Source organism: Rhinolophus sinicus, chromosome 15 (genome assembly GCF_057876585.1).
Source record: "Rhinolophus sinicus isolate RSI-liver-muscle chromosome 15, RSI-T2T, whole genome shotgun sequence".
Taxonomy (NCBI): Eukaryota; Metazoa; Chordata; class Mammalia; order Chiroptera; family Rhinolophidae; genus Rhinolophus; species Rhinolophus sinicus.
This window is the reverse complement of record NC_142515.1, coordinates 126240952-127337893: the sequence shown is the minus strand read 5'-3', so window position 1 is coordinate 127337893 and position 1096942 is coordinate 126240952. Positions and strand designations below refer to the sequence as shown.

At 36.1% G+C, this 1096942-nt stretch overlaps 1 long non-coding RNA gene across 2 annotated transcripts; it reads right to left on the bottom strand.

The window, feature by feature from the left end:
- Positions 1 to 502297: 502297 nt before the first annotated feature.
- Positions 502298 to 1070754, bottom strand: LOC148755297 (uncharacterized). 2 transcript variants are annotated; one of them, XR_016019091.1, is made up of 9 exons: positions 1070633 to 1070754; positions 1037359 to 1037450; positions 906938 to 907009; positions 690575 to 690663; positions 586914 to 587006; positions 512681 to 512820; positions 508394 to 508508; positions 504183 to 504307; positions 502298 to 503474 (listed from the first exon to the last, which is right to left on the bottom strand). It is a non-coding gene; the product is annotated as an uncharacterized LOC148755297 (long non-coding RNA). The 2 variants fall into 2 exon arrangements; XR_016019092.1 differs by lacking the exon at positions 586914 to 587006.
- Between the last annotated feature and the right edge of the window lie 26188 nt (positions 1070755 to 1096942).

The following is a 1096942-nucleotide window of genomic DNA, read 5'->3' as shown; positions in this document are numbered from 1 at the left end:
CTATTACCAGCCTTGTCCTACCATACAATACTCATTTTGAAGCTGGCTCATCTGGTTTCAGGATTACATTTGCACAGAATTTGGTGTCATGTACAGAAAAAGTACGTGAGCTTATCCAGATTCGTCACGTGTTGCTGAGTTTGTGGCAAATAGAGCTGAAATATAATTTGGGTAAAATTACTGAATAATTATCTCTGGCAAACTGTCTGGCTATCTCCAAGTTTCATTGGCTTTCTAATTCTAATGCTTTTCATTTTCCACTTTTATTTCTCTAGGCCCCATTCAAATTGGAATAGGATATATTGGAGGCTATATCCTGTGGAAAGAAAGCATTAAAAACTGAAGAAAATAAAGAGTAACCCAATGATTCCTTCATTTTTTTTCCTGACATTTTTGTTTTTCCAACCATATATTTTCCTAATTGTTCTGGTGAAACTGAATAAAATACCTCTATGTACCCTGCCTTTTCTGTAAATTTCCTCCAAATTAGTCAATATAATTTTGCATTCCGTACTAAGACTTTTATTTAAGCAAATTACATATCTCGTAAAAGATGCTACATTAAATAACTGACAAGGTATTTTTTATATCCTCAATAATCATCACGAGTCAATTGATAAACAGAAGCTAATGTTCTCAGAGTACAGATGCTGATTAAATAACTGACAAGGTATTTTTTATATCCTCAATAATCATCACGAGTCAATTGATAAACAGAAGCTAATGTTCTCAGAGTACAGATGCTGTTGTTATCATTAATAGCACAAAACAAAATACATCTTTGTATACTGAATTCTACTATGAATGCATTTTAGCGTAAGAAGTCACTGTGACATTTTTCATAATGTTAGAGCTTAATGGCCTTGGTTATAGAGCTTAACAACCTTGGTTATAGTTTACTTAAAAGTTGCAAAGGCCAATAACAAAGTAAAATACTGTCACAGTTTTACAAATAACACTGTAACAAAGACGAGGCAGAGAATAACAAATGGTGTGCCCCAGGGTAACCTGAACGAAAACATTTCCCATATAATATCAAACATTGAAAAAAATTGTTGAAGTACTTGAAATATTGGTTCTCACAATATTTCCTAGTAAAGTCTTTTAATTTTTGAGATAAGTGAGAATTTTGGAGCAACTTCAAAGAAAAGAACAAAAGTATTAATTTCAGGGTTCATTCAGCTAAGGTGACCCTTTGAATATTTCCCCTAATATGATTTTTTTAATATTAATATACACACAAGATTAGTTACTAAAGATAGTAAAATGCAGCGGTAAATATAACAGTTTAGACATGATGTCCTGTGACTACAACTCTGAAGCAGACGCATCGTCACACAGGGGATCATGACCTTTTTTAAAAATTGAAGCTTCTTGAGAATTTTTGACAATTTGGTACTATTGAGAGAAGGAAATATTCTAATCTTCCCAAAACAAGGATTTAAAGAGCTAGTTTACTGAGTGTTCCCTTATTTCTAAAAGGATGGGATATGCTTAGGAAGTAACTAGTAGGCATGGTTAGAGAAGGCCCCTCCGCAGGACCACTACGGAAGCGAGATTTAGAAGAGAAGGAGCCTGTCGGGTGCGGAGCTAGGAGAGCTCCTGGCGCAGAGGGGACCATAAGCAGAGCCCTCAGGACAGGGAGAGGGTGTCTGTACCAAGGCGAGGGAAAGCGTCCCACAGGGCCTGCAGTGATGGATTTGGATCCAACTCTAAACTACCTTAAAGATTCCTGACAAAACAGACCTTTTAATCTCAACTATATGTTTAGTCGCTCAAAATAACATATTTTTTTTTTAAATCTTAGAAGATACATAAAAGGTTTTGATGACAATGACTTATTGCCTTGGACTTGCAAAAGGAGTGACAAGCAGGCAATGCATGAATCAGAGATATTTTTGTCTGTCTTAAAGAGTGAGCCTGAGGAACCATCATTGCAAGCATTGCAACACCCCCGACCCTCACCCAACAGTCACTAAGCACATACTGTGTGTAAGCTACAGCAGTGTATTAATGCTGCTCTTACATAGACTTATTAACCTCATTTGGAATGTCTCCCCCAGTATATTGAGATATAAAAACATATTATTATAATAAATTGTGATATAATAATATAAATGTGGAAAGAGTGACATGCCAGTATGACATCTGTGACGTAAAACTGCAGGCATTTGAGGAACACTGGGCCAGGAACTGACATGCTGAAAATAAGGAAGTTGGAATATTAATCTGGAAAGAGTGAATGTTTTTGAACATTAGAAACCCATATTAAAGAAGCTATAAAGAAAATCGGACATCAAATAGCTAAAAATAAAGAGCAACGCATAGATGCACGGAGAAGATCGTCAAGGCACGCAAAGCACTGTGTGTTTGATCGTTCTGCTTTAATGAGTTGATTTGAAGAAGCACAACTACCGCAAGGTAGTAATTTTATTCTCTGATTTGCATAGGACGAAATTGAGGGTTAGGGCCTTGTTCAAAGCCATATATCTGATGAAGAGTAGAACAGGAATTTAAACCCAGGCTTCTCTGAGTTCAAAGTCGGCTTTACGACTAAATAACTAAGTACACCAGTAACTTTTTGGTTAGTCAAGGTTTTCTCCTGGTCACTCTGCCCTAACTTGTGCCTACAGTTCTTCACATCGTGTGTCCTTACTATGTTTTCCCCCAACGTGGCTTATGAATATGGCTTTTTCCCCCGTTTCTTTTTACTTAAGAGGTTGACCCTGAACCAGGTGCTTCTGCCATTCTTTCCTCTTCGCTGTTCCTCTGTGAGCATAATGAGGGCGATGACAATCCCACTCGTGAGGTGTGTGCAGCGTAAGTGGACTAATTTCTGTGAAGAGCTTAGGATACAAGGGCCTCACACCCAGAACTCCATTTGGACCCGGAGGGAGAAGCTGACCGTCTCCGTGCAAACTCTCAGGGAGCACTTACAATGATGTCAGTTCTGAGGCTGGAGTTTCTGTCATCAGACTAGTAGAGCCTGATCTGACCTCTAGTGGAATGACGAGAAAGACACTGAACGAATCCTCTAATATTCCTGGTTTAAAAGTATAAGACTTTCACTCCACAGTAAGAGGTAAACAGATCTGAGAGATCTTTCTGACGTCACGATAGGCCTCTCAGGCAGTTGACAGATAAGGTTCTAAGCGGGAAAGCTGAGTTGTTTGTATCCAGACTGCACTATACGTGACTGCGATGTGTCGCTAAGTCAGTACTCTTCATTAGATTTGGGCAATGAGTTCAAATTTCCAAATATTTCCTGTCCTGTGTCTTCTTTTCAGAAAGCCACTGGATGCACGTCTGACCTTTCTCAAGCTAAGGTTTCCCTTCCATTGAGAGGAACCCATTCCTCCTGCAGTTTGCAGCAGAGAAATTGCTCACCAGTCACAAATGGAGCCAATTCAGCGAAATAGCATTTCGAGAGCAGCCACTTGAGTCTCTTTCTCAAGCACCAGAGTTATAAATCACCCTATGGTCTCGGGGAGAGGAGCAGCGTTGTTTAATATGATTGCTCATCAATTTTTATTGTGAAATAACAATCCACTTAAAAAAACGCTTCAAGTGAAATAAGTCAGATAGACAAAGACAAATACTGTACGATCTCACTTATATGTGGGATATTAAAAAAAAAAAATCATAGAAACCGAGAACAGATTGGCGGTTGTCAGATGCAGGGGTGGGGGGAGGTGGTGGGGATAAATAAAGGTAGTCAAAAGGTAAAAACTTTCAGTTATAAAATAAGTAAATCCTGGAGATGTAAGGCGCAGTATGGTGACTACAGGGAAAACACTGTCCTGTATATTTGAGAGTGAATCTTAAAAGTTCTCATCATAAGAAAAAAGTATGTGTCACTGAGATGATGGATGTTAACTAAACATTGTGGTAGTCACTTCGCAATATATACATACATCAAATCATTATGTTGTACACCTTAAACAAATGCAATGTTCTATGTTAATTATATCTCAATAAAAGTGGAAAAAGAAGGAGTAATATAGTGCCTAGGTAAAACAAATGAAAACCTGTGAATGAACCCCGTGTCTCCCCGAAAATAAGACCTAGCTGTGGACAATCAGCTCTAATGTGTCTTTTGGAGTAAAAATTAATATAAGACCCGGTATTTTATATTATATTACATTATATTATATTTTATATTATATTATATTATATTATATTATATTATATTATATTATATTATATTATATTATATTATATTATATTATATTATATGACACAGTCTTGTATTATAGTAAAATAAGATGGGGTCTTATATCAATTTTTGCTCCAAAAGACGCATTAGAGCTGATTGTCTGGCTAGGTCTTATTTTCAGGGAAACGTGGTGTTTGTTGAAATATCAAGCCTCAATGGTTTATAAGCCCTGTTGTGGGGACAGAGCCCCAGAGAGTAGTTTCCAGGCTCTCGGCCTCACATAGACAGGTGCTGGCTCAGGTAGTAAATGGCCATCAACTGTGATTGCATGGCCATCAGCTGTGGCTAGTTGGCCATCAGCTGTAACCAGTGAGCCATTGGCCACGAATATAACTGCTGTGGCTATGCTAGGAGAGGAGAGAAAAACTTGGGGCTAGCAAGAAGATGGTGGCTGGGCTGGCAAGCGTGGATGGCGGTTTGCGGACAGTGTGGATCCAGCCTCCATTGAGAGTATAGAGCCGCCAGAGAGAATATAGTGGTATGACTCCCCTACCTATGGCTCCGTGGGTGTTCCTTTTTGGCCTCACCATATCCTGCGTTATGTGGGGAGCGGGAGCAGAGACCCCACAGGCCTCCCTGAACGACAAATGGTGCAGCGAGCGGGGTCTCCCACAGAACACCTGTCTTAGATAAAAATATATATATATATTAAAAATCAACTACTCATAAGTGTGTAACTATTTCAGCTTTTCCTTAATGTATTTTATGTGGACACAGTCATCACTCAAAAATGTGTTAATTTACCCATTACAACATGAAAGTGCAGATTTTTAAAACATGCTGCTGTAAGAGGACATTATAGCAACAAGGTAGTGACACCCTCAAGATAGAACAGTCTCCCTGAAGTTCTTCTCAAAAATTAGGGAAATAGCAACGCCTTGGAAAAGGTAATTTCAATTTTCCAAAATGGTTTTCTTCTTATAACCTTTCATATCTTACAAATAAGTTCTAAAGAATAGAACTGTGCTGAATAAAGAGAATGTACATTTACAGGCAAGTCACAAAAAGAAAACTTAAGAAGGATTAAACACTTTTCACACTTTGTGCAAAAGTGTGTGTTTTGGTTTAGTTCTCACACAGATAATGCTAAACTGTAGCAATGGCGGCGCCACCTGAGTGGTTCCTCTTCACTAGCCCCATTCTCCAGGATAAGTGGCCCTAAATACTAAATTAGCACGAGCTCACAGCTGCTGTTTATGTATTCATTTGTGTCTGGCTTCGGTGAGTTCTATGAGTTACTTTGTGTAATCTGCTTTCTCTTAAGAGTCTGAGGGTGTTACAGTGAAAATGACTGTGCCCTAGAATCAAACAGAAAGAAGCTTTATTTATTATAGAACACACTTATTTAGGAAACTGGATTGTTATAAAATCCCGACTTTTTTTCTTCCCAGTATCTGTGAATTAAAAGTGTCATCATAAGCTAACATCAGTGGGCGCTGAGGCTTTTGAATACAAGACAGCATTGATCTGTGAATTCTTATGATGCTACGGTATGAAAATGTTGGACCAGGATTCGCTCTCCCTGTCCCTTATTCGATCACTCATTGCGTACTCACTGTGTTGATTTGTTTTGTTCTTATTTCCTCCTGAGTATAGTTTAGTGAAATGGTCTTTTACGATGATTATAACTACACCTGGAAAGCCCACCATTGGGGAAGAAAGAGGAAAACACTTGATTCAAATGATACTAGAAGCACAATATACAAAACACATTAACAAAACATGCCAGATCATCTCCTGCTAAAGCTCCAGTGTGTGTGTGTGTGTGTGTGTGTGTGTAAGGGGTTGTTGGGGGGCTGAAGTGTGCGTACAGCTCACTGCCTGCTGAACCCCTCTGCACCCAGCACAGGCTCCCAGGGGCTGGGCTATGAGCAAACCCACACCTTCCTTTAAAACTTGCACGGCCACTGTGTCTCGTCACTCAAGTGTCCTCAGGGACAGTGTATTCAGTCCTCTCAGTGAATGAGAGACACACATGAAAACAGAAATGCACACATGTTTAAAATGGCCTCCCAGCCCGCGATTCCTGCACGTGTGGATTCCCTCTCCTAACTCTTTCTAAGATTGGATGGTAAGTTATAGTTTTCTATTGTGGATTTTCTGTGTGTGTGAAGAATGAAGGTGAACATAGAAAATGTAGAATATAATTCTTACTGAAGTTCACTTTTCCAATTACATACTATGAGGTTCCCAAATATAAGAGAAAGAAGGTATTATATTTTGAGGTAGAGTGACTGTATTTTTTTCTTTCTTTTCTTAGCCTGAGGAATATAGATGATTAGGGTCCTCAGACAAGAAACACAGCAGAGGGAGATACAGTATGGAGGCCAAGATTTACTGGGGTGTTAAAATAAATGTTTTGTTCATGATGTGATATCAATTAAAATGCTAATGCATTTTACTCTTCTTATGCGTTTACAGACAGAGAACATGTCTCCCAGGCACTGGGAGTGAACCCCTGGGGCCGGGTTCTGGCTTCAGCAACAAGCAGTGGCCAAGCCCATTTCTTTGGCCTGGACCTCGTCTCACTGCTTTGGGTGATGAATCTGTGGGTTCTGCGGATGACTTCATAGTTGGAGCAATCCTTCTGCTCTGACATTGCTCTGGTATTTAGTAAACTGTGAGCTGTTCTTAAAATATTGCCAATAATTATAAAGGCGACTACTCCTAGGATTAAAATATGGGTCCAATATAGAAATTTCTTATCGCTATCTCTACATTTACAATAACAGGGCAGCCCTATCTCTGGCATTATTTCCAAAACTTTTCACCCCATTAACACATGATATGCTCATGTAGTTAGGTATTTATCCACCCATTTATCCATGTTACTGATTAAAACTTCAGAGTAGGAAGTGGACTGATTCTCAGTACACTCTTTTGATTTGGCCGTACAAGGCTTAGACCAGACCTACAAGCAGAGGGATAGTTTGATAAAAGTATCTATTTTTTTGGGAAGATATTTGAGGGATAATATCAGGTTCTTCTGACTTCTAGCCAGTCTAGGAAACATGTAAATACACAGCAGCATATTGTACAATCAGTTGTAATATTTCCTCACTTTTCTGTCATGTCTATTCTAAGCCTTTCTGAAAATCTTAAAAACTTAGTTTCAGGGCTCGGGAGAAGTTTTATAAAGTGATTTTAGGGAAATAATTATGGGATTGATTGCATTATCATCACATTCTTTGCTGCATCTTCTCGCAGGGACTACCCCTGTAGGAAAAAGGTATTTATCGTCTTATTGATATCAGGCTTGGACATGCAAATTTCTCTTGCCAATTAAACATGGATGGAAGTAATGCCATGACACTTCTGAGCCAATGCTGTGGAAGCAGCCCGTGTATCCACAATCAGTCCTTTCCCTTAGCCATGAGAACAGCTGGGGCAAGACCCAGGCTGCCCCTCTCACCTGGGCCCTGGACCCATTAACCACCATGATCATCCCTGAGAGTGAGAGCAAAACCGTCCCTGTTGTCATCCACTGCCCTGTGCGGTGATTCGTTACTGTAGCACAGCCTATTGAAAGCTGGCTGATTAGATAAGCTCACGAAACAAAGACCTGAATGGTTCTGAACTTCAAGTTTAATAATGTATGATGTTCTTAGAACTAAATTGCAATGAAGATAATATGTGGTGTAGAAATCACAGAATAACCCTTTAGACTCTTTTATTACTTAAATCAGATTATTCCACTGAAATATCTTGGCACATAAGTAATGTAAGTATATTAAGATAGAAAGTCATAATTCTACTTTTATCTCCCAGTAGATTAGAGCAAATGAGAATTAATTGGGCTGCGTTTTTCAGAGGTACACTTAGCCATGTGTTGATTGAATTATTAATACCCTCACTGAATCCATGTGTTCTTGTTCTTTTCCTGTGGTAACAATTAAGAAGCACCGGTTTGTAGATTCTCCTTCTTCCTGTAATATAAGTTTAATTTATCCTCTATCATTAAAAATTGTATTATAGAGGAACACATTAAAATATTCACCAGAGGGCAATTAGCTGTCTATGTTGTATATATAGTAATAATGCTTGAAACTACTTTTAAGTTTAGTAAGAAAACTCAGGCTGGAGCAAAACACACTGGTTGTCTGGAGTTAACCGTTAATTTATACAAAGCAAGTGATTTAAGTGTCCCTGCAGACATTTCTGTTTTCTCCTAACTCGCATATTGCTCAGGCTTCTAATCAATAAGACAACCGACATTACAGAATTTTCTTTTGCTGAGATATAAATTTCCCCAGTGGCTTTCACTAAAGGGCAGAACCATCAGCAATGCTCTAGAAATCTAACAGATATTGTAGGTCCAATAAAATAGAATTTGAAATTGCTAATTAATTTTCCTGTTTAAAAAGTCAGGGACGTCAAGGCATCAAAACTAAAAGGCTCAAAAGAAAACTTCCCAAAAGAGTGACTTCAAAATATTTTGATTAACTGATCTCTGCCTACCTGTGAAAAAACGGAGTACTTGGAGCAAAAGACAATTTTAATCCTGGGGCCAGCTGATCGTTCTCTCATCATGTCATGGCAAATTAATCTCCTGACTATTTTATTTCCAAGGCACAGATATAATTTGAGTCAGCTGAGGTTGTGTAGCGTGGTAGCAAACTAGATAATTTTTAAATTCATAGTTATACGTTTGATATAATCTTTGCAGTTTTGGAATGCTAATATCTTGAACTTCACTGGACTTCTCGTAGAGAGATGTGATCTTTTCTTCCTCTAAACAATTTACAAAAGCCAGGAGTTTCTAAGAAAAAGAAAAGAAAGCTGAAGAAAACCTGACATTTTGCACAACACTGAAGGGGCATAGGAAAAATGTTTAGAACAGAACTGAAAATCATGGAATGTTCTGTGTCCCAGGGGACAACCATTGCTTGTCTTAAATGCTCAGCAGAAGTTTTTCCATTACAATTTTTGGGGGATGAGTATTTTGTCTTTAATAGTAAAATAGTTTTCTGTGTTCCTGTGACTCTCGTTAAGCTACTCAAAGAAAACACTTGTGCACTGTCCTTTATCATTAGGTAGAAAAGTCTGGATTTGAGTTTTTTGTTGTTGTTTTATTGGTGTTTATTATTTTTTATTGTTTTATAGTCATTTTCCCTTATCAAGAAGTCAATATAAATCCCCAAGAGCTCTTAATAGAATATATCTAAAAGATTATACTACCTTATTTTATGGGTAGGGAGTTTCTGTAAAACTATTATTTTTATAAACCTAGATTAAGCAAAAAGAAGTTCTGGGGTTTTATAATGATTTCACAAGTTTCCATAAATAATCCTGAAGAAAGTGATCCTTAATTTTTAGTTCATTAATAAGAAATACTAGTATGACCCTAATAAATACAAAGATTTTAAAGCCACACAAAGACAGTATTTTTTTTAAGTTAATATAAGCATTACTTTCAAAATAGGACACATTTTTCATATATCATTGTGAGAGAAAAAAATCCTACACTTTTAAACCTGGCATAAGTATTACTCATCAAATAAAATAATGTGGCTTTACTATATTCACGTATTGCTCAAATATATATATATATATATATATATATATATATATATATATAAATTGTTTGAATATACAAAGTATGGTTCATGTTTTTAAAATAACTATGATTTTTTAAAATCATAGTTTAAAAACAACAGCAAATATAAATTATATGCCAATATAATTAATAAGAAACACTTAAGATCCAAAAACTTGGCTCTTCGTAATCTATTGCATAGAAAAGAGCAGCATATGCATTTTTGTATAGGTAATCATACTTGGATATATTAAAATATGGTTTGTAAAAGAAGAAAAGCTCAAATTCATCACTTTCTGATAGTGATAGTATATGTTAGAATGTTTCTACAAAAAACATTTTGTATAAAAATTAATAAAGAAGGCCGATATTGTGTCTGCTGGAACTAATTGAACAATGGAACATGATTTTATCAGATGTAATAAGAACGTAGGAGAAGGTACAAGAGAAGACCCTGGTACAAGTTGGACAGTAGGTCATAAAACCAACTGTGATCAATTTGCAGTGTATCGGCAAACATGAAGTAACTGCTCTCTGTCATAATTTCCTTCATCAGAGGCGTGTCTCATAGAAAAATGACCACTGCCATGATCTGAGAGCTCAGCAGTTGATGGTACAAAGGTTTGCTGTATGGGTGTGTTGCTTGTTTGTATAACAGCAACTGGGGACTTAATTAGCTCTTTGGAAGGAAGATGAGTGACTCATAGCCCATTGCTTTCATCAGTTCCTTTCTATGTGCCTTCGGTAAAAGGCATTCTGTACGGAAACAGCAGGGAGAATAAGAGATGAGAAAGTTTCCAGGGAATCCTATACCCAGGGACTTGTAGTTTCCTGTCTTTCTAATGGGACAGGAAAAATCTCAGCCCTGAACCAGTTCTCAAGTAAATATATTTACCCTCCAGCATTCTAATCCAGTCACTCATTTATTGAACACATTTCTATCCAGTACTTCCTCCCCGAAGGAGACCAGGATGAAGCAGAGTAGACACGGTCCTTCATGCATCATGGAGCCCAGAGACACTGCACATCTGTGCTGGGGATAAGATTTGTGCATGTTAGAAAGTGACAGAAGGTAGTGTGGCCGCATCCAATCCCTACGGCTGCTGTAACCCATTTCCACACATTGAGGGGCTTAAAACACTGTTTATTTTCATACATTTCTGGAAATGTATGAAATCCAAAATCAGTTAAACTGGGCGAAAATCAAGGTGAGCAGGCCTGCTTTCCTTCCAGAGGACCTAAGGGAGAATTATTTCCTTTCCTTTCCAGCTTCTGGAGGCCTCTTGCATTCCTTGGCTTGTGGCTCCTTCCTCCACATCCAAAGCCAGCAACACCGTTCTTCTTTGGTTTCTGCTTCCGTCCTTACACTTGTCTCTCTGACTCTGACCATTCCTCCTTCCTCTCCTAAGCATATACATGATTGTACTGGGCAAACTGGACCATCCAGGACAATCTTCTATCTCAGGATCCTCAACTTGGTCACTCTTGCAAAGTCCCTTCTGCATGCACGATGCTAAACTCACAGGTTTCTGGGAATTAGGCTGTGGACATTTGGGGACCATTCCTCAGCCTACTGACCAGTGATCTGAGACTGAGGAGGGAACAGTGCTCCAAGCGGAGGCTAATGCGTGAGGCAGCGATCAGTTCTTCTAACTTGTTTGGACTCCTGTATAGAGCTTGAGTTTATTATTAACACCACGAAGAACTCTTGAAGTTTTTCTTTCTTTTTTTTCCTCCCAAGGAAAAAATTTATATGACCTAATCTTATCTCACCTGTTCTGTGAACAATGGTTGCAGTGGACCAATCTTAAAAATAAAGACGTATTTGTTTCCTATGTTTTCATATATTCGTTTGGAAAATGAAACAAGTCACAATTAGGCTGGTGTTTGCGAATCAAAATACTTTACTAACTTAGTTCACTGTAAAAGGGAGCATTGATTTTTAGCGTCTATACTAGTGAAGTCATTAACTGTGAAATCTGGGAAATTAAAGTCACAGTGCCTATTAGATTTTACATGAGTGTAGAGTTCAACGATAAACACTCAGAAAATGCATGGGTTGCTGCACACAGTTAATTGACAAAAATTGTCCCAGCATTCTGTAACTAAAACCAATTAATCTAAGGGACAATAGTCGCAGCAGTAGTACTCCACCATAATTTCATTTGAATATGATTGTGCCAGCTCCCTTACTCATAAAATACTTAAATGCCCTCCTAACAATTCTCCACCTGGCTTTGTGATGAAATATAGTCATACTACAGGTTGACCACCCCAAATATCAACGTCATGTAGTTCATTGGCAGGGTACAGTTGGCAAGCATTTGCCTAACATTCAGGGTTCCTGTGAATCCTCGACATTGTTCTTAACTATGTTCAAGTCCAGATCCTTCAAGCAGCACTGCGAGGCCCTGGCAGTAGTTACTGGAAGATTCTGTGTTGCCCCTGCGTGTGCCTCCTGTCGTTTCAAAGAGGAATGCTTCCCGCAGCTGTCACAATTCTCTCACCTCGTAGCCCTGCCACCAGGTGATTTATCCCAGGAAAAGTGACATGCACTTCTGGGGCATGGGTTACCTCCAATCAATGGCGACTGATTTGAACCACGTGAAGCTGTATGTTGACCTCTTCTTACAAGAAAATAAAAAACTCAGTGGTGTCAAACCAGTTTCACACAATCAAAACTGAGAAAACTGAAGAAAAGGTAAGGCAAGTTCTACCATAAAACTCAAGTGTGTCCCTAAGCTTCATGAGTGCTGTGCATCTGTCCTCTGTAAATTCTTTCCCGACTGGCTGGGTGTCTGATTAAACACTCTGTGGAACGCGCCCACGAAGTTCCTTTGCCCATCTTGGTATATTCCAGGCCGTATAAAGTTAGTCACTGAATGTGTCAGTCCTGAATGAATGGCCATCTACGTATTTGTATATCCATGTCACTATACACATGCATAGGAAGCAACACTTAGAAATAATTATAATTATAAAAAAAAAAAAAAAAAAAGGCTGGCCATGACAGAAGCAATTAGTTAGGTCAGGACAATTTTACTTTAATTAGCTTTTAAAAAATCAGAGCAATTAGTAAAAAGGTGAACTGAGACAAGCTTTTTGATACTTTTAAAATTCAACACGTATTAAGCCCATGAGTGTGATTTCTTTTTATCTCTCAACAAACTTTAAGGGGCTCTTGCAGAAAGAGGGAGTTTAAAAATAATGCAGCTTCTCTTGGTAACCAGTCTTTACCTAGTGATTAAATAGTCTGGCTCCAAACCACCCAGCTCATTGTTTTTTTTACCCACAGTGTGAAAAAAAAATCATCTTGGTGCCAACCCCACATCATATAAAACCCTAACAATGTGTTGAGTGTGAGTTAAGAGTCCATAATGCATTTTTCATGAAGGTAAGGAAAAGCCATTAAGGAGATTAATTCGTGTTTGGAGAGCTACCCCTCTACAGCCAAAAATATTTGTTCTGTTAACTGTGGTTTGCTGATACACTATGATAGTACCGAGGCCTAGCGATGGCACTCGTTTATATCTTCTGCAAACGGATCACGTATGAATCATTTAAACAGTTACTTCTTAAAGGGAACTATTGATTTGGTGATAAACTTTCTTTTTTCCTGTTGGTAATTATTACAGTTAAAAGTTCAGAAAAAGTGTATTCTAGGATGCATAATTTCTTCAGGAATATTCATGTCATGGACAGCTGCTATTTCACACCCGGGTAATGTTCATTTGCTGCCACTGTGCTAGAACTTTCTAGAAAGAAAATTGTAATGCCTATATCGTTTAATTGATTGGAAACACCGTGGATTTAGCCACTTTGATAATCTTGTTGAAGAAAAATAATTAATTGGCTTGAGTTGAATTCCATAGTTAAGAATTTTGAAATCATAAAATGGACCCTTTATGTTACAAGTAATTTATGTCATTCAAACTCATTACAATGAGGTATGGTCTGACGGTAGGAGCAGACTGCAGAGTTATCCTTGTACTACATCATAGCTCAATTCCTTATTGCTATGTTCAGTGTTCTCCACTTTGCCCATTGGAATTACCAGAAACACTTCAAAACGTGTATGCCTTGCTCCTACCCTTCGCATTTCTGATCTAACTGGTTTGGACCTGAGCCTGAGGATGAGTTGTTGTCTGAGTTCTCCAGGTGATTCTAATATCCAGCCAAAGTTGAGAACCATTAAGGTAGAGGAAGAATAAAAAAAAATCTAAAAGTAGAATGCCCTTACTAGGCATGGGCAGGAAAAATAGAAGGGAGCAAATTCTATTTTTTTCCCCCTAAATATTCCCATCAATCAGCCTGGTTTCACATTTTCCAGTCAAGGCTCTTCTAACTGTGAAGTATAACTGACACACACCTGGTGATAAAATGTACCCTGTGCTCCTCTCTGCAGGTTTCTCCTCCTAGAGAAAGGATGACCCTTTCCTGTCCTACACACCGCACCCACTCAGCAGCCATCCGTGACCAAACTCCAGAGGCCAGAGCAGGATGGCAAGAGCTGTGCAGCGATGGCAAGAAAAGGCCCGAGCTCAAAAAAATCTGCCCATCTTCTGTGACAGCACATTCCAGGACTTGCTCTTCCTAGGTGGTGATACTCTAATAAGTATCCTGTTCACGGTAAGTCATAAATTTCATGTCTGACATGGCTAGTGTAGCTTTGGGTAAACTCATGAAGAAGAAAAGTGATCCTATAAGATCCTTACAGGAAGGATTAGGTTAGATACATAGGTCAGTGTTTAGGAAAAAACACAAACACATACCATGCACACACAAACTCACAAAATAAGCACACGTTTATTTTATCAGAATTCCTGCATGCGCTAACCAAGCTGTGTTTGGAACTTGGACAAGGAAGAGAGATGGGGCAGCAACATGATTAACATGGGATCTAGTCAGGTTAAATACAATTTTAATTCTGGGTGGCTTTGAGGAATTTACCTGACATCTTAACCCTCTCATTTCCTCCATTAAGTAAAGAGGATGCTAATGATAAGGGGACCTATTGGGGATGGTTGTTGTGACAGTGAAATGAAATAATCCATGTAAAAAGCTGAGCTCAGCGCTTGACGCATTGTCAGTACTTAATAAGAAGTTGTTATTCCCCATTTTATCAATCAGTGCTCAAGCTAAACTTCACAAAAGAATAAACACCTTGTCATTAATTCTTTGCCAATATGTTACAAAATGCTTCAGAAGTGTCCTCATGACAAAGTAGGCTTCCACTGAGGAAGCCCTTTTTAAAAAAAAATTCAGTTAAATAATATCATAAGCTTGGAGAGGACAGGTTTCTAAAATGTTGGCAGGGGGCCTGGAATTTAAAAAAAAATAATAATTCTTATCACCCTTTTAATCATCTGCACCACTTCAGTCACCGCCAAAACACTTCTTTGTTACTATAGAGACCTGTGGAGATATTCATGTATTAAATAACAAACATTACTCAACAATAATAGAACTGAGGATGAGACACTCCTGTTTCAATTGCTTTTGCCAGAAAATGGGCATGAAGGACATTTGAACGTATGGAGAATGCTGCAAGTTTAATTTGAAGGCAAATTTTGGTTCTTGAAATACCATATAATGCAGTATCATCAATGCATTGAATAAGTGGGACTCATCGGTTGTGATTAGACATTGTGTTTTCTTCTCTAAGGATTGCACCTATGTAGCCATTTTCTATGGGATAATTCTTGCCTACCTTTCTAAAGAGATTTTTTTCTCAATGCTCTTAGATAATAAAATACCCTCTGGGGGTTCTAATCCTCCAACCAATCTTAATTTATAATATACTTTTATTATGTCAGTGTGTTTAGTACTATAAAATTGTCAAAATCCACACTCCTTTCAAAGGACACTCTCCTGACCTCTGCTAGTTTCGGGGGGGTGTGGTCAGTGGATGCCTAACATGAATGGTAATCTTACTCAAAAGAAATTCTCTAAATTCCCGCCACTCCTGCCCGCTCTGTTCTGTCCTCTGTTAAACCCTAAGAAGGAGCAGACATTGGGTCCCAGGCCGCAAAGGACTTGCTCCCTTCTTCATTTTTGAACTGGGGGGAAGTTGGAATTTTGGGACCTTAGTTGACATCCTTTCCTTTCTTATACTCTATTTTGAAAGTGTTGTGAGGTACAGTTTCTTAGATAGGAAAAGGCCAGCTATTTTAAGGCAGTTTTTTTTCCCCCCCAGTTTCTGAAATCCTCGATTGTTCAGGCAACCCATCCTAACATTTGTTTGTGTCTTCTAATTAGTAAAGTGTCACGTAACACAATGCAGCCGTTTGTGATGATGTTACTCGAAAATGTGAGATGTCACCAGAAAAATTACAGTGACAGGGTCCCCAACTCACTGAGCGCTGTTGCTATGTTAAATCTTCTACTTCCTCTCGCACCTCCTCTTTCTCCTTTTTTAACAAAAGTAACAAGAACGACTAGTAAAGTAAAACTTTCTGTGTTTCAGACAAAGTGTCAAGCCAGGTACAAGCAGGACCCTGAAATTAGGCTAAACATGACACCTAACGACACTAAATATTCCATTATAATGTATACCCAGACACTAAAACCCCACAATCAAAGATGATACATTTTAGCCAATGCTTCAGAAAATAGATTCCTCTGAAATCATCCTATAAGCTCTAGTGTTCATCAGCTCTCATTTTCCGAAAGAACTCTGGGCCAGTATTGCAAAGTTGCCATGGGTAATTCTTATTTTGAGAAGAGCTGGAAAGGCATTTTGTTCTTTTCAGAATCCAGCAAATGTTTTTGTTCAACTGAAATAGTCCATCCTTTCTTTATAAACTGCAGCAGCAACACCTCCCACCTGTCAGAGTTATATATACACCAACGAGAGCTTTAATCAGTTTCCCAAGCTTGTGCGATGGGCGCAGGCCCCCCTCGCCCCCACGCACAATGTGATGGGAAGTACATATGCATGAGGAAGAGACTCATTAACTCCATGGCAAGTCTGTGGTTCAAAGTATCTATGTTGTGGAGGGTCAAAAGAGGTTATGTAACTCTCATTTTAATCAGCTTTTCCAAAATGTTAAAGTACATTTGTTTTCTTTTGAAAAGTACAGGGGGGAAAAAACAGTAGAGATAATTCGTCTAATAGTATCAAATACACTTACAGGCAGACATTTGGGAATAAAAAATGTTATGTGCAGATTTTCAAGGGCCTAAAGCTTTTCAAATAAATGTATGCACCATTAACATTCACTCAGCTCTAAAGGCTTTGATCTTCCTTTAAAAGAAGCTAGGGAAAAAAAGAAGGGAGTAAAAGAAAGGAGAAAGCAAAGCTGTCAGCAATTTGAATGCTACCAATTATTACACCACTTATAAAGAGCTAATTAAACACAATTGCCTCTAAGAAGAATCATTTTTACTCCTTTTGTGTTTGCCTTTCATTTGTGTAAAGAAACTTGATTATTGATAAGACCCATGTTGCCAGCTGAATTGGAATATCTTTCTACCATAATGGTACCATTCCTTCAGTTTGTTCCCGTCTGGTCTGTATGGTATTTCCAACTCAGGAGTTATATTCTCATGACTTCAGCCTTAAGGTCAGTTTCAAAAGTTTGCAAAGACAATGTAGGATTTCTGAATTTCTGTCTGTGTCTCTAGTTCTCTCTCTGTATTCAAACCAAGAGCTATGAATCATTCTAAATACAGTAGTACCTCGGTTTTCTAATGTCTCCATTGATGAACATGTTGGTTTACGAATGCCGTAAATTTTAGGGATCTATGGGATCATTAGATAGTAAAATTCATGCTAAATTTGCAGTTTTAGGGGTTGATTTTAAAGGTCTGGAATGCATTAATCCATTTTGCATTACTTTTTATGGGGAAAACGTGCCTCGGTTTTGGAACGTTTCAGAACTCAGTCTTCTGGAACGGATTACATTCGAAAACCGAGGTACCACTGTACCTCCTTCCCTTTTCCTCTCCTCATGTTCAATGAGTTGTCAAGCCTGTGTATAACTATCTCCTAAATATCTCTACAATGGTTTCCTTCCTTTCTGTTTCTATTTCCACTGTCTTTGTTCAGGCTCTCAATCATTGTCTTGGGCAAAATTTGAAATTTGCTCTCAGTTGCTGGTACCCTCCTTATTTTTTGAAGTCCTTCCTCAGCAATTCTTTTCTAACTGGAACCTAAATAATAAGTCATAAAATCGATCAGAATAAGTCCTTCCAATTTTAGAAAAAATATATATACGTATATGTATATGTATACATATGTATATATATACATATGTGTACATATACGTATATGTACATATATATATTCTCTTGGTTGTTTTTAATGCTTCGGTATATATATCTTTAGATCAGCTTATCAAGTTTTGATTAGGATTATATGGATTGTATAACCATGGGGAGAGTGGCACCTTTACACTTTTGAGTCTTTTAAATGATAAATGTACTGTGTCTCTCCATTTGTTTAGGTCTTTCACCATTTCTATTAATAACATCTTATTCCTTTACATAGAGCTGTTAGAGGTCTTCCACATCTTCTATTACATTAATTCCTCTTATTTGAGATATTTCAAAACTATTGTAAAGGTATATATAAACAGACTGATATTTCATTTTCTAAATATTCATGAATTGTATTTAGAAATGTAATGTGCCCTTTATAATAGGGTCGATTGCATTTTGCAAACATCATGTTAACTTTCATAATTTATTTGTAGACTTTCAAATTTCAAAGGAACGCAATTATAAAATCTTAAAATAATAGTTATTTTCCTGTCAATTATATACATTTTATTTCTTTTCCTTGCTATACTGCACTGGTATGCACACTCGTTACATCTGTAAATGAGGAAACGGGTAATAGTGGACATGCTTGTCTTTTTTTCCTGTTCTCGAAGGAAAAATTTTTACCATTAAATATGATGCTTATATAAAATGCTGCGGACAACTTTATCATAATAAGGAAGTTCCTGTGTATTATTTGTTACGTAATTTTTTTTTTCATGAACAGTCATTGAATTTATCAGATGCTTTTTTTGTTGATTGCATGACTTTCTCTTCTGTCATGTTACTCTAATTAATTTCATCATTTTTTTAAATATTAAAGTAAACTTGTTTTTAAGCAATAACTCCCCAAAAGTAAAACAATAGCATCCTTTAAAAATATTTATTGGCTTTGATTTTATACATCTAAATTGCTTACATCCAATGAATGAATGAAATGCTGTGTAAATATTTTTTATACTACTTTTCAGGTTTTGGTATCAAAGGCTGGCTTCATAAACACAACTTGGGGATTGTTCTCTCCTTTTCTACTGTCTGGGAATTTGTGGGAAAAATGGCATTATTTATTTTTTTAAGACGTTAGTAGCAAATTTTGGCAAAGTTATCTAAGCACAGGGTTTCATTTTGAATAGTTATTAATAATCCATTCAAATACTTTCTTTTTAATGGTAATGTTCATATTTTCATTTATTTTATCAATATCAGTTAGTTTTTAGAATTGTTCAGTTTCACCTAAATTTGTACATTGATTTGCATAAGATTATCCATAATGTTATTATAATATTATATAATGTATATAGCAATGATATGATAATATAATAATTATTATGAGACTACATTATGATTTTATTGTCTGGATGATTTGTAGTACTCTCCCATTTGTTACCAACATTTGTTATTTGTGCCTTTCTCTTCTATTCTTTTAACAAATTATTAGGGGTTTAACATTTTTAAAGTCTTTTCACAGAACAACTTGGCCTTTATAAATTATTTTAGTATATGGCTGTCTTCTATTTTACTAACTCCTATTCTTATTTTAATTATATTGTTTCTTTTACTTTTTTAAAAAATTTAAATTACCATTAGTTTATTTCAATTATTTCAAATTGATTTCTTTGGTTTCTTTTTTCCTAGTACATGTATTTAAGGCAACAATTTTCTGTAAACATGATAAACGTATTGATACGTAACTTTTATGTACTATTATTTTTTTTTTTTTACAAATAATTTACAATACTAACTATCATTTCTTATCTGACTTCTGAGTTATTTAGTGATGCGTTGTCTTACTCAAAAAGATACGGTATTTTATAGTTACCTTTTTTCTATTGATTCTCTTTATTATGTAGTTGTCAGATTAAATTTTCTGTATGATTGCAATTTGGAAATTTACTGAAACAGGCTTTAAACCTGGCTTATGGTCATTGTTTTGCTTATGTTTTATAGAGACTTGAAAATAATGCTCATATTGCAATTTGGTGAATTTGGGTTCTTTATACATCAATTAGTTCAAGTTTGCAAGAAAGGAATTTTTGCAATAATCCATGAAAGGTGATGCTGGCCTATTAGCATATTAGTAGCATATTAGTAGCATATTAGTAGAGGAGGGTGGGGGAATTGATTGGATTTAGTAGACTTTTCAGTTTATACTTAAAGGCCCAAAAGCAAACTTTTCACATGTCTTCCACTCCCCTCCCTAACAACTCCTTTAGTGATCTTTTCTATCTCAGGAAATGAGGACTCATTTCTCCTAATTGTTTAGTTCAAATATCTGGAAATAATTCTTGATACCTCTCTTTCTGCAATACCTTGTATCACACTCATGGGTGAATCACATCAGTTTACCCTTAAATCATTCCCTAATACCCACTCACCTACCACCTTCTGAGTCTAAGCTGTCATTATGCTTTTGCCACATTATCAAAATAACATCTGAATGGGCCTCCCTTCTTCCATGCTTCCCGTTGAAATATTTTTTCAATAGAAAAATATTGAGAGAGAGAGAGAGAGAGAGAGAGAGACAGAGACAGAGACAGAGAGAGAGAGAGACTGTTTAGATACATCAAATTGTATCAGTCTTTTCCTCAAAACCCCACATCAGTTTCCCACCTCACTAGGAATGGACCACAAGACTCCACATGATCTGCCATCACCTCCTGTGCCTGGTCCCCCCTTCCTCTTACTTTCACTGCTCTGGCCTCTTACTATTTCTTGAGTAGTCTAGGGACATACCATTTTAGTCTTTGGTAGTTCTCCTCTGCTTGAAATATTCTGTCCAAAGAAATCCACATGACCGAATCTCTCACATCCTTCAGGTCCTTACTCAGCATTATCTCCATGAAGTCTCCCCTGGCTGGCAACCAAATCTAAAATTCCACACCCCTACACCTCCACACATGCACTCTGCCTTCTCCCCTCTCTGTATTTCTCCTTAACATTATCACTATCATTACTTAATACCGTATGCATTTTGCTTAGTTAGGTTGTTTATTGTCTGTGTACTATGTTAGAATCTAGAATCCATCAAGCCAAGGATTTGTTTTTATTAACTGCTGTCTCCCCAGCATCTAGAACAGTATCTGCCATGTAATAGATGTTCAATAAATATCATTAAATAATGAACAAGTTAAGGATAATGGATCCAACTTCTTAGAATAAATCCAGATGATTGTTGACATAACATCTCTAATTATTAAAATAAATGTTCTGTTTTTCAGTTTGGGGGAGAGAACTGAGAAATTATAAAAGAAAAAATAGAAGTATGTATCTGTATATAAAACAGGAAAATAATTCACTTAAGCCAATATTTATTGAACACTTCATGCCCCAAGTCTTTTGCTTTTAGGTGACCGATAAGAAAATTAATAAACTATGCTTCTTCACACAGTGGTTCAGAATTTGTATTTTTTTTATGTTACTATTTTGTGAACATTTCATTCATTGCAAGAAAGAAGCTATTTCAGTGGCTTCTATAATAATCTCACTTCATATTCTCAACAGCATCATGTGCCATGAAAAGCACAGGCTTCAGTTGCATGTACATCGTCCTGCAGTTGTGTGAATTTGGGTCTTTTACTTACATTCTTAGTTCCACTTTATTTCACGTGAATAATAAAACAGAGTTATTTAGCATAGTCCGTGTGTTAATACATGGAACTTGCTTAGCACAGTGGTTGTGAAATAGCAAACTATCTTTTAATTATATCAATACTCATTTTACACCTATTGTCTATTGTTTAATTTTATTATTTACAATCTTGCAAACTAAGCAGTTTCTGAGGACACCTGTAATATGAAAACATCATTAGAAGGTGATATGATTGAAAACACAAAAATTTACTCATTTTTGGCAATGGTGTATGGCAGCACCTCTGCTGCTGGCAGGACCATTATTTGCTGTTATACATCAGGAAAAATTTGACCACAGGTATCAAGAGGCTTAACATTGTGGAACATATATAAAAGGGTCAAATAAAGTCTAAGATTGAAGAGTATGATAAGAAAAATTTCAAAATAAATTTAGTAACATAAACTGAGACTAATTTGAGAAATAGTTTTGAGATGAGACTGAAAGCCATGGACTTGATTTGCTAGATAATACAATGTTATTAATTTTTTTAAAGGTTTATTCTCATAAGATTATGTAATTTATATTGAAATAGAGGGGCAGTGAAAGAACGTAGTCTATTAAGAATGTATAGCAACTGCCCAAGTGTTTAGTGAAATGCGATTGAACTACTGATAATGAAAATGTTTAAAAGTGAAAAAACTGAAAAATGTTATAAAAGAACTGGTAAAAGTTCAAGATTAATTTCTTTTTTTTTTTACTTTTAAATTTTAGTAACTCTGAGCTTAAAACATTAAGTATCTGCTACTTTTCCTCTACTGAAATTTTGAATCATTTTTAACTAAAAGGGATTAAAAAGATTGATGTATTTTTATTTAAGATCCTATAATAAAAAGTCTAACAGCAGCAACAACAAAAACCTCATAGGTCATTCTGAAAATTTCATTAAACTTCAACGTAAATTTAAAAAGTAAAAAATAAAATAATGTTATATGGAATAGTCAGTTGAATCAAATCCATTAATTTGATTTTGAGAGGCTAAATTGAATTATTGAGCTCACTAATTTAATCCAGAAACAACTTCCCCTGTCATAAAGAAATTATTCACCTTTTTCAATAGCATAAACATTTCCTATAAATTTGTGCCCTCTTAATATTATGTGTGCAAAAATTTTATAATGTTCAAAATATTTCAAAATTTTACTTTTAATTAATGTTTATTGCCAGTAGCAAGTAATTAAACGTAAAATGAACTTTTGTTTGGGAGACTAGTGATTCTTTATTATGAATGGAAAATTTTAACAGAAGCTTATTTTTTCTTATAAATTTCTTCACTCCAATTTTTCAGTTTAATCAAACACAGATGGTTTGTGCAAGACTAAAATGTTTATCTTTTTTCTTTGGTGTTCATTAGAATCACAACCAATTGCTTATCAGTTGAGATTCTTTCTTTAAAGTATGCATTTGAATAATAAACTACTATAACACAATAGGGACAGATGGATGTTTACACTTAAACTGAATGATATATCATTTTCATGGTCATCATTTTTCCTTTTCAAAAGTCTCTTGGGTTTTTTCCAGTTTCTATCCACTTCATTAGTCCTCCATGAATTGTCCAACATGACAGTTATTTGATTTTACCAATCAAAGGCATCCTACTGAGTAAGTAATCACGGCCTGCTGATTCAACCTTATACTGTGGGGAATAACTGTTTCAAACTACATTATCTCCCAGTATATAATAAAAAACACTTGGATTTTAAGTTGGATGGAACCTGAAATTTTTCAGCTGAAGCTTCCGACTAGCTAAAGATGTTCCACTTATGTGTAAAAATACTAAACCCTAACAATTTACTTGGGAGGCAAATAAACATCTTTATTCATTTTACATTTAAAAATTTTATGAAACTTAATTTTTTTTTTTTCCGGGAAAAAGCATGCTAGGTAATTTATCCAACTACTCGTAAACCCTGAATATCAGTATCAATATTTAACAACTATCCTCATAATTAAATTAGTGTTCTGTTGTTGCTTATGTTATTTTGTTTTATTTTATTTTTACTTGAGATTCTGGGCCCTGTTCCACAGTTCTACATAGTTCTAGTAGGATGAAAAAGTTGACATGTTTCCAAAGCAACAACTGTATGCATATTATCCTTTTTCTTTGAAACCAGAGAAGATGTAGAAATTATCTACACATGAATGTATCATCTTTCTACTCAAACCACATTTCTAAAAATCAATTATCAAATGTCACGGAAATATTATTTTCTTTGGTATCAACTGGTATCCACCACATTGTATATATATAATTACAGCTTTGTATTCACTGCATATATAACTCTCCTGACTCTTAAGCTTCCATTCAAGTCATTCGTCCTAGGCTCCCTCATCTTTATCAGTAGAAAGAGAATTTAAGAGCGTTACTGGAGGAGCAATTCTTCCTTTTTGGAGTCTGGCTCAGTCTGGAAAGTGAGCTTCCACTTGTAAAATTAATTAATTCTAAATTGCATATAGAAATTGAAAGGGTCAAAATTAGAGAAGACTTTTTAAGAACTGCAAAGTGGGAGAACATATCTACTGCGTATCACACCTTTTCATAAAGCAACACAAAGTATGACATTGCAGCACTGTCATGAAGATAGGGAAATAGATCAGAATAGAGTCCAGAAACTGACTCATTCATTTTTGGATACTTGATTTTTGACAACACTGGTATTGAAAAGTAGTGGGAAGGCTTACATTTTCATTAATACTTCCAGAATGAAGGGTGTAGATATGAAAAATAAATAAGATTTGGTCACATCTGTCACACTACACTGGAAATAATTTCTGTTGGATTATAGAGATAAACACAGATGGTATAACAACTCCTAAAAAATAGCAAGGGAGAATATCTTCATGAACTCTGAGTAGAGCTGGATTTCTTAAACCGAATTCAAATGCACTCATTGACAATAAAGATTGATAAAAATGGACTACATTAAAGATAAGGGATTCAGTACGTCAAACATAACATAAACAAAATAAAAACTGTAGCACATATAACAACAACAACAACAACAAAAACCTCATATTATCTACAAATCAATGAGAAAAGAAGAGAGAAAAATCCAGTAAATAATGACCATGGGACTTAACTAGACATTCACTAAAGTTGTCTACTTAAACAGTTAACATAGGAAAAAGGTGTTTGACTTCATTAATAATTAGGGAAATGCCACTTAGAACTAAAATAAAACACTCTTACATGCCTAGAAGAATAGCTAAAACTGAAAGCATCGTCACTGCCAGCAGGAATATACAGACAGAGGCACAACCACCTAGGGTGTTATTTACTTGCATCTCTTGCATTTGGACTTACACAGACCTTATAACCTGCAGGAGATACATGCTTCATTTACTCTCAAAGAAATGACTGTATATGTATAAAAACACTGAGAGTAGAATTAAAAATATATTATGAACTCATTAAGAATATATTAAAACTTGATGAGAAAAAAAGAAAAGAAAGGAAAACATACTCCAATGGATAAAGTATAGGGAAGTGAGTTTAGATTCTTTAGCTCTGTACACAAATAAAGTACCAAATTAGACTTTCATAAGACAAATACAATTTCAAAGTGGAATCAGCTATATCTAATTAGAAATATAAAAGAATGAACTCTACCTCTAAGCACGTTTTCATTCAGTCATTTCACTTGCCTATGCATCTTACACATCCTAGTGGAAAAATAATTAGGTATATGTTCACATATACTTCATCTTTGAGAAGGCACACGCTCCCTTTAATATTATGTTTTTAAAAGCACTGCTTTGTTGTAGTCAAAAGAGTAATATTTTATCCTTTACAGGTCAGAGTGCAACATTATTTTGCTCAAAAATAAAAATGTTGAAATGTAAAGAAACTTTGGAAAGAAGAACTATGAAAAAAGTTTTTTGAGACTGTTTTCTCTCATCTAACTGCAAGTTCGTATGCTGACAAGATCTTCCTTCCTTGCCTTGGTCCCAAGTGTTGACTTGAAATGATGCAGGGTTACCATTGAAATGGGAAGGTCTGAGACTACAGCAGCCTACTTTCCTGCAAAATAATGATAAAATGTGCCCACATTCCATGGTGTAGTGAAATAGTAAAGCATCATAAGGTAGGTACTAAAGAGACTAAACACATTTTGTCTCTCATTTGGAGTTACTAACTAAACGACACTGAGTTTTCTTCATACATATGTTATTCATATATGGCTTTAAGGAAGAAACATTTCAAAATAGTGTATGTTTTCTTTTATGAAAACTTAAGGATACTGACTGAGCTGATGAATGTTTCTCTAGGATAAATACAAAATAAATGATTTACTTCGAGCGTGGGATTTTCTTTCTCTGTTTTCTATCTAAAATGGTACTGACATTATCAAAGTATATAAAGAAGATCTAACTGGCTCTGAAGAAGTAAAGTTTATTCAGCCAGAAGTTGGATAAAAAGGTGGAGATACTCTTTGCTAACAGTTAGTGTTAAAAATCTTAATAGCTTTTAAATCCTAAAACTGATAGCAGTCTGGCTGATATAACAACATGAGTTCAAATATAATTTATCAACTTGTTGGTACAATTTTAAATGTTTTGCAATTTTGGTAATTTTTTTTTTTTTTTTTTTTTGAGGGAGATAATTGAAGTGAATTTATTTTCAAGTAAATTTCTCAATGTGTTTCCTCATCTCTTTCACTTGCATTTACCCAAAGCAATAATGTGTGAATTTGTTCCAGACCTCATTTTGGAGAAGAAAACACCAAGGTAGTCCTTGAAAAGTTTTACTTATTTGGCCTAAAAAATATATAAAATGTAGTATCTCAAATACAGCTTTGTAAATTTAACTTAATAGGTTCCAAGGAATTTAAATGAAGACTATAGCTAATTAACATATCCATCTTCTAGTGGACATGTTTCATGTACTTACTATGTGTCTGACCTTGGAGTAAATACTAGAAATTTAGTTCCTTGATGTCAACATGTTAACATGTTTGTCATAGGCTCAATGTTTGTGTTCTCCTAAAATTCATGTTGAAATCCAAGCCCTGAAAGGCAGCAAGATTAGTAAGTGGGGCCTCTGAGAGGCTCCCCCTTCATGAATGGATGAGAGCTCTCATAAAGGACGCCCCACAGAGCACCCCAGCCTGTTAGGAGATGTGAGGATACATGTCAGAGCCTTCACCCAACCACACTGGCACCCTGATCTCGGACTTGCAGCCTCCAGAACAGTGAGAAATGAATTTCTGTTATTTATAAGCCATCCAGTCTGTGGTATTTTGTTACAGCAGCACCAACAGACTAAAATAATAATGGGGAAATTAATTCAACTACTTATAATGAGGTAAATTAAAAAATGATATTAAATTTCATCCCAATACAACATAGAAAGAGGTATTGATTCCAATGTGACAGAAAGGTGATAGGAGCCTGCTTGTGTGGGAGAATGGGTCTTCTAGAAGAAGGTTAGATTTCAGTTGATTCTAAAAAAAAAAGTTTTTCTGGGCAAAAAAATGATAATGAGCTATTCCAAATAGAAATTAAATTCAGAGCAGAGACATGGTAGATTAGGTAAGGTAATTCATTTCTGCTGACATTCAGTGAGTTAAAATCATGTCATGGATACAGCTGAATACAAGAAGGTCTGCAAAACACAGCCTGTGGTTGCGCAAAAATGACACACAATTCTCGAGAAATCATTTGACACCAATAAAGTCAGACAGTTCATGTTTCCCTTTGCCTACTGCTATGTAATATACCTCCACAAAACATAGTGGCTTAAAACTAGAATTTATCATTATTTCTCATGGCACTGAGGTTGATCTAGGAGCAGATGGGTCTTTCATAGTTACAGTTAATCAGTGACTGAAGATGAAATCATCAGAAGACTCAACTGGGCTGAATATCAAAGATGGCCTCACTCACGGGGTAGGCAGTTGATTGTGGCTGGGGTTAGGGGACTCAGGGCAGTCCAGTGGGGTGCCTGCACATGGAAGACAGGCAAAGCATAGGAAGCATACACCGTTAGGGTCTTCAGGACCAAGAGAAACATCTAGAACAGGCTCACTTCTGTCTGATTCTGTGTCTTCCCGCAGTTAAGGTAGGAGAAAGCAGGTCCCACTTCTTGGTAGGAGAAGTTTCAAAGAATGCTTGGTCATCTTTAATACACCAGAGCTCTCCCTCTGGTCACATATTATTAATATTCTATCCTCTTTCCCCTCAAAAGTACACTCACTCCATTCCAAGACCTTTAAAGTCATCCCAATACACCATCAGCTCAGAAATCTGGATCTTATCACATAAGTTAGAGACAGGTGTTATGATAATGTGTGTTCTAAAAATCTGTGAAATAATTTGGCAAGTTGTTTGCTGTCCCCCTTCTCACTGAAAACCACTACGTAATAATAAAGACTGAGACAAGAGAGCCACAATCGACATTCCTAATCAAAAACAGGGAAATTCTTAGGCACATGGCAGTCACTGTTTCATAGAAATGCTGAACTTCAGCCTGAGAGATGTCACCCGTTCCCTGATTCAGGCTGAGTCCTGCTTCCTGGGAATATTCTCGGGCTCTCAGCTCTGTCCCATGGGCCCTTTCTGTCCTCTGTTTTATCCTTTCGGGCCCGTGTTTGCAACCAAGTGGCCTCCTATGCCCGATTAGAAGACAACAGGGCTGTAAGGTATCTTCATTTGTACTATCTTTGTCCCTTTTAGTTCAAGCTATCGCTGCTTCTGATGATGTAATTCTCTTAAAAGTGTTACAGGTTTTCAATGAATATTACTACATCATTCAATTAGATAGACCCATCTGTCTTGTGAAGGACATTGTGTGAGGCTTCCTGAGACAATATCCGTAAGGTTCTTAGAAGCAGTCTGTGTGGGAGAGGAGAGGAGTAAAGCAATCCCCTGGCTTTCGGCTAGCTCAAACAGGAGGTATGGTAGCACCGCCAATCCCCCTAAAGTCTTAACCAAGGCGCTTGCAGTTCTGTGCTGGATTTGATATTTATCCTAAAGCCATTTCCTACTCTGAGAATCTTTAGCTGGTAGAGAACATGAATGAGAAACAGATACAGATTGATTTTTGCCAACCCAGGATGTCCTTGCTCATTCATATTTCCTGTATATGAGGCTCAAAAGCTGAGCAGTTCCTGCTTTAGTTCATATCTGTCATTCATATTTTCTTAGAGGCATTGAAGAGAAATGAGCTGGCACCTCCTACCTTCTGCGTAGAAATCTTCAGAGCCAGATGCATAGGTTAACTAGGCATCCTTTCTATTTCCCACATCATTGCCAAATTTTTTGTCACACATTACGAGAACATCATTTTTCTCTAACCACCAACGATAAACTCCTCTCTGTCCTCCCAGCCTTCACCAGTAATTGTGTAGAGACCTTTCCAGATTTTTATTAGGAATCTCCTCTAGTCTCATCCAACTTTGCTTCTCACATGGTCCAAAAGTCAGTGATATTTCCAGATTCTAACTTCCATTTTCTGTTGCACCACAAATTACCTCCGAATTCAGAGGTTTAAAGTCATAAGAATTTTATTTTATCTCATGATTTTGTGAGTCACAAATCCAAGCAGGGATCATCTGGCCACATCTCTTCTCCCTGTGGTACTGACTGAGGCCACGCACAGTACGCAGCTGGGGACTGTGGTGGGCTAGTCTGGGGGAACCTAAGGAGCTTCACCCCTGGGTCCAATGCAGACTCAGCTTAGACTGTTACCCATAGCAACAAGGCATGGCCTTCAAGCATGGATGTCGGAACAGTCAGACTGCTTGTAGTGGATGAGGGCTGCTGAAGAGGAAAGTCCCCAGGGGCAGATATGGAAGTTGCCAGTCTATTAAGCCTCAGCCTGGACACTGGCACTGTGTCACCTTATCATTTTGCATTGAAAAAAGTAGTCACGAAGCCTATCTAGATGGGGGGATATTTGTAAAGGAATTAGCATCTCTATTTAATCTATCACATGCTGTGGGGGCAGAGCCCCAGAACGTAGTTTCCAGGCTCTCAGCCTCACATAGACAGGTGCCTGGCTCAGGTAGTAAATGGCCATCAACTGTAATTGCATGGCCATCAGCTGTGGCTAGTTGGCCGTCAGCTGTAACCAGTGAGCCATTAGCCACTAATATAACCGCTGTGGGTACGCTAGCAGAGAGAGGGAGAGAAGAGAAAAGAATGGGGGCCAGCAAGAAGATGGTGGCTGGGCTGGCAAGCGTGGATGGCGGTTTGCGGACAGTGTGGATCCAGCCTCCAGTGAGAGTATAGAGCCGCCAGAGAGAATATAGTGGTATGACTCCCCCATCTATGGCTCCGTGGGTGTTCCTTTTTGGCCTCACCATATCCTGCGTTCTTGTGTGGGGAGCGGGAGCAGAGACCCCATAGGCCGCCCTGCACGACAAATGGCGCAGCGAGCAGGGTCTCCCGCATGACACATGCGTATTTGGAAAATGTGGTCCTCGGAGTGTATAAGGAAGGAGCAGGAGACTAGGGCAACAGGTGAAAATTGGAATTACAGCAATCTTGAAGGTCATGAAAAAGAGCTTGCACTTTAACCCTGAAACCAATGGGGAAATATCAGATATCTTTTTGTCAGAGAATTATAAATATTGACATTAAGTAAGAAATTTGATGGTGACAGGAAAGAGAAATGGGGCATAGTCTTGATGAAAAGGTAAATCTGAATAAAGGTTGATACATTTTTGTTTTTTCTTTACTTTTAATGGTGGGGCAGATTTACACTTGATTTTACGCTTTTGGGAAGGAGCCTATATGGGAGGGGGATTAATAGATAAGAGTAAGGGGATAACTGACAGGAGAAGGTCCTGGGGTGAAACCAGAGGAAATGGGATCGCTAGTACAGGTGGCAGGATTAGTCTTGCAAAGAAATAAGTTTGCTCTTTTCCTGGAGTCCAAAAGAATGTGGTAATCATGACAAAACTATTAACAAATTTGAATTGATGTATGGGATAGGCTGAAAATTTTATCAATTTTTCTAATCCCTGGATTCTGTGAATGTTACATGACATGACACAGAAAAAACAAAACAATGTCTTGGCAGCTGTGATTAAGGATTCTGAAGTGATGAGATTACCCTGGATTATACAGGTGGGTCCTATAGACACTCACCTGTATCCTTATACGCAGGAGGCGAAGGGAGATTACACAGAGGAGCAGGCAAGGTGGAGACAGAGCAGAGAGGTGTGAGGAGGGTCCTGGAAGATGACTGATAAAGCCATCAACCAAGGCATGCTGACACTCGGGAGCTGGAGCTGTAAGGAAGGTGCCCTCTTCCTGCTGCTCCGCGGGCACTGCAGCTGTGCCAGCACCTGGACTTGGGCCTCCTGGTCTCCAGAACTCTGAGAGGATCAATTTCTGTTGTTTTAAGACTCAACTTTTATGGCATTTTTTTTACATCAGCCACAGAAAAAGGGTATAGAATGGATTAGAATTATACAACTATACTTTGTCATTCAAGTTTTTGAAATCTCATAAATGCAGTCCAGACTTGACAGCCTCCGAGTCTGGTCAAGATGGAGGCCTTGGTGTCCAGGAGAAAGTGCTGGGCTCAGATCCTGACTTGGCCCTTCATTTACATAGTGAGTCTAGACAAATTAATTAACCCCTCTACATCTCAGTTTTCTCAATTGTAAAATAGAAATGAAAATACTACCTATTTACAATGTTATTAGGAAGATAAAATATACAATGTATATATAGCAGCAAGTACAGTGCAAACATATTATTAAAAATAACTGAGTGTGACTCATACAGAGCACAAATTCATGGTCACCAGATGGGAGGGGGAGGTGGGGCCGGGTGAGAAAGATGAAGGGATTAAGAAGTACAAATTGGCAGTATAACAAAATAGTCATGGGGGTGTCAAGTACAACATAGAGAATATAGTCAATAATGTTGCAACAACTATGTATGGTGCCGGGTGGGTACCAGACTAATGGTGGGGGTGGGGAGGGAGATCGCTGTATAATGATACCAGGGTCTGATAATAAAGTTCACAAAGATGTTGCTAATCTTTTTTTTTTTTTTTTTTTTTTTTTTTTGATATCGCAGGGATTATTCATAATGAATTTGTACCAATTAGACAAACAGTTAACCAACTTTACTATTTGGAAGTGCTGAAAAGGCTGCATGAAAAAGTTAGAAGACCCAAACTTTTCACCAAGAATTCATGGCTCTTGCATCACGACAATGCACCAGCTCACACAGCACTGTCTGTGAGGGAGTAAACAAATAACTGTATTGGAACACCCTCCCTACTCACCTGATCTGGCCTCCAATGACTTCTTTCTTTACCCAAAGATAAAGGAAATAGTGAAAGGAAGACAGTTTGATGACATTCAGGACATCAAGGTAAGATGATAACAGCTTTAATGGCCATTCCAGAAAAAGAGTTTCAAAATGGCTTTGAAGGGTGGACTAGGCACTGGCATCAGTGCATCGCTTCCCAAGGGGAGCACTTCAAAGGTGACCGTAGTGATATTCAGCAATGACATATGTAGCACTTTTTCTAGGATAAGTTTGTGAACTTAATTGTCATACCTCATACGTCTAACCACTATGCTATACACCTGAAACTAAACTAATATAAAATAATATTGAATGTCAACTGTAACTGAAAAAGATACATAATTTTAAAAAATAACTGAATGTGTGTGTTTGTATATGTGTGTGAGCGAGTGTATGTGAGTGTACGTGTATGTGTGTGTGTGTGTGTGTGAGTGTGAGTGTGTGGTGGAGGGAAGCGCACACATAGCCTAGAGATAGTACACAGATCATCATGGTTGATTTGGGGCTTTGGAGTCAAGTTCTCTATGTTCAATTTCTGGGATTACTGCTTTCTGGGTTTGTAACCTTAGACAAGTTATTTAACTTCACTATGCTTCAGTTTTATTCTTTAAAAAATGGTAATTATAAAATCTATTAAATGGTACTGTTTTGTTGATAAATAAATTGTATAATTATAATCCACTGGTAAAGTGCCTGGAGGTTTGTAAAGACCTAACATGTACACTGATACTTTACTGCAGCCTAAGGAAGATATAAATGGTGCTTAATTTTTACAAGGACTCTCTTTCTCCACTTGGAGTTTTCCATTTTAATTTGAATGATCCATCATCATCTATGTTAATTCTATTTGTTCTGATTCATAGACCAGTATATAGATATAGCCCAAACCTGGGAATATAAGGTGTCTTACTATTTATATGAGCCGAGTAAGCAACTGGTAGAGGTAATGTGAAGTACTAATTCATTATTTTATCATTCTGTACTCTGAAAAATGGTCTTCATCAAAATTTAAATTACCTTATGGTTCCCATGAACTGAGAGGTAAGAAACCTATGTGAAAGTTAGGTATTTGTGGTTAATTCTTCTGAAACCTGTAGTATTAAATATAAAATTACTCTCATCATTGAGGTTAATTGCTCTCATTTTATCTCCAGTCACACTGATTATAATTGAGTGATCAGGAAATCTTTAAATAGCATGTGGCTTTTCTTATAATTTCCCTTTAAATACCCAACCCATAAGGATACTTCATTTGAAATCAACCAAATGGATATATTGTGCTAATTTTATCACAACTATTACCACATAATTAAAACTGTGCATGTTACATTTGATATGTGTATGTTTCTTTTTAATGAAAACAACAAAACCTCAGATGTTGAAAGAGAGCTATGAATTAGTCTAAAGCACCACATCTGCAAAATTTCAACCTACAGTTTCCTATTTCCCTGCTCATGCTGCTCACTCTTCCTCTTAGGGAGCACCTGGTGACCCGTTCTGCTGGAGGAAGGGAATGGTAGCTAGTAAGAAACTCAGAGAAAACGATCTACATCGATCAGTAAATGTAAACCTCTCATTTCAGGCAAAGGACAGAAGATGGGTGGGGGGAAGGGATACTAAAAATAAGGGAGAAAGAAGAGTTAGACTTGAAATTTTAGTAGTAACATAGATAAAAATAAATAAGACAAAGAAGGCAAAATACCTGTCCGGTAAATAGCGAGTCATTATAAACAGGGCATTCCATTAGCAGTGCCTGGGGCAACGCACAGTCCCATCTTCTGACCTTGGAGCCTCCCACTGCCAGAGATGGAGAAGGTGACTGGGAAGGAGCCTCAGGCTGCCTGAGCAACCCCAGGAGCTGGCCCCCTACAGGCGGGCTGAGGGCTGCAGTGCAACAGAGGACTCTAACAGTGGTGCCTTTTCAAATGTCCTCCTAAAAGGAAGGACCAACTGAAATCCTCTGAGCTTCAGGGAGCTGATGATGAAGAGCCAGGAGTAAAAGGGCCAGAGTGCATGCCTCTTATTCCTCAGCCTTCAAGTTATACTGAAGATTTAAGTAAATGTGAAATCACACAAATAAAAGTAAAATTTAGTGTCCATGGTGGAGGGTAGCAAATCACTCAGGCTTAATTCTCCGAAACAAAAGGTAAAAAACAGTGCATAGTACACAACCAAAAGTCAAACACTTACTGCATCCACTTCTCTGGTTCAAACATCAAAAATGCTTGCTTCTAACACCCTGCTATGCAAAATGCGAAACGCTAAATGCATTTTTAAAGAAGATTATGGGAGGGTGAAAATCCCAGCTTCGAACTGAAAATGGAAATAAGTTCAGGTCATCAGCTTTGAAAAATATGACTTCCTTGCCTAATGCCCGACTGTATAACCAGAGCTGTGTTAATGTGCCTTCTTTTCCAAGCAAAGTGTTAGCAGTATGTCTTTGTGTGACGAAAAGAGATGAATATGTGAGATGGCTTATCAAGAGGGCATAGATCGCGTAGAACTTTTCTCTTTGTTTACCTTATTGTTTTTCTTTATGAAATGGCAGGTTTACTTTTATACTTAAAAAATAATGCTGAGTTTGATATTTTTGAGGTAAAAGAAGTTGAAATTCAATTTTGAGGATTTAACAATTTCATTCGTGTAGGGGTTTTACATTGTGAGTGGCGATGGATTACTTTTCAGAGCATACGTTTCATTTACATCCAGAGGCTGGTGTTCGTTACTCATTCAGTAACAGATAACTTGTAAGCACCTGCTAGTGCCATGCACTCAGTTAGTCTTGGGGGTTATAAGAAGGCATGGAAGTTTCCCAGTCTCCATAGATCCTGTATTTAAGTGGTGGTGGGGTGGGGGGAGAGAAAATAAGCAAGTAAATTAATACGTCAATTGAATAAAGAGAGATTGGGATGCATGTTATGAAGGAAACAAAGACTGCTGTGTGAGAATGAAGTATGAGGTGGGGGAGGCACTTAGACAATAATCAGGGAACTCCACTCCGAGGAAGTGATATTTATACTGGGAAGGGAAGGAACAGAAGAGCTCGGGTGAGAGCTCAAGGAGCTTCGACAGGCAGCAAGGAGCCCGAGGAGATAGGCCTGCTTGAGAAGCTGTGGAGGCAGAATTCCCAGAGGGCCTTTTGCCAGCATTCCTGTGCCTTTTATCCAGTGGGACACTAATCTAGGTGCTGTCGGGAAGGGATTTTTAGTTGCAATGGAAGTTCCAAGTCACTGAATCTTACAATGCAGACATCACCTGAGTGGGCCTAACGCAACCAGGTGACCTGCTTAAAGGCAGTTTTCTCTGGCTAGTGGCAGAAGCAGACGGATGAGCTCTTGCTGGCCTCCAGGAGGAAAGCACAAAGGTGAAAGCTGTACTGAGAGGTACCTGTCGTCTATAGCAAACAAGAAAATAGGGAGCCTGGTCCTACAATACTAGAGAATACATTTTGCCACCACCAGTGAGCTTGGGAAAGGACCGCTAGCCACAGAGGAGGATCACAGACCTGTCAGCCACCTTGGTTTTAATCTCTGAGACCTGACCAGAGGCTCCAGCCGTACCATACTGGTCTCCTGATCGATGGAAACATTGAAATAATAAATGCATATTGTTTTAAGTCATGAAATTTAAGGTAATTTGTTACAGCAGCACAGAGAAACACACACACACACACACACAAACCTCAAAACCTTTTATAAAGTTCTAGAGACTGAGAAGACTACTGAGACTGGAGTTTTCTGCGCAAGGAGGTGTAACCTGAAATAATACTGGAAGGATAGGCGGTGAATAGTAAACAAATCACATAAGCATGTGTAATGTAACTGGTGTGCGATTGTTGAGCATTGGTTGGACAGCACAGTTATGTTGAGCATCATATGGATATAACCCAATGTTTTCATCCCAAACGAATCTGGCCCTGGGGTGTGTAATACTCAATGTCAGACATGGGCAGTCGCTAAGGTGGAAAAGATTTACAGTCAAGGTTATTAGAATATTCACACATAAAAAAGGTTTTAATTTCTGGTAGAAAGAACTGATAAGGGCCATGCAGGCTCCGAGGAGTGTGGGAGGACTCAGGAATGTGCCCTGGAAGAGTAATGTAAGGACTGGGCCTCAAAAAGTGAGCTGAAGTGACTCAACAGACATGGTATTCCTCCTTAAATGGAAATACGATAAGTACACCGCACTGCCTTTGGAGCAGCCTTGCCAAAAAAATTTTTTAAAAAAAAGAAGAAAAAGAAAGGAAGAAAAGACAAATGAAAAAATAAACTTAAATATGGTCAAGACTTTAGAGCAAAACTACCAATGTGCAGGAAATGCAGGTGATGGAAAAATATATTAATGACACCAGGGAGACACATTCAGCCAAATAAAAATGCAGAATGGTCAAAATTTCCAGAACAAATGATACAGATGACAAAAGAAACCCACAGAAACCTTAAAATAGATTTTGGAGATATATCAATTAATTGCAAAATAGAACTTGTTAAGATCGTGATTAAAAAAATATCACTGTACAATGGTATTTTTGAGATAATTGTGGAAAAATAAAAACAGGCTAGCTGTACAATGATATTGAGGGACTATTTTTAATTTCAGTGCGTGAGGTAACCTTTAAAATATCATGTCCATTAAACATGCATTGATGATTACAATTATATGATAACATAGCTATTCATGAATTAGAAATTAAGGTAAAAGGGAAGAAATATGAAATGGAGACGATTTTTTTTTTTTTTTAATGAGCTTTATAAAGACAGATGATGACAGATGTTGAGGAAAGGTATTTCACTGGAAGGTAATTGAAACAGGGTTCTAGGATTTGAAGTAGTCATGCATGTGTAATTCTTGAGACTGGTTGGAGATAAGCATAGATGTGTGTTTTAAGTCCAGATAATGAAATCCTAAAATATTCCAGAAGGTTGGGCTTCACAGTGTACAGGCATTCCTGAATGTTTGGGGGAAAATATATTCCTCTTATAATGACTTTTCCCTGTGGCAAATGAACTTGCTCTTTCAAAAGTCAAAACCATTCTTGGCTCAATTCTAAACACTCATCTGCTCTCCATAGCACTTGAATTTGTGTCTCTCTTTTTGAGCAAAGGTTGGGCATTGCTCAAACTTTTATTCTCCCTCATTCCCCCATCTAAATCATCCCCCCCATAGAACCCTCCACTGATACGGCATTAGGCATTACTGAGATTTTAGCTTCCAAAAGTGCATCTAAAGACTTATGTTCCCTCCAGAATCTTCTCTACCTGGACTCCATGCTTCCCACTACTTAGGCGAGAAAACTCAGAGTAAGCAAGGAATCCTGCCTTTGCTTTCTGAGTACCACATCTAATCTACTGTCAGGGTTTACAGATGCTAACTTGTGTTTCTCACATACATTATACCTGCTTTATTGTAACTGTCAACAATCTCTTTGAGATATATATGATTATTTATTGCAAGAAAAGTCTAACTAGTCCCTCTCCTGCTTTACCCTGATTTTAATTTATGTTACTCAAATCTTTAGCTCAATCTTTTCTTAAGTCAACGTCAGTTCTCTGTTCAAAATACCGTAACAACTGGCCAATTTAATTGATTGAAGCATAAACCCATTAACCCTGACATTCAAAAAGTTCCTAATTATTTCCCTGTTATAAAATCGTAAGGACTATTTAAGCATTTGGTTCCACTCTCATTTTTAGTAGTAGTAGTAGTAGTAGTAGTAGTAGTAGTAGTAGTAGCAGTAGTAGTAGTAGCAGCAGCACTACTACTAGTAGTAGTATTGTACCATGGTACAGTCATCCCTTGGTATCCATGGGAGATTGGTTCCAGGAACCCCCGTGGATACCAAAATCCGTAGATGCTGAAGTCCCTTATGCATAGAAAATTCATAGATCAATGCACACAGTTGGCCCTCCGCATCTGTGGATTCCCAACAGTGGATCAAAAACATGGTTAAGTAGGTGCAAAAACCGGGAATACTGAAGGCCAACTATAGTACTACTACTACTACTATTACATATTCTAATATGAATGACAGCAAAAAAGGGTCTTCAAACATGTAGAGACGTTCTGAATATCTGCCCTCCCTGCTGAACAGAAGATACTGAGAGAGAGGTGCTCATGTCTGCTTGGGTCACCCAGGCCCTCTGGCCAAGCACAATGCCCAGCACGGAGAACTCCTAATGGCCACTCACTGAGTCAGCGAAGGGCGCAAAGACCAAGCTGGGGAGATATGAGAAGACTCCAGGATGACTAAGCAGCTGCCCCTTACCTGCTATGATTCCATAGCCAGTATTATGTTGTTGACATGTGACTGGTATTATATTTAACTAAATTAAATTAAATTGCGGGTTAGTGATTTAAGAGTAGTTTTCTACACTTTGATATAGTCTTGTTAAGACTGTATATAACCCAAAATGCAAATAACTGCATTTCAGTGCCGTTTGTTCTTACGCAATTTGATGACCAACTAGAAAACATTAAAGTTATATTCAATGACAATTTCATATTTTTAGTAAATATTTATATTTTCATTATAAAATATATATGAAACAATAAAATATAATTTATTTCATTTCTTTCAAATATACATTATGATATATAAGAATGAGAATTTTAATAAGTTTATAGGTAAGGCTTCCCATTCATTTTCATTCCTCATATTTAAAATCTTTTCCTTAGGCTTACTGCATTCCCAAGTATCTAACTTTTTGTAAGATTATCAACTAAAATCAAACTTTTTTATGAGCAAAGAGATATTGTTTATCTTATGTTTACCAAATGTACGCTTCATTTACCATTTTTATTAATTAATCTTTCAACATTTGTTCTTTTGGTTGACGTTAGAAATACAGTGTTAAACAAAATACTGTCTTTTAAAAAGCAATCTTTTATATTGTTATGCTTTCAAAATTAATGCATGTCTCATAAGCAAAATATTTACACATAATGTATAAAAGCAAGAACTGACTTTTTCAGTATCTTCCACATTATAGAAGCTTTTTATACAACATGACACAGTAAATGTATGTTTGCAAAGTGAAGATCTGCCAAATATTTATGTCACATTACAGGGTTATCTGATTGTGTAATGGAAAAACCCTGTCATAGTACATCACACCAATACTAGTTTCAAGTTGCTGTGAGAACCCAGCTTCTAGATTTACGTAGGCTTAACACTGATAAAACTTTGTTATATTTAGATTTACATGCATGTGATCTGTTAATGGCAGCATGTGTGCATGGATACATAGGTGTGTACTCACATAGACAGGTGGCCTAAAATACACACGCTGCCCTACACTGCCCTGGAAATCCCTGTGTGGATTATCACCAGCTAATGCAGGGAAGACAGTCTTATAAGTGCTTGGATCTAAGGTAGGTATTAAAGCTAACATAACATGAGTCAAAGAGAAGAAGAATAGCCTCATGTGCTGTTTTTACATATGGGATAGATTAATTTTAGTAAGTTGGCAACAAATATATCCTTGCAATCAAATGTCAATCTACTAAATTTTTATTAGCTTCATTAAAATTTGGCTTCAATTAGGATCCTCTGGGGGGAAAAGAGCCATAGGCCCCCAAAACTCAATTTTCTATCAAATATTTCAATATGTTCTGAAACTTACACTAAAAACTCTATTTCATTGGTTGAATATGCCCTTGAATTAGAAACATAATTTGTGAATCAGAGCCACATGCTGCCTTCTCCATCCATTCACCAGCAAAGTAGCAATAAAGCATTACAAAATGGTATTACATCAATTTTTCCTTAGGCAAATTTGTTATCATTTAAGTTGCTGTTTCTGAGTGCTAATATGAACACAGCCTGGTAGGGAAAAGAATTACATTGGCATTTGTAATTTTATTTTCAGTGATTTGCTTATAGAACTGAAAAGCAAAATCGGTGTTGTTATTCTGAAAAAAATAATAATAACCTTAGGCTAATTTCTCAAGGAAATTAAATTTGAGTTAGAGCAAAGCAGACTAAAGACCAGATTTTTCATAAAGGCCCTGTTTATACAGTTCCTTTCAACAAACATTTCCTGAGAGTCTACTGGGGATAAGACTATCCAGGTTGTGTCAGATCAGCACTGCCGTCTGTTATTTAAGTGAAGAGGGGAGAGACAGTTCTGAGAGAGTGGTAATGGGCAAAAAAGTCACATACTTCTGGAAACTAAGAAGTTGTGATCTTAAAAATCACTCAAGCAATGGTTCAGATATTTTGGAATTGTCTTAGAGACATCTGGGGGACTCACATCCCCCATCCTGTTGACGGATCCTGGGCCCCTATGTTCTTGATTTGCCCTCCACGTGATTTTATTACATAATGTTGAAGGACCAGTGCATCAGAGTGACTGAGCCCAGTAAAGAAATGGAGCAGAAACACCAGCACAAGTCTAAGAAGCGAGTGTATGGTCGAGGTGTCAGCAGAGATCTTTGAGGTCTTCTCCTGTGGAGGTCAGTGAAAATTCAGAAAAAGAGGGAATAAAGTCATGAGAATATAGTCCAGTCAAGTGGAGAATGATGAGAATGATGTCATGGCAAAATAGTTCAAAGATGGGTGTACAATGTCAGGAAAGAGACAGTAAAGACAGAGAAGGAGAAAGAGGAGAGAGAAAAATACCATCCTATTAGGTTGGTGCAAAAGTAATTGCAGTTTAAAAGGTTAAAAATAATTGCAAAAACTGCAATTACTTTTGCACCAACCTAATAGAAAAGAGGAGGGATGGCTGCAGCGATCCACTGAAAAGATTAACGTGAGAAAGAAGGTCATTTCTTCCCTTGACTGAAAAAGAAGATGATGCGTAAAGACAGCAAGTTTGAGAAGGTAGGGCAGAGTGGAGGGTGGAGAAGATTAAAGGAATTGTGTACATGCTTCTTCATCTGATGAAGATGAAGAGTGTATGAGTGTGTCAGTGGTCAAGAGACAGTAGAAACAAAGGCGGTTGGATTTATAAAAAGTTGCTTAGTGATAAAGCAACAATATCAAAGTTTGAAGGATCCCATTCTATCATGGTAGTAAGAATACTTCATTAGGCATTTTACATCATGTCTGAAATTTACTGAAATAAATGATGTAGTAAATAAATATTATTTCCCAGTTTGCAAAAGACTGAAATTTGGACTTCTCATCCTGATGGTATTTTTGCAGCCATCATAGGAAATTATTCTACCGATTATTAATTTTTATGGATATCAGTTGCAGAAACTTCAGAAAATAAGAAAGAATAGGGAGTATTGGTTAGATATTTTTACACTACAGTTAAATAGACATCATGGCGATAATAGTTTAGGAATAAAAATATATTTCCTTTTCTTCCTTGAATCATACCCTTTTATGACTTTGATCATCAAGGCTGATCTTAGCATTTTATTTGCTCAGAAAAATAGAGAAAGGACTCACCTGGGGAAATAAAGGGGTCAATGATCAGCTTGGAGTCCTAAAAATGACTTCCTGAAGTACATAAAATGAAAATAGTTTCCAGGTTTCATTGGGAAGATAATGGTGTTTCAGTATTACTTGCATTCTATGTAAAATATGAAAAGCTGAGATAGAATTCTACTACAGGAGGGAGAAACTCAGACTTTAACATGAAGGACTATAAAAACCCAAATATCCAGTCAAAGGGAATTATGAGAAGGAAAATGGGACAGAAAATGAAAGCAGGGTCAGAGAGAGGATGAATATGTGAACGATGGCATCGGACTCCCAGGAGCCTCCTGGTTCCCAGTCTGGAATCCTAAATTTGGGACTGCAGAAGGTGCAGGGAAGAGCCCAAAGCAGAGTTTCCCATTTGGGACTCTGTGAGGAGTTATTTTGCAGGATTCTCTGTTTATTAACTGGTATAGAAACGTTTGAGTAAAATTAGTAGTTGACGTGGTTGAGCAGATGGAGAGCATATGCTTATTTCCTAACCTCCCCCCATCTATACACACACTCCTGTGGGGGGCATGGAAAAGTCAGAGGTCCACACATGTCCCGGAGGAATGGCTGACAGGGCTGGGCTGGTGAGTTTACTGGGGAAGGCAGAGCATCTGCAGTGAAATGATCCTGTAGCAAAGGTCCAAGCAGCAAAGCAGAAGCTGAGTGGGAAGAATCACATAACAACCTCAGGAATAGATTGAAACTCCACCCAGAATTAAGATGGGACTAAAGCAATAGGGGTAACTACTGAATTCTTACCAATCTGAGAGAGGAGATAAATTCATTCAGTAAATATTTATTGGCTACCTATATATAGCACTCATTGTTCTAAAAACTAGGGATATAGCAGTAAAGAAATCGGTCTTCCCCTAACCATGGAGCTTCCATTCTGATGGTAGGAAACAGATAATTTATACGTGTGTGTGTGTGTGTGTGTGTGAAATTTTTTTGAATTTTTTTTAAAAATCACTTAATTTTGTACGTGATTATGGGAATGGAGCTTTCAATTTTGTTAAGGAAAGGCCTCTGCAATAATGGTCCGTTTGAATGTAAACTTGCAGAAGGTAAGAAAAGCCACAAGGATAACTTGAGGAAAATTGTTCCAAGTAGAGGAAAAAGCGGTCTCTTAAGAAAAAAGAGTCCCTGTTCTGTTTGAGGAATAAGAGGCAGCTCATGTGTCCAGAGAGGAGAGAAGGGGAAAGTGAAAGGGCACAGTAAGATTGAAGTCAAAGACATAGCAGGGGCCAGACAGTGTAGGCTGCTGGAAGAGTGTTTGGTTACACTGTGAAGGAGGTGGAAAGCCATTGTATGAACCGATCAGCACAGTGCCATAATCTGATAGACAGTAAAAGAATTGCTGAGGCTGTTCTATGAGCATAAACTGTCATTATAAACAAACAGAGAGAGACTGGTCATGTGGCAAACAGGAGGACAAAGACGGTGGCTTGGACCACACTGGCAGGGGAAGAGGTGGTGAGCAGCTGTCAGAGTCCTGATAAATTGTAAGAGCAAATCCAACTGAATTTGCTGACAGATTGGATGTGACATGTGAGAAAGAGACAGAAGTCAATGTGATTCCAAGGTTTTTGGCACAAGCCACTGGGGAAGACTGTTAATGGGAATGTGTTTGTGACAGTGTATGGGTGAGGGTAGGGAAGTAAGTCCTAGTGTGTGTTGACCCTTTGCTATCAGTTACTACATATCCGTTGATGCCATGAAGGAGCAAGGCTAATAGGTATATAAGAGATAGTTCCATGAAGTCCAAAAGATCCTGGAGCGATATAGATATAGATATAGATATAGGTATAGAGATAGAGATAGAGATAGAGATAGAGATAGAGATAGAGATAGAGATAGAGATAGAGATAGAGATATCTGGGGGACGAATTCTTCCCAGACAAGGTGAAGCAGACACATGTCCCCAGTCCAGAGGAAGACAAAGTAGGAGAGGAAATTTTAAAGACTAAATATTTATCAAAAGAAAGAAACTATGTCAAGGTCTAAATAAATTATTGGAGTAGTCTGAGGTAACCTTCAGTGTCTCTGTAGGAACTTGAATTAAAGCATTATATTCTGTTGTACAAAGAATATTTACCTTCTGTATTTCCTGTAACAGATCTCATCTTTCTTTTGTATTTCCATCAAATGGGTAGTGGGTGAAAATTAAATTCCTCCCTACTCATCAAATGTTCTTATGTTATTTTAATTGCTTTCTTTTAAGTATTGAGCTACCTGGTCAAAGCCAGTATTTTTATTTTGATTAGCTAAAAAATACAAAATGTCAATAAAACTTGCTATGTAATACGTAATACTTTCCTGCTGCTAGTGCATAAACTTACACTGATAATAATGACCAGGTGAGGGTATAGTAGAGGGAAAAAGGAGTAGGAAAAATAAAATAAGATGGTCGTTTCCATGGAATAAATTTTTGTCATCTTTCATTTATATAAAAATATGTATTGGTTAATAATGCTTGAGAATGGATCATTTATCAGTATAGCTCAGATGCTAGAATATGGTGGTGAATACGATAGAGCAAATTCCTACTTTCATAGCACTGAATATTTTGTCAGTGAGACAGATAATAAGTAATTAATTAAATAGATAAATAAAGAATCGTCATGTCAGTGATAATTGCTATGAGAATAGAATTTAGTAAGGAGATAGAGAGAAACTGTAAGCCAGGGAATTGCTCTAGATAAGGTGGTTAGGAAAGGCTTTTCTGATATGATGGCATTTGTGAAGTGATACCAAATAGCAAAAGAGAAAAGCCGTATTTCCGTGACTTTATTTCTATTACAGAGAGATAGATGATAGAGATAGATGCAAAAACAGTGAATAAATTTGTTAGCCATAACTATTATTGTCTTTCAAAGTAATAAGTCATAAAATGTATGGAAGCTCAACATCATGACTTCTGGTTTGGTTCTGCATGTAAAGAGCTTGGAGGTCACCACGTAGTCCTAAAACAAATATTGGGTAGCTATGATGGAGTGATTTGTTCATATTTTTATAAAATAAACAACAATGATGCAAGCGCTGGCAGGGAAGAATAAAGATTATTTTGTCACTTAACACTATTAGTGAAGTGTTATTTGAAAGTTAACTTGGATTAGCTGCAAATAAATATTGCAAACTCTAGGGTATCTACTGAAAAAACCTGAAAAAAAGAAATACACTCGTCCCACCGTATCCATGGGGGATATGTCATAAGAGCCCCAGTGGATGCCTGTAGTCACTTCATTTCTATGCTTAATCAATCACTGACTTACACAAAACACACTTCTAGTTCTCAACCTCTAAAATTATGTTTATATTATGTAGAGATCTTTTTTCTGAAAGAGACATCTCAAGGAGATTCAGCCTCCTTCTGAATAGCAAGATGGAGACTCAATAGATATGCTAGAACATGGCATTAATCGGTATAAAGTCATGTTTCCGGCTTATTAGAAAAGTAAGGCTATTACAGATGGAGTAACACTATTTTTTAATCAAGCCAGATTGGGGAAAATGAAATTTGGCTGATGATCAGAACTAGTGGAAGAAGAGCTTTTATTAATTAGACCAGATGGTCACCAATAATAGCAATCTTGTAGAAAAGAGTTAAATTAAATTGATAGCTGTTAATTAGCATTAGCTAAATGCTTCTGAGATTAGACAAATTTTTCCTAAAAAGTTCACTTCCTTGATTTTACTCCTAGACTTTTTCTTTAGTGTAAGTGGTACCAAGCCAACCAAGTGTCCTCAGAGTATGTGGCAGCCATATGGAGTTACTCATTCTCTGTGAAAATATATTCAAAAATATTCATTAATTACGTACTGGGAACCTGGTAACTACTGGGGATGAAGTTAACTTAAATATTTTGTAGGAGATTGGGATCTTGGGTCACAGCAAATTTCAGGAGGCACAGAATTAAGAATATTTAAATAAAATAAATCATTCATATGCATAAGTTATTTTTAACATATCACAAAACAAAATAAATATGCATATTATATATTAATTTACCCAAGATATGCCTTAGTGTGCAAAAGTAACTATACAAGTGTAATTTGTTGTTCAGTAAGTTTTGCTTCTTTTTCTTTTCTCTCCTCTCTCTCTCTCTTTCTCTCTCTCTCTATATTTACTTTTCAGAAGGACACTTAGTGACTGCAAAATGAACTGAAAATTTCTTGAGGTCAGTACATTGGGAAACATAGAATAATAGCAAGACTGGCAAGCAGGGCCTTGCATGCGTGCCAGCTCCGATCACCTGGGAAGAATTCTGACGGTAAAGTTGGAATTAGTGGTCTAGTCATCTGATCCCACAACCAGGTGTTTAAACCAAGGAGGAGGGCTGATGACTGTCACTCTGTCCTGAGAAGGTTTACCTGGAGGTGAGAGAGGGTTGAAAGAGATGCACTGCTCTCAGAGGCCAGCTCTGAGTAGGAAAGAACAGGTAGGCATATGTCGCTGCCACCCTAACAGAGGGCACTGTAGAGTAAAAGAACTTTGGAGGGCCACCAAGGTATAATCACTCTCTCAGAGGCCAGGCATTCAAGGTTAGCTGGAAATCCTGGCTTAAAAATAAATGTTGTCACTGGCTTTAACAACTTCAATAGCTAAGCAAAGCAATGCTTTGTAGGGTGTGTCATGATAAAGACTTTGGCCAGATTTATAACAGAAATATCAGGGTTTTTGACAAAAACACATAGTTAAATAAACTATAAGCTAATAGACAAGTAAATTATTTTTGACTCTTAGAATCAATAAGCAAAAAGGACTATCAATTAGGCAGCATGTGAAATTAAGTGAGACTACTACAAACAATTATAATGAACTCAAAGATGAAAGACAGATGGAAAGAAGTACAATACAAAATGAGTGATTTCCTTCGTTAAAAGGTTTTAACAAATCATTAGAGAAAGGTTCATAATCCATTTGAAAAACAGACAAAGGGTATTAACAGGTGTGCAGAAAGTTGTCTATTTCATCCACTGATTAAAACTTGTCAGCTTCAAATGACGTAGGATATCGACTTCCAGGAAGACAACCTGGGGACCTCCACTGACCTGACCACAGTGAAACTGGTGAAACTCATTTTTAAAAACCCAACCATGTAGAGCTTGTGATAATGGTCCTAAGAGCAAGCAGCAAATAAAGAACCTATTCAAGAAAAATCTATGAAAATTTGGTAAGAAAGGCAAGAAACGGGGCTATTTGGACCAAGACCACTCTGCCTCCCCACTCCCAGCTCAGCCAGGCAGATTCGTCGTCAGGTGGCTACAGCCAGAACCCCGGCTGCTGCCCTCAAGGCTCCCAGCTGGACAGCTTTCCTCCTGGGAGGGCCTCAGCATTGCTCCTCTTTCTCCAGCTGCTTGCTGCTGCAGCTACTCCCTGGGCAAGTGGGTGAGGAGGGATGGCACCTTCTTTGGTCCAGATCCCACTAACAAAATGGATGGAGCCCAGTGCACTGAGAATACTGGGGTTTCCATTGCTGTTACCTTGGCCCACATTTCAATTCTTTTCGCCAAAACCCGTCAGTGTCACACACATAGTGTGTTCAATGTGGGTTTAATAGAAAGATAGGGGTTAGGGAAGACGGAAGAAAAGGAGACATAAAGAGAAGAGGCATGCAGTGAACATTTGAGTAGCAACCAGAAAGTTTATATGCCAAATGTCAACCTCAGTAGGATATTATATATAAATGATGTTTGAATCCAATTTAAAATTTGTTCTGGAAGAAAGGGCCAATTGCATGGTAAACTCCAGTTTATTTTTTTTCAACTTTGTGACAGAATTGATGGTCCAGTGAGCCTTTAAAACACCATTTTCACAATAAAACTAGTTCTTGGCTTTGCTTTTATTGTATACAATTTTGATTTACTGAGTTGAATTTTGCAGTTCTAAGTAGAAAAGTTTATGAACAGACCTATTCCCTTTGGCATTTATATTCTCTTCTGGTAACAGGTGCTTTTATTTCATTACAGAAGAACAGACTTTTCCCTATAAATCAATATAGCATTTCTTTGTTACAAGCTCAATTTCTGGTTTTACTGCATTCTCTTGGATTACACTCAGTGGGGGTGCCAAACATATCTCTAGTATTGGTGGATCGGTTCATGGCATTTGTTTATTTTTTTTCCCTTAATGAGACAAGTACAGTGCATACTCTTTTTTTAAACTGACAGTAAAAGTAATTTCATGTGATTTATCAAAGGGCTCGCATCTTTAACAAATTTTCAATTTTATCTAACAGAACAAGATTCTTTTAATATGTAACTTCTGCATCTACTTAACTTACTACATATCTTTGTGAAACTAATTTGCCATCTTTATGGAAAATGAGACATGTATATATATATTGGGTATGACATAGCTGGTTTAATTGCTTTGGAGACTGTCTAATTTAGATTAATTAAATCCTGCTTACCATGTAACTGTGAAGGTCTTGAAAAATGTCCTTACTCTTAGAAACATTTGCACTGTGATCTTTAATCAGACGAAATCTTAATAGCGAGCGATGGAACAGGGAAACAAACATTTCCAGCCTCACAAGTTAGATAGTTGTGCTCTTTCATTTCATAATAATGAAAATCTGAGATTTATTGATAGCAATATAATACATGCCGCTGGGCTTTGGAGGGCACAAAGATACTTCATATAACTTATTACAAAGTCTTGTTTTAATTTATCATTTCTAAATAATATTTTATTTGGAAAATTCAGTGACTAAGAAGGAGAATCCATATTTGATAAAACCATGTTGTTGTAATATTTATAAGGACGTAAACTAGAGACGTTTGCAATGCAACATATGTGCTCTCCATCTTTTTCTCTTTGTGGCCTACCTAAAAAATGATAATAGTATTTCCAGGGCACGTATGGTGAGCTGACAAAGCTGCCGCTGAAAGGGGAGGGAGCTGCTGGCTGCTGAGAGAAACCCTACTCTGCATGGGTGGGCCGCTCTGTTCTCTAAAATATATGCTCAAGTAGCGTATGACTGTGCTTTTTAGGCAGTTCACCTGAGTATTTGTTACATATATGCAAGCAACATACGAGTATAATAAGTATTTATCATTTTCATAAGTCCTTGGACTTCATTTAGACTTTCTTCCATTATGACTTCTTTTTCTTGTTCCCTTAGAATTCACTATCACTGTCAAGTTCTCATGCTCATTAATTCCCTTGCTTTTTATTATCTCCAGTAGCCCCATATTCTTTGAACTCCGGCGCAACAGTTTTGTTTCTATCTATGTAAACCTTGGCAAAATGTCTTGTATTAGTCTTATCAGGCATCTTTCTGAATTTGGCTTAACACAGAATTTGGGACAGTGGCAGAGCCGGAAGAGGTTATCGGTTTCCACTTGGTGTTGTCACGGTCATAACCCATGGCTTCGAGGGCAGGAACTCCCTCACTAAATCGAAATAGCATCAGCCTGAGCCTCCAAAAGCAAAACCTAATGGGTGATTTGTGTCCCAAAGTCAAGCAGCACCAGCCCCCAAAAGGACCCAATGCTGAAGTGGAGGGCTGATGAACGACATACATGCCGTTCTACCCCACATGTTAGGTCGTGATGGGCCCATAGTTTGGTGACAGCACTGAGTGAATTAGTGGGTGAGTCAAAGCTTATTTGAAAAGGTCAGACAGATAGAGACCAGACATGTGAGCGGGAACTACACAATCGCCTGGATGGTGATTTACAGCAGTGCAAGGAGGGGTGTTGATCTGGTTGGCCTTTGAAAGGCCACTAAGGAAACCAAAGATTGGTAACATTGCTCCTCCATTTGTTTTCTTCCTGTAATCACTACCTGTTTTTTTTTGTTTTTTTTTTTAACCTTCCTATTATCGACTCAGAATATGTTGCATAGTTATGCATGAGGAATCAATATTCTCCCAAATTTTAACTTAAATTACTTAGAGAAAGAAAACCAGAAGCTTTTCTTCCTCCTTCCATTTATAGTGTATGTACATGCATTAAATATCAGCAGATAAAAATGTGCAAAGAAAGAACGAGGAGTCGTTTCAAGCTCATGAGCCATGCCATGGAAATGCATCTGTTTCTATTTGTTCATCCGCCACCTGTGGAGCAGCACTTGCATTTGCTAAGCCATTTGCAATCACTAAAATTTATGTTATTTAGACAGATTAAATGAAAGGAATAAAAGACATGAGAAAGAAACCAAGATTTTGGAGTATTTTACAAGCTCTTTTGAAAAAAAAAAAAAGACTAATGATGAGTCTTAGATGGATTTTTATGCATATAAAACACAGAAAAAAAAACCCTCAATCTTATGCACAGGGTGTTTTTTGACTTAATGAATAGCTCAAAATTAGTAAAGCATATAAAACTTAGCATGGAAGAAATACACTCTCAAGAGAAATCACCCAACAATTTTTCAGCGATAAAAAATTGCTTTTCATATTGTGCCCTAATGATTATATTCTGCCTTAATACGTCTTAATATTCTTCTCTCTCCCTCTCCTATCCCTCTCTCTGTGTTTGTTTCTGTCTCTGTCTGTCTCTGTGTTTCTGTCTGTCCCTCTCTGTTATAGTTATGGATATATGTGTACATGTTTGTGTGTGCGTGTACTTACAGACATACAGGTATATGTGTTTGTGTGTGTATATATACCTATATAATTTTTCTACCCCCATTTTCAATTGTTTACTTTCTGCATCTGTACAACAAATAAAAATACAATTAATTGTTGCTCCAGTCAATGCATATACAATATTACTGATTTCCAAGGGAAGATGTGCAATTTAAAAAATATATTCTTAGAGTTAAAATAATAGAAATTGAGCAGATATAAAATTCCTTTTCCATTGTTTCAAATGTTATCATGAACTTAAAACAGACCTACACTGTTTTATCATTTTTATTCAAATAATAGATTAATAGTGAGATAAATAACTGCCATAGTGTGAACATTTTTGTGAAAAAACATTTTGAGCAAATAATCAGTTTACTCACATACATGTGTGCTTTTTGTTTGTGCAATTTGAAAAGCCTAGAGATGGAAGATAATTGACACTGCAGTTTTATTTTTTTCTTTAAAGCATCCTTTCCTTATATTTAGTTTTAATAATTTTAAAATTATTAAATGTAGGAATTTAATATGTAGGAAAAGACGTAGCATGGTAACAAGGTGTATAAGGGATTTTAGTTGCTTCTGACTGGAGCGGATAGTGTGGTGACCTGAGAAGAGATCCAGGAACAGCAAAAGACTGGCCAAGGAGATATAGGTTGGGGCCATAGCCCAGGGTCACTGAGGACGGGAGGATGTTAGGCTCATTCATTCACTTGGTGTAACAGATGATCCTTCTGCTTTCTCCATGCGTGTGTATATATATACTATATATAGTCGGACAACTATGTTTGCAAACTTTCCACCCTGTAACGCCATATACAAATATATATATATATATATGTATACACACACGCGCGCGCACACACACACACATTTCCTAGAAGAGGTGTATTGGCTACAACTTTTGAATAAACAATCCTGTCTCTATATCCATTCAGTTTGAAACAAGTAGAACTCGGTGGATTCTGGAAATGCAGGACAAACAGAAAAAGCCAAAAAGGATGGGAGTGGGAGCAGAGAGGAGGCAAGATGTTCTGTACATCTTGGCACTTGGAAGGGAGGAGGCAGTGCTGCAAAGACCACATACACGGAGGTCAAGATGGGCAGGTGAGGACGGAATCCTGCAATCAGGCAAGTACTATAAGGACCCAGAAACAGCCAAGGAGAAAGAGATGAAAGAACCGGGTGCATAAGAGGTTGGACATTTCTATGGAACATACAAGTCCCAGACGGGCTAGGCAGAATAGCAAGCCCAGGCTACCATTAACAAATAGTAAGGGGATTTTTTATAGTGTGTCCCAGTTACTTTTTCTACTTCTCACACATTTTTAACCTACTCTTCCTAGCCAGCTCTAGGAATACGCTAGAATCCCAAATAGACTGGGAAGTCAGACAGACCTGGCAGTTTCCATTTTTCCTGACTGTCCTAAATACTGGTACCTATCCTCCAAGAAATGTTAGGGGCCGGAAAACATGAAACCTGACACTCTCTGCTTTAGCTAAATTCTGATTTTCAATATGTAGGGTAATAGCAAAACATTATAGGTGATGATGTTGATAAATGCAGAAAAAACAAACAAGACAAAATCTTAGCATTGGAAGACTATTTGAAGCTAAAGTTGCCTGTACAACTTCTCATTCCATGTATCACATCCTAGTCACAGGATTTGGTAGAACAAGCTTTAGGGGATGTGTTAGCTAAGTAACATACTATGGAATAAGTTTCCTTTCTGAAGATTTCCATCAGGATGTGGCTTCTACTTCAGTTAGAATTTATTGTGTTAGACTTCACTCCATAGTGAACACACAAACACATTTAAAAAACAACCTGAAAGCTGAACTGGGTCCCTGACTTTTGAACCTAGAATATCGTGCTCCCAAATTGTGCCAGAAGGTTCATATTGGTAAGAACAGTATCCAAATAGCTGAGAATTTCTTTTGAGTACAATATTCCCAGAATGTACTGACATATTTAATGCTGTGCTGGACCTCTAGCTAGAACATGGCATCACTTGGAAGTAGTCTTATGAGGAAATAAAAACAAACACCTAATTCTGATCACTTGGTAGACCTAAATGCCAACATAAATGTAATGTAGGGAGAAGAAATGCTATAGTATTACCACAATAGCCAGATAGTAAGAAACTCCAAAGGACAAACATACTGCAAGAGTAGGTGATCTATACACTAAAAGTTGCAAACATTTACTTCATTTATTTTGAAATTAGAAATTTGAACACTATTAAATGTTTGTTGACATCAAGAAATTATTGTATTTTTGTGGGGTTATCACTTTGTGAGGGATGTAAATGTCTAACTATTATGTTGCTTTATACCTGAAGCTAATACAAAAATATTGTTTTCTTTTGTGATAATGGCATGGCGGTTACGTTTTTTTTTTTTAAAGTCTTAACTTTTAGAGATCATGATAAAATATTTACAGCTGAAAAGCTATAACTTCTGGGATTGGCTTCAAAATAATCCATGAATGGAGAATTATGTGGGTAGAAATGAAACAAGACTGGAAGTGAACTGACAATTGTTCAAGCTGATTGATGGTTATGTGGGACGTGATAGTATTCTTCTGTATATTTTTGTATATGTATATGTTTTACATAATGTTTTTAAAGTTTTATATACACATATACACGAATGTATATGATTTTTTTACATAGGTTATTGATTAAATCGCTGATGTAAGCACACACACACAAATATGCATAAGCGATCCTATAAGAAACTTTTTTGATTTTGGGATCAAAAGGACTCTATTTCTACTTCTAAAGGGTTCAGGCAATATGTAGAAAAAAGTAACAGAAATTAAAATGCTAAACTGAAGTGCTGGAATCAACTGGTAGACCTAAATGCCAAAATAGAAAATGTAAATTATACTGTGAGATCAGTCTCTGACAAATGCAAATGCAATGAAGGAGGTAGAAAACAAGTACCAAGACGGTGTGATTAATGTTTTAATACATGCAGATCAATTGTGCTATGTGGAAACAAAAGGAAACTCAGGACTAATTCTGCCAACTTGGTTACAGTACAGTATGAGATACGTGGAGGAAAGACAGTCAAAGAGGACAAAAACGTGGGTTGGGATTGACACTCAATTTTGAAAATTTCCAAATGTGACGAAAAATTTGAAGTCAATCATGCAGGGAAGTCTTAGAGTTCTGTATTATAGCAAATTACCTTGAAAAATAATGCTAAAGTTAAAATATTCCTCTAATTTTGTGGGGGTGAATAGGAAAGGGAAAGATTTGAAGACAGGAGGCTTGGTTGGAAGGCTATTCTGAATGCACACGCACACACGCATGCACACACGCACACACACAATGTATATGCATTACAAGATCTTTTTCTTTTTTGTCCTTGGTATGGTGCTCTACATAATAACAGCTGCATAATGCATGTTTAACGGAAATTGTAAGGATAAGATAAATGCCACCCTGTTGAAACTTCCCTGTGAAGTAATGAATTTGAAATTGAAAATCTTTCTACTTATGTGTTAGTGTAATCACAATTACTCTGATTTAAATAACGTGTGTCTTTGGTACATGTTATTGTCTGGTAAAAGAAAGAATATCTGTATCTGTATCTATATATCTATATCTATATCTATATCTATATCTATATCATCTATATCATCTATATCTATATCTATATCTTCATATTTTGCAAAATTGTACTTAATTTTGCCAAATAAATTTCTATGTTCTGTTTTAAAACTAATAGTTTCATTTTTTCTCTGTAAGGACAATCTCTTAAAGAAGAATTATTAGTAATCCATATTAGTTGATTATAGGATAAGCCCCAGCAACAAAGATATTCCAAATTTCAGTGGGTTATACAAGGCGGAAGTTTATTTCTTTCTCGTACAACAATTCAATGGTAGGTAGACATCTGGGGACTGGAAAGTGGCTCTGCCCATCTCTTTCCATGGCTAACAGGGGGACCCATGATGGTTGCTGCAGTTCTGGTGTCTCCAAGTTAGTGAAAAGAGGGTAAGAAACTTGGAGAGTGATGCCTATTTGTTTGAGGGCAAGACCTGGAAGTAGTGTTTTTGTTGCTGTTGTTTAAATGCATGTTCTCCTTTTTCCTAAAATGTAAATAGTGCCTATCATATACCAGGCACAGGCATTATTTTAGGCCTTTACAAGATTTGACAGAAGAGAACATGAGAACAGCATCTGAGTGGTCATAACTAGTCTCATAGAAACCCGGGAAATATAGCCTTTGTCTTGGCAACCATGTACCATGCTAAAACTTTATTACTGTGGAAAAGGGGAGAATAAATATTGAGGAAACACTAAGTTTTTGCTACATGGACTAAAAAAATTACATTAAAATAAAAGAATACTGAGGCTGAAGAAACGAAAGAAAGAAAGTAGAGCACCTGACGTATGTGGTGCTAATTTATAAAGGTTCTTCCTTTTTTTCCCTGTTCTTTTTAAATTTAATCGCGGAGTGTTTTTATTTCACAAATAGAGTATTGTTCAGCTGATCCAAAAAAGGAAGAAAAATAAATGGAGACAAATTTTTTTTTTTCTATAATGCTCATTTTTATCCTTTTAAAATCAAAATAATTCAATTCTATTCCATGACAAATATTCATGCATGTTAATTATTCAATTTATTTAAAAAATATTTTGATAGGATGGAAGGATAACAAACCACATATTTTTCTTATTCTAGAAATAGTCAAATTCAGTGTCATGAGTTACTGTGAAAAAAGACCCTAAAGAAAATTGCTCAAATGGTCTTGTCAAATTTTATAGTACAAAAGAAAATGACCTTGACCAAAATAAACATAAATGTACGTAAACTTTAAAATTTGTTAACAGTCTTACAGTATTTGCCTGTAGTATACAAAATTTGAGACTACACTGTAAAACTCATTTGATTGACTCTGCTTCTGGCTCCAAGCAGATAGACCAAAAGGAAGAAAAGATGTCTATTGAATTGCAAATAACTGCCAACTTTATGGCACTGTCTAGTAAGAGGCTCTTTCTTAATTACCACCCCCTGTTCTGACATGGAGTGTACAAATTACTTGAAATATTCAACTACTTCTGCCTTTCAGTTCAATACATATGAAAACATGGAAATGGAAACAAAGGCAGACTTTGAACTTTTGATACTTCATGTGAACCTCCATTTTAAATATACATTTCTCAGCTGTTGCTTCTCAATTCAGTTTCAGAACAATATTTTTGACCTAACCTCCCTACCAAATTCTGTTATATGAAGCTGGTAAGTGTATTCCCCCCCTGGGATCCTTGAAAAATGACTTAATTTGACAAAGACATAATCTCTCTCCCTCTTTTTTTTAATTTTTTGACCATGAGCCAATGTTAAACCTGAAAAATGATACTCTACCCTTATATCAGCAGCCTTCCCAAAGCTAAATAACGAGAAAAGGCCTTGCTAAATAAACTACTTAGAGACACTCTAAGATTCCTTTAAGGTACTTTTAGCTGTCTCATTAGGCAGGTACAGTAAATCCTGGTGTATAATAACAGGCAGCTATAATAATACACATGTCTATTTTGTGTCTCATAAAATTAAAAAAAGAATATAAGCTCACATTGTTTTTAACGCAGCAAAAGTTGAATTTAGAACTTTATATAAAACTCAAATCAGTCTGATATGTCATGGCTCAGAATAAAATGCCAGTTTTCCGCTATAAAAATTTGCTTGCCTATAAAAGAAAACAAAAGCAGGAATAACAGATGTGTTTGGTGTCTGATTATCGTTTCCCTTTACTTTTATCTGTTATCAATAATTTAATGGCAGATGAGTCTTTATTCTAAAATTAAAAGTTTAAAGAATGAATGCTTGCAAAGTCTTCATTGCCATGAGTGTACAAATTGAGAGACCTCTAGAAGGTTTTGTCAGCTAACATCTCCACTCTGTGAATAAAATAAAACTGCTTGTTTTAGCCTATCTTTCTTATTTTCAGATTCTAGCCTATGGGACAATAATTGTCCAGCTGCAGAAAATAAATCGTCATACAATAAATATTAAAAGAATTTCCAAATATTTTGATTAAGGCTTACTTACCTTTTATATTTAGTATTTTTTCTTTGTCTCTCTTGGTAAGAAACATGTCGAACAAATTTTTATTCTTTATTGACTTTTTTTTTTCTGGGAGGTTTAATTGGGTGTGGAAAGTAATGGTAGAGGAAAGAGATGTTTTTCTGTTTATGTATTATGACATATGATTTAATCTCTTTTTATATAATTTTTAGATCTTCTCACCTTTGATAATTTTTAATAGGGATTAAGAAGAATCAGTATGGTGGGGGCAGGCAAGTTCTAAGAACCTCAAGCTCTATGTAATGATTTTGTGATTTTTTTTTTTTTAATTGAATGCCACAAATCTTTACAGGTAATAAATTCAATTTAATCACTTGTGAATGATATTTTATGAAATAGAATCAAATAGTGAAAAAAAAAGTACATCATGTTGTAAAAGTAAAGTTTTGAGAAATTTTTGTTTCAGTTTATGTATGTGTGTGTGTACTGGGTACAGTGTATTTCTTTCTTTAGGGCATGGTCAAAAGGTTTGATGAAACTGCACTTTGTGAAGTTCAGAGGCCCGTTTGTACACTCAAGTTGTCCTCTGACCCAGCTAGTCCCTTTCCAGTCCTCCAGGGAGACCTAAAATCACCGCTTCTGGTCACCTGGCAAAACTAAAAGCTACAGTTTCCTCACAGGAGAATAACAGAGCCAACATCCAGGCAGCCCAGGATAACTGTTGCAGTACTACATACTTGAATAAAGAAATCATAATAAATAATTCATAGGCTTGGTTTGTTTCATTATTTGAAACAACAGTTTCTACCAGCTTTCCCTCAAAATACCAAAGAATTAAATGGAAAATTCAAAAACAACATGAATCTCAGAAATTGAGTCTGTTCAAGTAATGCCAGAATCTGGGAGAGTTCTCCATTAACTATAAAGTGGATGGAGTTAGACTGAGAAAAAGTGTCTTAGGTTTCAGCCTAAAGGAAGGTAGACATTCTCTTTATAATTTGCCCCATTTTTAAAGGAAGTCAGTCTTAACCAGAAAATTTTGCATCCGTTTTGATACTTTTTTTTACTGAGTCCTGACATTTTCAGAATGACAGAGTAATTAACTATATTAATGGCTAACATTTAATTAGCAATTAATCTGTATAGTGCCATGTGCTTTATATGCATCAGTACCATCTCCATTTTGTCAATGAAGAAACTGACCAAAGTCACAGTGCTATGAAGTAATGGAAGCAAAATTTGACTCCAGCACTTTCACCCCTATCCTGCATCTCAAACCACTTCAGTATACTTCCACTGAATATCACCTGTTATTGTCGCGTCCCACATGATGAGGGTTGTGGGGAGCCAGGAGGGCAGCGCAGGGTTAAGAAAGACAGTAGCCATGAATAGAGTGCAAGTAGGGCCAAGGGACTCTAGCCTTAAGGACTGAGCCCCAACACATAGCTTTTATTAGTTAGGTGGGGAAGTAAAGGAGATAAAGCTTGTCAATCTCAAGATCTGGGAATTCCATACACTCTAATAGGAAACTGATTCAAGCCAATCACCCTTGCCTGCAGGCAGCAGAACCATAAGTCTCAGGATGAGTACTTCCCCAAGGGATAAAACCTTTATTTATGCATATGAATAGATGGAGAGCACATCACTGAGTCACTTCCCCTGCAGGTTGTGGGAAGGGATGCAGCCACAGAGGCAGAGACTCTCCTTAGCCGGGGAAGGTGGGGGGCTGTGCCAACCTCTATCAGTCCCGCGAGTTCTCCAGTGGGTCCCCACTCAACTGCGCCTGTTGTACGTTGCTTTCCATGTGGAAAGTCGTACCCGTCTTTGACTGTCCAGTCATCTTTGGAGACAAACAGGGAGACATAAGGTGCAAGCACAAAGGTGAAGCCAAGTCCCTGAAAGGATCTGTCTCACAGACTCTCCTTTCTTTAGCGGCAGGTAGGAGGAGACAGATGGGTAGGCTGCTGTGTGGCAACAATTATAGAACCAAAGCAAATTTCAGGGAAAGGGCTAATATTTTCAATGGACTTCAAGAACTCTATGAAATATAATCCATTGACTAAAATTGGTCTTTGAGTCTTCAAAAAATAAGAGTTTTATATAAAATATCTTCAAAAAGCTAACAATTATGACGTTACAAAAAGTTGCCAGGGGAGAATGTCTGAGACAGAAAGTCAAAAGGATGAGATCAAAAATGAAAATGAATAAGTAAAAGAGGTATTTCTAAAATGCAAAATCTAAAACAAAGAAAATAGAATAAAAATATATACTGATGCGTATAAACACAAGACTAACTGAGAAACCTGAAACAGAACAAATGTCAAGTAGATCAAATATAAGATAGGATTTGATAGATCTGGAGGAAAAAGAATGGAGATACCGTATGTTCTTGATGAACAGAAAACAACCTGGAAGCCAGAAAGCTTGAAACAATAGAAGCAAATCTTTCCTATTCTTATATAAAACAATGTTTGAACCACAAAGGTATGCCATATTTCAAGGAAAGCTCAGACATAAAGATCCTTAACAAGATAAATGCTAGCAAAATAGGTTTACTGACAAGGAATAGGAAGAATATTATTCAGGCACATAAACTGAAAAGAGTTGTACTGTTAGGAACAGGCTTTGTATCATCTGTTTCCTGTGCAACTTTAAATAACAGAATGCAATATACCAACATATAGATACGGTGGGAAAAAAGACGTGAGATGAAAATTTCATACCAAGCATTTTATGTATGCATGAATGCAATACACATACCCTAAGTTATGCAAAGTTAAAAAAACTATCATTTGTGTTTTTTTAAAAATTAGTTTCAAAAGAATTTGCTGTTTTAAGAAGAAATAGGGCCATTTAAGATCTTGTATTACCTCTTTAATTAGGAAAAATTATACGAAGATAAATATATAGATATACAGATATAGATATAAATTACAACTACAAAAGTTAAATATGAAATGATCTGAAATCTATTTATTTTTGTAAAATTAACACTTGGTAATATGACTATGTCAGTAAATTACATTTATATGAAGTTTTAAATTAGTATTAATTTTGATTACGTTATATACATACAACCACACTTTAAAAAAACACAGGAAGAAATGCCTCAGATACCAAGAGTACTTGTCTGTGCAGAAATCTTTGGGCATTTTTTTTTTCTTTTTCATTCCTTTCCTCTTTTGGATATTCTAAACACTCTGTCGGGAATCATTTATTTTTTCGAATGGGGAATTGAAATATATTGATAAATAGAACTTATTTATCCCAGTCTCCAACAACTGGACTTCTAAACTCTACTATTTGACCCAGGTGAGCTACTGAGTCCAGAGTCCAGAGAGTATTAGAAAATAGACAACCTTGAAATCATATAACCTCAAGTTCCGAAAGTTGAATAATTTCACTTTCTTTGTCCTTTAAATATATTGTAAAACAAATTCATGGTGCCTAAGAAATCCTCCTTTGGCAAGTGGCAGAAAGATATTTAAAAGGCTTTTTTTAGCTAAAATTTCCCTGGGGTTTTGCTTATAAGAATCATAGTTTTACAGAAAACAAATTGCCTCATATCCAAGATTTCTGCCCCCACCTTTTTAATCCATATATGGTATATATGAATAACTTTAGTAGCAAAATGTGAGTAAGCCACAAGTGCTATCCAAAGAAATCAGAACATTTCTGAGATCCAAATCTCATTTGTATGTGTTAACATATCGAATTTTGATCTGAATAAACTGCAATTCCTGGTAGGACAGCCATCCTCGTAAAGTGCATTAAGAACCTCAGGTTGGAGGGTCTACCTTGTTAGTTTTTACTCATTAACAAATAATTGATGGGAGCTTGAATAATTGAATAGTTTTATTGACAAAAGATATACCTAAATAAAATGAAAAATAATTGGCTACACCAGTTTATATTCTAAACTTTATATTGTTGAGTTTCACTTTTAGGGAAATACTGAGATGTAGTTTCAATCATTAACAACTGAGGATCATCCATTATTGAGCATTTAATAAAAACTTAAAATGTTTCTTATTTAAATCTTCAGATTATGTGTCTTAAACTTCATTGAAAGTAATTAGCTTCCCTTTTCATTTACCTGTCCTACCAATACTTCTATCCACGAGTCTTGTGACAAAAATATAATAAACCAAGAGAAGATGTTGAAAGTCCTAGTGCCTTTTGATAAAAGGGGTGCTAGTAGGGGTGGGGTGGGGTTAGAACAACTTCTAAGAACAAGAAATTTGCCTCTTTTTTTCATTTTGTTTTGTTGCCGTTTGGATGAAGGTGTACATCAGTTCAATGGAAAAACTGAGGCGAGTGTGAGAACATGTTGTTAGAAAGAAACAATACAGTAAGAAGGGAACTCAGAAAATATTTTTTTTTGTTCAAATCTTCCCCAATACTGGGCATCCTTAAATGACAGCGACTGACTTGGGAGACTTGTGTAACATGTGTACATAATGGAAGACCTGCTGGGATTTGACCCTGGAAATCTGGAGTAGGAATAATTTCAAAGCTCTCCAGGAAAGTGAATGTGAACAAGGTTAATAGACATTTTAAATGCATACTTACCACAAGTGGTCCCTAATCTCCATGTATAAACGTAGAGCATATTTATATGTCACACACACACACACACACACACACACAGAGACTATGTCTTAAAATATTCATGTTTGTGTTTTTCTTTTCACAACTCATCAGTCTTCCCCGTTGAATCAAAGAGAATTAAGATTTATATAACAGAAAAGGTAAGACAGAAAAAGGTAGTGCATGGTAGACAAGACAGATCATAATCATTTCAGTTTCTATGTGTGAGGTACTTGACTGAGGCAATTTAGAAGTTGCCTAAGGTTACTGAGCTGTCTGTTCAGACTGGGGATGCTCTAACTCCAGAGTACGTTCTGTATTTTTCTCTTAGATAAAATAAAATGTGAAAGTATATTAATTTTCAGTATGAATTCACTTGTGATATTATCAATAATAAACAGGACCAACTACAGTGCCACCCAGGGCATTGGGTGAGAAAATCCATCTTTACATCCCAGCTGTCATTTGCTAGCTAAATACTCATTGATTTCTTGCACAAATATTTATGTGGCACCTACTTTGTGCCTGCCATTTTTCCGAACACCAGAGATATATCCATGAACACAACAGCAAATTCCAATACAGCTGCATTTCAAGAAGGTCAAGGGGAAATACGTATTTCCCTGGCCAAGGGAAGAGTAAGTGCAGAGATCCTGACAGTGGGTCGAGCCTGGACCTGGGAGGACACCATATTGTCTAGTAAACAGTTTGCTACCCGTGCTGGTCGCTGGTGGGAAACAAGGGCAGAGAGATACACAGGAGGAAGATGCAATTGGGCCTTTACTTCACATCTCAGTAGGTGGCCAGGGGAATGTCAAAATGACATTGTGATTAAGACCTTGGCTTCTAGCATTCTGTGGTCCAGATCTGATTTTTATTGATCTATTTATCAACTCTGTGTAATTGATCAAGCTATTTAACTATTTCCTAAGCCCTCAAATAATTAATTCATATGTACAAGAATGATAACAGTAACTGTCTCATAGGGTGACAAGAAAATGAACTCTATAAAAGCCTTTTTCTTACCACAGATTCTTACATATGGTCAACATTCACTGAAAGATAAATTTAATAAAATATGTGCAAGACCCACACACTAAAAATTGTGAAACATTTCTGAGAGAAATTAAAGAAGATCTAAGTGAATGGAGACAGATACATGTCCATGGATTAGAAGATACAATATTGTTAAAATGTCAATTTTACAAAAATGGATTAAAAGGATTTAAGGCAATCTGAATCAAAAGTGCAGTGTTTTTTTGTTTAGTTCTTACTGTTGTTGTTGGTAGAAATCAACAAGCTGATTTTAATATTCAAATGAAAATGCAAAGAAAGGGGAATAGCCGAAACTGCTTTGAAAAGTGTCCCGACCGGCAGGACGATACAACGTGGGACGAGGGGAAGAAATCTGTTGAGGATGAAAAGAGAGACAGGAGACGCGAAGAATGGAGGCAAGACAGGGATCTGATCAAGCCTCAAAAATTTTATTGTGGTGGTTGGTTATATACAGCTATGTCGGATGGGGGCGGGATAGGCTGTGTCATAGGGTGGCGAGGTACTTGTCGCGGGCTGATTGGCTAAGCATAGGGTGGTGCTATATGAGGTATAAGGAAATGGGCAGGCTCTGGGCTTGGCGCGCGCGGGCTTTGGCTTGGCGCGCGCGGGCTTTGTCTTGGCGACCGGGAAGTTCCGCCCAGGCAGGGCCTGGCGATTTTCCATGGCTCCTGACAGAAAAGGAAGCTTAAAATTGAAGGATATACACTACCTAATGACAATACTTACTCTAGTAACTGAAATGGACATAACTTACTAAAGCTGTGTTAACTGAGTAATGTGGCATTAAGTTAAAGATAGACTTATACATCAAAGGAAAAAAATAGCATATCTAGCAATATACCCACATATATATAGTAAATTGATTTTCCACAAAGATCAAGGTATTTGACTATGAAAGTAATTCTTTTCAGCAAATGATGCTGGAACAATTGAATAGTCCCATAAAAAATTAAACCTTGACCCTTACTTCATATCTTATGTAAAAATTAACTCAAAACTGATCATAGCCATAAAGGTTAAACCTAAAATTAGAAAACTTCTAGAAGAACACATTGGAAACTAGAATATTGTGATTTGGGGTTTGTCTGAATAGATTTCTTGGATAGCTTGCAATAAGCATAAATCCTAAAAAAATAATAATAAAAAGTGGACTTCATAAATAGTAAAACCTTTTGATCCTCCAAAGTTACTGTTAAAAAAAAAAAATGAGAAGACAAGCCAGAGTCTGGGAAAACAATATCTGCAAAATATATCTGACTGAGGAGTTGAATCCAGAATGTATAAAGGATTTTTACAACTTAATAAAAAGACATGAAACAACTTGATAAAAAGATGGTATAATATTGCCATCAAATGAGCTAGAGGAATGTTTCAGGGTGACGGAAACCTCTTATATTGTGATTGTGATAACAATTACAAAATTATATGCATGAAACAAAATTAGTCAACTTTAAAATTTAAAATTGCTCAATATTATATGTTATAGTCATAACTAATTAAATTTTTAATTAAAAGAAATAATCCATGGGTTGTTATTGCTGAAGCCGCAGGCATTTGGTACCTGGGAATTCACCATACCATTCTCTCTATAAGTTTCTATATTAAAAAGTTAAAAATTATATTTTGTTAAATGCTAGACAGGAAGGTTACATGAATCTCTTCAAATATATGGCAAAACGAATCAAATTTAAACTGAAGGGGACAGTGATGCTTAAGGAAAGCTGATGTGAAGGATGAATTGGAGTGAACTAGGTGAAAAAAGCATGCTGGGCTTTAGGAGACATTCTCATACAGGAACAGCAGGACTGAGACTCGCATAATTGAGGGACAAAAAAGGAGAGTAGGATGGCTAAAGCTCTGAAAATAGATTTTATTATAAAGTTCCAAATGCAACAGATTTGATCATTAAAATAGCCAAGGCATAAATTTCAGTTAGCATTTCATGATGCCAAGAGCAGAGCTGAAGCCAGCCTCCCCAGTCTGAGGGGAACATAAAATCCATGCCTTCGGCCTCGTCTCATTTAAATTGTATAAAATAAAAATTTAAAAGAAAAACTTAAAATAAAACATTAGATAAATTCTAAGGCAGTCAGAGGATTGACAGTATTCTAGGTCTACATTACAAATGATGGATGCATATAACTTGTACCCAGGTAACATGTGAAATTGAAGCTAATTTTCAAGGAAGATGATACAAGTAGAATCCTTCAAATAGAACTTAGTTAAAAAGAGAGGAAACCATTTCCCAACTTCCTCATGTTCGAGTTTTGATGGAGTTCTTTTCAGGCAGCTATCAAGCTATGAGCTAATATCACAGGTTTAGGGAGAGAGCAGAGGCACCCACCCCAAGGCCATACTGGGCTTTTCAAAGGTTTTGCCCCAGCACACTGAAGGAGAAAACAAAAACAGATCCTTTTTAACTGGCTGTAGCCACGTTTTGCACCAGGAAACCAGCAAGTTCAGAGAAGAGGGCTAAACCAGTTTCTTTGTTTCCCCACATGGTAACGCTCTTGTGACAAATGCAGTCAGGGACCTCCACTTTCTTTCAGGCTTTAGCTTCTCCCTAGCAGGTCAGATGCTGAGGAAATGATTAAATACTATCGTTTCTTTCTTTTTTTTTTCTTTCTGTTTTTCCCTCCTGTATTTCCAGTGCTTAAAATAATACCTGACACATATTAGCTTCCAAGGAAGATTTGCTGAATGAGTGAATAAAATCCTTGATCTGAAATAATTATTGCATTGAAATGAGTGTAAGGGAAAGACTTGACCACCTGGGACTTTTCCCCGCCTCTCATTATATTGTTGCTTTAAAATCCCTCATCCTATTCATTCTTAATTTGAATTGCTATTGATGTGAAACTCTACTTAATAAAGTTTCATCTATTTTATACATTGTTGTAGGGAAATGGCTCAAATCTCATCTTCCCATGCAGTGCCGCAATTTCCTCACCTGCGTGTTTCTACAATATTACATTCTGTATTTTTCTTTTAAAAACGTTAAGTGTATTTCCAACTAAAAGATTTCCATCCAATACATATCAATTAGTATATATGTGTGTCAGTCTAGCAAAGACAGTTTCTGGAATCATGTAGATTATTTAGTTAATGAGTTTTAAAATATGTGTTTTATTTTATTTTGAACATTCACAGGTTTTATTATGATTTTGTATGTCTGGACTGATAACATATTGGAGAATAGCTTTGAGTCTATTAATATAACATATCAGTCTGAGTGGAAAGTATTATAAGATGGACACTTTGCAAATGAAAATGGATTGTGATTTAGGGAAATATCCCGGGTTTATAACTTTTTGGCCTCAGGGGCTAATATAATAACTGTTATAAACTATAGAGTGTCCAGACAATTGGCTTGGTGTCTGAGCCAGCAGTCATTTTTCTATATCATGTTGTGTAAATCTTTGGGACTATGAAATCCTGAGGCTTTTTCCCTATTGTTGAAGAAAGTGTGTGTGGGGTCTGGAAATTGCCCACTTGTCTGAAAGTCTTACTGGCCTCCCTTTTCCTCCCCTCTAGGCAACCCTCAGGCTATTTTTTTCTTAACTTTATGTTTTCCTGTCTTTGGCCTCACTCCCCACACCACGGATCTCCCCTTGTCCTATAGGGTCTTCTGCAGAAAGCATTCACAAAGTCTTATTTTCTGTAAAAGATAAAACACAGGAGATCTGGATAATAAAGTTTTTTCTGAGTGAACTTTTAATTCACTAATACTCACTTCACTTGAAAAAGCAACTCCCACCCTTTGCTTCTGGAACAAGTCTTTCATCCTTTATCTCTGAATTCTCTGAAGCTCCATAAACTACATACTGTGTCAGTACATTTAATTTCCTTCCTTTAATTTTCTCGTCACTAATTTCTTTAAAAGCCTGACGTTGCTCAGTACACAAAAAAGAATAAAAACAACTTCAAAATTATATCTACCCATGAACATCTACATGACAAGATTTCTTACTACTCTGTTTCCCATGAAAGGGCTAATACACCCTTTACCCTCTGGGTCATTGATCGGCTGAAGCAGCTGCTGCTTCTGAGGCTGCCACTGTATGTACATGCGATCTTATAAGGTTCCAGGCCGGCCCGGTGGGGTGCGGGGACCATGCAACTAGATCCCGTTCCACCGAAGTCATTCCATAAATCTAGTAATTCAAGTTTATTTTCCTTTTTTTTTTTTTTTAGTAGAAAATACAACTTTTACCAAATTAGAAACCTGGAAGTCCTAGGATTCATAAAAAAACGTCCTATGTGACTGGATATTCTCTGCTCAAAAACTAAAAATAAATTCAGTTGTAGCAGAAACATATGAAGGTTAAAAATGGCTCCCCAGGATTGAAGATATGGCGTCAGTGATGTGTTGGTAAACATTTAACAGCGGCTGTCAGAGAAGGGCAAGCCCTGATGTGTAGCGTTTGCTGCTGTCTACTGTGCAAACCCTCCCGCGGTGGCCAACTCTGAGCTACCTGGAGAAAAGATCTCACTGGACATGGAGCTGGGAAGAAACGTGTGCTATCGGTTCTTAGGAGCGAGTCCGAGCAGCCTTCAGCATCCCACTGTGAGATGAATGAAGTAATGCAGAGTCTGGCGTTAGATGTGACTTTGCAATCAGTGCTTTAGAAGCGCATGCATACCGAGTCTTACATGTTTTTGCTACTAAAAGAAAAACATTGGGTGTTTTAGGGTGAAATGTTTCAAATGAAATAAATAAACTTGAAAGGGGAGCTTGGATTGAGAAAAGCATTGTTTCTGGTGCAGGTTTGAATTCAGTCCATGTATGTAATCCAACCTGTTTTCAGTTTCTATAACTCAACTTAATTTCTTTTCCTGTCTCCTAACATTTTGTGGGGCTGGAAATGAACCTCAATCAATTTAGGATCAACTCTCTTTCTCAGGAGACATATAATATTAGGGAGGCTATGAACTAATAAGCATCAGTAGTGAGACTGTGGCGCCAGGGCCATTTGTGCTCTTTGGCTGCGGCACAGATAACCAGAGAGCATTCTGGATGCCAGTCCTTGAGGCACGCTGCAGAAACGTCTCCGTTTCTACATGTATGGCTTCTAGGCCTGCTGGTTCTACCAGGTCTTCCCTTGGCCTTGGGGAAACACAGAAGCAGCTCTGTTTCTCCATCATCTCCAGTTGTGCTGACAAGTGCAGCCGCTTCAGGGTAGACAGACTAACCACCTCTCTCTGAGAGAGATTCCGTTGCCCCAATCAGTGCCCAGGGCCCTATGTGTGCAGTTCACTGTTAGCCATGGGCTTCATCCAAGCACTCAGGTGCAGGGTTCTGAGTCCCACCTTTATCCACATGACCGAACTCTCCAGCTACCATCCATCCTCTGCCAACCCATCTTGGGGCGCCTGTCCCTGCCCTGGGCTGACTGGTGGGGCGGGGACGCCTTGCTCTAATCTTGACACTTTCAAATCTTCCTCCCCATCCCGAGCGCTCTGTCTTCTCTTAAGGGCTGTACCTTTTGGACTCCAGAATTGGGGAGAAGGCCCCCTTTTCTCCTTGATAGTGTTCCTTTCCTCTTTAGATAAAAGAATGCTAAATGGTCTAGCATTTAAATTTGTAAGAAGAGAGAAGAGCAGGGAAAGGAAATATCAGAGGGAAAAAACAACAACCCTTCCTTAATATAACAGCAGTATCCTACCACACTGCATTATTACTGCAGTAATTCTTATGTTTCTACTCAATGTTTCTGCTCCAAGTATAGAAGAGCTAATGTCCTATCCACCAAGCAGTTCTTTCTTCAATATTGGATTCTGAGAAACACTGAAATCATAAACAAAAACTACAATGTGAAGGAACCCAAGGGAAGAAGATTTTAAGTGACTGAGGAAATTCAGAGGACTTTAATACCACAGCAGCCGACAGCGTAATGGATTAAGCTCATATCAACTGCTGGGCTCCAGTACAAGCACCTACAAAGTCTGTACTTTTAACAAACACAAAGTCCCTGAAGTCCCCAGAAGCCAAAGACAAAGAGGAAACTTAAAATTAGAGCAATAAACTTGCAACAAGCTTGCAGTATGCTCTTAAGCCAATACAGGGATGGCTATAAGGGAATCAGAACAGGAGATGGGACCTAAGGGCTATCGCCTGAGATGGTGATACCCCTTGTGGAACAGGAAATGGTCTGAGTGAAAGGAACAAAGCCAGAACTGAGATCACTGCATGAGGTTGGGGCCTGCCACCCCCCAGGAGAATGAAAAAAAAAAAAAGAAGTGTGTCAATTCCTGGGAGGAAAAAAAAAAAAGTACATAAATGTACCTCTATATATGTATAATCTCTATATATGCATTATATGTATATGTATATTATATACATATATGAATATATATACATATGTACATTTTTATATACTTATGTTTCATGAAAATTCTAGAACCCCGGTGCTGCAGTGCTCCATGTACCATGAAATCTGAATTAACATTATCTGTATGCGTTGGCAATCTCTAAATCAAGGAGTTAACATAAATTTGAGATGGGTTAGAAAATTACGTAATATTCCTTTTAGGTGACACTTTCCTCCCTGTCCTGCACAATTTAACTTTCATAGCCAGTTTTGCCCACTGACACCCTGATTTTATGCTTGTTTATATATTTTCTGTCTCCTCTATTACCTGCAATCTCCTGGATTTGTTTTATCTTCACCTCCTAGGAAAGAAGGTCTGGTGCATGGCAAACTATCATCAGAAAGCTTTAGACAGCATGGCACGGTAGCTGTTGGTGACACCGTCCACTGAAAGGACAGTCAGAAAACTGCAGAGGAATACTATTCTAAAAACAAGTGTAATAATAAAGAGGTTTTAAGTTAGATTTTTAAAAAGATCAACAATAAATAAAAGCTGATAATAAAGAATTAAAGTTCTAAAAATTACACATACAAACATGCGCACATGTTTGTTTAAATTAAAAGCACTATATAACGTGATAGCAAAAAGAGAAAAAGTTAAAAAAAAGCTATGCTCTATCTCTTTGAAGCCACAGAGGGAAAGAGACGGATGTCACAAGGCATTTTTTAGTAGGGGCTAAGAATGTGGACTCCAGAATTCTATTGCAGAGGTTCAGTTGAACAAATGTTTCCTTTAATGTGTTTTAACAATGGTACCAGACGGAGGAGAGGGAGGGAGAGAGAGAGAGAGAGAGAGAGAGAGAGAGAGAGAGAGAGAGAGAGAGAGAGAGAGAGAGAGAGAGAGAGAAAGAGGCAAGAAAGATAGAGGGAGGGAGAAAACGAAGGAGGGAGGAAGGGAAATAGGCAATGACAAAAAACAAAAAATTTACAAGAAGGAATAAGAGCGACTGTCAGCATCAAGGAGGCCGGTGGTTTTCAAACAGCAGAGAAGAGGGTTCTATCACCATGCTTGGTTTTCAGACTTTTCAGACATTCCCAATTCTAACTTGTCCCATATTTTGTAATGACATCTGCCTGTGTGTTCTCTAATATACTATCCTTTAGAATAATCTCACAGCCTTTCCAGTGAAACCCTCCTTCATTTTAAAGGTGTTTGTGAGCGTGTGTGTGAATCTACTGGTTTTCCAAATACAAGGAGACAGAAGAATATTGAATGGTAGATCTCTTCTTGTTTTTCATAACTTTTAAACTATTGGGTGCACAACTTAGCATAATAGTCTCCCAGCCATTTACTTTCGAAAAAGATAGGCCATAAATACACATTTATAGTGTGCGTATACTTATTAGATTATTGCCTGATTTATCTACCAAAGGGACTATGATTGTGCCTTTATCAAAATGGGGATGAAGAGTGTGGTTTGGGTCTGCAATAGGAAACATTGATAACATTCATTAATCCAACTGTTTTCTACATAGTTAGTCTCAAGATAATCTCTTTGATTAGCTATCCCATCTTATCTCCATGGATTTGAATTTTGAGGATGAAAAAGGTTTTGTGAGCTTTAACTCTGGCCCAAGATGCAAGATGTATAAACTCTGAGTATATTACAAATATAATCAATTTCCATCAAATGGAGTCTTTCAGTGAAGAGCAAACTAAATCACATTTAGAATGTGAGAGAAATGTAAATAACAGGACAAATGTAAATAACAGGACAAAGGGTTTGGTTAGAAACTGCTGTGTGTGTGTGTGTGTGTGTGTGTGTGTGTGTGTGTGTGTGTGTGTGTGTTACTATCGCTTGTTAGACATATACAGTAGGATACAGTCATCCCCCCTTATCTGCTGGGGATATATTCCATTTCCCCCAGTGGATGCCTCAAACTGCAGATAGTACCGAACTCTATAAACATTATGTTTTTTTCTTAAACATATATACCTACGATAAAGTTCAATTTGTAAATAGTGCAAAGTAAGAGATCAACAACAACTAATAAGAAAACAGAACAATTAAAACAATATACCAGAATCAAAGATATGTGAATGTGGCATCATTAAGCAAAATCAGGGTCACTTGAACACACGCACTGTGAGACCGTGACAGTCAATGTAATAACCCAAACGGCTCCCGAGTAACTAATGGGTGAGGAGCATTTACAATGTGGAGAAGCTGGACAAAGGGACGAGTCACGTCCTCTGCTGGATGAAGCGGGTCAGCATGAGATTTTATCACGCTACGCAAAACAGTGCACAATTTAAAATTTATGAATTGTGTATTTCTGGAATTTTCATGTAATGTTTTCTGACCGTGGTTGACCATGGCTAACTGGAACCGCAGAAAGCAAAACCACAGATGGGGGGCAAGGGGTTGGGGGTCGCTACTGGATTTATATAAACAGTTAGAAATCAGAAAGAACAAATGACTCTAAATGATGAATAAGAATAAATAATGCTTTAACATTATGCTAATTTTATGGGGAAATGCAGAAGTTGGTTGGGTTTTTCAGCTGGCTGGTTGCCTAGCAGTCTCCTTCCCTAGTGGATCGGCATAGTTACCTCAGGAAGTCCAGAGATGGCATGAACAGACTTGTGTTTGGGAGTTGGCTGGTAGCCTCTGCTGGTTTCTGAGAAGAGATATAAACTCCTGTGAGATTGGTAAGTTTCCTTTATGAGCCTGCGTTGACCTCCATTTTGTTCCTGACATAAGTGATCTCATTGTAGCATGGATCTCCAGTAGCACAAGAAACAGTCAAGGAATGCTTCTAAGCTGTTTTTAAAAATAGGATTGGTACTATGTGTCCAGACGGTTTATGGATATTGAAAAGCTTTCCATAAATGACCCACAAACTATTAATATATCATGGGATAAAACCTAAAAGGAATAAGATGCAAAACCTCTGGCTTAAGTATCTGTTAATTGAAAGGGCCACAAATGGGCCAAAGTATTAAGTGTACCACTAGTCCACAAGGTATGTGCTCTAAAAATTAAATATTTGATATAGACTTTGAAGAGAGAGGGATGGGTAGTTTCCTAGACACGAAGAAAATTTAAAGCTGTTGGAAAATACTTATATCTGTTTAATATTTGTAGGGAGTTTTCCCCAATGTTTAGAAAGGCTATTTTCTTCTCCTTTTTGTTTTCCAAAATGTAGTCCCTTAGTTAATTAGTATGAGTACGCACATTAAACTAGTTTTCTGGCTACTAAATTATGTGAAACAAAGGCTAAATAATTTGTTTTTCAGTTAAACTTCTCAAACAAAGGAGAAGTTTCATAAAAATTTGGAACCTGCCTCAGTACACTCATTCCCTCATTCACTCAATTTAATGAGAGGTATCACACACAATGTTATCTGCTAGGTCAAGGGCTAGTACTTAAGAATACAATGATGGCCAGGAGAGTGTACCTATCTTTAAGAAAGTCACAATCTAGTGACAGACAAGCATGTTATCAGCTAATTTTGTTCTGTGTGTTTTAATGTGGATGCATGAAAACTTACTCAAATATATAACTTTACCTTCTTCTAACTATAAATCACAAGCAAGGCTTATAATCACTAATATCAGCATGTTTTGGAACAGATTTCACACAAAAACAAGTAGAATAAATTCAGAACATATTAGAATATTATCCAAAGTATACATGAAGGAAAAAGACAGCTACAGAAATGTTTGATTAATGACAGCTATTTCCAAAATAAAACGTAAGTAACACAAGGAATTGGAGGCAGAACACAAAGGAATGAAGTCACCAAAAAGAATGTCTTAATTATCAATGCAAATAAAACCCCAAATTGTCCTTAGACCTCTAAGCTAGGAAAGAAAACTTGGACTATGTACTAGGCTGAAACTTCTCCCTTATTTTTTCAGATGGGAAAAACAGATCAGAGACCTGAACATTTCAGCAGTTCTTAAAGAATGGCAGTCCTCGCTACTGGATAATTTAGTAAATCTTCTGAGTTTGGACCACTAGATTCAAATACTTTGATCAAGTTAAATCTGACCTACCTAGATTGGTAAGGAAGAGACCCCTCCTGAGAGGAGGCCCCTTCCATTTCCTTAGCAGATGAGTCTCCTGGGGGTTTTCAGGGGGGTTGGGGTTGTGAGAGGCGGTTGGTTTTGAACCTCCCTGTGAGGGTCCCATCGCTCCATGGTTAATTTGCCTCCTAATTTGCCACCAATAAAGGCTGGTCTTCCACAGTGTGTTGGGGGCTGCAGCTGGGGTCTTCTCCACTGAAACTGTAGCTTGTGTCAAATAGGCCTACAGCTGACCTACAGTCACCCAACCCACTCCTTCCCATTCAGGGCACCACCTTACAAATACCTGTCTCGGGCTTTCTCTGGGAAGCTGCCCTCAGAAATGGCTTAGCAAGAAGCTCCAGCACTGTTTTCTCCCAACAATCCAGTTATTTTTAATCAAGAGCCTAAATCTTGGAACTAAGCTTGAGCTCTCGCCACGATACAAATATCCTCAGGCCTCCTGGAGCTAAACCCTGTCCACCCTCTTTCAAGAGGAAAAGGGAAAATGTATCTCATTCTTTCTCGTTTGGAAAACACAACTAAGTTCTCCTCCCAGAGGGTGATGTGACAGACTTAGTTAACCTAATTTCTCCCTCTCAGGTAATACAATTTCTTTGTACCATAGAATCAAAAATTAAATATCAGATTCTCAATACTGGAAGGGATGTTGAAAGTTGTGTTATGACTTTTGGAAATAAAGTTAAACAAAACAGCAAACAAAAACAAGGAGATAGTACCAAAAAAACAAGCAGAGAAAATGACTTTGGAATGTTTTCTTTCAGATAAATATAATTATGGGATTCGGTTTCCAAGGATGGACAGTTTTCTGGACAAAAGTTTTACAGAGATTATAATCCTTCAGGGCTCTTTTGTTTGGTTTCAGTAGATTTCAGAATCAAAGTGTTGGTCTCTCTTTCCAATGCCACATAATTGTACTGAGAAAAATATGTATTGAGTCATTCGGTGAGTGACCAGGGGTTCTGTGTTGACCATTTCTCACTAGATTTAGAATTTTTACTCTTCATTTTAAAGGATAAAAACCTGCTGAAATCCGAAGACATCACCATCAAAAGACCAGATTATTCATTATTTTTGTTCCCTTAGGAAACTGTAAGGAATAATCCTGTGGATCAAATTGTTTTGCTCAATTGAAGTGTTTTGTTTTTTTGAACAGAAAAGTGTCAAGTTGAAAATGTTCTTTTTCTTTTTATTATAGCTTTTAAAGAACCACTGAACCAAATCAAGTAATTGAAAAAAATGGCACACTTTTTATGTGAACCAAAACTTCTTCACATACCCAGAAACAAATGCTGAATTCCATTCTAATCAGGCCAGATCAGTTTACACAGAAGGGGTTGCTATCAAAATGCTCTCTGAGAGCACTAATCATTTGATTCTGTTTTAAAATTCATAAGGCTGTTGCCCTGTGTTCTATTGCAAAGTAATAATAATAAAATGAAATCTGCCAAAAACATTTATGAAATGGTGGGGGTAATTTGAATATACAGGATATTTAATGCTATTAATGAACAACAAATGATCATCTAGATGTAATAAGTGTGATTTTATATAAAGTATTCATATCTTTTAGAGATGCATACTGAAGTACTTACTGATGAAAAAATATAAGGCCTGAGATCCATTTAAAATAAACCAGTGGGTGTTGGTGTAACCCAAACAAAATCGGTCATATTCCATAACTGTTGAATCGGGATGATGAGCACTGTGGATTAATCATATTATTGTCCCTACTTACATCTATACACATTCTCAATAACAAAAGTTATTTTTAAGGGACTATTTAGTTCAGATTTCCAGACACAGTATATTAACTTTTGAACTTTTCCCCAAAATGGTTCAGTCTCTCCACTCTTCACGCTGTGCCTCTTTCGTTAATAGGAGTAACTATTGTTATTTATTGACTCTTAGCACTCACCAGGGTCTGAAATAAATGTTTCATATATATAAAAAAATAGATAAATGACTTAATAAATAAATGAATTAAAATCTCTCTGTAATCAACTAAAGAGAAACCAGCTGGTTTTTCGTTTTTTGTTGTTTTTTTTTAATTTTTGAATCTTGTGAGGGTTGAAACAATGAAGCTGAGAGGAGTACTGGAAGCTTCCACAAGCTATTTGATTGATTTAATTGTAAAAGTCAGAGCTTACCCCCAGAAATGCTTGAAAAAGGTGGAATAAAGCTAGGAAAAGCCAGCAGCAGCCACTGGATTCAAGGCAGAGAACTGTGGAGTCTGAGGGAAGAGGGGCGTTGGAGCCAACCAGCCAGCTGGGCTATGTGACAGGCACTAGGAAAAACGCTGGTAAAACAGTTTTGTCCTGTGTCATGAATAAAACCTCTCTGTAGCTTTGTTTTGCCCTGCAATAGACTTTTACATTTGCTTAAGGGAAACAAAAAGGGTGGTGATCACCAACGTAATATGTTTTTATCTTTCCATTTCCAAGCAAGTATATTAAAATCTCTGAGAAGTCCGGATACAAAACACACTGGAATTCTTTTAACCTAGAAATTCCAGAATCCTTTGGGCACCTCTCTCTGCACACTCACACTCACGATCATCTTTCAAGCAGTGCTTGGATGACAGTATGGAAGTGCTTCCCTCAGATGTCCAAGCCAGCCCATGTGCGCTTTGGTTCAAAACCTGTCTTTTGTTTGCTGCCAGGATTCTGCCTGACCTTCGCCTCCTGTGATGGGCTGCTCTGCCTGCGACCATCCATGTTCTGCTTTACAAAACAGTCTTCCCTGATATTTGTAACAGTCATGTTTCCTCATACGCTATTTCATTTCCTTATTCTTTAGTTTGTTATCAGTACATATTCCAATTTGATTGTCTTTCTAGAGAATTCCAATTCTGAAATCTTACCTGTTTGTTTTGTTTTGTTTTTTGATTTTGTGAAAAAAGTGTTTCTCTATAGGAACAAAAACACTACTAGGGGGGAATGTTCGCTGGGAATAATATTTCTAAGGGAGAATTTGAAGACTTCTTCTCTTAACAGAATAAAATACATGCTACTACAACTAGATTTATAGCTCAAGTAATTGTGGGTGTGCCTTGCCCTAGATCACCTGGGGAAATTATTCTTTTAAATATCAGTAAGAAAGCTGGTACTATGTCATTCAAGAAGCTGGAATAACACTGTGGGGACTTTATGGCCTCAGCTCACACACACAGATGCTTTGATCATGACATTTGGTGGCGAAGGTCCACAGTGACGGAACCATGCAGAACCTTTCCCAGTTTCAGGGTGATTGCTACTGGACATTTCAGTTAGGCCCTGTTTTTACAAGACCCCAGGAAAAGATTTAATAATAGGAAAAATGTATGGAGTGAACATTTTTTCCTAAATTGGATAAGGCCAGCAAATTGCCTCTACAGAATTCCTTAATATAACAACAAAGACTAAATGGAGAAATTATGTTAGTACCACAAAACTGGCCTATTCACTTGGGCTTTATTTGCTACCTTGTATTAGTATTTATATTTTTATACATGGTTTTGCACTTTCCTAACTAAACCATAGTGCCCTAAGAATAGGAACCATCTTTGAAATGGGTTTACACTGACTAAATTGCCCAAAGTAGGGGGCGGTAAACCTTGGAACGCATAATTAATGAAGGGAAGAATGAGGAATAGTTTCAAAGGTGAAGACAAATCAATGAGTTAATATGTGCTTTGCACAATGTGATATATAGCTGATGTATTACAGAATCGTATACTTGAAACCAATGTAACTTTACTAAGGGGGTAATTACTAATTGGGATAAAGTTTATGTCACCCCAATAAATTTTAACTAAAAAAAAAATCTGCTCAATGTCCAGAGAATCCTAAGACAAATGTCAGGCAATAAGCGCATTAAGAAGAGCACGATGAAGAACCTACAAGACAGGAAAGTGACTGAAAGGCATTGGAAGAGAAGCCTTGGGGTGTGAACAAAAGGGGGGCAGTGCTGACTTCAGTGAAGGTGGTTTAAGTGGAATTGAGAAATATAACATGTCCATGTTCCGGATTGGGATGACATGACAGGCAGTAAAGAGATAAAACAAAAATTTTGATCATAAAAGGAAAAAAAACCCACATAATGGATAATGAAATGGGATTATTGGAAAGGATACTGAGAAATAAAGTATATCAGCACTTGAACACTTGTTGCTCATTAGAAAAAAAGGGAAAGAAGAGATGAGAAGAATTTCAAGTTATAAGGACACACTGACCACTAGAGATTACAAATAAAAGTCAGAGTTTACTGAAGTTTAAATGCAGTGGCAGCTAGTCTTTCTCTGAGACTTGAAAAGGAGAAAGGCGTAGTTATCATTTAAAGTAGAAATTTTGAGGTTCTGGGTCATTATTATAAAATTTAATCTAAAAACGGCATTGACAATCAAATTGTATTTTGAGGTAATTAAGACCAGCCATTCCCACAAAATTCCTTCTCCATTATCCCATTATATAATTGACTTCCCTTAACTTAGCTTGAAATTCCTAACATTAGATTCATTTCTTCAAATTAGGCAAGAAAACTACAGAGATATTTTTGAGGCATAATAGGAACATAATTTACAAGGGTACAATGCTACATTTCTGAATTTCCTCCACATGTATGCATGTAAGATATTACTTATTTGCTAATGTTTTGATATTAATTACACTGTCATTTTTCCAAAGATAATTTATTTTGACTAAAGCTGATGTTGAAATCCAGAATGAAAGTAGAATGAGAAAAGATGGGTTGACATATTTGGGTTATTGATACATTAAGCTTGGTTGACAATAGATATCATTAGAATTGAATGTAAGGTTATGGCATAGGAAGGAATCCATATTGGATTTTGAAAAAAGCCTATTTACAACTTTATATTTATCAAGTTTAATTTTACATTCTATATCCTGGGAATGATGTTGGGAAAGAATTTTCCTTGCTATCAAACAACAGAGGTTGGTGACACGACAGCATTCCCATACTCCATCTGTATTAAGTATGTGATTGTTTTTCTCTCTTCTAAAGTGACATGTTTGTGCCTGCACACAGGTAGAAATTCTATAAAAAGTTTTAGAAATGGATGCAAAAGGAAAGAAAAAGGAAAATATAAAACAGTAAATGATTTTAGAAAACAATGCAGAATTCCAAACTTCTAGTATGAGAAATTTCTTACTTCTTAACACAATATTTTATCATTTAATAGGATTATCTTGAGATTCTCATTTACTAACAGTTGCCTGACCTATAAAAATGCAAATTTGATTGGGTTCTCTATTGTAAACTAATAAAATCATTAATATTTCTAATAAAAATGCAAAAATATGGAAGGACATTGAACTTGAGGGTCCTTAAGACTTTGATTAAATTTAGTTTTAAATGCTAGTTCTACAAACCATATCCCTCTCTCCGTATGTAACCCCAGAGATCTAACCCCCTTCTCCTTCCCCCCTCCCCTGCCCCAGAAAATCAGTAACCCCCAAGGCAGCAAAAGACAGTGGCCCCAGATCCGAATAATGGTTACACAGTCAGGGCCCCTGGCAGCTAAAAAGAACATCCTGACCTCCGTTATGTTTCGGTTCCTCAGACCTAAATTGCTACATTCCCGTGAGACTGGACAGAGGAACTCTGGAAAAGACCTTAGAAGTGTCCTCAAGATCTGAAGAAATGATTCACTACCCTTACCTCACCTCCAGCCAATGAGCTCCCAGCATGACTCTGAGACCCTAACACACGGTGTCTTGTGATTTTGCTCTATAGAAACTATAATCCACATGCCATCGGGAGCCAGGTCTGAAGAGCTCACCTGTGTCTCTGGGCTTGGTGCCATTTCCTTAAATAAACCTCTTGTTTCTTTGCTGCAAACTCCTGTTGGCGTCTCCGTTGGCTTTGATGTGTGCAGGCCAAAAGAACCCCGAGTTCAGTAACAACATTTGCTGTGTACATTGACAGATTTATCTTGTGGACAATTTTACAGAATTCTTTTTTGGATATTTTACAGCCATCAGAAGAAAACAACTTAATTACTAAAGAAATTGTGTTTCTTAGCATTAAATATAGGGCATCCACAAAAGTTAAATAAATAGTAACAATTTTGAATTTTTATTTTTTTCACTGCCAAGATTTTAAACCTCTATTTTTAAAACAAATCATTAGAAATTAATATTAATTAACTATAACCCTAAGAACATTAGGAAAAATTTTATCAGTAATTAGCTCATTCTAAATAATTATCGCAAATAAATACGGTTTTCAATCTTTAAGGTTAATATTAATACTTGCATTTGAAATATATCACTTGATCCAAAAGATTAACAATTTCATCAAACTTAAGTAAAACAGGGACTTGAAAAATAGAGACATGAGTGTACACGTAGGTTTCTTATTTTCCTCATCTTGGCTCTCCAGTCTTCTCACGGGGAGGGGGAGAGGGTCTTAATCTCAGGCCCCGCCCTTCGACCACGGATCTCAGTAATGACACCTATTCCCACTACCCTGATACAGCAGTTTAACATCTCTCACTTTAATCCCGTTGTTGGTATGCAGTCCTATGTGTTCAATTAATCAGCGGGCATTTTCATTTTGAAAATGACCACAAATAAAATGTCTAAAATTCAACCGATTATCTCCCTCCTGGCAACACAAAGAAGTCTTGCCTTGCCACTGTTTAAGTTTCTAAAAAGAAAAAAAAAAAATTCTAATATATATTTATTAGGTCTTGATCCTTTAGTGCAGGTAACTTTGGAATTAGCAACCTGTCTATTGCCCAGTTATAGCACTTCATGTGCAAAGAAGGGCACACGATTACTATGGTGGGGCAGGGGATGGGAAGGACGTGAAAGTACTCCCAAGGAGGCTGACATTGCATTGGATGGTCAGCCTGGAGACAGGAAGGAACACCGCAGTTTTAGGTAAATATTTCAACTACAGCCTTATTTTTATTTTAAAAGATGGCAACATAATCTATAAAATGTTGCTGAGGGCACCGGTTCTATGGTAAGATAAAATATATATAAATAATTTCTCCATGGAAGGAGATGCTAAATAAGCAGCCCAGAATTGACAAAATACTATGTTTCTATTTTCATAGTATTTCATGTCAGGAAAGTCCCAGACTGTCACTATTGAAGATTATCTACTTTTTAAATAGCAAAGAAATGCCTTTTGTGGGTTCTTGGTTTTTGGGAGATATCTTATAACCAATCCTCCTTCAGAAACACCCTCAGATCCAGAGCCATCTAAATGTTCTAACAGAGTATCCATTCGGAATAGAGATGCAAATATTTATAGCTCATTCCAACACAGACATCAGATGACAAATGTAACTGCATACTTTTATCTCATTGGAGGAGGCATTTTTCTTCCAATGCAGAAGATATAAAAACATGAATTAATTTGTTTTTAGGAAAACTCAAGATAATTTATTTCTTTGAATTTAAAAAGTCCATATTTGATCGTACAAATAAACACAAATTCTGCTATGTAGTTATCTAATATTTTCCTTGTCAACCCCATATGAAGTCATTCAAAGATTTGGAGATCTGGGAACTTATTATAAATGCAGAATGTCACGTGCCAAGTCAGAGAGAGTGAATTAGAATGTGCATTTTAACAAGATCCTCTACTGATCTGAGTGAACATTGAGTGTGAGAAGCCATGGTGCAGATCATAGCAGTAGCAGCAAGGAGCAATCTGGTTGGGAGAATTAAACATTTTGATGAGATAAGTGGATTGTAAACAAAATGGCTGGAAATACTGGTAAGTAATTTCTTGGAGATAAGTCATTTAATTCTGGCTTAAGTCTTATTACTTAACTACTTTCTCAATTTTACATACTATCCAGCCTGGAAAATGTTTTCCTATATTATTTGGCTCTCAGTTTTTCATATTTGGGGTTGGAAAAACACAAGTGATCTTTCAAGCATTTCTATAGTATATTGTGCTGAAGTATTATGAGATTAAAATAGTGACGAATATTCAGAATCTTAGATACAAGTGATCACAAACTCATTGTTTGGTAGCCTTCAGCAGTTATATAAGACACCAATACAAGTAGATTATTGTGGAAAGGCATTAACTGGCAAAAATATGGGATATCATGTCCTTTATATTTTTATTATGCTCATTCTGACCCCAGCCCTGCAGCCTCCACTCTGAGGCATACACACAATTCCCCGAAAAGATGAAATATTATTATTGTCCTTTTTTAACATATATTTCTAGTCACAGAAGTGGAGTTGCATATGGGTGGGAGACCAAATAAATGTTCACCTTAAACCCTTTTGTAGCCTCAATGCACAGCGCTGCAATGTAGTATAATTTCCCACTCTTTGATCAGTTCTGTGTAATCCCAAGAAAAAATTGCTTTCTCAGCTTTGGATATCCTGACTTTAAAATATCTTCAGTCTCCTGCCAGATCTAAACTGGAATAGGTTTGAGTGTGAGTGACATGAGTGAGAGGTGACTAATCTCTACCACCCATCATTGTGAAGTTTGCAAAATTAACTCACTTTCTCTCTTTGTCAAGGTAGGTGGAAAGAATGAGAGAAAGTCGCAGAAATATACATTATTCCACTATAAAGTTTGTTAATGATGCTCACCTCTATTTTCTAGTTGTAAAGATATTTGATAGCCATTTCGGTTCAGAGGAGTCCCAGTTTTCATTAGTGAGTTTTGCAGCTGCTTGCAGTTCCTGGCAGGCAACCATTTAAGGCTGTGTAAGTCTAAAATGTTTTCCCTAACGTTTCAGTTCATATTGAAAACAGACACACACTCTTGAATGTTTAAAGCAGAATTGTTTCTGGCCAAATTTTCAGTGTCAACACAAAATGCTGCAGAAGAAATTACATTTCAGTTTTTTTTTTGTTTTTTTTAATAGTTCAAAAATCAAGAGGAAAAATAGAGGAAGAAAGAACTAGAGTAAAAAGAGAAGAGAAGAAAGAAAACTCACTACATATTTCAATCCAAGTTTACATACATTAATTTTAAGGAAATAGTAATAATCTATTAAGTTTTCCCAAGGAGCTTAATAGAAATCTAACATTAAACAGTCTTGCTGTTAAGAATATCAAACAAAAACTGGTATAGAAGCAAGCTAATCTATACATATCATAATTCATTCTCTAAGAGATTAATCGAAGAATATAATTTCATTGATCTTTCACAGAAAAATTGGAGAGGATTAACTATAAAGAACAGAATAAATTGGTCATAAAAGTATGTCACTATCGTTTATATCACTGTACACAACTAAATTATGACGGGGACACACACTTTAGATTTTAAGACTAATTTTAAGATGATAAGAGAGTAAATTATTTTTCAGATGAAATTACATTAATGTACATCATATCTCTTAATAAAATTACCCTGGCTGGAAGGACTCATTCACTAAATGTTTAAAAGTACTGAAGTGAATATTCATGAAAGAACAAAACGGAAGAATATTTTACAAAGAGGAAAAAAAATTCTCATTGAAGATAAATGACATTTCTAAAATTTTTATATTTGAAATTTGCTTGTGCTATTTTCAAAAACTTGTGTTGGTAAAGTTTGCTTGTAAGATATTTCATAATAAAATTATTCCTTTTAAATAATATTAGTATTTTTTTCAACCAGGTAGTAAGAGTGTCTCTCGTTAGTATCAGAAAACACAGAATCTTCTTTGTATTGGGAATTCATCTTTGAGTATCTCAGTTAATCTTTCCTACTGTTCTGAAAATGTTCTCTTTCTAATTCTGTTTTAATAGAGTAATGTAGTAGGCAATTTAGAATATACATTTTTTTCTTTCTTTTTAACTATAAAGCAATAATTTGTTATGAAAATGTAATGAGTATGAAATGAAAAGGCAAATGAAGAACTAAGATGCTACAGGTGATACCCAGTTAAGCCCATGAAAGTGGTCAAACTTACATGTGGTGAGTGTGAGAAAGATGAAAGATATTTGACTATGACCAGAAAGTAATGGTCGCATGTATATTGAAATTCCAGAGCTTAAATATGTGGAAGCTATTAAGGGGGGAGAAAGAGAAGCAGATCAGCAACTAAGTGTATAAAGCTAGGATCATTGAAAATGTTACATTCTCAGTAAAAGGGGAGCTAGGAAATATCTACCTGTTGCCAAAATGAGACCAAAAAAAAAAAAAAAAAAAGCCAAATAAAAACAAAACAAACAAAAAAGAACTACACTGTCTCTGTCTTTCTCTTTACTCTCTGAGTGGAAAACTATTACCATCATCATCATCATCATCATCATCATCATCTTCTATCACCATGCACCATGTCACCAGGGGCTGCTCCCAGATGGACTAGGAAATCTAATTATATTACCCAGCCACTACCACCCCTTGGGGAAATAATAGTGAAGTGTTTCTAGGTTTGCAGTGTCCCTTGATGCTAGGAAGAGACAAACTAAAACATTCCTGAGGAATAGTATGCTTAACTGTGGCCCCTTGGAACTGTCACAAGTTAAATTCTCAATGGTTAAGATTTAATTCAATTACATGTGAACAAGAACACCAACAAATATATAAGACATAAAAATAATGGGCCACCATGAGAGAAAATCAATAGACGAAAGAAAAAACCTATTTAAACATCCTTGGATACAGAATATAAGGTGGATCTATATGAAGCTTTTAAAGAGATAAAAGATGAAATCAATAAACATGGTAAAGAAGAAACCAAAGTGACCAGTAACAATAAAAAATTTGTCAAAGAGAACTTCTGGGGGGGGGGAGGGGAATGGAACCTGCAAAGAATGGGAGAAAGGACAAATGACATGTAGCTGAAGAGAGAATCAATAATCTGGAAATTAAAGCTGAAGGAATTTCCCGGAATTCAGCATAGAAAGGTAAAGAAACAAGAAACGTGAAAGAGATGTTGTCACAGGGAATATAGAATGACAAGTTCTACTGTGATATTGTGATGTAATGAGAACTATGTATTTGGTCTTCCTCCCTGGTTCCTGGCATAGAGTTTCTAAAAGCTTTGTAATTTCCTGAGTGACAGGGTGATAGGAACAACTTTTGTTAAAATATGTACTTTTTGTCCCTGGTTCCTGACATGAGACCCTTGGAATCTTTGAGTGATAAGTGTCTTTTTGTATGCTAATGAGGTGGCTGATGGCTGGTGCCCTCTAGTAGGTAGCTTTAAGATGGCAGCTCTTCACCAAGAAGACCAACCATGCCATTAGAGTTTGGAACTTTCTGCCACACCCCTGACCTCCAGGGAGGAGATAGAGTTAATCACCAATAGGCAAGGATTTAATCAATCCTGGCTAAGTGACGAAATCTCCATAAAAACCCTAAACAATGGACTTGGAGAGCTTTCAGGTTGGTGAACATCCACATACTTGGAGGGCAGGCACCCCGACTCCAGAGAGAGAAGCCCCTGAACTAGGGACCCTTTCAGATCTCACCCTAATGTACTGCTTCACCTCTCTCTTCATACATGTCCTCTCTAACACCTAGTAAATGTAAATAAGTGTTTCCATGAATTTTGTGAGCTATCACAACAAATTATCGAACTGGGGTGGGGTGGTTATGGGAACCCTCAATTTTGTAGCCAAGTTCGATAGAAGTGTGGGTACCCTAGGGACCCATTATTTGCAATAGGCATCCGAAGTGGGGTGCAGTCTCGTGGGACTAAGCCCCTAACTAGTAGGGTCTGTGCTAAGTCCAGGTAGTTAAATTGCAGGATATCACTCAAGTCGGTATCTGCAGAGACTTGGAGAATTGGCTGGTGTGGAAAAAAACCCACACATTAGAGTCAGAAGTATTATGAGTAGAAGAAAAGGGTTACTTTTATTAGATATCACTAGCTGGAGTTACAGGAGAAGAGAGAGAGAATGACAGATAATATCTACCAAAATAAAGGCTGAAAATTTTCCAAAAAATATTGATTCCAAAGATAAGAAAACACAACAGTTAGTCATCCCCTTATCCTTGGGGAATATATTCCAAGACCCCCAGTGGATGTCGGAAACCCCAGATAGTACCGATCCCTGTATCTACTATGATGTTTCCTATATGTACATACCTACGATACAGTTTAATTTATAAATTAGGTACAGGAAGATATTAATAATAATAACATAATAAAATAGAACAAAACATGTACTGCAATGAAAGTTCTGTGACTGAGGTTTCTCTCAAAATGTCTTGTACTGTACTCACACTTCTTCTTGTGCTGATGAGAGATGCTATTCCTGAATCTGGGTGACTGTCCCTTACTTGCAGTAAATGGCTTGGTGTCCCTTATTTTGGGGGAATCTCTTGCTGAAGTTTTCATATAGGCTTTTGTATTGACTGTACTGTTCTCAGGAAGTTTTAACAGAATCGTGTCCCTATAACTCACGTGGCGACTTGAAAAATTTACACTTACTCTCACATTCCTGCTATCCCAGTATAGTCCCCCTGATTCTACATTCCTGCTGTTTGGGCTGAATTCCAAAATAAACTACCTGAATAAACATTTTGCCTCAGATTTTACTTAGTGAAAAACTAAGCTAAGAAAACTAATAGGATAAAAATGTCTATAGTTTAATATTAAAGAGTTTAAAAAGATAATAAGAAAGCACATGAATAAATTTATAATATTCAATTTGAAAAATTATAAGACATACATTTTTAGGAAATGGAAACAAAAAGAAATTGATCTGGCTATTTATATACCTGAAAAAGAACTGATTGAACCTTTCATGTAAAATTCTTTCATGAGAGGAAAAACAAAAACAAAACAGAAACAGCCTGTCTGAGTCTGTCAAAATATTACGAATATATTGAAAAGTCTGTCAAAATATTAAGAGGTAAGAAAAAAACAGAAAGAAATGGTATACTTTTCAAATTTGTTAAACAAGTTGTTAAAACCCTAACACCAAAACCATATCAAGTTCTTTTAACTGAGTACTTTGATTTCTAATATAACTTCCATATAAGCATATGAAAGAGAAAAAAAACATGTGCTTGTTTCAATGGATTCAGCAAAAGCATGGATAAATTTCAACACATTTATCATAGAAAGTTGATATAAAACTACAGATAAAATGGAAACTTTTTGAACTCATAAAGGATAATTACTGAAAACCTGAAACAAACATAATACTTAGTGATGAAATATTTAAAGTATTTTCCTTAAGGTCAGAAATATGTGTGCCCACTACCCCCAATTTTACTCAGTATAGTAGTTTAGGTGTCAGCCAGCCTAATAGATACAGAAAAGATACAAAATAAATAAGAATAGATGAAGAAACAAACTGATACCATAAATTGATGTGATTAAGCCAAAGCAGTCACAGAAAAGTTATCAGATTTAATATTATATTTTAGCCAATATGTTTGCAATGTTAATTACTATGTTATTATCAATGATTCTGCATTGTTAAAATTAATTTTATTAAAATGTATGTTATTATTCAGTGTTATCCAAAATATATTGCTTCTCAGAGGAATGTATATTTTTTGTTGTAAATAAAAATATTGTGTAATGCCTTTCATCACTTTAGTATGTATATCTGTTATTAGTCTGAAAAAATTGAGTCTTCAGCCACTACCTCAACGATTCTCTTCATAAACTAAGGATAGAGAATTTTGAACAAGAAAAGGAGTCATTTTTTTTATTAAGTAATAATTAACAACATCAAACAAGAAAGGAGAGTCACCAGTGAGCCTTTTAAGAATCATAGCAAGATGGAATAATTTTTCAAATGTATTCATAAGTAAAAAAAAAAAAGTAATATATTTAAAATTTGTCACTGCTATAACTGATGTAATAGTTCTACTAAAACAGTGTTTCCCTGTATTAAACGCAATCAGACATTTTGTGTCATGAGTAAAAAATCACCTCTCTGAGAATAAGATGCTTACAGTTTGACAGTAGTGGGATATTATAAAACAATATTAGTGCATCTTAGAAAACATTTGTGACTGCTCTAAAGTTCTTTTCAATAACTATCATTTCCCTCCTTTATGAGGAAAGATTTAGCATTCTTGTACTGAACAAAGTATAAGATGGGTCCTGCCAGGCGAGATATCTCCTCTTACCTACCAAATGAGGTGCTATTTTACAAAGTCAGGGTTATTCTTACAGATTTTTGTAGATAATTGATAGGAAACAACAGTGGGTAAAAAACAATAACAATGTGTGAGAAGCGGTACTTTCTCACCTCCACTCTGGGCCTCTTCTAACAAGCACATCTCCCAAATACCCTGAGGAATAAAGTTCTGGATACAAACTACATTCCCTCGCACAAGATGAGAGGGAGACAAAGGCCATCTTGTGGCATTTTGGGGCTCTGTGGCAGCCTGGGCTCTGAAGCTAGGGCTGTCACCAGCATCATGCTATGAGGGGCAGTGGTGGTCCTGGGTAGCGATAGCAGCAGCAGCGAGCTAAACACTGACCTGCAATAATAGTGTGGACTGCAACTCAATCACCCAGGGGTTATTGATCCTGCAGAACCTTTTATGTGCACTTGTTTCTGACTGCACAATCACTTACTTCTTTGGACATATCGAGGCTGAGTACCCATCTCCTGTGCTAATTCCTGGCTGCTTCAGAGATAGGGTGATATTCGGCTGGTTGTTGTTGAATTTCTCTTTCTGTTAAGTAGTCCTGGCTCATCAAATCTCTCAGTGAAACAGGGGTACCCCTTTCTCAATTGAAGATAGCCTTTCTCAATAATGCAGTGCATCTTTTATTGAGAAGGCTTCAGCTAGTGCTGAATTTCATACTTCTGCAGGTTCCTAAAATTATATGGCTGCTGTTCTTATTTAAGTGAAGTAAAACACAAAGTCCAATTTAGGTAAAAAAGGAAAGCAGCATATCTCAGGCATCGAATCATCCCTTGGTTTGGTGCTATGCCAAACGTCAGGACGTGTCTGCCAAGGAGTCACCTCTCTGTGCCACAGCTAATACATTTGCCAAACATTCCAGGTGTCAATTGCTTTACTTAGGCTTTGTTGGAAAGGATAAAAAGAAATGCACTAGGAAATGCTGCCAATTAAGAAAAACAGCTTTTTTAATGTAATGTATTATTTTCTCTTTAAATTCCACTGGTTACTTAACTTTCAGATTTTCATATGTTTTACAGATTCAAAGATGATTTTCCAGTTTGGCTTGTGCGTAGCTTGGCCACATTTGAGCGGGCATAAAAAAAACACATTTACAGGACAGATAAATCTTGGTTTCTGCCATATCGTCATCTGTCTATGGCAAAGCGCCCCATCCCTACCACTGAGGAAAGGCACAGAGTGGACCTGTTTCATGCTTCTGTCCACCCCAAGAGCCACACTATGGGCCCGCTATGGGCCCTGAACCCAATGACAAGCAACACAGAGCATGACCAGGGATCTATGAGCTGTCAGGTTTTTAAAGATCTACCCAACAAGGATTTTAATGATTAGCTTGGCCAAGCAGAAAGTCCTTCTCAGGAATTTGAACTAGTCTCAGGCCACTAAGAGTTGGAAAAGTGAGAAGACCTACAAATTGAAGCAAAGAAAGTTGAAAAATTATGCCTGTTCAATTTTTTCTTAACTTTGAGGGTATGATTTGAAAATGGCTCTTAAAATCACTTAAACAACACAGATTACCAATGAGTCAGGTACTGAATATAGTAGACATTTAAAAAATAGAATTTCATTTGAAACAGGCCTAGGATATTGCTCTTTTATTCAGGATTCCAAAAATCCCTTACAATTTGTTTCACAATAGGCATAGTTTAATTTAAATTGCTTTCCACACAATGTGATATATAGATGATGTAAGATAGAATTGTACACTTGAAATCTGTATAATTTTGCTAGCCATTATCACCCCAATAAATTTAATTTAGAAATTAAACAGCTTCAATTGATTGTAGCAAGATCTTAATTCCATATTCTGAATGCATCATACTCTCTCAATTACTCACTTAGATAGTGCATAAAAATATAACATTTTGTATCATATGCATAAAATTCATTCATTAGAAATTATGTTTGTATGTATACAGATCTTATACATAACTTGCATACATTTAAGTATCTGACATAAAGTGTATGTATACACATGTATGCAAGAAGTAATTCCTGTTTCTGTGTTACTTTGGGTTCTGTCATGACTTCGGATCTTGGTACATTGCAGATTATATATCCCATCTATCTCACATCCAAACTAATTACAGGTTGTGAAATCATTGTCATTCAAATGAAATAAGTTTTAGTAAAAGTGTGTACTCGCTCTTTGAAAAGTCTGCCAATTCATCTGAGCACATACGACAAAGAACTACATGGAAGCCAAAGGATTCCAACCTAGGCTGCCAGATTAGCTTAATCAGCTCTGGAAGGAAAGGGAGTGACAGTTGTCCAAGCTACATCACACTTACGTCTCATCAAGTCTGTTAATCCTGCTCAACCAACTGTTATTGTGAAAAGTAAAAAGGCTCCTACCTTCTGGCAGCCTGCTTTATGGTTCAGAAAACAAAAACGTATATAAAGATATGTAATCCAATACAGGCTACAGTACAAATGAAAATAGAGTTACAGACAAATTGCAAAGGCAGAACAAGGGAAGAAAAGATAATTTTGACTGGCAATATGTGTCAAGGTTTGGAAGACATGACTTGAGTTTGACTTGAAAGGATACGGAGGACTTCACTGTTTTCTAAACTTTGCAAGCGGATTATGTATTTTAACTCTGCTGACATGCACTATTCCAGTTTTCACTTAAGTCTGGTTGGCCTCTCTCCCAACTCCTTCACATACTTACAGATAATCCAAAACTTTACAGCATATCCATTTTGCCTCATATTTCTCCAATTATGCAGAATCCCTTTTCATTCGATAATTAATTTGTAAATTCCAAAAAGAGTTTTAAAATATTTATTCCCTGCTTCCTTCATATTTTTCATGGTTCACTTCCAGTTTTTGGTAGAAAACGTTATTCTAATTTCCCCTAATTTACCATTAATAAAATGACCCGCATACTAAGCAATTGATGCATAGCTTTCATTCCCCACTTTGGTAAGTTATATGTGATTCACATTTACTCCATCCCCTTTACAGTATGTTCTATACTTTCTTTTTTTTTTTTTTTTGTAGTTTTTAGTTCAGTATGTTGTTATGAGTCATGAATCCTATACTAACCACAAGAGAGTGCCGTTCTTGTGCTGTGTGGCCTGGGCTTATCTGTGGCAAAAAAAGAAACAGTAGATGCAAAGAAAAATTGAAATCATTCAGGCTAGTATACTGCTCTTAATTACTTGATAGTTCAGTCAGGTTACTCAGATGATTTCCCAAATGGTGGCATTGTAACGTGAAGCAAAATGTCATACTCAAATATGTACAGAAATAGTCTGTCATCCCTTATCTATTTTATTAGATGCTGAACAGAATAATCACTAAGTCATCCAAGATATAATGATGCCATTTAGTGCATTCTTATTGCAGCACATCAGGGACAACCACAGAATTATCTATAACTATACTGAATTGAATTTTAAATTTAATTATGTCACAAGTTTTATCATCACAGACAAAATACTAATTTTCTCTAACTGTGTTTTGCAATCTTGTTATGGAAGTCCTAAAGCATTGCTTTGATCCCTTGGGCATCTTACTTTATTATATTTGTATGGTCTTACCCACCAATCCCATTTTTTTATTATTATTAATACTGTTTAATATTTTCTAAATGGTAACCTAGTGGCTTAATATATTTTAGAAACCTCCCTGCACTCCTCATTACTACTAGAGAGAAATTGTTTATAGAAGAATAACACTTATTGATCTGTGTTATTCTAGAAGATACCCAATAATGTACAAAACTAAGAACTAAGAACAAAAAATGCTGCAAACACAAAATAAATACTTGAGCTTTAAGAAACATTCCTTTCATATTTTGTGTCAATAATTTTGGTTTTATTCATCCACATTCTTGAAGTGCATTTCAGTAAACAGCTCATTGAATAAATGGGACTGGTGTGGAAAATTAAATACCTACTCCTTTGGGGGTTATTGGAAAAGGCTCTATGCTGACCTTGATTCGTCAGGACTTGAAATGCTCCTAAGACACCGAGAAGGTCAGAAGACAAATAGGGTTTTGACCATAATCTGACTCACAGATAGGCCCAGTGAGATTCCAAACTATTCTGGCATTATTCCCACTAGTTCCTGAGTTCAGTTGAAGTGAATTTTCTCAGCCACAGCAGGATCCTCATATAAACTCCCTAAGTGGAGACACTTATAAATTGACCACCATAAGAAAATTGTAAATCAAAAATGAATGAGCCCTAAGCTTTTTACCCCCAATTATGGGGCACACAGATGGTCAGAGAAACAAAGACTGGAGCCCTCTGCCGATTCGCCATCGCCTCTTCTGAGGTCAGATGGTATTTTTTTAATTCAGGACTCGGTTCGTTTAAAGAAAATTCAGATTCCCTGAAGAGAGCCTCCTGTTAAGATTTCAATCTCTCTTTCCTCCAGAATGGATGTCAAAGGGAAAAAACCTCAAGGTCCTTGTGACAGTCCACTTTGGGCTTCTAATTTTAACAAGGAAACCACAGTCTGGTGGTCTAACCCCTAAGGAAGAATACAAAGAGAATGAGGATCAAATTGAGCAATCGATAAAAAAATAAATAAACAAAAAGGGTCTGGGCAAAAGGACATTCATGGAAATAAAATCTCCTGAGGCTCAAAGCTAACAGGAGCAGCTGGTGAAGACGACCGAAGATGAGGGAGTGGGAAGAGGCTTCCAGTGAGAGAAAGCGGAGTGGCTTCTGAGGGACCTGGAGCAGAAATCAGTGTCCCAGTGAACGATCACCAAGGGACCCCAGCCAAGCCAGGGACGGAGGCCTCTGGGCTCCTGCCCCTTAGAAGGTCCATTTCACCTCTCTGCAGCCTCCCCACAAAATAGTGGGGCTCCCTACACATTATCCTCTTGCATGGTTTATAATAGAAGTGTGTTTTTTGGCTTCATTTGGCTAAAAATAAATTGCTCCTCTGCTTGGTTTCTGACACAATAAGTACTATACTAAAAAAAGAAACAAAGGATACACAATTATGGCATAAAATAAAATACATCTTTATGGTTATATATTTTGGCTACATATGAGGTCGGACAATGATATTCATGAACTCATCCTAGAAAAAGTGCTACATACTTCATTGCTGAATATCACTATGGTCACCTTCGAAGTACTCCCTTTGGGAAGCTATGCACTGATGCTAGCACCTAGTCCACCCTTCAAAGCAATTTTGGAACTCTTTTTCTGGAATGGCCATCAGAGCTGTGATCGTATTACCCTTGATATCCTGAATGTCATCAAAATGTCTTCCTTTCACTATTTCCTTTATCTTCAGGTAAAGAAAGAAGTCATTGGGGGCCAGATCAGGTGAGTAGGGAGGGTGTTCCGATACAGTTATTTGTTTTCTGGTTAAAAACTCCCTCACAGACAGTGTCGTGTGAGCTGTTGTGTTGTTGCGATGCAAGAGTCATGAAATGCTGGCTAAAAATTCAGGTCATTTTTGTCTAATTTTTTCACGCAGCCTTTTCAGTACTTCCAAATAGTAAACTTGGTTAACTGTTTGTCCAGTTGGTACAAATTCATAACGAATAATCCCTCGAATATAAAAGAAAAGTTCAGCAACAGCATTGCAACAAGTTCGCGAAGTTAATTGTCAGACCTAGTAATAACAATGGAATGGAAGGAAGGAAGTCCAGGCGATTAATGGTTATCAATAGATAATACAAAGTTGACACCCTGGATATCTTCCCCCAAGAGTTATTAAAGACATTGTGTGTGTGTGTGTGTGTGAGTGTGTGTGTGTGTGTGTGTGTGTTTAGGGGATTTTATATTGTTTTGTTTTCATCACTTGGTCCATCAGTTCACAATTGTCCACATATAAAAACACTCAGTTGCCACATAATGACTGATTTCTTATTGAATAGAAGTGACTACACATGTGTGATCATTTGCACTCAAATACTGATATATTTCTAAAATTAATCATGATGTTTTTATTCTCCTTATTTATACTTGACTTCCTAGCAAACTACCGATCACAGTAATTTTGTAGGACAAAGAACATGGACTTGACCACAGAAGGTGATTCTTTAGGCAGTGGTTTCTTTCACCTGTCAGAATGTATTCTATCAGAATGCATTCATGTGCACCAATATTGTAAACTTCTAAGAAAGGAAACAACTTTTGACAGTTCTGCTGGCATGTCTCATCTTATTTAACCAGATATATCAGAATAACCAAGTTTCTGCCTAATTTTTTATATATTTCATAGGTGTGAAAACTTATATAATCTATAGAAATAGATAAACTTAGGCTATTCTGAAAAAAAAAAAGGACTAATAATATAAGGTTACATGGTTTTGCTCAATAAGTGATGGTGTTTAAAAATGATACCTTCCTAAAAATATATATATATTCCTTGCTGAATTGCCTAAAAATCTAACATGACACAATTTTGTTGTTCCTAAGATGTGACTTCTTTCCAGAGCACAGAATCCAAATAATATTATATGTCTTCCCCAATTTTATTTTCTATATTTATCCTTTTCTTTAGAACAATCCTTGTTTTTTAAAATAAGAAGTAAAATAATTGAGAAACACTTGTAATTATTTTTTCTCCTCATGTATTAAAAATTTTCAATAAAAAGTTTCCAATTTTCATATTTATTTCTACCTTGGTAATTCTTCAGTGATAAAATAGGCCCTTTTCTATATGTAACGTAGTTTTTATAAATGTAAATTAAAAAAGTAAATCATACATTAGTTAGTTAATCCATTTCAATGAATGAGCAGTGATGTTTAGAACAATGTTATCTTCCTTGTCGACTCCCTGTGTGTAACCGTGCAAAATAACTTTCATGTTCCTATGTTTCCTTCCAGATCATAAAATCAATCAAATTGTATTGTGTGTTAGAGCTAATGTCATTTTCCATATTTATGTGTAGGAGCAATTATGAATTATATATGAAGAGTCCTTCAGAACCAATGAATCAGATCTTTCCATAATGCCCTAATCAAAATGTAAATGCAGGGACTATTGCCCACATTCAGAGGCTTCTCTGAGGGAATTCCCATATTGCTTTTTATTTGATTTTACTGCAAGTTTTTATGATGATTCAAAACTAAAACAAACAAAAAAAAAACCTATGAATTTGATGGCATTTTCGAAAGTTTTAAAGCGAATAATATGCAATAGCTATTTTAAATTACTTTTTCATTCTTCAAAATTCTAAGGCCTTAGGAAAGCAGTATTTTAGAAATCCATAAAAAGAAGCGTTCTCTTTCATGTTCATTATTTTTCCAAGATAAGATTGATGGATATAGGGTAAGAAGATATTTGAAATAATGCATAAGCTTTTAAGAGTAAGTAATGTTGCAGGCAAAATAAGAGTAGACAAACACAGACAAGCTGGGAAAATGTCTTTAAATGTTAGCACAAAAGTTTGGTTCAAAATGAGATTCAATACACATTTTTACCTTTCTTATTCCAAAATTCTATTGGCATAAGAATATAGTCCTTGTGTGTATTTCATAGTTTTCTAAAAGTGAAAAGCACTGGAATTGAAGTACCTACAAATCAGAAACAAGGGATCTGCCCCATAGAGGAAAGCTGAGGTAGAGACGGGTCTCACGCTGTCAAAGCTTGGACTCTGTACACTGAAGGCCATACTTGGGAAAGGAGCAGAAACCAGGAATTCCCTCAAGAATACTAAGAGACCAATGGCTAGGCCAGTCACGACACCCCTTCCCCACCTGTGATGGCAAACCCTTGGCAACAAGACAGTGCTCCTAAGCTAATGGCAAGTTCAACCCTGTGCTTAAAGCAACAACGAAAAGCCCACCAGTTTTCCTGAGAGCCGAGGCACATGTGCTGTAGCCTTTGAGAAATCTTTCTTATTTTGACTGAGAAGCTGTGCTGTGAAGTGAGGGAGGGAAATCTATCTGCTGGCTTCTTGCAGTTTTTTCTAATAGGAAGCTGATCCCATGCATACGGTAGAATTTTCTGTCAGAGATCCCACTCAATGGAGGGAATAGGCCGTGGATTTACAAAAATGAAGCAGAGGAAAAATAACCTAAATAATTAACTTTCTAGGGAGTATGACTTGTGGGAAGGAGGGAAGGGTGGGAGATCACGTGACTTTTTATTAGCCATAAAGGTATCTTTTTTATAATTATAATAACTCACATTAGAAGAACTACAGAGCATAATTACATTACAAAAACAAGACAAAAAACCTCTCTCTGTATATATTTTATAATATGAAACATTGACTTTGTGAAATCATCTTCTGCTCAAAGTAGCATTTTTCACCTTATAGAGCTTGTACACGCATTACATTTTATAAGTATGATTTCTCTGCCCAGTTATGGCTATAATATATATTATAATATATATATGTATATATATATATATATATATATATATATATATATACACACACACACACACATATATTCATCTAGAGTAAATATTTACAGTATTTTTGAAGTAAACGCATAATTTTCAAATGCAGAATGTGCATAATTACGTGGTAATAAGCTACAGAACATTCCCTGGCAATTAGGGTCTGATAAAAATAACAGTACTAAAGTCATGTTATTTTTGCCAACAGGCTATTTTTGGTGTCCCAGGAAATGTCTCCTCATCAGCAGTGCCTGGCATTAGAAATGTTGGCATGGCTTAAACAAGCACACTTATGTGTGTAGTAAGTTTGGACCGAGCTAGACATTTCCTGAGATGAAGGATGTTAAGACAGGCGGGCGGCACATGCCGTCTTCCACAGCAGGGTTCTCCAGCCCAGCAGGGCTGACACTTTGGATCCCAAAGTTCTTCGTTGTGGCGAGAGCTTTCCTGAGCATTCTTTAATGGCATCACTGGTCTCTATCTGCCTAGAAGCCAGTAGTGCCCACCATGTTGTGACAATCAGAAACATCTCCTGACAGTGCTGATACCCCCTGGGGATAAGTCACCCCAGTTGGGAACCACTGCTCCAGACCCTTGAAGATAACTTTCGGTGTCTTTGTCACAATGTGTTCCATTCTGCCCCTGCCTGAGGTCCTTCTTGACTATCATTTAGACCCTTAGGACATAGACAGTTTCGGAACAAGAGTAATCTCTTCTTAATCTAGGCTCTCTTGTAACCAGCTTCTAATTTCCACATGTTTATATAAAAAAAAAAAAAGACAGAGAAAGATTTCACTATCATGTTTTAGTTGCTATTGTTTTTTTACCTTAAAAGATTCTAAAAAGAAAAAGCAGGTATAGAAAAAAATTTAAAAAATCTGTGCGTCTCGCCCCCCTTCCCATGTTATATATTCAGACCTGTGTGGACCTCAGTAATATTAATAACACTATCTACACTGCTTTAGGGAACCTCAGGATTCAGTGCTCTGTATATAGGAAAATACTCAATAGTAATATTCTTCTGGCTTAAATTAGAAAAAAAAAATTGATGCATTACTCATTCACAAAAATAGGCATTTTTTTTTAAAGGAGTTCATATTTTAGAGACCATATTAGTAGTGGTGATCATATACATGTATATAACTATATATGCATTCAAATAATGTTTATTGCTTTACATATTTTTCACATATTAACTCATTTATCCCTCATAATAAATCTATAAAGTATTATTATTTTCTCATTTTACAAAAGAGAAAATTGAAGAATAAGAGACGAACCAACGGCACCAAGATTCAAACGTGGAGCTTCTGGCTCTAGAATCGATGCTGCAGTGAAGCTCCGTTCAGCCTTGCACTGTGTTATGCTTCTTCTCAATAGAAAGTAACGACGCCAGGCATTGTGGAGAAATGCTTTACATGTGTCACTTAATCCTCACAACAACTGCACAAGGTAGGTGCTGTTATTTTCTAAGTATTTGCAGATCGGGAAATAAATCCTTTGCTAGTTGCATATTCAGCACATGTTTTGGAGTTTGTGAACTCACATCTAGGTGTTTACTTTAAAACCAGTTAACATCCATGGATCTTGATTTGTCTTTAAATTTAAGCAATTGGATTAGATTATATTTAAGACTTTGTCCAGCTCCAGAGGTCTGTGTTTTTGTATCCTAGAATGTTCTATGCTAAAATTCCAACCTCAATATTAGGAATTTACAAAACAGTATTTCATTTAGAAATGATGTTGCAGATAAAGCCAGGATATTAGCCCATAATACATCAGACATTAATTTTTAATACTGTCTTATAGCTGCAGTGATGTCAATAGGAAACCCACAGTTAGACGGACACAAAATTAGGCCAAAAAGGAGAAGAGGTATAAAATACCAATTAGCTCAGCTTGTATGAGAAATGGAGCATAATGGACATGAGAATGGATTTGCTGAATGTTAATTGCACAAGTATATGGGTTCCATTCACTCCCCTGTAATGTTTAGTTTATTAGGAACATGGTGAGATGGTTTCCATTTACAAAATAATGGTAGTTGGCACTGCTTATATTAGTGAAAACATAGATAATATTGAGAACCACATGGAATTTTGTAGATGTCACAGTCCATGCTTGAAGAACACATTTACTGTGTTGTAACTTTTGGTTTATAACAGAAAAAGAAATTCACCATCAGCTTAAATTATTACTAAGCTGATTATCAAGTGACATTGAAAAGGGAGAGGGTATGTAGGACTAGAATGATGAAGATTTGGGATACCATTAGGTTGGTACAAAAGTAATTGTGGTTTTTACAATTATTTTTAACCTTTTAAACTGCAATTATCTTTGCACCAACCTAATATTATGTGATAAATGATTAAAGGAAGAGGGGATGCCTAAACCAAAGGGAATCTTTAGCCTGCCCAAAAGCAACTTGACAGCAGAGGCGTTCAGAGAAAGAGCTGGGAGCAGTCAGCATTCAATAAGAGCAGTAATAAACGGTAATACACTCACTAAAAGGTGGCCCTAACTTTTGCCATCACCATTCACTGGCAATTCCAAACAATGTCGATAATAAACTATTCTTCCCAAATAAATTTCCTTAGTCTAAGTGCTAAACAATGTTCTTACTGCTGAGTTTTGCTGTTTCAAAACAGCATATTTTTATTACTTATGCTTATCCTTTAAGACACATTGTATGCTGCATTAAGGTTAAGTTTTGAAAATTCCCAGTTTTACCACCTTTTGAAAAGTACAGATTCAGTTGTATGTGCCTTTTTTTCAAAATAAGCTCGTAAGGTTCAGAATTGTTGGATATTGCACCCAGGGCAGCCTGTCTGCAACCACCGTGACACCACACATTCTTGCTTTTAAATAGTAATTTTATGTAAGTAATGAGAGCAAAATAACTTAAAACCAAAAAACACAAGTTGAGTTACTTCAAAGCTGTCATTCAATATGAAAACTTGGAGTTTTCATTTGCCTTTAAAAGTTTTGGACATTTGAAAGCTGCTAGAATAAAACCTAAAGAACAAAAGCATGGATAGCATTTTAATTTCTGGAATTTATCATGAAATTGGATTTTCAAAAATATCTGCCAAAGTTGTCTTTATGTCTAAGGCTTTTCCTAAGTATTTGTACATCTCAGGCTTCATGCACTTGAAATTAACAAATTTTTTTCAAACTTGAAATTAACAAATTTTTTTCTTTTATCCCTGTGAGTGACAATAGGTTGGCAAATTTGTCTGTATTATCTGCTGAACCTGAATATATGAAGATCCATTTTGACAGATACAGTGGTAAATTTGAAAATGTTAAGACTACAAACAGAAACTGTGTTGTTTTCTTTCATTGATGCAACTGACCAATATGTAGGTATAAGTTTTCCCCTTTTATCAAAACATACATTCATTAAAATATATTAGTCAAATCTCTTTTTAATGATGTAAAATTTTAATTTTTATATAAGTCCATATATGAAGTTCAACTAAAGAAACTTTTCAATGACTGCATTTCTTTTCTGGCTATTACTATTTTTTATTACTTTCTGACTACTACTAAGTATAATTTCTCATATAAATGCAGGGCATTAAAATGGTCCATCCTGGGTATCAAATACATTAGCTATATCACTGCTGGGAGAAAAAAAATTAAGCTGACTTCTAATACTTTTTTCGAGACATAGTTTGACTCAATTGGAAAAAAACTTGCAAGTATGTAAAAGATATGAAAAGAGCATTTTCTTTCTCTGGATGAGTTCAGGGAGAATCTGTGATCACTTCAGTGAGTTAGTGCAGAGAGGATTCATACACAAAGTATTTTGACTAAATGTTCTTCCAACTCTGCTTCAATTCCCGAGGCAAAAAATCTCCTTTCTGAGACTTTCTCAAGTAAGAGAAAACATAATTGTGGGTTTCATATGAACGGGGCACACCTCTTGTCAGGTAAATCTTGCTCTTTTTACTTAAGTTTCAATTGATATAAAATATCAGGTGTATTTGTCAGGACTATACTGAGCCCTATATTCACACAAGGGTATCTACAAAAGTAATATTAATATTACTATTGCACTATAATCCAAAGTACTGGGGGAGAGGGGGAGCAACATTTGGTTGATTATTTGGACCAAATGTCAGTATTTCCTACTATAGAGCAAATTTTCTTTAGCTGTGGTTTCCCTATTCTGTGATTGCTGTGTCACAGACATTTCAATCTGTTTGTAATTGGCTATTTACTTTTTAAAAGAATTGAACCTTATAAATTCCTTTAAAATATGCCAGTTACCTTGTTAGGTTTTGCAAAATCGCTCTCTTGTTGTGGAAGTACATATTTTATCCTCAAAAACAGAAAAAAGAAAATATGCAGTCTTCGTGGTAAATACAAAGTATCTTCGTGTGTGTAGTTTTTCACTTTTTTTCATTTCCCTCTATTAACTAAACATTATAGATTCATGTTTTCTTACATATATTACTCCTTTATCATATTTGATCTCACTAACACATTATTCTCATTTTTCTATTTGGGATAGCCTCATACACAATTCCAAATATTTGCCCTAAGTATTGAGATTTTCTTAAACTCTATTTTTTCAATAGTAAACAGAGTATTAATAGTAAGCCTGGATATATATATGTGTGTGTAAGTGTAAGTGTGTGTGAGTGTGTGTGTGTGTGTGTACACATGTGCGTGGATATATATTTAAACTGGTTCTAATTTTTTTTTTTAATTGTAGGATTTGGGGAAGGGCAAATAATTCTCAGTTTTTAGTTTTCTACATTAGCAATAAATTGCACATAAAAAGACAACCCTCTGCAAACTTTGTAGGTCAATCTGTGTTCTCGACTGAGTGTTACCTGTTTTATTATGTGTGATATGATCAGAGGCAAAATAATTTGTGGCACCTCAGTCATGTGCAATAACCATTTCACATCAAAAAGCACATAACCAATCTGACTTTTACTATTACATAGTAATAGGAAATGTGGTTACTAGACCTGAAACAGCCGGCAAGCATGAGATGCAATATTGTTTAATACTGGGTGTAAAATTATTTGTGGGAAAAGAAAAAAGAAAAAAGAAAAAAACTCTTAAAAGGAAAGGGGAGGGAAAATTGGTAGAAAGAGAGACCCTGGAGAAATAAAGTCTCAGAAATTACACTGCCGCGGGCCTGGGTCCTGCTGGTGATTACCTGAGATCCTGGTGCAGTGAACTGAGCACGTAATTAATAAACTAAAGATGGCGACACTGCTGGTCACCCAGCTTTCTTCAGAAGAGAGATGGGAGGCTTTGATGTGAGAGACTCTCTTCCAGGGAGTCTGGAGAATCTACAAACACTGTATCGTGATCTAGTTTCTAAAAGGGCCCAAAACACCTTCTGATTTGAAAGTTAAAGCGGGTTTCAAATTGTGTGACATCTCTGAGAAGAGTGAGATTTAATATTACCTAAACCACTTAAGGAATACATGAGACAGAGTAAGAATCAAGGAATTGTTTAATGAACAGAGCCTTGGAAACGAAAAGAAACGAGAAATAAGTATGCAAACACTTTTCTCTCTAATGGTTGTAAAGTGCATGAACAGAAATAAAACATTTTGTTCTAGGAAGGTTGGGAGAAAAAGTAGAGGGACATTTATAAAGTAAAAAGAAATGTATTCAGATAATTTGCTGCATGAGTTGTTTTTAACTGTAATTTTTTCAATAAATAAGGCATCGGCATTTGCTTATATAAGAGCTAAGTTTAAATTTCATTGTTTTCTGCTAAACTGCATAATACACTTAATTCAACAAAAAATTATTTTACAACATCTAATCTCAAGATGCAGTTATATGTTTGACTGTTAGAGCTCGGAGTTTAACGTTTGTAATAAAAATCATAAAAATAATTACCATCAAATATTCAAATGTTAACTGTCATTAGGAAATACAAATTCATTTACATGGGATTACAATGGAGGTGTATAACAATTTTTTTAAACTTTAGGAAGGGTGATGCATTTGGGCAGCAATTTGAAGGTTAGCTACAACAGTTGTGGTGTCATTGTGTGACTGGGGTGGGTGAGTGGATGACCCTGATTGGGGGGAAGGGAGATCAGGGTTGTGAGCACTGGGTCCTGTTTGACTGAGGACAGATTTCTTATTAAGATATGGGAAGAAGTAAGTGTCGAAGAAGCAAGTATAATAGGAGATGAGGAGTGCCAGGCTGGGTGCTGGATTCATCCAGGCAATAGAAATTCACGAAAAGCTTCAGCAGAAGCATGATGTGAAATGCTGATACTCTGAGATAATTTGTTGACCTAACTGTTTTCCTGAGGGAGTGGGCTCCATCTCACCTAGAGTTGTATATATTTGTGTGTAGTTATGTGTTTATGTACAGTGGTTTGAAGTTAATGCCTAAGAGTTTTCTAAACTAGATTCTCCCACTAGGGACTTCTGATGGAAATCTCAGATTAAGAGCCTGACCTTTTGAAATTTCTTCTTGCAAAGACAATATTCATTTTTTTGTCACTTAAGATGCCCAGCTCATTCATCAAGCTACTTCTAGCCATTTAGAATAAATAATGCTTTGCTTAATTTATTATTTTTATTGTTATTACTAATATTATCATCATTTGCTTATTACTTACTTTTTCATCTACTTTACTAACATTAAAATATATTGAATTTAGTTGTCTGTTGTGTCTATATATGCACATATTATCTTTTCACATTTTACTTCATGTCAGATTAAAATGACATTAGAAATTATTTTTGCCCCCAAACCACGGAAGATGGGTGAAATTCTTTTCGTCTAATTTGTTCTATTAAGACTCTTTATTCTGTCTGGAGTGATCAGTTGCAATCACCAGATAATCTCTCTGTCCCTAAACACAGCCTTTTAGGAATGATTTTCAGTTTCCCACATGAAAGAATTGCTTTGGCGCTTTAGAATTTGAAAGCAAAATGTTCCTTTTTTTCCTAGTTTTTTCAGTCACTGGAATGGAATAGGAAGTTACTACTTGAAGAAGACTCCGCAGTAACTGGGGAATGTTTATCTGGTTAGATGAGCAATGTCCAGTAGAAATGGAATGTGAACTTCAGATGAAATTTTAAATTTCTAGTAGCCACATTAAAAAAAAAGTACATGTAATTAATTGAATAACATATTTTGTTTAATCCAAGATATCTAAAATATTTTCATTCAATATAAATTGATAATAAAAATAATTAATGAAGTAGCCTGTATTCAGTAGTTTGTAATTCAGTCTTTGTAAACAGGCTTATATTTTAATTTTGCTGCCTATCCTATTTCAGATGAGTGCTGGACAGCCACACATGGTGCAGGACCACTGCGTTGGACAGTGGGACGCTAGGTCACTGTTCCCCTTTCTGGCAGAAGAGAACCTCATGTGATGGCTGAGGTATCAGTGAGTTTTCAATCTTATAACCAAGAAAAATGACTGAATTAGTAATCCTGACTTAAAGTCCGCATGATAGGAAAGTTAACCTGAAGAAAAACTCTACGCTATAATCATACAGATTCAAGTCCAATAAAAATCCAGCCAATCATGACCCTTTTGTAAAAAACTCTAGATGGAGACATCATTAAACAATTAAATTCCCCATTTTTTTCTGTTCTCTTTGTAGAAAAAGAATGGCCCAAATTATTCACCTACCATCAAGGGAAATGGCCTAGCATTTTTGCTTTAGAACTTTAGACAAAGAGAAGCTGGCTGTGTGAAGGAAGAGTTCACAGAAGAGGGCTGAGAAAGTTGTACCTTAAACCCATTTCCACTTTTTCTCACACAGAATTGGGTTCTTTCTAATCCATTTTTCGTCACTCACTCCTATCATTGGCCCATGCAGAGACCATTTTCATTTAGTTAGCTTAGTCATTTTAGATAATATAATAACACCTGTAAACCAATCTCCACATATACAATCTGGTCTTGATAATCATCTATCATGTTTCCCCAAAAATAAGACGTAGCCAGACCATCAGCTCTAATGTGTCTTTTGGAGCAAAAATTAATATAAGACCCTGTCTTACTTTACTATAGATAGGGTCTTACATAATATAATGTAATATAATATAATATAATATAATATAATATAATATAATATAATATAATATAATATAATATAATATAATACCAGGTCTTATATTAATTTTTGCTCCAAAAGATGCATTAGAGATGATTGTCTGGCTAAGTCTTATTTTCAGGGAAACACAGGACATGAAGCCATATGGTTCCACCTGCCATCTTCTCAAAGTAACCATCATACCCTCACTCAGGTTAAGCATAATTTCAAATCCCATGTTCAAATTTCCACATTTTTCATTTTTGCATAATTTAATTGAATCCATAAAAATTTCTGAAAACATATTTTTAAAAGTACAGTATGCCCTGTGTACGAGTTTGCGGATTTTTTTTATGATTTTATTGCTAAGATTTGTCTCCACTACATAGCATTATAGTTTGTTAGTTTCAAGTACTGTTTATTAATATTTCATCATGTGATTCTTCACAGTTGTATTTGTTCTCTCTCCCACTGATGTGTGCTGACATCGTTTGCAGGATTGTCTATTGTGAATAGCACTGCTGCAAACAACCTGTCTATCTCTTGCTATATATGCCTTAATCTTTTTCATTCAAAATAAAAGTTACATAAAAATAAGAAATCAGTATATTTGGTAAAATGTATATGAAGGAAACATTGTCAACTCCTTATGGTAATACTTATAAAGGAAAAACTGACCTAGTGCAACCAATTTGGAATAATCTTACACGAAGACTTTATGAAGATTGAATATTTTTTCACTCTCTTACATAAAAATGTGATCATGTATAGATAGACTAATATAGTTCTCTCTGAAAAGTTATTTTTAATGGAAATTCACCAGTGCTGGTATAATTTTGAAGAAAATGATTACATATGTAAATACATAATGAAAATATCTATTCAGTGATACACAGAAGGGAAAATATTTTCTACTCATTTAGTGGTGGTTTAATGGAGGAAATATGACCTAAGGTGGCTTTCAAGCTGACCTAGAGGAGAGCTCAGTATTTTAAACAGAAAGAAATGGCATTGGAAAATCACAAGCTAGAAAATACAAAATTCACTTTTGTAGTATAGAAAGTATGTCATGGATTATTGTATGATAAGAGTGAAAAAGTGGTTAATACTTGAAATAATATTTTGTGGCTTCTTGAAAATTGGGCCACAGTGTGTTTTCATATCATTTCACTGCATCATTACAAAAACCCTGGCATATATTCAGCATAGGGAATACTGTCATCTCATTTTAAAGCCTGCTTTAAGAGGAGCAACACTGCAGGTTTCCTTTGTTACTCTAGTCCAGGAGATTCAGGCGAATTACACAATAAAAATGTTACTCCATAGGTGTGGTGAAGGAAGTTCTGGTTTTATCTTTAGCAAGAGATAACTCATGTCATTCAGACTAACTTGTTTTAATAAATGTACGAAGAAAACATAATTGACTTTGGATAAAATTACATTCATTAATGAGAAACATCTCAAGAAAAGGAAGAGATACATCTCAAAGATTATAAAATCGTACGAGGGATCATCAGCTTATTTTAAGAAATCTTGGAAATTATGTTCAAGTTGACAATATAAAAATAAGAATTGTTGAAATAAAGTTTGTCAGAATGATTCAATCTTATTAAAAACAAATATACATTTTTAATAATATTAATTTTTTAAGTGAATTAACACTAGCTTATTCAATCAGTAAACCTGCGTAAGTTTAGGAAGAGCATACTCATGTTCAATAAAAATGTGCACTTGTATTATATTTAATATTTAATATTATTATGTCAGAGCAAACATAGCTATTTTTATTAAACCAGAAATATTAAGCTAGTTTTGCTTGCCAGAGATGTACCTAAATTATGTGAATGTAAATTATTAAAATCTTTCTAAGTTAGGTTCCAACATAATATATTTTTTAGCATATTGAAAATATTAACTCAGTTTTGTCTTCTAAATTTCTTTAAGAATATTTAATTTATGTAAGCACTTCTTTATCTCTAACCAATCACAACAGATCTACTTTAAGAGATTTTATAACCTACTTTGGCAGTACCATTCGGAGGCAGAACCATATTACACACTCATACAATGAAAAATGTGAAGGCCTTTCTGAATTATATATATATAAACATTCAGACAGACACAGACAGAAAGATAGTTCCTAGCTTTGATCCTAAAATTTCAGCTCAGGAAAATACAAAAACAGAAATACACAACTTACCAGTCCAGATATTCCCTTCTCAGTAGACATGAAATTCTTAATTGATTTGAGCCAAAATAGACAAGTGGACAAACAGAAAACTAACAAACCAGATCCTCTGTCATCCTTCACTTAACAGACACAAGAGCTGCATAAACCATTAACCCATTTACAGAGATCAAACGATGATCAGAATATGGAAACAAATGAAATTGGCATATGAAATCAAGTGAGTGCTGAGAAATAATTGAAATCAAATCCTTACTGTGCTACCAACAGACAAGTCTGGAACATAGGATCAGGAGCTGGACTCACCATCGGTCCCTGGATCACTAGTCAGGAATGGATGGAGCACCTGGGTGGAGTAAACAGAGATTGGAAGGTAAACTGTACGATTCTAATCATGGCACCAAAACTGTGAAATACTATGCACTGGATATTTAAAGATAATATTTTTATTTGGGCTATTGCAATAGGAAAAGTGTCCATTAATGAAGAACATGGCAAAGAAAAGGAGGGAACCTCGGGTTTTTAGAGGCCAGTAAACAAAGACGTCACTAGCTAATCTCATGGGAGTAATGAGGAAGGATGAAGATGGTCATACCTGCGTCATTTGGGCTGGGTAGAGATCAGTCTGATCTCAGAACCTGAAAGCCTGGTTGTCCTGTGCAGTCAGCATTTCTAGGAACACAAAAAAAGATGGGGGATTATCCATCATTGTTGCTTTCCAGGAACATAGGGTTCAGATAAAATTCAACATTGTTGATACCTTCTGATATTTGTAAAATGAATTCCTCAAAAATTTAATTTTTTTTCACCAAAAAATACACAGATGATTTAGAAAGCATAGACTCATTTAATAAAAGATGAATTCAAGAGAAATGGAAAGATTTTGGATAGCTTTAACAATTTTTTAGATGTGTTTATTCCTTTTTTGGATACTTCCATTTTTAACTGGCAAGTTTTATTTTTCAAAAACAAAGTTTATATTATTATTTTCTTACTATATTAATACTTATACTGTAGAATATCAATAACTATAAGAGAGTAAAATAAGAAAAGTCACCCATGTTTCTATTACTCAATAGTAATGAATAGTAACATTTTCTAGCCATTTTCCATAAAACATATAGAACTGTTTCTCTATTTTTAACCTTCATGTTACCATTATATTTTTCTATCAGAAAGTAGTGAACACCACTGTGAAAAAATAATGTTTAAAACCTCTCATGTCATTTCCCAAAATTAAAGTTTGGAACTGGGAGTACTCTACCAAAGGGAATGAGCCTTAAACTAATAATATACATTTTCTACTGTCCATTGTACACATTTGAAATGATATAATAACATTTTATAGGAATAATAAAATTTACCTATAACCCTATAATTCTGTCACTAGCTGATAACCTCACTAAGAATTTCCCCTGAACACTTCATCTAAAATAGGTCTCTTCCCCTGTATTCTTTACCACAGCTCCCTGTTTATTTCCTCCTTGGCACTTACCAAAATCATTGCCAGTATCTGGGTGTATTTCCTTTCATGGTTATTGTTCTACACAAGATACAATTTCTTGTCAAGGAAACTTTTATAATTTATATTTATTCTGAAAACCACTTTTAAAATTTGGATTGTCAAGTTAGCCAGCACATACGATTATATCTAATTTTAACATGTCATCTAAGTAACTATTTTCATCAAATTCATGTGACATTTGATTGTTTTTATTTTTCCCAAATTATTATTATGCTTTTTAGTATAAGACAGTTTTCTTAAATTCTTGATTATTGCTTTGGATATAATTATTTTTTTCCTTCTGAAAAACATTTACAATTCAGTTTTTCTAATTTGCATACTCTTTAAAAATGTTTTATTAGTTTCAGGTGTACAAAACAACATAATGATTAGACATTTATACCCCTAACAAGGTGATAACCCCCCCCCAACTACTACCCCTCTTGTGGGGACAGAGCCCCAGAAAGTAGTTTACAGGCTCTCGGCCTCACGTGGAAGGGTGCTGGCTCCGGTGGTGAATGGCCGTCGGCTGTGGCTGATTGGCCGTCGGCTGTGGCCGGTTAGCCGATTGGCCGCTGGTATAACTGCTGCGGCTACGAGGAGAGCCGAGGATTGCCGAGGAGCCGAGCAGAGCCAAAGAGAGCGGAGGAGGAGAGTCGAGAAAGTGGAGAAGAGTCGTCAGTCGGTCGGTTGGCAGAAAGGCGGACGGCAGGTCACGCGTCCGGTGGGCCCAGCCTCCAGTGAGACCATAGTGGTATGACTCCCCTACCTATGGCTCCGTGGGTGTTCCTTTACGGCCTCACCATATCCTGCGTTCTTGTGTGGGGAGCGGGAGCAGAGACCCCGCAGGCCACCCTGCCTGAAAGATGGCGCGGCGAGAAGGCCTCCGCGCATGACAAATGGCGCAGCGAGCAGGGTCTCCCGCACGACACCTCTGACATCGTATATAGCTGTTACGATACCAGTGACTATATTCCCTATGCTGTACTTTATATCCTGTGACTATATATATGATTATAGTTGATATTCAGTATTATTCAGCTTCAGCTTGCGGTGTATAGCACAGTGGTCAGGCATCTACACAGTCTGTGAAGTGATTCCCTTGATGAATTTAGTGTCCATCTGGCACCTCACATAATTTTTACAACATTGTTGATTATATTCCCTATACTGTATTTCATACCTTTGTGACTATATTTTGACTACCAATTTGTACTTTCTAATCCCTTCACCTTCTCCCCATTCCTACCCTTCACCCATCTAGCGACCATCAGTTTTTTCTCTCTATCTCATAGTCTATTTCTGTTTCATTTGTTCATTTATGCAATGGAGTATTACTCATCCATAAAAAAGAATGGAATCTTACTATTTGCAACAACATGGATGGACCTAGAGAATATTATGCTAAGTGAAATAAATCAGACTGAGAAAGACAAATACCACATAATCTCACTTGCATCTTTCTTTTAATCATATTATATCTTATACTGTAAATGTTAACTCTGGTTTTCACAACCTTTAGTTACTTTTTAAAACTAATTACCATTACTATTATTATTATTATTATTATTTTACATAGTTCACTAAAAAACCTTCCTTATTTCACCTTTCTTTAAGTCATTCTATTCAATAAATATTTTGGAATGTCTCCCACCCAAACCCAGCCTCCCTTTTTAAAAGAAGTTTGTATGACTCAAAATGCTTTAGAGGTTTCAATATTTTCTTTGTTTTCCTGAAGCAGAATTTTCAGAGACTAGTTGTCATGTGGGGTGTCATGTGGGGTCTCTGGTCCCGCTCCCCACATAAGAACACAGGATACGGTGAGGCCAAAAAGGAACACCCACGGAGCCACAGATAGTGGAGTCATACCACTATATTCTCACTGGCAGCCAGGCGAGACACACGAAGTAGGATCTACACTATCCGCAGTCAGCCGTCCACTTCTCTGCCTGCCAACCAACCAACAAACCAGCCAACCAACCACCACAGCCCTGGCAGTTATATCAGTGGCTAATTGGCTAACTGGTTACAGCTGATGGCCAACCAGTCACAGCTGATGGCCATCTACTACCAGAGCCACCACCTTTCCACGTGAGGCCAAGAGCCTGGAAACTGTTCTCTGGGACTCTGTCCCCACACTAGTTCTTTCTTTGATTATTCAAAATGATGTTCCCTGTTTATCAGTCTTCAATATTTCTTCATACATTTACTTCTTGTTTTTCTGTTACTCATCCATGAGCAAAGATATTGTTTAGATTTACCGTCTATTTGTCAAGAAATATGCTGTTGGATTTTTTTTCCCCTCCCTCACGTACTCCCTTGGTTTAAGTCAAATCCTCTTCCTGGATATACAATTGGGCAGAAATTCCATCTAATCCAGATTTCCAATGCTATTACTGCTGGAAAAACTAGGTTGTGGGGACAGAGCCCCAGAAGGTAGTTTACAGGCTCTCAGCCTCACGTGGAGGGGTGCTGGCTCGGGTGGTGGATGGCCGTCGGCTGTGGCTGATTGGCTGTGGGCTGTGGCCGGTTAGCCGATTGGCCGCTGGTATAACTGCTGCGGCTACAAAGGATTGCCGAGGATTGCCGAGGAGCCGAGCAGAGCCGAGGAGAGCGGAAGAGGAGGGCCGAGAAGCCGAGCAGAGCCGAGAGAGAGGAACAGAGTCGAGAGAGTGGGGAAGAGTCGTCGGTCGGTCGGTTGGCGGAAAGGCGGACGGCAGGTCACGCGTCCGGTGGGCCCAGCCTCCAGTGAGACCATAGTGGTATGACTCCCCTACCTATGGCTCTGTGGGTGTTCCTTTTCGGCCTCACCATATCCTGCGTTCTTGTGTGGGGAGCGGGAGCAGAGACCCCGCAGGCTGCCCCGCCTGAAAGATGGCGCGGTGAGAAGGCCTCCGCGCACGACAAATGGCGCAGCGAGCAGGGTCTCCCGCACAACAATATATATATATATATATATATATATATATATATATATATATATATAAAGAGATGCTTTTAGAATTTGGACAATGTTATTAATAACACCCATAAAATCATTGGGCAGTTGATAATTTCCAGTTTACTGTAGATATTGTGTTTCTAAGTAAGAGAGGAGACAGTTGAAGAAAGATCCATGTTCTCTACACACATTTTTCTATAGACTTGTATTCCTTTTGTTAAAGCATAACTAATCAATTGGAAATAAATGAAATTATTTTTATTCAACTTTTTACCAGCCTTGCTTTGCTGTTCATCTACATTTTTTCTACATGATGAAAATTGATTGCTGACCCCAATTATCAGTGTGTGTGTGTGTGTGTGTGTGTGTGTGTGTGTGTGTGTGTGTCAGCGTCTTCCTTTTTTAATTCTGTCTTGGCTGTTATTTTGGTAGGAATTTAGAAAAAAGAGCCAGTGAATGCTGGCCAGATGCCATTTTAAACTTGAATTTCCAGGCACTAGGTTTTAAAGCTCAAAGTATCTATTGCCAAATTGTTTTCCCAAATTTTCCCCCTACCATATAACCCAACGAGTAATGTGTTAAAGGGACTGATATTGCCAACGTTCATTTTTGCTAATTGTATCTGTGAAAATTGTAGTTTAGTTTTAAATGTTTCATATGTGTGTAAGTAGACTAATGGGATTAGACATTGTAACAATTAAAATAATTAATATTTATGCTTATTGTATGTGAGGGATAGCAACTGATGATGTAAAAGGACACAGTTTTTGAGAATTTCTTAGAAATGTGCTCAGACATCTACAACTCAACGTTGTCTAGAATGTATTATATGAATCCCATAGATCAAGTACAAGGAGAGGTTCGAGGAGGTAGAAAAATGCTTCTGTTTGGGCCGTTATGGAAGACTTTATAAAAGACAGAGTATCAGAACAAAGCATTGAGAGAATGATAGGGTAACAGAATGGGTTGTGAGAGGCATCCCAAGGGGAAAAATCGGTGTGAGCCACTTTCCAGAGTGGGACTAGGATAAGGCAATCTCACGTCTGTGGGATACTGGGTTTTCATAAAGGAAATGTGGAAGATGTTTAGAAAATGTAAACAGACAATGTTTTGGGACCAGATCATTTGCATGGCAGGAATGGGGAAAAGAAATCTGGAAGTATACTGGGTTGATTTTGGAAGATATTTAATGAAATTTGTACATTCTTGTAGATAACGTGCCATGTGAAGTGCTTCATTAAGGTATAAAACCAAAATTTTAAAAATACAATTATAGAATGAGTGTAAGGGGTTGGTTACTCAGGAGCAAATGAAAGAAAAGAGGCCATTTTATAAAAGGAAGGCTATGTGAAAAGTTCATTTGCATTTTATGAATAATCAATTCCTCTGTTATACTGTTTCCTTTACTTATATAGAAAAAGAAACATATAGTGATGATAGTGTAACATTTAACGTTATAATTTGTTAATCATCATGATATATGCTTTAAAGAGCTTACAATTTTGTCAATTTTACAGCAATAAAGCTAAAAAAAGTTTAAAAAGTAAAGTTATCATTTGTTAAATGACTGAATTGTGGTCATAACCATTTGTTCATTACTCTGTGTAACATGTATATTTTAAAATTCTATTTTACTGACATTCAAAATTGTGTAAAGTAAAATGGAATTTTATTCAAGATAGAATAATTCCTTATTCTCAATTCCCAGAAAATGCTATGAGCTATGCTGTGTGCTAATTATTTCAGTGAGAAAAGTAAAAATAAACAGGCTACTCTTTAACACTGTGTTTTATTATAGCAAATAGAATTATCTGCAACATTTCCCAGCTTCTTTTTTCTTCCTTGAGTTTCCCATCTGTTATTTTTTATGCTTCACACACACCTGCTGAGTCTGTGGAAAGTGGAGAAATCAACTTTTTGTGTGTGTGCAAAGATGTATATTTATACATTGCTTTGTTCTGAAACTAATACAAATTAAAAATGCCACTTGAGATTTTACGTGGTCTCTAATTGGTGAAAAATTAAAACTAATTCAATAAATTACTCATGTTGACTGGAATAAAATACCATATTTGTATTACCATGAATATGTGTATATTAGTTGATTCACTATAATTTTTTGTTATGTGCCTAATATAGATTTCACCTTTATAAATTGCATCTATGTTTCTTTTTTATATAAGGATACTGTGTTAAACTTTATCTACTGTTCACTGTGGAAAATTTAAAAATACATGTATATAAAAATTAGCTTCAGGACAATGGTAAAAAGGATTGCTATTACCTGAAGAGTTCCTGTAATATAATATTAAGGGAGTGAATATATCCAAGAAGCATGTTGGGACTATCACCCTTTACTACAAACTAGGAAGTAGGAAAATTAGTAAGAGCCTTACCTGGTTTTAAAGTGCTTGTGGAAAAGAGCAGAGAAGTGTTGCATGAGGATATTATGAACGTGTGTTATAGTACCTCAGAGGGACAAGCTGAGAGAGATGGCATTAGGAACACGTACCATTTCTGAAGTCAGAGAAGCTTCAGCATGGCATTTATATTAGATTAGTCTTGAGCCTGAGTAAATGCGGGCAAGGCATGCCATGTGGTCCGCAAACCATCTTCATTGCCTGCCCCCTCTCCCAGGCACAATGGAAGAGTACATTTCCCAGATTCTTCGCACCTCGATGAGTCTATGCGATTAGATCTAGTGTGACATGTGAGCTGGAGTCTGAATGGGACTAGTGCCCTATTGAGAACAGGTCAGAGAGCTTGCATGATCCTTCCACCATGTGAGGACACAGTGAAGACACAGCTATGAGCCAGGAAGAGGGTCCTCACCAGAGAAGGCGGGCATGCTGGCACCTGGATCTTAGACTTCCAGCCTCTAGAACTGTGAGAAATAAATTGCTGTTGTTTATAAGCCACCCAGTCTGTGGTATATTGTTACAGTAGCACAAACAAAGACATCATGAAAGCAAATTGGAGCCAGATGATTTTTAGATAGGTGGTGGTGGTGGTGGTGGTGGTGGTGGTGGTGGTGGTGGTGGTGGTGGTGGCGGTGGTGGTAGGGATACTGTCAAATCAATTTCTCTCTTTTTCTTTTTTCTCCCCTTTTCCCGTCCTGTACATTTTAAAGAGGAATTTAACAATGATTCTGAGTGCAGAATGGACAGAAATAAAAACCACTGGCGATGATAGAAAAAGAAAAAATTGTATTTTAAAGATATCTCTGAGGAAACATTATCATGACTTTGTGATTGGTTAGAAATACAGGAACAAAGACGGCAAGAGTCAAACATTAGTGCAAATTTTCTAGTTAAAGATAACCAGCACCATTAACTGAAATAATACGTTGAAAAGCTAGTTGTTTTTTTGTCCAGGTCAGGAGCTAGTAGAGAGGAGTATATTTGATTTGTGATAACCATGTACATTTGGGAAGAGATGCCTTATGGACATAAATCTCAGAAGACAATTTGACACCAAAATATGGGATTATCCATAAAGCATGCATACAGAAGACCTCAAACTTTTGGAGTTTCATAAGCCTTCTGATATAGCCATCAAGTTTATGGACCTTCTCCCATGAAAAATGAGCATCCTAATTGGAGGGTGCATAGACTCCATAAAATTGTTTAGCAAGGGGCTCTTGGTTAAAAACAAAACAAAACAACCTGAAAAACCTGGAAATAAATAATAGAAAAACACACATAAATAGTTTCTAAGAAACCAAGGAAACTGAAGAATTATATAAGATTGCCAACAGTGTCGAATGCTATAGGAAGACCACGTAGGAAGATGGTTAAAAATAATAGCTAATGTCTTAGGAAGGAAACTTTGTTGTGTTTTCTTTCTTTCTCCTTCTCTCCCCACCCCCGCCCCCAATTTACCATGCTACATCCCAAGTAGTATTCTACAATCCACTTGATTGTTGGCACGGGGGCTACAGTGTGATGAGCGGTGATTAGGAATTGAGAACCTGTATGAGCACACCATCTTTTCAGGAGTCTCTTTGGAAACAGAACAAAGACAAATGGGTTAAGGAATATAATTCAGTGGAAGTGTAGTGACTAATAGATTGGGAGGGAAGATATCAATGGAGGAAGCAAGGTCCTGGCCGACCTTGGAGAGGATGTGTTTAAGGTCACAAATAGAGGGGACGCTGGTATGTAGATGCTGGTATGGGGACAGAAAAACTTACAGTCCTGGTACTCACATCTGATGGCCTCAGTGTCCTCTGTAAACCAGAAGCTCATTATTCTGGTTCTGCATACAGAAGATCACAACCAATAACAATTTCTAGTCAGCATTTCACTCTCAATATAAATATATTTGCTTTTAACATCATGATGTCAATTGTAAAAAGAGATGTAAACACCATCTGTGCTTCCCAATCTTAAATCCCTTCAATGTTACCAAAGATATATTTCAGATGTATTTGGCAGTATATATCATAAAGGACCTTAGTAGGTGATGGGACTGATAAACTTTGCAGTTGCCCTTGTTTTAGTAGGTTCAGGCTGCTAGAATGAAGTACCATCAACTGAGTAGCTTATAAACAATAGAAATGTATTTCTCACATTTCTGCAGGCTGGAAGTCTGAGATGAGGCTGCCAGCATGGTCTGGATCTGTTGAGATCCCTCTTCCAGTTCAAACAGCACACGCCTTGCTGTGTCCTCAGATGGCAGATAAAGAATAAGCTAGCTCTCTGGTCTCTTCCTGTGAAGACACAACCCTCTTCATGAGGGCTCCACACTCATGACCCAATCACCTCCAAAAGACCCCACCTCCAAATGCTATCACATCAGGGGGTAGATCTCATCATATGCATTTGTGGGGAGAGGGTCATAAACACTTTTGTCACAGATAGTTGTTCTGGGAGAATACCAAAGATACTAATTAGTCATATTAGGTCTACATAGGGTGTCAAAAACAAACAAAATCATACACCCGTTAAAGCAATAAAAACAAATTTTAATCAGGAACATACTATTGCCATAGGGAAAGAGCATGATCTGAACTCCACTTGAATTTGCACAGAAGTGACCAAGGGACGATGAGGGGGTAAGGAGTGGGGAGAGCAGGAACTCAGTAGAGTGAGGGAAGGGAAAAATTACAGTGAAGTGGGAAGGGGGGGTGGTCCCTATGAAAACCATCTGGGTTTATTTTCTGCTCATCAAAGTTAGGCGGCTACCGGCCCACAGACTGAGAGACAGGGGGCCCTTATCTTCAGGTGTCGGCTGAAACAGACAGTAAGTTCTTTGACAGCCTGGAGTTTTCTCAGGCAGGCACTTTAAGGGGGCTAGGGTCATCCTAGGAATGTGGCCTTGAATTGTTAGAAACCACGTTGGTGGTTAGTGTTTTGCTCAAGGCTTCATAAGCCAAGCTTGAGACCTCGTGGAGAAATGGCTCCGAGGATCCTGGCTGGAGTTTGACAGGAAGCAAATCTTTGTCAATGGCCATTCCCAATTCTGTCAGTGAAAACCAACACTATCAATATCTATGTTTTTCTTTCAGTACCAGTAATAGGACATCCGCACTGCCCAGCCAAACTACTCAGTGTTTCTTTTGCTTTAAACATTCTGCAGTATTATTCTTCTCATCTTTATAGCCTTAGAATTCAATCTGAATATCTGATAAGAGCCCCTCTTGTTAATGTTTACATTTTTGTCTTAAATATTTTTGATAATATAATTCATCCTCTCTTGAAGCTCATTTGAATGGGTTAACAAGGTATTATGGCCAGTTTGCATGCGTAGCGTAACAATTGGAGATATATTACCGATGGATGGGAAATATAAAGAAAAAATCCTCCTACGGGGTCCAACATGGAGGAGGGAAGTGCCTCGCGTCCTCTGAGTATCAGCAGTGTGCCAGATGCTGTGCAAGCGGTTTTACACATCGTGTCCTTTGTTTCTCATAACAGCTTAGTATGACAAAGAAACGAACGCTCAGAAAGATAATTAATCTGCCAAAAACTAGGCAATTTGTAAACAGCAAATGTTTCGTTTTCAATCTGCATTTCTTTCGCAGGGTCCAGTGGACTGGACTGCCTCCCAAATAATGCTGTGCAGCCTGCCTTAGTTTCCAGGTGCCCTTTGTTTGCAGTGGATTGAAATGTATTGTCTTTGCCCGAGGTACGGAGAGAAGCAGTGTTTGATAGTATGTGAAGGGCTTGAGTTTCTTTATAATGAAGTTCAGATCCCTCATCTGGAAAGGGGAAATATGTGGTCATAGAACAAACACTCCCCCCTAGTCTTTTCTCAATAGCAAATGTACAGAAACACTTACCAGCATGTTCTATTATCTAACATATTTCAAACATTTAACTTTGACTTAAGCATACAATTATGCTGTGTTCCTCCCCCCAACATCATAGCATTAAGATTATAAGGACAATAATAAACATAACAGAACTGATATCTAGGACTTGCTCCACATTCTATACTTAGAATAGGTTACCACTTCCAAACTATCAGGTTCTCAGCTTGTTAAAAGTTAAATTACTCATATGATTCTCATTTGTATAGGAAAAATGTTAAAGTACTCCCTTTTATTATCCTTGGGAATAAGCCTAAGTAGTTCTTAGCCTGAATAATAACTGCAGAACTGTTTGTTTTGGAATCCAGCTTAATTCAACAAATATTTATTGAATACCTATATTTGGAAGGCAGGGTGATTAACATTTCCAAGGTGGTGATCCATTCTGAAATTCCATTTGCAGTTCTCTGACTTCCAGTTTTATCCTTTATTTCAAAGCTTTGATATACAAACTGAGCCGCTTGATATATACACTGAGACTCAGCTTTTATCCCTGTCAAGGTTTTAATAGGAAATATATTGCTCAGATCGCATTTGGGCATTACAAGAACCGTCATGTGTGCGGGTCCACGGAGTCCGTGGTGAGTGTGCTAGACCTCGTGCTGTCACTAAGCGCCCACCTCACGGTGGCTGCCACACCTGGGAAGGACCCCCTGGCATCCACTCCTACTAATGTTTAGGTTTCTTCTTCGACTACTTATGTATTTTCCGTGTAGCACAGCTGCCAAGTCTCACACCTAAAGGGTCAATCCTTCACTATATGGAGTTTAAGTAAAATTCCACATCTACTTCCAAACTGATGCCTATACCAAGGGGTTTCTAGCCATTTAGGGAAAAAAAAAAGAAAAAAGCCAGGGGGTAGACGTATCATTTGGTGCTGTCTCACTTACAAATTACTCATGCAGACTTGGGGAGACTTCCTTTGCTTGCTAATGACCAGTACAGGTCTTCTCAACTGCTTGTCACACGCTTTTCATTCATTATATGACCCATGTTAATGACCTCATATTTGTGAAAAGGAAACACAAGACTCCAAAACTAGTATTTTGCTTTTTCCAGCATTCCTAGATTTTTCTATAGGGACAATTTCCTGCTGTCACTGCAGCGAATTGTTAGGAAAACAACCCCACGTTAAACAAGCTTGGAGAGTCCGTGCATGTCCACAGAGCCACCTGCACCGACTGTCTCAGTCCCTTGAAAGAAATATCACACGAGGGATGCAAATCCAGTACCAACGTGAAGCTAAGCAAAGCAAGCTAAAAACGAAAAGGCACACTTTCCCCTTCATTATCATCATGCTTTTACAGTGCTTTTGTGAAAAGACGTAGGTCAAGAGGCTCATTCCTGGGTTTCAGCCCATACTTCTGCAAATTCAACGATTTGTGTGTGGCAGGGACCCATTTTATAGTTCTAAAAGGTTTTGTTTATCCCCCCAAAATTACGTATCATGTCCCATCATGTAATAGAAACTCTTATGGGAGGCCTACTTACAAAAATAATAAATAATAAGTAGGAACTTCATTTACATTATTTTTAGAGCTTCTTTAGGGATTGATACATTTCTAAACCAAATCCCAGAGATGTAGTCAAGTTATTGGATTGAATACAAAAAGAATAACAACACAAAAGTGAGAAATAAAAGATTAGTGGTGGCTGAGCACCTATAACATGACGGGGATTGTGTTGTATATTTGACAGACATTCTTTCTCATAATCGTAGATATTACAACTTATTAATTGCTTCTAGCTACTGTATGTACAGCATGGGAGTGGCTGGGAAAACAGACAATTAAACTCGTTTTACTTCGGCTTAGCTGTGAGTGATAGGCTCCGGGAAGTTCAAAGGGACAAAAGACTACAAAGGCTAATGACTGATTTCCTTATTCATTTTTTTGCCATAGAAATAAAGGGAGGAGAAAAGAAAACCAGAGCAGAAGAAGGAGAAAAGGAATCATTTTGCCTTAAAATACTTTGTTGATCAACCTATATACTATGTAAGGTAAGAGCTAAGTAAGGTTCTACTCTCCTGTAATTCTTGGCTTTGTTGACTGGTTATGGTGGATGAAAAAGCTCCACATTTCACCCCATTCGATTTGTTCTTGAACCAGATAGAGGCACCTGGTCAGCCTAAACTCTGTTGTTTGGGTTTTGGTTGTTGTTTTGTCTTATTTATTTCCAATAGACCTTAAGATTGTCTTAAGATTTAGAGGGTTGAATTATTTCAATAAAGTCTAAAAATATTATGTGTTAACATTGGAAGTTTGCTAGGAAGAATCTGCAGTAGTACCCATGTTATGTTAATCCACCAAATTGTGTCTCTTCCACTATCAATATTTCAAGTAACATATGATGACTATCATGCTTTTTAAAGTAAATTCTCTATGGAATTATTTGGTAATTAAGGATTTTTTCCTTCTTCAGATGATTTCAGGGAAGAAACACCTTCAGCCTTAATAGGAATAAACATGAAAATATTCTGTGATAATGACAATAAAATAATTCTTCAGAATCTGTGGTGATTTCTGCTTATTGCAGAGTTAATTTGTGTTTAATAACAGTGTCAGAGAAGAAAGAGGAAAAGGAGATGAAGCAAAAGAAAAAGACATACACCACAATACCCAAGGTGATGCCTAAGGCTAATGTAATTCTTCCCTGTAGTTACCATGGTAGAAAATGAGGCAGAGGAATATATGAATGGTGGTCACTGTGGAAAGACCTGAAATAAATCCTGCATAGATTGGAACCTCTGAGAGCAGAATTTCATTACACAGTTCCTAAGAGTGACTTATATCTGTAGAATAACCCTCTATCCAAAATTTCATGATTTAGTGTTAAAAAATAAACCAATTCATAGACAATTAGACCAAACCTTAGCACTTTAGATGGCAAATGCATCTTAAATATTTTGTTGTTTTTGGTAATACATACCTTACCTAAAATGGGAATGCATGTACAATTTCAATAATAATAATAATAATAATACTTTAAAAATACTGACCTAATTTTAGTTTAAAAACTAAAATCTTTTAGAACTTTGAAGTCACACTATATCACTCTTTGATCAAATCCCCTCACTCCTTCCCCTTAAAGTTAGTATTATCTTAGATACTTAAGTAACCATTCTCTTATTTTGATTATGTAAACATATATCCTTGAAAACTTTATGGTTCACTTTCCCCTTTTTGTGTTACATATAAAGACTAACACTGTGTCTTTGTTCCATGATTTTGTTGTTTCACATAGAATTATTTTCTATGTGATAATAATTGTAGATAGACATAGTTGGGCTAGTAGAACTTTGCTGCAAATACACAGTAACTTTCTTGTGTTGGCAGACATTTGGACTGTTAACAGCGTTTGCTAATAAAAAGATGACGTTAAAGACACTAACAAAAACGTCTTCTGGACACGATGTGCAAGAATTTCCTGAGTATGTATGTAAAAGTAAGATTTCTGGCACGTAATGCAAGCACATGGTAAACTAAGTTGTGCCAAACTGTTTTCCAATGTGGTTGTACCAATTTATACTCTTACCAGTAACTTGGTGATTCCTCTAAGATGTCTGCTTTTGTCTTTAATTCATTTTTCATTTGATTCATTCTCTGATACATAATTATGGATTAGATATTCTGAATATCAGTTCTTAATTGGTTAAATATGATGCAGATAGTTTCTCTAAAATTATGTGCCTCATCTTTACATTTTCTCTATGTTATTGTATGATGCGTATTCTTAATTATAATTTATTCTGAATTCTAATGTAGTCAAATCATTTTTTTTATGTTTTGTGCTATCAAATCTCTATTTAAAAAAATCATTTCCTACCCCAATGATCTTAACTATAGATTTCTACATTGCTAATTAATTATGAAGATTTTACCTTAGACACACAAGTCTATAATTTACCTTAATTTTTGTGTATGTGTACACAGTAAGAAGTGGGTATCTGTTTTTATTTTTTCTCATATATATATTATTTTAACACACTGTATATTAAATAGCCCAACCTTTCCCCACTAACACATAATGTTCCTTCTATCATAAATTATATAGAAATAGGAAGGCCTTTACTAACAATTATCACCCCAATAAACTTTAATAAAGAAAAAAGAAAAAGAAATAGGAAGGCCTATTTCTATGCTGTCATATGTCCCAGTGTCAAACGCCCCATTGTTGTGTTTACTATGGCTGTGGTATAAGCCTTCATCTCTGACAGGACAAGTTATCCCAGTTTCTTCTTCAAAGAATCTTTTGACTATATTTGGGCCTTTTTCCTTTTATGTACATTATATGTACATTATCATCCCCCTGTCCCCGAAAAAAAAAAAAAAGATTTCAGATTTTCATCTGAAGCACATTGATTCTATTGATCAATCTGGGCAAAACTGACATTTTTTACAATATGCACAATATGCATGATATAGTTTTTGATTCAGTTAGGTGTTTCTGATGACTGAATAAAGTTTTATGATTTTTGTTGTAAAAAAAATTAAGTTTGGTTAGACACAGTCCCATGTACTTTACGTGTGATTTATATGGCATCTCAATTCACAAATGTATTTGAACTGATAGTAGATTGTGTACAGAAATGACATTGATTTGTAAACATTAATGCTAGTGATGAACTGTATATGTAGATTTTTTTAATGAAGACATATGATTTGTAAATAATGACAATTTGTTTCTTCCGTTCAGCCCTTACATCTTTTGATTCTCTTGTATTGTTGAATTATAAGATTTTGTGATGCTTTATAGAAATGATAATAACTGGCACCTTTAAATTGTTACTGACTTTAAAGGGAACATTTTCAACAGGTTTACCTCAAAGTACAATGTTTGTTAATTTGTCACATTCTCTAATCTTTCAGTATTATTATTTTATTCTATTTGAGCACAGTTGAGCTTCGGTCCTAGGAAAATGCAAAGTTAACTAGGTAACAACTCCCTGAGAGTTTGAAAAATAGCCCTAAGGCATGTCATCCCAGTTCAGGTTCACCTTTAAGTGAGTTCTTCAAACCTAGCATTTAGCCTTTCTGTGTCTCAGAGGGAGCTTAGAGAATCTTTTGCTTCACTGGGGAGGGACTTGTTTAGTAGGGAAGAAAGACTGAAATCCAATCACCATGTGGTTTTAGATGTATGGTTAACTGAAAAGCAAATTAAGTTCATCAGTTAAACCCTGTAGTTTAAAGTAATTGACTCTTTATAATTTAACTATAATTTACCTGATGCTTCAAATCTATGAGTTATAATTCCCCTTGGGTTGTATAATTTTATCTCTATTTTGCAGATTAGGAAACAAATGTTTAGTTATATTATACAAATTTACCAATGACACACAGTCTAGAGACAGAACCAAAGGAGGAAGTCAGTCCTATCTTTAATTCCCTTGCACTTTCCACCTTGTTGTACTATCCATCTTTCCACATGTTTGATTTTAACTTACAGAAAGAAAAGACCGATTGAATTCTCACATAAAATCTAGCATCTAAATTGATTACTTGATTAATGTGATTAAAATGGGTTTCTGTAATATTTTATGGACTGCTTTTAATACTATAAATTCTCACATCCTTAGCCATTCATCACCCAAGGCAGTTATTTAAAATCTAAAATCTTACAAGCTACTCCTGATGTCAGTTCTGCCAAACCTGTCACTTCATTGAACTAAATTGTTCTCTTTCACTCCACAACTCAGATCTGAGCAGCAGCTTGTCTCGGTCAACTGCAGAAGCAGAACTTTTGGTGTGATCCCTGCACAGCCCTGAGAAGTGCTCAGTCAGCTTGGCAGTCCCTTCAGTCCTGCCACATCAAAGGCTGAGATATCCAATCAGATCACCCTCTGTGTGCTATCAGCTGGTGACCCTCATTTGTAGGCCATGTAAAGTTTTTCAGCTTACTGAGAGATCTGATAAAGTGTAAAAAGTATTGCTCATCTGTAATTATTTTTTTCATGGACTCTATTTATCTATTCACTCAATTCTAGAGACACTGAAAGCAAAATGAAATATTTCAAAGGTCTTTGTGAGCTTTAAAATCTATCAAAATCATAGTGTCTTCATTAAAATTATATATCATATATTAACTTACATGAAAGCATATTATGTAATACTGTAACCCTCTTGTATGTTATGTTAAAAATCATAATATTGGAGAGAGATCAAGATAGAGGAGTAGATTTAAACACTGTGTGCTCCTACCCATGAACACATTAAAATTACAACTAAATCATAGAACAAGAAACCTGGGCAACCATCTGAAGTCTGGCTGAACAGAGGTTGTATAATTAATAGTACAAAGAAGAAGTCACTTCGAGACTGGTAGGAGGTGCAGAGACATAAACCATGCTAATCCCAAACCTCCGTGTGGCAGCTGAAAACAGGGAGTGATACCTCAGCTGTAGTGGTTACATCTAGAGGAACAAAGGATCCTAGCCCCACTCCAGGCTCCCCAACCCAGAGTACTGGTGCTGAGAACAGGAGCCCCCACAACACATGGCTGTGAAAAACAGTGGGGATTTTGACCTTCTGGGCAGGACAGAAGGCTGCGAGAAACCCAGACGTCCTCTTAAATGGCCCATGCACAGACTCACTTGGTTGCATGCACTCACCTTGGGCTCCTGCAGAGGGACGGTGACTCGGGCACGTCAGAGGCATAAAGGGAGCAGAGTGAGGTGTGTGGCCTTAGGCGTGCAGTTGGAGGACAGCTGCTGTTTCCCCTGTGAGGGGTCCTCCTCCCCTTCAGCCGGCAGGTGGCCGCCATCTTTAATGTGTTGAGCCCACCCCCTATGCTTATGGCTAAATCTGAATCTGATTGGTCTGGTGAATTCTGGGGCTCCAACCATGCTGACTCACTGAGACTCCACCCCACCCAACTCTCACAATGCTAGAGGCACTTTCTAAGTGAGCAGCCAGCCCCGCCTGTATCGCACTCTTTTGTGGAAAACTGCCTGAGTCCATGGGCCCCAGGTGGGAGAAAACTGGCTTTGGTGCGCTCTGAGACTTTTGCTGTGTAGCTCCAGGCTCAGCATTGGCACCAAAACAGAGGCTACATTAACCTGGTGACCACAATTCTTCCCACTCTAGTGACTTCCTGAGACCCTGCCTCACTCAACTTGCATACTGCATGAGGCTTTAACAGCAGCTGAACTTAAAGGGAGCTGGCAGGTGGCAGCAGGACTCAGGGTGTCCTGGCATTTTGTGGAGCTGCCCAAGGCCCAGTACTGGTAGCAGCATCCTCGGTTTGCAGTGTGTCCTCTCCCACGTGCCTTTAGGTTTAGCACAGGCAGCGAAAAACCATGGATCGCTTTGTAGCTCCTACCAGGTAATCCCCAGCTGGACATAGGCGGTAAGTGACCTAGAGCCCCTCCCAATTGGCTCTAGAACCGACATACCTGGAGCTTGGTTTCAGACCACAGCAGAACACTGCCCAATTAGCCCCACATGTGGCATACACAAAGTTGGTCTCAACAGGCACCAGAGCCCACTGGGGCAAATCCCTCTAAGTGGGGTAAGCCTCCTGTACAGCAGCCTATAAGCTGTGATTGTGGCAAAGACTTACAGCTAACCAGCCTGAGAGTCAATCCCACCCACTGATATACCAATAGCAACCAAGTTTCAACTATTACAGGAGGGCACATACAACTGACACAAGGGACACTCCTGGAACACCTGATTCAGGTGACCAGGGAGACTGTACCAGGGCCCCACAGGGCACGTACTACATAAAGCCACCCAGCCAAGACTGGGAGACATAGCCGATCTAGCTAACGCATAGAAACAAACACAGAGAGGCAGCCAAAATGAGGAAACAAATATGTTCCAAGTAAAAGAACAGGAGAAAACTCCATAATAAGAATTAACCAAATGTAGGCAAGCAACCTACCAGAGAAAGAATTCAAAACACTGGTTATAAGGATACTCAAGGAACTTAGTGAGAACTTCAACAGAGAGATAGCAAGCATAAAAAAAGGACATAGAAATCATAAAAAAGAACCACTCAGAAGTGAAGAATATAATAAGTGAAATTAAAAATGCACTGGAAGGAATCACCAGCACATTAGATGAAGCAGAGGATTGAATCAACGATATGGAAGACAAGGTAGCATAAAACCCCAATGGAAATGACAGGGGCAAAAAAAAAAAAAAGAATGAAAAAAAAAAAGAGGATAGTTTTAGAGACTTCTGGGACAATATCAAGCATAAAAACATTTGCATCATAGGGGTACCAGCAGGAGAAGAGAGAAAACAAAGGATTGAGAACCTACTTGAAGAAATAATGACTGATTGACTGAAAAGATAAAGGAGAATAAGAGGTCCAAATTTCCATATTTAAAAAAAATAAGTCATGGGAATGTAATATACAGCCTGGGGAACACTAGTCAATAGTACTGTGATAGCATGGAATGGTGTCAGATGGTTGCTGGACTTATCATGGTGATCACTTCATTAGCTCTATAAACGTTGAATAACTATAGTGTACCCTGAAACTAATATAATATTGTATGTTAGCTATATTTTTAATAAAAATCTTAAAATAATAACAATAATATCATTGTGGTCCTAGCTCTTCAAATATAATTACATCTTCCACAGCCAGGGATTGACCATAGGTTGGTTATCTATCAACTCTCAATTACTGTACATTTTAAACTAATATTTAACATTAGTATTTTAATAGTAATTAATGTCAATTATTAATATTAATTACTATTAAACTAAAATTAATATCTTAGTTGAATTGCTCTCAGTTCATCATTGTTTTGATTTTGACACCATAATATTTTTTAACATAGTACTGAAGTTCAATTTTAAACACTTTTTCGTAAATTTTTCCTACAGACTGGTACAAGTGAATCAGACTAGTATGGGTGTGTCGGTTGCCACTCCCCGGGCCAAGACTATCTTGATGCTTAGGTAGGTTTAGACAAGCACTCTTCCCATAGTGATTCAGAAGCATCACCCTGGTATGTGAAAATCTGCATTCAGATGACCTGTATGTTTGTTCAAATACACTTGAGAGGACTTTTTCTTCTTTTGCCATGTTCAAATTTTAGTTTTATCTTTGTGTGTTTTTTTTTGGGTGGGGACCTGAGAGCAGTTCACTAGCAGGGATGTTGTCTGGAATTTGGGTTTATTTTCTGTACAAAGAAATTTCGGAGATGCTTTTCAGTACTAGGTTTTCATTTCAGTTAAAATATCTACACTTTTAAGGATTCATTTTGTATTAACTGAAGACTTAGGATTTTTCCAGTTTCATTTCTATTTCTTTATTATGAAGCAGGTGTAAATGGACATGAATTCACAATCACCATAGCAACAAATAGAGATTGCTTGAACTGCATATTGAAAAAAAACAAAAAACACCAGGTTTATTATAACTTGAACATGATTGCTTACAGAAGAGTATGTTCTTAACATGACCTTTTAAATGGTTGACTTGGAGATCTGAGATATGTATTTTTAGAGCTGCATATTTTAGCCAACAGCATACACACACAAAAATATGTTCTCTCTTGGCTATGCACCCTCCAGAACCCAGCAGGCTGATATCAGGAGGGAACTACTGGTGACATTGCTCAAATGACGGAACTGCCCCTAAGGGGCAGGTGATAAAATCCAGCTAAGGAGTATGGGGCTGTATCTCAGAGAATTTATTTTAAAAAGCAAAGAGGATAAAAGTTCCCTAAAGATCACACACTAGCTCTGCCTTGAAATTGTAATTTTAACTCTATGGTGCTGAAACTGTGTCAGATAGCCTATAGCAACATATGTACTATGTGCGGCAAAATGATGCAAAATAAATACTTACTGTGTTTTGAGAATTAACTCATTAGTAGGGGAAAGACTATACTATACACACCCTAAGGATATTTGAGTGTTAGTCACATAAATGTTGATGTGTAGTGTCATTCATAGATGATGGCAGCTGTACATTTTTTCATTGACATAACTATTGAATTTCTCTTTAGTTGACTAGCGCTTTATGAGATCTGTTGGTTTATGGAAAACATCTGGATAAAACTAATTATAAAAATGTCCATAATTCAATTTTGAATAACACTTTCTCTATTAAGATATTTTCAATTTCTCATTTGAAACACAAATCCTGTAAAATAGTTAATATAATAGTATTATGAGCCTAATTTCACAGGTAGGAAAATTAAGCTTATCACAGATTCAATTTCCCAGCATTCTGAGGTGGAGATTTGTAGGCATTGCACTTATTGGAAAGTGTGCTTACGGTCAATATCTGTAGAAGGGAGGAGAAAGAAGCCAGGCAGGCAAAGGAAGACAGAAGCAGCAAAATAGGTAAAGCTGAGTTTCAATGCAGTCCCAGGGGAGGCCCCAGTAGACATCCTGGGTACGTGGGTGTTGCAGATTGGGTGTGTCAGATCAGGCAAGGGAATTTGACATGATTCACCCTGCATTATGATACCCACACCAGAGGACAACTGCGTGGTAACATTCCCAGCAATTAGGGAATAAGTCCTGTATTGTTGAAAGGTTAGCTGGGTGGTACAATGCAGTTTCCACTACAGAAGTCATGATGTTAACAGGCAGAAATCGCGTATACCAAGACTTAAACTGGGTTTTAGAGTTAGAAACTATTCTTGTGTTACTTCAGAGTTGTAAGTCTAGGCTAGCGTTGTGTAAATTGTGCTATCATTCTGTACAAATTTACATGCCCTCACTCTCCATAAATTCAACTAGAACTGAGTTTTAAAATAGCATTCGATGATTAGCAAAGGAGTTTGTTTGCATTACGAAATTGAAGTAATATTAGCAAGACATTTGTGGAACACTCATTGTCTGAGCTAGTGAACACGTTAAATATGTAAAAAAAAAAGTACAGAATATGCATCTGTCTATTTAGCTACAGCTACATATAAAAGGAACGAGCATATGAAAATTGAAGACAATGATATTTTTGGTTTGAAGCACCTGAAAATATTAATAGGAGGTCTGAGGTTTACGGAAAGGGGAGTTTCAACCTAATCAAGGCTTTTTCAGTCTGTTGATAGGGTGAATTACATTGACGGCTTCCAAATGTGCAAACAGCCTTGTATACCTGAAATAAATTCCACTTGGACATCATTTATAATTATCAATACATTTTTAAAATTTGATCTGTTAATATTTTGTTGAGGGTTTTTTGAATCAAGGTTCCTAGGCGATATTGGGCTGTAGTTTTCATCTTTTGCACAGTCTTTGTCTACTGTTGTTGTCATGGTAATATTGCCCTGATAAAATGAGCTGGATGAACGTATTTCATCCTCTTCTATCTTCTGTGAAAGCTGTGTTAAGATAGACTAATTTTTACTTAACAGATAGTGAACAAGGGGGACAGAATTTCAAAGGTAGGATGCAGCCTGGGCACTTTCTCTTTATAGCTCTATTAGAAAATATATCATCTCCCCAAATCTAGGGCTATCTATGGTTATCTAAAAGAGTTTCATTATTGTATCATTGAATTATACTATGAATATATGAATCAGGTTGCTGATTACTTTCTAATAGAAACTTTCAAAACTGCTTATCACATACACACAGGTAATCCAGAAGGTTATGCAAACCATTCCTTGATTTATCCCATTGAGTTACTTCTAAGTTCTGTTTTGGTAGAATTGCTTTTGGTGGGAATTCGTAAGTACTTTGTATCTTCTCTCCTTGCTCCTTCCTCCTTAACTATTTCTATGAAACTCTTTTTGTCTTTATTATTGTTATCAGTTTAATACCCTCTTTTCCCTGCACACTGGTCTTGTTTCTACTCTGCACAACCAAGGTTCATCCAGTTCAGTATGTTCCAAATGCCATCTTGGTTATATCTAAAAGGAGACTAAAAGTCTTTCAGATGTTTTAGAGAACAGGAGGTAAGTGCAAACATCCCGCCTCTTGCTGATATTGACCATCAGCCATCATGTACATTTGGTTTTGAAACACAGTCTTGATCTCACTCATTACATCATAAGTGTGTAAAGGAGTGGAGGGGGAGGCGTGTGTGGAGGAGTTATGAAACTGTTTGAAATGAGCAAATAAAGAAATAATCATACGGGCAAAGCAGTGAAAGGTAGAGGTAGACAGTAGAAATTAGATCAGCAAGACTGAAATCTGGGATAACAGGGACATTGTCAGATATGGTTTCAGTGGTTGAGAAATCATAGATGATCAATAAACACTGCAAAAGTGACATGGATTAGGAGAATACAGTAAGGAAAGGACCACCGCATGAGGCACCAAGAAGTAAGTACAGCAAGTTTGGGGAACTAATAGGATATGCAAAGTAAAAGATGGACCTTTCCAAAGATCACAGTAAGGTGTGGAGTCTTGTGGTGAAAGGGGCACTAGACTCAAAACCTGTAAGAAGATGAAAATATAATTGAAAATTTGCTATGCAAAGTATAATCCACAGATAATCAGTAACAGTGGACCTGGGAACTCATTAGAAATGTAGAAACTCAGTCCAATCCCCTTCATCCCCAAGCCCCACTGAATCAGAATCTACATCTAAATAACATCTTCATATGAGTCATACACATTCAAATTTAAGAATCACTAATAGATGATTTATATAAGAAAAGTTAATGTGATGGTATCAAATTTAAAAATTCTTTGGCAAGGACAAAACATTTATTATAAATGATTCCTTGACCTGTTCGATAGTCCTGCTGTCCAGGAATTAACATATATATTTTTTAAAAAATTAAAGAACACTAACATTTGCAGAGTAAATGAATAAGCAAACCAAAAAGCAGGTCGGTAATGGAGAAACAGCAGAGAAAATAAAGTGGGGAGCAGTGACTTCCCTGTTGCCCAGCATGTCTACCCACACCTGACCCAAATCTCCATGGTCAGACTATGTGCTCTATTCCTCTTGTAGATAAAGTGCAAGGTCCCTCCCTTTCTCTAGTCAAGACCTCTCTGTGCACCTGAGTCTTGATGCGTTGGCAGCAGAGCCTCATGTGAGCCTTCCCTATAATAGGATTTAGCAGATGAGGCTGTGGGAGGCAGGCACTACTTTCTTGTAGTTCCCTTGATCATTCCTAATTGAAACTGAAACTTTGCATATATTGAGAGTGACTTCAGATGGAAATGGGAGAATTATCTAGACAGCAGGGATTTGGAAGCCAAGCTGCTCTGGGTAATTTTTTCCCCATGATTATGCAGAGCTAGTCCATGTGACAGTTTTCTGTCACCTTGAAAGTTATTATCTGTTCAACAGGGCTGGGGGTGGTGGACATCCCTTGATGAGCCATACTCATTGTGTCACAGGTTATTTCAAATTTCCCAGCTCATGTATGGTGGTTATATAACATTTGACACCAGGAGAAATGGAGCAATACCCTCTGGAGCAGATGTCATAGTAAATGCCATAAGATGCCAAGTGCCCTTGAGGGTTGTGGAATTTGTAATGGAAAAGAGATGTTTCTATGTTAAATAATGTACCACTCTGGGACAAGTGAAGTTTTCTGAACTATGTAATTGTTTGACTTTTTGGCAGTACACCAGTGCTAACAGTCCATGAGAATGGTCAAAGGATCTGTACTACTGTTGGTAGGTTAGTCAGGTGGTCCATTACATCAGCCCCACAGGTCCTCTGTCATGAGCTCTGTATCACCAGAAAGTAAAGATTGTGGAGCCATATTGACATCACACAATTGACCTCAATAACTTACAAGTCCTTGAATATGTGTGCAAATTAATTTTTAAAAGCAATTGACACTAAATTGTATTGTTTATGTAATGATAGACTCTGGACAGAGTGAAGAGTGTGAGAACAATGACAACCGATTTCCACTCCTATCATGAATTACTATATCGCCGAACTTCTAGTAATTGAATATATTAAAATGCAAACTACATTTTTAAAAAGTGAGACATATATTTAGATTTTTGCAGACCAATACAATGTCCTTTTTAAAAATTGTGATGTAATTGTGCACGTAATTCTGACCGTAATTCACAAAACACAAAATCACACTTCTCATGCCTTTTTCTACAGTCTGGATTTGGGGACTGCAGTAATAGAGAAGCATGAAAAAATAAAAACAGGTACAGTGCTCAGAACCAAATAGCTTTTCTAATTTTAATGCATTTAATTTGAAAACATTTAATCAGAAAAGCCAGATAAAGAGAACAGCGTTTTAGAACACTTAGAATCAAAATCAGTTAACATTTACTCTAAAATATATCATTATGTCCAGTATCTATTTTAGCAAAATAATGCTTGGGTGAAAATGATTCTGAAAGCATTCACGTGATATATATTATCAAACCTTTATAAAATATCAAACCCTTTTTTAATGACATTCCATGTTCAGATTACATCTGGAAACTGCACCTGAAAGTACATAGGTCCATATTTTTGCTTCTCTCTTAAATCAGGGGCAAGACAGTTTGCTGTCAAAAAGCCCTTATTTTTACCCAATTTCCTTCTCTAATTAAATGCTGTTACAGGCACATTCCAGAAATGCAGCCTGACCTGCCTGCACCTTAATATCTGGCTCTCTCTCTCTGGTCAATGGGAAGACTGGGAAGAGTTTATAGTTGATAGGAAGAACGTTTTTTAAACGAAGTGCTTCTATATTCTATATTAAACAATTATTATAGGTCACTCCATTTGGGGTCAGTATTAACAGCCATGTAAAATATAACTCTGCATTGGAAGAGCTCATAAAGTTTCCACTAAAGTTATAGGACGTTCTTTATCTACACACAATCAATCTGACTGGAGTTCAAATATGCCCCTGAAGGTTCATCTTAGATGAGGAAAAGAAAAACCCACTTTCCATTAATATCCGAGCGGTGATCAGCATAGGATAATAAATGTTTGTTTGACAAGATTCACAGCTTTCCTTCTTTGAAACGGCTTGCAAAGGTCACAGCAGACATGAAAATGGAAAAGACTAGAATAGAGACGATAAAACTGAGTTGGCCAAACATTTAGGCCACTAACTATTTCAGCAAGTGTTTAAGTAAGCAATTTAAATGACTTGGAGTCTCTACCTCATCATTCTGCATGCACTGAAGATGTGAAGTTTAAACTGTGAAACATAGAATACCCTTGAAAAAGGTAAACAGTTTGAGACAAGAGTTTCTTCCGATAAATTCATATTTTATACACGTGCACAAATGTGAGTATACTTCAGTATAAAAGATGCCCTTCAGTGCAGTTCAAGAGGCCTTTATCAAAGAACAAACATTCTACTATAAACACTAAAGTTCATTTCATCTGTGTGAGAAACGAATATGCATATGTTTATGTAGTGTCAATCTTGTCACAAAAACACAGCTATTAACACGGGTCTAAATAATAGCCTTTACTGGTCAGAGATGTAATGAGAATGTAGTTTACGAAATAAAGAAAAATACACAGCTGAGTTTTATATTCACAAAAGGAGTTGTTGAGCATGGCAAATAGGAACACAGTTCAAATTCCAGAGTAGGGAAAACAGCAAAATGTTACAAATCTCCTGAGGTGCAATTTAATTTCTGCATCAATTTCAGAAAAACAGACTCACAAAACGAACAATGCTGCCATGCTTTCTCCTAATACATCAACTCATATATTTATCATGTTTCCTGTTTTCTTTCCAGTTGGAGGTTTCTTCCACTGAAGGAGCAGCCCTCCTGTTCCAACACCTGCAGAGACAGGCTGGAGGGGGGGCACCCTGTCTGTCCAACTTCAGGTCCTGCCATGCTGGAACCTCTGAGGCTAAATGCCCATCTACTGGGGCTGCCAAGGCTTGCACTGAGATCACCGAAGGTCTGTTTATTTTTCCAAATCCAAATGTGTCCTCGGTGGTGCTGCTGCTAAAACAAGAACTGGTTCCAAAACTTCCCGTTTGAAGAGCTTAAGCCAATACCTGTGTTGAATCTGTACTGAACTACACCCCAGAAACGTGGCGACGGCTGCTTCATTGCATGTTGCTGAGAAGGGTGGGCCTGCCTGTCGCTTCAGCATCTCGGCTCCTGCTGGCCTGACTTCCAACACTTCTACAGTATCTCCCAACGTTTTTCTGTCGTGAAGTTCTTGTTCTCTGAGCACCTTCACATTTTTAGTAACAGACTGAAGCTGCACAGCCAAAGCTACCCATGTTGATGCTTATGGCAGGGAACTCGACTCATCTTGAAGGGCCATTTGTGAATTTGCTTGAGTGGCCAGGCCGCATTCTAGTTCCTCCCTCTGTTGTATGTGCTGCTGCAGCTACATGTAAAATGGCTGAGACACGATTGTGAAGTCATCTGCAGAAGCTGCATTTCCATTTTTGAAGTCTGGGTAGTAGTTTCTAGGTTCTGCCTTATTTAACTTTTTAGTCATTTCTGTTGCGAAGTTGTTGATATTAAGAATATTTTTCACTCATCCACTGGCCAATGATAGAAGTTGCTTTAAAGCCTTAATATGTCATACTTCAATCACTGCGTTAACATTTTCTTTTTGTAAACATTTTTTGTTCCTTCACAGATTTCTCAAGATTTTCCATATCCTGGCAAATGACATGAAGAAGATTTTGATCCTTCAGTGCTTTATTATCTTCTGATCCGGTTCCTCATTTATCACTCTTTTTTACAGTATTAGCTGCTAATACCTACATCACTAAGGTTCGTTGGCCACAGTTGAAAAAGCTGCAGTACCCAAGGTCAAGCCAGAGCCTTCTGTCCGGGTTTGGATGATGTGCTTGTACTTTGGAAAAGCAAACCTGCCAAACCAGCTAACTCTGAGGCTAAGACCCCAGAGAAAGGGCGCGGATGTGGTTGTGGTTTTTGCCATTGTTCTACCCAAATTATTTGGAGTACATCCTATGGAAGCTTCTGGTGTTGAGATCACAGCAGAAGAAACAGTGCCACCAGCTGCTGGGAGAACATGTGGTGCAGCACTCGCTGCAGGCCTAGCGAATCCTGAAGTGGAAGCAGCCAGAGCTGCCATTCCCAGAGGCAGTCCGGCAGCTACTGCCATTTCTGTCCGTCCACAGTGAGCCCCGTGGCAGGCTTCTATCCAAAAAGCTCAGTTCCAAACTTTCTGAAGGAGCCAGTGTGGCCTGCTGAAGTTGTCGACGTCGGGTCCCAAACTAAGCCTCCCGGAAGCGGCTTAAACAGAACCTGGCACTCAGGTGTCTGCTCAACATACATTTACTCCTTTAAGGATTATAGCTGGGGAAGGGTGGTGGCATTAAACCCCTCTGTCCCGGTGTGGCTGTGTTGGTCAGAGCCTAACATCTGGGATGCCCATGAACCTGGCTGGATTCTCCTTGCAAGGGATTTAAGATGTCCACATGCCTCAAAGCTCAAAGCATCACATATGGTCAGACCCAACTTGGCCTAAGGTGTCTCTGCAGAGCTGGGCTTTCTTCCAGGAGACTCTACCCTGTCTCGGCTAAGTGGGACAGGAGTGCCCACGTTGCAGTTTGGCACTTGGTCTCGGTGGCACAGGCCAGGAGCAGATCATCCACATATTGTAATAGAGTGCAGCGGTATTCTTCTCGATGGAACGTGGCTAAATCTGAGGCTAGCACTTCCCCAAAGAGGGTTGGGGAGTTTTTGAAGCCCTGTGGGAGCTCAGTCCATGTCAGCTGGAGCTGCCAGCCGGTATCAGGTTCAGTCCATTCGAAGGCTTGCAGTGATTGGCTCTGGGGCACCAACCGAACGCAGAAAAATGCATCGTTCAGGTCCTGGCAGGTGAACCATCAGGACTCTGGGGGCAGCTAACTGAGGAGAGAGTATACGGATTTGGGACTATGGGGTGTAGGGAGACTGTGGCTTGGTTTACCGCTCTTAAACCTTGTACTGGCCGGTATTCTCCATTAGGCTTCCTTACCGGCAGGAGGGGCGTATTTCATGGTGACTGGCATTCTACGAGTATCCCTGCTGCTCTGAGATGGGCGAGGTGTTTTTGAATCTCTGCCTGAGCTTCCCTGGAGATGGCGTAGCCGTTGGGGTTGAGCTCCGGGTCTCAGTTCCACTAAAACTGTGGCCTTATGTTTTGCTAGCCCAGGCGGGTTATCTTCAGCTGGGTGATGAAAGCATCATCTGTACCAGTGAGGACAGGATATGGGTATAAATGGAAGACAGATCCTCTCTGATAAGGAAAATGAATGAAGTGAGGGAAAAAGACAGAATGATATTCTATGAAATTATGTTTCAGGAAGAGAAAGCAGCAAGTACACAGACCCTAAGGTGAGAATGTGGTTTATGTGTTCGAGAATCAGAAAAAAAAAGGTCATCTGGCAGGGGGAACAGGGGCCGAGTAGTAAGAGACAGTGTTGTGAAAGCAGGGGGCCCCCATTATCATGTAGGACCTGGCAGGCCATCAGCTGGCCTTTAGATTTTATTCCATATAGTGTGAGGATCTTTTAGAGAATGCTGAGCAGAGAAGAAGTTAGATTTTATTTTTATGTTTAAAAGGTCACTGCTATCTGTGTAGTGAATTGACTGAGAAGGAAGTAGGGTAAAAAATGGGAGACTCCAGGACCCTTTGGACTTGCCACAATCTAGCACTAAAGGGGTGAAGCCTGGCAAAGCAGGGGCCTTGCTGCTGTGCTGCTGCCTGCATCTGTGGGTATGTGTGCTGTAGCAATTGTTAATTGTGTTAATTGTTAAGTATGGCCTCTAGATACAGCAATGAAAAATAAACAGATGAAAATCCCCTTTGCATCCTGATAGAGAAGAAATACAACAAACAAAGCACATAAGTGAGATGTAGATACGTATCTTCTAGGCTAATGGGAAATAAGTGCTATGGAGAGAAATCAAACAGGGGAGGAGGAGAGAGAATGTCAGGTTTCAATAAGGTGGTCAGAGAAGGCTCACTGAGGAGACACTGGAGAAAAGACCTGAAGAAGGGGAGGGACCGCGCCATGAGGGCCTGTGGGGAGGAGCAACAGGGCACAGACCTTCGCAGGGCTGGCCTGGCCTGGGAACCACAAGGAGCATCCGTGAGCCTGGAGTGGAGGAAAGAAAAAAGAAAAAAAAGAAAGAAAAAAGAAAAAAAAGAAAGAAAATAGGGAGACTAGTTAGGGGCCTGTTACATTAATTCAGGTGACAACTGAGGCTGATCTCGATTATGGATGCAGGGTAGAGATGTGGAAAGTTGGAGGCTCTAAGTATATTTTGAAGGTAGAACACAAATAATTTCTTAATGTGAGACAATATCTGGGATGTGCAAGAAAGAGGAAAGACTTTTTTGTGTACCTGGAAGAAGGCACATCATAGGAATTTATTGGCTTAATTAACAGAATAATCTAGAAGTAGGCTGGGCTCCAAGTACCCTTTGTTCAGTTTTTGGCTCTGTTGGTGATCCTCTCAGTGCTATTATCCTCTAGTTGCAGACCTTATCCTTCACAGAACTGAAATGGCTGCAGACATTCAAGTGGCCCATCTTTATATCATACTATTCAGAAGGGAGAACTGTTCTTCTAAATATTATCAAATGAAAATCATAAATCTTCCTCTGTTAGATCTAGTTAGATTATATTTCTACGTAGGAGCCAATCATGAGGGACAGGAGAATGCCATATGCTGAGAAGGTCTCAGAGCGCCCTGACTATGCCATTACAGAGGCCTCAATACCCAAATGTGTCTTAAAAATGCTTTTTGTTGCATCAAACATCTATTAAAAAACTTAAGGCTCCTAGAAAACCACATGTAATCAGCTAATCTACTTGACCGCTTGATTTTAAAAGCCATTTGGTTAATCAGAGTTGTGTGAGACTTGCCCCATGAATATGGCAAATTCATTGTCACACCAACGCTTTTGTTCATGTTCTTCTTCATTTGGAGCATCCCTTCCTCTTGATATAGACTATCTATATTCTAACATTTTCTGTGGCAAGCACGAGGCCGGTCTCCTTCACAAACCTTCCAGGATTTCTTCCGCACTCACTGCTCTCTATGTTCATCAATCAACCATTCATCGTGGAGAGCATCAACATGGTGTTCTCACACTTGATTGTATGCTATGTAATACAGTTTTTAAAATTCACTGATTGCCTTGTATGTGCCTTCCTCAATTAGATTTTGAGAGCCAAAACTGAGAGGAGAAAATAAGACAAATATTAACTTTGCATTCATTTATAGGGAATTTTTGCTGAGAACATATATGTCTTTGAATAAGCATTTAAAACTGATAGGATAACACCATGCATTTATTCTATTGATAATTAATTTACAGTATTTTACATACATAAATTTTGATTAATTGGTGCATTACTAGAGCTTCCTCTGATTACTGCTACAGGCATTTTAATACCAACTACCTAGTGCATAGATGGTTTCTAGGTTACAAACGAATATTTCTAACATTTAAGTAAACAATGCATAGAAGAAAATGGGTAAATTAAAGCCATCATCGACTTACTACCTTATCTGAATTACACTTTTTTTATTCTAGCCTTTTTATTGAGAGAAATAAAAAAGGAAACAAAGAAAAAGCAAAAAAGGGTGAGAAAAGAGTGCAAAGAAATAGAGAAGAAAGTGAGATACTTTTGAAAGCAACTATTTCAAAGCATCCAGTATTCAAAAACTGATATATAGCTATTAAAAATATTTTCCTGGTGGTGAGTTTTTAAATAAAACACCAAAAATGCATGATCCAAAAGTATAATCCATGAAAAACATAGGTACATTACACTTTATGAAAATTAGATTTTCCGCCTTGCAAAGGACAGTGTTAAGAGAATGAAAAGAGCAGCCACAGACTGGGAGAAAACAGTAGAAAGCACTTATCTATTAAAGAACTTTTATCCAAAATATACAAAGAACTCTAAAAATTCAACAAGAAGAAAATAACCATTTTTAAAAATTGGGCAAAATATCTGAATAGATACCTCATCAAAGAAAATATATAGGTGACAAATAAGCATATGATAAGATGTTCAACATTATTGTCATCAGAGAATTGCAAATTAAAATAACAAGATATCACTACACATGTATTAGAATGACTAAAATGCAAAATACTGGCAATATCAATTACTGGCAAGAATGCAGAGCAACAAAACTCTCATTCATGTCTGGTGGGAATTCAAAATGATACAGCCACTTTGGGAGAAAGTTTGGCAGTTTCTTACAAATCTAAACATAATCTCACCATATGATACAGCAGCCCTGCTCCTAGATTATTTATCTTACTGATTTAAAAACATTTGTCCACCCAAAAACTTGTATGCTTTATTCATAATTGTCAAAAACTACAAGCAACCAAGATATCCTTCATAGGTGAATGGATAAACTGTGCTAATTCATACAATGGAATATTATTCAGCAATAAAAACAAATGCTATTAAGCCATGGAAAGTGATGGATAAATCTTAAATGCATAGTGTTAAGTCACAGAAGTCAGTCTGAAAAGGCTACATAATCTTTAATTCCAATGATATGACTTTATGGAAAAGGGAAAATTATGACAATGGTGAAAAGATCAACAGTTGCCAGAAGTTTGGCTGGAAGAGAAGAGAGTTGAGTAGGTGGAGCCATGGGAATTCCTTAGGGTAGTGAAAATATTCTGCATGATACTGTAATGATTGATACATAAAATTCTGCATTTGTCAAAAGCCATAGAACTTTAAACCACAAAAAATGAAACTTAATGTATGTAAATTTCCAAAAAAAAAAAAAAAAAGCATGTAGGAGATTGGGGGTTTCCGGGATGGATCGCAGAATGTGATAAAAGAATCTCATGTATTACAAATATATGAAGCATCTTCAAAAATGTTGCTGACATAAACAATTTTGAAAATGAGTGGGGTTTGTGAGACTAAAGTAAAAAAGAACTATACATTATCACTGTGCTCTAGTTGATAAACTTGTTTTCTATGGGTGTACATGTTAACAATTCTATAACCACTATATATGTATACTGAAATTGAATAATTAAGTAAATGGATGAAGGTTGGTTAAATCCAGGTTTCTTACTGTTGGAGGGGTAGTTTGCAGATAACAAAGGCTAAAATGATCCATTCAGCAATGCATTAGAGTCATCAGAATGAACTCAGATTTAGGAAATATAGACACAGATATTTACATATACAAATACCTATAGATGTGTATAAATTCAGGAGTGAACATACACAGATAAATATATTTCTTTGCACTGTTGGCTGAGAGAACCTAGAATCAATGAAATACCAGTAGTTGTGTGCACACCTAGCACCCAGATCTTGGTTTCGAAATTGTTTTCCAATGAAGGTAACCAAACTCTTAGGAATATAGCTAATTCTATGACTAGAAATACACATGATGAACCTGGAGCATTTTTAATGCCAGGAACTAAGAAAATGCTCAACACACACACACACACACACACACACACACACACGCACGCACGCACACACACACACACACCTGCAAAGATGAGGTATATCAAAAGGGTATGCGAGCAAACTGAAGAGCTCCCAATCACCAAAGATAGAACAATTGAGCAACAAAATAAAGTAGCATTGAATTAAAAGCCAGTGTATAAAATGAATATTGATGAGTTCCTATTAATATAAATAAATGATTAAATACACCCATACTTACCTACACACATACATAAATTGGGGGGAGACAAATAACCTGTGCAGAAGAATTACAAATATTCTGTACAGATATTGTGCTGTCCAGAAGGTTTAGCATGACTCCCTACTCCTCATGTGCAGTCTGCACATGGTGATTTCCTTCCAAAAAGGACAGTATGTGAAGGGGGCGGGGGGGAAGAGTAACGTTTCAGTGAAGAAACCTGAAAACCATTGCCTTAGCTTTGTGCTTAGATCCACATGAGCAGTGGTTAAGTCACGTATCCCTGATACTATGAAATTGTACTTTATTTTTGTGGTCTGCTTCCTCAAACTCCATAAACCCAGTATAATCATGAGGAAAAACATCAGACAGATTCCTATGGAGGAACATTCTTCCAAATATGTGACAAGTACTCCTCAGAACTGTCAAAGTCATCGAAGACAAGGAAAGTCTGAGAAACTGTCACAGCCGTGAGAAACTGCAGGGGACATGATGAATAGATGTAATGTGGTGTCCTAGATGGGGTCCAGGAACATAAAAAAAAAAAAAAAAAAAAAGTAAAATTTAAGGAAATCTGAACAAGCTGTGGATTTTAGTTAATAAGAATAAACTATCAATATTGGCTCATTAATTGTAATGTATCGAATGTACCGTACTAATAAAAGATGACACTGATAAGGGAAAATGTGCGCAGAAAAACAAGAACTCTCTTTACTATGGTCACAATTATCCATAAATCTAAAATTTCCCTGTAATTAAAAAAAATAGTTTATTTAAAAATAATTTAAATCCCCACTCCTCAATAACACAAAACCAAACAAAATACCATTGTCCCTTTAAATATGTGTCATGAGCTCTAAGTCAATTTATTGTAATAACAACTTATGCAATGCATATTGATGCTAAAAGAGAACATTGTACCAGTAGTTAACCCCTCTAACCCAAACTAATTTCTTAAGAATCCAGAACAGACTCTGTCTGGATGGCAATGCAGTGACAACCTTGGAATGTGGAAACATCTGGATGGTCATTTTCTGTCTTTTAAATTCTACCTCTAAAAATGTCTGACTGAAGATTTGAAAGCAAAATAGCATTAAAACATTCTGAATAAAAAGCATATTAACAATATATCAAAATGGAAGTGTTCTAATTCTGATGGAAAAAGGCATTTGTCATCAACATAGCAGTAGCAATAGTTATTATTGAAACCTAGTCTTTAATAATAAAAAATACCTTTTTAATTTGGGACTGTAGATATTTCTCCCATTAGTGAAATCCTTTGAATGCCCTAAATCATTGAGTGTTCAGAAGCCAGAGACTCAAATTAAAGTTAGAAACTGTTGTTTGTACAGGTGGTTTGCCTACTGGGAGAGAAACTCTTACTTCTGTTGTCCATATCAATTATTCTGAGACTTTGTCTGTTTAGTGTCTGCCAGTTTTTATAACAACAGAAGACTCTTTTTAAAATTGCTGACACAACATTTATCAAAATATCTTAAGAGTGACATTCTGTTTCTAAACAAAAGGATTCAAGAGTGGGGGGAAATGCTCAGATGATTAAATATTTAAGTCAGTTATATGATTCTCTCAGATTTAAACATTTAAAACGTGTCACCTAAAATTAGTAATACACTATCTGCCAATACTCCTTTCTGAAACACTTTAGTTTCTTTATAAGAAATAGAATTTTAAAACACGCATCTCCAGATTTAGAATGATTGGTTTTGCTTTCAGCTTGTGAAATTTTGATTCTTTTGAATCTTGAATTCAAACCAACAAAGAAATTAAGGATCTTTAAAATATATGTTTATTGCTTAATTTTTAAGTATTATTAGAAAATTGGATTATATACACACAGAAACACATACATGAAACTAATAATTATGAGAGCTTATTGAATTCATATTAAGTAGGGATTCTCTAAGTGCTGGCTTTGAGGATAACATTTTTAAAGTACAACAGGAAATTAGCAATGTAGGAACAAGCAAAGCCAGCAACTTGACCATGCCATGTACACCGGCCCTTGGAATGTCAACTAGCTGAGTGCCCACTGCTGTGGCCTTTCTGACAGCTCTGAACTTGTTCAAAATTGATGATGATTGTGATCTTTTTCAGATTGAATTAGTATTAATTATATTAGTAATTTATAATGTTATTTGGGTTTATGAATAAATATGTATTTTCAAATATTAAAAGTATTCTGCTGTAACTTGAAGTGAAACTCTTATGTATATTATGTTAAAATTTAAAGTCGTTTTAAGTACACTTGTATTATTTTTAGAAAAGGTAATATATGGTCATACTTGATGATGATTGCAATGCTGTGAATTTTGTTTTAAAAATTTAAGAACTGTAATATACATAAGTAGAGAAGTATTTTAATAATTGGTGTACCGACAATGTATTAGCTTGAAAATTAGGGAACATATTTCAATCTTTTTGAACCATTAAATGTTTTTTTTTTTAATATAAATCATACATTAACATAGTGCAAAATATATTTTATAATAATTCCAATCTCTTAGGATTATTTGCTACATTAGCTTTATAGGTGGGAAAATTAATAATTTTTATTTAATGCTTTTTAAGTCATAAATCATTCAAGAACAATCCTACTTTGGAATTCTTCAAATATTGTGAAGATGAATTTAAAGCAAAATATCAATTTTAATGCCTCAAATTTTCATGAAGAGGAAAAAATCCAAAATCACAAATAATAAATATTGATTTTTTTCAACATTAACCATTTTTCATTTGGTCAAATACGTGGTTTTGCAATATATCCATAAGTAGTACCAAGTACTGTCCTAAGTGCTCTGCATGTATCATTTCAATAAATCCTCAAACATCCCTATTTTACAAATGATCTAAACAAAGTTCATAGAAGTTTGAGGTTGACCCAGAACAGATTTGAAGTATTGTCAGTATTGCCAATTAGGAACTCAAGAACTTAGAATCAACACATATGGATCAATCCAGACATGTAAAAAAAAATATGTTTTATCACACGGCAAGAATATCTCTAGAAGTACACAGAGTTTCTTGATTGAAAATAGTAACATTACTAACGAAAAGATTGCTCAGTTGGTTGAGGCTGGGAATAGGGTGAGGATGGCTCAACAAGGAAATCCCTGAAGTGGGAAAGGTTAGAGACAAAAGAAGGGGGTGGCCATTACGCACGTAGGTGCTGGGAAGATGTGACTATAACACGCTACCAGCAAATCTTGTATCATGTATGTAACAGTGGGCATGATGGCCAACATTTACCTTCAGGACTGCACACCTCCACCTCAGTTACTCACATGTCCACAGTGGGAGAACTTCTGCTTCCCGCTACTAACTAGACAAAAGAACTACCACACAGAGGGATAGACAGCCAGGAAACTGGGGCAGCCTTCCGACCCTCCAGCCCGGCATATGCGCCCTCTGCGGAGGGGAGGGTGGGCAGCAGGTCGGACAGGTTGCACTGTAGGTGAGCCCACATAGGAATCAGTTTTCAAACTGAGAGCCCACGATGATGGCAGGGTGTGGGGACAGAGCCCCGGAGAGTAGTTTATAGGCTCTCGGCCTCACGTGGAGGGGTGCTGGCTCGGGTGGTGAATGGCCCTCGGCTGTGGCTGATTGGCCCTCGGCTGTGGCCGGTTAGCCAATTGGCCGCTGGTATAACTGCTGCGGCTACGGAGGGCCGATGAGAGCGGAAGAGGAGGGCGGAGGAGAGCGGAAGAGGAGAGCCGAGAGAGAGGAACAGAGGAGAGAGTGGAGGAGAGTCGTCGGTCGGTCGGTCGGTTGGCGGAAAGGCGGACGGCAGGTCACACGTCTGGTGAACCCAGCCTCCAGTGAGACCATAGTGGTATGACTCCCCTACCTATGGCTCTGTGGGTATTCCTTTTTAACCTCACCGTATCCTGCGTTCTTGTGTGGGGAGCGGGAGCAGAGACCCCGCAGGCCGCCCCGCCTGAAAGATGGCGCGGCGAGAAGGCCTCCGAGCACCACAAATGGTGCAGCGAGCAGGGTCTCCCGCACGACACAGGGTCTCATTCTCACTGCGCTCTGTGCTGCTAATACTGCACGCACAGGATTTTTCTAGCGTGGAAAGGTTCCCAAAGTTCATTTCTTGGGAGCTGGGGGGCTTCAGAGTGCTTTCTCATTGGATTAGCAGTTGGGTTAGTATGGTGACAGCAGTCAAAGCGTGGAGTTGCTTCAGTGTCAGTACAGGAGGAGCTCCTGGTCCTTAATTCTTATTCTGAAACCCTGCTCACCGAACAAGCTGATGAATACAGCGTGACTTCCCCAAAGGGGGATCAGCAGGGAGAGAATGTTCTGGCCTGAGGACTCCAGTGCCTGGTCCTCTCATTGTAAATTAATAAATCAGGGCTTTGATTTTTAAAATCAGTCCCTCGAGCTTATTTAATATCACTAGGCCCTTTAGAAATAGACAACTAGGTTTCAGAGTCTGGAAAGGCTGAGGGCCAGACTCGGAGCCAGGCAAATCTACCAAGGTAATGAGACTCTAAGAGGTCTGTTGGAAAGCAGCCTGCTGGCATTCTCCAGCAACACTCCCTTTTCTTCGTGGCTGAAGCCAAGTCTGATCATTTTTCCAAGGTGAACTCTGCAATGGGTACTTTGTAGTAACAGAAAATTAAAATAATACCGTTCATTTGTGCAGCTTGCTGTGGTTTAAAACATGTTTTCATAGAGTTGATCACATTTAATAGAACAGTTTTTCAGCATATTTATTGGGCCACTCACTTTACAGATGAAGGAAACAAAACTCAGACTGGTGTCAGGTGCCCCTGCATTTGCTCCCATGTTAGATTGTTCTTTTTTCCTTCAAAAATACTAAGCTCTGGATGGAGGCAGGGGAAGGAGTGGCTGGTGCTGGTGGGCTTCTGTTTATTGATCTGGGTGTTGGTTACACAGGTGTGTTCAGTTTGTGAAAATTCATCATCTGTACACTTATGAAATGCACATGTGGATGTAGACAGTTATTCATCAAAAAGTTCATGTTTAAAATAGCCAGAAATGGAAAAAAAATGCTTCTGTTGTTGTTTTGGTTGTTTATCTTTAAATTTATTCTCAATTTTTACGCTTAGTACAGACAATGACTCGCAAGCCAATTTTCAGCTAAAAATTGATCTAACTCAGGAATCCCTTCCTTCTAAGTTCTAAAACTACCCATATAATGGTGCCACCCAATGAATGTAGCACTGTACCGACTAGTACATATTTGAAGAACCTGATAAACCTTATGAATAAGCAAAGTTATAAATCACATTAAAATTCTTAGGATTCCATTGGACTGGATGAAATATACCTCGAAGTGATAAATGAATTATTCACAGAAATAGTTTCAAGAGTTAGATGACCTTGCAGATTAAGGTTTGTATGTGGGGATGGGCAGGGAGAGGGGGGAGTGTGATGGAACAGTTAATTGAATGCATATGTGAATGAATTACACAAGAAGAAAAGGGTTTAATGAGAAGATCGATTTGCATGCCCACTTCCCATGTTTGAGGTATCTCACAAACGGGAATTATAAATCCTCTCACTGTTTCCATTTCGTTCCTAAAGACTAGTCTGGAAATACCCTACATGGAGAGGTGATTTGGCATTAGATATTGGAAACTGTAAACGTGTCTGCTGGGTCTTTTTAAAGCAGCCAATGAATAGCCGGCTGTAGATGTAGGAGAAAGTAGGGCTCCATCAGGAAGTTGGGGACTCTTCCATACAGACACACAAAGTGTCGCTAAATCTGCTCTTAAAAAATTAAGTATTAAAAAATAAATATGTGAATACTTTTTAAAAAAGAAATCAGGAAATAGGAAGGATTTTCTGAGGAAGTGACATTTTTGATACCGCTGGAAATGAGTAGAACTTAGCAAGTGAGTGAAGGACAAGGCCACATTTCACCCCTACAAGTAAGAGGGGGATCTGTCCCAAAGCAGTTCCTGTTTTAAAGAAGTAAACTCCTGATTACAAAGAAGCAAATTATGAATAAACTCTCTATGAAAACAACCCCTTTAAAACTACAACTTTTTTGGATACTTTCCTTTGGTGGACACCATACAAAACACAGTTCAAAAACTTTTGCCTCCCCCCCTTCTTATGTTCAGAGGGAGAGGTCCTCGGTCATAGAGTCCTTTGTAGCCGCCCTACAAAGCCCAGACAGAGGTCCTCATGAGACTCCAGGAGAGGAAGGGAGTCTTTCCACCTTGGTGACAAATCTGTGTTTCAAGGAAACAATACCATCAGAAGCTGACAGAATAAATTCTATGGCTCTTTATGAAACACAGTTAAGAAAGCCCATTGAACCAACCTACTATTTGGCCTTACGTCCCTGATTCTCTGGTTTATTTTTCTAACCAAGAGGTGTCCTAACAATCTCAGTAGGAAGTTTGGTCTGAGCTTAATCTCAGTAGAAAGTTTGGCTGACATAAAATATATATTTTTTTGGCCTCATCTTCATCTATCTGATAACCCCCAGTGACTAAAACCAAGTTACATCCCTCATTCTTTTAAATTTTAATAGTATGAAAACAGTAAAAATGCATAAAGAAAGACACTTGCAAGACACTAGTTTCTGGGCCAGAAAGACTGCACTCAATATGCTCGCCCATTTGTTCAAACTCTCAGGCCCTATTTGGAATAATTACTTATGTCAATCAGTAAAGGATGATCCCCTTACATTAGTACTTATATGTGAAATTGTGGAGAATAGACAGGATAGTAAAACTGTGTAACCTAGTAGGCATTATTCCAGAGACACCCACCAAAAGAAAATAGAATCCTGAAGAAGGGGTGCATAGCAAAGACATTCATGGGGTAACTATCAACAGAATAAGGAGTGTCCCACAGTAGAATGAAGAACAGACAGGAGAGTGCAAACTATAGAGGAATAGCTTCTAGGTGGACCACTTAAGAGGGATGAAAAAAAAAACAACAATTAAAAACAAAAACAAAACTCCTTCCTCCCAAATGTACACTAGAGAAAGATGACCTTTGAGTTACCTGAGTTTATATTTCTTTGGTTACTTTACAGCTCGTTGTAAGTGTTTCATTATTCATTTGTTATCATTACAATGCGAGGAGGAAATGATAGAACAACTCTTTCATGCATAATATATTCAGAGTTGAAGACTATTAGCAAATACAAATTTGCTATATGCTCTATATGCCTGCATACTCTATATCAAAACTTCTTAAAATGATATCCTAAGTTTTGTGCTTATCTCATCAGGAGGCAGAATTTAATTTCCCCACTTATTAAGTCTGGGCTGGAGTGCTTTTGTTCACATGCTGTGGAGGAAGTGATGGAGTGCTGGTTCCTGGCATGTACCTCCAGAAACCTTGCCTGCTTCCACTCAGTCTTTTGGATCACCCCACCACCATCACGTGGACAGGCCTAGGGTCATCTGCTTGAGGGCAAGGGGCCAGTCATTCCTGCTGCCCCAGCCCATAACCAGCCAAAAAAGGCATCTGTGAAAGAGACTACTCTAGACCAGCCAGCCTACAAGTTAATTTCAAATACGTGAGGAGCCCAGACAAGATCAACACTATTGTCCCGTTGACTCATAGACTCAGGAGAAATAATAAGTCTTGTTGTTTTAAGCCATAGAGTTTTGTGTGTATTTCTTGTAATAGTACAAGAGGTAACTAATATACAAATTAGTGTAGAAGTGGGATGCTCTTAACTTAAAATATGAGACTCTGGTTTGAGAGCAAAGCCATGAGCAAGTAATGGAAACATGGTGAGCACATATTGAGTAGAGGCTGAAAATGGTGAGAGATTGCTGTTGGAGGCTGGAAAAATACAGCCTCGTTACAAAATAACAAAACTACTGGCAAGACTATGCCAACAGATATGTTCCTAATAAACTGTTGGACTTTGGCAAAACAACTTCCAGAGAAAATGTTGAAAGTGTCAGCTGGCTTCTTGTAGCTGCAGATATTAAGTCAGCACAGGAATGATGTGAGTGAAAGCAGGGGTCAGCAAGCTTCTTCTGCAAAGGGCCAGATAGTAACTATTTTTGGCTTTGTGACTAGGCAGTCTCTCCCTCAACTCTTCAACTCTATTGCGGTGGCAGAAAAGCAGCCCCAGCCAGCATGCAAATGAGCGGGTGTGGCTGTGCTTCAACAGCCTTATTTATGAGCACTGAAATGTAACATCATTGATTGCCTCAAAAAATATTATCCTTCTTTTGATTTTTTTGAATCATAAGAAAATGTGAAAAAGTCTTAGTTCCCAGTCCATACCAAAAATAGAAGATGGGCTGGATTTGGCCTATAGGTCTTAGTTTTTGAATCCCTGAACTAGAGAAAGAAATGGCCAGTTTCAAGGAGAACTTAGATGAATATAAAATCAATAAATAATAACAAAATTGTTTCTCATCCTCTGTCTTCCCAACCAGTAAGAGCCCCAACATAAAACGAGTTGTGAGGACAATATGAAACCAAGTGTGTTAATATAAGACACGTTAAGACTCAAGTCAGGGCCTGGGGTTCCCTTTCAGCTAGACAAAAGTGTTGGTAAGAAACATTTACGAGTCATCCCATGAACTTCCGACATGGCCACTCACTCACTTCTGCAGCTGTAAGTCCAGAAAGAGATGAGAGTCTCCCAAATCACTGTGCATTGGGCTAGTAGAGTGGACTCGAATCCAATTCAGAGTGAGCCGACAAAGCTTTTCAGTCCCACTTTCTCGAGAGCTTCCTTCTCTTGAGTACTGTTCAGATAGCAGATGAATACACCTAAACTAGCAGGGGGAGAAACAAGGCACCCCCACTGACCTCCAGCAAACTCCAGGAAGAGTGCTGCTGAGGTGCTTGACGGGAAACCCCAGATGAGGAGGAAGCCGGGCACCCTGGAACATCCCCCTGCTGACCCGGAGTCCTGAGCAATAACACTTCTTAGGTCACTCAATTGTGGGGCGATCTGTGGCACAGTGACAGGGAGCTGACACAGAATGTTCCATTATTTTGTTTATGTTGGCATTTTGGGTGTGGGGGCCTTAACCAAACTATATTGTCTTATGGCATCATGTATTTACAGTTGAAGAACAATGTGAATACCAATCAGATTTCTCTAGGCTGTGTATAATAAAAACGTGTACAGCTTCTTAAAATGAAGGAACAGTTTAATTTATACTAATTATATGTAAGTGGTAGACTTGATGGCATTTTCTGAAGTCTAGTCTAGTGGAGTGTCTCATCAGTGAAACTAGACCACGCGTAGTACATAGTTTTCCAGGCCATGAAACTTGCATTCTCATTTGAAAGAAACAATCTATAGATTGACTTTCATTATTGAGTTACAGGTTTCCAAGAGCCTTTGGATGTTAAGGTTCAGATGCTTTGCTTAATTATATTTATTTTCACCATAAAATATAAAGGCAAAAAAAAAAAAAAAAAGAAAGAAAAGAAAGGAAAAAAGAAAGGATAGATACCAAATGTAACTATTTTGATAGTTAAGGAGCAGGTAGACCAGGCGTTGAAAGAGAAGTCCTTTCTCTGAGGAGGATAAACTTAAGGCTCAGTCTGCATGATTTCAGCAGCTCTGGAGGGATATGGCTACCAGAGTTTTCACACACATTGTAAAAAGCAACATTTTCAGACACTATAAATTTTGTAGCTAAAATCTGTGAGAAGAATATCAGGATTGACTCAACGGCAGGTCAATTAAACAATCCTTAATTGAACTTGAGTCCCATTTTCAGGCTCATTTTCATTGCTGACAGGAGAGAAAGAGAGAAGCTTAGATTCCACTTGCTCATAAAATAACCAATGCAAGAATATCACTGTCTATACGTGTGGGTCCTTTAAAATCACTGTCAACACAAGAAGAGAGAGTGGAACTTTTTCAGATATTTGGTTAGCCTCTGGGTTTCTGTAAAATAAACTGTTTCCCTAAAGTAAGCAGAACCAATGAAAAGAAAAAGGAATTCGTTTTAAATGATCAAACTGGAAAAAGTGACCAGAAAACCCCTCTGGTCAATTTTTTTGTTTTGTTTTGTTTTATTCTATGGTCTCTTAACCTTCATTTATGGGCCACTTGAGAGAAGAAAGAAAGGATGTTAAAGGCCCTGGAGATATTGTAGCTGCATTAGCAAAGTACCAGAACTCATGTAAAAGGCTTGTAAAGCATTTGGCACTACAAATCTGACATATAAAGTGTGCTACAATTGTCTTCATTTCCTCTTGTCACTGTCTCTTTCTTGGTATCTTATTCTAATGACAGGAATGAGGACCTGAAGGAAAATTAAAAAACAAAAAACAAAAAAACATTCTAACATGGAAATATCTTACACTTCAAAAAAGACTATATTGGGTGAAATTTAAAAGTAGGAAGATAAGCATAGTATATCTCCAGTGTGATTTTACATACCATATTACTATGTAATCCTTTCTACAATATGTATAAATGACATGCCATAAAGATTAGCAGATATTATATCAAGGCATATTCAACTTCACAATTTAAAGAAATGTGAAAGTTTTGCCTGGAATTGTTCAATGTTAATGGCTAGTCAAAAATGTATTGCTTAACCGATGTTCTATATGACTGAGATTCAATTTGATTAATATTAATGTCAGACATATTCTAACATAGCCAGTGCCCATCACCATTAAATAACTTTATTGAAAAAAATAAGTCATGTGAAACTGTGAAGAACCACTAAAAAGGAACAGAGAAACTATAATTGATTCCATCCAACATTCTAATTAATTACAAATGGAGTGTAAAAGACTAAGAGAATAATTAAAAAAAAATAGAGATGAAGTTTGCTTCTGCCAAAGAGCCATAATAAGAAATCATACCCATGCAGAGCAGCATATCATGGATGATTAACGTTGTTATACTAAAAAATATCCTGTGGTCTGCTTTCTCCCACTGTTCTTTGAACAACTGGATATCAGTCAAGTCAGTTCTGGAATACTGAGTAGATCAGTTTCTCTAAATTTATAGTTCATTGCTATTATTCTTCAGCTGTGTGTGTGAAAACTAAGAAATAATTATTTGTTAGAAATAGTTTTATATCTAGCAGAGTATTATACTGTAAATAAACTGATCACCAAATGTAATATATCTTCTATGTGATAAAATAAACCAAGTTGTAGTTTTCCATAATTATTCTTGGGAAATTACTTTTTTAGGTTCTTACAAATCTCTCAAATTCCTGGGTGTTCTCATAATTGTATTTTTTGTAAATAAAAAAGTACTATTCAGGGAAGACACAGTAGTCTAAAATGATTCTTACTGTTGCTAGTTTCTAGATATTTATAGATATCTATATTTACATAAATATTCATGTTTACGTAAATTTATATTATAAATATGTGGATAGACATTCAAGTATTAAATATATATATATATATATATATATATATATATATATATATATATATATATATATTTAGAGTAACCTGAGGGAATTTTTAAAAAGTAATAAAATACATTTAACACAGATGTAATAATTAATTCAAGTGTTGAATATTGCAAACTAGTCCTTCAACATGCATTTTAAAACCCATGCAGTAGAAGGGTGGTGGATTGCACTAATATAAATGTTTACTTGTAGTGTGGGATAAAATTTACAATTACAACATGCATGGATTAGAAAATTGTCATATCCCAAACATTTTAGGAGGAAACGAAGTTAAGGTACACTAAAAATTTGCCTTGTATTCCAAAAAGAGGCTCTAGAGATGACAGTGGCCTGCCTGCCTATGCCAAAGACAGAGGTCAAAATTTGAATAGGGTGGGGTGGCCAGTTAGCTCAGTTGGTTCAAGCACAGTGCTGATAACACCAAGTTTGCTGGTTTGATCCCTGCATAGGCCACTGTGCCCTCAAGAAAGAAAGAGAGAGAGAGAGAGAGAGAGACAGAGACAGAGACAGAGACAGAGAGACAGAGAAAGAAAGAAAGAAAGAAAGAAAGAAAGAAAGAAAGAAAGAAAGAAAGAAAGAAAGAAAGAAAGAAAGAAATTGAATAGGTTAATTCATACAATGTAAGAATAGGGAAAAAATGCCATCTTGCAACTCAATGAATTTTATTACAATTTGTGATCATTGAAATAAATAAATTGAACATTTGTAAAATAAATGAATATATCTAAAATTTTATTTTTAGCTTTTCTTTTGGGGGAAATTAAAAAGGATTATAGCTTTATCTTGGGGTAAACAGGTTTGTTAAAATGCTTTAGTGATTATAGCCAGAATATTACAGTGTAGAATGTGGTGGAAATTAAATTTGGAGAATAGTGTCGAAATGAAAAATAACTTTAATATTCTGGGAAGTAGGCAGACATTGTGGAAAATACAATTTTTTTAGTTAAGAAAAGTGAATTCCAGAAATAAAGATGAGGGAAAGTTGGACTTACTTGAAGATGGTGTAAAAATGATCTCAGGGACAAAAGGTTAACAAAATTAATATGAGACATTGTGATGTTTTTATCACTAAAATAGAATTTAAAGGCTTGGTATTTCGTTTTGCCTTTACCCCCAAGTCAATGTTAGTTTTTATTTTTTTGGTCATTATTTTAAATTCTGGTAAGAGTTATGATTCTCTATTCTAAAATGTTTAGATAAACACATCATTTAGCTAATAAATTCTTACAGGCTATAGATCCTGCTTTTTGCCTTCAAGTAACTAATGTCTGGGAAAGAGCAAGATGCGTTGTCTCCTAGTCTTGGCACTGAAAACTGGGAAGCTAAGATGCCAGGACAGACTTTTCTAAACAGACAAACAAAAAATTCCCTTTAATTAAACAATTAGTATAAATACTAATTATATTCTTAAATACATTTTGGAAAATACAATATTTAAGGCAGATTTTTAAAAACTTAAACACTGGAATAAGCTCAACTTTAAAATGACCAATTCTATTTTTTAAAAAATAGTTTTTTAACATTAACTTTGGGTACCCTTCCATCAGTTTTACAATATTACTGTCTTCTTTCTGACCAAACTAAAGACTTGGAAAGCAGGAACTATGTGTTAATTGCTATAATCCCAGCAACAAAAGCAACTAAATTCAAGTGTCCAGTCAATGTTTGTTACCACAAACGTTTGCATGGGTACAAACACCTCCTATAGCTGCTGCAACTCTGACACCATCATGGAGGCTTATGGCCTGGCTTTTAGAGACCTCCCCTTGCATCTACTGAGTCTATGACTGTAGAGGACAGCTGTCTTTCCTCATACTGATGCATATTCTGGAGATTGGTTCCCATGAGCTAATAACAGAAAGACAGCGGGATTCATGCTTCCTAGTCCAATTGGGAACCACTTTCCAGAGTCCACTTTATAATCTCCATGTGGCTTCCAGAGCCTTCAGCATCCACAGAGCAAGCTTAAATCAATACATCAATATCAAATGTACATTCAGTTGTAGTCTTTGATAAACTGAGTTGTCCCTCTGCTAACAGAACTGTTAGAGGGAAAATCATTCTGTTACTTTCTGTATTATTAAAATGCCTTTTTAAAATAATGTGTGTAGAATAAACTCTGTGCAGTAAGAAAAAAAGTAATTGGGATCTAAAATGAGTGTAACCAGGTACGAGGCAATGTGCTAAGCACTTTAGATCACTATCCCATTCAATCTACTTAATAATCCCTTAGATAACATAGGCCAATTACTTTGCTTAAAAATCACATAAGTAACTAAAAAGGAAGAAGGGCTATTTTACTGGAAAGCCCCTCATTTCAACTGCTGGGATATATGCCCTCAAGGATAAAAAAGACAGTATCAAGGAGATTCAGGAAACCTCCACTCTATTTAGTAAGAATTCCATTCAAAGAAGGCTCTGCTTCAGATTACAAAATTTGCACAACATGAAAATACTTTTGAGAAAGCCAGAATGAGAGCATCAAAAAGTACTGAAGTATTTGGAAATATGCCTGTGAAGGCAGGTTTATGAAGGGCGATTTAGAATTTAGACGGCAACTTGATGGTGTTGGGTTTGTTTAACATACTTATTTGAATAAATATAAGAGTAATACCCGAATAGCACTCCACTTTTTTATCACAAAATACTTTTAATGATACAAAATTAATAACTGAGCCTAATCATGAATGGTTCAACTGATTAGAATTAATTTGTGAGGATTCATTGAAGCAGTACCACCTGGAGGCAAGTTATGTGAAACTTAACATAAAAATGGATTTGGTAAAATGTTTGGCACACCCTATGTCAATGTGATTAAAGAGCTGGTCTGATATAATACAGTTAAGTGGGTGTTTTGTTCAATGTCTCACATGTTCTCCCTTTTTCTCACTTCCACCCCTGCCATCCTCCCTCTTGTCCACCAGCAAATATTCCCCAACAATCTCGTACATAGCTCGACCCTCAGCAACCACCACCTTCACCACCAAATACAATACATTCACTTAGGCATTTGGCGTTAATGTCTCATTCTTCCTTATAAAACTTATATCTATCTATCTATCTATCTATCTATCTATCTATCTATCTATCTATCTATGTATCATCTATCTATCTATCTATCTATCTATCTATCTATCTATCTATCTATCTATCTAATCTATCTATCTATCTAATCTATCTATCTATCTATCTATCTATCTATCTATCTATCTATCTATCTATCTATCTGTCTATCTGTCTAATCTATCTATCTATGATGCCAAAACATGTATACACATTTTCAAAAACTGTATTAAAATTATGCTGATGGTAACCATTTTGAGCACCTCTTGTAATTGCAGAAGTCAAACATGAGTTGTATTCATCTTTTGTTATCGGTATATATTGAGTATTACAAATTTAATAGTTTTCCTTTCTTAAAATGTGTGTACATTTTTTGGCACCCTCTGTGTGTGTATATATATATATATATATATATATATATAGAGAGAGAGAGAGAGAGAGAGAGAGATATCCCCTCTGTGTGTGTGTGTGTGTGTGTGTGTGTGTGTGTATCTCACATGATGGAAAATAGCCTAAATTCTTACCCTCAGGAGTTTTTCCAATTTAATATAGGTCAAGACAGTAATTAAAAAAATTAAACTCTATACTCTTACTGCCCCCAAACCTCTCCCTCTGGACAGTAGAGACATTTGGGAGACAAAAGCATATCCTACTACACACTGCTACTTTTATTCTCCTCAAGAATGCTCCTGATTCTTGGTAGTAGACTTCAACTTTTAGAGAATAAATGTTTTCTTTTATTTGCATCTTACATAGAACAGGATAATCATGATATAAAACAGCTCAAATAATCCTGGCTGCTTACAGATTACATGAAGAGTGAATACCTCCCTGAATATGAGGCAAGAAGAAATTACTATACTTAAATAATATTACACATCATTTTAAAAGTCCTCTATATATGCAAACAAGTGCTGCCAGTTTGGAAGTTTTTGGAAATTCCTTTTTTAAATTTAGATATTATGAGAAATTCATTTTTGTCTGGAGTGAATCCTTTACAGTTTGGGAAGATTTTCCAAAAAATATCAGTCTAGTTAAAATAATCAGCTACATATCTTGAAACCTGATTAAATGTAATATTTTAGAAAGTTTTATTTCATCTTTCATATTTGAAATGTGTATTTAGTTTCCCATCTTAGCTGCTGTTTTACTTTCCAGTAATTTTTGAATGTTTAAGTGATACTTTTATTCTGAGCTGAATTGTGTCCCCTGAGAATTCATATATTGAAGCCTCAACTCTCAGTACCTCAGAACGTGACTGTATTCGAAGATGGGCCTTTAAAAAGGCAATCAAGTTAAAAAGCGGTCGTCAGGGTGGGTCCTAACAATCGGATACAGCAGGACGAGTGTCCTTTTTAGAGAAGCAGATTAGGACACATGTAACAAGGACAGAGGGACAACCATGGGATGACACAGTGAGAAGGGGAGCGTCTGCAAGAAAAGGAGAGAGGTCTCCTGTTTCAGAAGAAATTGAACCTGCTAACACCTCAATCTTGAATTTCTAGCCTCCACAATTGTGAAAAAATAAATTTCTCTCATTTAAGCCTCCCAGTGAGTGTTACTTTGCTTACGGCAGTCCTAGAAAACTAATACAACCCTTCAGTCTAAAAATAATTTAAAATTTACACTCTAACTTACGATGTTCTTCACTTAAAAATCCAAAGCCCTAAGTCTTTAATACCTAGAGATCTAAATAATTTCAGATTTGTTAATTATACCAGCTTCGGATCAAAAGACCCCGTAAGGACCAACTTACAAACTATCTAAATTATAAGGAGTAAAAGATGAATTTACTTAGAACTTTGATCAAAGATTCAAATTCTAGATATTTGAGACCATTGCAATTTCCCATTCATGGTTTTCCTATAAAGCCACTGAACATGTGTGCTTGGTAGCATTTAATGTGGTTTGACTTCACAGTCATCGGTACATCTCCCACCATGTGGGAGGATGTGTCTCTGCCTTTGTATCCCAGATCTGTGAATTCCAGCGGAAGAAGAGCTTGGAGAGCAGAGATAGCCGGGAGATCGCCTGGGTCAAGGCGGAACCACCCAGAGAAGCAGAAACATCTGTTCACATGTACACACATTGTCCTGTCTGCTTCTGTAAAGCCTCTTGAATGAACACCAGTTCCCGCTCTTGTCTCATTTTACTCATTTCCCCTCATACCAGCATGCATCAGGACTTCAGAAGTGGCTTAGGATGAACAAACGGATACTGGAATTGATGGCTGCCATTTCTCCATTCTTTCTGAGACAGTGGATTAGTAAAGAGAAAGAGGCAGGGAGAATTACATGAGGAAATACGGTGTTTGTCAAAACCAAATGGACACGTTAGCTGCTATACTACTTATTATGTCTTTCAAAATATGACCCGAGATATTTATTTTAAAAAACCGGAAAATAGTGAGGATGTTTGTCCCTAGATTTACATGATTCTGTATTGATATATTTTAGACATTTTTTTGCAATATTAATTTCTGAAGAATTTAATCTGCCTGATTTACTTTCAAATGGTTTACCATTATTACGAAATGTGAATTGATACCTGAGAAAAATGAGAATGACATTCTACTTTTTATTTAAAAAGAAAACATGGCTTTGTCATCAGATGGAATTAGAGCTTTTCTGCAGATGAAACAAATCAACTCAAAATCAAATATTTATTTTAGAGTGACCTGATAGAGCGCACGCACAAACAAATGTACACCTTAAGTGTGCAAATTGTTTTTCTCATCATTCCAAGAATTAATTTTGATGCATTGGTATTTGACCTTAAAGGCTGAATTCAAAGAAATATAGCTAATATTGGGAATATAAAATATATCAGTGTCTCTCTCTTTTTGTTTCTTATTCTAGCTGTTTTCGTACTGTGCATTTTGCTTGATGTAATGACCAACTGAGAATGGTAATGTGTGTGTGTGTGTGTGTATGTGTGTGTGTATTTAAGATAGACTAATTGACATAAAAAATACACCCCCAAAACATATACTGACTCAAACATAACAGAAGTGTGTAGCTAGCAACTTCTGCTACATAACATAAAAATAATTTATTTCTCCATATTCTTCCACATGGATGAAATGCTTTTCTTTTGTCGTGGCCCAAAAAGAGAACATGAACTCATTCTCAGATCTGGAATGCATGCCGTCATCTCCTCTGATAGTCCAATTTCAATCCCAATATTTAATTTACCATATTACAATTCAGCAAAAATGATAAGCTTTGCCAGGACGGTTCATCGCCTTTCCTCTGGAATGAGCAGCAGAAAACACATTCTTGATACACGGATAAGAGAATAAATCTTTAAAATAATTTAACCAGAATAAACCAAGGAATAAAATGAATTTCCAGATCTCAAAATGGCGTTATCCTCCAGAAATATGTGCCGGATTCCTGTTAGTTTACTTCTCCGGGTTCTTCCTCAGACTGACAGAGACTGATACTTGCCATCTGTGACATGTGATGTGGGAACCAGTAACAAGATCCTGGCACTGACTTGTGTGGACAATTTCAAATTCATAAACTTCACTTTCACTTCCAAATTTTACACTCTGATTCTAAAGTTCCCCGAGGCTTATAATGAGTAGACCATATTTAGACAAAGATATTTTAAACCATACAATTTTAGATTAGCATGATTTCTGACATATACTAATTATTAGAGATTTCAGACTGAATTAATAAACTTCAACCTGAGGTATAATAATAATAGTAATACTAACAACAATATCCTCTTGCACTTCTGGAGGCTAGAAGCCCCAAATCAAAGTGTTGGCAGAGCCATGCTCCCTCTGAAGGGCAGAATACTTTATTGCCTCTTCCGAGCTCTGGCTTGCAATCCTTGGCATTTCTTGGTTTGTGGCAACATGACTCCAAACCTCTGCCTCTGTCATCATGTGTCCTTCTCTGTGCCTCTGTTTCTCCAAAGCTCTCTCTCCTTATGGGGACAACAGAATTGGATTTAGGGCTCACCTTAATCCAGTTTGACTTTATCCTCCATCCGATTGCATCTTTTTCCAAATAAAGTCACATTCACTGGGGATGAGGACTTCGACACATCTTTTTGGGACACATTTAACTCCCAATAGTCGTAATCAGAACCATCAGTTCCACGTCTGTCGTGCCTCCCATGGGCCAGACAGTGTCCTTAGCACTGGATGGATATCAGTTCCCTTAACCACGACGATGACTCCATGGGGTAGGCACTGTCATTACAGAATAGGAGAGTGGGGCACAGAGATTTCATGCAGGACCACTGTTCCCGGGGCAAATCCTAGCTGGGTGTGGCACCTTTACACAGCGCGGTCTCCAGCATCTCAAAGGACATGTGACACTCACTGGAACACATTATTTTGTAGTAGAACCTGTGCTTCATGCTAATGCTAGAGGGATTTTGATAAAAATCTGAGACCTCAAAGTACATATGTATTTATTTTAATATGAGCTTGGAGAGGTGGTTAGGATCAGGAGACGGATAGTTTATCCTTTCTGTGTGACTTTGGACAAATTGTTTCATCTTTCTTTGCATCAGACTTATTGTCAAGAGTTGAAGATTTAAAAAGTTAATTATGTGTAAATTGCTTGCTTAGAAATTGTCTGACATAGTACCATTATTATGCTATTAATTATTGTCATTACCATTACTATGGACAATAAATTATGAATTATTTATTTTATACAGGTGAGCTATTTTATGAGGCAGTAAGCCTATTAGTGAAAACAAACATTATTTGACTTCTTCCACTTAAACTTGATAAGGATTATGTCCTTACTTTAAAACAGCTATAAGCACCTAGACTGAGAAGGAAGTTCTTCCCTCTCCTGCCGCCTCATGAGGGTTCTCCGACTTCAAAAGTGGGATTCAAAAGTGGGGCAGAGGAAACCAGAGACCAGGGCTGTGCTCAGTGCTAATGAGTGTCTACAGCCAGTGCTGTGACTGTCACCTTTGCCACCTTCCTGAGATTCCCCCACTAGGCGTAGGAAGTGACAAAGCTGCAGCAATCCCTGGATGATGTAAACACAAGATTTTGAACTGTGTGAGTTTTCTTGTTATAATGATTCACCGCGATGCGAGAAAACAATCTCATCAAGCTCTGCACTTGCTTCATTTCCAGAGTTAGATACGCTCTTGGCTACACTTATGTATCTCTCAGTATGCCATATGCCCTTCCCCCACATTTTTATTCTTTCCCCACATATTTGTATTTAAAATTAATAAGCAATGATTGAAGTTCATCATTTTTTCTGACATCTCACTTGTTTTCCTGAATACAAAATATAAATAACAGCTTATGTCTTTGATTTCTATATTTCCAAAAGGGGTCATTTTCCCTCAAAATTAATATGATGATGGATTTTAGTTAGTGAAGTACAAAACTTGGAAACAAGATAGATATGGGGACAAGAAGTTAAGTTTGATTAAAAAGAAACTTGATTTAGCTTTTACTAACTGTCTGGCACACGAATGTAAGTGGGTGCAAATATGCAGGGTTAAACTAAAAGAAGTGAAAAGTTAAGCTACTGTATGCTATCAGATGTTTACAAAAATATGTTTATAAAACAATATTTAAATATTGAAGTATGTTTGCATTTATTTTTTTCTAGTAATGACATAAGGTATGTTGAAAGAAGAAAATTGAAATAAATCAACTATTTTTAAATAATTCATATATAAATGTATTCCTTGTAGCAGAGAATAAAAATTTGCAAAGAAAAAAAAGATTATTTATTTCTGTACGCCTAATATGATGAATATGTATGAATGATGAAATTGCCCCAGCTTGAAAAACACCGGCTTTCTTTGTTCTGCTACTTCAAGTCTGAGCTTAGGTTTAAGTACAGTAGTTTGGAAGAAAGAGAGAAAACTTCTGTTTCTGCCTTTAAGTAAGAAAACAGACATCATGCAGTAATTTCTAGTAGTGTTACAATGTTTCCTCAAATGTATTGCCCCTTGCCTTTTCCTTTAGTTCAAAAACAGTAGCTTGGGGACAAGAGCAAAAGCTTAGAGTAAAAAAGGAAAAGTTCCCTGTCTTAATAAATATAGCAGGGGACAGGAAAGAATGAGACCAGTGGGGGCAGAATGCCATGTGTGCATGGTAAAGGGATTCATGAGGATACCACAAAGAATTCCAGAAGTATATGCTTCCTAAGGAAGATGACTCTGCTACATATTGAAGCATTTAATGCAATTTAATGAAAATAAGCAGATACTATACACTGAAATGCACATATGTGTTACAGATTGAAGCTTTTCATCAGTAACATAATAACTCCCCTTAGGTTTCAGAGCCTTTTCCCAAACAGACACACAGACGCATGTGATATGGGTGGAAAAGATGGCTTGGCTTTCGTGAGATAAGTAGTTGTATTAAGCTGATCAAAACAGAGGTTGTCCATTTTGTTTCTACTAGGTCATTTTTGGTCTCCTGACAGATTTAATTCACTTTTTTTTTTTTTTTAATAGAAGAGTATCTTAACTATATGAACTATATAATGTGTGAGTCCATTAGGAAAATTGATATTTTCTCCACGTAGGTGGAAATTGTTTAGTTACATAATAAATCTATTGTACATTGTCTGGGTATTCACCCCACATAAATAGACATGTGAATTATGTTTGTACACATTCTCTAAAATAAATAACTGTTTCTGATGAGTAGGTTATGTTTGACCCCAGAGGACTGTGCTGTAGTTCATGTTGATGGAGAAAACAGAGTCGGGGATTTCTTTAGCAGATACACTGTAACACATTTCCAGTTAGGGCCTCCTGAACACGCCATAGGTGGCACTGCACAGGTGTAACCCTCACTGCTGAAAAGAACTCAGCAGGTTTAATACAACCTTCAAGACCAGGCCTCAGCACACTTTTTCCTATAACACACCAGGTAGTAAATATTTTAGGATTTGTAGGCCATATGCTCTTTGGCACAACTCCTTAATTCTGCTATTACAGGCTGAAAATAGCCACAGGCAATCTGGAAATGAATAGATGTAGCTGAGTTCCAATAAAACTTTATTTAGATACCCCTGATCTAGATATCATAAAATTTTCCAAAAAAATTAAGGAGTTTGGTGTGAATTTGCTAATAAATTTAAGTGTCCTTTTGGATCTATATTTTTCTAGTTACTTTTATTTTACACATTTTAAACTGTTGATGTAATCACATTTAAATATTATTGCTCATTCAGGAACCATCTCTCAGAAGTTCCTTTGTTGAATTTCTTTAATTAAATGAAATGTGTATACTCTATTATATTCTAGAAAGTTTTAATGAAGGCTGATAAAGATATCTGCAGGACAAAACAAAGTTAAAATAGGTGAGAAAAATGAAGCATGGGATTATGATAGGGAAAAAAATAAAACAAAATGCAGCAGGACGAGACGCTCAAGGGACAAGTCATGAAATTCTGTACACATATTTATCTCAAAGCCTCATAAACAGCTATTATGAAGAAAGACATAAACAGTCAGGTACACGGGTCAAAGGGCTCAGGAGATGACATTTCATTCATGCCACTGGTAAGGCACAAGGAAAGATTCCTAATTTTGATACATGAGAGAAATTATCTTGTGGTCTCCGCCAGGAAAAGTATAGTCATGTGCTTATAACTTATTTTACCTTTCAAACGATACTTCCAATACTTCCAGTAAACACACTGAATGAATGGGTTTCAGAGCACTTTAATTGAAACTATATATATATATATTATAGTACTACTTAAATATGACTTTATTTTGAGGAAAGTCGTGGTGTTAATATAAGGAATCTTTAGTAGGGCAGCAATAAAATGTGCTAAATAAAGTTAAAGGGAACACTAGGGGTTAGAGCAGTCATTTGAATGGAAGCCCATCTTCAGTGTACTAAGCAATGTCGCTCAGAAACATTTAGAGGCCAAAGAATCTTTGAAAAAGAAATCAGGGAAAGGTCACAGAAAAATGACAAACACGTTGTTTCCTACAGTGTGTACCTTCTTTCTCCCAAAACATCAGACAGAAGAAATGCTCCCTGTCAGCCCACTTAGGGAGGCAGCGAACAGAACGGAGACCCAGTCTGGGAAAGGTCGGAGGTTAATCTTATACTGGGGGCTTGGAACCCCAAGAAAACATGTACAAATGGATGGAGGTGGCCAGAAACCGGAAATTAGTGCGACACTAAGGAACCGGCAGTGGAAAGAAAGGAGCCGTGATGTTTCAGAATAAGTAGAAAGGAAAGTCTACAATGCAGTTTTATTAGGTTGGTGCAAAAGTAATTTCATTTTAAAGGGTTAAAAATAATTCCAAACACCACAATTACTTTTGCACCAACCTAATACAATATAGTCAGTGAGTATGTAAAGCAAAGAGACAGAGACAAAAAAGCAGTAAAATAGAAATACTAGCAGCAAAACTCCTTGAAGATTAGAAAAAGTACTCAAATCTAAAGTCTTAAAAAAAATCACAAATTACCTTTCTAACGATATATCAGAAAAGATGATCAGCTTTGTAGTAACAGATACGAAATCCATAAAGACACATAAAATGTACATACATGCATATATACATACCGCATTTCTCCGAAAATAAGACCGGGTCTTATATGAATTTTTGCTTATTTTCAGGGGATGTCTTACTTTTTCATGTACAACAATCTACATTTATTCATGTACAACAATGTACATTTATTCAGGCACAAAAATCTACATTTATTCAAATACAGTCATGTCATCTTCTTCTGGAACATCGTCATAACTCTCCAAATCCCGAATTTAAGCTTGAATTTCTTGCGACTCCATTTCCTGTAGAACCATTGGCCCTAATATCTCAGGTCCAGCAATAGAGCTCTCCTTAAGTGAGCACGTCTTGTCCATGTAGCCTGATCATGGTGCACTGGCAACACAGCTTTCAGTGATTTTATCCCATGAATTATTCACCCAAGTCACTACCTCTTGCAGGCTAGGCTTCACAAGGTTTCCACGCTGATTTCTCTCCATTTTATTTTCAGTGTAGTCATTGATTTCCATGTGCAAATTGTCTTTGAATGGCTTGTTTATTGCAATATCAAGAGTCTGGAGATAGGCAGTCATTCCTGCGGGAATCATTATTTCATCTATTCTTCTCTCTGCAAGGAAGTTCTTCAGGTCTTTAGCGCGGTGAGTGCTGGCTGAATCACAGACTAACTTTGTCTTTGGGCACCTTACAAAAGAAGTGGCAGCATTAAATTGACCCACTTCCTTATAACTGCTGTGTGCACCAGGCTTTTTCGATTTCAAGAAAATAAATGCCTGAACACGTTCCACTTTATCTTTCTTGCTCTTAGTGATGATTAGATTAGAAGTGAAGCTTTCTTTACATCCAGATGAACTGCCAAAATACAGGTAACACGTGCACTTTTGTAACCAGTGGAGGGAATGTAGATTGACGAGACACCCCTCTGATCAATTGTCATTTGAGATCCTTGGCCCATAAACACTGCAGTTTCATCCATAGCAATCATGTTGGAGAGTTGGTATTTAGAAAAGTCGATGCCATCAACAAAGGACTTGAATGCAAGTGTATGTTTAATAATTTCAGTATCTTACAGCTTGAACAGTGTTGTCGATCTTAGAGACAGTTCATATTGCTGAAGGAAGCCATCCAGCCAGTGTTGTGATGCTTTGAATTCTTCTGGGGATATTTCTAACTGTGGTGCCATTGCAAAGGCAAATGCTTGAGTATCAGCCCTGCACACAACCAAAGCCTTTGCTCTGCTGTCAGCAGTCCATTCACAGATGATGTTTTCCAGCTCAGGAAATAATGGTTGCTGACCTGATCCACACTTGCACTTCTTAGCATTTCCCTCGTCCCTCGCCCACCTGTTGATTGAGGTTATCGTACTCTGCTTGACATTTTCAGACCATTTGGAGATCCAACTTCTTCTCTTTGCATAAAGCTGAAAGATTCCACGATTCCTTTCTTGTCTTGACGGAATAGCTCTTTCTTTTTGCACTCATCTTGTCTGGGTGTCAAAATATTATTCCCTTTAAATCTACCATTAAATCAAGTGTTACCTGAAGACTTACAAGACAGGAAGGGCAACTAAAATGATGACAGTTAAGAATGATGGTCCACACAAAAACGACGAAACATTGCAGGCACCAAAATTCAGAAAATGTTTCTTTATTTCACACGAGTGCATTAAGTATGTCCATTACAACACACAACATATTGTATTATAAAGATTCATATTAGACACAACCACGTCCGTTCGTTATCAAGTGCGCATGTTATTCGTGAGTTGTGTCTGTACTCCAATTGGTCATTCAGCAATAAGTCTTGAGTTCATCTGTTTACATAGGCGTTTACCTCTCGTCCAAAGGTGCTTCCTTGGGTATTTACAAATACTTAATTATAATTTATATTATCATTTATTTTAAGTATTAATGTCAATAATATTATTTATTGATATTTAATTATATATTAATATTATTTTATAATTCAATACGTCCGTTGTGTGTTGAAACGGATGTACTAAATGCGTCCGTCTGGCTGATGGTCTTAACTGGGGCTTATTTTTGGTGTAGGGCTTATATTACAAGCATCCTGAAAAATCATGGGAGAGCTTATTTTGCAGTTAGGTCTTATTTTGGGGGAAATACGGTATATATGAAATAAAAGAAAAATAAAGCAATCTCTCCATTGCAAAATGTTAAAATGTAACTGAATCTGAAAAATTTTTTCTATTTGTAGGTAACTTGGGTGAAATTGTAACAGTTTCTGTGTTGAGGGGAGAGCTAGCACTTCCTGGTGGTGGAAATCATTCTATTTACATTTACAATTTCACTTAAAGTTTGGAGGAACACGGACTCTGCCTCTGCTTTCTGATGGCCTCACATGCACTCAGCCTCCCTGGCATCAGCTCGGCCTCCAACCACGGTCCCATTCCTGGCACGGCGGCACTGTTGGGACTAGAGGGGGTGAACGGCTGGGGTGAATCCTGACCTAGCAGCTTCATCTCTCAGGGATCTTGGACATGGCACTGCTCTTCTCTGAACTTCAGGTTCCAGCCCATAAAATGCAGATGACATAACCTGCCTCACAGGAATGGAGTGAGGATGAGATAACGTCTGCGGAGCCCTTCATTGGAGCCTGTGGGACCACCATATCTCAAAGCTCCCCATGAGGTCCCTAGACTTGTGCAGAGTCACAGGAGCCAATGACAAGCACATCATAAGGACTCAACATGAAGTATTACGATCCAAACAGAGCAAGATGAATGTGTTTCAAACAAGCTTTGTTAGCTACGTGGTGCACTGTCATAGTTCTTCGTATGAAAAAATAACTGTAAGAAATCTCTCCATCCCACCCCCCAAAAAAATATAGTTAAAAATAACGCATTTCTTACTGTTAGAATTTTTTATTTCAACTTTAATTATATTCTAGATAAGGAGGGAATGAGTTTGTTTTCTTAAGCTATGTCTAGCTTCACATACAAATGCATATTTAATTAACAGCTAATATTTCTTTCACTAAATGATATAATGCTTCTCTATAATTTACAAAATCCAGGTCGAATCCATATTTGCTTGGCCTCCCCTGAGTACCTATCCTCTCGCTCCACACTGCGTTTTGTACATTTTTTAGAAATTCAAGAACCTGACCACAGGATGGTATGGCCAATAATACAGATTCTATTAAAGATTTTAGGGAGAGATGCCCATCTTCAAGTACAATTTTATAAAACATATTCTGGATATTTCCAGTTTTACCCCGTCAAGCTCTCCTGTTTATTGACAGCCGCATTCAGCTTAGTTTAAATAATCTACACAGGAAAACAAATCCCTGAAGTTACGTAATTTCTTAAGGGAGGTAGTGAGGTTCCTTAGAAAACAGCTCAGCCAAAAGACAGAGCTGAGCCCCTTGCTTCTCAAACATTCCCTGCCTGAACCTACTCCAATGCAATTGCCTTGGATGCTCAGGCGGATACAGGAAGCTTCAGCCTTCCCACCCTCTTTGCATGCGTGGACCACACTGTGCTACTTCCCTTTACCTGAGTGCCCTTTGAGGAAGGCAGCATCAGGTGGAGCTCGGAGGCTTGCACAGCATCTGTGCAACCTCTGCCCTGGCCCAGCAGCCACCAGCACAAGCAGAGGCAACAGGGTCAAACAAGAGGAAGAGACGCTCACAGCTGATTACCACTTTGTCTTTCTTAATGAAGCTGCTTTTCTATTTATATGATTGCAAAATAAACAGCACTGTAGTTTATTTTTTTTCCTCTTAGAAAGTGCACAGCTGATTTAATGTATATTCACATTTCAAGATTTAGTCTATGATGTGTCATCAATTTTGACACATATATGTATATATATATATATATATATATATATATATATATATATATATATATATTCCCTCCCTTACTCCCTTCTGGCATATCTGCCTGTTCCTCTGACAGGAGAGGGGATATTATTATCTCATTTTGTTAATGCTTTGTTACTGTCTTGTCAATTTTTTCTACGTAGAATATGTCTACTCTTCTGCAGACACTTATTCAAATACACAATACTTTCAAACCTTTCCTTTTTCTGCCTACGATGAGTTAATCACTATCTCTCCTGAATTGCTTGCTTCTTAAATATATCCCATTATTCCAATATAAACTTTCTTTTCCTCAACCCTTACAAAAGATTTCTATAACTGAACCCATTGAAGCTGCTGCTGCTGATTACTGGTTTGATTTTACAGATGTTAATTTTGATAAGCAGTTGTTTTGCAATTGTTTTCTCACCAGGTGAACAAAAATGTATTTAATGAAGATGGGCACACATGAACAAAACTCATGGTTCAACTTGCAAAAAATCTCTAGAAGCAAATATTTGGAATAAGGCAAATCAAAGGAGATCTTTAAAACTGCTATTATGCTGCTCAGAAATGACTTATCACTCATTTCCTACTGGTATGAAGCTTAGTTGTTTATATTGTACAGTGGAGATAAGTTATCGTAAAAAAAAATTTGTATGACTTTTCTCAAAACTAGCTTTGTGAACCCGTGTGTGTGTGTGTGTGTGTGTGTGTGTGTGTGTGTGAGAGAGAGAGAGAGAGAGAGAGAGAGAGAGAGAGAGAGAGAGAGAGAGAGAGAGACTGTGTGAGTATGTGTGTGAGTACTCAGGGCGAAAGTAATTCTTGCTTAAGTGACCGTCATCAAGTACATTAAATAACTGGCAGTGACATTATATATGTGTATGCAAACCGGTGAGCACACCAACCATGGACCTCCTTCTAGCGCAACAGAACAGTGTCAGGACTTTACTAGGATCAATGGGATTCAAGTCAAAAATATATAATAATTCAATCGTTAACCACTATTTCTCTTTCATAAATATACTGACAAAGTATACTGTTTATCGTGGGAATTTCTAAGCTGCTGAAAAAATAATTCAGGAATATATTGATTAATATTTATTCAAAGTAGATTCTGTCTTTTCAGTAGTTTAATTCATTTTGCTTATAACCATTTCAAGAGCAGCTTTTTGTCTTTATTAAAAAAAAAAAAAGCAAATCCTCCAAAAGAGCTCAAATTTGTAAACAACAACAACAACAACAACAACACAAATTATCTTTCACAATTATCCACATTTCTGTAACTTTCAAGAGATTCTTGGGTATATTTGCTTCTTATTCAAAAGGGTTAGATGGAAGTGAAAATGATTTCCACGTAATAATGTTGACAGAAATTCAGTTATTTTTCTACTCTCAAATAATCCCCAGGAATTAAAATTCAAAATAATCTATTTAACATTCCTTGAGTCTCTTTTTCTGTACTGTTCATCAGTGATAGCATCTGGCCCTCACTACTCCACAGGGTTTTCTTTAAAATACTGGCACTGAGCTATAGTGTTGTGACACCTAATAAAGACAGAGGAGCATGGCAAAAAAATAAATACAAATAAAAAATAAAATAAAATACCCAAACAGCTAATTACAATTGGACAAGTAGTAATAAAATATTCCAGAAATGTGACAAAATACATGCATTGCTGATAGAAAACCTGGAGGTGTTTGCTGAAGACATGAAATTGTATTTAGGAGATAGATGCCTTTCCTCCTTGAGGACTAACTACATTGCTGATTTGTTATCGTGGTTTGGTTCCTGTTTTTAAAATCTTTCTTTAGCTCCAATGTCTGCACTAAATATTCCTCACTCTTAAGATCCAACGCCACTGTCCTAACCATGATTGTAAACTATAGAACTGAAAAAGGAGAGAAGGGGCCCTTCTGTTTACACGACTTACTTTATGAAGCATATCTCTAATGCTGGATTTTGCGTACTGAAAGCTAGTGGTTTAAGGATGAAATAAAGAAGCTCTTTGTACCTAAGATAAAAGTATATGAAAATGTTGAGTCTCTACTAAATTCAGGTTTATAATCAAGATAGAAAAAACAACAACAAAAAAAACACACAAAAAACAAAAGCTCCTTCTAGAGATCAAATTTTTGGCAACACTTAAAGATGGAACTGGTGGCTGTGATATTGGAAAGCTACTGAACAAGAAATAACATCACTTAGGGTTTGTAGCCTAAGGCCAGTGTGTGCCAAACTCCTTGTCTTCATAAATATTTATGAGGGAGTCTCTGCCATCTCATTAGAATTTAATTCGAAGACAACAGGTGCAAGCAATGATTGCTCAAGTTAGGCCAACTAACTTTGTTATTATATTCCAAGTGTTGCATTTAGAAGACTCTGTAGAGAATTGTCTTTGTGACTTCTCGGTTTATGCATTTTATTTTTTTCAGTGTTGGTGCCACTTCTACATGCGAGTGACTTGCTTCCAGCAAGCCAGAGTGCAACTTGAACAACAGCACTAAATGAAAGATTTCACAAATAATCATTTATTTACATTCCTGAAAACTGTAATGAAAGAAATACGGAATTGCCTGTAAGTGGATGTGACAGGGAGAGCCACCTTGTGCGGGGTGTTAAATGAGGGATTCCAGGACTTGCAGGATGGGGAAAGCTCACCAGGCCAAGTGCAGTGGGAGAGGGATGCAACAGGACCACCTCAGAAGGTCTGGGAGGCCTAGACCAGGACCTTGAGACAGGATGGCACTTGGCTCCTTCTAAAAACAGACAGAAGACAAGAGTGGCTGGGGTACAAGAAGTCAAGAAGGGAACAGTGCAAGATGAGACTAGCAAAACAATCAGAGGTGAGATCTTAAAGAGCTCCACAGACCATGGGAAAAGGTCATTTATTCATCCAATACATTCAATGGATAGCTACGGACAGCTCACTCTGTGCCAGGCACTGTTCAAAATGCTGGGGATATGGCAGTGACTGAAAAAAACAGAAAAGAGAAAAAGAAAAGAAAGAAAGTAAAAGGAAAACCCGATTTCATATGACTTACATACCAATGGGGAGATAGAAAATAAATAAACCAGTGAATGTAAAGCAGCTCAGCAAGTGCTATGGAGAAAAACAAAATAGGGGAAGGAAGATGTGAAACAACTAACACGGGGGGTGCTATTTCACTCACAGTGCTCAGGGAAAACCTTAGCATACCGGACACTTAAGTAGAGAATTGAAGGGCGTGAGATATGAGTGAAGCAGATAGATGCTTGGGAAAACAACGTTTCATTAAGCAGGAGCTTTAAATCTAGACGTCCCCCCTAGAACTCAGTTGCCCGTGAACCTGATTTAGAAAAAGAATTAAAATATTACTCTCATTAACCGCTAACTGAAATTTCACATCCCCTTAAATTTTGAATTTTATCAAGAATCCACGGGAATCCTAGCAACAACTGTGATTCCGTCAGCCAAACAATTTAGAGGTATTTGGATTTTAGACAACAGTGTGCAGACATTGTGAAAAACAGTTGCACTCACCATTACGGGTATTGTTAGACTTGTTGCTACATCTTATTTTGATGAATTAATAAAGAAGCATACTTTAAAATATTTTTGATAGTTTTATTCCCATATAATCAGCTACATTTATACTCCTGCACATTGTATGCATTATAAAACATCGTTCTGAGAAGTATCCATTGGCTTTCCTCCACTGCTAGACTTCCAGGGAGGGCCCATGGGGCAGGAGGTGGTAAGAGACCCTGTATTAGGGGACTGAGGACAAAAGCCCTGTTGTAGGAGTGACTTGATGTCTCAGAGGTCAGTGAGGAGGAAGCAGAGGGAGCAACTGGGGTGGGTGGGGTGATGGGGGAGGGGGGAACTTAGAAAAAGAGATGAGCAAGGTAGAGAGGCCCAGGTCACCGGGTCATGGCAGGGCTTTATACACACACAATGAGAAATGGGTTTTACATTAAGGAGTGAAGTTAAGAAAATTCAGGAAGCCTAAGGATAAAAAAAATAAATTACTTAAAAGCGAATTAATACTCAGAAAATTCTCTCTAAAGGGGATAATAGCCTTGCTCCCTATGAAAACCATGAACATGCACTGCTTTCTTCCAAAGCACTTTGCTTGTTAAATCTAATGTCTCAGGGTCAGCACTGTGCTACGCTTTATCACTTGAAAATTAAACCATGTGAGTTAGAATCCTATCTAGAAACAATCCCCTCCCTCCCCTCCTTTCAATTGTCTACAAGCTGAGCTTTCTAAATTTGCATTTACTTTTTTCCCCCCAATAAATTTGCCTCCTTTTGTCTTGTCTGAATTTACAGTATATCCGCGATATCAGAGTTCCCAGGGGTGAGACCTTGAAGTTAACTGGAAGCACTTATTGTCTTGTGTACAAAGAAAGAAAGCAGATGTGCGTTTATCACTCGGCCATTGTGTGATTGTTACAGAGCATTTGCCAGGCCTGCCCACCCTGCTCTGCGAAGCCTCATCCTCCGGGCCCAGCATTCCTACTGATCTTTTCATTGTCCACGGTGTGGACACTACTGGGAGTTTCTTCCTTGTGCCATGTGAAAACTAGATAGCCGACCATAATCATTTTCATTCCTATTTACACGAACTTCCCTGGGTTAGTTCTTTAGCATACTCTCCATTTGTTTATTTACCACTTTATTTTCTTCCTGCAGCTTAGAAGATACTGCTTTTTACTATCATTATTAACTAAATCTAATGTTCTTTCTGCTACTCTTCCAATAGAACATTTATCCACTTCGATCTTCTGTAAAATTAAAATTTTCATAGTCTCCTTATATCATCTTAGATTTTCTTTCTCTCCATAAAATCTTTGGTTAGTTTCTTTCAATTTGCTTGTTTGACACAGTCATTCTTTTATTACGGGTATTGGAGCTTTATACTGGAAGGATTTTTTTTTTTTTTTTTTTTCTTTTTTAAGGAGAGAAATCACGTTTAAACAGAGAGAAATGAAAGAATGTATGATTCGCCAGGAGACGGTACTCAATCAAGCTTTCTCTTGGCAGCTAAGAATACTGAATGGACTTCAAAAACTTGAAACACCAGCTTGGGAAACATAGACTTGGCCATAATAATTGCTCAGTGATTGTTTTGTTTTCATTCATCTATCAAATATTTGAGTCTTTACTAGATACCAGGCATTGTAACAGACATTCTGGGACATAGAGGTGACCATGCCTAGCAAGATCTGGGCCTTCATGGAACTTTCAATAGAATGGGGCAGTTGGAAACAGGCAAACTTGTAAATAATGAACTCAGTTGTTTTACATTTTAAAAACTATTAAGATCAAGAATGTGGTGAAGTATTTAACAGGCAATCAGCCTGACGTCTCAAAGGAGACACCGTGCATGCCAATGCCTGAAGAACGCATGCTGATTACCTAGGTGCACCGGCCTGTGATAGACTTTCAGGCAGAGCATGTGGCCTTTTATGCATGACAGCGAAGGTGAGAGAACACAAGGGACATCCTAAGAGATGACATTGAAGAAGTAGACAGAGCCAGATCATGGTGGGCATTGTAGCCCGTTTTAAATATTTTTGGATGTGTTTCTATGGGAAATGGGAAACAAAGGATCTATAGCATGGCATTGATACACATGATTTGCATTTTATGAAAGAAATGTCCTGGAAATATTATGCTAAATGCATTTACAAAATAAACACTGGTACTTTTTGTAAGAAATTATTTTGGTGATAGCTTTTAGCAATGCTTGAACATGTTGCTACTGGTTCCAGCAACATGAGGGAAGCATTAAGAACAGAACTTGGTATTTGGTTGTGCACGGGGTGAGGAAGAGAGAGGAAGTAAGGCTGAGTAGGAATTTTGGATCAAACACCTAGATGCATAGTAGGGCTTTGGACTGAGAAACAGTACTGTAGAGGGAAGTAATTTTGAGGGGAAATGATGATTATGATCTTAGCCTGAGACATGTTAAGTTTGAGATGCTGGTGAGAAATTCAAGTGGAGATGACAAAAGGTTAGATAGATACATGTACCCCAGGCTGACTGGTCTAGGTTTAAGACAACAAGGAAACACAGAGCACAGAGACAGTGAACAAAGGCACAGCTCTGTGAGCCCAGGGAGGAACCTGGAGAAGATGGGGACATTCAACTCAGAGGTGAGGAAACGGTGGATGTGTGAATAGATGTTCGTCTTTTGTCAGGTTTCAGTTGAATCTGGCTTCCTGAACAGGGACCAGATCTAGGCATGAACGTGTGACTTCAATCTGGGTTAAGACTTAATGCTGTCCTGTAAGGGGGCCCCAGTCACCTGACCTGTGCAATAACCACATGTCTGGAGTGCAAATCTGAGAAGACTGGAGACCCATGTGATCCACGTGACATTACTGGGTCCTAGAAGTTCTGTTCTGTCAACGTAAGGCCCAGATGTGGAGGTTCTTGAAAAAAGTAGAAACATTTAACTCATTACTGCAAGTCTTTTTCCTACCAAGAAACTTGATAAGTCACTTGGGGTGGGAAGGGGAGGATGGAGACAGTGTAGAGAGGTAAACCGACAGCACTGGTTGATTTGGGGAGACGCTAAGTCATCTAAGTCTCTGATGGAGTGTACGTTTTCTCCTGGGAGGGTAGAAAACAACAAACGCACCGTTCTGCTCTCTGCACAGCATTGTATATTAAACTGCCTCATTTTATACGAAGAAGATCAGAGGGACCAGTGCCAACCAATGTACTCCAAGTCTTGTGGGTTGAAATAAGCAAAAGGCTACGAGCAATATTGCCTGATCTCTTTCCTGTAACTGGAAACCCCTATTGATGACCTAAAATTAAAATAGGAATACAATTTTAAGAAAATAGTATCTCTTCCATACTTATCATTTCTACATGGTTTTCTTTTACTTTCTAAAATAAGGCATTAGAAAGTATTAAGCTGCTGGTTGACAGTCGAGATATCAGAGATGGTCTCAATACTCATCAACGTGGAATCTGTTAGTACTTATACCTGACTACTTAAATGAGTGAAAGACACTGCCATGAATCGGTCTGTAAACCTGGGATAGACACGGAGGCCTCTGGTTGCAATGCAGGGAATGGAAGTATTAATAAAGTTTGTGACATTGAAAGAGCATTGACTCTTTGGTATGCAGATGTACACAAAGATGGTTGCATAATCTATAAACCTGGATTTATAATACCCAGGTGATAGCTGTTATATAAACTAGACTACAGTGTTCTGTACCATTTCAATTTATCTGAACTACATATTTGCCTATGTAAGAGGAATCATAACTGGAACCAAGGGTATACCCTGAACATTTTAAAAAGATGGACCTAGAAAATTAACGCCTTCAACCATGCCACGTTTGCTGATTGAGTGTCTTCCACCTGCCATGGCCTGCACTCTCACAGATGCTCAGGATGGCAGAGTGAGCAATAAAGTCTCTGCTCTCATGCGTTTTCCTTTTTTTTTTTTTTTTAAATGAGGAACAATTGTTAATTAAAAAACACAAAATAATCAAGTATATATAGAGAGTTTCTCAGTGATGCTGAGGGCTATGAAAAAGCATAAAGTGAGGCAGGTGATGGAGAGTGCTTATTAGGGTGGGGTTTGGTATTTTATAAGGTCATCAGAAGGTCACAGATGAGCAGAGGCCTGGTTGAGGGAGAGAGGGAAACTTGTCAAAGGCCGCGGTGGGAGAAGAGCCGGTTAGGGAGAAGGTACAGCAGGAGCAAAGGCACAATGGCGTCTGTTCAAGAACAAGGTGTGGGGACAGAGCCCCAGGAAGTAGTTTACAGGCTCCCGGCCTCACGTGGAGGGGTGCTGGCTCGGGTGGTGAATGGCCATCGGCTGTGGCTGATTGGCTGTGGGCTGTGGCCGGTTAGCCGATTGGCCTCTGGTATAACTGCTGCGGCTACGGAGGATTGCCGAGGATTGCCGAGGAGCCGAGCAGAGCCGAGCAGAGCCGAGCAGAGCCGAGCAGAGCCGAAGAGGGCGGAAGAGGAGGGCCGAGGAGAGCGGAAGAGGAGAGCAGAGAGGAGCGGAACAGAAGAGAAAGTGGAGAAGAAAGTCAGTCGGTCGGTTGGCGGAAAGGCGGACGGCAGGTCAGCGTCCAGTGGGCCCAGCCTCCAGTGAGACCATAGTGGTGTGACTCCCCTACCTATGGCTCCGTGGGTGTTCCTTTTTGGCCTCACCATGTCCTGCGTTCTTGTGTGGGGAGCGGGAGCAGAGACCCCGCAGGCCGCCCCGCCTGAAAGATGGCGCGGCGAGAAGGCCTCCGCGCACGACAAATGGCGCAGCGAGCAGGGTCTCCCACACGACACAAGGAAATGTGCCTTTTAGACTCAACATGCCATTGGGCATTTTTTGTTTTCTTAAAACTCATCTTCTTTTTAAAGCAAACTCTCTTGGGGACAAAAGATGAAGTATTCCAGTAAGACGACAGATTACTTTTTATGTAAATTGATGTGATAGACTGAATGTACTATAATACTATTTCTCACATAGGTAAGTATGAAAGAGTGGTTCTTTTTCAAATTTTATAATTCTGTTTTTGGTGGTCAGTAAAACATTCCAGTGAATATTGGTTCAACATTCATTAATCACCATGAAATAAAATGTATCTCTATTTCTGTGGTTCCCTTTAAAGTGATTTATTTTCAGGGCAGCTCCTGGCAAAATGAAACATATTCTTTCATCCATGTAAGTACAGAACAATGAAGTTCTATGCACCTTCAGTACAGTTTGTTTCTTTATTTTTCAGTTCCCAGAAACCTGGAAAATGTATTGGGCTACAGAGTGGGGAACTTACTATCGGTTTGAGACTACGTGTGAAACCGGAGATTTCCCTCACAGCAGTGACTTGGTACCTGGTAAGTGGTTTTAAGATTTGATCAGCCCTGATTCTTACACACTTACCTTCCCCTGCTTGCCTGTATCACATGAAAAGAAGTAACAACTTTCTCTTCCTGTTAGTCTAGCTGCTTAAAAATAACACATTCCAGCAAGGAGGGAGGGAGATTACAAGCAACAGGACATATGAGACTTGCCAAGGGGGGCCAGCATTTCCTGGCTCACAATTGCAGGAAAGGCTTTGCTCCATTATCAATGGGACCTGGATGCTTTGATAGACAATTGTTTTAAAAGCCAAACAACATTTGCAGTTGAAATATTGTGTGTGTTATACAAGACTTGTGTGGAGGAAATATAGCACCAGATGGATCAAACAATAGGTCTGTCTGATGTTTTGTTCTTTTACTAGTAGTAAAATAAAAACTCTAAAAAATTGCCATATACAACTTTGCTTTTAATAAAGTCTCCCTTGTTTTAAGAAAGAATAGTGCAACTGTCCTGAACAATACAGATTTCCTTGGCAATCATTGCTGATTTTAAAATGTACGGAGTTAAAATAGACATTGACCAGAAACAATGGAATGGCCGTGACATACAGTCGCTTTGGGTAAGGACATTCCTTATTAGGTACCCTGAACCCATCAGCTCCAGTGTCATTAGCAAAACTGATCAGCTGGTTATAACTATACACCCCCTATCGTAAGACAGAAGCATGACTTCTACACAATTGTTATTTAAGGAATATCTTGACTAATATCGCCTTGCTTTCCACACTGAGTTCCAATGAGAAAAAACATATATACATATTACATATATATATATATATATATATATATATATATATATATATATGTATATGTATGTTCATATATACATATATAAATCTATAATATGTATATAGGAATTATGTAATATTTAATATAGATTTAAAATATACATATATGGAGTATATTCTCCATTTCTAAGTAAATTTACCAGCTATGATGATCTTCCTGAAGTGTGATCAGAAAAAGTTTTCTTTCAGGTAGGAATGGATAAAAAGTAGAGCTTTATTAAGTAAGTACTTGTAAAAACATTTATTTGTGATAAAAGCCTGCAATCCCCTATGTCATCTTTAAGTGATAGAGACGTTGACTACTTCTCTCCCAAATGCTATGTGGCATTTGGTCATTTTCAGGCAACGGCCAGTCCCCGGACTGGATCACTTCAGTTCGAGTGTTTGCATGGGTGGGACATGGGCATCCATCTCTCTCCCCACACAAAAGTGTACATTGATTTCATTAGATAGTCAGGTAAATTCTGATGCAGTGCTGGGATATTTATCATTTTGATATGCTCTGATGTGACCCTTGTTGGGTCTCCCTCAGTATCTTCCTACACAGAAAGAGGTAGAGAAAAATACATCCTGACTAGAGAAAGTAAAGTTTAGACTAGATAAACATTTCACAAAAATGCAAGGTCTGATTGTAGTATGTATTTAAAGGACATTGAAATTCCCATCATATACGCAGCACCTAGCCCGCTCCTATCACGTTGAGAATATTCTAGACTTCTTTGGATGCACGGCTGACATGTGCCCTGCGAGCTGTGATCCTAACAATTCTGACTGTAGCCTAGAAGAGCTTTCTGTTTTTAGAGGAATACAGTGACATAAACATATTTTGATTAGAAAAAAGAACCCTGTGGTGTAGAAGGAAGATAGAAAAGAGACTCCTGGCAGAGAGATACATTAAAAGCTATTGTGAAAACACTTAAGAAATATTTAGAGGGAACAATTCAGTTACGTATTGTGTATGTTTAATAAAGGGCTGAAAAAGAAATGAGGATCTCATAACTCCAATATTTCCATTTGGATTATACTTGAGTGGTAATTAAGATGGATCTTTGTCTTCTGTAGTAGCCAATGTTATCTTGTTTAAAAATTTCCAAACATTAAACTATGACGTTAGACTTGTATGTCACAGCAGGGAACAGTGTAATTTGATTTTAGCTGCACATGAAAATACTACTGCTTAGAAAGAAATCAGTTAGTGTGTGTGACTGACTGTTTTTAGAAGACTTTAGTGAAATATTTTTGGTTTTTGCTTAAATTTAATGGATATAGAGCATTTTCGTAATCCAGAGGTTTTAAAATATTACAATTAAGGCACTATAAAATAAAATCATGGGAATTGCAATGCATTTTGATTCCCTTTAATTTGGGCTTGAAAATAGCTCTGTACTGTAGACAATGGTAACAAAAATGATCAAAAATAAATGTGAAAATGGTGATCATACTATTTCTTCACTGAGGTACCCATTATAACGGGCCATTCATTTTATTAAATAATATGATTACATAATCACATATAAAATATATACCTGTGAAATTGTGATTCAGTAGATGGTTTTAATCACAAAAAGCAAAGCAGATTTTTATAATCAGGATTAGCCCAGGAAAACAAAAATTAGCCTACATAATTTAAGCAGGGAGATATTTAACACAAAGAATTAAGGGCTTCAAAATTTTTTTGAAAGGGTTGGCAAAACAAAGTTTATGGAAAACACTTAAAACTTTTCATAAAATTAAGATATTTCAGACCTGTAAAGAAATTACTGCCGATGATCTCAGGTTGTCTTAGAAATATTTTTTTTAATTGATCGTTTGTTAATTTTAAGCAAGATATTCTGAAGAATGCAGATCGGGCTAGGTGTACATTTTGGGTCTCTTGGATTTAAAAATGATTCACCACTATTGCTGTCTAGCTTTGTTTCCTCCTGTTATTTTGACCACATATTTAGTTTCTACTGAGAAGTGATAAAATTCTCCTCTGGCTCAAGCTGCAAATAAATTAAATTTCAATTTCAAATTTACCTAATAACAACCACTTTTTTTGGACTAGAATAATTTCCCAAGGTTTTTATCAAATGAACAAAATTAATTTCAAACCTTCGAAAATTAATGAAAATGTCTTTTAAATATTTTCCCTGTGTTGTCTTTATCTGAGCCAAGAACTTAAAGGCTGCTAAAATAATAGGGCTGATTAAGGGGTTAAACTGCATGGGTCAGGTCAAAAGATGGCCTATGAGAGAGAGATGGAAAGGGGGTTTGCAGTCTTCAGAGGCCAGAGCTAGGAGAGGAAGAAGTCAGAGATCCTTGGAATAAAGGATAATCATTTGCATTTGCCTTTGAGAGCTATATTTGAACACTTAGCAGAGCCCCCAATACTGCTAGCGGACAGGTAGCTACCAAAGCTAATGGGCTAAGAGAATCTCTGGACTCAAAAATCACAATGAGGTATCACCTCACACCTGTTAGAATGTCTATTATCAAAAAGACAAGGAACAAGAAGTGCTGGTGAGGATGTGAAGGAAAGGGAACTGTCATCACTGTTGGGAGGATTGTAAACTGGTCCAGCCTCTGTGGAAAACAGTATGGGCGTTCTTTTAAAAATAATTAAGGATAGAGCTACCATATGATCCAGCAATTCCTCAATCTGGGCATTTATCAAAGAATAAGAAAACACTGATTTGAAAATATATATGCACCCCTCTATTCATTGCAACATTACTTATAATTGTCAAGATACGGAAATAACCTGTGTCCATCTACACAGATAAAGTGATAAACAAGAGGTGGTACATATATGCAATGGAATACTACTTAGCCATAAAAAAGATAAAATTTGCCATTTGTGACAACATGGATGACTCTTGACGGCATTATACAAAGTGAAGTAAGTTGGAAAGAATAGGCCAAAACCCTATGATTTCACTCATATGTGGAATATAAAACAAAAAAAAAATACAACCACTTACACAAAACAAAACAAAGTCATAGATAGAGACAACAGAATGGTGGTTACCAGAGGGGAAGGGAGTAAGGGCCGGACAATTAGGTAAAAGGGGTCAAATATCTGGTAACAGAAGGAAACTAGACTTGCTCGCAACAGAGGATACAAACATTGAATAACAATTCTGTACACCTGAAATTTATGTAATGTTATTAACCAGTGTTACCTCAATAAATTTACTAAATAAGTAAATAAATAAATAAAGGAAAGGAAATTTTTCATGTCAGTATATAAAGACTTATCAGAATCTTTTGGACGGGTGATCCTACCTACATAACAAAAAAAGAAAGAAAACTAAAGAGACTCTTTGGAGACTATAAAGACTCCTGAGGAATGAAACCATAGAGAAAACAGCACGTGCCAGGAATAAGGAGGTGGAAAATCATTTGACTATTAGCTCTGCTGAATATTGGCAGGGAGATTCTGAGGGCATTACTGAACTTTCCCAAGCATAGGATTTTAAAATGTAAATTGTGTTAACAGTGATTCCATATGCGCTAATATGCATGAACTGTACGACGGACGAACAGGCTCTAAATAAGGTATATGCCTCCCACATGTTCTTCATTGTTGCTGCACATAAACTGACTTTTAAGAAAGTCTGTCCGTCCTTTGTGTTTTTGAAATCTGATCTGGTAGGAGTATAAGTCTCCATTTGTCCAAATATTTATGGATCATCCCAAATTCTGAGGATCCTACTGAACTACTAAAACTTCCCACAGAACTATGATAAAATGCATGAGTAAATTTACACAAAGTCACTCTGTAGTCCTACAATTGTACTTCTTCAGATATTCTTGGAGGGTCGAAGTAAGTGGTGGGTAGAATCATGTGTGTGTGTGGAGGGAGGGGGTGGGGGTTGGGGGTGTTCAGAGAATCTTATTTCCAGGGAGCAACATAATATTTGACACACAAAATGAGAAGGAAAAATATTTTACAATCAAGTTGAAGGAGTTAAAATTGAAAAGATAAATCAAGCAAAGTATTTTTAAAAATCAACGACAATATTTGTAAAATGGAATTAGGTTCAGACTTAATATTTACTTTTATTTTAATACTGGCTCCTAATGGAACTTAAAAACAGCTGGCTTTGTTGATCTAATGGTTCCATGTAAGACTGAATAGGCAGAGTCAGAATCATTAAAGTTCCATTCTCATCAGATTTGTGCTTGAGAAAACCAAGTATACTCTTATAGTAATTTATTATAGACATTTCTTTGTTTGTCTTAGATATATTATTTAAATGACAGAAGGGGACGAAATGAAATAGTACAGCCATTACAAAATTTTAAACTTTTCAATAATAGAGAAGCCTTCAACTGCATCTTTCATTACCACCATCTGTGTTGTATATATCATTTTAAGATTAATAGCAGACAGGGTTTTGCTTGTTTCTTTGCTTATAGGGAATTTAGACCAAGACAGGTTTTTCCCATCTTTGGAGAATATTGTAAAAAGAAAGACAGTTATCTTCCCTGGATGGCAGGGACATTCTCAAGGTTTTTCCCAGATTATCCCCCACCCCACCCTCAAATAAACCTGCAGTAGTGATTAAAAAAAAATAAAAAATTAGTCATGGGGATATAAAGTACAGCATAGGGAACAAAGTCAATAATATTGCAATAATTATGTACAGTGTCAAATGGGTAACAGACTTATTGGGTGATCACTTTGTGAGGTACATAAATGTCTAATTACTATGTCATTTTGAACACCTGAAACAAAATAAAACAAAACAAAACAAAACAAAAAACAAACAATGAAAAAAAGAGCACATTATCAGTTTACCCAATCTAGTAAAGAAAAAGTATTGATAATGATATACTTTCATCTTCTTCTGAAATGCTAAGTACAATATTAGTTTAAATTTTAACACTAAAATAAGACTCAGGGTTGGAGAAAAGTTGTCATTTGTGGTTTTCTAGAATTAATTTAATGTTCTTAATTGTATCTCCTCCTAGTGGCCTCATTGAGTTACCACAATTTCCAGTATGGGTAGCTCACTTTTTAATTCAATTCAGTACAATTCAATTCACTTTTGTTCAATTCAATTTCACAAGAATTTGTTGAATACTTATGGAACAGCGGACACTCTGTTAGATGCTGCATATTGAAAAGTATGAGGGACTCCTGTCTGTACCTCAAATGAACTAATTTTATGAGCCAACAATTTAGTCAATAGTTGTAGTACTTTTATTTTATTTATTTATTTATTTATTTTATTCGGTTCTTTTAAATTAAATAGTAACAAAATAGTACTGCATTCCAACTGTTATCCAGATATCTGGATAAGCCTCCTGTCCAAAGATGGCAGCAGTACCAGTGCTGAGCTAGTGTTTGGCAGACAGATCACTGTGCTAACGTATCATAGTCTCAATACAAAGTATTTGGGGTGCGCGAATGCAGTGGGAAGCATGGAGCAATGAATCACTTCTAGGAAGGCGTAATGCTGGGCTGGAAACGATTGGCTTTGGACTGGAGGCAGAGCACCACTTTGCAGTACTAACTCTGGTACCAGTTGTATGACCTCAAATGAGTTGCCCAAACATCCTCAGTCCTACTCTTCAGTCCTAAAGGGAAGAGACAGAACCAAATAGTCCCTAGGGGCCCTTCTTGTACTGGATTTCTACAACTCTAATTTTTAAACTGCCACAGGATAAAAATCCAACTAGCATTTTTGACACATGTCGACAGGCTTCAAATTGTTTCTGAATCACCAAATTATTTGTGAAGTCCACAGTCCTACTCAGAATCTTTAGTGTATTTTTCATTATAAAAATCTATCTTAATCTTTAACATTATTTAAAAAAGAAATACAAAAATATGTTGATATTTATATATGGAATAAATGTGTAATAGGCGCAAAATAATATGCTGCTTGCCTCTTAATTATTTTGTAAATCAGCAATAATTACTTAAAACACAATTTAGGTACTTAATACAAACACTAGAAAGCAAGCCAGAAAGAAAAAAAAGAAAGGAGGAAGAAAAGAAGAAAGGAAGGAGTGAGGGAGAGAAGAAGGAAGGAAGGAAGGAAGGAAGGAAGGAAGGAAGGAAGGAAGGAAGGAAGGAAGGCAGGAAAGAGCTAAGGAAGGAAGGAAGAGAGGGAAGGAGGGAGGGAAGGAGGAAGGAAGGAAAGAAGAAGACATACACAGTTGGAAATGTAAAAGAATTGTAATATCCATTTCAGATAATTACAGATATTTTCCTTAGCTATCACACAAAACTCAACAAATAATTTCTTAGAAGTAATTTGTAATGTGGAACCTGAAAATATATTGCTTATCTTTTAGTGCTGTTACATTTAAATCCCATAGGTCTATCTTGCACTTTAAGTGAATCTTTTACTCGTGCATAACAAATACCATGCACGTGTCACTTAGAAAATATTAGTTCACCAAGTTGAGGCAATCTCTTATATCTTGACCTATTTCCAGCTGGATTATTCTATTTTTTTCCAGAAATTTTGGAAGCCCTAGATTCATAGAAGTTAAATTTTGAAAGAGACTTAGGTGATAATCTAATTAAGCACTGTTTTCTGCTGACCTTAGAACAGAAAGGTTAAGTTGTTTACTCAAAGCCCCCCGATGGCTGAACCAGAACTTGAACTCAGTCTGCAATTCTCAATCCAAAAAATTTTACACTTGACTTTCTACTTAGAGTTCACATTCGAGTAGGAACAATATTTTCTTACATATTGTCTTTCACTTGGAATAAGTTCTCTTTACTTTCACAAAGGAATTAAAAGATAAATATACCTGACATTGCAAAATAATATTTTTGAAATAACTACAAGTTATTATTCTAGCATAGCTGAAGTTTTTTTCTAATATTATTTTGTTTATTTCAGTTATTTTACTAAACACTTATCTTCTAAAAAACAACAGCTTTCACAACATTTTGATTTTGTTTTCAGCTAACTTCAAAAAGCCCTAACTTCAAGAAATCTCAACATTTGTATAACTCTTTATAAGACAAATTTTGCATACACCATAATAATTCAAGGGTAATTTGCGTTTGTTCATAAACCTGTGCACACACATACACACTTTAGTTTGTGAGTTAATCAATAATAGAGCAAATGAATTATACTGCAATAATAGAGCAAATGAATTATACTGAAAAATAGGAGCCTCCAACATAATAACTTTGGGATGTGCTGGCTTGACCACTTAAGTGATGAGATAGGATGCAATGAATGAATTGTGTTTTAAGAGCAGTTTTGTGAGGTCTTAAATCTTCTATCAGGATAGGTAACAGTCAATAGGCATTGCTTTCTTTTGCATCATAAACTCTGTATATTAAAATTATGCTATTGCAAATACGGTGTGCTTATGTATTACTTTCCTAATATTATAGGGATTAAAGAGATTCCCAATAAATTCAGTCCATGCTGCTAACTTCCAGTATAGTCATCTTACAACTCTTTGGGAAAGACACCTGTATTTTTTGCTTTTATATAATTTTATGAAAGTTAGTTTTATAGTTCTTTTGGTTTAAAATAATTACAGCCCTCTTTTCCTAATGATTAAAATCTCAGTTTCCATAGACAATAGTTTAGGAGTTACCAGAGGGTAAGGGGGGGCGATCTCTAGAAGAGAGTAAATGGTGTCTAATATATGGTGATGGAAAGAGAACTGACTCTGGGTGGTGAACACACAATGTGAGATATAGATAATGTATTACAGAATTTTACACCTGAAATATATGTAACTTTACTAACAATTGTCGCCCCAATAAACTTTAATTTAAAGAAAAAAATCTGTTTCTCGTATCTGTGCTCATATACTTATTTTGAATTAAATAACAGCTAGATATACTTGATTTCAACCATAACATCATTAAGGAAAAAATATTTCATAAGTCCTACATCTTGAATTATACTAGTACAGCTACCTAAATAAAATATAATACAGCAATTAAAATATGAATATGCATAAATTATTGATACTACACCTAATTTCATAAAATAGCAGTTGATGAGAAGAATACTAGGGTCAATATTTTAAAGTTTGAGACCAAGTATATCACTTAAACTTTCTTACCCTCAGTTGTAAACTAACTGGGTTATTGAATAATGCATGCATGTAAAATGCTTAAAACAGTGTTTAGTTTAGCCAAGGAAATTGATCATTGTTACTCTCTAGTTCCCCTGCAAGTTCCCCTACAGTATTTCCCTAACTTTTAACTTTTGCAAAATCCCCTACAGTAATTCCCTAACCTTTAACTTTTGCAAAATCAATACTTTTTTTTTTTTATGTTCAGTTGGTATTTGTGTCACAGAGACGCCATGGTTTCTCACATTATAATCAGAAAAGGAAGAAAAAAAATGGTTTCTTTGTTTCACTTTTTCTGTAACAATTCTGGCTTCCTTTATGATTAGTTGGAAATAAAAAGCTACATTTAGTCCAATGTGGTTTAAAACTTAATCCAACATGATAATTTTAACAGTCCTTAAAGAAAATATTCAGTCTTTGGAAAACAACTACTCGACTCTTTTTTCCACTTTCCCTACACACTTGATATTCTCACAATGGTATTAGGTTGAATGTGGGGTCAGAGCCAGTTGGGGACTTTTATAACTATACAAGGGACAAAAGGAAGCGTGTTGGAGCCATCAGACACTTACTGGTTTTCAGACCACTGCAGAGTGGGTGTCCTGCATTTGCTGCAGTATTTGATTGTCTCGTCCTTTCTCGGGATCTTCTGCTGGCATCTGCAGCAGACATCTGGGGCCAATGAACATAAAATGTAATTTTTCTCTGCTCAGTCAACAGCTCTGTGCTTACTCAGCCTTTGCTGGGTTGCAGACTCTTAGCCACTTCTTCCATCTGATTTCTTGGTTCCATCACTCCACTCCACCGTAGCAGGCTCTTGCCACATGGGAACCAAGAGAAGCTTGGGGAATCGTCTCTATTTATCTGGGCCCCTTTTTCTCCATTCCACAACCATAACATTCCACCTCTTAGAGACACAAGCTCCTCTGCACAGCAGTTTTTCCCAAGAGTTCCAAATGGAGAATGGGACAAGAGCTCTTTTTCCTCACCTTCCTTACTGAACTAATTGACACATCCACACAAGGCCAAACCCAGAGAGGAGACACTAGGACATCGATCTGACACCTTCCTTGCGTGGTGCTTTCCCTATAATGTCCAGGATTCAGGTGTCTTCTTATTTCTTCTGGGCAGCTCGGGGTTGTCTCTGTTACAGTCTAGCTCACAGAGTTCAGAATCTTGATTGGTTAAAATGGAAGGTAAAATAAATAAACAAAACGAATGTCCTCCTCAGCAATGCTTGACTTTCATATCTTGTATCTGCGTGAAAAATCCCTATTGGTATATCCTACTATGAATATTGACGTTTTATTTTCCTTTTGGACTCCTACTCTAACTCTTTTAATTACTTTGAAGCAGCTGGGTGCCTGGGCTGATTAGGGAGAAGGTCATGTCATGAAAATGTAAATAGCAACAGCCCTTTAATTATTTTTTTCCAAATACAATTTCTATTATAGATGCTGAACTACAGATATTTTTTTCTGTTTAATAATTTTATATTTATGATAGGAGATGAACTCAAAATGTCTAAGAATATAATGCTCAAACCGGTTACATATCTTGTTCAAGGTATTTTCTGTTTCTATTTATTTCTCTTAGCTAATATATTGTTCTTCATCAAAGGAACAACAGCACATACTCAGATACTCTATGAAAAAATGTCTCTCCTTAGTGTTTTTATGATGGTGAAGAGCACAATGATGGTCCTAATTGCTTATGAAAATGAGCAGAATTTTAAATAAGATTTTATGATATTTTAAATTAAAATAATAAGGTAACTTATTTACATGATGATCAAATTAGTTACCAACGTACATTTATTAATATAAACAATGTGTGCACTTCCTCCTTCCATCCCTCCTTCCCTTCCTTTTCCTTCCTTCCTTCCTTCTCTCTCTTTTTTCCTTGTTTAATCTATTTTAGGCTGTCTCTATGCATCCCAGCATCTGTCCCAGTATGACCTTACACAGGAAGATGTGATCAGGGAAGCATTCAGAACTTGGTAAGCAGATGTAGACTGAGCGTAGTCTTGCTGAGAGGACTGTACAATCGTGTGCATGACTGAGATTCATATTTATTCCTAAACTACTTTCTGCCATTATTTCTTGCTATCAACTTTTCCCCAAAGTGCATATATCTAAAATTCATTTCATTTGCTTCCCTTAGATACTCAAACCCTGCTGCATTAAGTTCCTGAACTAATGCACTGCCTTTATAAACATAAACAATACTCATTTATTACAAAGAAATATGCATTAGAAACTAAAATATTTCATTGAATTTCTGTTACCATTCAAACAAAGGAGGTAAGTTCCTAAATATATGGGAAATCCTTATCCAAAGGACACTGGCGAGGTCCTCACTATTTCATGCATTGTGATGCATATTAGCTACTTCGTTGAAGATGTTCCTATCATTAAAAAAACAATTTCCATATATGTAAAATTTTGCTTTCACTAATGCATTAAATATAATTAATCGAATCTAAACTAATACAGCTTTTTATTATATCTATATGTCTTTAATCGTTTAGGTCTTGTCTTTCTGAGTTGAATTCTCTTTCTTTCCACTATTAATTATGAAATTTGAGGGAGTGAAACTGGGGTAAAAATTATTATACTAATCTATAAGTTCCTCCCATTCTGCACATCTAGAGATGAAAAATGTCATCTTTATAAATGAAAAGTTAAACCAAAAAATGGCAAAAGTTGTTGCAGAAAACTTTGAGTCTAATTTGTATTTTACTAATGTTTAACTATATAACTTGAAATATCTGTTTTCTAATAATATACAGTATCTCCAAACTATTTATAATGAGTGAATGTATTTTACATATTTTATAATTTAACTATTAAAAAATGGTGGTTATAACTTAGCCTATTTTTGCAACTTAATGTCATCACTACTTTTTTCTGAATGAAGAAAGGATGTAAGGAAAGTAAAACAACAAAGAAAACTGATGAATCAGAAATAGTAAAACAAATAATGCCCAAATAAATACGAAGTTTTAAAACTGCTGGATGAAATTTAAGAAAATAAAACTATTTGGGCTTTTTTTTCCTCCTGTCTGAACACATGGAAATACACAATTGATAGATCACTTTTGTTATTATTTTCAAATTTCTAAAAACATACATTAAATATTTTCCATAGAAAAGAACCATATGTGCTCCTTAAATATTGGCTAAAAATTCTCCCTTGGATAAAATAAATATTAACATTTGGCACAAAATGCAAGTTATAACCATATTTTTCTCAAACTAAGTCAGCATTTTAAAGTTAAAAGAGGAAACTTATAAGTCCTAAATTTAAATTTTTGAAAGTTAAGAGCACGTCAACAAATGAATAGCGAATGATCTCTTGTTCCCATGTCTCATGAGCTTAGTGCCTATTTAATATCATAAGTTTTGAAGGAGTTATCCTTGATTCAATTTGTGGCAATTAGATTTGTTCTACAATAAAGCAAAGACCACCTTGGTCTTATTTTCCACTAGCGAAATCCTATGCCTCACCTCTACTCCAGAGGTCACTGTATTTCCAGCCTAAGTAGGAATTCACTCATTTCTAGAATGAATCTTCATTGTAAATTATATAAGTAAATAATATTTTGTACCAATGAAAACACTCAATTACATGTAAATGTCATATACTTATGTCAGACTCCTGTTCCATACACATTCGTAGAATCATTGAATTAAGGAGTAAATTTGTAGATAGATACTTGATGAATGTCACATTCCCTTTCTTAATATTTTCCAGCAATCTCCAAAACTCCTAACTTTCTTTGCAAAATTTGAAGGAATAAAATGTTATTCTGATTGTCAACTTCAAGAAAAAAGATATAATTGAGCTATAAATATTACACAACCAGCTTAAAGAATCAAGTGAATGAGAGAGAGAGAGAGAGAGTGAAAGAAGGAGATACATTTTAAAACTTCATTTTGAAAAAGAATTCAGAAAAGAAATACAGTTTAACATTAATTCATGAAATTATAAATAATATGAGTGGCAAAAATTAGCGAGATAAACTATCTGAACCAGGTGGATTGAACCAACTTCAAAATGTGGCCACAAATCTCAAACCCAAAATAACTCTTTCCCTCTCCTCACTTTCAGCTGATGACTGCTGAATATTTTAGTGAGAAAATAAAAGCAGCCAGAAAAGAACCTCCACAAGCTCCTACCTACACATCTATCTCCTATTGGCATATTCTCTGCCTTTTTGCCCCGTAATTTAGGTGAATTCTCCATGCTCCTATCTAAAGGTAGCCCCTGCACCGTGGAACAGACCCCATCTGCTTTAATCTACTCTACTGTAATACTCCATCACATGTCCACTTTCTCTCCCCCTAACTTATTCCTTAACTAATCATTAGTATATGCGTACATGCATACTATTGTTTTCACAATCTTAAAAGAAATAAACTGAAAACTGCTCTTTACAACAGTTTGCCCACAAACTTATGCATCGTTTTTCGGTCCCCCTTCAGTGAGATCCCTGCAAAGAGTCGTCTGCATCCTTCTCCATTTCCTTCAAGTGAGCGTAACTTGAAGGAAATGGAGCAGTATCTTTTGGTGGTCTTGCCTGTACCTGGTCTTGTTTTCCCTTCCCAACTGCTTAACACTGGTGTGACCGCAGAGTATAGCCTTTAGAAGTTTCCTATCTATTCCCACTTCTTTGGTGATCACAGAATTTTAAAAGTCATTTACATCTGAATGGCTCTCCCACTTATATTTCCAGTCCGTACTTTCTTGAATTTTAGATTCACATATGCAAATGCTAACTTTAATTCTTCTCTTGGATATCTAATTGATAATTTCTTTTTGAACTGAACTCTGACCTTGTCACCCCACCCTCATTCTGACCCATCCCTCCCTGGAAAATTCTACTTTTCACACAGTCTTTATCTTAGTGGATGGCCTCTTCTTCTTTCCATTGGTTCAAATCTTGGCGTCATTCTTGACTTCTCTCTTTATCTCACTCCCTATGTCTAATCCATCAACAAAAGTCATCAATATTTATCCCATAAATGACCATGTCTCAACCCTTTACTTCTGTGAACTTAGTCCAAGCTACCATGATTTATCACGTAAATTACTGCAATTAGCAACCTAACAGGTCTGCCTGCTTCCATTCTTATGTTTTTCCTCAAAAAAAAAAAAAATAAATAAAAAAAATTCCAGAGTGATTCTTATAATAAGTAATTAGAACATGTCAAGTCTCAGTTCAAAACCTTGCAGAAGCTTCCCATTTACTCAGAGTCATAAAACAATGTCTTTACAATTTTCTGTAAAACCCTGCATGATCTAAAACCCCTTCTAGTCACCAGCATTCAGAGACCATGAAATCAGATAATGACGATGGCATTATTTATATTTATGCATTTGAATATTCTCTTAATATGAGAACAGTATTTTTCATATATACAATATTAAATATAGTTTATGTATCTATCTAGTGTACATTATGCTAATATATGCATATATCACATACAAGGTTGTTTTTGTTTATATAGTACCATTATATCCAATGTGTCCTTATACTACATGTATCAATACTTAAACATATCAATCACTTAGCAAATTTCTTCCTGCATCCTTTAGTATTATTATTTGTGTGTGTGCATGTCTATGTGTGTGTGGGGGTGGTGGTGGTGGTTAAGAACACTTAACATAAGATCTACCCGCTTAGTAAATTTTAAGTATACATGTAGTCTATTGGCTATAGGCACTATGCTGTAAAATAGATCTGCAGAAATTATTTATCTTGTATAACTGAGAAGTTGTATACTTTGACCATCCATTCCCCATTTTCCCCTCCCCAAAGCGTTGGCAACTACCATTCTTCTCTCTGCTTCTATGAGTTTGACTATTTTAGGTTCCACATGTAAGTGAGATAATACAGCAATTTGTCTTTCTGTGTCTGGCTTATTTCATTTAGCATAATGTCCTCCAGGTCTAGCCATGTTGTTGCAAATGGCAGGGTTTCCTTCTTTTGAAAAGATTAATACCAGTGAATTATATGTGCATACCATATTTTCTTTGTCCATTCAGCTTTTGATGGACATTTAAATTGTGTCCATAATGTGGCCATATTGAATTATGCTGCAGTGAAGATGGGAGTACAGATATCTCTTTGAGATCCTGACTTCAATTACTTTTTATAAATACCCAGAAGTGAGTGCTGAATCATAGAGTCATTCTATTTAAAAATTTTTGAGGAACATTCATCCTGTTTTCCATAATGGCTGCACCAATTTAAATTCCTACCCACATTGTATGAACGTTCCCTTTTCTCTACATCCTTGCAAATACTTGATATCTTCTGTGTGTTTTTTTTAATAAACATCACCATAACAGGAATGAGTTGATATCGCATTGTGACTTTGATTTCCATTTCCCTGATCACTAGTGATGGTGAGTATATTTTCATACACCTCTTGGTCATTTGTAAGTTTTCTTTGGAAAATGTTTTAGTTTCTTAGACCATTTTTAAAATTGATTTATTGTTTGCATTTGAGTTATATTAGTTCGTTACAAATTTTCTATATTAACCTCTTATCAGATATATGGCTTGCAAATACTTTCTCCTAATCTGTAAGCCATCTTTTTATTTTATTGATTATTTTCTTTGCTGTGCAGGTTTTTAGCTTGATAAAATCCCCCACTTGTTTGTTTTTTATTTGGTTGCCTTTGCTTTTAGTGTCATCTTCAAAAATTCATTGCCAAGACCACTGTTGAGGTGTTTTTCCCCTATGTTTGCTTCTAGGAGTTTGATGGTGTCAGATCTTACGTATAAGTCTTTCACTCATTTTGAGTTGATTTTGTATATGATGTAAGATAAAGATCTAATTTCATTTTTTGCTTGTGAATATCCAATTTTCCCGTGCCATTTATTGAAGGGGCTATCCTTTCCCCATTTCATATTCTCGGTGATACTGTTGAAGGGTTGCTGGCCCCATGTATATGGGTTTATTACAAGGCTCTCTATTCTGTTCTATTGGCTATGTGTCTGTTTTTATGCCAGTACTAGTTCAAGTTCAATGTTTCTTCATTGATTTTCTGCCTGGATGATCTATCCATTGTTGAAAGTGGAGTATAAAGTCCCCTACTTGTATTGTATTGCTATATATTTCCCCTGTCAGTTCTGTGAATATTTGCTTTGTCTATTTTGGTGCTCCTATGTTAGGTGAATATATATTTACAATTCTTATATCTTCTTGATTTATTAACCCTTTTATTATGCAATGACCTTTTTTGTATCTTGTTACAGTTTTTGACTTAAGGTCTCTTGTCTGATATACATATAGATACTTCTGCTTTCTTTTGCATGGATATATTTTTCCATCCCTTCACTTTCAGCCTGTCCTTCAAACTCAAGTGGGTCTGTTGAAGGTGATTTACACACCACCATTACAGTATTAGAGTACACTTAACTTTACCTGTGAGTTTTATATTTTCACATGTTTCCACATTACTAATAGCTTTCGTTCATTTCAGCTTGAAGAACTCTCTTCAGAATTTCTTGTAAGGCAGGTCTAGTAGTGATGAACTTCAAGCTTTTGTTTATTTGGGAAAGACTTGACCTCTCCTGCATTTCTGGAGGACAGGTTTGTTGGGTAAAGTGTTCTTTGTTGGTAGATTTTCCCTCCAGCACTTTAACTATATCATCTCACTGTCTCCAGGCCTGCAAGGTTTCTGCTGAGAAATCCGCTCTATGTGAGCATGTTACAATTCACTTATTATGTCATCTTGTATATGACGATACACTTTGCTCTTGCTACTTTCAAAATTCTCTTTGTTTTGATTTTTGAGAGTTTTGCTATAACGCATCTTGGTGAAGTCCTTTATAAACTGAGACCTATTCTTCCATCTTGGTCTTTGGTCATTGTTTTCTGTTTTGTAGTTCCTTGGTTCCCTTTTCCTCTTTTACTATCTTCCTCTGTGACTTGACATTTTTTTTTTTTTTTTTTTTGGAGTGGTATGATTTGATAACTTTCTCTTTAGCTTCTGTATATATAATTATCATGATGCTTACATAAAATATCTTACAGTTATAATAGTTTATTTTAAAGTGATCATGGAGTCTGAAATATCAAACAAAAATATTATGTAAATATTAGGAAGCAAAAGTATATTTATTAATAGGAGAATAACCACAACATAGTACATTCACATGATTATAGTATCACTAAAAGTGCCTTCTATGCTCATTCATACTAACATGGAAAATGTCCATGGAAAGTTTTAGGATAAAGGATAAGACCAGTTATATATAACTACCGGTAAATAAAAACAAACAAACAAGAAACAAAACAATAATAGAACAACAAAGCCAAAATAAGAACAATAATTAACTGCATAAAAAAGTAACTGGGAAAATAAGTCTATTACATTGTTATGGGTTATTTTCTTTGGATAGTGATTTTTAAAGTTTTTAAATGTTTTTCATGCACTCTAGTTTTCCATATGGACATGAGTTACATTAATAATGAAAATGTTATAGAATTATTCATTTAATTAAGCACAGCTTGTACAGATGACATAATTTAATTTAAAATTGTACTTATAATAGGCAACCTCTACCCCCAAATTATTATGTGTATTTTTTCTCCCTTTAGATAAAATACATCATTTTTAAAGTGATGTCTTGAGTTCATTTGTCTCCATATTAACTCATGTATCTAACATGGAGGATTAACATGTATACATTGAACTATGTTGTCAAGATATAATAATCTATATATTTAATAAAGAATATGTATAGAAGAAGCCCCGAAGCACAACTGCACCACACCCTCTTGTTAAACTAGTTGTTGAGCCTGCTTTATAATGGAATCAAACTAATAATTTCGAAAGGTTTTAAATAATCCATTCCCTTACATACTTGATGGTTTTGCTTTCATGAAGTGAAATATTGAATGCTATCAAAATTAATTTCAAACATTTGCATTATCATTCAATAAGTTTTCTACATTTGGTGTTCAATATTATATATATTTATCTAAACACTCTTTGTTTCTTTCTTAACTTAATGGCCCAACTTGGCTTGCTTCACTCTCTCTATTCTGCTTCCAGTTGACTTCATTTTTCTTGGTTTAACATCCATTTTTCTGCCTAGTTTTGTCTCTGAGGGAATGCTTGTCAAATTCCTCTACAAAGGGAATAAAATCCTGTGACACCCCAAATTGGAGATTTGGACTGTTTTTGTTTTAAAACACTCCCCTCCATCACCAATTTTCATGTAGGGTTTTGTGAAACATTTTCCTTCCAGGATTCTTCAAAAAGTCACATTTTCTCTGTGATAGAAATCAAAAATTGTTTATTATTTGTAAATGTACTGAAAGAAGGACAAGTACTACAAACTATTTAATTTTTGTGGGTAGAATCTGACTGTTTTCTTTTGCACAATATAACTTGGAAAAAAATCAGATAAAAGATGTTTTGAGAAAAATGATCTGTAAAATTGTAACACATCTAAGATCACAAACAGGAACGTCTTTTGGCCTAGAAATATTTTTATTTTATGAATTTTTTTCTTTGACATCTCTTCTTTCCATGTGGATGCACTCACCAACACTTTTGGTTGTTTTCTGCTTGTGGAGGAAACCCTTTAGAGTATTCACAGAGCTTTGCAACATAATCAGAATCATTGCTGATTTTCTATCTTTAAAGGGGAAATGCATTTTGTAAACATTAATTTAAAAACTTGCTTAGCAAGATTATCTAACTACAATAAAAAAAGTGTATTTTAAAATACCTTCCATAAAGAACAGATACGTGGGTTCTAAGCAAAATGCTCTATCAAATATGGTAATAGTACAGCAAGCTTGGAAAAAAGTTGATAGAATAATGAAATGTAACCTTTCCAGGTATTAAATCAATACAGTGCACTAATGAATGTATGTTTACTTAACTTTCAATTACATGTTCTTTAAGTAAAATAGTTCCATTTTGTGTTTAAACTTCAGCGTTTAGAGGTACAAAGCAAGGCTAAAGGTAAGTGACTTCCCATTAGAGAACGGGAATAAAGATAAATTTTAAGGGAAGGCAATAAATCCAGGAAATAAAGGGTATATTTCAAGAACCAACCATTTTCAGCTCAAAGATTCCGTTAGATTTTTAGAAAACACCACTAAAGATGAGAAGGGTAACAAGGTTGAAAGCATAGAATTATGCTTAACTACTCTCATTTAAAGTGCTAAGTTGCTGAGAAATCTCAAATCATAACTACCGTAGATATCAAATCTGTTGTAGCATTTTATTAGGAGTGAATCAATTTTACTTAGTTTTAAAGAAAAATTAAATTGCATTTGGTAAAGCAGTATAATTGGTGTTGGTGTTTCTTTCTATAGTTTCCTACCAATGATTTAGATCTAAATTTGAAGCATTACATTAGCTAGATATGTAATTGACATCTTGCAAAAGAACACAGATGAGGGTGCTGGATATTTTCTTTCCTTCTTTATAGGAATTAGTTCCTCTCTTTTTCATTTCCCTGTAACTTTAAGTGATAAAAATCAAGTGGGGGATGATGGTGGTGGTAAGGAAACCGTAAGAATTCTGTGTCCGTGTGTGGTGAGATTGAGAGTAGGTGGTCTACAGGGTCATTTGACCTTCCAAAGAGGCCAGTGAAAGGAAAACAGTGTGGGAATCATTAATCTTGAGCTTGTTTACACAACTGTAATTTTGTATTGCATGTTTACTGCCACTCTGATGACAGAAACAGTTATCCGTTGATTTAACAGTAGGATTCTGGTCATCTGCCTTAAAAATTAATTTGTGACAACACACTTTGATAATGTTTAATAAAACAGTTTTAAATAATCTGATACTTTTAAGTAAGAATGATCTTTGATTATTTTATAGTATTGACAGGTTAACTCTACCAGGTAAGTATTATTACTTTACTGTTTGCTTTTAGTAAAAACAACTTAAATTTAAGGAAAATAATGTTTCTGTAATGTAGTAAATACTTCTGGAGAATAGGCTTTTTAATTATACCAGATTATTGGCTTAATATACAGAGGGTTCCAAAAAAAAATGTATACACATTTTAAGAAAGGAAAAAAACTGTATTAAAATTGTAACAACATATACTCATAACAAAAGATGAATACAAGTCATATATATACTTTTTTTTTGGCACCCCAGTATATTTTAAATGTTTTTTAATATGCATTTTATTTCTTATCATTGTTACAAGTGCTCTTGATATTATCTTCACACTATTTCCCTTATCTAGTTCTCTCTGGTAGGTTCTGTTTTTAAAACACAAAACTAGGTTAAGTAGACCTCCTGAGAAAGTTCCCAGAATTTCTGCATAATAAGTGATTATTTTGTAATGTAAATAAACTGCAAAATAAATTGTGAAGATCTCTGTGTTACCCAATAAACCTCTTTCATTTGAATTTTTCACTGAGTGTCCATCATACACCAAGCATTGTGCTGAAGATAAAACATAAACCATACACAATCCCAAGACTCATGAAATTAATAGTCTCTGGTGAAGACCGGTTTTGAGCAAACAAATCATTGTATAATATGAGTATGACATACTCTATTGAGAAGCTAATTTATAATGCTTAAAATTTAAAGAAAGATGATTCATTCTTAGACATTTTCGGATAATATTCATGTACATGAGTTAAGATGAATACCAAGTTTGATAAAGACTACTGTGTATGCTGGAAGCAAATGTGTAGTGAATACAGAAAAAATAAAGTATTATCTGAATGTTTTACTTACTAATTGTTCAACAGCTAGGTTGATTTAACACCTTTTCCTGATTTCATTGGTGTTCTCAATTTTTGGCTATCTCAACCACTTGAGGAATGAAATATATATTTCCAGCATTAAAATGGCTCATTGAGATAGAGACTCTCAAGGTATGGGAACTTTATACCATGTCACTTGGTTTGCAGGAGACATTTGTAGTTTGAAAAAAAAAATCCTCATTTTTCAATTGATTTTGACACATCCGAGCGATAAGGCAGAAAACCTTTTTCCATTCTCTCTCCCTGCTGTCCCTTCCACTATATAATGACAGTCTCACAATTTTAGAAAACCTAATATATACACAGTAGAGATTTCAGAGAATTCTCAGCTAATTAGAAAAAACCCCTCAGTGAAGCTGACATGAAGGCTATAGCAAAAACTATAATCTATTAACACAATGTGTGTAAAAAATGCAAAATATTTAAACACATAGTATTTGTTTGCTAGGAATAATTACCACTGTTTAAAATAGTTTAAAAATGTTTTTTTTTCTCTGAAATTAGACTTGTTTTGTGAGTTACCATGCTTATCTGCCTCTTTAATAGGCTGTATTTTGATACATATGAAAGGATCTTGAAACCCCAATCTTAAATGCATTCTCCTACTATTGATGAAAACTGTAAGATTCATTTAAAAATCTTCAGAATTTCCAAAATCTCTGCCAATATCTTGACAATGCAGAATTATATTTTAAGAATACATTCTTAAAAAATAAATAAGCTTTAGGAAATTGGATCAGTACTACTTGAAAGGCATAGTGTACTTTTTAGAAGTCAGATTTTCCAGCTCACATGGAATAAAAAATTAGGTCACATTAGAAGCAGTTTCAATGTCACACATAGTATCTTACTGTCGGGTACTCAAGTTAACGTGGAATGAAAGAGTTCTAGGTAGAAGGGTGGGAGAAGTGAGGCGAGAGGGAAGAAATGGGATCCAAAGTTACAGAATCTCAGCATCAGTAAACACATCACTGTTCTCATCCACATAAAGCCTAGAAGCCTCACTGACCCCAAAGGGATTTCATTGAAAATGGAGAGGCACTTGAAATAATCATTATTCTTTGAGTTTAAAAGATCAATGTTTATCAGCAATATTTGAACCAATCAACATGCACAGAGCAGCTGGTGGAAAGTGAATGACGATGTCCACAACACTGACACCAGAGGCACGGAAGGATGGGCAGAAAGCTTCAAAGGGAAATAGACTAACGCATGGGTGCACGTGCTTACAACGAGCACGTCAGTATCATGAAGTTGTCTCTCATTGATCGGCACCATTAACACTCACACAATTAACATTTTTCTACATGTGCCCATGAACATGTTTGATATCGGTAGAATACATTTTTTAAATTAAAATTGTTTTTTGAAGGAATGAACATTTCAGTATCTCCCCTTCATCCTAATAATAATTTTTCTCTCTTTCCTTCCAAACCCAGGGACTGTGCAATATACTGGAGATGCCAAACAATGTAGTATATTGTTCCTGGCATTCTGGTAGAGGAAGTGTTGACACACGAGTAAACTAAAGGGTTACAGTTTCATACGGTGCACAGATGGGCACGTGCCGTGTACAGAGGATGACCAATCATTGCTTTAGAAAAGACATGATAGAAATAATACTTGATTTGAGTCTTAAAACATTTTTTGCTTTTTGTGGCATTCTAAGCAGAACGAAGAGCCAGGAAAAAAAAAAAAAAAGAAAAAGAAAAAAGAGTGTGAAAGAGCAATAAATCAATTTTACCTGAAACAAATGTTTTTAAAAAGGAGTGCAGCAAGAGAGAGCCTAGACAGGCAGGTGGGTCCAGATTGTGGAGTCCAAAAGAGAACCTGAAACCATTTTTCTCTATGTAATATGAAGCCAATGAAAGATTTAATGAAAAGGAATGGTATGGTCAGAATTGACTTTTTTTAGTCATTGTGAATGCAGAAGATGGATTTGAGGGAGTATGGGGAGTGACTGGAGGTCATACTATCAGCTCATCAGTTTGAAGATAAATTTCTATTTCAGTCGGCATGTTTCAAGGAAACTCAAACTCAATATGTTCAAAATTAAGGTTTTCTTTCTACCCAGTCCTCATACTGCACTCTCTATCGCAGTTAAGAGTATTCCAAAATCTTTCGAGCAAATAAGTATAATTTGAAAGATTCTTTCCACTACTCCAATGTCTTATGTCAGTTTGTCATCAAACACTAGGGAATCCGCCTCAGTATTGTCTTAAAACCCTGCTCTTTTCTCTGTCTTTATTCCCACCGTGGTTAGGTCAGGTCTGTGGCACCTCTTACGAGACTCCTTTCAAACGTCTCTCATCTGGTCACTCCTGTGTGTCTACTTCCCATCGCATGTATTTCATTTTCCACGTTACTGGAAGTGTTGCCTGCCTACAAAATCAATCTGATTAGGTCATTTCCCAGCTTTGACCATCCCTTGATGCCCTGTTGTCCACAGTCTGACTCCAGTCTGCTCCACCAACACCTGCAGCACCTGTGGGGGCCATTTCTCAAGTCCCGCTACAGAATCTGCCAGTCCCTGAGCACACCATGTCTTCAGGTTTTGCCATGGCTTCATGTCATTTTGCAATGTTTCTTTGCCTGAAAAACCTCTTTCTTTTTCTCAAATCTGCAATTATTATTCTAAAGAGACAGAAATTGTCACTTCCTCTTGGAGGGTCACCTCCCAGCCTATGGCACAGCAATTGGTTCCATGCTGTGGTCACATGTTGTTCTTACTTATATCATGGCACTTTCTTTGCTGTGCTATAATTTTTGTGTTTCTGTGTCTATCTCCACTGGCTCTCAGTCTACTGTGAGCAGAGCCTAGCCTATTATCCAATGCATTTTAAGCATTATGGTTTATGATTCTTGAATAAATAATTAGCCAACATTATACCTCTATTATGAGAATGCATCTGTTATGAGTGAGATAAACGTACTCTTCATCTAGCTGAGGTTCACAAATGCCAGATTTTCTGGGACTAACTGAGGAAGTCGTAAGTGATTTATTTTAAAATCAGGTTTGATTACATATGTTGTTTGAAGAATTGTCAACTTCTATTGAATTTGCTTTTAATTTACATTTCTTCTTCCTGTCAGCAGAGGCCTAATACTGTGTATGTAGCATGTATAAGTTATTTTAGAAGAGATTTACAATGCACATGGTGTTTGAATGAAATCCTGTTCTGATGCATTTGTGAAGATTTTTGTAAAATTAAACTGCATGAAAATGTAAAAAGCTTAGTATCAGGTTGGTCTATGTTTAACTTCATTTTTAGAACTCAGTTGAAATTAGCAGAAAAATGTATGTACTAGAGCAAACTGAGACTTCAGATACCAGAGAAAAATCTAGATACCTAGTGAAGACATAAAACACATCCTCCTTAACTTTGAAGTAACAGCAAAATTTGTGTGTCATCTTCTGACTTCCCGCAACCTGATTAAGAAGGATCATTATGTTTTCAAAACACAATGTGGCACTGAAGTATAAAGTACAACTTTTTTCTTGTTTAAATGATGTTTGTTTTTTCAAATGTTTCCTGTCTTTATACCCATTAGGCTGTATCCCTAAAGACCTCTAGTAAATTTAGACAGCACTATCCAAAAACGATAACCTAACAAAAACATAAATATAGTCAAAGCACACTCAAAATTTCAATGTATGTTCCAGTGACTTACTGCCTGTATGTACTGAAGTCTCCTACTTTTCTGCACACCTGTTATGTGTTGGGTACAGAGAAACTCTGTATAATAAATTTAGCTTCCTACTTACTCTTCATGTTTCTGTTTCCACCTCTCTCTCCTACTATAATATAAACCCTCTGAGAGCCAATTCTGTGAACTTCTTTTTTTCACAAATTTCAGCCTATTGCTTCCTACAGGGCCAAAATGACATTTGAATGAGTGAGTGAATTCATGAACAACTGTATTACCTGCTTAGAAATAAATTTAATTAGGAGACCTTTTTGACTCATATATTCTTTGTGTGGCTTGAAACATACAAATTGAGGGGCTGTCTCAGTCAAAACATGTCATTCACAATGAATATGAAATTGCCTGAGACTCTCTTAGTGCTGAGGAAGTGGCTCTTGGGAGTGCGGGTCTTGGAAGCCTCAGCTTCATTACCTGTGTGGGCCTTTTGCCTGTGTGTTTAGAGCTATAATAATGCACCACAATGACGGAACAGCATTGAGGTCTCATCTGTGGCTGGATTGGTAACCTGTTTTAGGTCACTGCTACCTGAACAACTCTCCGTGGGCTTGACCGACTCCAGAGAGCTGAGATCACAGGGCTCCACTGAGGAGATAACGCCCAAAGGCGTTCTGCTTCCTTGGAATGCAGTAGGACTCAATTTGAAGAGTCATTCTAAAGCTTTACAAGAACCGCTGTCATTTTTAGGTAGACTTCTTCAGTTTTCTTACATAAAATTACAATTCACTTAATTACTTAAGAAAGATATATTGATTATTAAAATTACTGTGAGAGTCATATCTGTATAACTTGATGGATGTACAGATATCCGAAAAAATGAGAAAGATATACTCATATGCATACATGTATATACAGTTAGAATGAGCCTAGGAGACTTCAAATGTACATATATGTGTCATATTTGCTCAGCGGTGAAAATTTTTGTTTTTTTCCCTGACTTCACACAAAGTGGGCTTGCCTTCATTTATTTCAGGGCAGAAATGCTGATCTGAACTCTAAGGCCTATGATCACATCCGGGAAATCTGGGTTTTCTCCAGATGGTTTCCTAGGAGGTCCGGCCCACCCATTCACCATTCTTAATTCCTGCATTGTTTATATCCAGTTTAATGACTGTCTGGCCTCTGTTACTGGCAAAGGGTGTTACAAACTATAGTGGTCATTGGCACAGGTTTTAGCCCCAGCTACAGACAGAAGGAGAGGAATAGAAAGGCTGGATTTGGCTGCTACTCAGGCTGTTTATGTCTACACTGTCTCCTAAAGTCTGACAAGTGCATAATAGTTACTTCTCTTCACGCAGGTGTGGTTACTGAGCCTGTGTCATATTGGTCTCAGGCTCCATATTTGCAGGTCCCTTAGACTTCAGTTCCCATGGATTTACTCATCACTCAGTCCTCTCAGAGATGACCATATTGGATTCATCTTAGATTATTAGGTTTGCCAATTCTTAAGAAGTGTGTTCTGACACAGCAAGTGTAAGTTAAATAAAAAAGCTTAGTGGCCACTTGGGTCAAATAATTGTAGTGTACATTAAGATACTTGCAATTTTTCATCTCATGATATTGTCTTCAAATTTGTCCTTTCTTGCTCTTTGGTGACAATAGTTGTATGTGAATCAGTTACTCTGAATTATCTGTGCCTTGCAATGTGGAAATAATCCCTTATATGCACAACGTTCACATACATATATGCTGGTACCAGAGTATACAAAAATTCAAAATTAAACATACATTCATGTTTTTCACCTTCTATCCACTGTTCTGAAAATGAATTTTCCTAAGACATCTGACATTTAGAACTAGACCCAATCCTTTCTTTTTGTTGTTTGTTTTTGTGTGCCTTATTCTGTTTTCATTTAAGTGCCTAACACATCTTATGCACTATGAATGAAAATGAATTATATCAAAGGTGTAAATCCACTCTGGAGACTTGGCATGTTAAAGGAAAAACTTTTTTTCTTCAGTTTTATAAATCATTTGCAAAGAGAATGGTATAGTGAGGAGCATCCCAGATTTTAAATCAGAATTTAACAAAGTACAAGATGAGCCTGAAATGTCTGTAGTGTCAAAAGGGACTTAAAAAAATGATGGAAAAAAAACAGAAGACTGCTTAGAAGGGGTCCTGATGCCCAAATAAGGAATCATTTGATCATCAAAATAAACAGTAATAATGAGTTGAACCCATTGAATAAAATAGCAAATTTTAAGTCAATACTGATATAAAAGAATCAACAGGTACATTGAAGGTTTGACGAGGAATGTGGCTTTTATCATTTCAAACTATCTTGCCATAAAGTAGTATCAATTAAAAAGGGGTGTAGCATAACTCAACAGTAAAAAGTCTTGGCTGAATTGTCTTAATCAAATAATCAAAGCAAACATCATCAATATTGGAACAGATTGAAATTGTGTATCTCTTTATAAGGTACAGTGAGAAAAACACAACATGCCCCAAGTCCACAACCTAAATCTAATCACATCTATTCCCAATTGGAACACATAGTGCAAAATAATTAGCTTATGATCTTAAAAATGTCAAGGTCATGAAAGTCAAGTAAAGACTAAGGAAATATTCCAGATGGAGGAATATAAAGAAACATGACAATTAAATGCAACATGTGACTATAAACTGGATTTATTGTACAAGTCATTATTGGTACAATTGAAAAACTTAAGTGGGAATTGAGGATTAAATTATATCATATAAATATTAATCTCATGGTTTTGGTGGAATCTTGCTGTTCAATAGGATAATGGCTTTGTAGGAAGTATAGACTAAAATATTTGAGGGTGATGGGGTATAAGTTTGGCAACTCATTCTCAAAAATATTCATAGAACTTTTCTTTCAAGTTTAGTAGAGTTTTGTAATATTTATGAAAATTTTAAAAATTAAAAATAAGTTTAAAGTTATAAGTTTGTGAGAAATCACACTGCATTCTGTTTATATGCTTAATCTGCAAAACAAAACAAAAAAAAGCCTAAGGTCAATCTTCAAAATACTGATATGAAATCAATAGTTGTTTTTTTTTAATACCAAAGAAAACATTTGTAGAAAGTGAACATAAATCTCAGAAGGGAGCTACTGATTTAATTAGGATGCCTCAGAAATAATTGAATATCAAACGATGTAATAACCATGCATAGTATTATTTTTTCAGTGCAATCATTGCTCCTCATCTCATAAATTTTTATTTTTGTTACTATTTTTATATACTGGAATGTATGTTGTGTCACTTAAAGTACATATATTTCTCTGGAAAAAAATACAAGGAAAGGCCCATAGTATTTATGTTTATTGTCCTCAGTAAATATCTGGACTATAATTAGAAAATAGGAAATCCATCTGTTTTGCTAGCGTGTAATAGATTTTGACTTCCAGACAGAATAACTGAGTTATGTTTGGTATTGACGTACATTAGTACCCACTTGCTCTTCTCCATTTTTATTAGGTAATCTTTCAAAACAGTTTCCCTAGTGTGAGTTGTAGGCATTCTGTAAAAACATGATCTACTCACTTAGTTGTAGACTCCCATATTTCTTTTTTGGTAAGACAATGGAAAATCTGTTACTCATTAAACATTGACATATTTCTTTATTAAATCATGTAAGTTGAACTCTAAAATTTTGTATTGGGTCCAACTATTTTGTTTAAGAGCTTGCATTGATTAAAATAGCAAAGTATTGAATTATTACTTCATCATTATTTTTTTAAATAACTTTTTACCTAATTTTCAGCCTCCCGTGAAAGAAGATATTTCATGTTTTAAGATACAGTAATTGCTTTACACAATTATTACTAGTGATTATTAATTTGATCTAAGTTTTAGCATGTGGTTTTCAGAGATTATAGTTTTAATCATTCATGAAGAGAGAGAAGATCCTAATACCATGGCAGCTGATGATTAAAATGACCAAATCAGGAAAAAGATATGATGACTATCCACCAAAGGACAGTCAGATTATCTAACTATTTCCAAAGTTCATCCAGCCCATGCAGAGGCAAGAGAGAGTAACCTCTCCATGGGATGCAAAGGTCAGCAATGTAACAACAGGAAGTCTTGCCAATAACTACAGACATTGGGACAAGGCCCACATCAAACTGAGTCCTCCCAGCATGCTATACAGGTCGGGTGCCAGTAGACTGTTGAGCATAAATGGACTCAATTATTCTAGACCAAAGTAGTGGAAATGTTTTCTGCTAACGGTGCACATGGACACTGATTTAAACAAACCCATATTAAATGTACGTGTTGGCAACTAAAACACTTGAAATAATCGGATATGTTTTCCTGCACATTAATGATGATGTGAGCACATAATAGGGCCCTTCATTCAATGACTCCAAAATGAAGGCAAATATTGTTTCCTTCGCATTTTACAAAATTCTAGCAATGTTAAGTGATTATTTTTACAAATATGACATATCAAATAAAGTAGTGTCAATATAAAATAAGAAGCTATAGTACAGCTGATATTATTTCCACCATTTCCAGAGTTTCTCCTTTGGATCATTCACAATGCCTTCAATATTTTCTTTGCCTATAATCATCTCCTTATTCTACATTTTCCCCTTTTCTACATTAAAGAGAAGTGCAACTGTTATTGACCCTCTATGTTTTTTTTTTTTTTTTTCCTCAAGCTTGGCCTTTCACTCTTTCCTTGTAGTGTTTAAATAATGGTAGAAAAAGTAACTTACGATGACCTGGAAAGTAAATAATCTTCACTTATGTGATAGTCATATAACATGGAACTTGATCCCTTCTCCCCATCTAGAAACATGACAACATACCATCTCACCACTCCATCTCTAAAACCATCAGTCTGAAAACTCTTGTAGAATCAGAAAGAAGAAAAAAGAAGCCAAGAAAGTCTTAACAGGTCAGATTCCAGGATCAGACCCACTAGAGAGTAAGGCTTAAATTGAAAAGGTTATGATTTAGAAATGAGACTAGCCCTTTGAAAAGATGCAGGAACTTTATGTGTTCCCATCGCAGGCAAAGATAATCACTGGAAAGCATGGTGTTAATAATTCAAACGAAAGTAAAACTCCGGGAGATCTAGCAAGAAGTTACAATGAGTGCCTGGACACGAGGAACTCAGGTACTCAAGAAAGAGACTCAGCCATTTGAACTGGTGGGTAAAGTATGAATGTGGTTACAATTTTGAAATGCACTTTAACTCAATGTAGGACAAAATAGCACCATGGTTGTTTAGACTATGTCACTTAAGCTCTTTAACTGGATATTTTAACATTGTCGCTGGGATAGCCTTCTCCCTGGGGTAGGATAAATTCTGATACCAGGAGTGAAACACAGTCTGAAGATTAAGATGATGGACACTCAGGAATAGAAGAGAGCTATAAAGACAGGCAATATGCTGGTCGTGAGAGTTACTGTATTATGCAAGGTGTTTCTGATCCTCTGAAAAGTTATGGAATAGATTTAGCTCTTATGACAATCAATCAAACAAATCCATAAAATACATTTCTAGCTTAAAATTTATTCTTTCTATGTCTAATCTAGATTGGGCAACGTTCCAGTTTCTGTTTTCAAAACTAATACCACCTCTACTTTTTTCAAAATTCTCCTGGTATTTCTGGTAGGTGCCCAAGTGACTCTTTTTCATATACAGTCTTCTTAAATGTATAGTCTAGTCTGATTTTACCTAAACAACTTTTTGCAATCTAATCATACCACATAATTCCAGTAAAATCATTCATATTTTTTTAAACCACAACCAAAGCAATAGACGCTTTCTTACTTTTCATCTTATTTAATCTCTCTGTGACATAGTATTCATAGTTCCTGCTTCTTAAAATGCCTCTTATGGCATCAGGTTTCCAATTCTCTTTCTGGCCTGTTCCTATCTCCATTCTGCTCATTCTTTCTCAGCCTCCTTTCCTAAATCTGCTCTTTGGAAGTTCTTACCCCCTACGGTTCCATCTTGGATCCTCCTTTTATATACACAGCACGTTTTTCTCTTGGTGATGTCACTTAGCTTAATAACCCATTTGTGCACCAATAGCATTTTCAACCTTTCTTACCACCTGATTTTCTACTATTGGCCTCTCTATTGAGCTTATTAGTGATCAAGTTCCTAAAGGCCAATTTATATCTTTAGTATGATATTAAGCAGGAAATAGAAATAAATAGGTCCCACATGGAATTTCTTTTCTTCTCTGGAAAATTTGCTCCCTCTCATCTTAACATTTCCCATATTACTCAGTGTATCACCATATATTCAGTTCTGCGGCAATCCCTTCCGATTACGTCCTCTTCCTGATGTCCCAATTGCAATAAATGAACATCTCACAACTGTCTCTGAATTATATCAACCCGTTTGTTTTTGTTACTACCATCCTAGGTTTTCATCATTTCATAGATCCTTTCTCTTGTTCCTGAAAGGCAAAGCGATGCTTTGTTCCTAGGCTAGTTTAACTTCCTCCAATCACATAACCTGTATATCACGACAACCACAGCCTAATCAGAGTCACTTTTATCTTAAGGCTTAAATTGAAATGATTATAATCTTCCACCTAATATTCAAGACATCAGTTAACCATTGTTCCAGGTCCACCTTCCCTCATTGTACCCATTTATATTGGAGTATTCAGAATGAGATGACTCACATGGACCAGGAAAATGTCTGGCTTGGTCTTCCCTCCACTCCGGCATGTAAGGTATCCATCATAAGGCCACTCTTCTCGGCAGAGCCACAGCTGGTGCTGCCTCTCTGTGCACATACCTTTGCCACCGGTGGGGTGATACATGCTGTTTTCAATTGGAAGTGAATGTCCGTCTTCTCCCAGGTATGAGATGCTCTCAGATGTTGGTGCTGCAGTGCCACTGCTTATGTCCTGAGTCTCACAAAATTCTGAACTTGAGCTCCTTTTTCCTCATCAATAAATGTTCGAACAACACAAAGATACACTTTTACGGTACTGCACCAAAACGATGTAGCTACATTTTATTTTTAAATTACTTTATGATTTTCCCTGTTTTTGTTGTTGTTGCTACTGCTGTTTTCTTTTTTGCTTTTGTTTTGTTTTACCTTCCTCCCATTTACCAAGATAGCAGGCCCTGAGTTTTCTTTCTGCATGCTATGGTCATGGGATAATGGGTTGTTAGTATTTCAAATCTTAAACCCACTGATGAGATTAAGTGAAGTACTCCTTAAAGAAATATCAAGAGAAATTTGTGAGTCTGGAAAATGATGTTTGGAGAAGCTCAGTAGTTGTGGAGGTAGGGAGTAGGGCTTTCTTCTAGATAGGAGAGAACACATCTCCTCAGTCAATAGAGAAACAATGAGAACGATGCTGTGGCTTTGGAGAAGAGGGGACCCTGGTCCAGCCTGGTAGCTGTTGGCAGGGAGGAAGAGATATGCTGGATGGGGCAGTTGTAGAGCATTACTGGGCCCTGCAAAACGCTGCCTGGCTCCGGTTGTGGGACAGAGTCAATTCAAAGCAGTTGGTGGCATGAAGGATTAGGCACCCAGAGATGATGGGAACCTAGGGGAAGCCTCTGACCACTGAGTCTGACAACCATAGTAAGCCCTTGGTATCCTGCAGCCGGGACACAAGCCCAGCTGGATGCCCAGGGAAGATGGAGATTACACTTTCTGTCATGACAGGATGTGGTCTCAGAGGCAGACAGTAAACTAAATCATAGAAGACAAATACGTATCCTGTATCTGCGTTTTGGACTATGAATTGTACTTAATAACATGGAGAAGCTCATTAATGATTGTTAATTCTTTTGAGGAAAGCCATTTCTGAACTGGGAATGGATAGAAAAAAAAAACACAAAACAGAAACAGAACTTATTGACTTTGAGAAAGTGTAATTAAGCCTCTGAAGAACAGGGACATATTAAGAAATGATATGTACTCTCAGTAGGTACTGCTAATTGCAAGGATGCCAGAAGCTTATGAAGAGACTGAGCTCGAGAGAACACTACAGAATGTTTTCTAACCTCAGGCACAGAAATCGCAGAAGGAAGCAAGGGCATGTGTCAGGCTGCTGGAGATCACTCACAACATTCAATTTTCTGATTCTTTGTAGAATGCTTGGAAAAAATACATCAAAGCTGACTTGTAGAAACCCTTTTTCTACCCTGAATTTCGAATAGCATTGGCCTCTTCCTAGAGCAGGAAATAACATTTCAGTAGAACAAGCTTAGTTCCTTCCAACTACTATGACTGAAAGTGTTAGCCCATACCATGAAGATGTTTTATAAATTAGGTGGTCACTCTTGCAGTGCTTCAAGCACTGGGGTAATGGGGTCACAGTGCTCTGACAAGTGGCGGGGGACCCCTCAACATTCCATTCCTAGGGTAGCTTGCTGAGAGGACAAGACTACACAATGAAGCTAGAGAAGGTTCTGACTGCCTCCAGGAGGGACATATTTCCAAAATATTGCAAATAACTTAGGAGAAGGAAGCAGTCCTTTTTGTTTCACTCACAGACTCTCCAGTTTTGTACATATCTACACCCAGTAGGAACCCATTTTCTGTCTCCAGCTGAGAGACAGCTGAGATTAATTTGAGTATGAAACAAGGGGTGGTGACCCCCCACACACACACCGTGGGGTAATAACACCGTAGAGTGGCACCCCCAGCTTACTTCCTAATGGTGAGCAACGTGTCCAGGAGACCAGCTCTTAATCCAGTGTCAGCTCTCCTACCTGCACTCCTCTCATGTGCAGATGGCCCACCTCCCTCCCACCCGGATGTGACCCCGGATATCAGTGTGGAGAGGAGCCCAGGCATAAAGCACAATGTTGTGGGAAGAGCTTACCATGAAGACCAAAGTTTAGCATTCTGACAACCCAAAGCTAAACATTGGAAATGAATAGGAGTCGTAAAAATTGAGAGACAATTTTTGACTAAGAGTCACACTGTTTTAAAAAGCAACAGGTGAACCTTATCACATACTTAGAAAAAGTGTTTCAGAGAATAACCTCTGCCTTTGATGTAGACAGACCATTTTCCAGTAAAATGCTCCTTTGATCTACATGGTATCAAACAACTGCATTTTAGATTGTGGTCTTTGCTTTTCATTTGCAGAACTAATGACCTGATTAATTGATTTTTACCAAAAAGGAACTATGCTCTAAGGGTGGGGACGCACCTCCTCTTCCAAGAAATGAAACCAAACTACAACTTCTTCATAGCTTCACAAAGAAGTAGTTTGACTTCTACTTTTCACACTAAATTTTCAGACATTTTAAAATCAGGTCCCATGAACGTTCAAGCTCCAAAAGTAGATTTTCTTAAGTACAAGGATTGGAAATGAAAGCCAGAATGTAAAATGATGGCAAGAGAACAAATGCTTTCTTGCCTCTTTCACACCCCTTTTCTGATCTGTGACGTTAGGTGACTCTACTAAGTCATTCACAATAATGTTCCATTTAACTTTCTGTCGTGTGGGAGACCCTGCTTGCTGCGCCATTTGTGGTGCGGGGAGTCGTGCGGGGTCTCAGCTCCCGCTCCCCACATAAGAACGCAGGATATGGTGAGGCCAAAAAGGAACACCCACGGAGCCATAGATAGGGCAGTCATACCACTATGGTCTCACTGGAGGCTGGGTTGGAGACACAGGAAGAAGGAGCCGCACAATCTGCAACCTGCTGTCCAATTCTCTGCAATCTGCAACCCGCATTCCGCTGTGCTAACTATAGTCCGCGCTTGCCAGCCACCATCTTCTTGCTAGCCCCCATTTTCTGCTAGCGTAGCCACAGCAGTTATATTAGTGGCCAATGGCTCACTGGTTACAGCTGATGGCCAACTATGCACAGCCGATGGTCACCCAATCACAGTTGATGGCCATTTATTACCTGAGTCAGCACCTTTCTATGTGAGGCCGAGAGCCTGGAAACTGCTTTCTGGGGCTCTGTCCCCACACTTTCCCTTCCCGATGTCACCTCTGTAAGCTTCCTCTTCACTTCCCAGCCATGCTAAGCACCTTCAAACATATCTTCAGAAGTCCCACCTCCTTTGTGTACACCTTTCTACTTCTGTGTCTCCTGCGACCTCCTCCCTTTCCCACACTCACCACCAATGTTCTCTATTAGTGGGGCTACTGTTCATTCTCTAAGAATCTACCCAAGACTTGCTTTACCTCCTCTGGTGAAATGTGTGACTTTGTCTTTTGTGGACTTCTGTAAAACTTTCCAGTGTCTGCAATATGGTACTTGCTGCAGGGACTATAATTATTCATGGGTCTGTCTCCTCTTAATAAACCTAAACCATGTACTTCTTAAGGACCAGGGAATAGTTTCTTTTTCTTTAAATCTTCAAAGCTTGCATAGGCTTGGCACAAGACAGGTGTTCCATGTTGAATGAATGTCTGCATGAACTAGTACAGACTGTATAATCCACTGCCCGATTGTTATTCGGAAGCAATTGTATTAGCTCAGGTATCTGTGTATTTTAAAGCTCCATGAGAAAATAGTCACAGATATTTTCATCATGCTGCATTAAAGGGCACTGAATATTTTATCCCATAGAGTTATGTAAATATTGTGCTGCTCACCTTTTGTCTAAACTGCAATATAAAAATGTGGCACTGATAACTGTGTAGGTGTTTACAAGGTATGACTACCCCAGGGATACTGGGACTTTTGTCTGGTGGTCTGTTTTGTAACTTGACATTTTTAACGTGGAAAAAAAAAAGTGTTAGAAGAGATCTGCCACCCGGGGAAATTGCCCACAGAACTGGCTTCATTCATACTGAAAATCCAGTGGTTCCGAGCAGACAAATTACAACGCTTGGGCAGTTTCCCCTCTCAATTCTTCTTGACAATGTAGTTTACAATTGCTCCTCCTTCTCTGCAAAGAAAATGTCTGCTGTAATAATAATAACAAAGAGATGTAACGTAATGAATTAAATTGGTAACTGGAAAGACCAGCAGAGGTCATGGCTTACATAATTTAGATTACACCAACTTTAATGGGTCAAAAATAAGTGTATGTGTGAAAGAGAACAAAAAACGTGAGGTTTAATTCTATCCCTAAGAGCTAGAAGGAGAAACATGAAAAGGTTAAGAGCCTGCTGACTAAGACAATGGAAGAAGAGGGAGGAATATTCCTTGCATAAGAGTGAACACGTGCTCTAAACAGTCATATTTGGCTTCTAAAGAAACACATAATGATACAGTCTGGGCTTCCCAGCTTTAATGAGCGATGATTTAGGAGGTGAGGCCAAACCCAGTCATCTCCCAACTTCACACTCCGAGAGCTGCCAATGTCCATGGTTAATGAGGTGGACCTGGAGCCATGCCCTTAATTAGTTTGACCCTGTGAGACCCTGTTTCTCAAATGTTTTAAACCCATGACCTTCCAAAGCTTTCTTGTTCTGTGTACTTAGATTAGCCAAGAAGACTCTCTTGTTTTCTTTATGTACTTTAAATTATAAAAAAAACAAAAAAACAAAAAAAAGCACTAAGTATGTTGTAGACACTATTTCAACATATTTGGCCTATTGGTGATTTTGACATGTCTTCAGTGTGAAATTTGTCCTCTGTGTCACCTTCCCCTTATTGAAAAGTGGGGTTAAAACATGAGAGTTAGACAATGTGTAGGTTAGGGTAGTCTATATGGTCTGGTGTATGTTATTCTGTGTTCTCCATGATTAGATTTGCATCGTGAGTGTTTTTAGAGGAATTCTGTAACCTAAAATATACAGAACACAGACAGGCAGGTTTTAACTTTATCTTCATATTTAATTTTGTCTGCCCTTATACATGTATCTTTCATTGTGATTTTAATAAGCAAACTTATTATTATTGTAGGCTTATCTGTAGTGGGAGAGAATGCCTCTATCTACTGTGGAATAGAATCATAATTTTAATTTTATAGTTCAGTAAATTTGGAGGTATGCTTCCCCCACCTCCCCAGAATGTAGTGTTATCAAAAATAGGACATAGCATGGTACAAATTACTCTATTATTATTAAGAAAGTATATAAACTTGAAGACAAAAAAATGTAAATTTTATACCTGGGAAATTGCAGAGAATAAACATTTTTTCCCTACCATACTCTAGGTTTGGCTTATATGCTATTAGAAGATTCATTGGGATAAATAACACTTTTGTTTTAAAATATAACCAATTTAAATGAGACACACCCAGTGAAGGCTCTGGTTACAAATTTTAACATTGAATTAGATTTACTGAATGCTTCACAAACATTCTGAACACGACTGGGCCAATTTTGAAAAGACCTGTGCTGATGCATTATTTGAGTTGGAAGCCACATAACTTCATGGGTTTCAAATGGCTTCAACTGGAAAAAAGACACAGCCTAGCAATTCTACAAATGTTTAGTTTTGCAACTGAGTAAGAGCCATGAATTGAGGTAATTTTTAAGTGAAACAAAAAAAGAAAAGAAGAAAAATTATTTAAAATTAATTTATTTCAAATTTTGGACATTTGTGAAATAGAAAACTTGATTTCAACTTGTTTCTACGCTGGCAATAAATAGGATGTGTATTCGAGGACACACATTCTGAAAGTGTACATTTTGCTATCATTCAACATACACTAGATTCAAGCAGTTCCTAGATATATAGTCACACTTTGGATAATACCAAAACATTTGTTGTATCATTTCATCTTATACTGAGTAATTGGCCTGAAACATGTCAGGAACCACGAAATAACTTTTGACCTTTCTTGGGACAAGATTTCAAAGAGTGTAAGAATTTTCTGGAGAATTGTTAAAACACAGATTTCTTCACTCCACCTTCAAAGATTCTGATTCAGTACGTCTGGGGTAGGACAGAAGAATCTGCATTTTTAACTACTAACCCAAGACATTCTCATGGTAGATGATCTTTTCAATACATTCAATTTTTATTATTATTATTTTTCAATTACAGTTCACATTCACTATTATATTAGTTTCAGGTATACAACATAGTGGTTAGACATTATGTAACTTACAAAGAGATCTCCTCCCCCCCTAAGTCTGGTACCTCCTTGAGAAGTTCAGCCAGTTTGTCTTCCTGTGAAACAAGTATCTGGAGGATTGATCACAAGATTGAAAAATCAGACTTACTATACCATAAATAAATGTTAAGAATATTATATAGGAGGATAATGTGTCTTGATGTTTCTAAATACTATTTTTTGTCGCAAACCACTCACTCTGTTCTTTTATGTACCTAGTCCTAAGTGTCTAATCCCCTTTTCTATCAGTTCATTTCTTCAGGAGTAATATCACAAGCATTTAACAACTCATAAGTCCAGGACAACTGCCGGTCCGTAGACTATAGGACCAGAAAGAACAGTGAAATCTAGTAATATTTATCAGGGAAAAAAGGTCTGCTCTGGTGTCTCCTAAAGATGAGCTCTGTGGTATCTCAGCTATGCTAGTCCCTCTATGTCTGAGAGGTGTTTTTGGGTTCCTCTTCCCTACTTTCCCATAAATCAATATTTTTGTTTCTTCGTCAAAATGAATCTCACTCATGAATTATACTCTTCCAATAATACATCTGTATTTTAATTGAAGTGTTCATAGAGAAAACAAGCAAAATAAAGCTTGACTTAAAGAAGATGCTCTACTTTTTCAAATTTTGAGTATTGTGGTAACTAGTGGGAAGATATCTTAGGGTAGATACTATTATTAGTTTTTTCTCTAGGCATTATTCATTTACTGAGAAAAAGTGTATTATGCCTACTTTATGCCTGAAATTGTATTAATAATGTAAAAGTAATTATTGGCAATTTTGAATAAACTATTTTGTGTAAATACAATTTTGTATAAACAAAACTTCTCATTACCTAGTTGAGCATGTTTGAGGAGGAAAGGAGTGAAAGAAAAATTTTGTGTCCGGATTGCAACAGCTGTTGCAGAGACAAAGGAAGTCAAGGCAGTATTTTATTTCAGGTATGATTAACCTTGGAGTGAAAGGTGTTCCTGGGTGTTTACCTATCCCCCATCTATAGCCTATGTATTAATTACCCAAGAGTACAGCATGGCAAACTCAAAAGACATGTCCCTCCTTTTGTAGCGCAATGTGCCAAACCTCTTTCCCCTTGATAAACGCAGTATAAAACCCTGATGACCCAGAGGGCAGAAAATGTAGCCATGCAAAATATAACTTGATGGTATGTGAAACTAGACATTTATATGTGAAATACAGTCTCATTTCATTTTGCTCTTTTACATGATAAATATCCTCTATATTTTCTCAGGATGAAAACAAAAACAACGTATGATAACTTCTTTTCGTCTTCCAGGGAAAGGTCTGTTGTCTCAGAACGTCCTTCTAGCCTGCAGACATCATATACACAAAGTGGTGGGTGAATTTAAGAGCCATGATGGAGATGACCATGGGACTACCTTGCTTCCCATGGAATAAGGAGGGAGAAGAAAGCAGGGAGAGAGTGTGTTCATCAGGAAAGTGCGGTGGGAATTAATCCATATCTGGAAATTATTTCTATGTTTCATTTCTATCATCATTCAATATTTCATCTATATCAGATTTTCTGGCAGTTAAAAAAAAGGATTTTCCTTTATAGTGGTATATAATAGGACATTTTCATTATTAATCATTAATGGGATGAGAAAAATGGGGGCAATGAAAATATGTATATAAATTACAGTAGAATGTATATATGCTCACAATTGTGTATCTGTATATCTCTGGATATAATTATATACATGTATATATACATAGAGAGAGATAGATTCATTAAGGTAGAAGTATTTAAACATTTTATAAAATAGAAATGTAGAAGTAGAAAAGAGACATGGCTTTCTTGAGTGTCAGAACACATTGGCATAGTGTTTGCACCTGAAAAATGTACATTACTGGTATAATTTTTTTCAAAAATGTTCCTTTTATAATTCTAAACCAGCATATCTCATATCTTATATCTGCTGCTAAATGAACCTGTGACCTAATGAGATTTTAAGTTGTCCATGGGTTAAAAGGTCAGTATTAATTTTCTTTTTAGTCAGGAGATTTATCTAACCAGATGGATTAATGGCCTTGCTGCATTAATGATAGATACTCTGACTTGTTCACTAGCAACTAACATGTAGTTATTACTCTTAGGAGTAGAACGATTTCTGGAAAGTGGATTTAATTTTAAATGATATCCAATAAGGGAAATTGCTGGTTTATGTGAGCTTAATAACATTAAATTAAATTATTAGCTTGGGGTTTGAAGTATACAGGTATATAAAGATGGTAAAAATTTTACCACTTACCTGTTTAAGTTAGTATATGATCATTTCAAGACGAGTTAATATCTCTGCTATTACACCTATATTTATACCTATAAATTTTCGAATGTTTTCCCATAGTGTGGTAGGTATCTCTATTGTGCATGAGCAAATGCTAATATTTTTTTGGCACTTCAAATATTTTATGTTAGATACTAGTACTACTTCTTCCAGTAAAGTATCACTTGCGGTTAATATTACAGTAAACCCACGTCACTAATGTGAGACAGAAGCTCAGTTTTAATACAAAAATATACATTTTAAAATAACCACTACAGAGATCTGACTGATTTGATCTTATATTTTTTTCTTCAGGTTTTAAAAATCTTTCTCCATCCTATTCTCCCCAAGTCCCGCCCCACTGCCCTCCACATGCACATAAGCTGAGCCATTTTCTTCCTGATCTTGGGATGCCTGACTCACTAATAAGGTTCTTTAGCAGCCTTAGAGATGTCAGTGCTAGATAAATAAGACTGATGACCTCTAATGAAACGCCTCTGGGGTTTGATAGACCCAGAGATCTTTTATGATATGAAGTTAATCAATTTTGAGGAGGATGTTGTTTCAGTTTTCTGGTATTTTTTTTTTTTTTTTTGAAAAACATCTAACTGTGTAACACTGATATTTATACTAAAAGGAGTTTATCTCTCATTTATATTAAAATGACAATCCCCTCCTCTTTTCAGGATCATGCCCTGCATATATTCGTAGCATTACTAGCCGGGACTCACACAGACCACAGTTGGAACCTAGATGTTGAGCAGGACTGACTGCATTTCAATGCCTGAACCGTCAGCCTTTATCTGTGTAAGTATGGGACAACTACTTAGACTTAGGCCTTAATGTCCTCCTATGTGAAAATGGGGATAACAACAATTGGCCACATTAGGTAAAACACACTGAAAAATTAGTTAAAACATATGATGCTTAGTGAAGAGTGCCTGGCACATAATTTTGATTTTTATAGTGTAGTAATATTGCTCACCTCATATCTGTTTAAAAGTAAAACAACCATTATGCTATCTTTGAATTCCCAGTACATAGAAAAATAAAAGAAATGGTTGATATTTACTCTGGGTAAATATCATAAAGTCACTTTTATCATTTTAGTGACATATTTAATACAAAATTAGTAAGAGTTCACTTTGAATGGCCTTATAAAACCTTAAATACTAATTCACACATTTCAGAAATATGCATATTTTCTTATGGCAGTAAAATATTGATACATGTGTATGAAAAGGCATGTGTGAAGTGAATTATCAGTGTGAACGAAGAGGCCAAGTTTGATTTCAAACAAGAGAGAAAACAAACTGAAAGTTCATGGTTCAATTTAGTGTCCATTGGTTTAAATACTGCTATGTGATTGTGTCTCCAAGACAACAGTTCATCCCCTAGCTGTTGAGTAGTTTTAAAACGTGGAATCTAAGACTTTGCCTATGGGTTTATAGGCCCCGTGAGCTGCTCATCAAATGCAGAAAGCTCAGCAGGATTGTAGTGTAGTTCGACGGAAATTTCTCTTGAACATGAATCAGAAACCCATAGGAAGAAACCACTAGAGGTCATTCGATCTAACGTTTTGACTGTCCACGTACATACACTTAGATTATGCCCAATATGAGCCCTTGGTGCATAATGTGGTTTATAAAAGATGTTAAACTGCTCTTCCAAGTTTCAGTGTAATTTAATTCATTTCAGTTGTCTCTACACAGCATGTGTGCAATACCAATATCAATGCATATAGAAAAAAAGGGTCATTTTGGCTCAATGGACATCATTCTGGTATGTATGTGTTTCTTTGTACAAGTGAAAACTTCAAACTCACTCCCAAATTAATAACATTATATAATATATTATAGGTCAGACCACTTGATAGCAGTTTTGTAATCCTTATAACAACCTACCCAAGAGAATGTTGAGTGTTATTACTTTTAACAGATGATAATATTGAAGATCAAAAAGGTAGGTGATTTGATGACATCTACATAAATTAAGGAAGGGGATAGTGACTTGAACAAAAATCTTGTCTGGCTCTAGATTTCAAGTTCTTATTTTAGCACTAGGCTATTTTTTTGCAAATTACATTCCAGGTATGCTTTCAAGATGCCTTGCTAAAATTACAGTAGATGCAGGCTGTAAGAGATTTTCATCTCCAGTTAAATGTTCAAATTTCCGAAATTTCACCTTTAAAAAAATAAATAAAAAACATACTCCCTTTTTTCCTCTGTCTTACAGATTAATACAGTAATAATACTTATTTGTAGAGTGTGGGCTATAAGCCAAGGACTGCAATCGACTGTTTCAGACATGATTATACTACGTCTTTGCCACAGCACTGTCAAGTATTATCTAAATTCAACAGATGAAGAAAATGTGGTTTAGGTGGGTAAGTAAAATTGCAATTGGTGAATTGGAAGAGATCTGATTTGTGCTAGTCAACTCCAAATTCCACGTTCTCAAACATTCTGTTGAACATCTGGAAAAATAAAAATGGAAGGATGTATAAGGAAAAACACGGTGAGGCAGTTTCTAGATAAGTGAATGAAAGTAGGGGGCTAAAACACATATTTTAAAATAGGTTTTCAAATAGCTCCTAAAGACCACAAATAGAATTGCAAAAAGAAAAAAATAATAATATGACAAAAAAAATAAAAAATATATATATATATATAAAGTTGTATAAGCAACTATTCTACAAGGGGAAAACAACAGAGTTAAAATTGAAATGTTCAAATCTCTTAATGGAAGTAATAACAGTTTGGAGATTATGGCATAGGATGGCATAATACGGAAAAACAAAAACACAGCAAAGAGTTTCATAGGAACAGACGAATTTTCCACATGAAGGTAACAAAGATGCTGGAAGACCCCAAGGCTGCCATGAGGACAGCCTGGCGTAATACAAGACACAGAGGGAGAAAAGAAAGAGACAGAACATGTCAGTGGTTTCATGTTTCTTTTGGCAACAAGAAGCTTCAGAATTACATCTGTTTTTCCATTTCCCTTTACTTCTAGTGCTGCTGGATTTGAAACTCCAAACCTCCCGTAAATTCTATCCTATGCCTTGGTATTCCTTCATGAAACATAGAAAAGGGAGGATATGATTGTTGGAAAATAAAGTCATTCTATCCTTTTCTCCCAAATGGAGAAACTGTGTTGTTAGCATTTGCCATTTGGAATAGTCCAATTTGTCACCTCTTTCTCAAAGTGGGTGAATGAGAAATGGAGATGCAGGAGCCAAAGGCAACAACATCGACTTGAATGCAAGAAACATTGAAGCTGGAATTGGTTATTTTCTATGCATATATCGATATATATATATATTTGCACCTGGGAGTCTTAGGTGATAAATTTGGCGAGTAGAACTGTGACTTCCAGAGAAAATCCTGGGGCCCTACCTCACGGCACAAAACGGGCACTGGGACAATCACACCTGCATTTTGGTCTTTATATGAATATCTTTGGGTGAAGAGAACAGTATTTTTGGCCACAGCATTTTCAACATTCTCTTGGATGGATGTGAAACTCCTGCGCAGGGAATGTATTCTTCTCCAGAAGTCAGAAAAAATTAGAAAGGCCTTCCCGTATGGACTTCATTCATTTAATTCAGCTGGTGCTCACTACCTTCATGACCCTGTGCAAGTCTCTTTCCATGGCCCTCCCAATTTAAAGCTATGGATTCGATGCTGTATCTAAGGCAAGATAATCGATACATGTGCTTCAAGTTCTGGTTCTTTCATTTACTTACAATAATATGGCTGAAATTAATGGTGAGGGAATAGACATAAAGTATATTTTTAATAACTGGACTCTTCAAACAACAGATGTACTGCCACCATTCGTAACAAGGCTCGTGGCAGTTAGGTGTTAAATTGATTATGTTAAATTCTTAACCTGACAACCACAATAGCTGGTTATGAAGGATGTGCTTGTATTTCTCTGTTGAATCCAGGATGCCTCCAGCACTAGTTTCACATTTTGGTAAAGGACTTGGGAGCCTTGTGCTGTTCCCCTTTCTCTTCTCTTTCTCAGTAACTGCTGCCCTAGAGGATAAAGGGGCATGATGCTTACCCCACTTACATGTTTAATGACACTCCAGAGTTTGCTTGCAATTTACACCTTAGAAAGCACAGCACTCTTGTAAATCTTAGAACTTGCAAGCGTCTCTTCCCCCACAGGAACCACTAATCTGACAGGAAGGGAAGGGGGTGGAATCACACACAGTTTAGAGATTTACAAGTCTGTGGTGAAGTTTGGGGTGTAAATTGCTGGGAAGCCCAAGAGTATATTTAAATATTTAAAGGTAAGGGACACCTAGGCATTCCTCCTGTTTGAAACCTAATTAGACTGGGAGTTAGAAAGAGAAAAAGGAAGATGCCCTGGTCTAATCCCAAAATTTAAGCCCTCTGCCCAAAGGAAGGGGAGAGTTGGCTGAGCTGCCCAAGTCCCATCTGTACCAAGCATTTAAGTTAAAAAAAAACAGAAGATTCTCCTAACTGGTAGAAATTCTAAACTAAATGGGTGATTAGTAAGCACAAATGTCTTGCTTCTAAAATGAAAAAACAAAAACAAACTTTAATATTTAAGGGTCATGCTGGTGGTGGCTTCCATAAATTATAAGCTATGGAGGGGCTATGTAATTTACCACCTATATGGGGACACTGTTGAGAACAAACAAGAGTACCATCAATAATTATGCAGGGACATCAAAATCATGATACGTAGCAATAATCACGACAGCATAGAGGTATCACCTGGAATGGCTCAGTGAAAAGTGGGACATAACGGGGTCACCCTATTAGGTTCCACTTGGGAATAAGCAGTCTTTACTAGTTATGTGTTTTTTTCTTTTCTAAGATGAAGTATGGTGATTAGGTGTTTTAGAATGTTACATTCAAGACATAAGATATACTTACATTTTATAGCATAACCATCTAGGGCTTTAAAATCCCCCATGCACGTATATTGCCTGTTAACTGGGACTATCCCACTGGGCATTTCAAAGTCGACTCCCTCCCCTTAACCAGGCTGTGACTGTTTTGTCATATAACCCATCAGAGGCACTGTGTTTGGTGGTCTCCCAGGTTACAGCTCCACAGTGTTGTACAGTCTAGCAGTTAAGAGGAAGCAGAAAGCCTTCCGTGTGAGTCTCATCTCTGTCACTTAAGAGCTGTGTGATCTGTGCGAATTATTCTGTTTCCTCATCTATGAAGTGGAAATGATAATAATATCACCTGTCTGAGGACTGTTGTGAGTGGCAAATGAATTAGAAGAAACGAACAGCACTGCTTCTATCTTCAAATTAAAGTTCAATAAATGAAGTTATTCATTGTTATTTTGTATATTTTTAATGATATTAAAAAATCTCTATCAATATTCATCATTGTAGTTTTAAAAATTAATTTTTTGTGAACTATAACTGAAAATAAACTTAAACCGTAATATAAAATATTAAACCATACTAATAAGCGTAGAATGAAAAACTGCTTGTATCTTCTTTATCCTTGATCACCCTCCTTTCTATTTTTGTTGTTTCTTCAAATATGCAACTTCTGACTTCTAAATAATGTGCTTATATTTCTATTTCTTCATTTGTTCCTTTTACACATGACCTGTTTTCAGTCCATAACTCACCCATGGTCTGTAATTTTGAGTTCCACTGTTAGTATTGGCATTGTTACTTGCAATTAGTATTCTTTGCTGCATATATTATATTGATACTCGGTCATTATGTATTCTTTCCTGTCATTGTATTGGGGCTGTGAGGAACAGGGAAAAAAAATGCATGTGTTAAATTCCACCATGTTTAACTAAGAATACCTCTACTGATATTATTCATCATTCTTCCCTAATATTGACATTCTTATTTCCACTGATTTACGGCTATATATGTTTCAGGACATCATAAAAAAAGGCACTTCATATATTGGTGTCACCAAGACTTATGTTGTATTTATGACTATTCTGTGTCCCATACGTCTACAATTTTTTCCCCCTTCCTTTACACAAATTTACGAAAATTGTTTATTTTTTACAGTGGGTTAAATAGTGCCTCACACCCCTCCTTCCATTCAAGTCCATTGGAATTTCAGAATATGACTTTCTTTAGAAATAGGATCTTTGCTGATATAATTAAAGTAAGGATAAAGATGAGAGCATACTGGAATAGGGTGGGTCCTAAATCCATAGAGAGTATCTTTATAAGAGAGAGAAAATGACACGCAGACGATACGAGGAAGAAGTCCAAGTGAAGACTGAGGCAGAGATTAGAATTATGCTGCTACAAACTCGAGGAAGCCTGGGTGGAGCCCCCCGGAGCTGAGAAAGGAGAGAGGGCTCTCTCCTAGGACAAGGAGAGGAACCTGGCCCTACTGACCCCTCGATTTTGGACTTCTGGCCCCCAGAACTGTGAGATCATAACCCACCAAGTTTGTAGTAACTTGTTGTGGCAGCTCTAGAAAAGTCATACACTCTCCAACCTACAAAAATAGCATAGTTTACAGATGACATCTTGCTCCTTTGTTCTCTATCTTTTGTATGTTTCACGCTGACCAGGCTAACCGCATTTGGTGGTCTTCTCTTTTGCTAGCGGCCATTTAATTCTACCTTCAATGAAGACATTTATTAACAATTATCCACCTCTGGGTTCCCTCTCCTTTGAATTAACTGTATTCTTTCCACTAATTATACTTCTCTTGGAATTCTTTGATGCCTCAAGATGTTGACTCAAATTGCTAATGAGAGGAGATGGTATATATCCAGTCTAAACATGAAATTGCTTATCATATCATGAAAGTTATATTTGACTTATTTTACACATAAGACACATACTCATACTTGTATATTTTCCATGTTACTATCTCGAGTTATTTTACTTTGTGTTTATACTATTAGTATTGTAACATTCATATTGTAACAAGCTAGAGTAAAATTGTCAACTCCATGTTTAAAATTCTTTATAATATGCTAATAATAAACCATATGACTCGTTTTACAGGTGCTAATAAAGAAATAATTGGAAAAGTGCATATAGTTTTTCCGATATGTCTGTTTTGTTTTTGTTTGTGACACTACAGACTAATGGCACTAGAACAATTACAGTAAGCAATTATAAATCACTTTAACTATAAAAGTGCCATGCAAATGTTAAGAAATTATACCTTTCTGGTTAAAAAAAAAATATTTATGTGTACTTCAAAACTTAATTTCAGTGAAGCAAAGAGATATTTTATGTTATTGATGAGGTTTATACTCGGTTATTTTTGTGTGGGTAGAGTTAGAAATAACTGGAATCACATTCTTTAATTTTCCAATTCTTTTCAGTGGAATAGCAACATTTCCCAAATGTTTCTGAAGTTATTGAAACCAAAAGATATAGTGAGTTTTTGTATAAGTGAATGTTTTATAAAGCAAAATCCATTACATTAGAAAAAAAAATCAATGATTCTCATAATTCTCATATTATATGGGTTTTCAATTTCCTCTTTTGAAAAACAGTTTATGTTTTTAAAAATGAAATTGGTAATTAGTTGATAGGTGTCTTTTACCTCCATTGTCCAGATTAAACAATATAGATAAAATCAGAAATCTCATGACATTCATATTTCACTGATAAATCCAATCCAAAATTCTAGAAACAATCTAGTTGAGGAAATTCTGGAATGTCTGAGTACCATTTAACAATTGAGCATCTTGCACATAGAAGAAGATAGGCTGAAAAGTTTAAAACCCCGATTAATGTGTTTTAAAAGTACGTACTTTTGACTTGTTCCTGAATTACAACAAATTCATTACATATGTAAGTATGCTGATGTCTAGACCTTCCAAGTTTGAGAGTTTAATAGTTCATCCTAGGGAACAATACTTTGGGTGAAAGAAGACCATTTGGTGCTTAAATTTATCTAGAGGGAAAATTCTGATCAGTTTCATGAACTATGTTTTATGAAATGAACCAAATATGTCCAACAGAACCTCCATGATGTAGATTAATTCTGTCCTAATTTTTTACCTAATATTTTCAGTATTTCTCTCACTGCAAATAGCCACTCACTTTCTAATATCTAAAGCAATGTTAGCCATACACACAAAGCTGCTCTTGACCACCCTACCCCATCCCACTCCGTTTGTCAATAGTATAAGAATGGCCATGTAATTAAATACAAAGCAAAATAAAACACAGAGGTTTCGAAGAACATTTGTACTGAAATATGGAACCAAGAAAGGAACTAGGAACAAAGAAAGGGACAGGAAAGGGACAATGTAAAATTTTCCACATTCCTTGAAATTCTACCATTTGGACTTTAACTTGGGATCAATAAGTTTTTCTTTGGAAAATACAAATAGTTTTAACATTGTTTGCGGGCAACGAGTAAACTCGTCATATCGCCTCTAGTTGGAACCGGCAAAAATTTTGCAAAGTAAATAAATAGAGACCTCTTTTTAAACTAAAACACTGAAAGTTTCATAGAAAAATATCAAATAGATCGAAAGATATGAATATTTTACGGAAAGTCTAATTTTGGCGAGAAAATGTCAAAAAAGCCCCGCGTTTCGACGTGATTTGGCGGGAAAATGCCCGCTTACAAAGTGTTAAATGGAGAAAGGTGTTGAAAACCTTTCCCAGATTAATCTGATCTAATTTAACCAGTGGCCTCTTTAGTCATTCAATGTATGTTGATGAGTCTCCTGCTTTGCTCCGTGCATTTTAGAGGAATCAAGAGGACTGAGAATGTCCAGGACTTAGAGTCAGGATTTGCACTGCAATGAGGGCCTGCAACGCACCCCTGCCCTTGGCACACTCACATGCCTTGGCTTCTCTATTGCAATTGTGAAATATATTTAGGTTTGTGTCTATAATCACATGGTAATTAAGAATATATATATATATATATATATATATATATATGTATATGTGTATATATCTTAATATATATGTATATATTCTTAATATATATATGTATATATGTATATGTATGTATATATTCTTAATTACCATATGGTTTATATATATGTTTTATAAAACACTTTCAAATGTGTTTTCCCACTGTTCTTTCTTTGTTTACAGAATAGATAATGTTTTAATGTCCATGGTATTTCATGAATGGGTAATCCATGGCTCACTGCGATTGTAGGGCTGATAAGCTGGAAGCCAATTTTCCCATGTCAGTTGTGATTTTCCTCTGAGTTCTTCCAGTTCTAAACTGTGCCCTCAGGTTCTGAGACAGGTCTTGTCCCCAGACATAGGAAATAACGAACATGTAGAGATCGTTAGCTCAACAATGGCATTGAGTCAGTCTTGGCATGTTGGCTTCTAGTTCCTCCAAAGTCAAGTTCACTTCTGTTTTCTGGTTTTTTAATGACTTGTTCCTGTGATTTATCTCAAGTTTTCTGGTGCTCGGAGTCCTGCCCCTCAAGTATGGATTCTAACATCTGTTGCTTAACATCAATAATCCATTTTCTCTTGTTCATCTCCCAATATCTAAATTGATTTCCTGTTCTTTTGATTGCTGACAATTGCCCACTTCAACACCTGGATAGTCATGTCCATTTAAACACACATCCTTTTGGGTCAAAGCATTCACAAATGTCTTTACTCTTTTTCCATGGATGTTTCTCCTGGTATCCCTAGTTCATACCCTATAAAATAGCCAATCTCCATTCTCTCTAGCTTGAAACTCTGATGCAGGAAATGTTCTTGTTATCTTGTGTGCTCATCCTCTAGGACAGTGTTTGGCACAACACTGATGCTCCAATACATGCTTTAAAAAAAAAAAAAAAAGTAATAACAATAACAGCTAATTTCCCATACTGCTTATATTTTTTCAGTCATTTTTCTAAAAGCTTGAAATATACCAATTTATCTTCACAAAAACTTTATGAGCTAGTTATTAGTACTATCTTCGTTTTGCATGTAAGGAAATGGAACACAGTGTGATTAAGCAAAATTGCATAAGGTCACAAAACTCCTTAGTGGCACAACCAGGATTTGGGCCCTAGAAGTTTGGCTCCAGAAGGAGTGATCATTTGCAATGAAGTAACAGATGTTTGCAAGTTAATACTTGGTTCCACCCTAAGACTCCCTGCATTCAATGGAGCACTCCCGTGCATGCGGATAGATGTATACCAGAAAGCTGAAAAGAAGTACAGAAAAAGCAGACAACCTAAAGGAAAATTTCACCAGTCTTGATATTTTGACTAGTACTGTATTTGAATCTTACTTTTCCCTTCTTTCATCCTCTTGGTTCTTGAATCCTAAAATCCCTTACCTAGGTTATGTGTTTCTACAAAACATGATATTTGAGCCACCTGGGGAAATTTGTGATATTTGAGCCACCTGGGGAAATACTGAGGTCTGTATTAGGCTAACCTAGAAATCTAATATCGTTTTAAGGAAAATCTGATACTGAACTCAAAAACACTGATAAATTTTTCAATATCACGTGTTCTCAAGTTAAGACCCTGCCTACGTATATACTTGCACACACTTAAACACACACACACGCACACACACACACACACACACACAATCTTATTTTCTTTCTTTTGAATTAGGAAGTCGCTTGTTGCAATTTACAAACATAGTTTCCCTTTCCTAAACATAAGTTGCTACTGTATAGTTTCACTCTCAAAGTCTGTAGCTAACAAGTGGATTGATTGCTGAGCTATTTAAACAGAGTGATCAAACTAAAGTTCAGCAGGAACAAAGGAAGCAAAGACTCTGAAAGTGAAATGAGATCAGGCACATCCTGATAGCCATTAAGGAGGATAGTGAATGGAATGTGATATTTGAGCCACCTGGGGAAATACTGAGGACTTGTGTGGGGACAGAGCCCCAGAAAGCAGTTTCCAGGCTCCCGGCCTCACATAGACAGGTGCTGGCTCAGGTAGTAAACGGCCATCAATGTGATTGGATGGCCATCAGCTGTGGCTAGTTGGCCGTCAGCTGTAACCAGTGAGCCATTGGCCACTAATATAACTGCTGTGGCTAGGCTAGCAGAGAGAAGAGCAAGAAGATGGCAGCTGGGCTGGCAAGCGCGGATGGCGGTTTGCGGACAGTGTGGATCCAGCCTCCAGTGAGAGTATAGAGCCGCCAGCAAGAATATAGTGGTATGACTCCCCTACCTATGGCTCCATGGGTGTTCCTTTTTGGCCTCACCATATCCTGCGTTCTTGTGTGGGGAGCGGGAGCAGAGACCCCCGCAGGCCGCCCTGCACGACAACTTGTTAGTAATTTTTTTTTTTTTTTTTGCTTTGCTATATTAGAGGAATAAAACTACTTATTTTGGGCCAAATCTGCTGGGCTCTGGAGGTACATTGGTTTTGTTGATTCTTATTTTCTTGAATTTTGGCAGTGATAATGTTGGTGATAATTTCATTTTGTTTTTTAAATCTTCAAGGTCAAACATAATAGACATGTCATTTTTGTCACCATTTAGGATCTGTTTATTTATAGTACTCTACACTCAAAAGAATTACACTAGAAACACATTGGTGGTTTTTCATGTATAGACATTGTTCTGAAAAATATATCAGGAATTAAAATAGATTATGCATTGTGTATATTAGCATAGTCATCTGTAACCAGTATGTTTAAGGATATATATCATTAACTATCCCACATCAGATACAAAAGCAGAAATCTTCAAAGGTCTATAAATCAATTGCATAGCTAGGCATTTGATAATGAAGAAAGGCCATTTGGAGAGGAAAAAAATGCAAAAGGAAAACAGCTCATTCATAACCATACAAAGACATGAAATCAGCCATTACCATATGGTATCTAGTGATGTCTGCTTTGAAAGTAAAACGAGCAAAGCTACAGAATCTTTTTCTGGAGCCAGACTGCCTAGGATCAAATTGTGATTCTCCTATATTATGCGTTTTGGTATCAGCAAGTAATTCTGTATGCCTTAACTTTTCTGAAAATCCAGAAATAGTAACTATCTCACGGGAAGTGTCAGGATTAATCCAGATAATATTTGTGAAATGCACAAAACAATGCTCGGGACAAAATAAGTCCTCCCTAAGTGTAATTATGGGATACTTTTTCTTAGAATTAGACATGATATAACAATTATAAGATATTTCTAATCCATTATTTCAAGACATAGTCCTACGAATGAAGTTAATGTTGCATTCTGGTATAATAAATTTATTTGAAATAAAGACTAAATCAGGGATGATTCTGAAAGTCCTAACATGAACAATAATAATATAAGTTCAGAAGGTTCCTTAATACTGTAAAATCCACTTACAGCAGCAAATAATTAGTGAAATTTCACACCAGGGAAGTGAAAGGAAAAACTCATCTTGAGGAAAGCATTTTTTCACCTTGTAAAATTGCCAGGTGGCCTACTCAATTCTCAGCTTACATAAATGTCTAACAATTAATTGTGACTTTGAAGAGGCATTGTCTTTAAACTTTATGTTTGTACCAGTTGCTGAGCTTGTAGAATGTGCAACGGTTAAGTGGACTTTCGGTTAAGTTGACTTGAATTTGTCATCACTGATGTCACATGTAAGGCTACAGATTCTAATCTGACCAGTCTTCGTAGCAGTAGTCCATCCGACGGGGTGAAACTTCTAGAGCTCCTCAGATTGCCAGTTCTCTTGGGGAATTTCATTAAACCCTAGGATATTGTGGGGTGGCAAATTCTAAAATCATTGTTGTAGATGAGAGCTTTGAGAACCTTTTATCTTCCTGTCATTGTCTAATCCTTTTTCAGATGCACCTACACATCACTTTTTCATGTTATTCCTTCTTTTCAGTAGTGCTAAGGTTTAGAGAGTTGGACCTTCTTAGCAATTAAATTGTTCCTTATAAGAATGAGTGCCCCATGTGACTGAAATATTAATATTGCTAGTGTATTAATATTGTTCTTCCTTGTACAACAGTTATGCTCCTGAAATACAGTTGAGATAACGTCATTTTCTGTCTTCAAAATTCTGTCTTCCCAGACATAATTCTAAAATTTTCAGGAAAGCACAAAAATAGCCTGTGAGGATCTGGCAGCAATCTATCTTTTTCCTTTCATTTCCTGCCACATCTTTCCTCCTCCACCACCACCACTCACTCCTGACCAAACGTATTTTATATAATAGAAAAAAATATTACTCAATTTCATTCTACCTGTGTAACCTCTCTCAAAAAGTAGTCCAGGTGCCCTCTAATGCCATCCTGTATGACTTTCCAGTATCTTGGATTCTCTTATTTTCAAGATGTTATGATAAATACTTTGATTTCTAATTTGAGGTGAGAGTTTTTTCTCTTTCCATTCATTCTGGGAAATTAATTATCTATGGTAGAAACAAATAATTCAATTTATGTGATAATCCCTTAAATAGACCTCAATCCCTGAATAAACTGAGGAATAAAAGATGCCACTTCCAATTTCGAGGTTCTTAAGAAAATATGAAGTCACTATGACGTATTTAACAGGAACTGCCCATCAGAGCTGTCTCCATGCGGCTGAGTTCTGGTCGCTGTGATCCACTTGCCTCTCTTCACAGTCAGTGGCAATTGGCATCTTTTAAGATTGTTGTGTTCTGGGTTCCTCATTTTCACTTATATCCCTTGCCTCAGAGACAGAATTTGGATTATTCGAACAGAAACTTGTACACCTTCTTCGGTTTGGACCAGCAAAGGAAGGTGGTTTTAACGGAGTGCATTTTCAAAAGAACACACGTTCTGTGGCTGAACTTCACAGAGATCCTGGTTTAATGAAACAGTAGTAGCCACCTCTTCTGCAGCCCCTCGGTAGCTACAAAATGGTGGCACGAAAGGGGGGAAAAAAAATCTAACCTTTCACACCTCTTTTCATTTTTAATATAAATATATTACTTTTTAGAAAAAAAAGGAGTGAGGAAATTATAATTCCCCAAAACCACTGTAAAAGGGGAAACAAGTGAAGTAATAAAATTATAGCTTCTATTTAATTCTCTAACACAATGTGTCTCCATGTGAAATATATGATTTTTCAGGAAATAACATATAAGTTCAGGCGCAGGCTCCTCCTGCCTGTTTCTAATGCTACTTCAGCAGACCCTATATAACACATGTCTTATTTCCTTGGGGACTAATTGGGTTGTGTCGACTTGTCTGGCTGCTGGGAGAGTAGGTTACATGTTTTGCTCCAAGCCTTTCTTTTGAATTTGGCTTTTGCTTCAGGTTTACTTCTAGGACGGTTGTAGACAAATTAATGAAGTCCCATTACTCATTGTGAGGATACCTGATGGGTTTCATGAGGCTGAATTAAGTTTACTTCCTTTTCTAAACGTACTTGAGTATGTCTTTGTCAATTAAAAGAAGAAGACAACCACCAGCTAAATCAACGATATCACTCCCCTGACTGTGTTCTTGCTCAGGTGGAGAATGCATCGGGGTCAGTGTGTGGACTTTCTGTCAGACTCAGAGCACAGCGTGTCTGGAGAAGCCTGTCCCCATACAGCCGCCGGTTGCTCCGCATAGACATGTGACCTCATGGACTCCACACGACTTACAAATTGCAATCCACCAGGTACATTTCCCCAAATTGATAGTTTCATGCATTTGTTTTTGTGGTAAGATTTGTTGCTTAGCTATTAATGAGATACATTTTTGTGTATATTAAGTAAATTTGAATGTTAAAATGAAAACTTTCAAGCTGACACAGGATATAAAAAACCATCGTGCAAATTTAGCAAATGAAAATAGTGTGCTTTTCTCAAGTAATGTGACATTACGATTTCAGTGATTACCGTAACACATAAATGTATAACACAAAAAAAGAAAAACAAGACATCAATAGTAACAAAGCTTTTCATATTAGTTACATCTATTTATTTCCTGCAGCACTATATAATTAAGGAAAATTATCCAAAAGACAGAAAAAAGATAAGGGGAGGAAGAGAGTGTCAGGATGTTTTTCAATGTCATAGAAGAACCTTTTCTTGAATTATTTTATTCTCTAGGAAAATTTACTTGTGTTTGACCTTTTATTTACCATGTAGTTGTTATATGTTCACCTGAAGATTTTTGTTGAGAAAAGACAATCCCAAAGGTTATACTTTCATTGTCATTAACTAGTTTCTTCTTCTAACATTCTCTCTCTCTTTTTAATGCCTATAAACTCTGAGTTTCTAAAATGCCCTTGGAACCAATTTTACTACATAGTTTATTATTCCCTCTTTCATGACTTAAGCACAATTTTGACACAGGCTAATTTTATATCTGTATGAGATTATTATTTTCAACTTTAGAAAATTATATGTTGACACTATTGACAAATCTAGGATTCAGAAAAAATTTAGATTCTAGCCTAAAGAACTAAACTGTCAGACATCTAGTGTATCACAAAAATACTTGGTCAAAAGTGAAATATATGAAGAATGGTATTATGTCCCATACACTTTACAAAAAGAGAAACCAGATGGATCATATCAACTAGAAGTTAAACCCCATCTTAAAACCATGATTTGTATCTTTGTAACAGATTTATCAGGGAAAATAGGCTGTATCCCATGAAAGTAACACATGGAGAGTTTACCAGTGTACTATTGCTTTATCTTCAAGATACCCTGCTATTCAGCAGTATGCATATTAGCCAAAAAGTAAGAATAATCTGAATAAATAAACAAAATGTGTGGAATATTGTTTAGTAATAATAAGGAATGTAGTGTGGATACATTCTATGGTATGGATTAAACCTTAACAAACTTTATGCTAACTCAAAGAACCAAGTGACAGAAGACTACCCATTATACGACCCCATTTATGAGAAATGTCCAGAAGAGACAAATCTATACAGACAGAAAGCAGATTAGTAGTAGCCAGGAGTTTAAGTGGGGTAGGAATGAAAGTGACAGGTAATGGGCATGAGATTTCTTTCTATGGTAAAGAAAATGTTCTAATATTAGATTATGGTTATGGGTGTATAGCTCTATAAACATACTAAAAGCTATTGTTTGGCTAAATGGGTGAATATTATGGTACATAAATTATGTCTCAATAAAATGTTTTAAAGATAAGGTACACTGTTACTACTCGACAGTTTCCAATATTCCCTTGTGTTCCCCACTGTAAATCTACTGAGTTTGGGTTGTTTTCATTATTCTAATTGGGATATTTATTTATTTGGGGGTTGAAAACAACCTAACTCATATATACCAGGGGTGCCAAAACAATGTGTGACTCAGATGCTGGTAATAACCAGTATCTAAAATAAAGCAGAGCCTTAATCAACAATAAACACATAGTCTCTATTTCCAGAACTCAAATAGTTTTATAGATACCTTTTCAAAAGCACAGTTTTGGAGTGAGAAAGTTTCCCATCCTGTATTCAGAGGATGGTGTTATTTTCACGTTGAGGTGCCTATTTTGGCGGTTGAAGAGTGTGCAGTAATGAAAAATTTGCAATTTCTTTGCAGACAATTATGCCATTTCAGACAATCCACTCCCTTTCCTGTCTGGACTTTTTAATTTGTTTTTGTTTTTATTTTTAATCCTTATAAAATCTTAGGCAATATTTGTCTTGCAAACATGATTGCTGTATGTACTGGCATTTCTTCCTCTAATTCAACGGATCAAAAATAACATGTGATTTTATTTATTTGGGGGCTATTTTCACACTTTGGAGTACTTCAGATTGATTGATTGTTTGATTGATTGATTGATTGATTGATTGATTGATTGATTGATTTCACAAGAGATTCTGGAGTGTTTTCATCTTTGTGAGACCAGATTATCTATTACCTTCTCATTCAGAAATTGTAGACTAATGAAATGTTAACATGTCTTTCATGTAAGGTTGTTTGACATCTATTTCTTATACAGCAAAAAGGTGTATTGCATACAACATCTAAAAATAACCCTACTGCCATATATTTATCTATATTGGTCACGTATTCACAAGCTTTGCGTTTCAGTTTGTTAGTAATGTTTTCAACTTTTTAAAAAATCAGAGATGACCAAAGCTCAAAATATATGTTAGGTATTTACATAGGCTTCTTTAAAAATTCTATCCTAGCAAAACCATCAATTTGAATGTTTTACCCTAAAGAAACCATCTACTTTAATATTTTCACCCCAGAGAAACTGTATTGGCTGACAGACCAGACAGCCCTTGCCGGAAGCCCAAGTCTCAGATCTTGAGTTGCTACAAATGTGCTACATCCTTTAAGATAATGACACAAAGCCTCATTGCTGGGCCTGAGAGGAGGGCTTCCGTGACAGCTGTTCATCCAATAAGGGCCAGAAATTTCAGCATATGTTACAGCTACCGATACATCACCTAATTGTACTGTTGGCAGATGGAATTCTGTTCATTGTTTCCTTCATATTTTCCTAGCATTTTACTCACTATGTTTTCACCTGCTAGCATTATTATGTACTTACCAACTACGTGACTATTCCTTTTCTAAGATTCTGTAGCCTTTCAATGTTTATTCTTCTTCTTTCTTCCCTCCCTCCCTCCCTCTCTCTTTCCCTCCCCTCCCTCCCTCCCTCCCTCCCTCCCTCCCTCCCTCCCTCCCTCCCTCCCTTCCTTCTGTCCTTCTTTCCCCTTAATTAAGTTTTGAAATGAGATTCCATAGTTTAAAATAACCAATACCTTTACTTGTCGAATGACTCAGATGCGTTTTTAAAATATTTTCAACATTTCTGGAGTCTGCTTTATTTGTTCTGCTTGCCACAGGCACTGAATAATTAGGATAATTTGTACTACCAGCCCATGTAAAAATCATTGAGAATTATTATTTTTTCTTTACTATAAACCTTAGAGTAGTTCATAGTCCTAGACTTAAGACACTTTCTCTTCTGTCTCACGTCTTCTTCAAAAATCTCCACCATTAGACATGATGGTAAAACACAAGTACTAGTAAATATCACACAGAAAGGTTTACATCTATGCAACTGGAAACAAAACTGCTTCAACTTTATCATCCAGAATTTACTTGGGAGAATTCCTCTCTACTGTATACATTCCTTCAATATGTTTATCCATTGAGAATCCTCTTGCCAAGACCTTAATCAAGACCATGATTTTATCACCTTTGGATCATTTGATTTTCTAATTGATCTACCCTTCATGTCACTACTAACAAATAATCATTGAAAAGTATAACAAATAACTATATTTTGAAACACAGTGGATAATTATGTCCCTATTCACTCTACACTGCAGCTACTTATTTACATGCCTGCTTTAAAAAACAAAAACAAAAAACAATGTTTACATTATATTTGAAGGGACCACTCTAGTAACAAGCAAGTTGTATTATAGAGATCTATCAAGCTTCCTGGTTAACTCACATTCATGTTACTTAAGAAAATGATAGTGGACACTACAGCCACCAAACAATTCCAGCACTTTACCCTTACAAAATATAGCAAATATCTTCACAAGAGAGGCTTCCTACAAGAATTGATCACAACCACTAAAGCATGTTCGAGACTTGCCATGGGAAGGAGAGTGAAAAGATGAGGAGAGAAGAGCTATCTTATTTCTGCCTCTAGGGATCGTGATCGGGGTCTGAACAGAGGCTGGGATTTTAAAGAGGCCAGGATTTTAAAGAGGCCAGTTTGTACATTGTGGTCCAGATTTATCCCCATCCCTTCCAGAAGAGAACTCATTTACTTGTGGTTGAGAAAGTTGCTGATTGACAGTTTGTATTCAGAGTCACTGCGGAGCATGCCCTAGTGTAAAGAGGACAGTCTTGCCGAAAGTCCCATCCTCTTCTTGAGGGACTGGCTGATTCCTGGGGACACGCACCCAGACTCCTTTCCTGGACCTGGAGCTACGCCAACTCCAGAGCGCACTGAGAGTCAGCTGAGGATTTCCGGAGATGGTACCACAGCGCAGCTTTGGCCTTCACTCTTCCTTTGCCCCTACAATGGCTAGTACCTGGAGGGCTCCTCATAAAGTCCTCCTCCCAAACCCTGTCAGCATCTCTTAGTTTACTTTCATGTGTGTTGTATTCAAGGCAAATCTAGAACTTAGCACAGTGTCCTGAATGAGAGAAAGAATGTGAGTCACAGGGCATTCATTACAAATAATGTCTAGCAGTTTCTAGTATACAGTGGCATAATGACTACATATTTTCAATAAATTCTGTGAAAGAGACAGTGTTTAGGGAAGATTTTAAGGATGACTTAAAATAAGCAATTTACCTTGTTTAAACAAAAGGTTTGAATTATTTGGAAACATTAATCAAATCAAATGTTTAGATTTATTTCCTCTCGGCACAATGGGAGGCATGTAAGAAATACGCGTTTTTATGAGCTACAGCATCCCAAATGACATGCTTCATAGCAGAAAATCCTTTCCCGTGCTTGTGTGTGCTTTGATGTTGCCATTCTATTTCATCTTACTAAATTCTTTATAAAATTTTATCAAATAGAAGCCTTGGGAAGTATTATAAAATCCATTTCCATTTTTATCGTATTACTGGGTTCTTTTGCATTGAAAAAAATCCTTTAAGTTAATCCTCATTTTATATTCAGTTTGAAGATACAATTTAATGCCTGCAAAGACACATTTATTTATTTTAACTTTGATCATAGCTGAAAACTTAATAACATTTTTAAAATGTATTTTCCCTTAGGTGAGCATATATATATATATAATTTTTACCAATGAATAACCTAATTTTGATCCTATCTGTGTAAATGTCTATTTTCCCAATAAGAGTGAGTTTGAAATCCTTGTATCACATAAAAATATAGCCTATAGCAATTTATTTCTGTTTTAGAATACAAGTTAAAGAATGCAAATTGTTAGCTGCATCATTAAGAATTTGAGAATACATAAACAGGGATTTGTCGAGAAACAATAGCTCTCTGAGCTTTTTCTAGCATTCTCATTTTCTGCATTTTATTATACAAACTGATAAATTGATATACGTTATCTAACATTATACTTTGAAAACAACAAAAAGTATGAATTAAAGTTCAGAGTTGGGCAACTCAGATTTTCTTAGTCTAATATCATAATATCCCTTTTGAGGAAGAAAAATATATTTAGTGAAAAAAAAATCAAACAATGCAGACTAACAGGGATACATTTAGCAGCCTTTTCCCTGTGAACTGACAAAAACAATTTTGGTAGGTGAAATATATTAGACTTTTAAACATATACTTTATTTGTTAACAAATATATGCCATGTGTCAAAGCCCTCACTCTAAGCTAGGGCCAGCCCCCGCTGTCGCAAAGCCAACATTTATTGGAAACATGTAACGTATCGAGGTGGGTCAGAATAGTGGCACTTAGTACAATCTATGACTATGGAGAGGAAATGGTATCTATTTTTGCAATGTAACCAGGGGTCCGTTATCAAAATTATCTAGGGAACATGTTAAAACATTCATAAGCCCTGGCCCTACCTCGTATTAAGACCAAATGTCTCTCCTGTAAACCAAAGAGTGATATGATCAAATAGATTTAAAAAAAAAGAAGGTCAATAGGGTATCAGAATGTAAAGTGGATGTGTGACATAGGGAAGAAATACACCTGTGGAAAAGCTACTGAAGAAATTTGGGTGTGGATGAACTAAGGCTGCGGGTGTGGAGATCAAAAGAAAGAATCAAGAGCCATTTCAGATGATCGCATGGATATCAAGTATAAACAGAAGAGACAGATTCCACTGTGTAGAAGAAAAATATTGTTTAAGAATCTGAAACACTAAATATCTGTTGCCCAATATGAGAGACACTAGTCACATGTATCTACTGAGCACGTGAGACGTGACTAGTCTGAATTGAGATGTGTTTTATGTATAAAGTACACATCAGATTTTGAAGATTTCGTAAGAAAAAAGAATGCAAAATATCTTATTAGTAGTTTTATAATGGTTACTTTTTTTGTTATTAGTTTCAGGTGTACAAAACAACATAATCAACATAATGATTAGATATTTACATACCTCACATAGTGATACCCCCCCCAAGTCTACTATCCCTCTGACACCATACATAGCTAACACAATACCATTGACTATGCTGTATTTTACATTGTGTATATATATATATATATTTTTTTTTTTTTGGATATATATATATATATATATATATATATATATATGGCCAAAAAAATGTATACACATGACTTGTATTCATCTTTTGTTATCTGTATATATTGAGTTATACAACTTGAATACAATGTTTTCCTTTCTTAAAATGTGTATACATTTTTTACACCCTCTGTGTGTGTGTGTGTGTGTGTATAATTATAGTTGATATTTAATATTATTTTATATTAGTTTCAGGTGTACAACGCAGACTTTAGGCATTTATATAATCCATGAAGTGATCTCCCAATAATTTCAGTACCCATCTGACACTGTACATAATCTTTACAACATTATTGATTATATTTCCCATATTGTATATGTCACTAATCATGATGGAAATGCCAATGAAAACCACAATGAGATACCACCTCACTCCTGTTGGAATGGCCATCATCCATAGATCAACAAACAAGTGTTGGCAAGATGTGGAGAAAAGGGAACCCTTGTGCACTGTTGGTGGCATTGCAGATTGGTGCAGCCACTATGGAAATCAGTATGGAGGTATGTCAAGAAACTGGAAATGGAACTACCTTATGACTCAGCAATTCCACTCCTGGGTATTTATCCAAAGGAAAAAAAAAACACTAATTCAAAAAAAAAATTATGCACCCGTATGTTTACTGCAGCGCTATTCACAATAGCAAATATATGGAAACAACTGAAATGTCCATTAATAGATAACTGGATGAAGAAACTGTGGTACATTTATACAATGGAGTATTACTCTGCCATAAAAAAGAATGAAGTCTTACCATTTGCAACAACATAGATAGACTTAGAGGATATTACGCTAAGTGAAATGTCAGACTGAGAAAGACAAATACCATATGATCTCACTTATATGTGGAATCTAAAGAACAGAATAAATGAGCAAACACAGCAGAAAGAGACTTATAGATACAGAGAACAAATTGATGGTTGCAAGATGGGAGGGGTGTTGGGGGAGAGCTCTACAAATACCCTGGACAGCCATAAAGATGAACAAGTGGGTCATAGATAAAATTAAGCCTGAAAAATTGATAGAGGCAACATGACAAACTGAAGCCTTCCTACTTTGGGCACATCATGAGGAGGCAGGTTCTCTGGGAAAGACCATATTGCAGGGAAAGATAGCAGGCAGCAGGAAAAGAGGAAGACCAGATATGAGATGGACAGACTCTATAAAAGAGTTCTAGGCTGAGTCTGCAGGGGCTGAGCCGGGCTGTTGGGGACAGGGCACTGTGGACGTCACTCACTCAGAGGGTCGGCTGGAGTCGGAGCCAACTCAACAGTATGTAACACACACTACAAAATTTAAAATTGCACATGTGACTCACCCTTTGGCTTGCATTATATATCTGTTTAACAGCACTACCTCAGACAATCATCTGACTTTTTCATTTTAAATGTCATTTAATCATTCTAACACTCTGTTTTCACCTTAGCAGAATGTGAATAATCATATTACCAAAAAGCCCAGAAGCCTATTTGGAAGTTCAGTTGAAATCATATATAAAAGAACAGTATAAATAACAAAACATTGATAAATTGATTCAAAAGGCATTAACTGAATAAATGACAATTTAACCTGCGTTACTTTAAAAAATTTTTCGTATAACTTCCATGATTAGACCGCTAATTAATTGATCTCTACAAATAAGCATAGACTATGACCCAAGGACTCTATTTGGAGGGGGGCAAATGTTTCACTGATATTACCTGAAAAGATTGCCAGAGGAAATTCAGAAGTATCACACAATAACATATGTCTACTATCTCATAATCTTGAAAAACCCAAATACTCTCCGCAACATATGGCGATTTATTCTACTTAACTTAAAACTAAGCCCCTCCATGTGTCATTAGGCCCAATATTCTGTAATTGAGGAGCCACAGAATAAAGAAACAGTTGCACAAGCTATAAATTAGAATCATTAATCAATTTTGGTTATGTTATTTTTAGCTTTCTTCTTTTGTTTGGAGTCTCAGTTCTAAATTAATAATTCATATACAGATAAGTGTATCCTTTGCAAAATCATTCTTTTGAATGCTGTGAAAGAGCCTAGGTGGAGCCAGCAGTGATTTTTAAAGCCACCTTCAGTTGACAGTAACTGTTTGCACCTGTAATGTGCAGCAGGGTTTTGTTATGACATACAACACTCATAACTTGCTGGAGACAATTGCCACAGTGACTTTTCACAAATAAGGGAACATTTTCTTTCGGCTTTGTTTTCAAAATTATTCCCAGTGGGAGTTGATTTAAATTGCCCTAAAACATCAAAGACTTCATCTTTTGCATCCAGAGTACATGACATAAAGAGAATATTAAACACTCAGTCTAATGCAAAGTAGTTATAAATCAGGTGGAAAATGTAACTGTACATACTGCTTCTCTTTTATGTATGTTAATTGGGGTAAGAGGAGGAAAAAATCATTTCATAATATTTTCATAATATGTGAAATGTGATAGATTAATGTTCATGACAAATAGGATTGTATTATATGCCCTGTCGACTGTAGGGGTTTTTGAAAGCCAGAAAATATAATATTAACATGCAATAAAACAAAACAAAACAAAAAAAAACCTAGGACTAACAGTTTCTACTAAACTCATGATCTTCATAAAAAATGTGTTCCTCTCAACAACGTATTACATCTTTCCTTAAAATGCATGACAATTTATTTGTAAATATCTCTTACCTGCATCATAGAGGATACCAGACATGCTTTTCTCCAGAGCATCTCCTCTCTCCAATCCCCTCTCCCAGGCTCACCAGAAAGAGACTATCTTCAGTTCTGCAGTTTAAAGAAGAAAAGTCAACTCAGCCACACCATTCCCTGGATATTATGAGACACTTAGGTTACGTTGCCTTAACAAAGAATGGAACGATGACATGGAAGAAAGAATAGCACAGGTCACAGTCACGGTTACATTTGAAATTGATACCTGGCTGTTTCCATATTTTCTCTTACTTTCCTTTTGGAAATGTCCCTTTTGGGGGTGTGTACCCTCTGTTTTCCATCAACACCAAAATATAATCCCACCTGTTTTGTGGAAGATTTGGCATGCAAAAGCAGATTGGGGGTATATTTATAGTATGCTGGGCCCTGGGATGGTGAGGGTGAATTCTATTACAACGTTAACTAATGAAACACAATATTTAAGATCACATACGAATAGACAACACAGTTTTATTTAAGATGCCATGGATATTACCAAGGAACCATGCCATGGCAGGTAAAATATAATTAACACCTATTTTTTCACAACGTATTCAGGTTAACTCTTTATTTCATTTAACTTTTCATCAGTTATACACTGAGCTGTATGAGCGAGCCTTTGTGCCAGGCAATGAGGAATGTAATAGTGAACAAAATAGTTCTTACATTTGTGGACTTTAAAGTCCTTCTGTGAGAGACAGATACATTTTTAAAAGAAGTCATATTAAGGGTATGCTTGTAATTGTGATAAGTGTATGGAAGGAAACGCTCAAGGAACCAAGAGACCATACACCTGGACAGATGATACAGAATTTGACATTACTATGTAATCATATACATTAGTGAAAAAGCAGATGGAATAAACAGGTTTATGAGTAATGACTTGTTTGTAAATTGTCCCAAATTCTATGCAATCACTTTCACAAGAGAAAAAAAAAACAGATCTGTAGAAAATCTTTATTTGTAGGTCTTGCTTGCTTATTTTGTATATGTTGATTAATGATTCAGCAAATAAATAAATTAATGAACAAACTGTTCCCTGGTGCCTGTAAGAACAGAGTTGCAATTAGATGTTACAATTCAATTTAGTTTAAATTACATGCAAGAATTATAACTGAATCGCTTCTATTAATGACAATGCAGTGAAGTGGCCATAGAAACCCTATCAGTGATAATTGTGAAATCTGCATCAAGAGAAAAACCATTTCAAGGTATTAGAAAGTGTCCCAAGTCAGACTGATAGCAGAGGGAAATTTGTCCCTGGATAAAAACTAGAACTGGAAGGGGTGAAATCAATGTAAAATCAACCTAAAATAATCATACAAAGATCTGTGTTTGACTACTCATCATAGCACTGTGCCCTAAACTGGAAATAATCAAATGTCTATCAACAATCGTGTTCCAGTCAGCAATAAAAAGGAATAAATTATTAATATGTGTATATACACCGAGGAAAAATGTTAATACCATCATGCTGAATGAAAGGAGCGAAACACAAAGAAGTATGTACTAGGTGATTACATTTATATGAACTTCCAGGCTATACAGACAGCAGCTGAGTGGTTGCCTGGTTAACTATGATGGGAAAGAAGAACTTCTGTGAGTCAAGGAAATGGTTTGTATGTTGATTTGGGTGGTGCGTATATGTGATAAATTTGTCAAGACTCATTGAACTGTAAATGTAAAATAGGTCTGCAGTTTGGTCACATATTTTTCTTAATAACGCTGCTTTTAAAAGACAAGGAGAAAAAAGAATTATAGAATAGACTTCCACTTCCAATCAAGATGTTGTAAAAAGGACTATATTTAGTCTTCTGCAAAAACAACTGAGAAAATGGGCAATATAGGTATATAAAACTCTACTTATTGAGCATCAGACGGCAAGACAATGATACCTGAGAAATGAAAAACACACAGAGTGAGCCCTAAACGTGCCGCAGTCACTGTCTAGAGAAAGTGAGCCACAGCACAGTGACCGGGGGCTGACACTCTCCCTGAGGGGAGGAGACAGAGTTGTGTGTCCAAGGACGCCAAGGAGGCCCTAAGAGGAGCATCAGAGAGAAGCAAACTGAGCAGAGAAAACTCTGGAGATCTACAGAGGGTCCCTTTTAATATTCAGGTGAATCTGATCAGCATATATACACATATATATGAGGAAACTCCCTGAGTGACTACCCCTGAGTCAGAGTGAAAACTTTGTAATTACAGGACGTCAGGTAATGTAATATTAAGAAGGGTCTTATTTTAGTGGTAGGAAAAAATTTATCTGAGACAAAACACTATTCTGGAACTGATGCACAAAGCATAAAAGCAAGACCCACAAGGATCAAAATGTTTCCAAGTAACTAAATAGCATCCAAATCGATGCTCAATAATACTTACGGAAAAATAAATATAGGCAGCAAATGACAAAGTAAAATTCGCAATATCAGATATCCAATAAAACATTATGAGGCATACAAAGTAGTAGGAAAATATGACACTACATAAGAATAAAAATCGATCAACTGAGAAACAACACAGTTGACAGAATTAGTAGACAAGCACATGAAAATAATTATAACTGTGTTTAGTATGTTTAAGATGTTAGAGGGAAAATAGAAAATGTTAAGTAGAGATTTTTAAAGAAGAAACTACAGTATGTGAGATGGAAAAAAAAATATTATTTGAGGATTAAACTGTATGGATATTTAATAGTTATCTCAAAATAAGTATAACCCAAACAGAATTTAACTAATTTTTCTTTGACCATATTTCTCATTGAGTTAGTGGAAATTCCATTCTTTTAGTTGCTCAGGCGTAAAACTTGAAAGTCATCCTTGACTCCTTTGTATCTACTGCATCAGTCAATTTCTTCCTTGTATTTTCATGCTATATCCAGAATCCCATCATCTCCCTCCAGGTTATTGCAGTGCACTCCTAACTGGTCTCCTTGCTTCCATTCCTATCCCCCTACAGTCTACTTTCCACATAGCAGCCAGGTCCTGTACAACCGAAATATAATCATGGAACATTTCTGCTAAATATCACGTGACTTCCAAGCTCACTGGCGATATTATCATGGCCTACAAGTCCCTGCGATTTGGCCCATAGCTGATTCTCTGATATCACAACTTATTGCCCTTCTATTACTCATTATGGGTCAGTTACATTGGCTTCCTTATTATGTTAAAAACATCACATGTGCCTCACCTCAGGAGCTGTAGCTCTTGTCCTCTGCATGAAACCCTCTTCCTCCATATTTGCAAATGGCTCACCCCCTCACTTCCTTCAGGTCTCAGATTATCAGTGAGACTTCCTCTGACCATACTACATAGTATAAAATAAGAGCTTCTCCATTATTCATTATTTTCCTAACTCATCTTGAATTTTCATTATAGAACATCACATCTTGATACGGTGTATGCTTATTTATCAGTGTTTATTAACTCTCTGACTGGAATGCAAACACATTAACAGAAATAGAAAAGGTCTCTTGTTTATTTTTATTTCCCTAGCTCCTATGACAGAGATTGGCACATAGTAGGTATTCAAGTATTGAATAAATGAACCAATAAATTCATGAAACCGAAAAGGGGAAGACTTAATTCCTACTTACATGGCACATGAATACTACAATAGAAGACCAAGCAGAGCAATATTCTTTTGCGGGATTAAAATCAAATCAATTGGAAGAATTAGAGAAAATGTTTCCAGGGCCATTATACGGTTTATGAACTGCTTTGTTTTCCTGGCTGTCCTTCTCTTGTAAGCCAATCATAGTGCTGTAGCTATCATGAAAACTCTAAAACACGTCTGATCATTTAGCCTCAAATCCTTCAATGGCTCCTGGAATGTGCCTGCTATTGGCCTCTCCCAGTCACCTGAGCCACCCTCATCTGTCACCAGGCTGGAACATCAGGCCTGACACAAAGTGTACACACTTTCCCCGCCTCACTTCACTGACTCAAACAGGCTGCTCTTGCAAGAACTCTTCTGGCTCTGAGAGTTTTAATTCTATGCTCCCTTTCTGAGAGCTATGTCTGGCCCCTTTGCCTTGTATACTGCATTTAGACTGCATCCTGGCTTTTCTGTGTCCTTGTGCCATGTATCGCAATTTCATCGAGATATGTCTCTGTAGCTTTGGGTTTGCTACTTCCAGCCCGAGCTCAAAGGGGGAAAAATCAACATTAGCAACTGTCTGCTTCTGGGCTTCTTATTAAAAAGGGGTTGGGGAACTCTTTCTTTATTTAAATTATTGTAATTAACTATTACGTATGTTATCTTCAGCCATATATCGTGCTGAGTGACACACATGTATTCAGTTTTTTGTTTTTCTGGTCCTTGAGCTTTTTTTCCGCCTTGTACACCTTCTACCTTTCTGTTTGGAAACCTTCCCTATGACCTTCAAAATTCAGTTTAGTTGTCACTTGTCCTGTGAGATTTTCTTTGTCCCCTCTCCTCTATATCACTCCCCATACTGCTGTATGCACATAACTCTACTGCTTCATTGAACAAACTCTGGAGTCTTGTTTATATGTGTTGCACTCAGAAAATTGTAATCTCCTTGCACACAGTACAGTCTTAGCATACTTTGGGCACGCAGTACATGTTTGTTGGATTGAATGTTTTGAAATTACTTAAATTGTGTAGAATCCAATTCATTGGAGTGGTATTTGAATAGAGGAGTACACAAAAAACAAGAGTCCAGAAATGAAGATGAAGAATAAATGGATATCAGAGGTGCAGCATTTGAAAAAAAATGGTGGCGTTTGATAATTAAGAGGATATTGACCCTAAGAATTTGAACTTGAGTGAGGGACTAAACATGTAGAATGTTAACAGAACTACGAAAATCAGAAAGAAGAGATGTGGAAGCAAATGATAAATTCTAAATTTGATTGCTGCTCTTTGAAACACAAGCTCAACAATTAACTTTTGGAATAAAGTCACATTTTAGATTTCATGCTAGTTATAAAACAGCATTTGCTTAATTCCTTTATCTTAAAGCAATGGTTAAGGCAACGATTAAGAAATAAATGAAAGACTTGAAAAACAGGCAAATAAAAGTAGAAAATATATAAACTTATACAAAAATGGCATTTGTTTCCATCTGGTCTCTGTTGGGAAACTGTGAAGAACAGCTAAATCAGTGCTCTGAGTATGAGTACATGCGTGTGTGTGCTTATTAAGGCAGCAATGGAGCAGGACAATGCTTTGCATTATGCATTTGCTTTTCATAATTTCCCTCTATGCTTATTTAATGCATATGTTTTTATTCTTTCAATGATCAAAACACTTTTGCAGTCATTAAGATCATGCCAGATTTCAGGCAGCACAAAATGAGGAACGCTCTTAAAGAATGCTGTGATATTTTCTAAACGGCAATTTTTCCTTTTCTGTATTGTCTCCATACCCAGTAATGCATTGAAAGAAACAAGCATTACGTAGGTGTAATTGTGTTTTTGTGCAAACAGTTAAGACTGGGGAGAGAAGGATTTACAATTAAAATATTGAAGATCAAAATATACAAGGAATTCATACAACTCAACAACAAAAAAACAAACAACCCAATTGAAAAATGGGCAGAGGACCTGAAGAGACATTTTTCCAAAGAGGACATACAAATGGCAAATAGACATATGAAAAAATGCTCAACATCACTAATCATCAGAGAAATGCAAATCAAAACCACAATGAGATATCACCTCACCCCAGTCAGAATGGCTATCATCAACAAGACAAATAGTAACCAGTGTTGGAGAGGCTGTGGAGAAAAAGGAACCCTCATACACTGTTGGTGGGAATGCAGACTGGTGCAGCCGTTATGGAAGGCAGTGTGGAGGTTCCTCAAAAAATTACGAATAGAATTACCATATGACCCAGCAATCCCTCTCCTGGGTATCTACCCCAAAAATCTGAAAACATTTATCCATAAAGACAAGTGTGCTCCAATGTTCACTGCAGCTTTATTTACGGTGGACAAGATATGGAAACAACCAAAACGTCCTTCGATAGATGAATGGATAAAGAAGTTGTGGTATACATACACAATGGAATACTATTCGGTGGTAAGAAAAGATGAAATAGTACCATTTGTGACAACATGGATGGATCTTGGGATTATAATGCTAAGTGAAACAAGTCTGACAGAAAAAGCAGAGAACTATATGATTTCACTGATATGTGGGATATAAACCAAAAACAACAAAAGAACAAGACAAACAACTGAAAGAACAAAAACTCATAGACATAGACAATACTTTAGGGGTTACCAGAGCATAAAGGGGGAGCAGGGCTCTAGAAGAGGGTAAATGGAGTCTAACATATGGTGATAGAAAGAGAACTGACTCTGGGTGGTGAACACACAATGTGACATATAGATAATGTATTACAGAATTGTACACCTGAAATCTATGGAACTTTACTAATAATTGTCACCCCAATAAACTTTAATTTAAAGAAAAAATATTAAAGGTAATTTCTATCCAGTCTTGATCACACACACACACACACACACACACACACACACACACACACACAATGAAAAGTGTGAAAAGCATTTCTGCCCAGAAACTGAACTGAATTAGAAAGAATGAATGGAAAAAAGGAAGGAAGGAAGGAAGGAAGGAAGGAAGGAAGGAAGGAAGGAAGGAAGGAAGGAAGGAAAGAAGGAAAGAAGGAAAGAAGGCAAAGGGCAGGGCAGGGCAAGGCAAGGCGGGAGGAAGGAGGAAGGAAGGGAAAGAAAGAGAAAAGGAAAAGAAAAGAAAGGAAAAGAGAAGAAAAAAGGAGAGGGGAAGGGAAGAAGGGATGACAGAAAGCTCCTTTAGAACATGGGGAAAATCACATTTCTGGTGACACATTGCTATTTACTTTGTAAACTAGCATCTACTTCTCTTTGTGAGCATCTGAAGTTTAACCCCTTGAGGATATTCAGGTAACAAGTATGGAACGAGCAAATCACAGTTATCCCATCAGAGTCAAGAGTTGGCTATTTATATCCTAAGCCCCACCAGTCACTGGTTTAGGAATGCCGACCTCTTCCTATCCTTGTGGAGATCGACCGGCATTCCCTGGCTCTCCCAGCCTGCTGTGGCCATGGCAGAACCAGCACTGGTGGCCATGGGAAACAGATGCTGAGGACGGAAGTGGGAAATTCTGTGGGCATGAACCCATGTAGTGAGGCCCAATGGTGAGTGGGCAGTGACCTGACCACATCCGCTACAGAAGTTTTATAAATACTTCAATTTATGTATAATAGATGAATAATACATGTATTAGCCATTCCTTCTAAGAAACACTTCCTGATATTGGAAATATAAATATTTAACTTACACCAGGAGAATTCCCCAATTTTCTACCTGATAGATTATTTCTACCTGAAAGTGAGAAAGTGATATAGTTACTATATAAGGAATATAAAATAATAAAAAGGACAGTTACCAATGTGAATGGTAAGATTCAATATGGTAGAAGACAAAAAAAGTATTAATTTACTTGTAACATACATATCTTCTGGTGCATAAAACAGGTTCTGAAAAGGTGCCTTTATCCTTTCAGAAAACTTGTTTCAGAAGAGTCCTGAAATTCCTCCTTTTGCTGGCCATTTCATCATTTGTAAAGACTGGAGTAGGCTAGAGAAGAAGATTCAGGAGTAGAAAGGGAGGTGAAAGAAGGCTCCTTTGCTGGAAGGAGTAGAGTGAGATAGGAAAGAGGAAGAGAGGAAAACGGGAGAAAGAAGATGGAAGAACAAAGGAGAGGAAGAGGAGAAACGGGAAAGGCACTGTGCTGAGAAGAGGGGAGGAAGAACGGAAACGGAGCAATGGGAAGAAGGGAACGAGACAGGGACAGGAGGAAGGGTAACAGCAAGCTAGGAAAGAACAAGGTAGAGGCTCTAAGGAAGAACGATCTTGACCTGTTAGGAAAACGGAAACCAGTTGGGTCAGAGCCCACACGATAAGAAGTGACGAAGTAAACAGAGTAGGTAGGTTACCAGTCATCAATCCCTAAGTAGTGGGAAGCAGATAACATTAGGGCATAAGTCAGTACATGGCAGCTTTTAAATCCGTTTCTTTTTCAAAACACTGGCATTTCATTTAAGCTGCCATGGTAATTCTAACGTAAATGGAAATGTGAGCCACAGCCCTAAAATGTTTAAAGAATTAAATGTTTTAACCTGAAACTAGCAAGCAACTTTGGCTCAGCATGACTTCAGGATTTAACTAGCCACCCTTCCATCACAGACAGACAGACAGACAGACAGACAGACACACACACTTTTTTTTTCATAGTTCCTTATTAAGTTTGTTATTTTACATGTTTTTCACTCAACAATTAGAAATAATAGGCAAAAGCACAAGCAGATGAGAGTTTAACTCCAAGTTCTAACATCACTGTCTGTCCAATGAGAGTACCTAAGCTGACCTAATCTGAAAAGTGCAAGTATTAATGTCATAGGGTAGGTATGAAGCTCACTGAAATTACGCAATTTTGAAGACGAAGCAATGGCATTTTCTTATCAGTGGTAGGGACATATTAGCCACTCTGGTGGCTCTGTTAAAATAAATGCAAATGTCTGGTTATAGTGATTTTAGTGTCAATGTATTTTAATAAAAGTATCTTTAGTAAATATTTATTAGTTCTGCCCCAACTTTGAAAGGTCATCAGTGAAGAAAAGGGGCGAATGAGAGAAACGAGATGAGCAAAAATGATAATATTTGTTTTACAAGCTCAGTTCTATTATTTTAAGATAGCTTTTCAGAAAGTTGTGTGGGAAAACTACCTTTATTTGAAGCTTTACAATTTACTTTAAGAAATGAGTAGAAAAAGGAGGAACCCTTTCAAGGTTAAAAAATATCCACGGAAAAAGGCAGCTATTCAGACAGAATTCAACATAATTCTTTTTGGGTCCTGGTTCTTTGTTTTGTTTTGTTTTTAATCTTATTAGGGACAAAGAGAAGGTATGCACTGAGCTATTTAGTTTTACTTTCCTTGATTTATGAAATCTTTTGTGGTTTTCATTTAACATGTATGATTTCTTGTAATATATTCTGATAAAAATCATTAAGATAATGCTGTATATTTGGAGTGAAATGGGAAAGATTGTTAATTGGTCAATGTTGATCATTTATTTACATAAATCATGACCCCATTAACTAAATATTCTCTTCCTAAATACCAGCAATTTTAGACCTCAATTATCTAAATAATTGACTTAATTTTTCATTTTAGCTTGCCATTGTACACTCAACCTTTGACTTAAAGATGAATATGAGCTTTTGTAAATTTAGCTGACATTACCAAATTACTTATTTTCTTAATGATTTTTATCTAATTAGAGTCTTAATCTGAAATAACTTTCTTTCCTTAACCCCAGGCAAGTCACTGCTGACTTTATGCTTTAAATTCCAAAATATACACTAGATATCAATGAGATGTTGGCTGGCTTACTTAGAACTTAATTGGAAAATGTAACAAGACTTTTTTCAAAAAAAAAATAAAAATAATAATAAGGTGGCAGAGAATTATGCTCTCTTCAAATGGACTAGAATTAAAGCAAATTTAAAGAGTTTGTTTTTAACAGCATTTGTGACTATGAGTTGGTTTATTACTTTCACATCATGGGTTCTTGACTAAATAGTATAAGAACAAAGAAAATTATGTTTTTATGGATTTATTTCCCAGAAAACAAGCAGCTTGATCCCGTGTAAAAGAACATAAGGCAGTAATCCTGCATGGATCCAAAGGCTCCTTCATGATCTCTTTTTCCATTGGCTTCATGTGCAACTTAATGGTTGCGAGGCTCAGTAGTGCATATTGAAACTTGATTAAAGTTGTAGATGAAATAACAAGACCTCTTTTAGTCCTCACCAACTTGATCCATATAAGACTTCACAACCTCTTCCACACATGATTAATATTGCTCGCTCTGCCTGGATAGCAGTGTGTTTCCACAGTTTCTCTTTCTACGGTCACTGACAGCCTGCGATTTAAATATATACCCTAGCTATGTGACCTTGGGCAACTTACCTCACTTTACTGAGCGACTGCTCTGGCCTTCAAAAGGATGGTACTATTTATCCTCGTGGTGTGTTTGTGAAGATAAAAGTGATAATGGACATAAAGCATGACCATAAGCCTGACACATAGTAGGAACTCAACAAATGTCAGCGACTGACCTACCACCATCATCATTATTGCCAAAGCAAACATTGAGTCTCGTCATTAATTTTATTAGAAGTGAAGTGATTGATATTTTGATTGTCATGGAACACAAATATTATTTCATTAGCTTAATGGCAAAATAAAGTCCCGACTCAGAGACATAGAGTCCTACCTGTATTTCATTTTGGGCAATCCACATTTATCTGGGAACAGAAATAACATATATGAAGAATTATCCTAGGAAAAGTAATTGATATTGAGGTGCTGAAGTGCTCATTATTGATTCATTTATTATTATTATTATTATTTTTTATTTCCTTACAGAACAATTTTGGTCAGTACATAGTTGTCTTTACAATATGTTTCTAGGAGAGAGGATATAGCATTCAATATCTGAAAATATTGAGTTCCTTAAACTTAAATTCTTTTTAGAATACATTCTTTTGCTTTAAATTCCCTCCATTTCATTTCCATTGCACTGTTACCAGCCAACCCTATCACCTTTTATCAGGGTTATTGAATTTTCACTCTTAATTGATCTATCCAATTCCCATTTCTCCTCTAAACTATTTTCAATGGTACTTGAGAAATATCTTCATAAGTCTTGGTTCATGGCATTTCTTTCTTCAAAGGATCTCAGGAGTGCGCTATTGGGCATCTCTCCACTTCATTCAGTGTTGTTACTATTTGCTGTAGTTTAATAAAAGAGCATTTCCTTGTGAACAAAATCATACCCGCAACATTTAGTTAATAATGTTAAATTCCATTCCCAGCCAGATAGTTAACCTTTTCTAGACTTACCCGTTTCCATATACCCCTACTTTACATTCCGACAGCAATTAGTAATCTATCTGTAAAAGGTTTATAGAAAAGCATTAAATAAATAAGTCAGAGCATGAACACTTGCATAACAATGACTAGACTGACTCTGACTGATGAACATCATATTGTGTACCATTCTGTTGCTCATTTTACTTACCTTGGAAATTCTGTTCCTTTCCCTGTAATAGCTCATTGATCTTACAATTTGTAGCTCGAATACTACTGAGCCACTTAGTTTCCCAGATCCCCTTACTTGTAAGCAGTTATTATCATGGCATGTTCTTATGTCACGGAACTAATAAATGTTTCATTCTGCTTTTGCATGTATCACTAGATGTCCTCCTGCCTGTTTATCATTAGATTTCCTTTTTCATCATCGGGGCAATGCTTTAGATGTCACTTTATTTTCATAGTGGTTTTTCCCTGTGTTGTAAATATATTCAAACAATACAAACAGAAAATATATGTGTCTGATGAAAAGAAGCTAGTACTGATTTACTCTAATTCAAGTATCTACATTTAAGTAAATCATTTTGTCTAGGGCTATTTACGTTTGTAAATCAAGAAATAAATGAAATAACAGAAAGTGCACACAGTTCAGGATGGTGATCAGTTAGTCCCTTAAGTCATTATGACCCTCAACAACCATCTCTGTGACCATTTTTCTTCTAATGAAGATTTTTTTTTTGTATCTTAACTATAGAAAAGTGTCTATAATGCAAAATGCATACCAATGAGATCTCCTTTTAAAACACATTTTCTTTAATTTACTGACGATTAGGCGGGACTATGAATAACAGTCTCCTCTAAGTGGTTGCTGAAGCATGACAGAAGTTTGCCTCTCATTCTGGGAAATCTGGATGTGAACAGCCCATGGCTAGTGTATAACACTTGGCAGTCCCGTGGAACCCAGCCTTCTCCCAGCTTTATTTTCTGCCACTGCTAGTGTTTAGATTTCAATCTCATGGACTGAGAAAGATTTTGAGCTGTCATCTTCATGTAGGGCCAGGTATATAATTTCCAGGGCACAGTGCAAAATGAAAATATGGGACTCCTTTTTCAAAAACACAGGAAAAAGATGTAAAGGTGCTAAAATATAGAACCACTTTTTCACCATGCATTTTTCAGCTTGTTAGAGATTTTTTTATTTGCTATTAGTGTTTTTCTAAGTAAAGTTAAAAATTTAAATAACAAACATTAATTTTGTCACTCACCTTACTATTGTGCAATGCTATTTTTAAGTGTAAATATAAAAGTAGTTCACTCATATATGTAGTCACCAAAAGACACAATTTGTATTTCATTCCTCCTCCATTTAGAATGGTGGAAACAGTGCACAAAACTAACCCAAATGTTTTTGTTCATTTTTTAATGTGTGCACAATCTACTAGTACTCTCTACCTGCACCTTACTGATGAGTAAGGAAATTCTGAAAGGAAAAAGAACTATGGTTTGCCTTATCTTTCTCTTTCCTTTCAGCGTAAGTGCTTGGCTAATACAAGCAAGTGGCAACGAAAAAAGGGTAGCATAGGGTGCCCTGGTCCTTTGTGTTTCTTAGAATGCCATGTGTTCTCCCTAAATTTAAAGCAAGTGCTTGAAATACAAAGTGTGGTCTTTTGGAACTGACCACATTCCCTATTTTTTTCAGACAAACATGTTTACCTTGTACTCACTTTGCATCTCATTGAATTCTTACACGTCATCCACTGGAATTCTCACCTCACAGGACCTGAAGAGTGCTATGTATGAGGAAGCAATGGACAACTGAAACACATATAGCATGCATCTCCTCAGCTCAACACCTCATTGTCCCACAGGACTTCACTTACAGAACACAAACTCAAAGATAAAATTAAGAATTTCTGTAGAGCTACAGCACGGCAATTAATCAAGTGTGGGGTGCTTCTGAGTATCGGATCACATGTCATCACATTGTTTGAATGACCATGAAGCTGGTCATGTCTCCATGTTTTACTTTCAAGGAGGGAGGAAGGAGAGGAGAAGGGCGAAGAACCCACATCAGCTCTCTTTTAAGGAGATTTCCCAGAAGCTGTCACCTTATGCTTCTGTTCAATTCCAGTGGCCAGAACACAGCTAGCTGCAAGGAAGGCTGGGAAACATAATCTTTCTGGCAGACAGACATGAACTCAACTGGAGATTATAGGTGTGAACCAGTAACAGTCTGTGCCATAAGATTTCTTACGTGAAGCATCACAATATAGAGGAATTGATCTAAAGTGATTTTATCTTTTTAATAGTGATTGTGTTCTTAATTTCTTCTAAAAATTAGAAAACACTTGTGAATATTCACTTTCCAATTGAAAGCAGCTTGTTAAAAACAAAACAACCATACAATAAATTTTAATATTTTGATCCCAAATACCTTTTCTTTATGAGCAAACTTTGTCAGTTCAGATAATCCAGTAAAGTGAGTTGCAATTTTTAAATTCTGTTCAAATCCAAAATTATTCCAGCTTGTTATTTATTTATCAGAGTCATATACAAGAGATTAATTACCATTTAGATATTTGGATTAAATTGTAAAATCATCCCTTTATTTGACCCTCATGATATTATAATAACTTTTCACGGCAAATGTTATTATACCAATTTTGTATGAGAACAAACAGAACTTTCAGAAGATAAGAAATCAAAAGTCCCTCCACAATAGATATCTGCCCCTCAAATACTGGTCCTCATAATTTAATGTTCTTTTTTTTGTTTGTCTGTTTCAGTTTTTATTTTGGATGCCACTTTCTTGCAAAGACAGAGATTCAGAGAGACAGAAAGAGTATATATAATTTTGGGAAATTTTTAGCACGCTGAAAGAACGAGCATATCTGAGTTCTAGATATTAATGTGAATATATGTGTTCCTTCAGAAAACTGTCTTTGTGGGTTTAAATTTCTTCATTTTAAAATTAAGGATTTTATTTAAGACCATCATTTTTCAATCTGTGGTCTATGGATTTCTTGTGTAAAGATTCATACATTTTAATTTACATTTTATTGTTAATATATTTCACTTCTCATTACTCATGTTTGTTCTAGAAAGTTGCCAAAAACATTGAATTAGCAAATATTTAACCATTGCTCCTACGGGACACACACACACATTCACACACGCACACACACGCACACACACACATCTTAAAAAGATTATAATTTTAAATCACAAGTTTAAGAATACATCATAACATCTCATTCTGGTAGATTCTATATTCTTTCATTTACAAACGAGAAAATCAGGGTCAGAAGTGCCGTTACTTGCCTGAGTCTACCCCATTAACAAGTGCCTGAGTTGGGATTCAAACCCCCTCCAACCGGCCTCAGAGCACGAGCTTCCAAGGCCTTCCACCTTCACCCGTGGTCATCGCTGAGTGAGAGCTCAACAAGCAGGCACTCTCCTAGTCCCATTTCAGCTGAAAACGGGCACATTTGGGCAACGCCAATGTTTTGCAGCTCAGAGCAGTCAGGAAATGGTATGAAAGTCCAGCGGGTATTGATTTGGGGGTCACAAGTAAGTTTTAGGAAGTAGGTGAATTTGAACATAAGGAATCTACGAATAGTGAGGATCGTCTGTCTCAACTTTTAAAATGAACATAAAACAAGATGTATAATCATTGTATTCTAGCCCATGTTAATACAACGATAAATGTCATCTGCCTTTCAGTAAAAACATGAATCAATATTGTAACTTTTTGAAAATGTGTCATTGATTAGGAAGGTGTCGGCTTCACATTGTCTTTCTCTCAATCTTTTATTCTTTCCCTCGTTATGTATGCCTACCCATGTGAAAATGTGCCAGGGTTATATTTCTTCAGCACAGACGTGCCTCCCTTAATTAAATGTCAGGAAAGACTCGGATGCATCTGTTCTTGTCATGGCGTGATAGTCACTAGTGATGAGTTCTTTGGAGGAAAAGGTGTGTGAGCTGATGGTGTCTCACAGGAGATCTGACCTGAGGCTGAGGAAGTAGAGCACGAAACATTCCCTTGAAGGCTGAGTAAGAGTTATCTAAGGACAAGGAAGGGGGATAAGTGGGTTCTGAACAATGGGGACAGCCAGCATGCAAAAGACCCTCTGTTGGTAGGATCCTGATTGTAGGAAGAGAGGAAAGAAGTCCATTGACTGAGCACAGAGCCGGAGATTCGGGCAGGGGCTGGGATGTGCAGGGTCCTGTAGGGCTGTATGACAGAGTGATGGAGATGTAATGTGTGTTCTCAGTGGGGGTGTCGAGGTCAGATTCGTGTTTTTAAGGTCAACGAGTATTCTATATGTATAAGTTATCAAAAAGTGGCAAGAGTATATTTGGAAAGATTAGTTAGAAGGTTATTTCAGTAGATCAGAGAAAGGATGATGGTTGCTTGGATTAAGGATAGGTAGGACAGATGAATATTATACTGACGTCCATAAAGTTGATTTGTATATAATTTTATTATATTATCACTTGAATGAAATGTAAGGCTTTTTCAGAGGAAAACTATTTTTGGATGAGTACTTGCATGTATTATATAAGAAATAATTTCTATATTTTACAGCTACCAGGAAGTAACCAGAGAATCAAAGGATCTCGGATGGTTATTACCATCAAAGATAATGGTTATTACCATCAACAGAAGATCTTTAATGTCAGGCATATTTGGCCATTTATGTTACTGATACAGGAGGGATGGGAAAAGGTGGAGTCTGTAGAAGTAACCTAATGGTAGATACCAGAAGCTGGTCCCAATCAAGATAAATTTTTAAAATTATAAAATAAGTATTCTGTGTATGTCATATTTATGTGTTTAAATGTGTCCATCCTTGTATACTATCTGGTAGAAGTGAATATTAGTCAATTATTCGTTATATGCTATAACCAAAAAGATTGGGAATTATTATCTTAGCTGCTGACCAGTGCACTATATATATATATATATTTTTTTTTAATGTTAAAAAAAAAAAAAAAAAAAAAGAAAAACACCTGAAAACAAAAACTATAAAGTTAGGTTTTTCTCCAGGATATTTAGAATTATTTTCTTTCAAGTATCACTAAGCCTGCTTGGCCTAAAACCACCATGTGAACCTTGACAGTTCTTGTCAGATTATTAATATTTCCTGTGTTTTCCTAGCAGAACATTTAACAGCCTAAAGAAGACTATTGTAGATCTGGTCTCAGCTTTCTTTTCTCCTCATTCTTTGTTCAGTGACCATGAGCTCCATCCCAGACCCAAAAAGAGAACATAACTCTGCCATACTGTCAGCAAATTGTTCTTTACAGTTTGGATTTTTTTATTTTTTTTTAATGCACCATAGCAAAATTTTCTCTTTAGAATGGGAATACAGAAAAATGTCTGATCCATTCTAAAACCAAAGGCACACTCTACCCCAGCACATCTAGCAGATGTTCTCTTCATAGGCACAGAGAAAACATGGCAAGTTACTCTATGCAGCTGGTTCCTATGTCATTCTGATTTCTCCCTGTTTACTCCCAAAAGATATAAATTTGCCCATAAGGAGAACAGCAGTTAACATGACTATAAATGACTATAAATAAAGGCCACAAAAGAACTCACACTGCATGAAGAAGCTAATGAAATCTAGGAAAAATGACCATTTGTTTCCAGTAAAGTAGGAAAATTAAGACCTCTCTATGAGTGCACTATGTACAGAGCTGCCCTATTTCAGGCACATCATGAGAGGGTAAGGTTCTTTGGAAAAGACAATAATGCTGAGGAAATAGAAGGCAGTGGGAAAAGAGGAAGACCAAATGTGACATGGACTCCATAAACGAGCTCTAGGCTGAGTGCAGGAGTTGAGCAGGGCTCAATGACGCATGCGTTAACACATATACTTTTAAATCTGAGAACAAGATAGGAAAACCACCAGGAGATCATACATGAAAACAAGACCGGTTGAGTAGCTTTTGGAATTTCTAAATGAGAAGGTTTTATCCTGAGTTCTAACACCCTCCAAAAACTGTCTTTGTTATCACAAGATTTATTCAATGTCTTTATAGAAGGACGTGGCAATATGTTGCCTGGATAAATAGCTAGAAGTTAGAAATTATGCTGAGAAAGATGGTAAAGCTTCACTTCCCCTCTGACAGGATGGTTCTCAGCCTCACTTCTATGTCAACCTGAAAATTATATCCACTACCTGTGAATTATCCAACTCCTGGCAGATAATTTGCCTTTTGAATGCTTTCTCCTGTGTCCATATTCAAGACTACTTTTCTATGACTGCTTTTTACCCATTAACCACCCCGCCATCTGATTTATGCTTTCCAGAAATTTGTCAAATTTCACATTTCTTGATGCACTTTCTCCTATTTTCTTTATAATTATGGATCATGGCTTTTGCATTTCTTTGCCATGGTTATCAGAAGGGAGAATACACGTGGAGCACTTGATCTATCATGTCTACCATATTAAAATGGAGTTATTCTATTTTACGCAAAAAGAAAAACATGTATAACTAAATAGTGTAACTAAAAGTTGGCAGTGTTATTCTCTTTGTTTATATAAGTGAATGAACAAATGGATGAATGAATGAATGAATGAATTACATAAAAGGAAGGACTCAAGCCCATGGCTTCTGATTCTAAATCCTATGCCATTTCTTCTATTTGGTGATATTTATGTTCTACTCAAAGCAAATAAACAACCAAAATTACTTTCCATTCTACCATCTCACTAAGTTCGGTGAGAGAACAAAGAATGGCTGAATTAAGTTAAATTAGGTGCAAAGATTCAATATTGATTCTCTGAGGCAAAGTAATCAGTGAATAACTCATAGTGATCTCCATGCTAAAAGCTGTTTAAGTGTAAAGGCTTGCAAAGAAGTGCCTGCTCAGGAATAAAAGACTAGAGTAATAGAAATCGATAAAATAATTGAAAATACACACACACACACACACACACACACACACACACACTTACTGCAAGTATTGTTTTGCCAGATCTTCTAAATCCAGCTCATCTCTATTTCCACAGTGTGGTATACATTTAATCCATTCTCTGAGATGGGAAATTATTGCGTAAGACAATCCACACACTCAGCTACCCCAAAGTTGCTCTTCAAGAGAGTAACAAAAACATGTAAGATAATAAGGCTTGGGTAGATGTGAAGATTATGAGTTAATTGATGGCCTGAAATTTATTATTCACATTTGATACAAAGGGGAAAGAAATAGGGAATATATAGAATTTTGAGAATTTACAGAATAAATTGTCACAATGTACTGTGGATAGATAAAAGTAAAAGAGAATGAAATGTAGATAATAGTCAATGTGCTATTTTAAAGGCATTTCAGAGAAATATGAAGAAAGTCGATTGCCTGGGAGCCGGTTTTGGTGAAATAGAACAACAGAAAACAAAACTGGACTTGCCATCTAAAGACATGTGTTTGAGTCCCAGTATTCCTGTTTGCTAATTATTTGATTTTGAGTAAGACAGATACCTAACCTTTCTGAATTCAATATCCACTCCTGTATCATAACAGAAAGCATAGTGCCTTTGTCCTTTCACTGTGAAATTTAAATGTAGTAATGTATGGAAGAATCTTATAAAATATTATGCGTGCTCTAAGTTACATTCTCATTTGCAAAATATGGGTGACAGCTGGCCTGGACTGTTGGCATGCTTGAGTCTTGGCCAAACCATAAAACCATCGAACAAACAATTGCTAGTCTGTCAACATTGTTTAGTAGTAATAGTAAAATTTATGATTAGTATCTGGTTTGCATGGAGCCTTGGGGGGGTGGAGTTCATAAGTTAGAGCTGGTGACAGAGAATGTGCCTATATAACCAGCTCACCATAGACATCCTCAACACGAGCAGAATTGGCGCTTCCTGGTACAGGGTTGTTTGCTAGTGGTTGAAGCCCAGAGGGCAATCAATATGTATTGTTTTTGACCTGGCCCAATTATGGGAGAGCCACAGACACCTGAGATCTCTCTCTGGTGCCTTCCCAACACACATTTCCTTGTGTTATTCTGTTCTGTACCCTCTGCCTGGAGCAAAAGAGATCTGCAGATAAAAGGGAGCCTTTTGTGGCCTCTCAGCAATCCAACACTTAAAGTGATTGGTGTGTAATTAGTGCAAATCTGATAAATGCCATGCTTTAAAAAATATTTTTCTCGGTCACACTTATAATTTGCAATGTCTTCCTGAGTGTGCATGGGGAGTAAACATTAAGCAAGAAAACAAAACTAAATTATTTCAATCAATAAGCAATATACATTAAAATAGAAATAATCAAACAAAGTTAATATACTTTACAACAATTTCCACACAGTATTTTATGACTTACAGTCTTACAGTATTTTATGGAGCCATTAAGGAAACTGATAATTCCTGGACTTATAAAAAGTTGATAACATTCGGTCATTTATCCACAAATGATTATTGGTGTCCTACAATTTTCAAGGCACTGTGTAAAGTTCTGAGATACAAGCAGATATCCCTGTCATTATTGAGTCTATCGTTTGGCAGAAGAGACTGAATTTAAACAAAAAAAATATTCACATAACATATTAAATGATTTATATGAAGTAAAATAGTGTTCTGAAAGGAAAGTGGCATTAATTTTCCATGACCACTACTTAGAAAACAGTGAGAAAATGGTGTTTTATGGCAACTTGTAGAATCTGGAAACGTTAACAAAGAAAAGATTTGGGGGCAGAACATTCTAGACAGGAAAAATAGCAATGGTAAAAACCATATCCAAAGCTGTGAACTAAAAAGAGTTTAGAGTGTCCTAAGAACTTATGCAAGCCCCGTATGATGGGCTCTTAATGAGCCAGCAGGAAAACGGTTCTGAGTGTATGATTTAATAGAATTGTAAATGTAAAGAGATGTAAACAGAAGGGAGACTATTATTTGTTATTTTAATATTCCATTTTTGTAGCTAGGAGGAAAATGGGTGGGTGGATAAGTTTGCATGAAAGAAGAATCTTGGAGACCAGTTGGAAGTTCTCAAGTAGTCTAGATGAGCAATGGTGGTGGTTTGGATTGAGTGGTGACAATGCAGATGGAAAGATACAGAGGAATTCCAGGTGTATTTGGAGGTTCAGTATTGAAAAATTTGGAAAGGGTTTAGATGAGGGAGATAAAAAAAGTGTGGCTGTGACTGGATGTGGGGGGAGACATAAAAGAGTTATACAAAATTTATGATTGACATTCCTGTGCAATTTTCAAGTGGAGGGATCAAGTATTTAGTTTGCATACAAATTTAAATCTTAAAGAAAAGTATAAGGTGTAAATGGGTAAGATTCCGCAGACAAATATTGTAGGATGAGAAAAAGGTCCAGGATACTACAAAGAGGAATTTCACAAATTTGGAAGACAAGAGAAGAATCTTCTTAAGAAAAATAAAGGGCTTAATAATTTTGAGTGCTGTGATCTTCAGTGCCTTAAGTATGGAAACCTCTGCATCATCAGGCTGGAAATTATCTGCAAAAGTTTAAATTGAAACCAGATCATGCAATACAAACACATCAACCCACTTCTCACTAAAACAGAGGACAGGAAAGTTGTTCCCAGATGAGAATCACCAAGCAAGTAAGAAGTGGTGGGATTCTCTATATACATTTTTCATAGTACATTTAACTCCCCAAAATATCCCCACCATCTCTCCTGTCTGCCAAAGGAGTGGTTGAAGATAAACTAAAGACAATCGGTCATTCTCCAGCTCCAACACCATTTCAGGCTTGTTTCGAGTTTAGCTCTTCTGCCTTCAACTTCCTCATAGATTCAACCTGATACCTTGCAGGCATAGCGGGGTTTATGAACCAATTCTATCAACCTGGGCAATGTGTGCGTACACTACAGGTCATACTAAGAGCTGCACCATCCCTATTTCCTCTGCTCTGGTCCAGGTAACTGCCTGGTCACCATATTGCCCGCCTTCCCTTCTTCCATCACTCCCACCTACAGAGCAATCGTGGACACCCACAGTGCAGTGATACAGGTCAAGCAGATGGAGGAGGATCCGGGGTTACCACACAGTGAAACACATAACGCTCCGCCTTCTGTTCCCCACATGTGAAATCTGTCCTTTAAAGATCTGACTTAATGCACATGCTTGTATTGTTTAAGTCATAACATTCTCCACTCCTTTTTATTTTCTCAGTTTTTGAAACTATCATAAGGATGTCATAATGCACCATATGTAGCTTATTACCCTCACTGTAGGTGTCTATTGATAGTATGCATTCTTCTATGATTCTAGAATGCAGCAGAAATATTGTGGTTAGTATATAATCTCCTTGTAACTGAGAAAAATATTGTAAAAAAGATTTTATACTATTTATCTACAGATTAATGTTTCCTGTGTTTTAAAAGACATGTTACCCAGCAGCAGATGAATGGTATAAAAGGTTTAATTAAAGTCAGTCATAGCCTGCTGACAAGAGTGACCTTACCTTCACCTCAACAGTGGGACCCAAAGCATCTATTGTTTTCATTTTAAAGGAATTTAATGAACAGTGTTATTTTTTTGGCTCAATTCAAGAAACATTTATTGAGGGCTTATTATAAATATGCAAGTATATTTTTTTGGCGAGGCATTGTAGGGTTGCAAGCATGAATACTAAAGTATTACGTCTATAAGAAGCTCACAGTCTGGTTGTCCAGACATGCATATGCCACAAGCTGTGTTGTGTGTCGTACCAGAGCAAGTGACATGCTTGAGGCATGAGAGTCATGTTGAGAAGGTCGCAAGAAGATTTCAGGGATGCTTTCTCTAACGAGTTCCATTTCAGATGGGAGATAAAGAAAGCATTCATTTCAAACAGTAGAAAATAGAGAAGAGACACGCAGTCAAGCAAGTCAGTCTGTCTGGTATATTTCAGAGCTGAGGTTTGGTTGATCTTTGATTACTTACCAATGCTCTTTCTTCTGGACCTGATCTCATGAATGACAGCACCCCTGAGGAATTTGCAAGGTCACAAAATTGACACACTTCCTTGATTTCTCATTTTAAATTATTTCCCCACAAAATTTTCTGTCATTAAATCCTGTCAATTTTATCTTTCGATGTTTCTCAAGCCTATCCCTTCATTTTAAACCTCATTGTCTGCCACTACCTAGCTTCAGACAGTTCTAATTTCTTGTCAGTGTCATTTGAAACATTGTATTAGTCAATTTCCCTGTTTTTAACCCATTCCAAGCCACAATTTATCATCTACATTTAAGCCAGAATGAACCTTAAATTAGAAATATAACTGTCAGTATCCTACTCAAAATCCTTTAATGACTTCCCGATGCTGCCAGGTTTTATTTCAAAGTCTTTGATATGCTGGAAAAGGTCATTCCTGATGTGACCCCAACTTCATGGCCTTCACCCACTACTTTTTGCTATCTAGAATCCAGTACTCTTCAATCTTCAAATCAGTGTGTTTTTCTCTCCCCCCCTTCTCTTTCTATCAACACACACACACACACACACACACACACACACACACACACACACGCACAGACTTTTTATTTCAGTAGTTCATTTACTCAGAACACCATCGTTTCACTTAACTAACTCTTTATGTTTTCAGACTTACTTGCTCCTCATAGGCAGCCCTTTTCTGGCCGGCGGAAGCTCTATTGAACCTCTGAAACCAATGCCTAACTTGTATGCTCTTCCTATATGAGTATGTCTCTATAGCACACTTTGCATACCTGCCATAGCACTTGTCACTATGTATTATAATTATCCGTTTATTCATTTTTTTATTTGGTTGCCAAAATTACATTGATACCATTGTCAGAATCAGTTTTTTTTTCAGTTTTTATTCCTAGCACTTCATCCATTACCTGCACATAGTAAATATGAACCTTTTTAAGTATTAATGAAAGAATCAATGCAAAAATCAAGGGATGAAAGTGGATATTTTGTTGTTTGTCCTGAACTCTTCTTTTGGTGACCTAACCTTGCCGCATTGAACACAGTCTTGTTGGAGTTGTAAATGAGCACCCTTCCTGTTCTAGATGCAGAGATGTGCATGCAGCCCAGGCTATTTCACACAGACATCCAATAGATCCTTGATGACCACATCTTAGAATATTTGAAATAATAGTCAAGCATTAGAGGAGGTGTTAAATTAAAATTCAGATTTTATGATTCAATGAGGGGGAGATTGGAAGAAATTTAGCTGGCTTCTGGTAGGAGCAACTAGCTATTGTCTGCACAGGAGCCATTCACCACTTCACCCATGTTGGCTCACCTCAGTTTTATTTCGGTGTCCAACCTCTCCCACATAATTTACACTTAAATTCCTATCACCTAAGCCAATCACACAGTTCCACTTTCTACCTTGTTTCCCCAAAAATAAGACCAGGTCTTATATTAAGTTGTGCTCCAAATGACGCATTGGGGATTATGTTCAGGGGATGTCATCCTGAAAAATCATGCTAGGGCTTATTTTCTGGTTAGGTCTTATTTTGGGGGAAACATGGTATGTCAGTGATTTATCTAGAGGTCCAGGTAATATGACCTAATGTTGCCTGAGAAGTTTCTGAGAAAGATTTCATGCTCTTAATTAAGAAGAAAAGATCCTTTTGCATGAGGTAGAGGGTTTTGCTACAGCCTCGTCACTCCTGGAGTGATGACTGTCACCCTGAGATGAAATACACTAGCCTGAGGCCAAGGGCATGTTCTCAGAGTGACAGTGTCAAAGAAACTGCATCTTTGATGACAAAAATAAATTCCTGAATTAACCATCCTAGGTCACCCAATGCTGAGGAGTCTTGTTATGTGAGATGGTAAATTGCCCTTATTGTTCATTCTAGGCAAGATATAATTTTATGTTACTTGCAGCAATAATTATCTTAATTGATAATTATTCTATTAAATTTCTCAAGTAATGAAATTAATGATCACATTTAATTGGGCGTTTTACATTTTTTTCCCCTTTGACTGTTAGAGTCACAAATTGAACTGTCCAAATATTATGGTAACCTTAACTTTTCTCAAAATTCAGTCAAATTACTTGAAAGTTAAATAAAACAAACAAAAGTTATACTATATATGAAATGCTAGAGTATGAAGTATATAGAATAAAACTTAGTTAACTGAAAATGTGTGATACATTAAGACTTGATAGACGTTTCAAATAAATATTTGGGGAAACATGATCTTAATGCAAGCTTCTCATTGACTATTCACTTTGAGCTGACTACGATCTCTCACCTCATGAAAATATGAGTTTATTTTGAGATGAGGTATCACAAAGCAATCCAAAGTAGAATGACTGAAGAAATATAACTTTCCAAAGACTAGGCAATTATTGATTATGTCATTTCATTTTTATTTTAATTACCTATGTAATGAATATCACATAAAATCTACATTATTAATCAGGGCAAAAGGAAACACTGTTTAATATATAATAATAATTGTTTAAAGTAAATTTGCTTTATAACTGAATCAGTGACATATAATGTTGAGTATAAACATTAACTGAATTTTATGGAACACACTAATCTAGATGATTGTTAATTGGAATTACATTATTTGACAGAAAGTAAGAAGACTAATAATCATTCAAACAAAAATACTCATCTTTGAAACACTAATGATTTTACATTTATAAACTGAGTGAGTTCAGAAAACTAACAATAATGTTGTAGGCTATACGGAGTACTACTAGGCAAAAGAAGCATTCAACTCAGTTTTGTCTGCCTCTAGAGATATGCATGCACTTTCTGTCTGTTCCCCAACATGCACCGTGTTTCCCCGAAAATAAGACCTACCCTGAAAATAGGCCCCAGTTAAGATCGCAGCCAGATGGATGCATTTAGTACATTATGACGATGTTCCAGAAGAAGATGACATGACTGTATTGAATAAATGTAGATTGTTGTACATGAAAAAAATAAGACATCCTGTGGGGACAGAGCCCCAGAGAGTAGTTTACAGGCTCTCGGCCTCACTTGGAAAGGTGCTTGCTCGGCTGTGGGTGATTGGTTGTCGGCTGTGGCCGGTTAGCCGATTGGCCGCAGGTATAACTGCTGTGGCTACGGAGGATTGTCGAGGAGCTGAGCAGAGCCGAGCAGTGCCGAAAAGAGCGGAAGAGGAGAGCCGAGAGAGAGGAACAGAGTCGAGAGAGTGGAGGAGAGTCGTCGGTCGGTTGGTCGGTTGGCGGAAAGGTGGACGGCAGGTCACGCGTCCAGTGAACCCAGCCTCCAGTGAGACCGTGGTGGTATGACTCCCCTACCTATGGCTCCGTGGGTGTTCCTTTTTGGCCTCACCGTGTCCTGCGTTCTTATGTGGGGAGCAGGACCAGAGACCCTGCAGGCCGCCGCACACCACAAATGGCGCAGCGAGCAGGGTCTCCCACACGACACATCCCCTGAAAATAAGCCCTAATGGAGCAAAAATTAATATAAAACCCGGTCTTATTTTCGGGGAAACACGGTAGGATCAGGTGGGGCATCCGTTGTTTGGTAAGATCAGTAAGACCTGTTTTTATCCCCTCTTGATAGACATGTTCTTTGCTTATACTTTAGTAAGAGTTATGGCTTATTGCTAAGTTTCATTCACGTATATGAAAGCACAGAAATCTTTTTGGAAGAAATACTCATTTGGCCTAAAGAAAGGCAAAAGATTTAGTGTTGATTAAAAAGATGGTTAAGGCATGGGAAAATGTCTTGAAATACTACAAAGCATTTTAATAATTTTAATAGTCATCGTTTCAAATGTGAAAGAGTAAAGATAGCCAGTATATTTATCCAATTCCAAATATTTCACTTTCTGTTTCCTAAGGTATTCCTCCATGCGAAGATATTAACCTCATACCAAATTCCATTAAAACAAATGATTTGCTGCAAAGCAAGCTTTTCTGCAACATAGATTTTCTATAAAACAAGGAACACTGCGCATGTTGAATTTGTAACTTTAATTATATTAGTTTGTACTTTTGGTTGTACTTGAAAGGCTGGAAAACACAACATTGTTATATAGACAGGATGGCAGACTGAGCCCATATATTTACCTTGATTTATATATAGTAAAGAAAGGTTTTTCTTTTAACATATCTAAAATTTTGGTGAATTTCTGGAAAATAAAAAGTGAATGGTGGTGGAAGTAGAAGGCTGTAAAGCTGCAGAATTCTAGCTTAGACTTTATGTTCTAGAGTGACCGTTAGAGTAATTAGTGAGATTCCTGTGGAACCTCTCTCTTCACATGTGAAAATCACTCATCTAATAATCAGTGATTCACCATTGATTATTTGCTGATTTGCCATGATAGTAGGTATAGAAGGAAGAGTAACTTTCAACCTAAATAAAAAATAGATATTTCACTTATGAATATATTGAGATCAATATGGCTGTAAAATATCAATGCCTATACATGTAGGCAGGTCCTATAGGGAATGTTTTTTGGGGTCTCATTGCCAGTTTTAGATCCTACAGGTTTGTAGCTCCATTTTTCTTCAGTCCTATGATAAAATACATTATATTGAACCTGTCCTGACTAAAGGTTGTATCATACTTTCAAGATTATTGCTTTTAAAGTCTGTCCATGAATCATAATCAAATGGAATTTAATTGTAGAATTTAATCCTGGACCACTCCTCAGAAATTCTGACTTGGTAAATCTGATACATAGTAAGCACTCAATGAATATTAGTGAATAGATGGAATGAAATGGAGGATAAATGAAAGAATGAAGTGACATAATATCTACATATGTATTTATATTCTTCTGGGTAGTAGTTTCTTAATATAGGTATGTACACTAAGAGCTATTTTTTACACACTTTTTAGCTTTTTATTCAATGAGAGTGAGGGTTATTTTTTTGCTTTCTTTGATGTATGTGTTATGAGTTGAACATGAGAATCTTCCAACATGACCAGGTATTGAAATTAGCAACACTGCTTACATCCAGAAATAGCATCATTACAGGGTGTAACCTGAAGATATCAGCTTGCCAATTGGTAAAAAATTTTTGAGGCAAGACCTAACTCAATTAATCTCTCTTTATTCACCATAATTGATGAGGTCGCACATAAATTCTTTTTCTTTCAAAATTTTCTTATAAACCACAAAGGCAAGGAAAATATGAAAGAACAAAGCACATTTGTAAGTTCCAAAGGTTCTCGGATGATTTTTATCCCCTCTTCGTAGACACTTTTTTTGCTTAGTACTTTTTTTTAGTAGCACATCTGACACTGGATGTCTGACCTCTACTACTCTAATAGTTGTTAATGGAAACCTCACCTCATGCAAAGATAAAATGAATTTTTAGCAGCTGTGAGAGATTATGAAGAGTAAGACCAATCTTAGTTGGAATCAGAAGAAAAGAAGGCATCTGTACCTTAAACTACTCAGCTGGTTTTCATTATACATCAAGCCAACATTTATTACAAAGAGGGTAGCCAAGAGACGGACATTGACAGGTCTGTGCACTTAGAATAAGAAGGCCAGTGCTTGGTAAATTCCACTTTTCATCTTGACAAGTTCAGATGACTCTGAAATCTGCTTGCATTAGATGGCATGTATCTGAGAGACAAACTCAAGAAGACCTCTACTGTTGTCATTATCTGATTGCTTTGCCCCTTATTTTTATCTTGAGTATAGTGAAATCTTAGTTCTCCCAACTCAAAAGAAACAAGTGATTTTAAAAATCCCTAAAGTTTTAAAAATTAAACCTATTAAAATTGGTTTTATGGTATGCTTTATATATTTTTATTTGGTATGGTTTTGTTTGATGTTTTGAGAATATACAATATGCCCAAAGAAAGATGCTGTGCATGTAGTCCTGACATAGGAACATCTATGATATTAGTCTAATTTTCATCTATGATAGAAGAGCTCATGTGCTTGTTAATTCATGAATTCACTCATTAGCCATTTGTCATGTATTTATTCATTTACCACATAATCAATTTTATGTCACCCATTACATGTAGAGAGCAATTACATTAGAATTCTTATGGTCATTTGTTGTTTTGTTTGTAATGTTGAAGCTATACATTTAAATAGGATAGTAGAAAAGGGTAAAGGGAGTCAAATATATGGCGATAGAAAGAGAACGGACTCTGAGTGGTGAACACGCAATGTATATATAGATGATGTAATACAGAACTGTATACGTGAAACCTATATAGTTTTACTAACCAATGTCACCCCAACAAATTTAATAAATTTTTTTTAAAAATGGTGAGAGAAATGAAATGCTGGCTCTTGTGATATACCTGTTTTCTAAAAGCACTAACATAACTGTAGTTCTAGAATAGGTAATGGTTTAGAAGATTATGATTTTTTTAAAAGTCTGAGTTCTGCTAGGTTGTTTTTTCATTACTTTTTCACATCTAATTATGACTTCCCTAGCTTTTCTATTTTTGTCTTAGGACTTTTCTTCTCACAGGCTTCGAATTGATTATTTTAATGCATTTATGCATCATTCTAATTAGTGTTCTTAATTTGATAATAAATGTTTCTTCTCTTTTTCTTATTGCGTGTAGTTCTAGGTGCTGTTTTCTTATCTGTTTTTTTTTTATTTTTATTTCCACTTAAAGCATATTTTAGTATTTTGAGACCAGCTATTTTAATAAATTTCTATTGTGAGGAGTGTTCAGGGTAGTATTACAAAATAATTGTTTTCCTTAACTTAATTTTCTTTTGGTATAACTTTCACAAAGCTTCTTCCTGTAAATATTGTGTTGTGAATGTTTTTTTATTTTATTTTGTTTCTTTCTTTTTTTATTTATTTATTTTTTTTGGTACCTCTGACACATTTGTTTCACCAGAACTAAGTCAAAGGGTTATTTGATATCACACATTTTTTTATTATTATTATACATGTGTTATTATACAGTTTTATTATTTGATATCACCTCAATTTTCATCTCTTTTGCTTCTTAGGGTGTGGAACCACCATTTCAGAAATATGTTTGAATTATGATAATATTTCTGATTAGTCCTGCTTTCCTCCACTTATATTTCTTACTGGATGATGTTTGCATGAACTCACTTGCTTTCACTAGCCCTTACTAATAATCTAGACATATTTTCTAGTTTTGCTGGAAATGGAGATTGAATTTTTGTTTTCTTCTTTTGTGTAGATTATTTCTATGGAAAAAGATAAACAATGCCTAAGGTTACATATCTATATTCATACTGGGAGTGTCAGATTAGTATTTACTGATTAACTAATGCTTATATGGAAAAGAAGTAGGGTTGACATTCCAATTTTTATATTTTTATTTCCCTGACTAAAAAGAAGTCAGGGAATCATTTTTTCATTTTATTTTTATTTATTAGTTACAGGTGTACAAATCAATATAATAGGGAGACATTTACACCCCTCTGATATCGTATATAGCTGTTACTATACCATTGACTATCTTCCCTATGCTGTACTTTACATCCTGTGACCATATAGATAGATAGATAGATAGATAGATAGATAGATAGATAGATAGATAGATAGATAGATAGATTTGATATAGATATAGATATAGATATAGATATAGATATATAATTATAGTTGACATTCAATATTATTCTACTTCAGCTTCTAGTGTAGAGTGCAGTGGTCAGGCATCTATACAGTCTAGGATGAAATTATTTTTATGAACAAAAATACAAAACTTATAAAATGCTTAGCATTTAAGAACCAGTGAATCATAATTTTTTTCAATACATAAGTTTTTTTTAGATTATTTCACAACCACCTACAAATAAGTCTCAAAACATGGTCTTACCCATTATGGAAGGCAGTGTGGAGGTCCCTCAACAAATTACTAATAGAATTATCATATGACCCAGCAATCCCTCTCCTGGGTATCTACCCAAAAAATCTGAAAACATTTATACATAAAGACACGTGTGCTCCAATGTTCATTGTAGCTTTGTTTACGGTGGCCAAGACATGGAAACAACTAAAATGTCCTTCGATAGATGAATGGATAAAGAAGTTGTGGTATATATACACAATGGAATACTATTCGGCGGTAAGAAAAGATGATATAGGACCGTTTGTGACCACATGGATGAATCTTGAGAGTATAATGCTGAACAAAATAAGTCAGACAGTAAAAGGAGAGAACCATATGATTTCACTGATATGTGGTATATAAACCAAAAACAACAAAAGAACAAGATAAACAAATCAGAAACAAAAACTCATAGTCACAGACAATAGTTTAGTGGTTACCAGAGGGTAATGGGGTGGGGGTGGGAGATGAGGGTAAGGGGGATCAAATATATGGTGATGGAAGGAGAACTGACTCTGGGTGGTGAACACACAATGGGATTTATAGGTGATGTAATACAGAATTGTACACCTGAAATCTATGTAATTTTACTAACAATTGTCACCCCAATAAATTTTAAAAATAAATTAAAAAAACAAACAAAAACAAAACAAAACAAAAAACCTGGTCTTACATTAGCAAGCACAGCTGCTTCAGCATACGTTTGCAGTGAATTTTAGGTTGTAATGTGATTAAAAAGCCGATGAGTTTCATTTAGAAAATTCATTCTAGACATGTAGAATCAGATTAAATGAGACCTGACCAAACAATTTCATTTGCTCTATGGTCACCTCATCTTCCGCTCTGAGACACCACATCCAGCAATGGGCTATAAAATTCATCAAATCAATACAAACTACCAAATAAGCTAAAAAGAGATCATGTGCTTGTTAATTCATTAATTCATTCATTATCCATTCATCACGTATTTATTCATTCACAACATAATTTTATTTCACCCATTGAATGTTACTGATTAGGATACTCATAACCCAGCCCTTGAAGAGCTTACAATGCATAGGGAAGACAAACACTGAGGAAGTAATTGAAAATATGACTTGTATTAAAAAATAAATACATATTCCTTTGAGAGTCTATAAAACCACTTTTTACTTTTAAACTTTGTTTTTACATTTTATGAAAGAACAGATGATATTAATAATTTCTGTTTCAAGTCCTTTTCCTGTGTTGGACTGAAAAACTAACAGTAAAATAAAAACTGTAGAAAACTGTGGTATTCAAAAATAATCCAAACAAGCTAGGAATTTTGTCAACAGAATTTGAAAACAAGATTTGATAAGGGATAGTTTCCTGTTACTTTTATGTTTTGGTCAACCTTTCAATAGTTCCCATTCTAAACACAACTTCAAAAACATGACTTATTTTTCTAAACACTAATTTTGGAAAATATTATATATGAACAAGTAAGATTTATAGGTAAACTATTTAAACGAGTGCCAATTTAATATTAAGTACTTTATTTTTAGTCTCAGTTCATTCTGTAAAATCTATCTTTCTTACAGACAAGTACTCATAAATATACAACAGAAACATATCACTTTAAAATTAGGTTCATTCTGCTGTTGTAAAATGGTTTATAGATTAACTAATTATGTCAGTGGTATGGTTATCGATAATAGTAATTTAAATTTATTGACTATATACTTTGTGCCAAGGATTGTACTAAGCACTTAACATTTATTTTTCTCATTTAAACTCCATGTGAGGTAGGAAATGTGGCTTTTCCCATGTACAGTAGAGAAACTGATGATTATTGCGGATGCTTAGGTTGTCCCAGATGAGGTAGTTCAGAGGAGGAGCCATTATTTCAACCCAGGTTGTTTGACTGTAGACCAATCACAACTAATTACTGTGCCATACCACTTATTATCCATGTCCTTAGCTGCCCGTATGAATCAAAGCAATTGTGCACTCTCTTAAAGGAAATTGAACATATTTACTGTTATTTTGTGAGCAGAAGAGGGATTATCACCAATTACCCACCCTCAGGAAGCCCACCCAGTTTCCCAGAGCAGAGTACATTTATGCCTAAGCATCCGCCTCCCTGGTGTGGCACATGGCAGTAGTAACAGCTTCTGTATTATTTAGGGCAGAGTTATTTATGTGGTCCTCAACGTTTCTTTCCATATTAAATTGAGAGTCTCAGAGTGTTACTTGAACAGTGTATTTTGCATACCGACACTGATAGCTCAAGTTTGAATAAGAGTCTGATTTTTTTTAGTACACAGTTATTTTAAGTTAAATACAGTCAGAATAAGGTCAGATTATCTTCCAAGATACCCATCCTTCAATATCATTAACTGGGAAACAAGAACTGTTTCTTCATTAGTACATTTATTCTCAATATTTAGTGGGGGCATTAGAAGCCAAATAATATAGGTTTTCACCTTACTTAGTAGAAAAAGACTTAAATAATAGTGACTTTTTTAACAGAAGCAACAAACATCTTATTCATTTTTTTTATTTTAACCAAAATACATTTAATATATAAAGACGAAACATATTTAGAATCAAGTTTATTTCCTATTTTCTAAGAGGAGACAATCTTAACAATATTCTTTAGAATTTCACCCATAACCTGAATACATTTTTTTTTCCTTTTTACTTACTACAAACCACTCCACGCTCCAGCCACAGAAGAAGAAAAAGAAATTACAAATATTACTAAAATAATCACCCAAATAGCTTTGGTACTGTACATAGTTGAATGCCAGAAGCTATATTTTATAGTATAGCTATAAACAGTAAGCAAACATTTACTGAGCCCCATTCTCTTGGGACTGGAGTCTGTCTAATGTGTCAACCAACACATTAAACATAATTTTTAAATTGATGCTGATATAGTCTATGAAGGAGTGGTTATAACGGGCTTATCCGTGGGGAAAATAGTCAGGGAAAGCTTTCTATGTAAGTGTTTATTGAACTGAGATCTGAAGAAGGAATAGGAAGGATGTTGGTGAAACAGGAAGTGGCCTTCCAAGCAGAGAGAAGAGCAGGTGAAGGAGGCCTCTGCGGGGCTGGGTGGGGGGTGCTGTGGGGTGTAGGATGCTAGGGCATTTCGCAGGCTCAGGGACCATGAACAAGGGGAGAATGGATGACAGCAGTGTTGCTGAATGCAGAGAGCAAGGTGGGGTGTGGTGCAAAATCAGCTGGAGTTTAGAGAAAGGCCAAATCCGCTGAGGTCTTATAGGCTAAAGTTGAACTTTATTTTCTGAGAAATGAGAAACCATTCAAAGGATTCAAGCAAGGAGTTGTGGGAAGGTAGGGATGTGGTCATAATCAGAATTGTGCTTTAAAATCGTCTCCCTCTCTGAAGAAGGAATTCAGGCAGCACAAGAGTAGAGACGCGTAGATGCCCTGCAGTAGTCCTGGTGACAGACGAGATGTTTTAATCTAGGATAGTTCCCTGAGAGATGGAAATAAGTAGACAGATTCAAGAGACATGCTGTTATATTAGGGATGAGGGGCAGCAAAGGAGAGGGAAGACTAAAGAACAGAACTCGACTACTGTAGTCAGAGGATGGTGTTTAATTGTGCAACAGGAGAATCAACCAGAATAATGGTTGCCTTTTGTTCCAATCTGTGTAGCATTTGAAGAGAGCATGTTACCTTAAATTCTGCCTAGCTTTGCAAGTCTGGGCTTTGTTTTTCTAGGGGAGGATGAATACGCCTCTGTTATATCAAAAATTGGCATCACAATAGCAGATAGTTTGTCCAAAAAAGGAGAGCTAAGTGTTTGAAGGAAAAGGGGAGAGCTAGATGACTATATTCCCTGAGGCCCGAGGGATAGAGGGCTGGTGGCTTTCAATAAGGGTGGACACCTGTGTTCTGGCCTCAGAAGGGCCTTAGGACATGAATGCCCCAAATATTTGGAGGAGTGTTTTCTCAAAATGGGAAAGTAAACTATGTAATGAAATTTTAAGAACTGTGGGGAGATCCTGGCAGAGAGTAAATGGATACTGAAAACAGCAAAATGTGCTTTCAGATAAACGATGTATTTTAGAAAGTAAGGTATTCAGGACGTCCTGATGACTTGCGCTGAGATTTGTAAGATTCATATTTCTCTGTAAGAGAGAGAAAGGAGCTCTCTATGCCACAATCACTTAGAATTGATTTCCAGCCAACTCTAGTAAGTATAGGCTCAGCCAGACTTGATTTAATGCAGAAAAAGTTATTCCTGCAACTCAAATGTCACGCAACAAATATTTATTGGTCACCATAGAGTGACATTTAATGAGTCTGTTTCTACTTAGTAATGGATTCTTTTGTAATTGGCTTTCTAAGAACTCTATTCTCCTTATAACAAGTGGGGTATAAAACCCACCCCCCTGTTATAATATGAGCAGGGATCTGAGGCAAGTGACATTTGGCAAAACACAGTGCTTTGACTGGCATTTTGCTGATAAACCAAAATAACAGAATAACAAGTTTCAATGAGCAGAATATAAGTCTGAATTTTTGCAGAAACAAAGCACTGAGCAAATGGGAAAAAAAGGTGCTATTCACATATAATACATAATTAGGGCAAAATATACTGCAAAGCATATTGGAGGAAAAATTCTTAGGAATATTGTTTAGGAAAACATTATAATTACAATTAAAGTTTGAGCAAATGTGGATGAAGTGACAGTTAAATCTCTTTCAGTAAAGTGAAGCTAATTAATGTCATCTGGAATTTTAGTGCCCTCAGTAATTTAGGGAAACTTCCCTTCAGCTCTTCATGTCTGTCTCTGTTTAGGTCCCCATAAGGTATTTAGAGATCAACTGAGTCCCCACCTGAAAGCAAATTTTCAGTCAATCTTAACTTTCTTAAGAAGTCTAATTTCACCACCTATGTCCTGTATTTATCTACAGGATATCTTTACATACAATATCTTGTCATTCCTCTGTTAATTGTTTTAATTTTCTTTTTGTCGTTTCATATTTGCATTCTGGTTTTGATACATAAAGTATTATTACATATCCCTGAAATGCACTTTGAAACATGTTAAATCCTTTGAAACAAGGCAGAAAATTTTTTTAAACGTAATGTAAAGCATCGTAAAATGGGTAATTACCTTGCACCACACTCGTGTGTCTTTTCTGCAGTTCCCAGCACATTTTTACTTGTTAGTTTCAGCAGAGCCTTGGAATAAATCAAGAACAGAGTGGCCAGAACAAATCGTTTCTAAGACAGTCTGCTGTATAAATGTCTTAGATTCCCTGCCTGTATCTCAACCCAAACTTTTATATGGTGAAGATAATCACCATATGCTTCCGGCTGGTCTTCCCTGGGTTATCCTTAATGAATAGATCTCGTCGCCTAACCTTTGGAGAGGCTCGTGTGTAAAATAGATGGAGCTTCTCAAGAGGCCAGATGTACCATCTGTGTTAGTTCAGGTTGTGAAAATCCATTTATTTACTTTTCGACATGGTCACTGGTTTGGAGAACTTTTATGTGGGTTTTAATTCGATGCCAGTTTTGTCTGAGTCTCTGTCTGCCAGTCTGTGAAAGAACATAGTGGTCCTACTTTCTTTGTTTATATAATTTGTCACATCAAACTTCACTGAAAGGACTGCTTTTAAGGAATCAGAACATGTGGAAAACTTTTAGTTCTGTACTACAGTTTATCTATAGAATTATTTTATATTCCCATACTTTTAGTAATTGACCAAATTGATCCATATTTAATTTTTAAAATATGTTTTAATAGTTCAATAATAATTAAGTGAAAATTGACAGGTGAAACACATCTAGGCCCCTTTGCCACAGAAGTATATGCCCAGACAAAGTGCCAGCTCTGTCTCTGTCTCTCACATTTTCCTTCCAAAAGGGAAGTTAGATTTTCCTCTTTAGGCATGAAGAAAATTTAGTTACATTACTTAAAAATTGTTCTGGATTTTTATGTTTGAAAAGAAGGAAAGGAAAGAGGGAAGGGAAGGGAAGGGAAGGGAAGGGAAGGGAAGGGAAGGGAAGGGAAGGGAAGGGAAGGGAAGGGAAGGGAAGGGAAGGGAAGGGAAGGGAAGGGAAGGGAAGGGAAGGGAAGGGAAGGGAAGGGAAGGGAAGGGAAGGGAAGGGAAGGGAAGGGAAGGGAAGGGAAGGGAAGGGAGAGATGAACAAAAGTATTTCTATCTCATTTTCTTTCCTGAAACCAATAAAAAAGAAAAGAAATAGCACTTTTACAATTGAAACCACAGAGTAGAAAGAATAACTACCAAATATATGAAAAGTAGACCCAATAAAGGAGCAATTAAAGAGAACACATGTATCTCAATCTATCTCTGGCAGAAGAAAGTTTTCCAAAAGTACGTCTCATGATCCCAGTGTTCTCAAATAAATATGTTACTTGGAACCATAAACTTAGCATAAGTATCAGCTACATAAGTGTCCCCAGGTACCATGCCACAGTATAACTATGGCAGGAGAAGAGAGACTAAATGACTAGAGGAACTATAAAGTCAATGGGTACAGGAGCGAGGTGGGGGAATAACAGATAGTAAGTCACTTTTGAGCTACTGAGGTGATAATTGCTAAGTCGTTTCACACACACTGTGCATACACAAAGCTATGACTTGCTGACTCAAAGCACAGGAGTTGTGGAGAATTAGTTCATTAGAATGACTGCATAGAACAGACGATGAAAGCCCCAGAAGACATTATTAGGACTCTGTGCATTCTCTGAAGCTTCCTGTAGTCCTAGGTAATTTCTGGGGACAGCTGGCATACTATTTGCCAAAAAAGAAAGGCAGCCTCTGAAAGGAATTCTACTTAAAAAACTCGTAATCGGAAAGAGATCAATAGGAAGCTGTCGCTGGCAAAATAGAAATTTTCATCTATTCTTCTGATGAAAACAATAAAATGAAACTGGATTAAACATTTTAAACATACCATTGTACTGGTCAAAAGAGAAAGATATAAACCCTTTATTATCAACATGTTCATTAAATATAAGCAGAACCATTTCAAAGACAAAGACTGTCAATTTAAAAACCAAGTGATAAAGAATTACAACCACCACAACTGAGTGCTGCTTTTAAGAATCCTTCATTAATAATAGGCCACTGAAAGGTAGAAAGGTAAAGGTGGGTTGAAGATTTTTCTGTGCAAATATTGAATTTTAAAAATAAAAGGTAACACATCTGATGTAGTTGACATATTAGAATACGACACCCAGTCATAACTAAACTCACAGTCTTCTTATGTACAAGTGAAACTTTTAATAAATTGATTATATCCTTTGACCTAAGAAAACTGTCCACAAATTTCAAAGGATTGATATTATCCAAGAATTTTTTTTCTGACTACAGTAGAATGAACTAGAAATTAAAAATAAATAAGTAAATAAAAAGTTTAACGACAAAAGGCCTAAATATTTGGATATTGATAAGCTACTAGATAAATGTTAGAAAAAATAATAGATGAAGAAAGTTAGAAAACATTTTAAGGTGAGTGATAACAAAAGTAAAACATAAAAATTATGTTGTATAAAGCTGAGGCTGTGCTTAAAGAGAAACATATAGCCTCATCCACATATAAACTGATAATTCATTGTATAGTATCAAATAGCATATTAAATCCAATGAAGTTACATGAAAAATAAAGATAAGTGGATATATAACAAATATTGATAAAGTAAAAAGACAAAGAAGAAAATGAGCAAAATAAAAAAAAGATTGTTTATATAGACAAATAAAATTATAGACTGTGACAAGATTGACAGATCAAGAGTGAAAAATAATAATAAAAGACAATATTACCAAAGATTCTATTAAAGAATTGCTCTTGTTATTAACAATATTAAGCCAAGAAATATGAAAACAGATTAAAATGACACATTCTTATAAATTCATATCTTCAAATGGCAAACATAAAAAGAAATAGAAAATCTGAATATTACTATATCGCTTTCAAAATTGATTCATGGGTATGTTGTGTTCTCTGAGAAACAAATTCTGAAATAAAGTTAGGTTTTTAAAAAGTTTATTAGGGAAAATATAAGAAATGAAGCATAAATAGTCTCATATGTTTTTACTCATGAGTTCTATCAAATTCTTAAGGAGAAAATGATAGACATCTTACAAAAACACTTCCAGAAAATAGAGGAGATAATATTTTAACTCATTTTACGAGGCCAGCAAAACCATGACATCAAAATGTGACAAAAGAATTGTAAGAAAAAAAATTACAGAACAGTATTTTTCATGAACATATATGTAAAATTACTTAATAAAATAATAGTAAAGAGAATCTAGCAATAGAAGAAGAGGTAATACATCATGGCCAAGTGGGTTTTGTTTTAGGAATGACAGGTTAGATTACAATTCAAAAATCAACTTGTTGCATTTTTTTATATTAATGAATTAAAAGTTATATAATTATTTTGATAGGTGCAGAGAAAGCATTTTACAGCACTCCCATTCAACACCCATGTATGTTAAAAATTCTCAGCAAACTTTCAATAAAGTGAAGTTTCTCAATATTTTTACAAAAAGTCCCTGGATAGTATATAAAAACGAAAAAGTACATCAATCACTATTTCACATTATAAACAAAAATTAATTTGATTTGGATCATAGAACTAAACATACTAGATCAAACTATACATTTTCTCAAAGAAAATATAAGTGAATACTGATTGACTTGGCAGTAGATAAAGGTTTCTAAGACAGGAACTATTAAGCAATTACCATAAAAATAATAAAGTGGACATAATACTAAACATACATAGATATCCTCCAAAAAAAATAAATCCTTCTGGTCATCAAAAAACACACTTTAAAACTAAATGAATAGGCAAGACACCAGAGAAATATTCACAAACATGTATCTGACAAAAGATCACTATCCAGGATATATAAAGAACTCTGATCACAGTAAAAGTACAGCCCCAAAATAAAATGAGCAAATATTTAAATGGATACTTCACAAAAGATATTGCTTTACATAGGAAACTAAGAACATAGAAATATGTTTAATTTCATTAGTCATCAGAGAAATGCAACTTAAAATCATAATAAAATACCAGTATGCATTCCGCAGAATAATTAAAACTAAAAAAACTGACAATATTATAAATTGTCAAGGACATGGAGCAATTGGAACTCTAAAACATGTTTTATGAGAGTGTAAAATCATACACTTATTCTAGAAAGAGTTCTATGTACATAAACATACACCTATTAACACCACACACAAAATATTAAATACCAAATTGATTGTATCTCTAAATGAAAATGGCACTGCAATAAAGTTTCTAGAATAAAGAAAAAATATTGTTTTGATTTGGGGATTGCACAACTTTATCAGACAGAACCCTAAACACTAGAAGCAATAACACATACAAAAAAAGGTTGATACATTTGTCTATATTGATAGGAAAAATTTCTCTTTATCTAAAGAGACCATTAAGAAGTGAAATTATATAGAATAAATAAATCTAGAGATCTAATGACTGCATGATAACTAGAGTCAATCATAGTTTACTGAATACTGGAAATTTGCTAAGAGAATAGATTTCAAGTCCTCTCATCACACACACACGCACACAAATGGGATGTCAGAAGAAAATAAGTTATTTAATTTGACTGTAATAATCATTTCACTGTGTATATGTCTATCAAATCATCATGCTGTATATCTTAAGTACATGTAATTTTTATTTAAGAAGGAGAAAAGCAAGAAGTGAAGATGCAAAGTGAAAGACATAATTGGTGGTAGACATAACCAGCAAAATTCTCTTAACTAAAATTATGTAATTCACTCCTACAATTTAAGAGAGAGAGAGGAAGAGAAACAAAGATGTAAAACCACAACCACAGAAACAAAGAAAACTAATGTATGCTCATTTCTCACTAATACATTTGAATGCCTGGTAGAAATGAATTTTCTCTAGAAAAAACATAAAAGACAATATGGTACTATAAAAATAAAAATTTAGATTGTTATCTCAGAAAATTTTGAAATAGAGAATTATCATGTCATAAATTGAGAACACTGATAGCACAAACCATGGCTTGTTGTTTTTTGTACTGTCTCGAGGATCGAATTGAGTGCTTCATATAGTTAATTTATTCAATAATATATCTTCAGCACTTATTAAAAACACATACTCAAAAAACTAGGAACAGAGTGAGGGATAGATTTTCCATGACCCTTCCTTTTGTGTAGCTTATGGAATAGTGGAGAAAGGGATGATAATTAAATCATTGTGTAAATGGGTGAGGAGTTAGGAGGGAAGTAGGAGAGTAGTGCTGGCTGTCAGTGCTTTTCGTGTGACATAATGGGAAAGACCCTGTATTGAGTCTAAAAGATATGAAAGCATTAACTAGGTGAGAAAGGAGGAAAGAGATTTCCAGTGAAACAATGTATATACAATTTCCTTCAGGTTAAGAGGGAGGTGGGCAACATGGTAAATGAAAGGGAGTCAGTGTCTTGAGGGAGCATGAGAGCGAGAATTCTATGAGATGAGGCAGCCCAGGGAGTCATGGGAGAAAGTGATGAGACAAGTAAAGAGTTAACAGGAGTGAGTTTGTGGGTTAACAGGAGTGAGCTTGAACATTAATCTGCGTGGCTCTAACTCCCTGGGTTAGCACTGCACCTATAAGCGGACAAGCACCGTATACCCATCATAGTTGAGAAGAGCACAGTTCCCAGTTGCAACAGTAACCCCCTGCAAGCTGCCATCCATCATAGATGGGAACCGGACAATTCCCAGAAGAAGACAATTGTAATGGCAGACCCCCTGCAAGCTGACAAGCACCCTACATCCTGCTTGGAAAAATATAAAACCCCAGCACTCCTTCTCATCGGTGCAGCTGTCCTCCATCAGACTCTGCCCTGGCACAATTCCACTTGCCAGTATCTCTCTCTTACCCCTCTGTCTCTGCAGCTGTCTCCATCAGACTGCTCAGGCAATCTTCTGCCAGTGCCAAACAGAACTCTCTCTCTTGACTTTCAAGAAACCTTTTCTCTGGATACTCTTGTAGAGTGTCATAAATCCTTTCATATTCTGCAAATGACCAGGGGTTAGTTCTGCGCCAAGACACAAAGCGTTTTGTGGGCCAAGTCCAAGGGGTGAACCTTTAGTCTAGAGGCAAAAGAAACATACTTTAGGTAATTACACAGAGAAATGATATAAGTAAGTAGTTTTGTATTCTGAAAATATGATGCTGGTTGCCATGGGAATACCATAGGAGAAAAACATGAAAAAGAGAATGTTAATAACCCAAGCAGAAGGCCATAATAATAGTCACTCTGAGAAATGATGATGGCTTTTTCTTTTTTTTAGATACACATGTTAAGGACCATAATTATTGTAGGAATAGAGATGTTTCCTGCTCAGATTGGCTGTGGACGTGAGGTAGAGAGTACGTGAAAGATGTTGCCTAGGCTTCTAGTTTTTCCTCTGGACACTGAGTAGGTGGTGGAGAGGTTCCTCACAGTACAGAACTCTGGGAAGGACCAGGTTTGGGAGAGGAAGGTGTAGAGTGTTAGATGGTGATCATAATTTGCCTTTGAAATGTCCAAGTTGGAGATTTTGAATAAGTAGCAAGACGATACTCATTATAAATCGCCAGATTTATAAATCTGCAAAACAGCAATTGTTTCAATCATTATGAATTATAATTTGAAATCTGTAAGAATTTGTGGTGGGGGTATTATTAACTACTTAATTCTAAATCAAGCTAATACTTTCATATGAACAAAATTAAATAACTCAGATAGGACTAAAATGGGCCCCCATCTATCCTCATCCCCAGTCACACACCCACTGGGAATTATTTTTGGCTCTTAATATTGTTTTTATTCAGTGGGTACGGTGGTCATAAATTCAATAGTATTCCAATTTCTCTAACGTTATCAATAATCAATATCTATAAAAGTATTTTTTCTGTTTTCTGAATTATTTCTGTTCCCTCTAAAGTCACATTTTGGTACATCGCTCAGCAGAGTCTTTAAGCTTTTCTCAAAAGTTTGTTTGTCATCCACTGGGCATTATATTCAGGTATAATGCAACATAAAAGCTGACTGTGAACTAGTTCTGGGGGTTAGGTTCCTTAATTGTTACTCTTCGTTTTCGAGTCAATGAAACGGAAGCTGACACTTGCATATTTGGCTCAAAAGTGGCAAAATTGTAGATGTTTTGGTCTAGCACATCTAGTTCACATTAAAAACCCTAGTTCTCCCCCCAAAATGGGTAATTTTATTTCAGGGGGTGTAGTGCTTGGGAGTTCCTATTTGTTGCTCGTTAAGAATGATGGTTAAGTTTGGGATGGGTAGTGAGCAATGTCAACTTTCCATTTGCAAAACCTGAATTAATCGCTATGCTTTCAGGCCCATTAGTTCACTTCAACCATCCATCATATTGAACCTGTCTGTTTTAAGGTCCATTCAGCTGGGTGGGGCGGCGGGGAGATCATTTGGAGCTTTTTCTGGGCAGACCAATTGCTTCGAAGTCATGGTCTCTCCTCTCCTTAACTGTGTTTTCCTCAAAACTTTCAGTTACCACATCTCCATTCTCTCTCGGTATGCCTTCATTTGTTTCTATATTAATGAAAAGAAATTCTCCCTCCACAGATGATGCAAATTCAGTTCTCTTTCCAGTTGTGTTTAATTTATATAGTTACAATTTTCATTCATTTCTATAATTTTAAATGAGTGCCATGTGAGAGAAAAGATAGTGTGTATGTTGTTTAGAATCAGACACCTTCATGTTATATTTATTTCCATCGATTATTATTTTTTTCATTATTTTGTAAAGAATAAGTCAATTATGGTAAAATTACTACGGCTCAGAAAACAAAGTTATTCTTATATGTAACATTTCTCAAAGCATAGAGCACAAAGTAGTTATGCATGAACGATCTAGAAATCCTCTGTCATGGATCTACACAATTCCAATTCCTAATAGATACTAAGCACCCAATTATTTATTGGATAAATGAAAATGTATGAAAGTATTATTTTGAAGTATTATGTTTTTAAAAATCATTTATGTCACAATGCACTCTCTTCCCTTAATTAAATCTTATACAGTCTGAGACGTCTGGAGCTGTTTAATAGAGGTAATTCCAGTAATTTATCTAAATGAGGAGGACGCCTTAAGGTCAAATATGCATTTTAATCTTTTAAAATTCTTCCATCAACCCTATATACAGAGAAACGCACTCACAGCGTTTTACAAAATATATTTCCAATAAAGAAAAACTGTGGGATTATGCAAAAGGGATTTTCCACTAAATGGAATCAGGAGAAGCTTAAAATTAAACTTTCCATTTAACAAAAGCAATGTAACTGAAGACATGGTTTTAAAAATCCATTAAGTCACTTTGGAAAAAAGCAGTAAACACAGCTTCTGGAGACTAGAGAACTCCATTTGGCAATCTATACCGCTAGTGATAATATTTCCATTAAATTACATACATTTGTATTTTGTTCTACATCTTTTTTTATAAAACACAGTCTACACAAAGTTGTTTTGCTTTACTTCTAATCTTGTACTTGAAAATATTTGCTATAAAAATGAACACACTTACTTATAGCAATTTACATAGGAAGGATAAGTCATTTATGTCAGCATCTCTTAAAATGCAATTTGTTTTCCTATTATTTCATTGACGTGTGATTCATTGTGGTAAAGTTACTATATTAGGATCTTCAACAAAACGTAAAGAAAATGATGGGGGAGTAGTTTTTTAACAAACATCACACTGCCTTTAATTGTTGAAAGGGCAAGATATTCGATTAATATATTCCTATTTCTTTTTTAAACAAAGAATTGATGATTCATATGTTATTGGAAGTTAGCGTGCCATTTGTGACATTTTTATCAGGTCACTTAGATTACGGGCATATTTTTTTCCATAAAGCAGAATCTGATTGTCCTAGCAATGAATTTTCTCCAGAGCTTTTGTATAAATGTTTTGTCACCTCACAGTTAGGTGACTCTCAATAACACTAATGATATTTAAAGTTGTCTTAATTTGATCATAAACTATTGTAAGATGCCCAATGTCTTAGATTCTTGTTGCCACCAACAGTTGCTTGTGGTCTGAATGAAGCATCTCCAATATATTATTTTATGTATGTTGCTTACTGTAAAATTTATTTTCACATTGTAAAAATGCTAAAGCTGTACTTAATAGTCATTTTCTGCAGATGAAAATGTATTTCCCATAAGTTCCATTTCTGGCACTCAAATGTCATTTCTGTATGATCTAAGAAATAGTCCACTATATTGACTTGGCAAAAGATTAAGATATTAATGGTTGGAGCTTCATAACAGGGCTTTGAAATTTTATGAAGGCCAATGTATGGTGACATATTTTTTTCATTCATGACCTGAGCAGTGTATGGCTGTTAACTATAAAAATAGTTATTATATTTAGATCGAGATCTCTTTTAGCCCTGCAGTAAGACCACAGGCAGGGAAAATAAACCACAAATGGTAAGCATTAGATCTTACATACAATAAGAACTCAACATGATATAAACTATGGTTGATTATGGTTTAAACATTTATATGGATTTAAAAAAAATGTCAGGGAATGAAACAATTATTCTGCAGTTTAACGAAAGTTTCTTTCTATTTTCAATTTAAGTGCACATTTATTCTATAGCATTATTAAATTATGTATATCTAATTTAAGAACAAAGTCAGTGTCTGTGATTCTGATGCCTTTGAAATAATGTAGTCATTTTATTTACATAACAGTACTTTTTTGAAGTAATGATCTAATGAGAGAAAACCGCTATCTTACCGAGTATTGGACATCAGATTTGTATAATAAATGCATATATTAGAAGGTTATTTCTCTTAGATGACATGATAAGTTATCTATGCTCTTGCATGATTTTTATTAGTGTTTATGGACAATGCACTCTTCATTTTTTGTACAAATAATTCATTTTTATATTCTACATTCAGTCTAAATATAAATACTAAATTCAAAGAATGGGCTCATTGATTAATCATGCACCATTGATACTTGATTTCTCACACTATGTGATTCATGCTTACCACTCAATATTTATTAATTGAATTAAAAAATAGAAGAGTGAAAAGGATTGGCTTTTCCATAAATGTCACTACACTAAACAGGCAAAATATAGGTGGTGTTACTCAGCATCATTTTCCGCTACAGTATAACTTTCTGACCAGGACAGTGATGCTTTCGGTGTAAATTTAGCCTTCATAAAATTTTAGTTATTTCATTTTATCCAAGGAAAGCAACTAAATGCCAACATCTTTTGTATATTAAGCCAAAGATAAGAAATACACATGTTTTTGGTATATAGTCTATACCTTATTAGGTTTCTACCTTCATTGGCGATGCAGTATCAATCGAGTGGAGAGTTGAATTAAAGTACCGAATGATATATATTTAATATAAGTGCATATTATTGCCAATAAAAGGGAAATCAGTGTGAACTCAGGTGATCTAGGACGGCTTCTTGAAAGAAGTAGATTGACCATAAAAAAAAAGAATGACTAACACTTATGATTATTAACATATAATTTATTCTCCACAACAACTGCATACATTGATTCTGTTATTATCCCTATTTAAAGATGGGGAAATGAGGCACAGAGAGGTTAAGTAATTTGCCTGAAATCACACAGATAGTGTTTGTCTTAGTTAGTTTGCAGTGCTATAATAAACAGACTGAGAGGTTGATAAATACCAGAAAATTATTTCTGACAGTTCTGGAGACTGAAAAGTCCAAGATCAAGTCACCATCATATTTGGTGTCTGGTCAGGACACATATCCTGGTTCATAGATAGCTGTCTGCTCAGTGTGTCCTCATATGGTGGAAAGGGGCAAGAGAGCTCTTTGGGATTTCTTTATAAGGGCACAGATCCCATTAATGAGGGCTCTATCTTCATGACACAATCACCTCATGAGCCCCACCTTCTAATACCATTCCGTGGAGCTTAGAGTTTGGACATATAAATTTAGGGGGATACAAATATTTAGTCCATAACAGTATCGGACTTGGCATAGTAGACCCAGGCACTATAGTTTTAACCTCAAACAGGTAGAGTGGATTAAATACAGCTTATTGCTCACAATTATCTCAATCCTCTATGGTATGCTGAGTAAATAAGAGAGATTCATGGCTGTACTGGCTCATTTTTCCTTATGTGTGTCTGGGACGTGTGTATGTTTGGTTAGAAATTATTCCCAACACTTCTGGATAGTGGTATATATATATATATATAAATATATATATATATTATATTATTATGTATAATAGATTATATATGTTGTATATAATAGATTATATATATATTAATACAACCTTTTATATGTCTTTTATTCGTTATTGTAAAACAGTAACAGATTGTCTTTTGTATTCCTAGAAATAAATTTTATTTGTATAAACAAGCTTTGGAAAGTTATAAGCTTTCTTATTATATTTTATTCAAGATGAATGAAATTCCTTTAAAATAATATATGCATAATAATGCAATTTGCAACAAAATTGTTTTGATAAAGAAAAGTAGTTTCAATATAAACTGGATCCCTCATAATCTCTAATACAAAATAATCATCTTTTTAAAATGTTTCTAAAAGGAAAAATATCATTGTTAGTGTAGGACTTAAAAATATTTTTTAATCAATGACTATACTTTTAAAATATAGTATCAAAATGTACAAAACAGAGTTATGAATTAGTGATGTGAAAACATTTATTTACTAGTCAGGTAATATAAGTGAAATGAAATACACTTATCATCTACCCATCATTTTTATTAATCCATCTGTCAAAGTATCTTACGAAGAATTCCAAAGAATGTAGAATAAATGAAAATACCTATATATAATTTAAATGTTAAGATGATGCATGTTAAGGGATTGCATTTACCATTACAGTATTGGCATCCTACAGAAGCATTCAGGATTTCTAATACCTAATAACTAAATGCTAATTTTTAGACTGCAGTTGGGGTATAAATGTTACTCCATCAATTCGCTGCAGGAAACAGAAACATTTGAGATATATTAAGAAGAAGAGATTTAATACAGTGATTTTGATGCCATCAAATCATTTAGAGGGCTGGTGGAGGGTAAGTTAGATGACTGTCCTATGACTATCAAATTCAAGCTATATTGCAAGGGAGACACAAAATAATATCAAAACTGACATAAATTACAAGTCAGTTTTATCCAATGTGATGACCAATAGTACTAAATAATCCAGCCAGTCGATACTTATTTAACATCTGTATAACATGACACTGTCCAAAGTGATCTAGGAATATGGTGATGATGAGGAGGATGGATGATTGATGATGAACACAGAAAAGTGATTGTTATGGGCCAGGTACAGCTCTTTACATGAAGCATCTTATTTAGACCCGATAGAGTAAGGAAACTAGTATTCTAATTTCAGAGAAAGAAAACTGAAATACAGAGAATTTAACTGAGTTGCCCAAGACCACAGGTTACTAAGTGGTATAAGTTTGGATTTGAACTTAGGCAGTTTATTCTTTTAACCACTGTTTTCTACAAGATTCTAGCTGGAGAGACAAGACAAAAATATATAAATTAAACAAAAATATAGAAGTTATTTAAATTCTGAGAGCGAGCGAGCGAGAGCGAGAGCGAGAGCGAGAGAGAGAGAGAGAAAATGCTACTAATGATTGTGTCAGAACTGTAAGGATATCTGTGGGTGTATGTCACTCTATCTCCTGGGGTCCATCTGTGTTATATAAAACTCCAGAGACAAGAGAACGGCATGGCAGGATCCTGTCTTTGAAATATATGACTGAAATTTGAAAAGATGCCTTCTGACTTCTGTTCACATTTCATTGCCCAGAAATTATTCCATGCCAACGACTACCTTCAAGAGAGGTGGCAAATGAAGTCTTTATTCTGAGAGATCATGTGCCAAGTTTAAAATCACATTTTCCTTGAAATATAGGAAATGCATATGACATATTAGCCATGTCCACTATACTATCTGAATATATACATGGACAATCATCAAATTATGTTTATAAAAAGAAAAAAAGTATTTTTAAAAATATAATTATGTTATTAAATTAGGATAAATTATTTTATACATAATATGTAGCATAGTTGGCTTACTTCATTTATTAATTTGAGCTTTGCGAATTTACTGGTCCCTGTATCGATTAGACTATCCAAGAACAATGTATTAATAGCAATTATTAGTACTTCCATTTTTCACCTGAAGAAACTGAACACAGGCATGGTAAACATCTTTTTAATGTCACATAGCTAGTAATGAAGGAACTGTAAAATCAAACTTTGATCTCAATGACTCCACAGCTTTGCCATTAAATATTACACCTCTCAACAATATGGCAACAATAAAGACACAGATGAAAAACTGCTTTGAGGGATCCATGGGTAAATTGTGAAGCTAAAATAAATATTTCATGGATATTTCCTGTTTTCAAAAATATTAGAAAACTACAGAATGGCACTGGCATAAAGAGAGTCATTTAAAGCAATGGAATATAGAGTCCAGAAATAAACCCACACATAAATCATCAACTGATTTCAACAAAGGTGCCAGAATACACAATGGGGAAAATATAGTTTCTTCAGCAAATGGTGCTGAGAAAACTGAACAGTCATTTGGAAAAGGATGAAACTTGACTCCTATCTTACACCATATACAAAAATCAATTAAAAATGATTTAAAGACTAAACGTAATACATGAAACTGTAAAATTCCTAGAATAAAATGCAGGGGACAAGCTTCTTGACATAGCCTGAACAATGCTTTCTTAAATATGACACCAAAAGCATAGGAAACAAAAGCAAAAATAGATAAAAGTGATGACAAAAGACTGAAAACATCGGCAAAGCAAAGGAAAAAAATCAACAGAATGAAAAATAAACTGGAATTGGAGAAATTATTTGCAAACCATATATCTTTTATGGGGTTAGTATTCAAATTATATAAGAAATTCCTACAATTCAATAGCTAAAAATAAGTAATCCAATTGAAAAATTGGTTAAGGGCTTGAATAGATATTTTCCCAAAGACATATAAATGGCCAACAGGCATATAAAAACTGCTCAACACCACTAATCATCAAATTGAAAATCTAAACCATATGAGATATGACCTCAAATCAAGCCATAATGAAATATCACCTCAAATCTGTTAGGTGGTAGGATGCTTATATGGTTGTGCATATGTATGTATATTTATGTATGTATGTATGTATGTGTGTGTATATACATATATATAGTATCATACTAATATATGTGTGTATACACACTCACACATACATACAGATGTTGGTAAGGATGTGGAGAAACTGGAAACCTTGTATACTGTTGGGAATGTACAGTGGTGCAGCTGCTATGGAAAACAGAATGGAGATGCCTCAAAAAAATAAACATAGAACTACTATATGACCCAGCATTCCCACTTCTGGGTAAATATCCAAAAGAATTGAAATCAAGATCTTGAAGAGATATCTGCACTCCATGTTCATTGCAGCTCACAATTGCCAAGATGTGGGGGAAAAACAAACAAAAAACTAAACTTAATGTCCATTGACTGATGTATGGATAAAGAAGATGTGTCATATAAATAAAATACAATGTTATTTATTCAAAAAAAAGAAGGAAATCCTGCCATTTTCAATAACATGGATGGACCTGGAAGACATTATACTAACTGAAAAAAAATCCAACCACAGGACAAATAATGCATAATTCTACTTATATGCGGCATCAGAAATAAGCAAACTTATAGAAATACGGAATAAAATGATGGCTTCCCATGTGGGAGGGAGAATTTGGAAGTTGTCTAGTGGGTTAAGGTTCAATGGGCATAAAATTTCAGTTATGCATGATAAACAAGTTCTAGGAATCTATTGTAAAAAATAAATAGTGCCTATAGCTAACATTTCAGTGTTGTACACTTAAAGTTTTATTATGTGGTAGAGCTCATGTTAAGTGTTTTTACTGCCAAAACAAAAAAAGTAAACAGAAAACAAAGAGGAGAGAGAAAACTTTTGGAGACTATAGATATGTTTATTGCCTTGTTTGTGGTTATGTTAAATGATTATATACCAGGGTGCCAAAAAAGTGTATACAAGTGGACACTTTGGTCACCATTGCTAAGCAGTAGTTCACTGTTATCAGAAGTGTCTGGATGCTTATCGTAACCACTTTGAGTACCTCTTGTAATTGCAGAAGTAAAACATGATTTTTATTCATCTTTTGTTATCAGTATATATTGAGTATTACAATTAATACAGTTTTTTCCTTTCTTAAAATGTGTATACATGTTTTTGTATGCTCTGTGTGTATATATATATATATATATAAAACGTATGTGTATATATATACATACATATAACAATAGAATTAAATCCAGACTATGTATATATATATATATATATATATATATATATATATATATATATATGTGTGTGTGTGTGTGTGTGTATGTATATATATATATATATATATGTATATATGTATATATACATATATATGTGTGTATATATATATATATATATACATATATATATATATATATATGTCTCCAAACTCATCTAATTGAGTACATTAAATATTTTCAGTTTTTTGTATATCAATTATACCTAAATAAACAAATGAATGCAAGGAGACTAGTTAAAGAAAAGAAGACTAATAAATCAAATCTTTTATAATATAACTTAATTTATGGTGCTTCCTTATTTTAGAATTTATTGTGGTCACTGATAACAATAGAATTAAATCCAGACTTCTCAACAAAAGGGTCATTATCTTCATTTGATCAAACTTAACCTTACTACTACTAAACCAAACTTATATTACGCAGTTATATGCTAGTACTCCACTTCATTGAGAGTGTTTTCTTATTTTTTCTTCAATGTACTAAGCTCACATTTTCAATACAAGGTTAATGTATTCCATTCCCCCGTGAATTTCAACATCATAGCTATCTACTATGTATTTTGAATTTTCCTCAAATTTCTGTTTGTTGTCTACATCACATACAAGGCTTCAGAGTGAACCATAATGTTAGGGATTGTAGCATCTAGGCTTCAGAGGAGCCAGTGAAATTATTGACAGGTACTGGTATCTGGAAGAAGTTGGCATCCTAATCAAAAACTTTTTGACAATGTGTCTAAAATAGTTCATTAACTGTAGAAAATTACTAATGCTACTGTGAAGTCTGATATGATAAAGAATCCAAAAAGGAATTTCTAGAAGAACATAAAAAAAAATAAAATGGTCCTTAGTTTTTAGTCTTAGGCATGAATAAAATTTCTAAGAACTAGAAACATTATATTCTCAAAACTAGCGGATTAAGGGGCGTGTGTTGTTTTATTTATAATTCTTGGATTATTTAGTGCTATCATATCTCGTAGTAAACTACAACTATTTCAATGGCAGAGTCTATGTTTTTTCTTTCTCCATATTTTTCAGTCTTTCTGTAGGAGTAATTAATTTATTTTGATAGCATATCCTAAAGATATAAGATATCAATGTTTTTCTGAAAAAATTTAGCTAGAAAGGAAGTCCCTAGTTACACAAAGCACAAATACATATTACCAGTTAAATGAGAAACCATCAACTAAATGAAAAGAGCTAAAATTATGTGAAAACTGATTCTGTAATTCAACAAGACTGCATACAAAAGAAGGGTGATTTCAGATGCTGTCTGTTGTCTCAAACCTGTAGTTAATTTTACTTCAAAATGAGGAAAGACATAGTGATACAGAGCTGAGGGCGTGAGCTGTGTAAGTAGGACGTTTCCAATGGCGGTTCATCTGTGTAACTTAGTCAGCGTTCCAAAATCACCTCTTATTAATCTTGCTCCATTTTATTTGGTAGGTGGCTCTAGAAACCTTCCTTTGCCATTTTCTATAGTCAGAAAATAGATTTGACTAAGTTATATTCTCTAAGTTGGTTCCTAATCGATTTGTGAAAAGTCTTTGGTTTAATGTTGTATTCATTTTCTTTACACCAACGTAACTTGGTCTTGACCATCACATCTCATCTTCTTTTTTTTTTTTTTTGTAAAGAGCCTTTCAGTTAATGGCACTATTTTGAAACATGTTCTTATGTCAATCAGGTCACCTAAAATGTCCTTGATAATAACATACATATTATTAAGTCTACTAAATCTATATGAAATACCGTTGCATGTTATTGAGGAATATTTTAAAATAAAATCAAAATAACTAAGGGACACCATGCATTCTAAAGGATATGGAGAGTCACCGTCTCAATTCTTCCACAATTGATTTATAGAGTCAATGGAATCAAAATATCAACAAGTCTCTTTTATGGTAATTGACAGAACATAACTAATTTTGGGTGGACATGCAAAGGTCCAATAATAATAAACACTACTACAGCAGAATTGTGAAGTGAAAAAACTTGCTGTGGTAAACAACATAAAATATTGTGAATCTATATTAAATTAAGACAATATTATATTGCCACAAGAATATTAAAATTTTCGACAAACCACCCATATGTAAAATTAATTTATGACAAAAATGGCACTGAAGAACACCAGAGAGAAAAATAAAACGGTATTATCAATAAATGATGATTAGTCCATTGGCTATGCATAAAGAGAACAAACAAACAAACTCACACCACAGAGCACACACAGACACACGAATTCCAAGTGGCTTGTGCATTCAAATATAAGCAGCAAAATTATAAAGTTTCCAGATATCAATGTAAGAGAATGTATTCATTATCTTGGAATCAGGAAAGATTTCATAAAGAAACAGAAAAACTGAACTTAAAGGAAAAGTTTGATCGAATTTACTACATCAAAAGACATTGTTAAGAAATAGAAAAGAGAGCTTCATGTGGGAGAAGATATATGAATACGTTACTGTACCGTGTTTACCAAAAGCATATAAAATGGGCCACTAAATGTATGAAAATTTGGTAAATATCATTATTCATCATGGAAAGCCATATTAAAAGCACAATAATATATCTATACCACCATAGGAATAGAAAATTATAAGAACTGAAAAGACCAGTGATAGCATGAATATGGAGCAACAGGAATTTTTATACACTGCTTGTGGGAGAATAAATTGGTATATTTCCTGCAGAGAAATGTTTATCATTTTCTAGTAAGCTGAACATAGTCACAGTGTAAAACATAAAACAATTCCCACCGGTAAATGTATACTAACAGAAATGCATACACATGTGAAACGAAAATATGTGGACTATTCATAGTAGTATTACTGTAATAGCTGAAAATGGAAACTGTCCAGATATTCATACTAGAAGAATGTGAAAATAAGTAGAGGGATAGATGTAAAATGTTAGTACTATAGAGCCATGTAGATAAATTCACTATGGTTATATGCAACAGCATAGATGTATGTAATATAATCGTAATACAGGAAGAAAGAAGCCAGGCACAAAAGTATATATTTTGAATTATTCCAATCATATTATTTTCAAAAACAAACAAATTATCATCTGGAAGTCAAGATAGCAGTTTACTTGGGTGAGGGATGAGATTATTGATTGGGAAATGGCACAAGTGAAGCTTACAGAATACGGTCAATATTCTGTTTCTTGACCTGGTTTGGGGTATACAGTTGCTTGCTCTGATTCATTGAACTGTACATTTATAGTTTGTGTACTTCTTTCTATGTGATTAACACTATGAAAATGTGGTAAAACAAACAAATAAAAAAAACATGTAAAGGCATCATTTTGACTAATTTTACTCTAAAGTCATGATTCTGAACATTAAGTAGAACATGAATTCTGCCAGGCAGTTATATTTTATGTGTTCCTTTTTGATTAGGAGGATAAATAAGTTATTTTCTTCCTGGGTTTTTCATGTTGAATTGTCTTAATCTTAGTAAAGTAGAAAATAGTGTCTTCTGATGAAAATATGCAGTTTGTTATAAAACATAAATTTGGGAGAAAAGGCTTAGGATCCATGAAGTGGGGTTTTGGAAAAGATTTCATTAGAGACAAATTGAATGAATACCATTACTGTAGTTTACCATACTTCCTAGCCTCATCTCAAAGTGTGGGTGCTATTTTTAAAGTGGAGACAAACTACGTAAACTCAATAGAATAAGTAAGTTTACTTCTTCATCCTTCTTCTCTAATCATTCTATTCATCCCAGGATATATACACATTGTTCTGTCATCTCCAGCTTAATATGCAGTATTCAAATTGTGTGTTAACATTTCTGGAGCTCTATAAGCCTTCCCTTGAGAATCACCAACTTTCTGTCTCCTCCTAGGTTTGACAGAAACAATTCCTTCCCGAATGTGAAACTTAGTTCTTCCATTTAACCTAGGTCAGTGTTTTCACTATGTTTTATTTTTCTTTTTTTTTTTTAACATTTCTATGACAACAGTTGTCTTCCTAGGAGCTTTTCTTGGTCCTACCATCAGCACACTTTCCTCTGAGCAGACTTCGATGTCTTTGTTTTAAAAGACCATATACAAAAGCAAATACAATATAATGTTAGGTTTTTCAAAAAGAAAAATTTTGGTTAAATTCAATGTTTCGTCCTGTGTTAGATCCTAGGACAATAAGAAGCTATTAGTAGAAAAATGAGTGAAATCTGAGTAAAGGCTGTAGTTCAGTAATAGTACAACACCAATGGTAATTTCTTACTGTTAACAAATGTACATTGGTGAGATAAGCAGCTAGCATCAGAGGAAGCGTGGTGAAAGGTCTAGGGGACAGATACTCTACTATCTTTGGTATTGTTATATAAATCTAAATAAATTCCAAAGTAAAGAATTAAAAACAAAACAAAAAACCCACTGGAAATCAAATGGCCTGTACCTTTCAATAACTTTTGAAAGAAAGATTTAAACAAATAAATAGAAATAAGATTAGAAAGAATATGTTACTAGATAAAGTAGAATGATTTTTGTATTTGTTTATTCTATATTTTCCTTATGTTCTACAATGAGCACATAACATTCAATAAATAAAAATGCAAACAGTAACATGTGCCAATGAATTAACACACATATCCAAAAATCCACATAAATTACTAGATTAATCTCAGAATTCATATTTCTGAGCCGAGCATTTGTTTTAAAGTGGATAATTGGTATAATGTCTTCTTGTCTGGGTTCATACTACCAGATCAGTTCATTTCCTCCGGACTCTTGCTGAATCTTTCCCAAGCAAGTGTTCTATGAATGCTAAGCATTCAAGTTTGTCCATTGACAAGTACCTGAAATTTTAATAACAATGGCAAACATACAGAATGTGCAGAATGATTCTGTAATAAGACCAGCCCTAATTCTTCAATGAATGATGCAACCATAAACTTAATGTAGCAGAATCTGATATTAATGTGTTAACACTTGCCATTCTCTAAAGAACAATCTTTCTTGAAATTGAAATATAGTAACACCTTGATTTCCTTATCAGGAATATAAGTGCCATAAATCACAACATTAGGATTAAAAACCTTATCTTTCTCATCAGTCTAGTCAAGGAATCAACTACTGTATTAATATTTAAATTTAAATCATTAAATGTTTCATTGTTGAAGATGATGTTGATTATGACTAGAGTTTGTAGAAAAATATTCAGTTAGGAAGATTACTTATTACCAAGAACATGCAAAAATTTGTCCACAAATACAAATGTTTATGTCTTTGAGAAGTAGATTTTTTAAACTAACTTTTCAATGATAAGTCAGAATCTTCTGAGGAAAATGTGCATTTATCAGTCTCTTCCAAGAAAAGATTACTAGAAAAGAGCTGTGGAAACTATTTTCTTATCTGAGACTCTGGAGTCTACCAAGGAGAAATATAGCAAACTTTTCTTTTTATTTTCTGATTTGTTTAATGGAAAATAATCTAAGAAAAGCGAAGTATTTTCTATGTTAAAAGAAACAATTTCTTCTCGAACAGAGTGTTCTCTGGCTCAGGCCATTGAACTTGGACAAGGCAGCTTCAATGTTAACTTCACTTTGTACTTTCTAAATAATTTGTTTTTCTTTTTAAAGGATGACATTGAGGATTCAATTGTATTTACTTTTTGTTTCCAGACACATTAGCAATATGTTCATCACCTGAGGACGTTGCACAGATAACAGTTCTCAGTGTACTACTCTTTTATTATTATTATTATTATTATTATTATTATTATTATTATTATTTTATATCCACACAGGCTTTTGTTTTAGACATTTCTAGAAATAGCTCTCCAGAGATAAGTTCCTTGTAAGCCATAGAAATGAAGAAATTCAAACTTTGTTTTGGAAATTAGATTAGGAAAGAAGAAACAAGTGGAGCCCAATTTATTGTTTGTTTTAATAACTAGCATAAAACATGAGAATATATTCCTTTGAAGTAGATTGTGTAGAGTAACATTAAATATTTTGTCATGAAGGCAATGTTAACCACATATTGACCTCATTCTTTGGCTATGTCGATGGCTATGTCTACATATCTCCAAAACACTTTGTTTGATTTGTTTCACTGATTTATGGTTTTAAACAAGCCCATTGTTTCAGAATAGTACATGTAACTTATGCCACAGTTACTGTAAACATCCTTTTGGCAAAAACTAAATTGTTGCATATGGTTATAGGTGGTAATGTCTAATAAAAGGATTGCTCTTACTAGCAGAAACTTTTGATCAAATCTTTACTTGGAATGATCCACTGCACTCTACTAAAGGAAATGCCTTACTCAAATACTCCTTTGCTACCATTTATAGAGCTAAGAAGGCCAACTGAGTACTTGAAACTTAACCTGGAATTTTCTGTAGAGACTTCTCCACATTCTTCATATTACTGTGTATAATGCTCCTAATTTAGAGGCAAACCATTCATGAATTAAATAAAATAAGTTTAAATATACATTGTTGAACAGAAAGTTCATTTTTATAATTAAACACCAGTATTCTAAAATAAAGCTTATTGGATAAAGTAGGAACAAGTTAAAGCAAAACCTAAAATCATGGTCAAGTTGGCCTTAGACACGGTTGGTGTAAATCTCATCAGTTACGGCATCTGTGATATCCATATGGGTGATGAGAGCAGAGTTTATAGGATATTGTGATGGTAAATAGCATGGTAAAGAAAGATGCTATTTTCAAATCTGTGTATGCACAATGGCATTACTTCCCTGCTCAGTTTATTCTACCAAAGACACTGTTAGCTATATAAGCAGATGATACATAGACGTAACATATTTGAAGTATTAGCCATTAAGTAGTTGACAAACACAGTTTTGGCTGTGAGCCACTACTAATCAGCACTGGATGCCTCGATAGGGGCAGTTCAAACCCCTCAAGTCCACTTCTTTCCAGAGCCCTCTATTTCCCCATTGTTTCTTCCTTCAGTGTTCATAGGCTGCAATGACTTTTCTTCCAGTTTACTAACCCTGTCCTCTGCTAAGGCAGTGTACGTGGAGATTGTTGAAGTGCATGTTTGAGCAAGGAACACTACATAATAATGAAAATCTGGAAGCAATAACTGGACACACAATGCAGATTTTAACCCAAATACCAAATGATGAAAATAGTTGAAGCTAAAATTATTATGCTATTCCCATGAATCAGGATTTAGATACCTAAAATAATTGTGTATTTTTACACTATTTTTACCTTTTTACACTATTATAAATTTTTACACTATTTTTACCTTTAATAGAGATTTAGAAGTCTATAGGAATCTAATTATCAACATCAAATACATAGATCATGTCAAAACAAATTACATTTTAAATGTTGAAGATTGGTAAGGTGTCGGTTCGTATTAAAGATTATTGTAGTTAAGTTTCCCTAATTTCATAGAAATGTTTCCTTTTCTTTTCCTCTTCTTTTTAAATTGCAAACTATAAAAGGCTCAATAAGCTAGACTAATTTCTCAAAATGAGAAGTAATTGTACTGATGAAATTCTTCCTATTCTAAACTAAACAGAATAATAACCCACCAGTGCAAGTGCAAACCAGGAACCTGGGAATACTTTTCTGAAAATGTCACTGATATTTCTGTAATATTCCTGAGATGTTGTAAAGATTATTAACATATTACTATCGAGAAATATGCTTCTTTACAATAAAAAAGTGGAAAAATCTTTGAACTGTTCTTGAATGAAGATGACGAAAACAATGTCAAATGAAATTACTAACCATGCTCCTCATCAAGAGACTGATGCTACAAATAATTTGTTATTGCACAAAACTGGTGTCCATATAAGAATAAGGAGCAGCATGCCAGCAGATTGTTTTGACATACTTAGAAAGGTCTTGATAGGATTGCTTGTTATGGGTTAGTACTGTCCTGGGAAGACTTAATTCCTATAGCATTACTAAAGACCAAATGGTACTTTTGGTACCATATAAGACTTTTGAAACCGACCATTGAAAAAAGATTGAATGTTGGTATTTACTCCCACAACGAATAAAGCATAAAGCTGTATACAGATAACAGGAAAGAGTGTGCATCCTCATTTGTAGTCCTCATCAGATGTAATAGTTGGTTCAGTGTTAATCACATAAAGAATATAAAATATAGAGTCAATTAATGTAATAAAATAGAGAATGTTTTTGTAGAGAGACTAGCAGCCAATATAGTCCTTAAGCATATTTATGTTTAGTTACTCAGCTACACCAAAGATATTACAGAGGAGCTAATGAAACTCACAGGCTCTTAGTGAGCTGTTATTTGAGCAAGCAGGTACCTAATATTCTAAGAATATAATCCATTAAAGTCTATATTTTTGGCATGCCTCCAAATATATTTAAGTTTTATGTTTTTGTTAGCTTATATTATTAACATAATGTTCTGGAAGTATTTTGTTATAATATTTTCTTTAAGATTTTTATGTTATTTCACCTATAAAATTGCTGAATTTGTTACAAATGGCATTTTTTTTATTTTTAATGTCTGGTTCTAAATCTGTCCATGGTAACCTGGAGTGCTAACAGGGCGATCTAAAAATAATAAAAACATAACTACATATACAAAAGCACTGACTTATGAAACCATTTCATCTTTTAGAGAGGGGTTAAAATAAAACACTTAACTGCAAATAAAGTCCTGGATGTCAAATATAAAATGTAGTTAAAATCAGGAGAGTAACAAGTAAAGACCTTAATAATCTATTAACTGACTAAGGATTTTGTGATATTTTAATTTCTGTTACAAAGACTTCCAAATATTATTCACTTACAGTCAAAGAGGAGAACTATGATGGTATTTGCTAACATTCCAAAATATGTAGTACATTATATAAAGAAAAATAAAAGATCTTAAACAGTGAACTAATATATTTTAAGAAGGTATATAATATGCAGCTTTTAAAAATATAATTTTGATATTTTCCAAGTTCTTTGAAGAAAAATTAGCTCATAATAACATTATTAATTAAAGTAGGATGCAGACAATTTTTACCTTTACCAACATGCAGTTCATTTATCTTTTAATTCTTAATTTGAAATTGGAGAAGAAACGCAATTTTAGTTTTCACCAGATGCATCAGTGATTTTAGCACTTCTGTTTTTGTCACCCAACATGCATGAATGTCTCCAAACAATGTGAGTGCATTTTAAATTAACTTGATGAACACCTGCAGTGGAGTACATCTTGCAGTTCAGCTGAGTATAATCCTACCAGAGCCAACCTCCAGCACACAATAGAAACAACCCTGTACAAATTACAAAAGCAAAACGGAACAAAATAATTATACCAGTTCGAAGGCATAAGATGATTCTTGAGAGGTATCAACTTCGTTATTTGTTTGCTTTTTTTGTTTGTTTGTTTTTGTTTTTGTTTTATTGTGGCTTTTAGCCTAAGGTCAGGTTGTTGTTGGTACAACAATGGCGTGCTTCAATGCCAAGTCAACTCTCTTTCAGGTATGAAGTACCATAGGACACAATTCAGTACAGCCGCAGCTGTCAATCTGATAAACTATACTATATCTTACAGAAGATGAAAGTGAAACGGCTGAAAGTATATTAGGTCACCCATGACTCTAAAAGTTAATTGGATTCTGGAAAATTTGGTCTGAAAGATACTTGTAATAATTATTGCATTTCTAGAAAGAACAAGTTAATATATCTTGGATCACTAAGCTAGAAAGACAGCTGGAATTCCTACTCACTTAGATTGTGCCCAGGTTCACAAGGGGTTGGGCCACATGTTTTACACACGTAATATGTCATGCTCGCAAGAACAATGAAAGGGAGAATTATTTTCAGATGGGAAAGCCCTAAGGAGGTTAATTAGTCATCTATTAATTACCGAAGCTAATATTTGAATCTGAAATATTTTCTTACCTGGGGATTTAAAGTATTTGCTCCAGAAGTAGTTTGTCTTTTCTGGATCAATCTGGACAGAGCAAACCTAATAGGATATTTAAGGGTATGTAATTATAAGCCTCCAACTATAGGATTTAGATTCAGAAATATATCAGATTGTGCATTCTGGGTTATTTCTACGACTTAATATGTGCTTACTCTGAATTTATGGAGATGCACTATTAAAATATTTCTTTTCAATTTTGTGTTATAGCTAACATCTGATCAGAAGACCTGTGATAATCTTTCACAATGTACAAACATGTACCAAACATATATATTATAATATATCTTATAAATGAAAGATAATGCTTGATACATTTATTTGTATAGCATTAAATGTATTATGATTAAGATTAAAAAAATAATTTGTTACCATGAACTAAATTTTACTGTATTTAATACATTTATCACCAATGTTTTTAGAGCTAAATATGTCCCTTGTTTGGGGTTAAGGTGATAGCATTATAATAGCAAATGATAGAGCCAAAAATTGTATCAATTTACTTCTGTGTCATTATTGAGTAAGATTTCTGTGATCAGACCATGTTAAATTAATCTTCAGGAGCCAAGTACCTTCATCTTCTCTCTTGAGTTTGAATTTTTAGAACTTATACCTGAGATATAAAATTTAATTTAGGCTTCTTCCACTATCTCTTCACCACAAATATGTCTACTGTCCAGATAGGTTAAACAGCTGCTTACATAAGTCCAAAAAAATTTCCGCCCCCAAGAAAACTATTAATTAGTTAATAGAAGATCTTGGCGTTATGTGTAAAAAGTTACATGTACTCAATATGTCATTGTCAACAATGCTTCCTTTTGGATTTTTCTATATAATTTTTATTATGTATCTATGTTTAGACTTTTGTACAAAAAATAATTGAATATCATATAATAAGCAACTTTGAATAGCAGGAATACGTTTCATGGAGTAGTATGTAATTTAGCCTGGCAAAAGTATATAGTACCTTCCCTACTGAAAGTAGTTGTCTTCTGTTTTGAATTATAGTAAGGACCAATTTGAGGGTTAAGAGAACCCTCAAGTTGCATTATGTACATTATCATTCATTATTTTAATATAGTAAAAAACAAAAAGTCCTTAAGGTACTTATTCTTGAATTGCAACCCAGACCTACTGCACCAGAATCTAAGAAATGGGGCCTCAGAACCTGCATTTTAGAAATGCATCTTTGGGGGCTTTACTACACACTCATGTCTCTGAGTTTTGATGAAATTTATTTCACTTCAATTCAATAAATTATAATAAATGCCCCTCTGTTTTAGGCTGTCATGCACAGATAAATAAGTCGAAGGAGATGGTAGAAAACACTGATATTCTATCTGATGGAGTCAGCACAGCTGCGTATTTGTAGAGTGTGGTATAGGACATACAAGGGATAATGAAACAATACAGTATGTTTAAATAAAAAATAATTACTACAGTAAAAGACACATTGCCATTAATCCTGCCAAAATACTGCCCTTCATTTGGAACATATTTATTCCATCTTTCTTGCCACTTTCTAAATTAGATATGGAAGTTGTCTTTTGTGAGTGTCTTTAGTTGCGCTGTCATGCCTGCCTCAATGTCCTGAATCATTTTGACTTTGGGGAAGAGCCTGAAGTCACATGGTGCCAGATCTGGTCAATAATGTGGATCAGGACACACTGTGATGTTTTTATTTGACAGAAATTGCCATATACCAGAAGTGATGTGTGACACAGAGCATTGTCATGATGGAGGATGATTTATGGCACACTTTAAAGCACACCTTCTGTCAACTGTAGCTCACACACAACTGACTGCACCAAACAAGTTGAAACGTGTCACACACTGTTACTAAGGTTCCATGTGCCACTTCCATATTGAAGATCCCTGCCTTTCCATTGGATGGCACTTGGCAGGAGCATTCACCATAGGTTTCGATCACAAGAGAAAGACTCAGTGTCACACATCTCTTCTGGTACAGCAATTTCTGTCAAATAAAAACACTATGGTGTGTCCTCATCCACTTTACTCACCAGATCTGGCACCATGCAACTTCTGGCTCTTTTCCAAAGTCAAAATGACCATGAAAGGTAAACGTTTTAAATTGATTGAGGACATTGAGGCAGCCATGATAGCACAACTAAAGACACTCACAAAAGAGGACGTCCAGAACTGCTTCAGAAAGTGGCAAGCACGATGGAGTAAGTGTGTTTGAATGAGGGAGAGTATGTTGAGGAGAATTCATGGCAATGTGTCTTTTATTGTAATACATTTTTTTAAAACCTTCACCATATCTTTTGATCATACCTTATTGTATTCATACTAACAAGTACTATGTGACCCAGTTTGCAATACGGGAGGAGAATGAATGGATCATGGGGATCTTCCTAGAGATGTTGACACTAAACTAAGTTTTGAAGGATGAGTAGCAATTCATAAGGCAAGTTTTTTAAAAAAGGAATTTCAATCAGGTAGAAAAATAAAATGAAATGAAAAAATTGTGGTGTGAAACAGCATAGTGTACTTAGGAAACTACAACCTGTAAAATGTTAAGGCAAGAGTGAGTAAAGATGAGACTGAAAAACTAGGTGAGCTGAAATATTAGAGGGCCTGTAAGCCATGGGACTTTAATTTTATATTGTCAACTTTAATGTAATATTGAATATTTCAAGGGGGAAATTGGACAGATAACCTTAGCAGCAATGTGTAAGGTGGATTTAGAGGGATTTAGGGATGACTTTAAGAGACTATTAATCAAGATTACTTTAGTTGCATGTTATGCAAATCATATTTGAAATAGTTTTTTGGTTTTTTGTTTGTTGGTTTGTTTGTTTGTTTTAATAATACTATTTTAGTCCCTATAATCAAACTTTGGAAAACCAGAAACAGAACAGATCTCAGGGGAGTAAATTTAAATAATCTATTACTAATGATATTCTATGCATCTAGCTTTATTTTTTCTCACTGAAGACCTTCTTCTTCCAAAAGGCTGCAATCCAGGCTGACAACAGCCTGTACTCCAATGGCTCCTCCTCTATTCTGGGTCCCAGAATAGAACCCAAATCAGGGCAAAAAGTTAAAAAAAAGAATCTGACTTGAGCTCATGCCCACCTTCCAGGTTACTCACTGTGGTGGTCAAGTATTTAGCACCATGTGATAGGTTCAGATTGGGTCAAATTCTCGTTTTTCATTTCTCATCTAATCACTGTGACCAGGTATACAAGGCACACAGGAAGATGGCAGCTCCCAATTCAACCTCAAACTGTGCAGGTAAGAGGAAAGAGTAGAAGCTCATTCTTGAAAGAGCTGTACCCATTTTATGGATAGGTACTAGACTGAAACAAACAATAAATGCTATTGAAGTTTCTAAGGCTTGCTGAGCAGCTGAACCATGGCAGAGGTTAAAGCAGAACAAAAAAGTTGGAGGTAAAATCAGCAAGATTGGAACAAGAGTAAGTTGTGAGAAGTGGTCAGAAAATGAAGAAATAGCCAATATGAGAGGCTTGGGTAACAGGTTAATGAAAATGTCACACAGAGTCCTAAATTAAAGATACAACACCTGGTCTTGGAAAGAAATTGAGCATCCCACATCTCGATGTATACTTAACAGTAGTTCTTGCATGTATAAAATATATAACAGTGTTCTTAGAGGCTGATACAGAGAGAAAGAAATTAATTTTCTGGGTGGGCAGGCATTAGTTTTCACTACTTCTGGGAAATAGTTATTTTTTTCCTGCTGTTTTATTCTGGCTTGAATATTAGAAATTATATATGTAAAATACCTGTCATCGGCTCTGCTGTATGACTAATGTTTAATAAAAGACAGATACAATGAAATCATTGGTCACCTGACTAGTAGAAAATGACAGAAAAAAATGTACAGTGTGCTCTTCTATTTTGGGGATACTGCCTTTTTTTTACATATTTATTATTAATGATGAGAACATTGTAAATAGAATGAAAAACTTTAGCAAAGCTCAGAAATGATAAAAGGTAGTAAGAAAGGTAGAGAGTATTCCATGTGACAGGTAATGGAAACCTTTTTCTGTAAAGGAGCAATGATATGTATTTCAGGTTTTGTGGGTGGTAAAGTTTCTATCCCGACTCTTAACTCCACATTGCAGCAGGAAAGCACTCATAAACAATACATAAATGAATGAGAGTGACTCCGTTCCCAAAAAACTATGTGTAGAAGACAATGGGCAGTATTGGCCAGTGGGCACTAGTTCGCCCACACTTGATATAGGGTAACGATAAAGAGAGGCTGGCACGCTCATCTTTCATGTAGATTTACACAGTAAGTTGGAATCAAGCAAAGTATAAAGGCTTTACTACATGGCTTTATTTAAATATTATTGTAGATAGCATATAAAATACTGGTTTGATTACCTAAGAGTGTAGTGAATATTGTTTTAATCCCTATAGTATCACAGTAAAAAAGTACAGGTATGTGTTATCGTATCTAATTGAAATAATAGAATAACATGGGGTTTGAATGTTCATAATGAAAAGTAAAATACAAGATCTCTCATAAACGTTCTGTCTACTCTCCTTATAGCTACTCTGGAGGAAATGAAAACAATGGAAATTTAGCATTCATACTATTCATATAAAAAGTTATTTTAAATCTAGTTTTTTTATTATTTAGGTAGTGCCCATGTGATATTTGTTTTAGGAAGAGTCTCTGTCACACGAGCCTTTTAACAATTCCTTGGTGACTGATGTTCCATCAGAATTTCCATTATGCATCCCAGAATTATTTAGAATGTTGGGTGGAAATCATCCTCAGTGATTTGCTTTGGGGAAATACTAAGTCACATCTATGACATTTCCATCACATGCTATGCTAAGTGCTTTGTTCCACTGAATATTTGCAAAGCATGTGTAGACAATTGAATTCTTAGATGTTCCTATATAAATGAGCCTATGTCAAATATCTAGTTGCAAAGCTTCATTCAATAATATGATTTTCGGGCTGGCCCTGTGGCTCAGGCAGTTGGAACTCAGTACTCCTAACTCCGAAGGCTGCCGGTTTGATTCCCACATGGGCCAGTGGGCTCTCAACCACAAGGTTACTGGTTTGATTCCTCGAGTCCCGCAAGGGATGGTGGGCTCTGCCCCCTGCAACTAAGATTGAACATGGCACCTTGAGCTGAGCTGCCTCCCAGACGGCTCAGTTGGTTGGAGTGTGGGCTCTCAACCACAAGGTTGCGGTTTGATTCCTCAACTCCCGCAAGAGATGGTGGGCTGCACCCCTTGCAACTAAGATTGAACACGGCACCTTGAGCTGAGCTGCCGCTGAGCTCCCGGATGGCTCAGTTGGTTGGAGAGCATCCTCTCAACCACAACGTTGCCCGTTCGACTCCCGCAAGGGATGGTGGGCTGCGCCCCCTGCAACTAGCAACGGCAACTGGACCCGGAGCTGAGCTGCGCCCTCCACAACTAAGACTGAAAGAACAACAACTTGACTTGGAAAAAAGTCCTGGAAGTACACACTGTTCCCCAATAAAAGATAAAGAGATAAATAAAAATAACACGATTTTATCTCTCTTTCTCTCCTGTCCCTTCCTTTCTTTTCCGTTTCCTTCCCCTCAATTTCTTTCTTTCTTTATTTTTCTCTTTCATTTTCTTCATGCAGACTCTGCAGAGTGCAGCAGACAATTACAGAAGTACTCAGGGACTTTTATTCAAATCCTTAATTTGGATTACTATCTTTAAAATCTTAAGTAAATTTCTTAGTAACCTGTGATTTCATTTTCCTTGTCTCCATATGGGACTAATAATTTATGCCCAGTTCTTAATACAGAGTGCTTAAGAGAATCAATAGAATTATATAAGAAAATGATTGTATATTGTTTTTAAAAGTCTCAAAGACTATCACCATCACATTTCTTGTTTTCCCAGGACTTTTTCTCCTTATGGAATTCCACTGTCTAATTCTGTTCCCCGTCTTTCCATAGTGCCCATTTTTGGCATATAAAATCATTGCTCTGAATGGATACAAGCATAGGTTGTGAGACAGGGTCCTCAACGTGATCAGAGGATTTCATTAGTGATGGAACACCAGTGATGCTGGTTTCATAGGCGGTTTGTCCCTCCGACTGAGAGTTTGGCTCTGTCTCCTGCTGTGTGTGGCTGTCTGTGTGTAATAAACTAGGTTCTTTGCTTCAAAAATGAACAAACAAACAAAAAACAACAACAACAAGAAGAAAAACAACAACTCATATTGGCTGGCTGTGTCTCCTGGTATTCCTATTTGTCTCATTACGATTGTTAATCCTAATAAGGCTATAAATACCCCTCAACTAATTCCCACATTACTCCATTATCAAGCATTAGTGCTTTCAGACTGACTTTTGTATCACATGGATAGCATTCATCTTGGAAATACTAGAACACTGCTCTGTGGTCATGGGGAATTAGGCAGGCGATCTGTAATGGAAAAAGAGGGATGCGTTACGTTTCAATTGTAGGACAATTTCTATAGAAAGCAAAACATGTCCAAAAGCTTCCAGTGATCTTTCCAACATGTAAAGAGTTTGAAAGTTGCCTCTCCCATTCTCACAGCAGGACAAAAAGGAGAACAAACAGGAAAAAAAAATAATTCTTCTTAAAATGATCACAGAACTGAGGTCACTGTGTAAAGTGCTTCCAAGAAAACAGGAAAGAATCAGAGCTTGTGGGGAACAGAGCCCAGGAACAGAGGCTCACCTCTGGAGCCAGTGCCGTAGGAACATCAACACTGTAACTGATGAACCCATGGAGTTTCAATGAGAATGAGCATGAGAGTTAAAAAATCTCCAGGAATGGGATGAACCTTAGGTGGAACCCCCGTACTTTCAAGAATTTAACCTCCAAGTGCCCTGCCAGTTCTCACTGTGAAGATCTAATGTAAAGTGACTCGTGTTTCTGGCAGAGTGAGATGAAAAGTAACCATTATGAAATACACCTGGGGCATCCTCTGATACCTTCTGTTCTCGGTAAAAATAAGGTCAAAAGGAGTCAGCCAACTCCAGCCCCGCTAACCTTCCTGTTTCACATAAGGAGATGAAAATAATAATAATAATAATAATAATAACAACAACAATAATAATATTTCTAGGGGAAACTGAATTCTCTGATACCTAAAGATACAGAAAATACTTAATACACCCTAATTCCTAGCCAGATGTTATAAACTGAATTGTGTTCCTCTACAATTTATGTTTCAGCCCTAACTCCCACTGTGACTGTATTTGGAGACAGAGCCCTTAGAGAGAGAATTGAGGGAAGGAGGTCACAAGGGTAAGCCCCCTAATCCAATATGACCAGTGTCCCTGTTGGAAGAAAAGGAGACACCAGGGGTACACACAAGAGGAGAAGCCATGTGAGAAATAAGTTGAGGGCAGAATTCTGCAAGACAAAGGCCTCAGGAGAAAACAGGCCTGCAAACACCTTGACCTCGGATATCAGGCCTCTAAAACTGTGAAGGCTTGGAACGTCTTAATCTGTGGTATTTTGTTATCGCCATTGTAGCAGACTAATGCACCAGAGAAACACAAAAATCTCACACTAAAGTCCTATTTACATCAGTTTCTATTACCTAATACATTAAGTCAACTTCCAACAAAAAAAAAATTGCAAAGCATGCTAAAAGGCCAGAAACAACATAATTTGAAAAGACAAAATGAGCACCATAAACTCGCTCAGACAGGGCAGACAGTTTGGAATTATCAGACTGGATATTTAAAATAACTATGAATAATATGCTCAAGGTTCTAATGGGAACAAAATGACAATTAAGAACCTAGTTGTCAAATACAAGCAACCATGACGTCCTTCAGTAGGTGATTAGGTCATGGGTAAATAGGCTCTGCTACATCCAGACCATGGGATGTTATTCCACAAAGAGAGAAATGAGCCACCAAGCCACAAAAAGACAGGGGGAAAACCTCAGTACATACTGCTTAGGAAAACAAGCCCATCTTTAAAGGGTACACACAATATTATTACAACTGTAGGATATTCTGGAAAAGGTAAAACTATTGAGACAGTGAAAGGACCAGTGGTTGCCAGGAGAGGTTGGTGGGGGAGGGACGATCAATCAGTGAAACTACTCTGTATGATACTGGAATGATGGATACCTGTCATTATGCATTTGTCAAAACCCCGATGCAAACTATGAACTTTAGTTTAGTTGATAATAATATGTCACTATTGGTTCATCACGGGTAACAAATACACAACAATAATGCAAGATGTTCATACTTGGGGAACTGCTATAAAGAAAGGAAAAGGGAGGATGTGTGAATTCTGAATTGTCTGTTCAATTTTAGGTAAACCTGAAACTATGCCCCAAAAAGCCAATTAAATTAAAAACAAAAAGAAGGTATTCCAGGCAGGAGGACTGGAAGAACCTATGGCAGTTACAGTGAGAGTCAAGAACCAAGTACCTGAAGGAACACGACTAAACATAGACCAGAGGGAAGTGAGAATCCGGAGATCATTAGAGACAAACTTACCTTCCTGGAAATGAAGAGTGATTACAAATAATTTATAATATCTATATTCCATATGTATTACCTCATATAATTCTCTCGATCCTCTGACATAGTATATTTCTGATTTCTAAGTTGATTTAACTAAGGCTAATATCAGTTAACTTGTCCAGTGTCACCCAAATAAAAAACAGTGAGGACAAAACTTAAGATGTGTCCTCCTGTGACCTTGTAACAGTCATACAAATGCAGGTGATATTCAAAGAAGATGATGGGGGGTTATTTTCTACTAAGAAGTGTGTGTGTGTGTATGTGTGTGTGTGTGTGCACGCATGTGTGCACGTGTGCACGCATGCACACACACACACACACAAGAGGAGCTGGAATTGTGTGTGTATTGTGTATCTTCTCTGTAGGGGCAGGGGTCTCGTGATGGGCATTTGTTGTTTGTTTATATTGGAAAAAGGTACAGCCCCTGGGAGGACCTAAATGGGAGGAATTTGGTAAAGTTGAAATTGTTTGTGTAAAAAAAAAAAAGTATCAGTAATTTTGCCTTTTCGGTCAGTAATGTTGGACAGAATGATAAGGGATCCAGAACAGAAGAAAGAGTTGAGTGGGCCAGTTATGGGTGAATGGAAGAATCTGGGTTTTTGTCTAGAATAGGTCAAATTGACAGTAGGTAGAGGCCATAGAAAAGGCAATAATATCAGGATCACAAATTCAGCAGTTTTTGAGACACAAGTCAGGTGTAACTCCCCACATGACAAGTCAAGTGTAAATGTCCACAGACTTCACAGAGAGGTCGGGGACACAGTGCACACCACAGAACATGGTATGGAGACCCAAACTACTTAATTCTAACATTAAAGTAATGAGAATGCACAGAAGATAGGAGAACTTAGCCTCATCCTGGTGACTTACTTTGGACTTCTAAACTTACTGAACATATATTAATTATATCTGCTCTAAGAGATCAATCAAAATAGTTTCTTCAGCAATGTTTGAATACACCCCAAAATTTTCATTCATCTTTCACAAACAGTATTTTGTAAACATTTTTGAGAATACACATACAAAGTGTGATCAAACAATATGGTGAATGTTTAAACTGAAAAAAATGTATCACAGTAAAAAATACATTGCCATTAATCCCCTCCAAAATACCCTTCCCCCACTTTGAACACACTTATCCCATCATTCTTGCCACTTTCTGAAGCAGTTCTGAAAGTCCTCTTTCATGAGTGTCTTTAGTTGCGCTGTCGTGGCTGCCTTGATGTCCTGAATAATTCTGACTTTGGGGAAGAGCCAGAAGTCACACAGTGCCAGATCCAGTGAATAAGGTGGATGAGAACACACCTTTAATGCTACTGTTTGACAGAAATTGCCATATGCCAGAAGCGATATGTGACAGGGAGCATTATCGTGATGGAGAAAGATTTATGGCACGCTTTAAAACACACATTTTCTCAACCCTAGCTCACACCTGACTGACTGCACTGAACAAGTTGAAACTTGTCACACACTGATGTGCCACTTCCTGTATAGAAGATCCCTGCCTTGCTGTTGGATGGCCCTTGGCAGCAGCATACACAGTAGTTTTCTATCATAATGGAAAGGCTCCATGTCACACATTGCTTCTGGTATGGCAATATCTGTCAAATAAAAATATTACGGTGTGTCCTCATCCACCTTATTCACCAGATCTGACACCATGTGACTTCTGGCTCTTCCCCAAAATCAAAATGATTCAGGACTTGGAGGCAGCCATGGCAATGCAACCAAAGACACTCATGGAAGAGGACTTCCGGAACTGCTTCAGAAAGTGACAAGAACAATGGGGTAAGAGTGTTCGAAACTAGGGTGGGTATTTTGATGGGTAAAATGGCAGTGTATCTTTTACTGTAATATTTTTTTTTAATTTAAATATTCACTGTGTTTTGTGATCACACTTCATACATAGGGGATGAATTTAAATTTAAAATATTCGGCTATGTTCATAATTCACCACAAAAACATGTTTTTCTGTCTTTTCTGTTACCTTGTATATTTCATTGGGAATGTAAATTAGACAGGGACACAGATTTTTATTGTTTTATTCACTGCTGTATTTATGATACCCAGAAGATTATGTGGTACAGAGTTGTTGAAGGAATATTCATTAAATGAAATGATGCTGTGTACTTAGGTTGCTTCTCTCTGTAAACTCTATATTCTTGACTATCTGTTCCAAAGAAACACAACCTATTAGCAGGGTCATTTTTTAATTTTTTTCTTTGTTGAAGCTTTAATTTCTTATGCAGGGACTAAAATTCAAAGCCGTTTCTTTTTAGCTCTCATCAATTCAAAAGATCCAAATCTAAATGGAGCCGACATATTTGTTAACAAATCACAAGATAGACTGGAATTAATCACAAGCCCTCTAAAGCTATATTGTTTTACACTTTAACACATGTTCAAAACTACTTTTGTTGAAAAGAGTCAAAAGAGAAATTACTTTAAAAATCAGAGATCAGGATTTTACAACTCAACATGCAATGAAACACATGTGTTGGCTAAAAGGTCCCATTTTGTCTCATCATTTTAACTCCTGTGATCACACTGAACATGAAATGAATGAATCAGATACTTCAGTATCTTGTTTGATGGTTACCTAATAGTGTCTCTAACTTTGTGAAAATTACTTAGAAAAATATTTGCAAACATAAATGACAAAGACTGAAAAACATTATATTTTGTCTTCTTTTGAAATTGGTGTTAAGGCGCAATTCCGTTGAAGATTGGTAAGGTAATACCAGATGGTGAGATGCTAGAGGAGTTCTGTCCTTCACCAACAATTATTTCCTAGTACTAATACTTTACACATGTGCAGTACATTCCAGTTTTCAATGTCCTTTTGCATTTGATCCACACAGCCCAGTAACCACGGCAGAGCGGATTATATTAACCCAACATTACAAAGGTGGAAATGGAGACTCAAAGAAGTGAATCAATGAAGCCAACATCACATTGAAAAGTGTCAAAGCCAGAGTTAGAATCCAGCTCTTTGACTTACAAGGATAAGAATGTTCACAATTGAATCTCATGTACCTGAAATTTTATAATATTATTTAATATAAAATACTCATTTAAAGTAAATGCTCTTATCGCAGTTTTAAGCAAGATGTACTGAGATGATCATGACTATTTGGGTAATGATAATAATAAAAGCAATAGTAATGGTAAAATTAGCATTTCTCAAGAGCAGGTACAATACTAAGTGCTTCAGGTGCTAATCCTACGTAATTTTCTCAACAGCCTCATAAGGTAGCTACAGTTAATCCTATTTTATAGATAATGGTATTTAGATATTTAGGCAACATTATGAATCTGGTGTTGGAGGGTAGCTCTACAGAGACCCTGGACCACCAGAAAGAGGGAGAAGTGGGTCATAGAGCCTGAAACATCACTGGAGACAAAAATCAGAACACTGAAGCCATCCTATTTTGGGTATATCATGAGAAAGCAGAGTTCTTTGGGAAAGACAATATTGCTGGGAAAGATATAAGGCAGCAGGAAAAGAGGAAGCCCAGATATGAGATGGACAGACTCCATAAAAGAGCCCTAGGCTGAGTCTGCAGGAGCTGAGCAGGGTTGTTGGGGACAGGGCGCTGTGGACGTCACTCACTGCCAGGGGTCATAGCTGACTCAATGGCACATAACATGTCTTTAGGCTGAGACCCTAATTAACTTTACATAAGTTCATAAAACTTCTTCTGCAGTACACCTAGGAATTGAATTCAGACCAGAGCACAGGTGTTAGTCACCCGGTAGTTCTGTGTCCTGAATCTGACTGTTAAGTACATAACTCCCCTGTGTCACAATGCATACCTACAACGTGGTATATGATTCCTGGGACTAGCGTTAAGTTTTGAATAAGAAGAGGAAAGTAAAAATCATTGCAAACTGCAAATGTGAAACAAATGTCAATTTTTTTGAGTTAAATTTCAACATTTGGAATGTTTGTCATTAATACTTGTTTTCTGTTTCTTTTTTTTCCATTTTTCTATTTGGTCTCCAGTCAGTTGCTTTACTACGCTAATGAGTGTAAGTGAAGTTAGGTTTAAAGACTTCCAGTCAGTCTCCCTCTGTCCCATGACAGTTTCCAATCAAGCATCTTGTGTGTGCTTGATCCTAGAGGGATCAGGGAAGTTGTGAGTTTTTTTAAAGCAAATTCATCATAACCAATTCAAAGAAATTCAGTGGTATATTCTGTATTGATGGTGGGCCACTAACACTATATTTACGTGTGAAAGGTACCATATTATTCATTTTATATTTTCATCAATGTCATTGTTTAATAATTCTGGAACTTTAGTATTTGGGCATTGTTGTTTGTAAAATATGAAAAACTCCATCAGTGTTTTTCCCCCACAAATTTGTTAAAAATAACCTACACATTTAAGTAAAATATGGTGAGCTGTCATCAGTTTCTAAGTGTAGAACAAGTCCTCAGAATATTAGACAGTGCCACAAATCACTTACACCACTTTACTCGTATTTGTCCTTTTTGGCTCTAAATCTATGTTGACAGGGTGACTTAACTTTAGTTTTATGCCCTTTGAAAAATGTGGCCCTATGTGTATTTGTTGCCATTTTGTTTATTCTTGCCTAAATGTGGAAGCTTACCTTGAAATAAGACCACTAAAATGAAAATTGGTGTCATAAAAGGCCTTTTTTCATATAAAAGTTGAATAATAACTGGCATTGAAAACGAAAACAAATGACATGTGGCAAAACCTAATCAACACATAACTAAACATCTTATCTCTTTGTCATCATCTATTAACCTATTTCATTTTCTTCTTCCCCACCCCCAACTTTAATATTTGTTACCTTGTGGCTACACATATGTTGGTGATCAGCTAATTTATGCCTTATGTTGTATATAGAATTTAACGGCTGCCAATAATTACAGTGGTAGGCAAACTAGAGATTTTTCACTTCTCTGCTAAAAACTAACCATGTGTTCTTCTTTAAAGCAATGTGGTTTTATTTTATGAATTTTCTGCAAGAAAAATAAAAAGAAAATCAGAGTTGTAAAATTTGCCATTTTTCATGAAAAATTATCTGGCGGAATGTTGAGCCTCAAAGAAAGGGAGTAAGATTTTTTTTTTTAATTGTAATTTGGCTTTAGCATTTTATGTGTACAGAGAAGACAATGATAAAGTCTAAAGATCCCATCTTTATGTTATAGGTTAATAGGTGACAGTTCAATGCTGACTGATAGGAATCCTGTTGCCAAAATGCCTGTGAGTTTCTTGTTTGAAATTTTTACTTATAGATGAAATTTGTATTTTTAGGTTCATTTAAATTTTGACAAGCTACAAAGAGCGCATAAAACCTTATCCTTTTAGTTAAACATATCAGTATTTAAACATGCCTTCAAAAATAAACAAAATACTATTTTATATTAAATTTGAACGTATTTTCAAAAAAAACAAAGAAATACACATTTATTCTTGAATGTCAATTGACCTATGCCACCTTCATATACACCCAGCATACATATCTTCAACTATTTTTTAAAGATTTTTATTAAAATATAGCTAATATACAATATTAATGTTAGGTGTACAACATACTTATTCAACATTTATACCTAACTAAGTGATTACCATGGCGAGACCAGGAACCATCGAGCATTGTACCTGCTATCACAGTATTATTGACTATATTCCCTATGCTGTTGCTACAGCCCCATAACTTACTAGTTTTATACCTGGAAATTCGGACTTCCTATTCTCCTTTCTCTTTTTAAAATTTTTCAATTACAGTTGACATTCAGTATTTTTTACACTAATTTCAGGTGTATGGCAGAGTATTTAGACATTTTATAATTTAAGAAGTGATCCCCCTGACTAGTCTAGTACACACCTAACACTATACAGAGTTATTGCCATATAATTGACTATATTCCCTGTGCTTTACTTTACATCCTTGTGACTATTTTGTAACTGCCAGTTTGTGCTTTTTAATCCCTTCACCTTTTTCACTCTGCCCCCAACCCCCACCCATATATCACCCCAACAAATCTAGTACCCATCTGACACCATATATAGTTATTACAATATTACTGTATTCCTTATACTATACCCTACATCCCCGTCATTACTGTGTAACAATGAATTTGTACTTCTTAATCCCTCCCCCTTTTAACTCACCCCAAATCCCCGTTCCCATCTAGCAACCATCAAAATGTTCTCTGTATGTATGAGTTTGTTTCTCTTTTGTTTGTTTATTTTGTTCTTTAGATTCCACATATAAGCAAAATCACATTGCATCTGTCTTTCTCTGTCTTATGCTCCACTCAGCACAGTACCCTCCAGGTCCATCCATGCTGCCACTGATGGCAATGTGACCTATTCCCTTCCATGGCCGAGCAATATTCCATTGTATATATGTACCACCTCCTCTTTATCCATTCTGCCATCGACAGACACTCAGGATGTCGCCACATCTTTGCCATTGTAAACAGTGCTGCAATGAACATATGGATGCACATGTCCCCTCGAAGTAGCGTTTTGGGTTTCTTCAGATAAATACCCTGAAGTGGTATTACTAAGTCTTTCTTTGTCTCAGGTTATAGCCTTTGTTTTAAAGTCTATTTTGTCTGGTATAAGTATTGCAACCCCAGCATTTTTTTATTTTATTTTTTGTGTCCGTTTTCATGAAATATCTTTTCCTATCTCTTTACATTCCATCTGTTGTGAGTCTTTCAATCTGAGGTGATTCTCTTGTAGGCAGCATATGTAAGGGTTTTATTTTCTCATCCATTCAGCCTTCCTGTGTCTTTTGAGGGGAGCATTTAATCCATTTACATTGAAAGAAATTGTTGATAGACATGTAGCTGTTGCCATTTTATTATTCATAATTTTGATTTTTTTTTTCATCTTAAAGAAGTCCCTCTAAGATTCCTTGTAATATTTTTTTGGAGGTGATGAACTCCTTTAGCTTTTTCTTGTTTGGGAAGCTCTTTATCTGTCCTTTGATTGTAAATGACAGCTTTGCTCGGTAGAATAACGTTGGTTGTAGGTCCTTGCTTTTCGTCACATTGAATATTTTGTGCCAATCCCTTGTTGTGTGCAAAGTTTCTGTTGAGAAATCAGCTGACAATCTCATAGGAGCTCCCTTATAAGTTACTAGTTTCCTCTCTCTTATTGTTTTTCAGATTTTCTCTTTGTCTTTAACCTTTGCCATTGTAATTATAATATGTCTTAAAGTGAGCCTGTTTGAGTTCATATTTTTAGGGATTCTGTGCTTCCTGGACTTTTATGTCTATTTCCCTCACCAGGTTAGAAAAGTTTTCAGTCATTATTTCTTCAAATATGTTCTCAATCTTTTGCTTTCTCTCTTCTCCTTCTGGTATCCCTACGGTGTGAATATTTCTTTGCTTGATGTTCTCCCAGAAGTCTCTTAAACTATCCTCATTTCAGGGGATTCTTTTTTCTTTTGCGGTTCCAATTGGGTGTTTTCTGATACCTTGTCTTCCAAATCACTGATTCAATCCTGTGCTTCATTTAGTCTGTCGGTGATCCCTTTCAGTCCATGTTTCATATCAATTATGGTATTCTTCACTTCTGACTGTTTTTCTTTTCTTTTTTATTGCTTTATATGTCCTTTTTTTATGCTTGGTATCTCTTTGTGGACGTTCTCACTAAGTTCCTTGAGCATTCTTATGACCAGTGTTCTGAACTCTGTCTCTGATAGGTTGCTTGCCTCCATTTTGTTTAGTTCTGTTTCTGGATTTTTTCCTATTCTTTCATTTGGGGCTTATTTCTTTATTTTCTAATTTTGCCTGCCTCTCTGTGTTTGTTTCTATGTATGAGATAGATCTGTTATGTCACCCAGTCTTGACCCAGTGGCCTTATATAGCAGGTGCCCTGTGGACCCTGGCATGGTCCCCCTGGTCACCTACTCTGGGTACTCCAGGAGTGTCCCTTGTGTAGCTTTTGTTTGCACTTCTGTTATAGTTGAGCCTTGATTGTTCTTGGCATGTCAGTGGGTGGGATTGACCCTCAGGCTGATTAGCTGTGTGGTTCGGCCACATCTATAGTTTTATAGTCTGCTGTGCAGGGGGCTTGCCCCCCTGAGCGTGATTCACCCTCGCAGGCTCTGGTGCCTGTTGAGACAGCCCTTTGTGTGTGCTGTGTGTGGGGCTAGCTAGGTGGTGCTCTGCTGTGGTCTAAGCCAACCTCCAAGTATGTTGTTTCTGGGGCCTCTTGTGAGGCTCTCCAGTGCAGGCCCAGATCACCCACTGCCTTTGACTTGTCAGAGACTACCTGGTTGGAGCTACAAAGTGATCCACCTTTGTTCAATGCCTGTGCTAACCTTAGAGGCATGTGGAAGAAGCCATGCTGCAAACCAAGGATGTCTGCTACCAGTACCGTGCCTGAGGTAGCTCCACAAAATGCCAGGATACCCAGAGGCCTGCTGTCACCTGCTGGCTTCCTTAAGGTTCAGCCACTGATAAAACCTAGTGCAGTACACAAGTTGGGGTCAGGTGGGGTCTCAGGGAGTCATTAGAGTGGGAGGAGTTGTGGTCAACAAGCTAATGTAGACTCTGGTTTGGTGCCAATGCTGAGCCTGGAGCTACTCCACAAGAGTCTCAGAGCATGTGGAGGCCAGTAACCACCCACTTGGGGCCCGTGGACTCTGGTAGTTTTCCATGAAAGAGGGCAATTTCCATGAAAGAGGTGCAGCTGGCTGCTCACCAAGAAAGTGCCTCCGGTATTGGGCTAGTTGGGTGGAGTGGGGTCCGAATGAATCAGCAAGGTGTAGCAAGAGAACCTCACCAGGACAAACAGATTCAGGTTTGGCCTGTAGGGGAGGGCTCAATACAGGAAAGATGGAACCCACCAACCGCCTGCACAGGAGAAGGACCCCTCACGGGGAATTTTGAGTATGTCTTCCAGCTCTTGCTATGAAGCTGCACACCTCAATCTGCCCCTTGTATGTCTCTGACTTCCCCCAATTTACTGTCCCTCCCTATGCTGGAGCCCGAGGTGAAAGCCTGTGAGTGAGTCTGTGTGCAGGCCATTTAAGAGGATGTTTTGTGCAGTCTTCCCTCCCACCTGGGTGGTAGGAATCCCCACTGTTTTTCACAACAAAATGTTTTGGGAATTCCTTTTCAAATTACCAATACTCCGGGCTGAGGATACTGTTTTGCGCTGGGGTCCCTCCATCCTCTAGGGGAACCTCTGCAACTGAGATATCCCTCCTGGTTCTCAACCACTACATAGAGGTTTGGGTCTAGCCCGTTTTCTGTCTCACCCATCCTACCAGTCTGTACATGGCTTCTTCTTTATATCTTTATTTATAAAACTTCTGTTCAGCTAAACTTCAGATGATTCTCCAAGTTGATTATTCTATAATTTAGTTGTAATTTTATTGTGTTCATGGAAGGAAACAGGCACACTGTTTATCTGTTCTGCCATCTTGCATCTCCTCTCATCAGCAACTATTAATTTAATTATTTAATGAAATATAGTTCTCTCCTCCCTGTGTTCTATAGAGGCACTTTTCTGATTATATAAAGAAAAATATTATGGAAGAGCATAGGAGTACATAAAAGGCTTTTTTATTAAAATAATTTTTATTAGAACCATTGTATAATTACATACCAATGTTTTAGATGGTCCTCCCTTATTTAGTGAAATTTTGAAATATATCCCCAGCCTTCTTTTCTTCCTAATTTGATGTTTTAACCTACTCTTTTATTTCCATCCCTTCTTTCCTTTTCATTCCTTGCCTTTTCCCAAATATATTATAAGACAACTGATATTTATGATGTAGACAAAGCTTTAGCATTATACAAATATGCATAGTCTAGTAACTTTCAATATATTTGTATTGCATTATGCCATCATTTACATTAAACATTTGTAAAGTTGTTTTCCCCCTTAATAGTGGCATTTTAATATTCTAATAGGTTGGGTACAAGTTAGGCTACAGTAACAAAGAGACTCCAAAATAATGAGTTTATATATGGAGGAAAGATATTTCCCTCCCATATAACAGTTTAAATTGACCAGTCACCTCGTGGCAAAGCAGTTCTGTCATCTTTACTACCAGATATTCAATGTGGCTTTGAGGGTTGCCTTTCCCCAAGCAGTAGATAAGGAGAAAGGTACCCAGGGAAAGCACCTTTGTCTTTAAAGTGATTATCAATGTTGTTCACAGCAGTGTTTCCTGACATATTATTGGCCTAATATTATCACAAGGTCACACCTGCCTAGGAGTCAGGCAAGGAAATGTAGTCACTCATTGGATTAATGTGCATGGAGCGAAAATTCAGAGACTTTCATTACAAAAAGGAAAATGAAGAGAATGGATACAGTCCTCACTTACTAAAGAATAACTATTATTCTTCAGAGTTGAGTGAAATGACTGCTTATTTGCTTATAATACTGCATTACTCATGGTACTGTTTAACATGTATGAAGAATATTAATAAATAAAATATATTTTTCTCTAAAACTGTTTCTCTAAATGGTGAGAAAGAAGAAAGGCTCATTTTCCTTTCTTTTCTCTCTCTTTCTCTCTTTTTCTTTTTCTCTGTTATGCTTTACATTCTTAAAACATAAGCAATCTGGTATTTGCAAAAGTGCTAATGGTATTGCAGCATAAATTTTAATCTTTCATAATAAACTAGCATGGACTCTCAGGCAGCGTGGAAATAATTAAGATTCACTCATTTTGAGCTTAATTTTTAAACATAGATCTAGAGAAGTTGCAATCCCTATCATCAGAATTTCATTTGGAGGAATATAATATTAAATATGGTTTTATTAATATTATGAAAATTATTAGTAATCATGTTTGATTAAAATTAATCTATATAGAAAACAAAAATGATCAAAAATAGCCGATAACTCTACTGGCAAATTTCTCAACAAAAAGGGTAAAATGTGACTTATAAAACCTAAAAACCAAAGCTTTTAAAAGAGTATTATCATCTCCTCAATTTTTATTCATAATTATTTCCCAACTATCTGATATGTTCCCCCAAATAATAATAACTCAAATGTCAATGTTTTGAATTTTTTATGGTATAGATTTACTACTACAATCACTCACTTTCCATTTTTGTTCACCTAGGTTTCTAAAATCTGTAACTAATATTAGATTCACAAAAGAAAATATATAGCTACATAAAATTGCTAATAAAATTTTTACTCATTCACCCATAACAGTGTTTGGCAGTTGTAAAATATAGGTATAATTTTCCCTAATTGTGATGAATAGAGAAGCAAAACACTTTGTTTAAATTTTTTTCTCAGTAAAACTGTCGTTTTGAAATTCTGAAACATCAGACATATCTCATATTTACAATAATTACCCCCAAAAGAACTCCTGAGATTTTTTTAAACTACTTTTTAAAATGAGAGTTGTCTTTCATGTGTGTATTACCCAAAATCATCCACCCCTGCCATTACTATAATTAATAACAATTGTACCTAAATATTACTTTTATGAGGAAAAAATTGAAACTATGTAATGTTATTAAAATTTATGATGTATCTTATTGAACTCAACTCAATAATAATGTTTAAAAGTAAGGCTTTTTTACTTCAATTATTTTATTTTTGGAAACAGAAAAATGAAAAAAAATGTCAATGGTCTTATTATTGGAAGTCTTGGAAGTTTTTAAAACAATTACTTTATTTTTATTTTTTAATACAAACATGGCATCTCTTTTGGACATTGAAACAGAGAGATTCCCTTTAATTTCTTAAAATTTCTTGTAAATGTGTATTTTCAGATTCTCTCAGGCATTATATTATTTAGCTTCTTTAGAAAAATGGACGAAACCCAATCTACTAAGTTCAGTAGTGCCATTTTTACTCAAAAGAAATAACATATTTAATTCATAATCTTAAAATCCCACTGAAAAGAGAAATGCAATTCTTAAGTTACTATCTATCTTGACTGCTAACTGATCAATTCAGAAATAATGTAATTTTAGTTTGAAACTAGGGTAAATTATACATTCACTGTACTACATATTTCATTCAGACTCCACTTAAGATCATGGCTGATTTTATTTATGGCTGCCCTGAGCTATGTTTATGTATGGGAATCCCATGATTTCATCTCAGAAATCACACATTTATGAATACAAAACATTAAACCTCAAATGACATTTGTCATCTTTTTCTACTCCCCTCCCTTATTTAACAATTCTGTTACCTAACTCAGAGCTACACAGTAATTCAAGGACGGAAATAATTACTTTGATAACATTTACTTTTAAACCACTGGTACATTTGCTAATAGGAGATAATATAAACAAGGGGGAGGGAATACTAAATATAAATATTCTTAGAAGAAAAATGAAAAACCAAAGTTATTATAAGACAAGCTTTAAAATTTTGTTTTATCTATTCGTTCCACAATCAAGTGCTGAATTGATATTTATATCTCACAAAATGAAGCACAGCACTGACTTACTAAGTTAAGCAACATACTTTGTAAAGAAAGTCCCTGTCAACTGAGGGGGACACTGACTATCACAGGGCAGCAGTGGTTTAACCTAAGTTGAGGGGCGTATCTGGGTGGCAAAACGGTGACTTCCTCAATGTGGGCAGAAGTAGCAGAATGAAAGGAAAGGTAAAGAAAAACACTAAAAACCTGGAATATACAGTGCTTCATGACCATTTGGGTATTGGGTTGGAGGAAAGACAAGTGTGAGTAGGATTCTAAATGTTCGTTTTCACAACTGAAGTGATGTTGATAAATGTCATAATTGGATAGTATGCCATTAAAATATTAATCCAAAAATGAGCGGCGTGATTAGATATCTCTTGAACTGGCCTTTACCAGCCTGTTTTCTATTGCTCATCGTATTTACTCTGTTCTAGTGTCAGTCTTCTTCAGATCCATTCTGTCTTCGACACTGCGGCTGGATTAAGCATCTTCATCAATGTTCGTCATGCTATAGTTTAACTAGCATACCCATTTAACTATCCATAAAGTCTAAACTATGCTGACTTTCAAGACCCTCAATTACCTGGTGTCATGTTCTCTTTCTCCTTTTATTTCTAGATTTTCACTTAATTCCTCTTATTAAATTAAAAACAAAATTCCCCATAGCAAAGTCCCTGGCAGGAGGTGAGCAAGGAAACAAAGGATAATACACAAAGCTATGGGTCACTCATCATACATCTGGCTACCAGAAGCAGACAGTTGTTTGAAGTAATTGAGTGCCAATTAAGAGAAGATAAGCTTATTCATGTAACACAGGCCAACTGCAGTCAAGAAAGGGAAAATATGCATATCCTTGACATGCACGTAAAACCTTCTATGTGCTAAAGTCTACTCACACAGCCGTGTTTGTTATCAACATCCCTCCCAATTGAGTCTGATGTCAGTTGCTCAGGCTCTAAAACTTGGAGTTTATTCTGTACTAAGCCATAAATGTCCAATAAATGTAATGTCTAACTACTATTTTTTAAGTTTCTTATTATAGAAAAATTAAAACATACATTTGTATATGTTTAAAAAATATGTAGTACATGCTTTTTCTCTCTCTCTACCAATTCCAAATGGGCCTCTGAGAGAGAGAAAAACATGTACTATCTGTCCTTACCAACTCATGGCCAATCTTATTTGGCCTACAGTTCTTGCCAGTTCTGCCACTTCTGGTTTAATTTGCAAAAAGAACACCTCAAAATAATAAATCATATTATTTCACCTTTAATATTTCAGTATGTACCTATAAATAATAAACACTTGTCCTGAAACATAATATCTCTGTTATGCTCAAATTATTAGCAGTAATGTTTAATATTGTGAAATATCCCATTAGTGTTCAAATTCCCGGATGGTCTCCAAATTTCTTTCATAGAATGTTTGTTAGAATCAAATCCAAATAACATCCATGCATTACAGTTGGTTTAAATAAAATGTATTTTATATGTTCCAGGTCCGCCTTTCCTAAACTTTTTTTTTTTTTTTCCTTGAAGTTTATTTGCTGAAGAGACCAGGCCATTTGTCCTATATAACTTCTTGAAGTGTGAAATTTGCTAATTGCATCCCTTTGGTATTGTTTAACTTGTATTCTGTGTCTTCTATTTCCTATAAATTGGTAGTTAGACTTGGAGCTTGATGAAATTCTGATTTAGAATTTGGTCATAATACTTTGCAGCTGGCATCGTGTACTGGGTTCTAAAACATAAATGACAGTAAATTCTAGAAAGTAGACCAAAGCTATCATCTGTGTTTGTTTGCCTCCTAGATTATCCCAAGATTTCGTTGTATCCATTTATTGGTACCTTTTTCAAAATGTGAAACTTAGAGTTTGTGTTATTGAAAACATTGAAATAGAGTAAATTATGATAATTTTCTAGAAACTTGTCAAACCTACGTGATCTGAAGACTTTCAATTCTTTAGTCCACCTATTTGCTTTTTAAATTAATTTTTCTTAATGAATTAGCTATCAATAAGTCTTTACAATATTGGAAATCTATTAAAAAATCATTTTGGTCCTTAATGTACTTGTAAGTTCTGTGAAAGGACTGTTGAAACATCTGTAATCTAGGCGATAAAATGACTGAAGTGGTTAGTCATTTAGTTTTCTTTATGGCTCCTGTTCAAAGCAAATATAAATACTAACATTCAGTTGTGTTAGTTTTCAAAATGTCCAGGACGTGGTTCGTGTGTTTTCCTGAGCTTGGAGTTCTTCTTCTTCCCAATTATTCACTGTGAAAAACTTAATTGGATATGAAAACACTCAATGGAAAACCATTTCTGTAGTCTTACGGGTAATTCTAAGATCAATTCAATGTCCTGTGTGTAGTCACCAAACTCTAGTAAATAATTCTGTATGTACTCACTTTGGATTTTTTCATGAGTACTGGTTACTCCCAGTTCCACACGGACCTTTGTGATTTGCATGGTTTGTTTAGGGTGTCAGTTGGAATTAAAATAAAGACTCTTTTAGAGACTACAAATATGAAACTGCATTCAGAAAACATTCTATCTATGGTAAAAAGTGTTACATCAAGTACTGGGCAAAGATAAAAAGAAATGCAATCAGAAAGTCTAAAAATCAAACAGAGGAACTGACAAAATATAATGGGGTAGGTAGCTAGTTACAGAGGATGCAGAGATGGGGAAATCTGAATGTCCAGTTGAAATTTGAATGGAGCTTATGAAATTTAGCCTAGAGACTGAATTATATTTAAAAGAGGTTTGAAGTGCAAAGATATATTAACATTAAAAGAAGTAAATGGGATGAAATGTGAAGAAAATGAAATGAAAATATGAAAACGTGCTGAACAGACTGGCTGGCACACTCAGGCCCTGGCTGGAGTATCTGTGGCGCTGTGGTTTCCCAAAGCGAAAACAACTTGTTCCCAAGAACAGGTTTTGTCTCCCCAGGTTCTGGGATCCATCTTGACTTTATGTGTTAAGTGAATAAAGTTACTTTATCTAATTCTCTAGAACAAAACCTGTCTAACTCATTTTATGGTTCTGTTCAGCTCAGGGACTTCTGCCATGTTCCTAAGACCTAGTCCTGTGATCTCCCCAGTATGTAACAGGCATTCTGTACTTCTCTCTCTAATCTGAGGTGATGTAGCATAAGGACCAGGGGTCTAGACCCCTGCCGCTGACTCCTGCTAGTAAGCTAACCCTGATATAAGAACCCACCTGTGTCACGTCTCCCTGTCTGTGTAACTCTAGTGCCCTCTAGCCCTGGCCTTCCAGTCAGGGCTGTGGAAATCCCTGGTTAGTACGTCTCTGATGCCACATGCTGTTGTGTTGTCTGCCAGCAGATTGGATTCCAAACTGCAGCTGTATCTTTCCCCAAAGACCCGTTCCATTTGAGTTTTCATTTGGATCCAGATTAAAAATGTCATCCTCTTTTAAGATGGCAGTTTTAGGACACTGAAAGTGCATGCATAACTATGGTCAATAAAATGACCATTTTTTCCCATTGACCCACAAAAGCATCACTGTACCATTGGCATCACGACAACTGAATTCGCAATACAGCTGCTGGAGGACCTGACCTCCACAAACACTCCAGTGTGAACTGTGTAGACAGTTACTGTGTAGCGTCCCCCCCCCCCCCCCGGGCCCCTTGCAGAGCTCCAACAACCCCCTTCTCTCTGCCAAGACCTCACCATCGCAGGTCACTCTCCATTGGGTTGATCCTCCCATGTTAGTACCTGTAGGCCCCTGTAGGAACAGGGGATCTAGAGATTCCCATACCTTATCATCCCTTGTACTGATGTTTGGAAGTGGGTAGAATATTGATCAGGCTGTTGGCACAGAGGTTGGAGAGAAAAGGACACTAGTGTCTGATGGTAGCTATGACCTAAATCAGAACTTTAAGCAAGTTTTCATAGAATCAGTGTCGGGCATGCATTGGTTATATGCTTTAGTCATTCATTGTATAATTCTAGTACACTAAGCATGAGCCAGGCATCATAATGAAATAAATAATGATTACTTTCTGAAGTATTATTTTTCCACTTAGGTTATATTATAGATTTAATAGGCCTTTGTGACTAAGAAATATGATTGCTATTATAGTACAGTTTCTCAGAGACTATTCATACTACGTTCAAACAATTAAGACACCGCTTTAGGTCAGGTATTTGGATAACTATGTACGGTTGTAGTGTGATGTCCATTTATTGATACCACCCAATGTCATAGGCAGTTTTACATTAGTGAAATCATGTTAAAGGAACATGTAATGCAGTTTTGAGGAGAAAAATGTAATACTGTCTAGTAGGGCCACACATCAGTTCATGTAGCTTGTGCACCCCCATGGTTCTGAGGGGCACTATTCAGAGACTCTGCAGTGACATTTGTGCCACTTAGAGCTGTGCCCGCTATAATCTGCACAACCACCGCGGGGAGCCCTGCTGCCTACCTGACCATTATCTGTACCTCGGTTATGAAAGTAGTGGGTCTGGACTACAGGTAGTTATAAAAGTCTCAGAGTTTGTTGTTTGTTTGTTCTTGGTTTGTTTTCCTTTTTGGCTACTTTATCAGAGCATCAACTGATAGTCTCTTCTTTTCTCCATGGGCTGCATTTCTCAGTAGAAGTTCCGGAATAGGACAGCAAAAATGCAGACACTACGCAGTTAACTGTAACAATGTATTTTTGTGAGTGTAGATTCCATTGTGAGCCATCGTGAGGCGATACTTCCAGCATCTAGGAAACAGTGCTTCAGTCCTACAGGGCGAACCAGGAGGAGAACCATAATATCCACTATAGAATCAAACATGCTCACAAGGGAGACAATTCAGGAGGACAGTCAGACACAGTCACATCCCAAGTGTGTAGTCATGGGTTTCAGATTCTTACTTACACTAGTGATGGAGCGAGCTTGCCAGCGCCCAGTGGAGCCGGAATGCCTCAGTCTCAGGAAAGGAGATGAGCAGCACACAGTCACGTTGCTGGGTAACTGTATACAGTTATCCAAATAGCTAAACTAAAGCTGTCACTGGGGAGAAAGTGGGACAGCTAAAATTGAGAAAGTACACCTGTGGGGACAGAGTCCCAGAAAGCAGTTTCCAGGCTCTCGGTTTCACGTGAAAAGGTGCTGGCTGGGTTGTTGGATGGCCATCAGCTGTAATTAGATGGCCATCAGCTGTGGCTGGGTGGTGATTGGCTGTTGCCGGATGGACATTAGCCATTAATATAACTGCCGTGGCTATGCTAGCAAGGGTTTGTTGGTTGGTTGGCAGAGAAGCAGAGGGCGAACTGCAGATTGTGTGGCTCCTGCTCCCTGTGTCTCCAACCCAGCCGCCAGCGAGAATATAGTGGTATGACTCCCCTATCTACGGTTCCGTTGGTGTTCCTTTTTGGCCTCACAATGTCCTGCGTTCTTATGCGGGGAGCGGGACCAGAATCCCTGCATGACAACACCCAAATGAGACTGTTCCTGAATGATTTATTTGGGGAACTCTGGTGGCTAGGAATGTGATGTCATTAAAGGAAAGAATTAGAGTTTTGGAAATAGAGGTACAAGAAAATTCTCAGGTCTCAGAGGCAGTCTGGGCAATGGCAAACTCAGTTTGATGATGACGGCAGCAAATGCCGGTCTCAGGGAGGCGAGCCAGCGTGAACAGTGCCATTGCCACTCCTCCGCCTAAAGCAACAGCACCAGTGGGATCCATGGCAGGGCTAAATGCAGTGGGAGCATGACCCATTTGCAAAGAGAGCATGTGATTTTTGCATCTTCCCTCCAGCCCACTGTGACCTGAGGTAATTCTCCTTAATTGAACCCCAGCATCTGACTTCAGTGTGGTCAACCATGCCAGGCAGAGCCAAAGGAAAGACCAAAAAGAGATTCTTCCTTTCTTAGTTCCCACAGGTGAAAGCAAGAAGGTTTGATCTCATGGGCTCAGCAACCTCCAACAATCTCGGGTGTTTGCAAGAGGCCAAATTGCCAGGTGAGGAAGAAAAACATTCATATTATGTGAACCATGTGAGAAAAGGAACTTCATTGAGAATGAAAAGGAACATGACTTCATTGTTGACCTCGTGCTAGTGAAGTGATTGTATGTGAAGATTTTAGCTCTGTATCTGCTTGGACACAATTTCTCAATTGCAGTGCAGGGACCTGAAATGTCACAGAGAACAAAGGTGTGTGGAGTGGGGGATGGAAGGTTGACTGAAGGTCCCATGCAAGTTCCAGGCTAAGGGCTCGGTGGTACGTGTATTGGGAGAGATTGTACAAGGCTCACTAGAGAGCATTGACTGTGGATATAAGAACAAATCCAATGGACTAGCGGTAGAGCCACATGGGTGTTCTTTGGAGTTCTGGCCCAGACATAGGAGAGAAACCTCTTAATACCATAAGCACCCAGCAGGACACCAGCTCTGTGTGATGGGCTTAAGGGGGACAGAAAAAGGGAATTAATGAGCCTGAATACAAATATAAATTAGCCAAAATAAATAAAAGAAAAATAAATGAGGAAAAATCATCAGAGCCTCAGAACTGAGGGGCAATATCAAACAATCTAACATGTATAATTGGAATCTGAGAAGGAAAGGACAGTGAGAATATGGCTGGAAAACACTTGAAGATAAAATGGCCAGATTTTCCCCAAATTTGTTGATTTATATCTACCATCCATTGATAGGCCAAGAAAACCCACAGCTAGGTTGAAAATCCAACTAAAGAGAAAACCAAGAAGTTAGTTCAAGAAAAAAGACATTCCATACAGAAATCAATGATACAGATGATGACTGATGTCTCATCTAAAAGCTTGCAGGCTAGAACATTAGAAAGACTTCTTTAAATGCTGAAAAAGCAATCTACCCATTATTGTATTTTCAGTGAAAGTATCCTTCAGAAACAGGATGAAATAAAGACGTTTAGATAAACAGAGTTGTGCTGTAAGAAATGCTAACAAAAATGTTCTTTGGGTTGATGGGAAATGATATCAGAGGGGAACTTTCTTCCATAATTGAGAATGAAAATACTAAAAATGATAACCAAAAAAGGGAAGGAAGGAGATAAGTATAAAATATTTTTTCTGTCTTAATTTCCTTAAAATAGAATTGTTTAAAAAATTTTAACATTGTTACTTGGGGTTATGTTAAAAATTGAATATGACAACAGTAGCACAAAATAAGGAAAGATGGAAACAAGTATAAATGAAATTTTACTGTTTTAATGTTGTTACAATCATAAAGTGGGAAGTGGGAAATCTATGTGAAGTGGTAGGATATTGATTGAAGGATCGAGGAAGGGACATGTTTTTTCGTATTTTGCTAACACAAATATAATACTCGATCACAATATCAAGGACTTTTCAAAATTTCTTCCTGATGCAGATAATGGAAATATTATGAACAACCAACATGAAAAGAGGAATTCACTGTGCACCAATGAATACATTGGTATTGTAATTACTTTTCCTCATTCTAATATTAATGTGTTCCTGCATGTAACAGTAGTTACTTTATATGTTCTGTAAGATTCCTCTTTTATTACATAAATACACAATTTAAAACTAAAATAGAATGTTATTATTTTGTAGCTAAAGTCAGTCTCTGATGAAATTTGAACTAGGCCAGTACAGCACTTTAGTAATTATTGAAATCTATATAGGCCCACCCTTACAAAAAACCTTCAGTTAACCCTTAGCATTCTTTAAAAAGCCCATTGGTTGGTAGACAGAAGGAAGGCTAAGACACATATATGGCAGGGTTGTAAATATTTCTATTCAGAAAATGAAATCAAGACTCAACTCTAGTTGAGGAGAACATGCCGATTTTAAGAGAAGTTGAAATTTTGCATGGCCTACTTATCGCTGATTTCCTAAATGACCCAGGGTAAATAGAAACAGCCTTTTCATGTGGCTGCTCTGATTAAAGCAAGGTCTGTAAGTTGGCAGTATATCATCTGAAATTTCAAAGCTTAAGTGGAAGCTGGGGTTTCTTTTCCTTTCAAAAAATCCCCCTACTCTTTATACGTGGTTCTATCTGAGTAGCTGGCATACAGATATAAAAATCACTGGGCAGTAATCACAAGTGCACTGGTCCTTATGGCAAGCATCAGGTCCGTTACTGCCAGGTCTTTGAACTACAAAAATAAATAGAGAATAGAAGTGCATTGTATTGGCCAGGCCTGAGGCCCAGTCATCTGTCTTGGAGCATGCTCTGCTGAGAGTGTTTAACTTGGATTCCTTCCATCACATGTGGTAGCTGCAGAGTGAAAAAGGAGAGGAAAAGAACAATGTTAGGTGGTATATTTAATAGTGTGTTGGCTTAACAATTCTCAGGAAACTGTTACTTCTCTTTCTCTCTTAGCAGCCAGAGTTACTCACATTGTTGGGATTCTGAATGAGAGAATGTATACTTTAGATGGCGTGATTCTATTCCCTCCACCCTTTTCCATTGTCTTACAAAGGCTTAAAGAGCTAGCATAGATATTCCCCAAAATGCTATCTACTAAAGGAATCTAGCTATTGCAACTCAGAGGGCAGTATTTTTTTGTATTCAATTTCACCAGCAGCCTTGACATGGCTGAATTAATGGGTCTCTTTCACTCTCAACCTGAGAGTTGGAAATTCATGGTAACTGGATGTTTGTTTTTTTTGGCTAAATTATCCTCTTCTCTTTCTTTTCAAGGACATGTAACACAAACTAAAACAATTCAGGCTCCCTCTGCCTTTTTATTCTTCTAAGTTTTCTACAATAAGAAAGGAGAACCCTTAATCAACCACATTGTGCCCATAATGGAAACTTGATTGAAAAAAAAAAAAAATACCTGTGGCTGCAGAATGAGTGGATTCTTTGTAAAGACAACTGTTCTATATTAGAAGAAATTTTGCTTGTTGTCACAGCTGAATTATCATGCTTTGTATGTTATCTGGAAGGGTACTAAGAAACTTAAATAGGAGATTTTTGAATGATTTCAAAGAAAAATATCATAGCTTTTTTACAGTTTTTAGTTGCTGGAACATTTTTTTTCTAGATCACACAGCACATATTTTGTAACCCTCGTGAAAGAGCATAAACTAAATATGTCAAGGCTTCCTGTAGAAATGCATTCATTCAGGGTTGCCAAAATATGGGAAGCTGTTAGATTTGCACGGACAGATGGTACGACAAATTTATGAGCAAAGTTATATAAAAATACCAAGTTTAATTGGCCATGTATTGAAATGAATGATTTTTAACATTATATTGAGTTGTTGTTTTATTTTTGTTCTTTTTTTTTACTCTAGATCAGCAATTGTACAGAAATTGATGCGATGGTCCGTTACTGCCAGGTAGGCATTTTCTTGCTGTGATAGTTGGCCTTAATTTTATCTCCTAAAATTTGTACAAAACACGAGTAACTTGACAGCAAAAAATTATAAGCCCATTTTAAAAATAGTCTTTGGGGAAAAAAAAAGAAAAAAAAACAAAACAAAAAAAACTTTGCAAGATACCAAAAAAAAAAGCAGTCTATGTTATAAAATAATTCTAGAGTGATGTAGATTGGATATAATTCAGTTTAAAATATTCATTAATTCATTCAGTCAACAAAAAGTACCTACTGTGGACCAGGTTCTTTTTCTATGACCTGGCCATACAGCAGTGCTTGAAACACAATCCAGGCCTTCTGGAATTTATATCTAGTTTAGATAAAAAAATAAGAGTAATCCTTATTATAGTAAGCAATTTGAAATAATTTCATTGATACACACTGTAATTAAATTTGCTGAAGTGGATATATGGTAAGGATGAAAACTTACTATGTGGCTAAATGATGTTTTTGGTGAATGAGAAATACTGGTCATAAGCTAAAAAAAAATCTCGATTTGTGAAAATGCAATTAAAGAAAATCGTTTCAAAATGTTTTAAAATCAGTTTAGTTTATATATTTTTCCATAATTTCTGCAATTTATAAATTCAAAACTTTATTTAGAAACTCAATATCTCAACATAATAGGCATTAAAAAATTCTCATGGTACATACCTGGTAATAGGAGCTTTTTTCAAAACAGCGTTATTCAAAGCCTAATTTCCCAGAGGAACAATGTACTATACGGAGGTTACATTTCTGGAAAAAATGAAGTGGCTTATTCTACTGTTAAATAATGAGAAAAGTTAAAGCAAAACTTGAAGGTAAATAAATATTGCTCATGAATGTTATCCCATAGCTTATGAGTTTGCTATAATTTAAAGCCTAACCTCAACAACTAGGCATTTTTGTTCTTTGCTAAAAACCACCGTTATTACAACGGCAAATTTAGTTAACTTTTAAAAAATAGAGTAGGTCAAAGGCTGCACAGAAGAAATACTGCAGTTCAATTTGCCAGGAAGAGGTCATCCTCACTGTACAGCGGATCAGTCAACACTTCTCATTAGGGCAGCACTTCATTGTTAGTGTGGATAAAATATAAAACAATCAAAGAGAAACTTGCACATAGCTAAGGTTCTTACTGGGTAGCTCGTGCTTTAAGTTTATATATATATAAATATATATACATATATATACACACATATATACATAATATATATGTATATATACTTATATGTATGTGTATGTATATATATATATATATATATATAATTTTAAAATCTTATAAAGCAGATTTTATTGTTTGTTATGTAGATATAGTAATATTTTAAGGATGAATTTTAGTTTTTATGATGCAGCATGAAGTCCTTTTGCTTCACAAGTTCACATTTTACTTCTCATTGGTATTCTGCATTAGAAGTGCTTTATTCCCATTTCTCCCTCTCACTGGGTTAGAGGACCTTCTTTTCTCTCATTGTCACTTAAGTAGCAAAGGATAAGAGAGAATGGAAATTGGTGTAATAAGATTAACTATAGGACTCTATCCCTGTCTTACACAAACAAGGATATTATTAGATCTTCTAAGAAAAAGCCCTAAAAGAAAGAAACTTCCAAAAGCATTGCTTCTGAAGGGCTTAACAGACAGAATTGTTCTGGAACACTCTAGATCAACTGACTCAGAAATCCCCTATCTTCCTCCTTTCCAATGTATTTAAATTTCAACTTCTAAATGTATACTTTCCGTATACCCACTGAAGTGTGACAGTACCTTAAATTTTCTGGACTGCAAACAGACATTTAAACAAATTTTAAACTGAGCCTATTCTAAACAGTAGAAAGTTTTGTTCTCAAAATAACTAAAGCAGTCTCCCACTCAGAACTTTTCTTTTTTATTGTCTCTGTTACAGAAGTTGGGCAACTAGCTAATGAACTTACTTTAAAAAATACAGTTGGACTAGCTGAGGTCAAATAGATTCCAGAAGTGACATAGGAGGTAGAAAATAAAGATTATCTGGGGGGCTCTTGAACAGAAGTATAGTGTCTTAATATATAAAGCATGTTGGTGTGAGAAAACATTTCCAAACCTTCAACTTGGCAAATGAGTACTGGATGTTTTTCAGGGCAGTGCTGGGCTTGCATTTCTTATTGATTTCCTGCTGGTTAGGGCCTATTTTACAGCTCTGTAGGGGTGGAGGTCAATTTGCGTATTCTTTTTCAGATAGGTATGCAAATGCTTTCTGTCCAGTGGAAAAGATAACCCTGTTGGATTTAGCCAGTTTTATGTTTAATCCAATAATCTTGCCATGACAGTCCTTTATTAAATTGCTTATACTTTGTTTCTCAAATTTTCTTTGGACTGGTTTTAACATTTTGCTAGTTTATTCATTCATTAATGAGTTAAGTGAAAAATCTTTGACAGGTATTCATTTTATACTTGCCAGAGTCATGGTTGAACCTCTTTGAAAGTTATACTTTAACACCGGTGACAGGATCCAAAATGATGTAGCTGTTACAACCTTGAAAGACCTCAGTAGCAACTTCTAAGACTTCTAATCTGTTGCACTAGTAATAAAGTTGCCCATATTTTATGACAATAAAAGTTTATTTCATTGTACAAAATATGCGAAGTAATATATTGAAAACTTCTTTAGCTAATGAAAAAAAATGTTAATTCTCAAATATTTATTAACTCTCGCTCCTGGGGTTGTTTCTCCCTAACTCCCTATGCACTGTAGAGATAATATCCCACCACAGGAGACTGCATTATTCTCTAGACCAGAGCTCTCTTGCTGGCCCACTCCCCATGTTTCCCATACTACTAGCCACGGAAGATGAAAAATAAGTTATATGCCGTATGTTATTTTCCTTTTTTTTTTAATTTTACTTTTTGGCCACTCTGATGAAGCTTATTTTATAACTACAGGAGTGCCTTTAATTTTTTTCTACATGTAATTTTTAATATTATTTAGCAAATGTTGAATTTAGGTTCGTACTATGTGTGCCGCATGTCTTCTTCCAGTGTTAGTTAATTAAAATCAAATCACTCAAATGGACTCCATTTATGAGAATGCCCTGGGACTCAAATCTGCAAAAAAGTATTTTCCAAGTTCACTGAATTGAAAAATGCAAAAAAAAAATTTTAAATTTAACTTATTTGTATGCATCTTAATCCTAACAAATATCTTTCTTTTGTCAAAACTGAAAAGAAAGAAAGCAAAGTGACATTCGGCTGCACTAGGTAGGGACTAGCATCCTTACTAGCATGCTGTGTGAATATAGATATTTGACGTCTCTTTGCCTCAGTTTATTAAACTCTAAAATGAGACATGAGAGAGGAAGCTTTCTGAAGTTTCTTCATTGCCTAAGAATCTGTTATGATGTTGACATCTGTAGCAATTTAATCCTATCTAGTGACAGTAGCACTCTCTTGTTGTCAACTCTACAACATTATAAAGTTTAAGAAGAGTTTACATTCATTATTAAGCATGACAAGTTAAGAATTTTCCGTTTGTGTGTGTGATTAAGAGAACGACCTAAACAAAACAAAACGGAACGTTGCACCCGTTTCCTTCCGTGTACTTCACACGATTGTCTGAAAAATTGGTCAGTGGGGCGTTATACAGTCCTCAGGCCTGCAGATACCAAAGACCACCTCCCATATTCTTGGAGAAAGTGAAAGGAAACAGCACAACAGATTCCTAGTTTTTGTTTCCTTTTGTTTTATGGCTCTGTGTGTTTATGTGTTTTCCTTCCTATGATGTTGTGAGGCTATTGTGTTCAAGATGAAAAATTTTTGTTAGATGAAGGAAAAATCACCAGATTTAACATGAAACCTGAGCTGTGGGCAACCTAAATTCTAACCAGTTCTAAATCATAAATAGGCCATCAAAAATATTTCACAGATTGAAGTCATGTAAATATCCACCTTCTGTCTCTGCCATATATAAACCAAGTAGCTATGAAGTCCTAGTAAACAAATATTCCATAGAGACTTTAGGATTTAAAAGACTGTAGTCATAGTCTAAGGACTGTTTACTCTTAGTATGTGAGCTGTGGTGTCAGTTTTTTTTTCCCCCCTAGTGTTGTAATGCTGAATAATAAGTTATATACTGTATGCTATTTTTCTTTTTTTTATTTTAATTTTCTTCCTCCTCGCTGTTGAAGCTTGTTTTACAACTACAGGAATTTTTCTAGGTTTAATTTTTAATATTATTTAACATCACATTTATTTTTTAAAGTCTAATTCGATGTATTTAACAAAGAAAGGGAGAAATCATTTAATTCATTTCTCCATTACTTCCAAATTCAGTTCTAGTGTTGCCATCAAAAATGCCATAATCACTCTTCCCATTGAGGGCTTTAAACTTAGGACCGCATTTTTCTTATTCTTAATTCAATACTTTAGAAAAATGCATTTCTACCTAACAGTTTGCTAAATCCAGAATAAGACAAGACAAAGCAGTATTTCTTGATTCTAATACCTAGTTAAAAAAAAACAAAAAAAACAAAAAAACAACTGAAACATTACTGTGGATACTTTATTAATAGTGTTGCTTTGTTATTTCCTTACATGGGTCTTGATATCATATTAAATCTCTATGCAGTTTCAATTAGTTACATGTGTATTAATGGAATGAGCTTTACACCAATTACTTTGCCCTGCATTGCAAACACAGTGAAAGGAGAAGCAGAATTTACATCTTTTTTTGTTATTTGAGTGATCAGATCCTCATTTTAGTCTTGTCGTTTGTTTTTCCTTCTGTTGTGGATTAACCAACTTCAATTTTCTACTGCGTTTACTAGATATTTTGCAGTATTATAAGGCAGTTGTCACATAGCAGCAATGAAGTAATCAAGGGGGAGGGATGACTTGAAGGGGAAGCAGTGGTTACACTGCTGTCCGCTGTCTTTCCTGCTGCAAGTCTATTCACCCAAACCACACAACCCACAAGATTACGCTTTTGTTGGTTTGTCCCACCCACAGTCAGGGCTGGCCTTTAGAATGGCTCCTGGGCTCATGCAGTCGCGTGCCAGCGCTAGGAGCCTGGCCCTGTCTGGTCCCCTGGGCCAGGCTGCTCTCTGGGACCTTGGAGCAGTCATGACAGGAAAAACCCACGTCCCTCCCAAAACAAACTGTGGCCACATGACATTTAGCATTCATGGTTTCCCCATTAAAAGCAGGTTCAGAATTAGCCCTGTTTGCCAAGTCCTAGATGTTTGGGTTGTTAATGTTGAGATAAACACTGGTCCTGAGGTTCAGTCTGGCTTGTCCATCTTCTAGAGCGTGAGACTCACCTGGGATACAGGTTAATAGTGCAGACCCTATACTCGCCACCTGGACTGGGGGGGGGGGGGCACCCACCCCACTACGTATGTGCTTTATCTAAGTCTCTAACGACTGTCATGCAGGTGGGCTTGTGCAAGGCCAAACTCTGAAAAACACTTCCATCGGTGGGAGTATTATCAATTCCATCTCACAGATGAGAGAGCTGCAGAGTCCATTGCGTTCCCACGCTGGTAATGAACACAAATCTAGCTGGCTCCAACATTTATACTTTCAAAAATATGTTCAAACATTAAAACAATACTAGATTTATGGAATTTTCCCCTCAGGCTTTGCTCTTCTAGTAAAAATACATTTCTATTTAAAAATATACCTATACATAAGGAGTCAGCAATCTGATTATTCACACAGTATTACCTACTTTGATCAAATAATTTTGCTTAGCCTTTTGACTGAATCAGCTATTAGATTGACTGCATTGATGGATCTTTGAATCTAGTAACAGTTTGCTGAAGTAGATGTGAAGCTAACAACAGGAAAGGGGTGAGAGTGTTTTGTGACTGAACTCAATATTATAATTTTAATTAATCTTAACAACACACACAGGCACACAGATGGAAACAAAGCATACGTTTGCACAGATAAAGCAATCTCAAAGAACAGTAACAATGCATCAAGGATGGAACCTAACAACCACATGTCTTCACATTCTCCAAATCTGATTCACCAGTGGACATACTTGATTCTGACACTATGCAACGTAGAGCTTATGCTCTTTGAGTATCACTTCAGACAGTTCATATCCTTCCCTATCTTTGATAGAAGAGAATCAAGATAATTTTAACCACAGACAAAAAACGGGATATTTTTGGTAAAAACTTGTACTAGTATATAAAAACATTCCTGATCTCATAAATGAGAAATGCATTTTCTCAAGTTCAGGCTTGCATTTCTGTTCTAGGTTTTTTTAGATAGACACATTGACTGAATCAGATCTCCACAACTGGTAATGAATTTGAGAGTCTGAGCGTCTAGAAGCTTCTAAATATTTCATAATGTCTCCTAAACTAATGTTCATTATTTGGTTATAGTCAGTTGCATATAACATTGCATTGTTTTTAGATCTTCACTTAAAGTTTACTCTGTTTCATAGTAGAATTGTATGTAAATGAGGAAAAGTTGTGGAAAACTTTCAAGCACAAAATTCCCCCACCTTAACATACACGGACACACACAAACACACACACACAACTTTGAAAGTATAAACATGAATCATTGTTCTACTTTATAAAATGAGTTATTTAGCAGTTTGGATTTAATTATTTTTGCATTAACTAAATATTTTTAGTAAACTGTTTTCATTTCATTAATAAAAATCTTGAGAAACACAATGAATAGTGCATTTTGCATAGTAATTATCTTTATAATCAATCATGTTAACTATTAGCACATACGATTTTTGCTTCTACCAATTTAACACAAATTTACTCTGAGTCCAACTTGAACCTTGTTTGTTTTAACCCTGGGCCGTACATAATCTGAAATCATGAGCTGGGTTTAACAAGAGTGTTTTGGAGAAGTTTAAAAAGCATACTCCTTTTTCTTTACTTGTTTATGCTGCCAAATATGTTGTTGTTTGGCCAGCAGTCTGCAAAGTGAATATACTTATTTGTGATGTCATTCTCTGGGCCACTGTAATGTAATTCTTATCTGATCTTTTCTGCAGGAAAACTTCAAAATGAATACATTAATGTATTGATCATTTAGTACTATGATTTCAAAATAATTTGGTGATACTTGATTTCAAATTACAGGTCTTAGAACACACTAAATTTGACTTGATGGTTTTAGGTTTATTCTGTTTATTCTTTGTCCATGTTCTTGCTTATTTGTGTTTTATATATATATTTTTTCCTTCTGGCAGAGTTCCATTTTAATTTAAAACATTGGCGCAATGGCTCTAGAGCTCAGAATGTGTATATTGCCTTCCAGATGATAATCTGGTTAAAAGTTAAAGTGGTTTTATGCATGGAATGATTTGTAACCGTGTTTATAATCACGCATTTTATTGTACTGTAAATGTTGTTTTAGCTTTTTTTTTAACATTAAGCATTTTCTTCATAAAATTGGTTTAGCTTTAAATGTAAACTTTATTATTTAAGATCAAAGAAAATAATGGAATATATGATAAACATTCCATCTGGTGAGCATTGAGAGAGAATTGCAAGTAATTTGCAAGCAGTCTCAGTAGAATTGAGGAACAAACAAGACTGAGACATGCACTTGTATAGACAGGTCATTTAGAATTAAATACAATTCAGTGTTTCCCAATTACTTTCCCTGTTAATATTGTTCTTCTCCACATACCTTAACCCATTCAAGAATAGTATTTCCTCTCTTCGTTGGAAATGTATTTTGTTGTTCCATTTTATATAATCTCTTTATTAAATAATCATTTTTTAGTCAAAATTATATTTAATTTTCTCTAACATGCTGTTTAAAGGGTCAAAGCTTTCTTTATGACAAACGTAGTCTTCTAACCCCACCTCAAAAAATTCATCATTTATTGCTTCCCTGAGGCAATTCCTTTTAATTATGTTGCTTGTGGCATTTGCTATTTATCTCTATGTCTTGAGGTTTTAGGTTTCTTTGCCAACACAGCCAACAAACTCACTTTCCTTCTGTCCATTCCTAACAATCACAGTTCCGTTAGGTCAATATTCTGCATTTATATTAGTATGACTGTGTAGACACGATTTACATTTAAGTCATGTAGAATATGACTGTTATTTTTTTTTCTTAAACAACTTATTGTTTATTGCTGATTATCTCTATTTGCTTAGTTTTCTATGTATTATCATTAATTCTATTAACCATCAAATTTACCTCTAGAAATAAAATAGTTTTCCAAATATATTCAAATGAATCTGATGTCCTACAAAAGTGATCTTTTTGGAGGGATATCTCCCAGCGATTTCTGACTTGCTCTGAGCTGGATTGTTTTCTCTCTAGACCTTCCTTCTTTATCACCTTAGCATTCTCTTTTCCTCTTTTTTATGCATTTAACCCGTGTAGCTTTAATTAGTTAATTATTAATTACCAGTTTTCTTTTAAGTTTATCCGCTAGTAGCTTTTTTGAGAACCAGTGTATGGAGGTAAATAGTTTTTAAACACTGCATATCAATGAACACATTTAATTGATAGTTCTTTTAGGAACAGAATGCTTGATGGGAAAAAGTCTCCCAAATAAAGGCATTATCTCCATTGTCTTCTAGCTTCAAATATGATTTGTGATTCCTTGTATAAAAACTTTTATTTTTCCTCTCTGATGAATATGAGTATGCTATTCTCGTTGATAACAGTGTTTCAAAATTGTAGGATCATGGGAGGAGGTAGATCCATTTTCCTCCTTTGTTCTACCCTGTTTCCCCCAAAATAAGACCCAGCCAGACAATCAGCTCTAATGCGTCTTTTGGAGCAAAAATTAATGTAAGACCTGGTCTTATTGTACTATAATATAAGACCAGGTCTTTGTAATAATATAATATAATATAATTAATATAATATAATATAATATAATATAATATAATATAATATAATGTAATGTAATGTAATATAATACAATACTGGGTCTTATATTAGTTTTTGCTCCAAAAGACGTATTAGAGCTGATGGTCCTGCTAGGTCTTATTTTCGGGGAAACAGGGTAGGCAGTTGGTGGGTCTATTTGCTCAAAAAAAAAACAAATTCTTTTATTCTTAAAATACTTTCTTAAATTCATTTATTCCCTCATCCTTTGTTTCTCTGTTCTTTCTTGCATGGACTCTTTTTATTCAAATGTTGAGATTACAGACCTGATCCTCTGATTTTCTAATCTTTTCATCCCTGTTACTCATAAATGTATCTTTTTAGTCTACTTTATGGGAGACTTCTTTAATTTTCCAGTCCATATATTGAGTTTCCATTTCTACTATATATTTACACTTCCAGAAATTCTTTTTATTCTCTGAGTATCTCTTTTTTATGACATCCTGGTCTTCCTTCATGAAACATTTCTTTCTTTTATCTCACTGAGAGTATTAATGACAGTATTTTTTTTCTTCCTGTCTAGTGTGTTTCCTACAAGTTTCTTTTTTGCCTCTCTGTTTTGATCTATTTATTTTGTATTGGAGGCCTCCGGACATATTCCTCGATTATAGTTGTCTGCTTATCTTTTAAAAATAGAGCATTTAAATGTGATTTGAAACTTTCTCTATGTAAGTGGGTCTTACGAACTGGGGGTCTCCCTTGTTGATGAGTACTTATTAAAGTCTTTTAGTAATCTGGCTTGATTACTAAGCCCCACCCCCACAACCATGTCAGTAATCTCCTGATTATAGGATATAATGCTGACTGCCTCCATTGTAGGAACTGAATATGAGAAAAGGTTGGAGTTGGGATTGTATCTCAATAGTAAAAAGGTAAATTTCCACTTAATTTTACGTTATCTTTATAGTACTTCCATTTTCTCCTGTCCATTATCCTCAAGTCCAGAGAAACTGTTCTATCCTCTCTATGGAATAAACCTCTCATCTTCTGCTGGGATGTGGGAGGGTCAGTCTCCCAACTTTAGAAAATAGGAGACAACCATGGGGACATCTATATATTTCTAAAGTAAAATTTCAAATTACCTTTCTCTTTAGTCACATATTCACTATGTTACAGCTCTGTGAGTCAACTCCAAAGGAAAGTAATTGTCTTTCCACATGTTTCTTCTTTATATGATGTATATACCATAAAACCAATATATGCAAATGTTTTGATGTTTTTAAAAATGTTAATATGTGTGTTATGTTTTCAAGAATTACTCATATGAAACATGTACCTCTGGTTCATTTCATTTTCTTTTTTAAATTATCTAAATTTTCACTTTTATGATTTCAGACATACAAAATAGTGAAAAAATTAGTATAGCTATTGAATTTACTTTGATGAAAATTAAAAGCAATTTTACAAAAGCATAGGATAGTGAATGGCTATAACAAGAAAGGAAGTGGTATACTTTATCACAGACTGTCCTCATAGAGAGGGAATGATGAACTCATAATGTCTGTCTTCCTATTTGCCAGTTGCCTGTGGTGACAATTCCCCTTTTTTCCCCTGTATATTTTTTTAGACCTCTCTGAGACTCTTCATGAACATAGCCACACAAAAAATGTAATTAAGGTCAGGTAACTGTGTTATGAATTTAGGGAATGTTTTTCTCCCACAAATCATAATTATAATATTATTGGGTCACTGAAGTGCACAGGTGTCCACTTCAACTCCATTAACATATCACATAATTTCCTAAATATAACAACTTGCATGACTAAAGTATTTCATTTATGGATTTAATCTACAAGAGGACATATTTTCTCAAAAAATAGTAAAGGTAATTTTCCAATATTTTAAGTTAGAAAGGAATCAATAAAGTAAACTTTCCCCCCTTGTGTTAATCTCTAGTAAATATTTTGAGGTAAAAGTGGAAATCTAAACTCAGGAAATTAAATGCAAATATCTCTAGGACTTTATCTGTAAAACTACAAATGTAAAGATAAAAGTTAAGGCAAAAGGTAAAGACTCAGTAATATATTACTCATATGTAGTATTTTATTAGCAATTAAAAATCTATATATTTAGATTTGTGTACTTTGCTATTAAAATTTAAGCTTAGCTTCTCTTATTTTTCTACCTTTAATATATTTCATCCTAGAGAGTTTTTAGAAACTGTTTCAACAGCAATAATGTAAGCAATATAATTTCTTCCTCCATAAATACAAACATCATAAAATGAAATTATATCTATATGAACACACAAATTTACATAGCATAGCATGTTTAATCTAGCATGTTTTGTTTTGTTTTTGGTCTCTAGGAATCTACAATGTATAGATACTGTCAATTGGATTACCATACTAAGTTTGAATGACCTAAACATAACCTCTAAAACTTAAAATACTTTATTAAGGCCTCTACACGTGCATTACATTTGTGAAAAGGTTATGAAACTTTCAGTCAGTTAAACTTTTCAGATATATGTAATGCATTAAGGTAAAACATTATGCAGTCCTTATGAAAATAAATTATTTTAATTAAACTAGTATTATAGGATAGTTTGTAGCACTATGGATAACATTTAAAGCATAGGTTAAAAAACGCTAAACTTTAATCCCAGACTAGCTGTTATTGCATATCTGATATCAACCATTTATATTAATCTGTAAAACTAACCTTTCAGCATTGTAGCAATCTTCTCCTTTTCCTAGAAAGATAACTGTCCAATCTTTAGGTTGAGATCCCAGGGTTAACATTATTTTGATAATCCAAGTTCTCAGAAAAAGTATCTTCTTTGTAGGAATGGGAGAATGGCCAAGTAGTAATAAGAAATAATTAGGCACAAAAGGATTCAAGCGTTCACAGAAGGGTATCCAACTGCTTTGTATATGAGCAGAGTCTTAGAATATAACTATTAAATGTTTGAAAAAGCAGTTTTCCTATAAATATTTCATTGCTAAAGAGTATAAAGTATTAGCAGTTTTAAGACCCAACTGAATAAATATCTGTAGAGTTATACATAATTGGGAAAGCTTTTAAACAAACAAATATTATATTTCCATCTATTCATCAAAGCTCTTTGGGGGAAAAGAGGTTAGAAAAATGTTTATTTTACTATTGTATTAGGCAAATATACTTTCTGTAATGCAAATAAAAGTAAAAATGTTATCACTTACCTGAATGATAGAATGAAACATATACCCAGAAACTTCATTAATCTTTACACTTCATTTTGATATTTTCACTTGCGGAGCTGTTTGCTTTGATCAAAATATGGAATATGCATACATAATATTGCTTTGGTTTAAATATTTATCTCCACCCCAAAATTCATATGTCAACATCTTAACCAGCGGATGTGGTGGTGTTAGGAGGTGTGGCCTTTGGGAGGTGCCTAGGTCACGAGGGTGGAGCCCCATGAATGGCATTAGTGTTGGTATGTAAGAGACCCCACAGAGATCCCTTTCTTCCTCCACCATCTGAGGACTTGGGGAGTGAGAAGTCACCATCTATAACCAAGGAAAAGGGCCCTCCCCGGACACACCTACACTGGTGCTTTGATTTTGGACTTCCAGCCTGCACAACTGTGAGAATGAAGGTTTCTTGTTTATAAGCCACCCAGTCTGTTCAGGTAGATAGCAGCCTGAAGGGAAAAGATAAACATATACGTATTTTTAACAATTTATTGAGTCCTTTGCTCTATTCTACAAACACAATCTCCATTCCTAGCCTTTGCTATACACTCCATAAATATTTGTTATCGATCAAAGTGAGACTAGACCAAAAATATATGCTATGTCACCACTATCATTTCCCATCCTGAGTAGCTTACATTCTCCTTGTTTTGTTTATTTCGCATATCATTTGGACACCTTTCAATGTTAACTACTAAAAAATGATTTTGACTGCATTAATGAGCCATTCTATCCAAAAGTGATATTTAAGCTAGTTTGACCTGGAAACAGATCACTCAGAACAAAACCCATCCAATCAGGAAAGATCCCATTTCTGCACCCACCGTGGCCTTTCTACGGCAGTAAGGTAGTCAAAATGGCTATGTCAATTGATTGCAGTTTCATGGTAATAAAAATTTCTTAGTCTTTAATGGTTTTATTAAGGAACTTTGATTTTTAGACGTACACACTGAGAAGCAAGCATGATTCTAACCTTGTGAGGTAATATAAGTTATAAAGAGATGTAAACAGGAACATTATATATGGAAAAAGGCCAAAAAAAAAAAGATAGACAGCTTTGTTTCATTTAATTTTTAGATGCAGGTTTTTGAAATAAAATATTAAGCAACCAGCTCATTTTATGTAGTTAAGAGATATCCTATTGTCTGTTTGAATTCCTATTTTTGATATATATTAATTTATATACCTTTTCCAAAATGGATCATTATCATAAAAATATCATCGGTTAGAGTGCAATTAAAAAATTCACATAAAGCTTGATTAAAAGCCTTCTGTCGTTAATTAAGCAGTTAACAATAGGCAGTCCGCAGAATCAAGAGCTGTTAATGCTGTCAAGAAAGCACCCTTCCAACTGCTCTCCACCAGAGAGCCCCAGCCGGACCGCGGATTGTTTATTGTCAAAGACTTGACTGGCTAATAAGCCCTGGCAATGGCCTGAGTGCGCTGGAACGCCGTGCAGCTGCTGCATTAGTCAGAGTTTCCCTTTCCTGAACGCTATAATCCCTTCAATATTGCATTAAATATGTTTTCAATATTTATCTGGATAAAAATGTGCTGAATGTTGCAACAGTTTAATTCTGACGGTTGTCACACAGGAAATCTGGAAAAGGCAGAAGTTAACTGCGTCTTTATTGTGAAAATCTAACGCAGTTTCTTTCTCTCCTTCTACCTGAGAACGCTCATTGGGCCTGGTGGCCACGGCGAGGCAGGTCGATGCCAGCAGTAGCGCAGCCAGACAAGAGGACTTGTGCTTGGCTGAAATGACTGACCTGACCCTTTGCCATCCAGGAGATCTGAGTGTGGGCAGGCCCCCGCGACTGGATGTCATGTAGCAGAATATAATAAATGGCTTTAGGGCTTGTTATAGTCTATACAGTCCAAATCCTTGACAAGCCAGAAATAGAAGTCATTTATTACCATGTCACAGATTTTTTATTAGGTTTCCTTTATGGTTATCCAAGCTATTGTTAGCTAATCTATTGAGCGGTATAGAAGGAAAGTGACTGAGCTTGAAATTAAGATATTTTGAAATATATCCCAGATTTGGCTCTAAATTGTAGTAAGCTCATTTGTCCCCCACAGTCTCTCTTGGACTCAATTTCACCCATAAAATGACAAGGGTGGGTGTGATAGATCGTATATCTAAAATAACTTTCGTTGTATGGCTATTTTTATTCAAAACACCCACATAGCCATAAAAATATTTTAAAAATCATTAAATCATCTAATTACAACAAATGATAGTAACAACACCACTATTTCGAAGCTGAACATTAAAATTATACGACTGACTTTGGAGAGTGTGTGACATTGAATCAAGTAAATTCATATTACACATTTTTTCAGGTTTGAAATTCTTGCTGATATGGCGGGATACTATTACATTAGGGTGACATTTTCTCAGGTTCAAAAAATAAAGAAAACCCAAGCTTCTTCATTTGAATGTACAGAATGTTTAGTTTCCCAAAGCATGAAACTGATATTAAGCAAAAATCTGGGACGCGATGAAAATCTCTGAACTTTTTATAAAATCACGTAATTAATTTAATTTAATCTTGATAATTAACATTCCCCAAGACCAATGGAGAATACAAAGGCCTATGTTAGCAGTATATTATCTATTAGTCTTTTTGTCTGTCCTTTAGACTACCCCGTAAAATCTCTTCTCATTGACCAGGGAAGACGAACAACTTTGTCATGTTTCAATGTGTAATTTCTTGACAGTAAACACATATAAAACTTTCAACCAAGTCAACCTTGAAAAAGTGTGTACACCTAAAAATTGAAGTTCCTTAATAAATTCATTAAAAACAAAGACATTTTTATTACCATGAAACTGCAATCAACTGACATGCCATTTTAACTACCTTACTTTAACCTTTGAAAATCTTGCTCAAGCTAGAGTATTGCACAAACTTTTCAACATGACATCGGAGTCCTGCCCTGAATGTATTTTCTTCTCATGTCAGAAGTTACATTTTTCAAAGCCAATCTACTTCTGTGCATTTACTACATTTGAGAAGATGCTGTAGTTTTCCTTTTTTTTGTTGTTGTTGTTATTTTCTCACAGTGTACATTCCATACCAGTGGATATCACACTGAAGCCCAAATTCCACCTTTTATATTGATTCACACCTTTTGTCCCAAGTAAACTGCTCAATAACTAAGTTAGCAAAACAATTAGCTTGTTCCGAAATGTTTTGTGGTTCTTATCAAATTTTGATTGGTCCTATAAATATATTATTTTCACAGTAGAGTGTAAACTTCTGAGCTCTATGATTATCCTTTGTAAAAATATAACATCTTTAGGATGATTACGGCATATAGTTACATGCCATACAATTCACACACTTCAAGTATACATTCAATAGTCTTTAGTCTATCCTCAGAGTTATGCAACCATCACCAGCAATTTTAGAAAGTTGTCATCACCGCAAAGCAAGCCTTGTAGACGTTGACAATCACTTTTATTCCTTCTTCCACCTTCTCAGTCCAAAGCAATCACTAATGCAGTCTCTGTCTCTAGATTTGCCTATTCTTGGCATTTTTTAAGAAATGGAATCATGCACCACGTGGCCTTTCATGACTAGATTCTTTTCACCTAACTTCATCTCTTTAAGGTTCACTCATGTTGTAACATGTATCAATACTTTATAATTTTCTGTTGTGAAAAAATGTTCCATTGTATGGATGGATATACAGCCTTTTATTTTTCTGTTCATCAGTTGGCGGGCTTTTGGGTGATTTTCACTTTGGGGCTGTTATAAATAATGTTGCTATGAACGTCTGTTTACAAATTTTTGTGTTGATATATGGTTTCAATTCTCTTAATTGTATACCTAAGAATAAAATATGTGGGTCATATGATAACTCCAAAATTAAACTTTTGAGGACTGACAGACTTTCCAAAGTGAGCACACCAGTTCGCATTCCAACAGCAATGTGTGAGCGTTCCAAATTCTCCACATCCTCGCCAATACTTATCTTTTTTATTATAACCACCATACTGAGTGTGAAATAGTATCATGTTGTTTTAATTTACATTTCTCAATGCTTAATAACACTGAACATTTTGCATGTGCTTAATGGGCATTTGTACATCTTCATTATATTTGGCAAGTTTTCAACCATGATTTCTCCATGTATTTTTTTGTTTGTTTGTTTCTCTTTCTTTTCTTCTGCTACTATTATGTGTATGTTGGTGTCCTCTATTTCTCTGACGCTTCATTCATTATTTCTATCTCTTTGTTAATATGGTTTATTTGATGAGACATTGTCATCATACCTTTATTTATTTGTGACTTCCTTTACTTCTTTGGACATGTTTATAGAGGTTGTTTTACGAGTTTGTCTGTTAAGTCTAACATCTGAGCCCTCTCACAAGAAGTCTCTGTTCCTTGCTTTTTCTGTGCATGGGTCACACCTTCACTTTCTTTTCCAGTTTTATAAATTTAGCTCAAAACTGGATTTTTGATACTATACTAAAGCAACTCTGGATACTGCTCTTCCATCTCCTGGGCTTGTTATTACTGTTTGATTTCTTGCTTGCCTGCTTATTTGTTTGGAGACTTGTCTCAACTCTTTTAATAAAGTTGATTTTCCCTATTGTGTGAGGCCTCTGATGTCTGTTGCATGAGGCCTTGGACGTGTGCACAGAAACCTTTGTCGGTCATTGGTTTCATTCAGAAGGGCTCTCTGGCTTTCTCACTTCTCTCTCTGTTAGGCTATCTGCCTCTCTTGGTATCACACCCAGCAGTTAGGCTCCACTAATTCTCAGCTGGTTGCTCTATTGGTTTTGACTACTCCATGGAGTATAAATTGCTTCCCACTCTAATCCAACTAAGGCTGAGGCCCGGCAGAAGCGAGGTTAATCTTCAAGGTTGTTCTGACCCCAGTATGGCTTTTTTATCTGTCTCTTTCCCTGGTTCTTTATGATAGAATAGCCGACCTATGGTTCAGCTTGTGTTTCTCTTGGTGTGATTGGCCTCTGTAAATTGCTTACCACCAAAATCTCCATTGTTTTCCAAAATACCTTAGGCTATTCTCGTTTCTAAATAGTTATTTCCTTTGAGGAGAGCCCTGGGGCCCTCTGTTCTTATGGCCTATCTTTACTCTTTGGGGCAAAATGTCCGAGCCACTGATCCTGAGCTGGTGACCCCCTTCTCTCAGACAGTACACTCCCTTTAGGAGCAAGGTACCACATGGACCAGTTGCTTCTGGTATTCTCAGCTTGCCTCTCCCTGCACAGAACCTCTGCCCTATAGTCAGGCTGGGGCAAGGAGGAATAGGTCCCTGTGTTCTCAGTCTTCCTCTCCTGGGGTAGAAACACCACCCTATGAGTGTGGGCTGGGCATAAGAAGGAAATTGAGGCAGAGGAAGGAAGCCCCAACCTGTCAGCTGCACTAGTTTGGAATTGGAACTTGGAGCTAGGGAGAATGATAAATGCTGGCTGCTTGCTTCTCTCAAGGAGATACTGTAGAACTCACCTCGCTGCTGCAGGCAGAGGAAGCCCGTAATTCTTCAAGTAACTACCAAGACTGGAGATGCTGTCATGCTGATTTGTGGAGTGAGGGGAGAGGGAGCAGATCAGGGCTCAAGTGCCACTGACTGTTGCTGTTTTTACCAAAATGGAGATTTTCTTGAATAAACTTTTTTTTTCATTTTCTGAATGCCTTTAGGACAATATACATGGACTTAAACTGTTTCCTTTTTAAAAATTATTCGTCCGTATGGTTGTTTTGCTGGGGAGCTAGTCCTCATGTCTCCTTTGAATAAGTGGGTCTTCATGCTTATCTTTTAACTCTAAAGTACTCATAGTTGGTGCTCAGAAGAACAGTATCTTTAAAAAATATAAAACATGTATTTAGAAGAATACCAAAGGAAATCCATTTAAGTCCAATGTCATACAATGTTGGATTATAAAGTGCTTAGAGTTGGCATTTTCATAACTCATACTTAGTCCTTCCCCATGAAAATCTGGTGCTCTATCTACCAAACAGGCAAGGTTCTCTGTTATACTCACCCATGTGGTTCAGTACATATAGTATCCAACAAAATATGTTTATATGTGCCCATACATTTGCATAAAATTTGTATTAAAAATTAATCACATCCTTATGACATATTTAATTGTTTTAAAAGGCAAAAAAAGAAGCCCAAAGCAATCTATCAGTAGAAAATTCATAATTGTATCTGTGTTAATTGACATGATTTCGTGTTGTTTATTTCTAAAATTTTCTCAACAACTCAAATGTTAGTTTATGTAGTAGAATTTGACTTTCCAGTGGAAACCCAGCATAGTCATAAAACCATTCACATATAATTTGCTAATTATGTGTGTAAATCTAACTGTTCTGATTGCTATTGCTACGTAACAAATTATCCTCATAACTTAGCATCTTAAAACAACCATGATGACTCTGTAAATATAGTACATCTGTGGCAGAATAACCTCATAAATGATTAATATTTTTTTCTAAGTGTCTCTGGGAAGGAGACACTTTGTTTTTTTTGTTTGTTTGTTTTTTGTTTTGTTTTTTTCTTTTGATCCCCTAAAAAAGGACAAGGAAGTCATTGTGTTTATTTGGTTTTGAAGGTTTGAAATTCTCCTCATTATGGACAATAGAGAGGGTTACATGTTTTCAAAGAAAAGCTCTGGCTTTCTAAATGCCAGGGCCTTTTAAGGAGTTGGGAGTAGCTATACTGTAAAAATAGCATAGGACTCTGAATAACTCAAGTTGGACAGGTACACTGAGTACCTGTACAGTAGAGGACCCGCTGGGAGTGCCGGGGTTGTCCACACCTGCACATGCCAAAGAAAGCTTTGGCCCCTGAAGGGCTTTAGGAGGTAAGCTTTTGGACAATCCTGACTGATAAGAGAGTTTTCTTGAAGCCGTGGGCCACACCATGACAGCAGCTTGTTCTCTGTAGGGGCTGGAGACTGAATGCCTAAGGTGGGCCATGCAGGTGGTCAGTCATGACCAACTGACCAGCCACCAGTAAGAACCCTGCACTCTGAAACTCAGGAGAGCCTCCCTGGCTGACAGGACTCTGCACGTGTTGTCACATATCATTGATCGGAGGTTAGGCACTGTCTTTAACATCCTACCAAGACAGGACACGTGGAAGTGAGTGCCTTTATCTTTAGGGACTCTGCCCGATGTGCCTTTACCTTTGCTGATTTTAATCTGTGTCTTTTTGCTACATTTCATTGTAACTGTAAGTGTAATGGTTTTCTGAGTCCTTCCAATAAATAATTATATTTGAAGGAGGTCTTGGAGATGTTTGATGCAGTAATGTAAAAAATTCATCCTTGCGGAAGACTGCTGGACTCTGCTGGGGGAGGTACACATATATTAGAGGGACATAACCTTAAATGTGGTGGCCTCAGAAGCTTAGGTAAAAGTACACGTAGCTGAGGTTAGCAAATCTGAATGTATCAAATTAGCTTAGATAATAGCCATTATAGTGGAGGTGATTGTGAACTAAAGACCAGTGATGTTTACTCCAAATTAGAGCATTGTATAAAACTACAGAAAGCTCAGAAGGGAGAATGTCCTCAAAATAAAAGTAAGCTGGATTTTTCATTAGCCAGGTACATAGAACCTCAAAGTAATTATATATATAAAAAAAATACATATTCCTTACTTAAAGATATAAAGCAAATTAAAATCAATTGATACTGTTTATTCAATGTTGCCAATTGTTTTCTTATTTACACAAATAGTCTATATTAACATGGAATTTAATAAAACCTAGTTGGCAATATTATTAATATTTTGGTAAATATACAATGCTAAATTTAAAGACAATTTATCCATGAATCTGAAGTCATATTATTCAATATACTAATTTTATTGTTAGGAATAGCTCCAAAGACAATAAATTAAAATAGGAGAAATTAAGGCACATAAATGTATTCATCACAACATCATAGAAAAAAATCAAAAATGAAAATATACCAAATGTTGAAATGTTGGTTCTGATGAAATATATAATAACAGATTTTCTTATATAGTATTATTCAGCCATATTCATATAGAAATATATAAAATGATGAAGACATTAAATGATAAAACAGAATATGGAATTGCATGTCTACTTCATAATTTCTTATTTTAAATTGTTAGAATACTTAAACATGAAGCCATACAAGATATGGAGCTTATTTATTTATTTGAAGCAATGAAATTATTTTAATTAATTTGAGGTAGGGCAATATTAGAGATGGCAAAAAGCACCTATTTTTCAGATACCTATTTAATCCTTATAGTTCCTTATGAATTAACACATGCACACACATTCACACGCACACAACATTAAGAAAATAGTCAACAATAGAGTATAACATATTTTCCTGCAAGAGAAAAAGAAAGTCACTTGTCAGTGAGAAAGTTGTTTTGCTCCCACCGTGTCCAGTAGGAGATTGGGAGGCAAGGAGAGCCCAGGAGCAGATAGCATTGCCATTTTTCCCCGCCTTTCTCTACCATAATGTGTTTTGTATTTAGTGATTGAATAACAGTAGTAGCTTTTCTCAAACTTCCCTGTCTTAATCATTAGAGAGCATACAGACTTAATGAAAACATTTCCCCAGAAGACAAAGAGTAACATAAACAATTTATCATCATTCCCACTGGTCAAGTGTAAACATTTTCTGAATTGAAGATGGAGTTTTGCCATGGCTTAGTGGAATTTACTTATGGCAAAAGCTTGTGCAATTTTAAAGCTGAATAATTTGTTTTGGGGCACAGTAGAAGTATTTATTTTGGACGGAGAGTAGTTTTCAGGAAAGAAGAAAAATGCTGACCAAGGGGAATGGTGCTGGTGTCAGGATTGGAAGTTAGCAGAAAAGAACAGAAAAATCTGTGAAGTAAACGAGTTTTACTCCTAAGATTATTAGGCACAGGAGCAAAAGGCAAGGACTCAAACCCTCCCAGTGTCCACTTTCCACCCTCCACCTTAGTTTGGTGCTTTTCTTCCAGGCATCTTTCTTACTGATATGCAGAAATATATTTAGCTACCATTATTTCTAGGGAAATAGAATAATCTGCTTCATATTACTCTTTGTTTTATTTTTTTCTTAATAATTGAACAATAAAAGAATATATGTGCATCTTTTCAGAGCATTCAATATATATCTCCTCTTTCTTCTTCATGGCGGCTCAATATTCACTTTTATGGATCTACCCGATTTTAACTATTCCCCTATTGATAGAAAAGTAAGTGGTGTCTATTGCTAGTGAAATGCTTCCGTGAACATCTGTACTATGATGTAATTTCTGTAAAACAGCTTCCTGTGCACAATTAAAATTTAATGTACACTGGCAAATTATTCCCCACTAGACTGTTACCAAACTTTATAGTCACCATGAATATACGAGAGCCTAGTCTCTCTTGTCTCCTCAAATAATGTTAGAGATCTTTACATTGCTCGCCAGTATGATGGGTGAAAATAATATCGATGTGATATATTAATATGAAATTCTGTATTGCAGGAACAGAAGTGTGTTAAAAATGCAACAATATCTAGATGTTATTTAATGTTATTCATCCAAATACAGAACAGATAGATAGATTAGTAGATAGATAGATGATAGATAGATAGATAGATAGATAGACAGATAGATAGATAGATAGATAAAAAGACAAAAAAATGAATAATAGGCGGATGGATGGATGGATAGATAGAAAAAAAGACAGATAAATAGAAAAAAGACAGTTAAGTAGAAAAAAAGAAAGAAGAAAGTAAGATAAAACGATATTGGTTACACATATATATGTAATTTAACTACGTATATACTTGTATTTTGCCAACAAACGTAAAATTAGTTGTATTTTCAAATGTGGTAACACAAAAAGTTGGTTTGTAAATTGTTATCTTTCTGGTGATATGAAGTTATGATATGATGAAAAGATAAAATGGAAAGTGTTTTTTTAAATTTGAACTATTTTACTTATGTTAATATGAACTATTTGACCATCATATTTGGTCATATGGATTACCTATGACTAAAAATTGTTCAATGGACAGACGTAGGGCTAAAGTAATGCAGTTCAGCTTAGCATTATTACACATGCTAAGCTGGAACACACACATATACAAAATGGAGTCAATATCAATTAAATGGAGTCAACAAATAACTTGTTTTTCAACTAAATTCAGTTATTATTTTTCCTAAATAATAATTTTTTGCCTTCAAGTTAACCAACACCCCATTTCTCCAGCCAATGTTATATTCTGGCAAATATCAAAATCTGTGGATGATGTGGTAAACAAAGTTTAATTATCTATTTACCAAGCATTTTCTTCTTCTTTTTAAAAATTTTTGCCTTAATCTGTGTTTTATTCCAAACCAGGATAATAACATGAGCCTTATTTCAAAATTCACATCTGGAGAAATCTCTAACTAAAATAAAATATTTTGTTCAAATTTATTTGTACTTGGAAAACAGGCTTACATTTAAGAGAAATGCAGCTAAAATGTTTATTGAAATTGTTGAAAATGATTTTGCATAACTCATGGAGTCTAAGAAAGCAAGGTTTTAATGATTTAAGTGCAACAAACCAGAAACAGATAATTTCTATTTTCCTTTAAAAGTTTTTCTTGTTGTTGTGTTATTGTTGTTTTGTTTTAAATCAAGGTTTCAACATATGTACTTTAGCTTCTATTAAAATGTAGAAGAATATAGGACCTTTCTCCTATTTATCTTAAAGCAACTTTCAAGAACAAGTCAATTCTTGATCTTTTTTCTGGAATAAAAGAAAAAACACATAGATATTCCCCTCCCTCCCAGATACAAGGAGGCAATTTTTCCCCCTTCTTGCATTTAACATGTGAGGCCTTAAATCACAAGTCATTCTGTAATCTTGACAGTACATATTCTTTATGAAGAACAGGCTCACAATTATTTGCAATCTCGTGCAAAGATCTGTATAGTAAAATTAAATACATAGATCTCTCTCTCTCTCTCTCTCTCTCTCTCTCTCTCTCTCTCTCTCTTTGTGTGTGTGGGTGGGTGTGTGAGTGTGTGTGTTTGTCTCTCTCTCTCTTTTCTCTTTAGTTCTTTCTAAATATTATTACCTACTTTATTCTTTGGTAGATTGGAGTTTCCTCCACGGGGGAAAAAAAAAAGACTGTTCATGGACACTTCCCTAGAATCTAGCCCTCTAAGCAGTTTCATCTTAAGCAGTGTATCATTAATCATTAAGCTAAAACAATCTGAGTCATCAAAAATAAGTACCATGAAAATATTACTCTATGTTTTTATAAAGGTCTCAAAGCTATAGTTCCTGGCTGGCTATCTTGCTTAAGTATCTTGCTATCTTACATTTCCTATCTTGCTAAAATTTTAATTGGAAGTCACGCTGCTCTTGTTTTTCGTGTCCTAAGATTTTCTTTTTTCTGAACTCTTTGTTTGTTTGTTGTTTGTTTTGTTGTTTGTTTTTGGATTTTTTTTTTTAATCGGTGGGAACTTCCTACTAAACCACTTGTTCTTAAATGTTTTTTTTTTTTTTTCTTTTTCCATAGCATTTAGGGTTTACTGAAAGGCTATAATAAGGAACAGTATATAAATTGTCTCTATTTGTTCATATACTCACACAGACTGTCTTATGGAGAATAATAAGTCGAGGGTATTTGTCTATTTAAAATATTAGAGATTGCTGACAGGGAATGGAGCAGCCTACAAAACTATTTTTTTTAAAATAGCTTTATTGCATTAAACATTCCCTTTAAAATGTATTAAATATTATACAAGTATGATTAACATGAATCATATGCTTAAATAAATGATAAATATTTCTCACCATTTATTTAAATTTAACACAAAGTAAAAATTTAGGGTTTTCATTGGTATAGCACAGGGAAAAAATACTTGTTCATGTAATACCTCTAGATTTAAAAATATGAGCATCATTTTAAAAATTATAATTTTCTGTGAAGCAAATCTTTTTTCTGAGCTCAAAGAAGTTTTATTTATATGTAGTCAAAAAAAAATCATCATCTTTTTTCCACTTATTTTCTTCCATTTTGTTTTCTACAAATAAATGGGAAAGCGAAAGAGGAAAAAAAGGAAACAGTATTTTCCCTTTAAATCAACTGAAGAAGATGCAACTAAGACCCAGATCCCGGGAAAATATAATTGCTTGTTTCAACTTAGGTACAGGCTTTATTTTTTAATTGACAGTCCCTTCAATTATTCCATTTTGCAGATTCCCATCTGCTCTTAAGACAGCTAGTGCTGGTCCATCATCCATTGTACAGTTGGAAATCTCAGCCATGCCTTTTAATCTAAGCACAACAATTGCCTCTGCGCTGTGGGTCTTCCAAAATAAGCACAGCTGCAGTCTTCGTATCTTTAGCAGCCTCCCACACAATACTGCACAGCAGTCAGGGATGTTCAGTTATTTCAAATTTAAAGTCAGAAAGATCAGTTTCCTGAGAAGCCACAGGAATTGCTTCTCCAGTCTAGGAGTTATGACAAACCCTGCATTTCTATATAGAGACGCTTCCTAGATGAACAAGTTATCAAAAGCATTTTCCTAAAGCGTACGCACCAAGCTGGGCTGATTCCAGGGGTTTCACCTTAGGTTAGTCAACTCAAGTAGGTAACATACATCTTCCTCTGAAGTGTTTAGCACGAAAGCTTACAGTCGTAGGATGCAGGGCTCCTCTGTCAGTACGTAGAATGCACCATGCCGAGACCTTATATACAGTTGTCACGGCTGTGAAGGAATCCATGAGCCCTTAGGAATTTGTTAGAACGTTAGGTTCTAACACACAACTATATTTTATCAAGATGATTTAAACCATTGCTGTAAACTATACATTGTTCTAACAGAAATTATTACTGGCTAATCAGAGCAGACAGAATATTCTAAAATTATATACAACTTATGCTTCTGTTTCTCTGCCTCAAGCTTGGTCCGGGAGCCCTTCAGTGCTGGATGGTCTATTGTGGGATTATGAGTGAATCATGATGTTATATAAAGACGGTAGTGTTAAGGGCACTGCTCTAATCTTTCAGTGCCTTCATTAAAGGATATAATTCGTTTAAAAAGCAATGCTTTTCTACCTGTATTATTTCTCAAATCTGCCTTAAGCATTCTAAGAGCAAACACCATAGGTAACAGGGGAGCCAAAAAAATGTATACACATGACTTGTATCCATCTTTTGTTATGGGTGTATATCAAGAATTACAATTTTAATACAGTAGTACAATTTTTTTCTTTTCTTAAAATATGTATAATTTTTTGGCACCCTCTGTGTATATAGGAAGTCGGACAATGAATTTCGTGAACTTCATATTTTGACCGTTGTGTGTGTTTGTGTGTGTGTGTAGAAAAAATAATCTCTCTATATTTATAAGGTATTGATATATTTACATATGACATACACGATATATACCGTATATATCTCTGTGTATCTGTGTGTATATGTATGTATGTATCCATCATCTATCTATATTTATAAAGTGTTACAGTTCTATATCCCTTCTGTGTCTACCTCCTGCCTGAAAGTGATATCAGGAAGATCATCAGAAGACTGTAGTGTCTGGAGGACTTTGATTTCATAAATCAGTGAATGAAAACTCAATCCAAATCCTCTTCCCTTCTTCATCCTACTAGCTCTCTGTACCCTGTCAGCCAGCCCAGGATGCACTAGGTGGAACATTGGGAAGAAAGTAGTTGCCCCTCTTTCAGCTCCTACCCCTTAAATGTCAATCTAATGGCAAAGTCGACTCTATGGAAAACATTAGTACCTATTTTGTTCATGGTGATTTTTATTACATCCATTAATAGTATTGTATGGTTGCAATGGCTTTTAATTTTTCAAATTCATTGTGAGGTTGGAGATATATTTTATTTTTTAATGGCAGATGCTGTCTGTCTCAAGCTGGGAAAAACGGAAAAAAAAAAAAGTCTTGGCCTGTAGCTGAAGCATTTGGGCAAAGTTCTTTACGGCATATAAAAAAACTACAATTACTTGAGAAAACAGCATCATGTGACAGGACCATAGCAATCATAACACCTCAAGTGCCAGAAAACACTCACTCTGGGTGGCTTTGATGACTCCAGATTCTTAAGAGTATTTTTTCTTGTGGTAGAAAGTCCCTGTAGTGCATTAATTTCTATGGCGAGCTAATCACACCCCTGTCTCTAAAGCCACTGGTTTGCAGTTTATTAGCCTCGAGGCAGAAGAATAACAGACACATATCACTGACATTTAACAAAACTATCTTTCACGATATTCTTTTTCTGTCCTTTACCATAAGTCTCATTCAGTAGAAAAACACTCCACAAATGATGGCTTAAATTATTTCCTAAGAAGCATTTTCTTCTTCAAATTAACTGAAGTATTGAAAATGCCAGGATGTTATATAAGCAATTCTACCCCCCCTCCATTTTATATGTATATACAAAATGCAAACTGAGTCTAAAATAGTTTTCTCTTCTTGCATATGAATGTGAGGCCTTGAATGACAAGTACTTCTGGAATCTTGGCAGGATTCTTTATGGAGAGTAGGCACATTTGATTATCTGCCATCTATTGCAAGGATCTGCACAGTAGCATCAGTATCTAGTGGATATTGTGAATCTGCCTCTGGAAAATAAGGTGTTTTGTTGTTTTCCTACTTTATTTTCACTCTGAGTTGCTGTGTGAAGAGAAGAGCTATCAAGTTGATCATAATTGTCCCAGTTCCCGAGTTTTCCCAGAGTTAAATACCACAGCTTTACCAAGTCTCTTTCCCTCTCAGCAGATGGATTTTTAAGGCTGGTACCACAGATGGTCTCTAAGGTACTCTCCTCCCTCCAATGCCTTGGCTTCATGTAGACAAACATTCCAAAGTAAGGGTATTAAGAAGGGGAAAATGAAGACACATAAACTATGGAATTTAGACACAGATGAGTTTACATACGGATTCTCTTCTCTGAAGGTAGCTTGAGTCTTCACCACAGATTCACTTGTCTGGCCAGATTTGAAGGACGTAAAGGCTTTGGTTCCTTTCCTGTAGTCCTGTCTGGTATTGTTTCAGACCAGGCAAGTGAGGCTGCATCCGGGCTGATACCCTGAGGGTTAGGTAAAGCTCCAAGCAGTTGCATAGCCCTTGTCTATCCTTTTTCCTCTGGTTCTCCGTTGTGTCGAACCTCCATTCAGACCAGGTGTTGCTCTCTAATCTACAAAGGAAAGACACCATCCTCTCTCTGGTCCAAAGCAACTCCTGTCCCCTCAGACTGACCTGCAATAACTTCCCAGGTATGTATTATCCTTGTTGCACTGGAGGTCTCTCTCCTACAATGATTACTCTCAACCACAACTCGTTTTTCTCTGTACCGTTTCCTTTACCTAAGCAAGTAGAAAACATTTCCAGAGCAATCAGGAATCAAAGTGGCAACACAAATCTGTGACTTGGTACTGGGGACAGAGGCATAGTAAGTATTCTATCCTAGTGGCTTTCAACATGGCCCCAGGCCAGCAGCATCCCCATCCTCACCCTGACCTGGACATTTGCATGACATGCAAATCCTCATCCATACTCCAGGACTGATCAGCAACTCCCGGAGCCTCGCCCCACAGTTTGTGTTTTAACAAGGCCTCCAGTGCCTCTGATCCAGTGCCAAAATTTAAGAGGCTCTGCTCTACCCTAACAGGTTCATTTTCCATTTTTTACATAGAGGTAGTTTTGTTTGGTTTGTTTGTTTGTTTGTTAACTGTCTAAAGCATGTTCTGCAACAGAATGTTTCAGTTGGTCTCATGTCTCACAAGAAAATCTAGGTTTGGCCTTAGAACTCGTCACGTGTCATCTGATGGAGGGCATCATGATGATCCCATCCCCTAAGCTGTTCGCTTTACCCAAACCCAACCAGGACAGCGGTTTTTCCTGTTTCAAAGCTTGTGTCCCTTGGTGGAATTTCCAGGGGATTAACTTTTCAAATCTACAAGATGCTTCCAATTTCTCAGCTCATTAGCAGAACCCAGGTAATTAGTATAACCACCAAATGATCAAAGTCAAAATATGTCCTGTGATAGATTTACCAATCTCTGTCCTTCATGTGCAATGTAAGTAAGGAGAGAGCGCCTCGAACTTCCCATACGGTGTCCCGCCCAGAAATGATGTAGCCTTATGTTCTATTTACTGTCTTTAGCTGTAATTGCCTTCCTTACTCGTTTACTTAATATTTTACACGAATGCTCAGAAAAGTGGGAATTTTTTGTAGCCACCATATTTCTGTTTTATTCTCTCAATGTACAGGTTCACATTTAAAAGGACTTTCATAGAAGAAAAAAATTACACATGTAATTAAGTGGTAAGATTTTGAAAAGACTCTTGATATATTTTCATAAGATAGGGATGCTGTTTGTATAATGTCAAATGTTCTGGTTCAATTACTATTAATAATGCCAATGATACCACGGTAAGGTGGACATATGGGTTGAGTGTATATTTAAGTTATAATTATAACCTTTTTAAAATGAATATATTTCCAGTGGAAATCCAAACTCCCTACTAACATATGGTTTATTCATGCTTTATGTAAGGCTACATGCATTCTTTAGTGCAAATGCATTATTTACTTAATTATCACATATCATTTAATGTAACTGAAAAATGTGTCTTGGACTGATACTGCTAACCAGTGTTCCTAGATAAATGAGTCAACTTTACATTATTTAATTAACAAACTAAGTTGACTAAGTTTAAAATGAAACAACTATAGAAAACAAGCAAAATTGACCAAGATTTTAACCATAAGGGCATTACTCAAATAAAGCAAAAGCAGAATTTAAGTAAGGGGAAAAAAATGTCAGATACCTTGGAATGTTTATTACACTGTAAAAACTGATGAGCAGAGGGAGGAAGATGGGTACCTCAAAAACCTTATCTATATGCGCGTATATCTTGACTTCCTGCTAAAAGAAAGTCCATAGCTTGGTTGCATAAATGAAGAACATTTGGAAGAAAGGTGTGTCTAAGCAAATGGCTCCATCCTTCAATCACAGATCTTAGCTGATAGGTGGATGTTTTATAATTATTCATGTATTAACTAATTCCAATACAAAAGCCTTAACTATTTAGTCATTCATTCAACAAATATTTATTGAAACCATACAGAATGCATGGTGTTCTTCTAGATAATATATTGCGAAGGATCCAAAATTAAACCAGCCTTCATGAAAAAATATTACACTTCAATTGTCGTGTGTGTGTGTGCGCGTGCACGCGTGTGTGCATCTTTGCTTATGTTTACTTCTACATTTCCAAATATATAAGTTGGTGTCTAGTCTAGTCTAAAAACGCAGAATTTAAGTAGCCGTGAGAATCTATAGGAAGGCCAAGAATCAGGCCTGGGAGCTCTCCTGCCAATAATAACATCTCCCCTTCACTCCAGGGGTTCTACTGGGAGAACCACCAATTTTGCTACCACTATGACACAGACAGCACAACATATTAGTGTTATGGATTGAATTATGTCTCAAAATTCATATGTTGAAATGCTAATCCCCAGCACCTGAGAATGTGACATGCAGATGTAATTAATTAAATTAAGATGAAGTCATACTGGATTAGGGTCGGCCCTGAAACCAGTATGATGGTGTTCTTATAAAAGATGAAATCTGGACACAGACAGGCACACAGGGAAGATTCATTGTGAACATGAAGGCAGAGATTGGGCTGATGCAGCTACCAATTTAAGAATGCCAAGGTGGCCAGCAAACGCCAGAAGCTAGGAGACAGGCAAAGAGCAGTCTCCCTCGCTGCCCTCAAGGGAAATGCTCTCCCAACTGCCTCATCTCCAACTGCTGACCTCTAGAATTGTGAGACAATCATTTCTATTGTTTAAGCCACTAGTTTGCAGTGCTTCGTTAGAGTAGCCGTAGCACACCAATAGAACTAGGATTGAATGTAAGAATTACTTCCAGTGTTGCCATTTAAAAGTTGTGTGCTCGCCAGGGCGAAGACTCCACCCACCCAACACATCTCCCTCCCATTTCTGCTGCGTCCTAACGGTGCTCACTTCCAAATGAAAGCCTCTTGCAGGGGCGTCTGATTGGCAAGACCTGGGTCACATGCCTGTGCATGCACAAGGGAGAATGCAAAATTGAATCTTCACTTCTTCTTGTGGTGAATTATGCAAATTATCTAAATATAGAAGAAGGAGTGTTCAAAAAGTGTTAAGCATGAATAAACATGAAAAGTCAACACAAGAAATATATAGGTATGCATACAACTGTTTTTCCATGACTTTGTTTCTCCCATACTGTATTTTCCTAAAGGCCAGAGTTATCTTCGTTGTTTAGAGTTTTCTGTGTGATTTGGTTGGGTTTGGAATTGCTATCAATTCCAGGGGTTATGTTTTACATTCGCATCTTTGGGAGAACTGGACATTATGTAACTTTCATCTACTTCCCACTGCTGCCCCCCACTTCGCTTTTTCCCAAAATGATCAAAAGTTCCACTTTAGCTTCTCCTTGTAGCTCAGAAAAAGAGAATACCATTTTACATCCTATACTAGGTCTGTTTCATTGGTGCCACAGCGGTACTTTCCCTCTATTTAACTGGGGGACACAGGGCTACCCTAAGCCCTCATTCAAGGAGCAAGGAACTGTCTCATCTGCCCTCGTGTGCCTAACACCTTCGGTTTCTTTTCCTGACTATCCTTCCTTCCTCACCAGGGATCCTGCTCTGTAAGTCAGGAAGCAAAAACTCTTCTTACAGTCACATGCCAACATCTAATCATTATCTTGTTTCCATCAGTCTCTTTCTCCTTTCCTTTCTATGGCCCGAGACTATGAAAACAATATCCAACTGGTCATCTATTCTTTTACTTTTTTTATAGAATAATTTAATATTGTTTCATTTTAGATTAGTCTTTGGAAACACAACAGCTAAGAATATACTCATTCTTTGCTTTTCTGTTAAAACATACCTTATCGGAAGCACCAAATGCCCTTGTGCCAAATGTGAATGGACTGGTGCTTAGAAAGTAGTACAAGATTTTTGGGCGTTATAGAGGGATACTTCTGACTCACTCCTGATGTTATTTTTTTTTCTTTTCATATGGACAGATATCCAGTGTGGTGAAACCTCTGACTTTTTGCTGTCCCTCCCTGTAAGCCGCTCCAAAAGTAGAGGTTTAGCACAGTAAATGTAGGGAGACTAACTGGCAATGCTTAGCTCAGTTCTTTCTTCCTTGGGAGAAAATCCGCCTGCTGAGAGTATATATACTCATCTCTGCTTTCCAGCATGAAGCAAAAAGAGTTTGTTTCCATGGGAGAGGCCTGGGATCATTCTGCAGTCTGGTATGGGATGGGTGCATTTGTTGAAGTCTGTGGTTCGTTACAAATAGTGTAAACATACGTCTCGGTTTGTCAGGATGGTCTCAATTTATGCTTAATATAATTATTAGCATTGCTCCTTTTTTCTTTCAAAAGTGTCCTGGTTTGGATGTTAAATAGTATGTTACCCTAATTATGAGGAAACCCACTCTCCTACAGGTAAAGACACATTTTGTAAAGTCACATTTACTTTTTATTAGGAATGCAGATGATGTTTTGATCTTTCATCTGTCTCCTGCTTTTGGATCAATCCTCGACTGACACAGAACTCAAGGAAAGGGAGTGGTTTGGTTTTTGTCTTTTTTTGTTTTTGTTTTTCTTTGTTTGATTTGAGGTGGTTTTTTTGTGTGTGTTTTTTTTGTGTGGCTCGTTTATCCTAAAGTTGAATAAGCAAAGAATCACCATTATGAGAAAGTTAGAGTTATTGCTATATGAGCATTCAGGAGAATGCTATATGGGCATTTTAGGATCAAGAAGCAAAGAAGTTGATTGTGTGGATTGTGGTAGTTTCTTTACTTGAAGTATAATTACTCTTCTACTGATTTTTTGTGAAGCTTATAACTGGCTATAATTTTTCAGGAACAGGATCTCCATTTGTAGAAGTTTATTAAGCTTATTTAATTTAATTAAAGTTGCATTCTTTAGAAGACAAAGGTTAAAAGTTTTATTTTGTAAAGATCACATTAGCGTTTCTCATAGTAACTCTAGCACTTCGGAAATGAAAAAGGAACCAATATATACTTTCATAGCCATATTCCAGCAGACTTCTCACTTCTCAAACTGGTAACCATTCCACTTGGTCACCATTTACTTCATCTTGGATAGGAATTAATTATCGTGGGAAAAGAATTAGAATTTTCACTAATGCTTTGGAAACTCCCAGCTACAGGAACTTGTATACTTGATACTTACCATACCCCAGATGACTTGAATAGTCAATTTAATAAATAGAGAAAGCCTAACCCTCGTGTATCTTGTGTTCAAGTTTGAAGAGATTACAGAGACAAAATCCAAATGGTCACACTTTTTAACAGTCACATGTTTTTAATCTTTACTTCTCTCAGAAACACAGCATATCAATTATATTAAAACTCCACTTCTAAAAGCAATAACTTAAGGTGTCATTACCATTTGGTTAAGTGTAGGTGGGGTAAGTTATGAATTTGGTATAATTATATGAACTTGGCATAATAACTAGGAATTTTGCAAGATTTCCTGAAATGTGATGTCCGTGCCAGTAACATAAGACTTCTAGACTCGCCAATTTGTTAAAAAAAAAAAAAAGAAAAAAGAAAAGAAAAAAAATCATCAAATAAATAAATGAGAAAATAGGTGAAAAGAAAGAGATAATTTTGACACTTTGCTTGGCATATTGTATATAAACAGACAATAAACAAAATAGTGGAGTAAAGCCTTCAGAAAACTATACATGGAACTCTGCTACTCTCTTATACAAAAGGGAAATAGAGTTTTCGTAAACTATTACTGCCTTTTTTTCTCAAAGGAATTTCATTATGTTGCTGAAGCTCCCAGGGTGGTTGCTAAAACTCAATAACAAGGCACCAAATAACAGCAAAACACTTTTCAATTAGCAGTGCTAGAATCACTATGTGTGTGAAAATAATTTTCCATGTAACCAACTCCTGGGAGAGGAAAGAGGCCAAAAAATAAAATTATTTCCAAACATTTAAAGAAAAAGTCAAAAGATATTTTCTTCTCATAAAACCCTGTTGGGTGAAACTTTTCCATCAACCGCTTTGTGTGACATTGAATCTTGGAGTAGATGGTTGTGTGGAGCGATCCGTGTTCTCCACGATAAAACAGTATTCATGTCTGTGAAACATTCATTGCCTTATCCAGGACTGTGTTTACTGATAAAGAAGCTTCACCAAATGTCGAAGGAATATTTACCTTCCCACTCTTAAGGACAGGGGTGATTTTTCAGTTGGTAATGTACATGTGGGAAATAACCCAAAAGAGCTGACTGAATTTTTTATCTGTTTTCTGGGGCAGTGAAAATGAGCCCACAGTTGTCATTTGTTCTGGTGGAATGTAATGCATTAGCTGGCATGGCAGTAGATCTAATAAATCTATTTCCTCATGGAAAAAAAAATACGATTTTAGGAAAAACTTCATTATTAACAATAATTTAAATCATAGATTTTCAAATCTTACCACCCGTTCTTGAAATTCAGTATCTTACTTTCACTAATTCACTTATAATATTGCATAGACTTAATTAAAAAAAACAAAACAAAAAACAAACAAAAAAAAAACAAATGTAGTGAATCATCAAACTACTAAGTTGAAAATTCCTAGAAATAAATAACACGTTGAAGGGAAGAAAAACAGCAGTGACAAGGACTATCTGAACGATAACACAAATTTTAACCCATTACTACTTGTTGCTGATTTGAATACTGAACAGTTTACTTTTATTCTTAAGTAATAGCAAACTTAAAGATTTAGCGTTTATTCAGGCAAAAATTTCACTTGGGAAAATATTTAAGCTAGCACTTCAATTACCATTGTCTTTACAAAGCATATCTTGGAAACTACTCTTCTGAATACTCTAAGAGTTCACACACTCAATGAAACTTTATAAATAGATTTTATTAACCGAAACACCAAGACATGTGCACACGCACATGCACACATTCCACAGTCCAAATACTACATATGAAAACGATTAAATCTGCAAAATACAGACTTTTAAAATGCTTATCTACAGGCATCAAGAACTGTGAAGAATCTGAGATTTTATACCACTTGCACGTGAACAAGTTAGCCTGCTAAGTTCCATGCGTGCTGGTAGAAGACACAAGACTCCTAGGTCAGAGACCAAAAAATGACCTGGAGTCCTTCAGCTCACAGCCAGATATAATACGAATATGCTGCCTGTCTGCTACGTTGATGGGTTCAGACAATGATGGTGACCATTTGAATGGTGCAGCCTTGAACAGCAGCTTACTTCCAGTTTGACTTATCACAGAATGGGCCCTTTCTCTGAGCCCCTGCATAAGTGACAGAGCTGGTTTGATAAGCAGCCAGCATTTGTTTCCAGGGTTCATGGTTCCCAAAAGGGTGTCTTTAATCTGCCACTCTGCAAGTTTTCAAAGTGGCAGATGAAACACTCAGGCCTTGGAATCAAGTCAGTAAAGTATAACAAGGTACATCACGAGATTGGCCAGAGAGACGAGATTGAGTTCTACCCACTAAGCACAGTGACCCTGTCGGCCTTTGGCTAATTCTGAGGCAGACAGCCTCACAACCCAGTGACCGTGGTCAGTATTAGCTTAGCGGAATCATTGCTGAATGTAGCCCGGGCATCTAAGGGAGCTGTGGTGAATCTAGGGTCCTAAAGTCTGCAGCGTTGCTCCAGGTGGCTACTTGCTCATGTAATGCCAAGATGCCATTGGGCTAGGCAGGTGGCATTTTTAAATATACCATTTACCATGGACAGGTAACCCTTCTAAATGTTTTCTACCTTGTTAGTTATTGAGTACAAGGTGGTCTATTCCATCATGGGACTATCAGGCAAAAGAGTCACAAAGTCCCACTAGTCAGACATTGAGCTTTGACAAGATCCTACTAAGAATTGGATAGCTGCTTTCAAGAAGAGTGTAAAGGAGCCATGTCAGGGCATTGATGAATCAAAACGCTATTGAGTGTCTTTGGGAATAGGCTGCCTCCCTTTCTTTGTTCAAGACTTCTATCAGTGAGACCATTAGTCAGAGATTTGTAGTCCAAAAAAGTCATTTATGTTGGGACACCACAGAGACAGAGGGAGACCACGCCACAACCAGATGGACAGGTCCCAAATGGCATATTAGTTTGGGCCTCACTAAAAGGATGCTTCTTTGTGGATCAGTCATTATTTAAAAAATCCAGAAGAACGCATGAATGATGCATGTGTTGTTTCTAATATTCCCAAGCTCCAGTAAGGTGCTTGGCCTTCTTTTTGCTGGTCAGGCAGTTGTCTAAAGAAATAACTGATTTTCCTTGACTGCCAACTGAGTTAAACATTGTGAATCTGTCCATGTGGTACCTAGAAACTTTACTTGTTGAATGACAACCTGAATTATGTAGGTGTTTAGCTGTCGGCCCTCCTGGCAGAGATGTGATCACATCATGATAATGACCATTGAGACTCTGACTTGCCAAGACAATTCAGAAGATGACTGAGAGAACATTAACTAAAGAGTAAAGTTTTAGGTGTCAGAGGGTAGAAGCAGTCACACCAAATTCTGACTCACCAACTAGTAGCAAATGGCCGGAGATTTTGTCTCATCAGGACTTTCTCAATCCAGAGAATACTGTCCAGTACTTGTGTGATGGAGAAATACAAGCATATAACACATCATTTCCTACAATACGTTCAGATGTCAAAGCAATAACAGTGCAGTGAGTTATCCCAATAGGATCTTATGAGGCACCATCTCTAAGGTCACGTTTGCCTCATTTCCCCACTAGTATTCCTACCCATCAGCTAAAAGCATTCATCTCCTCCCCTCTTAGGACCATGTGGGACAGAGCCATGAAATTGGGAATTCTTCACTTCCCTAGTGTTCCTAGTACACTCTATGGGTATATGTAGACTTCAGTCTACCTTGTAGAGAGGGAGACCTCACTGCCACACCTAATCCTTTTTATGTTTTGAAGTAATTGAGGTCATGGTGGAGGAGCAGTGATTTACTGGGAGAACAGAGGCAGTGAGTGGCTCTCACTACAAGCCAAATGAATCATAAAGTGGATGAATTTATTTTTGGTTTTTGGAGCAGGAGGGTCACTGCTGACAGCTCACTCAAACTAACTTCCAGTATTTTTGGTCCATGCAATCCCCTATATTGTATGATAAGGTCATGCTTACTACACCATCTGTTTCAGCTTTGTATTAATGTATTTCATTATGCTGCTCACTTATCTAACTTCTCTAGTTTAGAAACATTTATCTCCTCCATACTCTGTTTTTATACCCACAATACTACCCTGTATCCCCGAAAATAAGACCTAGCTGGGCAATCAGCTCTAATGTGTCTTTTGCAGCAAAACTTAATATAAGACCTGGTATTGTATTGTATTGTATTGTATTGTATTGTATTGTATTGTATTGTATTGTATTGTATTGTATTATATTTATTGTATTATAAGACCAGGTCTTATATTATAGTTAAATAAGACTGGATCTTATATTAATTTTTGCTCCAAAAGACATATTAGAGATGATTATCCAGCTAGGTCTTATTTTCAGGGAAACATGGTAAGTTCAGTGCTAGGTCTTGGTAGAGGCTTAATATATGTTATTTAATTTCAGTTCACTTAAGTTTAGCCTATGGACGTCTGCTAAAAGTGGGAAGTAAATGTCTTGTTAAAAAAATATATGATTATATTACTTTCTCTCAGATATCATGATTGTGTGTGTGTGTGTGTGTGTGTGTGTGTGTGTACTTGTATATGTTCAGTGATAATTTCCCCATGACATAAAACTAAACTGATATGAGAAAAAAATATGAAAAAATACATGCTTTTTAAACATCAGTCTCATATTTCAATTTTCTTAGCATCTCTGACTATAATGAATAAAGCATTTTCTTACTTTTCATAGATGCTAAACTTAAATTTCCATATTTACATTTGGTTGCACAATATCTTCTGAGAAAATACTGAAATGAAGTGAGGGAAAATTTCTTGTTTTGAAGTTTTGTTTTGTTTCTTATATAAGGAAGTACTTTGAATAATCCTAATTACCATGAATCACTTTGGTTAACATCTTCCATACCAGTAAGTCCCAATTCAGCAATTTCAGATTAAATAAGGGGTCATTCTCTTTAAACTTTGAAATTATAAGATGCTGAGTCCCCACCCTACTTATCTTCACTCTAGAATCTTCTCTCCAGTGATTAGTTCAGGGTTTCTGGTGATAATTACATGGCCCAGGGATTTAGTTCTCTGTAATATTTTTCTAGGAGATAAAATCAGTAGTATTGTTTAGGTAGAGAGATGTGTTCCATGCACTCATTCATCCACAGGTGTGAGAAACCAGTATGTGACTGATAGTATGATAGGTACTGAGTCTGAGTGTGAGCCAAAGTAACATGCAAACCTAGCTCTGAAAGCCTATTAGGCTAGTAGAAGAGTTATCTTTTAATCAAATAAGTAAGCAAACAAAATAAAGTTGTAACTGTAAATGCTACAAATGAGAAATTAATGAACATGAAAGCACAAAATAGACTGAGTTAGCCAAGTCAGAGGTGTCAGGAAAGACTTCTCCAACTAAATAGTTACTGAGCTATGAAGAAGAAATGGCAGTTTAAGATGTGAAAAGGGGAAAGGAAGCGCATTCTGTGCAGGAGGAAACACATATGCAAAAACACTGTTGAAGGAGGGACCAAGGTATATACAGTCCTTGTGCAAAGGATTATGGCTAGAGGAGAAAGGAAACTTAGTATAAACACAAGGTGAAGAACGAGCACTGAGACCTTACCCTCCCCACAGTTTAACTATCAAGGGCTGAGAATTTAGGCCACCTGAGTCAACAAGACTTCCCCATTGGCTTCAAGAAATTCTTGTCCTATAAAATAGTCTGTAAACCAATAAATACTTCCCTGGTTCCTGTGGGAAATTTTTACAAACCAATCTATCTGAACAAACAGTTGCTAATCTGGGAAAAATAGTTCATTGATCAGAATACATTGCTGTCCTAGACAACCAGCTCATTTATCAACCAACAGTTTACTTAAAATTCACTTATAAGCTGAGTTACCAAATCCTAAACTATTATGACACAGAATGTGCCCAACCCTCATAAGCTCTCTGCCATGCAAGACTCTCTTTATACCCCTTAAGTCCAGATTTTAGAACTTCAGAAATATTCTCCCCTGGCGTTCTTTTCCTGAGAAACGACTAAGATTCTGTGGAGGGCCCCAGATGGCAGGATACCTAGTACATTTAATTTTGTGGGATCAACAGACAATCCAACTGGTATTTTTTAGCAGGGGTCAGAATATGCAGGGACTTAGCCATGTGGAGTTACTTTTTCTTCCTTCTCGATTTTAAACTACGCATAATAGGTAACTCTTGAAACATTTTAAGTGATGGATGGAGGGTGGCATTTGGATGACAATGTGGTTAGAATCGTATTTTTAAATGATCACTTTGGCTTCAGTGTAGTAAACTGATTGGAAAGGGCCAGTATGAATACTGAAAGTCCAGAGACAATTAGAACAGTAGGGTTTAGAGCTGATAGCTTAGCCTAGGATAATGGCAGTTGATATGGCAGGAAGTGGATAGGTTCAAAGCATTACATGGTCCATAAAATATATAGAGCACGGTGATAGATCAAATAGGAAGATGAGAGACAGTGGGGTACCAAAGATGAATTCTAGATTTCTAACTTGCATAACCCTTATTTTTCAGAAGACTTTTTTCCCCTATAAATTGCTAACGAGCATCACTTTTGAAACACTGATGATAAATCTGTTAGTGTAGCCTTCCTGGCCTCGTCTGTTTTACACTGTAAGTGCACCCTTTTAGAAGCTTGGTAGTCAGGCAACTTGATGTTCTCCTTATTCTCTTTTGGATGAAATTATCACAATAAAGTCTCTTCCAACAAAGAAGAATAAGGCAGATGCTCAAAGCATCTTGATCCATATGACCTTGCATTTCAGATTTATGGATTTTATATAACTGAATGTGTAGCTCAGTCCTGCTTTTTATTTATACAACATGTTGAGATCAGAAATGCATGGAGCTATTTCTGCATGCAATCTGGTGGATTGAGAGCAACTGAACCCAAACACATGTCTGGTCCTGGACTCCAATCTAGCTCTGTCTCTGGAATGTTATCCTCCAAGTAAAAAAAAAAAAAAAAAAAAAAAGTAGATTGTTTGGATTGTTTGGTGTATATTTCTCACCTCTCCCAAGCTCTACAAGTGATTCTCTTGGGCTTTTGATTATTTACTTGGCTTAGCAGTGGAAATGTCTCTTCACCTGGGGGAAATCAGAGAAGACTTACCATAGCCCTTCTATGCAGAGGACTCTCCCCCCTGGTCGTTTTGGATATTTTAGAAGCTGTGAATTGAAGGATAAGCGTTTGCTGGGGTGATGGTTGGAGGTAGTCCAGCTGGTTCATCAATCTTTCAGCATGTAATAAACCCAGAGGTAAGAAGAGTCTGGCCTCAGTTATTGGTGGGTCTCCTTAGAATACCAGATATGAAGACCTCTTTGTTTTTTATTGTAGACGTGGTCACCATTTTGGAGCAGGATGGAAAGATCTATGCAGTGGCCTACTCTATTATCAATAAGATATTCAATTTTTAATCATATCATTTTTTATTGATTATTTATTACTTTTAATCCCATTCCTGATCTGCTCCCTATATAACAAATCATTTAATGGGTTATATATGTATCTTTGTAATTACATGTGTCTTTGTAAATTGGCAGTACTGATTGTGTGTGTGTTCGTGTAATATTTATTAAGTAAATGGCAACATAGTATTTCTATAATATTAATATTAGTCTTCCTTACTGTGTCAACATCAAGTTTGATGCTTCTGATGGATGCTTTAGTATTTTTTACTGTGTATTCAGTACATGTTGTTTATTTCTTCTCCATTAATAGACAGCTGAGTGGTCTAAACTTCTCCCTACAACACCACACATTGAAATGAACATCTTGGTCTATTTCCCTTAATGGAATGGGGTGTGAATGTCCTGAGCTAAAGCCTCCCTTCTAAGCTCCACATACTTTGGCCAGACAAACAGCACCCCTGGGGGGTTGGTGTTGAGTTTGGAAGAAACCATCTCCCAAACATCAAAGGTTCAATAATCCCAACCTCTCTTCCTTTGTTCTCCTAGTTCTGGGGTGACATCGTTTCCTTCACTTGTTTCCAATGCAATACCTTCATTTCTATTTTATTGTTTTTCAACAGCTAGTTAACCATTCTTTACGTTAAGTTCAATTTATGCTTCACATTAAATTGTTAAAAGTACGGACATGGTTTATGTCTCTACTGAACTCTGATTCAGGGTTCTTTGGTATACTCTTCTCTATCTGTTTTTGTATTTTACTGAATGTCTCTAAGATATTATAATAAATATCAATCGTTTTTTTAAAAGAATAGACAAACTAAAGAACAGAAGGACTTGCTTTTCTGATTTCCTGTTTAATGGGATTTTATGTGATTTTTGTTATATTCTAGTTTATGCAGGTTATATCTATTTAAAGATTATGACTATTGTAAACATCGCCTTTGTAATTTATTGCATCTGTTCTAAATTGATAATAATTATAAATAATGAAACAGCATGTCTTCTCACAGTAGATATCTAAATTAAGTGGTATTTTATAATTTTGCTGTATTTCACAGTATAAATATTTCAGATGCCAATCGCATTATACAACTGCATACTGAAATGTAGCTGGTACCTCATTTCTGAATGTCCACTCTCAAGAACAAAAATTTAAGTTAGTATTAATAGAAGGAAAATTGAGGATAGTATTAACAGAAGGAAAATGGCACATATATATATAGCACTATATATCTACATATATTTACATATATTTACATATATATGTAAATATATAGAGCTATTTGTATCTCAGCTGAATTGTCTTTGTAACAAACTGGATTTCATTAAAAAACACATTGAAATTAGATTATGCTTTTTCTTGTATTAAAGTACATGAGAATAAAATTTCCAGTGTTGACACAAAAGACTTAATTGAAGGCAGAAGCACACAAACAAACAAAATTTGACACAGTATCTGTAATCAAATAATGAAGATCTTTAAAGGAATCCCAAAGCTTATTTTGGACCAGCCAAAATAATCGGACTATGGCACAAAATAGTGAAGTTCAAAATGTCCCCAACTTCTATCTAATAGAGAACTCAATCGTCAGTTTTTTGTTTTTGTTTTTGTTTTTTCCCAAAAGCAACTGATTTTCAATACCATTGCTCTGAGTTAATGCAGCAGTGATTTTCAGTAAGTAAGTATCTATATTCAGAGATCTGGGTCCTCCACAGAGTGATGATAGTTTACCTACTTAAAAAGAATTCCTCCAATAGAGTATAAAATTAAATAGTTCGTAAAATTTATTTATTTAAGATTTATTCTTTACCAGTTCTGCTTAAGAGATACTCATGTTTAGGAAAACTTGCAGTATTATCAATTTGTAAACTGAATAAATACATGAATTAACTTCATTTCTCCTTGTGATAGTTCATTAAGCATCCATTAGGAAAATGAATTATGTATAACATTTTACAACTTTCCTTGAGAATATAATTGCCAGAGGATACACAAATAGTTTATATCAGTCAGATACCTCAAATATACAATAAAGACCATGAAAAAAATTCTTCCCTAAAGATAACGACTACCAAATAAATTGTTTTGACATTGTATTATTGATTTATGATTGGAGTAAATAATGTTTGGCTGAATTTGAGTCAAGTATGCACAAAGTACATTTCCTTTGGAAAATGATTTTTCTCCTTCCATGCTACACTAATTTTATCTCCTGAGAATATGTTTCAATTAATATAAAGTAGAAATAAAAGAAGAGACTGTGCAGATGAAATTGGAAAATGAAGGAAGTCTTTTTCAATCTCATGTTATAAGGTATAATTTTTAAACATCTCGTTAAGGTATACAGCATTTGGAGATTTAGATGAGAAGGCTGAGTTGAAATCAGAGATTTGATAGCTTGACATGTTTGCAATATATTGAAAATATAGAACTGGGCAGATGGCTACGGAAGAACGCAGAGTCAAGTAGAAGCCAAAGCACAGAACTTCAGGGAAAACTAATGTTTGCAAGGTGAGATAAGGAGGGGACGCAAGGAAATACAACACAAAAAGGCAGTCAAGAAAGTAGGAGAAGCTGCTGGAGAGGTGGAAAGTGATAAGACAGCGGTAAAAAGGAATTGTGGATTGTAAAGAGGCAAATCCTTCCCCCCCCTCCCCCCCCCCACACAAATAAATAAACAAGAGCTATTCTTAATAATAATTTAAAAGCTTTATCTAAAATCATATTGGTTGTTGTTGTGTGGCATATGCTACAATTTAATACTTCAGGTAGAACAAATTAGGATAGAATAAGAATAAATAGTTTTAGAAAAAATGTAGATCTGAAACGGGAACCAATAGAGATAATTCAAGAGTGTTGTGTTCAAAATGACTTAAAAAAAGATGTGCATGTTGAAAACTTTCCTCAAGATTTTTTCCTTGAACAAATACATCCCACCTTGAGCTCTGAGACAGGGACATCCTGAATAGAGTAGAATTAGCTATAGTCTCAGTACTTTGGGGGCTCTTTTATTCATCCCTATTTGCTGTTTTAACTGCTAGAGGCTGGTAGAATTCTAAAAACAAAACATGGAACTGCTCTGAGGGTGATGCTTTATAGTTCATACTGGTACCATCCCAGAGCACTGCAATGGATTTACTGTACAGTCTCATTGGCATTTTCATCTTGAAATTGGTTATGGAGACAATGGATAAAGGCATTAAAAGAACTCTGATAATCTCTCATTTCTATCTCCCCAGAGGAAAGTTTGGGGATTTGGTAGAAAAACACACCGGAACTAATATTTGCTAACATGGCTATAAACCTATGCCTGGGATCCAAACCCATGATGAAATTAAACTATATTATTTGCTGGATAAGCTGATTTTAAATATAGTTTTTCTTCCCCAAGGGAGGCATATATGAAATGTAATCATCTTTTCATTATGAGATTGCAGATTGTTTGTCTTATCAATCCCTAGTGTAAGTATTCTAGAGCCCTATAGATCAGATAGAAGTAACTGAAATATTTTTGCTCATGAGATCTCCTTAATTTCCTTTCAGTAAAGGTAGTAAGATTCCCTTTGTACCAGTCTTCAAAAAGAATTGCTGCTCTATTATGAGTGGTAACTTTAAAGAACATCAAATTCTTAATCGATTTTATTAATTCCCATGTTTTCATTTTGATACCTCTTCCAAACGTTCTATATAGATATGTTCTGCCTTCGAACTTACTTGCTCTTGGTGGCATTACTGAGTCCTGCGAGTATTCCTTTACAGCCTTTATCACGCTTCTTATAATTTTTCTTTCTTTGTTTTTCACTGTCATCTATGAGCAGCTTAGACACAAAGGCTGTGAATTATTCATGTTTTTATCTTAATGAGCTCCCATAAGTCCCTTGTAGGCTGAAGAAAAAGTAAATGTAGAAATAAATTGTGGGTTGAGATAGAGCTCTATTTTTTAAAGAACACTTTGCAAACATTTGCCTTTTAAGCTAACAATGGTTAAAAAGCAAACGTAACACAATGCGTTTAGAGTTTTCCTTAGAGAAGTACAACTATTCTATTTACATTCTTGTTAAAAAGGCTATTCTTTAGTTGGAAAGGCCATTCTTGTCAATTAAGCCCATACTCTGGGAAGCCACAAGAAAGGGGATATTATAAAGAACTAGATAGTCAGATAACTACAGAAACCTTGGCAATAAGCAAGATGATGAATGTACCAACGGATGCAGGCTGTTGAGTAGTTGATAATTTCAAATTACAGTAAAACACCCACAGTATCAAAATGGAGATTATGTGGTATTTCTGAATACCGCTAATGCAATGACCAGCCCAAGTTCTCAAGAAGTGACAGTGTGGAATGAAAGCTGATTTGTTCTTGGTGACAGGGGAGGCAGATGGCGGGTTTAATGCCTGTCTCGTATCATTTCAGTCTTTCTCAGATTCGTATAGGGTGTATACTTTCCTTGTTGCCAACAGGCCTTTTCATACTCAGCCTAATAAATTTTAAAAAGACAACATTTTTTCCTTTTTCTTTTATCAGAGTAACTGGAAGATCAATTTAAAACAATGTATTTTTTTGTTAACTTTGTGTTGTCACGACCTCACATTTTTTATAGTTAAATTTTTGAACCTTATTGAGTTATGGCAGTGTTTCACTATTTACATAATTTAAAATAAATTCCAATCATGCCAAGATTATTTCATGGGTAAACTACATTTTCACTTGCAATATATTTTTGCAAATTACAAAAAAATTCATATTATCCTCATTGTCTTAAAAGTAAACAATACAATGATTGAAATAGTCTTTAACAAATTGAAAGTTAAGCAAGTATTTCCACCAGAAACAAACATTAGTCTGATTGGGAATACCCAAATATAATTTTGGTTTACTTAAATAAATATTTTAATTTGAAAATGTTTTCCAGGGCACATGTGGTCATGTAGTAATTAATATATAACATGGTTCTTCATAACTAAGACTTCTTTTCAACATGGAGTATTACGTTACTGAAAGAGTAAAAAATTAGAAATCTAATTTTATATGGAGATTTGAAAAAATATATTTCAAGAGTATTAAATCCACATATGAATACTGAAAGAATAAGATATATTAACTTTAGTTATACACTTATTGTATGATCACTTCTTTAGGTATATAAATTTTGAGTAACTATTGTGTATACCTGAAAATAATACAATGTTGTATGTTAGCTATATTTTAATACAAATCTTTAAAAACATTATACCATTGATAATACTCACTAAAGGAAAACAAGGTAATGGCCAAGAAGCACTGTACAGGTGATTTTTTTTTCTTAAGTAAACAAAGTAGCTTTTGATTAATTTTTATCACACATTAATTTACATTTAAAATTATTTGGTCCAAATGTAACCTGCTACTTTATTTTCAGTATATTTAAGACAATACTAACTGACAATACTAATTGTTTGCTGTGGTAAAACTGCATTATAACTTTTGCCCAAATGCTGAATGGGCAATACATTTAAAATGCACAAGGCTTAACTTTTTGTAATGTGTCTCTAATGGGTTTCATGTTCATTTTCATTTTTTATGTTAAGAAACTTTAAAATAATTTATTATTTAAAAATAATTTAAACATATCTACAAGTGTATTTTGATACTCAGTTTTACATATACAGTTAACACAGAAAAAGAAAACCATGAGAGAAAAACCTAAGCTAATAGTATTTCTAGTTATGCCAATCCAAAAAAAATCCCTTGATAAGCAAGACACCCATGTGAAATTAGCTACTGACCAAGCAGAAACTTATGCAAAAAACACAGCTTTGGGTACCTAAGAGAATACATTTAGACTGAATTTGGAATGTTTTTTTGGGCAATCATTACAGTTAAGCATATTAAACTCTTTCTCGTCTTTCTCAAAGGTAATTTATAATTCACTTCCAAAAGCATCTTTATAGTTAAGTACAACTTTGTGAAAGCCAGTGGATATTGCTTAGTCATTTGTTTTTATAGAGACAATGCCATGCTTCAACAACAGTGCACTATTCCAACGTCAGCTGTATTCCTTTTGAATCGAGGGAGAGTTTTTCTATCATAACATGAAAACATTCAGATTCAACGATTTAGAAACATCTTGACCTCTCTTTTTCAAACCTGAAACATCTTCAGTTGCTTATTCTCTTTTTCTCTGTCATCTCACTGAATTTTTTTTTTTTTTTTTAAGTCTCCTTTCTGGATCCTCCTCATCATTTCAACGTCTAAATAAATGTTGGATTAACTCTAAGTATTGGCTCCATGCTTGGCTTCCTCATTTTATCTTAACCTCATTCCCGTCCAATCCTATGACTGTAAAGATGTCCAAATTTATTTTTCTACCCCTGATTCTCCACTAACCTCATACATCTAAGTCTACACTTGGCATCTACATGAGATGTTTAATGCAGAGCTCACACTTAATTTGCCCTAACAAAACTTTTCATTTCTCCACTCTCCAAATCTACCCCTCTTATTTCAGAAAAGAAAAGAAAAAAAAAAAAAAAGTAGTTCGCCTTTCATACATTTTACTCTCTTTAGAAAACACTAATCTAGGGATCTTCCTGACAACTACTTTTCTCACTGCACACATCAAATCTATCAGGGAATTCTCTCAGCCCTACCTTCAAAATAATCAAGAATCTGACCACTTCCTACACTCAATGTTACCACCCTTGTGAGAGAAATATAAATCCATTGCCTGGATCCCAACTCAAGGAAGCATTCTTTGCTTAACGGCAAAGAGGACAGTCAGTGACTGGTGTCTACCTGTCATCAATTTCAGGAGCTGTCTCAGCTGCAGTAAGCCGCCCCCTACCCCCATGAGAACGCACCCTTCCCAGGCAGCTCCACTCTTCGTCAAGTGGTTGACAGAGTGGGAAATATAAAGCCCGGTGGTTTGGCCTTGTCATATCAATGCAGGATGCTCCGATGTGTAACACTCCAGAGCATTATTAGAGTCTATGCAGAATAATGAGATGTAAAGTGCTCACTGATACGTTCTTCGAATTATCCACATTGTAATGATAGTTATGACTGTGTATATTATAGACTCCTGAGAGTTTTGTCCACCAGTACATGTGGATGTAGCAAGACACTAACCTCATTTCAGTGATGTTTTCAGTTCTATTGAAAAATCATGTTAGTTATTACGACTAATAGAAATATCAGTGCCACTACCTTCCCTAGAAGACTCATTTTGTGGCAATTTTGAAAGATGCTTTAGTATAAGGCAATAGAAAGATGTGATGAGATTATTTTGTAAAATGATTATTAGTTTGAAAAATTTTTATTCCAAGTACCTTCACACACGTTATTTCTTTGACATTGTTCCTAAAATTATAAAATATTTGGATTGTCTCTTATTTGTTCAGTAAATTTCCCTTTCTTGCAAAATACTGTAAGTAAAAACTGATAGGATTAGACTTCTGGAAATAAACTGTCAAATTAAATAGCTAACCATTTTTTCTTATTTGAAAATCTAAATCTTTGATTCCCTGCAGCTATTTCTTTTAATAGCTGACATGCCAGAGAGGAAGACTGATTTTATCTGAAACAGGAAAATATGAATAAAACGTTGTTTGAGGTATAAGCATTTTCTAAATTTGGATTTAAAGAGCTAAAATAATCAGATAAAACAAGAAAAGAATTACAATCACTTGTGTGAGCTTTTAAAAAATATGTCTTAGACATCTCCTTAATTTTGTTTTTATTATTAACACTTTCACTTATAATTGTGGTTAAATACACATTATTTAGAGAAAGCACATTATCAAGTAAATGTAATTTTTATCTTATTGTTTTAGTCGTTGACCAAATAAACTATATACAGTTGTAATTATAGTTTCTTAGCTAATCCAAATATTTTTAAAATCAGTGGTCTCATAATTATCTGATCTGTGATGCACTGCTTTATTGACTGTACATAACAGCTTAATTTTTTTCTGCAAATAAGTCTTAAGTCTACTTAATAACATTTTAACCTCCTGAGTTACACATGATTGTTGAAGGCTGGCAGGAAGTAAATGGAGGAGGAGATGACTTCCCTAAGTTTATTTTTATAGATTTTTTTTGTACTCCTAAGATTTTGATTAGCTCATTTACAATTATTAATATATAAAACCACCTATGTGAAGCCATCCCGTATGCTTTCAGGCTATTATTTCCTGGAAAAAAATATCCTGCCAGTGTACTCTGAAAAGAAGGCCCTGCTAAAGGAATTCAGAGAACAAAGATTGAAAAATATCAGGATTTTTAGTTAGAAACAAGATCTTTTGTAATGGCTGTGGGATCCACTCCTAACTCCCACCACTAAATGAACGAGAACATTCTTTCTTCCCTCCTTCCCCGTCTACGCCCCAGACTGATGGCTTCCCTCTGCAGGCGGTTCCCCCTCCCAGAGGAAAAATTAAGTTCAGCATATGTACCTTCAGTGGTGTCATAGTAACATATTTGTCTTATCATAAAATTTTAAATTGCTTATTTCAAATCAGAGCTTAGCTGTTCAGATGTTTGGGTTTCCAGAAAAGCAGTTTTCCTTATTAATGACCTCAGTTTCTTTTGTTAACTCGATACTTTGTCATTTATTAAATGATATCTTGGAAACTACTACAGTGAGAGAATAGTTTACTCTCTTTATATACAAGACATAAATCAGAACTAATGATTGTTTTAAACCACTTAAGGATATGTATCACAAGAAGAAGAAAAAATGCACAGTTCCCAATGTTATACAGTTAAAAAATGTGCTCTTTGCTTCCATAGGGGTGGTAGAAAAGGAGAGTTTAAAAAAAAACACAACTGACTAAATCCAGTCAATATATGACATTCTTGATGGAGTCATTTACAGGTGAAAAGTATATACAAAATTTGCCATTTACCTCAGCAGTTCTGTGAGTATATTCATATCGGGGATCCTCTCCACCTCATTTTATGGACATTGAATTTAGAAATGGTATGCACTTTAGTCTGATTATTTTATGTAGTATTTCTAGATGCTGATACCTCAACCCAGTGATATAAAGTAATTTTTCCAAAATTATTTTTTAGATATTTAAAAAGTCTGGATTGAAATTCAGATTTCAATTCTATTTCCAATGCTCTCGTTCTGCCTGACTGGTGCTGAGGGCCGTACGCGGTACCCAGCCTTTCCCAGGGCTTTGCTCTGAGGTGTGTGGGCTTCGGCGCACCCCTGGCTGACTGCCAGGGATATAGCAAGTCCACTTTGCACCTCAGCTTATCGTAGTCTTGTTTCTTTTCCCCTCCCCATACTTAGTATCTCCGTCCTTGCTTTTTGCCTTTGAGTATCAGCCAAATTTTGTATATTTAAGAATTAACTCCTTAAACCCTTAAAGAGCACCCCACAAAATATTAATTTCCCTGTGAATTTTTTCTCAGGAAAATTTGCTGGATGCCACCTTCTTGTCCTCAGATTTAGGATGTCATGGCAGACAGTGCCCTTTCCCACAAACATTGGCCATTTTAATCTTGAAGTCACAGCACCTAAAATTCCATTTCGTGTTCTCCCTCATCTCTCTCTACAGCTAAAGGCAGATTACAAGGTTGTACCCTAACTGAGAATCCAGAATCTAGGCCAAAATGGGACATGTTATAAGTGTTTAGAAGGGTATTTGAGAAAACAAAGTCATGTGAACATGCTAATTATAATCAAAATGTGCTAATGGAAGACAAATTTGCTCCATTCTCTCTTTTTTTTTTTTTTTTTTTTTTACCCTCCTTCAATCCACACAACCTGTATTTTTGCATGGTTATTGTTGTGTTTAAAAAAAAAATAAAAAAATCTAAAAAGAATTATCTGAGACCCTGAAGGAAGGAAGGTTCAACTGAAGAGGGCTGTAGGGAAAACAACGACAACAAAAAAAATATATTATGATCATCAAGTGAATCATTGGAAACTTTTAAATTTCACTGGGCCATATGGCTTTCTTTAAAATCTCAAAACAAAGGGATGGGAGAGTCAATAATAATTTACTCTTGTAGCAGAATCTGGCCCATTTAAAAATAATATTTTCTCTGGTTATCTTTTTACTTGGTGACCAGATACCTTCAATAGGAATCACAGTCTAGTTTATTTGAAAAAACTTGCAGATAGTTTACAAAGTGAGCCAGCAGAAACATCATGCAGAGATATGTACGAGATACCCCATGGATGAAAACAGACAGAGGCTGCAGCAAAAGAACAGTAGATTAAATGGAACTTCAAGTTGTAGAGCACCAGAATTCTTTTTGTAAAAACAAACAAAACAAAACAAAACAGAAATTATGATATCTTACCTATGAAACTATCTAGAAACTTTATTCATGCAAAGTGTACAGTCTCTATATGTAAATGTTTGACCCATTCCTGATCTAAACCAAAGCAAGTTTTTTTTCAACCCACATTTATGATTTTGGTTAAAATATTTTTTAAATTTAATTATTTTATTATTCAAATAATAAAAACAGTTCCTAATGCATGCATTGATTTAGGAAACACAGTAAAGTTATTTTGCAATTGGCATTAAAATTTTGTTTTAAACAAGTAAAACCATCAACTAGAGAGGTGCTAACTGTTTAAATCATCCTAGCTACCCCACAGTTTTCATTTATCAGAATGTCAGGGTTTTGTGTTAGGTTCTGAAATTGGAGCATGACATAGGTGTTCCATGTCAAGCCATTTAATACATAGCGTTTTACTTCACAGGGTGCTTGCTTTTCAAAATGCCAGAAAAGGTACTGAATATATCCTACAGTGTATTATATCTTAATATTATGGCTAAAACTGGTAGTTAAATCTAGTTCTGATCCTTAGTTTCTCGGCTGAAACTTGAAAGTAGCAGACTGTATTGTCTCATATGGCATTTTAAGAGATTTTTTTTTTCTTGCCTGTTCATTGCATTTGGAAAGGGTTTATCCCTCCAGTATACTTAAGATTCATATGCAATGTCTTTCTCTTTTCTTTATTATCAATACTTTTATCCCATGAGTTAATTGTATATATTTGGTAATTTTATAAAACTACTGTTGTGTTCCTTATTTACTGATTGAGAACACACTGTGTGGGTGGGCAAAACAATATTGCAAAACCGCCACCGTGCCAGCTGGCCACCTCAGTGCCTCACGGTGGGTGTTCAGCTTCGTTCAATCGCCATATGACATGAAACAGGTCTTTGACCTCTGCAGCACTTCTGCTTGTAAAAGTGAGCTCGGCTATAAAAATCACGATGATTTCATCAACAGTAGGTCTTCCAATGATACATTCCATGCTTTGGGTTATTTACTGTGCACGTTCGTCAGAGTAATGCCTCGTCAAATTTAGCACTTTGAGAATACGGGAAAAAAACTAGGAGTCAATCATGGTTGCTACAGTTTTTCTTTAGACATGGCAACCAGAAAGTTTTTAGTAATCATCACATCTTGTAAAACATGCTACACCGATTTGAAGTCAGCCTCCTTGAGGGTTAATGTGTTGCCCTTCCTCATTCTGCGGTATTTTATATCAAAGCTCATTTCAGAGTCTGTAGTTATTGGAATATACACTGCCAAGATAAAATTTCATTTTGGTTGTAGTCTCCTGTGACTGAACCATATTTCCAAGCAATGTGAATTCAAATCATGCCTCATGAGGGTGGAGCCCCTTTAAAGACAAATGCACCTGTGAAATTATGTTAACAATCAGAGGAGTATTGACATGCTAGGGATTGATTCTGCTCTTTGATTTTTATGGATTTAAGTGTACAGACCCATAAAGAGCACACAAAAAGCAGTGCAAGAATGCAATGATCCTAGCTTATTCAACAAAGGCTATGAAACCTTAGGATTGCCCCGCCAGGACAAGGGAGATTTCTTAATAACCTTCTGGTGATTTGAAAATGGGTACAAAATGTTTCTTTATGTTTGTGCAGAGAAAAATCATATCACAAAAATCTGTTTAAAAACTTGAAGGCATGATTCTGAATTAGATATGGGAAGAGTGTGCAAAGAAAAGGCCAAACAAATGCCCTGAGAAAATAGCATACAGATGCTTCTCAACTTACAATGGTGTCATGTCCACATGAACCCATCCTAACTGCAAATAGCACACGTCGAAAATGCATTAAGTACACTTAACCTACCAAACATCATAGCTTAGCCTCGCTCGCGATAAATGTCTCAGAGCATAATACAGTGCTCGAAAAGCTCGGGCACTACCGGGCATAGCAGAGTTGTGGTTGTTTGCCCTCGGGACTACGTGTCTGACTGGGAGCTGAGGCTCGCTGCTGCTGCTGCCTAGCAACACGACACACGACGGAGTGTGAGACCACTAGCGAGAAAAGATCAAGATTCAAATTTCAAATTATGTTCCAGAATGCATTATCATTTTGCGCCATCATAAAGTCAGAAAATTGTAGTTGAGCCACTGTCATTCAGGGACCATCTGTATAGGGTTGTGTAGCACTGAACCAAATCTCCACCAGAGGGTTAGGATAAGATGGCCTTCAAAGTCCCCTTGAGTGTTGAGCATCTGTGATTCTGACTGCAGATGAAATTTTCCATTTTGATATCAGGGCCGAGAATCTTCTAGTCTTCGTATTTTTATTATTTAATTTTCTAAAGCAATGAGGGTCTATTTGTCAGCAAGGAAAAAATAAAACCAGAGAAATACAGGTCGGCCATGATAGGACAGGTACTGGTGGATTTCCTTCTCTTTTCCAAGAGACGTTTTCTCAATACGCTGATGAACTCTGCTGCTGAGAGTGAAAACCTCAGGTAAGTGTCAAAGAATAACTCAGGGACTTGTTTATAGCATTTGCTCATATATAGTTAGAGCTGAGGGCAAAGAGCTCATAGGAAGGCAGTCTCAGACCAAAAGCAAGAATGGAGCTCCTAAAGGCAAAGCCACAGTGCTTTGCAGGGAAAGGTGATTCATCATATTAGACAAGTCCCTACTATATTTGGAATCGGTGATTGTAGCATCACTTGGTGCGACATTGCTGAATAAATGGATAACATCTAACACCTGAATTGCCACTTGGAATAAAAGAATTATAGGGGAATAATAAACAACAACAAAAAAAGCCCAAAGCTAAACTAAAGCAAATAAACAACAACAACAAAATGAAGTAATTTTTTTTAAAATGCCAAATGTATTGATCTTTCAAATTACTGAATAAGCTAAGAAGAGATGCAAATACACTGTAGATACAAATTGCATTACCTCTGTTCATTTTATTCCCTCCCTTGAAAACTTGCCCTCACTTACTAAAGCAGTATACTTCACTGAGAAAGTAGAATGGCAAATTGCTTAGAAACAAAATTCTGAAATAATTATTTTAAATTTGGAAATATTCATCCTGCTGTGGTTTTAGGACTATTTCAGAACATTTATGGGCTTAAAGCTGAACTAATAAAATGCTGAATAATAAAATCACCATCGTCACTATTGGTCACCATCAGAGTAATAACTCATTCACATTCATGGATGCTGGACACTAGGAGATGAAAGCTTAGGAAACCAGATATATTCTCAAAGTATCTTCCCACAGTATGTACACTTATTTATTACAAAGGAAATACACTAAGTTTATCATAGCGAAATCTCACAGATGCCACCATTACCAAGTGAGCAATTTAATATCAGCGATCAGACAAATCCACATCATATGTTTCCTGATATGATATACTGAGAAGAATGCTAAATCGCTCTCATGATATTCCCTCAAAATGCAAAATCTGAGGAAATATCAGACAAACCTAAACTGAGAGAGATTCTGTATTCCTTGTAAGTAGCAATGTCTTGAAAGACAAAGACTAAAGACCTGTTCCAAATTAAAGATTAAAGAGCGTCACAGCTAAATGCAACATGTGATAGGATTGGGTCCTTGACCAGGTAAAGGAAATTTGTGACAAATTGTCAAAATTTGAATAAGGTCGACAGATTAGGTTATTTTATTATGTCAGTGGTGACTTCCCGATTTTCATATTTGTACTGTTTATAGGTAAGAGAGTCCTTGTTTTCAAGATATTTTTTTTAAGGGCGGAAGGAGTCATGTCTGCCATTTATTTTCAAATGGTTCAGAAAATTTCATAGACAATATATATTTTACTGGTAAACTATTCACATTTGGGAAATCTGGATGTGAATTTTATGCAGGAGTTCTTTGTACTATTTTGCAGTGTTTCTATAAGTCTATTATTATTTCTAGAGGAAATGTGATGAGAATAAAAGAAAGTCACTCTCAAAATCCATGATAATCAGGAGTTGCTAGTCAGTTCTGAATGATCCATATTTTTAAATCTGCTATAATCATAATAATTTTGCCCAGACTATGCTGATTTGCTCCCAAGAAAACTTGACTAATGTTTTTGTCAGTCACACCTCACATACTTTTGTCAGTCATGGTTCACATGTTTTTGCTTCTATAAAATTTCATTCTGGCTATTGATTTTATTAGAAATTCCTTAGGTGCAAAAGAGTTTGACTTTATCCAGAAGAACACATTTACTAAACGTTTTCTGAGCCCTTTTATCTGGATACCTTGAAATAGTGCCTGTGTGTACTAAAGCAAAAGTAAAGACAAGAGTTCTAGTAGGTATGTGTATAATGTACCCTCTTAGGGAAAATAAAGATCTGAAGTAAATTTAACTCAACTCCAACAAAATTTCAAAATCCTTCGTATAACTGTCTCTGAGCAAATTCTTTGTAATAGATATGCTGGGACACCCATGTTTGTATTATTGAATCCATTCTTCTGGCTGTATCAGGTTAGACCAGAGTATATACGTATTTAATCTAAACAGACTCAACAAATTGGCTAAGGAGCAGACTGATCTTTAAAAAATACTAATAAATTAAATTAAACTCAGAGACACATACTGTTGTCTCTGGAGCTACAGTTTCATTTGATTCAAGGCCTGAAACAGCACCATGAAAGATCTAAGTAAAGTTAAGGGCAAACACAGACTACGAATCAATAGAGAAATCAAATCCCCAGATCGGGGACTCAAATAGGGAAGGGACAGTGTTTCTTCTGAGAGTAAGTAAAAAGGATCAGAAACAGCGAGTTACCGTCTCATATCCTGATAAACGTTGAATTCTGGTTCCATATCACCAAAGTCACGCAAGACTTTCCCATGAAATTCCCATTGCCTGTGCAGTAAATTCTGTATTTGGGCTGGTCTTAGTTTCTGTTCCTTGAAATAACAGACATTTGACATCTTTTCTACTCCTATTGCTCAGAGTTAATTCCTGAAGGAGTAACCAGTTAGTAGGTATCAGATTTAAAATAATAATAATAATAATAATAATAATAATAATAATAAAACAAAAAGTGATTGCCAATTCACAAGCCTCTTAAATATAGTACATTTGCATACCTTTAGGTAGAAAGGATATAAAACTAAGGGTTTGAATATTTAAATAATAGCTCTGTCAATTGTCAGCTTTATTGCTTTTTAAACATCTGAACACTACTCACTTGGTTTTCCATAAATTGAAGAAAACTTGTGTCCATATTTCTGAACTAGGAGAGTATAATTATGTAACAATTTGATAATACTTTTAATTACCTGTCACATTCTAAAGCTTTGTACAATTGTTAATGTTAGTCAAATCGACGCAGGATTGGAAGTTAACTTTGGGAACAAATTCTCTGTCACATTTGTCTAAAGATTAAAAAAACAAAAGCCATTGGAGGGAACAGGAAAGAGTAACGAGTATAAGAAGAACACAATAACAAGTAGAAAAGAATCTCCCTTTCCTTTCTCTCTGCAATATTTATGGAGTAGTCCAAATGCCAACTTCTACTTTGTATGAACTGTCACAACATTTTATCTTTATTGTTATTACTTTCTCATCTTAGACTTTTCCATAAATATTTGTAGAATTTGTAGAATTAAAAAAATAATAATAATAAACAAATTTTCTTCCAAAACCTGGACACCTAGAAAAATCATCAGTATTATAACTTTGATAGTTTAGCTTTGGTTTTTTAGTTTTAAACGTGTTTCTGCAACTTAATTGTCTGTATGGTTTGGGGAGGTCATGGAGTGGAGTAAGCCAAGTGTGAGTTTAGCAAGGGTTCAATGAGATGATGGTTTATGTGATAATGAGTGCTCTCCAATTGAGATTTGTAATTAAATCAGGTTTCTTTGGAGTAATTTTGAGACATCCTAACAGTGTTTACTTTGTAGAGCCTACCAGAATGACTGGTACATAATTGATTGTGTCATTTAAAATTATGTTTTGCAATTTGCATGAACCCGACTTCAGCCAGGGCACACCCAAAGAGGAAGACGTGTGCATATGTGTAGCTGGTAGCACTTGTGCTCTCTATGTATCACCATTTTGCTGATAGAAGGACACTGAGACTCTTTCCTCAGATCTATGGTTAAAAACCCTGGGAAGGCCTATGGCTGGCCAGGGCCTTGGTTGAATCTTAACCCTGCGTCGGTTGGTTTGGAGTTCTGAAAGATGGATTTAGGATTCACAGAGAAAGGTTGCTGGTTTCAGAAATAAAGGGGGCAAGGTTGCTGGAAAAACAATATATGTCTACTAAGGAATTAGATCCAAATTTTAACCGCTGTTAATCCACAGCTGTCAGTTAATTAGAACAGAGGTGTGCTAAAAATGCTGGAGCGAAGTTGGAGACTTGCTATTAAACAGACACATTAGATGCAGGCGGGCTCCCTGCCCTCCTTAACGTTTTATTAAAATTTCAATTTCCTACTGATTCCTCCTTTGGCCACCCTTATTCCCATTGTAACATACGTATAATCTATTAAACTTTAAAAAAATTATTATTACATATCCCAATTAGAGTGTAACCTCCTGGGGGCAAAGATTTAGTTCCCCAATGCTGTATTACTAGAGTGTAGAAGCGTACCAGTTATAAATGCTTATTAAATGAATGAACTATGCTCTTTGTTTATTATATTGTTGACAGGATTTCCCTTAATAGTACTGGGGTCCCATAAGAAAGTGGCATTATAGAGATGGATTCATTCATGAAGCTCCTTCAGAGAAAATGCCTAAATTCCATGGAAAGTTGGAAATAAAGATATACACTACATAATTTACAAGTGTGGGGAAATTTCTTGTATTTGCAAATTTAAAAATCATGTTTTTAAGTGGGTTCATATTTTGGAATTTAAATGTATAGATATATTTGTTTTTCAAATTGCTCTTTGGTGTGGATGCCAAAATTCTAACATATTAAATAGGCATCTCTGTTGTAATGTAAGCAAAATTGCAAGCTTGTCTTCTGGATCTGTAAGGAGTCATCACAGTGGAGACTCTGGAGTAGAGTTGATTATGTTTTCAAAGCAGGTATCTGTAGTCCCCAGGAGAGAATCACCCATGGGGAATCCTCAAGGAATAAAGACTGGGTACTGGTCTAGTTTTAATCATTCTACGTAGTAGATAGGATGTGTCGGGATATACTCCTATAATTAAATATGCATTTCTATGATGACCAATAATATTGGACAATTTTCCAGATACTAATGGCCATTTTAAAACATTCCTAGTTGAAAGTGATTGTTTCAGTCTTTCACTAATTTATTTATTGAGATATCTGTCTTTTAATTATTAATTGTGCATGTATATATATGTGTTTAATCAGCACATTAATGTTCTCCTAGCTATGGTTTGCTTCATAAATTATTTTTAACATTGCCTTTTGATAAGTCTAATTAATTGTGCATCTTTAAGTAGTTATTAATTTGTATGTCCTCTGTAAAACACTTTTTTCCTACTCTTAGGATGTGAAAATAAACTCCTGTTTTCTTTTAGAATCTTCATCATTTTATCTTTTATGTATAGTTCCATTATCCATTCCAAATTATTGGTTAATTTTTGATGTGAGGTATGGGATAATCATTCTTTTTATTTCACAATTAGATATACAATTGTTTCAGTGTAATTTCTTGAAAAGCCTTTAAATTAAAAAAAATAAATAAATAAATAAAACACACACACACACACACACACACATTGAATTAATTTGGAGCCTAAGCCAACAGTAAATTTACCTTGTAAGTGTGTGTGTGTGTATGTGTGTGTGTGTGTGTGTCCTTTCCATTGATTCTATTTAACTTATCCTTGTGCCAAAACCAAGCTGTCTACCTTAGGTGTGTAGCCTTATATTAAACGTTGAAATTAGATATTTTAATTTCTCCAAATTTGTTTTTATATCCAAGATTGGCTATATATGCTTTTTGCATTTCCATATAAATTTTTAAAATTTTAAAAATTAAAAAAATATAAATAAAATGACAAAAAAAAATTGTGATTTTCAATTAAAAAAAATCTTCCTGGGGAAAATATAAATTTTTACAATATTGAGTTTTCTAATCCAGTAGTACATTTATTTCTCCATTTATTGTAGTCTTTAAGTTTTCTCAGTAATTCTTATAATTATCAATGTACAGGTGTTTGTTTTACTTGTTTACTAACATAATTTCTAGTTATTTATTTTAAAACAGTATTGATAATCAAACTTAATTTTTTTCAGTATATTTACTTTTGTATTTTGTGAGTTTTATATAAGATTGTGAATCTTGCAACCTTGCTAATTTTGATAATTAATTCTTTAGCTGTTTTATAGATTCCTTAGGATTTTCTATATAATCACGTTGTCTGTGAATAGTCATTTTATTTCTTCCTTTCTAATCTTTATGCTTTTAATTTTTGTTTTATTTCATTAGTTTTCATGTATTTTTATATTTCTTTCTTCATTCATTTTGTTTCTTTTGGGGGCTAGGACTTCTAGAACATGTTAAATAAAAGTGAGGAGGGCAATCAGTCATTATTTTCCCCAACTTATAGGGAAAGCAATGAATATTTCACCATTATGTTTGGTATTGCATGTATTTCATAGCTGTCCCTCATAATTGCGAGGCATGTACCTTCCAGTCAGAGTTTACTGAGAGTTTTACTATGAATTGGTATTGAATTACATCTATTAAAATGGTCCTATATGGATATTTCCCTTTATGAATATTGTGGAATATATTGACAAACTTCCAAATGTCAAGGCAATCTTCTATTACTGGAATAAACCCCATTTTAGCATGGTAGTTTTGTGCCTTTTTATATATTCCTGGCTTTGACTTACTAATATTGTGTCAAAGGTTTTTTTGTATATATTCATTAGAGCTATTGCTCTGCAATTTTCTTTATTTAATATCTCTATCAGATTGTGATGTTAGAGTTTTGTTCACCTCCTAAGTACACGATACAAAGTGTATCCCTCTCCTATTTTCCAAAAGATTTTGTGTAAGTTTAAAACTATTTATTATTTATTAGTTTGATAAAATTCACAGGTACATCATATAGGCTTAAAGTTTGTGGAAAAAATTTTGTTAGCATCTATAACTTCTTATATAGATGTTGGGCTATTCATATTTTTCTATTTCACCTCTGTCTGTTTTAGTAAGTTGTGTTTATTAAGGAATTCCCATATTTCATCTAGGATTTCAACTTTAGTGGCATAAAATTGAATATGAAATCTCTTGTATCCTTTTTGATGTCTATGATATCTGTGGAGGTAATCCTTAGTTTGTTTCTTATAATGGTCATTTGTGTTTCTCTCTTATTCATTCTCATTCCTGTCAGTGATTTTTCGTTTAAAAAATATATTTTAAAGAACCTATTTTTGACTCTCTTAACACTTATTTTTCTATTCCATTGGTATCTGTTCGCATCTTTTATTACTTTGTTTCTACTTACTATTTAGGCTGCATCATTTCATGGTATTTTTTTTTTTCTAGTTTTTTAAACTGAAATTTTAGAACATTGATATGAAACTTTCTTCTCTTTAAATTAACCATTTGTATTAGTTTCCTAGAACAGCCATAACAAGGTACCACTGATTGAGTGACTTTCAAACAACAGAAAGTTATTCTCTCCCAGTTCTGGGGCCAGAAAACTGCTAGCCAGGTATTGTCAGGGCCTGGCTGCTTCTGAAGACTCTTGTTGGGGATTGTTCTTTGCTTCTTAAATTTCTGGTCTCCCCAATCAGTCCTTGGCTTATGGCAGAATAACTGGAATTTCTGCATCTGTCTTTACATGGCCATTTTCTCTGGTGTCTCTCTTTTCTCTTTTTTACAAAGATGCCAGTCAAATGGATTAAAGGCCCAATCTGCACCTCAGAAGTTAGGCAAAAATTTATGGAAAGCAAATTATCATCTTGTTCTTGGAGGAGGAGTGAAATTTGGTTGTTCTTGGAAGAGGAGTAAAATTTGGTTGAGAAGAAAGTATTATGATGAGTTTCCTCTCTGAGTATAGAAAGTTCTGTGGTGTCAGAAACAAATTACTGATTTTAGGTTGTAATTTACAAAGATAATTTAGGGCAAAAAAAATACTCTGTATTGTATGCTTTTTCTTGTTAGCATCTGTTTCAGTCACTATATATCAGATAACACATTTTTAACAAATAAGCATTCTCAGCATAAATGTTATCCTTTAGCAAGTGAGGAAATTAAACATCAGTAAGGTAAACATTCTTGCTAAAATCTAGTCCAGTGTGCTATAATTAAAACAAATCTGTTCTTGTTGCAGTGAAATTAGTGATAATATTATGTATTAATTACATGAATTAATTGTGCTAATTATAAATTTGATAATTTTGATAACTAACATATTAAAATAAGACCTACATCAATTTTTAAACAACTTGTTTCTTTTAAGAGGAAGAAATTATGGGTACCAACAAGTAAAGTGTGGTTATCTGGGAGGCATAAAATTATGGGTGATTTCAAATGTGTAATTTTTTTCTCAAAATTTTCAGTTATCTCTCTTAGTACTTCTTATGGTGAAAATGTCTTCTCTACTTTCTTAAAGGACATGTGAATTGAGGAATAACATCTCTCTTACCAATTAGAAACGACCATAGATTCTTAATTAGCTTTTTCTCGATGTTGATTCCATTGATTACAATGTACTTTTCAGCAAAAATCATGTCATGGCATTTGGTTTTTATTTTCTCTATGGTCAGGACCAGGTAATTGAATTACATTGATGTAGTTCAAAGCTGATAAATTAATATCTTAATAACATTAGTTATTTATGTCATTAATTTATTTTGAAATCATGGTTTAAATTAAATGCACAGTCTTAAGTAACTAATAGACCATATCCCATCTTTAAGTTATGCTGATTGGCATTTTAAAAATTATTTATGATGAAAACTGAATAGCGAATAGTTAAACTTCAACACACATATTTAACAAAAAACAGGCTTTTATGATACCCTAACCTCATATATGAAACAACTACAGAGTCTACTCTGGAAATCCCTGATAATGTATAAAACAACTTGATATTGATGAAAGTCAAAACACTAGTTGTTTGTTTCATTACTCTAGATGTACATTTTTGTTACTGGAAAATGGTGTTAGATGAAAGATTAAGTAGGTATATGTTCCCTTGGGACCCTGTCACAGAGCTGGTATTTCTTTCTAGACCCCCCACGTTATGTAAAGATATAGATTTAATAAACAAACCATTTCTGATCTCAGCAAGGAACTTAGCAGGGATTTTGAAAGTCAAACACACAGGAGCCATGCATGACTGTGGTGGTAAAAGTAACATCTGCCTGAGAGGTTTAAACAACAGACTTTTCAAATCATGTTTAAAGCCACAGTAGGAGATGTGACAGCCATAAGCAGTACCTCAAGCCAACCAAGAACATGAAAGCTGGAAGAAGTCAGTTGCACTCAAATACTGAAATAATCTCTATCCAGGGGAAACAAGAGGAATAACGTAAAGTTCCTGTTTGTCTCTACCTAAGCTTTTTTATACCATTTCTAGTCTTCATTAATGGATATATACTGACTAAAGAAAGGAAATAATTACCACTGGAAAAAGGTTAACTTCATATAGCTGAAGTTGTAATAGCACTGTATTTCAAAGTCAAACTTAATTCCTAATTCTGTACTTTACATAGGACATATAGGCTATCAAGCAATGTGTACCAGTTAGTACTGACCTGGATGATAAGGATGTAAAAAAAGAATCTAGCAATGGGATAACAGCACAATTCTGGAAATCCAAAGTGAAAATATAACCCAAGTTACATAAGGTCTTTGAAATTCATTTCAATGTGCTGCATCTTCTCTGTGGTACCTGCACAGGGAAGATTTGTGTGGATATACATGTATTTTCACTTTATCTGCAGTGTTGTCGTAAAACTGTTAGTGGATAATTCACTTAATCAAAACACAGCAAATAAAGCTTAGAACATGGAGTAGATTCCAAAGAAGAAAATATTACTATTCAGCTTCTCCTATACATGTCAATAAAAATAAAGAAAATTATCTTTCATGTTGAAGTAAATAAGTTATGTGTTCAGATCATCAGAAAAATATACCACATCACATTTTTGTTCAGTAAAAATTGTGGGGCAGTCAAAGAAGGATGAAGAAAATTTAGGAGACTGAAAAGGGAGGAAGCCGGGGAGGAAACTGTATTTCCCTTTAAATAAAAACAACATAAGTAATGTATACATTCATTTTATCCTGTTCCTCTGTAGGATATTTAATACTAACTCAGGGATTCATAATAGTAGCTCATTAAATCTTACCAAAAATGACACATGTGATGGCATATTTAGTAAATGTCAAAATATTTTATAGGACAGCCAATAATAAAACATCAGAAGAAGAAATTTAAAAAAAATCCCATTTACAATTGCTTCAATGACTATAAAATACCTGGGAATAAATTTAACCAAAGAAGTAAAAGATCTGTACTCAGAAAATTATAAGACCCTGAAGAAAGAAATGAAAGAAGATACAAATAGATGGAAACACATACCATGTTCATGGATAGAAAGAATTAATGTAGTTAAAATGTCCATACTGCCTAAGGCAATATACATATTCAACGCAATTCCTATCAAACTACCAATGACGTTTTTCACAGAAATAGAACATATAATCCTAAAGTTTATATAGGACCATAAAAGACCCCAGATAGCCTCAGCAATCTTGAGAAATGAGAACAAAGTGCGAGGTATAACAATACCTGACATCAAATTATACTACAAGGGTACAGTAATCAAAAAAGCATGGTAATGGCATAAAAATAGACACAAAGATCAATGGAACAGAATAGAGAGTCCAGAAATAAATCCATGCCTTTATGGCCATTTAATCTACGACAATGGAAGCAAGAACTTATGGTGGGGTAAAGGAAGTCTATTCAATAAATTGTGCTGGGAAACCTGGACAGACACATGCAAAAAAATGAAGCTGGACCACCTCCTTACACCATATACAAAAATAAATTCAAAATGGCTTTTAAAGACTTAAATGTAAGATCCGAAACCATAAAATTCCTAGAAGAAAATATAGGAAGAAACTTCACAGACATTACCCGGAGTAAGATTTTTACTGATATATTCCCTCACGCAAGTGAAGTAAGAGAAAAAGTAAACATGTGGGATTATATCCAACTAAAAAGATTTTTTCACAGCAAAGGAAACCATCAATAAAACAAAAAGGGACCCTACTGAATGGGAAAAGATATTTGCCAATGATATATCTGATAAGGGGTTAATTTCTAAAAAACTCACTCAACTCAACTCCAAAAAAAACCAAACAACCCAATTAAAACAAATGGGCAGAGGACATGAACAGACATTTTTCTAAAAAGGACATACAGATGGCAAACAGACATATGAAAAAATACTCAAACTCACTAATCATTAGAGAAATGCAAATAAAAACCACAATGAGATACCACCTCACCCCAGTCAAAATAGCTATCATCAATAAATCAACAAACAACAAGTGCTGGCACGGATGTGGAGAAAAGGGAACCCTTGTGCACTGTTGGTGGGACTGCAGATTGGTGCAGCAATTATGAAAAACAGTATGGAAGTATCTCAAAAATCTGAAAATGGAACTACCTTATGATCCAGCAATTCCACTCCTAGGTATCTATCCGAAGAAATCCAAAACTCTAATTCAAAAAACTTTATTCACTCCTATGTTTATTGCACCACTATGCACAATAGCCAAGACATGGAAACAACCGAAATGCCCATCGGTAGATGACTGGATTAAGAAACTGTGGTACATCTATACAATGGAGTATTACGCAGCCATAAAGAAGAAAGAGATCTTACCATTTGCAACAACATGGATGGACCTAGAGAACATTATGTTAAGTGAAATAAGTCAGACAGAGAAAGTCAAATACCATATGATCTCACTTATATGTGGAATCTACAGAAAAGAATAAGTGAATAAACTAATCAGAAACAGTTTTGGAGACATAGAGGAAAAACTGAGGGTTGCTAGATGGGAGGGGGTTGGGGATAAAGGGGAAGGTGAGGGGATTAGAAAACAGTCAGTAACCACAAGATGGCCACGGGGTTTTGAAAATTAATTTGGGGAATGTAATCAATAATGTTGTAAACATTTTGTAGGGTATCCGATGGACACTTGTCTCATTAGGGAGACCACCTCAGGGATGATGTAGATGCCTGATCACTGCACTGTACACCTGAAGCTGAAGCTGAACAATAATGAATGTCAACTACACGTTTGTATGTATATGTGTGTGTGTGTGTGTGTGTGTGTGTGTGTGTGTATGTATGTACTTACAAGAAGCGGAGTACAACATTAGGAATATAGACAGTGGAAATATAATGGCTCTGTGCGATTTCAGAGGGATAGTGAATGGGGGGAGGGGGAATCACACAGTGTGAGGGATATAAATGATAAATGTCTAAGTATTACTTTGTCTTGTGCACCTGAAACTAATAAAAAAAATATTTTATAGGACAGAAATCAATGCAAACTCAACTATGATCATATAGTTAAAATTCAATTAACTGTTTTCTGTAATGGATGAGAATTTCTCTTAAAGCTCTGCTTAATGTCACCAACCAATCTGAGAAAATTCAAACAAAAGGAAAAAATTTCACCAAAATAGTCAAGAATTTTTATAAGAAGTATATTTTTTTAATTAAACTTTATTGTGGTGGCAATTATTAGTAGTTACATAGATTTCAGGTGTACAATTCTGTATTACATCATCTATAAATCCCATTGTGTGTTCACCACCCAGAGTCAGTTCTCCTTCCATCACCATTTACTTGATCCCCTTTACCCTCATCTACCACCTCCCTTCCCCCTTCCCCTCTGGTAACCACTAAACTATTGTCTGTGTCTATGAGTTTTTGTTTCTCATTTGTTTGTCTTGCTCTTTTGTTGTTTTGGTTTACATACCACGTATCGGTGAAATCATATGGTTCTCTGTTTTTTCCGTCTGACTTATTTTGCTTAACATTATAATCTCAAGATCCATCCATGTTGTCACAAATGGTCCTATTTCATCTTTTCTTACCGCTGAATAGTATTCCATTGTGCATACATACCACAACTTCTTTATCCATTCATCTATCGAAGGACATTTTGGTTGTTTCCAACTCTTGGCCACCCTAAATATAGCTGCAATGAACATTGGAGCACACATGTCTTTATGGATGAATGTTTTCAAATTTTTTGGGTAGATATTCAGGAGAGGGATTGCTGGGTCGTTCGGTAATTCTATTTGTAATTTTTTGAGGGACCTCCGCACTGCCTTCCATAGCAGCTGCACCAGTCTGCATTCCCACCAACAGTGTATGAAGGTTCCTTTTTCTCCACAGCCTCTCCAATACTTGTTACTATTTATCTTGTTGATGATAGCCATTCTAACTGGGGTGAGGTGATCTCTCATTGTGGTTTTTATTTTCATTTCTCTGATGATTAGTGATGTTGAACATTTTTTCATATGTCTCTTTGCCATTTGTATGTCCTCTTTGGAGAAATGTCTCTTCAGGTCCTCTGCCCATTTTTCAATTGGGTTGTTTTTGTTGTTGAGTTGCATGAGTACCTTGTATGTTTCGGATATTAGCCCCTTATCAGAGGCACTGTTTGCAAAAATCTCCCATTCAGTTGGTTGCCTCTTTATTTTGTCGATGGTTTCTTTTGCTGTGCAGAAGCTTTTAAGTTTGATATAGTCCCATTCATTTATTTAAGCTTTTACTTCCCTTGCCTTTGGAGTCAAATTCATAAAACGCTCTTTGAACCCAAGGTCCATAAGTTTAGTACCTATGTTTTCTTCTATGCAGATTATTGTTTCAGGTCTATGCTTAAGTTTTTGATCCATTTTGAATTAATTATGTACATGCTGACAGATAGCAGTTCAGTTTCATTTTTTTGCACGTGGCTTTCCAATTCTCCAGACACCATTTATTGAAGAGGCTGTCTTTTCTCCATTGTATGTTTTCTGCTTCTTTGTCAAAAATTATCTGTTCATATTTATGTGGCTTTATTTCTGAGTTCTCAATTCTATTCCATTGGTCTACTTGTCTGTTTTTCTGCCAATACCATGCTGTTTTGATTATTGTTGCCCTGTAGTACTAGCTAAAGTCAGGGAGTGTGATATCTTCAGCATTGTTATTTTTTCTTAAGATTGCATTGGCTATCCGGGGTCTTTTGTGGTTCCAAACAAATCTGATGACTTTTTGTTCTATTTCTTTAAAAAATGCCATTGGGATTTTGATGGGGATTGCATTGAATCTGTATACTGCTTTGGGTAATATAGCCATTTTAACTATGTTGATTCTTCCAATCCATGAGCATGGAGTGTCTTTCCATTTCTTTGTGTCTTCTTCAATTTCTTTTAAAAATGTCTTGTAGTTTTCACCATATAGGTCTTTCACATCCTTGGTTAAGTTTGTTCCTAGGTATTTTATTCTTTTTGCTGCAACTGCAAAAGGAATTGTTTTTTCTTTATTTATTTTTCTGAGATTTCATTGTTAGTATATAGGAATGCAATGGACTTTTGTACGTTGATTTTGTAGCCAGCAACTTTACTGTATTCATTGATTGTTTCTAATAGCTTTTTGGTGGAGGCTTTAGGGTTTTCTATATATAATATCATGTCATCTGCAAAGAGTGACAATTTAACTTCTTCATTCCCAATTTGGATGCCTTTTATTTCTTTCTCTTGCCTGATTGCTCTGGTGAGGACTACCAACACTATGTTGAAAAGCAGAGGTGATAGGGGCCAGCCCTGTCGTGTTCCTGAATGTAGAGCAAAGTGCTTTAGTTTCTCACTGTTAATTATGAGATTAGCTGAGGGTTTGTCGTATATGGCCTTTAATATACAGCCTAATATACGGTCTAATATACGTATATGGCCTAACGTATACTTTAATTCGTTAAGATATTTTCCTTCTATACCTATTTTATTAAGTGTTTTAATCATAAATGGATGTTGTATCTTGTCAAAGGCTTTTTCTGTGTCAATTGATATAATCATATGATTTTTGTACTTTATTTTATTTAAGTGATATATCACATTGATGGATTTGCGTATGTTGAACCATCCTTGTGCCCCTGGGATGAACCCCACTTGGTCGTGATGAATAATCTTTTTAATGCATTGTTGAATTCGATTTGCTAGAATTTTGTTTAGGATTTTTGCATCTCTATTCATCAGAGATATTTGTCTGTAGTTTTCTTTTTTTGTGCCGTCCTTACCAGGTTTTGGTATCAGGGTAATGTTGGCCTCATTAACTGCATTAGGGAGTACTGTCTCTTCTTCAATTTTTTGGAAGAGTTTGAGCAGGATTGGTATTAGATCCTCTTTGAAGGTTTGGTAGAATTCACTAGTGAAGCCATCTAGTCCCGGACTTTTGCTTTTGGGAAGGTTTTGGATGACTGATTCAATTCCGTTACTGGTGATCGGTCTGTTTAGATTTTCCAGTTCTTCATGGTTAAGTCTAGGAAGGCTATATGTTTCTAAGAACTTGTCCATTTCTTCTAGGTTATTGAATTTCGTGGTATATAGTCCTTCATAGTATTCTCGGATGATCCTTGTATTTCTGTGGCATCCGTGATAACTTCCCATTTTCATTTCTGATTTTGTTTATTAGTATCTTCTCTCTTTTTATCTTAGTGAGCATAGCAAAGGGTTTGTCAATTTTTTAATCTTTTAAAAGAACCAGCTCTATTAATTTTTCTATTGTCTTTTTGTTCTCTATTTCATTTAGTTCTGCTCTAATTTTTGTTATTTCCTTTCTTCTGCTGACCTTGGGTTTCATTTGTTCTCCTTTTTCTAGTTCTTTAAGGTATAATGTGAGGTTATTTATTTGGGATTTTTCTTGTTTCTTGAGATAGGCCTGTAATGATATTAATTTCCCTCATAAAACAGCTTTGCTGCATCCCAAAAATTTTGATAGGATGTATTTTCATTCTCATTTGTTTCTGTGTATCTTTTGATCTCTCCTCTAATTTCTTCTTTGACCAGGTCGTTCTTTAAAAGTATGTTGTTTAATCTCCATGTATTTGTGGATTTTCCTGCTTTCTTTTTGCAGTTGATATCCAATTTCAAAGCCTTGTGATCAGAGAATATACTTGATATGATTTCAATCTTCTTAAATTTGCTGAGGCTGGTTTCCTGTCCCAGTATATGGTCTATCCTTTAGAATGTTCCATGTACACTAGAAAAAAACATATAGTTTGATGTTTTAGGATGAAGTGCTCTATAAATGGCAATTATGTCCATTTCATCTAATGCGTCATTTAGGGCTGCTATTTCGTTATTTATTTTCTGTTTGGATGATCTATCCATAGCTGTCAATGATGTATTTAAGCCCCCTAGTATAATTGTGTTTTGGTCAATTTCTCCATTTAGTTCTGTTAGTAGTTGTTTGGTATATTCCAGTGCTTCCTGATTGGAGGCATAAATATTGATGACTGTTATCTTCTTGTTTTATAGTCCCCTTTACCATTATGAAATGTCCATTTTGTCTCTTGTTACCTTTTTCACCCTGAAGTCTGTTTCATCTGATATCAGTATGGCTACACCTGATTTTCTTTGGATACCATTTGCTTGGAGTGCCAATTTCCACCCTTTGACTTTGAGTCTATGCTTGTCCTTGTAGCCAAGATGCATCTCTTGGAGACAACATACGGTTGGGTTTGGTTTTCTGATCCAATCTTCTACTCTGTGCCTTTTTGTTGGTGAGTTCAGTCCATTTACATTTAGGGTGATTATTGATATGTGAGGATTTCCTATCATTCTATCTTTAGTTTTCTGGTAAGACTGTGTCTTCATTGTTTCTTTGCCTTTTTGTTGTTGTCTATTATTTCTGAGTGGTGATATTCAATGATGTTTCCCTTTGTTTCTTCTTTTATTACACTATATATTTCAGTTCTGAATTTTTTGTTTTTTGAGTGGTTACCCTTAAGTTTATGTAAAAGAAAGTTTGATATTTAGAGTATTCCATTTTCTTCAGCATGCCTACATTCTCCATTCCCATATCTGGTTCAGGCCTTTACTCTCCCCCTTTTTATGTTTTGGTTGCCACAAATTGCCCTTGTTGATGATGGTCAAATAGCTTCCTATAGTATTTCTTGTAGTGAAGGTCGTGTCTTAGAAAATTCCCTCAGCTTGTGTATGTCTGGAAAGGTCTATATTCCTCCTTCATAGCTAAAGGGTATCTTTGCTGAGTATATTATTCTTGACTCATAATTTCTCTCTTTCAATAGTTTGAATATTTGGTTCCACTTCCTCCTGGCTTGTAGAGTTTCTGCTGAGAAATCTGATGATAATCTAATGGGCTTTCCTTTGTAGGTTACTGTCTTCTTTTCCCTAGCTGCCTTGAGGATTCTTTCTTTGTCGTTGATTTTTGACAGCTTCAATACAATGTGCCTTGGAGAAGGCCTGTTGGCATTGAGGTAATTAGGTGTTCTATTTGTTTCTTGGATTCAAAGATCCAGTTCTTTCCACAAGTTTGGGAAGTTCTCATCGACTATTTGTTTGAATATACTCTCCGTTCCCTTCTCTCTTTCTTCTCCTTCTGGTATGCCCATTCTTCTTATATTGCTCTTTCTGATGGAGTCAGAAAGTTCTTGTAGAGTTCTTTTAAGTCTCAAGTCTCTTTCTTCTTCCATCCGTGTTATTTCCAGGTTTCTATCTTCGATGTCACTGATTCTTTCCTCCATCTGGTCAACTCTACTACCTAAACTGGCTATTTCATTCTTAATTTCTTCTATTGAGTTCTTAATCTCCAGAAATTCTATTTGGTTCTTTGTTTAAAATTTCAATCTCTTTGGTAAAATGTTCGTGTTGTTCTTTGATTGTGTTTCTGAGTTCATTAAACTTCCTTTCTGTGTCTTCTTACATCTCGTTGAGTTTTTTCAGAATGGCAATCTTGAATTCTCTGTCATTTAAGTCACATATTTCCATATCTTTAAGTTCATTTTCTGGAGACTTTTCACTTTCTTTCTGAGCTGTCTTGTTGCCTTGGTTATTCATGGCAATTACTGATTTACTATTTCTCTTCCTAGACATCTACAGGAGTGGGTTCTGCAACAGGTTGATAGGAAGAGGTCTTTCTTTTGTTTTCTAGTACGTGTTTGTAGAATGTTTTATTTTCTCTCTGACTGCAGCCTTTTTTTTTCTCTCTCACAGTGTAATGTTATGTTTTCTCTGCACTATTCCAGCTTCTCACACAATGAGGGGATTCCCTGGAAGGCAGGCTTCTCCTCAGTTAACAGTTCACCTGGGTTATAAAGCACCGCATCCCTGTGGGGATGTTGAGAGCTTTTCAAGTTGCAAATCTCTTCCTGCACCAGATTCTGAGCCCATGTGTTTCAGCAGTTCTGTTTACTCCTGCAGGGATCTACCCAGATAGGTGGGGAGAGGGACGGGGTGGGTTGTGCGAGGTGGCCCAGAGCAATGGCAGCGACCATCACCACAATCAGTCCTGCTTCCACAGCTCCCTCCCCTTTGCCAGAACCAGTTGGGCTGTGAATCTGTGTCTGCGGACCACAGTTCTAAGAACTGCAAATATTCTGTTCTTTTGATCTGACACTGCTACTGTTACGCTTCTAGCACTGGGCAGGTGGGGGTGGGGTGAGCTCTGGGAGGGTAGGGAGGGGGAAGCTAGTCTCAGTGCCTGTGGCTTCCATTCTCTGTGGCAGTAAGGGCTTAAACCACCGTTTTCAGCTTTCTTCCCTCAGTCTTTGCTCCGAGGTCTCTGCTGTGAGCGTTGGGTTCAGCCGTGTTATATGCTGTCCCCTCAGCCCTGTGGGCCATAAGCAGAGCCCTAGCAGTCCGAGTTCTTCCCTCTCCCACAGCTGCAGTAGTTCCAGGATGCAGCGAGCTCGGAGCACCGAGCTAGGTCTGCGTTCTGCGCCCGCGCGGTTCCATCTCCTCACTTCTCCCTTCCCTCTAGCGCAATTTGCCCACCTTTAGGTGAATTCAGTAGTGAGACTCTTCCTCTTGCCTGTCTGCTGTGCAGGGAGTCCTTTGTTGAGTTACAGTTTTTCAATTTGTTGTAAATTCCAGGGGAGATTTCCAGAAGCTCACCTCATGCCACCATTTTGATGATGTCTCCAATTAATACAAGAAATATTTTTTAGTGTTTTTTCTGTTTTTTTCTACAGTCATAGCAGATATACAATCCTTCAACTATCTAAACACAGTGGCTTTTAATTTGTTTGCATTTTATTGAGAATTGACGCTGTGCAAAACATCATGATGAATATGATGATAGTTTACTAAAGATAATCGCTTTAGCCTGTAGGACCACCTAATGTTAAGGAACACAGCCTGTAAGGGTTTGTAGGATAGAACTAGAACCTATGTCTATGACACCAAATTCAGTAATACTTCTTCTGTGTCAAAAATAATTTATCTGCTACAGTTAAAATATCTAAAATTAATTTAATATAATACATATCTATATAAAAATCCAAAAGAATGACCAGATTATAAGATAGATAGAAATATATTTTATATTTTATTTTCTTCTGTTCCATGGTGTGTGTGTGTGTGTGTATAATATATACATACACATATGCATATACACATACACATGTACACATACACATACACATATACACACATACATGTACAAATACACTTACACATATACACACACATATATATGTATATATATATGCATACACGCAATCCTCTAAAGATTGCAATTTTTTATAAAGCATGACTAACTTTAAAGCTGTCAAGTAAAAAAGGTGAGAATCATAAACTATAACTTGTGAATCATTTCATGATTGTAAATAGTCGTATACCCTGCTATCTTTGAAAATTACAAAAAAGTCCTAGAATATTTATTTAAAAATATTTTCCTCTAGAATATTAAACATGAAACAATAGTTGTCCTTGCTTCTACTAGTCTGAAAAACTTCAAAGTTGTTTAAAGCATATCTAACTGTCTGAGAATGCAGGAATCATAACATGATTCTGGGTACCTTATAACCACATCTAGTGATGTAAGATTTGGCAACAAATAACATGCATTTTTACATAATACAAATATATTCGTACATTTCTCTTGCTCTGTTTCTTTTTTCTTTTTTCTCTATATCTGGAAGGTGTGTAGATATGAAGGGCTTGACAATGTCTAATGAAAACAGACATATTCAAATCATTGTTTCCTTTACAAGCTGATGATTCTCTCAAAAATGAAAACTGTCAAAACTGTGTCAAATAGCTGTGCTATCGAAATTCTAGGAAGATCATCAGTAATTCAGATGAAAATGAAACGATTTAAAAGCATTATTGGTTAACTTTTCCTAACTAACCATCTGCATAATTTCCTATTTAACAAATAATTGTAAAAACTCATCAAGAACAAACTGTTGGTTACCAGTTCAGATTTATGAATAACCTCATTAGGACTGTGGATGTGAAAGATGGTGCAACTAACCATTTATTTCAGAAATAAATTATTGATCCTTTTGTTACCATCTTCATGTAAAATTATTGGTGTATTTCATTTTAACATGTTTTTTTCTTTTTTAAAAAATTTTATTTTTTTATATTAGTTTCAGGTGTACAAAATGGTTAGACATTTACACCCCTCACACAGTGATAGCCCACCCCAAAGTCTACTGCCTCTCTGGCATCATATATAGCTGTTACAACACCATTGACTATCTTCTCTATGTTGTACTTTATATCCTGTGAAAATATATATATATATATATTTTATATATATATATATATATATATTCGTGTTTTCCCGAAAATAAGACCTAGCCGGACCATCAACTCTAATGCATCTTTTGGAGCAAAAATTAATATAAGATATAAGACCCAGCATTGTGTTCTATTTTATTCTATTCTATTCTATTCTATTCTATTCCATTACATTCATTATATTATATTATATTATATTATATTATATTATATTATATTATATTATAGACTGGGTCTTATAGTAAAATAATACCATGTCTTATATTATTGTTTGCTCCAAAAGACACATTAGAGCTGATGGTCCAGCTAGGTCTTATTTTTGGGAAAACACAGCATATGTGTGTGTATATATATATACATATATATATATACACACACATATATGTGTGTGTGTGTGTGTGTGTTTAATTATAGTTGACATTCATTATTTAGACACTTTTATATGATAACCAACTTTTTGACAATCAAAAACCATAGTTGGGTCAAAATTCACGTTTTTCCTATATTATCAATTTTTCCTTTGCTCAAAAGAATCTCCATACAAAAGTTTAATATGTAAGAAAATAGTTTCTAACTTTTCTTAGAAAGTGGATCATGCCGATTGTATTCACACTCTATATTTAGCATCTTGTCCAGTCCTTTACTGTGGTAGAAACTTCTAGTTTCTTGAAATTTACATTATAGTAGAAGTGTGAACTTTGAATATACAGAGCCATATCCACTGTGTGAGAAGTGAGAAGGGGGTGCAATCCTTACATAAAGGGGGATCATTTGTTTTAATCTTACTGACACTCCAAAGAGGAACAGAATCTTCCTTAATTTTGAAACAGACCAAATTCTGATGGTTGAATAAATGTTACGTAGAGGATATGGCACATACCCAACAGCTGATGAACATTTGATAACAATATTTTTATGAATGACTTTGAAAGTGAAATCGATATCGTAACAATTTCTTCCCTGTGAGGATCAAAGCAATATACTCTAGGCCGTCAGGAGATTGCAGTAGAGTTTAAATTATTATAACTTTATAGTATACTTGTAGGCTTCAGGTGTACAGTGTTATGTGGAAGAGAGAGATTGCTCTTAGAAAAAAGATCACTTTAAGTATAGGAAAAAGGAATTTGAAAGAAAATAATTGACGGACCACAATGATGGATATAATTAAATACTCTAGATCATTTTTATTCACCATTGCCTAAAGATAAATAGAATTGTTGAAAGTGATAAAAGAAAACAAAGGATTTAGGGTGCTAGAAGCCATAAGTGCTTTTTGGGGATGAGCCAGATTTAGTGGTACAAGTAAACGTCAGCTTCACATACAGCCCTTTTGACTCGATGGGTTAATACACAAATCTAGAAGTGCTGTAGTAAACACTTCATTACATACAACTTTTTCATATCTTTAATTTGAACATTTACTCTAAAAACACATGAAAAAGGTAGTTTTTTTAAAAATTTTGTTACAAGTTTTACGTTTCAATTTTGCCTCCCATTTTCGTTTCAATTCCAAACTTCCTTGGAAAACATTATTTTTTACAGCTGCTGCTTGGGTGGTGTAGTTCTTCATGTGATCATTTCCATGTGCAAATATTACAAAACATTAAAGACTTCGAATTTATGAACTTTTATTTTCTGCTAAGGTTGGTGAAAATTCTAATTAGAGACTAAGTAGACACCCCCCCCCATGCTTTTAATATGGTCCACATGCGAAAACTTTGGTTTATTTTTTACCCACCACATCAAGTGTCAGAGAAAGATACCATACAATCCACTGAGAAAACTGGTGAGGTCTCTGTGTTTAATATTTCCAAAGAATTAAATGATACTTCTTAGCTTCTAGTTACATAACTATACAAATATCCACATCTTTTAACATTTTAAGAAATCTAACTTGTTTTCAGGATTTATTTTGAATGGTTTAAATCTAACAAAACATACTCTTGAATGTATTATTTTCAAAACACTCATACAACTAATGCTAGACCTCACCGTGAAATATATTTAGAAATATCACAAAAAGATAGAAAGCAACATTTATTCCCAACTGAATAACATGTGTAATCTTAGTTGCTTTACATAAAGAGATTGAGAGGGGGGAAACAAAAAACAAAAAAACTCCTGAAAATTCTTAAAAGGCTCAAAAAAAACTGACCAAGGAAACAACATGACTAAGAGAACATCAATTAAATAAATTTTGTGCCTATAACTCCAATTCCTTTTATGTAGATTCTTTGGAAAAACTGAGCAGTAGCAAAGGAAGACGTTTTTCTTTTCTCTGGAGAGAGAGGTGAAGGATAACAGCGAGCAGACCAGGCCATAAGGAGCTGCAGATAGTCCCTCAGGGAGGGGTACACATGCCCCTCGGGAGATCAGCTCTGTTTAGTGCCCCTTCCCCAACACAGAGCTTGAGTAAACCACTTTTCTCACTTTTAAAAGAAGAAGGAGTGAGGAAGGAAGGGTGGGAGGGAGGAAGGGAAGAAAGAAGGAAGGAAGGGAGGCAGGGAGGGAGCAAGAAAGATGGAGTGAACAACAGCCAATCAGATCTGTAAACAGCAGACCTAATTATATGAGAGTCCTATGCTGCTCAGTTGGAATTCCTAGAGACAAGGAAGCAGGAGTAACAGTTGATATGTAGAAGCTATTATCAGGCCAAAGGTCATGGGTTTGATAGTGATTCAGGCTTTATTCTTATGATAGAAAAAAAAAATGTCAACATGATATCAATATCATATTATAATATTGTCTATGTTTTTGTCTAACAAATGATTGAATTTCCTCTACGAGAATATTATTCCTGATATTTGATGTGATTCAATTATATGTTGTATTACATGGAATGGATGGGGCCACTTTGAGGAACTTTTCTTGTTAGGTGGCATAGATTATATCAGAGTGCTTTCTCCTTGTTTGCATAAACAACTGATCTTGTTTAAATCATGAAAAAGCTGTCTTTTCACCTTAGTGTACAGCAAATGGACAACAGATTGGATTTACTCCATATAAATACATTCCTTAGAATTTAGTAAATAATCCTACTTACACAATCTATTGTTATAGTCTCTGTCTCCTCTGGAATCCCTGGCTTTCTAGAGTACTTTAGTATTAGTTTCTTTTCAGTTGTATCATAATATTTGCTTTGTGTTTATCTCCCCACTAATTTTTACAATTGCAGTTAGTCTGGGTTCAGGTTTGTTATAATGTTATATCTCATTAGATTTGGGCCAGCTTTTCGCGTAGTTATGTATTTGTTGACTTGAATTATCATTAAAAATTGACTTAGTCCCAAAATGGGATCTCTAAAACCCTTTGAGTCCCCAGATGGTCCCTGTTGCATGGCCATCCTTGCTATGCAGTAAAGGCATTGCCTAGAAACCTAGTAGGTCCCTGATGTGGACAACAGGCTGCCTGTTTGAGGAAAGCCTGTGAAAAACGTCCATAGGCTTCCTTCCAAGATCTCTGCAAGGTTTCTTGCAGTGACTGACCAGGAAATAAATGCAGTTTGCACTATTCCATAATAGCACCTTATTCGGATTGCCTTTTACCAAACCATTAGTCTTAATTGCTTTTAGTGAACTCCACAGTTTACTTATTGTGGGAAGCAATGGAGTGTGAAGCAAGAATTGCTAGAGGGCTCCCTTTCTTAATAGAAATTTTTTTTATTGTTTTTGTTTCAACAGCATCTTGAAAACTAGTTCATTTATACAAGCAGTAAATAATGCAAGATGAATGACATTTCAGCATGTAAAATGTAGGCTATTACCAGAAGAATGTAGATAATGCCATGTACTTTAATTTAAACAGGCTGGATTTTGTTGAGGGTCAGTGACATAAAGCAAAGTACTTCAAGACAGGGAGCAGAGACTCGTGGGGAAGAGGCACCTTTTTCCCTTTCAAGGTCATGTTAAATTAGGAAAGCAGTGAAGCAGTTCTGGGGGAAACGCTGTTGACCAGCGGCAGGAGAGAGTTAAACATGGGTCTTGAACTTTTAGAACAAACTGTAATGGTTAAAGAAACAGCTGGAACAAGTCTGTAACCTTTTCTTAAGGATATATCATGGCAAACAAAGAATGTTTAAAGATCTCAGAGTAGGTTTCATAGGATTTGGAGAAAATACTCAGCAGTTGTCTTACTCTAGCTAATTAATAATTCAAATACAATAATGGTCAAATATAATTTCTGAGAATATCTAAAGAGAAAATTTACTATGCTAATCCCCATGGTTTATATGATGAGATATGGTAAATGCTGATAAGAGAGAAGTAGCTCATTAGGTGGTACTAGTTACTGCTTATTAGCTGGTCGTTCAGGTGAATCTATAGAGGGAGGCGTTAGGTAATAAGATATGGCCATTATCTCTACAGACCAAGAATTTCCATATTATCTGTGATCCATGTTACATTACATTCAGAGAGAGTAACACCTAAATGTGCAAGACTTTGACAGGTACACAGTTTAAATTTTATAATTGGAAACAGGTTCTAAGTAGACTAAACATACCATATCCAACATGGGAGCCGCTGGCCATGCGTGCCTATTGAGCATTTGAAATGTATCTGCTCCGAATGGAGATGAGCTGTAAACAAAACACACATTGAATTTCATAGAATTTTAGTGAAAAATAATGTAAATATCTCATTAATTATTTTCTACTGATTACATAAAATTGTTTTTATATATTGGGATAAAATGTGTAATTGCAATTAATTTTACTGGTTTCCTTTTTCTTTCAATATGACATCTAGAAAATTTCAAGTTATGTTTGTAGCTCTCATTATATTCCTATAGATCAGTGCTGGAGTAGACAATTTTATCAATTTGACTAGTGCAGACCCTCCATACAGAAACTCAATTGCTTGGTTATTTCATAAATGGCAAAGAGATTTACGTAATTTAAATATTTACTGGTGTTAAGCTAAGTTTATTGAATGTTCCTATATCTAGAGCTATATCTAGGGATATGCTTGCCACATAAGTGACTTTGCTGGTTAGATGACTCTTCACTGTAATGTGCTGAATAAACACTGCCAGATTCATTCTCTACCTTTCTATATTGACTACTTTCTTCAATATCAGTATCAAAATATCAAATATCTGTGGGTGCCTATGATCACCTGTAGGCTGGTAACTAAAATAAATGAAGAGATTCATGTGGAAATTGGAAAACTGCTGTGGATTAGAGAATTCATCTGCCGTTCACAGAAAGCTAGATGCAGCCACAGAGCTGCTGTAGTTGTTGGATGGATACATGGTGGAAGGCTGTGAGAACGCCACCATGGTGTTGACAGCTTCTTTGCTTTAATAGAAGGCACGTGTGAGATAACTCTCCATTATCTCTCCTCCCTTCTCCAACTCTTTTTTGGAAGGCTGACCTATACAGACTTTAATGGAAGGCAGTAGCAAGAGAGGCAGGACTAAATGAGAGAGAGGCGTGAGTATCGGAGTGGGTTTTCCCTACATTCCTAATCTTCTTCCCATCCAGGAAGGAGACATGTAATTAGGACCACAGCTCCCAGTAGACTGGCCTTCTCCCACAGCTACAATTTTTTTCTAGTTTCAAGCAGAATGAACATGCATTGCAATTTGCCTGGAAAAATCCTGGCTTCTGCTCCTAGTAGAGCAACTACAGGCCGTTAATCATTTTTAATATCACCTTTCACTCTCAAATGTGTTACTACCTGATGACAAATTACATGGCCACCTTAATTATTTCTTTATAGTTGGACTTTCTATATCTTCATGTTTATCTAATCTTCCCCTTGCCCTCAATTTCAAGGCTGTAGACACACTGGCATATTTTCATTTGTTCTTGAAATAGTGAAGGTAGTTCTTCCCAAAGTTAAGGAAATTCTTCAATGTTGGGGCAAGGGATGTATCTTTGAAATTCTAGCCCTGCAGGAGTCTAGCATTCTTATGAACCAGAGACTACTTGATATTTCTAATTATTTCCATTTCTGAAAGGAAGATTTTATTATGATTATCCTTTCCTGCTGCTGACCATGCACTGAAGAGATGTGCACATATATGTTGGAGGTGTGAGGAATTAAAGAACATACATTTCAGTTTGAAAATCACTAAGGAGCCTCATCTGGAATTGATGAGTAATATAGTACTTTCACCCCCAAACCTCAAATCTTAGAGGCAGTATCTGGGTGTATTATTGAGTTGTGTCTCCTGGAGAGGGAGTGCTCGTATCTGCACATGGAAGAAGAGTGAACATGGAGGTTTGAGTGACCAAGGAGATGGCCATGGCAGACTAGTAGTCACACACACCAAATCATTCTCCCCATGTCCCATAGCTGCGACCATGTACCCTTCCCCTGCAGCTCGGTGTAGCTACATGACTAAGTCCTTACCCCAAGGGCATAAACAGGTGTGTCATCTACTGTGTTGGGGTATAGATTTCAACTTTAGATACTTGTACAGTCATGCTTTTTCCCATCCCTGCCTTTTGGCAGGGAGGGCCTGGCAGGGATTCAGTGATACAAATTGGACAATTTTTAAAAATGATGCTTCCAATATATCAAAATGTTGGAACAAAATAGAAGCTGGTGTCTGTGTATGATCTATTGGAGTTATGACACCACTGTGTATTAAAAAGGTTGAATATGAAAAAGAAATCAACTTCTATTGATTGTTCCTTAAATTACTAAATTATAGAGGCTTCTTGTTATAGAACAAATACGTGACTCAGATATTAAGTTTTTCTACTCTGGTCAATATGAACTGTAGATGGGGGACAGGCGGACTGTATAGTAAGTGGCATTTTAATTATGTATAGCCAGACCTTTGAAATGTTTGTGGTTATGAGTCATAATATTTTTTCAAGTAAATATCAATATGAATGTTTTTCTATACATGTATAAATATTAATGAACCTTTTCTATATAGACATTTCTTTAGTAACATTGTCTATCACTGTAAAATTTTTAAAGTATACACACAATTAAATTGTATACACATAATTAAATTGAATTACTACTGTATGAAAAATTTTATAAGTCAAGTATTTACTTTTTCAGACAAAATAAAAATGTTTGTTTACTTTTTTTTACCCCTACTGAACTGTTGAAATTACTGACAGAATTGGATAGGCAATTTGACATTAAGTAATCCAAATGTCTTATCAAAAATGTGTAATTCCTTTTTGTATATGTGCTGCCGAAGCGAGCACATGTAATTCCTTTTTGTGGGTAAACTTTATTTCAAAATAAAAATGGTGAGAGTAACATACACGTGAATTTATTGTTAAGCTTTGCACGTTATACTGCATCTGAAAAGGTACAACAGACTGCGATGAGAAGGGATAGAATCACAGGTTCAGTTTGCTTCCTAAACCTGCTGTTTGGTCCTTGCGTGCTGTTGGTCAAATTATTGACCTCCCTGGAATATATTTAAAACGAGAATACTAATGAACTATTCATGGAATTGTGCTAAGAATTCAAAGATAAATTGGATAAGAAAGAAAAGGTAAATTCTAAGCAATGTAAAATAGCTAATACACAAATATGTTTATCAAATCAAAGAAAATATTTGTATAATCATATATTTATATACATATAGGTAAAAATCACCATTAATATTTAATCAACTCATGAATTCCAATATTGGATTAATGTATTCTAGTCATTTTTATTTCATGTCACTTTACATACTCTTTTGAAAGAAATGTTCAGATTAATCTAAAGAGCTATGAATATTTATTATTGACACAGACAAAAGTATGGTGGTTACCAGAGGTGAAGAGAGGAGGGAGCAGGTTGAAGAGGTTAAAGGGGGCCAAATGCATGGTGAAGGAAGGAGACTAAACTTTAGTGATGGAAGGAGACTAAACTTTGGGTGATGAGCACACAGTGCAATATACAGATGTAGTATATTGCTATTCTACATTTGAAACTTATATAATCTTATTAACCAACGTCACCCCCAATAAAATTAATTTAAAAAAAAAACTATGAATGTTTTGTTTTTAACCACTTCTAAGACTCATTCTTCAATTAGCAGGTAATAGATGAACACTAAAATGTTTATTATTTACTTATTATTAATATTCAGTGAAAATTAGTAGTTTCAAGAAGTTTTCTAAGATTACTCTTTAAGGATTCAGGATATAGATTGTAGATTGTTTAAGAGCACAAGATTTAAAGCCAGAGAGACCTGAGTTTGTAAAGTAATTTTTGCCATTTTTTATAAATTTTGTATATTAGAACAAGTTTCTTTATCTCTGTAAAGTTCAGTTTTCCAAAGTGTTGATTTAAATATTAAAGTGAGGCAATTATAACCATGAAACAAGATTAGCACCAGACTTACCAGAATGCATGGATCTTTGTAAATTCTTCATTAATAAGAGCTGCTTCTACTTTCAGACGCATTAGTTTTAAAATATATGCAATCAATCTAATTTCAATAAATATTAGCTACTATTTTATTTATTTTTATTTTTTAAATTACGTTTGTTTGGGTAACATTTGTTAATAACATTATATGAGTTTCAGTTGTACAATGCTATAATACATCATTTGTATCTTGCACTGTCTTTTAGAAAATAACTTTTATAAAGTTGTAACATGTTTTATTTCTTTCTTGCATTTTGATTTTATTTTTTCCAATGTAGTTGCTCTAAGATGTGCTCTGGAAATAAATGAGTCCCATCTTTGTTATAAACAAAGTTGTTTTATTATTAGAAGGAATATGTTAAATTGCAAAGATTAAATTTTCCCATTCTATTTTAATTACATTAACTGATTTCAGTTTACGATAATAATTTAGTTATTTTTAAAGCTTTCAGTTTAAACCATGTCATATTATTAAATATCTGTACATACAGTGCTTTTATTTTAAAGATGGAAAATACCAGTACAGTTTTGTTCCCCATAGTTTTGTTTTTGTTTTTTTGTTTTGTTTTGTTTTGTTTTTTGAGTTTGTTTTTTTTTAAGCTCTTCATGAAAAATGCACATAACTATTTTTTGGGGAAGAAACACATCAACAAAATATTTTGTATTTGTTTACAGTTATTACTCCTTGAATACCTTTAGTAAATTTTTTTGAACATGGCAGAATGAATTAATTTGTAAAACAATAATTTTAAAAAGGAAGACAGATTTCACATTTTTGCCTTGAGCTTGGAAATTGTAAATAATTACCAGATTGGACACATTGTGTTGAATATCCTATCCACTTAGTCTGGATATAAAAATATATGAATAAAGGAATAAATAAATATACCTGAATTCTGCATTGATATTGCAGTTCTTATTGCAGCTCACCACTGTGAGCCTGGCATATCTCATACCTGACCATCTTCATGTTGCTTTGCAGTCCTTGAGCTGACTGAGTATTAGTGGTTTGCATTCTCTGCTCCACCCATGGTCCTGCTCAGCTTCTCAGGACTTTAGCTCGCATGGGAGAACCTTGCATGTGCTTCAACCACAGGAACTATCTTTTATATATTTGACACGACTAGTTTCCGAGGAAGGATATACTTGAAGAAAGGGTTGGGAGCAAAAGTTAAATAAATGAATACACTCAAAATAACCACTATCACACAGTTGACTTTTTTTGTTGAATGATTATTCAATAGGTTTATTTTTGGCTCCTAACTGAAATACACATTCTGTTAATAAAGGGATTGTACGTTCTTCTTCTACATCATAAATACAAGCGTGTGTACAAATACCATATATATGGGGGTGTGTGCATGTGTGTGTGTGTGTGTGTGTTAGGTGTTTCCAACGTTGTCCTTACGCAGAGATTCTGCTTACCACAAAGTAGACTTGTAGAAATCTCAATTGAATTGAATTTTCTAAAGTGCTTAGGAGGCTAGATATGAACTTGGAATTCTGACATAGATACAAACCTCTCAGGATGCTTTCTTAGAACCTTTTTTGAGAAGTTATTGTGTTATCAAGGTTGAGAAAACAATATCAGGGTCAGGTATTGAAGAATGTATTTTAGTTTTCTCAAGCTCAGAAAAAACATTTCCATATTCAGTTATGGTTATTTGAAATGATTGAACCCACCATCTCTCTCCTTTCTCTACTCTACCTATCCCATTGAGATGTTAAAATAACTCAAGCAGCCACTTTTATTTTCTACTTCTAGTGTAACCAGACTTTTCATAAAACGCTAGAGTAAATCCTAGAGTGAGTCACTGCATTGACTCCAAGAATTTGGTGGTGATCAAAGTAGCTAATGTCACAAATCCCTGGACTGTCTTCGTGTGTCTCTAAAAATTGAATAGACTTCTATTTCTGTCTTGCTCAACACCAAATGAAGAGCAGTACAGTGGCTCTGCAACTTACTAGCTCACTAAACTTTGTCCAGTTACCTAACTAACTACTCTTGCCTCAGATTCTTCATCATAAAGTGGAAATACAATGACACCGACCTCACAGTTGTCACAAAAACCAGGGGAGTTAATATTTGTAAAGTATATAGAAGAGTATTTGGTACATAATTAGTGGCATATAAGTCTCAATTAAATAGTTATCTTTGGGAAGTATCCCCCCAAATATATTTTTGTTCTAACTTTTATTTAATAAACTACCTTAGTTAGCATCCTGGGCAGCTGATTTTTCAAAACTCCCTTTCACTACCAGCTTATCTCCCCTAGACCCCAAATACAAAATATCTGATTCAAAATAGACTGTTCCATTCTTTTCAAGTCTGTTGATGAACATTTCGGTTTATGAATGCAGTAAACCCGGAAGTAAATGCTTTGGTTTTGAAACACACCTCGGAAGTCGAACTTGTCACGCCGCTTCTGCTGAGTGCAAGATCCTGAGGCCTAGCTGTCGGCTGTTTTCAAATTTTTCAGAACTCGAAGTGTCTTCCGGAACAGATTATGTTGTACTATGCCAACACAAGCAAAAAATGTACATACTTAAAAGATTCCCCCCACCAGGAGTGGAGCCTCTAACTTTTGTTCATTTACCCAAATATAAATAGATATTTTATATAAGAGAGAAGAAAATATTATCTCATAGCAAAGCAATAAAATGAGATAACTCACTGCCACACACCATAGTTAGAGGGCCCTGTGGGGGTCCTCAGGTAAAAATATTAAAAGGCAAAATAGCTTTGAGTAGACTAACTTCATCTAATACCAACAAAATATAGCTTTAGATTTCCTTTCTTCTGAAAGGTGAAAGCTAAGGTTGAACTTATGTGCCTTGGGGTAAAATCTTTCCACCAGTTTTACGTTCTGAAACAATTTTTCAAAACCTAGCTTACCTAAACACATACACATATATAAACAAATCTGACATAATTCCTTATGGTGGGTAATCTAATGTAAAGTAATTATAAATTGATTTTACTATTCCTATGTGGTTATTATTGTACTAACAATTTTATTTTATGTAAACTAACATTTGGGATGTTGAGTTTATAAAATTAAGACTTAAAAAACAAAAATTCTAAGGTATTTGAAAGCAAGGCAAAGTTTAATTTTTCTCCCATGTGATAGTGGATTAGCAGGCTATTGTTCTGGAGACTGATTCTCAAATATGTGAGCCAGAATGGTTTGAATTGGTGCCATTTATTTCAGCCTGTCAAGAATCTTGGAAAAAAATCAACTGTGACTTTGATTTCAGATCAGCAAGTCAAGCAGTTGCTCATCAGACAGTATATAATCCAGGTACTTAAATTAATTTTTCAAAGAACCTCAAAAAATAACTATTTCCATCTTTCTTTAGCCTGAATTTATCCATTTTATGCATTCCATTTATTAAAATTAACAAGAAGTGCTTTTTTACATATCTGCACATCTAGACCCCACCATTCTGGAATGTCCTCTGGACATCATTAAAACCAGATGTTTCTAAATGTCATCATGCGTATGCTGAAATGATTATAAAATGAGAAACTTCTTTTCCAGGCTGTTTCTGTTCAGACAAGAATGCCAGTTTCCATTGGTTTGGAGGACACTTTTATTTCTAATAGCATGAAGCTGTTTCATTTTATATATATGTGTATATATATATATATATATATATATATATATGATATTATATATATATTATATATATATATATATAATATATATATTAGGCTGATACAAAAGTAATTGTGGTTTAAAAGGTTTGAAACAATTGCAAAACCGCAATTACTTTTGCACTAACCATATATATATATATATATATATATATATATATAGTGTGTGTGTATGTGTGTCAAGCACACTATAGCCTTGCCTTAGAAAATGTTTTTTTAACTAGCACAGATTATATTAGAATTCATGTGTTTTGTGCACACAATAATATTATTCTGTTTGACTTTCATTTATAAAATTTATAATTTTATTTTGATTTATATATCAAGGGATTTAACCAAGAGAAATAGTGAATTAATATTCCTGGGACTAAGACATGTTCTTTTCCCTGTTTGTTATGTTATGGAGATTAATATAGTTTGACCATGGCAATATGGCTAAAAGGAATTTGGTACAACTTCTCTCTACCTATGTGATCCATCTTAACATACTCAGTGGAATCTACTGTGCTATTTAAATGTTTATAATTTCTCACTGTTGGCCAAGCTACTGAAGCAACTGCATAGTTTGATTTCTTTTCTGTCTGTCATGCATGCTGTTAGCTGATGATTGGTTTTCGTGCATCCCATGTATAGCTATTGACTCTTAAAAATGGAATTGTGCATAAAATAGAGAAATACAATTTTGTAAAATATTTTAAAATAATTCATGGACATAACTAGTCAACCTTTATAGCAGGGCCAAAGTAAGTTATTCTAAAAATTAGACTAAATTTCTACCTAGTTTTTTTTTGGGGGGGTGGTATTGGTTGAGATTAAACATAGATTTTTCTTCTTGGAGCTAAGAATATAAGATACAGTTTATAGGAACTAGCAACAAAAAGAATGATAGTCATTATTACTTTGGAATACTTGATCTGAATTTATTATTTTAATGTTGTGTTGAATGATCAACCTACTAATTATCTAACTTTTCCATTTTATCTTAATCTATGGTCAAGCCATTGTGAATAAGCTATTAGGTTACCACTAATGATTTTCTAAAATTCTGTATCAATTATGTTAATAAAGAGGGATAAAGGGCAGCTGGAAAATTTAGATCAAAATATTTATTGAAATATCCTGGGAAATGGCTTATCAACATTCTTTCTCTATAAACAATCCGATTTTATTATAGAAAAAAAGATAAAATATGTACGATATAAAGAAAATTTTTAAATAACAATATATTTCACTACAAATTATAATTATCCTTTGTAATTAGTTGTAGATCTATCTACAATTTGTATGAAAATAATATATGAAAATGCATGTGAAAAATGTGTTTTCAAAGTTCATTTTTTATTTATTTTTGGTTGCTATATCTTGAAGAAAAATACAAATAAAAGTCCAATTGCTGATTTACTTGAGATTATGCATAGTTCTGGTAAGATTAGGGAACTATAGGCAAAAGTAATTCTAAGTACTACAAGCTGGTCCTTTTGTTAAACTGCCCAGGTTACTTATTTAGATTCCCTTCTGTAATAGTTTCAGAATGTTGGGGAAAATAAATCTCACGTGATGGTTGGTATGTATTTAGGTAATGATATGGGTAAAACTGTCCTTGTTTTATTGCTACTAAATATTTCATAAATTTTATACACTTCTATTAAAGTATTTAATAAATTTTATATACTTAGTAGAGATCTCATTTCCCCTTGCTACTTTTTTTGCCAGTTTCTGTTTAAATGACCTTCCAGGAAAATAGTCAGTATATGCAAATATTATAAGCAGCTATTTTTGAGAAAAGCCTACATTCAAAAATAATAATCAGTCTCTGTTCTTTAACTGGAAGGTAGAGAAAAAAATCATACTTATGAAATATGTGGTGATAAAATAAAAACCTGAGATTACCAATAATAACTAAAATAATACATTAAAAGATTATAAGGCATGCTGAAAATTAAGATGATATTAATAGGATGATTGTATATTTTTATCAGTAGGTTCAAATAGAGTGCAATGGAACTAGATTAACATAAATTTGTTTCTAAGATATAGGTTTTCATTGACTACAAATAAAAGAAAAAAGTAACATAATGTACTTTCAAGAAAATAGTTATAGCCATACTTTCGTGGAGGTTTCCCAAGTTTTTCATTGCTTTCCAATAAATCCATAGTGTTTACATAAATAGAAACATGCTTCAAATTGTCCCTTTGTTTAACTCTGTCAACAGAAAATATTTCAATTTTTGATCATCAAACTAACAAACTAGATTAAGTATAGGAGAGTAGACAGAGTTGCAAAGGAGCTGGAAACCTTTATACATGAAAAACAGCTGAAGACAAAGACCTCTTAACACTCAACAATACAAAAACAAACAACCAGATTTAAAAATGGACCAAGCACCAAACAGATGCCTAACCAGAGAAGATATACATATGGTAAATAAGCACAGGAAAAGATGTTACACATCATGTGTCATTAGAGAAATGCAAATTAAAACAAGAATGAGACACTACTGCGTACCTATTAGAATGGCCAAAATTCAGTATACTGACAACACCAAACGCTGGAGAGGATGTGGAGACACAGGAAGTCTCATTCACTGGTGGTGGGAATGCAGAATGGTACAGTCAGCAGTGTCTTACATTGCTAAACATACTCTTACCATATGATCCAGCAATTCTGCTTCTTGCTGTTTACCCAAAGGAGTTGAAAACAGGTCCACGCAAAAGTCTACATGGGGATATTTATAGTGGCTTTATTCGTAATTGCCAAAAACTTGGAAGCAAGTTCATGCCCTTCATTAGGTGAATGGATAAACTGTGGTCCATCCAGGCAATGGAATATTATTCTGCACCAAAAAGAAATGGGCTATCAAGCCATGAAAAGACATGGAGGAAACAGATACATATTACTAAATAAAAGAAGCTAATATGAAAAGGCTCTGTACTATGTGATTTCAAGTATGTGACATTTTGGAAAAGGCAAAAGTGTGGACACAATAAAAGGATCAGTGGTTACAGAGGTGGAGAGTGGGGAGAAATACGTAGCGAACAGAACAATTTTTGAACAATGAAACTGATTTGTAGGGCACTAGAATGATGGCTACCTATCATTACACATGTGTCCCAACCCATAGAATGTAGAACACCAAGGTGCACTTTCATGTAAACTCTAGACTTTGGGTGACAAAGATGTGTCAGTGTCAGTGTAGTTTCATCAGTTGAAACACATGTACCACTCTGGTAAAAGGTGTTGATAATAGGGAAGAATGTGGGGATGTGGGGCAGAGGGGCTAGAGAGTATATGGGAAATCTCTGTACTTTCTGCTCAATATTTCTGTGACCCTAAAACTGCTCTAAAAAGTAAAGTCTAATAAAATAAACCTGCTGAAGAAACTGGCTATTTTTCATTTGTAATGGAAAAACCTAGGAAGGGAAGGATGAGAGTTTTCAAATACTTTTAAAGACTGTCACACTGAAGATTACTGCTCAGATTTTCTGATACTAATACAGCTGTTACATTAGAACAGAAGGTAGGCTATTTCAGAAAAGCAGATTTACTAACCATAACAACTGTTCAAGAACAGAATGAATGGCTTTGAGAAGATAGAGCTACATCCTTGAAGAGTGTAGATTCTTACATTGTAGATGATGAGGGGCATGAAATACTCAATGGCCAATCCTCAGAAACGTTTCAGAGGGGATTACTAACTTATGTGACAGCAAGGAATCCAAAAATTTATTATCCTATAAGCTAACATTTTAGAGCATATTACTTAATACAGAAATTATTTAAGGAAAATGCACTATTTTCATACCATTTCTTCTACTTTCAACATTTCAGTGTGAAATCACTAGAGTTATTAACAAGGCATCTGCAATGCCGGCCAAAAGGAAAAATATAAAGTATTTGGAGACAAAAATGAACAAAAATGTTGATCAGATTCTCTGATAAAGTCAAGTATTTTCTCAAGAGGAAAATTATCTTTTTCCTTTCTATTTCCCAGCATTGCCTGATTGTTTGCAGCAGAAGCTGCTTTGGCAAATTGCTCTTTTTGGGGTAGTTTTGAGTGGACTTATTTCGATATTTACTACAATATGGGTTTATTTTACATGCTTGAATAATATAATTCCTGGCAGTGAAAATTACACATTAGAGTTTTGCATTCATTTTACTTTAGACTCAATATCAGAAGTGAGGTAGTATCTTCTGGATAACTAAAACAAAATGTTTTTGTATGTTCAGCTAAAATATGTCTACCAAGGGTCAAATAAACAAGAGATTTTCTATTGTTTGGCAACATTAATTGGTTTATGATTTAAAATTTAGAGAGTCTATATTTGTGAAGCTTTCTATGTTTATGCAGATGCTTCTCTTTAAAGATATTTCAGAAAATTTGGAAGAAATAAGTTTTTATTGAATATTCAAGTTACAGACTTTGCACTCGATTTAATTAGCTCCTTTTTTTTTTTTTTTTTGCTATTGTTTTTAATTAAGCATATAATGTTTCTCATTTCATCCCATTATGTATTTTTTGTTAGGCTGCATAATATGAAAAGTACAGTTGAGTTATTTGCCTGCATTATGGTTTGTAAGAATACTTCACAAACTTGGGGATATTTTAATAGTACATTTAAAGAAAAACCAAGTCTAAATATTGCAAACATAAAGTGATGTCTACATTCTGTAAGTTTAAAAAAAGACAACAGTAATGGATTTTGATTGAGGAAATTGTTAACCAGCAGCTAGCTATAAATGACTCTTTATTAATATACCACAATAATTTTTAATGAATTTTAACCGAAAGTGTCAAACAAATCATATATTTTAGGTACACAGAACTTAAGATTTAAACCTAACTCAATGAAGATTTTATTTGAACCTTAAGGTGTCAGATTGAAGAAAGATGTTTAAATCAACATATTTTTGAGTGTTTGTGGTAAAAGCTGCCGTAGCCTCATTCAAGTAAGCATTGACATTGCTTGGGTCTTATCTTGAGCATCTTTTGACGTTGTGGAACAGTGAAAATGTCACCTCATTATAATGACATACGTTACCTTTTGTTACAGAAGTCTGAGTAGACCCCATTTTGTTTGTCTTGTTTTGTTTGATTTCTCATGCCCTCTTTTCAGCGATGCTTACATGTTGCTGTAGGTTACACATACGTTTTACAACTGCATAGAACATATTTGATACGTAACAGGGTACTTAGTCCAGAGCTTTACAAACTGTTGTCTCACCACAGGTCTTACTAACCAAATGTCATGATGCTGAGGAATGTACTTAATCCAATGTCTGGATGCAATTGCTAAATAGACAGGAAGAACTCTTTAGCGATGATTAGAATTTTAGGACATTTTGTATAAATCTGCCATAGAAGGAAAAAACTACCAATATTCAAAATAAATGAAATTGTTCAAATTCTTTAGGGACACTATAGTGAGTTAAAATCATATTAGGTGATAAAGTCTTTGACTTAGTGGTATTTGTTCTTCGACACAGTGGCTTTCATCGCTGATACTACTCATAGCTACAAGGATTTTGGTTTAAGTAATGAACTTTGAGAAAGATGTCAAAATGATGTCCAATTGATTCAGTAATAACTATGGTAGAAAATAAATTAAATATAGAAGATATCGAGGCTTGTATCTGCCCAACAGTACCAATAATTTAATTTCTAGAGAACTTTTGAGCTTTATTCCGTGGAACCGTCCTATACCTCCTGAGATTGAAATGTGGTTTCAGTCTCCAGCCTAAAGAAGCAGACTTCTTTCCACTCAAGAAGCATTAACAAACAAGAGACTGCAACTGTAATTTTTGCATCGAAAAAATGGAGCCAACCTTAAACAAAATTTTGAATTGGGCGAGATTCTATCTTGAGGGCTTTGTCTACCTTCTATCCCAATTCACGTACAATACTGGTTTGTGTAGAAACCCAAAACTTTGGCATCCTTTTCATAAACAAAATGTACATTTCTGTTTCCAGTTATGTGTTTAAGGGATGTAAAGGAGCAGCTAGATGAATGAGCCATTCAAATTGATAGGAAGAAAGAAGCTTACTGTCCTCCATAAAGCAATATTCTGCACATCTGAAACACATGAAGCTTTTCATAATGTTTTTGGGCAGTGAGACAATGCGAGATGGGGTATTGAGGATGTGAGCATGAGAAAGGCACAGGGAAACCATTATCTATTCTGACAGTACTTAGGACCAATTCTAACCACATGAGTTAACTTTTTAAATGTTGATACATTTGATTTTAGAACAGTGTTTTGAAAATGAGTAAATCTGACCTCTATAAATGATTGTCTTAAGAATCACTTTAAAATTAAGTCCATCCATTGATAATATTGTTCAACATGCCAAAGCCATTTGTCTTGGCAGAGTGAATAATAATCTGTGTTAGGATGGAGTTCTGATCAGTTGACTTTATATATCTGCATATGAGTTCACAACAAGGTAGCTTGTAAACACATGTTGGTTATGATTAATGTGATTCTCTGGGAACCTTTTAACTTCACAAGCTGGAATAAATATGAAGACAGTTACGCAGGTGCTGACTAATTTGTTTTGAAAGCATGCAGACCAGAATCCATACAAAGAGATAATAGACCATTTACAAACTGAATTCAAATGAAGATAAACTTGAGAAAAGCAAGAATGAACAGGTCCAGAACTTAAATTGATGGAGTGATAGAAAACAAAGTCACAAATATATGGCTATGCTTTGGGAACACTGATAGAAAGAAACATATGGCATCATTCTTTAAATTATTTCATTGCCTGAGCATCCCCGGGAATCTACGTCAGCATCGCTTTGCTCTCGTTACTATTCGCGTGAACACAAACCACATCAACTAACATGTTTCCTGTTGTGCTTGCGTCGCTCTTATCTTCTTCATCCCTCTGTCTTTAACTCTTTTCTCTCTGCCTTCACTAGACTTCTTTGAGTCAGGGCAGGGGGGTCACAAGAAAATATTTCGTAGCTGTGCATTATATTTTTTTCTTTCACTTAGATTTGTAAATGTAACTATTAATAGTCAAACCTTTTTTACTGTTATTTTTTGGTTTCTCACTGGCATATTTCCCCATAAGGATATGGGACAGCAGATGCTATAGAGACATGAAGGAAGAAATTCAGTGAGTGCAAATGAGGGAAAACATAGCAAATGATACTTTGAAGGAAGGGACCTGGGATAGGTTTGCCATTCTAACAATTGCACCTACTTGAGTCTGCTGCAGAAGATTCCTTTAGGCTTAAATTAAGCCTTACGAAAATGGGTGGAGGATAAACTTGATCTAAACAAAGGCTGGAAACTGTCCATACATGGGAAGGCTGCTGACCTCTGGATTCCTCACTTCTAAGCTGTAGAGGCCACAGAATGACAAGGATTCTTAATTCAACACATAGGTGTTGAGAGCCGATAATGTGCCATACATTACTTCAGGCACTAGCATGTAGATGTGAATTAAACGAACTTCTTGCACTTATGTAGTTTACAATCTACTTTCCAGTGATATCAAATATCTTTTTAAAAAGATGTAATATAATGTCCAGAAGTATTATCTATCGTGAAGAAAATTTTTAAAAGCTAACATAAAGGATGCATTCTATTTCATATAGAACAACCAAGGAAAAACCCTCTAAAGAGATAATACTTGAGCATAGGTCTCAATTAAATAAGACTAATTAGAAAATATTAGAAATATGTTGGCAAAAGGCATAGCCAATCTATAACCATTCTCTAGGGGTCTCAATTCCAGGGCAATTGACATGCTAAAGACTTCTGTCAAGGCCATTGGCCTGAAAGACACATTCTTAATGAAACCCAAGGGAGCTCTGAAACCATTAACACACTCTTAGGAAGACAGCCGTTTCATCTGACTACAGCTTCTGTGCAATAAAAGCCTTAGAAGTGGTCAACATTTAGTTCACTGCCACAAAGAAGAAATCTTCTAGCAGCAACTGAATATAAACTTGCTAGACTCAAAGTTGGTCGGCTCGGGCCCGATGGTAACATGCCCCAAGTTCACTCACTTAAAGAAAAGCACTCTCCTGTGAGCCCACGGAATCCATGCCCAGCAACTACCTGCTTCACTGATCATTGGCGTGTTGCTCATTAGTCATTTGGCATGTTGACAAACTAGGTCAGCGCTTCTCCAACAGCAGTGTGCAAACTTCAGCTGGGACCTTGTGAAAATGTGGGTTCTGAGTCAGTTGGCGTAGTATGGAGGCTGAGATTCTGCATTTCTAACAAGCTATCAGATGATGCCACGCTGTGGGCCCATGGATTGTACTTTGCGTAACAAGGATCTAGGCAATGAGGAATAGGACTGATTCAGAGTCTCAGAAATGGAGTGAGAAACAGAACAATGGTTCAGACATGCAGATTGATGTCTTCATCTTCGTGGGCTGCTATAACCAGGTGCCATACACTGGGGGGATTATAAACAACATTAATGTATTTCCCACACTCACATTTCTGGAGGCTGGAAGTGTGAGATCAGGGTGCCAGCATGGTTGGTTCTGATGAGAGCTCCTTTCCAAGCTAGACTGCTCACATTTTGTTTTCTCTTCACGTGGCTTAGTCACACATCATGGAAACAGTCTGAGAGGTCTACTTCCAGATAAGTATGTCCATCTTAATTATACACTCAGCAACTGTGGAAGTTAACCACATTGTGGACTGGAGATCTGGTGGACACACTGGATTTGTCGCAATACAGACATGGCTCAGGAATCCATTGATCACCTGAGCACTGGATACCCTGTTCTAACAAGGAGAACATGATGGTATTTGGGTTCTCCTGGCATCAGTGTCAGTTCAGATTGTGTCTAAGAGCCCTTGAAATATGCATATGCCTTTTACCCCCAGTGTCCAGTTACCCAGGTATATTGTCAAGGGTCCCATGGGGAGAAGATTGGGGAAAAAATGTTCTATATTCCTTCTGCAGCATTGCAGAGTTCTTTCTCAAGGGAGACTGATCTCCCCCTCAGCCAGTAGTGGGTGAATCTGAGAACTGGTTCAGGTCTGGAAAGTAAGTGAGGAATAGTAATTTTTCATTACTGTGGTTGATATCTTCCGGTTTTCACATCTCAATCATTTTTTTGTTACATAAATAAAGCAATGACAGCCCTGACTATTATAGCTAGCTTAATGAATATCATGATCTGTTAGCCATGGCCAGAGATCAAGGTTCTCTAACGGTCATATTGTCTAGTATTGTTAATTATGGAACCTTGCCTCTGATGGTTAAGTGCTGCCACATGGCTTCTGATTTTTCAAAATCATTGTGTCTCTATTGACACTAGGTAGCCAAAATCAATAACAGCATCTCCTGCCATTAATTTTGGCCCACAGTGGGCAGCTACCACTGAGTTTCTCAATGATGTCAGGTCCACCTTCACAACACGTTACAGAAAGGAGGGTCTTTTGTGTTCTCTTGGGAAACAAAACAGAGGCTGGTTATCTAGTCTTACATATAGTCCAATCTAGCATGCCCATCTTTCTGAATGTCTGTATTCTTCCTCACTATTTGCCAAAGCATTTCCATATTGCTAACTCAATAACACTATGTCACCTACAAAGTTCCAGAAGTCATTCCTGGAGTACGTTAGGACTAAATCGAGGCTTCCTTGTAGGATGTTAAACCCTGATTCGTGGGAGAATGCTACCATGTCAATAAACATTCCCCTGTCTGACCTTAACTTCTGCCCCTGTCCTGGTCCAACTAATGTTTTGCTTCCATGTGTGAGAGCCCCGTTTGGGTTTTAGATATATTAGCTGGATTCTGCAGCTCTTTTGGTAAATAATCACTTTTCCCTCGAGCAGGAATAGCATTTCATTTCCCAGTTTACGCTGAGATCCGACTCTAGTTACAAATGGAGAAGTAATGAGGGGAGGTGGAGGCAGTTCTAAAAGCAGAGAAATGTCACTTTGTGGAGCATCACCTCACTATTTTGCATAATCTCCAGGAAGTGACAAGCTTGGGACAAAGCAGGCAGGCAGGGGACAAAGGAAACCCGGGGGAATCCAGTTTTTCAAGCACATCCATTCACATGACACCCTCCCAGCTTTCAGGGTCTCCATCCCTGCAAGGCTCATGACCTCGACCTAAGCTTGCTCAGGTTGTGTATGACTTTTCCTTTGAAAATCTATGTTTAGGATCAGTCTTCCTCCTGTGTGTCAGCACTCTGTGTGCCTTCTGAATATGAGATGGTGGTCTCTTTGTTTCCATGGAGACTTTCTAGCTTTCACAGGGTATCTGAGTCGATGTTAGTTCACCTGAGTGTCTCTTTTTCTTTCTTACGGTTTCTACAACACTTAACAAAGGCCAACTAACTCCACAGTCCCTGTAATTACCTTCTCTCAATAGCTTTCAAGAGCTTGTGCTTCTCTTTCTAGTCACGTATCATTCCAACCCAGCATAGCCGACAATCTATTGCTGTGATATGCATGATGCCAGAAGGATCCGTCTCCCATTCAGCATCTGCAGGATGACCCTTATGGCCACCTGTCCGACAAGTAGACAATTCCACAATTCTAATCTGAGGATATAATCTCTAGGTATATTCTAGATGCCAAATGACTGACGTTGGGTTACTCCAAAAGCAAAGCCTGAAGTCAGAATCCAAGGTAGTTCATTTGGAAGAGAAATTCAGGGAGCATTGTAAGGGAGTGGAAAAATGGATCAGAGGAGGAGAGAAAATCATTAAGGGTGTGTTAATGAGTGAGTCATAGTTATAGGAAACTGGAGCTTAATCTCCCTAGAGATCTGCTGGGTGATTGTGTGGAGCATGCCTCGGAACTGTGCCAGCACATGACTGAGCCTTGCTCCAGAGTGAGTCACTCACGTCTTATAGCCAAAAGGCACCTTTATGCAGAACAATGCAAGGAGATTTCCCGACTATGGGAACTGTCTGTAGGCTGCATGCAAATAGGACAAGATGCTATAGGTGGGCACGGGCAGAGTCTGCTTCCTTGATTTAGCACTTTTTTTAAAACTCATCTAATCCCAACTTTCTTAATTACAAATTATTGATAGTAATAGTGACTACCTTGTTAGGATGTTTCACAAGAGGTGGCGATATTTCGCGTTGAGTCCTTTACAAGATGTCTTGGACAAAGAATGCACTTAGCAAATGCTAGCGACTATTATCTTCTGTCTTCACATGCCTTTCATACACAATCACCAAATTTCACGCACGTGCACCCCAAAATTCCACTATATGCCCTTCTTCAGTTCAGCCTTGAATTCTGGTCCAAGTCATATATATATATATATATTTTTTTTTAAGTTCCAATAAAATATTCTTCTCTACATAAAAGTGTCTATTTTCTGAACAGATTTTTTCCCCCCTCAACTTTGAAGTATCACTACTACTTCAGACCCAAGCTGTTTTACTTATCCTGGTCATATGAAGAAAAAACGATATACTTTTTTTTAGATTTTAAGGTTTTTGAGGACTATTTTTTAAAAATTATTGTTTATGTATCGTCTATAGAACAAACCTCATTATCCTGATTTTAGTGGAAATTCTACAGTTATTATCTCTCCTAATTAACTCTAGCTCAACTCAAACGTAAACCTGGGTTTCTGATTCAATACAATGCATTTCATATAACAAATCCTTACCTCTTTGAAAATACTGAAATTTTAGATATAGAAACTGAATGTTCTTAATGAAATTCTATGGATACCATGTTGTGGTATGCGGATGAAATCTTTTAGGCATAATTAAACTGAACATTGAAACCATAAATGTAATACTTATGCAAAACATCTAGAAATAGTTCAAAAGTGGATTTTAAATAAAGAGAAGCAAAATCTTGCATAAGATTATTACTGTAATTGTTCTTGTAAGATACTGAAGGGCTCATCAAGAAAACACTGTGGACATAAAAGTAATTATTTGTGAGATGGTAAAGATCTCATGGATCTCATGATTGTCTGTGGAGCCAAATGAGTACACTTCAATGGTAACTCCAATGACTGAGGATGGTTAGCATGTTTCCCTGAAAATAAGACCTAGACAATCTAATGCATCTTTTGGAGCAAAAATTAATGTAAGACCCAGTCGTATTTTACTAAAATATAAGACCGAGTGTTATTTAACTATAATTTAAGACTGGGTCATATATAATATAATTAATATAATATAATATAATATAATATAATATAATATACATAATATTGGGTCTGATATTAATGTTTGTTCCAGAAGACACATTAGAGCTGATTGTCTGACTAGGTCTTATTTTCGGAGAAACGGTAGAAGAAAAATCACTAGAGGGTGGGGAGGGGAGAAGGGCAACATGTGATTATATTTTTAATTGAAGTGAAGGTGGTTGTCTATGGTATGTCATAAATAGATGTTTATATAAAAATTGTTGACATTATTTCAAATAGTTCTTGCTACCTTCTCATCTTTACTTTCACTGCCACTATGCAATTCAGCTCTAAATAATATCCCACGTATATTGCTGAAATAGTCTCCTAAATATTTCCTAATTGTGATTCCTTTCTTTTTTGGTACACATTTAGTACCTTGCAGATGACTCAAGTCTTTAGTATCTGTTTCATTGAATGATTTATTTCTACAAAATCTCCAAATGCTTCATAAAATATAAACACCTCTATTTGCTATGGGGTTTTTTGTCCCATTATTCTATTTTAAAAATATTTTATATTTTTTATGAATTTCAAACTCTTCCTCCCTTGTTCTCTCTTCCGTCATACTTTTTTCTCCCCTTTCTTCCTCTTTATAAATTTTATCCTTTTCTATCTTCTTACTGCTTGTATCTGGTCATAAGGCAGCTATAGCAATAGTGAAAGAGTTGCATGTGCTAACTCTGGAGTCCATCTGCCTGACTTCCAGTCCCAAGTGCACCATTTAATATCTGCATTATCAACGGCAAACTCCTTAGACTTTCTGTGTCTCCATTATTTTAATGATAAAATGAGGATGCTAATAATACTCTCTTACTGCTTTTGAGAGTATTAGGTGGGAGAAGACATAATAACTCTATGGCATAGAGTAAAGAATTAATAAAGGTTAGTTCTTTATTATTATTACGATCTTTATTGTTATTCTTTGAACCCTTTCATTAAGAAAACATGCATACATTGACTTGATTTATGCGTGTTTAATTTCCATTGTTCCTTCATTCATATGTTCAAGTATATTGCAGAGTTTTAAGTACAGAGTCCATGGTTCCATTATATCTAAATTCATAAGAAGTACTCACTAAAAACCAACATAGGCTACTTAAAGATTGGATGTGAAAACTATTGACTGCGAATCATTAACAGATGTATAAAGATTTATTCATAGATAATAACTAAAGGAAGGAAGTAGAATATGCAGAAGCAGTTACAATAAAATTTTGTTTTGTTTTGTTTAAAACATATTATATCTGACTTTATACAGGGCAGATATATTCCTGGTTTAAAAAATGAAAACAAACAAACAAAATTTTCATAACTCTGAGTAATGTTTCTTTGATTTCCTTTTTCAAAGAAATGATACCTATTCCAAGGTTAACAGTGTATCAATTTTGTTAATCTCAAATAACCAGCTCTTGGTTTCATTGATCTTTTGTACTGTGTTTACACTCTGTTTTGTTCATTTCTGCTATGATCTGTAATATTTACTTCTTTCTACTCATTTTAGGCTTTGTTTGTTCTTTTCCTAGTTTCTTTAGGTGTACCATTAGATTGTTTGAGATTTTTCTTGTTTCTTAATATAGGCCCATATTGCTATGAATTTCCCTCTTTGAACTGCTTTCTCTGTGCCCCATAGATTTTGGGGGTCATTGTGTTTTCATTTTCATTTCTCTCAAGGTGTCTTTTGATTTCTTTCTTGATCTTATTGTTACGCTGTTCATTCTTTAGTAGCATGTTATTTAGCCTCCATGTGTTTGTGTGTTTTCTGTTTTCTTCTTGTAATTGATTTCTCGTTTCACACCATTGTGATCAGAGAAGATGTGTGGTATAATTTCAGTCTTCTTAAATTTATGGAGACTTGTTTTGTGGTCCAACATGTGGTCAATATTGGAAAATGTTCCATGTACACTTGAAAAGAATATATATTCTGCTGCTTTAGGGTGAAATGTTCTGAAAATATCAATTAACTCTATTATGTCTAATGTGCCATTTACGGCTACTGTTTCCTTGTTAATTTTTTTTTCTGGTGATCTAGCTATTGATGTCAATGAAGTGATAAAGTCCCCTTCTATAACTATATTACTCTCGGTCTCTCCCTTTATGTCAATCAGTATTTGCTTTATAAACTTAGGTACTCCTACATTGGGTCTGTAAATGTTTACAAGAGTTATATCCCTTTTTGGGGATTGATCTCTTTATCATTATGAAATGTCCTTTGTCTCTTGATATAGATTTTGTTCTGAAGTCTATTTTGTCTAATATAAGTATTGGTACCCCAGCTTTTTCTTTTCATTTATATTTGCATGGAACAGCTTTTTCCATCCATTTACTTCCAATCTCTGTGTATCTTTTGATCTGAAGTGGTCTCTTGTAGGCAGCATATGTATGGGTCTTGTTTTCTTATCTATTCAGCCACCGTATGTCTTTTAATTAAGCATTTAATCTATTTACATTTAAAGTAATTATTAATAAGTATATCAATAACCCATGTAGTTATTGCTATTTTATTGTTCATATTTTTTATCTTTTTTTTCCTTCTTTTTAAAGAAGTCCCTTTAATATTTCTTTGACTACTGGTTTCATGGTGATGAACTTCTTTAGCTTTTTCTTGTCTGGGAAGCTCTTTATTTCTCCTTTGATTCTATATGCTAGCCTTACTGGGTAGAGTAATCTTGGTTGTAGGTCCTTGCTTTTCATCACATTGAATATTTTGTGCCAATCCCTTCTGTTCTGCAAAATTTTTGTGGTGAAATCAGCTGAGTCTTGTGAGAGCTCTCTTGTAGGTACCTAACTGCTTTTCTCTTGTTGCTTTTAAGATTCGCTCTTTGTCTTTAAGCTTTGTCATTTTAATTATGATGTGTGTTGGTGTGAGCCTCCTTGGGTTCATCATTTTGGGATCTCTTTGCACTTCCTAGACTTGTATCTATTTTCTTCACTAGGTTAGGGATGCTTTCAGTCATTATTTCTTCAAATTGGTTTTTAATCCCTTGCTGTCTTCTTCTTCTGGTACCTCTATGATGATGCAAAGTTTGGCACATTTGATGTTGTCTCAGAGGTCCCTTAAACTTATTTTTATTATTTTTTTTGGATTCGTTTTTCTTTTTGCTGTTCTGGTCAGGTGTTTTCTGCTACCTCATCTTCTAAAATCCTCTGCTTCATCTAATCTGCTATTGAGTCTGTCTAATGTATTGTTCATTTCGTTTATTGTATTATTCAATTCTGCATGGTTCTTTTTTATGGTTTCTATCTCTTTATGTAATATCTCACTGAGTTCATCTATTCTTCTTCTATGTTCACTGAGCAAGCACCCTTATAACCAGTGTTTTGACTGTATCTGATAGTTTGCTTGAGTTTATTTCATTTTGTTTTTTTGTTTGTTCTTTTTTTTCAGGGGTTTTGTCCTGTTCTTTCATTTGACACATGTTTCTTTGTCTACTCATTTTTATTGCCTGTGTTTGTTTCTATGTATTTGGAGATCTGTTATGTCTCCTACTCTTGGCAGGGTGACCTTATAAAGTATGTGTCCTATGGGGCCTGGTGGAGCAATCTCCTTGGTCACCTGAGCCAGGTGCTGCAGGGGTGTCTCTTTTGTGGGATATTTGTGCCCTCCATTGTAATTGAACCTTGATTGATATTGGCATGTCAATGGGTGGGATTGACCCGCAGGCTGACTGGCTGTGAGGACTAGCCATGACCACAGCTGGCAAACTATTGTGTAGGGTCTAAACCCATGTAGTAGGATTCACTTTAGTGGGTCTCTTGTTCCGGCTGAGTTCACCCTTTGGGTGTGTCATTTGTGAAGCTAATTGAGTAGTAATCTAGTATAGTCTGAATCCATCTACTGGATGTGATGGTTCTGGGCCCTCTTGGCAGGGGATCTGGTGCAGGTCAGGGTCAGCTGCTGCCTGTTCCTGGCAGGAAGCCATCTGATAGGAGCTACAAAATGATCTTTATAGCTGTCTGTGTTGGGTGTGGAGACTGCGGGAGAGGCTGTGAGGCAAACCAAGGCTGGTTGCCACTAACAGCAGGTTTAAGGCTGCTTAGCAAGAGGTACAGTGCATGCTGAGTTTATCCACTGCTTGTTTGGGGCTTGTGGACTTTTGAGAAAAAAAAAAAAAAAAAAAAAAAAAAAAACGAAAAAAACCTCCACAGTGCAAGCCGAGGCAGTCTGCTTATGTGTAACAGCAGCTGAAAGAGATTCAGCCTCATTTGAGAGTTGGGTAGGGCAGGATCTCAGGGAATCACTGGGGCTGGTGAGTGGTGTTCGCCACTTTATTGGAGACTCAGATTTGGTGCACACTTCTGCCTGTAGGCTGGGTAGAGAGAGGGCTCAACCAAGAAATAGTGGTGCTACCAGCACTTCTCTCCTGGAGAGAGCTGCCCCTCCAACCCTTGCCTTAAGGCATGACAATTCAGTTCCTTCCCACAGGTCCTCACTGCTTTTGAAGCTGCAGTTCCTTTGCTGGAGATTAGCGATAGGCTTTATGAACTACTGGGCCTGTGTTCATGCCCTTTAAGTGGTTGCCCAGGTCTATAGCAGCCCTCTGTATTAGCTAGATGAAGACCCCACCAATTTTCCCACCATATATTGTGAGGACTCTTCTTGTAGGCATTGGTACACCAGGCTGGGGAGCCCAGTATGAGGCTGGGACCCCTCCATTCTCAGGAGGGATCTCTGCAGCCAAGACATCCCTCCTGGTCCTTAACTGCCACTCAAAGGTGTGGGATCAGCCTGTTTTGTGTCTCTGTCCCTCCTACCAGTTTTAACAACATGGCTTCTTTATATCCTTATTTATATGCATTCTGTTCAGCTAGTCTTCAGGTGGTTCTCAAGGATGGTTGTTCTATAATTAAGCTGTAGTTTTGATGTGGCCTTCAAAGGTGAGCATACCATTTACTCCTCCATCTTGACTGTAACCCCATACTGTACTTTTGTATGACTAACAGCTGAGTAGGTCTGTGTATACCAGCATCATCACAAACATGTAAGTAACGTGTTGTGCTGCAATGTCACAGTGACTGAGATGTCACATTGGCAGCAGCGTGGTCGCCAGACAATAGAAATTTTTCAGTTTCATTATAATCTTATGGGACCACTGTCTATATGTGGTTCGTCATTGACTGAATTGCCATTATGCACAACTGTAACTGGTTTTGTGAGTTTAAACAACTTATTCAGTGCCATTGTTTTGTGCTTGTTTTGTTGGTTGTTTGGTTTTTGCCCCTAATCCCATAAAGACAACATAACATAATGACTCAGGCTCAAATTCTGGAGACACATTGCTTGGATCTGAATCTTAGATCTTGGGGTTATTATCTGAATGACTATGAATCAAATATTTAAACTCTCTATTCCTCATTTATAAAATGAGGATATTATTAATGTACTACTTCATGAAATTGTGTGAGGATTAAATATTTAATTTTTTTAAATCTTCAAAAGAGTTTTTGGAACATAGTAAGAACTCTAGAAGTATGTTATTAGCATCTATAAAAAGGAAACAATAATGCCTATTTTCATTTAACTCACAATTGTAGAGCGAATGAGTGAATCAATGTTTACAAATGTGCCTCATGTAATACAAAGTGTTTTATTAATTTAAGATATGATGATATGTGTTGCTTACATTTATATGCCAATGGTGACTGCTTTAAATTTGATTAGATATGCATTTAAGTACAGATAACATGTAAGTACTAAACTGAGAATGCTCAATATAACTCTTTTAAAAAATATTTAATAAACTTTAAAATTGACTCCTTTGAAGTAGTCAAGCTGGGTAATAAAGAAATTATTTACTAGCTTTGAAAAATAAATTTTAAAATAACTTATGCTATTAAAGTTATCTGAAGCAAAACTAGGAATGAAGATACTAAAATGTAAAGACATCCACATGTTTCACCTAATACTTTTTTTAAAATTTCCTTTTTAAAGTTTTTGAGATTGTTTTTATTGCTTACACACGTTTAAGATTTTATTTGTACATGTGTGTTGTTGTATATACAAACTCTTCTCCTCACACATCATTTCAACTATCTGATGAATTGTGGGGATGAGTCACCTGACACAGAGTTGAAAATAATTTTCTTTAACAAGAACCATGGGGTAGTTAATGGCTTGCAGGGCAGGCACTGACCCTGGCTGTATGCTGTGCTTCACATCGCCTAGGATACAAGCAGATAAAATATGTTTAGATTTCCCCAAAGCAAATTATTTAAATTCATAACCATCTGTCTTAAAGGTAAGAGCACTTCCAGCTTAGACACACACACTTAATCTGTATTTGTTTTTAAACTTATGAGTGTATAGGTATAGTCTAATCAACTTGAAATCTGTTAGACATGGACTGAAAGGGAGAGAGGAGAGAGGAGAGAGGAGAGAGTAATTGTGTGTGTGTGTGTGTGTGTGTGTGTGTGTGTGTGTGTGTTGGGGGTAGGGTGCTTGCAGGGTGGCGGTGGAGGGGGAATTAAATTGGAGACTGCCTAATTTAGAATTTCCTACCTGGGTCTTTGGTGTCTGTGACCACCAACAGAGTTTCCTCCACTGAAACAGTCTGGTTTAAATGTGTCTGCTGTGCATTTCAGCTGACCTGAGAGTTCTGGTAAAGAGATTTATCTGCTAAACACCACAGAGACTGCCAGATTCAACATACATCAGTTTAAGTATATAGCATCATATGCGGCCAGCAGTTGGTTATTTGATTTATTTTCCTTTTAGTCTTTTCTTTTGAAACGTTCCAAGAATATTGATTACCTGCATTGAATTTTTTTTCTTTCCACAAAAATTTTATTGCTTTCTTCCTACTAGTGATCACATATGTTTAATGGAGATTTTTAAAGAAGTGTGTACAGTAGAGCTTTAGGTTTGAATAAAATTAATTTTCTCAAAGAATCAATCACCTATTGTTTTTTCATGAATTATGGGCATTTTTATTTAAAATAGCAAAAATAATAATAAACCAAACACTGTTTGTTGCAGACATCTGAGCAGAGTGAGGTAATTAACATGACCCAGCCCACATCATGTGTCAGGCAATTTGTTAGTGACTCTCTATATCCATTTTTAAATTTGTCCTCTCTACAATCTTTGGAGGAGAAAATGAGAAAGATGATATTATGAGAATTCAAGCTTTCTCTTTTAAAGTTCTGTCTGATGTAAAAATCCATGCATGTTTTTGTTATGCTCATTTTTTGTAATAAACATTTTAAGGGTTTTAGATTTACAGAAACTTTGTAAAGACAGTACAGAGAGTCCCCCTATAACCCACACCCAGGTTCTCTTTCTTATTAATCTTACATTAGTATGGTGCATTTGCCACAATAAATAATCGATATTGTAAACCTGTCACTAAAAAAGCCCATATTTTATTCAGACTTCTTAGATTTTACCTAATGTCCATTTTCTGTCCCAGAATTCCATCCAGGATACCACAGTTCATTTAGTCATCATGACTTTTTCGGTTTCTCTAGACTGTGACCGTTTGTAAGCTAGCCCCTGTTTCTTTATGACCGTGGCAGTTTTGAGAAGTATTGTTCAAGTGTTTCTGTAGCATGCTCATCAGTTGGAGATTATCTCTGTTTCTCTTGTGATTAGACTGGGGTTTTGGGTTTTGGAAAAGAAGAACACAGAGGAAAAATGTCATATTTATCACATAATGTTATGTGTACATACATGGGTATGGTTTATCAGTACTGATGTTGACCTTCATCACTTGACAGGTAGAGTAGTATTTTTCAAGTATCTTTGCTGTAAAGTTATTTTTCCTCTCTCTCCAAACTCATTGGAAGGAAGTCACTATAAATGGTCCACACTTAAGAAATGGAGACTTATCCTCCCCTGTCTTTTAGGAGTGTGATGGTTAATTTTATGTGTCAAATTGGCTTGTCCATAGTACCCAGATATTTGGTACAACATTATTATGGATGTTTCTGTGAAGATGCTTTTCAGTTGTGATTAGTACTTAAATTGGTGGACTTTAAGTAAAGTAGATCACCTTCCATAATGTGGGTGTGCCTCATTTAATCAGTTGAGGGCCTCAATTTAAAAACACTGACCTCCCTCGAGCAAGAAGGAATTCTGCCAGCAAACTGTCTTTAGACTTAAACTGAAACTCCTCTCTGAGTCTTCAGACTGCTAGCCTGCCCTCCCTGCAGATTTTGGGATTATCAAGTCTCCACTTTATGTTGCTGCTCAGCATGAGACAATTCCTTAAAATAAATCTCAACCTCTCTCTCTCTCTTTCTCTCTCTCTCTCTGTCTCTCTCTCTCTCACACACACACACAAACACACACAATTCTGTTGGCTCTGTTTTCTGTTTCTGGAGAGGAGACTCCTGACTAATACTACCAGGGATACTAGCTATATAAATCACTTGGAATTCTTCTCTGTAGGAAATGTATCTATTCTCTCCTATTTTCATTTATGTATATCAGTGTGGACTCCTGGATATTTATTTTATACTTTAGGGTAGTACTTTATGTTGCTGCTCAGATTGTTCCAGCTTTGGCCATGGGGAACTGTTTCACTTGGCTCTTTAACATGCACTGATCATGGTGTGTGTGGTGTGTGTGTGTATGTTCTATTTGTCTCACCATTTCCTTACTGTCCGAAACTGCAAGATATTTCAGGCTCATCTCTGTATTCCCTGTCCCAGCCTTAGTGTCGGCCATGAATTCATGCACTTTTAAGCACAATGCACTGACTAGGTTGACACTGGGGCAAAGGCTAACCTGACATACCATGTAATTCGAACTATTGTGAATAATACTTGTATGGTGGATTTGAGGAAAACACTGTATGAGGCACTATGACATAATGCAATTTAATTAGTATATATTAGCCCATAATTTATATAAGCATACATGAAAAACTAAAAAAAAATATTAGGCAGTGTTTATGCCAAGTTATGTTATATGAAATTGATACGTATGTCAGGAGGCTGGAGCTGGAGTTGGAGCCATTGTCAAATGTAACAAAAACATTAGATGGACATGTCCTGAAACATGTGAGGTACAGTTGGTAAGGAGTTTAGAAATGTCACCTATCCCTGTGCAGTTGAATCAATGGTCATATACTGACACGGTTTAGGGGAACATATTTTCTACACTGATTGATGGCATTATGCAAAGGGGCACTATAATTGAAAAAAGAAAATAAACATTGTGGGGTAGTAAGCAAATTAATTTGGCTTAGGAAGTGGTGCCATAGAGAAGTTAAAAAAACAAACAGCTGCAAATTGCAGTGGGAGAATGAGACTGCGTGGGCTGCTGCACTGGTGAGGACTGGATGAAAAGCTCAGTGTTATAGAGGAGTGGCTGTGTGGTGTTTGGAAGTGGGGGTCAGTGTTGCAGTTTGAGTGCAATTTATACAAACCTAGAAAATTGCTAAGAGGCTGGATCTGTCAGAAGTCTTTTTCCCTATAACATGGAAAAGTCTTCTGAGAAAGAACAAATTTAGGTGAAATAATATATGACAAACTCAGGAAGAAATGTGTAGTTGTCTTGCAAGAGTGGACTAGTGCTATCATGGCTGAAACTGGAATTTGTTTCCCAGCCTCTTTATCTTTGGTCTCAAATCTTTGGATTTCTTCTTAAGGACTACAGGGAGTAATTATTTTAGGAGTTGGGGTCAAGGCAGGAAAATAGCAGGAAGTAATGAGACAGAAAGATGATTAACTGGGTGACCACATAATTTCTCACCACTACCTCCACCACCGCCACTGCTACTTTTGAAAGTAAAATAAACAGCTATTGATAATTACAAGACAATAACAAGAGTGCACAGGATCCTGGGTAACTTTTGGTGAATCATCGCAATACTTCTTTGGGAGTCTTCTAACAAAGAGCAAAGGGAAGAGAATCTCCACTCTGTGTACGAGGCCTGCACTGCTTGGGCAGCAAGGAGAGACATGGTGAAGCAGAGAACTCGGTGCCTTGCGAGCAAGAGGAAGACATCAGTCGTGCCCACCAGAGACTGTCAGGACAGGCTAATAGTCAGACACACAGTGACTCTAAGAAATGAATGCCTAGAAATTATGGAATTGGGGGTTGAAGGTTAGACATTCTTTATTAATGGCTGAGAGAAATAGCCAGTGAAATTTAAATTATCACTCAATCATCTTTACCTACCATCTCAAGGGCAGTAGATATTCCGATAATAAATTTCCCTAAAGTCGATCTCACTTCAACCACCATTCTCTTCCAACCACACTGCCCAGAGAATAAATGTGCATTTATCAGCTAATCTGAGATTCCCATAATTTGACAACTGTTATTGAGTAGAAAGTTGGGGATAATTCTGATATGAGGATACATGACAAGTATAAAATGCTTGAGAAAGCTAACTTTACCACCCAGATGAGGAAATCTTTGTATACATTTACACAGGACCTGGTTTTGTTGTGATAGACAGTAAGAATGTTATAACATAAAATCAAAGTAGAATCTGAGAGAAAGTAAATTAGAATTTGGTGATAATTGTATATGTAAAGTAGAAATACAGCAACAATTATAACTCCTTCATTTTTTAAAGCCTGAAAGATTCAAAATTCAGTAAAAGTAATGTGGATATTCAACAGTATGTCTGATGGTTTTGTTCATTCTTTGTGGATTTTAGCTTCTCAGCCTGGAGTATCATTATTATCATTACCAATAGCCCTTCTGAAAATAGGGTGACTAAATTAGAGTCTGTTTCAGTATAATGCTCATGACCAAGCCTTTTTCATATTGCAAAACTTTCTATATCTAGATGATAAAACTATCTTCCCCAAATACATCCTTCATTTCAATACTCTGCACTGAGAAGTCAGAACCTAACCTCTCTTCAATGGCAGTATATATGTGCCTTGTATAAGTTGATAATTTGATAGAATATATGGAACAACTAAAAAGTGAAAGAGAACCATCGGTGTAGTTGATATTTATGTTTCATGTTGTACCTTCTAATCTCAGAAAAACAGAAATACATAAATGTATTATTTCTGCTGAGCATATATATATATATATATTTCTACAAACACACACACACAAATTAAGTTCTGACAATGAAGTTTGTGAACTCGTAGCAACGATATTGCTAAACTGTTTTGATGTCAGAGGGATTATTCATTATGAATTTGTACCAACTGGACAAACAGTTAAGCAAGTTTACTATTTGGAAGTGCTAAAAAGGCTGCTTGACAAAGTTAGACAAAAACGACCTGAACTTTTCGCCAACAATTCATGGCTCTTGCATCATGACAATATACCTTCTCACACAGCTCTGTCTGTGAGGGAGTTTTTAGCAGTAAACAAATAACTCTATTGGAACACCCTCCCTGCTCATGTGATCTGGCCCCCAATTACTTCTTTCTTTACCTGAAGGTAAAGGAAATATTGAAAGGAAGACATTCTGATGACATTCAGACATCAAGGGTAATATGATGACAGCTCTGATGGTCATTCCAAAAAAAGAGTTCCAAAATTGCTTTAATGGGTAGGCTAGGTACTGATATTTGTGCAGTTTCCTAAGGGGAGTACTTTGAAGGTGACCATAGTGATATTCAGCAAAGAGATATGTATCACTTTTTCTAGGATGAGTTCACGAACATAGTTGTCAGACCTCGTATATATGGTTGTAGAAATTATCTGAATGTAGCAATCACTGGATATTGGCTTAAAATGGCACATATTTTCTGCAATTTGTTTCAGTCACAAAGCATTTAAAATGAAATTCCATTTTGGGTTATCTTAGAAAAGTTAAGAATTTTTTGAAAAATTACCATTATGATTGAAGGAACCAAAACAGTTTTACTAGTACCATTTTCCCTAATAGTAGAATTATCTTATTGGGTCATACCCAAGCATCATTTCCTAGAGGCTGACGTAAGATCTAGTTGTAAGTCTCTACATAAATCCAGCTTGACAAAAGACTGAGCAGAAAAATGATACAGCTAAGTAATTTCGATGACAAATTAATTTCTTACAACTAGCACAGAAAGGCTTCAGAATCTGAAGAATACTTGATTGTATGTTACCAACTCAAAATAAAGTAAAAAAAGTGCAAAAATGAGATGAAAATATATTTTGTTCTATTTTGATTTGATAGACAGTGGTTTTAAAAGGTTGGTGCAAGTTATACTTATCTGGAGAAATCTGAAAGAGTTTCCAATATCTGGGCCCACCTTGGCTGGAAGTATCCATCCAAATCTCTTGGCGTTGTGGGCTCATGCACTACTTGCTTCTGTTTTTAGTTTAGTTTAGTTTAGTTTAGTTTAGTTCTGTTTTGTTTTGTTTTATTTTGTTTCTTGAAGCTCCCTAAGAGATTCTTAAGGAAGTCAGAACTGAAAACCAAGAAAGTAGTGTTACAACTTTGACATTAAGGATCTAATTTATTTCCCTGGATAACTGCTTCTCATTCTTAAACCCTCAGTTCAGCTGGAACCCCTGGACGTTTCCCCCAAACCCACTACTGCGTCAGGGTTCAGCTTTATTCAGTATGCTTGACCTGTTAAATTGCATCTCTCTAGCCTAAGGGACAGTGTGTATCTTGAGGGTAAGGAGAATTTAGTTTTCTGTCTCTGAATTGACAACCGCATGGTACAAACTATGACACAAACAAAAGCTTGATTTGTAAGCATGCACGTCTGAAAGAATACTGAAGTGCACAATTCTAGAAAGCTTTTCCTTCAGTGCTGCTGGGCATCACTTGTGATAATCATGCAATATTTTCACTACTGCTTCCTTACAAATTGAATGCAGCTAGAAAATTAAATCAATGAGAAGTAAATAAAGAATAACAGATATGAGATTCACTTCAGAGAAGCCCACTTAATAAATGTAATGAATAGGGATATTTAGATTATTTGTTCTTGCAGTTCTAGAACCTGCTTTTCTTAGTTTTAAAAATAGAATTACTCACCAGTTATAAGAATAAACTACACAGAACAGGTCCCGTTTTATAGCATGAACACCATCTTTATTTGTATGTACAAAAAAGTAAGGTGGGCAAGTTCTCCCTGCCTAAAATATGCACCTGCGTATAGGTGACGAGAGTGGAGCCCTGTAAACTTAAGCAGTGCCATCAGACTAGGGAAAATAGATGGACATGCATTTTTCCTGAAAACTATAGAGTAACACAATGGTAACTTTTAATACCTAAAAACACAGTAGGAAAACATTGTGTATAGTTTCTACCATGCTTTCCCTCCTGCTTTCTCAGAGGAACCCATGCCCAAGGAGTGCCAGGGTTCTATACTAAATGAGAAGTGGCCAAAGGAGAGCTTGTCTGATATTTGTGTATCAAATGTCTTGTATTGGAGCCTGCAGGAAGGGCAGACACTGTAAATGGCCACCTGCCATAAAATTGCCATAGGATATTTCAGCCTAAGCTCTGAATAATATTGCTGGAATTAGTCAAAAAAATACATTTCATTCATACTGTGGAGCAATTTTGTGATTGATGTACTTCTATCTGGCCTGTTGGACGCATTCAAATGTTCTGTGTATTGTTTCCTTCATTACTTCTTTTCTTAGATGATCATAAACTATTAAGTGGGGAAAACTAACCACATGCATTTTATTTCAGTACAAAGGGATCACTTAGACAAAAAAGAAGTACAGTTCATTTAAAACCTGCATTATTTGCATTGGCTTTGTTAGAATGAATGCATTCTTATTGAACATGCTATATATCTTTAAATTTGAGAAAGAATTTAGTGTTTGGTTATCAACTATATCAGCAAGTGTGGGGATATTATTCAGTAAGCATCTGGCCCAGTCGTAAAATAAGCATCTGCCCTATGTTTACAACTTGGAATATTTGATTCATTTAACCAAGTTCACAAGTTGAGATGTTTATCTGCAGTCTGATGGGACCTACCTGACTTCCAGGATTGGAATATAAATCAGGTGGGCTTGGACGGCACTGTCTTCTATACATTCTTCCTGTGCTGCACTTTACAATGTGCACACATGGAATATACAACTATAATGAAAATAGAGATGAAAGATGAAAATAGCATCATGAAAATTCTTTTTGACCAATAAAGTCTTATTCTCTTCTCAACTTTGCTCATCTACCTTGAATGAAATTTCCCTTTAAAAACATGAGATTAATATAGAGTTTTCCATATCTTCTTCTTCTTAAAGTAAAGCACATCATCATACTAAAATATTTCCTCTGTATTTTACTTACTGTTTTATGGGTCACAATTCCATTTGTTCCCTAGAACAGCAGTGTTTATAGGCAGAGCAAGTGCTACTCCATATACACTGATAGATGAAACTGTTTCTCAGGTTTTCTTAAAGTCATGTTTTTACAAACAACTTAATGCAAGAATTGAGTTGATACTTAATAGATTAGGTAGCATAAAAATGAGATCCTGAAGCATGGTTGCTTAGGTTGCCACTGACTATAGCATGCAACTCCCTCAAATAATGTTTAATTTTGTCCTAAAGTAAGTTTCCAGTCCATCCCACACTTTTGCCCATCCACCTTCCACTGCACCCAGTGCATTTGCAAATCCTCCACTTCCTTCCTTTTAAGAATTACTCTCTAAAAAAAGAAAAAAAAGAATTACTCTCCTTTGCTCATAGTTTGAAAACTTGTGTATTGTGTATATGTCTTTTGTAGCACATGGAATCCTTTTTTTTTTTTTGCATTAGAACCATTTGTATGTCAGTCTTATCAGTGGAAAATCAGTTCTCAGTGGGAATGGATTCATTTTATTTCTAAGTATTTATTAAATCTGCTGAGAACTCTTCTGCCAAACCTTGTGATAAGAACCTTACTTCATAATAGTCAAGAATTACACAACATAAGAGCTTGCCAGCTATGAATTAGCATTGTTTTACTGATGACACTTCTGGAAGGTCAGGCTCAGACAAACAAATAAATGGGAGCATTAGGATTTGAATTCAGAACTCCCTCCTAAAGCACATACTGTTAACTGCAATATTTACTGGTTCCCAAATTAAAGGGCGTGAGCATTAATAAAACAAACCCATGAAAACAAATAAAACATACGAGTAAATAATATGCATCTGTTTATGTGGCCCAGATGTCCCCAAGCCTGGCACCGCAAAACTAGTCATTTTAGAAGGGAGGAGGACCCCACTCTCGTCTTCTACCACCCTGCTTACTCAGCCCTAGGAAGAGGGAGTCTACTTTTATTAGATGATGGATTACTATGTGCTAAAATGTTTAGTGTGGTTCCTGAATCCACAAGAGCCATGCCAGACATCTGGTCCTCGCTTTGCCTCCACTCACTCCCAGATGCAGCCTGATCCTTGCTTCTCTATTCGTGGTTAACTGATGGTAAAATTTTAAGTCGGACTTTTATAGGGCAGAGGTCCCACTAAGACCTTCAGCTTAGGGCACACACTTCACGGGAGATACCTGATCATCAGAATTTTGTTCTCTGTTTACTGTAGCTGCCTTAGGTACCTCATGGGGAGTACAGAGGTAGGGCAGACAGGGTATGGTTCTTGGACTTCATACCAAATGTCATTTAAAATTAGCCCAAATTCTCCAGTATTTATTCATTTAATATTAGCCCAAATTTTCAATTATTTATTATACTTTTTTTAAATGCATGTATTTACCTTATATTGTTTTATTTATTTATTTTTCTTAATTTTTTCCAAGTTTTATTGAGGTACGAATGACAATTCAATAATTATATATATATTAGGGTATGGAATGTGGTGTTTGATAAAGCTCGCTTTGTAATGATTACCACCATCAAGCTAATTAACATATCTATCCTCACATAGTTACCATTTGTGTCTTTGTATGTGTGTGTGTATGCGTGTGTCTGGTGAAGACACTGGGATTTAGTCTCAGAAAATTTCAAGTATACAATACAGTATTATTAATGTAGTTACCATGCTGTACATTAGATCTCTGGAACTTACTCATCTTCTAACTGAAAGTTTGTTCCTTTTGACCATCTCCCCGTTTCCAGCACTCTCCCACCCCTGGTAACCACCATTCTACTCTTTCATTTTATGAGTTTGACTTTTTAAAACTTCCACATAGAGATGATCGCATGCAATATTTGTCGTTCTGTGTCTGGCTTATTTTACTGAACATATTGTCTTCCAGCTTCATCCACATTTTCCAAATGGCAGGATTTCCTTCTTATTTAAAGCTGAATAATATCCCATTATATGGAGAGAATTTTGTATAACATATGTAATATATGGGTAATATATGTGTTTATATGTGTGCACATCTATATCTACATATCTCTACCTGCATTTATATCTAATTTCACAACTGTTTTATTCATTCATCCGTCAACAGACACTTAGGTTATTTCCATATCCTGTCTTCAGTGAATAATGCTTCAATGAACATGGAAGTGCAGGCGTTTCTTCAAGACACTGATTTCATATCCTTTGGATATATGTCTGCAGAAGTGGAATTGTTAGCTCTTATAGTAGTTCTATTTTTAATTTTGTGAGGAACCTCCATACTGTTTTCTGTACTGGTTGTACTAATTTACATTCCCACCAACAGCATACAAGGATTCACTTTTATACACATTCTTACTAGCACTTATCTCTTCTGTTTTTGACAATAACCATCCTCTTTGATAATATGAGAGAGGTGATATCTCATTGTGGTTTTCATTTGCATTTTCTTGATGTATACTTAGGTTGAGCACCTTTTCACATAATGTGGCCGCATGTATGACTTCTTTGGAGAAATTATTCAGTTCCTTTGCCCAGTTTTTTAATTGGTTAATTGTGGGGGGGGGTCCATATTTTAAATAGTAACCCTTTATCAGATGTATGATTTGCAAATATTTTTCCCACTCTCTAGGTTGCCTTTTCATTTTGTTTTTTTCCTTAGCTCTTCAGAAGCTTTTTAGCTTGATATAGTCCCATTTGTTTATTTTTGTTTTTGTTGCCTGGGCTTTGGATGTCATATATAAAACTAATATCGAATAGCTTATTGCCTATATTTTCTTCTAGGAATTTTACGATTTCAGGACTTATGTTTATGTCTGTAATTCATTTTGAGTTGATTTGTGTGTGTAGTCTATTAAAAAGATCCAATGTATTCTTTGCATGTGGAGATCCAATTTTTCTAACACCATTTATTGAAGAGGTTATCTTTTTCCATTGTGAATTATTGGCACACTTTTGAAGATTAGTTGACTTATAGGCATGTGTTTATTTCTAGGCTCTCTATTCCATTCCATCGTTCTATGATTCTATTTTTTTTTTTGCCAGTACTATACTGTTTTTATTACTATAGCTTTGTAATATATTTGACATGAGGTAATATGATGCCTCCAGCTTTGTTCTTTCTCAAGATTAATTTCGCTATTCAGAGTCCTTTGTGGTATGTTATGATTTTAGGATTTTTCTTTTTTCTATTTGTAGAATATGTTTATATCTTGGGTAGTATGGAAATTTTAACAATTTTAATTCTTCTAATCCATGAACATAGACTATGTTTTAATTCATTTGTGTCTTTTTAAATTTCTTCAACAATGTCTTATATTTTTCACTGCACAGGTCTTTAACATACTTTGGTAAATTTATTTCTAAGTATTTATTCTTTTTGATGGTTACTATGTTCTTTTTCCAGTTCCTTGAGGTGTAAAGTAAGGTTGTTTATTTGAAATCTTTCTTTCTTAATGTGCGCATATATTGCTATACACTTTCCTCTTACAACTGCTTTTGATACATCCCCAAATCAGTATACATCAGTTTGGTATACTGATTTTTTATTTTACTTTGTCTCAAGATACTTTTGGTTTCTTCCTTGATCCATTACTTGTTCAAGAATTTGTTGTTTAATTTCCACATATTTGTGAATATTCCAGTTTCCCTTCTGTTGTTGATTTCTAGCTTTATACTATTGTGGCCAGAAAAGATACTTGATATGATTTCAATCTTCTTAAATTTGTTAAGACTTGTTTTGTGGCCCAATGTATGATCTATGCACATGTGCCTGAGAAGAATGTGTATTATGAAACTATACAGTTTCTTTCTGGACTCTTAATTTTATATCATTGATCTATATGACTAAGATATGCCAGCACCATACTGTTTTGATTACTGTACAAGTTTTGAAATTAGGAAGTATGAGTCCTCGAACTTTGCTTTTCCTTTTCAAGATTGTTTTGACTATTCTGGGTTCCTTGAATTTCCATAGAAATTTTAAAATCAGGTTGTCAATTTCTTCAAAGAAGTCAGCTGAGTGAATCATTTGGTATTAAACCTCAAAGACTGTAGCCTCAGGCATGTGCATATTCACTTTGGAATGACAATGGCTTTAGCAGGGCTGGTATTTTACTGTCTCTTTTCCTCATCTCTCTGTAAAGCTGTCTGTCCCATTTGGTTTTACATCCAGCCCCACTATTTACCAGTTGATTATTTTACTGCTTTTGACAATGTCTTGGAGGGGAAATTGCTCCCTAGTCTGATGCAATTAAATCTTGGCTTTTTTGAGGACAGCCTTTAAGGTTTGTTCTGACACCAGAAGGGTTCTACTGAGCTGTCTCTTTCCCTGGTTCTCTTTGGTAAAATCACCTGCCTATATGTTGGCTTGTTTCTCTCATGATGCTGCCATCTTCCTCTTAATTGTTTACAACCCCAAACTCTATTATTTTCAAGAGCACAGTTTGGCTTGAACTTCTTCACACTGTTCTAAATAACATTATTTTTTTGTGGAAATATAGAGAGTTCAGTGTTTTTTTGTTTTTTAATTGGGGAACACTGTGTTTTCCCACGATGTCAAGTTGTTGTTTTTCAATCTAGTTGTAGAGGGTGCAGCTCACTGGTCCATGTGGGACTTGAACCAGCAACCTTGGTGTTATGAGCACCTCGCTCCAACCACTGAGCCAACCAGCTGCCCACCTGCAGCTCAGCTCCAAGCTCAAACCACTGTTTTCAACCTGGTTGTGGAAGGCATAGTTCACTGGCTCATGTGGGAATTGAACAGGCAACTTTGTTGTTAAGAGCTCACGCTCTAACCAACTGAGTCATCCAGGCTGCCCCCAGAGTTCAGTGTTCTTGTGACCTGTTTATCCCCCAGGGAAAAATATCTCTGAGCTACTGCTCCTCAGCTAGAGATGGAAACAATGGCCCACCTTGATTACCCTGATTGTTTCTAGTTAAGAGGAGCTATTATTTTTTAGAGTACCCTTAGGCTTGAAATTGTCATTCAGTCAGTAGTTTGGTGAGAGCTTTGATCTCTCTTCTGGACTACCTCTCCTGACTAGCCAAAATCTCTTAGCCACTATTTTGGGTATTGGGTAGAGTGGTAACTAGCCTCTGGACTCTTCTGCTTGCTTCTCTCAGCATAGAGCCTCCACCCCATAAGCCAGCTGGGGCAAAGGCAGTCAAGCCACAGTATTCTGGGCTGCCATGATTCTAGGCAGGGCCTAAAGTAGAGTTTCTATAGATAGGTAGAGCCTTATACTCTATAGATACACAGGGTAGAGTCTCTATACTATGCATAGGGGCTGGGTTGAGTAAGGGAACCCCCGGAGTGTTGACCATTGTCACTAGGAAATTAGCCTCTTCAAAGGAGAACTAGAAGGGACTAGAAATACTTGCAGCCTGCCGTGCCCAGTGAGGTGTCGTAGCCCTTAGTGGAGAGCTGAGGGGAGGGAGAACCTGTCTTTTTGACGCACATTTGACAGAACATTAAAAATTAGTATAGCGTCCATCAAGTTGGGTTGAGGGGGAACTGGATTAGGAGTAGTTTGTGGCTCCAATGCCACAGACTCTTGCTGTTCTTACTGTATTTCAGTAGGCTTTCCTGAATAAATGTTTCTTCATTTCATGGATGACCTTAGTACAACTCCTGAGACTTTAAATGCTTGTTCTTTTATAGTTTTAGCCTGCTTTGCTTGTTCCACTGGATTGGGTGTGTATACCCTCTCACTCTGTCATTCTGCATGAAAGTCATCATTCTCACCAATTTGAAGATTACAAAACTGATTTTAAACCTAGATTTCTAACTATAAAATTCATTTTCTTTTTATTAGTCATTAAGAGTCTCACTGCATCTGTTCTATTAGGCGTATATATGCACAACCAAATGCACTGATCGTTAATCAAGTATTATAAGTGGCCGTACAAGGGATACCATGCTGAGCTCTGTAAAATAGGAACAGACATCAGAGAACTTACAATAGAGTTTTATTTAATTGGGAATATAAAGAAAGGTCTTGGAGTCCCCCAATTACTTGTACTGATGTTTCCTTCATAGAGATATAATTTTTCACTAGTTGCACATGTGGGTAAATTATCCAGGAGATTTCAGATTCTTAAAATGAGACACAAAGAAGAGAAAATCCTACTTCTATCTTTCGATATCGTATGAAGACTGTGAGTCCCAGAGCAGCTCCATCCATCATTACATCCTGAAAGATGGTTATCCAAGAGGAGGCACGTTAGGTGAGAATGATAGAGGAGAAAGGCTGAAAGGGCCTTGGGCTTTGATGATGTTACCCTTTCTGAGGTCCCCTGACTAATTACAGGATATAATAAATTGTTATTGAATAAGCCAGTGGATGTGGATTTGTCCATTACTTGCAGCCAATGCACTGTGATAAAGGAGAGGAGACAGCATTTTCAGTATATTTGCAGAGGATAGAAACATCATGGCTATGAGGAATAAAACAAGATCATCAATTATGAAGAAAAAAGAATTAGAGAAAATGTAAAATGGAAGAGCCAAAATAATAGATAGGGAGCAGAACAGGTGAGGCCACTTTTAGAACATGTTTACAAAGTCTATCTATACTTATCAAAGGACAGAACTAACTGATAGGAGACGTTTAGGCAGGGGAGATATTTGGATTTATATTTTGTCAATATTGTTCTGGAAGAAATACAGATATAATGTATTTGCAATGTAGAAACAGTGTGTGCACAGATAGATCAACTGAAGATAAAGGAATGCAGGAGAGAGATAGTTGTATCTGGGACTTTCAAATATGCAATAGAAGTAGAGCAAAGGCATCTAAGCAGTAACTGCAGTAGGACTGTTGATGGATATGGTTAATGGATTGGACTTTGAAGCATGTCAAAAATAATTTCTATGTTCTGCTCTTGCAGTGGAGTTAATAGTGATGCTATTTGTTAAGATAGTAGACGTTGGAAGAAGGCCATGCAGTAGAGTAGAATAGGGGACAGGCTGTGAGTTAGGTGTAAAGGCCCAGGGGAAGGTCTACTAGAGAAGGAGCATATATATCTAAGTGACAATTAAAGCGTTGCATGAGAATGAGATGGAGGAGGCCCTAGGGTTGAGCCTTCAAGAACGTCAACAGAAGGCTTTATCAAAGAGGAGGAGACATGAGCAGAAACAATAAGAAAAGTAGAAGGAAAACGAAATGATTACTGTGTTAGTTCACTCATGGAAAAATAGAAAAGAACTTGCTTTAAAAGGGGTTAGAGAAAGCTTGTGATCACACTAGTTCATGTTATTAAGAGGTTAAATTATAAAAATGAGAATGCATTGCAGAGTGAATGGAGATTTATAGAAAAACACAAACTATTCAGTTTTGCTGAATGATAGAATTTCTAAATTTCAATTTCATTTTTCAAATAATAGATGCTTTTATATTATAGCCTGAAAAATATGAAAACTAAATGTGGGGCAGAACCAACTAAGTATACATTGCATTCATCAAAAGTGTATTTAATAGCTGATGTTTGTCCTAAATATTTTAATAAGTAATACCACAAGAAAATCATATACTCATTCCCCCAAAATGATCAAAGCACACACGTCGCCAAATTAAGAGTAGCTGGAGGATTATGTAAATGATTCTGGCCATTTGTGAAGGATTTTATGTCCTCATTTACTATGTGATCAAATGAAAATATGAGTTTGTCACAGAAACGCCTGTCTGGGACTGAATTTGCACCACTTAAAAGTTATAGCAATAGCATCTCCCGCAGTAACCCCACCCAACAGTGCTGCATGCAGTCTGAACCCTTGCAAGAACTTAATTGGAAAACATGGTTTTAATAAACAGCAGAATTTCTAGTTTTAGAATAGAGCTAAAACCCACTTTAAATGCAGTGGGATTTTTTTTTTTTTTTTTTTTTTTTACTGATTTTTAATGTTGTATCAAATGTAAATTACTGTTTCTGTAGACAAGGAATTAAGATTGGGGTTTACCAGTGAAAAGTCATGAGACCTAGGAACAGTTTAGAGGCAGTTGTTAGATTGATCAAACTTCTGGGTGGTCAGTTGTGACTTTGCTATATCACAGTTTAGGGAGAAAAATACTTTCTGTGCTGGCTCGCAAAACTGTATGCGCAACTTCAACTATTCTTGAATCAATCATTGTGTGTGCAAAGTTTTTAACTGTCTTTCTCATGAAGTCATTTTTTACATATTTGACCATATACCCAAAACTTAGGGAAATTTTACATTGCTGAAGTTTTTGAATGAGTGAAATCGTTCCTGGATTTATTATAGACTGCTTTAAAAATGCCAACCATAGTCACCATTTAACCAATCTAAACATCAATAGCAACAATTTTTTTAAATAAATTGCAAGTTGTAAGATGATTGATGTCTAGCTTACAGTGTTTTGTAAGCACTGAAATGCTTTTTTATGCCCTTAGCCTCAATGTTAAGCCCCAATGCCAAACCTGAAGTGCCAGTAACACCTAATGGCATTCAATTATGCACATGTGAAATATTCTTTCCTTTTCTGAGTCTTTGCTCACTCTGTCCCCATTGTCTGGATCAAGGTCCAGTTTCTTCATTCCCAGAGAACTCTTGTGCATATTTCAATAATTGTATTGGCTGTTTATAATTCCTTGGCATGAGTGAGTTTTCGTCAATTTTGTGTTTATTTTTCTGCACCTTCATCATCTAGTATAGTTGACTGAATAATGTAGCTCCTGAAAAAGATATTTGTTGACTTCATTTTTATTTATGGAAAAAATATTGTCTGCCAGATATGAGTGTATATCAATTTCCTGTGGGACAACCTTGATGAAAAGCTAAATTGTGACGGGAAGTTAACTTCATGAGCAAAGAGAAGGAAAAAAAAACAGAAATTGTTTTGATAATCTGGTAACTGTTATTGATCTATAATCTCCAGAAGGATCTGATTTCATTGGAGAAATGTACATTCCAGTTTAATCAGACTTATCAAATCAGCTGGTTAGGGTATAAACTCCTTGAAATAGTGCTAGAAAATCAAAAATCTAACCCATGGATTTATTTTCACTCATTGAATATGAAAGTTATTAGATATTTTAGAAATCAGTCTATAATTCTCACAATATGAAGAAATTGGTATCCAGTGCTTATTCATGTAATCACTTAGGTTGCCCATTGCCTTTTTTTACAACTTCTATACTTTCCAATAGGAAAAAACAAAAACAAAAAAAAACAAAAAAAAAACCGAGGAAATGAAGGAGTCAGTGCATATGTGACATGTTTATTTTTCTTCTATCAAGTGCACATCTAATAAACCTTGGTGAAAATTTGTACACATTTACCTTCTACTGCATTAAAGAGTCAATTAAGAGATCATTCCAAACATGAGGAGAAATAATCACATGCAAAGAAAATATAAAAATAATTTAAATCAAGTTAGGAAGATAGAGAAAGTAAGAGTGAAATTTATCATCCTTTAGCGTCAGGAAACAATTGATATATCAAAAATGATCCGACAATAATTGACCATGTATGTACATCACAGCAGTTTTAAAAGTAACCTTAAGAAATACAGGAAACTCACAGGGGTGTTTTCTAAGATGAGAGACTAGGGTAGAGAAAGCGATTTTCCGTTTTCATCCTTTCTTAACTGTTTCAACTATATTTTTGTCATGTATATGTATTATTTCTATATTTTAAAACTGGAAACTGTAAAAAAAAGTTGAGATCTTTCATACAATTATGAATTTGTATTTTAAATTCTCAACCAGTGAGAATGTTACTGAAATGAATATAAGAGAGTGGGTTTTATGTTTCTAATTCTTTGTAGAGTGGACTAATTTGTTTTCTACTGCTATTCATTCTGTTTGGTATATCTGGTGTGATTATTTCAAATAGCATGTGTGATAGAACAAAATGCAGTCTAACCGATGATGACATTTGGTTATATAAGTATTTCTATTTCATTAAAATCAGATGTCCCTGTCCTAAATTCTCCTATGTCCAATTTAAATGTAGATGAGTATAAAAAAGCAAATTAAGAGGATAGTAATTTACATAAATAATTACGTAGAAATCAAAGAAAGGTGCAATAGCAAAATTAACTATCACCAATCACTTTTAATAAATCCTTCTTATGTCATTTGGAAATTTAGATATCAGGTACCTTATAGAGATCTTACTATTGTAGGTTAACTTGGGAAATATACCAAATTTCAGAAATAAAACTATTAATATTTTAAGTATTCTTTTGTAAATCAAGGACTAGTCTAACCTGACTCATGTAGTAACTCGAGCCAGATTAATGTAACTGGCATGTTTTTTTCAACATATATATAAATGTGTATATACATATAAAGTATATTACTATTTTATTTGTACAAAAAACCTTATAAAAGGCTTCACATAACTTTCTAATGTGCAGTGTATGTCAAGAAGGGGACCAAAGGTGAAAAAATTAGAAACTATCAGAGGCAATAGATTATAGCTGTTCACTGCTAAATGCCTTTATACAAATTTACAAATGCCACAAACTATTAAACTGTAACAATAAAAACAACACTGATAATTATTTGCGCTGACAGAAAAATATATCCTGAAAAACCAGAGCGGTAAGAATATGCTTTTCAAATCCTAAAGGTCATCTGGAGAATTGTTTTGTTTTACTGTTAATAATTCCTTGAAGAAGGAAAAATACTTTTTGAATACTTGAACATGACTTGTTGAAGACTAAATATGAAAATTGAAAAATAAAATAATTGTGTAAGTACATAATGCAATCATTATCATGGTCACTCACAAAAGATAATAGATTAAAATCACATAACGCACAGCTATAAACCAAATTATCTTTCAGAATAGGCTAACCTTCTTAGGAATACTCTGCTGTAAAATTGATAGCTTCTTTTGAAGGGTCAGTCCATGTCAATACTACCTACTGCATTAAAAATGAACAAACAAAAACAGCTGTACAGGGCAAAACACAAATAAATAGAGGGTATTTTATATTTACATTATTTAATTGTATCATTTGTAAGCAGTTTTATACTTCCATTGGTTTTTGGTTTTTTGCTAATGTGTAGCAAAATCTCTAGTCTAAGTATACATAGCTACCTGCTAGTTTAATCACGGTAACTTTTTTTGTGAGTACAGTTTATATTTAAAATATTTGTTCTACATTCCACTCAACAAATAATTCTTAAGTTCCTACTAGGTTCCCTGCAAGTTTGGGGATTCTGGGAAATACATTACTGAAAAAAATATTTCTGGCACTCACAGCGGTACCCTCCGTTCTTTAGCTGCCTCACCAAATTGCCACCCATGGATCCCTCTGAGGACAGCAGAATCTTGAGAGCCAGAAATGATTTAAAATGTTGGCTCTCTTCCCAAAGGATTATGCTACTTCACATTGACTTTCTCCATGTATAATAACAGCCATTTATCTACTTGAAGGCAATGTAACATTCAAATTATTTTTCCTTCCAATAGCATAGAAATAACCAAATAAAGGAAAACTATTTCTAGGAATCTGATGCAGAAGTTTTGTTTCTTTTCAGCTTTTTGGCTGTCATTAATCATCATCAGCTTACAGAATAATGATAGGTGCATAGCTTTAATAATTATGCATTTGCCTTAAAAAACAGTGTAATTTCCCATATTTCAAATACGCTTCACTTACCTGATAATTAATGATCTAGTTACCCTTTGTCCTGATCATGTGTTTAACGATGTGTTTACCATTGTATAATTTTCAAACAAAAAAAGTGTAACGCATGGTGAATGATCAAATACTTGACTTCATTTTCAGTATTTCTACTTTTCTAAATCATACAGAGGCTAGCTGAGCTGACACAAATAACTATTGGATGTAATTTACATTTGTGTAAATAATAGTTATAATCTGTGAGCTATGTAGACCAGATGACAGATGGTTGATGTATGTTATCTCTTACTAGCTCCTAAGTTAGGGGGACAGGAGCCCTGAAAAACAGATATTGCCATCTTCGTTTTATACATTAGGAAATTGAAGCCTAGTGAACTTAAATAATTGGTGTTTTATCACCAGCTGGTTAGTTATAGAGCCAAAATTCAATCTTACATGCCTCACTCCAAAATACATGATTTTTATCAAAACCACATAGAATCCTACAGAAAATGGGATCCTTTAAAGCGTAATTATTAAGTATCTGATTCAGAATCCATGCAATTCAAATCAGTTCAACAAATACCTTTTGAATGTGTGGTTCAATTTATATATGCTGCTCAGGTAAATCCAAAGTGTCAAGCTTTAGGTAACCTGCAGATCAGCAGTGAGTCTGTGACAAGCACAAAACAGCTATAATTCAAGGCAGAAGGTAATAAGTCAATGAAGTATTATGATGACTTTAACAAGGTAGAGAGAACCATGAGAAGTATCCTAGAGTATGAAAGGTTTAAGATGGCCTGAGTATGGGCAGCGCAGAGAGAGAGAGGTAAGGGGAACAGCAGGTAAACGAACCGGCATGCTCAAGTACATATAGGCAGGAAAGCATGGTATACCTTTAAGATAAAGCAAGAAATTATTCATGTAGATTTGGGAATGCAATCTGGCCAGAAGTCAATAGAAAAGCCAAAACTTACCTTTGAATATCTACTTAAACACCAACTCCTAAAGCCTGTATGTATTTGTACTAAACGCATCTAGTATCCTCTACTAATAAGATAAGAGAGTGGACACAATAGTAATTCTCTGATTATAATTTGAGGGATATTTAATATAGAAAGAAGAGGTGTTCAACATGAAAGACAAATCAATATTAAGTAAGATAATTGAATTCAAGTGGATTCTTATTGATTTACAAAACTGTGAGTAATAACATTGGCTTTTACTCATTCTATAGAAAAAATAAACTCTCAGGTTTGAAAGAAAAATAAGGGGAATTAAAATCGGGTGCCACAGCTCTCCCACTAGTCAATCTAAAGAAAGAGGAAATTACAAACCAATAAAATAGCTATGTCCTCCTTGAAGATTCCTATGGAATGTAAATCAGAATTTTACATGGCCTCAGTTTAGTCTAGACTTAGGTTAGGAACTGCTGACTATTCTCAAACTTCCTTAAATCTGGTCTTCTGGGATTGTGCCCCTGGCAAAACTCCATCAGAATTCTCTGTGGTTTCTAAAAGCATGGTGTTTCTGAGTGTACTCCCAAAGGAATCTGTGGTGGGCTCTAAATAGTTCTGCCTTTTAACAAACTGGGAATTTGTTTATTAATCAACTGATGGCAGTCAACTTAATGGTCAAGTAATTAAAGTTTCTGTATGTCTAAGGGCAAGGATTAAGTGAACTCAACCCAATTCCCTCCGACAGTTTTTCTTGGATCAACTTCATAGCTTCAGGAGACATGAGAGGCAGCATAGTAGGGACCACCAGCTCTGCCATATTAAGCTGAACCCACTTACTTTTATGGAGATGGTGCAGCCCAATCCAGGTCTAGTAATATGACTGAAATTTCTGTTGTTTCTAACAATTTTGAGTTTGGTTTCAGAGAATTCTATAATTTGAAGGGTGACAGAAATTGTCATAGGAATGTTGAAAAGAAGAATGACCACTGTATTTAAGAATTGCAATTTTGGTCAAACAGTATCAGGAACCTCTTTATAGTTGAGGAATTCCAAACCTTTGAATTTGGGTGGGAAGTACAGATTGCCTCTTATTATTTAGAAATTGAGAGTGCCAGGCATTTATTTCCCCAGCCTCCTTTGCAGCCAGAAATTAGACATGTCACCTTTGTCCTACCAATCAGATCCATTCATTTCATACTTGACTCAGGAGCTAGTGACACAAAACGCAGGAAAAAATAGAACACATTTCCTTTTGGGTAGTATTGAGTGGGGCAGGGGTTTCTGGGTAAGTAAAATTGTGTCCTTAGTACAGAAATGGCAGTTACCTCAGCAGCATCAGTAGCTACAGTTCAATTAACTTTCTAGGTAGTTAGCTTTAGTGTCCTAGTCCCTCTTGGAAATCGAACACCAAAAACAATCATGAGGGCTAATCATATTTGGGGTATCAAACTGTCGATGGTATTTCTACAAAACCTGAGTTGTATACTTCACATTTAGAAACAGTAGGATATATATGTAAAAATAAGATCTTATAGTGTAGTAATCTCTCAGCAAATTCCACAGTCAGCATTTCAGACAAAATTTGTGTATAGTAAAACTTCCACTTTGAAGTCTTATGTGTTAGCCATAGATACAGAATTCAGAGATTAAAACATTTAAGAGTTTTCCAGTTTGCAATATAATAAGCAGACTTCTGGATATCGTTATCTTGTAACGATCATTTTTGCCAGTTTCTTCAGTTTCTTATGGCCCTCAATTAACCATTCGGTAGTCCTAAAGGATGCAGATGGAATCATTCCTTATACTTGACCCCGTGGCTGATACGTTTTTGCTTCCTTGTCAGTGATCACAAAATTATCCCCTGGTTCTTTCCATAGGCTGAGCCATAACATATGGAGCATCACTGATCGAGTCGTTTCACACTAAGAGAGCATAAAGTGATGAGACAGAGGAAAGGACAGATTCCAGGTCCTTTCTCTCAAGCTTCCTATACAACCTGCAAGCATCTCCCATATTATTTTAGCTGTTGTTTTCCTGTGACACATTCTTCTCACCAAGCAAGTATATTTGAATTTCAATTAGTTGAATAGGTTTACAGTGTGACTTAAAATGTGAATCATGAAGCCCAACAAGATTTTATTTAATTCCTGAAACATATTAAAACATAAAACCCTTCTTTAGGTATAATTTAATGCAAAGTCATGAAAATATGTTCCGGAACCTTGGAAGGACACCTTGCAAGGGAAGGTTCCTGATGCTCAGGTTTCAGTAGCTTCAGGGTGCTTTTGCCTCTGGGTCCCAAAATTTAATCCTTTTGACTTTGGGGGGACGCAACGAGTTTTTGAGCAGGAAAATGCCGGCGTTCTAACAGTAATTTGGAAGTGTTATGCCATACCGATAGGAGCCAAGAGGAGCTGAATATAGAGTAACCTATGGGAGTTCTGTTGTAACAATCTAGGCTGAAACGTGTTTCAGTCCTAACTAGACTGATGACGTTGGCATTGGAACTGAAAAGGCCTTTGCAGGGCTTGCAATTAGATGATCAGAAGTAAGTGAATGAAAAGTAAGAATTAAGGATGGTTTTGAGGATCAGGTGTCTGCGAGGATAGTTAATGGGAGAATACTAGTGCCGAGTGGGAGACACAGAAAAGTCAAGAAGAGAGTCCAGTTTGTCATTCTTATTTTCAACATTTGAAGATTTAGTTGTCCGCCAAAAGTAAATCTGGGTGAAAATATTGACCAGGAAGTAAGTTCAAAACAAAAGTCTAGTATTTGGTAGACTCTTTAGGGCTAGAGATATCCTACATGCACATATAAACAAACAAACACATATATTTTTTTTACCCCTATAGAGTTTGAAATGAAGCAGATACATAATAAATGAATATAGACACTTACATTCTTTTTCTTTCTACACACTTATTTTTCTTTTGTTAGTACATTATTTTTCTTTTGGTAGATTGCGATTTGAGAAGTAATTATTAAATTTAAACAATAAATATTGAAATTATAGGTATATACTCATAGAGCATATATATACTCCTACTTTCAAAAATAGCCGTTATTTATCTCAATATATTTTATTCTTAATGACTAATATAAATTAATTTTTTAAAATGTGGTTTTAAATAAATAAATGTTCTATTTTACTATTGATATTAAATTAAGTAATTCAAAATTTAATGATATAAATTTACATTGATTATGCATAAAAAATAAAATGTTTGCAATAAAAGATTTCCTTTCCATATTTTTACATCTATTCCCTTAGATTATAAAATGGTTGTCCCCTTGGAAATCTAACACTTTCTTTTTTAATAGAAACTTTAAAGCTAGTGGAAGATATTCCAATAGAAATTCAAATTAAAATATAGTAGTATTTATTTTTAACTTATTTATTTATAACTCAAAGTATTGTTAACATTCTTGTAAATGTTAAATGTGTTACATTCTATAAGTTCAAGTGTTTTTAACTTTCCACTCTATACTTAAGACTTTTTAAAAATTATGAAACATAAAGTTCTGGGAACTAATTTATTTTTAAATCTGTGCCATCAATAGATTATGTAAATATCGAGACCTCTGATAATAAACACAATTGATGAAATAACCAAATGTTTATGTAATTTGATGGGAAGGGATATGCAGCTGAGAATCTTACATGTAGATTATGTAAAATGTGAATGAAAACATGAGAATTTCTGGCAGTCATGTAAACCTACTTATAATAAAACAGAACAGGTAACAAAGAATGTTTTTATTTTAGTAACTAAGATTTTTTTAAAAAAGATAAACACATATCTGAGTATTTCAAAACTAATTTTGAGGCTAAAAAACACCCAGTTCAGAGAAAGACACGAGGAAACACACACATTTCCAATAAGGTAAAACATAATTGAGACTGAGAAACATCGCTGTCTATAAAATGAACATGGAATAAATGAAGCAGAGATGGAAACTGGGATATTGTTACTTACTCACATCATATTCTAACAAGAAACTTGTCATTTTATTCCAACCAGTGTCAGTGGTTGGGAGGCATGAGGTGAGGCTATGGCATGAGAGCAGTGTAGAGAAAACGTGTGTGGGCTCTGGAGCCAGCATTGCTAGTATAGAATTATCTGGATAGTTTAGGGTAAGTTACTTAGACCTTTTTATCACTCCGTTTCTGCGTCTATGAAGTGGACATATAAATAACACTTACCTCATAAATTATGGTGCATATTAATTCAGTTAATATATTAACGTTGGAAACAACACCACATATATAATAAGACCTTGATAAATGCTAGCTTTTATTATACGAATGTATCCTTGGGCAGAGTCATTTTATCTTTAACTGTAATTTTTACCTGCACCATTCCTTATTTTTCAGTTGTTTCCAGGCAATGCAATGAGTAAACTTTTAGAGAATATATGCACTGGTACTTCTCGTGCCACATATTATCTATGCTTTCTTAGGACAATTTATCATCTTTGAACACTTTTATTTTGATTTCCAAAATATTACTTAAGTCAGGATTTAAAATGTATAGAATACTCTTTGACTGTAGTGTATGGTAATCTTCTCTGTTATGAATCTTAGAGAAATTGTTACCTTGTACTTTTTCATATACTCTCTGAAATTGTTAGTGATTTTTTAAGTAACAAGATTACAAACCTTTTGAAGACAACAACAAATTTCCTACTTCTCTTTTTCTCTTATAAAGTCTTGACCCATTCATTTTGAAGAACAGGTAAAAAACTGAAACCCATTAACTTATTAACAAAATCTGTCTTCATGTAATGCATTATTGCTACTTAGTAGTTCTTGTTAATTCTTCTCCCTATGTTAAATTTTAACTTTCTCAATAATTCAGATTTCCTGTTTTAAAAAATATATTTAGCTGGTGTGATACTAACCAGATTTGAATGTCAAATATCTCTATCAAACATAGTATTGTTTTTATTGTACTGTAGATAGATTATTGAGGTAAACATCATGGCTTTTCTAAAGAAATGTGTCACCATGTGGAAATAAACATCAGAATTAATAACTTTGATTTAAGGTAAAACTTCTATGAAACCTTTTTAATTACTGGTGCCATTCTGCCTAGGATAAAAAAAAAAAAAAAAATGGATGGGGAACAGTTGGCGTCAAGCTTCCAAAAAGAATAAGCGAGCCAAAAAGTAAAGAATGTCAGTCATTAAAATGGAACAAAATTCAGAAAAATAAATACTACTAAGATTAAGATGAAATCGGAAAATATCTTAGCGAGTATAAGTCTCCATAGAAACAGCAGGTCTCAGAAAAATTGTAGGTTTTGATTTGGAAAGAATACAGTAGAGACCACAGGTGGCTGTCATTTTTAAAAAGCATGTATTAAAATAAGACACTACTGATTTTGATAAATGAGTACTGTTTCCATCTAATATCATCTAAATAGCAATATAAACATGGGAAGTATAGTACCTTCAGTCTTCTGTAAGAAGTCATAATACATATTTCTCTTATAAACATATGAATGGAAACATCTATGAATATAGTTAACTTATGAGTAACATTATTATAAGGTAAGCTTTGTTTAGTCTTATGACTAAGTAATAAATTATTGGTCATTTGCTCTCATTTTGATCAATTGCATACATGAGTAAAATAGGTCCTTCATTCTGTATTTAAAGCCATCTGACTGTTACTTGATGGAGTTTTGAAAGAACAACATGTTGCCCATTACTTCCTAATTCATGGCATCATTCAAGGAGGGAGGTTTGGAAACAGGCTACTATGGGGACTCAGAATTGCCATCATTCTCCACCTTGTCTACCATTTTAAGTAAAAGTGACAAAGAAAAACCTTAGCTTGCTATATTATTAGCAAAAATGCCAATTCATGGATTATTAGTGTAAATGGCTACAGGCAGTTAATACTGTAACATCTGGATCTAATGAAGAAATGCGGAGCCAAAACCATTTGGTGAGAGTTTAAATGAGGTCATTCATGTGTTTTTGAACAAAGATTTTCCAGCCCCAATCCCACATGCAAAAGTGAGCCGTGTTTGATTAAGACATCACTTTAAAACTGTATCAGTCAAACTACCATAATTTTCTGTGACCCAATAAAAAGGTGAGTAAAAAACAAGATTGAACATTCAACAATTTGTATAATAATGCCTGAATCTAGGCTGGTTTTAATTTATAATTTAAATTGTTTCCACATATTAAAGATAACATTCTTTACATTGTTACTAGATAATAACAATCAAAATTTTAAGGTATTTTAATTATATGCAATTTTGGAAAATGTTCTCTGGTTAATAAGTATTTATAATGCAGAGAGTGCCACAAAAATGTATACACATTTTAAGAAAGGAAAAACTATTAAAATTGTAATGCTCAATATATACTGATAACAAAAGATGAATACAAGTCATGTGTATACATTTTTTTGGCACCCCCGGTAGTTATTATAAATAAATTATAGTTAAATGTAATTAATTTGTTTTTATAGTAAAAATGAGTAATTTGGGGTTCTCTGATTAATTGGGGATTTTAATTAATATGATTAAATTAAATTACAGTAAAATGTGATTAATTTGACTTTTTAAAATTAGCTAGCAATTATAAAGAAGCACACTTAAAAATAGGAATCTATATTCTGCAACGAGCTGCTCAGACATTGATTTGTATGTGCTTCATATTTTGTTAGAGACACATTTCTTTATGAAACTTGAATACTTAGGGCAGTAAATTAGGCTACTGTTTGATTTTCCATACAATGGAAGACTAGCCAGAAGCCGCAATTAAAACACTTATCTTGGGAAGTTTTAACTGAAAGTGCTGAATTTAGGTACTGTGCATATTTTATCTGGCACCGGTTTTGTGAAGAAAACACTATGGCCAAGTTCAAATGTATTGTCTCTCAGAGTGGGGAATTAAGGACATCTAAAGCTCTAATCTCTTTCTATTAATACTGACTCACTAGATACTATAATGTTTTCAACAAGTTGTAAATCAAGATAACAGAACATTGCCGTCATTTAGATGTCAGGAACAGGAACGTCAAAAGAAAAAGGAAAAAAGGAAAAAAAAAAAGAACCAAAGGGAATAAAAAGGGTGAATGAAGAAACTATTGGTTCTTTGTTGCCATTTGTGTTCCAAGTTATATTACTAATGGATTATGATTTTAAAGCCATATGACGATAAAAGGATGGATAAATCTGAATTAAATCACCTCCAGAATTGTTGGTTTCTAGTGCTCAAATTGTTACCAAGGTATTGTCACTTTCAAATTCACTCAAGAAAGTTGAAAAAAAAGAAGAAAAAAAAACAAACCAGCAATGCTGAGTTTGCCACTGTTTTTCATTAAAATTGTTTTTAACTCTTAACGTTCTCTAATGGCCAAATTTAATTTATTTATTTTGGAAACCAGCCATGGATCATTTAAAGCTGCCTTTAAAAGGGCTCTAGTGTAACTGCTAAATGGTTTACAGTGTAAAACTAGACACTTGTGTAAAAATTTTTTTGTATTAATTTAGGGCTCTATGCTAATTATAGCCTATACTATGCGCCATAATTAAAGCTATGAACAGTTCAGCATCCCTAAGATTTTCAAACCTGTTCGCCTTTAACAGTAAAATGACTTATAATGGCAGGATGAGTGTAATTCCCGAACATGGACTGACTCTTTGTGGTGATGGCAGTCTGTCTGCATGACAGAAAACGATCACTTAGATGGCATGTCTGCTCAGTTCATGTCCAGCATACACTGAAGGCTCTGAGACTGCCGCTGAGACTTTTGAGAGCTTTCCAGGCCTGTTCAGTTGTTTAAAACTTAGTATCATCTATAATCTATCTCATTTAAATTGTTTGTATCTTTAGTTCTATAACCTGAATTAATTGCATTAGTAAATATTTTAAAAACTACAATTTCCATACATTAATTGGAGGGTAGCAAATTTGAATAAAAATTCATAAGGAAAGGTTAAATATATTCATTTTTCAATAGGAAAGGTTAAATATATTCACTTTTTATAGGAATTGAGCAATGAGAAGCGTTATGAAGTATACTAGGATGGGGATTTGTGGATATATGAAAACAATCGGTTTCTGTAAGCATCATGAGGCAAAGCACAACAACTATTCATGAGTATTTTATAAGTACTTTATGATCTCCAATACTCTCATCTTTGAGTGTCTCAAGTGGTTCATTTTTCTTTTGAGGAAATTGTCATTTTACACCATTATTTTCACACATTTCTTTCACCCTCACCCCCTACATTTACAGCAGTAAAATTCAGATTAACACACTTAGGTCTTTAAAGTTACTTAGAAGTAGATCTAAAATTACTGAATAAAAGTACATTTTTCTTCTGTTTTCTTTCTAACACAGTATTTATGTTTCATGGAAATATTTTGCATCCATTATAATGAAGCCCCAGCATTATTCTGACACATGTTCATGTTTAACACGGGTTTAAAACTCTTGAACAAATGAATGGGCTTGTGATATGAGAAGCTATATGGAGCATATAAAAAAGCTCCAGAAAGAGCAAAAATTCTATCTTCTTTCATATTTCTCATTTCTTCAGCTGTTTCTTGTCAACAGAGAAATTCAATGACAGCATTTCATGTTTTATTTATCATTTCGTGGCAAGGCTCAGATATTTGCAAATACTTTACTTATACGTATAATCAATACAAGTGTTCCTTTAATGCCTGCATTCAGACAAACTGTGTAAGGACCTTGGAGGCTGTACAGAAAATATGAAATACAGGGTCTATACTTACAAAGCTCAAAGGACTTCCTGAGCAGACCAAGTGTGCAGGTGTGGAGCACAAATCTCACTGCACGTAGCCTTTCGGTAACTTTTAAAGCGTGATATCTCTTAAAGGTTAAAAGCTTCAGACAGTTCACCTACTTTCCGTGTGCATGATGGTGTGGGGGCAGATCAATGCCAGTACATGAAAACTGCAGATATTATGATACATATACTTTAAATGAGTGGCACATAGTAACCTTTCTTTAAAAATTGATAATACAGCAGATCCTCCAGTAACTCATTTCGTTCAATGTCTTTATAATGTTGATGAAATGTCATAGGAACTTAATTCTTGTTTATGTCAGTTGGCCTAAGGCAAAACTGGTTTCCTTATATGTCCTTTCACTTTACATCAAAGAAGCTATTGATGACATTATGTGAGAACTCACTATAAATATGTACCAGAACAGAACAACAGATATTGTTAAATGCAGCAACCAATGAAGCATTGAAGACCAGTCATCTAGAAGTCAATAGAAAGGCTCCATAGGCTGCCACCAATGAAAGTGGAGGGTGGGGAAGGGCTCCACTAAGAACTAACCTCAAGGGGGTTCACACGGGAGCTCGCTTCTCTTCTAATTTTTCAACTTCCTTCTATTTGGCCAAAGACTGGCTATTTCAAGGTTATTTACCCACTGTTCTTGAGCAGCCACACATACTGAACTTTGCGGTCAGGCCAAACATGGAGTCTAGAGTCAGCTTTACTAATGGGACCTAGAGCTACTTCGTTCACTTACGTGGGTCTTGGTTTCCTCAGCTGTAAAATGGAGTTATTAAAACAACAACAAGAACAACACAAAAATAGTTTAGTTTAATGAGCTAACATGAAATACAGAGTGAAGTTCTTAAAACACAATTGAGACTTTAATGCAAATCTATATTTAAGAATAAGATTACTAAGTGTACTGTGAGAACCTGGAATTATTTTGAGAAAAGGCTAAGATACTGAAAACACTTAGAAATATATAGGACATCAAATCATTGCACAAGAAATAGATTGAAGCACTTTACAAGTTCACTTAGCGTTGCCTCATCTATGCTGGAGAGTAACGGCAGTTCACCAGTGTGGTGATGAGATTCCACCTGCTGAAATTAAAACGTAATAATCTACCAGCTCTCTGTTCCTGATAGCACTGTGGAAGCATGAGATTTCGGGTACTCAGACCACTCTTGCTCTGGAGAAGTACATGCTACTCAGCCTAATGCCCCTCAATGTTTCCCCCCCATATTGGGAGGTGAAAGTTGTACTTAGTAATGCGCTTTAACCCAGGGCAAAAATGGTGCATGCCCCAATGAAGTGGGCCAAACCATATATGTAGGAGAAGCCAGAGAAGACATTTATTATGAAAGATAAATCTTAAATTTCCCATTGACTTTCACTCTACTATATTCCATCCATCACCTTTTGATGACCTACTGTTGCATGATATTTTCTCAGTCTGTCTGTCCCTACCTATGGACCAAAGAAAGGATGAATAGGGGTAAGGGTATCATACTAGGAATAGGTTTAGCCTTTTCATTCTCTGAGGTGTGATAATGCAGTCAACTGACTCGTAGAAATCTATCTAGTGTTTTTTTTTCATGCACGGGATTATGACTAACTTTTCTACATTTCCAATGGTTTTCATTTCAAATGACTCATTTAGTAACAATCTTCTTGGCAATTGTTGGTAGTTGAGGATTGCCTGGATCAGCAGCTCAGAAGTTCTCTCAAATTTAGGTCTTGGAGGCTAAGCCCAAACATCTCACAGCAGGCAGAAGGTTTTCTCGGCCTTGCAGTACTACTAGACAGATTTGCTGAGTGCTTTCACTGCATCACACACTCTTTTTCTGCCTTTGTGAGAATTGTGACCACCATGTAGTCCTCACAACTACTGCATCGGGCTGTGATTATCACTGGGTTAGAGACGATGAAATGTGGGTTTGGAGAGGTGAATAAAATTGTCCGAAGTCACAGAGTCGGCACGTGAGAGGTCCCATGTTCTGCAAAGTGTTGGAAGGCAATGCCTCACACTTCTGCACCTCCTCTGAGCAGAGGTGGTGTTTGCCTTTGTTTTGAGCAACCTTTTCAAAGATGTTGGTGCAGACATGGGGAACAGAAACAGTGCTGCCCTCTGAGCAAAGGGGCAAGCATGCTTGTGGAAACTGGCACAAGAAATTACTCATACACTAGCTACTTGTATTGCCATAAGTCATAAAGACCTTTGTCTCTTTTCCAGGAGTCTCATGCCTTCTGTCAACATCCATGAGTGTGTGTCACGCTAACTTGCCTGGTAGCTTGCAGGTAAGATAGAATCTCAAACCCTTTGCGGTTCCTCACACTTGCTGTGTTATAATTCCTTGTTTTATATGAGCAGTGATTTCTGAGCAATTCAATTCAGTTGTGGTTTACAAATGTTGACTGATTCTTCAATCTTGTATCAGACCATGTGCAGATCAATAAAGAAATTACATTACTAGAAAAGTTAAATAGCATTTCATGCATTTATTGGCCTTTTTAAAAAATTAATAAGCTGTATCTATCATTATCCCCATTTTCGTTTTGGGTATTTGCCTTTTAATATTAATTTGTAGAAATATATTTTAAAGTATGGGTATTCGTTTTTTTCCATACATAAATCAAATATTTTCTTCCAGTCTAGAAATTTATTATGATGCTTTTGCTTAATTGTTTAAGTTGAGGCATTATCTAGCCATCTTGTTCATGTATTACTTGGATGATAATAAATTAACACTATAAAACACCTGGTACCCCCATACATTTTTCATATATTTACATTTCATGCTCTGGTAAAATTTGCAGAAATGAAAAGTTTTGCAACATAACAATACAAACAACTAAAGTATCTATATTAGATATCTTTGTATCTAAAGTCTCTTGGCCAGACTCTGCTTTAGCTTTGTAGCAAATACCTTTTGTTACTTTGGCTTCTCAAAGCCCATGTCCCAGACTCACTCAAAAAAACTCACAGAGTTTTCAAGATTTTTTTCTCAAAGACAAATTGATTCTGAAAGAAATTCAGGTTCTCGTTGTTAGGACTGTGCAACCTCAAGTCTAATGGCCTTCTGACCCTTGGGAATCTACACTGCTCACCACCCCTAAGTTTGGTTTTTTTTACTAACGACAACTTCATTCCTATAAAATCTTGCTCAAGAAGTTATAGTGGTAAAATTTACTATCAAACCAAATCCATTATTCTTCAACATAGACACTTTTATTCCATTGGTCTTTAAACTATTTTCTACTAGTTTGCAGTCCCTATTAATTGTGAATTCTTATTCTACCATTTTGTTATCCTTCTAGTCTTTTTTCTCTTCAGCCTCAACCGCTATAGGAATCCTCCCTCAATATCTCCAGCTCCCAATTGACCTACCTTGTTCTGGGCCATCTTCTGTTGTATCACATAGTTCAATGCTTCTTTATTTTGTATTGCTTTCTAATTTAACAATCAATGAATATAAAATTTTGCTTTCCAAACATAATAATTTCTGGTCTTTTCATAACCTCCACCTTTTTCTGTTGAATTTTTGTCTACTAAGAAATATAAGGCTTAAATACATTTTAATTTCACATATTGAGTTTGCAAACAATAGTAAGTGTATGTATAGGACAAAGTCCGAAATTTTTGATAGTGATGTATTCATTTAAATAGTTTTTCTACTTGAAGTAAATTAAATGATCAAAAACATAAACAAAAATAGCTTCTTTTAAAACACCCCCCCCCGCCCCGACACACACACACACACTTCACTTGGTTATGTGACATCCTATTTGACTGGATCACAGTGTAACTTTATTCTCAGTCATTCTCCAGAAATAGTGGGAATTTCATAACGGAGTATAAATTTTTAGCCCTTGAAATTTTATCTTTTAAAATGAATATAAATAGCATATTTTTACAGTTGATTCAAAAATAAAATGTAATCCAACAGAGTCGTATAAGCTATCTAATACGTCAGAAGTTTGAATGAATGACATTGCACAGGATTTTAATGCCATATAAACAAGGGGCAGGCTTTCAACCATTCAAAAACACCCTGTTTCTTACATGAGAAAATAACCCTTGGTGACAGCAATTGCCTGAATTGACCAATCTCTGACTTCTTCCTCTAGCAAAAGGTGATTAAGAGGGTGGTAGCAAACTAACTCTGTGAACATCTGGAATTCAACAATGGACTGAGCCAGATCTGATCGTGTTTCAGTTCTGAAGGTGGAAGAGAAATATTATAGGTCATACTCACACATAGATTACCTCTGACTTCTACTCATATCAACTGTACTTCACATTTTTAACCACATATTCTCACTGAGGTTATCATAACATGGGGTCAGTTTAATGTGCAGTTACAAGAATTTTTTTTTTTTTCCTTTGGACCAAGAGACTTAACTTTTGATTTCTATTTAGTCTCCATTCTGATAATTGTAGCAAAATACAAGTAAAGATACTGAATTATATGTTTTGCTGCCATAGATATAGAGATGTAAATGCCATAGTAATAGAAATACACATGCACCCTATTATATCTGTATAATCATCTGTACCTGGGCATATGTTCCATTTCTGAATTTCCTAAAACTCCTTCCCAATTAGAGTTCACATAAATGATTATTCACCAAATAATGTAAAAATGTGAAAAGATTTATCTCACTATAGGTATGGTTTACCTCAATTCAAGAAAAGATATTTGCCTTGCTTTGTAATAGCTCCGTAAAAGAAATGAAGTTCTAAGTCTATGTTTCTTCATCATATTTTGAAATGTGAAACACTTCTATCATTCTGTCATTCATTTAAAATCATCTCCTTCCTTCTGAAAATATTAATAATGCTCAAAAGAAAGCTACACTATAATAAAACACATGGAGCATATCTGCTAAAAACGTGAATTAGATAAAATCAATGAAAATAGACTGAAGAAGCCGGTGGTTGTTTTCTCATGTGGTCTGTGATGCTTTCCTGTCACTGTGTGTTCAGTAGCACAGATCATTCAGGCGGAGTCCCGTGGGACAGAATTTACTACTATAGCCTCTGGGTTGGACTTTTTCTTATTAATTCAAATGTTTTAATACTATTCAGAGTTGCCATTTCATTTTATGACAGTTTTTTGAAGTTGAATTTTCTGAAAAACAAAACAAAAAAAACGACTTTTCTGAAATTTAAACTCGATTAGAATAAGTTATTGTTAATATGTTTTTATAAAGAGTTTAATGCCTTCCTGATCTTTTGTGATATCTTTTCTCATTCAAGGATACTGTATTGTTTGGTGTTTTTGTGCTATCTATCCACATATATATGTATACGTGTATATAATATTTTACATATGTATTTCACATATTGATATATATTTGGTGTATATTATATATGTATTTGATATATATAGGTATGTATATGTATATGTACATATATATATATATATATATATATATATATATATATATATATGCTTTTTAAAGGACCAGCTTTTAACTTTTCCTATCCTATGGCATGTTTTTTCTACTTTTATTAATTTACATTCTTACCATTAATATTTATTGGAAAGATTATATTGATATTAACTGAAATGGAGAAGTCTGGTGAGAAGCTAGTTCAGCAAGGTAAGTTCAGAAGCCTATTTAACGACATTTGAATTTTGACATATCTATTACACCGTGTTTCTCCGAAAATAAGACCTTGCTGGGCAATCAGCTCTATTGCATCTTTTGGAGCAAAATTAATATAAAACCCAGTATTATATTATATTATATTATATTATATTATATTATATTATATCATATTATATGAAACACCCAGTCTTATAGTAAAATAAGATTGGGTCTCATATTAATTTTTTCTCCAAAAGACATATTAGAGCTGATTGCCCAGCTAGGTCTTATTTTTGGGGAAACATGGTATATCCAAGTGGAGGTGAATATAAGGATCAGAATTTAGGGGGTGATGTAAGCTAGGGATATGCATTTTGCTCTTGTCAGTCTGTAGCAGACATTTAAAGCCATGATGTTAAATGAGATCAAGAACAAAAATTCAAATAAAGAAGAGAAGAGGTGAAAGAACTGGGTACTGGGACATTCAATGTCAAAGTCTAAGTGAGACGATGAGAAGGATCTAGTAAAGACTGAGAAGCAGCAGCAAATGAAATGGGACTAAAAAAACAATATAGTGTGTACTGTGTGTAAAAAATATATTTCATAGAGGAAAAAGTAACCGCATGAACACCTACTGCCGGTATATTAAATAGAATGAGGATTGGTGCTTTCGGGGGGTCGGTGTAGGTGGAAGCCTGGCTAGAATCGGGCCTCATAATGTCATCGGTTAGGGAGAAAATGAATAGACTGTCCAAGAAGTTTTCTGGGAAAGAAATGGGCAGTTGCTAGAGGATAAATCAGAACTAAAAGAGGGTTTTCTTAAAATGGAGACAAAGACACATTTTTAGTTTAACCAAGAAGATCCAGTAGAGGAAAAGCACTCAATGTACAGGCGAGAGCAGGGAAATTGCTGTGACAATGACCTGCAGAGGTGAGAGGGATGATTAACAGGAGTGGGGTGCAGATGCTCACAGGTGTGTGGGTGGACGAGAGGGACTTGGGGGCATTATCTTGGCTTGCTCTGTTAGTCAGTCAAGTACAAAGAAGGTGATCAACTGAGACTGAGGAGAAAGGAGGAAGTTTTAAAGGTTTGATGAAAGGAAAGGTACAAAATAGTCTAAGACTGAGCATGTGGATTAACCAGGGAAATCAGAATGAAAGCCAGGCACCAGTGATGCCCTCCCCGACTGCCTCCTGAATTTAGAGATTATGACCCTGAAGTGAGACAAGTCAGAATTATTTTTATTTCTCTTTCAACATGCTAAACTGCATGGGCAAAAACACAAAGTAGATGGCATTTTGAATTTAACGAGGCCCTTTATTTTTCCATAAGAATATTTTGAACTGAGAAAGTGGGAGTTACTGGTATGAAAAAGATATAATCAAATGAACCATTGGATTTAACATCAGTAGAGAGAGAAGTACACATATGAAATGGGTGAGAAGTTCATTGGGCCCTGCAGAATGGAAGGGTAGGTACTGAAGTGACCAAGCTTGAAAGACAGAAGATGGTGACTTGAAAATGGAATGATGGAAATGGTGGTCAATAAGTGGATGCACTTACTGGTAATGATAAGGTGAGGGGTGACTTCCTGCGTGAGTGGCTGAGGAGTTTGGAAGTCGATATAATTGGAAGAATTGAGGCTGATGACTAAAAGACAAGGGCACTGGAAAGAGCTTTGCTCAGGATTTTGAAAATAGTAATCAGAAAGACACAGTTTGGAGAATCATCGTGAGTCTGGAGGAAGAAATTAAAGGAGAGATGAGAAGATTAGTTGATGATTGCACTAAGGAGTGTTGAGTAAGCGTATTGTCTGATGAGAAGAGATCCAATGTTCAAGGGTTTTAGAAAGAAGCAAAAGAGAATCGTTGAAAACCAACCATGAAAAGGAAGCTGTGTGGGGTACAAACAGAAACTGCACTAGAAAACTGCAGAGGAGCTGTGAGTGTCTTTAGGGGAGTTCCAGGTTTGAGTTAGAGCTGGTAGAAGAAAAAAGCATGCAGGGGGGAAAAAGATCAAGGATCTTCGAGATAACTGCTGGTGAGGAGCCTGGGGGAAGAATTCAGAAACAGAAGAAGCCGGAGAGTTGGAGTCCAAGAAAGGGCAATAGAGAGGGTATTGTGAGACGGGGGCTTCATGTGGTAAATGCACGGAAATAGCCCTGGGGAGATTCAATCAATCTTCAGTTTATGAAACTCCTTTCTTCTCAATTAGTCTTTTGAGAATTGATTTTCAAGTAAAAGCCTAAGTTATAAGAATCCCATGGGACTTATTAAGGGTAAACGTTAGCTTTTTACTTTACAGTTGGTCCGAGTTGACTCAGAAATATAGCGTGTATATAACATACACATAACACCTAAATATTTGGAATGCAATTCCTCCTGTGCCTTTGTATGGACCAATAATGCAGTGAAATTTATTAACACCAACTATCATGCATTCCCTTTTCTTTCTTTAATTAGTTTTTCATTCTTTAATTAGATATATGGTGGGGAGAGGGATTGACGGTTTGTACATCAGCATGGGTATATTTCTTGTAGGATTATTTTAGTCTTTCAAAAAATATTTTTCATGTAGACGTAGCCTGATATTGTCTATTAATAGAAAAGTGGAAGAAAAACACTCTCATGGTTTAAGCTGCTGTGTGGATTTTGTGGCCCATGACAGCTGAAATGTACTTTCTGCCCCTAGTTTGCAGAACTGAACTTCTTTTAAATTGTGGCATATTAAACTTGGGAGGCTATTAATTGGTGAATAGTTCACCGCAGGTAGTTTTCTCATTAACATTATTTCTTGTGATTGCCTGATATGAACATAATATTCTATATTTATGAATTTTAACAGAGGATTTTTCAATCTCCCAGCAAATATGCCTCAAGGACATGAGAAAGGCAGTATTTTGCTTAGTTTTTTCTAAAAAAGTGTTTAGTAAGCTTTTGCTTTTGGAAAAACATTGTTATAGGCAGTGCCAGGCATTTTCAAGATATCGATATTTACTCTCCCTTACTTTTAGGACATTGAAATTCACCGGAATGTTGGGTGTAGACCATGAGACAGTTAATAAAGAGGAGCAAGGACTCATGTTGGTGATATAAATAGCAAACCTGATACAATGCCAAAGATGAGAGAAGTTCAACATAGGCTGGTTTTACCAAAATGTAGTTGTCAAAGTGGGACTAGGCTTTGTGTAGGAAAAGAAAAGTCATTCTAGGTGATGCGCTCCAACAAAATTGATTACTTCTTGAGAAGCCTTCGTTGAATCCTTGATGCAAAGCTAGGCAGCCGTGTATCACCACAGTCTCTTGTGTAGCATTTTGTACAGTATTCCAGTAGTACTGACTATAGCAGTTATTATATTGCAATTGTTATACAGATATAAAATGATAAAAGTCAGTACCTCTGATCTACATATAAAAAAAAAGAGTACCAGAGAAGGAATAAATGAAGGCAAAATGAAGCCTTTATTTTTCTTGTTCCTATCTGATCTAATCGATAACTACTTATTCAAAATGATAGCACCAAGAATGTACTAGGTGGTTATAGTACAGAGGTAAGTAAAGGCCAGCAGTACAATGAAGAATGGGAGGGAGGACATGGGAATACCCTGTTATAAGTTACCTGCACAACTATGAGGTAATATCATATTATTTGAAGGTGGACTTAGATTGATTATAAAAATATATTGCAAACTCTAGAGTAACCACTTAAAAAATTAAAGAAAGTAGTGTAACTGATATACTAACAGTGGAGAGAAAATGAACTCACATGAAATGCTCAATTAAAATCAGAAAAAAAACAGAAAAAGAGGGTAAAAAAGAATAACCAAGATCAAAGAACTAATGCAATGAATAAAAAATGATTACAAACATCGTGGATATTAATTTATATCAATAATCAGTTTAAGTGTTAGTGGTCAAAATACACTAATTAAAAGACAGAGTATCAGAGCGGATAAAGAAAAATATAAGACCAAATGACATTTGACTTACAAGAAACCTACTTTAAATATAAAACTAAGATAGATTAAAAGGAAAGGGATGGAAAGATAAACTACACTATCTTTAATCAAAAGAAAGCTGGAGTAGCTATGTTAATTCTAGTCAAAACAGACTTCAGAACAAGAAAGATTATGAGGGGAAAAAAGGGGGAAATTACATAATGATAAAAGAGTCAATTCTCCAAGAAAAATAATGATGTTAATTGAGTATGCACCTAATCAGAATGTGTCAAAATACATGAGTAAAACTGAAAGAATGACAAAAAGTAGACAAATCCACTCTTACAGTTGAAGACATCAACACCTTTCTGTCAGTTAAAATATAGATGACATGAACAGCACAATCAATCAATTTGATCTAATCGACTTAATAAACTACTTTATCCAACACCAGCAGAATACACATTCTTCTTAAACTCACGTGCAATGTTCACCAAGCTAAAACACATTATGGGCCATAATACACAACTTAACAAATTTTAAAGAATAGAAATGATACACATTATGTTTTTTAGACCAGAATAGAATTGAATTAGAAATTAATAACAGAAATATAGCTGGAACATTCTTAAATATTTAAAATTCAGATGGAATACTTTTAAATAACCCAAGTCTGAGAAGAAGGCACGACCGAAATTAAGAAATATTTATTATGCACGCGTGCGCACACATGTGTCTGTGTGTGTGTGTGCGCGTGTGTATGAGTGTGTATACTTGAATAGATCAGGGATGGGGGAGGAGTCACAGTACTCTCTAACTTGAACCTAAGTTCCATTCAGCAACAGCATTTGCAAATAGAGGGGAACCTGAAGTTTCTGAGCAGACAGCCTGTGCAGCAGGGTTTGTGGATCGCAGCACTATTAGCAGGGTGAGGGATAATTCTCTGTGTCGGGCGGCTGTCCTGTGTGCACCGTTAGGGGTTCAGCAGCATCTCTGAACTTGACCCACGAGAAAGTCAAAGCGCCCCTCTCTCCCAGCTGTGGCAACCAACAGTGTTTCCAGACCGTTTCAAGTGTCTCCTGGTAGACAAAATCACAGCTCCATGGGTTTCAAAGAAGAAGGAGATTCTTGTCCAGCACGCTGCTTGCACCCAAATTTACCCTTGAGTTCACTCTCCCTTTGGACTTTTCTGATAATAAAACCAGAAAAAAGAAGACTAGCAAAAATATCCGGTAGGCCGCCAGAACACAGAGAGTACTGCTGGGAAATCCAGGTGGGCATATGGAAATTCTGCCTTATTGCAAGGAGAACTTTGGAAATAAAACAGCTTCTTTCCAGTAGCCCCCATGAGAAAAAGTGAAAGGCAGCAGAAGCATGTGGTATCCCCTGAAGACAGGTAAAGATGCCTAGATAAAGGTGACTGGTGCCTTGGCACTGGGGCAAGCCATGGGACGTCACTGGAAGACATGCATTGCAGGGTTTGTAACCCACACTCCCTACAGAGTAGTAGTAGTGACGAGGAAGGGAGAAAAGTAACAGGCATCTTCAGGATGCCCAAGTCTGTTTTCTTAGCCACCACTCTCAATAGAGCGTTTATTATGAAACAGCCTAAAGGAGATGGAACTCAGGAGGAAACAGAAGCGAAACAGCGTCTCAGCACACACCCTGATCGCTGTCCTCTGAAGTGAGCACAGCCTGAGGGGCTCAGCAAGCACCTTCATCCTTTGTTCACCATCCTTCCTCCTCCCCCACCAGCTACACTCAGACGCCTACACATCTCAGGCAAATGCAGAGTGGCATCTCTCCCAAGAAGAACATTCTGCTATTAAATCCCAGCCACTGATTTAGTGGATCAGACTCATACAGAAAAAAAAGAAAAAAAGTTTCATCAAAAGTTTATAGTAAACACTGAAAATTCCTTAGTACAATAACCTGAAAACAGAGTTAAAATTGATCTGTTTGTGTATATATCTTGGACATACTATGCTTGTTCTTATTCTGTACCTGAACAAAATAGGAACATTAGTTTTTCCATTCTGATTGTTGATTATCAGGCTTTTTTTTACAGAGAAAAATCTCAAATGAAACATGATACTGTATTAAAACACTTTATAGTAAAAAGGAACATTCCAAATGGCCCTTCTACAAATTTTAGTTTTCTGTATTACCTCAGACTTTAAAACAGGCTAGTGAAACCCAAGAAACTGTTAAGTAACAGCTTGAAAATTCACAGGAGAAAGATAAAATAAAATGATGAAAATACATTTAAATTGATCTCAAATTCTGGTTTGAATTGGCACCTACACTGCCTCTAAAATGGCTTCAGTTTGTCTAGTGAGTGAGCCAGAGGCTTCTCTCAATCTGTAGTTAAAGCAAGAATAGAAAGAAGAAGAAGGAAAAAGAAAACAAAAACACAGAAGAACATTTTGACAAATCTTTTTCTAATCTTTGTTATGCTTATCCAAAACCAATAGTATTCACTCCACTTTTAATTGTGCATATTACTTCTTCTTTATTAAAGACAGATAAGCAACATAATTGAATCATATGTTTTCCCAAAGAAAAAGAATGTTAAATTTCATCTTTATGTGAAACATTTGATACATAGAATTTTAGTTTTGCGAGGGAACAGTCTTTTCATTGTATTTCTTAGCCAATGCTGGAATCTATTCTACTATGCATTGGTCAGATAATTACTGAATCTGCAATTGAATAGATCTAGTGACAGAAAATTCTGATGGACTGTCAGTAAAATAAACTCTAATTGTTAGTCTGAGGTTGAAAAGACAGATATTCAATAGGAACTTGTAGGGAAGGTCTTCCCCTTCTATAAAACTTCACCTGTGACCTGACCCTTAGGTGTTCATGTGGCCGCAGCTTTATGACCAGGTTGTCCATATCACACATGTGGACCAGGGGAGGCAGTACTGTCAGGTGTGAGGAGGCGGACTGGGGGTGGGATAGGCCAGACCAGGGCCCCTGCCTGGTCCCCTCTTAATGGTGTGTGTTCCTCTCCAGGTGTAGTGTTTCACTAGGTTCAGTTTGTATCGGAACAATGGGATCCCAGGGAGATTGAGCAGTTCCCCTCTCACCCAGGGGTGTGCAATAACTCACCCATCCCAATGGGGTGTCCCGTGGCAGATTCCAGTAGATGACTCCTTTCCCAGGCATGATGGGGCTTGGTGTTCTCAGCAGCATAGCACGTGGATCCACAAGGAAAGCCAGAGCCGTGGCTGTCTGCTGTATGTCTTCCGTATGGTGCTGGGTGTCTCAGCAGGGTTCCCAGGATGGCACGTAGGACAATAGGCCCTACTGGTTGATCACACAAATGTATTACTGTCTGGGACGGTACTTTAGTCTACCTGGCCAAGGTGATTTAACCTGTTAGTAAATTAATCTGCTTCTTTAATATTTCATTCTTTCTACCAATGCTGCTATCTATGAGTTATTAGGGAATGGAACCTCCATTCACTGTCATGTTCTTTTGCTCAGTTTTTCACGTTATACCCCTTAAAATGTGACCTCATGATCACTGTTTATTCAATGAGGGCATCCATGCGTGATAGTCAGTGTCTCTAACCCACTAAAGGTGGCAGCTTGGTTTGCATGGCGACAGAGGGAAGCTTGGGTTAATCCAGACGCAGTGTCCACACAAACCAAGGCATGTTTAGAACCCTCACTCACAGGGAGGAGCCAATATCATCAATGTACCAATAATCCCTCAGCAGTTGGGACTCTGGAGGATGGCCCCCAGCTCCTTTGGCAGTTGCCTCGGGCATTGTTTAGAGCACGCAAGACATGCGGTTACTGCAGTAACCAAGTCGGTTACTGCAGTAACCAAATCACCGTATTTCACGGGCAATCGGGCATCTTTAGCAATATGCCATCCCACTTGGGCATTGCAGTGGCCACTCTTTCTGTGTTCCTGATATGCGGTACCCACTGAAGGGTCAGTTGCTATGGCTCGTACCTGGGCTAGGGCATCAGATTCCTGACTGCCAGCGGGAGTCAGCACCTCATGAGCCTGAGCGTGGAGAACAGTGAGGACTGGCTCGAGCTCCTGCAGGTGGACCTGAATGGCTCTCGACATATCCCAACCCCACAAGGGCTTATTCATGGTCATCCATCCCTTCGCTTCCCATTGTCCAAGCTCAGGGGTCAGTCCCTTAGCACAGCCCAACTCTCAGTGCAAAAAGGGTTAACATCCGGGGCTCATGAGTAACCAAGAGCCAAACCAGCCAAACTGCTGAGTCCAGCCCACCAGCTGCTGTGGCTCCTTCCTGTTTCCACCCGGATGGTGTCAGAGTTGGGCTGAATAGTGACAACAGTCCGCGTGGACGGATTGCCCGGACTAGACCCATCTATACACCAGGCCTCAGCAGGAATCGCCCTGCTCCCTCTCCACAGGCCTCAGGGGCCACCACAGGAAGAGGGTGGGCATTTGGAGGATCCACATACTCTGCAGGACGTAGCAGTGCCCCCATTTGTAGCAATGGTGGGCTGGTGTTCCCGGGGTTCCCCTGCTGCAGATAGGCACACCACTTAGTCACAGCAGGACACAGGGGGCCATGGCACAGGTGAGTCGGTGAGCACATTCTCAGGGCACCTGCTGATGCCGTGATGTGCTGTTCCTTTGTGAGAGGCTGTACCTGGAGAGCACCGTGTTCACTGCCAGGAGCTGCGGCTCTATGGAGAATATCGAGGTTCTGCCCCCTTCCAGAGCTGGGACCAAAATCCTTGGGGAACGCTGTCCTTCTGTTCTCTCTGCGAGGTGCCAACCCATATCTTGCAGCATCACAGACATGTCTAACCCAAATGGTAGCCCTGCATGGGAGATGCCCAGAGCTTTAGTCTGCTGCACTAGTAATTCTGCCTTTTCAAAGGCAGCTGTTGCTTTTATTCCCAGTCCCACATGTGTCCTTTCTTTACCAGGTGGTTTCAGGGACAGAGCACAGTGGCAGGTGGGGAATAAAAGGCCTCCAAAACCCCAAAGTCCCTACACAGGCGTGTACATCTTCCAGGTTCTCATGGTTGGATAGGCTTGCACCGTATCAATTCTAGCTTCTGGAACAACACGTATCTTCCCTCACCAAACAACTCCCAAACACTTGACGGCAGTGCCTGAACTTTTTTTGCTCTGCTTTGTATTAGGGGTCGGACAGCCCGGGACCTTTCGTCAGTTTCACTGTCAATCATCACAGCATCCTTCTCTTGGTTCTCCTCACTTTCCCAGGTTTCCACATATTTATTGTCCCAATCAGGCTTTGTCATAAGCATTCAGATCTTAATCCATGGCAGTTTGCGCATTCCTAGCTTTGCAAAATGGCAGGCTAGAGTCTCTGCCGTACTACCCCGCTCTTGCACCTTGTCTGCCAGCTCCGGCTAGCAGGGTAGTGGACACCGCAAGTCCTTCTTTGACCTCAGCTCTTACCCAACTGTTTAACTCAGGCTTCAGAATGTACTTGAGCATCAGTGGCCAGCCGAACTGCCCACGGTAAGACCAGCCCACTGCACAACAATACCGTCCCCTTCTTGCTGCGGTGTGTTGTATGCAGTTCCTCAAAGAGGTGCATCAAAGTTGCTGGTGTTTTCAGAGCATCCACATATGCTCAAAGTTATCCATGAGCATCTAACACATAGGCCACCCCTCCCCATACAGGGGTTGATGGCCAACAGGGGCTTTCCTTATGGAAGCCTCTTTCCAAAAGCCCATTTCTTCGGTCTCCCAATTCATTCACAACCTGGCCCCGGTACAAAGAGGGCAAGGAGAGACTGAAGATAGGGGCAAACCACTCCAGATTTGTAGGTAACAGTTTTAATAAGTGAGGGAACTTAGGAAGCTTTTCTAGTGTGACTACAAGATGAGTGGATCTTTGCTCCAACCTACCAGATTCTTACAAGTTTATGTAGAGGCCTTCACGGGGCTCAGTTGTGTATCAACCCATATTGTCTCAACACCACGTTACTATCTCAAGGCTGTGTCCTGGGCCTCAGAGCACACATCACAGAGCGGGTCAGGGATGAGTCTCCCGCTGTCCAGGTCCAGCTTGTGGGTCAATCAACAGTCATGTGCTCTTGATGTTTTCCTCAACAGTGCCAGATATTTGTGTCTTTCTCAGCAAAGCCTAACCTCAAGAAAAAGTATTTTTCCAGAGTCAAACCTGCTAGGGTTTTATCAGAGCCTGACTTACCCGGGGGAAGGGACTACTTAACTCCAGCTCCTTCTAGTCATCCTATCCCAGTTTAAATAGAGAAAAAACGTACCTGAGAAGCACTGGTGACCCATGGCCCATGCTCACCAAAAGGCTGCAACCTCATCATAGAACATAGATCACTTCCTTTCCCCACACCTCACCACATCACCAATGGTCTATTTATGGCAGTTTCTTTCACTGGGTATAGCATGTCTGGATTTCAACAAAAAAATTTACAAGGTATACTAAAAGACATAAACAAATACAGTTTGAAGAAAGTGAACAAACATTAGAACCAGAGTCAGATATGGAAGGGAGGTTGGAATGATCAGGGAGGTTGGGTATTTAAAACAACTGTGACTTAAATACTAACGGTTCTAGTGGGAAATGTAGACAACATGCATGAACAGATGGATAATATAAGAGAGAGATGGAAATTGTTAAGAACAACAAGAAATGCTAGAGATGAAAAACATTGTCATGGAAGTGAAGAACGCCTTTGATGGGTTCATTAATAAAATAAATAAATTTCGTTTGGGGCTTCTGCAATTTAAGGTACCTATGAGATGTAGAGGGGAATAATTAGTCGCCAAAGGTGGAGCTCAGAACAGCAGTCCAAATTGGAAAATAAATATAGAAATCATCTACACACAGGTAGTGATCAGAACGGTGGGCCAAGATTAAAATGCACGGGCAAAGTGTTTTAGAATAATGACTCATAATCTTTATTAAGTCACATTCTGATTTTAAAGTTCTGGATCTCCTCTTCAGAAATAGGTACATAGATCCAATATTAAATGTATAGCTTCTTTAAGGCATTTTATTGCCTCCTTAAAGTCCATTTCAGGACAATAGTTTTAACACCTTGATTTAGAGCAGAAAGACTTGGGGTTTAAATACCAAGTCATGAGTAAGACATGAAGTTTAAATACGGTCTTCATCATTTAAGAAAAGGTCTTCATCACTTACAAAAGAAACCAAGAAGTGACTGAAATGAGACTATAAAGAAATTTGGAAATAAAGACATGAGAGTCTTTTAACACAGTGGCTGAGTTCCGCTGTGTCAAAAGTTGAACACACACATATAAGTGCCCACACATACCGACTTACATATGTATTTATTCACATATGTATATGCATATGTATTCAACTTTTGATATAGGTATGTCTGTGTGGGTGTAAGTGTGCTTGTGTGAAGGAATTTAAAAACACAGTGCAGAATGGATGTAATTGATAAAGTCAGATGGACTCCATTGGGGCTGAGGATTTAAAGAAAATGAAGAAGGGCTGGAATAATTGCTGAGGGGAATGGGAAATAGGCCAGATAAGAAAAATGTGATAGGATCAACCAAGCAGTTGCCGTTACCTCAGAGTTTGGACACCGTAAATTTGCTGGGGTGCTAATCTCCAGGATTATCTGGTTTCCTCTGGTGGTATGCAACAACATGGCCGCAGGTTCAGAAGCAGAAGAGGCAGGTGGGTGAATTAATCCAGCACTTCTCAAAAGGTAAAGAAGTGGAAAATGTCAGAATCAGCTGGGGAACTTTTTAAACTACACGACTGTAACTCAGGACTGGGAAAATATTTTTGCAATAATGTACCAGGGAGTGTTGAGTGGATAGAGAGAGGAGAAAAGACTTGCACCAAGGGCCACATGTCACAAAGTACTAAAATAAAGGTAAAATGAATAAAATTAGGGAACAATTTATTACAGAAGTTGTAGTAACAAAATGATTAAGTTAGATTAAAATTCATGTTTAGCATTATAAAATGTAGTGGAAAACCAGGTCTTTTAATTGATTAAAAAAGAAATGAATGTGGAAAATAAATCGGTTATCTAGAAAAATCAGATTAATCAAATAGTTACCTAGAGGCAACCTCATTCAATATCTGACCATCCACTGGGGCCATTCTGGCTGTTTAATTCTCAACACTAGGTTTTTCTGTCTGATTGAATCATGTTACTTTGCCTTATTCTGTCTGGTTTCCTCATCTTAAAATGAATGAATGTGTTTGTCATAAGAATTAAATGTGTTAATATATTTAAAACACTTAGAACCATATCTAGTACCTAGTGCACACTTGATAAATGTTTAAATTATTAAATTTCAATTTTCCCTTTATTGCACCGATGCTATTTCTATTAACAAAGAGTTCTCAATATAAAATATGTTTTAATCTGTAGAGATTAGTGTTTCATAAAATTTGTATGTTCCAATCAACTTGCCAAATAGACGATTAATAGGTTTATCCCCTGGCCCCTACTTCCTTAGAAGCTGTTATCTACACTAATCATTTAGTACGAAATAAGTCAGGTCCTTCAAACTTTATTCTGCATAATATTCTCAGCTTCATGTATTATGATGTATATCAACCATTGTTCTCTAATGCTCTAATACTTTTTGTAATGACATTTCTGAACAATGACATTTGAGGTCAGTAACTGAAGTGGTGTAGCTTTAGTAAAGCATAAGCACACATGCAAAAACCAAAAAAATCGTTTTGTTTTTTTTTCATCTTTTTAATTTTATTTTCTTCGTATTTACCTTGTACCGTGAGTTACATACATTCCTGCAAAGTAGACAAGAATAGGATGCCTATGTACCCTCTTGGATAAATATATACATGGAAATATATATATCTATATATCTATATATCTATATATCTATATCTATATCTATATATATATATATATATGTATATATGTGTGTGTGTGTGTGTGTATATATATATATATGTATATATATATATGTATATATATATACACACACATATGTTTGCATTTCTAGGACTCCATGTGGCCCATGATGTAAAAAGCCAGTGCAGTGAAAGTAAAAGTCTTTGTGGTTGAGACAAGCAGGAAAATGGTGACTGATTTGATTCACTCTGAAATTATTATAGCACCCATTTGTCTTGTTCTTGTCTTTACACTGATCTTTTCTCTTCTGCTCCAGAGAAGTATAACCCTATAATATTTTAAAAGTAAATTTTATTTATTATTTTTTTTTCTGAGAGTTTTGACAGTATTTTTTTTCTTAATTGTTTGCTTGCTTGTTTTCTCATTTCTGCCGCCCCTCCTTGGATGAGGCCATGAGGTCCTTTTAGCACAGACTGTGAGGTCCCCATGTCGACCTGAGACAAAATTCTCCTCATTCACTACAGTCAGTAACTGAAAATTCCAGTAGAATTCCCTGAATTGTCCAATTTACCTCATTGATACTAAATTTCTTCAAATGAATAAAGAGTAACAAAAAACTGTTCCTGCTAAAAATGGTTTTATCTAATGAATCTTTTGTAAATAAATCTCTTAGAATAAATTTAGTGTTGGTAATATAAAGAAGTCAAAACATGTAATTTAACCAGAAGAAATTCTACAGGACCCTTTAAATCAGGCAATTTCTAAACAACACTAATATTTTTTCTAACATAATTTTAGACAAAGGATTTCCTGCTTTTTCTTTTATGTTCCGAGATCCCAGAGACAGCAATTAATTTTATCATGAGATACTATTCAATATTAATTAAATTCTTTCAAGTGGATATGTGCTATTAACAAATGGTCTTTTCTAGATTAATGTGGTTCTTAAATTTAATTTGAAAGTCACTTAGTCGATATGTTTTAAAACCTTATGAAGATTAGCCTCCCCTTATTTCTTTATAGTTTTTTAATGCACAATTAATCTGCAGACATGCTAATTAATAGATGATATTATAATTTGACTCCATTTATTATGTGACCTATTTACTTAAGTTCGGAAGAGGTGAAGAGATGGATGTAGGAGTTTTCCAGTTTTGAAATTTAAAGAGGCAAGCAGTTGTGTTTTGTGTTTAGATTTCATTACCATTCTAGTTTACTTACTTAGTCATTTATACTATTTAGTATCAGTTTTCCTTCTGATGAAGCAATAAAAAAATCATGTAATTGAATAATAGTTATTTAATGCACTAACTACAAGCTTTTAAAATCCCAAGAAATTTGTCTGACAGGTTTATAGTTGATCCATTACTTGTGACTAAATTTCTTCCTGTATGCAGTTTTGTAATAACACAATTAGGTTCCCTTAAGAATCATCATTCCTCAGTAAAGAAAATTAGTAACATATTTTGCCTTCAGAATATATTTTGTTACGATATTTTCTAATCATACAAACATAAATTTAAACACATTTTCCCCTTAAACCACATTTTATTCCCCCACAACACCCCCAGATTATGCTATTTACCTCTTCTCTGGATTTCATGTGTAAATGCTTTTCTCTAAAAGACTGATTGGAGGGGATACTTTCTCACAGAAATGCCCCTTCAGGGCGGAAAACAAGGGGAGCCCCGGCAGCATCAGAGACATCAAGTAGACAAAAAAAAAATCATCCTGTAAAAATTCAAAAAAATTTAACTGTCGTTAGGACAACCCACAAAAGAAGGCCAGGATGTGTGTGTTAAATCTAAAAAGGATGACTGCCTAACAAAGTAAAATATTTAAGAAAGACTCTCAGTGTTCGATCAGAATTGACGAAATGCCCAGGAAAGGAAAAATCTTACAAAGTTTTCACAAAACTAAACATACTCTTACCATAGGATCCAGCAACTGCAAACCTTGCTATTTTACCGGAAGGAGCTGAAAACTTATGTCCACACAAAAACCTTCACGTGGATGCTTAAAATTCAAAATTGCGAAAACTTTATTCAAAATTGCTAAAACTTGTTGGCAACTAAGTTACCCTTCAGTAGGTGAATGAGTAAATGAACTGTGGTACCAGACAATGGGATACTTTTCAGCACTAAAAAGAAACAAGCTATCCAGCCATACACAGACATGGAGGAACCTTAAATCCTTAATACTAAGCGAAAGAAATCAATATGTAAACACTGCATGCTACATGATTTCAACTACATGGCATTCTGGGAAAGACAAAATGATGAGGATAGTAAAAAGATGCGTGGTTACTAGGAGTTGAAGAAGGGGACGGATGAACAGGCAGAGCACAGAGGGCAGGGAAACTACGCTGCATGACACCATAATGATGGATGTGCACCGTTATACATGTGTCAAACCCATAGAATGTACAACACTGAATGAACCTGAATGGACACTGTGGGCTTTGGTGATAATGATGTGTTCAATGGAGGTTCGTCAATTGTAACAAATGTGCCACTCAGGTGGGGGACCTTGGTAATGGGGGAGGCTGTGCATGCGTGGGGGACTGGGGTGTATGGGAGATCTCTGACCTTCTCTCAATTTGTTCTGAATCTTAAAATGTTCTAAAGCAACAAAGTCATTTAACAAAAGATGAATTGCATTTGTGTATTATGATTATGATGAGCAGATAGGGTGTACAACTAGCACAGGTTGAGCTCTGAATAAATAGGGTTGTTATTATCAGTGTTCTTAGGTTGGTGCAAAAGTAATTGCGGCTTAGAAGGTTAAAAATAATGGCAAAAACCGCAATTACTTTTGCACCAACCTAATCGCAGTGATTAAATACATCATCAGTTTGATATATTAGGGCACCATAGACAATTGTGCCCCCAACTCTTGACTCTCACCAGGAAACATTTGGCTTTGTCTAGAGACATCTCTGACGGTTACAGCTTGGGGGGATGCTGTTGACATCAAGTAGGTAGAACCCAGGGATGCTTCTAAATATCCTATAATATACAGTGTAACCAACCCCTGCCCCCCAAATTATCTGGCCCCAAGTGTCACAAGCACTTCTTTGTGAGACCTTGCTTTAGAGTATATGTAACTGAAATAGCATTTCCTCTCTCTCTCTCTCTCTCTCTCTCTCTGTCTGTTAGCCTTAGAAGTCATTTGAGTATTTGAAGAAACATGTTAATTTGTAATTTTTAGTGCACTAAGATGCATTATATACATATTCAGAGAGGTTGCCTAGTGCAAATGAAGTAATATAGAGAAATTTTTAAAAAATACAGCCAACTTTCTGTATATCTTTCTGAGTACAATGGCTTCAGATGAAAACAAAATGGATATAAATATTTCTTTTTGAGCATTAGCAAATAAACATAGCAGCTGTATTTTTGGCTTTTGTTTAAATATTTATAATTACTTGTGAATTCTGTGATCAGCAATTTCAGAGTCTTTGGCATGTTTGTAGCATCTGTATTTATAAACAATAATTCAATTTATGTTTCCAAATGCCATAATCGATAAAGAAAAATGGTCTGTGAATATATGAAGAATATTCAAATGTAAAGGACTCCTATGGTTTGTAAGCAAATGACATTTCTCTAGAAATGAACTTCTTAGTAAAAAACCCACCTGTACATTATCAATTAACTATTCCTGTTACATCATATTAAACTGATAGTTAAAATGGTTGAATACATGAAATATTCAGAAAAATGTATAAATCTTTATATATATATATATATATATATATATATATATATATATATATATATATATGAATGATCTTCATGATATAAAAATACAACCAACTCTTGTGTTTTTGTGAAAACATTTTTTAAGTAACAGTATGAATTTAAACCATAGCATTTGAATTGGCCACATATTTTATTCATCCTGCATTTGTTAATTTATTAAACAATTTTAACTTTCATTTTCATTTATTTGTAAAATTGTTTTGAGGATGAATACCAGATTTAGCAAATAAAAACACAGGATACCTAGTTAAATTTGCATTTCAGAAAAAAACAAAAATAATGTTTTTTCAGTATATGTGTGTCACAAATATTGCATGGGACATTAATATAATTAAAAAAATTTTTCATTTATCTGAATTCAAATATAACTGGGCATCTATTATTTTATCTGGTGACTCTATTTTGAATTCTTCTGGAATATGCTGCTCTCTTGTGTCCCTTCCTATAAGACATATATGTTAATCCATAGAGATGAACTAATTGTTTAAATTTTAAATGTGTTATTTCAAGGATTTTACACTCATGACAAAGGAAAATTTCTATACATGTAGTTTTCAGACTATCCTCTTGAATTAAATTTAAGATAAATATGGAGTTTGAGAGAGAAGGATGTAAATCTGTACATGTCTCATTTTTATATTCTTTGTGCCAACTCAGTAAATTCCCAACACAGTTATAATGCTTCTGAGCATTCACTAACATGCCCACACGACATCAAGGAAAATTACACGAGACCTGAAAGTGCATCTAGGAAACAACACTGTGAATAACAGACAAGACATTATTTTAAACAGATCAGGAATTAAGAGTTTAAGGACAAACCACTGACCTCTACATTAGAAGATATTTCTTAAAGTACTTTCCAAATTGACTGTTTTAGTCACTTTCTGCAGGAGGGTCAATTCATCCCGACACACACCACCCACCACCCAGTAAGAAATCACGGGCTAAATGGGGGTTCCAGACAAGCACCAGCAGGTTCAAATCAAACTCAGCACCTTTTACCTCCTCCCCGCCTTATCTCCACCTTTATGCTACGTTTACATGGCACCAAGAACATTGTGAACAAATATATCAGGGGTGCCAAAAAAAAAAAAATGTCTGCACATTTTAAGAGACATTAACACTTTGGTCACCGATGCTCAAACAGTAGTTCACCATAATCAGAAGTGTCTGGATGCTGACGGGAACCACTTTGAGCACCGCTTGTAATTGCAAAAGTCAAACGTGACTTGTATTCATGTTTTGTTATTGGTACATATTAATACATTTTTTTTCCTTTCTTAAAATGTGTATACATTTTTTGGCACCCTCTGCATGTTTGTGTGTGTGTATCATGTTTCCCCTAAAATAAGACCTAGCCAAACAACAGTCCTAAGGCATCTTTTGGAACAAAAATTAATATAAGACCAGGTCTTATTTTACTATAAGACTGCATACAATATAATATAATATAATATAATATAATATAATATAATATAATATAATATAATATAATATAATACCGGGTCTTGTATTAATTTTTGCTCCAAGAGATGCATTAGAGCTGATTGTCCAGTTAGGTCTTATTTTCGTGGAAATACAGTATTTATATATGGTTGGACGCTGTAGATAAAATAACTTTTCCTTGGCACAAACTTCTTGAAAAATATTGACTCCAAGTTTGCTTTATTTACCACTGAATCTGTCTTTACAGTTGAACATAATGTCTGGCCCTCAGAAAGAATTAAATAAATATTTTTCAGTGAACTTTGAATAAATTTTTCGATTTCCTTTTACTTAAAAATGTGTAAAAGAGAACAAATTTTTCTGTACAATGGGAAGTTCAAGTTAACTGTAATTGCCATATAATTTAGAATATGATGCTTTCCCATAATATTCTGAGCAAAACAATCAAAGGATGCACATTTTGAAAAGTCACTGTTTGCTTCTTTTATTGTGTGTTGACGATTAGAATAGGAAAAAAATGAATGGATTAGATCCTATTCAAAGGTCAAATTACGTCCTCGCAGCTTTAGGATGAAGTCAACTTTTAATTGTCCATGCTAATGTAAGATATAAGAGAAATGTAGACTACTGAAAACAGATGACAAACGTGATTTATATGACTCTTCAGAAAGCAGAAATATACACAAAGGCATATAAACAAGCAAATGTTTAGACAAAAAATTACTGTAGTTCATGATTTACTAGCTTTATTCTACACACTTTCTCTAAATGTCTGAAAAGGAAAATATTTAAAGCACTGGAGCTAATCCACTGGCAAGGACTCAGAATTAGATCATATTTTGATAAATAAATTGAACAAGCAGGGATGTCCCAGCAGCTAAGACCACTAGTTCATCCCCCTCTCTGCCCCACTGACCCCTAGGTTTCCCTCCTTCTCTGCAGGTAGTAGGTGACATGGAGGGGAGTAGTTGAACACAGTTCCTGGAGAAAGACCTTTAAATTTTGGCAGAGCTGGCATGCCCCTTATGATTCTTCCTTTTTCTCCTTCCTCCTGCCTGGAATGTGGATGTGAAGGTCGGGGCCCTAGTATCACCTTAAAAGCATGAGGATGGGAATCAAAGTCAAAGAATGACAGAGCAAATACTAGCAGGTGAGACAGGGTGACTTAATATTTGCTCACTCCCAGGAAACCCAGTGCTGCCCTCTTCTGCCCCGCTCCTACCTCTGGTTTCCAGGTCTACGTAACTACTTCCTGAATTCAATATCTAGTTGATAACACCCAGCTTATCGGAAGTCCAAGAAATCAAATTATAACGATGGCCTCCCTTGTGGCTCATCCAAATCAACTTCTCCTTACCACAGTACATTATCAACTGAACTGTTTTTGGTTTCTTTTTCCCCTTGAATTTGGGGTACCATGGCTCACTTTGCCCCTTTTATTTCCTAGAGTAATGTAAATATGTATATTTTGTGAACAGATTTGCCAATTCTTCTTTTAAACGTTTTCTCAAACCAATTTGTGCCATTCTTATTTCTAATTTCATCATTACTATTGCTTTATATTTTATGACTGTGTTTGGGAAACTCCTTGCCTCTTGTAGCTTCTGGTGTTTGCAGGAATCCTTTGTTTCCCTGGTTATCTCTGCACCATCCCAGTGTGCTTCCGTGTCACACGGATGATTTCTCCCTGTGCCTGTGTCTTCACGTGGCATTCTCTTCCCTGTATACAGCTGTGTCCAAATGTCCATCTTCTTATAAAGGTACCAGTCATTCTGGGTTACAGACCACTCTAATGACCTCATATTAGCTTGGAAAGACTCTATTTTCAAGTAGGGTTCCATTACAGGGACTGGAGGTCAGGATTTGCAAACTATCTTTCAGGAAGACACAGTTCAACCCGTAACAGGCTATATTATGCATTTCTCTTTTTGAAAAAGAGGTACAAATGTATACTATGTTTAGGGACTATATACTGTGAGTGAATTTGTATCAAAATGTATAAAGAATTAAGAATTACTTTGCATTTTGTGACAAGTTTCAACTTATTCGGTGCAGTCAGTCAGGTGTGAGCTATGGTTGAGAGAGGGTGTGTGTTAAAGTGTGCCGTAAATCATCCTCCATCATGACAACACTGCATGTCACACATCGCTTCTGGTACAGCAATTTCTGTCAAATAAAAATATTGCAGTGTGTCCTCACCCCCCTTATTCACCATATCTGGAATTGCATGACTTCTGGCTCTTCCCCAAAGCCAAAATGATTCAGGATATTGAGGCAGCCATGACAGCACAACTAAAGACACAAAAGAGGACTTCCAGAACTGCTTCAGAAAGTGGCAAGAACAATGTGATAAGTGTGTTTGGAGTGAAGGGTGGGGGTTATTTTGAGGGCGGTTAATGGCAATTTATCTTTTACTATAATATATATATTTTTAATTTGAACAGTCAACATGTTATTTGATCATACCTCATATTTAAGTCTTAACCCCTGGTACCTGAGATGTCACTTTATTTCGAATAATGTGTTTGCAGATGTAAACACATTAAGATGAAGTCAAACTGGATTAGTGTGAACCCTAATACAGTGACCATGGGATATATTAGAAGAGGGAAATTTGGACACTGAAATACACAAAGTAGCAAGCTGTGAAGACAGAGGCAGAAATAGGTGTGATGCGTCTATAAGCCAGGAATACCAAGGATTTCATGCAACCACCAAAAACTAGATGAGGTAAGGCAAGATCCTGCCACAGAGCTTTCAGCGAGAGCATGGCTTTGCCCTTCCTGGTGCCTGGGCCAGTCTGGCTACCGTAACAAAATCCATAAACTATATAGCTTATTATTGTGATTTTTGTTAAATTAACATTTGTTGTGTCGAGTTCTGGGGTGTTGGATGGTGAATCACAGTTCAAGAAAGACCACAAGGGAAAGTGAACTGGAGAAGATTATCATAGGATCCTGGAGGAGCTACAGACAAGCCCTGAGGGACCACAGTGGAGGTCAAGGCAGGGTGCAGGCAGGGGACCTGGGGCTCACACCCTTAGTAGGGCCCAAGGGTAGAGTGTTTTGGGGTTCCCACGCTAAACCTGGGTTGGTCAATTCAAATCCAAAACAGCAGAGTTTTGGTAAGTTCCCCTTATCTAAAGGGAATACAAAACAAGAAGTTATAAGTCAGGCCAGATTATTTATCACCAGGGTCATGGGTACTTCACAGAAGGAAGTTACACTTACTTGGGACTCTACAGGTTACTGTCTATGGCATGCACTCAAGGGAGGGTCTGGTGTTAATTCAAGGTCCCTGCAGGACACTTAACCACATAAGATGGATGCTGAGGTGGGGAAATTGTGGAGTAGCTTAGCTAAACTCTCAACACTTAAAGACAACAAAAATTTATTTATCACAGTTCTGGAGGCTGAAAGTCCAAAATCAGTGTTCCAGCATTGTCGGGTTCTGGTGAGAACCCTCTTCTGGGTTGAAGACAGCTGACTTCACATTGTGTCCCCACATGGGGAGCAGAGCAACAGGAAACACTCTCTCATGCCACTTACAAGGGCACTAATCCTATTCATGAGGGCTCTACCCTCATGACCTCATTTAACGCTAATTACTTTCCATAGGAAATAATATGATCACATTGGGTGGATTTCAACATATTAATTTGTGCAGCGGAGGGGAGAGGCACAAACATTGGACCATAACACCTCAGTTCTGTCCTCCAAAACTGTGAGACAATAAATTTCTGTTGTTTAAGCCACCAAGTGTGTGGTACTTAGTTACATCAGCCCTGAAACTAATCCAGACTCCAACTACCTTTCATGAATGGTTTTGAACTTCAGTGATTAGTGCCTATGAGAAATATGCTCAGGTCTCTTGATTACCATAAAGCTAACTAAAAGTGACAAGCATTACTGAAAATCTTTGGAATATATACTAATTCAAATGCAAAGTATTATAGTACTTACACTACAAATCATATCTATGTATGTTACTTTTCTTAATCTTTAGAGGATGAAAGGGTTACTTATTAGCTATATAACTGAAAATATCTCAACCAGACCCCACAATCTAATTCACAGCATGGGGCTGGCAGGATAGGTTCTGCAGATTTCCAACCCCCCTGCATCCCCCAAGGAGTCATGCCACTGGTAGGCAATCCACAAACTACCAGACAAAAAAAACACCTTAAAAGCCCCCACTAAGGTCAGTTACTTAAAAAATATAAATAAAATGTATGTATATACCAAAATGCAAATATGATACAATTAATCAAATAAGAAATGATTTTCTAGGGATATATCCAGAAGGGAAAAATTGGTGAGAGGAAAAATCAGAAACTCAAGCTCAAGCTCCAGATAACTGAAAATTCCAAATCCTTTTTCTTTTTTGGCTGGGAGAAGTCCACATCATAGTATAAGTATTGTTGCTCTAATTACTGCTCTCTGTGTCAGTGGGGATACTTGCTAGCCATAAAACAGCAGGAAAGGGAACTCCCCTCTCATTGCACTGGAGTTAAAAAAAAAAATCATTTCAGGCGGGAAAAAAAAAAAAAATCACTAAAGAAATCAACTGAAAACAGCAAACAAATTTGAAGATCGAGCCCTGTAAAAATAGGTCAGCTTAGCTGTCTTACTCAGATGAGAATGTAATCAATGTTTACACAATTCATCACTTAAAGAATCTAAATTTAATTTCCTACTTGGACTCCATAAAAATATTGAAGAAACAGCCTGTGCTATTTACCTCTTGAGAATGACGAATTATAAAGTGGGATCTTTGCGATAGCAAGCCTAAATGTTTCCACAGGTTTTTGTTGAAATCCCTGCAGCCATCGTAGTCATCAGTATAGACTGATGTGAACACACCATCCATCTTGCCTATTTATCAACAAGCTTCATATTGAAAAGGTCATCAAAATCACCCACTGTCATTAAAGTGGCTACGTATAGAAACATTCTTATCACAGTTCATTAAAGAACATTTAATTGACCTTTAAAAAGACAGTGAGTTTTGAAAATTGCTGACAGTAATTAAAACAATTTTAAAATGGGAAAAAAAAGTTAGAATCAGAGGTTTCACAGTAAAATCTTACATAATTTAAAGCATCATTCGTTGACAACATCTGTTGATGAATTTTGAGGGCTTCATACCTTTCAGAGGTCCTTACCTACCTCCTACTAAAATTTCAGTGTTTAAGGTACATTGTTTGTCTTCACTGTGATTAACTTGTATCTATAAAACAGTGCTTGAATGTTAAGGTATTTATCTTCAAATGTAACATACTCTGTTAAAGGCTCCTCCTTGGAGGAGCTGAGTTCAGAGGGCGCAGGCAATAAGTGGTTTGATCAGTAAAGGGCATTTAGAACTTACACAGGATAAAGTAAAGGTAGAGAGGTAACAGATAAAGGATTTTTGAAATAATGTTAATGGAAAAAGTTGTGTATTTTACAGTTTTTACTATAGATCCATTGCCTTCTTTTATTAAAAGAATACAAATCCTTGTAGGATTCATAGATTTATTTTACTTTGTTTTATCAAAGTTAATATCCTGAAAGTATATGAGAACTAGCAATTATGTGCACAAGATGTCATCGGAAGTGAGTGTTCCTGAAGGAAATATGTCTTTTTTATGCTTTGACACTATTTTTTTTTTTTGCTGTTGTAAACTATACTTATTAGCATGTACATGCATGTTTTAAGCATTAGCAGAGATTCTTAAAAAAAAAAAAAAGCAAAGTAAATGTTAGTTACACCATGAACATGAAAGAGGAAAAAGAAGAATTATTCTTGGAATTAGATATTAAGTCACTGCAGTTGAAGAGGGAGGAAACAAAAATGCCCATTTCCCAGTCTTTCCCTTAAAGGGTTTGACTGCATAAGTTATAAGCTACTGAGCGAAACTTTGTGTGTAACTTGATCTATTTTGGGACTTTCTTTCTTTAGAGGGAATGGCTTCTTGAAATGTTTTGTGACACATTTTTGTCCACAAATACCAGTTCATCTTTTTGTAATGGTTATGACCAGCCCCTCTGATAGTTACTGAGAAAGAGATTTTTTTTTCGATCTTTTTTTTTTTTTTTCTTTGCCGTGGAGAGTTCAGTGTCCCATTCACATAGGTCTAGGGACTACCTAGGACACTGCTTTGCTTCTAACAGCATCCAGAACTTGAACTTGAACTTTGAGCTTTAGCCCATGAGCCTGTTTAGCCAGTTTTCTCCAAATAGAGGCAGGGGTATGTCAGAGAGCACTAGTTGGTCCAAGTGCCACCCCAAACAGCTGAAGTATGCCTGGGCTCTTTTCTTGTGTCTTCTCATGATGAAAGTCAGTCTCCCAAGTCTCCCAAGAATCATCCTATGTATTTCTAACTGTTCCAAAGTTTTCACCACTATTTGTGATTGGCTGTGGTTTTATTGACCTTCAGATCTGATTCTCTCTCTGTTTCTACTTCTCTGTTTCTTTTTCTTTCTCAGGAATTATGCTTGCTACCTATGGAGTTATTCATCCTTAAGCGGTCTTTTCTATCATTTACTATGCTTTTAAGTAGAAAGGATTGATGTCAATGCACTCATGCTCAGATTATTATCTCTAGGGTCATTTTAAAATGAACAAAAAACAAGATTATGAAGGGTATTCAAGGTTCTTTATAGTACCTTGGGTCTCATAGTTCTGTTCTTATTCACATTTGGTTTTGTTTAATGTTAACCCTCATTTCCAAATCTCTCTCAATATATTTTAAAGATAGCAAATAGGGGGATAAGCAAGTTTAAAACATCTTTAACTGTTCTTTCTCATGTCTTCATATGATTTTTTTCATAACAACATATTACCTGCTGAGGGGAAAATGTATTTTAAATATAGTTAATTCTAGTATAACCTGGAATATAGATGTCATGTCTACCAAATTATAAATAAAATCAATTTAAACAGATTACAATTAGGAAATCATATGTTAATAGAATAATCTTTACTTCTAACAAATGATTGAGTTGGCTCAGGAGGGGCTCAGATGCACGGCCTAAACACCAGGAGCTGTTTCCAATCCTGACACCCTGTGTTTAAGACACTGCTCTTAACCACGTGGCCACATTTCCATTTTATTCTCAGGATTAGCGCAGTATTTTGCAGACAACAGGCTCTCCATAAATGTCAGAAAAAGAAAAGATGGTACACCAACAGTAGAAAGGAAAAGGTAAAGGGATGAAAAAAAATTAAAGGAAAACCTCTCACAGAAATATAACTAACCAAACTGATGTTCCTATATTTTTAAATGCCTTACGAAACAAGGAAACCTATAATTTTGCCATGAGTGATGTTGCATGACTGCAACAAATTATCTGATTACTTTATTATTAGCTGACCTGATTTCAGATGCAGGAAAGCTTGCTCCAAGTGTTTATTGGAGAGAGAAATAAACAGAAACAAAAACTATGATAGCACTTATTATCTCAACCATTTATTTAGCACTTGTCTCTCTGTAAGGCACTGCGGAAGTGGTTGTTGTGATTCTTGTGTTCAAGGAAACTACAATCTCGTGAATTAGGAGTTAATAAAAACTTGTGCGTTATTATGCAGCTTTGGTATGAAAAATACCTAATTACACAGTTTAATAATATATTTCCCTATTTACTCAGGAACACTCACATTCCTTTTAAAACAATAGCATCCTTATCCAGACAATGATCATTAGTCATGATGGTGACCTTGGGTATTCGGCCAACTAGCGACATTCTTACCTGGGACAATTAACTAAATGAATTAAAGGAAGGGCAAGGGAGGTCAAATCAGGCATTATTTTAGTTAACTCCTTCTATCTTAGTCCCCAGTATATGTGGAAGCTTTCTACGGTACTCAACTATGCAGATAATGCAATCCACAGTACGGAACCAGCACATGTCGTTCAAATGCAAACCTAAATTTCTTACCAATGGCCTTTACTTATAGCTCTAATATTTACCAAGACTGAGTAGAAATTAAGGGAACCTAGTTATACTCTTTTGTGTATTTTCCTAGTTTCATTACAATCTCCCTCTAAAACCTGAACTTCCTTCCATATAATGGAAGTCTCGGTAAGACTGATTGCCAGTTTGTAAGAGTGATAGAGAGAAAATTGTATATAAGTTATATAATTTTAAGAAAAATGTCACAAATATATGGTTTTGCTTGGCTGCTAGACCTACATATATTATACACTTACCCTAAAATTAGAAAGGAAATAAAAGCTGTTCTATTCACAGAGCAACTCAATTTTAGCCAGCCAGGGTAGAACTGAATCTAAGTCATAAGGTCTCATCTATCATGTAGAATTTTGTTTGCTTTTAAAATTTAACTATATAAATGCTAAATTTTATTTCATAAGGAGGAACAAATCAGAGTTTCGGAGTGGAGAACAGAAGAAAATTTGGCAAAAGAGGGAATTTTTCCTCTTCTTGCATCCCACTTGCTTCAGCATGTTTTATCTTACTCTCTAGGCATTAATTGTACACTGTCTGCTTTTGGGTTCTTTGAATTCTTGGTTTTTCTCCCTTTTTGCTGCCTAGTGCACCTTTACCCGAATATGAGCAAAGTAAAATTGAAATCACATAAATGCATGTATTCAATATTTAGTAGACCATACACGAAGGTTTGGGTAAAATAACGTTAGCCAAGTGTAACAGTGTAACGTAGAGATTCGTGCTGAGACTAGGAGCAAAGGACTTTAGAATCACTTAGACTTGAATCTGAATACTGACTATGCAGCCTCCTGAATTCTGTGAACTTAGGAAGTTTGCTGATCTTCCCCACCCCTCTTTCTTCTTTTGGACAGAGAGAACAACATTGCCTAAGCGGTGTCATCAAAGTCCTTAGTGGGTGACTAAATAAGAGCCAATGGCTCTTAGCGATTTTCACAACTTCAATTATCTCTTTTTTATACCATGTCATAGGATGAGTTGAAGGTGTTCACATAAATGCACAAATATATGTATAAGCACATTTTTAAAATTATTTAAGGACTTCTCCCTGAATACAAACTTTCAATTTAGGCTATAATCATGGGTTATAAAACCAAAAGCCCTGTTTTACTCTGGGAAGTAGGGTCCGAATGTCCATATAAAGTTTTCAACACAAAGAAAAGCTACATACTTTAGAACGTGACCCTCAGCAATGAATCCAGTGGTACTAATTCCCTCTCTCATCAATCATTATTTGCTGTTTGCTTCTTCTGATCCTGTTTCCTGTCTGAGAATTCAAACCAACTTTCTTTTTTGTGATCATTTCAGTTCTACTTTATGTCTATACAGTTCTTTTCCTGCCTGATTTGATCTGAAACCCTGGACTCTGGCTTAGATTTCTTCCTGAGTTTGACCACAGTCCCTTGGTTTACACAAGATGCTACTGGGATTTGCTGCCTTACTCTTAGCCCCATCTGTCACCCTGCCTGGCAAATCTGGTTTCCAGATTCAGGACCTGCTCGTCCACCCTACTGCAGCCCCTGACTTACATGAATTTACATCAGTATATGCACACATTCCACTTGTGTATTATGTATAAGTCACCACAGATTAAAATGGAACTTTGTCAAATGGCACACTGCAACTTCTTGGTCCTAATGTTGATTGTAAAAGTCTGGCTATTTCCATCAGAGTTAAAAATGAATAAAATAATTTTAATATTTTAAGAACTGCACGATAACCAGTCAAGCACATTGGTAAACTATTGCTATTTAGGAAATGGGATAATCTACTTTTTTTTTATGTCTCCACCAGGGAAATTAACCATAATTCAGACTACAAATAATACGTAGACTGACATAGTCAGCCATAGTTCAGTTTGAACAAAATACTCTAAAATGGGAATTGATGTTATATTATAAAATCTAGGTAGGAAACAGGTTAGAGATAATGATTTTCAGAAAAGAACCAGAGGCATCAGTGATTAGATAAATTTGTCATGATCAATCACATAAAAAGTGTGTTAAATAATTGTCTCAAACTCATTTCTTCACAGTCCTAGTCTGGAAGTGTTTATCTCTCATGTGCTGACTAAACTGGAACTGATGAATAAATGCATCTTGTTTTCTGTGATTTTGTTAATGGAAGGTAAGTAGCATATTTTTATAGGGAACAGAAAGACTAAATTTAAGAACTTGTTTGTTTGTTTGTCAGAGTTGGTCTGTGACAAGACTGGTCCTGTTCTGTCTTATGTGTTTCGATACTATCCATTATGTATAAGTAAATGCCTATGAGGTGATTTGAGCATTAATTTTAAAGAAACTGCAATTGTAACTGGATGATCTTTTATTAAAACTATTTTTTATTTTTTATTTTTTTTTTGGTTTCTGAAAAGTATTGCTTACCAGATAAATATACTATCAAACAGAAATTTAGTAAGTGTTTCAACAAAATAAAATTAACTAATTTCAAAATGTTCAAGGAGACTGTGCCTGAAATTGAATGGATTACCTAGGGTTGTCTAGGTCCATAAGTGAACCTTCAAAAAGCCTGTGCAATGAGCGGTTTCACCCAAAGCGTCCAGCTGCCTCAAGCTAACTAGAGAAGTAAACCACCTGGGCACAGGGCCTCCCATCTGTCACTCTGCAGTATTCCAGCTGGAATTCATCACTGGCAGCTTCCCCGTTTTCCTGTCCCTTACTTCCGGCTGGAAGCTTACCCCACTTGTTGGCATTTACTCTGGAGCTGAAATTTCTCTCCCAAGTTTACTTCCCTTAACTCTGGGTTTTGTTTAGGTCTGATTCCCCAGTCTGTACACAATGACAGCCTTCCTTTCTTCATGTAGTCATGTAACCAGACGGAATCCATTTTTCAGACATTCTCATTGAGCTGGAATTCAAAGAACAGACATCCTCCCCAACCGAAAAAAAAAAAATGCCCCAGAGCCCTCACCACCTTCCCTATGTTCTTAGACTCAGCCACTTTGGCTGGTGTTTCTGGGACCAGCCCCAGTAAACAAAACCTATCCAGGGGCTCAGAATCTGGTAAGCAGATGGGGGCCTGCTTCCGTCTCAGAAGAGAACCACTTAGAACGTTTTCTCTTCTGTTCTTTCTAGGGCTTCTCTCTATTTTCAGTTCAACTCTACCTTCTCTTTTGTACCTTCGTTAGGGTAGAATCCATGATTTCATAGACACAGGGTAAAACATTGGAACATTCATTTAAACAGAGAGCTCTACTGTTTGTCCGAAATCTCACTCTAAGCATTTTGAAAACCAAAGCAAAACAAAACACTCACACACTCAAAGAAATACATGCATAATGGAAGACGTACAATGTGCTAGGTAATGTGTCTACTGTTGCATGTATATTTTACTAACATAATCTTCACACCAGCTAAATGTAAGACACATTCTATTCACTCTTCTGTAGAGTTAACTGAGCTTGAGACAGTTTAAAAAATGTTTACTTAACAAATGGCATTTAATACAAATATGACCATTGAATACAATTTTGACTTCCACTGCTGTTCATGTGTATCTGTCATATCTCCATTACAGAAAAACTTACCATGATAAGTGAAATAAGTCAGACAGAAAACTCAACACCCACAGAACTTCACTCATGTGTGGGATATGGAAGTGAAAGCAACAAACGAACAACACAAACAAACAAAAACTCATAGACACAGACAACAGTTTAGTGGTTACAGAGGATAAAGGGAAAGTAAAGATGGTAGAAGAGGGTAAACTGGGTCATATATATGGTGATGGAAGGAGAACTGACTCTGGGTGGTGAACACAGAATGCAATATACAGATGATGTGTTATAGAAATGAAACCTATATAATTTTACTAACCAATGCCATTCCAATAAATTTAATAAAAATTAAAAAAAGAAAACTTTATTATCCACTATCACACAATGTTCTTCTTCTATAAAAGCAACCATAGTTAAGTTCGCCCAGACACATACTTAATAAAAGAGTTACTCATTACTTGTATGTTTTAAGCTTTTCCTAAGTATCCCACTGCTAAAGCACTTGCTTCTTCCAATTTAGTCTGGGCTATAATTTCTGGGGATAGTGAAATAATATGTCATTTTCAACTAAGTGTTTATTATTCAGAGTGCAATATTTTTGGATGGTCTCTGTCTAAAAATGCTAAGAAATAATGTGTAAGATTGCACAACAATTCAAACACTTGGAAGTGTTCCAAATCCAGGTAAACTTCAGTCATTTTCTCCATAATCTAAAACAGATGATGACATTGGAGTATATGAAATATGATGTATAGTTTAGTGCAAAGGAGGCAAAAGGGCTAAATAAATCATTATGATTTAATGCATGAAATTTTAACAGTATTTTAAATACCATTTATAATTAAATATGAAAAAACAGTGCAATACATTATTAAAAATGAAGGTCACCAGAACATAAACAAACAAGTAAATAATAAATCAATTTATCTTGAGTCTGTTAATCTGGCAATCAAGGAAACACTGCCCAGTGAAGCAATGTAAGTACAGTGATGGGAGGGGAACCCCCATGCCCCAACACACACACACACACACACACACACACACACACACACACACACACACATTTGACTATATTTTCCAGGTAATTTAATTCCTCCTTCAAAAGATTCTTAGTGTTATTTTGAAGTATTCATTATATTTAGCCCAAAACTAAATCTTATAGTTTTGAACTATGGTTTCCTGTGTTACAATTCTGTCCAAACTGCTCTCTTTATCATCTGGCTTTATCTCTGTGTCCCTCACTCTGGATTATTTACCAGTAGGGTTTTCTCCCTCTTAATGTGCAGTGTCCGGAACACAGTGCAATGTTTAAATGTGTTTTAACAAAGAGTAAGACGAGAATATCATTTTCTTATTCTATAAACTAGAATGCTACTACTATGGCATATGGCTTTTATTCATATTAAGTTAATGATAAACTAAAATCCCTATGTCTTTATTCAATCAACATCTGCTAATAATATCATATCCTCCTATCTTAAGAAGGTTTGAGGTTTTTAAAACCAAAATTTAGTTTTATCTTGTAATATTCCCCCCATAACTCAATGCTATCAAACATTTTGAGATGCATACTACCCCTCCATTCAGTCCACGTACAATGCTATCATTAAAACCTTAATAAATACCTTAAAGAAGTCCAGATATACCATAAGTTCTGCTTTTGATACACTATAAATTTACTTACGTCTACCCATCTAGAGGGCTGGTTCTTACTACTCATCACTTCTTCTAGTGGGGTTTAGGAAAATGATTCTCAAGCATTTCCTTTCTGATACAGTAAACATCAAGTTGTGTGGAATGCACAACCTTCATAATTTTTAAGGTCTACTTGGGCATTCCTCTGCTCTGATTTTAAAGTCTCTTCAAGGTTTTCTAGATACCCTAATAATTGAGAAATTGTTCTTGAAAAAAAACAGTCTTGTCCCCTTGAGTAAACTTTGCCCCTTAAGTAAAACACAATTATGAAAGGTAAACATAGTGATAAACATAATAGTTTTGAAAGCACAATGAAATTGCACTTAAATAAAACATACATGTAATTTAGTATGCTTTCTCTATTTTGAATCATTATATAAACACCTTCATTCCTTCTTATTTAACTTGAAAACTATTATAGTTGTCCCAGAAAAACTACAATATTTTTTTTGCATAAAACTATGAATCTGTTGTTAGAAAAAAAGTTATTTGTGATTTTCTAACCCAGTATTGTTCTCTGTTCTCTTATCTTTTTTTCCACTAGAAACCATTACCAGGGGAACTAAAATGACTGTACCTTCTTTATGTTTCCCTGCCCTAAAATATTTTTTCTCAATATTTCTTGTCACTCAGGATTAATAGGAATAGATAAAAAATATGTCAACTTCCATGATTGTGTTTTCAAATAATACTGAGTTGTTATTTTTTATTTTTCCTTTAAAGATCATAAACTTTTCTGCTCTCAGCTATTTCCTTCTAACTAGGAATTTTCTAGTACTTTAAATTAAACCACAATCCTTTTTACATATGTACCTAAAAACCTGCAAATTTTACATGTATTTGCCTCTCATACAACTGCTTTCTCAAGGAAGTGGATCTTAGCCATACAGGCTTCCATTGGCTGCGTCATATTATATGATCCTTTACCAGGGAATAAATGTGAATCTGGCTTAATTCTCCTCTATCCTATACCATTTACACACAGAAAAAGGAATAGTTAGGGATTCATTTGATTTGTATGTCAAATATTCATTTACTAATGATAAACATATTACTCACTTCACACCCAACCCCTGGGCTAGGCAATTATGGGATATAAAGTGAAACAGATCTTTATCTACAGGGGTTCGGCCACAGTCTCCCTCCCCAATACACAGCCTTATAGCTATTTTTTTCCCTGGGTACCTCTGTGTACATCAAACCTAGTATAACACCCCAAACCAGCTCTCTTGACAGGTCCCACACATATCTTGGTACACATATTCCTCCCAAAATAGAAGGCAGGATCTATGTAGAATCTAAGTTGTTAACCTTTTAAACAATTTCTGAGTCCCTTTGCAGTAACTGCACTCATGGTGTTTTGTTATCCACTTCACTCGCCCTCAGTAGTCAAGTATTTTTTCCAATACTAATACTAACTGTTGACTCTCCGCAAAACACCAAAAACAACAACAACAAAAAAAGCTATTGCTAAGGAAAAACTAAGTTTATAACACTTGATAAAGTAGGGACAGTTATTACCTTGACAGATCTTTATAATGTTTCAAAATGGGAAACTGGGGCAGAGTGTTTACAGAGATTAGGGTTTCAGGGCCTTTTCTGGGAGATTTTTAAGGACAACTTGACTTGGGTGGAGCTGATGAGTCCTGGGAAAAACACACCACTGTTCCCCAATAGAAAGTCCTGGAAATACTGTTCCCCAATAAAGTCCGGTTCCCCTTAAATGGTGGTTTAAAAAAATACATATAGTGGTTTAAATTTTTGATGACATATAAAGAATGGTTCCTTTAAAAATGAAACAGAATAAAAAGTATCTTGAGAGGACAGGAGGGAGGCTATCTGCAAGCCGTGATTCTCCCCCCATAAGAAGGTAACTTAGACGGTTCTTGGGGATGGCCAGATTCTATTTGAATCCCTAATTTTGGGTTCATAGCCAAGTCTCTCGATGAAGGCCTGAAAGGGAAGAATGATGAATCATTTGAATGGAGCTCAATGTGAAAGGGCTTTTCAGGGACTCAAGTGTCAGCTGACTCAATTCCCAGCCTTGGGTCCCCTGGATTTAACAAAGACTTGATTTCTATTATATGTACATGAGAGACAGGGAATAGCACTTGGGGTCTTAACTCCGAAGCTTAGACCTCTGACCTGGGTAATTGCTTATTTTTCTAAACAATTAGATCAGACAGCCAAAGGATGGCCTCCTTGCCTTAGAGTGGTTGCTACTACAGTCACTCTCTTAGAAGAGAGAGAAAATTTGACTTTTGGACAGCCTGTAGCCATCTGGACCTCACACCAGGTTCAATCTCTGATAAACTCCAAGGGGACAGAATGGTTGTCGCCTGGGAGATCAATCCAGGCCATGCTCCTAAACAACCCAGTTGTCACCATAAAAACATGCCACATTTTAAACCCAGCCACTCTATTCCCAATTGAGCTGGGGGATCTGGAACATAACTGCATAGAAAATACAAATGCAACATACTTCATCTGGGCAGACCTAGAAAGTGAACCCCTCCCAAATATGGAAGAAGAATGGTTTGCCAAACTAAACAGATGAAAGACTAGCAACTGTCACCCTAAATGAAATGATAGAAGTAGAGGCCCTGCCCCCTGGGACCGCCACTCAAAAGGCTGAGTTAATAGCCCTCACTAGGCCCTAGAATTGGGAAAAGGAAAGACCCTGAACATCCCGGAATGCTTTTCTCCATTCCACATGCCCATGGGACCATCTGGAAGGAGAAAGGCATGTTAACTGCAGGGGGGAAAAAAACAGGTTAGACGTGGTCTTATCATACTCAAACTCTTACAAGCTGTTCAGCTTCCCCAACAGGTCACTGTTAGCCACTGTAAGGGACACCAAAAGAGAAATGCTAAAGTAATAAAAGGAAATAATAAGGTGGTCAAAAGAGCTGCTCAAAACCAAGTTATTCAGTAATTGCCCCTTTTAGCTAGAAAGCCTAACCCATCAAATTATTCCCCAATGCATACAGGGATGGAATTCAATAAGGTAGAAAGATGGGGCTTCAAATGGGACCCTATCAGTTGTGGGTGGCTAACCAGCCAATGTGGGCAATACTTCTTTGCTAAAACTACAGCTCTATATGCAATCAGGGAGGCCCATCAAGACCCCATTAGGGGAAGGAAGCTTTATACAATTGGCTAATACACACCATGGCCATTGCAGGTTTATGAGCTCTAATTGACCAGGTTATAAAAGCTTGCCCAATGTGTAATGCCAATAGCTCAACACTTGGCCCCCACACTTTCAGGGATGAGGCACAATCAAATGAGGGGCACATAACCTGGGGAGGACTGGCAAGTGAACTTCACTGTCATGCCTAGAGCACCAGGTAACTTCAGATACCTCCTAGCACTAGTTGACACCTCTCTGGTTGTGTAGAAGCCTTCCTCACCAGGAATGAGACACCAATAGAAGTGACAAAGGCCCTATTGAAGGAAATGATTCCTAGGTTTGGGCTCCCAAAATCTTTACAGAGTGACAGTGGCCCAGCATTTCTCTCTCACATTACAAAAGGTGTTACCAAAGCCTCAAGAGTCAAATGGGTATTGCACTCAGCTTGGAGATTTCAACCATCAGGGAAGGTGGAAAGGGCTAACCAGACCCTTCAGAGAACTTTATCCAATTAATGCCAGGAAACACAAAAGTGTTGGGTAAGGCTCCTTCCAGTAGCCTTACTGTGTATATGCCTAGGTCCAAAAGAAAAGTTAAAATTGAGTGCATTCAAGTTAATGTATAGATTGCCAATTTTCTCGAACCTGGAACAGGGACCACTCAACCTCCATGAGCTAGAGCAAGTTAAATATGTCCTCCAAATAAAGGCCATGCAGGCCTTTATGGCCTATGGAAATCAGGGACTACCAGCTCCCACAGATTTAACCCTTCATCCCTTCCAACCTGGAGAAATGAAAGAGACCCTCTGTGGGGACAGAGCCAGGAGTGCAGTTTCCAGGCTCTCGCCCTCACGTGGAAAGGTGCTGGCTCAGATAGTAAATGGCTATCAACTGTGATTGGATGGCCATCAGCTGTGGCTAGTTGACCGTCAACTGTAACCAGTGAGCCATTGGCCACTAATATAACTGCTGTGTGCCTATGCTAACAGAAAATGGGGGCTAGCAAGAAGATGGTGGCTGGCAAGCTCCAGCTGCAGTTAGCAGGGCGGAGTGCGGGTTGCGGATTACAGAGAGGTGGACATCAGGTTGCGGATAGTGTGGCTCCTGCTTCCTGTGCCTCCAACCCAGCCGCCAGCGAGAAGATAGTGGTATGACTCCCCTAGCTATGGCTCCGTGGGTGTTCCTTTTTGGCCTCACCATGTCCTGCGCTCTTGTGCGGGGGGCGGGACTAGAGAACCGCATGACACCCCGGCGTGACACATGGTATAGCGAGCAGAGTATGGTGCCGGCCAAAGCTCTCCGAAGGGCGGTGGAGCAGTTTGTGCGTATGAACACTCAGTCTCAGGAAGAGCAGGAGGAGCAGCTGCCGGAGAGCTGGACCCCCGTGGAGGGGTGGAAAGACGTGGTTGGTACCCCAATCAGCATACGCCGGAGAAAGCGAAGGTCATTGCGGCCCTGTGGGCTGGGAAGTTCCTGCTCAGGCAGCCCGGATGCGGGACTTGTCCCAGGAGGAAACGCTTGCTGAGTCCTCCATGGGAGATGGGGTGAGGTCAAGGTCGTCCCTCACCCCCAGGACAGCCCTGGCGAATGACTATGGACTGTGGACTATCCATCCCTAATTTGATGGATCGCTTGACTCTTTGCTTGGAAACGTACCAAGTGATCATTTCTCAGTGATCCTATTTTATCATTAGATTCATAACAGTAAAGGATATAAAGACAACAGAGAGCGCACATTTAAATATGCGCCCTATGTTCTCATTTTCTGCTTGTTCTTTCATGATAAAAGTTAAAAAAAAAAAGAGCCCAACTATCCGGGAGGGCCTGTGGCTCAGTGGTTGGAGCTCCGGCTCCTAATACCGAGGTTGTGGGTTCAATTCCCACACCGTTTGCACCAGCTTATTGTTGTTGCTCTCAGTGAACATATTTCCATAATAATTTACGTTTACAGGAGGCTTTCAAAATCAGTTCTCAGTGATCCTGTTTTATCATTAGATTCATAACAGTAAAGGATATAAAGACAACAGAGGTTGCACATTTAAATATGCGCCCTATGTACTCATTTTCCACTTGTTCTTTCATGATAAAAGTTAAAAAAAAAAGGACCCAAGTATCTGGGCGGGCCTGTGGCTCAGTGGTTGGAGCTCTGGCTCCTAATGCCGAGGCCGCCGGTTCGATTCCCACAGGGCCAGTGAGCTGCGTGAGCTGCCGGGGAGCTGTGAGCTACCATGTGCTGCCACGAGTGGCCCAGCAGCCAGTGTGTGTCGCTGCGTATGCAGCTGGGCGGCTGCTGAGCGCTACCGTGCGCCAGCCATGAGTGGCCGGCAACCCGTGCGGCCGCAGCCTTCATTGTGCTACTGTGTGTTTCCGGGGCTGCCGGGAGCTGCCCTGAGTGGCCGGTGGCCGGCAGCCTGCCCGGCAGCCATCTTGTGCGGTGCTGGCGCTGGGCGGCGGCTGTGCTACCCTGGGCGGCCACTGGGCGGCAGCGTGGGCAGCTCTGTGAGAGCAAATGGCCGACTGGGCCCATAATGGGCCAGGGAGCTTGTGCTACAACAACTAGACTGGAAGGAGGCAGGAAAAGGGGAGAAGATAACTTTTGGAATTGGCTTTCTCATTTTGGGAGCAAGTTCAAAATGAAAGGGGAACTTTTTTAAGGAATTACTTTCTTAAAGACTACCTTATGAAACTTAGAAACTTTTTTCTGTTTTTGAGAACAATTACAAAAGTGGATTAGAACATGATGGCATTGTTTAAATAGGGACATATGCTTACTTTGGGGGAAGTAAATGCAACTTGTTCCATTAAGTGAGGGGTTAATACCTTCTTGGGCAGTGAAAATAAAAAAATAACTTCAGCAGACCTGGATTTGCTAGACCGCATACATATAGTGGTTTAAATTTTTGATGATATAAAGAATGGTTCCTTTAAAAATGAAACAATAAAAAGTGTCTTGAGAGGGAATTTTAATACTTTTAAGTACATTTATTTTTCAGAGGCCTTTTGCATAATGATGTATTTGATCATGTAATCTTTTACATAAAGCCAACTGTTCTGGTCAAATGTTATGACGAAGCATTTAAAGTCAGTAAGAATTGTCATAAATGATTGAATTCAATCCCTTTCATGCAAACATATTGGTTTATAAGAGGATTTTTATTCAGATTGTTTAGAAACTATGTAAACAATCCATACAATACAAAAATTAGAAAATATAACCTGTTTAGATAGTTTAAAAAATGATAAAAGTCAGGTCCACATTACAGCTACATCAGAAAACATTGATTAGGATGAAAAACCATTAACTTTTACTTAAAACAAGACCAGATGTGCCAGACATTAATCTTCCGAAACAAATGTTACTAAATGCAAAACTCCTTGCTTTTCCAGTTTTTAATGTCTTGGGGAAAAAGTACTCGATATAAAGAAATTAAGGAAAAAACATAGTAGGAGAAAATTTCAGACTTCTTAAAACACTTGGAAGTCAAGTTCAATTTATATTAAGAAAACTCAACATTTATTGAATGTTTCCTAAGGGCCAGAAAATGTGTACAGGACAAGAGAAAGGATGCATTTCTCATCATCAATATAATCCTGTGTCTTCCAGCAGCTTACTATTGGGAAAGAGGTTCAGTGAGAGTATACTAACAACAACAAAAATAGATTAGTGAATGAACAGAGAAAATCCCAGAGGGTTTAAAGATCACACCTGGAAGGATCTGGAAAGCATCCTGAAGGTAGGTATTAAATAAAAACACTGAAGGGTCTGAGATTTTGGCTTATTTGCAAGTTAACACGTGAGCCTGTCTGAATGATATATATGTATACAATTGACTCTCGACCAATGTGGGGAGTGGGGGTGCCGATCCCCTGTGCAGCCAAAAATCCATGTATAACTGTTGACTCCCCTAGAAGTTTACCACTTATAGCCTACTGTTAACTAGTAGCTTTACTGATAGCATAAACAGTCAATTAACACACATTTTATTTGTTACATGTATTATACACTGTATTACAATAAAGTAAGCTGGAGAAAATAAAATGCTGGGCGGCTGGTTTGCTCAGTGGTTAGAGTGCGGTGCTCCTAACACCAAGTTCTCCAGTTTGATTCCCACATGGGCCAGTGAGCTGTGCCCTCCACAACTAGATTGGAAAAAAAAAAAAAAAACACACAAAACAATGACTTGACATCCTGGAAAAACACTCTGTTCCCCAATATGACCCCTCCAAAAAAGAAAATGTTAAGAAAATCATCAGGAAGAGAAAATACATTCATGTACAGTATATATGTATTGATACTACAGGTTTACATCACCTGTTTAAAGGAGGAATTGTCTGCCAATACCTACATCAATATTGTCTTATATGATACAAAACACTATATATGTTATAACTATTACAAACACTAGACATGAAAAATAAAAATAATTGTGAAAAAGAAATTCATATTTATTTACAAGTATAGCAATTCATGAACCAATAACAAAAAAGCAGCAATATGATTGCTTAATGATTGCCTAGTGTAATTGATGTGATTGCTTCATGGTAGTAAGGAAATCTCTAAAAAAGTTTCCAATATATTTACTGGAAAAAAAATCTGCATATAGGTGGACATCCACAGTTCAGACCTGTGTTGTTTAAGGGTCAACTGTACTGAAAAAATATGGGAACCCTGTGTCAGAGACAAAGACCAGTTATAAATCTGATAAAAGCAGTAGCCAGAGCAATATCTAACATTGTTTTTTAAAGCCTGGATCTCCACACAGAGACACGGTGAGAGACTGATGGTACCTGCACATGAAGTGGGGTGCATCACAGAAGAACTCAGGAATTAGGCAATGCTGGTCTTACCTAGACCTGCTGGTGACTTATCTGTTCTCCCCGCAAATGAGAAAAAGAGGCCTTATATTTATGCTGGAAGGAAAATAAATCTTCCTTAGGGAGGAGAAGGGGACATTACTTTCCTGGAATGGTTCCTGGAAAAAAATAAATAAATAAAATAAACAAAGCTCTCTACTATTTAATATAGTGGTCAGAAAAGAAATTTCCCCCCACTTTTCATAAAGGTTTGCCATGATGGGTGAGAACAGTATTTAAGAGGAAGTTAGAGAAGACAATCATACTCTCTGTGACAAATTTAGTCCATTGGGTGACATTTATGGGTATGATGCTCAAAATATGCCCGGTAAAATTTTATGATTTTTCCTGAGAGCCTCTGCTTCCATGTTACTACTATGTTCTAAAGAGTTAGTTTGTTAGAGATATGGAGTCATAAAGCAACATGAAATTGTCAGAAAACTACATGGTGACCTCGAACAATTACGTTTAGTGGAAAAAATATTCAAGGTGAGAAGAGTAAGAATACAAGACAGAAGTGTCAAGGGTGTGGAGATTTCCTTAGTAAAAAATAGAATTTTAAACCTGGTGATTTCTCTGGTTTCTTACAATTCTAACCATCCATGGTTACCTTTCCCAGGTAAATTCATTGTATTTGCCTACATTGAAAATTGTGACAACTTAGTTCACTTAGGTGTGGCTTGTCAGATCTTAATAAACAATCTCACACTTATCAATGTTTTGACATTATCAAAAATATATAAAGTCATTAGTGACTTTGCACTTAGGAAGTTTGTCACAGTATTTTTGGCAATGGAAGACCAAGTGAAGGTTGAACATAATCATTTTCTCTCATTAAAATACTGTCCCAAAGAATCCTGCATGTTAGAAGTTTATCAACAAGTTGCAGCTCAAAAGTTATCTTCTCCTCTGTAAAATAGTTTCAGCGATTTCAGTCATATTTGAACTCAGTTTTCTGTGTTATCAGTACAATTATAGTGGATGCTGTAGACTAGCATCATACCCAACAAAAATATATTTTATTCTGTGTGCTGTGTTTCCATATCTATTTTTGCTACTGTGGAAGCTCCTTGAGCACATGTCTAATTTGGTTGGGGATTCCCTCTCTCTCATACAGCTTCTCACACAGGTAAATTTATATAGAAGTAAAATAATTACATAACTTATACAGTATAGAATAATATTGTGTTTCCCCGAAAATAAGACCTAACCGGAAAACAAGCCCTAGCATGATTTTTCAGGATGACATCCCTTGAACATAAGAACTAATGCGTCTTTTGGAGCAAATATTAGCATAAGACTCGGTCTTATTTTCGGGGAAACATGGTATATATTCTCATCTAAAATAATATTGACATGCATCATCTCATGAAAGATAAAACTGAGAAAATAAATAACAATCATAATTATAAAAATAATGAATGTGTCCATAAATTAACAGATTAAAAACAAATGTATGGAGAGTTCCAGCTGAAAAAAAAAATAGAGACTTTAGAATTGGAAGAAATCTTCATGCTGATATTCTATTTCACTAAGTCCAGTAATTGTCACTGTTACTGACAAATGAGGCTCAGCAAATCAGAACGTTCACAACCAAATCAGCCAACATGGCGAGCACTTGGCCCTGTCTTTTGATTCTGTATTGATTTCTTAAATTTTTATTATACTGATTCAAGTTTGAGAGAAGACCTATAGAAACTATCAGTTTATAGCTTAAATAGCAAATAATGATGGATACACAAAAGAATATGCATGTTTGTAACATTGGTAAGAGAAACATTATTAGGAAAATGTCCAATAGTAATTTATGAATTCATTATAGGGCTATTTGAACATTATTCTAACTTCTGAGTTTAGCATCATCACAGGATATCAAGCTATCTCAAAAATGCAAAATGTATAGTTACGACACAAAAACTGATGCACTATTGTTCTACATTTAATATGGTCATTTAAAAACTTTATGGTATACTTCAGGTTGGATCACATAAAGATGGAAAAAACTGGAAACAAATATAGTAGTTTAAAATAATAATGAAACAATATTGATGATTGTAGCTTTGAAAAATAATACATTTCAGTTAATGTACCTAAAAGTGAAATCAGATATAAACAAAGTACAGAGTCTGACATACAGCTTTCTAACTTTTATTTTCAATTTAAAACTCTTTTAATATTTATAATTTTCATATTTCATACTTGTTTCTAAAAGTATACATTATTTCAGGAATTTTCTAGAATCCTGCAATTGCACAAATACAGTGTGAACTCACATTCTATTATTTTGAAAAATTGGGCTTAGTAAAAATCGCAACTTCTCAGCAACTGTGTGTGTGTTAAATGCCATTGAGTCAGCTCTGACTGCTGGCATCCCTGTGAATGCGTGTTCTCTCCTCAACAGCCCTGGTGGGCTCCTGGAGACGCACTCCTATGGCTTTTTTCATGGAGTCAATCCATGTCATATTTGGCCCTCCTCTTTTCCTGCTGCCTTCTATTTTTCCCAGCATGGCTGTCTTTTCCAAAGAACCCTGCCTTCTCATGATGTGCTCCATGTAGGATGCCTGCAGTTTAGTCATTTTTGCCTCAGTGATGTTTCAGGTCTAGTTTTCTGTAGGACCCACTTGTTCATCTTCCTGGTGCTTCAGGATATCCATTGAGCTCTTCTCCTAAACCATATTTCAAGTGAATTATTTTCTTTCCTGTCTTCACTGTCCCGCTTTTGCGTCCATACATACTAGTTGGGAATACAAGGGTGTGGATGACCTTAGCTTTGGTTTCTAATGGCACCTCCTTGCTCTTGGTGGTCTCGCTCAATTCTTCCATTGCTCTCCTCCAAGCCTAACTTACTTAGACTAACCTTACTCTGACATTCTTTGGAGGCAACTCTACGAATGATACCAATAAACATGTCTCTATCTTTCCTATAGACATCTCTTGCCATTCATTAAGGACAGAAATTCCTATGAATAATATACCTGAGAAACGTCATTAGCTAAGTGCATAGAGCATTCCCAAACATAAAAATGCAGTGCTCGCAAAAGCATATGCTGATAATAATAAACATATAATAATGAGAACCACAGCAGTAAATATGTAGTGAAATATTTTAGAGCCACATAAAATAAATCTTAACGGTGAAATCTTTCCCCTGGTTTGGGAAGAGAAACCAGACAATGGGGGAGTCAGCATAGATCTATCTGAACTCTCTGACGGTTTGAACGCAGTCACAAATGTTATATTAGCTAGGATTTGTCTTTAGACTATTACATGGCTTCAAAATTACATTAAATAGATTTGTGTATTATATCTGAAATTGATTAATGCATTAGGCTTTTTGTATAAGTAATACCTGCACTGTGCATGGACAGTTACTTTAATGATATCTAATTCAAAAATATGTTGAACTATATCTACATATTTTTATTACTGGATTTCAAATCAAAGTAGACTTGTTAGCATTTGAACAATGAAAACTTCACAATTTTCTCCTTTCCCTTATTGTCATTTAACATGAACCTTTTGTAAACAGACATACTGTGCCACTGCCACAGTTACTGCATGTAGTCAGTGACCTTGTTAATTTTAGTAATTCTTTCACAAGATAGGAACACTGCACTTCCATGGATTTTCCTTTGAGGTTATTATACATAAAAACTGCATCACAGTTTTAACAGATCATCTAGAACTTGAGTTCAAGAGAACACGAAGTACCAAGTTGAGAGAAAACAGTGTGGAGTTGAAACACAGAAATTTCAGGAGTGAGAGCAGTAAATTTGCTTACTGAGAATATGTAATGCCTCAAGTGGTCCACAACTGTAAACCGTTAGGAATGCATATCGTTCCTTTTTTAAAAAATGTATTTTTTCAACTTTGACACTTTCATGGAATTAAGGTCAGAGGAATGAGAATTAAAGTATTAAATTTAACAGTATATCATCTTAGTTGCACTGTTTGTAACATTGATTTTGAGGATGTCACAGATATTACATTACAGGACAATATACTGTGAAAGTTTTTGTTGTTTTCTATACCCTTGGTGTACTCAATTCTGGTTCATAGTTATTTTCAATCAAGATCAACTTCTAAGTTCCAGAGTGTCATGCAGGGAGGCCTGCGGGGTCCCTGTTCCCGCTCCCCACACAAGAACGCAGGATATGGTGAGGCCAAAAAGGAACACCCACAGACCATAGGTAGGGGAGTCATACCTCTGTGGTCTCACTGGAGGCTGGGTTCACTGGACGTGCGACCTGCTGTCCGTTTTTCTGCCAACCGACCGACGACTCTCCTCCACTCTCCTCGGCTCTCCTCAGCTCTCCTCCTCTGTAGCCACAGCAGTTATATTAGTTGCCAATGGCTCAATGGCTACAGCTGACAGCCAACCAGCCACAGCTGACGGCCATCTACCACCCGAGCCAGCACCCCTCCATATGAGGCCGAGAGCCTGGAAATTGCTCTTTGGGGCTCTGTTCCCACACAGAGCAACTGTAAAATAATTCCAGAAGCTCTTCCAGAGTGCTAATACATACTTCCATAGTATACCCCAAACTTAACTTGTCTTTATCCCAAAACCATTTCCACTTCTTGTTTTCTCTAACTCAATGAGTAACATCATGCCAGAAAGACTAGCTTAATTACTTTCCACCCTGAGCATACCCATCAGTTATACACACAACAACCTTGTCCCATTGACAGTTCTTCCTTACAACTCTTGAATATCGCTGCTTTCCTTTTACCCTCTACTCTTATGTTAGTTTAGATGCAGATTCTCCCACATGGAATTTTAACATTCTCTTGTATACGGAATTCAGACTTAACATTTTAATCCAAAAAGTTTAAGTGATTTTTTTTCCCCTGAAGTACTAATTCAATATTGTTACTTTTCTGATTTTAACCTGTAAATGGTGTCTTTGTCTTTAGAAATTATCACAACTCTTTAATAAGGCATAAAATATGTCATGATCTAATTTTCTGTTATATTTACAGGTGTTTACACCTACTGTCTCCCTCCTACTCTCCATTAACCTTGCTTGGATAACTCCTACTCATTTTTTTTTCTTCTAAACTCTTTTTTTGTTTGTTGTTTTTAATTGGGGGAACATTGGGGGGTGCAGCTCAGCTCCAAGTCCAGTCGCTGTTTTCAATCTTTAGTTGAAGGGGGCGCAGCCCACCACCCCATGCGGCGATTGAACTGGCAACCTTGTACTGTGTGCTGCGGCGGCTGCTGTGCTACCCTGGGCGGCCCCTGGGCGGCAGCAGCGTGGGCAGCCTGCGAGAGGCAAACGCCCGAATGGGGGCTCATAATGGGCCAGGGAGCTTGTCCTACAACACAACTAGACTGAAACAACGGCTTGACTGAACTGGAGGGAGGCAGGAAAAGGGAGAAGAAGATAACTTTTGGAATTGAATTCTCATTTTTGGGAGCAGTTCGAAATGGGCGGGCGGAGGGAGGCAGAAAGGGGATAAAAAGAAAACTTTTGGAATTGCCTTTAAAGAATTACTTTCTCATTTCGAAATTGAGAATCTTATGAGACTTAGAAATTGTTTTTGAGATCAATGACAAAAGTGGATTAGAGCATGACGGCATTGTTTAAATAGGGACATATACTGATGATATGCCTACTTTGGGGAAGTTAATGCAACTTGTTATATTAAGTGAGGGGTTATTTAAATACCTTCAAGCAAATTACTTGGGCATAGGACAATAAAAGAAATAACAAACAAAAAAAATAAGTAAGTGTCCCACATTGCAGGTGAAAATAAAAAAAAAATAACTTCATTGCAAAAAACAGAGAAGCTTCTCTTATTGAAGGAGGGGATAGGGATGGGGGATGTTTCTCTTTTCTTTCTTCTTTTTTGTGTCTTGAGGTGTCCTTTAAGTTATATCTGCTAAAGCCTAGGGCTTCCCTGACACATTTAATAATAGAAAAGTGACTAGGTTTGACTTCACGCAGACCTGGATTTAATAGACCACATACAAACAAGTTACCTAATCTCTCCAAGTCTCAGTTTTCTCACCTAGAAAGTTATTGAATTAAGAGGATTAAATGTGACAACGCAAGGAATGCACTTAAGCCTGTGGGCTGCATGCGCCCCCTGCAACTAAGGTTGAACATGGCACCTTTAGCTGAGCTCCCGGATGGCTCAGTTGTTTGGAGCACGTTCTATTCTCTGTGACTGGACCTGCAGCTGTGCCCTCCACAGCTAAGATTGAAAGGACAACTTGACTTGGTGTTGCTGAGGAGACCTAGGAAAAACCCACTACTGTTCCCCAACAGAAAGTCCTGGAAATACACACTGTTCCCCAATAAAGTCCTGTTCCCCTGCCCCAATAAAATCTTTAAAAAAAAAATGACTTCACTTTGGGTGGCTGGTGCATTACTAATCATAACTACCAATTATAGACTAACTATTCTGCACCAGGAATTGAATTATATAATAATAATTATTATTAATTTCTCTCTGTGACCCTCACACTAGTTGTATGAGGGACGCCCTCATTTTTCCATGCTGCCTCTGAGGGGCTATCAGGACTGACTTAGTCAAATGCCTTGCTGATATCAAGATTTGTCTATAGATTCTTCTGTTACAACAATTTGAAATCCTATCAATACCAGATTTTGTTTCTTCTGAAATACACTAATTCCCTCATTAGAAACTTTCCTGGTGCAGTGTCTGTACCCAAGATAAAATAAAGGCTTCTCTAGCTTCAGAGTCACTCACAATACATTATTATTCTGTATTGATCTTGTTTCCAGTAGACAAGTAATTTAGATATTTCATAGGCCATCTGTATTTCCCATAAATATTGCTTGACTGCTGTAAAAGCCTCTGGACATGGCTGATTTCCAAACTGATCAGAAAGATGGCTCTGTTCGCCTTGGCAGAGGATGTGAAAGCCAGGAGAGCTCCTTCTAATCCCACAATGACGAGTGAGGCAAATTCTCTTGTTCGAAATTTATTTACATCAGCCGTGAATCTGTGAAACATTTGATATGACTTGAACATTTTCTTCTCATGAAAGGTGATTTTCCTGGGTAAAATGTAACTAGAACATTACAGAACTACTAGGATTTTTTTTTAATAGTAGCAAAGATGTTATCTAAATTACACTCTACCCCCGGATGTAGAAAAATATACATTAGAGCTACATTAACGATTTGGAAAGTATCCACAGTGACAACAGCAAAACACATTTCCTTTAAGACGCATGAAGCTAGTTTGTTCAGGGTCGTAGGCATAAACCATAAGCGAATGTAGCATCACATCATTGTAGGACCCCCCCCACACCTCTCCTACCCATTGGGACAGGAAATGACTAGCCCGTCACCCAGCTCCAGGATGTTCCCATCAGGCCCTGTGCACAGCCCAGTCTGGTTCCGCTCTGTCTTAAGGGAGTTACTGCTTCCCTGTCCGTGGTACATATCAACTTGGTTTCCCATAGTTGTTTTCAGATAAATCTCCTTCTGATGCTCATTCGTTAATTCAATAAATATGTATTGAGCACTTACTATATTTTAGATGCTTGCTATGCAATAGTAAACAAAACAGGAAAAATTCATGGAGATTATATTCTAGTAAGGAGACAGACAGTAAATAAGATAAATCAGTGAATATATGTGGTGTGGTATATGGTGATACGTGCTGAGATGAAAAATAAAGGGAAGGGAAAGGAAGGGGTGTGTGCTGCGTGTGTGTGTGTGTGTGTCTGTGTGTGTGTGTGTGTGTGTCTGTGTGTGTGTGTGTGTGTGTGTGTGTGTTGGGCTTACAATTTTAGAAAGTGAGTTTCTCAGAACACAGTGTTTAAAACTAACACCTATGTGCTTTTACTTCATTGGTGAGAAAATTCTAGGGAAGCAAGAGTGACGGACAGGAGTGGTGAGGCAGGAAAGGCATGAGAATCAATGCAAGGATGTGTTTCGTGGAAGTCAAGTGCAACCAATCGCTGCATCTCACAGTGACTTTTGAGAGGCCGTAAGAACCATTATGTCTTAGGGCATCCGTCTGAAGGGAGGAAAGGAAAAGGATTGGACTGTGGGTTCCTGCCTCCCTTTGGGGCATTAACCTCACCACAACATGTGGGCAGCAAGCAGGTCGTGTGGCATCTGCTACCTCGTACAGGTAGGGAAGCTCAGGTAGGAGAAGTCATACTGCATACGAAGTATCTCATGCAGAAAGAGTGGCCAGGGGTGGGAGGCCCCTCAAAAAGGTGACATTTGAGTCAAGTCCTGATGCTATGTGATTACTGGGGAGAAGAGCGTTTCAGGCAGAGCGCATCCGTGCAAAGGTATTCAAGTGGGGAGTAGATAGTATGTTCGCAGGACCAGGAGGCCAGGGCAGCTGCAGTGGTAGGAGGGGAAAGCAGATGGTAGGAGAGAGGGTGGAGAGGTAGCTGGTGGTCAGCTCTCACAGGGGTAGAGGTCTTAGAAGGACTGGGGTTTTACTCCGTGTAAGACGGTGAGGTGCCTGCAGAGGTCTGGCAAGATCTGACTTACCTTCAAAAGGATCAGACTCTGATGCTCCTCTGTGGAGAGTAGACTCAGGCCAGGGTAGAAGCAGGGCGAGCACTCAGGAGGCTACTGCAGCTCCGTCAAGGCAGCACGCAGGTGGTGACGGGGGCTGGATTCGGGATACACTTGGAAGGATGTTTGGTGGATTAGATACATGCTCATATGTATTTAGGACAGGAGAGAAAAAGAACAGTCAGAGATGCTTTCAAGGTTTCTATTCTGAGCAACTAGGAGAATGAACTTGCCACTTACTGAAATGAGGAAGACAGTGAAAAGAAGTAGGTTCAGGGCAGACTAGCAGGAGCTCAGCTTTGGCCATGTAACGTTTCAGAGAGCCAGCAGGCAGCGGGACAGTGGAGAGTGTAGACTAGAGATGTGACTTTGGGAGCAGAGACAGCCCATTGCAAGCCCCTATTGTGGATAAGATCGTCCAGAGGATGAGTGGAGGGAGGAGAGCAGAGAGGTCTGCGCCCTGAGCTTAGAGGTGTTCAGAGGTTGGGAGGAAGTCACTAGAGAAAGTCAATGAAACCAAAATCTCATTCTTTGAGAAGATTAATAAAATAGATAAGACTCTACCCAAGGTAACTAAGAAAAAGGGAGAAAACACAAATTATAACATCAGAAGTGAAGAAGGATAACAATATATCCCATGGGCATGAAAAAAAAAGAACAACAATAAAGCATATGGAGCACAGCTCTATGCTCAAATATTTAATAACTTAAATGAGATGGACCAAGTCCTTGAAAGATACAAACTATCAAAATGTACACAAGAATAATAGACTATCTAAATAAACCTAATAAGAAATTAAAATAATACTTAATCAAATAATTTGCTAAAACAGAAAACACCAGGCCCAGAAATTTTCACTGGTGAATTCTACCAAACATTTAGAAAATAAATTATAGCAATTCTCTATCTCCTCCTCCAGAAGATAGAATCAGAGCAAATACTTTCTAACTCATTCTGAGACCAGCATGACCCCAATAACTTAATTTCTCACACTGGTGAGTAGAGAAATATTCCCTGAGAAGAATGACAATTTTGAAATTCACTGGAGTGTTTTATTCTTACGAAAGCTGCTACTCAAGATTAATTATTTTACAATACAAAAACTTGCTCGTGGAGACTTATAGCAGTTTTATCCACAGTGGTCCAAACCTGGAAGCAACCTAAATGTTCTTCCAGATGTGAATGGATTAATAAACTGTGGTATATCCAGACATGGAATATTATTCAGTGCTTAAAGAAAATGAGCTTTCACGCCATGAAAAGACATGGAAGAAACTTAAATGCCTATTTCTGCCTGAAAGACGCCAATCTGAAAAAAGTTACATACTCTGTGATTCCAACTATACGATGTTCTGGAAAAGTCAAAAGTATGAAGACAGTAAAAAAAAAAAAAAAAGAAAATCAGTGATTGCCAGAAGTAGGGTGCAGGAAAAGTATGAATAGATGAAACACAAAAAAATTGGGGGCGGTGAAACTAATCTATATAGTACTATCATGGTAGAGACATGTCATCAGACATTTGTTCAAACCTATAGAATGTTCAACACCAAGAGTGAAGCCCAATGTAGGCTACAGACCCCGGATGATTATAATGTGTCAGTGTAGGTTAATTGGCTGTAACAAATGTAGCGCTGTAGTGTGATTCATGCACAGGACAGTTTACGTGAAGAAGTAAGGATATAAGGGAACTTTGTTCTTTCCACTTAATTTTGCTATGAACCTAAAACTGCTATAAACATGACGTATATTTTTAATTAAATTATTATTAAAATATACATGTTTATCTGATAGTCCCTACCGTTGAAATTCAACAATGTACTTCTTTAACTCAATATTTCCTGAATGTATTTCACTGCTAGACTCATTTTTATATAACATTTCTTTATGTCCCTTGCAACTTGGATCCCATTTAATATTGTCTGTAAATTACCGGATTTGAATATCACAGTGGTAAAGAAATGCACAGAAATCGGCTATACTTTTTACTCTATGTAGCTTAAATTTTATGTCTTTTGTGATTAAAAAGCGATGTGAAATACTTTTAAAACAGGCATAAAATAAGAAATTGACACGTGAAAAGGAACAGCAATAAACCAAAAGTATAATAGAATGTACTCCTATTTCCTCATTCACAGTATCAAGTCAATCTCACGGTCAAGGAAGCATCTATAGTTCTCCCATGGAGCTGACAGTTTTTGTGCTTTTCTGGAATCCACCCCAACACACATACGCACACACATGCACACAATAACTACCATATTGAATACTTAGGGCGGGGCAGAGGATCTCTATCTCAGATCTCTGCTACACTATTGTGCTTCCCGGGTGGACCTGCCTGATTTTATAAAAACTTGCTTCCTGCTGCAGCTGTGTGCTGACACATGCCTACTTCTTTTGACTCGACCTCATGTCACTCCCTCAACTCTGTTTGAATCTCTGGCACTTAAATTGCTCTATTTGGTCTTTGTTTCTTCTCACTCTATTTGGAAATCTTGCTGATGACCTCAGACTGTGCACTTGGATTATACGCCCTGTTTGCTCCTTTCCTGTTGCCACGGAATCGTTAGACTTCAAGCACGTCATGTCTCTCTGGAGTCACAATATCTGTGCTTTGTAACCTCCTGGGTTCAGGTCTGTGCCTGCCAGACATTCACTGTCTTCAAGGTCCTTCCAGTTAGACTCCTGATCTGGACAGCCGCATGTCTGCCCCAGCTGCTCTGGGACAGTTTCCAGTACTTAGCAGACAGGAGAGAAGGCCTGCTCTTCCTGTCCCAGCTTTTGGTAAGTCTAATGTAACGCTTCCTGCAAACTCACAGGTCTGTCTTCAAGGCAGCTCAGTAGTATTTTCAAATAGCTCTTTCCAGGTGAAGTATTCCTTAAACACCTATTTCAGACGCAGACTGTGTCTCCTCCTCACACTCCCTCTTCCCTTTTCCCTTCCTTAATTTTTCTCCACCGTATGCACAGAAGGTGCCAAAAAATGGATATACATTTCAAGGAAGGAAGAAACTATTAAAATTTTAATTCTCAATATATACCAATAACAAAAAATGCATACAAGTCACATTTGACTTCTGCAATGATAAGAGGTGCTCAAAGTGGTTACCATCAGCGTCCAGACACTTCTCATCATGGCGAACTTCTGCTTGAGCAATGTTGACCAAAGTGTCCACTTGTATACCTTTTTTTGGCCTCCCAGGTGTAACCTCCTACCATACTATGTAACATACTTACTTATTTTACATGTCATCTACCTCGTACCACTGGGACATAGCTCAATGAGTACAGAACTTGATCAGTTTTTCTCAGTGACATATCCCCTCAATCTAGAAGGTCCATAGTAGGCACTCACTAAATGGATAAATGAGCGAGTCTGAGGTAAACGGGGATTAAGAATGTTGTACTCACCAGTTTCTATTATAGAGTCACAGACTTTTCATGCACCAAGCCTGGCCTGTCTACTGTGGTACTCCCGAAATACTGAGGAGGGAATTTGCACTCTGGGCATCCACGGCCACTACAAGCTCATTGAGATATTTCTAACAGGGAAATCAAAGTTTACCTTATCTTTCTCAAAAGAAAGTGAATACTTTCGCCATCCGCAGATCTCCATGAAGTTATTGACAATTAAAAGCTGCATGGCTTACTCTCTTTTCATTTCATGAGAAGAAAATCACATTGCTCAGTGATTGCAAACCTCAAATATCTTAAAAAGGTAAGTTCATTTTTTTATCATTTCTTTATTTTTATGCCTTTTATAACTAAAAGTATGTTTTTATGCCTTTTATAACTAAAGTGAAAATTTTAAGTTTGCATTCTCCTCCTTAAGAGGAGTGGTCATTCTTCCTCTCATTGTGTGACATCTGGATTGCTTCCATTTTGGGGCTATTAGAAATAAAGCTACTATAAATATTTACATCCAGGTTTTTGTGTGAACATAAGTTTTCAATTCTTGGGGATAAATGTGAAAGGTGAAATTGCTGAATCGTATGGTAATTGTATTTAGTTTTTTAAAATACTGTTTTCTGCGATGGCTGTACCATTTTACATTCCACCAGTAACATGAGTGATTCTGTTCCTCTGCAATGTCACCAACATTTGGTGTTGTCACTACTTTTTTCTTTTAGTCTTTGCCATAGGTATGTAGACATATCTCATTGTGGCTTTACTTTGCATTTCACACATGGATAATGAAGTTAAACATCATTTCCTGTGTTTATTTGCTATCTGTATATCCTCTTTAGTGAAATAAAGTTTATATTTTACCCATTTTCTAAGGGTATTTTGTTTTTTATTTTTCTTTATTTTACTGTTGAGTTTTAAGACTTTTTCATATACTCTAGAAACTAGTCTTTGGTCTAATATGAGGTTTGAAAATATTTTCTCAAAGTTAGCGACTTGTCTTAGCGTGGTCTCCACAGAGTTTTGTGTAAAACAAAAGTTTTTCATTCTGACAAAGCCCAATTTATCAATATTCCTTTTTATGAATTGTGCTTTTTGTACCATGTCTAAGAACTCTCTGCCTACCTTTATATTTTGAAAATTTGCTCTTACAATTTTCTAAAATATTTATAGTTTGGGGTTTTATTTTTTTAAGTATATGATGTAGTTTGAGTAAATTTTTGTGTATTATGTAAGATTTCCTTCATTTTTTTGTTTGTTTCTGGTCTACGCATATCTAATTGCAAAGCGCCATTGTTGAAAATCTCCTGTCTTTCACTGAACTGCTTTTGCACCTTAGTCAAATATCAGTTGGAAATATTAATGTGGGCCTATTTCTGGGTTATATACTGTATGCCATTAATCGTTATGTCTGTTCTTGTCCCGATAACAATCTAACTTGATTAATGTAACTATATAGTTAAAACTTAATAGCAGATAGAATTATTCTTCCTACCTTCGTCTTCTTTTAAAGATTGTTTTCAGCTATTTTTAGGACTTGTGCCTCTCCATGTACATATTAGAAGAAGTTTTCTATGTCTACAAGAATCCTTGCTGAGATGTTGATAGGAATTACATTCACTGTTTATACCAGTTTGAGCAGAATTGATCTCTGTGCTATGCTTAGTCTTCCAATCATGAACACAGGATGTCCGTCTACTTATTTAAATCTTCTTTGACTTACTTCATCAGCATTTTGTATTTTTCAGCGTACACAGCCTGTACATGTTTTGTTAACTTTATATCTAACTGTATTTTTCTTTGTAGCAATTTTAAATGACGCTGTGTTTTTAATTTTGGTTCCTACATGTTAGTGTTTAAAAATGTGATTTTTTATTGGCATTGATCTTGTATTTGTGACACTGCTGAATTCATTTATTAGTTTTCGTTCTGTTGTAGATCCTTAGAATTTTATAGACAGTCATGTCATCTGCAAATACGGAATTTATTTTCTTTCTTTTTAATCCGTGGGTCTGTATTTCTTTTTCTTGTCTTATTGTAGTGATTAGAACTTCTAGAACCATGTTGAATAAAATGGTAAGAGCAGACTTCTTTGCCTTGTTCTTGATCTTAGGGAAATCATTAAGACTTTCACATTTAAGTCTGATGTTAGTAGGGCTTTTGTAGATGGTTTATGTAAAATTGGGGTAGTTCCTCTTTGTTCTTAAACTTGCTGACAGTTTTTTTTTTTTTTTCATGACCAGATATTAAATTCGGTTAAGTGTACTTTTAGTATCAATTGATATGATTATATGATTTTTTTCTTCTTTATCCTGTTGATGTGGTGGATTGCATTATTTAATTTTCTAGTACTGAACCAGCCTTATGTAACAGAAGTAAACCCTATTTGGTCATTGTGTATAATTATTTTTATGCATTGTTGGGTCTCACTTTCTAATTTTTTTAAGGTCTAAGTTCATGAGAGATATTGGTCAATAGTTTTCTTTATTTTGTACTGTCTTTCTCAGGTTTTGCTATCAATATAATACTAGCCCAATAAAAATTAACTAAGAAGTGTCCACTTCTCTTCTATTTTCTAGAAGAGATTTTGACTTTCTTGTTGTTGTTGATGTTGTTGTTGTTTGTTTAATGTACAGTAAATTCTACAGCAAAGCCAACTGGTTCTGATATTATTATTTTAAACATTTTAAGCTACAAATTCATTTTTTTTTAATGACTACTGGACAACTTAGGCTATTTGTGTCATGCTGGTTAAGTTTTGGTAGGTTTGTGTTATTTTAGGAAGTTGTCAAATTTATGAGCATGTAATTATCCAGAGTATCCCCTTAAAATTATTTTAATGATTGTAAAATCTGTAGTGAGAGTCCTAGTGGTGGTGTATATCATTTCTCTTTTTATCTTAACAGTCTTGTTACATGTATGTCATTATCATCATTTTTGCTAAGAACCTATTTGCAGTTCCATTGGTCTTCTTTAATGTTTTTCTGTCTTCAATTTCATTGACTCCTGCTCTTGTTTGTGTTATTATTATCCTTCCATCTGCTTTCTTTAGGTTAATTCTGTTCTCATGGTTCTAATTTCATGTCATAGAAATTTAGATTATTGACTAGAAACTTTTCTTCTTTTCTAATATAAGCATTTGGTGCTATAAATTTCCCTCTCAGTACTGCTTGGTTGCATCCACAAATTTTGATATATAATATTTTTATTTTCATATATATCTCCACCCAGCCCAAGGATACCAAAAAATGTATACGCATTTTATGAAATGTTATGTATGTATTACTTTTCGAAGCTGAATTGAATTACGGTAGCAATGTGTAGTATAACGTTTGTTCAAAACATGGCATTAATGCATTAATGAAATGAATGCTAGCATTACCATGCAACAGGCAGGACAGTCAAAGAAAATGGCAGACGCACAGTTGTCATTTGAGGAGCGCAAGACCACAAAGATGTGAGAGCTTAACTTGATGAAAACTTGCCAAGACAATGGATAGGACGAAGAGATGCACTTGAATTTCCCCCACGTTCTCCTTACTTAACACCCCTTGACTTCTACCTATAGTGGACCTTAAAGGATGTGGTGTACCATAGAAAGCTGGCTACACTGGCGGTACTTCAGGAAGAAATTGAAACGGCATGTGCAACGATACTAGTGGACACTTTGGTCAATGTTGCTTAAGCAGTAGTTCGCCATAATCAGTAGTGTCTGGATGTTGATGGGAACCACTTGAGCATCTATTGTAATTGCAGAAGTCAAACATGACGTATATATCTTTCGTTATCAGTATATATTGAATATTTCAATTTTAATACAGTTTTTTTCTTTCTTAAAAGGTGTATACATTTTTTTGGCACCTTCTTGTACATATATTTCCTCTGAAACTTACTCTTTGAAGTATGGGTTGTTTAGAAGCATGCTGTTTCGGTTTTCAATTTTTAAAAATGTTTGATATATTTATTATTTATTTATTTATCCCATTTCCTGTTTTCCTATTTTCTTTCTGTTATTGATTACTAATTTGGTTCCATTATGGTCAGACAACATAGTCTATATTTTCTCAATTCTTATAAATGTATTGATGTTTATATAATGAACCAGGATATGGTCTGTCATGGTAAATCCATGGATACTGGTAAAGAATGTGTATTCTGCAATTTGGGGGTGATGAGTTCTATAAATGCCAATTAGATTCTTTTGGTCTTATTCAGTTTTCCTATATCTTTGCTAATTTTCTTTCAAGTACTACAATTAAATGTGAGATACCGAAGTCCCCCAACGATTATTGTTGATTTGTATATTTCCTATTTCCCCTTCATCTCTCTCAAGTATTTGTTTCTTCATGTATTTTAAAGTGCTGCTGTTTTGTATATGACACAGGATCACTATGCCATTTTGGTGACATGAATGTATTATCATTATGTACTGTACCTCTTTGTCCCTAGTAATTACCCTTGCTGTATAATCTAACTGATATTAAGAAAACATTCATATTTATTTTTTGGATTGATGTTAGCATGATATACATTTTTCTGGGAAAATTAGCTACTCTCACATCTATAGTTTCATTTTGTTCATACATTTGATATAATATTTTATGGATGTTTGTGTTTATACACAGCTCCCTGACAAGATATATTAGTCAATATATACTCGTACTTTTTGAATGAATAACTCTAGATTGTAATATTTATGGCAGAATTATGCTATCCATATCCCTTTGCTTGCACCTTTGATTATTTAAAGCATAATAAAATAAAATATTTAATAACATATATTTTCTTAGGATTAAAAACAAGGCAAAATTAAATATGAAAACAGAAGAAACAGAAGTAAATCCTGTCTGAATTGCTAACAATAAAATAAGAAAGACAGGGAAAGTTGCAAGTTTTGAAATAATAATACAAAATGGAAAAACTGTTAATCTCAGACAAGTCCTGTTTTTATTATCTATTAAATGTATTAATTAGTTTCCCTTATTGATTTTTAAATTATATATGTTGAGGTAAATAAAAATCAAATAAATAATTTCTGAGGTGTATTAGTTTAAAATGTAGAGATTGGGGGAAATTTATTCTCATGTATTGATATTATTTATGAAGAAAATAATTTTATTAAGAATAAATAATGCAGTCATCAACTATCTATAACTAAGCAAGACTGAAGTAACTTTCAAAGGAAATAAAAATTACGTACAGCCTTAAACACTAAAAAGGTATGGCAATCTTACACTTTTCTCTTTAAGTCTGATTTTGTTTGCTGTCTAATCCATTAAAGAAAAATAGGCTTGAGTATATCTTACTGATACTACCCATAATATTATCTCATTTTCTAAGTTGGATTGAATGTGTATATGTATCAATTGGTACAGAAAACAAATTAATTAGAATATGTTTATTTTAAAATATCCAATCGGACTTTGTATGCACAGTTCAATATGCGGTCAGTAGACCAAAATATAAAAGACATATGTAGGTGAAATGTGTAAAGAGTAAGTGGAAATATTTAAAACCTTACAGGTCAAATGTTAGACATTCGTTTTGGTTTTTATAATTTTCTTTTTCATAAGCAAAAAATTAGTTTTCATAAAGTTTGATGTATTTGAACATCGAGTTTATTTGGAATCACACTATATCACTTCTTTTAATTCATTCATTTTAATTTTTTATTTGCTTTAAATTCAGAAAAAAAAATATTAAACCATCACAAACTAAAAAAGTAAAGCATACTCTCAGAATATAAAATTGCTGTTTGTTTTTCTCACTCTTTCTAACTTTATATTAGAACTTTAATTTCCCCCTGAAACCAGGAACACATACTGTTCCATGGACCTATAAGGTCTGAATCATTATTTCTTCCCCTTCTCATGTTATGCTTGAGGTTGGGATCCATCATAAATATTAGTATTATCATCTGGATCCAATTAACTGTAATGGATACACAGTTTTGGAAAATAACCCACTTTTTTGCCTATTAGTAAATAATATTGATTCTTCTTTACACAAATCACTAAAAATTCTGTAACACCCAGTAAAACAATGGTCTTTAAAAGCCTGCCCAGTCTTGAGTATAAAGTTTTATTTCAGAGTTTAATTCAGTCTGATTATTTTCATTGTTTTTTAGCATAATACCTATGAGATTACCTACTGACATAAAATATTTTAAACATCCATAATTAAAACCTAGGGGGAAAAAGACAATAAAACTTCAAAACTAGTTTAAAGCTCTGCAGTAATATTTTACTGCCAAAGAAAGCAGATAAGACTTTCACACTGTGCTGAAAACGGCACAGGTAATTAATTCCCATGGCAGAGAAGTGAAGGAAAAGCACATTCCATATTCTCAGGGCAAAGTGTAAACGGAATTTGCAGCAGATCCTGTTAGGATTCAGCCCTAACCTATAAGGGACACTCAGAGTGGACCAGGGTAAGGCGGGGGTGGGGGGGCTCTAAACATACAAATTACAGAATAGAAATGCAAATCATACATAACCAGAGGAAAAGCTGTAAGTAATACAACAAAAGGACCTAGTGAGTGTCTGAGTTCTTTACTAATTACACTCTTAGAACAAGCACTGGCTGCAGTTTCCTACCCTGCTTTCCCAGCTCAGCCACATCTAAGTTCAGATTTAACAGTGTCCTTGGCTTTCGCTCACTCTGCTTTTTGTGGTTAAAAGACTTCTTCCCGTTAGGATTTGTCCTTTTGATTAGCCTCCTCCCTTTTAGGCATTGATCTCAAGGGGCAATATGTAGTTCATCACCCATTCAGGGAAAATATATGTGATCTCATGAATTCTGGAAGTTGTAAAATGAAGTTGGGGGCGGAGTGAGGAGGACAACACGGAGGCCTGTGCACCACTAATGAGGAAAACTTGTCATTTTCCAGGATTTTGCCAATACTTCACTGGTTCGAAACGTCTGCGGTGTGTCTGATAATGTCAAGAGGAAAAGCAGGAATCAACCTCCCAGGGGAGCCTGAGTCGATCATAACCTCACGTACGTGGCGTTTATGGAAGATAGACTTTCCTTCAGTTCTTCACAAGGAGCAGTAGGTGGGCAGTGGTTGGATAGCATCATTACGACCACATGCAGAACAATGAAGGATGTTTACCAGTGAGTATCTGTATTTTAAGTCATTGCCCTAAAACACACCTTGACCAAAGCCTTATCTCACATATTTAAAGTGTCAATAAAAGCAGCGGTTGGCTGAGGAACACACAATATCTAATCCTTCTCGAGAGCAACATTCACAAAATGGTTTAAAGATACCTATGCAAAAATGTCTGAGAATGATAATGGACGAAAAGACCTAGATGCTATCCCATAGTTATTGTTTTTACCCTACACTTCATAAAATTTTAAATATTCTAGAGCTTTACAGTTTTGCCAAATAAGCACCAAGGTCCAGGAGCTGCAGGTGCCTTGTACACACATCAAATGCCCTTGAGGTTCCGGAAAGATTTTCTCACGTGTGCCGATGGATCCTTCTGTCATGCCAAATCGTTCGGACAGGTGAAAAAAGAGAAATCCATGTTGTTTGTTCAGGAACTGTTTTGGAAGTGGGGCTCTACAATACATGACCCCAGTGACAGTGGTGACAGAAGGTGAGTGGATGGGCAGTAAGCAGTACTGAGTTCCCCCAAGGTGTTTTCCTCAGAGCAGGGTTGCTTCTATCTGCTTTACGTTCTGGAAAAACATGACAGTCCCACTTACACAGCCATTTCACTACAAAGGCTGTTCTGGTAAAAGTTAAAAGATCCAGACTGCCAATGTACATATGTAAAAGAAGTATGACTTTTAGGCATCCTAAATGATTCTGCTGGTACACTGTTAGAGCTCGTGCAAGGAATTTGTTGGTGTGGGCTTTGTGTGCCCTTTTAACACAGACTACCAGGTAAAATATCATGAGCAATAAAGGCTTTCCCACTCCATTGTGTTAATTTCAATTAGTCCATAACAAGCAATACAAAACTCGTAAACACAGAGCAGTGATTTCTTAGTAATCAGAAGGACATTCATTAGTTTTCGGAGTTGTGAGTTTTTGTTTTGTTTTTCCCATTCAATCTGTAATGTTCCCCATAGTGTGCACAGCATATTACACAACAGGGACAATAAAATATAAGTTACTTTTGCAAAATTGAAATGCTCTGAAGTCTAGATGTGTGCCTTTCTCTGAAAATTGATTAATGAACCAACAGCCTCATAACAATCTATTTTCAAATCAGATAATTAATGACTGTGATGGTTATCATTAGGTATATATCTCACATGGATTTCTCTGATCTTGAAGCAATTTAGTCACATAAGTATGATACTATGTTAGGTACAACAATGTTTTTTCCCCCAGTATTCATGGGGGAGAGGAGAGAGAGAGAAATAGAGAGAGAGATTGAGATTCAGCTTATTGACCGACTTCCAACAGTAGAAACTCTAATCTTCTATCTAAAGCCTTGTTATGTCTCCACTGTGCTCGAGTTGTCTTTGCAGTCAGATTTTGACTGTATTAGTATATGTAATGACATGCAAACCATTGGTTGACTGTCTAATTTCCTGTATCCTGTACACAGGAACAGAGTAATACATTTTTACTCCCTACATTCTCTGTGCCCTCATAGGCTTGAAGTACCATTTGGTGCTGGTTCTTCTACCAGCCTGGACTCTCACCAGGGTATGTTTCATGTACTGGTGAATAAGAGCGTATTGCACATATTAGTCTGTCTTCTCAATGGTACGGCACACAGAACATCATATTTGATGTATCTTTGAAAGCTTCACAAAACCTAGCACAGTTTCCAAAACATCATAAGTCATATCTATATCTACCATGTGTACATATGCAGCATCTATGTACATATAAGAGATGCTGACTTGAAAGATCTGAGCTTTAGAAAGAAGACACATGCTACTGATTTCAGTTTGTGTTTAGAAAAGGAAGTATTGTGGTTATCCACCCCCACCTGACTCAGTCTCTGGCTGATGCAAAATAAAACTGTACCTGAAAACTGGTTTCTAACACACAGTTATTCTCAGGGATTAATATCAAAGTCTGTAACATTTTCCCCACTATAAAATGATTCTCAATGATAAAATCTTGAAAGAAGTACCACTAGTTTGACACTCATAAGTTTTCTTGAAAACCTAGAAATAAAATAATATCTATTTAAATTTGTAAGTAGTATTTCTTAGTAAAAAATGTTGACTTGCTTTCTCCTCAGTACCCTTCTCCAACCTCCTTATTTAATTCAGATTCCTTTACTTTATTGGCATGGTCATTACAGCATGACTCCCCAAATAATAGTTTCTAGCTTTCCAAAAGTATTTGAGAGTGTTGGGTTCACTTTTGGTTTCAGAGTAATTTAGAATAATCACATAAGTTGTTGACAAATAAACATTCAGGAAATTTTTATGAAGGATAATCTTGGCAAACCACAATAGTCTTTAAACTTTGCTTTAAATTAAAATTCTAGCAGTTTATTATGTTACTTTGTGCCAGGATAAGGCTATAAACTGCTCTCATATTCAAAAGAATGTTTCCATTTAAAATTTACATTTACAAGTCTAATAAGATTTTGGAGCTCATTCTACTCAGAAAATCCACTGAGTTGCATAACTTTATGTTATGAGAAAACCAACTCACATTGTTTCTTGAATCAATTTATGTTAATAGTTTTTGTTTGTTTTGTTTTTTTGATGATGGAATTTTGTAGGTAAATTACAGATAATGATAGAATCTTAAAATGAAGTTTCTAAGTAAATAGTTTAATATAGACAGGAAAGTTATTTACTGTAAGAGTCTGTCCAATGATTCCTTTTAAATCAGTTTTGAACTTCATACTACTTTATGATCAGTTTACATAGACTGGAATATTCTGTTATGTCCAGCTTAAGATCAGAATATAATTTATAGAAGGTATTTAGAGAACTATATGAAGTACATTAAAGACATGTGGCATGTGGTTTCATCCACAAGAGATGCCTCATTAACTATAAGAAATATCGTGGCCAATAACTTTATTACTTTTTATACATTGATGGTATACTAAATTATAGGCCAGTCCTTTGTAAATATAAAATGCAATCCTTAGAATTGTTGCAGAGTTTCAAGTTCTAAGTAATGGGATATAATTGGTAATTTTTTAAAAATTTAAATGCTTGGAAGTTATTTTTGCAACTTAATTTGTTCATTGAATAGTATCTAATCTGACAAATCCATACCCTGCATTTTATGTTGAAATTATTGAAATTCTTAGTATTATGAATGATATGTAATTTTCTCAGAAGATATATTCAATACCATACAAAGGCATATATCAAAAAGAAAAAGAAAAATTCGACAGCCAAATTGGCTTCAGCAGGAAAACTTAAATTGATTTCGGTGAGAACAGTAAAAACCTGGACTTAACTTATGACAAGTCATAGAAGGGATTCTTTAAAACAATGTCTGACATGAGAGGTAGAGTTTGAACTATTCCAGGGGATCATGATCATCTACATTAAAGTCTTCATAGTAGTTATTACTCATTGGATAAACCAGGGAGGGACAAGTTTCACAAACCATTTATAATCTTCTGTATCTTTCTTTAAAACACAACAGAATGTGCTTCCAACTACGCAGATACGGTTTTATGAACACAAAGAACACATACACATATACAGGCACACACACACGTATACAAAATGGGTAAGATTTCCCAAGATTGGGAAGTAGCAGAAATATGCTATTCAAATTGAAACAAAACAAAGAACATTTGGTCTGTTTTGTGGTGAGCAAGCTACCATGGATGATTTAAAATGCCATAGAAGAGATAAAAAATGTTTAAAAGTGGTAAATATCGTAATTCTGTATGATGATGGATGTTAACTAGATTTGTTGTTGTGGTCATTCTGCAATATATACAAATATAGAATCATTAGATTGTACTAATTATACTAATTGTACTGAAACTAATATAATGTTATACATCAATTATAACTCAAGGAAAAAAGGGAGGGAGGGAAGGAGGGGGGAAGGAAGAAGGGAGGGAGAAGTAAAGAAAGGAGAAAGCAGGGAGGGAGGGAAGAGAAAAATATTGTGCATATACAAGCTACAGAGAAATACAGACCAATCTCTGCTGATCACTAGCTGTATATATGTATGTATACAATAAAACTACCATCAATTAGTAATGCATGATTAATAGCTATAGTGAAACAATATTTGCTCTATTTTAACACATGAGAATGTTGATACGTACAGACAGTATCTAACTTGCTTATGACCACATAGGCATGGAGAAGTCACAAACTTATGATTTGAATCTAAATCTGATGTCAGGGTCATATCTCCACTGCCTCATGGCATGGCTGTGTGAATTACATGAAGTAACATTTATACAATACCAAATACAGTGCCTGACATATAGTAGATACTGAACACTAGCTATAGTTACTATGCTTTATTAATAATTAGTGCTAACTCTTTGGCAGGTTCTAGGCAGTTTACTAGAAAATGATTTTGCCTATCTCCTAATGTCGACTTCAACTCCATGTACGCTAATTATCATCCTATAGGGAGAGACACGTGTGCACTTATGAACGTAACAGGACAAGAAAAAGAGTAATAAGCTGCATGTCTGTTGTGGGCATCCCAACACTGTTTCTCAGTGACAACCCCTGAAGTAGCGGTTAGTCCTCCATTTCCTACTGCCAACCTCAAGGAACAGGAATTGACTTACTGGAATAATCCCAATTCCATTATTTATTAATTATACTTTCATGATCGATTGCTGCATTTAAAATCTTCCAGAATCCTTATCAAAGTCTCCTGAAACATTTTTCGGGTGGTCAGGGTGTGGTTGGAAGGAGTGGGGTTCCTAGGAGATAAAATCCTTCCTAGCCATATTATAAGGATCATTCTAACTTTAAAACTATCTTTTTTACTCAACATTTTTTTTCTAAAATGTATACTCCAGTCATATTTTGCCTCAAATATTGTGCAAAACACTGAAGACACTGTGTGCAAAAAATCCACTGTGCTTTGTTGCGGTATCACTTAGAGCCTTCACTGAAATGCAGACAATACAAGCTGCAAGCACAGTAGTGTGTAAGTGCTTTGGGAAGGAAAGAATGAGTGCCGTCAGATCAAATATAAGCAAACCTTGCCCAGGCTAAGAGAGTCAAAGGAAATTTCCCCAGAGAGAATGAGGTTAAAGCTGAGAACAGCTACACGTTACAAACCATGATCCCTGGTTTTCATTTTCTTCCGTCGTAATGGAGAGGTTTTCTACTCATCAAGTTATTCCTGATATGTATTTTGTAGACATTGATTATATTGTTACATTTGTACTTTGGGGCCAAAACCAAATGTGACAAACAGTATTAGCAATTAAGTGTGAAAAGAGCAAATGGAGCATCTCCCCAAAAGGCACTTTAAAAAGGTATGTGTTCAACAGCCCGATACCTACTGAGGAGGGCAGAGCTATACAATGTGACTTGCCTGCCTTGTATATGAGGGTGTGTAAGTGTGTGCATGTGCGAGTATGTGTGTATATGAATGTGTTTGTGTGTGTATAATTTTGTGATCCGTACAAAGAGACATTATAGCTGATGGTATAATCTATGTTTTGTTGCTTAATAGTTCAGAGAATGAGACTATGCTACAAATACTGTAGCTTGTGATACTCTGAATAGAAGACGATACATGCAATTTCAGAAAATCAGAAACAAATAAAAATAATTAAGGAACAGTAATGTCAATTAAATAAAAGACAGATGTTAACTGGACTTACTATGGTGATCATATCACAATATACACAAATATCTAATTGGTATGTTGTACATCTGAAACTAAGATTAATGTTATAGTTCAATTATACCTCAATATATATAATTTTTAATTAAAAAAGTCATACTGCGACTTCAAAAATTAAATACATAGTCAGCTATGTATTCTATATAAGTAGTTCTATTTGTCTTAGCCATAAATACAGAGAATTGCCTATGATTACTTCTTAATAAGTGATCTATTTATATTATAGGCAACATAAGGAAACATATTTGGTCATTAACAGAGAATCAAATCAAACAGCATTTTGATAAATGAAAAGGTATATCAATTCTTACATGGTGAAAACAAAAGCAAGAAAACTTGTCCTTTACAATAACAAGATTGAACCTAAGAGACAAATTTTCTCCCAAAGAAAATAAAGTCTAATCTTCAGAAAAATGATGTAATGAAGAATAAAAGTGATAGATATCAGTGATTCTCATCAATCTGTAAAGAACAAAATAGAAGAGTATACATACGTATAAAACTCAATTATTTGTTAATATGCATCATTGCTTACCTTGTGTGAGGCATTTTCCCCAAGTGATTCACATGTTTTCAATCTTAAAGCAATATTTAACCTTCATTTTACTATATTGTGTTTCCCCGAAAAAGAAAAAAAAGAAGACCTAGCTGGACAATCAGCTCGAATGCATCTTTTGGAGCAAAAATTAATGTAAGACCTGGTCTTATATTACATTGTATTAGATTAGATTAGATTATAAAGACCAGGTTTTATACTATAGTAAAATAAGACCCAGTCTTATATTAATTTTTGCTCCAAAAGACCCATTAGAACTGATTGTCTGGCTAGGTCTTATTTTCGGGGAAACATGGTATATATGTTAGTTTTACAGATAAGAAATTGAGTTGAGTATGGCGATGTTAATATACATCCATCCATTTGTTAGTTAGCACTTCTTCCTTCAAAAGGTGGAGCCTAATTCCCTTCTCTGGACTGTGGGCTGGACTTAGTGCCTTGCTTGTAAATGGAATGTGATCAAAGTGCTTGTGTCACTTAAGAGACTCATTCATATAAGAGATTATCGCTTCTCCTTTAATCTGTCAGATGCTTTACTCTGATGGAAGCCAGCTACCACGCTGTGCAAACTCGCAAGCAGCCCTGAGAAGAGGCCCATGTGGTAGGTACCTGAGGCTGCTAGCCAACAGACAGCCAAGCACTGAGGCCTCCTGCCAACATTCTTGAGTGTAATTTTCTATTGAAAATTTATTTTTAGTTTTTACCTTTTAAACTTTTTCATTAAAAACTAAGACACTAACCCACACAGTAGCCCAGGCTACATGGGGTCAGGGTCATCAGTATCACTGACTCCACCACCACATCTTGTCCCACTGGGAGGTCTTCAGGGGCAGTCACACCCTTGGAGCTGTCATTTCCTGTGACAACCAGGCCTCTTCTGGAACCCCCCTGAAGGACCTGCCTGAGGCTCTTCTTCAGGAGCTGTCACTCTTCAGAAATATGTCCACAATGGTTCGCTTGGTCTGCTTCTTTCTTTCATATAGATTTGGTTGTAAGCAGATAATGCACCATGAACATTCCTCTCTATTCATGAAAACCTTCTGGTGTTGGGGTCCATGTTTTCAATCTTTTTAAGGAGCTTGTTGAGGTCTGTAAAGCTTCTGCAAAACTCTTCACTATAAATTGTCTCAGGGGTTCTTCTTCTTCTTTCTCTTCTCCTGCAGTTTCCCTTTCTCTTGCCTCTTCTCCAGCGATGTGCTCCTGTTCCAGTTCCCACTAGTCCTCCTTAGTCAGTTCCTTGGAAGCCCCTCTAGGAGCTCCTCAGTGACATCCTCACCCACACCCAGGTCCAAGTCGTTCAGCACCTCAGACACAGCCTTGGTGAGTTTTGCAACCTCCTCATCCTTGGCAAATCCTTTGAAACCATGGGAGAACCTCTTGAGTGTCTTCTTCCAGATGCCATGCATACACTCCTTGGTGACATCACCCCGAGCTCCATCAAGGTCCTTGATGCAGTCCTAGGGGGACTCCTTCCAGAACTGCATCAGCGTCTCCTCAGTTGTAGCAGCAGCCTGGGCAAAGGTCCTCAGGCAGGAGGCCTTAGGAGCTGCTACGACTCATTGGTCTATTGGTTGGAGTAAGGAGGTGGTGTTGGAGGGAGAAACACCATTTTGATATTGAGATGAAAGTTACCAATAGAAGGAGGATGTCGGGAACATTAGCAACAATAAGCAAAATCTTGAAAGTATGTTATTCTCCAAATGGTACTTCTCCATTTCACTGGCATAGCAATCAGGAGGCATCTGGGAGAGGAGCTGGGCCACCATGACTCCTTCCTGCTCCTGTAGGACACTCCCAGTGTGTGCTTATTCATGTGTGTGAAGGCTGTGGTGTTCTCACTGTGCCAGGTCACAAAGGTACAATGTGCAGCTAGCAGCACTGCCCCCAAGCAAGACTGTCATCCTGTCCTTAAAAGCACTGAGACCTGGCATTGACTAGGTCTCCTTAGAGATGAAAGTCCTTTCAGGCATCCGTTTCCAGAATAAAGAGGTTTTATTAATATTGAATATATGCTCTGGCAAGTGATTTTTCTCCACTATCAGCTTATCTAGAGTTCCAAAAATTCTTCACCTGCCTTCACATCAGCTCTCACAAACTCACCACCCACTTTCACCTCATGTAGTGAATAATGATGCTTGTATTGTTTAAACCACCCAGAGACAGCAGTAAATTCAACGCAATAGCCAGGTCCAGCTTTTTCTTCCAACATCACAAACAAACTTTTTGCTTTGTCCATGACCATCATGGTGCTGAGAAGGATACCCTTCTGGGGCTGGTCTTCAATCAGGTCTTTAGTAGTTTCTCCATGTCTGATGTAGACCCTTCTTGACGTCTTATTGCCTCCAATGAAACAGATCCTTTAGCTTCTTCCATCACGTTGTTCTTGTTCTTCAAGATGGAAGCTATGGTGGAATGGGACATGTGGTTGGCAAGCAATAACCATCACTGATTTTCCAGCTTCATAGTCCTTTAATCACTTTTAATTTTGTTTCCAGGCCAATCACTTCATATGGCCTCCTTTCGCAAACTTAGCAGTGGATTTTGTACTTTCAGGGGCCATGAAGGACAAAACAACATGAGCTTAAATCAAACACAGGAGAAGATGATACAATCAAGAGATGAGATGAACATGAGATGCATGAGGCTGCTGCCAGTGTGTCAGGGCGTGCTGTTTTACATACTGTTTGCAAACGGTATTTTTATAAGTAGGAAGAGAACATGCTAAAATAATGACACAAGTATAGTATACTAAATACATAAACCAATAACATAGCCCTTTATTATCGTTATCAAGTATTATGCACTGTACTTAACTGGCAGCGCAACAGGTTTTTTTACACCTGCATCACCACAAACACATGAGTAACCTGTTGCACTATGACATTATGATGGCTACGACATCACTATGCAATAGGAGTGTTTCAGCACCACTATTGTTTTATGCGACCACGGTTGCATATGCAGTATGCAGTTGACCAAAACAACATGTGGCCCGTAGTGTATTTCCAGAGCTGCGTCCTACATTGTAGACATTACTTAGCACTTCTGGAGTAGCCTCACATACAAATACACATGTTTGCTTTTCTTTTGTTCTGGATGTCCCCTACTGGTGTTTCCTTAACATTAAACTCATGGCCAACGGCAGTATAAATCAAGCATGCATGACATTTATTTAACATGTATCTTCTCTGTAACACACATTACTGACTCCTTTTGCTGTGGAACACTAGACAGCACTTCACCACTATTCTTGGGCACTCATTTTATCAGGAAAATCAGAAACAAAAGTATACAAATGCAGAATTTTTTTGAAGTGTGCTGAATACACCAGAAGAAGAACATTTAAGTGGAAGAGCTGAAATGAGAAGGCAGAGTGCCTCCTTGTTTGACTTCAGCTGGGAACGTGCACATCAGATCATTCACATTTTGCTGCTCAGTACATGTCTGCAAATGACCATAAAGGCCCCAGAAGTACTGAGTTAGGGGTTATGAGTAAATTTTAGTGAGTAGGTAAATGGGTACATATGGAATCCATGAATAATGAGGATAGATTCCAAAAATAGGGATGCTAGTAATATAGCATATTACAATATTTGCTTTGATTCACTTAAGAAATATTTTATAAGTATTTGATAAATGATGGTAAACACCAAGTTTACAAGAATTTATGAGAATTCAGTCTGTTAGAAAGTAGACATCCACATCTGCACAATGGAATGAAAAATGGTTGCAGTAGAGAAAATAATGATTGTACACACCTGGTCAATGTTAATAATGTGCTTACAGGTTGTAATAGACCACTTATATTCTGCATAATGGCAGATGAGTACACAAGAAAGAAAATAGAGGATTCATCTGATTAATAATAGAAAGTTTGTCTCTTTCTCCTCATTCGTACCTCTATTCTGATCAACACTTTCTTTAATCCTGCTATATTCCACATTCTTCATACCAATATATAAAATGAATAAAAAATAATATAATTATATTAAATAAATGTTGTTAATATTCATTATCTGCTTTCCTACAATTTTAGTAGCAAACCAATGAATCTATTGAAACTATGAAAAGTGGAAAAGACAAAAAAAATGATCACTGTATATTTTTGTTTTATTTTTTACTTAGTATAATTGTACTTTGACAAATGGTATGCATTGACAAGTTAAGCTTACTTACATACAAGTGTTATTCTATCACCTTTTTTCAAGAAAATGATACACCATCATTTAAGATTTACGTATGTAAATTTGTCAGCAACAATGTGTATGCTGAAATCATACCAGTGTGTGAGGTAATGAGTCTCTTGAAGAAGGGACTGGAGTGTACTCACGCTTGTGAGTACCAACTTCCAGCACTTGCCTGGTTTATAGTAGGCTCTCCATAAATAGTCACTTTATTCAATAAATATTAGTTGTGGAAAATGAAGTACTTCAGTTTTCAAAGTTCACTCAAAAATATGTTTCTGACGTACATTAAAAAGTCCATTGGTTTGTGGCAGATTAGAGACAAGAAATGCTAGCTATGAAAACAAAAAAAGTAAGTATTCATAATGAATTTAGTAAGTGCTACAGTGAAAAATTTTTTTACCTTCTGTCCACAAAGTTAGGACCATCTGTTTGATCATATTAGTAAGGAAATAAAGTGATTTCTGAAGGTGTTTTTTTTTGATAAAACTTAAAAATATTGTGAGGTTTTTCAATTGTGTGCAAAGGGGTGGTGAGTCCGTAGTCTCTTAACAACATTGGTGATTTTGCCATGTTAATTTTATAAGAACAATGTAGTCAAATAACATAATTTGAATAACACAAGAAAAATAGTGTGTTCGCGAAGTGTTATTATAGATATGCTGTAGAATTTAGATTAAGAGTCATAGCAAGGATTGCACCCAGGAGTAGAGCAAAGCCAATGTAGGTGACTAAACCCAAGCACATGTTCCACAGACTATGATGTGTATATTAATAGCTGATTTTATTTTAGTCTTTTATATCCCAAGTCAACAACACACACACACACACACACACACACACACACACACACACACACACACATATTCAGGTCTAGAGTTTTAAAAGATGTACAATTCTACTCATCAAACTGAAGAATAAAGATAGTTACAAACTATATTCATTCTTCATGGAAGAGAAACAGTATATCACTGTGATGTTTATATATTTTTAGCACTTCTGATTTCACATTCACTTTCAAAACAAAAGAAAGTTAGAATCATGGTATACATATAATGGAATGTTACACAGAAATAACAAAGAATGAATGGATGAATCTCACAGCTATATGTCCTATGAAAATATCAGGAACAAAAGCCTATTTACTGTACTTACTCGATAATTTTATTTAAGAACACAATAAACAACTTGATGGTGATAAAGTTAGAATAGCTATCTCTGCTAAGTGGTTGGGAGGAGTGACAGCGTGAGTGGGTATTAACTGGGATAGGAACTGAGGGATAATTCTTGAGTGCTAGAAATGTTTCATATGTGATTACACTATATCTCTAAGACTAATGAACTTTATTCTGTTATCCTCAATGAAAATATTTTTTAAAGTACTTACCATATACTAAATATAAGTCATGTTAGATTAATACATTTTAAATTCAATAGAGAGGAAATGCATGTAAACATTTTCTTAATAAGATGAAAAAGTGGCTTCTATTTATTCAAAACTATTTTTAAAAGATTAAAAAGTATTCTAATATTTAATATATCACTCTACAAACATTTGTGTATTTTTTTAGATAAATAACATTTGCTCCCAAATGTTTCATGTTATTTTGTTTGATATGAGCAAGCTGTTCATATATGTATAAATAAAACATTAAATGTTGCATCAGGTGTTAGTGCATTAATTAGGCAAACTTGCATCAATTTCAAAGAAATGGATTTTTCATAGCTTCTGCACTGGGGTGTGACAAATACAGGAATGCTATATAGTTTGCACTAGTATAGATCGTACAAGCATTAAGTGATCCATTCTCATCATCGTCGACATCAACAGGACCCCCATAGTTATTCCTTTCAACATTCTAAATATTCATATATACCATATACTAACAGTATTTCCCATCAAAATCTGTGTAAGTAACAAAATTATCCAAGGATGCTCTAACATTAAGTTCTAATACATTCTTCCCATTTAAAATGACTTCTCATTTAAAAATATTATATCTCATATAGGAGAAATTTTAGGAGCTTTACAGGATCCATTCTTACAAAGAATTTTCACATTATATTATCAAAATATAAAAGTACAACAGTTATACTGGTTTCCTAAACATATTGTAATGAGATTGTAACCTAAAATGAATATAAACTCAACTCTACTAAACCTGAAGTGTGTCCTTAATATAATAAATACAAAGGCAATTATAGTTGTTTTAAGTTCATATGGAACTAGAGATATAGAGAACCAATGCTATGCATTTATACATACATTCAATTTCACCTAAGTTGAATGTATGTATTATGAGGTCTGACAATTAAGCTTGTGAAATCATCCTAGAAAGTGTTACATACCATATTGCTGAGTATCACTATGGTCACCTTCGATGTACTCCCCTTGCGAAGCTATGGATAAAAGCCAGCGCCTAGCCCACCCTTCAAAGCAATTTTGGAACTCTTTTTCTGGAATGGCCATCAGAGCTGTCATCCTATTACCCTTGATGTCCTCAATGTCATCAAAATGTCCTCATTTTAGTATTTCCTTTATCTTCAGGTAAAGAAAGAAGTCATTGGGGGCCAGATCAGGTGAGTAGGGAGGGTGTTCCAATGCAGTTATTTGTTTACTGGCTAAAAACTCCCTCGCAGACAGTGCCGTGGGAGATGGTGCATTGTTGTGATGAAAGAGCCATGAACTGTTGGCGAAAAGTTCAGGTAGTCTAACTTTTTCACACAGCTTTTTCAGCACTTCCAAAAAGTAAACTTGGTTAACCATTTGTCCAGTTGGTATAAATTCATAATGAATAATCCCTCTGGTATCAAATAAAGGTTAGCAACATTGTTGCAACAAGTTCGCAAACTTAATTGTCAGATCTCATAGTTCCATGGACTCTCATCAATAATGTACACTGAAAATTAATTAAACATATAAGAAATGCTTAGGAATTCTTACAATGTGCAATGAAATGTACTATGTTGTTCCGGAATATCAAAAATGCTAGTTATTTTAAATTAGTGAATAAACTCTCTCACAATTCAAAGGAGAATAACAAAGGCGGCATGATAAGAGAAACCTTGTTATGGAGATAGATAAGGGCTGAAGTGTGAAAAAAGGAGATTATGTGAATTCACAGAAAATAAGTGTGACAAGTGACATTGTCAAAGGCATGGTGTTGGAGAGGATCCAGGTTACTTGGAAAACAGTGTCAATGTTTGTGTGAAGAAGAACTGAAAAATAAGTATGGCCAGGAAATAAGAATAGAGCCAGAATTTATTGGATTCTCAGCTAAAGAAAGCTGACTATCCTGTATGAAGCACAGAACTACTGATAATGAAATTCCAGGAAAAGGAAATAAAGCTAGGGTGAAATACAGAAAATGCATGTGGGAATACCTAGAATAAGGTTGAATTGTTGGTGAGGATCAAACAATTAACTAATGACCAAAATCTTGTTTTATGTATCGTACATGTTTCTGTATCATATTTTGTTTTATTATTTTTAAATTATTTTTTATGTTACAGTTGACATTCAAAATTATTTTATATTAATTTCAGGTGTACAGCATAGTGGTTAGACATTTATATAATTTACGCAGCGATCACCCCAATTAGTTTAGTACCCACTGGCACTAGACATACTTGTTGAAACATTATTGACTACATTCTCTATGTACTTTACATCCTTGTGACTATTTTGTAACTACCAATTTGCATTTCTGTATCTTATTTTAGATATTATATGAGTGGCCTTTGTATTCAAGAGGACAAAAATATATATTCTATAAAAATAGGAGTAAGAAAACTCCCCTAGAGTGATTTCCACTTCAGAAATGATCTTTTCTGTTCTTATAAAGTTTCAGATCATTACAGAAATCTTGTATTTTATTTTTAACTAAAAATAGTAGGCATTTATTTCCCCATTGGGAATTTCATTTACTATGTTTACTCAAGATAAAACAGCTCTACAGAAAACCAACGTATTTCAAGGTAATTTCTCAAGTCATGTTTGCAATTATATGCAATTTTATATTGTCCATCATATTGGTGTGAGCTCTGCAGAGTGTGTTGTTTCATGTAAATATATGTTTGTTCTCAAGTTTATTATTGATAATGAAAATAGTAAATGGGTAAAATTTCATTGCTGAGTAATATATTGCCTTGAAATTTTGGGGAGGAAGTCAAAGGAGTGGTCTGGAAGAGGGGTGGAAGCATGCAAGGCTTTGGAGAGGAAGACAGAGAGAATAACAAAGATGGAGATAGGTGAAATGGGAACTTATATAAATGAGAGAAATCGCATTCAGCAGTAAACTTAATAACATGGACCTAAGGAAGGAAAAAGGGAGAATATTAAAAGTCAACATTCACGAAATAGAATTTAAAGCCCAAAAATGACATAGAAGAAGTCAGCGTTCCTAAATCACTTAAAGTACATGTGCAAAGTATATATTTTTGGAATGACATAAAATAGACTTTAAGTAAAAGTAACTCAAACTATGACACTGTTTTAGATTGAAATGATACATATTAAAGTAGATCAAAATATCTGAGTAAGTACTAGAGGGGGAATAAAGACACTGACAGTGTTACAAGTTTAAAATCAAGGGCTCCAAGCCAACATTTTAGGAAGTACTGCTTTTCCTTTGAAACCTGTTCATTTTCCATTCTACACTTTGCCACTGACAGTATAAGTTTACCCTGAACCATCCAATGTGGGTTTAATTAGGAAGCAAAAAAAAACACATCATTCTTAGATACTACTCCTCACTTTACTATATTTCCTGACTTGGGCATTACAGTGAGCCCTGAGGAAAGTGAAACAAAGGAGTAAATAGAAAGTTTGCATGTAGGATAGCAGAAAGCCCTTAACTAGAGTCTATTCATTGTCTAGTCATTTGAATATGTTAGTGAACTGTGCAAAGGAGGCCTGGTTGTGGGGGGTTTGACAAGTGATCTGCAAATCCATGTTCAAGGGTCCATGTTTACCAGCAGACAGTCTGAAGAAACGCACTCAGAGCTGTTTGAGTCCCCGTGGAAGGGAAGTGTAAGTCTGCCTCCTGAATCTGAGACCCACCTACAGGACAGCCCCCCACACCCCCCCTAAGATGCTGCAGGGTCACAGAGTCCTTCAAATGCCTGATGATCCTCAGCTATCAGTTGATAATGGAGAGACAGACACGCAGAAGAGAACTTAGAAGTCGGCTTGTGTGGAGAAGTCTCACGCATTAGCTGGCTTCTCTTTGTCCTCTCCTTAAAATTCTCAAACTGTTTTTATAGCATTTTAACAGATACAATTTAGCAAATATAACAATTCCTCTAATTTGTTGGAATATACTCAGAGGGTTTTTTAATTGTTAAATTATTTTTATAAATTCTCTCTATATTCTCTTTATATATACTATAGATACTTTATATATATATATATATATATATATATATATATATATACTCTTTCTATGTGTATGTTATTTGTGTATGTATGTATGTGTGTATGTATGTATGTATGTATGTATGTATGTATGTATGTATGTATTAGAAGTCACTGACTCCCAAGGTCATGGAGGCTAAGTCCCAAGGCCTGCAATGGGCAAGGTGGAGTTCCCCTCCACAGAGAGGGGAACCCCGATGCTGCAGCCCCAAGGCAGTCAGTCGGGAATAATTCCCTCGGACTTCCAGAAGGCCAGCTGCTTCAGCATTATGGGAATGCTATAACTACAGGGCAAATGGTATTCCTCTGATATGTTGGCAGGATGGTGAGAGGAAGGGTCATGTTTGCATGGAAAGTCTACAGAACAAGCTGTCAGCTGACAAGGGGCTAGAGCGGCAGCGGAGCCTTCCTTAATTGGAAGATATGGTCCCAAGAGAAGAGGCTGGGGTGATTCTGAGGGAAACTTAGTGTTGACCATGCAGAGTAACCCAGCCCCGGCACCATGGACTCAGGAGGGAGGAGGGAGCAAAGTAGGTCACAGAAGCAAACATTCATGAAAATACTCATAAAGCTTTGGGAGCCCAAGTCGCAAGTGCTGGGGAGACTGGTGGGGATGAGTTGAGGCCCTTTTCAAACACAGAATTATATGAGCGTGGCTGCAGCAGCTGAGAGCTGGAATATCCAGTGTGAGTAGCTGCATAGGGAGTGCCAGTCTGGTGCCACCGCAGGGTCACTAGCTGTGATTTATTTGCAGTGCTTAGAAACTATGACTGTCATTTTATCTGTGCAACAACAGGGAGTGTGAAAACAAAACAAAACAATGGTTAATCCTATACGCAACCATATGTGACACTATATCAAGAAATTCAGATGTGTGTAGAATGTTAGGGTGTTGGGAGGTCTCACAGTATTGGATGGAGTCAAAAAATATTCCAGTTCTGAACTTCCATGGAAACCCTCGCCTTCTATGGATTATCAAAGGCCACTGCAAACAGCTGCTATTAATTTATAGAATATAAATGGAAGAATAGCCATTTTGTCACAGAGAAATACATGACAAATGTATTTTTCTTTCATATTGAATTCCTTCAAACTAAGAGAATACGCTCATATAAAAATGGTGTGCATCATAGGTCTTAACCTGACAGAACACTCTTTAAAATGTTACAGGTGATGGTTGTCTGAAAGGCAGATAGCTCCAAATTACACACCGTAAAAGTATCAGAAGTGTGTATAGTGTCATACTGTTCTTTTTATATATTTATGCTGTCTAAGTATTCCATTTGAGAAAGTATCTCAAACCATCCCCACTTCTTCACACATGCCTTGCCTACTCATCATTACTAATATACCATAGGATATAACATGATTCTGAAATCTTTTCCCAAAGTCACATTTTGGACATTTTTCCAGAAAGATTTTGATCCCCAGGGATTGAAACATGGCGATGAGGGTAAGTCCTTACCAACATTATCAGGTGTGTACACGTGCGCGCATGTGCCCATGTGCACACACACACACACACACACACACACTCCTGCATATCCACACTACCCATATGGGTCAACGTCTACCATGGACATGGGCTCAACATTCTCCATTCTCTTTCTTCACGTGGCATGTGGCATTCAGGTCACGTTGAAACTTTCAAGGACGTGCTGATAATACCTGTGCTTTCAGATCCTTTGGAAAGTATATCTTTCTCAAGGGGTAGATAGAAAAATGTGTGAGGCCTAGAAAACTGACATTATTTTTTTCTCAATTCAACATAAGCTGCTACTAATATAGCTTTTAGACATTAGTTTTGTAGTAAAACTTTGGTTTAATTACTCAGTCTGAATTTTCTAGATGTGTGACGATGAACCACAAGCATGGAAACTTTTCGAGCCTTCATGCCTGTCCAGTAATGTCTAGAGACAATTACACCAGCCTCACAAGATCCCTGGGAGGACCTAATGAAGTAATGTCTAGAAAGACATGAACACAAGGCCTGAGTCATAGTAAGTGATCAATTAATTATTGGTAGTAGTGTGATTACAAATTATGAATAACGAAAACTTTAAAATAGATTTAACACCTAAGAAGAATAGCATTTTCTGAGCAGAGATTGTGGCTTTTTAACACTGTATTAGTAAAAAGGTTTTCAAAATGAGTCACTTTCTTTTTCTGCCTCTCCTCTTTTTTCCTTCTCTTCTTCATTTCACTCTTACTCAAACTTGAGATTTGTCTTTAGCTTTATCATAATTTGTTTCGGTTTTCCAACTACTTAATCATTTTAATATTTAAACCCACTTGCTCCTTTTAGAATTTACTCAGTGTTTTCCCATATAAAAACATGTTACTCAACTATAAGTATGGTTTGCTTGCTTTGGCTGATTTGAGTGCACATTTTTTAATGTTTACCTCTCCATGAAATTTCACCTTTTGTACTGTCACGTGATAATTAGATACACAACAAGGACTTATTACAAATGAATTTAAATGAACAGTTTACTGATGCCCGTAAGCCTCTGATTCAAGATTCTTATGTTTGTTTGTTTTTACAGATTAACTCAACTATTGCTCAACTATTGAAAGATGAGCCTATCTATTTTATACAGAAGTGCATTCAATGCATGCAATCCCTAATTCTCCCATATAGATGATGAAACAAGAAATCACCCAGCACATTACAAGCAGAACTGGATTTAGAATTGATATGTCACTGGCTTCCTGTCTAATGTCGATCTGGGGGACAACAGACCCATAGCCCTATTCATGTTTAATTCTGATAAGAGTCCTGGAAAGAAAACTAATTTGAACCTCACTTTGGAAGTTGAGTTTGCTTTGGACTTGTTCCATCCTGTCTTAGCAAGCTTCAACCTTAGTTAAATCTTGAAGTGTGTCCTAAAGTCTGATAAATAGACAGCGAAACCTCTGTTCCCACTTCCTCTTTCAGCACTTATTCTTGGCGCTCCTTCTGCTTCTCCACATGCCTCCCTAGCTCTCTCTTTCTCTTTGGCTGCCCAATTCTTTTATTACATTAATTAACTTAACTTCATTTAGATCAACTCCCTAGTTGAAGAGAAGAGCTGAAATTTCCTGGTCATTGTATTTCTTGACCATTGCACTTCCGTGTTCTCCCCTAAGGTATTAGTCCCATTCCTGGGATAATGGATATCACGGAGAGCAAACTACTGATCAATAAAAATACGTAAGATCAGAGATACTGTAATAGTGCTCAATTTACATGACAATTAGTTTTGTAAATTTTTGTTAATATACCTAATAGTGATCAGAAGGTAGTTTTTTAATTCTGTGAAAACCCACAAAACTAACAACATAAAGAGTGAAACAATGCAAAGTTTTAAAAAACCACTTAGGAGTTCAGTGATCCTAGGACAGACATATCTACACTGGGAGTGAACAACTAAGTCAATGAATGGCAAGTGACAGGATTCAGATTTCTCACTGTTGGCGGAGAGGTTAGATTTAAGCAAAGGCAGGAGAGTGTAATGATCCATATGGTAATGGATTAGAAATGTGGACATCAGTAGGAACTCATGTTCAGCTTAATATAAATCTAGTTGGTTATGTATAGAAATATTTTTAGACATGTGTATGTGCACTGGAGACTATACACACATACACTGCTTTGCTTTGTCAGTTGAGAAGGACTAAGAGCAAGAACTCACAGCAGCAAAGGGTACATCTAGCCCTTGGATCTTGGCTTTTAAATGCATTCTCCAGTGAAAAGAACCAGGACTCCTTAGAGAAATGGTTGATCCTAAGGCCGGCAAGACACACACAAGATAAGCCTGGAGCATCTTGTAGTGCTAGAAAGCAAGGAAGTGTTCAAAACAAAGAAACTCTATGATGATGGAGTTACGTCACACACAAGATCCACTGAAAGAAGATCCAAATGGGCAAAGCTGGAACAATCAGAGCAATAAATTAAAGCACTATTGGATTACAGCTCAATGTATAAAATAAATATTTAGATTCAATACTGATATCAATGATTGACTAAATAAATACATGATGGATAGGAGACAAATCCCCCATGCCAAAGAATTTCAAATAATTTATGGAGTTGAATCACCCTCAAGGAGATGGAGTGCAATTCCCCATCCCTTAAGCAAGAGCTGAACATAGCGACTTACTCCCGAAAAGCATAGCATGGGAAGGGGGTGGGGCACAAGAATATACAATGGAGAAAGTCAATAAACACTGCCTCAGCCAGCTCACTGTGATTGGCATAAATAGTGATAAGCCATGTTGATAGCATGTACATTTCATACGATATGAGGAGAATAGCATGTTAGTGTGTGGTTTTCATTACCCAAACTCATAACTCCAATGCAATCATGCGAAAAACAACACACAAATCACAACTGAGGGACATTCTACATAATACCTGACAAGTATTGCTTAAAACTGCCAAGGTCATCAGAAAAAAAAGAGAGGATCACTAAATGTAATATGGTAACCTGGATGGGATCCTGGAACAGAAAAGGATATTAGGTAAAAACCAAGGAAATCTGAGTAAAGTATGGACTTCAGTTAAAAATTCTAAACCAGTATTGGTTGCTTGTGGCAAATGTACCTTATTAATGTAAGATGTTGAGTGTAGAGCATATGGGAACTTTCTGTCATATTTTTGCAATATTTCTAAAATAAAAACTTTAGTAGTTAAAATAAAAGCTTTAAGAAATCCGTTTTGACAGGGAGATTATAAATAAACCTCTACACTCAGTGGAACAATCAGGAAGTTTTCCCTTTTTTCATTCTATAGCAAAATACTTGGCTTTTTTTGAGCAGGATTTCTATAGTATATATTTTGAGGTTGTTTTAGAGGCAGTGTAATATATATTTAGAAGTTATTGCATGCTTTCAAAAGAGTAAATTTAGTTATTGATTTCTTTCCAAGTTAAATAAAATTTTAACTTCAATTTCTAAAGTGCTTTGTTATTTACTGAGTGATTTCATGTAGTCTTTCACTTCTTATAAAGAGGGTAGAAAAAATACTGCTATTCATACCTTCATAAAGGGGAAACCAAAGCTTAGATATGTTAGATGACATGTTGAGTGCCATAACAGAGTCAGCACATGGGAGAGTCAAACACAGAAATGATCCTCCAACTCAATGATTTAGTTTCAACTTTGCCTTGAAGAAACACATTGAACGAGGTTCTTTAGACATTTGTAAGATTAGGATACGTTAGTGTGCTGGGGATTTGTTTCAGCTACTTTTAACGAGGTTAAACTATGTTAATACAAGTATGCATAAAATAGAATTGTACATTCCTTCCTTCAGTGTTACTGACTTTTATGTTCACTTAAAAAGGAAGACACTTTTTCACAGATAGTTTTACTGCAGATCCTAGTAGAGCTACTGATGGCCAGCCTGTGAAGCGAGACTCACGCCTGCACTCCAACACCAGCAGTCACGAGCCATCCAGGTATCCTTGTCTTCTCAGGACACCTGCCGCAAAGATTTCATACTAACTCGTGACATCACTACTTCTCTTTGGTTCCGCTGCTGACCTACAGGCTACTAATGTTTTGGCTTCTGCTGTAGCCTGACAAAAGTAAGTGCTTGGCTTCGATTAAAATAGAACTTCACATTCGCTTGGTGTAAAGGCGACATACTTGCCCTTTCCCTTCCCTTTTTATTATTAGTATTTTTCTGCCTGCCTGGCATTTATTCTCAGTCTAGTAGTTCCCTTTGGTGAACTAACTCCCCCATAACTTTTCTATTGATCGAGAGGGACTAACCAGAAGTTTAGTTTGGCGCATGACTCATATTTGCTTTATGACCTTATCTCTGCACTATAGCCACAGGAATTATTTCAGGAATGGACATGTAATACCGTGTTTCCCCGAAAATTAGACCTAGCCGGACAATCAGCTCTAATGTGTCTTTGGAGCAAAAATTAATATAAGACCAGGTATTATATTATATTATACCTGGTCTTATAGTAAAATAAGACCGGGTATTATATTAATTTTTGCTCCAAAAGACATATTAGAGTTGATTGTCTGGCTAGGTCTTATTTTCGGGGAAACAGGGTAAGAACTAGCCTGATGAAATTCAGTTGAAATTTTGTAGGAGTTAAACAACAAAGAGAGTTTTTCACAATGCAGTTTTCTTTTTTCCCTATAGTTTTATTGAGGGATCATTTCTATACCATAAAATGCACCCATTGTAGATGTATAATTCATGATTTTTAATAAATCTATCAACTCAGGCAGCCATCACTAAAATCCTATTAGAACATTTCACCATTCCGAATAGTTAGCTTGTACTCATGTGCAGTTCATCCCTCAATCTGCTTTCTGACTATAAATTTGCATTTTCTAGACATTATTGGAACCAAGTAACTTATGGTCTTGTGTATCTCTTTTTTCATGAACAAAATGATTTGTTTCTTTGTTTTTTGAGATTCATCTGTGCTGTAGCCTGTGGCAATCATCTGTTCTCTTCTATTGATAAGTTGTTCATCTTTGGCATTGATACACCACATTCATTTATCTACGCAGCATCTGATGGACATTTGGATTGTTTCCAGGATCAGCTACTATGAATAATGCTGCTATGAATTTTTATTTAGCATGATACATTGCACTGTAACTGACACATAGGTATTCAATACATTTTGTGGAGGAAGGAAGGAAGGAAGGAAGGAAGGAAGGAAGGAAGGAAGGAAGGAAGGAAGGAAGGGAGGAAGGAGAGCTTTTCCCAGAAGAGTTTGATTTTAAAACCTAAGTTCTTTAAGTAGTGAACAATAAAAATATTTAGGTACTTGTTTACCTGTAAAAAGCTGTAATGAGATACTGTTTTATTTTCAATTATATTCTGCATATTACTATACTTTTAAGGTACCATATTACCTAGAGTTTTGGGGACTGTTACAGAAATATGATTAGGGCCTTCATTTTCACAGTCTTTGTTTCAATCCATTGGAATAACTGTTAAAGTGTTAAAAACTTGTTAGAATCTAAACTCATGTGGGCAAGGATTTTCTCTTTCTTGTTCATCAGGGGAAATCTCCTTAATCTAGGACAGTCCCTTGCTAGGTCCTTGATAATTGATAATTAGGTGCTTTGAATGTATGAGATTACAGAAATATGAGACTTTGATACAAGAGTTAGAAAATAAAAATAATTGTCTCATAACTTTTTTCAATAAAATAATAATTAAATTTACATGTGGTTAAACTTTACACTGGGTTGAAAATCACTACAATATTTTCTTGCTTAGAAAATTATCTCTTAAAACACTGAGACTGGTTTATGTCATTTAGGGTGCTGTCAATATGAGGTGGAGCATAATGTTGAAATATTAAATTAGGAAATAAAAATAAATTAATTAAAATCTAAACACCCACCACTCAGAAATAATCACTGTAAATATCTGGAGTATAATCTTCCAGATGTTTTGGTATCTATTAATACATCCATTCATTTATTCATTTGTCTCCCTGTGTCCACCACTGATAAACTCAATATATCCCTGCTGTTGGTCATTAAGCTGTAACTATTGTTTGTTCCTTTGTTGACTTATTCGCTTTGTTTTGCTGTTGTAAAAGTGCAGCAAAAGCTTTACACGCATCCATGGTAATAATTTCTAGACTTAAACTTGTTGAGTTTATACTTAGTTTTATGGAGGTATTTAATCACTCAATAATATAGTATGTGAGTATAATTTTCCCAACGCTGAATACTGTCATGCTGTTTAACCGTTACTAACTTCAAAGAGATCTTAATTTTTATGGGACATTTGTGCAGTATAATGCTTTAACTCTGTAGTCTCTCAGACAATTAGCTGTTTTTCCTTCTTTTACACGACATGGAGTTCTCATAACCCTCAGTTTCTCTACAACTCCGTTGACTATTGCACTCCAAGTAAAACTCTGAAAGTTGCCTAAGGCTGTGGATTTTTGATCCGAACTGTGGATGTCTACTATGGAGGATTTCATACCTCCTCAGTGTTCTTAGCAACCATTATGGCTGAAATTGCAACACATTTTAGTAATGGTTACAATCTTTATGTCTTTTGTTTTCTATAATTGTTTATGTGTTCTACAACCTAGGTTCTGTGATTTCATGATAGGTAATTTTGGGAGCGGGGGACATTCTTATAAGGCTGCTCACCATAGACCATTCAACATTATAGGTCAATTTTGTTCAGTTGGCCAAAGAGTTTTTTTGCATGTATTTTGGCAGCAGATTGAATTGTAGCAATCAAGCAGACTTGTGGGAAAGAAGTGAGCATAGTATGAGCAGTAAATTGCCGAAGTTGAATGACAATTGAAAGCAAGACATCAACTCGTTTTCAGTGTTATGATTCTTCTCTAAGTTTTATTGTATGTATTTTTCTTGCTTAGAAAACCCTACATCTTGCTGTAAATGAAAAAACATACAGTAATTTGGTCTGTGGTCTCTCAAAAAAGCAAGTTTTTTTTGCTTTTAATGACAGCAGGGCTATAGAATGAAAAAATATTAGAGCTTATTTTTGCAAATGTCAAACCTCAAGAAAAGCGAGTATACATGATTTCAACTAGAGACCTTATTGCTGCAATGCATGAATATGTCCTTATTCTTATCTTCATTTATGCAATAAATATTTACTGAATGACTAATATATGTCGGGTACCGTGGCACATGCTATAGTTAAATGGTCAATAAAACAGACTCACTCTTACTTATCCAGTACATGTAGTCTAAAAGCAATTTAGATATTTGAATACAAATATGAGTGTTGTACTAAAGAAATAAAGTATTCAGAGGTGACAAGAGCTGATACCATAGTCTAGAAGAATTAATAAACACTCCATTAAGAAAATAATATTTAAGAACTTAATGAGAACTCGAATTATCTATGTGACAACAGGACAGGATTTCAAACTGGGAATAATAGACATGAATGCCCAGAGGAGAGAGGGATGTCAATGCATTGTGGGAACTTAAATGAGTATAGAATACCTTGAGTAAGGGTGTTAAGGGAAGAAGAGAAACAGAAGGAGACAACAGCTGATCTGGACCTTGGTAAGGTTATTTGGGAGTTTTGGTTGTATTCTAAGAAAACTGGGGAAACATTATAGTGTGTTACACAGGGCACTTACTTGAGCAGATTTGTTTATTTGAAAGAACACTGTCGCCAGTGTTGATCAGTGATTGAAGAAAAACGTAGCTTGAGGTGCGGATCCCCGTTTGAAGCCTATCGTGTTATTCAAAGAATACCAAGGCGTAGCAGAGACTAATATGATAGCAGTTTGGTAATAGGGGAAGCAGTGAAGACAGCGGATTGTGTATAGACAGATTGTAGAAGAAAGAAAATCTCTGGAAGTCTCTGAGCTTTCCGGGTGTGTATCCTGGTGTTTGGTTGTACCACACAGAACATGATCATGAAGGAATGAACTGGTACATTGAAAGAAGAATGATGAGATTAAGCTTCTATATATTGAATTTGACCTTCTTACATGTGATAAGATAAAGTATCCTATAGGCAAATAGATAAAATATTTGGACTGAAGAGTGAGATCTGGGCAGAGGATATTGTGGAGTTTCAGCATACGGCTGATAACTGGGGACCTAGAAGTCATCAATCTCATCCAGAGACATGGCAGAGAGTAAAAAGGGAAAAGATTCTTAAACAGAACACTGACGGAATTCAAACTTGAAGATGGAATTTGCAAACTCAAGTTTCTTCTGAGGCCAGACAGGTGGAATAAATTAATACAACCATCCAGATGTAATAATAATAACAACAATGGCATAAACTGATGATAATTGACCACTGACACTGTGAATCGGAGTCCAGGTTCAGAGAGCGAGATGGAGACTGCAGTGATCTCAGAACGAAAGCCTTCATGGCAGTATTGTTAGTTAGCATAACCAGCTTTTCTTGTTAAAAAATTTCTGAAGGAATGCTCAAACTCTGGGTGTTAATATAGTTTTTAAACATTGTCAACTACTTATTTTAACAGAGCCGTAGTGTGAGTACCAAACAAAACACACTCGTGGATCAGATTCTACATAGGGCCTTCCCATCCCACTTTAAGGAATGGGATGAGAAAAAAAAGCAGTAACAGGAGAGACTAGGGAGGTATGAACAGAGGTGCCCAGATGCAGCGATTGATCTTGAAGAGTTAACAGACTTCCTGAGATCCACAACTCAGTGGTGATAAGCTGTGGGATGAAAGATCCCTGTGAGTGGAGAGGTCTTCAAACACTCACAGCCTGTACTGATAGTATTTACAACATGGCCTCAAATCTTCCATCTCCTACTGTTCATCTTCATCATGTAGGATTTATTATGCTCCCGTGTGCATAAGTTGCAGCGCTAGTTGTTCTACCAGTAACTGAAACAGATAGTTCATCTTTTGCAAAAATATTTATCATTTGTGGTTTGACATTTTTTGTACTTCCAACATATTTCAGGAATGTATTCGCTCTAGTTCTTTAAACTTTAAGATATTTTCTTGTACTTGTCTTTCCTTAAATAGCACAGTAATGTATCCTTATTGGAGAGTTTTCTTGATAAGATTTTGCAAATGCTCCAACTAGAACAGAATGTGATTGCCAGGATCTGTGTAGTTGAAATGACAGAAGCACATTTATGTATTTTGAGGGCTTTATTGGATCAAAGTCAAACACCATATTGACTTGGCTCTAACAAGGTTTCCCTTACGCACCCCATAAGGCATTGGACTTTCTTGGCTAACGTGAAGTGCTAACCCCTCTCTCTGGGGCTTGCGGCCTATCCTACCCGAGCACAGGGATGAACATGATAACCTAACAGGTATCTTTCCAATCATGACTATTATGATCTAAGTCCAATAGACAGCTAGACCATTTTAAACATTTCACTGTAAAATACCTACACTTACATTATTTTAAAATATATCCTCTGAAATATCTATTTGCTTTAACATACCCTGCAGCGTTCTGTGCAATTTCTTCCAGCTATATTTTGATTCATCCTAAAGTATTCAGAAACCCACCTGGAGAACCCAATGTCTTACGTGTTTATGTAAAATGTCAAATCTGAATTCAATTTCTGAAGGAAAATATTTTCTCAGGCAGTATATCAATATAAGAGATCCTCAATATTCATGTCTTTTCAAAAGTTAATATATTTCGAAAATTTACAAACATCACCCTAATCTGTCATTTTCATATAGAATTTTTAAAGTATAATTAAAAGACAAATCTGTGAATGCTTCGTATTTTTAATTTCTACCATACATTATTTGAAATAAATAAGAATATTTGAAACACGTTTCTTTTGAACTATGTGTCCAAGTATGTAGTTTTGTGCAAATTTATATATATATATATATATATATATATATATATATATATATATACACTTTTTAAATTAAATATTAACAAAACTGGGTAATCAGCTACATCCATTCACCCATCAGCTAAGTAACCTATTCCTTCACACTTAGGCATATAAAAATTCATTATTTGTACTATAGCAAAATTAACGTTCCCTATGTAGTATGGCTTCTTTGGTCTCCTGTAAATTTGAAAAGCTAGAGATGTTGAAACCCCAAATGGCAACGTATAAAGAATAAATCAAAAGCTCAGGGAAGAAACAGTGTAAAAGACCACACCAGTAATTTAATTCTTCTTGTGCCTTCTTAAGGGTCTATTACGTGGTTACACAGTGCATTTATCTTTAGCCATGCTCTGTGTCCACGTGACTCTTCCTTGACTCAGATTTATTTCTTATGAAATTTTTGTTTCTTTCTCATTACATTTTTTAAATCACTTTATTGAGACATAACTTATACAAAAGCTGTACATATTTAATGTATATAATTTAATGAGTTTAAAGGTAAATATGTACCTGTGAAACTATCCCGACAACCTATGCGATAAACATATCCATCCCCTCAAAAAGTTTTCCTCCTTTATTTATTATTATTATCTGTGTGTGTGTGTGTGTGTGTGTGTGTGTGTGTGTGTGTGTGTTAAGAACACTTAACATAAGATCTACCCCCTTAGTAAATTGGGGTACAAAGTTTTGTTATACAGGATGAAAGCCCAAAAGATCTTCCATACAGCAGAGCGCCTGTAGTTAACAATCCTGTATTATGTACTCGTTATGTGTCCTAACCCTTACTTCACCCTGAGCCAGTGTTAGGTAAACTGTAGCAAGGAAATGGAAAAAGCAAAGGAGAGTTAACTTTGCCTGAGTGCCTCTGTGTGGCATTAACTATGACGGGCAGTTTACGAGCGTCCTTTTCAGTATTCACACCAAGCCTGATTACTTCAGTGCACACACAGCCGTCTCCTTTACCACTCCCCGTATGTAACCTATCACTAGGCCCCGATACCTTTCATACGTCTTATAACTATCGCAGTCTTCAAACCACCTTTATCCATCCTGTCAAGTCCAGAATATTATCATTTTTATCTACCGAATTTCTAATTAATCTCCCTATATAGACTCTTATCTCATTCTAACTGCTGTTATTTTATTAGAATTGGAGATGGATGTGCTTCTTATGACACTTCAACAGTTTATAATCCTCCAGTGACTCTTTTTTTTTTTTTTTTTTTTTTTTTTCGGATATAGTGTAATAATGTTTTTTTTTTTTTTTTTTTTTTTTTTATTAATTAGTTTCAGGTGCACAAGACAAAGCAAAACTTAGACATTTATCATTTATATCCCTCACACTGTGTGAACCCCCCTCCCCCCATCCACTATCCCTCTGTACGTTCCCAAAACCTCTCACCTTCCCCTTATCCCCACCCCCCTGCCCATCTAGCAACCCTCAGTTTTTCCTCCATGTTTCCAAAACTGTTTCTGATTAGTTCATTCACTTATTCTTTTCTTTAGATTCCACATATAAGTGAGATCATATGGTATTTGTCTTTCTCTTTCTGACTTATTTCACTTAACATAATGTCCTCCAGTGACTCTTACACCACACCTGTATATTTCCAAATATGGTTGGCTCCTGCCCGCCCTTCCAAAGTCTCTAACACGGTGATGACAGTTATTCAGTCCCTCAAGTATACCAAACTCCTCTTGCCTGGAGAGCCTTTTCACATGCCTTTCCACCTGCATGGCCCTCTTTGCCTCCCCATTGCAGAAAGCTACACCTCATTCAATTTCTCTTTTATGTCTTTCTCTTTCTCTGACAAGCTTTCTGCCTAGATTCCACTAAGGCCTTCATCCTGGACTTTGAAAGAATGCAAACCTTCTTTCTGACAATTAATTCAATGTATATTTAGTTGTTTTATAAGTGTGTTTCCACCCTGGATTGTAAAACCCACACATACCCAGTGTTAACAGTGTTTGGCATATATAAGAGATTTAACAAATATTTGCTAATGAATGAATGGACTAAAAATAGCCATAACTAAATGAATGACTTTAAAGGTAGCTAGGATTAACAGCAAAACGCAGGAACTATGTTTGAGGTAGCATCAGCTCATAGGATATTTTTCTCCTTCAGAAATTTTGGTGAATGTTGAGGTTTGCAAATTATTTATTTAGGGCTCCTAGACACAGTATCAACCTTATAAGCATTTACACTCTGAGTCAAACACCATCAAACTAACTGCTCCATATTTTGATTCACAGGAAATATTTCTATATTACTGACAAGGTCAGGATTCAAACCCAGGCAGGCTGGCTCCAGAGGCTCATTTCCTAAACATAAACTGCACATATGCACACACATGTACATGTACACGCACACACTCATATATTTAGTGCTTATGTGTTCCTGCTTAACTAATAGCACTACACAGACAGATTTATGAGATGAACTATGAGTCAATTTAAAAACTTTTTCTTTATACTATTATTTGGTACATCCAAGGAGTTAATCAAATAAAACAAATCTAATCTCCTCTTTAATTTTTTTTTTTAAACAATGGACAAATTTAAATGGAACAAATCGTTTTTTTAATTTCAAAGGGACTATCAATAATGTGAAAACATTAGCTGTGACTAGATTAGTTTTTATTATCAATTCTAATTTCCACTTCTGACTCTCAGATCAAAATGTATATCTTGGAGTATTTGGGGGATATTTTAAAAATGGAACAAATTCTAAAGATGTTGATGAATATCTTGAATTTTTACATTACAATGGAGAACAGCTTGGTTAATTCATTATCAAAACACCACAATTAAATTTAAAACATTTTTATTCACCCATTAATTACTTATTCTCCCATTTTTTCTGTATCTATGAAGTCCCTGCTGATGCCCATTTTCCTACTGTTATTTCGCTTCTCAGGACCACTGGACAGGGTCAGAATATTCTTCCAAGTCTGTCTACCTTTAGCGCAGTCAGAGAAGCAGAGCTGCTTTGTGGTTAATAGAATGGCCTGTGGAGCCAGCCTGCCTGCGATTGAATCCTGACCCTGTCAGTAATATAGAAATATTTCCTGTTAATCAAAACATGGAGCAGTTAATTTGATGGTCTTTGACTCAGAGTGTATATGCTTATAAGGCTGATACTGTGTCTATGAGCCCTAAATAAATAATTTGCAAACCTCAACATTAACCAAAATTTCTGAGGGAGAAAAATATCCTATGATCTGATGTTACCTCAACAATTTGAAGCATGCAGAGTACATCATCATTATTACAATCTAAGGCTTATTTCCTCCAAGCATTTCCTAAACATAAACAACTGCATGTGTGTATGCACACATGTGTATACACACACACACACACACAAGCACAAACGCACACACATAAGAAGAATTTTGTTCCATGCCAATATGTTGACTGAGGAATTTTGAGCAATTTTTATCAATGTTTATATTTTACAATTTTCTCTTAATGTAGGAAAATGTTATTTAACTTTTGAAACTTAGATTTTCAACTAGCAGAGAGTAAGTGTATGATTTCACTGTGTACTTCTTTTTCTTGTAACTTTATAGATAACTAATATAGGTTAATAATATATTACACTAAATTACACTAGCAATAACCACCTTAGTGAATTAATTTCACGAATATACTTCTATTCAACTTTATTTCATTTTCTATAATGTGTTGCTTATATTCAATTGCTATTCATTATAAATAGTTATATTTCATAGATAACTAAAGAAAAGAAAAATAAATGATTTCTTTCTCTTGTTTAAGCAACAATAAAATCTCTGGAAATTATATAGTTAATATCATATTTAAAATCTCCAAATTATTTGGAGGAAAATATAATTTCATGAACTATTTTCCTATAAAACAGTTAGCACTACATAGTCAAAAATTACCTACAATTGTTTTGAGGGCTAAAATAAACTTTTCATGATATAAGCCTTCACATAAGAAAGTTAGAATGTATTCCTTGGCTAGCTATGTGCTCTCCCTTTTGCACAGTCTGTGAAACACATAGCACAGAATACTGTTAATTGTATGATGACAGTCCAGCCTAAGAGGTATATCTTGGCTGGTGCACCACAGTCAAGGTCATTCTAGGCTCAGTTCAGAGAGGCATTCGATATAGGTGTGTGTTCACTGGCTGAACATGAGTCAGAAATGATTAAAGGCACGAGGGTAAAGCCCATGTCAGGATTAGTCATGAGTACTTTGGTTTTCTGATTAAAGAAAATCACTCTAATAATATGAAAGCTGAAGCAGGAGCCAACAGCCTTATCCTAAGAGCTGCATTGCCATCCAGTGGCCCTTCCCTTTCTCCCATAATGCAGCTGTTAAAGTGCTTATAGGGTTAATATCTCAAACATATTTAGAGTTCTAATGGTCTAGAAGTTCAGAAATCCTTCTGAAATACAGCGAAACAGTTAGCTCCCTTAAGAAACAATGAGATTCTTCAAAAATGAGGCATGCAGAGGCAAAACGTCCCTACAGTTGGGGACGTTACAGAGGATTTATTGCCACCAAGCCTGTCTCCCTGTGTGTTTCACCTGCCTATCCTTACTCTCTTCTCCTACCTGGCTCCAGAAAATAAAGCAAATCAGTGTCAGCACTTATTCATATGCGAGACCTTGAAACATTTTAAGGTAATTCTTTGGTTCCCCACTATGCTCAGTTAAATTAGGGCAATCCATGTATTCTCATTCCCAAAGACCTCTTGATTTCTTGCATTAAAGGCACAGTATTGGTGGAATTGGCAACTAGAAGTACAGGGAAGGGAAGTGGATGCTTCCCTCATCTTCATGACGGTGTCCCAGCACTGTGGTGCTGACTCTTCCCTCAGACAGGCACAGAGCTAAAGCTGAGCCTGCTAGGATGGCAGTGAGGCTTCCCAAGTCACATGTCGTTCCAGACCAACACATCCTGTGTGAGAAATAATCAGCTGCTGCCTTGAGTCACTCTGAACTAATTTTCTAATTGCCTCCTCTCTCATATGGCTAAGAATCATGTGTTGATCCCCCCGCTGCCTTCTCAGAATCGGGCACTCTCCATGGAAAATCTGGGTATTTCACAATAGAAGTCCGGTAATATTACTCTCCACCCAAACCAAACAGTGGCAGCTCTACCAGAAGAGTTTAGGGTTCTTTCTGGAAAAGCATGATTAGCGGGATAACTCCTCAAATCTGTTGCACTGTTGTGGGAAAAACAACCACAACCACTAAAATTACAACATACCCCTCTCCTCTTGTGCCTAATTTTTCTTTGAGTTAATTGGAAGAATCAACTTGCCCAAGCTGATTATTATTGTTAATCAGCCCCTAGCCTGCTCCCTAGAAGTCTTCTAATTCTCTTGAAATAGGATGTATGACTTCCTTTCGGAAGACTCAGCCGTATTCTCCAGGGGCTGCTGTGAGACACCTGGGGTATTATTCAAATTCTGCCCCTATCCTAACATTCATGGATTACCAGTCTGTTCTTTCTACTGATACGCAAGTAAAGTGAAGGGTTAAAGAAATACCCTTTGCAAGTCATAAAACACTGCATTTTCTTTCAATGTACTTTGGTCAGCTAAAGATGATGAAGTATGCCATCATCAAAGTTCTAGCTTCCTACTTTCGTGCACATATTTTAAAAATCACATATTTTTGTAGCCGTGATATCCGGGCATGTTCCTTGGTTAAAAATGAGACATAAGTTCAGTTTCAATTAAACTGAATTTGTGGAGTCAATACTTTTGTATCTTATCCTGTGTCATTATAGGAATGAAACATATAGAGACCATGCTGATTTCAGTTTAGGAAAGTTATTACTGTTGCTGCTTTGTGTACCATTACATATCTTCCTCTGAAATTGACTGGCATTTGAAAATTGTGAACAATATTTCTAAAATTTTAAATAAATACATTTTGTGATGTGAAAATATTTTATCATACAAACTCAAAATTGTTCAGCTCTATTTGAATCATTCAGAATATTATGTAGTCTCATGATTTTATATGCTCATATTAATAGATATTTTCAATAATAGATTAATCTTTCCCAACATTCATGAGATACCGATATTTATTTCTTTTAATGGTATTGATTGATTTAAAGTATATAAAGCACTTAGGAAAGTGGTTTGCATATATTAGACATTATGTGTTTGGTATAAGTGCTAAATAATTATAGGATATAAATTAAACATAAAGCAACCTTGTTATGATACTAAATTTCATTGAATTTTCAAGCACTTATAAAATCAATATATTTATTATATGTGCAATGCTATAAAATAGATAGGTTTTGAATTCATGTGTTTCAGTCATTTTTTAAGTCAGTACACTATACACATAACATATGTTTATTTATTTTTATATTATAATATGTGAGAATAGAAACATATTTGGGCAAAATGAATCTACATGATGAAACACTATATTCCCTGAATATAAATTGATGTGATGAAAATATATTCATTTTGAAAACAAAATTGTACCTTTAAACTATGGTAAAAAAAAGTTAATCTCAGTTTAGTAGCTCCGTATACTTTTTAAAAAGAAAGAAAAACAAAAACAAAGATAGTCCCAGAGTTGACTGGAAATGTTGATGGAAGCTTGCATTGGTTGTTATGCAATCCTAGACTAACTGGAAGGCGATAAGAGTGTGTCCAAAATCATGGCGGGATTCCAGGCTGAGCTATCTGCAGAGTTCTCTGCTATGTGACAGTTAGATCCCTAGCTCTGCCTGCTGAGTTGGAGGGACACAAGGGCACTCTGTGATGTGCCATTCTGTTTGTATTATAGTCATGTATTCTGTTAAAATCAACATGCTGCTTAAACAATATAGATGCTGAACAACTTCTGATTCTTTATTATATTTTGGGTTTAATGTAAATCTAAAAATCACTCTATATTAATTCTGGTGGCTTTTAAAGATAGATTCCAAAGGACTTTAAACCAGAGATATCAGAGAAAAAAATTACCTTAAATTTATGTCAGTTTTAAGAGAACTGCTGTAAGGGTGACATGTATTTTTAAGGATTTAGCAATCTAGTTTTGTTTACTGATTTATAGTTTGATTTACATTATTTTGTGTGTGTGTATTTTTTTTTTCTCTTCTATGCTTCTCTTCTTCACTGCTCGAATTAATTGCTCTGCTTTCCCAACATGCATACCTTGTTAATCTAGCTAATCAACTGAACACTAACTTGCTAGAAATTGAGTCAGTCCTTCAGACACCAGCAACCAGGCTGCAATTCTGAACTGTAATTCTCTGTCAGACGACTTACGAATCACTCCTAAGACCGGGTTGGAGATAACCGTCACAGAACAAACTGGACCCAGGAGATGTTCTCCTGGACGAATCATGACTAACTCCCCCTTTCCTTTGTTCTGCTGCTTCTTGTGTACCTATAAAACCTAGCTGTTCTAGGAACAGAGAAGGTGGTCTTTGAGACAACAGTTCGCCATTTTCCTGGAATGCTGGCATTTTGAATAAACCTGCTTTTCCTTCCATCAACCCTGTTTCCCAATCATTGGCTTACTAGTGAAAAGCAGCTGAACCTAAATTCGGTAACATTACTTCTTTACCATATCATAACAAGAACCTTCATTTTTTTCTATGGAATCAAAGACGATATGCTGTGCAATATATCATCGGTTTCTCCTTCAAAACCATGTTCCACCTTCCACTCACCTCTGTAAATAAGCCTGTACTCTCTCTCCTGCCTTGAATTAGTCTCATGTTTCCTTGTGGGACATTGTCTGATACAACTCTATAAGGAAAAGAACTGGAGATGTCATTCAGCTCAACCCCTCTTCTCTGTTTCTAATGCCATGTCCTATTTTAGACTTTTACCAGTTATTATGTGCATTGTTATAATTTCTTCTAACCTCACTCTCCTCACTTTCAGTATTGCTCTCTTTCAACCTATAGTCCAAAAATTTACCCTAAAATGCAAATCTGAACAAATTCTTCACTGCTTTAATATCAACAATGATTCATCTCTACCAGGGTCAAATTCAGACTATATTTTTTGAACTGCTTAGGGTATTAAAGCACCACCTTCCCAATTACTACGGGAAGGTACTACACAACTGCTCATTCCATTCTGGACAGCTAAGAGTTTTCATATCTCTTCAATTTTTGGACAATTAGTAGCTTTTACTAAGAAATGTCTAAGTCCTGATTGCATTAAAATCTAATCTATGAGATGTAAAGGATGGAAGATCTTTTTGAGACCCACCCATGGCTATGAGATCAGATATATGACTAAGAGGGCAATCAAAATTACAAGAGGCTTTTATATATTTTAATTATATTTTTCTATGTAATGCTTTTTTTGTTTTTAGTAGTATGTGAATAGAAGCATTTGGTCTTATACTCAATTTACATAAAAACATATATATATATATATATAAATTGTAAACTCAGAACATAATTGTAAGCTCACCCTGTGGTCATCACTTAACATACACATATGGAATGCATGATGCATTAGCATCTCATCCTAGTTTTGTACCTATTAATTTTAATGATAACATTGCTATAATTTATAGTAAATTACTAAAATCTACACTTAATTTATAACTTAATATACATATAGTCAGAACAATGTATTTTAAATTAGATTAGGAGAATTTAACAAATAATAATCATACACATTTAAAGCATACAAATAAGAAAGCAAGAAGAGAATAAAAATCACTCAAGTCCCAGAGACAAGTCCCTTCTCTCTCTCTCGCTCTCTCGCTCTCTCTTCTCTCACTCTCTCTCTCTGTATCTTTCTGTTATACACAGGCTTGCACATAATACACACACATGCGTGCACGCAGCATAACCCACTATTTTAACATTGCACTGTGATATTTTCCTTTAGCCATAAATCTCCTTTTAAGACAGTATTATACTGTTTGAAAATCACTGTAATTAAACTCTTTAGGCACTTAATTTATGTCTATCTTTTCTGTATGAACAATACTGCATTTTTAGTTATGGCGGTATCACAGTTAGAAGTCTCCCTAACTCCCTAAGTCATGTTGCTCTGGACTGACTCAATATTTAGCTCATGGCTCATTTCAGTGTCAAGTCACTTATCCTACTTAGCAGGCTGGGTCATTCTACTCGGATAGTAACTATAATTTTAATAATGACACAGAAATGCACTTTTATGTGAAATATAAAGAACAACAGCAGGACTAATCTTGGCACAAAGCTCAGGAATTGCTCCCAAAATCTTCAATGAAAGCTTCAGTTTGTTCATCTAATTAAATGTACCTTTTTATGAGATGAAAGGAATAATAATATAAAGAGCAAAGAATGGTGCTTGATGAGACACTATTGGTGGCCATACTTTTAATTTCTACAAGAACAATATTGTCAATAAAAATACAATAAAATGGGTTATATTTGCTGGAAGTATAACATACAGCTTAAGTGCTTAAGAGTATATCTATGGCAATTAGACAAAACAGAGTTTCCTTTAATATTTTAAGCAATTTGGAAACCAGGGAGGAATTTCTTTCTTTATTTTTTTGGAGGGGCTGGGTGGGTGCAGGGAGAGGAAGGACAAATGACTGAAAGAGTCAATGAACTATTTGAAAAATGGACTCTGTTAAATTACTTCTTACATCATATACAATTAGAGCTAAATAAAATATAAGGAAATAATTCAAGTCCGCCAATCTTTTTCTTTTTTACTTATTTAATATTATATTTGAAAAACACTGCATGAGAACCTACATAGTTCTGATCAATTAAAAATATAGGTCCAATTTCTTGAGGACATTCTGGCCAGTGTATATGGACATGCTTAAAGTGCTACTTCTTTAAGTCAAAAATATAATTTCTAAGTCTTATTTTGGCTACAGCACACCTAGACCCACACAGACAAAAACATAGACACACACACACACACACACACACACACACACACACACACACGGACAATTACTAAAGCTTTACGATGTGTGTCTCCTTTGTCTATGAACTTTAAAAATTTACAATGATGCTGATCAAATGTTAAAATAATATGAAAATGAAAACCTTCTGTTAAGTTAGATCAGTTTCTTTATTTACTATTTATTTCACAAAGACTTAAGTCAAACTGGTGTACAGAGAGGCCCACTTTAGGAGTATCAAACTCATAGTGCTACCTTTTTAATCAGTATCAAATCCTCTGAATGACTATAACAAGAATTAATAATCAGAGATTATTCACACTGTGCTTGCGGTTTTATAGATCCTCAGAAAAAACCTATTATAGATGGATAGATGGACAGATAGATCTCTTTTCATTTTATAAATGAGAAACCTAAATTACTACAATACTACTAATAAATATTACTCTCTGATCCTCTGTTTGCTAAAAATTTTATTAGAGCCTAAAGATCTTCATACTCCCAAAAGCTAGCACTTTATTGAATACTGTAAACTCACGATAAAAAATCATAAATCTTCCATTAAAAAACTCCTGTATTCTGAGAAGTTATAACTGTAGACACTCACTTAAAATACAGAGTATTTAAATATATTAATCAACTTCTCAGATCACCTTGATAAAACATAGAAGGAGACAAAAATATAGATTAGCAGTTCACGCATATTAAAGGTCGGTCCATTCAGACCTCAAACTTTGAGTAAAAATGGATGGTCATGAATAAATCATCAAAGATTTTTAAACCAAGCTAACCAACTGTCAAATAAAATTAGTTCTTTATGTTACCATGGAAAGCATGCCTTCACAACAACTTGGAAGGCCAATATGAATTTCAAGTTCTCAGACATGCAGATACTTGTGTTGGAATGCGTTGACCAGAGAAAGCCAGACCCAAATCCCATGTCCTCAGCCCCCAGCTGGTCTCCATTGTTGTCTAATCCCTGTCTTTCCTTATTCCTGGAGAGACCTCAGACTCACAAGTGTGAACATCCCAGCTCTACTTTTAAGCTCCATTCAAACACCTCTCAAAAGAGCCTCACAAAACTCAACAAAAAAAACAACAAACAACCCAATAGAAAAATGGGCAGAGGACTTGAAGAGACATTTCTCCAAAGAGGACATACAAATGGCAAATGGACATGAAAAAATGCTCATCATCACTAATCATCAGAGAAATGCAAATAAAAACCACAATGAGATATCACTTCACCCCAGTCAGAATGGCTATCATCAACAAGACAAACAGTAACCAGTGTTGGAGAGGCTGTGGAGAAAAAGGAACCCTCATACACTGTTGGTGGGAATGCAGACTGGTGCAGCCATTATGGAAGGCAGTGTGTGGAGGTTCCTCAAAAAGTTACGAATAGAATTGCCATATGACCCGGCAATCCCTCTCCTGGGTATCTACCCAATAAATCTGAAAACATTTATCCATAAAGACAAGTGTGCTCCAATGTTCATTGCACCTTTATTTATGGTGGCCAAGACATGGAAACAACCAAAATGTCCTTTGATAGATGAATGGATAAAGAAGTTGTGGTATATATACACAATGGAACACTGTTCGGTGGTAAGAAAAGATGAAATAGGACCATTTGTGACAGCATGGATGGATCTGGAGATTATAATGCTAAACAAAATAAATCAGACTAAAAAAGTAGAGAACCATATGATTTCAGTGATATGTGGTATATAAACTGAAAACAACAAAAGAACAAGACAAACAACTGAAAGAACAAAAATTCACAGACATAGACAATAGTTTAGGGGTTATCAAAGGGTAAGGGAGGCTCTAGAAGAAGGTAAACGGGGCTCTGGAAGATGGTAAATGGGGTCTAATATATGGTGATGGAAAGAGAATTGACTCTGGGTGGTGAACACACAATGTGAGATATAGATAATGTATTACAGAATTGTACACGTGAAATCTATGTAACTTTACTAACAATAGTTCACTCAATAAACTTTAATTTAAAAAAAAAATAAAGTGGAGCCTTTGCTTAGCCATTCCTTGGGCCTAGAATCGTTTATATGCTGCTATGTTCTGCCCTTAGAATGACAGCCTCAAAGAAGCAGCCTATACAGAACTGGGCACATGCATGAGTCATTTGGGCAAGACTTTCAGAGGTACTGCACACCTAGAACATGGTATCTGGATGGTCACGACTCATTGGCTCTAAAGACTCCTCCCAGGGCATGGCCTCTGTTTCCCTGGTATAAACATGAAAATGCTTACATGCATGTTAAATAGAATCATATGTTCTCATCCTACTTGCTGGCATGGTCTATCCATCCCAGCTGACATAAATAAGTGATTGGATACATCATCCTCATTTTTCTAGCAACTAATTCTTTCTCAGGAACACCCACTCATACATTTTGGAGAACTTGCTATCCTTCATTTTAATAACCATTACATAGTGAGGGCTATTCTTTTGTCATAAGTCTAAGGAGGCACGCATAATCCATCCTGCCATTGGATTATTTGTGCTAAAACTAGGTTGAGAGACCTGTTCTCTTTGCAGTACAGAGACTTTGAGGTCTGAGACAGCAGGGAGCTATCTGGGAAGCTATTATTTTCAACCACCTGGACAAAAGTCAAAGAAAACGATGGAGAAGAAAGCAGGGAAGGGAGATTGTAAGTCCCAAACAATATCCAACATCCTGTAGGATGGATTCCATCTCAATAAGGTGCTTTTCTCCAAGGCATAGAGACCTTATAATACAACACCTTTTGAGTTGTTGAAGACGTTAAATTATATGGGCATTACCAAAAAAGTATGAGAACTACAGAAATCATCATCAGCTTACTGGAAAAATGCTGCTCTTCACTTTGAGAATATTACTTATTTTGTACTAGTTTGAGAGCAGCTTGCTTCTTCATACTGTGACAGATTTTCCATCTCCAACCTGTGAGTGCAGGGGACCCCTGTGACTGCTAGAGGCCATATGGTGCTTCTCTACAGTCATATGGAAAACCAGCTGGGCCACTGAAAGATTTATAGTCAATTATCTATGCTCAAAGGCCATAAACCCATTGAACAATGGCTCTTTCTGAGTAGCTATGTGAGGGAAATACCACCTATTCTAAAGTTCCTTTGTCAACAGGAGAAGTTATTAACTCAAATTACAAAACTTTATATCGCAAATGGGTCCTTTAGTAGATAATAAAATTAATAAGTGTTTTGAAAGAAGTTGTAATCTTCTAACAATAAACATATCCACAGACACAAATGTACACACAGAACACACCCTCACACCCATATACACAAACACTATCAAACTTTCTGGTATGATTTAAGTAAACACTGCCCTAGGACGTATGTATGAAAATCATGATTTTTAAATTCTTGTCCTCCTATATTTCCTCCTCCTCATATTTCATGATGATTTTAAGTGGAACAAGCTTGGAAAATATTGCATGAATCCAATTCTCATTTGTGAGTCTTGTTATTATCAAATTATTTATTTCCCTAAAATGGTGGATAACTGCTTTAGAGAAAAATACTCATTTTCTTCAGGTTCTCCTTAGTGTAAAGATGACTCAGTTTATTGGTATTTTTTCACATGTTTACTGTGCCTATTGGCATGTGCACATGTTTTATATCTGCCTTGTTCCAGGAGGAATTTGGGAAAGAATCTCTATAAACTACTTTTACTAGTTTGAGTAAAATTCTTCTTTATTAGTACTTCATTTTCAATATTGGTATTCTAGAAGAGGGTTGTTCTTTTATAAGACAAACAGAATATAGTTACATCCAACTCTGTTGCCTACAGGGATACATATAGAATGATAAAAAGACTTAAAGTGAGATGAGGCTGAATTAGAAATGGGGCCATCAATTTTCTGATCTTCTAATTACTTTAGGATAAAAATCTGGGATTAAAGAATAAACAATCTTTATCTGTTACATTGCATCAAATGTTTGAATTATTAACCTCTAGAGGCTTTATATATTAGAATAAACTCTGTACTCTAAACTATATTCAAGTGTCTGATATTTTTATGATCATGAATTTATGACATGCAGTCATTTAAGTTTATTGGCATGCTAATACAGTGCATACACCCTAGCTGATTGTGTATGTATTGTAAATATAGTGCTGCTTGTTTTATTTTTATTATGAGTCTCTACAAGAGTCCTTTATTATGATAAATTGTAAAAGCTCAAATGAATTACAAAATAAAATAGATGGAATTGTTTTCTACAAAACCTCAAACAATCAATAATTATTTAAGCCTGGCTATCTTCAACAAAGGAGGAAACAGACTAAGGCTCCCATACTAGTTATTTGGTTTATATATGCATGTCTCAATACCACTACAGAGAAAATGAATATCTAGTTTACAAGTAATTTTAAAATGTATTTACTGTAAAACAAGAATCAATAAACTTTAAATTTGATAATTTCATTTTTTAATTAGTGGAAGTTTTTGGTAATATACTACCAATGAAGAATGAGCTTAGAAAAGTATAATCTATCTATTTTTATATTGACATATAACTTTTTTCTAGATCATTAATATTAAAAAAAATCATTCAAATACAGCCATAACAAATACCATTTTTCACTAAATTTGTTTATAAAATTATTAAATTCAATATAATGTAGCAATTTATTTTCTATAAGTGGTTAAAAAAACATCAGGGAAGAAAAATGTTTTAAATACTCAATATTGTTGCAACAACTTTGTATAGTGCCAGGTGGGTTCTAGACTAATCGGGAGATCACTGCATAAATTGTATAAATGTCTACCACTATGCTGTATGCCTGAAACTAATATAAAATAATAATGAATGTCAACTTTAACTGAAAAAAACAATTACTTTACTGAAAAAATAATTATTAAAAAATAATAAAAATAACTAAAATGTAACAATTACAGACAAAAAAGAAAATATGTGCTCTGATATTAAGTGTTATTACTAATATTAATGTATTATCAAGTTTATAAAAACAGAAAATTTAGTGAGGTTTTTTTAATAGTTACTTAACATTCTTAAAAATTTCCAGCATCTTTCTTCTTTACATAAGGAAAATATTTGTTTCTAGAAATTTACATCGGACATGGATTTTACTCAAAATAATAATAAATAATTAACACAAATTGCAGAAGTTCCTCCAGTGCTGTATGATTTACATGTTCTTTTATTGTTTGAAGATTGTTATACTTGGGGAGAGTGTTAAGTCAGGAAGAGAAGAAAAATATGAACGGGTGATTTCCAGAAAATTATTGATAGAACTATTAATCTGTAAGGACATGTATGCCCTTCATCAAATCCCTGAGCTTCCCTTAATACATCTGTTATTACCCAAGAACTCAGCTGTAGAAAGTCTATACTATGTAGAATCATAATGGCAGAATTCTTCTCTCAGAAAACATATGGTCAGTGTGAGAAAATCAATTTAGCGAGTAAACAGTAAAGTTGCCCTCTGGATGAAATTTATCATATTATACCCATATATACACAATAATATCAAATGCAAGTGGGGATTACAGATGTTGATTAAAGTCCATAAAATATTTTGAAATGTTCACCTGATGAAATGAATCATTAAGTGTTTATGCCTTTTTTAAGTAGAATATATAATTTGTGTTTATTTTTATTTTTAGAGTACTGAAACTATTTTCTGTATGCTTGTGAGCTTTAAGTTGCAAAAGCTTTAGTGTTTATTCTAATTGCTATTCAGTTCTTTTATTGCCACTATTAAATCAATAAAACAAGTTAAAAAATTAATTGAGACTTTGGGACATAGCAATGTTATAAAAACAATGCCTAAAACTATAATGATTAAGGATGTATGTGTTTAAAACTCCAAAATATAATTGGGAAAGATGAAAATGATATATGAGGCTCATATCTCTTTGCACCCCTTCAGTAAAATCAGACATAATGAGCTCCCAGCAGTCATTAAAAAATATGAGAGGTGATTTAATTGTTCTGGGGGCTCTCAACCTGATGCTTATCCCAGAACTACAGCTCAGACAAAGCATATTTATCATGTACCACAGCAAGTGAACCTATGAAATCTATAGAGCGAAATGATATAAATCACCAAGCAGTAAATAGTCACTGGGCCTCTGGACTTTTAGAATTCCCACTTCTTCAATGAAGCAATATGGACTCTATAAGAATGGTAGAAGAAAAATTTAATGATCTGGAATAGAGATGACAAACTGGTGGATTAAGGGAGTAAATATTCACTGGACTTATGGGGTTTAAAAAATTCTCATTTCTTTATGAAGCAAATAAATTCTTTATATGGTTGAAAATATATAAGGAAGAGCTATCAAAGAGGCTGCACACCAGGGGCCTGAGGGATTTAGCTTAAGAATGTGCTGCATTTGCACTCAACTGAGTAGGTAGGCAGTGTTGATTCCAAATTTAATGTAGTTGTCACCAGGTAAAAATCTTTAGTTTGCCTATGAAAATCCGTTTTTAGATTTATGTTAAAACTGAGCGAATCTGGTAGCATGGTACCTCATTAACACACAATAATAATTCATTAAATCCGTGTAGCAGTTGCGTATTACGGTGGTCATTTTACCTTTCATCCTGATTTGGACCTTCCTTCTCTAAGCCATAAAGGTTAGATTTCATATGGAACTGACTGAAAGCCACCCTGACCATCCATCCACTCAGTTTAATCTCCATCTATGTTCATGGCAGTTATCACTATTGAATGTTTCTTCTTTGTTTATTTGTTAATGATCAGTCAAATTTCTCTGGAACATAAATATGCAAGTGTAGTAATGTTGCTTGTCTAATTGTTTAGCTTGTTCCCCAGGACCTGGAAGAGAGCCTGGTGTACAGAGGAGTATAAATAAGATTTATTAAACGAACGCAATGGTGCTGTCAGTTGTCATTTATTTGCATGCTGTTTCTGTTGTTTTGCTCAAGTTAAATTAAAAATATCAAATTCTTCCTTTAGTTAAAACTCTTCTCACAAGTAGGAATTACAAGATTAACAAAGCAGACCACGTATTACTTATTTTCAACTTCGGAATTTTTTTAAGGACTATTTCTGCTTAAAGTGAATAATTATACCAACTCCTTTCATCACATGATCTTTCCATTTCTTGATGATTTATAAAATCTGTTTATCATTTTCAGTCTTCAAAAAAAGTCTATTCAATTGACTTTCACATGCTTGAAAAAGTGTTATTTAGAAATCATTATAGCTTTATGATACACTGGTTCACACTCATTAACTTATCTAGAACTTTTTTTTATGGTACTATATCTTTGCCTGTTGGTTTTTCAAAGGAAGTCTAAAATGACTGCCAAAATTGCAACATATTTATTAATTTATTGCAAATAACTTTTTCTGTTCATTATTATCTCCATAACTTCACATTACTATATTAATTTTATCAATTAGATCACACATCATTGGTTCGGTAATTTTTCTCATATATTTGTAGACAAATATTTAAAATAGATTTATCTTAATATGTTTTGAATTCTATCTTCACAATTATGTGATTATTAAATAATTGTATCTCCTACTTTTTAATATAATTGCCCAATTCCAGAATTCAAGTATAATGTTCATTGTTGATCTAAATTGATATCTATTCTCATTTTATGAAAAGATCTTTATTTTCTTGTCTTTTTGTGCCCTTGTAGGGAAGTGATTAAATAAAAATTTTCAGGGGAACATGTCTTATACTTATCTATATGAAGCAATTAAAATTAATAGACATTGGGCCAAAGAGGGACATGTGTGGCAGATATGGGGTAGGATGGTTAAACACAAGGAATTGTGTTAGTATATCTAATACATTTAATTCCAATATATTATATTAAATTACAGACTTTTTCCCAAGACCAAGGTACACAAATATAGTCAAAATCAATGCATACAATAAAGTAAGTATTTGATGAGTTGAAAAATATCTGCACGCATTCTCAAAAGCACGTTCCTTTCTTGTGTTTATTTTGTATTAATTATTTAATTATAAATAATGTATCAAACACAATGGATTAAAATCCAATTTTAATTTCCAGTTCTGTACAAAATGGAGTTTCTCTTTGGGCCTCACTATTTAGAAGAAAAATACCCCATCTATAACACAATGATAGAAGCATAACAAAAAACCCTATATTGAAACAAGCATACAATGGCTCTGAAAGTGGAAAGAAGAAAATGAACTGTCCAGAGACTTCAGTATTTGAGAAACAACACAGCAGTCCATTCCCTGGATTTCCTTATTGCCTCCCATATTGACCTCAGGGGTTGCTATAGTGCCTCCAACCTACAACTGCCAACAGGCACAGACAAAAGCTTCAAAGAAAGTCTGCTCCCCTAGGAAAAGGTCCAGGAAAATGATGGTCTGACGACACTCCCCTGCAGCCAACTTCCAATGGAAATCACCACCACCCTCCATGATTTTAGGAGTAGGGGAACAGGGGGAACTGTTCTTCCATCCACCTCCTCATGAAAGCAAGTGGTGGTCTACTTATCCACCAGGATAATGATATAGGGGTCTAATGCTGAGGTTAGCCTCTACCCACACCATGCAGTAGAGAATGCAACAATGCAGTTTGAGGTGAGACTTGTCATCACTATGCTTCTTCAACTTGCTCCCACCCCAACTAGGCAGGAGTGGAGCCTCCACTTCACCCTGCATTAATGACATTAAATGAGACATTGCAAATGGAGGCTATGTGACACTCCACTTTCTCTCTATCCCTGTTATCAACAAGACCCGAATGGGGACCTGAAATTTGACACATACTCATCAATAATGAGACTGAATGAGGTGCAAGGAAGCAGGGTGAATCAGCACTCTGATTCTCTCTACTCGCTCTAGTATCAGTTGGCCCCAATGGAGATTTATAAAAAAGTCAACATAGGATCTTCAAAAAATTTGAAGTACTTCCAGAAAAATAAGAAAGATAGAGGGACAAGAAATGAAATAAGCAAACAGAAAACAAATAAAAACACTAAAGCCTTAAATAGCAATAATTACCTCAAATATAAATGGCGTAAATAGGCCATCTGAAAGACAGAGGCTGGCAAAATGGGTTAAAAACAAACAAACAGAAAACTAGACCTAACTATGTGCTATTTATAAGAAATTCACTGCAAATTCAATGACAAAGGTAAAACGTAAATAAAGCTATGGAGTAAGTTATATTGCGCAAACAGTTTTTTGAGCAGGAATGAAATATTATTTCAAATAAAATAGACTTCAGAACAAAGACAATTCCTAAAGATGAAGAAGAATACTACATAATGATACTGGGATAAATCTACCAAAAGACAGTGATTCTAATTGTTTAGGCCCCCAAAAACAGAGTATTAAAATGTATAAAGCAAAAACTGATAGAACAGAAAGGAGAAATAAACCAATGCATAATTACAGTTGGTGATTTTAACACCTACTCCATAGGGGAGAAAACTACTAGACAGAAAAATCAGCAGAGACCAAGAAAACTCAACAACTTAGACAAATAGCCAACAACATCAGATTACACATTCTTTTTTTTTTTAGCACATATGGAATATTCACTATGATGGGCCGTATCCTGGGCCAAAAACCAAAGTGAAATCATATAGAGTGTGCTGTTGAACATACCAGAATCCAACTAAAATCAGTAAGAGAAAGACAACAGGAAGATCTCTGTATACATGAACAATATAATTAAGCAATATACTTCTAAAAAAAATCCATGGGACACAGAGGAAGTCTAAAAGAATATTAAAAATATGTAAACAATAGAACTGAGTAAAAATTAAAATACAAAATGTGAAAGTATGTGGAACACAACAAAAACAGTGCTAAGAAGGAAACTTATAGCACTAACTCTTCACATTAGAAAACAGAAATATCTCAAATTGAAAATCTAAATTCCTACTTCAAAAATCATGGGGGGCGGAAAGCAATAATAACCCAAAACAAACAGAGGGAAGGGAATAATAAAGATAAGATTGGAAATCAATGAACTTAAAAAAGAGAAAAATAATAAAAACATTAAAACAAAAAGCTGGTTCTTTGAAAAAAAATTCAAAGTGATAAACCTCTAATGAGACTAACAATGATAAAAGGAGAGACTACCAAAATTCATCCAAGGTGAAATGGACAATCCAAATAGTCCTATAAAGAATTTATGTGCAGTATTAACAAGATTCCCAAAATACATCTCCAAGTCCTTATGGTTTTACTGCAGAATATTACCAAATAGTCAAAGAATAGTTAACACCAATTTAACACAATATATTCCAGCAAATGGAAGAGGAAATAATTTCCAATTCCTTTTACTTGGCTAGTCATACACTATCATCGAACCAGACACAATGTTTGAAAAAAATAACAATAATTATAGTCAAAATCTTCCATCATATGAGATGCAAAATTGTTTAAGATAACGTGCAAATTAAATCCACAAATATGTAAAAAGAATTATGTCTTATGACCCAGTGAGACTTTTTCTAGGTATACAAGGCTGGTTCAACATTCAAAGATCAATGACTGTAATTTACTATATGTAAGGGGCTACAAAAGAAAAATTGCATGATAATACTGATTGACAGAAAAAGAAATGTGAAAAAATCCAATGTCCATTGATAAAAACTCTCAGCAAACTAGAAACATAATCAGAACTTGAGAAAGAGAATCTGAAAACAAAACAAAAATCCCCACAGCTAACATTTTATCTGATTGTGAAAGACCATTTTCTAAGATCAGAGACAAGGGCAAAACTGGTCTCACACTGCTATTCAACATAGTACTGGAATTTCTTGCCATTGCAGCATGTGGCAAGGAAAGAAATAAAAAGCAGACAAATTGGCAAGGAAGAAATAAAATTCTATTTGCAGATGACATAGTTGTTTGCATAGGAAATCTCAAGGCAGTTACAATAAACAACCAAACAATTTTGTAGAACTAAGTGAGTGGAGCATGGTAGCAGTATATAGGACCACAAAAATCAATTGTATGTCTATATACTAACAGCAAAAATGTTAAAACTAAAAATTAAAATCACAGTATCATTTACAATTGCTTCAAAAAATAGAATACTTAGGTATATGTCTAATAAAACAAGAGCATGATTTGCATGCTTAAAATTACTCACTGGTTATGAAACAGATTTTAAAAGACCTAAGTAAATTGAGAGACCACCACGTATATGTACTGGAAGACTCAACAGTAAAGTTGCTAATTCTCCTCAAATCAACATAGAGAATTAACGCACTTCCTATAAAAAAAAAGTTTTTTGTTTGTTTGTTTTTGTAGACAGAGACAAGCTTATTATAAAATTTATATACAAAGTCATAGGCCCTGGAACATTTAAAACAATCTTGAAAAAAAAGAATAAAGAAGGAAAAATTACTCTGCTGAATGTTAAGCATTATTATATAGTTATAGTAATCAGTGTTATTGGTGTAAAATAGACACACAGTTCACTAGAACAGAATAGAGAACCCCAAAATAGTCCTGATTTTTTATGAAGATGCAAAGCAATTCAACGGAGAAAAGACAGCCTTTTCAACAATGGTGCTAGAACTAAAGGAAATCAAAATGGATTACAAACAATATAAAATGTAAAACTATAAAAAGAACATTTAAAAAATGTCTCTGGAGAAAAACATTGGGTTCTAGGGCTGGGCAGAGAGTTCTTGACACCAAAAGCATGTCCTATACACATAAATACTAGTAAATTAGATCTCATCAAAATAAAAAATTTTTACTCTACAAACTCATTGAAGAAGATGGGAAAATAAGCTACAGTCTTAGAGAAACTATTTATAAAACACATATCTGAAAAAGGACTTGTATCTAGAATACATAAAGAACCAGGCAAGTTCAACTTAAAGCGCAATTTGGAAATGGATGAAAATTATGAGCAGACATTTCACTGAAGAGTATATACACATGGCACATGAGCACATGAAAAGATGTTCAGTATGTTTAACCATTAGGGAAATGCAAATGAAATCCACAATGAGGTATTACTACACAGCCATCAGAAGGGCTAAAATGGAAAACAGTGAAAATCTAAATGTTCATGAGGATGCAGAAAATGTATGGACTACAGATTTTGGTGCAAATGAAAAATAATACATCTGCTGAGAGTTTCTTCCAAAATTATAGTTGCATTTAAACATGGCTCAGCATGTGCACTCTTGCACATTTATCCAGGAAAAAATGAAAATTTATGTTCACAAAAAATCTGTACACACATGTTCATAGAAACTTTATTCGTAATAGCCCCAGACTGGAAATAATCCAGATGTCCATCAGTTGGTTAATGGTTAGACAAATCTGGTACATCCCCAGTTGTACTACTCAACAGAATACGATTCAATAATAGACAGGAACAAGCTACTGATACATGCAACAACTCAGATAGATCTCAACGGAATTGCACTGAGGAAAAAGCCAACCCCAAATGTCACAAACTGTTTCATTCCATTTATGGAAAATTACTGAATGGCAAAATTATAGAAATGGAGAATACCTTAGTGATTGCCAGGTATTAGGGCAAAGGTAGAGGGAGTTGCTGTGGCTATAAAAGGGGCCAGAAGGGATCTTGGTGGTGGATGTGTTTTGTACCTTGACCATGGTGGTGGTCACACAAATGTACAGATGCGATAATATCGCATTGAAATAAATACATATGCATACACATGCCTATACACATACACAAATGAGTGTAGTAAAACTGGTGGAATTAAAATAAGGCCCAGAGATTATATGAATGCAATTTCCTGGTTGCAAGATCACTGTATAGTTTTATAAAATGTTACCATTGGAATTAATTGGGTTAAGGGTATGCAGGATATCTCTATTATTTCTTTCAGTTGTATGTGAATCTGCAATAATTTCATAATAAAATTTTAGCAGAATAAAATTCTGGCAGAATCCTGTCTGTGTGGGGACTCAAAGTTTTGCTAATGACTAAATTAATACACGAATTGATCCTTTCTATCTTTCCCTTCTATTTTTTCATTAAAATAAGTCTACATGTAAAAGTAATTATCTTAAATGTTATCTTGATGGGTGACAAGAACAATTTTGTATGGCCGTGTTTTTCAGTAAAACCTTACTTCTCTGGCCTCTTCCGTTCCATCACCCAGAACACAACAGGAGGCCCTCAATAGTTGCAGACATCCTGGCAAGAACTCCTCATTTTCCCCAATATTCCCTGCTTCATTGTAATTTGTCTAGAAGGTGAATTCCCCAAAAGAATGCTTATAATTAGAACTGATAAACCCACAAGATTAACGCAGAAATAACCTCTTTAGGATGAGCCTTGCTGTTTACCTCAGCCACAGCAGGAGTCACCATTCATGCGTTATCCCTCATTTCCTGCTCTTTCACAGTTCACATTCCTCTCTGACTTCGGAAAAAATTTCACTGTGCTCTTGAGCTGTTATCACCAATTATCAGAAAAGTCCCTATATAATAATCCCCACTCTGAGTGTACCCTCCATCTTTTTACCCAGGGCTTCTCCCAAGTGACATACAGTCAACAGATATATGATCCCCTGTTCATAGATTATGATGCACAAATGACAAACTCTCATTTGTTTATGAGTGAGTGAGTGAGTGAGTGAGTGAGTGAGTGAGTGAGTGTGTGTGAGTGAGTGAGCCTGCGTATGGGGAAGGTGTCTTTCCCCAAACTCCATCACCGGAAGCCTGGAGAGAATACACATCCTCCAGGCTCCTCACTGCCACTTGGTACATTTCTTTTCTCTGAAAGTCTTCAGCTCTCTGGGATTGCAGGTCACTTACTTCACATTGATTGAAGATTTTAATGTCTGGATTCACCACCTCTCCTTGTATAATTTGTTATAATTTCAGTATCAACATATCAGGCCCTTGTAGTACCCCAGTCTTCTATTACCTTGACTTCTTTTCATGAATCCCATCTCCACTACTCAGTCATATGATGACACATGAAAAACTGTTATTTCTAATAAGTGCACCCCTACCCTTACCTCTCCACTCTCTATACCACTGCCATGTATCTGTGTAATAGTCTCCCTATAATATACCCAATTCCAATAACTTGTCAATTGTAATGGGACCTATAATTTATGAAATACTTTCATATTTCATCCTCTAGCTTGAACCCAATCTTTTCTGACCTTAATTTTATATTTTTAATTATTTTTATTAAATTTATTGGGGTATAATGTTAATAAAATTATATAGGTTTCAAGTATACATTTCTATAATACATCACCTATATATAGCATTGTGTGTTCATCACCAATAGTCAATTCTCCCTCTATTACCATGTGCATATATTTGACCCCCTTTTCCCTCTTCAACCATCCCCCTCCCCCGTTACCCTTTGGTAACCACTAAACCGTTGTCTGTGTCTGTGAGTTTGTGTTTGTTTGTCCTGTTCATTTGTTGCTTCCAGTTGTTTATCCCACATATGAATAATGCCATATGCGTATAATTCTTGACATTTTCTGCCTGACTTATTTCACTTATAAAGATAATCTCAAGATCTATCCATGTTGTCATAAATGGCACTATTTCATCTTTCCTTATGGCATAATAGTATTCCATTGTGTACAAATATACCACATCTTTATCCAGTCATCTATTGAAGGACACTACAGTTGTTTCCATGTATTGGCCACTGTGAATAATGCTGCAATGACGATAGAGGCTATATTTATCTCTACAAATATATGTTTTCAGATTTTGGGGGTGGATACCCAGAAGAGGGATTGCTGGGTTGCACTGTGATTCTATTCTTAATTTTTTTGAGAAAACTCCATACTGTTTTCCGTAGTAGCTATACCAATTTACATTCTCACAAGCAATGTCTGAGGGATCCTTTTTTCTCCACAACCTCTCCAATATTTGTTATTGCTTGTCTTGTTGATAATAGCCATTCTAACAGGTGTGAGGTGGTATCTCACTGTGGTTTTGATTTGCATTTCCATAATAGCTAGTGAAGTTGAGCATTTCTTCATATATCTGTTGACTGTATGTCACTTGGGAGAAGTATCTGTTAGGGTCTTCTGCGCATATTTTAATTGGAATGTTTGTTTTTTTGTTGTTATTCAGTTGTATGAGTTCTTTACATATACATTTTGGATATTAGCCTCTTATCAAAGGTGTTGTTTGCAAATATCTTCTCATATTCACTTGGTTGCCTCTTGTTTTGTTGATGTTTTCTTTTGTGGCACAGAAGCTTTTTAGTTTGATATAGCCCCATTCATTTATGTTAGCTTCTACTCCCTCGCCTTGACCTGACTTTTAGAAGTTCTTCCTTGCATACATCTTCAATTACCATGTGCCAGAGCCACCTCCCAGAAACTCTCGAGAAGCATTTGTGTGCATCTCTTTCCACCTCATATACTATAGTGCCAAGCTGAGAGCTTAAATATTTATACTACAGAGTAAGTAAACATTTTCTAGCATGCTACTGCCTTTCAATCCCTTCTGCTGTCACTCATTCACATTTCCCTGACAATAATGTGCCCATGAATAGAGATCTGGTTTTATCATCTCTGCACCTTGATGTCTGTCTCTCTATCTCATATGTTATACCTGCCATGCTTCATTTTTCTTTATAACCCTTTCCCCATGTTTCCTAGTGGTCTGTTTAATTATGTCAAGTCTACCTCCACCAATGAAAACATTACCTCCACAAAAGGAGGAATTTTTTTTCAGCTTTCACTCCCTTTGCTATATAAAAAAATAATAATCTGTAATAATTCTGGGCACATCAATAGTAACAACATATATCAGTAAATTTCATTGAATTATTGAATAAAATTATATGAATAGTTTTGAAACAGATTTCTTTTCCTGCTATCTAACAATGCACACGTCCTTAACTTTTTAATGCACTATTTGATTTGGACAAAAAAAATGTGTAATATATAATCACAAGAGATAATAATAAAATAAACACTAGTAAAATAACCCTGTTTTAAAAACGAAAATATTACCATCCCAACTTTTTCCTTATCTACTCCATTGCCCCACTTTCCCTCAGTGGTAACAATTAAATTAAATTTGGATTTGTTATTTCTATGAATTTTAGAAGCAGTTTCATCATAAAACCACACTGTTTGGTTTCTAAATTGTATAAAAATGATATTGTATCATGTGTTGTATTCAAAGACCAGCTTTTTTCATTCTCATATGTTTTTAAAATTTAAGGTGTTATATGAAGCTGTAGCTTATTTCCAATGAGTGAATAAATAGCATGCTTTACTTAGTCACTTTAAAGTAGATATTTATTTTACGTAGTTGCAGTTTTTGATACTGTGAAGCATACTGCTAAAACAATTATTATAAGTATTTCCTGGTACACATTTCCAAAATCTACTCTGGAGTAAACTAAACCGATGTATTTGTATTTATTATCAGGAATCAATTGGAAAAAAATATATATAGAAATAATGCATTTTAAATAACTGTTTAAATAAAAAAAAATTAAGGATAATAAGATGTGGAAAAAAAACACATTGAAAACTAAAAAATGGGCAGTGGACCTGAGTAGACATTTCTCCAGAGGATATACAGATGGACAATAGACATATGAAAAGATGCTCAGCATCACTAATCATCAGAGAAATGCAAATAAAAACCACATGAGATACCACCTCACCCCAGTCAGAATGGCTATCATCAACAAGACAAATAATAACAAGGGTTGGAGAGGCTGTGGAGAAAAAGGAACCCTCATACACTGTTGGTGGGAACGCAGAAGGTAGCACGGAGATTCCTCCAAAAAGTAAGAATAAAATTAGCATACGACCCAGCAATCCCTCTCCTGGGTATATACCAAAAAAACCTGAAAACATTTTTCCGTAAAGATATATTTGCTCCAATGTTCATTGCAGCTTTATTTACAGTGGCCAAGACATGGAAACAACCAAAGTGTCCTCTGATAGATGACTGGATAAAGAAAATGTGGTATATATACACAACGGAATATTACCTGGCCATAAGAAAATATGAAACACTGCCATTCGTGACAACATGGATGGAACTTGAGATTATTATGCAAAGTGAAATAAGTCTGCTAGAAAAAGTCAAGAACCATTATGACTTCACTCATATGTGTGATATAAAACTGAAAACAACAAAGAAACAAGACAAACAAATAAAGAAACAAAAACTCAAAGACACAGACAATAGTTTAGTAGTTACCAGAAGGTAGGGGATGGGGTGGTAGATGAGGATAAAAGAGATCAAATATGTATGATGGAAGGAGAACTGATTCTGGGCGGTGAACACACAATGTGATATATGGATAATGTAGTGCAGAATTGTACACCTGAAACCTATGTAACTTTACTAACCAGTCACCCCAAAAAACTTTAATAAAAAATAAACAAAAACTATAAAACATGGCAGATAGAAACTAAGGAAGACATTATAGAGAAATATACCATATTCATCTATTAGAAAAATGCAATTCCATTAAAATGTTAATTTTTTTTTTAATTTTATTTTATTAAATTTATTGGGGTGACAATTGTTAGTAAAATTACATAGATTTCAGTTGTACAATTCTGTATTACATCATCTATAAATCCCATTGTGTGTTCACCACCCAGAGTCAGTTCTCCTTCCATCACCGTATAGTTGATCCCCCTTACCCTCATCTACCACCCCCTAACCCCCTTACCCTCTGGTAACCACTAAACTATTGTCTGTGTCTATGAGTTTCTGTTTCTCATTTGTTTGTCTTGTTCTTTTGTTGTTTTTGGGTTGTATACCACATATCAGTGAAATCATATGGTTCTCTGCTTTTTCTGTCTGACTTATTTCGCTCAGCATTATACTCTCAAGATCTATCCATGTTGTCACAAATGTTCCTATATCATCTTTTCTTACCGCCGAATAGTATTCCATTGTGTATATATACCACAACTTCTTTATCCATTCATCTATCGCAGGACATTTTGGTTGTTTCCATGTCTTGGCCACAGTAAACAAAGCTGCAATGAACATTGGAGCATACGTGTCTTTATGGATAATGTTTTCAGATTTTTTGGGTAGATACCCAGAAGAGGGATTGCTGGGTCATATGGCAATTCTATTCATTATTTTTTGAGGAACCTCCACACTGCCTTCCATAACGGCTGCACCAATCTGCATTCCCACCAACAGTGTATGAGGGTTCCTTTTTCTCCACAGCCTCTCCAACACTTGTTACTATTTTTCTTGTTGATGATAGCCATTCTGACTGGGGTGAGGTGGTATCTCATTGTGGTTTTTATTTGCATTTCTCTGAAGATTAGTGATGTCGAGCATTTTTTCATATGTCTATTTGCCATTTGTATGTCCTCTTTGGAGAAATGTCTCTTCAGGTCCTCTGCCCATTTTTCAATTGGGTTGCTTGTTTTTTTGTTGTTGAGTTTCATGAGTTCCTTGTATACTTCGGATATTAGCCCCTTATCGGAGGCACTGTTTGCAAAAATCTTCTCCCATTCAATTGGTTGCCTCTTTATTTTGTCGATGGTTTCTTTTGCTGTGCAGAAGTTTTTAAGTTTCATATAGTCCCATTCATTTATTTTTAGCTTTTAGTTCCCTTGACTTTGGAGTCAAATTCATAAAATACACTTTGAACCCAAGGTCCATAAATTTAGTACGTATGTTTTCTTCTATGCAGTTTATTGTGTCAGGTCTTATGCTTAAGTCTTTGATCCATTTTGAATTAATTTTGGTACATGCTGACAGATAGCAGTCCAGTTTCATTCTTTTGTACGTGGCTATCCAATTCTCCCACCACCATTTATTGAAGAGGCTGTCTTTCCTCCACTGTATGTTTTTAGCTACAAAATTTTAGCTTCTTTGTCAAAAATTATCTGTCCATATTTATGTGGTTTTATTTCTGGGTTCTCTATGTGTCTGTTTTTCTGCCAATACCATGCTGTTTTGATTATTGTAGCCCTGTAATACAAACTAAAGTCAGGGAGTGTAATACCTCCAGTATTGTTCTTTTTTCTTAAGATTGCTTTGCCTATTTGGGGTCTTTTGTGGTTCCAAACAAATCTGATGATTTTTTGTTCTATTTCTTTAAAAAATGCCATTGGGATTTTGATGGGGATTGCATTAAATCTGTATACTGCTTTGGGTAATATGGCCATTTTTACTATGTTGATTCTTCCAATCCATGAACATGTAATTGCATTTGTCTGTGCTTTAATTTATGTAAAGAGTAAAATAAAACAAAACCCAAAAACACGAATTCAAATTCAGTATGCCTTAATAGAATAAGGACCTGGAACATTCCCAACCCTTATATATACGTGTAAAATATTGTTTGCGTCATGAAGCCAATGATTGCTTAGATTAGAAACTTAGGCTGTGTAATGCATCTTCAAAGCATATCATCTGTAGCAATATGCTGGTCTATTAAATAGAATCCAAAGGTAATATGAGCAAGACATTTACAACCAAAAATCAAAAATCTTAGAATTTAAAAGTTTTTTTAACTGTTACCTTACAGATATGCACCTTTACAAAGCAGAAATCTCCTCTACACTATTCACTGCAATATATCGCCTTGTCACAAAGAGGGATGAATAAAAAACAATCCGATGAACAGGAGTACCTTCCTAGAGTATTAATACCACTCAATATTTTGAGAAAATATATATACATATTATACATACATATTATACATATATATTATACATATATATTATATATATATATAAATTTTGCGACTCTTAAAAGTTTTGGGTACAAATATATACAAGCAATTTAGAATAAAGAATAGTATTGAGTACTAACAGAAGTTAGGAATAGTATTTTGGTGTTATAACAACATCAAGCAGGGTTAAGGGACGCTCCTCTCCTAAGTGTTCCTGAACAAGCAAGCACCATAGAAAATGAAAAAGTGGCGATCAAAAGAGAATCCAGACTTCTTAAGACGTTTTAAAGTGAGATCTTCTTGTTTTCATCTCCTTGAATCTGAAATCTTCAGAACTGAAGAAAGACAGACAGATGGAGGACCCTGCCTATATCTGTGGCTCTATGGAAGATGGAGGCAGAGAGAGGGAAGCTGAGCTGCCCTGAAGAAGGACCTAGTCCCTTTTCATATGGACTTAAAACATGAGCTGTAGACGTGGAAGGACACTGCCATGGTTGCTGACCCATAAGGTCATGCCTGAGAATCATGCTACTTATACAACATGGACAACAAGTGCCGTCCCCTTGACCATTCCAACGAGCACTTTCTTCCTTGGAGTGTCTGTAGAGGGCAGCAGGTATGCTGCAGGATATCATGAGCTCAAGGGACAGAGTCTGCCCTCTCACTAAGGGCAAATCTGATCCTGACACGATACTTCCATTGTCTATCATTAAACAGGAGAATTGGGGGACGATTTATCTCACGGCAAACATGTTAAAGTTTTCTATTAAAATAAATAAAGATATACTCTCTACAAATACAAGACTTCACTAAATTCTAAAACAGAACAAGGAAATTCAAGGAGAGTTAGTTTTACATTGGTCGGCAGCAAGTTGCATCCCCAGAAACATACTTGCAGTAAATCTGAAGCTCCCTTACCACTAGGGCTACCTTGGTAAAAATATCTGTGAACTCGTAGGCTAAGGACAAAGCTCTGCATCTGAACTCGTCTCATGAGCCCACATAGCACCGACCAGATGGGAGGTTTAGCCATTGCCTAGTATGTCTAGGCATCATTTCCCTTTTCTGAGTCAGAAATAATTAATATCTAACTAGAAAATGCATGTAAATAGTGAGGTACATAAGAAGGTTTCAAACAATGAATTGCCTTCATTACTATTACTTAGTACATCAATAGTATTGCACTAATCGTGTTACTATTGCTATAACATCATCATTACTACCTCTACATATTACTATTACTGCTACTACCAACTCTAATCCTACTAGTGCTACCACTTTCGCAGGACACTTCCAAGGATGGTGGGTTCAATACCATCTATTACAAAATCGGTGTGGTTCGATGGCTCAAAGGCCTTGTAATTTTCTGTCTTATTATTATTCAACTAAAAGCTGTCTCCTAGTAATTTTTTTTCTTCTTAATTTTCTCTTCATGGAAACACCTTCCTCTTTAACAACCCTTATTCAGATATCTGAAAAGAGCATCATATTTCAAGTTTGTTTTCTCAAACTTCCTCATCTGAAGCGCTGCCCGTTACCTGCTGTCTTAGCTCCCTGATCCACACAGGGTTTGGTTTGTCAATGCCCTTTATCAACGTGGTGCTCTGAATGAAATAAGGTGTTCTCATGCAGTCAGCACCACCCAGGGGATGTACGACTTTCTTACATTTTCATTGGGAAACTTATTAACTTTATTTAGAATTTTGGGGTCTTGTTTCCAGTAAACTTTCTAGTATTTTGACGACTTCCTCAAACTGGCCTCTTCAATAAAATGAATAGTTTATTCCTCATGCTTTCACCTCTTAATTATTATTATTATTATTATTATTATTATTATTATTATTATTATTTTTAAAAGTGCACATTCCTCTTCATACCTCCAATATTTTAAATTATCTGTTTGTTTAGTTGCCGCTCGTATGGGATTATAAGTCTTTGTGTACAGGAAAACCACATTCATCTTGATGTCTCCAGTGTTTTTCTGAATAAATATATCAGCAAATGCCTGGATTGGGAATTATAATTTTAAGTCTAAGATCTGGTGTTTCACTTTTAAATTCATCTATTTTGTAGTAAAATTTCCATTCATAACAGTCTTTCTAATAACTTATTTTAAATGATGAAAGAAGAGATAAAAAGTATCTCCAGCTTACTTCTGTAATATATATTCAACATGAGCATTTCATTCTTTTAATATGAAACACAAAATCATTTTAAAGGATCATTTAGATAATGCTATAATGCTATGAGCATTAGTACAAATAATATACCCAATGTATCAAAAACACTGAGTTCAATAGATCCCATATACTGCCACATTTAAAAATTAAGATTTTTTTTTAAATCAAGAATAGTTTTCCTTAGCCCAAAGTATTAGGAGTTTCTTTAACAAATTAACCTTTTTAACAAATGTATTTGTCTTAATATCCAGGTCAAAATCACAAATTACTAATGCAGAAAACTTCTCCTGTGGAAACGTCTGTAGAAATGTATGATTTTCTTAATAACTTAGAAATCTGAGGTTTTCAAAAATTGCATCATAGCATTTACAGATGGAAAATAATTTAGATTTTCATGAGCTAACTGTTGATGAAACTTCAACTTGCTATTTGTTGGCACTCATTTCAAGATTAGTGATTTCAATTTTGTATCTATTTTTAGCAGTCATTTCATAAAATTCAACCCATTTAAGATGCTATCAAGTGTTAACAGAACAAAAATGAGAATATTATCTTTACTAATCTCAGAGCTAGAAAATGTTCTAAACATAGGTTTCCATCTTAATTTTTTTACTAAGGAAATTAAACATTTTTAATTGATTTTTCCATGCTGAGGCTATGACGATAAAATGCCTAGGTAGCTATCAAATATAACGCATTTGATAAACCCAGAACAATTGACTTTTTAAAAACATCAATATTTAACATTGTCTTGGGGGGAAAAAAAAAAAAAAAAAACAAGAACAAAACAGAAACTAATGCCGTTTAATCAAAATTTGAAAACTTCTGAATATCTAACATTTGTTTCTCCAAAGGTCAAGGTTACTTAGGCTACCAAGCATTTGAGTTTCATTGACAAGATTAAAATCCTTTAATGACCATAAGAATATTAACTCAAAACTAAACAACTGAGATCCACATTTAAAAAAAATATATTTATAATGTTTTTCTTTATTTTTATCCTCATGGATTTAACCATTTTTGATATAATGAAAAATCAAATGAAACTGACAAAAAAAAAAAAAAAAAAAAGCCAGTGGAAGGCATGTCTAAATACTTCTACAAGTGCTGAATTTTAGCACTGAAGGCTTGTTGGACCCTTGAAATGTCTTCTTTGATCTTTGTAAGACCAACATTGGCTTTGCTCTGTTTTAGTGCACAGTGTATATACTCCTATTCTCCCCTGTACCCAATTATTTTCAAACTCAGAACTTAAAGAAAATAAAGACTTAGAGTTCATTAAGATTTATACCTTCTGAACCTTGAGATGTGTAGCACTCTGAATGACAGCTATATAAACTTTCATGAGATGTAACTTTAAAGATTAATCATCATGTAAACAAACGTTTTATCGGGGTTCTATACTGAGGTGGCAATTCTTTCATCTCTTCTATACAAAGAAGAAATTTTTTGTAAAATTTTAAATACTTGCTATTATAAGTACCAAATAATCCCTTATTATTCAAGAAAATGGAAGTAATACAATCCTCTTCTCACTGTCATATAGTTTATGTCTTCATAGCAGTGAATTATTTTCTAATTCAAAACAACACTTTTCTTTATTAAGGGGAAGGTTTTGCACCACACAGTTTCTACTCATTTTACACCTCTGTGAAGCCTTACTTGAACACTTCCACCACACACATATTTTCTGCCCCCTTTAACGCATCTCACCATAATAATCTGCATGTCTTTTGAATCATAGACCCCCGGTCTTATTTCATAACCATTGTGCAAACATCTGATGTCCTCTGCCACCCCCTTTCCCTCACACCATGAAGCTGGAAGCTCCTCAAGGCCACAGGCCATGTGGCAAATTTCTTCATATTTTGTCACATCACCAGCACTGAACAATGCACAGAACAAGTGATTAAAAAACACTTTCTGAATTAACTTATGGTTTTGATGAGTGTTTATTGAAACTAATTTTACGTCAGAAGAACAAGTGTGGGGGGTAAACAGTATTTAGTCTCTAATCGGGATTAGCATGAGTGATCATAACGCTGGCAAACACCATGCTGCCAGTCTAAGAGAAAACAGCTGGCCAAGAACCAATACATTGAAATTCTCAGTATATTTTAAAGGGTAAACCTAGGGTGAATTAAAGCTCTGAAGTCTACTAAAACAAGAATAACTAAAAAATGTAAATTATACTTTTTTCTCCCTGTCAACTAAATAGGCATGGTTTTATAAGCATGGTTTAATCCAAAAAGCAGATGTAGTTTTTCCTTACGATACTAAATAGAGCCAACTGGCTTGCACAGTACTTTTTTTTTCCAACCCGTGGTTATTAGAAGTGGCAGGCTGAAAGAAAGGAAAACTATAATCTCAGGACATGGCAGTAGAAGCAAAGAACTGAGTTCCAATCTTTCAGAAGAAATAAAAAAAAAAAAAAATGGGCAAAGAATAAAAGAGCGACATTTAAGGAAGAGTACTGACATTAAAAAAAAAAAAAAAATGATGTCAACCAGAAATCACATTACAAAACAAGCAATGATAATACTAAAAAGCAAATATTCTAAGTCCCTAAATAGCTCTTCAAGATGTATGTAAAGGGCTCTTATGTGTTAAATAGATCAATTTCTAGTCAAAAAAATTGTTAGACGTTTGCTATCATTTGAGTACTCTCCCTGCTAACACCTAAATCCCTTCCTCAAAGAACCTAAGAGATAATCACAATTGTTCAGGTAGATGGCCTGGGAAGCTGTCCTTGTTGGATCTGTAGACTTTTCTGGATAGGCCTAAGGGTTTTAGCTTTTACCTGGATCAGATGGTTTCTTATTAATTTCTGTATTTGCACCACATAGTATAGTGTCTCTTACCCAATAACTGCTTTTTGGCATTTCATGTACAAGAATGTAATATTCAGAGGAGCCGAGTATACATTTTTATAGTCAGGAAAACCTCATTCTGAATACATTGCCGATACTTTTGAGCTGTATGATGTAGTAAAAGTGGCATAAAGTTTAGGCTCTTTGGGTTTGAGTTTCTTTAATATTTAAATTAAATCTATATAAAGCACTTCACACTATACTTGGCATATATCAGACATTCAACACATGGAATTGATTATTATTCATGACAACAAGCAAACCTAAGGGCATTACAGAATTTTACCTTATAGTGAAGAAGACACATGGAATTCCAGTTCTCTTCTGAGTCACAGAAGTCCTGGTCAATGGGCATTCAAGCTTGCTTTTGGTTCCCAAGTCCAAAGTCCCTAACCACATAGTAGCGAGAACCACACAATGATGAGCCACCAGAATCCTTAATACTGTGTTTCCCGAAACAAACAATCAGCTGTAATGTGTCTTTTGGAGCAAAAATTAATATAAGACCCAGTCTTATTTTACTATAATATAAGACCTGGTATAATATTATATAATGTAACATAACAATATAACACTGGGCATAATATAAGACAAGGTCTTATATTAATTTTTGCTCCAAAAGTCGCATTAAAGCTGATTATCCGGCTAAGTCTTAGTTTCAGGGAAACTCAGTAGGAGTCTTCTTACATGGTTGGTGACCTTACAAAGTTAAATTATCAGTGAGGGCCTTATAACTTTCAATTCACATCAATAACTAGCTTTGACCCGGAATGAGGCACTTCAGTTTAGGTGTTCAGAGAATCAGTAAGGAAAATTAGAATTCGAGTACATATTCAAGCTTTTGTGACTGCAATCAAAAACTGTAGATAAGTTGAAAAGTTTGCTAACTAACTTCTATCCTACATATTATACATCAGGATTTCAACAGTGTTTAACAACAACAACAACAAAAACACTGCTGTGATTTGGATTGCATTACGGGTATCATATTTCAACTCTAGTGTGGAAGGCATAATTACATTTAAGTGTGGATGTCAGGAATTCCATGGTGTTCGTGCCCTGTGAGATCTAGAAATGCCCCCCGAGAAGGAAGCCTAAACATGGGAGTTTATATAGGTACTACAGGTTTTCAAAAAGATCAATAAAGGGACGGCCCAGTGGCTCAGGAGGTTAGAGCTCCATGCTCCTAACTCCGAAGTCTGCCAGTTCGATTCCCACATGGGCCAGTGGGCTCTCAACCACAAGGTTGCCAGTTCAACTCAAGTCCTGCAAGGGATGGTGGGCTCCGCCCCCTGCAACTAAGATTGAACACGGCACCTTGAGCTGAGCTGCCACTGAGCTCCCAGATGGCTCAGTTGGCTGGAGCGCATCCTCTCAACCACAAGGTTACTGGTTCAACTCCCACAAGGGACGGTGGGCTGTGTCCCCTGCAACTAGCAATGGCAACTGGATCTGGAGCTGAGCTGCGCCCTCCACAACTAAGACTGAAAGGACAACTTGACTTGGGAAAAAGTCCTGGAAGTACACACTGTTCCCCAATAAAGTCCTGTTCCCCTTCCAAAAAAAAAAACAAAACAAAACAAAAACCTTTGTAAATCTGAGTAAAATGTGGACTTTAATTAATGATAATGTATTAATTAAAAAAAAGATCAATACAAAAACAAAGATACCAACAACAACAGCAATTACAAAAGCAACTAAAATTCTGAGTGTTAACCATACGTGTGGCAGGCACTGTTCTGTATTATTTTCCTGTTTTAACTCATCATCATTGGAACTCTGTGCATTAAGTATTGTCATTATCTGTATTAGCAAGGGTTCTCCAGAGAAACAGAACATACATATATATATATATATATATATATATATATATATATATATATATATATATATATATTTATTTATTTATATAAAGAGATTTATTATGGAAATTGACTTACGTGGCTATAGAAACTGCAAAGTCCCACCATCTGCCTTCTGCCAGCTGGAGAACTAGGAAAGGTGGGTGTGTAATTCAGTTTGAGTCCAAAAACCTGAGAATTTGGGAAAGGGGTGGTTAGATTTTGTAAGTCCTGGTCTGTGTCCAAAAGCCCAAGAATCAGGACCTCTGAAGTTCAAGGGCAGGAGACAATGGATGTCTCGGCTCAAAGAGAGAGAAGGGAGAATTAGCCCTTCCTCCACCTTTTGCTCTTTTCAGGCTCTGAGCATATTGGATGATGCCAACTTGTATGGGTGACTGCGATCTTCTCTACTCAGTCTACTGATTCAAAGGCTAATTTCTTCCAGAGACACCCTCGCAGACGCATCCGGAAATAACATTTACCAGATATCTGGGCATCCTTTAGTCTAGTCATGTTGACACGTGAAATTAACCATTACATTATCCAAATTTTACATACTGGTAAACGAGGAATTAGAAAGATTAAATGATTTCCCTAAGGTAAACACTTAGTAAATAAATAAATTTGAAAGGATTTTATAAAGTTGAGCACATCTTGTGGGGTAGAAATAAATAATTTGTCTAGTCTCTCTTGGGAGAAAAGCCCTGCTCCTGCTAGAATGAATTACATGTTTATTTATACTTAACATTATTTCATAGTTCATAGTATACTTTTAATAGTTAATATACGACACATCTAAATTATTTTAATTTTAGATTTTGATTATATTTGAATTATATCATAAAACCTAGAAAGCATTTTAAAATCTTCTCTTAATTATCTAATTTTAAGAGAGAGAAAATATGGTGGCTTCTGGCAGCCTCTCAGTCATTCAGGAAATGCAGATTACTGAAGAGAAACAAAGCACAGCATGTAATTTATGGAGACTAATGGTTATGACTCCTCCAAGAAACGGCTGACTGTGGTCTGACTTAAGCTTCCTTTAGCAGCTGCATCACATCCTGGGCTACAATCTGTCTCTACAAGGAGGGGCCAGATTACTTCTCATTACCAGGAGTTTTCTGGTATCCACATGTCTCAGCATCTAGACTCAGTTATTCATAGAACCCAATGAGAGCAACAGCTCCTGCTATCTGTACAGTTCATATTTTCTTTCCGTAATCAGTTTATTCCCATAATGACTGAAATCGGGAAAGGCCACTCTCCATTGTAGAAACCCCAACTTCTACCTATGGAAATATGGTCAGCCCAGTGCCTGAACCAAAAACTCACATTGTCACAACTGGACCTCTTGTACAGTACTGCTTTCATATGAATTAAAGAATACAGGGTGATAAGAAAAACCACTTATGATGAAATAGATGGGCTATTTAATTTATGCTTTAAATAAATAGACATAGTGGTGGGTCCAATTAAAACCATAATTCCAAAGGGGTTACTAGGTAAACACTGTTTCAGGATTATTGCAATAATTTAAATATGTTAAGAATGAATCAAAGAAATTTATTTTGGTGACAAAGTCATAGGTTCTGCTAATAGTTTTCACAGTAGTGAAAATAGAGATAAAATTATTTTACCCATAATTGTTCAAACTGCCCCTAGCATTTCATCTGCAAACCCTGTGAGGGTGCTTGTAATCTAGATTATCAACTCTAGGGCAGAGGTAAATAAGAGCCTTCATAGGAAGGGATCTGAGAATAATTGATAATATTAAGAGACAAAGTTTTTTTAAGAACAAAAAGGTCTATTTTAAATAATTTGAATGAGATAAATGAACTCAGAATTTTAAAACCTGAAGGAGGTCTACTATTCACATACAAAGGTATTTTAGGAAAGACAGAAATCAAGAAAAAATGAGATCTGCTTTATGTTGGAGCGGAGAGGAGAGGCTCGGGACATTACATGCACTTGAAATTAAAATTCTATTAAAGGGAGAAACTCAGTTCCACGTGGAAATTTAGTGAAACATTTTGGAAAACAAAAAATTGGTTGAGGTAAACCAATTATATTGAAATATATGGACTGAAAAAAAGAGGGAGATTGAGCTAATATTTTTTAAATCTCAAAATACAGAGTGAATTTAACTGACATCTGGGTAACATAAACAATGTGCTGATGAACAGCTTTGTATAAAACATTGTGTACCTCTGTGTATGATTTCGTGAGGTAGAATTATAAATGAAGAATTTCTGGTTCAAAGAATATAGAGTACAAAGACGTGAATAGCATCATGATCTTAAGTCCCGCTGTTGTTAAAGAAATAAAGATACCTGCCGGGCACCTGCTCCCAGGTTCTCATCACCACTGTACCTTCCAGTGTTTTCCACTGGACCAGCTTGGCTGGTTTCATCCCTTAAGAAGTCATGTCTATGAACATGGACACTCCACCTGTTTCTCAAAGAGTTACAACTTAGCTGAGACTGAAAAACTGAAAATCAGTTGAGACTGAACACGAAATAAGTTACTTCACTATTAACTACATGGGGAGAACAGATTCTTATAAAGCCAACCACAAAGTTCATAGGAGACATTGCTTATTCCAAGGTCACACTAGAGCTATAAAATACCAGAACTCCACTGCTTTCTTCCCATTGATGCCCCAGACCCACACTGTACACCCCTCTATCACTGGGGATACCCAGTTACTAGACTATCCTCACCTCAGGAAGCAATCAGTCCCTGCATAACCCCCCTCCTCCTCATGCCCCCACAGAAACAACTGATCTCTGATCCCCTTAGTGCCCTCCTCAGAACCCCTCTGGGGAACCAAAACCTTACAACGGATGCTTCTGTCCTCCCTCTTGTTCAGAGGCATCCCATGGCTCCCATGGAGTGCCTTCCTTCATTGCACAGTGGATAAATCTGACTTTGTGAGACTACAGGTTTGCCTGGTAGGTCTTCAGCATCAGCATTTCCCTCAGACTATGATTTGTCATCAAGCACATCCATGCTTCCCACAAACTCAAGCAACCGTCATTAAACCATGGAATTCGTTCTCTCCGTTCCATCACTGCTTCATCCACTTTTCACCCTCCCATACTGACCACTCACTTCCACTTGTCTCTAACTCCTGTGACACCATAAGATTATTGAAGAGCTACTTGGCAAAACCATTCTCTCTCCTCCCTAATGTCATGAGACTCTTTGTTTTTTTCTGCTGTCGACTACTTTGAATTCCATATTTGACATCTAATTTTGATTATCTTACAAGCACACTCAATCTCGAAATGGAAAGTCTTTATTTTCCACATGGAATATGATGTTTATTCAGTCTTTCCCATTTTAGCCCCACTCCACACAGCTGGTCAAGCTAAGCACCAGGGAATCATAAACTAAAACTCAGTGCTCTCCTATCTTCATTCTCCCTTCACTACTTCCAATCCACCAAGAAGCTCTGCCAACTCTAGCTCCAAAAGATAGGTCCTCTGCTCCCATCTTCACTGCCACCAGCCTTACACAAGCCACCCTCATCTCTCACATGATCTTCTGTGTTCAGTTAACTATATTTCCAATCGGTTTTGGTTATTTTGTGTACACATTTTTAATTTTTATTTGTTCTATTTATATAATTTTTCATAATTGTCAAAATTATAAACTTTTTTCTTTATATTTGAATTAGCATCTCTGTGCTAGATACTTCAACAGACACTGAGACTACGTAATGAAGTTGTACATCTTCCCTACCCACAGGATAGTGGAGAAATAGAAAAAGAAATCAAGGATTAGAGTGTAAGAAGACTAAGGAAATAACTGAGGAGACTGTGGGAATATCTGTGAAAATATAATAAGAATATTCATGAGGATACTTATCATGAAGCTAATGAAGCTCAAGCTAAAGGACTTGTCTTACATGAGCCTATTTCAAAGCCCTGAGAGGAGATTCAAGAAATGTGTTTACATGGTCCCACATTTTTGTAAACTGTGCAGAACAATGATATTTTAACCACAGTTGTATAGACCACTGTCTTATTTACTCAGACCTCCCTGAGACTCATATCCTTTCATCTAAGATAGCACTGCAGTGGCCACGGACATTTTTGGAGAGCTGGTAAAAGGAAATTGAGTTGGAAATACATTGAGTTTGGGTTTAGTGGGATATTTTTTGTGGTTCACAGTTATTTCAGTATAGTTATATTCTTGAAAGCCATCGTGCACCTGCGCTTGACTGCAAAGAATGTGCTTCCCCTCCACAGTGCAGATTCACCCACTGTCTTGATATAAAAGCCAGGACTAGAGGTGGTATCACACATGCCCTGAAATTTAGCAACTTATTTTGACAGAAACTAGAGAAAAGTTTTCCCAAAAGTGGCACTGATCAAAAAATTCACATAACATCAAGAAGTTACGAGGTGGGGAACTTTTTAAAATGTCAATGAAAATAATTTTTTAAAAATGTCTTCATTATGTTTTTATTCCTATTACAGAATTTTTTTTAATTATACGATTATTGTCACATAAAGTAGAAACCAAAAAAGGCTTAAAACCAATATTTTTAAAAAGTATCATAGACTTCTGACAGTTAATAATTTTATTATTTTATGAATATTTTAATATCTATAGCATTTGTTAGCCTTCTAAATTTTTGTTTTTATTCCAAATAACTGCAATTACAGCTAAAGACATAAGAGGACACAAGGGATCCATCCAAACTATCATTTCAGGGATATGCCTTAGACATCTGTCATTGGAAAGAGGAAAGAGGGAATCACTTTTTGGGTGACAAGGAAGGAGTTTGAGGAACTCCTCACTTGATGGTCTGAGACTCTGAGAGAAATAGATGGCTATTCCTATTCACTACAAATAGAGGAGGGCATAAAAGAAAAACTGTGTGACTCAACAATGGAACAACAAAAGCCTGGAGACACATATATTACCAGTTAGGAATGAGGAATCAGACCTTTCCTATGTTTGCAGAAGTTTTCTTTATGGTTCTGAGGAAGATGGTGTAAGTGCCTATTAGATATGAGTTAGATAGCAAAGGAGAAATTTGAGAGTAGCTAACAGACTGTGAGAAAGTGAACATATTTGAATCTTGGGATGCTTAACTGTAGTATTGGGGATATAAGAATGAGTTAGTAAAAGGAGATGAGAAAGTGGTCAAAGAATGAAACATAAGAGTATGATTTTCAGAGTTGGCTAAAGGAACGTTACTGACATGACTGAAGATGTTCATGGAAGTAAACAATGAACAAAATGTTGCTTAATTCAAGTCGTGATGGTGGACGAGGAAAGGATATTCCAGGCAGACAAAATAAGAAGACTGAGGGCTGCTCCATTAAGAGAAGCTGCTCCTTCCATTGGTCTCACCTTATTTCCCACTTGGAAAAAAATTTGATAAATAAAATTCTTCACAATTTTTATTTTTTAGCAAATGAAGACTTGAGGCCGATATTTGATGAGTTTTTAGTGTCACAAAATTTAAATAGAATGTAATATTGTTCTATAAAACCACAATTTGAATTTTTTGCTCCCATTAGCTCCATCCTTTTAATTATTGAAATGAATATTATTTGAGTGTCTATTATATTTACTAAAGAGGAAAATTGCCTCTTTGAGGTCTCTGATGTCTGAGATTTATCAAAATTGCCTCCTACATGAACAGTATAGAAAAGTCTGCCTCCCTAGGTCCAGATGTGAGGAGTTCACTCCTAAACGAACAAGAACGCCAAAGGAGGAGAAACAGGAGGTGCTACAAGAATCGAAAATTCAAAATAATTGCCTTGTGTTTATTGTTACAATAATCCCCCTAACATTTATCTTATATTTGAGTTTTGTTGTGTCAAAATCTTCATGTTCCTGTAAAACTAAAAACTATGTAAGCAGTAGTGAAAACAATTTTGTCTAGAAAATGCCTTCTGAATTTTAAACTCATATTATAAAAAAGTTAATGGATCTTATAACTAGTAGATTCTGATCAGGCAGGGAAAAAAGTTCTAATGCTGAAATAATTTAGCACTGGATGGGTTGGGTGGATGCAAATTAAAAAAAAAAAAAGAGTATATTCAACACCTTCAGTTTTAGTTTGAAAGTAATGTAAATGACAAATACAGATCTCTGTGGGTTTTCCTGTTATATTTTCTGTCAGTTGTCTTAATAGGAGCCTCTCCCATGATGTCAATTTGCCTTTGAAGAAGTGTTAAATATTATTTAGCTTCTAATATGTTGCTATGGTGAAGAGGCTTTGCTGTCTGCTCTTTGAAGGTAGTTAAACTCGAAGAGTTGTGTAGCCTTCTGATTATTCTTGATTTCATTTTAAAGCCTGCAGCTGGGAAGAAAATCTTCCTAAAGGAAGTATGATATATGACTTGGTCAGGAATCAAAACACTTTGAAGTGGCTCCTGAGCCAGTGAAAGAAACCATCTGTCTGTGAAATATCTGTGAATGAAGTCTGACAGTAAATATCAGGGAAGTGAGCGTTACATGGCAACAGACTGCCACACACAGCTACAATACACACTCAGATTTCCTCCTATATGCACATTCATATGGACACCTAATTTTACTGATGAAGAGCAGTGATTGCTTGGCAGATCTAACCCATCACCAAATGCCTTTTGGCATCTGGGGCGGGATGTCTGTTATGTAACCTCTTTACAACGATCTAATGGGAATGGACGAGAGGGAATGTGGAGAAACTGAGCCTGCTAGACCCGATTATTGAGGAATTGTCCAGGTCAATGGCTTCTCAAGGGGTCCATTGTGATCAATAGATCTCATTGCCTAATTCAACCCCTCCATGTGCAATCAGGAGTGCTTCTCCATTTCTGCTTTCCTTTAATTAGATCAGAATGCCTTAGAGCACTACATTTGGGGGAAAAATCATTATGCTACTTCTAGAGATAAACCCTATTAATGTGTTTGTAAAACGTCTTCTAGTTTTTATCTATATAATTATATTATATACAGGGGGTGCCAAGAAAATGTATACAAGTGGACACTTTGGTCAATTTTGCTCAAGCAGTAGTTCGGTGTAATCAGAAGTGTCTGGACGCTGATTGTAACCACTCTGAGTACCTCTTATATAAAATTATATATACATTATTTATATATTATATATACAATTCTTTTCTATAGGTTATGTTATACTTAAATAAACAGGCACAAAGTATGTATGCAACACATATTTTTAACTCTTTCATATAAGATTACTTAATATTATATGCTATACATTATACTGTCATTGTAGTATATGGTGTGATCAACAAATAAGGTGAACGTTTAAATAAAAAAAATTACAGTAAAAGAGATGTTGCCATGAATCCCCTCAAAATACTCCTCCTCGCTTTGCACACACTTATCCCACTGTTCTTGCCACTTTCTAAAGCAGTTCTGGAAGCCCTCTTTCATGAGTTTCTTTACTTCATCCACCATCAAAATGCTCCATGCTACACATCGCTTCTGGTATATGGTAATTTCTGTCAAATAAAAACATTACGGTGCATCCTCATCCACCTTATTCACCGAATCTGGCACCGTGTGACTTCTGGCTCTTCCTTAAAGTCAAAATGAATTCAGGACATCGAGGCAGCCACAACAGTGCAACTAAAGATACTGATGAAAGAGAACTTCCAGAACTGCTTCAGAAAGTGGAAAGAATGATGGGATAAGTGTGATTGAAGTGAGGGAGAGTAATTTCAGGGGGATTAATGCAATGTGCCTTTTACCGTAATAATTTTTTTTTATTTAAACATTCACTGTAGATTTTGATCATATCTCGTATAACTCATGCAGTATTTTATTTAAATATTTTACTTTTCTAGTTATTAAACATTATTAATATAACCATTTTATCAGGTAGACAATTGAATAATAGCCATAAATTATCTGTTGAAGTATTTTTATAATGGCTGCTTTAAATTTTTTGGTAATATATTTCTAACATTTTTGTTATCTTGTTTCTTGGCATCTATTGCATGTCTACCTTCATTCATTCTCTATAAATGCTTCTTGAATAGATGTAAATGACTTTCTCTGCAACTTTCTTATTCTAGGTCATCATCCCAGAGATTATAATAATTGCCTCACACCTGGTCTCTCTGCTCCCACCCTTGTCATCCAGTATTTTCTTACACAACAGGTGAATAATTCTGGAGAAGCATTAACCTAATCATGTCACTCCTCTTCGCATGTAATTAAGAATAAAATACAGAGTCCTTGGCAGAATTTAAGCCACTAGAAAATTTTAAAACATCGTGGATTTGAGAAATAGACATATGATGTGATATCACTTGCTAGAACTGTACCTTGCCTGCTTTCTACATAAATAGAACCAATGGATGCAGGTCTCTCATCTAAGACTTGAGCAGCTCACCTAATACCTAAATAATCATTCTTTCTTCTTTAATGGAAAGTGCATTATCTCATAAAGACGAATGCTGATTCTTTTTGTGTAAAACATTACTTGAGTTAACTAAAGAATTTTTAATGGATGATTAAATTAACCAGTTTTGATGGACTATTGCTAGTTTATGTTTTGGGTAAGGAGAGAAGCGAGAAAAACAGTGAAAGGAAGCATTGTCATAAAGGACAGCACATTTCATGATGTGGTACATCAGGTACTACCGATGCTTGAATTTAAATGTTCTCTGCTATTTAATTATTTTCAGTCACTTGATTATTTTGCAAATACCATTGAACTTTCTGGGAAAATGTGTAATGTCTTAAAGTGTTAAAATGTAATAGCTGTTTGTTTGTTTTTTCTTCTAAGGAAATAAACATTTGACATAATCTGAAATATGCCTGGGATTATAGCAAATATTATTATTTTTAAACCATGACTTGCCAGAGACAGAGACAGTGACAGAGAGAGAGAGAAAGAGAGAGAGAACCACCAGTATATAATCAGCAATGTTGTTCATACAGCATATAAATGAGAATCTGAGATTCTAATTCAACTAGAATCATCAAAAAGAACATAATGATTATTTTGAATATCTATTCCCCATTACATTAATACTCTGGCAGACATTGTTGCTTTAAAAGAGGTAAGACCGTCTCTTACCTTTTATTATGTCAAAAACTAAGCCAAATAGACAACAAATTAACAATATTTAATTTTATGCCACACTTTGAACCAAACAGTTTTCTAAACAATTTCATTTCATTCAAATCCTGTAACAACATATGATGGAGATACTTTATTATTCCAATGGTGGTACCAACGTCACCTGAGGTTCTAGATTCCAAAATCTCTGTGGAATGCTCCAATATTAGATAAGACCTATGACGGTAAGAATTTGGCACATGTTGCCTAGACAATATTTTCTATCTCAGTACTTCGCTTTCTCTAACTTTAATCTACAGAGGAATCGAAGCAGCTTACAGAATACACAGAAGTAAAAATGATGGCACACTAGAAAGCGGCAAAAATTCCAGACAAAAACAAAATAAAAATATAGATCTTTTTTTTTTTTTTTTGGGCCGGCCTGGTGGCTCAGGCAGTTGGAGCTCCGTGCTTCTAATGCTGAAGGCTGCTGGTTCAGTTCCCACATGGGCCAGTGGGCTCTCAACCACAAGGTTGCCAGTTCGACTCCTCAACCCCCGCAAGAGATGGTGGGCTGCACCACCTGCAACTAAGTTTGAACACAGCACCTTGAGATGAGCTGCCACAGGGCTCCCAGATGGCAAAGTTGGTTGGAGCATAGGCTCTCAACCACAAGGTTGCCTGCAACTAACAATGGCAACTGGACCTGGAGCTGAACTGCACCCTCCACAACTATGATTGAAAGGACAACAACTTGACTTGGAAAAAATCCTGGAAGAACACACTGTTCCCCAATAAAGTCCTGTTCCTCTTCCCCAATAAAATCTTTAAAAAAAAATTAGATCATTTTTAAAACATAGGTAAAGAGCCCCAAGAATTGCTATAGTTCAGCTTTAAGTTCAATTCTTAAAGTATCTCGGCAACCAATACCAAATGCAGTTTATTACATGGAGCTCCACATGGGACAGATCTGAGTGAACCACAACAATCGTACAATAGCTGGAAAATGAACTGAACATCACTACACTTACTTTAGGGATGTTAAATAGAACACATACAGTAACAACATCAACACTCAGCACAGTTACAAGATTATTCAGTAGTTATCAAGAGCTGTAGAAAGTTATTCCCACAGAAGAAATTCTCCCTGGGGCATTTTAAGATTTGTGGTGGTGAGGGAGGTACCACCAGGGTTTTGTGGAAAGAGGCTAGAGATGGCAGACATGCTCCAATGTGCACAGCACTCTGGCCCAATAAAGAGATATCTAGAAACCTACCTGAGTTGCAAATGCCCTGCTGGATATTTACTTAGATGGGAAACGTATTCATGTTTTCAATTATTTGAGCTTAGAAGCTAACTCTATTTTATATAAAAATACAAAGTAGGTTCTTTCAGAATATATTATGCACAGAATGCAACTACCGTTAAATCAATAGAAAATTGTATTTGTTTGGTTTGATAATGTATCAATAATTATTTTTCTATTTTGGGGACAATCACATCATCATGTCAAAAGTATCCGAATCGCCAACTTCAAATTTACATCAGTCTCTTTCTGTACTTGTCCATTTGCCCTGGTTCCTTGTTCAGTGGGTGGGTACAAGTGTGTGTACCTGGGATACGATCCACTATAGTCATGCCCACATATTTTCACATTGAGAAGTATTAGTTTATTATGGATTACTTCCTTCTTATGTACCCTTTGTATTAGCATTAGGGTTTTAAGTAGGGTTTGTTCGCTTTTTGACCTGAAGGTTTATGTGAGAGTAAACTTATGCTATCTATTAATTTATTTTCGGTAACATGTTTGTTACAGAACATTTTATGTAAGAAGCGAAAAGGAGGCTTTTGTTCTGGTTAGCTTGAGAACCACTGTGTTAAGGTAACTGGGATATATTCTTCATTTTTATGATGCTCAGCTGAATACAAGTGCAGAATATAAAATAAACAGAGATGTAGCAAAGTGAGCATCCTCCAAATGATTTCCCCAGAGTATCACATCTTTCCATTGTTAATGAGATTTAGATAATTAATAATTCAAACAAATACTTTTCTAATAAGTCCAGAAAGTTTTAATGTTCTTTCTTCCCATTAAGGAAAGATTCATCTGATTCAATAACATTGGATTCAGCTCCGTAAGTGATAATAATCAAAACTACTGGAAAATGATACATTTTAATATATGAAAATATAGTTAACAGAATTGGAATGTACAACTTAATGGAGATATTGGCCGTTAAACTTGAAGGTTGAATAAAATAAATCACGGAATTTGATTTAAATTACCTACTTCTCTAAAATTTCACTTATCTATAATCAGCATTCTCTCCATAATATTATGTGCTACACTAGAAATAAAGTGATAAATAAATAATCATGGATAACTGAACTATATTTAGGAGAGGCAAGTTTAATTTCTCAAATTTTTCAGCTCTTTTTATCCTGACACAAATTTAAACCTTAAAACGTTACTTTGTAATATTATCCTAGGAAATGATCTTGTACAATACATCTCATTTAAAAGGCAACCATTTTAAAAATTAGATTACAAAAACTGTCACAAATGCAAAACTGTGTATCTGCAATGTTCACTCATAACAGCACCTGTCACAAATTTAATGGCTTCTGAAAAAAATGTGTTATGCTTCCTTTTTCAATTTTTTTTTCCTCAACTGTGGGCAAATATGGAGTAGGTATTTAATTTTAAAGTTTATTGGATTTTTTGGTTAGAAAATAAAAAGTAATTATAACTCTTTGACATGGACATGCGCAGATGTTTTCAATAAGTGTACTGACATTATAAATGACAATGAAACTTTCTTTGGGGAGAAGATTTCCTGCACTTCTATTGTTATTGTTAGTTTATAGTGGTTATATTTAGGTCCTAGGGTAGGATCAGATACCCAGGAGGGATTTCCTGCAACTGAGTCTTGCAAAAATTACTATGTTTGTTTTATTTAATTTAATTTTTATTTTGTTTTAAGATGTGAAGGAAAATACATATAGTATTCAGTCATGGATCAAATGCTATTTTTTAGTTTTCAAGTAATAAATGACTATATTATTGATCAGAATAATGCACTTTCTGTACTAAAAAAAAGATTTGTTAACTTTTTTTACATAAATTTGGAAATCTCATCAACCTCCTTTCTCTAACTTCTACTCCCCTTTTCCACAACAAAATATAAACACATTGTTTACTTTTGTTTTATATCTTCTCAGCTCATTCTCTACATTTAGAGCCACATGCTCCTCACACATGCAGACACAAGCACTAACATGTTATATACAAGGGACCATACTATATAAATTATAAAATTGTGAATATTTTGTAATGTAAATTTAAAATTATAATCTGAAAATTCCCACATCTTTCTCACAATATATATAGATTATTTTTAATAGTAAAAGTAATTAATAATAAACTAAAATAACATACTTTAGTGTTTCCAAAAACAATATCATTAGTTTTTCCAAAATGATATATACCATGTTTCCCCGAAAATAAGACCTAGCCAGATCGTCAGTTCTAATGTGTCTTCTAGAGCAAAAATTAATATAAGACCCAGTCTTAAAACAAGACTTAAAATAAGACTGGGTCTTATATTAATTTTTGCTCCAAAAAAATGCATTGGAGCTGATATTCTGGCTAGGTCTTATTTTCAGGGAAGCATGGTAATTTAAACTTTCTACCAGAAAATAGCAGGTGAAACAATTTTGAAGCTTTCTTAAGGAAGGGAATAGTTTGTATATCTACAAACCAGAGTTAAGTGATATCTTAATGCACTGGGTACTGAGTAGTATTCAAAAGGGCATTGTTTTAATAGTACATCACATTAGTCTCAAAATAATTATGTTGAGTGAAAAAAGCCAAATAAAAATAATATATAGAGTGGGTGTGGGTCTATAGGAGAGACGGATGGATTTCCAAGGGGCATGGGAGAACTTTTGGGGATGATGCATATTTTCATAATTTCTGGAGTAGTGGTTTCATGGCTATATATGTAATGTCAAAGCTTATCAAGCTGTACACTTTAAATAAGTGCAGTTTATTACATGTCAATCAGACATCAATGACACTACCATTAAACGTCACCAAAGAGATACCACTACACATTCAAGAAGAATGCTTTAAATGACATATATTGACAATAGCAAGTGTTGACGAGGATCTGAATGAGTTGAACTCCCATACATTGATGGTTAAAATGCTGCATGGTACAGACACTTAGGAACATGGTTTTATGATCTGTTTTTTGGAAATAAAAACATACACTTTTTACAGGTTTGAGCAATTTTAATTCCAACTCTTTACACTAGAGAAACGAAAACTTGTTCTAATAGATAATTTTATGTGACAACTTGATTGGGCCAGATATGTGGTCCAACATCATTCCATGAGTCTGTGAGAGGATTTCGGATGAGTTTAGCACACTGAGTAAAGCCTTCCTAATGTGGTGGTGCTCATTCCATGAGTGAATCTCTAAATAAAATGAAGACTGAGTAAGAGGGAATGTCTCTGGCTTCATTGTTGAGCTCGGACACTGGTCATTTCCCTTGGCTAGAACTTACATCATCATCATCTCTCTTCCTTCTCAAGCCTTCACTCTGGGACTGGAAATTTCACTATTGGCTCTCCTGGTTCTTAGGTCTTTCAACAAAAACTGGAACTGACACAACTGGCTCTCCTGGATATAGATATAGATATAGATGTAGCTATACATAGACGTAGACATAGACAGATATATCTATATATAGATAGATACATATATATATATATATATATATATATATATATATATATATATATATATATATATATGTATTTATCTATCTATATATAGAGATATAGAGAGGGATACACATATAGTGTGTGCATGTGTGTGTGTGTGTGTGTGCGTGAGAGAGAGAGAGAGCGAGCGAGAGAGAGATCTTCATCTATATCCTACAGGTTCTGTTTCCCTATGGAATCCTGACCAATATAGACTTTCATCTAAGAGTGGTTCTAAAGGAATAGAATCTCAAGAATAAGTTTTCTGAATTGGTTCTGGGATTTGTGAAACCAGCTGTGATTACATTTAAAGACTCTATTTACAGTAGCAAAGAGAACACTGATAGTCCATGGCATGACCTGGCAATACAGATACACAAAATATCATCATCCATAGTCCTAATCAACCACTTATAAGAAGCAAAGAGCTGGATGACTATGTATACAATACGTTCACACATTTGTAGAAGTCTCATGAATACAATGAGAGATTGGCTTGTTGATCCTAAGTCAAAAAGAAAAGGATGATTTCATGAATTCAAATCCCCAGCTCAAGTGCCACATAAGTGATCTGAAAAGTTCCACATGTGCCCTGAAGGAGACGTTCTTCTCCTGTGGCCACAGGGCTGAGATCACTGGACATCAAGCTCATAATCCTGTCCTGTGATTGGCTGAATCACAACCCAGGTTGATCTCCCAACCTCATAGGCTGTCTACTGTTCATGTGAGGACATTGACTGGGAAGAAATGAGCTCCTGAAGGTTGGAATAGGGACACGTGGAAGGACCTTGATGAGCCTGGAGACATTGAGCCACTAAATTCTGATGAGTCATCTCTGTCCATGGAAAAGGCATCCCCACCCTCAGTGGGAGTGGCCTCACCACAGCTATCAGAGGAGATTAATCCTGCATTGCCTGAGGACACTGTAATGGCCTCTTATGAGGCAGTTGCTGTGCAAGACAACATTGAGTGTCCTCAGGAAACACCCTGAGGCTCCCCTCTATAGAACTAGACCTCTAATCAAGTCCCAGCAGGGCCCTAAAGATGAAGTACTAAGTGTGACCTAGCAGAGGTACACTATACTCCAAAAGACCTGTTTGAGTTTTATAATTGATACAGAAATCAAGGGAACATGTGTGGGAATTGGATATTAATAGTATAATTGTTGAAAGAAAATTAAAGTTTTAATCAGTTGGAACTTATGATATGGGCTCCCCAAGCAGAGATTCTGCATTTAATGTTGCATCTCTGGGAGTCAGAAGGGGCTCTGACAGTTTGGTTGGTTGGCTGAAGCACTGGCCGAAAGGTGGCCCAAAGTGAGCAAGTTGAAAATACTAGACCTGCCTTTGTTTAATTTAGAGGAAGGGATTCAATGGCTTAGAGAGACTGGAATGTGGGAGTGCATTTGTCATTTACGACCTCCTTACCTACACTGGGACAGTCTAGAACACAGGCCCTTCACCAACGCTGTGAGAAACAAATATGTGAGGGGAGCCCCCAGACCCCTGAAGAGCACTTTGATCACTCTTCTCTGTAGGCCAGACCTTACAGTGGGAAAACTAAACACAATGGGGTAATTAGATCCCAGGGAGGCAGGGGCCAAGGGCAGCACTGAAGACAAAGGGGGTGTGGTTTCTGGAATAGACAGCAGAGTCAAAGCATCAGTAACAAGAGTCTGACTCATTCAGATCTATGGCACTGGCTGGCTGACCATGTCATTCCTGAAAGTGAAGTGGATAGGGGCCTACAACATTCTTACCTGATCTGTATAAACAAAAAGTTCCAGGTCAAGGGCATACATTCTAACCTGAATCATAATTACAGAGAGGCACAGCCGCTTTATCAATTCTCAGATTGGAGCCAGTTCACTGGCCCAGCACCTCCTCAATGAAGGCAAGAGTGGGTCCCTTTGAGAAAGGACCCTGACATGTTGCTACAAATATATGTGGTTAATCTCTCTCCCACACTTCTATTAAGGGATCGACCCTCTTTTACCAGGGTAACTACATTAGAGAAAAGGAAATAATCAGAATTTCGGGGACAACTGGACATTGGCTCTGAACTGACAGTAATTCCAGGGGACCCACTGTGGTCCACTAGTCAAAGTAGGGGCTTATAGAAGTCAAGTGATGATTGGAGTTTTAGCTCATGTTCACCCCAGAGAGGGACCAATAGCTACCTAAACCCATCCTGTGGTTATTTTTCCAGTTTGGAATGCTTAATTGCCATCAATACTCTCAGCAGTAGCAGAATCTCCACATTGGTCCCCTGGCCTGTGGAGTGAGTGCTATAATGGTAGGAAAGGCCAATCAGAAGCCACTAAACTGCCTTTATCTAGGAAAATAGTAAACCAAACAATATACCTCATTACAGGTGGAATTGAAGAGATTAATGCCACATTCAAGGTCTTGAAAGAAACAAGGGTGGTGATTCCCACTGTATTCCCATTCAGCTCACATATTTGGCTTGTGTAAAAGACAGACGGGTCTCAGAGAAGAACCATGGATTATCATAGCGTAACCAGGAGGTGACTCCCACTGAAGGTTCTGTACCAGGTGTGGTTTCACTGCTTGGGCAAATTAACACATCCTCTGGTTTCTGGTATGCACCTGCTGATCTGAGAAATGCCTTTGCTTCCCGCCCCGTCAATAAGGACCACCAGCAATGTACCTTCACTGCCCAACCTCAGGCGTATACTCTTCAGCCCTATGTCAGTTTAGTTCACGGGGATCTTGATTATCTTTCCCTTCACAAGACAGCATGCTGCTCCTTTACACAGATGACATTATGCTGATCAAACCTAGACAGAGAGAAGTAGCAACTACTGTAGACTGACTGGTAAGACATTTGCGTGTCAGAGGGTAGGAAATAAATCTGACAGAACTTCAGAGACCTTCTACCTGAGTGAAATTACTAGGGGTCCAGGGGCGTGGGCCATGGCGAGATGCACCTTCTAAGGTGAAGGCTAACTTGTTGCATCTGTCTCCTCCTACCATGAAAAAGGGGCACAACACTTAGGGGGCTTCTTTGGATTTTGGAGGTACCATGTCCCTCATCTGGGTGTGTTATTCTGGTCCATTCACTGGGTGACACAAAAAGCTGCTAGTTTTGAGTGGGGCCCAGAACAAGGTCCAGGCTGCTGTGCGAGCCGCTCTGCCCTTTGGGCCACGTGCCCCAGCAGCTCAGCTCCTATGGGGCCTGAAGTGTCGGGGCAGATTCACCACTTAGGAGATGCTGATTCAGCCCTTAGGACTGTGGAGCAAAGCCCTGTCAGCCTCTGCAGGTAACTACACCCCTTCTGAGAAGCAGCTCCTTTCCTGCTACTGAGCGTGAGTAGAAAAGAAAACTTAACTGCAGGCCTCAAAGTCCTCAAGATATTTCTATATATTTTATTGGTTCTGTTTCTCTGGAGAACCCTGATCAATACACAGGTGTCTATCGTAAGATTGGTACTCCAATGGTCAAAGCAACATTATTTAAATTACCACAAACTGTAAGGAATTAACCAGCAAATAAATAAACTGATTGTGATATATAAATACAGTGAGATACTACTCAGCAATTAAGAGGAGTGAACTGTGAATACATGCAACAATCTTGATGAATCTCAGAAGTATTGTGGTCAGAGAAAGAAGCCAGACAGTAAAAGTTGCATACTGTATGATTCCATTTATAGGACATTCTGTAAAAGGTAAGGCGAGAGGCATAAATCAGATGAAGGCCTGGGCGTAGGGGAGTGGATTGACTACATGGGGTATTGTATAACCATCTCAGACTGATAAAATGTTCTATATCTTGACTGTGGTGATGGTTACATAGCTGAATACCTTTGTCAAAACTCTTTGAATCATACCCTTAAATGGTAAATTTTATTTTATGCAAATTTTACCTTAGTAAAGGTGAGATTGAAAAAAATGAACTTTAAACAGTTGTCTTCAAATTTCACATACAAAAGAATAAGGAAAGATTCTAGTGTGAACTTGCCAGTTTGAAAAAAAAAAAAAGATTTTTTTCATAATTAAATTATTAGGGTCTTTTAAAAGTATCCTTCATCAATTTCAGTAACAGCAATTCACCAAAAAAATGTTCTCCATTATGTGTTGCTACCTTTCCACCATTTTAAAGGATAGTGTTTAAAAGTGAAAACAAATATCTGTTTGAGTCAATGACCAATAATGAATTAGAAAATCTAAATAAGAGCCTATCTTTGCATGAAGTGAAATTGATTCAATCTGGTACTCATCCAGTGCAGGTAATGTCAGGTCTTATGTACTCCAACTTCCTAACAAAAGTCAAATTCTGCAGGGTAGGTAGGGGAGTCTCCGGGGAAAATGATTATTTGGTATGTACTTTGGCAAGATGTAGGTAGCATTCTAGAATAACACTATCTATAAAACTAGTTGGCAGTATTTACAAGAAAAAAATGTCTGCCATTTTAAATTATGTTATACATTTCTTTTCAAAAATATAACAGAATGTAATATAGCTCGTCTTTCAGAAATTGCCAAACAGATGCTTTTTATTTATAATCTGTTCAAGTACAATTATTTCATTCATTCTTAATTAAATGTTTATATGGCTCAAATTTAGGTTAACTTGAAATTATGTGTTTTATTTGAATTCTGAGAATAGGCAATGCCCAATTCCATCATGGCATAATGTAGAAGGCAAATTATTGCAAATTATTTTCTAGTGAAACAAACCTTTGTGTTTTTCACATAACATTTTATCAGCATTTACTGCATACTATGCTCAGCAATTAAAATTTTCTATTTTGAGGGGCATTATAAAGAGTTATAATGATTACTTTAAACTTGTCTTCAACAAAAGGTTACTTTAATATATCATTTTGGGCACTTAAACAATGAAAGTTCTAGAACTGTAGACAAAATGTCCACACCACAAGGCAGAGTCTACATGAAGTTTCAAAACTTTTAACTCAGAGGGACCAATCTGAAAAAAATTTATGAATACTCATATTTTATAGATTAATGTCAATGCGATTATACAGTACTTTTATAAACAACATTTCCTGAGAATTTGACATGAGTTGGAGGGGAAAAAAAAAAATAGTGGAAGTAGCCACGAGGATGTCCATAGTAAATTTGGTGAGGAAATTAATTTCTTAATTGGACCATCAGAGTCTGTCCAGACATATACATAGTACTTTCATTCTAGTAACTTCTCTTGGAAGGTATCTTTGTAGACCTTGTTGAACCACCAATACACGCTATCATGTTTCAAAGGAGGGAAAAGGAAATACATGGCAAGTATTTTCACATCTTCCTGTTAGAACTGGAAATGATTTTCCTTTTCTGGGTTAAGAATAAGCAAATCATGGTGAAACGTAATACAAGAATGACAAAGCTCAGTGCCATTTAGGGGTGACTGTGTGTGGCATGCTAAATCCCACAGCTCAGAAAAGCAATGGGGTTTAGCATACCTCGCCCTATTAGAAGGGGAACATTTTTTTTCCCATTAATATTCATTCATATGACACTATTATATATTTCCTTTTATGTGACTAGATTTGTCATCACAGTCTTTACTTGGCTTCAGATAGAATGTTACTATAATTATCTGAAAAAAACTACTGTGATATTTAGAAAATATGTATGTCCTGATCTTGATGGATGGCGATATGACTGATTAGAAACAGGGACAAAAATCTTCTCTTTCTATCTCTGTTTCTCTCTCTCTCTCTCTCTCTCTCTCTCTCTCTCTCTCTCTCTCTCTCTATCTATCTATCTATCTATCTTCTTGTCACCCTTTCTTTCTTTGCCCCTCTCCTGTGTGTATGTTTATGATCTCTGAAAACATACAAGCAATGACTTGAATGCAAAGGGATATTTTTAACAAAAGAAAGAAAATCCCCATTATAAAATGTGTACTTTAAAGTGTGAATTCCCACAGTTCTGTGGGGGCAAGGAGTAAGATGTACATGCGGCAAAAATGTACATGCGGCAAAAATGGGAAGCAAAATGCAGCTCACTAGACCAGGACTGGACGTTAAACGTTGTCCAGGTGATGGCCTATATAAGTATCATTTGTGGAACTAAAACAACACACAGACAAAAAAAGATGGAAGTCCAGTGCATGTATTACTCTCTTGGCAGTCAGAAGATATCAAAATGAATTCACATGTGATTTGCTTATTACTTGTATACAACGAATCTTCAGAATCTTTGTAGACAATTTATCTTTCAAAACAAACTAAAATTTTAAAAATGCTATGTTGTTCATTGTTATCAGTCTTTAAAAATAGAAGCATATAAAACTACTTTCCAACAAAACTGCTTCTTAAATTGATATTTTGGTTGAAAAATTTCAGAGCAAAAGGACCAGGTGACAACGTATTTCTATTCATTATTAGAAAAAGAAGAGAGACAGAGGGGGAGAGAAACTTTGGGGAGTGGTTTATAAAGAGAGGTCAACTGGAGAGACACCAGACGTCAAGAAATGTTGAACTATTGTTATGGCTCCAGATACTTTTCCAAAAATAATGTAACAATCTTTTTCCCCCAAGATGATGGCAAAAAAAAAAAAAAAAAAGTAATAATAATATTCCCTGAGCCATTCTTTTTATTTCTTTTAATATTGGTCACTCTGTCATATTATGGGAGTAGTTTCTCAGTTATTTATAAGTACCCAACATTATTTTTCCCAACCAAATATTTTCCCTAAAATATTTTTTTTCTTAAAAAATATGTTTTTGATCTATTGTTGCCAGTTTTTTGTTTGTTTGTTTGTTTTCCTTCTTCCTTGGGCTTCTGCAAAAAGAAAAGAAGACTTAGAATAACTCAAATATCTTCTAATTAGAGATTGGGAAACGCCATTTTTCGAAATGGTATGTATTTTCTTTATGGTCTTCTTTTAACATCAGCATTTTCTGATTATTTTCTTAATGTAAACCTTTACTCAACAACAACAAAAATTCATCCCAACCTCAAAGAAGTAGATGATAGTTTAGAATTATTGTAAATTGACTACTTAAAATTATCTCATAATTTTCAAGTATTTTATCATTTAAATAAAAAGAAAACATATTTTAAAAAATAATGTTGCCAGAAAAAAAAATCTGGAACAATAGAATAGGTCATGGGATTACCAGAAGGCAACATTTGGGAAATAACAGTTTCCAGACAGATCAGCAGCCTACCGCCATTTGAGAAAGAGGAAGGGGAGAAAAAAGCATTTGTAGTATATGGCTGTAGGCACAAAAATATCAAGAATTGGACGTTGTTCTGCTTAGTTATTGTTACATAACAAATGAATCCAAATTTTAGAGATTAAAAAAATGAAAATCATTTCATTTTCGCTCATGGTTACTGCAGGAAGGGCTTGGCTGGGATTTCTGGCTCCGGGTCTCTCACATGGTAACTGTCAGATGGGGACTGGAGCTGGAACAGTGGAGGGGTGTGGAGAAACTGGGGCCTGCCCTGGCAACCCTTACTCTTCCTGTCCTGCCAGGGCTTCTCTACGTGGGCTCTCTGTGGAGCTGGTTGGACTTTCTCACATTTCAGCCAGCAGGGCCACTGAATTCATACAGCAACTGATGTCTCCAGGGCAAGGGTGCGGGTGAACAATGTGACAGATGCGTGGCCTTTTCTGACCCGTCCTCAGAAGTCATCTCACAGCAGTCCCTCTGTATCTAGTGTGGAAATAGTCACAAAAACCTGACTAGTTCTGAGTGTCACCATCACACTGTAAGAAGAGCAGGTGGGGTGGCGATATCACTGAGGTTATCTTTGAAAAATTCAACTCTATTAAAAACTGATTCTTTTTTTAAATTAAAACTCATGTCAATTTTTAAAATATTTTACTTGGATCTGAAAGTAATCCAAGAAGAAAAGAGAAATGAATCCAAGAAGAGGAAAAATTATGTCAAAGAACCACAAATATGTCATAATGGACATTATATTTTTCAAAATCAAGAGCACCGTCAGACTTCTTGGGCGGCAGGCAGATCAGCACGCTTTGACGAGTAGTTTTGTGCTTTCATTCGATGTTCTTCTTTCAACAATTATACCTATTAATTGTTGCAGAAACTGTACACTGTAGCTGCAGAACAATTTTTACACACATCCTCCTTCAGTCCTCACTGCTTTCTTCTAAAATAAGTAATGCTTTCCGTATTTATGAAATAAGAAAAAAGGGGATCTGGCGATTCCCATTTCAAGCAAAGAAATAGAAGTTCTCAGACTAGAGCTTTAGGTAGATAATGACATCTATAAAAACTTTTTTTTCTATTTCTTTCCTTTTCACTGTATTTATTTTTACCTGTATTAGTGGGCAGGGATAGTAATTTTCCATTTACTAATAAGGTTACATTTAGATGTCCAGGTCTCAAACAAGTCAACTTAAAGGGAAATGGTAAATAAATGACAGTTTCTGTGGCAGCACATGTGTGAAACCTGAGAAAATGAAGTAGTCACCTGCCTGAGTTCAGGACTCCCACTGCCTGACACACAGTGGGAGGGGGGATGACTGTTAGAAAAGAGTCGTAAAGCATTTCCAAACATTCTCATTTTTGTCAAATATAATTTTACAGTTTTGCTAAAGCCTCCAGATTCTGTACCCTTATTCTAAGTGTTTTTCCCCCATCTTCCCTCTTTAGCAATAGCAAATATAGCATCTACGCTGAGCCAGCAGACAGATGGACAGAATCTTCTCGGACAGCTACTCTCCTAGTGAACAGCGGTCTCCAGAAGCAATGCCAGCAAACAGAGAAACCAAGTACCATGCTCACACTTCTCTCACTTGGCAAATACTAGAAAGTTAGAGACTATTACCAACGTAGCAGTCATGGAGTTGGGATTAAAAAGGGAAGAGAAAAAAAATAATGAGAGGAAATAAAGAAACAAAAAACAAAACTGTGGATTATTCCTGACTACGATCCCTATTTTGTAAAATAATATCAATAATAATAGCAATGATACATTTAAAATAAATAAAAAATAAATAAATAAAATAAATAAATAATTCTATTGCCTGCTGGCCCAGGAAACAGTTGGCTTAAGGGGTGGCTACACCTTTATGTAATAAGGATATTTACTTTTACTTTCAGAAAGCAATTGCTTGGTATATTAATTTTAGCAATTATTAAGGATTACAACATGATCGGTCTTAAATTGTCATATTTATTTTAAGAATAGCTGACATATAATTTACTTTTCATTGTAAAGTGATTAAATTGAAATAATCTCTGAATTCCACAAAAGTGAACACCAGTTGGGATGTTCACAACCACAAAATTCTCCAAAGTTTCATAATAACCACTACTGTATAGGTGATTTGCTCTTCTCAGATTCCCTCATATCTATGACACGGAAAGTTACAAATTACCTCATGGAAAGCAAGGTTAGATGGACTTACTAAAATCTTTTGCCAAGTTACAAAGTGAAGCACTGGGTCTTAAATTTAAGTAATTTTTTTTCCAATTCTACTTTAAAACAATAGCATTAATTACAAAATACAAAATTGTTTAAAAAAAATAAACTACCTACTTATCAGTATGGCAAAAACTATTTCAGGGAAATTTATGGCTAATTCTAACCAAAAGTTCTTCACTATTTGAGTTTACACTGAGCATATTTATACTGTCTCCCACCCCACTCCCATAGCAGAAAACATGCAAGATGTCAAAACACCTAATGTAAAAGAAATTAAAATATTCTAAAAATATATGTTCAAGCTACATTACACATATTTCACAGGGAGCATTTATAGAGTACCCTGCCACTGTATATCCCCAAATGTTTACAGGTTATCTTTGTAAGACAATGATATATAGAACATAGGTGGTCAATAAATTATGTCCCAAAGCCTTCTGCATGGTTAAAAAAAAAAAAAAAAAATCCACCATGAAAGACCAGATGGCTCAGCAGATTGGCAATTTATGAACTAACTTTATCTCTCACTGGACAAAATGACTAAAGGTCATTGTCATCTGCCATCTGCCATGTGGCATCTGAATAATGAAATGATGGGCTTAGTCTTGTTACCAAAGACAGGTGTCTACCATAGATGAGATGAGCCTCATTCCAATTAGAAATAATTTATTTACATCTCCAAAGAAAGACTTTAGATACATGGTGGAGGCTGAGTTTTCAGACAGAAGTTGATAGTATCTCCTGGCTAAATTTAATAAAAAGTGAGGGACTAATAAAAGTGACTTCTAAACTTTCTATTTCAAATGAGGATAGCTATTTCCCCATATATTTTCAAGACATGAATCAATATATCTTCAAAATAAGAAGTTATTATTCACCTTTCAAACATCTAACTATGTAGAACATTTTGCAAAGTAATTATGTATAGGCACTATATTTATATTTAGTAAACTTTAGGTATCAATAATTTGTTTGGTACAAAACATATTATTTAAAATTTTTCCTTCTAAATATATATATATGTAAGTAATTGAAATGTTAACTATATATGATTAAGAAAAGGAAAGAATGCATGCTAGAGAGAGAGAGATTTGGCAGACAAAAAAAAGTTTACAAACATAGTCTTGTTCCCTAAAATTGAAAAACCCAAATATTTAATTTCTGAATATGAGTTTTAATACTATATTTAAAGACAATAACCCTAAATATCAATTATTTGGAAAGAATCTGTCTAATGTTTGAAAAAATGTTGAGTAGAAAATTTGTGGGTAAGATTTCTTTCTTTGTCTGTTATTCATTTTTCCTTGAACCCAGGGTGATTAAAGTTTGCATGCATTGAGGCAACTTTGCTTCATGAATATCTTGCCAAAAAGTGGGTTCTGGTGATTCTGGAGAAGATCTTAGGGGATGCAGAGACACTGTACTTAAATAATTTTGAACCACAAAGCTATGAAATTATTCAATTTTAATCCTTCAGATTATACAGTGGGGGAACTCATTAGTTTCCCTCTAAGCATATGCTAATTTCCCCTTTTAACAGAGCAACAGCAGACACAGAAGTTATGATGTTGACATGCAAATTAATCTAGCCGAAATTTAATAGTGTTGTATTTTCATTTTATTTTTATTTATATCCTCAGTTACTTTAATTGATCATACCTCTTACAGACTTTTTACTTATTGTTATGATATATATGTTTTAGTTCAAACTAATTAAAATTTTAAAGGAACTCAGTTTAAAGGGAAGTAGTACTACTCAGATATGCGACAAATCAATAAAAATACAGGACAATATTTTATTAATAAGATTATATATATATACAGTACACTAACATGCTTAATTATATAGCTACAAAATATATTTATTTTGTTTCATGATTCAAATATACAATAACATGTTTTAATAAACATACTTTTGATTAAGTCAGGCTTTGCCAGTTTTCCAAATCGATAGCCCTTTTCTCTCTTCTGCTCTACCCTATTAGCCCATTTTGTAGGTCACCGGAATCCATTTTAATCCTAGGCAGGTGATCCACTAGGTATTCTGGACTAATTCTGAGATCTCTGTAACTAGCCCATTGTTATTTTTCTAGTATTAACCTGATAATGTAATCTGAGAAATTAATGTTCAACTTGTTCCTGCAACCTTAATTCTTAACTTTTGCCCTAGGGATAGTAACAGCTTTCTTATTTAATTCATCATAATTGTGTTGATGTCTGGGTTCCCTGATGAATGTTATGCTTCTAAGTGTCGGTAGTCCTAGCTGGTGCGTCCGTCTACTTGCTGACAAACTCTGATACCCATCACCTAGCCTTCTGTGCACTTTCAAATGTTGCATTGCTATGGATGTCCTATCTCTATACTAATATTGGAACATTCTTACTATTACTAGTTAGACTACTAACATCAGTTGTTTTCTCTAGATGAGAACTCTTTGGATAGCATATCCTTCCTAAATCACAAACTTCTAGACCCATAGCAGTTTCCCTACTTCCTAAAATTGGGAGGCTCCACAGCTTGACGGAACTAAGTATTCGAAGTTATTAAACAGGTAATAAATACTATGTTTAAACATATAAAGTGTTTTATTATTTCTGTATTTGTATATGTTTTATTATTTACTGTATTCATACACATTCACACAAAGCTAACTTTTAAATGTAGGTTCAGATACCTGCTTTGAAGAATACAGACTAGGGTGATGTGACAGAAAGGGAGGCGGAAGACAGGGAGAAGCGGATTTAACTAGGATGGGCATAGCAAAACGATGATTTTGATAACACTTTTTCAGGCACTGAAGAACTTCATAGAAAATATGTTTCAAATATATTCAGATGAATGCTACCAAATTTGTATTGAAGGCAAGCAAGATTATTTGGCAATTTACTGGATAAAACATAAGTAACACGAGGATTCTTCGCACACCGAATAGTTATGAACTAATAGGTTTATCAAGACATATACATAGAAAAAGATCAATATCTTAAGATAATGCCCAACTAATTATGTATACACATATACAGTTATTTTCACTAATGCACAATTTTGGGTAAAAAAACTGGTTAAAAAATGTTTCGAAAGGCTAGGGTAGTACAGAAGAAGAACATATGTCCTCCTAGATGAGTTCTAAGTGGCAGACACACGGGACCCAAACACGGCGAGGATAATGAGAATCCACAGGAGCTAATTACCAAAGACAAAGACAAATAAAAGCATAAATTACATTCACAAAATACTATGTAAGCCATTGCATAGAAAAATAAAAATGGTAGAATATGGAAATTAAGCAAAGTGAAGTAGGTTTCATCGTGCTAGCTCTTTGCATGGGAGCTGCATATGTGCATTACACACACGCTGATTTTGCATGCATGCAAAAACGTGCATACTTTGAGATAATCTGATGATTCAAATGATTTAGAGATATTTTTCTATATGTAAAGTCTATAAAATATGTATATGAAATACCTAATACCTGTTTTTAGAACATCTAAATTAATGATGTCCATTGTATAAACACATGAGTCCTGCTCAGCGAATCAGTGTGCAAATGCAGTTCGGGTGACTAAAAGCCTCCAAGTGTCAGAGGTTGTATATATAAGATTGTCTTGCACTGTTCAATTTTAAATAAACAGCAACACTATTTTTTAAATAGTCACATAACATATAGGAGAATGATATGCAATGGAAAGATGCATTGCATCTTACCCAAGCCTCAATATACTCCTGTGACAATGAAAGATCATAATTAGCATTTGTTCTAAGAGTTTGTGGAAAAAAATAGCACTGAAAAGAGAGAAAAGTAATGCTGTTAGTATTGTTAAGCTATATGTCCAGGAAATATCCATGATTTAGGAGCTTTTAGGGGAAAGCAATTGTATTTTTAAGAATAAAAAGACATTATGGTTTATACCATTAAGTATCTATAGAGAGCTATTTTTACCTATGGGAAGTAAAAAGATCAAACTAAACCTCTGATTGAAATATTACAATTTAATTTAATAGGGACAAAAATTAGGACATTTTAATTCTCTGTGGTTTATCTAGATGGGAATATTAATTCTATGGTTCATATATTGTTAAAAAAAAAAAGTAGAAAATTAAATTGTTGAATGTTCCCAGAGTGATATAGCCCATTTTTCTTAAGGAAAGCAAACTGTTTTGGTTTTTATTCCTCAAAAACTATATTATTTTCAAGTCATCTGAATAAACGTTAGGATTACCTTAGTTGAAAACTTAGCTATTAAGGAAAGGCTTTTTCAAGGATGTGGGTGAATAACCAACAACCACACCAGCACCACAAAATCTTTTATAAAGCACTCAGATACAAACACCTGCCTCTGCAATGGCTTTACGTTGGACATAACATTAATATGTGTATGCATTTAGTTGATAAATAAATACTGAGTACCTACCACGTGCCTGGCAGAGTAGTAAGGATTGAAGATTAAATGGTAAAGCAGACAGATAGTACCCTCTGCAGTTACAGATAATTAAAAAGCAAACCATTTCTGACAATTTTCTGACAGTGACATAACTTCTCTGCAGACAATAAAATATGCTGAAGAGTGATGATGGGGATGGGAAGAGAACTACATCCTAACTTAGGTAAGTTGGTTGCAGAAAGCATTTGTGAGGATGCAATTGGATAGACCTATCAATGAAAAGACTCGAAGAAAGAAAGTTCTAGGTTGAAAGAAGCATAAGTGTCAAAGTAGGAGTTAGGAAAGCTACTGGAATGTTCAGGAAACAGAAGGTATTCCTATATGGCTGAAACACAGCGAGAAGGGGAAGCATGTCACGAGGCTAAAAAGGTAGGCTGGTGCCTCATAACCTAGTATGCTGTAGCCCTCGTTATGGAATTTAGATTTCACTAAAAACGTGATAGGAAGTTGGGAAGGCACTCTTCATTGTCACTTCCCCATGTACTTTACACTTCCACAGTGACAGAACATATAGCCATCCAAAGTTGGGGGATGCACTTATCAGCATCTCTTGCACTAAATACAACCATATGAGTAAGTTTGCACCAATGGGATATAAGCAGATGTGTCGACTGGTAGTCCAAATAACCTTCCTTAAAAAAAGATATGTGTCTCCTGTTCCCGTTTTTCTCCATTTATTTTTCTTTCTTGGAACGTGAGTAAGATGATTACAGCTGGAGAAGCCGTCTTTGACCAGGAAGAGATCCTAGATTTGGAAGTCATCCATTTAATGCTAAGACAGAATGAACTAGGGTCCTGAGGACCTTGTGAGAGCAGAGTCATCGTATCAGCATGGACCCTCTGTTACCTTCATATTGTTATCTGAGATAAAAATCAAATTTCTCTTATTTACCATACTGATATTTTGAGATTTTTACTCACTAGTAAACCTAATCTTTAATGATTTCTCTTGATAGAATTTGAAGCAGAGAAGTGTATGATTTCTATGCTTACCAAGATAGTAAAAGGCCATATAGTTTGACTGAAGCCTTAACAGTCAAGAACAACATAGTATAAGCCTAGTATCTGCCGATTACAAAGTTAGGTGCTATTCTACTTATGAGGTGTGATAAAAAAAAAAATATGGTGAATGTTTAAATAAAGAATAAATATCTATCTTATGATAAAAGACACATTGCTATTTAACCCCCTCAAAATACTCCCCCTCACTTTGAACACACTTATCCCAGCGTTCTTGACACTTTCTGAAGCAGTTCTGGAAGTCATCCTTCATGAGTGTCTTTAGTTGCACTGTCATGGCTGCCTCAGTGTCCTGAATCATTTTGACTTAGGGGAAGAGCCAGAACTTGCACGGTGCCAGATCCGGTGAATACACACTGTAATGTTTTTATTTGACAGACATTGTCCTACCAGAAGCGATGTGTGACACGGACATTTATCATGATGGAGGATGAAGTGAAGACACTCAGGAAAGAGGACTTCCAGGACTGTTTCAGCAAGTGGCAAGAACGAACGAATAAGTGTGTTTGAAGCCGGGGGGGGGGGGGGGGGGGTGTTTTGGACGGGATTAATGGCAATGTGTCTTTCACTGGAATACTTTTTTTTTTAATTGAAACATTCACTGTATCTTTTGATCACACCTCATACATATTGGCGGCATGGACTTTAGAGTTGCATGCGTAGAAACCGGGAGACAATTTCAGTAGTTCATGGAAGTGATCAGAGTAGCATAGACTATAGAGAAGGCAAGCTAAGATGTGGGATGCAAATAAATTCAGCATGTATTCTGGAGGTGGTGCCAAAGATTACTAGGTCCAGAGACCTATAGCACTCTGTCTCACCAGCTCGGGTACACACAGCTCCCTTGGAGGAACACTCTACCCACTCAATCCCTTTCTCCTGTCTTCTTTAGTTTTTTTTTAACACAGAGAGGAATTACATATTTGCCAGCTTATTATACATTAATTCCTGCTGATACCAGCACCCTGGTCACATGCTTTTTCCAAGGTGATTCTAGGACATGAATTTCTGACCATACATTTAAACAGCATTAGTTATCTTTTCTTTTAGATGACTTAGGGAAACATTGTCCTAATATTAAAAAAAATAATTTCATATACAACATAAACAGTGGAATAAAAAGTTATATTGCCTGTTTTCACAAGCATATGGAAAAACCTGCAAATAAATAAATGTTAAAACAGGCAATTTTCAGAATTTGTTATGATAAATACTATATGAAACAAAATTATTTTTAAGGAAAACTGTTGCCCAGAATTTATAAAGCAATTTTATTTTCACAATGCTATTCTTAAAAACACCATTTGAATATTACACTATAATTCTAAATCTATAGGGGAAAAAACTGAGCCATCAAAAACCTGGGACGTAAGCCGCGGGAAACCTCCCAATTCTACTCTAAAATAACAAAATGGCCAAATTATTTTTTAAAATAATAGTCAACATCTTTGAATAATCTTTTTCATAGAATATGCAAAGCTGTTCAACATTTTATTTTTCATTTCAAGGACATGTGAGCCCACTGCTATGTATGATGTATCTTGTAGGGATTTTGAGACTAGCATAATTTATGTTCATAATATTTGGATGTTTTGTATTTTTCTTGGACTTATCTACACATTTGCATCAGTGCCAGTGAGAGAAAGGAAAAAAAAACAATTTTGATCCTCATCCTCAAGAGTTTAAAGTTATAACTGTTCTTGTTCTCTGCTGTCTTGTTGCAGGACAGAACGGCTCTTTTTCTCACCGAGTGAACTGGCTGTATCTGCAGTGATTTGAACAGCCTCAGTTGAATCTGCAGAGTGCAGACCTACTAACAGCATCGCCATGCCACAAAGAGTGTGATGCTTTTGAGTGACAGTGGCACGAAGCTAACCAACCATTCTTGTGTCTAGACACTTTTCCTCCCAAACTTCAGAATAAACAAATTCAAGACTTACAGCTGCACTGATGTTACATGCAGACAAGATGGATAAACAACATTTGACTTCATTCCTGTCAGAGTTGGCACAGATACTGAACAACGTGTTTCCTACACGGGATATACCACCTTTCATCTGCCAGAGGTAAGGCCCAGAGAACAATGTGCTTACGGCCCTGTGTAATGTGTGGACAACTGCCACATACTTGCAAATAATTCGGTTCTCTGCCATTCATCACAGATGCAGCCACCGCAGTGATGTAGTTTTAATTCACCAACATTAAACCAAGAGCCTGCCTAGAATCAACACCACTTTGTGTTTTTCTGACATCACTCCATGTGGGATGAAAGAAGTGTAGCAAGTTGAATCGGACAAAATAGAATTCCACCTAAGTCTCTGTGGAATATTTTAAAGAAAAAAATCTGGACATAGGGCGAACTGAAAATATTTCATTCTACTTTTTCCATTCCATTGTTGACTTAAAGATATTTACCTATACTTACAGCAGAATTGCCCACAATCCGAGTAAATAAAGCTTGTTGGTATAAGACTAACTACGGATAAAAACACACCGTCATTTCACGTAAGTGGTTCCAATTTTAAATAGAAATTTTGTAAGTGGAGAAATTTAGTTTGAAATGGCTATATCCACACCCTAGATGATTGCAATGAAAGATCTCTAGTGTGTTGATGTTTTTTTTAACTGTATAATGAGATAAATCTATTTGGTCATTGAGAAGGATGCTCTCTGTGCCCCGCGTCACATGCTGTTTGGGCCGCCTCTAACTTCAGCTACAGCTGCAGTGGGCAATTCTGAATGTACCAATGGCCCCTCATCTCCCTTAAGCTCCAAGGCTCCCTGCTTTCCCACCACAGGGCTGTCTGGGAAGATAAAGCTCATTTATCCTTCCAGTGGTTGGAACCCAAAAAGGCAATGTGGGAGGTGCAGTTAATGCCTCTGAGGACGATATTCTCTTTATGAGGGGCCATGGAAGGCAGTCTCCATTCTTAGGTTAGACGACGCAGAAAAAATATTCCGTACCTTTCTGCAAAGTTCCTCAGGTACTTTATTGTTGTCTCTAAAGTAATCTTCAGAACAGACCTTTCCCTGGCTTTCCTCCTTCCTTGTCTCACTCCCCCAATTCCATCACCTACTTCCTCTGATCAGAGTGCACGCTAGCACTCTGAAGGTCTTGAAATGCTTTTAAGAATCTAATAGAAGACATAGGCCTTCTACAGAGAAAATTGTAAGGAGCTGAGTTATCAGGAAATCCCATACAAGGACAGTCTAAATTGCATAAAATTCAGATTGAAAAATTCTACAATGATTTTTATAATTTTTTAAAGAAAATTTTAGCTCTAAATACAATATTTTGCTGTGCAGGTAAGTCCTTGAGCAAAATGTCAAGAGATGCATTGGCAGATTCAGGTGAAAGGACAACAGCATGTGCCCTCTGTGTGGAAGGCCATCAGGATAATTTCTCTTTCTTTCCCTATGCATAACATCCATATATTCCATCTATTGGAAAAGTGAGTACTTTACAACCATTTCAAAGAGAGTTTAATGAACATTTTCTAGGGATTGTGATGCTCATCAATGGTAGAAAAAGGAATTAATAAATGTCGTGACTCCCCACACATCGAAAGTTCTGAGTCAAAATGTCCTTCTTTTATTTATTTTTCTTTGTTTGTTTGTTTGTTTGTTTTTGTTAAATTCTTTTGAAAGGTTGGGGAAAAGAATAAAGACTCCTGAGCAGGGAAAATTCTGAACTGTCAAGGTATCATTCTACAAAGAAAACTCATTTCAACTTTTCCTAAAAAAGAGTATCTGTCTCCTCAACTCTGATGACTTTTTGCAGCCAGAATCATAAACCATCACATTACCTATCTGCTGCCATATTATACTGAGAGGATAACATATTTCTAAGACTTTCACTTGATCCTGGATAAAGACAAACACTATTTTCTCAGTTGTAAAATGTAGCAATTCTAAAACACAATGGGCAGTAACAGCCACACACCACTTGATGCTTCGTTCAAACTGTAGATATTAAGACTCAGTTAAGAAAATGTTTATCTTCCTCTTCCATTTAGATTTAGATTGTTCTGTTGCTACTATCTCATCCTTGGGAACACACACACACACACACACACACACACACACACACACACACACAAACACACGATATATCCGCCCAGGTAGGGAATATTTGCTATGAGAGGTTTGCACTTGGACAGGCTACAGTTGACTTATTCTAGACTGAAATCCCCAAGATCCGTGAAATGTGACGTGGAGAAGAGTAGGGATCCTGCAGAGACCCCATCTACGAGAGTAGGATGAAAGGTGTTGCCAAATGTGCAAGAAATTAAAATGGTAGAAAATCTTTTTTCAAGTGAGACAGATCTGAGGGCAAAGAAACAAAGCTAAGAAGCTAGAGCTATGAGAACTTTCATATGAAGCACATTAAAAAGAAATTATCCTCCTATATAATTATTCCCTTTAATTCCATAAAACCCTTGATTAACATCTGATGCAGCTGCAGAGACAAATTCAAATTATTCTGATGAATAAAGAGCCTGAATATTACATGGGAAGTATAGCCTGTGCCACACTTTTGCTTCGTCAGATTCCTCTCGGGAGAAATCACCATTCTGTAGAGGGAGGTGCCCATGGGTTTGGGGCACTGATAAGCAGTGACGCATTGCTTAAAAGCAACATATTGGTTTATGCCTAAGTATTTAACTTCACTCTTAATTCTTATCTTGAAGGAAACCTGGGAAATAAAGTGCAGTGACTTAAATTCATACTATAGCATGATTAATTAAAATGTTCCCCCTGCCAAATCCTCTGGATTTGAAATCAAAGGTTGGAGGAAACATCTATGGAGAAAGCATGCAGGTAGCCTGCACCTGAAGGGTCCCAAATGTGGGGTACCACAGGGGAGGTGCACACTTGTGTTTGCCACTTTTGCTTAGGGATCACTCTAACACTGTGATTTTTAAAATTTGAGATTTCATGGATCATTAATTAAAAGAATTTCCATCTCAGAGATGCTGACTTCAATTTTTTCAGATCAGGATGTTAAAATCAATCAATCAATCAATCAACCATTCATTTAATCGATTGAATTAAGCAATTACTTACTACATACCATTATTTCATTAAAAGGGAGATTTTTAACCATCGCTACATTATGTGTATCTGAATGTATACACACACATATTTATGCATGTTTATATATGTGTATATATATATATATATATATATGAAGAAACAACAGACACTCAAAATTATCCTTTAAAATTTGCCTGAAAAATCACTACATTATTATTCTCCACATTGGTCATATAGTGGTTAAAAAGAATCATCATAGATCAGCATCAGATCTCAAACAGAAATTTAGGAATCATTGCTTGACAGAACTGAAATTCTATCTCAACTAAGGAATGCAAATTATCTCCTTTGGCATTTCACCTCCTAGCCATGTCTGTTGCCCCTCTAAACTTTTGCTTCATAAATTGGCTCTTATACAACTTGGGACCATTCCAGGGATCACAAAAGCCTGAACTCAAGACACGCCCCCCTCACTGAACTGGAGGGAAGGACATGAACTCATGTTGCATTGAGCAGTTTGAAAGTTTAAGTCACATTGCTCCAAAGTGTTCAAGTCAGCAGGTGAAAAATAACTTAGATAAGTTTGGAATAAGGAATACCTTACATTATATTATAAGTGTTAATGATATAGGAATGAATACAAATGAGGTGGGGGAAGTACAGGTAGATACATAGCATGAACTATTGCCATTTTGATAACTAGCCCAAACTATTTTTCTTATGGATGTTTCTGTAAGAATTTTCTCTAAGCTCTCTGTAATTTTATGAAACACTTTAATAAATGTTCTGTTTATACGCATCTCCGAAGAGCTCATTTATCCATGTATATTAGCATGTTTCTCTGATGTTTTCCTCTTGTTTCATGCCATGTGATTTCTAAAAAATAAAATCACCTAATAATGAGTTCCATTTCTTATATCTAGAACCAAAGTCTCCCTATGAATAACTAATGGACCCTTCTTGTAACCAGTTTTGAACATAAGGAATATTGTTATGATAAGTTTCTCGTGGTTGTTTTATCTTCTGAACTCCATACATATCGTTTGTAAAGGATTCAAATTACTTTGAATAATAGAAGTATTGGCTGTTCATAAAGAAATCAAACAAACTTAGCTGCTATTTTCAAGTTTATTTTATTATTTTACAGCTCATATTTCTTCTTATCCAGAGTAACTCCTGCCAAAAAAATTCAAAAAGCACTTTTGGCAGATATGTAAATACATTGGAGAGCAAATATCCAATTAATAAATTTTGGTAGATAGACTTTTGGATCCACATAAGAAGAGAAGAATATTTTAACGTCCTCAGCCACTTCGTTACTACCAGCAGCTCTTCCCACACATGTCAAACATGCAGGTTTTCTTTGAGGGGAGTGTGACCAGGGAAATATGTCAGTGACCAAAGCCTGACTGTTCAGATCACATAAAAGGGATGTTCTTTCTTTCAACCATTCTGCTTGTTTCTGGAAATAAATTAATTTTTGTCCATTTGCTTTTCTCTCTCTGAGTACTGTTTTTATTTTTAATTGCATATTACTGTAAATGATGAAACACTGTTTTAATTGCTATGATCTCACACAATGGAGCCAGCTGAGTATGCAGCCTGACAGTTTGTTCTCAGAGCACTTTTTCTCTTCACTCAACTGCTTCTTTGTTTCATAAATCTGTTCAAAGCAGATTTGCCTGTTAGCTGATTCTGAGATACTCAGGGACGAAGCAATGTCTAATACTCAAGCTGGAACGAGGTAACCCAGTCAAATTGCTTCCTCTCATGGAGGAAATGATGAGACCTAGAACAATTTCTGAAATGGAATGGCCAGGACTTCACCTTTTCAATGAAAGGATTTAATGCCTAAGCTTCATTTACAAAGCAAGCATCCATTTCTGAAAGTAACTTTCAAAAGCCCAGCTTCTACTTTAAGTCACACACAACTTCTTTCATCGACGTCCACTTTATAGAAAGTGTCTATCATAATTTCAAAGTTTGCTATTTGTTGCCTTCCTGTTGCATAAATAGCTTCAGAATGCTATATACAGATGTTGTTTCCCATTATTATAAAAAATAACTACTTGGAGTGTTCCTGGCTACGTTTAAGATGAAGAGTGCATCAGACACTGTGACGTAGAGTAGTGAGACTTTCCAGAAGCCCCGTCCTCATGTCTTCAGCAGACCATCAAATCTGAGCAGCCTTCTGATCATTCAACTACTTCACTAAGACTCCAGAAGCCCCTCTTCATTAAGCCTTTATCCTTCAAACCACAGTGACCATACTTGGGGACAGTGCACACGCAAACTCTTCTCTCGAGAATCCACTGTAATGGAATGAAACCTTGACTTATTTCCTCCTAATTTACAACCACATCGAAAACATCATTTGTATATTTTAGGTTCTAATGCCTCTTACATTGGAAGATGTTTCCTGAGATTGTGGAAATACGTATATAAACAACACACACACACACACACACACACACACACACATTGTGTATATAAAGTACATTTCAGTTTGTATACGGTTATTGCTATGCACAAAGACATTTTGTAGGTCAACTAACTTCATGTTTTCTGTCTTCTGAGGTTGTGATCATTATTAAGTACCATATTTAATTATTCTGTGATTCAACAAATATTGAACCTTGTATTAGTCGCTGTTTTTAGCAGCTTTCTTGAAGTCTCATTTGCATTTCTTACAATTCACCTGTTTTGAATGTAAAGTTAAATTATTCCTAGTGAATGCACAGTTATACAAAAATTATCACGATCCAGTTTTTGAACATTTTCATCCCTCCCAAAATCTCTTCTGACCATTTGCAGTCATTCTTTTCCATCTCCAGCCCTAGGCAACCTCTATTCAACTTCCTGTCTCTTTTTTGAACAATTTATATAAATGTAATCATACATATGGGGTCTTTCACATCTGACTTCTTTAAATTAGCATAGTTTTCCGAGTTCATACAAGTGGTAGTATGTATCAGTAACACACTCCTTTCAATTGCTGACTAGTATTCCACGTATGGACAGAGAGCATTTTGCTTATGTATTATATTTACCAGTTGATTGACATTTAGGTTGGTCCCAGACTAGGGCTCGTATGAATAATGGTGCTATGAACTTGTATGCATAGCATATGTGGACATATGTTTTTACCTCACTTGTGTATATACCTAGGAGTGGAATTGCTGGGTCATATGGTAAATTTATGTTTAACTTTTTAAGAAACTGTCAAACTTTTTTTTCTAGAATCATTGTACCATTTTACATTCCCATCAGAAATTTATGAGAGGTCCACTTTTACCACATCCCCACCAACATTTTGTTTTTGTATGTCATCCTGATTACATCCATCCTACTTTCTGTGAAGTGGTATCTCATGATTTCGAAATGCATTTCCCTAAAGGCTCATGATGTTGAGCATCTGTCCATGTGCTTATGGGCCATTCATTTATCTTCTTTACTGAAATGTCTATTCGGATCTCAGGCACTATTTTACATCAGAGCATACAACCCAGAAGAAAATAAATGCTCCACCTTCACCATGCTCTCATTCTAATAGTAAGGAGACAATGAAAGTGTATAACTGTCATATAGGTGATATGAAGAAATGCAAAGCAATGTAATAGGCAGAGGGAGTGCTAGATTGGGGGGAGGTGTGATATGTTTTAAGTAAGACTTATGAGGAAATGCTCAGTGATAAGTAAATTGCAGAAGGTCCTAAAGAAAGTGAGAAAGGGACCCACATGTATTTACAGTGGATAGCTATATATGTATTTGGTATCACATTTTCATTAAAACAGGTTATATTATCAGCAAATATTTAATTCAGAAGAGTAATAACACTTTGCATCTTCCTGCCAAACACTGTTATTTAAAGTTGAGGTTGAGTCATTCATGGAAATATTAATTTTTTTATGAGTTTGGGGATTTTTTTCAGTGCTTTTTATTGTCACTTCAAAAACTGTTCAGAGCAAACTATTATAATATTTATGTAATCCATATTATGTTGTTAATGAAGTGACTAAATTTGCCAAGGTTATTGCTGCTGTGTGTGTGTTGCTTCATAATTTTGTGTTGTAGAAATACAACAGTTCATATTCTGCTAAATAAGAATCCATTTCTTACACTATTGGAAGGTAATCGATTCTCACTGAAACAGCTAGAAACGGGCCAGCCAGTCTTACCACTGTGTCCTGACAAAGGGCGCCTCGGACAGCACAGGAAGGATACAGACACAGAGGCTCTATTTAGGTAATATTAGAGCTCCTCACAGGTTTTTGTCTATCTGTTAAAACTGTATCAGGTAGTTGTGATGTCCAGCTTATACCGAGGAAGGAATGCTCTGCAATGATAAAAGCTCAGCACTACTCAGAACAAGTACGTGAGCAAAGCGTGTCCAGGGTGGGGGACTCAGAGACACCAGACACTCCAGCACAACAGAAGCGTGGCGGGTCCGACGCAGGAGGCTGGACTGGGGCCAGAACCAGATGCTCCTCATCATCCCCACCCTGTCTCTAGTGCTGACAAGTTGGCACCTAATTCCTAAGTCTGAATCATCCCCCTTCTGCTTGATATCTGAGCTTCAGGTTTTGTTTGCTTCATTATTTGGTTTTCTCTGTCTTTCTTTCTTTTTTGAAAGGGCATGCTCATAAAGAAGAAAGTGTGTTTCCATGACTGTGTGATCACTTAACCTCTGAGCAGATTCTGGCATGTGCCCCTGATGCCAGGATCAGGCCCATACTCGGGTGCTTGTTTTCCTTCCCTTAGGCGGGCTCTCGAGGTGGGTATCAATGAGTGGAAATGCTGCTCATTTGAAACTCTGCTGCTCATTTGGGCATTACTATCTACAACAAAAGGATCTGGTTAGAATTAGCCATACAGACCCAGCCACTGCCAGTGAAGAAGAAATGATGGAGTCACCATCACCAAAAGCATTATCCAGACCGAGCGTGGTATTTCGAGGACAGGAGGGATGAGAATGGCAGAGATAGAGAAAGGGGATGCACAGAAAGTGCTAGATTTTTAATTAATAAGGCTAGGAAAGGATTAAAGTGTACTAAGGTGGCAAAAAAGGATATCACAGGAAAAAAAAAAAAAGGACAAAAATTCTGAAACCCACAGGTGTCATGCTGAGTGTGTAGCATTAAAAAACCTGGGCATGGTCCTGGCCTGATAAAGCTTATAATCCAGTGTGCATGACAAACAACAAAGAGTCCAAAAAAATAAACCACATTCATGCTACCTCTGTTACTTCCTCTGAAGGTAATAACGACATGATATGAAAAGAAATAACAAAAAGCCAGATTAGACTGTGGAGTCAGGAAAATCCTCAGTCATGTACATGACATGCACAATACCTGTTTCCCCGAAAATAAGCCGGACAATCAGCTTTGCGTCTTTTGGAGCAAAAATTAATACAAGAGCCAGTTATATTGTATTATATTATATTATATCATATTATATCAAATTATATCATATTATATCATATTAATTATATTATATAAGACTCGGTCTTATATTATAGTAAAATAAGACTGGGTCTTATATTAATTTTTGCTCCAAAAGACGCATTAGAGCTGATTGTCCGCCTAGGTCTTATTTTTGGTGAAACACAGTGATAGAGTTTAACAGTTGAAAAGTCAGGGTGGTCATTCAGTGCAAATGGTTCAGCATGTTCAGTGGTCCTGAGGAATAAAAACACTTGAATTGGCAAGTACTGAAAAGACCAATGAGGCTGACGTAAGGAAAGCATGGATAGTGAGTGACCAGAAATGAGCATTGAGAATTAAATAAGGGCTGTATCATGCATCAATTATTAGCTAATGATAAGGATTTGGGATTTTATTTTAAATTCAATGAAATGTAGTTCAGTAATTTTAAGCTAGGGCTGGCATCACCTTCTTTACCTTTAAACAAGATCACTCTAGTTGCTGGTTAAGGAGTTCATTAGATAGAGGCAAGGACAGACCTGATCAGGCCATTTGGAGGCTCGTACCATAGCTAGAGGAGAGAGGATGATGATGAGGATGAGCTGGGAAGCAGTGAAAATGAAAACCAATGGAAAGATTTGATATATATTTGGAAGCGAAAATAATTGTTGGAATGAATTTTGCTGTGAAAATAGTGAGCAGTGAAATTTCCAGATCTCTGATTCACACCATTGAACCAGACTGGAATGGGGGGAGTCTGGAGGAATAATAGGATTCAAGGGAAAGATGCCATTTGGAGCGTCTTCATTTCGAGATATCGTTTAGTCGTTGAAATTGATATGTTATTAATTGGATACAGGAGTGTGCAGATGAGAAGAGAAATCTGAGATATAGATAATAATTGGAAGTTATTCCAAAATAGTATTCTTAAAACACAGCAATTGATATGCTTTCCTTGGATGAGAGTGTGTAATAAGTAAAGCCCTGAAAATATCCAAAGATTTTATAAACTGGGAAAGAGGAGAAAAATAGAAGAGGAAAATGGGAAAAAAAATCACTAAAGAGATAGAAGGAAATAAGAGAATATGGTATCATAAGAAGTATTAGAAGAGTGGGTTTTCACAAATAGAGGGACAGAGAGAACTTTTTAATACCTTTGAAAGGTTAAATTAGACACAGAGAATTAAAGATTCTACACTGGATTTAGCAGCGTGGAATTGACCAATGTTTTAACGAGCACGTTCAGTAGACCAGAGGGATCCGAAGCTAAAGGGGGTGGGACGTGAGTAACCACAGGCAAGTAGCGTAAGCAGAGAACTGCATGAACAAAAGGTGGTGGGAACTGGGGTAATGTGACTGGAATGGTTTTCGAAAATGAGATTTAGTGAGTCTGTTTAAAATGCTGATGGAAATGACCCACTAGAGAATATGCAGATGAAAATCCAGAAGAAGAAAATAAAAAGCATTAGACAATATATTTTGGTTAGAGGAAGCTGGTCTGGCATTTATTCGGGCCAAGTCAAACCTAGATATGTTTTACTCAGATGGAATCTCCAGGTTGGGTCACAAAAGGGAGAGAGAGATAGTGTGACTGGCATGATGTGCATGACAGAAATATGAACAATATTAGTCCATGATTTTACTAGATGTCATATAATGGAATTGTTTCAAAGTTCATTAGTATTTCACTTAGTTCTGTTTACTAGAAAACTTAAACATTTTTTAAAAATGAAAAGCTTGATTGTGTGCTTTGTGCAGAGACACCAGATATAAATAATTGGGAAATACTTCCTGGCTCTGTAGAAGTCTTAAAAGGAAAAATATTAAAGAGGGATAGATGGATGTGGCCATGGAAGAGAATGCAGGTCACGTAAAGGACTTTGGAGAGGGAAAAAGAAGGCGGAGGTAGGCATTGAATCCACCAAGGGCAGGATCCCCCACCATGAGTGAGTATCCACAGTCTGCCTCCCTTGACCATGCAACTTGGTGGTCTTTATCTTCTTATCCTGAGTTTCTATAATATCTGTAATTTTCTGCTCCCAAACACTAAAAAAAAAAGCATATAAAATTAGAGTGTGAATTATAAAACTTCCCCCATTTTTACAAAGCCTTCGTCTAACTTTGAATTGTAGTAAAGATAGATTATGGTATTTTTAAAGAGTTTGTGGTTGAAGGACACTTAAGAAAATTAAAGAGAATTCTGTGTTTTCAGAAATGGTTACATATGGAGCAACATCTTTTAGGAAACACATTTCTCATAACAATATATTTGAGGATGTAGAGATGGACCTCTTTTAAAAATAATAATAAAACTATAATCAGTGATGGATGGTCTTGAATCACCTGCTGACTCAAATGATGGACAAGGTCCTTGAGAGTGGAAATCTTACAAAATGCTTCTTCACACGAAGTTTCCAGTAGGCTTTGGTCTGTGCCTGGCTTGGAATTCCAGTACAAAAGCCTTTTTTGTGGTGGTCGAATCTGTCTTTTTTGGATAGGGTCAATTCCAGGAAACGGACTAAGATGAAGAAATATGGTGTGTTTGGGTTTCTTTTTTCTTTTTTTGGTTTTATTTGTTTCTCCACTGAAATGCTTGCATCAAAAAAATGAGGACTGCTTTGTCTCAGAAGAGAGTTTTTAAAAGGTGAAATGAGCTTGTGTGCTCAAAACAGTTCTGTGATATTGGATTTTTAAATTAAAATATAAAATACCGTTTGCCCAATAGCAGACTCATGAACCCATAAGAATTTGTGGTTGCCAAAACTCTGGAAACTTGGACTAGATTTAGCTATGGCAGATTTTTTACCTCTGCAGATTGCTCTTCGTATATTATCATGTAGATATAGGTGCTATGGAAGAGTTCAGTTTCCCATGGGGCCTAACTCAGGGTCCTGAGGGAGATTAGGAATACAGTTCTCAGCACCAGGAAATTCTGAATTGTCTCTATTCACTACAATTTGTAATTCTGCTTCTTCAAAGAGAAGAGAAAATTGAGTTTACTTTTTGTGGTCTGAAGCCCTCCCACTTTGCTCGGGGACCCCATAAGCAGGGAACTTATAGCCTGAAAGTGTCTGGGGCACTCTTTGGACACCCAAGCTGCTTAGAAAGTGATATTAAACTTTCAATTACAAAACCATTTTGCAAATAAGTTCTGAGTTTATGTCCCCAGGCAACTTTAGAAGAGGTCACAATGTTGCTTTAGGTGTTGGATTTTTGGAGAAGGGGTATAATTTGAGGTCCCTTTTGCTTTTGCTTTTACAAGAAAAATAAGGTCAGATCCTGGTTTTCTAACCACAACCAATTTCATATTAAATTCCTCCTGAACTTTCACCTTCTAACGGAGAAGTGTTCTGAAATGGTTTGAATCATACTCTATGTTGGAAAAAGTTGCACATTTTGAAAATTAATTTCTCTACAGGTTTAAAATTGTTATTACTTAAGGTCATTTCAATCTTATGGACATTTTGCAATAGATATAACAATATTTTATTGTATTATATATTATTAATGTTATATTTTATTACTATTTGATTATATTGATTGTGATCTGAAATTATTATTTTATGTATCTTTCAATTTCCTAGTTTTCATTGGGAAGAAATTGCGGTGTTCAGCTAACCTGATATAGACACACACAGACACAAACTTACACACATCCACACACACACTTGAAATCTTGTCAAAAGCCCTTCCTTCCAAAATTTCTTCTGGATTCCTCAAGCTAAACTGCTTGCTATAAATTCTGATAGAAATGTACTCTAGGAAAACATAAGAAGCAAAAATATGAATAGTTAAACAATCTCAATAATTTTTGTTTTCATTGATTGATAGGAGGATCCTATTCTCATTTGCAAAGTTTTCTTCAAGGAAAAGAAATCAAAACTTTTAAAGGCATAATATGTGTATCAAACAAGACACGGATTTTTTCCTACAGAAAGTGAAAGGAAAGGGGGAGTGCTGTGTTATCAAGAGACCATTGAGCATCAGTAAATCTGGGATCATGTTCCTCCACCACTCACAGAAAATCACTTACGTCTCTGGACACACACGCACGTGAACATACACACACACACACACAAATTGGAAAAAAAGAAAAAGAAAAACAGAAAATGGAGAATTTTGGACATCTTCCATCTGTGCCAAGCATGAACATCATCGTACTCTTAGCAATAACCAATGTGGATATCTTTGTTGTTTTAGTTAGTGTCTTCCTTTTTTTCCCCCTTTTTCCTTTTTCTTTTTTTTTAAAAATTTATTGGGGTGACAATTGTTAGTAAAATTACATAGATTTCAGGTGGACAATTCTGTATTACATCATCTATAAATCTCATTGTGTGTTCACCATCCAGAGTCAGTTCTCCTTCCATCACCATATATTTGATCCCCCTTACCCTCATGTCCCACTCCCACCCCCATTACCCTCTGGTAACCATTAAACTACTGTCTGTGTCTATGAGTTTTTGTTTCTCATTTGTTCATCTTGTTCTTTTGTTGTTTTTGGTTTATATACCACATATCAGTGAAATCATATGGTTCTCTGCTTTTTCTGTCTGACTTACTTCACTTAGCATCATACTCTCAAGATCCATCCATGCTGTCACAAATGTTCCTATATCATCTTCTTACAGCCGAACAGTATTCCATTGTGTATATATACCACAACTTCTTTATCCATTCATCTATCGAAGGACATTTTGGTTGTTTCCATGTCTTGGCCACTGTAAATAAAGCTGCAATGAACATTGGAGCACACGTGTCTTTATGTATAAATGTTTTCAGATTTTTGGGTTAGATACCCAGCAGAGGGATTGCTGGGTCATATGGTAATTCTATTCGTAATTTTTTGAGGAACCTCCACACTGCCTTCCATAACGGCTGCACCAGTCTGCATTCCCACCAAAAGTGTATGAGGGTTCCTTTTTCTCCACAGCCTCTCCAACACTTGTTACTATTTGTCTTGTTGATGATAGCCATTCTGACTGGGGTGAGGTAATATCTCATTGTGGTTTTTATTTGCATTTCTCTGGTGATTAGTGATGTCAAGCATTTTTTCATATGTCTATTTGCCATTTGTATGTCCTCTTTGGAGAAATGTCTCTTCAAGTCCTCTGCCCATTTTTCAATTGGGTTGTTTGTTTTTTTTGTTATTGAGTTTCATGAGTTCCTTGTATACTTTGGATATTAGCCCCTTATCGGAGGCACTGTTTGCAAAAATCTTCTCCCATTCAGTTGGTTGTCTCTTCATTTTGTCGATGGTTTCTTTTGCTGTGCTGAAGCTTTTAAGTTTCATATAGTCCCATTCATTTATTTTAGCTTTTACTTCCCTTGCCTTTGGAGTCAAATTCATAAAATGCTCTTTGAACCCAAGGTCCATAAGTTTAGTACCTATGTTTTCTTCTATGCAGTTTATTGTGTCATGTCTTATGCTTAAGTCTTTGAACCATTTTGAATTAATTTTGGTACATGGTGACAAATAGCAGTCCAGTTTCATTCTTTTGCACGTGGCTATCCAATTCTCCCAGCACCATTTATTGAAGAGTCTGTCTTTTCTCCATTGTATGTTTTTTGCTTATTTGTCAAAAATTTTCTGTCCATATTTATGTGGTTTTATTTCTGGGTTCTCAATTCTATTCCATTGGTCTGTGTCTGTTTTTCTGCCAATACCATGCTGTTTTGATTATTGTCCTTTTTCCTTTTTCTTGGATCACCAATATGTTTAATTTAAATTCAAGTATATAATTTTGCTTTTATGCATTCCTGAAAAATCTGTGTTGTTTGTGAGTATATATTTTAATTTACATCAGTAGTGACAGTATAATAGGTACCGCTCCTTTATTTTCCTATTCAGTATTCTGTTTTTCAGATCCAACCATGTGTACATCTGAAATTCTGCTCCTAACTGCTACATACGTAGTACTACACAATTTGTTACATTTACCTACTTGCTTTCCCCATTATGGACACTGAAAATTCCCCCAACCCTTCACCTCCACAAACATTTTTGCAGTATGCATCCTTGAACACTTTATGAATGTGTGTGAGAATTTATCTTAGATAAGTACCTAGGAAGGGAATATCTGGACTGGTCATAGGGTATGTTGATAATTTCACATATTAATGCTATGGTGTCCTCCAGAATGAGGAATTCCAGAACACACTCTCAGAGACTGTACGTAAGAGTTGCTATTAATATATCCCACATCCCCACCAGCACTGCTACTAGCCAGCTTTCTAATATTTTAAATCTAACAGTATAAAGTAAAAGCCTTTAATTAAATGTCCATTACTCTCATGTCCAGTGGGTTTGAAGATTATTCATAATCACTGATACTTGACATTTTCTGTGACCTGTCAGGTTACATCATCCTGTGCCCTTATTGCTTTAGAAATGGCACACTGCTTTAGAAACGTTCCCCAAATGTTCCAGATATTAATTCATTTTGGGTTTTCGACATTTCAGATATTCCTCCATCATTTCCTATATATTACCTTTGACATGATTATTCTTCATTGAACATAAATATCTAAAAACTAATATTTACTGTAGTTCATGTTTTCGAAATTATATTTTAGAAATCTTTTATTCCCCTGGATTGCAAAGGTGAACACTATTTTTTCCTATGAACTTTATTGTATTACCTTTCATAACTATGTCTGTGATCCATTTGGAGACCCCCCCATATATATGTGATATATTAATAAATCTTTTCAATTATTTTAATTTGAAATAGTTTACCAGGCTTAGTTTAAACACATAATTAAACTATTTCAATTATAGTACTTCAGAAGAAATTCTGTTCTTATGTTTTACAGTAATTAAATGGTATAATATATTTTCTCCAAGCACTCACCTCTCTCTAGATACCTGCTCTGGTAAGAGTCGTGGGTTAGGGGAGAAAGGTCCTAACCTGTGGCAGGCACAGCAAGTTTCAACAGCTGACATATGATGAGAACCCTGGGCAGAAAACCTTCATATCTGTCAAACACCGATTCACCCTTTTGCTGCCGCTATCTGCCAGACACCCCTGTTGCTCAGGGGTCTGCTTCAAACCCTTAGGGAGAAGCTATTGTAAGTGGCAGTAGAGGCAGAAATGCATACAGCACATCTGTTCCCTCTCTGTAACAACTCTCCCAGCAGGCTCTGATTTTCTGCTATTATCATGGTGGTCCTGGCCCAACAGCAGGGTGGACGCTGGCCTGGAGAACAGGATGGTCACTGATAGTCATCTGCCTCCAGAAAAGACCAATGTGAGATGCTCTTTCGTCGCCCCAGGTATTTCTCAACATCCTAAAGTATAATACCTGAAGTGGATATGGCATTTTTGAATTCTACAGAGGACTTTATTTTTTATCTATTAACTAATTTAACTTTTACAACAATCCTGGGAGGTAGTTATAGCAAATATTATTATCTCTAGCTTTATAAATGAAGAAGCTTGAAAATGTTAAAATGTACACACAAGGTTATCTACAGATAAAAGTTAGGCCTTTTGATTCTGCTGTGGTAGCTATTCTCATTGTTAGTGATTTTATCAATTATTACTTTTCTAGATATTAATTGTTTCATAATCAACTATTGCAGAAGTACACAAAGGAATACACCCAACATGTTAACCCATAAATTCCTTTGAATACGTTTATTCTAATAGGTACATGGAAAAGAGATTCCCCTACAGAACTGCCAGATACACGAGTGGAAGAGATGGTAGATGATGAGCATGACCGTAGGAGAGACTGACGCTTCATGCAACATCCATCACATTCACATAATCGTTCACTTACCCACTCCTCATACTCAGAAATTACAGCCTTACTATAAATATAAAGGCAAAAGTGGTCTTTTGTGGTAAAAAAAAAAATGTATGTATTCCCATATATGCATTGCTTTGGTTCACTACATTTCATTGACTACTGCATTAGAGATATGTCTGAAAGGTCATTATTACCTTTAAAATTTTCTTTCATCTTGTATATTTAAGTGCAAATTCAACAGAATTGTTTTTTGATATTATTATAAAGAAAGAACAATTTGTGTATATTCCTCTCTCTCTCCCTTTCGTCCTTTCTTTCTTTCTCTACCTGCTCCTGTCAATACAATTTAGGCCTAGACTTGTTGGTGTATAAAAACACATTCCAACCCTAATGTTTTATGAATCTATGAAAGTCTCAGGGTTTTCTGGTTTTATTTTTGTGTGTTTTATGTATCTAGCAGGTTCCCAGAGCAATATTAATGAGGAAGAGACTCTTAAAAGAGGTTGTAAAAGTAACGGTGTCTAAACACTCAATGCATGATAATATTTTTTCCAGACAGTTAGGCAAACACAACTCTTTAAACCAAGATATTCTGACTTAGAAGAAATATTAACTCAAATAACTGATAATTGTTTAGACTATCATAAAAATGTTGAAATAATTTTGCATTTACTTTACAGAGATGGATATAGGTAACTATCTGTATTTTATTAAAATGCTGTTGTTGGAGGTCCAAATAATTTATTTAATTAAAAATTAACTTGAATGGTATATGGAATTATTACTCATCTGAAGTATATCTTTATTTTTATAACATTTTCATATTTTTAAAATAGAATTTTTTTCAGAAACTTTGATTTAAAGAAGTAAAATATTTTGAAAATTTCAAAATATTAAAAAATATATAAAAGTTCTTCTATTACTTCAATCAGAGTCAAACCTTTATTTCACTAGTAAAATTTTCCCAAAGCCTCTAAAAAGGTCAACTATACCCCCTTTGGATTATGGTTTCCATAAAGTCTAATTACTTTTCCTTTACGGAAGGACTGTATATCAAATTTATATACCCCTCAGTGATAGCATGTCAGATGTTCACAGTTTATCACTGTCATGACATTTCAAAGATCTATGTGAAATTATGTATAGTAAAGAATTGTCTAAACAGGTTTCAATTTTAAGTCTTACTTTTTTATTCTTATATGTGTACACTTGCGTGTGTGGGTGTGGATGATTGTTTCACTATTGTGTCAAGAAATATACTGGTGACTCTTTTAAGGTCAAAAGAACATTGTAAGTATACACAGTGATTTGGTGTCATGATGTAGAAAGTATATATTTATAATTATTTCTTTATAAGACTTCTCATATAGTCTTTTTTCAGTTTAATAGTTGTAGAAAGGGTGTCAGTTTTAAGGATTTGGTAAACAGAACGAAACATGTTTGTATGTCATGACATTTTCCATCATTTTCCCTATGTTTTATTCTTCACAAATTCAATAAATGGTACTTCTTAAAATTTCTGTTCAGAGTATTAGCTGAATGGGTGTGTGTGTGTGTGTGTGTGTGTGTGTGTGTGTGTGTCTGTGTGTCTCTGTGTCTGTGTGCGTGTGTAAGTGTAAATATGTCTAGATCAAATTTAAAAAGTTATGGCATACAAAATCATTCAAGGGAAATGTACACTCAGAATTCATGACTGAAACAAAAGAGCAGCTCTTTTTCAATAGTGATGTGAAAATCTCTGAGGCTGTTTGATAACAGCAACCCTTACAGAAGTTCACAGGAGGACCTACTCAATCCGATTTGTATCCATAGGTCTCTGTAGTTCAGGTTTAGTTTGGAACAGATTTTCCACAAAACGCAAATATAAATTAAAGGACTTCTAAATCTGGATGCAGTGTCCTTTCCCTCATTCTTTCTTGTTACTTTTCTGTGTGTTACGTATCAACCCTGTCGTACTAGTACTACCTTTATAAAATTCTTAAGGAGCCAAAGAATAAATAAGCATTTATCATTTTTCTCAATATATAAGTGCTAAGAATCACCATTCCTGAGCAGGTAAGACATGGAAAATTAGAATAAACCATTAGGGATACATTTGATTATACATGTATTAAACATTAAAAGTCTGGTCAACACAATAGGAATACAAAGGGGAAGTCATAGTCCTTTTTCCCTAAAATGTTACAATATAATGTGTGTACAATTCTGTTTTTCTAAAGTGATAAAATTGTGATATATATTCTATCATGAAAGACATAGATCTAAGACTTTTCTAAGATAGTACGTACACCATGGTTTCTGTATTACCTACCCAAACATTATTTTTGTATCTTCTATTCCTCATATCCTATTTTTTTAATTTTAGCATCATATATGTGTACATGCACACCTATACACACATACACACACATGCGTGCGTACGCTGCCAAAAAAAAATGTATACACATTTTAAGAAAGGAAAAAACTAAAATTGTAATACTCAATATATACCGAAAGCAAAAGATGAATACAAGTCGCACTTGACTTCTGCAATTACAAGAGGTGCTCAAAGTGGTTACCATCAGCGTCCAGACACACCCCTGATTATGGCAAACTACTGCTTGAGCAACATATACTGGAGGTGCCAAAAAAATGTATACAGTGGACACTTTGCTCAAGCAGTTGCTCATATGCAGGTAATGTCTATTACAATCAGGTAACTTAGGTGTATTCATCGGAGGTTATAATATGATTGGCTCAAGTTCCTATTCCCTCGGTGGAAGTAGGAAGCAAACCTAATTATTTTCAGCTACCAGGATGTTGTTTGCTAGATGTAAGGTGCAATAGAAATCTAAATGAGGCAGAAGATTTTTAAAACACTAAGAATTCATTTTATCTTAACCCTCATGGTGTGGAGGCCATGTGTCTAATGTATGGATTACCTATTTTTGATCTCCGTATGCTTCTAATAACTGTGGACACTTCCATTTTCTTCTAAACTCCATCTCTCCAATCATCAGACAGGTTTTTATCGTTTGTTTTCTAGTGCATCTTCCTGATACAACCACCTTCCAGGGATTATACACTGGATCCTCCCCTCCCTTCTTGTTTCCGCATTAGATGACCAAGTTTTGATCCCCAGAACCAAGTGACCCGTTACGCCAGCACCCAAGAACCTGCCTAACCACTTTGTCTAGTATTATAATGCACTTATTCTCAAAAAGATGACTCCGTTTTATAATGTACTTTTTCAATATATGATACAATTCTTACAATTTGCAAAAAGGAATCTAATTTCTCAGTTACAACATGTGTGTTATAAAGAGATACGTGAATTATGAAGAGATAACTCATTATCTGAAGGAAGCTCAAGGCCCTAAGCCACATGTTTCTGATATTTTTCCTGCTAAGAGAAAAAAGTCTCCATTAATTTAGATTTAGACTCACACAACAAATGTTTGCGTTAGGGTTATTTTTTTTACCTTTTACTTCTTTAGTAAATGTATATTTAAGTTTAAATGTTTCAGCAAACAAAATATTTAGAAGCGGTTCTAAATTAGTACTTCTTAAAAAAATTGTCCTGGCAAAATAGTTTTGAAAAATATTAATTTGCATTCCATAAATATAGAGTTTTTGTCCAAAAAGTAACAGCTCTGCCAACTATGTTTTTTGATGTTTTAATCAATTTTATATGTTTTTAAAATTTTTATGCTTTTTTGACATTCAATATTATTTTATACCACTTTCAGGTGTATAGTACGGTGGCTAGACATTTATATAATTTATGAAGTGATCCCCGATGTCTCATACCCACCCGCCTGCCAACTATTTCTTCTCCTAAATACAAACTGATGAAGCAGAAATTGTCATTCTCTCAATTCTTTAATTCAAATGAAAATAAAACTTTTATTACATGTATACATGTGAATTTGAATTGCTTTCCTATCCTCCCTAAAATCTACCTGAACACATTAAGTGAACTTGACTGATTTTCACCATATTTCTAATATAAATAAAATGTATTCATTTATCATAAAGAGTGAGGGGATTCAATAAAGAGGGAATATTTGATTAAAATAAAATGCCAGACCACCTCCACAATGCTTTCTATTACAGTTCAAATCTAGAAAAGTCCCCCATAATTGAGTGTTCTTATGTAGTGGTATTATCTCCTCTCTTTCTGAAATTACAGCATTGTATCACTTGTGTATTAAACCACAAAAAGAGTGCATTTGGGTATTTGAAACATGATATATAGAGTATATGTTTTTTTTTAAAAAGGTGATATATTAAATATAATTTTGGAAAAAATAAAGTGTATAGTCTGGGTTTTCTTATTAGGATTAAGGAGAAATATAACTAGTGTATATTTTCTACCTTTATTACAATTTGCAGTTTTTATTTCCTCCATTATTCCGTGATCCCAGATAGGTATCTAAACATGAGGAAGGCAGAATGTTTTCACAGCTGCTCTTACAGAGTTATACCTATGCACTCTGGACCACACAGGGGAAGCACAATTGCTCGACTGTTAAAGCAATTCCAAGAGATGGTTTACTCAAATTTAGGTTTTCTCAAATGTATTTAATTGCCCTGATCAATGATCAATTCTATGTGCACACATTTATCAGTATGGGAACATATCAGTAAGGAGATTTATTTTGGAAAATTGAGGTTGGGAATAACATGGACCAAAGGAACATTGTGAAACAAAACCTTAAAATTAAAGGTTTGATCTTAAAATTAAAAAGGTCGTCATCGATGGTGCCCACTGTGCCAGCCAGGAACATGCCCATGACACGTCCAACACAGGCTTCAGGATCAGAAAGAAAAAAGTACATTTGAAAGCAATGGTGCCATCATGTAAGATTCTATTTTGCTTGCCAAAGTAATTTCTCAGAACAATCAAGTAATTCCACAATTGTGTTCTTTATTACTCAGCTCAGATTATCATATCTATTGCACACACACGCAGACAAACACACCCTATAACCAAAATTGGTCATATGCCAATAGAGCAAAGTGAAACAGAGGAAAAAGAACAACATAAATATTGAACTTAATACCCCAATATATGAGCACCTCTAACGTCAATATACAATCCTGTGATCGACTGCATCTCCAACTCACATGTAGCCTTCGAACCAGTAGAACCAATATCTGTCTACCGTCAAGAAGAGGCAGAAAAACCTCTCAGGCATTTAAAAGTGTCATGAGGCAGGTTCCACCTTTCTTTTAAGCTTTTAAGTTAAGAACACGAAGATGGGGATTTTATATTTCAGTATGTTGTTCGCCTTCATAAGGCTATCTTTAAAATGGCTTTTGAAAATGAAGAGATCAATTGATTTATAGCTATGGAATTCTAAAACAAAAGTTAACACTTTGATTTCTATTTCATTATTTTATTGAGCATTCAGACTGGTTTACAAGCTTATTTAATTCCGCATAGTAGTGAGGCCAAACCACTGAAAAGAAAAATATCACCTCACCTAATAATGCCAGATCGCTTGCAATGATCTCCAAGCAAACCCTGTACTAGAAAGGTGCAGCCAGACTCAGCTGCTTTTTTATTAAGTGGCACGTCGAAGCTCCTAGATCCACATATAGATCAACAATAATAATCTAAAGTTTCTTCGAAAACCATCTCCCTTGTATGGATCTATTTCCCCACTGCAACGATTTTTAACCTATATAATTTTAAGATGCCTGATGATGATGTCTATTTTTAGTACAAGTGATATTTGTTAACATTTTTTACCCCTCTTTCAAGCATTTTAAATGTACTAATACATTTAATTTGCAAAACCACACTACGAAATATGTAAAATTAAAAATAATTTAAAGATGAGACAACTGATTCCAAAAGAGTTTAGGTTCTTTCCAAAAGTCACATAGTGGCGGAGTAAGAATTTGAGCCCAAGCAGACTGGCCTCAGAGCCTATCTTCACAAACAATATTAATTTGTCTCTCTGCTTACTGTCCGCGCTTTCCTTTAAAACCATAATGAAAAATAACACTAACTGTGGTCTACAAAAAACACTGTTTGAGCCATATATATTTATCCTGAACATCAAAAAGATTCTGAATGTGCAGAAAATTTTACAGAAGAATGAAGTATTGTGGCTTATATCTGATAGTAAATAGAAAAGATTAAAATAACCAACAGCTAGGAGCAGCAGGCTAAGTCTCTACATGTCTGAATCTAGAGGATTTGTACAAAAACACTAGTTATCAAAGCAAAAAATGATAGATGTGAAATAAGAAAAAATAATAGGTAAAAATATAAACATCCTCCTAAAACCAATTTATATGGCACTACTACAATTTTTCAGCATCAAAACCGTGTAGTGACACTATTTAGAATGACACATGTAGTGAGCATGATGTCATAGTGTCATACTGTCAGTTAAGCCTCATAATTCAATAGAAAATAAATATGAAAATTATGGTCCAATAGCTACTTAGTAATATTTTATAAATCTTTTAGCATTAGTTGTTTTTAAGTAAAAATACTTTTTGAAAATATAAGCTCATGAGATTTAAGGAAATGTGTAATATACTAAACACAATTGGGAAAAATAAATACAGCTTCAACCACAAACTTGATCCGTTTTAATAGTTGAATCCTCACAAAATATTTTTGGATTCTTCCACTTCAGGAATACAGAATGTTTTCCCAAAGTCAATCTTTTATCAATATTTAATTGTAACTTTCTCTCTAGCATCTCCTTCTATTCTTTCATCTTTGTCACATGTAGGCAGTCATTCCAACCAGAAATAACTGTATACAAAAACTTCCATCTTTAGAATTGAAAATATCAGAATATTTGTTGGTCTGAAAGAAAACATCTGCATGTTAGAATTTTTCACTTTTCATTTGGATGTTTAGTGTCATATAGACATAGGTGTATTCCAAAGACACGATAGCAGTTTTGTTTTTAAATATTTGATTGTTTTGGCCAATTTTTCAATACTTACGAGGTCTTTTATAAGCCTTTTTTTTTTTTTCCACTTTGGCTAAATTTAAAGGAGGTATATATTTCCATTAAACCAAAACAGATTTTAATTGCAAAGGGTGTTTTTCATTTATTTTGGATATGTTAAGAGTTCTTTGTGTGTATCATGAAAGTAAAAACATGCAGTTACCACTTTCTTTTGTAGCTGAGTTGTTTTTTTTTTTTTTTAATTGAGATGAAATTTACCTAGAGTGAAGAGCAAAGACATTAAAGGTACAAGATGATGAATTTTGACAAATATGCATAACCATATAACCAATCTACGAGTTAAGATTTAAAACATATTATATTTCTTTTCCCCATTGTCAATTTCTATCACCCACTGGCAAATACAATTCCGGTTTCTATCATCATCTGTCTCTAACCTTTCTTAAACTTAATATAATGGATCCCTCTCCAATTAGTGTTTACGTATGGTATGAAGAGGAGTATTATTTTTTTTCTCACTCCTTTATCCAGTTTTTCAATATCCATGTTAGAACAAACAAACAAAAAACACAAAAAACAAAACAAAACAAAAACTTTTCTTTTTCCACTGAATTGACTTGGTACCTAGGTTAAAAATTGATCATGTAAATGATTTGGGCCAAACAAGTTTCTTTGCTCCCTAGTTCCAGATCTTAATCACCCTTCAAATCAGCCTTTTAATCTTAAACAGAAGACTGTTCCTAGCCTGAATCATAGGAAGTCCCCTGCCCCAGGCTCCAGGCCATTCCAGGCCCAGCTCCTGGGTGAACATCGCCACCTGAATGACCAGATTAACCAGAGGAGAAGACCACAGACTCCACAAAGCTAAACAGAATTTCTATCACACAGCCACCGTGCGTCAATGGCTTTGGGTCCCGCTTCTTGGGCCAACACTTTTAACTCTGTTTAACCAAAATCTATTTTTCCTCATTCAGGGGACTTGGGGATACAGATCATACTTCAGCAAGATTACCAGTCCCAACCAAAGAAGGCAACATGGTCTTCCAGGAGGATCTTGAGACCCCTGCCTCTCATCTAAGATCAGATAGGGCAAGAGTTCTGTGAATCTCCCAATAGGTAGGGACAGCTCTAGCCCCTGCCAGCAGGAAACAGATATAGTAGAAAAGACCTTCTGTCCCTCAACTTCCCATAGAGATTTTATGGGGATCATGTCTTTCAAAGAGAAAACAAGGCAGGCAGTTAGAGATAGACATCAGGTCTCTGAATGCCTGCACAACCCACAGAATGCAACCGCCCAAAACAACTCTCCGCCCAAAATGTCCCCTTTTCACTATACTTACCGTGTTTCCCCAAAAATAAGACCTAACCAGAAAATAAGTCCTAGCATGAGTTTTTAGGATGACATCCCCTGAACATAAGACCTAAGGCGTCTTTCGGAGCAAAAATGAATATAAGACCCAGTCTTATTTTCGGGGAAACATGGTATCTACTCTTATGAAGAAACAAATGTGTACAAAATACCCCACTGGATTAAATCAGTCACTCACACCTTCACAGTAAAGGCCACAACGACCTTCATTTCAACTGGGCCTCATTATACCATCATTATAATATCATGAGTATGCCTGGAAGTTCATTAACATCATTATAACAGACTGAATTCTGGGAAGAAACATGCACAGTCTTAAAAGATGAGGTAATAGCCCCTTGTCAATTGCAGGTGTCAGTCAAGTGGACCCATGCCTGGAAAGGAACAACCCGTTCTAGAGAAAAAAGGGATAAAAACGCCAAGTCCTCGCCAGTCAGCACCTCTGAGCCTTTGAGACTTTTGAGCCCATTCTTCTGCTCAAGCCTGCTCCAGTCCCTCCCGAGTGTACTTTCTCTTCTAATAATGGCCTTGGGCCACTGCTTTCTGCTCCCCCCCTGATTCTACCTCTTTGAAGTGTACTTTTTCTTCTAATAAACTGCTCTTTCCCTACTTTACCTCGGTATCTTGTTCAATTCTTTGGAGACGCCAAGAACCTGGACACGGCGCCGAGAAGGGCCCACTCTCCGGTAACACAAGTGCACATTTATAAACTCACTATTTTATTGATCTATTTGTCTACTTTTATGCCAAAAGTAAACTCTCTTCATTACTATAGCTTTACAACAATTATTGAAATATGGTATGTAATTCATCCAACATTGTTTTTATATTTTATGAGTATTTGGACTATTGTAGGTACTGTGCAGACACATCATTTTTGAATAAACTTGAAAATTTCTATTGGAATTTTTATTGGGATGATTTTGAATCTGTACATCAATTTGGAAAGAATTAAGTTAATAACAATCTGGAACGTTTCAGTCAATGTACTTGGTATTATTAATTTGTCATCTTTACTGTCTGTTACCAATTTTTTTATTTTTATTGTATAGATTTTACACATATTTGCTAAATAGTTCGCATGTTTTGATGTAGTTTAAAATAGTATTTTAAAAATTCAATTACTATTTGTTATTTTCTATAATTTAGAAATAAGATTTTTATTTTTTATCTTTTATCCGGTGAGCCTGCCAAATTTACTTATTTCTCCTAGTATTTTAGGGGGCACAGGGGGTGGTGGTGGCAGATGTCTTGGAATTTTCTCATAAGTATGTATTCTGTGTATAAGGAAGGTGCTAATTTTTCTTCCCAATTGTATGTCCTGATTTTATTCCTTGTTTTCTTGGCCTGTATACAATATTGAGTATATTTAATATAACAGCAAGAATGCACATTCTTGGTGGTGAGAGGAAGCACTCACCATCTCAACCTTATGCTACTGTCACTGCTGGTTTTACACAGTTCTACTGTATCACATTGAGGACATTACCTCTTTTAGGAATTTGCTGAGAGTGTTTATCAAGAGTGTGTGTTAAATGCTGTCAAATGTAGGAAGAAGATGCTTTGGAGAATATAAAATCTGGTTTCAAGGACAGTAGCCAATAATTTAGGTTTCATCTTCAAAGGTGCCAGGCTGAAATGATCTGGGAATCTCCCGGCAAAATGTGACTCACCAATCTTTTGTAAATATACAGCTAAAACCTGTCACAGATTTTACTCTAGTGGACACTTCAGTGAACAAGAAAGTTTCTTATCAAGGTGGATGTGTTGTTATTATCATTTGCTTATTTAGCCTAAGGAATTGAAATTGTCCGCAGATAGACAAGGCACTTGGGTTTTCTGTTATTTGCATCTGAATGAATCCTGACAAATTCACTTTGTTAAGGTAAATCTGCTTCAGTGAAACAAGTGTACTCTCAGTGGGTAGGCAGTATTACCCCTTTGTTCTTCCAAAGCCTGGAGCAATCACAGTTGAGGGCTCAGAGTGAATGCACTAAGGTGAATACTAATCGCATGAAATTCCTTTTGCAGCCAGAGAGGTAGTCTTTGGTCCTGACCCTCTAATTTGCCTGTGCTGTGAAGCTTTCACTTTAGAAAGTAAAACACATCTTTCCTTTGGACACTATTCAGTAGGCAATTATTTGTAACTATTTTTTTATTTATCTGAGAATACTTACAGAAACAGCAAGACTTTTTTTCCCGTGTCCCTTACCCCTACACAAATACCTTTCTTGACCTTCGTTTGAACTGGTAAAATAACAAGAATTTCATAAATATTCTCAAAGCCTAGGGTCTCATTAATTTTTTTTTGTCTGTTTCATTCTGACCTTAAGCTGTCAGTATTGCACCTGTTAGAATATTTTGCCCGCATATTATAGATTTGACATTTTCAAGATAGCTGCTGTCAATAAAAATTATAGATATTTATTTTAAGTACTATGGCTGGAAATCATCCAACATATCCTGGAGGAAGCTGGATCAGAACGAAGGAAAAAGCAACCAAAAAAATTCCTTTTCCATATGGTGTCAGAGGCCTAAGAAACACTTAAATGCATTTTTAGTATTATTACTTAACGAATTAAAATAAACCTATAGAAAAATATTTATAATGGCATGAGTTAATTTTAGAATAATATAATTAAAGAATATGTTTCATAAATTTCTCTCTGCCATAGATAATTATAATATATGATAGGCCGTAATTCATTGATACTGTCAACATTATATTCTCTTATTCTTTTTATTTTTTAATTTTATTTCATTTGAAATGTAACGTATGCTCCTATTTTTATAATAAAATAGTGAAAACGACGTAAAATCTCTCAACCAAAAGCTAATCTTCTCATTCCCATAAGTGATTGAATTGCTACTCTCATACACTCTTAAACTTACAAACCTCACATTCTTTATCCAAAAATTAATAAGTGTTACACTATCATTATACTTATTTTTCCATTTAATATTTATTTAACCATATTTTAAACTATTTCCATATAAATGCTAATAAATCTACTTTTTAAAATATGGTAAAACACACAAAATTTACCATCTTAATTATTTTGTGTGTATAGTTTATTGTTACATATACTCACGTTGTCATACAACCAATCTCCAGAACGTCTACTTCACTTTTTAAATGTTGTGTAGCAGTTCTTATATGATTATATTATAACTTACCACTTTTACACTTCATGAACATTATAATTATGGCCATGTTCAATTAATAATGAAATAATCGTATAAATACACACACACACACACACACACACACAGAGGGTGCCAAAAAAAGTATACAAATTTTAAGAAAGGAAAAATTTGCATTAAAATTATGCTGATTATAACCACTTTGAGCACCTCTTGTAATTGCAGAAGTCAAACGTGACCTGTATTCATCTTTTGTTATCGGTATATATTGAGTATTACAGTTTTTTCCTTTCTTAAATGTGTATACATGTTTTTGGCACCCTCTGTGTGTTTGTGTGTGTGTGTGTGTGTGTGTGTGGGTATATATACATACATATATATATAGAGAGAGATATGTATATCTATCTGTATATATCTTTGTGTATTTATGAATTTTTATCTTAATTGAATAAATTCTATAAGTAGGATTTCTTTATCAAATGTAAATGCAATCACATTTTGACATATTGAAAATGGAAATTTTTCTGTAACTTTTTTTTATTGATCTTTTTGGACTATTTATAGAAAGAACAAAGCCTCTCATGTTTCCTTATCCCTACACATACTTGAGCCAAAATGCCCTCTGAAAGTGCTCAGTGCATTTGCACCCTTAACAAAACTACAGGAGCGGCAGCTGTTCTCCCTACTGACTCTCATGGATCCCGAGTACCAGTGTGATCACCGGTCTCGGACTTTGTCAGTGTGGCGGAAGAATACTTAGTTTCATTTCCTTACTTTTACTTAGGTTTGAGACTGATCATCTTATATATACAGTTGACCCTTGAAAACGTGGGTTTGAACTGTGAGTGCCAATTTAGACATGAATCTTTTTCAGTAAATACTTGTACTGTTTTCTACCCATGGTTTGGAGTCTGCAGATGCAGAGAGCCAACTGTATGCATTGACCTTTGCCATTGTATACAGGGGACTTGAGCATACCTGAGTTTAGGTAACCCCGAGGGTTCCTGGAGCTGATCTCCTACAGACACCAAAGAAAAGCTAACTTTGGGGGAAGTCAATTTTATACGTGGATTTTCATCTGAACAAAAGCTGGAACCCTCAACTCCTGCGTTTGTTCAAAAGTGAACTGTATTTACTAACCATTTGTTTCTTTTTTTCTTCTTCTGTAAACTTGTCACATTTTAAGCCATTTTTATTGTGATTTGGCATCTTTTTACTTATTCATAGAAACTCCTCGTAAATTAAAGAAACTAGTTCACCCTTTTCCATACTACCTTCAGGTACTGTTTTGTATTTAGCTGTGATTTGTCAATTTCATTGACCGTTTCAAAGAATCAGCTTTTGGTTTTGTTGATTGTCTATATTTCTTCCTATTCTTATTTTAAATGATTTGTGCTCTGTTTATAAACTATTTTCTTACTTATACTTTCATTGATCGTCTGGTCAATGAAACTCCTAAGGTGGAAGCTTTGGTTACTAAACTTAGATCTTTCTTATTTTCTTATATATTTAAATTTCTCTCTAAACACTGGTTTCACTATATACCACAAATTTTGATAAATTATATTTTAAGTCCCCCCTCCCCACTTTTTCTGCTTCATCTCGACAAGAGGTTTGTGGCAAACACTCTAGTTATTCCATTTTGCACAATCCATTCTTCTCAGTTTACTAATATGATCACTCTTATTTTCAAATTGAAGTTTAAAATAACTGCACAAAAAATTATCATTGAGATTAGATACATGTAGAGTTGTTCACAGAAATATCACCAGAAAACAATAATTGTTAGTTTCTCTAATTTCTAAATTGCTCTTTATATAAAATCAGTTAAATTGTATATGTTTCCAAAAGCCTTTTTACTTTCAATGAAATACTGAATAAGTTTTTCTAAATTTAATTATTTTATTGTATGGGACTTTATAAATCCCCTTAGAAAAGCAAGGATTAATATTAATATATAGGAATACTCATTCTACCTTACACACTTCCAGATTAACTTTATACCACACTTCCATCTTAGAGTTTATTCAAAAAGTGAAATGCTTTTAGAAAAAAATTAAGAAATGTTCAGTACAGTGCACCTTCTCAGAAAATACCTTAAAATACACAAAATCCACCAAAAGAACTAAACTTAAAGAAGGCAATGTAATGTTACCTGGGGGAGTGGAGGGGATGCACCAAATTGAAGGAGTATGCCCAGGGTTACAGACATTTTTGCTATTGGAGATCTGAGCATATTATGTTGAATTTAAGTACAGTCCTTTTTGTAGATTCATTCTAAGAATTCATAATAAGAGAGGCGTGTAGTGAGAGACATGGCAGGTATTTAGAGAACTAAACGTTGACTTTCTAAAGGTCTGTTATCAGTGAGTTACAGACATGGTGTTAAGTGTGAAAAAGAGGTAATAGGATTTATAAGGGTCATTTTCCTCATCTGCCCTCAGCTTCTAGAAGAACAATGTCCAGGATGAAGATTCAGGGACAAGATCAAATTCATAGTTTAGAAATATCTTTAATTTTGAAGTTAACCTATCCATAGAAAATTTTATGCCTTTCACCAAACTTAGCATTAAACACTATAACTTCACCAACATAAATTCTGTCACAGCAGCTAGCTTATTCCAAAGTAGCAGTCTAGGCCCAAACCTCAAAGGTACTCTCTAGAAACCCAATAAAAGCTTTACCCGAGCTTACCCTAATGCAGAGGTTTTCACTGTTTGGGAGACAACACATATGGCAGAAACTGTCTCAAAATGTTTCTACAAGTGGTTCCTAGCCCCCTATCTTAAGTCCCCCAGGCAGCTGAGTGACAGAAAAATTAGAGAACACAACAATTTCAAAGTCGAGTTAGGAATACTACTCAATCAAAACTTATATTAAGTCATAAGAATTAAGGAGATTTAGTCCTGTTATTTTGGATTACTAAATGGTTTGAACAGAATCATTCCAATTTAAACATAAATGACAAGAGGGAAAACTAATATAAGCCAAGACAAAAATTATCCAGCAAGAAAATTAGAAAGAAATATGATAAACAGAGAATATATTTTAGAAACCCCTTTGGTGAAAAATAATATTTATGCCAGATAAATTAAAATTTACTTGACAACTTTTTTTTATTGTCAAATAAGTTAATGAGACACCAAAATAAGATTAAATGGAGCTGTCAGAGCAAAGTATGTGAATTAAAGAGAAAAAAGGCAATCACATAATCAATACCTAACACAAATATCTGATCAGTGATAGAATTCAGGCTTAAGAAATAAAACAAAAGCTACAGAAATAGAGAAAAAGTAAAGGTGTAAAGTCCAAGAATAGTCTCTGTGATGGTTAGTTTTATGTGTCAACTTGTTTAGGCTGTAATAGCCAGTTATTTGATTAAACACGCTTCTAGGCCTTGTGTAGATGTGGTTAGCATCGACAATCAGTTGACTGTGAGTAAAGGAGATGATCCTCTTCCATAATGTGGTGGGACTCAACCAGTCAGTTCAAGGCCTGAATTCAGAGCAAACTGAAGTGTCAGTTCTACCAGACAGACTTTTCAATGTGCTGGTCTGCCCTGCGGATTTGTGATTAGCCAGCCCCCACAATCCTGTAAGCCAATTCCTTTAAGTAAATACCCTTCATTGATAGGTAGGTACTGAGGTAGGTAGGTAGACAGGTAGGTAGGTAGCTAGATAGCTAGATGATAGATAGATAGATAGATAGATAGATAGATAGATAGATAGATAGATAGACGATAGATAGATCCTACTGATCATGTTTTTCTTGAGAACATTCACTGATACAAAAGATATAAAAATGGCAATAAACAAAGAGTTAGAATGTTGATCGGCATATCTGAAGAAAATATATTCAGAAATTCAATAAAAAATGTTTTCCTACATTGAAGGTATTTTCACACTAATATATCTTACTTTGGGTCAGAAAAATTAATAAGAAGGCAATCAATTAAGAGAGACATCTTTGCACAGTTATTCATAAATAAGCTTAAAGAAAGAACGCTGTAAGCATTGGCAGATTGATTGGATCATCTACAAAGAACAGAAAATAAGGATGATCATAACCCTCCTCACAATATGAGATGCCAGAGAAAATGTGCCAAGTGTAGAGTTTGATGGGAGGAAATGATGTACGTGAAACAAGGATTTGGACACCATTCATTATTTTTTCACTGAATAGAACAGAAATACATTGTCATGTAGGAAAAAGGAAGTATATTACTCATATACCTTTCCTAAACTATGAAATCAGAGAAAAATTTACAATTTAATGTCTGAGCCAATTCTTGTCTTTCTAATGTGTAAAACATCTAAAAACAACTTGTTTCTCCTGGAAAAATAGCCCTGGGAAGCCCCAGGTTACAGATGAATCCCAGAAAATATGGAGATAAAAGTTGATAAATTTTATCACTTAAGATAAATGTTAAAACTTTTAAAATTAAAAGTCCAAGAAAACCTAAAGTAATTAATTTGACCAGAAAAAAAAAGAGTGAAAACAATGGCAAATATTTTCATTAGAAGACAGCCAAAAGATATAGATAACTCACAAAAAGAAATAAACATGAGCTGCACATAAAATAAGTTCTTTAAAACTCAAAACAATCTAAGGAAATAGTCGTATATGTTTCTTCTGCTTATAAAAATGAAAAACTATGAAATGTTTGTCAACTTCAGCGTCAGACAGTTTGGGAGGTAACAGGAGTTGTATTTGATTCACTGATTGGAATACAAACAGATGTAGCCTGTTTGAAAACCCTTTTTGTGATAAATATTTGTTATCTAAGTTTAAAATGTGAACTCATTTGCCTCAGCTTTTCCAATATAAGAAATGTAGGCCATGATAGACAACTGCATATATCTGCAAAACGGTATGTGCATAGGTGTTCTTCATGGTGCTATTTAAAATAATGAAAATTATAAATATCAGTTGTCAATTGGTTAAATAGATCCATAGGTGAAAACATAATGTAGGCATTATAACTAGGATTGGTATCTACATCTGTTTATGGAAATAACCACAAATACAAAGTTGAAAGAAAAGATTCACAAAGCAGCATCTCTAGAAAAACAGTATTGGCAAAAAATAGAGTACAGAGATATATAAAATATTGGTCACCTAACTTCCTTCTACGTCATTTTTATATTGCTTGAACTTTTTGTAATTCACATGCATTCTTTTTGATAAAAAAAATTGATATAAATAAAAGCTATAAACATTTTTGGAAAAGGGATTACTTGATGATTTCAATAACAGAATTACATAGAAATTGCATTTCATAATGTAAAATATGTGTTTTCTGAAATCTGGTCTTGATGTAAGATTCTATGAAATAGTAAATAATTTTTTAGAAGGAGCTGCAGGAAACAATAACCTAGTCTTATGTTTCATATGCTTATTATCACGATTCCGATGAGGTTAATAAAGAATTCTAAATTTTGATGGAAAAAGCTCCCAAAGGCTTTCCCTAAAGTACATGAAGGCCATGATGAGACATTAAAATGTAGTAAATCTGCTGAGGTTGGTTTTCTTTTCTCTTATGCTCTTGTCGATTTATATTCAACAAAGCACAATATTAAAAGAGAGTTAGACTGGAATACAATTAAAAAGGCAAAACCTGTATAATTTAATCACATGCTTATTGGGAGAATAAAAGTGATAATTCCAAGTCACAAAAACAAGAAAATTTTCAGTATATTCAACAGTGAGGAACCAAATAGACATGCATTTTCTAGTTATTAGAAGTAAACTTACTGTGAGAAAGGATTGATTCATCTGACCTCATTACACTATAGTTGAAATATTGCTCAAAAGTATTCATTTGTTATACACTAACATCTCAGTAAAACATATTGAGTAATAAAATTAATTTATACAACATTTACCTGGCCTAGAACTTGAAAAGGCCCAATCTGTTCACTCATATTTTCAGGAATTTCTTAGTTGACTTAATATTTTTCAGTGGACAACTTTTTTGAATGTTTGTAAGTTGATGGAGCCAGGGGTGTCTGACTATTAAGTGTATAAACCACCAACACCACACTGTTAGGATATAGAAACTGGCCCACCCGTTATAGCTTCAGAATGACCCACAGCAATTCAGCCCAACCAGATCCTATTATTCCATCGGGACCAGCCACATAAATGCAGACCTGGCCCAACAACTTAAGTAAGTCAAAGAATTCAAAGTCAGTGTGATGTACACCCTCCACCCCCTACAATTTATAGGTTTCTTATAAAAGAGGACGAAAAGAAAGGTGAAAGCAAGTGGTTGGGTTCAGTTGGTTTAGTGAGTGTGAAGGTGGGCTCTTGCAGAGCAGGGGGTCAGCCAGTAGTCTGGAATCTATGCTTTAACTGTAAAGCAGCCTTTTCACTGAGCCTCAGGGGTCATTTTATAGGTGTTCTATAAACATTTTATAGCTATTCTCTGGCTGTTCCTTTTTTTTTTGTTACTGCCCATCTTATCCCTCCTGGAGATGCTGACCCAGTAGGGGGTGAGGTAATGGCCAGTTATGGAGGTCAGAATGGATTGCTTTCTTCACCCATTCACCTTTCACTTACTGTTTAATGACCATCCAGCTATTCCCAGAACATGGACAAGAAATTGGCAAGAGTAGCTCTAAAAGGACAAACTAGAGGAAACGTAGACAAGGTCTCCCCACTGCCACTCTGCAAATGAGTGACCAATCTACCTGTGTTTCCTTGAATACAGCCTCAGTTTTAGTTAATCCAGAAAAAAAAAAAAAAAAGCAACTGAATTTGATATGGAGAGAACCATGGGAAGGTACAAAAGACTGGGTAAGGCCCCCTCCTTTATCATTCTGAGATGTAAGTAAATTCTTTGAGCAGTGCCCACACAATAGTTAAGAACAATTTTAATGCCCAAAGCACCATTTTGAGATTATCTGTTTAATCAATCTATTCCACAAAGGGAAAAATAATACTTAAACTTCTAGGCTTTTCTTATCAAGAATTTTTAGTTTCTTTCGAGTCTGGTTCTGTAGTATTTTAAATTTCATTGAAAATGCAGGAAATATGTAGTATGTATAAAAATGCACAAGAAGAAGAAATACTTGGATATTATTATGTGTCACCTTGACTAGGGTATAATACTCAGTTATTTAATGAACCATTAATCTAGGCATCGCTGTGAGATATTTTGTAGAGATGGCTAATATTTATAATCAATTGACTTTAAGCAGAGGAGTTTATCCTTAATAATATGGATGAGACTCATTCTGTCAGGCTAAGGATCTATATTACCCAGAAAGGAAATTCAGCCTTAAGGCTTCAGCATAAATCCACATGAGTTTCCAACATGTTGGTCTGCCCTTCAGGTTTCAGATTTGCCAGCCCTCACGACTGCATGAATCAATTCCTTAAAATAAATATCTATCTATCTATCTATCTATCTATCTATCTATTTATCTATCTATCTATCTATGCTATTGATTCTGTTTCTCGGAATAAGCTTGACTAATGTGGTTATTAATTTTAATTTATCAAAAGATATACATCAATTTATCTCAGGATATACAAAGCATGTATATTCTGAGGAATCCATACACATTAAAAAAAACCTATTAGAGCTAATATATGAGTTCAGCAAGGATGCTGAATATAAGATCAATATACAAAAATCAATTATACTTCCACAATTAGATTGAAGACAATGAGCTGCCACTGAGCTTCCGGAGGGGCAGCCAGATGGTTCAGTTGGTTAGAGCACGAGCTCTCAACAAGAAGGTTGAGAGCATGGGATGATGGGCTGCTCTTCCGGCAACTAAGATTGAAAATGGCAATTGGACTTGGAGCTGAGCTGCACACTCCACAACTAGATTGAAAGACAACGACTTGGAGCTGATGGGCCCTGGAGAAACACACTGTTCCCCAATATTCCCCAATTAATATATTTTTAAATAAATTATATCTCATACACTAGGAATTATCAATTTGAAAATAAAATTAAGAAAACAATTTCACTTACAATAGCATTGAAAATAATAAAATATTTAGGAACAAATTTAACAAAATAACTGTAAAACTTATACACTGAAAACTACAAAATATTGTTGGAAGAAATTAAAGACACAAATAAATGGAATGATATTTCATATTCATGAATTAGAAAACTGAATATTGTTTAGGTGCCAAAACTTCCCAAACTGATCTACAGATTCAAAGAAATCTTTATGAAAATTCCAGCTCATTTCTTCATAGAATTCATGAGCTGACCCTCAAACTTGTATGAAGAAATCCAGAATAACAAAAAGGACAAAACTGGAGGACGCCCACTTCCCCATTTCAAATTTTAAGACAAAGCTACAATAATCAAAACACTGTTTTGTTCTCATCAAAAAATAAAATAAAAAATAAAAATAAGGTAAATATGTGCGATGATAGATGTATTAATTAACTTGATGGAGAGAATCTTTTCACAATATATACATATATTAAATTGTTATGTTGTACATTTTAAATATTTTACAGTTCCGTCAATTATACCTCAATGAGGACAAAGGAAAAAAGAGCAGGATTTTAACAAAATTAAAGAAAAAAGATAGTATGGTGCTTGTATAAGGACAGAAACATAGATCAATAGAATTGAGACTCCAGAAATGAATTCTCATATTTATGGTCGATTAATTTTCAATAATTTTGTGAGGAAAGAACAGTCTTTTCAACCAATGGTGATGGGACCATGGGATGTCCACATGCAAAAGAATAAATTTGGACCCCACCTTGTACTATATTCAAAAATGTAAAAATGGAATCAAGGTCTAAATTTAAAAGCTACTACTGTAAAATTCTTAGAAGAATAAATATGTGTAAATGTTCATGTCCCTGGGCTAGGCAATGGTTTTTGTTTGTTTGTTTTTTTTCAAGATATAATACCAAAGCACAAGCAACAAAAGCAAGTTAGATAAATTGGACTTCATTAAAAAAAAAAAAAAATGTTCAATGAATAGTGCCAAGAAAATGAAGACAACTCATTGAATTGGTGAAATATTTTCAAAGCATCTATCTGATAAGGCACTAGTATCCAGAATATAAAAAGGACTCTTATAACTCAAAACTAAAAAGACAAATGACCAAATTAAAAAATGATCAAAGGAGTTAAATAGATATTTCTCCAAAGAAGAAACACAATTAGCTAATAAGCACAATGAAAGCTGTTCAACATCACTAGTCACTAGGGAAACGCACACCAAAATCACAATGAGATACCATTATCATACAATTAAACCAACACATAATTACCCCAAAAGACAGATAATTACAAGTATTACAAGAATGTGGAGAAATTTGAACCTCCCTAAATCACTGGTGAGAGTATGAAATGATGCATCTGCTTTGGAAGATAGTCTGACAATTTTTCAAAAAGTTAAATACAGAGGTATTATATGTCCCAGGAATTCTAAATATATACCAGAGAGAAATGAAACCACGTATCTGCTCAAGAATTTGTACACAGATGTTCATAGCAGCATTATTTGTAACAGCCCAAAAAGGCAAACAAGCCAAATTCCCATCTCTCAGGAATGGATCCACAAAGTTGGTATATCCACACAATGGAGTATTATTTAGCATTAAAAAGGGAGGAAATGCTGATACATGCTACAACATTGATAAACCTTGAAAACATTATGCTAAGTTCAAAATCCAGACACAAAAGGACACATTTTCCCTTTAAATAGAAGAATGTCGAGGAGAGTCAAATCCATCGGACCGGAAAGTAGGTCAGTGGTTAAGAGTGACTGGGCTGGGGAGAGCGTAAAAGGAACGACTACCTGCCAACTGGGTGAGCAGTTTCTATGTGTGGGAATATTACGGTAAAAACAAAGCTTTCAGTAATGCACCTTCCACTACCCCCAATAGGAGATTTCTTGAGCGTCCTTGTAAATTATTTTAGATATATAACGAAGGTAAATTAAGTCACGTTTCCTATTCTTTACTTTTTGGAACAATGCCTTGAAGCCATGGTCATGATATAGCTCAGTATAAGTTGGCTTGGATGATACTGCAGTCTGTAATTTTTCTCCTCTCCTGCACACCTCCAATTCCCCCTCAGAATCCCTCATCATGCACCTAGGAATAGCGCTTTCCTGAGGAAAGCAGTGAGATGTAACTGGGGTGCAAAATGCTTCTGTTACTGGCTCCAGTCAACCTCTATTCCCCGAAGTGTCCCCAAACCTCTTGGAAAATAAGAGAATGAGGAAAGGAGACAATGGAAAGCAACAGAATCATGTCAGCTGCCTTTAATATGAGAAACTATGGTAGTAGTTGTTCGTCACAAATCCACTACTGACAACTCTTACTGCATGGGAAAGCTCATTGTTTCATCTTTACAAACCCTCTGCCCATGGGACAAACTGCCTTCTGGCCACAACGCAATATGTTTTCATGATTGGAATCTCTCTCTCTCTCCCTCTCTCTCTCTTTCTCCCTCTCTTTCTCTCCCTCCCTCCCTGTCTCTCCGTCTCTCTATCACCTTCTCTTCTTTCCTCATTCTTTATATTCAGAATAGAGAGAGAGAGAGAGAGAGAGAGAGAGAGAGAGAGAATGAATAGAGATATTATAAGGCATACAACACTGAGTCTAACTGAAAAAGTTACAATACTACATAGCAAAAATGTAAGTCTCTCTACTTTGTTTAGTACCTTTAAAGCATATTATCAGAAGCAGAATGCACCTTCTCTTGCCTACCATCTGTTTTCAGACCTGAGGCTCAGCAAGGATGGTTTAAGGGTGGTTTATCCACAGTCACGTGTTCACTCTGGGGCTAAACCCAGGACTACATGGTCTCCAAGTCCGATACTATTTCATCAAGTATATGGGAATGGCAGAAATATGTTTTTGTTTCATCAACTCCCAAATTCAATGGAGTTTATTTGTTGCAAAGCACATATTAGAATCTTTTTTTTTTCCTTTTTATGTTATAAAGTAGAAAATTTGGCAGATTAAAAATCTCCGAGTTACTTTCAGGCATTAAACTTTTTTTCTTTTTGTCCCTACTTTGCGAATCCAAGGTATTGGTCCATTTTAAAATGCAGGTTTTATTATCATTCAGGTCTGGTGAGGCCAGATCAGGAAAGGACTGCTATTGACAGGACAGGTTGGTACTCACTGCTCCTAAGAGGAGTGGTGATGCCATGCGGAACCAGGCCACCAGATTTGCTTACAAAATGAAGGCCAACTGAGAATCCAAGGTTTAAAAGACAAATAAAAAATATCATTTGATTGCTAAGTCCCTTCTTCCCTGGAGAAGCAGGGCAGTTCCCTCAGGAGGCACAGAGAACGAGGGGAAAACTGGCGGGTTGGGAGGGAAGAAAGCAGTGAGGCATGGGAAGCAGGGTAGGGTTGCCTCGTTTGAATGATAGCAGATGGCGTAGGAGCTGTTTCTTAGTTGCCTGGTACCTGGCCCTGAAGCGATGAGGGCAGGGTGATATTGACCCAGAGTCCAACAGAAGAGCCCTACAGAAGAAGTGGAGGGCATGGGAGCTCTGAATTGGTTAGTTCACATATAAATGATGCACGTACAGCCCAGGCCATCACTATCTCCAGAAACTGACTAGCCCTGGGGCACACAGTCTCTCCAGTGTCTATAAGGCCCAGATATTAAACCGTTAGAATAAAAAGGCATGCCTAATACATCCTCCTTGCTTTCTTTACTTCAGAATACACCCCATATGCTTTTCCTCTAATGTTTACATGGCTGACATATTAAAATGTTACCATTCCCAGGAGAAAGCACACATAGGCAAGCTTCAGCAAATAGGTGAGTTAAATACATGTGATCTATGGTAGAAGCATCTTCTGGAAACTTCTTACCACCTGGGAGTTGGACTGTGACATTCTGTGTTTCCAACTAGGAGAGTAGTGAACAAGATGTAAAGCACACTACAAACACTGCATTGTTGCTTTATTTATTTCATGACTCTTCTTTGTGATAGCCAGACAGCCTTGCCAATGAAAATCTAAGCCAAATGCAAACCAGCATTCTCAAATAACTATGCAAACAACAATACTAGTCTTATCATTAGGGAACCACCAAGCAAATGTTTTAAGTTGTCTCGGTGATATGGGTCAAACACAAAACTTAGGAGAACCAAAAACATCTCCGCAGGCTTGTAACCCTTCTTTTCCCTTTTTTGAAAATGTTTGTTATCTTTGCCTTTTGTTGGGGAACACTTTTTAAAAACTTTTCCTCTAATCTCTTTATAAGAACTTTTAGCTGTAGAGATTCTATTAAAATTTTCTCTGCCCACTATTTCCATGTTCATTACAGGGGCTCATTAAAGAATCAGCCCAGCAAAGTGTGGCAGACTATATCACAGCATAATTGAAAGAACAAAACAGATTTGTTTATTGAATGCAACATAGATGAGACTTTAAGATTTAAAGGTCAAATAAAAATTTTCACTTGAATATATTAATAACCTTATCCTTCCTTCCAAATAAAAAATTCATATTTTTCTATATAGATGCACTATAGCAAAAATTTGTATTCTTGTATAGCCACTGTTTTAATTTCTCAAATATAAGATCTTTCTGTTTAATTGTTCACTCATAAAGTTTTAATTAGCCCAATTTCTAAAACATGACAATCATGCTGCTGAAAATCAGCCACGGTATTGATTTACAGGTCTGCAAAGAATTACTTGATAGCAATCAAAATGAATTGCACAGCTTATGTCTAAAGCTTTCTCATATGGCATAAACACAAGCAAATGGTATGGTAATTCTCCTTGATTGCACTAGTTGGGGAATTTAGCAGAAGCAGCCAAAAGCTAGCTAAAGGTATGCTATCTACCGGGCTACATGTCAAAAAATAGCTAAGCATGCGTACTGTCGAATATACATATATATTCTATTAAATATATATGTTTAAATTAAGAGTAGAATTTCTTTCTCTCCGCTATGTCACTGAGGAGCAACTGCTATTCGGCATGGATAACCATCTGGTATACAGATACCGAATTTCAGGCTTTGTTTGAGCTAAGGTGGAATTCAACATATTTAGGAAAGCTTTCTAATCCTCTCATAACACTATTCTTCATGTGATTTTTGTTGTTTATAAATATTGTGGATATTCAAGGGCAATAGAGGAATAAAATAAATCAAAGAAAAGCTGATTTTCTCATTTTAAAATTAAATTCTTACTCCATCTTAAATGTCTGTGGATGTGTTTTGTGTAGCCAAATTTTATGATTTTTGCAGCCAATCAAACTTCCAGAGACAACCCACGGTGCTAGCAGATCACAGTCACTATGCAAAATATTAGTATCTCTAATAACATCAGCGTTAATATCTCTAACTCGAAACATTAACACTAATCACGTGGTGCTTAGGTTCAAAGTAGAGTTTGAACTTTCCAAACATCTCTTATTCATCCGCTGGAGTGCTAAAAGATCAGGTCACTGATTTCAGGATGTCCTTAAGAGTGTAAAAGGAAGCTGTAATTTGTGAGTATGAGGATTTCCATATTAGGTTAAAAAAGGAGTGTAACATATTGTAAAGTGTGACAGGTGTATGACTTAAAAAGACTTCAGATGAAGTCTCCATCCCTGCTGGAGGAAGGCTGCTTCATGGATTCTATGGTGCAGGGGGAATGGATATACTACTTGGGTACGAAAAAGCTCTCCGAAGGTTGTAGGAAGAATGATGATGCATTCTCCCCTCCCATAAAAGATTAAAGCAACACCAGGAATACCAAAATACCAGCCTATTCTCAAATGGGTAGTGTAAGAAAAAAGAAAAAAAAAAGTAGTAACTTTAAATTAGCATTTTGAATGCTAAAAATATATATATATATATATATTTTTAGCCCTTATGTTGGGGAGAAAAGATGATACACCAAATTGTTAATGTTTAATGTGCACATACTATGTACTGGGCTTTGTGCTTAGAAATTATAAACATTACTTCATTTATTCCTAGAACAACCCTAAACCATAAAAACTATTAATGGCCCCTTTTTTTGCAAATGAAGAAATGAAATCTTAGAAGAGTAGGTGATTCCCCCAAGTCTAACCTACTAAGTGATTGAGCCAGGAAGTAAAGGGCTAAAAATTATTACCTAAGGAGTAGTGATACTTAAACACACATCCAAATGTTCTTGATAATTTACACTTCATTAAGAATAAACTTCAGAGTGTTTCTGAAAGGCCTTAGTAAGAATCATTACTAATTTTTATAACAACAAAATTATAAAAATTTACCAGTAGAATTCAATTTCCTCTAAGGGTGTGTAAATAACTATAGAGGGTGCCAAAAAAATGTACACACATTTTAAGAAAGGAAAAAACTGTAATATATACCGATGAGAAAAAATAAATCCAAGTCACGTTTGACTTCTGCAATTACAAGAGGTGCTCAAAGTGGTTCCCATCAGCGTCCAGACACTTCTGATTACAATGAACTACTGCTTGAGTAACACTGACCAAAGTGTTAACATTGATTAAAATGTGTAGACATTTTTTGGGCACCCCAGTATATTGAGACAAAGTCCTCATCATGCAGCTAAAACTGTAAGGAGGTATCTTCAACAGTGTTCTAAAAAGAGGTGGTGCATTTACGCTCAGCAACGCCTGAGTCAGTTCACACCACAAAGGCTGCAGGACTGAGCAGGGAATTGTTTTTCCAGTGGTAGATGTTGCAGAAGGGAGAGGAAACAATAGAAGCTGGAAAGGTTTACCAGGAGACTGGCTAACGCCTTATATGGAAAATTTCTCTTTTTACAGGGATGGATGTGGACCAGGGTCGGTGGAAAATAACTTTGAATCTGGAGAAAACCACAGGGTTTATCTTACACTCTTGGAAGGTACATCTACCCAGACACTCAATCAAGCCATCATGTTATTATTGTTTCTTTAGAAATGCCAAGTAAATAATTATACAGAGATTACACCGATTTAAGCGGAATCTCCTATCCAAAGCTCAATACTGGATGAAAAGAGTGTGGAAGTCCCCATAAGGCAGATGGTGTTTCTACTCTGATGGCTCACTTGACAGAGGAAGGGACGCAATGGAGATAAGATAGAAGAAAGGTAAACTGCAGAGTGTCCTGGTTTGCAGCCCTCTGGGTAATGACTGAAGATGAGATCTTAGGCAGGATATCATTTAACCTGTCTGCACTTGACTGTCCTCCTCTATGAAAGAAGTATATACAATGTTAACAATTTTATATATTAAAAAGTATATGTACATATTAAAATTTATATATTTATATTGCCTGACATGATGGGAGCTCCAACTGGTATGTTTCTATTTTTAATGGCTGCTTTGAGTCTCTTTTTTGGCTGTGCTTCCTTAAACTTATTTTCTCAAAATATTAGATTTGTAAGACAAAAATACATTCTTTAAAATAAAGATCATATAATAATATAAAGTGTGTGAATTTCCTAAAATGGGGGTACACTAAGATGATAATATATAAACATTCCCCAAACTACTTTAATCTTGGTATCTTTTTCGTTTTTTTCTGTAGGGTATTGATTGAACCCTGAGAAGATACAATCATGACGAGCATGTGTCACGTTTTCCCAGTAGTCTTTCTGCAATAACCAGTAGAATACTCAGAAGCTGATTAGACATCTCAGAGCACACTGGCACAAAGTAGGAAATTATATAGGCACGGTCATTTGGAAGAGTTAAATTGATCTAGAAGACCGCTCGTCTTTGAGTGTAAAACTGGGTTAAGCTTTCAAACTTTTGAATTCCATAATACATGAAAGGCTTAGGAAATTATCTCCTCCTTTCCAGGAATGCATACAGCCACTTCTAAAAGATATTCAAATAATGGAAGTGGTGAAAACCCAATTTCTTGCTCATAAGCCTGAAGATACTTCAGAGTTAAATAAAGGATAAAATCCAAAGGATAAGAAAGTAGAAAAGCTCATTATCTTCACCCAGTTTTCTCACCATATAAGAACATCCTTTGATAGAAGCACAAGTCTGTCCTCAGGTCCGGGGGAGGAGAGAAAGAAAAGGCTATTTTATTTCTGTACTGGGTAATTACCACATGAACTATAATAAAGAAGAAAACCAAACTTTTAGAAAATTGGGGGAAGAACATATAACCTAAAGCATACATTCATTCCTTTGATAAAATCTGAGTGTCTAGTATTATTCTAGGTGCTAGACATAGAACAGTCATAAAGACTGAAGCTTTTTCATGTGCCTTAATATCTGCTTATTTTCCTTCGAAGTCAGAGGTGTAAGGGGAAATGAATAGAAAGATTATACTTGAGAGAAGAAAGTAGACAGGAAAGGGTCTTGAGATGTCAATCATTTATATGCGCCTTCATTTATTCATAGGTGCTTTCTGCAGTGTCAAATGTTGCTGAGAAAGGCAAGGAATGAAATGTACGGATTTCCTGAGAACAGCATTTAGAGGCGTGGTGGCCCAGAGACTATTATGCAGTGGGTTGAAAGGAAAGTGTTAGATGAAGAAATGAAAACACTAATGATGAACATCTCATTGGAAATATCTGGCTCTGAAGGCAAGAAACTAGGATAGTAACTGGTGTGTTTATTTTACTTTATTTGGATAAATGAAAGTGTTTCATGGAGAAATCTGAGACTTAAAAAGTGAGTGCAAGGAACTGTAGCTGCGGAGAGAAACTGCATACACTGGGAAGCGAAGGAATAATCTCAGTGTAGATTTCTGAGAAATGAAGCAGAGACAGAAGAGAAACATGCCTTAAACAGGCAAAGGAATTGCTTTCAAAGGAGAGAAAAAACAACAACAACAATCTGTGTCTTCATTTCCATATGTCTCTAACTTGAACATGCACAATAACAACCAGGGAATGTGTTAAATGCAGATGTTGATTCAGTAGGTCCATATTTCTAACACATTCCCAGGTCGTGCCCCTGCTGCAGGTAAGCGGAGCACACTGGGAATAAGTAGCGAGGCTATGTTTCCATGTGGTACCAACATATGAGGACTCCCAGCATCTGGCCATAATTTTCTATTAATTAGAAATGGTCAATCAAACAATTAGAGGGAGGAGAACAAGGGTAGTTAGAGTGCTGACGTAATTTTTCAGAGAATGAGTGAGTTGATGGGAGCTGAGAATGATGGCAAAGGTGATCAGCAGTGCATTAAGTGGGTGGTCGGTCATCCATTCAGAACAGAGCTCGTCTCTGCTAATGTGCTTCTCCCTGGTGCTCCAGTGCGGGTCCAGAGAAAACGCATGTTTGGAGTGAGTCAGGATTAGGGTTTCGTGGGGAGATGTGATATCCAAACAGACAAGCAAGAGTGTGTGATATTACTGAAATGGTATTCTGTGTACAGTAAGCTGGTCCTAGAGGGAGGTTAAAAATGGAAAGGGCTCTTGAATTGAGAGCAGTGAAAGGATCGATGTGTGTAGGCATTACTACAGTCAGAGATTCCTTTTTGTTTGGGGTTTCATATTGTAGTCTTGACATGTATTTATACATTGCTATTTAAGATAAGCGATGAGAGTCCAATTCAACCAGCAGATATTAATTAAAAAGCATAACGCTGGGAAATTCCCATCTCTGTTATGTTCCTTAATAAGACCTTTAACCTAAAGATGCAGATTTTAATGTTGTTCTATTCCTGTTCAGAACGTAAGAGTTCACACCACAAATGGAGGTTTATGGATTTAACATTCTGATCAAAGATGCGAGGCATTGGCTAACTAACGACAAGTATAATATTGGGAACAAATAAAACTGGTAATAAAAAATGACTGTTGTCAGAATCAAGTAAGAATGCTTACTGTTAGTCAGTGAAACCGGATTCAGTGCTCATAGTAAAGAAAAGAGTTCATTACCTGGAGAGAAGGTTTACTTAAACTGTGTTTAGCAGATGCAGCTGGGCTTACCAATCCTGCCGCAGGTCAGTACACCACACACCACAGATCTGCTAAAGACCACCACGGAAGCCTCTGGCCTTCTCTCCTAGGAAGCACTGACCCCTGAAGATCATGTGTGAGTCAGGCCAGATTGGCTAGCAAAACAAAACTGGACATCAGAAGAAAAAGAATAACACTCAAGAAATGCTGCAATAAAAGTCTCCTCAGTGAAGTCTACTGCTAATATTTGAAAGACCAGATTCTCTGTGTGGAAAGCTACCCACCAGGGACTTACCAACCTCGTTCTCCTCTTTGGAGAACTCTTCCTCTAAAATAGACATACTTCATCCGTCACAGAATAGTGGACGCAATTTAACATCAAAATATTTTATTCATTCATAGGAATTTCAAGATACCACGTAACAATTAGATAGCCAAAAGTAGAATGTTTGTATTATTAAATTAGTTTGGTGTAAAAGAGAATTATTCTCTTGAAATTCTGAATATTTCCTTCACTGCTTTGAAAAATATGATTTATTAGAGTATTGACAAAAGACAGGAGCCACTCCTGATCTGTGCCAAGAAGTCTTAAGGCTGTCCTAAGGATCTGTGTTCACTGCTTTAATTGAAATAAAATCTGTTTTCAAAGCCAACTGGGTGCCTGTTCAATCCGAGTAGAATTAGACCTTTTATTCAGATATACCTTATTTTGTTTTCTAACACCCCACACAAGTTTCTCGATTTGTGTCTGCCGCTTTATTTTCTTTACTCTGTATCAGTACATATGAACCTAGGGCTTGAATGATGGTTTTGAATTGCGTTAAGAGCATAGACTATGGAGCTAGACAATCTGGGATCAAACCTCAGCTTTGCTGCTTCCCCACGAGATTAACGCTGAGCAATTGGCTTCTTCACTCTGGATTCAATTCCTCTTCCATAAAAAGTAAAGGCAAGTAGTGCCTTTTTTATGAAGTTCTGGTTTTCACAGTCTTGGCAAGCTGTGAGTGCTGTGTAAGTGTGTCAAAGCAAAAAATTGTATCAGACAGTGTTAAACAAGTAAAAGATAGTTTATTCAAGGCTATTACAGTAACAGAGAGACCAGAATTCAGTATGAATTCAATTCTGATGAAATAAAAGGTGGGAGGGTTTTTAAGCGCTGAGGTGAGCTACTGACGAAGTAGTGGAGGACTTTAGTGGGGAGATTGATGAATGTGCTGAGATTGCTGAATTGTATAGTTATTCCTGAATCAGCTTTTTTTTTTTTTAATTTTCTTCTGTGATTAGACCACGTTTGTGTGCTAATTAGTATCCATCAAAGTTAGGGTCCCCCACTCCCAACACGGAGACTGAGCTATAGAGGTTCTACCTTCTTGGAAGATTACATTTGAATGGGATGGTCCCAACCTCCCCGCCCCCCAGAGGAAGATATCCCTGGGTTGTAAAACTGGCAAGAGGCACTTAAGAAGATTTACATCTCAAAGGGATAGACAAAGAATGTACAATTACAAGGTTTCTAAAGTAAAGGAATGTCCTGGCTCAGAGTCAAGAAGAAGCTAGTTTAAAGTTCAGTCAAACTGAGAGGAACTTAAGGCCTTCGTGGTCAGTGTTTACTGTTGCTTTACTTATGATCATTGTTGTCACTTTGAAAGTTTAAACCATCTCCACCTGGTTACTGAATGTGCAAATATAGAGTTTAAAAATATCTCTGGGGTGCTATCAAATTAATTAAGATAACACTTTTTCAGGAAGCTCAGAAATGTCTGAATTGAGCCCCAAACCCTTATCTTTATTCTAGTTTCCTAGTATAAGACATAGACATAAGAATCAATGGCAAATGGCAACCAAAATAAGCCCTATCTACAGGACAAGCAAAAATGAAGAGAACTCTGATAAATCAGGGAGTCTTATGAAGCAGTGCCATTTCCTAAACAGTTAAACCTAAGTAGAATCTTATCAAGATAGGCTCTGCAGCCTGAGGACCACTCTGAGTTTTTTCAGCTAAATCTCATTTACCTTAAAAAAAAAAAAAAAAGAAAAGAAAAAAATAGTTTACAGTTTTACCACATATTGGTCACCAAAGGGGGAGAGTACAAGTTATAGAGAAAGGTTCGCCTTTTTGCAACTCCTGCCATGAACTACGTGTTCTGGCTTTTTAATACTCAGTGCTCCCTAGAATTTCAACAACAACAACAACACAAAACCTCTATAGCATTTCACCTTCTTAGGGGAGGGTATCAGACACAAGGGGACTTGATAAGGGCAGAAAGAAGGTAACACCTCTTCTTTTAAAGGTATGACCCCTTGACTATCATTATTTCTCCTCTACCCCACTGCACTCTTGGGCCCATTGGCAGTTGCTAGGCCAATACTTAAAGAAAAGATTTGGATATCTCCTCTTGTCTTTCAGAAAGGACTAATCTTGCGTTTAGGCTCTCAGCACCTTGCTGTCTCTTTTGTATCAGAACTCCAGTGACCACCTCATGAACAGTTTTTATCCCTCCTGATACCAAAAGTCCTAGAGGACTTATGTTTCTTCTAAGCAACCTGATATATGCTTTTATGCTCCTACTAAATTAAGAAGCTCTTTTCTTAAACTAACGCATAGTTTTGACCCAGAGTTTGAAGAAAATCTCCAAAGAAGACACGGATGGTAGAATAAAAGTAAAAATCGCAGATGGAATTCAAGTGTCCTTTAATGAAAGATGACTCATTTCCCATCATCAGTTAAGTACACTGAATCATCCCATTTTCCTAAACTAGTTAGACATAAACTTTAGTCCCAACACCCAACCCCTTTCTTGGGTTAAAAATATATGAGACAATTAGATGGACAGGAGATGGAACTTGTGAATGGAGAATACAATTGGCAGAGATATGGTACAACTAATATCTAACTGAAAAATTAGAGAGGAAGTTTTCAAGGTTGTACTTTTGTAATTTTCTGGAATCAGATGCAGGTGTGAAAATTAGTAAGGAAAGTGCAATTGTATTTATTTTTGGTGACTATGTTGTAACATAGGGGGATTGTAAAGAAAGTTATATGTAACTTAACCAAATTATTTAGAAAATATTGCCTGTGTGTCATCCAATAAAACATTTTATAATGATTATTATAACATTATAAAAGTGTTAGGTTTAGATCTCAGCATATGAATACTTAGAGTTTACACTTACTCTAGAGGACAAAAATGTTAGGAGGTCATAGTAACTAGGACATCCTAAAAGGACACGAAATACCACATGAAAAAGGTACAAGAAAACATGGGGAAGTAGGAAAAGGTGAACACAGAGCTATAGGAGGAGGAAGGTTTACACTTGTTGTGTGGGAAGAGAACAACTTCAGTGCGATAAAGCATTAAGAGGAGAAGCAAATGCAAATGAACTGGAGTAGAAAAGTAGGGATTTGATTCACATACAAGTAAAGGCATCCATTTTCCATATGTAGAAGGACGGGGATAGTTTGAAGAAATGAAAGGGTATATGCTGGGAAAAGGGCTTAAAATTGATAAAGATTGAAACAGATGTGAGAAATGAGAGAAGGATTTGAGAGAGGCAACAGAATGTATATTATACATTTTAAAAAATGTAAATGAACGTGGAACTCTGAGTTTATAGTGAGACAAACTCTGAGGCCATGGGATTCTATCCATATGGGTATCAGATTCCAGGTTGGTATTTTACCAGTCAGAGTAGAAGAAGAACTGGTCATGGTGGGTGGGAGAAGGTGTAAGGAATTCGCAGGTATTGATAAGAGAAAGTGAAGGAATATGTAGCATTGCCTGGATAGACAAGAAAGTGAACAATCACTGGGAGAAAGCTAGAACAAACAGACTGATGATCAATTACGTTAGAGAAATAGGAGGTCAGACAATTAAGTTCGCCAACTCATCCTAGAAAAAGTGCTACACACCTCATTGCTGAATATCACTACGGTCACCTTCGAAGTACTCCCCTTGGGAGGCTATGCACCCATGCCAGCGCCTAGTCCACCCTTCAAAGCAATGTTGGAACTCTTTTTCTGGAATGGCCATCAGAGCTGTCGTCGTATTACCCTTGATGCATTGAATGCCATCAAAATGTCTTCCTTTCAATATTTCCCTTATCTTCGGGTAAAGAAAGAAGTCACTGGGGGGCAGATCAGGTGAGTAGGGAGGGTGTTCCAATACAGTTATTTGTTTACTGGCTAAAAACTCCCTCACAGACAGCGCCATGTGAGCTGGTGCATTGTCATGATGCAAGAGCCATGAATTGTTGGCGAAAAGTTCAGGTCATCTAACTTTTTTCATGCAGCCTTTTCAGCACTTCCAAATAGTAAACTTGGTTAATTGTTTGTCCAGTTGGTACAAATTCATAATGAATAATCCCTCTGATATAAAAAAGTTTAGTAACATCGTTGCAACAAGTTTGCCTACTTAATTGTCACACCTCATAGAATTATAGCAAGAGAAATAATTGCTGTGGTCAGAGGGTGGGATGATGATATTCAATATTCATATTTGAGGTTTTAGCAATAGTTTCACATTGAGGGGTTTGCATCTCTCCTTGAATGTATGGCTCTCTTCTTATTGAAGTTCTCCACTCCTTCCTATGTTCTCTCCTTAGTTCACTTTCTTCTGCTAATATTTACATTGTAAAAATACAAGATGCATTCAGCCTCTTATTTGTCAACAAACACTTCTTTCTTGGTATATGAGCTGATAATGAAACATTAATGGATGCTTTTTATACAGAATGACTAAATATCACAATGGCCGCAGTATCTCAGGAGCTTAGTATTAACACTAAAGCTAGCCATCTTTTTACTTTTTACTTGGTAGATATACCAGTGTTGAAAATAATTAAAATGTAGCAGAAAATGTATAAAGTATTTTAAAACCAATTGACTATATGGCAAGGAATACTAAGAGGCAAAAAAAAAAAAAAAAAAAAAAATGTAATTGAGAGACTGAAAGAACATCAAAGGTGGCTTTTCCTTTCCTAGATTTGCTGAACCCTGATAAACTAGCTGTCTTTGCAGAGTGTAGGGGGCAGAAGAAAAAAAAAAAAAAGCAAAACAAACAAACAAAAAGAAACTAAACAAAAACATTCAGGGCTTGCCCAAAGTTGGGAACGCAAGAGGAAACTCCCCACATTAATTTTGTTGGTGTGTGGGCTAAACTAGAAATAAACCTGACCCCCACCAAAAAGATTGCAAGGGAAATTGTTCATCTTAGGCCTTGCCACAGAGTTAGATGGAAGAAAGAAAGAAAATCTCCCTGGAGAATTTGTCCCCACAAGATGGTAATCATATGTGTTTACAGCTGGGTTTTATACTACCCTAGATATTTCAAGCTGATAATTTAGTTTAAAATAGTCTCAGGTTGTTGTACTCCTGGGAACATAGTAAAATCCCCCTCAAGAAAGCCACAGTGACTATTAGCTTCAAAGAAGCCCCAAAGACCAAATTCCAAGAACACACAAGGAGATGGGCACCCATTAGACGACCAACAGAAATGATGCACAGCTGCATTTTTTAAAACCTGAGTAAACAAGTGAATTACTCATCTTGTTCTCCTCACTTATATAACGTGATCGTCCTCATAGCCCAATAATAGCTTCTTTGGATCCTTAGAGGTGGGTTACATATGTCAGCAGTTGCAAAATGCTTCTCTCAACACGCCATTCTCAGGGCACTGCTGTACTCGGTCCTGAACATACAGTGATACTGATTTGTACTGAGGAGCTGTCCCCATGGAGCTATCTATCCCACAGTTGGGAAGAAAAACGTGTTAGGTTGGGGCAAAAGTGATTGCAATTTTTGCAATTATTTTTAACGTTTTAAACCACAATTATTTTTGCACCAACCTAATATACACTAAAATCAAGGTGAATTGAGCATTTTCAATAACAAATATGGGTTGTTATTTAATACTTTAAATTCGAAAAACATGTAAACATATCCTTTCTTCCATGTCTTCATAAGAGTTAACCTATTATCCTCCTACTAGAAACTGTACGTAAACAGACAAACTTCAGGTAGAAACTTGACTAGGTCCATCCTGCTTACATCTCCCTCCATAAATAAGAAGGGTAGCATTCAGCTGCTCAGAATATTTTAGGGACCTACACTCTCCAACCCGGTTCCCACCTTGCATTCCTGGACTCTCTTCTTTAACATGACACCACTGAATCAATTAGATGACCACCTAACGCTCCACCCTAATCATTTTTTTTTGTTTGTTTGTTTCTTTGTTTGCTTGTTTTCTTAATCTCTTCCCCAGATCTGTTACCAAACCACATCCAGTAGCAAACTCCAGTTTATCATTGGCATTGTGCTTTAGCCTGACCGATGACAAGTTCCTTTTCCGGCATTCTTGGAAGAAATGCAAGCATTTTCAATAATCTTTTTAAATTACAGCTTAGGTTTACTTTAAGCTAGATTTCCAGCCGACACTTTTCATGTCATTGGACTGACTGAACTTCGTTGCAATACGATTCTCCTCAATAAGAGATTCCAGTATCCATTAGACAATCATATTGCCAAATTAGATCACCATTGTGCAGGAAAATATGTGACAGGTCAGAATGTTCTAGAGTCTTCCAGTGATGACGCTCAGAGCACAGTAAGAACAGATCTTTAAATCTTAGGAGAAAAACAGCCTCTTCCTTTTAGGTCATACATATGGCAAGTGTATTGTTTCGTTAGGAATGCATTTAATAAATTCATTTTCATTTGCAACATAAGGTTGAGAGGAGTTCCTTTATTTTGTGAATTTTGGTCTGTCTGACTAGAAAAGAAGAAGGTAACTCAGACTCCGATAGGATAGCTCTGTGGCAAATAGGATTGCTCTCTCACGATTACAGGGTCAGGTACGCCTTTGCTTCTAAAAATGGCATGATTATATGATAATCCAAGGACCAGAGGTAGAACTCAAATTTTCACTATCCACAGATAGCCTTGCTGTCCGTATTTAGTAAGTAAATGCTGAAAGCTAAACTCTACTTTCGGTTTGTTAACAATGTACTGTGTCACTTCCTTTGTGATGTCACTTTCTGATTATGGTTCATGAGTCAGTTGTCCCCAAGCTGAAATTTCGCTCATTTTCACTGCAGAGCGTAAGTACAGTCTCATGGTCATGACATGTAATGGCTACAGACTCTGTCTATTTATTTAACAATGCAATAGCCACCTCAACAAGGGTCTCAAGCAGAAGATGAGTGTTAGTTAATCCTTGTGGAGAGGTTTCTTGTTCCTGAATGTCAACAAGTAACCTTCATTAAGTATTTGTGTCATTACAGTAATGACCCAGTTTACTGTTTGAAAGTTAGTCAAACACACAAAGAGAAATGTTTCCTTTTGTTCCATCCTGAGCATCAGTGGTTTTCAGAATATTGCACACAGCCTTAAAGTAATTAAAAGATGCCTCAGGGGCTGCTGTGAAAATAAAACAGCCATCAAAGAGGCGAAGTTCACGCCCTCTCCATCCCACACACCAACCCCAAGACCTGTTTTCTATCTGCTTCATTTGTGCAAGATTTGTTTGAATAAACAATTTCATTGGTTACTAAAAAAGAAAAAGTGAAAACCACTGTTCTATATAATCAACTAAAATGATATTTTGTTATAAATTATTTGGATAATCACAATTGTGCAGATCTCATTTCATGCATCAGTGATGAGTTTGGAAAGGTTTTTCTGAAACCATAACAACAAAACAAAACAGCATTGTTGTCGCCCCTCAGTTGCCAAAGATGACGGACTACGCCTGGTGGGAACATGCTGAATGCATATGTGCGAACGCTTCATACTATACAACTATGATAATAAGAGTCTGCACATAAAATAATTCATAATAGCAAATTATGCACTAACGTTTCTAAATGTGTCAGCAGAGGCAGTAGGGTTGGATGGAGCTTACCGATTGCTGTCTTCTGGGAAGTATGATGGAGATCAGTGATGACATATAGATTTTGTAATTTTCACTTCTTGGTTCTATCAAAGGTAGGGAAGCATTTTTAGGTAGCCTCTGAGCCTCTGAACATATGAGCACAGTCTCCTGCAATGGAGAATGAGGCATACTCTATAAGAACTAGTCTGAATCTTTCCCAAGCTGTTGTCCAGATTTCCTGGGGTCTTGGAAGATATACGCTCCAAAATCAATTTGATGTTCTTATTGCTAATGTTTGCTTTATGGCCTTAACACTAAACATGTGTATACACATGTGGCCACTTAACAGCCTAATGTCTTTGCATGTGTGCAGACTGCAGAACGGCTTTACTTCACCTAAGGGGATCTTTTCTGTGAGATGGGTGTTCCATCTTCAAAAATTTGAGATGATGGAATTTGAGTAAGTTGTTTGACTGGATTTAAGAGACCCCCTCCTCACAGTGTTTCATTTTGAAGATCTTTTGAGGATAGAATGAGTACAATCATTGGCTGGCACTGACCCGTGTTAATGAGGGAAGTCTGTCAAAGGCTACTTGGCCTATCTCACATTGATTATTTACATTGTATATTTACTCAGATAAGACTTCCTCAACAATGATCTATCCTGTGTGCAATACCCGCGGGGTAAATATTTTAAATGAAAATGGTGTTACCCTATAAAACTGCTTCACATTTTAGAAGAAGACTGCATTTTTAGAATGCTTCGTTTGAAACAGTCAAATTGTATTTGCACATCTTCCGAATTTCCATCTTCTCTCATTTCTCTTTTGGCCAGAAAATACTAAGCCCTTTTTGTTATGAGGAAAGTACATAGACATTGAGCTGTATATGATCAGGTAGGTTTTTTTGTTTGTTTTTCCTTAAATGTTTTAGAACTAAGGTGAGTTGTTTTATCACAGGATTAGAAATAAAAGTAAATTGCCTTATCTTACTCCTGTGTTGGCTTTGATGTTGAAATCAACTTCAGGTGTTCCTAGCGCCACAGAAAGATAGTATCCCCATATGCAGTTTTTCTCTCATTCAGTGCCAGATGTTTACATAAGAGATCACAGTATATGTTCCTATAATGTAATACTGTTTTGTCTTGGTGGAAGAAAAATAAGAGATATAGAATTCGTTGATTTCAATTTGTTTTTGTAAGTTTCCCAGAGAAGTTTAAAAATTAGTGTGTATTTTAAATGTTTAAAGGATATTGAAAGAATCCTATATCACCTTTTCTTACCCCCAGGAAGGTCATTTTCATTGACTCTTCTCCATTTTATTACTAAAAAAATCTGTTTAACTGGTTTTCTCTCTTTCATCTTCTTTGGTTTCTCTGTAGTGCAAATGTTTCTGAAAGATCTACTATTATCCATTTTACTTCTTTGACTGTTTATATCAAACCTGATGTCCACTCTTCCTTCACTGTAAGTGAATTGAATTTACTTCAGCAACCTAATGATTTTACCTATTAATTGGGTACAGGTATCCTCAGAGTTAAGTTCTGAATAAACCTGATAGCTAGTGAATCTAATTTTACTCTTATCTCTGAGATCAGTCAATTAGATGACAGTATGCATCTATCTGAAAAGAGCATAGAGGGAAGACTATATGGTGCAGTGCATGTATTGTGTCAATATGAGCATGACATATGACTTGACTGAAAAACCAGACTAATCAGAGAACGTGTCAAATTATTATTTTTTTTTTCAGATCTTGCATCATTATATAGATCCGCCTAAACAAGAAAACATGTTGTTCAGACCTCTAAATTATGTTTCTTAAACTTATACTCATTCATTTGTTCATTTACCAAATATTAATTGAGGATCCTAAGTGCCAGAAACTCGACAAGACCCTAGAGATCTGGGGCTCTGTTTCCTACTCTCTTGGATGTTACAATCCCGGCTCCCATGTGCAAACTAATCTTGGTGTCACTTTGTATGATTTAACCTTTCTGCTTCTCAGTCCTCATCCATAGCATGTGAATCGTTATGGTATCTAGAGCATCATTTTAGAAGCTGAGAAGATTAAGTGATGATACATATAAAGCGTTTTAAATCTGTGCTGAGCTGAGAATGTCAGCTCGTGGCACCAGTAATATTAGCAAAGCCATCTAAGAGAAAGATATATAAGAAAGAATTATGAACAATAAATGCTGAAAGTATCACAAAGGAGAAAGAAATACAGCAGGAAACAAAGCACATAATAGGATGACCCCACAAATAGGTGTATCTTCATTCACATTATCTTTTCAATTTCATTATTTCTGGGTGAAATGTCAAGAAGGAAGTTATTATAAGCCTCAATAGGTTGGAAAAAATGATCAGGTTTCAAAATAAAAACTGGATAAAGGAATATATAGGGAAATATTAGATGGGTTTTTCACACCCATGTTCTCAACAGCAACAATAAATCAGCCGTAAAAATTCCAGTCACATTCTCACCACACCTGATAACTTCACTTAGATGTAATTACACCAAAGAAACCAGTGATCTAATTGTGTGGAAGATTCCCTAATTTTAATAACTTGTATTTGAAAATACGTCTATGTACTTACAACTAGAAAGGTATGAAATCCCAGGAAGCATATCACCGCCTTTTTTATGCTAAATGCTCAGTGAACACGTGAGTGTAAGGAAAACAAAAATTATACTTGAATTATTGTGTGAATAATGAAATTAATAACTGTTGTTAAAATAACATTTTAGCCTCACCATGGAGCCGCTCCTGCCCAGGAGCCACATCTGCAAACTGTAACTCACATGACTTGTCTGTCCCTGTAATTCTCTACTTGCCCAGGTCACATTACATCCCGGCAGCCCATCTTCACACGCCAAGCCAGCTCTGGGCCTTCTCACAAGGCTGAGAACGTGGCCCCAGCCAGTAAGATATTTTCAACTTTTCCTTGTTCTGTATTGTTTAGTCTATAGGAGGAAGCATTCTTCTTGGTATGCAGCTTTCCTATCAAAGCAAACTTTACTTTTTAAAATTAGCGTAATGTCCGAAAGGTTCATCAACTGTTGTAGTAAGTGACAAGATTTCTTTATTTTTTTAAGGCTGAATAATATTTAAGTCTAGATAATAGTATATAAAGAGGGTGCCAAAAAATGTATACACATTTTAAAAAAGGAAAAATCTGTATTAAGTTTGTATTAAAAATCTGTATTAAATCTGTATTAAATTTAAAATTGTAATACTCAATATATACTGATAACAAAAGAAGAATACAAGTCACGTTTGACTTCGGCAGTTCCAAGAGATGCTCAAAGTGGTTGCCATCAGCATGACTTTAACACAGGTTTTTTCCTTTCTTAAAATGTGTATACATTGTTTTGGCACCCTCTGTATATATGCTAGCACACCACACTGTGTTCATCCGTCCATCCATCAGTGGACATTTGGATTGCTTCTACTTCATGGCTCTCGTGAATAATGCTGCAGTGAAAGTGGTTGTGTCAATATCTTATTGAGATCCTGCTTCCCATTCTTTTGGGATTACATTAAACTTAAAAATTTTGTGCGTCAAAGGAAACAATCAACAGAGTGAAAAGGAACCTATATAATGAGAGAAAATATTTGCAAATATCTAATAAAGGGTTAATAAACACAATAAAGAACTACACACTTGAAGCTGAAACTGAATAATAATGAATGTCAACTATAATATGTATACACACACATATATATATATGGTCATAGGACGTGGAGTACAGCATAAGAAATAGAGTCAGTGGAACTGTAACAGTTATATACGATATCAGAAGGGTAGAAGACTGGGGGTGGGGGTTATCACTTTGTGAGGGGTATAAATGTCTAATTATTACATCGTTTTGTACACCTGAAACTAATAAAAAAATTAAGAGTGTAGCTATTGAATAACACCACTAAAAAAAAAAATCAACAATAAAAACCCAGTTAAAAAAATGCCAAAGGACTTGAATAGACACTTCTCCCAAAGAAGACATAACTATGGTCAATCGGCATATGAAACGGTGCTCAGCATCACTAATTATTAGAGAAATGCAAGTCTTAAACCACAGTGAGCTACCATCTCACACCCATTAGGATAGCCACTATAAAATAAACAAGCAAATGACAAGAGAAATAAAAGAACCCAGCAAATAACATGTTGGCCATATATAATGTGGAGAAATTGAAGGGAAAATCTAAACCCTTGTGCACTGTTGGTGGGATTGTAAAATGTTGTGACCTATATGGATATGGAAAAGCAGTATGACAGTTCTAATTCACCAGTAGAAGTACCATGTCACATGGGTGGCAATTCTAAGTAGAGTGGATAAGAAAGACTTGATTCAACAAGTGACATTTAAGCAACAACTTGAGGCTGGTGAGCTATACAGTTATCTGGAGAAAAGTAGCTGACTAGAGGGAACAGCTGGTGCTAGACACTAAGACGAGACACGTCCAGTGTATGAAAACCTTCGGAGACCAGAGAAGCTGGAGAGAGTGAGCAAGAGGGTAACAGTGGTCGGAGGTGGGTTCAGGAAAGGTACCTGCAGCGCAGGGATGAGATTAAAGCCGACAACTGATGTATCTTTGAGGCTTATTTGTAGAACAATCTTTATGACATCTTCTGTGTTGCCTCTGGGAGTTCTGTCAGACAACCTTAACTGAATAATTGCTTGATGGTTTTCTGGAATGCAGGTACAGGTGCACAATTTTGAGGACACAATTCTTTATCTTAATGTAATTATTCATGTTTTCTTTTTGCTTAAGGAATGCTGCCCCAGTGTCTGCTATAGATGTTACAATAAATAGAATAATTACACTTTATTATGTCTATAAGCTCCTGAAATTCTAAAAATAGATCTGACTTCAAGGGTTCAGATAAGAGGTTAGGGACCTATATAAAGTAAGACGTCTGGCTTTTTTCCCCTCACTGCTCATTCTGTGGGATTGAAGATTGACAAATAAGTTTACCCCTCAAGCTTTATTACCCAGGGTCCCCAGCTTAGAAACAAAACTTTTTAACTGAATTAACATTACTTACTGATTTAATTTAAAACATAAAACTAACTGAAATTCCTATCGTATACAAGTCTATAAAAGATTCCACCAATAACGATTATACTAATCAATATGATTCCTGCCAGACCCAGTTTCATCCCCACTCATGGGCAAGACGCAACTAACTCAGTAAGGAAATAAACACAGCATGAAAGATGACCTCTTCCATGGCTCAGCTTTGGACCCAGCTGTGTTTCTGGAGGTCAGACTACAGCAGAATCTAGGTTCATAGCTCTATAAAGTTTCCTTCAGGGTTCCACCTCCTCTCGAAGTTTCATGATTGCTCCTCTATCTGGATCCCCAGGAAGAAACTCCAGGCCCCGGACTAATGGTCTGACCTTCTCCTACCCCCAGGGGCCGGGACTCCATTCTGAATCACATCCAGCCTCTCTGGGAGCCTGAACCCTTCCCCAAATGCTGTGCATCCCTTGTCTTCAAGACCTGAAACCTTCCCTGCAGAGTCTAGCTGGGATCTTTCTCCAGTGAGATCACTAACAATTGTGTTGCCAACCACCATGTTAATTATCTCACTTTTGCCCCGATTCCTACTCTGAAGGCTTCTAATGTGTTCAGATATCCTTGGGGATAATATATACCAACTTAAAGTGCATTTGAAAACTTGTGGCTAACCCCACTGAAAGAGAAATTCTTACATTTTAAGCTTTCCCTATTCCTCATTTTCTTCCTTTCTCACAACTTTTGGAGATACAGCATGCCATTGTCTTAAAGCAGCATGGCTTTTGACTTACACATATTCCCAAACAATATCTTAAGGAAATTACCAGGTTCATTAAGTGTAAATTAGAGATATTTATATCTACCCTACAAGGTTGTTACAAAGTTACATACACGTGCAATAAGCATGCAATAAGATGATTATGTAACCTTTTATTAAGTTTTCAGCTAGGCTTTTTGCTCTTTATTATTCCACGTACTCTATGACCCAGAGATAAAATAGTTCCGTTAAGGCCCTTTTTGATAGTTATAATTGAGAAGATATACAGGTTAGTCAATGGTACACATGAAGGGACTGGCATGTGTTAAATCTCTAATCATAGAAAGTGTGGTTGCATGTCAGATGCATTGTGGGTATATCTTATTCATCTTATTGCAATGCAAATCCAACCTCAGTGTGCAATTGTCGACATATTTATTTATACCTGCTCTGTCTCCTAGCCCTAATCAATTTCTCATTGCCCATTTTCGGGCTGTGCAATCTTTCTTTGCCTTCCCTGCAGCTGTACTGTACCACCTCCCATATTACTTTGCCCAATAGATGATAAGTTAAATGTAGAGTATTCATCAAACATATGTATATGTATATGTAGCTATTGCTGTTCTTATAGCTGTCCAGATTTATGCAGGAAGAAAGAAAATTGTGTGCTCTGCAAAATGTCTGATGCCTGCGAAAATTTATCTGTACAAGCTGTTCATTCTGTGTTATGCTGACACAAATAGAAGGGATTTTACAAATTCACCAGGCTTTTTTGGGGGGAAGAAAATATAATTTCTAGTGTGCATATTATTTAGTAAATTTCTCCCACTGTTGAGATGTGACTGTTTCTTTAGAACATTCTACATTGAACGACCTGTAGTAGTCCAGAATTTCATTCCTTTATGTGGGCTGCATTTATACCTATCCAAATAGAGTTTTCCACACACCAGAGGTATAAATCTCACACAAGTTCTGAAGGGAATCCAAGTTAGTAATTGGTTATTTTTGAAAATTGTTGTTTAGAATTTTGTGGAAATAAATCAGAAAACCCAAACTCTAATCTACACCTAGAATTTGATGTATGGATAATTCAAAGGTAAGATATTTATTTTTAAAACTCCATGTTCAGTTGAGATCTACAAGGAAATATAAAAGAAGGGAAACACTTTTTTTTAATGCTGTCAATATTTACATGAGTAAGATAAAATTAACCATATGAGTATTAAAGACCATAGTGTCAATTATAAAATCTTGAGAAATATCTTTTATCTAACGTAAACATTTTCCAAACAGGATTAGGCACTCTTTTAAAGAATTTTTATTACATTGGCTAGAGTACCAATTAATTTGTAATTTGTTTGCAGCTGCATAAAAATAAGTCCAAAATGCATCTTCTAAAATACATGTTTCAAATGTCTACTTTCCAAAACCCATGTCTCTGTTCTCTAATTTTTCAGTTCCATCAGCCACAGCTCCTTTTGACTAATAAATAGTTTTTCATTTTCCCCTTTACTATCTTGAAATGAAATTCACAGATAAAGAAAGACTTTATAAATCCAGTGTTATGACTATTGTAGGGTATGTAACAAAACTGTCAAATGCTTTCACCAATTAATAATAAATGTTTTTATTTAACTAACAAAGCCAAGCAATTATTCTGCACATGAAATAAGGGAAAAGAAAAGACAATGTTAGGTAGGCATTAGATATAAACTTTTATTAACAAACATAATAACCTAATTTTGATTGTATATGATGAGAGGAAAATAAAAAATATGTCAAGTCAAAATGCCATATTATTGACTTCAAAAATGAAAAAATTAAGATGTAAATTACCTATTTCATATTGTCAATAAAAGTATTGTGTTAATAAAAATACTCATGAAATACTTATCAAATTATTATCAAATGAGTAAGAATATCTCATTCTGGATTATGTACTATTAATGTTATGGCATCAAAATTATGTAATTACTGACTAGACATGATGTCCTGAGGGAATTCAAATGTCTAATAGTATCAATAACATACTTTATTCTAATTAATAACCTATCTACATACTAATTTTCTCCTAACTCACTAGACTTTTTAGAAATGTTCCTGTAATTTTTGCTTTCAGTATCATCACGTCCAGACATATAGACACTTATATTTGGGATAAGTTTGGGCCACAGAATATTGATAAGGCTGTGTAGTCTTTGAGAAAATTCATTGTGAAGCAGGACTGTTCTATGCATTGAATCCCTGAACTTCACCCAATAAAGAAGTCTCTCCTCAGTCGTTATGTCCAAAAATCTCACCAGTATTTTCTATGCCTCCCCTCCCCCATGGGTGTGCTGACCACTGAGAATCACAGCTCAGTGGGACACTGGGATCTCAAGAAGCTGTTAAATGCAGGGCAACACCACACTTGGAATGACTTGTTGGACCAATAGGAGACTTTTACTGGAAAAAAAAAAGTGTAAATACTTATATACTAGTTACATATATGAAAACTATATCTATAAATATGAAAAAAGTACAAAAATTACATATCACAGAAATAAGGTTTGTTAGAGTGAAAAGACTGTCCAAGGATCGCCACTCTGTCCTGAACTCTTCCCACTGAACTCTTCCTTCCCTTTGTCCAAGAGTTTGACTTCATACCAGCCTTCCTGCACTCAGTTTCTTTTCTCTGGTGTTTTCTAGTTGTTTCTTTGATCAGGGCTCAATGTCTTCTCTCCCAAAGACCAGACTGTTTGCATGGCTATGTCCTAACATTCAGTCAGATACTATCTTACAATCACTTCTGAATAGAGAGCTATCCTGGACCAATCCATCTTTTGTGCCCATCTCACTTCATCCATGTCACTTCCCCCACTGTCCAACATTCATTCTGTCCCTTATCCCTCTGTTTTCTTTCTTTCTTTCTTTCTTTCTTTCTTTCTTTCTTTCTTTCTTTCTTTCTTTCTTTCTTTCTTTCTTTCTTTCTTTCTCTCTCTTTCTCTCTCTCTCTCTCTCTCTCTCTTTCTTTTTCTTTTTTCTTCTTTTTTGCATCATTTTGTTCCGCCCTCACTATAATGTGAGAACGGCAGTGACCATTCTTATGTTGTTCAAAACTGTGCCCTCAGTGCCTAGAACGGTGCCCGGTACTTGGTAAGCACAGGCAGAGGGGCCTCCATGAATGAGCATATCTCCTATTCCCCCCGGAACACACAATCACCAAATACCCTCACAACGGGCCTCCCTTGTCTCTAGTGTTTAGATCCTCTGCCTGTCCTTTGTGTAGATCCTGACAGAGCTACAACGGGGAAGGGGACTTTTTCACAACCTCCAAATTTATTTGAAAGAATAATGTTGACATTCATTTCAAATACAGTTCCTTTACCCTCCTCCAAATGTTTGTCTTATATCTCACTAAAATATACAGCTTTTAATTATTTGGACTTTTTCCTCGGAAAGTTTATATGGCTGAAACCATTAAAACTATGCTGGTGTTGGTGTTACTTAGTCACAATTTTACTTAATATTGGTTCTCTTAAGTCTCATTTCAGTATTAAATAATTTCCCCAAAATAAAATAGAAATATGGCCATTCCTGGGAGTTGAGTGATTTTATCACATTAGTTTTCCTTTCCAGATGCCATGGTTTTATGTAGTGTAAATGATCCTCTCATTACCAGATGGTATGAGAAAGAAAGTGCTTCAGGGAGGTATATGCTATATAAGCCTGTACATTAAGTAGCTATAAAAAAGCGGAGCTTTGTAAACTAGCCAGTAAAGTGTCTGAACTCAGCAGTGTGGACTGGGGAAAGCAAACACTGAAGTCGCCATCTGACCAGATGTGGACATTCCTAATAGATGATAAGTTCAGTCAACCAATGAAATGTTTTCAACTTAAAGCTTAAAGTGGTGATTACAATGCTAATGTTCTTTGCCTAGAAAGTATAACTGAAGCAGAAAGATACAAAAAAGGAAAGCAAATTGTCTGACAAACCAACGAGACTATTTACCAGATTAACTCTTCATTTAGCGTATTTTTAGAATTCCACAATTTATATGCAAGATATAAAAAAAATTACACAAAGATAGAGATAACTGCTGATTACATTTTATCATCTCCCAAACTAATCCAAATCACTAGTTTAGTTGGAGTAATTCTATACATTATTGTAGGAGAAGCGTTTATCACATAACCGCGGATAAAGACGATGACCCAAATATTTACCCTCTCCTGATGTGAGCTATTTATACTGAAGTTTCAACTATTAACATCAATTTAGCATCTCTCTAAACAGATCCTCTTGCTGATCCCTCCATTCACACTATCATCATCACAGACGCAAACTCAGAAAAGAACGTCAGTCTTTGACTCCTATGCTCCCAGCCTGATGTCTTACTTGTCATAAGCAAATTCATTATTCTTTTCCTTAGGCGATCTCACTGTTTCATGTCTTTATCTTCTTTTCCATTCCCACTCACCTTGGAGGACCTCATCAGTAAATCTCGGAACTGCAGGATGAACTTCAGACCTTCAATTTTTTACTTAAGTGATATATATAGCTTGTTAACCTGATTCTGAAAGCCATGTTACCTTCTTAACATTATTCTCTTCAAAAACAGCACTATCTCCTTTTTTTTTTTTCTTCTTCTTGACTGAGTCAAAAGTCATTGAAATACTCAGGACTCACCATGATTCAGCTTTCTCCATTCAACCTTATTTCCCAAAACACACACCAATGTGGCCTTTTTTCTTCCCTGAGAAATCAGCTTGTTTCCTCCCACACAGCGGTGCAACATCACAGCTCCCACTTTGCTGTAACTTCCAGCTATCTAAAAGCTCATTCACAGCAAGTCTATTGACAATTACTGTCAACACAGTGCCTTTCTTTGTCTAAATGTTTTTTTTTTTGTTGTTGTTGTTGTTTTTTTAATATAATAATGTGCTTTATGTGTGATACACTGGTTACTGTTGGGGTTCATTCTGAGGACGATCACACAAATCCATCTGGGGGTGTGGCAGAAAAGAAGTACAAAACAAATAAACTTGCAAGCACATGCACACACACACATATATTTATATATGGAGCATATGTTGTGTATTAAATGCCTTTTTTTCATATGGAGACTATGTGAAAGGATGCTACTTGACTGACTGTATTCACAATAAAGTAACCAAGTTACTGATTTTTTTTCTTCATAGAGGTTTTCAGCTCTTGCTTTATTAACACTGAAGCTAATTTTAGAGATAACTTAATATAACTATGTGAGCTTATGAATTATGAAAGAAAGGGCAAGAAAGGCAGGGCTCTGTCCAAAGTCTCGCTGCCAGGAGATGGCAGCATGGGTCAGAGCCCGGGCTTCCTGGGTCAGCCTTAAATCTCTGAGGGATGGGCTTTACTAAATTCTTCATGTAGGGGTGTGTAATCACAATTTGAAAGTTGTTTTTCCTTTCCTCTTTTAAATGAGAACAAAATTTTCACTCTATAGCTAATTGTAATTTATAAAGCAACTTCAAAATTAAATTTATTGTCACAGCATATTCTCAAATGACACTCCAAATGCTAAATGTACCAACATTTAGGTTTTACTTATATTTTATGTTACTTGACATTTTACATATATACAAACTTGTTCAAACATTCAAAAATTCCCTTGCAGCTAAAGAAGGTATGTTCTTAAAGCCTGTATTCACATAAACTCATTTTTTTTTTTTTTATACTAGGGAAGGAAAAACCAAGTAGCATTCTATCAGGAATTAAAATTCTCTTTGCACAGAAAATCTTGAGTAAATGTATTTATAAATAAATTAGTCATCATATTTTACTAAGTTTTACTGCATACATTGTAATCAGTATTTCTCCTAGTAATTTTTCAGATACTGTTTTTTAGATTCACAAAATCTCTATTAACCTTTAGTGAAAGGTTAATTGAGAGAATTTATATTCATAATAATATTCACTTGTGTCAAGAAGTTTGAAGGAAGAAAATGACATAATGAGTAATGTGCTTTAAAGCTGAATACTTCATAAAGCCTAGATTGCATTTGAGCAATTGGATTAATTGGGACTTAGCAGTGATTTCCTGAGTTCAACTACACCTCAAAATCCTAAGGAGTCTGGTGCTTGACTAATCTAGCATGTAAAAAAAATCTTTTTTTTGTTTTTGTTTTGTTTTTTTTGTTTTTTTTTGTGAGTACTCAGGAGTAGAGGGAAGGGAGGATAAAGAAGCCTAAAGGACAATTCCAATTCACAGTGATGAGACATTGGGAATATATGGGTGCACAGATATCTTGTAATATAAGGTCCAGGTTTGCCCCGAGTTTGAAGACCAATTAGTTGACATCTAAACTTTACAGTGTTTACAATAATTTGGTATTTGTTACATAATGCATCCTTGCCACAATAACACAGAGCATCCATATGACTGCCACAATTGCTTAGAGATGTTTATTTTTTGTTTACAATTTATATGAAAGAGACTTCTTTCTCACTCTGATCTACATGGTCTGAGTAAATGTAAATTAGATGACATAGTGCAAATTTTGAAACATAGAAAGATAGAACCAAGGCAAAGAAAAGAACCTAGTAAATCACTTGGAGTATATGTTGCAGTTTGAAGCTATTTAATTCTTTATACAATTCAAAATACATGATCAACTAAAGTAAAGATCTGCTAGAGATTTGCCAATTTATTCTTTTCCAGTCATTTCCAAATAGGCCAAATACTTCAAACTATTTTTAACACACTGGACTGTTGTTTTTTTTAATACAATAACAATTACTGTTTACTGAGTACGTGCAGTATATTAGACTTTAAGTAAATATCATACATTGACTTATTTTACTCTCAAACAAATCTAAGATGCAAGTGATTTTAGTATCACATTTTAAGATAAGTAAACTGCAATACCCAGATGTGCTGAATAACCTTCTCAAGAACACACAGCTAGAGAAAGATCAGGTCTACCTATAAATCCTTAAAATCTGGCTAAAATCCTATTCTCGTTTTCACTTGTCCATACTGCTTTCTTGATGGTCAGCAGTTTCTCGCTCATTTGAGGTTTAATTTTATTAAAACTATTGTTCAAACATCAGCCTAAGATGAAGAGCTAAAACTGATTTGCTTTTATCTACCTGAGTGATCTTCATCGTATGTAGAGTCAGAATAATATCTTTGCTATTGTGGGAAATGTGTTTCAGATGATAGTAAAATACATTTTTACTCAGGCAGTATAAATGATAGTTTATAATACTGTGTGTGTGTGTGTGTGTGTGTGTGTGTGTGTGTGTGTGTGTGATTTCTGTAGAAAAAACAGAGATTCTTAATTAATAATATATAAGAACATGTATTTAAACTGAGTAGAGATTATCAAAAATATATACATGCAATACGAGGTATTTCCTGGAAAGTGAGACCTGGAACATTCTCACAAAACAAAGGATAGCTTAGAAGGAGAAATAGAATCATTGGTCCTTAAAAGAGATCTGAGGGATGTGAAAAAAAGAAAGGAATAATACATTTGCCAACTCTGTCTTACTTAGGATTTGCCTCAGAATCCCTGATTGTAGTATACATTTTCCTCTGATAAAAGTTTTACAAATACTTTTTTCTGTATCTTTGCTTATTTATCGTAGGTATTACAGAAAGGTGACAGTAATCCTGAAGCAAAAGGACCATTAAAAGAAAATTTATTAAATTTTTCATTGAAAATGTGTATAAACTTGGAACCAGAGAGTAAGGGTGTTTTTCAAGCAAGAAATCAAGGCATAGTCTGAGATAAAACCAGGCTATGCTAGCAATTCTAAGATTTGTAAAGAAAATGTTAATAATGATTCTGAAAAGAGAATGCCCTGCCCCTATACAACAAACAACCAAACAGAAAAACAAAATAACTTTGAAAAGAAAGAAGGAAATAGAAGAAACAGGAATACAGGTTGACATGAGTCTGTACCACTGCTTCTCAGTTCCAGATGATGCTTCTATAAAAGGATGACCTGAGGGACAGAATCTACATCGCTGGTGGGACAGAATCAAGAAATCTTCTGTAGGTAGTATTTTCCTTAGGAGTACGTGTGTGTGTGTGTGTGTGTGTGTGTGTGTGTGCGTGTGTGTGTGGATGGTGGGGGGAGGGCAGGATATGTAGAACCAGATGTTTCAAGACAATGTCTAAATGTGGGAAAATCAAGGAAACTCTGGTAATTCAAGTATTTTATTTGACGTCATCCTAAGAACCAACAAATTCATAAACACACACACACCAGAGTTATGTATTAAGGCTTTCTAGGAAGTTATTTAAGAAATAATCTTGACATCTCTTCCACAACCCATTCCCACACATACTTAGTTTTCCAATGAAGCAAATGAAGCAAATGAAGTTTGGGAGACTTGTCTGATATCACACGAGTGATTAGCTGCACACCTGTCCCGGACTCACTTCTCCTACCTGCCTGGCAGTTCCTTGGAGGACTTCAACACCCTAAAAGGCCCTACAGAAATTCTGTTCATTTGGGACGTTATTTTCAGGCCTTGAAATCAACGTAGGTCTGAACTACCTTCAAGGCGATTACCAGTCAGCAGATTCCCCAGCAATCTGTAAGTCACCTGGGAAATCCAGAGTGTCACACAGTCATAGAAGTGGTTTCGGAATGTGTTTTAATGAGGTGCTTGTCCTAAGGGGAAAAAAGGCTTGTCGCTAATTAAAGCTGAAGCCAAGATATTTATTTATATCTCTCTATATTATATATATATATATATATATATATATATATATATATATAATATATATACATATGTAATATATATATTATATATAATGTGTAAATATATTATATAATATATTATATAAATACATATATATTATACTCAGAGATCATTTGGGGAGGTCTTTTCAGTTATAAAAGTTGCATTGAATCCACATTTGGACAAACTTTAGGCAGAATTTGCAGTATTACTAATATGGTACCCATATTAGGGTACCCATATGAAGGTTAAGAAAATTTATATTTTACTTTGTGAGGAGAGTGTTCTCAAACAAAAAGCTTCAGTGTTGGCAGAAACATACAGTTTCTGAATTCATCAAATTATTGGAATTTGAGTTTTCAAAGTGCAAACCCCTGAGTTGTTGTCATGGCTGAGAAATGATAGCTGAAGAGCTCATTTTAGAACGTCTCTCCCATGGAAGTGGAAGCTCGAGCTTTACAAGGGTACAAAAATATTTATTTGAATCGCTTGACCTGCTTCTAAATTTGCCCTAGAAATGGTGCTTAGAAAGTTATATTATGACAGAGTGAAAGGCAATTTTAAGATAATGGGTTCAAAAGTTTTAAGCTCATGTCTCACTTTAGAAGCTGTTATGCTTGTACCATTAGTAAAATATTTTTCTCTGGAACAAGGAGTGCTGCTTTCATACTGTCGTTAACTACAGTAATTACTGAAACATATCATAGTCTAGCAAGTGTGGGTCTTTAGTTATATCTATCTCCTTTATGTCATGACATACATTTTCCATTTTATTATTGGGGGGAAAAAAGGATAAAGGAGAAAAAGCTCAAGAGAGTATCTAATTATCAGAGAGGTAATTTTACTACATTAATATCAGTCCCGTGCCAGTTCTGTGATTCTTAACTCCATGAAGTATCTAGGCCAGTGTTCACACTTCTCTAGATACCACTATTGAACTATCCGACAAAAATGGAGAGATGTGTATTTGTACAGGTTTTATGAAATGATAGTCAGTGTCTCTCAAAACATAATTCATCACAGAGTTATAGTATGTGTGCTGCTCAGTACTTATTTGCTGAGAACTACTAAATATCAGACATTGCCAGACACTGGAAATTATGACTCAGTTCCCTTCGTCAAAAGTTTAAAGCTTAGTGGGGGAGATAGGCTTCTATGCAAATAATTACAATATTTTCTTAAGTTGGTTATTATAATCCTAGAAGGTCCCAACAGGATACTTACAAATAATGAAATGGGCATTAGGGAAAGCCCTCTTATTAGCAATGATGTGTTAAACAAAATATAAGTAGGATTTCCCACGAAGACCAAAACAGAAAAGCAGGTTCACAAATAGGCAGGTGAGAAAAAGTCAGACACCGTAAGAGGAGTCATTTCTTATGGCTTTCAAGTTCAGTATGTAAGACAAAGCATGGTATGACAGTGGATTAAATTTAAATACTGTGGGCGACTTATCATACTAATAAAGGTTTTATTTTATTCTCTGAGTAGCAGGAAGACATTTAAAGTGACAGAAGATTTGCCTCTGCAGAAAGATCAACACTGGAATGAGATTAGTTCTGTTTTGTGAAAATCTGGGGAAAGAGAACTAATGCAGAGGCCACTGAGATGAAAAGGATGAGATTTGAGCTTGACTTACTAAGTTTGGATTCACAAGTTTGAGTTCAACATAGTTTGGTGCATGTATGAATTTTTTTTTTTCAATCACTGCTACCAATTTTTTGTTAAACACCCTACCTTGCTGGATAGTAAAGATAAATATGCTTACTAAGCAATGACATCTCAATCCACTCCAATAACTTTTCACTCAATTCTAGCTTAAAACTTTGTTCAAGACAAGGCAAAGCATCCTCTCAAAAGAGCCCGTATTGAACTACCTGTAAATACAAGCTGTTACTTTCAGAAACTGGGGATGGGGAATATTTCTTGGTACATTGAAGGTTGACTTTTTCAGTGCTATGCTTTGATGTGACCTATTTAGAAGGCAACTGCATGAACACTATTGACTTTAGATAACAGGATTTTCAGATACAGTATAAAAAATATATGCATGTAAAATTACAAGTGAAAAAATTAAAAGTGATGAAGAAAAAAGATAAAACTAATAAGATAAAGTTTTAAGGAAACCAGGTTGATTTCTATAAATGAAGCAAAATTAACTAGATTTTTTTTTTTTATGATGTGACAGAATATATTAGTTAAGGTTCAATTAGTGGAGTGACTATGACAAATGGTAAATATAATTTATTACATATAATTTATTAAATTATCTCACACAAATATGGGAGGGACTAGGGAAGCGAAAGTTTGAAAGTTGATGTGTAACAAGAGAAATAATTATTGATCCATCTGACCGAAGCAGCAGCACAGGCAGACAAGCAGGAGTTTATAGGCAAAGTGAACACACTGAACACATCCAGGTCCTCCAGGGGAGATGCAACGTGGGGAATCGTAGAGCAGCCTATGAGCCCACAACCAAGCAGCTGGTGGTAGCCTTGGGCCAGTATAAGCAGGGGCAGGATTGGGGGAAACAAACAACACAATGAACAGAAGACACCCTGGAACCCACTAACAACTTATGTGCCTGAGACTTACCTGGCCACACACCTTCTGAGAACAATGCTCACTGCTGTACTTCCATCTTCCAGCGTCTACGCTCTTTCTCTTTTGGCTGCTCTAATCCATACCACACAATCTAGCTATGCCAACTTGGCGTTTTCATAATCATCTTTTAAACATACATCATATATATGACTATATATATATGATTATTATATATATATATACATATACATATATATATATATATATATATATATATATATATATATATATATATAAATAATTGGGCTTCCAATTTCCTTTGTGCAGCTCTCTGCCTTACGAACAAGAATATGCTACCACTTAGGCAAAGGAGACTCCATAGAGTCTCACTTTATCCATCTTTGAGAAAGGCCATTCTTCTTCTAGCTAAGCCACACTCCTCCTTTGAAATTCTACAATTGAAATATGCTGTTACTGTTCTTAACAGATTTTATGTAGCTAGTGGTGGAATGAAATGAAAAAAGAAAACAAACTGGGTACTACACACCCACACACATGCACTCACCTCAAAGTAAAGAATAAATATAACTACCAAAGTCTTTTTTTCCCACAACTGGCCACATGATCATACCTGCTATTTGAAACATTCGTCTTTCCTTTGCCCTCAGTAAGCACCTCACCTGAGCATGATTCATTGGTTGGTGCATTTATCTAAACCTTCATTCCTGCGGAGTCTATGCCAGAAACAGTCTTGTCTATCTAGCTGTTTTATTTTCCTATCGGAGTTTGTCAGATGATATAGGTGCACTAGGAAGCCCTCCAGAAGGTCCCTTGCATGTGAGACACACTTCTCCCTGCCACCAGGAATAAAACTGGATGCATTCACAACTCATTTTACCCTTGAGAGTAAGGATCACCTCTTCCGGAAAGTAATTTCCTTTTTTGTCTATCAGATCAGTACCATGATAAACCCAAGTAGCTGGGTGGCATTTTCACCTTCTGACTGAGTAGAACCATTGCTTTGTCCGTTTGTAAACACAGCTCTCCTTTGAAAACTAAGACCCGCAAATTAGCAGAGCCTGAAGGTACAGACTCAGGAAGCAAAACTTGTGTTAGAGAATCTTTAGTGGTAATCTGAGAGAAGTACATCCTTTGCCACACCAGACAATATAAGTAGACCCAAAGACAGATAATCAGTAGCTCAGGAGTTCAAAATAACTGTGTAAGTATGTGAAAAAAAAAAAAACTACAGCAAAGGATCATTATAATGGGTTAAATAGGTAATTTTAAGTTAGGTATTAAACATTACCTTAAAAACAAACAAACAAAAAATAACTTGAGAGTTTAACTTCTAGAAACAATGACACCAAAATTTTAAGACAGCTTCACATGTGTTTATTACAGTCTCTAGGGAAAGCAACAAAGGATCTTTCATTAGTATTCTGATATTTCTACTCTGCATGTTTTTCACAAAGATTCTATTTTAAATGTTATTTATGTTATAATATTAGATAGATTCCAAAACCATCTAGAGCCCTAAAAATGATTCGCTATAACTTCTACAAAAGTGTACAGCATGTTTACAGGGATGCAAAAACACGCAAAATCTATTATTTTTTCATTTCTATCTGATATCATAACACTGCATAATGTTAATAATAGAAAGCATATTAGTAACAATACTCTAGGGCCGAACCACTCTGCTATCTGCTCACTTTAACTTACTCTAAATATTAAGTTTTAGCAATCCCAAGGAGTGATTCCCTCAATTTACAGCCTCATCTTAAACCCAGCACATAAATATTGTGGCATTCAGATAATTCCTTCAGAAGTATCATCTATAACAAGAAGGTTTACAAGATAAATTCAAACGAAAAATCTAAATGAATTAATAAAATAGGTTAACAAGGTATATGAATATTTGATTATATAAATAAAGCTAACTATATCCTATTTACTAGCAATTGCCACAGAAAAAATATTTGAAAACAAAACAAGTTTTCATTAGCAATAGCAAGCTTTAATCTTCTATTGAGATAAACTTCATGAAAACTGGATTAAGAAAAATAAAATTACAAATTCCCACAGAAAATTTTAAAATAAAATGTTAATATATGGATTGATATACTACATTCGTAGCCAGAAATACTAATTGTTATAGAAATATCTGTTCTTGCCAAGTTAATTTATGAATTTAATATTTTTCAAATTAAAATCCCAATAGATTTAAAAGAAATTAATAAAATATATCTAAAATTCATAAAGGGGATGTAAGGAAGAAAGAATATTGAATTTTATTCTGAAGATGAATAAAAATGTTTGGTTGGAGAAAGAAAGATAAGAGTGATGAAGTGGGTAAGACCTATCTCATATTATGATCTATTTTAAATATTTAAAATCAAATCATGACATGTCAATAGAGAAATAAAAATCAGTGGAAAAAAGCTGTGTTTATGAACATACCCAATTTTTGATAATGTTTTTACAAACTCTCATGAGTATATTTTGAAAAAATAGCAAAGAATAAGTAAATTGTGGAAAGAATCAAAATTAACAAATCACACTGGAAAAATCCTGATATTGATGTGGAGGGAAAAACTCACACATTAAACTATAAATAGTTGTAACAAGGGGATGGATTTTTTAAAGAGTTAAAAACTCAAATGACAGAACAATGAAATTATAATATTCCTTACCTTGCTGGAGAAGCAGAATGTCTCTTGTTTTATGAAGCCAAGTAAAATAATAACTGATTGAAGAACATCCAATGTATATTTTCAGCTTCCTTAAAATAAAAAAGAATATATTTGTCAGCTTGACCACAATCTTGGGAGTATACACATGTGTGTGTGCGTGTACATATATATATATATATATACATATATATACATATACACATATGGTATATATCATTATACATGTTACATTATTATATTAATAAACCATTCAGGAAGAAGAAAGTAACAGGAACTATCACTGCACAGATTTTCAAAAACAAAAGAAATATTCAGTATTAAAATAATAAAAAGCTTTTTAAAAGAGTATTTTCATTTTAAATAATTATTAGCCCTCTTCTGAATGTCTGAAAACTTTTGATGGAAACAGAGTACTATGGCAACATCCTTTATGACACTTATTACTGGGATAATAATGAGCAGATGGCTTGATAAAGTCAGCCAAAGCTAAGTCTCAGTTAAATGCTGTGTGTGGGTGAATTTTTATGTAATGATTGGATGAGTTATGAGATGTCAATATTGGAATGCCAGTGGAAAAGCATTTATAAATCAGGAACATGATATGTGAGAACCAGGGAGGTGTGCAACCATGAGTGCAATATGTCTCAATATTTCCAGTTTTTATTTTATAAAGCATAATCATGGTGAAATTGTGAAATGTGTAAAATGTTGAGTACCACACAATATATCTTTAATTGTACAAAGGTACATACACTGTATAAACAGTTCTCTGTTAAAGGCAACTGTGTTGGACTTTTTAAATCTACATGTTTCTAATGTAGATGAATTAATGTTTCCATGGGCATTTTTGCTTTGGAATTTCCTGACTCTTGCATGCTTAATTTGTCAGCGCTCATGATCCAGTACCAGATCTGAATGACTACACATCATGTATATTTCTATCTGCTCAAGGTGTTACTAGAATGTAACATTTAACCTTTAAAAAAAAAAATGTTTGAGAGGGAAGAGATAAAAACAGAAGAAACAATGAGAATCAGTTTTATTGATTAGCAGCAGAACTCTTTATTGGCAGTTGCGTGACAATGTGGAAAGGAATAAACACCAACAGCATGACAAAAGGTGGAGAAATGACAGAAAATTAATGATAATATATGGAAACTGTGAGAAAAAAACCTTAGATGGTGGGGGAAATGTCCAAATGATTCAGCTTAATAATCAATATCTGAGATTTTAAAAATACAGAACTTTATATTAATAAGATTTCACTGACAAACGAAGCAAAAATACGTTTTGAGATCATTTATGTGCATATGTAGATAGTTTCCAGGATGCAGTGCGATGCTGATGACTGGTACCCATGAAAACTTTTGGGCTATCATCGCACCTACTTCACAAAGGATTTGGTGTAAGCAACTACACATGGAGGTGTCTTCAGGTATATACAAATGCTGCTTGGTTTGTGCATAGTTGTTTAAACCAGGAAAACAGTAGAAAGGACTGTATCATTATGGTTTGCCATTATGGTATAAATTCATAATGAAATATTCCTCGGATATCAGAAAAGGTTAGCAACATCATCGCAACAAGTTCGCGAACTTAATTGTCTGACCTGGTGTGTGTGTGTGTGTGTGTGTGTGTGTGTGTGTGTGTGTGTGTGTGTGTGTATTTAATTATAGTTGACATTCAATATTATTCAGCTTCAGGTATACAGCACAGAGATCAGACATCTACACAGTCCTTGATGTGGTCTCCCATCTAACCCCCCACAAAATCTTTGGGGAATTATTGATTATATTCCCCAAACTGTCTTTCATATCCCCGTGGCTATATCATGACTTCCTATATCTCTGAGTCTATTTCTGTTTTGTTTGTTCATTTATTCTGTTCTTTAGATTCCACATATAAGTGAAATCATATGGTATTTGTCTTTCTCGTCTGACTTATTTCACTTAGCATAATATTCTCTAGGTCCATCCATGTCATTGCACATTGTAAGAGTTCATCCTTCTTTATGGCCAAGTAATACTCCATTGTATAAATTTACCACAGTTTCTTTATCCGATCATCTATAGATGGGAATTTCGGTTGTTTCCATATCTTGGCTATTGTGAATAGCACTGCAATAAACATAGGAGTGCATATGTTTTTGAATTCATGTTTTGGATTTCTTTGTATAAATATCCAAGAGTGGAACTGTTGTGTCGTATGGTAGTTCTATTTTCAGTTTTTTGAGGGACTTCCATACTGCCTTCCACAGTGGCTGCACCAATTTGCAATCCCACCAACAGTGCATGAGGGTTCCCTTTTCTCCACATCCTCACCAACACTTGTTGTTTGGTAATTTGTTGATGATACCCATTCTGACCAGAGTGAGGTGGTATCTCATTGTGGTTTTTATTTGCATTTCTTTAATGATTAGTAACATTGAGCATTTTTTCATATGTATGTTGGTCATCTGTATGAGTTCTTTAGAGAAATATCTCTTCATGTCCTCTGCTCATTTTAAAATTGGTTTATTTGTTTTTTTGGTGTTGAGTTGTATGAGTTTTTTATAAATTTTGGATAAATTCAAAATGGATTCAAGACTTAAATGTAAGACCTGAAACCATAAGACTCCTAGAAGAAAATATAGTAAGTAAATTTGCAGGCATTAACCTTAGTAATATTTTTAATGATATATCTCCTTGGGAAAGGGACGTAAAAGCAAAAAAAATAAACGTGGGATTACATCACACTAAAAAGTTTTTTCACAGCAAAGGAAACCATCAATAAAACAAAAAGACATCTTAATGAATGGGAGAAGATATTTGCCAATGATACATCTGATAAGGAAGGGGTTAATATCCAAAATTTATTTAAAAAAAAAGAAAAAGAAAAACTCATACAACACAACTAAGTGTCTTTACTCCAATCTTTTCCAGGATAAGTTTCCCTAACAGTGGTCATGAATCAACTCTCCTCCCAAAAATAAGACCTAAGGAAACTTATACTTAGAAAACTGTGCTCTTGTGTATTAATTATCACTCAGTTAAAGCCATTACTTAAAACCTTGACCAGTTATAAGAGACATATAAAATGTGAAGGGAGTTATTAAAATATATTTCAAAACTTAATCTCTTGGAATGGTTTGGAGGATGGAAAAAAGGCAGCATAGGAGAACCCAGCTTCCATGTCCCCCAACAAAAATCAACGATTGGACAAAATCAGCACGGGGTGACCTCTAGAGTCTGTTTAGGCAAGTTTAGAAACACTGTGGAACAACAACAACAACAACAAAACCCTGTGAATAATTGCACAGAAAGAAGACAACTTTATTTTGCCTATGTCATCCCACCCCCCAAGCTGTCATGGTTCAGCACCGAGAAGGAACTTCCCAGCTGGAAAGAGTTCCTCTTATCAGGAAAGGAGTGGGATGAGCAAGCAGCATCTCCACCCTTAGAGGACACTGCACAAAGGTCCCAATATGCTTTCACCCAACACAGACAAGCAAAGCTTGAACAAGGAAGAAAAGCAGAGACTGTTGTTACCAGACATGCAGCAGGAGAGGTCACAGTTCACAGAGACCTGCTCTGCAGACAAACAGCAGATTTTTGCTACTGATGAAGCCACCAGCTCGCACGTGGCACCATGAACCCTGGGAGTCTCTCCGGTTTCCCCCCAACAGGTATTTGCCATCTGTGACACCAGCTGCCTGAGTCCCGCCCCACCCCCACCACAAATGGGGAGCTGCACTTACAGTTGGCTCAGGCTTCTGCAGCTGTGCAAGTGCAAGACACCAGCCTGGGCCACCCCACCTGACACTCACTACCAAGTGCACACTCGGGGCAGCCTCTCCAGCTGTGCAACTGCACCGCCCTGTCATGATGCCTGTCATCAGCCTGGACGGCAGCACAGAGGCACAGGGGAGAGTGCAGCCATGGGTGACAGGTCAATAGCTAGGGGCCCCACAACTACACGCAGACCGGATCATGCTGTGCCTTCTGTCACTGGCCAGCACCATCACATCACACTACCTTGTAGCGAGTCCCTCCAGCCGTGCGCCTGCATGCCGCCAGCCCAACCCACTGCAGTGTACAAGCCGGGGGAGAGTGTGCAACCATCAGAGAGCACACAGATGGCCAGGACCTCTGCAGCTGCCAGGGAGCCTGTAGCTGGCCCTGGCCCTGGCTATCTTCCCTGGCCCCCATTGCCACAAATATGTCTGCATCTGTCCCCTGAGCCAATCAAAAGGATCAAAAAGAAAAAAAAAAAGAATGAAGAAGGCATGGAGAATGCCTGCAGAACGTATGGGACACCCTCAAAAAATATAATGTATGTATCATTAGGTCCCCAGAAGTTGAAGAAAGGGAGAAAGAGGTCAAAAGCTAATTTAAAGAAATAATGGCTGAGAACTTCCCAAACCTCGGGAGAGATTTGATTGTCCACATTCACTCAGCTAGATTAACAAAGAAAAGAAGGTTGACATCTCAAATAAATAAAATCAGAAATGAAAGAGGAGACATTCTGACTGATACCACAGAGATACAAAGTATCATGAGAGACTACTATGAATAATTATATGCCAATAAACTGAATAACATAAAAAATATGGATAAATCCCTAGACACATACAACCTACCGAGACTGTATCATGAAGAAACAGAAAGTCTAAACTGACCGAAGTAAGGAGACTGAATCAGTAACCAAAAACCTTCCAACACAGAAAAGTGCAGGACCTGAGTGTTTCACGCATGACTTCAACCAAACATTTAAAAATAATTAATGATAATCCTTCTCAAACTCTTCCAAACAAGTTAAGAGGCGGGAATATCCCCAAACCCATTTTATGTAGCCAGCATTAGCCTGAAACCATGTGCAGCATTCCGATTATAGTTAATAATGCTGTATTATCTACTTGAAAGTTGATAAGAGAGTATATCTTAAATATCATCACCACATAAAAGAAATGGTAATTATGTGATGGGTGCAGGTGTTGGCTAATGCTGTGATGGTAATTATTTTGCAATATACGAATTTATCAAGTCAACATGGTGTACACCTTAAACTTATGACAATGTTACATGTCAATTATGTCTCAATAAAGTTGGGGGAAAATGTGTCTTTCTAGCTAGTAATGTTAAGATACTTCTCTTTTCTTTTTTTGTGTTTTTATAATCAATTTCCCTGAAAACATTTAGTAAAGTATTAGGAGTAAAATCTACCATTGTTAAAAAAAGTAACAATCTTTTTTTCCTGATCTTTATTCTTTGGCAAGTCGACATAAATAAGTCATAGCATGTCTTACAATCTGGTAGTCTTGACATCAAAAACTGACGGAAATAACAGCCACTCACTGGTACCCTTATGGAGTTTGGATTATTTCAGTCCAATAGAGTATCTCATAAAACCTCAATAGATGTACCCCTTCCCAAAGTTATTATCTCCATTTAATTGGAGCTGCGGTCAGGATATGTTCCTATCTACCTCTACCCATATAGCCCAACACTCTTTCCTCATGTGTCAGGCATGGTAGGTGCTGAGGATATACTGTTAAACAAAGCACAACGCCAGCTTCCAAAGGATTTAGAGTTCAGATCAAGGTAGTTTCCCAAAAGATTTTTCCAAGTGACTTTGAAACCCAGAGAACATATAGTTCACAGTCAACATGATTTCAGAATCTCTTACAGCTAGTTTCATTAAGACAAAAATGCAATCTCTGAGATCAGTCCACACTAAATAAAATACCTTATTTCACAGGTATTCTAATTCCACAGAAGTTCTGATGCCTTCTAGAACTACAGAGATTAAAGCAACATTTTAAAAGGGTAATAAATCTGAGCAAGTAAAAAAAAAAAAGAGTAAACAAATGAGAATGATCTGAAATTCCTTTAGCAAAATTCCAGAACTAAAATGACATTCAGTCCTTTATGCAGAATTAAATATAAAAATATGTAGTACAGGAGATAACTAGAATGACAGTAGATTCAAAGCATCTAGCTTAGATCCAAGCTGTTTTAAATTGACAACAAGAAAATTTCAAATTTGTAGACCTCATAAAATTATAGAAAAGTCTCAATTATTATCATTAACTAAAAGACATATAATACATATATAGGTATATATCCTGATATACATTAGGAAAAAACTATGTATATCAAGAGTGAGTGCCATAAGCAACATGAGAAACAGCATATATTAAATTTAGTGTGTATTTTCTATAGGTAAATTGTGAGGAATTTTGTTCTGCTGAAAGTTTGCATTGCAAAGTTTCTGGACTTTCTCAAAAGAAGCCTTAGAAAACCCTATAATAGCGTTGATATGCAATGAAGCAATTGCACGGATTTTTATTTGTTGTTGTTCCCAAGATACAAATTGACAAGTGTCTTGCTTGAGAAGATACCTAGTATATCTCTAGGTAACGATCTTCAGATGTGCATGAAGCCCTGACCTTAGGAAAGGATTCCAAGTGGTATGACAACAGAAAAAATCCAGAGATGCAAACAGGCAAAGCCTATAATCGGTTTTGAAATCCAATGAAAGATAGAATTTGCATTGACTGTAACCACTATCCGCTTTATACACACATCCTCACAACCTTATCTACAAATGGCAACCTGAACAATTTTGACTATTACATCATTCTCCAGCTATGTTTTATGTCTGGGTTCACTAAAAGAAATGCCTGAATTTACCTTTGAAGTTAGAAAATGTCCTGGGTCCTATAGATTATTTTCTGGAATCTGGCAAAAGTCTGGGATATTTATATTTTTCCAGTGTTGTGAGACATTTAGCCACCCAACCCCCTCTTATTTTGTAGTCCCAAATGTAATTTCTGGTATTTCACCATACACATCACTAGCTACTAGCAATCTGGTTTCCTTTTTCTCTTAAAATTTCCCCTACACTTCAGCACTTGGCTTGTTTGCGATCCACAGGCTGACTGATCTCCAAGTTAACTGATATAGTGACGCCCCCTCTCAGGAAGAAGAATTAAATTCAGGAAGTTAGGACAGACAAGGGAATGGAGCAAAGCATTTCTGATGGCTTATACTTCTCCAGCAAGGAAAATCTGTAGGCATGTCTTCAATTGTGTGTGTGTGGGGGTGGGGGGGGGGGGAAGAACTGTTTTGTGCAAGATGTTTACTTGGCATAAAGAGGAAATATAATTTCAAAAAAAGAAAGTAAATGTTTCAGACATTTAAAAATATTTGGATTGTGATTTAACCTTTCTAACACACTCTGTAAAGGCAAACTTAGTAGAAGTGGACTTGTTTTATGCACATTTCAAGTCATAAAAAAAAAAAAAAAAAAAAAAAACCCTGAAAACTACTAGTTTCATATTAAGACTATGAAAATAAACATACATTGATGAAACGCTTAACTAAATTTGGACCAAGTTTGATGAAAGCTTTCCAAACATTGGGAAGCTTTTTACAATTGCCCTTACATGTGGGATCGGTAGTAAGTCCAGATACCAGGGGCACATTTTCAAACAGATTTCAAAAATAATAAGACCTGTCAGTGTTCCATTTGCATCATTAACGATACAGAGCCCCTCCCACATTTACCGATGGCTTCCTCACATGCTTGTGGTCACTCCACCGTCTCCTACCGCTAACCACATTCCCACCTCAATATCAGTATACCCATCTACATATTGTAAAATACTTTGAGTTTCCTCACAAATGAATTTAGAGTAATTAAAATAGATGAAGGGCATTTTTACCTTTTGCTAGTATACTACTTTTGTTCACAAATGCTCACTTTTTTCCAGGTACAGGAATATAGTCAGAAAACCTCAAGACTTCAAAAATAAATTATTTATAAGTAATAAGGACTATAAATAACTCTATGGCATGGAAAGCATCAAATAAGAATCTCAGGTTTTCAATATTATGTTTTGCAAACAAAGATCGGCAGGAACTCGGGGATAAAAATTAGGTTTCATTTTGAGCAGCAACTTTAACCAATGGGTACAGAAGCCTAGGGCGCCGGTTTGAGAAAGATTCTGAGAACAAAGACATCTGGGCTCAAGAGCAGAGCCCCACACTCCCTGTGGATGAATGTCATGGGCAAGGGCTTGTGATACACGTGACAGTGGTGCCATGTAGTGGCCCATCTCTGCCCAAGAAAATGTGTAAGGGTCTTCCCAGCTTGAACAGCCTGGGGTTTACTTACTGCTCTCTCCTAAATTGCTTTTATCACCCAAGGAATTAAGCCTATTCTTATTTTCACAGCTGGATACATTATTGCCAAAGTATATTTTGAAAGTTATAAAGTACCCCTATACCCCTTCTTAAATGGACTTTTAGCGATAATGTTTACACTCAGATTGAAGAGTGAACCGGTTATAAAAAAAATCAAGTAAAATAACAGAGGAATAAAAGATCTTGCCAGTACATGTGCTCAGATATTACCTCCAATTTCCATGATAAAAAGTAAGTTTTATTCCATAATTTAAACTGGCCCTGCTTAGCAAAACTACTTTCGTCTTGGTCTAGCGGGTAGCTTTTCCTAAGCAAGGAAAGAGCAATAAGTTTGCTGAAAATAATACATCATGAAAACTGCTGCATCTTTTACAAAAGTATTAATCTTGACAAATATGTGGATATTTATTGAAGGAAAATTATTTTGGCAGACTCCTAATAATACAGGGTCTCAGACCCCACTTTGAAAAGACTGACGCAAGAGGAAAAATTTATTCCATGAAAATCATATTAATCCCAACATTAATTCTGACACTAATATAATAGTAACAGTAGTAAGAGCTTGTATTTGCCACTTACTCTGTGCTACTGTGCTAAAAGGTTCATATGTAGGAATCCATTTAATCCTGACAATAGCCTTAATACCTTTTGTTATTAAAATTTGAGATGAAGAGTAAATCACTGGTCTAAGATGATTCAGCTGGTTGACTTCATGATGCAACCCAGGAATCTGACCCTATTTTGTCTTTAATTGGAAAGAACAGCAAAGTCACAGCAAAACAAATGTACCGTATTTTCATCTGACGAGATACGTGTTACTGTAATAAAACACAAAATTGTGAAGCTTGTGGATTTGGGTTTATGACTTCTTTCAAGAACAATTTTTTGAGTGTCTCCATGTGCTAGACGCTGATATAGGTGCTACAAATACAACACGGGAAAAGATATGCCATTCCAAATTGCACAGAATCGTGAGTCTGGTCCACTTCCAGACACAGATGTTAAACTGAGACCTGTGCTATGCAGATAAGGAACATTAGAGTAGCTATAACAGGGCGGGGTATGGTGAGGTAAACTAATATACAACAAATGATCCACAGTCATATCTAAACTACACAAAAATTACAGGTGAATGACCTTATGTTAATGGAGAAAATAATGCACAAAAGTCACAAGTGGTTTTACCTGCACAGCTGGCAGATGTTTTCTCATTGTAAGACATGGCAGGATACTAGGAAGAAGCAACTGGGATTTCATTTACCAAAGGACAAATGAAAGGCAACCCGAGATATGGACAGCAGGTGGACAGTCTCAGCTGTTGTCTCCCCTCAGGCAGTAAGGCTAAGACTGTTGCAGGGCTGCCGAGTTCTTAATCTCCCACTCCATTCAATTCTGTTGTGAACAATAACAGTAAAACTACCACATTGCAATACCTGGTTTATTAAGCTCTTCTAAACTGTCTTAGAGTAGGGAGTTTCTTATACACATGTGATAATTCAATCATGAACAGCATTATTGAAGAGAAGAAAATGGGGTTTCTGCTCTTGCAGCTTAAATAACATGATTAGGGGAGCATTAAAGGGACATTCCTCTACTGAATGCTTTGTAATCTTAGTTGTAATACTGTGGTATGACTAACACACTACAAATATTTACTTTATCAATGTTGCTCAGATTGAAGTAGAATGTCCATGCAATTTTCTAAGCACTGTAAATTCTCATGGCTTTCATTACATTCATTCTTTCATTACATTCTTACTGTGTAGGCCCCCAAAATGGTGGTATTGCAAAGGTGCTTCAATGCCCATGTAGCTCTCTCTTGAAACTGAATTTGAGTCAGAAAAATACATATAGCAAGGATTAGGAACAGATGATTTTTTAATTTTTATTTTTTGATACATACTGATTGGACCACCAGTCTTCTTTTTTAGTTGTTCCATTCTCACTCATGTCATGTTATTCAGGGGCACCGTGTTACTCTGCCAGTTTCCGTGACCCACACCTGACCTTTCCCAAAGAAGCTTAGAAAATTGTCCTTTTTCTTTTGGGCAAATTGGAGCTCAGCTGAGAGGTTGCTTTAGTAGAAAGGGATAAAACTCCACCAGCTTAATCTCCTCAGGGATTACATACCTCAAACCAAAGGAAGTTAAATGTTCAGTTTACCAAAGCGTGCGGAGAGAAAGAAAACGCCTCTGTCCAGGAAGAGCCCCGCGCCAGCGGTGAGAACCCATGTTCTCCTTTGTGCACCCAATGCCTGGCCATAGCCTTTCACCTGCAGAAGCTGAAGAGCAGCCTTGCTTCTTAAGAACCCAATCCACGCCAATAGAATCTGAAAGCTGCCTGAGACGGAGTGTAAATCTCCACCTCAGCCTACCAAGATGACACCATACCTTCTGCCAAGTCACAGAATCCAAAGCAGACCTAGGAGATGATTAGGAATATAAATTGAAGCTCCTGCATGTTTAAGCTCCCCCCTTTATGGTTCTTATTCCCACAGATGGATTAAATTTTGACTATTGGGGAAGAACATTCTTTCTTAGAAACATACTCATATAACAAAGTTCAAGTTCCATTTCTCCTTCATTTGCTCTTCAGGGTCTCTACTTAATACCCACTGCCCTCTCTGAATGTGAATTGAGCACATTTGTTCACTTGGGTAAGGTTGGGTTCCAGGAACACCGGGGGGCTCTTTGGCCGTGTGTTTACCTTGAGGTCAAAGCTATGGAAAGCCTGTCACACAGCTTCTTCCTGAACATGTTGGCTCATTTATTTCAAGGGTTCCATATTCCCTGGGAAGTTGTTCTTTCCAAAGTCAATTTTAAGGTTAAGCAAATATTAGTGCATCTAGCAGTATGTCCCATGTGCTTCCTTTGATTTCTTTTACATGCAAAATCCTAAGACAGTGTCATGAGTTCTTTAGAGGAAAGTTGTTCTGCACTTCTAACAAGCCAATTTCTCTTTTAAGTATATTTGTCCATGTGCCAAGGTGAATGGATCTTAAAGATGCATTCAGAAAACTGTAACTGATGAGAGCATAATCCTAGATTTGTTATATCCCCGGAAAACACTAATATAAGGCTTGGAGTCTCTAAATCTCTCAATCTCTCATTTTCTACTACATACACACATAAAAATAAGTGTAATTGTTCATAAAAACAGATTACAGCATACTTTCTGTCCATCTTTAATTTTATAGGGATCTCTATGATACCTCATTCCATGAACTTGAGTTTGTCTGAACTCTAAGCTGCAACTAGACCCAGTGCTTTCCAGTTGACAATAATAGCTAGAGCTCCTTATTCACACACACACACACACACACGCACACACGCACACATGCACACACAGACACACACACCACAACGTTTTCTTTACTAAAAGCTAGTTAATGTTTTATTTTAAAATATTATTATAAGATTATTGCATCTTGAAATTAAGGTTTCTAAAGAAACGATTATCTCCTAAATAGTATTTAGCAATTCTAAACAATGAAGAAGGCTGCTTACAATAGTGCAGGCTTTCTTTCTTAAGGTCAACAGCTTTCACACTAGAAGATTTTGTATATATTATATACTGTGTTTCCCCGAAAATAAGACTTAACCGGACCATCAGCTCTAATGCATCTTCTGGAGCAAAAATTAATATAAGACCCGGTCTTATTTTATTATAAGACCCAGTCTTATTTTATTATAAGATCGGATCCAGTCTTATTTTACTATAAGACTGGGTCTTATAGTAAAATAAAATCCGGTCTTATATTAATTATGATCCAAAAGACGAATTAGAGCTGATGGTCTGGCTAGGTCTCATTTTCAGGGAAACATGGTACATAATATATATGTCATATATTATATATATATATATATATATATATATATATGATATAGGTAGATATATATGTGTGTGTGTGTATATATATATATATATATATACACACAAATATAGATATATAAACACACAGATACATAGAATACATACTGTGTTTCCCAGAAAATAAGACCTAACTGGAAAATAAGCCCTAGCATGATTTTTCAGGATGACATCCCCTGAACATAAGCCCTGAAGCGTCTTTTGGAGCAAAAGTTAATGTAAGACCCAGTCTTATTTTGGGGGAAACACGGTAGATATACATATGTGTATATAAATATCTCGAAATGTGTACATACCTGTATTATTAAAGCACACATTTTTATAACTTTAATTTATACTTTAATAAACATTTTGATATCATGAGATGAATTTATGCTAATATTATTTTAGTACAATACATATTTCATTATATACTTTTACACAGAGAATACTATTGAAAATTGAACTGTTTTTAATATTTAAAGTTAAATGACCTAGTTTCAGGTTTTCATACTGCATTTATTGACGTCCCCTTGGCATTCCTGAACCTCATTACTAGTGTTACATTTTGAAATGCTGTCACTGTTGTCTTCTTCAGATTACAAAGGTACCTGCTCCACATGTTTGCTTTAAGGCCCCAAATTAGACACTATTCGGGAAAGGAATCAGTCAAACTCTCATGCTCAAAATGACCTTAAGTAACTTAATTAGTCACACACAATATTTAGCAAACATATTTCTTATTTAATTCTTAAATTATGTTTAGCTCCATTTTTCGCATTATCCCTTGAAACACCTTTTCATGATAGTAATTTCTGAAGCTTTGAAACATTTGAGAACCAGCAATTTTATTCATATTTTATAGCCAAAATGTTAGCTAAACATATTTTATACAGATGAACAAAATGCAGTTACTAATTCTAGTAAATAAATTGTACGTGATGTGAAGGTCTGAAAGGAACATGAAAGACAACTTACGTGAAGAGCTTACTGATCCACTGAGTCAAGTAAATTATTTTTACTGAACCCTGTAGAAGGGACGGCTTCAGGGTCCTCCTGGGCTTTCCACAGAACAGGAAGTGTGTTTCTTAGATAAATCCACTGTTGTGACAATTAATCTCTTAGTTTCCCCAAAAGTCACACAGTAGAAGACAGGTGTGGACAGTCTAGAGGTAGAATTGCTTATATATTAATAATTCACCCATTAGTACAAGAGTTTGGGGTATTAAACCAAGTTAGACTTTGGTTATGCTCTGTGAACGAATATGAATAAAATTCTTGCGCTATTGGGAGCAGTAAACCAAGTCAGCTTTCCTCATAATGTTTCCCCAATATTCCTTAGGCCAGTCCATGTTTTCACCATTTCCTCTTGCAATAAGCACTGCTATGTCATGCGTGAGCAGCAAACTGATTAACTTATTTACATTTCCTCAAATTTTCTCCCAAGTCCATGACTCAATGGAGTTCCATGCACAATGCCCAATCAATCATATCTCTCTGGTTTTCCTTCTTTCTGATGCATAACAAAATATTAAATGTCAAGATTCTTACATGAGTACAGTATTATTCCGAGATTTTATGAGACCATAAGTGAGGAAATTCAAATTTATGATTCTTACACTAAGCACAAGCTGGCTGCATTTGGACAATCCAAATGTACCAGAATAGTTTCTGTAGAAAGAAGCTTCAGAGACTCATTTTTTCATACTTTGGAAAACTCCAGAACAAACCTTTGTGCTAAAATGGCAGCAACAATGTTTGTTTTAATCATCAACAACAAAATATTGTTCACTCTCTGAAATATTTGGAATGTGAACCATTTCGTAGCCAAGGTCAAAGTTGAGGGCTACTGTGATGAAAGGAGCTGCTTATTGGTATTAAGTCGTTTCATCTGGGGTGGTGATTAGTGTGCTAACCTGGGTCTGTCATTGCCTGAACAAATCTCAAAAACAGAACCAACGTGAGGGGCTTGCCTGAAGAATCGTTACTCACTTGTGTTCCGGTCATGGATTGAAAGCCTCACAAAGTGTCTGCCCTCTAACAATGTTTGATGAGATACACAGAATACATGATTTCTCAGATTCCTTCCTTCCTCCTTGAATCAGTGGATTATTTTGGAGGTTTGCATCCTGCATGGGAGTCTATTTTCAGTACTTCCTGTGTGGGACACTGCTTGCTGCACATGTTGCTAACTTGACCTGCTGTGTGTCCTACTTTGCAGATTGGCAGCTGTGAAGTGCCGGTGCTCTGATTGAGCTCACTGACCCGGCTCTGACAGCATGAACAGTGACGTTGTCACTCCTAGTAAACACATGAAGATGAGATCTTCGTGACATCGTGACGCCTCCCCCAAGCCTTCCGGGTTTATCCCTCCCCTTTCTTCTCTTGTGCTCACACCCTGCACTGTTTAGCACTCAGTCTGATCAAAACACATTTTTGTGAAAAGATCTGGTTAACTCATCACACTGTGATTTAGAAAGCTGTGGGTGTCGTCATTCCCAGGTGCATTTGAATTTTAACCCTATACAAGGAGGCTTACATCAAAGGAATGACTTCTAATTTACCTTGATAATTTACGGATCTGTGAGCAGGTGAGAGATGAACTTAAGAAGTTAGGGAGTGGGTTTCTCCTCATCTCTGAAACCATGTATTAATAGATGCTGACTCCAATTCTGAAAATGACCACTCAGCCCTCAGTCATTCACACATTTTTTTTTCTCTCTGTGATAGATATGTAAAAATCTCTGTCTAGGATTTCAAGAGAAGTGATGATGGGGAGTCACAATTTTTATATAATGGTCAAGTCTGAAAGAATGGACAAGCTGGCTTCCAAATTTGAATCTGTGCCTAATGCCTTGGAGTTTCAAAATTCACAGGCTTCACTTCAAAAAAATCCTAGATGTCTATGCTCCGTATTCTCCAATTGTCCTCCGTTAATAAGAAGTAGACAGACATACAACTAAAGGTGACTATCTTGATACCCATTCCCAGGGAGGCCCCCTGCTAGATCTGTTTTCTGCTTGGATGACAAATTAGAATAACACAGAAGGGGATCTCTTTAAATTGGCTGTTGTGGAGAGTTACAGAGTCTAGGTATTAATTTGTTGCTCTTTCAATGTGTCAGTCTGGGAGACAGCTGAATAAAGAGATCACAGGGTCTTCACGACACATTGAACACTGTTGTAACCCTGTTTATAAATCTTCTGAGGCTGAGGTGTCCTCTAAGTTGGACAGCCTGGAGCTGTAAGAAGCAACAGTGTTGTCTGTGGCAAAAAGCAATGAAACAGGGCCTCACATCTTTAGAAGAGCCCTTGGAGAGCTGATACAAGGCCGGTCTTGACTAAATGCTTCCATTCCAGAAATAGAAGTGGGATCTAATTTCCACAGAAGCAAACTGAGAGTTTAATTAAGAAGAGCCCAGTGTTCTCAATATAGGGACAGTGCCCAGAAGAGGGATTTTTAAATCAATAGCACCTCATCCCCAATAAACTATGTTAAAATCAGTCATCACCATTTTTTGGCTCTGTGACGTGGAATTTGCCATGTAACAGCCTAGAGATTTAGCTTTCTCCATTACAAAATGGTGATAATTGTGATTTTTTTACCTACCTGCTAGGGTGACTGTGAAAATTAAACGAGGTCACATTTGTCAAAAGTTCCTGACACATTTTCATGTTCAACATTATTATAGTTGCCGGGGTCATTATTTTGTAATCCTTATTGCCAAAGGTAATGAATTGGCAAAGCATCACTTATCAACTGTTTTGAAGGAGAGACAGAAGAGAGAGTAAAACATTTTTTTTTCCTGTCATCACAAGGGTAAACATAATGCTGTGTCATTAGTTCAAGTTTAAACTAAGACTGCTCCAAATTTCTACACATTTGAATGTTGAAGCCATACTTGACTTTGGCGTCAGGCTATGTCATTTAATATGTTCATACAGTACGGCATGCCCGGTAAGCATGCACTGTGTATTATTTTATGATGTTTGAGTTGGACTCACACTTTCTGGGGGCACGTATTTGTGTTTTTTCAGATTCTTGTGAAAAGCTGGAAGAAGCTGTTTCCAATTTCATGACCGTTTATCACTAATCCAAAATGACTGCAGCATTACCGACAGACCTACACTCAGGAAGCTCTAAGAACTGGATCCATCATATATCTGCCCAGAAGCTCTGTTAAACCAGTTTTATGCTTATATAGATGAAGGTGACAGTCTCTGGGAAAGCAGACAGAATTATGTTGAGCTACAGAATGGAAAAAAATTCATTTATTGAATACAACAGAAGATAAAGGAACAATGATGTTGGTGATTTCAGTCATTGCTTGATCACTTGAACACTTACTGTCTCTTTAAGTTTCTAATAGTCTCTTTATAATCACCCTCAGCTGTAGTTTTCATTCATGAAGAGATTTAATAGAAAGGAAGCCAAACCATGGTTTTCACTTGGGATAGTTCTCTTAATCAGACATAAAATGAACTTTTCCTGGAAAATCTTCAAACAAGTTTGAAAATATTGCAGCTGTGAAGTAATTAAGGTATTTGGAGTTTCTCAAGCAATTTGTGTGAATATAATCACAAATGTCATCATGTTAGGATATACTTAATGCTTAAAAGTAGCTTGTAGCATCCTGAAAGATGCCCCCTTCAAAACAAACGTGGATGATCTGTGATGGAAATTTTATTATTTCAATGACATTTTCATTTACTCATTCACAAAGATATTTGATGCAAATCTATATAAAGGATTCTTTATTTAAAGTACCTCATTTAAAAAATAGTTTACTCTCTATTTTAATGTATTCTTCATTAATGTTGTTTTATAAACAATTTTATCTTTAAATTCTCAAAGTCTATGATAAGATACCTTTAACATTTTAGCTTTCTAAATGTAAAACAAGGCTTTTGTACAAACATAGTCATAGTAGCATTATGTGAACTGGCTAAATTGGAAAGAATTAAATAAAACTTTAGAAAATAGTTGGGAAAAAAGCTAATGTGCATGCATTCATGGAATACTATGCACTCGGTAAGAAGTTTATACAAATAGATCAAACAGGAAAAATGCCAATCCTGTAAGGACAACTAAAAACATCGTTTACAAGTTTTACTCTATATTATGATAAATCTTTGCATTAAAAAATGTAGAGGTCCTGCATTTAATTACTAGTCGTGAGGTGGAACTATAAGAATGACAATATAATTCCCCCACTTAAAATGTTTTGATGACCTTCTATTTCTCCTAAAACAAACTCTATATCACTAACTATTCTTTCCTCATTGTCTAAACTTGGTCATACCGTCATTCTCTCAAAGGTTCCTTCTTGCTTCAATATTCTATTTCATTTTTCCTTTGGCATGGGATGCTTTCTCCACTTCAGCTGACCCTGAGTTCCTTCAGCAGTTAACTTCCAAGAACTCTCGCATATTCGTTAATTCTTCATTCTTCTGGAAGCCTTGTCTAATTCAACTCGGGAGATAAAGTTTCTCTGGTATATACTCCCTTGAAATGCACTTTCATATCCCCTTTGACAATTTCAATTAATTATTTGGGTTATCATTTAATGCCTGTCTCCCACAGTAGAACGTACATTGTGTGAGAGTAGAGACAATATCAATTGCTACCACTTAGAGTATCCGACACACAACAGGTACTCAACTGGTACTTTTTTTGTTTTTTGGTTTGAATACAAGTTGTGCTTCTGGCAATGGTGACAGAGCTTCTATCAGATAAACCCTCCCATAGAAAACAATGACAAACACTGAACAGAATATATATTTACGCACACACACACACCCTGGAGGCAAACAAGATTTCTATTTTTACAGCATTTTTCCTAATGGAAGTTTCAGTCACCACTGTAAAGGCCGCACCTTTGAGAGAAGGCTGATCTCTTACTGCCTTGAGGAATCAGAGGAATGATACCTGCGTTCCCACAGCAGCAGCAAAGTGAACGGGAAAGACCCAGGAGAGAGCAACAGAGGCTGAGCCCACATTTCACGCTGGCCCCTGCGCTGAAAAGACTGGTGACAGCCAGCTAAGGTGAAAGAAGGGAGTGTACACCTCAGCTGCTGCCCACTGCAGAAGTGCATCACTTGGAATTTACGTTCAACCAAGTTAACTGCATGTCTGCTAAAACAAAAAATCAGCTCTGTTTGAGCTTGGGAATTATATTCATTACAAAAATATCTCTGAAGAAGCATCATTTATGTTGATACTTGAGGGATCTGTAGGACTTAGGAGGGGAGTAAATTTAAAAGGTTTCTTTCAGAGAGTAAAAAAAGGATGTGTGAAGGTCCAATACTGGGAAAACCTGGCACATTTTGAGACGCGACGCATATTGGGAGAGAGGCTGGTGATGAGGTTCTAGTGTGAAGCAGGGCACAAGTAATTCTGGGTCTTGCTTGTCTTGTTATTTATTCTTATTTTATTCTAAGCACTTCCAAAGGTTTCAAAGGGTGTTAAATAGTGCAATGGCATGATCAGATTTTGTTCTTAAAAGGCCATTCTTGCTACAATATGGAAAAAACCATTGTGGAGTATAGAGGTAATAAAGACACGAGAGACTCGGTATTTTTCAGTTACAATTGCATGTAAGGTGAGGGTAAGGTAGACTAGAATATAAAGACTGACATTCAAGTTTCTGGCCTGAACACTAGTAGGGCTACTTATCAAGACACAGAAAATTGTAGGTGGAAGAAAACTCAGAAGAAGATTAAGAAATGAGTATCTAACACCTTGATGATGTCACTTGAATGTATTGGTCATTAGGTCATAAGGGGATTATGGTTAGCAACATACATTTGGAATTCATCCACGTAGAAACGGTGTCTGAAGCAATGACAATGGATAAGAGTATATGAGAAGGGGTGAGGTGAAACCTGGAGTGGACCCAAGAATCCCCGAGTAGCTTCGATACTGAAAGTTTGGGTAGAAAAAGAAGAGCCTCTGACAATGGAAACTAAGTGTTAGGAGCTTCCACAGAGGAAAGAAGATCGCTAGCAGAGTGTGGTGTCACGGAAGCTGAGGAATAGCAGGGCTGCATGAAGGAAAAAGGAATGATGACAGAGCAGCTGCTTGAATACACTGTCCTACAGATGACAATTATACATTACTGAATATACAGATTATATGAAGGCACTGAGGAGCAGCCGATACAGGTATTCATTGGAGAAGTCTAACCATAAAAGTCAGGGACTCAACCTGTTGAAGGTGGGCCATGGCTTAAGGCAGTTTCTGTGCTCTGATTACTTTCTATAGTTGACATTTTCAGTAATATGTATATTGTGTGTGTTTACATATATTCCTTTTAAAGATGAGAGGCTTTTGAAGATGTTAAACCTGATTGAATCAATCCTAGAGCATTAAGAGTTGAAGATGCAGGAGAAGCAATGAATGATGGATGTTCCTGAGTAGAGGGCTGCTAGCCAACTGGATTGTATCATACAGTGATCATACAATACTTATTAATCCACCACCTTTCTAGGAGTGCTAAATTTCCTAAGTACAGAGGTCAATATGTCAGCCCAGTATCTAAAGGGAACTCATAAAAACTCTAGTTTTGCTAGAAACAAAACTAGCAAGAGCATATGAGAGCTTGATGAAGTATATAATGTTAATGGCGAAATTTCATATTTTCACAATTCCTACACACACACACACACACACACACACACACACACACACAATGTTCATGGAAATCAATCATAATGCTAAAAAGCACAGACTCCAGAATCAGGGACTAACAGCTCTACCCCCTAGAAAAGTCATACGGGCAAATTAACTTCTCTAAGTCTCAACTTATCTCTACAGTGGTAATAACACTAATGGTTACCAACCTCCTGAGGCTTTTTCAATCTGGAATAACCCATCGAAGTTCCTGACCATAGTGCTTAATAAATATTTCAATGATGATGAAGGTGACTAATAATGATAGCTCTGAGATAAAACTCAGCAACTAGAAAAATATATTTCAAAATGTGCGCATGCGCACACACACATTCACACAGATTGGGAGTAGCAATGAAGTGATAAGTAGAACTGAAATAATCTGTTAAAGAAGCAATTACGTTCCTCTTGGGTTTGAAAAACACAGTTAATAATGTATACTAAACAAAAGTATTTTATGATTTGAATGACATTTAATTTGCATTTCATGTTCATAATTAGAAATTTGAGCTGTGGAGACAATTTTCCTGGCTTTAACTCTCTGCTCTGCCATTCACTCCTTGTAAAACTTGGGATATATATGAAACTCTTTGTGCCTCACTTGTCTCATCTGTGAAATGGGGATAGTAATAGTACCTACGTTGAGAGAATTAAACAAATAAATACTAATATGGCACAGATGAGCTAGATGTTTGCCAACCCTATTCTTTCTAGACTCTGAAGAACACATCTCCTAGCTTCTGTTTCATGTAGGTTGGGGCAACACCCTGTGTTCCTGCCAGAAGAGTGTGATTCAAAGTGATACCCCTTCCAGGGCTTGCCATAAAACATTTGGCATTGTCTGTTCTCTCAGTTTGCCTCTTGACCATTTCAAGCAGAGTTGGAAACAACCAGCATCTCTGCTCACCAGGTGAAAGACTGCCTCCGAAAACCCAATTGAACTGTGACATGAATGAGAAATACACCGAAATTTAAGCCATTGAGATCTGGCGTTGTTTTCTTCAGCATGACCAATAATTTCCCTAGGTAGTAATACCACAGCACTTAGAGCAGTAGCTAGGTAGGACATAGTGGATATTCAGAAATTGCTAGCATTTCAAATGTTGTTGAGCCTCCAGGAATCCAAATGTCAGAAAATATATTGACTATGGATATGATGCTCCAAATATCCAAACTACGATTCCTTAATTCTGAAAATAAAATTTGACCTTAAAACCAAGCATGGAAAATATGGTCTGTGTTAACCTGTCATCTCAGTAGCAGATGGTCTTTATTAAAACAAGGTCCCAACCATTTTTTGAGAGGTAAGCTAACAAGCGAGTATTGTTACATAAATAATTTTACTGGCCTGCCCATTTGATTCTATGCTCTGTGGCATCTCACCCGTTACATGGATTATCCTCAATTCCATAGCACTCCACACTCCACATTTCTTCTACATATTATTACCAATTCACTCACTTATTTTCTCTTTATTCAGGTAGAAGGAAATGGTTTCCATATACATTTTATAAGCAGCGAAAATGGTATTGCATGCATGTATGATACTGTGTTTCCCCGAAAATAAGACCTAGTTGGACCATCAGCTCTAATGTGTCTTTTGGAGCACAAATTAATAGAAAACCCGGTCTTATATTATATAAGACTCAGTCTTATATTATTTTAAAATAAGTCCGGGTCTTCTATTAATTTGTGCTCCAAAAGACACATTAGAGCTGATGGTCCAACTAGGTCTTATTTTCGGGGAAACACAGTAGATTTTCTATATGAAAATATGTCTAAACACTGAAACATTCACTTGTTTGCATCATATTTAAAAAATACATATCATGATAGAGCACTAGATATTTAGAAATAAAAATAATTACTCTGCTTGGTAACATCCAACATCTTCCGGAGCACCATATAAATTTTAAATTAACAGCCTGAGCAGAAACTTTCAGCTGGAACAAGGCTATCTGAATACTTATATTTTTTCCATATGGAAAGAAATTATCTACATTACAGCCATTTTATTGTTCATTGCAGAGCATTATGTGAAGCAGACTCTATTGAAATTTTTTATTTCCTTTAGAAAACCAAACCTGGAGCTTTTGTTTTGTTTTCTTTTGTCTGCAGAAGCGGCACATAGATTTCGCACATTCACTGAACCCTTGTACAGGCATTTCCTAACCAGAGCCAGTAACTGTGGACCTCTCTTAATCGCTCACTAAGTATATGGTTGTGCTAACACGAGGCACACAGAAGCCGTAAAGGAAATCGTCCCCAGCTGTCCATGACCTTGATATTCAGATACCCATGTTCCATATCCTTTCCCAAAGCGGGGGTGCATGAAAAAGCTTTTAGTCGTCATGTGTTTTTATTCTTTTGCATGAAAGTATCCAAACCAGTAACAGGATCTTTCAGTGATGTTCAGGTAATCACCAACTTCCTCATTAAAAGGGATCCCTCCTAGTGTTATAAGTATTTCCACTCCGTTTTAAGTCTTTTTCTCCCAGCTGAATATGTTGGACGTATTCTAAGCACACAGGAAAAAATGATCCTGGGTAATTAATTCTACTTCAAAATCTCTGAGTTAAGCCATTTTTAATGACATCCCATTACCTCAACGGTTTTCTGTTTTGTTTTGTTTTTTCCAATTCTAAAACAAAGGTTAACAACATTGATAGAAAAAAAAAAAAAAAGAAAAGAAAAAACACTTCAAGGCCAGACCTGAATTTCCTTTATCATTTTACCAAACATATGTCTTGTGTGCTGTGTAAAACTTCAAGTATCATTCATTTACTTCACTCTCTTACTGAGTATGAGTGTCTCTCATTTGGGGGCAATGGTGGATACAAAAAATAGAAATGTAAAAGACAAAGAACTGACCTCATGGAGCTGACAACTGGATTAGGAAAAACAGAAGAGAAAATCAGTGGTTATTAATGTTATTGGTTAATATTATTTTATGAGAGTTATGGTAAACATACACACACACATGCATACATTTCTGGAAAGAGGAAACAAGAGGTCAGATAACAGTATGATTCTTGAGATCTTGGCATTAAAACTGGAAAAGAGAAAGGCATCAAAGCTCGAGGTGGAACAGCATGTGCAAATGCATGGCAACAGGAATAGGGAGGACACAGAATCCTGAGATCAGGATGGCTGGGTAGAGTAACAATGGGTATAGCATGTACGATGGGAGACAGGCAGGGGCTCTTACATGACACACAAGCATTCAAATTTAGACAAAAAGAGATTCTCCTAAATGATTCATATCTATATTGATTTCATATGAAATGAAACAAATAAGTATAAATGCACTATATTTCTCTAAATAGAGTTTATCCTAGTAAAAGACAGGGATGAGATAGAAACAGCAATTCTATTTGATGGAACGATCCAAGGAGGAAGTATTGGACTAGCTATAAGGAAAATGGCATCTATTCATAAAAATAATGAAAGCGGTAAACCAGTATCTTTTAAAAGTCCTTTGTATTCCTCTCGTTATTTCTCTGGGATTAAGACAGCATAAAGAGATCATTTGTGCACATTATTTTTAATTCCTTATGAATGGATTGCAGTCATGGTTTATTTTCATAAAAGACTTATACTTCTTGGATTGCTCTTGATGGACTCTACCCATTTGAAGGAGCTGAATCTTTCCTGGTCCTCATTCCAGTTCTTCCTTTGGACTCCAAGGTGCACAAAGAAATACGGCTACTTGGACCTCCTCCCACATATTCAATGTATTAACTTTAGTCTTCATAAAATAAAGCAGCCTGGGGTGAAAATGGCATTCTCACATTAATTTTACCACTGTTTCTAGATGCTTATATTAGTTTGGATTTATATTCTAATGAAAACGAATGAAATAAACACTAATTATGGTCACCGTTAAACATGGTCTCTGGAAAAGATTCTGAAGTGTCCTTTCACATTTGGTTTAACGAACCTTCCCATGCCAGTTTCATTTCCAGTCACTTGGCAGCTTCCTCCATGCAGCCAAGTCAAAAGTCATGATGCTCAGTTTCTGTGACAATCCCTAGAACAAGTACGGTAGGCAGTACAGATGCAGAAACCACAAAGTGTGCTGATAAAAGAGCTATTTACTCAGTAAGCTTTCAGAAGATAAATCTGGAACAGAAGACGTAACACTCCATAAATATTATTTATTCTATTCCATTATATGGGGTGTCAGTTCTTTGAGAATTTTAAAGAATTTTAACAAAGATGACTTGTGAAATAGGTATTGTTATATCAGTGTTGGGAGGAGGCAGAGCATGCCTCTCAAATATATATAGACTTATAATGCTGGAAGAGATATGAAATGTATCCAGATCAACTTTTTTTCTTTTCTTTCTTCTTCTTTTTTTTATATGCATATAAACACTGGCTGTGAGAGTTGAAAATGGCTTGCTCAAATTCACAGAGCAAACAGGCAGACACACACACAGAACTCAGGTGTCTAGGCTCCTGGATCCATGCTCTTCTCTATACGCTTTAGTTGTACTGTATCACTAATTTTCAGAAGAAAATACAAATTCACACACACACACACACACACACACACACACACACACACACCCCTTAGCCACACCCTGGCTAGTCTGAACTCCTTTTGATACATAAAAGCATGGGCTTTTTCGGCATATGTTTGACCTCAAAAAGGCAGTTCCCAAAGTAGAATAATTTGCACACTGAAGAAACACATATACCTTCAAATGGCTTCATCGCCATGAACAGAAGAGCATTTCTTCTAAAATTGTTGAACAAAGATTGACTTTTTTTCTTTGGGTGACACAAAAGCATTCCAAAATTTAGATTCTAGAGTCAGAATGGGATTGGAAAAAATGTTACATTCCACGGAGCTAAGTCAGTTCATTTTATGTATAAAAAACAAAAATAAAACAAAACCTGAGGTCGTGAAAATGTAAGTGACTTGCACATAGTCATATACTTAATACTTAAATTATGCTTGACAAATAATCCTCACAAAGTATTCATATAACATAGGTCTCTTGGACCTTAATCCAATGATGGTTCCTCTGTGGAGTGATACGTTATTGCCCATCCCCCACTCCCACAGAAAAAAACATGAGAATGAAAATGAATATAATTATTCAAGCAGAATTTAATCAAATCCAAATCAATTTTAACTGAGGAAAATTAAATAGTTTCATTAAATAGCTTCAGACATTTGACCCTGGAAGCTTATTGCACTGTGACTTCTCTGCATGTTTTGTTACAGTTTCTAGATTCAGCATATTTTTTTTTCTGACAGTCAGCAGCATTTATAGAGTCCCCATGATACATGACATTTTAGGAATGCATAAAACGCACAGTCACATATATACAAACTTGAGGGGATGAAATCACCCCCTCACACACACACACACACACACACACACACACAGACACTGCAATTTCAAGAATGGAATTTGATTATCTCCTTAATTTGAGGGATATATTAATCTCTCTGAATAATAATTATAATAAAAATAATAATAATAATGAGGAGGAGGAAGAAGTGGAAGAGGAGAAGCTGGCCAAAAAATAACCCTAGAGTAGGACTGTTTTGATTTTACTAACTTTCCCAAAGTCTATTGAGAGGAACAAGATCTGTTTATAATATCAATTACTTAAGATGTTCCTTATTATATGAGCAAATATGCTTCACATTATATCAACTGTTCTGGAAATTCACAGTAAATTAGAATATCTGGGAAGTCCTGCATTAAGAATAATGATGAGTAAAAGTCCTGTTGATTTTCTTTTTTTAATTAACAGTTTCCTCAAACTTATTTTACCGTAGAATGCCCTCCTCTTTTCTTGCCTTAAACATGAGAGACCAATGTGCTGTGGAAATTGTGATTGATAGAGTACATGGCCACTGCTACTCAGTGAAAATGTAATGCACTTGAAATTTTACAACTGAAAGCTTTATTTCTCAAGTTCTCAACTTTCCCCTAAATCCTATAATAAGACATGCAGATAATTGTCAACTATAGTTTACCAAATGTCTGATAGGTGGAATTTCTAATGCATATGCCATGTAAAACAAAACACCTCAACTTTAATATTCAGGAAAAGATTAGATGAAATAAGTGAAGGTGTGCATTTAATACTATTTGAATTCCATTTGATTATTAGACTATTATTTGGGTTATGGTAAATCACTGTTAAAATAGCAGTCACTAAATAACATTTGAAGTGATGCATGACAAAATATTATACTTCAGAAGAATAGCAAGCATGGATTTGATTTAAACCTTAACTAGCTATACAGATTCAGATCCAAGTAAAAGAATTTCTTAATGAGTCAATTTTGCCATTTTATATAACTGTGCTGAATTCCATAAGAATTATAAATATATTATTATAAGGAGTTAAATTTTCAAACATATTATGTACACATCCAGATCATTAAATATCTAAAAAAGGAAAACTGCATTGGCTAGAATTTATGCATCCTGTAAATTGCAAGTCTCCCAAGTCTTCTATGATGAGAGCAGCAGAAAGATTAGAGGAAAGCAACTTTAAAAATAATAATGAAAATTTTCCTCAAAAACATTTTTTTAATTATATAGTCACTAAAGCTGACTATCCCCAAGAAAGATTACTTATTCAGACCCTACTATGTATTAGGCAGTAGAAAAGGAAAGACACACATATGAAAAAGACAGGATGTGAAGTAATACTCGAATTGGCCAGTTAAAAATGAGACAAATAACTACACTGTAAAGTGAAATACAATGGAATCGTTAAAACAATAGTATGGGTGCACAGAATGGAAGTCACCAACCCAGGCTAGGGAGGCAGAGAAGCTTCTTTTGAAACGGGTGTTGAAGGCTGAGGTTCTAAGTAAATAGGAGCTTTCAAGTGGAGAGTTAATAGAATGGAATTCAATGTGGAGAGAATACCATTCCAGGAAAGATGGAGATATAAGATCCACAACAAATTCAGGGAACAGAAACTGGTTGTGTGTGACTAGAGTAGGTGGAATACCATGGGTTGAGGCTGCAAACACAAGTTGGAGTCAGATAAGAAAGAATTTCATTGTACTGTGCTGAGGAGATCTATTATACATAGAAAAGCTAAGGACCCTTCACTTATAACCAGTCAATTGCCCTTTTTTGATACCATTACTTGAATGTTTCAGAGATATAGGAAATTCAGTTAGGTTGATGCTTCTGTCCCAAATATCTCCTACATTATTCTTTCCCTCCTAGCATTATCCAAAATCTGTGAGAGATGGGATGGGATAGGAGTGACATTCTCTCTGTGCTTTTCACCAGAAATGTGCTAAATCACGCTGATTAGTATATTGAACTCTTGCCTTCCCTAAAACATTAGGAAATCTGAATTTTTTTAAAATAAACATAATAATTGTCATTGAGGTTTAATATTTCAGTGTTAATACTTAATAGCTTGTAGGAAAAAAAACAGATAATATGTTCTTTCTGGAGAAGTAAAATGTTCTAAAACTATTCCATTTAGATTTTAGAAGTCAATTCTACAGTTTTGTTAATGGAAAAGTTAGCTTGTAATATTTTATCAACATTATTTAAGGACCTTGGCAAAGCTAGAAATGTCTAATTTCTCTTGAAATTTTCTTACTTAGTTACAATAATATAGAGTCCTGAATTTTTATATTTTAACAATTGCCAAATCTCTGATCAATTTGTCCCTCCTACTTTAAATTTTATCAAATCTTTGGGGCTAGAGCTGGCTGGATTCTTGTAAAATGTCTTTACATGTATTGCATTACATTTTCACAGCCTTAAGTGTTTTTGTTTGTTTGTTTTTTTCCATGATGTCTTGTCAGGGAGACTGAAACCTGAGACATGGGCAAATATATGAATCTGGCATCATATCAACAAGAGTACAGTTAGTTACAATTCCGTGAGTGGCAATATCTCTTCAGTCAAGGGCATAGGTCCTACATCTTTGGTCTCAAAATCCTTTCCAATAGGTCAATAACTCAGACATTCATATGTGTACTTATTTTAATAAAACAGATAAAATTAGAGGCGAAGAATGACAGCTTTTTAACGAAAGATGTTATAAAACACCCTAATTGTGGCATGTGGTTATTGATAACTGACATGCAAATTTTGTTTCATATCGTATCTGCTCTTACATACATCATGAGGTTGAAATGCTGTGTTTGTTCTTTATAAATATGGTCTGCAATGACATAATGGGTTTTGCTTATTTTGAATTAACTAAAATTTTACATTGACTATTTTAAAGAGAGACAGAAAAATTGAAAGCAAATAAAACTCAAAGGTTTTTTTGTTTTTTTTTACTTTTGCATTTAGTCTTTCCCCATGACGGATGACTCATGGCTCATGAGATATTTTAAAACACAAAATAATATAAGCCACCCTTGTTAACTGTACAACTCTGGATGTTTCTCAGATCACTATGCCTTTTCTATTAGTGTGAAGATAACTTGAGGTAATCTTTCTGAAAAAGTTTCAAATATTAAAATTTATCCATAAAAAATAAAAATAATAAAAAATAAAATAAAATCTATCCATACAATTACTCAGTTTTTGTAACTAATTATCATGTCATCATGCTGGAATAATTGTTGCCCCATCAGAGATAAAGTGACACCTCAACACCGATAAGCTTTCTATCCATATCGCCAGTATTCATGTATTTATGTGTATATATGTGCATACATACAGATAAACATATATACTATGTTCACATATATATGAGAGCCAATATGTGTAGGTATCACACAAAGATATACAATAGTTGCAGATCCTTTAGATTGTAAAACAAAAAGCAGAGTCTCAGAGAAACAAAGTCCATTCACCTTCTGTCACTTCGGGTTGGTAATAGCCAGGGCAGTCCCCTTGGGAATAGAAACGGGAGAGGGCTAAGAAGAGAGTAGCCGCTGCCTTCGCTACATTCTCAGAATTACTGCTATAGCAAGGTTCTTTGTGGAGTATTGCTTGCTCTACCACTGACACATTGTGTAAGCCTGAAGAAATCACTTAGCCTCCTTGATCTTTATTTACTATTGTAAGAAATAAAGCATTTTTGTAAGAGTATATTGGAAACAGCCTCCTAGTCCCGTGTTATATATTTTGATTACTGAAGTTCAGTACCATTTCGGAAGACAATCATTTCAGAGACAGTAGCTATCTTATCTTAAAAATTCTTCTCAGTGAATCATCAAAAGCCAGAAATTCACCAAAGCTCATGCTCTGTTAGTCATAAAACTGTTTCTGTGCATGAACTACATATGAGTATATAGTTGAAGCTAAGCACAGTTTGGTTTGCGGAGTTCAGGTCTCTGCTACTTGGGAGGCATGTACTTGTGATTCAAGTATTCTGGGTGGCCTTGTCTCACTCCGCAGACTACTCTGTTTAATTCTGTGGGGAGTGGAATTGACAGACATTTATTGAGTATTTAATAAAAACAGAATACTGACCTGAAGACTGAGATTTGCATATGATCTACTATCATTCAGTTGAGGAATTTACAATATTTCTAATAGAAAAATCTATACGAAGGTAGGCTTCCATGCATTCATTCACTGAATCACTTGTTCAGCAAACACTTCTTGAGAATCTTCCATATACCAGACATGGAAAATAAAAATGAGAAAGAAACGTCCTTCTTCTCAAAAACATGCAGTTTCATGGGGAAGCTCGCAGGTAATGTAACAATATAATAAAGCAAGAAGAGGCACTTTTAAAAGACTAATCATTTAGGTAAGGGTTAAACCTAAAAAGTCTCTTCCAGTTCTAACACGAATTTCTAGCATCCCTATTTTAATCACAATTTTACGCTTCTTCAATTTTTTTTTTTATCCAAATACCAAATGAAGCTGATGGTAAACTGCTATACTCCTTCATATTGGGTCCTTACATAGATGAAAATTAGCGACAGCAGCACAGACATTACTGTTAAGTACTCTTGTCTCTCATGCCTTACAATATGAATTTCTCTGTAATTTTAAAATTATACTCATTATTTTTCTCATTATGAAAGTAATACAGATATTATAAATATGTAGAAAATGAAAACATATATAAAAACAAAAGGAACAATCACCCATATGTTCAGTGCCTAGAAATAAGCACTGTACAGATTTTAATCACATGCGCACACACAAACACACGCATACACCCACGATGATGAACTGGAATGACTATGTCAGCAGGTGTGGCCATAAGGTACATGAGGGAGGGCAGAACTGCATGTTTATAATCAAAGAATAATATAGTAAAATGTCTCTGTCCTCCCACTCCCAACCTGTGGATTAACACTATATTTAAAAAAAAAGTAATGAAAGAAAAAAATACTAATTTTTTTTTCACCCCGAACATGTATGAAAGGAAAGGGGGCTTTAAACTAATCTCTAGAGAACCGCGCTACACATAACACGGTCGTACGTCCTGGGCCAGTGAATATAACTTTATTGCCTCACCCCCTTTTTATATTTTCAGTCCAGCAGAAATTGCAGAGATTTCTGTCAGATATCTCTAGTGAGTAAGTTTATACACAAAAATACTTTGTTTTATGATCTGACTTGTAATAAGCATATATGGCACATTTATTAAGCATATAAACCCTTGTCCCTTTTGGAGAGAGTCTAAGTTTAAACACAAAGCCTCCAAGTAAACAATGAGAAACATATAGCTCACTGGTCAAATGTCAATAAATAAAAGAGGATTTTCACTAATATCCTAAAGTTGGCCTGACCAATGATTGTGTCCAGTCTTTCAGAAGATCTATACTGAAATAATTACAAATGATTCTACCATCTTTATTTGCTAGATATACATAAAGAGAAAGACAAAGTAATGTTTTGTAAAAACTGAGCATAAACAGAACCTCAGCAGCATGCATTGAACCTGAACATCCTGGAGATAGGACAAGTACAAGAGAGAAGATAAGAGAATAAAAGATTATTATTGTCCAGACACTTTTTCCAACCATAGATAGGTGTTAAGGTATATAGGACCAGTATTTCATTCCCTATTGGCCCGAAATATAATGGGGTAAAGTTTCTCAAGTAAAACATGCAAAGCATGTTAAAGAGTACCAATTAATTTTCGTAAGATTTTTTTAATGATATACTTCCAGGAAATTACACACACATATACACACATATATATGTGTGTGTGTGTGTGTGTGTATATATCACATATATCACACATATATATATATATGTATATCATATATATTAGGTTGGTGCAAAGGTAATTACGGTTTTTGCAATTATTTTTAACGTCTTAAACCAGGGCTGTCCAAACTGCGGCCCGCAATCCATTTTTAATTGGCCCGCAGCAAATTCCAAAAATATATTTAGTTTACTTAAATAAACCAGGTGAGGCAATACGTACTTCACCTCGAGTGAGTGGTCCGGCTGTTTGTGTATTTTACCGCATATGGCTCTTGGTAAAAAATGTTGAAAAAAGTTTGGACACCCCTGTCTTAAACCATTACTTTTGCACCAATCTAATTTATATATGATATATATTTTCAAATATATGTGTGTATGTGTGTATACATACACACATATACATAAACATATATGTATACATGTACATATATATTCAAGTATATATATACATATATATATATGCACTATATATGTATATATACAAGTATATGTATACACAACTGTGTATATACTGGGGGTGCCAAAAAATGTGTACAAGTAGACACTTTGGTCAACTTTGCTCAAGCAGTAGTTCGCCGTGATCAGAAGTGTCTGGACGCTGATGGTAACCACTTTGAGCACCTCTTGTAATTGCAGAATTCCAACTTGACTTGTGTTCATCTTTTGTTATTGGTATATATTGAGTATTACAATTTTAATAGCTTTTTCCCTTCCTTAAAATGCGTGTACATTTTTTGGCACCCTCTGTATACAACATAAATACATATGATATATAATAAACACACAAAAAAACAAGATAAATTAAAATCCTTTCACAATGTTTTGGAATAAATCATCAAAATATACTTTGGGAGTAGAACCACCTAGAATGTTATAATTGTAATTATCAGGATTAATACATTATTAGGTATTAGACTAGACTACTCAACTTGTTATGAAAGAGAGCTAAAGTTAGTCTAACTGAGTCAGCAGTAAAACCAGATATCCCAATACAATCATTGATCCAAAGGCAGAGTTCGATATAGGGCCTAGAAATATGAGATTTATCTGAGAGAAACATGATCAAAAGGAAAGTAATGAACTGAGAACACATGCAGAGCACAAATGAAGGTTCCTTAATCCCAGCATTGAGTATTGTAATGCACCAAATTCCTGAGGCCAAGGAAAACCAGTAAAGAGTACCAGATGGAACAAAACTACTTTTTGGTATGAGTACATTTATCTATACTAAACTATGGAGCACTAAGAAACTTCAGAGTCGATTTGAAAATGTACATTCTGTCTTCAGAGATGGAATAAAATCAAGTCCCCAAAACTGCAATTTGGAAAATGAGGAAGAAACAACATCCAGGAAAAGGAGCACATAACCAACCACATAACCAATGGGAATATCAAGCTGGAGTTGCCTGTTAATGTCGAGGGAATAAGATTAACAATTCTGTACCTTACTTGGCTATATACGTGCCTGAACCAATTGTTAAACACACACACACACACACAACCTAACATTTTTAAAATGCCTTTGCAAATTAAATTAATCAAGAAGTCACACTAAAAAATCATCGAATGCATATATATTTACAAATCTGGATAGTGGCAGTATTTACATAAAAAAAAATATACCATGTATATTTTTTACTGTGTTCCATATTTAGACTTCATTCAAACAAGTTCTCCTTGAAACATTCTCAAAGCACTAAGCTTCTCTCTTAACATCTTTAATGTTTAATTTCCATCTGACTTTGTTCCTCAGATCTCTAAAATTTACCATCACGCATCCAGAAATGTACAGATTAATGTGTACTGACCCTAGCATCATTCTTCAGATACCATCCTGATGTATTTTCAGACTATTCTGCTAATGAAGGAGAAGCAGTCACAACACATAAAACTCTCAATTCTAAATGAGTTAGTAACCTAGTTTGCTGCAGAAAGCATCTCAAAAAGTCCACAACTGGTAATTTATTCCCTAAATGACCCCTCCTAATTATGGGTTTTAAAATGCCATAGAATCTTATACAATAAATGTCAGAAAAATAAACTAAAAAAAGGCAAGAAACACAGTGCACTAGTATGGAGTTGTTAATGCACTTATGTTCCTTTATCTCTGATTATGACATTATCCAGAAGTATCAAGGATTATACAGATTGCCAAATTTTTAGATGCTATGCCCTAGTGCAAAGGAAATGTGTTTTCCATACGAAACCACTCTATTTGGATACACAGAGCCATATTTCCAGATACCCTTTACCAGCACACCACTTTGGCTTTGCATTAAAACAAAATTTACTGAGAGGTTCCACAAATAATAGCTCTCCAGTGTCCAATTATTGCTTCACAATTCAAGGAAACATCTACTTATGGAAAGGCCTTGGGCCAATCCCAAGTCCAAGTAATAGCCTTTGAAAATTCAGTCTTATATTTCGTTAGTTTTTCTATAAAGACATCCAAAAAGACACTACACATGGGTTAAAAAGTCACGGTGTTGTGTGCAAAAACTGTAAGCCAGGACAGTTTGCTAAACACATAAAGCTCGATGTCAATACTTCTACTATATGTGTGTGTATACATACACACTGTAGCTATATCTAATAGATAGTGAATTATCGGGAGATGTATAAAAAATAAACCTATGGATGTGGCTTCTTGTTCCTGGAAAACAGAGAACTATCTTGACTTGCTAGCTCCCAGCTCTACAATCAATCACTGGGACATGTCAATAGCACTCATGAAGACAGCATGTATTGGAGGAACTAATAAGAAAAACTTTGAGAAACTGAATTCTAACTTAGACCTTGAGAGAGATACATGCAAGCATTTAGTGGCATTGTCCCAATGCCCTTAGTGTCAAAGAAGAAATAAATAAAACAGAGACATTTAACATACCATTCACTAAATGATAGAAAGAGCAGGCAATAAAGCAGTAAGTATATAGAATAAATGTAGGATTCGTATAATTTACCTAGTTGACAGACAACCCAATAAATAAAAAGTATATGTTCCTTTCAAATGCATATATACAATAAAATTGAATGTATGCTAAATCATAATGCTAATCCTAAAAAAATCATCATACGAGACTTAAATCACACAGAATATGCTCTCAAACTATTGTGGAATTCAACTAGGAAAGAGAAAGAATATCAGAAAATCTCTTGGAAATTAAGCAAGGCAGTTCTTAAAATGGAAGCTTAGATTACTACTCTGAGATTTTGCTCTACTTTAATAAAATCCCCCAAATGTTGATATGATGAGTTTTCATTTTCTTTCGGTTTATACATATATATATGTAGATAGATGATAGATAGATAGATAGATAGATAGATAGATAGATAGATAGATAGATAGATAGATATAGATAGATATAGATAGATATAGATAGATATAGATAGATATAGATAGATATAGATATATGTAGATACATAGATACATCTCTACCTTCCATCCATCCACACCACGTCTCTCTTACATACCTACCTACCTATCAATACATGTATGGATCTACCTCTCATTTATCTACAGACCTATTTAAATAAATATTTATTAATCTATCTGTTAATTTATTTTGGACTTGTGATGAAGTGTTTGATTAATCATAGTCCCAAATTCTTAGGACGCTATATTAGAGACTCATGCAAGGCCCTCCTTTGTTTCCCCTTCCTTCTGACCACTTATTTTTCCTTTTTTCCTTCCTTCCTTGTCTTTTAACCCCTCTCCACTTACATGCCTCTCCCTCTATAGTAGTCATTCTGACACATTTAATATGCAGTTCATTTGTGTGTGCTTTTTTCCATGTGCATATTCATTTAATTGAGATAAATGATTTTATGTTCTAAACTCAATTTCTTTTCCATCCAGCATTTCATATATATAAAATTTATATATATATATTGTTGTTCTTGCTGTTGTTAATTTGCCTGAGCTTGCACTTTGATTCACATGTTCATGCTATTTTGAAGTGTGTTTTTTAATCTCCATATATTATCCTGGGAATTTTTTTTTTTAATTTATATTTCTGTTATTGATTTCTAATAAAATTTAGTTATTAGCTATGGAAACACTTTGCATCCTTTTCACTCTTTTAAATTTAAGATTTGTTTCATGGCCCAGCATATGTTCTATCTTGGTGATACTTCAATGCTCATTTGAGAACAGTACATATTCTGCCTGGCTGGCTGTGTAGTGTTCTACAAATGTTAATTAGGTAACTTGGTTGATGGTATCATTCAACTCCTCTGCATGCTTGCTAATTTTCTACACACTTGGTCTATCAATTAATGACTGGAGAGCTGAGGTCTCCAACTATAACTGTACACTTTTCCTTTTTTTTTCCAGTTCTATCTTTTGTTTTAATATATTTTAAAGCTCTGTTGTTAGGTGCAAATCAGTTAAGATTGTCATGTCTTCTCAAAAAATTGATGACTTTATCATTACATAATGATCCTATTGCTGATAATATCCTTTGTTTCTGGTGTCCATTTTATGTGATACTAATATAGATATTCCAGTTTTATTGTAGTTAGGGCTGCATGGCATATCTTTTGCTATACTTTTTACTTTAATTCTATTTCCATCTTCATATTTGAAGATAATTTCTTATAGACATCACATAGTTTGATCTCTTTATATTTTAATCCAATCTGACAATCTCTGTTTTTTCACTGGTGTAGTTAGGCCATTAACATTTAATGTCATTATTGATGTCGTTGGTTAAAAGCTACCATCTGGATCTCTGTTTCCTACTTGTTCCATCTGTTCTTTTTTCCCCTCCCTTATTTTCTGTTTTTGTTTGGATTAACTAAGCAATATGTATGATTCTATTTTATTACCCCTATTGACTCACTGTTCTCTTTAAAAAATTATAGTGGTGACTTAGGCCATACAATATAGACATTTGATTGATCAGAGTCTACCTTCAAATAATATTTACACTGCTCCATAGGTAGTGTAAGGACCTAAAGAGTATGCCTCTGCCTGTTGCAGTAAATTCTCCAGTATCTGTCTGAAAATGTTCCCATCCCCATTTTTGAAAGATCTTCTCCCTGGGCATAGAATTCTGGGTGGATGGTGTGTGTGTGTATGTGTGTGTGTATGTGTGTGTGTGTGTGTGTGTGTGTGTTATTTCAGCACTTTATAAATGTTATTTTATTGCCTCTAGCCTGTATATTTTTGGAGAAAAAGAAGGTCATGGATTTTTAAAAGACATGCATCAATGGACCAAAGACAGTGTTCAGTTGATGATGTGTATAAACCGGCTCACCATATTGGGAAAACAAAACTGAATATCTATTCTCCTGCATATAAAACAGATGCACCCCAAAATAATCAAAGATCTAATTTTGAAAGATCAATAAATTTACTAGAGACTAACAAAAAGTAGCATAGATTTTACAGCATCTAATAGGGGTTTTGTGTCAACAAAAGGGCATTATGGAAAAAGTTAATAAACCAGTTGTTTATTACTCACAGAAAACATTTGTAATATATAAAAGCAACAAAAGTCTAATACAGGAATACAAAGAACAATTTCCGATCCACAATGAAAATACAGCCAATCAAAATAAGAAAAAAAAATAGGCAAAGGATGTGAACAAGCATTTCACAAAAGAGATGACTCAAAAAAAACAAGGCCACTATGACCAAGACAATAACTTGTAGTTATAATTAGAATAATAGGAAAAATTTGAATAGGGAAATATTAGGAAACTAGCTAATGCAAATGTTGCTGGAGAAGTAAAGAAGTGGAATATCTCATAAACTGCTTTTGGGAATTTAAATTGGCCTGGGCATTCTGAAGAGTAATGAGAGTTTTAAGTTAAATTCAGTGTAGGTATATGCTATGATAAAGTCATATCCTGGATGCATATCCCAGAGCAATTCTTACACAAATATGAGAAATTATATATGAATGTTCATCCCAGTGTTCTTTTTAGAAGTGACTCGAATGCAATCCAGGTGTTCATCATTGAAAGGAATGGGCAATAAAATGTGGCTCATGACACTATGTAATACTGTGCAGCAGTTTAAAAAAAAGAAGAAAGACTGGATCTGAACCCAAAGATATGAATAGATCTTTAAAGCATAAAGCTGGGTGGAAAAGAAATAAAGTGAGTTTATAACATAAAAGCATTTATCTAAATTAAATGTATATGCACATGAAACAAAAGCACATGCAAATGAACTGCATATTAAATGTGTCAGAATGATTACTATAGAGGGAGAGGCATGTAAGTGGAGAGGGGTTAAAAGACAAGGAAGGAAGGAAAAAAGGAAGAATAAGTGGTCTGACGGAAGGGGAAACAAAGGAGGGCCTTGCATGAGTCTCTAATATAGCGTCCTAAGAATTTGGGACTATGATTAATCAAACACTTCATCACAAGTCCAAAATAAATTAACAGATAGATTAATAAATATTTATTTAAATAGGTCTGTAGATAAATGAGAGGTAGATCCATACATGTATTGGTAGGTAGGTAGGTAAGAGAGAGAGACGTGGTGTGGATGGATGGATGGGTGGTAGATAAATGAGAGAGAGCGAGAGAGAGAGAGAGACAGAGAGAGAGAGAGAGAGAGAATAGATGATAGATAGACACAGATAGGTAGATGTAGATAAAAAGGAGAGGAAACCTTCCTTGAAATTAAATGTTCATGTTAGAGGCAGTATAATAGAACTTGATGGACTGTAATGTTTCTTAGTGACATTTTCTAAACTGGGAAATTTATTTGAAATATAAATTTGTTTAGAATAATATGATCTGATTTCTCCTCCAAAGGCCCATGGGTGTGTTTTTCCAACAGAAAGGTGAATTTTTTCTTTTATATCATTTCTGTATTTCAACCTATGTTCCACAAACCAACTTCTAGGCAACTGGGTACAGTTTTTACCTACAAGTTGCTAGCATAAATTCCTCCTGGGATGAACACCAGTCATTTCTAACAACAGCTTGACAGTATATGTTTTGTAAACAAAAGAGAAACAGTAAGTAATACGATAACTGTATCTATATGTGTCATATCATTTGATCCTTTCAGTAGCCTACTAAAATAGAAAGGCTGTATTTTTTCATTATAAATCTACTGTTTATCACCAACTTATTTATGAAGATAATTATGGTATTTATAAGAAATGCCTACTTTCTTATATCACCTTTATTAGTCTTTCCCTCTGCCATGTTGCACAAATACACAATTTAGCATAATGTTTATATCATGAATACCTTATAAAATTTCATCGTATGTGAACATATTAACATGGATAATGTAGAAAATTCAAATTCACAAATAAAATTCCTCTTCTTCCTAACACCAGAGTCCCAAATTTAACCAAACATGTGGGATTATCCTTGGTGACATTGCTTTAACAATGACTTCAATTAATGCTACTTGTATTTTCTTTCAGTGTGCTTTGTTCTTGTGTCTTCCTGGGCTGAATGAAACAGAATGATCCAATTTGAGCTGTATGCCTGTTAAGCGAAATGAGATTGTTCAGTGGTCTAGTTAATCCTGAGCCACCCCAAGGCCTCAAATAGTGTGAGGTAATATATACCACCCTCACTAGCTCAGCCTTTTATTTTTTCCCAAAGAAGAAAGGTTTATGTTGTGGGAGAGGCACAAGGCCTTAGATCATAACGACGAAGCACTGGGGGAATGGAGACCAGCCTGTCTGTACGTGGGAACGTGCAGGCTTATCCGAGCAGGTCACTGCCAGCACTGAAGGAGATGGGCTGGTGTTGCTGCAGGAACTTCACTTTCGACTTTATCCAAGTGGGAAAAAAGGAATCGCCATTGTGACCAATGCTACAAGTGACATCTTTGCTATTTTACTCATCTTTCCACTGTGCCCGTGCAGTACCCCTGAGCAGTCAGCTGGCTTTCACTGGCCACGCCATCTCCCTTCAATCCTTTTTCAAACTGTTAAAGATGCAGCTAGCACCCTGCCTCCTATCTTCATCCCACCCCCTTCCCAAACCTTGATTCTTGATGAAAGCTACTTTAAGTCTTTCCTTAGTCAAGGGACAGTGCTTTCAGGGGGTAAAGAAAAAGGAAAGAAAGAAACACAATGGGCTGTATATGCATTTGATCAAAAACATTCGAAATGTGCACAAAAGCAGCCAAGTCAGAAAAAGAAAAGGACAGCTGCATAAAGATGTCATAGCTATAAATGATCTATTTGTAAAAGCTCGGGCTAACTAAATGGCTAAGTTAAACAAAGCTCAATTACCCCTCTCCTGCCCCCCTTCCCATTCCTTTCTCTCTATCAATGCAATAAAACTCACTAATTAGCCTTGCATCATTGTCCTCAATTCTAATTTTGCTTCATTTTCTGGACAGACCTGCTTTCATGTCTGCCAACAGGAAAATAAAATCAAGCTCGTTTTTATAGAGTTCTTGCATTTTTCAAAATATTTTACTCATTTTTCTTCCAATGGTGTGTGTTTTTACTATGCATAAATATAGAAAAAAACATGTTATGTACCAAAACACACTATTCTTTCTCAAATAATTCATTGAGTGTTTCAAAATTAGAAACATCCAAAGCTATTTAGGGACTGGTTTGAATAACTTATAATCTTTTCTAAATTCTAATTCAGATATAAGCCTAAGGCAGCATCACTCGATGTCCTCCAGGGTTAAAACAAGCAAACACAACAAAACAATAATGGCTTCACTAATTTATCTATGAAATGCCCTAAGATTAGGTTAGGTTCTTATCACTGACACACACAATAGGGTGGCACTGGGCTGTGTAGCATGACAGTTCCAAGGTAATCAGAAAACATGGGCAGAATATCAGCGATTAAATATGCTAAAATCTAAGAAGGTAAATACCAGTGTGCAAAGCAAGATATGACATAATAAGGCAATGCACACACTCATCACCTAGAAAAAACTGTGGACCGCCCATGATCGGAAACCAAAGCACAGAAGCAGAATAACCTTGAGATCCAGTCATTTAAGTCTCTACATGTCAGTTGCTGTTGGATTCTTCCTCCTCCTGATAAAAAAACAATTCTGAATGACTATGAATTTAAGCCTCTGTGAGAATAAGGGCAGAAAGCTGGTAAGAGAATGGATTTGGAAAGCTCTCTAGAGGGATTTCTCTAAAAAGAGAAATTAATTTTCTAGTGTAACCTCAAAATTGTAATTGGGAAAACTTGAATGCACAGAAGTTATATGACACTTGGAGATAAAGAACACTTTTGCATAAAATCTGGGAATAAAAAATTATAGGCCCAAAATTACAGATCTAGGTAGCTAGCTCTAAATGACTGCTAATTCAGATGTTTTTGTGAGAAAAATCAGCAAATTCAAGAGAAATGTTGCTCAAGAATACAAAATTACATGACTGTTTTGTTTTTATTTTGTGATGTCATTTATATAACTAGCTCATATCACTAAATAGCTGAAAGAGACGCCTTGATATGAGTATACAAAACATGGTTTCTAGTCTTCTTCTAGTTTTATTCATAACAATTTAATAGTGTCTCTAGTGTTAATAAATCATCATGTGACATTTACATGTACAGGCATTTTTATGTAGTTCTCACTATTGTTTTTAATGTATATTAATAAACACTGTCACCAAGTACGGGGTGAAAGTATATTAATATAATGTTTGCTTTGTTCATTTGTGGTAACAAATGTTAATACATTTTGCATTGACCCTTGGTAAGCATTGGTTTTTCCTTCTTTATTCACTTTTTGTATGTCCTTTTGTTTTGCTTTCAGGGAACACAATATAAATTAGCTCTATTTTTATTTCATTACTAAACATTAGAATAATTAGACAATTGGCTAATTACTATAAATGTAAAAAATTTTGTTTCTTAAAATATTACATTAGACTTAATTTATTCTTCTATAATTGATGAGAGATAATTTATGAACATTTTAATAATATTAATATAGTCTACAACTGAAACTTCAAGAAGACTTGAATTATGTAAATTGTTCAAGGAATTAGGTTTTTGGATTAATCATTTCTAACTTAAAATGATTTTTCTTAAAATATTCTGAATCACAATTATCTTCTTCCATATTTGAGTCAGCACAGACCAAAAAGTCCCGTAGAATCTTGGGGTTTTACAGCGTCTTGGGGTTATCATTGTCTCCTGCCATAGGTTTGCCTAAGAGTATGAGGCTTAATGCCTATTGGCCAAGACTTCCTTGCCACACGGGCTCATTTTTTTCGAAAACCGTATGTCCCTCATAAAGAGAATGGCTTTGCCTATGTATGTACACACACATGTTAATGTAGCATAATCCCCCTTACCCATACTCAGAGACTGAAATAATTTATGTCCTAGATAGTTGGCTTCTAGATAACAAAGAATTTTCACTTGTATATCTTCTAATTGCATGTAATATCTCATAATCTCCTATACACCATTACAACTCTCATTGGGGTTTTCTGAATTATATACTAGTTGTCCAATTCTTAGCAATTCCTATGTGTACTTTCAGGCACCAAATAGTTGCTTTCATTCCAGACCACAAAATGACCCCATAAATAGCAATAAGACATGTAGATAGGATATTCCCTTGATATGATATGAGAATGGCACTTTACCTCTGTAGTCTCCCGCAAAATCCATAACCCCGTCCAATCATAAGAAAAACATCAGACAAATCCCAGTTGAAGGACATCCTAAACAAGACATGACCGGTAATCCTCAACCTGTGAAATATTTTTAACGTTTCCTATCTGATTATTTAAAAAACAATGATGTTTTACTAGCTCTACTTCTTAGAGCACGTAAGATCTGAAAATCGAATAACTGATTCTCACAGTACCTTGTGTGTTGTAGGAGGTGAAAATTGTTGAATGGATGGATGAATGGATAAGCTGTTGTTTACTGCTTCTTAAGGAATCTGTACAAATGTCGTTCATTTGCTAGGTTTCTGTTCTCATGTCACCCCTGAGCATTTCTAGGCCCTTTAAGAAACAATCATTGGGGAGAGGGGTGCTGCTCTTCATTCCACAGGTTGTAAATTTGGTACCCTTTTAATGGTAGCTGTGATATTTGGGACTTTTTTTTTTTTTTTAAACATCAAACTTTTTATATTTATTTGGCTAGTTATAGGCTGTTCTAAGTCCCAGAATGCAAAATACTTTGCTTAAAATCATGCACACACATTAAAAGTCCAATAAACAAAATTTTCCAGTTTTAAATATAACATGACACAAACAATACCACATATGGGGAAAAAATGGCAAGAGCTTTTGCCAATGCCTGCGGCCTTTGGCAATATTAACGCTGGGTAGAAGCTTGTGAAGAATTCCAAAGCCTGTGGCAAACTGTTCCCATGCACATGCTCCAGCCAGGGACGCAGCTGGACCGTAATGATGGGGTGCTTTGAATATGTGTAACCCCGAACCAAGGATGGCAAAAGCCTGATTCTTCTCACTCCTCTTCTGATTCGCTAAGCAATTTGCAATTCCCTTCTATCTCCACTCAAATGTCCTCTTACGAAAGGGTTGTTATAAAGATGAGTGAAATCTTTCCTGCCAAGTCCTCAGAGATTCTGGGCAGAATCACTGGACAAAACATCACTATAACTAAAGTCACCCACAATTCACCTGCCAGGTCCCATTATAATATTTATAACATATATTTGATGTAACTGTTATACTACACTTCCCACCAGCATAAACATGAACTAGTCATTTATGGTTCAATATTGTGAAGCCAAGCTTCAGCTCTGTGCTAACATTTATATATTCATGATAACAGTCACAGGCTTTTTCATAAAACATGCCCTGAAGAACTCTGTCACTTTGGCAGTTTCCTAGACTTGCAGGTGGTTACCTTTCACTAGAATTTAATTAAAAAAACCTATTCCTTAGCTATGCATTGTGTGTGAACAACAACAACCAAAACAATACACAAAAAACAAATGTTTAACATGCTGCAGAGGGGAACGTGAAGAGAGGAAAGCTCTTTCCAACATTTTCAAGAGTTAAGGTAAAATTATCTCTTTCGACTTGATGAAAACATCATTAATGGTTTTATAGTTTCAGTAAAAACACATTTTTCATAGCTGCTTCTTTTTTGCTTCTTTAGTTTGAAGAAAGACCAAAGAGAATCTCGGAGCAGAGGCCTAACTTTTCTATAGAAAAGCATGTCTTTTAGTTTTAATGCCCTAAAGCTTCCTGTGCTAGAGGACAAATATACTGTCCAGGTGGGTGCTGAAGAAAAAAATGGAAAAAGTTGTACTAAGTTTTTGTCTCTTTCAAATGAAGAGGCAGAAAAATCACAAAAGGCTTTCTTAGAAATCCAGGAGTAAAATGATGAGCAGGAAAAAGGTGCCACAGAATTGAAGATGGTGAATGCGGTCTTTCGAAGATAAATTTAGGGTTAGGTAATTCTTGAAGATAGTACTGAGAGAACATGCGGATGCATTTTATATGGTTTTATTAAATTGAGAATAAGCAAGGATGGTCTAGAGTTGTTTTTCTCCAGAGCAACAGGTGGTACCGACATTTGCTAAACTATCAAAGACTTGGGGAGTACTACATAGTAGCAAGACTGCCCCTACGTCAGGCACAAATCTCAAGTGGGATGTAAGGGAGAGAGAGGCACCTGTACCTTGACCAACTGGCTAACCTAGGAATCCCCATGAATCTTTCCTCAGATTCCATAATTTGCTAGAAAGACTCACTGAGCTCAGGAAAACACTTTACTTACATGTATTCATTTATTATAAAAGATACCACTCAGGAACAGTCGAATGGAAAACATGTATAGAGCAAGGTGTGGGGGAAGGGGGAACTACAGAACATTTACGCCTTCTCAGAGCATGTCACCCTTGACGTGTTTACCAACTCAGAAACTCCCCAGACCCTAACATTTAGGGCTTTTATGGAGGTTTCATTATACAGGTATGTTTAAGTCATTGCCCATTGGTTATTAACTTCAATTCCTGTCCCTCTCCACTCCCTGGAGGTCAGGAATGGGGTTGGAAGTTCCAATCCACGAATCAGGCTTGGTTTTACAGATGAAGAGCCCAATCCTGAAACTATCTAGAAGCCCCAACCACCAGCCATCTCATTAGCATACAAAAGACACTCATCACTCAGAAGATTCCAAAGCTTTTAAGAGCTCTGTGCCAGGAACAGCAGGAAAGGCCAATTATTTATTTATTTTTTACACCAAAACATATACACACACCCTTGAAGCAAAACTCAGAACAAGATATAGAATATTTGGGGAATTTGCTTCCCTAGAGTGTTGACAACTCTTTCAGGCTCCAACATCAACAATCCTTGTAAACCTTCCAAAGATTTCCCTGACAAAGCCAGACTGAGATCCTAGTGACATCTCCAAAACAAATCTGTGAGAAGTTTGATGTATGGAACATCCTATAATACATACTGAATCTCCAAAAGATCTTTAGTTGTCTACATTTGGCAGGCCAAAGAGAATGGTAAGAGTGATTTCTGATTCTGAGTTTACCTGTTATTAGGAAATAATATATTCTACATAATTATCAGAGCAGTGCAAAAAAACACTTGTCAACCAAAGATTGCAACCTTCTCTTTTTGAGGCAAATTGTTCATGCAGAGACTTTTTAATGTTTTTTTTTTTTTTTCAAAGCTTTCTAGAATATTTTCTAAATATCCCGAGATTTCAATATATATCAGATTCCCCAACCACTCTCTCCATTGGGGTCTAGAAGACAGTGAGGCCCACAAATGCCTCCAGGCATTCTTTCTCTCCAATAGGCCAAACCTAGAGAGAAAAAGATTATGTTCTGGTCAACATTATCTGGTAATACTCCCTCCACAGACCCCACTGGGACTCCTGACACTGGGAAATAGGACATTGAAGCTCCTAGAGTTTGGAACAAAATGTTTTCATCAATCTTGACCCCCTCATTCTCTATAAGACACTGTATATCCTTCATGTCCCATCATTCATTCTCCACTCTGTGCTGCCTCTATGACTTGTGATGAGGAGGAGGTGTAAACAAAGACGGCTTCTCGCCATTATCACTGCCCTATGAGGTCTAGCTGTGTTCAGCCAATGAAGTTTAGACAAAGGATGAAAGAACAGGAGGGAGAAGAAGTCATGAGGGTCCCTTTAAATGGCTTGAGCTTTCATAAGCTCCAGCAAACGTTTCCTCTTATTGTGACTGAGTCTTAGCTGTCATAATGGCTTTTCACTGCTGCTATTTCTTTGGTGTCTCAATATCCCTTATTTGTTCCCTTTGTCCTTCTCAAATCTCTTTAAATCAGGTTAACTGTCCCTTCTGTTTCTGGTCAGGACCCTGACTAATAAAGTGTTTTAGCCTCCATTTATTTTGTTTTTCAAATGTCTTATATAACAACATGAGGAGAAATACTAATGGGTCCCTGAGACTGAGATAAAATGTCACTGATTAAGAGCTCCTTAAATCAGATTGAAAGAGTCGAGAACCATATAATTTCCCTCATATGTGGGATATAAAACTGAAAACAACAAACAAGACAAACAAACAAAAATTCATGACAGACAACAGTATAGTGGTTACTAGTGGGAAAGGGGGTGGAGGGAGGTAAAAGAGGGTAAAAAAGGGGTCAAATATATAGTGATGAAAGGAGATCTGATTCTGGGTAGTAAACACACAATGCAATATACAGATGATGTATTATAGATTTGTACACTTGAAGCCTATATAATTTTATTAAGCAATGTCACCCCCATAAACTTAATTTAAAAAAGAATTCTTTAATATGTTACCTCACATCATTTGCTCTCAGAGTGTTCTCTATGCAATTACGCCCAAAGGTTCATGGGTCTTGTAACTCAATCTGCTTCTCATTCTCAAAATCACATCCCACTCACGAGGAAGGGAAACGTTTTCTCTTCCCTTGTAGCTTCTCTTTTAACTTATCTTTCCTTAGTGTGCGGTATCCTCCCCTTTATGGCCCTAATTAGTGAGGGCAGTCTGTGGTTGACTTCCTGGTTTCCATCTCATGGGCAACATAAACATAGAAGAAACTGCTTTCAATTAATAAAACTACTTGGGACAGAATCTCTTAGATCCACTACTCTCTTCTAACAATACCCACCACTACCCTTCTGATCCTAATAATGGCCTTTGAAAACTTCCATTATGGTTCAATTTACTGTTTCAAATTTGTTCCTCCCTTTCACAGGTTCTACATGCTTGCACAATATTTCAGTCTTTTTTATGTGAACAACCAGCACAGGTTGATTTCTTGTCCAATGAATATACTGTACCCTGTGATGGTGGAGCTAATTTGCATGTGGGCAAAGTACTTCCCAATCAATTTGCAATATTCCTCATAGACATTCCAAAAATTAAAACAATCCTGCTTTATGTTAAACTTCCAGGTTGTTCAATGCAGTGATAAGAATCTTCTTTATAGACAATAATCCTTGGGTAAATTCACCTAGATATTTACCATGGGGCTCATTATTATAAATTCAAATAGTAAAGCATAGTGCAAACATGTGATTAAAATATGTAAATTTTAACTCTAGCTCTTATCTTTCTGTCCCACTACTTCAAGGGCTCTTCTGTGTTCAGCCCACCCATGGCATTGTTCTCCCTATAAGAGGTTCTTCCTAATATCATACCTGTGTATCTTAGAATGAATCCTAGACTTGGACATAATCCCCACAACATTGTGGTAATATGATGCAGGGTATCGAGCCAGTTTCTACAGTGTAAGCTGATTCAGGCATGCCAGACAATAACACTAACGTTCTAAATCCTAAAAGGTAGCCCTCACATACCTTATGTGCTATAAACTCTGGAAGGATATACGGGGCAGTTCCTTCTGGGAGGGTGGGGGGCAATCTTAACATGAGTGGATCATAAACACACACAGAGCCAGAAAAAGGTTCGAAGTTTTCTTTCTTGTATAATGAGTCATCATTTATACGTAAATGGAAGCCTCAGGTGATAAAATGAAATACACTTTCCCTTTGGTCTGTCTCCTTCTATTTCTCAGAGTTCAAGTCCATGCAGACTTGAAACAAGCTCCATCCTGAGAAGGCAGTAGTGGAAAATTACAATAGGTTAAAGAACACACTATTTAGGTCTTCAGAAGGGAGAGTCAAGGACAAACACTGCTTTCTATTATATTAAAGAGTCCTTGCTCATTTTGAAAAGCAGAAAAGACCACAGGAGATTAAGAACAGAAAATCCATTCCTGTCACTTACTAATAGGGCAGGAATACTCCAGTAAAAAATTATAAGATAGCTAGCTATTGTCCCACTGATGTTAATTGTTATCCTGACATGAAATATTTAGCATGTTGTTTATTTCATCAACAAAACTATAAGGCAACCAACTGAATTGGAGAAATATTTACAAAGCTAATATCCAAAATATATAAAGAACTCATACGACTCAACAACAAAAAAGCAATGCAATTAAAAATAGGGCTGAGGACTTGAATGGACACTTCTCCCAAGAAGACATACAAAGAGCTAACAGATATTTGAAAAGATACGCAACTTCACTAGCTATTAAGCAAATGCAAATCAAAACCACAATGAGATACCACCTCACACCTGTCAGAATGGCCATCATCAACAAGGCAAGAAATATCAAGTGTTGGAGAGGCTGTGGAAAAAAAGGAATCCTCATACACTGCTGGTGAGAATGTAAATTGGTAGAGCCACTGTGGGAAATAGTATGGAGATTCCTCAAAAAATTAAGAATAGAATTACCATATGACCCAGCAATCCTTCTTCTGGGTGTCTACCCCCCAAAATTGAAAACACATGTTTGTAAAGATATATGTACCTCTATGTTCATTTCAGCATTACTGACAGTGGCCAACATATGGAAACAACCAAAGTGACTTTCAACAGATGATTGGATAAAGAAGATGTGGTGTATATACGCAATGGAATACTATACTGCCATAAGAAAAGATGAAATATTGCCATTTGTGAAAATATGGATGGATCTTAAGAGTATTATGATGCTAAGTGAAATAAGTCAGATGGAAAAGGACAAGAACCATATGATTCCACTCATGTGTGATATAAAACAAAAAGCAACAAAGAACAAATAAATGAAATAAACAAACAATTCATAGGTACGGACAACGGAATGGTGGTTACCAGAGGGGAAGGGGGGTGGGGTGGACAAAGAGGGTAAAGGGGATCAACTATATGATAATGGAAGGAAACTAGGCTTCAGGTGGTGAGAACACAATAGAGTATATAGATGTCATATTACAAAATTGTATACCTCCCCTGACATTTATATAATGTTACTGACCAGTGTTACCTCAATAAATTAAAAGATCCAGAAAAGAGAGGAAGCACAAAGAGCTGAGCCCTATATTTGATGCCACTTTACCGCTTAAGAAATTTGTTCCTTCCAAGAGAGGGTCTAAGAAGGTAAAAGAGCTTCCAACAGATTCACAGAGCTGAAAAGATTAAACACTGGAAGATCTGCCAAGAAAAGGCCCTAGAAAACACCGTAAGTTTTTAGTGGAGAGGCCAGAAGTACCCAAAGTACTAAGTACTATGGGGCAAATCGATATTCCCAGGGGTACTCCTCAACAAATGAGATACTAAAGCCAGTGGATAAATTCTCAGGTCTTATGCATTTTTTTTAATTAAAGTTTTTTTGGGGTGACAGTTGTTAGTAAAGTCACATAGGCTTCAGGTGTACAATTCTGTAATACATCATCTATAAATCACATTACGTGTTCAGAGTGAGTTCTCTTTCCACCACCATATATTGGATCCCCTTTACCCTCATCTAGCAACCCCCATCCCTCTTACCCTCTGGTAACCACTGAACCATTGTCTGTGTCTATGAGTTTTTGTTTCTTTATTTGTTTCTCTTGTTTCTTTGATGCTTTCAGTTTTATATCCTACGTATCAGTGAAATTATATGGTTCTTCTACAATTTAAGTCAGTTTCTGGGAGATATTCTGGACAGTTTTCATGAAATCCCAGTGTCCATGTGGCTTCACAGTGAATTATGTAACTCAAGGAAGAAATAACACCAATCTTACACAACACTTGTAGACTAATTTTTTTTAAGTATATAAATTTATTTGGTGTACAATCTTATATTGGTTACACTAGTTTCAAGTGTACAATATAGTGATTTGATATTTCTATACCTTACAATGTGATCAGCCCATTAATACTAGTAATCATCTGTCACCGTACAAACTTATCATAATATTATTGATAATCTCCTTCCCGTTACACCCAACCCCTTGCCTTCTCCCTTCTGGTAACCATCCCTTTGGTCTCTATTTCTATAAGTCTGTTTTTGTTTTGTTTGTTTTTAGATTCCACATATAAGTGAAACCATATGGCATTTAACATTCTCTGTCTGACTTATTTCACTTAACATAATACCCTCTAGATCCACACATGTTGTAAATGGCAAGATTTCATTCTTTTTTATTGCTGCATAACATTCCATTGTGTGTGCGTGTATACCACATCTTGCAGACTTATTTTTATGTGAAAGTTATCAAAACTTATTCGTGAGTCTTTATTTTTGTAATGCTATTATTAATGGTTTTGATTTAAAAAAAATTTAAACTGCTCATATATAAAAATTCAATGTTTTTTACATATTGGTGGTATATCTAACAATTTTGCTGCACTCACTTATTGACTCAAATAGGTTATCTATAGATATCTGTAGATTCTCTAAATATACAGTCATTTTCTGTTCATATATTTCATTCTTGCAAATCCTTATGCCTTTAATTTCTTTTCCTCTCCTTATTGAACCGACTTGCAATTCCAGTAAAGTATAATATGGATATGATGAGAGTGAACTTCATAACTCTTTAATACATCAGGGAAAATATTTTAAATATTTTACCAATAAGAAAGAATTTTCTATTTGATATTCTTGAGTAGATTAATAAAGTTATGTTCCACTTCTGGTTTAAGCTTTGTTTTTCAGCGTCATGAATATTGTTAACTTTATCCAGTGTTTCCCTGCATCTATCGAGTTACATATGAGTATATTCTATATATTCTGTTAACTTGGTGATTGATATTGATTGACTTCACATGTTAAAGAAATTTGTTATCCCGGATTGTACTTAACTAAATAGTTATATTTTTTCATGCATTAATGGATTTGCATTCATGATTTATTTAGAAATTTTAGATTTAAGTTTCTGAGAGACATTGATCGGCAACCAGTTTTTATGTACTATCCTTGTCAAATTTTTGTACCCAGGTTATGCTGGCCATCTAAAATAAACTGAGAAATATTTCTTTAACTTCTAGTTTTCTTAGTATCTAAATAATTGGTAATATTGTCCCTTTATTTTTTACTTCTGATACTATTGTGACTTCTATTTTATTTATGATTAGTATAATTTATTTTATAGCCCCTGTGGATCTGTTTCAGTTATCAGTGTTTTATTTGGGGTTTGAGCTTTTTGTTTGTTTATCTCCTGGCATATCTAGTAATTACTATTTTTTGCTGGCATTATGTACAAAAATATAGATACAGATAATTTAAAGTTCGCTGTAATGAAGTCTTCCTCTAAAATTTATTTATTTATTATCTGGCTGTCAGACTAAGGAAAGAAGAAATTAATTGAAGAATAAATTAAGCTAATTCAAATATGGGCTTCATATTTTGTGAGGACATTTCTACTTCCATTTTACTCCTACAACTAAGGTATAGGCTCTCAGGGGGGAGAAATGTAGTCTCAAGGAAAAGTCTGGAATGTTCATCTCAGTTCTTTCATTTTGATGCGTCGCAAATTTTAATTTTTGCTCCCCAAACCCAGTAAGCCAGACAGAAGTTCTACTCAGTTTATCATTCATTCAGCTGCAGCTTTCTGCTAAGCTTTTCAATATCACATATCAGCAAATTCTTTGAGTGGAAAAGCTGTGTCAAATGTAGGGCTTATCTTCAAGCACTGCATTTCTCTTCAGAACCATAGACCTTCAAATCCTCATTAGTTTGGTGGCTTTCCAATAACTTCAAATTGATAAATACATATGCAGGTAGGTAGGCAGGCAGACCGACAGACAGACAAATGTTAGGTGGATAGAAGACACACGTTATTTCCACTCATCATTATTGCCGAAAGCAAGTCAACGGCCAAACCTCATCTCAGTGTAATGGGTAAAAGGCTCCTCCCACTAGGAGCAGCATAGCACAGGCAGTCAATGATAATGCAATCTACAACAGGCAGATATTCTTAATGAGTGTCATTTAAAAATATCACAGTTGCTTATCATAAGGGCAAATAATTATTTACTGTAAACTCAACATATTAAGTTGTGAATTATACTGCTATTTTGTTAGCCTTAGGAAGAGTGCATATAAAACACTGTTGTGTTCTTAAGTAGTTTTGTTTCAGAATTTTTCTATAAGAGAGATAAAAGATTATTTTATTGTGAAAAATACACACAAAATTAGCACTTGCAAGATGCGTTCCTAAGCTTTCAGATTCTTCAGACAATGATTTGTTTAACAGACACATGTGAAGGTTGCTTGGGGCTGTGATGGACATGGAAGGATAGTGGGATAGGAATTGAGGCTATTTTCATCTGCACAGAAGCTAAGTATGACTGATTTTTTTTTTGCTGCATATTAGTACCAGAGTACTTTTGAATGATAAATACAAATTGGTGAAAATATGTTTTCAATATAACCCCTAGGCTTCTTCCTCTCCCCATTAAAATTCAATTAGATTATTAGTAATGTACCTAAGAATTCATGATGACATTTTCTTTCCTCTTGCACTTACATTCTAAAACAGAAATTGCTGCTGAGTAGAAAAAAAAATGTGTTTCTTATAACTGAAACAGACATTTTTCTTCAGTATCCAAAAATGATAAGCCAGACCCAATATTGGGGTAAAAACAGGGCTACAGTGAAAATGTCACTAAAAAAAAATGAATAAAACACTGACCAAACACAGGGTCTATTAGCTTTCTATGTCAAAACTCTTTGGAATGTGTGTCCACACAAACTGAGTCTAAATTTCCAGTCCAAAGAGGTAGTGCAGAAAGACTCTAGCCGGGCATCTGTGACCCAGATAAGTCAGAGATGGAACGGGGCCAGCACTGGGCCTAATTTCAATGATTCCATAAGTCAAGATTTTATTGTTTCCAATTTTCTTTTGATTATTTTTTTACAAAGAAAACTGAAAGACAGCTGACTATATGTATGAGACGGGTATAGATTAGTTTTTACTTCTCAATGTAGTATGATATAGTATTTTATGCATATGGTGCACATCACAGAGGAGAATATTAAGAGAACTTTTCATGAGGGCAAATATTTGCCTCGGAAACTATAGTAATAATTAACGAATCTCAACAGGTGGGATACACTTGTGTTTAAGTAACATTTTGTTTTTCTGTAAAGAATCAATGTCTTATAAGACTTACACATTTTTAAGACCATAAAGTACATTAAATAGTTTGGAAAAATATAATCACCACATATTCATGCTAAAACAAACTCTTATAGTTTTCATTCACTAGTTATTTCTCATTAGTTGTTTGCTCTTTTGAAACATTATTTTATTTTTCTCCACATAATGGCTCTACAGATTACCTCAGAGCAAGGAGACCTAGAAGCATTAAATGACACAGTGAAATTAAAGCTTGGTCCACAGTAGTTAGCCAACGATGCCAAGGGAAGAGGTCTTGGAATTATTTTTAAAAGTTATGTTTCAGAACTCTTCAGGGAACCCTTTAAGCATCTTGAGACTGAATTAATTTTTATTTACTCATTTTCAAGATCTTATGGATCTTCTTTTAATTTTTCCATCATTGGAATAGGCTGCAGAACCAGCGTTCTGGGTCTGGTTCATGCACTGTGGATCTCTGAAAGTGCAGAGACTATCCTATCACTTTCTCCACCTGTAATGCTAGGTTTAATAATGCTAACTACCATTTATTGAGTTCTCACTATGTGTGGTTCTGTTATAAATGCGTATTTAATCCTAAAAGCAACCGAAGGAGATTACTACTGTTATTGTACATATTTTATAGGTAAGAAACCTGAAGGTGTAGAAAGGTTCTTAGCTAGCAGGTAATGTTGTCTAGGACTATTAACTACTACCATCTCTAAATACATAAACATCTGTACAAATAAAACTGTTATTATAGCTAAGTTTTTCTGGGATATTCAACTATAAGCAATAAATGTGAAAAGATAAGTTTTAGCACTTATTTGTTTTTGTGTTTTTTTTCCTGACAAAGCATGAGTCATTTATTTCAGCCATCTCCTTATATTGCATAATCCCAGATGGAAAGTATGCATTACACTGTACTAACACATTCAGAAATACAGTAAGTAGAACTGTTTAACCATATTGCATTCAGAAGAATTAAAGCATTTATGTGCCAAGATTTCCCCTTCATACAGTTTGGTTCATACTGGCTTTCGCAAGCTGTCTTGTCCATTGAAAAAGTGTCCTACATATTGAATAGAAAATATCTTTGCAGATGTTCAGTGGTATTCATAAGTTCCTGCAAGCACCCGCAAACACCCACAAATTTCCCCCTGAGTCTGGGCTAATTTTCACTTCACAGATCTGTGAAATATTTTAAAATAAAAGAAGCATGTCAGGAAATCTTGGGTTTTCTGGTTCCTTCCTTCCTAGCTCCTGGTATTTTATCTCTTACCCTGTTTGGCCATATTTTTCTGTGCAAGAAATATGTGCATATTCAATCAATTTATTCAACATTTCCTTAAGAAAAAATTTCCAACACACCTGGATGTTAAAGCAATTTCAGGGGAGGACACCCTTAAATCTATTGTCTATGTCCTGCCATTAACATTTTATTACATTTGTTTCTTCACATATCTTTTCATCTGTCCATCCATCCATCTTATTTTTTGACGCAAAGTAAATTGAAGCTATCTGTAGCTTGTATTTAAACCCTTCAATATTCATATCATTAACTATAAGTCAGTATATTTTATAATGTTTTTTTTTATTTTATGTAAATTTACATTCAATAAATGCAGAAATCAGAATTGCATATTTACTGATTTTGACAACACAGATCTCTGTGTATTCCAAACTCCTATCCAGATAGAAATCATTGCCATCACCCAATTGTCAATATTTTTTAAAAATAATTTTAACCCATATTCTTTTCTGTCTGACTTGTAGGACCTGTAACTCATAACTTAAATAATCCACGGTCCTCTTTTGTCAACTTTCTAATATTGTGCCCAACCCATTTGAGAATTATCTTAAGACTCCTGTTGTCTGTCACACACAAATCTAGCAGAAAGAACAGAAAGCCTATGCTAAGTGCACAGGTGCAGTTTCCAGGTTTCAGAACAGGGAGGGAGAAACCAAATACAGCCCAGTAATGTCACTGCCCAGAGGCAAGAGCTCACAGCTGTGAAGAATGAAGTACCAGGCTTTGAGTGGCAAGAGAGGAGGAAGCCACACAGAGGGCGAAAGCTCTAGAACTCTGCAGAGGGGTCCCATTGAGCCTTTGGCAGAGTATTCATCTTGACACACATGAGGGAAAGCGACCCAAGGTTGAGAAAAGAAGTACTGGCAAATGATCTGAATAACTCTAGGAGCTCAGTAAGATGGAGAAAGTCCTGTTTTCCCCCCAGTCGGAATAGAAAGATCTTCCAATTCATGGGGCCTGAAGTAGGTTCTCAGAAGCTTATCAGTTTACCAGCCCAGCTAAATCAGCCTCAGACTAAAGGCTATTTTAGGCTCACCTTAACAAAGCTAAAAGTCATGAGAGGGTCAAACTGATGGCAAGTAACTTAACTGTGTTCCAAAAATATCTAAAATTATTTAACGAAATAAATAAATCCAGTACCCAACATCCTAAATTTATAATGTTTGCCATGCAATTAAAAAATATTATTCATACATAGAAACATAACCCGGGGGGGGGGGGGGAGGGAAACAATTGAAACAAACCAGAAATGACAAAGATGATAGAAATAGAAAAAGACATTATTACAGCTATTATAAATATGTCCATATGATCAAAAAAGTTGAAAAAATATGAATATAATGATAAAAATACATTTAAAAAGGACTCAGATTAAACTTATGGAGATGAAGAATACCTTATGTGAAAAATACACTGGAAGTAATTAACATCAGATTAGACATTGCAGAAGGAAAGATCAATACACTTAAAAACATAGTCATATCAACTATTCAAAATAATGCCCAGAGAGGATAAAAAGGTTGAACAGAAAAATGAACAGTATGTCAGAGACCTGTGGGCCAATGTGAAATGTAATGTAATTAATGCCCATAATTGAACTTCTCCAACAAGAGTAGAGCATAAAACTATTTGAAGACCAAAAGTTTGCCAATTTGAAGAAAAATTTAAACCTGCAGTTTTAAAGACACAACATAATCTAAGCAGAATACACTTAAAAGAAACATCTCTAAGGCATATCATAATCAAATCCCTGAAAACCAATAACACAGACAACACTTGTAAAGCAACCACGGCATGAAGACACATTATATATAGAAGAACAGAGATAAAATTTATATTGTTAAATAATTTAAAGGAAAACACTATCAAATTAGAAATCCATCTCAGCAAAAAGCAAATTATTCAAAAACTAGGGATAGATAAATAGTTCCAGACAAATACAAGTTGAGACAATTTGTCTACAGTAGTCCTGTATTAAAAAGGGATGTTAAGGAAGTTATTTAGGTAGAAAAAATATAATATCAGAAGGGAATTTAGATTTGTTCAAAGGAATGAGGACCACCAGAAATGGTAAATATGAGAGTACATATAAAAATAATTTCTTATATATTTAAATATCTGTAAAGACAATACATAGTATAGCATAAAATTAAGAATTGATTGTGCAGTTTTTAACCTACAAGACGTAAAATGTCTGATGACAATAGTACAAAAGCCATGAAGGGGAAAATGGAAGGATACAGCTGTTCCTTAGACCACAGTGAGGTGGCATAATATTATTCGAAGCAGACTAAGTTACAATGTATATTGTAAACTTAGAACAGCCAGTAAACAAAATAACATAAAATGAAGTGAAGTACACGAATTCAAAGAGGAAGTTGTCAGCCTAAAGATGGTATTTGAAGCTGTGGGGCTGGGTGAAAACACAAAGGATGGAATCCAGGGATTACACTATGGGAGACCACAACATCAAGAGTTTAGGAAGGTTAGGAGAGGCAGGTAGAGGAGAAAGTAAGGAGAAAAAGAGACAGACAAGGGCAAGATGTACCTCTTTTCAAACTCTGGATTTGAGCATTTGGTTGATGGGGGTGAAACAACTTCATAGAAACTCTCCCATAAATGCAAGTTCAGCGCTCTTCTTGAAGGAGACTTTTCCGATGTTTTGAGAAAGAGATCTGTTTATTAAGCAGATCTTATATGTCTAATATCTTATATGTCTTTGTTATTTCACATGCTCACTTGAGCTAAATTACTCTAAAAACTTAGAATTATGTGTTTAAAGATGCTTATGTCCATATTTCTATTGTACTATCACCTATCATATACACACCAATTTCAGCATCATCTCTACTATAAAATAATAGGAGCATCATTTCTGTAGGTCTAAGAAACAACTGTACTTTTAGGGTGTTTCATTTCAATATCAGTTTGTACAACGCTTCAACATTTATAATCAAAGGAGTTGAGTACTTTACAAATAACTCAAGTCTATATACATTGTAAAGAAATCACTAAAGACTTGATTGTGCTGTAGCAGACGTGTACACACACACACACACACACACACACACACACACACACACACACACACACACACACTGGTTGCTAGCCCATCCTCATTGTAAATTATGTGTAAGCTTCATGAAAGGAAGTTCCAAAATGTATTTAATAACATGCAGTTTGTCTTTGACTGAAGGATATGTTCAGTCCAATTACCTCTAAAACTTTTATGAAATTTGAAAAATTCACATGATGTAGCATTTGTATCATTGTCTTTACGCTTAATAGATGTGACAGTTTGTAAGGAATTATACGACTTTGACTGTGTGTGAATAAATTCACTGATGTCAGAAATGATGTTTAAAAAGTTATGAAAGTAGAAGACTCAATATTAACTGAGTGTATATTTCTCACACATTAACAACAGTATATTCTACTGGGCAATTTTAAAGAAATTAACAAGCTGGTCTATAATTTATATGAAAATAGAAATAACCTATGAATTATAAAGCCAAAACAACTTTTTAAAGAAGAACAAAACTAGAGAATTTATACGACCTGATTTAATGCTTGCTGTAAGGTTATGCAAAAAAGAAAAATGTGTACCGGCAAAAAGATAGACAAGACATACGTGTATATGGGACAGAATGTAGAATCTAAAATTCTGAACACAATAATGTGACTGATTAATTTTTAACAAAGAACCAAAGCAATTCAAAGCAGGAGCAGAGAAGTCTTTTCAACAAATGGCACTGGAGAAATTGTCTACCTACATGGGAAAAGAAATCAGCTTTGACTCTCCCCTCACACCATACATAAAATTAGCTTGTGACTAATCAAAGACCTAAATATAAAGGCTAAAACTAAAAACTTCTGAAGAAAACACACAGGAGACTTTTTTTATTTTAATCTGGAGTAAGCAAATATTTCTTAGCTAGATACAGAAGGCAACAGTCATAAAAATAATAATAAATTAGACTTTATCAATATGAAAACATTTGTTCAGCAAAGTTTCCATTTAAGAAATTTGACAGATAAGCTACACAGTGAGAAAAAACTAATTACAAAACATCTGACCAAAGAATTGCATATGAAGTATAAAGGAATCCCATAATTCAATAAGAAGACAACCTAATAAAATGGACAAAAGACTTGAATAATACTTCACAAAGAAAGCTATATGAATGATAAGTATATTAAAACTACTCAACATCACTAGTAATCAGATAAATGAAAACAAAGCTACAATGAGACACCATTACACACCCAATAGCAGAGCTAAAGTAAAATAAAACACAAACAAACAAACAAACAAACACCTGACAATGCCAAGGGTTGGTGAAGATGAGGATCAAGAAACACTCTCATATGTTACTGGTGGGAATATAAAATGATACAACCACCTTGTCAAAAGTTTTGTTTCTTTTTTTATAAAAGTAAATATATACCTACGTTTTATCTAGGCATTCAACTGCTAGCTATTTACCCAAGAGATGTGAAAATAGAAGTCAACAGAAACATTACATAGTTTATGTAATGTTCATATCAGATTGATTCATAACAGTCAAATTTGGAACTATAATTAATGACCCTGAATAAGAACTGAAATAAATATTCAATATGTTGGAAACATTATAGATATTTAATAAAGTTTCTTTTTATTTTTCAAAATTATCAGGGTTTCAATCTTTAATATATTTTTATTCTATCAATTTCATTTGTGTTCAAATACATTATAGTATTATACTTTGAGATAGAGATTTTCAATATTATACACACTAAATGTAGCATAATTTCTCTATATGATAATATTACATATTCTGTTTCTCCAATAGTAGGAAGAAAATCTCTGTGATTTACTTTCTCAGTACACAGAAGGGGAAAATATATCCATGTATCATTCATATGGATTTTGCCTTTTAAAAAGAAGATCCTTGAATTTTAAATTATAAATATCTACTCTCACACTCTGTTACTATACTTAAAAATATGCAATTTATGAAAGAGAATTGACCTGAAAATGTAAAACTCATTTTTCCAACTTAATATGGTAACTAACTGATAAAGATACTTTCAGGAGGTATATAAACAATAAAAGCAATTTTATTTGGGATACGTTAAAAGAAAAAGAATCCTGCTCCATTTTAAACAAAATTTTACTGCTGCTAAAATAAGAAATTTATCATCTATAGAAAAATATAGACTATTTGAAAATTAAGAGTAAAGTTAAATATTATTTTAATTTGAAATAATTTGAAAAATTATTTAAAGGCACCATTTCCCTAAGGTTGTGAGAAATTTTGAAAAATATAAATCAGATCATGTTGACAGTCTGGAATGATTTTAATAATTCATGTAAATGATTCATCAATTTCCAGGACTTAATCTTACCCCAAAATAGACTATTTTTAATTTTCTCTAAGTATGAATATTTTCTTGATAAGCAAATGCTGTGTTGTGTATAACTTTCACTGAAGTAATTTTACGTACTTTTTTCTTTTTCTTCTATCAATAGTCAACGCATAAATCAAGACCACCATATTATTTCACATTCACGTTTTAATTTATCCAACAATTTTATTTGTTTGTTTTCATCACTATTACTAAATGATTTTCTTGGCAAGGATAGCTTCTAAAATGGCCCCCAATGATCTCTGCTGACTGGTATTTTGTCTTATGTGATTTCTGTCCTTTGCATGTGGGCTAGACCTAGTGACTCTCTTCCAAGGAAAACAATACAGCAAACGTGATGGGATGTCCCTTTTGAGACAGGGTTACAAAATTACCAGGATCACTCTCTCTCTCTCTCCCCTTCTCTCGTAGGCTCGTCTCTCTAGAGAAGGTATTATATATAAAGTAGTGGAGGAAGTTCATATTGATGTCTTTGGCCAATAGTAATGACGTCAGGACTGTCAAGAGCCACCAGTTGACTACAGGCCCTGCACACACCTTGACAGCAGCCTATGAGGCCCCCTAGGACAGAGGCAGCCAGATAAGCCACACTATTCCCTAACCAATAGAGATTTTGAGATAATAAAGGCTGATGTTTTAATCAGCTAAATTATAGGGTAATTTGTGATGAGGCGATAAGTAATACAAAGGACGAGAGAGTTGTGTTGACAGGTGATGGTGGCAAAGCAGCTAGGCTCCATCACTGTCTGGGGATTGATTAACCTCTGATGCCAGGCCTCTGGCATTTCACACTCAAAAGTAAGTTTGGAAAAAAAATTTTGAAGTTTGAGTAAATTTAGAAATTACCTCAATTAGTAATCCTTGGAAGACACAAGAAAAAAAAATATTAGTTAAAGCACTAATATTAAATAATTGACTATCATATGTCTAACTTATTCCAAAAGTATAATTTTCACATACGCATTTCATTGCTTTTAGAATATTAAATTTGAAAAATAAAAATGGGGCACAAATAACCTTATATCTATGAGTAGCTGCTCAACTTCAGCTATGACAGACTCCAATGCCACATACTGGGATTAAAACCTCTTTATCAAGATCAATTGGATCCTTCCATAGAGTTGGATTATGGTGTTCTGTTCGGCCTCACTTGTCTGTGCCTCCCTTGGTGGTGGATACTGGTTTTCATTCACTACAACATCACACTCTACGCTCCACGTATTTCTGGTGTGCTTACTTTTACACCAGAACAACCCTGCTACAACTGGCTACACCGTGATGAATGAGGAAAGTTTCTCCAGCATTTGCTTTTCTCACACCTTCCCTATGACTAGAAATGTTACCACATGCAACAATTTCATACCAGAGACCTGAACCCAAAAGATGTACTATTTTAAAGGACAGTAATTGTCAAAATTGACTTAAAAATCAAAACAAAAACTGAAAAATTACAACAAAAACCCTGAAAGTTGAAGTGGTTTTAGCTATAAAACATTTATGTAAAGTTTTATTGTTGTTGTTGCAAAAAAAAAAAAAATCAGTTTTTGGCAGAAATGTAATTTTTCTACCAAGCAAATTCCCCGAGGCTTCTCAGTATGGCACTGCCCTCTAGTGGGCAGTGCAATGGGGCTAGCTTACAGTAAGTAGTAAACTTGGTTTGTTTGGTATTGGTGAGCAAAGCCATTTTATTCCACAAACATTTATTGAGCACCTGCTATGGGCAAGATAATTTCTTATAAATGGGGTGAGATTTTTTTCAAATGATTAAAATATAAAACTTGGACCCTGAGTTCAAATATTCATTTACTGCTTTATCTAGAATTTTAAAACCACAACCTGCCACACAGTCCCTTTTAATCTCAACGATTTGACATTATTTTAAAGTTACTCTGATATTCAAAAAGCCTCTGTTGCTTTCTACAACTTAGCCCTTCCTGCTATCACCCAGTCTGCTATGAAGTTAAAAGAAATTGTCAAAGAATTAATGGAGAGTTGTTCTGAATCATACCAAAGCTTTGGAGAATCGATATATAATGTAAACGCTATTAATAATTTTAATTTCTACTAGTATCTTTTGTCAATAATTAGCAAATTTCCTCAAGGAAAGTTAGCTTTTGTTAAGCAGCAAAATTAGGTGTGATATTTATTGTGTAGGCTCAATATTCATTTTATCTGTGGAGTTTAAATGTTTTTAAAGAAAACTCAAAAACCCCTGTATGAAAATGTATAAATCTTGTAAATTTAGTAAACTTGAAAAGGTGAAACAGATGCATAAATGAATTTGGTATGGAAAATAATAATGCTGAAGAACCATTAAAAAGTTGATGTTTAAGCTAATATTTTAGAGAAAGCAATATCACTAGTGGTTACTGTAACAGCCTGCTAAAATAAATAAATAAATAAATAAATAAATAAACAAACAAACAAACAACTAAATTTTTAAGAGAGACATAGACACTTGTTTAAAATTAACCTAATTATGAAGATAGTATGATATGTATTTGCTCATTTTAATATTAGTTGCAGAATTTGGGGACAGGCAATTGCAACATTAAAAAAAAAATCTCTAAAAGCCAAAAACAAGAACGCTTAGCAGATTCAGGATGGATAACTAAAGTTTTTTAAATTATTCATGAGCTTATAATGATATATTTCTGAGGCGATCATGAGAAAAACCTAATTCTAATATTTTTTCCATCCCAAAGTAGAATAAAAATAATAGTTGCAATTTGTATAGCGCTTTGTAGTTCATTAAACAATTTTACAATCCTTATTTTATTTACACATCTGTGAACAGATACTTGCTTCTAATTTGACATATGAGAAATTTAGATTTCACACAGCTGGCAGACCAGGACTTCCCTAGTTAATCATAGTCTGCTATCTGGAAACCTGTTGTGACATTCTCAGTTTCTAGATTTGATTAATCCTCTTTTTCAGTGTAGTCAATGGACTTAAGTTTCACAGGGAAAATCTAAGTTTAGTTTTAAGTGCATTTTTCTACAGTATATTTGATAGAAAACCATGCCTTGACTGTCCTCAACTGTGTATATTGTACTGAAGAGAAAAGCTAGCTTTGGGGATGATTTACTTCTTATTGTAAATTCTTCTTTCATCCATCCTTATCTAGTTCATTGTGTGTGTTAAAAGATTTTTTATAAATACACTTCACCTGAATTTCCTGAAATACTCTTGTGATCTCAAACTGACTAAGTCTTTTCTTTGAAAGATTTTATTTATGTTTGTGATTCAAGTGTATGCACAGTTAAATCCAGTTCATCAATTAGCAACAATTTTCTACCATATATATACATTTATTTTGTTTGTTTGTTTGGGTTTGGGCTTATCAGGTCTTTTGTTTTTTAGCTCTCCCTATGTTCCAGCATGAATTTTCTTGGCACATAATTCTGGAATATTTTCCTAGTTCACTACCAGTTGGAGTTTCCTCATCTCTACCACTATCACTAGAACCACTACAAGTTTTACAGAAAAAAAAAAAAAAAAAAAAAATTAAAAAACATTTAATTGGTCGAAAATTTCTGTGAGATGCAAATATAGTGATAATAACATAGTGTTTTCTTTGTCATTGAAAACATCAGTGCTCAGTTTAATCAAGTTAAATAAGTTCGGTGTCTGGAGACTTACTGTCTGAGTGGCCTCTTGTAAGTCACTATTTTTCTCTTCTAATCATAGGTTCCTCATTTACAAATAAACGATAATAATACACGAACATAGGAATTATATGAGATAAAATTTAAATTATGTTTTAATGTATATAAAGCATAAAATAGTATACAAAATTTACCCTTACAAAATAAGTTTATATAAGACATATCATATATCTTTCAGATCATTTTATTTATACACACATACACATATTAATCAGCTTATACTACCTTTTAAGGTGAAATGTTTAAACAAAAATAAGAAATACTATAATATTTGAAAATTTTATGACATTTGCCTTATGGTTTGGAGAAGAAATCGGGAGTTTCAAGCTTGTATGTATGTAAGCTTTTATTGTGGTTCTTTTGAATTACTTTTAAAGTATAATGTTCTCAAGCATTCCTTTCTTCTTGTTTAAAAATGATAGTCCACTTTGAAAGTAAAGATTTATACAACAGAGTCTTCATTTAAACCTTATGTAAAGAAATAAAATCTTTATGTCCACACATTTTGAGCTCCTACCTTCATGCATTTATAGTGTGTTACATTTCCCAGCTTTCTCATATTTAATGTTTTATAGCCTGTTCTCCAGATTCAGGTAGTAAAAGGTTAGAAGGTACGTTTAGCCAGACAGAAGGGCTGCAGAAACATATTTTGATTAAAAATAGCTTGGAATAGAAATTTTGCCCAGTTTCAAAATAGATTGCATCAAAAGTTAATAAGCAAATAAGAAATCCGATCCTTTCTCCAATGAAGCCTCGGGTAGAATGTATGTGCTGTTACATACTGACCTAAAAGTGCCTGCTTTGAATTCAGCCCAGTTCAGCCAGTGTTGCCTGATCACTGATTAGCAGTTTTTTTTATGCAAATGAAAAACAACGGAAGCCAAATATAATTCAAGCCAATATGTTTGGAAGAATAAAGTAAGACTTAATATAGAAAAAATTATTTCTGAAAAATCTTTAGCAGAAGTTCTATACTGAATTAACCCGTTACCTTCTATAATATATTAGCCTTCTTCTCTACTTGCGGCAAGTCTCAAAGGTGATTTCACAAGCAGAGTATTTCTCAGAATGGGCATAGGGCAAGACAGTTTATATGCCCTGACCCACATTTATTAATACCTGTATTAGGTGCTTAGAGACCAAACTATTCGGTACCTAAATGTTTTTGCCCTATGCTTTTATGACATTCCTCTACTAGTAAAACACAATAAGAAGGAGGCGACAACTTCACCATAACCATTTAGGGCTGTTAGTATATGAAGAAAAAGCATGTAAGTATAAAACTATATCATGCTGTGGATAATTAGCCCAAACTCTCTGCAAGGCTGTCTTTTGTCCTGAAAGATGAATTACTGACTCACACGTAGCAGATGAGCCATCAAGGTCAACAGGGATATCTAAAGGGCTGACTTCTAGAATGGTAGAGATCTGGACAGGATTTGGGGACAGCCATTCTCTTCCATGTGAACCAAGTAAAATTGAAAGCTCATCTGCAGAAGGAAAATTAGCAGCAATGAGAGAGAGAGGAGCATGGTGGAGAGTCAGAGGGTGTACATTTTACATTCCCGAAAGTTTTCTTTTTCCGTTCCTAGTTCTCCTTCCTGTCAATAATACCAAGTTGCTCTACCCCGCTTGAGTTCCATTCAAAAACTACAAACCAAAACTCTACATCATTAAAGTATATTTCTTTGTTGCTCTGTTTAAGCTGGTTTCAGTTGATCTCTTATATTTACAACCGAAAAACCTTCAAACACCTAATCTTGAGATGGAATCATGAGGGACCGGGGATGAAATAGCCTACAATTGAAAGTTTATTTATAAAAGTAAAACATCGGCAACATAAGGAATTTTTAAAAACAATATTTTCTCAGGAGATTAATATTAGTTTAAGAGATCCTTCTTCCAACTACTGTCGTTATTGTTTGTTTTTGGGTTTTTTTACCCTGTTTTTAGAGAATCTACTTTCCTCTCATTCTTATTCCACCAAAATTCCATCTAACACTTCATACGTAGCACTTTTTATATTAAATAGATGACCAATATAATATTATTAAAATAAAATTATAATATTATATTAATTACATTTAGGTTAACTAGAACAAATCACTCACTCTACTGCTAATATTAGCAAACATTTTGGTATCTATGTGGCTTGTGTAGTAGCTAAATATAACATTGCCTCTGGCAAACCCATGAATCTGATCTGACCATGTTGCATAATGCAATCTTTTGTGAAAGGACGTTACAAAGTAATGGGACTTACTTGAATTTAGTGCCGAAGGAGACTGAATACCCAGTGTACTAAGGTTTGATATTTACATTTTGTTTTAATCTGAATGAACATCAATTATACATGTGTCTTGTGCAGTGTCAAATTTAATTGAAGAATGTGCATAATTTATTAACATAATGTTTAGATTTTTCAAATGACCAATCTTCTCAATAATATAATTCACTCTTCAAGAAATATAAGGCCTTCTTTTATTTCAGAACATGACTACATCTATATCATCTGGCAAGGGAAAGTCAAACTTATTCTTTATATAGGACACTGTAATTTATTTTCAAATAATCAAGAATTCTAGAAACATTCTGGGAAACAATTATATTGCTTAAGTTTATCTTCTACTCTGTGAGTATTTTATATCTTTACCTTAAATTATTTCAACTATGTCTTCTAAAACAGTCCCTTTTAGTGTTAAAATTGGTATTTGAGAAGTTCAGCTTTCAAAATATCTGTTTAATAATGTATTTTAGAATTTTTACAATGGGGTTTTTAGTAATGTGCTCCTACATAGAAAAAACATACAAATACTCTCTATTGTTGAAATAAATTTGATGTAGTATGAATATTTTGTTTTCATAGTCATCAAAATATTGTGTTTCTGGATAATTATTAATTCTGGAGAAGTGGGTTCTATATTCAATAATAAATGCATATTTCCCATAAAAAGCAAATGTTTTATTCATGAAGTCTCACTTGCAAATATGCCTTACACAGTGCTTTCTAATAGAATTTTCTGAGATAACAATTCTCTCTATCTGCATTATCCAATATAGTAGCCAGTAACCACAGGTAGCAAGTTAGCACTTGAAACACATCTATTGTGACTGATAAGCATAATTTTTAATTTCACAGAATTTTAAATACTTTAAAAATAAAGTTAAATAGCTACAAAATGATGACAACTGGGAACATGGAAAGAATACAAAAAAAGTGATATATTAGATAATTTAAAGAATATTAGATAATTTAAAGACAAGTAAAAAGATTGGAAAAGAACTTTGAAAGGAAGGCAAGGCCCAGGGTCTATAACGTGTGTGTGTGTGTGTGTGTGTGTGTGTGTGTGTGTCTGTGTGTGTGGAAGATGATCATATTTGGAATGTTTAAAAGAAGGACAAATATAAAGGAATCCATTGGAGAGAAATACAAATGTTTTAGGTGTGAAAGACTATATTTCTGATGTGGCAAAAACCTAGAGTTGCCGGGAAAGAACAGAGTCTACAGTAAAACGAAGGATTTTCCCTTGGAATGATCTGAACTCTTCTCCCTCAGTACATGAACAGTGAGGATAAGAAAATGAACTGTGCATATTGGCAGGCAGACAGAAGGTAGCGAATCAGAACTCACATTGAATTCTTCTAGCTTCTTATCTTCCAAAAGTGAGGATCTAAGACTGGCATTAAACACGTAAGAATGGCTTTCAAACCTGTTAGTGCCTATTCTAGGCATTGTATGTGGAGATGGGAGATAAAGAAAATCTTACTGCTTTTCAGGGAGTCATGGTCCAGGGATGAGACAGACACACATGCAGCAAAATCCATTGGGAATCACTGTAGCAAAAGCACATATAAAAGTGTGATATGGGCATAGAAGATGTCACTTTCTTTTGGGGAAATTATATTAGGTTGATGAAGTTAAGTTTGACAGAAGGGATATAAAGCTTCCTGGAAAGACATATTGAGAATAACAAACCTTATAGTAGTAAGTAATACGTGTAAAGTTTACGGTACAAGGGTCTTAAATTGTGTGTAATAAGAAATGTCTGTGGGGGTTGTAAAATGTGGGTATTTCCAAGCTTTGCTTGAAGAGATTTAGTTTAGTATTTGTATAATTAAAATTGCATATAGCAGTCGCCATTGATTATTAGCTTACTGAGTCATCACAACATTTTGACATGTACTATCATTATCCCCATTTCACAGATTCCTAAGTTCCTCCACTCCCAATTCAGCAGACCAAGGATGAGGCCCAGTCAGTGGTAATTTTAAAAGCTCCCTATGTAATTCTGATGTACAGACACAATTTCAAATTGTTTTCTTAAATCACAGGGAAATTATAACTAGCTATTTCACATAAAAATCAGGAATTTGCTTATGGATTCAGGAAAGTGTGTGGCCTTAGAAAACCTTTAAATCATGCTATCATTTACTCAGTCAATAATTCTTCCACTAACATACTATGTGTCTGTTGGGGCTACAAAGCTAGGCAAGACATTAACAAAAAAATCAAAAGAAATAAAATACTATCTTTGATTTCCATTCACGTATAATCCATTTTAAAAGAAAGGACAAGCTTATAAAAGTTATACAAACTAATGTGCCACTGAGTGCCCATATGGGTAATATATGTATAACAAGCACTCAAATTTCAGAAAATAAGAGAGGTCAACCATGGGCGCAAATATTCATGGTGGAGAACATTGGACTTGAGGAAGCCCTTTAAAAGCATCGATAGACTTTATGTGGGCTGACAAATATGGGCAGGCCTTTTCATTCATGGCAAGGAGTGATAATGAGAGCCATGAAGAAACTGACATGGTAAAAATAACAGATTATTTAGAACAAAAATATGTACACAAAATAATGAGAGATAATTCAGGGTTGACAGACTGAGTCTAGATTGTGTGGTGCTGTGAATATAGGGCTGAACAATTACGACTCATCTTCCAGACAGTCACACACAAGCACATAGAGCAGACTCTCAGACAGAGCCATAGTCACAACACAATTTTCAGAGTGTCAAATTAGAGTTAACTGATATCACGGATAAACAAATATTACTGGAAGTATACCCTAGCATTGGTGTCATGCCTATAACCAGTCTACAATCAGTCTGCACTCTAAGCCTGCACCTTGCTACTGTAAGAACCTGTGACTCTGAGGGCTTTTTCTGACAACCAATCTTTGCTAGCCCTCACATGAGGTGCGCCACGATGCCAAGGAGTGAATAGTCAAGAGCCACCCTCAACCAACTACACATCATTGCAATAACTTTGGGGAATTGTCATACCTCGTACGTGTTTCTACGGTAACAATCCCAAATCACAGTGGCTTAAAACAGTGCAAGTTCATTTTTCACTCAGGCTACTTGTTTACAACAGGATATCTTTGTTTTGGAAATAGAATGAAATAACCTTCAGCATCAGAAATGTTGCTGGTCACCATGACAGAGGGAAGGAAAGAGTGGAAAAATACTCAGTGGCTCTTAAATTTTTCTCAGATAACAAGTATCACTTTCACTCCCATTTCATTGACCAAATCAATTACCTGCCCATACCTGACTTCAACAAGGTACCAAAGTGCTGTCCCACCACGCACCCTGTGAAAGAACCAAAACTGTTGTCTTCAGATGGCACCAGTGATCATCACAACACATTCAGGTCTTCACGATATTTTTCTTTGGTCTAATTCCTCTTTGCCCCTAATTATTCATTCACTTGTTTGTTTTTCAAGTTTTAATAATTAAAAAAATTAATAGTATAACATTTATTTTCCAATTGGAATTTATTCCTTTCCAGAATGAGACTTGGTAAAAAAAAAAAAAAAAAAAAAAAAAGACAGCAAACCTATCCCTTAATCATCTAGTTCTCCCATGCCTTAAATAAGTACTGATAGTATTTTCTTACTTGTTTCCCTTCCATATACATTTGAAATACCTTTTCCAAGTCCAGTCCTGAGCGATAACTATGAGATCATTTTTCTCTTAGGAACTGGCGGTCTCAGTGAGACAGTGCCAAGCCCCAGTACTCGCACAGTGCTTATGTCACTGCCCCAGGGCTCGTTCAGTTTGACAATCTCTTGTCATACATATTGGAATCTACTGACTAGCTACTTTTCATTTACTGAGCTTGCTTAATACGGAAACATGTTTAGATATGTGTTTCTAAAAGTAATAACACAATGTTTTTCATCTGTGTCAATAATGAATACATTGCTCTAACTGAGGAAAAGAGAATAGGCAGCCTCTTTGTGGTTTTGCTTTGTTGTGGTTTCATTGTTTACTTTGATTCCATTTTATTCATCTTTACTAAAAGAATTCTAATGCAAATTTTAAATTGCAGATGTCTCATATTGAAAACTAGCTTTATCCCATGCCTAGGTGAATAAAGGATTTGGGGCGATAAATAAACAAAATCTGGAGTGCTTGCTATGACGGGTATGAGTGGATTAGCTCATCGTAGCCTTAAGGCGCTTGAGGTGGGCACTGGTAAAGGATGCAACCATGATTCAAACCCATAGCATGACTCCTGCTTCTTGCAAAATTCACAGCACTACCCATTTAGGTAGTTTTAATACAGTATATAATGTTTTGGCTGCACACCCCTGGAATAACATCATCATATAATTTTCTATTTTGTAGCAAAACATCTCTAAGAATAAATAACATTAAGAAGGAAAGCAACAGCACAATAAGGAAAGTGCTATACCACTTGCCATGGGGGTGGTTGGAACTTGCCATAGTTATGCGTAGTTTAAGGTTTAAATGATAAAATAGAAAGAAAATGTTGCTCTGCTGATGTTTTATAACTTTATTACTGCTATACACTAACAGGACGATTGCAAGGACTGTAGTTATTCAAAGGATAAACACACACATATAATAGGGTTAAATGTAGAATTACCAAAAGAAAAAGAAAAAGTATGTGTTGGGTTGAGGTGAAGCTGAGAAGACAGAATAATGAATCAAGGAACCAATGCATTACGCTGGCAGTCATGACAAGACTTTGAAGTTTAAGAAGAACACATTTTGCCAGAACTTAGAAACACACATAAGGACTGATGTTTACCAATCAGCTGATTAAACAATACGCACTTGAAGACAAGTGATGAAGAAAAGCAAGCTCCCAATTCTGACAAGGCTTTCAGACATGAAAGGTAAAGCATTCCAGAAAACTGTTCTTGAAATTATATTTTAGTTATATCCAGACTTTTGTTCTCTTAGGCGTTCTCTAAAAGTCACATAGGGATTTTCAGTTCACCCACTACTGGATCCAGTTGTATTCAGCTGGGTCACAGTGAGAAACAAATGAAATTGGCCGTTGGGATTTCACAGGCAAAGTCAAGGCCCACAGAGAGCCAGCTGTGTAGCAAATAGGGTTTGGGAAAGAACTAATGACTAAATAATATATTTCATCTCAACACTATTTTTTTTATTACACTGAGCTATAGTGTAGAAATTGAAGACTGTATGAAACATACATGTATACTTAAAAGAATAATTATAAAGACAATACCTACCTATGACCCAAGTTAAAAAATGTTGGAAAAACCTCAGAAGTTTCTAGGATCCCAGCTCTTATGCTGACTTCTGCTCCATTTAGGTGCCCAGGTAGTGTGCATAAAATTTAACTGAAACAAGAAACCAAACCCCCACCCCACAAAAAAAAACAAAAAAAAACCATACCACACATTAAGGTTAAATGTTCGGGATATCTTATTTGTGGTTGAAGAGCTCAAGAATCCCTTCATGTCTTCAGAGTAGTTTCATCACCAACTGAAATGAATCTTCAAAAGAACCAATTATTCATAACATAATTTTATGTTAATGTATGGCTTTTATAATGTCCTATCTTCCCCTTCTGAACCGGGCACATATGAGAAACTCAAATACAAGTAGTTATTTAAATAACAACACATACATTATTCATTATCATCTCCTTAGCTATTATGCGTAACATTTTTTCATGGGCCAATTATATTTCCGCTTGTCTTTTAGATTCACAAATACTTAATTCCTAGCAAAGATATTTTAACACATATGGCAATCTGTCTACTGTAGTTAGGGTCTTTCCAGGCCTAGAGAAATTTTAATAATAATAATGGCATTTTAAAATTAAAATTTATCTCGAGATTTTTCACTGTTTTTTAAAAAGGCAGGACCTCTACTGAGTCGATGGATACCCTTCTAAAGTCTGAGTGAGGCAATTATATGAATTTTAACAAATTCAGTCAAATGTCAGATACAACTACAGTTTTGTATCGGTCAGTGAAGGCTGTGTGTGTGTGTGTGTGTGTGTGTGTGTGTGTGTGTGTGTCCCTATGGAAAGTGAAGAGAGAACTTGGAGGGCATCATGCTGTTTGATATGGTTTCGCATGGCTAACTACCTCTCCACCTGTCTTTCTTCAGTGAATTGCCATGGGCTCACACACCTTCAGACCAAAGCAGTGAGTGGTGACAAAGGCTGTGCTGGCCCCAAAAGAGAAAAGACGTTCGGTTTACTCCTCTTTGTCGAGAAACTATGCATGGATTGAGGACGAAAGCTGAAGACTGTAAGTTACACATGGGGTTACACACTTATAAAATGTAAAGAACTTAAAATTGTTTGGTGCATAGCAAGGGCTCAGTGCCTCCACTGTTATTCAGGTCACTGCACCTAGTTCATTCAGGTCAATCGTTTGGGAATTAAGATGGTGACTTTCTCCACAGCACACAACTGTCTCTTTTAACCCAAGACTGCAAATTGTCTGCACTACAGGCTGCCTCTTTCTTGGGGCCGGGTATAGTCCCAACAAATCCTCCTGGATGGTAATGATGATAATTCACGGTGATACTGTATTTATCTCACCTGTACCTTCACCAGAAAGCAGGGAGAAGGAATTCCTTTGTGGCTCTCAAGGCCATTCCAGTTATGCAAGGGGACGCTGGTGGGCACTTCCATGGGGCTAACCACAAATTACATGGCAATGTCTAGCAAAATGACATCGTTATGTCACTGTGGGATGGCGTCTGTGAAATGTTCAAACACAGGGCAAGGAAACCCATATTTTTCGTGATGTATAGATATTAAAACTACTATAAAAAAGAAAGATTTTTACAAGAGTTAATATAAGGTCTGGGATCCTAGGGACTTTTGAGGTTTTCTTCAACATTAGTTTTGAACTTGGGTAGTAGTTAGATAGGTATTTTCTTTATAATTATTCTTTTAAGTACACATACACGTTTCAGGCAGTCTTCAATGTCTATACTACACCTCAGGGAAATAAAAAATAATACGGAGATGAAAAATATATTATTTAATCATTGTTTCTGTCCCAAACCCTACTTGCTAGAAAGACTAGCCAGTCCTTCGATATGCACCCATAATCTTTGTCTAAACCCCTACCATAAAACTCTCACCTTACATTGTAATTCATTCTATGTTCTTCAATAGACTGAGAGCTTCTCCTAGGAAATAATTCTATTTTGGCATCTTTGTAACTCTGCAGCTCAGAGTAAAGAATGGTATCTTGTAGTCCTCAAATAAATGCTTTTTGTTAAGTACATTAATCAATCGAACAATCAATCAATTTAAAAGAAACACATTGATCATGGATTAGTGGAAATATTTTGGAGTCCATCCTTCCTGCCTGACACCAAATACCGTGCAGCTTTTGACAACTCATTTCTCTTCTCTGAGCCTTAATTTTCTCACAACTAAAATATATGTAATATGATTATCTCATGGAATCTAGCCATTGCAAATGATAACATACAGAAAGAGGGTGACTAACGTTCTGTCCATGTCAGGACACTTTTGGGGGTTTGGTATTATTTTAAAGGATAACAAACCCATTAGAAAGTTTCTAGTAGAACATGTGTTGTTTTGATTAGATAATATGTGTGCATTTTTAATATAACTAATATTTATCGAGCAGTTAGTATTTTCTTTTTATGAGGAATAACTTGCTTACAAGAAAATCTGCAAATATTAATTGTATAGCTCAGTGCTGACTGAGCAACCCCAACGAGTACCCTCCCCAACATCAAAATTCAGGATGTCCCCATCACCCCCTCTGCCTCCTAGTCAGTTTCTCTTCCAAACCTGAGGCACACACTATTGATTTATTTGTATCACCATAGACTAATGCTTTCTGTTCTTGAGCTTCATAACAATAAAATCACATTCCTTTATGTGTATATTTATGTTCTCTTTTATGTTTGGCTCACTTCATTCAGGGTTGTCTGTGATATTCATCTATACAGTTACTTTTATCATTCACTCGTCATTTTTAGAATTGCAGAAAGGAATTTCTATATATGACAAACTACCTTTTTCTTTTTACCTATTCTCTTGTTGACACACATTTAAGTTGCTTGCTGTTTCAGCCCACTATTATAAAAATTATTTTGAGTGTCTTTTGGGGAACATATTATACGTGCTCTTTTTCTTAGGTATACACTCAGGATGGAATTGCTAGGTCATAGAGGAGGCATTTGTTTAACATTATTGGAAACTGCAAACAAATTTTTTGCAAAGGAGTTGGATTATTTTATACTCTACAAACAATATACGAGAGTGCATGTTGCTCCACAGTTTTTAAACTACGCTGACCAAAATCACATTTAAACTATGCTTTCGAAAATCATAGTCTGAATTTTATACAACAATATATATGCATTTTGTCAACTAAAGCTTTTTCTTTATGACTGGTAAAACACCATAACTTGTTTTGAAAAATACTATGAATTATGTGCTCACCAAAACCACTTCCAAATTTTTCAATTTAATGAGAACATGATTTTCACTATAATGCCATCCTCTGCCATGTATGTTTTTGCACTATCACTGCAAACACATATATATATTCTAAATTATGCTAATGTGAAACTTTAATTGAATTTATGATAGTGCACACAATAATGCCAGATGTTTTACCTTTGGTAGAATGATTGTCTGCAAGTGAAGCTTTGATTCTATGATTTGGAATAGGAAAAATTCTATGATTCTTAGAATTAATTGTATGGTTTAGTTTTCTATTGGAAAATGGAAAACTGTTTGCAGATATAAAACTGTTTGCAAGTTCTGTTAATTAATTCATGATTATTGCATCAATTTCTGTACACACACACACACACACACACACACAACTTTGAATAGAAAATGAGTAAAATTAATTTAGGAAAATAGTCACTTGATATATACCAAAAATCACGCAGACAGAATGCTAATTCAGTATATATACCTTCTGGAGCAGGCCAGGCTAAAGTATTGCTCTGATCTTCTGTAAACAATTACTAATATTAAAGTACTGGCTGATGCTTTTCCATCACTATCCTGATATTTATGTTGTCAGTGCAGCCCCTATATTTGTTGATTAATGTCAATGAATATCTTGTCATGTTACACAAATCATCAACTTCCTTGCAAGACTGAATTTCAATGATTAAGTTTTTCATTAAATATGCCCTTTTGATTTTGAGCAACTTATCATGAAAATGATTTATGGCGACATTAGAAAAAACATTACTAATACACACACACAGCCTACCTTATACAATACATAACTACATGACTATAGCAAGAATACTCGAAGTATTCTTTGTAAACTTGACAGCACTGCTCAACCCCTTTTGTCACATGATAAAGGGGTGATCAAAAAGTACGGTGAATGCTGCTGTCGAGTGCCATCCAATGGAAAGGCAGGGATCTTCAATATGGGAAAGGGTGCGCCAAACCTTAGTAACAGTGTGTGACAAGTTTCAGCTTGTTTGTTGCTGTCAGTCGGGTGTGAGCTACGGTTGATAGAAGGTATGTTTTAAAGTGTGGCATAAATCACGGATCATGAACAACCCATTAACATGAAATGGGTAAATGCTTTCAACCTCCATCATGACAATGCTCCATGTCACACATCACTTCTGGTATATGGCAATTTCTGTCAAATAAAACCATTGCAGTGCGTCCTCATCCACCTTATTCACTGGGTCTGGCACCATGTGAGTTCTGGCTCTTCCCCAAAGTCAAAATGATTCAGGATATTGGGGTAGCCACAAGAGCACAGCTAAAGACACTCACGGAAGAGGACTTCTAGAACTGCTTCAGAAAACGGCAAGAACTATGGGATAAGTGTGTCCGAAGTGAGCACGAGTATTTTGAGAGGGATTAGTGGCAATGTGTCTCTTACTGTAATAAACTTTAAACATTCACCAAATTTTTGGATCACGCCTCATATTTCATACATGTGTAATCTATAATTTCCCACATTTCCAAGGCACTCTGCTTACTGGCACGTTGACAGCTTTGCGATCTCTTAGGCAAAGGCACATCCTAATACTTTGAGGGAACACCTTTCCACTGTATTCTTCAGAAATTAACAACTGAGTGTGTTGGCAGCCCAGCTCCTTCCTCTTGGATCCTGGTTACTGGCTGTGCTGGCTTCTTGCCACAGGCTTCTGGACAGGCCTGTTCTTCACCTTCACCTACACCCTCCCTGTCATCCCCAGTTTCAAGGAGAGGGGTGGTTTTAATGACCACAAAGGCATCACCATGGCTTGAACTCAGCCAGTGTAACCCTGTGTGCTGAGCATACAGGAGTGTGATGGTGTCCAGCCTGGTCCTTTCTCATCCTTGGGTCACAACTGGCTAAGTGCTACCAGGCAGGCTTCTGGTTCATTTTCCAATCTTCTTACAACAGCACAAATCCAAAGTTACCTCAGCCCATCGGATTCCCTCTTGACTTCAACCCACTGATGAGGGGCTTCCCTGGGGCTGCCTACCTTCCTGCAACCTACCAACAGGTGGACATAATTTGAAGCTATTAGATAAATTGTCCAGGCTCAGTCATCATGAAGGTGAGGGGACATTAGTTCTGGGGACATTTTTCTCCTTATTTAAGTTTGTCTATCCAACATCACATCTTGTTGACTATAAAACCATTTTTTTTTTTTTTTTTTTTTTTACAGCAAATACTCCCTCCCCATACTTTACGGGGCTCTCTGCATCAGCAAGGGGCTCAACGTTCCCCATTATGGCGGTGTATGACGCTCCATTCAAGTGTATTTCTTACTTGGCCATTAAAACATAGGATCTGATGTGCTAAAAATAAGCAGTAAGTAGTACAATGGGGTTTAATTCTGTGGTCTAAGAAGGAAAGGACCTGCATGGCAGGGTCAGGTGTGATAACTGGATTTTTGACATTTTCCCACCAGAAATGCCCACCAGGTGGCTGGGGTTCTCGGTAGTTTTCTTCTTAATAAAATAAAAATAAGTCCCCCAAAAAACAAACAGAAAACACCTCCCACCACCACCGGGAATCAGGAATTAGCTGTCTCTAGACATGTATAACTGAGAGCACTTCATTTTATCAGCAAGTATTCTGCCCTCTTTTTGAAAAAGAGGTTTCGTTACCTTGTATCTATAAAGAGCTATGGGTGAAAAGACACTGCTCAACTTACATATTTCACTACATGCTAAAATAACAACTCTGTTTAGGGCACATATATCTCACATACAACCAACTGAAATTATAACAGAAGCTCAAAGTACAAAGTTGGAATTCCCAAACTCATCTAAGCTTCCTTTAATACAAATTCATACTCTGTTAAAACTGGAAAACATAGGACAGATGATACACTAAATAAACAACAGGATAACTGAGATAAATAAGGATTACCAAAGAAAACACACTTGTAAATTTACCCTAATACTCAGAGCATCTAGCATCTGCCTGAGAAAAAGCCAGGGCTCCCTATTTTCCACAGTTACTTAGAATAGTTCTCATTAATGAAAACCTATTTTGACTATCTCTCCTGCTGCCCCAAAGAAAAGTGTAATGATGCATTAAATAACTTGTTTTGAAATACATAATTTGAGTCAATCTAACTATGAAATGTAAATAAGCTTACATACCAGTTTAATGTCTGACATGATGGATGGATGGATGGACGGACGGATGGATGGATGGATGGATGGGTGGATGGGTGGATGGGTGGGTGGGTGGACGGACAGGTAGACAGACAGTCTGAGAGACAGATTAAACACTAATGATAAATAGGGTGATGCTCTGTTTAAAATAACCCAGATACAGAACATGAACTGTCTAGAAAGGTGAGGTCCATGAAGACTAGATGTGGAATAATATCTGGCAATTTTCAATGTTAGCCTGGATTGCAAACTGTTTTGTTGAACACAGCCACAAAGCAAAGTTTGCCATTGGCTAGAAGTTACACCAGTTACGAATATCATTTTGTCTGTCATGATGTTGCAAGGAATCAGTTATATTAAAAAGTTATTTTCCACTAATCCTTCCAACTGGCCAAGGGGATCTGGGATGCATCAGAGCTGCCCCATCATGTTTGGGACGTGCAGACAGCTCTCCGCAGTCTTTGGCAGCAGCCTGCTAATCTGCACTGAAGGGGGTTTGTTGTAAAAGTAGCTTTCTCTTTATTTTTGTTGTTGTTTCTCTAAATATGCATTTGCAGCAGCATCTGCTACCTCAGCCCAGACAGTCCAAACAGATGCGCCACGACCTCATGTGATGCCCAAGCCCCTTGGACAAAGTGCCCGCTCCTCCTTGGCAGGTAGTCCTGGGTGCTTCACTGTAACCCTGTTGTAAAAAATTGTCTGAATCCACCAGGGAATGGGGACTAGTGAGAGGAAATGTATCTGCAGCTTGGTGAGGACGATAATGGACTCCTGAGTTCCTGGTTTTATTAGTATTTCCATTTCAGCAAAATGTGCTTTTGACACAGCTTTGAGATTATCACTGAATTGATCCAGCTCATTTTACTTGATGTTGATGCTCATGGTGAAGCAAATCAGGTGAAGCAATATGACTTCAATATTTCAAGACACATAGTGCGTGTGATGCGTGAGCAGTCAAACTGTGTTGTCTCAGTCTGTGTCCTGTTGCATAAGTGAGAAAGCTAGCAGGGCCCCAGACACACACGCTGGTCACACGAACTGACTCTACACTGAAGGTGTACTTGTGTTTAGTGACTCTGGAATGCTGCATCTCTTCCCAGGGAAGGCACAGTAAATGACTACAATGATCATTTTTCACTCAGACTAACTCTTGAGGAAATACTCTACCACCACCACCATTCTCCCCACCTGGCTGTAACCCTTTCCCACAAAGTTCCTCAGTATACTCGGAAGATAAACCTATTTGCTCATCCTTTTGGAAAGAGAGTAGTTGAACTTGACCAATACAGGAAAATTGTTTACTCTCTGTAGGCAATATATGTGTGGTTTTAAGTATATTTTCACACAACCTAAGTTATATATTACTACCCGGAGTTTACTAATATGGAGATTGATATTAATCATCTTCTACTAGTTCTCATCTGGAAATTGGCAAAAAAACATTCAAGTTCAGTTATCTCTAAGTTACATTTTCTTTCTACCATGCCATCAGCCAGGCAAAAAACACTTGGCATATTAGTAATAGACTCTGAGACTCGATATTTCTCTCCATAAACTGGTTATTTTATAGGCTGAAAAAAAACACAAACATACAGACAGACACATGCACACACAAAGGCAAAAATGACAGCTTACACTCAGATCGCTCAGCATAGAGTCTGGTGCATAAAAATTGGTCAATATATTGTAGCTAACTTCATTTCTACATTAATTGTAAAATATTAATAGCTATTAACCATCTAACACTCAGCCATCCTAAGTATTATCTGAATTTAAAATAAGTGTCCTAGAGAGAGCATTATTTACCCCAAATAATGATACCTTAATGATAGTCTCCGTGGCCACTTGGTTGTTGAGTACGTGAGCTTTTGGGGATAGGGACATGCCCTCTAGAGGGCCCCGGATACATCACCACACGGCCTCACATCGCCTTCACAGCAGCACAGCAGTGGCCTTCAGCACGGAATCTCCTCTGGACATGTGAACAGAGGTTGTCCCCACTTGATGGTACGGTGGGTAACTTATTTTCCACTTGGTTTCTCTAACACGGTGGTTTTGCTCATGGGCTCTAAGGCAATTTGGTTGTCGTATTATCTTGAACAAGTTATTTAACCATGCTAACCTGAGGCTCCTCTTTTGTAAGTTAATGAAAAAAAAATTATTTGCTTATATAAAATGTCTAACAGAAGAGTACCTCAAACATAAACAGTATTCAGTAAATGTTGGTATTATTTTTGTTTACTAATAGTACTGTCACTACTACTGATAATGACAAAAATGTTTTATTTCAATGATATCTGTTCCTCTTACAATTTAGAAAATTTCAAAGCAGGTCAAATACTTATAATAATTAACTTTCAAGTGCTTAAAAAGACAAAGAAATGAAGATTTTCTATTATAGCAGACATAATTGAAACATAATTATTTGTAATGTTTTAAAATTATGTATCCTACGGCAAAACGCAGGCTTAAGTATTGCTGGAAGGAACAGACAAAATCACATAATAGCACATATATTCAGTAATGAGATTTATTTAAAGTTATTGTATGTAGTGATTTTTCTGTTCACTTGGCCAGGGAGGGGTTCTTGGGGGTGAGGGGAAGAGAGGGACTGAGTTAGCAAGAAAGGGAGAGAGGGGAGCGAGGAAGGGGGAGGGAGGGGTAAATCTACAAACAAACTTCTCTCTTTTTCTTCCTATTTCTTTGATGTCTGTTTGACAGTGTTTTGAATGATTTGCAACTGTGTCTTCTAGAACTTTGGAGCTGAAACGTGTCTGAATAATAACTTAGTTTAAGATGGTCTTTTTATAAAATAGGATATAACTGAAGCCCAAAGAACTAATTCATTTTCCAAAGGTGTTTGTTTAGGGGATCGAAAAGTCAAAGAAAGAAATATTTAGCAGGGTGAAGAGATTTGGAGTGAGTCTAATTTTTAAGTGACTTTCAAAGCCATATGTGGATTTTTGTGTCCTCATCATCAGAGTAAAGAGTGACACACGTAAGCAGTTTACATGTAAATTGTTATACAGACACTGCTGAGATCTTTGAAGTTAAATTGAGAAAAATACCGTGTTTTTCAGATTAAGATAATAGGAAGTTATTTCACTGCCAGTAATTCCATTCAATACATAGAACAGTGGGAAGCCAATCTTTTGTTATATCTCTGGGGCAGGTTTTCTTCCACAGACAGTAATTAGAAATATTGTCAAAATTTGTCAGTGGCCAGCAGGCAATTCCACACTTCAAAAAGATTTTTCAGTTAAATAAAAAAAATAAATAAATAACAGTTTCCCCCACTGAATACACCCAGTTATCCTTTTTCGAGCCACAGTGGTGTGCTGAGTTACAAACATGGAGCATAAGCACAATTTTGAAGAAAACTATTGTGTTAAATGAAGCAAATTATACAAAGCACTTGTTTTTCCTCATTGTGGTATCAAAGAAAAAAAGTGCTATTCCCCTCAGAAATAAATAGGAGATAAATAATCAACAAATAGTATGGTTTTTTACAAAGAATCTTTATATACAGAAACAGTTCCATCAATTCCTATTTCATGATGAATTTTGTTTGTTTTAAATTTGTATTTAAATTACATTCTAATAATTAGAGGCAGAGTTACAAAGGTGAGGAATTTGTGATCTCAGAAAATAGGGCATTTTGTCACTCAGTTTCTGAAGGCAGGATTGATAGCCTTAATTTTGGTGCATTATAAGCTTTTTCCCCAATGCAATAACAAAAACATAGTTATTTAATGTATGCAATCATATTTGTATAAACACAACACTCCTCTTCCTCGAAGGATTACACAGAATTGCAAAACTGAGTTTGGTCATGGTGTTGCTCATTAGGACCAAAAACTAAAAAGCAAAAACTTGCACTCAATTCCAAACTAAAATGTAAGAAATTTAACGTGAAATTATCTGTGTCATTTTCTCCAAGAAATTCAAAAGAAAATAGTGGATTAAAAAAGAAAAAAATCAAAACAGGATAAACACACTAGGAATGAAAAAGAAAGTGAGATTTTTGAGGAAATCATAAACCTGGAAAGAAAGACAGCTGTTGAGATTTTTCTCTTCTAGTATTTGATGGTGGCAGAAAACGTCCCTTCTCCTTGCAGCTTGCTGGTACAATTATGAGAATAATTTGTTACCAGTGATCAAGGATAGAGTGTTTTCTGTGTGCAAAAAGCATAAGACTCCCCAGCCCATTTTTACCAGCGCACTTTGAATTTTTCGTTCACTGGCTCTCTGAGGCTCTGCATGTGGCCATTCCTTGTCTTTCCAGTTCCTCTGCACCCCACCTCTTTGCTTTCCATAAATGGGTACCTTCCTTCAGAAACCAAGGATCCCTTCCTGGAATTACACCATTTTTGATACCAGCCTATATAATAAGCTACATGGATTTTCCTTTAGAAGTAAACATGGGGTAAACTTGTCATGATACAATGGAAAGGTCACAAGTCTTATTCAAATTCTAGTTCTAGAACTTGCCATCTGTGTGACTGTAGGCTAGCTATTTCACCTGAGTTTCATTTTTCTTATCTGACAATTAAGGTTTCTACATGAAACTATATATATGAAGGCTTAATCAGGTGGTGTATATCATCATAATGCAGATTTTCAATAAGCAGTAATTGCTACTAATATTGCTGTTATTACTATGAACACAAACACTACCACTAATAATAAAACCGTTGCTCATCCACGAAAGAAGAGAAATACTATTTTTCTGGGTAACTGCAAGAACTAAGCGATGGACTTTACGTAACACACCTGAAATTATTAGTTACTCAATGAGTTTTATTTTAAATTATGTTATGTCTACTGTTAATATTGCTTCTCTAAAAATATACTTTCTTCTCCAAGAAAACTCCTCTTGGGAGGAAAAAAATGTAGGCAAAACTTTTACTGCCTCTTCAATACTCCTTTCACTTCCTGAGCATCCAATATCAATAGTACCCAGTGTCCCTTGCTTTCCCAGCTTCACTAATTAATAAAAATTAACCATATTCATACTTCATTTTAATATCCCAAACTAATGACTTTCACATGCATCATGCCTTATGATCGTCTCATTATAACATAGGCAGTAATATTGATATGTTGAGACTATTGTAACAAATTACCAAAGACTTGGTGGCAGTAGAAATTTACTTTCTTTAAGTTGTGGAGGCCAGAAATCTAAAGTGAAGCTGTGGCAGGGCCATGTTCCCTCTGGCTGCTCTAGGGGATCGTCTTCCTTTGCCCTGCTCCCGGCTTTCTTTGGCTTGTGACTGTGTAACTCTAATCTCTGTGCCCTTTTTCACATGACCTTCTCCTCCTTGCCTATGTTTGCTCTTCTTCCATATCTTACACAATCACTTGCCATGGGATTCTGGACCCACCTGGAGAATCCAGGATGATCTCATCTCAAGATGCTGAACTTAATTATGCCTAGGAAGACCCTATTTCCAAATGACGTCACACTCACAGATTCTGGGAGTTCCAACATAGACAAAATGTTGAGGGGCCAACCGTCAACCCACAATAGCAGGTCAGATAATACCACAGAAGAGAAAAAACTGGTCTTCATAGAAGTTTCATGAATTTTCATAGTTTAAGGTAGAATGGTCAGTTGATGGTGGAAATGGGGTTAGAATCCAGGTTGATACTGTGTGCTCAGGAAGGGCCTTAATCCAAATCCATAGATAAATGTTGTTGTTTAACTCAACCTTTCTCCAAAGTGGTGTTCTGTGACATACTTCTTCACTAAGATGTTATAGAAAAATCATGAAGAATGGGCTCTATGGCCTAACAAGCCTGTAGACTGTACAAGGTGAGTTAAATCAGGTTAAGTGGTTTTCTTTATTTCAGAACATAGACCCTCTGACCTGCTAATGTACGCTTTCTATTTTAAAAATACCAGATAGTACACAGCATTTCCCAAACCTATTTAACTCTGAAATCATTTTTGCTTCCTAGAATATCTTTTAAGATTAGTTTTTGTAGCACACGTTTTTGGAATAAGTTGGTCTAAACTAAAAACAAAAACAAAAATACTGTAGGATTGTGATTTGGGGCCAGGAAGGAAAGAGAAGTCCTGAGAAAAGATGTATGAGGAGAGAGCATCCAACTAGGGACAATACAACAAACATTTATTGATCACCTACTCTGAATTAGTAAAGTGCTAAATTCTGAATACTTAATGTAACAGATGTGCTCCATTCCTTCTTGTAGCTTACAATGTAGGCAGAAAGACCGCAGTTAAGCAATTAATTTGAAGGAAGTATGTTGAAGTTTATGCCGCCAAAAAATACATTTTGGTATGGGTGTATATGATGGGGAACACTACCTACCCTAGGAATTAAGGAAGTGGCATTTAAGTTGACCCTGGAAAAGGAACAGGATATAACAAAGTGAAGGGGAAAAAGATTCAAGTTCGTGTTTGCCAAGATTCAGAGCTAAGAAAGATATCTGTACTCTCAGTCAAATGCAGGAGAAAATAATTGAATGTTACTCTTTTGATTTGAGAGCTATTAAGAAACCTTAAATGTTAAAATTTCAAATTCAATGTTATTGTAAGTGACGAACGAGACAGACCCTTCCGCCATCTTTTGGCCATGACCCTTCCTGCCTGTCAGGCCACCTCAGTCTTCAGTTCTGCTGCTTCTGTCACCTTGCACCACGTGCCTAACCTTGCCCCAACTTGATAGGCTCCCATTCCTCTCCCACTGTAGTGGGATACAGCTGCTTAAGTAAAACAAAAGGTTTTTATAAAAATGACTAAGAATCTGCAGTATAATTTACACTCAACACTACCACTGCAGGTTTTATGTCCATACAAATTGTTATAAACAACAGAAAGAAAAGGCCTACATTTCTGAAAAAATTATAATTATGAGCATTCAAGGAAACATGGGATTTGATAGGTTGAAAATGAAGTAAGATTTAAGGTATGAAAGGTTGAGAACTCACAACTAAGAAGAAGATTAAGTGATTTTTTTTTCTAAATCAGATTGTAAATATATGTTAACAATCCGATCTAAGATTAAATCTGTCATGGTTTCATGGTTTTTTCCAAAATTCTAAAATAGCCCAGTATGCCTTTTTACATTTTTTTTTCACTCCACCCTGCTTACTCTATTCTCTGCTCTATGACCATGCCAGCATGGTTTACTGCCTACAGTTTTTCTCCCAGATTCATTTATACTGCTGCTGAGCAATTTTCACTTTCCTACTTTTAGTATATGCCAAGAGTTGACTTCAATAAGAACTCTGCGCCAAAAATATTATTCCCTAATGAAATACACACTCAAATGATATTTTCCAAAAATTCTCAGCTTGGAAAACCAAGAAAAATACGAAGTAATTTATGGAAAGAAGAATCTCTAGTACTTGACATTGAACATTTTAATTATAAATGCATATGGGCCATATGTTAAAACTATATTTCAATATCTATGCAGAGAAACCACAGTATCTACCAGGATAGAAGTTGAAAAGAAGGATAAGTTCTCTTTGCGTCTTTTAAAAATTCTTTAGAATCTCTAGAGAGAACATATACAGTCCAAGTATACTTGGGTTGATTTAGTTACTCTTACATTGACATATTTTCTCAAACTTTCATGTTGCAAGTAAGGCACTTCTATTCATATCTACAAGAGGTTACTAAAAAATGTACAGAGCAAGATTCTCTCACATGAAAGCTTTTCTAGAGATAAAAAAGGATTTCTGCCTATCAAAGTGTCACTCAGAAAATTAAGAATCTATGTTAATATGTTTATGTTGACATAAACGCACAGTAATCATTTAAAGTGCAAAAGATTCATCTTTTGTTTGAGCATCATAGTAAAATTTACTGAATTCAGTAAGTGTTTTGAATCTGAATTCTGTCAAACCAACCTGGCATCTGTTTGATGACATGCTAGTTAGCAGGTGGTATTGGAAGAGCATTGGCTTGGGTTCTGGCAATGCCTTCGAGGTGGATGACTTTGAGATACACTTTAAACCCTGAGATTCTAGTTTATCATCTTCAAGATTATGATGTTATACACGATTGTTTGCCAAGATTCCTTTCTTCTAACAATTTCAACCAATTTATAACACAAAAGCTTTTTGACATTTTCTATGTGAAGACTGCTCATCACTTGCAGCAGAATCACCTAGTATAGCTGTTAAAAAATGCCAATTTTTGAGCCCCACCCAAACCTACTCAATTGGAGTCTTAAGAACTGGGTTCCAGAGACCTACTTTTCACATAAACACTACCGAGGATTTGTCCCTAGAGTTTGAGAGGTACTACGATATAGCGGATTATTAAGATAGTCATGTAGCATTCCATTAGCATTATGTTTAGTGTGCAAATCAAATAAACAAGAAAAAGAATAGCTTTCATTTGTATAGGGATTTATAATTATAACCTCAAGGTTCTTTTCTCCATGCCAGAGACTCTTTTCTACCTCACACTTGAAGAGAAATTTTAAAGAAGAAACAGGCCACAGATCCTCTTGAATGTTATTAGAATAATAGAAACTCAGGAGAGACAGACTCTGTTCGTAGAATCTAACATAGAAGTAGTTGTTACCAAAGAAACTAAGGTGAAGTTAGTATAAAACATTTGCTCTATGGACTATCTGATTCTGGTGCAAATCAGCCTTATTGCACAGTGTGAGGTACAGAAAACAATACGTGAACATGAAACAAGAAAGTGAGTCACAGCCAAGCACAGAACAGAGACTCTTCCGTACATCTTATTTGATTAAAAATTTTACCAATTGCACAGTGAATCAGTCGATCTCCCAAAACATATTTAGATTAATGACAGTTGCTTTGCATGCATTTTATGGCCAGTGTATGAATAAAGCTGTAAGATCCTAATCTGTGAATTTAGGCAACAGTTCCCCCTAGTGTTGCCTTTGCTCTGAACAAACAAGTCTATTATATGCCAGCCAACCTCAGGACTCTTAACTGTCATGAAATATTGCGGAACACGTAACTCATGTATGTGATCTTTGATTTTCAAGGTCCCATAATAAAATCAATGAATAATAAACACAAACACACAAATGAGGGTTTCGAGATACAACGGACATGAGCGGATATGTTGGTATGTGTGCACACAGGGGGTGAGGGGGGAGAGCGGTTTGTGAAACCAGGTCACATATGGACTCAAAACTCCACGGAGGTGGGGGGGGCAGTAAGAGACTATGGACATATTTGGTTCCACTGATGCAAGGGTGAGGCCAGGATGTCGTAAGGAACTAGGGTTGTCTGAAGTATGACACATGCTGAACTCTGCCACACAAGCACACATGCACAGGAACACATGCCAGGCACACAGGCTTGTGCTAGAAGGGGGCATGTGCCCTCTGGGAATGAGTGTGCCGAGGGCTGTGGTAGAGATGCTAACGCCGCCTCATGCTGCGTGAGCTTCGGTCATCTTCCCCAGGCACCGCCCCCCAAAAGACCTGGGCCATGAATGGAAAGCTCTTTCCCTCCTGGATGGATAGCAAGGTTCAAGGATATTGGAGACACAGTGCAGAGAATGACATGCTAAAAGACACTGGTCATGGTGTGAGCTGAAGCCCCCCACACGCAGGCCTGACAGGAAGAAAAGGACCTCCTGCGGAGAGAGCAGTGAGATTCAGGTGATGATGGGGAGCATGTCATCCAAGGACGACAGCCATGTGCGTCTCCAGATGCCCCCTCCACAGGGCAAGCTCCACAGCTGAGCGTTCCCAGACCCAAGGAGGCCCTCCTCCCGGCACCGCCTGACAAAGCCCAGCTGGCTGCGGTAATATGTGGAGCAGCAGCCTCACCCAGAAGCAGCCTTCCCAGGGCCCAAAGGTGACACCTGAGCACCCAGAGCTGCTTAGCTGTGGAAACAAACTTTCAGGAGTCAATCCTTTGGCCTCTCACCCTCCCTCACTGCTACCCCTGGATCTGCAGTGTGGGCAGAGCTGCACACAGAGGTTGGGCATCTCGCCAGGCACCAGCAGGCTCTGTGCAGAGCCAGCCCCGCAGTGTCCTGGAGTGCAGGAAGCTTTGTGTGCTTCTGGCTCCAAGGGCGCCACACGCCGCACACAGGCAAGTATGTCCTGAGTGTGCAAAGCGCTGCAGCTGAAAGGAGTAGCCTGCAGCTCCACTCCAGGAAGAGGCCCTTCCTCGTGCAAAGTGCAGCCTCAGCTTCATGCTCCAGAAAAGGTTGGTCAGGTCCCAGCAGCAGCGCAGCAGGAAGGCCCAAAGGTGCATCAGTTGCTCCCCAGCCTCCTGGACCACAGGCCAAGCCTGACCAAGGAGAGGGCAGTGTGGGCTCTCTAGGCAAAAGCCACTTTGTAGGTCCTCCTGATTCCCAGGGACCTCAAGTAGGGGGAGATGAGTAGCCCCTAGGCCTTGGTTTGTCACCAAAAACTGCCATGAGCATCACAGAGCACCCAGAGAACCACACAGCATCCATCCATCGCAGACATCTCCACACCTCACATCAGGATCACAAGTGCTGTGTCCCAAGGTAATGACTAAGGTGTGGTCATTACCCATGACTCAAGGCCTGTGCCAGCTGGGCTGAGAATCTGAGGGTCACCAAGGCATTTATGGTTTTTTTTGTTGTTGTTTTTTGTTTTTGTTTTTGTATCAATTGTTCTTTAAAATAACTGATGTGAAAATGAAAAAACAAACAACAAGGCTCCCACCCGGGGGCACTCACTGGTTAGCTATGAGAATTAATGATAGTTGCTTTGATGAACAGAGACATGCACTTCCCAAATGTCTTTTCCAGAAAGAATTTGTTGCCCTGGCTGCTAGGAGTGCAGTCAGTAGACAGCCCTCAGCTGCAGACCTTTAGGGATTGCTTAGCTGCAGAGCTGTCTTACCGAAGGTCACATCATTGTCAGAGCCAGCTATCCAGTGACTGCTGGAGGCAAGAGTGAAACTGCCCAGCCTTTTGGACTGATTGTTCATTAAAATTACTGATGTGAACATCACACAAACACACCTCCGCTTGCTTAGAAGCACTCAGTGGCCCCTATGATAATCACTGATAGCAGCTGTGATAGACGGATGCTGGAAAGAGCTGCTTTTATCTTCAGAGCTCCCTGTGGCAGGGCTGAGCTGCCAGGCCTGTGCTACCGCTCATCTTCTTCCTCTGTGCACTCTGTTCTTGTGCCGCCTTCCCAGACGTGGTCATTTCTAGGACTCTCTCTAGACAACGTCTGCACATTTAACATCATCTCCAGAGTCAGCTTCCTAGAGATCCAAACCTGTGACAAGTGATGGCAACCAGATGGCTCACCAGCTGGCACCAAGGACCTCATCACCCGTGGTAGGTAATCACAGGATATGCCCCGCACAAGGTATTCAGCCAGTTGTGAGAAATTCACTTGTGAATCAGAATAATGCACCAGTGAAAAGGGATGCACAATTTCTCAGTTGTTTGAAACACATTTGGAGGAAATACAGTAGCCCCACCATCCCATCCACAGTTTTGCTTTCTGGCACTGTTTTAGTTACCCTTGGTCAACCCCAGTCCGAAACTATTAAATGGAAAATTTCAGAAATAAACAATTCATTAGTTTGTAATTGCTCACCGTTCTGAGGAGTGTGACACAGTCTCCAGCGTCCCACCCAGGCCATGACTCTCCACGCTGTAGACACCGGCTATCCGTCACTGAGTAGTCACCTCGGTTATCAGATTGACTGTCACGGTATCACAGGACTTACGTTCTGTTGACCCTTATTTTACTTCAGAACGGCCTCCAAAGCAAGAGCAGTGATGCTGGCGATCTATACATGCCAAAGAGAAGCCGTAAAGTGCTTCCTTGAAGTGAAAGGTGCAAGTTCACGACTCAATAAAGAAAGACGTATGTGGAGGTTGTTAAGATATATGGTAAAAGTGGATCTTTGTCTGTGAAACCGAAGAAGGAAAAAGGAATCTGTGCTAATTTTGCTTTGCACCTCACACTGCCACTGTCACAGCCACAGTGCGTGATAAGTGCTTAGTTAACATGGAAACGCATTATACTTACGGTGGATGTCAGGAGCCGACAATGTGTTCTGATTAACGGCAACGTGTTGCACCGGAAAACATTGAGCCTAGATGGAGACTTCAGCAAGGGATCCCCTGAAACAAGCGACTCCAACCCATTTGCTGCAAATAAAGGATGTTTACACAGATTCAACAATAGGTTTGGACTGAAAAATATAAAAATTACTGAAGACAGGCCACATGCACCTAACAGTACAGTAAATTGTTAGAAATGTCCTATGTTATTATTATTGTTGACAATCTGTCAGTGTGCCTAATTTGTAAATTAAACTTTACCATAGATGTATCTGTATAGGAAAAAACAGTACATATAGGGTTTGGTACTGTCTTCATTTTCAGGCATCCCTTGCAGCAACGGGGGGGGGGGGGGGGGGGCGGTCTCAGAATGTATTTCCCCAGCAAATAAGGGGAGATTACTGCAGTAAATTTAAGAAAAATAGCATTGAATGTGCTAAACTCAATGGATGCTTTACAAGAAGATAACAGAAAGTTGGGGCCAATTAACAGGCACCTGAGAGCCAAGTGAACCTGCCCAACCCCCCTCTCCCACCGCCCCCCAGCATCAGAGCACATCAAAGACAGTACTGCCCTGGAGGAGGGCTGTCATGGTATTCATATTACCATTAAGGATTTAAAAGATGCAGAACAGCAGTGTAGGTTTCTCCACCACGATTAATGGCCTAAGGAAGTCACAGGTGATGGTCCCAATCATATCAGGCCGCTGGAGAAACTGGATATGTCCTTGAGAATGAGTTCAGATTACTGCAGGCCTAGTCAAGCCACGTCTCTACTGTTGGTATTGTGCCAAATAACTTTCCTTGCTAGAGTAGATTAATTAAGCCTCAGTTACATGGTATAAGGCCATTTATTTGGTGAATGTATAAGTATTATTTTTTCACTCCAATTAAAAAAGAATCACAACAACTCACATTCTAGTGAAATGAACAAAAACTAGTCATTTATAGTTTTCCTCAGAGCTAAAGAATGTTAACGCTCTGCCTTCTATCATAAAATAGTACAAAGGGATCTGGACCCCCTGGTTATCCCAAGTATCACCCTGATCATTTATATCGATGACATCATGCCACTTGGGCAGGACAAGCCAGAGATGACTAGTACATTGGAGACCCTGGTAAGACATGTGCTTCGTGAATTGAGTATTAAGACCTATAAAGATTGAAAGACGTGTCACTTTAGTGAAAATTTAGTGATGCAACAGTCAGGGGCCTGCCCAGATATATCCTCCAAATGACTGCATCTTATATCCCTTAGCACAAGAAAAAAGTACAGAGTCTGGGAGGCTCCTTTGCATCCTGAAATACCATGTTCCACACCTAATACTGCCCTAGTCCAGATACTAGGTGAGATGGAAGGCTGCCAAACCTGAGCTGGGCCCAGATGGTACAGGCTCTGGAGCTGGTCCAGGATGCAGTGCAAGCAGCCCAGCTGCTTGAGCAAAATAACTGGGGGTATCAGTTGTGGGCACAGTGCTGAATGGAGCTTATAACAAAAAGCAGAGAGAGAATCATGATGACGGCCCCTGGGATTCTCAGACAAGGTCACAGGCGAGAACTGTATTCCTGGTGAGAAACGGCTCCAGACATGCTTAGTTCCTTCTCATTCTTGGTGGAGAAGGAACACTCGACCATGCCAAAGCCTAGCCTGCCAGTCACACAGTCAGATGGGCCCAGCAATTCATCATAAAATGGAAATGGTACATTGTGACGCAGCCATATTTAATATCAGATTGTGTGACAGGTAAAAACCTCAGTTTTTATTTTATTCTACATGTAACAAATATTACAAGACTTTACTTATAACGATCAGCTCATTATCATTTAGGAACAGATGTTAAACACAAATTAATTAATCCTAATAAACTTTTTAAATACTTTATAAGTTTCCCATATTGCCCAAAAGAATAATAGAACTATTTCAGCATCAAGGGTTTAGAGTAAGGATTTCCTTACAATTTTTGAAAATAATTTTTTCCTTTTTTTTTAAAGTCTCATTTCTCCAGTACTATTTCAGAATTATTTTCAAAAAAAATATCTCTAATATGTAGGACTTTTTGTGTAGTATGCACTGGCAAAATACACTAAAAAAATACAGCTGAGGTATTTATTAACACAAAATATGCAACAGAACTGTATATTTAGTTCATAAAACAATGCGTTAAATTGATAAATTTATAAATTTGGTATTTAGCACAATCTTACAATAGCTCTTTTAAGAGCTAAGAACTTGTTTAAGATAAATCATTCTCCAAAATGCTAAGATATTGTAAATAATTATTTACATTTAGGATAGATTATACAACAAAATATAATGTAACTATATGAAAATATGCTTTTAAGAAAATTAAATGTCATGAATAATTCTCATGGGACAGTATCAAAATAATCTAGATATGCAAGTTATATAATAATTATATTTTGTTTAAATGTCCTTTTCATGTATTCTAAAATGAATGTCATTTTATAATGTGGAAAGCAAACATATATTATGTAAATATAGTAAGATAAATGATTTCCTTCAAAGCTACTATGGAATTACTAATGCTACAGCATATCATCGCTTGTCCTCATCCATCATCATATTTTATCTTCTATCTAGAACCTGATAGACAGCAAATGACATCATAACTTTCTTCATATCGTTTAGTCAAGTATCCATTTTGCTCAAATGACCTTAATGATAATGTCGTGTTTCCCAAAAAATAAGACCTAGCCGGACAATCATCTCTAATGCGCCTTTTGGAGCAAAAATTCATATAAGACCCGGTCTTATTTTACTATCATGTAAGACTGGGTCTAATATAATATAATATAATATAATATAATATAATATAATATAATATAATATATTTTTATAATATAATATATTTTATAATATAATATATTTTTATAATATAATATATTTTTATAATACAATATATTTTATAATATAATATATTTTTATAATATAATATAATATAATAAACCAGTCTTATATTAGCTTTTTCTCTGAATATGCATTAGAGATGATTGTCCATCTAGGTCTTATTTTCAGGGAAACATGGTGTATAATACATAATAATAATGCATGTATATATTTACTATAACAGAAGCCCTGGGCTGACAACACTCAAATCATTGAGGTTGCACTAAAGATAGCACCAAGATCTATTGCTAAATGATAAGCACTTCCTACCCAAAAACGAAATTATAAAAAAACAAAAAGGTAGGTAGAACTCGACTACCATTATCCTAAAGCTAATGAATTCCCTTTACTGAGGTATTATAGGTTTAATTGTATCCCCTCCACAACAAAACAAAACAACAACAAAAAGATGTACTGAAGTCCTAACACCCAGTCCCTCAGAATGTGACATTATTTGGAAAGGCCATCATTGCAGATGTAAGCTAATGTGACTGTATCATTATGGACAGAGGAAGTTTGGACAGAGACACACAGAGAAATAAGATGGCCATATGAAAATAGAGGCAGAGACCGGAGTTATGCTGCCACAAGTCAAAGGCCACGTGGGCCACCAGAAGTTAGGAGAGTGATATGGGACAGATTCCCCCTTACATCCCTCAGCGGAACTAGGTCAGCCAACCTGGATTTCAGACTTCTAGCTTCCTGAGCCTTGTTTACGTCTGTGGTACTTTGTGACTGCAGCCCTAGGAGGGAAAACGTTCTGAGCGCTCTGCCGCACGCCCTGCGAATGATGGGTCTGACTGTGGTTAACAGGCACTGTTCTTAGCTCTCTGGGAGACCTGACCACTGTTCTCTCAAATCCTTTCAGGTAGTCAGTCCTCCGACAGCCCTGAGTCATTTCCTCCTGTGAATATGCTGAGCAGCACTTTGCAAATACTGCAGTGAACCCCTGCAGACCTCCAGAGTTTTCTCCCTGTGCAGCTTCTTTCTCAGATAGTCTGTTCTGCAAACTGCAGTAAGCTTGTTCTCCCGTAACCCTCAGTTCTGTCTCCTTAACTAACGGGGCCCACTGTACGCCTCCCAGTTCCCCTCTGTGCTGCAACCTAGAAACTCTCTCAAGACTGTAAACTCAAGGTGAACAATTACAGGGCTCAGCCATTATCTCTCAGGGATTATTGCCCTTCCTTGTCTCATGTTCAATGTCTTGAAACCCATTGTTTCACAGATTTTGTCTACTTTGTTTGTTTGTTTGTTTGTGGTGTATGGATCATCTTGGACAAGTGGAAGTCTATTCTCATATATATGTATTGTTTGCTTTTGTCACTAGCATAGCTTCCTAAGTTTCTCTGCAGTAATTTCGCCCACAGTATCCAGAATGAAATTTTAAAGGTATACTTCAGAGTATGTCACTGTTCTACTTTAAGAGACTCTTAGAGTAAAACCCAAATCTCTCCCATAGTATGTAACCGCCCTTCCTTAGTCCAGCACCTGCCTATGCACTTGACTCCTCTGCACTTCCGTTGCTACGCATCCCCCAATGGTTGTCTTTGATTTCCTCACAGGCACAAGGATGTTTATCAGCACTTTACACTCGCTGTTCTCTGTGCCTGGAATCATTTCCCAGATATTTTCTCATAGTTGCCCGTCTTTCGTCACTCAGGTTGCAGCCCAAATATTTCTCCTGAAGAAAAGCTTTCCCTAATCCTACCTAAGTTAGCACATCTAGCTAGTGTCTCCATTACCTTGGTTTATTTTATTTATACCACTTTTCTCTCCCTACAGTATCTTAGCTGCTCGTATTTTCTTAGAATATCAGTTCCATGAGAAATATGAATTTTACTTTATTGTTCGTAGCTACATCTTCAGTGTACAGATGAGTATCTATGGAATAGTAGCGCTCATGAAATGCTTTTGGGCACTGGGTAGCTTAGTTTAAGAAAATAAACTAATAAACTAGGTAGCTAAAATACAAAGCATAATGCATTCATCTTCCATTCCCCAGAGCTATTAATAATTTAATGATGTTTTGCTTTATCCCTTGTTTGTAATTTAGAGAGGTAGCTTGTATGCTTAAGAAGCATTTTATATTATTGCACACCCTTACACAAAATAATATAATACTCCTGTAAGATAGTTATGTTTATGTTATTTGCTCATGTTACAGTAGAAAGGAAATAAGTTAACACGCAAATTTTATAAGGACTATAAATAGCATTTTTTGTATTCCCTAAAATGTGTCTCTGGCATTAAAGAGTAGAATATTCAGAAAGTTCATATTTATATTAGAACATTTATTATTCCCCATTATCTCTCCTTAACAAAACTACAATTTCTACTAATGCTCAGACAAACCAACCTTTAAATGTGACAGTGGAGGAAGAAATGTAGCTATACATGTTTATTGCTTTTAAAATTATAACGATTGAAAAATTCCAAGCAATATATTTATTAAATAAAATTCTTAGTGTTATCTTAAAACGCTACAGCTATGGTGCATCGGTCTTAGAAAAATATTACTCTTATCTTTTGGAAATAAGGGAAATGTAAAACAAGAAAATAGAAAAGTATATACTTTTTGTGCTTTTAGCTGAAAATTTGAGTTGAAAAGTCTCTCCTAGCATAATATTTTTTTGTATTGGAGAAGTGGAATGCTGCAAAGCCTTTTATGCAAAACAGATTCCATAATGTAGACAGGCATCAATTGAATAAGACTTCTTTCAACTCATGAGAAAACATTAATGGAGGCCATAAAAAAAGTAACCACACACTACAGACTGAAGAAAAGATTCCCATTTCAACCAACCAGGGTCTTCTTTGTCCTCAGGTTTTGCTAGCCATCAGCTCTGCTTCTAATGTATGGTGCATAATTTTCTATAGGTTGAATTGTGTACATTCCACATTTAGCAAAAAGTATACGAGTATGTGTATTCACTAACAACGTCTTTGTATGTATTCACATTTGATTATTTTCTCAAAGGAACCACTTACTTTTCCAGAGGAGGAAAGTAGTGTAGATGGAAATATTTCTTGTACACAAATAATGATGTTCAAACTTAACAAATGTTGTACCTGGAGTTTTAGAAAGGGGCGGTGCATATACAAACTCAATGCACGACCAACTTGGTTTTTGAAGAAGGGGCTGATTGCTGTGGGCAATTATTTCTAAATACTGAACTCCAGAATTATATGTGCTTATATAAGCAAGGCCATGAACACATCATCTTCCATAGCTAAATGATTAGGATAAATAAGTATATTTTCACTGTGGACAAGCCCATGCCCAAGAAGGAAGAAGAGAGAAGCTTGACCCCAGAAAGATCTAAGCTGGTGAACAGTCCCAGTGGTAGGACAACCTTCCCCACTTAGGGACACAGGCATATTCCATCTGTGGCTCCTCCATATCCTAGGATGTTTTCCTCATTCTCATGGTCAAAGATGGCTATTAAATCTTCATTCTAAACTACTGGAATGAGAAATGGTGGGCAAGCAGGTTTCTTTTAAGTGTACAATCCAGAATTTACATACATCATTTTGTTCACACCTTTTTTTGTTAACAGCTTAGTCACAGGGCCACAAATGGCCATAAAGAAGGTGGAGTAGGTGCGATATTGTGAAATACATATCTGGCCTTTGTCCCTGTCCCTGGCATAGAGCTCCTAAAACCCTTCGAATGTCCTAAGAGATAAGAGCAAGGAAGGTGTCTTTTATTTTTAACGAGGTGACTTTGAAACTGCACCTGGCACCAGGGTGGACTGGTTGCCAAGAGAAAGAACCAACAGTGTGATTAGAGAGTGGGAACTTTCAGTCTCATTTCCATGACCTCCTGGAACGGGAGAGGAAAGAGGGGCTGGAGGTTGTGTCAATCAATCTCCAATGGCCAATGAGTTAATCAATCATTTATGAAGGAAGTAAGCCTTCATAAAAACCCAAAAAGATGGGGTTCAGAGAGCTTGCAGGTTGATGAACACATGGAGGTTTGAGGAGAGGGCTGCACTTGGAGAGAACACGGAAGCTCCATGCCCTTTCCCTGCTCCTTGCTCTGTGCATCTCTACCATCTGCTGCTCCTGACTTATACGCTTTTATAATAATCCAGTAATCTACTAAGTAAACTGTTTCTCTGAGTTCTATGAGCTGTTCTAGCAAATAATCAAACCCAACCACAGGGTGGTTGGAATTCTCATCTATAGCCCATAGGTCAGAAGCAATGGTACAGCCTGAACTTGAGATTTGCATCTGAGGAAGGGGGCAGCCAAATCTTTGACCTGTGGAGTCTGATGCTGTCTCTGGATAAATACTCAGAATTGAGCTGAATTGTAGGATATACTTCTGGTGTCCAGAGAATTGCTTGCTTGGTGTGGGGAACACACACTGCTTCAGATCAGAATTAGGATTAAAACCTTTCAGTTGACTTTTCATTTTATTTTATGAGAATTTAAGAATAGATTTAGTTCTATGTGAATTTACAACTTATAATTTAGACTACCCACTATTGTATCTTATATTCATTTATTTTCAGCATGTGAATGGTTTTCAGATAAATGTACATATATATTATATATGTATAATATATATACTCATATATATACTTAAATATATATACATATACATAAATACATATATATGTATGTGTATCTATATATACAGACATACATATGTGTGTGTATATATATGCATATATATATACACATACATATATATGTATATATATTTGAATCTAATAGTCTTCAAAGTCCCAACTTCAAGTTCAGATAGTAAGGAATACCATACTTACTAAATCTATTGTTTTCTGAATCTATTGTTTCCCAAAATTCCATTGAACAGATAGGAAGAGTTCAGATATCGAATGATATCCCAACATATGCATCAAAACCTATTGAGTTTCATAAAATGAGAATTGGGAGAAACAGTTTGGATCATGAAGGCTACTATGAATTCTATTCTACAAGCAATGGTTAAATTAAAAATGAAGACACTCTCAATTTCTAAGATGTTGAAACACGCCATACCATTTCTTCCTAGTTTGTAGTTTAGCTCTTTTGTATCTGCCTGCTCCCTAATTGTTGATGATAGGTTCCATCATCACCCCGTGTCTCTTTACTCTGAACATGTTTTTCCTTTAAAGTATCTTCCATTTTCCCCTTGACAATTAGCACCTACATCTAAATGTAGTAATGGTGCCTTGTAAAACCTTGGGAAGTACGAGGCCACTTTTGTTTCTACATACAAAGAGGCCAAGTCACCCCTAATCAGAATGGTTTTTACTATGTGAAAAAGTATTTGAATGGTCTCCATTAATCATATAAATCTTAGTTAGACAACTAGGAATCCATTGCCTTCATATAATTTTTTTTAAAAACATATATATCATTTGGAGGTGAATATATACTTTTTTCTATGTAAACAGTACCCAGAACATTGTATTGAAAGGTAGGTATATTTTATGACATTTTGGTATTAAAAATAAAGAGGTATACCAGGGAAAGGTTAAACAGAGACATTCTGCTAAGATTCTTCCAGTTGCAAGTACCGAAACTAACTTGAGGTAGTCTAGTTAGGAACATTATTAAAAGGATACTGGGTAACCTCACAGAATCCACTAAGCTTCAGAAACGGGAGAAATAAGTCATTTTAGAGATCTTAGCTGTAGAAAGTCCTATACTTCCTTGTCATAGAAAGGTCATAGTCCTGCCTTCGCTGCAAATCATACTCAAATATTGCTCAGGAGATCAAAACTCCAGACTCCTGGGAGAAAGAATCTTACAGGCTCTGCTTGATTCAGTGTCCACTGCTAGGGAAGGGAAGGGTGATGCAGCATAAACATGGCTGCATATAGACCACCCTATGGGTCCTGTGGGTAATTCTTAGATTCAGGAGATTTAGCACAATTCCAAAGCTTTTCTTCTTGCTCGTATATTGATTAATCTATAAATCTTTACTTAAACTAGCCTAGTACCATTTTCATAGTAGACATACGCTGAATTCATATTGTTTCTCTTGCTTCCATTTTTTTCCTAAAGACCTTAATATATCACCCAATCGTGCCTCAAGCACAGAACTTGGAAACTTTTATTGTGCTTTTTTTTTTATTTTAAAGAGTTCTTAAAATCAGTTGAAGTTAAATTAATCCAATGCATTTTGATACCACTATTATTCAAAAAGTGTTGAGTTTATTTTTCAAGTTAAAGTAAGTTGCAGTCGTTGGAGTAAGCACCTTATGAAATTATTAATATAATACTATCTGAGTGACAGGCAGTGAAATTTAGCTCAACTGTTATGAAAAGAGTTTGTTCTCTGTTTTGTTGTGTTTTGAAAGATTCTAATTACACACATTCAGTTCTTTTTGTCTGTCTCTTTAAGGAATCTCCTAAGTTGTGTGAATATGGATGAAGTCTACAACATATGACTTAAAAATACACAAATATTTTGAAAAAAATTAAAGTAGTTTATTTCTTTGGCTTTCATGCTTCAAAAATCTAAATTTGTTCAGAAATATACTTATTTTTTTTTATAAAAGCTGATGTGTTATTCCACAGTTAGAATCAAATATAAAGCACAACCTGATCAGAAAATGTTTATTACAATATTCTCTAAGGAATATACGAAATTACATAGCTAGCTTCATGAACACCAACACTATATTACTAAAGATTCACATGAAGCCTTAATCTTGCCTCCCTTGTCTTGCCCAACTCACAACACTCTATGTTTTCAAAGTGAAATGGTTCGATTTGAATTGCAAATCTTATCACATATAGTTTTATTCTTTTCTATCTGGATGAGTGACAGTGGTATATAAGAGTTAACAAACCTTATCCAGTTTTAAATACATTTCTGGTATTGAAAGTTAACAGAGCTGAAAGTTGAATGGGAGAAAGCTCAGCTCCTGTATTCATTCTTTTATTTGTGTTCTGAAAGGGCCTTCGGGAAGAAACCTGATAGAAATGGCATGGCATTACTAAATAGATCGAAGGCCAAGGTGGGAAAATAAAAGGTTGGCTTTGCTGCGTCTTTTGTCATTTTATAAGGAATGGATAGTGCTTTCAAAATGAAGGCCTGAGGCTATGCATGTCCTTTAATTTCTCAGAGCCTGAGAAGAAGTGAGTCCATCCCTCAATGGTCCACTGAGAGAAGCCTTTAAAGAAACCCCATGTTCCAAGAACACACATTCCTTATAAGGATGACAATAAAATGGGGGTGGGAGGGAGGAGATCTAAATTAAGGAAGCATATATCCCTGCACATAGGATTATCCAACCCGCTTGAGAGCTGATCTGGAAAGATTAGCAGCATGGCTGCATTGAAACTTATTTTCTGTGATTTGTTGTGCTTCGTTTCACTGGAATATGGGGTACATCTTTAAATTGTGTGTAAAGTACAGTGATAATCTGGGCGTCACGGGAAGTTTACAACTAGCTACATTGCTAACATATGACCATCAAACAAGTAAAAATACTACATTCTGAGAAATTCCTAGAAAACAGCAATTTGTTTCTCATCTGAGGCCACCAAGTACTGTGAAAAAAAAAACAAGGTCTTTGGAGTGGTGCAGACTTCACGTTATGTCCTCACTTCATTTCTAATTTACTAGTTTAGGCAGATTAGCCAACTTTTGGGTCTCGGGTTCTGCCCTTGTTAAATGAGGACTATAATAGGAAATATATTGAGCCCTCTAGAGGATTCATTGAAATAGCATAGGTTAAAAACATCCGTAGAAACTAAACTTTCAGTAGGGATTAATTTCCTCCTCCCCACGGTAATTAATTGGGCTCTAATGGGGATGGTTGCATTTGAGGGTTTTTTTTTGTTTGTTTGTTTATTTTTAACTCATGACAATTATAGGAGGTTAATCTATTACTGCCATTTAGAATAATTAAAAATAATCATCTCATTTTACAGAATAATAACTGTTAGTGATTAGGTAAAAATAAAGATTTAGAGCTCAATTCTTAGAAATAATAAATAAATGCATGTTGCACCTCAACCTTTCTTTAATCAGTGAAGTTTTAAGGAGCAGAATATGCTTACTATACATTCATCTTACAATACAATAATATCTGAGAATACAGCATTCTTTTGCTTTATAATGTAGCATTGGCATTAATAATGAAATGATAAAATATTTTAGATTGAGGAAACAGGGCAGCTATAGTTTTAACCTGAAGGTAAGTAAGAACATTTTTTAAAAATAATGTAGATGTTAGCTTTAGAATTTAAATAAAATAATACCTGTAAAGCAGTAACTATATATCTCTGTCTTCCTGGGACAATCCTGGGTTATATTTGAAAGTCCAATGATATTATTACTAGGACCTGCTTCACTTTTAAAGAGAATTATTAATACAATTATTAGAAGAAAACATTTTGCTGTTATAAGCTGATTTGTGGAAATGCTGACTCCAAATCCAGATGCGATAAGGAAAAATACTGATAAATTCAACTATGTTTTTTAAGAAGTATTTTATGGGAAACCACCATGAACAAAGTCAAAAGAAAAGCAAAAACGAAAAAAATGTGTGTAACATATGAGTATGTTACAGATAAAGGACTTAAACATAAAGAACTCTTAAAAACTCATGAAAAAAAGACCAAAGCCTTAACTGATTAAAAGGGCAAAGTAATGAAGAGTTTATGGGAAAAGATATATAAAACATCCTTAAATATACTAAAAGATGCTCAATTAACTTTTAGGAAGAAAAATACAAACTAAGACTACCACAAAATACCACTGCCACCTATGAAATCTGTAAAACTTTGAAAGCCTGACACCACGCTCTGCTGCAAAGTTGTGGGAACAACACTCTCATGCAGTGCTGGTTAGTAGTCAAATGGCACAGGCCACTCCTAGATTTTAACTGGAGACTCGACTCCACAAATATAAAATACAGTATGAGCAAATTCATTCACTGAGGCATTATTCATCATAACGAAATATTGGGGACAGCCTAACACAGTGGATTTCTACGGAAAAATAAACAAGCATGGGGAATCTCAGTACACCACTATCAAATGGTGTCCAAGTTATGCTGCTAAGTAAAAAACATAAAGGGCAAATGGCTTCATATTCCACCACTTTTTAAAGAAAAGCAAAAGGAAGAAAGGAAAAAGCAATGTATGCTCTTGCTATTTTTGCGGACAGAAACCTAGGAATTATTCTTCTTAGGTTAATAAAAATCAGAATAATAAAAATCATAGCCACGAGCAGTGGGAGAAAATCGTATTGAGATAGTGCTGAGAGTGAGAATTCACTAAGGTATCTTTTCATTTTTGAACCATATTAATATTTCACATATTCAAAAATGTAATCATAAAGGATAAAATAATCAACTCCAAATCACATCTAAATAAAAACCAATAAACCTAAGTTTATTTCAAATTAATAATAACACAAGAAATAGAATGAATTAAAGTAACTTTTGGAAACAGTCCTCTGACAGTATATATTTAGTGGTAGATATTCTAAGAACAAAAATAACAGCAAAGGAATTACTTGGTTTGTTTATAGTAGTGGTATAAAAGTAGTGAAATCTAAAACTCCTTTGGTGTGATATAAGATAGAGCCCATAAGCAAATATACTGATATTCTTAGGAACCAGAGACTCAGTGTGGAAGAAAGAAGATACAAATATATAATGTGAAAGGTGAGGAAGAATTGTGTGTGTGTGTGTGTGTGTGTGTGTGTGTGTGTGTGTTCTACCTCTTAGCTCTAGTACCTGGAAGAGCCTAGAGGCAATGATACACCACTTGCAATATGTTCATCTGAAGCCCAGGTCTTGAGTTAGAACTACCATTTCACATGAAAGGGAAATAAGACTCCTTAAGGAAACGGCTAATTTCACCCTAGTAATTAAATAGAGTCTTGACAGCTTGAGTTTGTATCTTAGGTACACATATTAAGCTATGTGACCTTGGGCGAGTTACAGAACATATCTCTGCCACAATTTTCTCTGAGACAAAAATGGAAATCACTGCAAAAGATAATACTTAAATAACCTCTCCTATTTGCCATTCACTGTCCTAAGATCATTTCTGTCGCTGTATTGGCTTCTTATTAAAAAAAAAAGCAGTAACATGTAATGCAGAAATTACACATTAAAAATGATATATATTTACATATATATTTAAATCTATTATAAACATAACTTAAAGAAAAAGATGTAAAAATCATATTTCCTTAAACTTCAAAGAGATTTTGCAAATCAAGAAAACACTGTTAATGCCATAGATGGAAAATGGCAAAGATGAAAGGAACTTAACATAAATTAAAATGATTAAAATAGTAGGGGGAAAGTTTAAACTGAGTAAAACTCAAAGAAATACAATTAAAAATGAATTAGAATGCGCCATTTTCAACCTAACAAATATTAAAATCAAATAAAAAATATAAAGCTAGTTAGTGTTAATGAAGTTTCATGTGACAGCATGCTCTATATTAAGCTGCATTCTAAATTGGTACAAATTTCCAAGCAATTCATATGAGGTCCTCAAAAATGTGTATAACTTGGACTAAATAATTCTGTTTCTTAGAATTTATCCTAAATAAATAATCATGGTTTGTACAAAGACATAGTTACAATGTTGTTTTCCCCAACACTGATTATATTATCAAAAAGTTGTAAAAAAAACAAAAAACCTTAAATGTTCCACTATGAAGTTGAATTAATTATTAAATATCAGTACAACGGAACACCATGCAACTATTCCCAATTATATTAAAGGAAATTACATTCATTGTTCATTTTCACATTTTCAAATTTAATATTAAATTTTTTAAATGTGTTTTCTTAAACACATTTAAATGTGATATAGATTTCAAACGTGATACAAATAGGAACACACTAGAAATCTATATCACAAAGTGAAAAGTACCTCTCTCTAAATCATAGCTTTAGGAGGATTTATTTTCTTTTGGGGCATGTGCATTTTAAAATTATGGTATTTCTTTTTTTATTGTAATGGATATATAATTTTTGACATGATAAAGAAAAGAAGATACAGAAATAGATTCAAATTATTACACACAATTCTGGAAGCAAAACCAAGTCTTTAGAAAAACACAATGAGATTCTAAGATTTCCTCTTCTTAATCATAATTCATGGTCATTATGAATTAATCAAAGTTCATGGTCATTAATTAACTTGCTTAATCAACTTTAACTTTGTATTAAAACATCCTTTCAGAGCTGCCTTAACTGAGGAAAAGTAACTGAGTAACTTGAACCAATTTTCATGTATTGCAAGGAGAACTCACTCGATCTGAGAGTGTTTCAAGCCAAATAAAAATGTGCCTGAAGATTAAAGAAACAGTTTTGGAGTTGCTATTTTCCCAACCCTACAATCACAACATATCACTAAGCTTGCATTATTGGAAAGTTCCTTTATTCAATATGAAAATTTTATGCCTAGGCAAATGATGAGTTTAAACTAAGAGACAAATGAGCACAGAAAGTCAGGACACATTACTAGTTTTCTGAAAAACTAGCAATTGGATCAATGTAGCTCAGTACAAAGTTATTAACCCAAAACAAGAATTTGGTTTCTTTTGTTTGTGTTTTTTTTTTAACCTAAACGAATTTGCATTGCTTGATTATGGAGGATTTTAAAAGGACTGAAGAAATTGAAAAACAAAAGATATGATAACAAGTAACAAACTACAGCACTGGAGGCTCCGCAGGGGAGACTCTGGATAGAGCATAAGGCGTAGGAGAGATCTAGTCTTATTTAGTATCTTTTAGTAATTATATGAAACCAGTAATAAATAGGATAGAACTGAAAGTTTCTGAGGATATTCAGAATATACAAGTATTTTAAAATAAATTTGTAACATCCATACCCATGTATGGATAAGGGTGTGTGTGTGTGTGTGTGTGTGTGTGTGTGTGTGTGTGTGTGTGTGTGTGTGTGTGTGTGTTTTCGCGCACTAAGATGTGAGAGAAAGATGTAGAAGTTTAAAGGAAACAAAGTGGTTTTAAAGTAGAAGACTGAGGCCTTAAACAAATTCCACTTAGCAGCTGGGGAAGCCTGAAAAATTAATCATCGTAATAAATAATATCTTATAATTTGGTCTTAAATACATTGTCTTAACCTTTTCTTAAAGCTTAAAGAGGTGGCTGTTTTATTTGAGAAAGTTTGTCATATATTTATAAGCTGTCATATCAGGTGTCTTGGGTATTGTTACACTGAGAAAATGCCAAAGTTCATGGTCATTAATTCTAAATGCCTAATATGATTCTTCCATTGGAAAAAATATTTAGGATTCTAAGCAGAAGTCACTTATATATACCAGAATATTAGCTAGGTTTTTGGCTTTTGCTCACTGCTGTATGCCGAGCAGAATTTGATAGTCTGTTTTATACCTTATTTTTTGACATCATTTTTTCCAGATTGTTGTTACTCTCTGCTGCTCTTGTCTTATAGCTTAACGTTTCCTTATCGTCTTTGTTAGAAAACAAAATAGTCAAATGCAAAAAAAAGCAATTAAAATTTTGATGTTTGACTACCCTTTAGTCTTGAAATACTCCTACACTTATGTATAGTTACAAGGCCACTTAATTTTTTAATGAAGGATTCGATCATTTTAATAATGCACAGGTTTTTAAATAACTGAATTTTCAAAACAATGAGTAGCACCATTTTGGGCATGTTCAGCATATGACTACTGATGATGTTTTAAACTCTATCCAACTAGTGATACTTTTTGACTTACGAATTAAAGCTAGGGTGGATTTTTTCATAATCTTGGAAAAACAAAAAGGCTACAGCCTAAACGCCTGACATCTCTCGCTTCATCATCAACAGTGATGACAAGAATGTGAATCACAATGTACATCACCAAGTATGGTGATGTTCCTAGTTCTGGGCCCTCTGCTCAGTGTTGGTACCACCCCTAATCTTCCCGACGCTCCTGCAGCCAGCCACCTGTTCCAAGGAAATGATCTGACAGTAAATAAGGAGACCATGTACAATATTTTTACAATGATGTTCGTTTCTTCTAAAATAAAATATGAATTTTGATCAATCTTTCAGGTGAAAAGTCGAAATGCATTCCAACATTTCCTCCTCCAACTTAAATGTAAAATATTTTACATTTTAACCTGTTTCAGTAATCCTGTTCAATGGGTGAAAATAAGAAGAGCCTCCTAGAAATACAGACCCACATAATGGGACAGGAAATCACCCTAGAAGAGGTTTTCCCAAGAAACACCAAAAAACTCCCCCAAGTTTAGAGAAGGTAGATCTGGTAGGACATATGCATAGCACAGGATCTGTCACTTCCTCACTTGTGACACATGGAGAAAATCACCAAATCTTTTGGTGCCTCACATTCTATAGCAACAAAATAGGAATAGCTAGCCCATTAGTTCAATATCTTTGTGAAACAAATTACCACACACTTAGCAGCTTAAAACACTACTCACTACATCAGCCGGCACATATTAGATGATGAATAAATGTGGACAGTTAGTATCCCTATCATTCTTACAGGTTTATTTGGATTTAGGTACCGAATAAAGAAGTAAAAATAAAATTTACCATTCAGAGTGCTTAAGCACGATTCATGTAATCAAAGATGTGGTGTGAGATTTATTTTCTAAAAAGGGGGTTTGGAAACGTTTTCTCTAAAGGGCCAGATAGTATAATAAATATTTTGGACTTTGTAGGCCATATGGTTTTTATCGCAACTCTTTAACTCTGCTATGCTTGAAGCATGAATATAAAAGTAAATACATAAATGAGTAGGGGTGGCCGTGTTCCAACAAAACTTTATTTACAAAAACAGGCAGCAGACCAGATTTGGCCCTCAGACTTGGAGTTTGCCCATGCCTCTTCTAAAAGAGCAGATAACAGGGAAAGTCTCCACATGTTCCTGGATTTTATCTGTACTAATTGATCTTTGTTTTAAAGACTTTCTTATGGATACACCTAACCCATTATCTAAAGCAGTGTGGACTTTGCAAAACCATGTTTCTATCATATTTAGTTTTGGGAAAATGGATTTGATGAGAAAAGAATATGAGAAGCTTAGAGATGTTAGCGCTGCTCCTTCTTCTGGCCAGAAATAGGTTACTAACTTCCTTTGAGGCATTTTTCCCCCCACATAGATGCTGTAGATAAAAAGCTGCCTTTTATATTTCTTCCTGGGGTATTGTAACTATAATTTATTGGGACTGTTTTGGCATCTAAAAAACCCAATGACACCCCCAAACAGAACCAAAGCCATGCTCTCATTCTGTTAGAATCCTCTTCACAAAAACATGTGCTGTGGTGTCTGGACCACTTTTCTTTGAAGGTTCTTGTTGGTTATGAACTTGAATGAATGATGTTAAAATTGAAGTCAGTAATCCAGAAAAAGGATTACTTCGTTTTGTTTTATTCAATTTATATTGACATCAATATGGTACAGTATTAACTGGTTTTATACATTTGATTTGACTAATTGAAGTTATTTGATTAGTTCCCCTGCCCCGCTTCTTTCTTAGCATTTAGCAACATCACAGGCAGAGTGGGATAATACGAAATGAAGTGAGCATTACACTTAATTTTGTCAAATGTCTGCAATTGAGGCTAAACTCTAACATTTTTAAAATCACGCAAAATAGTGTATTAGTTTGTTCTGAAGAAATATATAACTTTTAATTGACAGGACATTAAATGTAGTACTCTCTCTTAGGATTTCTTATGTGTTCAGTTAATTGTAGGGAAAAAAAAGCAACTTTTTCAAAAAATTGTGGGTTTTGTCCAATGCATGAATTGTTAAAATGCAATTGTAAATATTTTAATCACAGATGTAGCATATTTTTATGTCCTTTACTTATTCTAAAACTGTTACTCTTACAATAACTTGAAGAATTAAAATGTTTTTCTGTTAACCGTATATAAGACAACAGTGCCCTAAGAATAACAGGTCTGAAAATGGGGAACAGTCCTTTGGTACAAACACTGAAAAGTCTAGAAAAATGGGAGTGGGGACTGAAAAATAACCCTAGGAAATGAGACTTGGGAGGCAAAGATCAAAGGTCTATTTTCATTAAAATATCTAACAAACAAACAAAAACAAGGATACAATGAGAATAGCATCATAAATGATCAAGAGAACAAAGAAAACCTAAATCTGTTAACAAAAAAGCTTACAAGTATTACAGAAATTTTTAGGTCAAATCCGCTATACTTTTTTTTTTTTTTTACCTCTGACAAATAGCATGCATCACAGGCACTCCCTCTAAGCCTTTAGCTACATATCCAAATGTTGTAGAGATACTTTGAAAAATGACATGAGGTGTCCTATGCAAACCTCCAACTTGAAAAAACTGTTATTTCAAAATGTTTTCTTTTGTTCTAAGCTAGAAATAATAAAATAATGGGCTGAGCACAGTTTCAAATTGAACGGAACCATCAGGAGACTGTTTCAAATTAAACATGAACCGCTCCGAATGCAGCCGGCATGAAGAGATAAGAGTTCATGCACCTCTGTGAGAGTGTTCACACACAACAAACCCCCTCTTGTTTATATGCCTATTAAGAGTTCCCAGCCGCTGAAATTATTTCACTCAATTTGATTCCATCCTCATTCTCCATGGCTCATTTACCAATGCCTATACAAGGCTATTCATGCTCCTTGGGAGAAAGTGAAGGTGAATATTGTATTTACAAAGGCCAAAGCCAGACAAAAAGGATTTCAACAATTGCTGCTCCAATTCAGATTCCACAGTTCCCTTAAGACTATCTTCTCTATCTAGAATTACGCATTTGAGTTCCTTATTTCAAACTCCCAATGACCAGTGTCAAAGTAGGTCAAGGACAAAGCTTCAAACAGGGCAAAGAGGTCAGATTCCCAGGTCTGAGGTTCTACATTAAGATTATTTAGCGTATTTCGTATTGCTTCTAAATTTTATAACCTAGTTCTTGCTTATTTGTTAGCTACTTATAGAATCTTATTGGCTTCAATTGACGAAGAATATGCTTGATTACTAAAGCATAACTCTCCTTATTATCATAAGTAACTGTAGTTAAATCAATAGCTGCTCTTGGCAAAGCTACTATATAGTGTTAAAAATCAAGAGAGTGTACACTTTGGGGTGAGTGGTGCCTAGAAGGGAAAAGCAGGGAGATTTCTGAGAACTTGGCAGCATTCTGTTTTGAGCAGAGCGCTGACATCACAGGTACACTCTAAGAACATGTAGCATTCTGGACACTGGGGTTTATGCATTGTCTGAATTTATGTTTTACCCTAATAAAAAGTTTACTTAAAACGTAATAGCTCTTTTTGACTTACATCAGAGCAGGTCTGGTGGGGAATAAGAAGTGTAACTGTTAGGTAACCCTCAGTCCACCGTGAAATTGTGATGGTGACCACAGGCAGGCCTGTCTCTCTGTGAAAATCCTTCCCTGATGCGCCTTCGAGAAGGAGAGAGGCCTTTGGGTGAAGGCAGGTTGGACTGAAGAATTGCTCTCTTCTTCTCTTTTAAAAAATGAGATGTAGTTATAGGATGCTACGAATAAATCAAGATGTTTTATATATAACATGAATATTTATGTATAAAATATATTATATATTTATATGTAACATGTTTATAGATAACATATAAACATATGTATGCAATGTTACATAGACAGTGTTACACACACACATATCAAATATATATATATATATATATATATATATATATATATATATATATATATATATATTTCTCCAAGCATAGACAAGACCCTATTACTCTGGTTTTACATACATATTTTTGCTGCAATATAGTACACCTCATAAACGTACATAATGATCATATCTACATTACATAGGAATTATAACTTCTCTCAAAATAAAATCACCCATCTGTCTCAATTAAAGCTAATAGCAATCAATTCTGCTAAGCTTTCAATCCGTCATTCTGACGCAGTTAGAAACTGAGGTATTAAATAGAGCAGAAGCAGAATTAAGATTGAAGTTACTACTGAACTGGGATAGCAGTGAGAGATAGTTGATGTATAGAAGGCCCTGGCAAGAGACTTCCCTATAAATTTCAATAAAATATGACAAAATTTACTTGTCTCCCAGGAAATGATAGTTACAGAAATATGATTACTTGTTAGTCGGGAATCTTGTGTACCCCTATATTTTTATATTATATTTCTGTAATACTTAAAATTTCTTCAAAAGATGGCATAATATTGTTCAGATCTTATAATTCATTCTTTTCTGAAGTATAAAAGAAATTTGTAAAACATGACTTGCAAAATAAAAGAATTGCTTGAATTTAAAATGAAAAATGCTTTCTTCATTACTTATCATATCATTGAATGTAGAAAGAACATCCAGAATTATTGTCATAACAATGTGATGCAAATGTACTTGCTACTTGCTAATTGAATACATTTATTCACTTAACATGAGAATTAAATATGATGAAACCATCATGGAAGGAAGTGTGAATAAAGCGTGTTATTATAGCTCTGAAATTTCTTATTCTTAATTGGGGGGGGGAGGCAATCCATATCAACCCAACCTTGAACAGAGTGCTGTTGTACTAAATAAATATTCGACAACAGAACTATTCTTCTAAAATACTCATTCATATCGGAGGTTAGTTTGGTGTTTTCATGACAGTAAGCCTATGCATCTGTTTAAGTCTGCTGAGAAAATACCTAGGTCTACAAAAGTAAAGAAGCCCCCACGTTGTCTAGAATAGAGAGCATCCCTGAATTCAGCTTGTTAGGTAAAATAACGCATGTGGCAATAGGAACAGGAGATAACAAATATTCACTGCCAATGATTGAGTGAAACTCGACAAACGATGTCTTTTAAATCAGTCTATAAAAATGGTTATGAACTGAATCATAACTTAAACAAAACGTGAAGAAACTGAAATGTAAAAACACTTATTGAGGGCTCACAGATTGTCAGGAACCTTCTTGATCCTTTGCATGGATCACAATTTGTCGTCCCATTGAACTATGAGATTGGCACTATTATTTTCCCACATTCTACATAAGAAAAGTGACAGTTAAAATGATTAGGTATTTTATCCATGTTTACAAAGTTAGTAATTTGTAGTGTCTGGATTTGAACCCAGGCAGTTGGACTTTATAACTTTTGCTTTTAACGGTATTTCAAGATGTATGCAGACTTTGCTGTGATAAAACCCAGTAGTCTTTTTTGTTAAATTAGATTCAGGTGTACAAAGCAACATAAGAATTAGACATTTACACCCCTCACACAGTGATAATCCCCCTCCCCCAAACTATTACCCCTCTGACATCTTATGTATATAGCTGTTACAATTCCATTGACTATCTTTCTTATGCTATACTCCACCCCCATGAATATATGTATATATATATTTTTCTTATAGTTGACATACAATATTATTCTACTTTCTTTAAACTATCTCACTGTATTCACACACTTTGCAATAGAAGTGCTCTAGAATAACTTTGTCTGATTTTACATTTTTGGTCAAATAAATATTTATTCATGATACAGATTTCAGCAACTGTCTTATTAAAAACTGTAAAATAACACAACCAAAAACTCTATTTCTATGTCAATTGTATTTTTAAAAATAATATATTAAAAGCAAATCAATCAATAAATAAATAACTGAAAGTACATAGCTTCTAGCTTTTAAATAACTGAAAGTACATAGTTTCTAGCTTTTTATTCTGCAGAAAGAAAATAGAGAAAGAAGATACTTAAAAGTCCAAGTTATCCTCTAATTTCATGAGACATACATTAAGAGAATAGCAACAATCACAACATAAAGAAGAAATCCTTTTTTAAGAAAGAGAAGCTGTTTGAAAATAACTATCTGTAAATGTTGCCAAATATTACTTAATATTTCAGTGAAAATCAAAGAATTAAAAACGAAAATCAACAAAACTCTTTGCATAATATTGATTTTCCAATTACTACATTTTCATTTATCAACTGTTTCATCTGAGATCTTATACATGCTGATTAGATGGAATCTGAACCAGGAAAAAGAAAAATAGAAAGTACCAAAGACAAAAATGATTTGCGATTTTAATCTATTAATCTGCTTGACCTTATTTGGTAAAATTCATGTATTTCTATTTATAAGCTATTACAAGATTTGTCTTCACTTATTTTTCTGCTCTGGAAAGTTTTTCTTAAATAAACTGGACATGAGTGGCAATCCTCTCCCATAAGCTGAATTCTTACAGTTCTCTTTCAAATTGTGCAGAACTGAGTAGGTGGTGGAATAACCATGCTAATAATGGAGGTGAGAGTAAGTTGAATTAAGCACTCATGCAATGATTTTTATTCCTGTTAAACACTCTCTGGCAGTTTTGAACATTAAAACATTTATTTCAAAAGTATTGAAGGCAGCCTCTAACTCATCAGTAACACTTTCCAGATTATTTAATGGGTATTGTGTTTGGGGGAAAAACTGTGCTGTGTACTTTTTTAACTTAATACTAACAGTACAAAGGCTAATGTACAAATTAGGGACTTTTTGTCCCTAATTTGGACACAGATGTGCCTGGTTATGTTTAATTAATAAATAATGACATAAATGTGAACATCTTAGAAAAAAAAGTCTCCTTAAACAGGTTTCCTTAACAAATAATCATAAAAACTCGGTTGTTTTATACGTTTTACCCTGGCTTTTCATAATATATATATATATATATATATATATTACATAATATATATACATATATATATGGTAAGTTATATATATGGTAAGTTAAGAACTTTTTCAAATAATGAACATGTTTCTTAATCATTTCCAAATTTATAAACTGGTAAAAGTAAAATAAAATGTAGCTTGCTGCTTCTTTCAGAAATTCTAAGTATATAAGATGGTTTAATTTTATTTCTCAGTTTAAAAAAAGAAAAAGAATAATCATAAATACTGATGTTTTTTCAGGTGGATTAGTTTCTTGCTTTAATAATTTACATGAAAATTATTTTGGTACAATGATTTTTTAACAAAATATGATGTCCTGAGAATTAAAAGCTGGAAAACATAAATTTTTAGAAAAAGAATGCAACATCAACAAAGATAGATGTAGAGATTTTTGTTATCTATCCAAATTAGCATGCCACCTTTAAACCCAAACCAAAAATCTCATAAATTAAGGATAATCACAGAAAGTGTTATGATATGTCTTAGAAAATCAGCCCTTTCTCATTTAGAAAAAGTTTATCTTCTTACACTAAAAAAAAAGAAAATGTATGAAGTAGAATGAATGGTAATATTCAAATGTTAGTTCTTCCTTTGTAAAACTCAAATTAAACACTAGACTAGATTATTCTCTTAGCCCATGATTTAGAATTGGTAATTATATAGTGAACTCAAACTGAAAAATTAAGATCTCCATTTTATTTTCTATTTGTTACAATACATGTAAATTTCGGAGGCTGTGACTAAAAGAGAAACTATTCATTTGAATTGCCTTGTGTGCAAATGGTAGTCTTAGCCTGTTAGTCAAAGAAGAAATAGGATATTTCTTCTATATATGGGAATATATAAGTGGGGCACACTTGGTAAGCACAGAGCTCTCTCAGGGCACTGTTCCATGAAGAGTGGTGCCGACCTACTCCTCTCATTTAGGCACGTGTTGGTAGCAACACTAAAATCATGATATCATGCATGGAATTTGCCTTTGTGTCCCCAAATCAGACAGAATGCCAGGGACATATTTCTCAAGGAACAGGTATTTTCAACTCACCCCTGTTAAAGATGCTCATTTAATTCAACATTTATAAAGATCATAAAATGGATAATTTTGAATAACTAATCAACATTCATAATGTGAATTATGTGTGATTTACTAGACCACCACACATAACAAACTTGCAGAGTATACAATATATATGATATTAACTTCTAATTAATTTAAAAAAAAACTAGTGTGGCTGAGGGAAATGTTTCTTTTCTGACCTAAACTTTCTTCTTTCATCATACTTATTTGTTCTCTTGCCTGTCTGTGTTAGTCCATCCATAGTCTACTCAATTTATAGACTATATTAATTTGTTAGGGCTGCCATAACAAAGTGCCACAGACTGGGGGGCTTAAACAACAGAAATTTATTGTCTCACAGTCTGGAGGCTGGAAGTCCAAAATCAAGGTGCTATCAGGGTTGGTTTCTTCTGAAGACTATGAGGGAAGAACCTAGTCCTGGCCTCTTTCCTTGGCTTGTAAAACTGTCTTCTTCCTGTGTCTCTTCACATACTCTTCCCTCTATGAGTATGTCTGTGTTCAACTTCCCCTTTTTATTAGGACACCCCTCATATTGTATTGGGTCATCCTACTGAGCTCACTTTATCTTGATCACCTCTTTAAAAACCCTATCTTCAAATCTAATCACTTTCGAGGTCCTGAGTGTTAGTTAGGACTTTGACATATGAATTTTGAGGGGACAAAATTCAACCCGACACAAACTGATCATCTACACTTGAAAGAAAATTTCTGTGTGAGAAAGTTTTTAACACTGATGTAGAAAAATAAAAATCTCTCTGCTTGCAATTATTTTAAATTTATTATATGTATGAAAGTCTCTAGCAAATTTTTTTCTTTTTTTTTTTTTAATAAAGCTTTTTACTCCCCTTTTTCCCATTTTGAGCTCTCTCTGAAATCCTGGCTTCAGCTGCTTTCTGGAAATGGGAAAGTTCTGGCAGATCTTCCCTCCTCTAGATATGCTCTGAATTTCTTTCTGAGCTGTGCTCTGGGGATGTAGATAGTGTTTCATAGGTTGGAGTTTCATACTGAATGTGACCTGCATCAGACTCCATTACTAAAAACAAATAGTGGAATGTGTATACCCCATCACACCATTAAAATTCCTCCTTTCTTATATTGCTTGGTGATATATGGTTTTCTTGCCAATATTACTGCAATATAAAGTAAAAGTACTATATGATTGAAATAAACATTGGCCAGCGAAGAATTAATAGAATGTAATATACCTTGTAGTATTAGTTTGGAAGATAGCCATTAACTTTTTAAAAGTTAGTTGTCAATGACTTAAAAATTTTCAAATAGTTCCTAAATTCATATCAATCTGTTTATCACTAATGATAAAATACAAGTTTGATTTCCTTTGAAATAAAGTTTAGTGGATCAGTCCCTGCTACTCCACTTCCAGCTTCCTATTTGTGTTGTCAAATATTATAATCCCTTTTGATTTTGTGTAATGAGTACATTAAAAAACAATGTTTTGTTTTTGCTGTGAATATTTTTGGGTTTTCGCCTACTTTTAATATATTTCTTTACTCAAACGACAATACAGCTGCTCTCTTTGATGAATGACCCACCCCACTCTCATCCATATCGTCCCAGGTTATCTCTCTCATCCATATGGCTGTAGGCTTTGCTCAGAATATCCCATAACACTTCAGCAGGAATGAGCATATGGCCCAAGCCAGTTCAGTGATACCTAATCCCAGAATTTTTGTGTTGTTTTTTTCTTTTTCTGGGATATTTAGGGGGAATAAAAAAGGTCTCTTTCTGCTGAGGGCACTACCTTTTAGGATGATAAACCTGGGAATAATATTTGCCAACATGTGGAGAAAGCCCGTCTGAGAATCAAGCCAACTTGACTGGGAATATAAATACAAGGGGACTGAATTTTCAGAATATTCACAGAGTACACGTGGATTCAGCCATCCCTGAAGTTTGTCTTACCATTGGAACTTTCATTTGCATGAACCACTAGATTTGCTATTTTAAAAAATTTACATTCCTACCCCTAATGAGTTCAGTATTTAATGCTGGTTCTTTGTGGTCACACTATACTCATTTTTTAATTATTTATGTATTTTGATTTTCATGTATTTTCCAGAGATTTGGAATGTGTATTTGAATAATATTTTCATACATTCTATGAGATAGTATTTTTTCTTTCCTTTGACATTTCTTATGTAAGCTATTCTCTTTATTTGGAGATTTTCATGAGGAGTCTTGATAAAAATCTTAGATAAGAGCTTACGTCAAGGACATGGCAATTCAGTATTAAATAAAACTAACATAGAAAACTTAAATTTTCATGAGTAATAAATAAGTAATAAACAGATAATAAATAAGTGGAGCAATTAGACTCTAGTAGTAAGAATTCATAGGAAGAAAATAATATATGGCAATGCTCTGGAAAGTGACTGAGTTGCTACTTTATATTTGAATGTCTTGAGAACACTGTCTAAGGAGGTGACAGACCCGAAGAATGACAAGATCCAGACAAGGAGTTTCTTCGTTCAAAAGAATCACTTGTGCAAAGATGATGGACAGTAAATGTAGAGGGGAAGAAAGGGACCAACATGTCCAAGCGTAGAAAGTTTGAGATAAGGTATTTGTTCAAAGATAGAAGTTGTTCTTTTATTCTTTAAGTCATATCAAAAGTCATCGGAATGTTTTATACAGAGTGACATGATTGAAATTTTACAGAGATCCTTCTCTATGGAGAATATTATTAGAAGGGTAACAAGAGGAGAAACAGGAAGACCAGACGGATAAGTAGGTCATCACTCCATACTTTTTTCATTCCATTCTCCTGTCTTTTCTTTTCTATTTCCATCTTTTTAGAGACAAAAGTAATAGAAAACTCTCAAAAAAAAAAAAAATCCTGTCAAACAATAACGTAAGCTTCTGAAGACAGGAAACTTACTTTTTCACTTCTCCGTACCTCAGGCCTAGCATGGTACCTGACATATTGTAATTGATGCTGAATAGCTAATTTTAAACAATGAACTCAAGTTGAAACATAAATCATCAAGTATGAGTCAAGTCAAATATGTTACTTTCTACAATTTTAGAATTTAGCATACTTTCTCCATATATTACTTATTAGAAATAGAATGAGGGAAAAAATGGAAAATGCTTTCACACCCTGTCTTTCCCTAGGTTATAATAACAATTGAAAAGCAGAATTCCTTTAACTTGAACCCCAATCACTGTACAAATACCCCAGCTCACATAACAATCCTCCAAAGCCCGAGGTTTTCCCTTTTCCAATGGAAGCAGCATCAGTAGTGACCATGACATCTTTTATGAAAGAGCTGGTATATTAAGTCCCAAACCTAGGACCAAGCAGGCAGAATTCAAGGACAGACTGGGTCACTACCGTAGCATACCGAGAACCATCTCTTTCTACGTAATCTTGAATAGTTTCCTGAAATAATTTCTGTGCCTCCTCAATCTTTCCTCCTATGTTTGCTAATTCTTCCTCAGGAAGCTATTTGGTTTTCCCTCAATCTTCCAGAGATATGATCTGAAACATTCAAAGCCATTACATCAAGCTCCGTTCTACTGAGCCGTAAGCTACATCTCACTCTACTTCTTGTTGCATCCTGAAAATGATCTTCATCTAATTGCTATGACTCCTCTGCTTTCATTTCCCCTACTGCCTGGACAGCATTTGCTTCTCACCCAATGCTAAATATGCCTTTGCAATAGATATAAAAATTTCAAGATTTTCACAGACAAATGAAAACTTGGCCAATTAATTAGAGTAGCAAAAGAAAGTAGCAAAAATTTTAGAAATCCTTGAAACATTTTCAAAAATAGTTTCATTCTTTGCAAACTTAAATAACAAAAAAATTGATGATTCATAATCAAGAACTATTTCCATGGAGTCAGATGACAAGTATCACAGTTATCGTTACTTTGCTTGTCTTAATTGGAAAATAAATGTGAGGTTGTGGTCAGACGATATTTTACAACCTCTTCTCCTCTTTTGTTCTGAAATGTTCTTGGATAGAGTTGAAAGAAAATGACAACATATGGTCCATTAGTTTAAATGAGGTGGGGGAAGAACAGGACGGATTATTAATGATAATAATTTATACTTCCCTTTGTATCTATATGCTGTTCCCTTGATGAGAATTTGGCAGGACTCACAGTCAAATTAGAGTTTAAGGATAAAGGTTGAAATATGACAGAGGATTTGGGGGCAAAAAGGAAAACTGTCCACATTGGATTTTTATGGATTGCCTATCTGTACTTCTGTAATGCAATTCATGTGCTGGCGAGTAACATTTCTTGTATAGCTTCACAAATATTGAACTAAAATATTTTTGGAATTTCTTTACTTCACCTTATTGTAATTCAATGGTTGCTCCAAGTTTTAGTGATTTGAGATGAAAGTTTGGTATTTTCTTCTGGGTATTCAGAGCCTAATAGTGGTTCAGCTACTGAGGGAACAGTTATGGGTGACTGGCTTTCTAGGTTGTCTGTACCTGTAGGACAACAATTGTTAAAAATAACAATCAAGTGCATGTTCACAGACTGCCTTGCAGAATCAAATTTTTAATGTCCTCACATACATAAAAATACATAAAACAGTATGTTCCTTTTGGGAATTCTCAGCCTCTCATCGCCCTCAATTTTTGTTCCCTATTTAAAACTCTAAAAGTCTATAATTAAGTCATCACACGTATCTTTAAAGCTGTTTCCGGACAGTACACCCCAACATCAGTTCTTTTAAAAGACGTTGTTGCATAAATGCAACATGCAAAAGAACTAGGGGCCTTCAAACTAACGTTGTTAGCAGTGGGACCCTTGTTTTTCTAGTGAGAAAATCAATATGATCAGGAACCCCCACCAGGATGAGGTAGGGTAGAAAACACAGAGCTGTACCACTGGTGACCACCCCTCCTCAGTGCTCTCCCTGCCCCCGCAGCACCTTAAGGCACTTCCTGAACGAACACCCTAGGAACCCTGGGAACTCATTTTGAAATCTTCTAGTTCAAGTACTATAAGAATGCATCCATCCTTTAGAGAATTAAAAACTGTTCTCAACAATTAATTGAAAAAATAAAATACAACATCACCAGATCTTATAGGAAATTTTTTTCCCTTAAAACTTTTCACTGTAAATGGAAATACAAGAAAGTGTTTAGTCAGTGCAAACAAACAGACAAACACTTGGCCAATAATATGGAACTGTGGCCCCTACTCCAGCAAGCCTGAGCAGCAGTTTAATGTGTCTATTTACTGAGCCATGACAAATTTCTATCTGTGTACTGTAGAATAAAATGCATGCATTTCACACAGCTGGGAAACAGAGTGTGTGTTCTTCAGAAGAGCTGGCAGCACAACTGAGCATTTTCATTATTAAGACTATGAATTCCTCCTTTTCCAAGCCTCGTATTTAGGTGAGATGTAGAAACCAAACTTATTAAAGTGGACTAGAAAGCCTTACTGCAAAACCCAAATGATATCAATCATTCTTAGCTAAGTGTGCCACTTGGAGGATACACTACGAATTTGCCAGCTCCTTTCAAGTGTAACAGAAGTGTGACCACTTTGAAAGAATTAAGACAAAGATAGGGGCCCTGTTTTCTCTGCGCGTGCAGATTCGGTTCAGGTTTGCTGATCAGAAACCAGCTCTCTGGCAGCACAAGATTAAGTGACCAAACCAGAGTCAGTAAATAATTTGAACAGTTAGCACTGCATCCTGTGCTTAAAACATATAAAGCAGTTTAAATTATGAAAACAGACTTGTGCACAAGTTTATGAAAAATAAATGGATCATGGGTCCTTCTGTAATTTAACAACATGTTCCTCATTCTATGTAATAAATACTTCCTCTGTCAAGTTGGAAATCCAAAGAGCTGGATGCCAACGTGTAGCTTGACAGCCATGAACACAGCAAAGCACTTGGTACAGGAGCAGTTATAAAACGTAGAATATTATAAACTGCGGACGGTGATATAAGCCTTGAAAATAAACTGTAATTACAGTGTACTTCTGCTCTGCCTTCACGCTAATGAATATTTGTGATATCTTTAGTTTTTCTGTGTACCATGTAGAAATGTAAAATAAACCGAGGATTGGGACAATCACACAGTAACTCAGTGTCCTTAAAGATACTCAGCCTGATTTTCTTAGATACTGTGAACAGAAATGCTGGTTACACTTGCATTTCCCATATAGCCACCATCATTTTACAAATGTTGAGATTTTTGAGGTGCATTTCAGCAGAATCAAAAAATAATTAAACCACTGCTTGGCACAGAGACTATAATATTAGCAAGTGAAAAGGAAAATAATTTTTAATTCTCATTTTCACTACTTCGTCTCCAAGAAAATGGGATACCAGTTAGAGTGCAACATGAATATGGTTAAGCGTTCATTAAAATCTGCTGGGGCAGGAAGGCTATGGAACGATCACTAAGAGTCAGAGGCATAAACTTCAAGTTCTAACTCAGCTACTTACTCACGGGATTTGGGCAAGAAAATGAAGTGCCTGTAATTTGAGAAAGACAATGTCTGCCCAATCTATCTCAGAGGACTGTGAAAATCAGAATAACAAGTAGTGACAGACATCAATATAATGGTCACATAAACCGTTACAGACTTTACAAAATCAAGGTCTTATTTGCTGATTATCCAAAAGTGAAGACTTGAAATAAAATAATCGATTACGGTGTAAACTAAGTTCCCTCATTGTAGACCCCTTATTTAATATTGCACATAACACCTATAGAGCACTTAGCTATGGGCCACAAACTATTCTCAGCGCTTAATATTAATTAACTTATTAATGTGATAAGGGTCTACCTTTATCTCTTTCACAAAAATGAAGGAACTGCAGCAGAGAGTGGATTAAGTGACTTGCTAAAGCCCAGCCTCTACTAAGTGAAGGGATTGAGTTTCAAACACAGGCATATTGACTACACAGTCTGAGCCCCAAACACCCCATATCCTGCCTATATCTCCAAGGAGGTAACTTTTAAGAGGAATCCTGTGAATGAGAAGAGAATGGTGAAAACAATTAGGGCAGAAGAGAATATCCTGCAGTAGGGAAAACATTCTTATACTACTTATAAATTATATGAATTTGTAAACCTCCTTTGTCTTAAACTTTTTCTGATGTTGTGACAAAGGGGGGGGAGAACTGGTTTTAGCTCCAATTTGTAAACAGTTTCGAAGTCATCACTTCTAATAATACAAGAACAATAATAAAAAGCTGGATAAACTGATAATCAGTGACAATTCTTGGAGTCAAAAGAAAAATGAGGTTGCAGAGCAAATCCCCACTCTGGACTCTGGAGGGACAGGCTTATCCAGAGAGAAACAGCTAAGACTGACCCACCTGGAGTGCAAACCACTGGAGCCGGGAACCAGTAGGCTCCACTCAACTGGTAATTTGGATGAATTTCCGGAGGCCGAGTGTGAAGTAGCTTGAGAGTGAAAAACTCCTAGGGACTGTAAGCTTTAGAGAAGAAGCTCCACCATGTCATTGGCTGTACCCTCAGCAACTTGAGAAAGACCCCTGTGGCTCTAGCATGGGTAAGAGAAGAATAATCCTTGCAAAAGGCCCATAACCTTCTTCACAACAAAGGCAGGCTCTTCAGGGAAAAAACTTGTCTGGAGCATTCTCCCACCCAGAGAAAGGGCAGCCACCCACTGTAGCTCCCGCTACACTTCCTATCTCACCTAAGGGGGCGGGGCAGGGAGGAGAAAACATAGTCAACAAGGGTTAAGGCCTCAAAGACATAGACTGAAAATGCTGAAGTCAGAAAGGGGTTTATGGAGGTCAGGGGGAAGAGCTATCCCACTGACTAGAAACACTAGTCAAGGTCGGAGTTCTGAGCTAAGCCTACTTAAGCACTGAGATATAATGGAAAGATTATAAAATACCTCTATTCCCCTAAACGTCACCACTACACTAACAGGGATCCAGTATAAAAATAGTGGTTTAGAGACGAAGAAGCCTCAATCACACTGATGAGGAATGCTTATGGAAGCCCAAAATTAAGAGGGGAGATAAAAACAAAAACACTGGAGACATTCAACACCTCTCACACCTGTAACTCCTGCAAACATTGATCATAAGCTAACCGCTATCCAGAGTAACATAAAACCCCATACTACAGGTCTGTTTACCTCAATTCCTATCACCCAGTAAAACATATCAGGCTTTCAACCAAAACTTGCAAGAAATGTTAAAAAGCACGTAAAAAGACAGTCTAGAGACATAAAGTGATCCTTAGACATAGGCTCAGAGAATGATGGAGATATTCAAAAATATGGTACAGAGAATTTAAAATAGCTATGACTAATATGCTGAGGGCTTTACTGTAAAGACAAGAACCCATGACAGAATAGATGGGTAATGTAGATTAGAGATAGAATCTCTAAGAAAAAAAAATTTTTTTAAAGCTAGAAATCAAGAACACTGAAACAGAAATGAAGAATGCTTTTGGTAGGCTCATCAACACATCTGATGTGGCTGAGGAGGGAGCCAGTAGTGTGAAGATAGTTCCATAGAAATAGGTCAGAAGTAAACAGATGGGGAAAGAGATACCATCATAACACTAATCAAAACAAAGTTGGAGGCAGTGATGTCAGTATTATGGTGGCATGAGTCCTTCCTTTTTCTCTCCCCTTTGATGTAGAACTAATCAAACATCTACAACTGGAACAAAAAGGGCAGAGGGGAAGGGGCCTCTGCACAGCATACCAGGACACCTAAGCGATCCAGCCATCTGTACACCCCACAGTGGGAGGATTGGACTGGGAAGGAGGCGGCGGAGTCCATGTGGCCTCGTTAGCTATGAACACAGATATGTGTACAATCGTGATTTTTCTGTTCAGAGTGGGAAATGTAAAGCACAGAACACGCAGGAAGGTGTCCAGCTGTACTTCAGAAACACAGATTTGATGACAAGGAAGTTTTTGGCTGCTTGTCCAAATTATTTTGAAATTCCAAGCATATAAGGTTTTTCGTGATAATTTAATCATAATATCTTTGGAGAAATTTCCAGTTACTTTGTAGTTACTGAAAACTTCATGCAGATAAAATTCTTAAGACAACTTTAAGAAATTAACTTGTGGATGGAAATGGAGTGTATTTTTCAGGACTGCAGATGAAAAAACAAAACCTAAGAATTGAGAGGTATTATGTTTTATTTTAAGTTAGATGTTTTCCCTTCCAAGGTCATATTTATCAGGATCATAATACAGAATTATGGAATTTTAATACAGCCAAATTTCAATTAAAAAAATAACCTAAAATTTAAAGCCCTCTAGTAATCAACATTAATGTCTATGTGCAAAAATAAACATTTCTCTGAAATACATCTAAGTGCTAAAAAGACCAAAAGATACATTTTAGTTTGTATAATTAAGCATTACATGTTCTAGGAGATTAAATCAAAGCTGATATAAAATATATGTGTGTACATTTAAAATATGAATATTTTTGATAATTGTGTATATCTTAGCTAATTATTTTTTCCAGAACTTTAGCTTGAAAACATTTTTTTTTAATTGCTTATAGTATAAGACAGACATATGAAAAAGAAAAAGACTTAAGGTGGGATTCCCACTGGGACAATTACTTTGAGCCCATTCACCATTCATCCCTCATCACACCACATCCATCCCCTTTTCTGGAAGGTCTAGAGATGGATTCACACACTCATTGTCTATCCCTCCCACTCTTGTGACAAACAGAAAGCTCAACCCCAAGGTACAGAGAGAACTTCTCTAAACCAGGATGCGAGGTTAGATCCCTGAAAACCCTCATCCTTGCATTTGCTGTGAGGTAGTCAGACATCTCTGCCCATCACACAGAAGTTTCTCTCCCTTCCTTCCCAACCAAGGGCAGTTCAGTGTCCACATTTTGTAGATTTCACACGATGGAAGTAAAACCTTTAATTGTCTGCTCTGGGGCCCTATGACCACCCATCACTGTGACTTGGAAAGCGGGACTGAAAGGTAGTAGAAAAAAACTAGAACAGAAAATAAATGTTAAACCCTATCTTCATCCCTTACCAGCCAGGGGAATAATAAAACAAAAAGAATGATCTATCTCACAAAGTTGATGTGAAAATATACAGATAAAATATATGCTAAAGTATGTTTTAATCTTGCAAATATTGTCCATACATATTTTAAAAATATTATTCTTCTACAATTTTGCTTTTAGTTAAGTTTCTTAGTAGAATACAGTAAATGGCTGATTTAAAAATATGCATTATATGCGTATCAATATAGCTAACAATTGGAAATATGGTGTTCTCTACATATGAAAATTATGCCACAGAAGGGCAAATTTTTGAAAACAACTCTTAAAACATATTTAATACAAATAGTGCCAGAAATATTTTTAATGAACATTGTTATCAAAATCAAATGGAAGAAATAAATAAAACTCTAAATGGCATACACCCGTACAAGGGTCTGACTTTTGGTTATTTAGAATTTACAATTGGATTAACCATTCTGTATTTCAGCCATACATTGACATTATTTCTTTGCCAACACTGGATTTGTGTTCATTCACCATAAGAGGGAACACTCATCTCCAGTGCATTATATATGCTGGTAACCTCTAAGGCACAAATACCGAGTAAATGGTGCTTCCATTGTAATTCTTTTATCACATATCTGTACATCAGATTTCAAAAACCGAGTACTCATGTTGAAATTGGCTAATAACCAAAACACTTACTGTCAAATTAACTGTTCCCATCTGAGGTGATAAATGGAGAGTTCATAACTGTAAACCATGGCATATGAAAAATAGCTCATTGACATCTGTTCTTAACATCTGGCTTTTTAATCGATGTGCCAAAGCAAATGAGATATGCAATTCTATTTTGCCCCTCACAAATTAACCTTTGTGATCATTTTTGTCGTGGGGATTATATGCCCACATAGCCCTACAAAATGAAAGGGTTTAGTGTTATATTAATAAAGACCGAGCATTCAGGTCCATGCACATTGTACACTTATCCTTTATTCAGCAATAACTCACTACCAGCATAAGACGGTATGAATACATAGGAAAAACAAAACAAAGGCCACACTCCTGCTACCTGTCTCCAGATCTTCAAAAGAAACGTTACTTCAGTAATTTAAGAATAAATAAATAAATAAATAAATAAATAAATAAATAAATAATATACATACGCACACATATATAGATCCTCAAAGAGTTCTTATAGGAAGACATCTTTATACCAATTATGCATTTATTTCCAAAAACTACTAAGTGACTTTTCCATAAGTTTTTTTCAAATAAACTTAAAATAAAATAGAGACAGAATACCAATGTATATTGGTTGGCTTTGTAACAATATTTAATATAAATACAACATCAAGGTGATATACAGACATATGAAAATAAAAGCAAGTGAAAGAAAGTGCTGTAAATTCTTATATTGGTGAGTAATTCTCCTGTGCTAGGGAAAATAATGACTATAGAGAGATACTCCTTAAAGAACCCAAAACAACAGTTAGTTTATATGGTTAACAAAGTGACTAATTGATCCATCCAAGAATAATTTACATAACATTTTGTATAGAGGTTCAGTTAATCAAATTGCCCCACATTGTCATATGATATCGGTGTCTTTAGGAAACAGACTACAGAGCATTCAAATCATAACTCTGGCGTAACTTTCAGGTTTACAAGCTGGCGGAATGGTCAAAGTGGCTGACAGCTTGGGCTCTTCACTAGTCCTACTTGAGTGAGACTGATCTAAGTTAAACGAAGTTACTCATGTATTAAGAACTCACAGCACACACAACTTGCCAGACCCCATCGGTGTACCTAAGAATACAGTAGGTGTCTTCACAAGGCACCAGGGGATAGAGTTAAGCCTGTAGTGTGATAACTAACAGTAAGGGAAGTCCCTTCTCCTAAATGAAGGACCACCTAATCCAAACGAGGAAGGCAGGGGAGTCTTCTGAAGGAACTGACTTCTAAGCTGAAAATGGAAATGCAAGTAAAAATTAGGCAAGGAATGGAGTGGTTGCCTCCCTTAGGTGGAGGGAACAGAAGGATCAGGGATCAGAAAGAACAGCTAGAGAAAAGGAAAGGAAAGGAAAGGAAAGGGGAGGGAGAGAGAGACAGAGAGAGAGAGCGAGACAGAGAGAGACAGAGAGAGACAGAGAGAGAGAGAGAGAGAGAGAGAGAGAGAGAGAGGAAGCAATAGTATGGCAGAAGCATAGCATGAAAGAGAGGAGGAAGTGTGATAGAAATCGAGCTAGAAAAGGAAGTGGGATGTAGAAGACATGGAAGACCTTGTAGCCCATGTTAAAAATTTTGGACTTTATCAAAGAGAAATCAGTGATCTTAGCAGGAAATTGATGAGATTAGATTTGTGGTACAGAATAATTACTATGGCTACTGTATGACAGGGAACAATAGAGGGGAAAATATTGGAGGTAATGATTATGTTTGAGAATCACAATACTTCAGTAACACTTTTATTACTGAATATATATAGTATATAGTACCAGTCACTCTCTGGAATTAAATTAATTTGACAACCTGGGTGTTCCATCAATCAGTTTTGTGTACCTCACTGGTTTCTTTAGGAGGAAAAATGTGTTAGTCTACAGAAAAGTATTGTATGAAGTTTATATAACTGTAACTCTCATTTTTCCTTCTTAGGAGGTCCTATGAGAAATTTATTTTGGACTTTGCTATCAGTTATTGCTGATTAAGAAGCGGCTCCAAATTTCAGTGATTTAAGCAACAATAATATATTACTATCATTCAGAAATAACAAGACTGGGGATACAGTGATTTCGGTTGGGGTGTCACCTTCGCATCTCAGGTGTCTCACCTCCTCCTACTGGGAGCTTGGGGCTATTTCCAGTCGTGTCTCCTCATGGCAATGACAGATGTGCGAGATGGAGCAACCCAGTCACAAAGCATATTTTAGGGCTCTGCTTATATCCTATCTGTTAATATGCCATTGACCAAAGCAAGTAACACGGCTGAACTCAGCATGAAGAATCAACAAAGAATGTCAGTTCAGAGTGGAAAGATTCCACTAAGTTACATGGTAAAGGGCGTGGTTATAGGAACCACGAAGAAAGAGGTGAAGAATTGGGGTTAATAATACCATTTAGCAAAATTTAGCACCAGGAAAAGTTGTTTGTCATGTGTATTTTGTGAGCACATTCACCATAACTGACTCATTATTTTTGTCTTGACCACTGTAAAAAGCTGAACTATATTTTGTAGCCATCATTAGTAATGGTGTAATATTGATCATATTGTAATCATTGGAGCCTAGCATAGGACCTAGTGTAGAATAGTGCCTAGTGCATAGTAGCATAGTGCCCAGTATAGAAGATACTCAGCATATTTTTTAGATGTTGTTAAAAGAATTTTTTGCACTTAATCAAGGTAAATACATATAAAAACAAGGTAAATACAAGGGAAATATATAAAACTACAAATCACTGGAATTTTAAAGAAATAATTTAAATATATGCAAAGAAATAATATTAATTCATTTTCCTATCAATTTCTTTTTCTTTTTTTAATAACACCACCCCCTGCATTTGGGTCATTATGAGGATTAAATGAGAAAGTGTCTCAAACATGTCGCATAGAGGCTGGCATATGATGGGGGATGTTACTCAACTCTGTGATTTGGGTCCATAATATCCCTCTCTTCATATAGTAGAATGTTATAGTTGGAAAGAAACTTAGAGGTAACAGTACCCCAGCAAATACAAAATATATTACTTCTCCTAATTACTTTTACTCCTTGCTTCATAGAGCAACAGAGAATATACAATGAAGTATACAGAAAATTACCTTTTAATTACTTTCAAAATTACTTTTAATTAGCTCATTGATTACTCTTAACATCCATATATTCTATTGCTTTGTTTATAAGAATAAGAAAGCAGAGTATTATGAATACATACTTTTTATTTGAAAGCAATATAACAATTAAAGCAACTTTTATTTGTTTATTATTTATTTACTCTATTGTTAGAAGAGGACAATAAGGAAAGAAAAGCTTATGGAAACTCTAACAGAAGGAATGACTATGAACAATGGAGTGAAGATAATCATCTTGTACCTCGGTTAGCATTTTTTTTTTATTGAATTTCTTTTTAAAATTGAGTTTTGAGAGTTGTTGTTTTTTTTTAATTAGTTTCAGGTGCACAAGACAAAGCAAAACTTAGACGTTTATCATTTATATCCCTCACACTGTGTGAACGCCCCTCCCCCCATCCACTATCCCTCTGTACGTTCCCCAAATTAATTTTCAAAACTCCGTGGCCATCTTGTGGTTACCGACTATTTTCTAAACCTCTCACCTTCCCCTTCGGTTAGCATTTAATTGAATATGCAATGATAAGTATTTTGTAGTAATTTCATTCATAATATCTGTTCAGATGTGACAATAATAGAAAGAATATCAGATCATATTATGTTACAACTTTGAAAAATTACTTCTGAAGTTAAATTCTCTAACATTAGTAACTGATCTCTAAACCCATAAACAGAATTTAATAGGCATCTTCCCTAGAGTGAACTTCTGCCAGGAATTCTGTGCCCTCAAATATTTCTAGAGGCTTACTGTGGGATGAGGAGAAAGCAACAAGAATCTCTTCATGTATACATTTTTGGTGCAGTAGATTAGCACCACGATACCCAGGTTACATTTTATATTATTTATCCTAAAAAGTTAGTACGTACCGTGTTTCCCTGACAATAAGACCGGATCTTCTATTAAGTTTTGCTCCAAAAGACGCATTAGGGCTTATGCTCGGGGGATGTCCTCCTGAAAAATCATGCTAGGGCTTATTTTCCAGTTAGGTCTTATTTTCAGGAAACATGGTACAGGTCATTTCTAATCCACAAGATGTATTAAATATATATTTAGGAGGAATTCCTCTAAGGAAGAATTTGAAAGAAACGGAATCCTAGGCGCAGTGCTCCCCCAAGGACAGGCTGAGGCGCAAGCATTTTCCTCAATGCTCCACGCGTTCTGGAGACCTAGTGTGAGGCTAGGGTAGAAGAAAGCCAACCGACGGGCTTACATGAACTGAGCAGGTTCTGTTAAGAGAATAAAATATTTCGGACACAATTTTTAATAATATTCTTGTACTATTTCATAAGTGCCCAGAATTTTGCTATTTTCCTTTACATTCCTGTAGCCCAGTGTTCATCTCAACAAGACTAACTATTCACCAAAGAATTATGCTGAAACACAGGAAATTGCTGTTTCTGAAAGTCAGAAACATTTCACAAGGTTCAGCCTAATTCATGTCCATTTTCTTTCCCCGGTTAATATTTTATTCTTCTTGATACTTACTACTCAAACTGAAATGCTTAATACTAATAGTTATCAGAACTTTCATCTCTATTTCCCATTTTTATGACAACTACTCCCACAATTAGATATCCACATAAGTTGGCTCTCTAGACAAAGGTAGTGAAAGCATCACTGCTAAATGACTGACTGGAAGCAATCACACAGGCAATATTTAAAATATTCCTTCATTAGCAGATGTACAAAAATGTGAACGTGGTACAGAAAACAAATCCTTTGGGGCGCAGTACTTAATGATGCAGAGTTACTATGGAAACAGCCCATATTACATGACTATTTTAAGGGAGTACATTATTTCCCACTCACGCTGATGTTCCCAAATTGTGTCTCAGCCTCTGGCTTGGACCCCGCAGGCAGGTCACACACGCAACAGGAAGTGTTGGGTTTAGAAGGCCTGAGGCGACCTTGACCCTAGGTATCTGAAGTGGCCAGGCTTCTACGGCAACGTGGCTCAGCCTTCTGTCTATTCTGTAGCAGAATGTGTTAACATTAGTGCCTCAGCCTGGTCCCTCCTGCTTCAAGCATCAAACTATTATCAAGGTGTTTTCCGGGTGTCATCCAACAAGCAGCGCTATATACACTGCTTGGGAGAACAGAAGTCAAATGAACATTTTGGAAAGCAACTTGGCAATTTTTGTTAACAACCTTCAGCATTTTCTTGCACTTTGACCTGAGTAAATTCATGTGTAGGAATCTATCAGGGGTTATATACATAAATATATGTGTATGTATATACACACGTGAGTGCATCGTGTGTATATCATATTATAATACATGTAGAGATTTCCTCACAACAATGCTTGTCAGAACCATATTCACATAACACAAAAGTGAAAAATTAACCTAAATCACTCAAAATAAAAAGATTAAAATTGATCAAGAATATTCATGAAATGGCATATCATGCAGCCATTTAAAATAAAAATGTATAAAACTCAGAAAGAAAGTATATATTATAAAGATGAAATGAGGATTGATCTCAACTACTTAAAACATGTATAGGAAAACACACTGGAAGAAAATCACTTCAAAATATTATAAAACATATGTGTGGCCCATGGCAGTATGCTTGATGTTTTATTTATTTCTTTATGGTTGTCCGTTTTGAAAAAAAGTATATAGACAGTGACACGTGTGACCAGAGACCAGTCATGTTTTAGCAGTTTTTCTCCCCAGCCCTGCCAGGAGAGGGGTGATTTGTCATGCACTCGTTTGCCACGGCCATAGAGGAACCATCTGAAGGTGGACAGCTGATTTCCAGTGGATTATCCACCGCTAAGGCTCACCTATTAGGTGGAACATGGAAGTGACTTATTATTAGCACAGCTGCTCTATCTTGCTCAGAGTGAAAAATCACAGTGACACTGGAACTGAATCACTTGCAGTCAGGACCAACAGACCAGGGCAAAGTGGCTGTTTATCCTCTATTACCACAATACTTGCATACATCATCCTGATTTCTGCTCTCTTTCCACATTTCCAAGGAGATATAATTACAGAAGTAACTTTCCTCATGTAATCATGTGTTAACATGAACAGGTAGAAAATAGGTACTAAAAAAGTAAGTGTGTGCCTACTCAACCAGGACCTCATATGTCAGATTTTCAGAGTTTCAATACTGGTTTCTGGAATGTACAGGACGGCACTACCTTCACACCTTGGACTCTGTCCTCATTTTTCTTGGTTGATTCCAGTCGTAGAATGTCTCTTGCATACAGCAACCATCCCATCAGCCTCGCCACAAAACTGAAGGCCCCTGGGGGTTCTGCCTTACATCTCCCAAATGGACATTTACACTTGCACAGATTCTTTACCTCAGGCACGTTACACACACACACACACACACACACACACACACACACACACAAATCATTTGTTTTCAAAGAACCTGGATATCTTTTTATTAATGAACATTTTAAAACTTTATTACACAACCTAGCAAGCTGATTTTCCTTCATGCAAAATTTCATTAATGGAATGAATGAAAGATGCACTTAAAAACAAAGGTATAAGCCGCCCGTACAGACGTTTGTTGTATCTGAACTGCTCTTTGTTCTGTGGCTATCATGTGCACTCTGTATTTCTGCCATCTTGCACATGTATGCTCTTCTTCAAAATGAGAATTGGATGAAAGGGTGTGGATGAGTCAGTGTAAATCCATTACAATTACTGGAAAAACAACTAAAGACACATGGCCAACTGATGCTGGGTCAATAAAATCTTCTCCATATGTGCAAGCCATCCCACTTTTAACTTCATTTTTTTCTTTAGTGAAATACAAGTCATATGCATTCGAGGGCTCACATTTGTTAAGTTGCTTAGGGAAATTTTGGTGTAATATGTTTAAATACAAATAGGTGATGGTGAGAGATTGCAAAAGCAGTTCCCAATTACATTAAAGGTGTAGAGGGGCGACGCTACTATTCAGAAAGTTGTGTGAGTGCCTTTCTACATGTAAAGTAAATGTAAAATGACATCTTTGACTTTAGCAGTTAGAGAAGAAGGTTTTATTTCACAAGAAAATTCATTGTATCATACATTAAAAATAGTCATTGTAAATTTCCAGTTCTGGTAAATCCATGTAACTAAAAATACCATTAAAGGGCATCATCATAGAAATGAATGACTTATGGTCTTTTTCTGATTGCATAAAACTTCAGTAGTTTGAAGCATGTTTGATCTCGTATACCAGTAAACTTAACAAGAGCTTGAAACTTCAAAGATTACAGAGCAAAAAAAAAAAAACCCAAAAAAAACAGTGAAATAAAAGAAAAATGAAATATATGAAGTATTTCAAGGCTGCAAACACTCACGGATTTTCGTTCTTGGGAAGTATAAACTACATAATAAAACAGATGTTGTGTTTCAAAATAAGATAACATTGATTCTGCTTGAGCATATGCCTGAAGTCACAAACAGCAATGAATATCCTGAATGCCCTAACTACCAAGAATATAAATAAAAGGAGCCTGCAGTCATTAATTCTCTGCCTCATTTTCTTCTAAATCATATAATTGTGCCTATGTGTTTATTTTGACATTTATAATCAAATGGAGGGCTGAAAACTCCTGAGACTGATTTCTGTATTTTAGAAACCAACTTAAAACACCCAAGTTCTTTGATATACCATGAATTATGTACTATATATTAACCAATGTTTTCATTCCATTATATAGTATTATATATAACATTTGCAGTGTTCTCCAATAATGACTTGTAGAATTAGTATATTGATAATGCTGAGTATTTCATGATGGGTATATTGATTAAAAAGTGACTGATTTAATGATATCAATGAAGGAATTAGTTACTTTAAATAAATTAAATAGGAAAGTAAACAGGTATGGTAAAAATAGATTTGTGTATTACCTAGTCAATAAGATGCCGTCAATATTTCTTCCACATACCAAGGGTGCCTGAAAAATGTATACACACTTTAAGAGATGTTATCTACATATTATTTTTCGAAATTGAATTGAATTATGTAGCAATGTGTAGTATGACATTAGCTCAAAAGATGGCATTAATCAAATGAATGCTAGCATCATTCATTGTATTACAATTTTAATACAGTTTTTCCCTTTCTTAAAATGTGTATACATTTTTGGCACCCTCTGTAGTACTTATCACTATCAAGATTTATGTTATTTATGTATCTGTTTATTTTTTCTTTCTCCTTCCTTTACTCCTTCGCACAAACATATATTTAGTGTACTCCATCAGAGCATAAAAATGCTTTGCTTTCCACTGGTTGTTTGTTTTAAACTATATCTTGTGAACCTAAAAAATAGGGCCAGGAATATAAAAGATATCAGTGATTACCTCAAAAATTGCAAACATAGTCAAGATTTTTGAAATATATACATATATAATATGCATCAATTTTGAAAAAAGGAATATTTTTAGTCTTCATTTTCATAATAATAGGTACTTCATAGGCTTAACTTTGTAGATAAATCACTTTCCTATAAAGATATAATATGACATCACTTGTAATAAAGAATGTTATATTATAGTTGATTAAAAAAGAAGATATGAATAAAAAGGAGAAATATATATTTAATTATTCATTTGATATAGAAGAATATTATTTCTAAGAATTCAAAGATAATTTTAGAAGCTGATGCGCTCATTCAATTAATATATATTTCTACTGTTTACTAAATACATGAATGATAAAAATCAATCTACATGATAACTGTTAAGAAATCTCACAGTAGACTACTTTGGAATTATAGTATGAAATAGTATCAGTAACATCCCAGAAAGCAACTTTCATATCACTGAAATATTTCAAAGTGAACATGTTTAATTTAATTTAGAGAAATATATGTGCTTAATTGTAAAATCCTTGAAAATAAATATTTCACATAAAATGAAATGATTTCAAGATCAATTGCACATATCAGTATTGTCATCATCTTCTAGCCACAGAGATTATATTATTAAACACGTGATTTAAGGTCATTCTTTAAAATGACTTTGAAATTTAGAAACTTTCCTGCTTTCACATTTTAATGCTCTTAGTGAAATTTTCGCAACAAATTTTGATAAATAAAAATTAGCAAATTGCAGGCACTTTGCAACTCCAGGAAATGTGCAGAACCTTTACAGATCTTTCAGTGAAAATAAATCTAGCAAGACTTGGCATTACCAACATCAACAATGAAAAAAACCAGTTTTGTCTTTAGCAAAATAAAAATGTACTAAATGCTAAGAAAACAAAATTGGTTTTCTTTAAATGTCTCTCTTCCTATACTTTAACTTTTTAAATTAAAGCAACAATGTAATAATAGAGCAAAGAAAAACTGCCAGAAACGAAAAAATAAATGACAATCCAATCACTAATATAAGTGCCATTTCCTAAATATGCCAATTATCATTGTTCAATTCCATCCTATTCTCTTCTTATTTCTCACATAAATATAATTTCAAAAAATAATGCTTTTGTAGAAGAAAAAAAGTAGGGATTTTTACTTCTTTGTGGGTTATTTTTTAGAATTGTATATATACACACATATGTATATGCTTGTCACTCAATACTGCTATTTAAAATTTTCCTGTTATTTCACTCTGGGATTACGCATGTTTCTTGCCTACTTCTGTTTTTCTGCCCATTGTGGTAAGTTGGACCATTTATGATGGCAGTTCTTCCAGATTTCTGTTGCTATTTTCCATGACATTGTGCCCTTAAACTGAACAACCTACCATACATTGTACAACTAGTGCCCATTGTAGCAATTTCCCTGAAGTCTTTCCCCCCAATTCTGGAAATTACTGTGTGTCCCATATCAACTTGTCTTCAGACAACTGAACTTTGAATTTCTCTCTTTCTCTCTTTAGATTGAATGACACTTCTGTATTTCATGTGGCTTCAAACACCTCGCATGTTTGTGACATGGGCAGGGTGGGAAGTCACCACTCATTTCCACTCCATACTGTCTCAGAGCTCAGTTAGGTTGGCTCTCATGGCTAGTGGCTAGGACAGTTAGGGACTGGCCAATGTCCTACTTGTTCTTCATGTTATCTCAGGGCTCTTTTGTATGCTCACTCAATATGGTCTCCCACTCATGGTGGCCTAAGTGTAGCCAAATGTCTTACATGTCATCTAGAGTTCCAAGAGCTAGTGTCCCCCGAGGCCTGGAAGAAAGCTGCAAAGGTTCTCATGACCCTGCCTACGAGTGTCAGGAACATCATTTCTGCTGTAGCCTGTTGACTATATACATCACTACTGCCATCCCAAGGTTCAAGGAGAGGGAAATTAGACACTACTGAGTAACTGGGAGTGGTGGCAAAGACTTTGCAACCCTCTTTAATCTATCCCAGTTATAGATTGTGGATTGATGCAGTAATCATTCCATCCAGAATATCCCACACCAACTGTGTATCTGTGCACTACGTTATTTAAAGTACATTATTTTATTTATTTTATTATATGATTTTCAATTTTGTGAGCTGTTCTGTTTTTATTTATTTTCATAGTGCCTAGGAAAGAGTCAGCATTTCATAAAGATGTGTTCATTGAATGAATGGCATTAAATGTAGCTATTTGAGACATGAAATTGTATCAATTCTTTGAAATAAATAACACCATTAGTTTTGTATTACATATCAAATGAATTTAAAACTCTTAACCCTCAAATTCCTTGATAATCTGGTCTCCATAATGTCTGCAGTCTCAATTTATATCCCTTGTCTTCTTCCCGTCCTCCATGATTTAGTGAGGTCAAACCACCCAGTTATCCACATTACGCATTTCCCACCTCTATTCTTTTGTTTAGCATATGCTTGGGATTTCTTCTTTCCCTTTTGCCTGATGAAATTTTATTCATCTTTTAACTACCAAGCTCAAATATTATCTTTCTGTGAAGGCTTCACCTAATTGCTCAGTTAAGCACTCCTACTTTTTATTCCTATGTGTCTTATGGATTATTGTGCCTCTCCATTTTAGTTGTTTACTTAAGAATGGCCTTGTAGTCATCCTTCACTGCAGGTGTAATTCCACAAAATACTCACCGGAGGCTCAAAGGATGAACTGACTTGGCCGTGAAATCTGGCAGAGGAGCCAAGCTAATTGAGCTCTGTCTCTAGCCCTGGTTAGGTCTGGCTACATTCCAGGCTACATTTCCTTTCTAACCAGGCTTGTGGATTGGGATGGGATGCTCCTGAAGCAGAGTAGGCGTAAGGGGAGCTAACACCTGGCAGAAAGCTTCATGACTACTGGCACATCAAAGGTTGTTTCCATTTCAGGGAACCCCGATCATTCAAACTGAGAAGATGTCATCACAGATATATTTGGGAGACTAACTCAGGTGGCCATTATCCTATATCACCCATTTCCTGGCTTCCAACTGTACTTTGGCCTCACATGGTAGTGAATCCACAACCCCATCAACAGCTAGAACATTATTTACTAATCTTTACCTCGATCTTCTACAAAACATTCTGCATTCATTCATCTGATAACCTACATGCAGAGGATTTCTCAGAGAATGAGAGAAAAATACTTTCTGATCAATAGCTTAAATGTAAATGGGAGAGATAAAGAAAAAAGGTTACCAAATACAGCATAAGAAAGCCTTAAGTGCCGCGAACCAAGCAAAACACAGAAAGTGATGGGGTAGGAAGTCTTTTAGAGATGGTAGACACAGTACTTTTTGAAGAGATGACATTGGAAGTACGATCCAGCCAAGAAAAGGCCTGCCTGAAGGAAACAGCATTCTAGGCAGAGGTAACTGTGCGTGACAAAGGACTGGAGGTGGAATAGCTTGATGTGTTTCATGACACCATTGAAATCTACAGTGGTAGACTGTCAGTCCTTTCAGGGTGTGGCAAGGAGGTTGATTTTAGAAAATGCAATGGGAATCACAGCGGGGTTAAGCAAGGAAATGACATGATCAAACCTATATTTGTAAAAGGTCTCTTTGTAACGACTAGTAAATAAACCATAGAGATATAATGCACAGTATATAGAATAGACAATAGCATTGTACTATAATTATTTAATGCGATAAATATCGCTACATTGGCAATCATATTACAACATATAAATGTACCAGAGTAACATGGTATACACCTTGAACTTATACATTGTTACATGTCATATTTATTCAATTTTAAAAAATAAAACAAAAGATCTCTGTGGCACCTATGTAGAGAATGGATCATAGAGAAAGTAAAAAAATAATAATAAATGTAGTAATTAAAGTCATGAACATAGACAAACTCCCTAGCAGCAGAACCTCCAGCCCACGTCTAATAAATATAATTGAATGTTTGAGAAAATAATCAGCTAGAGGTTCTACTTGAGGCCCAACAAAGAATCAGTTCAATTTTGCGTTGTCAAATTTGAGTGACAATTACCCTGTACCATTAAGATCCCCTACCACGGTGAACATCAGGGTAGTGACAATGCCCAGGGGTTATATCTATAGTGACCACCACCTATTGCATATCACATTATAGAATTACATATAACTGGACATGCATAGGTCCTTAACTACCAGCAGAATAATTCAATTCTTTTGTGCTCTATGGCACAGAATTCTACGGTCTCACACAAGTGCTTGTCTCTCATTTTGGTAAACACAAAGTCTACTTATTTTTATTTTTGAGGAAAAAATAATTTGTTCTTTCCATAGACATGGTACTACCTCCGGCAGAGGTGAAAAGGATCTCCTTCCCAAAAACATGAAGTGACAATCCTGGCACATGCCCCTAATTTATAAGCCAAGTTTTCTGAACCAATTGCATTTCATTTCCCTGCATCCCCAACCACACACCCAACTGACTATACTTGGTATTATCTTTTAAGATTGACAGAGTTTTCTATTTCTCACTGCTGAGATATAAGTTATGCTATAATTATCAGTGAGAGTTCTTGGCAATGAGAAACAGAAATTAACTGTGTTCATTTCTTAAGGAAAAATAAATTGAATTTATTGAAAAAATATCAAGGCCTCAGAGAAATAATAGAAACCTGGACTATCAGCTTTGGAAAACTGGCAGGAGCCAAAGACTTCTGAGATGATGAGGCAATGAAAACACATAGCAAAGTTCACACAGGTGGAAGAGGCTGGTCTGACACAGCTGCTGCCACTGGGTAACACCTGACCTCCATCCATATCCATGCCTGGGCCTGACAGCCTGACGGCTGGACGCTGAGCCTACGCCACGGCTCACCTTGGATTTACGGGGATGGGAGAGGCTCTGGCCCCTTTGGTTTCCATATGGGAAGCGTGCGTTACTCTGACCAAGGCGATACCCAAAGAGTATCTCCTTGAAGAGAGAACAAAATGCTGATAGAAAGAAAGGAGAGGGGGGATGGTGTACGGCCAAAACAGGACAAATTCAGCTACTGTTTTATATGTTAGTTTGTTCAAGAGATATTTATGGAACCATGGGGCTGGACATGTTCTCATCACAAGAAACAGCTCTGAGAGACACTGGAGCAAGATTAGGTAAGAAAAGTCATTAGGAGCTAATATTGCTAGACTTTGTAAGTCCTGGTGAGAAGTTTACATTTTAGTCTCAGTGCAATTTTGAGTTTTTAATGAGAGAAGTAATATCAATTAACCTTTTTAAAAGACCATTCTGCCTGCCAAGGAGAGAATAGAATGCAAATGGATCAAGAGTGGAAGCTGGAAAACTATTAACGTTCTTGGCTGCAAGCATCAGAAACATACTCTAATTTATACAGGAAAGGAACTATTTGGAAGTATATCAAGTAACCCACAGAATCCTCCAGAAGGCTGGGGGATCAAATACAGAAGCCGAACAGGAATCAGCAATGAAAGACAAGAGTGAACACAGCCAAATGAGATACAGACGTAATCTGGTGGGTCACCTTCCCATATGCCACGGCCACTTGTTACTCAACAGTCATGTGCCTCAAAATCTCTGCTGGATTCTAGATGCCTACATGTTGTCATAAACATTTTCCCAATTCTTCCTGCCTCTGCACGTCATTCTTTTCAAATTCACATTCCTGAGTGGTATAACCAAAGGTCTGAACCTTGTCATATGCCAATACTTTACCTTCCAAAAGATAAGACAGAAAGAACCTAGTCCCTTTGGTTTCTATAGTGCAAACCAGGGGAGTCAACCAATTCTCACCTAGAACTCCCTAAAACGAACCAAGGATGGTAAGAAGTAGCATTTCCCTAGATGAATGTCGACAGAAATAAGCTAGTATCAGTGTTCTAGGGAGGCAGGGAAGGAGGGGCCCTGGACACGGACAAGGAAGAGAATATAAGGGATGGGCGAGCGCAGTCACTGGAAGGACGCTGTCAAATTCCTTCTCTGACACTCACTACCTGCGTGATGTTAAGCCAGTTATTCACCTTTCACTTCTCTAGATTCTTTATCGTTTCAAAGGAAATAATAACTGTCTATTGCAAACTGTAGGAGGATTGTAAGAGTTCATGAATGTGCTTAGTGCTGGGTTGGGCATTTCGTAGTAAGCACATTATAAATCTTAGCTATAAGTTCTTAGAGTGGTGGTAGTGAGTATGGAGAGACATAATGAATGAAATGACAATTACTGGAAAGAGAGTTGATAGGAATTGCTCATTGGTTGATATGAGAGGAAGGGAAGGGGATCACACAGATGGACTCTAAATTATAGTTAGAGAAAGTATGTGGATTGTAGTATCGTTTACTGAGAGGACACAAATGTCCATTCTACAAATATCCATCCCTCAATTTGATCTACCTACCCTCAGTATGCCCATGAATTCTTTCATATAAAAACCTTCTTGGTTATACCCAGCTCTAGAAATACACCAACAAATTATCCCAAACTTAAGGACAGTTTCACACCTGCCCCAAACCCCAGAACACAAAATCATTGATTTTGTTTCTGTCCGTCTACTCTCTATATTCCTCTAGTACTGTGTTTCCCCAAAAATAAGACCTCGCCGGACCAGCAGCTCTATTGAGCCTTTTGGAGCAAATATTAATACAATATAATGTAATATAAGACCGGGTCTTGTATTAATTTTTGCTCCAAAAGATACATTAGAGCTGATGGTCTGGCTAGGTCTTATTTTCGGGGAAACAAGGTATTAGTACATATAGTAAGGACTCAGAAAATACTGGCATTTCAGAAACTTTCCAAACAGGACTATGTCTAAATGAATACCATCCAGCTCGTTCCAAAATATAAGATGGTTAACTGATACTTGATAGATACAATCTAATGGAGTTTACCTCAAGTTTTGAATCCTCCTGATATTTTCCATATAACGTCACATATTCACAGTTCCATAAATTAGGGTTTGGACATCTTTGGGAGACCATTGTACACCATGCCTCTAAAGAGCGATGTAGTAAAACATAATTAAACAAAACAAAAATTGTCCTAATAACATTAGATAATGTCATTTGGTCTCTGTGCTAATAAGAGTTCCATATGTAAGATAATATACTTCTTTGTAATTTATCAACTTCGATCTTCAATAACATATTTCTTCTTTGTTCAAATTAGGGAGGGATAAATTGCTCAGAACTCAAAAGAAACTCTAAAAGTGAGTTGAACGAGTACATAACGTAAGAGAAGAATCAAAATTCACCAGATTAACTTTCTTACATTGTATCCTAGACAAACGTCATAAATATAGAAAAAAAGAAAGAACACCTTTCTTAAAAACTAGGCCACCCAGTAATTTTTTAAAAATTAATATGCAATAAACAAAAATAGTTGAGTGACAGAGAATTATTTTTAAATCAGATGTATAATTTAAACAATGACCAAATATTATAAAATCTTTAAAATTTAGACTAGAGAAAATACAATTAAAATTTCAAGAAAGCCTCTCTCTTTCTTTTGGCTTTTAAAAGAAAATATTTTTTCCACAATGCATATTGGCCGAATGAAAACAGAAAAAGCAGTGGAAAGAACCCAGACTTTCCCAAGCTTCATGATGGGACTGAGTGTTGATAAAAGTTACAATAAAAACAAGACCAACCAAAAAAACACAATTAAACAGGACTCCCTCTTATTTCCCCAAACTACACTTTCTTTTCTGACTTAATACCTAATGAAAATTTACATGGAACAAAAACTTGGCATCTATTTATCTCACGAAGACATTTTGTGAAAAAACATATATCAAATGCTTAATTCTTCCACTGAAATAGTGAAGGAAATATTGGACCTTCGTTAATCATATCAAAGCAGTATATTACTCCCAAACAGAAAAGAATGTTCTCATTAGGCAATATGAGAGCGGAAGCCAAAGTCATTATAATACACTTTGAAGTATAAAACCTGCAGCAAAAGACCTACCTGACCTTGTTGGAGTCCATTCCAAGTACAAAGCTGCACTCTGAGTAAACTAAAACTTTGCTCTGTGTGTGTGTGTGTGTGTGTGTGTGTGTGTGTGTGTGTGTGTGTGTGTAAGGGCAGGAAGGAACAGAAAATTCTAAACACAGTCATCTCAACTCATGCTCTGTCACTGAGGCAGGAATGCTTGAGATGACTGCACCGTAAAAATGTACTAGTCCTTTTGCTCTTAATAAGCGAGCACCAGAAGAGTAATATCTGTTCACAAACAAATTCCATAATGAATACGGTATCTGAATAGGAGCCATATAGCTGCAGGACCTAGTTCATTGCTTTAAACAAATCGGTAGTCAAAAGTATTTGGTGAACAATAATAAAACTCCCCCATCAGAAACGAGCCTGGCTGGTTTATAGTTCAGTTCCCATCTTTCTATTACAATATAACTGCATCACCACATGTGTATGTTTCTCACAAATGCACTCCCTGCTGCCTTGGCTTGGTACGCCCTTCCCCTAACTTTGCATGGCTGATACCTTCTTGTCTTTAATGTAAATCAGCAAAGTGTCAGGAGGAGGCAGAGGCAAATTCAGGGCAATAGGGGAGGCTTTAATGAGGGGTTTATTTACAAATCTGTGGGCCCAGCAAAGAGAAACCAAAAATCAGGGCTACGCAGCAGTGTGACTGTCACCACCCCAAAGTCTTAAGAGACAAGGGGGAAGTAAGGACTCCTGGACCCAGAAGAGGCTGGGCTTAGCTCTAGCTTTGAGAGAAGGTCCCCATCACGAGTGATGGCCTTAAGGAGAAGAGCACGCCCAGGCCGGCCCACCAGCCAAAGCGCCCTGGAGCCTGAGAGAAAGCAAGCGGGACTGGGTGGCATAGTCACCACCGAGAAGCACAGGGCAGGACGGGGGAAATGGAGCGTGGACAGGGGAGGGGGACACACAGGACATCCGGCACATTCAAGTCCCCCTCAACGTCCTTTTCATAGCACCTTCTCCAAGACACGGTTGTTCGCTGTTAATCTGAAGCTCTCATGGAGCACATGCTTTCCGTGCCACACCAGTTGAATCGGCTACAACCACTAGAGTTTTTGATGTGCTCCATGCATTTCCCAAAGCACTGGATTTGCTTTAACTAAAATGTCTAGAGTGTCCTGAAGGAGAATTTAAATGCTATAATCATCACCGTATCTCTTAAGGACTCAGGAGTTGCCGCCATTGGCTGCTCTGCATGGCCGTGACATCCTCTATCAATAACAGACTTGTTGCCAGTCTCCTCGACCTCCAGAAATCTCAGTTAGATTTTGAAGACCTCCCTTCTTCCCCAGCAGGACTTCTCTGATTTTCTGCCCTGGGAACTGCCTTCCAGGCTCACCAGCCAGTCGGCACCTGCAGCAGTGACAGTGGAGTCACTGAAAACCAGGGAGGAGGGAGGGTGCTAGATGAATGTTCTTGCAGACGGAGACTCTCTGGGTTTCAGCATTGTTTCCAGGCCTCCTCCTAAGCAGTGGCCACAAGGCAAAGCCTGAGGTGGAGTTCCTCCAGCGGGAATGTTCTGGAAGCCTGCAGTTACCTACACAACCGTGAGAATATGGGAGCTCCCTCCCTGCAGAGGGTCAACAAGATAATGGACTTCACTTTTGAATGTAGCCCAAAAATCCTGAGGAAATTTGTTATGAGAGGCAAGAAAAAAGAAAACGAAAAAGCAAACAAACCTGGACTTCCTTCTCATGGGAATCGACGAGACCTCAGAACGGCAGAAACATGCAGTCTAATGAGGAGTGACTCCATTTTCTGATGTTTGCCTGCTGACAGCTTGGAAGCCTTACATCTCTCCTCTCTTTGTGCCCTACATCTGGCAAGCTGATAAGAAAGCCTGGCTTCTCCTTGCTTCAGCACCTGAGAGAGATTCAAACCCTGTAAGCTCCTGTCCGTCATGGGAACTGTCACTCCAGCCCCACCCCCACGCTCACAGACTCCTCTCCCATAGAAACCTCAATTTTGTGAGAAACAAACTTTTCCATTCGTATGTGTTCATGTGGCATCATCAGTCTCACGTGAACCAAGTTTGGGGTAGGGGTCTCCCCTGCTTTTGCTGGGTGACCCTAACATAAAGAAAATCAGTCCTCCTTTTCTATTTTCAACCAGTGAGGAAGTCAAACCGGTGACCCACAATCCTCAGTCTTCCCATTTTGCTGACAAGTGTGACTCCTTTCTTCCCGCTTGAATTACCCATCCATCCAGCCTCCCATTCTTTGTCACTTCCTCAAACACCTTGAACTCTTGTCAATTACACCAGGCTCAACTAGCATCTCACTGTGAGCAGAGTGGTCACTACCAAAACGTAAGCAAAACTCAAGTGAGAAGAATAAAGTCCGAAGTCAATGGATTTGCTTCAATGGGTTCTAGCAGCAATAGTAAGATGCGGCATTTAGCAGGTGAATTCGCACATACAAACATCTTCCCAGCACGCTCCGCACCAATTCCACCCATCCTAATTTTTCACCTCTTTCAAGATGCATGTTACTAATTTAACTGGAAATTGCTTAAAACTTGATTCTATGGATTCAGTGATCTTATGTAACTCATACGTTAGTACTAGTTGGGACATGTGAAGTTAAATGCTGAACTGAAAACTCAGTTACATTTTCTCAAATAATAGGATAATCTATTGTGGTGATCTATACAAGATAATTCTATACACTGAAAAACTCCTCAGTATGATACAGTATATTTCAAAGTCACTTGATGGTTTCATCCACCATTAAAGAAAATGGTAATTTAAAGAAATAATGACATCACAGCAACAAATATTGCTTTCTATTTTTTACTTTCAGAGATTTTACCCAAAAAAAAAAAAAAAAAAAAAAAAAATGGAATGAATACCATAATGTTGAATAAAGGAAATGAATTTGTTTGGCCAGTTGATGTTTGGGGACAACCGTGTGAAATGGAGGGGGGGGGGAGAATTGTGGTGTGATGCAGGTCATTTCTTTTATGTGAAAAGTAGGTTTCATTTTGAAAGGAAGTGCCTGTCAAACAACAAGTACAGTAAACTAACACGAAACTCTTGGTTCCTTATGTCATCACTCTCTGCATAAAAAGCCTTCATTTCAGATTTCTTGTAGGTACCAACATTTCTAGTTGGTTTGGCGTTAGCCCATGGCCCTTACCTGACCCAAAGAAGCCTTTAAGTACTTATGATTCAAAGACAGAATATATTTCTGAGAGAGCCAGACCAGCCCAGAGCTAGTAATAAGTTGTTAAGTTTTAACAAGGAAAAGTAAGAGACCATTAGGAGGTTAAAATGGCTTGGCTGGAAAGGGAGAGGGAGGAGATGGAATCCAAAGTTTAAATAGATTGGAAATAGCCATGTTAAAAATCACTTTAACAAATCAGGTTTAAAAATAGACTTTATTAAAATGCTTAATAAAACATACTGCAGAGGTAAAAATAAAAAATCCAAAATCATTAATTGGATGTTGTAAAAGTGAAACTGATATAACTACACCACCTGTATTTAGGCATCTATGTGCAAGTCTGTATATATTCACAGAAAATAATTGGTTGTTCGTGTCACAGGAATAGAACATTTACATTAAATGTGTAAAATGTTGACAACTTCCAGTGTCATCTCATCTGCCTCTTTTCAAAAATAGAGACGAATCTAGCTTTCTAGAGGAGCATGAAGAATAAAACTCAAGCAAGCTAAATCAAAAAGTTCTATTTATATTCCATGCTAAATTAATTTACTTGTATTATTTTATTTCAATGGAACTTTTTTCTGATAGATGTTATCAATCTGAGCATGAATTTTCAATGCATTTCGTGTACTACTTAATTCAATAAATTATGTAATTAATATGCTTTAATGACAGTTAACTGCTGAGATGCTCAGAACAATGACATGTCTCTCAGCAGTCTAAAATATGCAGAGTGATTTTCTTACTAAGGTTTAACTTACTGGAGTAAAATATACCTACTTTAGAGTACAGTTCTGCAAGTTTTGAGAAATGCATATAGTCATGTAACCAGTACCATAACTGAGTTACAGGATAGTTCTATCACTCCCCAAATGTCTCTAAATGTATAGTAATTTAATAACAGCTACTTCTAAAAAGCCTGATCCATGACAAAAATTCAATATCCTGCTTTGTTTACTTTGGCTCTGATTAATAAAGGTCATTCAGTTACAGGATTATTAGATATCATGTCAAGTATAGTTAAGAAATAATTCTCTTCAGAACAGTGGACATGTATTTCTCCCCTTCTTTTTAAATAACTCCCCAACATACACCCTTCCCTACTTCTTTCCAACATAAATCAGGAAGCTATATTTTTGTTTTTGGTTTTCTTCACTTTATACAGACAGCCACCCTTCTGATTTGCATTAACAGGAAAGAAAATCTCTCCAAAATGACATTACCTCATGAGCAAGAATGGAGAACTACATTAGTTTTTCAATATTGGATAAAGCATATATAAGCTAAATGTGGACATCAGCAGTTCCAAACCCAAATCTGATGTATCTGGCACTCTTTATTGTCTTAGAGGTTTCATCAGTGGATGCTGAAAATCTTTCTCCTGGCAGCAAAAGTCAGCAGTGAGGTTTTGATAAGATTTGCTAAGAGAGCCTGGTTTCAGAAGTCATTCCTTCCAATCCCCAGGGAAGTAGGGCCGCGGAGTAACTCTGCCCTCGAGCTACCTGCTAGATAACTTTGGAAAATCTCCTACAGAAGCAATATTTAAATTTAAAAATGACAGTTTGAAAACCTGTTTTTACTTTGTGCATGGTAAGAGTTCACACTCCCTCAGTTTTGTTAGCTGATAACTGTTTCTGGGTTTTAATTACTTTTCAAATTAAGGATGGGAAAGAAAAGTTGGAGACCCACCTTTCCATATTTTGGGGAAGTAATAAGGCATGCCTTTTACCATAACCAGTCTTGGGGTGGCTACAAAGCTGGTCGTCACATCCCCACATCCCTCAGTGTGAGGTACCACTCCTGAGCTGATGGAAGGCCCGTGCGCAGCAGGTCTTCACGGGTCAAACAGAACAGAAGCTGCCTGTGGCTGCACTCTGGTGCTCAGGATGCTGCATTGTGAAGAGTGTCGTGGAACAGCAGCCACTCGTGTGGACTGACCCGTATCCACGTCCCACACCCTATCCAGCTTTTACAGTGTGTATAGTAATTTAATAACAGCTACTTCTAAAAAGCCTGATCCATGACTTTTGTATAGTAATACAAAAGAATCATTCAACTAGAATCATTCACATTGATTCCTTTTATGCCCTTCTGTGGTGAGTACCAATTAATTTTTCAGTAACTCAGGCACCGGTCTTCCTACTCCGACAAGAATACGCTGCAAAATGCAGAGTTCAGCTGGTTCGTTTCCTCTTCCTTCATCAGCCTGACCCAGATATTCTCGGGCAGAATTCAGTCATTTTAGCCTCTAGTAAGATTTTATAAAGCTTTAAGCATTCTTTACCCTTCCTAGAACTGAAGTAATACTAATGGAATACTCCTTTCAAAAACTTTATACCAGTGGTTCTCAAAACTTGGAGCTATCAGAAGTATCTGGTGAGCCTCCTGGAATGCAGACTGGAGCTTCTGAGTCCGTTTTTCTGGGCTGTCCCCAGACTTCGCATTTCTAAACATCACCATTGCTGCTGCTGAGCCACTTTAAGAACCAATGGTTCACATGATCCTTTCTGGTGAGGGAATATACCCATTAGTGGAATAAAACACACATCCTTTCTTTGTGATCTTTTTTTCCCTTTCTCCCTTTCTAGATGGCCATTCACTGCCCAGTATAACTGCCTCTTTACAGATTCTGCTTGGTACCTGTACAACTCAGGTCTACCAGGCCCTGTGTGTTGGCACTAGGTTTGGTCCCCACGCTTCTCAGCTCTTTTTTACTGCAGAGCCTTAAAGCCCACAGATATTTTAGACTCGCTCTCCAGCCAATTTGTTTAGACTTGGCCAGTGAAACGGGATCCTGAAAGATACCAAAAGCAACAGGCAAGAAAACACCATTATTTTATGGTGGCCGCTGTGGAAAGGCTAGTGGGCGCTTGGCGGCGGCAGATGTGGTGTTTTGCCCTCAGTTTAGGGGGGTCTCCCACATCCTTTGGGGCTGCCAGCAGCCCGCTCAGGCTGTGCTGGCTTCCCTTGGATCCTCGCAATTCCAAAGGTACTGATGTCAGCATATGCAAGTTTCTGAAAGTATTTTCAGTACCTATGCTGGAGCATTTAGCTAACTAGATTCCACCACAGAATCCTTTCTTCACACAACACCCACTAACATTCCTCAGATATATGGCTCAACAAAGCCCCTGTGAACATTTTCAGTCCTTCAAAAAAAAAGGGTTTCTAGGGTTGAACAGGGAGGATGGGGCAATAAATGAAGGTTTCTGATCCAATCAAGAGGAATTCAGAAAACATAGTGATTGAGATTCTTAATAACAAAGATGCAATAATAATGATGTGAAAACTATCCAAGCTTAGTTCTATGTACTCATACATTCTAATAAGCAACAGGGAGAAGTTTTGTTAAAAAAATAAATCAATATTTTATTACCTATCTCCTGTTGCCCTTAAGATAAATTATTGAATATCTACAAAAGGCTCTGTGCTCATTGTATGATGGTAAGTATGAGGGTGACTCTGGGTTTCATCCCACAGCAAGGTGGGCGACGGGGGGACTTCAAGGAAAAATAACCAGTATTTTCCATTAAAAAGAAATTAGGAAGTTCAACACTTGAGACATAATTATGAAAGAGAGGACAGTGCCGAAAGCCTAGGTTTTTCATGAAAGGGGGTGAGGGTATCCCAAAGAATCCTCACTGAAGCTCCACTGGTAGGGCCAAGTGGTTTCTCCTCGACTCTCCCCTCACCAGCATTGCCCCTGCTGGAAATTTTACCCCAACTAGTATGTAGAACAGCCACTAGTAATGATTTGGAGCTGAGAGAATATGAGATTACTGTGGATTTCTATATTGAACTCAGAACGATCTTTTAACTCTTTTTCCTAAATTAAGATATAGTTTCAATAAAATTTCTCTTAAAAGTCAAAATTCATACTACAAATCCTTAACGTTTAATTAAATCTCCTAACTCTTAATTAAAACTCATTTCCCCTATCCCATGTTCATTTCATTTTGGTTCTGGAATTTAGACTTTGTAAATAAATTTGCAAATCAATCCTGCAGGCACTTTGACAAAAGTTCAAGGAGAGCAAAACACAGTAACAACAAAAAGAGATCCAAAGACACTTCATGAAAGATCTGGTTGACTTTCAATAATGAAATATATATTAAACAAGAGCCTCCAGTTGCAGTAAAGTTACGGGACCAAGGCAAAGGGAATTGGGTGGTCCACTAGTGGTTGGATCCAGGAAGCAAGTGTTATATTATCATTCCATATAATTAAGACTTCGTTTTGAGGCTTTTGCCTCTTTAGGGCTAATTAAATTTGGAGGCTATAACCAAAAGGCAGGAAAGCACACTTCTTAAAAAAAAAAAAAAGGTTGGCTAGTTCATCTCTTTTGAGACCCACCTAAGTACAAAACCAAAGTTGGAAGTTACAATAGACAAATTATGTGTTAGATGTAATGAAAGGTTTACGGCAGAAATGTCAAGATCACATACATGTTTGTTCATCTACTTAATCAAGTAACTTGGTAATGAAAACTCATTAGAAACCTACTATGAATCCCAAACTAAGAGCAGACTTATGCATTGCTCAAGTCATAAAGGAAATGTTTAGAATCACTTGATGTTTCTTTGTTTATACACTTTTGCATATTTTCCCCCAATGCTGAATCAAGGAACTAAGTTACACAGCATGTGTCCCATTACCAAAAAATCCCACATGCAGAACTCTTTTTGTGTCACATGACCCAGAATTATTCTATCTTTAGCTTTAAATACTCTGCCCATTGTTATTTTCTCCATCCTTTAGCCATTCATTTAATAAACATTACTGTAGTGAGAACCTACAATGTGCCAGATGCTAATTAAATAATTATTAATAATAAAAATAGCAATATTAAAGAGACTATCTCTGCCTTTAATAAGATAGAGAAGTTAAAAAAGCAACTATAAAATATAATGATAAGCATCTAGGAAGGATAAAATAATACATTGGTCAGAGAGTGAGTGAGGCCAGGAAATGTTTCCTGAGCAGATGTTTCCTGGGTTCTTGAAACAGGCATCATTCTGAGGAAGAACGAGTCGGGTAAAGGTCAATTAGACACTGGAAGAATACCGCAGGAGCTCAAGGCTCCTAGGTGGCTTCTGCCTGCACCCACCCATCCAATGGCACCCCTGCCTCACCCTATGGAGGAGGTGACCAGACACGGAATGTGAAGCTTCACCACCACACTCACCATGTTCAACCCTGCTTGCCAGTTGCCACCACAGAAGAAAGATGGCCTTAGACTCATTCCAGTGTTCAAAGTCTCATGCTAGGACATCTCTGGGTAATGTCATTTTATCCCTTCAATGAGACCCAAGAAATACACAATGAAAGGATTGGGAATAGATGCTATGTTCCTAATAGGCTGGTAACTATTAGCCACATGTGGCTATTGACCATTGAAATGTGGCTCCTTTAAATTAAGATATGCTATAATATAAAGTGCACACCAGATTTCAAAGACTTAGTATATAAACAGAATACACAATATTTTGACAATTAATTTTATACCTATTATATATTATGTATGTAATCAATACATAATATATAATCAGTCAATACATATTAAGTGATAATATTTGGATATATTGGGTTAAATACAATATTATTAACATTAATGTCACCTGTTTATTTTTACTTTGTTTTACTGTAACTACCTGAAAAGTTAAAATTATAAATGTGGTTTACATTATATTTCTATTGGGCAGCACTCTCATAACATAACATTTCTTAATTAAAACACCAGCGTTTCAATCAAATATGTAAGTTGCTTTTCCATAGCAAATAATAAAACTATTCACCAAACACTTTTTAGGTCCAAATTATGAATATGTCGTAAAAATTTTAAATTTTATACTGACCAGTTAATGAACTATGAAACACATACTATTGATATTTGCTTAAATGTGTGTTTTATTTAAGTGCTTTATTTTTCAACAAGTAGAGAGAAATAGTAAAAAAAAAAAAAAAAAAACCTAGAAATGTATATTCTAAAATATCTCTCTCTTAAAAAATGCAGTCTCTTAAATTTCCACTATAAGTCACTCTTCCAAAATTGAGCCTAAGTGTAATTTGAAGTAATTTACAACATTTTACTTGAAACAACATTTATTTATTACTTTCCATATAAATAGGCTATAAAATTTTCTCATTTAATCCTACCTTTCTACTTTAGCATGTCTGTTCATTTTTTAATGTTTTCAACTGGTATCCAAAAAAAATCTGTATTAATTTTATTGATCACTTTCATATTTTTTAAAAATTCAGCAGCTCTTTTCCAAGAATAACATTTCATTTGCCATCCAGCGTATTTAATTATGACCCAGATATTGTATTACTGATGTCAATTTGCCCGCTTCCTCAGAATGATTTTGCGTAAAAAGATTCCTCAGTGAGGGTAGGGGGTGGAAGTGACCCTACCCTCTGCTCATAGGCCCTCAGCACCAGCTTGGAGTACTTGCCCCTGTGACTCTTCTCTGGGGCTTGCTTTCAGCAAGAGGAAGGTCAGTAGCGGGGGCCAACTCCCTCCCAAGCCCAGCAGTGCCAACCATCAAGGAACAGGATTGAAGAATAAAGACCCAGCTCTCACTTCCCTTATGAACGTTATTCTGAGGCATGCTCTACGCTGAATCCCAGGTCCCCAACTGCTCTGAGGCTCATTTGCCCACTGCGGAAGCATCTCCTTAATACCCCCTGTCCTGAAGCCTTTCCCTTTGCCTCATTCCCCTCTCTCCTGCTTGGGCTTCCTGGGTTAGCTCTCCAATTACTTGACTGGCATTCACATTGCTGGAGAGAGAAAACAGAGGTCAAGGTAGAGAAACTAAGGAGTTTTCCTGTCCATCTCCAGTAGAGAGCTGTTTGTATCAGAGAAATAGAGAGATCCTATAGATTCCCTCACACATAGGCCAGTAAATAGAAAACATGCTGTGACGAGCACGAAAGCCAAAAGAATAAGATTTGCTTTACCTTTTAGCCACACTAACAGAGAAAAAGATATTCAACAATTTCAACATTTCCCTCTTTATTTCTTCCTCTTCTGGTTTCAAGAATATTGAAAGAAAAAGTGGATTTTGTTGTTGTTTTTTGATGTAGTTTTCTGATACTTTTGTGTGGTATGGGGAGGAAAATCTTTATTTTATATATAAATAATTCATCATTATGTTTTACTTTATTTCATTTATTTAACAATGTTTTATAATTTACTAAAATGTTAATATTACAGCTTGCTTCACATATTTCTATTTTATATTCATTTATAAAAGCATAAAGGATATATATATATATATATTTTTTAAAACTACATTTTGTAGATTTCTATTGTACTTTTGAATTTTTATTCAAGGTAATACAATTGGAATACAAAATGGAAATTAAATATTAGTTTTTTAATCAAATAGATATTTATGACTATTTTAACAGCTGAGTTAATTAATTTAACTAATTTTCATTACATTTCCATCAGAAAATAGAACCCTGATAATTTTTGCCCTATTGTATTTAGTGGGATTGTCTGTGTTGATAAAATCATCCATTTTAAATATTACATGGATACATGAATGGAAAACATATCCTACATCTGTAAAGTGTACAATGTGATGCATTTTACTCTATCTGTATTCAAGTTGTCAAGTTTCTTATTGATGCTGTTGACTACTTGGCCTAGCATACTGATAACAATGTTTAAGATTTTCTAGTTAAAATTCTATCTATATAATTTTCTGTTGGTTGTTTACAATATTTTTTTTCTTACTCATGTTTTTTATTCAAAAATTTAGTAACAACGAATACCTTAAATTTTAATATGCCATAATCAAATGTTTTTCTCTTTCATCTTAGAGTTTTCTCAGTTTAAATAAAGGGGGTCAAATATATGGTGATGGAAAGAGAAGTGACTCTGGGTGGTGAACACACAATGTGATATAGAGATTATGTATTACAGAATTGTACACTTGAAACCTATGTAATTTTACTAACCACTGTCACCCCAATAAATTTCAATTAAAAATAAGTAAAATAAATGCTTTTTAAAAATTTTATGTTTTAAAATCAATATGAAAATCCCTACTTTTATTTGAGTTTAATTTATATCTGGCTTTTTCTTTTTTATATTTAAAGTAATTTTAATTTTTGCTTCCTCTTGTAATTAGCAGATAATTAGAATCTATGTATTACTGTTTAGATTAAATTATTTCTAGATTATTATTTCTAGATTTCTACTTAAAATAAAATTTAAATCATTTCCATCATTGTCAAATTTACTAATCTTGAGTACATCTTTAGTCTATCCTCTCTACTTTATCACACTTGATTTAGGTGTTGTAATATGTTATGCTTTCCAGTTTTTTTCACAAATATTTGTAAAAAGATTTTTCTAATGATAACATGTACATTTTTAAAAAATAGTTTTCTACTATGTTTAGTACAAGTTGAGTAGTCTTTTTTCCTCACTTTTCTTCTTCATGGTTTTTGTTTCATGGACCTTGTAAAGGTTTTTTATTTGTTTATATTTTGTATTATTTTATTTTCTTAGATACAATTATTTAGCTTCATCACTGTTATCCTTTTTCCTCCTTAGGGACAGTAGTTTTTATTCACCAGTCATTGCAACCTTTTCTATTGAAACTTGCTAGTTTGTACTTTAAGTCTTGTTTGGAATTATTTTTTTAAGCAATTATTTATTACAGAAATGTTACCTGAACAGTTTATTTTCTTAAATGTTATAGATCTAAAAATGTATATATTTTTCATATGTGTGTATCTTCCTAGAAAGGTATATAATCATTGAGTTTCCTTTTCTACTTTAAAGAATTATATTGACAGATATTGCTCCACTGTCTTTAGTGATTTATTATAAAGGATATAATTTTATAACTTTTATAAATAACATGCCTTATAAATATCATGCTGTATATCAAGATATAAATCTTGTATAATTAATTTCTTGTAGTAAAATAATTTTCTAGGACATCTGTAAGCATCATTTTCACTCACTTTATTTGCTTGTAAATACTGATGCTTCTAAATCTCCCATCTGATGTCTTATTTTTCAAGTTTGGTGAGTGTCCTACTGCACTTTAATAATTTTTTCCTCATCTATTTGTCTTGTATTTGGGGAAATTATTGTTTGTGGGTTGAAATTCTGTGGTTTACCTTAAGTGCCTACTTTCTTCTTCTTGTTTCTTTTATGTCTATAAACTGAATTCTCGGAGCACTTCTCCATGTATATGTTACTTATGATTTGGTTTCCTGCAGTTTCAAATCTACTTTTGACCACTCTAGTGAAGTTTTCATTCTGTGTCTTCCTTTTTCATGTCATTGCTCTCCCCTTGTTACCCACATAGGATTTCTTCTTAACTCAGATCATTCTTGTTAATGTATAGAATGTCCTTCGACGGAGAAGCAAATTTTTAAAAATAGTTCTTGGTTCACAAAGTAATAAAGTAATCTCTGAGGTTTTCCCTCATTGCTCTTATACATTATTTTTTCCTAGATCAGATTATGTGTTTTTCTGGTTACTCATTTTCACAATGATTTAACTTACTTTTGCTGCCATTTTGATGCTTTGAGCCTTCCCTAAATCTTCCATACTCAGTGTGAGGATCAAGAGAAGGCAAGTGAGGACAATATTTTACTCTTAATTTTCTACCATCTGCCTGTGTATTAGCAGATGACCCCCGCCAGACCTGAAGGAAAAGTCTTGTATTGTGTTAAGCACCCCAGGCTCCAGCTCATTGCTGGTAGGCAACAAATGGCAAACCTACTTGTAATCCAGTTCTCATTCAAAATCCCTGGAGATTTTGACAAGGGACCCCAAACCTGGCAAGATCCCATATAACCAAAGTGCAGTAGTTAGAGGACATTTACAGGATTGAAATTTGACTAGAAAGGAGCATAATTAAGCAAGATAGGCCAATAAGCATTTTTTCATTGGGTATCAGAAAAGTGTGACATTAACCCAGAGAGTGTTACAAAACCTTATCAATTATCAGAAAACAAAGGCATCACAGTTGGTTAATTATGTTACCTGAGACATCTGGTTGAAGCCATTAGCAAAATCATAAGGTACCAGGCTTTTGAGATAAGTGGATAGGAAAACTGTATTTCTATCAGAATCTGGACCATGTGTTTTCTCCTTTTATGTTCAAGCTACACTAAAATCCAATTATTACAGACTTATCTCTTCCATGGTTTAACAAAGTTACATGTCAAACATGTAAAATCATATACATATATTAGAAACCATTATAAATGAGAAAGTGGAAATCAGTACACCATTTCTCAGAATATCAGATTTTTAAAAGAAAAGATGTGCAAGGTGATAGAAGAACTTTAAAAGGAAACAAAAGATCTAAACCATTTGCTTTAGTTTTGACCTGATAAAAGGGGATAGCGTATATTACACGTTGGTCTTATAAGCAAAAGACTGAAAAATCCTACGTTTTTCATGTGTTCTTTTGCTCAATTGTTTTTGCAAATTTGAGTTGATGTGTTATCTTTATCTTTAGACTAGGCTAATCTTAAAATCCTCAGTTGTGTGTTTCATATTTCCTATTTATGGTTCACATGAAAAGCAATCACGGGGAACAAAAACGTGTTTTCCATCATCTAGCTGTTGTCTGTGTTGATGTATAAAAACTGAAAACATCTTGAATTTCATAAGCTAAGATAATCATGTATGACTGATGATAAATCATTATTTGGATTACTAATGATAAATTATAAAATTAATAAGTGATCATTATTTAATCAATATCAAAAATAATTTTACTCCAAAGACATACATTGGAGTATATAAAAAATATATCTTATAATATATTATTTGTTTTATAGTAAAATATTTTCAGATGGGATGATTTCAACTTGAAAGTATTTTAAGTATAAATGACTAAAGATTAAACTTTACAATTAAAAGATGGCCAGCTAATAGTATCTTCTAATAGATTTTCTACTGGGTACATATACATCAGTTAATTCAGTCCAGACTAACTTGTACTTAGGGAAGTGAACGCAGTTTTCATTTCAGTATAGCCAACATACTTTCTCTACCTTTTTTGCTTCTAATTGAAGCTGCTTTGGATTACCGGCCATTTTGGCAATGCTGCTTTTGCTTTATTATACCAAATTATTGGACAAAATACCTTCTAAGTGCAATTTCTATGTAAATAACTTTTTCTTAAAATTTAAGCCTGCGAGTCCAAAGTAGAATAAGTGTTAAAAAACAAAAACATTCTCCAGGCTACCATGCTATTTGTCCACCAGTCATGCATAATTTTACCTTCTCTTCCACTCAACCAGTACACAGCATTGCACCATTGAGACCCACAATGAATCATTATTGGCACAATGACATATCCAGGTAATCAGATATGTACACAGATTCAAAATTGCAATTATAAAAATCATAAAACTATAATACTTTAAAGTACTTCTTAGGTTAAAAATTCCAAAGAATAGATTTTTTAAATGTAGTAAGGAATAATTTCCCTATTCACCTATCTAAAAATAAAATTATTTGTCAGTCAACTTCTGCAACCAATGTAGTTTATGAGATATTGATGAATTCATATTTTAGAGATAATATGATGGTGTGAACTCAAATTAAGACGTCTACTCTGTGACTCATCAGCACAGCTCCAGACCGTATGCTTCCAACATATAAATCTATATTAACCTAGTTTCCTTGGTGAGATCATGGTGGACTGTCTCAAGTCTGTAACCCATTATGATAATTCATACAGACATTATAACACTCTACTGTCATCTGACATCATCTCCTGTGCGGCTAAAGGATACAAATAAATCCCAGCTCTCAAAATAAATAAGAGAGAGAGAGAGAGAGAGAGAGAGAGAGAGAGAGAGAGAGAGACAATGGGGAGGAGAGAGAGAGAGGGGGGTTTTACAAGAATGTTTTAGTTCAAAATTCATTTCTTTAAAGCTTCTTAAACACTCTGCACCTCTAGATTTATAATAACCGTTTTCATTTGGCTTCCCTGCTGCACATTCTAAATTCAGAGTAAACAATTATTGAAAAAATAATGAAGTTCAGATTAAAAGTCCACAAACAATAGCATAATTAACTATCTTAATAAAATCTTGGAAATAAGCACCAAAGCAGATGCCAAAGAGCATAAGGTAAATCTAATGAAGACCTGAGGAAAATTAGGCACAAGCTCATGGGAAATGCAAAACTACCCTGCCTCTCTTCTATTATCCTTGTTTAATCATCTTTAGAATTAGGTCCTTGGGGTAATTTCAAGTATATATTCTAAAGTTAATTGCTTTTTTTTTTTTTTTTTGAATTAATGATTGGAAGGTAGTGGGACAAATGGAACTAACCTTAAAAAATGTGGAGAAATTATTCAAATTATCCACATTTAAATGTTATTTTCATATACATTTGACGGTTTTAGTAAAAGCCGTCTTTGAAGGAGTTAAGTAACTTATTGAATTCAATTTTACTTCTAGTGCCACTATCCACTACAGTGATAACATTAGAATTATAGTCATGCTTCATTTTATAGACTGTTCTAAAGTATGCTTAACATGCTAATAATGTAAAGCTAGAGAAATAATTGGAGAATGCAGTGTATACTATAAATACTCAATTGCAACTGAATGAATAATTTAATTGAATATACTTAATTTTATAGAACCAGTTCAGTAGCTTCAAGAATCTGTTGATCTAAAATCATGAACACCAACGTCCGTTTTTCTGAATATTTTCCCATACAAATAATTCAAATTAAAATTTGCACTGAATGATATGAAAAAATTAATTTAGAAACAGTACATAAGGCAATTTAGATAGATATTATCCTTTAACGCTATATAATGGAAAGGAAAAAAGACTGTGGCCATTGAGTATTGGGTTCTAATGCTCTGAATAAATTATTTAAGTGCCCTAGGATTCATTTTCCTCTTGAAAATGAAGGTATGGAGTTGATTTTAAAGGTCCTTCTGGTATTAAAAATGTTTAGGTATTAAAAGAAAATTCCTACACCACACCTATCAGATTTCAGATAACAAAACTCCTAACAAGTGTATAGAGAAGATTTCAGGAAAAAGCTTTCACACACTGCCTATGAAAATGCAAATTTGTAAGATCAGCGGGAGAGGGATTTCTTAATGTATAATACAAATATTATACATACTATATATATACATATATATGTTATATGCATGCACTTTATATGTGTATCTAATTATTATACATTGTCGTAAATGTGTTGTATAATTAAGACAGTGTTAGATTAAATAAATAAAATTGTTTATTAAAACTAGATCTTCTGGAATAGTGGCATTTATTGTATAACAATGAGAAATTATTTTCTAAATTTAAAAGCATTTCCATATTCATCTACCACTCTGTGACTCAATTTCCTCAGCTGTGAAACATCTATTCTTCTGCCTGATAGAAAAGATAAAGCAAGTAAATTGACTGGCCACCTTGGCTCTGTGTTTCATGCCACCTGAAGCCTGGTTCCACCAGCTACTGACTATAAACCTTGTACAAGTGACTTAACTCTCTGTGCCTCAGTTTAGTCAGGTATAAAACCAGGATAATTATAGTACCTACTTCAACTGGTGCCTAGAGCAGACTCAGTACTATATGTGTTGTTAAATCCTATTTAAATGGTAAGAATAAATACAACTTGTACTGTGCTTGCAATTAATAGTTATTTGGGGTTGTCCGTGATCTTCTTCACCTGATTATCAGATTCCAAAGCTCCTTTCTACTATCACATTCCATGTTATAAGTCATCACTGGAGAAAATACCCAAAGTCCAGTGTTACAGGGCTCTTCCCACTGGATGTTTCTGCCTCTGAATTCTGACAGTTTATTTACACTCCCTTCTGACAGTCACCCAACGAATCATGTGCCCCCTTTCAAATAACACTGGTACAAAACTACACAAATTTGTTAAATATGTATGTCATTATAAACAGTGATAGAAATCATGAAGGCAACAAAGTATGAGGATTGAGGAAGGCATTCTGCAACTTTGTTTTTGACCACTAACTTCTGTCAAAATCTCATTCATCTCATTCAGCTCGTAATGAGTTTTACTCCTTACTATCTCTATCACTATTATTAGTGTATAGGACCTGTGGACCCTACTAGTTAACAAGTGTTCTGAAGAGAAGGAGGAGGCCTTATGTATCGTTAAATCCACCCGAAGTACCTTTGTACAACATTTTGTCCTGTAAACGTGAGAAAGAGGCCTGAGGAATGAACCCAGGATACGGTGGCCTTCAAACCAAGGGGTAAGTTTGAAGTTTTGAACATAATGCACTGGGTAAGTTGGGAAGTGAGAGACAGAATGAAAGAGTCTCACGTTATCTGGAGAGGGTTACTGCTGATGCGCTGAGGTCAGGAATACGAGTCAGATAGGATGTCGATTGAATCGCAATAGCCCTTCAGAGTGGGCACGTCCATCAGGGAGTTAGAGGCAGATGGAGAAGCCAATGATAGATATAGAGATTTAGGAGTCCTCAGCATGTAAGAATAACACAAATCCAGAAAGAATATAAGTATATCAAAGCAAGTCTAAAAGAACACTGCCAGTTAGATATATAGGAAGACAAGCAATAAAGGAGTGGAACAGTGAGAAAAAGAAAACAAGCAAGAAAGACTGAAAAAGAAGAAAGGTGGGTGCAAAAACAATTTAGGAGAAAAGTCAGCTGGGGAGACAAGATGGAGAGCTGGCAGGGTAGAGGCCACAGTATCAGGGCCATTGAGAAACAGATCTACCCAGAAACTAATGCTCCAGTGAAAATGAAAAGCCACACACGGAATGTGTTTGTGTTTCTATAATTTAGAGTGTCTGTAAAACATTTCTCATTACATTAATTTCCCTGGAAAAAGTAATATACCTTTCAAAACACTAGATTTGTAAATGCTCAGGAAAGTCTAATTTCTGCCATCCTTGTAATGTCCTGTAATAAAAGATGAAAAAGAGGCCTTTTCAAGATGTTTAGAAATAGAATAAGCAATGAGGAGAAAATTTCCTTTTCCCTTTAAACAAATTTGAAAATGGGCATGCTTCCAGCTAATAAAAGAATGTTTACTTCCACTAGACCTACGCAGCAGACCATGGTTGTAGCCCTTGGCAAGCTTACCAAGCAATCCCGTGTCTCGGGAATATTTCATGTCAATCGGTGCTACTGATAAGATACACAGGAAAACAGGCATGCAGATAAGCATATGACTTTCAAAAATATGACCAAGAACGGGTATGTGTTCCACACCCAGTATTATCCCAAGAAGAGTCACTTCTGGTTATGAAAAGTAAATTTATGAAAAGTAGCCTGATTAGTATCAATGATTCATCTCCAAACAAGAACTAGGGATGCGATGAAAGAAGAGGGCCAGAACTTACATTTAATTCATCACCAAATGCATCACAAATCATCCACTGTATCAGTTAGCATCAGTTGAGGAATTGAAAGAGAGATGACTGAGGAAGCACAAATGATTGACTAAGCGTGTCTTCTGAATTGCAGTCTAACGCATTTTGCTAATTAAAAATCCGATACCCATGTGTATGACTGTTTAATAGGGGTTTAAAGGACATGGGGCTATTAGAAAACAAGTCATCTAGCTTCTCGTCCTGGTTTTGCTCTAATCTGTGTGTGACCCAGAGCTAAGCCCTCTGTGTACAGTGTTTTTAGTGGTAAATGAAAAGAATGGGCTTATTCATTTTTCTTCTTTAAAAAAAAATAGACTTTTTTTTCCAAGGAATTCTTATATGGAGCTCTAATTACTAAAACAGTGACTCTGTCGTCTTTCGGGTTGAGAGGAGGAGGGCCCAACATGGCCTTCCTCTGCCTCTCCACCTCTAACCTCCCCTCCTCCCCTTCCCCTCCCCCTCCACTTCCTCCTCCCCTGCTCTCCCCCTCCAACCTTCCCTCCTCCTTCCCTCCCACTCCCTCTCCATCTCCACTAGCCCACCATGCTGACTCCAAAGAGCTCCTCCACAGAATGCAAGGATTCCTCAAAAAGCAGTTCTTTCATTTGCCCATTTACTCAAAAAATCCTGATAAGCGAACCATTCGTTAATCACAAGGAACACAGCGGTAATGAGTGTTCACTTTGTCCTTAGAAATTACTGGATTATAGGATCTCTACATTCGAATTGATTGTTGGCTTCTTGACGTTACTCAGGTACCGAAACAGTCAGAGGCTGGTGTAAGCATGTGATGGGCTCCGAGCCTTGGTGCTTTCTTCTTCGGTGAGGTACAACTGTGCTGCAGACGAGTAAGCATTGCTTCTATGAACTTGAACAATAAAGCTCATCTCCTTACAGCTAATTCTAAGGTATTGTCTAGATAACGGTAATTCTGTTAAAATTCTGTTGAATAAATTTGCACTTAGAACCATATGTAACTAGCACTTTCAAGATTCAAGTTTTTCTTCAATTCCTCTTCAATACACTTCCAAATTTTGAGAACCAAGTCCTCTCCTTATATGCCCAAGTGGTGACACTGCTGTTCTGTTTCGCACGTGAGCCTGCCTTTCCAAAACCTGCATGTCTCCTAAACTTGCTTGTGTCCACAGAATAAATGTGTTCTGATTCTTGCTTCCTCTCAATCCTATCACAACAGCCGACTAGGCTGACAGAGAAATCCAGGCTAATGAATTCACACATAACTCTTTCAGGGAAATGTGAGCACACTTTAAAACGAGCTTTAAGAGTCAGATCCGACTCAAAGAGGTGACCAGAAACATTAAAATTCAAGGAATCTTGGAAACCCAGTGGCACAGGTACTTCGGGCCATCAACAATTTTGAGAACTCCCTCAAATTTATCACATATTCAATCACTGTTTTTCCTTAAGACTTGTTTTGTCTTGGGGCTTGTTGGTGTTTATAATATGGAGATCTTTTTCTTAGTATTTTTCTGTAAGGGATTTGATCCTGTCCCACAGGCATTCTTGCTGTCTGTCTGAATACTCCAAAATACAAAGAATCTGAATTTCTATCCTTAAGTGGACTTTAAATTGCTGTAATTCTCTGTTATCTTCTTTATGACAACTTTCTATTAACTAGGATTGCCTAATTGCAATTCATACTAAACTAAAAGAGGAACCAATTAAGAAGAGAACAGAGTAATATTATACTGTCTCTAACCAGCAACAAATCATCTGCAGCAAAGCCAACCAGGAGTTTTAAGTGATCTTCACTATCACGCATTATATAAATTTACAGGATAAAACAGGGGCTGCTATACTGATGTCTAATTATTGCAAATCTGTAGACTTGACCAAGAAAGACTCAGAGCTATTAAATATGAATCTCCTGCTTTTTAATTCTCTGATGGCTACATTATCCTAGGATTTCCAATCTCATCATCGTGCGACCCTTTCCCATATGCTCCTTCTCCTACTTAAAACTCATCCACATGAGTTACGAGAAGCTTCATGATCTAGACCCGGCCTCCTTCTCCAGCTATAGCACATGCCACACCCTCCTCTGCTTCCTCTACCATCTGCTCTCTTGTCTCTTGGCCCTCAGATATGCTGCCCGCTCTGCTCTGCTCTGCTCTGCCCCTCACTTTCTCTACGTCCACTTCTTCTGTCTACCCAAGGGCGATTGAACCCTGCAGGTCTCGCTAGAGAGCACTTCTTCAAGGAAATCTGTGCCTCCTTAAGCAGCTTAGAGTCCTCTTCTGGCACCCTCTACTTGTCCTAGCAGCAGTTTCCACAGCCTATTGCAGCCGCCTGTTTACCTGCCTGTAACCTCCTCCACGGGTGTAAGTAACTTGAAATCAGGAACACGTTTAAATGGGCCACTTTGTATCTCAGTACTGAGTGGCGTGTCTAGCATGCATCAGGGGATCAAAAACAAATGTTGAATAAATGACTGAATGAGACAAATTACATTCTATTTTCCTGAATTGTAGCCATTTTCAGGTATTTACAGAAGGTGACAAAAAATGTACACTAATTTTAAGAAAGGAAAAAACTGTATTAAAATTTTAATACTCAATATATACAGATAACAAAAGATGAATACAAGTCACGTGTATCCAATATATCAGGGGTGCCAAAAAAATGTATACACATGACTCGTATTCATTTTTTGTTATTGGTATATATTGAGTATTATAATTTTAATACAGTTTTTCTTCTTTCTTAAAATGCGTATCCATTTTTGTGACACCCTTTGTATATACATATACATCAGACATAATAAACACATACATATATACATACACATACATAGAAATATATACATACATATTGATATACAATATGAATGCATGTATATATACATACATACTGTGTTTCCCTGAAAATAAGACCTAGCTGGACCATCAGCTGCAATACAACTTTTGGAGCAAAAATTAATATGACCCGGTATTATATTATATTATATTATATTATATTATATTATATTATGTTATGTTATGTTATATTACATTATAGAGACTTGGTCTTATATTATAGTAAAATAAGACGTCTCATATTCATTTTTGCTCCAAAAGACGCATTAGAGCTGATGGTCTGGCCAGGTCTTATTTTCGGGGAAATACAGTATATGCATACAATGCATGTATATGGCATTGATAAGTAATTTGAACATGTATTTCTATATATGCATGCACACACACATCTGAGAAATGTCACTTTCTTACCCTAGGTTTTACAAATGTTTCAGTTTATTTTGCATATTGCTCTAACCTTTTTGTTTTATAGCTTATATTATAACCAAAACAAAATGAAACAATAAAACAGTCTTGGATATATTTTTATAGGGGAAAAGTTTTAATTAAAAAACACAACTTGCCTCAAAGAATGGAAATACAATTTTGTTCAAGTTTGTCTCCCATGGTGTGTTTTAAATTAAAAAATTAGTTTGCATGCATCCACTTAAAAATGGTTAGATCCTCCTTAGCTGATGACACAGAAATGTCTAAAGGGCAGAGAAGAAAATGCACTGTGGCCTACTCAGATGCCTTAGTTTAGAGTTCTTCGTGAAGAACTGCAAAGTGGGCAGAGTGAAGGTTTCCATCATGTTGCCCTGCTCCTGTGTGTGGATCACTAGAGCACAAGAGAGCTAGCTTTGGAAATTACTCATTGGTGCCAAAAGGACGCTGTTGTTCCACGATTAATAAAAAATTGCTTAATATTCTCCCTTCAATAAATTTACATTCATGCTGTAGGTTGGGACCTATATTTGAAATACTCCTGCAACGGAAAGTTACCAACCCCACAAACTGCTAGAGTATTAGAAGTGCCAATTGAAACAGGAATGCAATAACATTGTGAAATCGCATTATCTGTCAAATTCTAAAGCTTATTCAGGTGCTTATTTAATCCCTGGGAACCCATAGGGAAATGAACATGGGATGGCTTTTCATTCAGGTTGCCATAACATTTCAGTAGTGAAACTCCATAGTGGTCTCCCTGACACCAAAAATACAGTTTCAGCAGTAAAACAAGTGTCAACAAACTTCTTGCTTCTGTGTAGAAATAGCAGCTACTAATAAGGTAACATCAGTACATTATAAATAATCCCTGGGACAGTCTCAAAAGGGGTCTACAGTATCAAACACGTGCAGGAGAAATAGAGTAAAGGCACCTCCGAGGCCGTCCGAGCGGCCGGACTGAGCAGTTTATGGCACAGGTTGTCTGAAACATGCCTGTCAGCTCCAGGTGCCAACATCCACACTTTGGAGGAAATCACCAGGACCTTTCATTATTCGATGGAACAAGCAGACAACAGGCATGTCTCAGTGTCAGAGCTTTTAGTAAAAGAAATTAATATTCATCAACACATCTTAACTCAGTCGACAGTTTAAAAGTTGGAATGAAGCATGTCATTCAGGCTAGGAGGTCCTTGGTCCAAGTTAAACAAACTCAAGGAGAATGTCTGGTTATAAGAATGCTTGTTCTGTACCCTAATGGGACTATGCCTTAAACATTAGAGAAACCCAGGTGCTAAATTAACCTTGTTATTTTATTTTGAATGACTTAGTTAATGGGTAAATTTATTCAGATTAGAAAAATGTGATGTCAATACTTAATGGTAAAAATGTATGAATGATCATTGTATTCAGATTCTTGTTTGCCCGCTAGACTTTGAGTTACTTAACTGTATATCCTGTGTCTGGTAAGATACAGGCCTCACATATAGTACACATTCAATTAGTATTTGATGAGTAAATAGAGGTTGGACAAACACATTTATAAATCTTATCAGAATAGCTAATAGTAATACAACAGGTGGTTCAAAAACAAAGTTCTCATCAATTAACAAAAAATTAGGAAAATAAGACTATCAACTTTTTGATCAATTAAAAGGGTAAAAACTTTCTTTAGTAAAAATTGGCATACAGTGATATCAGCACATCAGCAAAACATGGCAGGATGAGGAATTGAAAATTCTGCTCCTCCATAAAGCAATTTTTTAAATGGGAGACAATTGTCAGAATCAAATTTTTCGAACCTGAAATTAGCCAAAGGCTTGAGGCAACCCAGGGAACACGTATTAAGAGAAGGAAGGAAGGAAGGAAGGAAGGAAGGAAGGAAGGAAGGAAGGAAGGAAGGAAGGAAGGAAGGAAGGAAGGAAGGAAGGAAGGAAGGAAAGAAAGAAAAAAACCACCAACCCCAGCCACCTCTTGGCTAGAACAGTGAACTCCGTGGCACTGCAGCTTCTCCGGGTCCCACCTCCCAGCCCCCAGTACAGTGGCATCAGAGAGTCACAGCTCGCATTCCCAGTACCAGAGGAAGCAGAACGGATCTCTTTCACCAAGAATTATAATTAGTTACTTGTTCTGACCTGTCTGATGACTCCCCTGAAGACCAGCACAAAAGGCTTGTCCTTTATTTCCCCTATTGGGACCGACTATTTTATTTCTCAAGCCTATTGCTACTTCTGAGTGTATTTGTCAAAAAACATTCACAGCACGCTGCCACCTGATGTGGTAAATAGCAATCGAGGCAAACAGCTCAAACAAAAAGCTTGGTAGGGCTGGCAGATGAGATGTCTAAGAGCTTGGAAAAGCATCAACGTTTTCCTGAAAATCTAGAAGTTCCTGCACATGCTCGCAGCTGTGCACGTGCTCAGGAAAGACCTGAGAAGGACCTAGGTCGTCATCTCCTGATAACCTTTAGGCTCTAAAGAAGCAGAAAGTGAAGGCTAAGGCACAGTTGTAAACAGCCTGCAAGACTGTGAATGGTGTGTCCGGCACACACAGAGCTCTTTGGGAACTAATGGAAGGTGGTTTTTTTTTTAGTACCAATGTTTAGGGAAATCTCAAAAATAATAAATACTTACAAATAAACTTAACCTAAGAAGCGCAAGACTTGCACTAAAACTACCTTACTGAAAGAAAGTAGACATTCTAATTAAGTAGAAAGAGCTCCCTCATTCATGGACTGGAAGACTTAATATTGTTGACACAGCAATACTCGCTACACTGCAGGATTTGCAGATTCCAGGTAATCCGTATCAAAATTCCAACTGCCTTTTGTTCATAAATGGATGACCTGACCCTAAAATTCATATATCAAAGAACACAGAATAGCCAAAAAAAATCTTTAAAAATAAATCACTGTAAATGATAGTTAGCTTTATATTGAGTATTTAAAATATCTTACCTGAGTCAGCTGGGAATAAGAGCAACATGCAATGACTAAAAAGATTACATTATTGACTTCTATATTCCGAATTTACTTTCCCTATTAAATGAAAATGTGCTATGAACTTACAAACTTCAATTCTACTGTGTAAAGTTATTTAGAAACCTCACTTATCCCCCTATTCTTTTTGAAAGTACTACTGATGTTATTGTATAAGGTACATAACCCTGACCTGCTTTGTGCTGATGAATGCTGAGGTTTTCTTAACATTTCTGCATAAAAATAAAAATAACCATAGATTCTAGATGATAGCAAAGGGAACAGCTCGTTCCATTCATTTAGACTAAAATTACAAGTGAAAACTTCACAAATCTCTGTTTCCAAAACACAATTAGATAATTTTTTTGTCGCTCTCTCTTTCTTTTTTTTTTTTTTGTTGCCTTTGTTTTTCCTGTGGGAATGAAACAAAATGAAAATATGGATGGTTAGTATGGTACTAGGAAAGTCAGCTATGCCTATAAAACTATTCCAATACGTATTTAAGTATTGGCGTCTCACAATGATATGAAAAGAAAACCACAGTTATTGTGAAATTAAAGTCTATTTATCATGGAAGTTAGGACACATGAGTAATATTCCAACGATGACATCATCACATTTTTTAAAGTGTAAAGAAATTTACATATTAAGTGCTTAAAAGTTAGGGACACTAATCATTAATTCGATGTGCTTGTATATGTTTATTTTTCCTGCTTGGCCAGGACTTTAAAGACCAGTTGCAAATGGGCTTCATTTCTCTATATTCTCACTTATACCAGGTGGGTTTTACTAAAACTGAGGCTGCATCTCTCTTGCAATCACCGTGTTCCCATTTTGAGGAATGCATTTCGCAGTATCTTTTTTATATTACAGTCATATAAAGTAACACACACTCTGTCTGGTAACATCTCACTGGGCATAGATGGCATTTTTCATGCGTACCAAATGAAAACCTAACATGGAATTATGGGATCAGGCCAAGGTTTTAGGTTGGCAAACGTTTCTATTTTTAATCACATCATCGAAAGCTTTCAAAATTATCAGGCTTTATGCCCGTCTCTGGGTTCTGCTGCTTCCTTACTTCCCTCAGTAGACATCCTGGCAGGTGAGATGAAACAGAAGTAAGAACAAGTGGACAATGAGCGTCAGCAAAGGCTTACGAGGAATACATCATATGTTTTCTTCTCAAATCCCTTTTTCTGTTCTGCCCCCCAACTCCCTCCAGGCCCGCTGGGATTTAATTTTTCATAAGCAGAAGCTTCTTCTGGAAGAGAAATCTGGCTTTTTGTTTTGTCTTTTGATAATATGGAGATTTCGCCAAAACCATGGATAATACGTAAAGGATAAATATTCTAATAGAAATATCCAGAATTACTTTCAATAGTAGATTTAGAGACAGAGGAAGTAAATCTGTGTCATAACCTAAGAGAAAGCAAAATGAAGACTATAGTATACTTTCAATACTCAGAACTATTCTAATTTCTAGTAAACAAACAACTGGTTAAAAGAAAGGATATTTGCCAGAGAATTCTTTGTGCCTGATTAGAAATTCTGATGAGAGCAAAGAGTTATTTTCTTAAAACAGTCAGTGATAATAGTTACAGTAATTAAGGAAAATGGAAATACACTTGGCATTAATTCTTCAAATAAACCTTTCAGTCTTCACTGAATCCTTCTAAAACATCTTTTGTTTTAAAACACCTGATGAATGGGATTATGTATCCTGTAGAATTCAAATATTGAATAAATTTAAATGATAAAGTCAGAGTTGAGTGTGATATTTTTTCCTCTCAAAATCAGACTCTAAGTTATGGTCATAATGTAATGATTTAATGATTAATTAACATATTGAAGCTTGCCAGCTTGTCTGTTATTTAGAAGTATCCATTGCCTGCCTCGCTTTCCCCTATATCACAGGTCTGCACATCTTGGATTTACATTCCCTAGGCAGTCCTTGCTAGAAGAGTTCTACTGAGATTCAGCCAGGGAGAAAAATGTCAAATAGATTTTAAAAGTGTAATGGAAGCCAAAGCTATTATTTCCTCATTTTCTACCTGTAGCCCAACTGGCATTCCCATAGTATTCACACCTGGGGTTGTGCAGTGGCCTCTACGCGTTCCCTAAAAATCATCCACCCACTGACTTGCTTCAGAGCTGTGGGCATCAGCAGCTGTTTCCTCCAGTGCCAGCAGTATCACCTTCCTGATTACCTGAGAGCTGAGCAGACATGACAGCCCCCCCCGTTGTTGTCTTCCTTTACATCTGATTCTCCAGCCCTCCCACCAACTTTAGAAGCATCTAGTTCCCTGAATTCAACCTCTTCTTTCTTGTAATACCAGAGTGGTTTTTGTTCATATGACTGAACAGTTACATGTCAAATGAATTGTCATTTTGAGACATTTTTGCCCTTATTCTAATGAGACGGCATTGCTCAACGTAATTTTTAGAATCATAACCTAAATAAGTATCTCAAAATTAGAATATGCTTGACTGGAGTGTCAAAATTCCATCATTTGAGGGTGGGCTTGATTTTTGGAAACAGCTAGCGGCTACTTGAATTTAAAAGTGTTAAGTGAGATAAGTCATTGCTGTGGACTGAATTGTGTAACCCTTAAAATTCCTGTGTTGAAGTCATAACACCCAGCATCTCCAAATGTAACTGTATTTGGAGATAAGGTCTTTAAAGAGGTAATGAAGTTAAAATGAGGTCATTTGGGCGGATTCTAATGCGATATGACATGTGTCCTTATAAGAAGAAGAGACTTGGACACACACACAGAGGGAGGAGGAGACGGCCAACTACACACCAAGGAGAGAAACCTCAGGAGAAACCAACCCTCCCAAGATTTTGATCTTGAGCTTCTAGCCTCCAGAAATATGAGAAAATACATTTCTGTTGTTTAAGCCACCCCGTGATGGTACTTTGTTATGGCAGCTCTAGCAAACTAATTCAGTCATCAGCTGAATAAGCCGTTTTGGGTGTGAAAAAAATGTGACTGTATGATGTTAAGCTTCATTCTTAGAAAACTCTCATAAAATGGCTGTAAGGATAATTCTGAGAGGTGATATGTATGTACTGAGGAAAGGTCATAATATACTTGTATATGTGAACCACCAAGGTGGACTATTTTGGCAGGAATAACTTTCATTTAAATGCCATTATATGAAATTTATTTTTAAAGATTTATTGTACCATGTAGTCAGTATGAGAAATAAATCCATGTAAACAAGGTTTACATGCATATCTATATATGTATACTCTAAACTACCACATCTCCATTCATGGAATACAGGCACAAGAAATAAACCAACATTTTTAAATTAGCTAATTATCTGCCAAAATACAAAGTTACTACAATATTATTGACCACATTCCCTATTTTGTACATCACATGACATATGGTAACTAGACTTATTATGGGGATCACTTCATAACGTATATAAATATTGAATCATGATGATGTACACCTGAAACTAGTAGGATCTGGTATATCAACTACATGTCAATTTTAAACAAACAGAGATAAATTAGCTAATCACATTAGGAAACGGGAAAAAGAACGGACAGAAGCCTAACTGAGAGCAGCTCCATGACTACAGAAATGTAATTTGAACAGTCATGATGCAAAACAACGTGTCCTGCTGTCCTCCAATATATTATTTGGTACTATATTAAGGACAAACTATCAAAACATACAGTGTTCTAACTATGTGTGTTTTTTTAAAGAAAAAGCAGAGAATTTTATCTTTGTAAGGCGTGGGATTCTGTTAGCACTATAATTTGTGACATACTAATATATCTTTAAGACAAGATAGAAAATCCATCAAATAGGAAAGAGTGACTTTGGTACAACTCAAGAGGAATCTAAGTATTGCTGTTAGATTTCTCATTCAAAAAGTATAGTTGGTCTTACCTTTGTCACTGCAATTTAAGTCTTATTTTTTGAATAAGTGTTACATTTGCACGAATCAAAAACAAAGTATAAGGAGATGTACAAAACCTCCCTCCCATTTCTGTGCCATTTGACTCTTGTCCCCACCTCCATGGAAAATCACTTGCCTGAGTTTCTAAATCTCCTTCCATAGTTTCTCTCTACATACACAAAGAGATACACATACAGAATGCTTCATATACACAAGAGAGCATGTTATAAACATTTTAAGATAGTTACCTCTCAGTACATAAAAATCTCCCTTTTCATAAATATGTCTTACACATACTATAACAAATGTAATCGATGAACTATTGTTGGATAGCTGTACTTTTTTCTAATCTTACTCTATCAATAATGCTTCAATAAATAACTTAGAACTGTGATTTTTAGAGTGAATGAGAATATCTCTAGATTAAATTCCAGGATGAAATTGATGAAAAAAAAAAGTATGTACACACACACACACACACACACACACACACACACAAGGTCTGACAATGAAGTTGGCAAATTTGTTGCAATGATGTTGCTAACCTTTTTTGATATCAGAGGGATTATTCATTATGAATTTGTACCAACTGGACAGTTAACCAAGTTTACTATTTGGAAGTGCTGAAAAGGCTGCATGAAAACGTTAGACGACCTGAACTTTTCATCAACAATTCATAGCTCTTGCATCACGACAATGCACCAGCACACACAAGCACTGTCTGTGAGGGAGTTTTTAGCCAGTAAACAAATTACTGCATTGGAACACCCTCCCTACTCACCTGATCTGGCCCCCAATGACTTCTTTCTTTACCCAAACAGAAAAGAAATATTGAAAGGAAGACATGTTGATGACATTCAGGACATCAAAGGTAATATGACGACAGCTCTGATGGCCAATCCAGAAAAAGAGTTCCAAAATTGCTTTGAAGGGTGGACTAGGCGCTGGCGTCGGTGCATAGCTTCCCAAGGGGAGAACTTCGAAGGTGACGTAGTGATATTCAGCAATGAGGTATGGAGCAGTTTTTCTAGGATGAGTTTGAGAACTTAATTGTCCGACCTTTTGTGTGTGTGTGTGTATCCTTTTGTTTTAAATACAGTGAACTACTATGATACCATAATTAGAGTCCAAAAATTCAACTATAGAAAATATAGCACTGTATTTTTGCAAGTTAATGAAAACCAGTGTTTTTATTCAGTTTCAGTATATACAAACAAAAAACAAACAAACAAAAAAAGGTTTCCACGTAATTATTTTATACATGTGGGAAATTAGAACAATTACTATGAAAAGCATGCACTTATACTTCACTGTGATAATCTCAAGTAACCATCAGACTTTCAATTCTTAACCTTACTCTTTTTCATGCAGAAAATAAGACTATTTCGTCTATTCCCACTTGAAAATAGAGCCAAAGGTCAATAGCACTATGTTCATTTCACACATTTCAGATGTTATAGAGGATAGGTTACTTCATTGTCAAATTGCCATTTGTTGGGTTGTGCATTTTATTCTTTAACCAGCCATATCTGACAGTTCACAGTTCTACATTTTTGCCAAGTGAGTTACAACTGCATTTTAACACACTCTGAGTATGGTACTAAAGAGCAGGATGGAGAATTTGGTGAATTTATTTACCTAAGTTTTACTGTAACAGGTCTTGCAAGAGGTACACAATAGTTAGCCTTTAGTTTAGATCATCATTGGCCGACACTGCAGCTCTTCTCTTTCTTTTTTAAGCACTACTTGATGAAGTAACTGTGTGACCTTATACCTCACGAGACTCAGACATTTCCAGTGAGGACACCTTATGTCTCTGCTCCAATGCAGTTAATCTACAAATCCCTCAAGCCTTGGGTGTTAGTAATGGAAAGCCCACATGAGGTCATGCAGACCATCTCCTGGCGAGGCTCCTTTCTGCAGTACTTGTCTGCTTTTCTCTACTTGGTCCAGTCCTATTCATTGACTTCAACATTTTAAAATTTAAAAGGTACCGTGGGGAATCCCACAATTTTCTTCTCAAAGTAAATCAGGAGATTATAAAAACATGGAAAACATAAGAACCTTATTTTTCTAAATCTCAAGAGACAGAAAATGTTCTTTAAAAAAGAATACTTATTTATATTATTCTTAATGAATTCCATCTAATATGTTTAATTGCTGAATATTATTGGTATTAATTGTAATATTTGTTAGTTGTTACATGTACTAAGTGACATCAGTATTCTGAGAATTAGTATGCTGAAAACCATATTTTAAATGGCCCTTTTGATGTCACGTGAAGAAAATGGTCAGCATAGCTGGCCACAGAACCATGAGATCACAGCCACGGCCTGCTGGAATACCAAGCGCACGACAGCAGTAACACGCTCAGGGGTCACAGACCCACCGTCAAGTGCATGCTGGAACAGAGTCAGACTGGAGAGAAGTTGACTGGGAATCCCCGAGGAAGCTGAAAATCCTGACCACCCTGTTTTCATTACTGCTGATATTATACAAAACACACGTATAATTAAATCAGAATTCAGAGGTTCTGCATTTATAGCTGTAGGCTTAAAATAATGAAAGTTCCTTTATTTCTGACTCTAAGTTAATGGTCCCATTAAAAAATTTAGGACTAGATATGTGAAGTAACATACATAGTATCACTTTAAGATTTCTGCTTCTGACCAGGGTCAAGCTGTGTGTTGCAGATCAATTATCTGCCAAGCATAGTTAGCAAAGGTGGAAAACATTTTAAATCTGTCTGGAAGTATTGGACCAATACTAATACAATTTGAGAGGCCATGACTGGGGGTGGGGGGGGAAGGAAAGCTCAGAGAAGTAAGGCGGATATTTGGGGCCATTTTAAACAGTTTCATATACCCTTTGATGAAAAACAATGTTTGCATTTCTCTTGAGTTTGTACCTAGGATTAAAATGATGCATCACAGAGTATTTATCTTTCCACTTTATAAATTTAAACTCTCACCAGTAATGTAACAGAATTCCGTTTGCTGTATGTTCAGCTAACACCTGTCATTTACAAAATTTTATTCATCAAAAGACACCATTAAGAGAATTTTTAAAAAACCAAAGAATGAAGGTAGTTATAATGTCTATATCATACAAAAGACTTGCACCCAGAATATACACCTATCAGAATTCACAATACAAGAAAAATGTAAGAAATACCAAATTTTTATCAAAATAGCAAGTAACTCGTGTATCTTCAAAATGGGGATATGTATACCCCATAATCCATTATTTCACTGGCCAAATATGGGACATTTTTGAACATTAGAAAAGAATATTGACAATAATACATCATAACATATTTTTTAACTCCCTGAATCCATTAAATGACAGAGAAATGGTAAGAATGAATTCAATCAAGGATCATCAAAGCATGTTAATGCCATTGCATGAAAGTACATTGGGGAAAAGAACACATTTTCAATGTATCATCTTAAGGATTACTTAATGAATTACTTTTACAATTGAAAGCGCTGGCAGGCACTACCTTATCCAAGTAATCAAACTTACAATCTCCGAAAAATGGAATAAACTAATCTGATGTGACGGAACAGGAAGCACACAGAATCGCAATAGCAAAGTTCTTGACAAAACTCTTTCATCTGAATCTAATCATTCGGACACAATTCATCAAGTCCAAAATATAAGACATTTTATAAGACATCAATTTTTTAAAAATAACAAGGTCACAAAAGACATGAAAATGTGGATCGCTGCCCCAAAGCAAAGGAAATTCGGGACATGGGAAAACTAATGCAATGTACCAACCTTGACTATATTTCAGATGGGAGTTATTTTTTGAGAAAATTGTAGGAATTGTAGTCTGGGACTATATTTTAAACTATATTGCTCAATCAATGCTAAACATTGGATTCCTATTCTTTGTTACACCAGTGCTGTAGTTATGTGGAGAATGCCCTAGCCTTAGCATATGCAGGCTGAAGTACGTGGAGTGAAATGTCATACCTGAAAGCCACTTTCACATGGTTTAGCAAGAAAAACAAAAGCAAGTTTTATGAGCACCACTCATCTAGAAAATTGCTTTTAGAACATAAATGAATACTATCTGCAATAAAATTGCTATTGACCACAATTCCACATTTTCTATTACAGATATATGTAAAATAAAATTTTTAAATTATTTTTAGAAACTGTGATCTTTGAGCTAGACAACAAAGCATTATTTTGTTCATCTCAAAGCTTCTGGAACTACTCTAAACTTCTTGTTACAAAGTACCTCTTTTATTTCAAACCATTTTTAAATAAATTTTCAAACTTTACATTTAAATGACTACAGATCAGAAGGCATCAGGAATTCAAATATAATTTTTGGTCTTGTTTTCAAATTAGGCAAACCATTACCCACTCAGTCACATACAGGTCTACAATGAATGGAAATAAACTATTTTTCTTATAATAATGATAATGATAGCAGTAAATTTTGTATAACACTGGAAAGTTTTCAAAATGTTTCTCACTATTTTATCTGGTTCTCAAAACAACTTTATGATTAAGAAGGGGGATAAAAGGACAGTTCTCACTATTTTATAGATGAGGAAATAAAGCTCCAAGGAGTTTAAGTAAACCAAAGTTGGATGGTTAATGATGTATTAAATAGAAGTATGATGAATTTTTTATATTATAAAATACATATTAAGTCCTTCCAATGTTCAAGCTCTCCCTCTACATTGTTTGGAAATACTTCTTAGAGTCCCTGTGTTTTGTTGTTGCTATTTTTTATAGTAATGGGGATGGTAAAGGTGGAGTGTGGTATGTGTGTGCACAACTGCCCACATAGGAAGTGAAAAGAGGGAAACAGAAATTACAGAAAGGCGGTGAAACTAAAGATTAACTAAAGAATTTCGGAAGAGAAGAAATTCAAAAATCATATCTAAGAAGAATTAGGTCCTCTTAAAGAAATAAAAGGAGTAAGTGGAAATCCATAAAATTAAAGAAAGACGACTCTGCTTTTTAGTAATAAAACCCACCTTGCTAAATTATGAAACAATAAAATTTTTAAAAACTGAGAGAATTTTGTAATCAATAAAAACATTTGTATAGATAATCAATTACTATTAAGTGGGAATGCATAACCAAGGATTTTAACATTTTAAGTGGACTATTACTAGGTTGGTTTTGTGAGATAGATGTGATCATACAAAAAGCAGTTATTAAAATTTTTATGTCAAATAAAAGGTCTAGTTAGATAGCACACTACACGCTTTCTGGATCTCCCCTTAGAAGTTTTAAGATTATGCTTAAACATTTCTTTTGCTCCATTTCAGATAACATGTACGTTAAGAGGTATCTTTTTGCATGTATTATGGACTTGTATCTACATATTCAACACCCATATCACTTTTTGACTCAGGCGTAGCTGATTCCAACCTCCCACATCTCACTTTATTAATTCCTGTTATTCTTCTTTCAATTTCTTAATCTTTGCCTCTGTAAACCCCATTTAAATATATCCTAATTGCTTCCTTCTTCACAAACTGGAACTTTTGTTCCCTTATTTTTCATATTGTATTTCATGAGGATTGATTCCAAATAACCCTCTATTGTTCCATAATTTTCTTTTATTTTTAATTAAAGTTTATTGGGGTGACAATTGTTAGTAAAGTTACGTAGATTTCAGGTGTACAATTCTGTGTTCCATCACCTATAAATCACATTTTGTGTTCACCACCCAGAGTCAGTTCTCCTTCCATAATTTTCTTTGTACTTCTAAGCTCCACTTTCCTCTCTTGCTAATTATTTCAAATATAAATGACTCCGATAATGTGATCATAATATAGCAATGGAATATGGAAGCGGTGAAGCCAAACTCAAAGGGGCCGAGGGGCAGCTGCAATGTTTAGCAGACGCAACAAAAATGATTATTTGCCTTAGTAAAGAAAAGAAGAAGGGTAGAGGGCAAAAAACAGATAGCATACCGATCATTAGCCAAATGTAGCTTCTTTACTTTTAGTGGTGTCATGAACTGATTTGGCAATGTGTCCAATTCAGGGAGAGACAGCTGAAAGGATAAAACCACTGCATGGGCAATCACTGTGAAGAAAGAAGGAAGTGAAGGGACAAAAACATTCTTCAGAGAACGTGATCAGACTAGGCCAGTTCTAGGCTGAAAGAAGAGATGGTAGCTTGACCGGGGTCTTTAAAACTCCACACATTCAAGATGTCAGAAAAGTCATGAAGTTGATCACAGAAGCAAACACTACAATCCAAAGCTTCTCGAAGAAGGGAAACCTACTTTTAATAATTACAACTGAAGTTAATGGATTTTGTAGACTGCTATTACAAAATAATTCTGTATTTTTAGATACATTGGAATATCACCTTCCAAGCTACTAGTCAGGTACAAAAGGGAAAATGATGACTTTATACTGGAGGAAAGGGACAGATAGCAACTAGATTAGGTAATAAAAGTTAGTGTCACAAGTAGTGGGGCAAGCTGATGTCATGTGCCTCCTGATGGGAGACAGTGCACTGAGAAGAGCCCGGCATCGCTCCTGAGATAGTCCAGCAAGAAAGCATTGCCTGCGCCTGGTCATGAGGAACCATCAGAGGGACACAGGTTGAGGGACCCTGATGGAATGCAATAATTGTGTTCTTCAAGACTCTCAAGGACATGAGTGACAAGGAGAGATTGAGGCAGAATTCAAAGAATTTTTTTTCTTTCATTTTTGCTTGATGGGACCTGACAGCTAAGCACAGCATGTGTTTTCAGATAGGATCCTGGGCAAGAAAGGAAAAAGACACACTGCTGGAACGGTTGGTGAAATTTGAATGTTAATGTTATATCAATGTTGATTTCTTGATGGGAGACTTATATGATAGCAATGTAGGAGAATTTTGAATTTTGTTTTAGGAGAAGAAAGAGTGAGAGCGAGAACAAATGCAGAATTGTGTTAGAGATTCTACAATACGGGATTGCTTTGGGAGTGGAATCTAGGAGTCCATTGCACTGTTTGGCAAAATGAATTTTAAACTATATTGTAAAAATATAGACAAATAAAAATAAAGATACAAATTAAAAATAGTAACTGAAAAGACTGAAAAAGTCAACCATATGTTCTGTCCCATGAGACTGAAATTATGAATATACCATGATTGATCTGGACGTCTGGCAAATGGAAAAATGCCTTTGAATTTTGTTGCATATTTTCATCTTCCCCATGCAGATGAAAAGGACATGATGTTTTGTCACATATGTAATGGTCTTCAGAATCTGGCCCTGGAACACAGTGATTAGTTGGAAGGCCCTCTGGAATTTAGGAAGAGTCAGGTCATCCCTCTCCCAAGATAGAACTCAGTAGAACAAGGCTGACTGAAGGAAGCTCAGTAGCTGAGTCCATTTGTTTATCAAATATTGGCTGACTGATGCCTGACCTCTTGGAACGAGCTGAGTCCCCTGGCTGACTGGTTGGCTGAACTCCGGGCTCTCTCTCCTCAACCCTCCCCACCAACTTCTGTTTCTGCCTTTGCTCTTTTCTTTGGTTGGCTGCCCTCCCTGAGGTTACTGAGATGTTGCCAAAAGATGGAGAGTACCGCTAATGATAATAAAATTAACTCACAACAAGCAGAGACCTCAGATAAAAACAAGAAAAACTTCGAGTAAAAAGGCATTACTGCACACTGAAATGTGTAGCAGTAAATCTCTCTGATTATTTGAACCAGTTAACCATGTCTCACTTACTACATAGTAGCAGAGCAGTGGCATAATTTTGTGTATAAACCCTTTTAGCCGATGACATTAATACTTTCATTCTGGTAGTAAACTAACAAAATGTAGCAAGAGTGAAATAGAGGGGTAAGAAAGGATTTGAGTGGTTTCCAGGTCTCAGCACCATGCTAGGCTTTTGGAGGAGTCGTAGCCTTAGATCTCCTTTAAAGAATGAGGGCACTAAGGGCCACAGCAGAAAAGGCAAACTGGGCTGGGATGTGTCAGAAGACAAAGGCCTGCCCCCCACACACACACCACTTGGCAGACTGAACTCTCTGGAATGAATACATTTCATAATGGACCGAAGTGTTGATGCCCATCAGTCAATCCCAGGCACAATTACCTTCTGAGCTAAACAACCGAGGGGCTGTCATTTCTACTTCATCCATTTCATGAGACTGTCAATATTTTTACACAATCCTTTAGTTATTCAATGTCACGTGACTACTCTCGTTAATAGTATATGCTATGTCGGTGTGTTTGTGAAGGGAAGAGAATCAGAATGTTTCATATAATCACTGCCTCATAACTTGCCTAAATAGATAGTTCATGTTTTATTTTCCTTAAAAATGTATGCACTTGTTTATCTAATGAAGGTACAAGTTATTGTGATAATAAATAGCAATGTAATTGATCTTCCTTTGTTAATGGGATGTTTGCATTTTAATAAGTTTATTGGAAAACTGAAAAAGATTACAATCATTCTAAGCATTTGGGTTAAGATGAAAGCAAAAAAGTTCTTTTGAGTCAAGGAGTCTCCTTAAATCAAAACATGTCAGCCATACTAGCGACTTTCATTGGAGCACAAGTGAGAGCCTTTTTGGACAAACTGGACACTGGCATTCCTCCACCAGCGAAGTTCACGCTCCACTTTGAGAAGAGGAGCTTCATACAAAAGGAGAGTTAAAATAGTCAGGAAATATTTGAAGAGCTAAGATGATTTAGCACTTACCCAATCACATTATCTAGGTGACTGCTTTTCTGTTTCTGCATGAAGTTTTCCCTTTTACTGACCCATGCTCAGAAGGCCATAAAAATCTGAGTGCATATATATTACATACGCGTATGCAAAATTCCCAATAATGAATTTGAGTTGATTCACTCAGTCTCCCCATCCAATTCCATTGTGTACTAAAGACTTTGTCCGATCTAGAGAAAGCTAAATACTTCAGTTTAGACCCTGGGGAAAAAAATCTATACACATCGGCACTGAGGATATCCTAAGTATTGAGTACCCTTAGAATAAACAATGGTTTATTTCTTCCACAATTTTGTACAAATCTTGTCTTTTGCTATTATTAATAATTATTAATAAATACCAGATAAAGGCATGGCTGAATTAAAGAATCATTCAAGAGTTCTGGGTAGAAGTCGAAACCAAATCACAGAAAACAGGTCAACCAAAATAGCAACTTCAGGAAATTAAAACTGCAGCTTTCAAGATTGCTTTTATATATGATTGCACTAGACATATATAGCCATTTTCAACAACAAGTTGTAAAAACTGTTAACATAAGGAACTGAGTCAGGAGAAACAAAGTAATATTTTTATATCATCCAAGAAGTGGAAAGTTGAAACATTCCCTGTTGTCTTAATTGTTGCAAAACAAATAAATGTCATTCTTCAGTTAGCACAGTGTTCCTAAAGTTAGCAGTCAATACTATTTGATGCAAATTCCCTTAATCATTTTCAAAAAGGATAGTGAATTTTGGGATAGCTAATACTTAAAACTGAGCAGTATGGGACCCCTGAAAGGAATAACTTGTGAGAAGGGTGGAAGACCCTCTTTCTATCCTATTCAAGATGACAGAGGTACAGAACTCTTTTAATCAATCAAAACTGAGAAGATATGGCTCAAGTATCCAAAATGCTACATGAAGCCTATAACGGGTCATCATTCTAAAATGTTCCTAATAATTTATAGAGAGATAGTGACAAGTGGTGCATCTATAGAAAGGGTTAGCTCTGGATGGGGATGGAAAAGACACCCTTGCTTGAACTGGAGAGATATTGGACGTTTCTGGCTGTATGCAAATCAGTTTGCAAACGGTCTCAGTAAAGGCCAAAGAATGAACACAGCGGCAAGGGCAAAATATTCACAGGATCAGAAGGGTTTCATTCCAGCACAGAAAAAAATAAATAAAATGTCAGTGACTGCCAGTAAATGGATATTTCAAATTGAGCTCAGTATTTGCCATATGATGTTTGATGTATGCACTCTATAGGATTTTGATTTCTTAATATAACTTAATGTTGTCCCAGGAATACTACAGGATGAAAATACGTATTGGACATTCCTTATGTCATTTCCTAGTTTTGTGCCTGATTTGCTATTATTGTTTTGGTTCTATTCCTTGAAAAGAATCAAAAGTCTGAGATATTATAAATCTTACTTCTTATATTAGTGAAAGATTTGGTAAGTCAAATGAGTTTTCTTCTTATATTGCTCACTGTAGCAAAGACGTCCACTAGTAGGAGAAGCTCAGATGTCCATGATCACAGTGTATGGAATGTCCCCAAGGAAAGGCAGAGACCGAACGGTGTTAGTTCTCCTTTAGGTAGAAAGTTCTATTCAACCTAGTCTAGGAAAATAGAGTGGATAAGATAAATGATTTTTTATAATAAATGTTACGTCATTATTTAACTGAAAATTCTGTGGTGTAACTGAATCCAGGAGTTTCTAAGATGTTAGTCACAGCTCAGTTTTCCACCTTTCAAGGTGGTTTTCATCAGGTAATGGGTAAGTAGCTGAAACTCAGGAGACATAAGATATGGGTATATAGTCATAAGTCACTTTTACGACTGGGACACGCTATGAGAAATGTATAGTTAAGCAATTTTGTCATTGTGTGAACATCACAGAGAGCACGTCCGCAAACCTACATGGTACAGCCCGCTGCACACCTAGCCTACTGCTCCTGGGCTACAGACCTGTACAGCACGTTACTGGACTGAATACTATAGGTGATTGTAGCACAATGGCGAGTATTTACGCATCTAAACATAGCTAAACATAGAAAAGTACGAGAAAAACATGGCATAAAAGATTTCTTTTAATGGTACATCTGCGTAGGGCACACACCATGAGTGGAGCTTGCAGGACTAGAACTTTCTCTGAGTGGGTGGGGAGTGAATGAGAAGGCCTGGAACATGACTGTACCTGCTGAAGACTTTAGAAACACTGTAAATTTAGGCTACACTAAATTTTTTTTTTAATTATTTCTTCAATAAGTTAACCTTAGCTTACTATAACTTTTCCCTTTATAAGGTTTTTAAACTCTTAAACTTTTCCACTTTTTTGTAATAACACTTAGTTTAATACCAAACATACTGTACAGCTGGACAAAAATACTTTCTCTCTTTATATCCTTAATATTACTTAGACAATTAAGTTCATGAACTTTTTGCAATGATGTTACTAACCTTTTTTTGGTGTCAGAGGGATTATTCATTATGAATTTGTACTAACTGGACAAACAGTTAACCAAGATTACTATTTGAAAGTGCTGAAAAAGGCTGCATGAAAAAGTTAGACAACCTGAACTTTTCCCCCAAAATTCATTGCTCTTGCATCACAACCATGCACCAGCTCACACGGCACTGTCTCTGAGGGAATTTTTAGCCAGTAAACAAATAACTGTATTGGAACTCCCTCCCTACTCACATAGTCTGGCCCACAATGACGTCTTTCTTTACCCAAAGATAAAGGACATATTGAAAAGAAGACATATTGATAACATTTAGAACATCAAGGGTCATATGATGACAGTTCTGATGGCCATTCCAGAAAAAGAGTTCCAAAATTGCTTTAAGGGTGAACTAGGCGCTGGCATGGCTGCATAGCTTTGCAAGAGGAGTACTTCGAAGGTGACCATAGTGATATTCAGCAATGAGGTACGTAGCACTTTTTCTAGGATGAGTTCGTGACATCAATTGTCAGACCTCATTCTATAAGCTTTTTTCTGTTTCTAACTTTTTTTCTTTTTTTTTTTTTAACTTTTATACTTTTTTGTTAGAAACTAAGACACCATCACCACAGGAGCCCTGGCTACATGGGGTCAGGGTCATCAGTATCACTGTCTCCACGTCCACATCTTGTCCCACTGGAAGCTCCTCAGGGGCAGTCACACCCTTGGAGCTGTCATCTCCTGTGACAACAAGGCCTCTTCTGGAACCCCCACTGAAGGACCTGCCTGAGGCTCTTCTTGAGGAGCTGTCACTCTTTAGAAATATGTCCACAGTGGTTTGCTTGGTTTTTGTTTTCATCATAGATTCCCTTGTGAGCAGATAATACAACATGAATGTTCCTCTCTATTAATGAAAACCTTTTGGTGTTGGGGTCCATGTTTTCAGTCTTTTTAAGGAGCTTGTTGAGGTCTGCAAAAGCTTCTGCAAAACCTTTCACTGTGAATTTTCTTGGGGGTCCTTCTTTCTTTCCTCCTGCAGTTTCCCTTTCTCTTGCCTCTTCTCCAGCGATGCGCTCCTGTTCCAGTTCCCACAAGTCCTCCTTAGTCAGTTCCTTGGAAGGCCCTCTAGGAGCTCCTCAGTGACATCCTCACACACACCCAGGTCCAAGTCGTTCAGCACCTCAGACACAGCCTTCGTGAGTTTTGCAACCTCCTCATCCTTGGCAAATCCTTTGAAACCATGGGAGAACCTCTTGAGTGTCTTCTTCCAGATGCCATCCATACACTCCTTGGTGACATCACCCCGAGCTCCATCAAGGTTCTTGATGCAGTCCTAGGGGGACTCCTTCCAGAACAGCATCAGCGTCTCCTCAGTTGTAGCAGCAGCCTGGGCAAAGGTCCTCCTCAGGCAGGAGGCCTTAGGAGCTGCTACGACTCATTGGTCTATTGGTTGGATCAAGGAGGTGGTGTTGGAGGGAGAAACACCATTTTGATATTGAGATGAAAGTTACCAATAAAAGGAGGATGTTGGGAACATTAGCAACAATAAGCAAAATCTTGAAAGTATGTTATTTTCCAAATGGTACTTCTCCATTTCACTGGCATAGCAATCAGGAGACACCTTGAGAGAGGAGCTGGGTCATCCATGACGCCTTCCTGCTCCTGTAGGACACTCCCAGTGTGTGCTTATTGACGTGCGTGAAGGCTGTGGTGTTCTCACTGTGCCAGGTCACAAAGGTGCAATGTGCAGCTTGCAGCACTGCCCCCAAGCAAGACTGTCATCCTGTTCTTAAAAGCCCTGAGACCTGGCATTGACTAGGTCTCCTTAGGGATGAAAGCCCTTTCAGGCATCCGTTTCCAGAATAGGGAGGTTTCATCAATATTGAATATGTCATCAATATGAAATATTTTTCTCCACAATCAGCTTATCTAGGTTTTCCAAAATTTCTCCAGCTGCCTTCACATCAGCTCTCACACATTCACCACTCACTTTCACATTAGGTAATGGATAACAATTATTGAATCATTTAAAACACCCAGAGCTAGCAGTAAATTCAACATTGGAGTTGGGTCCAGTCTTTTCTTTTAACATCTCAAACAAACTTTGCTTTGCCTGTGATTGTGATGGTGCTGAGACAGACACGTGTCTGTGTTTGGCCTTCAATCAGGTCAGTAGAAGTTTCTCCAGGTCTGATACAGGCCCTTGTTGAATTGTTGTTAGGCTCATTGCCTTCAATGAAGAAGATCCTTTTACAGCTTCTGTCCCTTTTTTTCTTGTTCTTCAGGATTGTAGCTACGGTGAAATGGGACGTTCCTGATTGGGGAGCGATAACCATCACTGATTTTCCTTAATCACTTTTAATTTCCTTTACAGGTCAGTTACTCAATGTGGCCTCTTACTGGCAATATTAGCAGTGGATTTCATATGTTTAGGGGCCATAATGAATGAGACAACATGAGCTTAAATCGGCACAAGAGGAAATGATGCAATCAAGAAACAAGGAAAACATAAGATATATGAGGCTGCTGCCCGCATAACAGGGTATACTATTTAATAGCAAACTTTTTGTTATAAAAAATTATAAAAAGTATAGTGTAATAAATACATAAACAAGTAATATAGACATTTATTATCGTTATTGAGAATTATGTAGTATACATAATTGTATGTGCTATATTTTTATACGACTGGCAGTGCAGTAGGTTTGTTCACACCAGCATAACCACAAACATGTGAGTAGTGAATTACATTGTTAGTTCAGCTCTGAAGACAGTAGGTGATAGGAATTTTTTAGCTCCATTATAGTCTTATGAGACCACCTTCATATATGTGGTCAGTCATTGACTGAAATGGTTAGGGGCCGGTGGCTGTATGAGTATTTACAGTTTTACAACATTAGGGACAAAAGTCAGTTTTCTAAGTAAGATTTTCTCAATGGCAAAACAAACAAACAAACAAAAGCAAACAACAACAACAACAAAATCCTTTCTGAACTCAGGAGCCCATACGTGAAGCACACTGCAGAAAATAAGCACCTTATAAGAATAAGAAGTTTGTTTAGACCCAGCAGAAAAGAACAAAACACATTCACGCTAACAGTCTAGAGCTCATATAAACTTAGGCCCTGAGACTATTGCCCAGCCCACAAAAGGGATATTTCTGAATTTCATAACGAGGGGTCAGGTACAACACAGTGTATCTGAATGCCGAAGGATTACAAGCGTTGGGGGGTAGTAGGTGGTATCCCAAAAATGTAATACAGGTGGCCAAGAATGTGTTTTAATATTTTTAATAGCCCTGGGCTTCGTCATAAATTTTTGTAGGGTGAGAAGGTTTTTCTAAAATATATATGAGACTTTTCTCTTTAAAACCAAAGTCAGTCACTGTAATTTAATATTTAATAGCTGTGGACTATAAGTGGTAGGGTCTAAAAATTAATTGATTGTTTTTCGTGTCCTTTAGGGAATATATTTTCTATTACTAGCAGTGCACAATATTCCTACTTTTTCTTTCATTAACACATTCCATCAAAATGCAAAATGGTGATTCCTAGTAAAGTCTAATGTGATCTCACCAATTCTTTCCACACTCAACCAGAATACCAGGATTTTTAGAACCTTTTTAAAATGTAAATACGAAAATTCAACATACTAAGATACAATGAGTTAACATTTCTACCTTTGTTAAAACTAAAATTATCCCAACATTCTAAAATAATTTTTTGGAAGAATTTCTATAATATTATCCATAATAGTACTCATAGTATAGATATGCAACCTTAGGTAATGCACTGAAATTTCTATTCCTGATTCTTTAAATGTGAAATGAAGATTAAAAGATTATTCAATAGTCATAAAAGTACTTTGCAAATACAAATCAACATGAAAATGAAGTACTACTTTTTAAAATTAATTTTCAAGTCATTTTTCAGTTTTAATAAATCTGTTTGACCTACCTAAATTCAAAACTCATAATATTTGTTTCATTCAGAGTTTTATTAAATGTTCACATTCTAACAAATTAATTGATTCAAAATCGGTATATATATATATATATATATATATATATATATATATATATATTTAATGTCGATTTGTAAGGTAAGCATCCATCCACAACTGCTGATTTCAAAAACTATAAAATGAGATTTTTTTATTTTTATTTTTTGCATAGGTTTACATTGTCCATTGGGGGAGGGAAAAGGAGAATAAAATATGTTAATATTGTTGAGATTATGAATATTATAACAATATCATCACCAAATGCTATTTCTATACAAAGGTCTATAGTAATGCCCATAATTTCATCTTATTTTCTTTTTATTTGAATTGGCATTTCTTGTTCCTTCTTTGTGTATTTCTTTTGGTCATCTTTATGCTTTTCCTTTTAATGCAACTTATTTTGGTTTGGCTTTGCAGGATTTAGAAAATCTAAAATCAGATTTAAAATGTTATTTTGAAAAAGAAGGTGCAATTTTTAAAACACAGAATCTATGCTTTCATCCCCTTGTAGCATTTATTCATTAGAATTCACTATCTCTGAAGCAATAAATGAACACATATATGCTAGAGACATACGTGCTGACCAGAGAGCTCTTCTCTCTTTATTGCTCGCTTTAAAATTAGCCTGACTCATTACTTTTTCTACGTGAACTTAAAACTGCCTTACTTACCACTCCAGTTATAGCTTTTAAAATAAAATGACACTGCATGATACAATTAGTGTGAGGCGGTGTGTGTTTCTTCTTGAAGTTTTTGGAGTTCACATTAAATAAACTAAGACTAATAATTCCACAGTTCGGACCTGAGAATCACATAATATGATGCAGAGTTTTGTTTTGCTTTCTCTTGTCTTTTGGCCTCCAGTACTTAGCGTCATAGCCTTGGGTACATTGAAATTTGTAAAATAAAAATTCAAGTCTTGAGAGGAAAAAATAGAAAGACAGAGCCTCAAGAAAATGTACTTGCTATCATAGCTTTGATCAACTTAGAAAGCAATTGTGAACCCAGTTCTGTGGAGGTATATCATTCAAGTAAGTTAAGAACAGAATCAGTCACTGCGTACTAAGCATAATTTATTCATTCATTTAATAATTCATTCCTTGATTTAACAGGTAAATTATTCAGCGCCACCAAGAGTCAGTTTGTACTCATATGTTAGGCAACATGGGTACGGCAGTGGGAAGCAGATATCGTCTCAGCCATCCAGAAGCTTACAGTCTCATAAGGGAGATAGACATTATACAAATAATGCGATAAATAAGTATACAATTACAATTGGAAGAAAGTCTGGGGTGGGGGAGAGGGAAGACTGGGTGCTATGAAACACTGTAGACAGGGGACTTACACAATTTACTTATTCTTTGGCTAACCGGTCAGGGAAGGCCTCCTGAGCGAGCCATCAAGCAAGGGCATGGCAGAAACGTAGAAGGTTTACAAATAAAAAATCAATGTGAAAATGAAGTACAGTGGTAGCTCGGTTTTCGAATTGTGAACTGTGTTCACAATTGCTTTCTAAGGTGATCGAAGCTATGACAGCAAGTACATTTTCTTGAGGCTCTGTCTTTGTATTTTTTCCTCTCAAGACTTGAATTTTGATTGTGTAAATTTCAATGTACCCAAGGCTATGACGCTAAGTACTGGAGGCCAAAAGACAAGAGAAAGCAAAACAAAACTCTGCATCATATTATGTGATTCTCAGGTCCGAACTGTGGAATTATTAGTCTTAGTTTATTTAATGTGAACTCCAAAAACTTCAAGAAGAAACACACACTGCCTCACACTAATTGTATCATGCAGTGTCATTTTATTTTAAAAGCTATAACTGGAGTGGTAAGTAAGACAGTTTTAAGTTCACGTAGAAAAAGTAGTGGGTCAGGCTAATTTTAAAGCGAGCATTAAAGAGAGAAGAGCTCTCTGGTCAGCACGTATATCTCTAGCATATATGTGTTCATTTATTGCTTCAGAGATAGTGAATTATAATGAATAAATGCTACAAGGGGATGAAAGCATAGATTCTGTATTCTTAAAATTGTACTTTTTTTTTTCAAAATAACATTGTAAAGGTCAGATGACAGTAGATGGGCAAGAATTCCAGGTAAAGAACAATTTAGGAAAAGGCACTACTACAAAAGGAGCTTGAAATATGTAGCAACCTTGAGAAGACGAGCCGGGTACCAACACATAGGGCACAGGGTATTTGAGGTTGGAGGTAAAGCAAAAATAAACCTGGACAGAAAGAAACAGGAAAAGAGTGGGGTGGGAAGGGAGATGGCATCACACTATGCACAACCCTGCAGGACCTGCTAATGCGTATGGATTTAAGTATATGAAAGACTTTAAAATATTTTTATTACATCCTTCTTTTTCTTTTAACTTCTGAAATACTCTTTTTTATATATTTGGGTTTTGAAAAATCTACAATATGGACCAATAGATCTACTTTCTCATGTCGGGATGTGTCACTCACACCCCTACTTCCAGTCTATGGTGTTTTTATGGTATTTTTTCAGCTGTCATGTGATTCATCCAAGAAAGTCATTAGCATCTGAAACCACTTACTGCCCACAGTATTTTTCAATATGATTTCAGGATATTGACTTACTTTTTAAGATAACTAAACCGATCTGCAGAACCTATCTACACAAAACCTATCACTATACTTCAGAATTTAAAGACATTCTACTTTACTATGAACAATACAAAATGGGAAGGGAAAGTATCTACCTAAATACAAATATGAAAAGCAAGCATAGTGGTTTGGAAACTGTTGTTTCATTGAATCGCTTCAAACTCTGAATTCTTATAGAAATGGCCATAGTTTTTAAATATTAAGTTAACGTAAAAAAATGTAAATAAAACTGTTGTTGTAAATATGGAAGTTGTGAAATATTATCCAGATCGCATTATTTGAAATTATACTAATTTATGTAAATTACAACTACAGCAGTTAAATAATGTTTACATGTTTAGATAATCATACATCATTTCCTCACGGATAAGGAAACCCAGGTTTCAGTAGTCTGAATTCGTACCCTGTTTCTCTAGCTACAGTTCCCTAAGTGATAAAGGACACACGCACCATTTGAGAAGATGTGTCAATTATATTTGCAAATGTAGCCAAACGGGGCTTTGGTCCCAGACTTCTTTGTTCTCTTCTCCCCAGTTAGCCTGGGCTGGCACAGGGGCTTGGAGAGAAGCCTCCAGGGTCTTCATGTGCAGTAATAAGATAGTAATAACTAAGTGTTATAAGTATTTCCTATGAACCAGACCCTGCTTTAAGCACTTTTCATGTATTAATTAATCTAACTTTCACAACTCTAAGATATCCACTTAACAGATGATAAAACTGAAGGTCAGAGGAGTAGAGTAACTTGGCTGAGGTCACCTAGCTGGTATGACAGAGGTAGAATTTGAACCCAGGCAGTTTAATTCCAGAGACTACACTTAACCATTGTGCTCCACAGTTTCTCTCAAGGTGATACGAAAGCCTGTGAGTGGGAGAGGGGAAACACAGAGTAATTCAAAGGAAGAAGTGTCAGAATGCATGCATTTCATACCAAAAAGGGTACCTGGCGCTCACGGCTCCTTTCTATGAAAGCCGTATTCCCTAGCACTTGGGCCGAACGATAACATATTAGACCTTCTACTCTTTGGGACTAGAGTGGAAGAGAGTAAGCGGTGATGATCCATTATTCCATCTTGAAGGCATAATTTAAACCCAACACTTCCCCGTATTTTCTCTAGTTCTCCAAAATGGATTTAATAAACTAGGTCTTTGGCCATCTAGAACTCTCTACCTCAGGGGAAAAAATTAGCAGAGGTTCAAAAGAGCTTTCCTCTCTCACATTTACCATCGTTCCCATGAGCCAGCAGTTCAGATTCTCAGGGACATTTGTAAATGTTCTTTTGATGTTCTTGAAGTCTCTAAAAGCAGCCGGAGCTATATCGAAGTATGTGGGGAAAAGGGAAAATCAGAAATACTGCTTCTCTTTATTGAAAATATTTATTTATAATTCAGGCATTTTTTTGCATTCATTTTTGTTTTTAAAAATATTGCAATAAATTATTTATCATAATTACTGAGTTTGTTAGTTTGTTACTTTCGGTGCCCCCATAAATTTTGTGAAGAAGTTACTGTCTCACTTGTTCAGTTTATTCCCAGCTCTGAAGGAATTAGGATGTAGCCTCAAAGCAATGTGTTCCATTAGGCCTCGGCTAGATTACTCATGAGCATCAGATAAAAATAACAAAATGTTGCTAATAATACATTGTCACCTCGCTGTGCCGTTGGCCCCTGTACAATTTGGCACTTTTCAAAGTTAATACTGTAGTAAAGTTATGGAAATCCAAGTCCACATATCACCTGCCCTGTCACCTATTCTGTCAAATCGTGATTCCGTTTTTTTTTCTTTTTTACAGGAAAAGGTTCGCAAGATTCTGATCTACAACCAGTGAGTAATAGGTACTGGCAAGCTTGCTGTGTGAAAGTTTTAAAAAATTTGAGTTCTCAATATTTGATATAAATCACTGATGTTTTTCCTTTATAGGAAAATCTTTGCCTAGACTTAATTCGCATATTTTGGTAATCTAGTAAACATTTTTGATTGATGTTTGTGCATTTGTAATTCTCCTGTAGTGAATTATTTACACTTGCTTTTTGCTCATTTTTATATTATCATGTTTATACTTTTCTTATTAATGGATAAGATTCCTAATTATTATTATTAGCCTTATGTTTGTCAATTACCTTTTAAATTTGAATTATGGTAATTAGCCATACTAACTTCTAACATTTTCATGCACTCAAGTTTGTTAACCTTTTTTCTTTAGGTGTTAAGCCTTAGAACACCCTTTCTCTGTCTAAGTATATAAATATTCACTTATGTTTTGTTCCAGTAGATTTATAAGTTCAGTTTTTCCATATAAATATTTAACTCATCTGGAATTCAGTTTGGTATAAGGTGTGAGGTTGTTTCCAGTTGGCTCCAACACCATTTATTAACTTAGCCATGCTTTCCTCACTAGTTTGAAATCTCATCTCTATCATATACTAAAATTCCATATATAGTTGTTTTGTTTCTGCATTTCTCTTTTATTTCACAGATCTTTCTGTCTCATCTGGCACAACCCTACTGCATATTGTTTTTATGGTTTAATAGTTCATTTTACAATCTGGTCGGGGCATTGCTCTTCTTTAAAAATAAAATCATTAACTTTTTTTCCAGATAAACTTCAAAATCATTTGACAAGTTCCCAAAAGTCCCACTGGGAATTTGATTAGAAATGTGTTAAGTTTATAGGTTAACTTGGAGAGAGTTGATTTCTTCCTCTCCAGAAACATCTCTCTCACCTCTTACTCAATATTTTTTTCTATGCCGTTCAGTAAAATCCAGACTTTTTCTTCAAATAGGCAAGTATATTTCCTGTTCAATCTATCATATACATATATCACATATACTGTTACTACTCTTAAGGAACTATTCCCTAATATATTTAACTAACTATGGTGTCTATTTTGTAACAGACATGTTAAAATGGAACGATACAGGCTCAGTAGTGTTTGTTTCTATTCTTAGCTCTGCTCTTTAGTGCCCCCATGAACTTGGGCCAATTTCTAAATATCTCTGGCCTCTTATTTATTTATGGAGAAAGAACCTACATTGCCCATGTTTCAGGTTTATGATGAGGTTCAAGTAAGATAATGTGTTTTATAGCATATACTCTTATACAATATGACAAACAGAGCTATGTAAAGGCTACTGTGTATAAGGAAACATTATCTTCACTCCCAAAAGTTAAAATGAAGATTCAAGGTTTAAAAAAGTATCTAAATAACTAAGGCAAACTACTATTATTTGGATTATACTGATGAATGTTCATGCACTCCACTTTCCTTTATGTATATGTTCAATATTTTAAAACGAACAGTCTGAGAACTATGAAATGCTGGTAAATAATCTCACTTACACTTTAACATATTATCATATTTTGTATCCGTATTAGAATCAAATCCTGAGAACAAAAAAAACCTGAGTTCTTCAACTATTTCTAAAATGGAACTGAAAATGGTATCAAAGATATACATTCTGTTTTTATTTAACTTGAAAATTCATAGGTTAGCTTGTGTTTTCTTAATTTATGTTATATATAGAATATACAAAGAAAAAGGGAAATGTGTCTAATCATAAAAAATAGCATTTGTCACATGCACAGTGAGATAAAAGTTAATCATGTAATAATTTTAAATGTATATGATGAACCACACTTTGATATTTCTGTGATCACATAGTGATGCAACATATACGTGCAAATATACACATTAATATACATAAATACAGACATCTTATGGAAACTCCAAACAACCACATGGTGAATTTATATAATGAACTGAGTATGAAAGTCTTTTTAGACACATTTCAATGGTGTGAAATATGCAAAAGCTCTCAGTTAAAACTAGTTTAAAACTGACACAGAGTTTATTAGAAAGACTAAGAGCCAATCTACATAGAGAGCAATTGGCCCAATACTCTGGAAAAAAATATTCCTGCATTTTATTCTTGTGAACTTCAGCAATTTGTAAAAATTTAGTTTTTTTTTTCTATCTCCTTCAAACTGAAAATCCGTGATATTTTTTTTCAGTACAGATGCAAAAAACATTTTTTTATGAATGATAAACTTCTACTCTCATTTCAGTTAGTTAAAAGAACATTAAATTCCATCTCCTTGTTATTTGTGCTTCTTCAATAACAAGAAAGCCAAGTACATACAAAGACCATAAAAGTTGTGCATATTTTAATTGGCAAATTCACTTTGACTATATAATATGTATGTTATTGCCATGCTTTTCAAAAGTCATCAGACTCTTTCAATGGCAATCATCATTAATTTTTCAAGGACAGAATGAGAATTTCCTTCCTCTTTGCTGCACTGAACAAAGGCAAGCAAGATAGGGTTGATTTGTGGCACTTCAGCGACCCACCATAAAAATGAACTATGAGGGAAAAGAGTGGGTTTGCAAAGCTAAGGCATCTTCAGAACAGTTACCACAGTGATCTCAGTTCCAGCACATGTGTGTCCAAACACGTTGCCACTCAGAAGCCTTTTCCATATAAAAATTCAGACCTACCAAATTTGATTGAAAGGGAGATTTTCCCATTTTTCCGTAAATTGAATCCATGAGGAAAACTAGGTCATATGAGGAAGGAAATTATTTTATGTAAGTACCTAATGTATATGTGCTATGATTATTTTGATTCAGACGTTTGGAGTGATCAAACTTATAATTTTCTTTGATTACATGAACGGGAACGTTTCAAATATCCACAGCCTTTTCCCTCTCAGCTGTTTATAGAAAACTGTACTATGTAGGCATCACTCTTCAGTGCTCTCTAAAGGTGTAAAGAATTGCAACACCAAGTCCAACAACCTTACATAATTGAATCTATCCTACAATATGGTCCATTTTCCAGATAAAGATGAATTGTCTTCATGTCTTACCACATAACTCAATGTGTTTCTGTCCTGTGTAAAATTTCATTATGATGTCTTCAAAGGACTCACTAAGCTTGGTTAGATAATTAAAATATATATTATATTCATCATGGGCATTTTGATTTAATTGTTCTGGTCTCAACAGGACTGAAAGAATGGTTTTACTTATTGAATTTTTACTCTAAAAAAGTTGTCAAGATTTCAGTTTCTTGATTCTTTTCTTGAAAGTTTTAAGTCACAGAATTTTTATGTGAAAAAAGTAAGAAAGTACTAAGTAAAGGCTTCTAAGCAAGATGTAATAATACATCTAATTTAAAAGGGATTAATCATTACCAATTTAGCATCAAAAGAATTGTCAAACAAAAGGAGTTCCATATGGGCATGTTATGGAAGCTAAAAAAAGATGCACCACTCACCTCCCCCTCTACGCAACTACAGAGGAAAAGAGTAAGCAAATAAATTTGAGTCTTAAAAGAACATATGGATTTCTTTTAGACTCATGCCTCTACAAGTAGGATCCACATTATCAGAGTCCCTGGGAAGCATGAGAATTCATCTCTAATCCATGTTTGCACCATAGAATATTGGGGAAGCCACTTTCAACACACCCATTCTGCTGTCCACATGTGCTTCCTCTTTAGAATTTATTGGATTGATATAGTCTACTCCAGTAGGGGCTCTGGCCATGGAAAGCTCCTTCTCATCCTGCTCCTTACCTTCCTTCTTTCCTCTCTCCTCTCAAACAAGGAGTGTTCTAAGCTAGATTTAAACACTATTCTTTTTATCCACAAGTGGGCAAGTACTGATAGGAACAGCAAAAAGATGACCCAATTATAGAGCCTGGAAATTCAGTGAGTAAATTTAGGGACTACAGAGACAGTCAGCCCTAGGTTTCTAACACTCCTGGTGCTACTTAGTAGCTATGTGACCTTGGGTAGGAGATAGGATCTACATGAATCTCAGTTGTCTAATCTATAAAATGGGTGGATACACCTGACTAATAGGGTAGGTAGAAGGGTTTAAACTGCAATGAAATCCCTGAAACATAGTAAGTTTTCATTTAACATTAGTCTACTATGAAGCATTTGGGGGAAGGGGTTGTAAGAACAGAAGGATCAAGATTTCTCTAGTTTGTCTGGTGACAGAAAGTAACTGGACTTATTGTGGCAATCACTTTGCAATGTATATAAATATTAAATCACTATGTTGTACACCTGAAACCAATATAATATTGTTTGTCAATTATATTTAATAAAAAATGATTAACCTACTTATAAAACAGACCAAAACCAAATAGTCAAGAATAGCTTAATTGTAGTGTTGAGATAATAGTATATAATGAAAGTATACCCACCCGTATTAGTCACTTCAAAGTGCATATAAAATATTTGAAATTCTTAGTTATTATATGCGGTGTAGGGTGGAAAACAGTGAGTCTTGTATTTGCATAGTATTTTTTATGTCTAAGAGATACAAAATAATTATAATAAATATAAATCTTAGGAATCAAAGAAGCATAATCTTTTAAATCTTTATTTTATTGATATTTGTTTTACTTTATGCCTGAGCTCTATGCTGATAGAGCCCTTGGAAATTTTTGATTCATGAAAATAATTTCTTTCACAAATCAAGCAGATTGTCTCAATGTGATAGATAAAAGTAATCTATAAAATATGTGATCAGGGAAAATTGAGAAAAAGAGAATTGACAAAGCAGGGTCAAAGCAGATTTACCAAAATGTTAACTTACTGAATTTTAAACATCCTGGAGCTTCGTTATTTCCAATGATACTTACCTCTTTTAGTAACTTGAATTGCTGCTAATGGAAAACTCAACTGAAAGCAACTTAACCAAAATAAGAGATTTACTGCCAATGTCACTGAAATGTCTGAGATGGGTTTCAGGTTGAATGACATAAAGATTCTAGGTCCATATCTCTGACATTTGTCACCTCTGCCTTCATATATGAGCTGTGTCTTCAGGTTGGCTTTTCTCAGGGTCACAATATGGACTGGGGTCATCAACAACTGGGGTCAGAGCTCCCCACCTACATCAGGAAAAGAGTGAGAATGCATATCATCTCGTCTCAATCGAAAAAGTCCTGAGTCTGGCACTGGTCAGACTACAGCTACACTAATTCCTGTGGCCAAGGGAATACCACCTGCTGATTGGTTGACGTCCATGCTATTAGGCTGGTGCAAAACTAATTGCGGTTTACAAGGTTAAAAATAATTGCAAAAACCGCAACTACTTTTGCACCAACCTAATACTTGACATAACCCTTAGGGACAGAGAAGTCAAAAGTTTGGGATGGGATCAATTGTTACCAAATTACATGGCTGCTACACATAAGAGAAATGTCAAGAAGGATGTTGGAGAGATAATTAGAGTGTTTGGTATGTGCATATGCCACCCCTGAATTTTTATTATGAAAACCAAAATGTCATGACATAGCTGAAAGATTGTTTATCACATGGTACAGATAGTTTTACTGAATGGGCCAGATCCATAGCTGACTATTACAATTGAAAATAGGTGCACATGAGGGAAGACTCTTTTACTATGATGGCACAGTTGATTCAATATAAACAGGTAATATGAAAACTATTCTTTGCATCATTAAAAAGCAAAGTTCTCAGTGCTACTCTCCCAACAAGTTGCTGGACAGAGCTTATATTATAAAAGACAGGGTCTGGCCAGGAATGCAAAATATGTGGTTACTGATTCATCCCAATAGAGAAACTAATTGTATGGACTCAGAAATGTCAGCTCTCAGAACAAAAAATAAATAAAAATAAAAAAAGAGTATAAAGAGATTGATTATTGATCAAATAATAAGTAGTCAAAGAGAATAAAGACACAGCCAGTAGCACTCCTCGGATAGCATATTTAGTTACTGTTGAATAAATTCGTATCATTAAAGTGGATTGTCAGGGATGAGGGAAGAGGAAAAAGGTTGAACAGAAGAAGCACAGACCATTTTTAACTTGGTGAAACTATTCCGTCGGATACTGTAATGATGGATACATGACACCTGCGGCACAAAGTGAACCTTCATGGTTGCGACTTTAAAAAAATTCATTCAGTAGGTCAGCGGGTCCCAGGATGGAATGCAAAATGTGACAAAAGAATGTAGCTGTATCACAAATGTATTGAACAGCTTTCCTGAAGGAGGTTGGGAAAAAGTTGTTGACCTAAGTAACTCTGGAAACATGTAGAATCTATAGGACTAAAGGCAAAAGAACTGCTCATAGCACTAGAAAGTTGTTTTTCAGAGCGGTAGTGGTTATCATTTCAGAAACCACTACACATGTATACTGGAGCTGAATACTTAAATAAATGGGCGGTAGATGGTGGGATCCAGTTTCTCACTGGTGGAGTGGGAGTTTGTAGAGACTCAAGAGGAGGAGGCGAGAATGATCCACAGGATTATACATTAGAGTTGGAGACATCCGTCTGAACTGATGTTTAGCTTAATATAAACACAGAGGGTTATGGATGGAAATATTTATAGATACGTGTATATGCAGGGGTTAGTATACACAGCATAGACAGTACTTCCTCTGGGAAGCCCAGCTCCCTCTTCAGGCCTCCTGTAAACACTGGTATACAAATTTATTGTCATACACATGACACTGTTATAATTCTTTACTTGGATAGTTGGCTATACCTGTGCACTATGAGCTCCAAAAAAATGGGGTGATGTGATATTCCTGCTTCTTCTTTCCGGGTATTTAAAAGTCAAGACACAGAATGGATGTCGAAAATCTTTGTTAGAGCAGTGTAGTTGAGTGGTAAGGAGTATGAGCTCTTAAAAGGAGGCCTCTATCCTAACTCCGCCATTCTACTCAAGGTAGCTGTGCAGCCTGAGTTAGGCTTTAATACTCCCCTCTCTCAGTATCAGGGTCTATAAAGCTTAGATTATTAGTTCCTACCTCATCGAGAGGTATTGTATAAAAAAAAGAAATACGTGACCTAAAATACCTAAATGCTTTGGAGAGAGCTTCACTATCGTTGATGTAGGAATTTTCTTAAATTAATTTTAGCTAAACTTACCATATTTGGCATATAGTTAGTAAACCAACAATATTGCTTGAGCTACCACTGTAAACAGAGAAATAAATTCCACTGGGACAAAGTTAAAGACCCACTTCCTGTCTGAGATGAGTTCATAAACCTATAGTTAATTACATGCAACTTGTAAATGCTGTGTACCTATCTCCTGGGAGTTACCCAGACATATTAATTTATGAACCACATATATAAACTTTGCAATCTTATGAAATCTTGTAAACAAATACTCTATTTTAAATTATGTACAAATATTTTATGGGAAGTTTTTAAATTAGAGGCATGTGTTTTGACAGGAAGAATTCAGAAAAGGCACTCTCTGTCTTCCAAATTTTTCCATTTAATAGGTGAGATTTACATTTACTCTAAAGTGATGATATTAAAGTAAATGGAAAAATTCCTCACCTCAAGATCACATATATTTGCTAGAGTGAAGAGAATAGGTGGGGAAATTTAGCCCCTATATAAAATAAAACTGTGGGGATTCAGGTAAACATGTTTTCCTGTGGATTATTCAAAAACAGATACAACTCTATACCTCCTTCTGCTTATGAAAGACCCAATGAAGAGACAAGCCCTTTACTATCAGGCCAGTCATGTCAGCTGCTGGGGCAAATTTTAAAAACAAGACCTTTGGTTATGGGCCTAATGCTTAAATATTTAATACTGAAAAGCTAATATTCTTGTGCCAAACCCCCCTTACAAACATTGTGAAACTGTGCTGCAATGCTGAGAGCTCCACCTTTTAAAATAATAAAATATGAAAGCTTTTAATTTATTGTTGAATTCAGTGTGCCAGCTAAATTTATCATAACCTCCTGAAAATTCGAAATAATGGTTTGCAGTTGCATTTTCCCAGATGATGAAGCGGGCTTATGGCAAGAACCAGAAGTGGATCTCCCATCAGTCCTGGTCAGGCTGAATCAGCCAGGGATGAGAAAGGCTGCCTGGGTCAGCTTTTAAAGCAATGTGACAATTTAATAATTCCTTCCATCACAATGTTTCCTATCAGGAAAAAAAAAAAAAAAAAAAAGCTGATTCCCAAATAATAATTGATCCCAGCATTCTGAGGCACAAGCTAGCCAAAACTTGTCTGATCTTTTCTAATGCAATATCACTACATATCAAGAATTCAAGTCTAGTTGTCTAGGGCTTTAAATTAATGTGCAAAACACACTGTAGCCATTGTTTCATGGTCTCATCCTCAGATTGGCTGGCTGAGGACTTGGAAAGCACTGGTCGTGTTTATCTATTTCTTGTCTCCCAGTAGTTCAGTAATCTGGGGCCCCTGCAACCTGCCCCCCCCCCCCAATTAGTGCTCAGTGAGAGTCGGGCATTTGATAAATTTGTATGGAGAAAACCCCAGCCCTACATCTTCCGCCCTGGAAGGGTGTGGAGGGTACATACTTTTCAACGCTTTCCTGTTTTTCCCTCAACAGATATTTTGGGCAAAAGCAACACTGAAGAGGAATAAGACAAGCATTGTCCTCATGGGGCCTGCACACACAGGGAGTTATGGGACTCCCCCAACAGCCAACGATGGCAATTACAGGAAGGCTTGAAGGATAATGAAAAGAAGACAGGAAAATATCATCAACATGAGAAGCAAAGAAAGAATGAAAGAGCAACCAGGTGTGTTTTTTCCAGGTTTTAAAAAAAATTCTGCCACGTATAATTAAAACTTTTGGTATTATTCAATTGCACTGAAATAAATTTAAAAAGCTAAATACACTTTAAAATACAGCCCATAGGTCCGGAAGAAAATTATCTAAGAGTTATATTATCCTTATAGGTTTATCTTATCTCCCCTGAACAACAGAACTATTACAGCTTGCAAATCCCACTAAAATCCATTTTATCCCTTTTAATTAACTTAGCAATGAAGGTGGTTTTAGTTGAAGAAGCACCTTCACTTTCTACACTGTACCAGACAGTATGTGTTACCATGTACACATTAGCCATCACAAACTGCTTTAAATTGACAAAATTAAATCTGAATCCCAATATAAGGACTGGTTTTAAATACTAATTTTCATTCAAAATGTTCATCACATGCTTTCTACAAATCAAGAAAGTATATTTTCTATGTTGCAATCTATACTTTGAATAGAACTTCTTTTTTCAAGTTTTGCCTATTGCTATAATATTCTTGATACAAGACACTGGACAATTTTATTTGTGGGGCTTAACATATCATAGTAAATTCATCAAGAAAAATGTTTCTGAAAACACACATAATAAGATACAGGACATACATATAAAGTAGGGCATTTGAATTCCATTAAAAGACAAATATGGAAACTAACTAGTCTAGAAACTATATTTTAAAGGAAAGTATGGACGTCTTGAAAACCTCAAGAAGGTGCAGACAAGATCTTTGATTGTTGGACATTCGCTGTACACTCTCCAAAATGTTCTTAGATAGCATCACCACCAAATCATATCATTGTAAATCTTATCTTTTGCCACTGCTCAAAAAAAAACATTGGAAATCTCTGAACACACAGCATAGAATTCCAACTTTTAAAATAATACTGTATGTATGCATTCACACTGACCCATCTACTAAGGGAATTGAAATCGGCAAATATTAACAGAGGTCCTCCCGGGTACGTGCAACACTGAGCGCAGGTCCGCAGCTTCTGTGGGAAGCATCTGGCACTAGCCAAGGTCTAATGGCCCGATGGGATCATCCCAGCTATTCAGTCTGGCACTACAGCCAAATCCTTATAGCAAGGCTTATCAGTAAAACAATTACATCACAGGGAGAGAATTTCAAAAATACAAGCTGAATTTAGTACATTACACTTTTTCTAAAGTGGCAGTCAAGACATAGTTTTAACTCATTGCATATCAGTAAGTCAACAAACCTGGAACATAAATATTTATTCAATAAATTCATATTTTATACCATTTCAATTTGGTTTCATACTGAAATAATAATATTTTTTATTAATTTATTTCCTTCAGGGGTTGTGAAAATATCCAACCGAACTTATGAGGTAAACACATGAGCTTTATGTTTAGAGGCTAGAAAGTATGTTCCCCAGTTGGTCAGGGCCAAGGCAAAGAAAAAGAAACTTGAGTAATTTCTCACAAGATCAGATTCAGAGCACTCTGATTTCGGATAAATATCATCGCACTCCATGACTCACTTTACACGACGGGTGAGAGACATTTCAAAGTCCCTCTACCTAACAGAGCTCTCGTCCCTTGTTCATAGAGTGTGTATGTATGCAAAGCCATCATCAAGCGTTCACAGCTTTCAAGTGAAATAAGTCAGATGGAAAAAGAAAAATACCATATGATCTCACGTATATGTGGAACCTAAACAACAGAATAAATGAATAAACAAAACAGAAATAGAGTCAGAGATAAAGAGGAAAAAAGACTGATGGTTGCTAGATGGGAGGTGGGTGGAAATGGGGGAAGAGATGACGGGATTAGAAAGTATAAATTAGTAGTCACAGTGTAGTCACGGGGATGTGAAATGCAATATGAGGAATATAATCAATAATGTTGTAAAGATCATGTAGGGTGCGAGATGGGCACTGGACTTATCAGGGGTATCGCTTCATAGATTGTGTAGATGCCTGACCACTGTGCTGTACACCCGAAGCTGAAGTTGAATAATATTGAATGTCAACTTATAACTAAATACACACACACACACACACACACACACACACACACACACACACACACACACACAGAGGGTGCCAAAAATATGCATACACATTTTAAGAAAGAAAACTGTATTAAAATTGTAATACTCAACATATACCGATAACAAAAGATGAATACAAGTCACGTTTGACTTCTGCAATTACAAGAGGTGCTCAAAGTGGTTACCATCAGCGTCCAGACACTTCTGATTACGGTGAACTACTGATTGAGCAATGTTGACCAAAGTATTCACTTGTATATTTTGCCACCCCGAATATATGTATTTGCCACCCCCAATATACATATTGGCAATATATATATATATATATATATATATATATATATATATATATATATATATATGTATATATGTGTATATATATATATATAGTCACAGTCACAGGATGTAAAGTACGGCATAAGAAATATAGTCAATGGTATAGTAACAACTATATACAATATAAGAGGGGTTATAGATTGGGCGGTTATCACTTTGTGAAGGGTGTAAATGTCTAACTATTACACTGCTTTATACAATTGAAACTAGAAGAAAAGTTCACAGCTTTCATTAGTAGCTTAAATATTTTTCAGGTAACAAGGTAATAAACTGAACAGAGGAAGTCTGTGGAACCTTTCAAGCTTAAGGATCCTGGTTTGTTGCTTATAGCTTCCATTTTGCTTCCCTGCTTTTGCTCTTATTTTAATCTTGCTTCATCATTATTAGTAATAACAATGACCGACTAGTCATTGATTACAAAAGATTTTACGAAGACATTTGCATCAATATAGTTTATGCATACAGAGCTCATTTCTAAAAACAAAATCCTGAAATATGACATAACCATACTGTCCCCTTTATATACATTTTCTCATTTTATCTCACAACAACTCGTTGGAGTATATCTTATTATCCCATTTATGGATGAGAAAAATAAAGATTTGAAAGTGTGTCTCTTTCCCAAAACCATAGAGTTTGTGGTTTTATTGTCACCAAGTCTATACTCTTCCACCAAACTATGTAGGAAAGAAACTTTAAAAAAGCTTTAAGTCACTGCAAAGGGTTTTTTATTTAGTCCTCCCATTAAGTCTGGGAGCAAATCAGAGGAAGCTTCTCTCCCCATCTGAGAAGACTCATGGCTCAGAAGACAGCAAACTACAGTCCCAGGGTCAAATCCATTCAATCACTTATTTTTGTAAATAAAGGTGTTTTTTGTTGTTGTGTTTTTGTTTTTTTAACACAGCTATGCTAGTTCTTTCACATGATGTCTATGGCTGCCTTCAAGCTACAAGAGCTGAGTTAGTAGTTGAAATAGACACCCTCTGGCATGCAAAGCCTAAAATACTACCTGGCTCTTTACAGAAAATATTTGCCAACTTCTAAATTACATGACTGACAACACAGGGAAGTGGTGACATAAAGTGTTTCGATGGGTGGAGGGTCTTTTGCCATATTTCAGCTTATGGAGAGGAAGCATATCGAGAAGACTGAAATTTATGGAACAGACATGCACGGAGCAAAGGAATTAAGAAGGATGCAAATCATGGCTACAGAGAACAGTTCTTCCACAGAGCACTCACTGGAGCCCTTAAACAGACCAAGTTGCCTACTGACCTTTAATCTACTGAATTAAATGGTGACTTTTATGTGATCTGCTGACCAGCTCTGCATAGGCAGACCTGACTAAGGTCCTACAGCTGCTGTCTATGCTTACCACGTAAACTTGAATTGTACAGGTTATCAGGTAAGGAAAGGTCCGCATTCCATTAGAGACCTGATTATTTTCCAATTTGAAAGAGTAAAGTGGTCTTGTCTGTTTAGGTAGGTTTACAGTGCTGTCACTCTGCATGGTCAATGCAATCATCAGATGGTTTTGATCTTTCTCTCCAGTCACGGATTTGCACAGCAGTTAGCTCCTAGGAGTAACCTAAAAGTGGAAAGGCCACTGCAACATAGATTTGCCCTAATACGGTATATGTGTCTAATGGAATTTAAACATTCCAACTGGAGAGAGAACTTAAACTTAGATAAAGAGTGTGCACGTCTATACACACATCCTCTCCACACACATACACAATCATCACACATACCAAGAAGCTCCTCAGAAATCTTGAGCATCCTACATTATTGCCACATTTCCAATGAATTTTAAAAAGCAGCAAAATGCCTAGTTGATGATATAGTTCCCCAAATCAATTCCCAGCCTTTCCCTGAGCCACCAGTTCTTAAAACATAAAAGAAGAGAGGGCACTTTTAATTTGAAAAGTGATCTATTAAAGTTCATATGGGAGGGAGAGAGAATTTGCCAAAGTGATTAAGTCCATGTGTGAAGGACTAAGTGAAACCTTCAGGCATTCTGCCCCATGTTATTTTCACTTTTTTTTCTTTTTTTTTTTTTTCAAATTTACACAACCATGTGGGTGGCCACATGTCTATTTGTTTTCCCTGTTTTTCAACAAGTAAAACTAGAGGTTGAAAAGGAGAGGTTAGAGGGGCATGTTTTTTAACTCATAGAAGGCATGGTTTTATTATTTTCAGATTGAGCCAATGTGCAATTGAACAAGTTCTCTCATTAGCTGAGCCCAGAAACAGATGGAAATGTGGCCATGAGGTTACGTTTGTGCAGCTTAAATATTTGAGAACATTTTTACCTTTCGTTTTGCTTACACAATGTTACACCCTCCACTTACACAGCTGGCATCCTAAGACAAACAGCGAGAATACCAATCTTCATATAAGAATTTCACAGAGAGGAAAAAAAAACTAGAATCCTTTCATGTCTATGCTAAAACTGTTGCTCCTAAGAGAGCATTCACATATCTTTCTTAATTTACATTATTCAAGAAAAAGTATTAAACTGGATGTTATGAATAGCATTACATTTTAAGTGTAAAAATTTGTAAAAATTTACAAAAAAACATTGAGTCAATCTCTCTTTAATATATGAGCTCCTATCATGTAGTGGATAAAAGAAACTAACCTAAGAATTCTACAATTCGAATAAAATGTATGATAAGGTATTAATAAGCTAGTATTCAGTGTCAGTACATTTTTTATTTTAAAGGTCATATTTCAATAGAATTTTTACATGACTTTAATAATTCATCTGGCAAGAAGTTCTAACCAAGCATTTCTACTATTTCACTCAGCTCAATTTCACTTTTACATCTATGTGAAAAATAAAAGTGGAATAGGGGAAACCATGCAAAAATACAAGCCTGACATCCCACAATATAAAAATGGTGGCATATAACTTATCTGAATGCAGTTTTTCCATTTGCAGATACCATTTTTCCCTGAAAATAAGACCTAGCTAGACCATCAGCTCTAATGTGTCTTTTGGAGCAAAAATAATATAAGACCGGACCTATATAAGATCCGGTCTTATATTATATTAAAATAAGACCAGGTCTATACTAATTTTTGCTCCAAAAGACGCATTAGAGCTGATGGTCCGGCTAGGTATTATTTTCAGGGCAACACAATAGATAACATGATTTTTTATTTTTATTTTTTTGCACCCTAGTGAGTTTATCTCAACTTCTCTGTTCATGCAACAATATTATGATCAGTACTTCCAACAGCCCTCTCTTGTTTTATTTGATGTTATTTTTCTCCTGAAATTCTCATCACAACATTCATCTCCCCCTCTCCCATATATACCTTTCAATATGACTTATCTGTTTTCTCGCATATTCATGTAGCCTCACAAAAGATAGGTTTATTGTGTGTTGTGTGTATTTTAATGTATACAGATGGCACTCTGCTGTCATTATACTGGTTTTTATATTTTTCCTCAAAAATCAATTTTGAACATCAACCCAGTTTCTGTATATACTTATATTTCATTTGCCTGTAATGGCTCATATAATATATACAAGTATGTCCACTATGTTTAAACTATTTGTTCCTGTAATGATAAACACCTGGGTTATCACTATCTCCTTACTACAACAAAAATGCTGCATTGATAGCCTTCATGCTTTTTTCCTCATAGTTTCCTCAAACAGGCCTCCTGTTTCCTCTATGATGTCATTTCTTGCTACACTTTCCCAGGTTCATTTCCAGCTCCACCTCCACTGGGGACCCCTTCATTACTCCTCAAACTCACCAGCCCCCGGGCCTTTGCACTTGCCATATCTGTGCATGGAATGCTCCTCTCTACCCATCTACACAGCTCACTTACTCATATCCTTCCGTATTTCAGAATCACCTAGCAGTAAGCCTTTTCCTGGTTGTTCTACTTAATATTGCAACCCATCCACTTCCTTTGCTTCCTGTCTTGCCTTCCCTGCCACGTTTTTTTTCATAGTACTTAACCACTTTCTAATATACTATATAATTTACCTGTTAAGTTTGTCTATTTTTTGTTGGCAGAACGTAAGGCCTATGAACACCTCACGTTTTAAAAACTTCACCTACTGCAGTATTCCAGACCCTAGAATAATACCTAGAACATAGTTGGTGTTCAATAAATATTTGTTGAACAAATGAAGGAATGAACTACCATAACCTGAAACTCCAGTACTATTTTGAATAATAGTTATATCAGGCATCTGCCTACTATTTCTGATGTCAAATGGAATGCATCTACAGCTGTGACCACTTGGAACTTTGTGATAGTTTTCCAGTATGTAGAATGAATCAAATTCCATATCTTCTCTTTTATTTCTAGCAGTATTTTTTTTTCCTATTAGTCATCAATGTGCTGATTTGTATTGATAAGTTTTGTAATGTTAAACTATCTTTGCATTCCTGAAATAAACTAGTCAATGATGCATGTCTGCATCTATGTCCATATCTATATCTATGTATATTTGTAAAATAAATGTTAGATAGATCTGGCTCAGTTTTATTTAAGAATTTTTAAAGAATTTTCTCTCAGTGACATTGCTTATAATTGTTTTCTATTGTCTTTATTTGGTCTTCGAATCAAGATTTTACTAGTCTTCTAAGAAACAGTATTCAGCTTTCCCTGATATTCTACTTTCAAGGGAATCTTGAAGATAAATATCATCTATCCTTTGAAAAATTGTTGGAACTCATTTATTAAACCAGTTAGATAGATGGATTTGTGTGTATGTCTTTCATTACATTTTAATTTCTTAAAGGTTATTGATCCATTCAATTTTTAAATATTTTACATTTACTTTTTAAAATCCACCCATTTAATCTAGATTTCAAATTTGGAGGCATAGATTTGTTACAGGCTTCATATGTTTTAAAACACATGTATTTGGTTATTGTATTATTAAAATCGATGTTTATTTCTGTTGTCTTTTTCAGTTGGTTGGCCTTTCAAGAGATTTCTCTATTCCAATGATTTTTTCCCAGAATGCATTTTGTGTGTTTTAAATTGTTTTAACTTTTTAAAAATCTAATATTATTATTTTTCTTATATCTTTCTATATGTTCAATTATTATATTTCCAACTTTTTAAAGAGAATGCTTAACTTGCTTTTTCAACTATTCTTATTTTCTCCTATATTTTTAAAAGTATTCTTAAAGCTAACATTTCCCTTAAGTACTGCTTTAAATATAGTTCACAAATTTTTATATGCAGTATTTTTATTGACACTCCATTCAAAGTATATCAAAATGTTATTTTGCAATGAGTGTTTTTTTGTTCATTGGTTTTTGTTTCTTGATCTGAGGGATTATTTTATCTATTCTTTAGTTACTGTTTCATTTTTATTGTGATATAATCAGATTACATAATGCAAACAAAAATGTCAACACATAATGTCAATGTCAATACATCATAAGGTTTTTTTTTCTTTTGCACACACATGCTTTTCAATTTATAGAAAATACATACATAGAAACAAAGTGTAATTCTAACCATTTTTTTTTTTCCGTCATGTTCATCATCACTGATTCATTAACAGATATCTCATAATCTTAAAGACTGCTAAAATGAACAGATCAGTTGATCTTTGCTGGTTTAGTTCCACTGTTTTAAGTATAAATAGTTCTGAAGAAGGATGAAGTTTGCTACTGTTCTCTCAGACTCCACTCTCATTCAGTTCTTCTTACAATTAATTTTTCCTACCACAGCTGATGTTATCACTGTAAAGTATGAATTAGTTCAAGTCACTTACATGCTCAAAACCCTCCAATATCATCCCAATCCAATGCATGCTAAATAAAATCCAGATATCTACAATACTCTACATCATCTTCTCCTGACGTTCTTCCCTCACATACCCTCATTGGAAAAGCCAAGATCAGGTCTGCCTCAGTGATTTTTTATTTGCCATTCTGTCTAGAAAAGTCCATAAGACTCAACTTAGGAACGTCTTTAGATCTTCCAAGGGTGTTCTCTTCTTACTACTCATGTCTCAGCAAAGAAGTCACCATCTAGAGTATCGTACTATGATCACTCATTCTAAAATAGCTATCTGTACCTCCCACTAGTCACATTTTATCATTAACTTGTGTTTACTTTTATCTGTAGCACCTTTTACTATTTCAAATATGTTGATCCTTTATTTGTTTAGTGTGTACTATGTCTTCCACCTGCACAATGTAAGATACAAAAAAAAGTGTCATTTCTACCTTGATCCATAAATTGTATACTTTTGCATCACAGAAAATGGTGCTTGACATAGATCTTCAGCTAATATTCTACATTTGTGAATATCCACAATTACATTTTCTGCTCTGTGTTTAGCATAGTCTGTCTGTATTGGATAGAACCTAATCAAGGAATTATTGTAACCATTTCTTGAAAATCCCATGTCTCCAGTTATTATTTTTATCATGTCACTTTTCCTGATCAACCATCTGGAAATATTCTCGCACACTGTTCCTCCCTGGCATGACAAAAATGCCTATGATTCTTCAACGCCTCCATGATAAACTCTGAATTCCATTCCAACATTTACGTTCTTTACAGCATGGTGTGCATATTTTATATTATTAAGGAGTTATTGTTATTTTTAGATATGATAATAATATCATGATATTTTTTTTTTAAGGATGAACATTAGTTGTCTCTAAGAGATACATACTGAATTATTCATATATGAAATTATATGATGTCTCAGATTTGCTTCAAAATATTCCATGGGTTATAGGTGGGGGAACAAAATGGACTCTATGCTGATAATCTCTCTCCCTACTCTTATAAATGTTTGTAATTTTCAATAATGAAAAAAAAGGGTCTTTGCAGCCTAACTCCATTGAACCTAACCAACCTGATTTTTTAATACAAACTTAGTCTTTACTTTAGTCCATTGGCCTTCTCTCTGTCCTCTCAACATGCACACTCATTTCTCTTTCAACTGCAATGTGTTCATTCAAGTCCCACGTGCCGCAAGAAGCCTTCCCTATTTCAGCCCACTAGATGGGCAATTCCACCCTCCTCTAAGACGCACTTCCACATCCATTTTGACAGTTTTTAGCTAATGTTCTGAACATTTATGGAACTCTATTTCTTGTCGTTTTTTTGTTTTCTTGTGCATAATGAATTGAATAATTAATTGAATTTCAAACAACATCCCAGAAACAATTATCTGCTTATTCATTGACCCAGATAGCCTTTTATGTTCGCAAAGAACTTTATATGAGAATAAAATGTCTCTTACATAAAAACATATTCAAATTATATATGAATTCCAAAATATTTTTATATAAAGGGTACATTTCTATGGCATATGGATTTTTCAACAGCTTTATTGACGTGTAGTGACATGTAAAATTATACATCTAAGATGTACAACTTGATGTTTTGAAATATGTATGTTCGATGAAATGATCAACCCAATCCAAATAATAAATGTATCTATCATCTTCATATAGGTACATATCTGAGAGTGTGTGTGTGTAAGATTTAAGACCTATCCTCTTAGTAATGTCAGGTACACAATACAGTATTGTTAACTATTGTCACTGTGCTGTACATTAGATCTTCAGAACTTATTCATCTAACTAAACTTTTATACTCTTTGACCAACATCTCCCCATTTCACCGCACTCTTCAGCCCCTGTAAACCATGATTTTATTCTCTGCTTTTATGAATTCAACTTTCTAGAATCCATACATAAGTGAGACCCTGCAGTATTTGTCTTTCTGTGTCTGGCTTATTTCACTTAGCATAATATCCTCCATGTTTATCCCTGTTGTTGCAAATGGCAGAATTTGCTTCTTTTGTGATGCTGAATAATATGACATTCTCTTTATCCCTTTATCCATTAAAAGACACTTAGGTTGCTTCCATATCTTGGATATTGTGAATACGGTAGTGCTGCAATAAACAGAGGAGTGCAGATAGGTCTTCAAAGCCTAATGGTGACAAATTCCTTCAGTTTTTGTTTATCTGGGAAAGTCCTTACCTCCATGCAGAGTATGATATTCTTTTGTTCACATTTTTTTTTTTCTTTCAGTATGTTGAATGTATTGCCACAGTCTCTTCTGACCTGCAAGGTTTACGTTGAGAAATCCATTGACAGTATTATGGAAAAGTGCCCATTGTATGTAATAAACTGCTTTTCTCTTTGCTGCTTTCAAAATTCTCGATCTTTGACTTTTGACAGTTTATAGTGTGCTTTAATGTAGATATCTTGATAGTCAACATATTTGGGATCCTAGGGGCTCCTTGAGATTGGATCTCTTTTTCTCTCCTCAGATTTGGGAAGTTTTTGGTTATTATTTTTAATATAAGCTTTCTGGCCTTTCTCTCGCTTTTCTCTTTCTAGGACTCCCCTAATGTCTATATTGGTTCATTTGATTGTATCCCATAACTTCTCTACACTGTCTTCACTGTTTTTCTTTTCTTTTCTGACTGGATAATTTCCAATACTCTAGATTTGAATTTACAGATTCTTCTGCTTGATTGAGTCTGCTGTTGAAGTTCTCTGTTGGATTAGTTAGTTCACGCATTATATTTCTCAGCTAAAGAATTTCTGTTTGATTCTTCATTTTCTCTCTATTTGTTGAATTCTCATTTTGTTCTTGTATTGTATTCCTAATGTCATTAAACCGTTTATCTGTTTTCTCTTGTAATAACTTGTGAAGCCTCTTTAGAACAATTATCTTGAATTCTTTGTCAGGCAACTCATGGATCTCCATTTGTTTGGCATTGGTTATTGAAAGTTTACTGTGTTCTTTTGGTGATGTAACGTTTCCCTGATTTATCGTGTTCCTTGAATCCTTGCACATTAGTGTCTGCATATTTGAAGAAGCAATCACCTTTTACAGACTTTATGGACTAAAACCATACTTCATGGCTTTGGTAAGGAAAGACTTTCACCTGTGGGGAGGGGGCGATGGAGCACACAGGTGCATGCTGTCGCACAGTACCAAGTGTCACGCAGGTTTCTAAATGTAGGGCATGTACGCCGTAGCTCCAGGTCTTAGGGTGGCAGTGACTTGGTAGCTCAGGCTGCTATGATCTACCATATCAGCAAGTGTGTGGGCCTTGACACTTAAAGCTGTGGGGGGACCCATGTTGGCTGTGAAGCCTGTTGGCAGACAGTGGCATGACCCTCCACAACCAGTTAGCACACGTGGGTAGGGGCCATGTGTGCAGCTGCTAAGGCCAGTCGTGGGATGTGTGCAAGTGCAGAGCAGCAGCAAGTACATGAGCCAGCTGTGTGCCCACATGTGTGTGCCCACATGGTTGCAGTAGTTTTCTGTGTGCACACACACAGCCATGGAAGCCAGGGCTGGTGGCAGGGGCTGAGGTAGGCTGTGGGTACACACCTCAGGGCCACACTGTTCCCCAGAGCCAGGACACCCACAGTGGCACCAGCTGGACTCGCTCTAAGGGGGTAGCAGCTCAAGCAGCTAGAGTCAGCAAAGGCAAAAACTGTGGGACCCTCACAGGTGAAGCCACAGGGGGCCCCGGTATCTGCAATGGCTGTTGGTTTCCTCACTGGCAAAAGCTAATGGGATTCTTTACAGAGCCGGCTGCTGCGATCCGCAACACCGAATGTTACAGGATCCTCTGCAGTCAAAGCTGCGTTTCCATGGCAGCAGTAAGGGCTGCTGATATCCTCAGTGGCCAAGGCTGCCGGGGGTCCTCTGCACAGTAGACCCCCAGAAACCAGGGCTGCACCTACGGCGAGGCTAACACTGACAGCCTCCATCCTTCCCCTTTGTTCCGAGCAGTCTCCAGACTTCTCAGCTGACAATTCCAGCAATCTGGGTGGGGTTATGTCAAAGTAGATCGGCTGTCAGTGTCAGCTGTGTGCACACATGGCCACGGTACTGTGTTTCCGGAAAATAAGATGCAGCCGAACCATCTAGCTCTAATGCATCTTTTCGAGCAAAAATTAATATAAGACCCGGTCTGAGCTCCATCTGTCTAGGACCAGGTGATGGGATGATGCAGGCAAGAGGAAACCGTTCTTCCCGTCCTTTCTTATAGTTACTCTCAGGCTGTTTTGCTCCACTGTGTAGCTGCAGATTCTTAACTGAAATCCCCCATGCATTCCCAGAGCTACTTTAATCTATGAATAGCCATCTAATTGGTTTTTGTAGGGACACAACTATTGGGATCTCTACTCTGCCTGGTTGCTGATGCCACCCTTTTCCCTCTAGGGTATGGATTTTTTTCAAAAGTAATTCCAGTAAAATTTGGCAGAATTTAGTGGCTATTTCCCATTCTTCTGTTAGTGCCCTGCTAATAAAAATAATTTTCTCTAACTACAGTGACTGTGAAATCCATTTTGTTTGAAAAAAAAAAAGTTCAAATCTATATGGTATTTCTAGTATATTTATAGTAAAAGAACAAATCAAAATATCTATATTAAAAGATTATGGAGCTGTCTTTTGCATTTTTTCAGGAAGAGAAACACATTTTCTATCAAATTCTTGTGATATGATATAAACTGAAACCAAACTTAATAACTACTTTAATGAAGAAAACAAATATTCATATTTTGTGTCTTTGGCTACATGGAGAATATCTGGATTAAAAAAAATAAACGAAAAAATTAGTTAATTGTCCCAGTACTTCCAAATATCTGTATATTTTGTGTTCTTTAGATGTTTGGGTTTTTTAATCATGTGGTTCGTATCATGTAACATTAATGAGAATTTGGTAGAAAATGTGACTCTTTTCCTGAAAAACACAGAAGCCGACTCCATAACCCACTGGGACTACTTTCAACCTACCACCAAACCATTTGTGCTAATTCTGTTTGTATTGTCTATTTACAAAATAAGACTTGCCACTGCATAATGTAGAGCCTGGACACTTGTTAAACTAAATTTAAAAAAATAAGAAAAATCTTCAGCACTTTGGAATTATTAAAGGTAAAATCTAAAAAAGAAGTAGGAATCTTGAATTATTAATGGTAAAGCAATAGTACTCTTTCCTAATACTTAGTATCGATATGCAATTTCTCAAATCATTGCATTACACAGTAAGGCTTCTCTTTGTTTCAGCAGTTAAAATACATCAAGAATCATTCGGTGCACTCCCTTCTTCTCTGGAATGAACTCCCTTCCTCTCTGGATACTTTCAGGTACTTTTGATCTCTTTAATGAGAATATACGGAATCTAGTATTCCTCTAAACTGACAAGAGAGAAGCAGAGAAAACAGAGAACTAGAAAGATACCACGGGAGGAACTGGAATGAGACAGACATTGACAAGATGAGGAAGGGACTGAGGTAGTTGTGTCTATGTAGATGTGGGATTTTAATGTTTTTTAAAGCACCTACTGAATTTCTTGATGATTATTTTGACTTCTTTCTCTTTAGTTTTATCGTAAGATAGTGTGTTGCTGTGTAGTGTATACCTTTTGATGGAAACTTTAGTTGCATTTCTTTTGGAAATTTTAGCTACTCGGTTTCACATATGCTCAAAGGTAAAGTTGGATACAGACTCATGAAATAACAATTTATTGACTGATTCCGTGCCCCGTGCCTCTTTGCATACCTGAGGATATGCTACAGAACAAAGTCAATAACACATGCCTGGTGGTCTCATGAACAGATGCTCAGTGGGAAAGTCTGTTCAACACCCAAGCCCTTCATTGTACCCTGAGGCACTGCTATATACACAGTGTTATGTGACTGATGAAAGAAATGGGTCAGCAGGACTCCATCAGCTGTGACATGTTGCTCAGGAAATACTGTCGGCCACTATTGTCTGAGCTCCTGACTATGTTTTCTGTTTTGGCCTGATAAGTTTGATTGCTATAAATCCAAGATTTTTCCAATAAGGAAGGGGTTTAAAAAAACAAAACAAAACAAAACAAAGAAAAAAAAAAAACACTGCTGGATACTTCTGTTGTGAGAAAATGCTGAGTGTTTTCAAATGATCTTGTCCTTAAGGGAAAACTAATCTAAGAAAACCTTTTGTAAATCAAATCAGAGGAAAAAAATGAATTCTCAGGAGAAATGTTTTTCTTGACTATCCATTGTCCTATCGTGATAGCAATAGACGTTCCATGTTGCATTACCTCCAGCATAGGCTACAATCACAATTATCTTTGGAGACAAATTTGAATTATGAGATCACTTTAAGGGTAAGAGAGAGTTGTCTATTTGATTTATTTTTTATTGGGGTTTATAATTCCTTATCATTATAATGGTATAAATATGAGTGATTCTTTAGTAAATGCATATTTATATTAATTAGTGATATCTCTTGATTGCTCTACATTTAATACGTGATGTGCTTCTTACTCTAATATATAATCATGGCATTAAATAAAAAAATTAATATAAATATAAAACTCAATTCTTATGCATACCAGTTTCTAATAATAAAAGACTGCTTACTCTGCTTTTCATAGCCAATAATTTGGTGACACTGAATCAGATTCAAATTCAACATTCTCCTAAATTAGACAGTATCTTTTACATACTTTCTAGTAAACTTTTTTTCCCATACATCTTCCATGTTTTAGTAAACTCTTTACAATCAAAATAGTTTGACAGACCAAATAAATAACTTCAGTTAAAGAGGATGGAGTCTCATAGATTCAGAAAATACAAATCAGAACACCGGAGGAAAATTTAGGAATCTAAATCAAACAAAAATATTCAAGCAAACAAATAACTCTAGCTCTAAGATGGTGCATAGTTCCTACATAGCCTCTAGATATCTAATAAAGGTGTGGTTGATAATATACATACAGATCCATAAAACATTATATTGAAAAAAACTTTTAATCTCCTGTGTTTCTAAATAAGTTTTCATTTCAAACCACCATGAAAGATGATACTGGACCCATGAAATCAGTTGAATATTTTCAGCATTTATCATATAATAATAATAATATGAATGCTAGAATTCATGGAGTTCAGTAACTTATAATGAATAATTTCATATCAGTAAGTAGGCAAACACATTTGTATAGCCTGACGCGAACATAATTTTTCTTCAAGATAATAGCAGCTAAAACATATGGATATCATTAAATAAAATATGTATATTTAAACAATATGCTAAATAAATATTATGCAATAAGTTACATTTACTGATAAACACTTATACTTCAAATATAATTTGTAAATTATATCCAAAGTACAGTAATGCGAGCTCAGAAACCCCAGTGTGGCAGGAACTGATAGACTAATAGCAAAATATATAAAATCAAAGCTCAAATCAAAATAGTTTTTGACAAAAAATTATACCATCATCTACAATCTCTGCCTTAGACCATATTGTTATTTTGCAAATTAGGAAATAAAGCAAAAGATACATTATATCAAACACACACACACACACACACACACACACACACACAAGGTCTGACAATGAAGTATGCAAACTTGTTGCAACAATATTGCTAACCTTTTTTGATATCAGAGGGATTGTTCATTATGAATTTGAACCAACTGTACAAACAGTTAACCAAGTTTACTATTTGGGAGAGCTGAAAAGGCTGCGTGAAAAAGTTATACGACCAGAACTTTTTGCCAACAATTCGTGGTTCTTGTATCACAACAATGCACCAGCTCACACGGCACTGTCTGTGAGGGAGTATTTAGCCAGTAAACAAATAACTGTATTGGAACACCCTTCCTACTCACCTGGTCTGGCCCCCAATGACTCTTTACCCGAAGAGAAAAGAAATATTGAAAAGAAGACATTTTGATGACATTCAGGACATCAAGGGTAATACGACCACAGCTCTGATGACCATTCCAGAAAAAGAGTTCTAAAATTGCTTTAAAGGGTGGATCAGGTGCTGGTGTCAGTGCATAGCCTCCCAAGGGGAGTACCTCGAAGGTGACAGTAGTGACATTCAGCAATGAGGTATGTAGCTCTTTTTCTAGGATGAGTTCGCGAACTTAATTGACCTCATATACACACACACACTGAGTGTGTGTGTATATATACACATACCAGGAGTGCAAAAAAAATGTATACACATGACTTGCATTCATCTTTTGTTATTGGTATATATCAAGTATTACTATTTTAATACAGTTTTTTCCTTTCTTAAAATGTGAATACATTTTTTTTTGGCACCCTTTGTATATATACAGGAGGTGTGATCACAAAATACAGTGAATGCTTAAATAAAAAAATTACAGTAAAAGACACATTGCCATTAATCTCCTTCAAAATACTCTGCCTTGCTTTGAACACATTTATCCCATCGTTCTTGCCATTTTCTGCAGCAGGTCTGGAAGTCCTCTTTCGTGAGTATCTTTACTTCATCCTCCATCATGACAATGCTTTGTGTCACACATCGCTTCTGGTACAGCAATTCTGTCAAATAAAAACATTGCAGTGTGTCCTCGTCCACCTTATTCACCAGATCTGGCACCATGTGACTTCTGGCTCTTCCTCAAAGTCAAAATGACCATGAAAGGAAAATGTTTTGAATCAATTCAGGAGATCAAGGCAGCCACGAGAGTGCAACTAAAGATACTCTCAAAAGAGGGCTTCGAGAACTACTTCAGAAAGTGACAAGAATGATGTGTGTTTGAAGTGAGGGGGAGTATTTTGAGGGGGATTAATGGCAATGTTTCCTTCACTATAATGATTTTTTAAAATTTAAACCTTCACTGTATTATTTGATCACATATGTGTGTGTATATGTGTGTGTGTGTGTGTGTGTGTGTGTGTGTATACACATGGAGGGTCACAAGAGAAAAAATATGATTAGTTACAGTACTTAACCAAGGCTTAACTCATACATGTTTTCTTAATAAAACTTCAGATGCTAAAACTGTGCTATATTCAACTAGATAGAAATATACCAAAAATAGAAATGTTCTAGCTCCATCCAAGGTTTTTTTGAGATAATTTTACATAATTTGTCTTTGCTGAATTAAGTAATTTAAGGAACATACCATTTTATTATTTATTACATGATAAATCTGGTGCCTAGATACTCAACATTTAACAAACTAGGACTCTTTGAAAGTTACATATAAAACTAATAATGAGATAAAAAAAAAACTGAAGGCAACAAAGGAAAAGACAAACAAATGAAGAAACAAAAACTCATAGACACAGACAATAGTTTAGTAGTTACCAGAGGATAAGGGAGGAGGGGGCCGGTAGATGGGGAAAAAAGTGTCAAATATATGATGATGGAAGGAGAACTGACTCTGGTTGGTGAACACACAATGTGATATATAGATGACATATTACAGATTTGTACACTGTGTAATTTTATTAACCATTGTCACTCCAACAAATTTTAATTAAAAAAAGAGCTGCATTTACAATTGTATAACTCCCACACGAAAGAAAAAGAATTCAAGGAAAACCAGGATTACATTTCTGTTCCTTGAGATTCTTTTTTTATGACTCCATAAACTTAAACTTAACCTAAAGAGTACTAAGTAAAACTCATAATGTAAAAAAAAAAAAAAAAAAAAAAAATTTGGAGGTTTTCTTTTCGATGATTATTCCTGGTATCTTTAGCATAGTGGTATGATTACACAAGAAAATCTGGGATCAAATTCTGCCTCCAATGATTAGAAGAAAGTTACTTAACTAGGCTGAGGCTAAGTTTATCTATATGTAAAATGAGTACAGTGATATCTGTCATACCCTCTTCAGGGGTTTTCTAAAGATGCAAGTAAGTGCTTCAAATAATAAGTAGTAGAAAATAACCAAATAAGTAGTTATTTTATTATCACTTTCACTAATAATGTAATAAAAAGTTAATGTTAATATAAACTCTGGCACTTAACACATTTCAAATGCTAATTTATTTCTGTGACATTTCAATGCCTGGAGGTACAGAGCATTGAAATTATTTCCCTAATACTATAATTACATTAGTAAACCTCCCCCTCAAAATCATACAACAGACATCTTTTAAGTAAATACTTTAATTCAGCATGGTAAATGAGTATTTATAGTACTATAATCATTTACAAATGTTCTTTTCTCATGTTATCACTCAAAATTCTCAAATAACCAAAATGGTTTTCTTAAAAAAATGTAAATTGTACAGTTTATCAGTGCAGTGTTTCTCTACTAGGCCGATTTACTATAAACCATAGAGTACAAAGTTAAGACATGTTTGGTCGTGGATCTACCATGACATAAGATAGATTTTTAAATTTACATTCTTTTGTTTGAATGGGAACAATGAAAGCTAAAATTTAATAATAAAATGGGTCCTTGGGAGATGTAAATCAAATCCTCCCTCAAGCTTCACAGAATTCCCACAGCTAAAAGTATGCTAAAAAGAAGCTCACAATTCCCAAATTATAAAACACTATAATCAAAAGTCAGCAGGCATAATACCAACAGAATTAGACCACCAAGAACTTCAACTAGTCATCCTGTCAGATGAAACTATAAGATAGGTGTATTTAAAATAATTAATCAAATATAATAATCAATTAAAACACAAGAAAATACCTCATAAAAATGATTGGAAAGATTTGGGTGTAAAATAGAAGCACAGGTTAGAACACAGGTTGACAAATAAATAGAAAATAGGAAAGAGGGGTTAAATACAATCAAGGACAGAATGAGAAAATCCAACTTTTGAATAATAGGATTTCCAAAATGAAAGACTAGACAAAATGCAGAGAGGCAAAATTTGAAACAATTATTGGTTGAGATATTAACACATTTAAGGGACTGCTTAAATCCTTAATTCATTAGGCAACAAGAACTGAATGATATAAATGACAAAGATTTTAACCTACATTTATATTATTAGGTTGGTGCAGAAATAATTGCAGTTCCAAAGGTTAAAAATAATTGCAAAAACCACAATTACGTTTTCACCAACCTAACAGTAAAAACTATAGAATTCTAAGAGAAAGGATAACTTAAAGACAATTAAAGAGAAAAGACAAATTACTAGAAAACAATTATAAAATGACTCTCATAGCAAGTGTCTCAAAAGAACGAAAGCCAGAAAAATATGAAATAGTACATTAAAAGTGCTATAAAAAATAATTCCCAACAATTAATATACCCAGAAAAAAATCAAGTAATCAAGATGCGAATGAAATAAGGTACTTGCAGGCAAACAAACATTGAGACAATTTGCTATTAATCCACTGTTAATCAAAGAACTACTAAAAAATGTACAAAGGAATAAAGAACCAGAAAAAGAATAGTATTAAAAAAGGAAATTAAGAAGACAACTAGATATTATTATGTATAAAATGTAGCATTACATTAATAAAGATGATTAAATCAAAAAAGGATATTAAAAATCCTTATCACTCATTAATATAAAGTAAAAATCCCAAATAACAATTCAAACTCCACACTGATGCAGATTATTAAAAAAAATGACTGAATTGTCTTTATCCTAGGAATATAAAGCTTGGTTTTAGTTAGGAATTCTAAAAATGATCTTCATTACACTGGCAGATTATGCCATTAAATACAGTTAAGACTTTGATAAAATTAAACACTCAATCAGATAATAACACTGAGTAAACTAATAACATACAAAAGTACTTTAACTTAATAAGCTTGGTTAACCTATAATAATATTATTCAAGTAAGGAACGTTAAAAAGGTATGTGTTTAAACTAGGAATGAAATGGGTGTCCACACTCACCATTTTTATTCATCGTTGTTGTTTACCGAAAGGATGAAGAGATGAAACTCCAAACTAGATGAAAACTTCAATCTACAAAAAAGAATAAAACAGTAATAATGACAATTATGTAGATAAATATTAGATACATATTTCCCTTCTCTTTTTAACTTTTTAAAAAGACAAGTGACTGAAGCAAAATTTAATGCTTTACTATTGAATTTTTCACATAGATAGACCTAATATATATAACACTATATCACAAAGAATAGGAGGGGTGTTAGATAGAATTAAACTGTTACAAGCTTCTCACACTTTTACATAGAGTAATCCATTATAAACATTAATTGGACTGTGATAACTTATAGATGCATTTTATAATCTTGGAAGAAAATACTTTAAAATAATGAAGAGTTATAGCTCAAATCAAGTGGAAAACTTAAATATAAATATACATATATATATAATTTAAATATAAATATATATATAAATTTAGATATATATACACAAATAAAAATAAAGAATCAAAGGAATGATAAGTTAGAACAAATAGAGAACAAATTATAAAATGATAGACCTATATCCACCCATATCAGCAATTACATTAAATGTAATTGGACTAAGTTCTCCAAATAAAAAGCAGATTATTAAACTAAACTGAATAAGCAAGACCCAGCTATATGCTATGTGCCTTTCAACATAAAGCTCCAAATAAGTCAAAAATAAGAGGCTAGAATAAGATAAATTATGTTAAGAGTAAAGGTAAGAAGTCTGAAATGACTATAAATTCAGGTAAAAACAGACTTTATTACAAGAAGTATTGCTAGAATTACAAAAATGATATTTCATGACGAAAAGACAAAATGCACACAATTACAACATATAAACATATAAAACAAGATAGCATGTTATTTCTAGATACATATATTATATAGTATGTAGTGAAAGTACAAATAGCTTAACTGCTCATAATAACATTTATGTGCGTGTCCAGAAGGAACAAAAAGGATGCCACTTGAAGGATAGGAATATGAAAGTCTTTCACTTTATTTGTAATGATTGATTTTTTATCTTGGCTAAACCTCAAAAGCAATATTGGGTTAAAAGAAATAAGCAAGTTTTAAAAGGATATATGGATAATGACATAATTCATAGAAAGATATAAAACTTACAAAATAATATATATGTATTCTTCATGAAATATACGTATGTACAAAAAAGTATAAAACAAAGGTGGGAAGACAAATATCAAATCCAAAATAGTGTTTTCCTCTGGAACAGATAAATTTTAGAATAGGGAAAGGTATAAGGTAATTTCAACCATAAAAATAACTGTTTATTCCTTAAAAATAATACTAAAAAAAAATCAGTGTACACTACTCATACGTCACCAACCTAGATATAAATACATGGCTACTCACTATATTTTTCTCTACACTTTTCTTTGTGCTTGAAAAGTGTATGTATGTATAGTGTGTGTGTATTAGAACTAAGAGTAAAAAAGAAGTGTGTGTGTGTGTGTGTTTATATTAGAAAGAAGAGTTTCGCATTTCAGCTCTATCAGGTCTTCATCAGGAATCCTATAAACTAAATGAACCATTATATTCTAACTTCTGGGAGACTTTGCATTTCTGTTTTACCACCCTCATAATCAAACAAAGTATCATCAAGATTGAGAATAAAATGTAAGAGCTACTCTTCCAAGGTCCCTTATTGTTCCAGATAAAGGAATTGATCACCTAATAATACAAGACATCTGTTTCTGGTTCCACTTTCTCTAAACATCAAAAACATTACTATATCTAATTCAGTTATTAACTTTAAAGTAATTACCATCTATAGAAAAGCACAAGCATGACTTATCCAGCAAACAAATTAAACAATGCTCTCCAGTTCTTTCCAAAGCAAATATAATCTGTTGGTCAGTTTAAACACTGATAGTTATCCTCATGGTAATAAAACAACCACATTACAGGAAAGAGGAAATCCCAGAGCCACCATCACCCTATATAACTGAGTTACATGAAAAGCAAATCTGCTGACAAATCAAAGAAGACCTTGACCATAACATCATTAAGTCACTCCACTTTTTCAATACCATATATATTTTATTCTCATTTTGCTATTTTACTATCTAGAGGTAAAGGCTAATGTTCTGATTTGTGGGGAGTCATTAAGTGTGATATTTAGGCCTTCCCTCAACTCCATCATCACTGTTGCTCCCTCTTTCGGTTAAATAAAAGAGAGTAAGATCACATATGCCTGTGTTATAAGTTAGCTATTTCATTTTCTGTATCTTGAAGTGAGTGGTGAGTCCAAGGGTGAATACGTAGGTAAAAACCAGGCTGGATATTCTGAATTCATAACACAAAATATGTGAATATATGTACATTTTATCTCTTTATATGGTAAAAACATGATATTGCTAGAAAGTGCTCTTTGTTTAAATGTTATGTTAATATTCATCACTATCCAAATAATACATAAAATACAAAATAAGTGAAAAACTAACAACCTGGGTAAGGGAAAATTTCTCCTTGACTATCAAACTGCCAGCCCAAATTTCTCTCCCAGAAGTAATTATGGCTACCAATTTACCACGTATACTTCTAGGTCATTTTAAACATACATGTGTGTTGATAATTTTATGCATATGGTACATATGTGTTTTCTCTCTCTCTCCCCATCTATTACATACGTGGTAGCATGTTGTAGACTATCAGCCTGGAGTTTACAATGTTCAGTATGTAATATGTCTTGAAGATATTTAACTGTTAATAGTATCCCATGTTTTATTTAGCCTTTCCTTTATTGACTATCTTGGTTCTTCTTAGGTTACAGTACGACAAATCATATTTCAATAGCTTTGTTGTACATGGCTCCTTGGGCATATAGAAAGTTTTTCTGTAGAGTAAAGATGAATAACATTACTGGGTCTTTATGTATGCAAATATTAACTTTGAACTGATACTGCCAAATTAATAATTCTATATTCAAATAAAATGCATACCTAAATATAATTTACATTGACTTTGAATTTATTTCCAAAACAAAACAAAAAAAAAGGAAAGCAGAAGAGGTAAATTTTATTCTCAAGATATGATCCACTACTCTGATCACATCTTTTCCTTAATTTCTGTTCCCAACAGGAATTTGGTAGGAGGCGTTGGATAACTGGAATGACCACATCTTTTTGTTATATCCCATTCTGCCTTGATTATACAAATGCTGACTGATTTATTTTTATTCAAGGAGGATTAGCATCCTACCACACTCCAATATTTGTTTTGATTCTGTCTTTTAAGGTTTGAATGTGCTGATATGAACAGTAATTGGACAACATCCGAAACCAAGCATTCAAACTTCTAATCCAAGAAGGAATTCTTGAGAAAGTTGAGTAAAGACAGCAAACAGTAATGGAAAAAAGAGTAATAACCTTAATTCTAGTGTGTGCTACCACAAATGCAGGAGTTCATATGACATACGTAACTAATCTTGTTTTTAAAATGAGAGAGCCAAAAGCCATTTTAAATCATCAAATATTGATGGTCAGCCATGAACTATGAAGCCGAGCAGAAAACATGGCAAAACTGACCTAATTTTCTTCAAAGAAGAAATAGGATTTCTAGAGGTTTATTTTAATCCTTTAATCACTGTCTTCCTGCACATCCCACTTCTTGGGAGTTGAGGAAGTTGAAACTTATTTTAACTGGGCAATGGAGTCAGGAGAGAAATTTTATAGGAAGCTAATTAAAATTATAAACTTACAGGAGAGAGCTGGGTATGACTGATTTTACACATCATAGCCAAACACAACAAGGAAAGCTAAAGAATTTTTTTTCTTTAATTTAAGAGTAGGGAGTGAAGAAAGTTGAGACAAAGAGACCTCATGGAGGCAAAAACAAGCATATGGAAAAAGTTACTTAAAACATAAATGCTAAACTATACAGAATGTTCAACAAGCAACTTATTTTTGCAATCAAAGGCATGCGGAAGGAGAATGTAAATGAAGCAAAAAATGAAGATGAGAAAAACAAAATCATGTCAAATGGGCTTTTTGGATGCTTGTCTCTTACATTTTTGTAAAAGAAGAATTTCTTTGATTTAATGAGAAGAAATTATATCTTTAATGTTTTTAAAGTACCCTAGCCATCACAAAATCCAGTACACTGACTGACATCGTTTGAAGTAAAACTGCAAATTTCATGCTTTGAAGATTTGCACGGCTTACTAGATAAATTAAAAATAAATATAGCTTTGGTTCCCTAATCTTCTTAAGAGTTGGTTAGTATTTCAGCAAGCAAATGCTGTTTTTTTAAAAAAAATACTGTAAGTATTTAAGTGAGCTATGCTTCTGATGACAGAACTGTGCTGCAAACACCTAGATACAAAGTGACTTAAAAAAAGAGGTAATATAATGCACACTACAGCTTTCATTTTGACCTTAGTATAATGTACTAGTACTTTTTACACAGTTTATGGTTTTCGTGAATAGAATTTTGTCCTCTTCTTGCCAATAAATATTACTCCGTGTCTGACATTTTCTTTTCCTTGATGGGAGGAAAGGCAAATATAAATACTGAAAGAGGGAAATTGGATAAAGTGAGTCAATGAATATAATCAAATAACCAAGATGTAAAAACCTGGAGAAACCATTTAGTTTATTCTCTTCTAAATTTAAAAAAAAAAAAAAAAAAAAAAGTTGACTTAGTTACCAATTTTGAAACTTTCCAATTGACAGAAATATTATACTGGAATTTACATGGCTTGAGATTTGGACGGGAGTGAGTCCGCAGCAAGAATATCATCAGGTATTTAAGTAATGGTTATTTTTTTATTTTATTGAAGTATATTAAAATAAATGTAATTGCCATATCACATATAAATATAATCCCATATAATGAGACTAGTAAACCCAAAGCAATAAATTTCTATTATGTGTCTCCCCATTGAATACCTCATTCTTTGACTATTATGTACTATACTAATATTCAAAGAGGGCATTTCTCTATTTCTCCTTGCTTCTTTCATACCCAACACCATAAAATTCATCTGCTACACCTGAAAAATAAAATAAAATCTGGTTCTTAACCTGCGTTATGTGATCCCACTGTTTGTGAGGATAAGATGCAGATAGTTGGTTTTTCTGCCTTGGTACAGTCGGCATAATCAATTTGTTCCAATTTAGGTTATGCCCATATCCTGACGGATTTTTTAAAGTTACACCACTAAAATGCACTCTGTGTGGTGAATTTTATATGTTTCTATGGCTTTGACAAATGCATAGAGTGGAGTATCCACTGCCATAGGCAGGACACAGAACATTTCCATCACTCCCAAATTCCTTCACGCCATCCTTTGAAAATCAACCTGGGAGTGTTTCTGAACCTCTGCACCAACCAGTCCTGCAGCTGGCCCTCATTCTAGATATTTCACTTGGTAAGAAAATAAATGCATTTTAAGTTTAGATCATGTTTTTGTCACTTGAATCTAAAAGATCCACAACTGATTTGAAACCTTAGGAAGAATAATTAATAAATTAAGATTATGTAACCTACAAAAGAGAGGTTTTGGAAAATGAAATCTGTCTTTGAATACTGAAAGAACAAACATTTGATAGCTCCAGGTAGCAGAACTAGGATCCAAATCTGAATGGGGCATTCAAAAAAAAGTAGAACATATGTCCAGGATTTTGTGAAAAGAAGTAAAACATTCTTTGGGATTTGGACTGAAGCATGTGCCTTCTAAGATTAATGACCTACACTTTTATACTTATGTGAAAGGATGGTAAAAGAAGTTATGAATAAAGAATTTAAAAGACTCGGTGCTTAAGAAGCTTTCATACAATGTGAAAGTACTGAAGTGACTGAATATATGGAGAAATATGAGCAATTCAGAAAAAAAGAAGTTAAGAGAAGAAAAGCAGAAAGGGAGGAAAATGAACACAGCATGGTTGAAATAGCCCTGACTTTTGTAGTTGCAAAACCTGGACCTCAATTTCATTTTTCCTACAACCTGTCACTATGTGATTATATGAAAGCAGCCAAATAATTTAAATCCTCCAGCATCCTGATCTGAAAATGAATAACAAAAACAAAATCCCTATAGATATCACAAAGCTGCTTTCAAGACCAAACGAGACAGTCCATTTGAAAGAATATTTTTTATTTAGGAAGGTTTTTCATGAATGTCATTATTTTTCCTTTTGCCATTATTATCACGTGTGGAATTTAAAGAATGGCTAAGTATAGATATACAGTGTGGAAGCAGAAATCTGTACTGAGAGCTTAACATAACTGCCAAGATAGAAGACAAAGTTTTGAGAGTTGTGTGTAGGAAAAAGACAAAAGCATTTTTTTTTTAACCTAAGGATGTTCTTATGCATACTGGTCTTTTCATGCAACCCAAGTTCTTGTGAAATTGTATTACAGCATTTAGTTCCTCCTTCCATGAGTTCCGAAGTCACAGATGGCATCCATCTCTCAGGGGTTTTACCGACATTCATCTTCCCCAAGGCCCGGGCAGATTTTCATGCTATGGCAGTGAACTCTCGGGTTGGACTGGAGCATCCCTGGCAGTGAGAAGTCTGTGCCCGGGTGGCTGAAAAGGCCCAGAGCTGTGCTCCAAGGCAGCAATCTTATTCTTCGGAGGCAAGGAAAACTTAAACATTTAGAAGAAGAATTCCCAGCTAGGGAGCTTAATTGTCCACGAAGATGTTCATAAAAGCCTACTAGCAAATTAGAAAGGAGACTGAGTATTCTTTAGCTGGGGTCATTTCCTACTCAGTGGCAAAATGAATAGTGTGTTTTGTTTGGATTAGAGTTGAATGAAACACGAATATCAGGAAATTTCATGAAAACTCTAAGTCTGAGAGTGAGTGAATACAGAAGTGTAACTGAGCAACCAAGAAAGTTGTCTTTATCCAGAAAATGGCAAATTGAGACAGGACATGTGATTGAAAATATACGTGTATCGTCAGTCACTGTACACATAGCCAGTAGCAGAAACACAAAAGAAAATCCAGGCTAGCCTGGACTGTATTTAGAAGAACGAGGATGTTATAAACAGCTACTGTCCCTAGGGCCTAAAAAAAGGAATTTTATGACTCATGCATCTCTCTGATGTGACCCTGGAATAACAGACACACAGGTTTTGATGAAGAAAATGTAGAAGGAATCTATCACTAAGGGGCACAGAAAGGTCAAACAATGGGATGCTAACAAATGTAACCAAGCAAATTAAAGAGTTACGTCCAACGCTTAAGTGTGGTCACCTGACACTTGTCTACTCCACGTTCCCAGCACCCCTCCCACAGGCCCCTCATGGGTCCACACGCGCAGCTGGAAGCACAGGGCTCATTCACTTCACTTTGCGGGGTGACCTATTGCGGAGCACATTCAAAACCAAGTTTTAGTTTCTGTAGCTCTGCAGGTTCTGTTTTACACTCATTTGTAATCACAATACAAAATACTGATTTGCTCAGATTTTGTTTAAAAGTGTATTATCAATTCCTTTTATAAAAACTCTATGTGGAAGGCCAAATCAGCCTTGAAACCAATCCCTGTGGATCTCTAGAAGGAATGGAAAGAAGACGCCCTTGTTTCCTGGTCTCTCAGCATCAAACAAAAACCATCACAATTTCAGAAAATGGAAAGAACTCAAATTGTCTCAGTGTCAACAACTTGTATGTGTGCGGATCAGTTAAAATGCATGATTAATTTCATGAATTTCTGTCAAAAGGAATACTCTACAAACTGTTAAAACCCAGTATGTTCGAAAAGTCATCAGAAAGCAAAGAGGATAGAAAATAATACCACTCCTGCTTTTAAAGTTCATCAGATAGAAGCTAAAACTCACTATCTACGCGATCTACATTTTCCATTAAACTTGAGTTAGTTCACCAGCAACTTCATTTTATTGCAAATGTTTGCAATTAAAGTCTATGATGCTCCTTCATTTATTCAAAAGAGTAAAGATGGAAAGCTAAAAATATTTTCTTTTGTTTTTTGATAATTTTAATTAGGAGGGGTAATGGGGGAGAGGGAAAGTTAAAGATAAGTGGAAATAGACTTTCATGGAGAAGGAAGCGCTCACCTGTACCCCACGCTATGGAGAAGTCAAAGGTTAGAGGATGAAGGACTGACCCTGGGATTCATGGGTGATTGGACAGGGGTGATTTTGAGAAGAGCAATTTCTGTAGAGTGAGTGGGTGAGCAGAAAGCCCATAGAGTCCATGAGAGAATGAGAGTAATTACTAACTTGAGTACAGACTGTCATGCTGTCAAATTTGTTTTAAAAGGGAGCAGGGAAACACGAATATCAGGAAATTTCATGAAAACTCTAAATCTGAGAGTGAGTGAATACAGTAGCGTAACTAGAAGGAAATAAGGGAAAGAAGACTGGGTTTGTTGTTTTTTGTTTTTTGTTTTTGTTTTTTGAGGCTGGTGGCAATAATTTAATAATAAGGAAATTATGAAGCTGAAGGAGAGGGTAGAATTGCTGGAATACCGTCTTTGAGTAAACAACAGGTAAAGGATTCAGTGCAAAAGTATTAATACTGGCTTGGATATTTGGATGTGGACAATGCATCCACACTAACAGGCAAAGAGGCAGAGTGCTTGGTCATAGACGATGAGAAATTAACCTGGTGGGAAATTATAAGAGCTCGCCTTAGCTTCCTGTTTTATCTCAATGAAATTGAAATTAAACTGAAGGTACCAAAAGTTTGGTCAAAGGGGAAAAGTTATGAAAATAAAAGCAGCCATGAAAGAAAAGGTCTAGGGAAATATAGTATGATTGCTGGGGAGCAGTGAGGACACATTTGAACTTAGCATTCATGACAGTTGAACACATGATACTTGAAATAGGACAGTATGAAAAGATACAGTTGCAGCAAATGAGGCTAGTAATGTTCTCATATGACTCACGATAGGCATATGGGTATTAACGTGTCTTCTTGCTCTGAAGGAATGGGAATACCATTATTTAAAATACGTTTTCTTAAACTTCGTACATAAAGTGATGATTCACACAACAGATTTATTCTCCAGTGTGGACATGTCATTCCATGTCCAGGATCCTATCAACAATTTACCAATAAATGTATCAGTCTCTCTTCCTTTCTTTTAGCCACCCAACATCCATAATATACTAGATTTTGCAGATTAATGTCTTATTTAGCTGTTTTGTTCTAATTCCCTATTCAATTACCACAATTTCAGACCACAAACTTGTGTATAAAAGAAAAAAGTCATTAAAAAAACTTCTATAATTCAACCCCATGTCTTGAACTCACATTCTACCAGATTGTCAGAAATTAATATCACTCAGTTCAGAAACCCTCTCCCAATTTCTCAGGTTTACATCTAAGTTCTTAAGAGATGACTTAGTGTCAAGATGTCATTTATCACTAGCCATACTGGCATGACATGTGCCACCATGCCCTCTGACTCTCGATCATGAGTCTTTTTGAGGTGGGTGTTTAGTCACCTTTCTTTTCTAACCACCGAGTCCTTCGGGACTGGAACCTTGAGTCACCTCTTGCCCTACCAGACAGCGATTGCCGAAGGACTGGAGCAGCAGGAGTGGGGGAAGCTGAGTGGGGGGAGGCAGGCAGAAGGGAAGACAGCAGGTGGAGGGCAGGGGTCTGCGTCTTACTTTCCCGCTCACACATCATCTCCTTCCCCAACCCTAGGGAATCTATCTAAACACAACAATGGAAAGAATTCTTTGCCTCAACATACTCATCGACTTCTTGTCATACCTTAATCCATTCTGTTTTCCTCAGTTTCCTTTAGGGGCTAAAATTTTGGAAGAGATTCTTTTTTTCTGTTTTCTATATGACTAATTCTAACAAATCCTTTTTCTCAGACCCAGGCTAGAACTGTCAAGCTGTTGTTCCCATCACCACAATTGTCACCAAATTTTAAACAGCAGAGTACCTGGGTGTTAAAAGAAAATGAGAGAGAAAGGGAGGACATTTGGTTTCAAAACTATTTTCATGCCTTTTTAACGTATAATGATGGCTTCACATTTGCTGAGCTAGGAGACGAGAATCAGAACGGGAGAATACAGATAGAAATAACGACATCGGGGACGACTTCCCTGTGAAAACATTATGCAAGGAAGCGCCACAAACGTGGGGCTTATTTCCGCTTTCAGCTCTTACGGCTTTGAAACTGTCTCAGCTGTATTTCTGGAACACCAAAGAAGGTGTTCTCAAAAAAGCAGAAATGTGCACACACACATGCATGTGTACACGCACGCACACACACACGCACACACCACACACACACACTTTTAAAATCTGGTCACCTAACCAGAATATGCTTCACGATCAAATCAGAGAAAAACCATCATGCTTTCAGCATTTCAATGCCTGCTTTTAGATTCAGCACATCTGCAGGAGTAATAAGTTTTGTGATTTCTTAGAGGCTTGTGGTTAACCTCACAGCATGGAATGAATTATCTACAACTCCTTCCTTCATTAAAACACTCTCTGTATGAAACGTGTCAATGAAATCTGAATGTGGCTAGCCACAGATCCACCAGAGCTCTGACCGTCCACTTACGTTTTTCCTGCTAGCCCTTCATTATATACAGCAAAGTGTACTCATTCGTCCCCAAGAGCTTCAAACTGTTCATGTTGTACACTGACTAACTTGAGAACACCTATAATATGTGAATTTGTACAGGGTGAATATATACATGTATCACGGTTAAATGCCCTACAACATGTATAAACACAAATACCTTTGACCACAAATAAGATTGAATGATTAAATTTAATTAGTCCTCACTTAAACTGCACAAATATGTTCCTCAAAGCATAGTTAATAATATTTAGGAAAGTCTTTAACTCCTAATTCTGCCCAGAAATCTATAATCCCCCAAACAGTACTTAAATTTGAGAGAAAGCAAAGGAGAATATCACTGCAGAAGTTGTTTTGGCAACATGCATTCCACATTTTCACTTCTCAGCACATGCAAATCACCCCTCTGCCATTTCCAATTCCTCCCTTTGCTTCCTGTTCTTCTGAGCTTGGAAAAAAGGAAGGAGTTTAGGAAACGGGCATTCTTCCATATTTTTTAAAGTCCATATCATCACAACTATGACATAATAATCAACCATAAAGTTCCCAAAATTAAAATCATAACATCCCTCAAAAAAAAAAAAAAAAAAAAAAACATTTGGGGAGATTTGCCCAAGGCCAGACTGTAGCTGAAGACTGTAGTTTGGACTCATTACCTGCCAACAGCTGTTGGAGATAAACAGACATCTACAGAGGGTGCCAAAAAGATGTATACACATTTTATGGAAGGAAAACTGTATTAAAATTGTAATACTCAATATATACCGATAACAAAAGATGCATACAACTCACAGTTGACTTCTGCAATTACAAGAGGTGCTCAAAGTGGTTACAATCCAGACACTTCTGATTACACCGAACTACTGCTTGAGCAACGTTGACCAAAGTGTCCACTTGAATACATTTTTTTGGCACCCTGGGTATTCAGTAGGAAATAAAAATAACAGAATTTGCACATGTTGAAATAGAAATCTAAAATTGAACTAAATGCTCTTCAAGGATTCTGTGAGGGATCAATGACGACACTGCCCTTCAAAACCTTGACAATGATTCATAAACCAATTCAAAAATAAAGAAAAAACAATTTACAAAGGTGTTTGCATGGCCTTTGAATATTTGAAATATTCAAATCTCACTTCAAGAAAAGATCATAAAAGCCTAGTTACCCTTCGTCAAAAATATGACACGTTTTTTCAGGTACTTTAATGGCTATTAATAAATAATCCTATCCAATTTATATAAATGATATTAAAAAGAAACGTACTTTTCAAGTTTGAATGATTCATTACTTTGAATAACTGTATTGATACATGTGCCAGAAATAATTATTAGGGTGCCAAACCACATATCAAAGTCAGGTGTTTTATTTTTAACTTAATATATAATACTCATCTTTTTTACTCCCTGTATTATTCTGAAATTTATTAATAGAGCGTTTTATAATATTTATGATGAAATTTCTAGTCATTAAATGCAAATTTTTCTTGTTATGGTTTCTACAGTTGTATTTGGAGGTGTAGCTTGGGGAAGAAAAATATTGGCTTTGTTGGAATGAGAAATAAGAATAACACTTAATAAGATTTACTACCATACTGTAGGAAGGACTTCTAACACAATAAAATTGTGTCACAAACTATTTTTACACAGATTTAAAAACTTTCTGGAATTAATTCTAACCAAAAGAGTGCAGAGGATTGATTTGTGTGTTTTTTTGTTTTGTTTTTTTTCTTTTTCTTTTTCTTTTTTTTTTTTTTTTTGGTTTTTTGACACTAAGATGAGTCTTGGCTCACGAGAACCATAACTTCACTCCCTTCTCCTGTTCCACAGAATTCTTGTCACTGATAATGAAAGAATCTTTGGATACATTCCCGTCATTCATGTTCTCTCAGAGTGAGGATTAGGAGTCATCTGCTTTGATAACAGACTTGTGCATTATATACAACTTTCTCTACTAAGCTTTTCTTTTAAATGATGAAAAACTTACAATAGTATTTTAGTTAATTGTCCTTATGCTCAAGTCAGTTACTTTTCATAACTGTAGTTTTTGTTCAAATAGTGCCTCCATTATGCTTCTGGAATTGAAATATATTATATATATATTATATACATTATAATATATATATTATATTATATATAATATATATAATATTATATATATATTGCAAGTGAATTATAACTAGAATCAGGGAGAATAAAAGGATAAATTTGACGTGTGATGGCTAATATGGCAGGGTTTCCTTAACATTGTTTTTTAATTCCCTAGTTTCACCAAGGGTTTAGTACAAAAACAGTGAAAATGCAGATTGAGGAAGTTCTGGATTAAAAAAACTCTAAATCAAGACTGATTTACTGCCTATGCCAAGTAAAATGTAAGTGCTGTTTTTTAAAGATTAATTATAGGGTTGTTTCTATATGACCTTGGTGGGGGGAGTAGGGTGTTTGGAACCAAATCATTTCTACCATGCGTGTGCATAGCACCTATGTGCTATGCTAAACATAATTCCCCATTTTCCTTTCTAATTTTTGGGTATTTTCACCCAAGCATTTGTTTAAACTGGAAGCCTTGCAAAATCAAGAAGAAAAGGACCCCCAAGTGCTTTCATGCCATTGGTATTAAATCAAAGAAAGCTGTATCAACTACTTTCTTCATAGCCATCCCTGTTCTGTCCTCCTTTGAACAGCCACAGCATCACTTCTCTACTTTGCTTAGGACAATTTTTCATAGACAGAACTGTCACACATTTATTCCAGCACATGTGTTACTCAGCCAGTTGAATCACAAGCTCCTTGAAGTTAGGGAAATTTATCTTATTTATCGTTCTGTCTTACACATCATTTTTTAAAACATTATATTACAGGTGATCAATATTATTTTTAAAATCAAACGCATTTTATTCCTTCTTCTAAGCAAAAATGTCTGATGCATTCTGGAAATCAAAAAGTCTAATGAAAGGAATCAAGAAATGCACCTCCACTTAGTGTGAATGTAAGTGATACCCCTGTACCATTTAAAGAGGAACTTTAAAAAATGTCATCTTCAGGGACACTTTAAACTTCCATCAGAAATCAACATTGCAGGACAGATTATCTCAAAACTACAAGCTTCTTCAGTTATCCATAAATAAGTAAGACTACCTATGCCATTTTGATATTGTACACTTTTAAGATTGGCCACAAAGTTATTATTTATCTTCATGCAAACAGCTTAAATGCACGTCCCTCTAAACACACTGCTACAATTCTGTTTCAGATCTCCCAGGAAACACATTATAAGAGTATACTCACTGAATGTAGTGCAAATTAAACCCAGAAAAAAGTTGCTACAAAGAACATTTCCACACATAACCCCATCTCAGGTTCCTGGAAGATACATTAGGGTATTCAGCACCAAAAGGAGAAAGACATTTTAACAATATAATTTAAAATCCTTTGGTAATTTGGTATAAGAGCTGGATTTAACCTAAACTATGTTTCAGCCCCATAATGTATAAATGCAGATTTCATCTTATATTTTAGGCAAGAATACTGAATAACAATGAGTTTGGGAACTGGGATTGAATAGTAGAAAATACCTTTTGTGTCACCAGTTCTGCAATTCCTTAGTATATTACTAAGTTCATTTTCCTTAGCTTTCCCATAATTCTATGAAACATATGCCTCAAATACCACAAGAAACTTTTTCCTTCTTCTGTAATTATGGGCTTGCCAATCAGATAAGAGTTTTGGAGGCCTGCACAGTTAAGATTAAGGGCAACATATTGATACAAGTAGGGCTCCAGGCATTTGAGAGTATAGCCACCTTCGGTAATACTGAATCAAAGATGAGGCCACCCTCGCTCAATTGTCTTAGCCAAGTCTTTTGCTTCCAAGGACTTGTACTTTCAAAAATGTACCTGATACACTGAGATACCCTTGTATTTGATCCCAGACCAGGTCTTCCTATCTTACACAGTCTCCGTTAGCACCAGATCTCTACCATATTCTTGGTGAAAGCACATAGTGAGTGAGCTCTTTCACAAAATCAAAACAACTTCTTGAAGCAAAAGGTTACCTAGCGCTTTCTTGTATTTTGGCGACTCTATATTTTAGGATGAACAAAAATCATCTACAGTGAATGTCTGAGATTCAGATTGCGGAGTCAAACCTACGGAGATTCTGATTCAAGAGGTTGTAGGTGGGGCCCGTGAAGCCCCTTAATGATCTGATGGATATGAAATATGAAACTGGGCAGTGCTTTGAACCACACAGGGAAAGCACAGCATCTGTTCAGAACAAAAGCTCATGTCTCCATCATTATTCCACTTACAGAAACACTGGTGTTATGTTTCTTTTTGTTTGTTTTGTTTTGTTTTACTGTTGGTGTTATGTTTCTAATAAGACCTTTCTATCCTAGTCCATTAAGCTCTGTAATAATGTACTATCTTGGCTTGTGCAGGAATTGAAGAGAATTTAAAAAGAAATTGTGATGTTTTTATTTTTTTCCAAATGTATCTTATTAGAAAACATTTCTAACTTAACACATTATAATGGTGTCTCTAACACTCAACAACCTGAATACAAGTAAGATTATTCCTATTATTATCACCACCGTAATGAAAAATTAATTATAAGGTTGTTTGAATTTCTTTAAGGGAACAGATCATCTGTCATAAATCATAGAGTTCCTGCAGCTATAGTGGTACCTAATGGTTCCACGGATGCTCTTTTTTGTGTGGCTTGAACATAAACTTTTTTAAAAATCATACTCAGTGTTTTTGTCTTAAGAGTCCTTCAATGGATTCCATTCAACATTATACTGCTGAACTTTTAGTATGTTTCTCACAGAAACTTCACAGCGTGAGTCGTTAGTCTCACGAAAGGAGGACAACGACAAGAATAACTGCACGCAGTATAATGAATGACACTGCCAAACACTGAGACCAAGCTTTGGGTGAGATCAGGTGAACCGGTTAGCACTTCTGAGACTAGTCTCCATCTGCAAGTGGGAGAGGAAGGGACAAAGGAACTGAGCTACGTAAGAGTGACATGAGTCTGGACATTTCTTTAAAGAAGGTGTGCTTTAAAGAAGAAACCACATGGCAGTGCCACATCATGTCACCCGATCTGTAACTGCAGAGCAACGTGGGTGACAGGATACAGTGACAGTTCAAGTCAGACCAACGACTCCCACACTGCTTGGTTTTAGGATTCCATTGCACTCTAACATGATTGAGGCACTAGAACAGGGGTGTCCAAACTTTTTTCAACGTTTTTCACCAAGGGCCGTATGTGGTAAAATATGCAAACAGCCGGGCCACTCATTCGAGGTGAAGTACGTATTGCCTCACCTGGTTTATTTAAGTAAACTAAATATATTTTTGGAATTTGCTGCGGGCCAATTAAAAATGGATTGTGGGCGGGCCGCAGTTTGGACACCCCTGCACTAGAGCTTTGTTTATGTAGAAATATACTATATTGGAAATGGAAACTGATACATTCTAAAAATACTTATTCATTCATTTCAAATGCTCCTCCCCAGAAGTAAAGCTTAATACACCATCCCCTACCCTAAGTGTGAGCTGGATTTGGGAACTCTTGGTGACTCACTTCCAAAAAATAGCATAGAGAAACAGAAAAACAGTAACTTTAAAGTTGACAGGCACTTCCTTACGGTTAACAACACAAGTGCTAAATTATGCTGATTTCCTGATATGACGTAGTGATAAGGGCAATTCATCTCAGTTTAATTGCTCCACAAAAACCACAACCCCAGTCTAACCATGAGGAAACTCAGTTTGAAGAAGATTGCATAAAATACATGATCAGTCTCTTCAACATTGTAAAGTTAACAAACACAGACACAACATAGACTAAGAAATTGTCTCAAAAAATAATGTACAACTAAAAGAAATGTGGAATCCTGAATTGGATACTGGAACATAAAAAGACACTAGTGGGAAAAGAGGTAAAATCTGAATAAAATCTAAACTGCAGTTAGTAATAATGCACCAATATTAATCTCAGTGTAATAAGTGTACCATAGTATTAACATGTTAACATTATGGGATACCAGGCGAAGTACAGAAATTTCCTGAACTGTCTTTACTACTATTATGTAAATCTAAAATTGTTCCAAAATTAAAAATAAAGATTTTTAAAATTTTTCAACAAAGAAAGGAAAACACATGATCATATTAATAGATGCAGAAAAAGTGTTTGACAAAATCTAACACCCATTCATGATAAAAACTCAGTAAACTAAAACTGGAGGGAAATTTTCTAAATTTGATAAAGACTACAAAAACCTACAGCTCACATACTTACTGGTGAGCAACTCAAAGCTTTCCCACTTCGGTAGGTATGAGGCAAGGATGTTCCCTGTCTCCACTTCTGTTCGACATTGTACTGGAAGTCCTAGCTAACAGAAAAGGCAAGAAAAAGAAATTCTCATAGATTCTATGACACAGAGTACAATGTGAATTATTTCCCTAGTGTTGTGCAACTTGGCAGCATGCTCAGAAAAAAATAATAATAATAATTAATTTTATAAAAGTTAACATAGACACACAAAGAAATAGGAACTTGACCTTGAAAGAAGTAAATGTGAAGCCAGTAATAATATTACTGGTCAATTATATAAAGTTAAGGGGAAGTGAACAGTCATTCATTTCTGTATGATCATGTAGCATTAAGCATATAATATATAAATAGAATCATACTGGATTATTGCCAAGAACCATCTCTGAATGACATCAAAGCAGGCTTATCGCCCAATTTTCATGCCTTCAGTGAGCCTCTGCTTCCAAGAGTAGAAATGGAAAATAAAGGCAAAAAGAGAAAGGGAGGAAATGTAGCTTGGAACAAGAGTTGTCATGCAGGTAGCAGAGAGGACAGGAAAGTCACATAATCAAATGACTGAAAAACACACAATTAACTCTCATTAAAGGACCAGTTCTTGTTAATACAATAACAGCAGCACAATGGGAATTTTCCCATGTGCCAGGTATTTATATCTCTAACATTTATCTATATCGTCACAATAAACTATGAATTGACATATTTCTTGGCTTAAAGATGTAAAGGTTTGAATACACATTCAAAGTTACACTCCTGGTAACAGAACTCAAGAATCTACCTAATCCAAAAGCTATAGGCTCCTAACCTCAATTTTACTCTGACGTCCAATACTATCCTTCTCTGACTGCACATATGTATTTTACTCATTCACTACACCTTTTTTAGCACTTGCTCAGTGCTGGTCACTGTGTGCAAGAGATACAAAAACGAATAAATCACAGCTTCCAATCTGCAAGAATTAACAATGTAGACGAAGAAGAAAAAAGACATAACAGGATAAAAAGTACTATTACAGGTAGGAAAAACTATATATGGGTGCACAAGGAAGGAGCAGAAAAACTTCAAGATACAAGGGTAATAAATGTTTCCAAAAGAATCAGACTAAAGTAGTCTTGGTAATGCTTCTTAAGGCTTATTTGAAGTCTTACTATAACCTATGCATACAAAAGTAAAACCTTGGCCATTGGTCTTATTTTACTATAAGACCAGGTATAATATAATATAATATAATACCAGGTCTTATATTAATTTTTGCTCGAAAAGACATATTAGAGCAAATTGTCCAGCTAGGTCTTATTTTTGGAGAAATACGGTAGTAAGAGTTATGAGAAAAGTGGTGTGAATCTCAATAATGACAAGTATGGATCCCCGAATGAATATAATAAAGGAAAAAATAGGAAATCACCAAAAATATGTAGACAAAATGTCATTCCATGCAGAGGAAACATATAATGGAATCAAGGTAGAGGGAAAACAATGGCTTGTTTTCACTCATACAAGTAAATTATTGAAGCATTTTGTTTTTTGGCATTATCTTAGAACCAATTTTTATCAGCAACAAACAAAAATCACTTGTCTTATTTCTATGTGATATGCTGGAATAAAAATGTATGTTATCCAGCTCATATATATTCTCCACTGATGAAACACATATCCAAAGGACTTTAAGCCATTTCAACAAACATAAACAACCTACAAAAGGTTGATAATTGCCATCACTGGAGTTCACCTGGAAAATGTTCAGTAGAATCTAAGCAGCAATGTAAAGAGGCAGGGCTGTGTGATTCAGTTTACAGCACTCCAAGGCATCTACTTCGGAGGCGAAAATACATTAATTATTAACTTTCAGCATGATAGTTTTATATATATATATATATATATATATATATATATACATATTTTCATTTTATTTCATATTTCTATATTTCTAAAGCAGAAAAAAGATAACTTTTGTTCTCTGACTCAACTCTTTTGAAATGAGATAGGATAATAACTAATTTTAAAATTGTATCCTTTTTGGCAATTCTGTGAGTTAATTCCCAGGATTAGAGGATACCTACAGTCCTTTTACTTTATACACTGGTACCTCAGTTTTCGAACGTAATCCATTCCAGAAAACCGTTAGAATTCTGAAACGTTCGAAAACTGAGGCATGGTTTCCCCATAGAAGGTAATGCAAAATGGATTAATCTGTTCCAGACCTTTAAAATTAACCCCTAAAACTGCAAATTTAGTATAAATTTTACTATCTAATGATACCATAGAACCATAAAAATTACGGCGTTCTTAAACCGAAATGTCCGTCAACGGAGACGTTCAAAAACCAAGGTACCACTGTATTCCTTTTTCTCCTGACTTCCCTTACCTTGACATGGTCATGATCTGGTTTTCCTTGCAAGTAGCCTGAGAGAATTAAGTTTTGTTGTGGTTCACAAAACCAAAAAGCTCACATCAAACTCTTCTTACCCTAAACAGATTGCACACAGGTTAGGCACTTTAAACATTACAATCAGCAATATGTTTTTAATTCTGGAGAGACTGCGATGGAGTCTGCAATGAATGACACCATCTTGTCCATCTGTTGCTGTGGGTACCGAAAAAAATATATACCTATATATGATGCATGACAGATGAAGAGTGAGGATTGGGAATCAAAACAGACGGAGCCCTTTGTTCACAGAGAGAATAAGCTTCAGTAATCAATTCACCTTTGACCAAGTAAGTGTTAGGGTGGTGAAAATTCCAGGGACCCACCACATTCCCATCCTGGGAACCCAAGGATCCTACTGACCAAACCAGTGGTAAAACTAGAGAACGCCTATCCCTCCCAACCGAGAAGACCCAGACTTCCTCATCAGTGGGAGCTAGTTCCCGTAAGTGAGACAGGCTGTCTTAGGCATTAGAGAAAACATTTACCTCATCCAGTGTCAGACTGCAATAATGTTCGACACTTCCAGACATCATCGGCACTGAGTTTACATACACTCTCTCAGAGTGGAACCTGAGCTAAAATGCAGGGGCTGTTTGGCACATAGTTCTCCCTGACAGAGCCCAATGTGCTACGCTCTATACCCTACCACCATGATGGGGAAAAATTTAAAAAAAAGAAAAAAAAAGAAAACAGCTTGTTAATTTTCTCAATCTTAACTTTCCAAACCCTTTTTAGAAGTTTACTACATTGTAGGGTATACAAAAGGTAGACAAATATTATTCCAGTTTAAGAACTTAAACTCTAAAGCTGTGACAAAGTTAGAGATCTCACAGTGAATAAATATGTATGTTACGGGCTATTTTCCATATCCCAAGATAACTCTAAGGAAGAACACTGTTTGTTTGTTTGTTTGTTTGTTTGTTTGTTTGTTTTTTAGATGGACAGGAAGTAATTATAAGGTTGAGAAAACTCCATACTCTTTCAGCAAATCTCCTAAATGTTTAAGTCTCTCATTTGTTAAAAAGTTTGACGATATTAAAAAAGATCTTTAGACTATGAAAGAGATTTTTAAATCCGAAGGTCTTCACACTGATCTACAAATGACATGTGACGATCACCAGGTTAATCTCACCAACAAATTAGAATAAACTTAACAGACAAAAGACTGACATAAGAATAGCTCTGCAGTAGAGAAAATACTAGTTTATCACAATACCATTATTAAAAGACAGGGCTTGGTGCAGTAATACCAGTGGGTGATCATGAAGTATCTCTACCCACACTTGCATAAAACATTTATGGAACACCTTCTCTCTTTTAGATCCTGGAGAAAACAAGATGAGCAAGATATTATATACACAGTCTCTGCTTTCTTTTTCACTCCCTCACCCCATAACCACTTCAAGAATTTGTAATCCTACATGAGAGAGATGTAGATACATAAGCAGACATATATAGTAAAACACAATAAGTTTTATAATAAAGATATGCATAGGGTTCTTATGTCCTAGGCATTAGAAAAGACTGCTAGGCGATGGCATTTGACTTAAATCATAAAGCCTAAAGGAAGAGAGATGGAAAACCAATTGGACTAGTTGGGCTGGGGAGAATGTAATTCACAAAATTGTTCATGAGGAACAGTATGACTACATGGTAAGTAATATTTTAAAACTTGGTATAATGTTAAGCCAGTATCCTAAACATTCATAACACAAGAAACGTAGAAGCAATATTCAACTCAATGGCTAGCAGTGAGTGCTAGAGAGAGCTAAGGAGGTACACGACTTTCTCTACCTTAAGTTACCATTTCATTCAAAATACACTTTATAAACAAAAGTAAGTATCAAGTTTGAACACTACTCTTCAAGCCAGTAAACTACGACTTTTATGTAGTCCTTTAGTGATTGATCCCTTTAACCTCAAATCTCAGAAATTTCAACTTACGAACTCTCAGAGTTTATAAATGTTTCAGTCGTGTTGGTTTGATTGGTTAATAGTTAATGGTAGACTCATGGCACAGAACTGTGGCTTTGTTGGTTTTTAATATAGGACAAGATGTCACAAATTACAAGCAAAACCATGAAGCTTGACAACTACAAAAATCAAAAGACATTACATTGTAAAATCTTTTTCAGCTTTTATTCATTGCTGTTCCCCACCCAAAATATCACATCTACTTACATAAAGTGAAGGACTAATTGTTAACGTTTATTAACATTATTTTTAGAGTAGAGCTGATAGAAAAATAGAGCAACAGATTTAATTGGGTATGTTTATAGTAAAATTATCTTAAATTCAAATCAGATGAGCAGTTAGAGAAAGCTATCTTAACAGAAAACTTGCTCTCGATTCTGAAAAATATACACACTAAATAGTACATTTTCCACTAAATCTGTCTTTCTTTATGCCTCATCCTATTGCTCTTTAACATTTCTATTATTATTTTTTCCTCATAGGTTAGCGACTTACCTTATATGTGTCTCTATTTATTCTAAAATCTAGTTAATTACAAAACATATCTCTCAGTGATCATTTGAGAATTACCATATAGTTAGATGAATTCTGGGTCAATACAGCTTCACACTAAAGGTGAGAGCTTTGTGAGACACTTTAAAGAAAATGGTTTTCACACTAAAAGATTATAGAGCATCTCTCACATGTAAATAGACTAAGAAAAAACACAAGAGTATTTATAACTGTAAAAAAATATACTAGACTAGAGGACCTTAATCTTGAGGGATTTGTACTTTTGGTAAAGAAAACATGACATATTTTGCAGTTTTAAGGAGTAGATTTTACATCATAAATTCATTAAAAATGTCATAGAACTTACTCATTCCAGTGAAGTCATTCTTTGAAGATTCATTAATCTTTCCAGTCACATGGGTCCATTTTACAAGGCTTTTCTAAATTCCAATACCATTTCTCAGTTACTAAATAGAACTTTATTGAAAAAAGTCAAGCCCTTCTAAAAGGTGAGAAATTTGCCCCTTTATAAAACAAGTGGAACATTCACAAATAATATATAACTACATGAGTCATAAATATGTCACAATATGAATGTATTAATTTTAAAAATCCTAAGATCACTTGAAGAACATTTTAAGGTATTATGAGAAACTGGACTGAAATAATAGTGTTTTATATTTATACATCCTTTCTCTATTATTTTCATTCTATTTCCCAAAAGAAGCTTGAAATACCTCCTGGGTTAGAACTATGGCCCTCAGGGACCACAAGGATGTCCACTGTACACAGCTGTAGGAAAATATTGGGAACACACCAGATCCTTCCTAAGTGCTCTTTATTTGAAGTGTAGCTTATATATCACTGTCAGTTGCCTTGCATAGGATAGGATATCATGTAAAACATTTAAAATAAATATATCTTCATTTAAAACTGATTTTGCATATCTTTTGACACATTATGAATTGTAGCATCATAAGGCGCTTCGGTAAGTAGACTGAATTTGAGCCATTTCACTGTTTTGGGGACCATCTACTTTTGGTTTCACCCCACCTTAGTTATTCAGGCTGTTGGTTTGGCCTTGAGTAGATACAGCGTAAGAGGTTCATTCTGAGTCAAAGCTATTCCTAGAAATTAAGATCTTCACTCCAGAACTAGCAGGGCTATTTTCTAATGCCTTTTACATCAGAGGAGTAGTGCAGCTGTATTTTTACTAGAATTGCAAGTTAGGTTAAAAGAAAGTTCCAAAAGCTGTTTGGAGATGTGTGTGTAGTCATCTCACAGTACTGATGAATTTATAAAGACTGAAGTGATATTTGCAGTCGATGGTGGAGATACACTTTTCTTTAGTGAAAAGAAATCATGAAGACGTACTTGACCGTCTCTTTGAAAGAAATACACCCTTACAAAGATTACAACATTAAACTTTAAGCTCCCTCAAAGTCTACTTCCATGCAAAAAAAAGTGTATAAAGACAAACTAAGACCTTTGTTTTTGAACTTTTGCATCTGGTACTCAAAGAAAACTGAAATCTTTGCATTTAAAATTGCAGTGATCTTCCTGAAGATTTTAAGCCCAAATTAGTAATAGATTGACATGTTTACAAATTAGTGTTTTTGGCTGAAGATAATCTGGTACATATGGATAGAGGCTGATTTTCCTAGCACCTCAATTTGTTCCACTTTTTTTTTTTTTTTTTTTTTTTTGAGCTTAGAAATCAAAAACCTAGCTACAAGTTCAACTTCTGACACTAAACTGCCATGTGACTGATTCAAAATCTTTTAATCTATCTATGCTCCTATTTCCTCATCTTTATAAGCAAAGAGTTCTGGAGAGCAATATCTGTCCATTAGATGACTGTATAACTAAAAGGGCTTTCACTGGTCAATGACTGCTGAGAGGAAGGCAGGACTGCATTCACATCTGAGAAGGACACACAGAGGTCACAGAACCTGCCTGCTGCAAAAACTCCGCAGGCAGCTTGGAGGCGGAGGAGGCCCAGCGTGTGAAGTGTCCTGGAGCCACAAAGCAGGCAGAACCCGGGGGGACCAGGGGAGCACGGAGACCATCTGGAGGAACAGGCCTGTGGGAGTCAGGAAAAACACAGCCTCAACTGTGTTCTTCTTGCTTCTGCCAAGGGTCTGGTGAGTCTCAGCTCTCATCTATAATCAGGGCCATCAAGGGGAGGAATTACAGAATAAAGATAAAGAAGTGGAGCATGATGATAGAAGCGAGGCCTGAGGGAGGGAGCAAAGGAAGGTGAAAAGGGAAAGAAACATCCTCTGTAGATCTATCCGCTTTGTCATTTGCAAGACCACAGCGTGGAACAACAGAAAGAAGAGTGAAAGTAAGAAAGGCTCTGGGACTTCTGGAAGGGAAAGGAGGCTGTGAAGAGCATCGTTAGGAAGCTGTACTTCAAAGGGAATGAGAACAGCTGTTCAGCCAGGGCTATGTGATGGAAGCCATTAATATCATACGAATTCAAAGAAAACACAGATTAATAGCAGATGATATGTACACGAGCTCTTAACATTTTGCCAAGAACTGATAATTTGTTATAATTCAAATATTGGAAAGAGAGATGTTAGATGAGAACTTCAAACTGAAAAAGAAGTTAGCTTAATTATGAACTCAGGAGAGAGTGTCGAAGTCATATTGTGAACATTATGATGAGTTTATTAATCAGGTCTCAGATATGGAGTTTATTTTCTTTAGGAATAAGCAGTAAAGATAGAGAAATTGCAACTTGATTAAAGAGACTGTACTATGGAAACTGAACGGAAATGCAGGCGAGATTGAAGTTTTTATTGGAAGGGAGGAAGGCAATCCAAAGGAAGGGGCTAAGGGATGAATTTATGGACAAATGTTGTCTAGCACGGTGCCTGTATCATAGTAGAAACAATAAAAGTTTGCGGACTTGCCTTATCAACAAATAAAAGTTAATAGTTTATTGCACATAATTTGATACGGCTCCCTTTCTGTCTCATTTCTGGAGTCCCAGCCGACATGGTCCCATTCTTTATAGAGAGCCAGAGGTCCAAACTGGATGTGTAGTGGCGATGGGTAGAGACTGGAAGACAGAGACAGAGAGCAAGCTGCACACCCTGAAAAGTGGAGAAGAAACACAGTGTTCAAAGGGCAGCTTGCATACGGAGGCCAGGGTCAAAGAGAGCCCTGCATATAAGATGGGTACCAGTATATGGATATTGTACCTACACGTAGTCAATCCCATGGCTATTCATTCAAGAATAAGAAAATGGCACAATGTGAGCTGGGCAAGGTCCCCGTCACACCTTAAAACAAAGATTTGAGTCTAAGAGAAGGGTTGGTTAGCCAGGACAAGGCATAGATGCAGTAGTGAGAAGTAGGCAAATGTCAGAGGTGGACAAGCAGGAGAGCTTTATGCTCAGTCTAACACTGTTTCAACCTCTCCTTTTAAAGCTAGAATTGCCCTTTACGACAGAAGTGGAACTGAGTTTGCAGGTTGCAATCAACTGGTACTAGCTGTAGAAAGGGTAGGTCTGAAATTCTAGGAAGTAGATTGGTCCTGACAAACTGGATATTAATGCTTTTGATAAGAATCTTTATAAATGACTCCTTGGAAGTATGGGGACTATAGGTCACCAGTGACAGTGGAAAAATACAGTATCATCAGTGCAAAGTCCTTTATGACTTCAGTTGGTTTTAGAGGTAAAAGGGCAGGAAGAGAGCGCCAGTGAAAGTCAGGCTAACACAGTAACTACAAACCAAAGAAATACGAGGACTTTTTTTATTTAAAGTATATTGCTGATGTCACGAAAATGGACACCTAGATGGTTCTGTATACAACGTGGCACAAATTAATTCCTACTGCAGGAAGTATCCATGTGCTTATAACTCAAAACAATCAAAGAAAGGAGTCTCCTGGGAACTTAGTGGACACAATAGACAGGAGCAGAGCCTTGAGGGCTGGATGACTGTGGAAGGACCAGATACGGAAAGGACTGGAGGGGAAATTAGAGGACTCTGATCGGAGCCAGCAGAGCCTGGAGCTGAAAGCAGCTGGTCAATAGGCTTCACGTCCAGGTGGCGAATGGCCAGGAATAGTACACTAAACACGCTTAAGTTACCAAGGGGCACTACTGCAGGTGACTCCAAATGATGGTGACTTTTCTATTTTAGAGGGTTCAGGGGTCAGCACATCCCTAACTTTAAGCTACTACAGTAAACAAGGGGAAAATATTTGGTACCTTGGTGACTTTTCCATCTTGAGACTCCACACACAGTGGCCTCTTCTCACAGACAATGGAAGTTCAAATGTAATATAATAATCACTAAGCTCCAAGCAGATGGTGATAATGGTGGAGCACAGGGGAGGGGCAGGGCAGGAAGCCCAAAACAGATGCAATGATACTATACGTTCAAAATCTGAATTTGAATGTTGGATTTGTGTTTTTTTCCCCCCAAATAGCCCATTTCCACTATTGTCTCAGTATAATTATTAAGAAATAGTCCCCCATTTCAGTCTCCACAGTGTCCTATTTTGAGCACCTGTCCCCCAAGATCCCTGCCCCGTGACTATGATGGATTTCACTGTCATGATTGGGGTCTGTTATGTTGCATAGTGGCTTTATAAAAGAGAGACTATCTGAGACGAGCCATACTTAATCAAGTGAGCCCTTAAAAGGGACAGCTCTCTTCCTAAAGAAAGAGACTGGAAGTGTGATGGGGATATGAAACAGATTCCCCATCCTTGTAAGACAGAGGGAGCACGTGACAAGGGATGGAGTCAGACTCTAGTAGTTGAGAGCAACCCCTGGTTGACAGCCAACAAGGAACTACAGTTATAGTCCTATTACCACAAGGAACTGAATTCTGCCACAACCATATTACCTTGGAAAAGACTCCTGAGCTCCAGATGAGACAGCAGCACCAGCCACCACCCCAACTTCTGCCCCTTAAGACCTGGAGTGCACTGTGCCCAGATTTCTGACCTACAAACCTGCAAGCTAATAAAGAGGCGGGGTTTGTGATAACTTGTTCCACAGCAACTCAACGCGAATGCTGTTACCCTAGCAATACCTGAAGATTCAGATGGTAGTTTAAAGCTATATGGCGTGAGGAAAGGTAGCAAAAAATAAAATTCAAGTTAAAAAAGCATAGATTTCAAAATTATGATCAATCCGTCGCTAAGGTTATATTCCTGTTTCTAGCAAAATAAAGGGATATGTAAAGGAGCACAGGTTTTCCTGAGAACTGCACACTCTTAAACCAAAGCTGGTGATAAACAGTCACAATGCTTTACTTGCAAGTGTTTGACATGTGAGGTTTTTGATTCATGGTCAGTGTGTTTAGCAAGAAATCGTTCCATTTGATCAAAAAAACTTCCATAGTCAACCTGTGATAACGTGAAAATTAATAAGATGAAGTTACAGTTTAGTGGCATAAATACAGCATATTAGTAGATTCGTGTTATAAAATACGGTTATTTTTATATTCATGTTCACATTTCTAACTAAAAGGCTATACCTATGACACAAAAGGGGGTAATCTCTTATGAAAACAAACCTCATAACAGTCGTACCATTGAAATGCTTCGGTCGATTTGTTCTTATAATTGCATAAGGAAGGCAGTCATTCAGAAGTCATTACCACTATGTGCAAAGTACTGCAAGAGAGATAGAGACTGGGTATCACAGGAACAGAGACAAAGGAAGTAACTGACTTTACTCCTGGAATTCCAGGAGTGTTCTAAAGAACAGGTGCGTCTTGATCGCACCTTTAAGGAGTATGTCCCCACTATTAATCGCTATAAAAATAAACCACCAAAATAAAACGATGTTGTTTTAGCCACTACATTTTGGGGTTATTCTACGGTAATAAAGAACTGGAACAGCATCCTTAAAAGATGCAGCTCAAAATTCACCTGCTCTTTGTAACATACCTAGACTTCTACGATAAATTCCGTTTTCCTCCTTTCTCTTTATCTTCTTCCACTTGGCTTACCTCACCTCTGTAGGACTTCTCACATAGTATTTTATTTCCCCTTTTGAGTAGCCACTTTCCTCAAAGGACTACGAGACCCTCACAGGTAGGAACTGTTTCAGATATCTATCTGGAGCCAGGGAAAGGAACATATAAAACAGATACTCAGAAAGTGCCCGTTGATTTATTGAAATATCAACTACATTAATGAAGAAATGAGAGAAAAGACAGCAATGATAATTTGATTGTGGTGTTCCAATGGCCAAGGCTTTAGTTTGCCCCGAGGCTTTCCTGGCTGGTCTTCCCTTCTGTTTGTAACAGGCTCCATTCTTTTAGACACAAAACAAGGGTAGTCCACTATAAACCAATGTCCCCACCTGTGATCACAGGTCAGCGGATGGAAACTTGATCCAAACTTAGCTGAGTTTTTCAGACTCCTAATAGCTATTTGACACTCGAGTGGAGATGCCATCACTGAAGGTTATTGTCAGTTGTCTAGGTGGGCAAAACTGTCTGGTAAAGGCCCAGACAGCAAACCTTTTCAGCTTTGCAGGCAAAAGTCTTTGTCACTACAGTTCTGTCATTACAGCATGAAAGCAGCCATAAACAGTATATAAATGAATGGGTGGGACTGTGTTTATTTACGGACACAAATTCAAATTTCTTATAATTTTTGCATGCCACAAAATAATATTATTTTGATTTGTTCTACCATTCAGAAATTTTAACAAAAAGACAATACCAAACTTTCTTAGCTCAGAGGCTGCACAAAACAGGTAATGGCGTTTGGTGTTTCGGTGTTTGGCACAGGGACTTCCGTTTTCAGCCTACAGATCCAGAGAAAATGTCCGCTAGGTCCCGCTTCTGAGTCTAACAGGCTGCCTGACCAGGGCTGAGAGCTCTGCTTTCCCGCAGGACTTTGGTCTTGTCAGCATCGGAGTAGCCTTTCAACTCATTCTTTTATTTGCTTGTTTATTATTTGTTTGGTTCAGTTAACCAGTGTTTTGTACATGTGTACCCAAAAGATACCAATGCACAGTTAATTTAAAAATTGCAAGATTTTATGATTAATTTTGATGACTTAGTGGCAAGAAAAGAACTATAAATGTGCAGGAAGAACGTAACTTTCCTAGTTTAAAAGAAAACTGTGTCTCCAAATACGTTGTGTGAAAACAGCTTGAAGGGCATAATTCACTATTTATTTTGCTGTTATCATTTAACTGTACGAATACTGAAAGTAGCACTGTGTCCCATAGCTTTTACCCCCAAGGTCTCAAAAACTGTTGAATGGATATATTATAGAAGTAGGAGGTTTAATAAAAAATTAAATAAAAATCTCCTGAGTGAGGCTTTTAAAACAGATGGTCAGAGCAAGCCTTCAGTTATAAATAAAGAACTAGCTTCCTATGCTACCTTATACAACTCCAAGTTGAAAAATAATTCTGAACAAAAATTTAAATATAATTTGAATCTAATAATGCCCCCTTTTTTTTCCCCCATACTAACTACATAAGTTCTTTTTTAGTCAGCTTGGGTTTTGTGTGCATTAGTAAAAACAGGTGCACAATTCAGTCAGGCATTTGACTATTCGAGCTCATGGTTCCACTGTTTGTATACAGAAGAGCACAGGGCCATCCAGCAGCACTTAAACACCAGCCATTAGCCAAGGGGGCGGGAGAGAATCAACCCTGTTAATGTGGTGTTCCCCAAAATATCCGTGCTTATCCATCTATCAATACATCAATTTCCTGGGTAGGAGAGTGTTTATTAGTAGCACCCAAAATAATAAAAGAAATGCTTTTGCATATCATGCAAAATACGAACTGGTTATGATTACTAAAGACACTTGCGATAGTTTGATTTTGTGAAGCCCCTCACCTGGCAACTAACTGCACATGACCTAAATGACAAGTGTCAGGATGCATAGCTCTGACAATGCTTCTCCTGTTTGTGATTTGCTATGAGTCACATAGGAGTAATTTGGTGTTTCATTTAAACCTTTTAGTTTTTTCTGTCACTGACTTTAAGTCAAAACCAATCAACAAAAGTCAATTAGAAACATGAGGGATACATGTGTGTACCCCATTCTTTTAGGTCAACCCTCTGCTCCTACTAGGTTCTAGGATTTTTTTTTTCCATTTTTGACATTTTTATACTCATGATTCATCTATTCTTAAACTTTTACGTAAACAGATTTTCTGTCCCAGAAGCTATGAATTACACCCCTTGTTTCAATTTTCCCCAGGGCACGTGATGCCATCCACCCTTCTCTTCATAGCTATGGGGTGGCTGAATCTAGGCAACGTTCTAATACTCAAACTTTAATTTAAAAATGTATGTATGCCTGGGTACACACACATAGAGCTGCCTTTAAGAAAAAATGAGATCATGAGACCCCCTGTAAGCTTCCCTGGAGGATCATTGAAATGGCTGTCATTTCTACTCTTTCAGCTTGTTCATCAAATTAGGGAAATATTCTAGTGAGAAAATTAAATCCTTATTTACCTTCATATTTTCAAAGCAGCCTTAGGTAGCATTAAATGACTTTACATTTTCCTTGAAAATACGCACACAGATATTTTCATCTGAAATTTTCTATAGTTGTTCAAAAAAAAAAAAAATTCAAAATTGGACCATGTGTATTTATTTAAACAAGTTTTGACTATTCACATCAAATCATGTTAAAGGGATTAAGGTCAAAGTGGGCATGGCTGTGGGGAGCAATGCCCATTGATGAGCAACTCACACAGGAAAATCTCAAACATACGAACAATTTTTAAAATTCCTTTTCTTCTGTCACTCTAAGGGGACTCTGCTTCAGTCTTGCTATATATAGGGACTATTGGAGCATAGTAATGCCATTTTCTTGGCCTGTCTTGCAAATTCTCTGATGAACCATTTAATTCATTTTTTCCCTTCTTCATCAAAGACATATGTGGTGTATGCAAGAATGTGGTAGGTTTCCCAGTCTATCAACATTCACAACGTAGTACTTCAGATATACATACTTCTAGCACAGATAAAGCCATATATATTAGTTAACTTGATTTGTGTGGTGTATCAGTGAAAGCACTTGCATACGCAGGCAAGCATTTGACTACTCTACCCAGGGGTTCTACTATGCGTAGACCTGGGGTAAGTTATCTATTTGTGACTATGTCAGATACAGATATTTATCTATTTACATAAAGCCCATATACAGTGTTACTTCAGTGTTCGAACGTAATCCACGAGCTCTGAAACATTCGAAAACAGCCGACAGCTAGGCCTCAGGATCTTGACATATTCGACTTCTGAGTTGTGTTCGAAACCAAAGCATTTACTTCCGGTTTGCAGCATTCATAAACCAAAATGTTCGTCAATAGAGATGTTCAAAAACCGAGCTACAGTACTACTGTAATGTGATGATAAAGTGGGTGAGCTCCAGAGTCAGATTACCAAGGTTTAAATCCTAAACCTACCAATTCTTACATGTGTGAAACTGAGAAAGTTACTTAATTGCTTTATGTCTCCTTAGAGAAATGGGATAATAATAGCACCTACCATACAGTACGAGGATTCAATTATATTATCCATGAGAAACGCCTAGAACTGGAACATGGTTTATACTCAATAAATGTTTAGCTACTATCTTTTGTCCTTTTTAACTCCTTTATCTCATTTCCCAACTCTCCCAATCACCTTAAGGAAAGTTTGTCATCTTTTATTTCAGTTAAATATATGTATACTCCACACTTCTCTAGAAAGAATTTAAGAAAACATTAAAGAAACTGGTCCATGACCATTAAAACACCCTTTAACATGCCTTTTGAGAAACTTTGCTCTATGATTCATCTACCTCTTTATTTTACTACATTTCTTGAATTCAAAATAACATTTCTTATTTGATTCATTTATTTGTGTCTATTTGTATTAAAAACAGTCTGTTTTTCTTCTTTTTATAAAGCATTTTATTCATATTGAGGGTTTAGTTAGAGTTTCCCAAAAAGTTTTTGATCCTTGATGGAAAAAAGAAAGATGCTTCAGCATTTCACATGAAGGGCAACCCTGTTAAGAACCTCAACACCAATGACACAGGACCAAACCCCTACACCTTACCCCAGTGGCACTGGACCAGATTCCCACACCTTCGTAATTTTTACCAGCTTTTCTTTCTCTCGCTTGCTGACTCTTGATTCAGCTGAGTTCAACATGTGCCACACTGAATGAATCAACAACTGCACTTTCCCTGCACACCCACCCCTATTCCAGGTTTCACTCTAGACTCAGAAGGCACAGCTTGAGTGAAGATCATCTTTGAGTCTTTCTTCCTCTTCATCCCTCATATCCAAAAGGTCACTAAGCTCTACTGCATGTGCCCCTGAGTGTCTGTCAAATCCTTCCACTTCTTCGTCCCCGCTGCCAAGACTCTACACCAGGACTCCCACGTGAACCTCCTAAAGTTTCTGTACGTGCACTCCACATATTCAGACTCTGTGCCTTCCAACGCATTCCTCATGATATCAGCAGAGTGAGCTAAAGGGCATCTCGTTATGCCACAGATTATAAGCTTTCACAGGCTTTCTATTCTTGGAATAACAGTCAAAACTTTCAACAAAACCAACTGTGTCAGTGGGACACTGCCTCCCCAGTCTCATTCTCTCATGGTCCTGCCAGCTAATTGCTTTTCCCAGCTTCTTCCAATGGACAGGAAACTCTCCAGCTTCTGCATCTGCTGGCCCCACTGTAGTTCACACTCTTTATCACTAAATTCTACTTTCACTTTTCTCTTCCTCTTCTTTCTTAATTTAAATGTCTTGTGCTCTAAGCAGATTCCCCTGCCTGTGTTGGGTAACTTTAAAGCACTTTGTATTGCCTCTTTCAGATCACTTGTCACTCCTTCTAAAAACTTTTTTTGTTCAAACAAACAAACAAACAAACACTGCTCCCTGACGCCCATCCCCTACCCCTGCCCATTATAAGCTTCGTGAGGCTGAGGCACAGTTTAGAACTAAACACATAGTTTACCTCAGCCCTTGTATATGAAACCATGTCTGGCACAAGGATAAAGAACAATAAATATCTGGTGCCCTGAGTCTACGTGGCAGCCTCTCACTGCTCAACAGTATGACAATATACAACTGCAAACAATCAGCCAGGAAAATGTGAAAGGATTCGTCAGCAAATGTGAAATCTCAATATATTTCTAAAAGCAAGCAAGCAAGCAAATAAAAGTGTGTCCTCTGGTGAAATAAAGAGGACGAAGTTTCATCCCAGAATATGCTGTTGAGGTGCTGCATCTGAGGTGAGAGTTCTTGTCCACTGGAACGCAGGAGAACATTCCACCTCAGAGTCAGCTACTAATACGATAGAGGGGTACAGAGGCAGGGGTTGGCTGAACGTACCACAAGGAACTGGTGGTTCAGTCCCATTCCTTTCTCAGAGCAGCAAGCAAAGCACTGTTTCTCCCCAGGCAAAAAAGCAAATGTCTTTTCTATCAGTTAATTTTTTAAACATAAGGAAAGCTCTGATTTTTAGACTTGGCATTGTTACCCCAGATTTATATGTGGGGCTCACAACCTGAAAGCTGTCATCCCATCCTCTCACCCCAAATAGAACCTGACAGTGAACCTACTTCACCCAGGAACACAGGGGCTCCTCATCAATCATTCCTCCTACTCAAGTGTCCTGTCGGGAAACAAAGAGCAGAGGAATTTCAGAACCACCTAGAAAAAAAATCCATCTGGTTCTTCAGCTTTCAATAGAAATAGACAACTAGGATCTTCAAACACGAGGGCAGTTTAAAAGAGGAAGTAAAAAATAAGTTGATAATTGGTCTCAAGAGAATCAGAATAATTCAGGGAATTAAAGGAAACTAATTTAAATTCCTTAATGGAATCCTTATTAGAGACACAAAAAAAAAAAAAAAAAAATTTGCATTCATAAAGCAAGGCTGAGAAGTTTCAAAAAAGGAACAACAACACAAGAAAAATCTTTTGGAAGTTAAAATGTATAACTGTTAAACAATGAAGTAGAAAGTCTATAACAGAAAATGCCTCAAAAGATATTATAAAAGACAAAACTACGAGAAATATGAGAGAAATATGTAATGTAGATGATCAGTGTAAAAGGCTCAATAACTAACAATAAATCCCTAAAAAAGAATAAGAGAAAGAAATTATAAAAATTCATATAAAACATGAAAAAATATTAAAAGCATCCACTCACTGAGTACCATGTGTGCAAAATTAATAAAATATCTAGACATATATACAGTCTTGTAAAATTTTAGAATGCTAAGGGGAAAGAAAAATTTTTAAAGTTTCCAAAGAAAGAAAATATACCACATACAAAAGAACAAAAATAAAACCAGAGTAACAGTCAAATTTTGCTTAATATAACTCAAACATAGAAAAAAGGAAAAAAGAAAAAAAAGAGGACCTTTGGATTTCCATTGACGTACATTGGATGGAGGGCTTGGGACTATAAAGACTTGTAAATGAATTTCAAAGTAACTCAGAGAGGCAGGTTGGCTCAGTTAGTTAAAGTGCAGGGCTCATAGCACCAAGGTTACCGATTCGATTCCCACATGGGACAGTGAGCTGCACCTTCCACAACTAGATTGAAAACAACGACTTCACTTGGAGCTGAGCTGCACCCTCCACACAACTTGACTTGGAGCTGATGGTCCCTGGAAAAACACACTGTTCCCTAATATTCCCCAATAAAGATTTAAAATAAAATAAAATAGTAACTCAAATTTTTCTGCTTTAAGTGAGTCACCTTGTGGGGAACAGTCAATAATTTTAGTTACAAATATCCTGCCAGGCTCTTCCTCACTTCCCAAGAGTCCTTTCCATCCAACTATCTTCTTCCCAGTATGTTATCTGGGGACTGGAATCACTGCGGCTTTCACATCGATAACACTTTCCCAGTGTGGATCAGCCCTGGGTGGACTAGTCCAAAATAGCATGAGAAGCTCTGTACCATTACCCATCAATTTGTACAACCCACTGGCTCAGAGATAGATTCACAGATGAGTATGTAAAAACAACTGGACACATAAAATTCAGAGATTCAGCAGCTCTAAGGCAAATGGTTTTCTTTCAGAGGGAATACATGAGGACACACCAATCACGAGAGAGTTAAAAGGTTCAGTCTACACGTAACCCCCAGAAAACGTCATAGAATGTGCCTTCATTCCTTTTTTTTGTATACAGTACTTTGAGGTTGCAAAGCACTTCCGCAGAAATCGTTTCACTGAATAAAGACAAGTTTGTGGGTTTTCTTTTATTTCACTCCTTGTGTGACAGTCATGAGCTTTGTGAGTTTTACCTGAACTTTGACTAGGCTAATAAATAACAATCTAATTTTTTAAATTAAATTATAACTAAAAACACTAAGATGACAAGCTACTGAAATTAATCATATTTTAAAATGAAATGTTACTGTAATGCTGCTTTTGACTCCTAAGGCACCATTCCATAAACTTCTTGTTTCGCTTATCTCCTTGATCATCTGGTCAGACCTTCACACAATCTGTAGTATCACTTACTCAGTGTTTCTTTTTGTTAGTGATTCACTCTTTTTAACATATCCTTCGATCTCTCATAAAATCAAGATTTTGGATGTACATATGTTTTTTAATGCAAATAAAAAATAAGTAGCAATTAAAATTAAAAAGAAAATTGTTCATGGACCTGCCCTTAGTATTATATTCACTTTCTACCAGTGGTATGTTTACATGACCTTGGAGAATGTTACTTAACTATGCCTTTTGTATGCTGTACATTTTTTAATATTATATTTTCTCTTAAAAAAGTATGTGTGTATATATCCATACTTATTAGAGAAGTCATGAATGAATACAAAAATAAAGGACGTAGGTCAACAACATGTTCTGTCTGTAGGTATAATTACATAGAAATATCTATCAAAGATTTATGGGACATCCAAGAAAACAAGAATAATGAACTAACGATACTATTTTTTTTTCAGTCAGGTTTATGTTGAATATTTGATGTTGTACAACTTTCAGACTGATAAAGCATGTGTCCTTTCCAGTTCAAATTTAGAGTGGGTCTATTCACATTTTTTCAATGAAGATACAATTTCAAAGCTCAGCTTATTCTTAAAGAAAAACGACATTATTCTTTTAAGTCCCATTAGGTTATTGGACTGATACTGCCTAGCTTAATAAATCAAATGATAAAATACCACAAAAACATCTATGACATAAGGTATTTTCCAGGCTCTATTTATTAGCTAAAATATTTTGCTAACAAAACTGAGTAAATTCCATTAAGTTCATTGTTTCAAAACCTATAAAAATACCAGGAAGAAAAACTACACGCATAGATTACATATGGTCTTAATGTTTATGGTAGTCTGATTATTTAATAGCTTAAGCAAAGGGTATTTATGAATGTTTAAAAAGATAACCAAAACAAAACAAAACAAAAACGCTGAAATCATGCAATATGTTGCAGAAGTTTTGTTTTGTTTTGTTTTGTTTTTTTCCTCTAGGGTAATAGTTGTCACAAAAATGTACTTACAAAGTATTACCAATTGTAGTTAAAGTGTACAAGCATAGAGCAATGGGGTCAATGTATTAAGTATTATAAAATATGTTATATTACTTCAAAATTGGTTGAATTTTCCCCCAATGAAATCTTTCAATGAAAGCTTTCAAACAATGACAAAAAAATATCATTTAATTTGATTTTAAGATTATTTAAACTAAAATGTATGTTTAATCTCATTGTGCCAAGATTATTAGAGGAATATTCCTACTATCTTTCAAGAAGAAACTGTAATACAGAGAAATAGGGAAGATTTAACACCTGAAACAAAGAATGGAGAATGAAAAATATAAAAGATGAAACTCAGATATAAAGAAAGAAAGAGCAGCAAGAAGAAATGAGTAAAGTAAAATAAACATTTTATTTGTCTTATTCTTAATTGATCTAAAAATACTTTGTTCAAAATAATAGAAATAATGTATTTGTTTATGTATAAATAGGTGTATGAATGGGTATGTAGAAATGAAATGACAGCAATAATACAAGGGATACGAAGGAGAAATTGGGAACTGTTACTATAAGGTACTTGTACTTCCCATGTAGCAGTATAATATCATTTGAAAGTGGACTTGGATTAGTTGCAAATATATATACAAACTCTTGGGCAATGACTAAAACAATCTGTTAAAAAGTAGTTTAATTGATATGCTAAGAAAGAAGAAAAAAATGAAATCATATAAACTAAAACTATGAAAAGCAGAAAAAGTGTGAAGGACAAAAATAGGAACAAAAAACAGAGCACCAAACAGAAAACAGTAACAAATAGGACAGACATTAATCCAACTATTTCAATAATTACTTTAAACATAAATGGCTTAAATACACAAATTTAAAACCAGAGATTATCAGAGAAGATAAAAAAGAGTGACCTAACTAGATGTTGTCTAGAAGAAGCCCATTTTAAATATAAAGATCATAATAGATTAAACGTAAAAGGATAGAGAAAGATATATAATTCTAACACTAATTAAAAGAAAGTAGCAACAGCTATATTAATTTCAGACGGAGCAGACTCAGAGCAGTATCTAGCTTAAAGCCTTGCTACAGTAATCAAGACAGTGTGGTATTGGCAAAAGAATAGACAAATATATCAATGGGACAGAATAGAGAGCCAAGAAATAGACCTAAATATAATCAACTGATCTTTGACAAAAGAGCAAAGGCAATACAATGGAACAAAGACAGTCTTTTCAACAAATGGTGTTGCAACAACTGGACATCTACATGCTAAAAAATTAATCTAGACACAGATATTATACCCTTCACAAATATAAACTCAAAATGGGTCATATAACTAAATGTAAATTGAAAAACTATAAAACTCCTATGTATAGTAATGACTTTTTTTTTTTTAATTTTTTTTTTAATTAAATTTATTGGGGTGACTTTTTAGATAAACACCAAAGTCATGATCAAGGAAAGAAATAATTCATAAGCTGGACTTCATTAATAGTAAAAACCTCTGCTCTGTAAAAAACACTGTCAAGAGGAAGAGAACGAGAAGACAAGACACTACTAGGAAAAATATTTGCAAAAGAAATGTCTGATAAAAGACTGTTATCCATAATATACAAAGAACACTTAAAATTCAACAAGAATTTTTAAGATAGATATACAGATGAAGACATACAGATGAAAAATAAAAATAAAAAGATGTTTAAGCATATGAAAAAAATGTTTGACTTCACATCATCAGGGAATAGCAAATTAAAGCAACAATGAGATACCACTAGATGTCCATGTTCTGGCCAAAATCCAGAACACTAACAACACTAAATGCTGAGGAGGCTGTGGAGCAACAGGAACTCTCATCCATTGCTGGTGGCAATGCAAAATGGTACCAACACTTTAGAAATTAACTGGGCAGTTTCTTACAAACCTAAACATATGCTTATTGTATGATCCAGCACTTATGTTCCTTTGTATTTACCCACATAAATTAAAAACACTTTTCCATGTAAAAACCTACAAATGAATGTTTATAGGAGCTTTATTCATAATTGCAAAAATTTGGAAGAAACCAAGACATCTTTCAGTAGGTGAATGGATAAATAAACTGTGGTACATCTAGACAATGGAATATTATTACTTAGTGCTGAAAATAAATGAGCTATCAAACCATGAAAAGAAAGGAGGAAACTTAAATGCATACATTATGTGAAAGAAGTCAATCTGAAAAGGTTACATACTGTGTAATTCCACTCATATGACATTCTGGAAAAGGCAAAACTCTGAAAATAGTGAAAAGTTTCAGGAGTTAGGTGAGAAGGAGGAATAAACAGGAAGATCACAGAGGATTTTTAGGGCAGTGAAACTATTCCATGTAGTGTTACAATGGTGAATATCTCATTATACATCTGTCAAAATCCCACAGAAGGCACAAAACCAAGAGTGAACCCTCATGCAAACCATGGATTTTACGTGATATTAATGTGTCCATGAAGGTTCATCGCCCGTAACTAACGTACCACTGTGCTGTGAAATGTCAAAAGTTAGGGACGTTGTACAGGTATGGAAATGGGGTATATGGAACTCTGTTCATCACTTAATTTTGCTGTGAACCTAAAACTGCTGTAAGAAATACAGGTTATTAATTTTTAAAAAAAAGATTATGCTAGAGAACATAACCAGGCCTTGCCAATGTGCATATCATTCCCTAAAAGGAGGTTAGGCAGTGAGAAAATACATTATTTGTTAGGAAGAAATTGAACAATTTTTGTAAAACACAGCATTTTCCCAGTTACTCTTCCAAAGAAATTTTCCTTTAGGAAATAATTTTCAGAGACTCTATTAATATCCTCTCTTGGAAAGCAAGAGTGAATATTTGCTTATAGGTCCTAAAGTAAAGAAACCTACTTAACTTTGTTTAATGCAGTGCTTATTTATTCAGTAAACCCTTATATATCATTTCCTTTGCAGGAGGTACTCTTCTAGGCATTTTTTCTAATACTAACTCTCAAACTTCTCATAAGAATTGACTCTTTATTGAAATTTCCATAAGAAAACTTTGAGGGAGCTATTATTATTATTACCATCTTACAAATGAGAAAACTGAGTCATGAAGATATTAAATTGATTATCCAAGTCAGCAGCTAGTAAATGGTGGGGCTGGGATTCAAATAAACATGTTTAAGCATGGAGCCACTTTTTTATATAAAAATAAGAAAATAAAATGTAATTAGTATTCTGATTGATACGCTTTGGGAATTAATGGTACATCATGTTTTCAAAATGTTTCCTTTTGATTTTTGGAAGCACCATCACCCTAGAGACAGGTGGCACACAGACATTTTATAAATATTAAATGATTTCTCCAAGATTTCAGAACTAATAAAAGGTGAAATTGGAATTTCAGTTTTGGTTTACTGAACTCTGAAGTCTATTCTCTTTGCAATTTGCTCCATTAGGAAAACCATGATTTTCTACTGTACAAGTGAGGATGGGCGAGGGGGAGGTGAGAGAATAATAAATGTTAAGACTGGAATGGGATTTGAAGGACAATTGTAAAATCATAAGAAGGCTTACTTCCGGGCTCAGGTGTTTGGACATGATTGAATAGAAGAAAATTGTGATTCAGTGAGGAGTTTTGAGTTGATTAGGGATAATTATAGCAGTTCTCTCTAAAGGGGAATTTACACAATGTGAACAATGTTTGGAATAAAGAAAGAGTAGAAGCTGGAAGAAATACAAAATTATTAAATTGTTAGTGAGGTCTAAAAAAAACTGCTCGTGTGATTAAAATAATCAATATTGTATGTCCCTTAAGTATACAAAAAAAGGTTTACCTATGAAACAGAGTTAAAAACAAACACATTTACATAACAATGAGTAATTTACTATTTTTATACACGTTTATTCTCCTCTTTCATCTATAGGCAGAATGGAGTTCCTTCATGGCTTTTCTTCAGGAAGAGAATACTAATTGCTCTTTTGGACTAGACAGATTATTGCTACCCTGTTACACAAAATAGGGGAAGCATGTGCTGTAAATCTACAAGTAATTCTTTACCAACTGCTATATGTCCTTTATCTGGATTTTACAAGGAAGACTCCTATTGTCTTAAAGGTATCTAGGCTCTTTTCAAATTATTTGAAAGCCAACAAATCGAAAATAATAGGCAATTATTAAGGCAATTCTATGGAGCTGTTTTCTCATGACCAGGTCAACGTGACAAATGCTCAAAACTGAAACAGAGCTCCAAACCATGCTGCTCTCACAGGGACACACCGTAGTAAGCCCAGCCTCACTAAACTTTTCAAGGTTGTGACAAAAACATGATGCAAGAACCCTTCCCCCCAAGAAAGGCATATCTGAGGAATAGAAAATCAATTGTGACTATGAAATATATCTGCATATAGTTTTTAATGTGATTTTTAATATTGGCTAACCAACCCAAAACAGCTACATATGTTCCCATCTTTGGGTATGAGTTCAGTCTTAGAGAAAATGATTTCATGGGCTGACACCCTCACCGGCACACTCGCAGGACCCCAGGATTGTTTTCAAGCAGGCAGCCCCGCAAACAGGGTCAAGGCATGCCAGGATCCGGGGTTGGGACTAAGACGCACATTTTGACCCCATTTCTGCCGCGCTGTCAGTTCGATGTGCTGCAGGCTGCATGCGGTTTCTATTCTCCTTTCCATTCTGTTGCTTTCAATGTTTTTGGAATCAGTTGAAGTTGAAACATCTTGGAAGAGAAGTTTGGTTTTTTGAAGCCCCTGGTTTCAATTATTTTTAAATCTGACGCACAAACACTGCTTTTAAAGATATGTGACTAAAGTCCAAATAAGGATCTTTTGATTTTTTGAAATACATGTGGTTGAAATTTGAGACCTCGCTGCTGCCAAGCTGCAGTTCAGGGAATAGAATACTGGCACAAGAAAGCGAGCTGTGTTCAGAGGATAATGCTAGGAGGAACTGTCCTACAGAAGGAAAATGTAAATTTTCATGATTTAGCTTATACTTGTGGGACAATTCCATAATCCTTCGTTAAACATGTAAAACTGGAAATGCTGACTCTCCTGTTGTTTATTCAGGTTCTCAGCTATAAGTTTCTCATATACAAAAGCTGGACATCGATTGAATCTTTATAATAATAATATATTTAAATGCATCCACAAGATACCATGCCACTCTCATACTAATTCAAACAATTCCGTATTTTTAAGCTTAACCTGAAGGTAATAAGCATTGATTTTTCTAAAAGAACAGTAGTCTAATAGACTGTTCTGGTTCAATTGGAATTGCAGTAAGATCCTTTAGGCTAAAATGTTCTTCAGGGGGAAAATATCAAAGTATAATTTACCTGTTTGTGGCAGGTACTATGAGTGCCTCCAATAAATTATACTACTGCATTCACTGTAAAAGTCACCAAGATTCATCACCTAGTATTTTAGCTAATGCTACACATAAAAAGAAAAATCAACTGTACTACCATTTTGACTAGCTAATGGTAGATGCCACATCTGACAAAATACACCAATTGGAAAGATATAAAAATCAATTCTATTGATTGGAAAGATATGAAAATTGAAACTAGATTGTGCTGCCAAAGAAGACCACGAAGAAACAGCAAAGTCATAGAAGAAAACTAACATGCAATAAAATCAAATAGGGTTAAGTTTTAAGAATCCTAACAGGAATACAAAAAGTACAATTAAACATTTCCAGAGCATATCACCAAATCCTTAGAATTGGTTACCTCAGACAGGTACAACTAGAGGAAGGAAGTGATACTATTGTTATTTTTGTATAAACATGTAGTGTTTGAATTACTTGTGTAGTAAGTGAACATATGTTACTTTTAACATAAATGGTTATGCATATTAAAGTTTGCTTTCAAAAATGCAACATAAATTTCCAGGATTGCTATATTCTTCCAAAAATATTTCCTATGCACCCTGTACTTTACAGTAACAAAAAATATATGAAGAAAGATAATAGGTCTCTTTGGTAACTTATGCTAAAGCTGCAGTTATATAACATCAAATCTACAGATTAAGTGCAAAAACATGTTAGCTAAGCATATGCTTGGCATTATTGAGCTGAACGTCCAGATAAATTAATGCGATTTTTATTATTTCCCCAGATTCTTTAATTGTGCAAAGAACAAAGACATTATCTACCGGTGTGAAAGAAGGACAGAATAGATACATATCATATGGATTAAATTTATAATAATCACATGGGACATAATTTGAGAAAATAGTTGAGGGTGATAAAAAGCATTTCATATGTTTACAGGAGAATGTAGAGTAGGAAGTGTTATTTTTCTAATGTTATCTTAAAAGTCTTCTGGAACAAAATTTAGATTTCAGAAATGTTTCTTTGGAAAATAGCTCAAGTTTAGTAAGCTTAAGAGGATGATAGATTCTGATTAGAGGTTTGAAAAGAGATATGGAAGCAGAAACTGATTAATGGTAAAAAGAAATGATGAGAACTGAACAATCACACCATGATCAAAGTCTAGGGTGTTAATCCTGTAAATAAACCCACTCTCCTCCAGGTGCCTTATTTGGCATTTTTATGTAACCTGCATTTGTATGACTCATGTTGAAAGTGATTGGTTTTACTCTCTCCATAAACAGACAACTAGGCCTGAAAGAATAGGGACCTAAGACGGTTAAAGTCAAAGTAGACCACCATGAATGCCTTCATTTACCTGCTGAAGTTCAAGGATTTGATGCAATCGCATAATTGGTGGCATTAATCTTGTTAACTCGCCATTCTATAAGAGGACCTGCTATTAGTTTCACCACAAGGAACAGAATGGCTTTGTTAACTTCATTTTCATGAACTAGGTTAAAAAATAGTTAGTGTCCCTATTTACTACAGAGATACATGCAAATCTTAGGGTTTAAGCAGGTTGCTTGTTTTTCATTCAGGGAGTACGAATTTATGTGCTATAGCTCCCTGCTACCAGCTAGAAAAGTATTTGATACCCTTTGGGGCAGAAATGAGGGAATTTAGAAATAATTCTGGGTTTTATGGCCAAAAACATATACACATTTTTTTCTCGTTGAAGCTAGAGGATAAAGTATATAAAAATTACCTCTTCTAATCCCAAAATATAGAAATGATAGACAATGGCTTCTTTTTTGTTTAAAATATGGAGACAAACCCATAAAGAAAACAAGTTTATGTCCATGAAGCACAAAAGGATAACTTAGAAGAAGGAAAAGAAAGAGAAAGAAAGCAATTGAAAATCCAGTCACGTAGTCCTTGACTATAGAGCCAAATACAGGCTGAGGACATGAGCTAGACCTCCATGAACCCTGGGGGGTGGGGGGCCAGTTCTGTGCCTTCTTTCCTGGAAAGGGGGCAGAAATAAACCACCAGACTACAGCCCAATACAGATGCAAAATTAGTGGTATGAGTCAAGGATACACAATTATATGGTTTTAAGGTATAAAATCGACTTTTCCTTTTTGTGTTTTATTTAGTATGGAATACAAAAAACGGAGAAAAATCACTATAGTAAAGAAACAGCATCATTGCAATATCACAGTCTATGCTGCAAAGTAGACTATGCTGCAAAATTTGCAGTCACTGTGGCCTAAATTCAGGAATATGTATAGCTAATTCCCACAGAGGAAGCAAAGATTGTTCTATTTGGGTGCGATGCTCAAAAAGCTGGACATGATGGCCTATGGCGCCTGAGTCACGGAGTACGAAAGAAATTTCCCTGACAAGTCGTATTTCTGGTCTGCCAAATTATGACGGGGTCATTTAAAACAAATTGTATAGAAACCTTTTATGAGACCCAATAAATAAAGTAACGTACTTTAAAGAAAAAGGTAAGGAAATCTATTACATAATGAACAGGTGTTTATTTGAATAAGATTAGGTCAAAAGAGGAGGCATTATTTCAAAAACATAGCTTGCAGATATTGATGTGAAAACCGTTTTCTCGTCATTTAACTATTTTTAATGAAAATGTGAAAGATAACAAAACTATATGAAGGTCAGCTGCTTGAAGAAATGCAGTTCCTCGAAGGTTTTGATTTAAATCTGCAGCTTGTACTATTTCCCCAAAGAAGTAACGGTGGTTCAGACGCATGAGACATATTTTCTCAACCACACTCAAGTTCACCACATTACCACAGAGAAAGGCAACACCTAAGACACACAGAAACTGGGAAATGAAATGCCATCATCTGTGTTTGCTTTCACAGCGCCTCCTAAGAGGAGCCTCACACGCACAGCAGCATTCCGTCCTCTTGTGAAGGTGCCTGTTCAGAAGGGGCATCTGAGCCTCTTCTTGCTCTCCCTCTCCCTCGCCTCAAAAATGGCTCGCTGGGATCCTGTGGGATTTGGCCCACAGGCTGTCCTTTGAATATCTCTGCTCTGTGTTCCACACATTGGTCCTGTTACTGTGGAGTTCTAACAAAATGTTTGTATGCTCCAACTACGCATGTGTTGATTATTTACCTTTAATAAAAAGAGTACTCTAAAGGCAAGTGAATTCGGAAAACGAGTTACCCAGTCAGCCCTGACACACAAAAGCTCAGCTACCCTAGCCGCCCTCATTCAGGGCAAGAATTTTTTGGGTTTGAAATAATTGAAGCTCAGTGTGGACACAGTTCACAACTCCAATCCCTGTGGCTCAATATATTACTGCATCTACAAATTCAAAATAAACAATTATAGTACAGTGATTGTAAAGTCAATCAAGACTCAAGAAACAGTACTTGAGTCCCTTTGATATTATAATTCTCTGCACAGCTCATTCTCTGAATCTTGCAGAATTTATTCTCTCCGAGGCATTCTTCATGTGTTTCTTTCCTCTTTCTCAAAAAAATTACTTTAATGAAATGAAGAATTATTAATCCATTAGTTATTTTGTTTGTTTGTATTTTTCTAAATTTTCTTTGCTGGCATGATCATATATACAAAGTTCAATACAGGAAAATTACCCTGTCTGCATTTCTTTTTCTGTTATTATTCCTGTTAGTATCTGTTTCATTTCATGATTATTACTAAAAATGTTGTTATATAAGGAATATTATCAAATGATCAACTTTGGGGGTGATTTCCATTAAAAACAGCACTGTTCTATGGGTTTATGAAGAAAACATATGCATTTTGAGCATTCATTTACTTGGTAGAAGGTTTAAATATTTTCAGGTACATAAAAAATTTAACTTAAGGTTAAATTAATCTGATAAATCAGCAGTGATAAGATTATATTAAAGTTCAGAGAACAAAAAGATTGAGATTTCACAAGACACTTCAGATAAAGTAAGAGATGTAAATAATAAGTAAAAACTGCAATCATGTTAAAGGGCATAGTTTAGGACAGGTATGTTGTAATTGTGAGGATGTAATGATCTTGAATTCTGGCCTCATCAGTAATTATAGGTGATATAAAAGTGCCTTTCCTCAAAAGAATCTGGCTTTCAAGCTTTCCTGAAACATCACCAGAAGGCTGAGGGAGGCTTTGTCAAAATCTTGTATCTCTATTATCAATTATATGATGGTACCTCAAGAGATGACTCACTAGACTCATTAAGTATTATTATATCTAAAAAGAGCAGGATTACTAATTTCTTTAAAATTAATCGTAATAATGAATAATTTAAATGCCTTTAATATTACATTTTTTAGCATTAGAACCTATAATCTGGTTTTAGAGATGCTAAGAACATATAGTTTCACTAATTCAACAAATTTTTACTGAGAATTTACTAGGCGTAATCAAGAAATTTCAACACAACTATCACTAATCAAGAAATTTCAACACAACTATTACAAGTCCATTCTTCCATCAGAAGTAAAGAAGGTGTGGTGGACAAAATGATAGAGTGAGAAGAGAAGAAAAAAGACAGTACTGTGGATTACCATGTTAGAGCTCAACTGCAAAATATATGGTATGCAGAACTTATTAAATTCCATTGTTTTGTTGTCAAAGTGAAATGTCTCATTTTTTAAGAAAATGTTGGCTTTGCAAGTGTAGTACCCTTAACAATAAATATCTATATTGTTTCTCATCTTCTAAGAGTTTGCTCTTTAACAAGATTTACGAATCCCTTCTTTCATTACAAAATACCTGGGTCTTATATGTGCCATTCACTGGGTGAACACAAATCCAAAGAACGTCACTCAACTTTTAAGATAATTCTAGAGTTCTTTCATCATTGAGAAAAAATAAATGCACAACCTATATATGTCCCCAAAATCTTTTAAAAGTATGGGTTTCAGTTTTTTTCTTTTTTTTTTCTTTTTTAAACTCCTATACTTATGAATTCCTGGGGCAGGGAAAAAGCACTGAACTAATCATGAAACATGGGACAAAATTCCATTCAGTCGCCAAACTCATTAAACCACAGTTTCTTAAAATATGCAAATGGTACCTGCATTCCCAGATTTTTAGGAGAAAATGAATCTGAAAAAAAGAAATATTCGGCAAAAAGAAAGTGCTTTTCAAATGTAATATAAGAAAATGGAAGAATCTTCCATCTATAGTTGCTAAAGTAGTGTTTAAATGTTCGCCAGAATAGCCAACCTTCTTACTCCCAAATCATTACAAATTAAATAAATATGTTTATAATGACTTAGATGACTCTCTTTAGGAAGATATTCCCTATGTGAACCAAATTCTAAATATGAAATTCTGCAATTATAAATCCGAAATGTCGCAAAGTAAATATGATTGATGAGGTGGTATTTTAGGAAAACTTCTGGAAGAGTCTTTAAGTCAAAGACAAAAAAAGCCTCTAAATTTTGCAACTTAGATTAAAACTTGTGAAAGGGCAACATACAAATAAGTGGAGAATTCAACAAAGATACAGTAATTCTATTCTTGGGTTTGTTTTTAACCTTGAATGTAAAAATAAAACAAAGTGTCGAATATATTAGCGAATAATGCATGTATACATTAGCTTATAAAATTTGTACTGAAAAGCAACAGCTTCTTCACCCCACTCCTCCTTCAACACAAGGCCCAGGCCACTAGCCAGAGAAAATAATTTTTAAGTACTTCCTGTTTAAGTGCTTTTGCTAGTTACTTCCATAACTCTTGGTACTACGTTCTTTCCTAATTCTGCTATTTGGGCAATACATAGCAGCCCCTTACTAATTAGAGACGTGTTGGCTTTCCTATGTAAATATTTCTTTCTTTGTTTTCAGCTTTTTGCTTTTTAACTCTGTGTTCATGAAGTTATTTCTTCAATTTTATATTCTAGATTTTCTAAACCGAGGAGCTTTGTTTTCTCCTTTAATTGTTCCTTCATCCTTTATTGACTGCCTTTCTTTATGGACACAATTCTTCTTATATTTCTGATGTTAACAACAACAATTTGTAAGTTATTTTCTCATTCCTTAATTGCCTGTTTCCTAGAGTCTATTGTTACTTTTGTGTATCGTCTTCGTCTCTCCTATTGCCAATTTGCCTCACAGGGCTGGGGACTGTGATTTCCTTTTTCATGTTTGAGGAAATGATTATGTTGATTCCCGAGGTGTCTGACCTGTTCCCAAGGGAGCAGGCAGACATCTCCACCAGACTTCTCTCTGAACTGTGAAGTTGACTGAGAAATCTATGTACATGACTTAGGGGTATTGACTGACCTTTTTGGGGTACATGTATTGTGCAGGCCCCACAATTGTCAGGCTGCAGAGGATTATTTTGGAGTGCCAATATCTACTTTAGTAACCTTAACTCTCTCCAAAAATGTTATTCATTTTCTTTATAGAAGAGCCTTCTGATTTTATTGACTGGGTATAAACACCAGAGCTTTTCTCTGCTTGAGGTACAAAGGGCAGAGGATTTAGGGATACTGTCCGGCACATACTTCAGTGACAAGTATTTAATTGGCTCCCTGTTCCAGCTGTTCTTCTCACATTACTCTTGGTACCTGCCTCTCTGATGTTCCACCTGAGAATCACCTGCTGACACCTCTGTAAGCTTCATAGGAGAACACTGCTCTTAAATAGCTGTCTGTATTCAGTTGAAACCATTCCCAAGCCATATTCACTTTCCAACTGCTAGAGACTTCCTGAAACTTCTCCACTTATGATGGTTTGCCTCTATTCTGTTCCATTGCCCTGGATTTATTCCCATTTGCAGATCCTGTGTGTTCTCTCAATGCAACCTCCTAGAATATCATTTTGGATAATATTATCAATGGCACAGTAAATGAACAACCACGAAAATCATCCTGTATCTGTCTAACCTCTACCTTCCTAGAACTACATGATTTTTTTCTTTTAACCTCTAGTCATCCTTTGAATCTCTGCTCAACATCACCCTTTCCAGGAATCTCCTCTGACCTCCGTCTTAGGTGTTCCTTTAATGAGCTCACATAGACTTCGTTGTTCTATTACAAAATTTGTCACAATGTGCTTAAATACTCTTTATCACCCCTTGAAGCCAGGAGGTCCTGGATAACAGACACTGAAATGTTTCCCAATCACATAATATTGAGTATAATGAGAATGTTCTCAAAGATAAATTCTAGCCTCGAAAACTTAATGTGGAACTTGTTGGTAAAAAAAAAAAAAATGTCTTGGAAATAGTGCCATATATCATTTTTGCAAATATACAGGTCACATCTCAGCATATTAAAAATTCTGAAACAAACTGAAGAAAAAAATAATTAAATTTTATTAACTTGTGTCTTCCTAAAGTTACTTAACAACATAACAATTTTTTAAATGAAATGATGACTAACATCCCACAGCTCTAGTGCTTTGAGAAACAAATGTTGGAAAATTTTGAATGAGAGTATATAATATCTAGGTAGTAAGATAGCAAAAGAATATAAACTGAACTGAAATCTATCAGCAGATTAGACAGAGGTCAGAAAAAGACTTTGGGAACAACAGAACTCTGAAATCTGAAATAAATTGTGATGATTCTGGAAAGGCAGGCTACCTATGATCTGATGATAGGGCTGACCTTGGATTCTTGTGCTAAAGCTAAAAAAAAAACGGGGGAGTGGGGGCATCACAGAAGGTCTTTATTTAACCTTTCCTTGGTAGAGAAGTTTAGGACTTCCCCAGGAGTCAGATGTGTGCTTGTTACACCAGAGTTAACAAGCAGAGCTTTCACCCTTTGTGGGCAAGATTAACAAAATGGTTGTAAGATCTTCAGTCTTAACCAAAGGCAAACAGATTCAGTCAAACACAGTTGAAATTAGTCCAGACCTAAAGTGATTTTCTTTTAAAAAAATTAATCGTTTTTAGCCTTTTCTAAGGGTAACTGTGTGGATAAGGTAACATCCAATCAGCTACCAGAATAGTGTTCCAACACCAATTTCAATCAGTTGAGGTCTCTGAAGGATTTAAAGCATGAAGTTGAAATATTTAGGGCAAACATTTAGGTCTGTATGCTTATACCATTGTACATTATTTCTGTTGTGTAGCCCAGAACAGAGCCATATGCAATCAGATTAGTCAAAAGAGGCTATACTAGAGGGATTTTTAATGATTACTATTTATTAATGATTTTTATGTGTGATTTTTGAAACATTATCACTTGATTGACTTTTTTTTATTTTTGTACCATGACCTCAGTTTGGACTGAATTTAGTTTGAACGTGATATTTTGTCTCTTATTCTTAGCTTTGACGTCTAGAAAGTCTTTTTCTGTGAATGGGAAAATAAGTAATTTAACATGTTGTAGTGCAAAGACTACAAGTCCAGGAGGAAAGAAATTGGTTCCAGAGTAGGTTTACCAGTAATTTCAGTTATGTGACTATGTACACAATCTCTCATTTCTTTGACCTTTAGTTACATCCAAGTATAACGTTTTTTGTTTTGTTTTGTTTTGTTTCATTTTGTGGAAGGGACGGTAAATTAAACAGGAGTAATACATTAAGTTCTTAGAGGGCATAAACTAACAAATATTATATTATTCTACTTGTATAATGGATACAGAGTACTGAAATCCATAGAGACAAACAGTAGAACAGTAGTTGCCAGGGGACTGGGGGGAGAGACAACGGGAAGTTATTGTTGAACAGACATGGATTTTCAGTTTGGGAAGGTGAAAAAGTTCTGGATATGGATGGTAGTGATGGTCGCACAATAATGTAAATAAACTTAAATGCCATTGAATTGTATACCTAAAAATGCTTAAAATGTTAAATTATAGGTTTTACATATATTGTATCACAATTTTTAAAAAGCAATAAAAATTTTTAAATGCCTAGGGGGCCAGGGAGATAAAAATGAAAACACAGCTTTAGTATATACAGTAAGGATTGGTGGGAATCATATTGGAGAACCCAAGCCCCGTTAATTCAACAAATGTTTGCTAAAAGACTACAGGTTGATTTGTATGATAAATATTTATTGAGCATCTATAGTCAGACACTCCTCCTGGTGTTCAGTTTGCCTCATTCTACAAAACCAGTTCTCCCTGGAACTTTCTGGAGCTTTAGTTCTTCATGGAACATTTACTTCTTCATGAGTCTTCATGGAATTCCTGTTCCAGTAAATGTATGTAGTGGGTAATCTCTGTAGTTTTCCTCACTGCGGCCATGTGGGAAAGTCTGCTCAATGCTGCCAGATCTGGTTTTTCAAGAGAAGCCAGAAATCTGGTATTTCAGGTGAAATCTTTCTCATTTTTGAATGTTGGAAAGTAATTCAATTGTTAAAAAAAACACCGTGTGGGCCAAATATCTACAGGCTAAAATCAGCCTGTGGGCCATCATTTGCCATTTATAAAGGTAATGTTATTTAGAGTTCAGTGATTTCATTTAGATCCAACATGGTATGATTAGCTCAGTGTCTATATAATCCTTTAAGATAATTGTTCAGGTCAGTCCCTCTACTGTTTAATTTACTACTAATAATTGTTCATTCTATATTAATATAAAATTGTACACAAAGGCAGAGAGAATAAGGCCCGTAGTATCACCAAAAAAAAAAAAAAAAAAAAAAAAAAAAATCACTCTTCCAGGCATATAATGTATGACATCTATATTTCTGGAACAACATAGCATGCTACATCCTGACAGCACGAAGACCGAGACCACCCCAGACACGCATTATACAACCCTAAGCTGTGTTTGTTCAGAGGAGAAACAGAACAAAATTTATGAGATTCACTTTAGCTCCTATCAATATATTTCAAGCAGCAGAACACTTTCATTTTGCAGGTGGTGCTTTAAAGCTTGTATTATAGATTTTAAAATATCATTCATAAGAATCCTAAGCCCCTAAGACCCATTAATTAACCCTGTATTATCAAACGTTTGAAAAGCCCATCATTTACCTCTCCTGTGCAAGCTGAAATAAATGCTAACAAGCATTTTCACCTTAATAAATGAAGAGTTGTTTCAAAAGTTAAGATAGATGTACGTTACAACTGTATTATGTATGTTGTCAGGGTGACTTGGATTTTAAGAAATTCTTTATTGTGCATTTTGAAGAATTATCTTTCTGTGGGGACCCCATTAATTTCTTTCTGCCATCCTCCTCACCTCCCTTCCAAGCCACCCACTAATCTAAGCATTCTGGAACATGAACCTTATAAGAAATGTTTCTTCATGCATGTGTAGAGTATTGGGTAATGAAATGAAATGCAGCTGGGAAATATGGAGTGGACACTGAAATGACTCACTAGGCAGCTGCACAGAATAGACAGAAGAAAGTAGCAGTAAGGTCTACCATGAAGACGTCTAGAGTCATACATACCATTTCCAGTGGAGAGGCAACACAAAATCAAGTTCTGGGGGAGAATACAAAGCTTTCAGGTCCCAATACAGGACAATAACAGATATATAAATAAAAATTACTAAAAACATAAATTTGCAGATAAAGAAGATTGAAACCAAGACTGTAATTAATAGAAACAAAGCTGGGGCTATGAATGATTAGAACAACAAAAAAAAGCTACTAATATATTAGAGAAGTCACTGATTAACAGGGAGCTTGGGACCCAAAATTATTTGTATTTTACTTTGTTTCTTAGTCTTAAACTTGATAAGGAAGTTGATAGAACATGCAGGTCGTGAAATTTGGAGTTGAAAACTCTGTTTAAATCTCAGCGTAGCCATTTTCTATGTAGATGAATAAGACTGTTCCCTAATCTAAAAACGAATAGGAATAATATAGACTGCATAAAGCTATTTCTGCAAGGATTAAGTTATGTTAAATGATGAAAGAGTAACATTATTTGAAGCAGACCAATTTGGGTACTTGCTGTACCACTTCTTAGCTGCCTGACATGCAAACATGATTCAATGTCTCTAAACCTCAATTTATTCTTCTAAGGAATGAGTAAGGTAGCATATGAATCACAGAATTGCAATCATTAAGTAGGATACTACATGTAATGAGTTAGCACAATGACTGCCTATTACACACTAACAAAGGTAATTATCGCTAGCAAATGAAAGTACGGGGAGAACAATTCATGTTCCAAAAGTCTTATTAGTCGAACCTGAGTATGATAAATAGGATAATTTACCTTAAGGGCAGTCATACATACTTTTTTTTTTTTTAAACGTGGAATCTAAAGAAAAGAATAAATGAATAAACTAATCAGAAACAGTCTCAGAGACATAGAGGAAATACTGAGGGTTGCTAGTCATACATATTTTTATCTTTTCTGACTGTGGCCTCATATACTTGGAGTTTTTAATGATACCCAGGATGAACAGCAACAGCAGACATGCTACACACTCTTGTACACACCCATTATCTTAACTAAGGTGGTATTTTGAGAAGCTCGTAATAGTTAAATGTCCTACCTAAGAAAGATAGGAAAGATATTATGATATGGATAAGCTAAGAAACGTTCTAGAGTTGCCAATAAACATTGGAACGCTAGCCTATGAAAATTCAGAAAATAATAATAATCATTTGAGAAACATACCACAGACTGTAGCCAAGTGGCCTGGTTTGCCTCTTGGCTGTACCACTTCTGGCAGCCTCCCTTTTTCAGGCCTGCAGATGACCTGGTAAACATTGTCATACAATTGCCTTCTTAATGCCATGCCATCTCTCCAATCAACACATTTCCAAAATGTGTCCACTTCTAAACCATTCAAGCACAAATGCAGTCTGGGGGAAAAAAATCTCTCTAAAATGAGGGGTCAACTCACTCCTCCAGGTTTAGTTCTCATTCTGCCCCACAGCACTGAACACAAAGCACGCGGGGCCACACACTGTGCCCAAGCATTTCCTAAGCTTTCTCAATTCCTTCCTCTTCCACATCCACTTCTTTCTCCCTGAAAGGCCTTCTTTTCTGTCTTTACTTATTTGAATCCCTAGCTGGTAGCAAGAACCTTGAGAATAAGTAATGCTTACATATCTTTATACACAACTTATTTCGGCTAACAAAATGCTTCCATCTGTTCACTCACTCCGAAATATCGAGTGTCAATCGAGTACCAATTATGCATTAGGCATAATTGAGAGATTATGAGAGAGGCTGTAGGTGAGGTGCTAAAAAATATTTGCTAAGTTTAATTAAATCTTCAGCTCTAAAAATAACATGTTTTAGCTATTGTGCATTTAAAACAGCAGTATTAGGATTTTGGTTTTGTTTGGGCATATGTGCTTGTTTTAAATGTACAAATGAATAATAATTAGAATTTTTGAAAGGATTTATGAGGCAGTAACTTCTCGCTAGTAACAATTGCTAAAATACTTTGAAAAAAGTGTTTTAAAATTAACCTATAAGGTGATAATTCAAATGTCCACATTATAATTACACTGGCCCTCATTTTACACAACAAAATTATTCATTATTCAAAACACACAAAAAAAGAAAAAAGAATATGAAATCAAGCTAGCACAAACAATGCTGTGTATGGAATCAGAATAAATTCAGTAAAACTTCGCTTTGCAACACGTAAAACAATCTTTTTGACTTCATGTAATTTTTTTCATATATTTCATAATACATCAAGTATATGAAATCATCTTGCTTTTTGCCATCATGTTTAATCAACATTTCTTTGCAATGTAACGTTTTCCATTTCTCCATTTAAATTTTTCCAGGTCTGACTTGGAACTCCTATATTATTAATAAAACATGAAGTGACTTAATATGTCTTGATTTTTCCCTAAATTTGTCTCACTAGTAGACATCTATCATTTGCTTAATATGGGGTTCATAAACTTTATATATAACAAAAAGCAAAATTAGTGTAAAAAACTATAATAAATAAGCTACAGAGTATCAATAAATCTAGAAAACCAGGAAAACTAGTATATTGTTGTACTTTTCTTAGCTTAACGATTGGACCCATTGCTTTAAACTTAGAAATATTTCACCTGAAAAGGTGTCTAGAGGTTGCACAAAAAGTATAGTAAGCATATTATTGGGACTGTAACAAATATACTTGAAAAATCAGTTTATGCCATGTTTCCTAATCAATTGGACAGTCTTTAAGTATAGACAAGATTCAACCAAGAAAAACATTATCCATAAATAAGTGGAGATTGTTTTCAAATTCTTGAGCTAGATTGTTCTCCACATCTCATTTATCTTAGCTCCAGAGAACACTGTCATCATAAGTAGCAACAAAGTAAGCAAATGCTTACATATTCTATACTCCTTTGAAAGATGACCTATTTTGACAGGACATGCAAATATCTAACATCCTGGCCTGAATCTCTTCCCTCTTGGCTCTAAAATATACAATAATTTCAAAAATATCTGGCAAAACAAAGCCCTGTAGATTTTTTTAAACATTCAAATGTTTAGCACTGACAGTTTGAAAACATGTGGCAAGTAAATGGAAAAATCAATTTTTCCACTTTCCATTATTGCTATTAGAATTATTTTTAAAATATCATTGTAGTTTATATATTATTTTTAAAATGTATTTTCCATTATTAGGCACTAAGCAAATGAAAAACTCCAAAACATTTTATTTTCATTTTTATGAAAACTACATATTTTCACCTAGAAGACAATAAAGAATTAATAGAGTTACATGTAATTCAAAAGTTTGATGTGGGCTTATTTAACTGGAGCCAATGGATGCCTAAACAAGATTCTAATGTGTATACAATTAACTTCATTTCCATGACTCATCAATAACTAGAAACTGTAAGTAGTAACTACATGATATCAAATCAACCAACTGGTGAGAAAATTGAAAAACTGGTTTAGTTTTCTGATTCTTTTGTCTATGGAGTATCAAATAAATGTATTATCTTTTTTTTTTCTTTTTACAGAGGTTTTGAACCTTTTAAAGTTAGAATCCAATTGGCTGTATTGGCTACTGTAAGGCACTGAGACCATTCACATTTAAGACATTTTTCAAACTATTTTTAACACTTTTGTGTCACTAAGTTCTAAAAATCATAGTCTCCCAAGAGCAGGAGACAAGGCAAAAAAAAAAAAGAAAACATTTCTTATCTCTTAGCCCCAACTTCTCAAGTACTTCTGATGATCAAACTGGCTTGAGGGTAACAGCTAGATTTTTTTTGCCTGGTCAGATCTCTTGCGTTTAACAAGTGCTTAATTAGTCATGATTAAAAGAAGGAATCTGTGAACCCAGGGCAGAACAAGGTTAGAATCTTGCATTTGGGGAACAGGGAAAAAGTGAAACTGTAGAGAGAATAGAAAAGCAAATACTGGCAGTCAGGCTGCCTGAGGTCTAGTACCTGTTCAGAAACTAATTGGGCTAATCCTGTCTTGTTTCATCTATAAAATAGCCCATAATGAGCCTCTGACTCCAAAATCCTGCATTTTCAAAATTTTGCAGGGTGAATGTTTTCTATTTGTTTGTTTGTTTGTTTGTTTTTTATAATCAGCAATTAGGAGGACAATGACCTCTTATTTTATCAATGCAGTCATAAAATAAAAGGCTTTTTATGGTCTTTAGTATAGGAAGAATACAGCTGAGGCGCATAACTGCAAAGATGCATTCTGTAGAACATACAGGAAACGGTGATGCTCTCATTTCAAAACAGAAAGAAGAAATTCAAAAGATTGCCCATGCAAGAGAATTTTAATTGTTCATGACACCACAATGTTCCAGATGATCCACCATCATGGCAAAAACAATTTTTATGCAAGAATTTGTAGTTTCTGTGAGAGAAGTAATATGCTTGAAGAGTTTGCTGGATCCACACTGTGAACCCCTTACACCACTTAGCAACCTCCTACATGAGTTTAAGAGCCCAGCTCCTTTGATTTTCAAGTTTCTGTAAAGAGTATCAGGGTACCTTGATGAAAGAGAAGACAATTCAGCACTCGGGACACTCTTTCTATAGGAAAGGACAAGGAAGAGCATAATGAACTTGAATCAGACCCTGGTGATGGTGTTCACACTGTCACCATAGCCCTGCCTCAAGCAGCAACCATCTTTCAAGTTTTATTCATTCATTCAATATTTGTTGGACTTACTATATCGACAATACTACATTAGATGTTTTTTATATAGTCCTTCTTCAAGTATACCAACACCCTACCTCTCTAAAACTCTATAAACTTTCCAAACAGTAAAACAAAACAAACTACTGAGCCAGGAGTATATGGTAGAAGGATATTACTCATCACTCCATTTTTAATTCTGCGTTCAAAGAACTGATTTTTTTTTCTTTTTTCTTCTTAATTTGTTTTGGATAAGCTATGCTTAAACTTTTTCTTCCTCCTGCAGAATGGAAATATTTACAGCAATGTATGCAGTCACTACAAAACAATTTAGTTGTCTCATGGAATCCATTATAATGGGATTTTTACCTGCTCTTGATTATTCCATAACCCTTCCCCCACTTTCCAAAACTTTTTTTTTTTTTTTTTTTTTTTGGTCAATAGTCTGATGAATCCAACACAAGGGGCCTGCTACACAGCTGTGTATTGATTTATGCATCACTACATATCTCATTTGGCTCCTTCTGGTGAAATGATTTTCTCTTACCTATAAGATCAGAGCAGACCCTCTCCCAGACCCTCCTTCTGGTCTTCCTACCAGCACATTCCTAATATTCAGAACCAGAATTTGTCACACGTCCAAATTGGCTAACCCACTCCTAATTATTTAAAAATACTCTGTACTTTGAAACATGTCATTTTACTGAATTATGAACCTTACAAAACAGATGCTAATGAAGAAAACTTCTGATATTAAAATACATATTTTTCAATACTGGATTATGATCTTCTGGGAAACAAATTTATAAGGATCATCTGGTTGCAAAATGTGAAGTTAAGATTGGAACACTGAAAGCATTTAGCATATTTTTGGTTTATGCACTATAAAAATTAACAGCAAGAGAGTTCTCAGGACTTCAGGATATGCTGAGCATCAGAAAATCAATCAGGGCTATACGGTATCTGAAAAACTGCACTAAATGCCCACATTGCTCGTGACAGTAAAAGCAACGCTGTAGAGAACAATCATTTCTAGATAGCATTCAGTATTACACACCACTGCAATCACTGGCCCATTGACTACAGCTCTCCAATCCCTAGAACCTTACAAATCACTCAAACTGTACAACTTTACAGTTTCTGAGTTACCTCTTCCATAAACTGTTGCATTTATGGTGTTATTGCTTTTGATTCATTTATTAAACCCACCTTTAAACACCCTACAAAACACTATCTAGTGAACTTTGTAACTTTAACATCATTATAACTAAGAGAAACCAAATTGACTTGAGCACTTAAAAACTACAAAATAAATGGGGGAGGGAAAAAAAGTGTTTCTCCAGTGCCGAGGGTGAGCACGAGGGGCTGTCTGGCCGAGAGGAGCACAGCTACAATGGGTCAGGAAGAAGCCGCAGTAAATGGCAATTCTAGTACAGATGTGCTTCCATCACAGAGTTGCGATGAACTTACTAGACCAAGTCCAAAGGTCACTCCTCATATCTGCTTTCCGTTATTGCTTTCTTTAAATAAAATCACATTGTTACCATTGCTCAAAAGCCAATTTGGTGAAACAATCACTAAAATCCAAAGTGGATACCACTTATAATTTTGTGAAAGAAATGAAGCTGATATAAGTATTAAAAGTCATAAATATTTCTATCAGCTGTTCTTTTAAAAAAATTAATTGTTCCAAGAGAAAAGAAGGAAAGGAAAGGAAAGGAAAGGAAAGGAAAGGAAAGGAAAGGAAAGGAAAGGAAAGGAAAGGAAAGGAAAGGAAAGGAAAGGAAAGGAAAGGAAAGGAAAGGAAAGGAAAGGAAAGGAAAGGAAAGGAAAGGAAAGGAAAGGAAAGGAAAGGAAAGGAAAGGAAAGGAAAGGAAAGGAAAGGAAAGGAAAGGAAAGGAAAGGAAAGGAAAGGAAAGGAAAGGAAAGGAAAGGAAAGGAAAGGAAAGGAAAGGAAAGGAAAGGAAAGGAAAGGAAAGGAAAGGAAAGGAAAGGAGACATCAAGCTGTCACATCTTTCTATGACATATACACACACAGACAGACACCTTTGAGATTTATACACAAATGTCAGGTTCATACATTGACCTTCTACAGTGTAAACATCTGTAAATCTCAGCTTTCTTTACTATAAAAGCACCAAAATAGCCAAAAATTGTATCTTCAGTTTATTTATAACTTGCATATATCTGATCAATATTTTTATGTAGTACATCTAGAAGTCTCTAGAATGTGAAAAAAAAAATATGAAAAGGGAAAATATATTGTTTTTCCTTTATTAGGAAAAAAGATGTATCCACTCTTGCAGTGTACGTATAATCTTCATTCAGAATCAACAAAATTATAAAAATACACCAGTGCAATACTTTACAGGATTATTGCTCTTTTGGCTTGTTTTTAATACTAAAAAAATATATAGTTTCATGTTCTAGTTGACATTTAATACACATTCAGTCCCTAAACCAAACATGAAATTCATCTAAAAATGCATTTGCTGATAAGTTATGCCTTTTTGAAAATTAATTTAGATTTCATTAAACAGTATGTGACACTTAAGTGGGAAAATAAGAAATGATACATATCTATAACACAAAACTTTGTATTGAAACATTTAATAGTATATGTACTCAAATAACTTTTCCTCTAGCACACACAATTACACATTATTATTAACATTGCAAAGCAGAGTTTGCCAGACATACACCTTTGGGGAAGTGGTGTTCTGCCCACCTCCACACTGTTGGTAGATGGCCTTAGACAGTCACTGATTATCATAAAGTACTTCCCAACCTTGGAGAATGCAATACTGAACTCATACACTACATTAATTATCCCCAACAAACGGAAAGCAAAAAGAGTCACTTTCAATTTGTTGCATGTATGAAATCTATCACTACTCAGATGATTCTCCAGTCAAGTAATGGCCACTTTCATACACTGCTCATATTCAGATGTTTCTTAGGACCTAAATTTCTAGAATTTGGCCCCAAGAAATTGTTTTTTTAATCAAAGGTCATGTGTAGGAAATAGAAACCAGATTGACTGGGGGTTTTTAAAAGTATTTTTCCAATAAGAAAATAAATAGATTACATGAATAGCATATAGAAAAGTTTATGGATTCACAGGACGTTTTAAGAAAAAAATGTAGCATGCTCAAGTGAGAAGAGTTTTTGGACCTGAGAGCTTCTTTGGAGGTTCTACTAGCAGGGGAGCACAGCTACTCATGTACCTTGACCAAAGAGTGGTCCTCTCCTCCGAAGAGCCCGCAGCTCCAGGAGGGATGCACGTGGAGCAGTGAGGGAGGAATGGACACCCGCCCAGCCAGCCAGATAAGCCCAACCAACCCTGGCGATCAATGGGGTGAAAGATGTTGCAGCCAGATTGTCGTCACAACACTTTGTCTTAAATAGGCATTTAAATTAAATTTATTGAGATATTTACATTAATTAAAGTAAAATTAATTATTGAAAACACTTCATTGAGGTTTACGAATATTATTATACAATGAATATACATCGTTGATTGATCTACTTGAGGTATATCATCACTGTCTTCATATACGCATATCTTGCCGAAATATGTATTTGAGATTCCGGTGCAAGTTCAATATGTAGATAATTTTTCTGAGAAAACTTCATTAAAATAGACTAAAACCTTTTGGGTTTCAACCATAAAATCTGTAAGTATATGAAATAATATTTTTGTATGTGTAAATATAAATGTAATTTTATGAAAAATTATTTGTGTATATATGCAAATATAAACAGGCTTTGTCATAACATAATGAAACATAGACAGAAGTTCAGTACTTTGTTTTCATCACTGTAATAAAAAGTTTTGATTACCGTGTGGTTAATTTGGTCATAGCAAATTGTATTGATTATAAAGATAGTGAAAATAATGGACAATGTTGTAGGCCAGGTCAGAGGTTGCATATAGAGGTTACTCTGAGGGTCCTCTAAGACTAGTTACAATGATTAAATAAAGTATCTCTTGCTCAGCATAAAAAAAGAGTTTTTAACATCAATAAAACCCAATCTATTACAGCAGCCTTTATTGTGACAGAAGACAATCCCTCACTGACCAGGGACATTATTGATTAAAATACTTAATTACCAGCCTTATCATTCCAATCTGTAAACTATCCTCTAAAGTTGACATCTCCACAAATCTCAAAATGTTTCTGTTACACTCATCCAGAACAATGTCAAGAAGTCAATAGAAACTCAATAAATATTAATATTTGCTGAATTTAAAAAATGAATGCAATGAACAAAATTCTGACATTCATATTCTTCTTCAGGAGTTACTGGAGAGCAGCTAACATTTTTATGGCAAAGACCTAGATTTGAGGCAGGAATTTTACGGCCTTAGAAACCACTCCCCATGACATTGGCACTGGCCCTGAGCACTGCTTCGCCTCCGGTCACCATGCTTCTAGTAAAGGATCACTCTCACAGGAATGGTGCACCCGGCTACTTCCACCCCAAGGTAGGGAGACATTGTTACAGGAATTCCCTGGCTTCCGAGTCTGGCCAGCATTCTAGGAGTGAGTCCAACCCCACCAGTGGGCTATCTCATATCTCATTTAATAATGTCTATCATTTATTGAGCAGCTACCCTGAACAAAGGACTGTTACAGTATGTTACATACAGATACAGTCATTATTAACTTGTACAACAGGATAAGAAGCTGTCCTCAAAGAAACTGAATAACACTGTCCAAGGTGATTGAATCACTAGTAAATACTGGAACAAGGTTTCAAACACAAACCTACTGTACTTCAAAACTAGGGCTTATCCTACTTATGTCACACTGCATTCTATTTATTTCCTAGTTAAATACATAAATGAGAAGAAAATGTTTTGCCTTCTAAAATACAGTACATCTGGAAATGTGTTTGTATAGTCATACTGTCAAAAGACAAAGAAATGAAAAGCAATTTTGAGAAATATTAATAATAAAATACTATAATTATGTACACACGTATATAAAAATTGTGATGGTTAATTTGTGTGTGTGTGTGTCAACCTGTCTAGACAACAATCGGCAGTTATCCAATTAACACTAATCTAGGCATTGTTACACAGGTATTTGGTAGATGTGATTAATGTGCATAATCAGTTGACTTTATGTAAGGAGATTATCCTAGATAATCTGGATGGACCTGATGCAATCAGTTGACAGGCCTTTAGAGCACAGCTGAGGATTCCAGGAAGAGGAAGATGTTTTACCCGGGGACTGCAGTGTTCCCTGAACCAGAGAGTAGCAACCTGTGAGATGTGGCCACACGGCTGAGTTGCAGCCAATGGAACGTGAGCAAGGGTGATAACACTACTTCCAGGCTTTGCCCTTACAACCTAACATTTGCAATCCCCATGCTCTTCCCCCTTCTGTGATAATTTTAGAAGTCAGGTGTTGAAGATTACCAAACCAACAGATACAGGGAAACTGGGTTACTGAATCAATACTTTCACAAAAGCTGCCTGTCACTCAGGAATGTCTGTTTGGGAATTTTCACTAGCAAGAATTAAACTTCCATTGTGTTAAGCTACTGAAATTGTTGTATTTACATTTTACATAAGTTCTGGTACCTTAACTAGCACAAACACTTTCCATTTTTCCAGAATATCCCAGATTAGTACCAACAAAAGTGTGAAATATCTATCATTGCTCTATATTTCCCTTGGCTGAATACAGAGATAAATTCATTGACTTTTGCCCTGTCTCATTACTTACTGAAAATGCCAAGAATTCCCAAAGAAACAAAACACTCTGAAATGTAATAGAGATGAGGAATGTTCACATTATCTAGATAATGGAAAATATTTTATGCTACAGAATTATTTGTAAAGTTTTTTAAAAAAATTAAACTAATGTTTGTGTCATAAAAATCTAAGAAAAATAATGCGGTACACTTCAACCAAATAATTTACAATTTTAATTGTATCTGCTTCCTGTCCTTCTGCATTTCAACTTAACCAAGATCTATGGTGACTTAGTGGGATTCGTGATCTGTTATTGGTAAAGAAAATAATACATTATGTGAAATTTGAATGAAAAAAATGTAGAACTTAAAGCAGTTTGTGTCTCTGACCTACCCTGTGGGTAGATTCTGACAATAGCAACACTATTTCTGCTGTGGCCCTGCCACCTTGTGTTCTCTTCCTAAGCACACAAGTCATTCTACCTTTTTTAAAGTACAATGAGAGCGCCTGTGTCAAGGATTTCAGATATTTCACTTTAATAAAAACAAAACCCAAAGTCACCTCTTGCCTTGGGTTGCATCTCTGAATGCACAAAGAAGTGGAAATTTAATGCAAGTGTCAAGACCCACATAATCCTGTTATTGAGGGGGGAAATTAGAGATGAAATGATCCAGATTTGCCGTGCATATTGGCCACATTTCTCAGATCATTCCTCAACTCTCTACTTTTACTGGCTCCCATTGTTTTACTGTGTAGTCTTTATAAAGTGCCTAGAAACTCAGCAGATAAGTTAACTCAGCACTCTTAAGATCTCTGACTCCAGACAATGTACTTTGGTGAAAAGCCAGAGTTTAAGTCCTTAGGGGAGGCTTTAGGGATAAAATGATAGAAGAGGAGACAGAAAAAAGAAGGTTATAATCACACACACACAAAAAAAAGAGAGATGAAGAGGAATATTGGCTCCAATGAAAAAAAGGTGAATTCAATCAAGTGTATTCATAACTATGGTGAGGGAAAATGAGCTCAATTAGAGAGAATACAATCACTCTTACAGATGACAAGTGCTGATTTGAAGAAAACATTCTTAAAATATATCATTTATTAATAAGTAGTATATTGAAAAATGATAAAAGAGGAGAATTTTATTAGGCAGCATTTTATAACTACCTGTTAGAGACAGTCAAATTCCAAAAACACAAATGTAGCTATAAAAAAGGTCAGTTGATTTTTTAAATATATAATTGATGCTGGAAGATTCAATGTTCACTAATCTAAAGCATATCTATGTACATCTCAGCAACACAACTATAAACCTTGATAGCAAATACAAATACTTTAACTGTCACGTACAATTTAAGCTCAGTAAAGTAAACATACTAACTCTGAAGAACTATATCTCTGTACAGAAGAATCTGCAAACCAGATAAATGCCAAACTTAGATTCAAAACATATTTTTGTACCTTGTTGGTAAACCAGAGTAAATATGTTTCTCATAATCTATCAGTATTTAATTAACATTTGATAACTGTCCTATTAAATTAAATTAAATCCTTATTGGATAGTTGAAAATGCAACTGCAGCTTGTTTTTATGTAATTTATAGCTACTCACAAAGACCAAAAACAAATCTCAAATGCAAACTATTTGAAACGATTATATAGTTTGATTTAGGAGAATGAAAACTTGGAAAACAAAAGAAAGAGAAACTTGGAGGGAGGGAGGTTGACACGCATCAGTAATTCCTTTCCTCCTTTTAAATTTTTCTTCTTTTATTTTACACTTTTGCCATAAATTCAACTGGATTCATTCAGATATTCAAATAGAATTTGGGATCTAAAATTGTTTATATGCTTTCTTCCTGCCTAGCAACCCAACTGCTTTCGACTGCCTCCCAGAAAATGTGCCATTTTTCCTTCTGTTTATTTCCCCAGTATATCAGCGTTCATCTGTTTGAATCTCCTTTAATGGAAGTCTTTCAGTCTGCCATGCAATGTTCTGTGGGGGAAACGCAGGTTTCTGACTGACAATCATGTGTAGTAAACCAAGGCCGAGGGCTTGCAGGGAGGGCCAAACATTAGGATGGTCACTTGTCTGGGAGTTCTGAGAATGTTTACAGTATATTCTGTGTTAGGAAATGTCTGCAGGAAGGAAAGTCCCCAATAAAGTTTGTTTGGAATTAGTTGTAACCTCCCAGTTTGAGGATATTGCACGATGTGAGGATGACATCAGGTGGGAATAAAAGACAGAAATAAGACCAAGAATGTGTTTTACTTTCTTTTTAGGCAGCCAAGAATAACTTGCTCTGAATGATCATGGAACCACTTCAGTAAAATGTTTAAATCTCAGGATTTTATGCATAATAAACCCACAGGAGCATTTAAGCCCTGAACAACCTCCTTTTCTTAATGCAACCACATAAATCAGTACCCAACAAAGCACAGATTCTGTGTACCAAAAATATGTTCAAACAAGCATCAACAGGTATGATATAGACATATCATCTATTCTTTTAAATGGGCTTGATAAGAATAATCTGGGTACTAGAAACCCTCATATTATATCAGAACCTTATATCATTGGCATCGTCCAATACCACAGAGACAAACACGAAGAAAAACTGAATGACTTGCATAGTACACCTTTTCTGATATTGTTGCTGAAAATGGTTTTAAGCAGTAAACTGACGAAACGTTAACAGGAATTAACAAACTATTCCAAAACTGACAAATTCATTGTTTATAAGGCCACCTCATTCGATAATGAATGGAACCAATCACTTGATCAGTACAATGTGATACAGATGGTTAAGGTGGTCCTACAGCAGTAAAATGTGTGCTTCTACATTTCTCATTTCTCATCAGCTCACCTGAAGAAATGTACCAGGCCCACACATACTATGAGAGTTATACAGAATTCAAAAAACACTTCATTTGAAGCCAATTGTTACCGTCTGAACAATTAAACCAGAGTAAGCTGAAGTATGATTTAATATATATATCAGTAGATTTGTTGCCATAATGTAGCTCAAGTCCATTATACACAGAGCATAATACAGCAGAGTACTTAAAATTTCACTGGACTCATGTTTCTTGCATAAGAAGGCACTATTTGGAAGAAAGTTTTACCTTATTCACGCAGTCAAACACCGAGTTTCAGAGAAATGGGAACAATGACACCAGGGAAAGGAGAAGTTATAAAGTTCTTAAACATAGTGTGTCGGCCGTTAAGGAACCACATGAGAATTCGCTGGCCATCTAAGAGACTGCAGGAGAAGGCTGGTTGCCTTGGAGGGAGAAACATTGAAAGCGCAAAGAAAACTATGGGAAGGACAAAAGTAATCCAAAGAAAGCTTGCTCCCTATTAATTTGGGCTAGGCCCATCTTATTCCAGATCAACCTAGATTTAGGTGATTTCCCACCTCTTCCATTAATCTAAACTATTTTTCCCCAAATCGCCTCAACTTTGTCCTTTGTCTTTTATAAAGATGAAGGAGGGAATAGATGTCAAAGTATTTTCAGTTGCTGAGAATGAAAATTCTCAATAAAGAGCATTATTTTTGGTGCTGCTATGTTAATTCTATTTATTCTTTTAAGATAATCTTGAACCTATTCTTCTAATTATGGATCACAGAGAAAACTGTGTCATGGCTTGGATAACTTCTCCCTGCTTAAGTCAATCTCTTTCACTTTCAAAATCAATATGTGTCTTTCAGAAAGTCACGTCTTTAAGCCAGCCATGATAGCACAGACTAAGACTGATTTCTTTTTTCAATACCAGGATGTCAATTTATTAATAAACATATTGTTTTTATTTTTATTAAAAACAAATAAAAAATATTTAGACATCGTTAGATACTCCAGTTTGCCTAACTAGTTAGTGCATTCACTTTTCTCCCTCTAGTTCTGAGACTAAGCCTGATTTCTGAAGCTCCCTTCCTGCTCTGTTTGCCCTTGAAGGTTCAATCTATAAATAATTCTTCTCTCTGATTGCAGCTTAACAAAAAGACTTGTAGCCCTTCTCTACTGGGAGCCATCCTACTTGCCCGAGCAAGAATATGTGCTTATGTCCCCGTTGTTCCCATAACCCTAGGCTAGAAAGACACAAATATGCAAGACTCCAGTCCACGTGACTATGCACATGTCCATGAACTCCAGGACAGTGCAACCCTCGCTCAGACAGCCCCAACTGCCCACTCTGCCGTACTTGGAGAAAATGTCCACAGAGTAAGGAGTCACCCTCAACCTCCCTCACAGCCACCCAAACTGGTACAAACTTCACAGGGCAGGACTCAAAAGGCTCATTTTAGCCCTTAGATTGTCCCATTGTCTAAACTGCCCTCCCCCAATACACACACACACACACACACACACACACACACACACACACACACACTGTATAGCAAGAAAGAACCAGACTATATTGATCCACTTCAGTTCAATTTTGTTCCTGAGAATAGACAGGGGCCAAGAGCAGAACATTTATGTCATTTATCACCACTCAAGCACACTCACAACTGCCACTTTATTCTTTCTGCAGTGTACATCTGGTTCCTTAAACATGGTATCAGAAAACCTTTATAACTAAAGGCAGATCTCTTTAAAAGCTGGACAGTCCATCCATAAATTTTTTATTGTCTCCTAAAGAGAAGCCACAGTAACTCACAAGGACAGAGATCAACCCCTTCTCGAGTGTGGTGTTGGTTGTGTTTTTAATTACTTGTTATCAAGTTGAGATGTTTGTTGTTGCTTTTTTTTAGATGAAGAGTCTGTGTTATGCCTGTTGACAAAAATCGTGATTCTTTATCCATTAAACATGTCCAGACTTATATAAAAAGAAGTGCAGAGTCTAGGCTAAAGAGACATAAAAACTTTCTTTGTTTTCACTTTTAAGGACAATAAGAAATGTTTGGGATCTGAAGATTGCGAGGAAAGAAGGACAGATGTGAGGGTGGAAGGGAAAGGGAGACGCAATTAGGGGTATTTTGCAAAGAAATGTTAAGAGTCTTCACACAAAAGTGGTAAAATAGTTTAAAAACAAAAGGCATTTTCTTCTATTCTCATCCATCTCAAACATTCTGTGTGGTTGAAATTGTTGATCATTATTACCAGAACATAGCAATGTCTGAGACACGCTCTATTAGATCATTGAATTCGGCCCATTGGGTTCTATTCTCAATACTAAGTGTGCATTCTGCCATTAAACATGGTACATACTCTTTGATAGGTTCTAAGTCATTTCATTTTAGTACTGTTCAAATAATTATTTAATTAGAGAAAGTTTAAGGAAAATGTTTATTTAAAATGTGTATTTTATTATCTTACTCTCTTTTGTGCTAGCTCTGAAACTTGCACTTGCTTTGTTTATATCAAATTATTTGCTTATGCTGCTGACCCCCACTAGATTTTGAGTTCTAAATGACAGGTCATGTTAACCTTTGTACCCTCTCCCCCAGGGCTCCGTGTTATCGTAGAAGTGAGATCAAGCTCTTATCTATGCAGAACTCTGATTTCAACTATGGATTCATTATATCGGGAAGGATCTATAATCATGAAGAAAGATGTATTTGTTAACACCAGTTTCAGGATTCTCATACTATGTATCTGCATTTCCATTACGAATAGGAAATTCTGAACTTTGTATTTATGATTCACTTTGAAATACATCAGTACATTTAAAAATAAGCCAGGAATATAGTTTGTTTTTACACCAAAATAACACCGTACACATTTATGATGTTTCACAATTGTCAAGATACTTTCATATATATTATCTCTTTTGTATCTCACAATCTATAAAGAAGTTAAGAAAGATGAGCAAACGGACTCAAAGCCTTAGAGACTTGGACCTCTACGGTCTCGTGGTGAATGTGTGGAAGAGCCAGGATGTGCTTTTCCAAATCATCACCTAACAACCTGCCTATTATCCCACAGCCCCTCTGAATGGGTAGCCACAAAAACCAGTCACAGAATAGAGACACTGTATCTTGAATACAGGAATTCCACAGATTTCAAAAGCAAACTCAATCATTTATATTCCGTTTGTTTGGTCCTCTAGCTTACAATATGACCCCAGCAAACAAATTCTCCTTTAAAAAAAAGAAATGTTTTTATGAAATTACACCCAAGACTGCCATACTATTTTATTTGATTTAAAAGAAAAGTTTCTTCTAATAGTTATAGAACATATAAAAGGAAAGAATTCAGTGTAATTGATTGAAAGGCACTGACTTGTTCATTCATAGTCATAATGACAATTTTCTAGCTTCTTCACAGTTCTTTGCCAGTGGTGAATGAATCTGTAAGCCAAGGAGAGAGTCCCATCAGACCAACAATTTCTAGTGGAACACCAGCTACATTATGCTCATCTAGAAAAGACAAAAGTGGGCTGGATACCAGCCACACAACTATTCCACCCTTGTCTCAACCAGCTACTCCAGCAGGTTACACATTTCATGATTGTCGAGGAATGGAACTAATATTTTCTAATAGTCTCTCCCAGTTCCTTGACTCCATCCCTGTAACTGGCTGAACTGCAATCAATATTCCGGCTTCTTCAGTTATAGCCAAAAAAACTTAAGTATCCTTGAGATGTTAAAATAAGGAGGGAACTTGTGCCTGAATTCCCTTCCTGTATTCACATACCATGTTTCCCCGAAAATAAGACTGGGTCTTATATTAATTTTTGCTCCGAAAGACGCATTAGTGCTTATGTTCAGGGGGTGTCATCCTGAAAAATCATGCTAGGGCTTATTTTCTGGTTAGGTCTTATTTTCAGGGAAACATGGTACTTGATTTCTCCCCAAGTGAAACAGAACCTTATCTCATAATGTTAAAATTTAAAAATGTCAGGGGTTTCTATCTGATATGCTGAAAATTGTTCAATCAGTGTTACAGCCATAGGGGTAAAAATGATTATAGCCTTAACAACCATTATGTCACTGCACCTACCCAAATGCCTGGAATTGGTGAGCTGCTTAATAAATATGGAAAGAAGAAAGGGAAAAAAAAAAAAAAAAAGGAGAAGGGAGGAAAGGCGAGAAGAAGGTAGGGAGCAAGGGTAGGAAATAAATAATTTGACCTAATGAAGAATTCAGCAACTCAATTATTTTCAAGCTGTTTGGAGCATAAAGCATGCTGTAGAATAAATGTAATTGACAGAGTAAAGTACTTTGCCCTTTGTTTCATAGTAACATATTCGTATTTGCTCAAACAAAATTGTGCTCTACTTCTTTCTTTAAATTTTGGGCATCAGCCATTGAATGGATATTAACTGTGCTAAAAAATAAAACCTGTGCAATTAACTTAAATGTTGTCTCTGGCAGATCCTTAGTGTGGAGATTCGAGTCTACCATCTTCTTATTTAAGCTTTTGCTAGAAAGCAGACTATACCATTAGTATGGTTGCGTTTGTTAGGATAATTTCAATGTCTATTTTGTAACTATGACTTCCACATGTGTCCACACCAAGGAAGCAGCGGCACCTAGAAAAATCGAGGGAGTAGAGAATTTGCAGAGTAAGCTCACAATTTCCTGTGATTCTGCTCTGCGCCCTACTTTTGTGTGCTGTATTGAAAATTAATCCTGGCATCTGAAATGTTGATTCTCTCCTTTTTCACCAGTTTTTAAATTTGTTCACCTGAATAATGTGAATACATAGGAAAGAAAGAAGAATTTACATGTGAAAACACCATCAGACTCCTGTGGAATTCCAAAGATAAATTCAAATTATATTTTCCAGGAAATCAATCCCAATAGGTTTTCAATTTCCCCGTATTCATCTCTCTTACTACCACATATCCAAATTCTAACAGATTCTTTGATTTCCCATTCTCTCCTTTCTCACAACAGACAATTCTCCTTTTGTGAGACTGACCAGCAATAGCAAATCACCAAGTCACTTTCCCACAGTCACTTGGAGTCCTTGCTTTTTACTTACAGACTAATTAACATGAGCCAGTATGTTACGTGCACCGTATTTAATGATGATACTTTGGCCTATCCCATCTTCTTTCATGTGAACACTAGACACGATTCCACAATCAGAATTTATCCTTTTAGAGAGAGCTTCATCCAAAACAGTTTGAGACAAAAAGACTCACTCTCCTAATCATGCAGCACTAGTGAAACGTGAGGATCAATATTTCTCTTCCTTCAGTACAGAGTAGTGGATGAAGAAGACCAAATGGATACTGAATATTTTCATTCAGCTCTTCTCCAATGAGGCCCTTATCTAAATAACCAGGACTTGGAGTTTCCTTGTATTTTGAGGGTGCTATCAACTGCTGAATTGATGCCAAATGTCTCTCTTGTTCATAATTTCAGTACAGGCAGAGCAGCAACCACCTTTGTTCTGCTTTATCGTAGACAGTAGTTAACCCCCCAAAGCTGGGTATCTTCTCTGTTTCCTGATTCACAAAGCTGGCATTTCGTTCTCAGCACCCTTCACTGCACTGGCACCACTCAGCGAGGCAGTGAGAGCAGAGGGGACATGTGCTGGACGGTGCTCGTCATTTCCACGGCAGCAACCCCAGTCCGTCCCAGCTCAGCGTGCTGCCCACCGAGTCCGTCCCACTCTCCATCTGCTCCTCACAAGCTGTGTAAGTATGTGGCATATAACTCACAGTTCCCAATCCTGCAGTAGAAATGAGAGTGTGTCTACCAATGCATAATTCAAGAGCTAACGTGCGCCATAGGAAAGCAGTGTGCGTGCTTTTAAATTTTTTTTGAAATCAGGTGATGTATGTTCACCCTAAAAACCATGATATAATAATGATAAATCTTGCATATATATATATATATATATATATATATATATATATATATATATATATATATATAGAGAGAGAGAGAGAGAGAGAGAGAGAGAGAGAGAGAGAAAGACAGAGAGAGACACAGAGAGACAGAGAGACAGAGAGAGAGATCAGTCATCGCTAAGTTTACTTAATGATAACTAAGCCTATCATAAAATGAGAACATGAACAACAGATTTAAAAACCCCACACTTAGGATTTTCCACTGTATTTGAGAAAAATTAGATCTTGCCTAAACAAATATGACTCAGCATTACAAGGCTGATACGAAAAACAACATTTCTTTCTCTACATGAAATCATTTCTCCATCAGAGTAGCCATGAAACTAAAGGCTTGAGATAATTGCCCTTTAATGTATCTATTTTGAGCCTACTACTCATCTTTCTGTTAAAAAGTCAAAAACAAACGGAAACCTAAGCTTCTTTACACAAATGCATCTTGAAGGCTTTATGCCTCCTGCCATTTAGTCTCCATGGTCACTCACTTTTTGCATATCCCCTTATGCCCCTCACATCTAACTTATTTCTGAGTTTTAACCCATTGTTCTTTCACTTCCCATTAAAATATTGTTCTTGCCCCTCCCACTAAAACTTCTAATTTATTGTCAGCTTTCCTCATTTTCATTTTTCTCTGTCTTTCTACTCAAAATAATGAAAAAGATCATTAGTTCATTGCAGTCTGCACTAGGAGGCAAAGATTGAACCCCAGCTGTTCTCATCTTTCATAATACATTTACTTAGGCATTATTTGAGGATTTATACCAAAAAGTTATTTTTTGAACTCTATAGTATAATTATTTCAAAGAATAGATTTTTTTATGAATAAACTCAAATGTAACTGCCACCTCACATATCCTAGCCATGAGAAGCCAGGATTCAATAGCAAGAAAACATTTCCTATGTGAATAAGAAAGAACATCCTTCTTAGTGATACTCACCATTCAGTACATGAGACAACTGAAGTAGGGAGAGATTTGACATACAGCCACTCCAGACATTTTCATGTGTTTTAGTGGAGATGAGTTACTTAGTGGATATAAAAACCGAAAATAGGAGACGGTCTCTATCATGCTGGACCCAACAATTCAATGAAGAGGTAAAACACACAATCAATAAAAATAGACCCACTAATTTTGGAAACAGACTTAGAATGAGAGATTGCAAGATGGAGATGGAGAGAAAATGAATCAGAACTGTGATTGTGTGTGATGTCCACCCAGAAAAAGTGTCAGGCAGAACTGGAACCCTCGCAAATCCGGAAAATGGAAAACTTCATGCGCATTCTCCTTGTTTGAAGTTTGCCTGAGCACTTTCGTGGGTGTTGGCTTTGTTCATTCCACAAGGGTTTGTGTCGTGCAGTAGGCACTGTCCTAGGAACAGGGAGCTTCCACAGGGCTCACCCTCCTGCTGCTTCAGCTTGTGAGGGAAGGGGGTTATCAATGCTCAGCTAGAGAGATGCAGAGACTCTGGGAGAATGTAAGAAGACCCCTGAACTTCCATGAAGATTAGGGAAGTGAAAGAAAGCTGAAAGGCAACATGGCCAATCCCAAGTCCTTCCCAAGTACCTGGGGCATTAGAACAGTTATAAATTGATGCCAAAAGTGCCATCCCTTTTGCCTGCCTTCTGCCTTCCCTCTTCTCTCTCTCTTCCCCAACCCTCCATGTCCCACTCCTTCTCTCTCATTCTACGTGTTCTCTTTTTGATTACAAAGCATAGAAGTAAGCAGCCGCGATCCCAGCTTTAGCCTTAACTCTATCCTCTGGTAGCATTCAAGCATGTCTTGGCAGGTCTGATGGATTGATGGAGACACCTGCTGGGAGAGAATTTAGGTGGTGGTTTTGGAATGAGTAGAGAAAACTTTGGGAAAAGACAGAATTTTATGTGTCATGGATATTGTTTACCTCACTAAGTCTCATGGACTCCTATCTGAGCCCACGGGAAGGAAAGGTTAAGCCAAAACTCAAGAAACATTTTTTCCAGAAAAATGCTGGCACTCAGAAGCCACAAGAAGTACCACTCTGGTGCCCGGCTAAGGACTAGAAGCCACTTCAACTCCTGAGGAACAGGATATAACAGATAACTTCCAGCTTCTTCAAAGAAAAGAAAAGCATTTTTGAGGGTTATTTATATTATCCTATTCTGGCAGAATTTTGCAAAATGAAGGCCTTTTCCACCTGATGGATGTTTCTACAGCAAGGTTTTTCAACCTTGGCAATGATCCTTTGTTGTGGGGCTCTAATGTGCCGTGTATAATGCTACTAAACATCCTACGAAGGCTGCCCCCACGAAATGCTGGGAGCCCCCGCCGCCTACCAGCGGTGACAATCAAAACAGTCTCTACACATTTGCCAACTGCCTCTAGCGGGCAAATCACCCCAGGTGAGCACCACTGCTCTACCGTGATGTGTTGTCATTTGGTACCTTGAAATCCGCTATTCTGTGTCACTGCCCAATTTTTCCTCGTGTCCGATTCCCTAATAAGCTCCTACCCAGTGGTGATCACATAGTAGGAGCTCAATAACTACTCATTGATTGAAATGAAGAAAGCTTCACAGCAACAATACATGTTCCCACTTGTTCTAAATTCTTTAAAGTTGATGCAACCACATGCTCTCCCATGTGGACCTCCCTCTGTGTGCAAACAGAACAGGCCAACACACCAAAGGCAGAATTTGGCTCCAAGAAAAAAAAAAATGTGTAGAACGAAGTTATTTATTAAGAACAATCCAATCTGAGAAACATCTTTAAAGATAATTTATCTTCCCTTCAGTTGCATCCATTTTCCTCCAGGGAAGCTTTATAACTGTGTATAAATGTTTGTAAACTCTTGCCTTCTCCATGGTTACAAACTATGAGATCCTATTTATTTATACTGAGAGGTCAAGGCTGAGACTATTACCAACCAGAGACACACTAAGATAATGGTACTCCACTGATATTATTTTGGGCAAATATTTGTCAAAAATATAAATTGAAGTTCCCTTAAATGAGTCCGACCTTATATTTCCTTTCCACAAATCTAAATTCTGAAAATGTCTTAAAGGAGGAGAAAAACCACAGGCCAAACAGCTATGACGATATGAAGCTGGGTAGAGTAAGGAGTGAATGACGGGCAAAAAGGAATACAAACATCAGGAAATGAGATACTCCGAATGGTATGCAGCATCTGAGAAGAAAAGGCAAGCTCTGAAACTTTGTATTCTACAAATCCAGGTCTGATAAATGGCACAACGAAGGAGGCTGGTATCATGTCCCTTGACTAAGTCTATTGCCCAAATGTTTTGCATTTGAAGGTCTTGAGGCATTTATGAGAAGTTGAATGAACTTTCGTGGTCGGCTCAGAAATGTCGGTGTCTTGAGGCCAGAATGCTTTCAACCTCATCATTTCCTAACTTGAAGACAGGAAACTGGAAAAGCTTCATGAAGTGTAGGGGAGACAGATTTCATGTTTAAATGTAACAGTATGTTTCTCAAAATATTTAAACGAGCTAGGGAATAAATCTCTTAACTAGAAAGTTAATAAACCAAATGCATGTGTTTTATCCATCTCAGAATCTAGTGCAGTATTTTCCTTAAATACTTTATGGCTATAAAAGGGGAGAGGGAAAAAAGAATTTTATTTTCTTTTTCTTTCACTCACATAGGGTAGGTTTTCCAGATGGAGAGAGGAAGGAAAGAGGACCTCACATTTATTGAGCATTTACTACATGGCACTTACAGGATCCTTGAAAAGCAGCATTTCATTTAATCAGAATAATCCATTAAGGTACAAACTGATAACCACATTATACAGATGAAAAAACTGATGCCCAACCTATACAGCTAGCAACCATGATTTGAACACCCCCAAATCTACATTGTTTCTCTATTCTATGCTCTCAGTTACCAACAAAATTCAAAAAGTATTTTCCTGATTTTTTTTCTTTTTCTGCTTTCTCCTCAGAAAATTCTAAAGTAAAATAAACAAGCAACAACAACAAAAACATAGATAGAACTCTTCAAAGATGCTAGAATTTCTTTTTTTCTTTCTAAGTGCAGCCTAAGGAAACAACACTCTGCCAATCTGTTTACAGTCCTTCCCATAGCCTACTCAATTGAATTTAGGTTATGGTAACAAAATATATAATGTTAGATTAGAATTATCATGTAACAGTGAAATAAAAAACAAAATACCTAACTGATCTCAGAGGTAACTAAATGTAATAACTTCTGGCAAAAGTATGCACAACGTTTACTAGTTTCAGAGGGTTTATGTTTAGTTTAATAAGCATAGTTTAGGGAATATTTCTGAAGTAAAAATCAAGATATATTCTTTTCCTGTTTTGCCTAATTATTTTTGACATTGAGGCTATCATGATGATACCAAAAAAGGGAAAAGGATTGTACAAACTCTTCTGCGTTGAAATTTCAAGTGGTTGTACACAATTTTCCTATTAGATACCCCATGACTATCAATATTGATGGGTTGATAGGTATACATAGCTGATGTAAAGTATATCTGACATGTGGGGAGAAAAAAAATGGTAAGTGGTCCTATTCCAATAGGAATAGGAGTCAGCCAATATTGTTACTCCAAAAACATTGGCCCATACCCAGAATCTCCTTTCATATTCCAAGGTCTGAAAAAAAATCTCAAAGATGCGCTTTCCCTTTCACTGAGGGCCACTGCAGGAGGCTCCATTGGCTGGTGCTCTGCAGTGCTAAAACTCTCATTTGCTCCAGAAAAAAAAAAGGCAAGAGGTGAAATATTTGCTACTGAAAGGTTTTACTTAAAGTAAAATCATATGTGTCCCTTCATTGCTCCTCTTAATGTATGGTGCATTAAAATTTAGTCCCATAAGTCTTCATTATTCTGGCATTTAATCATATGGAAAATGTGGTAATTTAATTAAAACAAGCAACATAGGTTAGATATCCCTTGGGATACAAACCTAGGAAAATGATCTAAAATCCACCGGGTTTCCATTGTGAAAATGTATTAATATTAGACCACAAGACCACAGCAGAAAAAAAATGCTACTCATTTGCAAAGAGGTAATCTGATGCAGAAACAACTTGAGTTTAGGAAGCCAATATGTACACCATTCTTTCCTGAATGAGTGGAGAGTTTGTAAGAGACTTTGCTGCCTCTGCTATCACAGTGGCTGGGAAAACGCTGCAGCACATGTACTTTCAGAGATAAGAACTCTACTGTACTTGGAATATAATTGCTGACAGCTCACATTATGATAGAGTCTATTGAATGAACTTGTAAGACTTGAAACCATCTTCCCAAAGCATATGAGTCGTAGTTCATCTTTTAAAACATATTAGCTTTCTTTATGAGAAACAGTATTTACCAGTGTTCTCTGAAAACAAATTAATCTCATTTATACCTGAGTATCTAAGGGCCAAGACTACTGCTAATATAGAGAGATTCCGCTTTTCTAATTGTAAAGTCAAGTTCATTTCCATAAACTAGCCAAATGCCATAATCCTCTTGGTGCTGGGAACCTAAATAAAAGAAAATAATAATAATAATAAAAAGAATCAACATTAGACTCACAAATTTCTATGATAAAAAAATTTGTTTACCACGTCTATCAATCATGTAAATGAAATCTTCACAACATTCCCTCCTTGCTGCTACGCTTCCGTGATGCTAAGCCCTGAAATTATATGACAACATTTAAGACTTTTCCCTGGTTGGGTTAATGTAAATAACTTAACCATCATTCTGTCTGCAATATTTATGTTGAACTATTTTACCAAATTGTACAGCCCTTGAAAGCTTGCAGTAGTGACGATAACTGTTATTGAGAAAGGACAAGAAGAGAACTTGCCAGGCACATGGGACACTGATGTAGATAAGAAGAGCATAAAAGCCCTAAGGTACATTTCTTGGACCATATTCTATCCATCATGAATAATTCTGGAATAGAAATTTAGTAGGTCACATACAATTTCTCATGATTTCTAGAGCCCAGTTGACACTGTATTATTTCCACCCTAACTAGTCTCAGCGAAACCAATATAAATGGGAGAGAGCATTTATGATATTAAAATAGCTCTTAAAGCTCTTTTATTTTTGTGCCTTTCCTCACACAATCCAACCTGATCTTATCAAAGTAATGTCTCCAGGACTAAGAAAGGGTCTACCTTGTTCTAGATAGACCCATCTCCAGCATGCATCTTCTATACTTGGCCCATGACAGACATACCTAAAGGATCAGAAGAAACTTTCAAAGAGTGGCCAAAAAAATAGGTGGCAACTAGAAGAAATGGCATCCCAGGATCCAAAGAAAGAAAAAGTTTCAAGAAGCATGGATTCAGCAAGAGTATAAAAGTTCAAAAGGGATCGAAACCAAAATGTAATCATGACCTTGATATGTTTGAGGAGCAACAAGTAGCTCAGGATGGCGAGGGCCAAGAATGCGAAGGAGAGAGTAGTGGAAACCCTGTCCCTGTAAAAGGTAGGAAAATGGCAGATTATGTTAGAGTACGTACTCTTGCAAGTGGAGTAAGTGTGATGGGAACCCACAGTGAATGGGAATCCATCTACATTTTTGAAAGTATATTCTGACTCTCTAAGAAAAAAAGACCATAAAGGGCAAGAGTGCAAAGAAGAAAACATCCCGGGAGGCTGTTACATGGATCGGGTACTGGGTATATACACTGTGGCATATACAGTAGGGCAGTAGGAGAGAAGTAGCAAGAAATTATCAAATTAAGGGGAATATTTTTAAAGTAAAGCTGGAAGGACTGGATATAGAAAGTAAGGGGAGGAGAGGATCTAAGCATGACTTGGAAACTTTTGGTCTTCACAACTGGATAAATAATGGTGTCCTTTAATCATGGGGAACATTTTGGGGAATATCAAATTTAAGGAAGGTGATAAAGAATTCTTTGTTGGACATGTTATGTTTAAGATGCCTCTTGACACTGGGTTAGGGGGTCAAGTAGGAAACTATACATACAAATCGGGAGTTTATGGGAGAGGTTCGGGGTAATAATATAAATATGGGTGTCACCAAGCTATACATGATATTCAAATAATGGAGATTGGTCAGACCATCTGTAGTGATAGCAGGTAGACAGGAAGGTGAGGACTAAGCAAGCTCTAGGGTACTCTCACATAGAGAGGTCAGGAAGAGGAAAAGGAGCCCACAAAGGAAAATGGAAAGTTCTAGCCCATGAGGAAAGGAGAAACATAGGAGACTGTATGTCTCTGAAACAAGAGAAGCAATTATTTCAAGAGCTGCATCAAATATATCTGAAGGTTCATTAATACAATGTTTGAGAAATTATCATTGAATTTAGTGATATGAGTGCACAGGTAAATTTTACAAGTACTGACGGGGGTGAAATCTTGAAATGAATGAATTAAAGCCACACAAGTTGGTACAATGAATGTTGTGGTGCTTCTGTACTGTAGTGATCTGAGTATGCTGGAACTATGTTTTTCCAAAACCCATTTTCTGTATGGTTCTGGATGAGCGTTGGACAACAGAGAAATGTGCATGCAGAATGCAGCAGTAGCCGTTACTCTCTGAGAGTTGTCAGAGTTAGATGTAGCGAGAGACAAACACAGAATCTGGCAACCTGTACCAGCTTGCCCTCACTCCCCTCTCATTCTCTGGTAGCTCTTCTTCCCGACTGCCAGGCCTGCTGGCCAACAGCAATCCCAGGCCCAGCCTTAGCTCCAGAGGCAGCGATCTTCTTCAGACTTCTCTGTTAGCTCTGCTCCATGGCCCCACTCTGATAGCTGGACGTGCCTGGATTTCCAGAAGTCTGACTTGTCCACCCACACCAATGTTCCAAGAGAGTGATTTGTGATTTCTCTATGATCCTCTGACTCCCCATTTTGTAGCCTTATTTTCCAGATTCCTGCTCCAAAATTCCTATAATCAATCCCTTATTTCATAATACCCATTCTGTGTCCCGGAACTGAGTACACATAGAAAATTGGTACAAATACAAAACTTTTCAAGTTCTGTACTAAAAGGAAGGAGAGAAATATGAAACAGCTGGATGCAGATGTCATGGACAGGTTTCTGTGATTGTTAAGGTCAGAATTATTATGACGTATTGGTATGCTACTGGGATTGAGTCAGTAAAAAGGAGAAATTGATGAGGCACAACAGAGAGGGGATAATTCAGGAGTAAAATTCGTAAGGTAAGCATATGGGGATCCAACAGAGATTGGTCTTAACTAGATTCTGAGGTAGTTCATCCATCATGTTGGAAGACTGAGAATATGAGCACAACAGACATAGGAGAATTAATAAATTAGAGGGTAATAAATTAAGATGAGGTTTGTGTTCTGATTGCTTTATTAGCTGAGAGTGAAGAATAAGAAATGAGTGTTGAAGGTTGAGAAGAAGGAGACACAGTCAAATAGAAGCTGAAGCATAAGAGAAAATTTGACAAGGGATATGTAGGTGAACAACTGGACAGAGGTGTGGGAAAGCCTGGAATCTGTGAAAAATGAAACCAGTCCACTGGGTTTTCTGTTGGTTGGCTGCCTGGTTGGTTGGTTGATCGGTTGGTTGGTTTTTTCAATATATCCATCTGTTAGTTACAGGTGTGGAACAGAAGACCTGGGTTTAACCAGGATACAGGGTTTGATACATTTACATGATGGGGAAATATAGATGTATGCAAGGGAATGATTTTAGTAAGAGGCTCTAAACATGGTCAAGAAAAATGAGCACATGAGAGACTGCATGATGAGGACAGTAACAGTAACATGAAATTTCTCAGTTAGGCTTAAGAATTCATCCAGTGAAGATACTAGGGAGAGGGAGCTGTAAAATTAGTAGAGTTAATTTAAAAAATGGGATGGCTGACATCTATGTTTTAGAAGCGCTGTAGTCTTTGGTAGTAATAAGATCTATGGTGTGACCATAAAAACAAGTGAATGGAAAGAAGAGGCGTTTGCCAAGCCAAGGAACTGAGATGCATTGCTGTAGGGTAAACCATCCTTGAGGAAGTTGATCCTGCCAAATAATGTCATAACAGAGAGGAAGACAGTAGGGCTAGGACGAGGGTGAGGCAAGCCGGGTCCCCAGGGGGCAAAGTGTAAAGGGGCATGACTCTCAGGTGCTGGTGCTGCACTTGTGTTATGACAGTACTATGAACCTGGACTTGAAGAGGCATAAAGAGCAACAGGTAATGGGTAGCATCCTTCAAATTACAGAACCGCATAATCTTTCATTTTTAAAATGCATAGTCTTTAATGAACAATTTTATAGGCTCAGTTAGGAATCTGCTCATCATAATCAATATGCTATTAATATGAAAAATACTCAATAAATCAATTACTCCAGCATAACATAACTACAGTGTTGACACGTGGACCTGAAACAGTCTTACTCCCTGTAACTGTCTCTCAATGCTTAGAGAAGTTTCAGTGGTCAGCTGCTAAGTGTTAGGAAGTAAAGCCATTTTCTCTTTTACACCATATAGTAGATTTCTGAGTTTGCTGTTTTGTATTCCCTGACAATAAATTGAGGAGTTGACTTTAGATTACTACAGAAGTAAAACTGACTTCATGAATTCTTTCTGATCAATGGTCATTTTCTTTCTTGAACCTAGTGAATCTCTAAGGACTGTCCTAATTTTGCATGGTCTCAAATACCCATTTACCCTCTCACTTAGAATCATCACTGTATTTTTGATACATGTATTAATCTGAAAAAAAGAAAAAAATGAGGATATTCCACTGACAATTGGGGAAAATATAACTGTAAATCATGAAAAAAATTATTAGAACAGGGGATTTGATTTCTTAAATAGGTCTGAAATTCTCCTGAGAACTCTAAGCAGATTAATAAAATGAAAATTGTTTTAATTTCCCAGCTGAAGAGAAATTATTTTTATTTGTAAATAAATCTACCTTTTCCATGCTTTTGTTTCTAACTAAATCCACATTGGTGGCTCCTAGTATCCCATCAGAGACAGTGCTAACCTGCATTGCTTTAAGGAAAATAATGACGTCTTGTAGCCCAATCATCTATTGCAGAGCAATCATCAAAGAAACCTCCTAATACCTTCAATGTAACTTAAACAGGGTAAACTGCAGTGCATGTACTAAATGGTGGTAATGGTCTTAGTAGTTAACCAAAAAAGGCATTGCCCCCTATTTTTAGAAAAGGCATAAGATAGAATCTACTATGCTGAGCTGACACAGGCCATCATGAGTGATATCTGCTATCTCAGGAATTCCTTTGGACAATGAACAAAGACTTAAATTTACCACCTGAAATAATTACTTTAAAGGTCAAAGAAATAAAAAATACTGAAAAAAATCTTATTTGTGTTAGACTTTTATGAGAATTTTAATCTGCTGAATTTCATTGAAATAGGGGAAATATCAGTCGAGATCCTTCTAGAAGTGATCCAAGATGAGACGAAACATAGGAATTTTGTTAAGAAAAATGTGTGTGTGAAGAAACGGGAGGGAGCCAGTGGAGGCTGGGAGAGAAACCAAGACCTAATACAAGCCTAACCTCATGTGAAGGAGACACAAAAGCACCTGGATGAAAGCATCCAGATCGCCTTTCAGTTAGAAGAAGCTTTAACAAACAGTCAGGGAGTCCAAGGTACAGTCGCCCATCAGGAGAGTCCTGTGTGTGCCAGAAACCGGCCTGCTGTGCTGTCAGAGACCACAAGCAGCCCGGGAAGCACGGCCTCTGAAAATGCCTTGATGAGTTTCAGAGCAGGCCCACTGAGGGCCTCTGTCAATTACACACTCTGCCGTAGGAGGTGAGGTACATTCTCATGGCTGCAGAAGGGGACACGTGACCCATAGTCCACTCAGTCTCTGCCTTGTACCTCTGACTTGTACTTTTAAACCTCAGTAGCATATTATGTCTTTCTTGATTGGATTAATATTGTTAATGAAAATGATCATTGAAACAGCAACACAATATGCATATTAAACACACACATAAAATTCAGATTTTAATCAGGAATTCAAACTGGCCTCTCAGTTTTGTTCCAGCCCAAATACATAACTTTGGTCCTGATTGTAAATGGTTTACTATATGTTTTCCTTCATTCCCATTCTTTTAAAGTTTTTTCAATCTTATTTCAGCTTATAATTATATATAATAGTGTGTTTTAGTATAGAATCTTTGGTTCCATTTTGTCCAAATGCCTCATTTAAATTACTACCTAAACAATTTTAAAACTTACCTGTATGTCTATTTGTTATTAGAAATATTTAGTAATGCATTCTTCACCATCCTGAAATTAAATGTAATGAATTTTTTGCCATTTTGAAGTTAAAGTCATAGCTAATATCAACAATTTACACATATAATTTCAAATTGCAATATAAAAAAGGAAATAAAAGTATTTCTAATAAATAACTTTTGTATATCAACATAAAAAATATATGTTGGTGTAAAAGATCTATCTACTGAAAACTATGAGACATTCTTAAAAGAAATTAAAGAAGATACAAAGAAATGGAAAGACATTCTGTGTTCATGGATTGGAAGAATCAACATAGTTAAAATGGTCATATTACCCAAAGTGATGTATAGATTTAATGCAATTCCCATCAAAATCCCAGTGGCATTTTTTAAAGAAATAAAACAAAAATCTAAGGTTTGTATGGAACCACAAAAGACCCCGAATAGCCAAAGCAAGCATAAGAAAAAAGAACAATGCTGGAGATATCACACTCCCTGACTTCAGCTTGTACTACAGGGCGACAATTATCAAAACAGTATGGAGAACCCAGAAAAGAAACCCACATAAATATGGACAGATAATTTTTGACAAAGAAGCAAAAAACATACAATGGAGAAAAGATAGCCTCTTCCATAAATGGTGCTGGGAGAATTGGATAGCCACGTGCAAAAGAATGAAACTAGACTGCTACCTGTCACTGTGTACCAAAATCAATTCAAAATGGATCAAATACCTAAACATAAGACCTGAAACAGTAAGCTGCATAGAAGAAAACATAGGCACTAAACTTATGGACCTTGGGTTCAAAGAGGATTTTATGAATTTGACCTCAAAGGCAAAGGAAGTAAAAGCTAAAATAAATGAATGAGACTATATCAAACTACAAAGCTTCTGCACAGCAAATGAAACCATCGACAAAATAAAGAGGCAACCAACTGAATGGGAGAAGATTTTTGCAAACAACACCTCCAATAAGGGGCTAATATCCAAAATATATAAGGAACTCATAAAACTCTACAACAACAACAAACAAAGCAAGCAATCTAATTTAAAAATGGGCAGAGGACCTGATTATATATTTCTCCAAAGAGGACATACAAATGGCCAATAGACATATGAAAAAAATGCTCAGCATCACTACTCATCAGAGAAATGCAAATAAAAACCACAATGAGATATTGCCTCACCCCAGTCAGAATGGCTATCATCAACAAGGCAAATAATAACAAGTGCTGGAGAGGCTGTGGAGAAAAAGGAACCCTCATACACTGTTGGTAGGAATGCAGATTGGTGCAGCCACTATGGAAGGCAGTGTGGAGGTTCCTGAAAAAATTAAGACTAGAATTACCATATGACCCAGCAACCCCTGTCTTGGGTATCTACCAAAAAAATCTGAAAACATTTATACGTAAAGATATATGTGCTCCTATGTTTACTGCAGTTTTATTTACGATGGCCAAGACATGAAAAGAACCAAAATGTCCTTCAACAGATGATTGGATAAAGAAGGTGTGGCATGTATACACAATGGAATACTGTTCTGCCATAAGATGATATAGTACCTTTTCTGACAACATGGATGGATCTTGAGATTCTTATGTTAAGCGAAGTAAGTAAGACAGAAAAAGTTGAGAAACATATGATTTCACTGATGTGTGTTATATAAAACTGAAAACAATAAAGGAACAAGACAAACAAATGAAGAAACAAAAACTCATAGACAGATAATAGTTTAGTGGTTACCAGAGGGTAAAGGAGGAGGGGGGCGGTAGATGAGGGTAAAAAGGATCAAATATATGGTGATGGAAGGAGAACTGACTCTGGGTGAACACAATGTGATATATAGATGATGTATTACAGAGTTGTACACCTGAGCCCTATGTAACTCAACTAACCTATATAACTTAACTAATTGTTCCCCCAATAAACTTTAATTTAAAAAAATGTTTGGGGATGATTATACTAAATAAAACCATAATTGCACATACTTAAAATGAATAATTTTTAAATTAAAACAAGAAGAAGAAAAGCCATTCTGTCCAAAAAAAAAAAGGAAACATTAAAGCATACTGAAATGGATGGATGAACCGTGGAATAAACTAACGTAAAGATAAATTGAGGGTGGCTGGTTAGCTCAGTTGGTTAGAGCGTGGTGCTCATGGCACCAAGGTTGCCGGTTTGATCCCCACATGGGCCACTGTGAGCTGTGCCCTCCTAAAAAAAAAAAAAAAAATGTACAAGATAAATTACATGATCCTATTTATTTGTATAAAGGGTAACGACTTTGAGATAAAATCAACATAGAAAGACAAATGACTGAAGTCAGAAAATATCAAATTATTGGAAATCAACTGATCTTCATTTACAAGATTTTCACCCAGTTACTTTCCTATATGAGGACAAGAATTCTAAGTTCTATAGTGACTCATACCCTTGTATGATCTCCTCCTTGTGAGTGTGAATGGGACCTATAATTTGCTTCTAACCAACAGCATTCGGGAAAGGTGATGGGATATCATCTGTATGTTATGTTATATGATAGAAGAAATTTTTCAGATGTGAAGTCCCTAGTCACTTGGGTTTGAATTAAAAGGAATTATCTTGAATGGGCCTGACTTGATTAGGTGATTCCTTCAAAAGATAACATGGAGGTCAGAGAGATTCTGCTAGCCTCGAAGAAGCAAGTCTCTGGGAGTTCTATGAGCTGCAAGAAAATGAATTCTGTTAACAATCGCATGGGCTTGGAAGGGTCCCAAGCCTCACAGGATAGCAAGCATATCCCTGGCCAACAATTTAATTGTACTCTTGTGAGATACTGAGCAGAGGACCCATCTAAGCTCTGCCTGAACTCCTGACCCACAGAAACAGTGGCACAATAAATGTAAGTTGTTTTAAGCCACTAGGATTATTATACAGCAATAAGAAAATCAACACAACATGACATAGAGTAGTGATTAACAATCTCAGTAAACAAATTCTTATCTTGAAATTTAACCACACGTATTCAGTGCCCAGTGCTTAAAAAGACCTTGGAAGACTGCATCCTTCAATAGGTAACAGATGAACAAAGAATGGTTTGGAAAAAGAACCAATAATGAGAGAATACATGATAAATCTCTGAAGACAGTACCAGAGTAAGATTAAAAAGCAGCAGGTAAGCCATTATTAAACAAATTGTGCCCATATCCTATTTTCACAACATAAATTTCTTAGTGTGCTATAAAAATTAAATATTATAAGCTGAAAATAATATAAAATACTTTAAAAATAACCTGTATTAATGAAATGCAATAAGGTCTCAGGATCTCTACTTATTTAATAATACTTTATTTAAATCCTAAGACTCAAATAGCGTTTTACATACATTGCAGCCCCTTTTTTGGTAGGGGCTGCAATGAGCAAAACAGAAAAAGATCCTTCACCCTGTGGAGCTTATATTCTAGGAAGGAGAGACAGAAAGTAAGTAATTAATAGTAGATACTATGTAGTGTGTAAGAAGGCAAGAAATGCGTAGGAAGATAACTAGAAAAGGAATTGAGGGAGGAGGAGAGATTGCTATAATAAAATAAGATGGTCTGGATAGGCCTTATTACCCAAAGACTTGATGGAGATGAGAGTGTAAGCTGAAGCTTTATATAAAGGAAAATTTTTTTCCCAGGCAAAGGCAATAGCTAGAGCATAGATGATATTAATGTAAGAGTTTATCAGGCCGACTGTAAAAACAGCAAGGGACTAGTGGGACTGTTGTGGAGTGAGCTTTAGGAGGGAAAAGACAGAAGGTGAGAGAATTCACACTGATGGGCCAAATCACAGGCTCATATAGGGATCGTCAGGGCTTTGAATTCTTCCCTGGGTGAAATCAGGGACTATAGCAGACTTTTGAACAGAAGAGAGATGCAATGGGCTTTACATGACTTAACACAGAAATCAGGTAGTTTGGGCTCCTGTATGGAGAAGGGAGTCAGGCAGGAAGGCGACAAGCAGGGAGACCAATGAGGAGTCTTTTGCCATCATCCCAATGGAACAGAGTGGTGGCAATGGAGGTGGTCTGACTCTGGTATCAGATGTGGGACTTGAAAATACCAGAGGTGTCAAGAATGGCTCCAACGCTTTTGGCTTCAGCAACTGCAAGGATGATGGCATGGCCAAGTGACTTGGGACAGGCCAAGGCAGGGATTTTTAAATCTGACCCACTATACTTTTTTAAAGAACATCCAAGTGGAAATACTATAGTCACAGATCAAAGTCTTTAAACCTATCCTACACAAGTTAAATATACTGCTATAAATATGGGACTGGAATATTCTTATTAAGCATCTTTGTTTGATCACATGTTTATTATAAATCACGAAATTCCCTTCACTAATGAAATTAATCTCATGTACTTGAAGCTTTCCATACACATTCAGAAGCTATCACATTATTTTCACAATGTCACTAATAATAGTAATTATGTTTTCTTATTGATTTAATGAAAATATAAAATAGGTCAAATTTTAAAATATTTAAACAATTTACTTCAGAGGGCCATATGAGATTGGTGTACAGTATATGAAATAGTCTATCAATGAAGGAGTTAATCATATATTTTTAATATAATTAAAAATAAAATTCATGAATTTGTTGAATCTTTTAGTTAGATTCCTTAGATTGAGAGTTTCAAAGTATAAGGCAATGAATTCCTAAAACATTGGTTGCTAGTTTTTGAAATCGACTGAAAATTTATATAGTGAGGAATCATAGGTGCTGCCCCTGGTGCAAGCAATGACGTTGAAAAAAGAATTTTTTTTTTTTCTGTGAAGTAACTTTTAAACATTTTATATATTAACAGCTCTTTACAGCTATCATCAGTAATTTTGAAAGCAACATTTTCTCTATGACTATTTCATTCTTTATGGACCTTTTATATGCCAGCAATAAAACATCATTATCAAGATGAAATCTCACTTAACTGTAGTTCATTACATACATAAATTTTAACATTTTTCACTATCTTGGCAATGTTACTCAAACACCACTCACAAATGAAATAGACAAGATTACAGTATTTGGATTTCTGTCATTTAATGGAAAGTTTATCTTCCCCTTATATTGTATCAATTATAACATTTTGCAATGCTTTCAGCTATTTCATAAGAAACACAGTGCTCATCCTTCTGATTAGAAGATTTTTTAAAACATCCCAAAGAATACATTTAACCCTCTAATGAAGGAAATATCGTACATATCTTCCAACTTTATGAACATGTTTTCTTCTAAAACTTTTTCCTTCTAAAACTTAATTTTGACTATTTCATTGCTTTATTAGGAAAAAAATATATTGTCAGAGTAAGCATGTCAATAACTGTTCAGTTGTGGGAAAAGTTATAAAGTCCAATATCAATATTCAACTGAGCTCTATCAGTACTTTCTATATTTGATATTTTAAGACAATGGATACATGAGGGAGGCAGTCCAAGATGGTGGTGTAGGAAGATCCTAAACTCACCTTCTCCCACAGACACATCAAATGAACAGCTACACTTCCCTCTGCTCTGAAGAAGACTGAGAACAAGCTGAATAGCTCCTTCCTTCATGTCATATGAGGAAAGGGCCACATCAAAGCAGTAGGAAAGGCTGAGACGCAGTCTTGCCATAAATTCCACCCCTAGCGCAGCTACCTTCAATCAGAAGGCTCACAGATCTGCAGCTTTTCCCTGACGAGCAATGGGTTTGTCTTCCTCATCATAACACCCCGAACTCTTAAGACCTGCACCTGAGAGACAAGCCGCCAAAACATCTGGCTTTGAAAACCAACAGGAACCACACCCACAAGACCCACAGTGCTATAGTGAATTGAGAAACTTCTCTGCAGGGCTTGCACAGAGAACCACTTGCCTCAGGGGCCTGCACAAAGGCAGCCATTTGAAAAGCACACAGACTGTATATGAAAGAAATTCACTTGCTAACCTTAAAGTAGCTGCTGAAGGAACAGGTTCCTGTTGGGATACTCTGTGGGGATGGTGGTACTAGAGAGTGCCATTTTCACTCTCTCACTCTATCTTGCTAAAGCCGGTGGGCAGCGGAAAGCACCTTTTTTTCCACCTTGGCTGGTGCCATCTTTACCCTTCAACAAGTGGGTGCCAACTTAGTGTTCTCTCTCTGCCTAGCTAAAGCCAGCAGGCACCATTCTTCTTTTTTTTCTTTTATAAAGAACTCATACAACTCAACAGCAAAAAGTACAAACAATCCAATTAACAAATGGGCTGAAGGAAACAACCGAAATGCCCATCGGTAGACGGCTGGATTAAGAAACTGTGGTACATTTATGCAATGGAGTATTACTCGGCCATAAAGAAGAAAGAAATCTTACCATTTGTAATGATATGCATGGACCTAGAGAACATTATGCTAAGTGAAATAAGTCAGTTGGAGAAAGACAAATATCATATGATCTCACTTAAATGTGGAATCTTAACTGAATAAATGAGCAAAGTAAACAGAAATAGTCTCAGAGATATAGAGGAAACTCTGATGGTTGCTAGAAGGGAGGGGGCTGGGAATGAGGGAGAAGGGGAACGGATTAGACATAAAGTGGTAACTACAATGTTGCCATGGGGATATGAAAGACAGTTTAGGGAATACAATCAATAATGTTGTAAAGATTCTGTAGGGTGTAAGATGGGCATATGTCTTATCAGGGAGACCACTTCATGGATGGTGTAGATGCTTTACCACTGGACTATACACCTAAAGCTGAGTAATATTGTATGTTAACTATAATTATACATATATATATATATATGTATATATATATATATATATACACACATATACATATATATAGTCATGGGATATGGAGTATAGCATAGACAATATAGTCAATGGAATTGTAATAGGGATATACAATGTCAGAGGGGCAATAGATGGGGGGAGGGGAGTTATCACTTTGTGAAGGGTGAAATATCTAACTATTGCATTGTTTTATACACCTGAAAATAATGAAAAAAAAATGGACTGAGGTTCTGAATAGACATTTTTCCAAAGAGGACATACAGATGGCCAACATACACATGAAAAGATACTCAACATCACTAATCATTGGGGAAATGCAAATCAAAACCTCAATGAGATATTACCTCACACCTGTTAGAATGGCTATCATCAAAAAGAAAAGAGATAACAAGTATTGGCATGGACGTGGAGAAAAGGAAATCCTCATGCACTGTTGGAGGGAATGTATATTGGTGTGGCCAGTATGGAAAACAGTATGAAGGTTCCTCCAAAAATTAAAAATAGAACTATCATATGACCCAGCACTCTCACTTCTGGGAATTCCCAAAGAAAATTAGAACACTAATTTGAAAAGCTACATAAAAGATATATGCATTCCCATGTTCATTTATGCATTAATTATAACAGCCAAGATATGCAAACAACCTAAGTGTCCATCGATGCATGAATGGATAAAGAAGATGTGGTACACACACACACACACAATGGAATCTACTCAGCATAAAAAAAAAAGAATGAAATCTTGCCATGTGTGACAACATGAATGGATGGACCTTGAAGGTGTTATGCTAAGTGAAATAAGTTAGACACAGAAAGATAAATACCATATGTAGATTTCATTTACATGTGGAATCTAAAAAATAAAACATCAAAAACAACAACAACAAAAAAGTTCATATATACAGAGTATGGATTTGTGTTTGCCACAGAGGAGGGGGTTGGGGGGACAAAATGGATGAAGGTAGTCAAAAGGTACAAACTTCCAGTTATAAATAAATCAAGGGGATGTAATATATATCATGGTAACTATAGTTAATACTGTATTGCGTATTTGGAAGTTGCTAAGAGAATGAATCTTAAAACTCCTTATCTCAAGAAAAACAAAGAAAAAATTTTTCTAACAATATATGTTGATGATAATTAGACTTATTGTGATGATCATTTCATAATGTATACAAATATGGAATCACCACGTTGTACACCTGAAACTAAGAAAATGTTATATATCAATTATACCTCAAAGATAAACAAAGAAAATGGATCAATCATTATAAATAAGTGCAAATGTCTTATGTTTATAAATTCAGTACCATAAATAGTGATGTGATTTCCAATATGGTGAATACTTTTTGGAAAATTATTTACAGATTGCTATGCATATACATATTCTCCACCCATTTTTTAATATTATTATTTTTATTTTACAAGAGTCCTTTGCATATAAGAAATATAGATCATCAGACTGTTATAGATAATTGTATTAATACAAGTAATTTTCTCCAGAAAATAGTTTGCCTTTGACCTTCATATGGTCATCATTCAAATTTTTCACTTTTCCTTCTCAAATACATTGATCTTTTCTGAGTTTCCTATTTTGTTAGAAAGATTTCCTCAATATTGAGGTAATAGTTACACAATTTATTGTTTTATTATTAGATTTTTACCTTTGATCCTCTGAAATCCCAGCTTTCTTAAAGTCTTCCAGATGGATAACCAACTATGTCAGCATCTTTCATTAAATAACATTCTTTTCCATTAAATTGTAATATTATTTTTCCATTATTTTAAGTGTCCTTATGCTCTTGGTTTTATGTCTATAAAATCCCTATTGTGTTAAACCAATCTTTTTTATTCCTGTGCTAATGCCATGCTGCTTTGATTACAATGGTTTGGTAGTAAGTTTCAGTATCAGGCAAGGCAAATCTATACTTAATATTCTTCTTTCTCATACCTTTCCTGAATATTCTAGAACATCTATTCTTCTATATAAATTTGTAAATAATTTTATCTAATTCTTGAACAAATGCTAGTCTCCCTGGAATTGCATTAAATATTTAAAATAGTTTAAAAGAACTGATAGTTTTATATCGTTTTCCCACTCAGCACCATCAGCATCTCTCAATTTGTCCGATTTTTGTTTTATGTCTTTTAATAAGATTGCATGTTTGCTTTGTTTCTTTAAAGTATAAAGGTGGATCAAATATATGGTGATGGAAGGAGAACTGATTCTGGGTGGTGAACACACAATGGGATTTATAGATGATGTAATACAGAATTGTACACCTGAAATCTATGTAATTTTACTAACAATTGTCACCCCAATAAATTTAAAAAATAAATTTAAAAAATAAAAAAGATCAAAGTAAACAACATATAAATATATAATATAATGAATAACTAAATAGTGAACACCTTTGTAAGTACCACAAGAAAGAATACATTATCATCACCTAAAAGTGCCTCAAATATTGTGTTTCCTCCCAAATAGATACACTATCATGAGCAGGCCTTCTTGGTTCCATCGACATACTCCACTTCTGCCCCCAGCACACAGACATGGTTTTCATTGACCTCAGAGAAAGTGTGAGGTGAGTAGAAACAAGAGATTCAGCTTCCTATAATTCTCTCTTAAACTTTTTTTAATGAACATACAGAAAAATCAGCTCATATGAAATATTGCTCAAGCACTATAGTTTACCTTTCCAGCTTTGCGATAATAGTAATCTTATTACATGAAATATCCCTAAAGCACTTTATATTTGCCTTTTGTCTTTGAGATAATATTAATTTATTTATTTTAAAAATAATACTGAAACGCAGTCCCGCATGATTTTAAAAAATGCATTGGCATGTTTATGTACATAGGAATTGATGTATAAAAACTGAAAATATTATCCAAATAATTGGGACAAACATGTAAAAATGCCAAAAAAAAAATATATAGGCAGTTGATTAAAATGTACTTTCCTGGAATAATTCAGGCAATTATCTCAATTATCCACTTCAGTCCACATGTGCAGGTCCCAGCAATACCATCTCAGAATAGCCTGAGAATTCTTGAAACAAAATACATAAAATTGATTTTTTTGATTTGTCACATTAATGGACCAATTTCTGTATGCCAACATAAAACAATGACACAAATTTTAAATAAGTTGTTTTAAATGTAATGAGCTCATTAGTCAAACATGTATAATAATCACTATCACACATGTAAGTACTACATTTAGATTGAAAAGAACCTCCAATTTCATTTGAAGGCACAAAATTTAAGAAGGTACATGACGTTGACTCTAAATACTTACATATAATTTATAATATAATTTAGCAAATATTGCAATTTTATTATAAAGCCTTCCTGTGATATAATTTAACACTTATCCCTCAAAGGCAATTTCTATTTGAAACAGTGCTAGATTTTTGTCTCCATCTAAAAAATCAGCTTCTTCTCAAGTGTGCGTGTGTGTGTGTGTGTGTGTGTGTGTGTGTAAGAGAAAGAGAGAGAAAGAAGTCAAAACTAACAGATTGTGGTAATTAGCAATGGAATTTGGAATTCATAATGGAAGAGCCATAATTTGAGGCCTCAGTGATCTCAAGCTGGCAAGTAAGGAAAAATTAAATAGACATGAAAGAAATACATAAGGGCAAGTAACATTTAGGAATCTTCAATATTAAAATGTTATGGTAACACAATCTCAGAACTGTAAAATCCCATTTAAATTAAATAGGTAGATAGGTAGACAGATAGGTAGGTAAGTGGGTAGGCAGGTAGGCAGGCAGGTACATGATTGACGAATAGATAGATCAATTTTTCTAATGAAAAGGACTAAAATAACAGGACATGAAAATGTGAACAAAAAACGTCATCAGTTTTATGTACTTCTTCAATGGTGTTTTCTAGTCTGATTGAATTGACTTTGGTCCTTTCCGCTTCTCCTGCTAACTCCTGATGCTCCATTTCATAGGGTCACAAAAGCAGCCACGCCCAGGATGTTGTTAGTGAGTGTGTTGGAAGAGGCTGGGTCTGAGGGGCCTCCCAGGAGCAACCCGTCCCAGATGGCCCTGTTCTGCATTAAGTGAAACAATTCTGTTTATTTTAGTCTGTAGCCCCAGTACCTGACCATTATCTGCCACATGATAGATGCTGCATAAACATTACTAGTAAATGAATCACTGACACTGAATCTAAGATGTTCAATCATATTTTAATAACAGTGGTGCCTAAAAATCAGCATCACCTTATGAATGTGAGGTGTGAACATGACTGGCCAATGAATTCTTCAGCGGTCAAGAACAAGGGCAAACCAGACTGATACTGGCTCTGCCACCCAGTAACGTAACTTGCACAAACTTCTGTGCCTGTGTTTCCTCACCAGTAATAAAGGTAGTATTAGTATATGCATCAGGACCATTTGGTTTCCATTTAAAAGAACACCAAGGAAGTTTTTAATGCTTGATACTAACAATTGCAATGAATGGCAGTAGGCATTTGGATGATAATCAATGGACAAGCAATTTTGTTGTCATAATACTCCCTGAGTCCCAGATATAGATATGATTTAGGATATGATCATGACTTACCTTAACCTAGCAACACTATATATATCATTGCCTCATTAGGATTATCAAGTAACCATCCCAATATTCCTAACCCTACTGTTTAGTGAATGGAAGCAGTCTTTTGAATAATGAAATACCAAACAATTTTAGGTTCATCAAAAAACTAGGATAATTCCTTTCCATATGCCTTATCACTAAAAAACTGTTTAAAATTCATTGAAATGAAAATGATTTTAAAGCATGCTAGTTCAGAATATTATGTATCAGGATCAAAAATAAATATCAACAGTCCAAATTGAAAGAGTAAAATCAACTCTATGATGCAGATATGCATAAATAGATATATATATTTCTATGTATTAAAGTTGTAATGGGCTGTAATACAGTTATGACACAAATTACCTGGAGTTAAATCAAATTTCACAGGTTAGGGGCACAGTCCTTCACAGGACTCCCCTCACTTCTCACACCAGCTGCAAGCTTAGAGGCCCCAGGCTACCCGCAACTTTGACCAGCTGCCTATTAATTCAGGGATTCCCACACCTCTTTGGGTTCAATAATTGGCTGAGATGACTCACAGAATTCAGGAAAACACTATACCTATGATTACAGTTTTATTACAAAGCATATAAATAAGGACCAACCAAATGAAGAGATGCATAGGGTGAGATCTGGGAGGGTCCCAAAGGCAAAGCTTCTGAGTCCTCAGGACATATCAGCCTCATGACATGTTGTTGTATATCACCAACTAGGAAAATCAACCAAGCTTCAGATGTCCAGAATTTTATTGGAATTTCATTATGTAGGCGTAATTGGCTGAAGTGGCCAAACTGGTTGAACTCAATCTCCAGCTCCTCTCTCTTCCCCAAGGTCAGGAAGTCAGGTCTACATCATGTGGTTCCAAGCCCCAACCCTCTCTAATCACATGGTTGGTCATTCCAGCATGACTGGGCTCCATGCTACAACTACCGAGCCCTCCCGTGAGTCATCGGCTGAGCATAAACTCAGGTACGGTCCCAGGCATCCACTATGAATACCAAAGACTCCAATTCTTGGGAAATTCCAGGCACCGGGGACAAAGGTCAGCCAAATGCTATTAAACAGCATTGGTATTACATAAAATTATTCAGCATATCTCTGGAAGGCATCCAAATTAAGTTATTGACATGTTATGTGGTAGAATTTCCTAGCCATTGACAAATTAAGATTGTTTTTTATAAATAATGTCATATGTCCATGTACTACCTCTTACTGGAATCTAATCTATCATTTTTAAATCTATCCATTAACATGAAAGTAATGGGTCTCTGTAGTTTTTAAGGTTTCTATTCATCATGTCAGATATAAAAGAAAGGCAAGTGTCTGGTTAGACTAAAATTAAGGTTCAGTTGAAAGAGTTGCACACGGTGTTACCTTAAAAGCAAAAAGTCACAATTGCAAAGCACCGCTGGGTGATCAATTGTTAATCTAGTAACACCATTCGGTATAACTCCTGCAAGAGAACTAATCAGCCACCATGATGAGCTAATAACTAGAGCACATATCGTTGTATGATGTTGGCCTGCTTTTCAGCTGCACTAGCTTATTTGTTCTCTTGCTTGAATCTGAATAAGATCCTTGTTTATCAGATACAGGCTTTGGTAAAGTTCATGTGACAATGCTCCCAGGAATCTTTCCAAGAAATCAAATCTGCCTGGTGTTAATAAAACTACTTTCAGCATGACTACTAAGAGGGACCCGGGAAACAAAGATGAAAGCTATTCCAGCCACAGTGGAATCGAAAGGTCACTACTCCAGGCCTTTAGCTGTCATGAAAATAGCAGCAAACCCAAATAATCCCAAATAAAGCAAATTTAAGTGTGTGAACAAAAACAAAGAAGAAGAAAACAATGTAGTTCTTGAAAACCAGTTTGTCAATGAACAAGATCAAAGCGTCAGGATTTTCTTCTAGACTAGATCTCTCGAGTGTAAAAACTAAACAAGCAAATGAATGTTTTTTACCACATTAAGTATTCACAGAGAAAATCCCAACCTTATGTAGGATATGAGAAGCATTATTCCTATTTCACAGATTGAAAAAAATAAAACAATAATAAACTTCCTAAGGCACAACCATGAACTGATAGAAACTTTTTGTGGATTTAACAAATCACACTACTTCTCGTGGAAACTGTAAGGACCTAACATCACAAATGTGTGCTAGTCTCCACTTGCAGATAAAAATCTGCCGTCTGTATGATTCACACTGATCTGAAAGAAATGGGCCAGAAAACTGAACCCTGAAGGAAGGGAAGGGTCCACATATGCTCAATTTTTTTTTAACTTTCCTTGAACAAGATCCTTCATTCCTCAGGTGTAGAAATCATTCCATTCCAGTCACAATTTTACATGTTATAACTCAGCATAATGTTCTCTAGGTCCATCCATATCGTTGCAAATGGTAAGATCTCATTGATGAAATGTCTAACTATTACATTGTTATGTACACCTGAAACTAATTAAATAAAGAAAGAAAATAGAATGTTTTAATTCCGTTTCTAACTTGTATCAGTCTCCTACCACTTCTCACAAAGTGTCACACACTCAGTGGCCTAAAACAACCCAGAGTCAGTGTCTTACACATCTGGAGGTCAGAGGTCTGACAGAGGCCTCACTGAGCAAAATCAAGGTGTCTGCAAGGCTGCATTCTTTCTGAGGCTCTGGGAGAATCTGTTTCCTGGGCTTTTCACCTTTCTAGGAGCTGCCTGCACTCCTTCACTCATGGCACTCTTGGCTCATATTCATTCAAAGCCAGTTCAACCTAGGAAACTCTCTCTGTTGTAAATTCTACTGACAACAACCTTAACTCTACCTGGAACTTTAATTCCCCTCTGTCATGTAACTTAACATATCCAAAGGTTTCAGATGAGGATATAGGCATCTTTGGGGTTGCAGGGTCAAAAGTTTATATATATTAAAATAGTATAGCTTCACTGGTGTGAGAACCATACGAAGACCGAAATCTCCATTTGGGTTCTGGCCCTCCCTACAACAAATACATTTTATGGTCTAGATCCAATAAATCATGTAGCATCTCTGGGCCTCAACTTCTTCATCTAGTAACTTTTCAAATAGTCATGAATTCTGAGCAATTAATTAAAATGAATTTGACATATTTGCACTATTAAATAATGAATTTTAAATCATAAAAAACATAAGACAGTTTCTTAACAAAGGATTTATGTTCCCACTTTCCTACGCATGTCATCCTAAAACTCTTTCTATTTTCTTAATATTCATAAGCACTAAAAACATTCTGATTATCAATTCTTGGTCTCTAGTAATTATGAACTTTGGAAATCTATGAGAAGATTTTACTCAGTACTAAAATGCATTTCTAAATTCTAAAATTTCTAAAATTCATTTCATTGAGCACAGGAAACAGCTTCCTATGTGTTAATATATTACTCCTGTAATTAAATTATCTGAACTTCAAAAGTTCGATTTCTCAGTCAAGGCATTACAATGGTGTCTACATTGAATCAAAACATGCAGAAAAGGGAGTAAAATAATCCAATATTACAAATAATGCTATAGCTAATGTAGCTGACTTCATTTCTAGCTGTATTTTGGTTCATGAAGTCTGTAGGCCAAGAATCCAACCCTTCAAAACAACTCCTTTAGCAATTGAGCGGGTGTAGCGCATGAAATGCCACCTGAAACCTGCAGTAACTTCTTTTGATTCAACTGTAGTACTCTGATCATGTGAACAAAATAAGTGAACAAAGACTCCTTATTTCAAGCCTCTTACATCTTGTACTCAGTTTTCTTCTCAATCTTACCAATCTACGAAACATTTCAGTTTTCTTTAATTTTTTGAAACATACTTTTCTCAATAGTTCTGGAGAGTTTTAAACAAAAATTTTATAATTCTATTTCAAAACACTGAAGATTCAAAGTACACGACATACATACCCACGTACAAACATATCTATGTCTTTTTCAAACAGACGATTGATTAAGGCTATAAAGACACAATTTGAGTACATGGTGGAAATGTTATAAAATGATATAAATTAGGTTATATCAGCATAAATGTCAGCAATTTTCCAAACTATATCATAATAGAATTGCTATGTAAGAACTAACTCACTCCCGTTCATGATTTTATGAAGAAATTGGGGAGGCGGCATTTTGAACACTTAGGTTTGACTGATATTCCACAGAATAGTTGTTTTACCCTGAAAGTACAAGCAGAAATAGAAAGAGGATTTAATCAAGAATTGGAAGATGAGAGAGGTAAGGAAGTATCCCAAGGTATAGCTCTGAGTCTCACTTTTCAGGCTTCAGTGTGATGTATGAATACCTTGAGATGCAAAAATACTAATTTAAAAGGTGCCTGTGTAATCTAGTGAAAGTTAAATTTCAGTTGCGTATTTTTCTCTTTTCTTTCCAACTGCTATTCACTAGTATTAAACTAAGCAGATAAAAGTAACACAAAATAATTCAAAATAGACTTGTTTTAGAAAAAAATTATATAATTAAGTGTATTTAAATCTGGCACTCCCATGCATACTTTATTAGGGAAGATTGTGTTCTACAGAAAAATATGGTTCATGCCTTCATAATGAGCACTGCCATTCTATAAATGTCAATTTCTCCTCTCTTATTGTGAGAGATTGTGAAAATAAGTTAAACAGAATCTTAAAAAGCATTTTGGATGACAAATATTAATTCAGTTGTAAAATTTAAATGACTTAAAAGTCTAAAACTATTTTGAAGATCTCATGAATGATTTCGTCTTAAATCAAGATATACAAAGTCTTAATTTTATTATCTTTCTTTTCTAGGAAGAACATCAGTGTTTCCTATATTTCCTATTAAAAAAAAATTGCTACACTTCAAATTTAAGTATTTGGATCTCTTCCAAAGTACTCCACATAAATAATTTATGAATTAAATAAAACATAATCAAATAATTGGGAAGGTAAGACTTTTTTAAACCTTTATTTTTTTATCACAAATAAAAATTATTATTTTTCAGAGCAAACTGAATATAGAAAGTATTTTAATTTGGGAGATGTTTTACTCATCAATACATACCTAACATCAGAGCATGACACATAGCAGGCATTCAAATTTTTTCATTATTAATAAATCTATTAGACAAATGTATATAAGTTAATTAACTTAACTTTCATGAAACATAATATGTAATATTCTCCTGCAAAAAAAATTCAAATCAGCACCCTAAAATGTATTACATCCCTCATTCACTATGTTGATGGAATTTGAAGTAGAAAACACTCCTGCAAAGTAGATTTGTGACTTGCTAAAACATTGTTAAAAGCTCAAGTTTTATTTTTTGGTGCCAATGGAGGAAAAATGCCACTAGTAGTTTGAACTGAGTTTTATCTTGCACATCTGAATTAAATTATATTTTTCTTGGTTTCAGATGAATAAACACATTTCCCCCGTGGCATTGTGCCAGTAGAATAATGCACCTGGAATATGTTAATTTTCTTAATGACCTCACAGTCTGTCATAATAAACTAATCACATCCAGACAACAAGATTAGCATGAATTGTACATTTTGACAAAAGTACTTGAATGCCAACTTAATTATTGTTGAAATTCATCTCCTTAATTTATTAATTTAAGGTCCAAATTTTGTATGACAGTGCTTTCTCCCAGACTTCTAATTGTTTCTTATTTTCTGATACTATTTAATCATCAGGTTGGTTTGACATATTCTTAAAACTTTAGAATTGTAGGCCTGTATTTAAAATGCTGGAGAAGAGGGACTATGTACATGTTTAATAATTCCAGTCAAGCTAAAGGCACCACATATGTTTTTTGTTATGCTATGGTTACAATTTTACATGTAGAATATGTAGAATACATGTATTTTTCAACTCTTTATCCACATCCTCTAAAGTTTATACCCGCCCCCCCCAAGCAATCTTATACTTAGCACTACCTAAAGAGTTGAGCCAAAACAATCAATTCCCTTATTTTTGTCCCATCATAACCACCAGATTTCACTTGGCAACAGAACCCATAAATAGGTTAGAATGTGTTATACCTCCATAAAGTGGTAAACAAAGCATCTACTCCCAGATTTCTTTTCACTTAATGTGCTTTACGTTACCATAAGTAAGAAATTAATAAACACATTCCCTGTAGCCGTAATTATTTGACATCTATATGCAAAAAATAAACATAATTAAAATACTTCAGGACTATATAATTCAATAGATTTATCCATTTTTAAACCTAAGCTTTACATACATGCAAATTGAATTTTATTTCAAATAGTTATAACAGTTTAGAATTGCTTCAAGGTTTGAATCAGCCAGCCAAGTTAAAGCCATATTACTTAGGGGGAAAATGATGACAAAAGTGACAATCCACAGATATGTCATCCCTGAAAATTCTGCAATTCTTAGGAAAGTCAATTTAATTTTCAGCTTGTATAACAGATCCAATGACTTGTCACAAAAAAACTAAAGTATTACAAAAGTTTCTGCAAATGAGGAGCTATTGTGTACCTGCTAACTTTTCTCCAAATGAATTTAGTGTAAGGAGAAGAATGACAACCATGACGCAGCAGGAGTTTGCCGTCCAAAGAAACTGAGAGAACCAGCAGTGAAGAATATGGCAGGATTGGGGTCATTTTGATTGAAATGTTGGGGCTTCTAAAAACCTGCTGACTGTCTTAATGGCATACTATCATTTCTTGATTTCAGGTTATTCTCTACTGATTTGGTAATATAAAAGTATTACCTTTGAATAATAGTAGCCTAGATGAAAGAAATTAGCAGAGAAATGTACATTTTCCCACAGGCTAAAGGGATCTGATGTGTGCAGTCACCATTAAGACTGTGGTTAGCTCCAGGCAGCCTTTTTCTGTAAAACTTAGTTGGTTTCTTGAAGTGGGTATGATTTGGGTTTCTTACTTCTCCTTATACAGATGGGATTATATTAGCCCTGCTCAATATCTTCTTACCTAATGGGTTAATAAGGTGCTGCAAGTAGCTGATAACTTTAGAGAAAGATCCTAGTGGTATTTAAATAAGCAAACAAACAAAACAGAAATAGACTCAGAGATGGGGGTGGGGGACTGATGGCTGCTAGATGGGAGGGGGTGGGAATCGGGGAGAAGGTGAAGGGATTAGAAAGTACAAATTAGTGGTCACAATATAGACACAGGGATATGAAATACAGTTTGGGGAATATAATCAATAATGTTGTAAAGATTATGTGGGGCGCTGGATATGGGTACTGGACTTACCAGGGGGATCACTTCATAGACTGTGTAGATGCCCGACCACTGTGCTATACACCTGAAGCTGAAGTAGAATAATATTGAATGCCAACTATAATTAAATATATATGCCATACTTCACAGGATGTGGCATAAGTACAGCATAGGAAATACAGTCAATGGAATTGTAACAGCTATATATGATGTCAGTGGGGTAGTAGACTGAGGAGAGGGGTGATCACTTTGTGAGGGGTGTAAATGTCTGACTGTTACATTATTTTGTACATCTGAAACTAATAATAAAAAAATAAATTAAAAAAAACTCTTAAAAAAAAGGTCACACACCTTAAGTAGATTGTTTTGAAGACAATAGATGTCTTGATGTAATACACTAGGCATCATGGTTTAGCATAAGAAGCATAGCCTTTGGAACCCTGCAGACCTATGTTCAAAAGTCAACTCTGCCACTTTCTAATTTCTAATTTCAGTCAAACTATTTAACTACTGAATTTCATTATCTTGTTAGTAAAATGAGAACTGGGTGGAAGAGAGTACGTGACGTGAAACGGCTCCCTTGGAGTCTGGTATGCCTTTTTTCTCTGTGTTGCAGATACACTCCTTTCTCAATTTTAACTGCCACCTGGAACAGGAACCTAGTGTAAAGCCTAGCTCATAGGAGATGCTCAACTGATTTTACTTCCCTTTCCTGAGAAGTTATTAAAATTAATGACTTGATTATATCATTATATTATTACTTACTGAGTATCAAAATACTAAATCAATCAAGAGTTGACCAACTTGTCACAGCCAGCTGTAATGAACTTGAAATATATTCAATTACATGGAATAAGTGACTTTGTAAACTACATTAGGAGATTTTCCTAAGTCCTAGTTTGCCCAAGACAATTAAGTGTTCAGGTATTGTAAGAGAAACAAAATGAAGTCTGCCGTAAACTTCACCATTACACTGGGCAACCGCATATTGATAAATCGAGACCAGGGATCAGGAGAACGTATTTCGCAAAGAACAGATAGATGGTAATTCTTGGTTTTGCATGTCATGTGGTCTCTGTTACAACTGCCCAATTCTGCCATCATAGTACAAAATCAGGCACAGATAACATGTAAACAAATGGGTGTGGCTGTGTTACAATAACACTTAATTTACAAAACATGGTGGTGGACCAGATTTGACTCAGAAGCTATAGTTCCCCAACTCCCCTTCAATACTGATGATCTCTCAGTACTTTATCAATTATCACTTACATGATTTCTTATATTCCTGATATTGCCTATCTGTCAGCAAGATAAACACAACTATGCACAAGAGGCTCAGAGAACGTATTAAAAGTACAATTACATATTTAAAATTAGGTATAAATTCTAATCATATTCTTTTAAAAAATGTTCAATAGAAAAACACAGAAGATTGGACCAAGAAAGGAAGATGGCAAAATTAATAATAGCATGAATCCCAACTAGCATAAAAACCCAAATTCCAACACCAAAAGCCATAGTTTCAGGCTCCAGTCAATCAAGAGGGCGTTCCAAATAATACTTCCATTAACTGGTATGCCAGTTACAAATTATGCCAATGACCAGCTGAGAACAACAGAAAATTGTCACTAGGCAACTACAGTAGCTAGAGACATGAAAAACTAAAACAAAATAGTCTTAATTTGTCCACCCATTTACAAGAGGATTAAGCCCAAGAATTATAAATCACTTCTTCTACAAGTGCAGAATAATTTTTAGATGTTTGAACAAATGGAGAGAAGAATGAAGATATTGCAAAACATTTGATAAGCCTCCTCCACAAAGCATGTTTCAAACCACTGAACTGGAAAACAAAGTTAAAATAGAAAGATCGTTATGTGGAGAAGGTTGAGTACTTTCTACTACTACTATTGCACTAAAGGTCTTTCTAAAGATCAACATTAAAACAATCAACTCATTTTTTTCCAGTTGGTCAATAAGGTGTCTTATTAGATTGTGAACTCAAAGGCATGGACAGTGAATTATTCCTCATCTCTGTAGGTATACTGGCCAAAAAGGGTAGGTGCTAAGCAAATTAGTGCTCAATTAATTCAATAATCTACTAGTCCTAATGAAGTGCGGAAATCACAAAGTTGATCATTGTGGTATTATCTCAAAACCCACTCATCTAAATGGCAGGGCATTCCCTGAAAGTGTAAAACTCCATCTGCTCCCTCAGTGACATGCTGCAAGGACCAGAGTTCTTATGAGAAGACAGAAATTCAGAGCTGCACCATTTGGGGAGTCAAAGCCACCCCCATCCCTCTTAATTAAACGAATCCCTCAGCACTGCACAAGCAGGCTGCTTTCCAGGATAGAAGAGATGTCACACAGATGTTCCCAACAACATTTCTAAAGGTTTACCTTGCTGGGAAAGAAATGACTCCATTCAAAGTAAAAATTTACCAATCTTATAAGAATGCACATGAGCAGAAGGGCTGGAATTTGCCTCTTTTAAAGAGAAAACACATACACAACGTACAACCAGACACGTATTCTGAACATCCAGATGTCCTCACGTGCAGGGCAATGATTTTTAAAACTCCACAGAAATCAGAAAAGGCACTGAGAGAATGATGAGAAGGCGTTGCAAATCTGAGAAGTGAGAATGCACAGGCCTCGCTTGGACTGCCAACTTGATGAGGTCTTCTCCTTTATGGAAAGACGCATTAGCCATTGACACGCCAAAAGAAAGACCCAAACTATGCTTGATTTCAGGTCAAAGGTGAAAGAAAGAAATGCCAAGAAGACAAATGCTTACAGAAGAAACCTGTGAAACAAGGTAGTAAAGATGAGTTTTATAGATCTGCAGTACAGAAGATGAAATCCGGCGTGGAATAGATCATGTCTGCTTGTGAATTTTAATGCATATGATGGAACAAGAGGGCATACATAAAAATTAGGGAAAATCTGATTCAAAACAGATGTTATGCAGCCTTCACTGCAGAGAGTCATAAATGAATGTATTGAATATCAGGCAGAAAAAAACTGTCCAGGTGGAGAATACTGACTCTGTTTGTAAGAAATTGCTTATCATCCCACGTTAGCAGAGATTATAAAATATTATGAGGCTTCATTGGATGACCCAACCAATTACTTCAAATTTGACTGTTAATTTGTATTTTTATCACTTCAGAACAATACAAAACAGGTGTTCATTAGGTATCAGTGATGATCATAAAGCCCAGAATTAACATGGGGACAAGATTCGGGGATTCTGATTTGAAGTTTGTCACTCTACTGTCTTGGCATCAGAGCCTCACATAGAGTGAATCTGGAGATTTCCAAGTTGTAAAAAATTACATTTTGAAGGCTAGAGTGTAATATATTATATTTTACTTAAAAAGGAAGGAAGGGAGGAAGGGAGGAAGGGAGGAAGGGAGGAAGGGAGGAAGGGAGGAAGGGAGGAAGGAAGGAAGGAGAACAGTTCCTCCATTGCTTCTGCATTGTAAGACTAACACTGTAATTCTGCTGAAAATTTTTTGTTTTATTTAATGAACTCTTGAAATTGAGTGAGTGAATTTTTCCTATTGGCTACTAGAAATTTTAGAGCCACATTTAGTACGCGACCAAAGCAACTGAGTAACTTTCGACATAACTGTCTGTCTCCCATGCCCACGACCTCTGCATTTTATGTAATTTCCCTACAGTGGTTTTACTTTCTTCTTTTGCAAATACTTTTACCATATTCTAATTTGCTTTCGTTTACATAACTTTTAAAGTCACTTTTAAGGATTTGAAACAAATAGAAGTACAATTAATTAGTTACTTGCATCCTTGCTGAAGATTTGCACCATAAAAACATGAGAGTCCTGATCGCTCCCTCAGTTTATCTCAATTCAGTCCAATTGCCCTTAGACAAGATGACCAGAAAACATAATTTATAGGTTAGCTAACGTTGTCCTCTTGTTTCAGATGAGACCATATAAAGAGGTTCAATGAACGGAAAACAGGAAAGCAGACATCAAATGTATAGAATGAATACAGAATTCTCTGAAAATCCTTATTTTATAAAACATCTCTTTATGCATCCATGCTGATGAGGACTCAGAAAGTGCTCCCAGCCCAACAGCTCAGCAAGGAATCCTCCTTTCAGTATCACGGTGCCGAGCCCCCAACCCCTTGTCAGAATCCACGTTTCATGACACACTCCTGGTCACTGAAATTGGCATAAGTATACAGTATACAGTGGTACCTCGGTTTTCGAACATAATCCATTCCGGAAGACCATCTGAAATGTTCAAAAACGGAGGCACAGTTTCCCTATAGAAAGTAATGCAAAATGGATTAATCCATTCCAGACCTTTAAAATCAACCCCTAAAACTGCAAGTTTAGCATGAATTTTACTATCTAATGATACCATAGATCCACAAAATTTACAGCATTCGTAAACTGAAATGTTCATCAACGGAGACATTCAAAAACCAAGGTACCACTGTACTACTTGTCACGGGATGAACAGGAAGGGACAACCTCTGGTTCCTTCCCCACAGTCCTACTATTGTTTTACCTCTTTCATTTATATTCTTCTAGTCTCAGAGGCTCTTTTTTAAAACACATAATCACAAAACTTAGTCCATCCATCCTTGGTGGTACCCAGTTACTTCTCTGCTTATACACTACTTGGTTTTTGATTGCAAGTGTTTGGGGATGGAAGAAAATTTAAGAGGCACAGTGGGATTCCACGGATACTGAAACTATCATATACAATATCCTGCCAAAATCCATCTTTCTTGTGTTTGTTCCTTAATATTGTTTTTAAATAGCTCAGCATTAGCAGTGCTCATCTCAGATATTATCCCAGCAAAATAAAAGCTACAGATATACTGTAATAGAAGGGGCATATTTACCTGCTATACATCTTTGTATTAAACCAAGGTTTCAACATTTTTTTCAGTTTCTTAAATGATTATCAAATTTCTCTTTAGTTTTCACTGGAAAGAATTTCATTATCTATGATATAAATTTATGTTTATAAACTTTTGAAATAGAAATATAGCCACAGAACAGAGGAATGATAAAAGAAGAAGGAGGTGAAAATGACCTACCAAGAGGATTACCATGACACCAGGGGAATTTTCCAAAATACATACACCTTTATTCCGTCCGCTACATCCCAAATTCTGAACTACACATTTCCCACATGGAATAAGCTAGGAAAGGGAGAGGAGTGTTCATAGTTTTATCATCGTTTCTCAAGGGTCTATGAAGACTAATTAATGTTTTAACCACTGTTTACAGGACACTTTATCCTTGATACTTCAGAAGCTCTAATCTGACTGTGGCTACTGTTTCAACCTAACAGACGAGCAAGCATCTTCTGAGAATGTCGTATGAGGGACAGACAACTATCACAGGTATCAAATGAAACTGACCTGGGCTTTTCCCCTGTTATGACTTGGTCCACACAGAGAAAAGAATATTCTCAGCATAACCCATCTGATCATAAAGTAGTTTACATTACCAGACTGCTCGATAATCCATGGTAGGAAAAAATTAAAATAGTGCAGAAATTAGTTTCTAGAGGACGATATAAACAAAAAAGCTTTCTGCTGAAAATACACTAGTTAATCATTCACTCACTGAAAACCAGACAATTTTTAGACTTAAGTTTCCAATTCATAACATTTTTATCTAAGGGACATGATTTCCACACCAAGAACAGTAACGCCACACATTAGGTAGCATGTCACAGCTCACAGTACTCTATAAGACAGACTTTAGGTTGGTGCAAAAGTAATTGAGGTTTAAAAGGTTAAAAATAACTGCAAAAACCACAATTACTTCTGCACAACCTAGTATCTCATTTGATCCCACAAAAATCCATTTTATTATCTCAGGTGACACACAGGAAAAATGACATTCAGTGAGATTACTTGGCTTGCCCCGGTCCTTCAGTGACCCTGCCGGGTCTCTGGTTCCTAGTCAAGCATCTTTTGCTCTGCCTCCTGCAGGTTAACGTTAACCATTAAGTCAAAATAATTTCAACAGGGTGACTCGGACAATAGTCAGTTGTTTCTCCATAGGCTAGATTTTCTTCTTCTAAACATTGTCTTCCTCCTGATAATGCTTTGACAAGAAATTGCTAGAAGAACTTCAAAGTCCTAGTTAGGCTGTACATGCAAACCTATAGGGAGAACGTGGGAATCACAGAGCAGGTTCTGACGATGGTGTGTGTTGTCTCCTGAGAGCTTCAGAAAGAAATGCTGGGCTCTTATTAACAGAGAGAAATTGACAGATGTTCTTATGGTTTTCATCTAAATTAGCACAAACTGTGCTTGTGCTGCCAAAATGAAATTACTCTGTCCTTTTTAGCATGATGTGTTTTTCTAAATGTTGTTAAGGAGTTAAAAATAATAATATGTGACCAACAGTGTTACAGTGCAGGAAACAGAGACCCTATCATAAGGTGGATCCGATGTAAGCTGTGGAGCTTGCCAGAGCCTAAAAGAGTGTATTCCCTTCACGAGCGTCAACAATTTATTTTTATGAGCAGTTATTCACCAGCAGGTCAGGTGCTGTTAAAATCAACGCAAAGCTCCGGAAAGGGGCTTCTTCTCAACTTAAACAAATCTATCAAGTTCTATTGCAAACAAATTCGTTTCAATGAACAATTTCTTATAGAAGCTAGGAATGTCTGTACTTACCTATCGGTACTTTACAATAAGCTAAGGTTCCTATATTATTTCAGTTGCCTGTGTGCCTTGAGCTGCACAGCCAGTATCATTTTGCTCTTGATAAAAATAGAGAAGTTAGTCACTAAGAAATTAATATATCTGCTCAAAATTACGTTCATCGATAATAGGATCGAAATTAGAGAAAGAACTTCACTAGCACACGCCATTGTGAAATTTAACAAAGCTGTTCCTTAAGTATAAAGATTTTAAAGAAGAGAAGGTGAGAGGGAGGAAACTGGGAGAGAGAGAAAAGGAGACAGGGAAAGAAGAAAGGGAGGGCACGAGGGAGGAAAGCAGGGAGGAAAGCAGGGAAACTGGGAGGGAGGGAAGGATCTGAAACTACAACTTTTGATGGACTGAATTTCTCTAACTATATACTAAACAATTATTCAAACAATAAAAGGGAGATTTTAGAGAAAATAACTATAGCTCTTCAACCACAAAATAATGGCCTATGTCTCCAGACTATTTGTTTATTAATAATTCAGCTTTTATCACCAAATTTGCTTAATCATTTCAAGTGTGAAACTCATGAAATGTCATTTCAATTCATTCTCAGACTGTCGTCTTGGCAGTCAGTGCAGGGAATTATAGGATTGAGTGGTCTGGCCATATATAAAACGAGACAGAAACATAAAAATATCTTCTTCAAGTGCTAGACTGATGTAATGATTTTAATGACTTGCACACTATTGTATTCGTTCTTAGGAATGGATTATGTTTCTGGAAACGGACTTGTCTGATTAGGTTTCATCCAGTCTCTCTGGATTCTGCTGCTGAATACAATCGTTTCTATCCAATGAGCAGGAGGGTCCAGGCATCTGCCTGTATTGTAGCTTCCACGGTATTATTCTTGAAAGTGTGAGCCAGTGGAGTCTTGCTGAATGAAGTGCACAATTCAAATCATAAAATTTTTCATACACCAGAGAATGCTTTGGAGGCAACCCAAAGGTGAAATAGCATTTCTATCCCAACAAGCTGCTTGCTACAGACCCATGAGACACAAAAGACGCAAGGTTTAAGAAGAGTGTTTCGCAAAGCACAGTCTATAGACCGAGTGTCTCAGAACTATCTACAGTGATAAATAAACTATGAAGATTCCTGGGCACCTCTTCAGATTTACGCAACCATACTTTCTAGACGCAAATCCCAAGCAGCTGCACAAGCTCACCTGGTGATCCTAAAACGTGAAAAGCCACTGTCCTTAAACCTACAACTGCCCTAAAAAATAAAGTCTTGGTTATAAAAAAACAAGGCCACGATTCTAATTTTTTTCTCACTGTTTTAAAGTCTTACGTCCATACAACTCTCAGTTACCAGTGATGTTCTCCTAAAGAAAACTGACAGAACACTCCTATGAACTGGACGAGCTTCTTACTACAGGCTGTCATGTAACCCAGATGGGTAGGGTAGGACAATGCTGTAAAAATGTGCCCCTATGCTGCCAATGAAACTGGAATGAAATAGTTCAATTCTTGTTGCATCGAGAGAAAACGTGGAAGAGAGATTTTCAAAAATATGTAACAAAAAATACCAATTGAGTTTAAGATATCTTAGTGACATTTCTTTCCCAAACTAGATTATAGTGCTGAGACCATACTGAGACCTACACATTCAGCGTGTGGGTGCAAGCGCACGGCAGACAAACGACTGTTTCCTTTGCCATATCCTCACTTGCCACATATCCTGGAACTTATTAAAATTCTGTTGAAGTGGTCAGACTGTTCTTAGTGTGCTTGTATTTCTTAGGGAAATCCATTGCCCTTTCAATGAGGAAGCATTCAGTTACTAAGCTATTTCTGCTTTAAAAATAATTTGCAAACTCTGCCTTGTGAACACTCACAGATATGCCACACCGTCCCTAGAGCTACCTTGGCAGTAGCCCAAATGTATCTCAAACATATCTTGCCCATGTAACATAAATATTGAAATCATTAGTTCAGAGAAACTATTTTTCTAAACCAGTTGCTTTTCAAACTGAAGGTCAAAGGAGTCGCCGTGGAGGTTGGAAATACAAAGGCACGTGTTTGGTGAAATTGCCAGTGCAGAACAAAGATCAAAGGCACTGTTGCCTCCCTCCTCTTCCCACTAGCAGAGGCTCTGCGCTCCTCTTCACCTGACCTTATAAAGGAGAAAAATAACTGCAAACTCAGAGTGAAGCTCTTATCTAGGTTTACTCTCACAGATTTTCAACCTCCCTTCAATATTTCCTCTAGAGCTGGGGTTGCAAAACTATGGCCCATGGACTAATACATCCCTCAACTGTAGTTTTTGCAAACAAACTTATTGGAACAGTCTCACCCTCTTAGTTTCATAGCGTCTATGACCAAGTCAGAGTTGAGCAGTTCTGAAGAGACCCTAACGACCACAACTCTAAAAATATTTACCATCTGGCCCTTTCCAGATAAAGTATGCCCACCACACACCTAAGATTACATCTGTTAGTGTCTCTTATTACACAGAGGCAGGTAAAAGCAGAGATGGTAGGTGTCCTGCATGGTTCAGGGGGAAACTTTACATGAATGTGTTTGCAGGAAAAATAGTCAGCTTGATCATCAGAAAACAAACAACGTCTATTCTTCTTAACAAAACAATTTATTTCAAAAGTGACAGTTTCACTGAATAACTCTTTTGAAGAGGCAGTCAGGAAGGAGCAAGGTAAAATACTGATTGTGATAGCACAATATCCCCAAACCTTTCTCCATATTCTGCACCTGCTCTTTTTGCTGTACACTTGATCTTGATAAATATGCAATAGCCTGCCTAATTTCCCCAGCTAAATACCAACACTCAATTGTTTCTTCTTACTCCCCTATATTCTCTCATTCATTCACTCCACCATGATTTAAGAAGTACCTTTTACGTGCCAAGCTCTATGCTAGACCCTTGGTATACAATAGTGAACAAATGGACATGAGTTAGCTTTCACAGAAAGGCTTGGCACGTGTCAATGTTGAACCATATTGTCTTATATTTGAACTTATAAATAAAGAGAAAAAAAATAAAACCCATAAATGTATTCTTCCCAGGTTAAGTATATGCTAAGATATACAATCAGGCAGTGCAACTTAGTGCAAAATATCAGTTTATAATATAATAATATAAATTACTTTCATTACATTTTCCTATCATGACTTTTTTAGAGTAGGCTAAACCATACTGCTAGTACTTTTGTTTAAAACTTTGGTAACCCTACTCACATAGCTTAATGAACAACAAATGCAGACAAGTTAACCTGTAAGTACAACAGAGTATAATAAGTTCTAAGAGAGGGGAAATGTGAAACGTTTGGGAAGCAACATGGGAAGGAGCTGGGGACAGACATTGCCTGATAGAGGCGCTAGGGAATTTTAAAAAGGAGGAATTGAAAAGGGAATGGAGAGAAGAGAGGCTATCCAACCATACATGGCTATGTGGACCATGTAAATAATGTTGTTTATTTTTTTGTTTGTTTTTTAAATGAGATCAATGCAAAGCAATCAGAAGTCTTACATAAGAAGTAGCATCCTCACATTTGCCTTCATAAAGACTACTCTGGCTGAAATGAAGAATATGACTGAGAAAGAGTGAAGACTGGGGGCACGAAAATCAACTGGGAAGCTCGTATAGAAATTCAAGAAGAAAAAATGGAGGCTGATAAATGGTGACATTAGTGGAAGTGAAATGAAGTAGAGAGATTCAATAGGCATTCAAATCAACAGAAAATAATGATTTATCAGATTTGGTATTGAAGAAAAGAAGAGAAGCAATCAAGAATAAGTCGGTTTTGCACTGGGCAACAGCCTAAGTTGCGGTGACATTTGCTGCCTGGGCCCACAGGTGGGAGCAGTAGGAGAGAGTATGTTGAGTTTTGAGTCAGGAGTCAAAAGAGAGTGTTTCATGAAAAAAGAGAATGGTCAATTATATCGTACATGTCTGAGAAAAAAACTCATGATAAGATAGAAAATACGTAGCTTAGATTTACTGTCATTGCCAATTACAGTGACAGCAGTTAGGAAAGAGGCATAAGCTATGCTGCGGAAGCTTCAATATCAATAAAGAAAAGAAGTAGAGCACAGATTCAGATACTGATTTTCATGTGTTTAGCTACGAAGGAGAGTAGCTAGAGGAAAACAGTGGGAGGGAGTTATAACCGGGAGAGTTCCTAAAGGAAGTTTCTAGAAAGCTACAGATACCCTATTTCTTAACTTGGCGAATGGTCACAGGGATGTTTGCATTCCAAATAAGTAAGTTGAACTTCATGTTTTGTGCACTTTTTGTTTGTTTATAATATTTGCCCATATATATATATATATATATATATATATATATATATATATATTATTTTATTTTTTTTTACTTTTAAACCACAAAAGAAACTAAAAGAGTCAATCTAACAAGAAGTCTGCAAATTCTTTGTGAAGAAAATTGTAAATCCACATTAAAAGATATATATTTTTTAAATCCTCTCTATTTTGAAAAGTGTACTGTGTTTTTTGATATGGGGTACCAAGGATGGTTGAGATGCACATTCTCCCAAATTGATCTATAGATTAAATGTAATTCCAGCCAAAATCCAAATAGGGTTTTTAATGGAATATAACAAGCTAATTCTAAAATCCATATGATATGACAAAGGCTTAGAAACAACAAAACTATGCCTGAAAAATAAAAAGGGGAGATGACTTGCTTTGTCAAATATCAAGACTTATTACAATGTGTCATAAATATGACAACTATATAGACTAGAGACAGATAAAGAATATGAGTGAATAGAGGTGGAGAGAACAGAAATAAATCAACACGCATATTAATGACTTCTAACTGCACTGACATTGCAGATTGGTGGGGAAAGGACTGACTATTCAATAAAGATGGTAGGAGAGTCATTCATTTGAAAAAAGAGAATCCTTATCTCCAACTCTACACAAATCTTAAATTCCAGATATACTAAGTACTCTCTTTTTATAAAATAAAAATCTATAAACCTTTAAGTTGACAAGATAGTATCAAATATCCATAACAAGACACAATAGATAAAATTATAGAAAATGATAAATTCAGCTGCTTTATAACTAACAAATTCTGTTCCTTAAAATACACCATGAGGAGAATAAAGAGACAACCTTCGACCTGGAAGAAAACATTTTCATCATATGTAAATAAAGATTAGCATTCAAGATATGTAAAAGGTCATATTCATCAAAAAGAAAAAGACAAATGACCCAAAGTAAAAACTGCCATAGACATAAACAGGAATTTTACAAAAGAGGAAACAAATGGATCATAAATGTGTGAATACATGGTCATCTTCATTAGTATCAGAAAATATCACTTAAACCACAATAAAGTCGAATTTCATGTAAAAATTGTAAAGTGAGTCAATGTCAATTTTACCTAGAATGTATGACAAGAGGACTTGTCCACATAGCCACAGCTGGTGTGTGTCAGTTGGTACAGACACTTTGAAAACTCTTTGGCATTTAAAGATGAACATAAGCATACACTACAGCCTTGTGATTGTGCTCCTTGCGTCTGTGTCCTGGGAGACTCGTAGTAGAACACGTGTGGCAGCATTGCTCCTGACAACAATCACGATGTTTATGAAAACAAATTCTCAGCGAGTGCATTAAGCTACTGTTGTTTGCTTTGTGTGCTGTGTGGTGTGGAGAAGTAAACTGTGGCCTATTCATACACTGAAATTCCCTATGGCAATGGAAATGAAAGATACAGTAATATATACAGTCACAAAAGTGAATCTCAAATCAAATAATGTTGAACAAAATATATTAGGCCTGGACTACATACATCATACATTATAATTCAATTTGCATAAAGTCAGTATCAGCAAACTAAACATACTGTTAGGGTATATACATGTAGTTGGACACAAAATGCAGAAAGAGAAAGGAATGTGATCTGGGATGGGTGCGCTGGCATAGGGCTTTATTTCTTCATCTGGATAATGGGTACATGGGTGTTGCTTTTATTTTTTTATAATTTTATAATACATATGAATTTATATACTCTTTTGTATAAATATTTTCTAAATGTTTTAAAGGAAAATACCAAATGCCTTAGAGATATGACATGTTTGACGAGAAAAATAATTATAACCAATAGATTTTGTCTGCCCCTTTGAACATTTTGAGATTGATTTCTTTAATCCCTCAACATATGATAGAGATATAGTAAACAGCATTGGGCTAGGAAAAAAATAAAATAGACTAACAAAAATGGTCATGAAGGAAAATTTTACCAAAAAAAAAATGACTCTAAATGGGTGAAAGTAGAAGGGGGTAAAGGAGGATTAGAAAATATGGAACAAAGTGTAAAAGAAACTGGCACTCTGTTTTCTTATTCCACTTGATTTGTCACCTCCAAAAATGTAATGACTTAAATATTCAAAAAGCACAGATAAAGATAAAATAGCTATTTTTCTAGGAAAAAAGCAGAGGAAAATTACTAGCTTCACTTTGTAAGTATTTAATGTGGAAAAAAATTTATCCTCTGTTTTCTTAAGTCATGTTTCATTACTGTGAAAAATATAGGCAACAGAAAAGGACTATTTCAACATGAATATACCTAAAAATTGAGTCATCCCTTAAAAATTGTCATGTGATAATATATACAAAGAGATGTGCTATAATTTTAAAAAAGTATTTATATGGCTGTGTACAATAATCAACCTGCAAAAGAGCCGAATCCTGGAGGGTGTAAGCATTATATTTAGGTGATATTATGTGTTTTATTTAGAGGAGGTAGCTAGACACTTGAAGGAACTAGAAATGAGTCTCCCAACTTTGAACCTAGTCCAAGTGGTGAATGAGTCATGACCAAATATTTTCACAACCTACTAGACATTCAGTGATCTTTGAGACACGAGCTGATGGTCTTCCATCATTCTTTGGTGGGCAGGTGTCACCACCACTAATTAGTCTTTGCTTAAAATCTGCCTGGGGGGTGGCAAAAAGCTAGGAGGTCTAGAGACTGAACAGACCATTCATGGCCTATACTAGTCCTTGCCTGGTTGGCACAGAGGCTCCTGGCCAAGGCCAGCTGGTAAAAGTAGTATGTCCTGTGGAATAAAGAGGGGGTTTTACCTTGTAGAGCTGTCAGTCTTGTTCCTCTACCAGAATTCAGATGGAAGGGCCAAATTTCAAAATTATAGGTGCTCTGATGAATAAGCCTTTACCTGAATCAGCCATTTAAAAAATCTCAGTCCCATAAACTTTATAACTAACATCTCACACAATACACTGTGGCACATTCTAGTAAAAATCTATCAGCCACAGAAGAGAAGAATCTTGTGTAAGAGGTAGGTAAGGGGGTAAATGTGCTTCCTAAGTAGCTGGGTTATACTATAGATGTTGTCCTAGAAAGGAGACAGAAAATAACACCCTCAATGTAATAATACTCGCCCATTATTCAGAATTTTACAATTTATCACATGATTTCACGTATCACAAGAGGTGGAAATTTTTAGTTTTAGAAGGAAAAAAGTTGCCCAAACTCACACAATAGTGTGAAAATGAGTCAGGATATATTCTGAGCAAAAAGTTGAAGTCCAGTGATGGATAAACTACACCACAGTTGCCTAAAAGCAGGAACAAGAATAATGATAGCAGCTGCCATTTTTAGTGAGTACCTACTAAGTGTGAGGCACTGTATAATACATTTTGTCCTTCTGTGTCTAAATATAAACTACTTAATTATATTTAAATGCATAGCAAGAGTTGTTTGTGTTGAATTCTTTCATTATAATAAAGATTTCTTATCAGATTTATAAGTTTAAATGCCCATGTTTTGCTCTTTATAATGGGAGCATAAATGTATTGTGTGTGTGTGTGTGTGTGTGTGTAGTATAAACTTATATATATTTGTATTTATTTTATTATACATGAAATTAGCTACAAGAACAGTATCACAGATTAAGAATTGATCATTTGATTAAACTTTCAAAGAAATTCTTGCAAGATCAACACTAAAAAAAATTAAATATTAAAAATTTTCAATATTTAATACTAAAATTTCTCTTGGCCATTATTTCTATTTTGGTCTTCACCCTTAGTATCAAAAAGAAAAGTGAAAGTAGGCAAAGCCCTCTCTAAGTTAAAAGTATTTGCCTAACAGCTGACACATCATTTTATGAAACCAGCACAATTACCCTAAGGGGTTCTATTATATTTAACAGATACTTACTGAAAGTCTGCTGTTTTAAGAAAGCAGGAGATATTCAAAAGTGTATCATACAGTATCTATCTTTAAGAACTCATATTCTAGTAACAAAAATAAGAAATACACAAGAAGATAATGAGAATTGGCCAGATTCAAATATTTGATATCTCTGAGTCCTTCTAAATAGAAAAGGGAGTATATCTTCAATTAACATAAAAAATTTCAGCAATGGTAACCCTCTAAACTATCTAATTGTCTTATAAAGAGTTAACTCAAAATAAATTCAGAGTGCCTTGATATGGCATTACTTAGTCACAAAATTGACCCCTAGAAATAAAGAAGAATGGGGGACAGGTGGTAGCTCTTCATTCTCATCGACTTATTTTAACAATTTAATTATATTGGTGATTGTGATTGGCAGAAAATTTCTCATTCAATACAGAAGCCTTCAAATGTGCACTGAAAGGCAGAGTAAATGAACTAAAATCTCTAGCTTCAAGTACAATACCTAAGAAGGAGAATCTCAAAATCATTAGTTCACATAAATATGCTTCTTTGTCATTTCCCATCCCAACCTCCCTCCCTCCTCCTGACAACACACACACACACACACACACACACACACACACACACACACCACCTGAATAAGTCATTCTGATATACAACGATCTGATTGTACATTTAGTACTTTTAAGTCCACTTTTATTTTAACCTAACCCAGAATATTGTTACTGACAAATAGAATATAACTCGTGGCACTTTACTATGAATCCTTTAACATGGCCCCATATGCTAGAGAAGCAGAGAAAATAATATGATACAGATTTCTGAATCTCCTTTTAGCTCAGAAATCATATCACTCAATAATTAGAGACACACTAAAAATCCAAATAAAGAGACCATTTTCTGTATAGATCTATAAACTGGATATTGGTGTTACAGATGCCAAAACACAGAAAGATTAGCTCTCAGCCACATCCCCGCAGAGGAAGTTCCCTGAAGGATGAAAGAACCCTGGAACAAAGTGAGATGCTTTAGCTGATCAAGCCCTATTTGGTCACTTTCATCTTTGCGATGCATGGAAAAGGAGCCCCTTTCCTGCCAGCTCTTGGCACGGTGACCAGGGAGAGACATAAAGAGAGGCAAGGCAAGCCCAGCACAAAAGGGAAAGTGGTTAAGGCAGCAGCCCGTTCCAAAGGAACAAAGGTGCTGGCAGGAGATGTTAACAGCGAAGAAGCTTGTGCCCCGGTGGTAAATAGAATGGCAATGGCCTAATAATGAACCCGAAAGACACAAGTGAGGATGGCTGCATGCAAAGTGGGAGAAACCTCCCAATGACTGCTTTAGACAGCCCTATTAATCCTTAGGAACACTCGCGACAAAAAGTCTATTCAGTTTTCCCTCAATGTGTTCTGTCTAATGGGAGAGGTATTATGTCTGACACTGAGGGTAATTACCCCATGAGAATTTCACATATAGAGAAGTAAAGTCTTTAATTTTCTGCAGGTGTCTTGGACACATTCTGAATAATTCTTTGCCCCCCAATGAGGTGCACATTCCTCTTCTGCAAAGCTGCTTCAGATTGGGATGGTTTGCATTTGAGGATTGAGTCACAGTCATTTATCTCCGCCATTATGGAAAGCAACACGTAGTATATTCTCCCTTCATCACATCACAAGTGTCATTAATATCTTCAGCAAAGCTGAAAACTATCTGCATAATAGATATATTACAGATAGAGTGTGTGTGTGTGTGTGTGTGTGTGTGTGTGTGTATACATACACATATAAAGCTTGTTCTCACTTCTCTGGGTCACAACCATTAGCAGCAGATAAGCAGTGAGGAACCGTTCCGTACACATTAGTTAGGAGAGTCCCAGCAAGACCGTAACTCTGCAGGGAAGCACTTAACTGTTTATTCCAGCCAGTTCAGGAAACTTGGAAACAACTGAAATTGTACAGGAAAGAGGCTAAGTGGAAAGGACAGTATTAAAGGCTGCTTTGTTTCCTGAAATAATTACACATGTAGCATGTCTTGCTGATTTATTCTAAACTAAAGACTCTTCAGTCAAACATGAATGGATTACATTTTTTGCTGAATTACGCAAAATGGTCTTACTATTTTAGTATTACCTGACAGCACAGATATGACAAAGGGAATGTTTAATGTGACAACTAATAGAACATGCACCAGGGAGAAGACAAAAAAAAAAAAAACTTTTTAAAAAAATTGATTTTCAATGGTGGAACAGTCAAGTGCACAGAAATAGGCTGTAATGTAGCAAAACTCACTCAACTTTATGGAGAAATCATGAAACAGTTCTTGGAGTTATTGACTTCACTATTGAAGACATTCTTATATAGTACAAGAAAAAAAGTAATTTTATTTTTTTTTCTACTAGTGAGTAAATTATATTAACAAGACCACAGCGTTTGGTGTAATACATGTTCTTTATGATCCTGTGTTTTCCTTAAAATCCATTTAATTAACTCGGGAAAAAATGGCACTTAAGACATCATAGTATGGTTCATGGACCTGAGGTGGCCAGATCCTTTTATTTCTAAATTGCTTCCACCTCTAAAAATGCCAAAGTTTTGTGTTTCAGAAGCTATGCCTGCATGGGGCAATCAGATTGTAGCTCAAAATGCCCCTTCCACTAGCACATTCTGCCATTCAGGGGCTCATGAATTGCCCAAACTAACTACTGAGGTTTCTTTCTTATCCGGGCATCTTAGACTATTTTGATTGTGTTCAGGTGCCAGAAAACCTTCATTATTACAGTCCAACTTTGACAAAAATTAACATCTCCTGGAGAGTAAATTACCTTTAATTTCCATTTTGAAAATAGGATATAAAACTTTCATAAATTATTCCCAGGAAGAGTTGTCTGCTTTTCCAAAGCCCGAGGCACCCTTTCAGAGAGAGAAGACTAAGGATGTGCTCATGTTCTTCTCCTTCCTCTCTCACCATGAAAACTCAGGACGTGCAGCCATCAGTGTGTCTGGTGAGTGCAAAGGATGCACATTATCGCCCAATTTACTCAGGCTGGCTAAGCCATCCATCAAGACTTCGAGTCTTAAGCTTACTGGTATCCTTTAAAACTTCTCCAAAGGTCTCCTGAGGCTAAGTGGACTGTGAACACTGACCTGCAAACTTCCATAACTAAATATGTACACAATGCGTTCTTTAGCTAATCTATAACTCGGTAAGAGGGATAGACTTGCTAATGCCCAGTTCCCCTGCATGTTCAGGGTTAATCACGAGGGTTGCTCTTATTTCTTGACTGAAATGTCACGGGCAAAGGTAAAGAAGCTACCTGTTGTCTACTGCAGCTCTCTTCTTAGAAGATGACACCACCAATGTACCCTGCTTCTCTTTTATGAAAAGAAGGAAAACCTCGGTTGTCAGCTCATTATATGATTCTTTATGAAACCTTTTGTACAAGTTCCAAATGTCTGTAAACTTGTCATGGCCATCAAATAGTGTGCTGCCATATAATTCTTCTATGTATCTTTAAAGAGACATTAACTTCCAAACTATATCAGTTTAGTAAACACTATCTAAGACTAGTTGAATCTAAATCTGATAGATAGTCCAGAATAAACATTCCAAGTAGAATAATTTTCACTAACACCCATAATGCTCACTGTTTTTGCATAAGAGGTTTTTCAAATACCCAACCCCTGGCAATTCAGAACAGACTCAGGAAAGAACATTACTTCTTACTCAAGAATTAGTTCCAAACTAATACAGATGATGGAACAAGAAAGCATACATGGGAAATAAAATGTGAAACAGATGGCAGGAAGCCTGATGTGAGGAACTACACATGAGTAGATGATCCAGCCAAAGAAAGTTATTCTGGTATAAACACTAAGTCCATTCAAAAGATGGTCAAGAAGAAGGATGAAGTGCAATAGTCTGACCAGTAAGTGGTCATCACTGGAAAAAATATACATATATTTAAAGTGCACTTTTTGTGATATAATTCATAGTAAGGTATTCTGGTCCCTAGTAAGAAATAAAAACAGAACATGCATTATTCATCCTCATTTGCATGCAGTAATTCCCATAAAAATGAACCAAGTGGGACATGCGTTCAAAGGCTGTGTGGATTCCGATACGTTACAAGAAAAAGCTTTACAGCTGAGCTGTTTCGTTCATCGGTTTATGGCAACAGTACGAAAGAACAAATGAAGGTCCAGAATGTGTACGCTGAGTATACAGAGAAGAATGTATTTATTAACACCCAGATTGTTTTTCTGTCTCTGAACTGATTTATTTAGAGTTCCTGAGGTCTAATGCATTACAAAAATGGTAGTCAATCTCCTTTATTTTTACTTCAGTCTTCTTGTGGCAGCTGTGTATGCTTTGCATTTCATAAGCACTTTAAACAATAATGTGGCTTAGGACCCCAAAATTGAAATGATAAAATTTCAGCAGTTTACAAACATCAGATTTAGCAGCTAATGGAGATAGATTTATGCAACACATTTTTGACAGTTCCATTTCTCATTCTAGTCAATGTAGCACAGTGATGACTCTCACAAAGTATGTGGGCACTGTCAGCCACACATTCTACAAATACTAAGAGAAAATTAAATCACATCTAAAAACTGCCTTCACAGGAATGCCTAGACTGGTATTTGACAAAACATCTGGATGCTATAGCCTAGTCAAGTGTACACACAAAATTTACTCACAGGTAAATTTCAAATTTTGGAAACTTTGAACATCACAGGAGACCAATATTAGTGAAAATTGATTTTGCTACCCTAAATCCTAAGCAACATATCTTAAAACTTTAATGATTCTGTAAATCTGAGCATATCAAATCTTGAATGATTGTACAAAAACACTTTCCATATAATGAACACAATTCTACCGAGGAACAGCACTACTGGCCTAAAGAAAAGCTATGTAAAGCTTGAATTTGCATTTGTGGGCCACACAAAATACTGCAGTGACTTACACCAAATGCCATTTCAGCAACTGGAAAGGGAGCTCCGTGGGCTGACCTCATGGTGTTGTGACGGCTTCCTTCCAACAGACCAAGGGACAGGGAAAACTGGGAAAGCCACTACTGTACCCAGAAGCAACATATTAACGTCAAATATAAATCTGATAGTACTGCATACATTACATCAGTCATCACATTCACACCTAATTTCATTACAAAATTAAAATTGGAAACTTCTAGCATTCTGGCATGTAGTTTCAGGGCACAGTCAAAACCTCATGTCACCTGAGGCACTCCGGGCAAAATTCCAGACTGCCAACAGCACTACCTAATTTGCCTATATAGTTACATATTTTTGCTGCAAACATAAAGAGTATAACAGTGACATTTGCTTGTATTTGCATGTTACCAGATAAGTGGCTTCAAAGCGCTTATTTTTCCCATCCTCACACAGTAAAATTCGGAGATCATCAGTCATGTATTTGCTTTCTGAGGGAGAAAAGTTAACCTTGGGTTGTATTTAAGTGTCCTGACCACAGCAATTAAGACTGATCTGTGGTATGCTTTTCTTAAAATACTTTCTCTAGCATATTAATCAAAAATCTTATCACCAAAACATTTAAAACAATTATACTATTGATTGCTGTTCAATGGCATAAATGCAAAAGCTTTATGATCAACCCGTTCAATAGTTATAGATTCAACAATACCAAATGTAATAACTATCCTTTAGGTATTCTGTGTGCTCTGCCTTTCTCACATATACACACATTCAGTCCTCTCTGTCATCATGTGACAGAAATTAGTGAGCATTACTTTGTTCTAGACATGGGTACATAGGACATTCATAGAAAAACAGGACACAGCCCCTCATGAAGCTTACGGTCTTCTAATGGAGAAAGAGAAGTAACAAATTAAAATACCACACAGTAGGGCCAGTGTTGAGAACCATGGGAGTTTCAGAAACTGCAAATCTCTTAGTATCACCAGGGCTCAGACTTAATATGAGGTGGGATAAAACCATCTGTGAAGCAGTATAAGAATTAAGGGACATTATTGAAAGTCCAGTTTTACAGCATGATTTTATAATGATACAAATCCATACAACACATATAGACTACTTTTGTTTAATCTTACCATATCGTGCCATTCTGACTATACTCATTCTTACTGTACTAAATAATATAACTGGGACTCATGGGCATCTATCCAGCCAACTTTGTTGAGTATTGTGGTAGACAGAATCATTGTTCCCTAAAGATGTCCACATCCTCATCCCTGGGACCTGTGAGTATGTCATCTCACATGGCAAATGGGAATTTGCAGATGTGATTAAATTAAAGATATTGAGATGGGGGGATTATCCTACAAGAGGGTAATACCCAGTAAGAGAGAGGCAGGGAAGTCAGATTCAGAGAAGATGTGACAACAGAAGAAGAGTTGGGAGGAAGAGCCCCAAGGTGAGGGCTATGGGCAGCCTCTAGAAGCTGGAAGAACAAAGAGATGGATTCTCCCCTAGAACCTCTAGAAGGAACACAGCTCTGTGGACACCTTGACCTACAGATTGTAAAATAAAAAACGTGCACTTTTTTTAAGGCACTAATGGCCTGGCATTATTAGAAGTGCTTTGCTTGAATGAAATCATTTCGGCCTTCCTTACCACGAGTCAGGTACTGTGTTTCCTGAAAATGCATAGCCTGAAAAAAAGGATACTGTGCAGATCATTTGTTTGGGGCATAGGTTTTAAGCAGCAGGAATAGGGGACTATTACAAAACAAGAGGGAAGAAGGGAAAGCCAGTTCAAGGATGCCTTATCAAGTGGCCTAACTGATAACAACTGTGGTTTCATTCCAGTGAGTACTCTACCCTCTGAAGAATGTGGACAACGCACCTCAGAATTGGCTACTCAGAGGACAGCAGGAGAAAATATATACCCACCAGCTCATGTTCCCCGTTGATCAAAGGTTCCCCACTTAGTTTCACTTCTCACACTTTCAGGGCTGCACATCTACCAGAATAGCTGAGAAGGTTTCCATATCTCCCGTGGGGAAGAAGCTGAGAAGCTACATGGTGGCAGATACCCAATGCAGCCAAGGTTAGGTTCTGTCGGGTTATGCCTGCGCCAGCTGGTTGCTATAGCAATGGCTGAAGAAGGAAAAAATGTAGGCTAAAATTGTATAACTTTGGGCATAAGAGGAGGCTGACAGAGCTTGTCTTTTGATTCCAGATTCTTTCTATTGTATCATCACACGTCTTCTCAAGTAATCACTTGTGTTTACATTGATGTGATCTGATGTTTTGAAAGATGAGGTTTCTGTGACAACAGCTGACCAATAATTGTGTTCTTATGCTATATCCCATGAAAGGTAGGTTATATTGTTTTATATGAATTACTTTTGCCTCACTAAATGGATATTAAATTCCTTGAAGGTGGATATAATAATATATACCCCTCTTGCTTTTTCCACAATATAATTCAACAACTGACTCAAAGTAAGAACTCAAAAACTATGCACTAATTAATATTCATCTGAAATTCAACTTCCCAGATAGTTTTATTAATAATTACTTCTGACAATGGTTCGATATAAAAACAGTCATGGGGATATAAAGTACAACATAGGGAATATAGTCAATTATGTTGTAATAACAATGTATGGAATCAGATGAGCACTAGACTTAAAGGTATGACCACTTCATAAATTCTATGAATGTCTAATCTCTACGTTGTACACCTGAGACTAATATAATACTATATGTCAACTGTAAACAGGATTAAATGTACGGTGATGGACAGAGAACTGACTCTGGGTGGGGAATATACAATGTGATACATAGATGATGTATTACAGAATTGTACTCTTGAAACGTATGTAACTTTACTATCATCACCCCAATAAACTTTAATTAAAAAATAATAAAAATTACTTCTGGAATTTAAATAGCACCCCACTAAGAATTTTTATAAAATATTTTCTTCATGTTCTCCTGATGCTTTCAAATCTCTTGCCATCTTTCTTCTAATTTTAGTATTTTAATGTTTTTCATTCAAATATAATGAAAATTGCTTTCTATCATTAAACAGTAGAATAACCAAACCAAACCTAAAAAACCCTGAAAAGTATTTCTTTCCAGATAGATCACAATCTAAATTAAACAAAATAAAGCTTCAAAAAATTCCCAAGTGTAGTTCTGTTTTCATATATTTCTCATTTTTATAAAAATACATTTTTCTCATGAAATCTACACTACAGCAAACTATTCAAACAATGACAGCATTAGAATGGAGGGTAATATGGATGACTATCAGTTATTAATTTGAGCCTAATTATACGAGTGTGATGGAAAGCAATCAGTTGTGATATATTATCACATAATACGTCTGCCCACTAAGTGAAAGACAGCCAAGATTCTTGTACACTAGCATCATAGGAGCATTTCTTAGGATACAGCTCTCTTTATTTTTTTAGCACTGTTCCAAGACGAAAATATCCCCATGAAGATATATCCATACTAGCATAATCAAAGAAATACAAAAAGTAAATTTTTGTTATAAATATTCATATTTGCTTGAGATTTTTTTACTCTCTTCTTGGTTATGGCACCTATTAGAACAGTGTTTGTTTTCGGATAAAATAAAAATAAGTCCCACTGAGAAAAATTAAAGTGAAATCATATACCAAAAGCTTTGATCATTTGGAAGATACTAATCTGCATAACTGGCTAACGTTACTTTGAAAATTTATTCTTGAGTATGACTTAATTTAATGGCTAATTGCATGTAAGTAATTACATATATATACACACACACACACACACACAGAGTATATATATATATATGTATACATATATATCATACATGAGTTACATCTGTATATTCATTAATTTAAAATCACTTAAAGTTAATAACAAAAAATTTATCTTTAATTTTATATGCATTTAATATAAATGTATTCTAGACCATAACTGCCTAAAATTTTTAAAAATTAAGGTTTATTAGGTTTTTAAGTAATTAACACTTGTTAAGGATAAGCCACATACTTAGGATTTTGGAGGCCTAGGATTTTGTGAGGCTCATTAATCATGATCAAGTACACCTTGAAAAAACATCTCATGCCAATGAAAGGAACTATTCAACTATGGCAATAAATCATCAATTCACAGGGAAATGTAGGGCCTCAGTTTTTATGGGCTTATAGGAAAGACCTGCATACCATAAACACGTATTCTTGGTATTTGGTGTTACTGCTTTTAAAATATGGGGAAAAGACAGGGAAAAAAAAAAAAAAAAAAACCTATCTTACAAATAAAAAGACTAATCCAAGATTCCATTTTTTTTTTTTTTTTTTTTAATCATAGACTCATAAGTTTAAGAACAGACATGGATCTCTAAAGAAGGCTCTTTGGAGGTCCTGATGCAATTGTTCAAATGGCAGAGGACAGATATTTAAAACCTATTTTTCAAAGTTAAGGACCCATCCTTTAAAGAGCAATATTTAAAAAAACTAAAAAAATATTTTCTCATGATTTATTAGAAGGAAAGAGGCTATCACATTGCAGTTGCATGTTGCAGTTTTCTATGAAGCTTTTTATTCATATGGATGTTATTTTTCTTCGCCCACCTGTTAGGGGCCCATATTTTCCCTGTTTCTACAGTGTCATCAGTGACAAACTGGTTACTGAAGTTTATGAAACTTTAAAAAGGATTTAAGATTACACACTGCAGTTGTTATACTGTGAGAATGCTTATATATGAAATTGAGACAGGTTATGCTATTCACAGTGATCTTAAAAGCTGACAAAAGATTACCAATAATGAGTTGTAAAGAGAAGAGCTTTTTTATCTGAACTATCCTAAAAAATGTAAGAAAACAGTATTATAGAGGTATGACAGGCAGTTAATTAATAACAATATGTTCTATTTAGGAATTTTGTGGTGATTATTATAGTTGTATGTTTTAAGTTACTATTTTTTGTGATTCTTTTTGTTCTAAATAAATAATAATACCGAATTGTTACCTTTTTTTCTTAGAACTGCCTAAATTGTATACGCTTTAGGCTCCACAGATACTGAAACCATCCCTATTTTGAAAATGAACACCCATCGGCAACTCGGAAGAAAGAGAATATGTACCAATCGGCAACTCGGAAGAAAGAGAATATGTCACAGACACCGGGAAGAAGCAGCTGGCAAAGGAGATGAGTGTCACCAGGCTCGGGGATTTCCTGAGTATCGGTCCTGGGTTGACAGACCACATTTTTTTAAAAAACAAGCCCATACCACTGAGTCTGTAACTTTCAGTTTCATTTTCTGTTAAGTGAAATCAAAGATGAAAGACACAAAATTACACAACGTAACTTCTTTGCAGAGTCCTTCTGTATTGCTATGACATTTTTCAACCACTTATATTAGTGTTTTCCATATGTAATTGTCAATTTTTAACCCTTTGTGACCTATAAAAATTGTCATTTCACAAGTTTCATCTGTGAGCTACAAAAACAGCAATACTTGTATACTTCCCATGTAATTAGATTTTAACACCTTAATTTCTGAGTCTTTAAAACAAAATCAATATATTTTCTATAGAAAAAAAATTTTTCTAAATGTATCTTATGTAGATTTAAATAATGTTTAACTCATTTGTTTGTTTGTCGTGTTCTTTTGTTGTTTTTGGTTTATATACCACTTATCAGTGAAACAAATGAGAATCAGAAACTCATAGACACAGACAATAGTTTAGTGGTTACCAGAGGGTAAAGGGGGGTGAGGGGAGGGGGGTGGGAGATGAAGGTAAGGGGGATCAAATATATGGTGATGGAAGGAGAACTGACTCTGGGTGATGAACACACAATGGGATTTATAGATGATGTAATACAGAATTGTACACCTGAAATCTATGTAATTTTACTAACAATTGTCACCCCAATAAATTTACTAAAATAAAATAAAAAAAAGAATTAGGCAAAAAAGGTATAAAGTCTGGTTTTTGCCACTTATTAGATGGTGTAAACTTGGGGAATCATTTTGAGACTCAGTTTCTTCAGTTGTAAAACTGAGAGTAGTAATACTTACCTTAAATGAAGTTTACACTTAAATAAATAAATAAATAAATAAATAAATAAATAAACAAACAATGTTTAATTAAGTGAATGTATTGGCAGTGACTACCATATTCATTAACAGGTTTAGTGTAATCTGTAATGTGCCACTCAGATTCGGCTTCAGAACTAACAGACTTATTCCCTGAGTTGTTGGCAGTGCCAACAACTAGCCCTCAGCTGCCAGCCCACCTTGGGAACTGCCACTGCTGAAGAGAAAGCCACTTTCTAGGCCAGCCCAAAGTCAATGCCTGGTCAACATGAGGGGAATAAGGTCAGGCCCCTTGGCCTCCAACTTGAGACATCTGTAAAGGGCCACCCCAGATCCAGAGCTTTTGATGGAGGTGGACCGAGGCTTTCTTGAGACTGTGTGGCAGGTCATCTTATCCCTGTGCTGAAGCCTGCTTCCTCCCTCAGCCTCTACAGGTTCATTCATGGGCACTCCCTAACACCCTGCCAGTAGGCTAATCTCCATCGGAGAATCTGTTTCCCAGGAACTGAACTGTGAAAAAACAACTGATTCTTAATTATAAGTAAAATTTTATAGGAGCAAAGGTGCACAAGAATAGCACAGAGGAGCTGGCTTGCAGGAGGCTTGCATGTGCTCTGGGTCATAATCAATATATTTTACAGAGAACACTGACCAATTGGCAGGTCAGTCAAGAGATCAGTGAAGAACCTACTGTACTCCGCTGAGCATGGTCATGGCTGTCTCCAGAACTGGAGAAGAGGGAGCCTGGATGGCAGCTGGTTTTACCTATAATTCATCCTAGGTGGAGAAGATGGATTGGCAGCTTTATGTGAACACGAAGGCCAAACAATGGAATCAGCTGACTGGGCTCCCTCAAGGCGTGTGTCAGATCATGCACGTGGAAACCTAATTCTCCCCCCCCCCGCCCCCGCGTACACACTACGTGAGCAGGAAACTCCCAAGTGGCCCAAGGGCAGCCTATCTCACTGTGATGGGAATCTCACCATAAACTGTCTCAGCGAAGATGTTTCAAATTTGCTATATCCTTGACCCTTTTATTTTCCATAGTTCTTCTCTTTATAAATGAGGAATTAAAAAGTACAAGGCATTATATTATAGTGGAAAACCACTATGATTCAAAAAGGTGAGGAAGTTCAAGACATGTATATTCAAGAAGAAATACACATAATTTTTATGAGTAGTCCATTTAATTATGTATGTACTAATTCCTCTTAATAAGAAGAAACCAGTATTAAGGCACAGTTTTGTTATTTCCACATAGTTCCATGCTCTTTGTCCCTTGCCCCATGCTCTTTGAAGAGATAGCATAACAATCCCAACAGAACATTTCAGCTGTCTACTTGAGCGGGGGGGAGGGGAACAAATCTTAAGGCTGAAACCTCATGTCCTGACAGACAGTGTGGAATGAACAAATCAGTTCAATATATATTTTACTACAGTACCAAAGTTAGAAGTCACTGCCAACTGGATTCTCAAATCACTGTTGTCTGTTTTTGCCAGCAGAACGTCTCTGGAATCTATCTCCTCACGTGCTAGCACATCATAATCTAAAAATATATCTAAATTTCTATTCTTCTGTAAGTTGAAAACAAACCACAGAAACCAAATAAATATCCCCATAGTGTGACATCATATCTTTGACTTTGGTATAGACTGCAGGCATTACCATCTTTCTCTGTCTCTTAAATTAAAGTAGGAGTCCTGAAGAAACCGGATAATCACCACATATCTTCATTTAGTTGAACAAGACAGGCTACACAAGCAAAATAACGAGACTCATAAAGTCTAGCAGGCATTTTGGAAAGGAATTCTCAAGGGTACAGCTAATCACTACTTAAAAAAAAAAAAAAACTACCTATATTCAGAAGCCAGTTGAAAAATTAAACCAGTGGCTCTGATCATATTATTTGCCTCTTCACACCACAGACCGTGTGTCTGGGTGTCCACAGCAAGGCACCCAGCACCCTGTCAAGTGTTCTGTGGAGGCTGATGAATTGAGGAAACAAAGTTCTTTTCACGGGGGAAAACTGCAGAAAAAAATTCAGAATGTTTTTCTCTTTGGGTTATTTTGTTCTTGTGAATCAAAAGCCCATTTTCTTATGCCCTGCCTCTACACACACATACACACACTCACTTCATACTGATGTGATCATTACCAAACCATGATAATTGTGGTTTCTGAAAGTCAGATGTTCTCTTGACTCATGACTAGATGTCTAAAATAAATCCAGACAAACAATTTACACTATAAAAGGAAAAGGAAATGCTTTTATATGTGTTTCTCCACCATGTACAAGCCAAGTGCATACATGGAATAGGCACAGGTCAAGCAAGAACCTTTTCCACATAATAGCCTTTAATATTCACTTTATTTCAAAAGAAGAATGAGACTTTCTCATGTTGGAAAAGGGGAGAAGGGAGGGGAAGCAAGGGGAAGAGGGAATGTAATGCATAGAAATGTAAAAGCAAGCTGGACATTTAGGGAGCAGCACGTCAGCTCCCCCAGGGGCTGTGGCTCTCATCCAGTGGCACAAGCATTCTCCCTCAGTGTATCCAGCCACGACACTGACACTCCTGGACACTCCCCAGCCAACACCTAGAACTGTTCACCAAGCCCAGCCTATCACGCACAGCAGCTCACACCTAATGCTGAACTCCACATATGCACTCTCATGTGGCAGCTTTAAAGATAAATTAAGCAACTTATCTCAAGCCTCCCGAATTAGTACGAACGATAGGCCATAGCAAAACGGAACAGCATTTCCATACTGTATGTGTCCTGATTTGCAGTTCCCCAAGAAAACCCTGCTTTGTCACACCTTGATGCCTTTCTACAACCTGTTCCCTCTGGGGAAGTGTTCCTCTCCATGCTTCCACCCAGACAAGCCCAATCTTTGCATGCCACGCTCGAAAGCTTACCGCTCTGTAAAAGCTTTCTCCATTCCTTCAGTACTTGAGCAACCTAGACATATTACTTTTTATGTTTATTGTAATTTGCAATCCCGGTTTTCAAATGTCCCCCCATCCTGCCCCTCTCCCCCTCCCCCACCCCAAACTATGAGATCTTAAAGGGCAGGGAGTGAATCTATTCTTTTTCTATGCCTGGTGCTCAGGACAGTAGCTGATACACAGTAGGTTCCCGGGAGAGGTATGACAGCAAAATAAATAATTTCTGGGCTTATGCTGCTGGGTCTCAGTTGCTTTTATTTCAATTTAGAACAAGTATCTCACTCTGTGACGACATGATACTTGCTGACACCTGGCACTTCAGCCCCTGCTCCAACAAGGGGTGATCTACGAGTGACCAATCTTGAGTCTCTAGTGCACAACTGGCAGAAGCCTCTGAAATTCCCCACAAGGCGTGCCCTTGGAATCACGATTTTGCACCATGGACATGGAGTCAAATTTTGCTCTCACCTCTAATTCTTACCATCTGCTAGATGACAGGAGGGATTTGTAGCCTTCATTTCACCGCATATTACTTCAGAAAATACATCTATAATCTAAATGGTTCCTGTACCTTTCTCAAAGGGCCATACAAACCCACAGACACATTTAAAAATAAACAAACCAACCTCCGTCCTCCAAGTTATTTAAAGAGCAACGTACCTCAATAGCAACAGCCTCAGGACATAAGTTGGCCCCATAAATGAGTATCCGAGTGAAGATGAGTCTTTTTCTTCTTAATAGTCAATCTTCCCCTGTATCACAAAGAGAAATAAATTTCAGGAATCATTTTCTTTATATTCTACCAGGAGTTTTATATGTTCCTTCTTTTAGCTTTATAAAACCTATGTAATTTCATCTTCATTCATCCATTCCATAATTTATTTACCTTTAACAAAGAGCTCATAGAATGAACCGATGATTTAAAAAAATTCTAAGCAAATTACCTGACCCAATGGCCTTCATTTGTTTTCAGTAGTGCCACATTTACACCAACTGTAAAAGTTTCCAGCAATGTTATGTTCAAACTTGGACTCCAACATCTGACTGTATTTACTCAGAGTGACCCTCACTATCCAGGTTGAAAGCATCTCTGAGTTTCGTGTGGTGAGTGTTAAGGCTAGTCAGAAACCTCCTCTGACTCTCTGGTCCCTGAGTTTGGATAGTGAGGGTCACCGCACACCAGAAAGGAGAGAGTGCAGGGAGGCCCAAAGGCAGGAGCACAGGTTCTGTTGCCGGTCTGCTGAGGTCCAAATCCTGCCACCATAAGCAAGTGACTGGAAAACTCAGTTTCCTTTTTAACAAAAGAGTAATTATAACACTACTACATACTTCATAGGGTGATTGTGAGGACTGAATACAAGTATACATACTTAAAATGCTTAGACTGGTACTGGACATGAGGTAAGCTCTAAGTATTTGCTATTATAAATATTATTATTAACAATAATATATCCCATCAAAAAATGTGAGTCGGTATTGAATCTCAGTTAAAAATTATTTTAACTAAAATGTACTGATTGACCATTCTATGAATGATGGCATCACTGAATAGTCAGCTAATCAAAAGCAGGCCATGCTTTATCTTTAAGGGAAGGTGCCATGAGTTTTAAAGTCAGAAGAAAAACAATCATGGATAGATGTATGTATCAAATAAATGTATCATTCTTAGTTTCATGATTCTTAAACTGTATAGTCCACCTAATAACCACATGTTATATATTTGCTATTATATCAAGAGCTATAAATAAAGAGCAAAGCAGTACAATACATGGTCAATTTCTTAAATAAATTTTAGTGAGAAAAACCTAGCTCACTTCTAAGGAAGGAACTGCTAAGTAAGCGATACACTAACTCAAAATGCAATGGGAATTCTAAAAAAAAAGAATGATCAATCTGAAGGGAAAGACTAAAGATAATGGAACAGGGCTTGAGTTAAGCTTTGAAAGGTGGAGAAATTTTAAGTAAAATAGGAAGAGCAGGCCTCCCAGCCAGAGAGGACAGCTTGGGAAATAAGCACACAGATATGTTCTAATTGGCTAGGCATGAGTGACAAAGTTAAAAGTTACACTGAGGGGACTGGTGGTGTAAGGGTACACCAGGCCCTATGGCTGAGGTTCGATGTTATGTTCCTCCATGTTTCCCTTCAAAATGGAAATGTGTTTCACTTTATCTGAAAGGGAAAGAAATGCTTTGATAGATGACACTCTTAAAGAGGTGTCCAGGCTTCATGGAACAACCTCCAATTACCACCCAGGGCTCTTGCTATCTCTACCCTGGTTTCTTTTCTTCCTTCAAGTTAAATACTATGGAAATTTGCATGAAAAGGGGATCTTTGTTTCTCAGAGTTCATTTGCTCCAATAGCCATTTACTCCTCACTTCATTGTCACTCATCCTCTCAGCAAAGAGAGGAGGGTTGCGACTCAAAGTGGAGAATAGAGGCAGACATACTCCCAAGAACCAGAGATTCTGTTGTCATGTAAATCAGCTCAGAAATAAAAAGGAAGAGAGGTACAGAGAATAGGTTTTAGAAGCAACTACATAAAATGGTTTCCATGGGGCCACAGTGGCTCTTTAAGATTTACCAGTGAGTGACACATTTCTTTTTGCAACAGTAATTTATCATCATAAAGCCTATTTCCACGTAGCTTCTTGGGTATTGCCGCGCAGTGAGGATCCCCCCCCCCCCCCAAAGAAAAAGCTACAAGTAACGGCTCCCCTGGTTTCAAAATGCTGGATTCCTGCTAACGGAGAAGACGAGCAAAACAGAAGAGAATAGATGTCAACAGAAACATAACACTTTTCACAAGGAAAACTGAGGTTGAGCTGTGGCTCATAATAAGGACCTTTAATCTTTACCATGGAAACTTACTGTCACACTAATCCTAAATGTCTTGGATTTATGGGAAACACACATGTAGTGACAAAATGATAAAGAATGAAATTTGAAGCATTTTACCAGAATTCCCTTTGCACAACATGAATTTCGTTATACTGAAATGTGTAGGAAGGAAACATACAACAGACTGTGAGCAAATGTTTGCTTATCTGTTTGCAAAGTGCTTCATGTGTTATGGTTAAGAGAAAAGAGTCTGAAAAAAGTTGCTATCAGCAGCTACTCATTTGACTGACAGATTCCTCAGCAAAAGCTACAGGAGTGAGTAACCCTGGGAGGCGCCCACGCACACAGCAGCGGCTTTGAGGGAGCCCTGGGTAGTTTTCACCCGATGAACTCCTCCTGATGGCAAACAACTTCACCACTGTATGGTAGAAGAACCACGAAGGGAACCGAAAAGCTATTGAGGGGACAAAGGAAGCCAGAGGACAAGAGCAGGAGCTTCACATTACATAAGAAACCCTTTGCTTCAGAAACCAGCTCAACTTCTTTCTGAGTCAAAGAATCTAGACAAGATAGGAAACAAAGGCCATTATCCTACCTTTAGAGCCAGTGAAAGCAACAAGAGGAAATTAAAAGCTAAGAGACGTTTCTGTTGGCTGTTGTTTTGGTGTCCCGTCCGCTCACCCTAGCCCCCTCCCCATCATACAGCCGTGCACAGTGACCGACGGCATTCACCAGGGAGATGTGGCTGGAAACTGATGTGCCTCAACCAGCTGCCTCAGGGTCACCTGGAAAGAACAGGACTGCAAAGTCAGTAGGGATCCCTTCAGGCACGCGCTCTGGGCCAGTACATTTGTGCGGAGAGAGCCCCATATTGAGAGAATAGTATTTAAGAAAAAGTAGAGCAATGCCAGAGTCATCTGGAACCTTGGATTCACCTGTTTCTATATCATCTTCCTTTATGTAGGATTTTCTATCATGAGTTTGAACTTCATAATCAAAAGACGATTACACATTTTTGTGCCTCAAATCCAAAAGAACTGAAACTTATCATCTCCCTCCATCAAACTTGTTTTTCTCCCGTGTTTCCTCCCTCAAGAACTGTTACCTTCACGTGCCCAGTCACCCAGACTGGAAACCCTGGGAGTCACCCCTGAGGGTCCCCTCACACCCAGTCAGTTTGACCAACTCTTGCTCATTCTATGGCTTTGGAATCCCCTTTATAATCCTCCCCTCCCTTCTTCTGCCCTATGTAAGTCCTTAGAGCTCATCTACAACACTGAAGCAACCCACTAGTTTATCTTTTATCCTCCAGATTGACTCCGATCTAATAGATCCTCCACACTGCTACTGAGGGACTGCTTTGAAAATTCCCAGCCACGTCTCGCCCTGGTATGAGATGTGAAACCATCCTGATTTGGCCCTTCTCTGACAGCCACGCACGTATCCCACTCCCATACACACAGGTACTCTGTGCCACCCAACCGACACGACTGCTCATGCCTGGAATTGGCTTCTTCTCTTTTGCCTCCCTGTACTTGTACGATTGGTCCTCTGTCTTCCCCTTGGCCCAACTTACGTGCCATTCAAGACACAGATGAAGTACGTTCCCTCTATGATATCCGTCCTGACGCAGAATCACCATTTGTGTTTTCATCATCTCATAGTACCTTAGTGTTCAGACTTCACATTGCTAAAAACAGAAACTCACCTGGGCTACAAACAAATGGGCACGTGGTGGAAGGACAAGAGTATAAATGAGACAGGCAGGCCCTAAAGTAATGACAGAAGACTCACGCAGCCAGGCCTCAGGGATGTGGAACATGATTCAGGAAAGACAACAGCACTGAGGGCCCAGGGCAGCTCTCATAACTTGTTATCTCTCCATCCTCAGAGCAAAAATACCTCAAACCCTTTTTCTCGTGCCCTTGCATTATTGTACCACAGCATCTTCCAGCTTCTGGTCCCATGATCAACTGTCTGACCTTTCCTATATATTGAGTTCAAACTATTTAGAAGAGAACAGCTTGTCAATGCCATCAGGCACCATGATCTCTACTGAGTGTCCTTTCCTGCCACCCCGTCCCACAGGACCTTGTCCAGCTTCTGCGTGTGCTGTGTGGGGACAGGCCAAGGCACGTTCCGAGTGGCCAGTCCACTGGGAAGCACTGGTGAACCACAGTGATAGAAACTCATAAAGGGGCTGCAGGGTGGTATCATGCTTGTTTTATTAGTAAAATTGTTTTGAGTGTCTTGTTTTTATGTTCCATGTAGCTGCAGCACATTACCCAATCTGCACTGTGGAAACTCGCTCAAATCATAGACACAGAAAGCTCATATCAAGAACAGTAGCTCTGGCATGCCAAGAAGCCCACGGAATCACAGAGAATCGGGGCTGGAAGGGCTCGGAGAACCATGTGTCTGTTACGACACACAACAGGTACAATGTACATGAGTAACACTTTTCTCCACAGATCGCGGCACCACAAGCTCTGTTCGGTTATGTACACAATGCAAGTCCACGTCTTTCTTTCCCATCGTTATATTCCTCAGTTGAGACACTTGCTTTTAGCCCATAAACTGCTTGTTCAAGGTCACACAGCTCCCTAATGGCAAAGCCAGATTCCAGGCTTCCCCATTAGTCCAATGTCCGTTTCTAGTTCTCTGTTTAGCATTTCTTAGTCCCAAAGGCCCAAACTAATGTTTTAACTGAGTACTTTAGCCTAAATATTTGCCTTACCCATTAGCCACCAGAGTCAAGAGCAAGCAGAAGTCCTCATATATAGAAAATTCAGCACCCTGTATGTATGTACATAAGGGAAACACCAGCTGACATATCAGTAGGAACAAGGGCCAGACCAGGGACACAGGATTATCTACCACTCTAAGAAATGCTTTTGTAATCCAGTGAATTGGTCATTCAGTAAATTGACTGTTGGCATATCAACCTACAGCCAGTGCCTAAATACAGAGCCGTACAAACACAAATAGTTTTAAGCTAAGTAGGAGGCCATGTAAGCTATTCCTGTTCACAAAAAACAGTGCATGATATAAAGTACAAGAATTGTTCTATCTCAACCCAGTTAATGGTCAGTTGTTTTGTAATTAAAAAAAAAAAAAACAGACACCCAATTAATTTAAGCTCATCGTTTTCCAGGGTTTTCAGTTACAAATTAGCGAGTTTCTGCCGTACACACACTTAGCGTATCTGTGGTAATTGAGAACAGAATTTGAAGGCTTACTAATAGCAAGCATGTGAAGGGGAATATGAAAGGTTGATTACATTCATAGATTAAAACAAGAGTCTGTGGTGTGTGAAGTGTGTGGTATTTAAACTAAGAACTGGTGAGCATCAACATCAAAAGAAAATCTAAATTAATTTCTATGGATTCTATGTTTGCAGAATCCAGAGTAAGAGAACAAGGAAATGCGACAGAAATAACAATGACAAAAATATTGGCCTACACTCCATTTAAAATGCATACTGCTTTCTTCACTAATCTTACAGCTGTTACCTTCTTAAACCGCCAACTCAAAGCCAAATTGACACTACTTTTCACAATGTGAGTATCCATATTCATTAAGAATAAATATACATGAATGCAAAGAAAATAATTAAATCAAGAAAAAAAGAAATCCCAGACTCTTTCCTATCCACTCAGACATGCTAAGTTTTGGGAAATCCAGTCCTATCTAAACCCCCTTTGTTTCTCCAAGAAAGTTTATGCCACTGAGAGTAGAGGAGGGATTCAGGATAAGCAGCCTGGGCATTTTCACTATTTCTGCTTCATTCTTTCACAGCAGGTTATCACTCTCAAAACTCTTTGTCTTTGGGTTGTTGTTGGTATTGTTCTTTCACTTCTAAAATAGTCATTTCTAGGAAACAGCTCCTATTGTTCTGTTCTCCAGTCCACTGACCTGCAGCCCAGTCCAGTCCAGAGGAATTCCTTCACACCAGAAACACTAGCGTACTGGGACTCACCCACAGTGCTCCCCGGGCTGAAGGTGGATTTTCTTGAACTTATACTGGGACTGTCACACTATTTCTGGACCCCCATGACTGACTTGTCAGAAGGAGCCACTTACCTTACCCCTAAGAGGAAATGATCCACAAACCATGCCTACTTGTACTACGGTTTCTAGATAAAACACAGGTTTCCATTAAATCTGAGTTCAGACAAACAGTGAAAATATATATATATATATTTGGTATAGCTATGTTTCAGTATAGGTAAAATAAGTATGTAGCAATATTTGGGACACACTTATTTTTTAAAATATCTATTATTTATCTGTAATTCAAATTTAACTGGGAAATCTGTATTTTTATTTGGTAAATCTAGCAACCCTAACATGTAGCCCTCCTTGCTTTTGAAAGCGTCTATTTTATATTCTCCTGCAGAATTTGCTCACTCTTGAGTAACAGTTCAGCCCTATGTTCCTTATCATTTTAGATTTCTTTGTGGGGATCTCATATGCCAAATAGAAAAGTACACATGAGTACATATGAGTACACATGTATAGTCAGAAAAATGTGATGTCAGCAACCACAAAAACGTAGAGCTGAAGGATAATGCCACTGCCAAGCTTTCTTCAAGGACTTTCTGATGATTTTCCATGTCATCCAAAAGAAATTCTTCCAAAATGGCCCTTCCTTCTGTAAGTTATACCAACACAGCCCCTGAGAAGATGGTGGTGGGGAGAAGGCCTTCTCTGGTAAGGTTAACTGTGCAATCTGAACTGGTAGCCAGATCCAAACATACATGGTCAACTAGTAAACAGAAATTGCCCAGATTTTGACTTGGCATAAAAAAGTCCCAAACTAAATACTTTGTTATAACATTTTGACCTGTCTAGGACTGTATACATTTTGTTGACACTCTAAGCGTAGGAAAGAAGACAAGTCAATAATGCCTGTCTCTCTCAATCATCTTTATTTTTCACATGTGCTTTCTCCACTTGCATTGCAGCTAAAAGAACAGAGAAGAGCCAGAAAGAAAATGCTGTGCCATACACACACACGCACACACACACACACACACACACACACACACACACACACTTCAACTTTTAAGAAAAAAGAATATGGGAAAGTATATATTAAAATGCCAGTTCGTCCAAAATAATCAGTAAATCATGGATTCTTTTAGCGATGAAATTGATCTAAAAAACAAATCCTATTTCTCAGTTATCCTGATGACATATCCTGAAAGCCAAAAGGCAAAATGGCCTAGAAATAATGACGGCTTTCTTCTTTCTTTTAAAGACCAAAGATGCTCCAAGATGATGGCTCCAGTGATGGGAGCTGCTTCCATTGTTGGGTTTCCTATGGCCAGAATTGTAGGAAAGGAAAGAAATACGGCTTTCTTTCCTATCTTCTCCTGAAGAAAACTAAAATACCAAAGTATAATACCTAACGTGTAAAGAAGACATACCTGCAATATGTCACAGAGAGTGCTGTCCTGTGAGGCTCTAGGATGTGCATTTGTAAGATTTAATCTAACCCCTGCAATGGTAGTAGTGACAAAAGAGAACACTATGCATATATGTATAGCATGTAACTCTCATGCCACAATCTCAAGCGTGTGAGAAACAATCAGCACTTCGATAAAGCAACTTAATTTATATTTCAAGCTGTCACCCCATGAGCCAGTGGGAAACTTATGGTCAGGTATTACAGGAGTTGCATGTTTCATGCCAAAGTTTAGAGATGCTATAGGCAGCACCAAGGGGTTGCGGAGCTATGGATACCTAGTATCTGTTAAACAAATTAGTGGGTCTGGTATCTACAGATTAGCACTGAGGTGTCTGGTGATCCTCTTCGCTTGGCCTCTCCATGTCCTGCAGCCTTCTGAGGATTTCTGCCATGCTTAGAAAGTTTTTGCAAGGTTGTTTATAGTCCCTACAACATAGATGCTCCCACAAAGCCTGTATTACCCAAGATGTAGCCAAAATGCTGCCAAAAATCAGGGAAAGTCCACTGTGTTCTTGGGCCCTAATTGGGTTGGCGGACCCAATTCCAATATAAGGGAGGAGCGTGCCCCCACACCCACAAATAATTCTCAGACATCAGCAGAGTGTCCAAGAATTCAACTCAATTCTGGCAATATTTACCCAGAGGTAACATCAGATTCCACAGGTTAAGTGTTCAGTCCTACAGGACCCTGCCCCACCCCAAATACACACACACACACACACACACACACACACACACACACACACACTTTGGATGCCAACAGCAAGCCCAGGCTTTTACCTGTGCTTCTGACCAAAGGGCTATATAGATCAAAGTTTCCAACACCCCCTCCTTTAGTTCAGTTAGTTTTCTAGAATGGCTCATAGAACTCAGGAAAACCCATTTACTCTACAGATTATTGATTTATTATAAAGCATATAACTCAGGAACAACCAGATAAAGGAGATGAGGAGGGCAAGGTATGTGGAAAGGGGCACAGAGCTTCCATGCCCTTTCCAAGCCTGCCATTCTCCCCACATCTCTACATGTTCACTAACCAGAAGCTCTTTAAACCCAGTCCTGGATTTTTATAGAGATTCCATTACATAGGCAAGATTGATTAAACCATTGGCCGTTGACAACTGATTCAATCTCTAGTCCCTCTCCCCTCCTTGGACGTTAGGATAAAAGTTCCAACCCTCTAATCATGTGATTGTCCTCATTGACAACCAGCCATCATTCTTAGGGGTGGCCCAAAAGTCATCTCATTAGCATAGCAAAAGACATCTTTGTTATTCTCAACACTGAAGAAATTTCAAGAGTTTTAGAGGCTCTGTGCCAGAAAGGATGCTAAGACCAAATACATATTTCTTATTACAAAAAACAATATCAAGGAGTCATATACAAGGTATGATCAACAATATGGTGAATGTTTAAATTTAAAAAAAATGTATTATAGTAAAAGATACATTGCCATTAATCCCCCTCAAAATACTCCCCCTCACTTCGAACACACTTATCCCATCGTTCTTGCCACTTTCTGAAGCAGTTCTGGAAGTCCTCTTTCCTAGGTATCTTTAGTTGTTCTGTCATGGCTCCCTCAATGTCCTGAATCAATTCAAAATGTTTACCTTTCATGGTCATTTTCACTTTGGGGAAGAGCCAGAAGTCACATGGTGCCAGGTCTGGTGAATAAGGTGGTTGAGGACACACCATCATGTTTTTATTTGACAGAAATTGCTGTAACAGAAGCAATGTGTGACACAGTGTTGTCATGATGGAGGATGATTTACGGCACTTTAAAACATACCTTCTCTCAACCACAGCTCACACCCCACTGACTGCACCGAACAAGTTGAAACTTGTCACACACTGTTACTAAGGTTCAGTGTGCCACTTCCTTTATTGAAGATCCCTGTCTTTCCATTGGATGGAACTGGCAGCAGCAGTCACCATATGTTGTGATCACAATGGAAAGGCTCTGTTTCAGACATTGCTTTTGGTATGACAATTTCTGCCAAATAAAAACATTACTGTGTATCCTCATCCACCTTATTTACTGGATCTGGCACCATGCAACTTCTGGCTCTTCCCCAAAGTCAAAATGATTCAGGACATCGAGGCAGCTACAACAGTGCAACTAAAGACACTCACGGAAAAGGACTTCCAGAACTGCTTCAGAAAGTGGCAAGAACAATGGGATAAGTGTGTCTGAAGCGAGGGGGAGTATTTAGAGGGGGATTAATGACAATGTGTCTTTTACTGTAATGATTTTTTTTTATTTAAACATTCATCGTATCTTTTGATCATACCTCATACCCCGCCCTCTCTCGTTCTCTAAGGAAATATTAAAGATACATCATAGGGAAATCCTTCCTATCTCATGATTCTTTAAGATAATTATTTTATAGCCAGTAATTATTGTCCATTAAGCCCTAAAGACTGACATACTATTTCCATTCTTTGTCCTCCACAGTCCTCACTGATATTAGGTATTACACAACCCCTCCCCTGCCCAGTGGAAAGAGTAGGTAGTGGGATGAAGGGCGGACAAGTAGAGGAAGAAAACTTACAGACTAACATCTCAAAATACCACAGAACCAAACAGTTAAGCTCAAGCAAGAGTTCCTAGTTTAAAACAAAAACAAAAAAACAAAAATACAAACAAAAACACTAATGGTCTAATGTCAAGGCTTTAGTTTCTATGCTTTTAAAAATGTTTGACATTTGAAACAGTCCACTGTAGAGAATATTTTCAGTCAGTGGTGGACCAAAAGATAAGTTTCGGGTTTACATAAGAATAGGATGTCTATATTCTTTTCATAAGTCGATCATATTGATATATAAAAGACAAATATATCAAGATATAGTCTTACATAACTAATCAAAATGAAATGTAGAACTGCCTGTTGTTATAGATACTGGTGAGTAGAACCGGCATTTTCTTTCTGTTTAAGATGGAAATGATGGTCACTATGCAAGCAGCATCTCATTCTTTACATTCTGGCAAATTCACCAACCAGTAAACATCACACCAGTGTTCTTTTTAGTGCCCACGTAATTGTGAATTTTCGTTCCAAGAGACATATCTCTTTTGATTCTAAAATAAAAATTGTCCACGAAAATCCATTTGTAAAGGATAAAAGTACAGATTTTTGAAGTGTGAGGTGTTTTACACTTACATGAAAACACAGAAGTGGACACCACTTCTCTGGTGCCCATGATAGAATAGCTTTCCAAAGAGTAGTCGCAGGGGACACATTTGCAGCGGAAGGAATGTGCCTGAGGAGCCAGCCATGTTCTGGGAGTGCAGGTGGGTGGCAGGGACTCCGAAGACCTCTGACTGGCCCTACAGGATACCTAGTGCAACACACGGATCCCGGGGACAGATTCTATGCCCACCTAGCAAAGCAACATTTCAAAGGTCAGTTCCTCTGACATGCATGAACGAAAAAGGAGCTATGCAATAAACCGGAGAAGCTCGGTGGGGGGGCAAATGGCAGGCCTGACAAGATCGGTGCCTGAAAGTAACCACACATGATGGTCTGATCATAAATTCCTACCTGGGCGGGCCATGGTGGGTAGTCAGGTCCCAGGCCCACAGCTTCCTGAGCAAAGCTCAGTCTTTACCTTAACTGAGTCCTGTCCACTGTTCTTGTGCATCTAGGTTAACATACCTTTGAAATGTCAGAGTAATTTTCTTTTCCAGACCCCTCAGAGACATGACCACCAGCGCCAGAGCACGAGACCACAGAATGCCTCATTGCTATCTAGTTGCCACATACCATCTCTAAGTACTGTAAATGTTAAGTGTTAACTATCCTGCACAATATAAAGGAAGCATGTATGTATTTCTCCATTTGGGTTTTTATCTAATCCTAGAGATTTCCCTGCTTTGCTTTCTTCCATCTGCTTAATCTACCCCCAATGGAGTTCATGTAACCTTCCTTATGTTTTCTCCTTTGATAGAAATGTATAGAATGAGCTGCAAAACTGTCAATCTCTGGAGCATTTCCTCATTCCATTGAGATCTTGCTTCTAGGCATCTGTTAAACATTTTGGCTCAGACAAATTCTTATAAAATTTTTTCTATAGGTTTGTATGTTCTTACACCAATATATGCTTTGCTGAAAATATAAACAGCTTGTTTTTGCCTAAACTTCAGACATGCCAGAATATAAAAGGATAGGATTAAATTCTGCATAAGGAATAGAAAAAATAAAACTGAAAAAGAAAAAAACTCAAAAGGAAAGAAAAAAAAAGAAACATTTCCACAAACCTCAATTAGGATGAAGTGTGACCCTAAAGAAGGGAAGAGCTGTTTCGCATGAGCTATTTAAATCTCAACTAGGCCATGAACTTGAAACTCTTTGGTAGGGGAACAATGCAGCCCTGGCTGCAGAATGCTCAAAATGACCTCATGGGCCTCTCAGATTACTCCATGATTCCAAAGTCATATGTGTCTGGTATGTGTCCACCAAGGCTGGAGCACACATGATAGGACGACCTAGCCCACCTCTGCCTCATACCACATGTGAGTAAGGCAGAGTATGTTTGAAGATAATGAGTCTCCATTTGTAAAATTTACTAACTCCTAATCCTACCTTGGAAGTCTACTTCTTTACCAGTACCAGCATGTTTATTTTAATTTTTGTGTTTTAGAAACATGACATTATTCCAAGGAAATAAAGAAAGAAAAACAAAGAAAAGATTGAGTCAGAAGAGTTTATGATCATTTGCTAAAGCTCCTGGAGAGGAGAACACAGACACAGCGGTTCTTGGAAGCATATATTGCCTGATTAGAATAAAAGTCTTTTGTTTTTCCTAAGTATTGTCAAGATGCCTTTTGAACTGGATTAGTCCATAGGGAAACCGATATTTCCTTAGAGGTCTACAGGTTAATTCACATTGTGCTTGGCCACAGAAAGTAGAATCGAGTAGGTGCTGTGCTCTGCTTTCTGTGTAACCCCTCTACATATCTGCAATGGTATTTCAGCCACTCTTCCTGCATCCAGTTTTATCTCCCTCCAAACTTTTCTTCACATTACAACCAGAGTGCTCTTTCAAAAATGTAAACCTAATAAATACCAAAGACATGATCATGAGAGAAATAATTGATAATCTGGATTTTATTAAAATTAAAAACTTCTGCTCTGCAAAAGACACAGTGAAAGAATGAGAAGACAAGACACAGACTGGGAGGGAATAGTTTGCAAAAGACACATCTTATAAAGGACTGTGAACCAAAATACACACAGAGCTTTTAAAACTCAATAAGAAAAAACAAACATCCTGATTTTAAAATGGGCCAAAGACCTGAACAGACACCTCACCGAAAAAGATATACAGGCGGCAAATAAGCTCATGAAAATAAGCTCCACACAATAGGTCATCAGGGAATGGCAAATAAGAACAACAATGAGATAGCACTACACACCTATTATAACAGCCAAAATCCCAAACACTGACGACACCAAATGCTGGGGAGGACGTGGAGCAACAGGAACTCTCTCATTCACTGCTGGTGGGAGTGTAGAATAATATAAACACTTTGGAAATTAGTTTGGCAGTTTCTCACAAAATTAAACATATGCTTGCTACACAATCCAGTTCCTTGGTATTTACCCAAAGGAGCTGAAAACTTGTGTCCACACAAAAACCCGCACGTGGGAGTGTATGGTGGCTCTATTCATAATTGCCAAAACTTGAAAGCAAACCAAGAGGTCCATCAGTAGGTGAATGGACAAACAAACTCTGGTCCATCCAGACAATGGAATATTATTCAATGCGAAAAAAGAAATGAGCTATCAAGCCATGAAATGACATGGGGGAACTTTAATGCATATCACTAAGTGAAAGAAGCCAAGCTGAGAAGGCAACATATTGTACGATTCCAATTATATGACATTCTGGAACAGGTGAAATCATGGGGACAGTAAAAATACCAGCAATTGCCAGGGGTTGGGGATGGGGGAGGGAGAGCGTAGAGGATTTATAGCATAGTGAAAATATTCTGTTTGACATCATAATGATGGATCCATGTCATTAGACATGTGTCCAAACCCACAGAATGTACGACACCAAGAGTGAAGAAGCCTAATGTAATATGTGGCCTTAGAGAGCATATGGTGTGTCAGTGTAGGTTCATCAGTTACAACCAATGTACCCCTGGGCTGGGGCACACTGATAATGGGGGAGACTGTGCATGTGTGGAGGCAGCGGGTACATGGGACTTCTTTGTACTTTCTAGTCAATTTTGCTGTGAATCTAAAACTTCTCTAGAAACCTAAAGTTTTAACAACAACAAAAATGCAAACCTAAACAGATCACTCATTGCTAAATTAAGAAAATGCCGTTTCCATGACTCTTAGCATGAAGAACACTGCATGTAACATGATTCCAGCCCAAGGTCAAGCTCCTCAGTCTCACGCTACCTTCTCTACCCACTCTGCCTAAATGCACCTTCTTTTTGTCCCTCAGACTTCATCATAAGTTTAAATATGTATTTAACAGAGACTGTATTATTTGAATACATGTGTTTGCCACTAGTGTGGAGATCCATGAGAAGAAAGATTCTACCTTCTTCTTATTCAGTAAGCTAATGGGAGGCGGAACAGAACTGCGATCCGAGGTTTCCTCCCTTCAGGAACACTGCACTTTTCACTCCATCCTCTCGCCTCCTTAAGCTTCTCCGAATCAGTTCTGAAACCTTAAATGACCCTCAAGACACACTATCCAGATGAAGTTCCCGAGGTTCGGAGCCCTCTGCTCCAGCGACACTGATCTGCTCCCATTATCACAAAGCAGGCGCTTCCCACCTCCCTACTCATTGCCCTTGATCTTCCCATAACTTGAACATTATGGATTGTTCAAGGCTAAATTCACCTTTCACTTCTCTTCCAAGCCTTCATCATACTCTTCTCTGGATTTGTATAGCATGTTTCCTTGATTTCACACAGTATTATATCGTAGGTTTACATAAATATTTATTACGTTAACTTTTCATCTCTGTTGGAAGCTACTGAAAGACGGAGCTCGTGAAGTCTCACGCATCTGTACATACCACAGCTCCTAGCTAGCTCAGTGCTGAGTAGAAGGTACCTCCTGGGCTGATTTCATGAGAAGCCTTTCCAGAGGTGACCCAGCTCTTAACAGGTCACATTCAAAGGAGCAAAGCTTCATAAATCTTGGGCAGATCTTCTGCCTTCTTAAAAAAAATAGATTCCCCCCCCCACACACACACACACACACACATTGCATTGTCCATGTGAATCTCCCTCTGAGTTCAAAGGAGAAGAAAATTTCAGCGTGCTTGTCTTTCAGGGGTTTCTTTTGAGCAAAAACATTCTGGATTTTGAGCTCTATAGTATATCTTACCTAGAGCTCAAATAACAAAAAAAAAAGGGGGGGGGGAGGAGGGAAGGAAGAAAAGAGGAAGGGGGGGGGAGAGGAGAGGAAGGAGAGGGAGAAGGAGAGGGAGAAGAAGAAGTGTTGCTAAGGAATTTGCCAAAATTTTGTATATGCTGTCTATGAAAACAGTACATGCTGCCTCCTCAGGGACATACAACTGAGTAGTACACTCCTTGGAATGATGCTGGATAATTAGGATAATATAACTTCATGACTGGAACAAATACATTTGAAGTGTTTGTTCTATAGATTTTAAAAACTAGAAATTCAAATTCCTCTAGTTCTTATCAATAATAATGTAGTTTCCAAATGGTTGTCTCCATAAGAATTACTCTTATTGAGAAGTATTTAAATTTTTTTTCCCCAACAATAAATGGATTGACAGCTCAAAACTTCAAGTGTCTGGCAGTCATTGTTTGGGCCTTGGGTACTACTATCCTAAAGAAGACTCACGTTACTATCATCTATTTGAACAGCATGTAGAGAGTAACCAAGTATTAATCTACAAGGGCTGATTATCCAAGAAAGTTCCTGGAAAGGAACAACACCACCAAGAAAAGCAACAACAGCAGCAGTTATCATTTATTGAGCACCCCAATACATAGATATTTTAATTAATGGCTTTTTAATCCTCACAGATATTCAAAGTAGTATAGATATTACCCTCCCCATTTTACTGTTAAGAAAACAGATTCAAAGAGTTCAAGCAACTTAACAGGGAAAAAGCAGTCAGAATTTGAATACTCAAAAAACAGTACTCTTTATACCATAAAAAACAAGCAATTGATAGCTCTAGAGAATTCAGAAAGCTTTTAAAGGCCCAATGGGTATGCTGAGGGTTTTACTTTCAATCCCCAAACAGTCGACATAATGCAGAAGATGCCACAATATATATCACAATTACATGAAGGACCTCGAAAGTCGAAGTTGCTTCATGTAAGATTTTTTTTTCTCCTTTAACCAAAATAATAACTGACATATTTTTATACCAACTGACAAAATTTATGCAGAGGTGACATAGAATACCTTTAGTACAGCAATCCTTTTTTTTTTTTATTTAAACTTGTTATTAACCTGTTGTGGCTGATCTTCCTGAAGGAAGATTATTCATCCACCTTATTAACCTCAGGAGTAGCTATGTGACTGTCTATGGCAATGAAATGCGACCAGAATTGTGAACAGACTGTCACTTTTGGCTGGAGACTTAGAGAATCAGCCTATGCCCTGCCATCCTCATTTCCCCCTTAGCCGTGAGCCGACCAATGCACCAAACTGTAGCTGTGCCATCAGCCTGGGTCCTGAAGTAAAGCCACAGCCAACCCTCAGTGGATATGCAGCATGAGTAAACTGTAAACCACTGTGGTTATAAGACACTGAGAAACGGTGATTGTTGTCGCAGCATAATCTAGCCCATCTTAACAGATATATCTGGTAATCACTGTTTCTAAACAATACCCATTGTATTTTATTACTGCTGCAATAATGATGCATAATAACCCTAAAACTTAGTGCCTTGAAACCGCTCTCGTTTCCCACTCAGGGGTCTAAAGGTTGGTCGTAGAGCTCTGTTGTTGGCTGGGATATTCTCAACCCACGAGGCTGTGTGTTGGGCTCAAAGATCATTCCACATTTCTCATTCGAGGACCAATATCTCCTTGAGGAACTTTCTCCTCATGGCAGAGGGAGGAAATTCAAAACGCCGCTAAAATGATGCAAATAAATTACAACCCTCTACTTGTACCCCTCTACTAACAAAGCATGGCTAAGCCTGGAGCCAAGGATTACTCCCCAGGGAGGCCCTGCAAGGCAGCAGAGGAATGAAAGTGGAGAACATTACTCAGTCTGCTGCAGCCCACCCACACAGCCACGAACACTCACTCTCGCACAGAAAAAAAACTCATCCCTCCAAGGCATCGCAAACAGGCTCAACGACAGCAATCGACGTAAGTCCCAGGTCCTGTGATGTACACTGGACCCACGTGTAGGGACTCTTGATCTAAAGGCCTGTGAAACTATCCAAAGAAATGATCTGCACCCCCATACACCCAACATAAGCAGTGGGAACAGAACAGGACAACTACAACAAGCACCACCATTTCCAAAGGGGAAGAATGGAAGGCAAACAGAAGTCACTGGTCTATAGCTGTTCTAAATCCCTCTGGACAGATCCCCCTGTCTGAGATAGGAAATGCCTCTTGATTAGGCCCACGTCCAACTTCTTAGGAGAAATGTCCCAGTCCATTGTTTTCCTTGGCTATTGGCTCTATTCTCTGAGATGTCCTGCCTCTTCCATGGCCATATCTGAAGAACAAAGGAGCTGCTTCCTCAGCTTGAGTCCCTGCTGTGGAAACCTGGAGGATCACAAGGTCCTTTTAAGGCTTGAACTGTCACGGCCTCTTTTAATCGGTGCTGACACTCTGTAGCTCTCTCAGAAACATTCTTGGTCTCTCGATGTATCTTTATGCATCGGATTTCACTCCACTCCATCTGGCAAAAGCCACACGGGAATTCTTTTTGAGACATGCCTCTCTCTCAGGACTCCACAGAGGCAGTAGCAAGGATTTCATGTAAAGGTGAATAGTGTATTCAGAGGGAAGGAAACAGCGGAGAGAGTCTGAGGAAGTTTACACGGTTTGAGTCACCTGTGTCAGCTAACCTAATCTCTTTATTGAACCTAATCTGAATCCTCCTCCTCTAAGTGTGAGAATTTAACCTTTTAATGTGATTATAACCTTAATATGACTATGACAATATATTTTAATATGCTTGGACTTTTTCCTCCCATCTGGTTTTTTCATTTATTTATTTATTTGTTTGTTTGTGTGTTTGTTTGTTTGTTTGTTTAAATAAACCGCGCCTCTGGTTGCTTCTCCTGTTCCTTTCTTGCTTTTGTTGGATTGATTAAATCTCATTTCATTTTTTTCCTTTGGTAATTTGGGAGACTGTACATACTATGCTTAGTTTTCCAATGTTTCTCCTTACATTTGTAATATGAATATTTAAACATTCTACCAATGAATAATTCTAAAGCAGTAGGTGTAAAGAGTGTGTACTAAATAAATTTCTTTGAGTAATTATGACTGAAATTCTAAGATTATTGAAATAATTTATTACTTATTATCATTATTTCTTACACCCACATCTTTCCCTTGTTGTTTGTTTTTCTTTCACTTTGCTTAAACAACCTTTTAGTATTTCTTTTAGAATGTTTCTGTGGTTAGAAATCATTCTGAGCCTTTGAAAATCTGAAAAGAAAAATAAACAAATTTCAAATCTCTGTCCCCATAAATTGTAAGCTAATTTAGGAACACATAGAATTATGGATTTAAAAATATTTCCCCTATAATCACTGAAGGTACTCCTTTATTTCCTTCTAGTTTCCCGTGTTGCCAAAGAAAAATGCAATGTTAACCTGATTTCCATTTCTCTAAAGAAATGTATTTCTTTACTTTCTGAGTCTTTAAAATGTTATCTTTTTCCTTAGTTTTGAAATTTCACCACAACCTATCTACTTGATTGTGGGACTTTTTTCATTCCCCTAACTCCACACTCAAGGGCCATCTGAAGGCTCATATCTATCTTCATCTCCGGAAATTGGTTTTCTATCACTTATTTCTCACTCTCAGAACTTCTATCACATTGACAATTAAACTTCTACTTATCTCTTAATTTTTCTTTCATACTTTCATCTACTTGTCCTTTTATGCTATACTCTAGAATTAGTTTGCTGAGTCTTGCAGCTCATTAACACTTACTTGAGTTATGTGGACCTGCTATTAAGTCTATCTATTCAATACTTTATCCGTTATGTTGTTTTTCATCTCCAAGAGTTTTTGTTTTATGAATGAGATATAGTTTCTCATCCCACTGGGAATATTATTGATACTTATCCCAAAGCCTTTTTCGGAATGCTTCATTGGCTCTCTTTCCTCAGGTGTCATGTTTATTCAGTTCATTGTCACTCATGCCTATTGATTCTCAGTTGTATGCCTGTGAATGCATTTGATAATCTTGTTCACCTGTTTACAAATACTGCTTCTTTTTACTGTGGTCTGTATCTTGTCTACCCAACAAGGAAGTATGAGCAAACCATTTTAGAGGAGTAAAGGCATTCTATCCTACCTGGTTCTCATAAGGCATCAAGGGCCAGCCCCCCTATCTAACCCCAATCGTCACACTCACTATTCCAGGGGGAAAAAAATCAGTGGCTTGGAATTTTGGAATTGGTTATGGAGCAATTCACCTGCTTCACCTGGTATGACACCCCAATTAACTGCTTTGACTTTGCCTCAGGGATTCCTCTGTCCCTTTGGTCCAAAATCCTTAAATATAGAGAGAGGTCCCCTAGAGACCTCCCCCCATGTATTTTGCACTATCCTATTGTGCACTGTTGGTTCTAAAGTTTCATCAGTCAACTGACTTCATATGTTTCATTACATTCATTTTGTTTTACAATGTTATTATAGACTAATTATTTTAAAATATCTGAAGATTTTCTCTGTTTAACTTAGGGACTTGAAGCGTTCATTTTTCCATCTTGATCTAATCTCCTCTACAGTCTTACTTAGTTTATACTATTAGTACTAATTTTATTAATTGTATTTAACAGATCGTACTAAGATAAACTTTAGATCCACCCAAGTCAAAATAACACAAATTATGAATCAGTAGAGTTTAAATGGATGAGGTTCTACTGTTGATAAATGAGGTTTTGTCTATACAACACCCAAACAAAAATGTCAACTAAAGGGAAAAATAAATCCAGTTGAATTGATTTTTAGAGACAGTGCTTTGATTTTAAATTGTTGCAGTGGTGCCATGTAGACACAGACTGTGACACAGTACTTGACCTATGAAGTAACTGAAGCAATTAGAGATTATGTGATAGTCTTCAGATAACACAGCCAAGTAGCCATTTGGTCAAGAATAGCCCCCAATGAGTACTTGCCCTCGCAAAATTCTCTTAGAATTTTTTTCAGCTCATTCAATCAATTTATTACTTTGTGAGGAGAGCCAAGAAAATGCATCATGCACCACCCTGTGAACTCAGGAACATTTAGTTCACATACACTCTAGCTCTTGCACTAACAAGCAGCAGTGACACCACAGCAGAAATTATCTCCAATCACATTAATTCCCCTTAATATATAACACGTGGCCAGGCAATGTAACCCTCCCAAAGCTGTGTTTTCTAGAACACTGCTTATTAAACTCTTCTCTAAGAACATATCATGAATAATCAATGACAATCTGCTTCTCATCCCTCATAAAAATGCTCAGAATGTAGAAATCCACCTTAGCCAGAAATCCCTTTCCATTTTTAAACTATACACAAAGAAGAGTTTTTATTATTGGTGATCAGATCTTCCGTTTTGATGCTAGAAAGTAAGAAACTATTTGAAAAATAATGCTTCTGGTCTGTGTAGTGGACATCTGTGGTTTCAACATCTGTGCTGGAGGCAAAATCTCTCAGCATGGACAGAAAGAGAATATCCTCAGAGTCAATTAGATCCATCAGGATCTTTGATGAAAAGGAGCAATTCCTTCAATAATAAAGGCTGTTACTCTTCTTTCAAATAACAGCATGAAAGCAATTCTTTTCACAGAGAATCTGGCCATATTGCTGTCATACCCACGAAAGCTATTATTATCCGGTATCCAAAAAAGAGACCTCCTTCCCCAACATTATATGGATTCCATCTACAGAGGTTTCCAAATTAGAAATGATTTCTTCAGAGGAAATATAGGAAGGACTTTGGAATGCAAGAGAACACATTTCAGAGAAATGAGACAGATCTATACCACATGGGAAAAGCCTTGTGGCACTAATAGCATCAAGCTTGTTTGCTAAAAAGGGAGCATTACTACCCAACAAGATAGTAAACCCAGGGGAAAATGAAGAATGTTGTTGCATAGGCACTTTTTAAAAAAATGTTCATATATTGAAACTTTAATCAAGTCTTATAGCCTAATTTTCTCATTTGTATCCCTGTGTGGCAATAAAAACCATGTGTGAACTAAACCTCCTTTTTTGTTTTTTTTTGTATATATCAGCAGTATGAGTTTATACAGACATATTCTCCTACTTGAAATTATTTTCCTTTAGTGAATGAACAACATCACTCTGATTGGAAACCTATTTATTTTTGGTGTGGGGAGGACCCAACTGGGGAGGTCCGTATCTAATTGAGTGGTGATCTACACCCTCTATATTGATATACAATATAGGAACAATAGGAAAATGTGAACCAGATTCTCCCAGTACCTAAGTTACTCCCTCATGTAAATTAAGCAACCCTGTAAGTTCTGTCCAACAGAGATAATTCCCATTGTCTATCAGACCTACTAGAATAATACCAAGCTTTACAAGTATTTATACCTTCAACGGTGTTAAGGTTACATCTGCACATCTACAGCTATCTAACTTAGCCATTAACTACGATAGTACCAGAAGAATCTATATCAGTAAATCGTATTCGATATTCAGGTGTCCACAAATTCTAACTTCAAATTTTGATTTTTTTAAACATCTCTTAATGACCTTCATGAAAGATGTAACAATAGTGATATATTTATTGTTCCTTTTGAACCTAGCCTTCTCTATTCCATCATTTTTCTCATCATTCAAATTGCTTCTTCACATGAAAGCTTCCTTTGTAGTAATACTTCTTCTGATGCATAGACAGTTGAAATCTGATAGCATGATTTCTGGTTCTACAAGTGCTTTTACTTGATACCACTGGTCCTTTACAGAGACTAATAATATTCTTAACTAAAGTTGAATAATCAAGATAATCTCTAGGAAATAACCTTCTTTTTTTAATCTCCACTGAAAAATATATACATACATTAGATTTATGTTTTGATGCCAAATTTATATATCAGTTTTCATTCCATTTTTCTGAATGCTTAATCTAGTAAATAGGTCATTTTAAGCATTAAGTTGTTCATTAATAAAGACTCTTGCTACTGCTGTGACCACTCCTAGATAGGAGGAAATTTGGTGCTTAGGAGTTTCAGGGAAAATACTCCAAATGGTACCTTAACATCCTAAATTCACCCAAAGACATAAAAAATCAAATTGCAATGAATACCAAAAAAAAGGAAAATAAGCATATCAAGTATAATATGTATAAATAACATCTACAGCTAATTTCTCGAAATCGTTTTATATGATAGGAGGTAAAATCACTGCCATTTTGTCAGAAAAAAAGAAGGTAAGATTTTAGAATTGGTCTAAATGACAAAAAGATATACCTAGGGACACTGAGAGACTAGACAGGGATCAAGAATAACAAGAGAAACAAGAGTTCATGAAAAAACCTGGCCTACAGGTGAGTTTTCTGCAAACTAGCTGAGTCCACTGTGGTGTCTGAACACCACTCGGCAGACACAGCAGGCAGCTATAGCCGTCTTCTCCATATTTAAAACACAATAGATTAACAACAGATTTTAATAGAAGAAGACACTGTTTTCACTGTGTATTTTTTCATTATTATTATTATTCACTAAATTCTATAAACAAATGCAAGTAAGCAGGCCTACTTTTGTTCTGATGAGAAATATTCTACTGGACATTTGAAATTACTGGTTCCTCAATAGGGTGCTTCCAAGGTCATTCTTCATACATTCTTCAAAGTTGAATTCAAGCTCAACAACTAGATTGAGCCCCATGACTGCCCTCTTAGACTCTGGTGTGCAAGGATTCTTATTTAATAGGTATGTTTGGATTACTGACTAACCCCACATTTTACTGCCCATTACAGAATACAGGACTACATTTTTAAAATGTAAAATACAGACATGGCTTCCCTAAGCCAAACCCAAGCAGCATACAGGTGGTGGTGAGATCACTCTTCAGGGCATACAGAGCTGACAGAGCCGCCAACTGTAAAGCTTACTATAAGCGTGCTTTGCTCAGATGTGCGTGCTTTCCAGGCTAGCAGGAAGATACTACAAGATATGTGAAAACCCCTCCATTGTGCATGACTGTATCTCAAAGCACAGGGATCTAAAAGGAAAATGGATCCATTACGGCAGGCTGTGCTCTGGGGCATTACTAGAGCTCTTTAATTCCAAAATCTAGGGAGGAAATTCTGTGCATCAGATAGCAAAACTGATGCTCAGAAAACTGGCCGTGTGTCACAATCCTCACAGGCAAGCCAGCTTTAAGCTCTATAGAGACTGGATAGAACAGAGGAAGGAGAGAACTTGAACTCTTGGAACTATGTTTTTCTCTCACATGAGAAAGCAAGGTTGAAAAAGTACCAAATTTTCATCCTCCAGGGAGAATAAACACAGTCATATCCACACTTTGTCTCTTGTGTTTGTAAGCCGATGAAGACTTTGAAAAACATACCCTCTAGCTCTGATGAGAAAAGTAAGAAAAATGATACCCAGTTTCTTAAGAGGTCCTAGATTCAAAGTTAGAAATATGCCAGGGACAGTTACCACGTGATGGCTCACAGAGTATTTCCAGGGCCAGGAGAAAGAGCAGACTACACAAAACACCTTCACTGTTTCTATCTAGTATATCAGAAAGTTATTTCTTATTGAGTCTTGAAATTTAGGAGAACATCTCTCTAGCTCGCTCTCTCTCTCTCTCCTTCCCTTTATATCACGCCATGGAGATAATTTGAACCCCATTTCATGTCTTGGCAAAGATGAAAATTGTGACAAGGTTCTATGTTGATATAGAAACAAGCAGATTTTCCAACTGCGTCCCCCAAAAGAAGAGTCACACGTGATACTGCCACACAAGGTCTTCCCTGAAAGGGTCTCCCTCTTTTCTGTTTACTACATTCAATCAGAATTCAATTCCGGTTTCTTCTCTCTACCAGTGTCTCATTTTTGTTCTTTCGTTTCCATCTACTTTATTACAAACATAGATGATCCTCCTCATCTTAACACACTAGTGGAAGAGCTTCCAAAACATTCTTCCCTTCATTAGGACCTCCTCTCTTTCAATCTAATCCTTTCTATCCTAGATTTGCCATTCTATAGCTCAGCTGTGGTCACTCCGTCCCCTGGCTCACAAACTTGCAGAAGTTCCTCTACTATCTTTGAAATGAAGCTCAAACCCTTTTACTTGGCACTAAATGTCACCATAATCTCGACCACTACTTTTCCTCACATTTCTTGTTTTCTACATTCCAATCACCCTACCATGTACAGGCATCATTTTTCCTACGAATTTGTCATCGTGGTAGGGCAAGAGGAAGGGGTGAATGGCCCACTAGCTCTTAAAGACTTCTGCTCAGAAATGTCCTATTGGCAAAAACAAGCCATATCTCCAACGAAGCAGTGAAGGACCAATTTGACATAAGCCCAGTGAAAGGAGTACTGGTGAGCACACCTAATGACCATGACACTCCAAAATCCCAGGTATTCAATGAAAATTGTTTAGATGAAATACTTAGAGACAAATCTAACAAAATAAATGCAAGGTTTATATGCTAAATATTACAAAAATTCCCAGTTTTTAAATGCCTAAATCAATGGAGAGCCATAATATGTCCATACATTGAAAGACTCAATATTGTTAAGAGTTCAATTTTCTCCAAGTAGATCTATAATTGATCATATTCCCAAACAAAACCAGAACAGATTTTTTTTTTTGTAGAAATTTACAAGCTAATTCCAAAGTTTTTAAAGAACAGCAAAGGACAGAGCACAGTGAAAACAATTTTGAAAAAGTTAACCAAAGGGAGAGGACCCACACTATCAGATTTGAATATGTATTTAAAGCTACAGAAATCAATGTAGTGTGATACTGTCATAAAGATTAGATATATAGATCAACAAAATAAAATGGAGAGTCTATATATAGACCCACACATACATGGTCACTTGATTTTTGACAAATGGTGTCTAGATAATTCAATGAGGAAAGGATACTCTTTCCAAAAATAATGCCAGAATATGTACAATGCCAGAATTGTACATTTATATATCAAAGTGGAGGGAAATCTTGATGTTTACCTTGCACTTTATACATACGCTGACTCCAAATGAATTATAGACCTAAATGTAAGGGCTAAAATTTTTTTAAAATAACATAAACCACAAAAGAAAAAAAAAATTGGTAAATTAGGCCTCACAAAAGCTATAAACTTACATTCTTCAAAATATAATTTAAAAATTAAAACTAAACCAGCAGAAAGGGAGGAAATATTTGCAATACCCTTATCTAATAAAAGATTTCAATCTAGAATATAAAAAAACCTCTTACAACTTATTATTAAGACAAAAATATGTATAAATAGGCAAAAGTTTTCAGTAAAAATTCACCAAGCAAGATATACAGAGGGAAAAAAATACATAAAATGGGGTTTAACATAATTAGTCTTTAGGGAAATGCCAATCAAACCACAATGAGAGATGAGACACCACTACGTTTCTACTAGAACACCTTTTTAAGAAAACTGACAAGACTAAGTGCTGGTGAGGACGTGGAGCAACTGGAACTCTTATGCATTCTATGGCTGGTAGGAGTGCAAAATGGTACAGCTATTCTGGGAAATAATTTGCATTTTCTTATTAATTAAAACATATACTTACTTGATGACCTAATAACCCTACGATTATGTATGTCCCAGAAAAAATAAAAACATATATAAGTGAAAATACCTATGTCCACATAACTATGTAGATGTGATTGCTCATAATCACCAAAGATTGGTCATCATCAAATGTCTGTAATGGTAAAAGGAGAAACAAACCATGGCACATCCATGGAACGGACTCCGGCTCAGCACTAAACGGGAACTATTGGTACTGCAATAACATGTGTGAATCACAAATACATTATGCTGAGTGAAAGTAGCCAGACACCAAAAGCTACATATTGTTATGATTCTATTCATATAATGTTCTTGAAAAGGGAAAACTTGAGGGACAGACATCAGGTCAGTGGTTGCTGGGGACTGAGAGTGAGACAGAGATTTTCTGCAAATGGTCATAAGGGAGATTATTGGGGTGATCAGAATGGTCCGTATCTTGACTGAAATAGTGATGACATGACAGTGTACATTTGTCAAAACTCTTTTTAAACATTTTTATTTAAGTATAGTTCATCAAAGTCTACAACTGAAAAGAGGTTAAGTTTTATAAAATGTAATTTAATCCTCAATAAACCTGACTTTAAAAGTACATAAAGATTTTAAAAATACACAGAACAGGCAAAATTAATTGTTTCACTCTTATTCCATTGCTATTATGAATCTTAGTCTTACCCTTTGTTTCACATTTTGAAGTTTTGTTTTAAAGTAAAATAACATTTTTGCCTACCTATTGAAGAAAATGCTATAATAAATTTCTTCGCAAAGATAATCATCCATATCTTAGCCTCTTCCTTGATGATAGATTAAAACATCAATCTTTTTCTTTAAAATTCTACATATTCTTTTAAAATCCTGACACAAACTGCAAGAGAGAAAATGACATCTGTGCAAAAATTCTATCTCTGAATTTCCCAGCAATAGTGTCTATCTAATCCAATGTTACATTAAGTTTCTCTCACCTGCTTTTTCCTTATTTATAATTATTCTTTGATTCAATAGTTTGTTAAACCAACTTTTCTTTACAGTGGGACATATCCATTATTTCTGGATGATGAAAGCAGACAGTGGGAATGCTAAGGTCACTTCTAGATTTTGGATTTATGTTACTAAGGGTATAAAAATGCACTCAAAAAGATGCACCAAAAATGCTCTACAAATAAATAAAAGCAAATTTAATGATTTTTCCAATAAAGATTTGTCTAAAAGAAAAAAAAAGCAATTTACTCCCACTCCAGCTATCCTCATAACCTCCATTATATGTTTATGCTTAAATTTTTAGTCTAGGGCCATACCACCCTGAACACACCCGATCTCGTCTGATCTCGGAAGCTAAGCAGGGTCGGGCCTGGTTAGTACTTGGATGGGAGATTTTTACATAACACATTCATTAAAGGAGAGTTACACCTTCATTCCTACAAAATGTGTTTTACTGGTTCATAATGCCAGTATAATAGCGCACGTTTTTAAATGTTTACTATGTGTTAGCCAAGCATTGTTCCAAGTATTTCAATTTACTCTTCATAAAAATCTATCCGGCATACCTTGTTGTTATCCTAATTTTACAGAAATTTAGGAACTAGAAGCACAGAGAATTTAGGCTATTTTCCCAACATCACATAGCTGTTGAGTGGAAGAGCCAGAATTTGAACCCAGACACTTATGGCACCTGCACCCTCACAGTAATTTCAATTCAAAATACTTCTCAATTAGAGAGCTTGTAATAAATCAAAAACATATTTTTTAAAAAACAAATATTTAATGAACATGTACTATGTGTTCAACACTTTTCTAGGAACTGGAAAAATAATATCATATGATACGAACAATTCTTTTAATTCACCAATTTCTAAATAAAAATTTTAAACAGTTGGGAAACGTAAGTGTGTTCTCCCTATAGATCTGCCAACAACTACTTTGTGTCCTTAAGTAAATCACTGGGTTTATCAGGAATTTAGTTTTTTCTATCCACAAATGAGGAGGTTACTTTAGGTAGTTCTTCAGGGTCATATTTGTTTCATCCTGACATTAAACTTAAAGCATATACAGATTGCAAATTTCCAAGAATTCATAGAAAATTTCTTAGTTTTCAGTATCTCTTACAAACTTCTCATCACACAGAAATTATGGAGGTGTAAAGGAAATTATATACTCAACTAATTTTATATTATTTTATGCTATTGGTTGTTATTTTATCTTTATCATTGACTGTATACACTTAAAGAGAATATTTCAGTGTAAGTTTCAAACGTTTAATCATATTTTAATTAGGATTAAATTTTTCTATTAGTTCAAACTATAAAAAAATATTTTTAAAAGAAAAAGGAGTAGCGGGATGGGGGAAGAGAGAGAGAGAGAGAGAGAGAGAGAGAGAGAGAGAGAGAGAGAGAGAGAGAGAGAGAGAGAGAGGTGAAAAGAAGAAAATCAGAGCTACCTTTAATGTTTTATTTGTTTGTTTGCTTTGATTTCCATTGGGATTGAACGAAGAGGAGGTGGGTTTGGACAGAAGGAAGTGCTACCTTCCTCTAACGCTTTCCACATAATTAAGTAAATTATAATTTCTTCCCTTCAAACAGGGATGACTCCCTCCTAGGAAGTGCCAACATCTGTTTAGAGAGAACATCTGTTAGGCAAGTGGGATATTGGGAGATAAGCTGCTTATTCAGACAGGACATAATGAAGAAATCATAATAAACTGGAAAACTAAGAGTAGTATCTGGGCATAATTAGCAGCTCTTAAGGTGCCAAATGCTGACTTTTTGAACATATAACTAATGGGGTTGGAAGCTCCCAGTGATTGTCAGCAACTCCAGCTGATAGTAGCTCAACAATCTGTTCAGAAACGTTCACTAGGTCGTGGGATACAGGTTTACAAAGGGTTAATGCTTACAGCTGAGCACACAGTGAAATTTGTCAGCTTGTATAATTTCCAGGCACAGTCCACCATAAGTCAGGTCACTGTGAGCAGAATATGAGGATTATATATTACATGACCCAAAATATGGGGTGACTGATTGAAAGACGGGTGTATGTGTGTGTGTGTTTTAAATGCAAAAAGAGTAATGTTAACAAAACACTGTTATTTAGATATTTATCATTTTTAAAGTTTCATATGTGTGATCTTCCCTGATTACAACAATCCTGTGAGTCAGACTGGCCACACAACCTATTTTAAAATGAAGACGTCTCCAGGTAGTTAAATGATTTGAGCTAGCTAAAAGGCTTAAAAATAATAAATTCAGAAGTTTAAATTGATATAATACCTTTATAAGTTCATTAAAATACAAAATGGGTACCCTAGAATTCAAGTTGAACACTGGAAAAGAACTTAGAGGCATTATCCAACATATACGCCAATCATATTCCCACTCAATACACACACACACCTACACACACACACACACACACACACACACACACACATTCAAGGCCCATAGCTCTTTACTGTAGTAACTTAAGGAAAGCCTCAAGTTAGAATTTAGATTTCCAATTTTCCTGCTATACTAGGAAAGAGAGACAAATTTAATCTGTAATAAATTCTTCTTTTTAAATAAATTGTGTAGTTTCAAGTCCCAAATTGCAAAGAAGATACCTTTTCTTAAACATATCAACTTTATGTTGATAAAAGATTTTTCTATAAAGGGAAAATGAGTAAATTCCAAGACCACAGACTATAAGGCTGATTAATACTAAAATTCTGGGTTTTCAATAATTCGAAGAAACTGCTCCTCTTATTCTTTCCAGCAAAGAGCCTGAAACACAGACAAGTCCAAACATCAGCAGAAAAACATCAGTTTCTCCCCAAAGGTGGACCCAGTGTCAGCACAGGAGAATGATCTAACTTGTTCGCTTTGGGCATCGCTTCTCGCACCAATAAAGATGTCATGGTGGACTCCAAATCCAGTATTACCGCTTCCACTTAAAATGACAGCAAACATTTGCAAAAGAATTTTGATCACTCAATAGGTTTATCAACCACTTAACAAGTGTCCCATACAGTTAGAAATGCCCAGGACACAGAAGAAGTATAGGATATGGTAACTGTTCTCAGGAAGCTTACACTCTAGTCGTCACAAATAATTACATCCTACACAGATTGGAACTAACCACAAATGCAACCTGAGTTCAGAGAAAAAAAAAAATTCTTATATAAGAAAATTTGAAAGTTTTATTGATTTTTTTCTCAGGCCTTGGATCATTTATGGTATATTCTATATGAGATCAATAAAAATTTTTGGTTACTGACGTTCACACAAAACCTGGTATTTAACACAACTGCCAGAGACATAACAGGTCACAAATCCTCCTGAGGGATCAGACACAATTTGGGGAGCACATATTTCTTAATGACTTTTGCATGATTTAGCTACCTGGCTTATACCATAGGGAGTAGGATAAATATTCTCTAAGATTCTGACAATGTAATGTATAGTCATATACCACATAATGATGTTTCGGTCAACGATATACAAGGGCACACATATACAAGGGTGGTCCAATAAGATTACAATAGAGGTGAAAAATTCTAATCGCCTAGTGACATCGTAGGTGTTAGGACATCATAGAACAGTGTGATGATGATCACATTCATGGTGATGCCGGAGTAAAAAACCTACCACACTGCCAATCATATAAAAGTATAGTGCATATAATTATGTACAGTACATAATACTTGATAATGACAATAAACAACGTTAATGGTTTACATATTTACTGTACTATACTTTTAATTGTGGTTTTAGAGTGTACTCTTAAGACTTGTTAAAAGAAAACCACTTGTTGTACAGCAGTTGTGGGCCATGTTATGCCCACAACTGCCTAATAGATCTCATTTACACCGTCTCTTGATCATATCATTTTTTCCTTGTGCTTAATTTAATCTTTCATTGTTTTGTTCATCGTGGCCTCTAAGCATACAAATCCACTAATATTGCCAGTAAGAGCCCACATCGAATGACACTGATGTAATTCTTGAAGAGTTACAATATTTATGACTATAAACAAAATTAAAAGTGAATAACAACCAGGAAGGTGAAAAAGCAGTGATAATTATTGTTCCCCAGTCAGGAATGTCCCATTCCACCATAGCTACAATCCTGAAGAACAAGAACAAAGTGACAAAAGCTGTAGAAGGATCTGTTTCATTGGAGGCAATGAGACAAACAAAAATTTGAGAGGGGCCTGTATCAGACATGGAGAAACTTCTAAAGACCTGGATTGAAAAGCAGACATAGAAGCATGTCCCTCTCAGCACCATCACGATCACAGCCAAAGGAAAAAGTTTGTTTGTGATGTTGAAAGAAAAGGATGGACCCAACTACAAAGTTGAATTTACTGCTACCTCTGGGTGGTTTAAACAATCCCAGAATCTTCGTTCATTACAGAATGTGCAAGTGAGTGGTAAGCCTGCGAGAGCTGATGTGAAGGCAGCTGAAGAAACTTTGGAAACTCTAGATAAACTGATTATGGAGGGAAATTACTTGACAGAGCAAATATTTTATATCTATGAAACCTCTTTATTCAGGAAACGGAGGCACTTTCATCCCTAAGGAGGCCAAGTCAATGCCAGGTCTCAGGGCTTTTAAGAACAGGATGACAGTCTTGCTTGGGGGCAGTGCTGCAAGCTGCACATTGCACCTTTGTGACCTGGCATAGTGAGAACCCCACGGCCTTCATGCACATGAATAAGCACACACTGGGAGTGTCCTACAGGAGCAGGAAGGAGTCATGGTGGCCCAGCTCCTCTCCCAGATGCCTCCTGATTGCTATGCCAGTGAAATGGAGAAGTACCATTTGGAGAATAACATACTTTCAAGATTTTGCTTATTGTTGCTAATGTTCCCAACATCCTCCTTCTATTGGTAACTTTCATCTCAATATCAAAATGGTGTTTCTCCCTCCAACACCACCTCCTTACTCCAACCAATAGACCAATGAATTGTAGCAGCTCCTAAGGCCTCCTGCCTGAGGACCTTTGCCCAGGCTGCTGCTACAACTGAGGAGATGCTGATGCAGTTCTGGAAGGATTCCCCCTAGGACTGCATCAAGGACCTTGATGGAGCTCGGGGTGATGTCACCAAGGAGTGTATGGATGGCATCTGGAAGAGGACACTCAAGAGGTTCTCCCATGGTTTCAAAGGATTTGCCAAGGATGAGGAGGTTGCAAAACTCACCAAGGCTGTGTCTGAGGTGCTGAACGACTTGGACCTGGGTGTGGGTGAGGATGTCACTGAGGAGCAGCTAGGGGGGCTTCCAAGAAACTGACTAAGGAGGACTTGTGGGAACTGGAACAGGAGCGCATCGCTGGAGAAGAGGCAAGAGAAAGGGAAACTGCAGGAGGAAAGAAAGAAGGACCCCCAAGAAAATTCACAGTAAAGGGTTTTGCAGAAGCTTTTGCAGACCTCAACAAGCTCCTTAAAAAGATTGAAAACATGGACCCCAACACCAAAAGGTTTTCATTAATAGAGAAGAATATTCATGGTGCATTATCTGCTCACAGATAATCTATGTTGAAATAGGAATCTATGATGAAACAAAAACCAAGCAAACCACCATGGACATATTTCTAAAGAGTGACAGCTCCTCAAGAAGAGCCTCAGGCAGGTCCTTCAGTGGGGGTTCCAGAAGAGGCCTGGTTGTCACAGGAGATGACAGCTCCAAGGGTGTGACTGCCCCTGAGGAGCTTCCAGTGGGACAAGATGTGGACGTGGAGACAGTGATACTGATGACCCTGACCCCATGTAGCCTGGGCTACTGTGGGTGTTGGTGTCTTAGTTTCTAACAAAAGAGTATAAAAGTAAAAAAAAAAAAAAAAAAATTAGAAATAGAAAAAAACTTATAGAATAAGGATCTAAAAAGAGAAAATATTTTGCACAGCTGTACAATGTGTTTTTGTTTTAACCTAAGGATTATAGAAGAGTCATTTTTTTTAATTTAAACATTTATAAGTAAAAAAGTTACAGTAAGCTAAGGTTAATTACTATTGATGAAAGAAATATTTGTGTATAAAATTCCGTGTAGCCTAAGTGTTCCGTGGTTCTCAAGTCTACAGTAGTGTAGAATGACATCCAGGCCTTCTCATTCACTAACTCACCCAGAGCGGCTTCCAGGCCTGAAAGCTCCATTCATGGTATTGGCCCTATACAGATGGACCACTTTTATCTTTTATACCATATTTTTATGGCACCTTTTCTATGGTTAGATATGTTTAGATACACAATACTTACCGTTGTGTTCCAATTACCTACAGTATTCTGTAACATGCTATATAGGTTTGTAGCCCAGGAACACTAGGTTACACCATCCAGCCTACGTGTGCAGTGAGCTGTACCATCTAGGTTTACGGAAGTGCTCTCTGTGACGTTTGTTCAACAAAATCACCTAATGACACGTTTCTCAGAATGCACCCCTTTTGCTAAATAACGCATGACTGTAATTGTCATAAATTGGGAATGACATCAAAAGAAAATTGATCTGCTCTGAAAATATTGTCAGAAAAAACACTTATTGCCAAGCATTCTATAATTACTATTAATATTTTAGTATAATTATCCAAGTTGTAATTTGTTCACATGCAATAAAGAATTCATTTTACTATGAATTCTTCTGAGAACTTATACTGAGAAGGCATATCATGCAAACAATCTTTCATATGATAAAATGGAAATTCTTACTTTTAGTGGAGGTGGGAAACAACAGCTCACAACTTCTTTGAAAAATTTCCAGAGCACAATCTCTTTAGCCCTAATATAGGGGTGGAACTTTGGAGATTTCAGCAAGCCTGCATTAAAATTCTGAAACACATGAAATAGATGTTTCTTGAGAAAAGTCCTCACCGTGCTCCCAGGTCTTGATGCAGTGTATTTTTCCACAACATGGTCAATCAGTATATGCAAAGCTTTCTCTTGGGCCCTTAATTTTCACAAAAGGAATGTCACCCTTACTGTGCATTGGTGGGATTCTGAATATCTGTAGCCACGCATTCATCTATCCTTGACTTTGTAAAGATAGACAGATTTGACTCATAAAAATATAAAGTTTAAAAAAAAGTCAATGAAAAACTGGAATAATATTTCATTAAGAATTTTTAAAATATGTTCTGCAAAGAAATAATAAGTGTTTAAAGTGACACAACATTTCTGAGGGGCAATTTCAAAATATAATGATCATAATAACTGCTAACATTCATTGGATGCTACAAATAGTAGTGCTTAGGACTCTTACTTAATATCACATGCAATCCTCACTGCAAAGCTATGAGGAAGGTACTATTATAATCCCTAATAAATCAGATCAAGAAACTGAAGCACAAAAAATGTTAAATAATTTATTTAAAGTCACAGAGACATGAAGTGGGAGAGCCAATATTCAAATTGATGCAATTGGACCTCAGAGCCTTAAAATTAATTGTGACCTTTGACCCAGTAAAAATTCTACTGTCTTCTAGAACTTCTGTCAATAAATTATTAAGGATTTACACTGATATTTATACACAATTATGTTGAGTGCAAAATCTGGGAGATAACATACATGTCTAATACTAGAATATTGGTTGAGTAAATTATGGTTACCCATCTAATAGTTATGTAGCCACTTTAAATCATTTCTCAAAGAATTTTCAAGGGCATGCAAAATGGTCAGTTCCACTGCAGTGTGAACAAAGCAATATATAACACACAAGCCCAAATTTCAAATAAAAAGTTAGGTTGATATTAATAGCAAAATTGCTGGAATGATTGATACATAATGTTAATACTTCTGACTAGAGAAATTATAGGAGATTTTCACTTCTCATTTTATATTCTGTTTTAACATTTTCTATTAAAGAAACATTTATTACATTTACTTTGTAAGTTGAAAATACTGCGTAATAATTGTGGCATAAACATAACAACTTAAGCCTTAGCTATATTCATTCTATTTTTCTCCTTTGATTCCTACCTTTTATTTAATTTTTCTTTGGCTATCATTTCCTTTCAATTTCTTATTTGTAGTTTCCCATTTACTGTTTGTGCTTTTACTGTAAAATATCTTAAATCTTAATGGAATCCAGTATAAAAATTCAAAATGTAAATAGTTTAGTAGCCTCTTCTGAAACTCCCATTACATCCATTACCAGATCTAAAACACATGACTAAAATAACACACAAACTTGAATAAATGGTTCTTTTTAACCAAAAGCAAACCCATTATACCGTCCTTTTATGTTTAATCCTCCATCAGCTGAACATTTTACATAAATTTTCACAAAAACATCATTTGATCTGAGAACATCTGCCAGAACACATTTTTTCCAGTCCTGGACTTGAAGTTTAGTATAAATACCATCTACATGCTCTCCCAGAGACTTTGACATCATAATATCCTTATATACAACTTTTATGTGTGCCACTTATTTGCATAGAAATCTAATCCTTCTGAAAGCACTTTCATATGCATTATTTCAAATAATCCTCATGACAAGCCTACAAAACAAGTATCACTGGACCAACTAAACAGATAAAAATGTCACGATAAGCACTTTTATCTGATTTCCGAGGCTATTATTTTTCTAACAAAAGCATGATACTCCCCTTAGCAGAACTAGCATATTTGGCAATATTGACTCCACGATAACTCATGAACCAGTGCTTTCAGAGAAGCATTCTGGGGACCACCAGAATCTTTACTTCAGTCCAACTCAATACTGTTTATTACAACCATGAACTAAGACGAAAAATTCTGGGAGCACACATGCGCCATCTACTCATATGCATATGTCTGTCTTGCCAAACGGAACTTTGCTGAAACGTGTGTGTGTGTGTGTGTGTGTGTGTGTGTGTGTGTGTGTGTTTAGTGTATACTAAGCATACCAAAGACAAAGACACACACATGCACACACACACACAGAGCAGCTTTTCCTGTGAAGAATAATTAAGCTGAAGATGTGTTCTTCCTTTAAGATGAAATGCAGACTTCTCATTAAAAGTCAAATCTTTCCTTTCAAAATACAGAATAAAATGTTCCTTTCTGAAAACCCCAGATGGCTAAATGTATGCTTTTGAAAATTTTCTTCTTGAGAATATTCTTTTGCCTAACAATTCCCCTGAGACTCCTCCCTCTCTCAGTTCTCATAACAGTCTCTTCTCAGTCCGCCAATACTCTGCTGCATTTAACAAGAGCGGCCATTTCCTTTTCCTTCAGAGTTCCTCTCCAGTTGGTTCCTCAATGACTCTCCCTTCTCTCTAATGGCTCCCTTGACAGCTCACATTCTAGAATGCCAACTGATTCAGCCTGTCTTCTCTTCTCTGCATTTGGACCATGAACATATCTTTGAAGACACTAGTGATGTGGCTTCAAACATTGTCTCTTAGTCACGACGATGTTTTCCTGAGTTAGGTTTTAACTTCTCTCTTCATTTTACTGCTCTTAGGTACAATCAGGAGTTACAAATGCAAAGGTGGGTCTTCCCTATACCTTAACATTTACCTACCACGGGAAAGTAGGCACCACTGCACTTTAACGGAAATAATTCAGGTATAACAACCACAGAACCCGAGCACTATGTGAGTGGCAGGGTACTCAGTATGGTGAAAAATGAAGTGCAGTGGAGAGGGGAAGACAGCCCTGTGTGATGGCAGCCTAGTTAAAACCCCTAAAACTTGCAACTAGTGAGACTTCTCTACATACTCTCAACCATTTTCTTTCCCAAATCATTTTATTATAGGATTTCTGCTGAAGACATCAAGTGAAAGATTCTTGAACAAATACACAAGCACTCAGGTGTTGGCATTTCGGATGTATTTCACATACCATATTTGAGCTCCGAGTTTCTGACACATGTAAAAATGTCTGTCTGCCTGTATAAGTGTCTATCTTAGGAAAATGGTCAGAAATGTTGACGCTCTCAAAAATCACTTGAATTTGTGCAAAGCATTAACCATCATATTGAAAGATCCACAGTTCAGTCTGCTCGCTCTCACATGTGCTTAGCTTTGGCTTTGCCAAAAAAGTGGGCATTCTGCCTCCAAAAACAAAACTGGTTGTATTCTGCATATTCTCATCTCCTCTTGACGACACCCTGATTGCATCTAACCTGCCAGCAGAACTGGACTGGAAAACAAGAGCTTTCATTTGGCCGCGAGAACAAAGAACAATTGTTTCTGTTAAGCAGTGAAGTTTCTAATGCAGCCAGAGGTTACAGAAAAGAATCCTCATAAGGGTAGGAGAAAAAAATCTTCATCATGTCAGCACTGTCAGTGACCAAAGCCATACTCCAATGTATGACCTGTGGCCCTCAAAGCAGAGGAATATTTCTTCCTCTATAAAGTGAGTGTTATTTGATTAGATGAATGTCTCTCTAATAAATAGCATACTAAAGGTCTTTCGAAAAGCTCTGAACAGTCCTCTTATCTGGAGCCAAATAAAAGATATATTGGCAAAAACAAAACTTTCATCCAAATTAATAATGTCTTTATATATCCCTGTCCAGATCTGCATTGGCTCAAGACTGGGAGGCATTTCCCCAGTAATTGTTCTTTAACCACTGAGTTTTTGAGCAAAACCAGCGTACTTTATATGGAGGTTCACAGGAACCATTTCTGAGGGAATCTGTCTTCCTGGTCATTACCAGTGCATGATATTCATTAGTCAATCACACACACACACACACATACCCCAACATGTCAGTACAAAAGCACTTTAGAACTAATTTAAAAATAAAATGTAACCTAACTTCACTAAAGGATATACACTGTCCCCTTCCCACTCTTTTTTACCTTCATTCTTCTTTCCTTTTCTGAAATCTGATTTGTTGGCAGGGAGAGCATATCTGTATATTTTGCAAAAGGCATTAGTGAAAAGGAAATTCCTAGTGATACTTCAGAGCGCGAATGAGTTGATGACCTTGGACCATCACCTTCTGGGCACCATCTCAGAAAGTCACTGCTCCTTTGGACACCTAGAGGTACCCTTCTCAGTGGTTGTTGGAGAATTAAGCAGGCATATCACTCTGTCACCTCCCTATCTGAAGTGGACCCATAATCCAAGATCCCCAGCCAGGTAGTAAGTGAGAACATGTACTCCTTCCTGTAACGTATGCCACCACTAGACAGATGAGAGCAAGGTATAACGAAACGTGGATTCTGGTACCACCTCTATAAATGCATAAATTCATTGCCTAGGCACTTAGGACTCTGACCCAACCAGATCTCCCATACCTAGGAAGGGCGTACAGCGGAGTGCCACTGGTCTACATTTACTGGCATGGATAAAATGATTTACTGAGGGAAACACGCAAAGATGAGGCCAGGAACCAAGAACATAGTTTCTAGGGTCAATTACAAAAGAGGCCAGGTATTCAGTAAAAATTAAAATAATGGCTATGTGTACTCATCGCTTACTCTGTTTACCTGTTTCAATCTTACAACAATGTCATGAGGGTTTGTTTTTGGAGGTGTATGAGTCAGAATATAAGAAAAGCAGCTATAATAAAGAAAGCCACAGCACAATGGCTCAGACAAAGCAATAGTCAATTTATCTCTCATGTGAAATTCCATGACAGGTGATGGGCTCCGTCCCAAGAAGTAGCCCGGGGACTCTGTTGCTGGGGCAGCTCTGCTGTCACAATCTGTGTTTTCCATCTCTGAGTCTAAAGTGACTGCTGCAGTTGTCACCATCACCCAGCTAGTGTGAAGCAGGGAAAGCTGTGGGCCTTTGAACAGTGTCCGGAACGTTGCACACATCACTTCCTACGAACGAGCAGGATCTGTAAAGATTCACTGAGTTGTCACTGTGCAGGGAGAGACCTTAGTAACAGGGCTACCCCAGATTGCAATATAAGGAAAACGTGTGGTTGAGCTAATTGCCGTTTGTCTGTGATCCTGGAGAATGTTCACCCTCTCTGGACATACGTTTCTTTACAGGTATAATCTAAAAGGTCAAGAACTTTATTACCAAGGACCCCAGGAGCTCTGAAATTTTATGACTATATTTAAAAGCATGTACATGTAAATACAAAACTGATAATGTGTGACAGATTAGGAATTTGGAGAAACCAAATTTTTGTCCAATCTGCCAGAGAAACTGTCCCTTTCCTCTGATTTTTACCATTTGACAGCCACATTGTCCAGAATGAGTTTTGTGTAACATTAATCGCATAAAATGCTCTGAGAAGAAAACAAAACAACCATGTATTGTAATTGGAACGCTTGGGTCGTAAGTGGGGAGGGGAGAAGCACTAGACTAAGAAAAGGGGAGAATGCTTATAAGGAATATGGACTGTCACACGGAACCTGAGGGCAGGACGGTGACTGGACTCAGAGGCAGCTAGATCCAAAAACCCTAATGCTCCTGGAACTCTTCTCTTTCTCTCCTCCCTGCTTCATTCTTTTCTTTCTTGGTAAAAACACATTGTTGTTTTTTTCCCACTTCTACATAGTGGGAAGAAAGCCTGAGTGTTATACTTGACCCACAATCCAGGCACCCACGCAAGACTGGCCCAACTGTCTTTCAGGTACAAGTTCAAAAGTCCCGGCATAAAGTCTCATCGGCCCTGAGGAGTCACATGCTCCCTGACGCGAAGCAGCAGAAAGCAGTCACACTGGGACAGGGCTGGCTCTTTACTGCAAGAGGTAATTAATTCCTAGCGGGAGTTCTGGGCCCATAATCTCACAGGTCACACTCCTTAGAGAGGCATCAAGCATATTAGCAAAACTAAAGGTATTAAACCTTAAAGTAAACTGCTTAAATTCATGTTCCTCAACAAATTTGATAGCATTGAGGAAAAAGTTTATATATGTATGTGTGCATCATACATTTGAATACATAAATACATCACATTTGAAAATTCTTCCCTGGAAATTAACCCCTGTTACTTACTCCAACTGACTTTACTCCCTAAGAGTCACTCTGTGGCTCATCAACAGTATCATCTAGCTTGTGTGTCTCTATATTAGCACGCTGGGTGCCCTGGAAACCCAATAAAAGATGAGCTAACCCTATGAATAATTTGAAGTCTGGAAGGCATACAACGACATACAGTACAGTTACACTGTGATAAAAACTCGCTCACAGAAGCAGTAAGGTTAGAGAATAGTATGGCTTTTCCTCTAAAATTTACTGAGGGAAGACATCCTCGTTGCACCAGGAATAGCATTAACTAACAACCAAATCATAATAAAGCATCGCCTCTTTCCAAAATAACACGTAGTTTACCACAGTGCGATAAATAACACATGTTGGGTACGTAAGCAGTGGTGCAGTATTGAAGGAGAAAGGTTTGGGCATGAAGGAAAGGCTTTAAAAGATGAACAGGATTTTATTAGGCAAACATTGTAGGCAGCTCTCTGGTGGAATTCGGAGGTTAGGAAAAAACATATCCGGAGGTACAAAAGTGAAATGTCCAGGACACATCATGACAGTGATAAATTATGTAAACTGGTCATACGCTACAGTCTATGTCTGAAAGTAACAGGAAGTAAGGGGTAAAGAAAGAGATTATGTCTGAATTTTGGAGGCTCTTGAATGCGACCTTAAGGAATCTGGACTTTATTCTATAAGCAGCAAGGAGACTGTGATAGTTTTACATTCTGTTTTGTTTTTGTTTCATTTTGGTCAAGGAGCTGCTTTGCTAAAGGTATCTTTGAAAAAAATGAATGCATCAGTGACGTGTTAGAAAAGGCAACATGCGCAGGCAAGAAAAGTAGTTAGTTTTCGCTTCCTTCATGTGGCTTTCCAAAGATGGATACAACAATATGTCACATCCCGCATCGTCTGCCTGCAACGTGACATCGACATTACTTTCATCAATTGACGGGCTCTATATCTCTCCCCCTTGAAGCAAACTGGACACTTGTGATGGCTGGCCACTAGAGTACAACAGAATTGATAGTATGTGACTTCTAAAACCAGACCATACAATGCCAAGCTTTTCTGCCTCATTCTCTTGGGATGGTCGTACCATGCTGTGAAGTCCAAATTAGAGGATATAAGAGATCAGAGGGAGAAGCCACAGTGCACATGTTCCAGCTGACAGTCCAGCCAAGGTCTCAGCCAACAACCAGCTTTAACTTTCAGACCTATCAGAGGAGATGCCTCCACACGTCCTCCAACCTCAGCAACAGCCTCACGCCCAATCTTCAAGTCTTCCTCGCTGAGGCCCCAATCATTGTGGAACAGACACACTGAATCTTCTGTACAAGTGCCTTGACTAGGCAGTTCCCTGGGGCTAAGAGACGTTTTCAGTGAGGGACAGAGCTGTGAGCCATCAGCTTGGGAATCTGGGTAGAGAACTCCAGAATCCACTACAGTCTACCCCTTGCACTTTTCAGATGGACTCCTGTAGTAAGTCCATTCCATCTGGAAAGAGTTTTCACCATGTTCTGATTGTTCCTGTTTTCTGGGAAAACTCACAAAAGAAGTGTTAATGGAATGAGCTGCAGCCCCCACTGCGGCAGCACTTAAGGCCGTAAATGTTAATGAGCATCCCCCTTTCTTCCGCCCTCCTGGTCTGCATTCCCCTCACCCTTGGCTAGTAGCTCTAATTCATGTTAATTCTAATGACAAACAGACAATCCTCTGCTTTCCAATGAGTTTGGAAAGATTTCTTTTCCAAAGGAACAAACTTTATCTCCTCCTGCCTCTAAAATTCAGAATGAAATTACATTTTTGTCCTCCATTTCCATTGAAATACTAGGAGTGTGGAGAAGGCAGACTGACTGGCAAGATGGCCCAGACTTTCATCTCCATGGGTCTAAATCCCCACATAGTTACTGTGCTTTCCTCAGGCTACGGCAGAGGGGCATGGAGACACCAGGAGATGTCCCAGTGGGTCATCTAAACACAACACATATCATTTGCTGCCCATGTTGTATAGCAGCAGCCCTCCCTTTTCCTGATGACCAGGGTCATTTACCTCTGCCAGTGTGAGGACTCCATTCTTACCTAGAGCCTCCTTGCTGCAAAGAGCCTAAAGCGATCAAGGGGGTTACCAAGAGCTGTGCTTCTTTCTTAGGGGTAGATAAGATACAGATGATCTGTCCTTTCCTTTGGACAGGAGGTCACAGCATGCCCCAGTCTGTCCGATTTTGTAAAACCTCACTAATGTCGTGGGTACTTGAGTCTTCACAGGGTTCACCTCCTTCCTTCTGCCTGCAGAGCCTCCCAATGTACTTGTCTTTTCCTGCTTATTTGGTTCAATTACCTTAATATTTTCATTATGGTAGACAACTGTCGCACCAGTAAGACAGAGTAAGCTGTCCTATGGAATGTTCTTTGGACTATGCTATAACAAAGGTCAGGAGAGTTAACCTTGTCCTGGGGAAAGGTTAGAAATGTACTCTTCGTCCATGAATGCCAGCTGCCTCTGATCTTCTTTCTCAATAAGTTTACGGGCTTGGGAAAGTTTTTGTGCTTTGGTTTTGTCTCCTATAAAATAAGGACTTAAACGTCAGACCTACATCCTAAGTTGTTGTGAGGATTTTTAAAAATTAATAGTTATAAAATGTCTAGCTAGCTTCTGATATACATTAAGCACTCAATAAATATTAGCTTTGAAGATTGGCAAATATTAGACACTGTCAATGTTCATCATTGTCTTCTACTCACAAATATCTTTGCTTTTTTAATTGCAGACAAATTAAAGAGGTTGATGTCAATCTAACGAGAGGTTTTCACTCTATTTGAAGTAATCAAATAAAGAGCTTTGACTAAAAGGGAGCTATGCCTCTTAACAGTCCAAAAAGCCCAGGAGTATATCATATGGCCACTGATAACCTGTTCTTTCCATCCAACAGTCCACCTTCACTCTTGGACCTTTTGAAGAAACACTTTTCAAAAACACTAATCCTTAATCACAGATTTTACATTCAGAGTCTACTGAAGGTTTTATTGCTCAATAGGCAGAATTATCCAATCTGCCTCAATCCTAAAATGACTGGGTTTAAGAATGTATAATAATCCTCCAACAGCATTTCTCTCCTACATACATTTCACAAGTCAAGTTTCTATGTGACACATTATGCAACCATAGACATTAAGTGACCAGCTTCTAGTGCAAGTGCAGAGAGCACTCAGTCTTCCACGGCTACTAATACTGATAAAGTGGAATCATCTGTTCTACACCATGAAAAAAGTTCATAAAAAATATGTCCAGTTGAGAAAAGAATCTTATCTAAAGGGAAAGTGGTCTTATGTGTTTGGGTAAGTCCCAACTCCATCAGTCAGGTGTAAGATTTGGGGAACGTTCACCACCACTACCTTCCATTTTCTTAAATGTAAAGTGAGGACATTTATAGGGCTGCTTTGATTGAATGAAATAACTCCTGTAAAGTTACAAACAATAGCTAATCCATGGTAACTATAATCATAAATGTTAGCTATCATTATGACAGTATGTATTGTTAATGTTACTGTTTATTTTCATTTCTACAGTTTTAAATTACCTGGATTTGGGGTCTTAAATTGACTGTTTTGTTGAAGATCTGTCCTCCTTAATAGTTTATAGAATTTAACACAACAAATTCCTGCGCAAGGAGGAAAAACTTGTTTTATAACCCTACTTTATAAAACTGAGACCATCATGGCACAATATTTATTTACTGCCTTATCAAAAACAAAACAAAACAAAAAACAGCAAATCACTTCAATTTACACAGGAAACCCATCCACACTGCTTATTAAAGATTTTTTCTCCCTCTGTCTTAGCACAGAAAGTATCACAATTGAACGGCACATTGACAGAGGGGGAAAAAGTCTTCCTCGTTCTTACGGGCTTTGCTGTTTCATCCCTGTTTACATTTTTCACATGCTAGGTGTATAGTGCCTCTAGAGTACTGACCCATCTTTCCTGGGACTAAGTTTGGCCCACCCTGTCTTTATATCACAAGGGCTCCGATGGGAAGTAACCGATACTAAGACATGTTAATATTAATGACAAACAGACCATCCTCTGCTTTCCAAAGAGTGAACACATAGAACAAACATTCTCTCCTCCTGCCTCGAAAACTGAGAATGAAATCTCATTTCTCCTCCATATTCCCCTGGACATGCTGTTGACATGCCATTAGGTGAAGAACACATTTGTGGGAACCCTAAAACTGAGAAGCAATGCTTTAACTTCCTTTGTAGAGTCCTTGATCTCGGAAGGCTTATCTAAAGCTGATATGTACCCAGGGGGGGAAAAAACTGTATTTTCTCTTCAGGCGAAAAGAGAGAGAGAGAGAGAGAGAGAGAGAGAAACAGAGACAGAGACAGAGACAGAGACAGAGACAAAAAAGAAAGGGAAAGAAAAGAAAAGCAAGCTCTTTAATCTCCTGCCTAGTTCCAATGAAACTTAGCCAAGAAAATACTTCAGTCAGTAAAAATTAGTATGTGAAGGTATTATACAGAAAAAAATAACCTTGTTTCCAATTATACTTTTCAAGGTCTGATCGACAATTAGTGGGAAAGTCAGGATTGCTTTATAGGAACTTTTAACTAAAAGGTAAGTTGATTTTTTTTTTCTTAATAGATCTGGAAAATTTTTTGGAATAAAAATCATTGCTGAGTGAGGAAGTTATAATACTTGAATTTTTCAACTGTGGAAATACTGTGTTCAAGAACAAAGTTTTAGTGGATGTATTAAAAATGACAAAAACAAAGTAAAAGGCTGTAACACATGCATGATAAGGTTGCACACTCACGCCTAAGTAGGAAGTATTCATTCCATTATTCCATAAATATCTTTTCTTTGTTAAGTTTATCTGAGTGATTTCCTAGTACTAGACTTATACATCATAGATGAATGCTTGATAATTCATAAATGCAGATCCATTATAACAAAACAAGTACATAAATATACATGAAGGTTGGATAATTCTAGGACCAATTCATATTTGACCAGTATTTGTATGTCTGTCTAGTGACAGATACTTTAACAAGTATTTCTCACATAAATTATCTCATTTAAGCTAGAGAATTAAAAGAGGATTGCGTTTAAGAGCATGGTCTTTAGAACCAGGCTGCTTGAGCTCATAATCTTAGGCCTATTACTTACTAGATGTGTGACCTTGAACACACAAGCTACTTATTTAACCTCACTGGGCCTCAATATTCTCATCCAAAAGATGAGGATAATAGTTTTAACTATTTCATAAGGTAGTGTGAAGATTAAATGCAAATGTTTATATGTAAATTCTCATAAGTGTTCAAAAAATATTAGCTATTACTACTCATGAGGTGAATATTATTTTTGACCCATCATATAAGGAAATCTAAGCTCAATCATTGACTTGTCAAAATTTTCTCAGGTACCTACAAAGTAATAAGCAATTTTACATTGTCCCATACAGAGAAGAGTATCCGATGGTTGCAAACTGACCTAATTTGGTAATTCACAATTCTTGAGTATAATAACACCATAAATAAATGTTTCAGACCAAATCCTGCCACACACATACTTTTAACTATAGGAAGCCACGAAATACTAATGCAGTTAGTTCTATAGGTTCAGTGAAGTACCAGCTCTCTATAGTTTCAGGTATTCAATAGCATCCTACATAAAAGGTTAATGCAAGGCAGAACAACAACAAAATAATAATAATAATATGCTGGAGGAAGGATTCAGCAATCCCAGTAGAAATCAGGCAAAAAATACCCTCAGATGAGTTTCCTCACACCAGATGGGTTTGTTTGAAATCCTAAACTGAGGGACCATTCTCAAGGACTATCAAGTTCATTCTAAAATTTCATCCAGGCAGGAGCCCCAGCCCAATATACCTAGCCAATCACAGATACACATCTTGAACATAACCAATTTTACCAATGAAAAAACATTTCTATATCCAATGCGCTAATTACCATGCCATCTGGTGTTGATCTGAGATTAGACACCTCCAAAGTGAGGGAATTTTATTAGAGCTTTTCAAGTGTCCCCCAGCATGTGTATTCCATATTTGGTTATTTTCCATTTTTACTAACCACATCCCACTCTCACTCCACAGATTAAAACTGAGCATACACATGCATGCAACGCTGTATACAAGTATGCTGAAGTATATTAAATTATGGACAATAAAACATACTATTTTTCAAGTCTCTAGAAATGTCTTCCTCTCAATTGACATCAGAGTTTAGAGGCTGTTTCAACTGATGTGGCCACTACTACACAGATCTTCCAATTCCTGACTTGTATTTTGGCAGTATCACTGTGCCTGATACTCGTGTCAGTCAACACTCAAACAACTATTCTCAGATGTTAGTATTAGATATTACCAAAACGCATGGTCTTTTCTTCCTTGTCTCTGTCTCCTAATGCCAGTGTATTTTTATTTCTTCTCACTGAGAACTACCATCTCTGACTCCATTTTCTACCTTCTCTAAGACATTAGGAAGTAATGGAGCATGTGGATGCTAGAAAAGGAGTAACTCCAACTAAAGGTGCACAAAACAAAAATTGTTGAAAAACAGTATCCATATTTTGCCCCCAGACTCCCCACCACTCCTAAGCCAACTATGATCTCTCATTCAAACTGTCCTAACAAGTATAAATGATGTCAGTTCAGTGGGCATTCTTCCACTTATACTGTCTTAGAATATTTTCCTCCTTTTGGGTTCTGTGACTCCTTTTTCATAGATAGCTACTATCTTCTACCTCATCCTTCGCAGCCTACTTTGGGGGTTCTGATTTATCTGCTGACCCTACATATTCATATAGTACATGATTTGTCCTCAGTCCAAGTCTTGGTCTGCACTCTTCCGATGAATGGAACCATTACTATCTATATCCTGAAAATTCCTATAGTATCTCTATCTCCCGACTGACTTCCTCCCTTGGTTAGAAACCTATGCCATCTAACTATTGATGAACTCTCCACTCAGATGCCCCACTGGCAACTCAACTCATACTCAAGACTGAACCCAACATCTCTCTTCCCCTATATTCGTCCACCACTACAGACCCAACATCTTCCCTCCTATTTCCTGAAATTGAAATCACCATCTCTAATCACCCAAATCAGAAGCATAGCAGTTATTCTAAGTACAATATATTTTCTTCATTCAAATTAAGTAAAATCATACTTCAGCTTATAATGATTTAATAGATACCATAGTTTTCCTGATAAACTGCAAACTCCTTAGCATGTGTATAAGGTATTTTACAAAATCACCACTTGGACTTTCTGTCACATCTCTCACCCAATACATTGATTTCCTTGAAGAAAGTAAAACATGCCATGTGCTCTACACCTTACCCACAAGCTGTTATACATAGAGAATACCCATTCCTCCTGACTCCCACTATGCTTTATTCTGTTCCACTTTCACCATTTAGCTCAGATTTTTCCTTCTCTAGGAAGTTATCCCTTACTTTCCCAAGAATTCAGAGACCCACCAAAAAATGCAGTCCATATTTCAGATCTCACTGAATTGTTGGTTTGTCTATCTTCTCCACTAGACTCCTTAAGGAATGGCACCGATTCCCACAGGAATTAACATACTGAATTGAAATTAGAGCACAATAAACAGTTGCCTGATGAGTGACTGCCATATACCAAAGAGGTAAAGAGGACTTTGGGGTTCCTTGCCACTCAGCATCCTGTTGATGGGCCCACAAAGAGATCTGATTAATCCCTTTATTTAATTCACGTCCTTCAGGAATTCGGCTCCATAAAAGTGACATATACCATGACTTTGTGGCTAGTGATTATTTAACACCATCAACATTTTGTAATTGATTCGTTTAAAGTATGATTGAATAGACTGACTTACTGAGTTAACCCCCAAGTACAAACCAGTAACTTTATGAAAATATTCATACTGGGTTCCTATCTCAAATAAAATTCCCTAAATTAGATGACTTGGACAACTCTGGCAATTTCTCATGAGGTGTCTAATGTCAAACCGTATGAGTGATTGCTGAGCTAAAAAAGTAATCATAATCATAGCTGTCATTCTTGGAGTGTTTACTCAGTTTTATGCAAGGCGTATTATTACATACCAGTAGTTCTCAACTAAGGGGACAATTTTGCCCTCCAGGGAAATCTGGTGATGTTGAAGACACTTTTGGTTGTTACAATGTGCTACTGGCATCTAGTGGGTAGAAGCCAAGAATGTTGTTGAACATCCGAGGGCATCAGACATCCCACACAGCAAAGAATTATTTGGCCCCAAATGTCAATAGTGCTGAGGTGCTGAGGTTGAGAAATCCTGTTTAACCATGATAAAATGGCATTAATCCCATGGTGCAAATAAGAAAATAAGATTACTTAGTTAATAAGTAGTGGGGTCAGAATATAAAACCCTATCTGTGAAACCCTAAACTCATGATCACTCCAACACAGTATGACACCTCCATCCAAAACATTTAATAATTACCGTTTTAGATGTAATGTTAACTGTTACATATGACTGTGTAACGTATTGTACAATCATGTCTTCCAAAATACAGAAAAGTTTAAATAATTGCGGATCAATTCTTTACAGATAGCTATCAGAATTATGTGGACTCTACATTTTTTATTTTGACTGGGGATATTATGGTGCTGTGTTTCTGGTTAATTTTGTTTCTCAATTACTTAATTCAGCAATAAAGTGGTTAATTTGTGAAGCCTGAAGTTATTTAAATTAATACATATTTACATGCATTATCTCTAATTCTCTAAACAACCCTTCAAGGTAGGTGTTATTTTTCCCATATTACAGATAAGAACAATATTTTGTTCAGTGAACTCAATTAGACTATGGAAAAGCTTGGGGAACAACATGTTAAACAGCTTCTGAAGGTTTTAAGTTATCAGTAATTATCCAAAAAACTTTCTTAAAAAGTCAAAAAATCCAGATCTAATTTTTAAAAATGTGAATTTATTCACTTTTTGATAGTCATGCCAGCTTTCTCTATACAAGTTTTGTTTTGTTTTGTTTTGTTTATCATGATCAGCTGTCAGGTTCCTTTTTACCGTTTTCCCCACTAAATCTGAGAAATTGTTAAATGGCAAACCATTGATTAGCCCACAGTTTTACATGTATAATGCTCCCTAAAAATGCGTAGAATTTTTATAATTAAGACTAATGATATTCTTGCTGCAATCACTACTAGCCTTGAGTCCCAATATTCAATATTTGCTTCATAAACTTTCCTGTTCATACCTTATCATTTTTCCATTAAAGGAAATAATAAATTAACATCATCTTTAATAAACACACTCCCTATGAAACTTAGAATACATGTAGTCACTACAAGCTGAGAAAAAAATAGAAATTACGTAATACGAATTTCTATGTTTAGATGCTTTCTCTTAGAAAAGTATTTCTCATGATTCAGCTCTATTTCGTCACATAATTAAAACAATAAATAGAATCACATGCATATTTACACATACCAAGATGTGCATTCTCCCCTATGTCCTGGAATGGCACATAATTAATGCATCATAAAGCTAACACACACATATATAAATAAATACATAGTATAAACATATATATTGTATATATGTATTATTATACATAGTGTATGCATATGTGTGTTTTCTGCGACGAATTAAAGAAAAGAATAATGAAGGTGCTACTCAAGAATATTTTTTAGTGTTTGCTTTCAAGCTAGAAATAGGAATTTCACCTTACATCACCCAGTTCTGAAAAATCCCAAGGATAAATCTCAAAACAATAGGAAAGTTAATAGAAAAGAACATATAAAAATATCCCCAAATGCTGCTCTTTTTAACCCTAAGAATTATTGAAAAACACATCAAGTTTGAGGGCTGGGCTCTCCTTGGTCCATTTATACCTCTCCTGTGCCATCTAGTGTTTTTAGGCGATTACTAGGAATTCAGAGTCTAGCATATAGCCTGTTAACACTTTAGCTGACCACTCAGCTGGCCTGCATAGTCAGCCTCAGGCAGGCAAAAAGCAACTTAAACTTGGGCTGCAAAGCGGTGGTTTTACTGGGTTATGAAAAAAATTGCAAATGAATAGGACTTTAATAGCAAAGAAGAAAGCTTTAAAGTTAAGTTCAGGAACTGTGGCTAACAGATGTGGAGAAAATCATGCATAATGGAGCTATTGAGTCTCATTAGATTCATATACAGTATAATAGAAGTAGAATTTTGATCTGAGGCCGCACATCTGGATGGGAGAAAGTAATCGGAAAAGGAGAGAGTGAAACAGACTATCCTTCCTTATTCAGAGTCGAACACTTTGCTTTGCTTGTGGTCTGGCTACTGTACCAGATTCAGTCCTAACACCCCTATTAGGAGTGGCTGCCCAGGCTGTTCCACCCTCTCAGAGTAAAATCCTTCTTTACTACTTCTATCCAAATGTTCCATTAAAAGAACAGGCTCTCTGCATGGAGCCAGGTAGGGATTGTTTCCTTCAAGGTCTTGGATTTCAATTCTTTCACCTTGGGATACTGTTCCATCAGACAAACTGCTCAACATCTCAATATATAGAAATATTTCTCAATTTGTGCCTGTAATCCCTGACTTGAAAAAAAAAGAAAAACTTAAATAACTCAACCCTAGTTAGACAACATACCCCTATTCATACTGGAATTAAATAGGTTGAACAAATAAAACCTAATGAATTGACTCCATCTTGATTAGGGTTATACACAAAAATAAGCCCTGGTCTATATGTTCAGGTCTAATTAAACCATACTTCGACAAATCAATTAATTATTCCACAAAAAGGGGAATGTATGTTGCTGCTTCTCATTTGAATCCCACTTCAGGTGATTTTTGAATTTTACAGGAAACTTTATTATAGGCAAAGAGGGGGCAAGCTGCACATATCTACTTTTGTTCCCTGGACTTCTGAACAAGTAAGGAGTCAAGAATCATGGACAACCATTAGCAGGAAGAAAAGCAGTGTTAGCTATCACCAATCAGCAATGCAGCTTAGGGAATAAAACTGGGCTTGATAGTGATTTTTAAACTTCCCAAGTACGGATGATCACTCATTGCATTATCAGTCTGATAACAGCTGTCATATTCAGAGCTTTAAGATGTGCCAAGTTCTATCATTAGCTCTTTCTTCACATTATCTCAACCAAGCCTCACAAGTTAAGAAACTGAGGCCTAATTAGATACATTCCTGTAACTTACCCAAGGTCATAATAGCTCCTAAACGGCAGAGCTGGGTTGCTTCCTGAACCCTCAGGGAGGCTTCCGTTCTTCATCACTCCTCCCCAGGAACAGAGACTGGGAGAGCGGCTATTAAAGTCAGAACCCTTGATTTGCATTTCTTAGGCTGGTTCTTCTCCCATCGTATAAAAAGTGTATCAATAAAAGCGAAGCTGCTAGAATTGTCTGAGAATGTCAGACCACTCTTCTGTGAGTCAAGGGAACTTCTCGCTTGTGATCCGCCCAGGGTGCTTTCCAGTCTGCCATTGTCTTGAGATGACTTCTCATCAACGCCTTTGTGATAAGAAGCAAAGGTTATCACAATGACAGGATCCCAGCTCAAACCCAGTTCTCCTTTCAGCAGCACAAGTTCTTCCTGCTACCCAGTGAGGTCTCAGTCTCACACAGTGCCATACAAGCAAATTCATTAAATAAGCCTACCCAGGAGGCAATTCCAAAGCACTAAGTATAGCCTGCTAGGATAAATTACAAGAAAACTCCATCTTGGTAGATTGAGCCAGGTGTAAAGTATTCAACAAAGCTTTTCAGGTCCCACTTGTCTTCACTACTCTGTTAGTTCAATAGTACTCAAGGCCAACGCTTGGAATTGTTCCTCTACCTTCACTCTAAATCCAAACTGGAGCAATTTACTAAAATAAAATACACCTTTTCATCTCCGGAGGAACAGGGTCTTTCCTTGGTTGGGTCCCCAATCTGGATTCTGATAAAGATTCTTTTTCAAACAGACGTGAGTGTCCAATAAAATCCTAGCCATAGAAATCCTGTTTTGTTTTCTTTCTTTGTTGTTCTCCTCCCGTATGTGATTTTTATGTACCCTCCCTTCCCCTACACTTATTAGCACACAAGCCCCAGCTGGAGAACTGCTCTTCCTTAAGAAGCACTACATGCTTTTCACCATATTCCTCCTTCAGAGATACCACCATGCACTGAATTGTGTCCCCCTAAAAACCATATGTTGAAGTCCTAACCCCCAAAGTGACTTATTTGAAGATCAGAACTTTGGGGGATAATTTGACTTACATGAGGTCATAAGGGTGCAGTCCTCAGATGGGATGGGATTAGTGCTCTTAAAAAGAAGAGATGCCAAAGTGTTTCCTCATTCTCCCCCCAACCCCCCCTCACCCCCACAGAGGACGTAGCAGGAAGACACTGTCTGCAAGCCAAAAACAGAAATCTCACCAGAATTTCACCACGCTGGCACTCTGATCTTAAACGTCCAGCTTGCAGAACTGTGAGAAAACAACTTTCTGTGGCTTAAAGCACCGAATCTGTGGTATTTCGTTATGGCAGCCAAGCAGACTAATACTGGTGCACAACACACATAATAAATACACCACCTTCTGGTTCTAGGAGCCCCATTGCCACCAATACACATTTTAAACCACTTAAGATCTGGCTTTATTTTTATCAGATAAGCCACTGTTCCCCTCTGGGGCTTTTAGTCCACAGTCATTTGGGTGAGGAGGAAGGCTTTGCTATAAACAGGAGTGGCTGTAGAGACGGCCCAGGTCACATAACTAGCAGTCTGGCCGTGCGGAAAAGCCAAAATCTAAAACCAAAGCTGCCAGAGAGAAAGGGGGACTAAGTTAGTGAAGTGATATTGATACATCAGTGCTAGAAAAGAGTTTACTGACTTGTTCTTCCTTTAATAGTCAACTGACTTAGCATCCAGCATTCTGAGCAAAGGCCTACTCTTAACATCGCAAACCTAGGCAATCTGTCAAGAAAGGCACACCTCTGACTTCTTGAGGGTCCCGATTTTTCACCTGGAGATTAAGAGAATAAATTGAAGAATGATTGACTGGAGTTCTGTAGACTTCTATGAGATCCATATATGGAATTCAGAGTGCTATGTAGCTTTTGAAATTGTAATAAAAAAACTATGGATACATGTACTTTTCTATTGCACACAAAATTATACATACACTTATACATCTGACACTTGAACAATGAGGGGGCTGGGGCACCAGCACCACCCCACCCCACGCCCTCCCTTACATGCTTGAAAATCCACTTATAACTTCTGACCTTCCAACAACTTAGTTGCCACTTGATATCTGTGGGAGATTTGTTCCAGGACACCCCACAGATACCAAAATCCAAAAATGTTCAAGTCCCCTCTACAGAATTGCCTAGATCAGTGCATACCCTCGACCCTCTGCATCCACACACTCCAAACGGTAGATTAAAAACACTACAGGTACTTGCTGAAAAAAACTGCATCTAAATGGACCCATGCATTTCAAAACCTGTGTTGTTCAAGGGTCAACTGTGTGTATGTGTATATGTACGCTCATTATTCTTCGAAGAGAATCCAGAATTTTCATTAGCTTCTCAAAAAAAAGTTCTTTACACAAAACATTTAAGAACAAAGATAGAGAACTAGAAAGTGGTATCATTATAGATATGTACTTGATTTAAGCGGGGAATAAGAAAACATACCCCTTGATGGGGTGCAGACCAACGCTCCAATTCCGGGTGAGAGGAACCAAAAGGCTGAAAAGAGATAGGGCTCCTGAAACCTGGGTACTAGGAGTCTGAACAATGTCTCAGAAGCAGAGGCCAGAGCAGAAGACCAGTCCCTATAATTGGGCCAATATGGGGAAAGGAGGAAGAATTACTGCTGAGGAGCTCAGAACCCCGGGTTCATGGCTGAGAACAAAGCTGCAGGCCTGAGGACATTCTCAGGAGCTCAGTCAACATCCAGGGGACTTCTATAGATTTTACAGCCTGTGAAGGCCTAAGAAGTCTAAACCCATCTAGGCTTAGGAACAGGAGCAGCTACTGTCACAGATAAACTTCCTGCCTGGGGTGATGGGGAAGAGTGAGCCTGAAGGTAGAGGCTGCAGGACCTGTGACTGAGGGGTGAGGCAGCTTAGGAAACGAGGTAGAGCTAACACAACAAGGTGAAACCTGTAAGACCTTGAGCCTGGGGTTCTGTGCTTCAGTCCTCTTGGCGTTTTCTAAGGAAATATCATCCTACTTGATGTAGTTCAAGTTCATCCACTTTCCTAGACCTTGACCATCTAGATTGACCAGTGAATTCCAGGTCTGCGAAGATAAACCTCAGTGCAGTTGATCAATGAGATGGAAATTCGCAAAGGAATTTAATTAATAATATGTCAGATAGTCTTTTCCAGGTGGAAAAGAACAATATTTTATTTATATTATACCTAAACCAACATTCTCTTCCAAACTAAATGAATATCTTAATTCCAAGGGGACGAACGAGGAAATAAATATCCAGCACACAGCTTTTATGACTGACTTCTCACAATTTTCTCCAATTAACAGTTCACATTATATATAGATGGTCTCCATTACCCTAGATTTAAAGGGCAGCAACAAAGAACATAAAGCTTTTTGAGTGGAGCCCAAAGCCCATTAGTTTAAAAGTGTCGATGTTTTATAGTTTTAAGAAACTGTATAAATTGTACTTGTTTGTGTAAGTTCATTTCCCAAATGTGTGAACACAAGTGTCTATTGTCAATGAGGGGAGTTCATGCTGAGCTGCAAGTGAATCGTACAATTGGGCCCTCAACTAAGCAGCGACCTCTGCCAAGCCAGCCATTTTGGTAAGTGGTCCTAAATTTGATACAGGGGCAAATAATTTTTTATTGTTTTCCCAGGGGGAGAGAGCTCTTTCCACAAAGCGCAGACCAGTAACAATTTCTTTTTCTTTTTCGGTTTTTGTTTCTTGCTGACATCACTTTTCTTTTTTCACACAAAAGAATCTGAGGCTATAATTCTTTACTTCCTTTTGTTAAAACTGTGCTGAAGATCTACTAACCTGTGTCGTTAAAGCTCTGCTTCGTTTTTCCTCCAAATATCATTAACATCTTTCCTTTCTGAAGCAGCATGGTAATTCATTGTTTGTTTGCCCAGAGAACTCCACAGGGAGACAAACTCCCAGAATTGCAGCCTATTCTTTGGAATTAGTGTGAAGGTTACCTTCTGTCCTAATCATTTAGTGTCTTTCAAAACTATTTTAGATCCAACGTAGCCTCAGAGAAGCTATTCAAATGTGTGAATAAATTGTTTGAGTACGTCCCCCATTAAAATTAATAGCTAGCACCCGGGATCCTTGTGATGGAACTGCTCTGTGTTTTGACTGTGATGGTGATCATATGTAATAAACCTGAATAGAACTAAATACACACACACACACACACACGTACAAATGAGTCCATGTACCACTGATGAATGGAAATAAGGCTGATGGATTATATCAATGTCAGTTGGCTCGTTATGATATTGTATTGTAGTGTTATATTATGCAAGACTTTATCACTGGGGAAAACTGGGGGAAGGTATACGGATCTCTCTATTATTATTTACAATTGCATATAAATCAAAAATTATCTCACAATGAAAAGTATTTTTTTTAATGTTATCAAATTGTAAACTTCGGGGCATTTTTAATTTCGTCACTTTAAAAAAAAGTTATTTCCACAAATATTTAAAACACAATAAAAATGATAAAAATGTACAATATAGCTAGTCACAATCAGCTTTCCTCCGTCCCCTCTGATGCATGATTACAAATGGCCACGACCAGTTAGAGGGGCCCAAGCCCCTCGGCAGAGTCAGTACATGTCATTTTTAATTTTTTGATTTCGAAAAAAGAGGTAACCTGGTTTTGATTACGTGTCTGAGTTTGGCGGCAACAGATCTCCAGTTGGCTTCTGAGTTTTCCAAGGTAGGCTCATCAGTCATTCCAATTTCAGCTGTGACTCAGACGGGCTGCATCACAGCCGTGATGGCAGCAGATCATCGTTAGTGTCACAGAGTCTCTTTCACAAGCACAACCAGTCACAGGAAAACATCTTAGAAGTGGATGTGTTCCTCAGATCGGAAAAGAGAGATTGCCTTTAAGGTTTTCTCTTGCATTTTTCCAAAATTCATTCTCATGGCGTGTAGCATATGTATAGGAGAAACGGATGAGTTGAACTAGAAAAATGAAGTTGTCATCTAAATTTCCTAGCATTGTAGTTAGATTCCAGTTTAATACTGTGAAATGAAATTGCTTTAAAAAATGTCATGCCCTAGTTTCCGCTACCCTGGCTCTACAGTCTCCAAAGCTCTGCAAATTAACAGACACAATCTCACTTCATCTTCCAACTTGAAACACAAGGAAGCTTAGTTTCCTTAAAAGTAACATTCCATCCCACAAATCTCGACACCTTTCAAAAGCAGGGTTGTGAAGCTCTGGCTTCAAAGTTCTAGAGCGATGTTAATCAGACCTGCTCAAGCAGAATTGTCTAGGACTTGAAAAGTAATTGCAGGCTGTGTCTAAATGTTTCCCAAAATCATGCATGCCAGAAAACATCACAGAGCTACGAATTCAAGGAAAATAACCAGCACTTGCAGCTGCAGGAAAGCTAGTAATTTTTTCAAATGCTGTTCATAGATAATGTAACCCAAACAGACACACCTACACAGTGTACTAATTCTGATATGGGAAGAAAAAAAAAAGGAGGCTGGAATATGGCTATTCATTTTCTTTAGTGGATTCTACTTTCAAATACCATTTACTTCTAATTGTTCAAAGTAGCCCTAATAATTCCACACATAATAATTAATAATACATTGAGTCCCCAGAACCAGGCCCTACGTTCTCCAGTGATTACCTATATGAAACAACCCTCTTACCCACTATGCAGTTGTGTGTAAGAATAACTTCAGCACCTCAAACACTATAAATGTGTAGGATAAAAAGTATCAGCCCAGTAAATCTTTTATAGATGTGAAGTAATTATAGGGTAAGTTACACAAATTAATGGAAAGTCTAAAATACAAGCTACTTTAAAATAAATTGCTATTACTTTTATTCATATAAAACTCACATTTTAGTTTATACTTATATGTACATGTATGCATATGCTATAGGAGAATATACAACACAGGCAATATGAAAAATTCTCAGCCAATTCCTAGCAACTTTTCTATGGTTATTCCAAATGCTTAGCCATTATACCCAATGCCTGATTTAACACTGCAGAATACACAGGAACTAAAAAGCATAACCTGTTTTAACAAATGCATAGAGGTAATTTTACATTACCATAACTTTTATTCTGTTTGTTTCCTTTATGTCAATAGAAAACCTGCACTGGATAAACTAGAGGACTATTTGCAATGAAAAACATGAAAACATTTGTTCCCTTAAGTAGTTTTAATATTCTCTCAGCGATTTCCTTTGTACTAGTAGTCTGGGAAACTGTTTTTTAATAGGTCTTCCTCCTACATAGGAAGACTTTTTCCACTCCCACTCTCTCTAAAATTTCAAATTATACAATCTCAACAATGAGTTTTGATTGTAGCCTGAACAAGACAATAATGCTGATTTTTCCATCATTTCCAGCACAGGGGAATTAAAGGAAAGTACTTGGTTTCCTATGCCCGTTTCATGAAGAGGCTCAGTGCATATGCAGTCTAACGCCAAAGCCAGATCAGCAAAAACTGGCTCATCTCCAGGCTATTTAGAGAGATATGCAAGAAGGTGTGGTCAACATCTGCCCACAAGATGGCTTGTTTGGAAAGGGTTAAAGGCAGGCTATCAGTCTCCTGCCACTGTTCCCAGCATTTGCATCAGTCATGGGAAGTGATGTCACACACCTGCAATGCACATGCAAACTGTAAACACTTCACCAACATTGAATTTCAGTCTCCCACCCAAAATCATGCCCAGCTGCCTCACAGTGAGTTCCTTTGCTGCCAAATTTGCTAGTCTGCAAAGCGCTGAGAAAATGGATGGTCTTATGTTAACAACAGTTAAGTAGGTTCAAGTTCTATACCACCAAGCAGTGCACAACTTTGTTTTTTATTGATTACTTCTTGCTGTTTCTAGAATCACAGAGGTGGAATGAGAAGAAATATTAAAAATTCTGCAACACAACACTCTCATTTTACGAAGAACTAAATCATACCTCTACCATAGTTTTTACCAGCTATTCCCGTATCGTTCTTTCACAACAGACTCAAGGGAAGGGACTGGAATTTAAAACATGTATTTAACCCTAGAGCTTAATACCTAGCAGATATTCAAGTTTGTTAAACAAATGGATGGATGGATGGATGGATGGATGGATGGATGGATGGATGGATAGATGGATGGATGGATGGATGGATGAATGGATGGACCGGCAGACAGATGGGTGACTTTTTGAAAACCATTACAAAGAGTCATCCTGGATGACTTGAAACAGTAGACTTGGGCAATTTACTCAATTTTTTCTAAAACTGAGTTAATTTATCCCAAAAATGGGAATAATAATAGTATCTTGCTCAAAGGATTGTTGTGCAGATTTCTTGAGATTATGCTTTACAAATGTTTCATACAAAGCCAGGCACGTAATAAGAAGTCCATAAATAACAGCTTACTGTTATTTTGATAATGGTTGTATATCACCCTCTATTGTTCCTTATCACTATCATTCACCAAGCTACTGGTTTATCCCACATAGGTGTCAAGGGCTTTAGCTCCTGACTTGTGGCCTTTCTCTCTTTCCCTCGATCTACCCTGTCTGGAGTGCCATCAACATCCATGCGAACGACTCATCAAGCCACGTCTTCACACTTCACTGGTCTTCTCATCTTCAATGACTGGACCTTTTTTCTTTCAGTTATATATGTCCCATGACCATACATACACATCCTCTCTGGGATTAGTCTACTTTGATAAAAATGCTAGCTTCCTCAGTAATTACAGTTTGTTAGACTCCCTAAAGACTTTAGTTACCTTATTTGAGATGATAAATATATTTCTCTCACAGTGCTTGGTATATAGTAATAGTTAATTAATGCTAATTCTTATTATGTTTATCATTCAAACTACCCCACCTCTGAAATATTGAACCCCAACACTAATATGGAATGCTTGCACACTTGAGTTATCCCCACTCTTTCACTATTGTAAATAATTAATAGCAGAAATCATAGACTGAAAATAAATTAGAAACAGAAAAAAGGAGGAATTTACAGAAGCACTGAAGATAATATAGTTTCAAAATATAATCATTGGCCACTCAAAAAAATAACACTGGTGATAATAATAGTGGTTTACATTTATTGGTAATATATGTAACGAACTTAGAGTAATACCTGACTCAAAAGTGTACCAAAATAAGTACACTATGTGAATTATAAGTGCTTACTATGTAAAGGCACAATTCTAAGTGTTTTCCATAACATGTTTTGCACATACTCATACAGAGGAGAAAACTTAGGTTTAGAGAAACTCAGTACTTATTCATGTTACGTGTCTAGTACATTGCGGAGCTGGGATTCAAACCTACAGACTCAAGGCCACTTTAATAGTTCAGTTCACACATGGTGGAGGTGGGATTTAGAGCCAGCCAGTCTGATACCAGAGCCTGTGCTCTTACTTGCTTTGTCTCTCTCTCTCTCCCTAAATTACTAATACCCCAGAACACATACACACATACATTTGTTCAAATTTTCATATCAAATTATTCCATTCCAACAAATTTGCTAGTTTGGGTGCTTTTCAGCCCCAAGAGCCCTGCCCTTTAGAGCCAGTGTTAGCTTCATATGTGGACCTCTGCCAGGTTTTCCCTGGCTTGCATGCTCAGTCCCAGTGTGCCCTTCCTGTCCCCCAGAATTCTTTACTTCCGTTATTAATTGAAGACCTGTACCCAGATGTAACTGAGCCATCAATGTGCAACAAGCACTTTTCTGGGTACCACTCTGCCTCCACTGAGTGAGCTCATTTTCAATACAAATATTAGTGTGACGATAACAATGGAAGGACAGGTTTTTCTGTGACCATGGAGTAGAGACCTGGGCGATACAAAGTCCAGCTTATAGATGATCAACTTCAAAGGATTCCTTCCGCAGTTTCTGGGCAGGAGTTGTCCTCAGTATACC